The 1,102,776-nt window shown below is 38.7% G+C and overlaps 6 protein-coding genes, 1 long non-coding RNA gene and 4 pseudogenes across 30 annotated transcripts; 4 read left to right on the forward strand and 7 right to left on the reverse strand.

Moving 5' to 3' along the window:
* Positions 1-53,496: 53,496 nt before the first annotated feature.
* On the forward strand, positions 53,497-117,396 carry RTN4 (reticulon 4). Of its 4 annotated transcripts, XM_036991098.2 has the most exons (9): positions 53,497-54,329; positions 72,686-72,742; positions 73,429-75,825; positions 102,799-103,006; positions 106,843-106,981; positions 115,178-115,247; positions 115,757-115,803; positions 116,008-116,066; positions 116,459-117,396. In XM_036991098.2, the coding sequence occupies exons 1-9, from the start codon at positions 53,765-53,767 to the stop codon at positions 116,499-116,501; spliced, it is 3,585 nt and encodes a 1,194-aa protein (XP_036846993.2). In that variant the 5' UTR covers positions 53,497-53,764; the 3' UTR covers positions 116,502-117,396. The 4 variants fall into 4 exon arrangements, with proteins under 4 accessions (XP_036846993.2, XP_036846994.2, XP_036846995.2 ...); XM_036991099.2 differs by lacking the exon at positions 73,429-75,825 and having other exon boundaries at positions 53,512-54,329; XM_036991100.2 differs by lacking the exons at positions 72,686-72,742; positions 73,429-75,825 and having other exon boundaries at positions 53,515-54,329.
* Positions 89,065-399,030, reverse strand: EML6 (EMAP like 6). 11 transcript variants are annotated; one of them, XR_012121243.1, is made up of 44 exons: positions 398,797-399,026; positions 397,303-398,029; positions 288,141-288,300; positions 284,690-284,788; positions 282,009-282,077; positions 274,534-274,719; positions 272,788-272,923; positions 249,960-250,161; positions 247,281-247,418; positions 245,297-245,553; positions 243,104-243,316; positions 240,323-240,490; positions 239,286-239,392; positions 236,004-236,122; positions 233,822-234,008; positions 232,331-232,436; positions 215,555-215,648; positions 205,483-205,583; positions 203,989-204,191; positions 201,507-201,618; positions 201,103-201,230; positions 196,822-196,963; positions 193,759-193,911; positions 193,465-193,596; positions 186,449-186,537; positions 182,571-182,747; positions 171,951-172,152; positions 171,725-171,851; positions 145,581-145,659; positions 142,990-143,119; positions 141,442-141,540; positions 140,821-140,841; positions 140,281-140,454; positions 129,813-130,021; positions 128,857-129,014; positions 127,782-127,896; positions 126,110-126,298; positions 124,617-124,789; positions 124,029-124,191; positions 122,393-122,496; positions 121,545-121,698; positions 121,076-121,176; positions 119,258-119,439; positions 89,065-99,759 (listed from the first exon to the last, which is right to left on the reverse strand). XR_012121243.1 is itself a non-coding variant. In XM_073213154.1 (43 exons), exons 2-43 carry the CDS (start codon positions 397,497-397,499, stop codon positions 119,415-119,417), a joined length of 5,898 nt encoding a protein of 1,965 aa, XP_073069255.1. In that variant the 5' UTR covers positions 397,500-398,029; positions 398,797-399,026; the 3' UTR covers positions 117,514-119,414. The 11 variants fall into 11 exon arrangements, 7 of the variants coding, with proteins under 7 accessions (XP_073069255.1, XP_073069264.1, XP_073069261.1 ...); XR_012121246.1 differs by lacking the exon at positions 89,065-99,759 and adding an exon at positions 117,514-118,891; XM_073213154.1 differs by lacking the exon at positions 89,065-99,759 and having other exon boundaries at positions 117,514-119,439.
* Positions 399,031-399,127: 97 nt separating this feature from the next.
* LOC140843461 (uncharacterized) lies at positions 399,128-438,522 on the forward strand. The gene is made up of 3 exons (XR_012121273.1): positions 399,128-399,422; positions 430,233-430,642; positions 437,597-438,522. It is a non-coding gene; the product is annotated as an uncharacterized lncRNA (long non-coding RNA).
* LOC118967061 (ankyrin repeat domain-containing protein 26-like) lies at positions 414,736-415,997 on the reverse strand (annotated as a pseudogene).
* Positions 416,637-417,614, reverse strand: LOC140843005 (ankyrin repeat domain-containing protein 26; the record flags this gene model as incomplete). Its single annotated transcript, XM_073230739.1, is given in 5 exon segments — positions 416,637-416,793; positions 416,795-416,882; positions 416,885-417,119; positions 417,121-417,284; positions 417,287-417,614. Coding segments are annotated over 5 exon segments (972 nt in total), but the record flags the coding sequence as incomplete, so codon positions are not given.
* LOC108390254 (ankyrin repeat domain-containing protein 26-like) lies at positions 417,615-418,564 on the reverse strand (annotated as a pseudogene).
* An 11,885-nt stretch (positions 438,523-450,407) lies between the features above and the next one.
* On the reverse strand, positions 450,408-647,731 carry SPTBN1 (spectrin beta, non-erythrocytic 1). Of its 5 annotated transcripts, none has more exons than XM_073213215.1 (37): positions 647,513-647,720; positions 636,003-636,160; positions 591,051-591,245; positions 517,049-517,200; positions 506,436-506,609; positions 500,066-500,157; positions 498,738-498,818; positions 498,243-498,358; positions 494,895-495,007; positions 493,920-494,107; positions 492,766-492,883; positions 491,622-491,780; positions 490,681-490,983; positions 488,765-488,918; positions 487,207-488,077; positions 486,960-487,097; positions 485,339-486,095; positions 484,312-484,514; positions 479,825-479,915; positions 474,997-475,143; positions 473,867-474,130; positions 472,328-472,552; positions 471,792-471,881; positions 471,345-471,626; positions 470,547-470,677; positions 469,092-469,296; positions 468,324-468,698; positions 466,074-466,318; positions 464,741-464,879; positions 463,897-463,981; positions 461,972-462,168; positions 460,741-460,853; positions 459,974-460,037; positions 455,337-455,575; positions 454,014-454,187; positions 452,497-452,539; positions 450,408-451,715 (listed from the first exon to the last, which is right to left on the reverse strand). In XM_073213215.1, the coding sequence occupies exons 3-37, from the start codon at positions 591,196-591,198 to the stop codon at positions 451,497-451,499; spliced, it is 7,095 nt and encodes a 2,364-aa protein (XP_073069316.1). In that variant the 5' UTR covers positions 591,199-591,245; positions 636,003-636,160; positions 647,513-647,720; the 3' UTR covers positions 450,408-451,496. The 5 variants fall into 5 exon arrangements, with proteins under 5 accessions (XP_073069316.1, XP_073069310.1, XP_073069320.1 ...); XM_073213234.1 differs by lacking the exon at positions 636,003-636,160 and adding an exon at positions 453,602-453,669 and having other exon boundaries at positions 451,656-451,715; positions 647,513-647,721; XM_073213209.1 differs by lacking the exon at positions 636,003-636,160 and having other exon boundaries at positions 647,513-647,731.
* Positions 647,732-766,176: 118,445 nt separating this feature from the next.
* Positions 766,177-799,027, reverse strand: CIMIP6 (ciliary microtubule inner protein 6). Its single transcript, XM_036991329.2, is given in 6 exon segments — positions 766,177-767,444; positions 767,446-767,553; positions 768,325-768,440; positions 789,298-789,451; positions 794,598-794,787; positions 798,209-799,027. Coding segments are annotated over 6 exon segments (813 nt in total). The 5' UTR covers positions 798,235-799,027; the 3' UTR covers positions 766,177-767,225.
* A 24,835-nt stretch (positions 799,028-823,862) lies between these two features.
* On the reverse strand, positions 823,863-1,008,327 carry ACYP2 (acylphosphatase 2). 7 transcript variants are annotated; one of them, XR_012121288.1, is made up of 7 exons: positions 1,007,828-1,008,276; positions 995,940-995,956; positions 994,236-994,345; positions 990,402-990,452; positions 974,612-982,306; positions 973,055-973,165; positions 823,863-824,266 (listed from the first exon to the last, which is right to left on the reverse strand). XR_012121288.1 is itself a non-coding variant. In XM_073213260.1 (5 exons), the coding sequence occupies exons 1-5, from the start codon at positions 1,007,967-1,007,969 to the stop codon at positions 824,234-824,236; spliced, it is 372 nt and encodes a 123-aa protein (XP_073069361.1). In that variant the 5' UTR covers positions 1,007,970-1,008,281; the 3' UTR covers positions 823,863-824,233. The 7 variants fall into 7 exon arrangements, 6 of the variants coding, with proteins under 6 accessions (XP_073069361.1, XP_073069355.1, XP_073069350.1 ...); XM_073213260.1 differs by lacking the exons at positions 973,055-973,165; positions 974,612-982,306; positions 990,402-990,452 and adding an exon at positions 937,990-938,059 and having other exon boundaries at positions 1,007,828-1,008,281; XM_073213263.1 differs by lacking the exons at positions 823,863-824,266; positions 973,055-973,165; positions 974,612-982,306; positions 990,402-990,452 and adding exons at positions 920,938-920,982; positions 937,990-938,059 and having other exon boundaries at positions 1,007,828-1,008,291.
* On the forward strand, positions 831,426-838,619 carry LOC108398854 (hsc70-interacting protein pseudogene; annotated as a pseudogene).
* A 66,910-nt stretch (positions 1,008,328-1,075,237) lies between the features above and the next one.
* Positions 1,075,238-1,075,927, forward strand: LOC108397442 (calcyclin-binding protein pseudogene; annotated as a pseudogene).
* Positions 1,075,928-1,102,776: the final 26,849 nt, after the last annotated feature.

The following is a 1,102,776-nucleotide window of genomic DNA, read 5'->3' on the forward strand; positions in this document are numbered from 1 at the left end:
CAGATAAGTAAAAATAAGAAATCTCACTTAGCAGAAATTAACAGCAGAAGTAAAATTTTGACATACACTCTAGCAATATTTTTGTTTTTCTGTATGTATTTCAGAAAAAAATGTTAATTATAGAAAAGTAGAGTGAATAACATGACAAATACTCAGGTACCCAATACCCTGAATGAATAAGTATTTACAGTTTGTCATATTTGCCTCAGATATACATTTTTTTATGTAAAGATAAGTTTTAATAAATTTCTACAAAGCCCTTCATTTTAACCTGCCTCATTACAGGGATAAAAGTGTTATTCTATCTTGAGTCTAATACAGAATATAATTTTTTTTTTGAGAGGGCATCTCTCATATTTATTGATCAAATGGTTGTTAACAACAATAAAATTCTGCATAGGGGACTCAATGCACAATCATTAATCAACCCCAAGCCTAATTCTCAACAGTCTCCAATCATCTGAAGCATAACGAACAAGTTCTTACATGGTGAACAAGTTCTTACATAGTGAATAAGTTCTTACATGGTGAACAGTGCAAGTTGCCTCAGATATTTTATATAAAAGAAACAAAATGTTACTGATAGAATTCAAGTCCTTTCCCACTCAATCCTGTTTCCCTTCTTCATTCCTTAGAATCAACTTCTGCTGAGAACTTCATATATCCTTTCCATACACATTTTTATAGATTTACTTTATGCATGTATTTATATTTTGAAGGACTTAAAGATTTACTGAAACTGTACATATTCTTTTCTGGAATTTGTTTTTGTCACTCATTGTCTTTAAGACTTATTCACATTGACACATACAGACCCAATTCACTAATTTTAATTGCTATTACAACATCAGTTGGCAAACTATGGCTGGGAGTATATCTAGCCTGTGAGCAAATCTGGCTAAGAATGGTTTTATATTTATAAAGGCAGTTAAAAGAAGAACTAGTCTGTAATACATACTTGGGTGATTCACAAAGCCAGAAACATTTACCCCCTGGCTCATAAAAAGTTTGCTGAGCTCAGTTGTATTGCTTCCCTTTGTATGAATATGTAATAGTCTATATTCTCCACTGATGGACACCGAAGTTGCTTCCAGTATTTCACCCTTACAAAGAACTGCTTGAACATACTCCCATATGTCCCCCTTCGTATGTGTGCATGGTTTCTCAGGAACAAGTGGTATTACTGAGTTGAATGGTGTTTGCCATTTGCAGTCTGACTGCCAAATTCCCCTCCACAGTTGCTATACAAATTCAGACTTCAACTAGTGGTAAATGAGAGGTCTCATTTTTTCCAAAATTTCATCTATATTTAATTTTATGAGATTTTTCATAGTTGCCAATCTAATGGAGGTGGGTGGAAGATCGCTTTTATTTATGTCTCCCTGTTTACTAAAGAGGTTGAGCAGCTTTTTCTGAATTTATTGGCCATTCAATTTTCTTCTTTTGTGCTTGCCTTTCTGTTTTCTTTGCCCCTCTTCCTGCTGGGACTTAAGTTTTTTATTATTATAGAAATTCTTTTTATATTCTGAATTCTAAACTTTGTGAGGTCCATATATTGCAAATCTCTTATCTTACTTTCTTATTGTTTATGGTATCATTTAATATATAGAAATTTTACTTTCTATAGTAGTCAGGTGTATCAATCCTTTTCCATATGGTTTGTTTTTTACTTCTTCTTTCCTTTTTTCAATTTTTTAAGTGTCATTAATACAGAATCTTATGTTGATTTTGAATGTACATCACAGTTGTTCAACAGTCCCTGTGATCAACTTATACTGTGATTTCAAATTATTGTGCCCTTTTAACACCACCCCTGCACCCCAAATCCCTCGCCTTGGTAATGACTAGTCAATTGTCAGTGTCTATGAGTCTACTGCTCTTTTGTTCCTTGTGTTTTGCTTTGTTTTTATATTCCACAAATAAGTGAAATCATATGGTATTTGTCTTTCTCCTCCTGTGGTTTTTACTTCTTTTCTAATAAATTTTTCCCTATCTTGAAATCAGATTTCTAATATTATGATTTGAACATTTTACGGTTTCACTTTTTAAACCTATGTATTTAACCCGTCTAGAATTTGCTTTGGTGCATGGTGTGAGGTAGGAATTGAATTTTATTATTTTTCTATCTGGAACATCAAAAATCCCAACCCTGTTTATGAAGTTCTTCCTTTCCCAATAAATGTATCATTCATTCACTGGAAAATAGTGGGAGAAAACAATAGAAAAAAAAATCCTCTGTTTTCAGGAAGCATACCTTTTGGCAGAGGAGACAGATGACAAAGAACATCGTGTGTCCTATAGTGATACCATCTATGAAGCAAAATAAAGCAGAGAAGGAAAACAAGTATTGCTATCATAAATAGGGTAGCCAGGGAAGGTGTTACTTACAAACCAGTCATGTGACATTTGAACAGAGACTCAAGTGAGAAGTGACTGAGTAAAGATGTGGTTATATGGAGGAAGAAGTTTCCAGACAGAATGAAAAGTATCAAGGCCCTGAGGAGAGAAGTGTGCTTGGTGTGTTCAGGAAGACCAGCGAGGAGACACATATGACTGATACAGAGGGAGCCAGAGAGGTAATGAGGGGATGGCTCACGCCAGTGTGGCCATCAGCAGGACTTTGGCTTTTAGTCTGGGGTGCAGTGCAGGGTTTCGAACAGAAGAGGACAGCAGATGACGTACATTTTAGAAAGTTCACCCTGGTTGCTCTGCTGGGGGAAGTCAGTGGGACTTGTCATCACCTCACTTGTTCTGTCTTTGGGGTTGAGCATAGCCAGGACACCCTGTGCTCTTAGTTGATCCAAGGCTGCTTATATGAGGCCATAAAGGGCTGGACCTTCTTGGGGGTGAGGTTCCTGGTGATTATCATTGTCGGGGAAGAGTAAAAAATATGGCTGCTGATAATAGCATGTTGATTATAATGACCTCAGTGGATAAAGGGATCTGTCATGCTTCCCAGAGAATTCTGGATACTTTGAAGGGTATTCTTTACTCCCAGAGACTGGTAATGAAATAGAACATGTGCCAAATGGGTAGATATTAGCTAAGTGTTTAATTAGCTGAAGAAAGAAAGACAGAAAGCAGTGATGTCCTTAGGCTGACATCTCTTTAGACCCCTAATAGTTGGAAATTTATAGTATCTGTTAATGGCAGTTTCCCTGTCAAGGTGATTCCTTTTGGTCACCTTGGGTTACTTGTTCTCTTGTGCTCTTGGCTCCATGGACTTCTTCTATTTTAACACTCATCGCATAGTGACCAATTTAAGTGCAGGTGATTTCTTCCAGGCTGTCAACTCTGTGAGAGCAGTCATGGGGATTGTCTTATTGACTGCTCTGTTCCTAGTCCCATATGCACAGTATTTGCCAGAGAAAGTGCACAATAAGTATTTGGTGAATGAGTGAAAAACAGTCTCAGGATGAGGCGCTATTGTACGGGACCTGCAGCTGGTTCCAGGTTTGGGGCTTGGTGCCCTGGGGAAGGCATTGTCTGCTGCACTCTTCTGTTGGGACTGTTTGCTGGGTGGCCCCATGGGCATTTTCCCAGCTGTCCTGGTGGCCTCCGGGCTCCTTGTCAGTTGAGGCATCCCTGCATGGAGACTCTGGGGCCCCCTGCAGTGGGATGCAGTGTCTGGAGCAGTCACTGCCTGCAGCTATGGGGGTGCAATCTGGAGACCACGTTTGTCTTACGCTCTGCTCACCAGGCTCAGGCTGCTGATAATGAACAAGCTTAGCTCCCAGCAGCTGTTGACAGTAGCCTCCCACATGGGCCCACCCAAGCCCTGCCCGGAGATGGCACGACTCCCTCCCAATTGCTCTAATAATAACAGCTCTATGTTCTCAGCCAGAGCTCCAGGGCTTCACTCAGGCATTTTTCACTTGCCTTAGAATGGGGTCAGAGGAGCATTGAAACAGAAAACTCATTTGGACATTTATTTAACCATCTCCAAGTTAATTTGTTCAGGTTCAAGTTCTCTGATTTCCCCTGTTCCTCTTCTGGTTGCTGAGCAGTGGAAAGGGACAAGCATAGTGTTGAAACAGTGAGAAGCCTGGGTGTCAGCAGCAGACTGTGAGAAAGGCCCCTAGGGAGGCCTGGGCAGGAGGGAGGCTGGCTGGAAGAAACAGCCTCAGAGAGCTGAAATGAGAGAGTCAGGAAATTTTGCTTTCCTTTCAAGAACCTTCTGTTTCCTTCTTGCTCAGCCTCTGCTTTGCAGGGATGTGGCTGTGCTGCTCCTCTGCTCCTCAGGTGCTGCAAGGCAGGGCAGGGTGCCCCAAAGGGTGTGGGAGTCATTCATCACCCTGCCTCCCAGTGCCATGGGCCAGTCCAGGCGGCACATAGCCCACAGTGGAACATGGGCTTGCTTTCACTGCTGCCTGTGCTGACTGCACTTTTTTCCAGCTCATGAGAAGCAAATGGAGAGGCGTTTGGAAAATCCCATCCACGTCCTCCTGCATCCAGGGCTGGTGAGCAGCAGAGAGGAGAAGAAATGAGAAGCCGGCTAGTCAGTGACCTGATTCCTACATCCCTGCATAATTATGGGTTTGCGCCCTCTTCCCTCTCACATTCTCATCAGCCCTGTAACACAGGGTGGGGGAGGCAGCTGTTGAAACCACATGTCCTGGATCTTAGTGGTGTTCCACCTGCCCAGGAGCAAGGCTGTTCCGGGAGATCCCTGGGGAGGTATCTATTGCTCTCCCTTGTTTTTTGGTTTTGTTATTTTGATCCCTGTAGTATCTCTATAATTTTCACTATGGCTGAATGAGATTTTGAGTTGGGCTGGTCGCTCCCAGAGAATATGGGATTACACTGTAACTAGGAATGCCTGAGGTTCTGTGAAGAAAGTGCCTCGTAAATCGAAGGCATTATTATATTTGCTTCCAAGGCTTTTATTCTCACATCCCATAAATCTGGTCCCTTAGCTGAGGGATGAAGCCAGCCACCTAGCACATGTGAACTGTCTGTTTTTAAAGCAAGTCAAGGCTTTGCTCAAAGCTTCTCAGATGGATTCATTTTAAAACTGCAGCCTGCTTGCCTCTTTAAGAAATTCATACCCATCACCAGCCTGGTACAACTGCATGTGTCATTATTATGCATGAAGACACAGACAACAGCCCCCAGCACAGAAACTAAAACTTTATGTTGGATAATCCCAGAAAACTTGATGGCGATTTACTAAGAATGTATTTTCATGAATAAGGAAAACAACATTTCAAGAAGTAGGTCAGGGTGCCTTTAGGAGACCCCAAATTCCCACAGTGATTCTCATTGGTGTAATAACTGGACTGTCCATCAGCCTCCCACCTCCATCCCCTTCCCTTGTGTCTCTTTTGCATGTTGCTTTTGCAGTTGTGCCCTGAATCCTTCCCTATGATGTCTCCTCTCTGCCTTCTCCCCCCACACATCAGCCTCACTAGTCCCTCAGCTTCTAATTTTAGCTTCTGTTTTACATTTGTGTAGCATACAAGGAAATATAATGCAGAACTTAGACAGGACAGGAACTTATCAGGCTGTTTTCTTCCTGATAAATTGGCAGTGATCCCATTTGATGGCCGGAGGCCAACAGCAGTCAGTAGAACAGGAAACAGCAGAGTGACGCTGTGCCCTCCTCTGCATTAGAGAACTCGCCCTTTTCGGGATCCCATGAGCTAGAACCTTTCCATCCTTTTCTCCTGATGACTGCACTGATGACTGGTTGCATGACCGGAAGTTCAAACTGACTTGGATGACTGATCATGTTGAGAGTGTATGTGTGTATGTGTGTGTATTTGGCGAGTAGAGAACATTATTTCACATAAGACTACCGATTAGATTCAATAATCTGTCAAGACTAGAAGCTAGATAGATCTGCATTAACAAACAGACTGAAGACCATAGCTTAATCCTATATCATGTGGACTCTCTCTTTGGATATCTTTTCAAGGATGGGGCAAAACTTTGGGAGCAGGCCAGATCAGTACTACTCAAAGTGTGGTCAGATCAGCATCATCCAGGAGCCTGTTAGAAGGAGTTCAGTATCGTGAGTCCCAGAATGTATGCCTGCTGAATCGCATTCTCTAGAGGATGGGGGCCAGGAATCTGTGCTTTGAACATGTTCTCTGGGTGACTCTGATGCACAAGAAAGTTTAAAAATCACTGAGCTAGATGGTGTCTCAAGGTCTCTCTAGCTCATCTAAGTTAATTCATTCCATAGCATTTTTTATGTCCTCTTAGGTGCAGTTGCCGTAAATTTCATACATAACCATACCAAATCCAGTCTTGGTTATTGTGAAATAGAACACAAAGAAAAATGCATAGATGAGTTATATAACGGGTCCCCTGTAAAACTAAATGAGTTATAATAAAAGTAACCCTCATTCCCACCCCAGTCAAGTAATAGAACCTGCCAGAACCTTAGGAGTCCCCTTCCCAGTGAAATTTGAACCTCCTTCTCCACTCTCCTGACTTCTGCTTATTACTTCCTTTCTTTCCTTGCATTTTTACAATCTAAAAATGCATCCCTAAATAGCACAGGGTAGTCTTGTGTGTTTTTGATCTTCAGCTAAATGGAATCATGAAGTACATCCTCCTTAGTGTCTGATTTCTTTTGTTCAACATTTTGTCTGTGAGATTTCATTAAGTGTCTAATGTAGCATTCTTGCCCTTTGTGGAACTGTCCCAACATCTCATTGTTTGGATCTACTGCAATTCCTCAAAGAAGCACAGACTTCCTTTTAAAGTTACAGTAAATTAAAATTAACTTGGTTAATGAGAATTTCTTGGTGCTCCTTTAGCCAACCATTGATTCCCTAGGATGTTGCCAAATGAAGACCAAAATTACTGTTTCAGGGCTCCAGCTGTGCCATCTCTGTGCCAGGGATGGGACTGAGGAGATGGTCAGGAGGCCCTTAGGAGGAGGTGCCTTGTGAAAGGAAATGCTCAGAACTATGAGCCCCCAGGGGCCTCAACTGAACTTTCAGGCAATGTGCAGCACTGGGTCAGGTATGGGATGATTTGGGGCCATTTCAAGGCAACATGTCTCCTTTCATGCTGGCATTCAGGATTTCTGATCCATCATAAAAACAGCAACTGTGTATAAGGCACATGCTAGAAAATGTGGAAGAGGCAAGACATCTAAGACACAGTTACTGTCAGTCTTTCCCTCTAGATTCTTGCTCCCTGCAGAGGTTAAGAGCATGTATGGCCCTTTGAGTTAGACCAACCTGGGCTCTGGTCCTGGCTCTGCTATTTACCAACTATGTAACCTTAAGCTCACTTCTATCTTAAAAATAGAGATTATAATAATAGTACATACCTCATGGGGCTGTTTTGATGATTAATTAAGAAAGGCTTGAAAAATACTTAGTATAATATCTGGCTAATAATAATTCCAGCTAACAGTTAGAGAATGCTTCCAATGTGCCAGGTTTTGCAATCCAATATGATCAGTTCTATTATTAACCTTAATTTCAGATGAGGAAACTGAGGCCCCAAGAGGTTAAGAAACTTGCCCAGGATCCCATGGCTAGTATGTGGTGGAGGCAGTCTAACACTAAATCTTCCTTCTTAACCACTCTGTGTATGGCTCAGTAACTTAACCCTTTTTACGATCCTTTTACGTCTAGACTTTTGTATTCTTGGGTGTTTCTCTCCTTACTGTTTTAAACCTCTCACGTGCCTTCTAGCATAGCCAGGGTCCTATCAGCTGCCTATTGTAGATCAGCCTGAGGAAATAAGTGAGACTGGCTTTGGAATTTGAGGATGGTCCTGTCTCTCTGTTGTATGATCTCCTTTTTGGGTTGTCCCTCACCACAGAAGCTGACGACAATGATAGCCACGTTAGATGCACGCCAGAGGGTCTTAGGCTGTTACTTTATAGAGCACCAGCTAGGCCCAATGCCTTAAGCATTACTGAACTGGGATTCTGCAGCAGCGAGCAGTTGAAATGGCTCAAGGGTTGGACAATGGTCCTGAAAGGACAGCTTAAAGGAACTGGCAGTTAATTGGTAGGGCATATTAGTGACTAATTTCAAATAAGAAATGAAAGTTGGTGGTTTCCCCTGCCCACATGTGGTAAGAGAGTAAGCAATGCCCAGAAAAGGATGAGCTTGACAGAATGTTTTCCTTCTACTGATGTCAAAGACTAGTGCTGTGGAGTAGAAGGTGGGGGACTGCTGGGGACAGACTGTGCACTCCTGGACAGTAGCCCTGAAAGCTAGAGACAACGGGGTTGAACCTGTTCCCTTTTTCTCCTGCAATTTTGTGATAATGACAGTTTCTATTCTCGAATTTCTAAAGACCTTCCACAGTATGGCAGGCAGAATCACTACCCAGCCAAAGATGCCCACATCCCAATCCCTGGAACCTGTTTATATAGGTGGGCCCGCAAAGGTTCTCCTAAAAGAAGAGGGAGGCGGGAGAGCCAGCTTTGGAGAGATGAGCTGTGGAAAAGACTCAACTGGCCATAGTTGGCTTTAAAGATGAGGAAGAGGACAGTGAGTGAGGAAATGTTGGTGTCTCTAGAAGATGGAAAAAGTGAGGAAATTGTCCTCTAAACTGCCAGAAGGAAACACAGGCCTGTTGACACCTTGATTTTAGCCCAGTGAGATCCATGTCAGCCTTCTGACCTACAGAACTTTAAGATAATAAATTTATGTTGTCTTAAAACACTTAAATTTGTGGTAATCTGTCACAGAAGCCATAGAAAGCTAATACAGTATGACCCACATGGCAAGAATATAATTTGGTAGATTGAGGGGGTAATTTTTAATTTCCTCTCTCAGCCCTGGCTTCTGTATCCTAAGTTCATGAGACTTGAAAGCACAGATGTATATGTTAGTGTGGCAGGAATGGGGGTAACAGCAAAGAAGTACCTCTCTTTTATAAGCTGTCTTTAATGCTACTCGTCAGGTGAAGCACCCTCTGGTGTCCCTTGGGATTGACAGAGGGAGGGAAATGGGGATTGCTCTTTTTCATGCTATCACCAGCCCTGGACCTCTGCAACCGAAGCTACAAGAGGAGAATGTAGTAGGACCGCTTATTTAAAGGCAGTTTGAATGGGTGTGTTTTCTGTGCTTCTCTGGAACTACCTTAATCCAGGCATGACCTGGACTTTGTAGCCCCCTTATTCCCTTTAAGCTCTGGACTCTGCTTAGAGAAGCACGTTTTCTCCCTATGCTGACTCACTTCCCTGCCTGCATAGGGGAGCTGCAGGCTAATTCACAAAAGCAGGAGGAAGAACAAACCAGTATCATCATTTGCAAAAAATGCACCAAGTCCCGGAACGAAGAAGTGATGTCACAAAATGTTCTAACTGGGCTTGTTTTACAGATTAATGTAAAGGCAGGTAATTCTAAAAGGGCTGACTGGCAGGAACAAGTCTAGCTATATTTTTCTACAAATTGTATTTCTGGCATTTTAAAAGGAAAATAAAACTTTCAACAATGCAAAGAAAGTCAAGATTTAAATAAAATGTTTTCCCAAAACAAGTTTGTGAGGACATTTGAGGGGCTAATGGGCCTAGCCCAGAAGACTCTCTCTCACAATCTAGGTCAGTTGCTCAGGGCCCAGGGACAGAAGTAGTTGATTTTCTGTTTGGGATCAGAAAAGGGTGGCCAAGAACGTTCCCAGGGGGCAGAGAAGGTCCTACATTTGGCATCAGACTGTTAGGAGGGAGGTTTCCTGGCTTCCTGATCCCAGGCTGGTCAGGCCTGGTCACTTCAGATGGGAGGTCACCTCTCCCTCACCTTCCTTCAAGGGGAGAGGTGGGGGCAGTATGAAACCAAGCTGAGAACCGATTCACCTCACCCCTGGGTACTACTGGCTGGGGTGAGAGGCCACCTGCTGAAGGGAAATCATAATGTCACCCAGCAGCAGCAAGGGCCACTGCTGCAGTGACTTCTCCTGTCAGAGCAGCTGCCACCACCACCCTGTCTCCTCTCTCCACAGCAGACAGGCTGACAGGAACTTCCCAGGAGAGGGCTGAGCAGGCTGGGAGGCTAATGAGCAGGAAAGTAGCCACAGCCTCTCCTGAGAGCCTTGTCTGTTGTCAGGGAGTGTTGATGAGGCTCGAGATAAACTCCACACAGGACTGATAGTCCCCAGACTGCAGAAACCACAGTACTGGGGCTGTGAGGGTCCTTTTTTATAGGTAAGTGATGCTCCCACACAAAGAAGAGAGTACCCTTCCCCAGGCCCTGGCTTGGCCTAAGCCGCTTCTCCCAGAAGAAAGTGGGGGGCCCTCTTGGTGGTGAGCCTTACTATTTTTCTTGCAACAGCACAGGACAGAGCCTTTGTCTCACTGTCAGGTCACCCTCTTCCTCCTCCTCCTCATGTCAGCCCTGGAGTTTCATCTGGGCCCTGGGATCACAGTGCAGCCAGGCCTGCTCTCTGTGGACCCTCTGCCGAGCTTCCTGGCTGCCCATGTTCTGGCCACAATTTTTAATTCTACAGCTTGTTCTCCAGAAACCAGTTTCCCCATCCTTGTAAAAGCCAGACTCCTGCTGCTTCCCCTTCTTGCCTTTAGCTATTTTATTGCTCCACAAACTCCAGCTGAAGGTTTGCAGAAGAAATCAAACAAGGAAGCCGAAGTTCTGAGCAGCGCTGATGAATTCCATAGCAGAGGAGACCTTCAATCTATGGTTAAATGAGAGTTAAGGATTATTGTTACAATTACCCTTGCCACTTTAATTCCTATTGTTATGGAAGTGTAGGACAACCCCAAACCTCCAAGGTTTACCCACTTGGAAATCTGTTCTCATAAGACAGTCCACGCTGCAAGGCTGGGCCTGGAGGGATGCAGTGAGCTGCAGGGTCGGGTTCTGGAAGAGCCTCTGAGGGCTGCTGCAGACACAGCAGATGTAGCCTGGCTCCGAGTTTGCTGGAAGCACAGCACCTGGGGAGACACTACCCTATAAAATGTTCAGAGGTCTCTGTAGGGCTTTCTAGTCCTTCCCCCAGCCATGTGTGGATTTAGAACCATATGATGTGGACAGTGCAGCTTTTCTAAAGCCAGCAGTGTTGAGGTGGTTAGGGAACTGGGCTCCTAGCCTCCCAGGACTGGGCCCAGATCCTGCTTAATCACTTCTTGACTCTAGGCTCTGTGACCCCCAGTTTCCTCACTGTATAATGAGGATTGACTGTCCACCTTCCAGGGCTGCTATGGCAGGTGAATGAAGCTACCTATGCTAAGCATTCAGCAAACACTCTGTGTTCAGTCAGTAGTGCCTTCATTATTGGTAGTATGTGTTGTCACCATCACCATCGTCATCTTAGCCCAGTGGTGAGGTGGGCCTGGAGTCCTCAGCAAGCTCACCCACAGGGAGACCTCGCAGAGCCAGCCTCTGAGTTCTTTACAAGGCAAAGTTCCTTGTTCCTTGATTTCAGGAGCTCTTGACAGGAAGGTACTGCTTGAGTGTTCACTTGCCTTTGATCATCACTGGAACAGGGTCCCCAGAGGCCCATTGCTATCAGCTGCTTCCGGTAGTTAAAGCAATTTTTAGAGCTGTGCGTGCCCACAGAGCCAGACTTCAGCATGCTGAGTCATCCTGCAGGCTCCGTCAGTCACACCGAGCCAGTCACCAAGGCAGAGGGCAGGCAGCAGGCTGGAGGACAGATGACCATGGTGTTCAGAATGTTTTTTGAGGGGATTTTAGTGAATATTTCTGTTTAATGTGTCTGGCTGAAGGAAGTGTCAGGTGGGTGTTAACATTTACTAACACTTACCACTTACCTGGCCCCTACAATGGAGCTTGGATTTGGTTAGCCCCACCCCAATTACCCAGTGAGGGCTTCCCCGGCTCAGTCAGCCCCAGACACCCTCCTGAGTGGGTCCCGGGGGGAGTCTCCACACACAGTGGAGAGTGGAAGGTGGCTGTGAAAGGAAAGGCGCTCTCTTGATCCAGGTGTGGGGGTAATCCTTCCCTCCCCTTCCACAACCCTGCACACACATTTGAGGTGGGGTTATGGGAACAAGAGTGGAAAATGTTTATTTCTGCCTGAAGCTGAGTGATATATCAGAAGGAAGTGACTTGCAGTAAGGACAATACCATGAGATCTGTTTTCCACAGTTGCTATGGATATTCAGTTGTTTCTGTTAACACCACTGTCTATTTGGACCTACGATATGAAGATGTCTCAAAAAATGCTTCATCATTATCCCTGTACTAGCTCTCTGTTTTGGAAGAGTGAGGTTAATGTGAAGTGGTTTTTTTCGTGCTAGTATTCCAATGTTCCCTCAGAAATTATTGGAAAATAGAAAGCAACTTTGCAGCTAGCAAATTCCCAGGGTTTGCAGACAGACAAGTAAAAAGAAAGATGGTGCTTGGTTTTTTAAAAAATAATCTCCACTTTTCCTGACTTGAGGTTAGTTCTTGATTTATTTCTGCAGTGAATACACTTGGCACTTATTTAAAGAATGAGACCAATAAAAAAGGATCCAAATGGAAGTATATGTCTCATAAGATGGATTGACATTGATCTGCATTATTGATAAATAACTAGGAAATGCTGTATGAGCACATTTGTTTTTTTCATCAGCAAGAATTTTTTGAGCCTTTTTTGGCTCTGCTATATCACAGGGTATTCCTGTAACCTTGGATAAAATCTATCATTGTAAGAAAATGGAAGGGGAGAAGGGATAGGAGTCACCTGGTGCCTACACAATTACACCCATTTGCTCCAGAGCATACCAGCAAAATATTCATCCTGCTTACGCTGTTCCTTTTCTAGAAGGTGTTTGATCAGAATGGTTGGTGAACAGCAAGTCAAGATCTGTAATAAAAATACAGAGGGGGCACTTGATCATCTACAATTGCTCTCTTACAACACTAAACTATGTTTTCTACCTTTATCTTGCATCTATCTACCACTTCAGCATTTTATTAAAAATAAAAATAATAATAATAATAAAGGGAGAAATGTGGGATCCACATATAAATCAAGTATAAAAATCAAACGAATATTCATATTTGACCTGATTGTTTATAGTTCATAATGTGTGATCAAAACTGAAAGTTTCTGTGATGACTGCCCTTGTACTGTTCACCATGTAAGAACTTAATTCACTATGTAAGAATTTGTTCACCATGTAAGAACTTGTTCGTTATGCTTCAGAAGATTGGAGACTGATGAGAACTAGGCTTGAGATGGATTAATGATTGTGCATTGAGCATTGACTCCCCTATACAGAATTTTATTGTTGTTAACAACCATTTGATCAATAAATATGAGAGATGCCCTCTCAAAAAACAAAAAAAAAACAAAAACAAAAATACAGAGGGTGGAAATTCTGGGGATACACATTCTTATCAAAGCTGAATTACTCCTTTTCTATCCAAGACACACCTAGCCACACAACACTGCACCTGGTTCTTCTACAGCATGGAAGAAATGTAAGGTATTTGCTTTTGTAAGTACAGTTAATGCCAGAGGTGACCAGTGGAGTAGAAACTGCATTTGAGTCGCCCTGAGCAATTTTTTATCTGCGTTGACATTTCCCTAATTTTGCACCTATTACTGAAGGGTTCAAGCTGTCCAGGGACTTTCTCCCAGGCAGGCATACACTTGTTGGGCTTTGCATAGTGGCTTGTGATTTTGAACACTTACTGCATTTTAAAAGGAATTTAGCACTCTTTTAGTATATAGATGGAATTTTTTTTTAATTTCAAGATTTTAGGAGTTCAAAATTTATCAATCTTTCAAGGATTGTGGCTGAAATATTTCACAAATGGGTGCATTTACAAATAGTTCAATGTGCATATTTTAAACAACTCTTCTTATAATTCAGAAATGGTAGTTACAGCAGTAATCACCTGAGCTTGCTGTCACCAAAAAAGCTTGCTGTAGACTCAAAAAAGCTTCAGACTTTGGCCTTCTCTTCACCAATTTCTTAGGGCTGTGTTTAGCACAGAGCTCCTAGAACTATTCTCTGAGAAATGTAACTGCTAAGAGTTCCTGTAGATCCTCTATCTTACTGTTTTCTGGGATTTAGTCTTAGAAGTTAGTCCATTATTTATTTCTTTTGGGGCATCAGAATAATAAGAGGGGAGATGGAGGTAAAGATAGAGACCACGCCTACTGGTTTTTTATTTCCAAATCCATCGTGGCCAACTTTTATTAGCACCCCTTCCCCAGTTCCTCCACTGGAGCTACTCTTGCTGATTCTTCCCCTTAAAACACAGCATAGAAACAAAACGAACAATAAACAAGAAAACCCACCCACCCATGGCAATAAGGAACTCCCTGACCCTAATAAATCCAGGTCTCAATATACCCCCCAACGTACATCAGTGCAATTCTAGGCCCATCCTTCACCCTGGCACCCAGTCTCCACCCTGGCAGGAAATAGAAATTCAAATTACTCAGTGCTCTATAGCTTGGAATTTGGGGAATACAACTGAAATTGGCCAATATTTTTAAATGTTTAATCACACTTCCCTTTAGCAGCCATATGTATATGACTGAATTTAATGTGATAAGAAGAGTGTGATTTCTAGTTAAAGCCTGGTCCCTAAGACCAGAGGGCACAATGAGGTTGTCCAGAATCTAGTCTGTTTGTTTGGGTGTGTGCACAAATTGAGCCTTTTCTGAGCCACTCAGAAGTATCTCACAATCTGTTTTTGTGATTATAATTGGTCAAGGGTGAAAATTCCTCATTTGTCTGGGGAGTGGCCCAGATACTCTGATACTCATGCATAAGAGGGCAGTGGATTCCCAGAGGCTGACTGACATCTCTGTTTGTTTGTATCTACTCAGCCAGTGTGCCAGGCCTCCTTCATAAATACCAGCCTTGTTTAAGTAAGAGCTGCCTTGGACTCGTGGCCACCGCAAATGCCCCAGATGGAAATTGCAGGTGGTCCCTTCCTTACTGTGTGGCTTGATCTGCCCTCCCTCTGTGAGAGGGATGGAGGCATAGGAGTGGTGGCTACCACTGCTGTCTCTCACCCTTTCTTTCCACAGATGTTTGAGCCCTGGACGAGGGCTTTGGGAGATACAAAGATGAATAAAGTTCTGTCCCAGTTCTCACGGAGCTCACAGTGTGATACAGTGGAAGAGATATGTATAGATAATTATAATACGGGCAAGAAAGTAAAGCCATGGGGGAGAAGGGAGACGGGGAGCAGTTAGCAATTGAGGGGAGGGTAATCTGTCTCCCAAGTGGGGAATCCCGAAAGGCTTCGTGGAGGACATGCATTTGAGCTGAGATTAAATATTAGGCAGGATTTGAACATAGGAAAATAGGTGAGCTATTTAGAAAAGTATTATTTTGAATCCCTGACTTACATAACAAACAATTCTAAATCCCAACAGCTTTATATAAAAAAATACACTCCCAAAATAGCACAAAATATAATTGAATGTTTATGTGATCTTGAAATGGGGAATTTCTTTTTAAGCATAAGAGAAAAGAAATAAGATGTAAAGAAAAGATTGCTTTTGACTATAATGAGATGAACTATCATAAACACCCTACCCAAAAGAAAAGAGCAACTGAGAATGGGGAAATGTTTGTTACTTGTAGCAGCAGATAATGGTAGTATCAATATAAAGAGTGCACACAAAATAAATTAGAAAAACAAATATCCTAATGGTATAATGGACAAAAGGCAATGAGCAATCCACATAAAAAGAGATTAAACAGCTTATTAACATGAAAAAATAACGTATGAGTAGTAATCAACAGAACGTAAATGAGGAGATGCTATTTCCCACCCGCTAATCCAAGCAGCTTCATTTTTGTTTTTATTTTTAAATGATTATTCCCCAATGTCCTGCAAGAAAAATGAGAGTAGATAGCTCTCTCATTCAGAAATGCCTTTTAAAACTCACTGTTCCTTTAAATGTTTATAAACTTGGTTTAAAATTGTACTTTATAATAGTAACTTCTTGGCTTAAGAAAGAGGCTTACATTTGTTTTCAGAAAAATAACATTATGAGGATTTGTTTCACAAATCTCTTGGATTCCCCCAGTACTGCCCACCCCTTAATTCTAGGACTAAAGAGAAGTAGCAGGTTCTAAGTACCAAGTGCTGGCCTAGAGTAGAAAGCAGCAACTTACAGCCACGGGTCAAGTCTGGCTATAAACAGATTTGTAAGGCCTGCCAGATAAGAATGAATTTTACATTTTTTTGATGACTGAAAAAAAATCAAAAGAATAGTACTTCATGACAGGTGAAAATTATGTAACATTGATGTTTTAGTGACCATAAATAATGTTTTATTGGAATCCAGCCTTGCCTACTTGTTTATGTATAGACTATGGCTGCTTCTGTGCTATAACAGCAGTGTTGAGTCATTTCAACAGCAGGGGAAGAAAATGTCTTCCTTGACCCTCTTAAGGTCACTGGCTGGGTCTGAAAATTAAATTGGCAAAGGCAGATTAAAGAAGAAAAGCATATAACATTTAATTCTGTTGAATTTTTACATGTTGACTAGAACTGAAGTGACCAGAGAAGAGGGTTTTATAACTTTTAAACAAGGAAAAGTACATTTGTGAAGAATTGGCAAGACGAAAGATTTGGGGAAGGGGTAGTAAATGGTGAAGAAATAACAAGGAAGATACAGGTTGGGTTAACAAGGTTTGTTTATACAGTCTTCTCAGCCTTACAGTCCCTGCCTCTGCTGATAATGTCATTTTCCTCCTGGGACAGGGAGACCACCTTTCACAAGGGAGGTTTACGGCCTGTTTCAGGGAAAAAGAACAAGTGGGGAGAGGTTCTGTGTGACTTTCCGGTTTCTGCTATTTTTAAAAATTCCTTCAGCTTAAGATATTTTATATGCCAAGGTGCCATATTTTGTGGGGGGCATGTCCTGAACTCTATCACAACAGAGACTACATGGCCCACAAAGTCCAAAACATTTACACAGCACAGCTGACCCCTGGCCCACAGTAATAGCGGAGATGACATCCTCAAGGAATTTTCATTCTACAAATACAAATCCAATTCCATTGCATGTGACATTTTGGTCCCCTTCCCTTTCCCCCTAAATTATCATCTGTTTCAAGGACCAAAAAATGTGGGTAAAATTTGGACTTGAGGTTATAAAATAAGAACATCTCATCTTTAAGGAAGCTGTTTCATTATGAAACAACTTTAAAAATTGACTTGTTAACCTTATAATTCAAAATAAGACCAGAGACTTAAAAAAACGTGTCTTTGCAATTCAGATGTCACATCTCAAGTTACTAGTAGGAAAATATCAGCAAAATACCAGTAGGAAAGAAAAGGAGCATTCTCATCTATGTATGCTCTTTATATTTATATTTGACTTAGCAGTATCAACTTATGTGATAATGTATTCTACAGTGAGTGATAATTTTGTGAAATTTGAATATGCTGATGAAATATACATTTTTAGCCACTTATCCTTATCAAAGGAAAAATACCAATAAAAATCTGCACAGAAGTACAATTAGTTGCTTATTATTTATTCACATGCAGTCATTCTTTTGGTTAATTATTGATATGCTCTAAATATACATAGGGTTAGCTCATCACCATAAGATGAAGACAGAAACTGGGTTTGTCTTTTTCACCACTGTACGGCTAGTACTTAAATGCCTAGCACATTGCCTGGTACACATCATTAATAGAAATGTATGGTTAATGAATGAATGTGGTTTGTTCATTGTTCTAAAGATATCAAAGTTTTCAATTTCATTTGGTTTTGTGTATATATATATATATATATAAAGATACTAAATTATGTTGGATTCAATAAGGGCTAGGTATACTGTTTTCAATACATCAGTTATTATAGTAACTAACAATAACTTCTATTAATAATAGTACTAAAAGTAACTTCTATTTTCACAGAAGTTTGCTAATATCATACCACTCAACTGAGAAGCTACCATGAGAAATTTCACCAGTACCATTACAATTGATGATAGATTCTTTCACTATTCTGAACAAGTTATAACAACATTGATTTTACAAAAAAAATATTTTATCTGGTTGAAAAAGTAGTACTTATTCATAAGAAACTCTGGAACTATAGCTATATATAGAAAAAGTCAATTATAGTTTCACCCCTGGAAACAACCCGCATTAACAGTTTGGGCTATCTTTCTTCAGATTTTTTTCCATTCATAGGCCAACATGTACAATCATCATTATTTTCCTAAAATATGATCCTACTATACACGCTGTTTTGAAACTTGTTTTTGTTCTCTCAAAAACATGTTACCATGTCAATACCTAAATCCACTTTATTATTTTTAGTGACTAAATAGTTTCCATTATATGAATTTTCTATCATCTATCTGCAGCCACTTCTGTGTTGACAAACACTTGGATTATGATTAATATTTCTAAAGTGCTTTAAGTGCCATGGCATCTTAATGACAAATGGCTACTTGAAAAAAAAAAATCCTGAGAGTGCTGTCAAGACACAAGAAAGAAAAAGAAAACAAAGAGTGAAATAAATGAGTAAATTTTTGTTTAAGCAGTGACAGACTTGGTGCATCCTGGGAATTTCTGGCCAGAGCCCTGTAGACAGTTTGGCGAAGCTGATGCAATGACAGTGCAATTATGTCAGTGATGCAAGTAGGTAAAATGGCAAACACATTTGTTTTAAGGAACTCGTTGCATAACTGCTTTGGAGCTCTGTAAGGCTTTCAGGCTCAGAGAGGTGCCTGGAGGCTTTGTTGGGATAGAAGGGACTGCAAAGAATCCCCGGAGCTGCTCCTTGCCTTTCACTGTCTTTATTCTGAACCCTTCAGTGGCTGAAATTGTTTAACTCCTCAAACCTGAAGATATGGTTGTATTGTGCAAATGGCTGAATGGATCAAGATTTGATAATATGGATGGGCTTCCAAATAGGACCAATGTTAAGATTTATGTGATCTGGGATGTGTCTTGCAGCTCTACTAGTTTGATTAGAAAGGGAGCTGGAGGTCTTTGGGGAATGCTACCCCAATAGCTTCCTGCGCACAACTAGGAAGAAAGATAAATATGCCTTGGCAATGACTCCAGTGCAAAGTGAGTCCTGACCTCGCCATTTGGGCCACTCCCAGCTGGCTTCTGCCAATTTACCCCTTTCCAGACAAGTGTAAAAAGCAGGAAGCATGTTGGTAGTTGGGGCCCTTAAGAATGCCATTAGCTTTGTTGAATTTGGATTTCTTTCCAGGAAATGTTCTAATATGTGAGTGTTGCATCATTTCAAGCTGTACATGAATGGGATGAATCTTGCAGATAGAACTTTGGAATCATCTTTTTAAAAAGAAATCGGTGAGTCACTAGATGTGAATAAATATAAGTTTGTGTTGTACCCCAGATGACCCATAGTGTGAGCAACAATGACAAAGCTTGAGAGAGAGAGAGATTAGTAATAAAAATAATAATAGCCAACCAGACACAGCCCAATGTACTAGGCTCTATTCTAAGCACTTTCGTTGAATTACCTCCTTTAAATCTCACCAGGATCTTATGAAGTTAGGTTCCATCATTATTCTTCTCCTTTTACAATTGAGGAAGCTGAGGCACAGTAAGTTGATAAACTGGCCCAGCGTCACATACCTAATAAATGGTAGGGCAGTGATTCAAACTGTGGCAGTCTACCTCTGGAACATCTGCTGTTAGCCACTAGCACATCTGAGAAATTTAAAGTCAATGTCTGATCAAGGCTCCCACTGGCCAAAGATGTGACAGTTTTGAGCATCAGTGGGGATAATAACAGTAAGAGACTGAAACAAGGACTGATTAAATCAGCGTATCACCCTTCTGCAACCCCTAAAGAACAAATGCATGTAGACCTCAGGCATTGGTGCAGGGGGGTTATGGGAAGAGTGCTAGTGTGGTTTCCGGAGCTCAGGGTAGGACATGAAACTGAAAAGGGACTTGTGGTCAGATTGAGAAAAAGGCCTAAATGCAATGCTGGAAAACTTGGACTTTATCAGACAACTGAAAGAAAGGTTTTGTTCCTAAGTGTAATTATTTGGCCAGAAAAAGGATATGACTAGAGCTTGTTTTAGACAGGCAGCTTTGATAGTTGCTGCAGGAGGCTGAGGAGTGACTGGGAGCTTAAGCTGGAGGCAGTGTTAGGATTAATGCTAAAGAGTGGAGTCTGGAGAGACCCCTGGGACCTATATTAGGCAAGACCTGGTGATTGGCAGGATGCCAGGGACAAGAGAGCGTAGAGGGAGGATGACTAGTTAGGAGATTCTAGCACTAGTTCATTTGAGGAATGGGGGCTGATATTTGCATGGGATCAGTGTACATGTAAAGAGAAGCTGAGAAATGTCCAGACTTGGGATAGGTCTTGGAAGTGGGGCTGATGGGGCCTGCTGATGGCTTGGTTATGGAAGACGAGAGAAAGGAATCAAAGATGACCTGTAGGTTGGGACTTGAGCAACTGAGTGAGTGTGGACAATTAACTGACAGGAGGAAGATTAAGGGAGGAGCATGTTGACGAGGCGGAGTCAGGTTTGGTTTTCTGTCCTTTCCAATTGCAGTTATCTATTTAGACATGGAAGAGGAGAAATTGAGGAGGCAACTGGGTTCAAGGTCAGGGCTGGAGAACGGTCTTGGGGAATCATTAACTGCAGTTTCCTTGCTTCTTAGAATGGGCTCACAGCCCCATCCATATTTCATGGAACTCTAAAGCCTTCAAGACGATTTGGGGGAATTTCCAGGTAGACAGACAGGAGGTGGCTTCATTTGCCACCAGCTCTGGCTGCAGCTTCTGCTTCTTTTGAAACAGTGCAGTTTATGGACTCTTTCTTATTCCTCTGCAACACGTTCCCCAGAGAAGACATTCATCCATTTCCTTGATTTTCATATTCAGTCAAGCTATTGAATGTGCAGGAATCTGCACTAAAGATCTGCTGTAGACAGAGGTCCTTGTGCATAGGTGGGGAGGTTGTGGTGTGATACTCTCATAGCACAAATAATGCTAAATGGAATATTTGTCCTCCCAATTTTCAAAATGCCTTAGATCACTCTACCTGAGGGATACTTAGGGATATTTCTATGGCCTTGTTACACCTGGAATTTCCAGCTACTGGACTTCCTCAGGCAGAGGAACTAAGCTCTCTCCACCCCTGCCCTACTCTTCCCCCAGGAAAGCTCCAGACCCATTTATTTTATTGAAGTATCATTGACATACAATCTTTTTTTTCAAGATTCTAAATTTTATTGGACAAATAACTGTGACTTCTTTAAAATAAATGTTACTACTCTTTCAAAAAGGCTTTTTATAAAACAAAACAAAACATGACATTTTATATTGGAAAATTGACAACACTTGCAAGAGTGAACATGGTATAATGAACCCATACCCTTATCACTAAGCTACAACACTTTATCAACTCATAGTCCATCTGATCTCACCTATACCCCTGCCTACTACTGTCTTGACCTGTATTATTTGAAGTATATGTAGTATATCTTTTCATATAAACATTTTAGTATGCATCTCTAGAAACTAAATATTTAAAAAACATAACCATAATGCCATTCTCATATGTAAAGATATTTATAGCTTTCGTAATATAATCAACTAATACATTGTGTGCACATTTCCTCAATTGTCTCACTTTTTTCCAGTTTGTTCTAATTAGGATTCAAGTAAAATCTATACTTTGCAATTGGTTGAAATGTTTCTTAGGTTTCTTTTAATAAATAGGATTTTTCTTATCTTTTTTTGTCATTTTTATCCATTCTGCTGCTGATGAAACTTTAGGTTACTTAACTTTTTAATTTTTTTAATAAGTATCATTGATATACAATCTTATGTTGGTTTCAAAGATACAACACAGTGTATCTTTGTCTTCCCTCAACAGTTACCTACATTATTAAAACCTCACCCCCTCTGGTGTGGTCACTGTCTAGCAACATAGTAAGATGTCACAGAACCGTTAACTGTATTACCCATGCTGTACTACTGTCCCCTTGACCAACCTATATTGTGATTGTGAATCATTGTACCCCTTTATCCCCTTCTCCCTCCCCCTCTCATTCCCTAAGCCCTCCCCGTTTGGTCACTACTAGTCCCTTCTCAGAGTCTGTGAATCTACTGCTATTTTTGTTCCTTCAGTTTTGCTTTGTTTTTATGCTCCACAAATAAGTGACATCATTTTGTATTTGTCTTTCTCCACCTGGCTTATTTCACTGAGCATAATACCCTCTAGATCCATCCATGTTGTTGCAAATGACAGGATTTCTTTTTTCTTTAATGGCTGAATAATATTCCATTGTGTATATGTACCACATCTTCTTTATCCATTCATCTATTGATGGACATTTATGTTGCTTCCATATCTTGGCCATTGTAACTAATGCAGCGATAAATGTAGGGGTGCATATGCCTTTTTGAATCAGGGATTTTGTTTTCTTTGAATAAATTCCTAGAAGTAGAATTACTGGGTCACATGGTATTTCTATTTTTAGTTTTCTGAGGAAACTTCATACTATTTTCCACACTGGCCACACCAACTGACATTCCCACCAACAGTGTAGGAGGGTTCCCTTTTCTCCACATCCTTGCCAACACCTGTTATATCTTGTCTTTTGGATAGTGGCCATTCTAACTGGTGTTAGGTGATAGTTCACTGTGGTTTTGTTTTGCATTTCCCTAGTAGAACATCTTTTCTTGCTCCTATGTTAGATGCATAGATATTTATAATGGTCATATCCTCTTGTTGGACTGACCCCTTTATCATTATGTAATGTCCTTCTTTGTCTCTCCTTACTTTCTGTTTTGAAATCTATTTTGTCTGATATAAAGTACTGCCCTTCCTGCTTTTTTCTCCCTATTATTTGCACAAAATACCTTTTTTCCATCTCTTTGCTTTTAGTCTGTGTATGTGTTAGGGTCTGAAATAAGTCTCTGGTAGGCAGCATATATGGGTCTTGTTTCTTTATCCACTTGTCACTCTATGTCTTTTGAATGGTGCATTTAGTCCATTTACATTTAAGGCAATTATTGATAGGTATGTACTTATCACCATTTTATTGTTTTCTGGTTGTTTTTATAGCTCCCCTCTGTTCCTTTCTTCCTCTCTTACATTCTTCTCTTGTTATTTAGTGGTTTTCTTTAGTGTTATGATTGGGTTTTTCTTTCCTAGTTTTTTGTGTCTCTATTATACACTTTGGGTGTGTGGTTACCATAGGTTCCAGGATAGCTTCCTGACTATGTAACAGTCTATATTAAGTTGCTGGGTGCTCTATTTCAAACACAACTTATAAGTACTTTTTTTGTCTTCCTCCTCCATACTTTATTGGATGTCATAATCTGCACTTTTTATGTATCCTTTGACTGATTTTGTGTATAGTTGGTTTTACTACTTTTGTTTTAATTTTGTACTTGCTTGGTAATAATTGGTCTACTACCTTCACTGTGGGGTTTTCCCTGGTGAAAACTATTTAGCCTTAGGAACATTTCTATCTATAGCAGTCCCTTTAACATATCCTCTAATGCTGGTTTAGTGGTTATAAATTCCTTGAGCCTTCATTTATTCCTTTAGACCCATTTTTACATATTCAAATCTACCAAACACTCAGAAAAGGACTTTCTAAATCTCTATTTAGAAAATATTTGCCTGTAAAAAGTAAGCTTTTCTAACAATCCCTGAAGAGCCCTTGACACCTTGTGCCCATTCTCATATTCACACAGCTTCTCAGGGGGAGGAAAAGGAGAGAAAGGTTCAGGCTAGTTACCCCTCCCCAGTCACTGGTCTGGTAATGGGGAGAATATTCCATGCCCCAAATGTCCCAGGAGCATCTTTTTACCATATACCTGGAGAGGCCAATGTCAAGGAAAAGAATAAGAACCCCCTCCCTCAGGACCAGGACTGCAGAGCTTTGCAGAAGAGTGATAGCTAGTGGAAGGCATTTTGCTTTGGAAGACACGTATACCTGAAGTGCTTCTGTGTTTCACAGATTTAGGAAATGACAACTGGAAACAGAAATAGCTGAAGCACTAGACATGCAGTTGACAGTGTTTGCTTAGTAGGAGTAGAACATCTCTGTTCTTCAAACACTGTATTTTAAGTACATGCAGACAAGGGAACAGATTTTTCTGTCATTAATATGTCCTCTAATGCAGATAAAGCAAGAAAATGACTGGGCTGATCAAAATGGGATGTGAATAGAAAGAACTGTAGAAGCAAACAAGATACATGCAGGGTCTGTGACCTCAGAACCAAAACAGAAACCCTCCACTCACCCCAGAGTGAAGGGTTTTAACAGTACTGTGATGAAAGAGCTGGGTGGCTTGCCACCAATGGGTATATTAGTACTGGCTTTTAGTATTCATAGTGATGTTTAAGTTAATGATAAATTATGTGCTATGAGTTCAGTTCTTCTGAATGCTTTTGTTTTCTTTGTGGTATCCTGAGATAAAAGAACCCCACGATAACCTTATTTTTGTGCCGTCAGTCTGGCCAGAGGATGAGAAACCAGAGAAGTTGCCCCTTAAAAAAAATGTTACCTAATGAGGACCCATTCCTGACTGAGGTTCACCCTTGTATCAACCCCACTTTTAACCTTCTCTCTCCTTTTCCATGGTCCTTCCTCTGTTATTTATAGCCTGTCTTGCTTCCCAGACTTTTTTGAGGAAAGCTATAGATAGTTACACAAGAAAAATGTATAGGAACATACATTGTCCTTGCTGCTAAAATTGATTCCATGGACCCCAGGCTAATGACTCTGCCCTGAGGGGCTACGTGATGGAAGGAAGTGGGGCTGGTGTCAGAATCCCTGGGGTATAGTCAGGAACCATTGCTCTTTTGATGGAGCCGCGAGCTCGCTGTGGGAGGACACGGTCTGCGCCTGTTCTGCGGCCCTGGCAGCTCTACTTCCTGCTTCATTTTGGCAAGTCTTCCTATTCCTTTTTCTGTAAAATGAGATGTTTGGATGAGATGATTTCTAAGGAAGCTTATGTGATTCCTTGGTGGTGCTTCCGCACCAGCCCCATCTCACGGGATCCAGGGAGTGCCCTCCTCTGACTGTATTCCAGACAGAGTCCTCCAAGAAAACGTATGAGAAGAGGAGGAAAAGGTTTTGACATTCCATTCAGTAGTCCAAGTCAAAAAATATTTATATTAAAGAATACTGTCAAATCAAGACGAATGCATATGTGGTTTGTATTTTTAGATAAACAAACTTTATGTGTCCCCAGACTTTCTAAGCTCTAAGGCAGACGAATCAGTGAACCGTTGTCATTCCCACTTTCCCTTGCTTCTCCATAGCTTTGAATACTCACCGAGTTCTGTGGCTGGATCTCATGGATACAAACTTAGGCATAGAATTTGTGTCTGCCTCCCAGCAGCTCCTGGCCTAGCTGGGAGAAAATAACATCAATCACCAGGCACTCCTGAGAGAACTGCTCTAAACTGCAGTACAAGGGACTGAGGTGGCATTGCTCAACACATCATCTTCAGACATCTGCATGCACGGTCAGGCACATTCTTGGGCCCCACTTAAATGAAGAGTATCCATCTCCCTCTTCACAAATGCAAGTGTGTATATTTATAAATTATTTGGAAAACTTAGAGTTATTACAAATATTATACACCCATCTGCTTGACAAACATTCTTTTTAACTTGACCATACAAAATTTTGGCAAGAATCTAGAGCAAAGGATACTCTTGAAGGCTGCTTATAGCAGTATAAGTTGGTAAAACCATCTTAGAAAGCAGTTTTGGCAATAACTAGTATAACTGAAGATATGCATATACTGTGATACAGCTGTTGCCTCTGGAGAAATTCTCATGTAGGGGCACAGAGATACATGAATGACAGATTTTTTTCAACTATGAAAAAATGGAAACATCCTAAATGGGCATCAACAGTATTCAGATTTGAAAAATTAGAATGTTGTATATCAGGAAAAGAGAATAAATTGGATGACATGTATCAATATAGATAAATCTCAAAAACAAGTTGTAAAATATTTCCCACATGACACCATTTATATGAAGTTTTTGAAAATACAAAGTAATGTTACATATTGTTATGGACACATCCATGTGTTGTGAAAGTATAACATTGAAAAGATAACATAAAGAAGTACTAATGAGAACACGGAACAACTGGAAATGTCACCAACTGCTCTGGTGTGTAAATTAGTAAAACCACTTTGGAAGCTGTTAGGCAGATTCCAGTAAAACTGAATGTATGCAGATCTATGACCCTGAAATTCCACTTCTATGTATATACCAAACAGATATACATACAGAGATGGACCATGACTCACATACAAGGATGGTCATAGTGACACTGTTTCATAGTACCCCCAAACTGGAAACAACATAGACTGTTGTCTGAATGGATAAACAAATTCTGTGACATTAAACAGCTGGATTCACACAATAGCAACACACAACTGAACAAAGTAGTGGATTAGTCTCCCAGGCATAATGTAGAGCAAAGGAGACCAGACAGAAAAAAACCACATACAATAGGATTCTGTTTATATAAAATTGAATACCAGGCAAAATTGGCTGATGGTGATAGACATCTGGATGGCAGTACCCTTCTATGGGAAATCGATGGTGGCTGGGAGGGATTCTCTAAGGAGCTTCTGAGATGCTAGTCATGTTCCATTTCCATTTCTTGATCTCATTAGCAGATACATGGGGTTATTTATTTTGTGAAAATTCATTGAGCTGTAAACCTATAATCTGAGTAGCATGCTATACTGTAATCCAAGTTAAAAGACAAACCAAATATCTACACGTGGACAGTGATAAATTCCTGAACTTGTTATACAGCTTTATATTCTCATCCTGGGCAATAAACCAGGCACCTTAATCTTTGTGTGTTTCTAATGTAGTTTAATTGGGAAATTGAATTAAATTAAATAGCTGTTATCCTTGAGGACCTATGACATTTCCATCCATAACATATTTGATAGCAAAGAACTTGAAGTCAGAAGACCTGACTCTTCTTGGTGTTATCATACATTAGCTCTGTAATCTTAGATATGTCATGATATTCTCTCTGGCCTTATTTTTGGCCAAATGAGAACTACTATAATAGCTTATTGTAAAGATTACAGAAGATGTATCCAGAAACATATTTGTAAACCTTAAGGAGCTACATACTACATATATTATGATGTCAAAAAATGTACAGCAAGATGATATTCATGTCTCATAATGCCTAATGTTAGGGGCTGGAGCTTTTAATAATATGTATCAAAAGATGGATAAGTCTGGACAGGATCTTAAATACAAATTTATTTTATTTCTGTGTAGATTGGGGAAGGGTTATGTGGTGGTTAACTTTTATGTGTCGACTTAGTTGGCTATGGTGCCTAGTATTTAGTCAAATACGTCTAGACATTGCTGTGAGGTATTTTTTTTAGCTTGATTACTATTTAAATCAGTGGACTTTGAGTAAAGAGGATTATCCTTCATTATGTGAATGCACATTATATAATCAGTTGAATGCCTTAAGAGAAAATACTGAGATCCTACAGGAGGAAGAAATTCTGTGTGCAGACTGTTTTGGACTCAACACTGTGACATTGCATGTTTCCTGGGCTCCAACCTGCAGACCTGCCTGCACATTTCAGATTTGCTACCCGCCACGACTGCAGGAGCCATTTCTTTAACATAAATCTCTCTCTCTCTCTTTCTATATATATATACATATACATATACATATATATGTTTATATACATCCTATTGATTCTGTGTCTGTGAAGAACCCTGACTAATACAGGTTAGGTGAGGAAAAAAGAACAGGAGGGTGAGGGGAAATTTGTACGGCTTTTAGGGAAAAGAGGATCTAGTATCCTTTTAAAAAGTGAGTGCCGTAGGCTTGGGTGAGGTGTTTTCTCTGGATTATATATGAAAGTACAACTTTTCCTCTAACAATCCCCCTGAATTTTGTATTATTTAAATGAAGGTAGAGATTTGCCTATTTAAAAAGAACTGGTATTATTCTTCATGTGTGTGTGTGTTTTAAATATAGTTTAGATCATTCTGTAAATTCACATCTTGCTTTGTTATGTATGTGAGCATTTTTCTGTGCTGTGACAAGCTGGCATAGACATCCCTTTTAAGGACTGTGTATCCAACCTATTCACAATAATTTACTCACCTTTCTATTGTTTGCCTTTATGACTGTTGATGTGTTGATTGTTGTTACTGGGGTTTTAAATCATAATGCTGTTAGGTTTAGTGAATAAAGCAGAGTACCTAGCACATGGTAGGCATTCAGTGAATGATACATCTAAAATTTCAGCCAACTATAAAGTCCTCAAGGGAAAGCAATGGTTTTATTATTTCCAACATCTAACCTGGTTTTTGATGCATAGTACGTATTTGCTGAACTGTTAACTGCTTCAATGAGTTCTGTCGAAATTTAGGATCATTTTCTTAAGTGGAATTACTGGGTCAAAGGATATAGATAAGGCTTTTGAAACAAGTTATAGACTGGTCTCCTAAAAGGTTTGTGTTAATTTAAGTGGTTGTTATGCAAATAGGGAGTGTACTTATGCACAGGAGTATCAGGTCTCATTTACCATCACTAAAGCTGTCCTGTCCTGTAGGGAAGGGAACAAACCCCTGGCCTGGGGTGGTGACATTGGGCTGGTCACCAAGACTGAGCTTAGTAGGGCATCCCACCAGGGGACTGTCTATTTTAGGAGACTATTTGGGAATGTGGTGGTTTGGTTTTTGGTGGTTGCTCCTGATTTGGTCATTCCTGAGACCTTGACTTTGGGGGGATAAATATATTGGCATAACATTTTAGTTGTGCTGTAACTTCAGAGTGTGTAGAAAACAAACACAAAGGTGGTTACTTACTGTTGTTTTTATGGAACAGTCTCCCAGGGAGACGAAGGAATCAGGCAAATACATCTTGGTTCCTATATTAACAAGCACTTTGGATACAGCTCTATCAGCCTGATCTTGCACTCCAAACCAGGAAATAGCAGAGCCAGTGAGAAATAACTGCCATCGTTTCAGAGATTACAGAAAAACAACCTTAAAAGTTACAAATTATTGCACATTTTTGCTTAGTGATTACATCAAAACTGAAATTCAGTTTAGGCCTGCTACTAAGTAAAGTACCCATCTACTGGGAAGAATAAAATGGCTATAGTATTTAAAGTCAGCATGAAGAAAAGGCAGAATTTAAGTGTGCCAAGGCCTCCTTTAACCATACTTGATAAAAGTGAATTAGCATCTTGATTACAATAAGGCAAGGGGCATTCTGTCCTTTTTTTTCTATCCCTGGGTTGAAATAAATCAACTCTCTGAATTTACAATTAGTAAATTAATCAGAAATGTTTTAGTTATATTTTATTTTATTTATATTCAAGTAAATTTTTTATAACTTATATTTGAATATTTATATTCAAAATATGATGGTACATTTCTACACATATCATGCTGTATTGCAAATATATCATTGAAATTGGACAAAGAGTGAGTTTGGGGTTCATTTTCTTTTGTGTAGTAGCTTAAAAGAGGATGAAAACTGTCTATCCTTTTGAGAGATCTGAATATAGGAAAGAAAAGTATAATGTCACCCCTACCAAAATAATTTGTTTTCCTTTCTAAGAACAAAAAGATTTTATTGAAAGATCAGAAAACCTGGCCCCACTGCCAACATTCCTGCAGGACCATAAACTTCTTTGTACTTGGGCTCTTTACTCATCTAGTCAGACTTGAAAAAAACGAAGGTCCCTCACCCCTGCTGCAGGACACAAAGCCCTGTCTGCCCTCCCAAAGGTGGGAGAGGACCTATTGCTTACCTGCTCCTTCCTGGTGAGTCGGCCACCCACAGTTAATTTCTCACTAATGCTGGTATAACTCTTTGCTTCCAAAAAGGCCAAGATTTATCTGGGCTTCCTCATCATCCTCCTGGCCCTGAGATTTGAAGCCTTGGCAACCTTTCAGGCTCTTCCCTTGTTTTTGCTGATAGAGCAACCAGCTGCTAAATCCCAGAGGTGCCCACAGCCCCCTCTGTGCTCCGCACGCCCACCCGTAAGACGCCACTTTCTCACAGACTTTATTCTATCCGTGACAGCACCATCCTGATGCGTGACCTCTTACAAGGTTTATTGTCTCCAGTCATCGTTTTTCACTTTATTTTCCATTTCCCATCTCTCACCCTATCCCCAGTGCTCAGTTGAACTCAGCCTCTTTTTTTCTCAGTATCTGTCCTGAGTTTTTCTACTTTGTGATCATTTAGATTTCTTTATCTAAAATTTCCTTCCTCCTCTTTTATCTATTAAAATGTTACCTCTCAGTAGGCTTAAATTCCACTTTCTCCCTAAAGCTTTCCTAATCTCAGCTGGAAGTAATCACCCCCTCCTTTAAATTCCCACAATACTTCATGTGTACCCCTTTTAAAGAATTTACCACCTTTAATTCTGTGTTGACAAATAGTGTCACTACTTGACATTAAATCTTGTGAAAGTGGAGTTTCTTTTTTTTTAGCATTGTCTATCCCATTTTATATGCCCACAGTTCCCAGAATGGGATCTTGCAAGTACTTTTAATAGGTATTCAATATTTTTTGAAGGAAGGAAGACAGACTTAAGTCTCCTACAAAGCAAAGAGTATTTACTAATAGGAAATTGTGTGTTTTTGTTACTGTTTCCTCACCTCTATAATGTAGAAGAACTGGAATATCATTTCTAAATCTATGCTATTCAGCTTAAGAGTAATATGGCAAAACTATTATTTCTACATGGCTGTTTCCTTATTTTATGATGTTCATCCCAATGTCACAGCTTTAGAGTTACTATCAACTTCACAATGTCCTGCAGAGCAGGTGAATCAGTGAAGAACATCACACTCAAGAACTGAGTATCTGAAAGAGATTTGTCACTGTGCCAAAGGTGGATTCTGTTGACTAATTACCACCTAAGTTCATTGATTGAAGTTAGGCATGTGTGCTGCTTTGGGGACATACTGGGGCTTTGGCTTAACTGAGCAATGAATGTAACCCTATAATATGACAGGGGCAGGTGGCTCCAAGGGGGTGTGGTGCTGTGGGTTGAACACCAGGTCTCATGTCTGAGACTGAGGCTCAGGGCTTGGCCCTGCCACTTACCAGTGAGTGACCAGGGTAAGCTTATCAGTCTTTAAGTAACGAAAATTATGCTTTATCTCTAAAGTTCTTTTCAGGTCTCAACACCTGTGAATCTAGCAGTTAGAGTATAATTTTCAGGACATAGAAACAGCAAATGTTCCCAGGAAACCATTGATGTGAGCAGCCTGAAGACAAAAGGGAATGCTGGAGATTGTATTTTAAAGTGGCACCTGTTGGATCTCTGGAATTTTTGCACATCGACATGGTGATGTAGCTTCATACAGATGTCACATATTAGCACTCTGCTGTAATGTCCAGAATCCTTTCTTGGGTTAGAGCATTTTCAATTATGTGTAGTTATGTTTCCTCAGGATGTTGTGGAGTTTCTGGGTATTGAGGCAGTCATCAGCCATTCCCTTAAGTATATCAACTTGCTGCCAAGTTCCCCTTTCCCTTTCTACTCTTACCCCTGTGGACAACACTTGAAAATTTAACTGTTGCTACTGTTTTTCTAATAGTCTTGACCAAATGTCATGCTACTGCCCATGTATGTTTTCTATAAAGTTATTTGTAGATACTACTGTAAACAGTTAAATATGATGACCTGCACATTGGATGGTAAAATTAATACTCTTGGTTGCTTGATATTTACGGAGAGAAAAAAATATGAAACGAGCTAAAGGTTATCCCCAGCAGGAGAAAAAAAGGTCATCTAAGTTTACATGTGGCAACAAACTCCATTTAAAATGGTTTCTATAGGAAAGATGGCTAGTTAGATTTGACTTGTTCTTGTATGCATGGTACATGCAGTAAAATTAGCCTCATCTATTAATAGCATTGCCTAATAAAATTGCAGAAATAATTATATTGGGGGATGGAAACTAGAAGAGACAATCGAGTAAGATGAAAAAAACCAAGAACAGCAACTGAAGGAGCTTCTTTTCAAGGGCTAGACTTACGGAAAGAACACTTTAACAACTTCTCATATGCATTATTTGAAATGAATGTGGCACATTTAAAGAAGTATAAGCACAAATGCTGACCCTGAAAAAGAAAACAAAGGACCGTTGTAATTGTGATCTTTATATTTAGCTCTTTTCCAAATTTGAAGATCAAGTAAACATTCCTTTGGACAATTTCAAAATTAGAGTGTATATCAAGTATCATTAGGCATGCATTCATGTGCTAAGTGGTCCAGATATATCTAGCAGCAAGATGGCAGCATGGTAACTAAAGAGAGGGAATTCCACAAACAGTTTATTATCAAGAATGAAAGCTGTAAAAAATCTGTATGCTCCTTAATCCAGAAACTCCACAATATCCTAAGGAAATATAGCTACACATAATAATTTTCTTTAATGGTGTTTATTGAGTTGTGTTTATAATTAATAAAAAAGAAAAACTAGATAAAGCGCACAGTTCCATCAGTAAGGAATTGCTTACCTATATAATGCACACCCAGACAAAATGGAGACCATTTAGTGCAGGAAACAGGGGGAAGAAGATGGTGAACTTTTCTACTTTCTTGCATTCTGGAATGTTCTTAAATAACTGAAGTTTATCTTAGCAGTCTTCCTACTTTCCTTTCTGCTCTTCTCTCTCCTTTCGGATCCAAAAATCCTCAAGCAAATGCAGTTACTATAATTCCTCTAAGTCACAAAGTTATTTGGACTCATCTCTCCTAAACTGTTTATGATTTTTACAACTTCTTCCCTTCCTTCACTACTAAGTTCACAGAATCTCTCAAAAGATTCTGGGTTTTTTTTTGTCTGTTCATTTTTTTATCATAACAGTCCCAGATAAGACAGTAGTGGTGGGACTATGGTGAAGGTTTTGGGCTAGTATTTGTTAAGAAGAGTTGACCTACCATTTAAGTATTTGAAGTCTGTGATTGCCTGTTGTATATTTCAGAGAATCAGACATTTATGATCTGAACTAGCAGTAGCAAATGACTCGTATTTTTAGTGACAAATGGTCCCCACTCCTGCACTGGCAAGGCAAAATCATACGTCATTAAAAGTAGAAAAAGACATCAAATGCTTTAAGGTGGTTTGTTAATGGGTTTCTATTTTTGCAAAAGCCATAAGGACAATTATGCCTGATCATGTTTTCTCTTAGCTTTTCAAAGCACTTTTACATCTCCTTTCATTGTATCCTTATAATCATTGGTACAGAAGGTAGGCAAGGTACTACTGCACCCATTTGAGAAGTGATGAAGCTGGGACATAAGGAGTTAGTTGTAGAACAGTAATAGGGCCGAGGATGGTTGTCTCTGAGCTGGACATCTTATCTTGTAGATCATAAGCAGGACCCCTCACTCCTCCCGGTAAACAGTAAACTATTACTGTAGGAGCTAGGCTGAATTTGAAACTATTCCTGGGAACTAAGCCTGGGCTTATAGTTTTAAAGTTTCATTGAAAAAAAAAATTCAGAGCAACTGTTTGTCCTTGAAAGGGATGGAGAGTTTTATATGCTGAGATATTAATACACTTAGACCAGTGGTTTTTAATTTTGCCCCCTCACTCCACCCCTCTCCCCAAAGATGTCTGGCAATGCTTGGGGGACATTTCTGGTTCTTGCAATTGGGAGGGGGTATTACCGGCATCTCATGGGTAGCAGCGAGGGAGCCTGCTAAATAAACTACAAGGCACAGGGCCACCCTTAAAGCAGAGATTTATCCTTCATAATGTCACTAGGGTTGAGGCTTGAGGACCTGCTCTGCATTTCTCTCTGCCTTGGTTAATGGCGGTAGGTAGGCTCTCAGTTAGTCATAGATGCAGTATTTGCCATCAAAATTATATAAACCACTCTTGGGTAAAACCTGTACAAGAGAGTTCAAAATTGTGTTCCCTTTCTACCTCATATTTGGGGTTTCTGCTTAATTCTTCATTCCTTCTCTTGATCCTTTTCTCCAGTTGTCATCCTCCCCACCTCCCTGGTTTAATTCCTGTTTCTGAGTTTGCCCCCAGCCATTTGGTATCAAACTAATATGGTTTGGCTCCACTCCAGTCCCTTTGTCTTGCTCTCTGAGTGATGCTGAGTCTGGGCAGAGTCTGGGTGATGGGCGGGGCTGCAGGTCCCAGAGGCACCACAAGGACCATTGGTTGGGTCCCTCTTGGGGACTGCTTTTGTCAGAGCTTCTGCTATTATTTTTGGAAGAATGGCTGGCTGGAGGGCTGCCCTAAGTGTCTTAAGGAAAATCTGCAGGTTAATTTTCTTAGAAGTAAACTTCTACTCTTATCCTAGGAGGAGAGTAAACAATTACACTCCACACTCCCCTACACATTGTAATTCTGTTCACGTAACATTAACGAACTATGCATAGGTGGTCTCTGGCCATGCATATAATTTCAGCTTGCTCTTAGACAATGACAGAATTTAATGCACTAATTAAGAGGAGTACTTAGAGTGTTGGAGGGACTTTCTGATTTTGGGGGAGGAAGGAGGTACAGAGAGCCAAGTAATTTTGGTATTTTATTTTCCAGAAAAATGCTGACATGGATGAGAAGCATTATTTGCACCTCAGTAATGAAGATTAGAACTACATATCTTAAATAATTGATTTCTAGACTATGGTAGGGCTAATCTTGACTATTTTAATCAGTCTCATTAGGGTGGGCTCTGAGCTAGGTAAAATGTGTCAGTCATCTTTAGCTGAACTCTCATCTAGTTCAGCAGTTCTCAAAGTGTGGCCCCCAGATCCCTGGGTGTTCCTGAGGTTCTTCCAGAAAATCTAAAAGGTCCAAATTTTTTTCATAATGATACTAAGATAGTATTTGCCTTTTCTTATTGGAATATAGTTAATATATAATATTATATTGGTTTCAGATGTACAATATGACTCAATAATTATATACATTAACTAGATGCTCACCACAGTAAGTGTATTTACCTCTTACTAGCATATCAAAATACTACAGTATTATTGATTATATTCTCTGTGTTGTACTTCCATTCCTATGACTAATTTATTTTATAATTTGAAGTTCATTCATCTTTATCCCTTTCATCTATTTTACTCATTCCCCCACCCCCCTCCCCTGTGGTAACCAACAATCTGTTGTCAGTATTTATGGGTCTATTTCTTTTTTCTTTGTTTGTTTTGCTTTTTTTTTTTAGATTCAACATACAAGTGAAATCATATGATATTTGTCTTTCTCTCTCTGACTTATATTGCTTACTTATTTTGGATAGTCTCCAGGTCCATCCATGTTGTTACAAATGGCAAGATTTCCTTCTTTTTTATGGCCAAGTAATATTCCATTGTGTATATGTACCACTCTTCTTTATCCATTCATTTATCTACGGGCACTTGGCTTGCTTGACATCTTTGCTATTGCAAATAATGTTGCAATAAATGTAGATTTGCATATATCTTCTCAAATTACTGATTTTGTTTTCTTTGGGTAAATTCACAAAAGGGAATTGATGGGTTGCATGGTCTATTTTTAGTTTTTGAAGAACCTCCATATTGTTTTCCACAGTGGCTGGACCAATTTAGATTCCCACCAGCAGTGTAGGAGGGTTCCTATTTGCCTTTCTTTTTTCTGTGCCATACTCCTCAGTAATTTTGTACTGATGATGCAATTGTAATGGTAATGAGAACTGCTGGTACCTTGGTACAAATCAAAGCAGTGGCTCTGAAGTGTAGTAGAGCCATGTACTCACGGTAAAAGAAAACTCAATTTCACTTGAGAAGGACCTTGCTGAAGCAGTAAAAATTATTAATTTCCTTAAATCTTGACCCTTGAATATTTTTAATATTTTTAATATTCTGGGTGACAAAATGGGAAGTACAGGCACAACTTTGTGGCCGTATGCTGAAGTACAAAGTACGAAGGTTGTCTTGAGGAAAAGCACTGTGCCACTGTTTGAGTTATAAGCTGAACTAGCCATCTTTTTCCATGGAACATCGTATTTAACTGGAAAGAATCACTGAAATACAAACTATGGTTATTCAAACATGGGTGTTTGACAGAACTTTTCAGAAAAATTAATGAATTTGTTCCTTCAAGGGAAAAAAATCTATAGTGTTTTCTGAAGTTAAGTTTGAGTTGTTAAGCAAAAATCAGAATTTTGGAAAATTTCTATCTGTTTGACTATTTCCCAGTACTAAAAGACTTTTCTGATGAGTGGTGGTATTAATTAATGTGATTTTTTTAGTATTGTAAAAGGAAAGGTGTCAACATTGGAAAGACCTGAATAAGTGTATGTACTGATATTTTCAATACAGCAATGAATAATGATACCAAATCATGGATGGGTGGAAGAGCAGTTCAGTGCAAGAGAGACCCGTGGATTTTAATGTAGCAGAGGAGGAAGTTCACTGATAGGGACTTTTTATTCCCAAAATTAATGAACCAATTTCAGATTTAGGTTGCAAATAACCTTTAAGGAACTACCACTTACTGGGTTTTGATATACTACCAAATATCAACAATTATCTAAAAAGGCTACTAAAATACTTTTCTCTTTTTCAACTATATGTCTGTGTAAGGCCAATATTTTCTTTATATACTTCAACCAAAACAACATGTTGTAACAGATGGAATGCAGTAGATATAAGGATCCAACTTTCTTATATTAAGCTAGACTTTAGTTTGCCAAAAATGTAAAATAATGTCTCTTTTCTTATTTTTTCTGTTTTAGAAGAATAGCTACTTCTCATAAAAGTGACTTATATTGACATGTACTGGGTTTATTAATATTATTTAAAAATATTTAAAAATCTTTTGTTTTAATTTATATTGTAGTAAATATTAATACAATCCACATTACAAAGACTATAAAGGGGCCCTGAGATCAAAATTAGAGGATCACTAATCTAGAAGAACATAAATTATAATACGGGTATTGCAAACTTGATCTCTTCAAAGCAAATATAAGCTATTCCCTTTCCTCATTTAAAAGAATGATTACATTTGATAGTGCTTTGTACTTTCCAAATCGTTTCTACATGCATCAACAAGTCAATTCTTTAAATAACCCTGTAGGTCAAGCATTATCTTCTCTATGTTACATTAAAGGAAATTGAGGTCCAAAGCAATCAAGCAGTTTTCCTAAGTCAGAAAGCAAGTGAAAGAATTGGGATCTGACCCCAGATTTTCCAATTTCTGATTTCTTTTTATTTCTATAATACTACTATTTAAGTTCAGGAACTATTAGCAATTATTACTATGTGAATGGTTCAAATTATAGTCAATTTGAAAGAAAGGAGTTATTCAGTTGCTTTTGGGAAAGAAATAGTAAACTCAAATCTATAGTCAAATCACATTGGGTTTGAGTTATGCTCTTTATGTTGACATGCAAATTATTTCAAATTCTGAATTAGTAATATCTAAATGATGTTATTATATAACTTTTCCTTGTATTATGTTGAACTATATGAAACTGTCAATATTCTCGCATTTTTTTACTTACAAAAATGACAAATATGGTTCAACCTCAAGCAATTTAAAAAACACAGAGAAAATTAATGAACCCTTTTAAATTAGGTTAAAATTGTATAGAAAGTATAAACTGAAAAATAACAGCCTCTATAGAAACCCCTAACCCTTAGTTCCATACCCTAGTTGTCTGAGGTAATTACTTTTAGTAATTTCCTGTGTATCCTTCTAGAAATTATCCATATACATACTATCACACATATAACTATTAAATCATACACACATATACACAAGTAGGTATGTACACGTATATAACCATCACCTAGATCAAATTGTAGAACATTTTCAGTATCCCAGAAGGCTTCATCAAGTTGCTTCCCAGCCAATACTTCCCCAACCCAGCAACCGTAGTTCTGATTTGTATCAACAGTTTTGCTTGTTTTTAAACTTCATATAAACAGAAATATATTGTAAGTTTTTGTTGTGTGCATGCGTGATTTCTTTTGCGCAATTGCAGCTCTCTGAAATTGATCCATATTATTGTGTGTAGCAGGAGTTTGTTTTTTTATTGTTATACAATATTCTATTACATGAATTTATCCATTCTACTGTTGATGAATATTTGTCTTTTTTCAACTTTTAGATATTATGAATAAAGCTTCTATGAGTATTCTTTACATGTCTCTTTGTGGACATATCCATTCATTTTCTTTGGTGTATTCTTACCTGACTTCATTTTGTTTAAATGTGTGAATCTGCCTATAAAGGCAGCCCTTTGGAGCTGCACCCCATCCATCATGTTAGCAGACAGTAGTAGAAGGCAGATGGGTGAAATACAGAAACCATGAGTGAGATTTAGAAAGACTTACAGTTACAGAAATAAAATATACTATGAATAAACATAAATGTTCTAGTAAAGTGCTATTTGTGTGAGCTGGCTGTGTGATAGTGGATTCTGTTAGGAAGAAACTCTGCCAACAGAATACTAGTTGAATAAGACATTCTGTAAGAGTAGATCCAGTGGCGTTTATGGGCTAAAGATTTCAATCTAGTAATCTTTAGTAATATACTAGCTAAACTTACCTCTGTCATTTCATTTGCATTCTTTCTGGCATATGCTTACTGGCTTTCTTTGAATATGCTTTTTAAAGACCCATAGAATGTAATATGTGTCTTCTAAATGAAAAAACCAAAGTTATTAATATGTAATATTAATCTCATTTGATATCATATCACTTCCAAATAAGTGATTCTTCCTAAACAAGGAAAATTATATTAGGAAACAATTTATATGTTTAGATATGTAATGTAAAATCAGGAAAATCTCAACTAGAATTTATGTTGTAATTTATTTGATTTCTGGTTAACTAAAAATTAACAAGTAATCTCTTTATTTCTTCCTGGTGAACATTTCTTTTTCTTTTTTATTGAAGAATTATTGATATACAATCTTATATTGGTTTCAACTATACAACACAGTGGCTCAACAGTTACCCATATTATTAATTCCTAATCCCCACTAGTGCAGTTACTATCTGTCAATGTAGAAAGATGTTACAGAATCATTGACTGTATTCTCCATGCTGTACTACTATCCCTGTGACCAACTTATATTATGATTGAGAAATTGTTGTACCCTTTTATCCCCCTCACCCTCCCCACCCACCTACCCCAACCACTCCCACATGAAACCACCAGTCACTTTTCAGCATCTGAGACTATTGCTGTTTTGTTCGTTCTGTTTTGCTTTGTATTTATATTCCACAAATAAGTGAAATTATATGGTATTTGTCTTTCTTCACTTGGCTTATTTCACTAAGCATAATATCCTCTAGATCCATCCATGTTGTCACAAATGGCAGGATATTAGGTTGCTTTTGTATCTTGGCTATTGTAAATAATGCAGCAATAAACAAAGGAGTTCATATATCTTCAAATCAGGGATTTTGTTTTCTTCAGGTAAAGTCCTAGAAGTGAAATTACTTGGTCATACAGTATTTCTATTTTTAGTTTTTTGAGGAGCCTCCACACTGCTTTCCACAGTGGGTGCACCAATTGACATTCCCACCAACAGTGTAGGAAGGTTCTCATTTCTCCACATCTTTGTCAACATTTATTATTTCTTGTCTTTTGGATAGTGGCCATTCTAACTGGTGTGAGGTGATAGCTTATTGTGGTTTTGATTTGCATTTCCCTGATGATTAGTGATGTGGAGCATCTTTTCATGTGCCTGTTGGCCATCTGAATTTCTTCTTTGGAGAAATGTCTGTGTTTTTCTGGTGTTGAGGTATATGAGCTCTTTATATATTATGGATGTTAACCCCTTATCAGATAAATCACTTATGAATATATTCTCCCATGCTGTAAGTTACCTTTTGTACTACTGATGGTGTCCTTTACTGTACAGAAGCTTTTTAGCTTGATGTAGTACCATTTGTTCATTTTTGCTTTTGTTTCCCTTGCTTGAGGAGATGTGTTCAGGAAAAAGTTGCTCATGTTTATATTCAAGAGATTTTTGCCTGTGTTTTCTTCTAAGAGTTTTATGGTTTCATGACTTACATTCAGGTTTTTTGTCTATTTTGAGTTTACCTTTGTGTATGGAGTTAGACAATAATCCAGTTTTATTCTCTTGCAGGTAGCTGTCCAGTTTTCCCAACACCAATTGTTAAAGAGGCTCTCATTTCCCCATTGTATATCCATGGTTCTTTTATCATATTGACCATATATGTGTGGGTTTATGTCTGGGCTCTCTATTCTGTTCCATTGATGGTCTGTTTTTGGGCCAGTACCATATTATTTTGATTACTGTAGCTTTGTAGCATAACTTGAAGCCAGGGAGTATAATCACCCCAGCTTTGTTCTCCTTTCTCAGGATTATTTGGCTATTTGGAATCTTCTGTAGTTCCATATGATTTTAGAATTATTTGTTCTAGTTTATTGTTGAAAAATACTGTTGAAATTTTGACAGGGATTGCCTTTAATCTGTAAATTGCTTTGGGAAGGATGGCCATTTTGACAATATTAATTCTTCCTATTCATGAGTACAGGATAGATTTCCACTTATTTGTGTCTTCTTTAATTTCTCTCATCAGTGTCTTATAGTTTTCCAAGTACAGTTCTTTCACTTCCTTAGTTAGATTTATTCCTAGGTATTTTATTCTTTTTGATGCAATTACAAATGGAATTGTTTTCCTGATTCCTCTTTCTGTTAGTTCATTGTTAGTATAAAGGAATGCAACAGCTTTCTGTGTATTAACTTTGTATCCCACAACTTTGCTGAATCCAGTTATTAGTTCTACAAGTTTTTTTGGTGGAGTCCTTAGGGTTTTCTATGTATAATATGTCACCTGCAAATAGTGACAGTTTAATTTCTTCTTCACCAATCTGGATGCCTTTCATCTTTTTGTCTTCTCTGACTGCTGTGGCTAGTACTTACAGTACTATGTTGAATAAAAGTGGTGAGAGTGGGCATCCTGGTCTTGTTCCTGATCTTAGAAGAAAAGCTTTCAGTTTTTAACCATTAAGTATGATGTTAGCTGTGGATTTGTCATATATGTTGAGGTATGTACTCTCTATGCCCATTTCATTGAGAGATTTTAACATGAATGGATGCTGAATTTTGTCAATTGTTTCTTCAGCATCTATTGAGATGATTATGTAGTTTTTATCTTTCTTTTTGTTAATGTGATGTATGATAGTGATTGATTTATGAGTATTATACTATTCTTGCATTCCTGGAATAAATCCCACTTGGTTGTGAATGATGATCTTTTTGATGTATTTTTGAATTTGGTTTGTTAATACTTTGTTGAGGACTTTTGCATGTATGTTTATAAAGGATATTGGTCTATAATTTTCTTTGTAGTTCCTGTCTGGTTTTGGTATTAGAGTGATGCTGGCCTTGCAGAACGAGTTTGGAAGTATTCCCTCCTCTTTTAACTTTTTGAATAGTTTAAGAAGGATGGGTATTAGCTCTTCTTTATGTGTTTGGTAGAATTCAGCTGTGAAGCCATCTGGTTCTGGAGTTTATAGTTTGTTGGGAGTTTTCTGATTACCAGTCTATGGCAGCTATAGCCTTATATATAGTCATTGCTGGTAATTGGTCTGTTCAGATTTTGTTTATTCCTGGGTCAATCTTGGAAGGTTGTATTTTTCTATGAAGTTGTCTGTTTTTTTCTAGGTTGTCCCTTTTATTGACATATAATATTTCATAGCATTCTCTAATAATTCTTTGTATTTCTGTGGTATCTGTTGTGACTGTTGCTTCTCATTTCTGATTTTGTTTTTGTGTATATTTTCTCTTTTTTTCTTGATAAATCTGGCTAGGAGTTTATCTGTTAAGTTTATTTTCTCAAAGAACCAGCTCTTGGTTTCACCGATTTTTTTCTATTGTTTTATTCTTCTCTATATTATTTATTTCTGTTCTGATCTTTATTATGTCCCTCCTTCTACTAACTTTGGATTTGATTTGTTCTTCATTTTATAGTTTCTTCAACTATGAGTGTTTATTTGGGATTGTTCTTGTTTCTTGAGATAGGCCTGTATTGATTGCTATGTATTTCCCCCTTAGAACCACTTTTGTGGCATCCCACAAATTTTGGACTGTTAAATTTTTGTTTTCATTTGTCTCCAGGTATTGCTTGATTTGTTTTAATTTTTCATTGATCCATTGATTATTTAGAAACATATTGTTTACCCTCCACATGTTTTACCCACAGCAGAACTTTCAAAATTGGAGTCAATCCCTTCAAACCATGCTGTTGTTTTATCAACTAAGTTTGTGTAATAGTCTAAATCCTTTGTTGATGTTTCAACAGTCTTCATAGCATCTTTACCAGGAATAGTTTCCATCTCAAAAAAAACATTTTTTTTTTTTTGCTTATCCATAAGAAGCAACTGTTCATCTGTTCAACTCCTCTTTTAATTCTAGTTCTCTTGCTATTTCCACCACTTCTGCATTTACTTCCATTAAAATCTTGTACCCCTCAAAGTCATCCATGAGAGCTGGAATCAACTTCTTCCAAACTCCTGTTAATGTTGACATTTTGAGCTCTTCCCATGATCACAAATGTTCTTAATGACATCTAGAATGGTGACAGCTTCCCAGGGTTTCAATTTACTTTAGCCAAGTCCATCAGAGGAATCAGTCTATGGCAGCTATAGCCTTATGAATTGTCTTTCTTAAATAATAAGACTTGAAAGTTGAAATTAATAATTGAGCCATGACTGCAGACTGGATGTTGTGTTAATGGGCCTGAAAACAACTTAATCTTGCACATCTCTATCAGAACTCTTGGCCTAACAGATATTGTTGATCAGCAGTAATATTTTGAAAGGAATCCTTTTCTGAGCAGTAAGTCTCAATAGTGGGCTTAAAATATTTAGTAACCATGATGTAAATAGATGTGCTGTCATCCAGGCTTTATTGTTCCATTTATACAGCACAGGCAGAGTAGATTTAGCACAATTCTTATGGGCTGTAGGATTTTTGGAATAGTCAGTTGAGCGTTGGCTTAACTTCGAATCACCAGCTACATTAGTCCCTAATAAGAGAGTCAGCTTGTCCTTTGAAGCTTTGAAGGCAGGCATTCTCTATAGTTATTAAAATCCTAGATGGCAAGTTTCTCCAATACAAAGTGTTTTATCTACACTGAAAATATGTTGTTTAGTGTAGCCACCTTCATTAATTATCTTAGATCTTCTGGAGAACTTGCTGCAGCTTCTACATCAGCACTTGTTGCTTCATCTTTCACTTATATGTTTTAGAGACAGCTTCTTTCCTTAAACCTTATGAAACAACTTCTTCTAGTTTCAGACTTTTCTTCTGCAGCTTCCTCACCTCTCTCAGCCTTTATAGACATAGAAAGTTAGGGCCTTGATCTGAATGAGGCTTTGTCTTAAAAGAATATTGTGGACAGTTTGATCTTATATCCAGACAACTAAAACTTTCTCTATTATTAGCAAGAAAGGTGTTTTGCTTTCTTATCATTAATATGATCACTTGAGTTACACGTTTAATTTCCTTCAAGAACTTTTCCTTTGCACTCACAACTTGGATAACTGTTTGGTGCAAGAGGTCTATCTGTTGGCCTAGCTGAGCTTTCAATGTCTTCCTCACTAAGCTTAATAATTTCTAGCTTTGGATTTAAAGTGAGAAACATGTGACTCCCTTTCACTTGAATCTTAAGAGGCCATAGTAGGGTTATTAACTGGTCTAATTTGAATATTGTTGTGTCTCAGGGACTTGGAAGGCTTGAGGAGAGGGAGAAAGATGGGGGAACGGGTGATCAGTGGAGCAGTCAGAACACTTACATTCATCATTTAATTCACTCTTCTGTGGGTGTGGTTCATGGTACCCCAAAACAATTACAATAATAATATCAAGGTTTAACAATCACAGATCACCAGAATAAATATAATAATAATTAAAAAGTTTGAAATATAGAAAGAATTACCAAAATATGACACAGGGACACAAAATGGGCAAATGCTTTGGAAAATGGCACCGATAAACTTGTTTGGTGCATGATTGCCGTAAATCTTCACTTTGTAAAAAACAGCAGTATCTGTGAAGTGCAATAAACTGAAGGGCACTAAAACAAAGTATGCCTGTACTATATGACCTCTCTTCTTTGTGGATCTAAAAAGACAAGAAAAGGACTCAGCTCATAAATATAGAGAACAGGTCAGTGGTTCACAGCTGGGAGCTGGGAGGGTAGGAGAGATGGGTGAACTGTTTCTTTCTCCTTTTTTTTTTAGTTTAAATAAATTAGAATTAAAAAAACAGTGAGAAAAAAATATCTCGAAGAAGAAAAGAAAAAGTTGCACAGTACAAGGCCACTTGAAAACAGCAACTAGGCCCAATTTTATAAATAAAAACTTAAGCTAGACTTGGATTTATTTATTATTCTATCAATTTCATAGAGCTAGAAGGTGATTTAGAGAAGGAAGATTGTTTAAGGGATAACTCTTAAAACATTTCTTGACACCCAAACAATCTGTATACATTTATAACGGTAAGTTAAAATAATACTCTGTCTTAATGCTTAAATAATGCTCTGTCATGGAGCAGAAGTACCACACTGCAAGTTCACCTTTCTAGAGGACAAATTAGATTAATAGAAAACATAGTGTTTTTTTCTCTTGTTTCTTTCTGGATCTCTTATTTGTGATTCATAGGCCTCCTATATTGCTCTTCTGATTTTCTTATCTTTTTCTTCTGTATTAAATATTTTTGTCTTTTATTTTAAAATCAGCTCTATTGATATATAATTTTAATCCAGTAAAGTTCACATTTTAATTGTACAGTTCAGTGAGCTTTGACAATGTATATAGTTGCATAACCATCCCCACTATCACTCCAAGAATTTCCCTTGTTGCCTGTGCAGTCCCCCTCCTTCTCTGCCCTCAGCCCTGGCAATTTTGTCTATTTTAGAATGTCACATAAACAGAATCATATAGTATGCAGGCTTTTGGGTCTTGCTTCTTTAACTTAATATAATCTTCTTGAATTTCTTCCATGCTGTGTACATCAGGTTTGTCCCATTTTATTGCTGAGTAGAATTCTGAAGCCATAAAATGTTTATCCATTCATCAGTCAATGGACATATTGGTTGTTTCCAATTTTAATTTCTCTTGGAAAAATACCTAAGAGTGGAATTACTGGGTCATATTATTAGGTATGTTTATAAGAAATTACCAAATGATTTTCTAAAGTGGTACCATTCTACCCTTGCAAAAGCATTTATTACATACCCTTGCCAAGATTTTATTCTAAGTTTTCTTTCAAGAAACTTTATGGTTTTGCATTCTATTTAGGCCTATGATTCATTTTGAGTTAACATTTTTGAATATGATGTGAGATAAGGATCAAAATTCTCTTTTTATCTTTTTGCATATGGATGCCCAGTTGTTCCAGCACTATTTGTTGAAAAGACTACCCTTATTGAAATATCTCAGTACCTTTGTGCAAAATTAGTTGGCTATATATTAGTGTAAATGTGGATGTATGAGTCTACTTCTGGACTCTGTATTCTGTTCCATTGATCTATTTGTCTATCTTTATGCCAATACTAGACTGTCTTAATCGTTGTAGCTTTATTATAAATCGTGAAATCAAGTTGAAGTTGTTTTAGTTTCTTTAATTTCTCTCAGCAATGTTTGCAGTGCAATGGTCTTGGACATATTTAATCCATTCTTAAATTCTTCATTTCTTCAGGTGCTGTTGTATATGATATTGCTTTTTTTTTTAAACTTCAGTTTTTACTGGTTAGTTGCTAATACACCATTTTTTTTCTCTTTCCTGGGAAGTTTTTCAAACTTATATTCTAACACTTCTATTAATTTTTAAAAATAGCAATTAAAAAATTGTGTGGTAACATACATGACATAAAATTTACCATTTTAACTATTTTTAAGTGTACAGTTTAGTGGCATTAAATACATTCCTATTATTGTGCAACCATCACCACCATCCATCTTCAGAACTTTTTCATCATCACGTACTGAAACTCTATACATATTAAACACTAGCTCCCTATTTTCCCCTCCCTCTAGCCCTTGGCATCCATTGTCCTACTTTATGTCTCTATGAATGTAACTATTCTAGGTTCTCCATATAAGTGGAATTGTACAATATTTGCCCTTTTATATCTGGCTTGTATCACTTTGCATAATGTCTTCAAGGTTCATCCATGTTGTAGCATATGCTAGATTTCATTCCTTTTTAAGCCTGAATAATATTCCATTGTATGTACATACCACATTTTGTTTATCTATTCATCCATTGATAGACATTTGGGTTATTCCCACCTTTTGACTATTGTGAATACTGCTATGAACGTGCAATTGGTTTTAGTTTATGAAGTCTCTCATGTTTCTCTGCTTTTTTTCACTTTCATTGTTTCTGGTTTTGTTTTATGGAAGTGATGTCTTCTTCTATCTCTCCAATTATTTATTGTAGTTTTTTTAAAGTTTTCTTATTCTGTATGTCTCTGTTCCCTCAAGTTTCTTTTCCTATTTGTTTTCATTTTTAGCTTTTAGTCAAGGCTTTTGTCTAGTGGTTTTTGTTTCATGTTTAAGAGGGAAGCATTTAAAAAGTGGACTGGAAGCTGTGTGAGGGGAAGGGGGCAGACTAAACATCACTGTGGGGCTGATCAGGTGTTTTTACTAGAGTATTACAAATGCCAATACTTCGAGGAATATTCTCTGGGGCCATTTTATTATTCTACAGAATTATTCTACAATATCCAATCTGGGGGAGAATGGGCTATAGGGGACAGCAGGGGTCGGGGGAGCAGTTATGGTGGGGCAGCAGGGCTTTAAGCCTTGCTGCATGCTTTTTGGGAGCAGTGTGGGACCATGGGGGCCAACGGTTCCACTGCTACTTAATCCACTTGTTTTCAGTTCAGGCACCTCCAAGGGCTGAGCCACTCACAGGTTCTGTGGCATAAAATGACTTGCTTCTAGCTGATATTGCTCTTTGAGAGATAATTAGGTTGTAATTTCATCCACTCTGCTAAGTCAGTAACTGCTCTACCATCTGCTTTTTGTATTTCAGAAGTATGTTGAAATATTTTATCTACTATTGTCTCCTCTCATAGTCTTTTTTGTTGGTTAATAACATTTTTATTGCTTTACTGACATTTAAATTGGGTTTGGGATGGAAAGGAAATAAACACATTATATCATATTTAACTCATCAAACAACATTTTCATTTATAAATGATTTCAAACATTTCTTTTACTACCTGAGAGGAAAAATTTCTATTCAAGACAGTAAATAAAAAATAAGATAAAATGGAAATGCTAGATCACAGTAAGTTTATAGTAGTAAAAGGATGGTAAGTTTCAGAAAAGATACAGACAGAACAATATACTATCGCATTTCTGGTGATGAATATGTTCCTTGGTACTCTGGAAAGTAGAAACAATTTGAAAAGGAGCAATATAGATCTGTTGATTAAAAAAATGCTATACCTCATAAACACAAGTAATATTATATAGAAAAATCACTTATTGCATAGTTAATTTTATAATTTTATGGAGCTTGCTTAATCTCTTGTTGCTTTTCTTTCAGCTATTGCCTTCTTTTTAGCACTTTCATTAGTGGATGGTTAGTTACAGGAAGAGGCAGAAGTCCACCAGGCAATTCTACTATTTGTTACTGGCTAAGAGGCTGGACTACCCACTTAACAAGGGTTTAAGGATTACCTGTGGCTTAAATTTTTAGTGCTGTCCCTATTACTATAGATCATTTTTTGCTAAATATAATTATACTGAATACTTACTGAAATACTATTTTGAGTTCTGAGTTTAATATTTAAGGTAGGTGGAGAAGATAAAATGAGTACCTATTTAAAAACTGAAGAACTAGACCCATGAAGAAAAGCTAAAGGGAGTTTTTTGTTTTGTTTTGTCCTGTCTGGGAAAAGTAGAGGTTAAATGGAAATAATGTTGTTCAATATGTCAAAGATATTTCATGGTAATGTTTCCTGTGGCTCCATTCTAGGCCTTTTTCTTTCATGGGTAGCAGACAGTATGCATCAACCTGCTTGGCCATCCCCTCCTTCCCAACCCACCATTTTTCCCCAAACCTTTACCCAACTAACTAACAGGTTTTCATAACTGCTTTCCAGACTAGACCTCTATCCTAAGCTCCAGTCCTGGTTTTCCAGCTATTTCCTGATTATTTCTACTCCAATGTACTGCAAGCAGCTCAAGTCCAATGTATATAAAAGCTAAGGTCATTATATTCTCCCCAGCATTACTCAGCCATTCTGTGCTCTCTCTCTTAATTTCTTTTCTTTGATAATGGTGGCACCAGTTTACTTTGTCACCTAAGCTTAAAACTTATTTCAGCTTTTCTTCCTTCTTTTCCATTAACCCCTCCATTCTATCAGTCACCACATTTTATTAATTCAACTTCTTCAGTGTTTTTCAAATTTATCTTCTCCTATTTCCTATGCTATTAGTTCAGAATCTCATTAAGTTTTGCCCAAATTATTAGTATTATGTTTCACTTAACCCATAGTAACTATAATGAAGTTTTTGGGTGATGATTATCTGAAATACTGTAATTGCTTAAGTATTCTGTTTCCTTATTCTAGCATCCATAATCCATCCTCTATCAGTGTTATTTTTGTAAATTAATAATCAGGTCATCCCATCATCCTGCTTAAAGGCCTTTAATAACTCTTTACTTAGAGAATAATGCCTTCATTTTTTAGCATGGCGTTTGAGATCCTTCACAGCTGTACTTAGCTTTGCCTTTTTCCAGTTTTATCTTTAACCACTTAACTATACCAGATGTCTATGCCTTGAATCTGTATTGGAATTTCATTCCACCCTGCCTTGTAGATGATATTCCACCTTCTTTAGATGCCTTTCCTCTTCCTTTACCTTAAAAGATTAATGCTTTTTATGAAGTCTTCCCCAAATCCTGTTGGAATATGTCTGTTTGTGTCTCTGTCAGTCTCTGTATCCGTGCTTCTTCCTCTTTTTCCCTTGCTCTATTTAATATGTATATGTATATTATCTGAATTATATTGATTATATGAATATGTAATATACAGTATATTAATATATAAAATGAATATTATATTCACACATATATGTATACACATACATATGTACACACATATATTTACATACATTATATAGCTATATATTCTTAAGTAAACTAGCCTTGTGTTCCTTGATGTTAAGAAATGTTGTATTTATTCTTTATCACCAGAGCCTAGTTGCTCAATAGATTTTAGCTGAATGAATGAGTAATGTTCATTCCTAAGATTTGGACACCTAGTTTCCATTTCCATTGAAGATAAAACAACAGAATTTATACTTCAATCTTTAGGTATTAGGAGGAGTAGGCTATGTACCGTAATGAATTATTTATAACTTGGATACGTTCGTGGCCTCTTCTCTCATGAGGACAGATTTTTGTCTAATCTGTGCTGCTAAAATCAAAACTAATTTTCTGCTGGATCAAAAATAGTTTTTCTGTTAAATCACAATAATTTCACCAGAGAAATGATTCATATTGATGTATAAGGAAATGCAGAGGGCCCAAGAAGGTTAAAGGAGAAGGATCACATGAAATTTTAATGACTTTTATTTGCCTATTATGCATTTTCTTTATTGGAATCTAAAAATTTAATTTTATATCCAGCACTAATTGTCAATGCTTAACTGGCATGGCTGAAGATGTTGATCCTTAATATTTATATTTACATTCTTATTACACAATTAACTTAGTGTAAGTCAAGATGTTAACCAAAATCATGAACTGCATTTCATTAAAAGGTACATTTCATGAAATCTAAAATCCTAGCACAATGGTAGGGACAACATAGCAAACTGTTAATTTTTCCTTTAGGAGTGTTAAAATGATCTTTCACATCTTTTTTGAATAGAGAGGTAAAATGTAGTTCAATAGTGCTCTTGAATGGAGGCAAGTCATTTTCAGTAGACATAAAGCTGTTGTGCATAGCTCTTGAAACAGGTTTGTCAGGAATCCACCTCTCATCTTTCTCCTATGGTTGCTGAACCCACTCTAGACTCCACTTACTGCAATATGTAGACAAGAGTATATCTATCCTAGGCCTTTTAGGCCTTTTTACTCTTTCAGGGGGCATAGCTGATAAAGGACAATTAACCTGTTTTATGTATACCCGTTTAGCTATCAATTCAGCATTCTGCAATAAGGTCTGATACTATAGAAACGGAATAGACTATTTACCCAAGTAGTGAGTCTCCCTTTACTGAAAATGTTCAAGTACACTTGTGTCTGATTTGTTCAGTGCTATATTCCTGAGTCTTGAATAGTCTTGGTCCAGAGTAACTACCTAATAAATATTTCATCTGAATGAATAAAGCACAAAATAGAGGGTGTTTCACTTAGCTTTTGCTGTGTAATGAATCATCCCAAGAAGTAATAATTCAGAACAATAATTCATTAGTTTTTATGATTCTGTTGGTTGACTGGACAGTCTGAAATGGCCTCATATTTCTGGGCCCCCTGCTCTACTGCTGGTCGGCTGGGTTCCTCTCTCCATGTGTCTCTCATCTTGGCATTCCAGGAGAGTCCGAGGGGAACCTGCAGTGCCTCTGCTGCTTAGGCTCAGAATTTACTTCCAGGGTGTTCTATTGGTCAAGAAAGTCACACAGCCAGCTCTAAAGAGTTTGGGAAATTGACCAAACCTCTGGATGGGAATTGTTGCAAAAGAGTTTTCAGCCATTTTTAATCTGCTATAGATGACTAATGTTAAAAAACCTTCTGCAGAGACTTGTAATGGGAGGGAGTTGGTGAAGCCCTTCCAGAGTCCTTCCAACTTTGAGACTCTAATTCTACCCAGCTGAGTGGATCTCCTGTAGTGTTCTAAGAGAGAACAGTTACTAACCTTTAGGGTTCTGAGAACCTTAATTTTCTACTTTTGGTAAAATAATTCAAAGATATTCATTGAATAATTACTCTCTATTATTATGATCTATAATTTATATTCTACCTTTAGCCATTTCAAATGACCATCAGAATTTTCTTGTTAGTGAGAGTGATATTTACACAGTTACACTGATATATACCTAGTTTTACTTTTAATTCTGGTATATCAGCTAGCATTCTCCATTCCTTATGTTTTGGTGACCATTCTGTGATCATTGGGTAAATTCTACTCTTATTCACCACACTATGTTTTAGAAGTCACTGAGCTCAATAGTATAAAATTCTTATTTTTCTTCTGCTTCAGAGGAGAGTGCTTACATTATTGACTCAGTATTTACTGCTATTTGCTACTAAAGTTCTAATAATTCTATTGTGATACTTTAAATAAAAATACTCCCTTGAGATTATTTTAGTAATAGAAGGAACCCAGATAGTGCAGAAATATCATATGAGCAACCTATAATAATATATGAAAAACCTCTGAAAATATTCTGTTAAGGAGTTTCAGAACAATCATAGTGGGGTGAACAGTATAAGAAGACTGAATTGCTGATAGTTAAATTATAAAAATAGAAAAAGTTCATACCATAAAATGTTGCTAATATATTTTTGCATGTGTATGCAATTAGGTGAAAATCATGTATATTTTTGATAATTTTTGACAAATACTTGAAACATGACTTTTAGTTATCTTTGGAATCTGTTGTTTAAATTTTTGATTTGGCATTAAACCTCCCATCACAAAATTCTATGCTAATAACCTCTCATTACTCTTCCCAAACCCTGTCCCACCCCCAAAAGAAAAACAGGCTCAAAGGATTGATACGGCAGGTCTTGAATGTATTGATAATTAACCTGATCAGGTAACATTGCCAGGGAATCTTGTTCTACCTATCCTTTCTTAAAAAAAAATTAATTTCTTAGAGCAGTTTTAGATTTACAGAAAACTTGAACAGAAAGCAAAGTTCTCATACATTTACATGCTGTACTCCCCAACCAGCTTCCCTTATTACTCACATCTTGCACTGCTGTGGTACATTTGTTAAAACTGATGAATATCAATATATTATTAACTAAAGTCCACAGTTTACATTAGGGATAGCTCTTTGTGTTATACAGTTGTACGGTTTTGCCAAATGCATAATGTCACGTACTCACCAGTACAGTATTATACAGAATAGTTTCACTGCCCTAAAAATTTGTGTTCCACCTATTCATCTCCCCTACCTCCTCCCCCAATCTGCACATGTCCTTTTTAATACCCAAATTAATGCTAGGATAATATTAATTAATTTGAGAATTTGCTTAAATAACCAGTGACTCCCTGTGGCAATCATTTAGATTAGTGCTATCCAATACAAATATAATGTGAGGCATATATGTATTTAAAATTTTCTAGAAAATGCATTAAAAAATTAAAAGAAAAAGGTGACATATCTTATACTTGTTTCAATATATCCAAAATATGACTTACAAAACTGAAAATTTTTTTTGTACTCTCAAGTCTAGTGTGTGTTTTAAAATTATAGCACATTTTATTTCAAACTAGTCACATTTCAAGTGCTCAATAACTACAAGTTGCCAGTGACTAAGGTATTTGAACTGTGCAGGCCTAGATGGTGAGCAGTTTGAAAGCAGTTTATTCTCCTCTCTCCAGGGCTGCAGATTAGCAAATATTTTGGAAAGGTTTATCAGAGAGATAAAGGAGCTTTCTAAATCTCTGGGTGCTGACACATGTCTGTAAACACTTTCTTTAAACCCTCTCTCCAGTTTTTGAAAAAGTGGAATGGGGATCATGCTCACTCCAACCTATCAAAGAAATGAATATTGGGCTTCCTGACTCCCAGAAGGCCTGAATCATCTGAAGTGTTGACTCATGAACCTAAAGGTGACTGAAATGTAATGTGAATCAAATTTGCCTTCCAAGGCATCGTTGTTCCCACTTTTCTCCCTCCTCTCCCTCTCTTAGGGTGACTCATCCTTCTACCACTCAGAGTCCAGGGGCAGGTAGATCCTAAAACTTTCAAATAGACAACCCCAGTCCTCAGATTATATCCAGCCCAGCTGAGTTGCCTACCTCATTCAGAGGCTGTAGTTTTAGACTGAGAGTAATCCTAAAATTGTCCAAGACCAATCTTTTTTTTTAAGGTGGTGAAGGTAGTAGTGATGAGATGGTCTGAGAATTTACGTTTGAAAAAAAATGTAATCTTTTGTTTCAAAATCTTTTAAAACTTAATGCATACTTAAATCTTTACGGCCTACTTCATGGACCTGCTAGTACCTCTCTTCACTCTGGGTTTTTTCCTTTCCTGAGAGGAAAGTTACCATCCCCATCCCCGCCCCCCTGTTAACGCCCTTCCGGTGGTTTCGAGCCAGACACTCCTCGGAGCCCTCAATGCAAGCAGCCCGCCCGCTCGCTTTCGCAGTACCCTAACTGCAGACGGGCCCCCAGCTGCAGGATAGGCCGAGACCCCGGCCAGGCCAGCCGCTTCCAAGGTGGAGGGTGGGGCTACCAGCGCCAGGCCCCGCCCCCCGAGCCCACCCCAGCCGGTGAGAGAGAGGAAGTGCAATAGCCCAACCCACGTTCATCTCTTTCCCTTTCCGTTGGGCCGGCTGGTTGCCCATCGTCTGTGTCCCTTAGCCGATTGGCCCTCTCCCTCTCGCGCCCGTCCGTGCCTCTCCCTGTCGGGAGGGTGAGTCACGCCAAACTGGGCGGAGAGTCTGCTGGCCTCTCTCTTTTCGCTGGGTGGGCGGCGGCGGCAACTGGGGACTGAGCGGGTGGCGCATCACGGGCGCGGAGCCGGAGGAGCAGCCTCATTGTTCCGGGAGCCGCCGCTGCTGCAGGTCCCTCGGCTCGCTGGGCGCTGCCGCTCAGTCCTCCCAGCCCCCACAGCCGCGCGCGGCCCCAAGGAGAAGCGTGCCCCGCAGAGGCGGCCGCTGCAGCATCGCCTGCGACCTGGCAGCCATGGAAGACACGGACCCATCGCCTCTGGTCTCCTCGTCCTCCGACAGCCCGCCGCGGCCCCAGCCGCCGTTCAAGTACCAGTTCGTGAGGGAGCCCGACGACGACGAGGAGGAGGAGGAGGAGGAGGACGAGGAAGACGACGAGGACGAGGACCTGGAGGAGCTGGAGGTGCTGGAGAGGAAGCCCGCCGCCGGGCTGTCATCGGCCCCGGCGCCCACCGCCCCAGCCGCCCGCGCGCCCCTGCTGGACTTCGGCAGTGACTTCGTGCCCCCAGCGCCCCGGGGGCCCCTGCCGGCCGCGCCCCTGGTCGCCTCGGAGCGGCAGCCGTCGTGGGACTCGAGCCCGGCGTCGTCCGCGGTGCCCGCGCCACCCTTCCCATCCGCGGCCGCAGACTCGACCTCCAAGCTCCCCGAGGACGCTGAGCCCCCGGCCCGGCCTCCGCCTCCGCCCCCGGCCAGCGTGAGCCCGCAGCCCGAGCCCGTGTGGACCCCACCCGCCCCGGCCCCCGCCGCGCCCCCCTCCACGCCGGCCGCGCCCAAGCGCAGGGGCTCCTCCGGCTCCGTGGGTGAGTGCCGCGCCCTCCCGCCGCCCCTCCCTCTTTTGTGTGCGGCCCCAGAAGCCTCGGGCGGAGCCCTCTTCTCCTCCCTGGAGCGGGCATTGTCTGTGGGTCTCGGGGCGCAGGCGCCCCCCCCTGGTGGGAGCCGCGGGGAGCAGGGTGGGGCGGCCCTGGAAGCCCGGGCTTGTTTCTCATTGTCTGGGTTTCGGGAAAACACGTGCCCTCTGCCGTCTCCCAGTTTCTTCCCCGTAGTCCGCAGTCCACTGGGTCTCAAAGTTAGGCACCCACCTCTGGTAGGAGCTGGGTGTGTTTCGGGGACCTAGGGTTGTGGATTCATTGGCTGGCTTGGTTCCAGGGTGAGGATGGACGGGCCTTGGAGCCCTCATCTTTTGTCAAACACCCGTCTGGATTGGTCCTAGGGAAACGGCGCAGTTTCGCTGCTCGTCTGTTTGCCTGCATTTAGCCCTGGCTCCCCTCCTCACCTTTCGCCTGGCTTGGGTAGCCCCCATGCGCTTCATCTCCCGCCTCCCCCCCCCACCCAAACGCACCCGCTTGCTCCCTCTTGCGCTGGTGGGGAGCTGGCCCAGTGGAAAACGTCCACATTTTGACCCAACTGCAGTGCAGAGAGAGCGCCTCCAGTGGTGTGGCGCGTGGCGAACTGGGAAGGAGAGAGTTCTGGAGAAGTGCTGCCACCTCCCCCGCTTACCCTGGTTGTGATGTGGCGAATCTCCGTCAGCTAAACGGAGCCGGGGGAAATGGCATCTGGGCATTTCCAAGGGGCCGCAGCTCTGCCAGGGACTCAGCTGTGCAGTGTGAGGAATCGCTGTTAGTGTGGACAGGTTTAGCCTCTTAATGCATCATAAGAAAGACAAAATTGTTGACATTCTTAAGGGGAAACCTGTAGATTCCTTGTCAGGCATAGGCCAGTTGAACTTGTAGCCGATTTACCAGGAGATTTAATGAAATGTTTTGAAATCGGCGTTTTCATGTATTGGTTAGAGATACTATTTCTTAGAAGTTGTATTTTCTAGGACTGCAGAAACAAATCTGCATAGGCTGTAAATAATTTCAAGTCATTACATTTACCTGAGTACCTGAGTATAATGTTTTTAGGAATATTGTTTTGTTTCCCTTTTCATCTTCGGAAATTGTTTGAGGTTAGAGATTAAGAATCCATTTTAGAGAAATTGTTAATTTATTAACAAGTAACTAACATGTCTCAGTAGCAGTAGGACCTTTTTTTTTTTTTTTGAGGGCATCTCTCATATTTATTGATCAAATGGTTAACAACAATAAAATTCTGTACAGGGGACTCAATGCACAATCATTAATCAACCCCAAGCCTAATTCTCAACAGTCTCCAATCTTCTGAAGCATAACAAACAAGTTCTTACATGGTGAACAAGTTCTTACGTAGTGAGTAAGTTCTTACATGGTGAACAGTGCAAGGGCAGTCATATCACAGAAACTTTCGGTTTTGATCACGCATCATGAACTATAAATCAAGTCAGATATGATTATTCATTTGATTTTTATACTTGATTTATATATGAATCCCACATTTCTCCCTTATTTTTTTAAAATAAAATGCTGAAGTGGTAGGTAGGTGCAAGATAAAGGTAGAAAAACATAATTTAGTGCTGTAAGAGGGCAAATGTAGATGATCAGGTCTGTGCCTATAGACTAAGTATTAATCCAAGCTAGACAAGGGCAACAAAACATCCACGGATGCAGAAGATTTCTCTCAAAATGGGGGGTGAGGTTCTAAGCCTCACCTCTGTTGATCCCCAGTTTCTCACCTGATGGCCCCCCTGCGACTGTGCCTATCTTAGGTTGTTCCTCCCTTGAGGAATCTTACCCATCTCTGGCTAACCAGCCGAGTAGGACCATTTTTAATGTATAAAACATCAACAGTCAGACAGCGTAACTGTTAGCCTTATTGGATTTTAGAAATGGTTCGTTTTATGAAAAAAGAATCTGAGATCACAGAAGAAATTTTTTCCTTCAATTCATTCCTGCTCCACGGTGTGAAAATAAACCAATTGTGAAATTTCTGAATAACATTTTGATATTGAAGTACCCAAAGCATTACTCAAAACACTAATCACTGCTCTAAAAGATGCTAGATGAGGAATAACTCAGTCTTTCATTTTCTGAATCAAAAACACACATTTGAGAACACTAAGGTGAGGTAGAATAATAAGTAGTGAGAAATTTTCAAAGGTAACAGAAGAATACTAATTTGTCATCTTGAATTGCTGCGTGAAAACAGGATTTCTTTGAACACTAGGAATTCAGGAGGTGACAGCATTCTGTTGGAATTTTGACTTTGGGAATACTAACTTTGGAAGACAAAGGAGAGAGAACAATGCCTACTGAGGGACTCTATCTTTACATAGTTCCTTGATTTTGTATTGATGGTACCTACTGTGAAACTTCAGTTCCTTTAGAAAATGCGGGGCACTGTGATTGTGGTCATGGATAGTTAAACCATTTCAGTTGAGTCTAAATTTAACAGTTCATTCAGCTGATGATTGGTTACCTACAAGGCCACAGGCACTGTTTTGGGCTATGAGGGTATAGCAGTAAACAAGACACTTGGCTCCCTATGGGCGAACTACAGATAATAAGCACATAAAGAACAAACCTAAAATAGTGGTAAGTCTTATCAGGAGAATAGGATGGTGCCATGGAAAATAATTGGGATGTGTGTGTGTGGGGGGCCTTTTATAGGTAAGTTGTCACTGAGAAAGGCCTTTCTGAGTAGGTGAGATTTGAGCTGCAGAGATCAAAAATTTTGAAGCAACTCCTAGGAGGCAAAAACCCTGAGACGGAAAAGAGATTTGTGTATTTGAGAATCTTGTAAGAAGCCTGCTGTGGGAGAGTGGTTGTCAGTGAGAATGGAGAAGAGGGCTCCTAGATCATTTGGGATCTCTTAACAGGCCATGGTAAAAAGTTTGACTTAAAAAAATAATGTTTATTTTAGACATAACTCCTTAAATAATTATATTGTAACTTTGGAGCAAAAACATAGTTTTGAAGAGTTAGAGGATTGAGAGGACTGATGTGAATAAAGACAAAGAAAGTGAGAAATGTGCAGAGCCTGGTCAAATATAGACCAGCCTGCCTGGAAGAGGGTTGTGTTACTGAGTATGGGAGATCCTTGGTGCTGGCCTATGTATTTAACAATGTGGTTGACACTGTTTTTTGTATTAAACTCTGATTTCTTTCACTTGATAAAATTATAATTTTGCTGTCTGCTGTTGTGTTTGGAGCATCCCTATTGCAATTCAGTGAGACTAAAGCCCTGCACTTGATGACCATTTTTCACTAAGAGACATTTGGCTTCAAGTAGGAAAAAAGGAAGGTGGTTGGTTATCCTAGGCTTTGAGGATATGCAAGGGAAATGTTGGGTAGAAATTGAGTAGAGAGAAATGCAAACATTATCATTAAGGGTGACATTGAGCTGGTCTCTGGACATGTTCTAAACCAGTGTGAATTAAGACTGAAAACGTAAATCTGGATTTTGAAGGGTATTGAATGCCAAATTAAGGAATGAGGGTTTTATCATCTTGCTTTTATCCATGCTTTGCCACCCAGAGTTACCTTTCCTTTTGGTAATTTATATTAAGAAACCAAAAATGTTGTTTGCAAAACATAAAGTTACTTCATTATTTATTTTGCACCCTTATCCTGAATTACTGTGTTGGGAAGCTATTGAAGATTATTGAACTGAGGCATGGTATCATGAAAGCAGTGTTAGGAAGGAAAATGAGTTGGTGACAATATTCAAGATAGGTTGGAAAGAAACATAGAACAATTTAGAGAGCTTTTGCAGTCTGAAGAGGTGAGTAAGTTCCTTACTAGTTCAGTCAGTGAAAATGGAATAGAAAGGGGGAATATAAGAAACCATAAGAAGCATGATCTCTTTGGCTGTGAATCTCCATTTTTACGGTTAGGTTATAAAGAGGTTTTATGAAATATTTGATAGGACTTGAAGGCCATGGATTTAAATACAAAGAAAAGAAATGCTGGAGCTTATTTTTCAGAGACTGTCCAAAGTTATTCATTGCAAGGGAAATTTACATAGATTATTGCTCATCAATATGGGTTATGGCTTGGGAATTTAAAAAAAATATTATTATTTTGTAAAGTAATGTACCATATGATCATTTATATTGGCATAGGAGCACAAATTGTAAATGTTAAAAGATTCTGTATATGGTTTGAATCTGAAGTATCAGTTCTTAATATAAAGACCAAGTAGACAGTGATGCGACTCTCCCAGGAAGTAGCTGCATCTCAAGAGATGTCATGCCCTATCCGTTTCCCTGTTCTCCTCCCATTTTCATCTAGAAAATAACAAGGTAAAGAACTGATGAATTTAGAGATTCTGAATAATTTCTTTTAAGCTGTTTATGATTTCTAAGTAGGAATAAAAGTTGGGAATAAGTGGTATACTTCTTATGGATAAGGTGATTTACATTCCACATTAGTTCCTATGAAGCTCAGTGTCAAATTTATAGTCCTTGTTTCGTAACTTGAAAGCTCTCTCAAATCTTTTTCTAATGAGGTGATGAATATATATTGAAACTTCAGTAAATATGTAATTTTTTGGAATAGTTAGAAAACATGCTATATTAGCACTATATCCCTGTAAACTTGGAAGAGCAAATCATTTCTAAATAGGAGCGTATTATCTATTGTACAGTAATTGGCTCTGTTTTATGCATGGTTATTTCATAATATACTTAAAATCATTTATTTGAAACACTGTTGATGGAAGGCCCCAATTTAAATGGCACATTTTAAAGGTACTTTGCTAGCCCAGAATAAAAGTACCAGCCAAATGGACAATAGTTCTTGATTCTTCCCTGGAACCTCTGATTAAGTAGAAGTAAATATTGCAGATACACTATTTGTATAGTACATTCCTCAAGACTTCCTGTTTTTACATGTAGACCCTAGAAAGTCCCTCTGGGGGTGACACCACCAGGGATGGGAACTGTAAGGGAAGAACCGTGAGTCATTAGCAGTGTTTAAATGGGTGAATGTGACCTTTGTGGAAAGCTAGTAAGGACACAGGTATGCAAAATGGTGGGGCTCAGCTAAACTGATGCTAAGGTCTTCTCATTCTGATGGCCTCATCATTCTTTTCAACTCTAAAGGAGGAGTTGATAATTTCACATTTAAGCTGCTGGCTATTTGTTTCTTGGAATGGTGATTATTTTTAAGTTGCCTCGTATATATTTCCTTAATATTATATTCTTTCCTTATCATGTATATTATATTGTATATGTGGTCATTGATATGTTTACTCGTTTCCATTCTCCATCAGACTATGCTCTTTGGTGAAAGGAGTGTATTACCTTTTTTCTTTGAGGAAAAGGACTATATGCCATTTTATCTCCATTGCTAAGCACAGTGCCTTTGATGTAGTATAGGTAATCAGATATTTGTTGAATAAATAGGATATTATGGGTGAAGGCTGATCTTCATATTTTGTATAGTTCTGAAATTACAATATTTTCTCTCAAAAATGCCAATTCTTATTAATTAAAACATTTATTTACATATCCAAGGTATATGGATATACCATATTTTATTTAACCAGTCTCTTACTCTTAAGTTGTTTCTCAGCTTTTTCTGTTATAATGTTGCTGTGAATACCCTTATATATTCTTCAAGAATACATGCTGTTATATGTGTTATACGATAAATTCCTGCATGTTGAATTGCTGATTCAAAGGGTATGTGCATTTAAAATGTTGGTAGTTAATGCCAACTTGTACTACAAAGAATTGTTTCATAGATTGATGAACAACCCACCAATAATGTGTTAAGGTGCCTTTTTCCTTATGCCTTTACTAACAGTATATTGATTAACTAGTAAATGGTTTGGCAAATTGTTTTTATTTTACATTTTCGAGCATTTTTTTGGCTTAGGTGTCAATACATTTTTTCTGATTGCAGCTTTTGCTTATTCATCTGGGTTTTTGTTCCTGTAGATGTAGGAGCTCTGATCTCTTGGAAGAAAATTAGCTTTTTGTCATATCTTTAAAACTCTTTTCCTGATTTGTAATTTGTATTTCGACATTTGGGATTAGTTTTTGTGCAGAAACTTTTATGTAGTCATTTGTCATTTTATGACTTTGAGTCATAAAAGTCGTTGAGATTTGTGCAGGTCTTAGAAAGGCCATCTCTAAGGTAAGGTTGCATAAATTTCTCCCATCTTCACCTAATACTTTTATGATTTTTATGATTTCATTTTAACATTTAATTTCTTAATTCTTCTGAGGTTTATTTTGTTCTAGAGAGTGAAGGAGTTATATTTTACTTTTCAACATTATTTCCCATTTGTTCTAACACCATTCATGGAATCATCCATATTTTCTTTACAGTTTGAAATGCCACTTTTGTTAAACACTTGTAGGGTGGGTGAAATATTTTCTGTTCCCTTTGTTCATGCATAAGTACCAAACTTTTCATTGTTAAACGTTTAAATAAAATACTAGCTGATAGGGCTTTTCCAGATTTGTTTTTCATGGCTACCTGGGCATGTAGATAGACTGCTAAAGAGAAGTATTCCTACCTTTTCATTCTAAAAATTTTTTGAGAAGGGAAGAAACATTCTCTATACTCTGTAGTAAGTAGCTGCCAAATATTGGGTTATCTTTTTAGCAATCTCCAAATCCACTATTTAAGTGACGATCTAGTTAAAAAAAACCCACAAACGTTTTTTAATGGCTTTTTCTCATTGATGGAGCTGTTACCATAGATTTAAAAAAAAGGCTTTTAAAGTTTTGTCATTCAAACAGATTTGACAGTTTCTGTTTATATTGGTGTCCCCTTGTAAGGTCAATATTAGTTAAGAAAAAAAAAATTTAAACCAGGCTTAGGGTAGAGTATGGGGACAAAAAAGTGATTACAGATTGTACTTAACGAGAGGTACATGTAGCAGATTAAGGGAAAGACACAGGCCCCTAGTTGTACTTTCTGCTGTCTTAAAATCAGAGGAATGTGAAAATTAATAAAAGGAACCCTCAGTAGAATGGAGTCAGGGCGTTAGAAGGAAGAGCCATAGGAGTCTCTCAATTACAGGAAGAATTGTCAATTATAGACCTATACAGGAGAATCTTCAACAGGGACAGGTCCCAAATTCGATAGGAAAGATGTACATTACATCTCCTACAAGAAATTAAGGACCCCTGCAGTTTAGCCACTGAGAAACTGACAGTCCTCACCTTGAACTCTTATTTCTGTTGTGACTTTAGTTCAAAACAACCCCTTGGACTTCCTCATTCTTCTCCATAAAATAATGTCCCCTCCTTTGTTTGTTGGACTTGCCTGTGGTTTTACCATAGATTGCTTGTCCCAAATTGCAATTCTCTGCTATTTTCAAATAAACCCATTTTTGCTGGTAAAATAACTGACTTTTATTTTTAAGGTTAACAGGAGTCTTATGATTGTACTTTAGGGGCCATGATGTATTTATCTACCTGTCAACAGCTTTTGTGAAAAAGAGAAAAAGCCATACTTGGGTTCCAGATCTGCCTGTGCATTTTTTCCCCTAACTTTACAGATAACTTGTAAACTCGATTAATTAGAAGATGCTATAATAAAATTTATTTATCCCTGTGTTTTGGCAGCCCTAGGTGAAGCTGATATAAAGTGTTAAAAAATTTTTTAACCAGAGTTAAAGATCTAGAGTCTTTGATCTCAGAAAAGAAGGGAATTTACTTTAAAAAAATTCTGTTCTTTATCCTAAGGAGGTTATTAAATGTTTAAGTCGTTCATAGTCATTATAGAAAGTTTTATTATTCCACCAAGTTCTGATATTTTAATTTTACTTAAAAATTATCATACTAAACAACTTGATAAAAATTTTGTTAGATGCTTTTACTTATGAGAGGTGAATTATGAAAATCAGAATTTGAGGGGTGAATTATGAAAATCAGAATTTAGAAGATCAAGTATTTTATTTTGTTATAGTTTATAGACCGTTTATAATATGTAACACAGATCTGCTATAAGGAAAGGAATATAAGACATCACTTTTGAACAAGGACTGAAAAGCTGCCACCCACTAACATACTTTGTCATTTACCTGCTCTTACTCCAGCAAGCTTTCTGTTGTTAACTATAATAAAAATTTGGTTAATAGAACATGTTGCAGAAGCTACAGTTAACATTGATAGAATCAAACATGCACATTTTAATGGTCTGCTAAAAGAGTTGTGGGTAAAACTGTGATTAACATTGCTTCACTATGATAGAATTTTAGTATGTTTACCTTGCCTTTTCTTGTTTTTGCAGGGTTTTTAAAAAAATTATTTTTTTCTTATGGAAAATTTCAAACATAAAGGAACACAGAATAGTGAATGAAACCTTGTTTATACATCCCTAGCCCCAGCAACCAGCAGCCCATGGCCAATCCTGCCAATCCCACATCCGCATAGGTATTTCATTATGTATCTTTCAAACTGTAGGTACTCCTTTGCAAAACATAACCACAACACTGGTAATCAAATAGTTCCCCAACATGTTTAACGATAACTAATTAATATCATTAGATATCTACCCAGTGTTTACATTTCTTATTATTGAATATCCATAAATGGTCATTTTCTTTTTTAACAGTTTAAGAAAAAACAAAATCAAAATAAGGACCACATATTGCAATGGATTGATTTGTAAGTCTCATAGTTCATCTGTGGGTTCTCCCTTACCTACTTGGATGCTCTCTCTGAAATTTGAAGAATGGTCATACGCTTTCTTTCATTTTAATATTTTTATTAAGGTATAATTTACATACATGCATAGATCTCAGGTTTTAACAGTTTTGTTAAAACATTTAACAAAAAACATTTTGTTGAAATGATGAGTGCATCCACTCATTTAACCCACACTGATGTCAAGATATAGAACATTTCCATCATCACATAAAAATCCCTTAGGCCTTAGAATTCAACTAAATTCAGTTCTTATTCTGTCCTCCCCGCAAACCCAAGCAACCACTGTTCTGATTTTTTTTTAGCATCGTTTTGCCTTTTGTAGAGTGTTACATGAACAGAATCATAGAGTATGTGCTCTCTTATGTCTGGTTGCTTGCATTCAGTATGTATTTGAGATTTATCAATGATCGGTAACTTGTTCCTTTTTACTACTATGTAGTATTCCATGATACGAACATACCACAATTTAATTATTAATTCACTTGTTGATGGACATTTGGATTATTTATAGTTTGTGGCTATTATGAACAAAAGAATGCTATGAACACTGTACAGGCCTTTTGTGGATGTATGTTTTCATTTATCTTGGATAAAGAGAGTAGAATTGAATAAGATAAAGAGTATAATTCCTAGGTCATGGGTAGGTATATATTTAATATTATAGGACACTTCCAAACTGTTCTCCAAAGTGATCCTACTTCCACCAGCAATTTATGAAAGTTCTGGTGGCTTCACATTCTCACCAGCATCTTTTGATATCAGTCTTTTAAATTTTAGCCATTTTAGTAGGTGTGTTATGTCTCTTTGTGGTTTTAATTCAGATCTCTCTCGTGACTAATGAATTAGAGGACTTTTACATGTCAATTGGCTACTTACATTTCTTTTGTTAAGTGTCCAAGTGATTTGCCCATTCTTACATTGGCTTGTCTGTGTTCTTACTAATTTGTAGTTCTTTGTATATTCTGGGAAAAAGTCTTGTCAGGTATATGCATAATGAATATATTTTCCTAATCTGTAGCTTGCCTGCTAATTTTGTTGATGGTTTCTTTTGATGAGTATAATTTTCTAATTTTGAAGAAGTCTTAATATCAATTTTTTCTTTTATACTTAGTACTTTTTGTGAGCTAAGACATCTTTGCCTACTCCAAGTTTGGGATGACATTGTATATTTTCTTCTAGAAGCTTTATAATTTTAGCTTTTATATTTGAACCTAGGATCCATCTTAAATTAATTTTTGCCTATGCAAGAGGTATAGATCCAGATTTATGTATTTTTCCATATAGATGTCCAGTTGTCTCAGAAGAATTTTTTTTGAAAGACTTTGTCTTTCTCTATTGAATTGTTTTGGTACCTTTGTCAAATCAATTTGCTATCTAAGTTTGTCTGTTTATGTTTATGTATTGTGTTCTTTTGATCTATTTGTCTGTGCCAATACCAGACTTTTGTGATTATTATAGCTTTATTGTAACACATAGTGTCTTAAAGTCAAGTAGTGTAACTACTCCAAGTTTATCTTTTTCAAAATTGTTTTGCCCTTTTTAGGTCCTCTGTATTTTCATTTACATTTTAGAATCAGCTTGTTCATTTCTACAAAATGTCTGCTGAGAATTTGATTGGTTTGCATTGAGTCCAGAGATCAATATGGAGAGAATTGACATCTTAGGATTTGAGATTTTATCCTAAAACCAACCTAACAAGTCAGCCTGCCACAGTTTCATGGATGCTAGCAGAAGACAGAGCCTGGGTCAGAGACAAAAGACTTTATTATTCACAGCAGGGGCAATAGCCAGAACATCTGCATTTTCTTACTTAGGTTCTCTGAGCCTCATTCCCATAGGGCCACATGGAGAGACCCAAGTGACGCTTGGACTTGCTGTAGGTTGTATTATAGGAGAGGAACCTTGAGCTTAGAGAAACTGAATTTTGCACTACATAATAAGCATGCCTGTTGCTCAAGTGTAAAACACTATCTCCGCTCCAAAGGTGTTTGCTATATAAACATCTTTGGAAAGCTAGTCAGAAACAAAGGCAGTCAGTGCTCAGTCCCTGTTTGCAAGATACGCAGAAAGCATAGGAAACTCAAGAGAACTCTTTCCTGACACCCAACAACATTTCATGATCTTCCAGTCCATGTACATGTTGTGTGTGTGTGTATGTATATGTACGTATAGCTATTGTTTAGGTGGTCTCCTTTAATTTCTCTCTGCAGTGTCTTGTAGTTTAGATCTTTTGTACCTCAAATGTTAAATTTATCCATAAGTATTTTCTTTCTTTCTTTTTTTTTTTTTTGCTATTGAAATGATATTTAAATTTTTTTTCATTTTCCATTTTTTAGTTGTTACTGTATGGAAATACAGCAAGTTTTATAATCTGTTCTTTTATCTATCCTGCATCCTTCCTAACTTCACTTATTAACTCTAGTAGGGCATAGTAAGGATTCTTTTTTAACCGTTAGGATTTTCTAACTACACAGTCCTGTTGCCTGCAAGTTAAGATAGTTTTACTTTTCCCTTTTGATCTTTATGCTATAAAAGTAGTGAGAAGGCAAGTGGATTCCTTGCTTCATTTTGCATCTTGAGGAAATGTGTTTAGTCTTTTGCTATTAAGAATGATGTTAGCTACCTGTTTTTCCTAGATGTCCTAACTTAGGTTGAGAAAGTTTCCTTCTGTTCCCAATTTGCTGAGAATTTTTATGAAATAGGTGTTAAGTTTTATTGGATTCTTTTTGGCATATATGGAGACAATCATGTGACTTTCAGGCTATTAATATGTAAATTTCATTGTTTGATTTTGAATGTTGAGCCAACCTTGCATTCCTGGAATTAAACCTCTCTTGGTAATGTTTATACTTTTTGTAATTTCTGGATTCAGTTTGCCAATACTTTGTTAAGTATTTTTACCTGCATGTTTAAGAGATATTTTTCTGTAAATTAATTTTCTTATTCTTGTCTGGTTTTGGTATTAATACATAATACCAAAAGTTAATACCAAAACTATAGAATGTTTTGGAAAGTGTTTACTCTGCTTTTTTTATGTTGAGTTCACATAAGCATCCTCAGATATTTATAGAATTTACTAAGGAAGTCATCATCAAGGCTTGGGGTTTTCTTTGTTGAGATTTTAAATTATAGGGCAATTCTGGAATCAGACAGTTTGACAGCTATAAACTACTCTGGACTAGGGCTCTCATCAGCTTCTTTATGTGGAGCCCCCCAGGGTAAAAAGTCTGTTGTCAAGTACATGTATGTAGGTTCCTTTATCCATTTCAGTCGCTATGGTTCCTGAAGTTTCACCAAAGTTTGCTGCCATCCACCAGATTCTTCACTTTGCATAATGTCCTCAAGGTCCATCCATGTTGCCACAAATGGCAGAATTTCATTCATTTTTATGGCTGAGTAATATTTCATTATATATGTATGCACATTTGCTTATCCATTCATCCCTTAGTGGACACGTAGGTTGCTTCCATGTCTTGGTCACTGCAGATAATGCTGCAATGAACATGGGGGCACATATGTCTGTTTGAGTTAGTGTTTGTTTTTTTTTCCTTCAGATAAATACCCAGAAGTGGAATTGCTGGATCATATGGTAGTTCTATTTTTAATTTTTTGAGACACCACCATATTGTTTTTCACAGTGGTTGAACCAGTCCACATTCCCACCACAAATGGCACAAGGGTTCTTTTTTCTCCACATCCTCACTAACACTTGTTATTTCTTGTCTTTTTGATAGTAGCCATTCTAACAGGTGTGAGGTAATTATCTCATTGTGGTTTTGCTTCACATCTCCCCAACAATCAGTGATACCAGGCATCTTTTTAGGTACCTGTTGGTCATCTGTATGTCATCTTAGGCGAAATGTCCGTTCAGGTCCTCTGTCCATTCTTTAGTTAGATTATTTAGTTTTCTGCTGAAGTATGAGAGTTCTCTATATATTCTGGATATTAATCCCCCCATCAGATATGTGATTTGCCCATATTTTCTCTCATTCAGTAGGTTGCCTTTTCATTTTTGTTGATGGTTTTCTTTGCTGTGTAGAAGCTTTTTAGTTTGATGTAGTCCCACTTGTTTATTTTTGCTTTTGTTGTCAAATCCAAAAAAAATGAGTTAATAGCCAGGTGAAGAGATACCTAATGCAAGGTCCCAAATAAAAGAGCTTCTAGCCTCATGGATCTTGGGGCCTGGGTTGGTGGCATGTGTTCCCCAAGCCTGGAAGCTCTCTCTTTCAGAGAGAAGCAGGATGCAAAAGTCAGATATTTTTGTGTTTACTGATTTCAGTTTAATTTATGAATTTATGAAACACTGCATGAATTCAGTTCTCTTAAATTTATTGAGACTTGTTTTATAGACCAGGAAATGATTATAATGGTGAATGATTTAAGTCTACTTGAGAAGACTGTGTATTCTGTTTGTAGTGCTCTCTGAAAGTCAATTTGGTTTAGTTCACTAATAGTGTTGTGTTATAAATTATGTATCCTTACTGATAATGTGTGTGTGTGTGTGCATGTGGCTAGTAGTGTCAGTTAACTGAGAGGTGAGTGTTAAAATTTTTAAATACAATTTGTAGATTTATATAAATCTCCCTTAATTTTGCTTCATACATTTTTCATATATGTTTGCTATATGCCTTTAGTGTTACATCTAATTAATGTTATATCTACTTACTTGTTTATCATTATTAAATGCCCCTCTTTATCTCTGGTAATGTCAAGGTAATATTCCTATCTTTGATTCTACTTTACTTGACATTAGTGTAGCTGCTCCAAATTTTTGTGTAGGGTAAGTGCTTGGATAAAATATATTTTTACATTCTTTTAACTTTTAACCCATCTGGGTTTTTATATGTAAATTGTGTGTCTTATAAACATCACATAGGGCTTTTATCTGGTCTGAAAACCTCTGCCTTTTAACTGGGGCTATTTATATATACTCAATATAATTAGTAATATGGTTGATTTAAGCCTTTGTTTTCTGTTTCATCCACTGCTATTCTTATATACTTTTATGTGTTCCATCCTTTGTGTTTTTATTGTCTTCCATTGCTTCTATGTATTATTATATATTGTAATTATTTGACCTCCAGAAATCAATTATTCTTTAAAGAAGTTAGGAAGTGAGAATATTTTGTTATCTACTCATATGTCTACCATTTCTGTGAAGATCCAAGTTTCTATCTGGTGTCATTTTCCTTCAGTTTGAAAATTTCATCTAACATTTCTTGTAGTGCAGGTCTTTTGGTGATAATTTCTTTCAGTTTTTGTTTTCATATTTTGTTTATCTGATAATTTTGAAGGATATTTTAGATGAATACAGTCAATCTTGTTATTAGTGGTAATTACCTACTATAAAGTCACAAAAATGCTAAATTAGCAAATGTAAATCATTGCCCCAAGGGGAAATACAGGTTTAGGTTCCTGTGCACCTCTAGTTCTAACATTTTTTTGTTAACTGGTCAATAGACTTTGTTTTAGGTGTGTTTCTTTTCAAAGACGCATTATTTAATACATGTTGTTGATTTCTTGCAACTGAACTCATGGCTAACAGCGCTGTAACTCATGCCTGAATGAAGCTATCTGACACTTTTGTTTTCTCAGTGAGGGGCATCATAGCCATCTTGCAGTTAAGAACAATAGGTAGGACTTCAGCACTGTACTTAGGGGCTGCTTTAAACAGCAAAATCACCAACAAAAAGCACAGGTACGGAAAAAGAAATGTGGCACTAAATAGACTGTATAAAGAACACTTGTTTACATTTTGAGAGCTGAAACAAAAAGGCATAGAGTTGCCTTGTTTGACCACATCTGGGAACCTGTGGGGGATGACAGGAATGCTTTGCTTCTCTGCATTTATTACTGATTTTAGGATTACCCATTTAGTGAGTAGGCAAATTGGCAAATATGGAATCAGTGAATAATGATTAATGATTATGGATTGTCAGTTGTTTTCATTTTAAAGATGTTTCATTAGCTTTTGGATTGTCTTGTTTCCAGTGAGAAGTTAGACCATTCTTAGTAATGTTCCCCTGCTTTTTTCCTGTTTTTAAGTTTTTCTCTGTATGGTTCTCAACAGTTTGATTTCTACAGTGTACTTTGTGATTTTGTGTTTATCTTGTGGGGGGGTTCATTGAGCTTCTTAGATCTGCGGGTTAGTATTTTTTCATCACTAATGTCAGATTTCAGTCCATTATGTCTTACAGTGTTCCCCCTCTGCTTCAGATCCTGTCTCCTTATCGAGGAGACTCCAGCTGCATATACTTCAGTGGCTTGATTGTCTCCCAGGTCACTGAGATTGTGGCACCCACCTGCTCCCCAGCTCTGCTTCTGTGTTTGGATAATTTCTTTCTATTGCTCTTTCTTTTAAGTTTGTTATCTTTTCTTCTCCACTGTCCAATCTGCTTTTAAGCCCATCTAGTGAATTTTTCTCTCACTTTGTTATTTTGTTACAGAATTTGCATTTGGTTCTTTTTTTAGTGTATAGTTCTCTATTAGTCTTAGAATTTGGTAGCTTATTGTCAATCAAAATTTTCTTTTAATACTTAATTTTACTTATTAGTCATTTATAAATTCTAAATTTATATAGTAAAGTCCAGGAAATGAAGTACCTGCAGAGTGGTTAAAGAAAAGAGCATGGATTTTTGTAAATGCCCTGCATTCAAGTCTCAGATCCATCACTTTTCAGTTTTGTGACTTGGGGAAGTTAGCCTTTATGCGTGTTCCCTCATCTATGAAATGAGAACAGTAGCACCTATTCTACCAACTAATAGGGGTGGTTTGGAGTATTAAAATAGCATCTGAAATAAATGTGGCTGGCCAGCATTAACATCTCCATAAATGTTACATTGTGAAGTAGAAGCAAATAATTTGTCAAATGTTTCAGATAATTACAGGGTATTTGCTGGATGATTATCATGTTTTATGGGATCAAAATTGAGAGGCTGTAAAGTAAGAAGAATTTACACCAATTATACTTAGGCATCAACACATCTCTCAGAAGATAAAGCATATGAACTTGGGAGTTAGACCTGTTGAAATCCTGGCATTCTGGTCTCCTAGCTTTGTGACTTAGGCAGAACTGTTTCTTTTTCTTTCCTCTTTTCTCCCTCCATTACAGCATTTTGAGGTAGGTAATACTATCTTTATTTTACAAATGAAGTGAGGCATGGAAAGGCTAAGTAATAACTTGCTCAGGGTTACACAGTTGTAAGTGATGGATCTAGGGTTTGAACCCAGGAAGTTTGATTCCATGATCCAAGGTGCTTTAGGAGTCTGAGCAGTTCTCTTCTTGAAGACCAAATGTTAGTGACCTCTCCTGAAATTTTTTTCTAAGTGCTTTACTTGTTTTGTGGTTAATTGTGGATTAGATCTCATTTTACAAAATGAAGGGTTTATTTTTTTGAAATTTAGTGAAAATTTGAGATACCAATTTATAAAAAATTTTTTACCCCCAACTTTAGTTGGCCAAGTACCAAGAATATGGTTTTACTGTAAGAGAAATTCTGGTATTAGGTAGTAAAAAAGATACATTAAGAAAAAGTACTTAAAGAGTTTTTGGTACAATTTTAAAGGTAGTTTGTTTACCCTCTAATTTTAACAGCAACATATGTTTCTAGTTCATTTTCCAAGTAGACTGGCCTCTGAATTAGTGGCTTTTAACTCCATTGCCAAATGAAAAAGACAACCATTTTGTTAAGAATTTTCTACCTTTTATTTAGATGGAGCAGCTGTGTAATTATTTGGTTCTGCTGTTTGACCCCTAAATCTTGGTTTTATACAAGTTTATAATTCATTATTTTAGCTGAAAGGAATTTTCAAATTCTCTCATTTTGCTGAGAAACTGTAATATAACCAAGATGACATAGCAAGTCATCTTTTAAAAAGTGTGTACACATGTGTTGTTTAATAAAAATCATATAAGGCGGTATGTGTTACTGATTTGGATGAATGGCCCATCCAACCTGTTGTTCTGTTACAGGAGACCTCTGGACACCCATTTGAACGCTTACGGTGGATTGCCTCTCACCACCCCATCTAAGATTCCGTTAGAAATGACATCATGCCCAGTATGGATTTATCCAAAATTGTGAATTTAACTCTCCTATTCATCATGGAGAATACCCTTGGAAGACGAGCCTTTGTTCGTGATAGCCACTGCTCCTTGATTTTTTTTTTTCTTCTATTTTCGGCCTTGTCTAGCTTCTTCCTCCAGACAGAAATATCCAAATTTATTAGATCCTCTCCACTAAAGGAATACCTTTCCATTATTCCCTCAGGCTGTTTCTAATTTTATTTTGCTAGAGGCCTTTCTCTAGAGTGAACCACAGAAGATCTTTAGCGTAGGATCTCCCAGATGCAGGCATAAAATAACATTGTACAAGGTTAACATCTTCATGTATTAGTTGGCTCAGGCTGCCATACCAAAGTAGCATAGTCTGGGTGGTTTGAACAATGGAAATGTATTTCTCATAGCTCTGGAGGCTGGGAAATCCAAGATCAAGGTGTGGGCAAGGTGTGTTTCATTCCGAAGCCTCTTTTCTTGGCCTATAGGTGGCTCACATCTCGCTCTGTGCTCACATGATCTCCCCATGTGTGCCGAGAGGCAGGAGGGGAGGTGTTGTCACAGACACGAGCGAGCTATCCAGTGTCTTTTCTTTTAAGGACACTAATCCTGTCAGACCATGGCCTGCCCTCAGGACCTCATGTAGTCCTAATTACCTCCCAAAGGCCCTATTTCTAAATATGATCCCATTGGAGATTGGGGCTTCAACATACGAATTTTGAGGGGGACACAAACATCAAGTCCAGAACATACAGCATATAGTGGATAGGAAAATGGTATTGAGTTGCCTGAGATTCACTAGTTCTGAATTGAGTGAGTTACTTCTCTGTCATTCATTTTTTTTAAATCTGTTAAGTGGGGGATAATAATAGCAACACTTAAAACAATAGGATTATAAGGAATAAAATGAGTTCTTGCAAGAAAAGCACATAAAACAAGTAGCCCTCAAGTTAATTTTAAACAAAACAGGAGATGATAATTATCTTCCTAATGATAGTATTTTCCTTGTAACTTGGACAGGGGCACATCTTCAAAGAATAGTGCACAATGACTATCGGATTGTTTTTCTTTAAAAATAGACAACCTGTAATGTAAGAGAATATGCATGATTCTCTGAAACTGTTCTGAATTGGATGTATGCCAATTTAAAAAAGATTAGCTACTAATTTTATTCAAATGCATCTTTTTAATTTTTGGCTCAATTAAGATAATTTGCCTATCTGAAAATGTTAGTAAAATGTGCTTTGGAAGCAGTATGTTAAATGAGAATAATAGTGTCATAAAGTCAATTTGGTTTATGAAGTTTTAAAACATTAAACATGTTACTGCCTCTTGAAAAAATGGTAGCTTCTACGGATTTTATTTAATCAACTTTATAATATATATGAAAATTTAATTGGAATTAATGGTATTACTAATGGTACTACTTTTTCTTTCTATCTTGGCTTTTCCTCTGTAGATAAAGTTTTGTGTTAACTCATTACAAACTGAACCCTTGCTTGCTCCTCTTACCTTTAGTCTCTTTCCAACTCTGTCTTTATTTCCGCTGAGGTTATATTCTATTTGTTTTTCAGATGAGACACTTTTTGCTCTTCCTGCTGCATCTGAGCCTGTGATACACTCCTCTGCAGGCAAGTTCTTTCTGCTAGCCTTTTTTTATCCTCTGTGTATTCTAACTCTAACTCTTTAGTTTTTTTAAGTCTATACAGGGTAGTTTGAATTTACTAAAGATAGCATGGTTCCCAGAATGTTTGTCTATTGAAAAAGTCGAAATTTCATTTTATATGGTATGTCCAAGAGAGAAATGGACAGATCCTGAATAACATTTGGAAATATGTAAGGAATTCTTAGACCTTGATTTACATTTACGTATTGACTAGACCTTTTCTTTAAGTACAGTTTACGTATAGCTGAAAAGAATGCCAGTCTATGCCATTTAGCTATCCAGTGCCCTTTCTTTTCTATTCTGTCAAACTCTTTTCTCAAATTCTGTTTCCTTTCTCCAAAACTAGTTAGAAGTAGCTTTTCTCAGTTGATTATGCTTGAGATTTTTTCCCACAAAGTTTGTCTTTGCATAGCATATAAATTGCCTCTGTACCCATGCACATGTTTTATTGACAATATTTTGACATTTTGTCATGTTTTATTGACACAATTTTTCAGTAATGATTCAAGTCTACTTGATTATTTATTAATTAAATGTTAACATTTAATTTTAGTAACAGGTTTTACGAAAAGTATTTTGAGTCTGTCATAAAACTTGCATTAACTAAGAACGCTGGCATTCTCTAACTTTCCTTTCTGTCCATGGTCACAGAAAAAATTATGGACTTGAAGGAGCAGCCAGGTAACAGTGTTTCTGCTGGTCAAGAGGATTTCCCATCTGTCCTGCTTGAAACTGCTGCTTCTCTTCCTTCTCTGTCTCCCCTCTCAGCTGCTTCTTTTAAAGAGCATGAATACCTTGGTAATTTACCAGCAGTGTTACCCAGCAGAGGAACACTTCAAGAAACTTCAAATGAAGCTTCTAAAGAGTTCTCAGAGAAGGCAAAAAATCCATTTGTAGACAGAGATTTAACAAAGTTTTCAGAATTGGAATATTCAGAAATGGGGTCATCATTCAGTGGCACTCCAAAAGCAGAATCTGCCGTAATAGTAGCAAATCCTAGCAAAGAAATAATTGTGAAGCAAAAAGATGAAGAAGCGGATTTAATTAGTAATAACATCCTTTGTTATAAACAGGAGTTACCTGTAGCCCTTACTAAGTTGATAATAGAGGACAAAGTTATGTCTCTAGAAAAAACACAGGACAGTTTTAATGGAAAGGGAATTGCAGGAGGAGCTCCTATGAGGGAGGAATATGCAGATTTCAAACCATTTGAGCAAGTATGGGAAGTAAAAGATAAGCAAAATAGTGATGTGGTGGCTGTAGGAGGCAATATAAGGAGCAAGTTGGAAAGTAAAGTGGATCAGAAATATTTTGTAGATAGCCTTGAGCAAACCCATCTTGAAAAAGATAGTGAAAGCAGTAATGATGATACTTCTTTTCCCAGTACACCTGAAGCTATCAAAGATGGCTCAGGAGCATATATCACATATGCTCCCTTTAACACAACAGTGACTGAAAACATTTCAACAAACATTTTTCCTTTGCTGGTAGATCATACTTCAGAAAATAAGACAGATGAGAAAAAAATAGAAGAAAAAAAGGCCCAAATTGTAACAGAGAAGAATATTAGTACTGAAACATCAAATCCTTTCCTTGTAGCAACAAAGGATTCTGAGACAGATTATGTCACAACAGATAATTTATCAAAGGTTACTGAGGAACTAGTGGCAAGCATGCCTGAAGGCCTAACCCCAGATTTAGTACAGGAAGCATGTGAAAGTGAATTGAATGAAGCTGCGGGTACAAAGATTGCTTTTGAAACAAAAATGGACTTGGTTCAAACATCAGAAGCTATGCAGGAATCGCCCTACTCTGTAGCACAGCTTTGCCCATCCTTTGAAGAATCGGAAGCTACTCCTCCACCAGTTTTGCCTGACATTGTTATGGAAGCACCGTTAAATTCCACAGTTCCTAGTTCTGGTGCTTCTGCAGTGCAGCCCAGTTCACCACCATTAGAAGCTCCTCCTTTGGTGAATTACGAAAGCACAAAACTTGAGCCTGAAAATCCTCCACTGTATGAAGAGGCCATGAATGTGTCATTAAAAAAGGAATCGGGAATAAAGGAAGAAATTAAAGAGCCTGAACGTATTAATGTAGCTGTTCAAGAAACAGAAGCTCCTTATATATCTATTGCGTGTGATTTAATTAAAGAAACAAAGCTCTCTACTGAACCAGCTCCAGAATTCTCTAATTATTCAGAAATAGCAAAAGTTGCACAGCCAGTGCCTGATCATTCTGAGCTAGTTGAGGATTCCTCACCAGATTCTGAACCAGTTGACTTATTTAGTGATGATTCAATACCTGAAGTTCCACAAAACCAAGATGAAGCTGTGATACTTGTGAAAGAAAATTTCATTGAGACTTCATCTGAGTTAATGATAGCACATGAAAATAAGGAAAAACTCAGTGCTTCACCACCATCTGGGGGAAAGCCATATTTGGAATCTGTTCAGCTCAGATTAGACACCACAAAAGATACATTAGATGATGTTTCAACATTGACCAAAAAGGAAAAAATTCCTTTGCAGATGGAGGAGCTCAATACCGCAGTTTATTCAGATGATGGCTTGTTTATTGCAAAGGAAGCAAAAATGAGAGAGAGTGAAACATTTTCAGATTCCTCTCCAATTGAAATTATAGATGAGTTCCCTACACTTGTCATTTCTAAAACAGATTTTTCTCCTAAGTTAGCCAGGGAATACAGCGATCTAGAAGTATCCCACAAAAATGAAATTGCTGATGTCCAGGGTGGAGCTGGGTCATTGCCTTGCAAAGAATCTCTCCACGACCTTTCTTTTAAGAATGTACAACCTAAAGAAGAAGATAAAGTCCATGTCTCAGATGACTTCTCCAAAGATAGGTCAGTTATTTCACAGGTACCCTCACTGCCTCCAGATGTTTCTGCTTTGGCCACTGAAACAGAGATAGGCAGTACAGTTAAACCCAAAGTTCCTGTGAAAGAAGATGAGAAAAAACTTCCTTCTGATATACAAAAAGAGAACAGATCACCATCTGCTATATTTTCAGCTGAGCTGAGTAAAAATTCAGGTAATTATTAGTCTGTACAGTGTTTTGTGCTTTCTTCCCATCTTGTGACTTACTGTGGAACATTCCACAATGTTTTGTGTAATATATTACATTTATAGTGTTTAGTATATGATATTGATAATTCTTTTCTGCTATCTCCTTAAAAGTCTCAGTGCTTTTTTTACCCCCTTGCACTCATCACTCACTCTTGCTCTTTTCCACACAGTTCATTTGTTAATCATTTTTATATTGCTCCCTGGAACTAGAATTTTTTAAAAATTAGAATTGCCTTCAATGTCTGTTTCTTTTCTTATGCTTGAGTGTGTTCAGATAGTGTGAAGAGCAAGAGGTATTAAAACTATTTTCAGATGTATTTAATTTTATTTTCGCAGATATTACTTCATTGTAAATTTTTAGTGAAAAAAATATTTAAACATATTTCTTAATATTTCAATATAATGCAGCATTTTCCAGTAATAGCTATAAAATTAAGCATGTTGAGTAGTAGACATTTTCTTGAAAAGTGTAAATTGAGATATGCTATTAGAAAGTCTTCTGAAAAGCAACTAATTCTCATTTTTTTCTTTTGACTACATTTCCCACCTGATTTGCGTAAGGTGATTTGTACATGTGTTTTTTATTAAGCATTCTAGTTAAGCTGTGTTTTCTATAAAGGTATGTAATGATTACTGTGTATTTACTGAATACACTTATGTATTGGAGATGAGTAGTTCTGGTGGCAGAGAGACCAGTTTAGAGATTGTTACTATAATCTTAGAAGAGATTATGGACATTTAGGCAGTGGGATGAACATGGAAACAGAGGAGTTAGTGTTTGACTGGATATGGACATGAAGAATAAGGGGAGGAGTTAACAATGACTCCAGAACCTGGGTTCCTTGAAAGTGCAAATACATGAATGGCATTATAAGAAACCAAGGGAACATGAGAGAATAAATTGAGTAGAAGGGGAGAAAATAAAAAATTCAGTTTTGAATATGTTGGTATTAAGGTACCCAGGAGACATCCAGAAATTGATGGACATACAAGGTCTCTTGAGAGAGATCTTGGCTGTATTGTATATTGCCGTGGGCTCAGAGATAGTAGTTAAAGTCACAACTATGGAATGCCAAAAAAAGAGAAAGATTTAAAGGTGGAAGAATTTATCAACATTATCAAATCTTAGAGATCTTGGTTAAGATAAGGTACTGAGAATTTGTCAGAAAGGAGGGAAGGTGTTGACATGGCAATGGCAGGTGGTATCAAGTGGGCAGGGCTAGGGTTGAGGAATGAATGGGACTTGAGCAAGTGCGTACTGAATATTGACAGTTTTTAAGAAGTTTGAGAATGTGGAGAAAGCATTAGCAAGCTTGAGGGGGAGTGTCTGGGATTCGGGAAGGGCTTTTTTTTCTTCTTTTTTTTTCTTTTTTTAAAAGACGGGAGTAAAAGTTTAATTAAAGGAGCTAGTAGAAGGTCAGGAGAAGATGGGATGAGATCCAGAATTCAGGTGGAGGAATCAGCTTATAAAAGGAAGGTTTTAAAAGACTGTAGTGAATGGAAGGGAAAGTAAGGGTATTGATACTGCTAGAGTTTTGTGACTGGAACTTGAGCGAATTGTTTGGTAGTTATTCTTTAAAGCAGAATGTTAGCTCATTTGCTGAGAATGAACTGGAACGTGCTTGGGTGGAAAAGATCTGAAATACCTTCTAATTAAGGAAGCAAAGGTACTGCATGGAGATCAGTCAAGGTTGAAGGGTGATCTGTGTGATAGAGTGACCTTTCTTTATCTGTGCTCAACAGCCCAGGTATGAGTTCAGGAAAGGCAAATGCTTATATTGATTCATGGTTGTGTTTTGCTAGATGGGCCCAGTGGCAGGACAGTGAGTTAAAGTTAAGGAAAAGAGCAAGAGAGTAGTTTGATGTGACTGTAGCACCTAAGTTGAAAATGTAGAGAGGAGAGGAGAGGGAGTTAATAGATAGGGGAGTGGAAGGTCAAAGAAACTCGAGGTCCAAATTAGATCTGAGAATCAGCGATAGTAGAAAAAAAATATGAACACCAGAATGATAGGAAGTTTTGGTCAAAGTAGGATTGTCTGTGTTTGTTTGCATGTTAGATGTTGAATTTAGAATTCCAGTCTGCTTGTAATGGCTATAGGGTTTGGCCATAAGGCCAGGGTTAAAGTTGAGTGGTGTGAAGGTTGCAAGAGGTGAGGTCAAATAAACCATGAGGCCAAATATTGCACTGCTCTTACATACGACATTGAAGACTTGGTGATGGAGATGATTAAGGACAAGTGACTTTGATAAAGGGCAATGAAGCAGCTGGCAGAATGATAGATGGAAGCGGTAAGGAAAGGTAGAGATTGTCACAGTTGAATAGCTAAGACCTTTTCCCAAAGCCTCTCAATAGTAATCTTGGAAGCAGCATTAATGATCCAGAAGGGTACTGACCTCCCCTCCTCTCCCTTACTTACAGTTCCACAGGGAAAATGGTGTCCTCAAGTAAGGGCCAGGTATTAGTAAAAGGAGGTAGTGGCAGGAATGTTCAGTGAAGAAGTTGAAGGTTAGGGAGATGGTTCATAGTGGAAAGGGGATTTTAAACAGCACAGTAAAATGTTTTAGGAGAGGACAGTAGAGAGAAGAGTCTACAGAGCCTAGAGCAGCCTGGTGATGATGGTGTGGGTGAAGACCAAGGATCAGCAGGGATGTGAGCAGTGGTTCTGACAGCCTGCAAAGTCCCTCTTTGTTTACCCCTACATTCCCTTCCAAACCTTAATGCCAACCCTCCTCTAGTAGGAGGGGGCACTCAGGTATTTCAGGAATCAGCTATTTCTTGGATTGATTTTACTAAACCGTAGGATCTTGGCCTGACTTATGATAGCCTAATAGTTAGAATTAAGGAAAGAAAAGAGGGCAGTGCCTTTGAAGGCTAAGTAGGGATGGTTGAAGAAGAAAGTATAAGTAATGGCTGAGCTTCTTTTTAAAAGTAGTTAATTATTTGGATACACCCAACGTATGTGTTCTACAGAAGTCGTAGAAAGGAAATTCCATGTCCAGTAAAAACAATATAAGCGACACGAGTTCTAGTATTGACTAGACCACTGACAACCACTTCGTCTGTCTAGTGGTTAGTTTCCTTTGGAAGGGGACTAGATTAGGTCCTTGCAACTTGTTTGTATCTTTTTCTTTAAAATTAATAGGCAACTGTTCATAAGCAGGTGGGTAGTTGCTTTTGAATACTTATACCAAACCCTGTAGTAGTTTTTTTAGGGGTGCGGTGGGGAGAAAGGTGAAGGCAAAGTCTCTCATGCAACTTTCAGTCAGCTGATGGACACAGACTGGTAAGAACATAGCTAAGCATTATAATATATTTTATAAGGGTTCAGGAGCTTCCCTATCTTCCTAAAAGTGTAGGTTAAGTGTACTCAAGTCAGATGTACCAAAGTGCAGCAAGAGACTGATGACATGAGAGGCTCTGCTCTCAGATGGTTACAAATTTTATGCCACCCCTAATTATGATATACATAAAGTATTTAAGAAATGGGGCATACTACTGAATATACATTGAGACATTAAGGCATTGAAAATATTAAATAAGTTATCTAAGGAAGTTTTCTCTATTCTCCTTGTTTTCTTAAAATGACGTAGGCAGAATTCAATTTTAATTTGGGTAAGAAAGACTGATTTTGTAAGGAAGACAGGCAAGATATGCACACTATGATGATTACTGATATTTTTGGATAAAATTTGTCATGAAAAAAATAAATACTGTTTTTCCTCCTGTGGTAAGGAATTTTATCAAGCTGTATTAATGAAATGTAGATACTAATTTCTCTTCATAATTATGGACATTTCATGCTGCTTTCTTTTTTACTGTACTTCATTGTTCAGAGGCAGTTTTTGATAATCTAGGCTCAGGATTTTCATGTATGTTCTTTACTTTTTAAAAAATCAGTCGTTAAAGATTTATGCTTTTGGTACCTTGGTGGTTTCTGTTTTTAAAGTAGAGTATGATTGTATATTGGAATATAAATGTATATTGATTGAACTGGAAGGCCACAGACCCACAAGGACACAGAGAGCTCTACCATGGGAGGACGAGGTAACTTCCTCAGAAAATCCTGAGCCTCAATTTATTAAAAACTGCCTCTACACAATGAAGTACAGTAAAAAAGAAAACAGAATGAAATGTTCATAATTATGAAGAGAAAAATTAGTATTTACATTTCATTAAGAATACAGTTTGATAAAATTCATTATCATGGGAGGAAAGACAGTATTCACTTTTTTCATGACAAATTTTATCCAAAAATATCAGTAACACGTCATAGTGTGCATCATAATATCTTGCTTGTCTCCCTTACAAAATCAGTCTTTCTTACCCAAGTTAAAACTGAATTCTGCCTACAAATGTCATTTTAAGAAAACAAAGAGAATAAATTAGAGAAAACTTCCTGAGATAATTTATCTAATATTTTCAATGCTTTAATGTTTTGATGTATATTCAGTAGTATATTCAGTAGCTCTACCATAATTAGGAATGACTTCACAGAAGATTCTATGAAAAAATTACGGATAGCAAATGCAGAAAACACATAGACTTATTCATTTGTTTAACTATGATGAAATTTTTCCAGATCCTGTTTTGCTATATTTGGGGCAGGTGTATGTGTATGGATATTATGGTCAGTGTACAGAAATCTATTCATTTGGAGCTAAGGGGTTATCTAACCCCTTTTTCCTCAGATGGCCATGAGTGACTAAATGAAAAGAAGCAGTTAGAGCATTTAAGTTTATTTAGAATTAAACTGAAAAACCAATGGATGCTCAAGGAGGGTTTATGAAACATTAGATGATAAATTTTCTGGGACTGGAATTACACAGATTTTAAAACTATCATTTTGGAGAGTTTTTTTTTTAAACAGTTGCTTTTTTAAAATTAACTTGTATTTGGAAATAACCTCAAACTTAAAAAAATTACAGAATTAAAAATAATACAAAGAATGTCTTATGTTCTTCATCTAAATTTATTAACATTTTCCCCATTTGCTTTATCATTAGTGATTCTCTTTCTATAGATAACTAGATAGGGGTACATAACTACATCCTTGTTTTTCTTGAACCATTTGAGAGTAAGTTACATACATTCTGTTTTATCCCTGAATACTTTAGAAAGGGTTATTCTCTTACATAGCCTCAGTACAGCTATTAACTTCATAAATTTACATTGATACAATACTTTTTCCCATCTATTGTTAATATTCCAATTATGTTAGTTGGTCTAATAATGCCCTTTATAGTGTCCTCTGCTGCAAGATCCAGACTGGAACATTTCTAATTTTATTTCTCATGACATTAACATTTCTGAAGAACACAGGTGCTTCCCCTTTCCCTTTTTAATAGAACATTTCCTCATTTTGTGTTTGTCTGATGTTTCTTAGTAATCAAATAGATTGAGGTTATGGATTCATGGCCAAAATTAGGATGATGTAGTGCCCCTCTCATGGAACTACCCACTATCCATCAGTCCCTCATCAATGAGGTGGTCTCTGATTTCCCTGTTGTGTAATTACTGTCTTTTTTTTGTACCTTACAAACTAGTAAGCATTGTGAGGGGTGGCACTGAAAGACCAGGCAAATATTCTGCTCCCTATCACCATTCCCTCCCTAGATTTAGTAGCCACTGATGATTCTTATTTGATTCAGTCTTTACCATTAAGATTGCAAAATGATGATTTTTCAATTCCAACACTACCTTCACATTTATTAATAATTCTTCTCATTCTGCTGTTAGCAAGAGCCCTCCTTTTCCACTAATTACTTAGCTAAATATCTGTATGTATCCATGAATTTCTCTTTTCTCCTCAGTGGTTTATAATTCATTACTGTACTTATTTTTGTGGTATATTGTCCCAAATTTGGAGGGGCCCCCATTCAAGTTGGCTCAAGGATATGCAGCCATCCTTTTCTGGGGCAGAGAGGGGAGCACTTCTTACTTGCCAACATGACAAAATGTTGTAGGCTTATCTTATGCCTATTCTTCCCCAGCCCTGTAAATCTGCCATTTCTCCAAGGATCCCTGATTCCTTGTAGTGGGAAATGGTATTACAGATCAAGAACTGGATGCTAGTTGTACTCCTTGCTACCATGGGGTCACTCCATTTTAGCCTTTCCAGCTAGGAAATAGGACAAAGCTAGGAAATAGTTACTTATATATACATAGAAATAAACATAAGCACATACACATATTTGTGGAACCATGAGTTCACATAAATACCTCTAATTCCAGTCTGTTCCTAGAGGATTCTTTCTTTCTTCCATCATTTCATATTTATATATTCTTTTTTATAGTGAGAACCCTGGCTCCTAATACTTAACAATATATTTACTCATTTGTTTAATCCTTTAATACATGTAGAATAGTTTTTAGAATGCTTTCTTATATCACTGTAATGATCATAGTAAAAGCGTTCAGGATTATTTTGCAAATCCACCTCCCCTAAGAGTGTCCAAGTTTGATTATATATAATATAGCTACTTGGAGTGGTTCCCCTTGCCTCCTTTTTTCCCCTTCCCCCACTTTCAGTGTAGTTATAATAATCATTTGAAATAGTTTGAAACTTGTTTCAGGGGAAACTGCCATTTATGGGAAATCTAAGCATCAAGCACTTTCACATACTCTTCTTTAGTCTTTACCATAGTCTGAAAGAAGGAATCATCGTATGGATGAGAAAACCTAAACCAAGAGATGTTAAGTAGTTTTCCCAGGGTGTAGAAAATTATGTAATAAGCACAATACTTTAGAGCTTCTACTGTGTTCCAGACATTGGGCTAACTTTCTTATTTATATTCTTAACCTGATTTTACAAGGAAAGTCTTTTTCCAAACAGGTTAAGAACTAGAATTCCAGTCTAGGCTTTGTTTCCTTCTCAGTTGTTTCCCATTTTGGAATGAGCAGTTACTGTGCTAAATTTAGCAGACAACCAAGGTCCTGCTGCTTTTATTACATACCTGTTGTGTTGGGGACATTATCCAATGCAAGACATTTAAAAAAAGTCAAGTTGGTTACCATGTACATTTTCTCAGGTGTTATTTAATATGTAGGAACATGAGAATAGGTACCATTCTGTTGCTGCCATATGGAGCCTGCCTCACCCTGTCATGGTGGACATCTGTGTTATTGGGAGGCTATTGGTAGGACCTAGTCTTCCGTCTGAACCAGTGACATCTTGACTTAATGATAGTGTTTGCTTAATATATATTTGTTGGTCGCTTCAAAAATGTACTATATAGTCTGAGCTTTCTCAAAGCATTACAGACATTAAGGTTTAGTATTTCAGTTAAAATATATTTTTAGTGAGCATATTTAGGATGCTTTTTGATAATTATTAGCTGGACTTTGATTATGACAATAAGCAGATAATCTAATAAAGGTAAGAAATTTAAGGACCTTGAAAAATTGAGCTATTTAATTGACAAATTAAGTAGAAATACCTTTAATTGGAAGGCTGTTAGTAAATGTATAGTGTAGCTAAATTAGAAAATGTTAAGAAAGGAATCATATTTAAATGTGACATTTTCAAATTAGTGAGGATTTATTAGCACTTACTATGGATTCAATACAGTTTGAAAATAAATATGAAATATAGACTATAAAAGATAGATAATGCTAAATATACTATGGTTGAAAGAACTCATTTGGGTCATCTGGAAGATGTGAGTTCTAATCCTGACTTAATCACTCATTAGCTCTATAACCTTGGGCAAGTGTTTTAATCTATTGGAGTTTCAGTAATTTCAGTAGTCAGAATTTCTCTCAAGGACCTGCTAAGTATCAGTGAAGAGGGCAACAGTACCTGAAGCAGTCTCAAGTAATATATGCTCATTTTACAAATTTGCAAAATAGAGAAGAGTATTCAGGTGAAAAAAATTGTAATCATATCACCCAGATATATAATTGTAAGTATTTTAGAATATATTCTTCTAGTCTATTTTCTATGCATATGAATACTTTATGAATGAAGTGAGAAATAAGTGTTTTTTAATCAAATTGGAATCATACCCTACATACTGTGTATAGCTCTTTTAAAAAAATATGAGCAATATTTTTTCCATAATTTCTATGTCTTTATTCTTCTGCATGATTTTTTAATGCTTAGTGTTCCTTGGTATTGAATATATTATAATTCAACCAGTCCGTTTGCTACCATTGGACCTTTAGATTGTTTCCAACTTTTTGATTTATACATAAATGCTATTATTAATATCTTTCTATTTAAATGTTTTACATTTCCCTGAATTATTTTCCATAAATTACTAGAAATAAAACCCTTGGTGAGTAGATACAAGCATTTTAAGAGTTTTGACAAAAATTGGCTATAAGAAAAGTGACTAATTTTTACCCCTCTCACAGAGTAAGGGAGCGCCTATTTCTGTTTTATCACCAACACTTGATATTTATTTTTTGGATAGGTAATACTTCCCACATTTTACAAAGTCCAAAAAGTAGAATGACAGGAAGTCTTCCTGCTTCAAGCCACCTACTGCTGCTTCCTAAAATCACCTACTATAATTTATTTCTTATGTATCCTTTCAGATATTCTGTACTTGACGGGTTTTTTTTAATCCTTTACCAGTTTGAAAGGTTAACCTGGTATTTTCCTGTTTTGATCTTTGATTATTAGTGAAGGTGAACGTGTTCCATGTATTTATTGACTACTTGTATTTGTGATTGCCTGTTCATACCCTTTGCCCATTTTTAAATGTAGATGTTCATCTTTTTTATTAAAGTTCTTTATATATGAAGGATGCAAGCTCTTGTTGTGTTACAGTTTTCCCTTAGTCTTCTAAACAATTTTTATTCTACTTTACATTTTAGTTAGTATCTTTAATTTTCACATAGGAAAAACCTACAATTTTTAACTTATTTAATAGTTTTGTTTTTACATTTAATTCTGATATATTTTAAATTGATTTTGAATTCTAGTCAGAGATCATTTTATCCTACATGATTTTTTTGGTGGTGGTGGTGTTTTTCTATTTCCATAATGCTCTGATCTCTAGTTCCCTGCTTCCAGGCAACAATACTAGGGAAAAGCCAAAAAACAGAGAAAACAGTTTTTGTCAGATTACATACCTTGGCTTGGACATTCAGCTGTACCATGGTGTTGCTGCCATCTAGTGTTGTAGAAAATGAGGTCTATGGAATTCTCTATAACTAACCAATGGAATACACTCATTTAGGCAGAGAAATTTTTAGTGAGTTGTGAATATTTGCTTCATACTACTAAATGACTTTAAAAACGACTTTATAAAAGAATTTTGAATTTTGTTTGACAGATTGTACTTAAACAAATGCTTAAACCATGCTATTATGAACATTATGAAATGACCTTAAGGAGTTCCCTCAGCCTGAGTACTTTAATGAAAACTTTAAAAAGTTTTAAGATTTGCTCAGAACCTAATGACTATTTTTTAATTCTGAATTTTAAAGTGCTTTGGATCTTTTGGGGTATCTGTATGTTTATTTTAGATTATTACCTAAATCAGCATTTATTTAGTTCTCATTGAATAGTATCACTTTCACTTTATGGATTTTAATATGCATTTTTTGCAGCTTATATGAAATTGTTTATAACTTTAAAATGCTTACTTTTTTGCTGTTTTAACTTGTCATTTATTTTTCTATACTAAAGTCTATCTCTGTCTTAAGGTTCAATCCAGTAGTTAATGTTGAAGTGCTGTAATTTTGTCCATAGAGGGCATTATTTTACAACATATGGTATTAAACCTTTCAGTAATGAGACACAGGTTTGGTTACATGCTTTTGTGTAGCTCACAATAATTAAATTTTGAAATAATTTAAAAACCATTGTGTAGTTATAATAGTTTCTTTATTTAAAAAAAAAGGCAATCCTGTTCTCTATTGCTGCAAAGTAGAAATTACTATTTTACCTATCAAGACTTGTCATCCAATTTAGTAGCACTTTCAATCCAAGTGACCCTGCCCACCCACCATTTTTTCCCTTGATATCTAAACATTGTAAAGAGAACAAAAAATAAGAATGCATTTTTCTGGAGTTCAGAAGGGGAGGAGGAAAGAGATGGAAAAAGAGGAATATCTTGGGGTGCTGGCTGGGGTGGGAATTATAGTTGCTGTTGCCTATTCCAAATACAGTCCTGCAGTTTGAAATCCTGCTACGTAGATATGAGCCAAAAATACACACAGTTCATGAGAAGGTTATAGAGAAAGGGTTTTTTGTTTTGCTTTTAGTAGAGTCATATAATTTTCCTACTAATGAGGTAAGTGCACTAAGAAAAGGAATTTCGATCTGAGATATGAGAAGAGAAATGTAGAACATGTGGGTAATTTTAGAGCATGGGATCCTCTGGAAAGGAGTTAAGGATATGCTTGTTTTTGTCACTGGATTTTGTTGTGCTTTAGGGAGGTACTGAGGATATGGACATTGAGGAGTGGGAAGCTGTCAAACATGAACTTTTGAACAGTTTATTTCAGATGTTCTATGTAAGGCTGATTTTGAGTTCAGGAAATGAATGAGTCCCCCCGGCCCGATGCAATAGGACTTAGAACTCAGCAGCACTTTTAGTTACTTGTATTATAAATAGGAGACTTCTGTGGTCCCTCCTTTGGAAGCCTTTTTTAAGGGAAAAATAGCTTCCTACCCCCAAGTAATCAAAGTGCTATTTTGCAAATGGAGGTATCTGCGCTATTTGAAAATTGTCCTTCAAAGACTTTTTAAAAATTAAATGTTAAATATTTGAAGGAAAACGAAGTGATAAATTTTTAACAGATATTCATCCTTTATTACTCTGTTAAGTTGGGATTTAATGCAGAATAGGACCCATAAACCATCCATACATAATGTTTTCTTAGCTGGAGAATAACAGAACTACGTACAAAACACAGCACTTTGTTGCGGGGTCGGGGGCGTACTTGGGTTTAGGATGGTAGTGGGTTATTGTTTAGAATTGAATGGCTTAATGTACGAGCTTTCTTAGACATGCTTTATATTCTTTGTCTCCTTGTTTGTTATATAAGAATAGTAAATAGCACATCCACAGGGCCTACTTTTTGACTGGCACTGTCCTAAGGTTTTTTGCTTATACTCACTCATTTGATCCTCTAAAAGCATAACCCATATGGCTTTATATTTTTAACAAATGCGTGCCATCAAATTTTCAAATTTAAGCACTTTTTTGCTCAGCCTACCAAACATAAAGCAACAATAGTTTTAAAACTTTTTAAGAAAAAAATGGGCAAAATGTCAATTTATTTGAGCTGTTTTCCCTATAAACCTTACTAGTCTAAATTGCTAAGACCACACAAATTAAAGAATTTAGGTATCACTACGTAAGGCCAAACTTTAGGGCCCCTATTTTGACTTTAATCTGCTGGGGAGCTATTAAGTGTATTTAATGTTTAGATGAATGGGTATTACTACACATTCTTGCTCTCAGACTATTTTTTTAAATTGTTGAACTAAGTACCAGATGATGTAAATAGTATAAAAGGTATAAATATTTTGGTCTCAAAAAATCTTTTTTTCTCCTATGAATGTAGTAACTCAGACTTGAAAAATGTTTCGGCATTGTTTTTGAGTGCTTTATTCTTGGTTTTAAAGGATTCACTATTAGAAAATACTATTTTGAAAACATTTTGTACTTATTGAATAGTTGGGGATTTTAGACTGTTGTGTGGAGATTGTGTGAATAGAGCAGACATCTTCAGCCATGATATGACTGGGTGAAAGGGTTCTCAAGTATCACATTATGCAAGGGTCTGGCAAATAAAGTTTAAAGTTAAGTATTAACTCTTGAGCTGATAATAATAGACTCTCTTTAAAAATTGCTTTATTTATGTTTGGAGTTAGAGAGCCACACAGGGAAAGAACTGAGTCATTGATATTCAGGCCACTTCTGATATTAAGGATTTTGCAGGGTTTTGCAATCCACACAGTTTTATAGGAAAGAAATAGTCCAGAAAGTATTTTGCCTATTTCAATGTAGCCACATTGTTTTAAGAAGTATGCGCTTTTGTACATAGGCTACACACATTTAAAAATCTTTGAGCTGATTTGTCATTATATATTGCCTTTTTTTGCTTAGTCAAATGGTAACATCAGTTAAGCCCATTGTGTGGGACATTAGTAAAGATACAATACTCTGTGTTGGAATGCATGCCAGTTGTATAATGTTGAACTCACATTTCAGAAATTCTGTACATAGATTTGCTTTTGTATTTATCAGTAAAATTTTAGTTTGGTCTTATGTCATTTTCTCAAGACAGATGATGTAATTACCACATGAATATTTCTGCTCAAGCTAAGTCTAATAATAGTATCTGCAGTGGTGTCTAATAGATATTTATTGAAAGACTGAGTTGGAACAGGTGATGATTAAGAATAAATTTATATTTCTAAGTCTGTGGATTTCCATAATTGTAAAAAGAAGAAAAAGTAATATTGCATTAGAAAGATGAGATTGCTGAAATTAAATAAAAGCCTTTTCTGTTGAAGTAGTACATATTCAGTAAACATTAATAATTTGACTGTGATTCTCTGCACATAGCCTCTTAAGGTTGCCAAATGCTGAATGCTTTAAGCCTTAATAAATTCAAGGAAGTAAGAAGAGACTGAGCATTTCCCAGGTTTGAAATTTAAGCTATTACCCTTCTTCAGATCAGTCCATCTTTATCTTATCAGGTAACCATTGATTTCAGGATTTTAAATTAAACTGAAAACCAGCAGCATAAATCACCCATCTGTCAACAAAACAAAACAACCAAAAACTGCACATGGTTTTAAGTGTATTTCAAATATTTTCAGTGGTTGACCCTGCTAAAAAAAAAAAAAACCACCTCTTTTTCTTAACATTTTTTTTTGTAACCTGTCCCTCCCCCTGCAAAAGTAGCTCCATTTAGCATGAGCAACAAGCAGAAGACTGGAGCAATAAACAGATAGAAGGAAGGCGGTACACCGTGCCTGAGTATTAGTAGCCTAGTTACGGATTGCACTGCGTCAGTCTGCTCCACACCCAGAACACGTCAGGTGACCAGCCCTGCTGCAGTTGTGCAGCAGAGGAGACTGCAGACTTCCATGGAGGAGGAGGATAGTTCATGTCTCGGGGTAGATTTTTGCATTTACAGTTCTTCTGTTATGCATAATTGATAATTGCATCTGGAGGGCAGATCGTGACGAGATGGATGGTCAGAGGAAAAATTGGAAAGACAAGGGTATATCTACTTTTTAATCTTCAATTCAGTGTTTTTATGTGACCAGTAATGTATTTCTACAAATATGCTTTGCAATTTAGATATATTTTGGGTTGGAAATGAGGACTATGAAATTAGGTTTAAGATAAAATAAAGGGTTAAAACAGCTATTTCATAATGTGTTCTTACATTTGGTTGTGTATGAGGAAATGTCATGCTGTTCTGTTTCACTGGCATTTGGTTTAGTCTTTGCAGGTCTATCGTTGATTAGGTTCTATAATCTTGCACTTTGCAAACAGAATAGTTTTATCATATTTCATTTATTGGTCACTTTGGTGTGATAAGTCTAGATAGTTTCTATTCCATAATGACATATTTTCTGTGAATAAGTATTTTTTTTAAAAGCTGACTTGGTGTAGTTGAAATTCTACCCAAAGGTTTATAGGTAGCAAGATACTGCATTTGCAATAAGCCTATTTTCTTCTTTGGAAATCTGATTAACCTTTAAATTACTACCAGTCACCTTTAATTACATTATATTTTTGTCAATCTCGAAATGTTAAAATATATTCACAGTAGTGGTAAATTGTTGACTGTAATGAATATTTTTTAAGTATTTTATTATGTAGATGGTAAAATGTGCCAAAAAAAAAAAAGAGCAGGTGGTGCTGTGTATCTGACCACTTACAATAAGCTGTCATAAAAATTATTAGAGCTGTTTTTAAGTAGTCCAAGTAGAAATGCCACATCATTTTTTTTTCTGGCTACATTCAAGTTTTATAATTCTTAAAAAACGTTAATTCCTTCTGTAGTAGAATTGCTAGTAGGATTAATGATAATGTTTGTAAAAGCAACATATGGAGCTAATTACAGTAACCTTCATGACACCCTTTAAAAAATTTATTCAATAAAGAAAAATGTGGAGAAAAGGTGGTTTTATGATTGAGTTCACATTGAGACATGGGAAAGATTTTATTTATTAACAATTTAGTAGAGAACAATACTTTGGATTTTTACCTTTATGATTTTTTTACATGTGAATTTAAATAAGAGAAGGCTTTTTCTTTCTTAATCTTCTGACAGCATTACAAAGTGAAAGGTCAACTGATACACTAGTTTCTGATAAGTAAAAGTTATAGTAGTGATAACAATACAATGAAATACAGGCTTTGAAAATAGGTGAGAAGTCACATCAGGGCCTACTCTAACTATTAAGACTCTGTGTTAATTTAAATCTTAGGCCATTTAATAACATCTTCGGTTCTTTATTTGCTGAACAAATTTAGGGATAATTTGAGACAAATCAGGATCCAGTGTAGTCCGTATTATACCATAGATTTCTTTGGATTATTATTATTATTTTTTAGGCATTCAATATAAAATAAAATTTAAATATCTCTGTGGAACCTCACTTTGTTTGTAAGTGGAATGCCCTGATATTTTTTAGTGCTTGTCTTTGGATTTTTTTTGCTTGATAAGATTAACTTCAATTTTTTGATTCATTGGTGAAGTTATATTTTTAGTATTTTCCTTAGCAGCTAATTTTAATGTTTTAGATTATAGATTATGACTTAAATGGAAATCACTGAGAAACTGAAGCTGTCTTGGAATGAGTTTCTTCCTCATTTTATGAACAGTATGTGACATTAGAGGAAAGAATCTAATCTGGGCTCCAGATACATTTAAAAAAAATAATTTATGTCCAGATTTTTTCCTACTGTTCCCCACCTCCCTACCCCTGCTTGCCCCCCTTTAAGGGCCATGGTTGAAACACATCCAGTTATCTAATGATGGTGAAGTATAATGGTATAACAGAAGTTTAAAATGATTTCAATGTTTTAAAAGTTTGGTTTTTTTTGCTAATTAGTATTTAAGACATTTATTTTTCAGGCTGAGACCAATATTAATAATTTGTATTCTTTTACATATTTTTGCACTTGAATGCAAAGTGAGGCATGAATACTGTGAAGAAATTTACTTAGAAATGAAAATGAAGGAAAGAAATCCTAAAACCCACATTGTGGGAATGTACAGCACCAGGAAAGAAGGGCAGTAAAAGAAGCAAGATACTGTAGTTCACTGATATTGAGGGAAAGAATTTTCAAGAAAGAACATGTGGTTAAATACTACAGAGAAACTGTTTAATATGAAAATTAAGACTCTGTTGAATTTAGGAATATGTGTAACACACTGTCCATTACTGGTGCTCTTAGTGTTTGGCAGTTAACATGCTATGTTAGTTTCTCTGAGTAGTTTCCGTAGGATGGGGACAGAGATGTTTGAATTTGATTACACCTGAAGACAAACTGGCTTTTGACCATTTCTGGAGCATAGTCATTTACAGAGGGTCTTACAGAGTTCCCTGACCTTTCCCTTTGGTAAGCCACTTTGAATTTCTTTGGAGGCTTAAGGTCAGTGTATACAGGTGTATGCTCAGACTGACATTTAGGTAGAGAGGTGCAGGGGTTGTGCTGCTCGAAGTAAATGCCTCACTTAACCCCTGAGAAAAGAACTTTGGTGTTAACCAATTGTGAGACCTGTTGATTGAGTTAAGGCCGCTGCTTTCATTTCTAAACTTAGTAGAAATCTGGTGTTTAGGCATTCACTAGATATTTCTTCAGGATCTTGGTTGAGTAGGGCAATTCTATCTACCTGTCTATCAGGAAATTTATAAAATATTTAAAAAGTATAAAACCATCACTTCACAGTGATTTTGGTGTATATTTTTAATGGTGTGTGTGTATTGAGGAAGCCATATGGTACATTTGTTCTATAATCATTTTTCTCACACTAAATGGGGAAATACCTTTCATATAAAAATATTCTACATCATTTTAATGGCTATAATCTAGGTATCAATCTATTAATCTCATAATAAATATTTGTTATAATATTCTATTTTTAATCTCAGAGTTAATTACTCAAATTATTCCTAATGTTTTTGCAAGTATAAACAAATGCTTAAATGAATATATTTAATATAAATCTTTGTTTTTATCTGTGATTATTTCCAAGTTGCTGGGTTATAAGTATGTAGGCTTTTGGTTTATGTTGCAAAACTGCCCTCCAGAAAGATTGCACAAAATTTGAGCAATGTAGGGGAGAGTCTGTCCTGAAACTTTGGTGAAAATTTAATACTCTGTATGCATTTCTGATGGTTTTAACTCTAAGGATAGTTATTTTTTTATGTTTTATTTAAATTACTTGATGAGAGCCAGGTTTATATTAAAAAAGTACATTTGCAAATGTTTTCTCCTATATATGGTATAAAGTCTTGTATAGATAAGTAGTGGGAGCAATGGTGGAAATATCCTCTCTCTTTTCTTTATTTACCTAAGTCCGGGTATGCCTATTTCCTCACCAGAACTCCTAACTGGTTTTTCTATTAAATCCAGTGGGGTCACAAGCAAATTAATCTTCCTGAAGTGTGGCTCTATTCATAGCACTTACAGGGTTTTCATTAACTTTTCAAATTAAATTCACGAAGTCTGTACTGGATGAGGCATTCCATGTATAAATAACTCCATTTCCTGGTACTGTTTCTAACCACATTGAAAGACTTGTTCCATAAACATGCCAGGTCTTTGCATTTGCTTGTGTTTTTCTGTCTAGAATGCCCCGTTTTGTGATTTCATTTCATTCAAGCTCTGCTTACCAAAGGACAATTCTCTTTGAGGTTGTCGCTGTACTTCCAGGTGGAGGTAATCCAGTATTACTCAGAACTCCCATCTCTTCATTTTCACTTTGTGCTTCTATTACAGTTTTATATAGATAGGTGTTCATGGGAATGTATGAGATACTACTCTTTTGCTAGACCGTAAATTCCTTGAAGGCAGAAACAGTGGTGGCTCTGTCACTGGGTCTCCTTAATAAAACGAGAGGCTGAGGGCTCTGATGTTCAGCCATGTTTACTTATTGTCTTGAACCCTATAATACATTCTTGGACAATTTAAAAAATGTTGTTACACATGGAAGAAATAAGAAAAGGCATTCCTTCCTTACCCTTTCATAAAAGTACAATCAGGCAATTTAAGGTATTTAATCAGGTAATTTATATATATCTGAGATTTTTAGATTATACCTGCAGTCAAGGCATTTTATTAGTCATTTATTCTGACTTTCTCATTTTATGGGTAAGGAAACCAAGAAAACTAAAGATTAAATTATTATTTCAGGATCACACAGCTAGTGGTATGGGGCCTTTTTTTATTTTACAATTTATATTTGTATTTGAACAATTGAAGACTGAAAAACATAAAAGCTAAAATAACCCCTGTTGTGATATTTTATTCTTTTATAGTCTTAACTATGAGATCTTATTGAACATGGTATGTATTGCTTTTTATATGGTCTTCACTCTGCGATAAGAGAGTCAGTAATCTATCCCACTAGCCATGAAAGAAGGTAGGTGTGGCTAGTTGTATTGTTACAAGGTTAATCCTAGTGGGAGCTGAGGGCCAGGAGTATACTTTCTCTTCATCCTTCAGGATTAGATTACATGCTTGAATGTAGGAGAGATATTAAACACTGAACAGATCATTCTTCTGGTCTCTAAGTATCCCATAGATTCCTTTTTTATTTATTCACTTAATCCCATCTCTTGCTCAAATTTAGGCTACAGGATGTTATTAAGTGTAATTTAGCCAGTGCCTCTCTTTGCATCTTTAGAGCAGTGTTCTAAGGCAAAATTTTCTGTCTCTCTGCCTTGTCAAGGATATTGCTGATTTTTGTTACCGAGTGTATGTATATAAAACATATAAATATACCTATTTAAATTTGCTTCATGATTTTCAGAGTCACCACTTAGGCATTTATATAACATACTGATAGACCAAAATACTATTGTCTCTCCTCAAATACAGTATTTACTGTTATCTTATATTTATCCTATATAGCGTTTACTTGAGCTCAAATCAATTTAAAGATTAAAAAATTATCAAATATTAATGCTATCCATTCAAGTCTATTGTTAACAGTTGGGCATTGTAATAGATTTAGGGATTTCTATTCCCAGACTACAGATTTGCTCAAATTCTTATTTTCCATAAGAATTATGGAACTACAGGTGTTCTTTGTTCTGTACACTCATTTGTGTATTTTTTCCACCTAAAAAAATCTAAAATAATTTAAAGTAGGTTATTCTAGTCTATTTAGTTCTGATGTGAGTACCTTGTTTCATTATCTGTACTATTAGCTATTCAGTGAGTATATTCAGTGGGTACAGTGTGTAAAATTAAAGAAGTACAGATCACCTTTGACTTTGGTTATGTTTGGATAAACCCATCATGAGTTGCAAGTATTCTAAGTCGCAAGTGCATTTAATACCTACCATACAGAACATCATAGCTTAGCCTAGCCTACATTAATCGTGCTCAGAACACTTACATTAAGTTCAGTTGGGGAAATCATCTAACACAAAGCCTATTTTATAATAATAAAGTGTTGAATATCACATGTTATTTATTGAATACCACACTGAAAGTGAGAAACAGGTTGTATGGATATGGGATGTTTGTAAGTACATTGGTTGTTTATCCTCCTCTATGCATGGCTGACAGGTCTAGGCTCACTGCTGCTGCCTAGCATCATGAGGGACTGACTATCCAGCTGCATGGTGGTAGCCTGGGAAAAAGCCAAAATTCAAAGACCAGCTTCTATTGAATGAGTATCACTTTTGTACCACTGTAAAGTACCACTGAAAAATCATTAAGTTTAACTACCTAAGTCGGGGACCATCTGTATAAACACAGTAGTTTATCCACAAGTGCAGTTCATTCTCTTTTTTGTACCTGTAATTTGCTTTAAGTTTCCCTCCCCATTCCAGTTATTAAATTTTTTTGAGTTTCTAGGGTTATAGAACTGTTTTCCATTTGGTTTTTTATTAGTAGAAATAGGATTTGGAGCAGTGATTTCCTATTTCTAAGGTTTAGTGCCTGTTTCTTGTAATGCTTGGATACAAACAAGAAATAAAATTTAAACCATAGTAAATTATGTGTTGAACCAGTGGGTATTCTAATTTTGGGTTTCCAGTTGTATAAGTCTTTATGAATTCTGGTATTTTAAAATAAAAAACATGTTACCAAAATTTATCAGAAGTATAGGCTTTTTATGGGAAGAGTCTTTATTTTGACATCTTTTACAATTGAAGATAAAGTTTGTGAGGGTAAGAATTATTGGCTTGGAATATGTATATGACAAACTTAGAAGATATCATTAGCTTTACCTTACAGAAAATGGAATTAGCTTATGAATTTCCCTGCAAAGGGAAAATTATGGTTTAGAGAAATTGGAAGTGGGAAGTTAGAGTTATTTTCTGTTGTACGTTTTGTCTTGTAATAAACTGAAGGTAGAATGTGGAATTAAAGGAAGTATTAGATAGTACATGAACTATTTAAATAAATTGGTGAATTTAACTTATGAGGCATGTGGATGATTATTGAACCTCACTGTTCTCTATCTCAGAAATTTGGATTATTCTTAGAAGGCATTAACGACAGGTAGTTTTTACCTTCCTGCAACGTACTGAGACATTTTCTGTTTGAAGATACTTAAAGAAATAAAGATCACTTAAACTCGAATTTCATAGCAAATAATGGAGGGAAAAAGATTTGATAAAGACTTTATTTTGAAACATAAAACCAACAGTCCTAAAATAACTTTCAGTTTTATTCTTATCAAATTTAGGTTATAATCACAGCTGTGTGTAAATTCTTAGAATAAACAGGTTGAATCAGATTTTGGAGCTTTTAGGATGTGTAATTTTTACCGCAAAGTTGTTTGGTAACACAAAATGGCGTCTTTCACTTCATGGTTGAATCTTACAGTGGAACATACGTAATGTCCCTTTACAAAAAATGTTCAAGGATTTATTCCCTTTAATCTCTTGATGTGAGATATTCTGTTTTGAAGTGCCTATTGGACTGTCCTTCTTTTTGAGTAATTCTCCAACATCACTCAAAACATTAACCTTATAAAATCCTGCATTATTAGGAAGAGTGGCAATTTTACATTGTGGTTGATTTGTGTTGTCTTAACTGGATACACAGTCTCACACACATACAACTGTTTAGTTCTGATTTTTATTATTTTTCAAAGAGGGATAATTTAGAGAGCTTCTAAGAAGCCGTTTGTAGTTTAAATAGAACATGATTAACTACTACTATTGAATTTATATTACTGGAATTTATTGGTTTATCTGCTCATGGTGTTAGTAAATTTCTTCCCTTTCTCAATTTAAATTGAGGTTGAAATACTATTTGGCATCTTCAGGTAGGATAAAAAACAAACGAGTACTGATACATTCCTTTAAACATTAAATGTGGTATGATGGAAAGAGTGAGACCTTCATGGTTAGACCTGGATTTCCATCTGTAACCTTGGACAATCTATTTACTAATACTTGTAAGCCTCAGTTGCCTCATGTATAAAATGCAATAATAAATATAGAGTTGTGATTACTGATAATGTATGCAAAAGTATTCAGCACGGTTTCATGCTCAGAATAGGGGTTGTTATAGAAAAGGCCAGTATAGAATTTATGCTGATTGTATGTAATATGCCTTTTTCTTAAATGTTTGGTGGTTGAACTTGGCCAACACACTAAAATGTTGTCACAGCAAGGCAGTAAAGATTTAGTGATGAAAGAGACTAGGATTTGAAATTGTACATCTTTCAGGAACTCCTTACAGGAAGAGTTGAGATGGCCAGCAGAGTTACTGGACTGCCAAGTGTTTGGTGGAGATACATACTAGGGTACCCATCAGTCTGAAACTGCGGACTGTAACCGAATTAGCAGTGCTTTCAGAGAAAGATGAATTCACCTTTTAAAAAATCAGAGCTTAGTTGAGCACACATTTAATATCTGATTGACCTGCTTGATTTTCTTGAGATGATTCCTTTATTTAGTGTATTTAGTTCACCAAGCATTTCCTTTTAGGAAATATCCTTTCAGCTTCAACTGACTTCTTAGCTGGGTATCATTTTTCTGATTTTACACACGGGCTAACTAGGTTAAGTGATCTAGTCAGGGTCATACTGATGATAAATCGAAGGACGAAATAGCCCTTCTTACTTTTTGCTGAGAGTTGAGTTCTGCTCTGCAGAGATCTTTTTCTGGACCTTCACCTGTTATTATTACCAAGTGAATGTCTGCTATGTGGAGGTAAAAGCTTACTATGTAGTGCTAAGTGATCAACTCTGAGTTCTAGTGACTTTTACTGGCAAATGGGAAGAATTTGATTTAAGGATTATGATTCCTAATATATAATAATTTGTTAAAAAAGATTATGGTTGTGAAAAAAAATAATTAAAATTTAACTCTTCTAATATTTAGATATTTGTTTGCTTATTAATTTCCTTTTGAACTGCCTTCCTCATTCTTTGCCTGACTTATTAAGGAGAACTTAGTATTTACTTTTACTTAAAAAGTAGGTATTTTCTTAGCCACTCCCTGTCTTCCCAGTATTTTTAGGACCAGCCAGTTCAATTTTTTTTCTCCTTAGACAAAAGATTTTAAAACTGAAACCTGACCACAGGCTATTCAAGGAAGAGCTTCAATAAGAATTCGATTTGAGACAGAATGTAATTGGATGACTTCTGCACTGGCACTATTTTTAGGTATGACAGATGACAGTTTATGATTACCAAATGTAGACAGCTCTTCTTACTCTGCATTGGGCCAATTTTTATTTTGAAGAAAAAATTGTAGTGTAGTGAGTTATTCTTAATTAAAACTTTAGTTTTATAGGTATGCTGCTGCTCTGTGCACTGCATAAAACAACCAAATAAGGTTTTTTTACATTGTTATTTTGAAAACAAAAGTGGGCAAGCAATGGCAGGGAGTAAATCACATTTTTCTAAATGACCAGATTTTATTTAAACTGATCACCATTATTTTAAAAATCCATAAGCATTCCCCACATTTACAAGAGTAAAGCTTGAGGCCACAGTTGGGTACTTTGAATGATTAACATTTTCTTCTGCAGTCTATGAGGAGACTTGAGGGACTGTAAAAGGTTAAATACAAGCCCTTTGTCTTAGTTTCAGTTTCTAAAGAATAGAAGCCATTAGACTCTTCACTCATAAACAGAACTAACCAAGTGATTACAGAGAATCTAAAATTAGCATTTTACTAACCCTATAGTTCTTATTTAACAATGTCCTTTATTTTTATTTGAAAATATTATAAGCTTTAATTAAAATGTTTATATTCCTAAGAATAATCTGACCACTATTCTGACAGTACAGCAAATATTAATGAAGCAGGTAATGAGAATATAAAGATGAAAGACCTTCATCAATCCTTCAGGGTCTAGTAAGGGGGAGACAAGCCTGTAAAACAATATTTGCTATTTTATGAGGTATCCGAAAACATTGTTATTTGTTATTAATAAGTAGATATCTGAAAATAGTTTAAATAAAACTAATATTAAATTGAAAGCATAGAAACATTAAAAAAATAAATTAGAATTAATGCTTGTCTTAAACTGGCATAAAGTATGAATTCATTCTAATCAGTCAATCAGTAATATTAATTGAAAATTTAGTTAGTTCAGGCTTTGTGCTCAGCTTTGGGGATATGGTAGGTAATAAGACAACATGTTCTCTTACGGAGCTTACAAACTGGCAAGGGAAACATGTTAAAAACAGTTTATTTTTAGTTTACTTATTTTTGTTAAGTATACAATTCATTGATTTTTAGTATATTAACAAAACTGTACAACTGTCACCATTGTATAATTCCAGAATGTTCATTATTCCCCCCAGAAAACCCCATGCCCTTTAGCAGTCACTCCCCTTCTCCATTACTCTGAGCCCGTAGCAGCCACTAATTTACTTTTCTGTCTTTACAGACTTGCCTACTCTAGACATTTCGTATAAACAGAACTATGTAATATGTGACCTTTTTGTGTCTGGCATCTTTCACTTAGCCTAATGTTTTCAAGGTTCTTTCATGTTGTAGATGTATGAGCACTTCATCCATTTTTATGGCCCAGTAATATTCCATTGTATGGATATACCATATTTTGTTTATCTACTCAGTTGATGGACATTGGGTTGTCTCTCTTTGTGGTTATTATGAATAACATGCTGTGAACATTCATGTATACATTTGTTGTTGTTATCATTAATCTACAATTACATGAAGAACATTATGTTTACTAGGCTCCCCCCTTCACCAAGTCCCCCCCACGAAACCCATTACAGTCACTGTCCATCAGCGTAGTCAGATGCTGTAGAATCACTACTTGTCTTCACTGTGTTGCACAGTCCTCCCCATGCCCCCCTCTGCATGCCATGCTAATTATACATGCTAATCGTAATACCCCCTTTCTCCACAACCTTGCCAACATGTATTGTTGTTTGTCGTTTGGATGGTGGCGATCCTTACTGGTGTGATATCTCATTGTGGTTTTAATTTGCATTTCGCTGATGACTAGTGATGTGGATCATCTTTTCATTTGTCTGTTGGCCATCTGAATTTCTTTGGAGAACTGTCTGTTCAGCTCCTCTGCCCATTTTTTAATTGGATTATTTGATTTTTGTTGAGGTGCAAGAGCTTTTTATATATTTTGGGTGTCAACCCTTTATCAGATCTGTCATTTATGAATATATTCTCCAATACTGTAGGGTACCTTTTTGTTCTATTGATGGTGTCCTTTGCTGTACAGAAGCTTTTCAGCTTGATATAGTCCACTTTTTCATTTTTGCTTTTGTTCCCTTTTCCTGGGGAGATATGTTCATAACCATGTTAGTTTTTTAAGAGAAAAGAGATCATTTATTGAATGCCTTATTCACTAATGATAATAAACCTGAGGTCCAGGGAAGTTGGAATCTTATCTAAAATGATCAGTTACAGAACCAATACTAGGATATGGGTCTCTTGAATCCCAGTCACTGACATTTCCTTCTTCCATATCCATCTTTATGGAAATCATGACCTGATTATAACTAGTTCTTATTTAGTAATTGAAACTGGACAGTGACTATCATATTAGATAATTCAGTTAGACATTAATTTATATTATACATACCTCTGAAGTCTAGTCATTTATTTCATAATCAGGTTTTACTGAGTAGTTTTTAATATCGGTAAGGAATAGTGAGGATATCTGCATTTATTTTAACTTAACCACCAGTTGTGATTTTTAAAGGTTAATAAATGTTTTGGAGCACTTTGAGAACCAGATTATTTTTATAAAGGAGCAATTTGTTATATAAAAATAGATTTGAGGTGTACCTTATTTGCTGATTCTTCTAGGTTATCAACTTTTATTTGCCCTGTAATAGTAAAAACTTAAGTATTTTAAAATTCTTTTCCATGTGCTTATAAAGTAATGTGTTTATAACACAGCAATACAATTTAACTTACAAGTTAATCATAAGTTGAAGTTTTCTTTTCTTTTTCTTTATGTTTACTGTTAAATTACCTGAATAAGAAAACTGATAGTAATAGGTATTTGTAATAGCAACAAATAATCCTGACATTGTTTAGTATTTTACTCTGTGCACTATGTTGTGCTTTCTATTCATTATCTTACTAACTGTTACTATCTCACTCAATCCTCAGAATCTGTGATTAAGATCATTCCTACTTGTATGCACAGATGAAGACGCTGAAGTGTAGAGGCATTTAGCAACTTGCCTGGGGTCATACAGCTAGGGAGTTATGGAGCTAATATTTGAGTGCAGGTGATCCCTTGGGAGCCTAAGTGCTTTGTCTTCTATAGGCCACTGTTGTGGGGCACAGTGGGGAGCCTGTGTGTAACATAAAAAATTATGTTACCAGGAGCTATTTTTATCATTACGTCCCTGACCCTCCTTTATAAAACAAAACAAAGCAAAACCCTGCCTCATTAGAGCCATTGCTAACAGAGACTTATAAGGAGGCCAACACCTTTAGATTTTCTAGGCCCTGTTCATTTTTAAAGACCCAGCTCAATTTCTGTCTCTTTCACAAAGTCTTTTAACATTTCATTTTGTTCCTTTTCTGAATTCTCATGACAGTGCAGTATTAATTTTATTGACATTGTTTTTATGTGTCTTACCATCTTCCTAGAATTGTAGTATTTTAGAATTGGACAGGACTTTAAAAAAAGAAGTCCGCGTCCCCATTTTCAGATTTTCTAGTTTCATTCTAGTAGGTTGAGTTTCTTGAGTAGTATCAGCTCATTGTTTGCTGAATGTCAGAAAACTATTAGCATTGCTGTTCACTCTTTATTCAGTATGACCTTTTATTCATGATGTCATTTTAACAGCACAGATACACTATTTCAAGTTCTGACAGTTCTCAGTTGCTAGCATATTGGTACAATAGTAGAAACAAGTTAAATAGAACAAAATTGATGTCGATATTTTAGACAGGGTTGGTTCAAACTTGAGATGGGGAAAACTTGAATAAATAGTTGAAAACTAAGCTAAATCATTCTAAAATAAGCTAAAACATTCTAAGTCAGATGCAGAATGTTAAATTAATAGCACCCAAATCAAATCATATTTAGGCGAATGGAATGAATGTTCCCTAAACAAGATAAATGTTGTTGAGCCCCTGCTGTGTCTCAGCCACTGCAGTGAACATTTAAAATATCTTAATCTTCATTCATATGATGTATACTAACAGTAATAAAGGGCTTCATAGAAATACCTAACATTTTGCAGTTTACATATAGTTTCCCCCACAGAAGTACCCCTAAGTCAGATACTAAAGAGGACCTGGGGATCAAGACCAAAGCAGCCCATAGAAATGTTACTTTTCTTTGTCACCTTTTTTACCTTAAAAATAACAAGTATTTAAAATTGTACTCAAGAGTATCTCCTTATTTACTGTAAGAATATATCCTCCTTTGTCCATTTTTTACAATTTCAAGAGAGATGAATTATGTTTAGCCTGTGAATTCAGAAGCCTTTTGGCACAGTGCAGAATCCACCTTGGGTTTCACATAACCAGATCTTAAGACCTATGGTTATTTGATCCCAGCAGTGGTCCTGTGATCCTAAGCCAAGAGTAAACTTGCTAAGTTAGGCTTTGTCTGACTCCTTACTGTTAATAAAAAGTATATAACCGTGTAACACATTTAGTTTTTCTTTGTTTCTTTGACACCTAAAACTTTATGGCATTATGTTTATCTACTCCTAGAGAGAAGTGGCTTTTCAGGTAATCTGAAGGCTATTTCCCTCTGTCTTTTGCTTTGTCAGAAATTTTTGTAATTGTAGCCAGGTTAGGTCACAATTTTTTTTTTTAAGTTTCTCAAAGAGAAATCTCTTTAAAGCAAAGCTGTAAAATTCTTAGGTGTAGTTTTTAATAGTTTTAATTTCTCAATTTTTGAATTAGTGATTTTTCTAGAGGTTAATATATTGTGTCATGGAAGTATCTCAGTGTGTGTAAAGATTTTTTTCTATTATTTGAATATATATCATACACTGTATGAAGATAAAAGCCTTTGAGATGATTTTTAAGAAACCTTTTATTTTGGATTAGAAGTGTACTTTGCTTGGCTTGAGAGATTTAATAACTTTTGTATAGCCAGAATGATTTGGACATGTAGGAAATAAATTTGGATGAAAAACATTTTATGGTACATAAAAACAGATGCAGATATTATACTAATATGCAACTTAGAGTGGGTACTTATAAAGTTAATCTTTCTTGAACATTTAAGGCTTGGTTTTGTTTGATCTTTTTATTTTTATAGGTAGAGTAAATATAAATGTGCCAAATCCAAATGGATAAAATAATGTTAATTTTGTATTCTTTTTAAATTTTAGTTGTTGACCTCCTCTACTGGAGAGACATTAAGAAGACTGGAGTGGTGTTTGGTGCCAGCTTATTCCTGCTGCTTTCATTGACAGTATTCAGCATTGTGAGTGTAACGGCCTACATTGTCTTGGCCCTACTCTCTGTGACTATCAGCTTTAGGATATATAAGGGTGTGATCCAAGCTATCCAGAAGTCAGATGAAGGCCACCCATTCAGGTGAGATGTCTGGAAAACAAGGCACACATTGACAGCACTGCAAACAGAATTAGTTTGTATTGAACTTTCATTCTTCTATCTGTAGAGTTACAGCATACATTTTTCTACTGCTTAAAGATAACTGCAAATTTTTGCCAAAAAGATGTATCAGAAGCATCTGCTTTTGAGATCTCCTAAAGAGATCTTATCATAGGCTCCTGATGGAAAAGACTGGGTTTATGTACCATTAGCCTCACTCTACTAATTGTTAGTAATATTTATTAGAAGTATGTATTTGGTAATTTAATTTTACATTAATGGAAGCTATATCTTTAACTTAGGAATGGTGAAAGTTATATTTTTTAATTGCTTATGATACTCTTATCTGATACTAGAAAATGTATGTTTATATTTTTCTGTTGTGTTTTCACATTATGCCTACCTTTTCTTACCATTCCTTCTCTATCTAGTTTACTTCTCATTCCCTAAGGCATTACTTTGGAGACAGCCTTTTATTCCCATCCACCATCCCGCCCCCCAGCAGCTCCTTGTCTCTAAACTATATCTTGTGCCCTTATTTTTACAAGCACACTGTAGATTATAGATCTAATTGCTAATGGGACACACCTCAACTAGGGCCTTCTGCCTTCACTTTATACTCAGCATGTTTCTCCACCACCCCCTTCTTTCAATTGAGATATAATTCTCATACTATACAATTAAGTGGTTTTTAGTATACTCACAGAATTGTACAAGCATCACCATTTAATTACATTTTCATCACACTCAAAACTCACTTTGTGCCCATAAGCAGTCACTCCCCATCTAGCCCCTAACAACTACTAATATTATGTTTTAAATGAAACTTTTTTTCCTCAAACTTGTCCATTTCTACCAGTAATACCACTAGTATCTTAATTTCAGGCTCCCAGTTCGATGTTGCATCCACATACAGAAAATAATTAAATTTTGTTTTTTGCCCACTTGCTGCCTTTGTAAATATTTTTATTAGAAACACAGCTTTCATGCTGTGATAACAGATTTAAGAAGCTGTGACAGAGACATATGGCTTTCAAAGCTTGAAATACTTACCACTTGGCTGTATACAGGAAGTTTGTCTGTTCCTGGCTGGACTTCATTTACCAAACTGGGCTCTGGTTACCTCAGATTACTTCATCTCTTACAGATGTTACCAGATTAATTTTCCTCAGATACCACTTTTATCATATTTTTAGGCATAAGGCTCTCTGTTCATTATAGGATAAAGTCCATATATCTTTATCTTGTCTCTCATTTACCTGTTCAAGTTTTCTGTGCCCATTTTCATGCCTTTTTAGCTCCCCAGATGCCTTAATCTGTCATAGTTTCTATTTGGTTCTGTGTTTGATTTCAAGACCTAGCTCTTTGAAGAAGGTTTTCATAACACTGGCTCAGAATAATCTGAGAAGTCATTTCCTGTTGCACTAAATGTGGTTTTGAAGTATTCTCTAATTGTTTTGTATATGGACTTTTTTTTCAAATAGATGGTGAATAAAAATTTTGGTAAGACAAATGTGTATTTGGGCATGAATGAGGATGTAATTAGAACATTTTCCAGTTGATATTAAAGGGTAAACTTAAATCCGTTTTCATACTTTACTAGGAGAGACCTACTTAATTATTTTGCTTATTGTAAAGACTGGGGATTTGTTTCTCTCTAGCTTTCTCTTCATATTGATGAAGCAGATGTTACATAAGTTTGGGAAAGAAACTAGCATTTATTGAATGGCTCTTGTGTGTCTAGCCTTTATGTATAGACTTAATTTTCATGACAACTCTATGAGATAGATGGTGGTACTCCAATGTACAAAGGGGAAAACAAACTTAGAATTCAGTAACTTGAAATTGCAGCTTCAAATGGTAGAGCTATATCATGCCACAAATCATAAAGGAATATGTTTTTTTATGTAGTTTATTGAAATATATAAAAACACTGTCAAGCCAAAACTTCTAAGACATCTACAATGTAAATTTTATATATCATTTGATCTTAAAGATGACTTTGGGAAAAAACTAGTGATTTCTTTCTTCTTTATGTCCTTAGAAACACTTTATTCTTTGCTCAAAGACTTTTTATAATCATTACGCAATAAATTCAGCCAACCTGCCATTTTAAGCCTATTGGACAGTTTTTCCAAGTTTTCAAGCCACACTAGTAAAGATGTTATCATACAATTAATATCTAATACTTGGTGGTCATTGAAACAGAATTATGACAGTCTGGTGTTGCATTAGTATCACATACGTGTTGGTTCAGTGAATGTAAATATCCACAGGGTGTCATTGATGGAGAGCACTGCCTTTGCTGGCCAGGCATCTTGTCTTCAGCAAGAGTGAAAGCATAGTACAAAGAACTAACTGAAGTTATATCAGCCACTATATATATATATATATGTAGCTTTTCTATTATTTCTCAAAGCTGCCTAAATAAATTATTGCTGATGTGAGGGTAGATGTGAATCTTTGACCATTTGTAACTTGATAATAATAACTTGATATTTGTTGGTTAATAACAGTTGTCTGTGTGCTAGACCATTGTCCTAGTAAAGATACACATTCTTGGTCCTTAGCAAGGATTTAGGAGGGTTCTGGTTGAAAAGTTGGCACCACAGAATGGTTGAGTCTGAAGCGATTTAGGAAGGTCTGTTTCTCTAATTTTGTAGAGTTGGACCCAGAGAAGTTAAATGCCTTTTACAAAGTTGCATAGCTAGGTAGTAGCAGTCTCCTGACTACCACCTGAGTTCAGCCTAAATAGCACTAGCTAGGAGAGCTCAAATAAAACTAACCTGGCATGGGCTGGAGGAATGAACTAAGGTGCACACAGATTAGAGACTGGTTTGGAGACTGAGAGAATGTTCCAGTTTCTAAATAATGAGCATTTAACTAGAGAGATGGCATACTGAATGAAAATGAGGAGAAATTTGGGACATATAGCAGAGATGAAACTATGGGACAAGGACTTATCAGACGATGTTATTTCCAGTGTAAGTAACTAGTGTCTCTGACATGGGGAAGTGATGAAGAGGGACTGGGTAAGGAGCTACTTCCAACAGATACAAGAGAATGCTTAGCACTCTGATTTGGTTCTATTCTGCCAAGATAAAATCGCTTCTTTAAAACAATAACTAATGAAACAATTCCTTGCATTCCTGCAGATGACTTATTTCCTCCATGACAGTTGTCTTCTTCAGTTTAATGGTTCCAGCTATCTCGGTAAATTTGGACATCTAAATGGACAGTAACTATTGTTTTACTGGGATTGCCACTATACTTTAGAAAGCAATTTGACAATCTCAGGCTTGACATACTAAAGATTAAGATGGACAGTGTTCCCTAAAGATTAAGGCTAAGAGAGTGTAGTACAGCATTTGGAAATGAAAAGGACCTTTGTTAGGAGCACTTGATGAGACAACATAATGTTAACTTGAAGAAAAAAGCAAATCATAATAATAACTACCATTTACTGAGTGCTTTGTGCACGACTGTGTTAAGGAACTTTACTAATTGAGTCCTCATTATCTCCATTTTATAAATTAGGAAACTGAGGTTTGGAGGGAAGCTAAATAACTTTACAAAATTACATAGCCAAGTAAATGGCAGAGCTTAAGATTCAAGCTTAGATCAGTCTGGCTTCAAAGCTTTTCTGTGTTTTTTAGCTGACAGCATGTATCAGTAAATACCCCTTGCTTAGTGAACTTTTATTGTGCTTAATTTGAAAACAGGCTTTTACTAAAATATTTTATTAATGTCTTTTTTTACATACACCCAGAGAAAAGTCACTCCAACCAGTGACAGTTATGGTGTGTTTTGTTTTGTAGGGCATATTTGAAATCTGAAGTTGCTATATCTGAGGAGTTGGTTCAGAAATACAGTAATTCTGCTCTTGGTCATGTGAACTGCACAATAAAAGAACTCAGACGCCTCTTCTTAGTCGATGATTTAGTTGATTCTCTAAAGGTAAGTTTATTTGCTTTTCATTTTTTGATACACCCAAAATTTAATATCAAAAGAGTTAAAAGTGTAAAATTCTATTTTTCTATATTAAAGTAAATTTTAAAGACTTAGTGAAATGTTACTATCAATTTATGTTTCAAAATTCAGAATCCAATCAAATGTTTTAAGATGGAGGAAAGAACTATTCCTTTTAAAAGAAGATAAGTTATAAATTCATACTTCTGTATATCATAAAGATTAAAAGTGAGAAAATAAAAATGATTATAAGAAAAGATTACTTAATAGATTTAATGTCAGATGTTATTTATTCTGCCTAACAGAGCCTCTAGCACTTAATTACTTAGCTTGTGTGTGATTTGTTCACACATAAGCTGTTTCACATCTTGGACTCTTTCTTGGAATGTTTAGTGTGGAAAAGCTTTAGTACTCTGAAAGTCATCTTCAGTTGGTAATTGTTGAGAAAGTTTCAAGGTTCTATCAGAGACCATTGTCATGGGTGTTGTGGACCTGAGACTCTAATCTTCAGTTGGCAATCATTAGACGTTTTTCGTTAGTTTTTGAATCTTACTATATAGCTACTGTTAAAGTCACACCTTGCAAATAAACTCTCCCAAAGTTCAAGCTGACTGAAAGCAAGCACTAAACCAGTCAATGTAACATGAGCTCCAAGCAATGGGACTTTAGTGCTTTTCCTTTACGTAGAACTTGCCTGTGACTTCTGCTTAAGAGACTCATTTCCAATCTAAGTCTGGAGAGAAATGTACTAAGGTAGTAATTATCATAATTTTTCATTTCCAAGAAATACCATCAATTCATCATGAAATCCATGGATATCACAGCAACAGGGTGATTGGGCCTTTAGACTCAGTGAAACAATTTATGAACTGGTCAGGACAGGCTTAAATGCTCAAAATGCTTTTAAAAACATCTTAGCCTTTATAAGCCATTAGATAGACATTATTTTCAGCTGTGTGATTTTTTGGAACTTCAGTTACTAATAACATTAACAGTTAATAATTTAGTTTCCTTTCATTATTATCTCTTATAGAGTGCTTGCATTTAGTGACTTATTCTGTTGTGCTTTGAAATTATCTGATGTCAATCTGCAATTGAAAAGATCATGGTTATGTTATTTAGGATGTTTGATTAGTTTTTAAAGGGAATAAAACTATTTTGGAGTGCGAAATAGAACCTTGTACACATGGATCCTAGAAGAAACCAGTTTCTATTTCATTGAAGTGAGACTTGCTATACACAGCTTGACTGCTGGGGTAAAACCTGTGTGAAGAATCACCAAAAAGGTGCTAGTGCAGTTGAAGATGGTGAGCACTGATTGAGAAGAAACACTATCTATAAATGGTGATACAGGCCTTCAGGCAGCAGAGTCATCCCTGCATTTAGCAGTCAAAAGAGGTGGTCGGGGTAACTTCAAACAGGAAAGTTACTGTTTTTATAGAAAATTTAAAAATTGAAACACATAAAAGCCAAAAGTCATCCTTCATATTTGCACAGTGTAGCTGTGTGAAGGCGGCTATACATAATTCAACATTTTTCTTGAGAGAAGAGGCATTCCTGAAGAAATCTGTTTAAAAATAAAACAAATTGATCTGGGAATGATTCAGTAAGTGCCAGTTTTTACAAGTTTCAGTTTAAAGTTTCCATCTCCAGGTTAATCAAAAGTAACCTTATTTGTTTTTTTCAGAGTTTATTGTCATCTATACACAGTCGTATGTTTAGACAGATAGTTTTGTAGATGTGGAAATACTTGCCAAGGCTAGAAGAGTGAGAAAATGTTAGAGGAGGCCTTATTAAATACTTTCAAAGCCTTTAAAATGTTTTTCACAGATATTAGAAAATAGAATGAGGAAATTTTATGAATAAATTGTTTTTTGAGATAAAGAATTTCATTGTGCTATTAAATCTCATTTTTTAATTTCCATAGAGAAATTACCTTAGGTTTTTTTTTCATCAATTATGTTATTCATGAGGAAGCTAGCATAAGTGAGAGAACCTGAACTTGATAAATGCTTGCCTTGAGTGACTTGGCTAATTTGAAAGTAAGAGAGTGGCACATAATGAGGATAGGTTTATTTTCTGAAACACTTAATTTTTATGAAGTTTACTTATATTTTTAAAACTTTTTCTGTTTCTTAATATTAGGGGGAAAAAAAGACTTGCATTAGAATTATAGTTTACTACTTTTTCTCCGTTAGAATTAGCAATACTTTTGAAAAGAAAAAATAAAAGAGGAAAAGTTATTTTAATGGTTTTCCCAAATGGTATTTTTTTGTCAAACCTAGAACTCAAGTAAAGCTGCTTGGTGACTTCTCCCAGGGGTGATTCATTCAGTGTTCCAAATAAATAACAGTTGCTTCAATATATTAACACATAGAATGAACTTTGCATTTAGGTCTCAAAATCTGTTGGGGGAAAAGAATAAGGCAAGGTATGTCTTTTTTTTTTTCTCTCCTGATGGAAAGGTACAAAGCTTGGTAACTCAGATGCACACAAAGTGTCTTCCTTGATAAACCTTGTGGGATTCTGCCACATGGGGGACTTTATAGTTACTTAAATGATTTTGGATTTTTTTTTCCCTCTCCTGGGACCTAGGGTACCTCCAATGCCAATAAACTTTTTCTTCTTACGTTTTAACCACTTTTAAAAATTAAAACTTTACTCTAATTAAAATTAAATCTTAGTGTCACTGTGAGCAGTACAGATTCCATCTGTTTCCACTGAAGAAGCGTATAGGCAACTTACATAAAATGTCTTACTGAAAAAGGAAGCTGATAAAAAACTTAACATACTTGGCTCTTTATTAAAGTAACTTAACAGTAATCCTACAAGAAAAGGAAGTTCATTGAGCATCTGCCACTCTTCCAGTTTTTTTTGGAGAGCATTTAAGGTAAAAAAAAGATATTCCTTCTAGTACTTTTTTTGCATCTTAGCCATAGCAGCTGGTAGGAGACTCATTTCTCTCTCCCTATAGTAAGCAAAACATGTTTTTAACTTTTTTATGTAAAGGAAAAATCGATTTTTCCCTTTTAGACTGATTTATTTCCTATGTTTAGATCTTTAATCTGTGAAAGTTTGCTAATACAGAGCCCCAGTCTTTTTAGTTTTAGATGAATTTGTCATCTTGTTAAATAACATGGAGTTTTAAAAATTTTATAGGAACAAGTTTTTGATTGGATTTACTTTGATATTGTCTTATTCATAGCTAAGAAAATGGTAAACCACTGTAATTTCAAGAAAGTACAGTGGGAATTAGGCTCATTTATAAATTTTTTCATTTAGAAAATAGACATAGTTCAACTCTGTGACTTATTTAAAATAATAGCTTTTAAACAAAAATTTGAAAGAAGTTTCTCTATAGCTTATTGTCTTCATAAATGTTTGGTGTCCTCAAATTTATATAATTCTAGGTTCTGGGTCACAATACTACTACTTCTGTTTGAAACAACCTTCCTCAGAAATTGAAAATTTTAGAGCCACTATTCTTAGCATGTGAATTTATTACTTCTTGCTTATTACTTTTTCTTTTTTGGCAGTGTGAGGGATGAGCCTGTTCTTTCAAATGTGATCAAAGAAATAAACTCCAAGGCTCATCAGTTCTGTTGAAAATGCCTGACATGAGATGGCGGTTATCTTTTTTCCTGGTCTTGGTCTCCTGGTGGCTGACTTGGACAAATAAAAATACGATCTATCCTGCAGATTTCTCCTTTAAATTCTCACATAATCATTCTATTTGTTCTGCTTCTTTGAAATTAGCTAAAAGCTTCTAAGTCCTAGAAAAAGATATCAAGTGTCTATAGCTTGAGCAATAGTCCATTTTCCAAAGGATTAATTTTAGTCAAATATTATGGGCAAAATCAGTGATAAAATATTTCTAATTCATTTCACTAGAACTTATCTCAAACATTTGTATAAAATTTCACCACAGCCAAATATTTTGGCCAGTCCTCAGGATTGGTTTTAAAGGTTATATTTCTTAAAGTGAGTTTGTTCCAATGAGTGCCAGACACAAAGTGCAGGAAAATGATTGATGCGGAAGTAGAGGAGAAATGTTCTCTAGGAAAATTAAGTTGCAAAAGCTGGGGGTATATATCCTTTTCTTGGAGAGTCTACTGTAAGTTTACTAGTAGTCTCTGAGAAGTCAGAAAGAGGCTGGGTGACTATTTGATCTAGTGATATTTGTCAACCTTGTTTAAATAACATCCAGTACCACCATAAAACTAGTATAAGATAGTTGAACACGTTTAAACCACTTAGTTAAGGTTTAATTCTGTTCCTCTGATTGACCTTCCATGTAACATATTTTTGAAAGGGGATCTTGTTTTAAAACAGTAGTTCTCAGTCTTGGCTGTACTTTGGAACCAGCTGGGGCAGTGATAAAATATACTGATACTTGGGAAGGGAGAGGTGGGAATCCCATCCAGTGAAACTGTGATTGAATTTTTCTGGGGACACTGCCTGGAGAGTCACTGTTTTTAAAAGTTGTGACATAAAGCTATAAACCTCAGGCTATACTTTCTCCCAACTTATCCCCCTCTTTAGAAAAAAAAAACATAAAAGCTACTCTCTGTTGGGCTCAGTGAAAATATACACTAAAACAGTAAGAAAATGTCTAGCTACAGTTGCCTGGCAACCATAATGTTCCAGAATGCAATCCTAAATATGAAAGTGAGCCAAAAAAGTCTGGAACTCCAGAAATAGCTGACCCAAAGAACATTTACATCCGGCTCGCAGGCTCTCACGTGGTGATGATGAACATAAACATTGTGAGTTTCCTTTCTGGTTTCTTTGGCTCACATTAAAACTAGAAGGGAAATGGGTTGGGGGAAAATGTAGAGAGAAGTCAAACTGATACTAATGAATGAGGCTGCAGATGTCAAAAAAAGTAAGTCTTCAATGTTTAAAAATGCAGAAAAAGTTTGAAAGTGTCAGAATTGCAAAAGTAATTTCTGAAATTGTGTTAAGCACTATTCCTTCATTTTCCTTAAAAATGCCCCATCCCAAACCTGCATTGAGACATCATGTAATAAAAAATCTGTAGAGCTTTTTAATGAGGTATGTGATACACAGTTAAATTTAATTCCCTATTCCCCTGGATGAAAGACAAACATGGCTTGACCCTTGCCCTCTTTCTGTAGGTACTTATTAGACTTCACTGTACTTTGGGCCCTCTTTCTTCCAGTATCACTACTGCCCAAAGAGAGATGAGCTTTGACTTCTACAGTTAATATGCACTGGCTGCAATGTTACAAAGTATGGAATAGCATAGAATGTGTAGGTCCAAAATGAGAGTTGCCAGTTTGTTTCTTTAAAATGTTTATTGACCTTTTCCCTGCCTCTTCATAGTAGCATGCATATTCTTGACAAATTCCCATTACTAATGGTTACTCTGTAGGTGGTTTTACAGTATAGCAGAGCAGATAGGTTCTCAAGTCACATAAACCTGAGGTCACTGTGACCTCTGGTCTGGTAACTTGCTTATTAATCTTTTTATGTCTTGATTTCCTCTTCTGTGAGGGATGATAACAGTACCTAGCCTTTGTGGTTACAGTGAGGTTAACTGACCTTATGAATGTTCAAAGAAATGCTAGTTGCTGCTGTTACTGTTTAACAGTTGCAATAATTGTACAGTTGCTTTATAGGCGCCAGTTCTTACCACTGTTCCTTTCTCCTCTGATGGTATGTTCTCTGGAAACCCTTTCCCAGTATTTTTGTTTCGGGCTTCGAAGTGTTAAATTTTACCCAAACTTAAGTGCAACATTGAAAAATTCTGTGAATTTCTATTTTTTTTCTCTTAAAATAGAAAAATTTGGCAACATTATTCTGAAATACTTAGGTGGTATCAGTCCATGGAGTGGGGCTGTGGAGGGCCTCCTTCAGAGGGAGAATGCGTGTATCTGTTCTCCTCAGGGCACGGCCAGGCTCCACAGGCATCTGAGGTCTCCCTCTCCCCTCTTTGCCTCTGGGTAGCGTGGCTTTTTGGAAAAGTGTCCTTCAAGAGGCAAGTCCAGTGATATTTGATAACCCAGGTGTGAAGTCCAGGGCTTCTTCCCTTGTGGACTTGGAATGTGGCCTTGTCAGTGAGTTCAGGACCAAATTAGGACTTATTTTTAGCTTGTGTGTGAGTACCTGATTCTGTCATGGTAGGGGTATCATTATTGCTACAGCAATTTCTTCTAAATTGTGGAAGTTTGACTCTTTTCCCCTTAGACTTGTGGTGATAATGAATAAAAATAGCTCTGTTGTTCTGTAGTAAACTTATATGCAGAATTTGTTTAGTCTCTCCAATAGGAGTCTGTAAACCTAAGTGAGAGGGTGGGGAAGGCTTGCTAAGTGGAATCATATGTCAGGCCTTTCTACCATTCGTTCCATAGCAGTTGCTAAGACCAAGGCAGCATTTAATCTTTGATTTTTCTTTTGACAGGTGTTAAGAATGCTTGACATTTGCTCACTTGAACATCAGTTAAATTCAGTTGTACGGGTAACTAGAGTGTAGCTATTTGTAGTTCTGACAGTTGGTAGAGGAATCCAAAGCGTCTTCCTAACCTGCAGTAAATAGGCCCACTAGAGTTTAAACACCTTAATTACTGTTCAGTACCCAGCTCATAGTAGGCATTCAACCAGGTTTTTGTTAAATGAATGACTGCATGAAGAAAGATATACTTTAAGTCAAGGGTCAGCAAACTGCTCTCTGTCTAGCCCATCGCCTGTTTTATACAGCCTGGGAGCTAAGAATTGTTTTTACATTTTTAAGGATAATATTTAAAGATAATACTGAAAGAGAGGAGACCCCTTGCAGTCCACAAAACCTAAAATGTTTATTTTCATTATCTTGCTATCCAGAAAAAAAGTTTACTGATGTTGCTTTAGGTGATGGAGGTGCTAACTCTTCTCTAACCTGCTCACATATACCATGTTACCTGGACCTAAATCATCACCATTGTGATGATGTGTTTGTTAGCTACCAAGTAGGGCAAAGCAATTGCAAGACACTCAAAAGCTTTTTATAGTAAGTAAAGGAATTGCTGATGATGAATATTTAATAAGATTCAGGCTGACTTTGTGTTTATAAGTCTTCAAGAACTGCTTCGAACATATCACTGAGTCTTTGTGTACTATGTGATGTTCCCAAGTTTTAGAATTGGAGGAAAAGTTTGAAATCCTCTTGTCTAGCCATTCATGAATAAACTAAAGTATGGAGAGGAAATAATGGAATTCTTGAAATCACTTTTAGAAGCCATACCTTTTCCAAACTGCCGTATTTGGTGATTAAAAACAATAATCCCAGATTGTGAGATCAGGATTGCTCAAGTAGTAGTTTAGTCAATTCACTGCAGTCCCTGGAGGGATGGTGAGATCTGATCTCAGGCAGGTTATGGAATTTCTGTACTCTTCAGTGTCTGCACTGTACTGGTGGCAACAGTACCTATCTTATAAACTTGTTCAGAGGAATGAGTTTATATTTGTAAAGCATTTAAAACAGTGTCCAATACTAATATAACAAGAACTATATTAGTGTTTATTAAATATGTAAAGGAGACAGTGGCTAGAACAGTAATAATGGTCAGCTTTATTAATAGGTATGAAAGTTTGAGGTGCCTTATTCCCAGGGCTAACTCTGGCTATTAAAACATGTCACTGGGAAGACAGCACCTCTAATCCCTAATAAAATGCCAGAGGTGGTATTTTTGGTATCTGCACCTAGTCTCACCAATAATGCACTCCCTGCCCCATTATTGCTTATTCAGGTGTCCGGGATTTTAATGTCTTAATTATTTAGCTCAAGTGGATCTTCAAGCACTTAACTTGTTAGTACTCTGAAATCAGTTTTAATAGCTAATTCTCATAATGCCTTTTTCAGTCTCCCCTTTTAAAAGCTAAGTGCTGTATTAGAGCTGGAGGGATAAGGTGTACCTTTGGCATGTTTCTGATCTCAGAGAAAAGAGATTCAACTACTTGGTGATGTAGTCCACGGAAAGTGAATCAAATCTGTTGTTTTAACTAGGATTCTATAGTTCTGAAGTGAGCCTGGTGACATAGAAATGTAATGTCCATATTACCTTACCAAGTCTCCAAAGAGTGTGCCTGTGGTAGGTTGGCATTTAGAAGGGATGCTTTTATTTCAAAGCTTACAAAACTTTACTTGAATTTCGTCTTTAATAGGCTAATGTTATTTTCTTACAGTTTGCAGTGTTGATGTGGGTCTTTACCTATGTTGGTGCCTTGTTCAATGGGCTGACACTACTAATTCTGGGTAAGTATGTCTACAAAACCATTGTAAAGAAAAACTGCAGGAAGAAGATCATGGGCAGGGAGCTGAGAGACACTGTAATGGAGAATAGTCTTATACTGTAGGAAAAATACAAGATGTATGTTTGAGGTTGTGATCACTTTGAATAAACTGCTGACACTGTTCACTGAAAGCTACTTCAGTTCCTGAAGACTGCTCCAGCTGACAGTGATGAACCAGATCAAGCGCGACCTTATCTGATGGTGCAGTTGTAAACTGAGTGAACCAGAGATGCCTGTATTTTATGAAAGCTGGGTGATTTGAAGCCAGAAATGGTTCCTGCAGCCTTCCTTGGTTAATTCATTGTTCTGCAGTATCTCCCACCAGCATGTGCATTAAGGAGATGTGTGTATTTATTCATTCATTAGGAACATTGCCTGGCTATCTAAATAGTGTTGCCAGTTTGATAGCTTTTTAGTGTTTATTCCACATCATACCAGTCTACTCTAAAGGTTGTGTATTTCCTTTTTCAGCTCTGATTTCACTCTTCAGCATTCCTGTTATTTATGAACGACATCAGGTAATTTCTTAACTGCAGAATTCAGAATACAGAGCTCATTGTACAATGTGGAACTTAGATGTACCAGTGCCAGTTTCCAAAGCTTTATAAATATGAGAAATGTGGTGGGATTGTAAGCCTTTGGTTTGTGGGAACATCTTAATGGTTAGTGAGATTCTTTAGCAATGGTAATTTTCTAGTAACTCCTTTATACCTCTCTTTCAGGCACAGATAGACCATTATCTAGGACTTGTAAACAAGAATGTTAAAGATGCTATGGCTAAGTAAGTATTTAGAATCTGCAACAACTTCTACTAAGGATAAGGTCTACTGTACTTTGAGAGCAGTGCAGTATTTTCATCTTATTGGCACGATGACTAGCAAAGCTCAGACCGTAAGTGTGACAGAGTTGCCGAAAGATATTTTTTCTAACATTTGGATCATTGATTTCTGTATGTGTATTTAAGGCTTTGTTTAAATCTAATTCATGAGGCAAAATTCTAGCTTGTAGTATGACAGCCTTAGGAGTTCATTTCTTGTATAAGCTGAGCAATACACAAATAGTAGTTTAAGTAGCAGAAAACTACTTTTCTGTAAAGTAATAACTTATTCTGTAAAGAATAATTCTTTAAAAATATTTACATTGACCTTTTTTTTCCCTCCTTTTCATTTGTAGAATCCAAGCGAAAATCCCTGGATTAAAGCGCAAAGCTGAATGAAAAAGCCCAAAATAATTATCTTTAAAGGGGATATTCATTTGATTACATGGGGGAGGGTCAGGGAAAAATGAAACCTTGACATTGCAGGGCAGTTTCACAGATCTTTATTTTTAGCAATGCAGTGTCTGAGGAAAAATTACCTGTCTTGACTGCCATGTGTTGTTCATCATCTTAAGTATCGTAAGCTGCTATGTATGGACTTAATCATATTTGTCTTTCCTACATGAGGCACTGGTGAATAAAAAAGATCTGAGAAAGCCGTGTATTGACTTTGGTGCAGGTAGTCTTGCTGTATTTTGGGACTTGCGAAGTGGAACTGAAAACCCTTTTCACAGTTGGTGTACTGTGTATGGTCTGTGTAGATTGATGCAGATTCTCTGAAATGAAATGTTTAGACGAGGTCATACCACTAAAGTGGGAGCAAAAAGCTTGCTTTTCTGGTATGTTCTAAGGTATATTGTGAATTTTACTGTTATATTAATTGCCAATATAATATAGATTATATGTATAGTGTTTCACAAAGCTTAGACCTTTACCTTCCAGCTGCCCCACAGTGCTTGATATTTCAGTCGTTGGTATACATGTGTAGTTTCGAAGCACATAAGCTAGAAAAAGTATTTCTAGGAGCACTACCATCTGTTCTCAACATGAAACAATGTCATGCACATAGAACTCGTTGTTCAACTTCATTGCACAGACTTACTGTAGTTAATTTTGTCACAAACTCAATCTATGGACTGAATCTAATGCTTCCAAAAACGTTTGCAAATATCAAACATTGTTATGTAAGATTATCTGATTTATACAATTGTGGTTTAAGTTGTACTGAACTAAATGTGTGGAATGCATTGTGAACTGTAAAAGCAAAGTATCAATAAAGCTTATAGACTTAAAATATGTTTGGTATTTTGGTTTCATCAAACTGCTGCAGATGGATACACAAACGGTAGACTTTGCTTCAACCAGTGAGTGGTCACTTACTTACAGAAAGGCTTTCAGCTCACAGTGCAGCTATCCTTACATAATCAAATTTATTTGACACATACCAAAATGTTTTTAAATTATATATTCTTTGAAAATAAATTCATGCACCAATATTTTAACATAGTAGACTATTTTAACATAGTAGAATACAGTGTAAGATTTATGAACATAAAATCATACCATATAAATGTTTACAAATAAGATTTAAGAAGTTTTCTGGACACAGACTATTGCTCTTTAAATATAATTGTACATATCATTGATCAATTTGTTCTTCCACGTGGTTATTTCAATGCAAGATCCAATTATGAAAGGTCTGTGGTATAGTAGAGGCAGACATGGTTATCACTCAGCATCACCAGTCACATGATACAGAAAACAATCAGGACTGAGTAGGGACTCTAACTGGGGGCTCAACCTATCAATCAGTGGATTGATGTAAGGCATTAATAATTTGGCATATAAAAATAGTTCAGTGAGTGATTTAATCCATTTAGAATGCTGAAGCACTTCTGTGGTAAATGTTAATCTATTTAGATGAAACTGCATTTCACCTTTTCTCTAAACTGACAACTGCAAATAGCCAGTAACTCAAGATCCAGAATTCTAGTTTACTGACCGGAAGGACTAATTGGTATGTACATGCCCAGAGTAACCAGTCCCTCACGGGCGTTCCTTGCAGTGTGTGCCGTCAGCCCCTCCTGCAGCCAGTGGGAGGCCAAGTGTGAAGTATGACTGAGGTGGGTTAGGGATGTCTTCCCGTTAATATTTTCCAAGTCATATTCTGTCATCCAACCAACTCCAAGGGACTCTAAGCTAGATATTTTGTTTGAGCTTGATTTACCAAATACTGCTTGGGCTTAGAAATTTATATTGCAGAGACATTTAAATCCAGGCTTCACCTATATATTTCACCTGAAGCAAATCAGTGGGTCAAGTCAACCCCATTCTGGGAGTGGTAAACTCAGTTACAGCCTCTTCTCACCTCACTGATTACCATTTTAGAACAAGATAAATCAGCCTATTTGAACCCACTTGAATTTTTATTTTTTGTTTCTACTTTGTAGCAGTAGAGGTTTATTTGAATTTTATTTTTTGGATTTTGTGAGTTTGGCACTGAATACAATGAAAACCCATCCTATACCCTCCCTCCTGAATTGACATTTCTTTGCTGCTCACCTTCCTATAACCACTATTTCCTAAGTAGGTAACTGATGTCTTTCATTTAGGAAGCCTTGACATGAACACATGACATAGGTGACAGACCAGGAATCTGCTGAGGGTCCTGTAGCCCTCCTCAGTTTTGCAGTTTTAGCACCATATGCAGAAAGGAGATAATTTGTGGGAGGTGAGACAGCAGCCCACACAACTGGAAACTTTCAAAGGCACTTAATGGATATAAAACTCTGCAAATGAAATATTAAAAAATTAAGTTTCTCAACTTGTTTATACATGGCTCATTTGGTTTGAAAGCTAAATGTGGAGAACAGAGGCTATCGATATTTCTGGTACTTCAGTGCATCTAACTTAAGCTGTCTTGTTCCAACTAATTTGTAAAAATGAACGTTTTTAAAGTATATAGAAACATAATAGTAAAACTTAATCTTTGTAGAAGGTTTGATGCAAACTCAAAGCTACATATTGATTGGTAAGGGTAACCAAGGCTTTAAATTTTGTTAGTGGGCTACATTATTGGATAGGATTTTTTTGTCAATGTACTTAGGTGTAGTCTCAGGAACAGAGGCAAGCAGCCTTAACATTTGAGAACTGACCTTCCTTCTTGGCATCACAGTTTTGGAGATCGCAGAGTGGGGGCACTCATACCCCTTCAGTGTGTTGCCCATGGCGGGTGGTGAGGAGGTGCCCCGTCACTGCCTCTGCGTTGCTGGGTGGTGGCAGCATCAGCAAAAAACGACGAGGTTTCCAGCATTATAGACATCGCCACACAAATACACTGAAAAGGCAGATGGAACAGTCATTTTGCGTGGCTGGACACCATCATACTTCCGTTAAGCGACCAAACTAAACAATCTTGTCAAGTGCTCCATTTTCGAGTTGAAGTGATAACAGTGGACATTTCAGTTTCTATTTAAAACAGGAAACCAAGGATCTTGCCACTAATTAAAGATCTATTTGTTTTAAAAAGGTCTGTGTTTTATGTTTGGCTCTTTCAGCAGCCTGAGCATCTGCTGAGCATGAGGACCTGGGCAGTGTGACTTCACACTCTCGTTACTATTGAAAGGCTTTATCAACTCCACTTGAGCCGGAGAGCCTGTTCTAGTGCTTGGCACAAAGCCAGGAGTCACAGTGGGCTCCCATGGCTGCAGAGGCCTAGGGGTCCCACATTGTCAGTGTCACTTCTAAGCCTTTTATGACCAGTTCACTTAGGTCTCTAATTGCTAGCTTGTTCACACTTTGGTGCAATTCAAATGGTGTTTCTCCTTCACATGGAGCTGCTGTCAATACTATCTCAAGGGTTCTAAGTGCCAGCAGCAGTTGGCACAGCAGACAGGAGATGGGTGCTCCTGGGCAGGTCGTCAGAAAGCATCTTTTGGGGCCATTTTCCTCCCAGTGCTTTTGGGTAGAAAGTGGGTTGAAACTGTCTACGGGTGCCTCTTCCACAGCCTTCTTCACACCACTAAAAAATAACAGGAAAGCATGCATTTCTGCTTCATTCTTCAGAGTTTTACTTTATCCCCTAAGAGTTTCTGGACTGAACAGAAACTTGTATTCATGTTGCCATAAAGCCCTTCAACTACATTAGATGTGAAGAAGCTAAGTGATTAGGCTGTCCTGGTCCTCCACAATCCAAGTAAGAAATGCCCTTGGTGGAGGGATGGAAGAAAGCTGCCTTCTTAGAAATGATAAGAGGCTGGTGGTATCCCTGGAGCAGGCTGCCAGGGATCCTTCCAAAACAATGGGAGGCCAGTCCTGCCTCATGTGGAACACATGCCAATTTCACACTGAGCAGCAGTTAAGGTCAAAAGCAGCCAAGGCTCAGGAGCCCAAATAGCTGGTTGAGGTTCTCCAACTACTAACACTGGGCCTAATGGCTTCACTCCTCATCTAATGTGTAAATTTGGGTAACTCTTGCCCTGCTTGTTTGTCAGGGTGACTGAGACTCAATATTATTTTTTATACCTTTCTTGGCTGTGGATTGATCATCCATCTTAAGAACTCTAGTGATCAATTGGAAGTTAGGAGTTAAAAGACCTATGGATCAAGGTCATTCTGATGCCCTGATTAAATGCAATGATGCCATGGGCTGTCCAAGAGCTCCTACTGCAGTCAGCCATCATGAGTCACCTACCTGTGCCTCCAACCAGCCCAGCTCTGAGCAGTTACCACACGCCCTTGGCTTCTCCCCAATCCCAGGACAGCTCTAGTGGGGCACAGACCCCTGAAGATTTGGCCTGGGAGTCACCAGAGACTACCTTAACTTTGGGAAGACTTCTTCATTAGGATTCACTGAGTTTCCTGTTTATTATTCTCTCCCCATTCCCCTGGGAGAGGCCAGAATACCTGAGGTGGGGAGAAGAGGGAGTGAGGGCCAGGCCTGGGGAATTGGACCCAGATTAACTGGTTGGTACCTGCAGTCATCTCCTCCAGTGCTGACCACATACTTGTCATCATGAGAGAAACGGATATTTGTCACATGAGCTGAATGACCAAAGTATCGCTTATGTTTGGCCTGTGAGCAAAAGTAAATGGAGACAGTTATGGGACCTTGTTCCTCCCAGCAACTTACAGACTTGACTCTCTTCCCAGAACCTTCCTTCACTCATGGGATTCCCGTTTGATACAGACATCTCAGCCAGCCTTTCACTGCTTGCCCCACTTGCAGCCATTTTGTCCACCCTCTGCCCGCCCCCCCCCCCCCCCATTCTCCTGGCTACCAAGCCTTCTGCTTCAAAGGGAGATGAAATGGGTTGGTGTTCACCAAATCTCCACAGGTCTGGAACAAGATTCCCTGTGTTCTAGATGGCCATCTAGTCCTGCAGACTGCAGAAGAAGAGTGCCCGTAGGCAATGCAGGGAGGTTACTCAAAGGAAGACTCACGAATTTTTCTGTGCATGGAAACTCAAAGAGCTTCACCAGCCCAAAGTCATCTCCTGTGACAAGGTTCAGGCCAGCATGGGTCACACATGCACAGTTCACATCAGCCTTGTCTGCATTTCGTGGCCAGATGCCAATGACTTCGTCTCCCAGAATGCTGTTCCAACAGGAAAAAGTGTTAGGAGATGTGAGAGAAGACTTCCTGTAGGGAGGCAAACATCCTCTCCCTGGATACGGGGCACAGAGGGGTACTTTGTGTAACTCAGTGTGATTAAGTGGCTCTTCCAGCATGAAAGCATCTGTCCCCTCCCACTCTACACCTGCTCGAGCTGTAACTATTCTACTCTTAACACCAGTCCCTTTCACTTGCCACCTTTGATTCTGTTCCTCCTCTCTGTAGTCCTTTTGAGAATGTGTATATTTGGGAGTAGAGTGGGGGTGCCTTCAAGCTCACAGGTCGATGGTTTATTTTCCCGAGTCAGCAAGGCACTGCTTCTCACCCTGCTAACTGGCAGGTCAGCCCTCTCATTCCCTCCTGGTGACTGCAGGCTCAGAGTGCCCTGCACCAGGGCGCAGACAAGAGCTGGGAGATGGTTTCCCTTTGAACTTGTTGGCCAGGGCTGGGGACTTGTAGGATGAATTACACAAAATGAGAGACTTTGCATTTTAAAAGCCCAGGTCAGATCAAAGCCAGGGGCCCAAACTGGTACCAAGAAGCCTCCTGGCCCCACCCCCACAAAGCAAAGATAGCTCTGTCCCTGATCTTCTTCAGCCACACAAACTTGGGAGACTGAGCCTGGGACAAGAGACTCCCTTGTGACCTCTTCCTCAAGAGTGTCTTCTTCAGTCACCTTGTCCAGGAGGCCCACGTGATCTTCTCAATGACCATGGCTTCGGTTACCTGCTTTCCCAGGGGGACCTCATGCACCTGGCGCTTATAAGCTCCTGTTGACACCTGCAAGCAGAAGGGATCTATATCCACCAACTTTCTTTCCAGTCAAAAGGACTCCCATTTTGGTGTGCTGTTTCCTAGAATACAGCCCCACCTCTGCATCCCTAGGACTTTTCACTGAAGCCAAGTTCAGCTCCAGACTGCAAAGCCCATGGTCAGCCCATGGCAAAGTTCCCAGGAACAGCACATTTTTCCATCCATTTTCTATTTCCAAAGTCCCAAGACAGTGGCTCTCCAAGTGTGGTTCCTGACCAGCAGCATCACATCATCTGGAAACTTGTTTGAAATGCACATTCCTGGGCCCCACCCCATACCTACCAAATCAGAAACTCTGAGGGGCCCAGCAATCTGTTTTTTAACAAAACCTTCAGATGAGCCTGATGCTTGCTCCAGTTTGGGAATCCCTTCTTGGAGAACCAAGGCCCTATAGTACAGAGGTAAGGCAAGTGTTCTCATGGACAGCAGATAATATAGATGCTTACTGAAGCACCTGGGACCTGACCCTTGCTTCTCTGGGAATCTTCCAGGGAACCCTGACCACCTTCCAGAAAATGACTGCTGCCTTCATCTCCAGCCCCCTCTTCCCCTGCGGTACTCCTGGCCTAGGTTTCCCTGCTGTTCATGGAATAAGCTGAGATCGTTCCCACCTCAGGGCCTTCACACAGATGGCCTGGAACAATGTTCCTACCCCTCTTTGTTGGCTAACTCCTACATATCCTGCAGTCCTCAGCTTAAATATCACTTGTGTGGAGAGGAAATGAATCTAAATTCAGTGTCTTAAATGCTCCCTCAGCACCCTGCCCTTTTTGTTCTCAGCACATAAACACATAATCACAATTTGTAATTATATGTATATTTTGGAATTATCTGCTTAATGCTTGTTTCATCCATTATTACAGGGCAAGCTCCAGGAGACCAAGGCCTAGGCCAGACACATTTTGTTCATCCAAATGCCTAGAATAGTGCCTGTTCACCATTTGATGAATGAACGTGTCATCTCTCCCTTCACAATGCATATCCAATTCTAGGCCAGCTCTTAAATGCACAATATTTGTTCAGTGTGCAGGAGAAATCATTCTGTTTTCAGCTGGCTGCCTGCTCACTTGTCAGTTTGCTCAGGGACCCAGGGATGAGCTCTCACTTCAGGCCCTGTGTGAAGGGGCCACACTACCCAGGAGGATTTGGAATTGAAATGACTAAAGTATAAGAAGTGGCACATGCTTAGGTGCAGCCCCAGACAACTAGAAATTAGGAAGCTTTGGAGAGGAGGTGGTGAGAGGATTAAAGATGATTAGGGCTTATGCTTCCTGCTTTTCTTGCTGGAGGATATCTCTATTATTTTACGTTCTATTACTTCAACTTGCTTAAATACTCTAAGCTTCTGTTTCTTCATTTATAAAATAGGGGAAAAGTAATAGTACTTAAAGAGCTCCTGTGAAGAGTAAATTAGCACACAGCAAGCACTCAATATAAGCCATCGTTAATATTACTTATTATTATTGGTTGCCCCAGATACCAGTAAAGCTGGAACATACCTGGATGTATTTGCCATCTGCAGAAAAATCCATCTGAATGACAAAACTTGGGATATCTTTGCAGTAACCAATGCGATTCAGGCTTGTGCCCTGAGTGAGGTCATAGAAGTCAACTGTGTGTTCGGAAGAACCAACAGCTAAAAATCTGCTGTCTGGGCTGATTCTAGAAAAAGCAATCCAAGAGCGTGGCCCATGAGGAGGGCCCTCTGGGGCTGGTCAGGCATCAGGTCTGCTCTGGGGTGGGCCTCCCATGCTCAAGGACAATGAGATCTCTCTTCATGATTCACATACGGTTAGCTTCTCCTACATTCCATGGAATTCAACAATTTCTCTGGATGAAATCTCATGGAAGTATGCAGCCTTCTGTAGAATAGCATTTTACTAGCAGCCATTACCACACTCTTACAGAAATTAGGAAAGACATGTCTGAGAATTAATGTGGGAGAAGGTCTCCTTCCTTAGTTGGCTTGTTGAAAGGAGACACTCTCAGAACAGTGTTCTTCCTTCCAGCCACCGCCCTCTGGAAATGGGAACCCCTGGAAAGGAGACTGCCCGCCCTTCTCCCTGCCCAGACCACCTGCTGTGTACCTGATATCTTGAACAGCAGACTTCCGGTCTCGTTTTTTCCCCCAAACTTTCAGGCCGTTTACCAACAAGATGACAAATTCTCCATTCTTCATGCCAATGGCCACCATCTCCCCATCAGGGCTGTAGGCTGCACACCTGGCCGCATGGCCCAGGTTCACCTTGTTTAGCAGCTTCTACATTGACACAAAGTAGCATTGCCTGAGTGTTGGCCTCCTGAGCTGGCTTGCAGAGGACATCCTGCAGTAGGCCAGCACAGTTAGGCTGCCTGTGGTACCACTGCAGGCCTCCGAGCCTCCGGCTTCTTGCAGAAACCATTCCCTGAGTAGCCGCGGTGGGCAGGATGTTTGATTAGAGCAGCTTAGGAGACCACATGTTTAGAGCAAGTGTCAGTGCACTTTTTCTGTAAATGGTTTGGTAGAAAATATATTAGGTTTCAAGGTCTCTTGCACCACTCAGCTTTGCTGGTGTAGCACAAAAGGACAGAGACACTGCATGAACAAATGGGTCTGGCTCACTTTCTACAAACAGGCAGCAGGCCAGAAATAACCCTCCAGCCATAGGCTGCTACCTGTTGTTCAGGGGAAACAGATTGAGTTTTAGTATGTTAGTTCAAATCCTGGATCCTGGCTCTGTCACTGGTTGTGTTTGGTTAAGTTACTTCTCCTTTTCCCATTTGAAAAGAAGTGTTATTAATATTGGTCTTACAAGGTTGTAGTAAGGATTAATGGTGCCATATATATATATATATGAAGCATCAGGTATGTAGCAGGAATTCAATACATGATAGCTGTTGTTAATAAACATAATCATTATGAAAATTAACTTGAGTATAATACCCATACTTAGACTTTTGTATATCTGTTCTTTGATCTTTACACACAAAATATTTTATAATGAAACCAAGTATTTTAATTATTCAAACTTATTTTAATATCATATAAGGTTTAGTTACATTAATCTTTTTCCCTCCAGACCATTCCTTGCTGTTTTTTATTTTTACTGCAGATGAGGTGTATTTGTTTTAATTTTAAATTGCTCTTCCAAACTCCAAGAGAAACCTTGCTGGGATTTTGACTGAAATGTTCTACTTGGGAACATTTGACATTTTAAATCATTTTTAGTCTTCCCATCCAGGGAAGACATGATTTGTCTCTTTATTTTTTAGGTTTTGGGTTTCTTTTATGACAAGAGAATAATCATTCTCAATTACATTACTCCTATAAATATTTATATATGGATATATGTGTGTGTATATAAAATATTTATCCATTACTCTTATCCAAATATATGGTTAAACAGCTAAAGATACATGGACTGGGTGTGTGTGAATGGAACTTCTTTTGTTATTAGGCTTTCTAATTGAATTGCTGATCTGCAGCTGATCCCTTATGCAGCCCCAGCCGCATCTCTGGCTGGACTGCTTCTCACCCGGGGCTCCTAGTGCTGCAAGGCCCACCTGCAGACATCCAAGTCAGGCAGAGTCCGTCCCTCACCTTGTCAGCCAGGTCCCAGATGCGGGCTGTGCCATCGTTGCTGGCAGACATGAAGATGTCCTTGGAGGGGTGTGTGGCCAGGCCCCAGATCTCCCCCTCCATGTGTCCATCAATCAGGATGTTGGAAGCAGCATTTTTTTCACCAACTTCAATTATTTCTCCATCTTTGGTTCCCACTAAAATCTTTCCCTAAATTAATCAAAACACTATTAGGACAAAAATACTATATCATTCCACTTATGTGAAATACCTTGAATAATCACATTCCTAGAAACTTAAAGAAAGTAGAATGGTGGCTGCCAAGGATGGATGGGAAGGGGAAAGGGAAGTTATTGCTTAATAGCTACCAACCTTTAGTTCTACAAGATGAAAAATGTTCTGAGTGGATGGTGGTGACAGCTGTGCAACAAGTGAATATACTCAATGTCACTGAATTGTACACTTAAAAAATGGTTAAAATTGTAAATTTTGTTATCTCTATATTGCTAAAATTTAAAATAAAATAATTTTTAAAGACACTATTAGAACAATTTGGGAAAGTGTCTTTCCTGGCATTAGAATTAAAATAGGAAGAGCTGAGAGCTGCCTTGTTTTTAAGAAGTAAATCGCCCACCCTTAAGTGTCCCCCTCACTTTGCCTTTTCCTGATCAACCACCTTGTGTGAGAGCTTCAGCCCAGAGTTCTCCATCATCTGGTCTCTGCTAGAATATTCCAGTGACTGCAGGCTCATTACAAGCACGGCATCCGTCTCCTGATGACCCCCAGGTTCTGGGCCTAGCTCTACCTTCATCTCCACATGTCTAATTACCCCACCAGATGACTGTCATTTATCTATTTAAAAACAAGCCTTCCAATTTCAAATTATGTAGACTCCAAGTCAGGCTTGCCTTCTTTATGGAAAGCCTCTAGAAATCAAATTCTTAGACTGATATCAATACAAAAATATCAACCCAAGGTATTAAATAAAAGTTCTGGGATTGTTTCAAAGCACCTAAGAATCTCCAGGAGGATTAAGAAGAAGAAAAGAAAAGGGAAAACACACATCAAGACCCCACCCTGAGATTCTGATTCAGCAGCTCTGGGCAGAGCCTCAACATCCATATTAAAAAAAAAAAAAAGCAAAAAACAGGCAAAACCCCATACAACTCCAAAGTTGTTTTTGATATGTAACTCAGGTATGACTTGAAAACCAGTGCCTTTCAGCCAGACAGTTTGGTGGCTCTTATTCTCCCCTTTACCAGCTGTGCAACCTTGGGCATGGACAAATTATTTAATACGTCTGTGCCTATAAAAATATTATCTACAATAATAGTAGCTAACATCTACTGAATGTGACCATGTGCCAGGCATAATGAAAGGTACTGTGCATGTATAATGCATGTGATCTTCATGACCTGTGTGCTGGACACAGAAAGGTTAAGTAATACATTCAGGGTCACACAGCCAGTTCTACTGGGTGAGTCACAGTTTACAACCAGGTCTGACTTTACTAAGCTACCTCCCCACTGCAGTGTAAGTCACATCTTGAAGGCTTGTATTAATGATTCAAGAACCCAGCACAGTGAAAGTGTTGACTGGAAAAGTCCTGAACTAACTCTCACTTGCACCCATTCCCCCTTCTCAGCCCAGCCCCATGGGGGCAGCTCATGACAACCAGCCCAGCCACGCTCACTTTGCCGCGGCACACGGAGCGCACGCACTCAACCAGCTGCCCCGTCTCCAGCTGGAAGGCCCGGCAGCGCTTCATCTCCTGGTCCCACAGTTTTACGGCACCTCCTTCTTTGGTCCTAAAAGTGATCAAAAGGAACTTAGCATTTAGCCCTCTCCCTAAGACCTCCCCATGACCTCCACTCCCCATCTCCCTGTCATCTCACAAGGTCCCAGCCACCCGGGGCCCAGCAAGAGATTGTGGGTAAAATAGCAATATTTCCAGAATGTCTTGCCTGGCCTTAGTGCACCTCCATATCAATAGGTGTTTCCAAGGGGTGGAGAGAAGTAGTCCATCTCTATCAATAGGTAATCACAAGGGGTAACAAGGGCATATCTGGACTGGAGAGGTTGGGTGGGGTCCCTTTTTTTGCAGCCGGTTCACTAGAGACACTGGCGAGCAGAAGTGGATGACTGGTTGTATGCAATAAATGGGTTTCTCCTACTTTATTTCTCCCTTTGATTTCAGTTTCAAGGGTATTTTGCTCTGGGCTGGGAAGATATCCCCTGATCCCCTGAAATTATAGACCCTCCAGGTTGGTCCCTTCCCTAAACCCTGCTGATGAGCAATCATAACCCTTGAACTTGCAAGGTTTCTAGAATGCTTTCAAACCCCACTGTCATGGAAGGAAAGAGAATTATAATAAAAAAAAATCAAGGTATGTTTCTGTTAGATCAAACACTAAGAGACCTGTCTTTCCACTTCACTTCACATCTTCCCTGTCCCCGCTGGAACTTCACTCTCCTCTCCTCACTCCTTCCTCCCTCCTTCCCCCGAAGAGCTGCAGAGAGTAGCATCGATGACCAGCAGAATCACTCTGGTCTATTTAAGAATACCTCTCTGGTTTTTAAACCACCAGTAAGCCACCTCTCCTTCTCTGGGTTTCACTTCTGAAGGTTTTGACCTGAGGCCCTCTGGGAGAGATGGCTGACTGGTCTCCCTGATGCAGAAAAGACAGGAGAATGAAAATCTGTGCTTTCTCCAAGCTGTTTCTCCTCAGACAATTAAAAAAATTGTTCCCAGAAAAACTCGGGCTTACGGCCGCTCTTTGCCACCAGTCACTATGAGTCCATCCCGAAGGGTCGTGTACATTGTGAAGACGGGGCCTGTGTGAGCCTTGGCCACCAGCCGGATGAGGAAGTGGTCCTTCCACACGTAGACATCTCCATTGATGGCACCCGTGAAAGTGAGGTAGTTCTGTAAGCAAAGGTTCACCTTCCGTACAGGACACTCACTGTAGCTCTCAGGCAGGTGCCCTCCCAACCTCCTGCTCCTTTGTAACAGAGCCAGAACTCGAGAAGTGTAAATATGCACTCAAATCGACCTTCTGTGCTAAGACAAGGCTAAAGAATTGGTGGAAACCACAAAGCGTATATTAAGGAAATCACCTAGCTTTGAAATGCACTCCATCCAGTTAGTTTGGGGCATTTGACTTCCCCACTGAGTGCTGCTCGGCATTTAAATGAACTTCCTTTCTTTGAGGAGGCCCAGGGGACCCCAGGGGAAGGGGCAGGACATCTTCCTTCCTGGGCTCATCTCAAGGTGGAAGGACCCACCTGGAGGACAAGAGCCAGCTGGGTTCCGCCATGTGCCCTGGAGAATGTGCACTGGCTGAGGGCACCTTGCAGCCTACACGGGGTGCCAGCAGGCAGACTGTGGTGCCAGAGGTCCTCGAGGAAGGGGCAGGCTGTCCAGGGATAGTGACTGACTCAAGTTCAATGGGCTTGCAAGTCAGTCTGCCTCTGGAATAATGAGCCTCCTGCCCTGAATAAAGGGCCTACTTCTTCTGATTAATATCTTAGGGGAGAAAAGGGGAAAGAGTACAGTCCACTCACACATCTGCGCTAAAGAAAGGGAATCATGGTTACAAGTAAGCCAGTGAAGGAAATAATATGGAAGTGGTTTTTTTGTTTGCATCTTCTTGGCTATGGCCACCCCCAATGCCCATGCCCAGGGAACAGGGGTCTCTCTCAGGAAGTTTCTGCTGGAACTCACAGCACCGAAGGCCACGGAGAGCATCGTCTGCATCTTGGCTGCCTCCATGGACCCGATGACCCCTTTCTTGTAAAGCAGGGCACTGCCAGCCAGGGTCCAGAACTTCATATGTTTGACCCCAACAGACACAAACTGTGTGTCTGAGTCGGGCCGAAATTCCACCACAAATATGCGCTCCAGGTGACCCCCTCGGCTGGCAACCTTGGCACCTGTGTGGGTGAGAGTCTGGTGAGGTGGGCCTTCCAGCACCGCCAGGTCAGGCGTGGGACAGCACACAGGATGGCTCTCTGCCCAGGAAGACCCAGGGAAAGTGGCCCTGTTCTTCCTTCCTCAGCAGCCTGCCTCAAACACTATGCCCAAGGTAGGGGAGAGAGGGTGTCTGGGAAGTTCCCAGTGTGGCTGGTGTTGGTAGCATCACTGTCTCCCAACCCCCACAAGCCACATCCAGGCATCCATGAACACAGCTGGAAAGGATGACCAGGGAGGTGGAAGCTTCCAGATATAAAATAAGGGCAAAATGACTTAAGGACGTCCCCTATCTCACCCCCTCCAGTCTTTAGATTACCACAGAACTCCCTCCTACAGGAAGCTCAATGCCCCAGAATGTCATTGGAACATTGTATTCTTTCAGACAGTTTTAATTTTTCTCCAAGGTTGTTTTTATTTTCTTTAGGAAAAAAAAAGTTCCCTATACTCCTTTCATGGTTCTTAAGTTTAAAAACTTTACCTTTTGTATTTAATTACTAGTTTTTTCCTCAATCTCATTTATTTGTGTTTTCAATTTATTGCCTGAGTTCAATTTAACCTTTCTTAATCAAATCACAACTTAACCATTTATTCATAGAATGACTTTGGAAAAGTTATTTTAACCTCTTGATGCCACAGTTTCCTCTTCTGTAAATTGGGAGTAACAATAGTTCCCATTTTATGAAGTACTGTGAGGATTGAAAGAGTTGATGCAGGTGAAGTCCTTGATGTAGTAAGTGCTCTGTCAATGTTAAGTTTGTTTTTGTTTTCACTGTTTTAGCTCCTTTTAAAATTTCTTATCTAGCCTTTGAGCCTGTATTTTAACCCCATCTATTTTTATCTCATTGCTATTTCTCAGCCCTTGAGTTTTTAGCTTTTATCTTCTATTCTTTTCTTTCCATTTTCTTCTTAACCTTAATGCTTTGGTTCCAATTTCCTGTTACTCACCTCCTGTCCCTATATTATTTACTCACACACATTTTTTTCTTTCCTCTTCTTCATCACTTACATTTATTCATTTTTAAATGGCTTTCTAGTGGAGTAATGGTGGGCTCTTAATGTAGCTGGGCCTACAGCCAGCCCTCAGACTCTCCCTCCTGGACTCCCTTCCCAGGAATGGCTATGGAGACCCACAGGGTACCTCTGACAGTAGTACATTTTTCTCTGCATGCTTGACTAACTAGAATAGATATCTCACTATCTAGGGCTCAGAGGTTTTAAAACCAATGTCCCCAAGGATACCATAAACCAACTTTAAAAACAACACACTGGGATTGGCTTAAAGATGGCAGCATGAGAAGTGAGACAGAAACCTCCTCTCAAAACCACATATAATAAGAAAATATAGCAAATACAATGAATCCTGACAGGGCAACCAGAAAGAACATTGCAAGACTACCTACATCTGGGGAAAAGAGAAGGACTCATGGAAAAGTTAAGTAGCAAAACTGCAATCCAGTGGGACCCAAGCGCTCCCCTCACCCCAGCTCACCCGTGGGAGAAAGAGAAATGGAGCAGGGAGGGATCAGAAGCCTAGAACTTATGAACACCCAGTCCTGGAAATTTGCTCTGGGAGCATGAACCGACATTACATGGTGCTCTGGAGATTAGTGGGTTTGGAAAGCAAAGACAGGTGGAATACTTGGAGAAACTGAGATTCCACCTGCTTGTGGAAAAGAGGTATGCACAAATGGTCACTCTGGGACAGAAGAAAGGTGGGTACTTTGAAAGACTTCCCCAAAACAAGAGGGCTGCTACAGGGACAAGGATTACATAGAGCTTGCTACTCAGGTGAAAGGACAGGTGGACAAAATCATCACAGTGCACTCAGCCCAGCAGGTTGGAAGCTCTCAGGAGCTTCAGGTTTTCTACCCTCCTGGCTAGCAATGCAGTGCCAAGGTCCCACACTGTGATAGGCAGCCTGCCGCTCCTTCCTCCCAACCAGCACCACTTCACAAACCTGCTGCCCCGCCATCATGCCAGGCCAGCAGGAGGGGCAGCCACACCTTTGGCAGCTACAGGGACATAATGAAAAGGCTCCTCCATGTGTGCTCAGCCCACAGGCCCTGACAGTGGAGGCAGGCACTGCAGCTGGGAAGCAGGAAAGAGCTCTTTCCTCCTCGCAGGCACTGGTGCCACATGAGTGCAAGCTCCGCCATCACTCTAGGTGTTGGGCAGCTCAAGAGAGCAGAGCTTCTGGGCACTAGAGGGAGCTGCCTACACAAAGCTATTATTCCATATTTCAGCCTGCAATGGCAATAAGTACATATTTATAGATAATCACCCAAAATGTAAATGGACTGAATGCACCAATCAAGACATAGAGTTACTGAATGGATAACAAGACACATCTATATGTTGCCTACAAGAGACTCACTTGAAACCCAAGACATACACAGACTAAAGGTGAAGGCATGGAAAAAGATATTCATGGAAATAATACGGAGAAAAAGGCAGGAGTTGCAGTACTTATATCAGACAAAACAGAATTCAAAACAAAGAAAGTAAAAGAGACAAAGAAGGATATTACATAATGATAAAGGGGTCAGTCCAGCAAGAGGATATAAATATATAAGCATCCAACACAGGGGCACCTACATATGTGAAACAAATACTAACAGAATTAAAGGGAGAAATAGAATGCAATGCACTCATTTTAGGAGACTTCAACACACCACTCACTCTAAAGGACAGATTAAACATACAGAAAATAAGTAAGGAGACAGAGGTACTGAACAACACATTAGAACAGATGGACCTAACAGATATCTACAGAACACTCCACCCAAAAGTAGCAGAATACACATTCTTCTGAAGTGCACATGGAACATTTTCAAGAATAGATCATATACCAGGCCACAAAAAGCCTCAGTAAATTCAGAGGGATTGAAATGGTACCAACCAGCTACTCAGACCACAAAGGTATGAAATTAGAAATAAATTAGGGAAAAAAAAAACTAAAAAGCCCACAAACACATGAAGGCTTAACAACATGTTCCTAAATAATCAATGGATCAATGACCAAATAAAAACAGTGATCAAGCCTCCAATAGGTTCTTCACAATGGTATAAAGGTCATATAAAAGTGTGGGCAAAGGGTTTGTTTGTGTTTATACAGAGGATCAAAGCCTAATTTGGCTACCCAGAAAATGAATTAAGATACGATGTGAAGAAGAACTTCCAATATCAACATCCTCTGGAAGAGTCATTCCAGAAGATGATCATCAAAAAACTTCAACAAAGATCCTGGTGCTGTTGCAGTTGTAGCTGCATTCATCCCACCAGTTCCTGGACTTGTCATTGGAATGAAGAAGGAGATATCTAAGCTGGCCTGTGCATACAGTAAAACAAATTTGACTGGATTTATATTGTCGGAACTCAACCAAGAATTAGGAGAAGTGCAAGTTGCAGCACTCCAAAATCATGCGACTATAGACTATCTACTGTTAAAAGAACATATGGGATGTGAACAGTTCCCAGGAATGGGTTGTTTTAATTTGTCTTATTTTTCTCAAACTATTCAAATTCAGTTAGACAATATCCATCATATTATTGATAAGTTTTCACAAATGCCTAGGGTACCTAACTGGTTTTCTTGGTTTCACTGGATATGGCTAGTAATTGTAGGTCTGCTTTTGTTATGTAGCTGTATTCCTATTATATTAATGTGTGTATGCAATGTAATTAGTAGTTTAAAACATATACATGCTTACGTTACTCTACAAGAAGATATGTCAAAGAAATAATCAATCTTCCCATGTTTTCTTCCGTCTGCTACTTCTATAGCTTTTCTTCTTCCTTCCTAATTGTAACCCTTTAGTATAATTCATGCCTCATATCGAAAATTACCAAGTATCATAATTCTTCCAAGTGGTAAAGATACCTCAAGACAAATGCTGGGCATAGAAGCCACAGGGCATAAATCTGCAAAGAAGTAAAAAGCTAACCTTTTCAAATAATATTGCTTCTCTCCCACTTACCAACTTTACATCTCCCTGTATGGCCCCAGAAGATGACTGGTTAGCCAGAGACAGGTAAGATTCCTCAAGGGAGGAACAACCTAAGACAGGCACAGTCGCAGGGGGGCCATCAGGTGAGAAATTGGGGATCAACAGAGGTGAGGCTTAGAACCTCACCCCCCCTGTTTTGAGAGAAATCTTCTGCATCCATTGATGTTTTGTTGCCCTTGTCTAGCTTGGATTAATACTTAGTCTATAGGCACAGACCTGATCATCTACATTTGCCCTCTTACAGCACTAAATTATGTTTTCTACCTTTATCTTGCATCTACCTACCACTTCAGCATTTTATTGTTTTTAAAAAAAATAATAATAATAAGGGAGAAATGTGGGATTCACATATAAATCAAGTATAAAAATCAAACGAATAATCATATCTGACTTGATTGTTTGTAGTTCATGATGCGTGATCAAAACTGAAAGTTTCTGTGATATGACTTCCCTTGCACTGTTCACCATGTAAGAACTTATTCACTATGTAAGAACTTGTTCACCATGCAAGAACTTGTTTGTTATGCTTCAGAAGATTGGAGACTGTTGAGAATTAAGCTTGGGGTTGATTAATGATTGTGCATTGAGTCACCTATACAGAATTTTATTGTTGTTAACAACCATTTGATCAATAAATATGAGAGATGCCCTCTCAAAAAGAAAAAAAACAGTGATCAAGCAATATATGGAGACAAATAAAAACAATAACTCAACACCACAAAATCTGTAGGATGCAGCAAAGTTCCATGTTCAGAGGGAAGTATAGAGTAATACAGGCTTATCTCAAGAAAGAAAACCAATCCCAAATGAACAATGAAAACTCATGATTAATGAAACTAGAAAAAGAAGAACAAATGAGGCCCAAAGTCAGTAGAAGGAGGGACATAATAAAGATCACAGCATAAATAAATAAAATCAAAAAGAGCAAAACATAGAAAGAATAAATGAAACCAGGAACTAGTTCTTCAAGAAAATAAACAAAATAGATAAACCCCTAGGAAGACTTACCAACAAAAAAAGAAAGTGTAGACACATAAACAGAATCTGAAGTGAGAAAGAAAAAATCACTATGGACACCACAGAAATACATAGAATACTATGAAAATTATATGCTAACAAATTGGATAATCTAGCAGAAATGGACAACTTTCCAGAAAAATGCAACCTTTCAAGGCTGACTCAGGAAGAAACAGAAAATCTGAACAGACCAATTACCAGCAATGAAATTGAACAGGTAATCAAAAACTACCTAAGAACAAAACCCTCATATGGCTTCACTGCTGAATTTTATCAACCATTTGGTGAAGACCTAATACCCATCCTCCTTAAAGTTTTCCAAAAAGTAGAAAAGGAGGGAATACTCCCAAATGGATTCTGTGAGGCCAGCATCACTCTAATACCAAAACCAGGCAAAAAACACCACAGAAAAAGAAAATTACAGACCAATATCCCTGAAGAATGTAGATGCAAAAATATTCAACAAAATATTAGCAAACCAAATTCAAAAATAGATCAAAAAGATCATCCATCATGATCAAGTAGGATTTATTCCAGGGATGCAAGGATGGTACAATATTTGAAAATCCATCAACATCATACACCACATCAACAAAAATAAGGACAAAAACCACATGATCATCTCAATAGATGCTGAAAATGCATTTGACAAAATTCAACATCCATTTGTGATAAAAACCCTCAACAAAATGGGTATAGAGGGCAAGTACCTCAACATAATAAAGGCCTTATATGACAAACCCCAGCCAACGTCATACTTAACAGCAAAAAGATGAAAGCTTTTATTTTGAGATCAGGAACAAGACAAGGATACCCACTATCCACACTTTTATTCAACATAGTTCTGGGGGTCCTAGGTGTCCTAGCTATGGCAATCAGACAACACAAAGAAATAGAAGGCATCCAGATTGGTAAGGAAGAAGTTAAATTGTCACTCTTTGCAGATGACATCATATTGTACGTAAAAAACCCTAAAGAATCCATCCCCAAACTACTAGAACTAATAACTGATTTCAGCAAAGTTGAAGGATATAAAATTAATACACAGAAATCTGTTGCATTCCTATATACTAATGATGAACTAGCAGACATAGAAATCAGGAAAACAAGTCCATTCACAATAGCATTAAAGGAATAAAATATCTAGGAGTAAACCTAACCAAGGAGGTAAAAGACCTATACCCTGAAAATTATAGGACACTCATGAGAGAAATTAAATAAGACACCAAAAAATGGAAATACATCCCATGCTCATGGGTAGGAAGAATTAATATTGTCAAAATGGCATCCTGCTTAAAGCAATCTACAGAATCAATGCAATCCCTATCAAAATACCAACGGCATTCTTTAACCAACTAGAACAAATAGTTCTAAAATTTATATGGAACCACAGAAGATCCTGAAGAGCCAAAGCAATCCTGAGAAGGAAGAATAAAGCTAGGGGTACTATGCTCCCCAACTTCAAGCTCTACTTCAAAGCCACAGTAATCAAGACAATCTGGTACTGGCACAAGAACAGAGCCATAGATCAATGGAACAAAATAGAGAGCCCAGATATAAACCCAAGCATATGTGGCCAATTAATATACGATAAAGGAGCCATGGATATACAATGGGGAAATGACAGCCTCTTCAACAGTGGTGTTGGCAAAACTGGACAGCTACATGCAAGAGAATGAAACTGGATTATTGTCTAACTCCATAACAGAAAAGTAAACTTGAAATGGATCAAAGAACTGAATGTACAACATGAAACCATAAAACTCTTAGAGGAAAACATAGGCAAAAATCACTTGAATATAAACATTAGCAACTTTTTTCTGAACACATCTCCTCAGGCAAGGGAACCAAAAGCAAAAAGGATAAAATGAGACAATATCAAACTAATTCTGTACAGCAAAAAACACCATTAGTAGAACAAAAAGGCACCCTACAGTATGGGAGAATATATTCATAAACAACATATCCAATAAGGGGTTAACATCCAAAATATATAAAGAACTCATATGGCTCAACACACAAAAAGCAAATAATCCAATTAAAAAATGGGCAGAGGATCTGAACAGACATTTCTCCGAAAAAGGAATTCAGATGGCCAACAGGCACATGAAAAGATGCTCCATATAGCTAATCATCAGAGAAATGTAAATTAAAACCACAATGAGATATCACCTCACACCAGTAAGGATGGCCAACATCCAAAAGACAAACAACAACAAATGTTGGCGAGGATGTGAAGAAAGGGGAACCCTCCTACACTGTTGCTGGGAATGTAAATTAGTTCAACCATTGTGGAAAGCAATATGGAGGTTCCTCAAAAGACTATAAAAATAGAAATACCATTTGACCCATGAATTCCACTCCTAGGAATTTACCCAAAGAAAACACGATCCCAGACTTAAAAAGACATATGCACCCCTATGTTTATTGCAGCACTATTTACGATAGCCAAGATATGGAAGCAACCTAAGTGTCCATCAACAGATGAATGGGTAAAGAAGAGGTCATACATATACAAAGTGGAATATTATTTAGCCATAAGAAGAAAACAAATCCTACTATTTGCAACAACATGGATGGAGCTAGAGGGTATTATGCTCAGTGAAACAAGCCAGGTGGAGAAAGACAAGTACCAAATGATTTCCCTCATTTGTGGAGTATAACTACAAAGCAAAACTGAAGGAACAAAACAGCAGCAGACTCACAGAACCCAAGAAGGGACTAGCGGTTATTAAAGGGGAGGGGTATGGGAGGATGCATGGGACTGGGGGAGAAGGAGATTAAGGGGCATTATGTTTGGCACACATGGTGTGAGGGGTTCACGGGGAAGACAGTATAGTGCAGAGAAGACAAGTAGTGACTCTGGCATGTTGCTATGCTGATGGACAGGGACTGCAGTGGGGTGTGGCGGGGACTCTATAATATGGGTTATTGTAGTGACCACAGTGTTGCTCATGTGAAACCTTCATAAGGTTACCAATCAATGATAGCTTAATTAAAAAGAAAAAACAGACTGAGAAATAACACAATACTTACAGGAGACAAAGAATTAACATTAGTAATCAGTACAGAACTACAAATCATAAGCAAAAGACAACCCTCCCACCTAAAGTGGAAAAAAGGATTTGAACATCTGAATTACAGAAACAGCAGTACAATTGGCCAGTAAAAACATGGGAGGAAGATCAATTTCAGTAGCCACAGGGGAAATACAAAATAAAACAATGATAACTCATTTCTTTTAAGCCACCATTTGTTTTTTCCCTTTTTTAAATCTCATGGACACTTCTAATTGTGGAGATGCCTGTGTCCCTCTTTGCACTGGCTTCTAGGTTGCTCAGAACCAATTTCATACAAGTCTCTAGGACCTGACAACACACATTTTATAATATAAGCTCATTTTTTTACTTCATTTAATTTTGTTTCTTACTACCACACAGACCCAAGAGTTTCATAAAATAATCTTAACGATTGAGGAATAAATGGTATGATCTCTAATGATAAGAGAAATGCATATAAACCTCCATTATCTGAAGCAGGATTTGAAGTGAAGGAAAAAGCACACACAATCATCTCAAAAGAGTTGGTGGTTGGTGACAGGCCAGCAGATACTGTCACTGGCTCAGAAGCGGTTTGTACAGACCCAAGCCCTGGTTCCGACACGGACCATGGGAGAGAGGTACCAAAAAGAAGGCTTCTCTTTCTCCGGGGAGCTTGTTCAACACACATGGCTCTGCTGACCTTCCCCTGGGAGATCCTAAGGGGTCCCAGGTGAGCGAGTTTGTGTGGGGGCAGGGCCGGAGCAAAGGGGCAGATGGGGAAAGTGAGGGGCGTGAGCCCGAACTGGAAAAGAGAGACTGGGTAGAGGGGCTGATGAGTTCACCTTCCTTCAAGGAACTAGGAACAGACACAGTTTATCTGTGGCCACTGCAGAGAGTTAGTAAGCAGGAAAAAGGCATTATGGAGCAAGGGATGCCCTCACTCAAGAAGCGGCTTTATAAGAGCTTTCCAGCCATGGGAGGCCTGTCTTGTGCGGTGATGCAGGCCACATTCTTGAAAGCATCCCAGCAGAGGATGGAAGTGAGCCTGTCAGAAATGCACCTGGAGGAATTTGTCCACAGGCTGGATCCTGACTGGGCAGGAAGACTTCTAGTCCTTCCAACCCTATGGTGCAATGAGTATCACTCAGGATGCTCGATTTCTCATCTGGGCTGAGGCTATTTAATCAGCTGGTCACTTGCCATCACAAGAAATGAACCTGCACCCCTGACATACAGTTTATGGATCTGGACCTAGCATACTGATGAACACGAAAATCAGGAATAGATGGAACATGTAGTGATCCCAGCATAAAGCCTGCAGGTCCCCAACCTCTTTCTCTCATATGGGGGGTCTGGGGGTATCAGAACTTACCTCCCACTGTGCTCCCATCCTTGCAGCCCCACTCCCAACCTTCATGGGAAGATGCTGAGAGAACGGGACTCCAGAAGCCCTGGGTTGGAGAAGTGCCACCTCTGTGTGTGCCTGGCTCAGCATGCCCCAGACACAGACTGCCTGACTGGAGACAGACCTCATTAATGTCCTAGCTAATTGGATCTGCTTTTGTCAAACTCAGAATATACTTGGAAGACTGCACATCTTTTATTCTATTATGACATAAATTTAGTAACTGCCTGTGTGTGTGTGTGTGTGTGTGTGTGTGTGTGTGTGTTGGGGGAGGGCAAGAAAGAAATCCTGCTATAATCAATGCAAGCCTTGATTATAAGTGAATCTCCATTTTGAAAAAGATAAAATGTAAAAAAAAAAATGTCTTTCTGAGACAATGGTGGTAAGGTTCTGTCCCAGCACCTGTGATGAGGCAACCAGGCGACAAGGCTGCAGCAGGATCTAAGGGTCACCAGAAAGAAAACGGAGCACAAGGAAGTTTGGGTGGGAGGAAAGTGAGGGAGGAAGGCGGCTAGCCCTGGGGCACCCTCCCAGTACCCTTCACTGGCCAGCCCAGGGCTTCCCTAGCATGGGGCCTGGGGATGCATCGGCACCTGATGGGCAGCTTCTCCAGGGTCCCATAGGGCAGGGTGTTGCTGACCCGGCTGCAGGGCCTGCAGGGTACTCTGGAGTGGGGCAAGTCTAGGTTTGAGCCCAGCCCAAGCCACAAGCGAGCATCCCAGAGGGCCAGAAAGCTCTGCTTCCTTTACCTTCCTGCCAACGCCAGACAGTGATGGTGTGCTCAGGGTCCACTCCCACCGAGACAAGCAGCTTTCCAGTCGCACTGAAGTTGATGTAGTTCACCCCCTTTGAGTGGAAGCACCTCAACATGGAGAGCGTGTGTTTGGTCATGGCATCCCACACGTGGATGGAAGGTGTCGTTCCTGAACGCGGGAGGTATAACAAAGATCTAAGGCTAGAGAATGGCTGAGCCAGGCCCACAGTTATGTTTGGCTACAAGCATTTTTAAGACAAGTGTTCAGGGATGTTACAGTTGTTGGGCATAGGAGACCTACAGCCTGGCCTGGCCAGAGGTAAAAGACAACAGGAAATTTCTGCTATGCTTTTAGAGGCAGAGTCCTAAGGGTATTTGTGTCCAACACGCACACTTGTGGAGGGGTTTATACACAGGAAACTGGTGAAGTCAATGATTTGTATCTGCACCTTCTCCAGATACAATCAGCAAACATGATACATTGGCATGATCTTGCTGTGCAGATTCAGACTACTCACGGATGGAACAGCCTTACCTGGGGTCTCCAGAACATCACCTGCATTGGATCAATGGCAATGAGGAAGCGTCAAGGGAAAACAACAGCCAAAATAAGTCATGTTTCCAAATAATGAAGCATTCAACATCAGCATCAGAAAGTTCCAAATTAAATTAAAAAATGGATATGGGTTTAATGAAAACAAGCAGGAAGATGTTTGTAAAAAGTGCCTTTGGGATGACAAAGTTAAAAAGAACTTTTCACAAATGTGAATCGGTTCACATTTGTCACTGGCACTTTCCTAGGATACGGTACAACCAGGCACACATTGCAAACTACCCTTGCAAAGCCATCACCAGGCTTCAATGTGGGGCTCTTCGTTTGACACTCAGGATCTGAAAAACTGTCCTCACAAGTCCACAAGGACAGGGCTCAGCCATTTCTTTGGATTATCAGCTCTGGTCTGACTTTTTGGTCCCTTAGAATCACCAGTCACCAGATGTGCCAACTCAGACACGTTCAAAGCTCAGAAACTCAACAGTAAAGTCAACAAGAGGGAGGTGATGTCAGCAACCCACCCATTCCCTCTCCCAATAATTGCCAGTAAGCTGACATCTACGTTCAGCTGGGAGAACCTCAGCTGCTGTAGGACCCTCCTACCTATCTGGCTGGTGGCCACCACGTTTCGGTATTTGGGGTGCTGGTTCACTGTGAGGCAGAGGATGTCATCTGTGTGCTCCAGGTAGAAGCTCTGGCTCCCTAGGAGAGAGACATGGGAGGGTGAGCAGGAAACCTGAAGACTCTCAGGTGACCCCAGAGCTTTATAGCGAGTAGGAAATGTTTGTGAAAGTGAGAGCTTAAAGCCCCAAACTCTCACTTTTAGAATCATCCTTGGGGAGATGGGCTGGTGTCTGTTCTCTAACACACGCAAGGCCTACTTTAGTCCTTTCGGCTTCCTAAGTTGCTCCAGGACACAGTGCAAGTATCAGGCTTCCAGGGTCCAGGACAATAATGGAGGAAATACTTTAGCAGCCAAAATGGCACCACTTACTTCATGAGAAGGGGAAAACGCAGTCTTTTCTTTAGTTCCCTGAAATGCCAGGGGGACAGCCAACACAGAATTAGTGCAACAGTAAAGTGCTTAGGGAATCCCTTTGTCATTTGTAGTATCAAAACGCCAGTCCACTTCAGTGCCTGGATGGCACAGGTGAGAGCTTCACCTCCAAAAGCCCTAACTCAATAGATGTCACAGGAAGTTGAAGAAAGGACAAGGAATACTTTATCATCTATCGTGGCAAATGGGTTTGCTAACCTCCGATCTGGCCACTGTAAACCCACCCAAATGCCCAAGAATCAATAGGCAAATGATAGCCTTGATATACAAGAAAATAGCACATTGCTACTAAAATGATGATTATGTGGCTAGAAAATTGAGAAAATGTACATAAAACTTCAAGGCCCTCTTCCCCCAAAAGACAATTCATTATATGCCCAGTGATCACTGTCTAAAAATCTATGCATGAACAAGCACACAGAATTGGGAAGCATAAAAATTTGATAAAAAAAAAAAGATGCTAAGATATATAGGAGATAAGTCAAATGCTAACATATATAAGTCTGGTGGTAAAGATATGGCTGTCTGTTAAATTAATGTCTCAATGCTTCTTCTTGCTTGAGGTATTTCTTTTTAAACTATTTTTTAAATTAAAGAGGTACCCTATGGTTAAGGGACATTTTAGGTATTTTTGTTTATTGCTTAATTGTTCTCAATCTCATTGCAAATCTGGCTAAATAGTCAAAACCAATACAACTTGAAAATCTCAGCTGCTGAAAAATGGTCACAATTAAAAATTAATGAGTAAAGTTCCCCTAGGCTTTGTTCTTGGTTACTGTCTATAAGGAATCTCTCTATTCCCCACACCTTCTCTCTGGCTCCTCCAACCCTCTCAGCACCTGAGGAGCCGATGAAAACTTGAACACCTCCCTCTGAGGGCCAATACCAAGACATGGTTAGAGAGACAAAGGACTTTGACTCTCTGAACAGGGCCTGAGCATTTTCTAGAACATGATACTAGTCTGGAATTGAGTGGAACGGCTCTAAAGGAAAGAGAATGTTTAAGCCTTGGGGCATTTAAGCAGTAGGAATGTACATAAAAGGGCTAAAATAAAAGCCTATATTCAGAAGGTGGTTTCTCCTGGCTGAGCTACCTGTGGACAGGTTCTGAACGATGCCAGCTGCTGCCGTGTGGAAGATGATGTCGGCCCCGTCATTCAGGTAATGCAGGTTATTGCGACAGTCGAATCCTCTGTAGCCAAACACATGGTCGAGAGCCAGCTCCTACATTCCCACACAGAGATGAAAGCACCCTTAGAGAAGCGAGAGCAGAGGCACACACCCGCGGGACGGGAGCAGCCACCTCTCTCCCAGGAGGGCATGGCTGGTGAGACAACCAGCCACTCATCAGAAACAGTCTGCTTCTTGGCTAGCTGAGGAGAAAACGCAGCCTTTTCTTTAGCTCCTGAAATGCCAGGGGGACAGCCAACAGAGAGAATTAGAGTGAGCTTTCTAAATAAACAAGATTTGCTTCCCAACTCCTGAGGTGAGCCAGTGGGCCTGGGAGCTGTACATCTGCTTGGCAGGTGCTCTTTAGGAGAGCCGCACGTCGGCTCCGAGGTGTGCTCCGATGCCCCCAGATGCAGCTGGGACTGGCAGTGCACTGAGGCAGGTGCCATGCTCGTTCTGCTGCTTGTCCACAAAATTCTACACAATTCGCTTCTTTTCCCCCCAATGATTAAGATACTATTCTGGGTTTACAGCCTTTCTCTTCTTCTGTCTTGTCTTCCATGACAAAGAACAGTGGCCAATTCAGATCAGATCAGGTTTGACTCCCTTCAACACATCTGTATTGTTGGCAGCTCTTCTGTGTCAGGCACTATGCTGGCTGGTGGGATCCAAGATTAAGATGATATGGGCCCCTTTTCTGCAGGTTCCCCAATTCTAGCCTTTTCTGTCTCCAAAGCTCACCAACTGCAAACATCAGAGTGATTATCCAATAATAACTCACTACTTCCTTCCTTGAAAACGTTCAGAGTTTTACTGCCTATGAAATGAAGCCCAAACCCCTTAAGTTGGCACAATTAGCCTCTACTGGCATATCTGCTGGACCCCCTGTCAAGCTAACTTGTCTACTTAGCCCATGTCATGAGCTTTCCTGTCTTTATGACTTTGCTTCTTTAAATATCTCTCACCTGGAAAGCCCCTCTCCTCCTTTCAACTCAGTGTCTGCCCCCACCTTGGTCTCCCTACCCTCACGTGTTTCCCAGAAACTGTGTAATATTTGACCCCAGGCCTGGTGGACAAAAAACTCAAGCTGGGCCAACCAGATGGTTTCTCCCAGGTATTTAGAATTGGAGACACTGGTATTCTTGGCTGTTTAAGTAACTGAGGAGATGTAAACTCAGGTGCCAGGAAATACCCAGCATCTACGAGAGTAGTTCAAGAAGGCTGCAGAAAAAGGAATGCATCAGACACACACACAGGGCCCTGCTGGGCAGAAAGAGACACAATCTTGACTTCTGATGGCTTTTCAGCCCTTGGATCCCATTTTTCCTGAAGCTGACTACATTTCCTCACCTGGGCTGTGTTCCATGAAAAATTCCCCTACTTAATCTCTCTTTTCCAATAAAAATTTTAAGATGGATTTTCCTGGCCTAGGCAAGCTCCTAGTGTAGTGGGGGTTGGGGGACAGGTGACTAAGGAACAATGGCAGTAGTGTGTGTGACATGGGCTCTGGAGGAGGGGGTGGGGGTGCACAGGATGAAGGTGCTTAGGATGCAGAATATCAGGGAAGCCTACACAAAGAGGAAGTCAGAGAGGAGCTTGGAAGGACTGGAGTGTGGGGAGGGATGAGAAGGAGCCTTCTAAAGGGGTTTCCAAGGCAGCTTCAGAGAACATTAAGTAATGGGTTTGGGGTTGGAGATTAAGGGGCCATTGAAAATCACAGGTAAAGATCTTAGAAGGTGGCTCTTGTGTAAGGTTTTGAAACCACTGGCAATGTGGGAATTTCCTGGGTCTTGCAGCTGGGGTGAGACGTGAAGAGTGACATTTCAAAGAGCTAACTCTGGGCAGCCAGGTATGGATAAGAGAGGGAGGGCAGTCTGAGGCAGAAAGATGGTCAGGAGGCCTCTCTGGGAAAGGGGCAGGTCGGCTGGAGCTGCAATCCATCAGGGCTCAGCGACTGAGCTCAAATCCCCCTCCACGCACCAGCTGGTGATTTGGGGCACGGGGCCTAACAGGTCTCTCAGCTTCTCTGAGCTATAGTGTCCACATCTACCAAATGGGAATGATGCTAGTACTACCTCATAGGTGTGAGGAATGTAGGAAACACTTCATGGGAAGTACGCGGCACAGTACCTGGCACACGGAAGCTCAAACACCATGAGAGACCATGAATAAATGCCTGCTCTCCCACTCTCGCCCCTCCCCACACCCCTACCCCTCCACCCCGAGGGGTACTAGGTACAGGGAAAAATAACTGGGTTCTAAGGACATGGGACATCTTCAAGTTAGTACCAAGAGAACTGGTGGCAGGGCTGAAGAAATGTGACCAGTGGGTGTGATCCTGGTCACTGGGATGTGGGGCACAGTGCTGTGTGGGAGGGAGAGGGGACAAGGGAGAGCTATCAAACCCACTCAGGTTCACTGAAGGTACCCGGAGGACATGCAGATGGTGGTGTCCACCAGGCAGATCTAAGAATGTGGATATCAGATTAAAAGTAAAATAGTTTCACCACCTCACCTCTACCAGCTTCTTTTTTTTGGTGATGTTGTTCTTCTGGAGTTTCTCAGGCTGGGGAGCTGCTCTGCTGACGGGCGGCCTGGAACAGAGGGGCCAAAGGCAGGACAGTGCTGAACCCAGGGCAGCAGGGCTGCTTGGCAGTGCAGGCAACTAAGGCCGATGCCAAGCTCCCCTCTCCCCTCCCCAGCTCAGAGGACGCTCCACCTGTGTGGGTTCCATCTGGCCCCCTCCCTTACCCCTCTCCCCCTTAGCAAAAGTAGGGTCTGTGTGACCTGGCCCGGATTCACAGGCACGGAGGTGGGTTCCCCACACCTAAAGCACACAGTCAGGGATTAGGCCCTCCTGGGAGCCAGGGAGAACACATAAGCCAGAGCAACTGATTTCTTCCTTAGAGGCCATGCTTCCTGAACCCAATGGCCATTTTCCAGAAGGGATTTGCCAATGTTGCTCAGAATTAGGTGGTCAAAGATCACAGTCTGTGTGAAGTAGGACTTAGAAGTCAGGCCTGAGGATGGGCCCTGATAGTCAAGTGCCCAGTCGTTCTCACTACACACGAGGGCAAACAGGAAGTCAAGACTAAAAGAACCCCTATTTTGCCTTTTCCCTCAGGCTTATGGTCTATGTTAAACTGCTTTTCCCTGCTCACTTTTAGAGATCTGGGCCTCCAAATTTAACTACAAGATTTTATAATGGGTAAGCCCTAATGGACTCTTAGATGAATGGGCCAATTTTTTGTAACATGAGTGTCCCTTAAATCGGACTTCTCAGAGTTTAGGAAACCAGGGATGAGTTGGGGAACCTGAGCCAGCTCCTGTAGAGTGTCCCAAATCCATTAGTTCCTGCCCTGGGGCTGTGCAAAGAGAAAGAATTACCTTGATCCCCTTGTAAGCAGCAAACAAAGCCAAGTGAGAAATTTAGTAGGGTTTAGTGCTGCATTAGCAACCACCTCATTCATGCACAAGCATTTTCCAAGTGAACAGACATTTTTATGTGGCACAAACCATGCTTCCCGAGCATGCTAGCAGAGAACTAAAACAGAAATGAAAGAGTGCACCAGTCTACACAGTCAGAAAGCTCATACCCTGGCGTCTCTGGGCAAACTCTGCACTAAAGCGCCTACAGAATAGGGAGAAAAAAGGAAGCCTTGTCAATGCTTCCTGCACACTCTGTGTGGTTTTACAAACGTGCTTGAAGACTGCTTATTTTAGAGTGTGCTGGGGAAAACCTTGCTGTCAGAAAAACAGTAACATCCTCCTGGATGTCACTAGGAGTTATGCACAATGGATGCTTTGTTCCCAAATCAAGTTCAGCTCATAATTTAGCCTAATAATTCCCAGTGTTTCTTGGTAGGGCAGCTTGCTGCTGGAATGGCTTGCATTTTTGTGCTGGGGAAAAACAAAATACCTTTATTTTCTCAGAAACTCTTCAATCAAAACATGTTATGTAATCATAAGTGATAATGGAACCAAATGGTATTATAATCACCACGGAAGAACGGATAGAGAGCACATCTCTGCAGAATGACACCCCCGGCTGATGTCATCACTGCCAAATTGAGCAAAACAGGGAAGCTAGGGGCTTGCCAGTTCTCACAATCAGACACTTCCTTCACATTAATTATCACTTCCCAGGACATCTGCTCTTTCTTCTGTTTTAGTGAGACTTTCAAATGAAATCCGTGGATTTCTTCTTTTACCTAAGAATGTTTAAGTGTATGACAAAAGCAAGCCAAGGTCTGAGACGGGAGCAAAAGGCACTAGGACTACAGCATGGCTCATGACGGCAGAACTGGAGGTAAGGGCAGGGCTCATTTTCAGGGTACACACAGGTTGTATAATATGTCACATATTATACAGTGTCTACAGAGTATGCATACACGCACAAACACTGTGCTCTGATATATACATGAGATTGTATATATACACACAGAGAGGCAGTCTGATGCTTTTTTTCACCTCGATTTTCAGTTAAAAACTGAAAGGTAAAGCAATGTCAGAATGTTTCTTTCTTTTTTCACAAGCATATGGTTATAGCTGTGTTGCTTCAGAACCGGAGATGAGAGGGGCAAAAGGAAGAAATCTGCACTGTGGCAAGTTCAGCGGATTCTAAGTACAGACCCTTTGCGGTTGTGGATTCTGCATGAACGCTCAGTACTGGATGCGCATCAAACACCCGGGCTTTTCCAGAGTGCTGTGAATACTTACTTGACAATTCCCTGCCTCCAAAGGAAAGCAAGTTAAAACACAATACAAGCATTAAAGGCTTCTTTCCAGGCATCTATAAACAGTGCTCATAACATCAGACGTGGGAGGGACTGCCAAAAATTTAAACACAGTCAAATGCTGGAGGTTCAGCATTTTTCAGGGGCTCTAAATTCTTTCCGATTTAGATTCCATTGGAAATGTGATTCTGAAAAGCTTCACTGAGGTGGAAAAGAGTAGAGTACATGAGAACACTCGGTCACTGTTCAGCCCAATAAATAAACTCTTCTGCAGCCAGTTGTTCCGAGCGGGCACGAGAGATGAGAGAGTGAGGAAGGCAGTGAGCATGACCGGGAATTAGCAGAGACTCGGCAAGGCCGAGAGCTGGGAGGCCGAGGGGTGGGGATTGGGGGTGGAAGGAGCAGAGACTCAAAGGGGTCACATGGGGGCCAGTGGGGGTTTGCAGCCACTCAGGAAACAAAGGAGAAGAGAATTTCCACCGGGAAAGAAATTTAAGGAGGGAGCCTGGCAAGAGAGCAAGTGACTTGGATGATCAGGAGAGAGGAGTCCACACAGGCCTGAGTTTGGAGAGAGCAGGAAAGGAGCTTTGCCAAGGAAAAGAGGGCGGAGGCAAGGAACCCAAGGAGAGGCTGTGCACTCAAGCACGTAGCTTGGTGTTAAGTGCTTGAGGTGCAGCCGGCTGAACACCCACCCCACACCTGTGGGAAGAGTCCCTAACTGTGCCCTCATGTCCCCGGTGGAAAGGGCACATTCTGGGGTAGGGAAGGACATGGGAAGGTCAGTCCCTGCTGTAATCCCATTGTCCAGCAGCTGGGCTGCTGAAGAGAAAGTTAGGTTCACTTGAAGAAGTATGGAGTGCTACCCTGACCAGGCTCTCACCCAGTAAGGCCCCCAAGAGTGGCCAGGGCCCAGGTATTCACCCCCGGCCATGCTGGCCTGGCAAAGTGAGGCGTGGACCAGAGCACAGAATGATATGGGATGCACGGAAGAGGGTTCAGAACCAAGGCTCTTAGGAAAGCTTCTGAAAATCAGTCACAACCCCAGATGAGGGTGAGGTGGGAGCTGACTAGGGAATAAGGCTCAGAAAACTGGTGAGAAACTAAGTTGTTGCGAGCAGCTTCTATAAAGAGCAGTGTAGGTGTGGAAAAACTCAGCTTTGCTTAGCCAGAAAATGCAAGTATTAAAAAGTGCTATTCGCCAGACAATATTCAAAGTGTCCTTAGCAGAAATGTAGCTTTCTTCAGATTCCAAAGTGTACCATAAAATGCTCCCAGGGTTTTCAAAATGTCTTAGGAAACCAAACACTCATGCCAAATTGTGTTTGTACATGTGCACTTTTCTGGGGAAAGGAGGCATGTTTTAATCAGATTTTTAAAGATACTTGTGATCTGAGAGATTAAGAACCACTGCTCTCGGATAAGTCCAGGTTTAGGAAAATTCTCCAAAGTCATGGGGGTGTTTTATTATCAAAACAAAACCCACTAGGTTCTGTTCAATGTGCTGCCATGTCTTCCACCATCACCTGCAGGGCTGCTCAGAGGTGAAGTGGAGATGGAAAGACAAGAGTGAGGCAGGAGTGGGTGCCCTGAAAGGAGCCTGACGTCTGAAAGTGCTCTTCACTGAAACCTCTAACAGCCCCCCTCCTTTTATTAAATATAGATATAATCCCAGACTTGGCCATTTTAAGTGAATATCAATTTATTTGGATGAAAAATTGAGGGCATAAAGGATGAGTGGAAAGGGCTCTGAGTGGACAGACTATTGAAGTGACCACCACAATAATCCAAGGGAAGGATAGTGAAGACCTGGACCAAAGCCGTGGTTGTAGAGAAGTAAACAAGTGAATATTTAAGGGCATGTTGGCGAAGCAGACTTCCGGAGTCTTGTAATTGATTAGATCTAGGGAATGAAGGAGGAAGAGCAAGTCAAGTGAACACCAGTTTTCTGCTTGGACATCTGGGAGGATGGTGGCACCATTAATTGAGATGGGAAGTAATTTATGAGGAAAGATGATGAGTTTAGTTTCGGCATCTTAGAGTTCGGACATCTGTGAGTTGGCTGTAAGAGCTGGAAGCTCAACCAAGAAGCAGTACGTAGAGATATGACCTTGGGAACCATCCGCCAATGGATGGAATAGGTGAGATTAATCAGGGAGAGGGTGTAGGGTGAAAAGAGGATGGTCAAAGGTGAAATCCTGGGGGCCAACAGCATGTGAGGGGCTGGAAAAGGAAGCAGCAGTGGGACACTGAGAAGGAGAGGCTGGGGAGGCAAGGGGGGGTCAGGAGACGGTGTTCCCAAGAGGGCCAGTGAAAGAAGAATGTTTATACCTTCACTGTCTAGTGTGGTAGCTACTGACCACATGTGGCTACTGAGCACTTGAAATACGACGAGTCCTCAGTGTGCTATAAAATACGCATCAGATTTTGAAGACCTAGTAAAAATAATTTTTTAAAAATTATGAAATAACATTAATACTTTTTATATTGATTACATATCAAAATGGTCGTATTTCTTACATATTGGGTTAAATAAAATATGTTGTTAAACTTACTTTCACCATTTATTTTGACTTTTTAAATGTGGCTTCTAGAAAAATCACATTTGTGATTTACATTACGTTTCTGTTGGTCAATGCTACTTTAGAGGAAGCAGGTTCTGCCTTTTAACAAGACAAAAGACAAATTCCACTGGATGGAAGACAGATGGAATGGGCTGGAGAGTGAAGGACAGACTTGGCAAAGCCTGAAGGGAAAGACGGTGAGGGCGGGAACATGTGTAAAAGATCAGTCAAAGGATTTGTTTATTTCTTGAAGAGAGTTGGGAGGGGATGGGAAAGGCCAGAATGTGTTTCTTGGATGAGGCCACAGATCCAGTTTTGGAGGGAGTAACATAGGAGAGAGGAAGGCAGGTGAAGAGGGAGCATAGACGGATGGGAGGCTCAAGTCCAAGAACCAGCAGAGGGACCAGCTTGAATAGGATGCCTCTCACCGCCTCTGAGAAGAGAAAAAAGCAGGTGACTGGCTTACATGGGGTGGAGGACGGGAAGAGCACAGAGGAGAGAGAAGAAGGTGCCAAGGTGGGGGTCATGCCCAGGGCTTGTTAGCTCGGTGGAGGAAGGGAGAAAAGCCATCGGCCGAGAGCAGAGGGGGAGGGTTTGGACAGGGGGTTGAGGAAGGGACAAAATCTGTTTGATTCTGAGAAGTGGCCGAGGGAGCCAACCAAAGTCAAGAATGAAAATGAATGAGCAGGGAAGAGTGCCTCAGTGCGCTGGCAAGGTGGACTCCAGGCAGGGCAATCTGTACCACGTGATTTTTAAGTCAGAAGAGTGGAGAGGTGGGTTGTAGGGGAAATATGAGGGTAAAGAACCAAAAGTACTGGAAGAATAGCAGTTAGGTAGGCAAAAATGTGAAGCCAGGAGGGAGCCAATGAGCCTAGAAAAATGAGTCTCTCTAGGCACTGTATGTCTTAATGAAGATCAGGTATACTGGGAATGAGAGATCTAGAGGAGAGATAGGTAAATCACTGAGAGAGAGAGGAGCTGCAGGTGATAATGTAACCCATGGCATGCCGGGAGCTGGGGTGGGCCTGCAGACCATTAGCCAGACTCCTCAGTGACAGCTGATGAATGACAGGAGCAGGAGGAGGAGAACCTGGCAGAGTATGACCTGAACTCAAAGGAGTGTGGTGGGGCTGGCTAAAGAGCATGCCTATTGCTTTACACACACCCAGAAAGCACCCTGATCATCCACACCTTACACCCTCCAACACTGTCTCAAGGGGCACAAATCGTGCAGCCTAATGATTGCTCTGCAAATACCTCCTCAGTTACCACATCACAACCACACAACCACACAACAGGTAGGGTAAACGGTCCTGGGAGCACCCATTCCTCCCAGTGGAGATCTGAAAGATGTTCAGAGACTTGATAAAATAGTCTAATCCAATTCTGCCGCTGTCTTCTAGGAGATGCTCCCTTTAATAGAAAAACGTTTACCTATTTCTGGTGATGCATTCTTTATCACCATGAGTGAATGGGTTTGAGTCAATTATTAATCTTTTTAAAAAATCATTTTACAGAAATTTACCCCTGCATTTTATGTCCTGTATTGCCCTACTTCACCATGTACATCATGATTAGGAAAAATTGAAATGTGGATTTACTGATTAAATAAAGTTTTTTTTTTAACTGAGGCAGGATTTCACAGCAGATTTCTGTCCCTTAACATGCACAAAATGTTAGAAGAAAAACTCTGATTGCCTACGTGGTTTGCTCGTTTGTTTCAATTCAGAAAAATCTATCTAAACGTGTGGTGGTAACCATGATAAGCATGGTGTTGACCCTTGAAGAACTGAGAGTCTCATAAAGTTTATAATCCAGGGAACTTCAAATATTTTGATGTCATAGACCCATATTTTAAGAAGCCAAGTATTAAAGGCAGATATTAATTTGGGGCTGAAACAAAGAAAAAAATAAATAAACAAAACCCCTAAGGAATCTTTATAAATCCATGGTGTATAGTTTTGTGGGGGATGGCAGTTTCTTTTTGCTCAAGTTCATAAATTGTGCAAATTGACTCAGAAATGGTATAATAGGAAAAAATAAACTTTAGGCCTACCCTTTTCAGCCTTAAGCACAATTTAAGAAAAGTTTGCAAAACCCTACTACTAGAGTGGAATTTTGAGATCATTTGGTGACAGGACCCATTAGTTCAGAGATAAGAGGACCACCATTTATGGAAGGCTTAGAATGCTGCTAATGTTGCTGACAGCTGGGGATCAGGCAAATATGGGTGAGTATTACAAGGGATCACTGGTGCCTGGGGATGAGTCCTTGTCCACAGAGACTAGTAGAGGCACCACTCATCCATCTTCATGGAAGTAAACAGCAAATATGATTGAGCAGGAGAGTTGCCTAATCCCTTGGATCCCTCTGAAACACCATCATCACATACTCCCTGCCAGACAAAGGGGACAGTTCCCCTCAATGCCATGGTGATGAAGCCCAGCAAGAAGGGACTCTCCACTTTGGGCTACTGCTTAGAATTGCCTAAAAGCAGAAGCCAGATGGAGACCATAATGTGAGAGCTGCTCAGGGGTTCTAATTGCTTAGAGACAGAAATTTCCAAGCTGCATTATGATTATAAAGACAGGATGACAAAAATCTCATATTTTAATATCAAATGCATGGGTATCAATGACTGGAAATAAACCTAAATCTTGTTGTTAAGGAGTTTATTCATTCATTCAACAAATATTTACTGAGTGCTGGCACTATTATCCAATTTGGAGACAAAGCAGTGTATCAGAAATTTTGCTTTCAAAGTTGACATCCTAGTTGGGGGAGAGGGGCTTTATGAGAATCCCCAAATCTAGCAAATACCTGTGATTTCTCAACTCTTAAGGCAATCCCCAGACTGCCAACCAACAGGATTAGGATAATAAAGTGAAGCCTCAGAACGGTCATCCCCACAATACCAACCTCAGTTTGGCAAGAGATATCAAGGACAAAGATCTTGGAAAGCACAATGGATGTAGCCAGAAGGATAACCAAGGAACCTATCCCACTGTGCCAGAGAAAACCTCAGACGTGAACCTGGGCGTGCTGAGGCACAACCCCGGTAAAGCCGAAGTCAGTTTCCCCAATCTCATGGTTAATATGTTGGGGTGTGTTAGAATTGTTTTATAGTAGCTACTTATACCTCCTAAACTAGTAGGCATATAGTCAGATTATCCTAAAAATTTGGGGGAGAAGGAGATAAAAGGTAGAGAGATATAAAATAAAGCTTCAGGAAAATGGTAAAGGAAGGCTCTTGTGCTAAGAAAAACTCTTGTAAGCACGACTGACTCTTTCATTGGGGCATTCTGGGGACTTGGGAAACCATCACACTGACAGGGGAGATGTCATTAAGCTCCTGCCTTATGTACCATACCTATATCTCTCCACATACTCTAAAGAAACTTTACAATCTCTAACTTCTGTTTTATCATCTTTCCATCATTCACATCACTGCCCTATTGTGATGATTGACCAGACTGGTGTCAGCATAAGTAGGATTAATGCCAAGGACTCCCTCAAGTCCTTGGCAGAATGCAGTCAGACACTTTCCAGGTAAACACTAGATATCTTATGAGATTTCATACATAAGAGGAAATTCAAGGGGAGCTGTTTTTTGCTTTAACTCCCACTTATCCAACTCTTTGTAAAAGTCGGAGATTCCAGTACCAAAAAACAAGGGGAATTGAAAGATGCCAAAGGTTTCAAATGTTGCAGAGGTAATGGTAGTACTAACAAAGTTGATATAAAACTCTATCATTAACTAACCTTTGCTTTTCAAAATGCCCAAGATTGAGACTGATTTCAAATTTAAAATTTTAACTGAGAGGATTTCTATTTTAAAATATGTATACTATCCCAGCTACAACAACAAAATCCCAGGACCAAGTGGTGAATTTTTCTGAACATTTAAAGAAAAAATAATAGCAATCCTTCTAAAAAATTTTCAAAAAACATCAAAGAGGAGGGAATGTTCCCAAACTCATTTTATAAGGCCAGCATTACCCTATTACTAAAACCTGAAAAAGATACTATTATGAAAGAAAACTATAGGCCAGTATCCCTGATGAATATATATGCAAAATTTCTCAATAAAATTCTAGAAAACCGGGGGAATGGAGGGGGGTGGTGCTCAAAATGGCGGCATGAGTAGGGTGGCAGAAACCTCCTCCCAAAACCATATATATTTTGAAAATACAGCTATTCCTAAAAGAAAGACCAGAAGATACAGTACAACAGCCAGGCTACATCTACATCTGTGAGAACTCAGCATCTTATGAAAAGGATAAGATGCAAAGCCGTGACCTGGCAGGACCCAAGCACTCCCCTCACCCCAGCTCACCAGCGGGAGGAAAAGAAACAGAGTGGGGTGGGAGTGGAAGCACAGGACTGCTAAATAATCAGCACTAGTAACCAGCACCCAGCGGACAGACACACATTGCATGGTGTGCTGGATATTAGGGATATCAAAAGTAAAATCTGAGACAGAGACTGTGAGCGGGTCCCCACAGCCAGCTGCCCTGGGACAAAAGAAAAGCGGGCGCTTTAAAAATTTTAAAGGTACAAGGGTTTAACAAAATCGTCCCAGCACACTCAGCCCAGCAGGCTAGAATTTGAAGGAACTTCAGGCACCCTAACCCCCTAGGTGGCAACGCAGCTCCAAAGCCCCTCATGGTGATAAGCAGTCTGTCGTTCATTCTCCCCCACCAGCACTGCAAGTGAACTGGCTGACTTGCCATTGCTGTGGACCAGCTGAGGAGCAGCCCCACCCACAGCAACCACACAGTCTACTCCCAGCGTGCAGGTAACTGGGACAGACCCAGAGGCTGTTGCCTATGCGCAGCTGTCCGTAACAGGCAGAGGAAGTCAGCAGAAGGTCTGGAAGGCACGAAAGGGCACTGTTCTCACAGGAGAACACACCTGGCACATCTGGAACCCCCCCTGCAGTGCCCTAGGCTACCCTGAGGGCTGTCCTGCCCATGGCAGCTCAGGGGATTAACCTGGAGACTGCTTCCTGTGTTCAGGTAACCAGCACAGGCAGTGGAGAAGGGCAAGGTGACCAGCAAGCAGGAAGGGACTTTGTTCTCCCAGCTGACACATGTGCCACTTGCCAGCAATCACTTCTATCACCATGAAAAGGCAGAAGAATCTGGTCCAGTCCAAAATCACTGAAACAATGCCAGAGAGAGGGCCAGGTGAGATAGATATAACCAATATTTCTGAAAAAGAATTCAAAATAAAAGTCATAACCATGCTGATGGACCTTCAGAGAAATATGCAAGAGCTAAGGGATGAAGTCTGGAAGAAGATAACAGAAGTGAAACAATCAATAGCAGGACTTAAGAGCAGACTAGATGAAGTGCAAAAGACTGTTAATGGAATAGAAATCAGAGAACAGGAACACAGAGAAACTGAGGCAGAGAGAGATAAAAGGATCTCTAGGAATTAAAGAATATTAAGAGAACTCTGTGATCCAAATGGAAAAATATTTGCATTATAGGGGTACCAGAAGAAGAAGAGAGAGAAAAGGGGATAGAAAGTGTCTTTGAAGCAATAATTGCTGAAAACTTCCCCAAGCTGGGGAAGGAAATAGTCTCCCAGACCATGAAAGCCCACAAATCTCCCAACACAAGGGACCCAAGGAGGACAACACCAAGACATATGATATTAAAATGGCAAAGATGAAAGAAAAGCACAGCGTATTAAAGGCAGCCAGAGAGAGAAAAAAGATCACCTACAAAGGAAAACCCATCAGGCTATCATCAGACTTCTCAACAGAAACCTTACAGACCAGAAGAGAATGGCATGATATATTTAATGCAGTGAAACAGAAGGGCCTTGAACCAAGAATACCATATCCAGAATATTATCATTTAAATTTGAAGGAGGGATTAAACAATTTCCAGATAAGCAGAATTTGAGGGAATTTGCCTCCCACAAACCACCTCTATAGTGTATTCTAAAGGGACTTCTCTAGATGCAAGTACTCCTAAGGCTAAATAGATATCACCAGAGAAAATAATACCACAGCAAAGCAAGCAGACAAACCAAATACTAACTAAAAGCAAAAAATAAAACTAACTATCCACAAAAGTAGTCAAGGGAAACACAAAAGAGTACAGAATAAAACACTTATCATATAAAGAGTGGAGCAGGAAGAAGAAGGGAGAGAAACAAAGAATCATTAGACTGTGTTTATAATAGCATAATAAGTTAGTTAAAGTTAGACGGTTAGGTAGTAAAGAAGCTACCCTCAAACCTTTGGTAACCAAGAATCAAAGCCTGCAATGGCAATAATTACATATCTATCGATAATCACCCCAAATGTAAATGGATTGAATGTACCAATCAAAAGACACAGAGTAACAGAATGGATAAAAAGCAAGCCCCATCTATACGCTGCTTACAAGAGACCTCAAATCCAAAGACATACACAGACTAAAAGTGACGGGATGGTAAAAGATATTTCATGCAAACAATAGGGAGAAAAAAGGAGGTGTTGCAGTACTTATATCAGACAAAATACACTCCAAAACAAAGAAAATAATAAGAGATAAACAAGGACATTGCAAAATGATAAAGGGGTCAATCCAACAAGAAGATATAACTATTATAAATAACTATGTACCCAACACAGGAGCACCGACATATGTGAAACAAATACTATCAGAATTAAAGGAGTAAATAGAATGCAATGCATTCATTTTAGGAGACTTCAAAACACCACTCACTCCAAAGGACAGATACACCAGACAGAAAATAACTAAGGACATGGAGGCACTGAAAAACACACTAGAACCGATGGACCTAACAGACATCTACAGAACTCTACGCCCAAAAGCAATAGGATACACTTTCTTCTCAAGTGTACATGGAACATTTTCCAGAATAGACCACATACTAGGCAACAAAAAGAGCCTCAATAAATTAAAAAAGATTGAAATTCTACCAATCAACTTCTCAGATCACAAAGGAATAAAACTAGAAATAAATTGTACAAAGAAAACAAAAAGGCTCACAAACACATGGAGGCTTAACAACATGTTCCTAAATAATCAATGGACCAAGGACCAAATTAAAACAGAGATTGAACAATATATGGAGACAAATGAAAACAAGAGCACAAAGCCCCAACTTCTGTGGGATGTTGCGAAGGCATTTCTAAGAGGAAAGTATATAGCAATCCAGGCCTACTTAAAGAAGGAAGAACAATCCCTAATGAATAGTCTGAAGTCACAATTATTGAAACTGGAAAAAGAAGAACAAATGAGGCCCAAAAACAGCAGAAGGGGGGACATATTAAAGATCAGAGAAGAAATAAATAAACTTGAGAAGAATAAAACAATAGAAAAAAATCAATGAAACCAAGAGCTGGTTCTTTGAGAAAATAAACAAAATAGATAAACCCCTAGCTAGACTTATTCTGAGAAAAAGAATCTACACACAGAAATAGACTCAGAAATGAGAAAGGAAAAATCATGACAGACACCACAACATACAAAGAATTATTAGAAAATACTATGAAAATTTATATGCTAACAAGCTGCATAACCTGAAAGAAATGGACAACTTTCTAGAAAAATACAACCTTCCAAGACTGACCCGGAAGAAACAGAAAATCTAAACGGATAAATTACCAGCAATGAAATTTAATCAGTAACCAAAAAACTACCCAAGAACAAAACCCCTGGGCCAGATGGATTGACCACTGAATTTTATCCAACATATAGAGAAGACATAATAGCCATTCTCCTTAAAGTTTTCCAAAAAATAGAAGAGGAGGGAATACTTCCAAACTCATTCTATGAAGCTAGCATCACTTCAATACCAAAACGAGGCAAAGACACCACAAAAAAAAAAAAAGAAAATTACAGACCAATATCCCTGATGAACACAAATGCAAAAATACTCAACAAAATATTAGCAAGCTGAATTCAAAAATACATCAAGGGGATCATACACCATGATCAAATGGTATTCATCTCAGGGATGCAAGGATGTTACAACATTTGAAAATCCATCAACATCATCCACCACATCAACAAAAAGAAGGACAAAAAACACACTATCATCTCCATAGATGCTGAAAAAGCATTCGACAAAATTCAACATCCATTCATGATAAAAACTCTCAACAAAATGGGTATAGAGGGCAAGTACCTCAACATAATAAAGGCCATATATGACAAACCCACAGCCAACATCATACTTAACAGCGAGAAGCTGAAAGCTTTTCACCTAAGATTGGGAACAAGACAGGGATGCCCACTCTCCCCACTTTTATTCAACATAGTACTGGAGGTCCTAGCCACAGCAATAAGACAAAACAAAGAATTAAAGGGCATCCAGATTGGTAAGGAAGAAGTCAAACTCTCACTATTTGCAGATGACATGATATTGTACATAAAAAACCCTAAAGACTCCACTCCAAAAATATTAGATCTAATATCTGAATTCAGCAAAGTTGCAGGATACAAAATTAATACACAGAAATCTGTTGCGTTCCTATACATGAATGATAAACTAGCAGAAAGAGAATCAGGAAAACAATTCCATTCACAATTGCATCAAAAGAATAAAATACCAGGAATAAACCTAATCAAGGAAGTGAAAGACCTATACACTGAAAACTACAAGACACTCTTAAGAGAAATTAAAGAGGACACTAACAAATGGAAACTCATCCCATGCTCTTGGCTAGGAAGAATTAATATTGACAAAATGGCCATCCTGCCTAAAGCACTATAAAGATTTGATGCAATCCCTATCAAAATACCAACAGCATTCTTCAACGAATTGGAACAAGTAGTTCTAAAATTCATATGGAACCATAAAAGACCCCAAATAGCAAAAGCAATCCTGAGAACAAAGAATAAAGCACAGGGGATTTTGCTTCCCAACTTCAAGCTCTACTACAAAGCCACAATAATCAAGACAATTTGGTACTGGCACAAGAACAGACCCACAGACCAGTGGAACAGAATAGAGGGTCCAGATACTAACCAAAACATATATGGTCAATTAATATATGATAAAGGAGCCATGGACATACAATGGGTAAATGACAGCCTCTTCAACAGCTGGTGTTGGCAGAACTGCACAGCTACATGTAAGAGAATAAAACTGGATCATTGTCTAACTCCATACCCAAAAGTAAATTCAAAATGGATCAAAGACCTGAATGTAACTATAAAACTCTTAGAAAAAAAATGCAAAAATCTCTTGGACATAAACATGAGTAACTTCTTCATGAACGTATCTCCCTGGGCAAGGGAAACAAAACAAAAATGAACAAGTGGGACTATATCAAGCTGAAAAGTTTCTGTACAGCAAAGGACACCATCAATAGAACAAAAAGGCATCCTATAGTATGGGAGAATATATTCATATCTGATAAAGGGTTGACATCCAAAATATATAAAGAGCTCACACACCTCAACAAACAAGAAGCAAATAATCCAATTTAAAAAATGGGCAGAGGATCTGAACAGACATTTCTCCAAAGAAGAAATTCAGATAGCCAACAGGCACATGAAAACATGCTCCACATCACTAATCAACAAAGAAATGCAAATTAAAACCACAATGAGATATCACCTCACACCAGTAAGGATGGCCAACATCCAAAAGACAAACAACAACAAATGCTGACGAGGATGTGGAGAAAGGGGAACGCTCCTACACTGCTGGTGGGAATGTAAATTAGTTCAACCATTGTGGAAAGCAGTATGGAGGTTCCTCAAAAAGCTCAAAATAGACATACGATTTGACCCAGGAATTCCACTTCTAGGAATTTACCCTAAGAATGCAGCAGCCCAGTTTGAAAATGACATATGCACTCCTATGTTTATCGCAGCACTATTTACAACAGCCAAGAAATGGAAGCAACCTAAGTGTCCATCAGCAGATGAATGGATAAAGAAGATGTGGTACATATACACAATGGAATATTATTTAGCCATAAGAAGAAAACAAATCCTACCATTTACAACAACATGGATGGAGCTAGAGGGTATTATGCTCAGTGAAATAAGCCAGGTGGAGAAAGACAAGTATCAAATGATTTCACTAATTTGTGGAGTATAAGAACAAAGAAAAAAACTGAAGGAACAAAACAGCAGCAGACTCACAGAACCCAAGAATGGACTAACAGTTATCAAAGGGAAAGGGACTGGGGAGGATGGGTGGGAAGGGAGGGTAAGGAGGAAAGGGGCCATTATGATAAGCACCCATAATGTAGGGGTTGAGGGGGAAGGCAGTACAACACAGAGAAGACAAGTAGTGATTCTATAGCATCTTACTATGCTGATGGACAGTGACTGTAATGGGGTTTGTGGTGGGGACTTGATAATGGTCTAGTAACCATAATGTTGCTCATGTAATTGTACATTAATGATACCAAACTAAAAAAAATTCTAGTAAACCAAATTTAGCAGCACATTAAAAGGATCATTCACCATGATCAAGTGGGATTTATCCTGGGGATGCAAGGATGGTTCACCATATGCAAATCAATCAAACTGATATATTGCATTAATAGAATAAAAGAAAAGAATCATATGAGCATCCCAACAGATAAAGAAAAAGCCTTTGCAAAATTCAACATTCATTTTTTTAATTAAAAATCTTAAATTAGGCAAGGAAGGAGCATATCTCAACATCATAAAGGCTATATATGACAAGCCCACAGCTAGCATCATAATGGTGAAAGGCTGAATGCTTTCTCTCTCGGATGAGGAACAAAACAAGGTTGTCCACTCTTACCACTCCTACTGAACATAATACTGGAAGCTCTAGCTGGAGCAGTAAGGCAAGAAATAGAAATAAAAGGTATCAGAATTGGAAAGGAAAAAGCATAACTGTCTGTATTTGCAGATGTCATGTTTTATATATAGAAAATCCTAAGGATTACACCAAAAAACAGATCTAATCAATGAACTCAGTAATGTCAGAGGATACAAAATTAACATACAAAAATCAGTAGCATTTCTGTACAGTAACAATTAATTTTCTGAAAAAGAAATAAAGAAATCCATCCCATTTACAAAATCCACTAAAAGCAATAAATCACTTGGGAATAAATTTAACTAAGGAGGTGAAAGATGTCTACACTGAAAACTATAAGACATTGATGAAAGGAATCAGAAGCACAAATAAATGGAAATATATCCTGTATTCATGGATTAGAAGAATTAATATTATTGAAATGTCATTTTTACCAAAAGCCATGTATAAATCTTTAAATTCAGTGCAATCCCTATCAAGACTCCAATGGCTTTTTTTTCTTACAGAAATAGAAAAAACACCACTAAATTTATATGAAATTGCAAAAGACCCACATAGCCAAAGAAATCCTGAGAAAGAAGAGCAAAGCAGGAGGCATCACACTTCTGGATTTGAAGCTATACTATAAAGCTATAGTCATGAAAAAGTACAGTACTGACATAAAAACAGACAAATAGACCAATGGAACAGAATTAAGAGCCCAGAAATAAACCCAAGCATATATGGTAAGATAATATTTGACAAGAGAGCAAAGAATATTCACTAGAGAAAAGACAGTCTCTTCAATAAATGATTGGAGAGATAATTGGATAGTCACATGTAAAAGGATGAAACTGGACTCATATCTTACACCTCTCAAAAAAATTAACTTGAAATAGATTAGACTTAAATCTAACACCTGTAACCATGAAACTCCTAGATATAAAGAACTCATAAAATGTTATAGAAAAAAAAACAACCCAATTAAAAAATGGGCAAAAGACCTGAATAGACTTTTCTTAAGAGAAAACATATGAAAGGCCATCAAGACCATGAAAAGATGCTCATATTGCTAGTTATTAAGAAGAGGCAATTAAAACTATGATAAGATATCACCCCATGACTGTTAGAATGGCCATCATCAAAAAAATAACAGGGAATAAATGCTGGCATGGATGTGGAGAAAAAGGAACCCTTGTGTATCTTGGTGGGATTGTAAATTGCCACAGCCACTATGTAAAACAATATGGAGGATCCTCAAAAAATTAAAAATGGAATTACCATATGACCCAGCAATCCACTTCTGGAAATATAACCAATGGAAACAAAAGCATTAACTTGAAAAGAACAGCTGCACCATAGCATAGCAGCATTATTTACAATGGTCAAGACCTGGAAACTATTGTGTCCATCAACAGATGAATAAACAAGTCCCGGTACATATATACAATGGAATATCATTTATCCATAAAAAACAAGAAAATCCTACTGTTGCAACAACAATGGAAGGACCTTTGAAGGCATTATGCTAAGTGAAATTAAGTTAGACAAAAACAAATACTGTATGATATCACTTATACAAGGAATCTTAAAAAAAAGAAAGCCAACTCATAGAAAGAGAAATCAGACTTGGGGTTACCAGAGGCAAAGGGTAGGAGAGGGGAAATTGGAGGAAAGTGGCCCAAGAACAAGCTTCCAGTTATAAGATAAACACGTACTAGGGATGTAATGTATCACATGAATATAGCTAACACTATTGTATTGTACATGGGTAAGTTGTTAAGGGAGTAAATCCCAAGAGTTCTCATCACAAAGAGAATTCTTTTTTCTCTTTTCTTTTTGTTGTATCTCTATGAGAAGATGGATATTAGCTGAACCTACTGTGGAAATCATTTCATAGTATATGGAAATCAAACCATCATTCTGTATGCCTTAAACTTATACAGTAATATATGTGAATTATTTCTCAATAAAACTAGGAAAAAAAAAGAACAAAAGAGATACACTGATATTTACCTAATATCAGATGAGAGGGAAATGAAAAAAACAAAAACAATGTGTACTATAGATTCCTCCTTACAAACAGCTGGACCTTGCAAGTCTGTCATTTAAAAAAAATATTAAAGATGAGATTCAAATTTTAAAATTATTTTCTAATCTTATTAGGGACCACCCTTTCTGGAAAACAAATAGTATTTCATTAAGACACACAGTTTGACTGATAAAAGTGCATAAAAATCATTGCTTCCTGAAACTTCTTTTTAGAAAATGGTAGTGTACATGTTTCACAGCCATATAAAACTGCTGCATATCTAGACAAAATGTATTGATAATTGAAACTATAAATATCAATTTCTACAGTTACCCATAATTCATAAGTAAACTGCATTAAATCAGTGCTAAGACAACACAATTTAAGTATTAAATACTGACTTTTCAACTTCAGACTTTTTTTAAAGGGAGAGATGACCTTTCCAGTCTGAGATAAGCAGGAGAGGCTGGCAGTAGGCCCAGGGCCTTTCTGAGGAAGAGAAGAATATGCTTTAGCTCAGTTTGGGACTTTGATTTGTACCCATAAGTAAAACAGCTTCTGAGGTGAAAAGACAGGGGGAGGGTTGAACCTCTCCTTCTTTGAATAAAAAGTGGAGAATCCTATAATAATGCTATAAAGATGGTGTAGATACAGAAAAGGCTAAGTCTCACGTTCTTTTATTCCTGGAGAGATAGCCAAAAGCTGAGTGTTAGCATTTGTTAATAAAGGGCCTTGAAAAAAATACAAGCTGCTGACTCAGGTGCATTAAGAAAACAGTCCCTGAGCTATTGCATCCACTTTGAAAAATAAAGTTAGTATTTATAAACTGATTTCCAAAAAAATAGTTCAGTTTTTATTTATTTCGTACCTTTCATCATAAAGTCAGGGTTTTGTCTGAATGCAGGTTCCAAATAAATATATCAAATAAAAATCTCCATTATTAACATTCCCCACCAGATGGTTAATCTATGCAGTTAGGTGAGGAGGAGATAGGGACAACTGTGTCAAACAGTAGACATTTAAAAATAAATTGTGAACCACCAGGTGAAACTAGAAGACTAATGTTGGCTGGCTTATTTGGATTTCATTAAAAGGCCATGTCCCACATTTTGCAATATTATTAGATCCTATGTATAAGTTATTAAGTGAATGCTTGTGATTTGCCTCTGTGGTGATCATACAGAATACAAAATTGGGGTTGCATGTTAATTTGATTTCATACAAAAAATTAGATACTGGCACTAAACATTTCCAAGGTTTTAAGTTTCTAATTTCTGTTTTTTTAATGTGAAAATAAAAACCTGTGGAGATCAGCCAAAGATGTTTAAACATTATTTTTAAAGATATTCAAGAATATAAAAACTTGTAATGTGAATATAAAATATTAATTTTAAAAATATATAAATTTCACAGTGCTAATGCCTTTTATATGTTAATTTTTGTGACACCCCAGATAGCAGTGTAAAAATTATGGCTCATCAAATTTGTTCCACTGAAATTGGGTAAACTTTTAAATGTCTCTAATGATTCTTGATATTGATTTGATTGTATTTACTGGTATCTTTAATTGATTATACATATACAGTTATAAAACTAGATAATATCTATATACATATTTATATTCAAGGGCATTCATAAGTGATAATTATTGTTGAAGATTAAAATGGACTGAGGTCCTTTTCTGTGACAGTAATACCAATTTCCATTAGAAAAAAAGAATTACAGGAGAATGAGCTGGATATTTTCCACGCGCCCTCCATATGTTCGCCCCACCCTTCCCCTTCTGCTCTGCGCCCTCTGCAGCTGGCCTTCGTGGGCTCTCTTGCCTTTCAGTTTCTGACTGGATTCAGCTAAAGAGAGGCACCAGATCAGAGGGTGAGAGGAGAATGCAGCTGGGGCATTGATCTCCCAGATACCTCCCTGCTGGGCCTCAGGTGGGTCCCCAAGCCTCAGCTCCTGTCAGGTAGCCTGCTCCTACTGCTGTGCTCTCCACATCTGGCAACAGCTTCCTCCCCCTAACCTTTCAGGTGCAGGGGTGGTGATGGCTTCCAGCCACTGCTACCCCAAGGTGCTGCCCGTCCCTTTTGCTTCTCTTACTCTTGCCCACACCTTTGCTAACAGTCCCTCTGAAGCTCTCCCCAAATCACTTCCTTTTGAGTACTCTCTCTTTCTTGCTGGGGACACAAGTAACACAGAGAATTTAGGCCAAGCTTGAAAGACTTAGGTTATACCTTGCACTGTCTACCAATTGTATGAAATTCTATCTTAGATATGAGGTGACCCACTTTTTGGTTTTCTTTGAAGCCAACTTTAAGGAGCTGGAATAACGAACCAAAACTAGAACAGAAAAAGAAAGATTTCTGAAGTTTTAGACAACACTACCCAATATAATCTTTAGAAATACAATATATAATATGATGCATCAAAGATAGCACAAAAGGCTCCTATTAAAACAAGACAAAAAGAGTTCAATTACCATATCAACAACTTCATGACCTTAAAAAAAAGTTTTTCTATTTTAGGTCTACAACAATATAAGCATCCTCTCATAGTTATGGAGAACAAACTTACATGCACTCATAGAAACCAGATTCCATGCCTGGAACCAGAAAATAAAGCATCCCAAGTGTGGGACCTTTTTGTCAAAAAATCAGGATGATTTCAAAAGTACACAGTGATATTATAAAAAAGCTACATACACCCACCCAAAGAAAGGTCTGCTGAACCAAACAGTGACAACTTAAACATGCAAAAATGACAGTAACAAACTATTCATTAAAATCACTATAAAAACTTATACTACTATTTCAAGAGACAAATAATATAAACTATGTTTTAAAAAAGAAATATATGCCAATAGTAAGCAATTAACTGGTGCTTGGTTTATCATAAAAAAATGAGGGTAGAAAGAATGGCAAATGATTTGATTTTTTAAAAGAAAATACTCATTTAAAAAATATAATTTGATATAATCTTGAGATTTTACGCAGTTATCAGTCTGAGATGTAAAAAGTATTTTTCTAAGTTGATACTATGAAATGACAAATCATAGGCCGGAGGGTAAATGATAAAAATGGGATTTAGACTGACCTGAAACTCAGCCGTCTTGGAAGCTGCATCGGCAAGCTGGCCTCCCCTCCCTGCCCTGAGGTGTGCTCCGGGCACGGGTCGCCTGGGCTGCGGCCAAGCACAGAGCCAGAGCCTCTCGAAGAGCCCGGAGCTCATGAGAGGGTGTGAGGGTACCAGCTCTCCCCCAAGAAGGCCAGAAAGGGTTCTGGTGCCTGACAGAATCCTAACTCCACGGGGCATCATTTACATCCCAGAAGATATTTGGGAGACTCAGGAAGATGGTCCTTTAAGAGGATATTTTGTTAACCTCCTACTTTATGTTTTCACTTTCATATGTGTGTCTTTTGTCATAATAACAAATAAAACCTTTATATCCTCTGACTGTTGGCATCTTCCAACATTCACATTGCTGTCCGGGTGTGGGAAACATGCACACGACGAGGGCAGGAATCCATGACTATCCTGTCCAGCTGAGGATGACTCGGCATGGCATGGACCAGTGATCACTTCAAACTGTGTCTCACTCCCCCTCCTTCCAAATGGAAACCTATCCATGCTCTGTCCTCTCTGCATCACTGTCTGTTCAGGCTGCTATTACGGCTAACATTATGGCAGGCCCCAGGAGGGTTGAGGGGATTTATCTGGACCTGGACGGGAAGGCTTCACAGCTTCCCGAGATCCTAGATGTGGGACTGGATGCATCTCCTGGTTGAAACACTGGGATATGTTTCTTTGGGGAAGGGATAACTGCATTTTTAATCATATGTGGATTAAACTGAAGCATTTTAAGAGTTTGTCTGTAACCAAAAGAAAGGTGGAGTGTAGTAGACATTTGGTATTTTGGGTCCATCCAGAAATCAATTACTCTAATTATGATACTCACATTGGATTTTACTTCTGGTGGAGGTGCTGACACTGCTAGTCTCTGTGTGGCATGTTATTACCTCCTTAGGAATCATCAACGAAAAGCTCAAATTCCCAGATCACAGTGATTGCTTTAAGGATGGTCATGTGACCAACAGAGCCAACAGTACATCATAAGGCATTTGAGGGATTTGTGAATCAGAGGCAGTTCTTTCCTGCTGGTTTTGAACCACAGAGACAGTAAAATCTAGGCACTGGAGCCATTTTGCTACTTGAAGAATTGTAATAACCCAGAGGAAGCAGAACTGACATATGGATAGAGAATGTAATCCTGGCAGCAAGATTTGAGCTCCCATATCAAGTGACACCTGAAGTCTCTCTATCCCTGGATTCTCAGGTGTGTGAGCCAACAGGCGTCTTTTGCTCAGGACAGTTTGGGTTGGGTGACCTTATGAATAAAAAAAAAAGAAATACAAACTTGGCATGACCTTGATAATGGGGTGAAAGAAAAAATTTTATAGACAACTCTAGTAAACTGATATGGAGCAAACTTTAGGGATCTTATCATCTCATAAGTTTGGGAGAAGAACTGTTTTTACTGAACTCAAATTACAGTATTTTGGTTCTAACCCTTGTGCTGTGGTAATGGTAAGCCTTTTGCACCTTAAAATTCTTAGAAAATTTCCTCCCTTCTGCAATTTCTCTTCTCAGAAAGAACTCCCTGATATTTAAAATATTTATTAGATACTAATTTCAAGATTGCAGATGGACAGAAGTCATAACATTGAGAAACCATGGCAAAGTAGAAGATGAGGGGAGAAGTTGAGAGCAAGGTGGGTGGGTCAGCTTGGAGTTGTAAATTTGGGAGGCAGGTGAGGTTTGGAGAGGTGGCTCTAGACAGGATTAGATGTAGCCAGCTGGATGGGTGGGTGGCGCAGCACCGTAGGGTCTAGGTGAGCCCTAAAAGCATGGATTCCCCAAACTGGGCAGCCCTGCCTCCTGCCGCACAGGACAGTTGAGCAGCAGGCTTCCCCAAGGCTCACCCAAAGTTGGGGATTGGTTGGACAAGTGTGACTAGGTGCAGGAGGCAAGACACCCCATTGTGCTGCAGCAAAACTGGAGTGGGGAACCAGGGTACTTGATGAGCACCTGTGGGGATTCCACATTTGGTAGGTATAGTCCAGCATTCTTTTGGGAGCAATTACCACTTTCTGTCAGCTTTCCCATTTCTCAAAAGATTGGAATTGAAGATCATATGACTTCTAAAGAATAAGAACTCACAATGTGTTAGAAATTATACAAAGAAGCATGAATTCAAAGCCTAACAGCTATTTTAAAATCAAATAACTGAGTCTAAGTAGAAAAGATGAACAACTATCCGAAATTTTAGGGATCAGAATTCAGTTGCTTAAATGATGATTGAGGCTAATGTGCCACTGCCTTCAAGGGACTGTTTTCAATATGGCAGATGCTGCATTCATCTCATGCTTTCTAAGGTGCAAAGGGATTTAAACTGGCAATAGATGTGTCTGAAACATTGGTAAGAGGCAGAATAGGTCCACACCAGGCAGGCGTGCCAAGAGCACATCTCTTACAGTCCTTAAGTATTTGTCTCCCATTCATCTAATTAGGGCCTGTCTTGGCCCAGGTGTTTAGGAAAGGCACCCAGGTATCTGCAGATATACAAAGGAAGGAACAACAAAGGGAAGGTCAGGGAGGACCCCTGCCTCTGGAAGCAGCAGGCCTTGAAGGAATCAAAGGGTGCAGCAGCAGGTGTGGCAGCTCTGAATATTCCCAGGAAGAAGCTGGGTACTGCCTGGCTCATGTTCCTATTGTCGGGGGCCCCCAGCATTTCTCTGTCTCTGCCTCATGCCCAGGATGCTGGAGTTCACAGAGCCCATTTCACACTCCAGGTGTAGACTCAGATGAGCTGTCTGCCCGACTATTGTCAAGAGTCCTCCCTGCCCACCTTCATTCTCTCATCCTGCTCCCTCACAAATTCTCTGCATCTCCCACCCTGCCTGGCACCCCTTTCTTCCTTCTGCTGTTCAGAAGCTGCCTACCATCCTTATTTCAGAGGTCAAGTCCCCCTGAAAATTACTGACAAGACTGATGGAGACTGCTTGTTCTTGGTTCTGATTAGGATTTGCCTCAATGGAAGCTGCTAATTAAGACATCATTTACTCTCCTTCTCGGCTCGCCCCCACTTCCTGGTGTGGTCCCACTGTGCTCCCAGCATGCTGTGCAGCTGGCATCCTCCTGCTGGTTACAGCCCCTTCTGGGAACTGAAGCTGTCAAGGCTTTTTAACTTATCAAGGACGTTGCTCTCTACAGAAAAGGCTTGATTATTCCTCTGTACCCTGTATTTATCTTGAAATTGTTTTCTTCACTACACTCCAGTGAATTATTTTTTTAAATGCCAGTGGAGTTTGGAAATGCCTACACCTATAGCTCATAATACTATGAAGCATTTTTTATCTTTTGTATAAAAAGAAATCATCAATCCTGTGTATGCTATTGTATGACAAGGTCCCAATTCAATATGATGAGAAAAACGAGGGAGCTTAAAAATTCTGGATTTTAAGACTGAAAATAGCAAAAAAAAAAAAAAAACCAAAAAACCCCACAAACCACTGAAAACTGTTTTTAGGGTCCTCTCTACATTCACCTCTCCTACTTCTTCCTAAATTGAGCAGGTATGGGATTTTCACAGACTTGCCCAAAGAGACACCAGGACAAAGAGAAGTTCAGATGAGTCTCAGTTTAGAAACCAACTACCATGCTTGGAATTAGGAATCTGGTTAGATTTCTACATTTTAGTGACCAGGCTAAAGCTCAGCATGACAAAGCACTGGGTTGTACCAGTCAGCTAGAAACAACCTTGGAATAATAGCCAAGTCAACTCATTTCATAATGTTATGTGAAATTGGAACACTTAGGTAATCTTTTTTAATAGAATGTTTAGTTTAAGCCAAATGGTTTTTAGACTGTATTGTTTAGGTGGGAGGCTTAATAATGCATTTATGACCATATGGTTCTTTTTTTCATTTATTCTCAGAATTAGATCCTTTAACATTATTTCCTCTTGTGGCCACTAAAAGAACGATGTGCAGGCCAGATAAACTATATAGACTACTATAGGAAAATCTCTACCATTTGTTTAATCAAAAGAATACTGTATTTCATAGTAACATCTAACAAAGATATTAGGCAAGAATTAGAGATTTTCCCCATCAGATTCAATCATCTTGTCTATAGTACACCCACTGTTTATCAAGCTTATTTTAGAATCTGGCACTGACTGAAGTAAGAGGAGGAAATGATATTTTGTTCTTTGTATCTAAATTCCTACCTAATAGTAAAGCTAATAGGTCCAGTTTATTAAATAATTATTATTAGGCAGAAAGCCTGATAGGTCCAATTTATTAAATAATAATTATTGGGCAGAAACACTGAATGCAAAACAACCTGAATCTAATTATACATCATGAGACTTATGAACACTGAACTCTTAACAACATGAAGAGCCCACAGGGAATTCTTACAACACCTTTGAATTCCATGAAGTTTCTTTTAGATGTTAGCATTTTAATTCAATATTCATCTTCTCTAGTATGAATATGAATTAATAACTGTAGTAATTATGAGTTTAAAAAAGAAATGCTAAAGTATTTAGCTATATTGATTCTTGAACAGTACAGGGTCTCGAACTGACACAATTGCATGGTTCCTCTAATACATGGATTTTTTTTCAGTTAATATATCAAAACATTTTTTGGAGATTTGCATCAGTTTGAAAAAAACATTCTCTTTTCTCTAGCTTACTTATTGTAAGAATACAATACATAATACAGATAACATACAAAATAAGTGCTAATTGACTATTTATATTATATGTAAGTCTTCCAGTCAATAGTAGCCTATTAGTGATTAAGTTTTTGGGGTGTAAAAGTTATATGCAGATTTTTGACTGCATGGGCAGCTGGCAACCCAACTACTATGTTATTCAAGTGTCAACTGTAATTCTTTTATCAATACTTAAAATAGCACAGCTAAAAGGCCTAAAATAATACCAGAAACTGTCTTTCTACATAAAGGATCCAAGGCAGCAAAATCAAATTGGTTAGGCCTGGAACTACCAACCCCACCTGAACAAACCTGGGCAGGTAAAGACACAGTAAGAGAAGGTACACCAAGTGAAACAGTGTGACACACAGACCCTGGTTAGAATGGAAGACTGTTTTTTTACAACCACAAATATTATTGCAGGACCTCAGACAGCCACCCTTCCTCCCACCCCGAGTCAGCATGCTTTCCTGTCAGCTATCACATTTGGGACAGCTGTTAGTCTACCCTGACATCCTCTCCAGGCAAGGGAAAACCTAGTCCCATCAAAACTCATGTCTGTTCTAGGTCATAATTCCATAACCATTTCTGCCAAGTGTAACCCATCCCGTGCCACATAGTGAGGCTGTAGGAAATTCTCCCCAGCTCAAGTCTGCATATAGGTCCAGACATTGTGCATATACAAAAAATACTAGCTTAAGTAGTAACTTTGAGGCCAAAGAAAATACACTGATTGCAATGAGTTTCTTTGCATTAAGTACACCAAATGCAAGCAAAGCTGGCAACACCATACCTTTCTTCCACTGAAACTTCTTTCAGCTGCTGGTGTGGCTTGGTGCCTTCCATTTCCCTGATGCTCACAGCATAGATCTTGGTGGTGTAATCAATAGCCTTCTCTCTGGCGACGTCACTGTCATAGCCTTGAACAACAGAGAGACATGGGGGAGTGGAGCTGGCCTGCAGGGATCCAGACGGGATGGGGGGGATGGTGCAGTGCTGCAAGGTATTTGGGGGCACACCTCCATCCTCCTCTGCATCAGTATCTGACTCCTCACTGTCCACCAACTTGCTCTCCTGAGTCCCCACAAACTCCCGCGTCCAGATCATCAAGGCTGTGTCGGCGCCACCTACTGTGAGCAGCACAGAGTCGTTGTGCAGCCATCTCACGTTGGTGACGTGTGCGCTGTGCCCCACATACTTCTTGAACCTTGCATGCTGGCCCTGTAAAGCCAGAAATTGGCAATTAACCCATCTGGAGTCTCATTACCCCCTCTCTGGACTATTTCATTCATGTTGTTTTCTACAGTGGCTTTTACTGGATGCAAATTAAACAGTTCTTAAATATTTAAGCAACAATTTCACTACATTTCTCTAGAACGGAAGCTCCTTGAGGGCAGGGACTAGGTCTTTTTTCCCCTAAAATATTACCTGGCTCCTAGTAGGTCCTCAATATTTTGTGAGGCAATAAATAAAATGTTATACCACAGAATTTTTTCTGGAAGCCTAAGAAGTATGTAAAAAGCTTGTTTCTATTCCCCTCAAATATCAAATGTGCCTTCTCCACAGGCTCTAGTGTAAACTCCTAACTGTGAGTCTGGCTGACATTTGAGATCAGAAGTATCTTCCCAGTCATTCCACACAGTGGCTTTTGTACCACAGCCCAGGCTGTGGCAAAAGAGCAAGGGACTTCTTATAATCCTGGGGCTTTAAGTAAGATTTAAATAAACACAACAGTTTCTGCCACAGATGCTACAAATAATTTTTAACACTGGAAACACTCAAATAGTTGACTTTAAAATAAAGTAAGCTCTTTTCCAACAAATACAACCAAATAAATAGAACCCAGTTTATTAAAATTTATTGAACTCTCTTCAGAGTGGCACTCCCAGGCCACACCACATTTTCCCTAAGTGAGGAAGGATGAGGGTGGAATATGAGTCAGCTGCTCACTCCGGGGCAGTCCTAACAAGCTCTGGGAAGAAGAAGCTAGCACCAGAAACCAGCTTCCATTTTTGGCTCACGAGCCACAGATTGGCAAAAAGAGCTCCAGCAGGAGTCATTTAAGAGGGAGAGCTTTTCCATCCTCTCAGTCACTCCCAGGGAATACCTTATGCAATGTGGGGAGCCACATGCACTTTCTGAGGTCAAGAGAGGGCCATCGGCATCCCAGATTAAAGCTGTTCAGTAATGGATAAGTGGCTTCCAGAAGGTTTGGGCTGGCATGCCTGGGAACCTGAAACCAGCACAGACACATGGCAGGAGACAGGTGCGGGAGAGTGTGTGACTTTGAAATACTCCTAGTCAAGATCTCTCTGTATTTGGCTGACCCCTACCTGACAACAGAGTGGAACCACCCACTACTCAGCAAAGTACTTTGTCTAGAAAGATTAGGAAAGCAAACAGGAAGGCAGTATTTCCAGGAAGCACTCCAGAGTCTCTCGTTTTCTAGAGAATAGGCAGGGCAAAATAAAGATTTCAAAAGGAAACCACTGGGTGACCATGTGCAATCCAAAAGGCGTGGAAACAGAACAGTCATAGTGGCTGTGGCCAAATGTCTTATGGGTCTCCCTGCTGGAAGCAAAAGCCTGACCATTATATCTACTCTAAATGCAAGCAAGTTTCTTACAGGGAGGAGAAAGGAAAAGCTTGAGAAATGCTTCTTTACATTTCTACTTAGATGAGAGGAGACAGAATTTCTTGACAGGATGGGAGAAAGAATCCAAAAAGAAAGGTTCAGGGGAAAAAATATTCTAAGGTGATTAGAATCAGGTTGCAGAGGGAAAGGCAAGGAAAAACTCTGAATCACTGAAACTATTTAACAAAGCTCAGATTTTTCCAGCAGAGAGTGATTCAAGATTCTCAGAATAGGAAACAAGATTACTGCTCCATGGAACAATAAAGGGAATTCACAATTACTACACGTTTCTAGGAAAGCAACTGCTTCCCCAGGAGGAAGAGGCTGGCAGGGGTGTTTAGTGGCTCCCTTAAGGCCTACAGAAGGAGCGTCCTAAAGACCTGGCACAGCCAGTCAGACCAGCTGTCTTTCTGGGTCATCATGCCAAACTACGCAATTCTGTAGCACCCATCAGGACTCACTACCACAACTTTCCATTTCCACTGACTCATGAAAGCACAGAGAATCTGGACTATGTCTCCAGAATGCTGGTTGTTAACTGCTTTTAGGTGAGAAATTTATCATTCTGATGAAAGCTATGCCCCTTCACCTGATGTTCACAACATTTCACAAATAGTTTCTCTGTAAAATTTAACATGCAGGGTTCCTATCTGAAGAACCATTCTCTAGAACCTTTGACACATTCTGAGATGAAACCTTAGAACTTGAGAGTGGGCTTTAATAATATAAATGACATAGCAGTATTTTAACTTCTCTGGTATCGCAGAAGGGCACAGGTAGGGAAGGGAGGCTCTGAGAAGGAATCTGCTAGCTATACAGATGGTGTCAAAGGACAGAATTGGGTTTGCTGGTGGGTGGTGTAAGGTACTGGAAAAATGTGTGGGCTCTGGCAAAGGAGAGTCTATCTCAAGGAGGCTGGAAACAGTGTAATTATCAGGGGACAAAGATCTCCCCCAGGAAGAAGAGGCTGGCAGGGGTGTTTAGTGGCTCCCTTAGGGCCTACAGAAGGAGTGTCCTAAAGACCTGGCACAGCCAGTAAGACCAGCTGTCTTTCTGGGTCATCATGCCAAACTACACAATTCTGTAACACCCATCAGGACTCACTACCACAACTTCCTGCTTCCACTGACTCATGAAAGCATGGGAAGCAGGAAGATTTTAAACTGCATATAACTGAATATACAAGGACACACGTTTGTCATGAAAGAAAAATGCCAGGAAGAGAGGCCTAATAACTCATAAAAAAGAATAACAATGAAAAGGGTCAAGAAGAAGACATGAATGACACTAGAATCTAACAAATGGACCTTGAACTTGGACAAAGACAGAGCTGTGTGGTAATATCTCATAGGTGTCACTACGGCTTGGTGGCGTGAACCTCAGTGCAAGAATACTACAAGGATGATGTCCTAGACTGGTAGAGTTTCCATAACAAAATACCACATGCTGGTGGCTTAAACAACAAAAATTTATTTCCCACAGTTCTGGAGACTGGAAAGTATCTAGTTGATCATTCCATTTATACGAAGTTCTGGAACAAGTAACACTAACATATGGTGAAAAACATTGGAATAGTTTTTTCATTTTAGGGTGGAATGGAGGTGGGGATTGAGCAGGAAGTTAGCAAGAAGAAGCTTCCTGGAATGATGATAATCTTCTACCAGTTGATAGCTATTTGGATCTACAGGTGTATGTGTTTGTCAAAGTTCACCAAAAGGAACCTTAAAATTTGTGCATATCAATTACATATAAATTTTACTTTAAAAAACACCATTAATATTTAATGCAATGAAACAGAAGTGCCTCAAACCAAGAACACTCTACCTGGCAAGATTATCATTTAAATTCAAAGCAGGAATTAAACAATTTCCAGATAAGCAAAACTTGAGGGAATTTACCTTCCATAAACCATCTCTGTTTTTAAAGGGACTGCTCTAGATAGAAGTGCTTCTAGGCTAAATAGCTGTCACTAGAGAAAATAAAACCACAGTAAAGGAAGTAGACCAATTAATTACTAAACAAATGTAAAATTAAATCAGCTACCCACAAAGTCAGGCAAGGGATACACAAAGAGTACACAATATGATACCTAACATATAAAGAGTGAAGGAGGAAGAAAAGGGAGAGGGAAAAAAAAGAACATTTAAATTGTGTTTGTAATAGTGTAATAAGCAAGTTAAGTTAGACTGTTAGATAATAAACAAGCTGTCCCTGAACCTTTGGTAACCATAAATCTAAAGCCTGCAATAGCAATAAGTACATTACTATAGATAACCACTCTAACTGTAAATGGACTAAATGCACCAATCAAAAAACAAAGAGTTACACAATATATAAAAAAGCAAGACCCATCTATATGCTGCCTACAAGAGACTCACTTCAAGCCCAAAGACATACACAGACTAAAAGTGAAGGGATGGAAAAAGATATTTCATGCAAATAGTAGGGAGAAAAAAGCAGGAGTTGCAATACTTGTATCAGTCAAAATAGACTTCAAAACAAAGAAAGTACCAAGAGACAAAAACAAGTAACAAAAAGGACACTATATAATGATAAAGGGGCCAGTTCAAAAAGAGGATATAACCATTATAAATATCTATGCACCCAACACAGGACCACCAAGATATGTGAAACAAATACTAACAGAATTAAAGGGGAAATAGAATGCAATGAGTTCATTTTAGGAGACTTCAACACACCACTCACTCCAAAGACAGATCAATCAGACAGAAAATAAGTAAGGAGACAAGGCACTGAACAACACATTAGAACAGATGGACCTAACAGACATCTACAGAACTCTACACCCAAAAGCAGCAGGATACACATTCTTCTCAAGTGCACATGGAACACTTTCAAGAATAGATCACATACTAGGCCACAAAAAGAGTCTCAGTAAATTCAGAAGGACTGACATGTACCAACCGGCTTCTCAGACCACAAAGGTATGAAACTAGAAATAAATTATGCAAAGAAAACAAAAAAGCCCACAAACACATGGAGGCTTAACAACATGCTCCTAAATAATCAATGGATCAGTGACCAAATAAAAACAGAGATCAAACAATATATGGAGACAAATGCAAACAACAGATCAATACCCCAACTTCTGTGGATGCAGTGAAGGCAGTTCTAAGAGGGAAGTATATAGCACTAAAGGCTTATCTCAAGAAAGAAGTGCAATCCCAAATGAACAGTCCAAACTCACAATTAATGAAACCGGACAAAGAAGAACTAACCCAAAGTCAGTAGAAGGAGGGACATAACAAATATCCAAGCAGAAATAAATAAAATTGAGAAGAATAAAACAATAGAAAGAATCAATGAAACCAGGAGCTGGTTCTTCAAGAAAATAAACAAAATAGATAAAGCCCTGGCCAGACTTATCAAGAAAAAAAGAGTGTACACACATAAAAAGAATCAGAAGTGAGAAAGGAAAAATCACTACTTACACCACAGAAATAGAAAGAATTATTAGAGAATACTATGAGAAATTATGTGCTAACAAATTGGATAATCTAGAAGAAATGGACAACTTTCTAGAAAAATACAACCTTTCAAGACAGACTCAGGAAGAAACAGAAAATCTGAACAGACCAATTACTAGCAATGAAATGAATAGGCAATCAAAAACTACTGAAGAATAAAACCCTTGGACCAGATGTCTTCACTGCTGAATTTTATCAAACACTTAATGAAGACCTAATACTAATCCTCCTTAAAGTTTTCCAAAAAGTAGAAGAGCAGAGAAAACTTATAAATTCATTCTATGAAGCCAGCATCACTCTAATACCAAAATCAGGCAAAGACACCACAAAAAATAAAATTACAGACAAATATTCCTGAAGAACATAGATGCAAAAACACTCAACAAAAAATTTGCAAACCAAATTCAAAAATACATCAAAAAGATCATCATCATGATCAAGTGGGATTTATTCCAGCGATGCAAGGATGGTACAATAATAAAAAATCCATCAACATCATACACCACATCAACAAAAGGAAGGACAAAAATCACATGATCACTGAAAAAGCATTTGACAAAATTCAACACCCATTTGTGATAAATATCCCCAACAAAATGGGTGTAGAGGGCAAGTACCTCAACATAATAAAGACCACATATGACAAACCCACAGCCAACATCATACTTAACAGCAAAAAGCTGAAAGCTTTTACTTTAAGATAAGGAACAAGACAAGGATACCCACTCTCCCCACCTTTATTCAACATAATACTGGAGGTCCTAGCCATGGCAATCAGACAACACAAAGAAATAGAAGGCATCCAGATTGGTTAGGAAGAAGCTAAACTGCCACTCTTTGATATGACATGATATTGTACATAAAAAACCCTAAAGAATACATGCCAAATCTGCAAGAACTAATCATTGAATTCAGCAAAGTTGCAGAATACACATAAAATCTGTTGCATTCCTATATACTAACAATGTACAAGCAGAAAGTAAATTAATACACATAAAATCTGTTGCATTCCTATATACTAACAATGTACAAGCAGAAAGATGAATCAGAAAAACAATTCAAATCACTTTTGCATCAAAAAGAATAAAATACCTAGGAATAAACCTAACCAAAGAAGTGAAAGACCTATACCCTGAAAACTACAAGACACTCAGGAGAGAAATTAAAGACACCAATAAATAGAAATACATCCCATGCTCATGGGTAGGAAGAATTAGTATTGTCAAAATGGCCATCCTGCCTAAAGCAATCTACAGATTCAATGCAATCCCTATCAAAATACCAACAGCATTCTTCAACGAACTAGAACAAATAGTTCTAAAATTCATATGGAACCACAAAAGACCCCAAATAGCCAAAGCAATCCTGAGAAGGAAGAATAAACCTGGGGGGATTATGCTCTGCAACTTCAGCTCTACCTCAAAGCCACAGTAATCAAGACAATTTGGTACCGGCACAAGAAAAGATCCATAGATCAGTGGAATAGAATAGGGAGCCCAGACATAAACCCACACATATATGGCCAATTAATATAAAGATGCCATGGATATACAATGTGGAAATGATAGCCTCTTTAACAACTGGCATTGGCAAAACTTGACAGCTACATGTTAGAGAATGAAACTGGATTATGGTCTAACTCCGCACACAAATGTAAAATCAAAATGGATCAAGACATGAATGTAAGTCGTGAAACCACAAAACTCTTAGTAAAAACATAGGCAAAAATCTCTTGAATATAAACATGAGCAACTTTTTTCTGAGCACATCTCCTCAGGCAAGGGAAACAAAAGCAAAAAGGACAAAATGTAACTACATCAAACTAAAAATCTTCTGTACAGCAAAGGACACCACTAGTAGAACAAAAAGGCACCCTACAGTATGGGAGAATATATTTGTAAACAACATATCTGATAAGGGGTTAACATCCAAAATATATAAAGAACTCACATGCCTCAACACCCAAAAAGCAAATAAGTCAATTAAAAAATGGGCAGAGGATCTAAATGCACTTCTCTAAAGAAGAAATTCAGATGGCCAACAGGCACATGAAAAGATGCTCCACATCGCTAATCATCAGAGAAATGCAAATTAAAACCACAATGAGATATTACCTCACACCAGTTAGGATGGGCGGCATCGAAAAGACTAGGAACAACAAATGCTGGTGAGGATGTGAAGAAAGGGGAACCCTCCTACACTGTTGGTGGGAATGTAAATTAATTCAACCATTGGGGAAAGCAATATGGAGGTTCCTCAAAAAACTAAAAATAGAAATACCACTTGACCCAGGAATTCCACTCCTAGGAATTTACCCCAAGAAAACAAGATCCCAGATTCAAAAAAACAAATGCACCCCTATGTTTATTGCAGCACTATTTACAACAGCCAAGGTATGGAAGCAACCTAAGTGTCCATCAGTAGATGAATGGATAAAGATGTGGTACATATACACAGTGGAATATTATTCAGCCATAAGAAAGAAACAAACCCTACCATTTGCAACAAAATGGCTGGAGCTGGAGGACATTATGCTCAGTGAAATAAGCCAGGCAGAGAAAGACAAGTGCCAAAAATTTCACTCATTTGTGGAATATAACAAAGCAAAACTGAAGGAACAACAGCAGACTCACAGACTCCAAGAAGGAACTAGCAGTTACCAAAGGAAAATAGGGTGGGGATGGAGGGAGAAGGGGATTAATGGGTATTATAATTAGCACACATAATGTAGGGGGGCACAGGGAAGCAGTATAGCACAGAGAAGACAGTAGTGACTCTATAGCATCTTTCTATGCTGCTGGATGGTGACTGCAGTGGTGTTTGTGGGGGGGGGAATTTGATAATATGGGTGAACGTAGCAACCACAATGTTGCTCATATGAAACCTTCATAAGATTGTATATCAATGATAACTTAATAAAAAAAATACCATCTGTAAATGCCGAACTATAGGTGATGATATATATGCTGAAACATTCAGGGGTAAGTATTCTGATGATCCTAATTTAGAATTATAGAGTCTAGCTATTGGATTTCTAGGAGTTCACTGTATCATTCTTTCAACTTATCTGTATACTTGAAAATCTTAACAACAAAATGTTGAAAAAATATTACACAGAAGTTCAATATATAAAATAAAAAACACAGTGACTCTGGTTGAAGCAAATGTGGGGCTCCAGTTGGCCCAAACCTTGTTCCCTGGGATTGTCCCTGAGGGACTTCCCTAGAGCTCTGTGAGTTGGAGGAACACACTTTGAAATTACTGCTATTGACAGCCCACCTGGTCAGAATGGGGATGTGGATGATAAAATTCCCAGTACCAACAACAAATCTAGCTCAGGAGAGGCTACAACAGCACAGTGCAATAGTACTATGGGTATTTTAGCTGTGTAGGCATCTGCTAAAACCTGAATCTACTAAAACCAGGTGTCACTAACTTGTTGACTTGTCTCGCTAAAGATCTCATTTCAAAAAGTTTAGAAGTTGCAAGGAAAACTGCTACATAGTACTGAATTCTGATCAAATAGGAAGGGCTAGTAAGGGACGGTGAAGTGATGAATCATTGGGAGAAGGCTACCAGGTCACTTTGGAATTTGGGATGGACAATGAAGCAACACTGGACATATATGCAGAAATGTTCTTAGAAAAGGGTACCAAAAACAATAATCTGATGAGATATTAACAAATGAAGAAGGAAAGAAAAAGGCATCTAAAGAAGTGGCTGCAGAGGGAACTTGTGTTTTAAGTGTACAAATGATGGAAGAGGGAGCAGATTAGCAAGGATGAATACAAAAGTCTTGCACAAACAGCTTCAAAATAGTTCCAGGAATGCAAAGTCAAAAACTAAAACAAGCATAAAGGTTTTTAAAGATATTTAGGGCTAGAAGGAGAATAGACAAAGGTGGAGACACTTCCTCCATCAGATGGTTTAATATGAACAGAAAGCAGATTTACTTATCTCTTCTATTAAAGACAGTGCTTTTCAAACTAGAAATGGCAAAATAGAGTTCATGTACTTGAGTGCAGGTACCTTCGGATGTTACCACAGAAATAAGGTCAGTAATAGCTAAGGACTTTAGAATCCAGCAGACGTGGTGTCAAACATAAAAGGGCTCCTGGATCCAAAAGGGAAAACAAGTAGACTCTGGCAAATATTGATTCATGAGTTGATACAACCTCTGGAAAGTTCTAGGGTGAATTATTACACAGAAGGCAGATAAGTACATGGAAAATGAAGTAATAATTGCCAGACAACAACAGGAGTTCACTGTGAACTACCCACCTATCTTCTGTTAGTTGGTTTATTGTAAGGAGGGATACCAGGGACATGCTCAATGTGGCCAAAATTTCAGCAAGATACTTGTCAAGTTATTGATGTTTTAGACATATAAATTGAGCACCATAACAGCATAGTCAGACAGACTTAAATGTCTATTACTGACTGAAGAACTGTAACTCAATGTGCACATTAATGAACAGAATGTCAAACTGAATGGGGGTTCCTGGTGATGGTGCTTCATTGTTCATGCCTCCCTCTTTTTGTTTCCAGGATATAGAACTCACACTTGTGATGCCAGAAGGGAAAGTAAATACTTGTAAAAGGTATTTGAGATGTTGACAGGTTGGAACAATGAGACCAGATAAAGAAGATAAATCTTATTTGGTCAAATATAAAGTTCTGTACTCAGATTTTAGAAAATCAATTGTATAATTAGAAGATGGGAGATAACCTGAACAATTTGGGGAAAGACATCCATGATTCAATTGTGTAGAATGGCAGCTAAAGTGTTGATGTCATTTTAGTTTGATTTAATGCATGTATGAAATCAAAAGAAGAAGATGAATCTCCCCTGTACCCCGAGCTGGTCAGACTGTGTCTGAAGCACTGAATCCAGTCTTAGATGAGACCATTTAAAATGGAGTGTGCTCAGAGGGAGGGTCAACAGGAAACTGTCACATGGGAGAACAGCCGAAGGAACTGGAGATGTTTAATCTAGAAAAAATGAGACTCCAGGGAGTGGAAATATGATCTTCCTACCACCGCTCTTGGGGAGCTGGAAGTATTCAGTGATGATTCAGAAAGTAGAACTTTGGCTAAAGAGAAAAATCCTTCAGCTCAATAGGGAGCTAAACATTTTAATAACTGGAGCTCTTTGAAAAAGAAGTGGGCTGCTTTGTGAGGTAGTAAGATCTTCATGTCTAGTAGTATGTTAGTACACTTTAGAAAGGTACCAGTCCAAGATGCTGTAAAGAAAATTCTTACTTTGTGGTTTGTAAAATGTTGGATTTGGTGACCACAGAAGGCCTTTCAAGGGGGAATTTATGCCATCAGAATCTGATTCAAATTAGTTAACTTAAAGGCCATGAAGGCTTTTATAGAGCATAAATAAGATTATAGATAATAGTACTGATTGCTTATGCTTTCAATACTTAAAAGTCCATTTAGATAGAACAGATAGATAGATTCAGGGTTATTAATGACACTGAGCAAGTATATATAATAAACATGAATATTACCTTGACAGGATATGAAAAAAGCTTAACAAAACCAAAATCATCTCCAGTGGCTAAGAGGGAACAATCTTTGGTAAGGCTGGCAGCATTTACATCAGTCACATCGCTATGAGCCGGCCAGATTCCCTCACAGGTGGGCCCCAGGACACAGGTCCATGTGTCCCATTCTATCCTTTCAATCTTAAAAAGAAGGAAAGAAAATTAATATATTTTTGCACAACCTAGAACTCTTTTTGTCTTATGTAAAAGAAACAATTTGAGTCTCAGTAGCTCTAAATGATAACTTTCCCAACATTAGGCATGTGTGTTGTGTGCTGAGGTGCACAAGTACTAAGTTGTGTTTGAAAAGCAGCATACGCACTGTCCTAACAAACCAGCATTTCAAATATCCATATATATTTCTCTAGATAAAAATGAACATTTTGGAGTTGTGAATATCTGACAATAATGAAATTTTTAGTTCTTACCTACATATTTATCACTGTATAAGCTATAAGCCTAGATCAGCGTTTCTCAATGTCAGCACTATTGATGCTCAGACTGGATAATTCTTGTCAGGGGCTGTCCTGTACACGGTGGTATATTTAGCAGCATCCCTGTCCTCCACCCACTGGATGCCAGTTGCACCTCCTCCCCTGACTGCCCCAGGCACTGCCAAATGTCCCTAGGAGAGGAAGCAAAATTGCTCCCAACTGAGAACCACTGAGCTAGATTGATAATGGTGTTAATTATTTAGGAACCTATTATAAAAAGTCACAAGACATTTTTTTTTTTATTAAAGGACTACTTCCTTGGAGGAGAGAGTAATATGATCCTCCAGGTAGCTTAATATCCTTTATGCTCCAGAGTGACTACCTTAAACATTTGAAAAGCTGTTCATATTGTATTACCAGGCAAATACATTTTTATCCTTTAAAACTATTTTGTCTGAAATTCATGAGCAGAAGATTTGAAATTCATATAGGTTAAATCCTGGTAAAACCAAGGCTTTCTTTCCTTTTTTTAAATGAAGCAGTAACAATGAACCGTAGTAATAGCACTGTATAGGACTTTCTAGAAGATCTGATCTCATTTACTTTCATTCAAGATATGCTAATACATCTTAGCATTGCAGTTCTTCAATAAGCACTTTAAAGCCCCGTGTAAAAGAGTATTAAAAACATCATTAGAGAACTGGGGCTTAAAATTCAAGACAAGATCTCTCTTTGGATTTGAAACTTCTTTGCACACTCTCAATGCACCTTGCCTCTATTTCTGTTGCTTTCTGCCTTCTGTCCCTGCTTAGATGAGAAATGACAAGATAAAGATGCAGCCAGGATTTTGGTCGTAATGCGGGGAGGTACTATACATGTTTTAGTCACAACTCTTTTTAACACTGTGTTGCTTCCGGATATGTGTGGAACTTGAGCCAAACAGCTGGGGCTGGCTCTGGCAGCTTGGACCCTCAAGTAGGGTCACAGACTGAGATGACTTGAGGTGGCTGCTCAGTAGTTACCTTGGTTTTTTGAGCCGAGTTTCCCACACTCCTTATGTCCTAAACTGACCTGCACAGGAAGAGAAGTTGAGAACCATCCCTGCTGGCTCTACAAGCAAGCTTTCTGGCCGCTGACTTACTTCCAGGCTCCAGGTTACTTCCTGAGACTGTCCTTGTCCATCCCCAGTGCCACCACCCTGTGGGGCACCTTTCCCGGCCTCACTGTCCAGGCAGCAAGGGGGATGCACTGGTATTGCTCATACTGTGGCAGAATGCCTTTGGCCAGATTGGACATTCTGCTCTCCGGGACAGCAAACATCTGACTTGCAAGCTACAGAAATTGCATTTAAAATGGAGCATTAAGAATGACCCCTGAACCCACAAAACCCAAAAAGACTAAACTTGTTCAAAACTCTGGGACTTAAATGGAAGGGGAGTCTTCAGGCGGTCTCTCCCACAGCCCCTCGCCTCAGGGAGATGTCTTATTATCACCACCATTTTCAAGAGGAAGCAACTGAGGTGGCCATTTAAGTCAGAGCCTGCTTAGGAAGCAGAGGAGAAGGTAAGCCCAGAGAATTGGCCTCCCAGTTTAGTGCTGCTTTAACTGCACTGTGCTGCATCAGAGGGATTCAAAAGGATATTTCAATATTTGTCATATTTAACAATTAGCTGGGTAAGCTTTGTGCTGGTTTTATCATGCTGTTCCTTAAATAAATTTTTTTTAGAAAGAGGATTTTCAAAATCCTTCATATTCTGTTGAAGGGCCTGACAACACTGGTGACTAAAACGATGAGCTACCTCTTTAGTCCTCTCGGTAGAGGCAATACCAGAATGGGCCAGGCCAAAGAAACATCAGCTGAAGGACTCACAACCAAAGATCAACCTCTGCCAGAAGTGAGCACTGCAGAGTAACAGATGAGCTCTTTAGAGCCACAGGCTGAATCTCCCTCTGGTACATATGCTTTTACATAATGATTGCCCACCTGTCCCTAGTTGGCCTTGTACTCCTTCACCATTCGGTTGGACAGCACTTTATTTTCGTATACTTGTTTTGGAGCACCAGAACAGAAAGGGAAAATCAGGTGAAGTAATGTAAAATGATGTTTAAATACACAGAAGAAATCTGAGAAACCTCATGGTCCAGGCTGGGGAGCCACACACACTCCTTTCTAGACTAAGAGCATAGCTCCATGGTCCTCTTACTCTCTACAGCCTTAATTTCTCTACCTATAAAATGAGATTGACAACTATCCCACAAGGCTGTTGTGAAGATTAAAATACAGGTATATGAAGTGCATGGCACATTCAACAGGTGTTCAGTGAACAAATAATATAATTAAAATATCCCTTATTCCAGGTTATAAAAGTCTCTACATATAAAAAAGTTAAAATAAGAACTAATCAGAAATAAATAAACTGGAATTGGGGAGTCAGATCAATTGATCAGTAAGCAATATTATGCCTTTATCTGCAACAATTCATGTTTCTAGGGACTGCAAGTATACTCCCTTCAGAAACAATGAAAACATGAACAGACACACCTCGGAACATCTCCAGGAGTACTTTGCAATACTAAGATAGTTCAATGACTGGCAAACCAAAGTTAGAGAGGCAGGTGTTTGTTCCTCAGCAGCAGATCTTTAACCCTTCTTTCTCCAAAGAAGCAGTATTTCCTCTTCGTTCATCAAAGTTTACAGAGCAAATAAATGAGCAAAACTGTCCTCTGGGACTGAGAGGATTTCCTTAGTGCTCAAGCAGGCAGTGACCTTTTGGCCAGCAGCGTTCTTTACTGGAAGCACTGAGCAGACCCTGGAAGTCACTCACAAAAGCAGCTGAGCTTTTAGGAAGGCGTTAGTTTATGAACTCAAAGTTTTACCTGGGCTTTGATTCCAATAATTAAAAAATCATGTGTGTGGCTATGGAGATGAGGAAAACAAGGAAAAAAGGAAGAATTTGATACATTAAGATGGTCATGTTGGGAGTAATTTTTGCCTTAAAAAATAATTATATTACTGTTGCTGAAGATAGTTGATTATTATAAAGACTAAACATTGAGAAGTATGTTTCAAAAATTGAAGTTTATAAAAAGCTTTGCACAAAATGACAGGACAAGTGGAATGGAAAAAGTAACAGGTAGCATCCAGATTGTTGCTTAGTCATTGTCTTTGGGCACAGAAAAATTAAACAGAGAGCCAATTGCTTTGCTACATCGTGATACAGTAAATCTAAGTCCCCAAAAAGTAGGAAAACAGATCAAGCCATCATATTTAAGAAATGATCAAGCTTAAAGGTACACTAAATATAACCCATACTAGTGGATAATATTTTGCAGCTTTTATTAAAATATTTATAAAATATTAAATCCTCATGAACTATTTTTTTAAAAAGCTCTGTGTATGATTGTTACCTCTGAAGGTCTTATGATGTGCCGTTTGCCTCTTGGTGCTTCAAAAAAGAGTTGTTCTTTGGCACCCGAATTAACTTGCAATAATTTTCCTGTTATGATACAATGAAGTAGAAAGACAATTAAACTCTGCATTTATCTTTTTATTATAGTGATAAGCATGGTTGCAACTATTTTGATGCATTTTAATTGAAGTCTCATAAATTGAGTAAATCTATGTTGAATTATCCAGAAGAGTATGTAAAGGCAATTACATGGCATGGTACAAAACCCAAAGTTATGATTTTTCTTTTAATATAGACCTCATAAAATCTGACTATGAACATCCTTCAAAAAAGAGAAGAATCAAGCTTGCTATGTTTTACTCTGTTGCACTGAATGTAGCCATTTTTCCAAAGCTTGACAAAATCTATTTGTTACTCTTTTTCCATGTTTGCCACCTAGCACAGAGATGTAGTAAAAGCAAACTGCTTGGCAAGAATTATGGGATCAGAAGGGAGAACCCTGTAAGCATTTGCATTGACTCGGGTCTAAATTCAAAACTTGCCCTTTAAAGTTCAGAAACAGGAAGATAAGGACACACAATATAAACTTGTGTGATTTGTAAATGTGTGATTTGTGTGATTGTGTAAATGGTGATTCCCCTCTCCTCCCCTATCTTACTTGAAAATCTGTGAAGAAATCCAAGTCTTAAAACAAAAGGTTGAATAAAACAGTCTTTCAGTCTGATGTAAAATTACAATCTTGGATTCATTCTGATTAACGTTGAAAAAGATGAGATTTCCTAATTTTCCCCCTACTACATTAATAATCCTTTTTGGCTTGAAATTTAAATGATCCAAAAAATAGACGTTTTAGTATTTTTTTCAGCATTTTTAATTATGGAAAATTTCAAACACATGAAGAATAGTACACAGAATCCCTATGTGTACAATGTCCAGTTTCAACAGTTAATAGCACATGGCCAACCCTGTTTCATGAACCCCCACTTATACTCTCATCCCAGATTGTTTTGAAGCAAATTCCAGACATCCTATTTTATCTGTAAATAATTCAGTTTATAAATACATAAGAACACATCTTCCCCCACTCTTTTTTCCATAACTAGGTACACATCTAGTAGTCCCGAAATGTTCTTCTTGGAAAAATAATACCAAAATAAGAATTTGGGTTATATCATATTCTTTTACATGTAAGTGGGTATCACCTAGGTCTGAAATCTGGCTGGAATTGCAGGTCTATTCTAAGTGACTAATTACAAACAAGGTTTCTCATTTTGTAACTCAAAACCTTAATTGTTTATAATTTGCTGAGTTGTAACATGGTGATGTGAGGGGGCTTTGTCTGGGCTGTGAGGAGCAAATGAATTTGAAAATGTTTCCTCTAAAATGGGTACATTTTCCTGTGTTTATGGCTGAACATACACACAAGAAAAAAAGGGGGGGAAATTAAATTAGCCTTGGCCTTTTGGCATTGTAAGAAAATGACATATTTTTCCAATGAGCTAAATATATCTGCAAAGTGTGTGTGTGTGTGTGTATATATATGTATATATATATATATATATATATATATATATATATATATATATTTGTATCTTGTACTTTTATTATATATTTTTCAGCTTTATTGGGAAATAATTACTATATAACATTGCATAAGTTTAAGATGTACAATATATCAAAGTTTAAGTTTGATTTTTCAATAAAAAACACTCAACATGAGATACTGGGGGGAAATGAAAACATTTTAGGAAAGGAACCAATAGTAACCTGACTAACTCATATAAACATTATTCACCTTAGAAGATCTGTATTAGATTATTCTAGGGGTTTTTTTTCCCATTGGTTTCTTTGTTATGTTTTTTTTTTTTTTTGGTATCATTAATCTACAATTACATGAGGATGCAAAGTACACTTTTAAGATTCTCAAAGTGACTGCAAACAAAGGACCAGGAAAAAGGATTAAAGGAATCAATGAAAAAACATTCTTTTATTCAGTGTCTCATTTTAGATGATTTTTGGCAGTAAGATACCAGAGAACACAAAGGATTGTAATTCTCAGATAATCCTAACAACTCTCCTGACACCATAGTTTCAAAGACCATACTTTACTTAAAAAAAAAAAAGTATAATAGTTAAGAGAAATACTTTATACCTACAAGAATATTAGAAAATATAAACAGAACAAACACGAGAAGTGCTGTGCACACCATAGGCACCTGTGGGGTACCTACCTAGCCTATGTCCCTTCCTTGAGCACTGCCCCTCACCGAGGGCTGGATCCCTGAGGTCATGTCTGTACTCTAAAGGTGGACATTGACCTAGATGGGGCCAGGATGGAGACTGGGCTGGACAATCAAATTCTCTCTCCTGGGAAACTGGAATCTGGGAGGCCGAATCAGTGGGTGCCTAACTGGGATGAGGTGCGGACTTTAGGACTGAGGATAGTATTTTGGGGCAACCAAGAGTGGGCCAGCTCCAAATGAATTAAGGAAAGTCTACCTGTGCACAGAGAAGGGCCAAAAGCAGATATTGCACTTAGCAGAACAGTGGACACGGAACCGAGCTGCCTCAGGCTCTCCACCTGAGGAGAGAGGAACTGCCTGCTTGGTTTCTAGGCATTTCCTCGTCCTTCCTAAAGTCAGTTCCTCAGGAGACATTTTACTTCCTGCTCTTGAATTCTATCAGCTGTCCCTCTATCTTTCCAATAAACTCATTCTTTATTCTATTTAAGTTTAAGCTGAGTAGGTTTGAGTGGTCTTCTGTTTCTTGCAATGAAGGAAGGGAAGAAATTTTTGTGTTAGAAAGGTGGAATTATGGGTGTGTTTCCCCCCCAAAAAAAATTTCTTTACCATAGTTACTTTTATTAAAGCATGAGAGGAAATATTTAGGTCGCCACTCTTTTTTTCCATGCTGCCTGCTGCTCTGTCGTATAACCACTGAAATAATTCCGAGGACAGAAACAAAGAGCAAAAGTCTATGTAAGCCATGAATTATTGCCCCTGAATAAGAGTATCCCTATTCTTCCAGAATCCTCACATTTTATTCACTAGAAATATCTACTCACACAGAATAAGAGAATTGAGACAGATGACCTCTTTACTCAGCAGGCATAGTAAATCCCACATCTTGCAGGTGCATAGAGCTTTATAATCTACAAAATCATTCACACACATCATCCCAGTTACTGTAATATCTACAATTTAGAACAATTCTAAAAGTGGCACTAAATGTACCAAGAATATCAGGCCACTTGCAATGAAAATAGGAATGAGATGCCCTACTCAAACCTTAAATTGCGAAAAGATCTTACAGACAGAACTATATTTCTAGATATTTCTGGAAATAAACTAATAGCAGCTAGAAAATATCCTTCCCTGTTTTCTCTCTCTCCATGTGTTTTTTTTCTTTCATTCAGGGGCAGCTGATTTCCTACAGAAGCCTGATGGGCTTCTCACTTTTCCTAGGTCCGTGGTCACCATGGACACGAGAGGCTGCCAAAGCTGGGGCTGTGCCAGTGCCCCACCCCCGTGAGCCTGGGGCTCTGGCGACGCTCCAGTGAACACATTCACTGCTTCTGACAAGATCAAAGGAATGAACAGATCCTTGCTCCTAAATCCTGCCCTCTACCCCTGCCAGACCCCCAAGGACCCGCTGTAAAATGTGAGGCTGTTCCTGAGCGAGCAGGGCACATGCTTGCATTTTGGGAACTGGGATATCAGGAGCACAAAATTATCACTATGACACATGCCTCACGACAATGAAATTGGAGTGAAACACCGGCACATTGGCTTGTATTCTCCAGATGGTCTAACTTCCTCCTAAAAATGACAAGTATTCTATTATCCTGCCAGTCTATAGAAGCTGTTTGGTCTCACCCTCTCATCTGACCAAAGGGGCTACTGCTAGACATGAGGAGAGGTGGACTGGCAAAGATGTCAGCCTCCTTTCTCCCAGTGTCTTTACCATTATCCCGAACGCTGGTTGGGTCACAGAGGCTGGCTTAAGGCAGAATTATGGAAGCAGTGAGGTTTGCCTCTATCTCTGCAAAGTGTTGCTCTGCACTGAGGGCCGTTATACAGAACTTCACCCAGGTCCCTCCCCGGCAACAACTCACTGATCCTGGCCAAGACCTTGTTCTTTCCATCGGGACTTACTCCTTTTTATATCCCTGGCATCCAATCCAGGGCCTATATATGTGTGGAATGGAAAAAAAAAAACTACCCAAATGCAAATAAAAACCACAGTGAGATACCACCTCATACCCACTAGGATGGCTATATCAAAAAAACAAAAATAAGAAAATAACAGGTGTTGGTAAAGATGTGGAGAAATAGGAACTCTTATACACTGTTGGTGGAAATATAAAAATGGTACAGCTGCAATGGAAGACAGTATGGTAGGTCTTCAGAATATTAAAAAAATAGAACTACCATTTGATTTAACAATTGTGCTTCTGGGAATATATCCAGAATAATTAAAAGCAAGGTCTTCAAAACTTATACACACCCATGTTTATAGCCGCATTATTCAAAACAGTCAAAAGGTGGGAGCAACCCAAGAGTCCAACCAGGGATGAATGGATAAATAAAAGGTGACACACACAATGGGACATTGTTTCGGCCGGAAAAAGGAAGGGAATTCTAACATATGCTACCACATGGGTTATGCTGGAGAACATCATAATAAGTGAAGTAAGTCATTTACAAAGACAAATACTGTATGATCCCACTTATTTGAAATACCTAGAGTAACCAAATTTATAGAGACAAGGTAGAATGGTAGTTACCAGCAGCTGGGAGAAGGGGAAAAGGGAAGTTACTGTGTAGTGGATACAGAGCTTCAGTGTTATCAGGTGATTTGTGGAGGTGGGTGGCAGTGATGGTTGCAGAAAAATGTGAATGTACTTAATGCCACTGAATTGTACACAAAAATGGTTAAGATGGTAAATTTTCTGTGTATTTTACCATGACTAAAAATAATTTTGAAGAAATTTTCCCAACCAAAACTTACTCTTTCTATGCCCCATTTTCTCTTGGCCCTTCACTTTCTAAGATAAAAATAAGATTTGGTTTGACCCCCAAATGGTCCTTGTGTGGTGGGATTTCACATGTTGTGTCAGGTATTGTGTGTGTCTTGGATTCCAAATAAAACTCACCATATTCTATTTGACGTTTGCATGAGGCTGGCCCTGACCTAAATCTTTCTCCCAAGAATGCATATCTAAGGATGTTACCAAGAGAATAAATAGGGGAATATCACAGCCTTTTTCTTTACAAACAATAAAGCAGAGAATATCAAGACGACGACTGGGAAGCAGCTGTTTCCATTACCCCCTGGCCTCCCTGGTTCCTAGATGGCTCACAGGCAGCTAGTGTCCTACCTGATCACAGGGGCCAGCCTAAGCCCTCGGGGCGCTGTGTCTGGCATGGATCTGACATTAAAATGAGAGGAACTTATCTGACCTCCCTTTGCCCTTGTTGGAACTTGCACCTCTTGCTGTCTTCCAATTGATTGCACTGTACAAAATGCCTGCAGGTTGTAAAATTTAAATAAAGTTCAAATTTCAGTGTACCAAGTACAGCTAAAACTGAACACCTGGCCTGCCAGAAGGACCAGTCCACAGCCACTACTTCAGTAAATATTTAGCATATTCTGGCATCTCTGAAATTACTTTTTTTGGTTGAGGCCCTCATTGTCTCTTCCTCCTGGTTTATTTTATTTTTCATTATCGATCCAACAACTTCCAATTCCAGGCTTGCTCACCCTCCCCAGATTGGGAGGCAATGCCCCATTCTAAATCCCTTAGAGTTACCTAATACCTACAGGATAAAGCTCGGTGTCACTCTCCCCAGTGTCACATAAAAGCTCCTTTACATTCTGTCTTGGTCTGCCACTCTGCATTCTCCCGGCTTTGTGCCCTCAGCCACCCAGTGCTGCTATTTCTCAATAGCCCCATTCTTCCCATCACCATGTCTTGGTACATCATGTTTTTTGTTAGCCTGGAATGCTCAGCCTAGACTTTGCCAACTGGTGAATTTCTGCTCATCTTTCAAGAGCCCCCTCAAAGGACATTCCTTCTATAGGGCTGCATGGATTCCCCTGGGAGCCCTTTCCTCAGAGACACACTCTTCTTTGTGATTTTCTACCATAGCAGATGAAAATTTCTTTGAAAGCTGGGACCCTGCCCATTATTAAATGCCTGCCCCAAACTCTAACATCAACCAAGTCCCCAGGATGGGATTTGAAAGTGACCCACCCTATAGCGCTGATGTTTCCCCTGGGTGCTGAATGCTGACTGGGCCCACTCTGAGCCCCTGCTCACCACGGCCCATGACTCACCATCTGACTCCCTTGCCTTATCCGATCTGTGCTTTTGTATCGTTCAAGTACAAGTATGTTTCCCTCACGAGCTTATAAACTCTGGACAGCTACAGGAACTCTATCTTACTTCTGGATCCTCCACACTGTCTGGTTTAAGACTGCACATGGTAGAAGCTAGATTTGTTAAATTAGAAGGCAAATGCCCACGGAGTCTGTGGACATCACTTGGAGGGGGTAGTGGGTAAGCTGGGCGGTTCTGGAGAGCAGAAATCTTTAGATGAACTGAATGCAGCTTTCTACCTCTGCTGGAGGATGAAGCTGCTTGAAACTTTGTGGGCTGTTATCTGGGCAGAGTGGAGAATCAGTGGGACAGGGAGAGCAGTAAGGTGGCAGGGACACGGCATAGTGGACCCAAAGGCAGAGTGGTGGTTTACTGTGGTGACGGCGGCATCACAGATTTTCAACTTTGTTAAAACTCAATGGCTTGAATTAATAATAGTAATAATAATAAAAAGATGGAAAAGTACTCAAAATTCTAGCAGCAGCTGCTTTCTGGTTAGAAAATTGCAGTCATTTATGTTGTTGTGGGCTCCCCCCTAAAACTCTACTGACATTCTCTCTGGAAACAATACATGAATGGACATCATTTTTTTAAAACAAAAATTATATTTTAATAGCCACAACATACTTTACCTCTGGAGTCCCAGTCAATATGTGTAATATAACTAGAAGCACCTTTACAGATGCCCACCCTTTTGCTTGTGAGCACGTTGTAAATATCCACAAAGTTATCATGGGATGCCACAGCAAGGTATTTTCCTGTATCTATAAAGAAAAATGTGAAGTTAACACCAAAACATTTTATATAGGAATTTAATTCTAGGAATTCAATTTTGAAAAATAGGAAAAAGGTCAAGGAAGTATTTAAATAGTTCACTCTTAATTTTTTGTCCCAAAACAGTCTTTTAAATTTGCTGTCATCTTTACCTTTTGAAAACTTAATATCAGAGATCATTTCTTTTCTGTGATGGAAGGATACCATATCTTCAACAGTGTCAGCATTTACAACCAGGAAACTCCCATCATTCAAGCCAACTGCTAAGGCTTTCCCATCAGGGGAGAAGGCACAGCATCTTCCACCTATAAAAGAATCCACTGTTATTATCCATGATTTTACTATCAAACAAGCCACATGAAGAGATGGAGACATTTGCATATATGCATTTTATCCATATATGGGTGAACAAGTGACCATGTCTTTAAATAAACAGTACTTATGAGAAGAACTGAACTTTGTAATTTAAAACACCCTTTCCCTCCAAACCCAGGGACAGTGATCATAACATTAAAAATAAGTTTTTGAATTTTTTTGAGGTTAAGCTATTCATTTCTTAGTATCTGAATACCTGATGTTCTCAAAAGGCAAGTGGAGACAATACAGGAAAAGAGTAAAGAAATAATACAACCAGTATCTTTGCTCCCAAGAAAAGAAGTTATACTTAAGAGCAGGGGCTCTGTAATGAAATTTCTAGAAACTATTTTTTGGATATAATGCCTTACATACAAAACTGGATTTAGAGAACTTTGTTGTTCTACTCTTAGTCATTCTAATTCTCAAATCCATGGGTCATGATGCATAATTCTAGAGGCAAAAGATTTTGTTCCTGCCTCTTCTGCCATGAGAAGAAAAGAATATGGACAACATTCTCCCAAGAAGTGTCTGTAAAACTGATCAATATAGGGCTGATAGCACTACCTGAACAATGTTTTCTACTGCTCTGTGGGGTCAGAGGGGAGACATTTCTTAATGAGCATGGACTGTGTGGGGGTATATTTAATAGGAATCCTGTTTAAGACTATGCACCACCTCCCAACACCCATTCTTATTGTCAAGACTTGGGTAAGCAGAGACCCAAGGATGGGATAGTCATGCAGCCTTGTGCCAAAATATTTCACACTAAGCTTCCACACACCCTTCTATCACTGTTCATAATATGCTCAAAGCTACCAATAACTTCAAATTGCCTCATCAAAATTGTATGTTCATTCGTTCCTTCATTCATTCATTTAGCAAATGGTTATTTAACTACTGTGAGTCACTCATGGTACTAGAGTTAAAAGAACTTCAGGCAAGCCTGCCCTAGAAAAGAGTCATTAAGATCAGTTTAACCACAGAGTTTACTGCAGGCACTAAGACAATTCTGAGAATGAAAGGGAGACTATTAATAATTATATCGGGACAAAAGATGGAAACTGGGTTGAATGTTCATTCTAGCTAAGATACGTTAGCAATAGTTCTTTTGAACTAATTTTTAACTTAGTGAGTAAAGTCCATTATCTGCCATTGAAGTCACTCACAATGAGGACTTGGGTTTATCATTTCCCAAATATATATATATATATATATATATATATATATATATATATATATATATATATATATATATATATATATATATATATAGTCAAATGCTTCAACCTTTAGGGGTTAAGACATGGGCTTTAGAATCAGACCTAGGTTTGAATTCTGGCTCTATCCCTTACTAAGGCCCAGAAGTCCAGTACAAAGAAAGGCAATATAACAGAGGGAGACAGCCTCATGCAGCGGCCACAGGTATGCTCTATGAAGGCTCACTGCCTGGGTTTGAATTCAGTTCTACCACTTAGTAGCTGTATGACTTTGGGCAAGTGACTTGAGTTCTCTGTGCCTTAGATGCCTGATCTGTAAGTGGTGATAATAATGGCCTTACTCGTTGGGTTCCCATGAGGACCAAATGAAAATTGCTAGCACAGTTGCTGGCTCCAGCAATATTAGCCACCACCATTATTGTTACTACTGTCTTGACACCTTTTTCATTTTGTTCCCCTAGAATACACTCCCCACAACTACTTATAAAACAACCTAGTGAAAGTACTTTAGTGTCAGACCCCCAAGCTCATTCTTCCCTGTCTTTAGTCTTTCACAAATCTTTTGACCCCCAACTGTCATGATTCTTCCCTGATGAAGTTGCCTTGGCAGTAGGCCTTCCTCTGAGCCTCTGTAATACGTTTGTGCCAGGTATCTTTCATTTGTCTTCCCAGGTCCACTCTCCACCCTGCTCCGTGCCTGGAGCTGGCCTGCCTGGACTGCATCAATGGGTTCCTTGTCCTCTGGCTGCTGACTGCATTTTGGCCAAGGGGAGCATGAGCAGGAGACTGGAGGGAGGGAAGGAAGCAGGAAGAAAGGACAGGGAGGTTGGGGTATGTATTCCCCTAGCTGTCTGGCTGCAGAGTCACTGCATGCTGGCTGAGTCTGTTAGGCTGTCATCTAGCATAGCTTTCATTTTGAGAATTCCAACAACTGCTCCCTCCTCTGGCCCTTCAGTCCAGGGCTGGTAATGGGACCCGGCTATTACTAGCTGCAGTATTCCTGGTCATTTCTCAACCTCGTACCCACTCCTTTACAAAGAGTCCCCTTTTTGGAGTCTTAAATTACCCAGTTTGAATGAATCACCTGTCACTAGGACTCTGTTCAAATCTGACACTAGGAATGGGACCATTCATCTTGGGATTCCCAGTCCTAATACATAGAAACTGAATTTTTACTTCTTGGTCTACCTCTCAGTTCCAATGCATATAGGCATTCAATCCATATTTACTCATTTCCTGATGTTAGCTATTTTTTAATATAATTGACTATTATTTTTCAATAATAAAATCAGTTGTGGAGACTGTTAGCTATAAAGATAAAGTATATTCTTTACAAGCTGGTATGTTTCTAATTCCTCTTCTCAGCGAGAGCAAGGACATATTGCCCCCAGGTGGCAATTGTCTGTGCAGCACAAGGAAAAATGAAATAAACAACAGAGCTGGGCACCGGCAGATCAGGCCGGCCTTCCAGGATGATTCTACACGTCTGTCTGTAGCGACATTTAATTTCCAATGCTTCACATATTTTAGGGGATATAACAAGAAGTGCTCTCAGTAAATATTAGTTGAATGAATGAATAAATCCAACACATTTTGTTCTTTGTAAATATTTTTACAGATGAGTACGGTGATGTCACATACCTTTTTTGAGTTTCCGAACTGCCAGCATACGGTGCTGGGAGGATAATTCCCAGATCCGAAGCGTTTTATCATCACTCACTGTTGCACAGATGGGCAGGAAAGGGTGAGCTGCCAGCCCCCACACTTCTCCTTCTGTGTGCCCCTGTGGGAGAGGAAACAGGGCAACATAAACTCAGTTCATGCTTCTTGGCAAGTCCTTCTACAGCCTGGTGTTCATAGTCAGCCCAAGAGTATCCCAGACAGATTCAAATATGAATAAACACAGTTTGAGTTTCTGGGAGCCAAAATAATCAAACTGAGTTATTTTTTCATTTGAGCTTGAATCTAAAGCTGGGCCTACATGATGGTAAAGTATTCATTTGGAAAGCAAAATATGGACTCATCACTTATAAGTTTTGTCTATATAATACCAAACATCTTCCCATTTAGAAACATCTGAATGTTTAATCCCCATTGCCTAGCATAAAGTGCCCTCATTGTATCCTATTGTTTGACATCAAATACACAAAGTCCATATAGGTATATATATACTTCTAAAAAACATTTTGATCATGACATAAACCACTTTCTATAATAAAACCATATTTTAAAAGATGTAAGCACCACCTATCTCTGTCAGAGGAATAGGACAGCAATATTATTAATTTAATTTTAGTCCTTTGAATGCATAGAATTTGGCAGAGCAGAAATAAAGAGTGCAATTTTCGCATCAAATGTCCTGGGGATCACTCTAGTTCAGTGTTTGTCCACAAATTGTTCTATCCAATGAACTGAAAGTTGTTTAACAGGCACTGGACCAGTTCCACCTACCTATATATTATCTGCACCTAATTGCTTAGAATAAAAACTGATGTAAGCAGTATTTTAAAAATGAAAAATTAGGGAGAAAACGAATTGATTCCTATATTATTACTCAATAAAGCACAAAGAGGTTAGTACACAGAGCAATTAAAGAGACCAGATTGTTTACTGAATTTCTGTTTTTAGTGGCTAATTATAAAAAGACTTTGCTTAGTAAAGCAAAAAGGAAGATCATCCACAGGCATCTGAAAAGTGTTTGTAGTTGGAATGCTTTGCAGAACAGGTGGCTTTTCAAAGAGGAGTTGGATGATTCCAGTTTTATTAGGAGCTGTTTGAGCAAAACAGCAATTTGGCAGAAAATATGAAGTTCCAAGTAGAGCTGACATTCACCTCTCTGAGAAGGGCGAAGGGTATAGATACTGTTTCCGAGTTTATCGATAGCTGGAGCATCCTATATCCCTAGTTTTCTTCCCTTCAGAAACCTCCCACCCTCAAGGTCATGGTCAGGGGACAGGTCAGGGGTCAATCCCCATTTGCCCCTACACTGTATCTGCTTAGAGTTCTTTTACTGACCAACTCACTTTGTTGGTCGTTTTGTGTCAGGAGAGAGTTGTGGAACTCTGAGAGAGACCCTTTTAAACCACTGCCTTACCTACTGCTTTTAAAATTCTATTTCTGTGATCTAGTATGATTATTTTAATTCCTGTGTAACACAGGAAAGGCCAGTGACTGAAGCAGGCCAAAAGCATCTTGAGTAGCAGGTGGAAATGAGTTTAGGATCTTACTTTCCTATTGATCACCCAATAAGCTTGATAATAAACAGCTGCATAATTGAGTGTTAACTATGTTCAAAGCACATATAATAGGAATTTTCAGAATTCACCTGATGGTACATTTCTCTTCTCCCCCAGCTTAGCTTTCCTTCTCTTAACAAACAAGCAGTCCAGTGCAAGTGACACTGAATTGCCATGCTACTGACACTGGAAAAATGGCTCTAAAATCTCCCCATAGCAGTTGATGGTCTATACCATGCTGCCCCTGCTGTTCCTTGACTCTGTCTCCCTCAGAACAGGCCTGTGAGCCCTGAGGGAACAGGAAGCCCCATCCCACCATTCATGGGGCACAGCACAAGGCTGACCCCACCAGGACACACTGACTGACTTCAACTACTGAGTTCTGCTGAGGAGGAAATGACGGATGAGTGATAGACCAGAAGAGGAAAGAGATGCTGAGGAAGAAGGAAAAGAGTGATACACATGTAGGGAGAAAAGACAGTGGTAACCGCTCTTTCCTCAAGTGCCCACCAGTTCCATTGCCTGCCCATTGTCCCGGGGACCACGCCTTCTGCACTGCTTCCTGCAGTCTCCACGCTGAGACAAATCTGGAGAACAGGCTGCTCTAGTGCTAGAACAAAAAGGGCTCTGGTGTCTGACAAACCTTGGTTTGAATCACAGTTCTGCAGTTCTTAGCATGTGGGTAATTTTGCTGGGCTTTGGGTCCCTTGTCTATAAAACAATTTCAATTGAGAAAATCTGTTGTGGAGATGAGAAATAAATTTTGTACAACAGTACTGCCTGACACATAGTAGGTGTTCAGTAAATGGTACCTGTGGTTATTTTACTAGAACAGAAAGGAATAAAAATGTAGAGAAAAAAGTGAAAAGTCTTGTCAAGTTTAAAACATAGTTAAAATTAACTCTATAATAGTTTTCAAAATTAGAAAACAGTGAAATCTTACTGTATTGTTTAAATCACATTATAGCATAAATCTTATAAGATATTTAGCAATATAGCATGTACTCAAATGGTTTAAAGTCTCATCATTTGAGGGTTAAGAAGAAATAAACATTTTCAATAAAATTAAATAAGAAGTCATGGCCAGAAAGAAAAAACAGTTAGTTTGGATAGCGAAAACAAAAGCAAGAGCAGCTGGAGAACAAAGAAGCCACACCTCCAGGACGCATCTCAGTGCAGCCCTCGATCCTGGCCACCCAGTACAATCAGCTACAGAGTTTCTGAGGTTTGTTCTTAACACAAGATTTTTATTTTAAACATAGATTCTCATTCAGGGTATTCACGGTGGGGATAGGACACATGCATTTAAAAACCCTGTACTGCTCTGAGCCATGATGTGTGTGCAGACCTGTTTGTTCTCAGGGTGCAGCAAATCAGAGTCCCTCTGGAGTAAATCCTTCCTATAGCAAGCTTACTGTTTAAGGCATGAATCAGGTCAGGGAAAGAGGAGAAGTTCCTGTATCAGACCCACAGAAGTCCTGAAAATCATATAATCAACTATATATTCTGTTGACTCCAACTCCTGAATGTACATTTCACCTCTCCCCTTGCTCCTTCCATTTATAAACAAGGTCTATCCATCACTGACCTGCACAGCTACCTACCTACTCACCTCCACATACTCCCGTGACCTTGGGAAAGACTTTATCACTGCTTTGATCTTGAGGATTCTGCTGATGTTTATTATAATCTGATTTTACCTGAAAATAATTCTTGAGGGGAAAATGAAAGTACAGAGTATGTAATGTGCTTATGTGAATCAAGGCTGAGACTAGAATGAGACACAAAATCTAAGGAGATACTTGTACATTTGGGGTGTTCAGAACAAATCATGTTTCTTGTTAGTTTTACAGATTGACAGATGGAGAGGAAATATACCTAAGGAGCCCCATTCACATCTGGACTTTATTTAGATGATGAGATTATGGACTCTGAACAGATAAGGTTCTGGGGGACCTTGGGAGAGAAGAATGTATTTTGCATATGGTAGAGACATTAATAATTGGTGGCCAGAGGCAGACTCTTTAAGTGACCTTCACAATCCTCCTGGTTTTCACACTCTTGCATAATCACCTCCCTTTGAATGTGGCACAACCTGTGGCTTGTTGCCAACCAATAAAATATGGCAAAGAGGATAGATGTTCATCATTCTATGTATGCGATGATACGATTATATTACATAAGACTGCAGTACCTGTTTTTTCTCTTTTCCTTGCCGGCTTTGAGGAAGCAAGCAGCCATGTCAGGGAACCCCATGTAGGAAGGAACTGTAGGCAGCCCCTAGGAGCTGAAGGGGGCCTCTGGCCAACAGCCAGGAAGAAATGAAAGCCCTCAGTACCATAGCCACCAGGAATTGAAGCCTGCCAACAACGTGAGTGACCTTGGAAGCAGATCCTTCTTCAGTTGAGCTTCATATGAGACTGCAGCCCTGGCCTTTATTGCCACCTCGTGAAACCAGTTAAACAGAGGTGCCAGTTAAGCTATGCTCAGAATTCTGACCCACAGAAACCAAATGGTATTAAATGTGTGCTGTTTCAAGCTGCTAAGTCTGTGACATTTGTTATACAACAATAGGTAATTAACACTGTACCTGCATAACCCTGAGAACCTTAGATTTTGCACCCAAATGCCCCCTTGCCTCCCCTAGTCCCAGCTCTGAAATGCAGTTGGAACATGTACACAGTACCTGAACAAGCAGAGTCATTGGGCCACTTTTATCAATTTCCAAGATCTCTCCATTTTTTGTTCCCACCAGGATATGTCCATGTCCCAAAGTGATGGCACGAATCGAAGGGTTATCTTCCAAAAGCAAACCTGGGATGGGGGTGGGGGAGATAATGTATTTTATATTGTAAATATTGCATTTAATTATAATAAAAACTAAAAAGACTGATGATTATATAAATTCTGTCTTTATAGTTTCAAAGTACTAGGTACTAGGCAATCATCCTTGATATTTCTACCAGGTGCTAGGAGCTCTAAAGGTGGAAGAAAGAGATTTGATTTGGTAATGGTTTTCCAAGAACTTTAATACTGTCTTTTCCATCTCTATGAACAGAAAGATTCCTACTGCATATTCAGGAGTGGCACCTTTTGAGCTAGTCGACAATGCTGCTCTTTTAATGGCGTAAGTCTTCAAGCATCTCTCAAACATATCATCCCAGAGCTCCACAATTCCATCCTTTCCACCTGTTACAAAACCCTGTGAAGGCACACATGGGAAAAATTACATACACATCAAAAGACAAGTTACCCACCCAAGTAGCCTCCAAAGGATTCCCCCTGGGTAAAGCAGCTCTGTCCATGCTTTCTTCTTAAGTACAGAGGACAGAAAAATCTGATAACAACAAATAACATTAATATAATATTTTGTGAGAAGCTCTCTCTCCTACTTCCCTGGCAGGATCAAGTACATTCTCAGTGTGTGCCCACTGCACTCTCCTCAGACCACTGGTTGGCACTGGCATCCTGGGTCATGCATGGCTGTGTCTGTGCCCCGTCTGCTGACTACAATGGGACTAGCCTACGGAATAGGACTAGCCTTAAAGTCTGGCAGTTTCTGGTATCTCAAATACTCCTACTGAATGAACTGTAATTAACATGCAATTAACAATGAATCCAACAGAAAACATCATTTCTTATTAGTAAGAGTAACATAGGTACTTTATATAACAAAACTATCCTATTTTGTTCAGCAAACATCAATTTCCACAATAATTAAAATCCAGATTAAATTTTTTGAAACCTGGAAAGTAAAAGACTTACCATATTGGATATTTTTTACTGAACATTGATCTTTATTCCTGTTCTAAGCGTATGATTTCTTGGCTTTACTTGTCTTCCTTTCTGGCAATTTATATATACCAACTGTTCTTGGAAAAACTTCTTTTTTAAAAAAGAATACTGAACAATTCATCTATCTTTTCACAAACTTTTAGTTTACTGCATTTCATTAAGTTTATAAGGAAATAATTTTTAAAGTTTATGATAGTCAATATCTTTATTCTTATTGTAGATTTTGCACCTGGAGAGATTCAATCCCCAAGTCAAATTTAAATACATTAGATTACACTGTGAATCCTTGTCTTTTCCTAAGACTTTTCAGCTTAACTTACCAAGCAATAAAACAAGTTACATATTTAAATATTTAAAACATGCTATAAACAAGTTATATCATATCAATTTCTGGGCCTACAAAAATCTTGCTTTCTGCTTTCATTTTTCTTCACATTTCCAGATCAACCAGTAAAAAATTTGCCAGTATAAAACAGCTTAACCACCAAAACAACCACTAGAGTTGCACATCTAGCAAGAACCTACTTCTGTAGGGATCAGCATATTTACCTTCAAACAGGTAAATGCAAAGTGAGGCTTGGCTTACTTAGGTGTGTTGGGTGGCTTAGACTGGAGGTAGAGAGCACAGATGAACTGGTACCAGCAGCAAACTAGCAATGAATGAAAATTTGGTATTTTTGGCAAATTGATTGAAGAAAGTGTTTTAATACAACTGAAGATAAGTGTGATCTTTATTTAAAAATCACTGCAAGGCAAGTGGGTGCTGGACAGACCAGGACAAAGATGAGCTTGAGTGCAAATAGGGCCAGCGTGATGGTTAATTTTATGTCAAATTGAATGGCCATGGGTTGCTTAGATTAAATACTATTTCTGGGTATGTCCTGAGGGTGTTTCCAGATAAGGTCAGTATTTGAACTGGTGGAATCAGTAAAGCACATACCCCTTCCTAATGTGGGTGGGCATCATTGAATCCTTTATAGCCTGAGCAGAACAAAAGGCAGAGGAAGAAATTCATCCCTTTTTATCCTGCCTCATTGATTGAGGTGGGACATCTCATCTCATCTTTTCCTGTCCTCAGACTGGGATTTCCAACATTAGCTCCCCTGCTTTTCAGACCTTTGGACTAAAAGACTGAATTACACCACTGGCTTTCCTGAGCCTCCAGCTTACACATGGCATAGTGACACTTCTCAGCTTCCATAACTGCCTAAGCCAATTCCTTATACTAATTCTCCTTTTTGTGTAATGTATAATGTACATCTATATCCTACTGATTCTGCTTTCCTGGGGAACCCCAACTAATACAGCCAGTGGAAGACTTTGCTTTAAGACTCTCCTTGAAATTGAACCTGTCTACACAGGAACAAACTGGTTACCAACATGACTTTTGGCCAGATTGATGGGTGAGACCATGATTGAACTACTTGCTACTTTCAGGTCTCTGCTACTAATTGTGCCACTGAGGAGGAAAACAATGCTGAAATATTTCTCAGGACTCTTCTGCTACTGTGTGCCTACATTTAGCCCAACACTTCTTAAGGAGTTCTTAGGAGTGAAGCCCAGGAAGAATGAGAGTGAAAAAGGCGAAGAGAAATTGCACATAAAGAAATAATTATAAATGAAAAAGAAATTTTAAAATGTTTTATTCCCCTGCATTCAGGACAACTACTTCCTAATTCAAATAGTATAGGTTTCAGACACAAGCATCCTCCTGGTGTGGGCCTTGCTAAGACTAACTTAAAATTTTTAGAAAGCTAATGAGGACAATATATCATACCTTATCCAATGCATACATAGCAAACACAGGCCCATCATGAGCTTTCACTGTCTTTAGTAGTAGAATATCTTTCCAAATAAAAATATCTCCAGTCGCTGCTCCAGAGAACACTAGATCCTCCATTCGCCCGTAAGAAACACACATCATTGTTTCCAATTTTCCAGCACTTCCAAAAATCCCTCTTTTAGATGTGAAGCCCCCACCTGGAGTGGACCAAGAGTATTTATTACTTTTTTTAAAGACTGACATCTTCTAGAAAAGCATTTAGAATGACCATCTTCAATGAAAAACTCAGTGTGTCCAAATTACATAAAGGTGTATAGAAATGGTGCAAAACATGATAAACAAAATGTTATAAGAGGTTTCTCATTCACTAATTCAGTGTTTACTGAATCCCTACTTTGTGTCAGGCATAATGGTCAATGCTTGGGCATAAAGATGAAAGAGTTCCTTCCTTCAAGGAACTTAGGGTCTGTTGGAGAGAGATATGCATTTCAGTCCAATGAAACATGGGTCTAACCAGGTTCAGTGCAAACAGTATACGAGCCAGAGGACGGGATGACTGACTGCCTGAGAAAGCTGGGGGAGTCCTTATGAATGCAGACCAAAAAGAATGAAAATAGCACTGGCTGGAATGTAAAATGTAAACTGTTATATATGTTTTGCCTCAATTTTTATCATAGCAACTTTGAGGTGAGGAAAATGTAGGAGAAGATATATCAGATTTATCTCTTAGTTTTCCTCATTTCTCTGCACTTCCTGACTATCACTGAGAGACCCTGACTAATTCCAGACAGCTCTACACAGGATGGCTCTCCAGACACGTTGGATGCCATTATCTTTTATTTAAAAGTGGGAAGCACTGGAATGGTAGCTTGTTTATGTCTTGACCAGTATAATATTGGGCTGGGTACTAAAGTTGATGCTAAGAATTCAGAAACAATCCCAATAATAGGTCTGGCTCATTAATGGGAATAAGATATCCCTTTATGTTTTGTCATGCTTATTTACTCATCCTTACTATCAATATTATATCTACAGATATTTATTTTGATCACCTGCAGTGTGTAATGTCAGGGTTTAATTCACATGCTAACTTGAGTGATATATTAGTAAAAGAAACTTCAAAATATGGAAAATTGTATTCACCCAACCAAAGTGATTCTTTTATTTCCTGCTCAGTAGTCCAACATAATTGCTGCTTTCAGAACAGATGATTAAATATGAAAACAATTATTTTCACAGAAGAACATTTCCTGAAGCTTTCTAGATACTGATGAATATGCATTGCATCATATAGAGTGTTCTAAGTTTCACAGTTTTGACATTAAGACAGTCCAAAGTGAATTTGGGAAAGAACATCTTAAGGCACATTTTAATTTTAGATTGTAAAGACAGGCTAGGTTGTGATGATGGTTTTCTTCTTTCTTTCTTTTTTTTTTAAGCTGGAGGAAAGCTCTCAAGCACATAAATGATAAACCCAAACAATAGTACCTGCTTGTTGCCAGAATTTGATGTGCTTCATCCCAACTGTAACCAGTTTCTCAGTATGGTGTGGGTTACACTTTACCACAAATATTTTATCTCTATGTCCTCTGTAAGAGAAAAATAGGAAAAAAATTTATAGTTTTGATGGAAGTACTGATATAGACTTTTATTATATACATTTGGTCTTTCATTAAGCACATCTAACAGAACAAATAAATTAAAGGATACTTAAAATACATATGCAGTCTACATTAAAATAATGAGATATGGCTTTTCTCTGAATGTTTGAGCCCTTTCTTCTTGCCCCTACTATTGCCACCAAAGTCTACTTAATTATGCGTTAAACAAATTAATGAAATATTAACATGGATCAGAATGCCTCCATAAGATAAAATTAATGCAATTATTAATTTTAATGAGTAATTCTTGGAATATGGAGTAATTTAATGTGAATGTGAGTAATTCTCGGGATATTGAGGTCTCATACAGGAGGAAGGAGAAAAACATTGCAGTAGTATTAATGAGAAGCTTTAAATGCAGTATTTTTTCTGTGAAAGGCATAACTTTGGGTTAAACAATTTTACACAGAAATGTATTTACTAGAAATTGAAGCCCCTGGTTCACATGCACAGAGAGAGAAAGGGTGTCACCTAATGAGTCTGATGCTGTACATTGAGAAATATAAGTTTATAACCTGAGAGGCAGAAGGATGAATAGTAAAGTGAGGACTGACTGTAGACCTGAAGCTGCAGACCTGGCATTCCATAGTTCCAGGAAAATTTCTGGGAGACTCTATACTTTGGAGTATAGATTAATCACCTTGGAATTAAAAGATTTACTGGTCTTCATGGGCTAGTTGATTGTCTTCTCTAGTATATTAGGGCATAACTTTCATTATGTAAAGGAAATGCAATTAAGATAAAGAACATGACTGACCCATCTCCCTTATGAATATAGATTAAAAAAATCTAAAATATTAACAAAGACAATCCAATAACACATTTAAAAAATTATACATTACAACTGAATACAAGAGTGGTTCATTATTAAGGAATCAAATAATCAATTTATCATATTAACATATGTAAGGAGAAAAAATATCATTTTCACAGATGCTAAAAAGGTATTTGACAAAAACATAACACTCATTTATGATTAAAAAAATACTTAATACTCAGCAAAGTAGGAATTAATGGATATTTCAGACTTATCTCTTAGACATTTCTGTTTTCCTGCAGACCTTGACTCTGAGGACCTAGATCAATCAAGCCCAACTATACACATACTGGCTCTCCAGACATTGTATGCCGTTATCTTTTCTATAAAAATGGAAAATTGAACAGTAGCTTATTCATGGTGTGTTTGTGTGTATGTGAACTCAGAAGCCAGGTCCTTACTTAATGCCATTCCTAATAAAGTCAGAAATATGATTCTTGCCAGTACCATTTAACATTGTATTGAACATAGTAACTAATTAAATTTGCTAAGTTTTTAAAAATTAAAGGTACAAGATATGGAATAGAAGAAGTAAAACTATTTCTTTTTGCAGATGACATAATTATACATCTAGACAATTCAAAAGAAAATATTATAAAAACAACTACAAACAAGATAATTTAATAAAGTTGCAGTATATAAAATTAAATACAGAACCAATAATCTTAATTATACAATAACCAGTTGAAAAACATAATGCAAGAAAGAACTCTACTTATAAACAAAAATATTAATCCACATTTTTATCAAGAAATATGTAGTTCATATATATGAATAAACAAACTAGCCAAAAAAAACCCATCTATAACATAGAAAAGTAGACTTGAAAAAATGGAAACATATCCCATATTCTTGGGTTGGAAAACTCAATCATAAAAATGGAAATTCTCCCTAGCTTTGTTAATAAATTCGACTTGATTCCAGTAAAAAAAGATCATTTGGTGTTTGTTTTTTAATCTGGAGTTAGACACCTTGATTTTAAAATTCTTATGGAAAAATAAACTAGCAATAATGACCAGAAAAACTCTGAAAAAGAAAAGCAAAGTAGGAAGAGTAGCTCACCTAGATATTAAAACAATTTATAAAGCTTTCATAATTAAAACAGTGTGGTATTGGTATATAAACTGACTAAAAAACCAATGGCACAATAGAAATTCAGAAAGAGACCCAAATGAGCATTAAAATGTAGTATATAATAAAGATAGGGTCTCAGATTAATGGAGAAGAGAGAAACTTCTAAAAGAAATTGTGTATTTAACCATATGCTGGAGGGCACATGGAGCAACAGGAACTTTCATACAATGCTGGGGAGAATATAAAATGATACAGTCACTTTGGGAAACAGTCTGGCAGTTTCTTACAAAACTAAACATACTTTTGCCATGAAATCCATCAATCACGTTCCTTGGTATTTAGCCAAAGGAATTAGAAACTTATGTCCACACAGCTGTTGATAGCAGCTTTATTCATAATTGCCAAAACTTGGAAGCAACCAAGATGTCTCCTTCAGTAGGTCAACAGATTAAAAAAAACAACTCATGGTACATCTAGACAATGGAATATTATTCAGTAATAAAAATAAAAATGAGCTACAAAGCCATGAAAAGACATGGGGGAATCTTATATGAATATTACTAAGTGAAAGAAACCAATCTGAAAAGGTTACATACTGTATAATTCCAATATGAAATATTCTGCAAAAGGTAAAACTATGGAGACAGTAAAAAGATCAGTGGTTGTCAGAATAGAGGAGATGGAGGGGGGAATAGAAAGAACACAAAAATTTCTAGGTTAGTGAAACTATTCTATATACTATAATGGCAGATACATGACATTTACACATTTGTCAAGACTCATAGAATATACATCAAGCATGAGCCCTAATGTATAAGGACTTTGGGTGATAATGTTATATCAATGTAGCTTTGTGTATTGTAACAAACGTACCGCTCTGGTATGAGCAGGGGATTTGGAGGAGGCTGGGGTACTGGGTATTTGGAAACTCCATATTTTCTGTTTACTGTAACCCTAAAAATTTTTTTAAATCTATTTAAAAGGAAAAAGAAAAATGGTGTTTGGAACACTTTGATGGCCATATGGAAAAAGGATAAAATTGGATCTGCTCCTCATAATAGAGTCTAGGATAAATTTCAAATGATTTAGAAATTTAATTGTAAAGATGAAGCCATAGCAGATAAGAAAAAATTATGAACTTTTAACCTGAGAATGGGGAATACTTTCCTAACTGTCACAAAATCTTGCAGCTATAACAACTGATAAAATTGACAACATAAAAAATTTTGCATGATGAAAAGCACCACAATCTCAAAAGACAAATGACAAACTGAGAATAACATCTGCAAAAATTCAGACAAAAGACAAATGAGCCTAATGTTTAAAGGACTACTTGTTTGAATTATAGAGAAACCAAATAGTTCATGAGGGCTAACTTTTATTTACTTATTATTGAAGAATTATTGATGAATTCTAGCTAATATGGAGAATGAATGATAGAATTAGAAAATTATTTTCAACCCCTAATTAAATGATCAATTTAGCCCACAGTTGTGAATGAATGCTACAACCATAGATAATATATTGATGGTAATAATGGAAGGATCAGGCTGATCCTACTAGAATCCACAATGCAGCTGAGTATTACTAAGAGAAGAACAGTCAGACATTTTGCACAGTGGTGTACATCATGGAGTGTATTAGAGGAACGGTCTGTTTTGGGGGAGAGGAATTCCACCCCTGACATTGTTTAGAATTGCTGGCTTATGGGAATAACAAAAAGAAGACTAGCTTTTAGTCATTTTATTATTCTTTTAAATTTTTTCCACAGATAATACAGCCCAATTGCTTGTACATGTAAAGTACCACTCCTGCTGCCCCTCCCTCTGATATGCCACTGATTATGTTTCTCTGGTGTGATGAAACATGCAGTATGTATCGAGTATTCCTGTCTAAAAAATATTTGCATATCAGATCTTATAAGGGACTTGTATCTATATTTTTAAAAACCTCTTACAACTCAATAATAGAAAGACAACCCTAATAAAAAATGGTCAAATTGTCTGAATAGACATTTCTGCAAAGAAGATATACAAATGGCCAATAATCACATGAAATAATGCTCATCATCATTAGCTAACAGAGAAGTGAAAATCAAAACCATAGCTAGATCCCACTTCAGACCAACTAGCATGGCTATATTGAAAATGAGAGGCAATAATAAGTGTTGACAAGTATGTAGAGAAATTGGAATCTTCATTCATTGCTGGTACAAACATAAAATGGTGCAGCCACTTTGAAAAATATTTTGGCAGTGGCTCAAAATGTTAAACATAAAGTTCCCAAATAGCCTAGCAATTCTACTTCTACATATCTACGCAAGAGAAATCAAACATATGTCTAATTAAAACCATGTATGTGAATATTCATAGCAACATTATTCATAAGAGACAAAAGGTAGAAACACCTAAGTATCCCTCAATTGATGAATGGTTAAATAAAATGTGGTAAATGCACACAATGAAATATTATTCAACATTAAAAAGGAATAAAGTACTGATACATGTTATGACATAGATGAACCTTAAAACATTATGCTATATGAAAGAAGCCACTCATAGAGTCTGATTCTGTTTATATGAAATGTCCACAATCTAAAAATCCACAGAGATGGAAAATAGATCAGTGCTAATGGGCATGGGGTTCTTTATGGGATGGTGAAAGTATTCTGAAGTTAGATAGTGGTGGTGATTGCACAACTCTGTAAATATGCTAAAAATCATTGAGCTGCATACTTTAAATAGGTGAATTGTATAGTATATGCTATTTTTATCAGTAAAACTATTAAGAAAAAAACATGAACATGAATCTAATCAAGCCTCTGGATCTAACTACCATAGGTAGGAAAAGTAAGTATATGCCTGGAATGCTTCCATGAAGAATCAGTCAAGTTTAGAATGTAAAACATTCTATAGGTCAAATGATCCAGTTTCTTAAATGCATCTGTGGCATGAAAAAGGTGGGAGGGGGGACTGCTATGAAATAAGAGGCTTAAGAGAGCAAACTAATACAATGCAGGGGCCTTGTTTGAATGAATATTTGAACAAATCACTCTCATCTTTGAAACAATCAGAAACATTTGATTACGAATTGGGTAAGAAAAAGAAATTCCTGTTACTTTAGTTAGTTGTGATAATGGAATGATGATTCCTAAAACTATATCTTTTCATATGGAAGCAACCTAAGTGTCCATTGATGGATGAATGGATAAGGATGTGGTATATATACAAAATGAGATAATACTCAGCCATAAAAAAAATGAAATCTTGTCATTCAAGACAACATGGTGGATCTAGTGGGTATTATGCTAAGAGAAATAAGTGAGGCAGAAAAAAAAATAGTGTATAATGTCATTTATATGTACAATTTAGAAAAACAAAACAAACCAGAAGCAGATTCACACAGAGAATAAACTGGTGGCGACCAGAAGGGAGGGGAGTGAGGTGATGGGCAAAACAGGTGATGGGGATTAAGAGATACAAACTTCCACTTATAAATAAAAAAGTTACAGGGATGTGAAGTACAGCATAGGTAATACAATCAATAATATGATAATAACTTTGTATGGTGCCAGATACTAACTACACTTACTGTGGTGAGCATTTCATAATGTATATAAATGTTGAATCACTATGTTGCACATATGAAATGAATATAACATGGTATGGCAACTGTACTTAAATAAATAAAAATATATTTTCAGTGAGAAATACATAAGTTGTATACAGGTTAAATGACATAGTATCTTGAGTTTTCTTTAAAATGTCTAGCAAAAAAGAAAGTAAAAGAAAAATGAGGAGGGGATCTTTGTACCATTTGTAGGATGTTGCAGCCAGATGTGGGGTACAAGAGAGTTCATTATACTATGTCCTTCATTTATGTCTAGCTTTGAAATTTTTCATAATAAAAAATTAAAAGAAAAGTAAGGACCAGAACCGGAGCATCTCAATGCCTGTGATGTGGATCCTATAGTGAGAGGCAGAAAAGAAGAACTGATTTTTGAACATTCTTTCGTTGTTTCTTTAAAAGTCAAAGGTGAAGTGTAGACATTAGGGCCAAGATACATCAGTGGATGAATCAGGGATAATCAGGACAGAGAGAAAAAGATAAGAGAAAATGTGCTTAACACAGAGGAGAAATGAACAAGATAAGCATGAAAAACATTAAATATTTAGAGATTTCTTGATTGGAGGAAAATCTCTCTACAGATTCTAAATCATTAATACAAACTTCAGAGACTAGACACTAGAGAAAACCGAAATAAACATTGAGAACGGATATAGCAAATTAGATTTCCTGGATGAAAAAGAGCATCATTTTGTTTGCTTGTGTCTATACAATGCCAAACACTTGGCTAGTTGGACAAATGTTCTTTGAGGGAGCACTTTTCAGATTTAATCTAATTTCTTGATTTCATAAAAGCAGCAATGTTGTTTCTGTTGTGGCTAAAGTTGTAAACTGAGTGATGATGGCATATAAATGCTAAGTTCATGTCAACATCTAAATAAAGAACATTCCATGGATACCTCCGTTATCTTTTCTTTGGATACCTGTTAAATTTGTAGGTAACTGTGTGGGTCAGAAAAACAAAATGGGAAGTTTCAGGTCCTAAATTGTGAGAGTAACTAGAAGACTGTATTGCTGCCCTAAAGCAGGATGATCGCTCATGCCTGAGTCATAAGTAAGTCACCACACAGGGCCACATTTTAAACTCTTATCAGCAAGCACTGGGAAAAGGGGAAGGAATGTGCTTTTTCTAGAAGCTAAGGGCAGCTGCACAGCAGGTGACTTAGTTTCTAAATCTTCATTCAGAAACCTTCTGTCTGCACAGAGGCCCAGTCCCATGTGTGATCTGGTTTTCCCTTTTCTGTGTGAAGGTAGTCCCTAGAAGGAAGTATGAAGGAATGTTTGATTTATTCTCCATTTCCAAAAAGATTTAAAATGGTTTATAATACAGAATAATAATAATGAATAAGCCAGGTAACATTAATAAGAAGAAAATGAGATGACATACTGGTGAGTGAACAACAACAAAAAAAGCCAGCTATGGTGTAGCATGGAACAACGTCCTATAAATGAAGAAGAATGGGTAAAAAATACTAGAATAATATGTACTAAAGAACATATGCTAAAATGTTGGTTGGATAGTGGAATTATGAATTCATTTTCATTTTCTTCTTAATGCTTTTCTGTGCTAACCTCTATAGTGGTCATGTATTCAAGAACAGAGAAAAGATTAATAAATGTTACTTTTTTTTAAAAAAGATGCATTTTAAAAAAGGAAGGTGAGATAGGAAAGTGCCAGTTTGGTAAGCAGGAGACTTAATATATGTAAGGGTAGGGAACTGAAATAGATCAAACAATGAAGCTAATACAGAAATGCATACTCTGAGGTTCTACACCTGCTCTACAAGGGCCTATGTTTTGCCCCGTGATGTGAAATAGCATAACTATTTCACATTAGCATTGGACATATTCTTGCTAGGCACCTTGACAACCCTACCTTTTGCCTAGGATCCCTACTACATAAACTTCTGAGATGAAGCATGAGCTGATTAGTCACTGTCCCCCATAGTCACGTTACCCGAGTGATGGAAATCCAAATAAAGGGGCATAGAAGCACCTGATTAATTATCTCATCACTGTGCCCTGATTGATACTGATATTAGACTGCTCAACTACTTCCCGCAAGAGGCTGGCCTTAGTTATTCAACGGATTAGTTGTATCAGCAAGCACTGGGAAAAATCTGAACAAACTTTAAAAGGAAAAATATCCTAGACTTTCATTTGTCATAGAAGTGACTGAAATCATCCTTGAAAACTAGCAAAGATGGAAGAAATTGTTCAAACAGACTGGATCAAGTCTCAAGGATCTGTAATAAGATCTCTATGTGCCAGTTCTGAATTTCTCTAATTTCTCTGGGGTGATTCCAAAGAAAAAGCAGGTGCATTTTAATGTCAAAGCTGAGGGTGGCTTTTGAGGCTGCAGTACTGTAAGGCTACTGACTATACCCCTCTCACCACCACGGGCAGCAACACCCCGGAGGGTTTTGGGGGTGGGCATTCTGGTCAACCGTCTCCCGCCAGAACAATGCAGACGGTTCTTCCTAAGCCTCGCTGGTGACAATGCTAGCAGTCACTGAGACGGAAGTGCAGAGTGAGGGGTGTCACGGGGTCAGCCTTTCTCTGAGACGAAATTAGGCTCTCTGGAGCTACAAAGACTCCTGGAAGCCAATCAGGTGCCATCAGTACAGGGTTACTTCTTTTTCTTTGTCACTGCTTTCATGCCCCTATTTTTAATGTTTCTATCTACCTAAGCACCCTAACTTAAAGGCCATAAACAGAATTTTTATTTGTTTGGTTACTTACTTATGTGAATAGGTATTTATGTAAATAATTATTTATTATTTTTAAATCTAGGATTCTTCCAAAGAACTGTAACAGTTCTTGACATTCCTTCTTGGAAAAAACACAGGGTAATGTTACAATTGCAAAAAATTTTTCTGAGGGCAATTCCCCAGGTGTCCTGTATTGAGAACGTGACATAAGGCTTGGGAACAATTCCAAGAATCAGTTGTGTTATTAATATAATGGTGTTAACTCATTTTGAGTTAAACAGAAGTAACACTACCAAGCTTATCAAATACATACTTTTTAATATTAATGGATATTTCTTTCTTCCATTTCTATTAATGTTTCTGGCATACCACAGGTGAGCTGCCCAGAGTTGCAGAGGGTTTTCTAACAAGAAAATGCATGTCTGTTTTTGCTTTTGGAATGCAGACATATGCGTTACCTGCAATATTTCCAATACAGGTGTTATGTTACCAGAAATATTAAACTAAGATGCAGTGTATTGGTCTAGGAAGAAAGCAGAGGTCTGATAGGAGCTGATTCTGAGTACTAGCAGGAATTGATACAACAGTGAGGAATACTAGAGAGACTACTCCCCCCCAAAAAAACACTTGGTAGGCAGATTTATGAGCTGGCATTGGCTGCCAAGAATTGCATCTCAATAGCAGTTCTCAGAAAAGCTCCTTTTTCTCTCCTAAGACAGTCACCTAGAGTCATCAGGACCCCATCTGCTCCTCCTCTGAGTCTCCAGCAATTTATAGATCTTCAGTCATTAACTCAAATTGCCAAAAAACTTTTTTTTCATATTTAATATTGTGGCAGGAAATACTAATTTTAAAATGAGTACTGAAGGTTTAAAGTCATTAACTTAAAAATGATTTTATATTGCAAGATAGAAAGGAAGGTGGTTAATACAGGGAAGAACTAGTAAAGAAGTAAAACCATAACATGCCTTGGGCAACAAATTATATTGCTAGGTCCTGGCTGCCAATTATTTTGACCTCTGATCATGGCTGGGCAAACAGCTAAGACCAATGTAAGTAGGAGTAGAAAGTAATGTTCAGACTTCAGGCTGATTCGACCGGGAGGGAGGCTGGGGTAAGGGAGGACAGGTGGTCTATAAACAGCAGTCAGTCTTGAAAAGTCTATTTATAAGACAGGGAGATTAAGGAAACAATTTGCCTGCTTTGAGAGCGAGTGGCAGATGCACACGGTGGGGCGCCCTTTCCAGCATGCCACAGCCGCATGACAAACGGTGGTTCTGACTCCAGTGACATTGACAGTCCTTCACCAGATGCTTAGGCAGTGCAAAAGCAAGAGGCAAGGCACAAGCCTGAGAAAAGCTGCTTTTCTACTGCTGGTAAAAAGCTTTCATACAGATAATGCATATATTACTAAAAGCAAAGTGATGAATACCTCTCTGGAAAGGATTTCAGAATTTTCCAGTTCCCCAAAACAAACATTAACTGCTCTGCCAGCTCTGTCACCCTGAAATATTGCAATGTATTTTTACCTTAACATAGAATGGTATTAAGCTTTCTATGTGAATTTCATCTCAGCTTGAAGATGAAATCTTACCCGAAAATGAAAACTATTGACCTTTACTGAAGTGTGATAATCAGCAGGATACCGTAAGACCTTGGCAGCTTCTTACCTTGCTGTTGCTATCTTTTCTCCCTTTTTCCAGTCCCAAAACACAATGCTGTGACAATCTTCTAAACCAACTGACACCAGACATTTTCCATCAGCTGTATGAAAACAACAAAAATGTCAAATGACTCATTTCTTTGATGAAACTCCAAACATTTTATATGCAGTAAAGAGGAATAAGAAATTGATGTTATGGATATTACTTAGGCTCAAAACATTATACGTATTATATACTAAAGGGACTTTACTGGATGAATACAAAACTAGTGATAGTTAAGCTTCCTAATGCATAGTAACTGGCTGCTGAATTTAATCACTGAACCGCATTCCAATCTGAGACACAGAGCTAGTACGGAGTCTCTCAGGTAAGTCATGAAAACCTTGCCTATTTTGTGACAGACAAATCTCATGACACTTACTGGAAGAGCCATTTTGCTTTGTGACTCTATTTTCAGCTCTAAAAAACTCAGTTCTGCTAAACCCTCCATGATAAGAGCATTACAGAAACTAACATATCTTTAAAAGTCCTTTCAAAAGATTTATAATTAAAATTTTTTATTTGCTTAGTTTTACTATTTCAAATGTAGTCCTCTGTAGTCAGAGAAGATATCCTGATTGTTATAGGACATTTACAAAATGTGAGTAAAGGGAATTTTTAAATCTTCCAAATTTCTAGGCCTACATTTGATGTATATCCTGTCAATTGTTTCTCTATATAAATCTTCTTTTGAAAAACAAAGTCAGGGTGACAATGAACATACTATTATCTAATCTTTCCTCATTACTTATATGCAGAACATTCTCTCTTAGTATTAAATATTGTCTGTAATATTATCAATGATTACTATAATGTGGACATTTAGGTTGTTTACCCAAAATAATTTCAAAAATAAAATTTGAAGTCTAAATAGCTAATTTACTTTTTCCCTTCAAGACAGAAGAGGTACTGTCAATAAGCCTTTCCTTTGCTGCCTCCTCCCAAAGCTGGGGTCACAGGAGGAATGTCTTGGGTCAGCAGTTCAGCCCTGGCTTCGTGCTGGCTGCAGACAGGCAACCAGTCTCACTGTGCATCCATTTAGTAGGGTATCTTCATTTACAGTACTGGGGGAGAGACACACAAGTATGTGATAAACTGCTGTTTCTCCCTAGTCCAGACAGGGTCTCAACTGATATTTTCAAAGACAGGCTTGGGGAGGGTTGCCAGGAAAACTAAAGGAAGCCTAACTTGGAATTTCAGATAAGCAATGAATGATTTCTTAGTGTATGTCCCATGCAATATTTATATTTATTTACATTGCACATTTAAACTTATATTGCATGAGATATACTTGTATTAAAAAATAATCTGAAATTCAAATTTAACTGGGCTTCCTTTATTTTTATTTGCTAAATCTGACAACCCACCCCAATGTCCAATCTTTGAGTGCCTTTACTTGTGCCAGAGACCCTTCCCCAACAAGTTGGGGACAGTGGTCTGCTCCTTTTCTGGAGGAAGAAGGAGAGAAGCAAACAGAAGAGCCTGGCTTAACAAACCGAATTCTCCCCAGTCCTCCACTACTACTAAGTCTGAGGAAGGCTGTGAAAGCTACAGTAACCCTTTCAGCTACTAGGTTAGAGTGACTATGAAGACATGACACTTTCCTAAAGGGCGGAACCACCACCAGGTGACTACCATAAATAAATTTGTCCTCTGAATCACAATTAATGACACGTTCTCATGCTTTAATGTTACCAAGCTTTAAATTGTGCAAGACATCTTTTTATGCATTTGGGAGAAGAGACTAATAATGACTTCCTATTCATTATGAACAATATTGCTTTTTTGTATCTTTTGGTATCGCCTGGTTATGTTTCTATATTAGCATGCCTCTGTGCTTGGTGATTTTATTTTTATTGGAGTATTCTCTTTTTAGATTATAACCTCTTTTAAGGCTTATAGTAATCATATCACATTTCCTTCATGATCCTTACAGAGCTGGTTTTCAGTGAGTGCTGATGGTACTCGTGACACTGACACAGAAAAGGAACATAGAGATGGAATATACCTATGGATGGTGTTAATAGAAAGACACTCTGCTATGTTATATAGCTATAAAAATTCTAATTATTTTAATTATTATTCCTTTCAAAAAGACTATACTTATTGTATCTTTTCTGCATTCATTAAATCCATATTTAATATTTTCTTTTGTAACCTGTGTAGCTATAGTAATATGTCCTCCTTAGAACGCAAGCATCCACACACTTAAAATGGAAATTTTTTGAAGAAGGTCTTTAAATGAGATTTGACAAAGGCCTTGGGGTAAGTTGATTTTGGCTTCTTTTTATAGAATTTCTGCAAGGCCCAATCAACATTTCTAAACAGTAATACCACCTTTCTACCCCAATTCATGACTATGAGTAGCAATGAAGAAACAGTACAAAGCCAGAGGTGCCTCAGCAACCATACTTCTTTAGGATGCTGACTTTTCGTGAAGTCTGCAGGTATACCACACAGCTTGGAAATATAACTGGCTGCCTTCTCATTTTGTTCCCAGTTTTCACTTCCCCCCATAGAGCCTGACCTTAGTTTTGAAAATCCATTGTTCCTTGACCAGTTAGTTGGAGTTTTTGATTATCAGTCATATTTTTAGAGTCTAAGTAACGTCCTTTCAAATCTTTCCAATCACAGCATGTATTAATTATGGATATGGTGTGACATAGTCCAGAAATAATTCTAAGGCACTTAATGTCAACACCAAAGGGCAAATCAGAATGAGAAAAATTTTTACTCAATTACAAGTTGGTGCCTGCATTCAGGGCTCATAAAAAATGCATAAGTTTTCAGAATTGAATACAATGAAATCAAATTAGCCTTAAAGGTACCCTTGTGGAAATCAGTATTATTCAATAAAGGTTTTAAAAAATATGAGGATGATATTTAGACTAGAAAATATTTATGTGGCTGAAACTTTCTCCTTCTAATCAGGTTTTCTATTCACATGGCAGTACTTTACTTACTGAAAGCACAAAATCCCTAGACAGTGAGGATAAATTCACAGTTAAAGATTTGCTCGATTAAGTGAAATATTATAAATTCTTTCCCTTCCTGTATACATAATTTGGAATTATGGATTATGTTGTAAAAAATGTTTTTGACTAAAAATGTCTTCATTCTGTTTGCTTTGGGACAGTGACAAAAATAATTAATTTAAATCCCTTTGTATACTGCTTACTTGTTGTGTAGTTTCCATCATTTGACTGCTTTGTATTTCCATGACAATTTCTTTCTCTAATAAGAGACAAATATACTACCAGTAGGTCCTCACAACACCCCAAAAATGAGCTGTCTTGTAAGAGATAAGTGGACATGAGGGTACTGAGGCACCCAGACGGGGCCACCAGCTAGATAACCAATGTTGGTGGGCTGTTTAGATGGTTAAACAGGGAAATCTAAATAATCCCCTCTCTTGGCATTATGACCATCAGTTTGGCACTTTTCTGTCACTTTCCAAAAGGAAAGAATGGTTACTCCTGCTCCTATTTGTATAGGTGTGTGTTCAGGGCTGTTCTAGGACAGGGGTCTCCTTTCATGGGGCGGGACTGTGGCACGTGCCCGTCTCTGTGCACCACCACACCCACTCCACATTTATCCTGGAGAGTGGGGACGTGGCAGCTGGAGACATGTGCTGTTAGGTAGAGGGAGTGAGGACATAAGTGCGCATGCTGAGTGTTCCAGGTAGGACTCTTGTGCTAGAAGTTCTCACTGGCCCTGGTTGGGGGCAGGGAGAGGAGAAGGTAAGAGGGCCAAGGAGGGAGAACGCACAGCACAGCTGCTGCCAGCTCACAGCCCAGGCTTGGCAGCTTTCTCACTGGACTGAAATCTAGGAGACTTAGGGTCTAGCTCTCAGTCTGCCACTGTTTGGCTTTTACCCCTCCCATATACTACCAAACTCTCTGATCTCCATTCTTGGCCTATGAAGTGGTACAGGGCTTTATTTAAGACTAGTTAGGACTTCTGGGAGATGATGGCCACATAGCAAGAGCTTGAACCTACCTCCTCTCAACTTCACACCAAATCTTTACCTATACACAGAGCACTTCATTTTGAGGAAGAACAGGACTGCAGTTGCACCTTCTGCACAAGGAGGGATAAAAAGACCACATAAAAAACAGCTGGAGAGATGGAGATGTGATAACAGAGGGAATCCCACCCCAGTGCAATGACCTGCAGAAGGAGGGATATTGCTGAGGGATCTGGACAGATTCCCTTCCCTGGGGCATAGAAAAAAAGCCATGTTTTAAAGTACATTTAGACTATAAATGAAAAAAACCTGATTTATAGAACCAAAGCACCCACCATTTGTCAAGGAATGGCTGGAACTCTCTCCAGATCACTGACCTGACAAGCGTCATTTTTTGCACTCCTTCCCCACATTTATAGTGACTCAGAGGAGCAGGGGTGGGGAACATACACCAATTTTGGATTTGGCCTATGCAGCTTCCCAGCCCCCACCCACACCCAGATGCATTAGCTGGAGAGCACATCCAGGCTATAGCTGCCCTGGGACACAGAGCCAGTGGGTGCCAACCCCTGGAGAGGATACGCTGGCCACTGCTGCACTGCAGCCTCCAACGCAGTAGCTGCAGAGGTGGGGCTGCCCTGGAGCCAGTTCTCACTGTGCTCCCAGCCAATGCTGCACCAGGGACTCGCACTCCATCCAGCAGCAGGGACAGGCCTTCCCTATGTACTGCACCTTGGCCTGGGATGGAACCACCAGTGTGGAGCTGGCTGCTACCCACCCCTGGAGAGCACCTGGACTGCTGCTGCACTGGGCCTCTAGCTGCAGAGGTGGAGCTTTTCTGGGGGCTGTACCAGGCTGGGGCCTGTGCCACAGGTATAGAACTGGTTATTCACTCATCCCTGGAGAGTACTCTAAGCTGCTCGTGCACTGAGGGCATGGAGCTGGTAGTTGCAGAAGCAGGGCTTTCCTAGAGACTATGCCTAGGCCCACTGCCTCCCCACCTGCCCCATTGGTATCTACTCAGGAGCCTCTCTAATTGGGTCCCTCTGCCATGCACCCCCTTCCAACCTCACCCTGAGAGCCCTGACACCAGGACACCATGGCCTATGTTCACCAGGCCTCCGGCCAGCCAGCCAGGCAAAAATACCAGGCATATGCAATCTACCTAGGAACTTTCTCTACAAGGCCAATCCTCAAGGCTGAGAGAGGTGGCCCTTCTAATTCATAAAGTCAAGCACAAAAAAATCAAACAAAATGAGGAGACAGATGAATACACTTGAAACAAAACAACATGACAAAACTTCAGAAAAAGAAATAAATGAAACAGTTAAGTAATCTACTGGATACCACTGACTTGGAAGACAGAGTAATGGAAAGCACTCAAATAGACAAACAGAAAGAAAAAAGGAAAAAAAGAAATGAGGATAGTTAAGGAACATCTGGGACAATATCAAATGTCCAAACTTTTGAATTATAGGAGTCCCAGAAGGAGATAAGAGAGAGAAAGGAATAGAAAACTTACTTGAAGAAATAATAGCTGAAAACTTCCCTGACCTAACCTAGGGAAGGAAACAGATCTCCAAGTCTAGGAAGCTGAGAGAGCCCCAAATGAGAAAAAAAGAGAGAAGACTCAGATAAATAAAGTCAAATAAAAGAGGTTTCAATCAACACCACAGAAATAGGCACAATGATTAGAGAGTACTGTGAAAAACTATACACCAACAAATTGGACAACTGAGAAGAAATGGATAAATTGCTTGAAACATCCAATCTTCCAAAACTGAACCAGGAGGATATAGGAAATTTGAAAGACCAATTACTAGTAATTAAATTGAATCAGTAATAATAATAAAAAAGGCTCCCAACAAACAAAACCCAGACCAGATGGCTTCAGTGATGAATTCTCCAAACATTTAGAAAAGAGTTAATACCTCTCCTACTTGAACTATTTCAAAAAACTGAAGAGGAAGAAAAGCTTCTAAATTCAATAAGGCCAGCATCACCCTGGTACCAAAACCAGGCAAAGACACTACAAAAAAATAAGAATACAAACCAACATGTGTGATGAATACAGAAGCAAAAATCCTCAACAAAACATTAGGAAACCAAATTTTAAAATATATTAAAAAGATCACTCATAGACAGTAAATGAAATAGAAATTAGAAAACAGGAATACAAAGAAGTTGAGGCACACAGAGAGAAAAAGGGTCTCTAGGAATGAAAGAATAATAAAACAACTCTGTGACTGATCCTAATTTAAAAACATTAGCATTATAAGGGTACCAGAAGAAGAAGAGAGAGCAAAAAAGATAGGAGGTCTCTTTGAGGAAATAATTGCTGAAAAATTCCCCAATCTTGGGAAGGAAACAGTCTCTCAGGCCATGGAAGGGCACAGATCTTTCAACACAAGGGAACCAAGGAAGACAACACCAAATCATATAATAATTAAAAAGGCAAAGATCAAGGACAAGGACAGAATATTAAAAGCAGCCAGAGAAAAAAGATCATATACGAAGGAAAACCCATCAGGCTATCATCAGACTTCTCAGCAGAAACCTTACAGGCCAGAAGGAGTGGCATGGTATGTTTAATGCAATGAAGCAGAAGGGCCTCAAAACAAGAATACTCTACCCAGCAAGATTATCATTTAGGTTAGAAGCAGGGATTAAACAATATCCAGATAAGCAAAACTTGAAGGAATTGACCTCCAAAAAACTGTCTCTACAGTATATTTTAAAGGAACTGCTATAGATGGAAGTGCTCCTAAAGCTAAATAGCTGTCACCAGGGAAAATAAAACCACAGTAAAGGAAGTAGACCAATTATTAAGCAAATGCAAAATTTAATCAGCTACCCACAGTCAGTCAAGAGATGCACGAAGAATACAGAATATGACAAATAATACATAAAGAGTGAAGGAGGAAGAAAAACAAGGGAGGAACCTTTAGATTGCGTTTGAAATAGTGTACTAAGTGAGTTAAGTTAAACTATTAGATACTAAAGAAGCTGAACCATTGGTAACCACAAATATAAAGCCTGCAATGGCAGTAAGTAAGTATCTACCGATAATCACCCTAAATGTAAATGGACTAAATGCACCAATCAAAAGACACACAGTTACAGAATGGATAAAAAAACAAGATCCATCTATATACTGCCTACAAGAGATGCACTTCAAACCCAAAGATATGAAAAGACTAAAAGAGAAGGAATGGAAAAAAGAACTTCATGAAATAATAGGGAGAAAAAAAGAAGCAGGAGCTATAGTACTTGTATTAGACAAAATTGACTTCAAAACAAAGAAACAAACAAGCGACAAATACAAGTAATGAAAGGACACTACGTAATGATACAGGGGTCAGTCCATCAAAAGGATATAACCAATATAAATATCTATGCACCCAACACAGAAGCACCTACATATGTGAAAAAAATACTAACAGAATTAAAGTGGCAAATTGAATGCAATGCATTCATTTTAGATTTTAACACACCACTCACTCGAAAGGACAGACAAATCAGACAGAAAATAAGTAAGGACACAGAGGCACTGAACAACACATTAGAACAGATAGACCTAACAGACATCTACAGAACACTCCACCCAAAAGAAACAGGATACACATTCTTCTCAAGTGCACATAAAACATTTTCAAGAATAGATCACATACTAGGCCATAAAAAGAACCTCAGTAAATCCAGAGGGATTGAAATTGTACCAGTTTCTCAGAGTACAAAGGTATGAAATTAGAAATAAATTATGCAAAGAAGACAAAAAAGCCCAGAACACATGGAGGCTTAACAACACGCTCCCAAATAATCAATGGATCAATGGCCAAATAAAAACAGAGATCAAGCAATATATGGAGACAAATGACAACAATAATTCAACATTGCAAAATCTGTGGGAAGCAGCAAAGGCATCTTAGAGGAAAGTACATAGCAATACAGGCTCACCTCATGAAAGAAGAACAATCTCAAACGAACAGTCTAAACTCACAATTAATGAAACTGGAAAAAGAACAAATGATGCCCAAAGTCAGTAGAAGGAGGGACATAATAAAGATTAGAGCAGAAATAAATAAAATCGAGAAGAATAAAACAATAGAAAGAATCAATGAAGGCAAGAGCTGGTTCTTCAAGAAAATAAACAAAATAGATAAACCCCTAGCCAGACATATCAAAAAGAAAAGAGAGTCTACACACATAAACAGAATCAGAAATGAGAAAGGAAAAATCACTACAGACCACCACAGAAGTGCAAAGAATTATTAGAGAATACTATGAAAATCATATGCTAACAAACTAGATAACCTAGAAAAAAATGGACAACTTTCTAGAAAAATACAACCTTCCATGACTGACCCAGGAAGAAACAGAAAATCGGTACAGACCAATTACCAGCAATGAAATTGATTTGGTAATCAAAAAACTACCTAAATACAAAATCCCTGTATCAGATGGCTTAATTGCTTATTTTTATCAAACATTTAAATTAGACCTAATACCCATCCTCCTTAAAGTTTTCCAAAAAGTAGAAGAAGAGAGAATACTTCCAAACTCATTCTATGAAGCCAGCATCACTCTAACACAGACCAATTACAGGAAAATTACAGAGCAATATCCCTGATGACAATAGATGCAAAATACTCCACAAAATATTAGCAAACCAAGTACAAAAATACATCAAAAAGATCTTCCATCATGATCAAGTGGGATTTATTCCTGGGATGCAAGGATGGTACAACATTCAAAAATCCATCAACATCAAACGCCATAACAACAAAAGAACAAAAATCACATGATCATCTCCATAGATGTTGAAAAAGATTTGACAAAATTCACCCATTCATCATAAAAACTCTCAACAAAATGGGTATACAGGGCAAGTACCTCAACATAATAAAGGCCACATATGACAAACCCACAGTCAACATCATACTTAACAGTGAAAAGCTGAAAGCTTTTCCTCTAAGATTAGGAACAACATGAGGAGGCCCACTCTCCCCACTTTTATTCAACATAGTTCTGGAGGTCATAGTAACAGCAGTCAGACAACACAAAGAAATAAAAGGCATACAGATGGTAAGGAAGAGGTTAAACTGTCACTGTTTGCAGATGACATGATATTGTACAAAAAAACCCTAAAGAATCCATCCCAAAACTACTAGAACTAATAACTGAATTCAGCAAAGTTGCAGGATACAAAATTAATACACAGAAATCTGTGGTATTCCTATATACTAACAATGAACTAGCAGAAAGAGAAATTAGGAAAACAATTGATTTGCAATTGCATCAAAATGAATAAAATACCTAGGAGTAAACCCAACCAAGGAAGTGAAAGACATATACACTGAAAACTGCAAGACACTCAGGAGACAAATTAAAAAGATATCAAAAAATGGAAAACACATCCTATGCTCATGGACAGAAAGAATTAATATTGTCAAAATGGCCATCCTGCCTAAAGCAATCTACAGATTCAATGCAATTCCTATCAAAATCAACAGCATTCTTCAATGAACTAGAACAAATAGTTCTAAAATTCATATGGAAATACAAAAGGCTCTGAATAGCCAAAGCAATCCTGAGAAGGAAAAATAAAGCTGGGGGGATTATGCTCCCTGATTTCAAGCTCTACTACAAAGCCACAGTAATCAAGATAATTTTTTACTGGCACAAAAAGAGACCCATAGATCAATGGAAAAGAATAGAGAGCCCAGATATAAACCCAAGCATATATGGTCAACTAATATACAATAAATGATCCATGGATATACAATGGGGAAAGGAGAGCCTCTTCAACAACTGGTGTTGGCAAAACTGGACAGCTACATGCAAGAGACTGAAACTGGATTATTGTCTAACTCCATACAAAGTAAACTTGAAATGGATCAAAGACCTGAATGTGTGTCATGAAACCATAAAACCCTTAGAAGAAAACATAGGCAAAAATCTCTTGAATAAAAACATGAGCAACTTTTTCCTGAATATATCTCTTTGGGCAAGGGAAACAAAAGCAAAAATGAACAAATGAGACTACACCAAACTAAAAAGTTTCTGTACAGCAAAGGATACCATCAGTAGTACAAAAAGGCATCCTACAATATGGGAGAATATATTCATAAATGACATATCTGATAAGGGATTAACATCCAAAATATATAAAGAGCTCACATGCCTCAACACCCAAAAAGCATATAACTTCATTAAAAAATGGGCAGAGGATCTGAACAGACACTTCTCCAAAGAAAGAATTCAGATGGCCAACAGACACATGAAAAAATGCTACACAATGCTAATAATCAAGGAAATGCAAATTAAAACCACAATGAGATATAACCTCACACCAGTTAGGATGGCCAACATCAAAAAGAGTAGGAACAACAAATACTGGCAAGGATACAGAGAAAGAGAACCCTCCTACCCTGTTGGTGGGAAGGTAAATCAGTTCAACCATTGTGGGAAGCAAACGGAGGTTCCTCAAAAAACTAAAAAGTAGAGATACCATTTGACCCAAAAATTCCACTCCTAGGAATCTACCTGTGGAAAACAAGGTCTCATATTCAAAAAGACATATGCACCCCTAATCACAGCATTATTTACAATAGCCAGGATATGGAAGCAACCTAAGTGTCCATCAGCAGATGAATAGATAAAGAATATGTGGTACATATATGCAATGGAATGTTAATCAGCCACAGAAGAAAATAAATCCTACCATTTGCAACAACATGGATGGAGCTAGAGGGTATTATGCTCAGTGAAATATGCCACGTGGAGAAAGACAAGTAGTAAATTATTTCACTCATTTGTAGAGTACCACAATGAAGCAAAACTGAAGGAACAAAACAGCAGCAGACTCACAGACTCCAAGGTGGGACTAGTGGTTACCAAATGGAAGGGGGTGGGCAAGGTTGGTGTGGAGGGAGGAAGAAGGGGTTTAAGGAGCATTCACAATATAGGTAGGTCATGGGGAAGGCAGAATAGCACAGAGAAGTCAAGTATTGACTCTACAGCATCTTACTATGCTGATGGACAGTGACTACATGAGGTGTGGTGGGGGAACTTGATAATATGGGTGAATGTAGTAACCACAATGTTGCTCATGTGAAATCTTCATAAGATTGTATATCAATGATACCTTAATTTTAAAAAAGGTCACTCATAGAAATCAGATAGGAATTATCCTAGGGATGCTAGAATGGTTATCTGTAAATCAATCAATGTTATATATACCACATAAATTGTAGGAAGGATAAAAACCATATGATCATCTCAGTAGTTGCTGAAAGAGCATTTGACAAAGTTCAACATCCATTTATTATAAAAGTTCTCAACAAAGTGGGTATAGATGGCAGATACCTCAACATAATAAAGGCCTTATATGAAAATCCCACAGCTAACATCATACTCAATGGTGAAAAGCTGAAAGTGAGGTGAAAATTTCCTCTAAGATCAGGATCCAGACTAGGATGCCCACTCTCACCATTTTTATTCAACATAGTCCTAGAAATTCTAACCACAGCAATCAGAAAAGAAAAAGAAATAAAGGCACCCAAATTGGTAAGGAAAAAGCACAACTGTCACTATTTGCAGATGACATGATACTAAATATTGAAGACCCTAAAGACTCCACCAAAAAATTATTAGAATAAATGAAATCAGTAAATTAATAGGATAGAAAAATCAATGGACAGAAACCTTTTTCATTCCTATATATAAATAATGAAGTAACAGATAAATCAAGAACACAATCCCATTTACAATTTCATCAAAAATAAAATACCTAGGAATAAATCTAACTAAGGAGGTAAAAGACCTGTACCTCAAAAACTGTAAGACATTGATAACAACACAAATAAAAGGAAAGTTTTTCTCTGCTCATGGATGGGAAGAAGTAATATTGTTAAAATGGCCATATGCTCAAAGCAACTGCAGATTCAATGCAATCCCTATCAAAACACCATGGCATTTTTTCACTGAACTAGAACAAATAATCCTAAAATTTGAATGGAACCACAAAAGGCCCAAATAGCCTAAACAATCTTGAGAAAAATAAAGCTGGAGGGATCACACTCCCTGATTTCAACCTGTATTACAAAGTTATAGTAATCAAAAGAGTATGGCACTACCAAAGGAACAGATACATAGACTAATGGAACAGAATAGAGTGCCCAGAAATAAACCCATGACTATATGACAAAAGAGAAAAGACTACACAATAGGGAAAAGACAGTCTCTTCATTAAATTGTCTTGGGAACACTGGACAACTATGTCCAAAAGAATGAAACTGGATCATTGTCTTACACCATATACAAAAATAAATTCAAAATGGATTAAATATCTAAATATAAGACCTGAAACCATAAAATTCATAGAAGAAAACAGGCAGGGCATTCTTGAACATTGTCATTAGAAATTTTTTCTGGCTGTCTTCCCAGGCAAGGAAAACAAAAACAAAAATAAACAAGTGGGGCTACATCAAACCAAAAAGTTACTGCACAGCAAAGGAAACCAACAAAATGAAAAGGCAACCTACCATATGGGAGAATATATTTGCAACTGATATATCCACAAAGGGGTTAATGTAAGCACAAAGGGGTTAATATCCAACATATATAAAGAACTTGTATAACTCAACTCCAAAAAATAAATAATTCAAATAAAAACTGGGCAGAGGACCTGAATAGATATTTTTCCAAAGAAGACATACAGATGGCCAACAGACACATGAAAAGATGCTCAACACCATTAATCATCAGGTAAATACAAACAATACTATAGTGAGGTATCATCTCACACTAGTCAGAATAGCTAATATCAACAGACAAGAAATAACAAGTGTTGGCCAGGATGTGAAGAAAAGGGAACACTCATATACTGCTGGTACAATTGTAAATTGGTGTAGTCACTATGAAAAGTAGTATGGAGGTTTCTTAAAAAAACTAAAAATAGAAATATCATACTACTCAGCAATTCCACTTTTGGGAATCTACCCAAAGAAAATAAAATTATTAACTCAAAAAATATATAGGCACCCCTGTGTTTATTGCAGCATTATTTACAGTAGCCAAGATATGGAAGCAACTATCCATCAATAGATGAATGGATAAAGAAGATGTGGTACATATACATGATGGAATATTATTCAGCCATAAAAGAAGAAAGAAATCTTGCCATTTGCAACAACATGGATGGACCAAGGGGGTATTACGCTAAGTGAAATAAGTCAGTCAGGAAAAGATAAGTACTTTATGGTTTAACCTATATGTGGAATCTGAAAAATACAACAAATGAACAAACAAAACAGAAATATACTCATAAACACAGAGAAAGGACAGTTGGTTACCATGGTAAGGGTGGGAACAGCTGAAACAGGTGAAGGGGATAAAGAGATACAAACTCCAAATTATAAAATAATTTAGTCACAGGGACTGAAGTATAGCATAGGGAATAAAAGGCTAATAATATTGTAATATCTTTGGTGACAGGTGGTAACTACACTTATGGTGAGCATTTAATAATGCATATAATTGGTGAATCACTAAGTTCACCTGAAACCAATATAATATTGTATATAAACTATAATTCAATAAAATTACAAAAACATAAATAAAAATCAAGGCAAATATATAAAACAAAGGCTAAAATTATATCATTATAACACAAATATTACCAAAATAAATTAAACCAAAGTGGCCTCAGCCCAAACCTTCAGGAAGCACCATAAAGACCACAAAGAACAATCAACCACAATTCATCTACATGTAAGTACTTATAGCAGTTGAATCAAGCAAAATAGATATAGTGAAAGTTCTTCCTCTATAGTCCTTAATATTAGTGCTTTCCAAAACTACCAAGTAGCTTCCTTTCTGCATTTAAGTTGTATTAAACTCTGAGACAAAAATGTAGTTTTCCACAATCAAAAATAATACATTTGCTGAATAAATGGGCTCTTCCCAGTGATTATTACCTGGGGAATGAAGAATGTATTATTAAAACTGAAATATCCTTTTTATGAAGATAATATTTCTTATCTGGATACTTATTTGCCCAGAAAAAAAGAATTAGAAGCAGTGACAGAATCAGCTTCTCAAACTTTTCCTAGAGTATTCTGGTTTCTCTATCCCAAAATGATGTGAGGTACTAGATTACAAGAGAAAGATTTCTAAGTTCACTTAATTTCTTGATCTTTCTTCTATAAAACTACTAAATCCAGAAGAGATGTGCGCTCTCAGAAATGCGTAGATCAAGTTATTGGTACCAGCTTGTTGCTACTAACTCATAATTAATGTCTTTGATCAACTTTCCTCTAATCCCTTCTCTAAAGGTATTTAAGTAACATCAGTTTTTTAGATTTTTCTAAATTTAAAATCCAAAAACTTAAGTCTATAAAAAAGACCTGACTATATTATTTTAAATTTCCTGCTACACTGTTTACATGTTAATACACATACATACATTTTCCATTTAAATAGAATAGCATCAATAGATGCTATTTTGAGTTCGATTTTTTTCTCTTTCATTTGATACCTAGAAATGTATATGAAATACGTATAGTTCACACAGTTGTCATTTTCAATTATAGCTTTTATTGTATGGTGTCAAACTGTACTAGAATTATTGAGCCAATTTTCAATGTCATTAAAAAAATGAATATTAAATTCTCCATAATCTAGTACACTTTTATTTTTACAACTGTAATGGATGTCTTACCCTCTTCTATAGCATATTTATTAGTATAATTTTTATATTAAGTATACTCAAATGTATCTGTTAGCAAAGTTAATTTTAGGAAATAGGCAGTTTAGTCATTGAGGAATGGAGCTATAAAAAAGGGCAGAAGAAATTCATTCACCTTTTTGGAGCAGAATCATATTTTAACTCAAATTATGATTTCCTTTTATATTTTACTGCTGTATCAAGTACACATGGCCCACCTATTTTTAAACGGTATGCCCATCAAACTGTGGAAGTTTAGGAGTTTGTATTCACTCTTTATTGGGTGTATTATCTGGGCTTGCAACTGGCAGGTGGTATGCTGAGCAATTTCCTCTCCCTCGATATTTATGCTTTCTCCACCTCACATGCCCACCAGTATACAGTATGAACTGTTTGGCCTTGATATTTACTAATTCAATAACTATAAACAGTACTGAATAACTTCTAACATTAATATAACAACTCAGATTTGGATATTAGTTTACAGTGTGTGAGAATGTCCATATCACAAAATAAAAAAATTACCATGCTATTGATCAGAGAGTAAGTAGAGGTAATTTTCACCTTAACTTAGTTGACAATGTCATTTTCTGGTAGCAATAGTGAAAGGCAAGACGAGCTACATTTAAGCAAAATCTCATTCATTTACACTTTTGGTGTATCTTCCATGTCCACAGCACTACAACCTGTACAATGGGGTCAGCAAGATGGGCTCTGCTACCCAAGTAGTTTACTGTGTTTTAGACGGGCAGAGGGAAGGTTGACACAATTTCTACCATATTACATGGACTCTAACAGATAAGGCAAGAGCAATGACAACAGTGCGTGAAGGGACAGGTATTTCAACCCGTAAGGATAGAAGAGAAAACTTTCAGCATGGTCTTAAAAGTATGGAAGAATTTCAACAGACACATGGGAGCAAAATGAGCAAAGCAACACAGGCAAAAAGGACAGAGGACATTTAGGTCCTACTATTAGGTAGATGTAGAGCAAGAATGGGCTAGTAGGTGAACACACTGCAAAGCAAGGTTGAGGCCAGATCATGGGAGGCCATGAATGCCCAACCAAGGGCCCTGCCTTGAGTTAGCCAACTATGGGGATTCCATGTAGTGACAATGTCACTATGCTTCAAGAAAACTCCAGAAGTGAGTAGAATGAACTAGACAAAGAGAGGATGGAATCAGTGACCAGCATTACTATTATGACACAGATGACAGCGAGTTGGAGCTTAAATAAGGAGAGTAGAGAGGGAGGGACATGTGAGAGAGATTACAGTTGTGGAGTCATGGAACTTCATGACTAATATTATATATCTTGTACATATTAAACAGTTGAATGGAATTTAGAAAAAATAAAGAATCATTTTTCTGCAGAAAGTTTAGAATTTTTTCACTGATCTAATTTCTACAATTGGAATTATTAAAAATGTCTAGTAAAAATATCTTTTGTGTCCTCATTTCCCAATTCAAGCTTAAAGAAATGAACTTACCCTAAAGAAAATTCTATTTATCAGTTAGTATTCTAGTGGTACTGCGTTCAAATTTTAAATTAAGGTGATAGAAACTTAAGTTCTATTTTTTCAGTATGAAACTTATTTATAAAACATCAGTGTTTGTACAGTGGCCCTTTGCAGAGAATTTGCAGCCCTCCCTCTAATTCTTTACATCTTAAGTCACAAGTGCTGAGCTTCCACTTATTTGGAAAGATGAAATTGATGTTTGGAGTCACTGCCAGACATTTGCAACTAAGTCTTTCAACAGCAACAGTTGCTCTAATTTCAAATCACTGAAGCAAATGCAGTACATGGTATGAGAGCTGGGTAGTAACTGAGGAAGACAAGGAAAGGACAGTGTAATCAATCAAAATGCCACATTCTTTTATGAGGTATTCAAATATCTGATTTTCAGTCTAAGATCAGTTAACTGATGTACAGATTACTTAAAGCCTCATTACAAACAGAACTCAATTAAATTAGGAGGATGTTAAAAAAGATTCCTAAGTAAATGTAGATCTGTCTGTCAGTGACTCCAGTGGAAAACATGCTTACCTGAGAAATCCAGCGCACATACTCCTCTCTGATGTTGTCCTTTCAAAAGCGACATACATTTCAAAGTTTGTGTGTCCCACACATGAACAGCAGCATCTCTTCCAACCTTAAACAACAGCATGAGTATTGTTAACTACTCCTAAATTATAATGAGAATGACTTTGTTCCTTAGAGGTCAAATGCTGCTCAGAAATCAAAAAACATTTGCAGAATAGGAAGATCCTCAGAAATTATCTAGCCCAACTCTATTATTTTCTACATGACGAAAATGAGACAAGAAAAGTCCAGGAGGTTTGTTCTGGCATCAAATTGGGTGCCAGTAGAGCCTAACCTGGTACCTGACTCCCAGCTAAGGGATTTTTAAAGCTCTACTTCAAATATCCACTGTGGTTTGTCTTTGTTAGTTAGTTAGTTCTGTCTTTCCCTTCCCTGCCCTCTCAACTCCACACAAGACTCCACTTCTTGGTCAAGGAAGTCAACTGTGAATTGCACTATCCTGAGTTCTTTTACCCATCTCAATTGTTTTACTCACCCAAGAAAGTCTGGCTCTGCTTCTTCCCCTAGGAAACGACAGTTTCATGACTTAACTCTGTCATTATGGTGGAGGGGATATGAACTTTTATTACACTAATTCCCAAGAATAGAGAAAATTGAAGTAATAAATAATTATTATATAAATAATTATAGTTACAATTATAATAGTAAACATATAATACATAGGAAAAAACCCTGTTGGGTGTGATATCTCTAAAAGGGAAAATGGGCATAAAACCACTGACATAACTGAGTGGAATCTGGCCAACTCCCACCCTGGAGGCCCAGTTACCCCTGGGTGGCAATTGGCATACTGGTTTGTCACTGGTTTGCCTCCCACCAATTACAGTAGAGAGTGTGGTATGGTATCGCCTCAGGGATCTTCCTTCCCCACATAAAATGACTGAATAGAAGGCTGCATTTTGAAAAGCTTTTCAATTAGAGTCTCAAGCCGAAGTTTAGGCATTCCAAAGTTGTTCCAATAAAACTTAGTTTTTTGAACAGCAAAAACATAAAATAATAAATTAGCCAAAGTTCCCACATGGCTTTAGGTTTTACAGAAGTAACTCTACACTAGATAATACACTTGTAGTAAAAGATGGTTCATTTAATAAACATTAATTGAGTACCTAGGATATACCAGCTGTTGGGCATACAGTGATGTGGAAAATACATTAAGATTGTGCATTCATGGAATTTACATTCTTTTAGCTAATCCTATTCATAGATCTCATCATGTTGGGATGAGAATCCCTCAGATGCTTCCCAACAATGCTAGCAAGTACTGGTTGATTCTCCCACTGTCATGAAATAATTCAGCACTTGCTGAATCTTCTGCTTCCTTCCTGATATTTATTTCTACCAAGTATTTCTTGAACTTCTAATATGTGAACTGCATTCAAAATTAAATCCTCTTTATGTCTGGCAAGACTGCCATCTTAGAGGAGGATTATCTACCTGCCCGGTGGCCACATAGTCCTTCACTGGATGGATGGTCAGGCTGAGTATGTCATCATCATGCCCCAGATACAGCCTCTGGGAGTGTTGTTGCCTGTTGTACACAACAGCAACTGCAGCAATGTGATAGACCACTTCTCCAGTTTGTGTGTAGAACAGATTGTTTCTACAGTCGTAGCCTCTGTAACTGAAACACAGGTCCAAGAAATAGACAATAGTTGAATAAACAGTAAATGAACAGAGCAGGAGTTGTCAGAAGTGGAAGCTAACATGCTGATATGGACATGCACAAGTAGAGCTGCAGGTGTCTCAATAGTTGTCTAGGACAGTGATCTTCAATGAGGGTATGAGGACCTTTGAGATCACATGACAACTTTCTAAGGGATAAATGGACACTGAAAATTTTAACAGAATCTGCTTCCAGACCCTCAACTACTGTATGTGCTCTTCCTTTAAAACTGACCAGGCTAAGACCATACCTGTGATGAGGGGCATGTTTCCTTTTTCACTCCCTCTTCACAGTCACCTTCCTCCCACAGTGGCAAGTCATTCCCTCACCCATCTGGACTCTTACTAGGGTGCATTGTCCTGGAGTATTGAACTTTCCAGGGATGCCAAAACAAATATGCTGTGGATGTTGAAAATGAACCACTCCAACAACTGGGGTAAGAGATCCTTTTGCAAGTCAAGTAATTTTCAATTCTTTGCTTTTAACAAAATCACAAAAGAGTGATTTAGTTGAACTGTCATAAGATAAGACCATTAAACCAAATTTTTGTGTGATATATCAAAATTAAATATTTTTGGCTTATAACTCAAGAGGAGCTTAAATAATTCAATAATATCACTATGATAAAACTGCTTCCAGTATTACCTATTTACATGAGTGAGCTTTCTCATGCTTGCACCTATTAAAAAATGAAAAATGGGAATATACTCAATGCTAAACTCTGACACATTCTAGAAATAAGTAATATATATGCACATATGTCTGAAGTTGTTGAAAAATTCTATATTAAAAGAATTTTTCCAAAAAAATTTCCTATGTTTAATAGCTTTTATCAGAATTCATACTATATTTCTGTTGATTTGGTCAGCTGTGTACTAATAGCTGCATCAATAATTCAACCCAGCAAAAAACTGTTAACACTTGGAATAGCACTGCCCAGTAGAAATGTTACATGAACCACATAGGTAATGGAAAATTTTGTCACTGTCATATTAAGAAAAAATAAAAAGAAACAGATGAAATTTATTTTAACAATTAACCAGGCATGCCTAAAATATTATGTCCACATGTAAGAAATATTAAACATTTAATTGAGATATATTACATTCTTTTTTCCATTATGAGTTTTCAAAATCCAGTGTGTATTTCACACATACAGCACAAATCAATTTAGACTAGCCACATTTCAAGTGCTCAGTGGCTAAAAGTAGATGCCTTACTGGACAGGCTGAGACTTAAGGTCACAGGGAATTAAATTCAAGTTGAACTTACAGATTTTTTTTCCCTTGCAGAAGGTATGGTTGGATGACCAGCAAAAAACTTTCAAGCATAAAAATATTACATTAGGGTAAAATTCTGTGGGAGAAGTAGAATAGAAATACAAGTTTATGTATTTTTAAAATCAGTAATAGTAGGAATCAAATATTTATGGCATTTAGTTTCCACTGGGTCCACCTAAATGAATGATACGTGTATTTATAAAACACTAGAATTATATTCTTTACAGCCATTTAAACTTATGTTGAACATTTTTAGATGTCAACTTAAAATGATTTTTAAAAATTCAAAATTTTTTCAATTCATGATTTTCAAAATTCAAAATTATTTTGGGAATACGTGAGCAAAATGTTTGAATAAAATATTGTCCGAGGTGGAGCCACCTAAATAGAGTAGGAGATATGGAGATACAAGAAGCAGAGATGGCGGAGAAAATGACATAACAATGAGCCTCAATAACATATATATCACAGAAGTACATGAGTATGGAAAATCCAGATACACACACTGTGAGGGCAACAGAACATCAACTGAGAAAACTGGACAGAAAATCATGGTTAACATATTAACCATAGGCAAGTGCAAACTGTAGAGAACAGCCAGCCTGCAGTGGGATTGCACCAGGAAGAGCAGACCTCCTTAGCCTGGTGATAAGTCTGGTGACAGGCCACCCACCCATGTATGAACTGGAGTTTCAAGCTGTCCTCGGGAGCCTTTTCTCGTTTGAGGAAGGGCACTGCATGGTTTTTCTCTTTACTTTGTTGCTTTAGCTGAGGTAGATCTTCTTTGTAAACCTTAAAGCACAACAGAAACATTTAGTTGAGACTCTTTTTTCTTCATGTTTCAAAAACATTGATAGCTTGGTATTCTCAGGAAATCTTTCATTGCCAGGAATCAAGTTTTTGAAAACATAAGAAGCCAAAATAGTCACAAGAGAGAAAGAAAGTAATTATATAATGATAAAGGGGTCATCAAGAAAATGTAACAATTGTAAATTTTTATGGACCCAACATCAGAGCACCTAAATATATGAAGGACAAGTACACACTAACACAATTAAAAGGAGAAATAGACATCAATACAATAATAGTTACAGACTCTAAAACCCCACTCTCAACAATGGTACATGATCCAGGTGGAGAATCAATAAGGAAACAGCAGATTTGAACAACACTACAGACCAAATAACCCATCAGACACATACAGAACATTCCATCCATCAACAGCAGAATATATTCTTCTCAAGCAAACACAGAACATTTTCCAGAATAGACAGATATGTTAGGCTACAAAACAAGTCTCAATATATTCAAGAAGATAGAAATTGCATTAATTATCTATAGTATGAAACTAGAAATCAACAGCAGAACGAAAGCTGGAAAATTCACAAATATATGGAAGTTAAACAACACTCCTGGGCAGTCCGTGGATCAAAGAAGAAATCAAAACAGAAATTAAAATAAAAAAAACTTGAGACAAGTGAAAATGGAAACATAACATACCAAAACTTATGGGACACAGCAAAAATAGTTCTAAAAGGAAAGTCTGTAGCTATAAATGTATCCATTAAGGGGAAAAAAACTCTCAGAGAAACAACATTATACCTCAAGAAACTAGAAAAAGAACACATTAAACTCAAACTTAGCAGAAGGAAGGAAATAATAGATTAGAACAGAAATAAATGAAGTAGAGGATAGGAAAGCAATAGAAAAGAATAACAAAACTAAGAGTTGTTTCATTGGAAAGAACAAAATTGAAAACAGAAGATGTGAGACATCTTATTTTCTTCTAGTAAAGCTTGAAATGACTTTTAAATCATTGGGATTTAAATTTTTTCTTAATTTGCTAATATGTTTCTTAATTTATATTCAGAAGATATGACATTATCTGGTAAATAAAGGAAATTTTTAAATGAAATAATCAAGTATAAATAAATTATTTTCTTGTAATTTATTCTAAGGCAAGACATCTCTTGATGATTCTGACATATGCAAAATGTGAATCTCATGAATCATGGTGATCACTCCTTGGAATTATCTTCCTTTCATAATCTCAGGCATCATAACAGATCAGACTCTGAGATACACAGCAAAGCAAAGCTCTTGGTCTAACCTAGAACCCAAAACATACTGCTGAAAGAACGTTTCCCAAAATTTAACTTAAATGTAGATAAAAATTAATCTTTTGTGTACCAAGCATTTATGCCATACTATCAAGAGATATGAATTTAAGACATTCAAAATGAAATAAATCTATTAATTTTTCATTTTCATAAAGGAAAGTGTTCATTTGATCAAACTATACTGCTTTAAAAAAACTATGAAATACTGTGATTAAGTCCCTGTTTAGGACTTGACCAGAAATCTTTTTTTAAAAGGAATTCAGAAGATATCTTATTACTGTTATATTATAGATGCAATGAACTAATCTTTTACAATCTAAAGATAATTATTCATCTGAATTCATGATGCTTTCATCAGCTCATCAACCATTTTACAGCCCTGAATTCTAACCCTGGCATTTCTAACTGCTTATTTGAACAAGTCTCATAACTTCTGTGGGCCTCAGATTCCCATCTGAAGAACAGAATAAAAAATCCCTGCTCAGGAACAACTCAGGAATCAAACATAAACAATGTAAACCAAGTAATACAGGTGAAAGTTTTAGAAAGTAGGATGTCAGGGAGCACAGATAAGTCCCAGGCACACATTTCAATATAGTTATGCCTCTTCATTCTCTTACTATATTTTATTAAATAATAATATCTCAAGAAAATAGCTCTTCTTATTTCCCTAAATGCTATATTCATTTTGCTTAAGTTCCATTTCCTCTTGGTATAAAAGTATTGTGTTTATATGATATTTCCATATTAATAATTTTCTTTCAAATCCTTATCTTTAGTTTTGTTATATAACACATTGGATCAATATTCAGTCAAATTGATTTAGTCATGCAGTTGACCCAAACCATCAGTTGGAGTGCCTTTGTACTAATCTAATTTTTCAAACACTGAATCAGTGAGTGATATCTAAGGGCTGGAAAAAAAATATCATCATCTGAGAAAAGGTAAATTCAGAGCTCATTAAGGGGCAAAGCCAAGTAGTACATAAATGTGCACTTTGGAGAGGAGCTCGGATCCACATTCTTATCCTAATACTACAGGCAATGTGGACATGGGCAAATTACTTAACCTCTTAGGGTTACTGTAGAGTTGAATTTGGTAACTGTAAAGCAAAGGATCTGGCCCTTAGAGACACTTGATCCGTGGCAGCGGCCATAGGCGTATCAAATAAGTCTCCATGGGCAACACTGACAGTTGCTGTGTCTGAAATCCGAAATCTTATTCACTTCACATTCATGTACAGAATCTGCTTCACATACCTTTGTTAAATGACCAGAAAGAAAACAAAATCTCTAATTATCACCATAAAAAAGTACTATGTGTCCAGATTCCTCTGAAGAATTGCTCTCCTAAACATTCACCATTCAGTGCTAAAATGAAATGTCTACTTACAAAAATTGGACCCGGTTTTGTAGTAATTGCCCAACTTCTCTACTAAAGATAATTTTTGACTGAAGAGATAATGTGCAGTGTGTTTGGCCTTTTACGTTAAGTGGATAAGGGTTTCCATGAGTTAAAAGAGGGAAACCGGGATAACAGTTCATCTGCAAACAAACTACCACAGCTCAAGGCTACCTTTTTAAAAATTCAGGTGCTAGGGAGGCAGAAAACTCTGATTGTCATGGGTTCAGTTTTGAAATTTTGCTATTACCTTCCACTTAAAAAAACTATGATTTGTGATAAGGTAATTATATTATTTTTAATTAGTATTTAAAGACAAGAAGTAGGCAATTTTCCTTCTGCCTAAGTACCAACCATTTTTAGTTCAATATCCAAATCCAGGGGTTGATATCCTGGGTTATCAGGCATTTGTTTGAGACTCCCTGCTTACTGACCTGGCGATCGTAACTGATTTGAGTTTCCTGCTCAATATCAGAGTCCAACTCTGGCACATCAGATAAATCCGAATCAGATTCTTCGCTGTAGGAATCAGAGCCACCTTCTGCAGAAATAAGGAAAAATTCTAACACTAAATAGCTCAAAGTTCTACTTAAAATATTTTCTTTCTTCTAACCTATCAAAGTAAATAAAAAATAACCACACCAAAGACTTCATTTGATGTGGATTCTTTCATCTTTTGGTTAAATTCAGCACACCACCATCCCCTTTCAGGAGCATTAACAGATTAGAACAACTCCCCTCCCTCTACCCTCACCAACAGAACACTTATTTTCTTATTTTCACACTGTTGTATAATACATCTTTGGTTTTTAAATCTTGCTTAGAAAGGGCAAAAAAAGAGGGAAGGTTTTACCAAAGAGAAGACAGGAGCAGAAGGAAACCTAACCACTTAGTTCAGTAAATATCCTGTTTAGCCTTTTAACATGCCCACCAATTTCATCCTCATAGAGACTGACTGGTAATTGCCATGGTCAAAAACTGCAGAACCTTTCCAATGAAAACATTTCCTCATGTAGTTTTTCATTTTATTGCCTGATAATTTCTGCTAGCAACACAATCAGTAAAAAGACTACATGCCCATTGAACTGGAACACATTAGTCCCAACTGTGGACAATTCTTTGAGCCTCATTCTGGAGGCAACTCTAATCACAAAGATTACTCTGTCACCCCCAAAGCCTCACCCACGACTGTTCCAATCATCCTAAGGAGGCTGAAACATATGCACTCATGTTTTTTCAAATGTTAATTCTTCATATAAACCTTCAAACTTCAACTTGTATCTGGCAGAAGCAAAATCCTTTGAAGGAAACTATCCAACTGATTCATATTTATCTCAAAAGTTTTTCTTGTTCTTTTTTTATTTTAAAATTTATTACAAGAATGATTTTTTAAATTGCCTTGACTATCTCCAAAAGAGAACCTTCTTGAAATTAAAAAAATAAATAAACCAATTTTGAAAAATGGTTTTACCCTGGGGTGCAGTTTCCAACAGGCCATTGCTGACACCTTCTGGAATAAATCTCCACTGGAAAACTGAGTGGTCAGCTCCTCCTGTACTTAATACCCACTGAAAATCGTGGGACCAGCGGACATTTGTGACGTGTGCAGAATGGCCCACATACTTTCTAAATTTGGCTCCTGAAAAGATATTTTTGAGGAGGAGATTATTAACGTGAAAAAAATAGAATTCTTTGGTTAAGAAAATTATATTTCTATTCATGTTTGAATAAAATCGTTCACTATATTAGAAAATAATCATTTTCAGTCTTATATATCATAACAAATAGGCAAATGATCCAAAAGATATGTCAATTATTCCCGTATGGATTAAGCTAAGAATGTGTCTTAAAATTTAAGCTCTGTGGGTAAAGATACATCCTAACCTGTTCCAAATAATGCCTACTGCTTCACTGATTCTGAAAATAAGTGCTAAAGAATTAATATCTTACACATTCTTATCTAAAACAGGCAGTCTTTTGCAACAGGGAAACAGAAAACAAATCCATGGAAAAAGAGACAAATTATTGTTTGGGGTCATATTGGTAGAGAGATGGAAAATGAAGTTTGTTCCTCTTGATTGCTTTATTCAGTAAGCAACACACCCAGGTAGTGAATGTGATGGAAAAGCTATTTAAATTTGTATCTGTAGTTTATGGTTGGTAGACGGCAGTATCAAGGCATTCATGGAAATAAGCAGGGTCCATCTTATGAGAAGCCTAGTACTCCAAAGAGTAGGTGCCATTTCAGGGGCCAAGAAGGACCCCATCTTCCCTTCAGAAGCACTCCTACCTGTTACAGTCCCTCTAAAGTGAAATCTCTTCACTCGGGGAAAAGGCTATCTGTTCAACTATCACATTCAAAGTTCAAATACCCCCTGTAGAGGTAATCACTTCATTGACTGCAGAACAACACTTCTGCCTATTACTGTGCAACAGAATCCTACACACATATAATTGTAATGTGTCCATTAACATTATTTGAGTTCTGTTTAATCACAATATATAGAAAACTATAATGTTTGCTCAGTCTCCACATTTTCTCATAGTCCTTAGCCCCTGCTCATACTTGGCTGTTTATAGGTTCAAAAATTGGGGGGAATACTTGTCACTGATTCCCTGGGTTAGAGGGAAACAAGTTTTACCAACTGTTACCATTCTCATTAACAACACTCTTTTATAAACTTCTCCACCAGTAGTTTTAGCACATAAAGGTCACAAAATTCTGAATGTCTTCAAGGAAAGTGCAGGATTTATAAACCATACGCCATGAAAAGTAGAACAAGTCAATTTGCTATGCGTACATGTATACTTTTGCAGATTGCTGAGGTGGGTATTATTACTCTCCCCCCATACTGTCTCTCTGGCTGTCAACCTTTCCTTACTCATTCAAATGTCTCGTGTGCCATCATCCTCAGGGTTGTTTTACATATAAGAGAGCCTTCTATTGACACACAGCACTACTCACTCCCTGCCTCCTCACCCCCACTCTAATAAACAAACCCAAGACAGACATTGCTATTTTCTAGACACTACAAGGCTTGGTGATACAACATGCTAACTCTCACTGAGTTAACTTTATTCCTAGGCCTGACTAATAGTATTGGACTTGCAACCAATAATATTGCTTTTGACCTCAATGCTGTTTCTTACGAAATCTGAATTCCCAGATACCTTTTGGTTGCCTAATGTATGTTCTGCAGGTCTATTACTCAATCTAACAAGATACGCCCTGTTATTCAAAAGACCCATTAGGGAGAAAGAAAAGAGTTTGAATTAGGCACACTGAGGTAATTTTGTGCCTTCAGGCATTTTAAACTGATAGTCATTTTGTCAAGTATAAGTGATGGTGGTTTTGCTATTCAGTTTTGTACCATTACTGTCACTGCTTCAAAACTGCCAGTTAGCTGAAAATGACTTTTTGATTATGTTTTTCAATCCCTTTCCTTGCTTAATCTAAAAATCGTTCAGGTGAGTTTTCAGGCAACAGCATGTCCCTACTGATCACTTTCCTAAGATTGGATTCTCAGGGTGCAGGCACAGAGTTTCAGAAAAATGTGTGAATAGACATTGCCTAAACTTTTGAACAAAGAAGGCTGGGTTATTACATGATTAATTCACTTTCTACGAAGTCTGAAGGTGTCACAAAACTTGAAGTGAGAAAATTTTAACAACAATAAAAAAAAAATGCAAGGGGCAGAGGGGGCTGTTTTGAAACAAACTTCTCTCTCAAAAATTTCAGTTATTTAAATCTGGTTTGCAAAATTAGTGCTATGACAAGAGGTTCACAAACTATATTACCATCAGAACAATCACTTTCAAGGTTTATTTTAAATATGTCTAAAAGGATTTGCTTTGATTTCCATGTATAAGCACAATTGGTTGTGAAGCATAAAATAATTTTAATTACAGTATTTTAATGTAATATAAGTAATTTAAATTATGAATACTTATTTACATAAATATAAATAATATGACTTGTTTAAAATGTGAAACATGAGGCTTATGAATCACAAAATGGTGAGTAATAACTGTTAACACATTCTGACTTAAATTTGCAAAACCACATATTTTAGAATGTCAAAGAAAATGACATTAATAACACATTCTATTTAAAAGTACTGAAGAGTAAAAACAAATATAAAGATAAAATGAATAGCCTTCAGGAATAGACACAGAGAAAATAAGCCTTAATTATATTGCACATAATTCTAGGTTTACTCTTTATTCAATAAAACATTTCTTTTAGCCTTACCTTTCTTGAGACAAGGAAATTTAAATAATTTAACCAGTCCAAAATCATCTCCAGATACCAGCACTGAGCTGTTATAATTTGCATCCACTGAATTGATGTCAGTCACATCAGTGTATTTTGGCCAAATTCCACTCACTTCAGGACCTTTCACACATGTCCAGGAGGCCCAGGGAATCCCTTTGATTTCTTCTTTACTTGTTAAAGGCTTCCCAGCTTAAAATAATGAATAAATGTTAACATAATGTTACTTTTAAATACAAGGCATATTGTTTTTAAAAGTTTAATTTACTTTCCTTTTTCTTTTCTTACCTAGATTTAAAATTTTTAATTTTTAAAAAATAACTTCTATAAACCAAGTAAACTATAGATTTTCTACCCAATTCATTAGTTTTTTCAGAAGGAACATGATCAAAGCTCAGACATGAGCAAGAAAATGATCACGGTAGTAAATGTAATGTCTCAAGCTAAAATTTACCTGACTTTATTTAGATACAAGGATATTATGCTCTGTGTTACTGAGGAAATGACTTTTATTAAATTATATATTATCATAGTTAGTTACCAGGATCTTGCCAAGTTTTTAAAAAATTTTATTCTGAACATCTAGTATTCATGATATTAGGAACCAAAGAGTGGTTTTTTAAAATTAAGCTCAAAATTTAGTGCAAAAAATTAATGGAGTTTTGTTAATTAAATGTAAAAAATGTTAGACAATAAAAAGCCACCAAATTTTGATGAAATAAATGTAATTGATTAAGGAAAAAGGCCCAACAACTCTACTACGCTTGTCCTCAACTGCAGGGCGCAATGCCCAGGTCCTGCCAGTAGCTGGTGAGGATGTCCCCACGGAGCCCACAAAGGAAGAAATACACTGATAAAGAAAGGCTTGGGAAAGAGGTAACCATGATTTTAAAACTCAAAATTGAGACAATTAAGTGTACTATTAATACTTTCCCCCTCAAAATATTTATTTTCAAATAATGAATCATCAATGAGAATAAATGCTCTTGTATATTACTGTGCATTGTCAAATTAGCACCCAGAAATTCTAGACTGTAATGGCGTTTTATAAAAATTCATTAAAAAGACCATAAAATCAGAGAGTTGATAGTTGGAATACAGTCTTTGGCCCAGTGTTCCCACTCTGGAGAATGTAATCCAAGCAAGTTACTCAGAAGAGGAAAACCCACCTGTACAAAGATATTTGGAGCAGCACTGTCTATACCAGCAAAGAAACTGGAAATAAGCCCAAATGCCCAATAACAGGAAAATGAAAAATCAAGTTATGATAATATCACTGAGCAGGATGTTATTTTGTTATTGCAAATGACATACATGTATTTCATACTTTTTCATATATGGACAATACATGTGAAATAATATCAAGCAAAGAAAGTAGAGAGAAAGAAATATGCACCTAGTGATGGTGCACTGATGAATTTTATAGAGCAGACTCTTTAAAAAGCTTAAGTTACATGATAAACATTATTTCATGATAAAATTAACTTTTCAATAAAAATTTTAAGATACAATTATATGAGGACAAGATTCATGCTCAATATTAGATTTTTCCTTTTACATTAAAAAATTATTAATCAAAAATTATAATATAGAAGTTAATCTTTTATTTATGACTAATATTACAAACTAAATGCCTCTAACAAGTGTTATATAAGTCAGAGATTTTTTTTATGAATCTCTTATAAAAGTTATAATGTCATTTACTAATGAAAAATGTTTTTTTGTTAATCCCAATTAGCACATTTCACTAAATAATCATATAATAAGAGCTTCCAGTTATGAAAAGCACAGATTTGAGACTATAGCCATTACAGTAAATGAGGACTGTGATCCCTCAAGTCTTTAGTATTTTTAAATAGTTTTCTAGGATACTTTTCCTTTCATTTATCTTTAGTCATTCTCTGTATGTTCTAGGTATATATATCCTTTGTCCATGAAACAGTTTTAAGTGTTTATGTCCAGGCTATGCCTTGTATTTCATTTTATTCACGGTATCTTTTGTTGTGCATTAATTTCTCATTTTAATATGTTCTAATTGCTTGATCTTGTCTTTGAGTTTGTGATTTGGGGGTTTTGTTTCAGAAAACCTTCCTGGCACTGAGGCTACCATGACAGTCTCATCTGTGGTTCAATGTTTGCTCTGCACAGATGCCCAGTGCCTGCGGGACTTACATGGCATTTTGTAGAACAGTCGTTCTCCTGCACCGTCATTAGTTTGCAAGTATTTACTATCCAAAGACCAGTCAATGTGCGTAATGAAACTAAGAGACTTGTTGCATTCTCCTATTTTCTTATACCGCTGGGCAACAGCATAGACGTCTACTGGGCCATCATTGGACCCCACTGCAAGATAAGATCCATCTGGAGAAAATTTCATTTCATGAATTACTTCTTTGCGATCTTTGATGTGAACCACTTCTGTCATGTCTCTAAAGGAATAAAAAGCAAAGTGATAAGCAGCAAATTTAGAAAGAGGAACCCTAACTCACTTTTTAAACTTTGTGTGCAGGAGAGAAAGTTGTTCTGTAAGGTAGAAAAAAACGACATGAATAAAAGGATTAATTTTGAGGAAAGATACAAAATATTATTTAATTCATGGCCAATTTAGGAAAAATTCATAAGCATTTTAAATAATATTTGGGGTTTCCAAAGTAAAAACAATAAAGTTGAATGAAATGTGTATTTGCTTTCATGTTCAATTATATATTATCTTTCCTTAATTCATCTCATTTAAAAAATTGGAGTTTATAAACTATTAAAACTATTATAAACTATTAAAAATATGTCATGGAGAAAGGTAAAATACACAAAGGCTAACAAAAAAATAAACTATCTTTTTTATACTTTATGAACAAGAAACCAGTAACTATTAAGCTTGGTACTTATTGCTATAAAAAGTAAATTCAAAAAGAGGAAAATTATATTTTTAATGTTAAATTTTTATGTAATTATTTAACTCTAATTATGAAAGATCAGTAATGCATACATCAAATCACTGGAATACTTTGCATTCTCTCTGATCAGATTCTGGTAAGAATTTCTGCCCTCATTTGACAGTTCACTGAGGTTCTTTTCCTACAACTATGACTGGATTATGACTAGCAGGTTCCCTGAGCCAGTAACGATGCCTTCATCAACTCCAAAACAAACTGAAGGCATAAATAATGTCAAATGTTTCTTCTACATAATAATTCCTGTCCTCCTACTAGCAATTTTTGATTGCATTATAGTTCACTATAAATATCATCAAATAGATGTGGGGGAGAATCCATAAAAAAAAAAAAGAAAAGAAAATCTGTTAATTAACCACCTTTTTATACCATCACTAACCAGAGAAAAAAAATGTTACCCCCCAATTCAGTAATAAGTTATGTGTGGCTGGTAATGTGAATTTAGCATAATAAACCATGCCAAGAGTTTTTTCAAAGCTACACAGAATTTTCTATGTGCAAAACATGTAGTATCTAATTTACAACTTTATTTCCTTCCTATAATGACAAAATGTGTAAGCCAAAACAACCACCGATGTGTTCAGAGGAATTACAAGTGTGGGTCATAATTTTTGCTCAGTAAAAATAAGATGTTAATAAATACAAAATATTCCATTTTATTGTCAATTATAGGTGGAAGAAATCTTTCACACAACGTTGGCTCTAAAAATTTGCTGCTGTTGGAGGATGCTTTCTTCTTTCTTCCTCTTTTCTTGGCTTACAACAAGCCCACAATCTCTTATCTAAAACCCTTGGGACCAGATGAGCTTGGAAATTCATTATTCATTGGGTTTTGGAAAGTTCATATACAATATATTATGTAACACCCTCAGTGGGAGATAAGGAAGCACCCGTATTAAACACATTAATGTTTTTGCAGCAAATCCCATGACATATGATTATTCCTACTAAGAGATTAATAGACTCTGAACAGTCTCACATCAGTTCACTGGGTCAGGCTGTGCTGCCAAATAGGTTATCATAGAGCTGTGGATTTTCATAAGAGGATTTGGGTTTTCAAACAGCAGATAGAAGACTGTGAATCTATACTGTTCCTATTTGAAAGACTAAATGCATTTTTCCTGATGTCCTAGCAGACATTATGACCAGGAAAATTATTTTAACAGAAGAGCATCTCTAATATCATTTTCAATATCAGTACATGCCTGACTCGGAGAACAATGAAAGAGCCGTCTTTCATGCCCAAGGCCAACTGAGATCCGTCTGGGCTGAAATCAACGCTGCGAACTGCTTCCTCCATGTTACAGCGGGCGATCAGGGCACGGTCAGCCAGGCTCCACAGCCTGAGCATAAGAGCAAAGTAAAATACAAAACAAAACCAACTTCTCAGTCATCAGCCAGCCCAAGGCTGGAAGGCCTGCTCACCACTCTGATAATAAGAAAGGACACCGTAGCTTCACACTAAGTGTCCTTCCTCATGGCATGTCTGGGCATCCGGGAAGATGTTTATCTTTGACTTACTTTCATCAATTGAAATACCCAGCAAGAAATATAAAAGGAGGTAACATTTCCAAAGATACTGAGATTCATAAAATAAGGGAAAATTGAACTCTACTTCATAGAAAATCTTACTTTTCTCTTTGGAAATTAAAAATTATTCTTTATTCCAATAGTTGTTAATAACACTCATAGAATAAGAAGTACTACAAAATGCTACCATTATTAGTTTTTTAAAAAACATGAGTACTCTTCCAGTAACTATGTTATTTGAACACATACAGATTGAAATACACATTCCATTTATTGACCTCACAAGAAAGAAAATGTATCTGAGATGCCGAAGAGCAAATGATAACCCTGCCCAGGAGGGTTCCAAAGTTGGCTATATACAGTCATCTGCTGTCATTCACAAGCTCCCCAGGTGCCCCCCTGCAGATAGGTCCACTCGTGGTCTGGGCAGACTTCTCAGTGCCCCCAGATGAGGAGCACAGCTAGTGCTGGATGCATGGAGGTCAAGGGGCAAGTGCAGTTAACACAGTTTTCAGCAGCTCCTGGAACATAATCCAGGTACCTCAAACTGAGTGAATATGAACTAAATATTCAAATATTCAAAGATACTAATAAGGGTTTACACATTAGTTGAAATTGTGATATCTGACCTCTGTCTGCTAGGATTTTTAAGACAGTCTTCTCTTAACACCCAATCAATAGTATCTGTGAGGGGTGCTGAGAAATCTAGAAGGGCAAGAATATGTCACATGTAGTACAGTTTCTCTAAATGCATCCTGCCATCAGGAGGGCTGGGGGCACATTCCTCACAATGCAGAGCTGCCCAGTGAGTACTTGGCTGATCCCCTAGGCAGCCTGCAATGCTCAGCCTAAAGCTTATGGTATTCTTTCAATGCTTGTCCATTATTCATAATCTCATGCTGTTTTAGCCTTGTACTATTTTAAGTAATATAAGCTTTGCTCTTTTGGCATGAAAAAATCATCACTCCTCAGCAAACCATACTATCCTTTCTCAAGAAATCATAACTTATGCCTGCCTTAAATTTCAATACTCAGTGTAAAATTACATTTAAATTAAATTTAAAATTTTAGCCAAATTAATAGTTAAGGGGAATCAGACAAATTCTGGAAGTCAGGGCTGATGATTATAATGCTGAGACTCAACACAGTTGTTAAAATACAAAAGCCAAAGACTTTCTGGAAATCATTTCTTTCTGGGTGGGTATGAGTTGAGTTTCTCAGGTGCTTGGATAACTTGGCCTTGTTCTAACTGTAAGGGGAAAGCTCAGAGGGATGGATGAAAAAGGAAGAGAAGAGGAGGAAGTGAGTAAAGAGAAGTGTAAACCAAATAAACATTACATCACAGGAGGAGACAAGTGTCATCATTTCCACTGATTTTTAGTTTGATGAGGTTTTAGTGTTTGATAGAGACTAAAAAATTGATTTATTTTTGGATATATACTGTATTAATGAGTATACTGATTGTCTCTTGCTTAGAGTCACAAACATACACGATAAGGGCAGGGGTGGGGGGAGGCAATACCGTCTAGTAGTTTACAATGTTCTATTTTAGCTATCAACCCAGAAGCAGTAATCAATCGCTTGATCAATCAGTTTCTTCCTTTCAACATCATTCATTCTTTCTGGCCTTTTTTGAGCATACTTAAAACTCAGTAATAAAGATAACTGAAATCTACACATGTAGTTATCTCCATCTCATACTTTTAAATCACATATTCAGTCCTTCAACAGAGGAAGAGTGGAAGCATACTCATTTTGTTCATTTCATGCATGTCCTGCTATCCAAGAATAACAAATGCAAGAACCCTTGAGGCCCTAATAAAACCACATTTTTTCTCAAGAACCAGCACTTCCTGTTGACTGAGGACAATATTCAAAATTCCATTTGGGCATTTACAAGGAAATAATTATTTACTCATGTAACAAAGCTGAGGACAATTTGGAAAATTGGAATTTCAGTTCGAATGGCAATGAATGTCTATGACTAAACTGTGGAATCAATCCCTGCAGAGGACCAAAAGCAGGAGGAGGAGACAGGATCTTAGCACAGATGAGGGGTGCTTAGCTTATATCTTCAACTGCAAGGCAAGTGGAAGCCAGTCTCACCAGTAGTATTGTAGTTTCACTTCAAAGAGCATTTTCACCACTTATGATGGAGCCAAAGAAAGATAGCAAAAACAGTACACCAGGAAGCCAACTGTTACTGAGCCAAATGCTTTACATTGCATTTAGAAACTGTATGGTTCTACACTGCGGTTTATCCTCCTCCTAAGTAACAAGCAAATTTGGGGCCAAATAAATCTGTTATCCCTAAGAAGTTAGTGACAAGATGACAGCCAACGCTGGGGCCTCACCTGACAGAGCGGTCATCACTACCTGTCACAGCCAGTGGCTTCTTGGGGTGCAGGGCCAGAGCCCAGAGCTCCCCCTCACAGTGGCCTTGCAGGATCAGCATCGGTTTGTCTCGCTCACGAACGATCACTTCAAATATCTCGCTGTCCTGGGTGCCTGCTAAGAGGCGGTCTGCTTTCCAGCACACACTCCGGATAGAGAGGCCTGACAAAAATAAGTAAGTAAAATAAAAACACATCTTCATACCATGTACAAATAAAACATCTGAAGTAAATTCCCTTTCACCAGCATAACATCTATGCAACTTTCTGTGAACAAGAAGAATGCCATCTTGTCAAATCTGCAACATTGACTGATGAATCACCTTTACACTCCTTTCCCTTTGACACACAAGTATTCCTTAGATAATATCTAGCTTGGAACAATTAATAACATTCCCTGGGGCAGGACTCTTTGTTCTAAATTCTAGCAATAATACTGGGACAGCAGCCTGTTTCACTGAGCACACAGGTGGCTGCCCTGTGCGGAGACCCTTCCTCTACGTTACCCTTGTATGTCGGCCCTTTCCCCTGCCTCTAAAACTGAGTCTCCCTAAACCCAAAGTGGTACAGATCTACAAGTCCTGGGGCCTCCCAGGGCAAACTTGTCTGGGTAAGATCCCCTCAATAAGCCTATGCAGAACTCAAGCTGGACTTGTCAGCCTCTTTCTTTGATCTCACAGCCTCTTGGCCTTTGGGGGTTGGTTTGCTTCTACCTTCCCCAAAGCAGAACAGCAACATATCTTAAAATTCCTGGGGGTAGAAAATAAATTCCACACACCATTCTGTGTTACTTACCATTTCTTTTCATGTATTGGTCATTTCCCTTACCCTTTTGATCTGTTTGGCAAAAGAGTAATTACTCTTTCCTGTCTTAGGATGACAATATGTTTTTACAGGAGAACGTATTTGAAATACATATTTAAAAGAATATAAAAGAAATTGGTCCTTATGAAAACCAAACCCTTCTGATCCGTTATGTAAAAGTTAGTAAGTACTTCACTCTTTGGATGCTAACACTGTGTTAAACTTATATGTCAGTGATACTACAGTCTGTAATCATCATATTAGGCAAGTTTAGTATGCATTTGAACAGAACCTAGACTCATTTTACTGGATAAACAGACATACCAGAAACATGCAAATGAAACTCTATTTCAGCCTCAAAATACCATCAAACATTTGTGGGATCTTCTCTAAAAGCATTGTACCCTTTTTAAATCCAACCTTCCATTCCACAGTATTCCATCTTCTGTAGGCAGGTGTTCAATTGCCTGACTGAGTTGTGATCTCTTGACTGAATTGTGATCTTTTAGACTTCTTGCAATTTATTCTGTTCCTTATTTGGTACATTATTTACTTACTTACTCAGTGAATTTTCTCATGCCTGAATTAGAAATATAGAAGCAACCTCACTTTCATAACTACTTTAAACAAGGTAAGGATGTCATAAGCCTTGAGATTCGAGTTACCTCCTCAGTGGGTTTCGTGTCTTTGGAATAGAGATTACAAAAATCCAGAGCACCAGGCTTTAGTTCTATTCTATACCAGACTGGCCAGACACATGAGGGAGAGTCTCTCTCTGGGGACCAGTTTTTCTCCTGGTAAAATGTAGACTGTAATTATAGAGACCATGTAATTTATCATCCAAGTTGGGGCCCCTTTGAAAGTAAAAGTAGGCTCTAAAAATATTTAATTTTTTGAAATATTTATTAATCAAGAAAGTAGTTTTACAGTGTTAAAAGACCTATTAAATAGCTCTATCAAAAATATTTTCAAATATAAAATTATTTGAAATTTTTTTATGAAATAAAAAGTCCAGAGGTATGAATAGGCAGAGCACAGAGGTTATTTAGATCAATTAAATTATTCTGTTGGACACTATAATAATGGGTATATATTATTATACAGGTATCAAAACCCACAAAATAAACACACATATTTCAGAGATATTGCAGATTTGGTACCAGACCACTGTGATAAAGCAAGTAAAATCCTTTTTTTGGTTGCCCAAGACATAAAAGTTATGTTTACACTGTACTGTAGTATATTAGGTATGCAATACATTATGTCTAGAAAATGATGTACACACCTTAATCAAAAAATACTTTAGTACTAAAAAGTGCTAACCACAATCTGAGCTTTCAGTGAGTCTTTATCTTTTCATTAGTAAAGGGTCTTGCATGATGTTGACAGCTGCTGACTGATCACTGTGGTGGTTGCTAAGGTTGGGGTGGCTGTGACAGTTTCTTAAATAAGACAACAGTAAAGTTTGTCACATCAATTTACTCTTCCTTTCATGAACAATTTCCTTTCATGCAATGCTATTTGATAGCATTTTACACACAATAGAACTTCTTTCAGAATTGGAGTCAATCTTCTCAAACAATGCCACTGCTTTATAAACTAAGTTTATGTAATACTCTAAATCTTTTGTTGTCATTTCAACAATCTTCACAGCATCTTCATCAGGAGTAGGTTGCATCCCAAGAAACCACTTTTTTTGCTTATCCATCCCTAAGCAACTCTTTATCCATTCAAATTTTATCATGAGATTGCAACTATTCAGTCACATCTTCAGTCTCCATTTCTAATTCTAGGTCTCTTGGTATTTCCACAAACCTTCGATTTGTAAAAAACTTAGGATCTGCAAAGTATAATAAAGCAAAGTGCAATAAAATGAAGTATGCCTGTATAACACCAAGAGTGAACCCTAATGTGAACTGTAGGCTTTGGGTGGTGATGTGTCAATGTAGCTCTGATGGGGGATGTTGACAGACAGCATATGTGGGGTTAGAGGGGTAAGTGAGAAATCTCTATACTTTCCATTCAATTTGCAGTGAACCTAAAACTGTTCTAAAAAAAATAAAGTCTGTTAAAAAAATGCAGATAAAATGCTGGACAACAGAAGAAACCCTCCAAGCTAGTTCAATGATTTCTACACATCAGGGAAATAAGAAAAACCCACATCAAATCAGGTAGAAGAGGCTGAGACACAATCTGCCATAAACCCCTTCTCTGGCACAGCAAACAACAACTGGGAGGAAACTCACAACTCTGAGCTTCTCCCTGAGCAGTGAAAGGTTTATGTCTGGCTCCCAAATTCTAAGACATGCACCTGAAAGATGAGCCCCCAGAACACCTAGCTTTGAGACCCAACAGACCTTGAGTCCACACACCCACAAGGCAATAGTGGACTGATGAGCAGCTCTCAAAGGACTTGTGCAGGCTCACTGCGGATATACTCCAGGGCCTGGGGCAGAGGCAGCCTACTGAAATGCCTAGTCTTTCAGTGAAAGAGGTCTATTTGCTTGTCTTAAAACTTGGCCTGAAAGGCAGGCATCTAATTTAACATACAGCTAGAGGCCTACTGAGATATTCTCCAGAGACCAAGGAGACCAGAGGACACTATCTTTGTGTTCTCCTTCTGCCCCATTCCAGCTCACCAGTATCTCCCAGAAAGGAGTGTGTGCACAGGTATAGTGCCCCAGTTTTTATAACTGTTGCCCAGGAGTCACCCCTTCACCATCTGGTTCTGGTAGAAAGCAGTACCCATAGTCTGGGTCCCACAGCACTGTAACAAATGGAGAAACAGTTCATAACCAGCTATCCCCCAGGGCATAGCAGAGAGGCAGCAGAAAGATTTTTTTCTGTGCAAGAGGCCTATTAACTTATCTTCATAGCTATGGCCTAAGAGGCAGACTTATAATTCAATACACATCTAAGTACAAACTGCAAACCTCTCCAGAGACTGGGGAGGCCAGTGGGTGCCATCTTCACTCTCCCTCTGCCCTGCCCCAGGTTCTGGTGTCTCCAAGAATGGGGCCTGTACACATATCTAGCACCCTGGTTTCTGAGGCTCCCACTCAGAGGACACATCCCTTGACAGCCTGGCTCAAGTGACCAGGAGGGCTTCTGTTCACAATTTCAGTAGGACAGTAGCAAAGAAAGAAATGATTCTTAACTGGTTATCACTCCAGGGCTCAGTGCAGGGGGACAAAACAAAAATGTCCACCTCCCAGTCTCCTCCTGAATGAAGTATATTTGCACACTTTAAAAGCTGCTGCCTGAGGATCTGGCTTCGAATCAGCTTCAATCTAGGTGCTGACTGAGATCGTCACCTTTGGGACACTGAAAGGTCTTGACATACCCTCAACTATCAGGAGCAATTAAGGACAAAGTAGGTACTGAGACAATCACAAAGGTTTGAGAACAACCAAGAGCTAAGGCAGGGTTGGACAATAAGGCTCATCTCCTACATAAGGCCACCTCTTCAAGACTTTTACTGTTTTATCTGATGCATAGACAGCAACACAGAGAATTAAGGAAAATGAGGGAACAGGGGAGTACTCCCAAACAAAAGAACAAGATAAATCTCCAAAAACTGATTTTAACAAAATGGAGATAAGTAAACAAACAGAGGAATATGTTCTAAATGAAAGAATAAGATAAAAGTGCAAATAAATACCTTAATGAAACAGAGATAAGTCATTTACCTGAGAAGGAATTGAAAATAATGGTCATAAAGATGTTCACTGGGCTCAGGAGAACAGTACATGAACAAAGGGAGAATTTCAACAAAGAGATTGAAAATTTAAGTACCAAAAAGAAATCACAGAGCTAAAGAATATAGTAATTGAACTGAATAATACACTAGAGGGGTTCAAACAGCAGACTAAATGAAGCAGAAAAAAGGACCAGTGAAATTCACTAATCAGAGCAGCAAAAAGAAGTAGTAAATTAAAAAGAGTAAAAATAGCCTAAGGAAATATGGGTAAAATCATAGTATTTCCAGAATCTCTCACCGGGCCTTAGTGCATCTCCATATAAACAGGTGTTTCCAAGGGGTGGAGAGAAGTAGTCATTTCCATATCAATAGGTGATTAGATGGTAGGTGGAGAGCGAGCGTGCACTGGGACTGAAGAGGTGTGGTGGAGTCTTTTTTGCAGCCAGGTAGTGAGAGAGACCAGCAAGCAGGAGTAGACAATTGCTTGTAGGCAATAAATGGGTTTCTCCCACTTTATTTCTCCTTTTGACTGATTTTGGCTTCAAAAATTTATTTGCCCTGGGCTGGGAACCTATTTTCCCCCCAGAGTTACAGGAAAATTATGAGATAAGATCAAACAGACCAACATTCACAGTATAGGGGTCCCAGAAGAAGAGAGAGAGAATGAGGCAGAAAACTTACTTGAAGAAATATTTTCTGAAAACTTCTTTAACCTAGGAAGGCAACAGACTTCCAGATGCAGGAAGCCCAGAGTTCCAAATAAGATGACCCAAAGAAACCAACACCAAGACTCATTATAATTAAAGTATCAAAAGCTAAAGGCAAGGAGACAATCTTAAAAGCAGCAAGAGAAAAGCAATTTGTTATATATAAGGGATTCCACCACAGGACTATCAGCAGATTTTTCAACAGAAACTTTTCAGGCCAGAAAGGAGTGACATAATATATTCAAAGTTCTGAAGAAAATACAAACCAAAAATACTATACTTGGCAAAGTTGTCCTTCAGATTTGAAGGAGAGATAGTTTTCCAATTAAACAAAAGCTAAAATAATTCATCTCTATTAGAACAGCCTTACAAGAAATGTTAAAGGGACTTCTTTAAGCTAAAAAGAAAGGGCACTAATTAGTAACAGGAAAGTATAAATCTCCTTGCTAAAGGTAAATATATAGTAAAATTCAGAATATTTAACGTAGTAAACATGGTGGGTTAATTACTTATAAAGCTAGTGTGAAGGTTAAAAGACAGAAGTAGTAAACACTATATCTACAATATTTATCAAGGGATACAAAAGATAAAAAGTTGTAAGTTGTGACATTAAAAATATTATGTCAGTAGTTAGAAAGTAGAGCTTTAGAGTACATTCAAACTTAAGTTGTTATTGACTTAAAATGGATTGTTATAAATATAAGTTGTTTCATGTAAGCCTCATGGTAATGACAAAGCAAGAATTTACACTAGATACAGAAAAGATAAAGGAATCTAGGCATACCACTACAGAAAATCATGAAATCACAAAGGAAGAGAGCAAAAGAAGAAAGGAACAGAAATTACAGAATAGCCAGAAAACAATTAACAAAATGACAATAAGTACATATGTATCAATAGTTACTTTACATGTACATACACTAAATTCTCCAGTCAAAAGCCAGGGAATGGCTGAATGGATAAAAAGCAAGACCCATCAATATGCTGCCTACATACTCACTGCAAATGAAAGGATACACCAGACTGAACGTAAAAGGATAGAAAAACATATTCCATACTTATATCAGACAAAATAGGCCTTAAGACTGTAGTAAGAGACAAAGAAAGTTGTTATATATAAAGGTGTCAATCTAACAAGAAGATTTAACATTTATAAATATCTGTGTACCCAACATAACAGCATTTAAGTATATAAAGTAAATAATAGCAGACCTAAGGGTATAAATAGACAGTAATACTATATATTATGAAACTTTAATACCCCACTTCTGTAAATGTATAGACCATCTAGACAGAAAATCAATAAAAAAATATAAACCTTAAATAGTACATTAGACCAGATGGACTTAATATTATAGAGCATTCCATCCAAAGCAAGAGACTACACATTCTTCTCAAGCTCACAGGGAACATTTTCCAGGATATATTATGTTAGGTCATAAAACAAGTCTTGATAAATTTAAGACTGAAATTATATCAAGTATCCTTATGAACACAATGGTATTAATCTAGAAAATAATCACAAGAAGAAAACTGGAAAATTCACATGTATGTGGAAATTAGGCAACATACTACTCAACAACAAATAGCTCAAAAAAAGAAATAAAAAATACCTAGAAATAAATGAAAATGGAACTACAACACACCAAAACTTATGGGATGCAGCAAAAGCAGTTCAAGAGGGAAGTTCATAGTGATAAGAAGATCAATCAAGATATTAGAGTTTTCTATATATAATATGTCACCTGCAAGTAGTTTTACTTCTATTCCAATTTGGATGCCTTTTCTTTCATTTTCTAACTTCTGGCTAATTGCTCTGCTTAGGGCTTTTAGTATTTTAGGGGCAGAGGCAGCCTATTGAAATGCCCAGTCTTTAGAAACAAGAAAGCCTACATTTAGAAACAAGAAAGATCATAAACAATTTAATTTTATACCTAGAAATGAACTAGACAAAGAAGAACAAACTAAGCCTAAGTTAGCAGAAAAAAGGAAATAAAGATAAGAGCATACATTAATGAAATCCAGACAAAAAAGAGAACAGAAAAGATCAATGAAAGACCTGTTTTTTTGAAAAGATTAGCAAATTAGATAAGCCCTTAGTTAGACTCATCCCCAGAAAAGAGGACTCAAATAAAAATACAATCAGAAATGAAAGAGGAGACATTACAACAGATACCACAGATGCAGAAAGGATCATAAAAGACTATAATGAACAATTATACATCCACAAATTGTACAACCTTAAAGGATAAATTCCTAGAAACATACAGTCCATCCAGACTGAATCATGAAGAAATGTAAAATATGAGCAGACTAATAATGAGTAAGGAAATTGAATGAATAATCAAAAACCTTCCAACAAAGTCAGGATAGCTTCACAGGTAAATTCTACCAAACATTTAAAGAATTAGTATCAATCCTTCTGAAACTCTTCCAAAATACAGAAGAATAGGGAACACTTCTAAATGCATTTTATGAGGCCAGCATTACCCTGATACCAAAACCAAACAAGGATGTCAAAGAAAAGAAAATGAGAGGCCTATATCCCTAATGAACACAGATGCAAAAATCCTTGACAAAATATTAGCAAACCCAATTCAACAATACATTAAAAGGATCATTCACCATGATCAAGTGGGATTTATTCCAGGGATGCAAAGATGTTTCAATATCTACAAATCAATCAATGTGATATATTACATTAACAATAGAAAGGATAAAGATCATATGACCATCTCAAAAGATGCAGAAAAAGCAATTGACAAAATTTAACATCCATTTATGAAAAAAAACTCTCAACAAAATGGATATGAGGGGATGCACCTCACATAATAAAAGTCATATATGAAAAGCCCACAGCTAACATTATACTCAATGGTGAGAAGCTGAAAGCTTTTACTCTAAGATTGGGAGCAATACAAAGATGTCAACCCTCACCACTTTTATTCAAAATAGTACTAAAAGCCCTAAGCAGAGCAATTAGCCAGAAATTAGAAAATGAAAGAAAAGGCATCCAAATTGGAATGGAAGTAAAACTACTTGCAGGTGACATATTATATATAGAAAACCCTAAAGACTCCACCAAAAAACTGTTAGACCTAATTCAGTGAAGTTAAAGGATACAAAATCAATATACAAAAATTAGTTGCATTTCAATACACTAATAACAAATTATTAAAAAGAAAAATTAAGAAATCAATACCATTTACAACTCATCAGAAAGAATAAAATGCCTAGGAATAAATCTAACTAATAAGATGAAAGATTTATACACTGGGAACATTGATGAAACACTGAAGACAATACAAATAAGTGGAAAGATATTCTGTGCTATGGATTGGAAGAATATTGTTAAAATGACCATAGTACCCAAAGAAATGTACAGGTTTAATGCAATTCCTATCAAATTTCCAATGGCATTTTTTGCAGAAATGGAACAATCAAAATTTGAATGTAACCACAAAAAACTTGGATTGGCCAAAGCAATCTTGAGAAAGAACAAAACTGGAAGCATCACACTCCCTATCTTCCAACTCTATTACAAAGCTACAGTAATCAGAACAGTTTGGTGTTAGCATAAATACAGACACACAGATCAATGGAACAGAATAGGGAGCTCAGAAATAAACCCATACATATATGGTCAATCAATTTATGACAAAGGAGCCAAGAATATACAATGGGGAAAGAACAGTCTCTTCACTAAATGGTATTGGGAAAACTGGACAGCATCATGCAAAAGAATGAAACCAGACCACTATCTTACTCCACATAGAAAAGTTAACCCAAAATGGATTAAAGCTTGAACATAAGACCTGAAGTTATTAAGATCCTAGAAGACACAGGCAGTAAGCTCCTTGACATCAGTTTTTGGCAGTGACACCAAAAGGAAAGGCAACAAAAACAAAAATAAACAAGTGGGGCTACCTCATACTAAAATGCTTCTGTACAACAAAGGAATCCATGAACAAAATGAAAAGGGAGTCTATCAACTGAGGAGAAAATATTTGCAAATCATGTATCTGAAAAGGGATTAACATCCAAAATACATTAAAGAATTCATACAACCCAATAGCAAAAATACAAACAATCCATTTACCAAATGAGCAGAGGACCTGAATAGATATTTTTCCTAAGAAGATATACAGATGGCCAATAGGTATGTAAGGTGCTCAGTATCACTAATCATCGGGGAAATGCAGATCAAAACCACAATGAGATATCATCTCATAGCTGTTCTAATGGCTACTATAAAACAAGACAAGAAACAGCAGGTATTGGTAAGGATACGGAAAAAAGGGAACCCATGTGCACTGTTAGTGGGAATGTGCAGTCATTATGCAAAAGAGCAAGAAGGTTCCTCAAAAATCATCACTAGGTGATACAGCAATTCCACTTCTGGATATTTACCCAAAGAAAACAAAAACACTAACCCAAAAGAATATCTGTACCCCCAGATTCATTGCAGGATTATTTATAACAGGTTGTTTCAATAATTTGGCTAAGTGTCCGTTGATGGATGAATGGATAAAGAAAATGTGGCATGTAAACACAATAGAATATTTTTCAGCCATAAAAAAGAAGGAAGCCCTCCTATTTGGGACAACATGAGTAAACCTTGAGGGCATGATGCTAAGTAAAGTAAGTCAGACAGAGAAAGAAAAATATGCTATGATCTCGCTCATATATGGAACCTAAAAACAAAACAAAAGAAAACTTGAACTCAGATACAGAGAACAGGCTGATGGTTGCCAGAGGTGGGGATCGGAGAGGCAGCGTACAAAGGTGGTCCAAAGGTACAAACTTTCAGTTATAAAAAAATATCCTGGGATATAAAGTATAGCATAATGACTGTAGTTAAAAATACTGTATTGTATATTTGAAAGTTACTAAAAGAGTAGATCTTTAAAGTTCTCATCACAAGAAGAAAAACTATAACTATGTATGATGGATATTACCTAGATTCATTGGGATGATCATTTTGCAATAGAACATATGTTGAATCATGTTGCATTCCTGAAAAAACTAGTATATGTCAATTATATTTCAATAAAATGACATCTACATGCATGTATACAGATTTATATACAAATATATCTCAGTAATGTGTTACATATTATAACTTATCAAAATATTCAAACCACAATTCCTTTGTAATTCCATTGTCTTAAAGATTCACCCTTTTTTAAGCAGGCTTGGAAGCCAGGGCTCCAATTCTCCCGATGGCTTCCAGTAGGACACCCAGTCCCATAGAATAAAATAGCTTGAAGACCAAAATTTTTCCCAAAGATTTGTCATTGTATTTGGTCCAGTGTACAAACATTTTTTTCTTCCTCCTTCCTACTATTTTTTACCATCTTGTTTTGAGGAACAAATTCAGAAAGGTACAAGAATATTGTAGCAATCAACCCAACATGTAGAACTGACAAATGTTAACATTTTTTAAATACTGGCTTTGTCTTTTCAAAAGGTTTAAGAACAAAGAAAAACCGTACAACTCAGCCAAGACTGATAAGTAGTCAAAGTTACACAGCACCTCACTATGTTTTCAGACTGTGTCCTGGAAATCCTCAGATGCCTCAGGGGCCTGGGAAGGAGAGGGCCAGGACAAGAAACCAAGAGCCAGAGTTTGAAGATCCTGCCCCTGCTCTTCCCTCAGCACCTCATGATCCATGTTTTATAGCAGGCTTAATTGGGAAAAAAGGGTTCCGCTAAACTAACCAACCTAAGGGAGAATCTTACACATGGCAGAGGCAATGAAGTTGAAGTGACACATTATTTCTGACTTAATATAGTCAGGGTCAGAAAGGGAGAGAGAATGAGAAGATGGAGTTGTTACGTTTTCATTGTTTACAACATAAACTTAATGAGCTGTGGACATTTTCTCCCAGAGACCAACTGTGGCTCTCCACAAATTCTCAGTTCTTGGAACAGATAAACTGCATTTTGTCACATCAGACAAGTCAACCCCCAGGGGTCTACCTACAAAGATAAGTAGGGCACGGACCGCTCTCACTTCCAAGATAACAATTTTAAACAGGAATTACTTTCTAAAGACACTTCAATGGGTAGAGAACTATTTCAAATTTCCTAATAATGTCCTGTTTTCATCATTTCTAAATCTAATTGTTCTGCAAACAAGATGTTAACGAAAACCACACTCTGTTTTGGGCTTTATCTGGAGAAACCATAGTGCATGGCAGATCTCAGACAAGGTTTTGACAGGATTGCCCTTCTCCTGTCTGTACAGGTTTTATTTTCCCTGATGCAAATGCAGAGAACAGTACTGTAATGGCTTCCTAGCTGGGTTGGCCAAAGTGGCCGTTGCATTGGGAAGTAATTAAGATAGCTTTTATTCTTTATCTTCTGCTCTGAGGGTCAGAAAAATATGCTATTTTCAATAGCGTAAAGAGAGCCAGAAAACACCATCCTAATTATTTATAACCACAGAAATGCTCTTTTCTTTTGGGAAAGTGCATATTTTGGAATATCCTGATATTATGAACTGAAGGCATTTTGCTGAATTGATGAAAGTGGCACCGTGGCCTTCCCTGCCACTCTGCTGAGAAATGTGGCACTCTGGCCTGTGCTTGTTCCAGATAGCCAGTAGATGGCAGTAAAGAGCAACCACCTACTTCATAAAAATCTAAGGCTGAGGCCAAACTCTCAACAACCTTTGCCCAGAATTTATATTCAGAACAGAGGGTGGGAGGCTTCTAATCTTCTCTGTATCAGTTCTCAAATCTGGACATGGGAAGATGTACCCTGTGAGTTCTCATGAATATCAACAGAGACCTAAAGGACATTGCTTATTTTCTACTAGGTCATTCAATGGTTAAGAACATGGACTGGATATACATTACAGCCCCAGCCCCTCCCAGCTTGGGATACAGCAAGCTATTGAATCATTTAAATCTTCAGTTTAGCTGTCTGTAAAGTGGAGAGAATATCAGCACTCACACTTCACAGCCTTGCTATGAGGATTCAATGTAATCATATATTCAAACACTCAACTCAGTGTCTGGTGCTTAGGAAATTAATCAATAAATAAAAGTTGTTATTTTAACCAGCACGTTTTTATTAAGTTCACATCTCAGTAGAGAATACCTTACCATCTATATGGTCAGATTTCAGCCCCAAGAAGGGTCAGCATGAAGGGTCAACTATGAAGAAGTTGCTACATGTACTCTCCCTTGAGTCTCAGTTATTTCCTTGGGTTACCACTTATTTGTTATTGTTTATGACCATTTTGAGGTGCTAGCACTGCAGACTCTCAAAAGGAAAGGCTATGGTCCAACACACAAGGAGAGAACAAACCATTTGAGAATAAAATGGCCTTTTCCCCAGTTACTTGGCCTGAGAAGGAAGCACTGGCAGCAGAAGGGACTGGTACTTACTATTGTTCTCAAATCTGGTGCTCTGGGCCTGATACACAGCAAAGAGTCAGGAGCAGTTGCTCCAACCCTTACTCTGCATCAGTATCTACATGAAAAGTGTTTTTAAAATATGGATGCCCAGAAATGCCCACCCAGAAATTCCTCTCAGTTAGTCTAGAGAGGGGCTAGGCATAGCTATTTTTAGTGCCTCAGGGCTGAGAACCACTTCCAGGCTGTTCTCCAGCTAGTGTGTGTTCTCAGGCAGACAGCTGAAAATTCAGATTTCCAGGCTGCATTACCAGGATTCTAACACAGTGGCTCTTCGCCATACACTGGAAAGCTCTGTCCTGGTGAACAGAGAGCCCAAGGCCTGATGAGCAGATGGCAAAAAGAAAGGGCAACTTTGAGAAATCAGTTTGAGCCAAGCAAGCAAGCCATGTAAAGGGGCAGGAAAGATCCTTGCCAGCATCACTGGCCCTCCACCCAGCACTTTACACCCACACCTGGGGATGCTCTGAGCAACTCGGATGGGCCCCACGGACACCACAGGCTCTAGATGGGGATACAAATACCGACTGAATAAATAATGAAAATACAACATGGACAGTTACATTATTTGCCCAAAGTCCCAAAGTGAGCAAGCAAAAGATAAAATGAGGATTCAGGCAATGCAAGTCTTCCCACTTGCACAAGCACTCTTTCCACAGAGGCATGCCCCAGGCAGGCCATGGCACCAGAAACTGACAAGACAAGGTGATGGCTTTCTCCTGTAACCCTAACCTTATTACAGATGCAGCACTAAGGAGCACCCTGCGTAAAGAGCTAAAAGGAGATTAAAAAACAAGTGGGACAGATATTTTCCTCAGGTAGAAGAGGGAGTGCTGGGAGAGGGTGTGGAAAGGCCAGCAGGACCTCTGAATAACCCCCCCTTGCCTCCCCTTGGGGCCAGGGTCGGGGGGTGGCTAAGGCACCCTGGAGAGTCTGAGGCTGGGCAGGTGGCTCCTGTCCCTGCCGGCAGTTCTGGTGGCCTAGGGGGGACGCTGAAGGCAGTTTGAGAAGCTGAAGGAAACAAGAGGATGGGAAGACATGCATCCCAGGGACTCGCGAGCACAAGTGGCTGGAGAACAGGATTCACCTTATGAGTTGAGGAGCCCAGTACAAAATGGTGATGTGGGAGCCCTCACTAAAAAGTAATTAAGAATTTCACAGTGGCAAGAACAAAGCAAGCGCAGGGCCCTTCTGAGCACAAGGCCCTGTGCAACTACACAGACCTCGTCCTACAGCTGGCCCCGCCTGGGGCCCCCCAGGGCTGCTCAGGATTAAATGTGGTCCTACCTGCAGAGTGCTTACCACAGAGGCTGCCACGAGCAGGCATTCAGTACCAGGAGCTGCTGGGGAGCCAGAGGGTCTCTTCATGGGCCGGCAGGGGCTAGTCCTAAATTGGTTTGCAGGTTACCTGCAGCATGAAGTGCCAAGGCCTGCTGCTTTCAAGGGCTCTCGCCTGAGAATTTCCAGCAGAAGTCATCATGAAAGTTACTGCTTATCAGATCCCTGGCTATTTTAAAATTCATTCCATGGATTCAAAATCCTACAGCCACACAAACTCTGAAGCATCTACACAGCCTAACAGGACCTCAGAAGATAGAAGCACACCACCAAACCCACAGCTTCCCACCCCAGGGAAGAAACGCCCAGGCTGGTTTGTACAAAAGGCTGGCTCAGGAAGAGTGTTTGCAGGGGAGTCCCCCCAAGAAAGAAGCAGACTGCCAGCCTCTACTTGTCTGGCACCACATTCCACCACCGGCACCCACAGCTCCCATGGCCCACATAGTCCCACATTCTCAGCAGGACGACCCAAGGCAGGAGGCATGACCTGAAGGGCAACCGTGGGCAGGCAGTGGGAGAGGTGACAGAGGCGATGGGAGGGAGAGTAAGAAAAGCATTTAAGGGACCAGGAGAACAAGAAAGTGTGCACACCGTCTTTGCCGTGAATAAGGGTGTTCTCAGACCTGAGGGTCGCTCTTTTGAATGATCTACACCAGGATTGCTTGGCCACAGCACTGTTAGCCTTTAGTACTGGAGAATTCTTCATCGGGGTGGCTGTCACTGCACGGTGTCACTGTAAGGTGTTTAGCAAGGTCCCTGGCCTCTACTTAGAAATGCCAGTAGCACCCCATAGTTGTGAAAATCAAAAAAGTCTCCAGACAATGCCAAATGCCCTCTTGCAGACAAAACCGCCCATGATGGGACCACTGCACCACATGACCTTCAGTGTACCCTGAGGAAGAACCACCAGGATGAAGAGTGGGGAATAATGATGCAAGCCCCCACCTCCAGGCCTGCCCTACTCCTATCCGCCCCTGCTCCGGGGCAGCAAGGTCTGTCTGAGGGGGAGATCTGACCATGACACTGGCCCCCTGAGCTTCTCTACGGGTGGCTGTTTCTGGCCCTTGGAGGTGAAGCTTGAATGCAGCAGGCTGACACAAAGGACAGGGTCCGTTCCTCCCTCTGCGGCCTTGTCACCTGCACTCTCCACAAGGCTCGGCACGCCAGTCACACAACACACTCTTCATTCATTCAACCAGCAGCTGCTTCCAGGGCGCCTGCACATGCCAGGCACTGTTCTAAGCACAAGGGAGGCAAGAATGAACAAAGATTCCTGCCCTTGTGGAAACAGACAACAGCCATAAACACGATAAACAGGTAAACAATGTTGCTCATTACAAGGTGAAAAGTAGATCTAGGAGACGGGGATCAGGAGTGCTTAGGATGGGGGAGGCAGAATGGATTGCAATTTTAAATAAGGTCATCAGGGCAGCTTCATCTGAGCAAAGGCTTGAAAAAGAGGAAGGCAGTAGTCATGCAGACTCCTGGGGATAGTGTGGCAGGCAGAGGCAGCAGCCTGGGGGTACAGAGACTGGGTCAGACAGGAAACTCCAGGGCAGAGGGAGGGAGGCAGGAGGGGCAAGGGGCTGGAAGGCCATCCTAACAACTTTGAGTCTTTTTTGGAGGAAAATGGGAATCATTACAGGATTTTGAAGAAAAGAATAATGCTATCTGAGTTAATGATTCTGTAACATCTCACTACTTTGATAAATAGTAACTGCACTAGAGGAGGTGAGGATTTAATAACATGGGCAACTGTTGAACCACTGTGTTGTATATCTGAAACCAACATAAGATTATATATCATTGATACTTTAATAAAAAAAGTAAAATTCAAAGAAAGAATAATGCTATCTGGCACATGTAAATTTCAAACAATCCCTGAAACTACTATCCTGAGGATAACAACTGAAGCAGGGACACCTGGTATAAAGAAACTGCAGTAATCTATGTGAAGGATGGTGGTACAGACCAGTGAGGGGGCAGTGAGGGGGTGGGGAGTCTAAGAAGAGGCCTCTTGTATCCTGAGGACTTCAGCCTCCTGCTCTTGCTCAGCACAGAGGGAATGCTGCCTGACCTCAGGCAAGTTACCTCTGGATTCAGTTTATAGTTCATGAGACACAGCAACAATTCAACAAATATGTGTTGGAAGTTCTAATAAACACACAAAATCTCTGATAAAATGTCTAAAGGATGCTTTTTATAATAGCCTATCCGGTTCCTAGGCATGTATTTGACACTTAGTAGATGCTTAATAAATGTTTAAAGAATGGATAAATACATGAATAATGCATCTTATACTGTGTGAATAATTGCTGTGTTTCTTTAGACATAATCATTTACAACCATTAATTCAAAGTATTTTATCACAATAGATGTAAATTCATTTTGGTTGCATTGCTGTAAGGATTATTTCTGGCTCTTACTGCCACCACTATAAATTGTTTAAGTGTCATTATTTTACCCAGATCATACATGTGTTTTAAAAATGATCAGATTCAAAATGTGCTGTCATGGAGTTGGTTAGGAGATATGAGTTAGAGCCCTAAACCTACAATTACCTTGATGCCAGTGACCCTGAGCCTCTCTACTCACCCATAAGATGAAAGCTCCACAAACACACATTAAATCTCTCCCAACTTGAAAATTCCAGAATTTGATATTATGAAATAACTGATAGTGCATTAACTACATTACATGGTAACTAACATGTACCTGTATCAGTATCATGGATACATGATAACTGAAGAATTTTTGGGGGTCCAATATCCCACGTATCTGAAATTCTCTGGGGTCAGTTAAATCTTGTTTCATAAAATTTTTGGTTTTGGACTCATGTAATACATCCAGCATGTGGTCTGGGGCAGCACCATGAAATCAACTATTTCTGCAGTAAAGTATATGAATACTCATATGTATGAAGACAATAAACAGATTCATAAGTTCAAGTTTTTCTGACAAATTAGTTAAAAAAATATTTTAAAAAAATAAAGTTGGACCCTTAGCCTCTACCATGCACAAAAATTAACTCAAACTGGATTAAAGAACAAAGTGTAAGAGCTAAAACTATAAAACTTTTAGGAAAATAAAGGAAGAAAGAAGCTTTATGATATATTGTACTTGGCAATTAATTCTTTAATATGAGCCCAAACCATAGGTAACAAAAGAAAAAACATAAATTGGACTACACCACAATTAAAAACATTTGTGCATCAAAGGACACAGTTCAAAGAGTGAAAAGGCAACCTATGGGAGAAAACATTCACAAATCACATCTGGTAAGGGGTTAATATCCACAATATATAAAGAAACTCTTACTACTCAACAAAAAAAAACACACCTGATTTTAAAATGGGCAAAGGACTTTAATAGAAATTTCTCCACAGATGATAAATAAATGGCCAAAAACCTTATGAAAAATGCTCAACATCACTAATCATTAGGGATATGCAAATCAAAATGACAATGAGATACCACTTCACACCTATCAGCATGGCTATTACAAAAAACAAAACAAAAAAAACCCAGAAAGTATTGGTAAGGATGTGGAGAAACTGGAACCCGGAATGTAAAATGGTGCAGCTGCTGTGCAAAACAGTATGGAAGTTCCTTAAAAATATAAAAATAGAAATACAATATGAATAAATAATTCCACTTCTGGATATATATACAAAGAAATTGAAAGCAGGGTCTCAAAGAATATCTGCACACCACATTCACTGTGGCATTATTCACAATAGCCAAAAGATGGAAACAACCCAAATATCTATTGACAGATGAATGCATAAACAAAATGTGATATATATAATAGAATATTATTCAACCTTAAAAAGGAAGGAAATTTTGACACATGCTAAAAATGGATGAACCTTGAAGACGTTATGCTGAGGGAAATAAGACAGTCACAAAACAGCAAATTCTATATAATTCACTTATATGAGGTACCTGGAATAGGCCAATTCATAGACACAAATAGTAGAACAATGGTTGCCGGGGGCCAGAAGGAGAGGGCAATGAATGGTTATTGTTTAGTGGTTATGAAGTTTCAGTTTGGGAAGATAAACAATATTTTAGAAACAGAAGGTTATGATGGTTGTGCAACAATGTGAATGTACTTAATGCCACTGATGTGTCTACTTAAAAAAAGTTAAAACATTACATTCTGTTATGTATACTTCCTCCCCCCCCACAAAAAAAAGCTGGTTACTCTTGTAAAAAATATTTGGCACTCTGAGTTTTTTGGCTTTCAGAACTGTAAATGCAGGATCCTAGGTGAATTAGGTCACTGGTTTATATCAGCTTGTGCTGTTGGTGAAAACTTGTTTGCAGACTCACCAGTCAGCAAAAATCTAGTAACTCACAAGTGGTGTACAAGTCACTAGTGCAAATAAAACACTAGTATTCCCTTTGTTTTAGGAACGATCCATCTGGCTTACAAAGGCCATTTTCTTTGACTAAGACTTGGGGAGGGGCCAGGGAGCCCCGAGAATCAGCTCTGGCCCTGCAGTTCCCCGTCAGCGGGAGCATGACATCTCTAAGATGGCTGACACTCAGTCTAAAGTAGGGTTAATTGTTTTCACTGGAAATGAAATGTCTTAATTAGCTCAACCTCAACTATAAAGATATAAGAGAACTGATTGATATTGTCTCTCTATAATAAAACTGTAACACTTAATATTTTTCTGAGTTTAGTGTTCATCTTAGTTCATCTAAACACTGCTCTCAGAGTGAGTGGAAGACAGTGGAGCAGGAAGCTCCTGAGCTCAACTCCTTGCAGGCAGACACCACGGCTGCAACTACATACAGAACAACTTTATCTGAGAAGGACTTCAAGACTAGAAGAACAGCTCTTCCACAGCTGAAAATGAAAGAAAAAGCTACTTCTAGAGAGTAGGAAGGGCAGAGACACAGTCTGGTCAGGAACCAAACCTCCAGCACAGCGACCCACAAGCGATATCACAGGTGTGGTGGACCTCCCTAAGGAGCAAGGGGTTCAAGCCCCACATGGAGCAACCCCTGCCCTGGAGATCTGCACTGGGCAGATGAACCCCCATAACATCTGGCTTTGAAAATCAGCAGGGCAGAACTCTGGGAGGACTGGAGGGCTATAGAAAACTGAGACTCTACTCTTCAAGGGCCAGCTTACAATCTTGCTCACTCTGAAACCCAGCACAGAGGCTGCAGCTTAAAAAGTGCCTGGGCTGTTGGGGACCGCCTTTGTCTTCTCACATGTTTGTAGGCAGAATGGGAAAGCACCTTCCCCCATGTCTGAACGCAGCATGGGAAAGCACCAGCTTGAGAACAACCAGTGCAGTCCTTGGAAGTTATCTGTCCACAGAAACATATCTTGTCCTCCAAGACGAGCCAAGACTCCTCACTCTGAAAATAGGGAAACGTTGAAGATGTGTGGAAACACCGCCCCTGCTTCTGGCTATGCCCTTCCCCCACTTGCCGATGTGGCAGGAATGGAGAACAAAGAACATTCTGTTTACGCATTCCATAAGCAACTAACTGGAACCCTGCTGAGCCTACCTTTGCCCGGCTACTGCTGACGTCAATACTGTGCCTGATAGTCTATTGGATAATGCTATGTCCTGGAATCATGTAACCCCACTGCACTATATAAACCCTGGACCTTCAATAAAGTTTTGCTGGCGACGCCTGGGAGCATCAGCCCTCCCAGTTCTTTCTGTCTTTCTTTGTTTTCTTCGCCCCCCTTCCGCACTTCAGGACCTGCTCGACTAGGCGCGGCTGGACCGCGACACTGGGCCATAAATGAAGATTTATTGACAAATTTTAGGGCATGTTCTGGAGGGGCAGGTTCCTATAGAAACTTCCTTCAGGAACAGAAGTGCTGGCAGACACCAATTTTCTTACCCTCCTTCAGCCTAGCTGGCCTGACACTGGCAGGCTCCAGTTCTGACCCTCTCCATCTACCTTGCTAGCACTGCTGGCTACACCCTGGTATTACTTTACAGACCTGTCCCACCCTACCCACCTGCCCTAGCAGGGGGTTCTCCAAAAGCAGCTCCTCCCTTACCACACCTGGCCGGTGGCCTTGGTCAAGACTGGCATCCCTCCAAAGCAGTTTCCACCCCCACCACACCTAGTGGGCAGCCTCAGCTGAGACTGCACCCCTCCAAAGCAACTCCTTCCCTGGGGTGGGGTCCCAGCCTGCTGCAGCAGTGGTGGCCCAGTCACATCAGGAGGGCACACATGGCCCAGAAGATACCCCTGCAGCTCCTGGTTGTGGTGACTGGGGGAATTGCATTTCTGGGCCCTTTAGGACACCTTCGACATAAGGCCATGACCCTCAAGACTAGGAGATGTAGCTGACCTACCTAATACATAGAAATAACAAGTCAGACAGAATGAGAAGACAGAGGAATACATTCCAAATGGAAGAACTAAACAAAACCAATTGGGAATGGCACCCTTCTCATGGCTCCCTTGAGCTCAAATTGCAGGGTGGTTGGTATGACCTCTTAAAAGCAGTCCATTACTCCCTTGGAAATAAAAGCTATTGTCCTGCTGGTCATCTATCCAAAAATGCATGCCAACCCCTTCCTGATGAGGTAGGCCTAGGCGCTATAGGCTACATCTATGAGACTAGCCTGTCTGCTGTGTATCCTGTACCTGCTTTGATCTTGGCAAGAGAGGGTGTGGGGGAATCTGCTGAGACTGATACAAAATGGAAGGTGTCCCTGGCTGTCTTCTTTTGACCCTGGGAACAGGAGGTGGCAATGGGGTTAGCTGTGTGCAAACAATACAAACCCCTGGGTATATAGATGCTCATTCTGAACCAGCTCCTGAACTGTCTTTTGAGAGCCTAAAATCAGGGATATTGTATCAAGTAGAAAAGTATAGCAGGGTAAATACGGTTTCTGTCCTGATCCTCAGACTTTAAAATTTATACCTTAGTTATATGATCCAATTTTTTGGATGAGCTGGATAAAGTGACTGCCAAAAAGGAAACAATTTCTGGTTCATGCTCCCCAATATCTAGCTAGTTTATGGCCTACAATCCCATCCAATAATTTCACTCATCCGTTATCTAAGTATATGTTTTGCTCCCAGTTTACCTTAAAGTATATACCAAGGAGTTTCTTGCTTAAAGGATAAAGCAAGGCCAAATGTTGGTTGCTTTACTAATATTTTACTTTGCTCTTATAGGTGCTTGCTTGCTTTATCTGCTTGGGTATTTTTCTGGATAAAGTGACACTGGCCCACACTCTGTGGCCGAGAACTTAAAGGCCTTGACTATCTCCCTGTCAATGCACTGTAGTGGACACTACATTCTACAACTTCCTATGTCGAACCCCTATGTTTGGTGTTCAGAAGTATATTCACTCTACAATCCTGAGCTTCCATTAAGAAAACAGCTATCTAATCTCCAGATCGGCTGGCTGAAAACATACTTTTTGTATTTAACAGATATTTACAGAAGGTGGACTCTTGGTACATGTAGGAAATACAATATCCAGTTCACTTCCCTGTTGCTTAATTATACAGAAAGTTTGGTTAAAAACAACATTATTTAAGAAGGATGGCCTGAAAAATAGGTAGTCTGTGCATTGTTCTCTCAGTCCTCTGGAATCTACCCCAGGTCAGAAGAGAGCTCCAAACACAGCTGCATGATCTGGCCTGTGGAAAAACCTCTGTGGCCACACTGCCACCAGCCTGCATCAACAAGCTTCATGAACAACCACCCAGAACAGCTCAGTTCAGGCCTTTTGATGCCTTTGGGTCTCATGTCAGAGTCCTCTCTAGGAAGATTCTCAGGAAATTTCTTATTTCGGCACTGGGCGTAACTCTCCTTCACCTGAGCAGCAGGTAGTTTTCATCTCGTGGCCACCATGCCCCACGGCACAGAGGACACCCTCTCCAGCGCTGACAGCAGGAGCCACAAGCGCACAAGAGCCCAGCTGAAGTGAGTGGACAGGGCTTCCTGCCAGCGCTTGTGAGCTGTTGTCACTCCTGACTTCACCTTGCCTTTCCTATTTCCATTTCCATTTGAAACCCTCTCACCCCCAAATTCTTTATATGTGAAAATGAGATAATAAGCCTATCATCTTAGGAATTTAAAAAGAAGTATATAAACTGCTTTGTATTCTCAGGTACACATAATCAATGTATTTTAACAATAGCTAACATTTATTGAGTGCTGACTATGCACGATTCTAGGCAAGTGTATTTTACTTTGCAAGTGTATTTTACCTTCATAAAACTCAGTGAGGTTGGTGCTAGTATTATCCCTGTTTTGCATCCCTGAGGCCCAGAGATGTTAAGAAATTTCACCAAGGTCTCAAATCTGTAATAGGTGAAGCTTGGGTTTGAACCCAAGGCCCCATGACCTGAGCCCATGCTCATAACTCCTACAACTATGGTTAACTATTATTTTAAAAGTTTTTTAAAAAATAATTTTCTTGTCCTGTTTTCTCACCAATTATTTATTTCCTTATTTCTTCTCAGAGGCTGGGTGCAGTTATATTTAGGGTAACCAAGTTGCCCATAACTTTCCAGTTTTACAACTGAAAGCCCCATCTCCCAGGATACCTTTCAGTAGTTTTACCCTTATATCGTTTATCTTTACAGCAGGATCATTGCTAGTACATACAGATACTTTCATGCAAATTAGGAAAAAGGGGTATCCATTTATTTTTAACATATTTTTTATCTTGCATTCAACATATTTATGTCAACTGCCTTAAATCCTTTATGGAATAAGGTGGAGTACAGAGAAACAAATATAAATACAGAACTTGACACTGTTTTTAACACTCAGGGTTATGCATAAGTATTAATATATATTTTACCTTTATATCCTTGTTCTGTCTCCCTGAGATCAATTTTGGTTATTGGTTTGAAATCAGTATCCCATAATCGTATACACCCATCTCGTCCACCGGTGGCAAAGCCTTCTTCACAAGCATACATGCTAAAGATTCCAGCCTGTGGGTTAAGGCAGATAGTACTCAATGCTACAGTCATTCGAAATAGTCATTAGAGTTGGGTCTTGAGGATTAAAAGCAAAGCAAAGCAAAATCAAAACAAAAATAGATAAGAATCCTTTTTTCTCTCCTGAAATCCTAATAGAACAAGCAGCCATTTACAATATCAGTTATTTAGGTTAAGAATTCATCATAACTATCAAAGCAAACTAGTTCAAGTGTTCCTTTGCTATCACTAAACTGGTGGTAGTTTTATAAATTTAAAAAATCATTCAGGAATTCCTTGAATATATCAGGTATGGAGATCATAAATTCGTTTATATGACAACTGATCCTTATTAAGAAAAGCAGACAATGATGGAGGTGTCTTGTATAAATTGCTAATAAATAAATTGCTGCCAAAAATAACCAAGTAAAGATATGTAGACTAGGAACATAAACACCCTTTCAGGTACAAAGGTACCTGAAATGCATCTCAATGAGCCCAAGAAGGCACTATCCAAGCCTAATTAAAAGCATAAATCACATTTGTTTTAGCCTGCTAAACATCCTTTGAATATGCTTTTTCACATCGGAAATAGCTTTCAAATCATAAAGATGCTTTTCCACAGGAAAATCTTTTATTTGGCCCATTCAAAAGTGTTATAAAAGAATAATGTTGACATATGATCCAATATAAAGAGAAATTAGGTTTCTAAAGCAGCTGCTTTTATGCATAAGGACAAACACTGACTTCTTGTCCTAAAAACTGTTTCATAATTGGTGAAGCCAAGAAAATTGGTCTTCATTATACAAGACAGTGAAAGATCTAAAATGTCATAGCTCTTTCATTATAAATTGCTTAAACTTTTCTTCACATTAAGAGTAATAGGTGGCCAATTTGGAGACAATAAGCTAAAGGTCTATTGAGTTTCCAAAAAGCATTACCAAATTCCCAGTTACTATAATAGGCTTTAGCTCCCATATCATCTTCCCATTCTTCTGGGCATTTCCATATTGCCATCTGTAGATACAGCAATGTAGCCATTTTCATATATGATTAAAAAAAGAGCTGAGATGTCAGAAGTAAAGTTTGCCCTTGTTCTTACAGAGCAGACTATTGAAAGAGTTTATCTATGGTTTGTTTGCATTTTAAGAGCTTGTGATGCAGACATGAAGGTGACACTTACTCATTCCATGAGGAAAATCTACCCTACTACCTAATGAGAAAATAATAGTTATCTACACCCTTATTATTCAACTATGAGCCACAGGCCAGCAGCGGTGACACCATCCCACACCACTGAGTCAGACTTTGCATTTTAACAAGATACCCAGGAGATTCATAGGCACATTACAGTTTGAAACATGCTTGTCTACAAGATGAAACAGTACTAGTCTTCCAGATTTTAATAACACTAACCAGCCAGTCAATAATTGAGGTGAAGGCTAACTAAATTATTGTGCTTTTGAAATATTTATTTTAGATGAACAAAAATAATTTGGAAAATCTTTTGTGAATGTTTAGGGAGCGTTTAGCAGAGTCTGCCAATCCTAAAGCAACAGGAAAAAATAGAGATTTGTGACCTTACTTAACAAATTATTTCCAGATTTCCATATGGGAATACTTACACTGTGTGCTCCTTGAATGGTGCGGACTAAATTGAGCCCTTTCCAGACATAGATGTCACCATTTAAAGCACCAGAATAGGTGATATCATCTTTGGCACATGCAAGGCAAAGGATGGTCTGAAGATCCCCTGTTTTGCCAAATATCCCTCTTTTTGCAGTTAGGGCATTTCCACATAGTGTCCAGAACTAGACAGGAATTAAATAAATAGATCCAAAGATAGAGTATTCCGATGTATTACATTATTGGTATTTGTTTGCCTGTATTTCAGTACATTTTACATAATTTTTTAACTAGGTAGGCGCACTTATATAATAGCTGAACTAGGCACACATCATTTAACTTGTGTCACTGCAACCAACAGAGAACTGCAGAACTTCTTTAGCCAATTACAAGCAGCATAAGAAGAACCTGTATAGATATTTTAATAACTTCTGAAGTTCCCAAATTCCAAACCTTTGCTAATTGTTCACTGATGATTTAATACAAAATACCAATGTTCTCAGAGTTGGAATAAAGTAGATGTACCATCACATTTTTGATTCTTTGTCAAATTATAGAAACAGTGTGAGTTCACTGTTTAAAAGTACAGAAATAGAAATGTAGTTCAAGTTCAGAAATACAGAAAAGCATAAAGAGGAAAACAAATTATCCACAACCTCCTATTAACACATTGATATATCTTCTAGGAATTTGTTGATGTATACAGAAATAATTTCTTCCTAACTAAAAATGTTTTGCATCTTCATTGTGGAAATGTTATTTAGAAATATGTTTCTGGATATGAGTTATCTTTCCACATAGCCAAATAACTGAGTAGGTTTTTCAGTTTGAGTTGCATAGTTTATCATGTGGAAGACCTTAAGCATGAAGCTTGAGCTACTTTACAGAAGGCAGCAGGGAGACTACCCTGGTTATAGAAACATTAAATATTTGCTCTGACAGTTTTTTTAAATGTATACACTGGTATGACTTTACTGCCACATATATTAAGGCCCTTTACACTTATTTGATCTTCATAAAACTGTTGAGAATAGGCTAAGTCAGATATTATTATATCCCTTTGGAAGTTAGGGGAGAAGGGCTAAGTGGCTTACAGAGGGTAAGGGCTCAAATGGGGGTATATATGAGAAAATAATGAAGTCTTGATATTTGCCTTGAGAATTTTAAATCGAATTAAGAAGATATATATAAAGCCAGAGATATTTTTCAGGCAACATATTCAAACTATGTATGAGTGACAAGGGAATTCAAGGAGAGAGAACTATGTTGAACTAATTGGAATGAGCAAGAGTACTATTTGGATCAGTGATGAGAAAAGAAATTGCACTGGAGTTCAGGACAGCGGGATTAGGCAAATCCAGGTGACAGGAAATGTGTGAAGGAAAAAAATCAGTGACAGCCCTAATAGTGCCTGCAGTAGAAGAAAAATGGTGGTCCTCTCAGAGGAGTTGGATATTCAAAGAATCAGTACTGGGATGTTTGTACCACCCAAGAGGACCAGGACTCAGACAGCTGAGGAGGAGGTTGCCTTTAAGGAGGATGACAGGCAATTGTGCAACCATTTGAGACAATACAGGATTTTTTTCTCATTAAGAAGGAATGTGTCATTCATTTCCAGTGATTCATTTCTTGGGGTATTATTTTTTATATGAAAAGGCATTAAAGTATATAAGGAAAGAATAAGAAGGTCTGGGGAAAAAAATAGCTATAAGCTTTGGAAACACATTTAACATTTAAATATTAACACTGAACCTGAACCAACTATTAGATGCAAACAAATGCTGGTTGTCCAAACATACCAAAGAACTTGCTATTTGTGGTGACACTTAAGTCAGGCATTTTCCTTTCTCACTATATCTCCCCATAAAGAGTAAAAGGAGAGTAATTGTTTTGTAATTATTATCCCTTTAACTTGCAATGTGCACTTTCTGATCTGAGTTCTTGCAATATTTCTAGATGGGTAACCACAAAAATAGAGACCATTATTCTCAGAAACACATGTTTCTGATAAAATCACCTAGACAGATGGTAAAATACCCAAAATGTTACATTCCAGATAGTCAAATGATTCTTTGAAAAGGCATATATAGATATAATGCCAGGAGAGGTACAAGACTTTCTGCACAAAGTGGACAATCACCAAAATGTTCTTTCTTCTTGAGAAGCACTTTCTGTTTGGAATACAGTGATGGTTTAGAGTAGTAACATATTAAATTCACATCAAATGAAGAGACATTGTTTATCTTTTCCAGTCTCCATTCACAGATGGTAATGCAAATTTTGTGAGAACTGGCAAGTACCTTGGAGTTCATCTGGCCCTAGGTAATTTCAAAGGTCCCTTCTGCCTATGATTCAAGACTGGAAAAGGTCCAACAATATCCACAAACCTGGTAGACTCATCTGCTGTAAAACCAACCAAGCAAATACTCAACTGCTACCGTTTTTCAAGCATTCACTTCAGGTACTTGTCATTTGCCTGTTTGCCAAACACTGGAGATTTGCAAAACCAGAAAGGATTTCATCCTACCTACAAAAATTTCACAGAAAAATATTTTCTTGGAGTGCATCAAAGATTTTTGCAGTCAACTTGTGACTGGAATTATTCATACGTAAGTCAGGTTTTGGAAAAAAGATAGGGATGGAACTGGATGTAAAAAATAGAGTGAAAATAATTTGTTGAAGTCTGCTAAAATTTGTTGTGGATTTCTTTCTTAACAAAATTAATCAAGAATGGCTAAATGGGCATTTGTAGATTCTTCCATTTTAGGTAAAAATTGTTTTTTTTGCTTAGAAAAAATGTGTTAGTCAGCTAAAACATAATTAGCAAATTTAACAGGAAAAGCAGCTCTTTGTATTTTCAAATGAAGGTCCAGGCTTTGTCTGTCTCTGCTTTTAGAATTAACTGACTGAAAGAGTTAACTGAAGATAAAAAGAAACAGGGAAGAAGCTGGAGAATTATATCAATTAAGCAGCCAATCTATTATTTATAATAACCTGGGTTTGGGTGGGGGGAAAGTTAAACCAAGATAAAGTCATTAAGGAAATAATTTTGAAGTAGAAAAAGCTCTACACCAGGAGCCAGAGTTTAAGTCTTTTCTGTGCCTCCATTTTCATGATTCTAGGAAATGGGGACAGAAATTAACATTATTGTGCCACAACTGGCTCCTCACATCATTCAATGTAACTCAAAGTTAGAAGGTAGTGATCATCCCACACCCCTCCTTTTTTTTTAAAAAAAAGGAAGAAATTTATCCTCAGAGAGATTAAACAGCTTTCTCAGAATCAAGAAGAGGGAATTAGAGGGAATTAGAATCAGGATTCAAAGTCGAATGCCTCCTAGGTCTTGGCTCCCTCACTGTATAATAGGCAGGCTGGATGGTGGCTCTGGGGTCAAGGTCCCAGATTCCAGGGAGTAGCCACAGTCTAATGGAAATCTGGCTCATTGTGAGCTTATGTATTTCTCTGCTTGTGGCTGAAAGAATGCAGTGCCTTTGCTATACATCAGTCTGATCAGAAACCCATGTTGGCAGACATATCTTTGAATAATAAAAGTTGTTAAGGGAATTACTATTTAATAGCTGCAGAGTATTTTACTAGCCAAAATCTTTCAAAATATTGGTTCCCTGGAAAGAAATTTAAGAAAAGAAGTTCTTTGGTGATGAAAATATTGATAATCTTTGAACATACTATGGACCAAGGACTTTTCTGCTTCTTAGTCCGTGAGTCCATGGGTGACCAATCTCTTCCTGGGAATTCTTGCTGGAAGTGCAACCCCTCCCCTTGGTTCTGCTGCCTCCCAAACCCTCCTACCAAACCCACCCACCTGCCAAGGCTCAGCTCAAATTGCATTCCCTTCCTGAAACACTTACCATTTCTCTAACCAGTGGATCACTCCTTTAGCCCTAGAGAATTGTGGTTTTGTCTTTCTTGCAGAATGTTCTAATATTTTAATTGATAAACTCCCAGCAAATTAAAAATAGGGTCAGTTTTAATACCTTCACATGGTACAAACTCAACTAATGTTTATCAAATTTAATGAGTCTTTCAGGTGGACTGTATGAGTCATAAGAAAGGATCCTTCAACTGCTGCTGACAGCAAAAAGTTACCTATATTCAGCTAACATACTCTCAGGTCTTTGCACAAGGATTACAAGGTGTTTTTGAAGCCCTAAGGTGCTGGTAGGACATGGAATATCTTTGAAGAGTAGAACCTATAGAATTATCTTTTTTTCCCCTGCTTTTTCCTTACTTACTTTTTCTTATTTTGGAAGTAATACATGTTATCATAAAGTAATTTTTTTAAAAAAGGGAAAATTTAAAAATCATCCATCAACTCACTACCCAGAAATAACTGTTTACCAATTTGCGATATCCTCCCAATTTAATTCCTACACAAAAATATACTAAACTTTTAAAGACAAAAACAAAAAGCTACAAATTTATCCCACCCAGGAGACTATAAATAGATCTTGACCTAATAACATTAAATCATCATTTAAAACACAGTTTATAATGATCACACAGTATTTCTCCATATGGATATACCATATTTCAGTTCACCACCTGGGAGCAGTTAGGTGTTTTCAGGTCTTCTTTTGTTTGGCTTTATTTGTTGTTAAGTTATTCAGCAGTGAATCAGCATTTGGTTCACATTCCTAATAATTTCCTTGGGCTGAATTCCAAGATATGGAATTACTGTCTTTGCTCACGTTGATAGCACATGTACTAAAATTGGAATGAAATTACTGGTTCAAAGAGTATCAACATTTTTAAGGCTATTGATAGATATTAACAGATTTCTAGACTGAAAGACCAGAAATACTCATTTCTGATACTTATTTACCCTTCCACTTGCAAGGTTTGAGACTGTTTATTCACTAAATCTTTGCCAGCAGTGGGTACATTTCAATCATAATTTTGATAGATTAACATTGTTATTTTAAAATTAATGAGATTTAGAACTTGGCAAACAATACTTCTGTTTTTGTCAATTATCTATGTTCTTTGTCCATTCTACAGATTGGCTAGAGGTCTTTACATTTTAAGAATAAGCCATGCTTGTTGCTTACTTTGCTGGAAACAAGGTTTGCCTCTTGTTTCTTGTGGGGTGGGATGGGGGCAGGGAGTGCAAGGTAGAATAATATTTATTCAGTTGAATCTACATTATAATTTATGGTATCTTTCTTTGCTTTTACATTTAGAAAGGTCTTTCTACAACTTTAGAGCAGTTAAATATTTACTGATATATTCCTTTAGTTACAGGTTTTTTTTTAACATTTAACTCTTTAATGCGTAAAGAATCTATTTTAGTATACGGTATATATAGTAATGATATATTACTTCTCCCCCCAAATAGGTAAATTGTTCTATTGCCCACTGTCAGAGATACTATTATATTTTAAATTGTCATACATATTAAGGTCCATTTCTCAGCTTTCTTTCTTTTTGTTGTTGTTTATCCTTATCCCAGTCTTACACTGTGATCACATAGTTAGGCAGAAGAAAGGTTAATGGGGAACTTAGAGGGAAAGTTAACATTCTCTGCTTAGTTGTTTTGCAGAACAAGATGTTCAGGTCTCAGGAGAGCAAGTGCTCCTCTGACTACAGCCTTGAGAACCCCTCCCTGTTGCCAGCGGCTGAGACATTTAGCCAATCATTACTCCTCTTCTGTACACCAATCAGAAATGCATTGAGTTTTCATCTTATTTGCATAATCCTGTGCCAATTAGAAGTGTACTGAGTTTTCACTTTATTTGCATGGTGGACCTAAGTGAGAACTGGCTTGTGCTTATAAAAGAACAGCCCTGTACTTTGGGGAGGCACTGCTATGGTAGCTACCCCTAGTATTTCCCTTGGTGCAGGTAATAAATTTTCATTTCTTGTAATCTGGTTCATTTAAGTCTTATGAGCTAACAGTCACCAAGAGATGAACCCTTTGCATTCAGTTACAATGCCGTTTTCATTATTGCAATTTCATAAAATGCTTTAGTAAATAGTTCAGATTCTTCTTTATAATTCTTTTTTAATCCCAAAGTTCTTGGTTATTGTCATTCTTTTATCCTTCCAGATTAATTTAGAGTTATGTACGGAGAAAATGTCAGGTAGCAGCAACAAAGACATTTTAATTGGACTAGTACTAAATATAAATTAATTTGCATTTATAATTTTGAGACTTCACATCCAGAATCAAGGTTGTGTGTCCATTTGCTCAAGTCTTCTTTTATATTCCTCTGTAAAGTTTTGTAATAGTCTTTAAGTAAGATTTGCATGTTTATTGCTATGTTTATTTTTGAGCATTTTATCATCTATCCCTTTCTCACCATTAAGGAGGAACAATACAAAGGATAATGAAAAACTAGACTAAAAGAACAAAAGAATTGGGAAACGAGGAGTTGATTGGAAGAATAATATAGATATCTACTCTGTTCATACAGAAATGCACCATTTTTGTTCCCACAGAAATATAAGTAAACCTTACACTCTTACTCATGGACTTAAATTTATCTTATCTACAAACCTATAGACAGAAGATCCTGGCTCACATCCCAGGACTCAGAAGAAATTTTTGTTATGTCAGAGCCAAAGACATTGATGGTATTGATTTTGCTACCTGTATAACAAAATAGAAAGAAGCGAATAGCCATAGGTAGGTCCTGGGCCACTAGTAATATTTCAGGCTGTGTAGTCTGGAGGAAGACAGAGGCATTTAAAAACCAATTGCCTCTGTTGGTTTGTACCAGTAACCTTCTATTTCTCACAACATAGCACCTTTCTACTAAGAGAGCATAGCAACATGTCAAAAAAAAAAAGTTTTGACATGCAATATGTGTAAGCATTCATCATAATATAAAAACTTAATTCACAAAATTGAAATCACAACTCTTTGAAAACATGCAGTCCTACAAATATGAGTCTTCAACTTCTACATAATTCACATAAAGTTTCTTTTTCAGCTGCCTGCTAAGCATGTCAGTTGACTGCATTACATTGCATTTCTGAAAGACAGCCTTATGAGCTGATGTCAGCTTCCTCCAAGATCAGAGAAGTAGGTAAGAAGTCTCTAAATTAAAGGGAAAAAAATTTAAATTGATCATAGACACTGCAAAGTGACTGTTGGTTACCATGAGTGTTGGGGTGGGTGGATAAAAGGATACAAAAATTATCAATCATAATATAAATTGGTCACAGGGATGGAAGTACAGCATGGAGAATATAGCCAGTGATTCTGTAACATCTTCCTATGTTGACAAATACTAGCCATACTAGTGGGGGTGAGGATTTAAAAATATGTGTAACTGCTGAACCGCTGTGTTGTATATTTGTATACTAGAAACCAATATAAGATTGTATATCAATGATACTTCAATGAAAAACAAAGAAAAAAATGTAGTCAAACAATTTCTCAATACCAAATTTTATATATATAATTCTTTTCACACAAAGTACAAAAAAATTTTTTAAATAACTACTTTACCTTTATATGTTTTACTCCACAGCTAACCACTCTGTTTGGCTGATATGGATCCCAGGAAATATCAAAAATCTATTAAAAAATTAAAAGTTATGTTAGTCATTTATGTGTTTTTGCCTTTTTTCAGATACCAGTCCAATTGCCAAGACTCTATCCTAACATTTAGAACACAATGTTACCCGCTCAGAATGAAAAGTGGAAGATTTGGCTCTAGGTATGAGTCAGGAATTGCTAACAAATGTTTTATCACCATATGTATAGTTTAGGTCAAATAGAGAGTTCATAATTAACCACAGCCATTGAGAACAAACTGGTGTCATACTTTTAACTTCATTACCCATTCAGGGTAAACAAACTGTGATTGATTTAGGGTCAGTTTTTTTTCATCTAATTTTCTATAGTTCTCCACAATGCTAATTAGACACTTTGAGATAGCTTTAAAATTAAAAGAATTATAAAATGCTTCATTTTAAGTATGAGAATGTTTAATAATCAACTGCAATTCAATATGGCTAACAGATCTCATAATCATAGAGGTTAATATTCCTATACATAAGGCACAGGCACTGATCTGGCACTAACTGAGCCTACCAAAAATAATCCTTTAGGTCATCATTTTAACCTGACCATATTTTCAGTCCTCCAAGGAACTGAAAACATATCTGCCAATACAATTTATTATTGTTTAAGAAAAGCTATCAAACAGTTTGCAGGAGTTTTGTTTGCATTTTGGGAACAGGAAAGAGAAAACTCTTTGTCAACCTCGAGTGTCAAATCACCTGTGGCAACTGTTTAAAATGCATATTCCCTAGGCCCACCTGAGAGATTCTGATTTACTAGGTCTGAAATTGGGTCTAGACATCTGCATTTTTAAAGAGACCCCAGGGGATTCTTGTACAGGTGGTCCAAAGATCACATTCTGTGAAGCTCTAATAGAAGAACCAACTGTCAGGGCCAGAGTCTAGACCAGAAAAAGGGCTTAGGCTGCTAATTTCTCATCACATAGGATGGAGCAGTATGGCCCACTCATCAGAGAGAGATGGAGGACTGACAACAGTTGGTTAGATAGAAAGGAACAACTATGAACTACATAAAGAACACAGTAATTGATCCAAGTACCAAGTACCCATGAGGGCCAAGTACCCATTTTAGCTATGTGAGATCAGAAAGGACTCAGCATCTCTAAAATACACCACCTCAGTTCTGTTATGAAGTCAATTAAAATAATGTATTTACAATCATTTGACAGGTTATACAGCACTCATTATACAAATGAGTGCTAGGGATTAAGTATTTTAGCCACTAAAATAATCTTGAAGATAATCATTTGCCCATAAGCAGCCAATAATGATTCATAATGGCATCACTAATAAAGAGCCAAACTATGTGCAGTACAAATTATGGGGTCTGGGAGAACAGTGTTCTAAAAGAACAGTGTTTCATTAAAACATTCTAGGTTCTCAGTATGAGAGAAGTCACTGGAGTAGCATTGCACTTTTTACAATCTACACCTAACTGGAAAGTGTACAATACATTAACAAAGCAGTAAAGATTTGTTCTGATTCATTACTTTACCAGATATGATGGGTTCAGAGCATAAGCAGAAACAGTAATATCCAAAATGTAAGCATCACAAATATTTTCAACCTGTTCATTCAGTACTAAGTTAATATCAATTAAATGCCAGTAAGTTAATACCAATACCTGGATACAGCCCAACCATCACTATGCCATAGAACCTCCCTTACATGTAGCCAGGGGTGGGAAGCATTGGACTACAGGGTGCCAGACCTCTTCCAACACTTAAGTTCCATTACTGGTCACTCTTGGACTTTCCGAAGACTTAATCCTCAAGTACAATTTGCCCAAACATGCAGCAATAATTATGGAATCTCCTTAAAACAATTTTCCCTAGATGAATGTATCATTCACATTTAAAAATTTTTTATAGTTCACACTAAGCAAGAGACCTTGAATTTAATAATTCAGGCCTAATCTGCATAGATACTTATATTGCACAGAAATACAAAACAACTAGGAATGATTAAGAATTTTTAAATTAGGAAATCAGAATAAATTAGTTGAATTATTTTAATTATGCAAGATACTGGAGAAATACATACTGACTAGTTCATACATAAGCCTACTTCATATCCTATATTGCCAGCTATGACTACATGGAATTATTTCTGATCACACTGACTTCAATATGATGATAAGTAGGCTACAATTTACATTCAAGATTCTCAAATATAACAAAGAATCTCACAGTTGTCATTACATTCATCTGAAATTAAAATTATATACCCTTAGAAAATATTCACAAAATGTTTACAACTATTTCCATTTCTAAACGAATATATCTAAACTTTAAATATAATTTCATATTCACTTCTTTTCAAATTCAATTTTATTTTGATTCAATGAATATGCTAAATGCCAGTATCAAAAATTTGTTTTGCCTATGAAAAGTAGTAGCAATTAAATAAAGCATCTGATCACTAGAATAGATCATGCCAACATAGCTATTAATCATGAGTTAATTTTTAAAGACTAAGTTTTTAAGTTGATTACACAGGAAAAATCTGTGTGTGGCAAATTTACAATATTGAAGGTCTGAGAAGCTATATCATATTTTCCCAAGTCATGAATATGCATGGCTTAACCCAACAAGTCCTTCTTACCCGGTCGGAGTGGCCAGTGGCTGAAGCCAGAAGTTTTCCCCTCCTCCAGTCCCAGATGCAGACTGTGTTTTTGGCATCCAATCCCACAGAGGCTAAACGCTGAGAGTAAGAACAGTAACTTAATATCTGAAACGCCAGGGAGATTTCCTATTATCCACGGCTATTTTCAACAAATGGTTACTGATCACCCACTATGGGCCAGGCATATGAAAAAAAATGTTTCTCAAACTCCATCTTAAATCCCAAACAAAAGAGATCACAGTAGGTAACTAAGCAAAATGTCAAAAACCTAAAAGCTCCAACTCATTTGTCCTTCTTAAACATAGAAAACAAAGTCTCTGATTAATCAGTGGCAACCCTAGGAACAATGTGAAGGCAAGGTTCAAATTTTTTAATTTTTTAATTTAAGATCTTAATGTCATATTTAAGAGACTTTAGGATTCTATAGTCTAAGAGCCACACCAAACTGCTAAAATTAAAGGGTTTGACAGGCACATAAAAAAGAAATCCCATAAATGAACATTACTTTCATAATTTCACAAACATTTCAAATGACCAAAGAAGGGTATGTAATTTTAATAGAAGTAATCTGGGACTTCATCTCCCAGTTTAAATCCTTTGGATTTAGATCAGAACTTGCTCTTGAAGGGAAAAGAAAATCCAACACATGTTAAGTATATACAAAATCAAAAAAGTATCAAAAACTCCTATTAGGAACACCAAAATCAGCACTTCTAGCAGGATGCCACTCCTAGGGAAACAGCACTCTGTAGAAGAGGTCTGGACTAGATGTGAGTAGATTTGGCTTCTCTTTTGACTTTCTAAGTAGCCAAAAAGACCTTGGAAAATTAACCTCCTCAGATCTCAGTTATCTCATCTGTAATATGAGTGCAAAATATTTGTCCCATGTACAATACCTAGCAGGATTGCTTAATGGGTCAATGAAATAATGTAAGTGAAAGAGTTTGAAAATATTGTATCACCCAAATATGAATAGCTGAGCTTATGTTTGTCACCAAGTATATTTATTTGTGCGTGTGTGCACATGTGTACATGCACATGTATCTACAGAATGATAGCGAGATATGGCTAAATGCATACATGCATTGTTATGCAGGAATTATTTAGGATTCTTCACTAAAGATGGCTTCTGTTAGGAATATTTAGTATAAAAAATACATAGTTGAAGGTTTTAAAAATGTGCCCCTTAAGAAAGGGGGTCTTTGCCATAATTTTTAATTGAGGGTTCCAGCAATGGAAATGATTATAAAATTTGGTTTCATTTTATCCATATAAGAAAATTCAAAGTCGGTAAATTTCATTCAGTTTATTCTTTTTTTTTAATAGAAAAAGCTGTTAACAGAAATATGGGCACTAAAGTAAAACCTACATTTTTTGATTGAGAAAAATCCAGAAGAAATCTATTCTGTTCATTTGTACTGACAAGCCCCATAGCTACCTAAAAAGCATTTCCATTGCATTTTTTTGCTTGAGAAGTGATGGGCCATTTGTCATTTTCTAAATATCACTCGATTCCAGTGAACTCTGTCCATGGAGTAAGGCAGACCTGAAGCAATAGGCATCAAAGCTATGAAAGGTTATTTTTCTCAACTGACAGTTAAGTGCCATTAAGTCCATTCTAATCCATGTCCCCTTCAAAATGAACCTAAAAGAGAACAGGATTCTAAAACAAAACACATGGAGAGTGAAAGCTGGATTTCCCTCTGCTGCATTATATTTTTCTTGTGATGCTATAGAAAAAAACTGATGAAGAATGTTTGCTAGAAAAACAAAACCAGAGAATGTGTATATAAGTAAACATCTAAGCATATATTTACTTGCATATTCATTCTGACACATTCATTCAATTTAGTCAGGAAGTCAATAACTACAAGTCTGAACCAATGTCACTATCTAGCCATTTCTCTTTAGACATGGATACGCAGTGGACGCTATGCGTTATCCTTACTGAGATTACAAAGTAAATTCAAAAAAACATATATGCCAGGGGTCTATATATGTGTCTAGTTCTAGAGAGCAAAGAGTAGTTAATGGTCACAACTTGCTCAAAATAGCAGAAAAAATAAGTAAATGTTAATTGTTTAAAATGTGACTCAAACCAGATCAGGTCTTCTAATCCACTGAACACCCCACAAACTCTCAGTTTGTTTAAGCCCCTATGAATAAGTCTTTCCACAGCATGGACTTACAAAATTAACTCAGAAATTTGCCAAAAATGGGACTGACAGAATTAACTGGCAGAAATATAGAGGGTGGGAGACAGAGGAAGGGTGCCCTGGGAACATGGAGGGGCCTGGGAGAAAGCACAGCCTTGTTGAGGAGGGGCTGCAGTGGAAGCCAGGGATCACCCCTGTATGGTTTTATTCCTTTCCTCTAATAGTTTTAAAGTTGAGATGTAATTGTCATCCATAATGTATTAACAAATCTTTTCTGCCAAGTGGAAGTCCAAAGGAAAGGGAGAGACTTTATTGATGGTCTGAGAAGGCTTCATGAAGACCCTTGAAGTGTCTTGGAAAAATGAGACACTCTAAGGGGCAAAGATGGGGCATAGGGCACTTGGGTGGGAGAGGACAGTATGAGCAAGGGTCTTGAGGTGTGCAAGTGCAAGACCTGGTAGAGGAATCTGACTTGTCCCATTTGACTGCAAGGGGGTAGTGAAGATAAGGCTAGAGAAGTCTGTTGGACTAGAATGCCCAGCCACACGGTGTGGACTTCATTCAATAGGTACTCCAAGCTGTTGTTTTTAAACAACACTCTGACACTTTTCAGTTGGTGAAATGTATTAGCAAGAAATTGACAGTGTGGAGACCTGTTAAGAGGTTAAATTGGCAGTCATGACACGGATTCGGAACTTAAAGGATGGTGGCAGACAGAATGGGAAAGAGAATAAATTTAAGAGATACTGAAAAAAAAAACAAACTAATGACTACACATGAATCAGTGACTACTGGAGTTGGGGAGAGTGGGAAGGGAGGAGTCAGAAGTGACCTCAAGGTAAAGAGGCAAAGAGAATCTTCTCAATGGATTATTAGGAGGTTATGCTACCTTCTGCAGGCAAGAGAACCAAGGAGATGCTTGGGGCTTGGGGTCTGTGAAAAAGGTTTGGTCCAGCCCTATTCAATATAAAGCTAACAATGGAAGACAAAGCGAAGTTGCTGAGTCACAATGAACCCAGTCAGCTTGAGCCATGACTTCTTCCTGGAGACTTTTAACCTGATGATGAGAGTGGGGGAACCAGCACTGGGCCTTCCCAGCGGTGGTATCAGGACCACAGTTTGGAAAATTGTCTAACAGGTGAGGATTCTCAGAGGCTGCCAAGGGGAGACATCAAGGGTTGATGGACTTCCTGAACCTATATGCTAGGCATATTATGATTCTAAGTGACTTATGAGAAGTCATTAAAGGAAAAAGAAATGGAAAATATACAGACCTGTCCATCTGAGTCAAAAGCCAGGCAGGCGACTCCATGTGTATGAACATCTTTAAGAATAGACACAGTCTGGACATTATAGGAATCCCATATACATATATACGGCTCCTTCCCAACTTGGCCAGTTGCAACGAGAGTTTTATCTGGGTGTAAGGCAAGGCTGAAAAAGAAAAAGGCCTCTTTTCACATTCTCCTATTGAACAAAGTTTAGGAAAATATTGATCTTTTACCCACATTTGTTTCTCATTCTTATCATGTAATAAAATAATCTCAGGAGCAAGAGTCTGAACTGTCCCCAAAATAATTACCTGATTGGTCTAACAGAAATGTTCAACTTTGGCAAAGAGAGGCCTAGCACAGTTTAACAATAATTTCATCCGATCTTACCCACTTGGTTACCTTGAAAATCAGACACTACTGTGATTCTAATTGTATGACTAGAAAACCTATATGGTTCTGTAATTGCTTTATGTCATACTTACTGATTTGGAAAATATTACTCAACTTTCAGATTACCTTTTCACTTTAATTTGAAAAAAAAATACTGTTGCTAGAAGAAAGTGTGCTTCTCAGAATTAATTAAACCGGTTTACAGAAGCTCTGGCTACCATCCTCATTAGGATTTCACAGCATGGAGAAGTCTCAGAATCAAATGCCATTTCTGTGGATGTATTTTAAGTAAAAATTTGTATTTTACATAAATCAGTGTGACACCAAGAGAATCACAAATCTGTATGTTTGTGGTTGTGTAGCATGTTTCCTCTGTAGTCCAATCAAAATAAAACTGTCAAATACAAAGCAGAATTTCAAGAAGTCTATAAGCAGTCAAGAGGCAGAAATGTTATCATTATTATTCCCAGAAATAAATGTTCTAAACTGTGTAAAGAAGTTGTGCCTTTCTGAAAGTAGGTGTTGGGAGTAAAAAAAAAAAAAAGGACACTTTTTTGGAAAACTAGATTACTGTTTATACAATAAAAAGCTAATTGATCTCTTTTGCCTCAGGCTCCTTATCAATAAAATGGAGATAATATATAAAAATAGATGATATAATGAATACAGAGTATTTTAAGCATAGTACCTGGCCCAGAGTAAGCAGTCAATTCAAGTTTCATTATCATTTGTGTAACTGGCACCATACAGATTCAACCAACATATGCATGTCTTTGTGGGTACAGTGTGCCTGCCTTCCAGGAAACAAACCATTTTCTGCTGCTCTCCCAGCTCCCGGTGTAGTCCCGGTCCCGCAGGGCTAGGCTGTCACGGCAGCCCTCCTCCCACCGTGCTCCCTTCCCGGGCCTCCCACCAAGCCTAGCGCCCTCTTTCGTGCAGCCCGTCCAACTACACGCCCCACTGACAGCCCCTGTCTGGCCCTTGTGCTTGGTGCTGGAGTGCAGCTGGTCGGCCCAGGAGTTTCCAAAGGCCCACTCTGCGTTCCCAGTCCCGACACAGCCGCAGAAGCTGGAGGCCCGCTCCACTTGCACTCACCCATCGAGGCGGGCTGCTTCCTCACGTTTTTGTTTTTCTTTTGAGGCAAAGAGAGTGCAGCTGGAACACAAAGGGTGCACTTTGTGGCTTCAGCTGTGTGGTGGTGGGGACAGTGACTGCAGGCCCAGATGGAGCGGCAGGGAGGGGATGGGCGCTGAGGATCAGAGGCAGCTCAGAGAGAATGGTGGAATTAGGCCCCAAACGCTGCTGCCGTGACCGCTCCTCCCAAAAGGAGCCCCAGGTCATGGGGTCTGGAGCTAGGCAGGGCAGGACAGGAGTCCTGGGATGAGAAACACCTGGGCTCCCAATGCCAGAGGCCCCTCTTTCCAGATTCATCTGTAAGGAGTCTGGCAGTCTGGAAACCAACCCCAAACCTCCTCCACACTTCTCACTGCCCATCCCAGAGTCACAGTGTGGGACACTTTACCCGAGGGCCCGGCCAACTGCTAGGCACCCCATGCTAGCCCAAAGGCTGTGCAGGGGTGGGCTGCTGGAGGCCAGAACCAGAGAATAAGCTGCACATACACAGGTCACCAGTCAGTCACCTTCCTGGAGGAGGAAAGACCTAGGGCAGCCACTGATTTCTGCAGTGGCCCCTGCGAACCAGGGTGACATCTGCCAAGCTGCAGCAGCCTGAATACACCGAATCCATGGCTCCACTGCATGCGTCCCTGAGGCCAGCTGCTCCTCCAAACAGCAGCAAGGTGTCTAGAACCCATTGCAAGACACCATTTCTGCCTGTTCCTTGAGCCTTTCCCCTGAAGAACAGTCTAAGGGCTTTGCTCTCTCCATGACACAGCCCCACTGCCAGCACCCTGTGACATGCCAGCTGGTCTCTTTACCCAAGCCCTTCCAACAGGCTCCTCTTTTGAATAATAGTGGTTTATGCAGTGGTGTGGACTGGGCCTGGGCTGGGCTGGGAGGAGGACCTGCAGGATGTTCCAGGAAGGCCAGCAAGGTGCAGGTGCACTTTGTGGCTTTAGCTGTGTAGAAAGATGGAAGAGGTTGTGACCAGCTGCCCAGGACTTTAGAGAGCATATGAATTTATTTGAAAGACAAGATGCACAGGGCATTCATGTGGCAAGACAAAGTCCCTAGTTCAATGTCTCTTGAAGAGAACAGCGGGAAATGAGATAGGCAGGCAGGCCAGGCAGCCTTGAAAGCCCTGGTAGTAGGACAGGAAGTTAGAGCACCACTGACAATGATTAGCAGGACACAACATGAACATTCCATATTTTGGGCAGGTCACCCTAGCAGTGGTGAGGTGGAGTGGAGAGACAGGTGGGTGAGAGGTGGTAGGAGAGGAGACAGGGAGGCCAGTTGGGGACTAGCTAAGAGAGTGTGAGGAAAGACAGGGTAGAGGGGATGGAAAGGGTTAGTTAAAAGAGAGAAAAAGGTTTAGGATATTGGAAGCTAAGGAAAAGCTTGAGGATGACAAAGTTGACAGAAGTTTTTTGCTTGGGTTTATAACTCACAGAGCTTGGTAGCATGAGAGTCTGAAGCCCATCAGCCTGCTTCTGGGAGAAGATGGCCTTAACTCTGCCCAGTTTTTAGTGGGGAAACTCGGGTTCACACCACACCTGCAGTCCTAAGGTTTATGAGGAAGAGCATTTGACTGGACATATGGTCCATGAGGGCAGGGGCTGTTTCCATCACTGTACACAGGTCCTGGAACACTACAGCAAACATCAAAGTGTAAGTGTTTGCTGAGCACAGAGGAATGACGCCCTCAATCAGGGTTGTTTAATTGTCTCTCCCCACTGCTACAGGAAAACAGGGTCTTCCCAGGGTCTGGAAAATGAACAAGAATGAGCACATTTCCCCTAGATGGTCAGAGACACTTTCAAGAGACATAAATGCTGTGATCACAGCTTCTTTTTAAAAATGCTTGAGGTATTTAGTCGATTCCTGGGGTTCTGAAGCACCCAGAATTTTTAAAAGTTGCTGTTTCGGGAGTAGTGTTCTTACTATAATGTCATGATTTCTGACTTTTCTCAGTTCCTTGAACGGGTATGGAGTGGGATGAAATAGCTTTCAACAATCTTTAAAGAGGCCTTCAAAATACTTATCAAAATAATATCAAATGTCAAAATAATTTATCAGTCTTTGTTACTCAATTAGCAGTGTGACTAAAAACATCCTATTATGGATTTGAAGTTTTTTTACCCCGATTATTTTTGTTCTATTAATTCATATTAAAGTTCATAAATTTAACATGTATATTAAAAATTTCACATTGAAATTATTTTTTTTTCAGAAGTTCCTTTACCCTGTTCTTTAAATCATCTCACCCAGCCCATGAAACACCAATGATCAGGTTCCTCCTTTGACATTTGAATACATTAACAATGCTATCTATTTCTCCTCTTAAAAGCCAAGAGTCTCTGACCTCACTTTTCTGGCTCATATGCAACACGATTGCTTAAAATGACTCAGAATGTTCCTATTTACCCACGTCCATGTCAAGAATAGGAAGAACAGAGAACAAAACCTTTATTCACTTTGCCAGTTGTTACTTCCCTTCAGCTCCGCAGAAACCTCACTCCTTTCATCTGTTTAACAGAATGACAGTATCCGTGCACCTTCTGGAGCACAGCCAAGTGACATTTACTTTTACTTTAAATTTGTCATAACACTTCAATACCACTTTTTAAACCTCATAAGGAGGGTGAAAAAAAAACACAATAAACTTTAATCACCAGGTTTGCAAGAGCATAATTTAAGGTATCAGTAATGGGGTAAAGAAGCATTTGTTTAATAAGCAGGTTTGAAGCTACCATCAAGGTATATCCTTTTTCCCACATCCCTGCACAGCTTTAGAATGTTAGTTCATAAGCATTTAAGTGACAGGGGTATATAATATGTATGTATTTCCCTCATATAAAATCAGATCCACCCCCTGCTTCATGCTTCAAAACTGCTCTTTGCTCCTTCCACAGAAGTGCCCTGAGTCTACAAAGCTGCCCTACAGTGGTGCCTTCAGACCAACCAACAGGTTAAAGGAGGTTGGGTCCCTTTATCCCATTAAGGGGCCATGATGGTAAGAATGAAGACAGATAAGCTGTCATCAGAAATGGCTAATTATTGTGTACTTCCAGGGAAACAATTATGGAAGTGAAAAGCACCACCATTACACAAGATATCTGTTCCACTCTGGACTTCCCATCATTTTCTTTACCAAAGGATGGTGTTGTGAGTCTTCATGACCAAAAGTATTGATACTCCTTACTTGTATTTTAAGTCTCTCTGCTGTTTGAGAGTCCATAATCCAAATCTTTTCTTTGCTTTTATGAGGAAATTTGCACTTAGCAAATTTTACAAACTATGATAGTTACAACTATACAAATAATATCATAATTTTAAAACTTTTAAAATTGACTCCCTTTCACTGAGGGTCTCAATACAATGAAGGTCTCATTCTACACTCACATAAAAGGGATTAGTATCATTCTATTTTTCCTTGGTACTCAGTTTATTGCATTGATTGTATTGTGCACATGGCAACAAAAAAGGGATCAAGCTTTTAAAGAACTGCTTTTCTCTGTGTATATATATAAATCTAGTCCCATTGGGAAATCCCATCTTCTGTTACCATGGCAACAGAAAGCACTGCAGAGAAGGACCTTCATCACCCTGGCTGGGAGAAGAAATTGATTTGTTTCTGCAACATGTCAGGAGGCCAAAAGCATGTCTTTCTGATGTCAGATGTGATCAAGAAGATTTCCAAATGTGTGGTGTGGGAGAAGAGGAGAATTAATAGGGTCATTGAAAGAAGTAGCCTTGCTTATAAGGCTAAACAGAAAACATTTATCAACACTAATCATTCTTGATTCCTGAAAGCAAAAATTATATTTGAGTACTTGTTCCAAGTACAGCATTTAAAAAATGTTCATAATTCTGACTTTAGTTTTTAAAGCCGCATTTCATGTTTGCTCAGGCTGCTTCAGTGATTCTCTCAGTAATTACTTTATGCATTAGTGTTTTTTTTTTAAATAGTCTCACCAGGAAAGTATTCTCCCTTCCTTCCCTGAAGAAAACACCAAGAGAAGTTTTTTCTTGTTAGAGACATACACGTATCAAGGGGATTGGGATGAACTCAGGTGGGTGGGTAAGGAGGACTATTTTTTGGGTTGAAAAGGGAGAGTCCCAACCTCACTTGATGTTCACTTGTGAGGGAGAAAAGGCGAAAAGGCAAAGGATAGCTTTATTTGAACACAGTGGCCTGAAGGTACATGACCACAGATGGGGATGGCTATGCTCTAGTCCTGGTCCAAATGCTACACTGGGCAGTAGAATGCCACAATTGGGACTGACTGCAATCTCATCTGACACCACGGAGAGGGCCCTGCCTTCCAGGTGGGGGAAGTAACTTCCACGATGAATGCAAGTAACTGAAATGTGGGTAAACCACCAAGTCCATTGCCATATATAATCTACAGTTGAGCAGTGGTCCCCCAAATTGAACTTCTCAACAACCTTAATGGGTAGTAGTACATCTAATGAGAATTAAGGTGATATGATTCCTTGCGTGCTGAGTATCCCTGTATTGGTATGGAACTATATTCTAGCAATACCTTAATACCACATAGAAAAAAGTGGTTGGTTAAGAACATACGGTTTGGCTGCCTGGGATCAAAGCATGCAGTAGCATGCAGGAGCCAACTTTGACTAACCAGAAAGAACTATTAAATCTTAGCAATTTTCTTGCTAAACCCAGCCACTGTTACATGTTAAATTATATAAACTTACAACCAAATAAATTATATTAAAAACAAAGGTAATGATTGGATTAAAGATGGCAGCATGAGAGGTGAGACAGAGACCTCTTCCTAAAACCACACATAATATGAAAATATAATTAATAATTAATACAACTAGTCCTGAAAGAGTAACAGGAAAGAGGGCTGTACCAGACTGTCTACACCTGGAGAAAAAGTGGACCTCATGGAACAGGGCACCAGCACCAATCCCCAGTGACCCAAACATCGCTCCAGGGGCTAAGCAGCTCCAGAGGGTAGAGCTTCTGGGCACTAGAGGGCACGACATTCAGATATGAAACATCAAATGAACCTGGTTCAAAGCAAAATATCAATATCAGAGAAAGGACTGAGTGAGACTGAATTAATAAATCTTCCTGAAAGAGATTTCAAAATAAAAATCATAAACATACTCATGCAGGTACAGAAAAATATTCAAGAACTCAGGAACAAATTTGGGATGGAGATCCAATCATTGAAGAGCACAATGGAGGGTAATAAAAGCAGATTAGACACAGTGGAGGAGACGATAAATGAAATAGAAACTAGGGAAGAGGAATACAAAGAAGCTGAGGCATAAAGAGAAAAAAGGATCTCTACAAATGAAAGAATACTGAGAGAACTGTGTGACCAATCCAAACGGAACAATATTCATATCATAAGGGTGCCAGAAAAAGAAGGGAGAGAAAAAGGGATAGAAAGTGTCTTTGAGGAAGTAATTGCTGAAAACTTCCCCAATCTGGGGAAGTAGATAGTCTCTCAGTCCATGGAGGTACACAGATCTCCCAACACAAGGGACTCAAGGAGGACAACACCAAGATATATAATAATGTAAATGGCAAAGATAAAGGATAAGGACAGACTATTAAAAGCAGCCAGAGAGAGAAATAAGATCACATACAAAGGAAACCCATCAGACTATCATCAGACTTCTCAGCAGAAACCTCACAGGACAGAAGGGAGTAGCATGATATATTTAAAGCAATGAAGCAGAAGGGCCTTGAACCAAGAATACTTTATTCAGCAGGATTATCATTTAAATTTGAAGGAGTGATTAAACAATTTCCAGATAAGCAAAAGCTGAGAAAATTTAGCTCCCCCAAATCATCTCTACAGTGTATTATGGAGAGACTGCCCTAGATGGAAGTGTTCCTAAGGTTAAAGAGCTGTCACCAGATATAATAAAAAGGGATAGACAAAGAGTACATAATATGATACCTAACATATAAAGAATGGAGGAGGAAAAAAAAGAGGGTATTAAAAAAAAAGAACCTTTAGATTCTGTTTATAATAATATACTGAGTTAAGTTAGACTCTTAGATACTAAGGAAGTTACCCTTGAACTTTTGGTAACCACAAATCTAAAGCCTGCAATGGCAATACATACCTAACAATAGTCACCCTAAATGTAAATGCTCTGAATGCACCAATCAAAAGACATACAGTCACTGAATAGATAAAAAAACAAGACACAACTATATACTGCCTACAAGAGACTCACTTCAAACCCAAGACACACACAGACTAAAAGTGAAAGGATGGAAAAAGACATTTCATCCAACTAATAGGGAGAAAAAAGCAGGTGTTGCAGCACTTGTATCAGACCAAATAGACTTTAAAACAAAGAAAGTCACAAGAGACAAAGATGGACATTACATAATGAAAAAGGGGTCTGTCCAACAAGAGGATATAACCAATATAAATATCTATGCACACAACACAAGAGCACCTACATATGTGAAATAAAAATTGACAGAATTAAAGTGGGAAATAGAATGCAATGCATTCATTCCAGGAGACTTCAACACTCCACTTACTCACTCTAAAGGACAGATCAACCAGACAGAAAATAAGTAAGGAGACAGAGACATTGAACAACACATTAGAACAGATGGACCTAAGTGACATCTGCAGAACTCTCCATCCAAAAGCAGCAGTATACACATTCTTCTCAAGTGCACATGGAACATTTTTAAGAATAGATCATATACTAGGCCACAGAAAGAGCCTCAGTAAATTCAAAAAGATTGTAATTATACCAACCAGCTTCTCAGACCACAAGGGTATGAAATTAGAAATAAATTACACAAAGAAAACAAAAAAGCCTACAAACACATGGAGGCTTAAAAACTTGCTCCTAAATAACCAGTGGATCAATAACCAAATAAAAACAGAGATCAAGCAATATATGGAGACAAATGACAACAATAATTCAACAACACAAAATCTGTGGGATGCAGCCAAAGCCATGCTAAGAGGGAAGTATATTGCAATACAGGCCTACCTGAGGAAAGAAGAACAATCCATATGAACAGTATAAACTCACAATTAAAAAAACTAGAAAAAGAAGGACAAATGAGGCCCAAAGTCGGTAGAAGGAGGGACATAATAAAGATTAGAGCAGAAATAAATAAAATCAAGAAGAATAAAACAATAGAAAGAATCAATGAAAGCAGGAGCTGGTTCTTTGAGAAAATAAACAAAATAGATAAACCCTTAACCAGACTTACCAAGAAAAAAATTGAGTTGGCACACATAAACAGAATCAGAAATGAGAAAGGAAAAATCACCATGGACACCACAGAAATACAAAAAAATTATGAGAGAATACTATGAAAAATTATATGCTGACAAACTGGATAACCTAGAAGAAATGGACAATTCTTCCAAGGCTGATTGAGAAAGAAACAGAAAATCTGAACAGAACAATTACTAGCAATGAAATTGAATTGATAATCAAAACACTACCTAAGAACAAAATCCCTGGACCAGATATCTTCATGGCTAAATTTTATCACATTTAGTGAAGACCTAATACTCGTCCTCCTTAAAGTTTTCCAAAAAGTAGAAGAGGAGGGAATACTTCCAAACTCATACTATGAGGACAGCATCACCCTAATACCAAAACCAGGCAAAGATACCACAAAAAAAGAAAATTACAGACCAATATCCCTGATGAACATAGATGCAAAAATACTCAACAAAATATTAGCAAACCGAATTCAAAAATACATCAAAAATATCATCCATCATGATCAAATAGGATTTATTTCAGGGATGCAAGGATGGTAAAATATTAGAAAATCCATCAACATCATCCACCACATCAACAAAAAGAAGGAGAAAAACCACATGATCATCTCCATAGGTGCCGAAAAAGCATTTGACAAAATTCAACATCCATTCATGATAAAAACTCTCAACAAAATGGGTATAGAGGGCAAGTACCTCAACATAATAAAAGCCATATATGATGAACCCACAGCCAAAATTATACTTAACAGCGAGAAGCTGAAAGCCTTTCCTTTAAGATCAGGAACAAGACAGGGGTGCCCACTCTCTCCACTTTTATTCAACATAGTTCTGGAGGTCCTAGCCACACCAATCAGAAAACACAAAGAAATAAAAGGCATCCAGATTGGTAAAGAAGAAGTTAAACTGTCCCTGTTTGCAGATGATATGATATGGTACATAAAAATCCCTAAAGAATCCACTCCAAAACTACTAGATCTAATATCTGAATTCAGCAAAGTTACAGGATACAAAATTAATACACAGAAATCTGTGGCACTCCTATATATTAATGATGAACTAACAGAAAGAGAAATCAGGAAAACAAATCCATTCACAATTGCATCAAAAAGAATAAAATACCTAGGAATAAACCTAACAGAGAAAGTGAAAGACCTATACACTGAAAACTACAAACTCATGAGAGAAATTAAAGAAGATACATATCCCATGCTCCTGGATAGGAAGAATTAATATTGTCAAAATGGTCATCCTGCCTAAAGCAGCAACAGATTCAATGCAATCCCTATTAAAATACCAACAGCATTCTTCAATGAACTAGAGAAAATAATTCTAAAATTCATATGGAACCACAAAAGACCCTGAATAGCCAAAGCAATCCTGAGAAGGAAGAATAAAGCTGGCGGATATATGGCCAACCATATATGGTCAATTAATATATGATAAAGAAGCCATGGACATACAGTGGGGAAATGACAGCCTCTTCAACAACTGGTGTTGGCAAAACTGGACAGCTACATGCAAGAGAATGAAACTGGATTACTGTCTATCCCCATTCACAAAAGTAAACTCGAAATGGATCAAAGACCTGAATATAAGTCATGAAACCATAAAACTCTTAGAAAAAACATAGGCCAAAATCTCATGAATATAAACATGAGCGACCTTTTTCTGAATGCTCTCCTCAAGCAAGGGAAACAAAAGCAAAAATGAACACATGGGACTACATCAAACTAAAAAGCTTCTGTACAGGAAAGGACACCATAAACAGAACAAAAAGGCATCCTACAGTATGGGAGAATATATTTGTAAACAACATATCTGACAAGGGATTAACATCCAAAATATGTAAAGAACTCACACACCTCAACACCCAAAAAGCACATAATCTGATTAAAAAATGGGTGGAGGATATAAACAGAGAATTCTCTAAAGAAGAAATTCAGATGGCCAACAGGCACATGAAAAGATGCTCCACATCACTAATTATCAGGGAAATGCAAATAAAAACCACAATGAGATATCACCTCACACCAATTAGGATGGCCAGTATCAAAAAGACTAAGAACAACAAATGCTGGAAAGGATGTGGAGAAAGGGGAACCCTCCTACACTGCTGGTGGGAATGTAAGCTAGTTCAACCATTGTGGAAAGCAATGTGGAGGTTCCTCAAAAAACTAAAAATAGAAATACCATTTGACCTGGGAATTCCACTCCTAGGAATTTACCCAAAGAATATAATTTCTCAGATTCAAAAAGACATATGCACCCCTATGTTTATTGCAGCACTCTGTTTATTTACAATAGCCAAGACATTGCATATGTTTATTTACAATAGCCAAAATATGGAAGCAACCTAAGTGTCCATCAGTAGATGAATGGATAAAGAAGATGTGGTACATATACATGGAATATTATTCAGCCATAAGAAAGAAACAAATTCTACAATTTGCAACAACATGGATGGAGCTGGAGGATATTATGCTCAGTGAAATAAGCCAGGTGGAGAAAGACAAGTACCAAATGATTTCCCTCATTTGTGGAGCATAACAATGAAGCAAAACTGAAGGAACAAAACAGCAATAGCTCACAGACTCCAAGAAGGGACTAGCAGTTACCAGAGGTTAGGGGTGGAGGAGGATGGGTGGGGAGGGCGGGAGAAGGTGATTGAGGGGTATTATGATTGGCACACATGGTGTGGGGGAATCATGGGGAAGACAGTGTAGCAGAGAGAAGGCAAATAGTGACTCTGTGGCATCTTACTATACTGATGGGCGGTGACTACAATGGGATATGGGAGGAGACGATAACAGGGGTGAATGTAGCAACCACATTGTTTTTGCATGTGAAAAGAATGTATATCAATAATACCTTAATAAAATAAATAAACAAATTTTAAAAAACAAAAGTAATATATATTAAAACTCATTACCTCCTAATTATTTTACTACATTTTACTATTATCTATAATTCTGAGCTTATTTATTGCTCTCCTATCCTATGGTATATTGACTATAGAATGATGTGTTACTGCCCCTTTCTTTGCAACTCTGTTTTCAATGTCTATTAGTGGTTTGAAGTCAACCCTAGTAGAAGTATTTAGATCATGGAAATCAACAAATACTACAAATCAGGCTTGATACACTGTTCTCTTGATTGCCTAAACTTAAGACATAGAAGGATAAAAACATTAATGCAGAATAACCTAAAAGTGTGTCGTGTCTGTAGCTATTACTATGAATAACACAAAAATTGAGAAAATATTTCTCCAGTATTTAAAAAATATCATCTAGTTCAGCAAAGAAGTCTCTCACATTCATTGGCAAATAATTAATTCTGATATATGTCTTTGTTATTTTATTTTATTAATATAAATGAAAATATTCAACCAACATTCATTTCAGAACTGCACTCATTTGTCAGTATTGTGAGGAACTTATTTTCCGAACCAGATAGCAATCAAGCATTTATTCCTTGTCTGATTTTGTCAAATCATGGTTGAAATGCAACCACGAGTTGGCCACAGACACAAAAGTTCAGCAAAAATCAGTGAAAGCATTCTATGAGAATTGATTTGCTGTATGGAATTTACAATAAAGAGTATTATATATTGTATTATTATTTGTAAATTGTGTGCTACATATCATATCAGTAAAATTTATAACAAACCTTTGAACACATATGCTTGCATTTTTTCTCTTGGAGAGCTGGTTTTTAAACAATTACCAGTATATCACTGAAGCTTATCTCCTCTACTTACTGGCATATATCATAAAAGGATGTCAATGATATCTACAATGGATTAATAAAGAAATAGCAATTAATCATATTGTTTTGAGATGTGGAGGTAATCACCAGAAAGAACAGTCATAAAAATTAAAAATGCTCCTTTGGAAAACAGATTGGGGATGGGAAAAGACAAGGCAGGGGCAGTTTTTCATTGTAAGACTTTCTGTAATTTTTGATTGGTGTATCTATGTTGCTTAGATAAAAATGAAAAATTCAAACAAAAATATAGTGACAGCTAAATAAAAATTGATTAACTTATGCAAAAAGAAAGAATGTATCTGGTGGTTTAGAAGTCTTCCACAGGCAGGAAGTAGGAAAGGATGTCTGATGACTAAATCAGATTTACCAGCCCCCAGATGTTCTCAACAAGTATAATTGTTACTGATAAAAGGAATTTAATCAGCATGGCTAGTCTGACAGTTCATTCTCTGAAAAAAGAGAAATACTGCTTTAAGAATGTAAGGCAACAACAGTTCAGTAATGAGAAGTTTCACTAATGAAAGGGGTCTACGTGAAGCCCAGCTTTCTGGAGCTATTCATCTCTTATTTCTCTTTAAGCAAGGAGCATGACTCAAGCATCAAGGGTTATATTTGGCAGAAGTCCTGTTAATTTAGCATAATTAAATATGCCAGTCATGTAGTTCAGTCAGGTCTGATTCAATACTTTAGAGAAGTCATTAGTGAATCCATCTGGTCTAGTGGCTTGCCAGATGGCAAAATGTTACTACCTCTATCTGTTTTGCTCTTGCAATATTCTACCTCTATTGTAGAAGAGCACGCAGTTCTTTTCAGGGTAAGTCCTAATTTGCTAGTTTACATTATCAAGGGATCTAGAAGGAGGAAGACAAGCCTAACAATTGTGCTATACCATGCCAAATGAGCCACAATACCTCAAGGCTCCATTTGATGCCTTGTTGAATGCAACGTGATTTCATCATTTCCTTTTCCTCAGAATGTTCTACATCAGACATTTCAGATGGTGCTCCATTTCTGACTATAGAGTCAGAGCTACCGGGAAAGGTAACCAGCTGCATTTCACATCCTTGAGATCATAATGGTCCAAATGAGAAGAACCCTGAAAGCGCTTTCTCCCTGAGGATGGTCACCTAAATGGAAAAGTGGCCAGTATTGGTTTTTTTAAATTACAGCGCTGCAGGGCTTTGTGAGAGTGCCTTAAAATAACAACCTTCAAGTTGTCGGGTTCTTTGTGCAGACTTAACCTTTGATTTACCAGTTCCCTAACCAGCTGGGCCAAAATGCAAGGTATTCTATAAAGCACTGCCAATGGCAACTTTAATAGAGTCACTTTACCTGTTGATGTCCAAGATAAATGCTTAAATCCAAGTGATACTGAGGGTTTGGAGATGCTGGAGGGGCTGAGGTGGCTTAATGAAAGTATGAGACAAAGATGAAGCCTAGAAAAGAGCCTGACATTTTATTGCCACTCTCAACGTCCAACCCATCAAGTTTATTCTAAGGCTAAGCATTAGGTTGATCTGAAGCCCCACAGTTCCTAAGCCAGGCCAGTTTTGCACATTTAATTGACTGAGTTAGTTTATTGTGTCAGATAGAGTTTGTATTCCTGAGATTGCTGCTTCCAAAGCCACCGCCTGGGCATCTGGGAATGAGAGGTGCCATACTATGGTAACTCTTGCACTTATAACTTTGGTTTTTATTTTTCTTTTCTTACTAGTACCTGCCTCCTCTTACTTTGTTTTTCATTCCTCTTCCTTCCTCTCTTTCCTTCCCTTTCAGTTTTTTTCTCTGTCTTTATGTTGGGGTGTTATAATTTACCCAGCATCTATGTGTGTTTGGAGAGGAGTAGGGAGGGTGGAAAGGTATGTGTCTGCATCAACCTCAGTCCCACATGTTGCCATAACTGGAAGTCCATGCTTGACTCTTGACCACCACCCTCAGTTCTGAACAGCTGGGATTATATCTGTGGAATATGTGCTGTGAGCCTAGCATAAATGATTCAATTTTGTAAAAACGTTATTGAACTTCGTAAAGATGATTAAGATCTTTTTTTTTTGGTATCCTTAATCTACAATTACATGAGGAACATTATGTTTACTAGACTTCCCCCATCACCAAGTTCCCCCCATGATTAAGATCTTTTTAAGATTCCATTTGTGTAAGAGCCTCTCTGTTTCCACTGAGCAGAGATGGTTGCAGAGTAATGGCCTCTCCCACCACCATTTTTCTTCACTGCAGACACCTTCAGTGCCATGTAGGCAACAGCTGGAAAGATCAAAATGGGGTTCATCTACCTTGTAATCACCAGTGTCCTATGGTAACTGAAGAATCTGTGATCCCAAAGACTCTGCTGTGCCAGAAGAAAAGAGGGGAGCAGAACCCTCCCAACTGTGCTCTGACCTCTGAAATGGCTCTTGAGCTGGTTTTTTTTTTTTTGCCTTTGCTGATTTTTTTGACTGCTAGATCTATCAACCACAGAAAGGAGTACCAATATCTCCCACCATTTATGGATGGACCAATTTCTCCAAGTAGTTCTGCTGAGTTTAGTTTTACATTTTTTAGGGTATGTTATTAGATACATACAGGCTTAGAACTTATTTTCCTGGCAAATAACTTTACCATCATGTACTTACTCTATCTCTAGTGTTTGGTCATGCCTTAAAATCTATTTTATCACATATTAATTGGGCTATATGAGCATCTTTTCATCTAGAATGTTTCTGGTATATCTTTCTCATCTTTTTACTGTCCACCTTTCTGTGTTCTTAACCTGTAGCAGTATCTATTTCAAAAGAATAAAGCTGGACTTTCTTAATCCTAAATGAAAAGCTGTATCCATTAACTAAAAAGTTCAGACTATTCATTTTTAGTGTAATCACTGAAATGTTTGGATTTACATCTACCACTTATTTTATACATAATTTATCCTGTTTTTTCTTTTCTAGTTTTATTTTTTTTAATTTATTTTCTTCTCATTCTATTTCTCCATTCTACTAGCTTAAAAGTTGTTGGTGCTTTTTGTATTCTTTCAGTGATTACTCTAGAAATGTTAACATGCATTCTTATAAAAATCTAAGGATTATCTGTATCTTTCTCCTTAACCCTGTAGGAACTTGAGAACACTTTAACTCCTATCTTTCCTGGCTCACATTCTAATTCTACCACTATTTTAGTTGTTTTTTTAACATACAAGTTAGACATTATTATTGTTTCATGCAGCCAATGTTTAGTTATTAATTACTTGACTCACATTTCTCTTGCCTCTTAGATATTCATCTGGAATCATTTTCCTCACACCTGAAGTATATATATCTCTTACATTCCTTTAGTGCAGGTCTGAAAAAATTATTTATCTGAAAAATTATTTTGTCCTTGTTCTTGTTATACACTCTCACCACATACATAATTCTACTATGCACCTCATTCTATACTCTGTATTTTTAAACCTCTCTGTCCTAGACAATGTATTCAGATACATCTTCCAATTCACTAAGTCTTTCTTCAATTGTGCTTAATTTGCTACTTATTTTGAAGCTTTAATTTTTTCCAATCTTAATTACTTTAAATAGCATTGCTCCTAATTCATATTTTAATCCCTGCTTTTACTATTTTAAACATATTAATCATGTTCACTTCAAATATCTAAAGTCCTTGTGGACCTGATTCTGTTGCCTACTTTTCTGCTGCTTCCACTTATGATGTCTTATTTTCTTATATATGTTGTGATTTCTTTTCACTGAAGGCTCATGCTTCTGGGAATTTTATCTGTAGGAATTCTTAGAGACTCAGGGTAAAAATGCATTCCTCCAGAGACTTGCATTTGCTCTTCTGGGCACCTGGAGTTACCCCTGTCCAAGAATCACTGTGTGAGGTTTGTCAGAGCACACAGGCAGACTAAATTTGTGTTGCAAGCCTATATGCGAGCTATCTTGTGATCATAAATGTTCGAGTTTATTTCTCTCTTCCTCACTAATCCTTTATGCTAGAGACTTGTTTTTTTTACCTAGGTCACTATTACAATATGGGTCCAGGTCTTCGGGGTTCTAGCTATGCCAGCGCCTAGAGTTAGATGTCCTGTTTTATATCCTGTCACCTACACTCCATGAGGCTATACAATGGAAGCCCAAAGACACCATCATTCAGCACAAGCCCCAGAGCAAAGGCCATCTTGAGGACTGACTGATCATTCTAGGTTTTCACCTTCACTTCATTTTTGGCCCCTAAGCATTCTTTGACTTATTAGCTCAGAAATGAATTTTATAAAATATATTTTAAATACTTTATCCAGCCCTTTAAATTATTCTTTTCAGGAGGGTTGCTCAGGTTATCTGATCTTGCACACTACTAAAAATATGAGGCTCATCCCTTCTTTTACAATCCCACTACTACTTCTGTGGTTTAGGCCTCTTTCTAAGGACAAATAGTCTGATTTGCAGATTATTATTTCATAGTGCCACCTTCTACCACACATACACAGCACACAAACTTCCATACACTTACACACACATACTCATCCACTCACACACTCACCCATCTACCCTCAAACACAATGTGTTTTCATCCACACACACACATTGCATAGCACTGCACCTCACACAGAAAACACTTACTGCAGCCTGACTGAATAAGATTTCATTTTCATATCTTCAACTTTTGATGTCTAACTTAAATCTAGATTATTATCTTTGCGAACTCTGTGGTTTCTGGATTTGGTCATCATCAGGGATCTTCTTTCAAGTACATGTTGTTACTTTATTGATTTCTGCTCCAGACCCTGGTTGAAGGGAGTGTATGTGATAGATAAGAACTCTGACTTTGGAGTCCTATAGATTTGCATTTGGTGTGAATCTCAATGCCACCATTTACTGACTATGGGAAGTTATAAGATATAACTTGTATCTCTGGGACTCAATTTTTTCATCTGCCAAATGGGGTAAATATAAAGACTTAGCACAGGGTCTGGGACTCAGTGAGCACCTAACAAATACTACCTATAAGTGACAAGGCCTTTAGCATCACAACTAAAATGATTTATTACCAAGTGAATGAATTTAAAGCCTTAAGCACACCAGATAAGTTATTTATTTTGATTTTTAGATATGCAAAGTAAAACTAAAATGATTATCTCTTCCTCACTCTTTCTCTCGTTGGGATCAATAATTCTAATTTTACAAGGATTTTTAAAGAATAGTAAATGTAAACATACAAGAGGGTAGGGATTTTAGTGCTTTTTTTCATCAATGACCTTAGAACAGCATAGTGCCTGGCATCTAATGGTAATGGATAGACTTCATAAATATTTGTTGAATGAGTAATAAGTAAACACACATTGCTCCAAGTATCTGAATAAGATGGATTAAAAAACACATTATAAAATATAGGTACCCTTCCTGAACATAATCCTGTCATAAACCCTACAGACAAGAAAGGCCATGAAAAATGCCACTTATACTCAATATTAATAGTTACCAAAAAATATTTATTTAAAATTAACCAGAAGTTCAAAATCCAGTTTTTAAAAGTGCCATTCTGAGACTAATGGCATAACATTTTAATTCATAGGGCCTCATACTTTCTTCTAAATTAGGTACAAAATAAAAACTGAGTTTGTGATACTGTTGAAAAATTATGGATTAGATTTCTTATAATAGTTTGTACATTGAAAATGTTAAATAGAAATGAAGAAAGGTTCTTTGAAAGCCTAGAACACTGCAAACAAGACTAATTCAAGGTCACCGATTTTCCTTTGCATTTTTGTTCAGTACAAATGGCTTCATAGGGAAAAGCTTTATCTCTATTCTGCTATCCTACATAAAAGGACAAGCAGACCCTCCTCAGAGCAGGGACATGGAATTACGTTTTCTACAGTCCTGACATCCTACTGGGGAGTCAGCATGAATAAACCTTCACTTTAAAACTAGTATTCCTCCAGTGATGGAAATTCATGTAAGCAACACTTCAGTGCCCAGGCCGACTTAGCCCATTTACATTGCTTCATATTCTCAGACATGTCATAGGAAATGATTTTCAGCTCTAATTAGAAACTATTAAACAGCAGAAATTAATGTCCAGGGTTAAGTTAATACAAGGGAACAGAGTACATGGAAGATAACTATTCCAGCTCCTGATCCCTTATTGCAATGGAGTCCTCTGCCAGCTCCTGTCTCAAGACTTTGTATGTGTGATCACATTTAACCTCCAGGAAGGTCTAGCTGGGTTGGAGCTGAGGGTCCTGTACAACTACTATGTAGAGGTAAGTAATACCCTCTTTCCCTTTCTCATTCCCCATATTTGTTTTAATCCACTGAAGGGAAAAAATAGAAATAAATAAATAAATAAACTGCTTGGGGATCAAAATTATTACACTGTCTAGAAAGGTGGTTCATTCATCCACCCATTCAAATATCTGATATGTTAGGGGTTGGACTGAGGCTACAAAGAACACTGGCTGTGGCCAGGGCCTGCAGACCCAGGGAAGTTTCCCGTCTTGAGGGACAGATTATGTCCTTGAGTCAGCATCAGAGTCAATTCATGCGAGTTTTAAGAAAAATACTGAAAGCTTTCACGTGGTAGGGGTTTCTGAGACATTTATTATTTTAGGACATGTTCAATAATGAAAAATGTCCATATTTTTAAAACAGGTACCCCAAAAAAGTCTGTCTAAAGTGTAATCTTTAATTCAAGCTTCTTTTAATGAAATAGTAGGTGATACCTTTAAAACTTAAGCCCCAAACTTTGATCCTTCTCGTAAGCTATCTGGTCCTTCAAATACAAAAGAAAAGTAAGGCATAGAGTAGTTAAGTGGGATGCCTAGAATCTCCCAGTTTGTAGCAGAGCTCCAGATCAGCTTGACCTCTAAGCCTCTAGATCAGCTCTGTCGCTAGGCCCCAAAAAAGGAGCTGGATTTCAAATGAGAATCATGTTCTCTGGAGAAAGCTACCACATAAATAACCAGATTGTAAGCAAGGGATCAGAGCCAGTACCAGTAACAACCATTGTTATTACTAATCTTCAACATAACCTTTGGAAATAGTTATTTTGTCACTTTACAGATGGGCAAACTAAGGCTCAGCATACAAGGTGACTTGTCTAAGCTCAGTCCATAGATGCAAGTTATCCAAACATGACTGAAATAAACTTGCAAAGAGAAGTCTTGCTCAGATCCTTTGGGCTAATATAAGCCAGAAATTTGATCTTAAAAAGAAAGAAACAAGTTGTCAATGTATGCCAATCGGTTTGCTAGGCATTTTCATATTGAGTGTCCTTTAAATAATTTCTGAGGATCAGAGATCTCTGTTTAGTAAGGAATTGAGCAAAGATTCAAATGGAGGTTTGCCTGATTCTAAAAATTTAGAGCTAATTTTACCTAACATCAGGTTCTTTTCCATTATACTTTTTTCTGTAAAGGGTCAGATAGTAAATATCTTCACCTTTGAAGGCCACAGTGTCTCTGCTACCACTACTATTGACTCTGCCATATAGTGTAAAAGCAGCCATGGGCGATATGTAAATGAATGAACACATCTGTGTTCCACTACAACTTTATTTATGGACACTGAAATCTGAATATCATATAATTTTCACAGGTCATGAAATACTATGCTTCTTTTCATTTTTTGCATTTAAAGTGAAAATTTCACTCAAATGAACTTTAAAATGTAAAATCATTCTTAGCTTATGAGCCATACAAAAACAGATGGTTGACCAAATTTGGCATGTGGGCTATTGTTTGCTGACCTCTAAGATATATTATCCTTCTTTTAGTACCTACCAGATGCCAACAGTCAATTAAGAATTCTTCTTAGAAATCTAGTTTGTCAAATGATTACTTCTCAGCACCAAAATGCATATTTTGACATTGAGCACATGGCTTACAAGAGAAAACAACTCTTTTCTTATAAAACATTTCAAACATATAAATGCAAATATACACTAATGCAAACATATAATGTGTATATATAAGGCATAAAGGAAAATAAAATGAATAATACATGGACCCATCACCCAGTTTAAGAAACACATTTCCAAACAATGATGTCCCTGCATGTCCTCCACAAAGCCACAGCCTCCTCCCTCCCTGTGAAAACAACACTATCCTGAATTTTGTCTTTATCATTGTCTAGTCTTTTTAATGTATAGTTTTATCATGCATGTATGTAAGTTTGTGTTTGAACTTTATTTAAATGGTGTTTATCATATACATCATTCTTTCTTTCACTCCACATCATATTGTGGTATTGCACCCATGTTGGTTTACCTGCACCAGAAGACAAAGGAAAAAAGTGATACGTCTATCCATAGGAAAATGGATGACATCATGGTCCATGGACTACTACTGCACAGGAGTAAATTTAAATAAAATAAAAACAATAGATTTCTAACTAAAAATATAAAAATTTCCAATAAAGAGTCTGTAGATATTTAAAAATAAATTCCACAATCCTTTTAGTAAAAATCTATCTTCCAGGGAGTTATCAATAACAAATATGATTGATATACATGAGTTCAGTGATGGAGAGAGGGAGAGGGGTGGGGGGAAGCTACAGTGCATTCCTGTAATGTTGGGGGCAGGAGTTATAACAGTAGAATTTTACTCCTTGAAAGTGTTTCCTCTTCTGGAAAAATGGACTTACAGAGCTGTGCCATGGAGGCCCAAATCCAGCTGCTGGGAAGGTACATTAGTGAATCATAGATATGACTGATTAAGAAAGTCATATGATATAAACCATTCATCTTCTTTTCAAGCCAGTAAAATGAGTATTTCCATTTGTGCTATTGAAACTGTACATTTATCTAATTGGAATACCTCAGGTACTTTGCCTTTCTTTATTTAAAAAAAACCTCCATAAATTAATGTTAAAACAGACATCTCATTAATAAATCTAGAAAAAACTATCAGTATGGCACTAGTTCATTAATTCCTACTAATGATTTTAAAGTCACTGCAAATCACTGATTGCTTATAAATGAAAAAAATGTACTTGGAAATAAAAAGCAAGAGAATAAAATGTGGCATGTGTATTTCATAACTTCACAAAATATACGTAGAGATAAAGCAAAAGCTTCAATATATGTCTTCTTAGAACTTGTTTGCAAATGTTAAAACGTACAAAATCAGCCTTCGTCAGTGACACTACCAGTAAGGTGCATGAGTCCGTGGCAGAGTTAATCTATTTCTATGGCTCTAACCCCTTGCTCTTCCTCAAATTTCTTTCTTCCTAAGGTTTTGAAATGGGATATTTACTCCAATATATATAATATGGTTTTTCTAAGATATGATTCACTCCCAGTGCTTCCCAAATCAAGATCTCTCTCTAGTATTCTAGGAAGATTCAAGTAAAATTATAAAATCACTAGGTGTAAGGAGGTTAGAAGAGAGTGGGGATATAAAGTGAGTTAGACACAGAGCCTGCTTTTAAGGCATTTGTAATCAAGTGAGGCAAGACATGCATGTAAACAACTGTATAAACTAGGCTAGATTATGCCGCAATAACCAAGAAGCACACAGTTTTGGTGGCTTATTCCTTCTTCAAGAGATATGGACATAGTGAGTTAGCAGAGGGGCTGTCTCAGGGACCCAGGCTGGCAGAGTGGTCACTATCTTGAACATGACAAAGGGAAAAAAAGACATGGTGAAGAATGCACTGGCTTTTCCCCTGGATCCTTTGCATGCCAGTGGCATCACCTGGAGCTCGAGCTGCTGCATGAGCGTAGCAAAGACAATGACCAGGATCAAACTAAAGGGCAGACGTCTAGCAATGTGTTTCATAGAGCAAGCCAAAAAAACTTTAAAAACAAAGCAAAACCAGTTACCACTAATCTTAAGAAGATAAACATTGTGCATGATGAAAAGTTAACAGAGTAAATACAAGTTTTATAGACATACACTTCCACATTTCTCAAAAGGTCTTTCTCTTGAACCTCTGCATCACAGCTGATTCCTCAGCAGTGTCCAGAAAATGAACCAGTTAATGTTGATGAAGCTATAAGATGACTGGCTCAGTTGTCATACATGGTGATGCATCAAATTCCCCCAAAAGACCAATAAATTAAATGTTTTATACAATTTAAAAAAGAATGCGCTGGCATTTAAAGCTTAAACAACACATTACTTCTACTCATATTACATTGGCTAATGCAAGTCAATGGCTACACCTAACTCGGAATGGGCAGGGATATGCAATTTTACCATGTGCCAGTAGGAGAGAGTATTCATGAATGAATAGCATTAATGTGAACACAGAAACAATTTTTGTATAATCAAAGGAAAAATAATCAAGGTACTGAACGGTGTTGGAGAATAGAAAGATGATTACATCTGCCTGGGACACAGGGGGCTTCAAGAAGACCAGTGGCACTTGAGGTGGATCTAAGATAGGTGAAGACTCGGGGGTGGGAAGACAATCTAGGCTGAGGAACAAGGTAAGCAAAGGTGCTGGGGCATAACCCTATGGCAGCATCAGAGGGGCCAGGAGAAGGGAATGAGGAAATATGTAGAAAGTTCATCCGGATGTAGGACAGAGAAGAACCTGAATGGTCCAACCACACTGAGCATAAACATTATACATACAAATTTCAATTAAGAAAACAGGAGGCCACTGAAAAAAATGCTTTGTGCCTTAATAACAACATTTTAGTTTGGTAATCTTTTGAATGATGCTATTTATGTTTAACCGTCACAAGATACAGTGTTGATATACCCATGAAAATATGAGGAAATTGAGCCCTAGGTCACAGCACAGGGAAGGGAAGGATGGAGCCTGAATTTAAAGCTGATGCTATATTCACTAAAATACATTTCTAAAGCATGACTCAAATTGTTTCTATATTCATTCATTCATTTTCATCCCACCTTCCAGGAAAGATCCTGCAACAAGTATCTGCTAAATGCCACTGTGTTAGTAGCTGAGGATATACTAATGAATAAGATAGCCTGTAATACCACATGGTTCAGAGTATCCTTAGGAGAGATACAAGCAAGCAAACACAGTGAGTTCTGGGATGCATGTAGCAAACCATAGCACAGCAGAATGGAGAAGCAAGAGGGGTTTCTGGGACCTTTCAGAAAGCTATTGAGAAATGGGGAGTTGCTAATCAACAGATACAAAATTTCAGTTATACAAGATAAGTTCTAGAGATGTACTGCACAACATTGTGCCTACAGTTAATACTGTACTGCACATTTAAAAATTTGTAAAGAGGGTATATCTCATGTTCACTATTCTTACCACAATTGTAAAAAAAGAAAAAAAAAGGAAGCTATTAGGAAACTACTGCACCAGGACAGTATTAGAAGGGCTGCACAGGAGAGGACTGGTAGGGAGGTAAACGAAGGACAAAGGATCAGCCAAGTGACAGGATAGCAGGAGGAGTAGACGGGGCAGGGGGATAACTCCCAGCATGGAGCTGGGGAGGAACCCAGGAAGGACAGACACTGGGGAGAGAAGATGGACTGTAGGCAGAGACCATGTCTCTTGGGTTCACAGTACCTGACATACAGTGGGGCCCAGTGAGTAACTGCTCTAGTAATGAATACTTCCATTTCAGATATGTGGTATTAGGCAGCGTTAGATAGTCTAACAAAGGGTTGGCAATTTCAGCCCAGTACTCTGGAGAAAGGTTAAGGCTGAAGACACAGATAAGTAAGGTCCATAATGAAGACCCCATCAGGGCCAAAGGATGCGTCTCCAGTCGCATCAGCCTTGCCTCCCAGGTTTCAACATTCTCAGTGATTTCAGTATTCCTAGGTCTGCCTCTCTCCTTTGTGGTCATCCTTAAAGTATTCCCTTAAATTATTCCATAGCAAGTACTCTCTTCCTGGTTGTAGGAGGCCCTAGGGCACTATTTTTGCAACCCACACACTTTCACCGCAGAGGGAAGCATTCTGGCTCTGGAGCATGTTCTCTCTCAGTAAGCCAGGAAGATTATGATATGTTGTGAGATGACAATGATATATTTTTCCTCCAATAATGAATATGTATGGACAAATCAATTCTTATCAATTAACTCAGTATTATTAACGTTACCTCAAAAGTTGTGAGCCTATGTGGATTTGATAGGACTAGTATGTTGAGTTAGACAATGCTTGAATAAGGGATTTTATTATATTTTGACAAAATCTAAATAAAATAATATTTTATGAAAAGAGATTTGTCATCCATTATAAATCCCTGAGAGACATTTTTGTCTCACATAACAAAGTGAATGAAAATAAACTGTATTTATTGAATACTTCTTTTGGGTACAGGCATCAGATGTTTATACACCTGAAAAAATTCACAGAAATTAAGTTCTAATGTGCATGAAAAGATATACAGAATCAGTATAAATACTTTTAAATATTTGACATATTTAATTTCACTATCAAAAAATATTATTAGGTTTCAAAATTCTAAAGTTATGCAGTTTGGAACAATCATTTCTCAGGATGTGACAAAGCACTGCCATTTACTTGAAGTGAACAAGTTGGGCAGAAAGGTATGAACCAGCCTGGGATTTCACTGGGATGGGCCAAGAGCCTCACAGACAGGGCTGCAGGGGCTCACAGCGGGGGACAGACCCTCAGGCAAAGGAGAGGAAACCCAGGTTCCCTGGGAGCTGTGGCCTTGCAGGTAGGGAGATGGATAAAGAACAGTCAGCCATGATGCTCCAGAATCAAGGCAGGCAGGAAGAATAACCTGTGTTGAGGAAGACCCCAGGGACTAGGTGAGGCCCAAGAGCAAGGCCCTGGCATTAGGGAAGGTAACTAATAAGAGCAGGACAAACCCCAGATCTTCAGAGACTCTGGGAACTTAAATATGGAGCTCAGTAACAACCTCAATTCACATGCATGGAAGTGGGGAACAATGCACAAGCCCATAGGCAGAGGGTTTGGGGAGCCAGGGAAGGGTCTAGATCTACCTCCAGCAGAGCTGTTGCAGGAGCTAAGCCAAACGGGTCCGCAAGGAGAGGATGAAATGAACTTACATATGGTCTGCAACATAGATACTGAAGACGGGGAAAGAAGGGCCAACAGGAACTCACAGAAGGATGGTTTACAGATTGTTGATTGAAGCTACAGTTATCTCAATTTAGAAATGAACTCAAGATATTCTTTTAAACTCAAATCTAAATATTAATGTTAATAGCAAAGATTAATCATTTATTACACTGATTCACACAGAATTTTCATGACATATAAAGTCTAATATTGGACCAAGCTTCTTATTCACTGCGTTTCTCCAATAACTGCACTCTCTTTAATGATTCCATTTGCAGAAAAACAAAACATGTAGGAGTCTTACATAATTATCAAACAGATCTTTTCACTCACTGGAGTTTTATCTGAATTGCTAATTTAAATAGGGGGGAGAAAGCCTACTTTTTCTTATCTAAACTGTGTCCAGGGAATAGATAATAATCCCTTAAAGCAGGAATGGACAAACCTATTAGAAAACTAAAAAGCTCTCAGAAGTTACAAATTTTCAGAACCACCTAAATGTCAAATCAAAGCAAGAAAAAAGAATTGAAAATATTGGTCTGTATTACCATCAAAAGTGGCTTCTGTAAATTACACCAAAAATAAGTAGGAAAGAAGTAACAAGAGCAAAAATCAAAGAAACAGAGAACTGAAAAATTATATAGAAAACTAACAGGATCAAAAATTGGTTCTTCAAAAAGATTAATAAAAATGGTAAACCACTGGAAATACTGATTTGAAAGGAGTAAGAGAGAACAAAAAGTTATCAACATCAAGAATAAAAGAAGGAATATCACTGCAGATCCTACAGAAATTTTTAAAAAATGAGAGAATATTAATGCCAATAAATTTAACAATTTAGATGAAATGGAAAAACTCCGTATTACCATAATCCCCACCCCTCTCTCTCACACACACATGCACACACACAGAGAAAATCTAAATCGCTCTATGTGTACTAAATTGAATTCCCAAGCAAAAAAACTTGCTCAAAAAGAAAACACTAGGCCCAGACGGTTTCACTGATGAACTGTAACCCACAGTGACGAAGTCAATGCAATCCCAGTCAAAAATCCAACAGGCTATTTTATAGAATTGACAAGCTGATTCAAACTTTCATATGGAAATGTAAAGATCCTAGAATAGCTAAAACAAGCTCAAAATAATGCCATTCTTTCACAAACTCTTGTGGAAAATAGAGGAGAAAATGCTTCCCAATTTATTTTATGAGGCCATGACACCAAAACATGACAAACACAATATATGAAAATATAACTATAAATGAATATCTTTTATGAACATAAATGCAAAAAACCCCTCAAAACTAGCAAATTGAACCTAGAAATATACAACCAAGTAGGGTTTGTCTCAAAAATGCAAGGTTGGGTGGAGCCAGGATGGCGGCGTGAGTAGAGCAGTGGAAATCTCCTCCCAAAAACACATAGATCTATGAAAATATAACAAAGAAAACTCTTCCTAAAATAGAGACCAGAGGACACAGGACAACATCCAGACCACATCCACGCCTGCAAGAACCCAGCGCCTTGTGAAGGGGGTAAGATACAAGCCCTGGCCGGGCGGGACCCGAGCACCCCTCCCCCCGGCTCCTGGTGGGTGGAAAGAAAACAGAGCAGCTTTTTTTTTTTTTGTGAGTGCTTTTTGGAAGCCTTAAAGGGACAGGGACCCCGGTGCTAGGGAGGCAGGGCGGCGGGACCGGTGAGCGGGTGCCTGGGACCGGCGCCTGAGGACAAAGAATATCGCGCGTTTTTCCGTGCGGGACGGGTAGGCAGGTGCCTGAGACCGGCGCCTGAGGACGGAGGAAATCGCACATTTTTCCCCTTTTTTTTTTTTTTCTCTTTTTGGCGAGTGCTTTTTGGAAGCCTTAAAGGGACAGGGACCCCAATACCAGCGAAACAGGGCAGCAAGACTGGTGAGCGGGTGCCTGAGACCGGCGCCTGGGGACAAAGAAAATTGCGCATTTTTCCCAATACTAGGGAGGCAGGGCAGCGGGACCGATGGGCGGGGACCTGGGGCCGGCACCTGAGGACAAAGAAAATGGCGCATTTTTCCTTTTTTTTTTTTTTTTTTTTTGGCGAGTGCTTTTTGGAAACCTTGGAGGGATGGGGACTCCAATACGAGGGAGGCAGGGCAGCAAGACTGGTGGGTGGGTGCCTGGGACCGGTGCCTGAGGACAAAGAAAATCGTGCGTTTCTCCCGTTTTTTTCTTTTTGGCAAGTGCTTTTTGGAGGTCTTAGGGGGACAGGGACCCCAGTGCCAGGGAGGCAGGGTGGCAGGGTGGCAGGGCTGGTGAGCAGGTGCCTGGGACTGGCGCCTGGGGACGGAGAGGGTCGCGCGTTTCTCCCTTTTTTTTTTGGCGAGTATTTTTTGGAGGCCTTGGAGGGACGGAGACCCCAGTGCTAGGGAGGCAGGGCGGCAGGACCGGTGGGCAGGTACCTGGGACCGGCGCCTGAGGACAAACAATATCGCGCATTTTTCCATTTTTTTTTTTTTTTTTTGGGTGCTTTTTGGAAGCCTTGAAGGGACAGGAACCCCGGTGCTAGGGAGGCAGGGCAGCAGGACCAGTGAGCGGGTGCCTGGGACCGGCGCCTGAGGACAAAAAAAATCGGTGTTTTTTCCTTTATTTTATTTTTTTTAATTTTTCTGTTTCCTCTCTCCTTGTTGCTGTTGTTGTTTTGGTTTGGAGAGTGCTTTTTGGAAGTCTTAAAGGGGCAGGACAGGTCACTTAGACCAGAGGCAGGGAATCTGGGGATCTCTGGGCACTCTAACCCCCTGGGCAACAGGGAGCACAGAGGCCCCTTATGGAGATAAACAGCCTCCCGGCCGCTCCCCCTCCAATGGGGCTCCACCATTTTGGAGGAGCAGCCCCAGCCAGGCCATGCCCAGAGCAAAAGCGGAGATAAACTCCATAGCAAACGGGCAGGTAGCAGAGGCCCTCTCTGCACATAGCTGCCAAGCATAAGCCACTAGAGGTCGCTATTCTCCCAGGAGAGGAAGGCCACAAACCAACAAGAAGGGAAGCTCTTCCAGCGGTCACTCGTACCAGCTCTGCAAACTATCTCTATCACTATGAAAAGGTAAAACTACAGGCAGACAAAGATCACAGTGACAACACCCGAGAGGAGACAGACCTAACCAGTCCTCCTGAAAAAGAATTCAAAATAAAAATCATGAACATGCTGACAGAGATGCAGAGAAAAATGCAAGAGCAATGGGATGAAGTCTGGAGGGAGATCACAGATGTCAGGAAGGAGATCACAGAAGTGAAACAAACCATGGAAGGATTTATAAGCAGAATGGATAAGATGCAAGAGGCCATTGAAGGAATAGAAACCAGAGAACAGGAACGTATAAAAGCTGACATAGAGAGAGATAAAAGGATCTCGAGGAATGAAACAACACTAAGAGAACTATGTGACCAATCCAAAAGGAATAATATTCGTATTATAGGGGTACCAGAAGAAGAAAAAAGAGGAAAAGGGATAGAAAGTGTCTTTGAAGAAATAATTGCTGAAAACTTCCCCAAACTGGGGGAGGAAATAATCGAACAGACCATGGAATTACACAGAACCCCCAACAGAAAGGATCCAAGGAGGACAACACCAAGACACATAGTAATTAAAATGGCAAGGATCAAGGACAAGGAAAGAGCTTTAAAGGCAGCTAGAGAGAAAAAGGTCACCTATAAAGGCAAACCCATCAGGCTAACATCAGACTTCTCGACAGAAACCCTACAGGCCAGAAGAGAATGGCATGATATATTTAATGCAATGAAACAGAAGGGCCTTGAACCAAGGATACTGTATCCAGCACGACTATCATTTAAATATGATGGCGGGATTAAACAATTCCCAGACAAGCAAAAGCTGAGGGAATTTGCTTCCCACAAACCACCTTTACAGGGCATCTTACAGGGACTGCTCTAGATGGGAGCACCCCTAAAAAGAGCACAGAACAAAACACACAACATATGAAGAATGGAGGAGGAGGAATAAGAAGGGAGAGAAGAAAAGAATCTCCAGACAGTGTATATAACAGCTCAATAAGCGAGCTAAGTTAGGCAGTAAGATACTAAAGAAGCTAACCTTGAACCTTTGGTAACTACGAATCTAAAGCCTGCAATGGCAATAAGTACATATCTCTCAATAGTCACCCTAAATGTAAATGGACTTAATGCACCAATCAAAAGACACAGAGTAATAGAATGGATAAAAAAGCAAGATCCATCTATATGCTGCTTACAAGAAACTCACCTTAAACCCAAAGACAAGCACAGACTAAAAGTCAAGGGATGGAAAAACATATTTCAGGCAAACAACAGTGAGAAGAAAGCAGGGGTTGCAGTACTAATATCAGACAAAATAGACTTCAAAACAAAGAAAGTAACAAGAGATAAAGAAGGCCACTACATAATGATAAAGGGCTCAGTCCAACAAGAGGATATAACCATTCTAAATATATATGCACCCAATACAGGAGCACCAGCATATGTGAAGCAAATACTAACAGAACTAAAGAGGGAAATAGACTGCAATGCATTCATTGTAGGAGACTTCAACACACCACTCACCCCAAAGATAGATCCACCGGGCAGAAAATAAGTAAAGACACACAGGCACTGAACAACACACTAGAACAGATGGACCTAATAGACATCTATAGAACTCTACATCCAAAAGCAACAGGATATACATTCTTCTCAAGTGCACATGGAACATTCTCCAGAATAGACCACATACTAGCTCACAAAAAGAGCCTCAGTAAATTCCAAAATATTGAAATTCTACCAACCAATTTTTCAGACCACAAAGGTATGAAAGTAGAAATAAATTCTACAAAGAAAACAAAAAGGCTCACAAACACATGGAGGCTTAACAACATGCTACTAAATAATCAATGGATCAATGAACAAATCAAAATAGAGATCAAGGAATATATAGAAACAAATGACAACAACAACACTAAGCCCCAACTTCTGTGGGACACAGTGAAAGCAGTCTTAAGAGGAAAGTATATAGCAATCCAGGCACACTTGAAGAAGGAAGAACAATCCCAAATGAATACTCTAACATCACAATTATCGAAACTGGAAAAAGAAGAACAAATGAGGCCTAAAGCCAGCAGAAGGAGGAACATAATAAAGATTAGAGAAGAAATAAACAAAATTGAGAAGAATAAAACAATAGCAAAAATCAATGAAACCAAGAGCTGGTTCTTTGAGAAAATAAACAAAATAGATAAGCCTCTAGCCAAACTTATTAAGAGAAAAAGAGAATCAACAAACATCAACATAATCAGAAATGAGAATGGAAAAAATCATGACAGACTCCACAGAAATACAAAGAATTATTAAAGACTACTATGAAAACCTATATGCCAACAAGCTGGAAAACCCAGAAGAAATGGACAACTTCCTAGAAAAATACAACCTCCCAAGACTGACCAAGGAAGAAACACAAAAGTTAAACAAACCAATTACGAGCAAAGAAATTGAAACAGTAATCAAAAAACTACCCAAGAACAAAACCCCGGGCCGGACGGATTTACCTTGGAATTTTATCAGACACACAGAGAAGACATAATACCCATTCTCCTTAAAGTGTTCCACAAAATAGAAGAAGAGGGAATACTCCCAAACTCATTCTATGAAGCCAACATCACCCTAATACCAAAACCAGGCAAAGACCCCACCAAAAAAGAAAATTACAGACCAATATCCCTGATGAATGTAGATGCAAAAATACTCAATAAAATATTAGCAAACAGAATTCAACAGTATATCAAAAGGATCATACACCATGACCAAATGGGATTCATCCCAGGGATGCAAGGATGTTACAACATTCGAAAATCCATCAACATCATCCACCACATCAACAAAAAGAAAGACAAAAACCACATGATCATCTCCATAGATGCTGAAAAAGCATTTGACAAAATTCAACATCCATTCATGATAAAAACTCTCAGCAAAATGGGAATAGAGGGCAAGTACCTCAACATAATAAAGGCCATATATGATAAACCCACAGCCAGCATTATACTGAACAGCGAGAAGCTGAAAGCATTTCCTCTGAGATCGGGAACCAGACAGGGATGCCCACTCTCCCCACTGTTATTTAACATAGTACTGGAGGTCCTAGCCACGGCAATCAGACAAAACAAAGAAATACAAGGAATCCAGATTGGTAAAGAAGAAGTTAAACTGTCACTATTTGCAGATGATATGATACTGTACATAAAAAACCCTAAAGACTCCACTCCAAAACTACTAGAACTAATATCGGAATACAGCAAAGTTGCAGGATACAAAATTAACACACAGAAATCTGTAGCTTTCCTATACACTAACAATGAATCAATAGAAAGAGAAATCAGGAAAACAATTCCATTCACCATTGCATCAAAAAGAATAAAATACCTAGGAATAAACCTAACCGAAGAAGTGAAAGACTTATACTCTGAAAACTACAAGTCACTCTTAAGAGAAATTAAAGGGGACACTAATAAATGGAAACACATCCCATGCTCATGTCTAGGAAGAAGTAATATCGTCAAAATGGCCATCCTGCCCAAAGCAATATACAGATTTGATGCAATCCCTCTCAAATTACCAGCAACATTCTTCAATGAATTGGAACAAATAATTCAAAAATTCATATGGAAACACCAAAGACCCCGAATAGCCAAAGCAATCCTACAAAGAAAACAAATTCTACAAAGAAAACAAAAAGGCTCACAAACACATGGAAAAAGAAGAATAAAGTAGGGGGATCTCACTCCCCAACTTCAAGCTCTACTACAAAGCCATAGTAATCAAGACAATTTGGTACTGGCACAAGAACAGAGCCACAGACCAGTGGAACAGATTAGAGACTCCAGAAATTAACCCAAACATATATGGTCAATTAATATTTGATAAAGGAGCCATGGACATACAATGGCAAAATGACAGTCTCTTCAACAGATGGTGCTGGCAAAACTGGACAGCTACATGTAGGAGAATGAAACTGGACCATTGTCTCACCCCATATACAAAGGTAAACTCAAAGTGGATCAAAGACCTGAATGTAAGTCATGAAACCATTAAACTCTTGGAAGAAAACATAGGCAAAAACCTCTTAGACATAAACATGAGTGACCTCTTCTTGAACATATATCCCCGGGCAAGGAAAACAACAGCAAAAATGAGCAAGTGGGACTACATTAAGCTGAAAAGCTTCTGTACAGCGAAAGACACCATCAATAGAACAAAAAGGAACCCTACAGTATGGGAGAATATATTTGAAAATGACAGATCCCATAAAGGCCTGACGTCCAGAATATATAAAGAGCTCACACGCCTCAACAAACAAAAAACAATTAACCCAATTAAAAAATGGGCAGAGGAACTGAACAGACAGTTCTCTAAAAAAGAAATACAGATGGCCAACAGACACATGAAAAGATGCTCCACATCGCTAATTATCAGAGAAATGCAAATTAAAACTACAATGAGGTATCACCTCACACCAGTAAGGATCGCTGCCATCCAAAAGACAAACAACAACAAATGTTGGAGAGGCTGTGGAGAAAGGGGAACCCTCCTACACTGCTGGTGGGAATGTAAATTAGTTCAACCATTGTGGAAAGCAGTATGGAGGTTCATCAAAATGCTCAAAACAGACCTACCATTTGACCCAGGAATTCCACTCCTAGGAATTTACCCTAAGAACGCAGCAATCAAGTTTGAGAAAGACAAATGCATCCCTATGTTTATCGCAGCACTATTTACAATCGCCAAGAATTGGAAGCAACCTAAATGTCCATCGGTAGATGAATGGATAAAGAAGATGTGGTACATATACACAATGGAATACTACTCAGCCATAAGAAGTGGAAAAATCCAACCATTTGCAGCAACATGGATGGAGCTGGAGAGTATTATGCTCAGTGAAATAAGCCAAGCGGAGAAAGAGAAATACCAAGTGATTTCACTCATCTGAGGAGTATAAGAACAAAGGAAAAACTGAGGGAACAAAACAGCAGTGGAATTACAGAACCCAAAAATGGACTAACAGGTACCAAAGGGAAAGGAACTGGGGAGGATGGGTGGGCAGGGAGGGATAAGGGGGGGGAAGAAGTGGGGTATTAAGATTAGCATGCATGGGGGGGAGGGAGAAAGGGGAGGGTGGGCTGCACAACACAGAGGACAAGTAGTGATTCTACAACATTTTGCTAAGCTGATGGACAGTAACCGTAATGTGGTTGATAGGGGGGACCTGATATAGGGGAGAGCATAGTAAACATAGTACTCTTCATGTAAGTGTAGATTAAAGATTAAAGAAAAAAAAAAAGAAAGAAGGAAAGAAAAGAGGGATTACTCCTTGATAGGATAAAACTATTGGTAAATCAAAGATCAACACATGCTTTAAATATCCTTAATGTTGATCACTTAAAGGGTGTCAGATGATCAGCTATGGAGGTACTCTTTTCTGATAATATTCCTTTCTCTTAATAAAAAAAAAAAAAAAAAAAAAAAAGCAGTCCCTGTGTGCTGACCTCCAATGAGTTCTGCACAGTGGTATAGAGGGCATGTCAAAGTGTGGGCAAAGGGTCTGTTTGTTTCTATGCAGAAGATCAAGGCCTAGCTTGGATACCCAGAAAATGAACTATGATACGATATGAGGAGGAGCTTCCGGCATCAGCACTCTCTGGAGGACTCGTGCCGGGGGATGATCATCAAAAAGCCTCCACAGGGATCCAGGCGATGCTGTGGTCGTGGCTGCGTCCACCCCACCGTTTCCTGGACTTGCCATTGGAATGAGGAGGGAGATGTCTAGGCTGGCATGTGCATACAGTGAGACAACGAATTTGACCGGATCTGTACTGTTGGAACTCAACCAGGAGTTGGGAGGGGTGCAAGGTGTAGCACTCCAAAATCTTATGACTATAGACTATCTACGGTTAAAAGGACATATGGGAGGTGAACAGATCCCAGAAATGGGCTGCTTTAATTTGTCTGATTTCTCTCAGACTGTTCAAGTACAGTTGGACAATATCCATCATATCATAGACAAATTTTCACAAATGCCTAGGGTGCCTAAATGGTTTTCTTGGCTTTACTGGAGATGGATGGTAATTATAGACTTGCTTTGTTTATGTCACCGTATTCCTATTATGTTAATATGTGAGTGCAAATTAGTTGGTAGTTTAAAACCTATACATGCTTAAAGTACTCTACAAGAAGATATGTCAAAGAAATAATCAATCCTCCCATGTTTTCTTCCATATGCTACATCTGTAGCTTTTCTTCTTCCTTCCTAATTACAACCCTTAAATAGAATTCGTGCCTCATATCCAAGTTACCGAGTATCATAATTCCTCCAGGTGGTAAAGATACCTCGAGACAAGTGCTGGGCATAGAAGCCACAGGGCATAAATCGGCAAAGAAGTAAAAAGCTAACCTTTTCAAACAATATGGCTTCTCTCTCACTTACCAACTTTACATTTCCCTGTATGGCCCCAGAAGATGACTGGTTAGCCAGAGATGGGTAAGATTCCTCAAGGGAGGAACAACCTAAGACAGGCACAGTCACAGGGGGGCCATCAGGTGAGAAATTGGGGATCAACGGAGGTGAGGCTCAGAACCTCATCCCCCCTGCTTCGAGAGAAATCTTCTGCATCCGTGGATGGTTTATTGCCCTTGTCTAGCTTGGATTAACACATAGTCTACAGGCACACACCTGATCATCTACATTTGCCCTCTTACAGCACTAAACTATGTTTTCTACCTTTATCTTGCATCTACCTACCACTTCAGCATTTTATTAAAAATAAAAATAATAATAATAATAAAGGGAGAAATGTGGGATCCACACATAAATCAAGTATAAAAATCAAACGAATATTCATATTTGACCTGATTGTTTATAGTTCATAATGCGTGATCAAAACCGAAAGTTTCTGTGATGAATGCCCTTGTACTGTTCACCATGTAAGAATTTATTCACTATGTAAGAATTCGTTCACCATGTAAGAACTTGTTCATTATGCTTCAGAAGATGGGAGACTGATGAGAGTTAGGCTTGAGATGGATTAATGATTGTACATTGAGCATTGACCCCCCTATACTGAATTTTATTGTTGTTAACAACCATTTGATCAATAAATATGAGAGATGCCCTCTCAAAAAAAAAAAAACCACTCTGATTTGAAACATCAGTTTATTAGTACACAAACTGTACAGACTTATAAAACTTGAATTCAACACAATTTAATTATATGGTTCTTAATGGAAAGACCTGCAGCTCTAAATATGTTAAATCCAAGCAAGAATACAACATCTAGATTGTTAGGTAATTCCTACTTCATTCTTTGATACCCACTTTGTAATTTTTTTCATCAATCCAAAACAAATTACATATACTCTTAAAAATGAAATCATTTCTTTTCAGAATATGACTGACATATGCACAATGTAAAGAACTTCCAAAATACAGGAAAAAAATTAAAAAATGAAGGCTAAATTTATTCAAGCCCTTGCTTTTAAGCCTGTGGGTACAAATGAAATCACAATAGGATGGTAAATCTTACTTCTACCACAAAGTTGGTGAGTTTTCCTTCCCCATCCAATTTATACTGTACACTTAGGAGAATCCTAAAGGCATAGATTACACCCCCTAATCTCACCAAGACTTTTGTGGAACATCCTGTCAGTTCTTAGTTGAATTTCTTAGATATCCTAAGAATTCATATGTATTTCCTATAGGGGCTGGGCAAGATGATAAAACCAAGCAAAAAATACACTGCTCTAATCTCATCTGATGATTAAACTTGTTATATGTTCCAATATGTACCTCTTGGTCAGTTCATCAATACAATAGGTATGACCTTGTTATAACAGGACCCTAACAGAAGACAGATTTTAGACACTCTTTAGGCCATGACCTATGCCACCACCTTAATGTAACCATTCATAATGTCTTATATATTTAGTTCAAGTATTATTTTGTACATGTTTGTATCATATTGTATTTCTTGTTTAAATTTTATGATATGGTAGTTCATTAAGCCACTGGCTATTTAAGTCAGTATTTTAATGTGTGCATATTATTTCACTCTATAACTGTATGACGGTTTGTTTTACATTTTCTTATTTTTATATAGATCATTTCCAAGTGTTTACTATCATAGATTCATCAAACTATAAATATCTCTGTTCATTAGAATTGATTCCTAAAAGGGGAATTATTGATCATAGGTATAGACATTTTTAAGGCTCTTAAAACCAGTTGACTGTCTTTGCAGATAATGTCTACCAATATATATGGAAATTTATAATCTGTAAGTGCATCTCTGTCACCTTACTCTGTCCAGGATTTTATTAGCCATCATTATTAGGGTTACTCTTCCTCTTCTTATCTTTTTAAATGTGTTTGTAAAAGTTCTGCTTACTCTGAATTGAGAAAATAATTGGGAAGTTGAAAGATAGAGTTTAGCCACAATTCAGAAGATTTTCACTATCACATATGAAATCAAAAGAGAATTTTTTTGAATCATATTTTAAAAAACAACACAGCTTGGTTTAAATATATTTGAATACAGCTTTTGTGATAAATTAAAAAAAAATGCAAGGTTGACTTAATAAATCTCTTTATTAATAGAATAAAGCAGAAAAATAATATGATTATCTCGATACATGCAAAAAAAGGATTCAACAAAAAAGTGTTTCATTTATTCATGATAAAAACTGTCAGAAGTTAAGAATGGAATGGAAATTCCCAACCTGATAAAGAACAACTATGAAACACCTGTAGCTAAAACATTGGAAGTTGAAATACTGAATGTGTTCCTTTAAGATGAAAAACAAGGCAAGGATGTCAGTTTCATCACTTGGATTCATTACTGAATTGAAAGTCCTAGCAGTGAAATAAGCGAAAATGAAGAAATAAGAGGCATAAAGATTGGAAAAGAAGTAAACCTGTCTCCATTTACAGAAGATATGTTTGTTTATATAGAATATCCTAATAAAACTACAAAAAACCTACTGGAAATAATAAATATTTCTATATTAATACAAATAATATGGTTACAAGATATAAATCATATACAAAAATCAATTTTATTTTTATATACAAACAATGAACAAATGGGAAAAAAATAAGTACCACTTATAATTACATTGAACATAGAGTACTCAGGAATAAATTTAACGAAAGATGTGCATTTCCTTCACATTGAAAAACTACAGAATACATGAAGACATATACCATGTTCATGAATTGGAAAACTCAATATTATTAAGATGTCAATTTTCCCAAAATTCATCCATTATAATCCTAATGAAAATTCCAACAAGCTTTTGTTAGAAATTGAGAAGTTGATTCAAACCATTAAATGGAAGTACAAAGGTCATAGAATAGCCAAAACAATCCTGAAAAAAACAACTTAAGAGGACTCACTATTGATTCCATGATTAAAGCTCCAGTAATTAAGAAAATAGGGTATTAGCCTAAGGATAGACAAGTGGATCAATGAAATTGAAGTCCAGAGAAGCTAAATAACTTGCCCAAGATCACAGAGCTGCTAAGTGGTAGTTGGGATTTATACTCCAGCAGTCAGGTTCCAGAGTTTATGCTTATACCCAATACACAGACTGCCCCTCCACAGCACAGTCTCACTAAGAACCAGTTGCTCCCCATAGACCCCTTCCTATCAACAGTCTAACAAATTATGATGCTAATAATAGCCACCATTTGTTAAGCATCTACTACACTACTACAGGCACTGTTAAACAATTTAGTTATATTTAATCATCACAAGAGTCCAAAAAATCAGCTATTATCCCAATTTTACAGATAACAAAACTGAAGCTGAGAGAAGATAAGTGACTTGTACAAGTCACACAATGTATTAGTAGCAGGGTTGGAATTTGAACTCACACCTGTTCAATTCTAGAACCAACTACAATAAGCTGTTTGGTATGAACCAAGCCATAGGATACCAAATAATCACTAAAATGTGTAAATTATTTACAATTTACTGAGTTCTTTTCACATATACATATACAAATGAGTTGCTCACAGTGAGAGTGTATTTGTAATTGCCTTTAATTTTTTATATTCTTATTTTTGATATCTTTGCTGCATTACAGTAAAGATCAATGTAGATCTTAAAGCATAAGCCCTAGTAAAAATGGATAAGCTCTATCAAAACAAGGAAAACAAAAACCCTAAGGTAAGTATACAAGGGGGTGGTCACTGCTGAGTGAATCAACAGCATCTCACCTGAACGAGTTGAGTGAAGCAGTTCCAGTTTCACTTACATTAATTACTCTAAGCCAGTGTTGTTCAAATGTATTGTTCTTAAATGTGACCTTTGGTAAAATTGTGAGTGGGGACTATTTAAATTGATATCACTGCCATTAATGGGTGTCAGCCAGCAGTTTGAGAAAATACTCCCAGGTGTAATAAAAAATTTGGTCTTGCTCAAAAAGAAGGTCTGGCCTTTGTCCTCTGCTTCTGAGGATAATCTGTGGACCCTTAGAAAGTCATGCCTGATAAGAATGTTTTTGTTTGCCTTGGGGCCTTGGATCCTGCAGAAAGCCTAACAATAGGACTTAGGGTAGTGGTTGGCCAGACTTGGGAGGTTGACAATATGGCTTTAGGTCACACAGTATCAGTCTATCTGGCCTCTGGGATCAAACATATAGACAATCAATCAATTATAGGGCTCCAGTAAAAACTGAATATTGAAGACTGAGTGAGCCTCCCTAGTTGACCACACTTGGTGTGTATTGCCACACATCGATACCAGGAGAGTAACACGTCCTGACTACATGGGAGAGGACAATAAAAGTTCTGCATTTGGAACCAACCCTCTTGGGTCTGCCCTAAGTCTCTCTTCCTTTAGCTGATCCTAATCTGTATCCTTTCCTTGTAATACAGCATAACAGTGAGTACAACACCTTCAGTTGAGTTCTGTGAATCTTTCTAGCTAATTATACAAACTGAGAGTAGTCTAGGGAACCCCCAAACTTGCAGTTAGTATTAGAGTTTGGGATGATCTTGTGTGCAGACTGTGCCCTCTAACCATACATTGGGGCCTAAAACTCCACGCACTCTCCAAAACAGTCATTCAGTGAGATAATTAAACATAGACATGACCAAAAATCCTGACACAGTCTCTAGGGAACTTCAGAATACTGACAACCGGGCTGTAAAACAACACTCAAAAAAATTCTAAGTCATTAAATGATTTCCTGTAAACTTAAAGATCCCCCAAATCTGTTCTCATTAAGTAAACAAGACACCCAAATCTATTAGATTGTGCTATGTAATGCAGAAATGCAGGTTTAAAAATGACTGATAAAAAGATGGTTTTCAAAAAAATAGGGAAATCAAATATGGTTATTTTTCACAAAGTCAACTGCAGTACAAATGCAGAAAATTAATTCAGAATGTAAAGTTCACTGCTTCATTGATTTTATACTCATCCCAAACTTAGAAAGAAGTACCTATTTTACAAAGGTGTCATTATGTAAAAACTTTTTACTAAAAATTTTGCAATTTTCTTCCAAAATTTGCCCCCAAATTTCCGTGTAATGAGTTATTCCTAAGAAGTATGAAGTAGGATATTTCATCAAATATTTCCTATTTGATATATATATGCTATGGTCTGAATGTTTTTTTCCCCTCCCAAATTCATATATTGATATCCTAACCAACAAGGTAATGGTAGGAGGTGGAACCTTTGGGAGGTGATTAGGTCAGGTAGGCAGTTCCTCATGAGTGGGTTAATGCCCTTATAAATAGGTTCTAGAGAGGTACCTCCTTACTTTTGCCATATGAGGATACAGAGAGAGGTCACCAGTCTGCAACCCTAAAGTCTGCACTTACCAGACACCGAATCTACTGCCTCTTTGGTCTTGGACTTTCTAGCCTCCAGACCTGTGAGAAGTAAGTTTCTGTTGTTTATAAGCCACCCAGTCTATGGTATTTTTGGTATAGCAGCCCAAACAGACTAAGACTATACTTAATGCCTAAGACTATATACAGTCATGAGACCTTAAATCATCTCCTTAAATGTGTATGCATATACTAAGCAGAGAAATTAAGATATGCTATTCACATATTACTAAAGATAAAGAGGGTTAGAGAGAGGTCTCTGTGCCAGACCATAGTAATTCTCCCTTCTCTGAACTCCTGTGGTTGTTATTGTTCTAACACTAGCCTCTTGCTACTCAAATTGTGGTCCTCAGACCAGCAGCATTACAGTAGGTGAGGCTTATTAGAAATGCAGAGCCTCAAGCTCTACCTCAGACCTACAAGATCAGAGTTTACCTTTTAAAAAGATTCCCCTCCTGACTTAAGCTTCAAGATAAGGAGCATTACAAGGCAAGAAGCACTGAATCACTCATGCACTTAATCTTATATAACCTGGTAGTGCTCTAAAATGACTTGTTCTACACATTCGCTTCATGTCACCACAATATGTGTGTGTGTGTTTGTGTGAATGAACATACACTTAATATATTCAGTTTTCATTATGAAATGATTAGGCTTCCTTTAAACTAATGAACTCTCCAAGCATATTTAGAATAGTATTTTATTTACAAAAAATCCACCAAGACCAAAGTAAAACCCTCAATATAACCAATACTCTTCAAAAAGCACAAATTACATAAATATGAATTTCACGTGAAGTGGAAATATTTCACTTCTTCTCTAAGGCATTTAGCTTAGAAATAGGTCGTTTAGCTTCTTTATGCTCCTACTGTGTCATTCTGAATAGAATAACTTAAGACTGAATAGAATAGGGAAATTCAGGAGGAAGTATCTTTCCTCTCATCAGTTATTTTTATAATCCATTAATCAGACTGATTCCCAAGGGGATTTCTTTTGGTTAAAATTAGATATAGAGATGTCATGGATAGATATATGATATCCTAGAGAATTTATTTATACACTAGATGAGTTTTGCATCACACTTGCCTTTTCATTTTCAAATTCTTTTGAAATCTTTATTTCCTTAAACTTTCTCACATGGAAAGATTGCAGTTTAATTTATTTATATAATTTTATTTAGTGTCCAATCTTTTTAATAAATTTAGATAATGAGAGCATCTCATCAAGATTTTAGAACTGGCTTTTTAATGCTAATAATTGTACCCTGCTAATAAGTGCATCGTGAAATACAAATTATGCAAATTCCAAAGAAGCAGTTTCTTCTGAAGCCAAATGAATAACATTTGTCTTAAATGCTGAAGATGTACCTCCCTAACCTGCTCCTCTGTATTTCATCATTTTTCTCTAAGGGACCAGGGACATGGGCTCACTCAGTTATCAGGTACTAAGTATGGGGGTGTCATATCTTCCATGAGGGGTTGGATTCTACAATTTGCTGGTGGTCAGTCCCTTAGGCCACCATCTTTGCGTGTGTGACTCTGAACAGTACTGAGGTCCACTGAGAAAACTAGACAGTCCTTCCAGGCTTATACTCCCTGCAAGGACAGGCAGGAGGCCCAGGAATGCTTTTTACACTGTTCTCTCTCTCTCCATCCCATCCTCTCTTTCTCCAGAGTACATGAAGTAAATTTGTGGTCAACGAGACTCACTAACTGTCTACCCACAGGAAGCTTACAACCTAGTGGAAGAAGGAAAACCAAACTAGAGAAATGTTGCCAAATAGTAAAATGACCTGGCAAAATTCCAGGGTAAAGGAGAAAGGAACTTAAAGGAGAGTAGGTCAATGGGAAATGGGGTGGTCAAAGAATTAACAAATGAATCAGCATTCTGGAATATTTAGTCATTGTCACAATGACAGGGCCAGACTTTGGTACAGAATCAACTGAAGCTGAAAATCCATCTGCCATAACCCTCCTTCAGGCATGTACTAAACATGACAAGTTTGACGCTGTAAAATACAACATTGTAAAAATGCTTAGACTCCCTGGGAGATTAAACAAGATAACGGCATGAGAGGTCAGGCAGAAACCTCTTCCCAAAACCACATATACTACAAAAATACAGCAAATACAACTAATCCTGAAAGAGCAAACCTGAAAGAAAACTGCAACAGATGGCCTACATCTGGGGAAGAGAGAAGACCTCACAGAAAGGGTAAAGTAGCAAAGCTGCCATCTGGTGGGACCCAAGGCCTCCACCCAACCCCAGTTCACAGGCAGAAGAGAAACGGAGCAGGGAGGGAGTAGAAGCCCAAAACTGCTAAACACCCACCCCTGGAGATCTGCTCAGGGAGCACAAACCCTCATTACATGGTGCTCTGGAGATTAGTGGGGTTGGAAAGCAAAGACAGGCAGAATACTCAGAAAGACTGAGATTCAAGCAGCTTGAGGAGAACAGGTACCCAAAACTGGTCACTCCAGAACAAAAGAAAGATGGACACATTGAAAGACTTCCCAACAGCAAGAGGGCTGCTAAAGGGGCAAGTATTACACAGAGCTTGCTGCTCAGAAGAAAGGACAGGTGGACAAAATCATCCTGGCACACTCAGCACAGCAGGTTGGGAATTTTCTGGAGCTATAGGCACTCCATCCCCCTGATTGGCAATGCAATGTCAAGGCCCCCCATTGTGATATGCAGCCTGCCACTCACTCCTCCTGGCCAGCACCAGTTCACAAACCTGCTGCCCCCACCACTGCACCAGGCCAGCCAGAGGGCAGCCCCACCTTTGGCACCTACAGGGACATAATTAAGAGGCTCGTCCATGCGTGCTCACATCACAGGCCCTCACAATGGAGGCAGGCACTGCAGCTGTGAAGCAGGAAAGAGCTCTTTCCTCCTGGAAGGCACTGGCACCACTTGCCAGTGACCCCCGCCATCACTCTAGGTACTGGGCAGCTCAAGAGAGTAGAGCTTCCGGGCACTAGAGGGAGTTGCCTACACAAAGCTATTATTCCATAGTAATCATTAGGAAAATGAAATGGCAAAAGAATCTTGTACTAACCAAAATGCCTCAAACACAAGAAAGAGGGTTACCTGAAACTAAAATCACCAGTCTTCTTGATAAAGATTTCAAAATAAATATCATAAACATTCCCACAGAGCTACAGAAAAATATTCAACACCTCAAGGAGGACTTCAAGAAAAACAGAAACTTTGAAAAATACAGTATCTGAAATGAAGAATACAATGGAGGGATTAAAAAGCAGATTAGACGAGGTAGAGGAGATGGTAAATGAAACAGAAATTAAAGAAAAGGAATACAAAGAAGCCAAGGCACAGAGAGAACAAAGGATCTCTAGGAATGAAAGAATAATAAGAAAACTCTGAGAGCAATCCAAACAGAACAATATTCACATTACAGAGGTACCAGAAGAAGAAGAGAGAGCAAAAGGGATAGAAGGTCTCTTTGAGGAAATAATTGCTGAAAACTTTCCCAATTTGGGGAAGGAAATAGTCTCTCAGATCATGGAAGTGCACAGATCTCCCAACAGAAGGAAACCAAGGAAGACAGAACCAAGACATATAATAATTAAAATGTCAAACATCAAGGACAAGGACAGAGTATATAAAGCAGACAGAGAGAGAAAAAAATCACATACAAAGGAACACCCATCAGGCTACCATCAGACTTTTAAGCAGAAACTTTACAGGACAGAAGGGAGTGGCATGATATATTTAATGCAATGAAACAGAAGGGCCTTAAACAAAGAATACTCCACCTGGCAAGATGATCATTTAAATTTGAAGCAGAGATTAAACAATTTCCAGATAAGCAAGACTTCAGGGAATTTACCTCTTACAAACCATATTTGTACTGCATTTTAAAATGACTGTTATAGATGGAAATGCTCCTAAGACTAATTAGCTGTCATCAGAGAAAATAAAACCATGGTAAAGGAAGTAGACCAATTAATTACTAAGCAATTGCAAAATTAAATCAACTACCCATAAAGTCAGTCATGGGACACATAAAGAGTACAGAATATGACACCTAATATATAAAGACTGGAGGAGAAAGAAAAAGAAGGGAGAAAAAAAAACTTTAGATTGTGTTAAACGTAGCATACTAAGTGAGTTAAGTAGACTGTTAGATAATAAAGAAGCTACCTTTGAACCTTTGGTAACCACACATCTAAAGCCTGAAATGGCAATAAGTATATATGTAGTGATAATCACCCTAAATGTAAATAGTCTGAATGCACCAATCAAAAGACATAGAGTCACTGAATGGATAAAAAAAACAAGACCCATCTATAAGCTACCTACAAGAGATGCACTTCAAACCCAAAGACATACACAGAGAAAAAGTGAAGGAATGGAAAAAGATATTTCATTCAAATAATAGGGAGAAAAAAGCAGGAGTTGCAATACTTGTATTAGATAAAGTAGACTTCAAAACAAAGAAAGTAACAAGAGACAAAAAGAAGTAACAAAAAGGACACTCCATAATGATAAAGGGGTCAGTCCAACAAGAGGACATAACCATTATAAATACCTATGCACCCAACACAAGAGTACCTACATATGTGAAACAAATACTAACAGAATTAAAGGGGAAATAGAAAGCAATGAATTCATTTGAGGAGACTTCAACACACCACTCATTCCAAAGGACAGATCCACCAGACAGAAAATAAGTAAGGAGAAAGAGGCACTGAACAACACATTAGAACAAATGGACCTAACAGACATCTACAGAACACTCCACCAAAAGCAGCAGGATACACATTCTTCTCAAGTGCACATGGAACATTTTTAAGAATAGATAACATACACAAAAAGAGCCTCAGTAAATTCAGAGGAATTGAAATTGTACCAACCAGCTTCTCAGACCACAAAGGTATGAAACTAGAAATAAATTGTGCAAAGAAAACAAAAAAAGCCCACAAACACATGGAGGCTTAACAACATGCTCCTAAATAATCAATGGATCAATGACTAAATAAAAACAGAGACTGAGCAATATATGGAGACAAATGACAACAATAACTCAACACTGAAAAATCTGTGGGATGCAGTGAAGGCTGTGCTAAGAGGGAAGTATAGTGCAATACAGGCTTACCTCAAGAAAGGAGAACAATCCCAAATGAACAATCTAAATACACAATTAATGAAACTAGAAAAAGAAGAACAAAGGAGGACCAAAGTCAGTAGAAGGAGGGACATAATAAAGATTACAGCATAAATAAATAAAATAGAAAAGAGCAAAACATAGAAAGAATCAATGAAAGCAGGAGCTGGTTCTTTGAGAAAATAAACAAAATAGATAAACCCCTAGCCAGTCTTACCAAGAAAAAAATTGAGTTTGCACACATAAGCAGAATCAGAAATGAGAAAGGAAAAATCACTATGGACACCACAGAAATACAAAGAATTATGAGAGAATACTATGAAAATTTATATGCTAACTGGATAACCACGAATAAATGGACAACTTTCTAGAAAAATACAACCTTCCAAGGCTGACCCACAAAGAAACAGAAAATCTGTACAGATCAATTACCAGCAACGAAATTGAATTGGTAATCAAAAAACTACCTGAGAACAAAACTCCCAAACCAGATGGCTTTACCACTGAATTTTATCAAACATTTAGTGAAGATCTAATACCTGTATTCCTTAAAGTTTTCCAAAAAGTAGAAGAGGAAGGAATACTTCCACTCATTCTATGAGGCCAGCATCACTCTAATACCAAAACCAGGCAAAGACACCACAAAAAAGAAAATTACAGACCAATATCACTGATGAACATAGATGCAAAAATACTCAACAAAATATTAGCAAACTGAATTCAAAAACACATCAGAAAGATCATCCACCATGATCAGTAGGATTTAGTCCAGGGATGCAAGGATGATACAATATTTGAAAGCCCATCATCATCTACCACATCAACAAAAAGAAGGACAAAAATTACATGAACATCCCCACAGATGCTGAAAAAGCATTCAACATACATTCATGATAAAAACTCTCAAGAAAATGGGTATAGAGGGCAAGCACCTCAACATAATAAAGGCCATATATGACAAACCCACAGGAAACATCATACTTAACAGAGAGAAGCTGAAAGCTTTTCCTTTAAGATTGGAGCAAGACAAGGATGCCCACTCTTCCCACCTTTATTTAATATAGTTCTGGAGGTTTTAGCCACAGCAATCAGACAACACAAAGAAATAAAAGATATCCAGATTGGTAAGGAAGAAGTTAAACTATCACTGTTTACAGATGACATGATACTGTACATAAAAAAACCCTGAAGAATCCACTCCAAAACTACTAGATCTAATATCTGAATTCAGCAAAGTTGCAGAATACAAAATTAAGACACAGAAATCTGTTGCATTCCTATACACTAATGATGAACTAGCAGAAAGAGAAATCAGGAAAACAATTCAATTCACAATTGCATCAAAAAGAATAAAATACCTAGGAATAAACCTAACCAAGGAAGTGAAAGACCTATACCCTGAAAACTACAAGGCACTCATGAGAGAAATTAAAGATACCAATAAATGAAAATACATCCCGTGCTCATGGAGCGGAAGAATTAATACTGTCAAAATGGCTATCCTGCCTAAAGCAATCTACAGATTCAATGCAATCCCTATCAAAATATCAACAGCATTCTTCAAGAAACTAGAGCAAATAGTTCTAAAATTCATCTGGAACCACCAAAGACCCCAAATAGCCAAAGCAATCCTGAGAAAGAAGAATAAAGCTGGGGGGATTATGTTCACTGACTTCAAGATCTACTACAAGGCCACAGTAATGAAGAGAATTTGGCACCAGCACAAGAACAGACCCAAAAACCAATGGAACAGACTAGACAGCCCAGATATAAATCCAAGCATATGTGGTCAATTAATATGTTAAAGGAGCCATGGATATACAATGGGGAAATAACAGCCTCTTCAACAGCTGGTGTTGGCAAAACTGGACAGCTACATACAAGAGAATGAAACTGAATTATTGTCTAACCCCATACACAAAAGTAAACTTGAAATGGATCAAAGACCTAAATGTAAGCCATGAAACCATAAAACTCTTAGAAGACAACATAGGCAAAAATCTCTTGAATATAAACATGAGCAACTTATTCCTGAATGCATCTCCTTGGGCAAGGGCAACAAAAGATAAAATGAACAAATGGGACTATAGCAAACTAAAAAACTTCTGTACAGCAAATGACACCATCGGCAAAACAAAAAGGCATCCTACCGTATAGGGGAATATATTTGTAAATGACATATACAACAAGGGGTTAACATCCACAATATATAAAGAACACACATGCCTCAACACCTAAAATGCAAATAACCCGATTAAAAAAATGGGTGGAGGATATGAACAGACACTTCTCCAAAGAAGAAATTCAGATGGCCAACAGGCATATGAAAAGCAGCTCCACATCACTAATTATCAGGGAAATACAAATTAAAACCACAATGAGATATCACCTCACACCAGTTAGGATGGCCAACATCAAAAATACAAGGAACAATAAATACCAGTGAAGACGCGGAGAAAAGGGAACCCTCCTACACTGCTGATGGCAATGTAAACTAGTTCAACCTTTGTGGAAAACAATATGGAGGCTCCTCAAAAAACTAAAAATAGAAATATCATTTGACCCAGGAATTCCACTTCTAGGAATTTACCCAAAGAAAACAAGATCCATTCTTTAAAAAGACAAATGCACCCCTATGTTTATTGCAGCACTATTTACAATAGCCAAGATAGGGAAGCAACCTAAGTGTCCATCAGTAGATGAATGGATAAAGAAGAGGTGATACATATAGACAATGGAATATTATTCAGCCATAAGAAGAAAACAAATCCTACCATTTGCAACAACATGCATGGAGCTACAGGGTATTATGTTCAGTGAAATAAGTCAGGCAGAGAAAGACAAATACCAAATGACTTCCCTCATTGTGGAGTATAACAATGAAACAAAACTGAAACAAAACAGCAGCAGACTTACAGACTCCAAGAAGAGACTAGTGGTTACCAAAGGAGAGGGGTGGGGAGGGAAGGGAGAAGGGGATTGAGGAGTATTATGATTAGTACACATGGTGTGGGGGGATCATGGGGAAGACAGTGTAGCACAGAGAAGTCAAGTAGTGAATCTGTGGCATCTTACTACACTGATGGACAGCGACTGCAATGGAGTCGGGGGGGGGGGACTCGATAATATGGGTGAATGTAGTAACCACGTTGTTTTTCATGTGAAACCTTCATAAGAGTGTATATCAATAATACCTTAAGAAAAAAGAAAAAAGAAAAAAAAGCAACACTAAAACATGTTTAAAAAAACAAACAAACCTGATGTCTAGATACAAATAATTTTTCTTTCTTTCCCCTCTCTTTTTGACAAGTCCTAGACCCTGGGTTTATCAAGTTTTTACATGAAAGGATACTGATGAGAAAATAAGAGCATTTGGTCAGTTGGAACACTACCAGCCTCTGAATGATCTTCTTTAATGTCCCCTCCCGACAATCCAGAATCTATGACTTTCTGGAGCCCTGCTGAGTCTCCTTTAACAACACCTGCTTTGCTTGGAAATAAGGTAAGAGCTCACCTGAGGTACTTACAAGGGGAACCTGTCTTCTCATGTCCCACCTCCCCGTGCCCAGTTGTTTCCAGACCCATAACAAGAGTCAGATCCCAGCTGCACTGGGAACCAAAGAAAAAGTCGAACCAGAGAGAGAAAGGATTACAAGCCAAAAGAATGGTGATATTTTTGCAAACTTATAAACTCACATAAGTTTAACAAGTTTCACTTGGCCAGTATAAACCTGGGAAATTTGTGTGGCAATGGATTCTGAGGGAAGGGAAGAGCATACATAATTTTAATTTAGGTTTTATAGATCAGCTTGTCTTAACAGAGCTGCTGGATTTAATAGGGAAGCTCAAGCAACTGACAGCAATTATAATTGTTTGCTCCATTTCTTCATTGAAATCTGGGCTCAGTAGTGACCTAAGCTATTCACCAGAAACTACTTGGTATAATGGAGAGAAAGGAATCCAAAGATTTTGAGATGTGTGTTGTGTAGTTTTATCTTTTGTGAACCGTTCACCTACCTCCTAACTATGTCCCCAAAGAGACCACAGCAGACTCTTCATTCACCACAACACACTGCAGCAGTGGGAAGAGGTACAGTACAGCCCCTGAATGGGGGAGCCCAGTGCAACTGGGAACTGTTCTGGGCTGTATGGTCTCTGGCTCTCCTAGAAATATGGTGAATGTCCCAATACGCTTTACTTTTCTGCTTACACTACCTAGAGTAGATTCTGTTTGCTGCCGAGAACTCTTGAGACCTCAACCCAGGGCATTCTCTGCTGCCCTAGGGTGGTTAAGACCAGAGCAGCTAAGGAGGGCTGGAACCAAAGCCTTAAAGAGGGAGCCACACTCTTTAAAGACAGAGCAGAGAGCAAGCTAGGAAAAGCAGAGGAGCCACAAGGTCCAGCCAGCCATCGACTCTGTTGCCAACCTCGGGACATCTCAAGTTATTTATCCTAGAGAGCATACAAAGTTTCCTACAATGAATGTTCTTGCTAATTCCTTTACCACAGCACTCTGGACAGCCACTCCACCTCTCCACACCCCCAACGATGCCCACACTCCCTGTGCCCACTGCACAGCCACAGGTAGCTTGTCTCTGTTATTGATGCTCCTGGTCATGACCACCCTGACCTCTTTCTGGACACAACTGACTTTATGTGGGCTATTTGGTTCTAGGACCAAGGCTCCTTCAATATTCGTTATTGTTCTTTGTCACCTCCTATAATACAACAGAGGATTTAATTAACCAGGATTTTTGCTCTGCTCTTCCAGGGAGAAAAGCAGTTAAAGCTGGAAACCAGACTGCACTTCCCAGGGGGCAGCACCCAGCAGGGAGGTTCATGAGTCAGGAGAGAATTGCAGGGAAGTAGAAATAAAGGAGGAAAAGGAAGGAAAAAAGAGTGAGAGAAGGTATGTTAGGAATGAACACAAATGGTAAACAAAGAGGGTCAAGACTGGGGAAGAACTCCAGGACTTTGAATGAACGATGTAGAATTTTAGGATATTTTGTTCAATGATAGGCTGCATAAACCCCTGTGCAATCCCTTCAAGGGAAGCTGTAACAAGGCTTATATTACTCTGCAAGGCTTCCGGAGTTGGGTTTTGTTTTGGAAGGGTGGTGGTAGAGAAGAGGTCTAGACAGGACAGTGAGTAGAGGAAGGTTTTAAGTCCAACAGTTATTCTCAATTTACAGCTTCAATAGCTTATTTTTACCAAAGACACAGATATGTAGTAATCCCATACAACGATTTAATGATCTTAATCATGATGAAACAAAATACACAAACTGAGGTAAAATTATATGAAATCATAGAAGATCCCCTAAAAAACTTATAATACTTCATCCCTTTATGATCTTAGCTTAATAGAATCAAAATAACTACTATATGGTATTTATGTCTTACTTTATGAAAAGTGAGGCACTTAAGAATTGAACTTGTCTTTGCAAACAAACCTGTCTTTAGCCAGTCCAAGGTCTGTATGTTACCCTGCTGCAGAGCTCTCTCAAAGGTCAGTTCTCACCCCACCTGCCATGGAAAGTGTCATCTCCTCTGGTCCTCATTTGGAACAAGTGAAGACAATGTGGTAAGGGGTATCCAGGTGTCAGACGCCCTGTCCTTTACCCTTCATTCCTGTTGAGGAGAGCTGCCATCTTTGATGAAGGAAGGTAACAGAATTTTGTCAGTGACATGCTAAACCATCCTGTTGTCTTCCATCTGACTCAATAAATACTATGGAAGAACTAAAATAACAAAAAGTTTCAGGGTTCTAACTCACCATGACTCAGCAAGATAGTTTTAAAAGCAATAATGAACTGTGTAGTAAATTGATGGGTTAGTCTACATGTGTCCAATTCATACTAATCACAGAACAAGAAATAAACATGAGCAAGTGACAAATATAGAGCAAGAGGTTAAAATGGAGAGTTTCAAAAATAAACGCATTTAAACATTTCCACAGTAGAATAAGGAAAAAACAAAATTAAAAGGACAAAGACTGATGGAAACACTTGTATAAGTGTAATCAATGTCACAATCCGTACTATATAGAGGAGGAGTTTAGAGTTTTAACTTTGGAATTCTACAGCCTGAGTTCAAATCTCTAATTACTACTTATTAGCTAGGTGACTTTGAGCACATTACTTCCCCTCTTTCAGCCTCAGTTTCCTTGTCTGTAAAATGAGAACATAAAAATTCCTAGCTGTTGAGAGCATTAGCACCATACCTGGAGCAAAGGACTCAGGAATATGGGGTAAAAAATATAGAAAAAAAAAATGACTCAGGGAATGTTGGCTCTGAAGGTGACAGTGCTATTGGATAAACAGTTCGCCCAAGGAGAGGTCAAGAGAGCTCTGAAGATCTTTATATTTCCTATCAGTAAAACTAGAGTATAAATGCCATCTTACACTCCTGGCTGCAAAAAACATTGACACCCAATTTTGACAAAGCAGGGTTATCCATATTCACTATCAGTGAAACAGTAAAACATTACAGCACTTTTAGAAATATGGTAATGTGTAGTAAAAACTTTGCTACTATTTATACTCGTTTACATGGTAATTCTAGTCATCAGTATTATCCTAATTTAACATAAAAGAGGCAAAATTGAGTTAACTGCCTGCTGATTGATTTAAAAGTTTATTACTGTAAAGATGGAACATTAAGGTAACAGTTTAATAAATTGAAGAACATGAACATGATAGACTAGAATGTAGATATTTAAAATATTATATTGCAATGTGAATTTACTTATATACTATACATGAAAATAGCATGTAAAGTTTCATTACAACTATATTATGATACATACTAATACAGATAATGTTATACAAAAAGAAAAGTCAGTTTTTTTAAGGTAGTGAAAAAATGAGTGATTTTTATCTCATATTTAAAAATTTGGTCTTCCCCAATTTTATTTTTAAATCAAGCCTCAAAATTTTTCAGTATATATAACTCTGTCATAGCTGGGTCAAGCTAGCCTCAATTCGTTCATTATAAACTACAACTACCTTCATAGACATTTTTCTCTGTATTCACATTCAACTACATTTAAAAAATTACATTGAAAAGAGGTATATGTCCCTATTTCACCTCCTTATCTGGTTAGATAAGCTCCTAGAATCAAATATAATGCTGTTGCAGGTGTGGGAAAGGATTTTACAGACTGGGTACAAATTGACCATATGGTAATACAGAAAACTATTTGTGATATTCTGAGGGTTATTTAAAATATTAACTAAAGATTTCTTTAAAAAGATTTTAAAGCCTAAATTAAAAACATAGACTTAAGCTTGGTTTTTGCTTGCAATATAATACACTGTTCCATTACATACTTATATCTGTAACAATAAAAAAGAAACATGCATATATATATATATATATATATATATAAATTGCCATGGAATATGAATAATTTCTTGTTTCATGGGACAAGATATGAAGTCAGTAACATTTCAGCATTTCATGCAGGATGTGATACTGTATCACTTTTATCAGTTGTGACTTACCGATTGACACAGTGTATGCATGTATATTAATATTAACTTCCTCATCACATAGAATAATCTTGATGGGTTAGTCTACATGTGTCCAATTCATACCAATCGCAGAACAAGAACTATTTAAATATTGTACAAATTTAAATTCTTGTACAAAGGTAATGATCAGCGACAGCAATAAAAACATCTATAATGTACTGGGCTTTTACTATGCACTGGGCAGGATGCTAAATCCTTTACATGGACTATTTCATTTAATCATCCCAACAGCCCTAAATCAAGTGCTACTCATATTTTCTTTACTAATGAGACACCTGGGGCTTACCAAAGGTTACACAATAAACAAGTGGTAGTGAAGGTCTGAAATATGATATTGTCTGACCCCACAGTTATTAACCTTTATGCTTGTATTCAGTATATAGACTTTCAGGGGGATGCGGGGGTGGGGAATGTGAAAATGCATTTTAGAACAACTTCAACCCTGGGTTCCAATAATATTTTTTTATTAGCCCTCAACTAAATGAAAAGTTCAATTAATCAGAACACCCTAATAACCCCTATAAACATTCTCAGTAGTGGAGTTTATGGCTTTTAATCAAGAAGTACAAGGTTACAAAATGGAGATGGTGGTGGGGATGAGCAAGGAATGAAGGTAGGAATGCTGAAGCATATTGTAGAAAACAGGAAGTAGAACTTACTAAAAATAATAATAATTTAATTTGATTCAGTGAGTTATTTATAAGCCAAAAAAAAAAAAAGTATTCCGAAGATCAAAGTAATCATATATCTTATTTGGGCTCTGGAAGCAAAAAGAATGGGGCCTTTGAATTTAAAAGAAAGGCTGTGAATTTGAAGAAGAAAAATAAAACAATCTCAATTTAGGAATTGGGATTTTTTTTTCCAATTTCCCTGAGAAATCTTCCTCGCACTTCAAAATACTATGTCAATCACTCTAAAATCTAATTTCATTATGCTTCCCAAATATATAAGACTTTAAAAACACAAAGTAATATTTCATAAGAAAGAAAGTGACATTTTGTAAATATTTTTAAAGGTTTGCTTACTATTAGAGAAATATCAAGAGAAAGGAATTAACCACTGAATAAGATTAGCAATGAAAGAAAACCTAGTATTTCAGTTAAAATTTAACACAAGTGCCTAAAAATGATGGCAGAAATTTAAACTACAACTTGGTAAAACCACAGATTTATTTAAAATGTTTTATTATTTTATGCCTAATTCTATGCAATACAGAATGTAATTTGGTTGGCATAAAATACATAAACCTTTGTGTTTATATGTACTAAAATTAAAGATAGTAAAGATACCTCAATATTAACTAATATTTAAATTTTAAAAGTGTATTATAAATTTATACATGTATTTCAGTGTAACACTTGTATGCTTTTTTAGTATTAGGTAGAAACTTTAAAATATATCTAGGATTGTCTAACTCCAATAATTTATCAGTACTATCTAGATACAATTACATTTCAGAATTATCACCAGTAAAGGAAAATTGTCAATTTTCACCAGTAAAGGAAAATTGTTAATTTGGGCAAGTGACTCATTTAGCATTTAGCATGGTGATAATATTTTAATTTCTGTGTGAGTCAATTATATGAGAATGAAAATGTTCCCCATTCCACAGCCACAAGCTGCATCTTGTTAGCTAAACCACTTATTTCAAAATCCCATGCCATTCATGGGCCACAGAAGGATCTGGTTAAGAATGTGTGAATGGATAGCTGGCTTATTACAAATCTGTCATCACCACCGGAAAAATCTCTCAACACCTAGGCCAGTCCTGTCACTCACTAGCAATATATCCTTGCGTAAGATATTTACCCTTTCCGTGCCTCGTGTACAGTGGGGATAACTATAGGTAAATCTAGTAAGATTACTGGGATCATTCAATGTTTAAGAGCCCAGAGTAGTGCAGGCACATAGCAAGCACCCAATAAAGGTAAATTGTTGTTTTTGTTATTCAGTACTATATCCTCACATATAGAAAACTGTAGTTTAGTATTACCTTTTAAAATTTTACATATAAACCCATAATACCAGAGATAACAATTCCTTTCCTACTGCCAAAGAAAAATTTTCAAGTGGAGGCTATGAATCTTTATAATTAAGTAGCGTATCAAATGCTTAGTGGCAAGAATGAACCATCTATCATCCTCTTACAGCAATTCCAGAATTCATAAAATTCAAATTATTATTCACATGATGCACAAGCAAAAATGCAGTTTATTCTTAAGCACTATCCTTTAATCATGTTTCTATGAAAACACCTTGTTCAAGTTCCCTTTCCATAGCTACAGTCAGAGTGCAATTATTCCACTGGAAAATTGTATAGTACATTTGAGATATTTCCCTAAAGAATTGTAATTGCTAAGCATTGTATATTTTTTTAGCCTTGAATTCCCCTCCATATCTCCAATATTATAGTTTCCTTAATTGCTGGGAGAAGTAAACAGAGGATATAGGATAACCACTCACCCCAGTGCTGCCATCTTTGCAGAGCAAGCACAGGCAAAGATCTCTGCACTGAAAGTCAACTATGTTCCTGGACAGTCAGCCGTCAACCTGTGCAAGTCTAAATTACAAACACCTTTTTTGCCAATGCATGTTAAACACTAGGGGATATTAAATCACTCTGGTTTTCCAACTTTTAAAATTGCTTTAGTTTTTGAACTACCATTTTAAACAAGCCAATCTAGTAAACTGCTTAGATTTATATAAGAGTACAGAGTGAAATCATTCTGATTATATCTAATTATTCATTTCCAATTACATTTCAATAGATATTGCATTATTTGGGTTAAAATGCACTTACTTTTGTAATATTTATAATGAAGAAAAACTGTAAACAACTAAGTATCTCTCAGTTGGTTGAATGCATGTGTTGTGTCTACATAGATAAGTATTGAAGGATGTGTACCCAATAATAACAGTAGTGACCTTCAGAAAGCAGGATTGGGGAGTCTCATTCCACATTCTACATTTCTGCATTATTTGAAAGTTTTACAACCATATTGTTCCACCTTTTCAACTTCTGTAAAGATTTATTATTTTTAAAGCATATTCTAAATGAACAAGCCATGTCAGACAGAGCTGAGAGAAACATGTCAAAAATATTGGGTTCTCTTCTCTGGTTCTACCACTGACAAATTCATGAGACTGTCGCCAAAAATCATTTTCCCTTCCTGTTGTCTCTGTCATTTAAAATATCTACTCAGTTTTTATTAAAATTTTACTTAAGAAACTCAAATTCTGAAGCTCTGTCTTTTCTCAGGTGAAAGCATGAGTATTTATTAATCCACTCTTAATATCACAATTATAGAGTATAAAGTAGGATTTTTATATATTTAATATATATAAACTTTACTCTTTCCAACACACTTCTAATCATATTTCAGTTCTTTCTCTTTTTCTTACCATGATAAAAAGAAGTATGTGGGACCTGACTTAGTGCATGACTTAAGCATCTCAGGCAGAGTGATCATAATCATTACTTGGAAATGTGACAGCTTTTAGGGATCAGAATTACAGTTCAGCCCCAATTTGAGAGGGGCTATAGAACTTTCTCATCATCCCAGAAGGAACACTCTATATTCTTCCTCTTACCACTCTTCCTCTCTCCATCTCTCTATATTTAGCACAAGCTTCAGAGCCTTCTTTAGTTATAAATTTTAGCACTTAATAAGCTTTACTGGAATCTAATACAAATCCTTCACCTGTCATCTTAAACTGATTTCATTTCATTTTCTTTTGAGAATTAACTCTGGATTTGCACACTCTGACATAATCCCAAAGAAACCAAACATTGAAAGATTCACAGGTACATAGAAATAGAAAAGAACTCCTACCCTGACATGAGTAACTGGCCCCAAACAGTGGGGGAGAAAAGAGAAAGTCTAGTCAAGTTGAAAATTCTAATCTTTGAATGCCTACATTATTTTTTGTTTAAACATTCATACATTTATTTATTTTTCCTCTTTACAAACTTAGATTTGAAAGTAGAAGTACTAATATTTGTTGACAGGTAAATATTTCCCAATAATTTTATTAAATTCATTTTAGAAAGTATACTTAAAGCAATAGAAATCTGCTGTAAATAAATCATATTATAAAATAATTTGCTTATTGAGTCTTAAGATAATTTTTTACCAAAGAAAATGTGGATACTTTCAAGTGAACTTTCATTAATATAACATTTCATGCCATTTTGAAATGTCCAAGCATAGAAAGGGCTCCTCCTGTCACTGGAATCACTGAGCTGAGGACAGACCATCACTCTCAGGCTGAGGAAAGGATTCCAGTGCTGGATGGAGCTAATGACTCTGTTTCTCCCAGATGGCTAACTACAACATACAGAAGTTAAATGAGGGTCCCTTAAGGACACAACAAAATAATAATTATGCTTCTGGCTTCCAGAGCTTTATCTGCACTGTCAAGATCACACTAGAGTCTTCTTTTTGCTGATGAAGACTGAGAAAAGGTGCTAACAGCAGATCAAAACTTTTGAGGTATATCTGGAATATAGAAAACAAAAGTTTCAAATGTATATGGAACCTAAATAGCAAAAAACCTGCAACCTGAAAATTGGAATAGAAGCCCAATCTTGCAGTCAAAAAATAGAAGAATCAAGATAACCTCCTGCTGAAAAGTTAGACCAATTACAGGCTTCTCCCCATCACCCACAATCACAACTCCCACCCTCCACCTGAATAATTAGCTAATAGTGCAAAGACGTTTGGCTCCATGCTAAAGCCTTAAGATGTACACCAAATGGAGCATTTTCAGAGCTGGGAGCCTCCAAGTAAGTGCTGACGGCAAAGAGAAGCAAGTTCAACTCTATGATAACTCCAGATCTCCACAGGGTAGAGATGGAGCCAGACAGCAAAGCCGCATCCCGAAGTACATCTGTCTTCACTTTCACAATTGTGGCTGAATAAAGAGTCCCCAAGGAAACAGAGTAAAACAACTACTACTACAACAACAAAGTTGACTTGATTAATAAAATGAAAGGTGGTTTTTGAAACACAAAAGTAGATAAAACTTTGTCAAGCTTAAGACCAATGAAAGAAAATACAAATAAGCAATATTAGGAATGATAAAGGAGATGCACACAGATATAAGAAGACTTAAGGAAACTTATTTGTAAGATACTTGAAACTCTAGATAAATGAGAGATTTTCTGGAAAATAAAATTATAGAAATTTACTCAAGAAAAGGAAACTAATTGAATAGACCAAAAATCATTAAAATGATAATCATACTTCTACCCAACATGAAGTTACCAAGCCCAGGCAGGTTGACAGGCAAGTTTTGCCAAACCTAGATTAAACAGGGATTCCTGTGTTACTTAAGCTGCTCCAGAAGTAGATAGATAGCACCCCAAGTCCTCCTGTAAGGCTGACGTAAGCATAACTTGGGTAGAGGCAGTAGAAAAACTACAGAAAACAATTCTTGCCTGCCAATACTAAATAAAATACATAATAACAACTGAATTTTAAGAACAGCATATTAGAAAAATTTTATGTAATGACCAAGTAAGGTTGTCATAAGAATGCAAGGAGAGTTCAACATTACACACTTAACATAATTATCTACTACTATATTAAAAGAGAAAAATCTGTAATGTTTATTGTATCTCCTATTGGAATGGGTCTTTCTTTAAAAAGTTTCTTTCTTTATTGATATATAGTTGATATACAGTATTATATTGGTTTCAGATGAACAATATAATGATTGGGCAATTATATACATTACTAAATGCTCATCATGGACTGCACCTTAATTGTAGACTATATATTCCACAAAGGTAGAGTCCATGACTCTCTTATTTATCACTGTACTCCCAGAAACTAACATACTCACTCCTCTGCTCACAAAAATGTACTGAATTCTGGATCAGTGACACTTCTAGGAATCCAAAGAGCAAAGCCCGGCTCTCTCAGATCCTACGGTGTGGTTGGGAAACAGACAATTAAAAACAAACACATAAATATACAATTTGAAGTAGTACTAAAGACTATGAAGAAGGCTGAAAGAGACAGATGGATAGACAAGTGGTGACACTTCTGATAGAGGAGTTAGGTAAGACCCCTCTGGTGAGGCAGCAGGTGCAAAGATATCTGAATGAAGTGAGGGAGTGAGCCTCGCACAAACCTAGATAAGAGCACGCCAGGCACCAGGAAGAACAAATCCATAACTCCTAAGCCAGGAACTTGCTTGGAGATCTGAGAAGCAGCAGAGAATCCAATGTGGCTAGAGCAAAATGGCTGGGACAGAAATGAGATCAAAGAGGTGGCAAAGGGCCAGAGCAGGCAGGGCCTGGCAAGGGATGGCCAGGACTGTGCATTTCACTACAAATACACGGGGCAGCTACTGGAGGATTGAGTCTAACAGGAATGATAAAACATTTAAAAATTGAAAGGGATCACTCTGACTGCCGTAATGAATAGACTGGAGAGGTAGCAAAAGTAGAAATAGTGACACCAGTTAGGAGACTCCTGCAGAGGCACAGGTGAGAAATGCTGGCTTGGACTGAGTGGGATGGGCCCACCCCCGGAGCATGTGCTCAATGAATATTTGTATGATGAATGACTTTTTTCATTTCTTAATCTTATTTGCAGGAAATTTTTATGTGACACATTTCCTAACAGAAATAATGAATACCAATAATACAGAATCTTAAGTATACAAGGCACTTTCTATATTTCCACTGTGATGAAAACCAAACGCAAAAGCAATGTCAGCACTATCTTTTCTAATACAACTCATTAGAAGAGGTCTTAACTGAACATCAACTGACATAAAGAAAATTTTAAGATTTTACAACACTATATTTCTTAAATTTGATCATTACATTAGGAATGGCCAACTCTTTCAGTCCCACAAGATACTTTAAGAGAAAACTATCCCATTAAAATAACTCTGGGAAATACTACCACAGCTAAGACTGACTGGGTACTTACCATAAGACAGGTTCTCTGCAAAAGCTCTCCACCTTTTATTTTATTTGATCTTCACAACCACTGTGTGATGTAGTATGGCAAACATGCTAGCTCTCATATTCCGTCTGTGATGGACACCAAGATGAATCACCTAGAATCCTCTTCCATGTAGGATATGCTGGCCCAGTTGCTGTCAGCAGAAAGCCTCCAGATGTCAGTCTCTTCAGGGGTCAGTTCAGTTGCCAAGAGTTGCCTTGCTCAAGGTCACACCTATTCCCAGGCCAGCCCATACTTAATAACTGATCAATACAGGAAAATAAAGGCCTGGCCATCTTAGTTTCAGAGCAACCTGAGGGGGCCTGCATCAAAGCTTGGCTCTTCCTTCTGTCCTCTTCCAATACCATTGCTCCACAGAGCCCTCCTGAATAAATATCCTGCAAGCTGTCTGAGAGACTGCTTCCTGGGAAATTCAACCTATGATACTCCCCTTCTTTCTCAGAAACAGAACATCCAAATGTCAGCAGGGCACATGAATAAATGTCAAGAATAAAGACTACATTTCCTAGCTTCCCTTGGAACCAGTTAGATATGGCCATGCAACCAAGCTCTGGCAAATAGGATGCAAATGGAAGTTGCACAATTCCCAAGAAGTGTTTTTAATGAGAAGAGAAGGGCCCTTCCCCTTCCTTTCTCCTTCCTACTGGCTGGAATGCAGAAATGAAGGCTGTAGTGGGAGCAGCCATCTTCTTGGGGATGGCAAAGCAACAAGATAAAAGAAGGCTCTGTGTCAGTCATCAGTGGGGTCATTTTATACTTAATCCTGTGAGGTAGGTAATATTGTCCCACTTTATAAAAGAAGAAGCTGATTCAGAGTTAAGCCAGTGGCCACAATCAAACTGATGGTAAGCAGCATTAGATTTGAATCCAGATCTGACTCCAAATTTATGCTTTCATACCACACGGAGCTGCCTCTGGGAGAAAATTTAGTGATAATTGTATTGAGAAGTGCAAATTATATTACCCATCTCTTCTGAACACAGAATAAGGAGATACGGATGTTCAAATAGAGTATGCAGACTTTAAGTTAGCTGCAAGAAAGAAATTCCCAGTTGTAAATATTTTAGGAGATTAAAGAGAGGACAGAGAGATATGGCTCCTTCCATGGAGATGTGAGAAATTAGATAATATAAATGGGAAGTAATTATGTAGCGATGCTTTGCCAAGAGCTTATACATGTCAACTTACAAATCTCCTTCCAGCCCTGCAATTCCTTTCTAACTAAGAGCAATGCTTTTTCCTGTCTTGAACAACGTGGGCAGGAAGAAAGCTCAGCCCTTCAGGCGTGACCCATTGCAATGGGGAGGAAGGGAGCAATGGTCATCTTCTACCAGTCAGGCTACTGGCCCAGGACTCAGCTGGGTTCTGAGATGAGCACTGTGACAGCCTGGCTAAGAGCCTTGACAGAGAGAGGTGGGCACACGAGAAGCTCCAGGGAAAGCAGTCCTGAAGCTTGTCTGAGGTGGTCTGTCCTCCCAGCTCTGGGCTACATGCCGGGCTCCATTGCTAAGGGGTGCCTTCAGATCCTTAAGGACTAACATTACTTACTACAGCTCTGGCTCCTCCTAAGAGATTTCTCCTCGTATGGCCAGAGGCCTGCAGCATCAGCATGTCAGGGAAGAGCCACAGCCTCTAGCTGGACAGTTAGCTCATGGAGGCTGCCCAGTGCCAACCCCTCCTGAGGCAGCGTGTCCAGGATCACAGAAGGGCTCTCGACTCTCTTGAGCACTTGGGCCTCGTCTTCCATAAGTCAGCTCCCCTCTGACAAGGGGACAAGGGAATAGGCCAGTGGGTCCTGTCCTGGGCTAGCCATTACACCTGAGCTTTCAGATCACCGAGCCAACAAAATACTGAAAGGTGCCTGGTTCCAAAACTTGCCCAAATATAACATTTGGTTAAATTAATCCCAAATAATACACATGGACTCTGCCAAGTCACCACCTTCATCAACCAGCAGTCACAGTTGTGGCAGCTGTGTGTGAAAGAGACAGGGTTCTGAGAGGGGGAAACGTGGTTCCTGAAGTTGAACAGACCTGAGGGTGAAGCCCAGCTTGCTTTATACTAGCTGTGTAACCACAGGCCCATCTCTTGACCTTGTCCATTGTAAGAATATAGTAATATATCCTCCATTTGCCCCATGGTTCCAAGCACATAAGCCGGTGAGAATTATGCCTGGGCTTGCCTGGGATTTGCCCCGCCTTATCTCTAAACATCCCGACCCTCCCCCAAGGCAACAGGCCTAGCGGATCCGCCACAATAAAAGGCACCATGCTGCTGCCCTCTCTCTCTCTCTGTCTCTGTGTGTCTGTCTCTCTGCTGCCCTCTCTCTCTCTGTCTCTGTCTGTGTCTCTCTGTCTCTCTCTGCTGTCTCTCTCTGTCTCTCTGTCCCTCTGCTCTCCCTCTCTCTCTCTGCTCTTTGCTCTCTGTCCCACTGCTCTCCCTGCCCTCTCTCTCTCTCTCTCTCTCTCTCTGCTGCTCCTTCTCCTTCTCTCTCTCTCCCCACCCCCCCTTCTGGGGCAGCCACTCTCTTCTTCAGATAATAAAATATCTTGTGTGGGCCCGTGTCTCCTGAGTCATTCTGGGTAAGGAGGGTCGCAGCGAGATACCCTTTCACCCATCCAAATTAGGATAATATTCCCTTCACTGCAGAGCTGCTGTTGAGTAGTAGCAGAGAATGGACATAAGGCATCCAGCACATGGTAGATATTCAATAAATGTTTGCCGTTCTCTTGAACAATAAGATAGCCTCAGTTCAGGGAAAATATTTTATCTCAGAATAAAATTACCAAATATCCTTAAAAGTAAAAAAGTCTCCTTAACAACGTAGTTAAAATTAAAATTGAATTGGTCACGTAATATTTTGCTTTACTTTAAATGCCTTGTATTTTCCAGTCCTGGATGATAATTCTCTGCTTGGTGAAATCCATCAAAGTCCACACTGATTATCACTTATTTCCTTTCTTGCCAAACCAATCAGATGAAATTATTCCCCTCTCCATCCATATTTGTACATGACCTCTCTCACATCAGAACCTAGTCACCTGAAGCTTGGTTTCATGTACAGCTGGTTCTGCTGTTAAGCTGGAAGGCTTTTGATGACAAGAATCATGAGTTATTCTTCTTTAATCTTAATTGCCCAGCACAGTGCCTAACATAAAGTAAGAATTCCATAAATACTTGGAAAAACTGCACTGAATTTAGTAAGTGCTGTGGCTTATATGGGTTTGATAAAAACTGTTCTCAGTCCCATAATCCTTATCAGCAGCTGTGATCTTGGAACACAAAGCATTTCAGAGACTATTTAATGCTAGTACATTTCACTGGAGAAAATATCATTTTAATGAGAGATTGTCAATTTAGTTCATATAGCCCACAGGGTTCTAGTTAACACTGAGTAGGAGAGATCCCATTTTTCATTACAAATCTGAAATTAATTCAATTTTCAGCTTTCCTTGCCTAGTCAATTTAATTCAAATCCTCACCTTGAAGAAGTAACACAAATGAAGTCATCAGAGTAGAAAAACAGGCTACAGCTTTGCTGCCCAGGGTACAGGCATTTTTTACATCAAAGAAACTATGTGGACACTGCATCAGTCAACAGATTATTGGACAACTATGAAAAACAGTCTCAACTCCAACAACATATGCCCTGTGTGTGTAAACACACATACACATACACAACACATGTATGTGAAAGGCACTTTGTAGCAGACATTCTGAAAATGTCATTACATATGTAAACACACATATACATACATAACACAAGTATGTGAAAGGCACTTTGTAGTGGACATTCTGAAAATGTCATTACATATGTAAACACACATATACATACATAACACATGTATGTGAAAGGCACTTTGTAATGGACATTACGAAATGGCATTACAGAATTCATTTTCAGAATGCCTTACAGAAGGCATCCAGAATTATCTGCCTTTGCATTTGTTTATGCACTTAACAATAGAAATACAGCTGATGAACAGTTGAAGGTTAGTTGAGGTAGAAAAGCTGTATTATTTAAAGACTGGCTTTTACATAACTGCAGACTGAACGTGAGATATTGCCAATTAATATATCTGCTCTGGTATAAGTAAAAATCATTGCCTGGGGCACTACAGGTGACATGTGACCCAGAGGATGACAGAGAATGAGCACAAAAAAAGAATGGATACCAGAATACCAAAGGACACTTTTCTAGCCAGTCCAATTTAAGGGCTTTAAGATAATCTGGTGAGAAGGTGGTGAACCCAAAATGTAATTATAACTGTTAAAGTTTGTAGATATCATGCAGATTAATTGCACAGTAAATTACATAGGCTGGATGACAGGGCTCAGTTTATCTTCACCACTCCTTCTGTCATCTCCATGAAGTAGTGAGCTCATGGAACCTCTGTAGGGAGAGATAAGGGAAGTTAAGAAACCCATTTTTGAAGCAACTACTTGGGTGCTTAGACTAGTTTCATCCAGTAAACAGCATAAAATGGTCTCTTAACAAGTGGGCCACTTGCCACATAAATATCATGAGAAGGTAAAGATTTGGTAACAAGGAAAAACATGTACAAAGCTTATGAAGGCCTGAAGCAGGAAGACCATGCAGAGCTAAACAGGAGATAAAACAGATAGAGATAGAACAATAAACGTTGGTTTTGAAATTAAAATTTTAGCCCCTCATGATGTTGCAGAGCTGCCTAGGATACAAATCATCCTGATCACAGGACCATTGTTTATTTATTCAACAAGACTCAAGTGTGCTGAGACATGAAAAGCAAGCAAAAGACATGATTGCTAGCCAGTAAGACATTAACATTCTAGTAGGCCAAGGAAGACGGAGATGACAATACTTATAAACTCTATAAAGTATATGAAGCAATGGCATAAATAGTGATTTGGAGGGGGACTAATGCTACCTAAAGTTAAGAAAAGCTTTTTTGAGGAGATAAAATTAGGATGAAACCTGAACAGGAAGGAGTCATGCAAAGGAATCATGCAGACACCCAGGCAGAAGGAACAGCAGGTGCAAAGGGTCAGGGGGAGCTTGGTGGCTCTGAGGAGCAACAAAACCAAAGAGTTGTCAGCATACAACAAACCAGAGGGGATCAAGAGAAGAGGAGAAACAGAAAGCCAGGTGGTCATGCAACAAGTCTGGATTTTTTTTTCCTATCTGCATTGTGATGCCATTAGCAGATTCTGAGCAACCCAAAAGTAATTATTAAAAGCTCTCTAGCCACTATGTAGAAAATGGACTGCAGGGAGGCAGAAGAAGCAGGGACACCTTAGAAAGTTACTGAAAAAGCTTAGGCCACTGATCATGGTGACTTTCACTAGAGGGGGAGCAGTGGAGTGAACAGAACGTTAGAGCTGACTGGACTTGCTGGGAAGAAGGAAAAGGAGGGAATAGAAGGAATCAAAGACGACTGCTGGGTTTGGAGCCTAAACAAGTGAGTGAATGGTGGTGCCATGCACTGAGATGGAAACACTGGAAGAGGACTGGGTTTAAGGTGGGATGAGGGTTGGAGAAGATCAAAGGCTCTGTTTTGACTGTCAGGTTAATATCCCCCAATGAAGATGTCAAGTGGGCAGTTAGATGCATGAGTCTTGAGCTCAGTAGAAGGATCAGGACTGAAGATATGAATGTGGGCGTCAACATGAAGATGATAATTACAGGCACAAAACTGAGACTGTGGATAGAGGAGAGCCCTGGGGGTTCAACAGCAGAGCTAAAGCAGAGATACTAAAAAGGCAACACTGGGAGGCAGGGAGAAGCCTAAAGAGTGTGGGGTCATAGAAATAAAGGGAAGAACATGTTCTAAGAAAGAAGAATGATCAACTATATCGAACAAGAGCAGAGAGATGACTACTCTGGATTCGTGAGCATGGAGGTCATTGACCATGTTACTAGGGGCAGGTTTGGTACAGTGGTGGCAAGAGAAGCCCAGCCAGAGCTGACTGAGAAGAGAATAATAAGTGAGGAGTAGAAAGAGAGATGCTGAACAATTCTTCCACTAAGAATTAAGAAACTTAGTCTGAGCTCTGAATGCTAACCAGTTCCCTTAAGAATTACTGCAGATTCCCTATTAGAAAAAGCAATGTGTAAGAAAGGAATTAGTCACCAGTTCATTTAGGGTCAATGTCCAGATGCAGTAGAGTTCACAGCTTGTCGCTTAACAGGAACCAAGTACAGAACAGGAAAGCAAGTGGTCCCAAATGCACTGATGTCAACCTTTAGAGTGACCACATGTCTGGACAGTCCCTATAAGTCTGAAATTATTTCAAAGTCAGAGGTAAACTAAAAAAGAAAGTATATAAAGAATGGTGAAAGCATTTGCTAAGAATTAAAACTAATAATTGATGATTAAACATCTATTATGTGATAGAGATAGTGCTGGATGCTATATGAACTACACTAAGAGGAACATATGAAATGTTTTGCCCTTAAATTTACAAAAGAAAGGACAAATACAATAAAATAATCAGAGAACAGTTCAGAAGAGCAGATATATAACTAAATGCTAAATATTATTGGCGTGCATGATTCATAACAATTCTGAGCCAATTTAAAATAATGACAAACCAAAGCAAACCTACAAGATCCATCAGTATTTCTCTTTTTACAAATAAGCTTGTAAATAATTTCTAAAGATGTGCTTATATGTGCATATAACTACATGCAAGAATTTAGAGGCTGAATATAACAAAATATTTACTGCTTCCAAAACTTCTGTAATCACTTGGAGTTGAAATACAGGCAAGTTTTCCACTCAAAGCAAGATATCCAGAAAATGTTATTATAATAAAGTGGGAAATAGAAAAAATGTATTCTAATGATGGCAAAGAAAGGAAATTTTTTTAAAGAAATAGAAACAAATATACATTGCCAGCACAAATATTAGCTAATTCACATGTGTGACTTACCCATGTCCTGCAAATCAAATGTCAACTATCTCAGATGAAGAAAATGCACTAAAAGCTTTAATGGAAGCACTTGTGGGGAAATTTTAGCAAAACATTTCCCCAGCTTGGGTTTGATTCTACCCCGGGCAGAATATCATTTAACTAATCACTGCACTGATGGGTAATGTTCTTAAAAATCAATTCATCTTTCAGCTCATCCTTGTTATTTATTGATGAGGGAGAACAATCGAATTTTACAGCTGGATAATATAACTTTAGCCACTGAATAACTAAGCATTAATGTAAGCAATGCAAATAAACCTACATAAGCAACAAGAGGCAAACTAGTGCAATTTAAGGTTAATGCACCTCAGACCCCATATACAAGTGGAGTGCCCCAGGGTTTCACAAGCAATAGGCATAAGGAATTTACTTGTGATTATTTGGGAGATCAGATGTGGAGTTAATTATCAGTTCAACTATTTTTCTTCTTGGTCTAATATCATTAATTCCATATTTACTTTAATTGGCTCTCGTTTGAATTTTCTGATTTCATAATGTGTGACTAATAATATTGCCACCATGTCCACTTTGTACCAGTTTGTTTTGCATTAAAAAATTATATGATCTTGATCTTATTTAACATGCAGATAGACACACAGTATACATGGTTGCTCTTCACATTTCTCCAGTGGCAGAATGAATGAAGTATACAGCTTAGAGTTTAAAGTATGACCTTGGACATGTTATTTAACAATTAGCCATTTTGCCAACCTAAAGCAAATAAAACCTTAACTGAAAAGGCAGGAAGATATGATTAAAAAGGAGAAAACCAGAAGCCTGAGGATGACCTTCTCTCTCAACTTCCACCTGACTCCTGGGTCAAAACCCTAAGATGGCACAGAACCACCAAGACAGTTTCAGGAGGCACCCAGGGCTGAGGGTGTGGACCCTCACTTCCCAGCCTCAGCCTGGCAGAGGAGGAGGCCTGAAGGTGCACCTGAGCCAGTGTGTCCCTTTAGTGAAATGCAGGGAGAAGACTACCACCCTTCTGAGCACTCTCTGCCTGCTGAGGCCTTTTTCCAAAGAAATCAGTGTTATTCCCAATCTGCACCTCAACCATTTTTAACTACATCCACTCTTTAGGTTGCTGGCATTTCACTTCTACATTTTTTTCTATGTCTTAAAGAAAAGACACTGATATCCTCTATCCACATGCATATCCACTGAAAAGCAACACAACACATCTAGCTATATACTATATTGGATTTTTAAGCTATAGATATTCTTTAATAGCAGATTACTTACTAAAAATAAAAGAATCTTACAATAAATACTTCTCTGAGTAAGTCTTGTTCTTTATAGTCTTGAATTTTAGAAGCATCTTAATATTCTACATATTCAAAAAATAAAATTAAGTCCACAAGGATGGGGTGGGATCCTAAAACTGAATGTTAACTCAGTGAACCCAACTACATTTAAAATGAATATATTACCTCACTGAGTTTTTAAAAACAGAACTAATCCAAGTTCACTTCTGAACATAGAACTCTCAGTACTCTCAATGTAAAGAAAAATAAAAGAACTGCAAAATAATGTTGAATTCTTTTTAGGTTTTTCATAGTCCTTGGGTGTAGCAATCCTGAAACTATTTCATTTGTATTGCAAGACTGATAAAATGAGTAAGTGTATTACTATTTGTTGTGAGCCAGGCTTCTCACTGTGGAAGAAGGGGGATGCAAATAAGGACTGGAGGAAGGCAAGGAAGAACTCAGGGTGGGGGTCTATGCTGGCATTGGAAGGGTCAGTATAAACTCAGGATTTTAAAATAATATATCTCCATCTTTTTAACTCTATCTATGAGAACGTGTAGGTATACATATTTCCCAGCTCTGTCTGCTGAAAAGGTCAAGAAGCAATGACATTCTAGTGCAGCAATAACCACAGATCTTGGGTTTTAAAAGAATCAGGGCTCCTTGGAGAAATGACTGATTCCATGGTTAGGGAGGGCAAAGTACAAGATGGACCTGAGACAGCTAATTATGATGAAAAATAATAAAATGCTAAAAATGTATAAGAGCATGTTGAAAGGACACAGGAAATAGTTTAAAGGGGCTCCTACTGGCACTGGGATAATTTGAAAAAATTAAGAGCAGGAAGCACTTCATTAAAGCAGAATACTGACTGATAAATATAGAAGGAATAATAGAGTTTAAAAAATGATGAACTCAGAAATAAGTTAGTAGCAATGGATGCTAATTTGGGGGTGGGAGGAGGTTGATGAGGAATAAGATATTTATATAGTCTTGAAGTATTTCTCCACAAATTACTTATTAATTACAAAAGGAAAAATAGTAACTATACAACAGAGAAAATGGAAGGCACTTTAATAATCAATTTTAGCATGATCAAAACATCACCAGTAACAACTGTGAAGCACGTGTGGCTGTGACGCCTGAGAAGATGCACTAGTACTCTTGAGGTGCTCCAGCAAAAAATGCATACCCGGAATCTAATCACAAGGAAACATCAGATAAACCCAACTTGAAGGACATTCTGTAAAATAACTGGCCTGGATTCTTCAAAAATATCAATGTTCTAAAGACAATAAAAGGCTGAGACACTTTTTCAGATGAAACGAAACTAAAAAGACATGACAACTAAGTTTAATATATGATTTGGATTAGAACCTGTACCAGAAAAAAGTGTCTTAAAAGCAATTACTGGGACAACTGACTAAATTAGAATATAGACTAGATAATAATGCTATGTTAATATTAAATTTCCTGAATTTACTAACTATTGTGGTTATATATATACTGATGCTTAAAGTTGCATGTTTTAATATGAAGTGTAAAGGTGAATAATGTATACAACCTACTTTCAAATGATTCAGGAAAAAGCAATATAATGTATATCTATAAAGAGGATGATAGGTGAGGCAAATGTGTCAGACTAAAGATGGATGAAGTCTGTGGGCTATTCTTGCTATTTTTCTGTAAGTTTGAAATTATTCCAAAATAAAAAAAATTTGAAAAATAGCTTATAGTTTGAATTTAAAGTATAGTTACAAACAACTAGTTTTTTTAAGCCATTTTGAATGTTTACATATTATATTTCAGACAAATTAAAGTCAAGCTATACCCACAGAGTTTATCATTTGTTAGGGAAAGTACTTTCATAAAACTACATGTGATTCATAAACATCTACTTCCATGCCTTTGCGATTTTTCAAAATGATTAACAAAATATTTGATATTTTAACTAATTACACTTATAGTTAAAGCATATTTTAGATGAAACTAGTAAACTGCTCTGAAAATAGAAAATACCTTATCTGACTTTCTTATTAGTAATTATAAACATGGAAGTACCAACATTTTTAAATTTCCTGCTGCTTCCACCAAAGTTAGGGGAAACAGGTACTTAATGCATGTTTTTTTCAATTAAACATTTATAAAAAACAAAACACAATATTTCCTGTTCTCCCCAGTTTACAAAATTATGCAAAATTCAAATTCATAACACTGAACAAGTCCACTCCACAAACTAAGAGTATTGATGACAATCCACTCAAAATCATAATCTCATGAAATAACTGTATAGAAAGCAGTTTCTCAATTTTCATTGTTGAGACACACTGTCATTCAGCTGCACTAATGAGAATAAAGTAGAAATTCAAATCATAAAACCGACAAGCTGAAAATCTAGTTTTTAAAATAATTCAAGATTAACTTCACTAGCATAAACTTAAAGGCACTAATTACTGAGCTCAGAATTTCCCATATTAATAAAAACATCACTGATCACCATTTATCATGCTAAGCCTCATCCCTCATATTCAGGAAGTTTGTATTCCTAGGCTCTCCCAGACAGAGGGTACCTCCATTTGTCCCAGATTTTTTTTCTAGTGAATATATCCCCTTCATTTTAAAGCAGTAGGAAGAGGCTGGGGATGGGGGTGTATGTGTCATGTACACCTCTACCGTCTTCAAAATCTTCTAAATTCTAAGGCAAGATTAAGCAGTTAGCTGTCAAGGTTTGCTTGTGGAGGAAAAGATGGAACACTCACAAACTTCTCCATGTAAGAAAAGAAACGCAGATAGAATCACATTTGACAGAGAGAATTAAATCTGATAGCATAATATACCAGCAAGGTCATGAGGAAACAGGCTCTCTTCAAGCCAGCCGCCTCTTGATAGTACAATTCTGCAGAATGTATTACAACTGAAAATGGGCATAGTTATGACCAACAAAGTCCACCTCTAAGTATCTCCCTAGAAAGACACTTCCCCTTGTGTGCAAGTATTTACCAAAACACTGCTTAAAAAGCAGAAGAATCCAAACATCTATCACCAGGGGAATTTATTTTAAAAGAGAAGAAACACATACAATACTGTATAAATTCTTGGGTAGATAGGTAAATATAAAGATCTAAAAAGATACACATCAAACTTATAGTGGTGATTAACTTCTGAGGATTATGGAGGTAGCCCAGGAATGGAAACTAATGCCTTATCTGGGATGTTCTAAATTTAAAGGAAAATGTATTCATTCATTACTTAAGTAATTAAAAATTGATATTCAGAGAAAAATATGTATCAATTTAAACATTAAGTAAATCTAAGACAGAGATCAATTTGACTATAAATGATGGAAATTGAGAAATACTGGTAACTAGGCTAAGACTGAATTACTAACATTTTTAATACATCAGAGCAATGGCCCAGAATCAGTCTGAATCTTGATCATGCTGCATATAATGACTCAACTAATTCCTAAAGAGAGTTAACTACCTTATTTCTTCATCTACACTTAGAATGTTTAGGAAACCAATTGGAAGAAAGGGAAGAAGGAAGGGAAGTATTTCCAAGTATTATGTTTATTTGTCAGCCTTCAAACTTCAGTCTTGGATCATGCATAAAATTTGGGTGGTAGGAAAGGAATATCAACAGAAAATTCTCTCAAAAATCTCTGATTTCAAATAAGACAACAAAACAAGAGGTGGAGGGGAAGATATTGTACTACAGGAGACCTTGAAGATGCCAGATTTGGAAAATATCAACTCTTTCAGCAAAGAATATGGAAACCCCAAAATCTAGGAAATACATTCAGGACATGTAGGCAGTTAGCAAGATGAAGGAATCCACTATTTAGAAGTAATTTCCAGTGAGAAAAGCTGAATGCAATAATTTGCAACCTGCACTGAACCTAATTAGTACAAATTAAGGAACTGTTCTTTCATACATGTAAGTTTATTCCCTTAAATGCAAAAGGAAGTAACACTAGGAAGAGATGAGGGCTAGCTATGCTGGCAATTTTTTATCTTCTACTAAAGGCTTATTATTACTTTTATACATTAATTTGTAAGTTCTTCTGGTGGTTACCCCAGAAATTATAACATATACTCTTGGCTTCTAAAAGCTTAATGTAAATCCATACTTTAGCATCTTTCCACACAGAATGTAGAGCACATTGTCCATTTAGTACCTTTCAACTTAAATGCTGCTGTTGTTATGCATTTTTTAAATATTATACATTTTTGAAACTTAGCAAGATATTATTACTGTGGTTTTATGTAGTCAGCATTCATTTATCCACATATCTACCACTAGTTTTTCCATTACCTCTGACTTTCCAACTGGGATCAATTCTCTTTCTGTCTACACAACACCCTTTAGAATTAAATCGAAAGGATTTACCCCTAGCAGACCCATAGGAAAAGAAGTAAATCCTTTAGAATTTCTTTTAGTGTGGGTCTGCTGGAGGCAAATACTGTTTTTTAGTCTGGAAATGTCTTTATTTCCTTTTCTTCCATCGTCCTTTTGAGATGTCCCCCTATCAGTCCAACTGTTCTCCTTTGAAGGTAATCTCTCCGCTTTCTTTAAAGGCTTTTCTAATTTTTCTCTTCATCTTTGATTATCTGCAGTTTCACTATTATATGTCTAGGTGTGAATTTCTTTTTGTTTATCCTGATTAGAATTCTTTTGGCCTCTTAAGTATGAGGGCATTAATGTCTTGTATCAGTGCTGGAATATTTTCAGTAATTAGATCCTCAAATATTGCTACTACCCCTATTCTCCAACTTCCTGCTCTTTTGAGTCACCAAATGAATACATGCTAAATATTTCTGTTGACTTTTGCTCCTTGTATCTTGTTTACTTACATGCCTGGTCATCTCTGATTGTGGTTGGACACTGTTCTGAAAATTATTTGTAGAAGTAATCTGAAGTGTGAATGTTATTGTTCTCCACAGAGAATTTTTGCTTGCTTCTTCCTAAGTCTCTAGAAACCCTATCAAGCCAAGTTCCTCACTTAAGTTTCTCTGAATTACTTAAATGACAGTAATCCAGAACTCAAGCTACATGAGGGATATTTTGCTTCCAGGTCATCTTTATTCCTAGGGTGCATCTCAGTGCAGAGGATTGATATGTCAGGATTCATGGATTCACACCAAAGCCCAGCTTTGGTTAGCCTAACCCCTCAAGGCCTCAAAGCGCAGCCTCCCAGCCTCCTCTAGAGACACCACAAATCAAAAACAGCCTCCCTTTCTGGATTCTCAGTTTCTCTGAAATCACAGCCCTGGCAATCACTTACTATTCTAGTATCTTTTTTATGCTTTTTAGAAGATTTCATTTTTACATTTCATCTAACTTTTACAGTTGTCTTCAACTATATAGCTGTAGTTGTACATGCAGTTGCCTTTTCCGTTTGGGAGAAATGGCCCAAATTACCTAGCTGGCCAATACTAGGCATTACTGGAAACTTAGGAGCAAGTTTCTCAAAAACAGTCAGAGAATTATAGTGGTAATTATCACCTTAGCACAGCTTAACCTGTGGATATAACTAAAATGGATCCAATGCCAAACAGATTCAGAATGCTCTCTTCTGAGTCTTCATCTAACAGCTTGATGAGGAAGATTTACTGATGTAAATTCAACTTTTCTTTGGATTTAAATGAGTTGGCACATGTAAAGTTTTCAGAAGAGTGCCTACACATAGTAAGCACTCAATAAACATTAGCAAATATTATTATTGCTATTTCCAAATTAAGTGAATCCTTATAGCATTTCCCCACAGTCTTACATTACCACCACTATTCTTCATTCTAGAAAATACTCCAGAAAATCACAGTCACTCATTCATTTAGCTATAAAACACACACAAAACAAAAACAAAAACAAAAAATTCCTAAACTCAAATTGTGAGGGTAGCTACAAGAAATACCAGTCAAAGCCACTGTAAACTAGGGGCCTAATCAGGTATGCATATTATCATTGATCCAATATGAACTTGTCAAGTCTTATACCTGAAAAGAGGGCACAATGGGTACAACAGACTGTTCCACAGCTGTTCTACAGTCACACATTTGACAAATGAAAGAGGAACTGAAAATATTCACTTAATGGAAGCTGCTTCACTGTGTATAAGAATGAGCCCCAAGCCATAGAGGGAGCTGTGTCGTATGCTGAGCAACAAGCATTCCATCATAAATTTTTGTTTTTAAGAATGTGATCCATTTACATATTATATGTGGAAATGATGACAGGAAGAACCTCTGCCACTCTCAGAGAAGACTTATGAACCATGCACACAGTCCATGTGGGAAGCAGCATCCCTGCCTCACCCCATACTACTCTCTAAAGGAGGGCCACCTGGAATGCAGCAAAACCAGGACAAAGAACAATACTCTCAGACCAACCTGTAATCCGTCTCTGCAAAAGTTCTTTAAGCAAGATACAGCATTACATTTATATAAGAAATACTTACTGGCACCTAGTGTTGGCCAGATACTTTGGTAGCTTCTGGTTATTTAATAGCAAGCCAAGTAATATGATCCTGGGCTTCCAGAATTTAGTTTAGTCATAGAAAAAGAGAGTGAGAGGTAGATGCATGACTACTACAGGGTAATAAGTACTATGATGGAGGAAGTACAGGGTACTGGGGGAGAATATAGGGAGTGGGAAATCAGGAAAAGCATCCCAAGAACATCACTTCAAATAAAATAGAAAAAAATCTGCTAGAAAATGGAAAACATAACAATGATATGGAAAATGTGATTAAAATTACAGATCAATCAATCCAGGAGGTCCCAAAACTACTAAAAGGACTTTAAAAAAGAAAGAGCAGAGAAAATGGACAGGAAGACATTATCCCAGCAACAATACAAGAAAACATTCTAGAAACAAGGCTCATGGATTTGCAGACTGAAAGGCCCCAAAAGAGGTTAGAACAATAGATGTTGTTGTTAAATTTCAGGATGCCAGGAATAAAGAGAAGTTCCTAAAAGCTTTAGAGAAAACAAGAAACAACAGAAATACAGGCAGACCTCAGAGGCATTTGGGGTTCTGTTTCAGACCACCACAATAAAGCAGATATGGCAGTGAAGAAAGTCAAATTAACTTTTTTGGTTTTTCCAGTGCATATAAAAGTTATGTTCATACTATATTGTAGTCTATTGGGTATGCAATAGAATTATGTATAAAAAAATGTACATACTTAAATTTTTAAATACTTTATTGCTAAAATGCTAACCATCATCCAAGCTTTCAGCAAGCTGTAATCACTGATCACAAATCACCATAACAAATGTAAGAATAATGAAAAAGTTTGAAATATTGTGAGAATTACCAACATATGACACAGAGACACAAAGTGAGCAAATGCCATTCGGAAAAACAGCACCAATAGAATTGCTGGAGGCAAGGTTGCCACAAACCTTTAATTTGTAAAAAAATTCAGTTATCTAAAAAGAACAAAAAAGGGAAGCACCAGAAAATGAGGCATGCCTGTAAATGAGCAATTTAGCTTTTTAACAAAATTATCACAAATCCAGAAAAGAATTTTTATAGAAAAGCACTCATCAAAGCATCATTTATGAAAAGGAACATAAAGGCAACAACCAAATATACAACTATAAGGAAAATAGTTAAGGAAACTATGTTGTATACAACAATACAAAATCAGAACCCAAACTTGTATAAACAGGACACAGAAAGCATTAACTATAAAGTATAAGATTGATAAATTGGGCTTCATTTCTGATTAAGAAAAGGTACTGTTAAGAGTAAAAACGTATGCTGCAAAATGGAAAAAGATATTTGCAGTATAGATTTGGCAAAGGACTCATACCCAGAATATACACATAATTCCTACATATCAATAATAAAAAGCCAGGTGAGTCAGTTATTTAAATGGACAGAAGACTGGAACAGGCACTTCACAAAAGAGGGTTTCCAAACAGTCAATAAGCACATGAAAAGGTGTCAGTATTCACTTGCTGTTGCTGCTGTAATCGCAAATCACTACCAACTTGGTGGCTTAAAACAACATAAATGTTTTATATTACAGTTTTGGAATCAAGAATTCGAAGTCAGCCTCAATGGGCAAAAATTAAGATCTCCTCAGAGGGCTGTGTTCTTTCTGGAGGCTCGAGGGAAGACTGTTCCCCTGTTTTCTCTACCCTGTGCGGAGGGCCCACATTCCTCCCCAGGTGGGCCCCTTCCATCTGCAAAGCCAGCCATGGCCAGCCAAGTCTTTCTCAGGCCCCATCATTGCTTCCGGCGTGGTAGCTTCTCCACTAACTCTTCCGCCACAAGGGCCTTTATGATTACATTGGGCCCACTGCGATAATCCAGGACAATCTTCCCATTTTAAGAGCTTTAACTTAATGACATCTGTAAAGTCCCTTTTGCCACATAGGGTCACGTATTTCACAGGTTCCAGGGATTAGGACATGGACATCTTTGGGTGGCATTATTCTGACTATAATGTGCTCAACCTTATTGATCACAGGAGAAGCTCAAGTCAAAAACACAATGTACTACTACCCATGAGGATGGTTAAAACAAAAAAGACAAGACAATACTAAGTGTTATCAAGAATGTGTAGGAATTAGAAATCTTTTACATTGCTAGTGTGTAAATTAATACAACCAGTTGGGGAAACTATTTAGTAGTATATTTATTAAAGCTAAACACGTACATTCCCTATGATCTACATGCATACCAATAGAATATCACATATTCATCCTCTGAAAGACATGTATAAGAATGTTCAGAGAAGCATTATTTATAGAAGCCTCAAATTGGAAACAAACCAAATGTCAAATAGTGAACAGAGTAAATTATATTCATAATATAGAATACTATATGTCAATAAAAAATGAACTACTTCTACATGCATGAATCTCAAAGACAGACTGCAGAACAAGTCAAACCCCACACAAAAGAGCACATACTGTATGATTCCTTTTACATAAAGTTCACCAACAGATCAAACTTACCTGTAAGAGAGATGGTATCTTCAAGAGGAGATAATGACTGGGAGGTAGAAAGTAAGAGGTTCTGGAATGCAGTAATGTTATATTTCTTTATCTGTGTGGTAGATATAAGTCTACTCAATTTGCTAAATTTTGTCAAGCTGAACACTGACAATTTGTGTGCTTTTCATAGATGTATACTTGAATGTTAAAGTTTATAAAAATGTAAACAGAGATTTGGTATCCAAAAATATGAGCAATTTTCTGTGAAATTTTTGTTTAATGAGCATATATAGGTACTATAATGGGGAAAAAAACAACTTAAAAAAGAGCAGAACTGAAATTCTGTGAGGTTCCCATCAAATCTAAGTACAGTGTGTAATTTAAACACAGTGTAACTGAAAGACATTGGGTTGCTAGACATGCTGAAAATGATCATCTAGCATGAACTCATCCTTAAGGTCAGGAAAAAAAAGAAAGTTTAGAAGCCTAAGTTACAAATTGTTGAAGTTTATCTTCAAAATAGTTGACTGTGTCATATATAAACTTCCAAAGCATTTCAGGTATGATTATGACATCCCAAGGGCTAGTGCCCTTATTTCTTGAAATTTGATTACAAAACGTACATCCTGGTTTTGATACCCTCCTCCTGCCTTAGGCAAACTGAAGGCTTTTATTAGCCAAAAAGTGACAATAAATGGCACAATATATTCTGCATGCCAAACTTGCATGATCAACCAGGAAAACAGGTTACAGTGTGACAACATGGAAAAACATGTTCTGTCAAACTGAAAAAATCAATTTTAAATATAATTCCACAAAATAACTTCACTGATTTTTTTTAAATGATTCTAAAGTTGAGTGAGATTGGGGATGGGCAGGAGTGGGGGAGATGTGTGTACTGTGTGTGCAGAGCCTTTGTCCTTCCTTTTGTAAAGTTCTCTTTCTTTAAAGGTAATTCTATCTTTTTCTTTTCCTAGAAGTAGAAGCTCTAATTTAATCCTCTCTGTTCCCTTGTGTTTTGCATAAAATAACTAAAGTTCCTTGTGAAACTTCTACTCAGGAATTGAAAAGAAATATTTTTTTCAGAAGCTTCCATTTTTTCTATGCTGAATTACAGTCCTCCAAGACAGGAACAAGCTTATTCCCAAATTCCTATGCCTTTGTATGTTTCTCAGGAATTAAACCAAAGAAGTAATCCTTGCCCTCCACCCCAGTAGTAAGACCATATATAGATACTGTAATGGTACAAAATGGTTTCATGCTATTTAACTATTTAACATGTTCATATTTAACATGTCCCATATTATTCTGCCATTGGCCCAAGTACATTGTCTTTGTTACCATAAAAATGGCCCTGAGTCTCAACCTGAAAAGATATTGGAGAGGTGCCATTCAAAAGGATAATAAACAGGTATCTATTGCTCTGAATATTTCAAACTCAATGCCCTATCATTTCCCAGGCTTTTTTGTGCCCACCACTTTGGAATATATGTTGATTTATTAAGACCAACATTCCTATCTCCTTCTGGCAATAACATTCTCTCTTCTGGTAAGAGTTAACCCTTCCCCCTCCCTGTGGCTCTGAGAGCACAGCTAATCACCATCCCTTACACTGGCTAGACAACTGTGATATCACGGTAGGTCCCAAGGATGGGCACAGGACCTAAGCAAGGCCAGTCAGAGTGCTTCCCTGGAATCTTTTAATCTGGTGCTGGAAAAGCTCTCTGTCTCCTGTGAGGCCTCTAGCAAAGAGGCTGGAAACCTGCAGCCATATGGCCATGACAGTACTAGGCCACCCACTGCCCTAGCCTGGAAGAAACCTATCAGCAAAAGGAGAGAATGAGGCCAACGACCAGAGGGAAACACAGCCAAGAGATGGAGAAAGAGACAGTCTAAGAGAATACTGAGAATGCCACTTGAGTACCTGATGTCAGCACTAATCTGAAACTTTCCAGTGACATAAGTCACTAAATTCCTTTGTTTCCTCAGGCCAGTTTAAACGGTTCTGTTACCATGAACCAGAAGTCTTAAAACACAAAAACCAGCAGCGGTAGTGATACCAATCGCTAGCTGCTCTCACCAACTGCTTATGGTTTACCAGCAGAGTGAGAATCTCAGGGTGTGGACTGACTGGTGAATAAGGAGCCATCAAGCCATTCTGAATGGTACACTTCCAGGTCAACTATTCCAGGTCTACAAAACAAATCTATTCCCAGGAGCCAAGCATTACCGATCTTCATATCACCCGAGTTCTCTCTGGACCACACCCAGAAGCCAGACACCAGGGCTTCCAAGCTGGTCACCCGGGCCGTGAGAATGTGGTGTCAGTGAGCCATGGACAGTCCTGGAGTTCACTTGGCTGGGCCCTGCTCTGTGCTGAAGCACAGTGCCATCAGAACTAATGTCTTTTCCATGTAAAGTAACTGGTCCCGTCTTGTTCAAGAGACAGGTGTTGGGATTGTTACCTTTGTATTCAGCAGACCCATCAAGGAAAAAAGTTGATCTGGACCTAGAACCAAGCAGAATTTCTTAGAAGAGGCATAGATTTGTCAGCAGGGATCACTCTGAGAGCCACAAACAGATGTATCTTAATGGGCATTCATGTTAGATTCATGTCACTATTTTTCTTTGGAAAATATCCCTGATTCTCACCACCAGATGACAATAACTGAGTGGAAAAAATATACCAGGCAATTAGGTAAATGGTAAATTAGGCAACTGAAACGTGGTGTGAGAAAGGCCTAGGTTTGAATCCAGCTTGACAGGTATTAGCTATTGTCCTGAGGCAAATAAATTCTCTTGGCTTCAGTTTCTTCTTTAGGAAAAGGGAATAACAGCATCAACCTTAAGGACTTACTGCAAGAAATAAATAAGATAATGTATATAAAGTGCTCAGCAAAGTGCCTATCACATAATAATAAATCATTAATCAATGAAGTACATATAAAATGTTGGTTTTTATTTTCTCTGCATCAACAATATGTATGAGAACTATTCTACAGATAGTATCATAAAATAAATCCTCATTTATAATATTATGTTAGCTTGAATCATCACATATAAGTCAAGCCAAGATGTCTGAATATTTTACTATTGAATATTTTAACAGAATCTATTTCTGTGAGTCTTTACATGTATATATGTACTATCATCATTAAAAGGACCAAACAGAAGAGAAGACACTTTATCCATAAATGCCTCACTTTCTTAAATTGTAGAATTTCCACATTCCTTCTGACTTCAGGGGAGTTAAAACTGACCTGATACCCGATCAGCAGAAGCTGCTGAGGAGTGTCACTTTCCTACACATACACTAGTACATCTCTTTTGGAAGGCAGTTTTGTCAGTATCTGTCACAATATAAAATGCATACATTCTCGGACCTTAGCCATTCTACTTCTAGAAATATCAGCTACAGAAATACCCATGAATACCCTCTAGAAAGCATACATAAGAATGTGTCAAGAGGATTAAAGATGGCAGCATGAGAAGTGAGACAGAGGCTTCCTCCTAAAACCACATACAATTAGAAAATATAATTAATACAACTAATCCTGAAAGAGCAACAGGAAAGATGACTGTGCCAAACTGCATACACCTGGAGAAAAGAGCAGACCTCATGGAACAAGGTAATGTACCAAAGCTGTGGCCCAGCAGAACCAAAGCCCTTCCCCCACCCCAGCTCACTGGCAGGAGGAAGAGAAACGGAGCAGGGAGGAAGTGGAGGCCTGGGACTGCTGAATACCTGACGCTGGAAATCTGCTCTGGGAGCACAAACCTACATTTCATAGTGCTTGCATGATACTCTCATGATTTTGGGGTTGGAACGCTAAGACAGGCAGAATTCCTGGAGAGACAGAGATTCCAACTGCTTGTGGAAAGCAGGGATTCATATTCAGCTACTCTGGGACAAAAGAAAGGCAGGCAGTCTGAGAGACTTCCTAACAAGGAAGCCCTTCGCAAGAGGGCTGCTAAAGCGGCAAGGATTGCACAGAGCTTACTGCTCAGGAGAAAGGAAACAGGTAGACAAAATTGTCTGAGTGCAGTCTACACAGTAGGTTGGGAGCTTTCATGATTTCCAGGTGCTCCAGCTCCCTAGCTGGTTACACAGCTCCAAGGACCCCTCCGTGATACACAGCCCACTGCGCCTTTCTCCCTGCCAGCCCCACCTGGCTCGCAAACCTGCAAACCCTACCATGGCATTAGGCCAGCTAGAGGGAAGAGCTGTCTACAGCAACTACAAACACAAAGCATAGAGGCTTATACCTATGTGCTCGGCCCACTGGTTCAGGCAGTGGAGACAGCTCTTTCCTCCCCCCAGTCACCAATACCACTCCCCTGCAACTCCCGACATGGTTTCAGGGGCTGAGCAGCTCCAGACAGTAGAGCTTCTGGACACTAGAGGGCACAATATACAAATATGAAACAACAAAGGAACCTGGTTCAAAGTAAAATTAATATAACTCTGAGAAAGATGAGATGGACCTCATGACTCTTCCTGAAAGGGAGTTCAAAATAAAAATCATTAACATGCTCATGGAGATAAGGAAATATATTCAAGAACTCAGGAATGAATTCAGGTCAGAGATCCAATCATTGAAGAGCACAATGGAGGGTATTAAAAGCAGATTAGATACAGTGGAGGAGACGATAAATGAAAGAATCTAGAGAAGATGCATACAAAGAAGCTGAGGCATAGAGAGAAAAATGAATCTCTAAGAATGAAAGAATATTGAGAGCACTGTGTGACCAATCCAAACAGAACAATATTTGTATTACAGAGGTACCAGAAGAAGAAGAAGAGAGAGAAAGGGATAGAAAGTGTCTTTGAGGATATAATTTCTGAAAACTTTCCCAATCTGGAGAAGGAGATAGTCTCTCAGGCCATGGAGATCCACAGATCTCCCAACACAAGGGACCCAAGGAAGACAACACCAAGACATATAATAATTAAAATGGAAAAGATCAAGGATAAAGACAGACTACTAAAAGCAGTCAGATAGAGAAATAAGATCACATACAAAGGAAAGCCCATCAGGCTAACATCAGACTTCTCAGCAGAAACCTTACAGGCCAGAAGGGAGTGGCATGATGTATTTAATGCCATGAAGCAGAAGGGCCTTGAACCAAGATTACTTTATCCGGCAAGATTATCATTTAAATTTGAAGGAGGGATTAAACAATTTCCAAATAAGCAAAAGCTGAGAGAATTTACCTTTCACAAACCATCTCTACAGTGTATTTTGAAGGGACTGCTATAGATGGAAGTGTTCACCAGAAGTAATAAAACCACAGTAAAGAAAGTAGAACAGCTAATTACTAAGCAAATGCAAAAATAAATTAACTATCCCTAAAGTCAATCAAGGGATAGACAGAGTACAGAATATGATACCTAATATATAAAGAATGGAAGAGAAAGAAAAAGGAGGAGAAAAAGAAAAGAACCTTTAGATTGTGTTGTAATAGCAAATTAAGTGAGTTAAGTTAGACTTAGATTGTAAGGAAGCTAACCTTGAACCTTTGGTAACCACAAATCTAAAGCCTGCAATGGCAACAAGTACATACCTATAATCACCCTAAATGGAAATGGACTGAATGCACCCATCAAAAGACATAGAGTCACTGAATGGATAAAAAAACAAGACCCATCTATATGCTGCCTATAAGAGACTCACTTTAAACCCAAAGACATACACAGACTAAAAGTGCAGGGATGGAAAAAGATATTTCATGCAACTAATAGAAAAAAGCAGGAGGTACAGTACTTGTATCAGACAAAATAGACTTCAAAACAAAGAAAGTCACAAGAGACAAAGAAGGACATTACATAATGATAAAGGGGTCAATCCAACAAGAAGATATAACCATTATACATATCTATGCTCCCAACACAGGAGCACCTACATATGTGAAACAAATACTAACTGAATTAAAAGGGGAAATAGAATGCAATACATTCATTCTAGGAGATTTCAACACTCCACTTACTCCAAAGGACAGATCAACCAGACAGAAAATAAGTAAGGAAACAGAGGCACAGAACAACACATTAGAACAGATGAACCTAACAGACATCTACAGAACTCTACACCCAAATGCAGCAGGATACACATTCTTCTCAAGTGCACATGGAATACATCATATATTAGACCACAAAAAGAGCCTCAGTAAATTCAAAAAGATTGAAATTGTACCAACCAGTTTCTCAGACCACAAAGGTATGAAACTAGAAATAAATAACACAAAGAAAATGAAAAATACCACAAACACATGGAGGCTTCACAACATGCTCCTAAATAACCAATGGATCAATGACCAAATAAAAACAGAAATCAAGCAATATATGGAGACAAAGGACAACAATAATTCAACAACACAAAAATCTGTGGGACACAGCCAAGGCTGTGCTAAGAGGAAAGTATATTGCAATAAAGGCCTACCTCAGGAAAGAAGAACAATCCCATATAAGCAGTCTAAACTCACAATTAATGAAACTAGAAAAGGAAGAACAAATGAGGCCCAAAGTCAGTAGAAGGAGGGATATAATAAAGATTAGAGCAGAAATAAATAAAATCGAGAAGGATAAAACAAAAGAATCAATGAAAGCAAGAGCTGGTTCTTCAAGAAAATAAAGAAAAAAGATAAACCATAGCGAGACTTACCAAAAAAAAAAGAGAGTCTACACACATAAACAGAATCAGAAATGAGAAAGGAAAAATCACTACAGACACCACAAAAATACAAAGAATTATTAGAGAATACTATGAAAAATTATATGTTAACAAACTGGATAACCTAGAAGAAATGGACAACTTTCTAGAAAAATACAACCTTCCAAGGATGACCAAGAAAGAAACAGAAAATCTGAACAGACCAATTACCATCAATGGAATTGAACTGGTAATCAAAAAACTACCTAAGAAAAAAACTCCTGGACTAGATGGCTTCACTGCTGAATTTTATCAAACATTTAGTGAAGAGCTAATACCCATCCTCCTTAAAGTTTTCCAAAGAGTAGAAGAAGAGGGAGTACTTCCAAACTCATTCTATGAGGCCAGCATCATTGTAATACCAAAACCAGGCAAAGACACCACAGAAAAAGAAAATTACAGACCAATATCCCTAATAAATGTAGATGCAAAAATACTCAACAAAATATCACCAAAATGAATTTAAAAATACATCAAAAAGATCATCCATCATAATCAAGTAGGATATAATCCAGGGATGCAAGGATGGTACAACATTTGAAAATCCATGAACATTATCCACCACATCAACAAAAAGAAGGACAAAACCCACAGGATTATCTCCATAGATGCCAAAAAAGCATTTGACAAACTTCAACATCCATTCATGATAAAAACTCTCAAAAAAATGGCTATGGAGGGCAAGTGCATCAACATAATAAAAGCCATTATGACAAACCCACAGCCAACATTATACTTAACAGTGAGAAGCTGAAAGCTTTTCCTTTAAGATCAGGAACAAGACAAGGATGCTCACACTCCCCACTTCTATTTAACATAGTACTGGAGGCCCTAGCCACGACAATCATACAACACAAAGAAATACAAGGAATCCAGATTGGTGAAGAAGTCAAACTCTCACTATTTGCAGATCACATGACATTGTACATAAAAAACCCTAAAGACTCCACTCCAAAACTACTAGAACTAATATTGGAATTCAGCAAAGTTGCAGGATATAATATTAATACACAGAAATCTGTTGCTTTCCTATACACTAACGATGAACTAGCAGAAAGAGAAATCAGGAAAACAATTCCATTCACAACTGCATCCAAACGAATAAAATACCTAGGAATAAACCTAACCAAGGAAGTGAAAGACCTATACCCTGAAAACTACAAGACACTCTTAAGAAAAATTAAAGAGGACATTAACAAATGGAAACTCATCCCACGCTCTTGGCTAGGAAGAATTAATATTGTCAAAATGGCCATCCTGCCTAAAGCAATCTACAGATTTTATGCAATCCCTATCAAAATACCAACAGCATTCTTCAATGAACTGAAACACATAGCTCTAAAATTCATATGGGACAAAACCACAAAAGACCCCGAATAACCAAAGCTATACTGAGAACGAAGAATAAAGCAGGGGGTATCTTGCTTCCCAACTTCAAGCTCTACTACAAAGCCATAGTAATCAAAACAATTCGGTACTGGCACAAGAACAGACCCACAGACCAGCGGAACAGAATAGAGAGTCCAGATATTAACCCAAATATATATGGTCAATTAATATATGATAAAGGAGCCATGGATATACAATGGGGAAATGACAGCCTCTTCAACAGCTGGTGTTGGCAAAACTGGACAACTACATGTAAGAGAATAAAGCTGGATCATTGTCTAACCCCATACACAAAAGTAAATTTGAAATGGATCAAAGACCTGAATGTAAGTCATGAAACCATAAAACTCTTAGAAAAAAACATAGGCAAAAATCTTTTGGACATAAACATGAGCAACTTCTTCATGAATATATCTCCCCAGGCAAGAGAAACAAAAGCAAAAATGAACAAGTGGGACTATATCAAGCTGAAAAGCTTCTGTACAGCAAAGGACACCATCAATAGAACAAAAAGACATCCTACAGTATGGGAGAATATATTCATAAATGACAGATCCGATAAAAGGTTGACATCCAAAATATATAAAGAGCTCACACACCTTAACAAACAAAAAGCAAATAATCCAATTAAAAAATGGGCCCAGGATCTGAATAGACTCTTCTCCTAAGAAGAAATTCAGATGGCCAACGGGCTCATTAAAAAGATGCTCTACATCGCTAATCATCAGAGAAATGCAAATTAAAACCACAATGACATATCACCTCACACCAGTAAGGATGGCCACCATTCAAAAGACAAACAACAACAAATGTTGGTGAGGATGTAGAGAAAGGGGAACCCTCCTACACTACTGGTGGGAATGTAAACTAGTTCAACCATTGTGGAAAGCAGTTAAGGAGGTTCCTCAAATACTAAAAATAGAAATACCATTTAACCCAGGAATTTCACTCCTAGGAATTTACCCTAAGGATGCAGCAGCCCAGTTTGAAAAAGACACATGCACCCCTATGTTTATCGCAGCACTATTTACAATAGCCAAGAAATGGAAGCAACCTCAGTGTCCATCAGTAGATGACTGGATAAAGAAGATGTGGTACATATACACAATGAAGTATTATTCAGCCATAAGAAGATAACAAATCCTACCAATTGCAACAACATGGATGGAGCTAGAGGGTATTATGCTCAGTGAAATAAGCCAGGCAGAGGAAGACAAGTACCAAATGATTTCACTCATCTGTGAAGCATAAGAACAAAGCAAAAACTGAAGGAACAAAACAACAGCAGACCCACAGAACCCAAGAATGGACTAACAGTTACCAAAGGGAAAGGGACTGGGGAGGATGGGTGGGAAGGGAGGGATAAGGGGGCGAAAGGGGCATTACTATTAGTAGACATAATGTGGGGGGCGCATGGAGAGGGCTGTCCAACACAGAGAAGACAAGTAGTAATTCTATAGTATCTTACTATGCTGATGGACAGTGACTGTAATGGGGTTTGTGGTGGGGAGTTGATAATGGGGAGAGTCCAATAAACATAATGCTGCTCATGTAATTGTAGATTAATGATACCAAAATAAAAATTAAAAAGAATGTCTCCTACAGTAATGTTCATAATACTGGACCAAGTGCCCATCCATAGGAATGCTGAAACACAGAACAGAGACTGAGCTGACGAACTAGAAGTCCAGGGGTTCTTCCAAAAAAACCACATATAGATAAACACTGGCCTCTGAGTCAATTCAAGTTAACAAAGATTTATTGAGTATCTTCCCCATGCCAGCCTTGTACTGGGCATATGAGGAAAATGGTGAACAAGTCAGATTCTGGCCTTTTAGACAGAAGAAAAAAATCTAAAACCAGATTCCAAATTCTCCCAATCCAAGTAGGTTCTTATGAGATTTTTTAAATAATACCTGTGATTTTTAGTTTATACCTCAACTAAGGGTCATTTTTAAATTATGCCCACCAAAAGCACCGGGGCAAACTTTTGTATGAAAGGGAAATAAATCTTCATTGAGTCTTTCTTTGGTACCACATAATCATAGTTTTGATAATTTCTTGTGTCATCTTACTGTTTATTTCCCCTGAGTTTTGTGTCAAATAGCTGTAATTTCTTTTGGTGGCTTGCCAAAAATCAATAAACAATTCTACCCTTTACAGTTTTTATAATAAACTGTACTAACAGGAATGGGTTTCCTCTAGAATTATTGGAACACCTTGCACATATTAAAGTGAAATTTTCTTAACCTTTAATTTATAAAAAATATAACTAGGTACAAAATTAAGATTAGCAATAACGGCTCAGTTCTGTAATCTAACTATTAATATAAAGTAGTGATCCTAGATAAATTTCTATAATGTAGTTATGTATAAGCAAGATTAAAATGAATATACTAATAGATACAAGAACTGTTTAACATTCTTCCACATGTACTTTAAAGGTTTTGTTTTTCTGTTTTTCAGAATTTCACATATCTCAAGGATTAAAAAAAAGCCATAAAATCAATCACATTAGTATAGTAGTTTGGCTTGGGGCCCAAATAAAATAAAACAAAGAACCTGAAACAAATTTACTAAGTTCCAATTCCGCTTACAATTACCATTTTTTATTGACATTTGAGTCTTAAATGATAATTAAGTTCCTTCGTTAATGTGGGCTTCAGTCATACATGCTAGTCTTCTCATAGCATGATGACAAGCAGGGTGATAGCAGAAATGTAATAGAGAACTCTTTCATTTTCTGTCATTTCACAAATACTTGTTTAGTTCCTGTATCCGGGTTTTTGAAACCCCCAAACAAGGTTAATCTAAATTTGTTTCTGAATAGAGTTTTAAGGTCTCGTCACTAACTTGTGACCTTCCAGGATCTTGTCCTGTTACAGTGTATTGTCTGGCTATCTATTTTCATTTGCTACCACCCAAACATGAATCTCGCAGAGTTTTTACTTTACCCAGAAAGCACACTTAGAATGAAAAGACAGGTGCCCTTTGCTAGTTCTGTTTCTTTTGTGGTTACGAAAAGCGAAGTGCCTCCTCTGAATATATGAAGACCTTAGACTGTCCAGTCACTGTCTAGGGTGATCTCATTATGAAAAAAGTGAAACATTTATCCACCAACAGAGTGGACACATTTGGTAAAGTTCTCAAATTAATTTTTATACTTTACATACATTTACTAAAATGTTACTATGTTTCCTCAATATGTAACAAAGGATTTTTTAAATCTCATAGTTAAAATTCTTAAGGATGTTTAAATGAAAATGTCAAGGATTTGTGTTCACTTCAGATGAGAGTTGGCTATAGTAAATACACAGTGCTCATACTGCAGTCTCTCTGAAGTGCATACATACAGTGCAGGAGTAGACTAACAGACTTCCAGCAAACGACAACCTGTAAGCACTTCCGGAACGTCTCCTGGCACCTCTGCATGATCACTTGTGGCATGCACAGCTCAATACGTTCACTGATTTATTTATTGCTAGAAATATTATTCCCACTTCTCTGTGGCACCCAGAAGGAAAAAGCTAGCTGCCGAATTAGCTTCTGTGATTCGAGAGAGGTTTACATGAAAGTAGAACACATGTGGAATTAAATATACTTATAAATAGATAATCATTTTCCACAAGCAAAATAACAACAACAAAAAAATCACTTAAAGTGCTCTAGCTCAGAAAACTAAGCTCTGAATTAGGTGAAATTTGAACCCATAATTCAGTCTTTGCTGTGTGATAGACTTTACGACTTAACAACAAGAAAACCTGTTTTCCTTTCTTTTTTCTCTTTTTTCTCAAGCATTTAAATAGAATGTTGTGTTAAGTCTTGAAAATAAATAATAAATCACTATGAAATCTAAGGAAATCACAAGCCTGTCCTTAGGAAAACAACAAATGGATTTTCAAACCTCTGATTTGTTGTTCCATGAAAGCAGATATGCCTCTTGGTTAAAAACAGTTCGGGGGGCAGGTGGGGGGTGTGTGGGGGGAAGAGCACTGTTGATGCTGCCTTCTACCTTCACAGTATTCCCCGCTGGGACAGACGGCGTCTCGGCGGCACTTCACCTCCCAGGATGGGGCCTATGGGCAAGATGACTTTTAAATCTTCCAGATATCTGGGAGCGTTTGCCCAAATACACGGGACTGTTGCCCTAATTAGGCTACAGTTTCCTATTACCTCCACATTTTCATTCTTCCTCACTGTTCTAGCAATCCGAGTTCTGCCCCTGCATTACGTGAATGAAAATGTTCTTTCCCTACCTCTTTCAGCCAGTCTGGTCCATCGCTTAGGGGACTCCACAGTGGACCCCTCCCCCACCAAACACACCAGAGACAGATGTTTGGTTCTCCCTTGCCTTCCAAGTCCCTGCACTCCCTCCACTTTCCCTGCCTTGAGCCCTTCTGTGCTCCTTTTTCTGTCCTCAGAACTTCAAGGTGACGGTGAATCCAAGGGCTCTCTCAGTCACTTGTCCTTTCCACTTCACGTGCTCTCCTTCGATCTCACACACTTGCCAGTCACCGGGAGTGTGTCCTGGCAGCCACCCGGTATCTGTGAGATGAATCTCATCCTTGTCCATTCTGGCAACCACCCTTTAGGAGACTATCTCATCTGCATCTCCATCCAACCACCTTCTCTGACCACCACTCCTCACCCATGAATGGTTAAGACTACCTCCCCCAGGAATGGGTTAGAGACTATGACTCTAGCCTAATATTTTCCACAATGGGCTTCTTATTCAAGGTAAGTGTGGCTCTGTCTCTCCCTCCTACTTTATAGTTCCCACCTAACAGAAAGAGCACAGCTTTGGATTCAGATAGAAATGGATTCAAAGTTGGGTCTATCAATTACTAGCTATGTGACTATACTTTTGAATTTTTGCAGGATTACAGGGGAAATTGTATCTATGTAAAATATTTGTATGTATATATTTCTTTAAAACTTAGAGCCTGATGAGGTTTCTTTTTCATTTCTCCTTAACTCACTCCGCAAAGTTCCTTACATGCTTTATTTAATTGAATTCGCACAACCACCTACCAGTAGGTCTAGAGGAAAAAGCTGAGGCTGACTGAGTAACATCTAATAAGTAGTAGAATCAGATTCAAATCTAGGTCTGACTGGCTCTGAAGCCCTAGCTTTTTCCCCCATATACAGTGCCTCTAGGACACAGAGCAGCCAGTAGGCTGGCTGGCTGGGGAGGGGAGACACACAAATGTATACAGCATAATGTAAAAAGAGCTCTAAGAGAGGCATGGAGAAAATGCTGTAGGGGTACTAAGGAAAGAGATACTGATTCTGCCTCAAAAAATCAGGGAGGACTTCACAGAGATGGCATAGTAGAGTTGCCTCTTGGATAACACAGATCTGCCCCACAGCCAGGCAGGGCAGACATTCTAAGCAGCAGGCTGTCTAAGGGAACAGAGGGATGAACCATCAAAGGCACTGAAAGGAGCATAGTGGGATGGTAGCAAAAGTGGGGAAGGGCAGGGAACATAGCTGCGGCACCTGATGGCGGAAAGGTAGGATGGGGCCATGCCCCAGTGTTTGAAGACCATTACAGAAGAAGAGAGCCAGGAAGTTTTCAGGCAGGGCAGGGAGAGATCAGATCTGTACTTTTGGAAGCTAATCCCAGTGCTAGCATAGTGCAGGGATTCTGGAACCCAGAACCAGTTGGGGAATCTTTCTTTTAATGACTTGGTTTGTCCCATTATTACAAATGTTAACTTTGAACATTTAATTAAGGTAGTATCTGCCAGGTTTCTCCACTGTGGTTACTGTTTGTCCTTTGTAATTAATAAGTATCTTGTAGTGAAGTACTATGTAAATATCATGTTCCTCAACAAACTAGTTACAGCATCCACTGATTCTCTAACTCCATCATTCCATCTATATTTAATAGTTGACATTCTACTCAAGGAAGAGCTTTCTCTTTTCCCCATTAGTTATTTATTTCACTATAGATGCATAAAATTTTATTTTATTCAATAGGTTAAAATTCATGCTGAGATTATCCCAGATATGGTCAGTGAAAGCCCTTGCAAGTTGACTTTTAGTCATTTTAATACCTCCCCTATTCTTTGAGCATTGCTGTACTATCCAGCACAAGAAGCTATGCCAGACTCATCTTGTGTTTTCCCTGCCCCAAGTCTGGAATCAACCATTTTGTAAGGAGTTCTGATCCTTTTTTTGTGGAGAATATATTCAGAAAACAAGTTTTTGGTGCTGCTTGTGTTCCTGCTGTTGATGTGTCATTGCCTGTCAGCCCTCTCAATGGAAAGAGCAAAGGAACTGTGCATGTGTGTGCACATTTATATACACCTATATCTGCATTTCTATGGGAACATCATTTAAAATATGGACTTGAGGCTCAGAGCTAGACCTAAGGAATCAGAATCTTTAGGAGTGGGCTCATAAATCTGTATTTTCAAAAGTTTAGCCAGGTTTTCAAATAGAGGATTGACTTGGGGCGCAATATAGAGGTAGGAAGACCAGTTAGGAGGCTACTCTAACCATCTGCGCAAAAGTTAACAGGGGTATGAACTAGGATGGAAGAAGCAAGATGGACCGGACATGATCCACTGTCCCAGGGCTCACTGGATAATGGAGTTGAAAGAGGGAGGATGTGAAGGGCACTCAATCTTTCCTGCTTGGGTAACTGTCATTGCTGTGGCCTACACACTGCCATTCATATAGTAAGCACTGAACACATGCTTATTTAGCTGAACATCTCACTTTTCTCATACAGATTGTATAAAAATCCAAGTGACATGCTGAGAAGAAAATAATTATAAAAAATGTGAGAACTTATATCTCTTCCATTATATGTTATTATATGGACTAAAAGCTGAGTGTTACTCAAAGCAAGAAAAATGATTTGAGAATTCACTGTCAGCAGGGTAGGCTCACGCCAATGATAAACATGGTCTGGCCAAAGTCATTGTGCTCATGTCTATACAGAATAACAGACTTAGAAGTCTTTTTACCAAGAAGCAATGTCTGTAACTACACCTCTTATTTTCAAAAAAAAAAAAAGAACTAGACTCTGCTAGAGATAAAAGTCATTAAGCTGAGATGACTGCTTATTCTCACTGCAGCATAAAACTCACTGGAGCATGAGCAAAATATAGAAAGGAGATGTAAAAAGGAAAGTAAAACTAAAAGGAAATGACCCTTGGAATTCTAACTGCTATAACAGAAAGTTTAGAACCCAGATAAAAGTATAACCGAGAAAAAAACAACCATTCACAGTGTTTATGTAGGAAAAGCAATGCATCATTGATCTTCTCATTGCTAAATCCACGGGGCCCTTTCCAGACTTACCGTCACACTTCACTGATAACTGCTGAAGGTCTCCTTGACACCCTCTTTGCTCTTGGCCTCCAGGGCACTCCACTACCTGAATTTCCTCCTGCCTGTGACTATTCCCATCCTTCACAGGTACCTCATTCTCTGCTGATCTCCTAAAAGCTGATTTTCCTCAAAGCCCTAACCCTGGCCTTTTCTTTCCAGGTCTCCGGGTTATCTCATCTACTTCTACATGCTCACAGCAACTCGCACAGTTTTCTCCTTAGCAGGAGACCCAGATATGCATATCATCATCACTTGGATGTCCCACAGACATTTCAATCTAAGTGTTCAAAGCTGAACTCATCACCTCCTGACCTTGAACCTGCTCCTCATTTGATTTCAGTGAATGATGACAATCATCCAGTCAACTGACTATGACCGAAACTTGACCATTACCTTACATCTTCCTTCTCCCCCACCATCTATATCCAATCAGCAGGAACCTAGAATCTCCAGAATATATTCATTGCTCTCCTTGCATACTGCCATAATGATCTTACACCAGCATTACTTCAAGTGCCTCCAGACTCTCTTCAACAATCTCTTATCCATACTACAGCATCTAAGGATGCTCCTTCCTCCATAATGTCTTCTCTGACTACCACCCCTTCCCATGAATGGGTTAGGTGTATGTCCTGAGGCTCTCCTATACCTTGGGCTAGTACTGTAGATCTAAACACACTATATCCAGCTGCTCATTTATTTATGAGTTTTGCCCTCACAATGGGAAGTTCCTTGAGATGAGATGCATATTGTTTGCTGTTGGGTTTCCTGTGCCTAATACAGTGTATGATATACAGTGACAGTGGACACCCAACAAATCTTTGTTTTCAGTCATATTTGTTCCTCTAAGCCAGGGGTTCTTAACCCGGAGCCCATGTAACCCTTAATAGAATTCAGGAGGGTTTATGTAATTAGATGGAATAAAAATTACTTTAAAAAATCTTTATTTTAACTAACTTGTAACAGACTTTAGTATTTCCTGCCTTTCAGAACATAAGCAGCAAACAGTAGCAGTACTGGCAGCACCTGTAACCTGGAGACCAACAAAGTCACAGGTATTTTCATATCACATTACAATTACTGCAGATCTCTCAAACAGCATGTATACTCATCACTACTTTGAAATCATGGTAATTATTAAAACTGCTAAACCTTTCATTGTGTGAGTTAATAAAGAAGCACACATAATACATCACAACATATTAAAAGCTTTTTATAACAATGTTTCAAAATAACTGTCTTTATAATCCTATTTATGTATTTTATCTTATGCATTAGGAAGCATCATTCTGGAACAGTGGGAGTATAAGCTGATGTATCCACGTTGGCAAACTACATGACAGCACCTAGCAAAACTGATCACGTGTGCGCCCCATGCCCCAGAAATACCACTTGGACATGGAATTGTATGTGTATGTTCATTTGTAATGAATGTTGATAGCATCCAAAAAAACTAGAAACCATCCAAATACGTATCTTCAGCAGAAAGGATAAATTATGGTATTTCTACACAGTGAAAAATACGGAACTGAGATGAATCATGTAGAAGCACAGATGGATCTCATAAACAGAATTATGGACTGACAGGAGTGAGAAATAAAAGGGTGCACACTGTACTGGTCCTTTCAAAAGCACAACATTAGGCTCAGGCACACTATTCAAAGTCGGGACAGAGGTTGCCCTTGTAGTGGGGGCTGTACCTGTAAGATGGCACAAGGCAGTGTCGGTGGTGCTGTTATGTTGTATTTCTTGATGTCGGGGAGGGTTACAGTGCATTCGGTTTGTGAGAATTTATTCAGCTGTACACTATGATATGTGCACTATTCTGTATCTATATTATACTTAAAAGGGTAAAACAGAACAAACAAACCTATTATTCTCAGCTGGAACCCATAAGCTTCACAGTCTGTCAAAGCGGACCTCCCAAAAAGTCCTTTTCTAAGCAGAAATTTTTCTTAAACCAAAGTCAACACATGTAAGTCATTCATTGATTCAATCAACAAATACTTATTAAGTATCTTCTACACACCAGGCACATTCTGGGCACTGTGGGCAGGGCAGTGAACAAAACAGCCCTGCCCAAATGGAGATTATATTTTAGTGAAGAGAGACAAGGATCAAAATAAGTAACAACTAAGGAGAAAAATAAAACAGGGAAGGTAATACGGAATGTGTTGGGGAGGGGTCTGAATTTTAAGTGCCTTAGTTAGGGAAGGCCTCACTGAGATGACATTGAACAAGGACCTATAAGAGGTGAATAAAGTCATATAGACACCTGGGGGAAGAAGGAGCCAGAGAGAGGGAACAGCAAATGCAAAGGCCCTGGGGCAGAAGAGTGTCTGGCTATTCAAGCAGCAGCTAGGAGCTGGGTGGCTGAAGTGGAGGAAGGCATGGGGAAAAAATAGATTAGATCACAGAGGCAGTAAGAAGCCAATCCCCACAGAGACTTACAGCCATACTAAGGACTTTGGCTTTTATTCTGAGGGCTCTAAGAAGAGAATTGACACAACCTCACTTACGTTGCAAGCAGATCAACTGGCTGCTATGTTGAGAATAGAACGGAAGGACAAGGACAGAAGCAGGATGGAGGCAATGGGTAAAAGGTCTTGAGGAAAGAGCTTGGAATGAGAAGAGGAGAGAACAGATGCCATGAGGAGCACAAACACATATACACACAAACACAGACACGCTGTTATTATTATTGTTGCTGCAGTGTTTATGTAGGACCATTTGACAGCAATATGCAGCCTTCCCTAAATATTCTGCACATCTCTCCAGAACAAGTATTTTCTCTCACATAACTGCATTGCTACAAATTCAGAATATTTAATGCTGACACAATGCTATTCCCTATCATATTCAATTTTATATAGTTCCATTTTCAAATTTCACCTATTGTCCCAATACTAACATTTTTAACAATCCCTTCCCACCCAATCCAGGGGCACAGATTGCATTTAGTTGTATCTCTTAGTCTCATTTAAGTTTCTCAGTCTCTTTTGTCTTTTATGAAAACGACGTTTTTTGCCAAGCATCAGCCAGTTTTGTGTTGCAGAATGCCTCTCAATTTGTATTGGTCTGTTGTTTCATTGTGATTAGCTCAGGCCATGCATTTTTTTTCCAGGAAAACCTGATAAGCTATGTGGAGGAGCCCTTTATGTAAAAGGTGGGCCTCAGGAGAGGAGGCAACAGTCAGGCAGGGAGGTAAGAGAAAACCAGGGACTACAACCTCAAGGACAATAAAGTAAGGATGCTGAGTAGAAGGTGATCAACTGGGAAGAGGTTAAGCTGGATACAGCCCCACTTAGCACAGAGGGAGGGGGTGTGTCGCTGGTGCCCCTTCAGAGAATGATTCCAGTGGCTGACGGAAGTAGAAACCATTATGTTGAGGAGTGAATGCAAGATAAGAACATGGGGGCAGTAAATGGAGACCACTCACAATCACAGCACTTTGATTTTTAAGGATTTTAGAAGGATCGGAGAGATCACATACTCAGCCTGCTCATTTTTAGATAAGGAAACTAAGGCCCGTGTAAGTTGAGCACCATGCCCAAAGTCACACATCTAGTGAGAGCCAGCCCGGTGCTAAACCCCCGGGACCCACACCGTTTTTACAGGGCCATGATTGTGCCACTGAGAAGTTTGCCAGAGAAGGAAAAACGTGTGAGGAGGAATCTTGAAGAAAAGGTCAATATAAATAAAGTAGGAATCCTCTGCCTTCAACGATTTTCCTAAAATGTAAATTGGCCTGGGCTCACCTGTTTAAATCCTCTGACTGATCCCCATAATTTGTGGGATAAGCTGTGTATCTCTCAGCAATCTAGCCCCAGCCCCACTTACCCAGCTTTATCTCCCACAATATCCTCATTCATCTAGTAATATTGGACTACTTATAACTCTCCCTTTAGGACACCCTGCTTTTATGCCACCAAGCCTGTGTACAAGCTCTTCTCTCCTTAGTCTTCCCTCCTTCCCCTATTCCCTCTCCAACTGCCTGCCAAATTTCTAGTCACCCTTCAAAACTCACTTCCACCAGAAAGCCTGTCCTCAAACACCTACTTCTATATCTTTGGGTGAAATTCTTCTGAGCCAAGGAAGACTTAAATTCTGTTAGAGTTGGCTGATGTTACCTTACAATCTCTACAAATATCCCTCTTTCAAATGTTCCATCATATTTTCAAAAGTTGTTGAAGAGGCCCCCACGTTTCCTAAATCTAAAGGGATATAAATCAAGATTTTCCTTATAATACAATCAAAAAATTTTAAGTCATTCAAAAAGTGTGCTCCATTCACTGAAAGACCCATGGATGTATTTCAATAGAAAAACATGTCTTCAGTGGTTTTATTTTCCATCTAGGCCAGGAGATCAGTAGAAGGAGGAAGCCAAATAGAATTTGGTGTCTGACTTAGGAGTAAGCAGTAATTGGTCATCACTGCCATCCACATATTTTTCTAAGAGATTCTCATTCTTGTCTCTAAGTGCTAGCTGAGAATATATTTTCAGGATTTTTTCCTCAGACAGTATATATAGAATGAGTTCTATAGAAATATCATCCCTATTTCACACCTTGCTCTAGCCAAATAATTCAAGATATGAAGAACCAACAAGTAAAAATATTTTAAGTGTTACTATGCACACGACAGGTGCTAGGCACAGGGACACACATGGAACTCTGATCAAGTGGAGAGATGGGTAAGTCAGCCAACACAATACTGTGCAATGACTGTAGAAGGGAGGTAACTTGCACTGTGACCTACTAGATGGGTAGAGAAAGAAGGGCCTGAAGTCTTGAAGGCCTATAGTTTGAGCTGTCAGGTAGGACTTCAGAGGGAGAAGACATTGCATTGAGATTGAAGGAAGAAAAAGACTGTACAAGTTTGAGAAGTGAGGGGTCACTTCTGGCAGGCAAAATGGCATGTGCAAGGATGAGGACATACAGAATAGGATGTTGTGTGCAGGACACTGCAGAGTTTGATGTGGTGGAGGATGCAAGACACAGGGAGGGGCCTTCAAGCTGGGGGTGGAGTCAGGGGCCAGATGGCAACAGGCCTTGGAGACCCTGCTAAATGAGCTTGAACCTAATCCTGCAAGCAATGGGGAGCCTTTGGTAGATTCTTAAGTCTGGTTTTATGAAGATTCATTTTCAATATTGTTTGATGGCTAAGCTCACTAAATCATCCAAGGGTTCACTCATGGAAATACTTCACCAGCTGGTAAATAGCTGCTGCCCCTGAGCCCACCCAGACCATGCTGGCAGAGTGTACCAGCCCCAGAAAACCTCCCGTGAGTGCCATCAGACCACCTCCCTGGAGTCTGCTAGCATCGGACCCCATTCCCACATGCTCCACTCTGCTGGCCACCCCTACCACCAGACCCCAGGGAAAAGAACGTCCTTACTGGCACCCCTATAGACAAATGCTGGCTGTCCACCTAGCCCTCCACGGCTGCAGCCACCAGTCATTGGCCAGCATTCCCCAGAGACACCCTGGCATGCCATCTTATAAGTACAGAAAACTCATAACCACCGATATGTGTATTTAAGCCCTCTTAATATCCCATTCCTTACCTTTCCTTGCCCTCAATTCACTATTTCTCATCATTGTCCTGCTTTTCTCTATCCATCAAGAAATCATTTGCCTCCCTTCTTCTTCTAATCCACCTCCTGTAACAGAGTTGCCATTCATTCCTTCTCAGTAATACCTCCCTTGACAATTTTCCTTAAAGAAGCATCCCTTTGAAACATGATCCCATCCTCCAGGCTACAGTTGATTGGACTGTGTAGGCATCCTGACACATGCTAAGGCAATTAGATTCTCTTTCTAGAAATTTGGAATTAAGACTCAAAAGATTGACTCAATTGGTTTTGTTCAACCAAACTGAATGGTCATGTGTGCTGAGGGGCCAAGACAGATTTTTTTTTCTTTTTCTTTTTCTTTTTTGTGGCTATATGCAAAATGGATCACTGAGTTAAGAAGCCAGTCTGCAGTAATAGAAAATCAAACTACATATTATCCAGAGAGAACAGAACTTTGAATCCCTGTGATGCATGGGAACACTTGCAAGAAAAAGAAATAGGGAAAGACTAGTTGCCTGATAACCATGCAGGGCCTGAGAGGCCAGCCATACTCCTTGTAATTGGGTTTCCAAAGATTCTTTTGTCACCTTATAATCCCTTCCTTGTGTTTCTTTAAAAAAATTTCAGTTTCTTGTAACTGATGATCTGTTACTTAGAAGGTATCCTGTCCTTTGTGTATCTTGTTTTCTTCTTACCCATAAAATCAATTCACAATGAACACAGAAAAAATATTTTAATAACATTATATTAAACAGCAGTTAAACTAAACAGGAATCCTCATGCTTTAAAATAATTCTCAAATGACTTAGAATAATTCTCTGACCAGTTTATTTATGTTATTACCAGTCCAGAAAAGGCTTCTCTCACCTCAGGGATGTACAGCTGGTCTGTGCTTCCCTCTTTCATGCTGATGGGAAAGGGAGTGGCAGAGAACCAGTGGGCGATCCTGGAACCCTCCAACTTCTGGGATGAGGCCATCCAGGTGCCTGCCTCTCATTGGGGGAAGAAAGGAATGAGCTGATAAAGGGGTAGAGGTGAAGAGGCACCCTCTCTGACCACTCCCTCTGCTTTCCATACCACCTCTACCCCTTCAGCAGCCTCAATAGATTTGTCTCCAGAAGCAAGATAGAAGGCTATAAATTCATTTTTAAAAAGCAAGAATCTTTGGGAGTAAACAAAACCAATGTATAGACTGTTGCTGGTCTCTGAACCAGCAGTTACTAACTATGGCACTGGTTTCTCAAAGTGTAAATTGTATATTCTTTAAATATAAAAATCTATATATCTTTCATAGGCTCTAACAGCATCTTTACAAATAGAGGATAGCAACCAAACCCTCAGATTTCTATGCCTTCTAGGTCAATATTCTTAGTGACTGTTTCAACATCTCGGCACCCAAATGTTCAATATCTTCTGTGTGAGAGGAATGTACCCTTCTAGGAGAATTAAAAGGCTGTAGACAACTAAGGCAATTCAATAGGAAAATAATAGTCTTTTCAAGAAACAGTGTTAGGATAACTGAGTATCCACATTCAAAATAATGTAGTGGGACCCCTTACCTCATGTCACATACAAAAATTAACTGAAAATGGCTCATCTACCTGAATGTCAGAGCTAAAACTATAAACTCTTAGAAGAAAACATAGGAGTAAGTCATAATGGCCTTGGATTAGGCAATGGTTTCGTAGATATAACACAAAAAGTATGAAAAAAAAAATTATTTGGACATCATGAAAATTTTTAATTATGTGCTTCAAAGGATACCATCTAAAACGTGAAAAGAACTCACTAAATAAGAGGATATATTTGCAAATAATATGTCAGATAAAAGACATACTCAGAATATATAAAGAACTCTTACAACTCAACAATAAAAAGACAAACCAATTTTAAAATGGGGAAAGGATTTGCATAGACATTTTCTCCAAAAATATACAAATGGCCAATAAATTGAAATGATAAACAAAATGAAAAGATGATCAATATCATTAGTCATTAGGGAAATGTAAATTAAAACCACAATGAGATACCACTTCACACACCTATACTAGGATGGCTGTAACCAAAAAGACAATAACTAGAGTTGACAAGAATATGGAGGAACTGGAACCCTCATACATTGCTGGTGGGATTATAAAATGGTGTGGCTCTTTTAGAAAACAATTTGGTAGTGCTTCAAAAAGTTAAACATAGAGTTACCATATGATTCATCAATTTGACTCCTAAGTATATACTCAAGAAACTAGAAAACAAGAGACAAAGGCTATGGACACAATCTTCCCCTGCCCACAGGGACAGGATTGCCATCTCCTTAACTTGTTCCAACCAGTGCCTACATGATTCTTTCTGGAAAAGAAAGAACACTGGAATAGGTGTCAATGTAATGAAAAGAACTGATTCTGTTAATTTAAGAATTAAATAAATATATGGACCACAAATACACATATTAGTAAAAGTCTGCTTCACTATCTGGCAATATCTTTTGGGTTGAAGAAAACAATGGTCTCTTTAGCTCTGAAACATATCAATGAGGTCCCTAAAATCTTGCAGATAGAGTGGCCTGTGGACCAGCAGCACCAGCCTCACTTGGGAGCTGGTTTAGAAACTCAGAATGTCAGGCCTTACACCAGACTCACTGACACAGTATCTGGATTTTACCAAGTGCTCAGGTGGCTCCTATATACAGTATTTGAGAAAACTGTTCTCAAACATGTCAGTTACTTTTAAGACCAGTCCACACATGACAAACTCAAACCTACAAGAGGAACCTGACTGCTGAAGATGCACAGTCTGCTGGCTAAAGGACGGCTTTCTGTATGGCTCCCGTCTGCTGGAGGAAGAGGCAGCCCCAGAAGCAGAGCCAGTGAGTCAGCCTTCCCAGTGGCTTCCTTTTTCTTTTTTGGTAGCAAAAATGTCACCTACATTGCAAAAGTGTTCAGATCCACATCCTTGTGGGTAGGAGATCCCCCAGGACAGCCTCCACTTAGAGATGCTGCCGTAGAACAGTTGTCACTCACCACAGTATAATCTACACACTGATTATCTATTGGTGATGGGGCCAATGCCATACTTCATGAGAGTACACTCCAATGACATGTTTTTCAAGCAGTGACCCCTTAGATAGTAACCATATTTTCCAAATAAAAACATGGTCATATATTCTGAAGTAATAACAGAGACCCATGGTATGACAAGAACAAGTATAGCCATGACAATAAATGAATGGAATATCTGTGACTGTCCTGGGAAAGCTAGGACATATGGTCCCAACACCCATGAGGCATTTATGACCTGAATGAGAATTATGGTGACCTTGCTTATTTTCTGGGAATCTATACCAGGATTCTGGGTATAGAAAGTTCTTTCCTACTCTCATGCCTTTGCAGGTAACCTCTCCACTGCTGTCACATCTTCACTTCTGCCCCTTCACATCAGTGTAAATGCCATCTCCCTGGAGAGCTGCTCTGGAAACCGTAAGGTAGGTCCCACACCCCTACCCAGCACAGCTCCTGTCTATGATCATTCCCTTCTTATTACTCATCATAATTCACATTCACCCAGTTTTCATGTTCATTGTTGGCCTCCCCACCAGATGGGGGCAAGAACTTGGTCATGTTCACTGATGCATTCTAGATGGGAAATGAGTCTTTGAAGAATAAACAAATGAGAAGGAATAAAATGTAAAATATTAGAGAATAAATCAATCTTAAGTCATTGAACATATACACTATTGTTTATTAATAATAGGAAGATAATTTATGAACAGGCAATAAGCTTTCATCAAAACCTTTCACTACATACTCTTGTCAATGAACACAGTGAGATCCAATGTACGTACCACTAAGTAACTTTTATTAAATATCTTTACCTCTCACAGCTGTACCTGTAAAATGAGAAGAGTATCTCTGAGTTGGGGAAGTAGTGATTTCAATGAGGTGTGTGTGTGTGTGTGTGTGTGTGTGTGTGTGTGTGTCTGGTTCAAAGCAGGCACTCAACTCAGCATGGGTTTGATTCTTTATAGTTCTTCCCGTGTTTCCTTTACTCAAACTTGTCAAGAGACTAAAGAAAATGAAATCACACCTCCAGGCCTTCATGTGAACCTATTTACCCAACACTCCAGGCCCACCATAGCTGTTAGATCCCTCTCTTCAAATTCAACAAATTCAACTGTATGTGTAGCACCAGACTATTTTAGCCATGTTACAACTGAGACTTAAAAAAATTTTAATATCTTTAGCAGATTACTGTTTCAGGTCATTGTTTCAAAGCAGTGATGTTCCTGAAGTTAACTTGAACATGGCTCCATTTCTAGACTGAGTTCTAGCAATTTCCTTCAAATATTCTTAAATATTTGTATATTGAATAAAGCACAAGATTAAGAAACAGAGTTATAAGGAGAAACAAGCTCACCAATTCTGGTTAGAAACAAGGCACAGTGGTAGGAAATACAATGACAGAGAAAAATAAGAGTCTACAAAACATTGAAGCAGTAACTTTGGTCTTTAGAATCATACAAACTTGGGTTCCAATCCCCATGCTACAGTTTGCTAAACCGTGGCCATGGGCGATCTCCTTGGCCTCGCTATGCCTTTGTTTCCTCACCAGTGAACTAAGGCCGGCAACACTACCATCGTCACAGGGTTGTTGAGAGGACAGATGAGATCAATCTGTACACACATTTAGCACTGAGTCTACATTCAGGAAATGTCGGTGATGGTTATTAAATTCATTCTCAGCCTCAAGGATCTTATATACATTTATAAAGGAAAATATTCAAAATGGAAGAATGACTGACACTAAATGGTACATATCAAGTAAGCAGCATTGACCACAAAAGATGCAAAACTTTAGGAGTGCAAGGAACTCCTTCATCTAGGGATGGTAGAAAGTCTCATGGGAGAGGGGAGACTGAAGCAGATAGGGCCCTGCAGGATGGGATACAAAGAGGGTCCCTGTAGTGGGCAATTACTATTTGCCAAATGTTGTGGGGCACCTGTATAAAATCTCCACAAGCTACAAGATAGATACCTCTAAGCCCCGTTTTATAGATAAGAGGCTGTTTTACTGAAGATAGGTGAGTCTCAGAGAGGTGTAGTAATTTCCACAAATCCCCAACTGGTGGTAGTTCTAAGTTCAAAATCCTATGTCTGATTTCAAAGTCCATGCTCCCACCACTGCACCACTGAGTACAGGGGGAGAAGGGGAAGGGGGGCATAAGTCATTCCAGCATGAGACAGGAAATAACAGAGTAATCTTACTGTATGGCAAGTAGGAGGCAAATAATTTATGATTTGTCTTTTTAAAAAGGGAAATAATGGTAAAAAGGTGGGTTAGGGCCAGAGTGAACGGTAAGATTGGGAAGTTGAACTTCAGCCAGTGGATAATGAGGAATCATTGTTTTATTTTTGGTGTGTGTGTGTGTTTAATTAAATACTACTACTACTACTAAAAGCATAAGAACACCAACTAAGGGCCAGGCCCCATGCTAAACCATTTGCATACATCATTGCTAATAGTTACAATTCTGCAATTTAGGTATTGTTACACCCATTTCGCACATACACAAGGCCCTGAGAGGTCAAGCTACTCACTCTCATGGGCCTAGTAAATGACACAGTTCAGTTCTTAGCCGAGTGTGTGTGTGTGAGATCAAAGTCAGTGCCTTTTCCTCTAAAACAGTATTACAGAAAAACCTACCTTCTGAAAGAGAGCCAAAAAAAGGGGGGAACAGAAAAATGAAAACAGGGAACTAGTTAGAAACAATGCAGGGATCCAGAGTGAGGAGATGAATCTCCCAACTGAAGTCACTGTGAAAATGGAAGGGAGGTGACAGAGAACAAACGTGTTTGTGACCTTTTCTTTCGTTTGTTCCATTTCTGTGTTATAATCTGCTACTCAGAGTAGAAAACAAGTTAGTAATTAATCCAGTCTCTATTATTGTCCTTGCCTTCAAGCCCCAAGTTGAGACTTGTTGTTAGCTTGACAGCAAACACTGCTATAAGCATTTACTTGTCCTGTCATAATGCTATCAGGGATAAAATATGGCATCATCTTCTAATCTGTTTCTGTATTGAAGGGTAATCATTCCAGAGAATAAAACTAAGACTCCACATCCAATAAATCACACTACACTACACTTCACATATTAACATTTTTAAAAATCTGACTTAAACACATAGTCAAATCAAGAGGACATGTGTGAGCTCTAATGAGCTGTGCCAAATCCTACATTATTAAAATTCATCGTTATCTCAGAGACCACAAGCTTTTATAAAATGGAAAGTGGTACCAATATATTTTTGGACTACTTTCTAATTAATATTCTGGTGAAAATAGCACAGTAAGTAAGCAGTAAGAATTATATGCACTATGAACATATCTTTCAAACTAATGTAGAAGATAAATGGGCAATTACTTACATTATCTTATTAGAAGTTTTAATATTCACTCAATTATTCCAAAAAAGCAAAATATTTTTCCACTAAAACCCTAGCTATAGTCTTCCTCATTCAATGACAAACTTCAATATTTTAAGTGGAAAGTCAGTAGTATAACTGGGAAATACAGAAATGAGGGGAAGATGAAAGAATGCAATTTTCCTGTCCATATATACAGCTAATATACAAATGATCCCAACACTTTACAATATTAATACCAAACATCTAATATATTTCTGGGAATAAAATTATGAAAGAAATGGCACTTCATAGTCCCAATTACTAAGGATAACAACAAATACGGTTTGTGCACTGCTTTCACTAGAATAAGAGATTTACATTTATAAGATAAAGCAAAATAACAGCATAAACATTCTAATTTTATAGCTTTTAACTACAGAATGATCTGTAGTTTGTGTTTTTTAACCTTTGGACTATAATTTTATTCCTATGTGTAAAGATATATGTGGATATTAAAAACTCAGCTCACCTACACATACTCCATTTTCAAACATAATGGAAAATTTAGCAATAAAGTCCTTTCTCTGAAAACAGGCTTACTACTACATCACTATTCATTATAAAGATAGAACTACCTTAACAAATAGACCAAACTGGATTCAGCAAATTTGCAGGATACAAAATTAATACACAGAAATCTGTTGCATTCCTATATACCAACAACAAACTAGCAGAGAGAGAAGTCAGGAAAACAATTCCATTTATAATTGAATCAAAAAGAATAAAATACCTAGGAATAATCCTAACCAAAGAAGTGAAAGATCTGTATTCTGAAAACTTTAAGACACTCATGAGGAAATTAAAGAAGGCACAAATAAATGGAGCTCTATCCCATGCTCATGGATAAGAAGATTTAATATTGTCAAAACAGCCATTATGCCCAAAGCAATTTACAGATTCAATACAATCCATATCAAAATACCAACAGCATTCTTCAATGAACTAGAACAAATAGTTCTAAAATTCATATGGTGCCACTAAAGACCCCTAATAGACAAAGTAATCCTGAGAAAGAAGAGCAAAGCTGGGAGGATTATGCTCCCTGACTTCAAGCTCTACTACAAAGCCACAGTAATCAAGATGATTTGGTACTGGCACAAGCATAGGTCCACAGATCAATGGAACAGAATAGAGAGCCCAGGTATAAACCCACACATATATTGTCAATTAGTACATGATAAAGGAGCCATGGATATACAATGGGGAAAAGAGTCTCTTCAGTAACTGATGTTGGGAAACTGGACAGCTACATGTAAGAGAATGAAACTGGATTACTGCCTAACTCCATACATAAAAGTAAACTTGAAATGGATTAAAGATTAAATATAAGATATGAAACTATAAAACTCTTAGAAGAAAACATAGGCAAAATCTCTTGAACATAATATGCATGAGCAACTTTTTTCCCGGACACATCTCCTCAGGCAAGGGAAGGGAAATAAAAAATGAACAAATTGGACTACATCAAACTAAAAAGCTTCTGTACAGCAAAGGACACCATCAGCAGAAGAAAAGACTGTTAGCTGATAAGGGGTTAACATCCAAAATATACAAGGAACTCATATGCCTCAATATCCAAAAAACAAATAACCTGATTAAAAAATGGACAGCAGCTGTGAACAGAGAGTTCTCCAAAAAGAAATACAGATGGCCAACAGGCACAAGAAAAGATGCTCCACATAACTAATCATGAGAGAAATGCAAATCAAAACCACAATGAGGTATCACCTCACACCAGTTAGAATGGCCAAAAGACAAGAAGCAACTAGTGTTGGTGAGGATATGGAGAAAAGGGAACCTTCTTACTCTGTTAGGAATGTAAATTGGTATAGCCAGAGTGGAAAGAAGTATGGAGGTTTCTCAAAAAGCTAAAAATAAAAATATTATACAACCCAGTAATTCCACTTCTAGGAATTTAACCAAAGAAAACAAAATGCCTGATTTAAAAAGATATATGCACCCCCATGCTTATTGCCACATTATTTACAATAGCCAAGAAATGGAAGCAACCTAAGTGTCCATCAATAGATGAATGGATAAAGAAGATGTGCTACATATACACAATGGAATGTTATTTAGCCATAAAAAAGAAAGAAATCCTGACATTTGCAACAACATAGATGGACCTAGACAGTATTATGCTAAGTGAAATAAGCGAGGTGGAGAAAGACAAATACCATGTGATTTCACTTATTTGTGGAATATAAGAACAAAACAAAACAAAATTAACAAAATAGCAATAGACTCACAGACACTGAGAAATGACTGATGGTTACCATGGGGGAGGGGTTGGGGTAGGTGAGTGGGGAAAGTGAGGGAGATAAAAGGGCACAAAAATTCTCAATAATAATAGAAGTTGGTTACAGAGATGGTAGTACAGCATGGGAGAATATAGTCAGTGATTCTGTAACATCTTCCTGTGTTGACAGATAACAACCATACTAGTTGGGGTAAGGATTTAATAATGTGGGGGTAACTGCTGAACCACTGTGCTGTATACACTTGAAACCAATATAAGATTGTGTATCAACTATTGTTCAATAAATAAATAGACAAGAAGCTCAGTGGTCTTATTTTTTTTCCTTTCATCAATTGAGGCTTCCTGCCAGTCCAGTTATGAAAATAATTCTTCACCTTTTCCTCAAATCTGAGTGTTTCTTTAACTATGCCATATATCATCACATCTCCATAGTCCAGCTCCCTATCATAACAACTGTTTACTGCAATTCCACCTCCAGTTTCAACAGGGTATTTAATTTTTTTTCATATTAGAGGAAAAGTTGAGATTAGGGGTTCAAATCCTCAGAGTAGTTCAGTGAACTGTCACATTAATATTACTTAATCCCAGGGAATTTTCTGTTTAATTGCCACTCTCTCCCTTCTCCCAAAGGACTACATCTTATTTTGATGGTGTAATGGAAAGCACTGCATTACAGAATAGCAAAAACATAATCAGTTCAAATTTTTAAACATCTAACCTTTACACAAGTTGCTGTTAATCATTTGCACAATCACAGAAGCAAAATCTCCAGCACAGAACTAGGTAAAGACGCCCTAATCACAACCATTACCATTTGCAGGAGGTTGGGGGGGAGGGTGCCATCTGTGACATAAGGAAAGTTTTATATGTCAGTTCCACCATTCCACCAAATCCTGAGAACAGTAGAGCTCCTAGTACTTAAAATCTCCATCTTCTGGAAGTCAAGATTTTAAAAATATTTATCTTACCGTATTTTCAAATATTAAGTTTTTACTTTCGGCAACAATTTTTCAACTTTAGGGCTCAGGGGAAAAGAAAGATTTCAGAATAAGCACAACACTAAAGGCGGGGGGTGCTAGTCTTTTAAATCATTCTCCCCACAGAGAAATTAGACCATTAACAACACCACTTGACCATTTATTTCATTATGAAAGGCAAACTTACAGCACAAGTGGCAATATTCTGAAAATGTGATGGAAGTTTTTCTTCATCAATGAACACACAAGTTTAGAAGGTACAAATATGGTCTGTCAGTTGTAGTCAATCCTCAGCAAGTGATTTGTCCTGTGAGCTGAGGCTCCCATAACATGGAAATCTTCCTTACCTGCTAAAGGCTGAAAGGGATTCCCTGTGAACAGCATCTGGACCACACCTTGTTTGGTCACACAAGAAGCTGACAAGGGCTGGAAGAAAATGCATCTGATCCAAAGATGAGAGGACAAGCCAAGAATCAAAATATTCCTCTCTCCTATTTAATGGGGAGGGCCCCTAAAATGGCTATTTATCCAATTCTGTTCTATTCAGTCCTGGCCATCCACTACCAGATGTTGGTTATTTCTGTGGGCTGGCCATTAGGATTTGTGGTCCAGCAGGTACCAGCCTTTTATAACCTCAGTGATGTTGTGGAAGCTTCCATTTGGTATATAAATACGCTTTTTGGCATTAAAACACTGCCAAGTGAAATATTAGAGAAAAAACTCCCCACCCACTGCAGAAATTTCCCACTTTCAAAGCATCTGGGATGAAGATTCCAAATTACCTGTAGCAAAATTTCTTTTAAACATTGTTTTTAATGCTCTTGCTTGCTGAGGAACCTATTGAGGAGCCTCCCAAAGATGATACCCACATTTCAGGTCCTATATTTATTTACCTGGTGAGGGAAGGAAGGAGAAGTGTTTGATAGTTACCCAGGATCCTTCCACTTGTAGCAGAATGAACACCAAAAAATCATTAAGACAAGCAACTCCTTAGAGATTTAAAAGCCTTCCGCAGGAATAAAGAAAAAAAGAGATCTCTTCCTCCCCACCGGTACCCCCCTGTTTCTGCCCTGGCCTTAGATTCAGCAGCCCTTCTGTAATTCCATGCGGTTCGAGAGAGAATCCTTTATTCCATGCGGCTCCCGGATCTGACCCCAAGAAAGCCGGTTGGTCATCCTTCTCCCCACCCTTCCAACCTCCACACCTAACCCTCCCTACCGCCCAAGCCACCTCCTTACCTGATAATGTCGTCGTTGTGTCCCAGGAAGAATTTTTGGCTGTGCTCGCGGGTGTTGTAAACCACCCCGACCCCCGCCACAAAGTAGACCACCTCCTTGCCGGCGGTGTAGTACAGGTTGTTGCGGCACTGGTGACCCCGGTACCCGTACACCCACTCCAGCCGGAGCTGGCAGCTGGGAGCTGTCCGATCCGCCATGATAAGCCGACCCCAGCGCCCCCGGTCCCCCTGCGCGCGCTCCGCGGCCCCTGCGCCCCTAGTCTGTCCTCGCCAAGGCTCGGGCTGCGGAGGACCTGCAAGGGCTCAGTGTGCAGCGCCGGGCGCTGATTTCCGCGGCGACGCACAGACACAGCCCAGCGCGCCGGCCACCACCATCATCCGCCGCCGCCGGAGACAAGTCGCCGGTGCGCGGCCGCCAGACCCCGCCGGGCGCCCCGGCTCTCTCTCCCCGGGCGAGGAGTCTTCGCGGGCGCCAGCACCCGCGCGCACGCCTCACTGCACCTGCGGGCTTCGGCCCCCGGGAGAGGTTCTTGGCGGGGTCACCCCGCCTTTTAAATCAGGGATCTGCATATCCAAACACTGATTACCCAGTCTGCTCACTGAAGTTTGCAGTGCGCGGGGGCTTCACAGCAGGCAGCGGGATTTATTCTGTGACAGCTTTGATTTGACAGGGAGCCGGGGTAAGCTTTGCCATCACTATCCTTGGATCCAAAACTGACAGTCTATATCTAGGATGCAAGAGCGAGGAGGAAAGGAACAGAATTTTTTGCATAAGTCACCCAGTCCAAGAAAATGATCCCCAAACTAAACCAAGTTTGTTTTTCTTTTAAAGACAACTATTCCCCCTTCCTCTCCTGTCATCCATCTCCTTAATGATATAAAGTATGTTCTAAATGCTGCCGGCTAGTGGTTGCAGATACGATTTGAAGAACATTTGCTGTTGTACCATTAAGCCAAGGTGCAATGGTCATTTTTTAGATGCGCCAATTAGTTATCGTGTATGTGTTTAAAATTCATACCCTCAGTGAACCCTCTCTTGGCCGAGCAAACCATAAAGAACTTAGCAGCTCTCACTAGTCAGAAACTCCAATTGCAAGTGTCATAAGATTTTTTCTGAATCGGAGAAAACAAGACACTAGTGCAGTTGGAGGCAGGAAAGCGCTACCTACAAATGCTCCCGTTCCAGAAGAATTTAAATAATTAACAAGTGGCAAAAACTGTGTACCTTTCCCCAGGAAAGTGTGCGCTAACTACGGGTCCCCCTCGGGCTCAAAGGTCACGCCTCTACCGCGGGGAGGAGGTGGGGAACGCCCGCGGAACCACTGGAGACTGCAAGTCTCCCACACACACAGACCCCGCATCTGCCGCCGCGGTTCCGAGGGATGTCTGGCCCAGGCACACCCCGGCCCGCGCTCCCTGCCGCCCTGCTGGTATCCTGCACTCCTCCCACATCCAGCCTCGCCTGCGGAGCGTCCTCGCTCTATTGGCCTCTAACCTCTGCTCGGAGCGGGCGCCGGCTGCACGTCCCGGTTCTCGCACGAGCGAGCAAAATCCTCTGCCTGCCCTCCCCTACTCGCCTCCCGCACCCGACAATGGGCTTCGTCACTGGAGCGCCGCGAAAGACAGGTTCTTCTCCAGCGGTGGCTCCGGGGGCGGGGCCACAACACAGCTTTCGACCGGTGGCGGCGGGTTACTAGGCGAGATCGCGGCGCTTAGAAACGGAGACGCCCCAGAGCGGTGGGGCCGCCCCTCCCTCTCCGTCCAAGTTGGCCCTTTCCCGGATGCATCCTGGGAAGTGTAGTCCTCTCAACGCCGGCTCGGGTTGCTAGCGCGCGCAGCGGGAGCGCAAGTCCCAGAATTCCGCGCACCCAGGGTGGGCCGTTGAGAGGCCGTTACTGGCGCCGCCACTGCCTGCGGTTCTCCCGCTGAGCGGAGGAAGGCGACCGAGGGTGATGGCTCGCCAGCGCCCTGCCTTACCTAAGACATTGAGGCTGCAGGCACGCGTGCGTTTGTATCTAAGGAAAAGAGCAAAGGGTTCGGGGTAAAGGCAATCTCTACGGCCCACCTCGAAAATTTTTTCTGCACCCGCCCCGAAGATTACTGTAGCCTACTCAAGACCAAGTTTATACCTCCTTCAGTTTTCCTTTTTATTCAATGGGTTCAAATATGTTAAAGTGCAGTGCTGCCACGTTTAAGAAAAATGCTGGGAATGTGGTTTCACTTTGCCCTAAGAGCCAGCTCCTTCCCATGAGGTGCCTCTAAAGTTAGAGGACTTGGTTATTTAAGGCACATTTGGAAAACAGGAAGGTGCTCATGCCATGAATAACTAACCTCAAATGTAGAAGCCAGTGGCATTTTTCCTAAAACTGCCGAAGTCAACAATGAATTCAACTAAAATGGGGGCCACAGTTGACCTGTAGGAAGGGATTACAAAATCCCAGTGACTCAAACGCTGCAAAAGGATGATAGAAGGGATAGTAGGAGCATGTCCTTTCCACGCTTTCAGTGTAATTGCTTACCCAGTTCTTCAGCTACCTGGAGCTTTAATACAGCCCTCTGAATGGTAGGAAAGTTTCCAGATTAGAAGTGCTAGAGTTTGAATGAGCAGTTGCTGCCTGCAGCAATAAAGAGGATGTGAGTTGCTCTGAAGGTTCTTTTGAGGGCAACCGGAATCTACAAATATGTGAGTTGGCATTGTGCTAGCTATAAGGGCACTACCAAAAACATAAATAAAAACAAACATGGCTTTAACAAGATGTGAGACATAAGCAAAAGTATAAATGATGAATAATGCCATACCATAAAACAGTGCTAATGAACTGTATAGAGACAATAAATTCTATATAAGAATTCAGAAGATGAAGCTCTTTTTCAGCCAAAATAAATTAGGAAACACTCTATGGAGGCAATAGGAAATACAGGTAGAATTGAGATAAGTAAAGATAAAGAACATTCTAGGGGCCTATGGAATAAAACAGATTTAAAGACACTAAATAGAATTACTGCAACAGAAAATTCATGTAAAATGTGAAAGGGTCGTAAATCTGAAAAGTTAGATTGTGAGTGGAACTGATGTAGAAGTTTGCACTGTATCCTTAAAATAATGGAGAACCATTGATTTTTTTTTTTTTTTTTGAAGAGAGGAATAGCAGTGAAAACAGTAGTAGTCAAAACATGAGGTAGTACTTGAGGTACCACGGAAGCCTGAGTTAGTACTTGAGCTATCACATTAGCGGTAGTAGGATTGGTCCAGAAAGGGACATCTTCCAGAGAGTATGCAAATGTATGTTGAATCCCCTAAACAAATAGAAATGGATGGAACATGACATGTACTTTTCTTCAGTTACTGTTAATATAACTAAGCACCTTGCTAAACCAGAATGTCCTTTAAGTTAAATAAGTTGAAGTAAGTTCTGGGTATGCCACTTAGAATGTTCGCTTAAGCAAATCACTAAATCCTCCCAGTAAAGTTGAGAATTAGAGAGAATAACTAATTTAATCAAAATTACACAATAAGTGACAGAACCAGAACTCAAAACTCAGGTCTGCCCAACTACAGAGCTAGTACTATTAACGACTTGTGTCGCGTGCCCTGTCCTCGCCGGCAAGAACAGCATGCAACAACAGCAGGATTCTTCTGCAGAAAGCTTTATTCTTCAGCTCTTTGTGAAACAAATGAGTTGGGCAGGACCCAGAGGGGAAGGAGAGGCTTGCTTATATAGTTCTCATGCTCTGACCTGGTTGGTGCGGCTCCATATGCCTTATTAGCATAACCATTTGGTGGGTCTCATTGGTCCTTATGCCAAGGCGCAATTAGCATGTAGTTTAGTGGTGTGGGATGATTTGTCATTAGGAAGTTCGGGGCCTTCCGGCTGCCCTGCATTGGGCGCTATTTTCTGAGCGCGGCTGCCAACATCTCCCCCTTTTTTGTCTAACAGAAGCTCAAGGCGGAACTTGCCAGCAGAGGCGGAGACAGAGGCCTGACCTCCATCATACTTCCTGATGCCCCCTTTTTGGAGAGGGGTTCTGGGCATCTACCCCTATGCAGTCAGGCATGCCTCTCAGAGGGGTCCAAGACCTCTTGCAGTGCTTTGCCTCGCATCCTCTGGCTGGCGTTGGGACCGCTTGGTACAAAGGGTTTGGACCCTTTTTCTCAACCCTCTTGCACCATGAGCTTCTTAAAGAAAGCTGTGATTAAGCATTGAGGTACTCGGGCCTGGTGCAGTGCCACATGGGCTCAGGGTGCAAGAGCTACCTCAAGCTAAAGCCGAGCTTCCTTCTTAAGCATGTTGAGCCACACTTGGGGAGAGGCGCCAACGTCTATCGCCATTAGGGCTTGAGCAAGGATCACCTTGTCCTGCTTATGTTGGTTGCGGAGTCTGCATAACAACCAGAGTAAGAGCATGACACCTCCAAGCAGGAACACGCCCATCCCAGCCATGCCCGCCCACTCCTTGACGTGGGAGAGAGCTCTGAGGAACCAGGAAGAGAGTCCTTCCGCTACGGAGATATCTAGACGGGTGGAGTTGATGTGGATAATTTCTCGCCGCAGCTCTTCTAGTGTCCCATCGAAGTCTTGGGACCAGTTTCCTGAAAGATACTGGGACAGGTCTCGTGACAGATTAGCTGCCCGTGTAAAATTTTTATATTGAATGCTAGTGATGCAGAGGGCACGATATTTCCGCTCACATCCCAACTGGGCCATTTGCCAGAGCACCTCTATTTGTTCCTCCACGAGATCTATGCGTTGATTGAGGATCATTATTCCTCCTTTCAGTTTGCCATCAAGTGTGGACTGTTGGTCCAGGGCAGAAGCTACTGAGGCTGCAAGGTTATTGAGCTCTGTAGCCGATTTGATGGAGGTGTCTAAAGCTATACCAGCGGCGGTGGCTGCGACCGCGGTCGCGGAGATCAGGAGCACTATGGCGGCTGTAACACCGAAATCGCGCCTTTCTCGAAACAGAGTCATGGTGTTAGGGGCGTCTACGGGAACAGGGACCCAACGGGGGATGCGGACTACCAAAGCATTGGTAAAGTTACGCGCATCCCAACACTGAGACAGAAAGCAGGTTTCATTGGAGCAGGAGTCAAAGCTACTATTGGATAAGATAAACAGAAATGGGGGGTATACGCATACTGGAGAAGGTGGAAAAAGGGAATTAGGTGACTCTGGACCTGATTTTGCTGAACACGTGTAGTTCTCGTTGTTATGGGTCATGATCATGTTCCAGTGTGCGCGCATGTGGTTATTCTCGCACCAAAAGGTGATATTTTTTACACCGATTCCCCCACCCTGGAGGGCGGAAAAGGGGGAGAGGTCGGTACACGAGCCATTGACTCCACACAGCATCCATTTATGGAAGGGGTTCATGCTCAGCTGCTGACGAAACTCGCCTTCGAGCACCTTTACTGGCCACCAAGCCTCATTGGCTGGCCGTCCCTCCATATCTGGGGAGATGGTAAACTCCTGCCTCTCAGTTGCCCACGTTACTACAGTTGACTGACAGTCAGTCCAGGGCCACAGCTCTCCCTCATAGTCGCCCACACAATGGGAGGCATATTTGGGTTGACGAGGCCTGTCGGTGGAATTGTTCCTGGGAGAGTGTACAAATGTGCCATTGATCCAGAGAACCATCTGGTGGATAGTCATGTTCTTATAGGGCGGGCTCCCTTCCTTATTAGGCCCTTCAAATTTAGCTGACATAACGGGGAGGCTACTGGCCTCTAGAATTATGTCACTGAACCATCCGTATTTCCTCCGTTTCAGGGAGATACAGCCAGCTAGATTCTGAGTGGTGAAGCATAATGACCCATTAGTTACGAAGGATCGGTTTTCTCCCAGGGGAGCTACTAGGGTGTCTTTAACTAAGTAGGGCAAGTTCATACGAGCATTGGTAGTGAAAAAGCGCGGAAAAATGGCTGCATTGAAACGGACAGGCATAGGCTTAGGAAAGGCAGACAGGATTCCCCATCTCAATACTCCCTGAGTCGGGGTCTCCAGTGTCAGGAGCAGGGTCAGGAGGTATAGCGAAGTCATCTCCTTTGTTTAGGACTTTCCTCGTTAGGTGCTCCGGGATCCAGAAGGGATTTTCTTCACCCTGGGGGAAAACACACACAGCTCCCCTGGATCTGATTATGATTGGATCCGGGCCCTTCCATTGGTTAGATAACACGTCCTTCCATTTTACTAGTTCTTGTGGGTCTTTTGGCCACTGATTATGGCGATCCGCTGCTGTATGGCCTTGAGCATCCAGATTCAAAAAATTTATAGTGAAAAGTGCTAGGGCTATGGCAGTTTTTGGTGTGGGGGGTATATCTTCAATTCCCCCTTTTTGTTTAAGTAAATAGGATTTGAGCGTGCGGTTCGCGCGTTCCACAATCCCTTGACCCTGTGGGTTGTAGGGAAGGCCAGTGATATATTTTATCCCCATGTGATGACAAAATTGAGCAAATTTTGTAGAGGTATAGGCTGGGCCATTGTCTGTTTTCAGAATCTGTGGTAACCCCCATGCGCTCCAAGCCTCAAGGCAGTGCTGGATGACATGGGAAGCTTTCTCTCCTGACAATGGGGAGGCAAAGATGACTCCTGAACAAGTATCCACGGATACATGTACATATTTCAGTTTCCCAAAAGACGAAATATGCGTCACATCCATTTGCCAAATTTGTAAAGGCCTAATACCTCTGGGGTTGATCCCAACATGAGGTGTGGGAAGGAAGCTGCAGCAATGTTGGCAGCTAAGGACAATGTTCCTAGCTTCGGCCCTGGTTATGCTAAACCGCTTGCGCAGTGTTTCGGCAGTGACATGAAATTGTGTATGGAATTTTGAAGCTGTGGTGATAGGGTCTAGCAGGGGAAAAGCTATATTTCTGGTTGCGAGGTCTTCCAGGTGGTTGCCTTGGGTCATAGGCCCGGGAAGGCCTGAATGTGCTCTGATATGAGTTATATACAAAGGAGATTGCCTATGAAGTAGTGCTGATTGTATCTGTTTGAACAAAGTGGCTACTGGGCTGGACGCTTTGATTAGCCCGGCCACTTCTAGAGATTTGACTGCATTAACTACATAACAGGAGTCAGACACAATATTTAAAGGTTCAGGAAAGATTTGTAGGACCTCTAAGACTATGCGACATTCCACTATTTGTGGAGTGTCAGGCGTGTAGCCTTTTGTCACAACTTTGCCATCATGGACATAGGCACCTGTGCCTGTCTTAGACCCGTCCGTGTAAACTGTTTTTCCATGAGGCAGCGGGGTTAGGCTAGTGACCCGAGGAAATACTAGGAGATGATTTTTGGCGAAGTTGATGAGGGGATGTTTAGGGAAATGATTATCAAAGGTTCCTGAGAAACTGTAAGCAAGTATGGCCCAATCATCGTTCATAGCACATAATACTTGTATCTGTTCTACGCTGTAAGGGGTTATAATTTTAGCTGGAGCCTCTCCGAAATGTGTCATGGAGGTTTTTACTCCTCTCAAAGCAAGTTTGGCCACGGCTGCCGGATAGTACTCTATTGTCCTAGCCTGAGAGGCTTGGGGATGGATCCAGATCAGTGGGCCGTGCTGCCATAAAACTGCTGTTGGCAGCTCCGGGGTGGGAAGCACACACAACTCAAAGGGTTCATTCGATTGCACTCTATTTAATTGTGCTGTCATCAAAGCCTGTTCTACTTTGCGAATGGCTTGTAATGCCTCAGGTGTGAGGGAGCGCGGTGACGTTAGTTGTGGGTCTCCTTCTAGGGTTTTAAATAGTGGAGTCAATTCAGTGGTGGGTATCTTTAAGTATGGGCGCAACCAATTAATATCCCCTAGGAGTTTTTGGAAGTCATTCAAATTTCGCAATTGATTATGTCTTATCTCAAGCTTTTGGGGGCAAATTACATCTGTGTAAATGGTTGCTCCTAGGAATTTGCTAACACTAGATTTTTGGACCTTCTCGCTTGCTATATTCAGTCTCCAATTTTCTAGGGATCTAGTGAGATCTATATATGCTTCTTCTATTTCTGCTGGTTGTGGGGAGCAAAGAAGGATGTCATCCATGTAATGGATGATCTTTAGCGTGGGATAGGTCTTACAAATTGGGTCTGGCGCTCGCTGAACGTACAGTTGACATATGGTGGGGCTATTTGCCATTCCTTGAGGGAGGACCTTCCACTGAAATCTGGCATCGGGTTGTTCATGGTTAATAGCTGGCAAAGTAAAAGCAAATCTTTCCCTGTCCTTGGAGCTTAGAGGTATAGAAAAGAAACAATCTTTAATATCTATTATGAGCACTTTCCATTCTTTGGGTAAGGCAGAGAGGAGTGGCAGTCCCCGTTGTATGGGTCCAAGCATTCTCATTTGAGCATTTACTGCTCTCAGATCATGAAGCAACCTCCATGATCCTGACTTTTTCCTGATTACAAATATGGGTGTGTTCCATGGGGACACAGAGGGTTCTAGGTGTCCCACTTGGAGCTGCTCTTGCACTAAGCAATGAGCTGCTTCTAATTTTTCAGAGGATAGGGGCCACTGAGGAACCCATACGGCCTCCTCTGTGAGCCAAGGTATGGGCATGGCATCTTCAATGGCCCCTATGAAAAACCCAGGCCGTGACGGTCATTCTTTACTTTGGGCAGGATGGGCTCTATGTGTCCCTGTTGGTGTTTCCCCAGCCCCTTGCCAGGGATGTATCCCATGTCCATCATCATGCCTTGGGCGGGGGTGGAGTATTCATTAATGAGTTTGAGGCCTAAGTCTCTCATGACATCCCTCCCCCATAAATTGACTGGTAGAGGGAGTACATAAGGGGTGACTGTACCCTCTTGTCCTTCAGGGGCTCGCCATTTCAATGGTTTGGCACTAATTGAAGGGCTTGACTCATATCCTAAACCTTGTAATGAATGTGAGGATTGGGTCACAGGCCACTTGGAGGGCCACCAGGTTGCAGAGATAATACTTTTATCTGCTCCAGTGTCTAGGATTCCCTCAAAGCTCTTTCCCTCTATTTGAAGAGTTAATTTTGGTCTGTCTGCTAAATCTAATACTATGAAGGCTGAATCCCAGTCAGAGGAGCCGAAGCCCCTTTCTCCCCTCTCCGTGTTGGTAGCAGGATAATTGGCGTGGAGACTAGGTAAAACTAAGAGCTGGGCTATGCGGTCTCCCGGGGATATAGGATAGATTCCTCTGGGAGCCGAACACATGATTTTTACTTGTTCTTCATAATCTTGATCTATAACTCCAGGATGAACTACCAGGCCTTTCAATGCAGCAGAAGAGCGCCCTAGGAGTAACCCAATGGTATTTGGTGGTAGGGGGCCTTTAAAGTCTGAAGGGATAGGCTGAACTCCCATCTGTGGAGTCAACACTATTCTGGTGGTGGCACGGATGTCCAATCCCGCGGAACCTGAAGTGGCTCTCCTTGGGGGGCCTGGTTGTTCCCGAATGACACTTGCTTGCTGGTTGCCCCATATATTTGCGGGCCCTGGTGACGGGGGCCCCTCTGGGCGTTTTTTTGGCAGTTCTAAGGGTTTCCCTTCTATATCTTTAATAGACCGGCACTCATTAGCCCAATGCCTGCCTTTCTTACACTTAGGGCACAACCCAGGGGTCTTTTGGGTTGTTTGTTCTGAAGCTGGGCTCCTACACTCTCTCTTTATATGTCCTAATTTCCCGCATTGAAAGCATTTGATACTTCTGTTAGTGATCCTGGCTTGTTTGTGGCTCTGTAATATGGCCGCGGCTAGGCCCGCATTGGTGAGTGGCCCTCCTATTTCTCTACAGGCTTTCAACCAGGCGTGTATCCCTTTTTGTTTCCAGGGTGTTATCGCCTGTCTGCATTCCTTGGTACATTGTTCAAATACTAATTGCTCCACTAGGGGCATTGCTTGTTCCTGATCTCCAAATATTCTGCCTGCGGCCTCCATCATACGAGCGACAAAGTCAGAAAATGGCTCGCTCAGCCCTTGAATAATTTTTGTCAAATTGCCTGATACTTCTCCTTTGTTGGTGAGGGCTTTCCATGCCTTGGCGGCGCACGTGTTTATTTGTGCGTATACCTGTAAGGGGAAGGCGGTCTGGTTGGCTACCCACTGTCCTTGGCCCGTCAGCATATCATATGACCACGCAGGCTGTCCTTCGGCCGCGTTTGCGCGTGCCTGGGTCATGCTGATATCATGCCACAATGCCTTCCATTCTATGTATTGCCCCATACTAGAAAGGCATGCCTTAGTTACATATTGCCAGTCTGCGGGTGTCATGGCTGTCTCTGTTAATCTCTCAACTTGTGCTATGGTATAGTTAGCACTGACTCCATAAGCCCGAACGGATTCTGCTAACTCCTTAACTTGTTTATGGCTCAGGGGCTGGTGAGAGCGTACGCCATTATCCTCAAATACAGGAAACATTTGTCTAATTGCCTGAAGAGTATCTGGGTGGCAAAAAGAGAGTGCGCCACTCACGTAAGGTGGCGGGGCAACGGGCGTCGGGGGACACCCTGCTTTCATTTTTTCCTTGGTCCGCTTTTCAACTTTGCTGGTTCCCTTACTTCTGCACTCTGCGGTTTTATTCTCTTCCCCTTCCTCTGTGGACGTTAATTCCTCTTCAGATTCCCTATTGGAGAGTTGGAGGTCCCTCAACTCTTTCCAGGGGTATTTATTATTTTCTCCGAGGCGATCGTCACTCGCTTCTCGGGGCTCTTTCGCTTTTGCCCTAGGCGGGCTTTCTCCCTCACTCTGAGGTTTCTTTACCTTCGTTTTTGTGGCCTTTTTTCGGCCGCGCACGCTCTCTGTTTCCCGTTCCGTTTCTGACATGCTCTCTTGGATATCTGTCAATGCTCTCTGACCTTCTTTTATTACCTTTTCACATCTCTCATCTTGCAGACAAGCTCTAATCAGTTTCCAGAGGGGCCTGGTGCCTCCCCTCAGGCTACCCTCCTCCTCCTCTCTATCAAGATCTTTCCCCAGTTTGTCCCAGCTCGGGATTGAGAGGGACCCTGAACAAATGAACCAGGGGGCCACACGGTCTTTCTCCTTCACAAAAGATCCTAAGACTTTGCTGGAGACCTTCAAGTTTCGCTCTTTGAGAGCTGTCTGCAGCGCCGTGACTAATGACGGTGCATTCCCCATGGTGCCTCCTTATTTACAGAGAACCATCAACCATCATCCTAAAAAGCAGGGGCCTCTCGGAACTTACCCCTCCGGGCTTTCTTCTGACCTGCAGTTCTGAATCCTCTCCAGATGCCTGAAGGGTCCTCCCTGTGCCGGTGATGTTCTGGTTCCCGGGATTCGGCACCACTTGTCGCGTGCCCTGTCCTCGCCGGCAAGAACAGCATGCAACAACAGCAGGATTCTTCTGCAGAAAGCTTTATTCTTCAGCTCTTTGTGAAACAAATGAGTTGGGCAGGACCCAGAGGGGAAGGAGAGGCTTGCTTATATAGTTCTCATGCTCTGACCTGGTTGGTGCGGCTCCATATGCCTTATTAGCATAACCATTTGGTGGGTCTCATTGGTCCTTATGCCAAGGCGCAATTAGCATGTAGTTTAGTGGTGTGGGATGATTTGTCATTAGGAAGTTCGGGGCCTTCCGGCTGCCCTGCATTGGGCGCTATTTTCTGAGCGCGGCTGCCAACAGACTTGGGTTGTACTTCTCAGTCCAAGACATAGACCTATTTATTATTAAACAATTGATGAGAAACTATAGCAGAGAAAAAGGATAATTACAGAATTTTCCTCCAAGTTTCTAAGACAATGAAGGGGGAAAATGGCCTCAAGAAATAGTGCTTAGGACAGACATACAATAATTTGAACAACTCATGAAAATCCTCAATAAAATACTTCAATTTATAAAAGTAAAATGATAGGATAAGTACACAGTTCAGGAGGGGGGAAGGGATTCTTGCAGAGGAAACGACCCCTTGTTTTATGTTGGGTCTTGAGCAAAAATAGAAAGTTTCACCAGGATCTGCCATCGTCAGTGTATTGTGCAAAGTCAAGGGAATAAGTCAAATACATAGGAGTGAAATACACTTATGGATGCATGGAATGGGCTCTCGAAGTAGACATTTCATATGATCTCAAGAAAGAGCAAAGGCCTGTCCCCTAGTACAGTCTATACTCAGTTCCAATAGCTCTCACCCTTTGTCCTACTCCACCCTTTTCCAATATTAGGCTGTAGATAAATGGATAAAAAGCAATGCCTAGCCACCAAACTGTAGCTCTTAAGGTGGGCAGAATGTCAAGAATTCATATACAATGTATCAGAGTAAATTATTTGGAAGGAGCTTTCCCATCAGAGGTAAGCACAAGAAAAATAAGGGCAAAAGCAAACCAAAACCTGAAAGACACATTATTTGCAAGAGAACCCCATCTGAAAGAAAATTTCTTATGTCAAAGAAGCAGATTCTCTACCAGGTAAGAACGTAGTTATGACACGAATTGAAAATACCAAGGCCTTAAAGGTCAGTACTAAAAAGAAAAGCCAACCTAAAGAAATAATCTAATATATACACAGTTTTGCATTTAATATGTTTGAAACAATAGAAAAAACTAGAAATCAAGTTACCTATATTGAGGAAATACTGGAAATTAAGATACACAGAGGAAAAAGGAAGATTAAAATAGGTGATGCTTTACAGAGCAAAGCTCACCCAACATACAGAACATTGATATTCCTAAATTAGAGCAGCCAACAAATGGAACAGAAAAAAATATTCTGAAATAAAATAGAGGAATATATTTAAAAAATGAATCTTCCAATTAAAGGGGACACTGCATACTAGAAAAAAAGATGATACAGAACAGTTTCCTGGAGGCATATACCAGCAAAATTATTTAACTTCAAGAATAAGTATTTCAAAATTATTTGCCAGCTTTAGATAAGACTAATACACCATCTCTGCCAAGCAGTAATTAAACATGTAAGCATTTGCTCTGACTTCTTGGAAGAACTAAAGGTCATCCTCAGCTGATAAAAGGAACCTATTTAAGAATGCTAGCTAATAAATGTAGGAAAAAATGATAGATTTATAAAATCAATGTAATTGATGCAAATGTCACAAATATACACTAAAATAATTAGATAAAAGGATATTTCCAAAATGCTAAAGAATCATCCCCTGCAGAGTAGATTCCTTTAAACCAGAGATTGCCATTTCAATCAAATTACCAAACTCAGTATCACAAATACCAGGTCCTTCAACCACCTGATATAACGTTTTTGGCCAAATAACATCGAACCCAAGTCTAATCAAGCCTTAATAACTCTGTTTTCAGAAAATATGGGATAGGTGAACAAGTTAGCTGAAATCACAAAACAATCAGAGCTAGAAGATAGGATAGACAGCATGACTGGTCTGGCCTCAGAAAAGTAAATGTAATGAAACAAAAAATACAAAACCAAAAAGTGGAGGATTATTCTTGGTTAAAAGAGACTAAAGAGAAATAAACAAATACAATGTATGAATGTTAATTGGATTTTGGATCTTGGTTTTTGAGATTTTGAGTTTTGGTTTTGTTTATCTTTTAAAGCCACAAAAGAATGTAGGGAGAAAAATTGGAGAAATTTGAATACGAAATGAATATTAGGGGACATTAGGGAATATCTTCTTCTTTGGAAAATCTTTTTCTTAGGAGACATCCGAAGTATTTAGGAGTAAAATGTTAAGTCTGCAACTTACTTTCAAATGATTCTGGAAGAAATGTTAACACATTTCTATATACAAACAGATACATGCACACAGGCAGAAGAGAGAAAGCAAATATGGCAAATATTAGTAATTGCTGAATCTACATATTTTTAAACATTTTCTGGATGTTTGAAATGTTTTTTTAAAAACTGGGACTTTTTTTTTCAAGGATCTAGGCAGAAACAAAAAAATGGAGATGATGTGGAAATTACACTGGCCTCAGCCTTTTGCACTGCAACCTCCTATGCCAGAAAAAAATGGGGCAGTATAAGTTCTTATAGAAGTATGACATCAGAATTATACCCATGTAAATTGTTTAAGTGTAAAAGCAACAGGCAGACATTCTCAAACATTGAAAAACTCAAGGGCATCTTTAGCACTTTTTCTAGCTATAATGAAGTTTAATGGGAAATGACTAATGACCCCAAATAAGCCATAAGAAGGTATAAGTTTCTCATTTAAGTCTGGAGGTATATCAGCTTAAGGAAATTTTAGATTCCCAGATTCTTCCTATCTGGGAATACATTCAGCACAGGTCCTCCACATCATGGTTGAACATGCCAGCTCAAACTTCAATGTTTACATTTGCATTCTAGCTAGCAGGAAGGAGTAGAAGATTGGCTTATCCCCTCCCTTTAAAGATATTTCCTGTGTTTCATATAACTTTTCTACTTACATCTCATTGGCCAGAACTTTGAGTGCATCTAGATGCAAAGGAGGTGAGGATTATACACTGTATTCTTGTATTCTCAGTGTGTATATTTAAATTCAGAAATATTTTACTAAGAATATGTTGATATTCACCATAAGTTTCTGCTTCCATGCTCATGAGTCCCTTTTGAAAAAAAAGAAAAACCTGACAATGATATCCAGCCACCCAAGAAGGGAATAAAAGAATCAGAAATGGAAAAGTCATGGTAAAAAGATGGGAGGTGAGCACTGAGTCAATTTAATAGGGTAACAGTTCTCTACATTCATTCTTCAGTTTCTCTGAAGTATTTTTCTTTTTATCTCAAGTAAATTTAGTTGAAACCTTTTTATTTTTAAAAAGATGGTATTATATGATCCCATTCTCATGAAATCATTTCTATCCATTCAACCATCTGTCCATGCATCTAATTATCTGCACAGAGATATTGCAATACAGTTCACCAAAACCTAACCTGTTTATTTCTGGAGCAGTGTGATTTAGAACAATTTGTCACTTTCTTTGTACCTTGATGGTTCAAAAATGTATTAAATAAGCATATACCATTTTTATTAAAAAGTCATTGCTCTTAAAATCTGTTGATGATAAATTTTTATTGAAATGATATTTGGACTCATTGGGACATACCCTCTGGTTGATCCACCCACACACACCCTGTTAACCAGCAAGATCAAGAGCCTGATGCCTGCAGAAGCCAGCTCTAAACACTTCTTCCTCCTTGCAGGTGGCCCAGCCCAGCGCTGCGCACCCATGCTCTCCTATGTTTATTGCCACATTATTTACAATAGCTAATATTTGGAAGCAACCAAAGTGTCCATCAGTAGATGAATGGATAAAGAAGATGTGGTACATACACACGATGGAATATTATGCAGCCATAAAAAAGAAATTCTGCCATTGCGTTACAACATGGATGGACCTAGAGGGTATTATGCTAAGTGAAATAAGCCAGATGGAGAAAGAAATACCATATGATTTCACTTATTTGTGGAATCTAAAAAAAAATGAACAAAATAGCAGTAGACTCAGATATTGAGAGATGACTGGTGGTTAGCATGGGGGAGGGGGAGAGGCGGGTGGGTGAGGAGAATGAGGGGGATAAAGGGGCACAAAAATTCTCAGTCATAAGTTGGTCACAGGGTGGTAGTACAGCATGTTGAATATAGCCAATGATTCTGTAACATCTTCCCAAGTTGACAGATAACTGCACTAGTGGGTGTGAGGATTTAATATGTGTAACCATTGAACCACTGCATTGTATTCTTGAAACCAATATACAATTGTATATCAATGATACTTCAATTTAAAAAGATCAAAAGCCTGTCAGATTATTGAACAGAGGTAGGACATATGAATATAACTGTTTAACCACAATTTTCTCTAAAATAGCTAACCAATTTGTTTCCAGTAGACCTTGTAGGCTTGACCTCATTAGCATCACACCTTAAATACCACTAATCTAAAAATTGACAATGTAGTTCATCAGCTACCAACTAATAGGGTTATAGTCCACATTTTTAACCAAATAAAAGACTTTAAAGTAAAAATAGATGAACAGATGTTTAACATTAGCTACCATGGAAGTACAACTCACAGTGAGATAGCATTTCACACCCAGTGGAAAGGCTATAATCAAATAGACAATTATGAGCATCAGAGAGGATGTGGTGAAATTGGACCCCTCATACATTGCTGGTAAGGCTGTAAAATGATGCAGCTGCTTTGGAAAATAATCTGCAGCTCCTCACAAAGAGTCACCGTATGACCCATCTATTCAACTTTTAGATACATACCCAAGAGAAATAACAAACATCCACTCCAAAATATGTACATGAATGGCCATTAGCAGCATTACTCATAATAGCCAAAAAGTGGAAGTAATCCAAATGTCCACCAATTGACGAATGGATAAATTAAGTATGTATATCCATTTAATGGATTATTATTCCTCAATGAAAAGAAACTAATAAAATCTGTAACATAGAACAATGAAAATATCCTAGATGAAAGAAGCCAGTCACAAAAGACCACATAATGTATGATTCCACTTCTAGATGGAATGTTCAGAAGATGCAAATCGATATAGAAAGATTTGTGGTTTCCTAGAGCAAAGGATGGGTAGGTGAGGGAAATGTGAGGGACTACTAATAGGTACAGGATTTGGGGGGAGGATCAGAAAAATGTTCTAACATTAGGTTATGATGATGGTTGCACAACTCAGAATAAAACCATTGACTTTTACACTTAAAATGGGTGAATTTATAGTATGTTTTATTTCAAAGTTATTGCAAATAAAAAAGTTTGACTCATTTTTTACTTATTTCCATTTACTTGGTTGTTGCATATTGACTTCCTGTATATTATACATATTAATCATTTCTATTTGATTCCTTAAATACAAGTCATTTTAGTGCAGAAATTATTTCTTATTCATAGAGGAAAAGATTGATTTTTAAATAAGAGTTCATGGTTTTAATCACCATTCAGAACTTATCTTGTGTTTAATGTTTTTATAGTAATATTAAATATTTGGGGTAAACTGCACAAGTCACATCAGAAGATATAAAATGCTAGGATTAAAGGACTGGACAATTATCAGTCATTTGTGGAGAAAATAACTTTTTTTTAAGTTTTTTATTCTCATCTCTTTTCAAATATTAACAAAAGATAAAGAGGCTCTATTGAGCTGTAGTAGACACTGCAGTCTGAAAGATCAATGAAAACTTCCCATGATTTTTTTACTGAATATAGAGTTCCTCTGTATTCTCTATTTAATAAAGATAAAATAAAAGAAACCAGTCAGACAAGGAAGAAAAAGCCTTTTTAATCCATGCTTGAAGAGGACCTATTCTAAAAAGCATTCCTAGTACCCACAGAGAGTCTGTCTTTTAAATGTAAATAACCATGACTGTATGTAAGGTTTAGTTTACCTGAAGACTAAGTACAGACATGTACAATTTAGTACATCATTTGATATTTCTTTTTTTCACATGTCCTTTGTTTAATGGGAAAGGATTAAAATTTATATAAACAGACCAGCATATACATTTTTACATTTATCTTTCAGATCACATAATTTTTCCTCAAAATCCGTGCATGTTCTTGTGCTGTTTTTAAAAGCAGATATTGAGTTGGATTTGACACATCAGTAGATCCTAGTGGAGGAACTCTACAGGATTGATTCAAATTCAGCAGAAGTTTCTTCTAGTTCTCTAGTTATATTCTCTTCCAATTCCTGCTGCTGCACCTTGGCAAAGAATGTTCTCTATGTTATCTGAAGTCCCTGTGTTTGTAGCAGGAATCATTAAGTTTTCTCTTGGAGTAAGGTTTCTACTGAGCACTTAATCTTTAAGATTTCCAAAGCAAGGTGTTTCCAGCGCTGGCCTCATAGTAAGAGTGCTGAGTAAAGTTCTGTTCTGCTTGGCATTGAACTCTGTTAGACTCTCATTAGTCCTGTGGGGAATGTTTAGTTCATTTTCCAATGAATTTCTAACTTTTAATTCTTCCAGGTAGAGTTGCTTGTATTTTTCCAATTCTGTTTTACTAGAATATTGAGAAGTTTTTGTTTGGGAGAGCTCAAATTCCAGGTCTTTAATTCTGAGTTCTATCTGGCTTCTTATTGAAGCATTATTATTTTTTCTCAATTGCTCTAACTTTTCTTGAGATGCTGCTAGTGCCTAAAGCAAATTAAAAGGATACATTTTAAAAGTAATTATAATCTGAGTAATTATAGCATATTTGTTTCCTCTGGTTCTGAGTCAGTGATTCAGAGAGCAATTTTAAATGTGAAGAAGTTGAAGTTTAATATATTTATCAGAACCTCAACTGAATCAAATCTAAATTATAAAAAGAAAGTTGAATCCGTTTTATCTTAGTATTCATGTAATATGACAAGTCAAAGAGTAACAATTTAAAATATTTAAAACTAAACAATTTAATCTAAAAGTATGGTATAATCTTTAATTCACAATTTTTCTTTTCTTCTTAATAGTCTTATACCAACTAGACTTAAAAATAAAATGATCGTCTAGTAAAAATCATTCTGAAAGGTCAATTTTGTGATAATAACAATTGAAACTGAAATATTTAAAGGGAGAAATATATGCCACCTTCCCTCCAGAAATCTAAACAACAAACTGCTCTAAAGGAAACAGAGACAATGTATATATCCAAAATGAAATCTGCAGTGAAATTAAGGCACATTACAGATTAATAAGTTAACCTGTAAATAACAGATTGACTTCTTTTAATTTTTCTACTATTTCCTGTCTTACTCTTTCTTCAAACTCCCACTTTTACAGTTCTACCTGGTTGTGTTCTACCATATTCATTTCTGTATGAGTCCTGAGGTTTACTACTTTCTGTTGCAACTTATTTTTATTCTTCTCTAGTTTTTCACATTTCTTTTGCATTGCTTTCATAGATAATAGCTCCTGTTGAAGAACCTGATTTCTTGCATCTAGATGTAGACATTTTGAAGATGAAGTTTCCAGTTTTGCTGTAAGATCATCAATCTTACATTTTAGTGTATTAATCTGAATGTCCACTTCAATTTGATCGGGTTTTAGATCCCCATGGAAACTAAAGTCTCCAATTTCATATTCATTTAACTTCTTTCTTGTCATTTTTAAGAGTTTCTTAAGTCCAGAAACCTTTTTCTAATCCACTATTTTTCTTCACTTCTTGATCCAAACTGTGTTCTAGAAATTGTTTTAACTCAATTTCCTTAACTGTTCCTTTTCATCCTGAGTCAAACTTGTACTTAAAAGGTTTTTCTGAAGCCATTCAATTTTGTCCACTTGCTTTTTGATTGTTACTTTTAAGTCGTCATTTTTTATTTCAAGCTTGACTTCTGATTTGCCTCAATTTCTTCTTTAAATCCTGTGTTTCATCTTCTAAATTAATTCGGTAACATGATGTAACCTCCAGCAAAGCCTCTGATGTAGATTGTTTTTTTTAGGGTATCAGCCAGTTCTTGTTGAAGTTGTCTCATGACTACCTTTTGCTCTCTGGAAAGCGAGTTCTAGATTTCTTTTTGATGCCTGACTCTGATCATAATCCTGTATAGCAGTAGCCGGTCTAGAATGGTATGATTCAACTTTGGTCTCCAATTTTTCTTTGTTTTTCATTCTCCAGCTTAGAGTTTAGCACTGTATTCTCAGCTGTCAGGACATTAAGCTGTCCACTGTATTGGAGTATTGTTTTTGTGTTTCCTCATTCACTTTTATTGTCTTTTTAAGATCATTTCTTTCTTTGAGAATTTCAATGCCCTCAAAGTATTTCTTTTCCTTTTCCTGGTTCTCATTTTTTATTGTGTCTACTTCCAGTCTTAGCATGGCAATTTCATTCTACAACATGTGGTTTTTATGCAACAGACCTTTTTCATGACTATCAGAAACCTCAGAATTCATTTTTGTATGTGCCATTTCTGTCTCCTTTTGTTTGCCAAAGGTGATTGGTCAGAATCTTGTCTAGTAATATTCTGGCATTCTGTTCTTGAGAAAGTTGCCTCTGAATGTCATTTTGCTCTTCTATAACCTAATTCAGATTGATTCTTACAGTCCTCAATTCCATGTCTAGTGTTTGAAGAGCAAATTCCAATTGCTGTTTCTTTCAACTTCTTTACTGTGTTGCTCCTCTTTTCTTGTTAAATGCGTCCTAGTTTTTTCATGCAACATATTAGCATTTCTTCTCTTTGCTTTTTCTTGTTTTAAGGTAAATCTCAAAGTGCAGAGTTCTTGTTCCCATTCCACTTTTTGATGCTCTAACTGTGATGCCATCTCTTTTGTTTCTGAAAGCTCCTTTCATAGTCCACTAACCTTACCTTCCATATTTTTTACTTTTCCTTTAAGTAGTTCACAGTGACCTTTTTTAAGTTCTATTAATCTTTCATATGAAAGAACTGCATCCTGGATTTTCAGTAAGCTCACGGAATCTTCTACTTAACTATTTAATATATTTTTTCCTCTTTGATCTGCAGCTCCAGAAAAATGATCAACATTTCTGTGGAAGACTCTGAGAGATACTCTCAGAATCCCAAGGTGATTCTATGTCTTCCTCTTCTCCTAATCCCACTGTGGACATCAGATCACTTCTATTACTTTTGCGTGCTCCATCAAAAGAAGTCAAACTGTCACTATTTGTTTACTCTTGTGGAACGCTTTCAACAGTATCATTACAATTTTCCTGCTTTCCAACTGCTGGCTTTGCTGGTTCTTCCTTTGTTAGACCAAGGACTGCTAAAGGCTTTGGAGGTTTCAACACAGACTCGGGGAATAGAAAGGCAGCATGAGAAAAGCCCTGGATTTCGACTGAGGGCTTGGGAAGGGTTTCAACCACATCTTCATTTTCACTATCAGAATTACTGCCCTCAAATAAGGTTCTTTTGTCTGGTCTCACACTACATTTTGCTTCAGTGTTTCTCTTGGATTGCTGAGAAGCAGACTTTAACTTTGTTAAGCTTGGTTTCAGGACATTCGGAATGCGAGTGATAAACACGGCTGTGCCTCATAGCGTTTCCAGTACAAAGCCTTCAAATACACTTGTAACGCCCACTGTTCTGTAGAAAATGTTTGGGGGATTGGCCCTCGGCTTTTTTCAGAAAAGGCTCTTTCTTGAGGCCCTCCTCCTGGCCCAGAGCTAGTTAGGCATTTTGCTTTATGTCTGGAGAAGTTGGCAAACACCAGGCGCGGCGATGTGAGGCTCCAGCGTCCACCCCGTGCAGGCTGCAGGCTAGATGGTCGCCGAGCTGCGCGGGGCCGCCTGGGTGGCCCAATCTGCTGGCGCTGGCCCGAGGGCTCAGGCCCCAGGCGTGCCCCCCGGGGCCGGGTGTCCTCCAGGCCGGCTCCCGCGCCCCCACCTCGCCCCTCCTGATATTTCTTAATCCAAACATTAGCCCTGGTGATAATTTTTTTTCTACTCCCGATAATAATTCAGTCATAGTGTTCCTTTTTAATAAAACCCTTATTGAAACTTGAATGAGATCTCTAATCTCAAAGATAGAATATGACAAAGTCATCATATAGCTAATAATACATCTAAACTTCCAGTACAATGTTTCAGGTTGATTATAATAGGAGTAACATCTAGTTGTTAGACCTGGAGCACGGAACCTGGTATATTTACATATTCTTCCTCGGTGGATCCTATATGCTAATTAGTGTGCCTTCTCTAGAAGTTTTACAGGGTTTCCTAGTAAAAGCAATGAGAGGTTCCTACAGATGTTAAAGATGTGCAGCAATCTCACTAGTAAGTAGATTCCTGTAATAATAACTTTAAAATACTTATTAGTAGTTTAATGTTACCTTCACAGTTATACTTTCTAGAATGCTGTTCAAGCTTACAGTGAAGGGGAAACTGTAATCATCTCTATGTAAGGATCACAGGATTCTAAAGTTGAAAAGTATCTTAGCAGTACTTCAATTTTATTACTAACAGATATGCAGGTGATGGCCAAAAATGAGTAAAAGTCTGTAAGAACAACTTTATTGAGTGTGTGTATAGTCAAACAGATAATTCCTGAGTACTGCTGTGGGGAGGGATTAATAATGCTACACAGAAGGTACCACATAGTGTAATGGGGAAATCCATTCAGTTCAGAAGACAAGGCTCTGGAGCCAGACTGCCCAAAATGTAAGCCTTACTCTGACACTTAGTCTTTTGGCCTTGGTCAGGTTACCTAATCTTTCTAAGCCACAGTTTCCTCATCTGTAAAGTGGACAAAACAGTACCTATCTCATAGGATTAATGAAAGGACCAAATGAGTTAAATACACAGAAAGCAACCTGGGGCCCCCACATGGGCTCTCCTCTTCTTTATGGGCTCTCCTTTTCTAAGATTTTGCATGGTCAAGGGGACAAGTTCACCTAGAACCCCATTTTTAGGCTATTCTCCTGGTATCTGAGACACAGGAATTACCTGCGCAAATGGCCCTGAGCTTACTACAGGGCTATCTTCTGGACTGCTTTACTAGAATACTGTCTCTTAGGTCAGAAGATAACCTGAAGGGACAGCTATCTGTGGAGTGGGAGGGCAAGGACCTGGAGCCTTCATGTAAGGGCTGATTGTCCACTAAGTTGTGTGCACGGCCCCTCGTGGTGCGGACAGAATAGGAGGTGAGATGAGAAAGAAGGCAGCCTAGAGGCAGGGGGCCACTTCTCCTCACACTGCCACATTTAGGCATGGAGCTCAAGAGTGTATAAGCACTGTACATTTGAATCTGTCCTTCCAGGTTGTTATGGAGGCACATTTGAAGAGGTGAAATGAAAGAACATATTTACTACATAGCTTTACTAGATATTTACTAGCTAGGTTACTAGTTAGATGAATCTAACTTTTAAGTATGTGGACTTGGAGTGGCCCTCTTTAGCATTCTTGTCCTGCCCTCAGGAGTATTAGGGGTAAGCCAGGTGCCTTGCACTCAGTAAGCATTCAATACATTTTAACCCCTATTATTGTTGTTAACTATAGAAAGTGACTCTTCTCACAAAAGACAGCAAAATGAAATCTTTCCTTTCCCCACTGATCAGAGAGAACACAGCCTGCTAAGAGAGCACTAATGTACAAGAACTCAGGTTAGAGTTTTCTCAAGCCCAAGCAGAAGGGCAAAACCACTTTCCAGGTTAGTGAGTATGACAGGGAGGCAAGCAAAGCCCTCTGCAGAGATCACCTGACAGATTTCATAATAAACATGAACTCAGAACCAGCATTTGTAAATATGCAGAATAAGAAGTTCTCCTGAAAGTCTGCAACAAAAGAACCACACTCCCAACAGAATCGTACAGGTAAAGAGCCTGAGGGACCACAGGGTGGCCTGCAGATCAGGGAGAAGAGGAAGCCAGGCAGATGTGAGTAGGCCGGAGCGTGGATGATTCTCCTGACCTCAGGCATTAGGTGTTAGCACCAGTTTTCCAGTGAAGATGAGCTGGAAGTGCACAGCAGGACTCCTCTGTCGTCTTTCACTACTCTACGCCAGAGAATGTGGGGCCAAATGTTCTGAGCAGATCTTTTTTTAATTTTTGATAAAGTCTTGAATTTTAAAACCTGTTCTGAACAAGAGAGAATTTGATTCATTCTCTATACCTGACACTTGAATAAATTTCAAATGGGTCAAAAATATAAATGCAAAAATAAAATCTTCAATTACTAAAAGAAAACAAGAGTTAATTCACCTACAACCTGGAAAAACATTTTTAACTATGAGGCAAGATCCAGAAGTAATATGGGCAAAAATTGACACATACAATTACAAAAAAAATTAAGAATCGTTTGCATGGCAAAGAATCTTTTGCATGGCAGAGAATATAACGTGGAAAGAAAAATGATTAACTGTGAAAAATATTTGTAATCAGTATCACAGAGAAAGGATAAATATCTCTAATAGAGCTTCTTTTGATAAAAAAAAAAAAAGACCACTATCTCTATGGAAAAATATGAACAGGCAGTTAGTTCACAGAAGAAGAAATAGAAAATGTCCCTTAATCATCTGAGAAGAGAAATGTTCAAAATAAGAGAAATGCAAATTAGAACTACAATGATTTTAAAACACAGAAAATCAACTACACATTCCCAAGAATATACCTAGTGACAAAAAAATAAAACAGATATGTTCCTGAGGATAGATTTGAAATTCAAACAAAAATTAAACTTTATTCAGTCAACATACTGGAGCATAATAAATAATACCACAGGAATTCAATCAGCAAAATCCAGACTTTGAACAATTACAAAGGACAACATGTTTGAGGTATTTTTTTTAATCAAGTTTTTTAAATTACAAGAACTAAAAATGAGAGATGGAGGGAGAAACTGCCTATTGGAAGACTCTTAAAAAGACAAACCAATCTCATGGAGCTTATTTGGGTCCTGATTGAAACAAACTACTAAAAAGGAGGGAAAAAGCACCACTATGAGATAACCATGGAAATGTGAACACTCACTCATAATATTTGATGATTTTAAGGTACTGACTTTTAGGCGTTATAACGGCATTGTGATTATGCTTTTTAAAAAGAATCCTTATCTTTTAGAGATATATGCTGAAATGTTTATGTGTGAAAGTTTTGAGGTCTGAATTCACTTAATTTTCTTAAAAATTATCTGGAGAGGGTGGGAAGAAATGGGTAGGATTACAGATGGAATCAGATTGGCCCTGAGTTAATCATTACTGAGCTGGGCGATGGCTACAGGTAGGTTCACTATATACTATTCTCTCTACTGTTTAAAAAGTTCAAAAGGTTCCATATGTTTCGTATTTCCAATTAAAAGAAAAACAGCTCCAAATACTGTTAGAGCTAAGATTCTGGACAGGACCCACCCCCTCTGGCTATTTTGGCCAAGATTTATGTGGCACAATCAGAAAAATAGCAACTCCTACAGAACCTTCTACTGGGTTTATTTCCACCTGAAGGTATTTATTCATTATCCCTGCACAATATTTTCATAGTTTCACTAAAATGGGTCAAGTGAAACCTTGGTTTATTACTTCCTCCAGTGAGAAATAGGAAATGCGGGGTGGTAGTTCGGTATTACTCTGGAGTAAGAAGGTTGCAATCAAGTCCAACCTACCATCTAGATATGAGACCAGGGCAAGTTATGGAGAGAAAATAATACCCATTTTATAAACAGGTTGTGAGGATTCAGTGAATGAAATAATGTGTGTAGCATGCCTAGAATGCCTACCACATAGTGGATACTCAAAATATTTATTGTGAATAATATTACACATCATCAATACTTAAAATATCCTCCCACAGCAAGTTCCCAAGGAATTTAAAGTACGATTTTAACTTATTTATGCAGGTATCTATGTGAGTGTCTAAGTCACTATTGCTGTTTATATGTTGCCTAGTCATGAAATTGGTGTCTGTTCTCTGAACCAAAATTTTCTGATAAAAATCTAGAATATATTGGAATTAATGTTGCATCAAACAAAAAATTCTCCACAGCCTTAAAAGCATCAATATTTTTTAAAGGCAAAGACTAAAATGACCTAATAAGATGCCACACAAGCTCATTAAATAGCTGCCATTATAGAGTACAGCCTAATAACTTCAAAATTGCACACAGAAGGCACAGTAGTATGTCATGAATGAATGGTAGGATGAATGGTAACACAAAGTCCTCAGAATCAAGTAGCTGTGTCCTAGAGTGAAGAAAATTAGAGAAACATTTATAATCCAAATATCTTGACCCTTGAAGGCCTGAATTTCTGAAAACATTTTATTAAGGGGAAGGAAACTAAAAAACACATTTGCATGGAACCCTGCTGCTGGTACCTACAAATATCTAATCTTCCGTTTTAATGAGGATTTTTATTCTTCTGATAAAAGGTAAACAATCTGAATAGAAAAGGACAGAAGTATCAAGTCAAGGACACAAGGAATGAAAACCACACCTGGGTTCTAGCTCTTATCACTTTGTGCGACTTTGAACAAGACATTCGGTCTCTTCAGATCTTGGTTTACTCAACTGTAAAATGCAGGAGCCAGACTAAACAGTCTGTAGGATCTCTTCCACCTCTAAAAGGTTCTGGTTAATTAACAGCATCAGTTTGTTACTAACAACATGTACTTCAGGGAAGTACTACAATTCACCACATATCATTTATTGAGATCCTACTTCAAAGAGTGGTGCAAAGATAGAATCAGGGCTACTCACTCTCAATCCAGCATTCTTTAAAAAGACTGGGCTAACCTTGTAAATATACTCAAAACAATATTGTCAATTATATATCAATAAAACTGGGAGAGGGGAACTTAAGACAATGGAATTGTACACTGTGAAATGTTAAATATTATGGTATGTGATTACATCTCAAGAAAAAGTTTTAAAAAAAATGACTGCTCATGCCCCAGGGAATATCTTAGGTGGCCTAAAGAAGCTTAAGTGATGATGTGGACCAGTATGGGCTTTTATAACTGAACTAAGGAAACTTGAATGGCAAAGCCAGCTAGACCAACAGTGAGCTGTTACAACACAGCTACAGAATTTGCATGGTCCATTACAAATGAAAATGTAAGGCCCTCGTCCACAAATTGTTAAGAAGTTCAAGACACTGATAGCAGAGCATTAAACCAAATCTGAGCTTTGGGTCCCATATAACTATGCAAGTCACAAACCCATGAAGCCAGTTGTATTTATTGAACTGTTAAGATTTTCTAGACTCAGGGCTAATGCTTTACAGACAAGTTATTGAATTTTCAACACAACCTTGCAAAAGTAATGTTATTATCCCCATTTTCTAAAAGAGGAAATAAAGGCTTAAAGAGGTTAAAGAATTTGTCCAAGTTCCCACAGCCTGTAAATGATAGGGTTGGACTTCATGCTTAACCTGACTCTAAAGTAATGTTTTTGTTGTGATCTTCACAGTGGTCTTCAAGCTTATTAGTCAAAATTTTTGAATGAATACTTCAATGTACATGTAAACATATAATGATATATCATACTACTGTATTAATAAATTATGTATCTTATAAGTCATGTAAAACAAAGACATTTTAAAGATGCCATAAATAGAAATTCTAATATTTTCTTCCCATACTTCCACCAACAGGCTTTCACAATGCCTCTAGTACTGAAAGGTTAAGGCTGCCCTGGACCCAACCAAACTTAGAGTTAACAGTATTTACGACATTAATTTTCCCATGAAGTGTGGACATTTAAATAGGTATCTTGAAGGGTTGAGTTATTCATAATGGAATTTTAGGCCTTGTGAAAATCAAAGGGCATTTATTTTTTAAATCCTGGAGGCTGACTTGCCTTGGAAAAAAATCTCATTTTACTTACTTTATAGTCTAGGTTGTCTTCACAGCTGTACAGCGAAAGTTGATTAGTTATGGAACACAAGAAGGAAAACATTCACTAGACAAGTGTTCATTGAGTGCCTACAATGGGCCAGAAACCTTGCTAGTTGCTGGGGGATAGACAGTGAACAAGATTGAGTCCTGCCATCAAAGAGCTAAGAATATTCTAGAAGAGCAGAGATGTCTTTACACCAACAGAAATAACCTTCAAAAGAGATGTGGTTTGTCCTCTTCTCCTTGAACATAAAAACTTAGAAAGCAAAGATTATGCTTACAGTTATATTTTACAAAAAATAATAGCTTAATACATTAGAACTTGATGAAGACCCCAAATTTTCCTTGAAAATGTAAAAATCAGTTTTTCATAATTCTCTTCTTTCTCTAAACTGTAATCTAGTTTTTATATTCTGTTAAAATACCAGGATGTTACAAAATACACTACAAAATTTGTTTCCCAATCTTCTTTTAATCTCATTGTATATAATAATTTTTGGTTCAATCACTAAGGTGCTAAAAATTGAAGCCCAAGAAGTTTTTCCCCTCTCTCTTCCTCAAGGTGGCGACATAGGACCATGTCTTTAAAACAGGGATCTGTGGCATCCCAACAGAACAATCTATGCTGCTTAAATTAAGTGGAAAACACAGAATTTATTTCCTTATTAAATCTACAAAGAAAAAAAGTCATAAATAAATTATATCTACAGAGTCTGATTTTTCTATTCTCCTATTAGTTTGAAGAATGGTCTATTTGGATAGCTTATTTGCTTGGTAAAAGCAGCAATAGAAAAACAGACAAAGGGCATGAGTAGAAAGAAGACATTGAGGTAGCAGATTATATATTGAGATGGGTGTTCAATAACTCCCCAGGTTCCTTTCTTTGACTTCTATGGTAGCTCCCAGGTTAATTCACCCCAGCCCTTGTTTTAGTACTGTTCTGTTCTGAAATCCGTGGGGTATCAGAGCCAGTGTCAGACTGCCTGGTTCAAATCCCATCTCCACCATTTACTAAACATGTGACTCAACAAGTTACTTAACATCTCTGTGTCTGTTTGCTCGCCTGTAAAATGTGGATGACAACTAACTGAGAACAAGCGTGGACAGCGGTTAGCACAGTGCCTGGCACAACTACACAGTCAATAAATTAGCCTCGTTGCCAAACCACTATCATGGCCATGTCTGTACTATCTCGGGAGCCTCATCAAGACATTTCTTTCACCATATTTTAGGAAAAGGATGGTTCTCAGTATTGGCCAATCCCAGACAAGGGGAAATATCTTTTTTTGCAGCTGCAAAGGGATGGGAGGGTGCTAAACAGTATAACATGATTTGAATGCTTTTCACTCATTGCTTAAAATGTCAAGTGGTTCAATTTTCCATTTTCACACAACCAAATAATTTGATCAATCACTCTATTCTGTTTAATTGCCATTTAGAATCTTTATGGTTTTTCCTTTAACTAAAAATTACATAAAGCAAATGTATGAAGAAGGCCACATTTTCACCAACCTATTTCTTCTTTTAAATAGATTTTTACATACCCAATCCATGCTTCTATTATAGCATTTACTCTGTAATTATTAGGAAAAAGCATTTACTGTGTAATTACTCTAATTATAAAAACAAGCACCGTTTCCAAATGACATGACCTTAATGAGCAAGTTCAATCTCTCCCTATGTTCTGGTTTTATTTTACTATTATAAATAGTATAAGCAGATGTCTGGTTTTATTTTACGATTATCCTCATTTTGCCTTTCCTTCTTGATATCGTTAATTATCTTAGGGTTTAAACAGTTCCTTCAACATTCTTCTTTTCCGCAGTCATTACTTTTTTAAGTGCTAAGATAATTTTCCATATTAACAGCAAGTAATGCCTGCTCCTGGCTGGTCAAAATTCAGTTAGTCTGTTGATTTGGTCTGTTTTGCTTTTCTTTCTAAACAGATCAATTTACCTACAAAATCCCAATTTTCTTGCTATCTAATTTATTATTTATTCTCTACACAGAGTTGTCTTTTGAATTTGAGTGCTTTGCTTCTGATAGAATCATTTCTCATGTTGGGCTGCTTCCCTGTTAGGAAGCCTCAAGCCCTTTGAGAGCAATGATGGTCGGCCCTGTGCCATCCTCCATATCAATGCCCCCTGCATCAGCCTCAAGGCAGGGATTGCAGAGAATTCTGGAGTCACAGGCAGAAATCCTCCCAGGAAACCTAGGCAAGGAGAGTCAAAAGGACCCATCAATATAGTAAGGCTTGTCTCCCATTAGCCAGATATACTGACACTTTTCAAAATGATACTGCAGTTTACACATCTTACCTTTGTAACCAGCATTGCTTGGCAGCACTCTAAGATTTTCGAGGGAGGTTTTCTAAAGTCAGAGGAACTAGTGACAGAGGGAAGTAAACCCATTCTTTCAAACAAAACATTAGAGAAAGACTTGGTAGGGCAGTCTGCTACTTCGGCGTCCCCAGGTGAAACATACTCCTTTTATTCATGCCCTTGTGTATTCAGGCATTTGACCCTGGCATTGGCCATGTGACTTGCCTTGGCCGATGGGACATGAGCAACTGTGGTAAGCAGAGGCTTACAAAGCACTTGGCACATAGGGACTTGTCCTCTTGTAATGCTTCCTTTTGGAGCTAGACCCCTGAAAGGTGAAAGGTCAAGTGGAAGGAGACTGTAGAGGTCATTTGGACATCCCAGATACAGCCAAGATGCCAGCAGAATGCAGCAGTATGTATGATCTCTGCCACACAACAAGGAGCAGAACTTCCTCCCAGTGGGGCTAAGTCAACTCACAAAATCAGGGTAAATAATAGATCATTGTTTAGCTACTATGTTTTGGGATGGCTTGTTACACAGCAATATATAGCTGAAACACATGGTAATAAGTTACCTTCTTAATTGCACATGGTGTTTCCCCTAGGTTTCCTCTTAAGAAAGCATTACTATATACACATTTCATTTTGATAAAGATTCAGCTCTAAATTTACATCCAACTGAAATGTCAGAAGGATGCCTGACACCATGCAGTGTGCTTTGGCCTCTGAGTTATTTAAAAACACATCACCCAGTGCAGTCCTGTCCTCACTGACATCTCTACCAGGGAGTCTGGCTGGCTGGCGCTCCAGGCGTTCCACATCTTATTTCTGAAAATGCTGACAGATTGTTTCACAGAGTATTGTCATAATACCGCATCTCTGAATCTTGAGTTGCTGTCATGGTAGCAGATTTCTGCAAAGATCCATCTTGTTTTCTGAGATTTCTATAATTCTATGCTTTTGTGGTATCCTTGAAACTGGAAATTCAATATCTCTGAATTGTAATTAATATCTGCAAATTGTGATGTAGTTTTAGTAGCCTAATCAATAGTTTTGATAAAGCCTCCTTTCTCATTAAAATGCAAGTTTATTAAAGGTAATTATGAAACTATAGAAAACTATAAAGAAAAATTTTGCCTATAGAAAAAATATGAACATTAACAGTGGACAAGTTGAATAAACTCCAGTATGTTCACACCATGAAGTACTATATAACTAAAAAAAAATTAACAAGTTCTCTAGTACTGATATAGAAAGTGCTTCTAGATACATCATTAAATGAAAAACAAGTTTCAGAACACGATGGCATGCTATCCTTCGAGCTACAAGGGAGGGAAATCTGAAATTTATACTTGCATGTATGTATATGTATTTAAAAATCTAAGAACAGGAGTGAGAAACTGACATCTGGGGAAGAGCACAAGAAGATGTTTCACTATCCACCTTTTTATACTTTCTGGTTTATAAACAATGTACATGTACTACCTGTATTCAAAAAACAAAGTAAGTCGTTTAAGTTTGGTAAGACATGAACTAAAATATTAATAGCGATTGCCTCTGGGTAGTAAGATTTCACTTTTTTTTTTTTGCTTATTTGTATTTCCTATTCTTATGCAAAAAATTATTATAATTTAAAAAGCATTATTTAAAAATTATTAAAGAAAAAAATCCATTGATAGTCCCACCATTTAATCCAACCACCATTATTTTTATTTTCTTTGCATAAGGTTTATAATCACAAATACATATAAGCTGGTATTCATTATCTGAATACACCAAGGTTTACTTAACCATTTCCCTATAGCTGAACACCTTGATCTTTTTATTTTAGCTTTTTATAAATAATGATGTAATAAATCTATACAAAAATTTATCTGTAGGATAAATCCTCAAAAGTGAAATTGTTTCAAAGGGCATAAACATTTTCAAAACCTGATATACACTAAATGTTTTCCAAAAGGATCCCTGCGGACAGAAATTTATGAGAACTCCGTTAATGTCGCTAGCATTGACATTTTAAAAATCTTTGCTAATTTACTAGGCCAATTTGAATCTCAGTAGAATATCTTTACATTTCTTTTGCAACTAATGAAGATGAACACTTTCCTATGTGTGTGTTGACCAGTTTAATTCCTCCCTAAAAATCTGTTTTTTTCAACTGCTTTGCATTTGCCCATATTGAAATCTTAGATGTTTTGTTTATGTGTTTTAAAAACATAATTCAGTTATTAGCAAATGTTAGGCCTTGTCTGTCCTTTTTCATTGAAAATAGTTGTCCTGTCATCTGCACTTTGCTTTACTTTATTTTATTGCATTTTAGACTGGTAGGTTTTTATGTGTTCATATCTATCTTATATGCTCTGACATTGCTCCCTTCCATTAGAGGCCTAATAGGGATTCCCTTTTGCTTTCTTCTTGTTTGTTATGTTTTGATATTTAAAATTTTTTTCTTTATTTGGAATTAATTTTTGTGTGCAATGTTAGAAGAGGATTTGAACAGATAAGGCTGCCCAATTCGTTAATAGCATACATTGAATAATTTTTCCTTTTACCATTGACCACGTGGCCTTCCTTGGAATATTTTTCATTATGAACAGTGTCCATTTCTATAACAGCTACTCTCCCATGATCTGCAGCAGCAGCACACTCTGTATTATAGTCAGAGAATATCTTTTCACACTGACAGCTCTAGAACCCGTCATCATTTTCTTTGATGCCATCTCCTTCTTTGATGTTTATTCATCATCTATTTCAGGTAAGTCATTTTATCTTCCAAAAATATTCCATGGTTTTTATTAGAAATTAGTCAAATATGTGAATTAGTTTGAGTAGAAATTGTTTCTGTAAAAGAGTGTCACTTAAAGAGAACAAGTCAGTCAGGCCTTCTTGTAGCTTGCGACCATTTTTGTTTGTTTATTTGGTTGGTTGGTTGGTTGGTTGGTTAACTGGTTTTCTTCTCACAGATCATACATATTTCACATTAGAAGTGTCCCTTGGTACTTTGTAGGTTCTATTTCTATTGCGAATGGGGTCTCTTCTTACATATTTTCCTGAGTATTCTTTCCATAGAGGAATGTTATTGATTACATATTTACCTCAAATCTGGCCCTTTCGGTGGCTCTATTATCATACTGGAAAACAATTTCCAGTTTAGGTTTTCTGAGAATACAGTTGTTTTGACACTTAAATTGTACTGGAACTCTGTTATTTTCAGGGAGAAAAAAAATCATTGATGGTATGACAAGGGTCAGTCAACTGGGTCATCTGAACATTCCATCAATTTTACTGTTTTGTGGAGACAGTCTGTGTTTTAGGGATGTTACCAAGGAACACTGTAAAAATAGAAACGTGAATGCATGCTGATAAATCACAAGTACAATAACAGTTCTTGATTTAGACATGAGCGGTGCACCCAGCTAACTCTCACTCTGTTTTGACAGTTGCAGGTCAGGAGAAGTGAGAATCATAAAATGGAAAGGAAATTAAAGAAATCAGCAGCTGGTTTTTTACCTGCCCAGGTGTCTGAGTCCATTCCATATTTAATTGGTGCTACCTCACCACCTTTGCACAGAGAAAGATTTCTCAGAGGACTGGAAAGATACTGGCTTCATGGAGATTCATCGCTGGAAGCTGCTGCAGATGCCCTTACTGCCTTCCTTTCATCTCAGGGAAACGAGGTCCTTCTCGGTCTGCTCGGGGCTCCTGTGGATACACGTGGGAGTGGGCCTTGGTTCCCTCTGTTACCCCAGGAGCCCACGCGGCCTCGGCACCGGCTCTGTGGGAGAACCGCCTTGGCGCAGTTCCTGACTTGGGAGCTGACGAGAGGATGGGAGCAGAGAGCTCCGCTGCGGTGAGGAAGACATGCGCAGAGGGCAGGGATGGAGACACGGGTGGGCGGGGGCGCGGCTAGAAGTGGGGAAGGGAGGACGGAAACACAAAGCCTGGGTGTGAACTGACAGGTGTCTGAAGGGTAAAATTAAGAACTGTTATGATCCATTCTCTGTGTGTGTGCTCCAGCATCTCAAAATCAGATTTTCCTCTGATCATGATGCAAATTCCTGCCTCAACCGTTAAAGACCTGGTTGAGAAGTTACTAACTCATGAATCTCCATCCCCTGGACAAAGGTGAAGAGAAAGGACCAGAATGTGTAAACAGTTACATGTGTTTAGAACTCCTGTTTCTCAGTCCAGACAGGTGAGTGACAAGTCAAGACCGGGCAGAAGTTTAGCAGGGGATGAATGTTCGAGCGGTGCATGTACATTAGTAGGATTATTGCCACTGAGTAATGCCAGTAAAATGCTAGGAGTTTCAAAGCAATATAGCTAGTAAAGAACTAAGGGAAATGACTTGTGCCCTGAGAAGCAGCAAAGGGTGATAGAAAAGAGTCATTTTTTTCACAGCAAAGTGAAAGTAAAGAGGGCAATCTATCTGTTCGACAGGATCTGTGGTAAAGGACCCCAGCCCTGAAAGTCAGTGTCAGGGATGCCCGCGGCACACTTCCCTGAGGAGAAGCGCCTCTGGCTCACACAGCTTAGTGTCTGGAAGGCCGGAGGAGACAGCTTTCAATTGCTTGTCTCCTGAGTGGTGTGTGTTCGGACCCAGCGGCTCCCTCCCTCGCTCCTCCCAGCCGGCTGCTCTTTCTGGCCTGCTCTGGCACAACATCAGGATGAACTGTCCTTCCCGGTCACCTGCAAAGAGATGATGAGTTCAAACAAAATCCTGTCCTGGCAAAGCTGTGCTTCCTGCAAGCTATGCGCAAACCCTGACAGCCTGCCTTTGGGGTTGCTCTGGCTCCATCCTTTCCAGGAAGTGCCTCGCCTGCACCACTGCCCCCCCAGAGTATGACACAGTGCCTGGCACCATTGGACATACAATAAATTATTGAATGAAGGCATGCACCTATTTTCAACCTTGTACCAGATCATATCTGTGGCCCCCCCAGACCCTCCTGTCCTTTAGAACACTGTTTCAGACCTGGGGTCCGCTACAGAGGAAGAAGGGACTTTTTCTTCTACCCTCCTTTCCTTTTATATCTCTGAGTCTCTGCTGTGATCTTTGTCAACACCAAAAGCATTTTTTTCCTCTGAAAATTGATCTAGGACTGGAGAGTTGATCATCATCTCAATTCGGTGGGACCAAGGCTGTGCCTTAAAGAACTCCCTCCATCCCTGAAAGAGACGGCCCAGGCTAGAGTTGCCATGAGGGCCTCAACTCCACCCAGGCCTGGAGGCCCCTTGAGCTGCAACTGAGCTGTTAGGAATTCGCTGTGGGGTTTGGAGAGGGGTTGGGTTTTTTTTATTATCAATTCTAGATTTTCATTTATTTGAACTTAAACTCACAAGGGTAAGATAATTTGATTTTGAAATGTAATTCCTTTGGACTTTATCATCTTTGGACTTTATAACCATGCAAATACATCTAATCTTTAAACTTTCATTTCTCTTTGAGAATTTGTAATTAATAGATGAGGGATTTATAGTCCTATCTGGGGCCTCCTCATACTGTTTGCATTTTATTTGTGGAGTATCTTCCTGTTATCATTTGCTCTCAAAGAACCTCTGGTGATAGATGATACAACTGACTGAAATGGGGGTTGAAAGTAGGACACGGAGTGAATTTCCAACTTTGTGTAGGGTGACCTGGGAGTTTAAGGTGCCATCCTGAACCATCTCGGAGCCTTTTGCGGGCAAAACCTAAACTGGGCAGGAGATTTCTGAGGGCATGAAGCTTACACAATTTGCAGGGAGAGAGCAGTTTAAGGAAAAAAGAACATAAAAGGATGCATTCAAAATTAGGTACAGGGCGTTGGAAAGGGCCTGAGCAAGTGAGGGGTCATGAGGTGTGAGCGTGCTCAGCTTTGTGATAACTCCACCTTGGCTGCCCCCCAGCCGTCTGTAGGACACTCAGAGGAGCAGGGCGATCCAACAGAATAAAATCATCGTCTCCCCCAAGGCAGCTACACCCTCTTGCTGGCCACAGGCTTAACAGTTGCTGCAAATTCATCCAATGTGATTTGGTTATTCACAATACTCCTTTCTTAAACATCTGTGGCCTCCATTGTAACCTCGCTACCAAGTTATAATAAAGGTGGTCTTAGATTGAATTCTGTCACCCATGTTAATGTTGATTAGTGAAGAGTCATCAAGTAGTCCTACAGCACATCTGGGATCTCTGTGAAATGCCAGCTCTGAGCTTTCATGCAAGGTTAACTAGATTGCAAATGTGGCAATATTCTGGTGGCAGGGCATAGATTCTGCACAAGAATCCTCTACTAAATATTTAAGTGTTTTTTTTCACCTAAGAATTAAGGACATTCTCTCAAATAAGAATAGTACTGATATTAAAATCAGGAAATTTAACATTAATACAAACTTACCTAATCCACAGTCCATATTCAAGTTTCTGTCAATGTCTCAGTAACATTCTTTGTAACTATTGTTTTTCCTTAGTCCAGGACTATTCCAGGGTCACACATTGTGTTTAGTCATAAAATCTCTTTTGCTTCCATTTATCTGGAATGGTTCTTCATTTTATGTCTTTCTTCATCTTGACATTTTGAGGAGTAAAGACCAGTTACTTAACAGAATGTTCACTTCGCCTCTGTCTGCTCTGTTCCTTGATTAGATTAAGGTCATGGGGTTTCGCAGGAATGCTACAGAGGTGATGCGGTGTCCTCAGTGTATCATATCAGGAGGCCCATGATATTGGCTTGCCTCAATATTGGTGATGTTAATTTTAAAAGCTTAGTAACAGTGGGCCACTTTAAGATTGTCACTATGAAGTTGCTACTTTCCTTCTTCATAATTAAGAAGCAATATCCAGGAAGACACTTTGAGACTGTGTAAGTATATCATTCGTCATGAAACTCACCCACTACTTCAGGCAACATTGATGAGTTTCTAATTCCACCATTTCTTTTAGTTTTATTGTTGAATTTCTATTATAAGGGAGAACTTTATTTATTTCAGTATGAACTCATGGAATTTTATTCACTGGGTTGTAATCCACTATCACTAAAATTTTAAACCCTGTTTAGGTAAGAATGGGATTGTCTGTAATATTCAACCCACATCTGACATACCTTTCATTTGACTGACAACGTCCATTTGTCTGCTTAACAAAGCCTGTATTTCTAATCTGAGATAAAGATAGCTGAAGCATTTTTAGTAGCCTAATGACCCTTACAGTGTATACTCCTGAATTAGGAAAATTGAATATTCATGTAGATTAAAGCAAACATGTGTATTTATATCACAGTGTCTATGATAGAACAGAAGAATTCAAATTATAGAGTACATAACAGTGACTAAACCTGAGAGGTCAATAGAATGAAAAGTTGGGTAATGTCAAGAGGAAATGTACCCACCTCCTCCTGGAGCTAAATTAGCAGGGTTTTGTTCTCTGTCTGAATCCGTCCCCTTTCCGCCCTTGGACAACCAGCTTGCCTACCTGGAGCTCAGGCTCGCTGCTCCTGGCTACACTGTAGGCTTGATGACAAATGTCCTGCCTCATTGCAGGAGGCCTGAGATGATCCGGCACCCTCTGTAACTGGCAGCTACCTCTGTCTAATGCCCAGATTCAGCTACAAAGCCCATTTGCCCTAACACAAAGCCACTTCCTCCAACCCAGTCTTGACCCCAGTAAGACTTCTTATTTCCCAGTTTGTTTGGAACATGGTTGGGAAGAGGCAGCTTTTATCAGACCCCTCAGAGACCTCACCTCCAAGATCCACCCCTTCCATTTTTACTCCAAGGCAACTGGTTAAGCAGCCTGTGTGCTGACAACTCTCTCAGCCAATCAACTTACTGAAGCATCTTCTAGTTTAAGAGAAAAAGCCCAAAGCTTGTCTTGATTCTCCTCACTAAAATGACAATGCTCCCCAGGATCCATGTCTGCTCCTCTCTCTCACCTCCTCCCAACTGCATATTCTAGCAGCCAGAGATATGCTGAGAAACAAAACTGAATCACTTCTCTGCTTTCAAATCCCTCCACGATTCCCCATCTCCCTCAGTGTAAAAGTCAAAGTCCTTACCATGACTTAGTAAATAAAAACATGGTTTGGATGACAAAATGGGTAGATTAGACTAATGTTTTTTATCTTACATGTGGCCTGACCCCTGTTACCTCTCTAATCTCCTCCTTCCCCCCACTCACTTTTCTCCAGTCACTCTGGCCTTATTTTGCCACTCAAACATACCAGACACACTTCATCCTCAAGACCTCTGCCCTGGCTCTTGCCTCTTCCTAGAATAATTTTCCCCACTTATCTACATTACTTATTTCTTTACCTGCTTTCAGATTTACTCAAATGTCATCCTCTCAGTAAGCCCACTGCTGGACCTCTTATCTAAATTGCAACCACCACCCCACCTCCCGCCACCAAATATATATATACCTCTTTAATATCTCTTTAGCATTTATCATCACCTAATATAACTATATATTCTATCAAATATCTTGTTAATTATCTGTGTCTCCACACTGAAATATAAGGTCTCTTAGGTCAGGGCATACATCGGAAGAGAGAATTAGAACTCTAGAATATAGAGAGATTACCTACAATGCTGCTGTTATGGATGGAATGTGTCCATTCCATACACACCCCCAAATTCATATGTTGAAGCCCTGACCCGCATCATGGCTGTATCTGGAGATGAGGCATATAAGCAATAATTAAGGGCAGGATCCTAAACCAATGGGATTAATGTTAATATGAGCACAGACACCCAAAAGCTCCCTCTAGCCCTCTGTAGTGCCCAAGGTGTCATCTAAAGCCAGAGAGTCCTTGCTAGAAACTGAATCTGCCAGGACCTTGATCTGAGACATCCAGCCCCCAGAACTATGAAGAAATAAACTTCTGTTGTTTAAGCCACCAAGTCTATGGCATTTTTTTATAGCAGCCTGATATAGCCACATAAAGACCCATAATAAGATGGTAGAAATAAAACAAACATATGAGTAGTTATAACAAACATTAAGAGGTTAAACTCTTCAATTAAAAAACAGATCACCAGACTAAATTTTTAAGATCCAGGCATATGGTATTTACAGGAGATACACCTAAAACATAACAGAAAGACCAAGGGGTAAAACATGGAAAAATATCCATTAAGCAAATATTAGCCAAGTGAAATAAAATTAATATCAGACAAAATAAAAGTTAAGGAAAAATCATTACTAGACAGAAAGAAGGTAACAAGATAATACTTTCAAACTTCAATTCATCAGGAAGATAAACATTCTAAACATGTATGGGTCTAATAGGGAAGCTTGAAACAACATAAAGCAAATTGATGTAACACTCCCCAACTTATTTAATGAAGCTATCATAACCTTGATACTACAGACATAAAAGGGCAGTATGAGAAAGAAATTATGCCAGTCTCACTCAAACATGACTGCAAAAATCTTAACCCACATTCAGCAAACCAAATCTGGCAATGTAAAAGCAAACGAAACAACATATCATAACTGGTTGGAGTTTATCTTAGGAATGCAAGTATGGCTAAACAGTATTATCAATGATGCAATTCATTACCCAACAATAAAAAGGAGAAAAAACATGATATCTTGACACAAACCATTCTGCCCCTAACATTTGCAGGGCTGGTAGCAAGAGTACATACCAAAAAGAGGCCCACATGTCATGTAAATGATTTTTAAAGTTATAAATCAATCTAAGAAACTGTAAAACTATGCATTGTCCTCCTACCTTGATATACTTCCAAAAAATTTTGTGCAATTTTTAATATGTACAAAGCCTTGGTTTTTTATAGTTTCAAGAGCAGCAAAAAAATACAAGATGACTAAACTTAAGTATTATTCTGTATATCTGGGTGGTCTTTTAATGGACTGGCTATGTTTAGATGAATAATAAAGTTAAACATATATATATAATTCATAAGGTATATATTTGTTCCATAAAATATGTTTTTCTCACCTTTTAGTAAAATTACTAATTTTGAAGTTATAATAAAGATTTCCATATGTTTGATAGTAATGATCTATGTGATTGAAAATAAAATACAATTGTATTGAAAGTATATACAATTTGAATGTATCTTTGTCAAAAAAGTAAATTAAGATAACCACAAAAATTGAAAAAGTAAAATTATTTTCATTACATTTTCTAAGAGAGCTATTTCATTTACAGCTGGACCAAAGTGTAATGTATGCTTGTGAATAGAAATTGCAAAGAAGTTAAATTGGGCTACAGGTTCTAGTCCTCAATTTCTATCATCTTTTAGACTATGTGTGGGTTAGATGACACTGATTAAACATGAAATTAAGGACTAGTCAAACAATCTTCGAGGTTCCACATTTGTCACTGACCACCAGACACACCTTTTTGGTTGTTCTGATTCATTGGTCTTTCCCTCACGTCCATGAAAAACCAATTCCAGTATTACACAGAATACATGAATGTAAGGTGACTGATAGCTTGGCAGGTAAAACAATCAAAAAGAATTTAAATTGTTATTGAGTTACAGTATTTCAAATGAAACCTTTTGAGGTATATAAAAACATTGTAACTATATCGGGATTCCCAGGAATAAACAAGTGTACTACACATAATTTCACTTCAAAATAGAAACCTTTCTGGGGAGAGAAAAAAAATCAGTGCTTATATTTTAAACCACAGTTTATTTTTGATTCTGCCTTTTAAGTTGTGCCCTCTTATGCAAACTTAAGATTTAAGAGAAAAATTCTGTACTAGTGAATAGCCAATGGGAAGTTATCAAGAACTGTGTCACTCGGGGGACTTTTTTTTTTTTTTTTTTACCAGATTCTTTTCTTTTGCAGTAGTGACCATCAACAATCTTCAGAATCAAAAGGCTCTATCCAGACCCCACCAAGAATGTGTCCATCACCTCCCCATCCTACTGCTCACCAGCACTGAAATCTGGAAACGGATATTTAGAACTGATCCAATACAATGTCAACAAAATAAAATTGTAAAAACCAAAGCATTAAACCTTTGGAATTAGAAAATAACAATTGAGAAATATGTGATGCTGATGGAAGAAAACATACATGACAGAACAAAGAAATCAGAAATAGGCCCCTAAACCCAGACAAGAGGATCATAGGGTGATTCGTGAAATCAGCAAGGATTGACTCAACTATAAATTTATTATTAATATTCATTCTTTCATTCAATAAAAGCTTATTGAGGGCCTGCTTCATGTTTGGCTTAGGCACTGTACTAAGTACAGGGGATTCAATGTGAACAAGACACATGGGCCTGGGTTTACCTTGTGTTTTGCTATGAGACAAAAATTGAATAACATTAACTGTACCTGGCTTTTAATAAATATTATACATGCAGTAAAAATCAGCTATTAAAATTCCAATATTGGAAAGAGGACAAGTAAGATTGTTTTCTAAATTAGTATTGAGATAACTGGCTAGAAGTTGGAAAAACAATTAAGTTTGAGACATTCCTTATGAAAAGTTTTAGAAGAATTTAAGAACGTATAACATTGTTTAAAAAGCACAAAATGACCAGGTTATTAGATCTATGAAAGAAAATGAATGTCCTCAGTGTTGAAGTAATAAGATAACAAGGAAAAGAAAGTTGGGTTTTAACATTTAAACATTTTTTATTTCTATACCAGAACAAAGCGGCAGACTATGGAAAATATTCTGATTCTGTATAACTGCGAAAGGGTAAATCTAGAGAAAATATTCCAATTTATAACCAAATCATAGGAACTTCAATAAACAAGCTGGCCAAAGTGTTGTGGCAGGTATTTGTCTTTTTTTTTCTTTTAACAACTGTGACAGTTACGACTCCCAAGATAGCCACATCCTAATCCGGGAACCTAGGAATATGTTTCATTACATGACAAAGAGGAATCAGGTTGCTTATCAACTGACCTTAACATAGGCAGGCAGGCGCCATGTAATCACACAGGCCCTTGGAAGTCAGAGATGTAGATGTTCAGCGTGACACCTGTTGCAAAATGGACTTGTAGCCCAGATTTCTGGCTTTGAATGTGGGAGGAACAGGGCCACAAGCAAGGAACGCAGGCAGCCTCTAAAAGCTGGAAAAGGCAAGGATCCAGCTTCTCCACTGGAGCACCGGACAGGGAGGCAGCAGTGCCAACACTGTAGTTTTAGCCCACTTACACTTGTGTCTGACTTCTAACTTACAGAACTGCAAGACAATAAAATTGTGTTGTTTTCAGCCATACATTTACGATAATTTGTTATGGCAGCAAAAGGAAACTAACACAGCCACCCAGTTTTTAAACACCCCCTTCCCGCTTTTGGAATACACCACCTTGTGGCTGACTTGCACGCTGTAGAAAGTTAGAATGCTTTTCCCAGCCTCCCTTGCAGCAAGGGCACGGACGCATGGAGAGCCCCCCAATTGTACACACCTGCCCAACTTGGAAGCTGGTGCCGTGAAGGAGGAGAGCCTGTGCAGGCCCTGCTGCCATCTAAGACAGCAGGGCAGCCTTGGGTGAGGCCAGCTAGCCTGTCCTGTGGCTGGACTTATGTCATCACTCTTGACTGTAAAAACTCTAAGTCTGGTTCTCTGGCCTTTCTGGAGTTTTTGGGGCCTTAATAAGTTCCTTTTCTGCTAAATTAGCCAGAGTTAATTTTTGTGGCTTGTGACTCAGAAGCTTAATGAACCAGGTATGAATAATTTGAGGAAAAGAAATGTAAAATACAGGAGAGAAAGCTTACCCTAGCTGGTAGCCCAAGAAACTCAATGATACTTGCTACAAATAAAAACAATTGTTTCTATGGAAAAGCTACTACTCTTCTTTACAGCAGGTAACTAAGTGAGTATGTTGTTTGGAAAGCTATAATAGGAAAATGAAGCAAAATCTATAAGCATGTTCTTAGTGATTACCAAGAATTGTGGCAAGTTATATTGTAAGATGAAACTTAATTATCTATGTGTTTGTATAGGAGAGAGAAATTACTGATGTGCTTAAAATTTGCTGGGCTGAGTTTGATAAAATTTGCATTAGGACCCCAGGAGATTTTAGGGAATGAAGGGATAAAGACCCAAACCCAGTTTCCTGAAATGTAAAGTTACTGAAGCTGTCAGGGTGGCTGAGATCAAAGCCCAGACCCCAAAAGGGCAATGAATCCCAAGAGACCATTTCTACAGAGGTGGAAACAGACAGATTTCTGAGGTGTTTACCGTCACACCTTTAAGGGGAATATGGTCTGTGAAGGCACCCTACCTGGAGGATATTTAGGCCCCTGAGAACTGCCCTAGGCAAAACTAAGAGCTGTAATTTTAGGAACACAAGCCTGTTGGTGGGGAGTGCTAAATACCTAGAGTTTGGGGAACATTTTAATAACTAATGTTTCATCAACCCAGTAGGAAATGACAAATGGCCCTTGAAATAAGAACCACAAAGTTTCAAGCAATCTCGAAAAAGAATAACAAAGCTGGATGTATCATGCTCCCTGATTTCATATATACTTTATATACTACAAAACTATAGTAACCATAACTGTATGGTTCTGGCACAAAGATAGACACAGAAATCAGTGGAACAGAACTGAGAGTTCAGAAATAAGCCCACACTTACATGTCAATTAATATATGACAAAGGAGGCAAGAATATGCTATGTGGAAAAGACAGTCTCCAGTAAATGGTGTTGGGAAAACTGGACCACTGTCTTACACCACACAAAAATAAACTAGAAGTGGATTAAAGGCTAAATACCAGACCTGATACCATAAAACTCCTAGAAGAAAACACAGGCAGTAAACTCATAAGCATAAGCCTTAGTAATTTTTTTCTGGATATGTCTCCCAGGGAAAGAGAAACAAAAGCAGAAATATGCAAGTGGGACTACATGAAGCCTAAAAAGGTGCACAGCAAAGGAAACCATCAACAAAATGGAAATGCAGCCTACTGATGGGAGAAGATATTTGCAAATGATATTATCCAACAAGGGGTTCGTATCCAAAATGTATAATGAACTCTTCCAACTCAACACCAAAAACAAAACAAATAATTAAACAGAGGACCTGAATAGACATTTTTCCAAAGAAGACATATATATTGTCAACAGGCACATGAAAACATGTTCAACATCACTAATCATCATGAAAATGCAAATCAAAACCACAATGAGGTGTCATCTCACACCAGCCAGAAGGGCTACTATCAACAAGACAAGAAATAACAAGAATTGGCAAAGATGTGGGGGAAAAGAACCCTCATGTACTGTTGGTGGAAATGTAAATTGATGTAACCACTATGGAAAACAGTGTGAAGGCTCCACAAAAAATTAAAAATAGAAATGCCATGGGACCCAGTAATTTAGCTTCTGGGAATTTATCTGAAGAAAACAAAATTAGTATTCAAAAAGAGAGATGTACCCCCTATGTGCCTACTGATAGATGAACGATAAAGATGTGGCATATATAAGTAATAGAATATTACTCAATCATAAAAAAAGAATGAAATCTTGCCATTTGTGACAACATGCATGGACCTAGAGGGTATTATGCTAAGTGAAATAAGTCAGAGAAAGACAAATACCGCAAGATTTCACTTATAAGTGAAATCTAAAAAATAAAACAAATGAACAAGAAAACAAAACAGTAAGACTAAACTCAGAGGACAAATTGGTGGTTGCCATAGGGGACAAAATAGGTGAAATGGATAAAGAGGTACAAACTTCCAATGAAAAAATAATTAAGTCATAGGAATAAAAAGTACAGCTATAGGAAATAATAGTCAATAATATTGTAATAACTTCATATGGTGACAAATGGTAGCTACACTTATTGTGGTGGGCATTTTGTAACCTATGAAATGGTTGAATCATGAGGTTCTACATGTGAAACACCAATATAATATTGTATATCAACTATACTTAAAAAAAATTCTCTGTAGCGACATGGTAAAATGTGGTGTAAATTTAAGTGAAAATACTGTACAGAGTAAGAACATAGTGTTTACCTGTGTAGGATTTCATGCATGTGGGAAGGACAGCAAGGAGTAAGATGCCCAGTGGGGAGAATTAGAAATCAGAGCAAGAGAAAAGATAGTTATCAGAAAATAAGGGTGCCCTGTGGCCAGTTCAGGGAGCTGGAATGAAAATCTGACCCATCTCAGCTGGAGCCCATCAGTTCTTACAGCTTGTCTTCACCACCTTGGGCTGCAAAGGAGATTCAAGTACTTGTCCGCATGCCCGCCTCTCCTCTCTCCCCTGATCCCCTTTCCACAGTTTCTCTTTTCTTTTCCTCTCCTTTTTTAAACACCAAACCCAGGTATGGGTTTTATGCTGAGCCACAATTTATTTTGCCCCCTTTCTGAGGCTACAGAGTATCCAGCTAATTGGAGGAACCTTCCACCCTTCCTTCCTCTCTTCTTTCTTTGCTGCTTTGTCTTGCCAATGGATTTCAGCCCCAGACAAGTTCACCATGGATTCAGTGAGACTGTAAACATGACAATGGAATGTTCTTGGGGTGAAAGGGTTATACCCAACTTTATTCCCACGGTGACAGGTCAATCACTAGAATCCTGTCCATCAGAGCAAGTCTGCATGCAGCAAGCCGGTCTCTGCCTCTGGGCCTCTCTGCCCCCGCAGCTGTCTCAGTCTGCCACCAAGCTGTCCTCGGTGCTGCCACCACTCCAGCCTCTGCTCTCCTGCAGTTCCGCAGCCCTGCAGCAGCCCAGAGCACTGAGGAGCTCTTTATATAGAGTCAATAACAACATTTTGCCCACACGTGTGTAGTGAGCAGGCTGACCAGGGCCAGGTGAGAATCCTGGCCATAGGAACCTTCACTTTCTCCACACACTTCCCTCCCTTCCAAATATTTGTGTCCCCATGTGTTTACCTGACCTTAAATTTAATCCAAAAAGACTTCAGCACATAGTTCAGTGCTGGGCGAATACAGATTTATAAGGCTGAATCAGGCATCGATCACCCTCCAATTACATTGCACATGCCCTTGACAGCCAAACTGTAGCTTGTGCATCTTGACTCCAGAGCAACGTGGGTGCTGAGCCAGTCAGTGAGAGACTGTGACTTTGACAGTCAGGTTGATGTGGCTGTGGAGTGGGCCTGACACTAGCCATCACAGTTCTCTCTCCAGTAGCCCACCTTTAAGGGGCAGGGTTCACCCACATGAGACCCCCCACTGACTGGCTCTGGTTCCAGGACAGGTGTTTCTAAGCCCACAGAGGACCGCAGGAGGAGAATCCAGGTGAGGGAGATCAAGTGGGCTGTTTAGTCTGAGAGTGTGGCCTCTGCAAAGGCCTGTCAGAATTCAGATCGCCAGCTGCTGTTAACACAAGCACTTAACTCTAAGCCTTTGTTTCCTCCTCTGTACAGTCAAGACAACCAATACTTCACAGAATTGCGACGAGGATTTGGTGAGACAACACAACTCAAGTGCTTCGTACACTGCCTGGAACAACATGGCACCCAATGTTAGCGGTGTTATTAGCAAGATAAAGTCATCCCATCTGGTGAACAGAGTGAAACACGTCAAACCACTTTTTTATAGAGTCCCATACCTAAATCACTGGTCCGTTTTTTCCAACCAGTTGTTCTGGCACATTCAGATCCGGCTTGGGTGGTTCCTCGTTTCTCAGCAAAGACCCTCTACCTTCCCATAGGGTATGTTCACACACACCCATCACACAGAGGGCCTGGGCTGGTCATGAGGATGCCAGAGAATCCTGGGCAAACATCCCAATACAGGTGAATGGGGATGAGGCAGAGGGCGGGTCAGTCGTGGGCTCAGCCAGACCTTGTCAAAGCTTCAGAACATCTGAGGCGCTATGGTCTTGGCTCTCCCAGCACCAGCCCGGCTCCTAGTCTTCTGTTCCCTGCAGTGACAACTCTGCTCTCAGCTGTAACAAAACCCACGCGCCAAGTGCCTACCTCGTAGGGCTGCTGTGAGATTGGGCGAGTCATCATGTGTGAAGTGCTAAGGGCAGCAGCTGACACAGACAGTAAGCGCCCAGCAAATGCTGGCTATCGGGCACAGCCAGTGCAGGAATGGCACTCCTCTTGGCTGGGCTCCAAGTGCCACGAGGCCAGCCATGGGGTGGGATACAGGCCTCCCTTGGTCCCCGCTTCCAAGGATCTGAGACACAAGGGGAGCTATTGGGCTATGTTCCCTCAGCTGGGCTGCTTCTGCGAGAGGCAGCTGTGCTAAGGAAATGACAGAAATGCAAAATGTCACAATTAAAAAGATAACATAAGGACAGGTTCATCTTTGCAAACTGTTCTCCTAAGGAATTTAAATGCTTTTCCCTCTTAACTGAGTAATGACAGACATTCTGCCTGAAATCCTTTTCCAAAGACCAGCAGCACCCTCTTCTATCAAGCCCTCCTATCCAAGCAAATGGCTCCCCCTGGACCCTGCCTCACACCCCCACCCAGTCCTGTGGGACCCCCTTGGCCTTTTAAGTCAATACCCTGGGTAGTTTTCCCTCCTGTCAGTGATGGGGACTTTTTAAGGCACCGTGCTGAGCTCCATGGGGCTGCTCCCTCATGGCGCAGGGCACCCAGGGACTGTGTGCCCCACACTGCTTGTCTCTCGGCCACACGATGTTCCAACCATTTGTTCAGGCACTCGGGACTCTCCAAAGACACAGATAATTAGCACTTTTTGTACGACTTTATTTCAAAAGAAAAAAAAATCAATTCCTCAGATAAGCATCTGGTCAGTTCATAAATTTATAGAATCTCAACAGCTCCCTTTGTGGTCTGCTGGAGAAGGCAGGCCTGTAGATGGTAGCAAGTGGGACCAGACCACTAGAGGCCCTCCTCAGTACCCCCATCTCTGTTCCTAAGGCCAGGTATGCCCAAAATAAGCACCTTGGAAAATCCAAGGACAGTATCAACACGTGCAAAGTCAGGGGCAAACTTGAATACATTACTAAAGGTGCTTTAAAAATCAAAGAACTTCAAGGCTAAGAGGAGGTCCTAGAACAGCCATGTCTTCTTTTTTAAAGAAAAAGTGTCTCTTTCACACAAGAGCCCTTCCCTTACTATTTCTCAAACCCCACCCCTCTTTCTGAGCCAACACTTTCATGCCAGATATGCCGCGTTTGGGGGCCAGGCAGGAGGTGGGCACTTTAGCACCCTTCACACATAATCTCCATCCACCTCCCCTCACACAAACCACCCTTGGCATTTTTAGCCTTTGACGTGGTTTACTCAATCTGGTGTGATGGACACTGGGAGCCCATCCCGTCCATGTCCACTCTGTAGTGGTCTGGACAGACCAGGGGGGCGCCCTGGTTACCCAAAGTGATTTCTCTTGTAGGAGGTGTGGTTCACGGATGGACACAAACCCAAATTCAATCCATTCAAAGTGAAACTCAGCTCTACTATATGTTTAGGGGAGGAGGAGCCCTCTTCTTCCTGTGCGACATGAACAAGGACACAACTGTGCAGGTGCTGGCTGCCAATAGCAGGAGGGAGGCCGGCCTGAGGCCTAAAGTAACCCACAGAGGAGGGCAGGGGTGGGAGCAGACAGGTTGTTGATCTGCAGCTCTGCTAAGACTGAGAATCTGTGGAACAAATCAATCCCTAGATGTATGCGGTAAATACCTCAGAGTATTTTAGTTGTGTAAGCTGACAAATTCTCTGTTGTTTATACCATTTGGGCAGAGATTTTCTTTTGCATTCTAATAAAATCATCTTTATGAAAAAAAATACAAAGAGCTTCCTGCTCAGCAGCATACCCTGGGAGAGGAGGAACTGACTGATGGAGTTACCACCTCATTTCTTCAATTTATTCTAAAGATAAGAGGCCCCAGGCTCTGTTGAACCATAGAGGAAGTGTATTGGAAGCTCCACAGAGGATTTCCCCCAGAGCGACCAGCACCGAGTAGGTGCTTTGCGAAGGTGATGAGACGGAGGGACTTGTCACTTGGCTCTACAGCGAAGGAGCCCTGATTCCAGCCAGGCTGGGCCAAGAGCCCACTCTCTTTCCCCAGAAAAGCAGAGGAGCAAGTCAGATGAAGTAATCAAATCACACCCACATGTACCCCGGAGAGACGAGGGAAGAGATGTGACAGACACTTTTAACAGGGCAGCAGGAAAGGGCCAGCCTATACACCAGCGAGCATGAGTCCAGGTGGGCGCTCTTCGCGGCCATTTGAGTTGAGGCTGTGAGACCCGTCCCTAACATGCAGGCCCCAGACAGGGGAGTGAAACCTCAAGAGACTGTTGCCTTCACAAAATAAAACCTTGAAGAACAGCAACACTGGGAATAATTCACTGTGACAGGGAAACTAAAATGGTGACTGGAAACTGAGCAGATTCTCCAGGAAAATGCTGCGAGCCAAGGTTTGCCTCAGCTTCAGGGGGGAGAGCTCCAGGCGCCCGCCCAACGCCCATCCTCTGGAATGCAGGATGCCCCACCCCGTGGCGACGTCCCTGCGGGCTTGTGTAAGAGAAAATTCCCTTTCCCTTTAAAGATCCAGTTTCAGGAAACTCCACTGATGTTCCGCCTCCTCCGTTCCCACTCCCAGACACAATAGGGCCCCACAGTGTGATAAATATCTGAAGGGACAAGAGAAGGCCAAGCGTAAATTTGCGCACGCCCACACAGACCTTGTGGCCCTGACGCGGCCACCCCGCAGGGTGTCTGTGCGCCGGGGCAGGGACACAGAGAACCGGGCTCGTGGTGGAGCAGCCCCAGGCCTGTGGGAGCAGAGTGCTTGCTCCTCTTGCTGTGACACTGACCCGACAGCGGACACTGCGCTTGAAGGGACCACTGACAACCAAGGCAGCTCAGAGAGCTGCCCCATGTGCCTGAAGCAAACTGGGCATTCCTCAGGAGTGTGCCAAGCTCTGCTGCAGAGACAGAAAGGCCAAAATGAGGCTCTTGACCTCTACCAAATAATTCTACCCACTGTCACTAACTCTCCCAAGTCAGCCCAGTTCACATGAGTCTGAGGTTGGCGGTATTTTCTCAACTTGAGTGAAAATACCCTGAACAGCATGGAAGAAAACCGTTTCTCACATATCTTGATGCCTAATTTAAATAAAAGCGAGTGCCCCCTCCAAGCCCATTTCCTGAGTCCCTTTTTTCAGAAGGCTGACCTTTTCCCAAAAACACTGAAAGCTCCAAACAGTATGTAACATTCTTCCTCACAGTCAGCCCATTTGGATTTGTGGTTTTCTTTTTTTTTAAAAAAAAAAACAAGTTGCAAACTCTCATTTTGCTAGGTGGACTGTGTTGAGTTGGGTCTAAACCTTGATGAACTTTGAAGCCCACCTTTATTTCTCCCTTGGGAGATCTCTATTCATCCTGCAATCAACAAAAGAGCACTTCAGGGGTTTGACCCAGAGAACTGGCCTCACACAACGGAAGTGACACGAACATCTGCACAGGTCTAGAGGTGAGCGTTAACACACATGCTACTTTGGAACAAAGACTAAAGCCGAGTTATGAGTAAGAACTATATGCTAAAGCATTGTAGATACAAACAACCTAAAAGTGGGCGTGAAGGGGAGAATGGAGAGAGCACATACAAAACATTTAAAACAATTATTCTTGGCATTCCTGAAAGGCGCAAGGACATAGTTTTTAAGTTTCACTGATGGTCAGTGTTAGGAAATGGAAAGATTTCACCATGACTTACAGGGTTATTTCTTATCCCAGAGAAATTAAATTTATGTTCTCACAAAAACCTGCACATAAATGGTTACAGCACTCTTGACAAAATAGCCCCGAACTGGAAACTACTCAGAGGTCCCTTCATTAAGTGGACGGATAAACAAATAGTGGCACAGCCTTACTGCAGACTGCTTACTACTCAGCAACAAATGGAACCAACTATTGAAACACAAAATAACCTGCATGGATCTCCAGAGAAGTATGCTGAGCGCACAAAAGGCCATTCCTAAAAAGTTACATCCTGTGTGATTCTGTTTATACAACATTCTTGAAATGACATATAGCAATGGAGAACAGGCTGGTGGTTACTCAGGCGGGTGGCACAAGGGAGCAGGTGTACCTATACAAGAACAATAGGAAAGGATCTTCCTGGTGATGGAAATGTTACCTGGACTTTATCAATGTCAAAATTCTGGATGTGTTAGTGTACTAGTTTTTGCAAGGTGTTACCTAGCATTGAGGGAAATTGGGTAACCAGTACTGAATTCTTTAACTGCATGTGAATCTACTATTACTGCAACATAAGGGAGTTTAATTAAAAAAATATTCTCAGTAATTACTGTTGGTAGTACCAGTATCACTATTATGAGCTTATGTAATATGGGATAAATCATGCAATTACAGGATATTCTAATTCTATGCTCCCTGTATCCTTGAGTGCAATGATTCTCTGAATGAAAAAAATTTGACACAGGAGATGTTAAAAACCTTGCAGTCCTGAGTTTGAGTATGAACTCATGAGTTAGTTTTTCTTAGATTTTCTGATATGCTTAGAAACAAGAATCAGCCCAGTGGCAGTGAACATTGCTAGCCAACAAGATTATAGTTCTGAAATACTATTTCCTACTAAAAGAAATGAGGGTGTCTTAAAGAAACCTCTGACTGATTGCATGTCTGGGGGCAAGAGATGTACTGGCTGATCCTGGGACATCTTGTCACGCCACACAGGGAGGAAGGTATTAAAGATCACTAGGGTTGTTATCAAAAGGATTCAGAAGCCAACTTGAGGGGGTTCCCACCAGCCAGAGTTAGGACGTAGTTTCTAAGTTTCACTGATGGTCAGTGTTGGGAAACGGAAAGATTTCACCATGACTTTCAATGGTGAGATAGGTTTTGATAGGTTTACTTTCTTCCTGTTTTTATAGTTTTGGGTCACGAGTCATTAGGTCAGTCTAAGTAATGGGAAGACTCAAGCATTTATCATGCCTTTCCTATATAAATTCAGATGAAAGGAAACATTTAAGCATTCCAACTAATGAAAGAAGGAATCCATTAGGAGTATCCTAGAACTCCCATATATAATCAATCCTAAAAGTGCCAAAACTTGCTGAGAATGTGTCTGTCTCTCAGCCTGCCAGTTCCTCCACTGAAGATGCCATGGGCTGTAAGCAGTACCAGCACTCGAGGTAACCACAAGAAAATGCAGCACCGAGACACCACCAATTTAAAATGCATTCCAACTTCAAAGATGTCCAAATGTTATAAAAGTGGCCTTTAATCAATCAAGAATGCCCATTTCAAATCCCATTTCTTTACAGCTTCTCACTTTTCAGATATATACAGCAGCCACTATTCCCACCTGTTCTTTATCACTGAAAATTAAAGTAAAATAGTACATTATAGCAATAAAGATAAATATGCACAATCCTCAAAATGTTAGTGTTAAGACTTAAAAAAAAAAAATCCTATCTTAATGGGATTGAAAATCACTGACCATCCTGTCTGCCCTAAACTTCAGCCAGTGAACGTTCTTACGTGGGGTTCTGCAGTCACACCTGCTGACGTCGGCTCCTGATGACCCACGCAAGGCAGTCTTCCGCTGTTCCTTCTCTTCCTGCTGTTCATCTTGTTGTAGTTGGTGGATCCCCAGGAGGTACCACCAAACCCAGCCATCATAATCTGGGGTGGGTGAGCCTCTGGAATTACGTGCAAAATAGCCATGCAAATTTTTTTTTATGGGATTCTGGAATTGCTGGCTGTCTTCCTTTTGAGTGTGGCCTGCCTGCCAGATGCCTGACTTTATCAAGAGTAGGCTGTAATCAATCATGATTATTTTCCAAGATGCTTTTTCTCAAATATTTTGGTCAAAGGTTCATCTGTTGAGAATTCAACAACTTGATTCTAATCCTGAATAAGATAAGGGCAAGGGAGTGTCACGGTGAGATAGTCTTAGATGCATAGGAGAGGAGAGGAGATGGTGAGGTCCCAGTTCACGTAGGGTGAACAGAAAGCTCCCGTGCCATTCAGCTGTGGAGCCCAGGACTTAGGTCATGCCTCTCTGGAGTAACTTAATGAAAACTCCACACTACCAGCATCCACTGCCGCTTTAAGAAAGAAAATATGCAAATGGTACCGAGTCCCAGATGGAACAGGGCAAGTACAACATGCATAAATAACCCAGAGCCTTATGTTGGCGCCAGCAAATCAGCCCATGGGCCAAATCAGGCCTGTTGTCTGTTTTTGTACGATCTGTGTAAAACAGATTTTACATTTTGAATGCTCAAAAACAATCAAAAGAATATTGTGTGGCATGTGAAGGTTATATGAAATTCAAATTTGTGTCCATAAAGTTTCACTGAACATAACCATGCCCAATTCATTTACGTATCATCAATGGCTGCCTCTGCACTACACAACAGCAGAGTTTCCATGGAGACAGGTATGGCCTGCAAAGTCTAAAATATTTACAGCTCTGGCCCTTTGCAGAAAAAAGTTGTCAACCCCTGACTCAGAACCGAGGTTAGCAAGCTCTCTGGTAACTTTTTCATAAATAAAAGATAAATTTTGGATGTGTAGCTACAGAAAATTCCATAGTTGTTACTCTGTTCACTCTAGTTTTCAAATCTCGTGCTCCATACATGCACAAGAATGCAAAACAGGAATGCAGGTAGACTTTCTAAGGTTTCTCATTAGCTATTTCTTGCTTTCCAGTTTCCCTACTTGGCATGCAAGGAGAGGAAAAACAACAATTATCCACGCTAGATTTAAAAGCATTTAATGACATAGCATATATTTAACAGGGCAAAAGTTGAGAGGTACAGGTCAAACGACTGAGCACCAGGCCTGAGCGACACCTCCCTCCCAGGCCCAGCCTCTGGAGTTCATTCCTATCAATGCCATTTTGATTGTGCAGTAAGATGAAAATTTGTCATTACAATCGTCACAGTGACAGAGAGATGCACACTATGTATCAAATAGCAAGGTAATGAAGCAAATTATAACACAGTGTGGCAACGCACGAGCAAGTAACCATTAGAGTAACATTACGTTGTCCAGTAAATGCTTCAGTTCCACTTGTACACTTACCAAGGATTTAAAGGGTTTATTATACATCTAGTTTTATTATACTTTGTACTAGAATTATCTCAAACATACAATATAATGTATTTCAGCAAAAGAAAAAAAAATTGAAATTACAGAGTATTTAAAACAAGTTATCAGTTTTCTATTCCTTCTCGTATACTGACATTCTTAACTGTCATGGCAGTTGATGCAGAAAAGCCGCCTGTCATGTGTTAGTAAGTGATGCCTGATACAAACGGTTTGGTCTGTAGAGTTAACATGGAGCTGCACTATGGCTGCAAGATCATAACACACGACCTGTTTAACCAAGGTTAGACCCACTACGGGCACTTCTAATAGTCAAGACTCAAGGTAACCACTAGAAGTAAAAGGAAGAGAATGGAGTCAGGAAACTGGTACATTTTGTCTCTGGTGAGCACAGGAAATATTGTTGAAGCACCGCTGCCTTGCATACCAACAGCACTAGAGGCAGGTTATTTCCAACACAGCCTCACAAAATTGAGGAACAGTTTAAATATTGAGATCTAATCTATATAATTTTATTTAAAAAAATCTGGTCTTCCCTCTGCACCTCAAACTTTTATAACTTGGAGATAAAGTGTTAGGTGTATTTCCCCCACCCCCCAGAAATGCTCTATAAATTAAAAAAAAAAATCAACCACATCGAGGAACATTAGGCACAGAGAGTAATGTGTTGGTTCTGAGCTTGCATGCTGGAATTTCACTGAAAAGGTAAGAGAAGGGCAGGAGGTGAAGGGAAGGAGTTCACTTCTTCTTCCCAAAAATGCTGAACCTCTTCTCTTTGTCTTTCTCTTTGTCCTTCTCCCGCTTGCCGGGACTGGACTCGCTGGTGATGGTGACGACGCTGGTGGGCAGGGTCTGTGCCCGGCTGGAGGCTGGCGTGCTCTGGGTGCTGGCAGACACCTCGTGTTTATCAGAGGAGATGGCGGACGAGATGGCCTGGATCCACGTGTTCATTTCCTCCTGGACAAAGGAGGAGGCACAAGTGAGATTCAACCAAGAGAGATGGGCACGAGACGCTTGCACTCCACCTGCCTCTCTGAGCCTCTGTCAGTCCACAGGCTCGAGAACAGTGCGTCTGGCTAACTGGGGGCTAACAGTTCCCAAACGAACCTCTGCTTTATCAGTACAGCAGAGTGAACATGGTTCAACTCTCATGAGAATTCAGCTTATAGTGCCTGCAGCTCAGCACTCTAATGTATGGTGCTGGAAGACTGGTCTCCATCTGAGGGATGTAAGGCTCCACACTAGATGCTACTCTTTTTTTAAAAAAACTGAAATATTTGACGTCATGTTGCATAAATTTAATAGAAGTTGCTTTTTCAAATTTAAAACACATGTTGTGTTCTCTCAGTCAACCCTCTCTCCTCTCAGGGTGAAGAACGCCAATGAAGTGGTCAGTTCAGGGGCAGCGGGTGCCGCAGGGAGGCTCCTGACTGGGTTTCCAGATCCACATCCAGCCCTGGGACCACCTCACCCGCTAGGAGGCGGCAAGTTCCCCCCCACCTACTTCAAGAGACCCTGCACCAGCTCTCCTGCCACAGGAGGCGGCAGCGCAGTGACCTTCACTGCCTCCTAGAGACGAAGAAGTGAGGACCTTTCAGCGCTAGTGACTGTGGGGACCAGATGACAGAGGCTACTCATGAACATCACTGATACGAAGAAAACCACAAATAAAGCTTATAATGCCACCAACACTTGCAAATCCTTACATGCATGAGAGAAATGAATCTTAGAAACTTACATCATCTTTGGCTTGGAAGAGGTACTCATTGCCATCATTTAATCTGTAATTTGAAGGAAAAAGTCAGTCAAAATTTAAGGGAAAAAACCCAGAAACCCCTCAACTCCCTTATCATAATGTGGGATCCAAGAAGGCCATGGGAACCACACCAGGAATGCTCGTCAGAGTCCTACATACACACCAACCCAGCCATGGCCCCCTGGACATCAGGAGGCCACATAATTGGACCAATATAATATACACAGGCAACCTGGTGTTCCGATCACTAGAAGGATCCAGAAAGGCCCAAACATATTAACAGCTGGCTCTGCTGCGGCAAAAAACACATGGAGGCCTGATCGCTACTCTAAACTGAAGGAGAGAAAGCTCTTTTAAAAGAATGGGCCCTTTGGAAACTCTGCTACTTATGTACCCCACACATTTACAAATACTAGAGTTTCTGAACAGACTTACAGAAGAGTTCTAGATTTCTATTCTTACATTTGCCTCAGGAAGAAACTATCCTTGCAAGGCCATCACTGTGACACAGAGAAGACACAATGGCTTGGACGGCTTATGCGTTCACCCCACTGCTACTAGAAGGAAGAGGGGAGCTGCCAGCACGGAGGAGGGTAAGTGCCCTCTGCCAATAAATACGCTGACCCTCTGGAGCTGCATCGGGGCAGCACAGAGAGGGAGGCGGCCAGGCTCTTGGAGACTGTGAAGTGTTCCAGATCCTGAAGAGCCTGCCACCCGTGCTCATCGACAGAGCTCAATAAACCACACCATTCCCAACTCTCTCCTCTCCAGTCCTTGGCCTGGTCCAACCGGCATAAGATAAACACATAACTAAACACCAAAGCTTTTCAGATCCCAAAGTAACAGATCATTTTAGTATTAAGCTAAGTAACATCCTAATCACTAACATGTTTAGTTATTTCGTTTCTCAAGATAAAATGTTTTGTCTGCCCATTTCCAAGAATAAGCCTCTGAGCCTGGATCCAGTCTGTGGGGAGGTGCTTGTGTTCTCGAGAGTAGAGACATCTGGAACTGGATGGTTTCAGAGGCAGCTGAACATCTGCTGGGCAAGGGAGGGGAGCAGACGGCCCTAGGCCGACACACGCACTTCCTGTTTCTCTCCATCTGGCTCCAGGACCCGGCTCCAGGTAACTCATGAGCAACCAACACCATCTCCTGGATAAATTGCAAAGATGGGGAAACTATTTCTCTAAGCTCCCTTAAACTGTGAAATGTGAATAGTTCACACTGTGTTAGGAAACAGTTAAGTTCCAGCTTATAAAAACAAAAACTCCTTTGCTCCAATGTTCAGCTTGGGCCATTAACCACACCACAGGGAATTCTGGTGATTGGCCACAGTCCCTGGAGGTCTGACCACACATGACAAACCAGTTAGTCACTTCGCCGGCAGTTTTTTTAAATGGCAGAGGGGAAACCCACTGAGCACAGCACCTATCTAGGAAAACCAACCACACACCCACTCTCCAGCAGACAGGAAGCAGGAAGCTTACAGCTCTCACCTTAGCTTGAACACGTGTTTCTTCTTCTTGTAATCAAGGGCCACCTCACAAATGGCTTCTTTCAAACTCACAGGGACCTCACTGTGGTAGGGAATTCCAGAAGCAGCAGTTTTTGCATCTTTGTAGAAACCCATTTCTTGGTTATTTATGACACAGTAAACATTGTGCCAGGACCTGGGCAGTAAGGAAAGGAACGTCAGGGCTCTGCACCACACTGCCTTCCCCAGCTAAGAATGTGACGAGTAAGAAAATGTCCTCAACACAACGTGGTGTGACCCCCTTGTTAAAAGCCCTTCCTAAATTCTGCTAAACCTAAACAATGTAACAAAATTTCTCTGTGGAGTCCTGGGGCTGGGTTCATGTTGCTATACTGGCAGGTTGCTGAGGGCTACTTCTCTCTGAATTTGGGGAAAACATGGTGTCCCCTTCTATTAGATAAAAGTACTCCGGCTCTGATGGGAAGGTTTTTTTGGTGTTTGGTGTCCTCTGCTGTACTACTTTCCTTAACTGAAGTATACCTATCCCTAAGCAGCTCTTCCCCATCAGCTTCATTCTTGATGTGGCTTGGCAACTTGATAGGGAGGCAGATTCAGGGCCAAAAGCATTTATGGGATCTTTGAATGAATTAGGAAAAGATGGCCTTTCCCCCATGACAAACTATCATAAAAAATGCTTATTTTATTAGCATAAGACATTTTACTGCCACCTGCCTGTATTAACATATAAAATCTTGGTTGCCCTCCATATGGATGGCAGCTCTTAGATGAGATTTCCTTGTCCAATGTACCTGTACAACTGTACATGGTGGTCCCAGGCAGTTTTGGTTTACTGATTAAACACACAGGCTTTGGAGTCCAATATGAATTTCACTCCACCTATGCTACTTACTAGGCTTCTACAGAGAGCGAGCTTTTTTTAAATCTCAGAGGTGGGGTTTCTCATCTGGAAAACAAGAGCTAATAAAAGTAGGGCTTTTGATGAATATAAAGACTGATATGGAAATAAGGCTAGGAAATCAATGTATTAAAAAAAAAAAATTCCCCAAGAAGGGAAATCATTTCACTTTAGGGGAGATTCCTCAGCCTGGCAGCTCTCCCTCTCGGGATGAACTACTAAGGTCCCCTCTTGCTATTCCCATCCATGCTGAACTCTCCTCTCAGTGAGTGAGAAGCACTCCACATACACCTGCTTTCCAATGTCAGTCCCAAGAAAAATGTGATACCCAAGAGGCTATGAGCTAATCAACTACATGAGCGTTCATCCCCCCCTTTCAACTCAGGAGTGGCCCTCCCCATCTTGCTGCCTCAGCCCCTGCTGCTTCACCTGCTCGAGGCTTTCTTATTGTGGGCCTCCCACTCGTGCTTCCGATTCAGGAAGCCTTCCATCTGGGCCGCAGGCGTCTCCTGGGTTCTGGCCGGTAAGGTGGCGGCACTCTGGGCCGGGAGGGCGGTCTTGGCTTTGCGATCGGAGGTCGGGGAGGGAATGGGGCTGGACTCTTTCGAGCTTGTTCTCTGTTCGGCAGCACCGTTGACCATTTCACTTGTGTCTGCCATATCTGCCATCTAGGGAGAGCAGAGAGGCCACTCAGCTAGCCTCCTGAGCCACGAGGGCGACCACATACGCTCCGACTCGCACACGTGGCTGTGTATAAATGCCTGGCACAGACTGAGGCAGTACAGTAAAACCATTGCACAGCCCACAAAGCCAGCTGGACACCAGGGACATTAGAAAGTGGGAAGGGATTAATGCCCGCCCATTTATGGGGCAATAAGAAAAGCGAAATGCCAGGATGAGTTTTACTGCACTCTGCTCTTCTGATCAATTCATTTTCTCTAATATAACTCAGATCATTTCCTCTTATGGTTACTTTAAAACAAAAGGACAACAGTAACAATCACACATATTAAATATGAGAGAGTGGACGTTATACAGCAGCCACCTTACAACCAAGGACGCCATCAGAAGGGCTGGAAGTTTAAGCGAAAGAGCATTCACAAACAGACTGATAGACAACTCTGTCAGAACTACACAGCATTCCCCCAAAGACAAAGAAAGGCCTGTGGTTTCTGAAAATGCTCTCTGGCTCTCCTCCCCCACCCCTCAACACATTGTCATAAATACATGCAGAAATTAGGACGACAATCATGCATTTCACATCTACCATCCCAGTTAGACTTTGGAACTTAAGAGCTGGAAGGAAATGAGGCAAGTCAACAAACATCAATTTAACCACATCTGCCGAAGTTGTATCGTGAGTGGGTTGTAGTTTGTGTTAAAGGAGCTGGAAAAGCCAATCACAGTCACTCAACACCACACGGCTATTTACCCCCAAACAAAGACAGAACCGGGGCCTTCCCCATCACGTGCTGCTTGATCGCGGTGCCTTGCTGCGCTGAGATGAGAAAGCCCAGCAACAGCCAGGCTCCCAGCGGCTCTGACCCTTCAGGCTGGAGACGTCTTCGGGAGCTGTTCTTCCCAAGCTCATTTATATTGTAACCCTCATGGTTTTTTCAGCTTTGGAAATGCAGTAGGGTCTCGATTCATTATTGTTTTCAGCCTGTGTACCATCAACTGTGTACCATTAACTGTAGCGGCCCCTGGCTGATACACCCAGGGTGTGGGTTTAGCGAGTTACTCAAGCTGGGTGTGGCTAACACTTTAGTGGGTTACAGACAACCTGCACCCCTCATACACGGACAAACACGGAGGTGTCAATGACAACGCTCATTAGATACGCCCCCCACCACTGCTGCCCGGAACCAGAATGACACCAAATTAGCAGCAACAATGTCAAGAGGATCAACAGCAGCCTGGCCGCCACTGCTTCAGCGCTCAGGCGTGCCAGCTCATGAGCGGAACCTCTCACTGGGTTTTTAGCTAAGTGGCTGGGTGGGAGTCCGGTTTGTATTTTCTCTATACAAACTATCATTAGCATAGGGGTCTAGGGTGAGTCTGGAGGCTATGCAATTTTAGGGTGTTTCGAATTGGAACCCTGTACCTACACAGCAATATGGTGAATGCAGTCTGAGTGCAGAAAGGTTTGGAGGAAGGGATGCATGGTGGTTCTCCTAGCCTTGCAAGTGACAGCATATAGACATGTGCTTATGAGCAACAGACTATTTAAATATTGCTCTTTTTCCTGTCACCTTTAAAGGAGAGATGAGGAGGGAAAATAACCAAAACACCAAGCCTTGAGTCAAAAGAAAGTGAGTGGATTTTAAAGTTGACCAATCTGTTCTAGTGTGAAATCTCAGGAAACTTCTGGTGAGGAGGAAGTGTGAGTTTGTCTGGAAGGGCTGTGCCAGGCTGAGTCCAGGGAGATATGGGGTTAGTGTGTATAGAAACCAGGTTAAAAAAAATTAGTGCTGCAGGTGTGACTGGAAAACAGCTATAACAGCAATGACCTGGATAGAGGGAAATTTATTGGAAAAAGGCTAGGATTTATAACACTTGGTTAGACTTAAAGGTAGGTGAAGGCCAGGGAGCCTCTTCTGGGGGAAATTCTGCAGCAAAAATTTTTTTCTTTAGAGTTAGCAGGAAAGAGAAAACCCCAAACCAGTATGCAGAGACAATTAATGTTTATGCAAATGAATAACTAGCCAAGAAAACAAGGAAAATAAAAGAACCAAATGAATTTTAATGGACTTGTGCTTAAGCATGCCAACAGACAACACACCACTAGAGACAAACACCAAAAGCAAATCATAGTGCTGTGACCAAACAGTGGGTACATGGGAATGCCCCCCACCCCAGGTTGCTTCTCTTGAGCAATTAGTCCAGAGCACTTTAGTGGCTGGGCACACCTGAGATAATATCTCAATCAGGAGGTGAACAGAAATGCAATGTGACAACTAGTAGCACAAGAAACACCTGATTGGTTTTCTAAGTGCACGAAGCAACACTATTTTCAAGTTCATTAACTTGAGTCTCTGCACTGTAACTCAAAAGGATGAAAAGGCTTTTTTTTCCTTCCAATACAGTTCAATTATTAAAAATTAGTTCTGGCAAGCTACAATTTACAAATCTACATAAAAATCAGCATGAGAACAAATGCCAAAAACAACATAGCACTTCTTTCCTGTGTGCTTATGTGTTTTTTGGTTTTTGTGCCAAAAACAACATAGCACTTCTTTCCTGTGTGCTTATGTGTTTTTTGGTTTTTGTGGGTTTTTTTGGTCTACTGAATACAAAAGGCATAAAATTGGATATTAGTCCTGATGACACAAAATTTAAACATGTATACGGAAACATCACATATATACATATAGATCAATGACACATGTAATTTGGAGCCAGAAACACAAGTCTGGTCTGGGCTCCCTAACAACCAAAGATGAAGCAGAAGTTTTTGCTAAAATGAATTTTGGTGTGTTTTAAGGCAGAGACCCAATAATGGTGCACACTACCCCCAGGACATAAGCAGCTTGGCATCTATCTATATACCCATCTACAGTCACAAGTAGATAGATATGTACATAGAAAATAAGGAAAAACAAACAAGATGCTATATGATGTTATCCTGACAAAAGAAAAAAAAGACATGCATCATGAAATGAAAAGACAAATTAGACTCAACTCATGGAGAACACATTCAAAACAGGTTTCTGATTCTACTAACATCTAAATATGGCAAATGAGCAAATGACTGTCTCCCAAGGCTTTGACGTAATATAGATTTGGTCTGGTTTTATCTTTATCCGTACTAGGAAATCACCTCTTTCATTAGCTTTTATTCCTAAGGAATAGGATTTCTGTGAAAATATTTTCAATCCCTACTGGTGGTCTGATATATGCCATCCTAAGACTATTTATTAGAGAACTCCACAAAAAAAAACATTAAAAAGTTTCAAAATGCATCAGAAGATCTGTACGAGACATACAACAGTTTCTGTCTACAGCGATGCTAAAACTATTTTTGAAGCCAGGAGACATGCAACTGCCCTCCTGGGGGTGGTCCAAGAACTACAGTGTTCAAGTAACCAGAGTGAACCAGATGGCTTCTGTTCAATTTGTCTGAAAACTTTAAACAGTTTGACACTGATGTCATCAACTAAATGGAGACCCAGAAATCTGGTAGACAGGCTTCTGAAACATCCTGAGAACTGCTGTCACCTGCCATGTCCCACACACCAGAGGTGCCAACAGTGGCCAAACAAGGTGGCACAGCGAGCAGCCAGCACCTTGCTCCTGAAGCTGGCTGTGTTCTCTCTTATAAGTAACCCCAGAATTCTCAACCCAGGACTTGGCAGAAAAAAATAAGAGGAGCTGGTTTATAAAAAGTAATACATGATCTGAAGGTCTTAAAAAGTTTTAGAGTCTGTGCCTAAAATTAAAGTTTCCCAAGTAGACCCAACTTCCTTTTTTTGTTTTCAGTAAACAAATACCCTTCATGGAATTCCACACAGCTGACTTTAGGTTTTCATCTCTGTACTAAAAGTCTCCCTCCTCAAACACCAGTCTTCCCAGTTACTACTAAACGATTGCAGGTCAATAACATCTATAAAGGGGGGCTATGTATAGCACAGTACCTCACCTTGTTAGTATAACTGAATATATCATACCTGTCAGAGTCTAGTTTTCTTCTTCATTTTGCTGTAATCTCAATTAATTTCAATTACTCATGTAAGGCTTTCGCTGTAAAATCTTAATAAGGTAAAAAGCTCACAATAAATAAACAAAAAGTAAGTATGTTGCTCTAAGGCATCCATCAGTTAAAAGACTCAAATAAACATGAATTAAATGCAAAACAAATATGAAACCAAGGAAGGCTAGAAAGTAAGTAAAAAACTTTAACACTGTGGGTGATGTAGAAGCCAAAAGGTCAAACCAACAGAATCTGGAAAGAGTGGTTCCTTGACAAATGGTAGTGAACTTCACAGTCCAGACCAAGGCTGGTCACTGGCTGTCCTTCTGCTATTAAAGTTTTTGTAGTTTTGGTAGGTTTGAGAGCGGTAACTAACCCGTGGCGATCCCTGTTCAGCTGGCAAACCATTCTGGGAAACTTGCTCTCCTTTTGAAGAATCCCTGTTAGGCAAAGAAGGAAAAGAAGACAGAGAGGGAAGGGGAAGGGGAAGGGAATTAGAGGAGGAGGACAGTAAGAGAGAAGGGGGGAACAACAAGTGGGTTTCAAAATAGGTTTTTATTTCTATATTTCTCAGAAAAACATAAACAATTCTCTTCAACATGATATAATTTCTTTCCAAGTATTTCAAACTGACTCTACATAGAAAGTGAAGACTAAAGTATGCTCCCCTGCCCCCCACCAAAGGCAGCAATAATTGCTCTGATCACAGCAAAACAAATAGCCTTTCAGAAACAGAAAATAATTTGCCCTTCACGTGAAGTTACCAAGAACTTTCAAAAATCAACATCCAGTCACTGGCCTGAAATGTGTGTGGGTGGTTCTTAATCATATGGATATTATATGGCAACTTAATCATCTGGGAATTCTGAGTGAGAGCGTGCGGGTGCCTCAGCACAAATGCAGTAGAGAGAGTGCTGTCTACATTCCACTTCTGCCTCCTACATAAGTTTCACTGTGGGCAAGTCAGTGTTCTCAAATGCTCTCCAGCGCTGACTATACAGATTCTAAACATTCTACAGAAATAATTAACAGGAAGGGCACATGTGGTTAAGTCCAATGTAGCACAGGCTTAGAAAAGATGCTCCCTAAACCTCACTTGCCACTAAAGCTAAGACTCAGCAAAGCGAGCTGCCTGGGACTCACCACTGCTGCTGGGACTCAGTCTCCTCAGAAACCTTCGCACTTGGCTCGGGAGACGGCGGCCGCCTCTTTCTCTCCTCTTCCTCTTGCTGTCTGCGCACTTCCAGTAACTCCAACTGAGGGAGAACATGGTGATGTTCAGCAGAGCCCCAAACTCTGCCTGTTTTAAGGAAAGAGCTCTAGATGAACCCAGAAAGCCCTCCTGTCTGAGTTTTCTACATGGATCACACTGGACAACCAGAAGCTCTAACATCCTAAGCAAAACGGTATTAGAGTCATATGCAGTACAATCCCGAACTACAGGAAACAGAGGTCTGAGTGATGAAACAGGTCTGTTCCATGGGCTGGCCAGATCCCTGCGAACTATTCTGTGTCCCCCGGGGTGCCGGCTTTAATTTCTACATGAACTATGCAGCTCTCAGCTTAGCTTAGAAAGTACCTGAGCCTCAGGGCCAATGCTATACTTCCGTCAGAGCTCAAACACCACTGAGACCTGCAATAATTCTCAAGGAGGCATCTTGTGCTGCAGTGGGGATTCATGTTCAACCAAAACCCAAACAACACATTAAAAAAGTCAGAGAACAGTCTCCTTGAAAGCAAGCCAATTCATGAGCAATATGCATGCACCAAAAGTATCCCATTATTCCATTTTATCACAAAAGTAAGTATGCAGGTATATTTAAATCCCCAGAATTGCAAAAGTTGGGAAGAACAACATTTGTGTATACTGTAAAGACTCAGCTTTCTACCAGGAGTGCAAGTCTTGGGAAAGAAAATACCAGTGAAGAAGCCCCATTCTAGGGCCTTTACGTTGGCAGAAGAAATGATCAGGAATAGGGAGACCTTTCAGTGGTCTCGGATAAATCTGCTATTTAACAGGAAACCTAATTCTGAAATTCTAAAGAGAACTATAAGGCTATGCTCCATAGAAACCAAAGCTTCTATGAGATATAAGAAGAAAAGCAGATCAAAAGAGAAAAGCAAACCCCATTAATCAATTCCCAGGCAGAAGGCTATTGTAAGTGATCATAAATCTAGGTGCCCCTGAAGTGAACTAGTAGCCCTCAACAGTCTCCCCAGGTCTTTTACCCAGAGAGCCACCAATTTCAGGAAGGTCCTTACTGCTTTTAAAAACAGAGCAATAATGGGAATTCTCCAGTCTAGGAGGCGAGCAGGAAAAGGAAGCTGCCCATGAGAACTAACAGGCAAACCCCACCATCCAGCAGCCACTTACTGTTGTCAGCCTCTCCAGGGCAGAGAACCTCTCATCCCAGGTTGCTGCAGACTTTTCAAAAGCCTCATGGCGCTTGATGAGCTTCTCCACCTCGTCCACGCTCTGGCCTATTTCTCGGCTGGATAGGTATGGCTCCTGTCCGAGCAGCCAGGCCTCGGCCACACTGGCATCCCTTGAGAACTGATGGACCTCCAAAACTGCAGAAGGTACCAAGAGTGAGTACAGGCAAGAGGACTTGGCAGTCGGAGGTGGTGCTGCCCTCTGGTGGCAGCTGCCTGCACAACCAGTTTACAGGCGAAATGAGTACTGTCCAACTCAAATGCGATGTGAGCTCCGTGCACAGCTTTTCTAGTAGCTACTTTAAGGTTTAACAGGTGGCAGTAATTTCAAGAGCGTATTTCACACAATCTGACATATCAAACGGTTATTTCAACATGCAACCAGCATAAAAAATTTAACATGTTATTTTTTTTCTTTGAAATCCAATATGTATTTCATCCTTATAGTACACCTCAATTTGGACCAGTCATATTTCAGGTTCTCAAGAGCCATGTGTGGACAGTGGCTAGTGTAGTGGACAGTGCAGGCCTCGAAGGCATACTCTGTTTACTCTGCCCTACTTCACTGAGGTAAGCCTCAGAGCCCTGCAGGAATTCACAGTCTACATGCAACTGGACTATGCTGATGGAGCAGGCATTCACAAATCACCCTTTTTGGGGTGGCAGTTGTTCTTTTTGGGGGCTGAGATAAGGGAAGGATATGAGGAGCATTATAGAAAGTGGGAACAATTTGCGCTAAGGCACAACTTTCACTGCAGTTATGGGAAGGCAGGCAAAAACTCAGCCTCATACTATAGCCAGCATTAATTTTCATTACATCTCGAGAAGCAAGGCTTGGGACCATTCAGGTAAGAAATTGACTGCAGGCAGCATCAGTGTCCCCAGAGGTTGCCAGCCAACTCTTTTTATCCCCCCTGGCATCCCCCAGCATAGCCACAGGGAGAAGGTGCCATACTAGGGCTTTGTTGCCTATCGTGCATGCCCAGCATACATACAGCCTATTGTCTAGTTCACAGCAGAATGTTAACATGGGTTTTGCTGACATCAACTTAACCCTAGCAATTCTCAAAATTTACAGACCAAATCCCGATCCAAAGAATGGTCAAAAGTGGGATTTCTTTTTCAAAAGAGGGCCCAGGGCCCAAAAAGGTGAGGTGCCTTCAGTAGGTCTTTTCATACCTTTTAGAAAAAGCCCCTTAGATTCTGCTTCTAGTAAGCAGCCTTGGTGTGTGAGAATGAGGTTATAATATGGATGACAAAGCCCAGAGCCCCAAACACAGAAAGGCAAGGTAGCAAATAATGCTTGAATTGAGCTGCCTTCTGTATTCATACCACACATTCCTTTATAAAGTGAAATTAAAAATAGAATCTACTCTGAAGGTCACTCTTGGGAATACAAAAAAAAATATGTAACACTTAGAATAATTTCCAGAACCCTTACAGTTGCTAACTTATATTACGCTATCAACCTTCTACTACGAGCACCGAATGTAAGCCCTAACTGGCCAACTTCCACCTTCTTGACTCTACAGAAACAATTCTTCTTAAAGGTAATAGGCGAAGGTGGGGTGGAAAGTAGGGGATGCTTCTGTCTGTATTCTCCCAGAAAGACACTGAATTCTGTCATTCCCGTGATGTCCGTAAAGAACACTCAAACCCCACCTAAAACACGGAGATCAATTATGGAGTGGAAAATTAAGAATATGTCACAGGTAACTACTTAAAAATACTTATCATGAAGTGGTGAAATAGGGCATTAAAACAGGACTTAGCACTCCAAAAATCATTAAGTGATAATATCACATCAAATCAATTAGAGCATGAAAATGAACTCTAAAAGAACATAAAGATGAAGTATGTCCTTACTCAATCTTAACCATTCCCATCGGTCTTCCCACTTGTCAATCATTTCTTTTCTCTTTTCTGTCAACTGTAGTAACTTTTCCTTGATCTGTGAGAAAACAAAGACCACAGGGACATGTTAATAGAATGTACCACATCTCCTAGTTTTCCTCTTGATGGGCACTTCACGTATGAAAAATATATTTGCTGTAGAGATCACCACTAGGCTGGAAAATATCTAAGGACTGCTCAGTCCATCTTTGTACTGGGAGGAGAGAGAAAACATGGCAATGTCCCTTCCAGAAGGGGCTGAGAGTTGGGGTAGGCTTTACCCAGAGCTGCTTTATCATGAGGGGGCCAATAATGCACTTCCCCCGCAACTCTGGGACTGCCTATGACATACACACTCAGGAAGAAAGGCATAGCGAGAGGTGCAAAGCCCTGATTCTCTGAGAAAACACCCACTCCCTTGAAGGGGGACATCCACTAAATCATTCACCTCTTTATTACCATCATCCTAACCTGAATTGGCAACTGCTAAAGAGCCAACTGACCTAGGGTACACGCTGTGGAGAAGGGTGAAGGCAGGGACAGTGCTGATGGAGGAAGTGGGGGGACGAAACTTCAACCTGGGGCTCTCAAAAATTGTCTTCCGTGCCAGATTTATTTACTTGCTCTGTGCCTAGTCTTATGTAATTGTCGTACTCTAAACACACAGGAAAGCAGCAGTTTTTAAATGTAAGTATATATTAATGTAAATATATATTTCTATGTACATGTACACACAAAGATACTCACAAAATAAAGTTGTTTTACATGTTACCTGTTCCTGCTCACCCTAAAGCTCCAGAGCAAAGTGATGTCCTACCTCCTCAGATGCATAGTGCTTTCTTGCCAGCAGTGATTTCCCAAGTTCAATGCAGGTTGTGAAACTGTCATTACGAGCATCAATTTCAGCCTTGATACCTTGATGATTATTCATTAGTAGTTCAACAGATGATACATCCCTAAAATTAGACAAAAATACCTCCTTTAGGAGATAAAGCCTTTCAAATGTTTAGGTTTCAAAACATGTAATTAATTTCAAGGAAACTGTTTAACAGCACAATTTGCCTCTCGGGTCTGATTTATTATCTGAGCTCAGGCTGGGTCACTAGGGCTTAATGCCTGACGACACTGTAAATCAAGACCAGCTTTGCAGCCTGACGTTTAGGATAAAGCTATGTTCATTGTGTGTGTACCTGAACAACTCAAAATGGCTGGTAGGCAAGTACCAAAGAAGCCACTGCATTTCTGTTCGAATTTTACTTTGAAATGCAATTCAGACTCTTTTCAAGCAAGTAGAGACGCAGGTGTCCGCACTGTTCCCCAACGAGTCAGGAGCCAAAGGTTCAGGATGTGTGTTCCAAAGAGCAGCTGACATCGCTCCTTATTCAGATGTGAAGAGGCACACAGGGTGAGAACCAACTTGGAAATCAAGGGCTGGAAGAGCTGTGGGAGCTCCTCATGGGTAAAGACCTACAGACAGACAGGTCCCTATCTAGGAAACACATTTGCTTCTCATATATGTGATGACAATATTTCTTCTCTCAGGGCACAGCTCGTTTCTCCATCACAGAGCGGGCTGGAGCCAGCAGGGTGACTGGAGGCTGTGTGTGCCTGCTTGTTCATCTATTAGCTTCTCTTCACTACTTCACATGAAATACAGCCAGAGAAGATACATAACAAACACTAGGTAACAGTCTTAAGATGCTATTAAAACAGGTAGCTGAGATTAAGAAACACCTATAGTAGTATATGAAAAGAGATAGGGTCGTTTTGGATCTGAAGGACCTAATGTATATGCAAAAAGAACTCAGAAAAACCATCTTGTTCCAACAAGAAGGTAGAGGTAGACATGCCAAAGGCATGTGGCTGCATGAAGCATGAGGTCCGCAGACAGGGCAGGAGGACCTGGTGACCATGGAACCCAGGAGCCGGGGTGTGGGGAAGGGTGCAGAAATGAGGAAGTCTCAGCAGGGCTTAACAATCCTGGGCTCCTCATCCCAGGACAACAGAAGCAGAGGTGGCCCCCAAAACTCCCACCGCCCCAGCTCTGGCCTCACAACTTTCAGGCAAGGCCCCAGGATCTCTCTGGATCTACAAATTAACTGGGGTCAGTTAGCCAGATATCCTCATGCCCAGGAGGCCAGGAGTTTTACCTTGGCTTCTCCTGGGCTTCGATCTGCCGGATGACATCCTCCATCCACAGCATGAGGTCACGCACCATGCTGAAGAAGCGGAACTTGTCCCCAGTGTCCACCAGCCTCACCCTGCGGCCCTCACAGGCATCCAGCAGGGCCTTCCAGGCTTCTAGGACTTCGTTCTCCCGCTTCTGGATGTCATCGGCCTTGTCACCTGCATAGGCTGCCTGGAGGCGGGCTGCATCTTCCTGCAGCTGCCTCACCTGCCAGGCCAGAGGGGAGACGAGCCATGTCAGATGGCGGGGGCCTTCTCCCACCACCCCACCATGGCCTCCACACGCGCCACTCATGGCTCTGCTTGTGCATTAACGGGAGCACCAAGCCAAAATGGGGCCCCCGTCCCCCGAGAGGCTCACAATCTCACTGGGGAGATTCAAGTCAGAGAAACCAGAGTTTACTATAAATGCACTGAATGACATTATAAGTTCTGCATCAATGACAAGACAAATGAAATGCCACAGGAATGTAGGCAGCAGACCTCGACAGGTCCCCTGGAGGTGACTATTTAAGATGGCACAAAAAAACACATGGTACATATCCTGATGTATTAAAGAATGAACAGCCAATCAACTCCTGCAGTCTACAGATGTTTTAGCCATGAATGAGAAACTGCTGTGAGTAACTCATTTTGGAACACCTTTTCCATTGCTATGTGATATATATGTCCCCTCTAAGAGCTCTCACAGTGGGACATTTCAACTTGAAAAACATAAAAATGCAGCACTAATGTAGATGCAAAAACTGATTGATGTCAAAGTAAGTGAAATTCTAACTAGCCATATTTCAACAAAAACTTTGCAGAACAGGAAATGTACATGGGTCTCATGAAAAGATGCTACAAGGATATACTGTAATTTATCATATATTAGTTGGCAAAAACTCAAGTTTGATGATTTACCTGCCAGGGAGCCAATTCATTGTTGAAAGGACAGTAAGTTACAGCTGAAAGGATAAGGCACACACAGTACCCATCAAAATTACAGGTGCATGTACCTTTTGATACTGCGATTGGAAGCCCTTACAATGAATGCACAGTGGGCCCTTTTAAATTCTGCTTCATGCAGACCCCCAGCCGCTCCATATATTTCAAATATCTTCTCAATACCTTCTACCCCCACCTTGGTGGAAAAACTGAAGCCACCTGATCTGAACAGAGCCCCAGCTGTGATCTGAAAGCCTCTAGAAGGGAAAAATTAAGGGGAAGTGAGAAGACAATGGCAGTAAAGGTGCCCCCCACCCCCAGAGCACCCCAAATAACGGCAAGGCTGCCACACTAGATCGGGGTCAGCCCAAGTCAGATCTGCCTGTTTTTCTAAATACAGAGGCAGTGGTACACAGCCATGCCCTTTCATTTTCATGTCTATGGCTGCTTTATGCTACAACGGTAGAGCTGAGTAGTTTCAACAGGGACCGTATTTCCCCCCAAGCCACAAATATTTATTACCTGGGCTTCTACAGATCTTTGCTGGCCCTGGCACTACATTATTAGTGTGCTCCTAGTGGACAAAAATAAAACCCCTCATGTATTCATAGCTGGCGTCTTAAATAAAACTGAATTCTTCTCTAGGATCATGAAATTTAGGGAAAAAACCTTGTTTTTCATCTCAAAGACAGTAAGACTAAACAAGAAACTGTACAGAGACGAGAGAGCAAACCAGGGAGGCATTATACCGGATTCTTACTGTTATAATGCAATCACTTTGTCAGACATCTTTTACATAGTCTTAGTGTTAGCCTTTTTATAGTGGGGGGGGGGGGGGGGCGGGCAGGAAGACCAGGTATGTTAAAAACCTAAGAATCTTGTTTTTCCTCTTTCTGGATATAAAACTAAGACCCTGGTTGATGGAAAATAGTAATAAGGTATTGTTCTGGAAATTATTCTTGATAGATATGCTAACATAATGGAAATTCTTGTTGAAAGGCAACTTGCAAATGCTTGTGTGTGCATCTGGTTTATTTACTTGAATCATGGGGATGTTCATCTAACCATGTCTGCAAACACGGCAAACTCAGATGGTGGGTTTTGAGGTCTCCCAGATGGAGACCCATGGCAAGGTGCCTGGATGCATGCATACGTGTGCATTTGATTTGGACAATTCTCTGAGCAATGTTTTGAGGAGCTAAGGAGTGGAGATCCTCAGAGATGCCTTAAGGCGCTGTATGGAAAGAAAACATCCCCCACAATCCCTGGGTAGGTCCCCCACCCACCTGAGTGCCCAGGGCCTGGATGTCATGCTCAAATGTGGTGTGCATTCTCTGTAAGGTCTCAACGGTGTTCTGATCTCTCCCAAGCTCCTCGGGGAGCTTCTTGTGTTTGTCCTGTATGCGCCCAAAGATCTCCTTGGCGTCATGGTAAAACTTATGCAGTTCATAGGAGGCAGCAAGAATCTGTGTTCTTGTGTCAATGAGCTCCAGGAGGTCAGCCCAGGCTTCATTGAGCCCGTCCTTCCACTCAGCAATGGTGGCGGCATCTGAATGTCCAGAGTTGATGAGTTCATCTGCCATGTGATTGACCGTGTCCACACGCTCCTGTCCAATGTTCCCTGTGTCTCGAGCAAATTCCCGGAATCGTTCTTGTAACATCTGAAACAGGGATGTGCATAAAGAAATTAGTGAGACTAGTGTGAACATTATTTTTTGACCACATGAATGCCCTCTGATCACATGAATGAATGATATGTGTGACCTAGCAAACAGAGAGTAGCTTTAAACCTCTTATCAATCAGGCTTCCTTCTTACTCAGTGTAGCAAAGTAAGATGTTGGCTCCATCTCCTTTCACTACTGGAGAAGAGGGCACAGAGGGGTTAAACAACGTAGTCAAAGTTGCCTGGTGATAAAAACATGAAGCTGAAACTAAACCGCATGACCTTTGATTTGATTCCAGGGTGTTTGGTCTGTTCACAGACAAGGAATGCAAATGGCCCTCTGCACCCCTCGCTCATTGCAGCCATCCATGCTGTGCCCAGAGTACTTGCCGTGACATGCTCGTAGTCCTGCCCCAACTCATGCGACCCTGCGACCACCTCCCTCTCGGCGATCCACTGCTCCAGGTCATCCACCTCTCGGTTGAGCTGGAACAGCCTGTGCCTCTCGTCCAGCTTGCCTCTCCTCTCTTCAGCAAGGTCCTTCAGACCAGCGTACAGCTTATCCACTTTGGATTGCCGCATGCTGATGCGCTCACTGAAAAAGAGGGGGCGGAGGCAAACAGAGGACCTTAAGTGTCATAATTTCTTCAGGGAGAAAACAAATGAGGTAAAATGCCAAGAGCGCAAGTATGTAAAAATTTCTTGAAGGAAACTTCTGGTTAACCTCTTTAGCCTTCAAAGTAAAACCCTAAAATTTGACCTCAACTTCAAGTAATGAAGAGCGAACACGTAAACTGAACAGTAACTGAGGCCGAAGGCCACCCTGACTGTGGTGGTGGAGGGAGGGGAGCCCTATCTCTGTATGGCTGGCTCTGTATGTCAGGATTTTCTCTGATGTTAAATGTCAATGCAAAACCCAGGAGTGTTCTCCCTTTCTCAGATACCAGGCTGCCAAAGAGACACATGACATCCCTGTCTGGTGCACACCATGACATCCTCCAGGCCGCGTGCTCTCCACCAGGAGCGCAGCCCTCGCTGCTCCTGCTCCGTGGGTTGGGGAAAGCTGCAGCCCCTCCCTCCAACTTCTCCATAGGAGGCCTCTCTTGGAGGAAGACAAGGACTGGCTGATGCCCCTCCCTAGAGACTAGGAAGGCCCCTCGCCTGGGAACCCTGATGATGAACACCCAAAGGCCCACCCCCACACACAGCCACCAACCTCACCTCCGGCTTGCCCTGGTCAGTGCATAGACACAATCTGCTGACTTTCTGAGTCATGAACGGCAGGTACACAGAAGGCTTCAAATGACTACCATGAAGTTAATGTGTGAGCCTGGCATACAGTCAGGGAGTACCACACCTACATTTTTTTCCCTCTAATTCCTGAGGCATTTAAAGGACTTGATGTATAAAGAGTTAGAAGCTGTATCATTTTGTTCTTGGGAGCCCTTTTTTTGATAGGCCTATGTATTATCTATCATTCCTCTTAAATCTAGTTAACTACTTCCCTAAACTGGTTAACTTTTCAATCCAAAGGTTAGTGGCTTTGATAACCAGTATCTGTGCAAGTCCATCTACACTTTCAGTTCCTGACACCAGTAACCTTTCAATGTGGCCTTAGCTAATAGGAGATAGTTAACCCACAAGAGCCATTTCCTAATACAACAGTTTTTACTCTTCCTAGCCTGCACAGGACTACTGGGTCTTTTTAAAAGAGTGCTTCCCGAAGACCTACATTACCATTTACTCAAGACAGATGCCATGATCATCTTTTGCATGGGTCAGAATAAGAGGCCCTTGATGGGAGCAAATGACAGGCTGGCCTCATTTGCACAAAACGGCACCCACCTTTCAGGATGGCCATCAGCCACCAGGGCCCGGCTGGTCTGAGAGAGCTGGTGCACTGTCTCCGCATAGTCCTCCACAGCTTGTTCCAGAATCTGGTGCTTCTTCAGCATGGAGACGGCACTCTGCTCATCCTGGAAAGAGGGGACTGTCACAGCCACAGCACCCCCTCTGAGCCAAGGTCTCCTTGGAGGGGACCAGCTGGCTGCACGGTGGGGCAGGGGCAAGAATCATCAGGAAGAGAAAACCCACAAACGTGCGATACGGGCAGTGCTGTGAGGCATTTCCAGAGAATCAGTTCGGACTGGACTGGGGCCTCTGGAAGACGAGCAGGGGGCTAACACAGCACGACCAGACCTGCCTGAGGAATGAGGCAAAGCCAGGAAACCAATCCCCTGGCTGGCTCAAGCCCTTGGTCTAACTGGTGGGTAGATAACAGCATTCTGGAACCTTGAAATACTTTCAAATTGTCTCAAAGCATCTTGTAAAGGTTATTAGCTAGAGAGAACAAGAAAGATTCTGATACATATCTATTAAAAAAGAAAGAAAAAAGGCAGGTTGGATGAACCCAGTCTTAATGGCATACCAGGGTTCACACAAGACAATTCCGTATCACGGGGAAATAGCCAGATTCTGGTCACCTTCAGGCGCTATCGTGCCCCCATGACACTTACACGTAACAGTGAAATGTTTCAAAGCCACAGCCACCAGCAGAAACAAGGTTGGGGTCTGAGTCTGAGCCTCCCTGGGGGCAGTAATGAGACTCTGCTTCCTTCGGGGAGGGCCAGAACCCTCTCTCACCTTGGCCTTCTCCTCAGACATCATGTACAGCTCCTGCTCGCTCATCCACGCCTCGGCCTCAGCCGCGTCAAAGTAGTATTGCTGGGCCCTGTGCGCCTCCTCTAGCCGCCTGTGGCGCCTCTCTGTCTCCTCGATGAGGAGGCCCCACAGCTGCTTCAGGTCAGCGAGCCTCTGCCGGATAGCCTCGGCACTGAGGCTGCTACTGTCGGTGACGATGTTTTGGCTCCTCTCAAAGATGTCATCGATACGAGGCTGGTGCCCCTGGATTTCTTTCTGGAGGGTCTGTGAGTGTGGGGAACACACAAAAGTCTTACTCACCTCCAACACCAGGCTGTTTCATGAGGGCCAAGGGGGAACCACAAGCCTTCACAAGTCTCTCCCATTCCCTGCCTTGTAATATGGAGCAGCTGTTTATCAGAATGAGCTAGCCCAAGCAGAAACGCTTACCTGATTTTTCTTTATTAACAGCTGCACAGTCTGGAGGTTGTGGCCATGATCCGTGGAAGTTGCCAAAGGCATCCTCTCTCCAACCCACAACTGCAAAGAATTGTGAACAGGTGGTCAAGGACCACTTGGAGAGAACAAATATCTGACACAAACATGTGCAGCCAGGAGGCCAGCCTGAGAGGGTGTGCTCGGTGCTATGAGGAAAGGGCTGCCTGGGGAGCAAGCCTATCTCCTGCACAGGGTGGGGGCTAGTAGTCTAGGCTGTACTTCATCCTTAATTCTGCACTTGTCCTGAGTCCTCATTCTTATTTTTGTAAGTACTATTCTAGGAGCAATGAAACTCCAGGTATCTTCTAGAAAACCAGACAGAAAAACGGCGTCACATCTTGTGTGAATACCCAAGAACATGGGATTTAATAACTCAGCTCACTAACATGGCCCAAGTTGAGTGCAACAGAGAAGTGAGACATGGGATCCGGGCAGGACAGGCATGGAGGTTTACAGAAAAGCAACTTGTGCAGCAAGGGTCTACTCACAATCTCGTCTTCCACATCCCTGTTGAACTGATGGATTTCTTTGGAGGCCAGCAGGTTATGCTTCCTTTCGTTCAAGGGCTCTAGCAACTCAGTGAACTTGGTCTGCACGGTGAGGCGCTTGCTGTCCACCTCGTCGGTGCTTTTCCCCTCCTGACTCAGGGCCTGGGCCTGGCTCTGGAGCTCTTCAATCTCTTTCTTTCGAACTTCCATCTGATTCTCCAGCATCTGAGGGTAGAAAGCAGAGCAACAACCTTCACACCAAGATACGGAAAACAGACAGCCTTATAAAATGCTTGCCTTTGAAGCACTGGCTGAAATAGAAGATTGAGGAATATTAATTTATACAGTGGGGAGCCCAAGAAATGGTTCCTAGCATTTATCAAACTATCAATTAGCCTCTACTTTGTCAGCTCACTGTTTAAAACTTGGGAGCAACATTCAAGTTTATCCAGGAACTTAGGAGGCAAACAACAGGGGAAATAGGAATTAATTATGAGAAAAGGACAGAGTTCAACTGCTGCTCAGAAGCCATAAGAGGTTTGACCATCAGGAAGAAGTAAATTTTTGAGGTTCCAGTTCTTTTAGGCAAGGATAGCTATTATTATCTTCCCTCAATGTCTTCAATCAGAAAGCTGGTTATTCTTTTTAAAAATGTTGAGTAATTAGCTGAAAACACACTAATTGTTTATTTACATGAGGAAAACAGGCAAAAGTCAAAGCAGAGGTGTGTCACGCAGGAAGCATCACACTGGGAATAAATATACTGAGAGTTTAGAGACAAGGGGGTCCTTTCTGGGAACAGACTCCTCTAGCAGGTAGGGGTGTAAACAACAGTGACTAAAAGCCACCCATAAAAAATTCCATGATACAGATCAGTTGAAGAGAGTAGGAGGAAATAATGTAGCAAAAGGAAGGGTAGGTGTCACTTGGAAGAAACAAGCTTCAACACTGGGCAAAGACACTTTTGCAGAGACTAGTTATAAGCAGACCGTTGGGCCTGGGACTCAGCCATACACTGCAAACCCAGCCAGGAGAGCCAGTGGAAGATTCTGCCACCAACATGCTTTCTCAACCTCGCTGGAGCTGTTTTTCTTGTAAACTTGACGTAGATTCATTTTCCCTTAAGGGCATTCTCTCATGATGTAATAACAAGAAATTTCTTTTATTATCCAAAAAGTACTCTGAACAACTCAGATAACCATCGCATATATAGACATTATCCAGCAGAGTATGCAAACACAATTATTTTCCTTTATGGAAATTGTGGAACTGAATGAATATCTCGTCAGCTGTTAAATGGTGATACTATCCATCAATTTTATTATGACAATAATAAAAAACCATTCCCATGCCCAGACACACAATCTTCTACTAATACTGTGTGTTTCCAGTCGGTTCTGAAAATGCTGGACACTCTGCTGGGTTCAAATTTCAACATGTAAGATGGGAAGGCTGAGAACACAGTGGCTGAGGGGACCATAAAGACTATGACAATAAAACAGGAAGAGCTCAAAAAACGTGGCCGTCTCGCCCACTTGCCTGTTGCTTTTTCAGCAGGATGTTGACGCTGGTCAGGTCTTTCCCATAGTCATCGGACTGAATCTGACTCTCCAGTCCGTGCAGCCATTTGTCCAGATCTGCACAGCTCTGCGTGAAAAGTTCAGCCTTGTTTGCATCAAAGAGCCGCTGGGCCTTGGTCTGGGTGGTAGATTCAAGGACTTCCCACATTTTATGTAAACCAGTGAGTTTCTCCTTCACCACAGCTTCTGTCTCGGGCTTTTCTGAAATGAGCTGCATTCCTTCCTGGAAAACATAGCGTCATTTGCTAGAGAACAAACATTACTGTGAAAAACAAACCTAGGATACTCTATCTGAGACTTACCCACTCATTACACACACACACACAGTCTTCCACATGAAGTTACTGCTTAATAAAATAGACAACAGCCTTGTCTACACATACTTTTTGGCTTTCATGGGAGTCAAGCAGGAAGTGCCTGCTGTACACTGAAATAGTTTCTACTGGAGCACTGAGACATTTAATGCTACTATCCTAATACTTCATGCCCTCCACTCTACCCCCAAAAGACCGTAACATGTTATTTTAACTGTTAATAGACTGAAATAATGTTAAAAGTGTGAGGAAGAAAGAGGATTGACATCCATGTTCAGTAATGCTGCACAGAATCTCCCTGTGCCAAAATAGCACATCTTAAATTATTATAGTACCTAGTATACAGTAGTCATATGAGAAAAACTGAGAAAACTTAAAACATATACTACTTCTAAGTTCTGTGCAAACTGGATCTGATCAGTCTCTGTCATGGTCACACACATAACAGGATCAATAGTGGGGACTCTGTCCACGGGTCTCACTGTCCATCATCTACAAAAGGTGAGATACACAAGAGAAACCAAACACCTAGTATTCATTAAAAGACAAATCAAGCGATTTGTATCATCTGGTTGGGTTTCTGCTTGACTCCTTCCTGCTGGGTGAGGTCAGGAACTGTAAGTGGAAGGGGATTGCTACCAGCTGTGTGACTTCTGTATGTGATCAGATTTGACTCAAACACAAGGGAGAAATATGCTATACAAGTAAGAGTCATTTCTACCCAGTTTACTTCCACACCTCAGAAATGCTGGCCTCATTAAACATTTTGGCTCACCTTCTCAATTTTGTCAAGCCATTCTTTGTTAGATGCTAGTTCTGCCATAAATGCCTGATGTTTTAACCATTTACTGTGCAGATTTCTGGCTTCGTCGTAAGACATGTCCTGGGCAGTAAGCATCTTTTCATTGATCCAGAGAGACAGCTAGGGAAACAAAAATCAGGATGGTTTCAGAGATTGTGATCACAGATGTCAGCCTTTTTTGCTGCTGGGAAAGAATTGTGCTATGTCGTATTATGCACACTGCACAGGTTTCCATGTCAACAGACAACCAAATATTTACTTTACAATTCTGACCCGTCTGACAGGTATCTCCACTGCAAGGAGGCTGTACCTGAGCCTTATTTCAAACTGTGCATTTAACATTAAATCCAGAAGTACAAAAGCTCTCTGAGCCAGCTTTCGAAGTGTTGGGCCCCCATAACCAGCTTTTCCCCCAAAAGTCATGTGTTTAAAATTCTGCCCTAACCGGTCCAAGTCACAACCTTCTTTCTATTCCAAATACTTAAGCCAGCAATACCATGTTGATCAAGACTGTCTTTTACTCTATTCTGTAATATTTTTACCCTTTCAGTCCTTTCTATTATTTAAAAAACCTGCAAACTCAGCTGTTCTATCTCCTGCTCCAAGAATGCAAAAAGGCGTAAGTAACTTGCTCACTGTATAGGTAAGGCAAAACTGATGCCCTCTCAATGTTTCCTTCAAACTTGAGACACCTACACCTTTTTTTCTATAGCCTCTATTACTCTAACCAGTCTTCCATGCAGACCAAGAACACTTCACAGTCTACTTGGATCTGAACTCTGGAAAGCCTTGCAAAGCCTGCCAGAGGCTGACAGCCTGGCAGAAGGAGTTCTTGCATGAGGCTCTGGCCCTGGATACCCCACTCTTGCTGGATTTCACCCCCGTTTGCCCAGCTCCTTACTGCCTGCCTGTAGTTGGCCCGGGTGGGGTCCTCATTCCTAGCCTACACACAGCACTAACCCAGGCAGAGCTCTGTGCCTGCCCAGGCGGAACACACACAATGGAATGCAGGCTCAGCCCAGAATAGAAGCAGATGTCTTAGACTGTGTTCCTTCTCCTGTGTGACCACCACAAGCACCCTTTTACACCAGGTGTTGCCACAATAAATTTGCACCTTAAACCCCTTTCACAGTCCCATCTCCAAAAGTTTAGAAATGGTGCATCAAAACAATAGAATCAACCTTTACGGAATCAACATTTCCAAGCCATACTTGCATTCTTCAGTTGCTACTGGGAAAGGCTTCTCCATAAATTTGCTTCAACAATAGAAAGTCTGTTCTTTGGAAATGATGTCTAGGAGGGTGATACAGGTCACAGGAGCACCCCTGGATCTGAATGTGGCTGAACTCCCAGGCACCATCTCTACTTTTTTCAGGATATTCACCCACCACACAAGGGGACAGAGGTTTGAAAGCAAAAGTTAGAGAGATCTCTGATGTCATTCTTTATTGAGGGGAAATCCAGTAAGTCTCATAAACCACTTTGTAAGCAAAAAGAAAAAAATCTTTTTTTTTTTACACAATAGCAGAGACACTAATTTCCTACTTTAAAAGAATTACCTATTTTCTAGTTATCTGAGTAGCTAAAATCTGAAATACTATGGCCATTCATTCAAAGGGTAAAAGAAGTTAAAAGGAAACCAAATGGTAAAAAAAAAAAAAGTTCCCCTGTGTTACACACACACACAGATTAAGCACAATAGAAGGCATTTATCCGAAGTGCAAAGGACATTCACATATTTTTGCTATTTATAACCACATACCCAAGAGAGATTTTTAAAAAACTACATAAAAATCAAGAGGCTTATAAACAAATATGCTCTTTGCTGAACACATCATCCTACAGATAAAGCATTATCCAATACAACACAATGAAATGGATCTACAGAACTCGCTAGTTGATCAGCGCTTCATTAGCATTCTGGAATTCAAACTACAGTTATTATCTGTGGGCATTTACAAAGGTCATATAAGAATATATTCATTCTTGGAAGAAAAGAACACTGCACAGATTGGAAAGGATAGGGAAAATGCTTTGATCACTGAATTAAGCTCAAAGCAAAGCACTAAACTCACTAACCCTGCAAAACACACAGCTAGTTACATTGCCCTCCAGAAAAAAAAAATCGGTTTCAGAAAACAGGAGTTATATAGTGTGAGGGAATAAAACAAAATCAGTACTCTTTAAAATCATTCATTTTTCAGGACCTCAAAATTACAGAACACTACAAATGCTATAATGCTCTTTGTATCCCTATCTGTAACCAGGAATAAGTGGGACTCTGCTCATTCCCACTGTATTCCTGCAGCAATTAATTTCCCCATCCAGGCAGTGTATGGGGGGTGGCAGTGACAACAGCTTTCACAACCCATGCCTCCTCTGGCCAAGGCACCAGAGGAAGGGAGCCTGACAAAGAAACAACCTGGGCTCCTTAGATCCTGAACAATACTAACAGCCAGCACTGGTATTAAATCTGACCTCAGCATGCTCTGTAAATACCTACCAGAGTTAACAGGTAGATTTTTAAATGTAGGCCTGGTCCATAAACAAACTCCACTCTCAAGAGATTTTGGCTTAAAAGGGACAGATTTTAATGAGACTGAATGACGGAAAGTTTATAGCCAAAGAATGCTCCATACATCACCCCTCTGCTTGTACTTTGACATCAAGGGTTTTGGAGGCCCCAAACCTGACCTAAATTTGGTCACTATGTATAAACTGTATTACACTGATGTGGGTCATCCAGTACCATCCCCCCTCCCCAAAGATACTATCCTTGTATTAACTTTTAATGAGGTTCAAGGAAAGAAGGATAAAGCCAGGGAGGCAGGCTTGGAGAAGCAGTTACAAGGACACCTGCAAATCATCTCCAAGACACAAAAGCCCATCCAAAAGCCTTCCTGCATGCTCTGAGGGGAAACTGCACAAGTCGCTGGTGTGTGGTGACGAGTGAAATCCTTGTAACCCAGGATGGTAATCTCGACCAAGTGCGGACAGAGATCTGAAGACTTACTAAAATGACTTCCTGTGATTCCTTTGGGAAGAATTATCATTTTGTCTACTTAGTTCTCCCATACTTTTCTATTTATGAATCCACACATATATAAATCAGAAGCAGGAGGCTGGACATTTCAGCTGGGCTTGTTTCAAAGATTCCTCTTATCCCCTCACCTCCTGCATATTTCCTGTCATTTTCTCCCCTCAAATTTAACCAGGTTTCACCATGCTCAGGTCAATGAATTTCATTTTATTCACTTGCCTTTTAAGCAAGAGTATGGAATCCCACTGCTCTTTTCTACACCCAGTATGGCTAAAAACAAGTCACTGATGGTGCTTCAAGGGAAACATAAAGGTAATACTGGGACCTCCAATATGTGGAAGCTATCGCCCTGGTTATAAACATCCCTAGATCCCCTTTACTCCCTCCAATGATTAAGGGCCACTTGGTATTCACCACAGCAACACATGCAGCTCTACATAGTTAACTTTAGATCCCATTGCTCTCCTCTATGCCCTGTCTGGGGACATGCATGCCTCTTTAAATGAGCATCCTATTCAAATGAGTGATTAATGCTAGTGTCACTTGAAGAGGCACTCCTGTTTTCAGCCTATCTGGCTCCAGGCAAATCACCCAGAGACCTAGATTCATCAAAGTGGCGCTGAAAGCCAACAGACGCTAAGCTACATAGTTTAGGGGCTTTCCTTCTTAAGGTTTAGCTGCTAGATCATACTGCAAGATTCACAGTAAGACAGCAGTTTGATGGACATGAAGAATTGCTTCTGTCACAGATTATCTGACATGACCACTATTAGAGCTATATATCTTTAACACACAGCCACATGTTTACATGCAAGGTGCTTGTGATGACTTCAGCCATATTCTTAGCACACAACCTCATCCTATTCCTACACCCTCTGACTTCCCTCCCCCACAAGGTCCCTGCAGCTTCACTCCTGTATTCTTCATCCCATTTTGCCTCTGAGGGGATTACACTAAAAAAAAACAGAGTCCTGAGTCTTACCACTATTCTCTGGCAGATAGAAAAATACAATGTGCTCAGGAACTCACACCTGTGAGATCAGCTAGATGTTTTTCTCCAACTAGCTTGACGAAAGACTGCATTTTTCCAGCTAACTTTAGTTTTCCAAGTTTGTTTATCCATGTATCAGGGGAGCATGAAATAGTATGAGAAGCATCAGATTAATACCACATGTTAAAACTTAGAGTTTGAAATTAGGATTACTGCTCTTGGCATATTAGACACAATTTAAAGAGCCAGAAGGATGCGTATTTCAAGGTATTTAGTGAGTAAGAAACTCAGTTTGTATTTTTAAATTTTTGCTTCTTACCTGGGTGATTTCCTCTTAGTTCTTTCCTTCCACACCATTAAATGTATATTACATAGTTAAAACATTATATTTAATGTTTTCAGGTTATAGTATAGGCCATGTTCAACACCTGCACTGTCCAATACGGCAGCCACTAATCACAGTTGGCTACCAAGTACTTAAACACAACTACTGCAATGGAGGAATGACACTCTTTCTTTAAAATGAAATAGCCCGTTAATGGACAGCACCAGATAATTCTAGACTATAATATCCTAGATTAATCTAGTTACTTTAAGTGGTAACTTATAAGCAGCAGAACTGACAAGGTGCCATACTGTCCCACCTGCAAATTACACAGGTGATCTGAATTTCTGCCCTCAATTAATTTTACAGTTCTAAGGGCTCTTCTGCCAAATGCTTGCTGGCTCTTGTTAGAAATGAGGAAGGGAGGGGTCAAAGGGAGACATACCTCCTGACAATCTTGCAGGAATTTCTGAAGATCCCTGTTATCCTTCAATCTCATCAGAAGCTCACTGGCCGCCTCACGATTCTTCCTATGTCTGTTGTAACAATAATGAAAAGAATTTTTAAAAAGGGAAGAGAATCTTGAAATATGGAATTTACAATTCAACTTCTCTCCTGGATTTCTATATATGCTGAAAACAGTTTGCATACAGTTCTCAATCATGTCAAGAAGGCAGGATAAACAGGAGTTTAGCATCCTCCAAGTGAGCATTCGATGGTACAAAAGAGACAAAAACACCTGCCCTAAGCCACATGACAGGCCAAGGATGCAGTCAGATGAGCTGTGTCAATTCAGGGCTTTCTAATCTGGAGTTAAGGAAAAAAAAAATCTGCACATGTGCTGTGAAATCCCCGTTTTAGACATTGCGCAAGAACTTGAAACTTATCTTCAAGAAACTCAAACCTAGGTGACAGGACATGTATGTACCTGGCCAAGAAAATATATATAATCCTAAAACTGATTTTAAATTAACATTTCCTGATAAACACATTCCCATCTTGGGAAAAACTCACCACAAACAAAAAACCAGGAATGAAAACTGAGATCTGAAATTGTCTACTACTCAATCCCACTCTTTATTAATAAATAAGGGTAATTAAGGTTCCAAGAAGTTAAAGCACAAAACCTTCAACAAAACACTTGTAAGGACTGGAAGGAGCTGCTGAACTTGGTGAGCAGCGAGCACCTACTCCCAGTTCCAACACTCTACTCACACCACCATGGAGGGGCCAGCACTCCCGGCCCATCTTCCCGCACGCACTAGCTTGGGCTCTCCCCTGAGGCTGAGAAGAACAGCTGCATGGACACCGGAGTGCCAGGAAAAGGACGGCCTTTCTGTGTTTCCACTGCAATGAGGGGAGCTGTATCGTACAGGGAAGCCACGCATTACACGGGCCCTCAGTGCCTGCTTGGAACAAGTGGGCAGCTATTGTCTGCTCAGAAACCGGAGGCAGATGGCCTCTGCTCTGAGAGTGACACAGACTGACTGCAGAACAACAGGAATAACATGGACAGAAATAACACCTCCATCCACTGGACACAGATGACTTTTGAACTTTAAAGGACTTCTATAACTTTAGGAAAAGGGATCTTAATATGTTTATACCTCTTAGGCAAGATGCAAAAATAGAAAAATACATCTTATGCTAAATGAAAAGCTTTTAGGCATATTCAGTGATAGAAAACTCCAAGGCAATGATTAGAAAGCAAAAATTTTAATGGTATGTAGAATTTTCAGACCAATTTTTAACATTCTATTGCTCTTAAAATAACAAAAAATAAAGGCCAAAGCCCCTTTACTTCACTGTTATCCTTTCTCAGAGATCAAATTCCAATGATCATTTTGTAGGGGATTTTAAGAAAATAAAGCAAATCTTCAGAAGGAAGGTAATCTGAGTGAGTTGCTGTTAGTCACAAAATGCCAGAGTCCGGCCTGTGATCCCAAAGGCCTTGAATAAAGACAGCAATCCCTACTGCAGTGTCACAAGGAAGGGCTACAATGCCAAGGAGAACCACAGACACGGGCAGCTATCACAGGACGTGCATCTCTGAAGCTCATGAAATAATGGAAATAAAAATAACTTCAAACACTGAGAAGCTTCACCAAGAGAAATACACCACTGGACACACATCTGAACGTTTCCCCGACACAATCAACTCTCACACATGCCCAGGATTCCCGCCCAGGCTATCATTCTTACAGTGGGACCATGAGAGCCAGGGATGGCCGAACCGTGACTCAGGGCCCCACGTCCAAATGCCAAAGACCTCAGAGCGGGCCTGCGAGTGATGTGCTCGCTCTGTGGGGTGAGGAACAGCTGGGCAGGCGGCGGAGCCTGTTGCTGACTCAGAAAACCCTCGAGAGAAGTGAGTGTGGCCTAACTGTTTATTAGTGGTAACTGACAGTGTTCACGGGAAGTGAAACCTGGGAAGGTCTTTCAAGGCTGAACCGTGGATTTAATTATAGGGAAGGACTTTCTAAACGTGGCCATAGTTTTCCTTAGTCCTAGAGAGTGCTCTTAGTTTGGGACAAGGTCAAATCCCTTGCTTTTTACTTCCATCTCCCACCTCTTATCCCCATAATAAAACTGAAAAGCTCCCTTGTCATATGAGGCAGATGCTGGTTTAATTCTGATTCTTATGAAAAGAACGGCAGGGGCTGGAATAAAAAGGGCTGGTTGTTTTTCAGCTTTTTCCCCCATGAGATAGGTTCTGGCTTTATAAAGCTGGATACCGTTCCTAGTTCTCCCAGGACTGTGCTGTGGCTGGCGTTTTGCTCTGAGCCAGGAAGCTCACGGTTCACACCCCTGGGCCAGGCAGGCTCCTTCTCACCCAGTCAGAAGCACTTTAAAGGCTGCTCGTGCCCCATCCACGCATCTGTTAAGAGTCAGTGTCTTTGTTCTAGTACTTTTTCATTTCAATAAACTCGGTAGCAATAGACAAGACTTCCAGAACACAAGCACACTATGAACGGTGATTTTTGCAGTCTATGGAAACAGCTGCACAAGAGCATCACTATGTTTCTGGACGGGGGATTAGATCTGAAGGTTAGATGTTTTCCTAGATTGTGCTCCTCCTACAGCATCTGGAACTCACAGATTTGTATATTTTTATAATAGACAAATATCCTCTAGGGTCTGTTTCAAACTCTGAGACCACTGGGGGTATTAAAGTGAAACCAGAATTCAGTTAATACCAGTGGAGGAAAAGAAGAAAACAGTCCTCGGGGGTGCAGAACAATGGAAAGCCCTCTCCCACTTCCATCCTCCTTTTGCAAAATGGAGAAACACAGGATCCTCTTTCCATTTCTTTTTTAAAACAGAAATCCTAAGAATGCTTTGGAACTCCAGGAGCCCAGGCTCTCAGTCAAGGACAAAAAGAAGGTCAAACCACAACTGAGAGGCTGCTTAAATGTTCTCTCATCTGCAGGAGTCTCTCCTCTGGACAGTGTCACCTGCTGCCAACAACTGCTTGCAGCTGTAGCACCAGGCATGTGTAAATACACTGAGGAGGCTGCCAGGCAGCTGCATGCCAGCCTGAACACATGTGTCGCTAACGGCCAAGCTTGCCTGCAGGAAACAGCTGTGTACATCTAACACAGATGGACATGAGGGATCATATTTACAAAATAATGAGACTTAATTAACACTAGGAAAAAGGGAAATTCTTTTTCTCTAGGTTAAAAATGGCTTGCCCAATACTTGTTTTTCATACTCACTTAAGAAAGGTTTGGTGGCGGGATCTTTTTTACCTTTTTTACAGCTGCTTTAAAAGCAACAGACACAAAATTATAATTAATATATGGTACACACTATTCCACAGTATACCACCCTTAGAATATACAGACTTAGGCTCTGAATCAGGGCAAAAGACGAACCCCAAGTACTAAGGCCAGGAGCTCAACCTTTAGAAGGAAAGAGTAATTCCCCTTTCCTTCCCATATCATTAAAAGTTAATCTGGGCCAGGGTCCCAGGAGACCCTCTTGGCTATGTTAAGAAATGCTCTCAGTAATTTCTTCCTCTTCACTCTAGGAGGAGCTTGTTTTTCAATGACATCAGCCTCACAAAGAGCCCTTATCCAGCCCACACTGGGACCGACAAAGGTCAGCGGGAACAGACGCTAGTGACTGACCCAGATGGGCCTACCGGTGAGGAAGTGGCCGGCCGGGAACCAGCCCGTGCTGGAGTAGTCAGATCTAGGCCTACCTTGACCTCCCACTTTAGTAATAACTAAGGCAGGGAGAGAATTAGGGGTGAAGGTCAGAGTACACTGGCCTTCATTCAGGGAGAAAAATTTTTCAGAAACAGCAAATAAATTAAAAACAACAACAAACAAAAAAAACAAGAGCATCTAAGAGATGCCCTGACAGAAGAGGAAGAGGCATCTTTCCTCTCATCATGAAAAAACCCCTATTACAGTATTATCTAAGCCAATTTTCACAAACAGCTTGATAGTGTTTCTTTGTGGCTCTGCCATGTACTCAAGACAAGCAAATCTTCCCTCCTTCTCCCCACTCCTTCCCCAAAGGCTTCAGAGGAGTCTTGTGTGGGTGGATGAAGGCAAACGTGGGCTTGGCTGGGGAAGCATGTGGCTCTCAGAGTCCCATTGGGTGACATGCTGTGTTTCAGCTCTTGCAGGGCACGGCTTACACCCGACTGCTACTCAGCATTATGGCTCTTACTAAGCCTTTGGTTAAGTACTGGCTGGCTCAGCTTCTCAGGCTCCCTTTTCTTTTGTGGACACATCTAACCTGAACCACTTTCTCAGGCAGACATGGGCTCACTGCTCAGTGATTTTCTGCAATAGGTAGATTAAATTTTGCTAGATGCCCCTACCCTGCTCAAGGGGAAATTGACACCCAAAGCCCCAAGGACTTTGGCCAATGTGATGATTGAGCCGCAGGAGCAGGACTCGCTTCAGATCACTGTACCTGTCATCAATAGAGTCCACCTTCTCCTGGATGCGATCTGAATTGATGTTTCCATCGCTCACCAGCCTCCGGCCAGTCTCCACAACAGCATTGATTTTCTCCTCATTGGCATCCATGGTAGTCATGAAGTCCTCCTGTTTTTTAATAGCTGCTTCAGCTCCTTCCAATGTGGTAGGCATTTCAGTATGGGCCAAAACATACTCCTTATTTAAAAAGAGACAGAGAGGGAAAAAAAACAAGCACAGAAGTAGAGATATTATGAAATAGGACTCACTTTCAGAATAACAAAAGCAATCGTTCTTGTGCCCTCCATTTCTATGCAACATACTTCACAATACTTGCTTCATTACATTTACATGAAATAATCTATTGAATCAGATTTTTAAAAAAATTGGCAGGGATAAAACCCAGTGGGACACCATAAGTGACTAACCTTCCCCGTTAGAGTGGTTAAATGCTCTACATTTCTTCCCAAAATGAATGAGGAAAGTAAGGCTTTGTCCATTAGCCACAAAGGTCCTCTCCTGCCTTCCAAGTTAACAGTGACATGCCCTTCAACTCTTTGAGAAAGATTAACCACCCTCATGTGGGCCACCACCCTCAACTGTTTTTCTTTCTCTAATCTCTGCCTTGTGTCATCAGGTGAAGTCCCTGGCTTCTCTAGAGCTAGGAATACAGTCATTCAGTAAAAAAAAAAATCTTCACTGTCCTTTTAAATTGGATTAGTACCTCACAGAATGTTGCCAATTCAATGTGATACTATGAGGACATATGACGAAGGACAGACCCTCAGGAGCTGAAAGAGAACTGTACTTTGCAAGGCAAGACAGCTCCTGTGGACTCTTTAATGCCTGTCCTCTACATTGTGCGGGGTCCCAACACCTTAGAAGTCAGGGGAAAAATGTCTCTAAATCACCCTTTTAATTTCATACAGGTGTGTTTAAACAACCAGCCCTGGCCAAACTGTCTCAGAAGGGCTCCAGGGCCTGCCTGACAGGAAGGAAGCAGAGGCAACAGGGAACAGTACCTGGTTGTTGAGGAAGGCTTCAGCCTGCTTCGTGTCCCTGAGGAACTGCTGGTAGGCGTGGGACTGGGAGAGGAGATTCTGCCTGTTCTCCCACATCTTGTGGAGCTCGTTCCATCCAGTGTCCAAGGCCTGCAGCCGCTGCCGCAGAAACATGTACTGGGCGTCAGTCTGCCCCTGGGTGACCATCTCGCCCATGTCCCTCATCTTCTGGTAGTCCTCCTCGTAGTTGTCGATCTCATTTTTGATGTTCTCGTGCTGTGTGAGAAGCTTCTCTGCCTCGGTCAGCGTGTTGGGCATGTCTTCAGAGGCGATGGCCGTCTGGGTCCTGGAGAGCCAGGACTGGAAGTCGTCCAGGTCCCGCAGGAACTGCTGCAGCTTGCTGGCCTCCCCCAGGGAAGCTTCTCGGTTTTTCAGGGTGGTCTTCATCTCCTCCCACACGTCGCTGATCTCGGCCAGCCGAGACAGGATGGCCTGAGCCTGGTCGGGGTGCTCAGACTCAAGCTTCTCTGCCTCCTTCTGCAGGTCGCTCAGCTTCGCCTCGATGGCCACCAAGTCCCGTTCCATGCCGGTCAGCTTACGCTGCAGGGCCATGACGCCGGCCAGGTCGTTGCCCAGGTCCTGGGTGGATTCGATAACCTTGGTCTTTTCCCGAATCCAGGATTTGGTTTCATTGCACTCGAGGTGGTAGTTCTGTATGCTCAAGGCAGAGAGAAGAGCGTCCTTCTTCCTGTCGACCAGTTCTCTGAACTGACTCCACCTGGGAGGGCCAGGGGTGGGACACAGAGACAGCAGTGTGAAAAAGGGCTGAAAGCTCACAGCTGGATAATGAAGTTACTGGGGATGATCAAAGCTGCAGGGTTTTTTCCTCCATCTTTGCTTTGATTACATGCTTTTTGGAAAATCATCTCATTTAATACCTGATATCACAGGAACGGTTAATATCATAACTGTTCTTGTATCACATATGTAATAGAAATACCATAGAAACAGCAATTTAATTTGGAAGAAGCCTGACATGAAGAGGGACTTGTTTAACAGCTCTAACATAAATAAGCACAGACAACAACCTGTCCTCTGAAGAGTCAATTGGTTTACATCTGCCATACACATTCTGCTCATTTCTGAACTGTACCCAGTGAAGACTTTCCAAAGCCAATTCCTGATAGTAACCATGAGAACAGAGGCCATTTTGCCGCCACATTCAAATGTGTTTATTCAACAGAAAGATAAGCCGGGACAAAGGTCTACTTTGACAATCAGGACCTTCATTGGCCAATTACATCTCAAACATGTAAAATCCTGTTTCAGAAATCATCTTAAAAGGGACTGTACAGGCACCACCTTGATGCTATGATCCACTATGCTGGACACAGGTCTCACCAAGGCCCTTAGTTCTCATGTGCGGAGGAGCAGGGGCCAGGCTGTCAGGAATAACATCACCCCAAAGGATGCTTCTTGCAAAACTAGGGGATGTTGAAAGGCAGATGCCAATGCCATGACATCACTACCACGATGCCAGTGACCCTGGGCAGGAGATTCCTGACAGCAAGGCTCAGCAAGTGACCTCGCCTTCCCTGGCCTTGCACACAGGGAGCCAGCACACCGCTGGCCTCACACTCACCTCGTGTTCAGTTTGTCCTGTTGGGCTTTGATTTCCTTCTCACTCGGGTGGCCGCTGTGCATCAGCTGCCGTGCAATCTGGTTCACCACTGCAACCCGGGAGGCCTGGTTGTTCATTTCTGGCTCTAGGCTCTCAAATCTGAAAAGGCAATTCAAAACAGGGCAGTCACCTCCTTGGCTACTGGTGGTAACAAGGGGTGGGGTGGGCTGGTGTCCCTGCTACCCTGCCCACGACACCTCTAACTCACCTGTGCTGGATGACCTCCAAGTCTTCCAGCTTCTCTGGGATCTGCATGTTGTTAAGCCACTGCTCCTTCTCATCTATCCAGAGCTCACAGGCATCAGCCTCACTGAACATCTTGTACAGGGCCAGAGTGTCTTGAAGCGCCTGCTTCCTTAGCCGCGTCAGCTCTGCCACCTCCTTGTACCGCTCCTCGATGCCCGACAGCCTGCCCCTCACATCCGGAGACTCTGCATGCTCCTGGGGGAGGGCGCTGGCTTGCTCGTGCAGTGTGTCAATGGTGGGCCTGTAGTTGGCAATCTCCTCTGCCACATCCTTGTGTTTCTTGACCAGAGACTGTGTGGAGTACTCGTCATGGCCCACATCATTGCTGGAGACGATCTTGAGGATGTCCAGCATCCAAGCATCGATGTCATCGGCATCTGCCTGGAACTGGTGCAGCAGCAAGGCCTCCTCCAGGCGCTTCTTCCGAATGGCTGAGAGGTGCTCCAGGTTGGCCCATTGCTCCCGGATGTAAATGATCCTCTCTCGAATCTTCTCTGACCCGAAGTGCTCCTCTGTGATCATGTCTTCGCCTTCTTTGATGGCCTGCTCAAAGTGGCTGCTGCGGCCACTCATCTCGTCCTCGAACGCCCGGTGCTTGCTGAGCAGGCGCATGACACTGGTCAGGTCTTTCCCATAATCGTCGGAGGACAGGATCTTTTCCTTTTCCCGGATCCAGCCTTCCTCTTCTGCCATCTCCCAGAAGAACTTCCAGAGGCGACGGGACTCTTCTAGACGGGCCCGGCGCTCAGCCGCCAGCTGGCAAAGCTCTTGATAACAGAATTCCATGTGGGCCACACGGTCTCGGATCACCTGGGGGTCACAGGGCTTGTAACCTGTTTAATGCCAAAGAAGGTGTGTGGAAGAGTTTAATAAACATTTCTGTTCATTTGCAGGCAGTAAGCTATACCCCATTTCCTTACTAGATTACCAGCTCAGTTCTAAGTGCAGGGCCATATTAGAAAGCACTGGAGCACCTTCCAGGATCCTGACTGGAAGAGGAGGGAGGAGCAATGGTAAGTGTAATTTTCTGCCCCAAGTGCAAACTGATCACTTAAGAACCAAAAAAAGCACACAAATCCTACAAAAGAAGAGCTGAATTTAACTGTTTCTAAAAGTTAAGAAATAAAAATGAAACCAAATCCTTCAAACATTTTTAAACAAAGATACGTACAACCAGGTGTGACAGCCGTAAGATGCTTGAGCTGCCATACCAGGTAGCTGGCTGGTATGCATCAGGTGTGGTCTGGCAGTCTCACTGCCAGACATCAAGTCATTCAAAACCAAGCAGTGCTTAGGTATTTAAGGAAAAGACATTTCAGAAAAGCAAGACAGTTACAGGGCTCAGAAGGCCACCCCACTGCATCTCATGTACCCAATACAAGACAGCAGACAGATTTCCTGGGAAACTACAAGGGCACAGTAATTTCAGAAGTTCCCCATTGCCACACACAACTTATCTGCTTCTATAAAGATGGCTCTCTGGTGACTAGGAGGTAAGTTATGGGAAAGGCAATCCTTACCTTCCCCATCTGTTGCAAACTTCTGGGCGGAGGCATTGACACCTCTCACCCGCTCTGCCTGGATGCCAATGTCCGCTTCAACCAAGGCATGCTTCTGTAACAGGTCTTCCACACCGAGCAAGTGCTTGCCATAGTCCTGAGACAGTAACAGCACCTGTGCACAAGAGGGAACAAGAAAGGACACATGTGAAAACAACACTGGCCTCAGCATCTCATGGTCTTGGACGAGCTGTGACCCAGCAAGCATGCTGGGCACACTCTCCTCCCAGCATCTTTATGGGAAGACAGTGATGAGCAATCAGAACAAAACAAAACAAATCTGAAAGCCTGCATCAGAAGAGACATAATAAACTAAAGATGATCTACCTTGGAATAAAAGTCAGTCAAAAATATACTAAGAAGTACAGAAGAGAGAGGGGGAAAAAAAAGGTGAAATGGAACCAATATGAAATATAAACTGGGGGTCCAAGAACAAATCCAGGAAGATGAGATAAAGTGACAGTTATTTCACACCAAAGTTTAAAGAAATCTACAGGGTGCTGTAGGAGTGCTTTATTCCTCAGTTAAGAGGTTTTTGGTACGTTTCTGGGACCTTTGTACAATCAAAGGGAGGAAAATTTAGTTGAAAAGCTTACATTACAGACCAAATCTTTAACCAAAGAAGAACAGGGTCATGTGGCTAACACGCTTAGTAGGTCAGAGCAAGTTCTCTGGTTTAAGTCTGACCCATTAACATTTTCTCTAGTTTCTTCCATCAGCACAGTCTGGGGGTGGCATCCCACATCCTTGCCAGATGGAATTCTTACTTCACTCTCTAGTTCTGAGATTTCTGGCCCAATCTAAATTATAATGTGTACTGTCATCTATAAAATGTAAAGTAAAGCACCTCTCAGCTAGATTTCCATAAAAATTGCCATTTTGAGGTCAACGCAGACGGTTTCTGAGAACAAAATAAATCTGGGATGATAAGAGGGAAAACTGATAGTATCTGGTAACCTTGCCCCTGTTGAGTACAGTTCAAGAGGTTAATGAAAGACAAGGGCTTATATCCCACGAAGAAATCCCTTGCATAATAATAAGGTTGAGCTTGGGAACACAGTGTGCTGAGATAAAAGAGGCTTCACAGTACTGTCTGAAAACTGCCCTCTTCTGTTCCAGCTATGAGGCTGAATGCCCTCCAGTTGGCAACCTGCTTGGCATGAGTGAGCTTTCCATGGTTTGCATCAGAGGGACACAACAGGGCACAGGGATCTGCCATAACAGCAGGTCTTTCTGGGTGGGGGGAAAGCTTGGAACTCTGTGTTCATGCTGTCAGCATGAAAGTGCAAGCACAAACTGGCAGTGGCAGTTGCAGCCCAACAGCCCTTCCTATGATATGTATGCCTACTACCACACACTCTCACGACAACCTGGTGCGGTGGGCAGTAAGTGTGCTCTCCACTTATAGGCAAGGCAGGAGGCTCAAGGAGAGCCTCAACTCTAGTTACTGGGCTGTGGGCCTGTGCTCTGTACCGCTCTCCCACATACCCACACCACCTGCCTGGGTCCCCTCCCCAGACTAGAGCCACTCACATGCAGGTCAATGAGACGGAAAGCCAGTTCAATGCTAAAGAATTAGAAGCACAGACAAGTACAATTTGGCTGAGTTCTTACAGTGGAATATAAATCTAAATTAGACCTAAATCACCATTTTAGAACTCTAGCTATGAAACTGGTCTCTCAACTTTTTCACACCTCACACCTCATTTTAACCTGCGAGCTAACAATCTTCCCATGGGTAATGTGGCCCTACTCCGGCTTCAAAGAGTGTGCCATTAGACAAAGGGAATAGCTGTATGTTGGGGGGTTAGTAGGTAGGTCCCAGAAAAGAGAAGCCTCACTGGATGAGCTCTGGCCTCCTTTCAGTTGAGTGTTACCTTCATTTCATCCATCCAGTCCATAATGTAGAGCATTTCCTGGAATATCTTCTGCAGCCCCAGGTTCATCTCGAGGCGCTGCCTGCGGGCCCTGAGCAGTTCCAGAAGGTATTCCCAGAGCCGGATGACATTGTCTTTCCTTGCTGTGATACGCTTGATGTCGTGGTAGTTCTCTGCCTCCAGCTCCCTGGCCACGGCTACCACAGCTTGCACACGTTCCTCATATGCAGCAATGTCTGTCTCAATGGCCTCGTGTTTTTTAGTGGCAGCCTCAACTGCTGGAAGGTCAAATCCAAAGTTGTCCTACAGAGAAATGGAATGAAAAGAAGCACAAAATAAAAAAGCCATCCTACTGGAACAAAGAAAGGAATTCCAAAGATGGACTCCTGAGCACACCTTAATCTTTGGTGGTCCCAAAGGCAAACACTGACTCCTGAGCCCCCTCCCCTGCTAGTCTCTGCCTTCCCAAGGACCCTTAAAACTCCATGCTTGATCTCAGATCCCCCACATAGGTTCTCATTTTACAGGAGGTCCAACATGTACCAAGCACCTTCTTATGAGCCTGGAGCAAGTGATGGCTTATTTTAAGCCAAGTAGAAAAGAAAGCCACTTTTATTTATTTAGGCCAATCTATCTGAAAGGATTAGCTGGTCAAAGATTGCAGAGGGAATTTTTTTTTAATTGTATTAATGTGAATGGTTCACACACTCACTGGCTCTGAACAAACTCTGAACTGCTTCCAATCTATGAGAAGTTAGATAAACAGAAGAGCAAGTATATTAGAAATTATAAACATCCTCCTCAAAGGAAGTGGCAAGATGATTTGGCAGTTGCTTCAGAACACTGGATGTTGATGAGTCGCTGCCCTTTGGCCCCTGGGTACAGTCTACACTTCTAGATTACCCCCAGAGCAGTTTCTTGAATGAGGTCTAGAGTACAACCTGAGACACCAGACGCTGGTTTTCACTCAGCCAAGTCTCTCTCATAGCTGCCTTGCGATCAAATCTGCGGGCAAGCTGTTCCAGTTTCTCCTGTCTTATGAGCTCATTCCGCAGAGCCAGTTCTCGCTCATGTTCCGCTTTTTCCAGTCTTTCCCAGGCCTACAGAAGTGAAAAAGAACAGTTGCTTGCAATGTTCAAGGAACTTTCCTTTGGCTACTGTCAAAAGCTTGTATTTTTTAAAGAGACCTAAGAACTTGAAAGGGAAATCCCGTTCTCACTCTGACTCTTAAGCCTTGAGGAAAAAAGTTTTCTCTCAGTCTAACTTCATGGGAACATTCTCCTGTATCTACGTCTCAAAATCCTATGTTGTATTTGGAAAACAAAACAGTGTAGATATGGGGCGATATAGCTGAATTATAAATCTCCGGCTTTGGGAGGCAACAAAAATAATCATCTCCAACGTTACATGATTTTTCTCAGAAAGAAATCCTAACCCTCTCATTCATCCCATCATAGCCACTTGTTTTTAATATACATACCTGAGTATTTTTTTCAGAATCCTCACCAATTATCCACATTAAATTTAGTTCTATGAAAGATACCTTACTTCCCATTTAAAAAAATTCCACTTAAAAGAACTAAATGTACAACTGACCACAGTTCTAGATTTTTCAAATTTCTAGTTGGAAATAATGCCCATTCTGGAATTTTACAATCACAGACATAACAGACATAACATAAATTGTCTGACAGTTTCTCTGATGGAAGGAGCCAAAATCCTAAACCCCAACCTCTAGAGATTCTAGATACATGAAATAAGGTTTCAAGTTCTTTCTTCTGCAGTTTTAAGATGTCTGAGTCAATTACCTCAGACAACAGTGACAAGGTAAATAGGCCCAAGGCTTGTTTGCCAAAATCTAACACCGCCCCCAAACCTCCCACAGACTGGCCCACCACATGCAGGTACCACACGTGGCTTGCCTCTCTGTAATCCCCAAGCAACAGCTGTCAGGGTATTACCAACTAAACAGGCCAGGACAAACTCTTTTCAGTCTCTGGCCTGCTTAGCAAACAAGACCCAGCAGTAGAATCTGAGGCCTACAGGAGGTCAGCACCCAAACAGGACAGAATGAAGTGGTTTTACCTTGTTAATATCAGAGATAAGCTTCCCTTCCCGGGGCATGTAGACTTTCTGATTGTTGGCCCTCATCTTGCTCTGAATAGTGAAAAGCAACACTTCCAAATTCCCCTTCTCAGTAAATCTAAGCACAGAAAAGAAACCAGCCATAAACGTTATTTGCTTTATTTTGTTCCTTCAAGGGAGAAAAACTCATTTGCTTCTGGAGAAAAAAACATGGCACAGCTATACAATTTTAAAAGCCATTTATCTCTGGTCCGGTTTATGTGAAATGCATGCAAGAGAAACTGCAGTGGGTTAGTTTTTGGGTATTAAGACCCCAAAATGTGCCAAACTGTGGAGTATTTCTGTGTTTGTTTATTGTTAACTGAGATTTCTATTTGGGGCACATAATACCTTTCTTTTATTAATCACCTCATTCAAGGTTTAGACCTTAAGTCCCAGACAATGGACTTACTTTATTCAGAGAGGACGGCTTGAATGCATTCAGTAAGAATTATTTCAAATGACTATCTAATGTAACTTTCAATGCATTTCAGAGACCTTAGCAAGGAATTCACAACTGAGTAGAGTTCCAGAAAAAGGAGGAATGACTTTCAAACCATCGTTAAGTAGAGATAGGGTCCATAATCCTTATTCAACAATTAGGAATTCAAAAAAGATGCAAGAAATTAAACTTTTGAGCAGTAAAACCTAGTAAGAACTGATATGAAATTATTTGTCTGTTTATATCTAACACAAGGTGAATATTCACACATTTTGCTACACAGAGATTAGCAGGCCTGATTGTAACTGCCTGAGACCCACCTGCGGTCTTACAGTACACCACACGTATACACCCTACTTTTCAAAAATCTCAAAAAAGGATTCTGAAACACATTAGGTTTAAGAGTTTTGGATAAAGGACTGGGGACCTGCACCATTTCTTAGGATTCTCATGTATCATGACTATCAGGGGTACAATCTACTGGAAAGGATTCCCAGAGGGCCCGATTTCTAAAAGGCTCAGTGACCCAGGATTCAGATGAAAAGGAGTAAGCCAGGCCGCTGGTGAAAGGCATTCATTAAGAGAAAAGATCAAGCAAGTCAGAAACCAGGGGTCTGTGGCTACCATAAGATCGCTTCCCACATTAATGGTGACATTCCAATGTGCATCTTACTTGGGCGGCTTCTCCACAGTGCGGTAAGTGTTGAATGCCTGGAGCTGTTGTTGAACCCCAACCAGTGAATTGGCGAATTTGCGATTGTTCAAAATAATGATGGTTTGTTCAATCCACTCCAGAAGGTCAGAGGCAAGTGATTCATACTTTTCTATCATTTTTTCTGTTTCAATAGCATTGTCAAGCACCTATAAACAAGAGTCAGAGAAATGGAAAAGTAAGACTGTATCCCTACATAAGGAAACTGCAACCCCATGTGGGCACACACAACGACTGCATGTGAAATGTTTCTATCTACTCTGGCACAAGCATTTTAAACTTGAGGAACCCTCTGTTAATAGGCACTCAGGCTGTGGCTATTATTTGTGAGCAAAGACAGTCTTAATTCAACTATAATTGCTTCTGTAACCTCCCAACCCCTAGGCAAACGGTTTAAGATTCTGATCTTAATGACTCCTACTGCCTGAGCTCCAAAATTCCTGGAGAAACAAAAAGGGCTTGTTTTGCTTGGTCCTGTTCCATGAATGTCCATGAATTTTCACTGCATTGCATCAAGAAGATGATGCATCTGGTCTGATGTGCTTTGAAATATATGGCAGGCGAACCTCAGCCTGAGAAATAAAAAGCATAATCCTGAGGCCTTTCCATCTGTGGTGAGTAGGACTTCATGCCTGTGACATTAGCCAACTCAATCAGATTCTCAATACCCAAGTTGCTGGTAGGGTTGAAAGGAGGGGTGTTTCAGGGTCTGAGATCCCCCTCAAATCCCTTCCCAAGTATTTTAGCCACCACCCCTACCTTCCTTTACTCCTTGGGATGAAGCTCTGCCTATTTCCCTGCCAGCTGGAGAGCCCGCTACAAGTTCTCCTGGCTAAATTGGAGTGCATGGGAGAACCAAGTACTCAGTGGCAGTGCATTAAGGCATGAATGAACCTCAAATGCATCTCACAACTTACACAACTGGTGAAAGCTCACCTTTCCAATTCGTTTTCCTTCAACAGCCAAAGCCTTCATCTTAGAGAAGTAGTGGTAATAAGTCACCACATAAGTGATAATAGACTTCTCATCAGGGTGGTCCACACTGATATCTGTAACCCAGAGAAGAGTTTGTTCAGTACGCTGCTCATGCGGCCACCATCCAGGCAGCAGGAAGGACCCGGAACAACTGGTCAACACCAAACAGGTCTGTGCCTGCATTTTTCATACCTGAAAGTTCTGCCATCGGTGTGTTAATTTTGGGGCTAATGAGGATGAAACCATCTCATTAACTTTTATGAATATTGGTAAATAGCTCTTACTACTGAATAGGACCATGAAAGTATTAAGAGACATGATCCTTTCTCTAGAGGATCCTAGGCAACCAAGACAACAAAATATATGTAAAACTACCACAGAGAGGTGACGAACACAGGAAGTACTCGGTCAGGATTCTTAGCAATGTGTTCACTACCCAGACACACCATGTTTGCCTCCTGCCCACTCCTGCTCCCAAACTAGATTTGTGCTCCTTGAGTCCTCACCTCTGTCCCTCGCACCAGAGGTCTCCCAATCACTCAGTCTTTGGACATCTTTATCTCCTTGTTACCCATATCCAGGTACTGAATCTGAGCCCAAATGATTCCATTTGTGGAATTCTTCTTGTCACTCATGGTTCAGATCCTCATCATTAGATCTGAAATGACAGCTCCTGCACTGGGTTTCCCTACACCCCTACTCGCTTTACACACTCTTCCTAGTTGACCTTCCAGAAGAATTGCTATGACCATACTTTCTCCTAACTCAAAATTACTCAAAAGTGCCCAGAAATCTGAAGAAAAAAATCTAATCCCTTTAATCCTTTACAATTTGCCATAACTCTCCTTCCCTTCCTTCTATCCATCCACCCACTGAATCGTTACCGGGCTTCCTTTAGGCGCCAAGTACTGTTCCACACATTTCTGAATCTATATACTTCTGCTTCCTCTCAGGCATCACATATCTGGGCCAAACTGGACCATTCACCATTCTCTATATACACCCACAATTCCCAATATTCTGTCCCTTTACTCACAAATTTTCTTTGCCTAAAATGGCCTTTCTCACTCCATCACCTTCTTCCTATCCTTCAAGGTCCAGCTGAAAAACTACCACTCCAACACAGCCATATCTGACCCCTACAGCCAGAATTGTCGTCTGTCCCCTTAGTTCCTTATGGACTTTGCTTATATGGACACAGTACACTTCCTGCTAGGCACTTTAATTCCTTATGCACATTTTATTTGTCTTACAAGACTAAGTCCCCAAGGGTAGGAAGCCTGTCTTGGTAAGTTTTGTGCCACTCCACCTCCCAAATTCTAGTGTGCTGTCTTGCACAAAGTGGGTAGTCAATAAATACTTATTGAAAGAGGGAACAAATGAGTTAAGACAGCAAGCTTCGAGGTCTTGCACTGTTGACTGAAGTACTCGACTCAGGACAGATGGAGGAGAGCGCGCACAGTGTGCCCCTCTGGGCTTTTCCATGATGTACTCACACATGCTTCCACTTCTCTTCTCCAGGCAGCCCTGTGTGGAGGCAGAACCATTTCTCTTCCTTTAGAGATGAGAACTAGGGCACAGGGCTGGAAAGCTCCCTGCCCAGTGTCATGAGGCCGCCACTGGCACTGGGGGCTAGACCCCTGTCTACTGTTCCCACCCCAGGGCTTGCTTACTTCTCCTCAGCACTGTCAATGTGTGCCCCACAAAGAGCGAATTGGAGGAAGGCTAAAAAAATGCTGCTCCTATAAGCAATTTAATAAACACAAAACATTGACACAACTGGGAAGGACTGAGCAAGCAAAACCTTTGTTTTTTAACTTGTATACAACTGTATTTTAACTGATGTTCTCTGGGGCACCGAACAAGAGGACAATAAAATAATCCAGATCAAACCACAGAATAAGCAACATCCACTGCCTTTTTTAGCTCTTTGTTCTGGGATCCGGAGAACATCAACACCCTTTTTCATACTGGTAGTGATGAGAAATATTAATTAATGAGCAAGGTATTTTAAAAAATGTTGTCATAGTGATAGGACAAAAAAGGTCCTTCATCAAAGCACAAAGAACCAGGGCCAAGGAAGAATGCCTTCCCATAGTAAGATAGGGGTTAAATGTACAAAGATTAATCACAGCCAAGGAATTTCACTTTTATGTTTATATTAAGAGATCATTTAAAGGGTTAGCACAAAGATAATTTTATCTCAGCTTCCTGTAGTGAACTTATCAGTCAATCTGATGCATTGGAAAATAGCAAGAAGCCTGCATGGCAGCCTCATGACCTCAATCTGCCCTTGGGGCTTAAACTTCCTGTTCCGTATTTATAACAACTTTAAGCTTTCACTCACATAGTTTTCTTTATTATTTGTTCACAGCCAAGAAGATCATTTCTCCAGCACTATGTACAAATCTTCTTATACTTTAAATGCTCCTCAAAGTTAGAAAAATTGCGTATGGTGGCTCATGCTAAAAAGAAGCCTAGAATTAGGACGTTGTTAAGCACAGGAGCCACCACCTGCAGGTCTGCCCCACACAGGTCAACTCCATGTCACCTGCAGTCGGTCTATAGGGTCCTGCTGCAGGAACTCAGTGCAGAGAGATCAGTTCCAGGTAGAGAATGGGGTGCTGTGCTTTCAAGCAGCCAGCCACAAAGGAGGAATGGTATTATTTCTCCTTCCACCCACACTCTCCTCTTTCCTGATGCACCTTCCTCATTTACGGTCTTCTTGCATATAAGCAAACACTGTACAGTGCTCTAACAAGGTTCCTGCCCCCAATTCTCCACCCATTCCAAACCATGCTGCTTGCCACTGTGGGATGAAAGGCAGCCAACAAGCATTCATCGAGAGCCTATGGGAGCCTCTCTTCCCTGAGCACAGCTTCTAGGAATTTCAGTGACTTCCCACTACCTCCTGTAACCTCTAGAAATTTTAACCTATTGGGCCCCCACCCACCTTTCAGTGGCATTTATTATTATTACTCTAAACACCACTCTCAATGAACTGTTTAGTCTCTAAACACACCTTCCTCTTTCCTGGTTCTGCACCTTTGCTCACGCAAGTCTCTCTGCTTAGCATGCTCTCTCCTTCAGAGCGTGTTTAAATTGTACTCATCTTTCAAGGCCCTTTTCAAATGTAATCCTTTGCACAAATTCTCAAGTAATTCCCACAACAAACCTAAGCTTTTCTTTCTTGGGTAATTCCCATTTCACACTGTGCAAATAAAACAAACTGATACAATGCAGATTTTATATTAACCCCTCAGCACTATAGATGCTAAAGGTCCCACCTTTTACCCCTCAAGCTCTTACCTTCGGGGTCCAAGAGTTTAGTGAGGCCAAGGTGCTGCTCTGCCAGGTTAAATGCATTCTGCAGATTGTAGTGTGCATTGGATTTCTTCAGTTTGTCAAAGTCTATCAGGTCAGGCCTGGGCAGAACAACAGACCACAACAAAAACTATGGCTTGAAAACACATCATGGGACCACTGAGACACAATTACTCCAGACGTGTTGAAATCATCACTTAGCAGAGTAAAAACTACAACATTAATCAATCATCACACAATGAAACCTGATTGCTGAACACACACTTCAAAGTTTATTAAGGGAAATGAAGGTAATGGTCAAACTTGCTTATTTTTTGGGTGGATAATTTACATATTTGCTTATACTTTCCTGACATGCAGGAATTTCCACCATGGTGCAGTATCAACATCAGTGGATAGGAGGATCAAAAGTCACACAGATCTACTAAAGAAGACTGTGAGCATTCTACCCCAGTATTAGTGTGATCTCTAAGAACTTACCGGTGTTTGTGTATAAGTGCATTGAAGGCCATGCCATCCCTCCAGCTAGTGGTGAAGTTGTGAATGTTGACATTGGGGTACCTAACAAAGACAAGGCACAAGAGAAAAGCAACAGAGTTAAGCAAAGGTGTACACTTTAGCTGAAGGCAGTGCCTAAAATTTAGTTTGTAAGCACTGTAAAAATGTGGGGCAGGGAATATCATTAAGGACAATCAAGTCAGAGCAAATATTGCCTTGAGTTCAACTTGCTGTAGAATATTAATACATATACATCCACATGGATTTTCTTTCTCGGTAATTCAATCTGATGAAAGATCTAAATAGTGTCCTAGTTTTTTTTAAAAAAACTACCCTTACTGAGGAAAAAGTGACCACAACTTAAACACCTCCTAGGGCCTCTTTGCCTCTCCTGGCTTTCAACTCTGCCAACAGAGACACCAGAACTCTGATGTCACTGAGATGTGATTTCACATGTTTCTTTGAAAAGGAAAGTACCTGGGGTTACCTGGTCATGCGATTCTGCTTGCTTGCTTTCTTCAATCACTGAATTTGATGAAGTTTTGTAAATCAAGTACCTCCCCTAAAACTCCCCCATGTTTGAAACTCACCCCTACTCAATCAGGTGTGCCACACCGAATTAATTATAGCTATTAATATTAATGTTATTAATACTATCTGTGGTTGGTTAAAAGTTCACCCCTAACCCAACCCCCTTATCACATACACTCCATATGGTTTCCATACTTGCTGACTGATCATCTCCACTACAGTTGTCTTCAAAGTAGTTCCAACACTAACTCCCCACGTAACCTGTACAAATTGGTTCTCAGTAAGTACCCATGAGCCCCAACAATTTCAGTGAGCAACAAAAAAGATGAAGCTCTCTGAAAAGTATTGTCACTAAAATTTCAATGACAGAATAAAAGGAAAATAGAAAATATACAAACACTACTCTTAAGTTTACTGCACAAAGCTCCCCCTTAAGGCAACAAAAATTAAGGGGAGGAGAAAACCCACAACTGTTTTTTAAAATATGGCTACGATTCTTAAACATGGTTTCAGGGTTTTATAATTCAAGATATACAGCTCCCTGGAGCTCCCTTAATAAAGAGAAGGAAACTGATGTGGAGATGGCAGGTCCAGAATATAAATCAGAACTCCTTCCATTCTGAGAGTTAGTGGAAATGTCAGGATATTAACTGCTTATGAGTTAACAGGACTTCTCAATGCAAGCAGTGGAAGAGATACTTGTCAACACCTTGTAAGTGACTACAGTGGAACTTATCCTGGGAGAAGACGTCCCCAATTCCACCTGAGTTCACACTCACCCAGCTGTCTTCATCTGGCACCACAACAGCAATGCATCCTTGGCAGACTTCTTCTCTTTGTTGTCTTCAGTTTCCACACTGATATCCTGGATCTAAGATTTACAAAGAAATATTAGAAGAATAGATGTGTCAGCTACCTAAGGGCAGCCACAGAAGAACAGACCTGCATATACACAAAGAATGAAGAGTAAGCTTTAGATCAAAGCCCAGACCTGGAGACTATCTACTGAGTGTCAGTGAAAAATGCTTTCTACAGCCAAGATTCACTCATATAAACGCCAGCCCGAAATAGGTTTTCTACGTTGCAGAGATAAGATGGAAGTGAAGACAACGTTACCTGCATGACTTCCTAGAACCTATTAGGTGTCATCGCTACACTTAAGCCCATTTTTCCATTTGCAAGGTAGAGCTATGGTTCATACAGTACACCTTGAACCTCATCAGACCCTCAAAAACACTAAGTTCAGTTTTCCATAACAAAACATTTTTCACACCAGGGTGTGTGTGTCCAAAGATGAGGAGAGTGCGTACATCATTTCCTGGGAGCAGACCCATGCTCTTGGAGAAAGCATGCACTTAAACATTGCACCTCCATGGTCTGCGTTCAGGTAGAATTGTTTGCATGTTCCCAAAATTCTTATGTTGAAATTTTAATCCTCAAAGGTTATGGCATTAGTAGGTCGGGCCTTTGGGACGTGCTTAAGTCATGAGGACCCTCACGAATGGGATTGGTATCTTACAAAATAGGCTCCAGAGAGACCCTTAGTGCCCTCTACCATGTGAGAACACAGTGAGAAGCTTGCGACCTGGAATAGGGCCATCACCCAATCATGCGGACACCTTGATCGGAGACTTACAGTCTCCGAAACTTTGAAAAATAAATTTCTATTTTCATAAGCTACCCAGTCTGTGGTATTTTGTTACAGCAGCCAAAAACAGTCTGCATTCATAAGCCACTTAGAGGCAGCATATCTTCAACATTATATACAGGACCTGGTCTACTGGCACCAAGGTCAGACCGCCTATGTTGGAATCCAGGCTCCACGATATAAGGAATGTCCAAGGGCTTCCCATTCAGTATAGAAAGATGCCCCAGAATTCTTTTTGAAAAAGAGACACGAAGAGGATAAAATATACAAATAAAGATTAAAAAGTTCGATTTTATCAGACATATAGAGAAGACATAATACCCATTCTCCTTAAAGTTTTCCAAAAAATAGAAGAGGAGGGAATACTTCCAAACTCATTCTAAGAAGCCAGCATCACTCTAATACCAAAACCATGCAAAGACCAACAAAAAAAGAAAATTACAGACCAATATCCCTGATGAACATAGATGCAAAAATACTCAACAAAATATTAGCAAATCGAGTTCAAAAATACATCAAGAGGATCATACACCACAATCAAGTGGGATTGATCTCAGGGATGCAAGGATGGTACAACATTTGAAAATCCATCAACATCATCCACCACATCAACAAAAAAAGAGAAGGACAAAAACCACACGATCATCTCCATAGATGCTGAAAAAGCATTCAACAACATTCAACATCCATTCATGATAAAAACTCTCAACAAAATGGGTATACAGGGCAAGTACCTCAACATAATAAAGGCCATATATGACAACCCACAGCCAACATCATACTTAACAGTGAGAAGCTGAAAGCTTATCCTCTAAGTAATCGGGAACAAGACCGGGATGCCCACTCTCCCCACTGCTATTCAACATAGTACTGGAGGTCCTAGCCATGGCAATCAGATAAAACAAAGAAATACAAGGCATCCAGATTGGGAAGGAAGAAGTCAAAGTCTCACTATTTTCAGATGACATGATATTGTACATAAAAAACCCTAAAGACTCCACTCTCAAACTACTAGAACTAATAGCTGAATTCAGCAAAGTTACAGGATATAAAATTAATACACAGAAATCTGTTGCTTTCCTATACATGATCGATGAACTAACAGAAAGAGAAATCATGAAAACAATTTCATTCACAAGTGCATCAAAAAGAATATAATAGCTAGGAATAAACCTAACCAAGGAAGTGAAAGACCTATACTCTGAAAACTACAAGGCACTCTTTAGAGAAATTAAAGAGGACACTAACAAATGGAAACTCATCCCATGCTCTTGGCTATGAAGAATTAATATTGTCAAAAATGGCCATCCAGCCTAAAACAATCTACAGATTCAATGCAATGCCTATCAAAACACCAACAGCATTCTTCAACGAACTGGAACAAATAGTTTTAAAACTCATATGGAACCACAAAAGGCCCTGAATAGCCAAAGCAATCCTGAGAAGGAAGAATAAAGCAGGGGGGATCTGGCTTCCCAACTTTAAGCTCTACTACAAAGCCACAGTTATCAAGACAATTTGGTACTGGCACAAGAACAGACCCACAGACCAGTGGAACAGAATAGAGTCCAAATGTTAACCTAAACATATATGATCAATTAATACATGATAAAGGAGCCATGGACATAAAATTGGGAAATGACAGCTACTTCACCAGCTGGTGTTGGCAAAACTGGACAGCTACATGTAAGAGAATGAAACTGGATCATTGTCTAATCCCATACACAGAAGTAAATTCAGAATGGACCAAAGACCTGAATGTAAGTCATGAAACCATAAAACTCTTAGAAAAAAACATAGGCAAAAATCTCATGGACATAAACATGAGTGACTTCTTCATGAACATATCTCCCTGGGCAAGGGAAACAAAAGCAAAAATGAACGAGTGGGACTACATCAAGCTGAAAAGGACAGCAAAGGACACCACCAAGAGAGCAAAAAGGCATCCTACAGTTTGGGAGAATATATTCATAAATGACAGATCGGATAAAGGGTTGACATCCAAAATATATAAAGAGCTCACACACCTCAACAAACAAAAAGCAAATAATCCAATTAAAAAATGGTCAGAGGAGCTGAACAGATAGTTCTCCAAAGAAGAAATTCAGATGGCCAACAGACACATGAAAAGATGCTCCACATTGCTAGTCATCAGAGAAATGCAAATTAAAACCACAATGAGATACCACCTCACATCAGTAAGGATTGCCACCATCCAAAAGACAAACAGCAGCAAATGTTGGCGAGGTTGTGGAGAAACGGGAACCCTCCTACATTGCCGGTGGAAATGTAAACTAGTTCAACCATTGTGGAAAACAGTATGGAGGTTCCTCACAAAGCTCAAAATAGACATACCATTTGACCCAGGAATTCCACTCCTGGGAATTTACCCTAAGAATGCAGCAGCCCAGTTTGAAAAAGACAGATGCACCCCTATGTTTATAGAAGCATTATTTACAATAGCCAAGAAATGGAAGCAACCTAAGTGTCCATCAGTAGATGAATGGAGAAAGAAGCTGTGGTACATATACACAATGGAATATTATTCAGCCATACAAATCCTATCAATTGCAACAACATGGATGGATGGAGCTAGAGGGTATTATGCTCAGTGAAATAAGCCAGGTGGTGAAAGACAAGTATCAAATGATTTCACTCACCTGTGGAGTATAAGAACAAAGGAAAAACTGAAGAAGCAAAACAGCAGCAGAAGCACAGAACCCAAGAATGGACTAATGGTTATCAAAGGAAAAGGACTGGGGAGGATGGGTGGGAACAGAGGGATAAAGGGTGGGGGGGTGGGGAGGGGAGAAAAGAAAGGGGGCATTACGATTAGCATGTATAATGTGTGTGGGGACATGGGAGGGCTGTACAACACAGAGGAGACAAGTAGTGATTCTACAACATCTTACTATGCTGATGGACAGTGACTGCAATGGGGAATGTGGGGGGAACTTGGTGATCGGGGTAGTCTAGTAAACATAATGTTCCTTATGTAATTGTAGAGTAATGATACCAAAATAAAATTTTAAAAAAGATTAAAAAATTCGAAACTTTCAACTAGAAAAAACACTTAGATTTAAAATCATTATACCTCTTAAAAAAAACCTCTCCATTTTTAACTGTGGTAAATATTCAAAATCCGAGTTTGCATAAACTCCATGTTCTATTATTAGGATCATTAGCTCATGTACAGAAAGTAAATGTGAAAGAGTAACTCTCACTGAAGAGGTGAGAATACAGACTCACCAAAAAACGCAGGTGGAATGTTATACATTAACCCCTGACAACTTTCTTATGCTCCTGTGTGAAGAAGGGAACCTGTTTCCACATTTGTACATTTAAAACACACGTAGCCTACCTTCTGAAATGTACATTAACTCCCTATTTACAGACAGGGCAAACTCAGATTTTCATCCCAGTTTCCCACACCTTCTTTTAAAGGGACAGCAGCATAAACCCTGTATGTCATCACATATGGATTTAATGGATATCTGCTACACACAGACAGGCCAGGCCATGTCCTGGGGGCTCTGGACACGGACACACGCACACACACACTGAAACGCTGAGACAAGGCTGTAAAATCAGGAGCTGGCAGGAAAGAGATTTTGTAGATATATGGGGAAGCTTCATACAGAAAGTAAGCTAGGCCTCAGCTGATGCAGAACCAACACGCTTGGAAAGGGTTATGATTTAAGAAAGCTGCTGGAGAAACCGGGGTCATGTAAGACACCAATACTGCAGGCTGTGAAGTGACATGGGCAGCCTGTGTTTCTAGCCTCAAATGAAAAAGAGAAAGTCGTTGTCAGCATTTACAAATTTAAGTACAGAAAAAAGGCAATCTGTCAGGAAGCTGATTAGTCAATGACTCAACCCAATTCCTGTTGAGAATCCAGGAGAGGGCTGTGGTGCCAGCTGACCACTGTGGGCACTGACCTGACATGAAGGTCCACCAGCAGTATGCCCTTCCATGATTGGATTACTACAGGCCCCAGGCAATAGAAATAGAACATCTTACTCTACACAACTGACGTGAGGCTCAAGGATTGTCCCGATAATTTCACCTCAGTTGGCCTAAGACTGAGAGCAATAATCAGTGAACGTAATGATATTCACTTCACTTTCTAATAATTCAGGAGCTAAATGACAGAAGCCTATGTAAGAGTTCTGTTTGCAAAATAAAGTCGTTGATTGTTGTAATTAATTCCATGAACGATGTCATTAGAAGTGGTTCCTCCTCAGACTTGCTTATTCACAATCACCAAGGCTGGGGCTGGGTAATCTGAGTTAGTAAAAAGTTTCCGCAGGGAGTCAGATGGTAAGCCAGTCTTGGGAACCACCCATTCAGGAAGTTTCTCTGTAGAGCTCTTTTTTAGCTCCCTACGCCATCCTCCCACATTAACACCCAGGACACGGTAAACTCAGGCCCAATCCCAGGGGGAGCAAGAAGGAAAACGATGTTTACAGGCTGATTTTGGAGTTTTAAAAAGGATACAAAGAAAGCTATAATCTGATTTCTGTTTTTTCCTTTTTTGGTGTGGTTTTTATTTACACAGAAAAATCAATCAGACTTTTTTTCAAAGTGGTACAACAGGAAGGAAAAGCACAGAACACAGCCACCAAGGAGACAGGACTATTAGGACTTTGTTTGCAGAGTAACCTGACACTATGGTAAGAAGTGTTTCCTGCATTTCAAATTTTAATTGACAAGCAAGAGCATGAAGCATTCACCTGGAGAAAGAACCACTCATCAGCCCAGAGGTGTTTCACAGTCCTGAAAGGCTGAGCCCTCTCCTCAGGGGTCAGAAGCATGCACTACAGCCCCAGCTGGCTGTGTGATCCTGAGCAAGGCTCATCCCTTTCTTGGTAATGTGAAGCAATTAGACAAAATTACCTTGAGTACCTTCTGACTTATAGTACTTCTACTACTTAGAGCCTTGCCCCCAAACATAACAAACCCATAAAATGGCTATCAATTCAAACAAGGATAAGGCTTTTTTTGCACACTGCCCCTGAAAACTGCTTCCTCACATCCAAAGGAGGATGAGGAGGTGAAAATGGACCCACAAGTATCATAATCCTAAACAGCTTCTCCTAAAAATATTCTGATACATGCTACAACCTGGCCGAGTTTGGACAGTCTAGTGCTAGTAACCTTCCATCATGCACATCCCTAGACCTTTGCTCCTGGAAAGCTGAGCAGCACACAGCAGACGTCTGGGGATGGCACGGGTGAAGTGGTGGGCTGGGATGCCGCCCAGAAACTCTCCCATCTGACAGGACAGCCAAGGCTTTCAGGGTTAGCAGAACTAAGGGAGGAGGATGCGACAGCTGCCCCATGCCCATAGGGCAGCTGGATGTGACTCACAGCTCCACACATGTGATTCTAAGATGCCATTTCAACCTGGTCTTCCCAGTCCCTCTGGAATGGGGAGGGCAGCTGCACAAGGATGCTCTTACCCAGGAGGAAGGCAGAATCCCTGAGCCAAGTCTCTTACCTGGAAGCGCAGGATGATGGTCCAGATGAGGCCAAGGGTCAGCCGGTGGTTTCCATCCACAATGTCGTGGGACCCCATGTTCTCAAGATGGACTCTCTGCTCCTTCAGGAACTGAAGGGCCTTGTCCACATTTTCCAGACAATGGATGCGCATTCGTCCCTTGGTGGGTTTAGGCTAGAAACAGGTGAGCAAAGGTAGAAAGAGATCATCCAATGGGGCAGAAACTGGCTCCCGGCTACGGCCCAAAGAGCGTGCCCTGCACTCTCCTACCCAAACTAAAATCTTAAGAAATGTGTGCTCATACAGTCCAAGGACAGCACTTATCTAATAGCCTTAGAAGACAAAAGTTTACCCAAGGGATGGTTGTGGATCACTCTGTAAACATTTGTTTGATCATGGAAGCTACATAATTTAGAAATGCTTATAGAAGCTGGAACCCAGTTTTCATAAAGAGCTTTGGAGCTACTGCTACAATCCACAGGTTTTTGCAGATGCACGGCAAACACCTCCACGGATTTTCTGACTGCTTTAGATGTAAAACTGGCTTACCACCTGCTGGGTTGAGATTTCCTAAGGTTGGCTCAAAGTGATAAAAAGGGACACACCACCACATCAGAATTTCCAAGTGTGGGTTTTGTAAGGGTGACGGGCAGGGTTCAGTAAAAGGGTATGACTTACTGAGAAGTAAGATAAAGGAAAAAAATAAGAGAGTAGTCTAAACCGAATATCCCAAATGTCCTTTCCTTTTACCTAGTTCTATCAAAATCCAAGAGGCCCTTGGAAGATGAACATTTTCAAAAAACAAAGCAAACGTTAAAGATTAGACATACATATATACGCACATAAAATTTTCAATGGGCCTGTATCATGTACTGTTTTGGGAGCAAGCTCAAGTCAGCTGCCTCCAGCTCCGCCCTTCCCACAGGCCTTTCTCCTTCCCATCACTCCTCTAGCAGAGGCTGCCTCTTGGGCAGATGCATGGCCTGCACTCGGCCTGGCTGACTTGGTGGCCGCTATCCTACCTCCCCAGCCCCCATGTTTCCTTGGCCATCCTGCCACACCACATCCAACTTTCAAGGCACATCTTTCCAGGAGACACTTCCAACCATTCCAGTTTTCACACATCTCCCTTCCCCTCAAATATACACATTTAGGCTCTGGGCCACAGAGTTTGGGAACTAATCATCATCTTTTATTTTTGCTGTTGTTTCATGTATTATTCCAACGATTAGCTTCTTGAGGCCAGGGTCGACGCTTCATGAGTCTGCTATTTTCTCGGCAGCCTGTGCGAACCACACCAGAATGGTAGTGGCCCAAATGCCTGCAGATGGACTGGGCACAGTGTCTGCTAAGAGCCACGGGGAGAAGGCAGCCAGCTGTGCAGCAACCTGGGTACACCCAGGGAAGGGTGACAGCCAGTCCCACATAGGGTCTTACCGCTTTCCCCCTTTCCCCTTTTCTCCTCTTTAGTTGAGATCCTCAGTTCTTTGCTAGATGGAAAACATCTGAAAAGAAGATGACGGATAGCAAGTATCCATTTTAAGTCTGCCCAATCTCAGAATATGTTGGTTTTTCCTTAACTTCCTCCTCTTCTACCAAAAAACAATAGAAGACTGTGCTTTGATCCTAGTAAAGTAAGATTACATGCAGAAGCATTACCACAAACATCAGATTCTACTTTCAAATAGCAATGGAAAAAGGAATGTCTCTAAAAGTCAAGCTTTTCACACTATTCTAGTTTTCTTTATACTCCCACCCCCAAAAAGGCATTTTTATCTTCAGACACTTCACAATTAATTTATTTCAGATATGTGGGAAATGCTAGGATTTGTTACGTATGTTATATGAAGTGGTAACATTACATCAAAATCCAGCAATCTAATGAGGTAAGAAAAAGATCAGATTAAAAGGAGTGTGCTCAACTTAAAATTCTATGACTCTGACTCTATAGACTGGATTGAGGCCGCCACTGACGCTCTCTCAAAGGTTTGCCTGTAAACCTCACATTGGCCCCATCCCCAGGCATCACTAGGCTCCTCTCCTCAGATGCAGAGAGGTGCATGGACCCTGCGATGTCCCTGATGAGGTGGGTGGGCCTATTGGCCCTCAGTAAGAAGTCTCAGAATTCTGCATCTGCTTCTCATGTATACACTTTCAGTTCTTCTGATCTCCTAGGGATTAGCAGTCACCTCTTACAGCTAACAAAGTGACTCTTCACAGCAGCCTCTTATATCCAAGTGGCATCTGGACTGCATGAGGCTCCAGGTTAACATTTGTTCAAAGGTGAGGGATGCAGGTTAACTGCCACTAAGAAGGTGTGTGAATTCTGGTACAGGGGCTTCGGCCATTTCTTTTTAGCTGTTTCAAGGCCTTTCCTCTCACCCCAATGATTATGTGCCTGACCAGTGACAGGGTCTGCCTACATAGCCTGTTTCAATCACAAAGAGGGGGTCTCCATGCAGAGAAGTGCAAAGTAATGAGGACAGAACCATTCTTCTAACTGCAGCAGACATTCTCCCACGTATTCCTCTGTGAGGGCAGAAAGGGGTATTTCCTAACTGAGCTACAGAGGAACAGTGTGGGATGGAGTTAACAAGGTGCTAAGGCGGGGAAGAAAAAGGAATAGACTGGGGCCGTCACTGTCTTCTGAGGCTCCATCAGGTACCACCATTGTTCTTTTAGACTTTATCTTGAAAATCTCACCCTCAAACACACGAGACAATTCCAAGCCTTTATTCTCCCTCTAAAAAATCTCAGTGGAATATGTGCTTCTTTCCACATGAGTACAGGTGCAAGGCTGTAGGGGTGTGGGGGAGGGACTATAGAAGAGGTCCATTTTCCTGCAGGTTGGGGTAAACTAAGGTCATGTCACAGGGACCCCAAGTTGGTCCTGACTAACAATGCCAGATGAGCTATGGATGGCTCACTCCAGACCTAGACGCGACTCAAGTCCCTGGCAAGCAATAGCTATTAGCAACTACAGTGGGAGACACAGGAAGGATGAAATGAAAATGACAGACAACCCTCTTAAGGTAAATGATGAGATACCTTCAAATGGTTAAAACACAAACAAACCTCACCTATTTCCAAAAGACAGAGGAAATGGCAAACTACCCCCCAACTTTTTTTCAACTCTTCCCAAATCAAACCAGAATGGTGGACTGCAGGGGAGAGGATGATGTTCTGCTTCTCTGTCCCTAAAGTTTCTTTTCAAAAAAAAATCTCTTACAGCTCCTGGCCTTTACATCTTTTATAACGTCAGACATGAGCAAACCAGACCTCTGCAACATGCTTTGTTGATCAATTTAACGTAGAAGGTAATGATTCTGATGTTAACAGTTCTACATTCAAGTTACAATTTCCCTGCCTACACCTCAACTGTTCATTCACAAAATGGGGATAACATCGATAATTATCTTCGAAAAGGTATGCTACATAAATGAATGGTAAGCTAATCATTACAGTGTTCTCAAACCCCCAAGTGTCCCTCTACCAGCAACGGGTGCCCCAAGTATTTTCCTCCTGAGAGTTCTTCTTAACACCAAAGAAAGGAGACTCTGCCCCCTCCCTGCCACTTTGGCTTTTAATTGTTTAGAAGTAACACATGTCTCTGAAGTCAACAGGAAATGTTTAGGGTCTGATAGAACTCTCTAAGTTTCAGAAAAGTTGATACATGTCAGTTGAAAGGCAAATTTAAACCAGAAGAGACTACCCCAAAATAGTGAAGATAGTACCACTCTTAATCCTGATGCCAGAAATTAAATGCTGGACTAGAATGAAAAGGTGGTAGAGAAAAACATGGCTGGTTTGTGTCCCAAGGGAGGGCACATGGGATGAGGTGGAGAGAAAATGTGAAAATACCCGAATTTCAACACCTGAGGCTCCTATACGTAGTAAGTACTCTGTAATTTAAAGCGTATTAGGAAACCAGCATGATTTACAGAGCTATTTTAAATATTATTATTACTGCTCTACAGCTAAGAATTCAAACTAGGCTACTGCACAGTAACAGTTATCAGGGGATGTGCTGCTTTACCACCTCACAATACCACCTTTACGATTTTTAAACACTTCCCCACGTTTCATCTCAGTTGAAGCTCACTCATCTTCAATGGCGGATTAATCCTTTTAAACCAAAAGAATAAACTAGACATGGTGAAGTTAAATGATGTACTGGTGGCACAAAACATGGGCCAGTAAGAATCAAGATTAAAACTCAAGTATATCAACTCCCAAGTCTTGTGCTCTATTGGCTTTGGAAGAGACTTCTAAAATATTCCAGGGACCTAAAAATTCCAGGCCATTTATTGAGCAATTTTGTTAACCTCTGTCAGGTGGTTTATGTCTGTTATTACATTTTATCCTCAGAGTCACATCATATAATAATAATAATAATAATAATGATTCTTGTCATTTTACGGATAACAACACACTGGTTTAGAGCAATGAACTAATGCATGCAGATAGTTGCGGAGGGCCAGGATTCCAAAGCTCAGTCTCTTTACACTACACCAAGAAAGAGCCGTACACATTTCCACATGAAAGGAAATAAAGAGACTCAATTTCCATCTGGCAGATAGTTTTCTTTAAAAAAAAAAAAAAAAAAAGCTATTTTTATATTACTGAACTTCCATCTTCTCAAAAGGAAGAAGACATAACAATGGAGCAAACTGAACACAATGGAGCTAGGGGGAGGGGTGCATCTCTCAGTAATAAACATTTTCTGAGGCCTCACCCTAAGAGCCACCGATTATGCCAAGAAAAGGAGCATTCCCTGCTTGCCTCCATTAATTATTGTCAAATTCCTAGTGTGACACAGGTCCATTCCCATGGCCACATGTGCATTTCTGATGAGGCAGTTTGAAATGCCATTAACGTGGATGACCAGGATGAATACCAGACTCCTACGTGCCTAAGAAACAAGGTTCCTCTGAGAAATGCCTATTTTTACTGATCCTCCTTTAAACCACCGGAACAAGCTCCCCTGCTCCACCCTCACCAAGGCGTGTGTTCCTGTTTTGCACAAACTTTTCCTGTTTCCCCTTCCCAAGGTCTCTTCTGTCCTTTCTAGTCCCAGATCTATATCCACCACAGCTCCATGCCAGGCCTTGCTCCAGACCCATCTTCTTGCAGATGTCACAGGAAGAGTGGGAATAACAGGGCTCAAGAACCACCTCTAGCATCTGACAACGTAACTGTTATTAGAGTAGCTGGTCCTGGCCCTGCCTCTGAGAAACTGTGCAGCCTTCGGCATATTCACCTGAGCCAACTGAGGCCCTTAGAAAGGAATGAGGGAGCCGGATGGCTCCTCCCACGTGGCTCTGCCCAGATGCCTGCCCAGCCTTGAGTTTAGGTCAATTATACCCGGTAGGGCCATGAGGATTTTCTATGGAATATTTACAACAGCAGGGTTTCTGTCAGAGCCTAGAGATGGAAAATGTTTCCTGGAATGGATCTGGCCCCCTTGAGTAAAAAAGAAGACATCAGGAAGGATTTCCTGCAGAGTGTACGGGGAAGCCCCTAGAGAGCTGGACCACTCTGTTCCACCCTGGCAACCCTGCTCCTGCTATTTCTCTCCGGGGGTATCCAAAGCTACCTTTCAGCCATCTGAAGCAACAGCTGTCCTAGGGCTGAAGGGTGGACAGAGCACCACCCATCAGCCCTGGGAAGTGAGGAGGCCAACTGCAGGCCTAGGCGTGCCACACACCAGCGGGCAGCCTTGCCAGCCACTTTTTCCGGGTTACAGTACCTATGAAACGAAGGGACCTAACTCAGTACCACTGAAGGCACTTCCATCTGTAAAACACAATCTAGGTGTCGGAAGGTAGAAGACTTGCTAGCACACATGGTGAATTCTAATGCATCTGCTGGTCTCAGTATACCAATGTGACAGATGCTTGCCTGTATTTTTATCTTCTAATCAGAGTAGATTTTCACCACACACACACACGTCTCTACTTAATACAGCAGGTTGGATGGGAAGCATTAATTCCACAATCTCCTCTAATGCAATATACACTTGACCCTTGAACAATACGGGTATGAACTGTGTGGGTCCACTTATACGTGGACTTCTTCCAAAAATACACTGGAAATTTTTTTGGAGATCTGCAACAATTTGGAAAAACCTTCTTTCTTGCTTACTTTAAGAACAATACAACAGTCAGCTATATAGCTAACTTTATTTCATATTTAGTAACCAACACCTCCTACACATCAAACTTTGAGCTTTAAGAAGATTATAGGCAATTCTTGCCCAATTAAAATTAACCATGGAACGACACACTGGGTTCTACCGGTTCTTGCCTGTCTCCTCACTGGTTGGGGCCCACTCCAAGGAGCATAATCTCCTTCAGCAGGTTCAGTGGGAAAGAAGGGGACAAGTAGGAGAGTGGGCTGGAGTCCAAGTTGTATTACTTACCAGTGATACTGGCCTTGGCCAAGAGCCTGTTCACTCTGTCAGTTTCTTCTATAAAGCTTAAGTTGCCCACTTCATTAGACTGTGAGAACTAAGTAACATAATGTGCATAAAGGTGAACAACTAAGTGACACATCCTGAAATTATCATCATCATTTCTTCCAAAAACGAGCTCCAGTTTAGCAGGGATGCTTTCCCTACACCAAGTTCCCTCCTAACACCCATCCCTAAACTCTTCTTCACCTTTCCTCACAGCAGACACGGGACCCATATATTCTCTGGCTATCCCTACCTACACCTCTCCTCCTTGATCTAGCTGGAACTCTGCCCACTTACTAGGGTTTCTTGACACCCCATCCAGCAGACGGCTTTTCCCTTCTGAACTCTAGGACTAGGCCATCCACTCAGTACTTTATCATATGAACTGCGGCTATTAATTCACTTTTCACATTTGCACAATTCAGACCACAATTTAAAGGCAGCATTCTTTTGTGGCTGGTTGTTCGGAACAAAAGCAAATACTGCCACACAATGACACTACAAACAACAGGTAGGTTCTGTGGCCAGTCCGTAAAACCCCCTTCCAACTACAATACACATTAGTATAGTTCTTCTAACAAAGGCTTTATGTAAAACTCAGAACAGTTCAATGGCGGACTTAGGGCTTAACAGATCTCATGGTAAATCTATCTTTTCCATCTAGCTCAGCCTGTTCTGGAATTAATGGTGACCAAAAGAAAAAAAAAATCCTCTTCTGTTTGCTTCTCTTCTCTGAGACTGATTAACAGAGTAAGAAGACAGAATATCAGTCAAACAGCAGGCAAGCAAAAAATCAGTGTTATCTGCTATTTGAAATGGTGGGTGCCCAGGGGAGGGCAGGAGTGTTCAGAAAACCTTGTCCTCTCTGTCAGAGGTGAGGGCTCAGTTGGACAGGAGCAAGGCAGAACACTGGCTGTCCTTCTTAGAACCATTCTTCACTGCTGAGGCCCATGAAGCAAGAGGGCAGGCAAAGGCAAGCCTCAGACCTGGGTTATGTATGACCTGTAGGCTCCACTCCACCACCTACATACAGGCCTAAAAATATTATGTCCCCTCCCTGCAAAAGTCGGTGTTGCCATGGAACACATCTTCATCTGGTCCTAGGATCTGGGACCAATGACAAGGTGACAGCACAGGCTCTGTACTCCCTGCTTTTACCTGCTTGGGGTGATGCTAAAGTCAGTGGTGGGTCTGTATTTTTTAGGGAATTTTAAAGTGAGACCTTTACATAGAATTAATTAAGAGTCCATACTAATTTCAGAATAAAATATTGGAAAGGAATGGCTTTTCTCTGTCACCAAAACAATCCCACCTAATCCAGCAGCAGTCTCTTCACTGCTCCTTAAGCTGACATAACTAAAGCAAAGAGAGGGGCACTTCCAGTTATAGACCTTGCCCAAACCAGGGCCAGAAAAGGGAATTTCCACCCACTGATATCTGCCAGTACATCAGAATCACATGCCTTGATAACCAAAATGCCTGCCTAAAACCTACCCAAATTTAATTAAAATTTTATTGCACCAAAATGCAGGGTGAGGTCAGGGTGGGATTATTCAGATCATTAAGATGAGGTGTCTTTGAACTTCAATTCACTCAGTAAAAATGTCAAAATTTCCTCTTCTATATAAAGGGGTAAACTGGCTCTAAGAACATACAAATAAATTTAGATACTTTAGTCCCTCAAACAGTTATCTGCCACCTACTGCCAAGCTGGTGGTAAGTGCTGGCGCTAAAATCCCAGCCGCAGATGGGAGTACAAATGTTTAGTTACCCGGGGTTTGGATCACTGGTGCAGAAAGCCCAGGGCTGACTGAATGTTATCTGATGGTACATGCTTAGCTGTGGACATTCATTTACTCAAGCCTGGAAGCTCTAACCACCTCATTAGTTTTGGAATCTGAGTATGCAAGGATCCTTTGCAGCAAGCCCTCACAGAGGTGTCTCCTGCAAGGAGGATCTCTAACTTGAGTTAGACCCAGCAGCCTCTGCAGACAACAGCAGAGTAGTTTGTGTACCTTCCAGAAAGTTCCCTGAACCAAATAAACCATAGGGCCCAACAGACTGAAAATCTCCTGTCCAAAAGAACCAGAGGTCGAGCTAACTTTATCTATGGTATCCTTATTTTTGGAGTAAGATTCATCAGACTGCCCAACCTATAATCAGGTTTGGCTGTGAGGAATGGATAATAAAAGAAACCAAGGCACTTGGGGTTTTGCAAAGTAGTATGTCATTGCTAAACACAATTTCCAGCACCAACTGCCTGAGATGCTGGAGATGGCAGCCATCTGATGTTCTACCTTACCCCCACTCCCCTAAGTCTTTGGGCTGCTGCAGCAAAAAATTTATTGCTAGTGGCAAATAAAGAGAGGAGTGGGAGGCATCTACACATAACTAAGAATTATGTTTTGTTGGTTACTTTATTTTCCCTACTAATATTTTTGTTACCCTGTTGAGAATGAAGGGCAATGGGCCTGATCTCATTTATTATGTGGACATTATCCAGAACACAATCTTCTTATATAAAGAATTACGGACTTTCAAAGGTAAACAATTTACTCCCTACAGCCTGGAAGACTGGACTCAATTGGAAAAATTAATGTTCAAATTAATTTCTGTTCACATGACCTTTAGTGATTTTTTTAAAAGCTACTTTCAAAACAACATTTCAAAAAAAAAGAAAAATCAATAAACAATCATACTAAGTTAAACATAAAGAGAAAAAAAAGGTTGAAAGGTAGGGGGGAAGGTCTGGTCACAAAAATTACATTTAAAAGTATACTGTCACAATAATCCTAGCCTAGGCTCTCAAACAAAACTCACCTGAAAAAAAAACAATCAAAATGCAATAAATGACTGGCCTTTGCCCTCTTAATGTGGACCCAACAGCCCCTACTCTTACCCTACAAATACTTCAAGTCAGCCACCATAGTTTGGGTAGGAGCTTCCTTTATTTATCTAGTTTGTCTAGCTTGACCCTCAAACTCTCAAAGAGAATGAGGCAACAAGAACTGCCTGCTCTGGGAACAAAGAGCACGAACAAAACTCACTAAGGCTAAGATGGGTGATCTTCATTAGCTTTTGAAGACCCCGTTCTTCAACAGCAGGGCAAAGAGAGAGAAAGCTCTGACTCTTGTTTTTGTTTTTACCAAGCTCAAAGAGACAATTCTGTCTGTGGGCTAATAATAGGGCAGCATACAACCTTAGACCCCTGCCTGTGGTCAGAGGTGTGTGTGGGTCAGTCAGCACGCAAATCGTGAGGCTGTGAAGTTACAGGGTGGAGCCCAAGTTAAAAATAAGGCTTTCTGGCAGCCCTGCCAACCACCAGCATCATATTTTCCTGGTGATGTCACTACAGATGTGGGGCTCTATCCCTGGGCGTCAGTGTCTGGCCCAGTCCCACCACCACCTATGGGAACTGTGTGAGTTCTGGAAGAAGACAGCATCCATTTGCAAACCAAAGCCAGACAAAACCTGCTGGGTCAGTTAGTGACTGGTTTTAAGCTTCCTGGGTTTAAGGATTACAAAGTCACATCAGAAACAGCCATGGTAGCTCTGGGAAACAAAATGGGGATAAATTTTTCACTGTATGTTGACAACTGCTCTCCCTGAAAAAGCATGGAGAATTCATCAGAAGCTCCGAGTTTCCAAGGAGATGACAAAACACCAGCCTCTCCCTCCAACCCCAGAATAAAGTACGCAGGGAAGAAAGAAAAAATGTCAGAGACCACGGAGTTCAATTCTTGCCACCTTATAACGGCAGCTCAGATTTTCCAGAGAATCAATAAGACACAATTTTTAAAAATTCCATGATCTTGTGGGATACAGATTCATCTTGGAGCCAGCGCCCATGCCTGGCCCTTCAATTTCCAACATCATGACCTGTTTAATGGGAACACCAGCCAAGATCTTTCTAACCAAGGGCAGCAACCTCACAAATTACCAGAATGAGTATACTTTATTACATTTCAAGACCACCACCCAGACTCAGAATGCTACACTGGAGCCTTCTTAAACGTGCTTATCTCATTTCTCAAGACCCTCCCTCCTTGAAAATCTCAATCATTAAATGCAGAATTCAGAAGGTAAGTCACACCTGATTTTGCAAAAACATTTCCCCCACTTATGGTGCAAGACACTTAAAAACATTTCCACTTACCAGCCTCTCTCCAGAGAGGACCTCCAGCAGCTTGATAAGCATCCGTCCATCTCGAAGGTCAGTGTATAGGTCTGTGATCCGGCAGGACACTCGGGCAAGGTGGGAATTAACCCACTTAGTGAAGGTTTTCTTCTGCACAGCTTCACGCTCATCTGCAAGGAGAGCAGAGCTCACTTTACCACCAACCATGGTACAGGCAGCAGTAGTTATGGGCCAGCAGGGTTATGAGACCCCAACAAAAGAACAGCAAAACTGAACTCTAATGAGGCCTCCTCTTAAGCATGACAGACTCTTTGGGAACACAGAAGTCATACAGTCCTTGAACATTTGAGCCCCTAAGAAGACCACCAGCAGAATATCCCTCGCTCTTATTTATTTCATTTTCTCCCCTCTCTACTGAAGAGGCAGCAGGATCCTCTGCAGGCCTGCCCAATAGTTTAACATTTGACTGGTAAAGTTTCTAATGTGTATGTTACTGCTAGTATTCCTCCAAAAGGCCACTGTGAGGGAAGGACACTGTATATTGAAAGATTAGGGTTAGAAAAGCCAGGAAACAATTGCTTCCCTCATGAACAAAGGATCAAGTAACACCTTGATAAGATTAACTCACTCCTGAGAGTGATCTGCAATGACCCTTCTACCTGCTGAATCACACGCCCTATGAACAACAGCAAAAATGGCAGGCAACATGGTAGAGTACAAAAAGATCTGGATGGGAATTTGGAGAGCAAGGCCTGGGCCCTAAAAACATGCTGAGACACTGGATTCAGTGTCACATTCTAAAAGATGTATGACAACTAACATCTCCAAACTTCAATCACTCATTGAAAAGGGAACTGCTAGTTTATGGTCTGAAGGGTGGTAGATGCACATCTAAGCCACCCAGGCAACAGCATCAAGTTTTTCAAGCTTCAGTGATTCAGTTTTGTCCAACTGAAAGCATAAAGTTCTAGACACATGTGCCCAGCACTGGCCCTTCACATCCCATACAAATAGGCTTCCAATCTTCTTACCTTTGCAGAATGTTCTAAATGCAGGCTGCCCGAGACCTTCAACAAGGATTCACAGAAAAGGCCCGGGACCTGCCCACTTATACTCCCTGTATTCTACAGAGCTACCCTTCTGTCAGTTACTTGTCCCACTTCTAGTTCTAGCAACATTAATTTGTACGAAAAGTATCCAAGACCTTCCAGTGCAAGCATATTACTCTATACAAATAGAGCAGACCCCAACAACTTTTTAGATATTTCAATACCACTGGATGACGCTAAAATCCACACTTGCTGATGGAGCATGTACCTGGTGGCCTGGGGGTACTGAGCTCCCAGCTGGCCAGAGTATCCTGGGAAGGTCTGCCTGGAAGGCCTTGCTGAGGTCTCCACCCAGTCCACCAAAGGGAAGGAGCGAGGCAGAGGCAACAGGGGATGAGCCTTTACTCCTGCCAAACTGGTAGGTGAGGCAGCTGAGGCACCTGCCAAGACAGCTGGCCACCTGCTGTGGCCAACAGCTTCTCTCACAGCCGAGCTTCTCCCAAAAGGACAGACCACCCAGAGGAAAACAGGCCTTTCTTCAGGGACAAAGGCCAACAAAAACTAGACAAAGGGTTGGAAAGGGCAGAATTGGGGAAATAAGAAAAAGGCCATGAGGCGCACTGCAGGCTGAAAAAAGGAGATGTACCAATTAACACCGTGACAGGTCACACAAGAAAGCTCATATGCATTATTAATCACACAATCATCATGATGGGTGGTAACTCTATGACAGTGATGTGGGGCGCTTTATTTTTTGGCCTAAGATTGGCTGTTTTGAAAGAACTGGTCCAGAGCAGAACAGAGACACATTAAGCTACACCTGGGTATGTTTCACAGATGGCAAAGAACTCCCAGTTCAGATACATTTAGAGTCACAATTGCTTTTTTTCCTAAATTATAACATCTTTATGTGCTACAATGGAGTTGGAAATGTCTTTAATAAGGCAAGCTCTTGATGGGTATCCTGGAGTATTATTAAAGGGTTTGGGGCTCAAAGTCCCACATGGAGCCTCTATCATGGCAACAAGATCAAAACAAAAACCTGCCTGGATTAATATTTCTAAATAAACAAGCACAAAATGTTTTTCTCAACCAGCCTTCTCTCCTTTGGGTGAATCTCACATTACCAAAACACAGCCTGCTTCTTTCAGGTTCTAAATGAACAGATGCCTTTACAAGGAGATTCCAAGGACCTCTTCAAGAGGCAGTAACTGCTCCCCACCCTCCCCTGACAAGGGCACCCTGTCCTGCAGAGCTGGTGCCCAACCCCCACCCTCCACCCCAATATGAGGCCAGCAGAGGGGTCACGGGTGGAGCAGAGAGAACTGGGCAGAAACTGAACAGCCTGACAATCTGAGTGAAGAGTGCTAGCGCCCCCAGGGCTGCTGCTGTCCTCCGAAGCTCCAGGAGGAAGAAGAGACATTTTTAAAAATCAAATGAAGGGAATGAGAGCTTGCTTTCTTGCCCCTTCTCCTGCTCCCCGATTCTCTATTCTCCACGCAGCTTATGAGCAGGCTCCAGGTAGCATAAGTGTGATAGAAAGATCACATAGGACCTAAGTTCTTCAGGCTCACACCACCACACTGGAAAAGGCATGGAAGATTCCATCTAGGGACTGGACGAGAATCAACACCCTTATGACACAGAGGGGCAGGAAACGGGCTCAGCAGAGACACAAAGCCTGGCCAGCTTAGCGTGTCATCTTACAATGGAGTGCTTGCTGAACCAAAACATTTCTGAGACCGGAAGAAGGAAAAAAGGAGGAAAAAAATCTACCCAGCAGCCTGCTTAAGGATGAGGCTTCATGTCCTCGGGGCCTCGTCCTTTGTCCCAGCCTTCCTGGGAAGGCACAATGACATCACCCGGCACTCCTGACCCAGCAAGGCCGGGGCAGACCAGGCAGACGCCTGCCTGAGGAGGAACAGGAGGCCCTTGGCACAGACAGTGGAAGAGAGTTTCCAGTTCCGAGCTGCTGCCACTGAGCTTGGGCTGCATGAGGAGGCGGTGGGAGTGGCGGAGGAGGCAGTGGGAGTGGCGGAGGAAAGCTAGCCCCACGCAGTTCCACGAGTCTGAGGCACACCTGGTGATATGAAAGGAGAGCGCATCACCAACTCCATATTGCTTTGGTTCTCAACTTGGGGTGACTTTGCTCCCCACAGGACATCCAGCCAGGTCTAAAGATATTTTTGATTGTCATGCCTGGGGTGGGTGGGTGGCTCCTGGCACCCAGTGGGTGGAGGCCAGAATAATGCAAAATGCAAGCGCACAGGATGGAGCCCACACAGTTATCCAGCCCAAATGTCAGTAGTGCCTGGATTGAGAAACCCTGGATGAGACGCTGTGGGCTTACTAAACAGACTTGGCATTCAGTGTCTCAGAACGCACTCACCAAAGACGAACACCTGAAGGCAGAAGTCTCCTGCCCTCAGGTCCACTCATTCCATGGGCCTGCTGCACCCTTGTCAACCAGAGGAGCAGTAGCAGAGGCCAGCAGAGGTGAGGAGAACCATGGGGATGGGCCCGGTCTGTATCCATGTGGCAGTAGGGATTTCTGCCCCCACGTGGTTTTATGTTCTCCTTTTACCTTTTCAGGCCTGGTATCGCTATTAATCAAGCCAAATCATGCCTACATCTCCTCCCCAGAGCTGACATGTCTGAACCCGACACTGGGGCAGGCTCCCACCCAGTCCCGCCCAGAACTTGTGGTGCCCCCCAGGAACAGACACCTACATAGCCCCGATCCAGGTCTCTCTCCACTGTTTGTCTCCTGCCCCTCACATTATATTTATTTATAGAGACTCACCTAAAGGCCACTGTAGCACTAAATGAAAGGAGGTAAAATGTACATCAAAGTGCCCAGCTTGTTGTAACTACCCATGAAACTAGTTCTGTCTCTGTTTCCTCTGCAAAACAGCACTCTCATCAATTCAAACCACCTGAGAAATGTACCAGGGATCACAGAATGTCAGGATGGGAAAAGGCTTCAAAAGTCATTTAAATCTACTTTCTTTTAAAAGTAAAGGGTCTCTTCTCCTGCACCTGGGCCAGCTATTTTTAAATCCCAGAAAGGGAGAACTATGTGTGTTTGTGGCAGGAGATTGTTAATAGTCAGACAGAAAGAAACCAGCTTGTTCTTTCTTTTTATTATAATAGTGGCGTTCACTGGGACTTACTACGTCCCAGGTACCTATCTACATGCTTTACAATCCATGTAGCAACTCCAGCTCCATGAGGAAGAATTAGTAACTGTTCAGGTTAGCTGGCTCCAAAGCCTTGGGTCTCAATCACGGTGCCCCCAGCACAACCCTAAAAAAGAGTTTCAGTGATACAAGACACAGAATCACCCATAACCTCACCATCCTAATCCAACTTCCCATCTTGTGAAAGGATTTACTCCATCACTGGGTAACTCCAGTTGTTGGACGGTGTCTCCATCAAGACTAGATCTGTTTCTGTGGCCCACTGAGGTCCAGTCCACCTCTGAAGCTACAGAGAATAAATAGGTTTCCTCACTCCTCCACTTAAAGGCCTTTGGGTTTTAACATTCCTCACAGACCCCTCTTTGCAATGACTGTCACAATGTGGCAGGCAGACTGGAACCCAAGATGGTACCTGAGGATACTACTACCTCCTGGTAGCCTGGACATCACTGCATACCTACTGATACAAGCCCAGACTTGAGGCAGTTGGAGTACCAGAAGTCCACAGACAGGAAAAGTAGGGCACCAAGTGAAGGGGCAAGAAGAACCAGCAGCCTCCGAGGCAGGCTGTGAATCCATGCAAGAGTGGGAATCAAAGTTGTTCTCCAAACAAGTTTCCCAGAAGCACAAATGCTACCAATTATCCTTGGAACCCTGAGAACTTGGGAACCAGAAGTGATTCCAAGTGTGAAGATCCAGCCAAGTCTTTCGTCTCCTCACACTCAGAGATGAATTAGCCAACCACATAGAAAATGAGAACTATTGAAAAGCAGATCAGAAAACCCAACTTTGAGTGAGTGCCAACATCTCCCATGGCTTCTGACCCCTGTAAGGAGTGAATTTTAAGTGAAATTCTATTATGGTACTCTTTCCTGAAAACAGAACTTTATAAGATGGCATGCCTACAGTAATGCCATCATGCATCTACCTCAATTTACACTTTCTCAAAGCTCATGAGATCTGCACAGCAACTCTGTCAGGGAGGTGGGGCACAAAGCCCAAGGCTTGGTGACATTAAGGACTGCTCAGGACCACCTGCTGGTGGGGCAGAACTGGCATATGCTGGGTGTTCTTGGGAGTTGTCCTGGGTGTCCTCTGTCCCTTCCACTGTTCAGTCAGTATAAGAGGGATCAGGATGTATAGCTACATCTTCTCCTTTAAGCATCTAGATTCACCATCTTTTGTTTTTGAAAAATAACTTGAAATTTTCAGAAGGCATCTCACCAAAAAGGTTTGAGATATTTAAAACAGAGAACATACTTAATTCTAACTAAAGGGCTGTGAATATTCTCTCCATCATTCTCTTCTAGAAGCCTATAACTGATTTCTTTTCTTGTTAAAGAATGGCTATTCAACTTTGAAAGGCTGCAATACTCCATTATTACCTTACTCTGGAGAATCTGCTATAACTGGAAAAACGAACACCTTGTTAGCCTGAATTAAGCTATAGGATATTGAAATAGCTTTGATGAACAGAAGACCAGTGTGTTATGGAAATGATTATACAGCATCTTTTTGCAACACCCTCTGTAAGAGTGCTAAACAACTATATTCACCATATGCCATATATCTGGCTATGGAAAGGGATGGAAGCCAGAGTTGAAGGCAGGCCTGAAGGCAAGGAAGATTTCTAGATGGAAAATGGGAAATACAGAAACAGGAACTGATAAATGATTCCATTAATTATTCCCCCAAAGACTGATTTTATACCTCGCTGAAAAGGGCAAATCTTTCTTCTACTTTTCAAATAGTCTTAACCTGCTGGTATAACCCAAGAATATTTTCTATCAGGATCTTCCTGAATTGTGCTAACATAATGGCCTATCTTAAGAGCTGGCAATCATGTGCAAATTTTTCTTTGTATAGACACAGTTAGGTGTGGATTTGGGTTCCACAAGAAAGGAAGCTAAGAAGAAACCAACCAAAACATGACAATGAAGCAGCGCCCCATGAACACACCGCAGGACTGGCTGTCAGTCAGTGACACTGTGCAGCTAGAGAAGTGAGGATTAATCTGAAGCTGAGAGCATTAATAAGCTCCAATATTTACAAAGTACATAATTACACAGGACTCTTTATCTAAGTCAAGGTCTCTTCCCCTCAATGAACTAGAATTTTAGCTGAGAAAGAAAATAGTAAGTCAGAAAATAACAAAAGATATTATAAAGTAGTACAGGATCAGCTGCCACAAGAATGATTTCAATGATGTATTTTGGGTGTTTGGATAAAAGCTCACTACAATTAGTATAGTTTCAGGCCCCACCCTCCCCTGATCATTCAAGTCCCCTGCCATGTGCCTTTCCCATTCCTATTCATCGGAAACATCACTGCCACAGTCAGCTTACCCTAACAGTGGTTTTTCAGAGATACAGCACTGTACCAAAACCTGCATGGCACCCAGGCATCTGAAGACAGTCCGCATCTCTAAGCCTGGCATTCTAGGGTCCCAAGCAGCCTCTCCTATGGCACAGGCTTCCTCTAGGATCATTCCTGACACACCATTTTTGTATTCCAACCCTGCAGGTTTCCTTCATCACGTTCCAAACTCTCACCTTGCACATTCTTTTTTCCCACCTTTGTTGACACCACTCTCCTAACCTGGAAGGCACCTTCTCTTATCTTTCCTTTAAGACCCAGGCTAAGATTAGCTTTTACAACAGTCCTTAATTTGCTGGGATGTGGTCTCTTATCTTTTTACTATGTATCCTGTGTCCTAACTTTTCAACTAGCCTTAACCGCCTCCAGGGCAAGGACCAAATTCTACATCTGTTTAGAGCCTTAACATACTGCCTGGCAGAATGGGTACAAAATCAACATTTGTTAACCATCACCAAACCTCCAGTGCCCAACAGGCTCTTGATAAACCCTGCTACAGCTGGTGGTCTCAGTGACTGTTCAGGAAAGGAATACCAAATGACATGAACAGGTCCTAAGTAGCTAAATGTTATCCTGGTATGGTACCAAAAATCCTTCACAGCTGAATTGTTTCTTACAATAGATCCTCAATGTCTAATAAATGATAAAAATACAGTTTTGTGGTACTGTCTTTAAGATTAGAAGGAGTCCGAAACTAACCTAAAATGTTTGACAAAATTTTGTCTTTTTGTTTTGTTTTCTTTGGTTTTGGGGCAACTGCCACCACATACCTGTACAGCACAGTGAAGTTGCAAAATACATAAGGGTGTATTTATAATATAACATGATTTTAACATGACCCAACAGGCTAACAGTTACAACACATTTGTACTAATTTTAGCAATTTATTCATTAAAGCTCAATTCTTGAGTTGTTAAAAAAAAAAAATCCAAATTCCAAATAAAAGAGCACAATAGGGTGGAGTCCCCATATGTGCCTTAGCTTGAAAAAATAAATAAACCATTTCCCATGGGCAACATGCAAAATATACAGAGCAGGAAACCGGAAACAGGCAACTGGCTGTATTGATAATAGAGAATCAAACTGTTATCTTAAGGCAGCAAAAGGAAGGAAACTAATCTTTTGACTGAAGGCCTCCCTGTGATGGATTAGTCTGGGGAGCCTTTCATTTAGGTTTTTTCATGTTTGCTGATTTGTATATAAATAGAACTTGAGTTAAAGTATTTTTCCTAACAGTTTAACCCACTTCACGGACAAAACACACGTAGAACATCTGTTCTAAATGCTGTGTGTAGCAAGTATGCAGTTCTCTGCTGATACTTAACAGTCTGATACACAGACTAGGGAACTATGAACTTTACATACCCTTGCACCTACGGTTTACATCAGCCAGCCAGCCCTGCTTGCAGCTCACAGAGGGTCTTTCTTCTGAGTAGCCCAGTCCCAATTTTGTCAATGTGGAAACCAAGGTACTGTAAAGAGACCTATGATGATGAACTGAGAAAGCAGGCCACTTTCCAGGGGGCCTGCCTCCCTGCCACCACTTCCTCATGCTCATTGCCTCAAGGTGAGCTCCTTAAAGTCACAATCCACAAAAAGCCAAGACCATGGAGGTGGCTGAGGTTATGCTGGGGGGCCAACCAACTCTGCAGGCAAAGGGCAGAGTAATACCACTGACTCTTTTGTAAGATGACAGCAAGGCTGAGAACAAGAATAAATTAAGCAGTGCAAAATGCCAAAACCAGGAGGGAGAGGTAAGTGCCTTAAAAAAAGAAATGGGACTTTATGAGGAAATATTCTTCTCATTCACTAAATTTGGTTGAAAATGGGTGGCACATTTCAAAACTGTCTTCATATACAGGAAGCCATATTATAAGCCTGCTAATAATCTGCTACTCTCCATCTCTATGCAACAGTCTAGGAGGAAACAGCCTGCAACTGCAGCTGGCAAGAAGTGGTAGGAGGAAGGACAAGGATGAAGTCAGTCCTACTCTGCTTCAATGCCCGGGCAGCTGCAGTGTCAGGATTCACTTTACTTTGTTTTTTACAAGCCACTGACTACATGAGGCACAGAGAATGTTCGGTGATTGGCCTAAGGGTGTATGGCTAGCAAAGTCACACCAAGAATTAGATCCCTCATCTAGCTGAACCCAGATCCCGAAGCCCCCACTCACACAAAAAGGGAAACACTACAGCCACTTGCCTCAAGTCAGTGTGTTAGTGGCCAAAAACATACATTCAAAATGGGTGTCAGCAAACCTGGGCCTCCAACCTGTTTCTGTATAGCCTGGAAGCTAGACTAGATTTTCGTATTTTGGGGGAATCCAGAGGAGGCATCGGAGGAGGATAAGGAAATATGACAGAGACCATACGCAGCTTGTAGAGCCTAACATAGTACTATCTGGCTCTTTACAGAAAAATTTTTGTCAATTAATGGCTTGAGAGATTTTTATAATATCATTGGTCCCATGTTCCCTTTGTTAGCTTCCACTTTCAAATCAAAGTCAATTAGCAAATATGCACTGAATGCCTGTTATGAACAAGGTACCACAATCGGGACCATTTACAATTTTACTATTAAACGTGTAGACAGGTTGCTATGCAGAGGCCACGTTTCAATTTTTTTTTTTTTAAGTTCTATTACTAGGCCTCTGCCCCTGTGCCAGGTTGGGCAGGGCATGAACTCTGAGCCTCCCCAGCTGAGGAATATTTTTCCAGTTACCCTGACACAATAGGATTAACAGTGCTACCTCAGCTGTCAATAGACACAGCACGGTGAGCACCACGGGCTGGAACTCAAGTCCACACCTTCATGTTCAACAGATCCTGGAGGCTTGAGGCCAGACTTCCCAAACTTCTCACCCCCTCTCTACACGTCTTCTGTTCTTACTCGGATGGATACTGTTTGCCATCACCTCTCCTCCCCCACTCCTCCCTGGAAGGAGACTAAAAATTAATAAGTACAAGATGGACTGAGGGTAACTTTAAATATCCTCAAAAAATGGAAAAAAACTTGCAATGGAACAGATACCACATGCTTAAAATTATTCACTTACATGGCAGAATACTGGTACTAATACAGACTAGAGAAGAATTTTTACAGGGCAATAACTGTAACACCAAAGACAAGACTTTATGTAGGTAATTTAACTGCAATATGGGGCGAGTGTAGTTGTGCTGCATTACCTGTTCTAAGCAACAAATAAAAAAGCAGTAAATATCATCTTCTTAACCAGGCTAAGGTATGTGGAGCACAGATTCACTGCTAAAGACAAACTCCTGCACTTCATTTTCAAGGGCTAAAGGTAGGTCTTTCTTACAGGAGGAGCCTTGGGATTACACGGAGGTGGTAAGAGAGGATCTGAATTCCCTTATGTTCCTGCTTTTCATGCAGTGTGGCCATACTCTGTGAACCATGGAGGAAGTCTAAGCCAGTACATTAAAAAAATCAAGTAGTGTGAGCCCTGGCCCTTGCTTATGATTTTCTATCTTCTCCAGTTTTAGGGCCAACAGTGCAGAGAGGAAAAGAGAAGCACCTTTCACATAGTAGAGTCACAGTATTGTCAAACACTCAAGCTACAAGAGAATACTACTCTACCTTAATGTGTTTATAGAGAGGCTGGTGCTGCCAATAGGCCGAGAGCACCACTTCCAGCCACTTGGGACAGTTTCTGACAGCTCTCCGGTTTAATGAGGACGTCTCAGGATATCCAAGTTAACTCAAATTCACTGAATCCAAAAGGCTAAGATTAAAGAGATTCTTTTTTAAAACAGAGAAACATGCAGACAAGAAGGGAGAAAAGACCTAAAGTCACCACAAAGCCACAGAGCTGTCTGCTTTTCAAGGACGGTAGAGCATTTACTAAAATAATCATTCCCTGAATGAATTACTTGTGGAAGTGCCCATCTAAGATAAGCTTTCATGGAAATTCTCCAAATATGGTTGTATGTATAAATTTGACCTGCAAAGGATTACTATTTTGTTAACAAAGAAGACCACAACGATGTCAAGCTATTACTTGTAACTACAGAATTAGGACAAATTCCAATTAATGAGAAGAGAAACTGTATTTAAAAATAAATAAATGGAAGCACGAAAGAATTTAAATACTGTCCTAAAGAGCATTATAAAGTAGTCACCTAAATTCCTTTCAGCCAAGGACCATTATCCACTGTAGAAACCGTCAGGGATGAAATGGCAGATGAATTAATCAAATAAATACTGTTGCAACTGCAATACCAAACTCCCAATTTATAAATGTACGTGCAAATAAGCCCAACCTTTCATGTTTGTTTGGGGAGAAGGTATCCAAACTACACTTGGAATTCAGAAATAACTAGCAGTTGCAACAAAATTAAAAAACAAAATGCATAGTGTTTAACAGATGAACTGCTAAAACTGAAGGAATAAAACAGCAGCAGACTCACAGACTCCAAAAAGGGACTAGTGGTTACCAAAGGGAAGGGGTTGGGGAGGGCAGGTGGGGAGGGAGGGAGAAGGGGATTAAGGAATATTATAATTAGTACACATAATATAGGCGGGTCAAGGGGAAGGCGGTACAGCACGAAGAAGACAAGTAATGACTCTACAGCATCTTACTATGCTGACAGTGACTGCAATGGGGTGTGTGTGTGGGGGGGACTTGAGAACATGGGTGAATGCTGTAACCACAATGTTTTTCATGTGAAACCTTAAGATTTGTGTTATCAATGATATCTTAATTTAAAAAAAGATAAACTGCTATCTGGACTGAATTAAAAAACTTTTGTGCTCAGCACTACTTTCTAAGTGATATTCCAGAGCATCAAACCAAAATTTCACTTCTCACTGAGTGTTGTTCTTCACCCAGGAAGTAATTTGCTGAATGATAAGCTCTGAACCAATCCTTGATTATGTTAACTCAGCCAACTATTTCATTGCCTGAAAAATCATTTCATACAAAACAGCAGACATTACACACACTAGCACCCAACACTCAGCCCTACAAGCCCCTGTCATTTTTTCATCTTGGGTCATTGTATTGGCCAATGAACAACCACTTATTAAGTAACTATTATGAAGGGCACCTCAAGACACTGAGTTCTCTCCTTGAGAATTCACACTAGATAACTGATACCCAAACTCAATAGCCATTTAATTATTTTTAAGGTATCTTAAAATGAAAAAAAAGAGAAAGTTATCACTCACAAGGTCAAATACTGAAAAACACTTCTGCTAACTTCCTTTGTGGCTTTCTTCAACACCACACAGAGGATAAGTGGTTACACAAGACTTCTAACAAAGCCAAATAGTACAGACTTTAGGCGAGCAGATCATGTACATATAAAATGTATATTACCTATAAGTACACAACGTGCATTGATAAACAAGGACAAAAAAACTGGAGGAGGAAATGATCTCAGATTCAACCCCTATGATAACCTTATCAACAGGCTGAGAGGGCACCAAAGGATTCCTCCACCCTACACTAATCCACGGAAGACAGAACACTTAAAGAGTTTATGCTAGGTTACTTTTTAAATCAAGACCTATTTTTCATTAGTAACAACACTAATCAAAGCTTACAAGCACAGTTTTATACAAGATAATGTACAAGGTGTGACCCAGATCATACTGCATCTTCTTAGTTTACAACTAGTCATCTACCCTAATTAGTTTTTTCAAGTGAAAAAGGGAACAAAATGAGGGCAGGGTATAACACAAACAGGGAGATCGGTTTTTCTGTTGTTTTATTTGTTTTGGAAACTTAAACTTCTTGCAGTGTTGCTTAACCTAAATGCGAAATCTCTCCCTACAAAACAGAACGCACATCTTTATAACATTCCAGAGCGCGCACCCACATGCAAGCCCCGCCCTTTCCCCTCCCATCCCTGTCAGCAAGGCTTCGTTTCCCACTCCACGAAGTTGGGTGCTTACAGGTGTGGGGTCCTGGTTATATAGTTTTGCCGGTTTGTGGGGGCTAGGAGAGTTCTTGTGGGTTCCTGTGACAGAATCCTGTCACAAGATAAGTATGCTAGTTCCCTAGACATGGCCTGGGAAGCTACTGCTATGCTGACTTGTTCTTCAGGGACATTTTATTGCTTAATGAAGGACATGGCTATTTCTCAACAGTCTCTATAAAGCTAATAATCTTGGAACTGGGTGGGAAGGCCTGGAAGCCCAAAGATGTTCCGCTGGGGTGGCAAAGAGCAGAAGTTCCACTTTCAGGCTAGGTGAGAGAGTAGGCAAAAATAAACTCACTCGTTTCCTTCGACTTGAAAATCAAATCCTTTCACTTACTGAAGATACGGAGAAATGGCACACTACTATGTGGTTGGCAGGAGGGTAAGTGGGCAATATCTAAATTAAAAAATAATGCATTTCCTCTATATACTAATCATACCTATTTACTTTCTTAGAAATACTTGTGCAAACACACTAAGATGTATAGTATGTGGACTGCATATTTAAAAAATTATAAAAAATGAATAGCAACAAGAGAAAAGGTTAATGTAATATGTAACTGGTTAATCAATAAAAATATGTAATCATATAAAAGAATAAGTATGTGTGTACTAAAAAATATAAGGGAGATCTGCAAATAGGCTTAAGAAGATGGCCATGGATGAAGAACCACTTACAGAACAATGTATGTATTTATTATGATTCTATGAATATACACATACATACCTAAATGCAACTAACTACATAAAAAGGTATGGAAGGACACCTCCCAAACTATTAATTGTAATTATCTCAAAGGAATAGAACCAGAGACAGGTAGCATTTCTGCTTCCATATTTCTGTATTGTTGGTGTTTTTTTTAAAAGTGAGCACATATCATTTTTGAAATATATAAAGGGCATTTGCATTTGAGGAGAAAGCATAAAATTCATTTTCATTTGATAAGAGAACTGAGGGTTGTCAGTGGTCTGAGACTGATGAGTAAGAATAAAAAGAGCACTCACTGGAGGAAAACAAGTTCTCCCAGGGACCCACAGGTCACATACGAAATGCAGTCTTCACTGAGTTCTCTAATATAAAATGCCACCTTGGATTTTCAAATCTTTCTTCTGGAGAATACTAAATTAGTATTTTAACTTTATACAATATTTATAAATGAACTAAGGCAAACTGATATTAATACTTTTTGATAGGCAACTGAGGATATTAATCCAAAAATAAATGACATTCACTGAATAAACACTGAACTGAGGTCTACTGGATGTTAGGGTAGTAATTTTCACACCAGATTCTCAGAAGTCATGCTTCCAAGTACCTTCTCACCTGGGACTTTGTAAGAAAAGCCCTCACTTTATACCATTTATTTACAGAGGCTCCACCTCAGATTTCATCTATAGGAAAAAACAAATTCCATTTTGAAGAAGTGTTTGTAAGCTGCTGACCTAAGCAATGAGAAATAAGAACATGCTGGAGTTTACAGTTTAGTAACAAACCAGCCTCATCAACAGTTAATTATACGTCACATACTAGGTGGCAAAGGAGAGGAAGGAACAAGGCACTGTGGGATCAACTGAGCAGAGGTGAGTCAAGGGGTCAAAGCTTCACAATTGAGGTTTGGGTCCATATGACATCACCAGTCAGCTGCAGAGATGAGATCAGAGCCCATAGGGGCTGATCAACCAGTGAGTGCCTCAGCTACACAAATAGGAAGCTCCACAGACATGATCCTAAATGATGAAGGAATTAACTGTTATCTTCTATATCCAAACCCAATATTTAGGGTTTACTGAGCACATACTGTAAGAGCCAGGCCCTATTCTAAGCACGTCAGTAAAACTCATTTAAGTCTCACAAACACCTGTGAAGTAGATACTCTTACCAAACATACTTTGCGTTAAGAGCAAACTAAGGCTCAGAGAGGTTCAGTGACTTGCCAGAGTGTCTTGCCAATGGGTTTCAGCCCCTGGCAAGTTCGCTATGGATTCAGTGTGACCAAAGAAAATGACAGCAAAACGTTCTTGAGGTGAAAGGGTTATACCCAACTTTATTCTCACAATGGCAGGTGAGTCACTAAAATCCCGTTCACTCAGAGTGAGTCTGCATGCAGCAAGCCGGTCTCTGCCTCTGGGCCCCTCTGTCCTCACAGCTGTCCTCTGAGCCCCTCTGTCCGCACAGCCATCCTCTGGGCCTCTCTGCACAGTCGTCCCGCACAGCCGTCCTCCAGGCCTCTCTGCACAGTCACCCGGCACAGCTGTCCTCTGGACCTGTCCTTGGCGCTGCTACAATTCCAGCCTCTGCTCTGCTCTCCTGCAGCCTTGTAGCCCTGCCACCATGTCATGAGCAGAGCACTGGGCGGAGCTCTTTTTATATAGTCAACAGCCATGTATTGCCCACAGGTGTGCAGTGAGCTAGTCAACCATGGCCAGGTGAGAATCCTGGCCACAGGAACTCTCATTTTATCCACACAGTCACAAAGTAAGCACAATCCCAGGAGTGTGAACCAAAGGCTGCCTCCCCAGCCCCCACTGCTCAAAACAGTATCTATGTTAGCAAGGACCTTACACTGCACCTGAGATGAAATAGGATTCAAACCTGAATGCTGAATTAAGTTTTTTCCCCACCTAAAGGGAGCATATGGAACTTTATCTTTGAAGGTATCCTGTAATCTTAATTCCTAACATTCTAACACCAGTTTTACTTATAGTTCAATCAGTAGCCCTTTTCAGAATTTTCCATATTTTCAATTGTTCTTTCAATTCCATCAGGATCTCTTTTCAAGTCCCATTAAGGGAAATGTGCTCCTCCTCCCTGACACCTGGGAGGAGTATAATTAACTGTACACCATTAAGCAGTCCTTACTATCTGTCTCCGCCAATCCAAACCTAAGATCAGTCTCTGCTCTGCAGAGGCTTTCCTTTATAAATGTTAAACTTTCCTTTATCAATGTTAACTTCTAACTACAGCATAGAAACATCCATTACTCTCTCACCCCAACCCTCATTAAAATCCTCCTTAGATTCTGGAACCAGTAAATCAAAAAAACTAGCTTTATAATTGTCTTGCCATTGTATATTTTAAAAAACAGATAATTTAAGACTGCATCTGTTTTTTAAAAAGCATCAAAATGGAATGAAGACTTTGAACAAGTCAAGGTTACAAACACACACTGAATCAGACTTCCAGGTGTGTTTTTCCTTTACCTCAGTTTCCAGAGCGACACTATTCTTGGCCCTAGTAATTACAAATATGCCATGCAGCAAACCACATCTGCAGCCAGGGGACAGTTAAATGCCTGCTGTCTGGCATTGGGAAAAGTTCTCACTCAGATATGGAAGTGAGCAGAGCAACTAATTAATAAAAAGTATAGCTTAGGGTAATTAGCAGCAACAACAAAAGTATTCAGCTGAGTATCCTCTTTTTATCTTGGGGCTGTTTCTATAGACAGATGCTCAGGATTAATGAAGTTTAATGAGACCTGCAGCAGCTGGCTAATTAGTAAGGAGGAAGCGGTAATGACAAGGGGAAAAAGGTTTTACTCCTGTTGTGAGATCAGCCCTTGGACATTTTTTTTTTTAAAGTGTGGGGGCATAGTGGAGCTGGAGGGTATTATGCTCAGTGAAATAAGCCAGGTGGAGAAAGAGAAGTGCCAAATGATTTCCCTCATTTGTGGAGTGTAACAACGAAGCAAAACTGAAGGAACAAAACAGCAGCAGACTGACAGACTCCAAGAAGGGACTAGCGGGTTACCAAGGAGGAGGGGTGTGGGAGGGCGGGTGGGGAGGGAGGGAGGGAGAAGGGGATTGAGGGGTATTATGATTAGCACACAGGGCATGAGGTGGGTCACAGGGAAGACTGTAGCACAGAGAACACAAGTAGTGACTCTGTGGCATCTTATTACACTGATGGACAGTGACTTCAATGGGGGTATGGGGGAACTTGATAATATGCGTGAATGTAGTAACCACATTTTTCATGTGAAACCTTCATAAGAGTGTATATTAGTGATACCTTAATGAATAAAAAAAAAAAAAAGGTGTGGGGCCATACCCCCAGGAAAATCCCTAGAAGTCCCAAAAGTGGTCCCAGGGCAAACAAACACACAAATGTGAATTCTGGGCCTCCAGAACGCAGGTGGACTAACCACGGAAGCCCAGAGGCAGTGGGAGCCCAGGGCCAGCTGTGATGCCCTGGGAGCAACGACCGAGTCTGTCAACACCAAGGGATGCCCATGCCCGGAGCAGGCGGACAGGCACCACCTTGTGTCTCACTGGAGACCTCTTTGGGAATTCTCAATGCTGAGCATCCTTGCCTCCCTAGTACTAACAATATTAACCAGGTCATTAATCAAGAGGAGGAGCACCTAATGAGGATACACAACTCTTCTGCTTTCCATCCAGGGCTTGTATTATCATTAAATATGTGAATCTCATTTTGGCTACCTCTACACCTGGTACTTTTTGAAGTGCACAGTAGGAACCCAAATCCTTTCAGAAATAACTAGTTACTGGCAGTAAATTTCTCATTCTGGCAAGAAACAATATGGGAAGGAAGACTCTTGTTGAAAGAGAGAATCTGAATATACTGGGAACATAACCACCCCCCATCCCCTGCCACACACACAAATAGATGATGGTAGTACTATTCATCCTATCAATTCACAAGGCCTGTGCTTCAAACTGCTTTCCTAGTAATGTGGAAACAGGCTTTATGTATTCAAGAAACAGGCTGTGAAGACCCAGTATCAGCATTAAAAATGAAAGGTGCCCCACCAAAGTGAGTCCAGAAAAGCCTCTAATGTGGCTGGTTTCCTAAAAGTTGCAAGTGTTTTTTAGTTCCACACACAGTTCTACCTTTACCCTCCACCACTGGGCACACCAGCAAGGAACACCTTCTCCTCACAGGGGCTTTTACTTTAGAGAAAAACAGCCTTGCAGCTATCACTGTTAGGAGGAGGACATTCCAGGGTTCCACCTGACCATTTGGAAGCTTGGATTTCAGGGCTAGCATCCCCCCAGGGGCCAGAGGCTGTCAAAACCAGAAAGAAACCTTTCATATATGGTTTTAACACATATGAAAATATTCCCGTTAATTATTTACATGAAGGTCACACATGTTTGTCCAAGCAACACCAGACAGCAGTTCTCGTTCAGCAGCTTTTAGTCCAGGAAGAGAGAAAATAAACTCATTCAAGGTCAGCATAGAGATTTTTAAGATTTATATGGATTTATAGGCTATCTCCAAAGTAAATATGGTTAACTGCTATTTACTGTTACAGTTTTAGAATCTGTCATTGTACTTTCTGCAAGACATGACAATACTCATGTTAGTCTAATGCACTGGCCAGAACCGGTTCCTACTCTCATCAATTCTCTAACACATTAAACCTAAACCCAAAGGCCAACAGTCAGGAATTCACGGGACTCACAAACGTGCTTTTCAGAATTCCACACAGCAGATTCAGCTCCCCAGTTTAAAAGCAGGATCAAACAGCAGCACTCAGCGCCCTTGATAGACCTGACCTTCAACCACGTGCTCCAGCTGAGTAAGGATCTAGTCTGTCCACAGCTTTGGTATTAAGAGAGCTGGAGATTTTCCTTCTTACTAGGCAGTTTCTACTATAAAGAGATGGAACCCTCACAAGGGGCTATGGTCCCTACATGTAAATGTGAAAGATGGGGAGTTTGTTTTCAGAAACGTTTGGTTTGTGGTACATGGTTTACCCATATAATGGTCACACAAAGGCTGTCATTTCCACAGTATCAATTTCAAGAAAACTAACTGATGATCTAGTACTGTAGTCTCTCTCTTTGGGTGGCATACACCTGGGGGGTATTACATGTTGAATGGAAACTTATAATTAATTCTGACTACGTGCTTGCCCTAGCTCCAACACTTTAAGTCCACTGCATCTCAAAGAAAAGGTAAAAAGAGATCACTTCAACTACATAAGCCCATAAAATAAGCTTTATTCTCAAAAGAGATCAAAATGGGCATTTACAGTACACACAACTCATATTTAAGGGTTTTCTACAGCACCCTTAGAAGAAAATTTCTTTCAAAAAACAGACACAGAGCCACAATGACAAGGCACCTTTTGGTCTAGCAATGTCAGGCTTTCCTAAGAAAAATATTCACATTTTTTTCTGGAATGAGAGGCTAAATAAAAAAACAAACCCTGCATTCACCAACCTAGCAATCCTGTGAGTATAGTGATCACAAGACTCTCCACGCAGCAGAATCATCATCAGACACACAAATAAATGATCACCAGGAGACACTTCCCTAGGCCAAATCAAACCATTTCTGGAACTGGGTGAGGTATAAACAATAAACATGAATCACTTGCTTCTTTTATGCCAAATCTGCAACACAATGGATGGCAAACAAAACCAAGTTTGTGATTTTAGGGTATAATGAATAAGGATGAACTGGTGCCCCACTTAAAAATAATTTTCATATCTGATATGGGAAAACTCAAAAAGTGACCTGAAAACAAAATGCGAACAGCAGCTGGAAATCTTCACTTGCACTTGGCGGCGGCAGTTGAGCCAGAAATAGGGATTATCTACTTTTTCACACATGGACATCATAGAACAAAGGCAGCAGCCTAAATAGACCAACAAATGCTCCAGCAGCTGAAAATGTTTAAAGTCAAGAAAAATTAGCAAACTCCAAGAATCTGAACTTAAAATGTGTGGGTTTGGGCCCAACTCCATGCTCCTAGGTAATGCCATCACCACTGAATATTGTTCCAGGGTTACCTTCTGGGGAGCGTGTGCCTCAGGAATGAGCACCACACTTTTAAGCCCAGGATTCGACTCCAGAACTAGTACCCTTCATTCCAGGTTCTCTGACTGCCTTCACGAATAATTTTGCACACTGGCAAAATACTGGGCAAAACCAAAACCAGAAACACAGCTACCAAACCAAAATATCTGAACAACAAAAACTCAGTACCGCTAGAACGGAAAAAACACGGAGTCTGCATCATCACTGGTCCCTCTTGCTCTGTCAGAATCACCAAAGCAAGTTACCAAAGAAAAGGGAATAAAGTCTTCCGAATTTAGGCAAGGCTTGAATTTTACAATGCATTTACATGCAGCCCTCTTCACTACTAACCACCAACAGTGAAAGTCTCAGCAAATCCTTTACAGTTGGCACATGATCAGGACTCTCACTTTTCAGCAACTGCCTTCACCAAAGCAAGGTTGCTCAGGTCCTAACCAGATACTAGTCTGAAATTGACAAAAGCATAGGCCTCAATCATCATGCGAGAAATGCTCTTGAGAGGCAGCTTAGCAAAATGGCTAAGGATTCACAGTCTAAAAGCAGACTGCCTAGCTTGGAACCACAACTCTACCACTCACTAGGCAAGCGTCCTTGGGCAAAGTGTCCTTTGTACCTGTTTCCCCATCTCTGAAATTGGGAAATCTTTACTTCATAGGGATGCTATGAGGAGCATGAGTCAACACATGCAAAGGACTTGGAACAGCGCTTGCATAAGGTAAGTATCAAGATGTTTTAGCTGTATTAATTATGCCACCGCCACCGGGCTAGTGGTTTAGGTAGGGACCTAATTTCCTTCTCTCTCTGCATGAGGATATACCTTTTCTATTACTTTCCCTTTCCTGGGTAGCCTGTTGGTTTCATGACAGGACTGATTCTGTGAGCACAGAGAACATAGAAGCCAGAAATAACTTACTTTTTTTTGTTTTTCAGCAGTGGACATCTACCATCAGAGCCTTGGAGGACCACTGGGTGAATGTTACCAATAGTTACTGGTGCTACTAGTTGTAACCTCCTCCCTGCATTTATTTGTATCTGTATCAGATGATGATCTCAAACAACTCTAACAGGTGAGAGAAATGAGATGCAAGTCACTTGTGTGCAGGTCATTTCACCAACATGAGCTGCTAAGCACCTGATTCCCTGTCCCAGTGCCAACATTAGCTGGATGGTGGCTAACAAAAAGGAGGCCAAAACCCCACCTAATAATAATAAGCATTAAGAACTTGAAGTGAAAGACCAAATATACATCATATCCTAGGCAGATAACTAGCCAGTCCCCCAACATGCCTCATGGTTTTGCGGTTCTCTCTGGTCCTATCTCATCCTTGCTCCCAAACACCCACCATTTCATCACCTAATCCTGGTCATACTTAAAGTTGCAGCTCAAATGTCAACTCCTCTAAAAAGTCTCCCTCTTTCATCTCACAACCAAGGGATGTTATCTGCATGTCTTAGAACATCTGCCTGGTAGTCCCTTTCTACCTAGTATTCCCTTTTGAAATATAATTTGAGGCTGTCTCTTACACACCCATCTTTCTAATGGGCTTAGCCTTGTAACTTGCTCACCATGACACTCTCTTGTTGACTGTCTATTGAACAGGCGGATGGACTGAATGGCTCCTTCAGCAGTCTGAGAGCTTATAAATAAATGTTTCTGAAATTCTACCTTGCCTTCCTTCTTAGCACTGATTCTTTGCTGATAGGAGTGAGTTTGCAATGGTGCATCAACTACAGCACATTAGAGGCAACTGGGTTCCAGGTTTTGGCAGTTGAGTTTTGAGGACAAGTTCTAGATGACACACTTCTATCTCCAAAGTACAGAAATTGTCACAACAACCACAGCAAACAGCTATCTTCCTGGGCCTACACACACCTCGCATTAATGTTTCAGCTTTAAGTCACTGATCAAGACAAGGGAGTAGCAGAAAAGAGGCAGATCTCAGTGACAACAGGAATGAAACAGACCATCACCTCCCCGCCTCCCTCTGACTCTACTGCCATAACCTAAACTGAACCAGGTTCTGGAAGCTGCCCTAAGCACCCACCCTAACAAGTTCCTTTTGTACTACAGGCTAATTTCTCAGGAGAAAGGAAAAAAGACAAGGTCTTCATGACTGCCTAAGCAGAGACATGCTGGGACTCAGCTTTCCAAATGTAGGTAAACATCTTTTCTCTCTCCTTTTGGTTCAGAGGTTTGTGGACAGATCAAATGAGTCCCTGACACTTTGAAATTGAATCACTACATAGTCTGGCTACCACTGAGCCACTACATCATTGCATCACAAGAGATGTTTGGATGCAGCTATTTCATCTCTTGACTCAAAATCCATAGCCCTCACAGTAAGAGCAGTGGGTCTACCTACATCCATGTCTACAGCTATGTTCAAAGAGATCCTAATACACCAAGGCTCACTATCACCAGAACTTAAGCTACTATACGGCTCAACATCCTTCCCCCAATCCCAAATGTCCTAACTGCATTTACCAAACGCTGTATCTGAATGTAGGTGGATGTCAGCTCTGTCCTACAAGATATGCAGATGGCTTATCCACCACCACAATGGCATGCCCCTTGCAACATCAATGATGAGCAAATTAGCAGATTGCCTTGTTTTTAATGGAAGGATTTCATAAATAGCAAACAGTTCTATCATAAATTTGTATTTGGTAAACCGGATTGGTGAGCCTTTCAGTTTTAACCTGTGTATCTGTATTTCATCTATTGCTAGGTTAAGTGTCACACTTGTTTAAACACCTGTGTGTTTGGCAAATATGTAAGAAAATTAAATACACACGTTTTAAATAAAATATAAAATACATTTAAGATAAATACAATTTACCCATGTGCTGATAGACATGTGCACTATGCCCTGATATTTGCCTGTACCTGTATAGAAAAAATTGTATTTTAAGTTCAAAAAAATGAAAATGGCTCCCTCTTGCTGTATTATTTCACAGAGTCACCCATTTTTGTCACTTGCTGGTTAAGTGACCTTGCCGTCTCATTACACCTTTCAGGTCCTCAGGTTCCTCAATCCCCAGAACAACAATGACACTACCTACCTCACTAGGCTTTTGAAAGGATCCACCATATATACACAAAGGCACCCAGTTCATACCTGGCTCACGCTGGAAAGACCACAAAAACTTTAACGTCACATTCAGTGCAGGAGGAAGAAGGCTATGGTGGAACTTTTTTATTATGTCATCAGGGGACATTGATGAGCCATGTGGGAAAGAGTGTGACCTCCAATTCCGAACCAGACTGCACTGATCTGGCCCTTTTGGCACCACAGCTTACCAAGTGGTGGTGCAAGGGAGACCCATCCTAAACACAGAGCTTGTGCTCAGAGGGGCTCCAGCACAGCAGATTATCAGCAAACAATGGGATTTTTGACCGAGGGGGAGAAGAGAAGGAAGGAAATCACATCCTAAATCCCACACTCAGAGGGGAAGATGCTTTCTGAGGCCTAGGGCTGAGGAAGCTGCTTCAAAGCAGACTTAAGAAACCATGTAGACTGCTGCTAGACATGGTTGACGGCTCCCCCCACACGCAGCCACACCTAGATTCTCCAGAGCAGATAACTATCTCTGGAAAGGCAGTGTGGACTAGGGCTCTGTAAACACACAGCTGGGTATGACTGCCAGGCCCACCACTTACTCGCTGTAGAATGATACTGAGCAAGTTACTTCATCACCAGGCTTGGATTCCTCCTCTGTAAGCAGAGATAATGTCTGTGCCTATCTCTAGCATTCATTTGAATGTGCAATGAGGTAATGCATATAATAAGTGACACAGAGTTGGGTACACAAGAATTCAATAAATAATTGGCCCGTTATCAAAAAGGTCTCTATTTCCTTTATCAGCAGACACCAGACCAGCTGAGTGGACCTGAGAACAAAGATGGCTTCATCATTTGTTTCCCCACACAAAAATTTCTCAGATTTGCTTATGAATTTGTATTTTTCATAGGAAGTTCACACACAGAACTGTAATTGATTCTCACAGCTACCCCAGTGAGTAGAGGGCAGGTGTTCTCTATTTCACATGTGTATAAAGCACCACCCCCTTCCTTATAGTCACCCATTCAAATTCTATTACAAGAACTATGTTTTCCTGTCTCTTGATTTATTTGAGCTTCTTGAGGACATAGAAACCATACCCCAGTCTAGCAAAGAGCCACAGAGGCCCTCCATAAGGCAGAATATTAAACAGGGATTAAGTAATGCCAGTAGGACTTTGTGGGTTGGTTTTTAATGTAGAGAACCTTAGCAAAGGAGTTAACATTGTGAATTCCCACTGGGGGAAGGGGACCAAAGACAGAAGATTCCAGATCAACTGCTGAATCACCAAGTGACCTATGCCTCAATTTCCTCTTCCAAAAACCGCCTAAGAACTGTTCCTTATCAAACAAAGAGGGAGCAAGAATCTATGACATAATTTATGTTTGCAGACAACTATGAGCTCATAGGAAAATGAGGTAAGAAAGGTCATTTCAGAATCACTAGATGACAACAATGGCTGAGATGAGTATCTGGGACTGCCCTCCCACCGGACTCCCAGCACACTGGTGCAAACACAAAGGCAGCCAGCTGCAGAGGCCAGCTCTAGTGCTCCTCCCTCAACTCCAGCCCTCTCCCTTCCCAAAGAGCCATCTGAATTTACTACCCTAATAAACACTGCGGTGTGTGGTTCTGTGGCCAAGAACTCCTAGTCAAGCTTAGCTATATAGCCAAGCCCACTGTTGAATGAGTATGACTTTTAAAAATTGCTTCCTTGTGTTTCAAGTGAAAAAATAACCTCCCACCTGAAAATTGGCATCATAGATATTTGCAGAGGAAAAGCAAAAACTTTTTTTAATGGGGCAGTGGAAACTGGGAGGCACTGTGGGCTGGGAAGCAGTTCTTGGGCCAAATGTAGTCTCTCAGGTACTTCCTTCAGTTTGAAGGCCAAGCCTGCATATTAATCTGGTATCTAAGTTTGAGGCCCTGCCTCTATTTGCTCAAAGTATTACTGCCTGGCTTCTAGAAAAGCATTACTCATGCTGTATCATTGTGAGCAAAGACCTATTTGCAGTTAGAAAGTCACATTCATTTTACAGTCACACAGTATACAAATCTGAATGGCCACCACACCTACAAGAATGGGTTTCAGTTTTACGGGGTATACTTTTATCCCTTTTGCTATATACATAGCTAGATTACATTTGCACAACCCTGAAACTTTTTCCTGGTCCAACTACTCTTGCCCAATCTCACTCAAAAAAGAGAGAGAGAAAGAGAGACAATATGATGTCTAATTAACTTCTAGGAAAGTGTTTCTCGCTCCCAGTACTTTACTACTATAGGCTTTAAGTAAGTAAAGTAAAGTAAATTCCAGTACCCTAAAGAGTACAGGAACTACATGAGGAAGGCCCCTATGGTCCTACAGAAATTTCATTTTATCAGAAAAGTTGACATAAACAAGCCCTTCCTTAAGTTATAGGTTAGCCACATCACACAGCCAAAACCATTAACATGTGATTCACTCTTTCATTCAACACATTACATGGCTGGTGAGGCCACTCCTTTTCTCAGGGCAGAAGAGGCAACAGGGAAGATCACCTAACTCACTTTTAAAATAACTATGTATGTATTACTGCCTTCATTACTTTGTTCTTTCATTCATTCCTTAGGAAACACTTATCTATGTGCCAAGCTCTAGGAGGAAATACATGGATACACACACACACACACACACACAGTACATAGTAATAAGTAATTTTATATATAATGAAGGCAACCTACCACCCCACTTGTCTGAGACTCGGGAGGACTCCCTGGATATGGAAACCTGTGCTTAAAAGGGGAAAGCCTTTGGCAAACCTGGATGAGCTGGTCAACCTACTGACACAACATACTAATTAAAGCTTCACAACCATAACAAAGGCTGTTCATTTTTCCCAGTTTTAACAGATGGAGAAGGGGCTCAGTAAGATCACTGGTACAGCCAACATTTGAATACTGGCTTATGTGAATCTATACCCATGTGCTTTCCACCACCCTGTGCTTCTGAAATGAGAGATAAAATGTCCTCACACTGAAAACAGCTTCCAACAGCCCACCACCACCACCACCAGCTTCTGTTCACTTCCCTCCATGGCTCCCCTGGCTACTCCCACCCGCTGTCTGCCCAACTAGGCAGCTGGGATTTCATCTGCTCCGCAGTCATTTGCAGATAATGCATAATCTCCCTCTACCACGGCAAGGGTGAATTTTTTATAGCAAGCAGTTCTAAAGTATGTAGGCATAAACATTTTCCCTCAACAGAAATCAGGACAGCACCTTCAAGCATCAGAAATACACTGTGCACTAGACTTAAACTCATCTCTCAACTACTATCATTCAAGCCAGCAATCTACAGAAACTCACCGGCATTTAACAGTTCATACAGATTAGGCAGACTTTCAAAGACTCCATACACTTGAAAACAGACTTTCAAAGTTTCTCTAAGAAAAAAAAATATTCCAAGAGACAACTGCCATTTGCCCATCAATGTCACCAAAGTAAAGCCTGGTTTGTGTAAGGATTTCAGGCAAAACACACACTCACTTGATCATTCATTCACTCATCCATGCAACTAGTCTGTTTAAACCAATAGCTCTCATTACAAAATTCCACAATTGCACTCTCAGTGGGGAGGGTAAAATTCACCCAAATAATGACACAGTCTATGTAATTTCCTTGCCACCAGAGAAGAACAGAGCCTCCAGACTTTTTATGTTTTGTTCACATTCTTCATGAATAAAGTGTGCATCAATGATCCTCAAATTAACTTTTCACTTGCATCATTTCAGCATTAAAAAGGGACTTTAAGGCCAGATCTTTCACAAGGCCTTTGTGAAACCAAATATAGGCCAGCCTGTACCTCCATGCTACTGTGATTACTGGATTTGCTACATAAAGGTCCTGTGCCTCTTGAAAACAAGGTTGGGGGAGAGAAAGGCCTTCCAAAAGCAAACACAGTAGGGGCATTCAACAATCTATAGAGGGATGGTTAATATTAGTTTGGCTACAGCAGTTCTGACAAAGTGCTGAATGCTCTGGCTGCAGCAGTAACTGCTCCACATGCTTTTCATGAACCTGGGAGAGGCACTACCACTGTGACCCTCCATTTGCATAAAAGTTGCCAGACTTAAGTTTGACTGCTGTCAACCTTGTGTACTTACTAAAGGGGAACATAAAAGGGAGTGTTTCAGTTGGGTGCATTTTAAGGCAAACTAAAAGCTCTTCTATCATACTGAAGGAAACCACACCCAGAACAGGTTTCAGGGGTGCGGTGGGGGTTGAGACACTCAACTCAAGTTCAAAACACTCATCCCTGCTGGGCTCTGCTTTGCCGTTTAACCAGAGCCTGTATTAATGACAGCTGCCATTGATTACTGAGGGCCCACTATGGACCAGGTGAGTAAATAAACTGCCCTGATTTGGAAAGTAATTTGGCAGTATTTGGCAAGAGGCATAGAAATAACCACATACGAAAAGTTTATCATATATAATGTTAAGTGAAAAATAGAAAATGATGCAAAGACACAACCATGTAATTACTGTAATAGTTTAAAGTGTGTATGTGTATATATAGACAAGAACCGTAAGAAAATTAAAATTTGCTAGTATTGAAGGATCTTGTGTGAACTATTCTTTCATTTTTATTTCTGAACCTTCAACCCTGCCTTTGAAAGATCAACGTTTGAGTCACCTCCTAACTACTACGACTTTCATTACCCACACCCCTTCCGTTAGGAAGATTCTGGAGTGGTGCCAGTCAAGAACAGAAGCCACTGATCACTCCCATCCTTCTTCTACTAAGGGGCAAAAACTTGTAGTCAACAAGTTTCAACAGGTGCTTTTTCTCCCTGTTCAATACCCTGTAATTTTAAAACTCACCTTCAAACTCATAGGAAACGAGTATTTAACAATTATTTAATAGATTTTAAATCTACTGTTTAACACCCAAATCTGAAGGCACTGCTAGGTAAGTCTGACATACATGAAATGACTGAAGTCTAATCAACTGCCAGGACAGTAATAGTCATTTAATATAGGATCATTTTATTAAGATGGAGCATGGGGGAAGGTGGGCATTTTTGCTTTAAAAAAACAGTTTACGGGGCGGGAGCCAAGATGGCGGCGTGAGTAGAGCAGTGGAAATCTCCTCCCAAAAACACATAGAGCTATGAAAATATAACAAAGAAAAATCTTCCTAAAATAGAGACCACAGGACACAGGACAACATCCAGACCACATCCACACCTGCAAGAACCCAGCGCCTTGTGAAGGGGGTAAGATACAAGCCCCAGCCCGGCGGGACCCGAGCGCCCCTCCCCCCGGCTCCCGGCGGGTGGAGAGAAACCGGAGCAGTTTTTTTTTTGGCGAGCGCTTTTTGGAAGCCTTAGAGGGACGGGCCCCCGTTGCTGGGGAGGCGGGGTGGCGGGACCGGTGAGGAGGTGCCTGGGAACGGCGCCGGAGGACAAAGAATATCCCGCGTTTCTCCCTGCGAGACCTGGGGGCGGGTGCCTGAGACCGGTGCCTGAGGACGGAGGAGGTCGCGCGTTTTTCCCCTTTTTTTTTTTTTCTTTCTCTTTTTGGCAAGCGCTTTTTGGAAGCCTTGAAGGGACGGGGACCCCAGTGCTAGGGAGGCACGGTGGCGGGACTGGTGAGCGGGTGGCTGGGACCGGCGCCTGAGGACAAAGAATATCCCCCGTTTTTCCCTGCGGGACCGGTGGGCGGGTGCCTGAGACCGGCACTTGAGGACAGAGGAAATCGCGCGTTTTTCCCCTTTTTTTTTTCTCTTTTCTGCGAGTGCTTTTTGGAAGCCTAAAAGGGACAGGGACCCCGGTGCTAGGGAGGCAGGGCGGCGGGACTGGTGAGCGGGTGCCTGGGACCGGCACCTGAGGACAAAGAATATCCCGCATTTTTCCCTGTGGGACCGGTGGGTGGGTGCCTGAGACCAGCACCTGAGGACGGAAGAAATCGCGCGTTTTTCCCCTTTTTTTTCTCTCTTTTTGTCAAGTGCTTTTTGGAAGCCTTGAAGGGACAGGGACCCCGGTGCTAGGGAGGCAGGGCGGCGGGACTGGTGAGCGGGTGCGTGGGACCAGTGCCTGAGGACCAAGAATATTGAGCGTTCCTTCCCTGCGGGACCGGTGGGTGGGTGCTTTTTGGAAGCCTTGAAAGGACAGGGACACTGGTGCTAGGGAGACAGGGCAGCAGGACCAGTGCGCGGGTGCCTGGGACCGGCACCTGAGGAAAAAAAAAAAAAAAAAATCGCGTGTTTTTTCTTTTTTTTTTCCTTTCTGTTCCCTCTCTCATTGTTGCTGTTGTTGTTTTGGTTTGGAGAGTGCTTTTTGGAAATCTTAAAGGGGCAGGACAGGTCACTTAGACCAGAAGCAGGGAATCTGGGGATCTCTGGGCACTCTAACCCCCTGGGCAGCAGGGAGCACAGAGGCCCCTTACGGAGATAAATAGTCTCCCGGCTGCTCCCCCTCCAACGGGGCTCCACCATTTTGGAGGAACAGCCCCAGCCAGGCCAAGCCCACAGCAACAGTGGAGATAAACCCCAAAGCAACTGGGCAGGAAGCAGAAGCCCTGTCTGCGCACAGCTGCCCAGCACAAGCCACTAGAGGTCGCTATTCTCCCAGGAAAAGGCTACAAACCAACAAGAAGGGAAGCTCTTCCAGCGGTCACTTGTACCAGCTCTGCAAACTATCTCTATCACCATGAAAAGGCAAAACTACAGGCAGACAAAGATCACAGAGACAACACCTGAGAAGGAGACAGACCTAACTAGTCCTCCTGAAAAAGAATTCAAAATAAAAATCATGAACATGCTGACAGAGATGCAGAAAAAAATGCAAGAGCAATGGGATGAGATGCAGAGAAAAATGCAAGAGCAGTGGGATGAGATGCAGAGAAAAATGCAAGAGCAGTGGGATGAAGTCCGGAAGGAGATCACAGATGTCAGGAAAGAGATCACAGAAGTGAAACAATCCCTGGAAGGATTTATAAGCAGAATGGATAAGATGCAAGAGGCCATTGAAGGAATAGAAGCCAGAGAACAGGAACGTACAGAAGCTGACATAGAGAGAGATAAAAGGATCTCCAGGAATGAAACAACACTAAGAGAAATATGTGACCAATACAAAAGGAAAAACATTCGTATTATAGGGATACCAGAAGAGGAAGAAAGAGGAAAAGGGATAGAAAGTGTCTTTGAAGAAATAATTGCTGAAAACTTCCCCAAACTGGGGGAGGAAATAATCGAACAGACCATGGAATTATACAGAACCCCCAACAGAAAGGATCCAAGGAGGACAACACCAAGACACATAATAATTAAAATGGCAAGGATCAAGGACAAGGAAAGAGTTTTAAAGGCAGCTAGAGAGAAAAAGGTCACCTATAAAGGAAAACCAATCAGGCTAACATCAGACTTCTCAACAGAAACCCTACAGGCCAGAAGAGAATGGCATGATATACTTAATGCAATGAAACAGAAGGGCCTTGAACCAAGGATACTGTATCCAGCACGACTATCATTTAAATATGATGGTGGGATCAAACAATTCCCAGACAAGCAAAAGCTGAGGGAATTTGCTTCCCACAAACCACCTCTACAGGGCATCCTACAGGGACTGCTCTAGATGGGAGCACCCCTAAAAAGAGCACAGAACAAAACACACAACATATGAAGAAGGGAGGAGGAGGAATAAGAAGGGAGAGAAGAAAAGACTCTCCAGACAGTGTATATAACAGCTCAATAAGCGAGCTAAGTTAGGCAGTAAGATACTAAAGAAGCTAACCTTGAACCTTTGGTAACCACGAATCTAAAGCCTGCAATGGCAATAAGTACATATCTTTCAATAGTCACCCTAAATGTAAATGGACTTAATGCACCAATCAAAAGACATAGAGTAATAGAATGGATAAAAAAGCAAGACCCATCTATATGCTGCTTACAAGAAACTCACCTTAAACCCAAAGATAAGCATAGACTAAAAGTCAAGGGATGGAAAAACATATTTCAGGCAAACAACAGTGAGAAGAAAGCAGGGGTTGCAGTACTAATATCAGACAAAATAGACTTCAAAACAAAGAAAGTAACAAGAGATAAAGAAGGCCACTACATAATGATAAAGGGCTTAGTCCAACAAGAGGATATAACCATTCTAAATATATATGCACCCAATACAGGAGCACCAGCATATGTGAAGCAAATACTAACAGAACTAAAGAGGGAAATAGACTGCAATGCATTCATTGTAGGAGACTTCAACACACCACTCACCCCAAAGGATAGATCCACCGGGCAGAAAATAAGTAAAGACACACAGGCACTGAACAACACACTAGAACAGATGGACCTAATAGACATCTATAGAACTTTACATCCAAAAGCAACAGGATATACATTCTTCTCAAGTGCACATGGAACATTCTCCAGAATAGACCACATACTAGCTCACAAAAAGAGCCTCAGTAAATTCCACAATATTGAAATTCTACCAACCAATTTTTCAGACCACAAAGGTATGAAAGTAGAAATAAATTCTACAAAGAAAACAAAAAGGCTCACAAACACATGGAGGCTTAACAACATGCTACTAAATAATCAATGGATCAATGAACAAATCAAAATAGAGATCAAGGAATATATAGAAACAAATGACAACAACAACACTAAGCCCCAACTTCTGTGGGATGCAGCGAAAGCAGTCTTAAGAGGAAAGTATATAGCAATCCAGGCACACTTGAAGAAGGAAGAACAATCCCAAATGAATAGTCTAACATCACAATTATTAAAACTGGAAAAAGAAGAACAAATGAGGCCTAAAGTCAGCAGAAGGAGGGACATAATAAAGATCAGAGAAGAAATAAACAAAATTGAGAAGAATAAAACAATAGCAAAAATCAACGAAACCAAGAGCTGGTTCTTTGAGAAAATAAACAAAATAGATAAGCCTCTAGCCCAACTTATTAAGAGAAAAAGAGAGTCAACACAAATCAACATAATCAGAAATGAGAATGGAAAAATCACGACAGACTCCACAGAAATACAAAGAATTATTAAAGACTACTATGAAAACCTATATGCCAACAAGCTGGAAAACCTAGAAGAAATGGACAACTTCCTAGAAAAATACAACCTCCCAAGACTGACCAAGGAAGAAACACAAAAGTTAAACAAACCAATTACAAGCAAAGAAATTGAAACAGTAATCAAAAAACTACCCAAGAACAAAACCCCGGGGCCGGACGGATTTACCTCGGAATTTTATCAGACACACAGAGAAGACATAATACCCATTCTCCTTAAAGTGTTCCACAAAATAGAAGAAGAGGGAATACTCCCAAACTCATTCTATGAAGCCAACATCACCCTAATACCAAAACCAGGAAAAGACCCCACCAAAAAAGAAAATTACAGACCAATATCCCTGATGAATGTAGATGCAAAAATACTCAATAAAATACTAGCAAACAGAATTCAACAGTATATCAAAAGGATCATACACCATGACCAAGTGGGGTTCATCCCAGGGATGCAAGGATGGTACAACATTCGAAAATCCATCAACATCATCCACCACATCAACAAAAAGAAAGACAAAAACCACATGATCATCTCCATAGATGCTGAAAAAGCATTTGACAAAATTCAACATCCATTCATGATAAAAACTCTCAGCAAAATGGGAATAGAGGGCAAGTACCTCAACATAATAAAGGCCATATATGATAAACCCACAGCCAGCATTATACTGAACAGCGAGAAGCTGAAAGCATTTCCACTGAGATCGGGAACCAGACAGGGATGCCCACTCTCCCCACTGTTATTTAACATAGTACTGGAGGTCCTAGCCACGGCAATCAGACAAAACAAAGAAATACAAGGAATCCAGATTGGTAAAGAAGAAGTTAAACTGTCACTATTTGCAGATGATATGATACTGTACATAAAAAACCCTAAAGACTCCACTCCAAAACTACTAGAACTGATATCGGAATACAGCAAAGTTGCAGGATACAAAATCAACACACAGAAATCTGTAGCTTTCCTATACACTAACAACGAATCAATAGAAAGAGAAATCAGGAAAACAATTCCATTCACCATTGCATCAAAAAGAATAAAATACCTAGGAATAAACCTAACCAAGGAAGTGAAAGACTTATACTCTGAAAACTACAAGTCACTCTTAAGAGAAATTAAAGGGGACACTAATAAATGGAAACTCATCCCATGCTCATGGCTAGGAAGAATTAATATCGTCAAAATGGCCATCCTGCCGAAAGCAATATACAAATTTGATGCAATCCCTCTCAAATTACCAGCAACATTCTTCAATGAATTGGAACAAATAATTCAAAAATTCATATGGAAACACCAAAGACCCCGAATAGCCAAAGCAATCCTGAAAAAGAAGAATAAAGTAGGGGGGATCTCACTCCCCAACTTCAAGCTCTACTACAAAGCCATAGTAATCAAGACAATTTGGTACTGGCACAAGAACAGAGCCACAGACCAGTGGAACAGATTAGAGACCCCAGAAATTAACCCAAACATATATGGTCAATTAATATTTGATAAAGGAGCCATGGACATACAATGGCAAAATGACAGTCTCTTCAACAGATGGTGCTGGCAAAACTGGACAGCTACATGTAGGAGAATGAAACTGGACCATTGTCTAACCCCATATACAAAGGTAAACTCAAAATGGATCAAAGACCTGAATGTAAGTCACGAAACCATTAAACTCTTGGAAAAAAACATAGGCAAAAACCTCTTAGACATAAACATGAGTGATCTCTTCTTGAACATATCTCCCCGGGCAAGGAAAACAACAGCAAAAATGAGCAAGTGGGACTACATTAAGCTGAAAAGCTTCTGTACAGCGAAAGACACCATCAATAAAACAAAAAGGAATCCTACAGTATGGGAGAATATATTTGAAAATGACAGATCTGATAAAGGCTTGACGTCCAGAATATATAAAGAGCTCACACGCCTCAACAAACAAAAAACAAATAACCCAATTAAAAAATGGGCAGAGGAACTGAACAGACAGTTCTCCAAAAAAGAAATACAGATGGCCAAGAGACACATGAAAAGATGCTCCACATCGCTAATTATCAGAGAAATGCAAATTAAAACTACAATGAGGTATCACCTCACACCAGTAAGGATAGCTGCCATCCAAAAGACAAACAACAACAAATGTTGGCGAGGCTGTGGAGAAAGGGGAACCCTCCTACACTGCTGGTGGGAATGTAAATTAGTTCAACCATTGTGGAAAGCAGTATGGAGGTGCATCAAAATGCTCAAAACAGACCTACCATTTGACCCAGGAATTCCACTCCTAGGAATTTACCCTAAGAACGCAGCAATCAAGTTTGAGAAAGACAGATGCACTCCTATGTTTATCGCAGCACTATTTACAATAGCCAAGAATTGGAAGCAACCTAAATGTCCATCTGTAGATGAATGGATAAAGAAGATGTGGTACATATACACAATGGAATACTACTCAGCCATAAGAAGTGGAAAAATCCAACCATTTGCAGCAACATGGATGGAGCTGGAGAGTATTATGCTCAGTGAAATAAGCCAAGCGGAGAAAGAGAAATACCAAATGATTTCACTCATCTGAGGAGTATAGGAACAAAGGAAAAACTGAAGGAACAAAACAGCAGCAGAATTACAGAACCCAAAAATGGACTAACAGGTACCAAAGGGAAAGGAACTGGGGAGGATGGGTGGGCAGGGAGGGATAAGGGGGGCGAAGAAGAAGGGGGGTATTAAGATTAGCATGCATGGGGGGGAGGGAGAAAGGGGAGGGTGGGCTGCACAACACAGAGAGGACAAGTAGTGACTCTACCACATTTTGCTAAGCTGATGGACAGTAACCGTAATGTGGTTGTTAGGGGGGACCTGATATAGGGGAGAGCATAGTAAACATAGTATTCTTCAGGTAAGTGTAGATTAAAAATTTAAAAAAAAAAAAAAAAAAGAAAGAAAGAAAGAAAAGGGGGATTACTCCTTAACAGGATAAAACTATTGGTAAATCAAAGATCAACGCATGCTTTAAATATCCTTAATGTTGATCACTTAAAGGGTGTCAGATGATCAGCTATGGAGGTACTCTTTGCTGATAATATTCCTTTCTCTTAATTAAAAAAAAAAAAAAAAAAAGCAGTTCCTGTGTGCTGACCTCCAATGAGTTCTGCACAGTGGTATAGAGGGCATGTCAAAGTGTGGGCAAAGGGTCTGTTTGTTTCTACGCAGAAGATCAAGGCCTAGCTTGGATACCCAGAAAATGAACTAAGATACGATATGAGGAGGAGCTTCCGGCATCAGCACTCTCTGGAGGACTCGTGCCGGGGGATGATCATCAAAAAGCCTCCACAGGGATCCGGACGATGCTGCAGTTGTGGCTGCATCCAGCCCACCGTCTCCTGGACTTGCCATAAGAAGGAGGAGGGAGATGTCTAGGCTGGCATGTGCATACAGTGAGACAACGAATTTGACTGGATCTGTACTGTTGGAACTCAACCAGGGGTTGGGAGGGGTGCAAGTTGTAGCACCCCAAAATCTCATGACTATAGACTATCTATGGTTAAAAGAACATATGGGATGTGAACAGATCCCAGAAATGGGCTGCTTTAATTTGTCTGATGGTTCAAGTACAGTTGGAAAATATCCATCATATCATAGATAAATCTTCACAAATGCCTAGGGTGCCTAAATGGTTTTCTTGGCTTCACTGGAGATGGCTGGTAATTATAGATTTGCTTTGTTTATGTCACCGTATTCCTATTATGTTAATATGTGTGTGCAAATTAGTTAGTAGTTTAAAACCTATACATACTTAAGGTACTATACAAGAAGATATGTCAAAGAAATAATCAATCCTCCCAAGTTTCCTTCATATGCTACATCTATAGCTTTTCTTCTTCCTTCCTAATTACAAACCTTAAATAGAATTCGTGCCTCATATCGAATTTACCGAGTATCATAATTCCTCCAGGTGGTAAAGATACCTAGAGACAAGTGCTGGGCATAGAAGCCACAGGGCATAAATCTGCAAAGAAGTAAAAAGCTAACCTTTGCAAACAATATGGCTTCTCTCTCACTTACCAACTTTACATTTCCCTGTATGGCCCCGGAAGATGACTGGTTAGCCAGAGACGGGTAAGATTCCTCAAGGGAGGAACAACCTAAGACAGGCACAGTCGCAGGGGGGCCATCAGGTGAGAATTTGGGGATCAACAGAGGTGAGGCTCAGAACCTCACCCCCCCTGCTTTGAGAGAAATCTTCTGCATCCGTGGATGTCTTGCTGCCCTTGTCTAGCCTGGATTAATACTTAGTCCATAGGCACACACCTGATCATCTGATCATCTACATTTGCCTTCTTACAGCACTAAACTATGTTTTCTACCTTAATCTTGCATCTACCTACCACTTCAGCATTTTATTAAAAATAAAAATAATAATAATAATAGGAGAAATGTGGGATCAACATATAAATCAAGTACAAAAATCAAATGAATATTCATATTTGACCTGATGGTTTATAGGTCATATTGCATGATCAAAACCGAAAGTTTCTGTGATGAATGCCCTTGTACTGTTCACCATGTAAGAATTTATTCACTCTGTAAGAATTCGTTCACCATGTAAGAACTTGTTCGTTATGCTTCAGAAGATTGGAGACTGACGAGAATTAGGCTTGAGATGGATTAATGATTGTACATTGAGCATTGACCCCCCTATACTGAATTTTATTGTTGTTAACAACCATTTGATCAATAAATATGAGAGATGCCCTCTCAAAAAAAAAAAAAAAAAAAAAAAAAAAAAAAAAAATACCTATTGCTCTGACCTACCTATTGGTAGGTCAGAATTTGGGCTGGAGATTTTGTATTTCTAGCAAGTTCCCAGGTCATGCTGATGGGTTCTGGGGACCTCTTGTTGAGAACCATTCCAACAAGCTAGTCCTTAATATTAACTGCACTTATTTACTGTTTAACAAAGATGTGATGATTGCTATACTTAAGATAGATTATGTCAGACTTTTGTCTTTACACTCCCAGACTTTCTGAAATGTAGGGATAACAAAGAGGCAAATACTCAACTGTAACCAAAAGCAATTATGTTGAAAAAAATCACAAAATGGCTAAGTGCGTAAATTTAAATCTTAAAGGGAATCCAAGCAGGAATCCTGACCGCTCCTTTGAGAAAACCTGAATTCAGTGGCATTGAAACTTGTCAAAAAGATGATCCTAATACAGGAAAAAATTCCCAATGGAAGAACAAAACAAGAGTAATCTCAGGGTGGGAAAATGCAGGGCAGGTTTAGGGAATCACGGGTACCACGGAGTAAGAAGTAGCAGGAGCTGGAGATGGAAAGGTTGCCTGGAGTTACTCCCAAGGAGGGATTTTTTTTCTTTCCAGGACCCAGCCGTAGAGAGACTGGGGCAGTTGAATGGGGGGTTAGGAAACCACAGAAAGAATCTAAAGCAGAGGAAGGGGCAGTGGGGCTGTGAACAGAGACCCCTTTCTAGGCTGAAGGCACAAGAGGCAATATTCTGATCAGGAACATAGTCATCCAGAAAGCTTCCACAGCAGCCAGGAAGTTCTGAGTCCCTTTAGTTCACTACCCTAAGGCAGTGGTATCTTTTCCTCAAAGGGAGTTATCACCCCCATTTTCTTCCTAGCTTGCCTCCAAGAGTCCTTTTAATGGTCAGCCCAGCCTTTTAGTTTAGTCTGATTCTAAGCTATAAGAATCAGTGTTCCCTTGATTATTAGTATTCCCAGCCCACCAAAAACTGAGGGTAACTTATGACCAGAAATCTGAGCAGTTCTGAGCTCATTAATTTTTCAAGCCACCAGCATGTACTCATGGGTATCTGGGTAATAGCTGTCATGGCTCATACCTAACTCATATTTTGTGGTCCTACCGGAAGAGATCAAAAATTTGGAGTCAGAAAACCTGGATTCTGGAGAAGCAGCCTCATACCAGTTGACCTTAATCCAATGGTATGTTTCTTTATCTATAAAGAGACATCCACCCCATAGGAATATTATTAACTAAGGAAATGCATAGTTCTTCAAAACTTTCTAAGTACTAGATCCTCCCATGCTGGGTATTCTGAATGAAACCATTTAGTTATTAGGCAAGAAGATACATATTAAAGTCAAGTACTATAACACATTAATAATTATTATTAATTATAATTATTACTACATCATTCAAAAAGGATTCTAAATCATAAATCTGTTACGAACTTCTAAATTTTGAGCTGGAACTCTGGTAAACCAGTGAAAGAATTTTTTTAAATTGGTAACATGCCCACAGTTATCTGGGCTTAGAAAAACTATAGTACCATAGTGTTGGCAGGTATCCAGACCAAAAGCCAATCTTCCATACTTTCATTAAACCCTAGAAATGTTCTTACAAATCTTCCTCACCCCAACAGCCTTATCATTTGTCACCAACTCTTCTTACTGTCGCAATGGGAAGGAAATATTTGAGGGCCATTCCTTTATATCTAAGAACTTAACATTTTTTTCATGACAAGCAGGTGTAAACCCTGCAATTTTCTTTCTCAAAGGTTTAAGAAATCAAGAAAGACAAATCTAGGTACCCTAACAAACTGGGAAGTTCTTGAAAATTTAATATTTCTTCATGATCTGTGAGCATAAAACCAGATATTTGTTCCCTAATAGTTAAAAAAATCAAAACAAAAAATGAAGAAATTCAACAAGGCAACTCTGAGATAGCATGTAAACTTAAGAGTAATGTATTTCCATGGCTTGAAACTCTTTAGTCTCTCTCTAATGTTCCAATGAAGACAGACCACTCCATTAACTCTTTCTGGACAGTATGACAAATTCAGTGAGCCAGAACAGCTAAAGGAAAGCATCTTCTCCAGAAATACCAGGTGCTAGAAGTCAAGGATCAGGCTGCAAAAATGGCAACAAGAGTTCATTTCGATGCTTTTCAACTAGATCCTGTCTTCACTACAACTCCACTGCAAAAGCAAACAGAATCAGTGCTCTGGGGGGCAGGTAAACAAGAGAAGTAATCAGGTTAGGGCATTTCACAATGTCACCCCATCATTTCTTTCTTTATTTTTTTTGCAGAAATAAAATAACATTAATATTTACAAGTCTGAGAGGAGAAAGAGAACAAGTATATGTAACCTAAGTTAATCAATGCCTGTGACCCTAGACAGCTATTTTACTCTATCTTCTCATCTTTAAAACCTCATAGGTGTGTTATGAAGACAAGATGAGATACCATAAATAAAACTCCTACTAACATGTCTGGCACTTGATAAGCACTCAACCAAGTCTTTTTCGTACCAACCCCAATGGAGGAGACAAGCAGGAATAACTGGACTGCAAGCACAGTCAAAAAACTTTAGGAAGGATTTCTTGGTAAAATGAGAAGATGGGGTTATTTGAGGCAAAACCCAGGGCTTGGTTTTATGAGGAGCTGCAGGTTTGGCTATCCCGGTAGATCTGATGGGAATGTAAGAGTGGGAATCAGAAGGACATGGGGTGGGGCCCTTTTGCAGAGGGTCCTGAGTGCCAAGCTAGGGAGTCTACAATTTCATTTACACAGTGAGCACAAGCAACAGTTTCTGAGTAGAAAAGCAGCAGGAATTTTTTCCTATAAGGAGTTAAGCTGGCTGGTGTGAAAATGGAGAAAGGGTATGATGAACCTCTCTATTACTACAAACATGTTTTTCTAAACATGAGGTTTTATTTGTCATATTTCAGCATTCCTCTCTTATTTTAAAAAGAAAACCAGAACAATGAATACAACTTTATAAAATACATGCACAGACTCTGAGGAAGGTGGTAACTTAATTTTGCAGATGAAAGACTTTAAAGAGAGAGTGAGCTTTGGGTGTGTCTGTCAGGAGTTATGTTGGGTGTTAGTGTCTAATGTCTGAAGCCACCAGTGGTTGAAGGTCCTGTCTCTTGTCTTATGCCAGCAGCATTAGTGTGACTGACATCACTCTCCATCTTAGTCCCTTAAGTCAATGAGTTTAATTTTTAATCACTTATTTACTTACCTATAAATCTTTAGAAACTATTTTATCTAAGCAGACCAGATTCATTTTAATATCATGCTCCCTTAGCTAGACAGGATATCAAATCTCATCTCATGGGCCCTCCTGAAAATTTTAGGACGCAATGTGAAAATATCTGAAATGAGCAAAAATGCAGAGACAGCTCCCATGAAACACCACTCTCAGACTCTCAAACATAGATGTTAAATAAGTTAATAAAAGACACATTTAAAAAAAAGTCGAAACAGACACAGATGATCACTTTACCAGTATCTTGGTTGTAAGTGCTAGGAAGTATTATACCCATTAGAGTAAAAAAAGGGAGCTTTGTAGGCATGTACACAATTAAATCAGCATATAGAATCTGTTATCAAAGATGTGATGACTGGAGGAACTACAAATACTGAACAGAATACCAAACTAAGGGGTGGAGGTGAAGGTGGGAAAAGGTTTTATCAAAAATTCTAAAGTTGCTTAAAATACAGTAAGTTCTATTTGTTACTAAAGATAATACCATGTTTGTAATTCTCCTGGGATTTACCATAGTTGAAAGTTAATTCACCTTTTCTCAGTTCCTCAATATGGATGGTTTTCTGTTATAGAAATACCAACACTTAACTTGTGCAACTGTTAAACCACAATTATTTAGAAATGAGAACGTCATCTGGAACTAAATTAGAGGACCAAGGTCATTAAAAAAAAAAAAAAGCCACCACACAAAATGTGAAGTCCATTCCTTTTGAAGGGATTTCCTTGAGAAACACTTAGGATGTTAACCATCAGGGGCACACAGTGATTTTTTTTGTAATTTAAATTTTACTTTGTCCAGGGAAGACAGTTTAAGACATTTCCTGTGTGTAAGCTCCACCCTTCCCTGTGAGCAGTTTTACAACCATCCTCAAACCTTTCAGAATAACAGCCTTTTGTTAAAGGGTGGGACTATAAGTACACTCCTCCCCACACCTTCTCACATTTTCTCCTCAGTTTAGCATTTCTTCTAAGACTACAGGAGTAGGCTGACTGGACACTGGTGATCAATTTTATAATTGAGGATTCCCTACAGTGCTTTCTTCCTGGAGGAGTGACACAGTGAAGCAGGGAGCCTAGCCATGTGAGGAGGTGCATTCTCAATTCTCAAAATTTTAAATTCTGGGGCTAACGGAGAGAGACCCAGAAAGATAAAAGACATAACCCCACTTATCTATTTACCACTTACAAGTTCCCCCCAAGTTTTCCAAAAAATTCTACCTTCTAAGAGTTCAAGAGGAATGAAACAAAGATACATAACCATTCCCTGGAGGGAATGGAGCTTCCTCTTAGCTAACTGCCCTTGGAATGCAGCACAGCCTAGCAAATGTTTAAAATCACATCCAGTTCTGCCTCTTGTTTTCCAGAAAACTGTCATTACTGTCAACTATTTCACAAGACAAATAAACCTATGAATGAAATATATCCTCCCCTCCTTCCCAATACAAACATTCTAGGATTGAGCTGCTTCCTTCCTCCTCCTCACAGGAACCACATTTTTGACAAGGAGAAGAGTTAAAATAAGAAACATACAGTCTGGGAAGGCTACTTTTTTACAGCACTAGAGCCACTCCTGGCCTATTACTGACTGATTCCAGGGGATTCCAAACGGAAGGAGTTCTGTTTTAGTTATGAATCCTTTTTTATGTATAAGCTCTGAGACACCGCTGGCCAAGCCTGCTAGCTGGGCAAGGAAAGTCAAGGGCTGCAGGAGTCACCCCAGCTTGACTCCCAAACACTGCCGCACACAGGACCTTCTTCTCCATAAAAGGACGTAAATATATGGTAAAATTCTGTATTCATTCAATTATTTGAGACTAACATAGACTCCAAAAAACCTGTAATTGATCCTAATCCAACCCATAGCAGTGGAATGACAATAACTGGTTTTCACTGTAAATTACATAGCCCACTAAATTGATGGAAAGGCTCTCACCCAACACAACACATCAAAAGAATTAAAATTAAGCTTCGGAATCAAAACTATAATTTGCCCAAGACTTAGGAACAAAAAGACCACTCCCCTCCACCCCCCCCTTTGCTATTGTCTAAAGGGCTGGTGTTGAGCAGTGCACTTCACACCTTTAGGTTTCCCAGGGGTAAGAGGCTGGGGGCTGGGAGGCAGGCAATCGGGAATCAAATACTTGCATACTAACACGCATATTAGCATTGATCTACTGAGATGCAAAGACAAATAAAAGGACAAGAAAATATGTGTGCAGTGGGCAGCAGATATACCTAATAACCAAGAGAGCCGTAAGGGTACCGGAAAGAGCGGGGGTGACCCCAAACGGCGGCTTTTCTGGAACAGAGAGTGAGAAACTGTCTCCTTTAAGTAGTGAATGGGGTGCTAGCAGCCAACCAGAGGCTCTGGGGCCGGGCAGTGCGCCGCCCGACTTCATTAGGGTCACGTACCATATGGCACAATAAAGCCTCAGAACCCCTGTAGGCATGGACCCAGAGCAGGCCCAGCCTTTGGGAGGGAGCCTACCTTGTAGCTGCTTGAATCTCCCTTCCAGTTGGTTGTAGTTGTAAGGCACCTGCCCCGTGTAAGCCGGCGACAGTGGCGCAGATATGCTAGACGTCCTCTGCAATTCCATTATGCCCGGCGAAACGCCCTGGCGGACTGCACGGTGAAAATCCCGCTCTGGCCCCCTCCTATCCCCATCCAACACGCAGCCGTTTCCGTGAGGCTTGGCTCCCGGCCCCTAGAGAAAGGGCTGGACCTTAGGCAAGCTCCATTCCGGTCTGAAAGTCCAGTGGGGTGATCTGATAGTCGGCTGCAGGAGAGTCCACCTTAGCCCGATCAGGAGTTACCACTCACGCATCTAATTCCTTGTTTTCCTTCCTTTCGTGGCCCCTGGCTAGAAGCTTGAAATAAATTACAGAAGAGGGGCGGGAAGACGGAGGGAGGGAGGCGCAAGACCTACTTAAAATTCTTTAAAATTACGGCCAATCCTAAGCATGCCCCGGTCGCCGAGCCCGGGAGCTCGCGGGAGCAGCGCACACACCTCCTCCCGGCTGCCCGCGGCGGCCGCCGGTTTGTAATTCAATCAGGAGCCACTCGCCGTTGGCGGGGCGGTGATGTCACCTGATTAGCATAACAGCACGGTAGAGGAAACGCAGGCTGTACGACGAGGAGGGGCGTCGCGGAGGCCGGTAGCCCGCGGACCCCCACCCGCCGGCCGCCCTGGCACCGCCCGCGGCGCCCCGGAGCCGCTGACCCGCAGGCCTGGCCCAGGACGTGCCCACCACAGTGGTACCTTCCCAAACAGAGCTGCTGGAATTACAATCTTTTGTTGAGAGCCTCACGTAACGGAAAAGTCTCCGATTACTATCACATGAAAAAGAGGCGGCCCGGGAGAGTAAGGAGCCCGCAGGTCCCCGGCCGCAGGCGGCTCCTCCAGTATTTAGCTTCCAGCAGGATAACGCGGCTGCGCAGGCCGCGCACCTGGGTGCGCGCAGCGTCCCCTCTGCGCGGCGCCAGCCACAGGGCGCTGGCCTAGCCAGTGGGTACGGTGCAAGGATGCGACGAGGGGAGGTATAAATTCAAGTCCACGGAATAATCTCAACAGTATTCTGCTGCCATCACAAGATGTTACGCCGGAGATTTTCTGTGAATTATACTGGTCCTATAGTAGTAATTTGATGCAAGATTTATGGGCCCACCAATGTGCAAGGCATTGTGGGAGGAAGGTACAGAGGCAAACAACTCTAAGATCCCTGACCTGGAGGGGTTTATGAACCGATAAGGAGATAAAGAGAACAGAAATGACCCTCAAATCCTACTTTGATTTGTTAAACAAGGCCTCTAAATTTTTTGGGTTCTTCAGATTTTAAAAACTCTCTTCCTAGCTTCTTTTCCCATCAATCTCCACCAAAAATAAAACCCGCCACAAAGAAAACAACACACAGAAGGGAAATAATTGATCCTATTTTCTTCCTACCCCTGCTCCTCCTTTCCTAAACACAGGCAGACAACAAATGACCAATGTGGCATTCCCAGCACCAAGCCCTGCAGCAGTACTCACTGAGGAAGGTAATTTCAACCCTAAAGGATTCCAGTCTGCAAGGCATAGGTGGGCCTCCACCCCAGGTTTACTTTAGTACTCAGGGCACTTGTAATTCAAGAAACTGCATCCCGTCATGAGCTACAATTAAAACAAACCTAGAGTCTAGCGAACAGATAACCGAACAACCCCCACTCCTTCCATCTACACACTGCTTTTAATACATCCCGTGTCAACCTTCAGCTCTCTGAAGCCAAGCCCAGGATTTGAAGACAGTTCTCACCATTCAAGATGTAGAGCATTTTCTAAAGCCATTTGAATGCCACAACTCTTTGACAGGAAGGTGGCAGACCGTAGGGTTACTGGAAAACACGTTTGGGATTCCCAAGACCTGAGTTTCTAGTTCTGACCAAGCCTCTTAATCACCTATGACCTTAAAAGAAACCCTAGATTCTTTCTAAAAATCTGCTGTCAGACAGGGATAATTAATGCCTACCTTTACAAAGTCACTGAGGGTGGTATGAAATGCCCTAAAAATGGCCACACTATTCAAAACTAGGAGTATATTTTTCAAAATGCAACTCTTGCATTTTTCCCCTATACATCACAACAAGCCTACAAAGATGAGAATAAAAGAATTTTCTCATTAAGATTTCTTTACACTCCTCTTCACAATGAAATACACTGGTGAAGTGATGTTTCTAAGTGTCCAACAATGAGCATGGAGAAAGATTGAAAAGTGCTTACCAATTTATAATGCTTTATTTGCAATCTTTAAGCCACTTAACGAATAAGAGTATGAGTCCCCACTGATACAGTTAAGTAGGTGAAATAAGCCAATTTGCCAGGTTACATACACTGTAATGACAGTAGAGGCTGGGAGTACCATGGCCACACTGAATCCTAAAGAACAGACTTAGAACAAGCCAGGCAGAGTGAACCCATAGAAAGAAAGGTTTTGAGGCTGGGGAATGGTTTAATAACCCTGCAGGGACAAGAGGTGCAAAGTGGGAATCCATTTGGTGGGATGGGACCACAGGAAGAAAAGGACACACAACCCTCTTTGATTCATCTGACCACCTCCAACTCAGCAGTGGGGAGGAGGTAAAGGCAGCCAGAGGCACTTTTTCTTTATTCCATTTAGTATTTTATGGATGCCAATGGTGTTCTAGGCACTGGCACACACTGTCCATTGATTTGGAGTATTTTAAGAAGACTGTGAGAGTGGCTGGCCAAGGAAATGGGACAGATGTACAAACAGTCCCATACCAGAGGACTAGAGTAAGGATGAGGGGAGGGGCAGTCCAGGAGTTCAGAGGACGAGGAGGTCACATCTGCCTAGGAAGGCAGACAGCAACGACTCCAGGAGGGCCTGGCATGTGGCCAGGCCTTGAAACCCAGGTAGACTGTCAACAAGCTGGCTCGGGGAAGCTGCCCTCTCCTGGGGGGAAAGCAGCACAAGGAAAGGCACCCAGGAGTGTCCCAGGAAGGGCACCAGCGAGCACTGCCATCTGAATGGGCATAAGGGACTGTCAGGTACACGGGAAGCTGAGAGCAGGCTTGGAATTAAGCCTGGTCTGGGCACCACTGGAGACTTGTGAGCCAGAGGAGGATGGGGTCTAGGTTGGGCTCTAGAGATGATTAATCTGGCAGTGGTTGGGTAGAAAGGAGTGAAAATGAAGTCAGCAAGGTCCCTTGGGTGGTTGGTTACTGAAGTTGTCCAGGTCAAAGGACAAGTTAGGGTGTGGCAATAGGAACAAAAAGGAATAGGTTAAGCCCAGAGTTAACCTATAGAACTATGGCAACCGTGTCTACAACTGTACAGGGGAGGCACAAAGACTTAGGGCTGAAGAAGACTCTTGGTTTTTAGAGCTGGCTGTGAGGTGTAGGGGAGGACTGAACATTTCCTTCTAGATAGGCTGAAGCCAAGTACCTGCAACTCCCCAGGGTGACATGGCAGAAGCAGTCAAGGATGGGCAACTAGAGCTCAAGGCTTGAAGATACTGTCCCATGCACAGAGTCAGAGTTGAGACAGTAGTGAGCTTAAATCTAGGAAGAGAAGTAAGGCTAGTGGCTGAGCAGAGCCTTAGGAAGTCCAGGGTCTGAGAGAAAGAAGAAACAACAGGGAGAAACCAAAGGAGTTACAAAATGAAAATCCAAAAGAAGAGATACTCAAGAAAGAAAGGGAGTAGGTGGCTTCATGTGCAGCAAAAAGAAGAGGAATTAGAAGTCAAAGAAAAGGTGTGAATGAGAGGAGATCAATGGGGCAACAGAAGGGGAAGTGAGGTCACAGGGAGTTAAGAGAATGAGGAGAGACAGGAAGGGTAGAACAAGCAGATGGAGATGGTAAAGATAAGACTAGTGAATGGGAGCTATAGGACCATGGGAAGGCACACTGGGGCAGGTTCCAGATGACATGTGCTCTGTGCACAGGTTTCAGCCCTGAGTTGGCACAGGTAGGAAAAGGCCAGTGGGACATGGCTCAGGCTATGGGTGGAGCAGTCAACCTTAGTCCAGAGGTACACTTACCTTCCAAAGCAGAGGGAAAGAATGGAGACATTCTGAGAAGGAAAGAGGGAATTTAAAGGAGTTTGCCCAACTCTGGCTTAATAAAACAGGAGGTCAGGAGTCCTAGCTACAGTTTTATTTGTAGTTATCTAAGGAACAGGATTCTGAAGACACCTAAGGCAGAATATGTGGCTGGCTTGTGAATGGGAACATTAAGGAGAGTGAGCTTTCAGAATGCAGTATTAACCAAGCTTTCTGCAGAAATAGATCCTGCAAGTTCAACCTATCCCCTCAATCTTTTCTAAACTAGAAAGCTACTGTCCCTCACCATACCAGGGATATAAATACATGTGGCGACCTCTGAGAAACTGTGCCCGCCTTCAAGCTGCATCAAGATTTCTAAGGGGAACTGAAAGGCAGCCATGAATGACTGGCAGCATCAGATATGGAATTGAAGCAGTTAAAGCCCAAGGAATGCATATCTGCCATCCTTGTGATGCCAGAACGATCCAACCAAGTGCCTGTGGTTACTTGCAGATAGCACAAATTAGAAGTGCTGCGGTGTGGTGGAAAGACCCAAGTCCAGAGTCACGTGTTCAGGCTCACCCCAGCTCCCGAGTGCCACCAAGAAGCTACATAAATGCATGCGTAGTTGACCTTCCCTGGGCTTCATAACCCTTGCCTGTAAATCTAACAGGTGGAATCTACGCTCATAAAAAATTCCTGCTGGTTCTAAGTATTAGTGATCTGGGATCCCCCCTCTTGGAGACTGTTCTTGCAGTCCCAATTACTATAAATCTTCACATAAATGGAATGGCCATAACATCACATTACAGCACTTTGTAGCTTATAAAATGCTTTCACATACATTCTCTCAAATGACTAACCCTGTGAGGTAGGTATTGTGCCCACTTTGCAGACAAGGCAACTGAAGCCTACAGATACAGAGCCTTGCCCAGGGCCCCACAGCTGATGAGTGGACAGAGCTACACCTGTATGCAGGCTAACCAGGTCTAGCACCTCTTCTCTTATACACTCTTCTACAGTATCAGCTTACTAATAGTTGGTAAGCTTTTCAGAAAAACCATAAAACTTTTGCTAAGAGGCACCAGGACACCTAAAATCCAAGCAAGCCTCCACATGAACCTCTACAACACTTGGTTTAGGTCAGGACCAGGTACATACTCTGCTTGTTCACACAGAGGTTGCTACTCTGAGGGTTCTCTTGTTGTGAATGGGTCTTGTCTGGTTGAGTTTTACTCCTTTTCTCATACTTGAAGGACCTGTACACTAAGACTCTGCCCAACTTAGCATGTAGCATGTCAATGGGAACACTGAGGGGGTGAGAATAAGCCTGTTTATTCCGAAAGGCTTTAAGTAGTCTGGGAGATAACAGGAAAAAAAAAAAGATGAATGCTCTTCCTGTATTACAGCAAGCTTGAACAAGTACCTACAGGGTGTTCCTTTCCTGGGCATGTAACCGTTAGCAAGATTGAGTATGTCTGGGAGAGGATGGCCACAACGCTAAGAAGTAATTGGATTTATACACATTCAAGAACTTGAAAAACCAACCTAAGGGCTGGGAATGCAGCTGAGAACAGAGAGTGCCAGAAAACTGCAGGGTTTCCATATAAAATGCCCTGTCTGACTCTCCACAGCTTTCTACTGCCTTTTGCTCATCACTGCTACATTTCTTGACAGTTGGATGACCACAGCCAGTTTCTCCCGAGCTTTTCTTCACATGAAATCCAAATATTACTAAAATAATCCTCTTCAGCTAGTGATGCCAGAGAGAGGAGTGGTTCCGGATCACGTTGCATTCATGCTCCCTGGGGCTGAATCTTGTGTCATCTGTCTGTCCCATTCCCCCGGTTCTCCGCCCTGTCCCTCGGGCCCAGCTCCTGCCAGCTCCAGGGGCCTCCTGCCCACTTCTCCCGGCCTTGGATCCCATCCCTGACTGCTATCACTCTTCTTCTATTTCCACTTCACAATATAAGGCCCAAGAGCCTCCCACCCTGTATCTACTTAGTTTCTACAGTCTTTTCTGCCCAAGGCCTGCCTCATCATATATCTTCTCTCGAAAACCCATCCCTTTTTCAATGGAAATTGCCCCACGTACCAGAAAACTCAACTAACCAACCAATCATACCACCACAAAATCCAGCCAAAAAGAGAAAATGGAAGAAATGATCTGAAACCTCTACCCACTCCATACACATGAAAAGAACAATTTTCAGAAAGAACCACTGACAGGCCCCATCTCTGATGCTGGCATTCCTGTGCCATCGCTGGCAGCTTGCCACCCCTCCGAACATCTCCTGTCTTCCCAGTGGTACCTCCCACTAAGGCCCCCAACCTGGGCAGCTGCAAGCAGTCACCAGCAGAACCCACCTGACCCTGGCTGATCAAGGCCTCGACCACCCCCGCTTACCCTGGAGCCCCTGCCCACTGATCATCTGGGTCAGGGTTTGGAATGCAAAGCTAGGGGAGGAAAGGTGATTAAAAACACTTGGAATCTAGGAAGCTCTGCCACTTTCTAACTTTGTGATTCTGAGTCTGAGAAACTGGCACAGTAAGGGGACCGAACTCACAGAGTTGTTCTATAACTAAGATACTTGTTTATAAAGATCTTAGCATTATCCAAGCAGCTATGATGACTAGTCTTTAAACTCCTCATAGAGGAAATTTCAAAAACTAATTTTACCCCAACTGCAGCCATCTCTTCACCAAGGAGGCTACCAGAGGAAGGATGCAGGCTTCACAGGGAATCACTGACCTCGGGCTGGGACCCAGAGCGGTCACCCCTTTGGATTTTGGAACAAGGACAGTTCAAAACAGCAGGACCAGTTGCCTCTCTGGGAAGTACTCACAAACCCTATTCCCTTCTCACCCCCTTATGCACTGGGAAAGACAAATCCATAATCATATTTTATAGACATAAAAGCAGTTAACACCTCAGGAATAGAAAATACACAATACTCACTATGAAACAAGTTATAAAGGGCTTATGTTTTTAGAAAGGCCAATGTTTGAGGTGGAGCTGTCAGATTTGATACTTCAGGACTTAAAATTACTAAGGAAGGCTAAAGGTATTTTTCCATCTACAATAATTGCTATCTCTGTTCCTTGGAAGACATGGATGTTTCTCTCTCCCTCTCCCCTCCTGACCCTCTTTACACACACACACACACACACAACCCTACCTGCCATAGAATCATCTAGTTATATGGCTAAATCTGAAATACCAGGGCAAATTTAATTTCCATTTACATTCTTTTTCTATTTCTTGTTCAAATAGTCACAGCAGAACTGAATACAAAACACGTGACATCTCTGCTGAGGAGAAAAATGGCCAAATTACACTCAGTAACAAGCACGCAAAGTCCTGGGGAAGGAATGTAGTTTACTGAATCTTTCACCCCAGCCAAACCTTATTCCTGCATTCTTATCATGTCTGTTATCTGCACATGCGAAATTTCCCTGTTCGGGCAAAAGAATGCCTCAGTCCGCAGGCCTCACCTTTGGTAAACAGGTGTTGCTATGCCTGTGAATATAATACCAGTCAAAGCCAAGACTAGGCTCTGTACAGGACGAGTGGCTCAAAGGAAAAGAACACCTGAGGAATGCAGCTGGGACCAGGCTGACTCCCGCCCAGGACTTTTGGTTCTGTTTCCCATCTCCAACATGGAGGGAAAAGGCTGGCACACGCAGGTGTTCAGAGCCACCAGGCCAGAGTTCTACACGGGGCAGATGGACAGTGATAAGAGCTAGTTTATGGCAGCACAGCTCATGGGAAAGAAACAGGAAAAGAGGAAATATAAATCTGTTCTTTGGACCCCACCCTCAGGTATTCACACCCATGTTACCTTTTCCAGGAGCTTAACATAGACTGGCTGTAAGGAGCAAAGGTGAAAAGAGCAGATCGAACATGTGCTCAGTCTCACCCAAGAGGCCATCGGAGGGGCCCACAGGTTATAAGGAGTGATTTCTTCTCTGCAGGCACTTTCAACCTACCTGAGGAAATAGAACACACATGTACACAGTAGCATGCCATAAAGGAGGTCCGTGATAGCAGCGACAGTCACAGAAGAACCGTTCTGAAAGGATCGACAACAGCATTTCCCTACTTAGCTGAGAAAAGACTAGAGCAGAGTGGGGTTTCTCCCACACAAATGCTTTCTGCTGATAGACCATCTTACCTGTGATTTTCATGTGGTTTCTAAACAAGTCCCTCCCAACATGGGCCATGGTAACATGAGAGAGTAGGTTATTGTACTTATTAATTGAAGTGGGGGGTGATATTTCTTGAAATATCACCTTTGAAGAGCAGGTCCCCATTACCCAGCTGCAGGGCTATGGAACATTGCATGTGGCCTTGGCATGTTAGATGTGAAATATTTTAAGGGTACAGTCATACCTTCCTCCTCAGCACCTGAGCTTCTGCCAATCTCTCAATGAGACAGCAGAGCCTCCTTCCCATAGGACTTTGCTAGGCAGCCACTCATTGGGAACAGGCCCTGAATAATTCATGGTCAGCCGGTCACACAGGAGCACCAAGGCATGCCAGCTGCCATTCACTGGAAGGCAGGCTCCAGGCTTAAGGAAAAACAATTAAACACTATCAACTACCTCCAAGACCTTCTTTACAAAAATAGACAATTGTTCCCTCTTTTCTTTTCCTCATTTTAAACCAGGTGCTTTCCCACTAGATCACAGTGGAACTTACTTTTCACTCTAAGGAGGACAGATCCCAAATACACAGATGGGGTGGGGAGAAAGTGATATATCCTCAAACAAGTGCACGGTCAGGATGTCGAACCCCTACTCAGGATACTGGGATGAGATGGTTAAAGGACCCGACACTATGCCTGACACAAGACAGATGCTCAATAAATGTAAGTTCACGTTCCTTTCTCCTACCTGTCCCTCTGCTCCAGCCAAGCTCATCTGTACCCCACCACCTACTTGGGCTTTCCCATCTCCATGCCTTTGTCCTGGCACTGCCCTCTCCTCTTGATCCACTCGTCCTTTAGACCCAGCTCAAAACTTGTTTCCTCCAGGAAGGCCTCCCAGGTTATCTCAGCTGGGATAACTGCTCCTTCTCAGAAACCCTACACCAGTACTGTCAGCCCCCTCCTCTAGAACTAGCATGCACTGCTGTAAAGTACTGCTTATCTCTTCCTGTGCACCAGTCTTTCTCCTGAATGAAAATAATGGAAAATGCACCAGTTACAGACTCAAGAGAAGTGAAAAGTGGACTCTAGTCCCAGATCTTAACACTGACTCGCCTTAGTCTCAGATCTTAACACTGACTGGCCTTGTGACCCAAGCTGGTCCCCTTGGCTACTCCAAGGCTCTCTCTAAAAACCAAGGGATCTGAAATAGAAAATCTCTAGTCCTCTGAATATAATGCTCTTGGAAATATATCATAATCTGTTTTAGGGCATATACAAGTCTTATATAACCTTCACTCCACACCCCCTGGCCCAGTATCCTCTGAGAAACAGTTGTTCAAAAATGGTTCAACCATTTCAGAAGCCTGAACACAGCAAAGGCTCTGTGAGGGAGTTGGCACCATATGGTGAACTGCAAAGTCTATTCTGCCTTATATAACACTCTCTAGTCCATGCCTCAGTCCTTCACAAGGATGAGATGAGAGTCAGAACTCCCAACATCTGTCAACAAGGATCTTTCAAAATTCATCTCATTTATAGATAAGGAAAATGAGGCAGAGGTGCATACCCAGGGATACAGAGTTACTGCATACTGGAAATCAGAAAGTAAGCCTTCTGAATTCCTACTGCCGCTTTCATTTCTAGCAAACCTGAAGGTATAGGGAACCAAGAAGAAAGGAAGTGGCATGCATTTCTCATGCCTCTCTGCCAGTGAAGTGGGCCCAGGGCCTGAAATCAGAGAGTTTATTCTCACCCCCTCTTTCAACTCACTTTCCAGCATCCAACACAAAATTGGAGCTGACAAGCTCAAACTAAGTGGCAGATGACCCATATCTTTCCATGTTCTCTGATGTCCAACTTGTACCAGCACAGCAGCTTCGATCTCATCCTCCCAGCCCAGCCCAGAGCCAGACTCACAGTCAGCTACAATAAACTCTTTTGTCCAAAGACCCTTATCTCAACTTTCTTCTGGACCTTTCTTCATTATTTTTACGATGTCCTGAGGCAAAGTTTACTCAGGAGGCATTTTTTCACAAAACATCTGACAAATGGATTCATTCATTATAACTAGAATTGTAATGACAGGTAAGGAATAAAGTGAGGTAAGAGAGAGAGACTTACGTGCCATGCTCACCTGTGACTATCACTCCACTCACTTTTTTATTACCATTTCCATCACCCTTTTAATTACTACCTACCAGGAAAAAGGAAACTGTGACCATTATGGCACCTTTTATCCACTATACCTTATTTTAGTAACATAAAAAAGCTTCAGTGAAGGACAGAGAGAAATTGGAACCCTTGTGCACTGTTGGTGGGAATGTAAAATGGTGCAGCTGCTGCGGAAAACAGTATGGAGGCTTCTCAACAAATTAAAAATAGAATTACAGATGATCCAACAATCCCACTTCTGGGTATACTGGAATCAGGATCTCAAAGAGAAATTTGCACACCCATGTTTACTGCAGCATTACTCATAAGAGCCAAGAGGTGGAAGCAACCCAAATGTCTACCAATGGATAAATGGATACAAAAAATGTGGGATATATATATATATATATGATGGAATACTATCCAGCCTTAAAAAAGGAGGAAATCCTGTCACATGGTACAGCATGGATGAACCTTGAGGACATTATGCTAAGGCATTATGAGGATGTTACAAATCAGTGACAAAAAGATGGGTGCTGTATGGTTCCACTTATATGAGGTATCTAGAGTAAATTCAAAGAAATCAAGTAGGAGCTGATGGGAGGGGGAACTAGGGAGTTGTTCAATAGGCATAGGGTTTGTTTTGCAAGATAAAAAAGTTCTAGAGATCTGCTACCTAATAATGTAATGTTTTTAATACTACTGACTACACACTTAAAAATAATTAAAATGGAAAATTTTTTGTTGTGTGTTTTTTACCACAGTTAAAAACAAAATTAAAAAATAAACAACTGTAGTAAAGACTCAGGAGGAGTGCACTACAGGGCATGGGAAGAAACAGCAGATCTAAAGCCACGTTATATGGCTATGATACTGAAGCTTGAACAAAATGTTCCAAATGCTATTGACCAATACATGAATCGCTCCAAGTCCTCTCTTCAACCCTTAAAAAAAAATTTAAAAAAAGACTCTATGGGGATCCTGCCAACTCTCATTTTTATAACAAAAGGCCTAATAAATTAGTTATTGACTCCAAATTGCCTCCAAGCTGCAATCTGCTACGGTGCTAGAAAGTAACCTCCATTTACCACAGAGTTACCACTATCAGGCCTTATGATCTCTGCAAATCCAACCTTCATGAAGTTGTTCAAAAACTTTATTTTTAGTCAGCGTACTTGTGACTGAGTCCCTGAAACACAAAAGTAACCGGTAGTTTAGGAATGGTCAATAGCAACACATTTTAGTTAAGCAGTTGTGCACACATCTGCACAATCTGAGTGGGGCTGGGGCTCACCTTGGCAGATACTAGACAAGTTTCCCTCATTCCTAAGGTTTTGTGATATTCCATCATCTACTCTTCTAAAATATTTAAAGTTGCCTACCTAGCTAAAGAATATGGATATCCTGCCAAGGTGAGCACATGATAATTTTCTGTTAAGAATAATTTCAGTGAGGCAGTATAGCAAGGATGTAATGACTCTTAGCACCTTACTATGCTGGTGGACAGTGACTGCAGTGGGGTGTGGGGGGGGACTGGATAATACAGGTGAATGTTGAGACCACAGTGTTGCTCATGTGAAACCTTCATAAGATTGTATATCAATGATACTTAATTTAAAAAAAGAATAATTTAAGTGTAATAAGGGTTCCTGAAGCAAAAAACAAAGGTTCTTACTGATCAAAATGGGAACAGGCCTGCAATCTGAGGTGATTATATAATCAGTCTTGTTAACCCTCTATGAGAATCTGCATTTCTGACTCATCAAACATAAAAAGTTAACAGAAAATTAACAAGAGACTGGGACTTGAGTTACAGTCATTTCCGGGAGGTCAAAGGTTTCTCTCATCCCTCTGCCAATACACAGTTTGAGTCTTCCTCTAAACACAGAACCATCAGGAAGAGAGGCCCACACTCACCTTGGTTACACCAGTCAGCCTGCTGTCTCCCCAAGAGACCATAGACAATCTTAAAGACCTAAGGAACCTCAGTATCTTAGTCATCCTTGTTTTTCAAATAAGGAAACTGAAGCTGAGAGGGATTGAGTGATTTCTCTAAAGTCTCAGTTTGCCAGACCCTGCGGGGCCCAGCTCTCCTGGCTGTGCTGACAGTATTGACAACAGCCTCCTGCCTGAAGCCACTTCCCTAAATTGCCATAAAAAAGCTTTGTGACCTATAAGTTTTCCCTAGATTTTAATGCCTATCTGCTGGCTTTTCTCTAAAGGCATATTAAATAAATGCCCAGCTAATATCTCTCACTAGTGGGGTCTTATAACTCCTTCACTTATTTAATGTCATCCTTCTTAAATAAAAACACACAACCTCTTCAAAATATTTTTTTCCAGTTGTTTATATAACCTACCAACAGTCCTATCTAGGATTTATTTTATATGTCCTTATCTTATAATTCATACTGCTTTATCTTTTTAGTATACTACTTAACACAAATATTTGATTTTTTTATATAGGTCACTTAGGCCTCCCTTTTCAAACTGGACACACCTCTCTTGTGCTTGACAGAAAAAAAAAAAGAATGCTGAAAATATCTGATTTTTAATTCAGCTTTCCTGTTAAATATAGGCAATGTATGAGTCTACTGGAAAAGGTTTTAAAGTAAGTTCAATCACTACTGATGTCATAAATGAATAGTCATTAGTTGAAACAAAAAGAACAAAAACACTTTTGTTAATTTCTGTTCCTCCAGCAGTTTTAATCCTGTAAATTTACTCAAGATATTTCAGTCTTACTCATAATTATCTAATATGGAGTAATTATAAGGGGAGGTACAAGATTTTTTTTTCCCCATGAATTAAATGGTATTCAGAGATATACAAACACTTATTCATACATAAGAGGGCAATTTCTAAGAGAGTTAGTAGAGGCAGGTCAAAGATAGGTATCAGAGGCTTTCAGTTACCACCCTGGAACACAAGAGCCTCTGATTTATATTACCACTAAAGTGTGCAGACTGGGGCAATAACAACCCAATTCAGAAAATCTCTGATTGCCATCTACAAAACGGGGGCTAATGTCCCCTACCAAAGACTGCTCTTAATATTACAGTAATATTTTTATAATCTTTCCAAGATGAAAGTGATACACAGATTTTAAGTATTATAAATAATCCCCCTGAAAATCTAGTAATATTTCTTCCTTATTATCCCGATACCAAACTACAGCTGTCTCAACAAAGAAGAATAGAGCACCACAACTAAATAAACTTCATGGAGGACTAACCCTCTTCCAGCAAGAGCCAGTTGATCTGACTCGGATTTTCTGTGCTGAGTACATCCCTCACCTTTCTGCAAACAAGTAGTGTTCCACTCCTGACTCAGTCTCCCTCTCCCTCCAATCTTGGTTATTTTCAGGAGGAGAAAAATTTTCAGTGTCTCAACCTCCACTCCAAGAAAAGTTTTAAAATATTTTTATTGCACTTTTCCCCTAGATCATTCATTCTCTCAATACACATTTATGGATATGATCACACTGAATAAAACCTCAAACAGGTAGATATGGTTAAAAAAAAGGTATAAATGCAAAGAACATATTAGTTGTTGTTTTTTTTTCTTAATTAAAAAATGAGACTTTCTCAGTGCTTTTCCTGCCTCCCTTCTGGCCTGAGAGTCACAAATGCCCTGTAAACACCACAGCAAACAAAGTCACAGGTCACTACTGTCTTTCAACCATCAGAACATGTGGTCCTGCTTTTTTAACTTGATTTCTTCTAATCTTTCCACCTTGCAATAATGTAATACTTCTCAATATGGAAGATCTCCTAACAGAAGTGGAGCCTTCTTTTCAGATTTATTTTCATAATGAAATGTCCACATTATTTTATGTTTTCTCAATAATCCCACAGGTGGATATTATGATTCTTGTCCTGCACAATTGACTTACCCACTACCACACAGCTGGTAAGTGGCAGGGCCCTGAGGTGAAGAAGCCACAGACCCCTGACTCCAAACTGGGGAACACAAGGGTGCTTGAGCCTTAGGAGGGCTTCCAAGCAAGCACGCAGAGAAGCAGAGCGATACAGCCTGGAACCCATACAATGTCCGAAGGCTGGAAAGAATATAGACAGATGTGAGCTACAGAAAATGTAGTATAATACTGAAAACTGCAGGTCAAGTGAAAGAGCCAAAAAAACATCTGAACAGTGGCCTGCCTTGCAGATTCATGACCAAATATCCCATACAACCCTCTGGCACCAAAAGAAAAACTTGGCATGAGGCTTCATATAACCAAAAACAACTCATGTTCTTCCCTACTCCCTTTCCCATCCCCTCCACAGCTCCACTGGAGAGCAAGTCCTAGGGATTCTAACCCAACAGTTTAAGTCCTTGCTCCCTCAAGCCCATTGCCCTGGCCCCAGGGCTTCCTCTTTATCTCCTCCCTGGACAAACAAGACAATCTCCCAAGCCATCTCCTAAACCACCCTCCAGTGCCCCCAGAGGGGTCCTCCTGAGACACAAGTGCAATCCTACCAGTGGTTCCCAGGTTAAGTCACCAGGGGTCTTGACCCCTGGGGGTAGAAAAGCAGGGGAGGTACTAGGTTTAACCAGCGTGATTCAAAGTTTGTCATTTAACATATTGAGGTTACAAATAAAATTCTATTTGAAAAAAAAAGTAACAAAAAAACTTTCCTAAGCTAAATGTTAAAATCACTGGCCAAAAGAACAAAGGCACAGACAGCATTCACTCATCTACTCCTAAACTCCACCTGGGCTCCTTCTGCATTTCTTACAGTCCGGAGAGAGCCAGGCACTGTCATGCTCATGCATTGATTCATGGCACCACTCACTCAGCCAAAAACTCCCTTCTATCTACGGACACTGCCTCTCCTCTGTGAAACTCTTTTCTGCTGTCAGATTTTCTTTTTATGTAACCACTTATCTCTGAATTTCTAACACTAGTCACAGTGCCTGGCACATAAGTGCTCAACAAATATTTCACTCATTCTCACTAATAAGTGAATGAAATAAAAAATTTAAGTATCACCTTGCTGTAATAATCATGATTCACAAAGCTTAAAAATAGACCATTTCAATGTACTTTTAAATGTATCTGCTACCACAGGATTTTCCAACACTATTAAACTAACTCAAGAGTTAGTCATAAGCCCTAATTAGTTGACCAATACTGCATTAAAAAAATGGAGAAGAATAGACAATATCAGATAAGTAAATACTATTTTGTGAAATTTAAATGTGGGTGGCGATACACACAAATAACATATTTGTATTAAAACATAAATTTATGTGTGTGCTAGATTGCCATGTAAAATATATTTCTTCCTGATACTGTGCTCAAAATTTTTTTCTTTTCAAAATCTTGAATCAGTTATACATTAGCTTGACATGATTACTCTGAAGCCCTCCATTCAGTTTAAAAAACATAGAAAACTTCATCCTCCATGAAACAGTTCAGTTCAGACAACAGTGGTGGTGGGTGTGCCAATTAAAATGTTCCCTGAATGTGAGGGAGTTTGAAAAAAAAAAAAAGAAAAAAAAAAGACCTGCAGGTCCGCCTGAAGATCATGGCTGATTAAATGCACCAAGAAAGCCACAGAGCACACCTGTTAATTCACTGTTGGGGGTTTGGGGTTTCAAATTAGTATCAAATGTTTCCTCCAGCCGTGCCTCCTCTCCATCCCGTATTTCTCAAGGCGGTCTTGAATACCTCTACATTATTTACAAGCATCCCTACTAACACTGGCCTTCCCTCAAATGCTTGGAGACAACTGCATGGATGGTGTGTTTAGGAGCTCAGAGCAGAGGCTGGAAGCACACACTGATCCTCTGCAGAATGACTAGTTCCAGTTATAAAAATTTGTGCTTTCACTGTAGAGACATACAAGGACTAACAGATTTGGTCTATAAACTTACTTCTCCAAAATCAGTATGTAAAACAGCTTCAGGACTGCCAACCCATGGAACTGAGAACCCCATGTCCATGACTAGAGAAGAAGGTAAAAACTGACCACAGGGCCAAGTTGGCCCAGTGACATACTGCTAGTCCCATGGCCTTAGAAAGTTACTAGATTGTTTTTGTTGTTGTTTACCACAGAAGGAGAGGCTTAAATTACACATAAGTTCCTACAACAGTGACGACAACACTCCAGTTCACCTGCAGCCTAGTTGGAGGGACAGATGAATGGCCTTTGGCAGCTGTAGCAAAATAGAGGTATTCTAGGAACCGTATACTACAATTATAGCGCTTCATTCCCTGCCATGCTTGGCTACCATATGCACCAAATTCCCTGTGCCTATAAAGTCACAATTCAGTACTTCAGGGAGAAAACTGTGGTCAGCATTTATAAATTTGTAATGAACCATTAAATTATCAAACACCAACTGTTGGCACCCACTCGAGGCTAATGAAGGCGCACAGGAAAACACAGGCAAACTGCAGGCCAACCTTCATGCCTCCCATTAGGCACCTTTAGTGTCTCAGAAACATTAGAAGGTCAAGTGACAAAGAGGGAAGAAGTACAGAAACATTGCAGTGACATGAAGGGTGAGTGTACAACTAAAGAAATCTTTGGCTTTAGCTCTTTTCACCAAAAAGCATAACTCTTACAGGCAGAAGCTTGCAGCACAAAGAGAGTCAAGGGCCAGACTGAGCGCAGCATGTGAATGATGTCCAATCCACTGTGTAATGTTTTGTAATCCACTTATAAACAATGCACCAACTTCCAAAAGCACCTCTGTAAGTTAACATTGTATTAGGGAGGCCACATCTTGCGATAATGAAAACTAAGACAAATATTCTTAGGTGGAAGAAAGACTACCTCCAGGTTATATAACAATCAACAAGTCCTGCTTCTGTTTATTACTAGAAAGAAAAAATGTTTTCAATAATGTGCATGGAATATATCTCAGAACTTTTTTAAAGGAATTATCTTTATGAATGGGACGGGTTTGGGGAAGAGGAAACAATCACATTTTAAAAATAATGCATGCAATGTAATGGACAAAGGGCAATGCAATCCATTTTATAATATATTTTAATGTAAAATTCTTGGGCGTAAAAAAATTAACATTCTTCCCCAAGAAAATTTGGGGGAAATTTTCCCCAAATGAAGTAATACTTCATAGCTCTGACCATGAAAGGGTTCTTCAGTCTGATAAACAAAAGCATTTCAACTTATGTAAGGTGGTGTAGGGAATGCTGAAAGAAATACTACTTGTCACTGTCATTAAAGAGTTTAGTAACCAGCCAGAGACAGAATATGGATATACCCACCTTGAGCACATACACAAATCTAAAGACTCAGGGAGCAGAGTATAGAATAACAAAGACCAAGGAGGTTTCTGACAAGGTCAGTATGAACCACAGGCAAGACGGCTCCATGAAGGAGCTGCGGCTCAGACTGGAGAAGGTGGAGGAGGCTTGGGTCTCCAAGACTTACAGGATGATCCAGTAGGTAACATATAATGCAGGGAGGCCCTGGGGACGTGGCAAACCCAGCACCTCCCTGACCTCAGTCCATCTGTATCTTCAGATGCCTGCAGACACAATCATGTAGCTAATAAAGCAATTTCACATACATGTTCAAGAAGTCTAAGGAGCCTGCAAAACTTTAAACCTGTATGGCAAAATTTTTATCAACCTCACCCAGTAACATGTGCCCATCACCCAATTATGTCACCACCTCAGGGTTCTGAAAATTCACAGGTTTTCAGTAGAGAAGTCAAAACTCAGAGCTCAGCAAATTCCCTTTGAAGGTTACCAAATGAGAATACAGAAGAGATAAGAATTGTGGGAAAAGGACATGATTATCAACCAGAGAATGAAGAGGCTAAAATTCAGGTTTTGGGGAAGTCTCACAACAGTTTTATGTAATACTCTTACATCCACTGCTTTTTTTATACACATGGTCTATTTCCCCAAAATAGATTACATGTGGGTAAGGAACATGTTAATATGGGGCTTACATCATCGTACTACTAGAAAATTCTGGAACGACACTCTATTACTGGGCACCTGTCATATTCTACAAACAGTGCTGGTCCTTGAGGCTCCCAAGAGTCCTTGGAAACAGACTGTTTCCAAGTTACAAAATAGCCAAGCAAATTCACAAGTTAACAACTTAGGTACAAACTAAATATCTTATTAGAGGCATATTCTATTCTAAAGACTGAAATGCAAATATTTGTTTCTCTTTGTTAACTTTATTTTTTCAAAGACCTTAAAGGAAGCTGTACATTATTGGTTCTTCTTTTTTTTTAAGGAAGCAATTAGTCAATGGTGAACATCACCTATCTATTTTATCAAATAGTTTTATCTCTGAATCAACAACAACATCAATCTATCTGAAAAAGTGTTGTACACATTTACTATTATTATTGTCATCTGCCCAGCACCCACCCCCTTTTCCAGAAACAGCTCCATGCAGTTCCAGGGAGAGCTGTTGTGCTCTTATATCCCTCCACACCGCATACCACACAGTGCATCGGTTCAGGAGTCCCCTGATCAAAGTCTAGTAAAGTATAGCCTCTCTATCAGACTCCCCCAATATTTTCAAATGGGGAAAATGGGGACTAGAAAAATGGGGAAATCTGCAGAAAGCAAAGCTCAGGGACATATGGCAGCCATACTTCATACTTCATGTCTTCTGGAAGACCACCTAAAGGGGCAGACAGAAGCTAAAAACAAGAGACTGAGAGATGGAAAGCCTTAAATTCTGTTGTCCCAGGGCCTGTCTGCACCTTGCCTTTTCCATTATCTAATTGACTCTTCCTTTGACCACGTAAGAAACCCTAGTTTTTCCCCAAAAGTCCTAATAATAATGTTACCTTCCTCCACCATGCCACAATTCTGCATTAGAAATGCCTATCACAGCCTCTGAATGCCAACCAAACACCCTCTAAGCTGTGGACGGTTGGGGCTATTGTTTTATACATATGGCTCCCTGCTCTTTATCAATATTGTAGATACCTCTTTAAAAGGAAATCATTTGTAAATATCCAGTTGGTCATGTCCTTTCTACGTATCTGTTTGGTCATGACCAGGTATAAAAAGATCATCTGGGCCAATCAAAGCCCCATGTCCATGTTCAACCTCACAGAAATTTGAACAGGAGGAAACCAAGATACTGAGTCATTTAGCAATGACTGGCAACAGGTAGATTTGGAATTATAGCACACCAAAGCCATGTGTGACCTGAGTTACCAGGGAACGGATATGATTACTATGCAGAGGGTACCAACAACTGAGGCACAAGGCCCATCTGAAAGATGACAAACACCTCTAGCCCTACAGCAGCCTCAGTCACTAATGGATTTCTGGGTCTCATATGCCTGAAACTTTGTAATAACCCTCTCCCTCTCCTCCCCTACTTCAACACATACATATCTTTTTCTATTCAGAGAACTCAAGTGAATCTCTGTTCCTAGCAACCAGAAAGAACTAACCAAAAAAAATTCTGAAAGCAGAATTCTTTTTAAGGAAGCAACAGACACAGACAAAATGCTTGCTACCTTGTTACCCAGACCCCTCCTACCGGATTGCTATTTAAAGTGAACATATCAAAATTACTGACAAATAATCAAAACCATCTTCTTAATCAGTTGGTGTCAAAACTCAAAATGTAATTTAAGAAACTATTTAACACCTACCCAGCATTAATTTTCTCTACAAATCAGAAAATTAAATTGAATAGTACCACTAAAGATTGTGGTTAAATAAATAAAACCTTAGTTGAATTGCATTGTTAATATAAAACCGACTTCATGATATTTTCAGTTCATTCTTATCACATGACAGGTTTTACTTTTTAAAGTGTATAGGACTTTATAAATAGCCTATATGTAAGTTACATTTTTTTCTTTTTATCTTTCTATGATGGGACCTGCTCACAAGTCTACTTCTGAAGAAGACTGGCAAAGGAGTTAAACAGTGTAAATGAGTTTAATAAGGGCAACATATATGACCATCTGAGGCAGTAAACACCTACTGGTAGGTAGGTTTTTTTAATGATCACATCATCAAACAAAAAAAGTAAGTAAAAAAGTTCCTAAGTTTTCAGTACTTTCAGATGTCTACAACAGATCTGCCATCTGTCCCTAGGCAACTGCCAAATAAAGATCACAATATGGGAGGTTGGTAGTTTTCATAGAATTTATTTCTGTGCCTTTTCACCAATCTACCGCTTGCTTATATAAGAGAACAGGGGAAGAAATGAGACACTGATACATACTACCACCTGGATGAACCTTGAAAATGTTCTGCTAAGTGAAAGGAACCAATCACAGAAGGCCACTTACTGTATGGTTCCATTTATACAAAATGGCTAGAAGAGGCAAATCCATACAGTCAGGAAGGAGATTAGTAGTTGCCTGGGGTTAGGGGGAGGTGAAAATGCGAAGTGACTGCTAATGTATATGGGATTTATTTTTGGGGTGATAAAAATGTTCTGGAATTAATGGTGATTTGTTGCACAACTCTGTATAAAAAACTACTGAACTATATACTTTACAGGGTTAAGTTTTATGGTATGTAAATTGTATCTCATAGAGCTGATATTTAAGAGACTGGTGGGAGAGAGACCACACAGAGAGCCAGGAAAAGCATAAGAGAGAAGACAAATTTTAAGTTTCTCTTCTTTTGCTTATCAGGCAGTCCCCAACAAACGAGAGGTTATATTCCCTAAATTCAATCATAAATCAACAATAAAATTTATGGAATTTTCTCATAGAAATGGTGATTGGAGTTTTCTAAATTAGTCTTTGTGAGACTAACTGAAGGAAAATTCTGGGAAGAGGAGTAAAGACAAAGGCCAAGGGTGGAGTAAGAGGTGAATAAAGGAATGAGGGTCAAGGGACCGCCTCAGATGTGGCTGAGGAATGAGAACTTGGGCTCCAGAACACTGAGGGGCAGGAATGGGCTGGGTCAGGGAGAATGGGGTGTGGCTAAGAGGTTTAATGAAGGAGAGGAATAGCAGGCTGGTTCTCCCAGCCAGGAAAATTCATCTCAGCTACTGTGGAGTTCAGCCACTAGTGAGGTGAGAACAGAATTTGAGAAAAATAAGGAACACTTGCAAGAATCCGAGCCGATTTCTCCAAAAGTGGGGAGGGAGTCATCTACAGCACTGAGGAGAAAGGGAGGGGAAGGAAACCTGAGGAAACCATACCCAAAAAAGGAAGAGAAGATTCCTGCATCCCTATTGTCAGGAAAAGCGGAAGCCAAAAGTACACAGGAAATAAAGTGAGGGTATAACCTGAGACTACATGTAATGATGTAAACAGATTTTCTCTTCAATAGCTTTCAGGAACCTGATATGAAATGTTCTTTCAGATTCAGATTTCACAAAAAATGGGTGGTGCATATACTAGGCACTAGGGACCATTCTCTCACAAATAATCCCAAATAATGCATAATTTAGGGAAACAGCCTGGAGAATGTATGAGGAAAATAATGGGTAGCTATTAAATCCCTGTTAATTCCGACTATAAAAAAACATGCCATCGGGCAAGAAGACCTTTCCCTTGGGGCATAAAAGTGTCTCATCTGAACAGGGAGGTGGGTGTGCAAGTAAGAAATGCTCTAGCTTAATTCTTGAGGAATGAGTCCACAGTGGAGGTGGTATATCACCTTACAAGAAGCCAAAAGCGGACTGTTTTAATTAGAGGGTTCCTCAGAGACCTAATGCCTGGCCTCCTGTTTTGCTGCAGTGGGAAATGAAGCAGCCCCTGCGTCTGTCTCTCTCTAACATTGAAATCTTTACATGACTCAATCCATTCCCTTAATATGACTGCTTTTTTTCCTCTTGTGATTGATTTTTCCCTCTAAATTATCAAGCACTAATTGCTTATACTACTTTCTTGGCACTTGCATAGATGTTTAGTCAATGTTTCATGTAAATAGTTTTTATCTTTCTAATTGGACCATGTCAGGCCAAGTTTCTCAGGTCTCTCTCTATATTCAATAGCAAGCTGGCTCTGTACTCTGAGTAGAAGGAAGTCAAATATTTTATATTTATACATATATATGCTTACTCATTTGGGCAGGGGGTTGGTTGGTTGTGAATTAACAGTCTTACTCTGAAGAGTTTCTAAGTAAAACTATTACATAAAAGGAGACCATAAAAAAATATAAAGGCCAATATCTGAACCACCTAATTAAAAGGTAGAAAAGGTAAAAAGGACATTAAGATATCTCTCAAAAAAGGTAAACCTAAATATCTTTTTCAGTTTTACAGTGAGTTTCCCTCCATTTATGTACAGTTCTTTGCATTTTGGGATTAAGTACTATTAGTATATGTTACTGGTGGTTTGAAATCTGCAGTCAGCTGGAAGAAAGTGATGGCAAGTTCTGCTCCAACTCTCTAGTGTAGAGAATCCAGCTCTTTTTCTCCCCAGAAAACTTTGGCCCTGAATTTTTTTTCCTCTTTAACTGCAGACCTTTTTAGGTATACTTTTCAAGTGTCTCTACTAATTTCAATAGGTCCAGAGAAATTTTCTGCCCTCCTGGAAATTACAAATTAAAACGCCCAAACACTGGTAGGTGCTGGAGAGGGGGGCCATCATTAACTTCCTAGTTGAGGAGGATCCACCCAAACAGGCCTAGGGTTACAGAAAGAATGTGCTCCGCCCTGCGAGGAGTTAGCACTATACTTACTTTGGGCAGAACATCAAGCCTTCTTAAGGCATCGAGACATCAAAACATAAAGCATAACCTACTAGTGGGAGAAAGAGCAAACTAATATTTCAAAGGAGAGATAAAAAGTTGATTTTTCACTTAGGTGAGGGATAACATGATTTGGGAATTGAGAACATTCAGGCCATGTCCCAGGGAAATGTTTCTCAAAGCGTTATCATTTGCATTAAAACTACAGAGTCCTGTGCTCCCTCCCGCAGTAGTCAATGTAAACTTATGGGGAGGAATTTGGAATATGGGTTTTTAAATAAGTGTGCTACGTCTTTGCTGTCCAAAAGCAATGCTTGCAAACAATGCCAGAGTTTTCAGGAGCAAGGGCAGAGTGCAAATTGGAGGACCTGTCTTTGTTGCCATCTATTATCTATTTCCTTGAAGTTTAGCACTGGGAAGCACAGAAAGAAGTATCTGTTTTTCAAACAGTGATTCAGCTGATGTATTATTCCTCATCAGAATTTGAATTCACATTCAGCCAAGTGGCCTACTTCTTACTGCTTTATCAATATACCCAAGACCAAATACTGGATGGGTATTTTAAAGTCCATATTTGTTTGGCAGGATCTATGAAGTTCTTGCCAATTAAAGTACCTTTGTGAAGGTGCTCAAGTTGCACTGTCCAAATCCATAACCATAAAAAAATGTTAAGTATCTCATTAATAACTTCTTATACTGAGTTCACTTTGATATGAAAATATTTTGCATAATTTGATTAACTGCATATCTTACAAAGAAAATCTAAAATCACACGTAGGTAGTATTATTTCTTTTGGACAGCACTGAGCTGGATATTTGAAATCACTGCTTTAGCTGATTGAATGCACCATCAAAATTCTCAGTCACTCAAATAAATGCATGTTTAAAGGGAGTCTGGCCTATACATACAGCCACTAATAGTTATTGTTTACTCTTTATATATAATGTAAAAGATACAATTAGGTGCTTTCACCTTACTTTCTTATGGCTATCAGCTACTCTTAATTTTCCCCATAACCATGTAAACTCAAGGTCAATTTCTTTTGCCAAGTCCATAGCTTGGCAGAAAAATTCTTATGCAAAATTTTAGCTCATAAATGTTGATGACTGACAACTCCCAAAGTAATCTTATTTTTAATTCCTGTCATTTTTTAAAATTCTCAGACCCACACAGGCTTTCTCCTACCACTTCTCCATGCCATTATTTTTTAGGAAAAAAATTAATCGAAGTTGTTGAATGTGATGTTAGATGTTCAAATGTTTTCATGCTTTTTCCCCTAATTACAAAATAGCTTGGATTTTATCTCAGGAAAGAATTCAAATACAGATAAGAGAAAAAGAAAGTCACTCAGAAGTAAACACTGAATATTTTGGTGTACATCCTCCCAATTTTTTAAAGTCACTCTTTATGAGTGGATATAAAGCTATTAATTCTAATTAGTTTATCAATATTTTCAAGCTAAATGTTGATTTTAAGACTGCCTACTTCCTCTAATTTGTGTTGATTCCACAAAATATAATCTACAACCATAAACACCCATCACTTGTAAAAAGAAAACATTTATCGTTTACATTTCTGTAAAAGATTAAAATTTTACATTTTTTTTATTTCAAATAAAACGCTTTCCAGAAAGGCTAGTGTATCTTCCAACCAGTTTCTTCATTATCACATGTTCCAGGCTACTGAGGCAAGTTGGTCAGAGGTCAGGAATGTGGGTATGCCATCACGGGATGTGGGAAATCATTTACAGAATACACAAAAACCTTCACAGTGCTCTGCCTGTAGGCTGCATCAGCATGACACGATCTCTTCGCTACACACAATATGGACCAAGGCTCATCTCCCTTCTGAATGGCAGCACATGCAATTTTAGACATAAGTATGTATCTTACCAGCCTTGCATACATAACATTTTTGAATAGGTGGCAATAGCTAATATTAATTCTGATTATTTCCTAAAATATTTCTAAGTCTTGAACTTTAACAAACTAAAGAGTTGAAAGACTTCCTCTTCACCCAACTTCTGTGAGAGGGAAGCTTTTCTCTACTTAGAGAAAAGCTGCTGATTTCAATCCCACCAGGAGATGCTCTAGAAGACTAGGAAGGTGGGCAAGTTCAGCTCCCTGTGCCTCTCTATTTGTGTTTCTCTCTGATGTTTCTGAATACATTAAGGAGCAGGAGGGGTGATGAGTGACTGTGGTATGAATCAGACTAATTTTCAAGCAAAATAGTTTAAGGAGAATAGAAAGATTCAAAGTTCCCTGGGCAAAGAAAGTGGCCCAACTTCAGATTCTCATCTTTGCAATGATAAATTGGCACTTAATGATTGAAAGCCAGACTTCGACATTTTAAAAATATGGACATGTTACTATATACCACAGAAGCCACCTCCCCTATAAGTAAATATTTTACTGAGTCTGATACTCTGACACCAAATGCATGTCCAAGGACTCAATTCAATTCTGACCCTAACTGCCTAGAGTTAGCACAGACCCTTCAGGATATGGACTCAGTCCCACAAGACTACTCTATTTCAAATACCAGTCACATGTCCCAAGCCACCATAATTCTGACTGACCCAAAGGCTGTAAATTTAGGGGTTCCCATGACTGCCCCCACTTAGGTTCAATAATTTGCTAGAACAACTCACAGAACTCAGGAAACACATGACTTGTGTTTGCCAGTTTATTATAAAGGATACAACTCAGCAAGAGCCAAATGAACAAGGTGAGTAGGCAAGATATGGTGGAGGACACAACTCCTATGCCCTCTCAGAGCACCCCACCCTCCCAGTACATCGATGTGTCCCCCAGCCCTGAAGCTCTCCTAAACCCTGTCATTTAGAGGTGTGTATGAAGGTTTCATTACATAGGCATGACTGATTAAATCACTGGCCATGTGGCAGTCATTTGGGATTCAACCATCAGTGTCCCGTTCCCAGGGTTGGTGGGTTTAGGGCTTCAAGTTCCCATTTTCTCATCACTTGCTCTTTCCCATCCTAAGGCTATCTAGGGATCTCACAATAAGGCACCTCATTAGCCTAAATCTGGGAGCAATGAAGGAGGTTCTTTATTAATAACAGAAGATATTCAGGAAATTCCAAGGGTTTTAGGAGTTCTATGCCAGGAACTGGAAAAAAAGAAAATTTATTTCTTATTATAAAATGAACTTAAAAGCAATTCCTGAAGTTGCAGAGGATAAAGGCAAGTAAAACTCAAATTAAATATGGTTTCCACAATTCACAGGAAAAATGAACATATATGTATGTATCAGCCTAATAATAGTATTTTTAAATTGGGTAAAAATTAGTAGCAAGTAGTTTACCTCACCTTACAGATACAGACACTTAAAGCCACTTTAAAGGACACAATGCAAGGTGGTAGTTATACCATCAATACAAGACACAGTGCACTATAAAAAAATTAATTTGTACATTGTCTTTAGTTTTTTGCTTTTTTTGTTTTTTAAATTTTTATTAAGGTATGATTGATATACACTCTTATGAAGGTTTCACATGAAAAAACAATGTGGTTACTACATTTACCTATACTATCAAGTCCCCACCCATACTCCAATGCATTCACTGTGCATCCGTGCAGCAAGATGCCACAGATTCACTAAGTGTCTTCTCTGTGCTACGCAGTTCTCCCCGTGATGCCCCACACCATGTGTACTAAACATAATACCCCTCACAGTCCCCTTCTCCCTCCCACACCCCTCCCCTTTGGTAACCACTAGTTCATTCTTGGAGTCTGTGAGTCTGCTGCCATTTTGTTTCTTCAGTTTTGCTTCATTGTTATACTCCACAAATGAGGGAAATCATTTGGCATTTGTTTTTCTCCACCTGGCTTATTTCACTGAGCATAATGTCCTCCAGCTCCATCCACATTGTTGCAAATGGTAGAATTTGTTTCTTTCTTATGGATGAATAGTATTCCACTGTGTATATGTACCACATCTTCTTTATCCATTCATCTACTGATGGACACTTAGGTTGCTTCCATATCTTGGCTATTGTAAAAAGTGCTGCAATAAACATAGGGGTGCATATGTCTTTTTGAATCTGAGAAGTTGTATTCTTTGGGTATATTCCAAGGAGTGGGATTCACAGGTCAAATGGTATTTCTATTTTGAGTCTTTTGAGGAACCTCCATATTGCTTCCCACAATGGCTGAACTAGCTTACAGTCCCACCTGCAGTGTAGGCGGGTTCCCCTTTCTCTGCATCCTCACCAGCATTTGTTGTTCTTAGTCTTTTGGATGGTGGCCATGCTAACTGATATGAGGTGATATCTCATTGTGGTTTTAATTTGCATTTCCCTGATGATTAGTGATGTGGAGCATCTTTTCATGTGTCTGTTGGCCATCTGAATTTCTTCTTTGGAGAACTGTCTCTTCATATCCTCTGCCCATTTGTTAGTCAAGTTATTTTCTTTTTGGGTGTTGAGGTGTGTAAGTTCTTTATATATTTTGGATGTTAACCCCTTGTCAGATATATCATTTACAAATATATTCTCCCATACTGTAGGATGCCTTTTTGTTCTGTTGATGGTGTCCTTTGCCATACAGAAACTTTTTAGTTTGATGTAGTCCTGTGAGTTCACTTTTGCTTTTGTTTGCCTTGCTCGAGGAGATGCATTCAGGAAGAAGTTGCTCATGCTTATATTCAGGAGATGTTTGCCTATGTTGTCTTCTAAGAGTTTTATGGTTTCATGACTTATATTCAAGTCGTTAATCCATTTTGAGTTTATCTTTGTGTATGGGGTTAAACAATAACCCAGTTTTGTTCTCGTGCATGTAGCTGTCCAGTTTTGCCAACACCAACTGTTGAAGAGGCTGTCATTTCCTCATTGTATGTCCATGGCTCCTTTATCATATATTAATTGACCATATATATGGTTGGGTTTCTATCTGGGCCTTCTATTCTATTCCATTGATCTATGGGTCTGTTCTTGTGCCAGTACCAAATGGTCTTGATTACTGTGGCTTTGTAGTATACCTTGAAATCGGTGAGGGTAATCCCCCCAGCTTTGTTCTGCCTTCTCAGCATTGCTTTGGCTGTTCAGGGTCTTTTGTGGTTCCATATGAATTTTAGGACAGTTTTCTCTAGTTCGTTGAAGAATGCTGTTGGTATTTTGATAGGAATTGCATTGAATCTACAGATTGCTTTAGGTAGGATGGCCATTTTGACAATATTAATTCTTCCTATCCATGAGCACAGGATGTGTTTCCATTTATTGGTATCTTCTTTAATTTCTCTCATGAGTGTCTTATAGTTTTTAGAATATAGGTCTTTCACTTACTTGGTTAGGTTTATTCCTAAGTATTTTATTCTTTTTTATACAATCATGAATGGAATTGTTTTTCCTGATTTCTCTCTCTACTAGTTCATTGTTAGTGTATAGGAATGCCACAGATTTCTGTGTATTAATTTTGTATCCTGCAACTTTGCTGAATTCAGATATGAGATCTAGTAGTTTTGGAGTGGAGTCCTTAGGGTTTTTTATGTACAGTATCATGTCATCTGCAAACAGGGATAGTTTAACTTCTTCCTTGACAATCTGGATGCCTTCTATTTCTTTGTGTTGTCTAATTGCCGTGGCTAGGACCTCCAGTACTATTTTGAATAGAAGTGGGGAAAGTGGGCATCCTTGTCTTGTTCCCAATCTTAAAGGAAAAGCTTTCAGCTTCTTGCTGTTAAATATAATGATGGCTTGTGGGTTTGTCACATATGGCTTTTATTATGTCGAGGTACTTGCCCTCTATACCCATTTTTTTGAGAATTTTTATCATGAATGGATGTTGAATTTTGTCAAATGCTTTTTCAGCATCTATGGAGATGATCATGTGCATTTTTTTCCTACAATGTCTTTTGTACATCACTCTAGAATCTAGACTCAGGTCTAAAGAAAACTAATCATGCAGAGCACCTTAGAGGAACAGGAAACTTGACCTGAACATTTCTATTGCTCTAACCAAGGATTTACCACTTCAGAACATACATTTGTAACAGAAACCCTACAACATCACAGCCTCATGCTGAGTCTATCACTATACTACTTCCCTTCAAGGACAGGAAGACATTTACTTTTCTCAAAATCAGGAGCCAGCCTTCCACACCACTCCCACATTAAAGTGTGTCTGTCTGTAAGGTAACGGTTGAGGAGTTTGATACTTGAATTCTTCCCCTGGACTTCTGCTGGGTCTCTATGAAATGGCCTCAGACAGCCCAGGAAGCAAGCAGACGACCACTACTGGTCTACACCAGTCTCCAAGTGTGATTTCCCATGCCAGGGGCATCAGCAGCACCAGGGAACCTGCTAGAAATGCCATTTATCAAGCCCCACCCTCAACCTACTGAATTAGAAACTCAGGTGGTGGGCCCAACAGTCTGTGTTCTAACATGACCTCCAGGTGGTTCTGATGCATGCTCAGGTTCTTGAACCACTATTCCCGACACTGCTGGACTGCTGCATTACTCCTGCTATCAGCAGGTAAGATTTCCTAGGGAGCCCACACATTTTTCTGTCTCATGGAACTGGAAAGTCAGATAGTAAGTAAGATAATTTACACTTCAATAAACAAATGGTATTCCTGATATATTCTGGATTCACTGAAAGAAAGCATTTCTTTTTTTCTGCCTGAACCTCATTTAACTTGGATGTAGCATTGATTTCTTTTCAGTAACTGTCATGGTTACTCATGTCTTCTTCTAGGCCACAGGACATACTCCTGAGGCTTTTAAGATTTTCTTAAAAACATATTTGAATTACCCATTATTAACAATCTACATCAATGAGCTCTGAATCATTTTGTATTTTACGGAACACAGGAAAATAGAAAGTATTCATTTTAGAGCCAATCTGCCTTCAGCCACTTATCGGCAGTGTGGCCTTGGACAAGCTACTTATAATCTCTCTCTGTCTCAGTTTCCTCATCTATACCTTGTAGATAATAATACCCTTCCATGTGGTTGTTATGGAATTAACTGTTAATATATGCAATGTATTTATAACAGTGCTTGGCGCACATAAGCACCATATTAAGCTTATTATTATCATAAGTGCAATTATTCAGGGACTTAGAGGGAAAAACATCCCAGAAAGTGTAGGGTCAACTGACTCACACTAATGACAGCTGGGAATCTTCTCTGAAACTGTAGGACAGACCATATACAAAAAGCAAGGAACTGCTCTGCAGTTTGCAGGTAAAATTCTCCTTAAGAGGGAGATAACACATAGTAGTCTGGAACCCGAAAGTAAAGGATTCATTATCAAAGGTAACTAACCACCAATATCACACTGGTCTAAAGGCTTAAACGAAGATTCAAGAAAAGAGGTAAGGGATTCAAGTACAAATTGATCCACTAGCACAAGCCAGGACCATAGTTTCCATAAGGTTCTATGTTAATGAATAAGCTAGAAACTTAAGCTCCAGTTCCAGAGTGACTACCCAGTTAATCATTCATGCCCTTGAATCAGACAAGCTCAAGAAAGGTCTTTAAATCACCACCACTGGAGATAAATTACCTTAAGGCAGTTGAGTAATTTTACTACAGCATGTAGTTGGCTGCCTCCCTCCCCAAAATCCATTTCCCTCTTCCTCCTCCTTGTTAGATTCTAAATTTTCTAGCCAAGCTGTTTGGTGGGACTGACCCCCCTCTCCCACCCCCAAACCCTTCCATGAGGAGTGCATCCTGATTAGATGATGTCAGTCAGAACATTCTCTTCTCTGACTCCAGTGGGAGAAAGGCTCTGAGAGAGGCATACGACCCAAGTTGTGATCCATTCAGCAAATGAGACTGGCCCTGGGACCATGGCGTAAGTACGGGCTCTTTTCTGCTCGATGTCCTTACAGACAGATCTGGGACCTGGGGCAGCCATCTTGGGACTACAGGGTCCAAAGAGCCGGTGCGAGAATGGAGTCCACACTAGTAAGTAAAGTTAAAAGGTGGAGAGAAAGAAACTGGGTCCTGATCGCACCATTTAAGCCCGAGTGTCTTGCTTTAAGACCAAACTTGTCTACTACATGATCAATAAATTCTCTTTTGGCATTTAAATCACATTTGGGTTAGTTTCCTTTCATTTACAATCAAGAGAAGTCTAAATGGTACATGCCTGCTAAATCAGATTACACTGCAAAGGTAACAGACAGGGGAGCTTTTAACAGTAACAAACTTACCTGATCAAGTCATGACTACATTTGCTTGTCATAATTAAAGACATTAGGACAGAAATCATAAACCCACCTTTCTCATTTGGAAACAATTTTATTTGAAATATCAAAGTACAGATGCAAGACCCTGAATAAACACTTTGACCCTTGGTTTACATATGTTCAGTACTGCTGTGTGTTTATCATGACAGAACCCTTTCCTGATTTTCAGGACAATTTCAGAGCAAAACACTCCCCACCCCAACGAAGGCCATGGTGAAAGTGTGCTCTAAGTATTTAACAGCAACAAGGGAGTGAGAAATGACAAAGTAATGATGCCTTCCTGCTAACTTTAATGTTACAATGGCATTAAATGGCATTAAATGTTTAATGGCAAACTTAAATGTTACAGCATTAAATGTGCCCTTACCAGTTTAAGATATTGCTTTTTAGATCTAAAACAAATGCATGTGATACTAACAGGCCTTGGCCACCTAAAGTAAATACTCTACTGTACCATGTCAGGTCAACTAATACATCACAGGCTCTAGGTACACAGGTAATTTGTATATTTTGCTGTATAAGGTATAGTATGCTTCATTATTTGAAATGTAAGATAAGGCAAAAATAAAAGAATTCTTGTACATCTAGGACAGCCCTTTCTGAACTAATATAAAAATGTACTCTGTGCTCTGAATCTCTTTGGCTTTAGGATTGACAGTTCTCCAAATATGGAACTGGCTACCTTATGTAATGGTCAGCTTGCTCTCATGGGACATGTTTAAGTAATGGGAAGCCAATCTCACAGGGGTGACAGGGAGATGGTTTTCAAGGAGTGATGGTAAGGCGCCAGGCCGCTGTGGCAGGGCGTGCCACTGACTTACCTGCCAGAGCCTTGATGCGGGAGCGCTCGAAGAGCCTCGCAGAGCTGTTCTCATTGTCCCAGTCGTCCACGTCCCAGCGGTTATTGACATCACTGTATTGCTGTTGGATCTCAATGTTGTCATAGTCTGTGGCTACTGTGGTCGTCATCTTGAACTGTCTCAGCTGCTCCTCCACATCAGCTCCTTCTTAGAGTTCTGTGAGAAAAAGGAAAACCTATTTAGATGGCCAAAGTGTGTATAGTCCCCACGAAGCCTACTGGGATAAAGATGAGTAGAAGGTAAAACAGTTCCCACATGTCAAGAACAGGTCTCTGGAGTCAATCAAAGCTGGTTTTGAACTTCAACACTGCCTCATGACATAATGTGTGTGGCCCTGGCCAAGGCACTGAACGTCTCTGAGCCTCAGTTTCCCCAGTGATTAAACAGGGAAGATACTCTAGGCTTGTTGAGAGGACCGAATGAGATGATGGACCAAAAGAGGGTGGTTTCTTCCTTCTTTCTAAAGTTTAAACTTTGCAATTTTAAAGTTTTATCAGAGCTGATGAACAGCTACTTGGGGCTTCTGACTGAACTTGTTTCTGTTGTTTTCTGTTGTGCACCACCACAAACTACAATCTTTTTAGCTTCTCCTGGAAATTCATTAAATGTTAGTTATATAAGAGAACTAATATTATTTCGTCGAAATACCTCATTTACATAGAAGAAAAAAAAATGCCTAAGACTAAATGAAATAGTAAGTTAGGACACCAAGGACAATACCAGTACATAGCCATTGCTCAATAATGGCTGCAATTACATCTATTGCTGTGTTTGTACAAATTCCACTACCACTACCAATACCCATTCCTCAGGGACCCACCCAGGGTCACAGTGTTTTACTGGGATAAAGGGGAAACAACTACCTTGGCCTCAACTTTCAGTCCACTGGCTGTCTTCACTTCATCACAGCACCCTCAGAGAATTATGAGAAATACACTTGGCTTTAAATATAGTTTTGCTCTTAAATACAGCCATTATTCACTAACTGAACCACAATGTACTGAGGACTTTCTTGGTGCTCAGCACTATTTCAGATGCTAGAGAACAGTAAACAAGAAAAGGACCAGCTCTAGTGAAGCTCACACCCCAGTAGGAAAAGCTGGATGAAAAGCACGCAAGAAAACACTAGACTGAAAGAAAATAAAGTGAAAGTGGAGTGATGTTATAGAGTGAGTGATCAACAATACCATATTATAAACTTCAAAGTTGCTAAGAAATTAGTTTTTAATTGTTTTCACCAACACATAAAAAAATGGTAATTATAGGATATGACAGAGGCGTTAGCTAATGCTACAGTGGTAATCCTATCACGATATGCTAATGTATCAAACTAGTATGTTGTACACCTTAAACTTACATAATATTATATGCTAGTTATATCTCAATTTTAAAAGAGTGTGAGCAAGTGACTATTTCAGATCTAGTGGATAGGGAAGGCCTCTCTGAGTTGATATTTAAACTAAGATCTCAGTGTCAAAAAGGAACAGGGCACACCCAGTTCAGAGGAAGAGCATTCCAGGCCAAGGAAAGGCCCTATCTTGAGAAAGAGCACAGCTTGTGGAAGGAATGAAGAGGTCAGTACAGTTGAAGCCTAGAGAGCAGGGGGAGAGACAAGGAACTGAAGTTGAAAAGGTGGTGAGGCCGGACCAGGAAGAGCTGTGAGCCCAAGTGTGAAGAAGCCACTGCAGGATTTTAAGCTAATGACTAACATCATTAGATGCATGTTTTTAAAATATCAGTCCTGGTGCTATATGGAAAAGCAAGGATGTATGCTTAATTCCTATTGGTGTGGTTAAATTCCGGCATGTTTTATACACAAAGTTAAATTAAATGAAGTAAATTAAGGAGAGGAAGAGGAGAAGTTGCTCCTCACCCCTCATATAGTGGTAGGAAGATGTGCAAGAGAAAAGATATCTGTTATCTCCCCATCCCATCCTGTCCCACTACTCATGTTAAGACTCAGTTCTGTACTGTAAGATTTTGTGCCTGGATGCTCGCTTACTGAAAGCCTTGCACAAGAATGTGCACACAGAGTCAGCAGGCCTAACCCCTAGAGCCTGTGTACTCAGAAAACCAGACCCACCACCCAGCAACCACAAAATGACCACTCATGCTGATCTACCCCGCTCATATATGCCACCATACAAAGGAAACAAACAAAGCCACATATGCAGAAAATAAGTATTTCTCTTACTGTGTTTCACATGTAGTTTCTCTCAAGTTCCAGCAACCACGTTTCCATGGTAAATAAATTAAGCTGAAACAAATAAACTGCACCTTAAATGGTATAATAATTGGTGGCACAAGCAGAACTGCCCCCTCTTTTGTCATTATCTGTTTGCTCACAAGCTATCCAAGAACATTGCCAACACATCCTAATGTTCCTAAGGAGGAAGCACTGCATCCGCCTTACAACTGAGACGCACATCCATAGCTCAAAACAGTCACCATCTTTTCAAACACAGACAGCTTGGAAGGTTGTAAAATCCTGGATTCCCATCAGGTAGACATAATCAATCCCCAAAATGTAAATTTATAAATAGGTTAATTTTAACACTGACATTAGCAATGTGTTTTACCAGATTTCATAAAAACAGAAAAACTTTCAGAAACCTAAGCCAGTAACCATTTTCTATTAAATGATCTTACAGTTGCTTTTAACAGAGTCAGAATTCCCTTTAAAAAAATCAATATATTCTCATATACCACTTGACCTTGGAGATGGTTAATTTTCATGACTATATCAATACCAAAGACTTTCATAAAATTCAGCCTCGGGGGATGCCATCTCCAGGTGAAAAATGTGAAAGTGGTATTAATTTCAAATTTCTTGAAAGTTGAACTCAACTTTTGCAATTTAAACTCAACTCAAAGTGAAATCTAAACACTACATACCTCTCCAGATTTGTTTTGGCTATTTGGTGCCACCTGCTGACAAATGAGAACAAGTCACACCACAGCCGCCAGGGCGGCCACCAACCTGGGCTCCAACCTCCACCACACCTGGCACAGGCTAAGTCCAACTACAACTCGTTTTCCCCCATGACTTCCTACTGCTGTCTTATCTCCAAAATTACCAACTGCTTTCCACAGATTTCTCAATAGTCAAGTGTTAATCCTTTCCTTAAGTTTAAAATAAGTCATTCAGAGAACATAAGCACATTTTCCTAAGAATTCTTCTTTAGCAGTGTTCTTTAGTAACGCCATTGCTCCTTAAAACAAGGAAGCGAGTGGACAGCAAAAGTTCCTACTAGTCTGTGTGCAGAAAAAAACTGATGCTATAAATTATTCTTTTTTTATTCAATTGTTTCACTTGAGTGTCTATGAATTTGGCTATCAGGGACCTTCCAGTACATTCCATCTGACCTAAGACAATATCCTTGTCAAACAGCTAAGTTTTTATAGTGATGGAAGAGTTTTTTTAACTTCCAGGGCAATGTCAAAGCACAACATCCCACATCCCCCCAGGGTCCATAGTGAAAGGGTGCTTTCTAAGTATTCAATAGCAATAGTAGAGTGTGACCTGAGAGGGATGAAACAGCCAGCGTCAAAGAAAGAGTGTGGATAAGTGTGCCCATGGCACTGGGATCCCAGGAGAGAAGATAGGAAGGCAGGCCACACTGAACTCTGCCCCGTGGGTCCACCATTAGGAAGCCTGAGAGGACACATGCACAGCTGGCACAAGACGAGACACGCTCTCCCAGAAAAGGGCTGTCACTGCTTCTACGGGCCCAGTGAGGGCCCAAATTCTACCTGACTTGATCCCCACAGTAGGAACTTGTTAAAAAATCCTTGAATGAGTAGAAATCAGGAATATCCTGAGTGTGCTATGACTAATACCCACGTTTTTGTGGCTAGGTTTTGGGAAGATGGTTACAAGTATATTATACCTCCCCCTTCCTTGCTCTTCTCCAACCTAAGCGTGTATGTGTAAAAATATGGAAGGAACAGTAAAAAAATTAAGACCTTGCCACCAAATTCTCTTCTCTAATCCTGTGGTCTGTAAGCTAGAATTTTCCAAATGATACAAAGGAATTCCAAAAGCTTCATCATTTTCTACTTCAATAAGACAATAGCTTTATTTCCTTGAACTAGCAGACCAAGACAGAAATAGCTGAGGAAACGATAATCCTAGACCTAGAAAGAAAAGAGGTTCCTACAGTTCTGCATGTGCTGCCACAAGGTCATAACCATCGGGAAAGAAACAGGAGCATCACCGTTCCAAGTTTTGGGAGTGTTCTATTAGTTCTCCTCTTTATTGCTTAAAATTCTGAAAGTGAATACCTGGCAAAGGCCAGAGGGAAACCATTTATTTATCTGTTTACCTCCAAGATGCCGAAACTATTTTGCATGTCATACAGGTAGATAAATGCACAGATTTTTTATGCTTTATAGTTTATCGCTATGCGTCCTTCCACCATCTTCTTCTGTTACTCTGTAAAATCTCCCAGGGTAATGCTACCCACCCTGCCACCTTTGGCTCCTACCCTATGCTGACAACTGCTCCCTGGACAGCTAAGTGCAGTGCCTCCTAAGCATTACAAGTCAGTGTGTCTACAACTAAATTCATAATTCCTCCCTCCAAACCCTGTTTTTCGTCTGTGACTCCCTCATTGAATGGAACCCTCCTTTCTCCCAGTTACCTCAACTAGAAACCTTGCTGACCTCCTTCACTTCTCCCTCTCCTCCCATATTCAGGCCCCAACGTTGCCTATACCTCCTCAAAATCTCATGAGTTAGTTCATGCAACAGCTTCTTAATCCAGCACCTTGCCTCTAACTTTAACCTCTACTCCAGTCTTCCACATTTCCACCAGAGGAACCTCTCTCATTTGTCAAATCACCTCAGTGCTGTGACTAAAACCCACCTGCCCACACCTTCAGAATAAGAAATCCCTATGCCTTCAGAATAATGCCCACAAACCTTAGAAGAGAAATGAGACCCTCGATGGGGGACCTCTGACTAGCTCTCCATCCCAGTCTCCATAATCCTGTCCTAAACTCACTATTCCTGTCCTAACATCTTAGAGCTCCTCCAAAACTACTACCTCAAACAGCTCTCCACTCTTCCCACAAGCCCTAGCTGAAAGTACCACTTATTCCAGGAAGCCACCCCTAATCACTTCCCACCACCAACCCCTGGACTGAATTTTAAGATGACCTTATATCTCCCAAATATGTACTCCCTCCTTTAAGCACCCTTATCTGACCAATTACTTGTCATTACAAACTTCCATTTTCTTATTCTACAGGCTCTTGAGGTCATGTTCCCATCAGAACTTCCTTTATATTTCTCAACTCCTAGAAGGGTACCTGGAAACATCAAATGCTTGCTAATTATTTATTTGTGGGCTGGCTGGATGCGTGGGAGACTGGTAGATGTAAGACTAGAATGAAAGTCCATATGGGCAATGTCAACTCATGCTGCTACTCTGGTACTACCGCCTATAGTCACCAAGCCCAAAACACATACTCTTCTGAGGTACATAGATCTGGTCGGCACCCTACTTTCAAAGAAGTCATATTTTTAGACTAGGCTGCTAATGAAAATGAACTTACATTTAACAAGACACTTCTCTACGTACACATTAAAATTTATGTTTCCCTTTTTAATTAAGTTTTTACCATGAAAAGAATTTGTTATTTGTCTGAACTGCTCAGATTCCAGAAAGCAAGCAACAGAGATTAAAGGGAATTTTCCCTGGTGCTATACACACACACACACACACACACACACACACACGCATGCACAAACACACCTCCTTAATACCCAATCTTAATTAAAGGCTCAGATAAACAAAAGTGGAAAAGGTAACATTTGCCAATTCTTTCTGAGGAAGAAAACCATATGCTAACAATTACTTCAACAGAATTCACAGATCCAAATGTTCTGCAAACACTTAAAACTCTCACACTCTGCTCATAAAAGACTTGCGAAAAGGAAAGCATAACTAGGACTGCTGGTGTGCTCTCAAAAGAGTTCCGTTCAGACACTCTGAAGGGACCAAACCATGATCTGAGAATTTCCAGTAAGACACCTATAAGAAGTCTGCCTCATCCCTCTCAACTATTCAGTCCCCAAAAAAGCAAGAGTCACATCCTGCTTGCAGTTTGCCCACTGAGGCATTCCTCAGGCCGCGTAAACAGCCAGTGAAGAATAATACCTAAATATGTAGAGTTCTCTGCTGCTCACAGACACAGGGCATACATGAAAAGTCCTAGTGTGATAGCGAAGAACGTAACGAAAGTCATACACCCATACTACGTCCTTTACTAAAATATCATTCACTTTAAAGATTATCCAGCCTACTTGCAGCTTTACAGGAACAGATTTACTGTACAAAAAGCATGATATAGCTGTACAAACTAGCCAAAATTCCTATCATCAGACTACGTAGAGAGGGAAGGGTGCTCAGAGACCTGTTTAATAAACCTTGTTAACAAAGATGGTCTTCAAATACTTCAACTTTGGCCTGTTTTATTCATCAATGACAGAGTATGTTGCACTCTCCCACAATGATCAGATTTTCTTTCTAAGTCCCTGGATATATACACAATCATAATTATTTTATCCTTTTGGTAGATTAACATTATGAAATATTCTATTTTCTCCCTATTCATACATTATTTCATCTTCTGGAGTCAGTCTGTTTTGTCATGTCTCATATTTTTTAATCCAATCTAAGGTCTGTGTCATTTTGTGGACAAATACAATCCATTTACATTTATTAGGATTACTGCCATATATGAAGTTCCAACCAACTTATTCTATATTCTATCTTAGTTTAATAAAGCATGGAAACTAGGGCCCAAGGATTTAAACAACTGCATCAAGTCACACAGCTATGGGGCCAACATCTGTAATATCTTTATCACCACTGAATCTGAAGCCATAGAACTCATTCTGATCTTGAAAATACAGAGAGCTGATGAGCCTAGCAACCAAACTCTAACACTTCGTTTTCTTACTGGTTTGTTTTATGTGCTTACTTATGCTTATGGGCATAGTGCTTACTTGCTTTTTCACTCAGTCTTCCCCAGCAAACTTTTAAGATAAAATTAGCCCTATTTTACAAGTGAACAAACTGAGGCTTTGCCCATGGTTGCACAGCAAGGAAGTGAGTAAGCCAAGAGGATCTGAATGAGGCGTGTATGACTCCGAAGCCCATGCTTTAACTGAATAACCTGGCCTGCATTTTGAGACACAAACTTTTAAGAATGGTCCATATCAGAAGAAATACCTCTATTTAAGAACCTGAGTGGTCCACCATAAGGACCACATATGGTATCTAGTATATTCTTTTTCCTTGTCTTTTCTTAACAGCTTTATTGAGATGTAATTTGTGTTATCACACAATTCACCCATGTAAAGTACATAATTTAATGAGTTCTCTGTACATTCACTGCATTGTACAACCATCACCACAATCAATTTCAAAAAAAATAAAACAAATCTGTACCCATTAGTAGTCATTACCATTTCCCTTCCTCATCCTCAGCTCTAGGCAACCACTAACCTACTTTCTATCTCTAGATGTTTGCCTATTCTGTTCATTTCATATAAATGGAATTATAAAATGTGTGGTGTTTTGCAAATGACTTTTTTACTTAGCATAATGTTTTCAAAGTTCATCCCAAGTTTGAAACAACTGAGTCTTAAAATAAACCTGAATTCTTAAATAAATGAGGAAATAGATTAGCCCTCTGCAAAGTGTAATTATTGCATAGGGCAGCAACCCACCCAACCAGACCTCCTAACATGCATTTTCATTGGCACAATATTGTTCTCAAAGAGTGAAAATTCATTTGGGGGATGGGAACTCTCTTTTACATAAGCACAGAGATACAGTATACCTACAGTATTAAAATTTCATGGGTGGGAGATTAGGGGAAAATGTCTAAAAGACGCCTGGAGGAAAGAAGCAATTTTAAAAAGTTAAACACTGACCAACCTAACAGAAATGTTTATCACCACTAAGTAAATGAATACTTGAAGCAGGCCATTGAAAATAGGAAGATGAAGAGCACATTTCTCTGTACAAGACAATTCGAATTTCATGTACCACAGGTCCCATTCAGCATGTCTCTAATGTAAAAATTCACAGTGGGCTACTCTCCCCCAAACACTAACATATATACTTTAGGGAACAGTTATGGATCAGTCAGCCATCTTCTGCCTACAATATTCAAGGACTAAAGCACCAATTATAAACCTTCTACCTTAGACTGAATGTTTTTGTCCTTCCAAAATTCCCGTGTTAAATCCTAATCCCCAATGTGATGGTATTTAAAGATAGGGTTTTTATGAGGTGATTCAGTCATGAAGGTTCTGCCCTCATGGGATTAGAGCCCTTAATAAAAGAGACCCAGAGTGTAACCTCACTCCTTCAAACATGTGAGGTTATAGCAAGATGGCAGCAGTTTATGAACCAGTAAGCCGAATCTGACACCTCACCAGACACCAAATCAGTCAGCACCTTGATCTTGGACTTTCCAGCCTCCAGAACTGTAAGAAATAAATGTCTATTGTCTATAAACCACCTAGTCTGTAGAATTGTTAGAGCAACCTAAACAGACTAAGATACCTTCATTCCCAATATTCAGAGATAATCTTTCCTACACAGATGAAAGATACCACTGGAAGGCTGGTTCTAGTTTTGTGAACAAAACTCTAAGGATAAAGTCTATTTTTTAACATGAGCAGGCTAAGCTAGGCTCTACTATTTGGAGGAGCAAAATTAGCCCATACTATAAAGGAAATTATTTTGAAAGATTTCACTAATGGAAAATACACTTACATAATTCATTTCATTTTAAAACAATTTATTAAAAAGAATCTATCAATATGGCCTAACAACTTGTATTACACAGTACAACCAAGAATACATTTCTACAACAAGGAAGAGTATAATATAGGAAGGGAAAAACAGCATCTCCCAGACATTCCTCCATTTACAGAGTAAACTGCACAAGGAACAGTGAAATTATAAATAGATTTATTACTTGATGCCTTAAAGGAAAGTTCTTAATATGCTGCACAGAAATTTACCCTCATGTACTATTTGTACATTAAATTTTAAACAAAGTACCTTATTTCTTTTCTCTGCCTACATATACCATCTAGATGCTAAATATAAATTTGCAAGCCCTCAATTTTTTTTTTCACATTTCAGGAAAGAATTTTGCTTTATTTGAAGGGAAATTTTAGTTCGTCTTTTTTTTTATGGGCTTATTATTTTTATTTTGATATCATTAATATAAAATTACATGAGCAACATTGTGGTTACTAGATTCCCCCCATTATCAAGTCTCCACCACATACCCCATTACACTCACTGTCCACCAGCATAGTAAGATGCTATAGAGTCACTACTTGTCTTCTCTGTGTATACTGCTTTCCCCTTGCCCCTGGCTACATTATGTGTGCTAATATTAATGCCCCTTATTCCCTTTATCTCTCCCTTCCCACCCATCCTTCCCAGTCCCTTTCCCTTCGGCAACTGTTAGTCCATTCTTGGGTTCTGTGAGTCTGCTGCTGTTTTGTGCCTTCAGTTTTTTATTTGTTCTTATACTCCACAGGTGAGTGAAATCATTTGGTATTTGTCTTTCTCTGCCTGGCTTATTTCACTGAGCACAATACTCTCTAGCTCCATCCATGTTGTTGCAAATTGTAGGATTTGTTTTCTTCTTATGGCTGAATAATATTCTATTATGTATATGTACCACATCTTCTTTATCCATTGATCTGATGGACACTTAGGCTGCTTCCATTTCTTGGCTATTGTAAATAGTGCTGCAATAAACATAGGGGTTGCATATGTCTTTTGAACTAGGATCCTGCACTCTTAGGGTAAATTCCTAAGAGTGAAATTCCTGGGTCAAATGGTATTTCTATTTTGAGTTTTTTGAGGAACCTCTATACTGCTTTCCACAATGGTTGAACTAATTTACATTCCCACCAACAGTGTAGGAGGGTTCCCTCCCCTTTCTCCACATCCCCGCCAACATTTGTTTGTTTGTCTTTAGGATGGTGGCCATCCTCACTGGTGTGAGGTGATATCTCATTGTGGTTTTAATTTGCATTTCACTGATGATTAGTGATGTGGAGCATGTTTTCATGTGCCTGTTGGCCATCTTAATTTCTTCTTTGGATAAGTGTTCACATCCTTTGCCCATTTTTTAATTGGATTATTTGCTTTTCGTTTGTTGAGGCATGTGAGCTCTTTATATATTTTGGATGTCAACCCGTTATCGGATATGTCGTTTATGAATATATTCTCCCATACTGTAGGATGCCTTTTTGTTCTACTGATGGTGTCCTCTGCTGTACAGAAGCTTTTTAGTTTGATATATTCCCACTTGTGTAAGCCCTAAATTTTTTTAAACTAGCTTTATTTGGAAAACAAATTTAAAGAGAAAGGTTAGCTCTTCCATTGTCTATGTCTAAGTCTTAAGATCACCTAAAGACTCAAAATTTTTTAAAAATAATTTCTACTAAATACAAGACTATCCCCATTACTTGGCAGTTAAAGACCATCCTTGTTTTTGTTCTCCTTACAAAGAGGAGCAATTAAAATAGAAATCATTAACTCAGTGCAGACCTAACACCATGATCTTACAGCCAATGTAGCGTTTCTGAGCTACTATAATTAACCATATAGGTCTTACCCTTACTTCCAAGTAGTTTTAAATTACATTCCAATGCAGGCTTAATGGTATGCTGCCAAAACACGGATCCTGAATTTCAGTGGGCTTGGCATTTCACTGCCTTATTCTTGGTGAAAATCTGTATATCAGTATCATGTGTGCCTGAACAACAGAGGAGCAATAATGTGCTTTTTATTTGTAAGCTGACTTTTACTCCTAGTAGCCCAGAACCAAAATTCTCTGCAAGCCTATCAAGTGAAAAATGCCTATCTCAATTACCTAGAATACTGATCAAATGAAAGAAATATGTAAAACTGTAATAAAAAGAAACGACAGGAAATGGCTGAGGCACATACACATGCACCTCCCCCATCCCCTTTCCACCCCCCCCCACACATACAGTAAGCTCCACAGGGGCCAGGATCCTCTCTATTCTGTTCATCTCTATACCACCAGCACCAGAACTGCACTTACAACACAGCAGGTGCTCAAAACACGACTGTGAAATAAAACAGCAGGATGAGTGTAATTCCAGAGCAATCTAACTCTGAAAACACAAAGCTTCTTTCAGCCTAGATAATATGCATCTGGACCCCAGAAAAGTTCTCACTGTTACATAAAGGGCAACCTTTTCTCCATTCGGTTTCAGTTAGCAAAGGACGAATTTTTATAAATTTATTTTCAACTTTTGCAAAATAAGACAGGATAGGAACAGAGTAATCTCTGTACTCTCACAGTCTCATTTGGGATAAATAAACATATTTATCTTAATATGTAATATTTTAATAATCATTCCCCTTTGCAAAATGACCTAAATCCCAGGCTTGCCTAATAATACCCAAATTTCCAAAAGTTTAAATATTATTAGTTAAATTTACTCAGACAGCATATCAAACAACTCTCATTGCACTTTAGCAGCAAGTCTTTCCCCTTTGTATGCTTGGTAAATGTTTACCGGACTTACTTAGAAGTCTGTAACCTTTCAAAATAAGATGAGTAAAGGTTGGCCCACGATATTTGAAAAGGAGAAATGATGTTTAATCCCAGAAAAAACACTCAAATAATTACCATTTTGACATGATCAAACATCCATTACTAAAATTTATTTAAACCTGATCAATATGAAAACACTTTTTAAAAGAACACTGTTTAATAATATATACAGGCTGGACTCCATTAGAGTTCTTCACATTACTATCTAAAAAAAGCTTGATATCAAGCTTGGTAACAAAGATCAGTTAAAGTAAATGTAAAGATTCGTTTTGGCTTCCCACCATATTTAAACATTGATAAACAAGAAAAACAAGCACAGTGTTTAAAATACTGCTATTAGAATCACTGAAGAGCTCTCTGATATTTAACTAAGAGCATGCCTTCATCTTGGGTGACCAGACCCAAGTACGTCTGCCGCAGGTCCGCATCATCGCCTGAGTTAACAACCAGCACTCCACCAAACTTCTCAGAGGCACAGGATAAAGCATGGCTAGCCAGAGCTCCAGGGTCATGGGCCTGCAATTCACATTTGCTTGGATCCCATTCTGTTGCTTAAATTAATTCAAAATGAAAATAAGGTCTTAGCTAATAATGTCCTCAATTAGGTTCAAAAGCAAAGGAAACCAAAAATGTTCCTTGTTCCCCCAATAGGGGGTATAGGATTAAAAGAACAAGAACTAGAGCATCCAGACCACTCTTTGAATTCTTTAAAAGCTCCCTGGTGATGTGATTTTTGGAAACTGCATTTTTTTAACTCCTTGCCTGACCAAAACTGAGCCTGTACTTTCATCTCCTTGAAATGTTATTAATAAACCAGTTTTCTACTTCCCAAAATATCTACAACATAACACGTACTTTGTTTTTTCCTGCCTCCAAATGCTTTCAAATAAGTTAGTTGCTTCTTTTATCAAACACAGCAATAGGTTAAAGAATGAGAAGGACGGCAGTGCAATACAGAGAACTGGAGGCAACAAATTCTGTTAGCACCCTAGGACTCCACACAGAGAGGAAATCAGGGACTGGGCACCCCAGCAGTGGTGGGCTATTTAGTGGTGTCCCAGTGAACTCTGATGCTGTCATTGTTCTGATGATGCCAATCCCAACTCAAAAGGACCTGGTAATTAAGGTAGGCTCTCTATTCTCATTAGCAATGGAGCTGCTATCTCCCAAAAACATGATTTCAAAGATCAGGACAAGGGATAAACAAGAATCAGGTCAGGTTAAACATTACTTCCTCCAGGAAGACTCTTCTGAAGCCCCCAGCCTCCTGTTTAAATGCTCTGGTTGGTCGATTTTCTTCATGGCATGTACCAACGGTGTTTAAGTAATTACCTGTGCAATTACTTGTTATACTATAATATCTCCATGAATTATTAGGCATTTCTCCCTTTCATGAATGCATCCCTAGATATGATATCTAGCACATAGTAGAAAGAGGTAAACATTTAATGAATAAACTTTATACTTACAAACTTCCTCATCTTCTGAGAATACTGTTAAACACTTTCCCTACCAAATCAAGCAGAAAATTTTTCCAGTTTATCCAATGTATATTTGTTCAGATGAAAACTGTAAATAGTAAAAATAGCAAAGAAAAACTGAAAGAAACCCCTAAATGATCAATAATTATCTACATTTCACTGGTTTTACTATATTTACTGCTGTAATATAGTCCCTCACTGACTGAAGGAAAAACTTCAGATGACAACTTCACATTCCTGTCTAAATTACAGAAGCTAATTTCCCAAGTCAAATTTTCATTACTGGCCGAGGGGCCACACTCAAAGACCAAGAGGGTGGCTCAGAACCCAGGGCCCAGACCTCAGAACTTTTCCTCACTGCCTCAGAAAGGACACTTAGCACAGCGGAGGACCCTGGACCAAGAAGAGACGCACAGTTGCTCAAGAACACAGATAGGCCTACATTTAGATTTTTTAAGTAGCCCGGGTTAGAAGAGGTAAAAACTGACAGCAGTCCAAAGAAAATGTGTCCAGTGCAATATGAAGCACCAGCAAAGGGTAGCACAATCTTAGGTGGCTTCCTTGTTAGAAACAAAGTAAGCACTCTAGGGCACTGGCCAGTCCGTGTCCAGAAGGGGGCAGACAGGCTGTAAGACACCTGCTAGTCCAGGCCCAGGAGCTAGGAACCCACAGAGGGAGAGGTCCTAAAGGGACACTAGGCAACTATTTTTAAGTAGCTTCAGGAGCCCTCATGTAGGCACTGGCACAGACTCCTTGGCAGGCAGGGAGCAACAAATTAACAGGGTTAGGATTTTTCTAACTACTAGAGCTCTCCAAAAACAGAGAGCTAGCAGGACAGCAGGAAGTTCACTGTATCCCAAGAGGTTCCCATAGGGTGGGAAGCACCCTCTGACAGGGCAGCTACAGAGGGGACTAAGTACTGCGTGGGAAGCTGGGCTGCATGAATTCTAACTTCCCAGCTAACTGGCCTCTATGATTTGGTTAACCACAAAGTATTTACCATTCTTGTGATCTGTGTAGTAATACTACAGTACTCAAGTTGCCATTTGAAGTTTTTCCTATAATCAGTGAGCAAACTTAAAAATCGTGAAGTGATAAATACAGTCAAAACAAAATGCAGATAACTCTTAATCATTTTGGGGTTCTTTCAGTTTTTGTTTGTTATTTTTACTATTTACAGCTTTCATTTGAACAATTGTACGACTGGATAAACTGGAAAACTTTTCTTTTCAGGATATTTCAAGAGGATGGCTTTTCCCTTCCTATTTTCAACTGAATCTCTCTTACTTTAATTATAACCATTCTTTGTTGGGGTGTTTTCACAGTAAGGAAATATCTGCATTCTCTTTAAAACAAAGGTATTCTTGTGCAAACATTTACAAGCACTTTGATTGGATTGCACATCACTGAAAAAAACTGGGCAAAAAGTTCTGAAAACAGCTTTTACATTTTGATTAAAACATTTATTTTAAATGCACCACTGGAAATATTCACCATTAAAACTATTATTTTATTGTGCAACTTTACATTTTTGTTTAATATCATAAGGTAGCAAGTTAAACATCTATTCATTTTTAAAAACCTTTAATTAGAAAATACTGCCTATGCTGGTGTGACATCTCTGGCACCGAAAGCATATTATAAGCACACTTTGGAAATATTGTGAATTCGACTCCAGACAACCGCACTAAAGCAAGTATCTCAATAAAGCAAGTCAAATGAATTTTTTGATTTCCTAGTACATATAAAAGTATGTTTACACTTACACTGTAGTCTATTCAGGGTGTAATAGCATTATGTCTAAACTACAAAGTACATACCTTAATTTGAAAAAATACTTTATTGCTAAGAAAAGCTAACCATCAACTGAGCTTTCAGTGAGTCAATCTTTTTGCTAGTGTAGGGTCTTGCCTCAATGTTGATGGCAGTTGACTGACCAGGGTGGTGGTTGCTAATGGCTGGGGCAACTTCTTAAAATAAGACAACAATGAAATCTGCCCCATTGATGGATTCTTCCTTTCACAAATGATTTATCTGTAGCATGGGATGCTGTTTGACAGCATTTTACCCACAGTAGCACTTCTTTCAAAACTGGAGTCAATTCTCTCAAACCCTGCTGTTGCTTTATCAACTATGTTTATGCAGTGGACTAACTCTTTCACTGTAGTTTTAACAATCTTCACAGCATCTTCACCATAAGATCCCATCAAGAAACCACTTTTTTTGTTCATCGATCAGAAGCAGCTCCTCATCTATTCAAGTTTTATCATAAGATTGCAGCAATTCAGTCGCATATTCAGGCACTACTTCTAATTCTAGTTCTCTTGTTTCCACCACATCTGCAGTAACTTCCTCCACTGAAGTCTTGAACCCCTCAAAGTCATCCAGGAGGGTTAGAATCAATTTTTTACAAACTCATGTTAATGTTGATAATTTGACATCTTCCCACAAATCACAAATGTTCTCAATGGCATGTAGAATGGTGGCTCCTTTCTGGAAGGTTTGCAATTTGCCCAGATCCATCAGAGGAATCGTTATCTACGGCAGCTATGGAAATACATTTCTTAAATAATAAGACTTTGAAAATTGAAATCACTCTTGATCCATGGATTGCAAAATGGATGTTATATTACAGGTGTGAAATCAACATTAAGTTCATTGTACATTATCAGAGCTTTTGGGTGACCAACTGCATTGTCAATGAGCAACTGTCTTCTGACCAGCAGTTGTAACAGTGAGCTTAAAATAGTGAACCACACTGTAAACAGATGTGCTGTCATTCAGGCTTTGTTGTTCCATTTACAGAGCACAGGCAGAGCAGACTTAGCATATTTCTTAAGGGCCCTAGGAATTTCGGAATGGTCAATGAGCACTGGCTTCAACTTCAAGTCACAAGCTGCATTAGCCCCTAACAAGAGAGTTAGCCTGTCCTTTGAAGCTTTGAAGCCAGACATTGCCTTCTCCTCTCCAGCTATGGAAGTCCTAGATGGCATCTTCTTCCAGTAGAAGGCTGTTTTGTCTACACTGAAAATCTGTTGTTTAGTGTAGTCACCATCATTAACTATCTTAGCTAGATCTTCTGGATAACCCCCCACTCAGCTATAGAATGATGAAGCTTCTACAACAACACTTCCTGTTTCCCCTTGTACTTGCTATGTTATGGAGACAGCTTCTTGCCTGGAGACAGCTTCTTTCCTTAAACCTCATGAACCAACCTCTGCTGGCTTCAAACTTTTATTCTGCTGCTTCCTCACCTCTCTCAACCTTCAGAGAATTGAAGAGAATTAGGGCCTGCTCTGGATGAAGCTTTGGTTTAAGGAAATCTTATGGCTGGTCTCATCTTCTATCCAGACCACTAAAACTTCCTGATCAGCAATAGGCTGTCTCACTTTCTTATCATTTATGTGCTCACTGGAGTAGCTCTTTTAATTTTTTTCCCTTGCATTCACAACTTGGCTAACTATTTGACACAAGAGGCCCAGCTTTTGGCCTACCTTGGCTTTTTTATATTGCTTTCCTCACTAAGCTTAATCATTTCTAGCTCTCGATTTAGTGAGAGACGTGGTGGCTTTCACTGGAGCACTTAGAGGCCCTTGTAGGGTTACTGCTTGGCCTAATTTCATTACTGTTGTGTCTCAGGGAATACAGTGTCTTGAGGAGAGGGAGAGAGAGAGAGGGAACAGCTGGCAAGTGGAACAGTCAAGACACACAATATATTTATCAATTGTTTGCCATCTTATATAGATGCAGTTCATGGCACTTCAAAACAATTACAATAGTAACATCAAAGATTACTCATCACAGATCACCAGAGCAAACATAATTGAAAAGTTTGCCATATTATGAGAATTACCAAAATGTGACAAAAACAAAGTGAGTGAAAGCTATTTGAAAATGGTGCCGATAAACTGCTCAACACAGTGTTGCAAAATCTTTGAGTTGTAAAACATAGTATCTGCAAAGAGCAATAAGGCAAAGCACAATAAAATGAAGTATGCCCATACTGAGTCTAAAACTTTGTTGTTTGCAAAAGGTGGAGATAATTCTGCTCCCTAAATAGATGAGAAAATGCAGAAAGGTTTTATTTAAGAAAGTCAGAACATCAGACTATAAAAGAGCTTGTGTTTCACAAGTTCTTTGTTTATACTACTTAAATGAAAACCTCCCTTTGCTTCTTCAATTTTGGGGGAAGGGAGTTGCATTTCAAGTAGTTTCCCTAAGAAATTACCCATGTGATCCTCCTAACCAGATTCTTGCTTTTTGGAGGGGATTTGAATTTATTGGTCTCACATAGTGTACTGCAAAGTCAATGCACACATATCAGCATCAGTTATTTTGCAGCTAAGCCCCTAAGCCCTAACATGGTGATGGGACACTCCGAAGATGAGACATTGAAAAATTGAATCAAGTTACTAAGGTATTACACCAGCTGTAGAATTTGTTTTGTTATGACTTAAATGCAGTTCTCAGAAGTGTCCTTATCTCACCCATTTTCTATAGGCTGACCATGATAGCACAGAAATATCTCTGAAAAAAAGTAAACTGATACATCTGAAAGCATGAATAAAGTATGGGAAAGCCATTGTTTTTAACCCTACTCAGCTATGGGATGATGAAGAGTTAGGCACTGAGTAGGTTCTCAACCAGAGGTAGTTGGTTTTGCTTTCTGGTGATGGACATACTTGTTTGATATTGCTATGTTCCTCAAAAAGGGTTGTTGATGTCTACAGGCACACACCTGATCATCTACATTTGCTCTCTTACAACACTAAACTATGTTTTCTACCTTTATCTTGCATCTACCTACCACTTCAGCATTTTATTTAAAAAAATAATAATAATAAAGGGAGAAATGTGGGATTCACATATAAAGTATAAAAATCAAACAAATATTCATATTTGACCTGATTGTTTATAGTTCATAATGAGTGATCAAAACTGAAAGTTTTTGTGATGACTGCCCTTGTACTGTTCACCATGTAAGAACTTATTCACTATGTAAGAATTTGTTCACCATGTAAGAACTTGTTCATTATGCTTCAGAAGATTGGAGACTGACGAGAATTAGGCTGGGGGTGGATTAATGATTGTGCATTGAGCACTGACTCCCCTATACAGAATTTTATTGTTGTTAACAACCATTTGATCAATAAATATGAGAGATGCCCTCTCAAAAAAAAAAAGAAAAGAAAAAGAAACAAATGAAGGAAAGGATGCTGAGAAAATGAACAAATATCCAGTCTTGGGACCTTGGGAAAGGTTTCCAAGGAGGAATATGTAAGTTGAGTGGTGATGAAGGAGGATGGGAAAGAAGGGCACAGGCTGTAAGGTCCCTAGGACAGAAAGGCTTGCACAAACAAGGGCAGGAAGTGGTGAAATTCATTGTATCTGCCGGGAATGCTACATTCCAGCCAAGCACAGGACAGACAACTTGAGTAGGGAGAGTAAGTAAGGTTGCTGGAGTAAGCAAGCCATCCTCTCGAGACTGGCCTATGCCGTACTAATGTATGAATGTTTTATGTCATACTAACACATTTTCAATTTGTATTCCTTACATAATCCCTGCCTCAGTAAGTTTCACTTATACACATTAGCCATAAAAGTGAAGTTCTGGAGTGACCAGGGGTCATGATTTGAGACATCACCTTTCTATACTAAATGAGTAGATGGCACTGATTTACTTTAAATTAGGTCCTCTTGTCATTTTTCAACAATCGTTTTGGCTTTTTAGGGGACAAATTTTTGCAAAGCTGATTTAACGAATATCAGCTTGCCAGAGGCTATTTGTTGAATAAATGATAAACCAAATGACCAATTCACCAAAAAGCAATTCATCCTTTTCCCTGAGAGAATGATTTTGTCAAACATTGTGCCATACATTTCCAAATATTTTCAATGAAGATGAAATCACTCCCTAACTCAGCTTTCCACAAACTGATGACTGCCCTTGCACTGTTCACCATGTAACAACTTATTCACTATGTAAGAACTTGTTCATCATGTAAGAACTTGTTCATTATGCTTCAGAAGATTGGAGACTGTTGAGAATTAGGATTGGGGTTGATTAATGATTGTGCATTGAGTCCCCTACACAGAATTTTATTGTTGTTAACAACCATTTGATCAATAAATATGAGAGATGCCCTTTCCAAAAAAAAAAAGTATTGAAATAAATGAAATGAAAATTGAAATGAAATGAAATGAAAATAAATGAAAATTGAAAAATGTGAAAAAAAAAGAGTTGTTGATATGTTCAAAGACTAGAAAGGAAAGAGCTGTTTGTGAGACTATAGATAAGGGCATGAATTAAAATGGTGACCCTACAAGGATGGTCATTTTCATGCTTATGGGGATTTCTTGCCTCAAAGACTTGGATACTTTCAAACTCTGCTAAATCCCAGAGATCCTACAGGGGAGGGAGTAGGCAGCCAGTGTCAAAGAGATTTCTCCAAAATACATCTTGCCCCACATTGGGCCTGCAGGAGGACAACAGGGACAGTGTTAGTGCCCTGTTTGTTCTGACTGTGAAGGCACTGACCAGTACAGCAGAGACCCACACACACACTATGCCTAGCCTTCCGGGAACAGGAAGGCAGCTGTTGGTTTACAGTGTGCTCAAAGACTGGCCAGGTTCCCATGAGCTCATTCTCCCATCTTCAAGATGCATGCATAGAAACAGTATAATACATTAGAATGGAGATTCCAGTATTGAGGGCAGGTGACACTGGATGACCAAGATCCAAAAATGCCTTTTTAAAAAATTATTATTATTAATAAGCTCAGTACAGTAAGCTTCACACAGCAAAAGGGTTTTTTAAAACTGAGACCACTGACCAGAAGACTAAGCATGTACCCAGTTTTCCAAACCCCTCTTCATTTAAAATCCAGAGTGACTGCTATGCCAGGAAAGCCACCAGCTATATAGGCAGCGAGTATCAGTTCCTCTCTCCTCCTGACCACAGAAGGAACACAGCAGGGACAGCAAGTGCATTCTCGTCTGAGGTGAGCAGGCTGATGTGTTGGCTCAGGAATCTGTACAGAGCTCCCTCTTCACTCTCAAGGAGGGCAAAACCAACAAGCACATGCCCTCTTCAGGCAGACTGCTCACCACTCACACACTCTGCAGGAACTTCCCTCTAGAAGTTCCAGAAAGTTCCTGCTAACCAGCTCAACAGGCTTCCACACATGAGGGGCGCCTTCCCCCTCGCTTTCAGTGTACATTCCAAAAAAGGGAAAGAAGAAAACCCTAGCAAAGCAAGGTGGCCCTTGGTTTTGCATTGAGATAGATTTTTCATTAACACATCACTGTCTGACTTCAGGCTAAGTCTGTTAATCTTTCTCTATGCACACAACTGTGAAGAAAAAGCAGGCAGGGGGCTGTCATTCATGCATACATTTCCCAGCTTATAACATATTCTCTAAAGTGAGTATTCAGCTCAATTCCTCTAAATAGCAGGAATTATCTTCCATCTCCTCTATGCATCTGTTGCCAGAAACAGACAGCAATTTCAGGAGCAGCCTTCTCTGATGTATAAAGCAACTCCTCCGAGGGGAGGGGTGGGCAGGTAAAGCCAGACCACTCTGTCAGCCCGACCACACCACAGTGCTAAATTGATGCCATGTGCCCATTATGATCTACATTCCTTAAGTCCTTGAACAGGCTCCTGACAACAATAACAAACCTTCATCACCAATTACCAGATGATAGCAGGGGTGAGGTCTTCAGGGCAACACGCAGAAAATCACCAGCTTCCCCTTCGTAGTCACAGGGGCACACTGGAGGGTGGGGGGAATATTTCAGAGGCCAGTAAGGGTTTTAGATACAGGATAAGTGAATTCCTTGACTTAAAAGAAAAATAGGCACACTCTCTCCATTTCTCTGAGTTTTGTATTTGGAAACGGATGCTATCATTAAGAATAAACAGTAGGTCTGGAAATGAACCAAAACCATTTAATCCAGACTTGCTGTACAATGCAAATGTTTTTCTATCAAATGTTCCAAAATATGCTAATGATCACCTGCAGCACATGTTTTCAGGGAGCTGTAAATACTTACTAAAAACGTGATCAAATTTTTCTCAAGAAAAGTCTCTATGCACACAAGTTGCTCCTTCTATGTCCCTACCTCCTCTTCTCCCACAACACCCCAGGCACCCCCTCCTCCCTTGTGCTCTCCTTTCCTCAAAGGCTTCATGGAGGGGCGGGTAGCCCACTGGTGCCCAGTGCAGTGCAAGGAGTGAGCCCGGCTGCCACCCTCTGGGCACCCCCTCCAGTGTGCACTTGTAGCACCAGCCTCACCTGGAGGTCAGGCTAGACAAAGCCTCCCTCCGGAAAGGGCTGCAACTCAGAGTCCGAGCAATCCAAACCCTCTTTCTGGATACCACAGACTTTGCACCCTGCCGTCCAGCCAGGTTAGCACTGAACTGGTTTAAATTGTCCTTAATGGATACACACTGCATTAGAAATTGTCAGTTATACCAAACACTGTGTATACATAATATATACTGTTCCCTAAGGGGGAGAAAGAGACTTCTAAGGCATGCAAAGGGGACCAGCTACTGGAAAATTTCTTTGATGATAAACAGCAACTAATTTGGAAACTGCCATCTTGTTTAGTTCATTACAAACTTATTTGTTTCTGGAAAAAAATAAGAGCACATGAGACAGCTTATCACGTTCCTCACGAGAAATGTGGTAGCTACGCTGGGAAAACAGGGCAATTTCTACACTTGAAAGGGGCAGAGATTCATGCTCGTCCTCCTCACTGAGGTCCTGCTTTCTGCAGCCTCCTGGCCTGAATCTCCACAGGAATCACCAGAGATCCAGAATCAGAAATTCTGGCATCTCTTCTAGAAACCGGTTTTCTCGCGTTCAGGTCATTCCCCACAGGGTACTTTGGACAGACAAGTCACCAGTTTCCTCATTTGTAGAGAGGACTCTTTCTGCAAACAGTGGTTCCCAACTCTGGCCACATATCACAATCACTTGGGGTGAATCCGTGATTTGATTAGGCTCAGGAGTAAGTGGACTCTGGGACCTTTAAAACTAAGGATTGAGAACACTGAGCAACTAGAACCCTTCTAGCATAAACAAAACAAATGCCAATGGGCCCCAAATACCAATGAAATCATTTGCATACCTCCCTCTATGGGGTGGTTGAGGGGGATGAAAAAGGCAAGCCCATCACTGAGGAAGTAGGGCAAGTTTCTCAAAGGAAGCGGCATCTCCTGCCAGCCTGGCCCTGAGAACATCTGATGAACACTCAGGCTGTAACCTACCTGAATGATCTACAAGTGTCCAGTCAGCTCAAATATTTGGACCCTATATTTGAGATTTAGATTTTCTTCCCTCTGCTGCCTGAAACATGAGTCTCAAAATAAATCTTAAATGAAAATGTAGTGGTAATTTAAAATAATTATTTGGCTAACAAATGAGACTACTTGTCATTGTGTTCTTTTAAACAAAGAATGAAAAACTGCCTACAACATGAGCTCATTCCTTCACTTTTAGTCAATTACAGACCACAGAAAAATCCCAAATCCACAATTAGTATAACAAAAAGTGAAAAGAATTATAATACCAAGATGACAAAAATACTGATTACAGTTCAATTACTATTTGTGCTTTCATCTGGAAAACATATCCTCCATTGGAAAGTGCCCAGTGTAACAGCTGCATTGGTTTTTCAACTTTCACAAACACTCAAAGTTCGCCAAAACTCAGTGCTGGCTGACATCCAGAGTTTTATTATTATGCACCATTAGTTCAGAGTGAGAAAAGTGGGCTAAGGAAGGGAGAAAGTAAAGCAACAACAGGAGGTTCGTAATCATGTGCAGATGTGAAAGGATCTGAATTTTTATCTGCCAGAAAATGTCCCCCATATTATTTTTATTACCTGTAGCCTTTATTAAATGAGATAATCACAAATGTTGTTTCTAGGAAATCATTTAGAGACTTGACTTTAGACAATTTTTCTTGTGTCAGTGGCTGGGCCATGCTGGCATTTTAATATTTTTCATACGTAAAGCAAACTAGTCAATTTCCTCCACTGTTTAGCAAGTGCTGAAACAGATCAATATGCAAACCCACAGTCACCAGTGTCCATCATGTCCATTTTTTGTCAAATCAGTTGTGATTCAAAAGCCTCTCACTTCTAGTACCTCATAGACGTTTGGGCTTTTTTTTTTTTCCAAGGTTTATACAAACCAAGTGAGTGGTATATGGTCCAGCACAGAGTTTTCAATCTCATGAACCTGTCAAGTTAAACAAACAAAAAAATGGAGGGACCAACATGGTTTTGCAGCTTTTATTAGGTTAACAACCAAGCAGTAAAAATCAAACAAACACTAAAGACTCTGTCTACTATTGCCACGATTTTATAAAGAAAACCCAAAATAGGGGAAGGATCATCATCATCATCTGAGAATTGAAAAATCAATCCTTTGCAGAAGAAGACAAATGGAAATCTTAGGTCAAGGTTTCTGAAGTGGACAGTGAGCTTCCTTAGGACAAACCTGGCCCCACAGGAGAAAAGGGAAGGGTGAGCGAGTAGTCAGGAGATAAAATCTGAAGACCAGGCTCCCAGACCAGGAGCAGGCACAAAGTTCCTTGAGGTTTCTGGGCCCATACCTGAATATTTACCCTACTTCTAAAGTCCCTCCCTATTCTAAAGTTCCATAAGCATTAGATAAGAAAACTCAGCTAGACTGTTATCTATTTTATTAAGAAGATGCCTAAGAGCCAAGTCTCTTATGCCCCACGATGTGTATCCCCAGCACCCAACACAGCACTTGGCACAAAGTCAGCACTCAACAAATATTTACTGAGTAAATGATTTTTCTGACCTCCATCAGGGTTTATTTCCTCTAAGTATTTAAGTACTTAAAGAGTTTTAAGAAAATGCATTTACAATTGATTCTTGGGCGCTTCTTGTAAGAATATGCAACAGCGATCAGTTTTAATTTTTAATTTTATGGATCTTTGTATATTTGCATTATTTAACAAATACTTATATAATAGCGATGTTTGCCAGGCCTCAGCCTTGTACAAACATTAACTAATTTAATCCTCAAAATAACCTTTTGGAGCGAGGCACTACTATCTCTTGTATTTTACAGATGAGAAAACTGTGGCACACAGTGGTTAAGAAACTTGCAGAAAATCAAAGAGGTAAAGTTAGTGGAGCTGGGATTCAAACCCAAGTGGTCTAATTTCCGAGTCTATCTTACACTGTTCAATACAACTGTCACAAGCCACAGGTGACTACCTAAATTTAAATGAATTTTTAAAAAATTAAATGAATTAAAATTAAATAAAATTTAAAATTCAGCCCCTCGTGCTGAATGCATGCACTAGCCATATGTGCTTACAAGCCACATGTGGCTCATGGTGACTGTACTGAACAGAGCTGATAACAGAACATTTCCATCACCAGACAGCCCCACTGGAAGCCCCACTGGTCTATGCACTTAGGCAATACTCCACTGCTGCTTCTGGATCTGGGTTTGGCTGTAAACCCTCAAAGTCCCATCTACATGCCATACCCCCACCAAATAAAATGTAATAAATGTTTCCAGATTGGGACTTTCTAACACCCACTCTTGAGGCAAAAATATATAAAAGCAAGTTGACAGAAGCTTGATTCTTGATGGATATTCTCAACAAGAAAGCCAAGTAAAAACTTGGGTTTTTTTCCTTTGTTATTCTCTTCTCCCGACAAGATGTTCACAGAAATGGTGTCTGGCTGCTGGGTCACAGGTGCACACTTTGCATCTGCCCTGCTGTGAGGGGCCAAAAGCCTGTACTTACGGATTTTGAAAGCAGAGTTCAGCCAGAGGGTAGCCCTTTCTGAAATTCAGTTTCCAAAATATTTACACACATTTTTCTAACGTAGAAAAGCACAGCACAGAAGGTTCTTTCTTAACACAAGAAACCAAGTTTTTATCAAGGCAGGCTTTAAATTCTATGTCTTAGTGGAGAATTCAGGGTGAGTTGTCATGAGGGATAATAAGGTGGTGGGGGTGGGGTGGGGGCAGGGGGTGGTTAAGATTTCTGCATTTCCCAAAATAGTTACACCTTTGAGAAAAGGTAGTTGTGGAAGTTCAGTTAACTAAGAAGGGTAACACATGAAGTCCTAGTTTAATATAGTATCTAAATCCAACAGGACTTGGGGAAAATGAGACCCAGGACAGGTAACTTTTGGTAGGAAAAAAATAAAATCCTAGCACTGATGGGCAGGACAAAACAGAGGTAAAAGGGGAAAACTTGTTGAGTGAAGCATATCTCACGGAAAGAAGGCAAGCAGGTGCTCAAGTGGGCCTAGAGGAAGTCTGAAGAAACAGAACAAACCTAATGCTTAGTTCTGCTTTGGCTGCACTTCCCAACTGTAAAATTCTGTTTCTGCATTTGTTAAATGAACATAATAAGATCTATAACAAAATGTATTTATTCCTTCTCTCCCTCTTCTAAACTAGGCATTTTTTGTGATGCTTATTTTCAGAAACCCAGAATTTTATCCACAGAAACTCCAGAGGTTCCTTGAGTGGACATGCATCTTTTGGGTCAAGAAATGACAAGGTTCTCTGGCAGCACCAGTAAAAAAGGGAGGAAGCCAGGTATTCTGGTTTCCTGGGGAGAGACTAATGCCCTCACAACCAGGAGCTCCGATTGTGCACAGACGTCAGATCTTCATGCCCAATACTGTATGTTTATCCCCATTTACTATTTCCTAAACGACTCTCTCCATGAACATCATTTTAAATAGCTGTTGTGTTCTACTCTATAGATGTACCATTATTTAACCAAGTCCCCACTATAAGACACACAGTTGTTCACTGTTCTCAGTATTTTCATAAATGTGGTAATAACACTGGAACCTTATATAATAATATAATCTTATTATATTCTTAGGATAAACTTCTAGAAGAGAAACCTACCACCTTACAGAAATGGACCCTCCTGAAAGCACTGTATAAGCGGGCCTGTTTTCCCTGTCCCCTGATTAACACCAAGTAAGGTCACTACAGGTCTCTAATGTAGTATCACTGTTATTTTAATTTGTATGACTTTGCTTACCAGTGATGTGACTCTTAGTATGTTTTCATATATCTAAATTGACCACTTATTTGGGTAAATGACTAACCTCTGTATGCTTCAGTTTATCTGTAAAACAGGAATAGTAACTGAACCTACACCTCATATAATTGTTTTGTGAATTAAATGAATTAATGCATGTAAATGCCTAAAACAGTACATGGAACCCTCAAAAAATATTAACTATTAATGTTACTCATACTTTTAAACTATTTCGATAAGGAAGAAATCTTCCTCTGAAACAGTAGAGATCACATTTGTGCTAACTTTTTATGAACAGCACAGATCAAAAAATTATCACTGGGTAACAAAGAACTACTGCATAATTCTAGAAGTGAACCTCCCTCCCATTTGCTTAGTTATAATAATATCCACTAGACCAAGGTTATCTTTCTGCAATATAAATGAAACAATACATGCTTGAATAAATTTTTTTAATTATACACTTTTACTTTTTAAAAATTAAAATTTTGATTTTTCCCAGATTTTAAAAATTTTTTAACAGAAACAAATCCCAAGAAAGGAACTTGGTTAAATAAATCATTATATATATAGATATATATAAAATATGTACACTCTCATGCATCAAAGAACAATGATATTTAACACATGTACATAAAACATGGGATAATTCTCAGGTGAAACAGCAGGTAACAAAGTATATATACATGTGTGTTGTGTGTGTGTGTATAAAATGATTCTGTTTTTGTTTGAAAACATACATTTATCTGAAATAATATATGCCAAAATGTTAAAAGTAGTTAGCCCTACGTGGTAGTATTAAAGGCAATTTACATTTTCCTATTTTTCTTAAGAAAATTATACTTTCCTTAGTTTCTACAAAGAATCTCTCTAAAATGAGAAACTTGAGTATTTGTACAGGTGGGATTCCAATGTTGTGTGTAGCTTCTTGGACAGAGCACAGCCATCTGGCAAAGACAGATTCCTCTTGGATAACAAGATTCTGTCCAGCAGGAACACCCTTTGGACAGACAGGGGAGTAGCATCTTGTAATGGCTCCTGAGCTTTGAACCTGAAATTCCTGCCTCCTCATACTCACAGACATGTGCAAGGCCCCTGAGCTGATTTTGTCCTTCCCTTGATGAACATCCATCAGTGATGCCCAAGACTTTCAAAATAAAGCTTCAAACTATGTAGCAAGTACACAAGGCCCCTGCTTTCCCCCAGTTTCTCCCCTGTCCAACTCCCCCAAATATACATACACACACACACACACACACACACACCACCACCACCACCACCACCACCCCTCATTCCAGGCAGCTCAACCCCCTAGCAGTTCCCAGACTCGGCACATCCACTGAAATACCCTCACTCTGGGCTCAGGTTCGCTTCCTGCAGGGTACCTGCACTGTGCCCCGAGGTCCGAATCTAGCACATTCTGCATACTGGACTGCAACTGCTGGCCCACTCCTGGCCATGTCCTTGGTTGAGTGTGGTAGGTGGGATACAACAGAGTGATGGAGCCAGTGGTGAGGAGGAGAAAGAACATATTGTGGTATATTTGACGCATTAGAAATTTAATGAACTGTATATAAATAAACTGTACAATTTGGTAAGTTTCACACTTGTGAAACCATCACCACCATCAAGAAAATGAGCATATCCATCACTATAAAAAGTTTCCTCCTGCCCCTTTATAGTCCATTTGTCCCAGCCCACGCCCACTTACCCCATCCCCCACCTCCAGGCAACCACAGATCTGCTTTCTGTCACTATGGATGAGTTTGTTTCTTCTATATAAATACAATCATACAGTATAAGTGCTTTTTCTGTCTGGCTTCTTCAATCAGCATAATTATTTTAAGATCAGTCCATGTTGTTGCATATAACAATAGTTGATTCATTATTTTTACAGCTGAGTAGTATTCCACTGTATGGATATAATACAGTTTATTTATTCATTCACCTGTGATGGGCATTTGAGTTGTTTCCAAGTTCAGGGCTACTATAAATAAAGCAACTATGAGCATTTGTGTACAAGCTTTTCTGCGGTCATGTGTTTTCATTTCTCTTGAGTAAATGACCAGGACTGAAACATCTGGGTCATATCATAGTCATATCATTAATTTTTTAAGAAACTGTATCAGAAGACATCCTAATTCAATTTATGAACAACAAACAATGAGCAAATACCCAAATGTACCAGAGGAATATCATTTTAAAAGAAAAGTAGTAAATCTTTTTATAAGAGATGAGTCATTTTATAATGTGTGTAATTATAATCACTTGCTCTTTCATAATTCAATTCTCACATTTGAAAATTTTTAACTGAATGAGTCATGCCCATATTAATTACAGTTATATAAAAACTTACACTCTGTCCACTGCTCAGTTTCCCTGCATTGAGCCTCATTCTTTTCATAATTTGGATGGTACCATTTTAATTGCTTCTTTCTCTGTACTTCTCTACGGCAGTGTTGTGAGAAAGAGCATGACACTGATCATATCAGTCTTGAAGAAGGACCCTTTCTTTGTATGTGTTCCAAGAAAACCTGCGCATGTGACTTTGAGGAAGTTATATTAACTTTCCTGTCTTTGATAGCTACCCGATCTAAGCACCCAAAATTAGATGTGAGATTTAAAGGGCCTCCTGTTTAAGAGACTGTTCAGCAGGAAATACCACATGAGCTAAAAACAGAAAAACAAATAGAAAATGTAAATATTCCATCTTGGCACTCAGTCTGGGACCCTCTCCCTAAAACATAAGCCTATTTAAATTCAGAACACATAAAAGCATACAGTTTACAGAATATAAAAGTAAGAGTCATCTGGAATATAGAGGAACTTTTAAGAAAACTGCTCTTTGGTTCTATCTAAATGTCAAAGGATTAGGTTTTCTGATAAATACTATTAAATATTCTATAGATGCATTAAACTGCACAACAATTTTCAAACACAGTTTTAAAAGTAAGTATAAAAGCATAATAGAGCTAAACAGAGTCTGACAGCTTTTATTATTTCTATTAACTTTTCTGCTCTAGTTTATACAAGTCAATAAATATCATTCTTATTCCACATGAAAGGAAAGGAAATCCAGCCAGTAGTCAATTACTTTTCTACTATAGGCTGAGAGTATCCTTGCTTGGGACCCAAGACTTATGTCCATGACTCCTCAGTATGAGGGATTGATGTGACTTACATAAATGTTCCAGAAGCAAACTTTTTAAGTAACAAAAACCAAATGCCATCTAAATGTTACCAGCCTGCTTACATCTGAGGGCATGGGCCACAGCTGTCAGTCAGTCAACACAAGGGTAGTAAAAAAGACTCCGGCATGAACGTGGGAACATGCAGGTGTTAAATAAAATTCCTTAGCTCCAGCAATTCTCCTCTTGGAAATCAATGGGAGCACATAAATTCAGACTTACATTTGAAAGCAACGATGCTCATTGCTATGCTTTTTCTGGCAGCAAAAAAATTGAGGACAACCTAAATACCCAGTAATAGAAGACTGTTTGGGTACTTTATACCCATGAACAGCACTTTCAAAAACCATTTTTAACATGGGTACAACTCATGATGTAACAAAGTGAGAACAATTACATAAAAACAAAAGTATAACATAAGTATGTGAGTGTATGAGTGTGAGCAAGTGTGAACAAATAAGAGCAGGAAGAAGTATACCAGTGTCAACCAAGTATACCAGGGCTAGCACCCAGGTAACAAGAAAACTGATAAATGCATTACTTTCATAATCAGAAGTTATTTTTTGGGTTACAATATATCCTTAAAACAAGTATTTTACAGTTGTTCTCTTTAAAGTACCACATTATTTCGCTGGGTCCACTGGAAACTACATTCACCAGCAATGCTGTCTGTCTGCTTCTTTAGGGGCCTATAAGCAAAACTACCAGGAAAATCTGGATTTCAAAAAAAGAGAAATCAGAACTAAATTACTTAAAAATGATTCTTCAAACCACAAAAGTTTCAAGAGGATTAATTTAAATGGTACATGGCTACACAGCCCTTAAAACATGATGTTCAAAATTTTACTTCATAAGCAACTCTTCGGGAACTTACTTAGTCCAAAACATTGTTCTTATATAATATGACCAACAATTTCTGATCAGTTCTTCACCAATAATGAATATCTAACATTTTCTACCCAACTGTAGAGTAATCAAGAGAACATATTTGAAAATTATAAAAAGTCCTGCTAATAATGTGGGCAATCTTCCACTCTTGCATTTGTATCTGGAGACTTTTCACAATGTATGACTGTGCAGAAGAGAGGATAAACCTTCACAGTGACAGAGTACGATGCTTTAGGGATTCAGTTTTTCCTGTCAATCAAGTTATTAAAACTTTCTCTGGACCCTCCCAAAACCATGAACTATAACTTCAACTTTGGTAAAGACTCAGCATTTCTTGATTGAGCTAATACCTACTTGGCCATTTTGCCTTAGGGAAATCCCTTCACTTCCATGCCGGACCTCAAATGAGGTAATACCTACTGTGCCATTTTGCCTTAGTGAAATCCCTTCTCTTCCATGACGGACCTCAAATGACCTTTGAAAAACACATTTGCCTGAAATCTTTCAATGCCCTCTTCTTCCTCTTTTGGGTGAAACCTCCTTTTAAGATATGCAAGACCTTTCCCCTTGCCTCAGCTCCCTTACCTCCTCATCACCTCCCCTGCTCCACCTTAACAGAACACCTTCCCAGAGCACACGATCTCCTCTCTCTGTGGCTTTGTGCACACTGTTCCCACTGCTTGGGACTCCCCCATACCCTAAAATTTCCAGCTAACACCGTTCACTCTTCAAGAGTCATCTCAGGCATCATCCGTCTTCAGAAAGCTACCTACCCCTTCCCATTTGTCACCTAGCTGAACAAGGCGCCAACTCTATTCCCTCAGTTCATACTAATCAAGACAAGGACTTGTCACTGGTTCACTCTGTCCTCCTCTGAGCGCTTGTCAGTGAGGGCAGAAATGCCACATTTCAGTGCCCTGGTGATGGCACACAGCCTAGCAAAGAGAGTACTCAGCATTCTGACTGAAGCTCTTTGCTCATCTACACTACTGAGGCAGTTGTCTGACTCTGTCTTGTAAAAACACATCCAATCTTCAGGGAAAATTAGACATGGCAGCTTACTCAAAGCATCCAGTTATTTTGAAGTGCTTAGTCCCAATCAGAAATTTCTGGAGAAACTGCCTTTTGAAAGAACTCTCTCTTGTCACTATTTCAATGGTTTCAAGATTCTTCAAATGTCTTATTTCCCCTTTTTTGTGCACCCAACCTACATTAAAACACTACCAGAGAAGATCTCTTAAATGCTTTCAGAATTAAAAAATTTGTTTGTGAAACTTTCAAAAAGTTGTTTTATAAACAGCTTCTTGGGGTGGCTCTGTGAGATCAGCATGAATGATTAATGTTGAGATTCCCTCATATTCTTAAGGAAACACAGCTAGGATTAAAAATATTTAGGCTCAAAGAATAGATCACAGATCCTCTACTTGATCCAGAAAAATCCAACTGATTAAAAACACCACTGGAAAGGTCATTTCAAAGTAAAGGACTTTTCTATAAATAATCCACATACTCAGTTATATTTTGCAAAACATTCCCAATTAGGGATTTCTGTACACATATTCTTTGCAAAAGCTTTTAATCATTTGAAACATAACCCTCTCAAGTTAGAATTATGATTTTTAAAAATCAATGACTTTATACCTGCATATTGCCATGTATTTTTCAAAATGCTTTCATTAACATCATTTTATTTTATTCCATTTTCAGCACTCATTTCTCAATGTGAAACACAAGCATTAAAAATTCTTTTCCTTAATTTTCTATTTCTAGAAAATTGGATTGTTATTTTAGCATCTGATGGTAAGGATATAAGAGTAAGAAATGATGGAAAGATGTAAGAGTAATAATACACATTATTTTTGCCAATGGAATTAAATATCACAAACAAGTATGTTTACTGAGTGATTAATCTCTTCACCAAACAAGTCCTTTGTTATATGAAGTCCTTTAATGACTTCATTAAAATTGGAGGTAGGAAAATTCAACAGAAAAGTGTGGAAAATTTGGTTATTTTTTCTCTAAACAAAACGTACCATCTGGAGTTATTCTGCAGCCAAAAATATATCAGAAGATACGACTTTTTTTTTTTAAGGGGAGAGGAGGGAGGAAACTGTAAATCACAAAGAGGCCACTAGGATGAGATAGTGCACAACACTGAAATCTGAGAACACGGGGTCCCAGACATCACCCTCCAAGCTCACACCCAGCTCCTGTGACCATGCAGGACCTGTGCAATGCCACCTTTGTAATGAAGCAAAAAATAGCACTCTGGGAATGAAACAGGAGAATTCAATACACTGCCAATAAGAAAAAAGAAAACGAGTAGCTTTCAGAAAGAAACCTACAGTATGAGTCAGACATCATGACAGTCTGTCTAAGGTGAATAGTGTCACAGATTTTCCGGTGTGAAAGGATCTTAAGAAAGGTCCCTAGTCTTGTCCTCCCTCTGGCTACCATTAACTGCAAGGGAATCAGTTTGCCTCCCTGGTCCTCAGTTTCCTCATCTGAAAATTGAGGCAAGATAACTGGGCCAGTGGTTCTCAAATGGTTGCCCACCAAAATCACCCAGGAATTTTAAATACAGATTCCCAGGCGCCAGGCCTGAAAATTCCATTCAACAGGGATGTTACGTGTTTGGAATCTGTCATTTTTTAAAAGCCCTTCACGTGGTTCCGATGTACTTGCCTGGAAATCATCAAACAAGACGATCTCTAATATCAACTCATCCTTTTGTTTTAATTGCAATTTTACCTCTTTGCTGAGAACCCAGATTCACTTATTTCTAGACTTCTCTGTGTACTCTACGAAGAATGCAAATTTTCAAGAGGTTGGGACTAAATTTTCTATTTACCCTTTAAAATTTGATTCTATAAGGGCTTCCAAAATCCACAAGCAAGAGGACCAGCAGCACCCTCAAGAGTTACTAGGGTGGCTTCCTACTACACAAGATACTAATGAATCACACAAGGTATTAATAAAGCATTAATGCTTGCTTTCCTATTATGCTTCTTAGCATTTCTTTTTGGTCTTTCCAAATCTTCCATTTTCCTGTTTTAAAAGAAGTTAACATTTTTTACGTAGCTCTCTGCGCTTGAGGAAAGACAGCATAGAAAACCGGGCAAAATAAAAGTGCTGAACATAATTCAAAATAAAAGATGAGTGTTAACAAATATATTAAAATTACTGGCAATTGCATGGGAAGGAAACACACCTTTTCTCCTACAGCAGCCAAAAGCAGAACCAAAGTAACTGGGGGGAGGTTCTGCTCGCTCATTCTGTGGGGGTCACAGGCACGAAGTGAGGAAATGAGGCCTGAAACAGGCATTTAAACTTCACCCTGGATTAATAGCAGACAATGACAAAATAGGAAAAACTCAAGTGACTCACAAGCCCTATTAAGCTGTTGGGACACTCACTCCTGGGCCACCTGCATGCTTTTGATCCTGCATTGTCAGAGCTCTTCCTACCCACTCTTCCCACCACTATGAATACTCTACATTTTCTCTGCAGTGGTCTCAGGGAAAGCAACAGAAACCTGTTGCCAGGGAGGTTGCTAATGTCCAGTGAAATCCAAGAGAGGAGGCTCAGCAAACAGCCTGTAGGGTACTGACTGGAATGATGGCCTCTGACAGCCTCCCCTGGAGAGGGCTTCTCACTCAGCCAGATTCTAGAAAGAGGACCTGCCTGAGGAAATAATGTTAGAAAATCTACATTCTTCAGCATATTTATTTTTCCTCTACTCTCGCTTTTCCATAACCCTACCGTACTTGGATTTTTATGTGATATATCTGAATAAAAGTAACTTTGTTTGATCCCATTTTCTCAGACCTTTTCTGCCCCTCACCTTCCCACTAAGAACATGAGGGCCCACAATGGAACTTCATTTCAAACTGAGTAACATGTTTCCTCAACAGAAGGAATAGACTCCTGCCTCACCTAGTTTTTACCCCAGATACTGATGCTTCAAGTCCCTTAAAGGGCATTCCTCCGCTCCACAGGAATAAAGCTAATTCTCTCCTTCCTGGCCCTGGATTCCTCAGAGTTCACACTTCCCTACCCTCGTCCTTACCACACCCATTTAGGTCAGGCTGCTTTACCCAGGGCCTTTCAGCAAGACGCGACATAGGATCCGTCATGCCAGCTGCTGCGGGGCTCCTACTGCCAAAAGACCATTGAGAAAAAGGCTGCTAAAAACGTGTGCAGTAACTCAGCACTAGCAGATCCTGTCGGATTAGCTCTATTCCACGCCTGTCTTTCTTGTGTCAGACTTCTCAAATATTCATGGCTTCTCTCAGTTGTGTTGACATCCTACGGGTACCCTAATTCTAGGCTGCCCAACAGAACTTTCTGCCATTTGGAAGCAGTTTGTCTCTCTAGTGTCCTAAACAGTAGTCATGACCCTTAGGTGGCTACTGAGCATTCGAAATGTGCCTAGTGTGGCTGAGGAACTGAATTTTTTGTTCTAGTGAGCTTTAATTAATTTAAACATAAGTAACCACATGAGCAGCACAGGCTAGAGCCATAATTCTCAGAGACCAAAGGGCAAGCTGCAAACTTGAGCACTTGGGGAGTTCTTAAAAGTCCTAGGGCCCATTTTGTGCCCTAAATAACTAAATCACATATTTTTGGGGGGAGGAGGGGTGCTGGGGGGGGTGCCTAGGCATCTGCATTTTTAAAGCCTCCTCAGGTGGTGCCGCTGTGCTGTAAAAGTGGAGATCCACTGCTCTAAAATGTGAAAATGTCTCCCATTAATAGCCAATCCTTACCCAACCAGATGCCTACAGACACTAAGCTATGTAAACAGGCCAATTTTCTACCCATCATGCAAATCAATCCTGTAACACAATGACAAACCTTAGGTTTTGCGCTTCAGAAGCAAAGGAATGGACTAAAGAAAGTAATGAGGACAAAAGGAGATGACAGCTAAGAAAGGAGGAGGAAAAAGAGTTTTTCAAAATAACTATCAGTATCCAAAGCCTAGCTAGTGTAAGTCTTTACATACAAATAATTCATTTTCTGAAGCCACCAGTTAACAACAAAATATACCTCCAAATCTGGTACTCCGAACAAACAGCTCTAATTGGATTTTTTTCCCTTGGCTAACCCACCCACACACTAGCTGTGCCTGATAGTAAGCTCTTACCACTGTGTATTTTTCTTCAAGGGATAATCTGAAACCTAAGCCTTTTCACTGGGTACATTAAACTTTTTAAATGGCAGCAATTAAAAAGCCAGTACTGGCCCCAAACCCATTTGCTCTGGCTCACTGTTCTCCACGAGGCACAATCTCAACCTTCACTTGCCATTACTAATTTCACCAAGTGGATCATTAACCTGGTGAAGCTTTTTCTCTCAGACTTAACAGAAGCATTGTACCAAGACTGTACAAAATGCAAATAGACACCCAGGTTTCTGCAGCCTCTAATCTTTCAATCAGCACTTCCCAAAGGCCTGCAGTGCCCTTGAATGCTGACAGAGTTCCAAGGCTGATGCAAAAAATTCACCAGCATTTTCTAGGCAGCTCTACACTATCAAAGTCAAAAACAGGAAGAAGAGGTTTTAATGAGAATAGTATTTGAAGGTCACTCTTAATGACAAAGTTGTTCCCTCTACATTGATAAGTGAAATATAAATGACCCAAAATTAACACACACACACACCTGCCACCCAGATTACTACTAAAGTAATTCAGTTACAAAACCAAGAACTCTGCTTCAGTAAGTCACTTTAACCAACAGACTCCCCTCGAAGGAGAAAGAGCTGGCTTAGGTCCATCCACACTCACAGCCAAGAGAAGTTCTCACAGAGCAAATGTAATCCCTGCTGCTGTGGCAAACCAGACTGAATTCCTTTTTATCTTGGCCTTAGTGGAAACCCAGCAGCAGCTACTCAGTTAACAACTTCTCAACTGTCCATTCCAATAGAGGGTAAAAAAAAATGGACTTATTTTAAAGTTCATACAATACTTAAAAACTGGACCATACTTTTATAGATACATCTGAATGGGGGTTAGAGTCAACAGGGTAAAAAGTCTCTAGCCTATATAACTGGACTGCCAGATAATACAGGACATCAAGTAAAAGCTGAATTTCAGACAATGGATTTTTAAGTATGTCCCAAATACTGCATGAGATAAACTTATATTTAAAAAGATGTGTTTATCTGGAATTCAAATTTAACTGGGTATTCTGGTTTCTTTGTTTTTCCTAAATCTGGCAACCCTACATACCACTATGCTAGAAAACCCAACCTGAGAGAGACAAGCAGGAGGTCTAGTTTGGGCACTCCCAACCCGTTCACCCCTCCAGGCATTCCTGTATCTCCTGTAAAAACTGTGCTCTCTCCAGTGCAGATCCTAATTAGCTGCCACCTGATAAACAAGCACCCATGCCCATCCTTTTCTGGACCACAAACGCTAACTAACTACATAACTAAGTGCCAGAAACATGAATAAGCTGACAATGTAAAAGTTAATTTTACTTTCAGACCTTTAACTGAGTGAAGAGCTGAGCTAAAGCAAGTAATTAAGTTTGAGCAGGTGCCTTAAGTGTAAGAATCCATTATTATTCATTCAGTAAAATTAAAAGGAAAATTTGCTATGGAGAAATAATATGAAGACATAATAAAGTTAACTGGGCATATAAATTAACTGGGTTATCATGTGAATTAAGTATCCTAAACAATAGTTCTTCAAAATAGCTATTGAACAGTTATTATGTGCCAAACAACATTCCAAACTTTTTACATGTTCTATTGCACTTAATCCTAATTCTCTGAGAAGTGAGTACTGTTATCATGCCCATTTTACGTGATGAAACAAACTGAGACACAGAGATTAAGTAATTTGATAGACTAGGGTGACCCTATTATCTGGTTTGCTTTCGACAGCCCCAGTTCACAGCCCCCTTTTCCTCTCATAAATTACCCAGCTTGGGTGATGTTCTATATTCCCCAAACAAAGATCTACAGTCAGTAATCAGCAGAGGCAGGTTTCCATCAGGCATTGTGGCTCCAGAAATGGAAACCAACCATCATGAGATAGTCTCCCAAGTCCTTCCACAGAAGAGAAGTGGATGATGGGATTCATTTATTTCTACCCATCATACCCTAGATTTCCTACATGTTTACAAATCAATGCAGGTAGGGGGATGGGAGGGTCATTCTTCAGAACTGTCTTTTATGCCCCTTTAAACCATCCATAATACACAGCACAAATAATCTGTAGGCAGAGAGAATCCCTCAGTCAGCCTATATCCACATTCCTGGTTAAGAAAATTTTTTAATGTATTCAACTATCAAAGTAATACTTAACCAAATCTTTTTCCATTTTGGAATGGCCTTCACCTCCCTTCAGCCTGGCCAGGGCAGTCAGGGCACAGCTGTTTGTTATTTTTATTAAGACAAAGGTAGGTATGCTGTATGTGCTGACTTTTAGTTCCATATACAATGGGCTTCCCTTCTTTCCCCAATTAAAAAAAAAAACCCTCTTATGCTTTTCATCTTTGGAAAAACACTATTTTTCCAATAAATGTTACTGCTACTTTGACAGCATGAAAACAGCAAGCATGAGCATTAAACTTGTAGGGTCAGCTCACATATGTAATTTTTAAATGCATCATATGTGGTCCAAAGAAGCAGAGGTAAGATGACTTGCAAGGTTCAGTGCTTTGAAAATGGCTGCAAAGGGACTGAGCGCCTCTATATATCTGCAAATGACTCAGAATAACTCTAACTTAACATGGTAATTTTAGTCCTCAATGCTTAAGGCTGTGGTATCTCACCTGGCCTCTCTGAGCTTTTCTCCTCCTTCATACAAAGATTTGGATGCACCAAGATCTACACAGTCCTACGCAGCACTAAGACTTCTAATTCTATGTATTCTCCACAATCTTTCTGACCATGAACAGCCTGCAGTATGAAAGCACTGCTCTACCACAAAGCTTCCTAACTGGCTTCCTAGCTGGTCTGCAAAGCCCATGATGGGCCCACACTACAAGTCCCTGAAGGTAAGGAAATAAAAATTCCTCTCTCAAAAGCAGAAATACACTAAGGATACCTTTGTCAAAATCCAACACAAACACCTGACGTTGTCAAACACACGGAAGACCCGCCACAGGCAATGGTCGTGTGACAAGCTGGGAAGCAGCCCTGTAGTAACCGTGGAGGTGCTTGTGTTTGTGATACTCTGGGACATATGAAGTTTGATTCCTGACAACCCCAGACCATGTGAAAAATGTTTTTTAATGTTTGTTTTTTGTGATAGGTCATGAGTGCTTTTTCTACAATGATACTGAAATCAACAAAAAGGAAAAGACTTTGCATGGATGCAAAGAAGGTTCTTCCTGCTTCAAGTCCTCACAAGTCACCTTTAAAAGGCAAGGTTAATTCTGGTCAGGTCCTGATACAATGGCAGTGGAGAAGGGGCAGGATGCGTGGCTGACCAAGCTAAGGGACAGATTTGAAAGTGTATTTCCTGTCATGAAACAGCAATCAACCTCCTCATCCTTTCACTCACCATGGAAAACAAAAAACAAAACAGGAAATGAAAATGAATTCTCAGCCTGGGTTTCATACGATTTCTAACAGAAACTTAATTCATCACACACACACACAATGCCATAAACTCAAAAGTCTGGGAAGTTAGTCATTACAAAGGTTTACTCATGCATAGTTATGAAACAGAAGGAGCTCCTTCTTACCTTCGGTTTCACTATGAAGTCTACAACCACATTAAAGTGAAAACTTCCATATTGAGATTTGTTACATATGCAGGCATACAATTTCTGGCAACAAATATATTTAAATCTAAAAGCCTCCTGGTAGAGAAATAAGTAATACCTGTTGACAAAAATTGTCTCTCTGATTCTTATCAGTGCTCTCATTTCAGTAGTGTCAAAATTTCTAGAAAACTTGTTATGGAAAGTCAGAAAAAAATGTTGAAGCCAATAAAAAATTGTATGTGTTTGGGCCATCTGTTCAAACCAATTTAATCTTCTATAACCACTAAACTATGTGTGTTCATGGTTTGTTTACCTTCTTTTTCTCAATGGTAAATTTAGAACACAAAAACAACTAAATGAAAAAATCCTATCGATTCAAGACATGCAACCTATGACTAAATCTTTTTAAAAACTGCCTTCAATTTGATTCCTAATAGAAATCAGACTCTTCAAATAATCAACTATTTAAATAAACAATAAAAACAAAGCTTCTTCCCAATGGATGTAATAATTCAAATGCAATTCTAGTATTTCTGCTTTGTAAAAGAACTAGTGTACCCCAAAGCATGTTGGGGGCCCAAGAGCCTAAGAGCCCAAGACAGGGTATAAAAAAAAAAAGAAATGAATTCCAAAGTCAGTTAAGTTTGGGAAACACCATACACTACTACCCACCTAGAATGCCTATTAGTTTATAAGGGCACTGAGAGAAGTCCTTCACCAAAGAAACCTATAACATTTTACTTAGCTACCATTCTTTTTAAATAGCATATGCCAACATACTACAATACTAGTGCTTCAAGGAACTTGATGGGAACTGCCAAGTTAGACCATATTTCCTACCTAAGTTTGGTTAGGAACTTCTAATGGTAACACATATCCAGTCTCTTTCTGATTCCATGGGTGGATTACACCTGTCTGATCCACTTGCAGTTGGGCAGGGTCATGTGACAAGTTCTGACTAATAGCTTGTGTATGACCCATCAGCTAGAGTTCCTGAATGAAAAAAAATGTGGGGCAGAGCCACCTGCCATTCTATGATGGACATATACCATGATGAGAAATACACTTCCGTGGGTTTGAGCCACTCACCCAGATTTGGGAGATGTTTGTTACTGCAAGACTAGCCTACCCTGCCTGATACACTATGGAAGGTAATTTCTTAAATAAATCTAAATTAACTGACTGAAAGTGACAAAATAAATATAGAGATAGAGATGTCTGCAGGACATTGAGGGGAATAGTAGAATAAGCATACAACAAGAACAAATCTTTAAGAAGGACACTTTGGTTTACAGCATCTTAAATCAAACACTAAAGATCAGTGAGTTAAAACTAAACACCATGGTACTGACTAATTAAAAATGACCAGGTTGAGTTTGTTGGTATCAACAGTGGCGGTGAGGGTACTAACATCACTTACAGAGTAGCTATCATATTCCAGATACTGAGAAATGATGTATACAGATTGCTGTTTTTTAACCTGGACCCTGAGAGGTGGTAGACGATTGATACTTGCTGGATTATCTCCCTTTCACATGAGAAAACCAAGACTCTATTACATAATTTGTCTACAATCATATCACTAATGGCAGTCATGTAACTACACGTGTCTATATTTTTTACTCTACCATTAGTCTGAAATAGTAGGAAAACCTAAATTATGAAATTAAAAAAAATAGATTTGTCATTATTCTGAGGCATTTTATAAGAATATGAAAGTATTGTAGAATCAAAAGGAAGCAAACTTTGGCAAATGGAAGGCCCTGAGATTTAAAAGGATAAACAGGATGTTCTGATAATTGACATACTATTTGTTTGTGAGGGATGATACATACTTTCAATAAAAGTTTATTTTTTCAAATTATAAAACTAAGACATGCTTATTGTAGAACAGTGGAAAATACAGAAAAGCACTGAGACAAAAACAAAAATCACAAAAAATCCCATCATGCTACCTGAGAAATTAACATTCAGAGAATTTCCTTCTAAGTTCTTTTTTTGTATGTTGTTCTACATAGCTGAGATCATAACCATTGTATAATCTTGTGTTCTGCTTTTTTCCCCTTATATTAAAAAAAATCTTACTATGTTACTAGGTTTTCAATAATATTTTTATCAATATAGTAATAATAACTAAGTTATGTATTTGCCAGGCATTAGAATAATCACCTGTATTAATTCATTTAATCCTCACAATAACCCTCTAAGGTCAACATTATGATTGCCCCATTTTACAGATAAAGAAACTGACAGATAAATGTTAATGACTTGCTCAAGGTCACAAAGTAAGTCCATGATAGAGACGGGATTCAGACCCAGGCAGCTGGTAGGTCAGCACTCTTAACCACTGTATCATACTGCTTCCATAATATTCCTTCCTCAAACTTACCAAAAATAGACCTTGGGTTATTTCCAATTTTTTCTATTTTAATAATGTTACAATAGGCATCTTTATAGGCATCTGAAGCACTATTTTATCTACGCCTATTGAGACAATAAAACTTACCATTCCAACAAGTTCAATTTATTTTCAGCTAGCTGACAACAGCTGTAGAAACATCTAAGATGGCTAGCATTTCATAAACCAACTCATTACTCCACCTACCCGTGGTATGAACTTCCATGTGGTCCTCACCTGTCCACTCCACTGCCATTTGCAGCAGATTTTTATAATGTTTCCATCTGCTTTCACACTGCACCAAGAGCCAACTAAAACCCTGGGTCTGTTCTGTGTATCCCCCAACATATATAAGCAAATTCCGTGAATTTTTATATCTGGATTATTTTAATGCTAAGCTTATTTGTTCCCAATCTTAAGAACTTGTGCCAATACAAGGCATACAGACAGAGCTGTAACGTTCAATATGCCTGTGTAAAATTAAAATGAATGATTTTCTAATTCAGACAATATCCAGAAACGGAATATTCAAATATTTTATTTTTTGCTTACTTACAGTGAATGATTGAATTCTATTGCAAGATTAAAGGAATGCACATTCTAAATCAATGTTTAGTGTGAGGTGAAAACTATCCAAAATAATTTCACAAGCAGATCAGATAATGGTGCGTTAAGTAAAACTAAAACATGTGGCTCTGGCTGATAGTTCACATCTTCTGAACTCAGTTTACCTATCTGGCTATCTAAGAATATGTTTCAAATAACAGGGAATGCATAAAAACAGAAGGGAGAGGCAAAAATACAATTCTAAAAAGTTTAGAAAATCCTAACTCAAGAAAGAAATTTTCTAACATATGACAGTACCATATACAGAATTCCTCTGCCATATAAGAATGAGATCAAAACATCTAAAGGGCTAAATATCTCCACATATTTTCCACAAAGTATTTTTCCAGGTTGTAAAAACAAAAAATTTTTTTACGTATTTAAACAACATACCTAGAAAAATAATCTGAACTCTACTGACCAAAGGCCTAATAATTATAAACTATAAATATCTGTATAAGACACATAGGGGTAGAAATCACGTTTATATACAAGGAAAGGTAGGTCCTCTGAAATATATGTAAGATACTGAAACTCACAGAACAAAATCAGGAACTTATAAATCTGAAGACAGTGATCATAAAGGAAGCTAAGTCATTTCCAGGGTACTATAAAAACCCAAAAAACTACTGCAATTAGTCTAAGTCCAAATTTCAAATTATTAAGATCTGTTAATACTATCTTCCCAGAAAGTCTTGGTAAGAAGTTGGTTTGTATTTAAGATAAAGTTCACTCACTGTTTCCATATTATGCTTAACATCTAAATCCTCTCTGTTCTTATTTTATTTCCACTCAGTAAGAAAATGCATTTTTTAAGATTTCATTTTCACAGCACCCAAACTAATAAATAGGTTGTCTGGATCATCCCCACAGGTGGCCCCCAATTCCACTTGGCCAGTCCCCACCCTCCACAGATGGAGATGTCACCATCAGGCTCAAACCTGTACAGGGCCCTCGAGGACTGCGCACTCCCACCCACTCTGTTTTTTCCATCCTGACTTTAAAAAAAACAAGCCTCTCTATTTAAAAAAACAAAAAATGAGAGACTACTGTTAGAAAATAAATCAATTACAAACAAAAATCAAGTACTACAGACAAACCATCAAAAAACTTAATAGGAAGTCAAAAACTGAGAAAGTGTAGGAAAAAACAAGATTCTTCAGGACAGTAACCAATGCTTTTTACTCTGCTTCTACAATGTTTTTGTGTTCAAACATCAATTAATTTGTATCCAAAGGACTATCAGACATATAAAATAAAGGCCTTTTTTTTTTTAATCTCCAGGGTCCCAATTTCTGTTCAGACAAAAAGAGATGCACATTTGCAGTGAGTGGGGTGGGTGGCCCAGGGGACCCTCAATGTGAAGTTTGGGATAATACATCACTAATTAGTCCAGGTAAAACCATGCAAGACAAGATGTTACATACAAGTATTTCCTACATATAGTCACAAGATTTTTTAAGACTGTTGGAACAAAAAGATAAATAAGTAAAAATAAACTTGGCTAAACTAAAGAGGATAACAACAATCTCTGTTTCTTGGTAATACATTTAGAGAATTTTGCTGAAGTGAAATGACAAATTTCAAGATATGTTATTAAACTGTAGCTATTTTAAGGCAGGCGAAGGCTGCATTAGTGCTTGTCCTACAGCTTACTCCCAATCGCTTGGTCATTCTCCAACACATTCCAATTTTTTCTGCCTGGCCCTGCTGGAATCACATCCCACTCATCTCTAAAGACACACTAAGTAAGATGTTACTTAGCACATTACACAACCAACCTGCCACTTATTCCCATCGGGTCACTTTGCACAATGTCTGACTCAAAAAAAAGTTAGACCACCATCTGTGAAGATGCAGCCTAGTCCAAGTGATCCAATGCACAGTGGTCCCCAAAACAAACATCAGAGCACTGCTCAAATTGGCGGGAACACTGTGCCTCACTGCCCAAAGAAAGGCGGAACGCTCACCACCAACTAAGGAAGGAGAACGGACATGGAGGGACAGAAGCAAGAACAAATCTTAAAAAAGAGACACCTTCACTCCAGATGCTTAACCCTCCTCATGCTCGCATTGCCTGCATTTTCAAGTACCCTATTAATCTGGTGTATCTTAAAAGAATAATCTCAGTATTTAATGAGTCTCATTACCTCTGCAAAAAGACCAATTTAGCATAGCAATAAATCTCTAAGTTAATGTACTCTTTCATTGTTAATATTTGGCCAAAAAAAAAAAAAAGAAAAAGACCGCTTCAAAAACAAACTGGAATGGTTAACCACATGCTGCTACATTCCATTCTCACTGAAAAAATATATTTAATTAGCACATTTGAGCCTCATGCTCTGCACAGCTGCACCACATTCCAGTGACAGACCAGCCATCGATACACCCTTTCCATTAAATATCTACTTACTTTAAAAATTGAGACTGTGAAACAGTTCTCAAGTATGACCCACTAAAAACACATTTCATGTGAAAAAAATGTTGTCTTTAACAAGGGTGTAGCCCCATAGAAATACGTACTATCATTAAGAATAAAGTATTCATGCAAACATAAGCTAAAAAATAATCTTTCCAAGCTGGAAATATATACATAATTTTTTTACATATATTTATATATATTTTATTATATATATATATATATAATCAACTGACAGATGTCTAAGAATAGTCTTCCCCAGGAACAAGATAATTAAAGTAGACTAGACTGCTCTCCTATTAAACTTTCACCCTTTATGAATCAAAAGAGAATTTTAGAACTGGGATGAAAGCCGATGTTCTTAACATCAGGAACACACTTCAAATGCAAAATAAGCCTTTCCAAGTAAGAAATTATCCTGATTATCTGGGAACCTCAGGAATTCCTTTAGCAATGGGTGTTAATTTAAAAACAAGCAAACAGACAAACAAAAAACCTACCTTTAAAACAACGAATAAAACACACAGTGCACCCTGCCTTCTTTCCTGCTCAAATGGCACACAAATGTCTTTGCTCCAAGGATCCTGGTAGGTCCTCGACTCCACCCCAGGAGATAAGCTGGGTATTTAAGGACAGCTGGCAGAACAGAGTTGTCAACCTGTGAGAAGGAACAGGCCTCTCTCAGAGAAGTCACCCAACTGATACCTCCGACCACAGCTCACCTCCTAAAATAGTGACAGGTGTGCTCATCGGGTCAGAGATCCAGATTAGGTCACATTCAAGCTCCCTGACCTCTCCAAACCTAGAGCACTGGGACCACTCTGAGCATAGTCTCAGCTTAATGCCTCCCCAAGTGTTAGGCCCAATATTTGCAGCTGCTTGACAGTGGAGATCCCCAGTCCAGGCTTCAGAAAGCCCAGGCATATATAAGCCATCAATCATTTATTCCCTTGATGGGTTATGGCCCTCCTCAAAGAGGACGATTCCCATCAGGTTAGGAGTTTCTGAAGAATCCTTTAGTTGGAAAGAGTAAATCCACATAGAGAGAGCTGAGCTCCATCACCCAACCTGACCTCCATCCATCACCCAGCCTAGCTGAGATTCCCTCTGAACTGTGAAAGGCTACAACTGGCATTTAGTGTTTAAACCTGGGAAGAGGGTCATTTGCCACTCTTCCTCAGGGCCCATCACCCTATAAGACTAGTAACAATCACAAAATACGTCACAGAAATTGCTAGAAAAGGTTCTATTTCTCTTCCAATTGAAGGCTATTTCTCCCCTCTTCTCACTCCCTTTTTACCTCAGTATAAGGAAAAAAACCATTTCAGCACTTTCTTCAGGCAAAGGCCAAATGCTAGAATTAAGGCAACAAAGAAATGCCAGTGAGTCACCTCCATCCATTTAATGTCCCAGGGCTTAACGAACAGGTTTGCATAAACAATCAAATATGGATAGTGGTTATTCTCCTTGAAGCAGATTGTAGACCCACAGACAGAATTTTTTTTAATCTAGCTAATACAAAGACCCTAAGAAAGTGGAGCTCAGTGTATGCTTTCAACAGTGACAAGTAAACCCACCCACTAAAACTGAATTACATTTAAAACCAAGGTTATAATATCTACAGCCATTCCATTAGCAACATGTTATGGGGTAGCTGTTTCAAAGATTGAAATCTGAAGACAAAAGTAAAATCAGATGTTGTCTGATGCATATGGAGATATCTCAAGGGAATTAGTGCAATTCTGAGGGGAATTCCTTTCAAAACAAAACAGAAAGCACGCATTACCGAGTGAGAACTTAATTTCTGGTATTTTTCCACTATAAAGGATTTGTTTCAAATAAAAGAAGTATGTGTAATAAACAAATTTTAGATCCTCTGTTTCCTCACCATTTTTGTTTAGTAACCCCACCAATAAAAATAACTCAGGGCAATATACAGTATGTATGCCATAGCTTTAAATATGATTAGTAAGAGAATTTTAAGTTTTGCCAAGCTATAGGTATAAACTGGAGGAGTGACAAACATCATCAAGGGAGTCTTTAGACTGTCAAACCTTTACATCATTAGCCTAAGATTTGAGAACTGGCCCTTATTTGTGAGAGGAACAAGTATGAACACAGGGGAAAAACGCTTAAAGGATAAGCACCTAATTTTAACTGAATGTTTCTGGGATCACTGAATATCTAGTGATTTTAATTCTCTTCTTTATGCTCATTTTTATTTTCCATATTAACTATAATAAACACTTATTATTTTGATAATTAAAAAGAAAATGTTATTTTTAAAATGTTATGTCATGATTTTATAACTTTATGGAAGTATATATTCCTGATAAACCATTCAGAAAAAAAAAAACAAGCATACTCTATGTACCAGCAGACACTGACAAAAAATTCAAGGATCCTAAGGTAAAAAAGCGAGTATTTTAACTCTGAAGACTCCTGTATTCATTGTAAAAAGCACTCCTAAGCTACAGATTTAAAAATACAATAGAAAATGTTTAAACATCACAGAACAAAATAAGTGAGCATTCATTTAGAGAAAAATCTAAATTTTCCTTCTCCTTCAAATAAATAAGACAAGAGAGCCCAAAAAGGTGGGGGGGAGGGGTGCTAAACCATGGTAAGAACATACATTATCCTACCCCAAAGACTATACAGCTGGTGAAGGACATTCCACAAAAATGTGCAGCCCCTGAACATTTACATTTGGCCTTGAGGCAAACACACTAGAACAAAAATTATCCCTAAAACAGACACTCAAAATTATCCCTTCTCATAGGGAAACAAGCAACTTCATCTGGAGCCAAAGGCAGCAGCCACAGAGGCTGATCTCCCGGAAGATGTTTTTGTCGGGCTCCCTGGTGGCCTGGTTCCTACATCTTTTCCCACACTCCAAGGAAGTAATGAGATATCAAGGCTCTAACAAAATGCATAATTGAATGAGAGGTGGAAAAATCTTTCCAAAATTTCAGTGTTCTTCACACCTTCTACAATATTGCTTTCCTGTAAGTTTCTGTATAAAAAAATTGAACAGCAGAGGGTATAATTAGCTGATTAATCATTTTACTTATTTAAGTTTTTATCCAGCTAAAATGAGGTTTATAATGTCAAGTGTTAGGATATTTTTGATAAAGAGTAAATTTTTATTGTTTAATATTTCCAAAAATTTGGAAAATATGATGGAGATGAAATTAGAACTCTTTCACAGTTCCATCACCCAGAGATAACCACTGTTAAGATAATGGACTAAGCACAGACATACTTTATTTATTTATTCATTCATTCATTCATTCATTCATTCATTCGTTCATTCATTCATTTATACTTCAAAAGAATAAATTCTATTATATTTATTTATCATTCTAAATTTCATCTTAGTGCATTTGCTAGGTAAAAATCTAGTTATTTTCTAATACAGGTTTTACTGCCTATAATGGCTTCAAGTTTATATGGTAAAAATCAAAGCAGGGAACTCTAGATTCTAGAGCAGAAATGTTCAATGGTTCCCAAAATCATATAGGTGTTTACTCTCACAGTTTGGAGTTTACTAAGAATGGAATTATGTCACCTATAAACAAGGGTCAATTTTAAAGCAATCTTAAAATCATAACATTTTTTATATCTCAAAGCATACCTAACCTGAAAGCCACCTCAATCAACTTAAAAGCTCATGGCAGAAAAAATAACAGAATTAATGGAAGTAAATCAGTTCATTTTTTATAAGCTACATTTACAAAGTACCAACACAGCCGGGGACTTAGACCATAAAACAGAAACTACTATTTACTCCCAAACATTTCCCCCACAGGCTTAGGTCAGTGTGGCTAACTTCTGAGATTCACTTTCAAAACAGTATCTCTATAAAATTTCCCACTTAAAAAGTCTTAAAATAGAGCTTTCCCTCCCTTTGTGGTGGAGATTACTCAATCACATATACATCTCTCTTTCTCACCTATGTATTAGAGATAAGACATATCAGATATGATATATATATATACATGCATACATAAATCATATGTTACTTAAGAATTTCCATTCATACCAAAAAGAAGGGATATTCAAATTCATTCCTGCCACTCATAACATAGAGTATCACCAAATGCTGAGAAACCATTAATTGGAATTAATCTAAATATGGAGTCATTTCATTTAAAATTTTCACTTGGAATTTTATCTACATTTCTGACCAATTCTAGTGAAGCATGGTGGTTACCAAATTAGCTCTGGCAGCAGTGTTTGAGCTTCCACAAGTGTGAACAAGTATGTCACAGGATTCCTCTGCTCTCTCTGCACAAGTGTGCAGTCTGGAAATACTGGAGAATCCTGGTCTTCCCCACTTTTTAAGTTGCCTCAGGTTAGTGTAGAGTCAAGTTAGCATTCCATTACATCTGAATGCTCTACTTCTCTCTCAGACCTGTATTAAGATGCTGACTTGTTTTCCCACTGCTCTTAGAAAAGTGCAGAGGACAGTTATGACAATCCTTTGGAATTTTAAACTATTCCTTATTAATGACCTGTAATTGACCAGATTTGCCTCTTCCTCTCCTTTTTAAAGTGTTGACTGCTCTTTTGATTACTAAAAAAAAATGGTCCCGATGGTAGTCTATTTACTGCACTATTCTCTATTTGTAAAATATTTCAAAATTCAAAATGAAAAAACTAAGTCATAGGCATTTCCTTTAATACAAGAAAGGAAATCACCCAGCAAACCACCATCCAAAGCAAAACATTAACATTTTAATGTATTTCCTCCCAGTCTTTTATGTAATATAACAAAGCTGGAGTTATACCATAAAGTCCAGCTCTGGATACAAATATTTCCATTGAATATTATATTGTTAGCATTTTCTCATTTCAGAAATATTCTAACAAACCATTATTTTAAGCACTATATTCCATCTTATGCCTATGTCATAGTTTGATTATGCCCCATTTGCTTTCTCTCTATTAATAGTCTATGAAAATCCTTTAAAAACCTCTGTTCTTAGTTTTGATTTTTTCTTTACATTACAGAACTTCAAGTGGAATTTCAGTCCAAAAGGTATAAACATTTGATGTTTCTGATAACATATGCAACCCATCGTTTTCCACTAAATCTGCATTAATCCAAATATTCTCAGAGGTGACACAGAGCTCCCACTTCATAATCCCAGAGAGCTTTATCTACGGAATAATTTAGGTAGGAAAATTAATTGTTTTTGTGTTTCATATTACTGGTGAGTCTGAACAATTTGATATAATTATTGACTTGAATTCTTCTTTATAAACTGTTTCTATCCATTCCCCAAATACTAGGGTTTTAGTGTCTCCTTGTTTGTTAAAAATAAATATTAATCAGGTTTTCCTTTCCTATTATTTAGACATGATCCATAGGGACAAGTTTAATACAGAATGAACTTAGCATTATTTATCTGAATAATGGTATTGTTTACTGGAATGCATCTTTTCTGAATAATCAAATTCTTCATTTGAATGAAAGCACACAATTGAGACAAATGAAGGAAAAATTACACATTTTAGGATAATTAAATTGTACTGTGATGAGACCTGGATTAACTCACTTAGCTTTACTAAGCCTTTGTGATAGTAATACCACCATTTTGTAGAAGATACTGAGGCACACAGAGCTCAGGGCAGTTTGTCCAAGGTCACGTAGCCAGCCCACGGACTGACCAAGCTGTGTAACTCCAACCTAAAGCTCAGGACCCTTAACAGCCTCCCATTAACTGTACTAGCTCTGACCTCTCCCCTTCAATTTATCAAACGTTATCTCCACTAAGCTACTCAAACCTAAAAGTCAGTATGTTTAAAGACAAAACGATTATCTTTCCAACCAGAAACCCATTCTTATCCTTTTACCTGTCTATTTCTGTCCTTGGGAGTGGTGCCCAAGTGCCAGGTTTTAACCCATACTATGACTTCATTTACATTTTCCATTTTATAAATTTAAATCTGATACCAGAAGGGTTACTTGCTTGTCAAACTCACACATCTGGTCAGTAAAATGGCTTTTATCTTCTGTGTACATTTAGTAGTACTTTCTATAGAGTATATAGTCCTTGGATTCAGGAACTAACTCTTACAACTTTAAGCCAACCCATACCATCATCACCCTACCCCAATTTCAAGCTCTGGCAAGAGAAGGTATCCAATAATTATTTACTGCACCAAAAATAATCCTGCAGAGTAATCTTAGAGTAGCAACAAAGGGGAGAACATTAGTATAAAAGCTTCTTGGTAAAAAGAACTGCAATTACACTACTTCCAAGAACAGGAACCTGAACTTGCAAAAGGTTTCCAGTAAGTGGTCTTGTACAGCAGTGTCAATCAATATATAAATTCCACTGGTAATACAACCTTTTAAAAAAAATAAAGAATAAGCTGTTTAATAGTTCTTTTGACATAAGAACGTTGAGGGTGTTTTTGGAAAGCATTCCAAAAGGGATCAGTGCTCCATATAGCTAGGCAGTCTGACTAAAATATAAAGGAACTGTTATCAGCTCAACTCCTACTATGTGCCTAGCTATTTCACAATTGTAGGTAAGTATTATTATCTCAATTTTATTGATGAGTAAACTGTGGTTCCAAGTATAATAAACTACTCCCAGGCTAGAACCTTGCTGGAGCCACATGGTTAGTATATGACAGCGTTAGGATTGAGATCTGCTTGATTTCCAAACCCATACTCATTCCAAATGGAAGAAAATTTTTCTGCAATAACAGAACCATCCCCAACAACCTTAAAGGACAAAAGCTGATTATGACTCTACTGAAATAACAAATGATCATTCATCAAAAGAAACCATGAAGACTTTTTAAAAAACAAACATAATCTGGAAGATAATTTTTACAACATACATAATCCACAGGGGATTAGTATGTAATCCATGTAAAAAAAACTCTTACAAATCAGCAAGAAAAAAAGTCTAAAGATAAACAGGCAAAAGACTAAACAGGTACTTCACAAAAGAAGATACCAGGTGGCCAATAACATAAATAGATACTGAGCCTCGATAAGGAAATTGCAAATAAAAAGCACAATGAGATGACATTCCACAAATTATCAAGTGGACAGTATTTTAAAGTCTGGTTAATGACACAGAGGCAAGGTTGTAGAACAATCGCAACACTTTACACTACTAGTAGGAATACAGTCAGTACAATTACTTTGGGAAAACGGTCTGACATTATCTGTAAGGCTGATGATGTGCATACCCTATGACCAGCAAATTTCATTCCTGGGAGAAAAACAGTGTGCATGTATGTGCATGTCACCCTTATCTTCACATATGTACTAAGAGACATGTAGAAGACTCATTCATAGCAACCTTTCTTTTATAACAGCAAAAAAACTAGAATCAATCCAAATTTCCATCTACAGCAGAAATAATGAATAAGACATAAAGGAATACTATACAGCAGTGAAATGAATGAACCACAACAATGAAATGAATGAGTCTCAGGAATATAATGTTAATCTAAAAATGCAAGTCACAGAAAAATACTCATTTAACTTGCATCTACATATAAATCATTATATATATAAATTACTTGATTCATATAAAGTTCAAAAACATGCAAAATTAAATAATTTTCAAAAGGATAACTCATGAGGAGAAGGGGACTGGTAAGCACAAAATTCAGGACAGCGGTTGCTTCAAATGGGATGAAGGGCACACGGGAGATTGAATGCATGATAAAGTTCTTAAACGAGGTGGTGGCTGCCTAAATATCCATTGGTTTGTGGTTCTGTAACATATCTTTTCTGAGCATTATTTTGTACATACAAATCACTAAATAAACAACAATTTTAAAGAAAGAGTGTATCAGAAGGGCAGGATATTGAATATACCAGGAGAATAGCTGATGACAGAAAACAAGAGGCCAGAGGAGAGCAGAGGGAGCAGAAGGGATCCTGCACTCAAAGCTTTAGCTTCCTGGACTCGTTTGCTTCTCAAAGCCAATGCTTCTTCTGGGGGTGGGGAAAGTGGGGACTGTTTTTCAACTTCAAAGGTATTTTAGAAAAGAACCTTAAAAAATTGATTAATCTAATAAACTGTAATAAATAGGGTTCTTCCACCCAAAATTTAGAGAACTTTTTAAAAGTGTTTCTCCTTTAAACAACTTAAAATGAGTACATCACTTTCTTCAACATCACTAGTGATGCAAGAGAAAAAAACATGCTGATACTGCAGCAACAGAGAAGACAAAAGATACTATAATGAACCTTTTGACATGGAGGTCCCCCTTAACTGAAAAAGTAGAACAATTTCTCAATTTAATGTGCAGACAAATCACTTAGGGGTCTTGTTAAAAATGCAAATTCTCATTAGAAAGGTCTGGGTTGGGGCCTCTGCATTTATATCAAGGTCCCAAGGGATTCCATCCTGATGTTGCTGGTCCAGGAACCTCAGTACTAGGACAAGAGACATTATGAAGACACCTTCTCTGGTGATTTTAACAACAGAAGTGTGGGCATACCTAATAGTTTCATTTTTCCCACCAAGGTAAAGAGATTAATGATGGTATACCTACACTGTATTAACTTGGATACAGGACAATTACCAGAAAAATAAAAAGCACACTAAACTAGGTCTTTTGAAAAGAACAGGCGCTTTCAGAAAGAGCAAAGACTGAAAATTTACAGGAGAAATTCATGAGATATTTTACTCACCTCCACAGACCTACAGAAGTAGATTTTCCAGCCGGGATATTAGCCCTTTCCTTATGGAAGAATGGCTTACATTCCCAATAGTCTAGAAGGAGGACACCAGGACTACCACCATAAGAAAATCCACAGAACATTAATCAAAGTTAATTATAATGCAAATATTGGTCAGGGCCAATAATTACAGGAGCATCACATAACTTGCATGTAAAATAAATAAACAAATATATACTTATATATATATGTATGTATATATATATATTTGGCTTTAAAATTCTAAGAATATGCTCTTAAACAAAAAGCTTATTATTTCAACAAAAACATCGAATAATTTCCACTAATCATGTCTGTTTGTTCAGCAGTAGTAAAATCCTTCCACCTCAAAATAGGACTTCCACATGTAAACCCATACTTTCATCCAGCAAGACAAAATAACTACTCAAACAAACTCTTCCAAGCAAAAACAAACTCTTCCAAGGAAACTCAGCCAATGCCAAGTCTCTATTAAGGATGTGTCACAAGTAGAGAGTGAGGGCTTTTCACTTGCTCCTACACCATCACAGACAGTTGCTACTAGTCTCATCCAAGAGATTTCCTTCACGGAAACAGGAGACAACCAAGCGACAGCAATTTCTTCACTGCCCCAGTACTTCTCGTTCCCTCAGATAAAGGTTTTGGTCAGTCCAGAGATGAGAGAGTTACAAAGAGCTTAACCTAACAGAATTCTGCACCCTGTGTGTACATCAGAACAGCTAAACCTCCTGTGACTTTCACACAGGATATTTTCTCACAACATAGGAAATCCAAAATGTCTGGATATCCATGAGAATGACACGCCCATTTTTACGCCATACAATTTTATACAATCAGCACAACAATGAAACCCAAGTCTTCAAGTTCTGTATTTTAATGATCCCCTATTAGAGAAACTAAAAATAAACCACCCAATTTGCACTCAGTTCTACTCTGCAGAGCCACATGAAATCAAATGCCACTAACTTGGATTCTTTGGAGATTAAAAAAAATAAAAGTAGGCATGCCCTTGCTTTGAAACACTGACCTTCCCCTACAGTTAGCATACTGACATCCCCTTTCTCACCTATACGTTTTTGAAAAACCGGGGATGACGCTTTAAATGTATCCCATTTGCCATCCCGCACCGTATAAATGAATTGAAGAAGTGCCATTTACAAGGGATATTCTGTAAATAATAGCTCAGACTAAACAAATGAGACACTGGGAACAGCCTCCTGACCAGATAGATACCAGTCATAGATGCCTTGAAGGTCTGCCCTTCTCAAACCCCGTCCCCCAGTCACATCTGCAAAAACATGTATACAAAAGTACAAGCATAGTACAAACATAAATGCAGTCAGCTACCATCCTAATCCCATTTATCATTACTGGAGAATCAACTTGGTTATTTAAATCCATCTGAACACCAACTTGCCATCAATCATGACACTCACTTATCTAATAAACCTTAATAAAGAATCCAGATATTTGACTTACAGAAAAAAAGCGAATGATGAAAACAAATATGGGTTACAGAAATCATCAACTTGCATCAAAAATTTGTAAGCCCCTTTTAAAACAACCTACCGAATGTTAATATTTTTAGAAATGTCTCAGAAACATAACAACTAAAATATTATCAGTCGTTTCATTTCAAAAAATGGTTTCCCACAGGAAAAATTCACATTCTTTGTATTGACCAAACACAGGATACTAAGACATGCAATGTCATCATAACGTGAAGCTCTAATTAATAAACATCAACTTTTCAAATATGAAGAAATCGACGGAGAATTGGGGTTGTGGCTACAGATTACGGGTGATCCACAAAAATATTGACTGCACCACAGCCTCTGCACACCACCGGGCCGTGTCCTCCCTGCAGCCTCTCCCTACGGCTCAGGGCCCTCGGTTGGAGATCAGGTTGTTATCGGCAGCTGCAGGGCGGCTCCCCCCCGCCCGCATTAGCGCTGAAGGACGCCCCTTCTTCCAAGACCAACCCCACTGGCGGGGTGGGAAGGGGTGACTCCAAAGAGAAGATCCCCACACACAGCTAGGTGACCTGGTCCTCTTGACGCCACATCCAGCTGAAGCAGCATGACAAGGTGAAGCAGCTCGAAAGCCCGGCCAAGGGCAGCCCCGGCCTGGGTGGGGCCGGGCGGGGGCCGCAGGCGCCGAGTGGCCGTGCCAAGCCCCGCCAGCAAGCACCAGAGGAGGCTGCGATACTGCTGCATTGTGCTGCATCACGGCGAGGGCACTGTGAGCCATCCATCTTGCCAAAAAAAGCACATCCCCGCACAAATAAACCCCACTGAATCCATTTTTCTCCTTCGTTGAAGCACCCCCACACTCGCCCTCTGCTCAGTATGTGGCCTGGCGTTTAACTGGAAAAACAAAAGTACACGGTTTCTGTACTGATCCCCACAACACTAACCCCCTCCCTATCTGATGGCAGGCACTTGGCATTTTTCCTACCACAAAAACAAAGGGAAGCCCCCGCCACCCCAAAAATGAGGGCCGCGGGCGTGGTGTGGGGGTGACAAGAGGGGCTATGAGCACACCAGCCCAAAGGCGAGCCCAGAGGGTCCCCGCGCCGTACAAACCTGTTGAGGCGAGGATGGCTGGAGCTGAAGGGCGGGCGAGAGGCGGCTCGGCGCCCGGAGGCGGCTCACACCCAGCCCTGGGAGAGTGGGGACAGCAGGGAGGGCGGGGGGCGGGCGTGAGGACGGGCGGGGGCGGGCGTGGGGGGGCCGGCGCCTCTGGCTCAGCTGCAGCGCGGCGCCGCGGAGACCACGCCTGGCCGCATCCCCCGTACCGCTACGCGCAGAGCCCGACCCTGTCAACACCGCACCCGCTCCCCAACAGCGGGGCTACAGGCAAGGCCCCCGAAAATATACTCTCCCTGCTGCCCACTCTGCAACCACCCCCCGCACCAGGGGCCGCTGCGCCCGCAGGGAGGGAGGAGGTGGCAGAGGCAGGGAGGAGGAATCCGCGCCGCCGCGCGGGGAATGAGGCTGCGCGGCCGCCGTGCGCACAGCAGGTCTGCAGCCGCCTTACTGCGGAGGCTGCCACCCCCTGCTCCGCAGAACCCGGGTGCACATACCGGAGATCCGGTGTGGAGACCTGGATTCCCTGCGACCACCCAGCCCCAGCTCTGCAGTCTCCCCGCCCCCACGCCGCCCCCCGCGCGCGGGGCAGCGGCGGGCAGCAGCGTCCTCCCGGCCGGGGCCCGCGCCCCTCCTCCCGCCCTCCCGCCGCCCACGAGCCCGCCCGGGAGGCAGCCCCTATTAGTTGGCATCTTCCTGCCCCAGGCCCCCTACCTACCTCCCCCGGATAAAGGGTGGGGGCGCCGGGGTCCCGTCCTCCTCCCGCTCCTCGGCGGCCGGGCGGGTGGGCCGGGAGGCGACTCCGTGGGGCTGTCCGCGGCTGGGGCCGGGGCTCACAGGACGGGACCGGTGGGCACTGCCGCGCGGGGCTGCGCGCTCGCTCCGGGCGGAGTGGCGGCCGAGGGAGGGACTGGAGGAATCCGCAGCCTGCAAGGCAACAGCTGCACTGATTCCGGGGGCTGGGCGGGAGAGCAGGGCGGGGGGGGGGGGAGAGGGGAGGGAACCCGCAGGGAGGGGGCGAGGGGCGGGGAGAGGGAGCGCGCGATCGCGGGGCCCGGGGGCGCGCACACGCTCTCTCCCGCACACCCTCCACCGCGAGAGGATCCTCTCTTCTCCGCTCCTCCCTCCCGGGTTCCGCCCGCTCGCCCGCCCTCTCCGCTTGCGGGAGCCCGGCAGCCGTCCGCCCAGCGCTTTCCCGGCGCGAGGGCCGGACCTCGAGCGCGTCCACGCCCTCTCCTGCCGAGGCTCTGTCCGGGCCCAGCGTCGACCTTGTCCGCTGACGCGGGGCCTGGCCTGGGCAGGTGGGCACCGCCGCCGCCGTTACCCGAGCGAGGGGACAATAGGGTCTTTGTCCTCACAGCCGGCTGCGGCCACTCTCACGTTTAATTTGAAACTAATTCAATTATCGCCCTGGAGAGGGGCAGCCTAATTTTCTATGTGAGTTGTGCGGCCGCTTTTTGCCCGCGATGTTTGCGTTTGCAACGCGATGGAGAGAGTGGGTTGAGAGAGGTTTTAGAGCGTCGTTTGGTTGGTTTGGTTTTAGATCTAGGTGATGCCTTATAGGTTCCGCCCAGCCTGATGGAGAACAACTGTGACCTCTCCCTGGTAAACCCGGAGCCATGGAGAGAGGTGGGGGGCGTTCCTTCCGTGTTAGTGCTCTCGCACCCTTTTCCCTCGGGATAGCGGGGAACAGACTATACAAGTGGAGTTAGTCCAAATCCTGCTTCTCTTGGCGTTAACTGCTCACTTTAACCTGAAGCCGGTGCTCTTCCCGAGCCACTCCTGGGGAGTGGGGTCATCTCTACATACTCTGAGAAGGACAGCGAATGTTTCCTTGAGATTTTGACAAGTGCCAGCGCCCCTTCTCAGTCAGCTTACCCACCCTGTCAATCTCCCAGGCTGTGTAGAAATTCTGGCCACCGCTCTGAGGTAGAAAAGATAATATCCTTAATTGGACAACTAATAGAAACGCTCTTTAGAAAGAAGAGCCTGGAGAAACTGACTTCCTACCTGCTGTCTGTAGAACTGACTTTCTGCCTGATCTTTTAGGTGTCCAACATCAGGGCCCTTCTCCAGGATTCTTCTGGGTTGGAACCTGACCTCTCAACCCCTTATTAAAAGACAGAAAAGGCAATCAAATAGTTTGGATCATGCTTTTATCTCAAATCAAGACCTGATGAGCTTTACTTTTGTATTTAGTTTTTAAATAAAACTACATGAAACTGTCCCAGTAAAGTGTAGATGATTCTTCCTTGTAGGCCTCCACCATCAGTTTGAATGTCCAATGTTGACTTGATAAATATATTAAAAACATTGAAGAAGGCAAATAATTTAACATTTTTCTCAGAAGATTGGTCAACAGAGCCAGAGGGTAAACTCTCCAAGGGTAGAGGGTTCTTTGTTCACTGTTTGTACATAGCAGGCACTTAGGAGGTGCTCAAAAAATATTTGTGGAATTGAATTGAACAGAATCAACATATAAGGAGCTGCCCTCATTAAGCAATGAAGGCAATCCACTAGAAATGAAAGTTTATTTCCCTTTCACTTATTTTGTACCATGGCTCCCAGCACCTCCCCACGCAAAATATTAATGGAATACCAAAGAAAATAATGATAACACTGGAAAATGCCTCACTTTAAATTCTTCCAATGTTATTCTGGAACAGTGACTATTAACTGCTTCCTTTATCACAGATAACAGCACTCAAATAAATCTTCATTTGATGGATGAGTCACCTTCCCTTCCTCATTCCACTCCCACTCACTTTTACAAAATTCCCTTCAAAGAAGGGGGGCCACTTCCAACTTTAGCAAGGGAGTCTAGTAAAGCAGCATTAAAGATTCTAAAAATGTAAAAGATGGGAATTCATAGTTTCACTATAAATACCTGCCTCACAATTTTAAATTCTCACCCATGGGTGGAAAAAAAATCATCACCCCAGGGGAGCCCAGTGTAACACCAAAAAAAGGTAACAGGTCAAAGAAGACACTGTAAATATGGAGAGATTATTGGGGAAAATATACACCTCTGTAGAAGGCAAGAATCCAGGAAAATATGAAAAGCCTTAGTAATGATTATAACTCAGAAGGATTATTCTGCAATATTTCAGAGGCAGCTTTGCTGAAGCTTATCTTTACATTAAAATCAAGGTGATTTAAAGGAACCTAGAACTCATCAATATCATGCCTGTACCATACTACACTACTACTCTCCATTTTAAAAACTATGTGATTATATACGGCTTTGTCTCCCATAAAATGGTAATTTATTACAAAATTTTTGCTGATATAAATTATTTTAACTTCCCATGCAAAATGTAGGGGAAAATCTTGTCAACAAATATATTAGTTACTAGAGTCTAGGTTATGATATTACAACACACAATTCCCACATCTCAGGATATTATACAAGTCCCAAATCAAACAAGTTAATTTTATTGCTGTTAAAAAAACACAAAAGGCCCAAAGTGGAGTCACTTTCACTAAACCCCACCAAGACTTTATACCTAACCTAACTGTAATTTCAGCCTCTCCCAAGAGTGGAATTTTAAACCAATCAATCTGGTCAGTACTAGTGAAATAATCTGCCTGATAAAACCCTCTGCCTTCCCCTAAGGGAGGATAGCCTTGCCGGCAATAATCCTCTCTTTTAACTTTCTTATTCCACCCTCCTTCTGCTTATAAAAGCCTTCCATTTTTGCACAACTCCTATGAGCTCCCTTCTATTTGCTAAATGAGATGTCTGATTCACGAATCATCAAGTATAGCCAATTAAATCTTTAAGTTTACTCAGTTGAATTTTGCTTTTTGACATTGCTTATATAAAATCGACTGTGGTTCCAAGAGTCTCTTAAAAAGCTTCTTCCATGGGTCAGTTTGGTATTCCAGAATCCTTTAATATTATGGTACCTTCATGTCAGTCTGTTCTTCCACAATCTCCATTGTAAGGTAAGAGTGTGATGGAAGGTTAAGTACCAGCAACTGAATACTTTCACTCAGATATGACACAAGGTTACCTCCACTCACATTTCTTCTGCCAAAGCAAGTCACACGGCTATACTCAAAGCCAGGTATTGGTGAACAGTAGTATTGTCTGCTACTGCCTGTTTTATTTAGAAAAGAAAGAATGGTACTTTGTGCAGTAAACGGAAATTTTCACCGAGAATGTTCAGCATTTCCCACCTGGCCTTAGTCCATTTATATACCAATAGGTGTTTTACCACAGTAGAGCCTCCAAGAAAATGGCCATTCTCTTCTCCCCTCCATTCCTGGTAACTAATTTGCCTGATGCCAGTCACCATGGCCTCACCCATGGAGTTCCCACCAGAAGGGGTGGGCAGGGGGAAGAGCATGAGCAGTAGCCGGAGGGGACAGTTAGAGCTGGGCCTGGCTAGCTAACTCAAACAAGCTGTGAGCAATAAAAACTCTCCCAACCTGCCCTTCTCCTTGTCCTACTTTGCTCTCATTGGATTTATAGGGAATTTGCCTGGGGAGGGGATCCTTCTTCCCCCAGAACTACATAATCTAAGTATTTCTTTGGTTATATTAAACTTACCCAATTAAAATCCATCTTTTGTTGCACTGATAATAACCTAAAATTTTAAAATCAGAAAACATGAATACATTTTTTTCATTTCTGTTTACTCCTAAAGTTGACTTCCTTTTCAACAGTGAACTAGTCTGGGAAGCTTCCTCATTAGAAATGTTTCACTTGGGGTTTCACACATACTAACTTTCCACAGGGAAAACCTAAAGACTTATGTATTTGAACTATAAGAATTATAATTGAATACCTTTTGAGCACTAATAAACACATTTCATGTTGTATAAAATAATTCACTCTGTCATTTGTTCAAGAAATACGTATGCCTTAATCTATTCTAGGCTCTGAAATAAATCAGTGGGCAAAACGGTAAAAAAGTCACTGTCTTCATGGATCTTCCATTCTAATAGAGGATACAATCAATCAAGAAACAAGTGAAATATATGTATGATGATAAACCTGAATATATATTAATATAAATATATGGAAATAATATTTATCAAATGATTGGAAATAGGATAAGAGTCAAGATGGCAGTGTGAGAGGTGAGACAGATAACTCCTCCCCAAACCACGTATATTATGCAAATAAAGTTAATACAACTAAACCTAAAAGAGCAACAGAAAAGAAGTCTGCACCAGACTGCATACACCTGGTGAACAGAACGGACTCACAAAACAGGGTAACGTACCAAAGCCTTGATCCGGGGGAACCAAAGCCCTACCCCCACCTCAGCTCACCGGTGGGAGGAAGAGAAACGGAGCAGGAAGGGGGTGTAAGCCTAAGACTGAAGATCTGCTATGGGAGCACAAACTTACATTGCATGGTGTGCTGGAGATTAGTGGGGTTGGAAAACTAAGACAGGTGGAACACTTTGAGAAACTGAGATTCCAGCCATTTGTGGAGGACAGGGATCCACATCTGGCTGATCTTGGACAAAGGAAAGGCGGGTGGTCTGACAGGCTTCCTAGCAGTGAGAGGGCTGCTAAAGGGGCAGGATTTGCATGGAGCTTGCTGCACAGGAGAAGGGCTACATGGACAAGGTTGTTTAAGTGTGCTCTGCCCGGCAGATTGGGAACTTTCAGGAGCTTCAGGCACTCCATCCTCCCGGTTCACTGCTCATCTCTGAGGCCCACAATGTGATATGCAACCCACTGCGCCTTCCTTCTGGCCTGCCAAGACTGACTAGCAAGCCGGCAGTCTCTGCCCTGGCGACAGGCCAGCCAGAGGGAGGCTCCACCTATGACAGCTACACACCCAAAGCACTGAGTCTTACACCTGTGTGCTGGCCAACTGATTCTGACAGTGGGTACAGGCACTGCAACCGGAAACAGGAAACAGCTCTTTCCTCCCCCCAGGCACCAGTGCCGCTCTCCTGCAACCCCTGACGTCACTCCAGGGGCTGAGCAGCCCCAGAGACTAGAGCATCTGGGGACTACAGGGTGACATGTACAAATACAAAACGTCAAAGGAACCTGTTCAAAAAAAAATATCTCCAACACCAGAAAAAGCCACATAAAACTGAACTCACCAATCTTCCTGAAAGAGAGTTCGAAATAAAAATCATAAATATGCTCATGGAGTTACAGAAAAATATTCAAGAACTCAGGGACAAATTTAGGATGGAGATTCAATCATTAAGAATTTCCATACCTGACATGAAACATACAATGGAGGGATTTAAAAGCAGATTAGATGTAATAGAAGAAACAGTAAATGAAATAGAAATTAGAGAAGAGGAATACAAAGAAGCTGAGGCACAGAGGGAAAAAGGGATCTCTAAGAAGGAAAGAATATTGAGAGAACTGTGTGACCAATCCAAATGGAACAATATTCACATTATGGGGTACCAGAAGAAGAAGAGAGAGAAAAAGAGATAGAAAGTGTTATTGAGGAGGTAATTGCTGAAAACTTCCCCAGTCTGCGGAAGGAGATGGTCTCTCAGGCCATGGAGGTACACAGATTTCCCAACACAAGGGATCCAAGGAAGACAACAACAGGACATATGATAATTAAAATGGCAAAGATCAAGCACAAGGAGAGACCTTTAAAAGCAGCTAGAAAGAGAAAAAAGATCACATACAATGGAAAACCCAGAAGGCTATCATTAGACTTCTCAACAGAAACGTTACAGGCCAGAAGGGAGTGACATGATACATTTAATGCAATGAAACAGAAGGGCCTCAAAACAAGAATACCCTACCCGGCAAGGTTATCACTTAAATTTGAAGGAGGGATTAAACAATTTTCAGATAAGCAAAAGTTGAGAGAATTTACCTCCCACAAACAACCTCTCAGTGCATTTTGGAGGGACTGCTATAGGTGGAAGTATTCCTTAGGCTAAATACCTGTCACCAGGGGAAATAAAACCACAGCTATGGAGAACAATTGATTACTAAGCAGATGCAAAATCAAATCAACTACCACCAAAGTCAAGTCAATCAAGGGATAGACAAAAAGTACAGAATATAATACCGAATATATAAAGAATGGAGGAGGCAGAAAAAGGAGGAAAAAATAAAGAACCTTTACGTTGTGGTTGTAATACCATACTAAGTGAGTTAAATTAGACTGTTAGATAGTAAGGCAATTATGCTTGAATGTTTGGTAACCACGAATCAAAAGCCTGCAATGGCAATATGTACATAACTATCGACAATCACCCTAAATGTAAATGGTGTGAATGCAACAATCAAAAGACATAGATTCAATGAATGGATAAAAAAAACAAGACCCATCTGTATGCTGCCAACTAGAGACTCACTTCAAACCCAAAGACATACACAGACTGAAAGTAAAGGGATGGAAAAAGATATTTCATGCCACTATCAGGGAGAAAAAAGCAGGAGTTACAGTACTTGTAACAGACAAAATAGATTTCAAGACAAAGAAAGTAACAATAGACAAAGAAGGATGTTACATAATGATAAAGGGGTCAGTCCAACAAGAGTATGTAACCATTATAAATATCTACGCTCCCAACATATGTGAAACAAATACTAACAGAGTCAAAAGGGAAAATAGAATGCAATGCATTCATTCTAGGTGACTTCAACACTTCACTCACTCCAAAGGACTGAACAACCAGACAGAAAATAAGTAAGGACACAGAGGCACTGAACAACACATTACCACAGATGGACCTAACAACATCTACAGAACACTCCACCCAAGAGCAACAGGATACACATTCTTCTCAAGTGTACATGGAACATTTTCAAGAATAGATCATATGCTAGGCCACAAAAAGAGCCTCAGTGAATTCAAACAGATTGAAATTGTACCAACCAGCTTCTCAGATCACAAAGGTATGAAACTACAAATAAATTACACAAAGAAAATGAAAAACCCACAAACACATGGAGGCTCAATTACATGCTCCTAAATAGCAAATGGATCAATGACCAAACAAAAACACAGATCAAGCAATATATGGAGACAAATAAAAACAATAACTCAATACTGCAAAATCTGTGGGACACAGCAAAAGCTGTACTAAGAGGGCAGTATATTGCAACACAGGCCTACCTCAGGAAAGAAGAACAATCCCAAATGAACAGTCTAAACTCACAATTAATGAAACTAGAAAAAGAAGAACAAATGAGACCCAGAGTCAGTAGAAGGAGGGACATAATAAAGATTAGAGCATAAATAAATAAAATCGAGAATAAAACAATAGATTCAATGAAAGTAGGAGCTCATTCTTTGAGAAAAAAAACTAAACAGATAAACCCCCAGCCAGACTTATCAAGAAAAAAAGAGACTCTACACACATAAATAGAATCAGAAATGGGAAAGGAAAAATAACTATGGACACCACAGAAATACAAAGAACTATGAGAGAATACTATGAAAAATTATATGCTAACAAACTGGCTAACCTAGAAGAAATGCACAACATTCTAGAAAAATACAACCTTCCAAGGCTGAACCAGGAAGAAACAGAAAATCTGAACAGACCAATTTCCAGCAAGGAAATTGAATTGGTAATCAAAGAACTACCTAAGAACCAAACTCCCTGACCAGATAGTTTCACTGCTGAATTTTATCAAACATATAGTTAAGACCTAACACCCATCCTCCTTAAAGTTATCCAAAAAGTAGAAGAGGAGGGAATACTCCCAAACTCATTCTACAAGGCCAACATCACTCTAATACCAAAACCAGGCAAAGACCCCACAAAAAAGAAAATTGCAGACCAATATCCCTGATGAGCAAAGATGCAAAAATACTCAACAAAATATTAGCAAACTGAATCCAAAAAAACATCACGAAGATCATCCATCATGACCAAGTGGGATTCATCTCAGGGATGCAAGGATGGTACAACATTCGAAAATCCATCAACATTATCCACCACATCAACAAAAAGAAGGACAAAAACCACATGATCATCTCCATAGATGCTGAAAAATCATTTGACAAAGTTCAACATCCATTCATGATAAAAACTCTCAACAAAATGGGTATAGAGGGCAAGTACCTCAACATAATAAAGGCCACATATGACAACCCACAGCCAACATTATACTTAACAGTGAGAAGCTAAAAGCCTTTCCTCTAAGATTGGGAACGAGACAGGGATGCCCACTCTCCCCACTGTTATTCAACATAGTTCTGGAGGTCCTAGCCATGGCAATCAGACAAAACAAAGAAATACAAGACATCCAGATTGGTAAAGAAGAAGTCAAACTCACTATTTTCAGATGACATGATATTGTACATAAAAAGCCCTAAAGACTCCACTCTTAAACTACTAGAACTAATACCTGAATTCAGCAAAGTTGCAGGATGTAAAATTAATGCACAGAAATTTGTTGCTTTCCTATACACATATGATGAACTAGGAGAAAGAGAAATCAGGAAAATAATTCCATTGACAATTGCATCAAGAAGAATAAAATACCTAGGAATAAACCTAACCAAGGAAGTGAAAGACCTATACCCTGAAACTACAAGACACTCTTAAGAGAAATTAAAGAGGACACTAACAAACAGAAACTCATCCCATGCTCTTGGCTAGGAAGAATTAATATTGTCAAAATGGCCATCTGGCCTAAAATAATCTGCATATTTAATACAATGCCTATCAAAATACCAACAGCATTCTTCAAGGAACTGGAACAAGTAGTTTTAAAATTCATATGGGACCACAAAAGACCCCAAATAGCCAAAGCAATCTTGAGAAGGAAGAATAAAGGAGGGGGATCTCACTTCCCAACATCAAGCTCTACTACAAAGCCACAGTAATCAAGACAATTTGGTACTGGCACAAGAACAGACCCACAGACCAGTGGAACAGAATAGAGGATCCAGATATTAACCCAAACATATATGGTCAATCAATATATGATAAAGGAGCCATGGACATACAATGGGGAAATGACAGCCTCTTCAACAGCTGGTGTTGGCAAAACTGGACTGCTACATGTAAGAGAATGAAACTAGATTATTGTCTAACACCGTACACAAAAGTAAATTTGAAATGGATCAAAGGCCTGAATGTAAGTCATGAAACCATAAAACTCTTAGAAAAAAACATAGGCAAAAATCTCTTGGACATAAACATGAGCAACTTCTTCATGAACATATCTCCCCAGGCAAGAGAAAGAAAAGCAAAAATGAACAAGCGGGATATATCAAGCTGAAAAGCTTCTGTACAGCAAAGGATACCACCAAGAGAACAAAAAGACATCCTACAGTATGGGAGAATATATTCATAAATGACATATCCGATAAAGGGTTGATATCCAAAATATATAAAGAGCTCACACACCTCAACAAACAAAAAGCAAATAATCCAATAAAAAAATGGTCAGAGGAGCTGAACAGACAGTTCTCCAAAGAAGAAATTCAGATGGCCAACAGACACATGAAAACATGCTTCACATCCCTAATCATCAGAGAAATGAAAATTAAAACCACAATGAGATATCACCTCACACCAGTAAGGATTGCCACCATCCAAAACACAAACAACAACAAATGTTGGCAAGGATGTGGAGAAAGGGGAACCCTCCTACACTGCTGGTAGGGATGTAAATTAGTTCAACCATTGTGGAAAGTAGTATGGAGGTTCCTCAAAAAGCTCAAAATAGAAATACCATTTGATCCAGGAATTCCACTCCTAGGAATTTACCCTAAGAAAACAAGTTCACAGATTCAAAAGACATATGCACCCCTGTGTTTACCACAGCACTGTTTACAATAGCCAAGATAAGGAAGCAACCTAAGTGTCCATCAGTAGATGAATGGCTTAAGAAGATGTGGCACATATACACAATGGAATATTATTCAGCCATAAGAAGAAAACAAATCCTACCATTTGCAACAACATGGATGGAGCTAGAGGGTATTATGCTCAGTGAAATAAGCCAGGGGGAGAAAGACAGATACCAAATGATTTCACTCATCTGTGGAGTATAAGAACAAAGCAAAAAATGAAGGAGCAAAAGAGCAGCAGACTCACAGAACCCAAGAATGGACTAACAGTTACCAAAGAGAAAGGGACTGGGGAGGATGCATGGGAAGGAAGGGATAAGGGGGGGTGGTAAAGAAAGGGGGCATTATGATTAGCATGTATAATGAAGGGGGGCATGGGCAGGGCTGTACAACACAGAGAAGACAAGTAGTGACTCTATAGCATCTTACTACGCTGATGGACAGAGACTGCAGTGGGGCATGTGGGGGGGGACTTGGTGTTGGGGGGTATCTAGTCAACATAGTGTTCCTCATGTAATTGTAGGTTAATGATATAAAAAAAAACCCTATGAATAAACCTAAACACAGAAGGGAAAGACCTGTACTCTGAAAACTACAAGACACTCATGAGGGAAATTAAAGAAGATACCAATAAATGGAAACACATCCCATGCTCATGGATAGGAAGAATTAATATTTTCAAAATGGCCATCCTGCCTATAGTAATCAACAGATTCAATGCAATTCCTATCAAAATACCAACAGCATTCTTCAACAAACTAGAGCAAATAGTTCTAAATTCATATGGAACCACAAAAGATCCCAAATAGCCAAAGCAATCCTGAGAAGGAAGAATAGAGCTGGGGGGATTATGCTCCCCAACTTCAAGCTCTACTACAAAGCCACAGTAATCAAGACAATTTGGTACTGGCACAAGAACAGAGCCACAGACCAGTGGAACAGAATAGAGAGTCCAGATATTAACCCAAACATATATGGTCAATTAATATACAATAAAGGAGCCATGGACATACAATGGGGAAATGACAAGTCTCTTCAACAGCTGGTGTTGGTAAAAGTGGACAGTTACATGCAAGAGAATGAAACTGGATTATTGTTTTACCCCATACACAAAAGTAAACATGAAATGGATGAAAGACCTTAATGTAAGTCATAAAACCACAAAACTCTTAGAAGACAACATAGGTATAAATCTCCTGAATAAAGCATGAGCAACTTCTTCCTGAACGTATCTCCTCGAGAAAGGGAAACAAAAGCAAAAATGAACACATGGGACTACATCAAACTAAAAAGTTTCTATATGGCAAAGGACATCATCAACAGAACAAAAAAGGTATCCTACAGTATGGGAGAATATATTTGTAAATGAAATATCCGACAAGGGGTTAACAACCAAAATATGTAAAGAACTCACACACCTCAACACCCAAAAAGCAAATAAGCCAATTAAAATATGGGCATAGGATATGAAGAGACAATTCTCCAAAGAAGGAATTCAGATGGCCAACAGGCACATGAAAAGATGTTTCACATCACTAATCACCAGGGAAATGCAAATAAAAACCACAATAAGATATCACCTCACCCCAGTTAGGATGGCCACCATCCAAAAGACAAACAACAACAAATGTTGGTGAGGATGTGGAGAAAGGGGAACCCTCCTACACTGCTGGTGGGAATGTAAATTAGTTCAACCTTTATGGAAATCAGTATGGCGGTTCCTCAAAAAACTCAAAATAGACATACCATTTGACCCAGGAATATCACTCTTAGGAATTTACTCTAAGAATTCTTTTGCAATTTACTCTAAAGTATTTCTTTTGCAAAATGAAAAATTTCTGGAGATGGATGGTAGTGATGGTTGCACAACAATGTAATTGCTCTTAATGACACTCAGAACTATACACTTAAAAATGGTTAAATGGTAAATTTTGTTATGTATACATTACTACAATTTACAATTAAAATAAAATATTTCTGAATATCACCTCCAGAATAGTAGAGTAGATGCTCTCTTAATGCTTCTTTACCTAACCCAGTTGTTTGATTACACTGTTTATTCCTTCTACATTGTAAGCATTGACTAGCATCCATTGCATACCAAATATGTTCTGATAGTAGGCTATACTCTGCTATACCTGTATTGCAGCACGCAGCAGTTATGCTGTGTATTTACCAAGTCAGTTAGGTTTATCTCCAAATTCGTTTAAGCCAGTTATATCTATTTTTTATTTTTCTTATTTATTAAAGTATCACTGATATACAATCTTATGAGAGTTTTAAATACACAACACAGTGGTTCAACTTTCACCCATATTATCAAGTCCTTATGCCTTCCAGAGTGGTCACTGTCTATCACATAGTAAGATGTTGCAGAGTCATTAATTGTATTCTTCATGCTGTACTAACAGCCCTGTGACCTACCTATATTGAGATTGTGAATTATAGTGTCCCTTAATCACCTTCTCTCTCCCCATCCACCATCCTCAACCCCTCCCCCCAGTTATATTTATTATAATTAAGCATTACACAGGCCAACTAAATATGAGTGTGAAAAGAGGGTTCTTTCAGTGCAAACTAAGTTGCATATTTTTGAAATGTCTGAATAAAGGCTAAAAATACTGCTATCAAATTATATGTGGGCAAGACAACAATAAAATTTAGAGAAGGATGGAAATCATGAAAACCTTGAAACATTTGGAATCAGGTTGCTTTGTAAGTGTCTCTAAGTCCTTAGTCTACTTAAAAGAAAACAAAGTGTGCATCAGCTGTGGCTTATGCAAAAACAAAGTGGCCTTTCACTCAGTTAACATGTTGAAATAAATGCTTTTGACTGTGTATCAACAGGTTAACAGGTGAATGTACAGTTATAATTTTCAACTAAAATAAAACTTTAAAGTATGCCTTTTCCCAGATATAAATGATAATTTTATTTTTCTTTAAAGTATGCCTCCAGGATTAGGCAATGAATTGTTAGATACAACACCAAAAGCAAGAGCAACAACAAAAATAGACAAATTGGACTTTATCAAAATTAAAAACTTTGTACATCAAAGAATATTATCAACAAAGTGAAAAGGTAATCTACAGAACAGGAGAAGGTATTTGTAAATCATACATCTGATAAAGGTCTAGTATCCAGAATAGATAAAGAACACTTACAGCTCAACAACAAAAAGACAGCCCAACTCAAAAGTGGGCAAAGGACTTGATTATAATTTTCTTTAAAGATGTACAAATGGCTAACAGCACATGAAAATATGTTCAACATCATTAGTCAGTGGGAGAAAGCAAATCAAAATCACTATGAGAAACTACTTCATACCCACTAGGATGGTTTTAATTTTTTAAAACATGGAAAATAAGTATTGGCAAGAATGTGGAGAAACTGGAAGCCTCATACATTGCTCATGGGAATGCAAAATGGTACAGCTGCTGTAGAAAACAGTTTGGCAATCCCTCAAAAAGTTAAACAGAATTACCATGTGATCAAGCAACTCCATTCCTAGGTATATATCCAAAAGAATTGAAAACCGGTACTCAAACAAATAATTACACATAAATGTTCATCCTAGCACTATTTACAATAGCCAAAAGGTACCAACAACGCAAGTGTCCCTCATTGGATGAAACAAATTGTGGTATAGATATACAATGGAATACTACTATTCAGCCATAAAATGAATGAAACACTGATAGATGCTAGAATGTAAAAAAAAAAAAAAGAAAAAGCATAATGAGAAAATAATTAGACACAAAAGGTTACACATTGTATTGTTCCATTTACATGAAATAGCCAGAGTGGGTAAATCCATGGAGACAGAAAACAGATTGGAGGTGGCCAGGAACTGGGGAGAGGGGCAGAGGAGAGAACAGGGTATAACTGCTTATAGGTGTGGGTTTTTATTTTGGGAAGATGAAAAGTTTTGGAACTACATAGAGGTAGTAGTTATATAAAAAGATGAATATACTAAATGCCACTGAAATGTTTGCTTTAAATGGTTAATTTTATGTTATATGAATTTCACCTCAATTTTTTAAAAAGGGAATTCAAAATTGAAATCTTTTATATTATTTATTTAACATAATTTTTCAGGTAAATGGCTTCTGCATGTTCTTTAAAACTTTCTTACATGCTCCTTTGAGAAAGGGTTTTTCACAATTAACCTCTCAGAGATGAGCTGATTATTCATTTGCATATTTTCAGGCACTTGATTCTAATTATCCACCACAGAATATAAAAGTGATTCTGAGTCCGTATTGTTGAAACCAAACCAGAAATTTTTAAAAAATTTTCTGGACTCTCCCTTTGGTGAGTACCAGCTTAGAATAAAAAAGGGAAGGGCTCGGAATGTAATGGCTGTCCATATAATACAATAACATGCTTCCAACAACATGCACTTTCTTTTTGTCCTCTCAACCTGCACTGTCCTATACAGTAGCCACTAGCCACATGTGGCTATGGGGCACTTCAAATGTGTCTAGAGTGACAGAGAAACTGAATTTTTCATTTTAATTAATCTTCATTAATTAAAATAAAAAAAATTGATCCTTGTTTCAGTTACTAGAAAAATTTAAGAATGTTTGGAACAACTTGGTTATTTTAATCTACTGTTTAAATTGTAAACTTTATGAAATATATATATATATTCCAGATTTTAAAACTACTTTAAGAAAAAGATGTAAAATATCTTAATTTTAAAAATATCAATTATACTTTATATCAATAAATACCATCTTGGGTATAATGAGTTAAATAAAACCTAGTTTTCAAGTAAATGTCATCATTTTAATTTTTTCAAATATGGCTATCTCAAAATATTTAAATTATACATGTGGCAAACATATTTCTATTAGACAATTCTGCTCCAGACATTGTTGATGGGGACCTCAGAAATTGGCATCCTCACTATTTAGGCTCCAGAAAAGCAACTAGAATTTGGAATGTGCCACAAAGTAAAAACTCCACAATGAGGTCAAGCTTCCAACTTCCAGGCTTTCCACAGTGCTTCCAGCACAATGGCCTTGGGATCTGCGGGTAGCAAGTCATGATGCTTTTTTGTGAGCAGAAGGTAGGCATGGTTAATACATTCACCACGGGTGTCATTCTTTTGGAAGTCCAAAGACAACCTTGGCAAATGACAGAGTGTCATTGCCTCAAGAAAAACCACCCACTCCCCCCCAACCAATTTGACATAGGCTGCCAGTCTATGTAAAGGATTCCAGAAGTGGGCTAGATTCATCCTTAGCATTCTGAAGAAATTGTAGGAATTCATAGGCTGATGGGTGAGGAATAAAGAGGAACAGAGATAAATCACTTCCCCACAGAGGTCAGAAAAGTTTAACATGCAACTGGTTTGAGGAGAAACTCCTGTCTGGTTTGACTGGTTAGATCTTGTCCATTTTGCCTACTAATCACACTTCCAATGTTGGGTTATCTTCCTTTCCCATCCTTTGCCCTCTGATTCTCAAGGGTGGGGATGCCTGGTCTCAGCATAAATATCATGCCTTATTCTCAGAGAATGACAAAAAAAATTGATGTCTGATAAACAGAAACCACTAAGATTATCTGAACATCTAATAAGCATTTCCCCAAATGAGATTCAAGGTATAATAATTTTTTGTTATTGTTTTAACATTATTGTTTTTACCACATATATATATCTTTAGGTACTCTGCTAAGTACTGTGTATGTACTCATTTAATCCACACAACTGATCTATGTGGTGTATATTATTGGTATACCCATTTTACCAGTGAGGAATTTGAGGCACAAAGAGACTGGGTCAGTTGCTTGAGGTCTTACAGCTAGTACATGATGGAAATAGAATTCAAGCCCACGTCTGCCCACCACCAAAGCTGTTTCTAGAAGTTTGAAAAGGGAAATAGGATCTTAGATATTTTACTTACTAGCTTTAAAAGCAAACATAATGACCTGAAATATGTGGTCAAAGGCATCTTTTTTTTTTAAGTGACATAGTTTTAATAGAATTTTAAAAAGATGTTTTTTAGGTGAAGGCTATAAGGATATATCTAAGTTTGAAAAAGTTTTAAGCACCTGGATTCTTATGGGCTTAGGTTTCAAAGTTCACCCAACTTGAAAGTCATCTGCTCCGTTAAAAGTGCTGCCAATATGGGATAAGAAAAAATACTTTAAACAGAAAATTCCCGTGTTTGATGAACAGAGCAGTATTGTTGTTTGTTATTTGAAGGGACCGGAGGTGGGGGTGTTTGTTTTTATGAGGTCTGCTTTGAAAACTTCTTCTGAAGCTTTCCCAGGAGTGGCCAAGCAGGAGCACTGGGGGTACAACACATGGTGGTCAACTATGGGCCTGTCTCAGCTGCAAGTAATTTATACTCAGAATTCTCTCCAAACAGGACCTGGGACTAAAGCAAGCTGAGAAAGACAGACACTGGATTTCTAATTGCTATAGGACTCTGTAGTAGGATCAAACATGTTAATGGTTTAAGTGTCTTCATTAAGGTAGTGACTCAACTGAATTTGAAAAGAACCTGGAATTTCACCCTTTTGGTGGGAAGATTCTAAAGGAAGCCTAGGAAAGTCATCAGAAAGCATTCTCTGAATTGTGTCTTAGCTATTAGAATGTAGGCACTACCATTTTTAACCATCGTTAGGAGATGAATCAGAACCTTCTCTAGTTATTCCTCTATTAATTTGCCCTTCAGTAGGATTTCAGAATTTTCTAGGCTGCCCCTGCCAACCGAATTCTCCCAGAATAGGGGTGCTGATACTGCAGCTCCTGGCCTTTCACACAATCACCAGCTACATCCCTGATGGATGGAGGCCTCTGGTTTCTGACCATCTGCTTCACGTGGCATGAACTCTAGAATCAATGTGGGCACGCTTGAGAGGAAAACTCCAGAAATACCTTAAGTGCCAAAGTTTCACTTTTCTAATGACAAGCTTGCCACATAGCCTGGAACAAAGGGATTTACATCCCAGAGCAAAGCTGCAGCAATGAATTAGTAAGTCATCCCTTAGTTCTTCCTTAGCCCCACTGAAAACTGGAAACAAACAAGTAAACATCTGTCTTGTTAAAAATACCTGTTGTAACAACCAGAAGTTTCTCTTTTAATTTTAACATTTTCTTTGAATAAGCAATACATTTACATTATTAAAAAATCTGAGTGGTATTAAAAGGTGTACATGGAAATTCTCACCCTCACCCTGTCCCCATTTACCCCATACCCCTCTCATATTCCCTCCAGACAACCACTTTCTATTTTCTTCCAGGGCACCTGCCAGTGTCTCTTCAAGCATACATAAAATCAAATCTATGTTCTTATTACTTCTCTCCTCTTGCTATACAATAGGTAGCACACTATGAACTGTTCTGCACATTGCTTTTTCTCACATGATGTGTCTCAGAGATCTTTCCTTATGGCACATGGTAAACACTCTTTGTTGCTGTTGTTACAGCTGCATAGTATTCCACTATCTGCCAAATTTTATTTCTTTGGGTCACTTCAGTCCTTTTGCTTTTGTGAACAGTGCAGTCAAGGGTTTGTGACCAGACATTTCTGACTCAAACTTGTTCCTTTTATTTCACTTGGAATTCCACAGACACCCAAGGGGTGTATGCTAGGTTTATGGAAGAGTAGAGATAGAAGAGATTTTAGAGCTGGTTGAATCCAAAACACTATTTTAAGAAAGAGGAAACCAAAGCTCCTGTGAATGACTTGCCCAGGGTCACAGAGGTACCCTGGGGCTACAGCCCAGGTTCCCCAGTGCCCAGCCTGAAGTTGTCCTTGCTAGATTACACTGCTGGGTGCTGAGTATGTGTGTGTGTGTGTGTGCACATGTGCGTGTGTTTGTTGTTCCTCTAAGAAACCTGGAAAGGTTTCATCAGAAGGTAGCATTCATGGTGGATCTGGAAGGGTGGATAGGATTTCACCAGGAAGAAAAGGTGAAGAGGGCACTCCAAGAAGAGAGATCAGCAAGAGCAAAGATATGGACATGGGAAAACATCAGGTACCTTTGGGTAGCAAGGAGCCAAGCAAGGCTGCAGCATAGTGTATGATTAGAAGCTTTAATGAGATTATTGAGACTTACTGTATGTCAAGTGTTATTTTGAATGCTTTATCAACATTAGCTTTCAAACTTCACAACCTTAAGAAGCAGTTACCATTATTATGCCTATTTTACAGATGGGGGCACTGAGACACCAAGAGGGTAAGGAACTTGACTCAAGTCATGTCACACAGCTTGTCGGGCTACATTCTAAAGAGTTTGAATCTAGAACAATGTTAACACTTCTCCATGTTACTGGGAGATGAGGCTTGCAAAAGAAAGTCATATCTGAGAGGATGTTGGAATATGTATTGAGACACAGAACATTTATACTACTGCTGACTATAAAGGGAAGGAGGCAAATATTTATTGAACATACTGTGTCTTCAAAAGATCATGTGAGATAGATATAATTTTCCATGTAATTCAGATGAGGAAACCAAGATTCTAAGAGGATAAATAATTTGCCCAAAGTCTCAAAGCTTTCAAGTGATGAAGAGAGCCTTTGAGGCCCCTGTGTCTGAGTGGAAGCCAGTGCTCTTGCACAGGCGAACATTTGCCATAAGGTAGCCAACAGAACAGCGCACAGCCCAGAGAAGAATGGGAATCTGTGGTCGTCTAAGCTTGGGAAATGCTAAGATAAACAAAATTAGACCTTAATTTTAATTGCAGATTTTCTCAGAGATTTTAATATACCAACATACTTCACAGATTAACCAAGAGATAGATGTTGCATCTCATACTTCTGAAACTAATTTTGCCATGATACCCTCCTCTCCCACTGCTCCCAAGCCCTGTGTTCAGTTCCCATTCAGTGGAAATAGTGCTGGGAGAGGTGTTGGTTGGGGAAAGCCTAAATAGACTACACTGGGAAAGGAAGGAAAGAAAGGTGTGCACAGACAGAATGCTGACATCTGAAGGGCACTGAAACCTTACTTTCTGAGGACTAGACAGAAAAGAAGTTATTTTAACTTCCACATCTCAGAAAACAGATGTTTTATTTTTCCTTTTGGTCTTTGTTCATTTGTTTTAGGTATCAAGATGGAAAAACCTGAATTGATTTCTAAAGTAGCAATCTCCCAATACCTAGTCTAGTTCTTTCATACCTCAAGGTTAAGTTTTGGGGATGCTGGGAGCCAAAAAATCTATGTAGTCTGGGCTTGTCTAGGTTATGCCTGAGAACTTAATTTCAAATTATCTGGTGATTTAATATATGTTGCTGTCCTATCATGATGAAAGAAAGTATGTCCAAAAAGACTACCTTGCTCTTTCCTTCAAAAATCTTCATGAAATATAAAATTTATACACATGGCATGGCTAAACCAAGTGAGACCTTTGCCATTAAGACAGGATTCTGCAAATTGTAAGCACTGTGTGGAATAATCCTCTTTGACTGCAAATTCTGCTTGTCAGAGTACATTTTTGTAGGCAGTTGTTACTACATTTGGTAAGTTGGGTGGAGCCTCCTTTTCAATTCTGGAAGTATTTTTAATTTGGGGGAGGATTATTGGAATGTCCAGAAGTGCTGCGGGTGGTTCTTCTATTGCCCCATGAAACTATCTAATTGTAAGAATAAGAGGGCTAATAACATATGCTCTTATTTAGAGAGTAGGGCTACGGGTGAAAGCTTAGATACAAGTCCACATTCTTAGAAAAACTTGTAGAATCACCAGTAGTTGTGTTGCTTCCTAGTTTGGGAATTACTTGATAGTGATCTCTTCCGAAATGAAACAGGATTGACTGTAGGATATTTTTCCTAGGAAACTTTTTGTGATTAAGTAGTTCACTGCTGCTACTAAAACTAACTTTAGTGCACTCAGAGCTGTAAGTGAAATCCAGCTACCTCTTTGGCCAACTGCATTATGACTGGAAGGTAGAATATTTAGGTTAATCATCATCTCATTTTTGTACTAAGTCTACAGTAAGAGGAATCTAAAGGAAAAATACAAATAAATAAGATGTAGTCATTCATAATCTTTCTAAGGCCAACATGGACAAAATATATAGTGATGCAAATGCTTGTAAAACAGATTGGAAAATAGAACAACAGCACAGGAAAATTGAGAATGACGCTAATTGTAACGAAATAGAAGTCCATCCCTAGCCTAATTAACTACCAATATAATTATCTTCTTCCTTTTGGACACCATATAACATGTACATATACACTGGAATGTTTCTCTAGTACAGGCAGTTGAGATCCCCAGCCTATGAAACATACCAGTCTGTTAAAAAGGTTCTAATTTTAGGAATCAGGGAAATTGGAATTCTGTACAATTCTGGTGGCTTCTTGGTTATGGAGGTGGGTAGGAATTCTGTGTTCAAGATCCTGGGTGAAAGGAAACGTGAGACAGGTATCCTGACTTGTAACCTTGGCACCATCCTCCCCTGTGAGCTCAGACAGATGACTTCATCTCTGTGCCTGTGTTTTTATCTCCCAATTTCTATTCTTGTTCTTTCATATCCAGAAGTACATGTCATCTGAAGCCACAGTCACTTTCCCTAGCGAATCAGGAACATATCCAGGAGGAAGAAAGAGGGTGAGAGACAAGTACCTGGTTAGGAACACTAAATTTCTTCATAAACTTTGCATTTGGTTCTATTAATCGTGTTTTGTGTTCTGGACCATTTCTTATACATTTACACATTCTCTCCTGGTCCTTGGAAAACTGAACTCTGTGGAACATTTCATGCATGATCATCAGTGTTATGTTCTACTAAAATAACTAGGACCTATTTATAAACCACAGGAAACTGTTCTTGCTCAGGATACAATATGAATAAGTAATTAGGAAAATGGAAAATACTGTCAGCCATCTATACGTTTTCTCTATTTACTGTTTCCCAAAATGGCCTTGAGTGTTCCTATCTCTATAGCTTTGCTCACATGCTATTCTCACAGTTTGGAAAACCTTCTCCACTTACTCAATTCCTCTCTTCCCTTTATGTTTCAGCTCAAATATCACTTTTTGGGGTAGAAATTTCTGTACTTTTTGACATAGTCCCTCACCCCCAACAATCCAGGGATTTCTTTTCTCTTGAAACTGACTCATCACAGCCCCTGCACATCACTTAGCACTTGATTACATCCTCTCCTATTTTGTTTTCTCCTTTTGCTATTGCATAAAACCGGGATTTCCAAAGAGATTGTAAGCTCCCTTTTGCTATTGCATAAAAACCGGGATTTCCAAAGAGATTGTAAGCTCCTTGAGGAGAGGGTCTTACAGGAATAACCAGTATAGCATCCACTACAAAGCTAAGAACACGGTGGCACATAGTGTTGTTGGTATAGGGTGGTGGCTTTCAAACAGTCTAAAGCCAAATGAGAAAAAAATCGCAGAAACCCAATGGGCAAAACAGACAAAAGTTGACCTACTGTGGTAGAAGTTGGGACAAAGGTAGGTACACTGATGTCATGTAAGCTGGACCCTGACTTCTGTCCTCCACTATGAGCAGAGCACTCCTACTGTAGGGCCTAGAGCACCTCTCCAGTTCACCCTTCCTTTCTCCCCTATTCTGCTGGGGCCCAGTATTCTCAGGCTTCTGCCCTTGGAACCTAGCTTTCCCAGCAGTGGAGCGGGCTTGTCCCACTCCCTCCAAGCATAAGCATAAATGTATCTGAACTGAGCTGAGCTGTTAGGAGTCTCCAATGTGCATTCTCCCAAAATGTGTGGGTTCACATAGTCTTAGAAGAGCACCTTGATCAGGCCCACGGATCTGTAGCCAGTCAGCTGGAGAACTTAGTATGGCAGATCACGGAGCACACCTTTCATGTATGTGCCTTGCTTCCCAGTGTCCCAGCATATTCTGGTAAGAATGTCTGCGTATTTGAAATTCTGCTGGTCACAGTAGGACTTCTTACAACACAAACCGACTCCTCCCCATAAGCAAAGTTCTCCTTTTCTGCTTCATATTCTCAGTTAATTGCAAGGAAGTGGAGTGGAAGTTTCTGGTGGGCCTTTATTATTATTATTGAGGTATAACTGACAGATAACATTGTATCAGTTTCAATTTAATGTAATGGTTTGATATTTGTGTATATTGTGAAGTGATCACTACAATAAGTCTAGTTAACATCCGTCACCATACATAGTCAGAAATTTTTCTTCTCATGATGAAAACTTTTAAGATCTATTCTCTTAGCAACTTTCAGATATGTACTACTGTATTATTAATTATAGTCATTCAGGTAGTACTTTTCATAGCACAAGACACATCCCGTTCCAAGCAGCAGGAATAGAATGAAGAGTGGCTGTGCCATCCACTGGTTGGCTCTGGTCTCGCTCCAGCCCTTCCTGCACCCAGTGGGTACTGACCTTCTCTGACACGGCCGCCTTGGCTGCCTTGCTTCATGCTTGTGTTCTTGTTCCTCCCTTGATTTGTCAAACGTAATAATTTAATCAATAATGGGCTTGTCCTTGACTTCATACCCTGCTGAATTCCTCAGATGAGGGCACCTGGTTTTCACTCCGGACCCTAACTCAGGCTCTGCGTCTCTGAGTTGTTCACTGACCAGTGGCTCTTCCAGGTCCACTGATCCTGGCCACATCAGTCAATTCAAGACAAAACCCATACTTGGTAGCCTCCTGATTTGGCATTGTATGTGTTCTTCCAGATATTCAGGCTTGGGCTTATGTCTACAGACTTAGGCCTTGTTCACCTTCGTGGCTCCCTGTGCCCTCCAGAGGCCCCCAGCACCTGCCCCACTACAGAGAGAAGTCACTATCTATCTCACTGTTACCATTGGGGGACTTTCACAGGCCCCTGGAGAGTGGGCATAAGCCAGTCACCCAATAAACCGGTCAGGGAGAAGGGCTTTTGATGTAAGTCTACTGTAGAGGTCAGGAGATTATTCTCAGAGGGAGATATAAAACAGGGATGTATATCCGGAGTCTTAGTCCAGTCAAGAAGGAGATACATACATTTTATAAAGGAGAAATGATTTAATCTCTCTCCCATCATTCTACCAAATGGGTTGAGGCCTCCAGGGAATGTGTTACAAGGGAAACATTTACCAGGAGGATAAATAAAGCTTAGAACTCTTTGGTTATCGATTTTCCATAAGCAGTCAGTTCTTGTCCTTTTTGTATTTTTTTAGGGAGAAAAAAGTGTTGGCTTGACTCCTAGTGCTTTCTTATGTAATAAAAAAGTCAAGCAAAGGGCATGTCTTGGGTTGGCTGGGACTCGGCAGGCTGCCTGCATTGTTACAGTGCTAGGACTTGGAGACTCTTTGCTCCTTGAGGATTATCTGCAATTTCTCTTGAAGTGTTAAGCTTCTTTCCATGCAGAAGGGGCCCACCTCAGGGTAGGCCAGTATGATCTTGCTCTGTGGTTGACATTTAGCAAGGGTTGAATAAATCTTAATGGTTTTATTGTAAGAGTACTAAATTTGGAGGCAAGATTTCCAAAACCAGTTCTTTTTCTAATTTACTATGGAAAAATCACCTCACCCATCTGAGTCCCTCTGCCCTTTTGTAAAATGATGAGGGTTGATACCATGTAATCTCAAAGATGCCCTCCAGCTTAGAATTCCTCAACTTTATAACAAATGTTAGTTGACATCTAGGCACACACTAGAAATCTACAGACCAGGTAAGATATTCTAGAGTGAATATATTGGTATCCCTCAGCAATCATAGAAATAATTACAGTTTTAACTTCAGTAGGAAATCATTTTTTTTTTACCTATAAATAACCAAGATTAAGTATGATAATATATCCATGGGAACATCTATCACTGAGGGGCACAATATATTGCAATTAATGGGGTATTTCCTAAACAAACATTCCCCAAAATATAATTCTAGAAATACTATTCTTTAACTTAGATTCACCTAGCAATTGTGTTCTAAAAGGTCCTTTTAATGCATTCAGGTTATAATCCAGGGTCACACATTGCATTTAGTTGTCAGGCCTCTATAGTTATTTTCAATCTAGAATAGTCTCTTCATTTTTCATAACATTGATAAATCTGAGGAGTCTGGGCTGGTTATCTTGTTGAATATCACACACTCTGAATTTACGTGATTGCTTCTTCATATTTAGATTCAGAGTTAACATGTTTGACAAGAAACCTACATAAGTGATGTTCATACTGTTATTTTTTAAAATTATGTTATTTTACCTTTCATATGTGATCAAATATTTTAGAAATACGTAAGATAGAATAGTAGGTGTTCTAAACTGCCAACCCCCAGAAATAACCAGTATTTTCATTTTAGTATATATGCCATTAGATTTCTTTTCCTTTGCAAATAGCAAAAATGGAATCATTTTCTATATCATTTTTGTAATTGGCTCTTTACTTACTGCTGTATCTGGGAACACTTCCTGTGTGAGTACATATACATCTATTTCATTATTTTTAGTGGCTTGTTTCCAGTTTCTCACTATTAGAAATTATACTGTAACCACCATCCATGTACATTTGTCTTTGTGTATCTATGTGAATGTTTCTGTAGGTTACTTTCCTAGAAGTATAGTTTCTAGGTCAACTGGGACATTGTAAAACTGCCAGCCCAAAACATTACATCAATTAACACACCAACAATGTATGAAAGTGACTGTCTCCTAACATTTTATCCTGTTATTACCACCACTTTAAATCTTTGGCAATTGGAAGTGAAAATTGCTGTCTCATCATCACTTGAATTTTTAAACTATGCATAAGTTAGGTTTATTTTCATATGTCTATTTCCTGGGTTTTGTACCTTTTCCTGATATATATATATATAGCCTATTTTCCATAGGATTCTTTATCTTTTTATTGATTTGTAAGATTCATTTTTATATAAAAGAAATTAGCTGTTTGTTTTCTGTGTGTGTAACAATTATTTTGTCCAGTTAGTTGAAGGACCTAAGTAACATCCTGTAAAACATGTTCCAAAGAATATACCTAACTTAGGAAAAAGCCATAGTTAGAAACTTCTCTTTGAACTTTCCATAAAGAGAATAAGGCCAGGGTACCTCCTTGACTTAAATCTCTGTGTGAATAAAATCTATGTTATGTATTTATACACATGCACGTGTAATATCATATGTATAATTGGAAATGGGTGTTTTTTAAAATGTTTTCTTTCAAAAAATAAACCACATTAAGATACTTTAAGATAAAATTCTTAAACTCCTGGGCTGTGATGGGTTATAAGGTAGAAGCAGAAATAGTTCTGAAGCTGGAAATAGGCTGCAGATCATTAAATCCAGTGTCCGCAGCTGACCAAATCATTTGTTCCACCCATGGCTGTACATGTTTGGAACTCATCTTTCTGAAAGGTCTCAGGAAGTTCTTCTGATATAGACTCTGCTTACTTAATTTTCTCCCACTCCAAGCTGCTGGCTTCAGTTCCTTGGCTGCTCCCAGCCTGCAGATTTGCGCCATTAGGTGCACTGCGGACTTACGTTCAATCTTTGGAAATCTTTCCACACAGAAATGACGTGCAGACCAAAGTTTCTTTGTTTTTGTTTTGTCTTTCCTATTCAGAACAAGTTGAGTTATTTTTCTTGTAGTTTGGATTATGTCATTGCTTTTTGTATGTGAAGGACTGTCAACTTCAGAGGCCCCTATATTTGGTGATAATAAATTATGTTCCACATTTTTACAACATTCTTCCTAATCATCTATCCTGCTAAGAGGATACACTGGCTGTGTGCCTAGTACAAAAATTAAAGATTAGTTAACTGGATGGACTAGGTACATCACCACCAGCTTGATTTAGGACACATGATTAACTCTCTTACCTCCTCTAAATGCTGCCCTCACTCCTTTAGCTTTAAAGTAACACAATTCTTTCTTGTTCAGTGTTATTGATGTCTCTATAGAAAGAAACAAGAGAAAAAAATCTTCAACTTTTGATATCCCATAGGTTTTGTTGACAAACTGGAATACATTCAGTCTCCTATACTAAAACATTTTCACACGTTGCTTAGAGGGAGTTAACTACATGTCCTGCAGAGTTGATTTCACACGTGTAGGCAGTCCATGAGGGCAAAAGTAAGATATTCACCCCTAGTCCCCAGCACAGCCAAGAAATAGGAAATAGGGAAACAAACACACTTTCCCAGTGTTAAAGTATGAAATCAACACATAACAGCTCTGGGCAGAGATATGTAATATCTTCTTAAAGGGGCAGAAATCAATTATCTATCCTATACTTTTAAGGCTTGACTGTTGCCCACTCAAGCATAAAGGCATATTCACAGGGAAAAAAAACCACATTATCTGTAAAAGGAAACAGATATGTTACCTGGAAGCTTTTTTGGTTGTTATATAATATAGATATATTAATTTTGCCCCATAATTGCTATTCTTTCCATCTGCAATGGAATAAAAATATTTTTCCCTTATATTAAAAAAAATGTTCTAGTTGCTAATACAGTGGATCTGTTTCAGAACTGATTGAATACACTCATCTGACTTGGTTGGGACAGAACCTCCTATACGTACTCAATTTGTTAAGCTACAGCTGAAAAATTTTGATAAGAAGAAACAGGAAACAGCTCTACAAACAAACAAAGGTACATTCAGGATGGAATCAAAACTTTTCGTTCATGGGAAACAAGCTTGAAATATCTGTGTTGTCTTTTGAGCAGAGAAGAGCTGGTGTGGAAAAGGCTTATTGCACTATTGATAAATTCATTTAAATTAGGTCTGATGGGTGAAACATATTGACTGTCATATCCTTTGGTTTGACTCCTCAGAAGCTTTCCAACAAATCAGGCTTCATAAACAGAATGTTGAGAAAAATATTACTGCTGCCTCATGGGTACACACATAAGACACTCATACAACCATCTCCCATGCCCTGAATTTACACATTCATTCTGTAATACATAGCAAACAGTAATCAAATGCATATTGATTTGATTGTACTGCAAGGATGTTCATCCTGGCTAATCATCTGTAAGAGGATCAATTAACTCCTAAAAAGTTTTAAAGTTAGAGATTTTGACTGAATTTTGACAGATTTAATGTCCCCCGACTACCCCGTCAGTTAGAAGGAGGAAAATCCCGACCGTACTCCTAATTCTTCTGATTTGAGTAATTGTGCCATGATTACTTCATTTCTTTTCATATTTTGTGGAGGAATTTAAATAGCTCAGATGTTTAACTTCAAAAAGTGGTTACTAGTCACACACAGCAACAACTTCCTTTAAGAAAAATGTCATAAGGATGTTTATAATGTATTGCTGGGCTTGTTCCTCATTGGCATACAACGCAGTACAGCATATTTACATCCTTCATCAAATATGGTCTTAAAAACAAAGGCACCATTCAAGCCAATCAAAGGTGTCCTCATGGGCAACACCATTACACTGTTTTTCCCACTCTAATATTTTTCTATATGCTAAAATGGTCCTATTCCTATGATGTAGGAGTGCATGTATATGTCAGAACCACCAAACATAAATAAAAGGTGTTCAGAGCACCATTCCCTGACTGTGCGTAGACCTTGGAGCTGTTGACCTTAAGGAGAAGGGACTTCCAAATCAAAGGCCTCTGATGGAAGCCAATGGTCACAGGGATTTAGTGGTCACTGCTTACAGGCCCTCAGGAATAGCCGGGCAACTGCCCCCAAACCACAGTGATGCCAATGGACTTGTGGAGTGGATCCCTCATATCATACCTGAAAGCCCAGGTAGAAAAGCATTTAGGCTAAAGAAATGGATTCTGAGGTGAGAAGGACTTTGGAATAGGCCTGCCATTTCCCTGGACCACTACTCTGTCAAAAACCCTCTCCAAATGCAAATGACTGTCTGAAATCACCTTATTTCTTTGGCTTAGAGCTTTCCTAAGCTGTTTTAAATGAAAATATTTGAGAGTAGAAAACTGTATGCTGTTCCTAGTTATGCACACCTTAATATGAATAAGGAATAGAATGTTCATAAGATAAAATGTGTCTGTAGAGCATGGGTATGCAGGAAGAACCTGCCTGCAAAATGCGTCCTTGGGAAGAAGATGCTACTGAAGGCGAGGAGCTTGATGCTTGATGTTTTGCTAATGGCCTCCCTGGTACCCTGCTTGAGTTTCACACCCACGGAGAGCATTGGTATCTAAGCTGCCTGTTGTGATCCCTTACAAAGTTGAAGCAAACAGGGAATGCGCTGTGAAAACAATAGCACACAGAAATGGGGCTTGTGGTTAGCAAACCCTGTTGTAGCTCTCTATGGCTTACAGGTTTTTTCTATGCAATCTATCCTTTCATGGAAGATTAGCCCTCTCTAGATATTTACTATAGTAACATTTCAAATTAATGCCCAAACTCAGCCCAACCCTGAGAGCCTGCTAATGCGGAGGGCTGCAGAAACTCTTCCATAGCAAGGAATGTCAATTGGTGGATCTCAGGGGAGAGGCCAACATCCCTCCCCCATTCCTCACTTGCTGCCACCACTGTGTCTCTGCCCAGAGATTTTAAGATTTGTTTTGTACCTTTTTGAGTAGATCTCAAAGCCCTTTACAGACAAAAATAAGGGTTATCCCAGGACAGGGCTCTTAGTTTGTATTCATCAGATTACACTTGGCCAAAGTCACAGTCACAGTTGGAAGCAGGAACAGGCTTCATGCTTCCTAAGAAGTCTGGTAGGGATTTTGAAATCCTAGGATAAGTCTGGAGTATGAGGCAAGTTTTAAAGTAAACAAAAAATGTGGCAGAGGTGTGCCTCACTGTGACCTACACACTGCATATGTGTCATTTAATCCAGTCAGTCTGGTGGTTGTAGTGGGCAGTGGATAAGGACAACAATAACTAACATTTAGATAGCATTTACTGTGTACCAGACACTCTTCTAAGATCCTTACATGTATTAACTGATGACAGCCCGTAAGATAGGTACTATTAGAAGCCTCCTGTTTGACAGATGAGAAAACTGAAGCACTGAGATTAAGTAATTTGCCAGAGGGCACTTAACAACAACAGAATTAACTACACTTTAAATTCTCAAAATAACTGCTACTGTTATTGCCTCATTTTGCAAATAAGGACAATGAGGCTTAGAGGCCACACATTGTCCAAGTGATGGCATGGGCCATCACTAACACTAAATGGGCTTGGAGCAAGAGTAGAAATAGAGAACTATAGTCCATGGCAAAAGTTACACATTAAGCTAACAGTTAAATAAAATATGCTTTCTTCTGTTTTGAAAAATAGACCTTCCTAACAACCTGGAAAGCCAGATTCAGATTTAGAACTTTCACACTCCTTGGTCTGAGCCAGAAAGAGGTGGCACACAGAGAGGGGTACTTACATCGCGGGCCTGATGCCCTTCTCTTCCCATCCCTGGAACTCATATACAGATATTCCCACATACACTTGTTCAACTCTTGTCCCTGCTCTCTACACAAAGCTGCTCTAAGCCACCCTGAAATCTAGGGATACACACCCTGGGAAGAGGTCCTGGAAGCAGGTGCAGGGCCATTGGCACAGGGAATTCTGGTGTCTCAGTACCGGAGCATGGCTTACAAGAGAGATGTGGGCTCTGGTGCTCTGGTGGGCACGTTCCTCTGATTGAGTGGACTCTTCACTCCATGCGGTACAGTACACCTTGAGGAGGGCCCCTCGTCTGGGTCTGAGAGTAGCGCTGGTGGTGATACCAGGGCTTCAAACATGTCTGACAAATTCCTATGTCCTTGCTCTGCCGGACCACTATTAATGTCCCTCTGCTCTGACCCCAGTTTGGTAGAGGAACACCATGGAAAGGAGGGAACCAGAAGGTGAGGGGAAGGAACCTCCAGGAGTTCCTGTCACCCCCTCCTACTCTTACCCTTTCAGCGGGGTCTTGCCCCTGGAAGCTGGCAGGGCCTACATAAACACTGCCCAGAGCAAATCCAAGTCAGTGCCACACCCTTTCCTTGCTTACAGACAGAGCAGCGAGAGAAAAGGAACCACCCTGAAAATGATTCTTTCAAAAACTGTTAATTGTCTTGTACCTGGAAGATAAGACTGATGAAAAAATAACTTGCCAGGAGAAAGGTTCGTTCTCTTTCTTTAGACTCTAGGACACCCAAAGGGCCCGCCTGCCCAGCCAGTCCCTGCCACTGCAGTTACTTCCTAGCCCCTGGCAGAGGCTATGGACATGGATTTAGGAAGGATCCTGTCAATCTGTCCAGGCTTCTAAATTTAGTTTCCATACATAAATGCAATTTCCTGTGTTAGCTATCATAACTAAAATTTTCCACAAGCTTAATTTTGTATTGTTGATGCTCAGATGTCATCATTCATGGTGTCATGCTTCCCTTTTTTAAAATTTTTATTTCATTTTATTATTTTTTTATTAAGGTATTATCGATATACACTCTTATGAAGGTTCACCCATATTATCATATCCCCCCCATACCCCATTGCAGTCATTGTCCATCAGTATAGTAAGATGCCATAGAGTCACTATTTGCCTTCTCTGTGCTACACTGTCTTCCCTATGATCCCCCCCACACCATGTGTGTCAATCATAATACCCCTCAATCCCCTTCTCCCTCCCTCCGCACCTGCTCTCCCCCACCCCTCCCCTTTGGTAACCACTAGTCCCTTCTTGGAGTCTCTGAGTCTGTTGGTGTTTTGTTCCTTCAGTTTTGCCTCGTTATACTCCACAAATGAGGGAGATCATTTGGTGCTTGTCTTTCTCCGCCTGGCTTATTTCATTGAACATAATATTCTCCAGCTCCATCCATGTTGTTGCAAATGGTAGGATTTATTTCTTTCCTATGGCTGAATAGTATTCCATCGTGTATATGTACCACATCTTCTTTATCCATTCATCTACTGATGGACACTTAGGTTGCTTCCATATCTTGGCTATTGTAAATAGTGCTGCAATAAACATAGGGGTGCATATATATGTCTTTTTGAATCTGAGAAATTATATTCTTTGAGTAAATTCCTAGGAGTGGAATTCCTGGGTCAGATGGTATTTCTATTTTTAGTTTTTTGAGGAACCTCCAAACTGCTTTCCACAATGGTTGAACTAGCTTACATTCCCACCAGCAGTGTAGGAGGGTTCCCCTCCCTTTTTTAAAGAACCACATTAACACCCCCACTAAGCAACAGCTCACAAGCCCCTTGTGTCAGAGCTAAACCTCCAGCCAGCAATGGCCCTGGGCCGGGATTGCCTGCCAGGGCTGGACTCAGTGGCACTCTCCTTTTCCAAAGGCACTGGGGGAACGAAGACAGACCTCTTGCTGAATAACTGAGTGCTCCTGACCTAGTCCTGGGACCTTAGAAACCCATCCGAACCAGCATGAACAGAAACACGGTGTTTTGTTGTAAAGAGCAGGCCAGACTTGGGCAGAAAATGTACCACATCTCTCCAGAAGATTGTAAACAGAAACAGGAAAGCTGTCAGGAACTGATCTCTATTCTTGCCAACCCCCTATCCTACCACGATAGTTCATTGTATCTCTTTTCTTCCTTCCCTCTGCTTTTCTCTGCTTTCCCACTGTAGCAGCCCTACAGCTCCTCTCACTTAGAGCACTGGCTTAATTGTGGGCGCAGTTCCAGATTTTGTGCATCTGGTTGGCCCAGCTTGAGTCAGATGTTTATGTCTGGTCCAATCAGCTGTAGCTCTAGAGGATGGGTGGAGGCTGGGACAGTACAAATAAGACTGCAGGTTGTATCCTTAGAGTGGTGCTGGTGACAAGTCTTTGTTGAAGGAGCAGGCAAATGCCCTAAAGGGAGAATTGTACACATGTGTAATACAGTTAGACTACTACCTCTTCATCTTTGCCTTAACTGTTTTGGAAGGTAAGCAATCAGGTCAGTTTTCACATGTGTCCTTGTTCTGTGGCACATTATGCACCCTTATTTACCAGGAATTATCATCATGGCAATATCCTTATCATCCTGCCTCTCATCATTAATACCTTTTCTGTCTTTCTATATGGAGCTGTACCTGAAGCCCAAACTCAGAAGTAGGAAGAAGCATTGTTGAGAATCCAGTACGACCACTCCTTAGCATTTTTGCCTGGTTTAAGCCTGTTTGGAATTTGCATAGAAAATGACTATTGTTCACTTGGTTCACTTTTTAGGCCCTGAGCCCAGTCAGAGCTTTCACTGCATTTACTTGACTTGTCTAATATGTAAAACAATAACCTATTCTATGCTCTGAAACATCATAAACCTCTCAGTCTATAAATCCCAGACTGGGATATCTGAGGAATTTTTGGCAGATCCACCAAGAAACATGGCCAATCTGGATGTTAGAGGAATTTCTCAAGTTTCAAGCCAACCAAGAACATTAACACTTCACCCATATTTCAGAGGAATGCGATCATTTTGTACAGTTGACAGTCTTCAGGGAATAAGCAATATTACTATTACATATTTTAAGAAATGTGTATTTGGTTTCCATTACGTTAATGATCATGGGAAATAAAGCACTCATGGCAAACTAAATTTTGGGCATGGTGTGGTCTACTTTGCCAAATTAGTTTCCTTTTCCTTCTTTCTAACTTTTCTTTGCCAGACCAACTAAAGAAAAATTCTGTGCCAAAATCCAGATGTAAGCTACTTTTCATTAATCTCTTATTAATTCATTTGCTATTCACTAGGCATTTGCCATATGCTAGACACTGTGCTACATCCTGCAGAGATAAAGTACACAGTCCTTGCCCTCATTGCACTGACCAGTCAGCATTGAAGACAAATGTACAAACCAAAGATGACAGTGCAGTGAACTAAGTGATAAGTACACAGAATGTTTGGGAAGGACTGAGCACAGACTCTTAACTCAGCCTGGGTTGGGTGGGATGAAGAAAATTCCTGGTGGAGAATGAAACCTGAGATTACTTTTAAAGTTTAAAAAGGAGTAAACCAGATAGATGAAGTGGGAAGGGTGCTTTGGCAGGGGGAGAGCACGAAAGAGCGACACATTGTGGATATTGGTGATGACTTGTTTTGGCTGGAGGTTAGGCCAGGAGGAGGGCATATAGGGTTGGAAAGGTTGGCCTGGGACCAGGTCACAAAGGGCTTTACATTAGACTGCAGTGATATGGAGCCTTCAGAATATTTCTTTTTTAAGAAAATCTTGAAGTGTAAAATGTATGCAGAAACATGCACATATGATAAGTGTTCAGCTTGATGAATATTCATGAACTGAACACAGCTGTGTACCCAGAAACTGATCATAATGAAATCAGGACCCCTAAAGGCTCCTCTTGTTCCCTCCCAGTCACTACTTCCCTCTCCAAGTGAGCCCTCTGGCCTGACTTGTAACCCAATAATTTTATTTTGCCTGTTTTTGAAGATTATTTAAGTGGAATTTTAAAGTATGTATTGTATTTTTCTCTGTCTGTCTCCTATCAGGAGTATTATGTTTCTGAGCATCATCTATTCTATCATGTGGAGATGTAATTCATTCAATCTTGTGGTTGTATATAATTCCATTATATGACTGGCCATAATTTATTTATCCTTTCTGTTATGTGTCAACATTTGAGTTCTTTCTAGTTTGCAGCTATTATGAATAGTGCTGCTGTGAACATTCTTGTACCTGTCTTTTTGTGAATATATGTGTGTGTTTTCACTGCATAAAATACCTAGGAGAGGAATCTCTGGGTCATTGGCTGAGAATATATTAAACTTTATTGGATTCTGCCAGTTTTACAAAGTGATGGGACTAACTTAAAGTCCTGGCAGCAGGGTATGAGGGCTCTACTTGTTCCAGTTTCCAACAACTGATATTGTTTGTCCTTTTCATTTTAGCCACTTTGGGGTGTGTATGTAGTTGTCACAGCCTGAATTGTGTCCTCCTCCTGCCCCCATTCATATCTTGAAGCCCTAACCCCCAATGTAGCTATATTTGGATTCAGAACCTTTACAGACGTAACTAAGTTTAAATTGGTTCATGAGTGTGGGGCCCTAATCTGACAGGGCTCCTGTTCAGAGTGCTTGCACTCTCTCTGTCTCTCTCTCTCTCTCCGTGCGCACATAGAGGAAAGGCCATGTGAAGGTACAGTGAGAAGGTAGCCATCTGCAAACCAGGAAGAGAGTCCTCATCAGAAACACCCCTGCTGGCACCTTGATCTTGAAATTCCAGCCTCCAGAACTTGAGAAAGTAGATGTTTTTGTTTAAACCATCCAGTCTGTAGTATCTTGCTATGGCAGCTCCAGCTGACTAATGGAGTAGTGGAATCTCATTGTAATTTTAATTTGTATGTTACTTTTGTAAGTTAAAACCAGAGACTACAATTTACTTATGATTAAGATGTATTTATGTTTTATTAACTTGTAAGAATGAGAAAAAATTTTAAGTCTGATCAGTACTTGCTCTCTTTCATTTTCTTCATGAATACATAATTGTGGAATACATCCAAATTTTGTATCTTATTTTAAATGTGATATCTTAGTGAATACGAAAATGTATCTTTCTGAGGATGATGACATGATTACATTTTTCAGTTTTCTTTGCCCATATTTAGGTGAAGAAAAGTACAGGAGAAAATATTCAGAAAGTCCTTAAAGCCACTGTTAGTCCAGTCCAGAGCGAGGGATTAGTGAATCAAAGATACCAATGAATAAAAAAATTTTGTTTTGATTTAATCCTTCTGAAATAAGTTACTAAACTATGCAACTGTTTTTTCAAACCATCCCTGCCTCAAAGCAGACTTCCCATTACAGGACAAGGACACAGTAATACATAAGGAATTTTGAGACCAATATATTTGTTTGTAAAAATGAGATATTATTGACCCAAGTGCTTTTGAGAATAAAAATCATTAGATTAGTTACAATTCTTGTTTTATAGTTAAGTAAAGACAAAGTCATGAATATGTGCTTTGCAGGTAGAGTATTTTTTTTTTAACAGATTGAAGATTTGTGGCTATGCTGCATTGAGCAAGTCTAAGGTACCATTTTTCCAACAGCATTTGCTCACTTTATGTCTCTGTGTCACATTTAGTAATCTCACAATATTTAAAGCTTTTTCATTATTATTATATTTGTTATGGTGCCCTGTGATCAGTGATTACAACTTGCTGAACGCTCAGATGATGGTTAGCATTTTTTAGCACTAAATAATTTTTAAATTAAGGTATGTACATTGTTTTTTAGACATAGTGCTATTGCACACTTAATAGTCTATAGTATAATGTAAACACAACTTTTATATACACTGGGAAACCAAAAATTTCATTTGACTTGCTTTATTGAGATACTTTATTGCAGTTATCTGGAACAGAACCTATAATACATGAGAGGTATGCCTATATTTACATGTTAGTTACCATAAAATTTATCTATATTCTATATCACCATATATATATATTACATTATATAGTATTCTATATCATCTCATCATAAAATTGAGACTCTCTTATAAAATAAAAGGTGATCTTAATGAATAACTTTAAACACAATGTAGGAATTTTCTTTCCCTTGACATTAGCTCAGAGTAAGGTATATGCTGGATATCAGTAATCATTAGCTGCCCCCCCCATTATCATTATGGAGGTATCTAGGGTTACTTCTGCCATAGGTTGCAAATATCACTGCACTTCTCTACCACTCTGTGTATTGACACCACTTACAATTGACTTTGCAGCTTCTTCCATCAAGAAGTGGTGTGTACTTCTCCATCCCTTGAACCTGGGATGGCTTTGTGACTTCCCGCCAACAGAATACAAGGGAAGTGAAAATGTGTTAGTTCCAGTCTTAGGCTTCCAGAAGCCTTGAATGGTTTCTTCTTTCTCTCTTGAAACTCTGCCCATCTGCCATGTAAGTAAACTTAGGCTAACCTCTTGGAGGGAGAGAGACCATATGGGCCCAGTTAGAGCCATTGCCCAGGCTGAGGCTCCAGATGTGTGAAAGAGCCTGGCCAGAATCAGCTGAGTCTGACTCTGGTCAGAAGTACCCAGTGGACCCATAGACTTGTGAGCAGTAATAAATGGATGTTGTATTGAACCGCTGTTTTGGGGCAGCAGTAAATAAGTGATACATTGTTCCTGACAGAGATATAAACTGAGGCAGATACTACAGGAGGGAGAGCCCATCAGAAGGTGGGAGAGCTCTGTCTCAGACATACGGAGTTCAGGACAGCTAGGAGACATTCTAGGGAGGTGGGGAGAAGTGCAGTCTGATTTGGAGGCGAAGATTTAAGGGAATTCAAAGTTAGACGCCCAAGAATAAATTACATTTTCCAGGAAGAAAAAGGAGAGCAAAGGAGAGAACTCTGGGGGAAAATCACCATGTAAGGGATGAGCAGAGGAAGAATAAAGTACGAAGGAACACCCAGAGGTGTAAGGGGAAAACCAGAAGAGGGTGTAATGGAAGAAAAGCATGACAGTTTAAAACCACATTATTAAGATAAAAAAGGAGGTAGGGAAAAAGATCCAAGGCATCCTCCCATATGTAGATGACTCTGTGTACTGGCGGCCTGAGGGGAGCTCGCGATGAGCCAGGAAAGAGCAGGCAGGATCTCACACGCCACCCCAGGGGGTCTGGATTTTATCCTGCAGGATTTTTAGCAAAGGAGGACTTGAGCAGGTCACTCTGTTTGAAGATCACTCTGCAGCAATGTGGAAATGGGCTGATTGGAGTGAGCAAGGCAGAAATTAGGGAAACTAGTTGAGAAGTTTTCAGAGAAGTCCACATGAGAAAGGATGAAGGCCTGAACTGGAGGAATAACTGTGGGCATGAAGAGAAAAGATGGATTCAAGAAAACAGTGGGCTAAAGAAGTGACAGGACTTAGTGATTGATCCTATGTGGTAGGTCAGATAATACAGAATGACTCCTAGTTGTCAGGCTTAGGCATTGGGGTAAATGGTATTATTAGATGAAATTAAATGTAATCCAGGGGAATACCCTGGCCCCACTAGCCTGTGACTACAACAGAAATTTATTCTTGGTATACCTAAGTTCTTACAGCACAGAGCCCGCACTGGAATCCTGGGCTGCAAACCAGCTCCTGTCACTTCTGAGGATGTTTTAGAGTGCCTCTCAGTTGGGCTGTGGAACTAATTCCCTGGGTTCTTCCCTGTAACTTTCTAATCTTGCTGCTTTACTGCTGCTATCACCATGAATGCTCCTCTGAGTCCCCGCTCTTCAGGATCAGCTGATTTATGGATGACCACTGCCTATGGACCCCTGTGTCAGCCTCAGAGATGGGATGTGCCCTCTTGAGACTAACCAGGTCTACAACTGCTGCCTCCGGCTGGCATCTCCAGCAATCAGTCCCTTTTTTGCCTTGCCTCTTTAGCCTCCACATTGCTACTAGGTCAGACTTGGTGTTACCACTCCCTCCCTCCATGTGACAGCAGCAGTTCCTCTGGAAGTCGAATGACTCTAGGTGTTTCTGTATCTCAGATTCAGACTCAGTTCGTCTTAGGCTCTAGATCTCCATTCCTTCAGTTCAGAGCATTTCCCACCTCCCATTTCTTGTCCCAAAAGAAACTATTTTATAGTATGAATGGGCAGAAACATCCCTTCTTTGCTGGGGAAAACTCCATTCCCACCTATCAGCACCGGGTCTTACTGCTTTGCTGAAAAGATTCAATCAGACAATAGTTCAAGGTTAACATATTTACCTTAGGCTGGGTTACTCACTCCTATCCATGATTGCCTTGATAAACTGGGAATATAGAGAAAAGGTTTGTAGAAAGATTGGGCGTCCATTTTGCTTTTGATGCAGTTGAGAAGCTGTGATGTTCAAGCAGATTTGAGTCTGAAACAAACTCAAAAGTTACACACGCATACACACACACACAAATTTCAGCACTTAGGTGGTAGTAAAACTGATAGGTGTGGGGGTGTACCAGCGCTGGGTCATATAGCTGGTAAGGGCTGCTTTTGTGTATCTTCCCAACTTCACAATAATTGGTGGTTTGAAATCAGCAGTGGTTAGAGTATTTACACCACAGAAATCAGCAAATACTAAAAATCTCGGCTTTATTTTAGCATCCTTGGATGATCTGTTTAACATTTACTGCACACCATTGTGAATTGAGGGTGAAATCATTCAAGGAGAGCAAATACAGTGTGAGAGGAAAACGTCTGAGAAAGAGTGCTAGGAAAGTAACATTTAGGGTGTGGACAGAGAAAAAGGAGTTGTAAAATAGAAGAAGAAGCTGCATCCAGGATGCCTTGTGCTATAGACACTAAGGAAGAAGAGTTTACAAAATACCCCTGTGGGATGTGTGTTTCAAGATATCCACAAACAAGGTCAGATAATGTGGTGGAGACTAATTGGTCAACCATGGTTGTTATTTTTTTTAAAGGTATTTTAACTGCTTTGAAAGCTATTTAAGCAATCAAAAGGACTGTTTAATGGTCAAGCCAGTAAGTGGTTAAAGTTGCTGAAATAACCAGGGTTTTAAAAATCTAGTTATTTTGGTTATTTCAACAACTGACTGATATAACCAGTTTATTCTTGGATAACAGACCTATTCAAACTTTCTGCCTAATCACAAAGAATTATAAACATTGAATCATATTACTTTGTAACTAGAAAAGACTAAAATCATTAATACCCTAATTATCCACCTAAGGAAATGAAAGTTCAGAGAAGGTATGCTGGACAGCATGAGTACCATCAACACACAGCTGGCTGATGTTACAGGCCGAAGAAATCAAGGTCTCCCAACTCCTCTCTCCTGTTGCCCCACCTCTTAGAGAGATTTTTCTCAGTGAAAGAGAAGGTGAATTCAGCTGAGATGAATCTTGAAGCAAAAATGTCAGATGCCTGTGCAACCTTTCCATTAGAATTTAAGTAAATTAGGGTTCCTGGGTCTATCTTCTTCTGCTTGGGGACACACCTCCAGTAGTACGCAGGACCGAAGCTCACGTCGGCTAGGATCCCGTAACCAAGGGCAACGGGAGGGCCTGGGAGCCACTTTGTTTTCACGTGGTTTCCGGGAACCGAGTGTTGGGAGATGTTCTCTGGTCCGGGGAGCTCGGTACCAACTTCCTTCGCTTGTCCGGACCACCAGGAAAAGGTTCGGTTGCTTGTTGCATCAAAAGGTAAGATTTTGAATCTGACTCTAAGTCGCAAATAGTGTACAGTGTTTATTTAAAAAACAATTTCTACTAGAAATAAGTAGGAAGAACGACTTTGGTTTACGGGGACTTCAAATGTACTCACTAGTATTATTTTCCACTTAAGCTCTTCCGTGGACCTTTGTTTCATGGTATCAACTTACTGAGCAGCCTCGTTTCCTGACTGCTGTGGAGAAGCTCAAAAGACGCCCTCCTGGCTTCCGGAATGTGTGGGAGAAAATGTTACTCCTTCCCCTCATCAGAGGTGGGGGCTAGGGATGGGGCGGGTGGGGGAGGAGAGGTGGGGCAGTAGCTAATTGAGTTTTCTTACTTTTGACTTCAGTGGATAATGTGACTCTCCCCTGCGGAGCTAGAGGTCCAAATTGGAACCATTATGATTCCTCTTATTGTTGTTTATCTAGAGAGCCAGGCACTGAATACCGTTTTACTGCCCTCCAGGAGCAGATAGGTCCCTGAAATGACCAGAACACTTAGTCCTTATTGTTATTTGCTTTTATGTATGACTGCAGTCACCCAGTGCTCCTCCTGGGCCCCAAATTATTAATATCTTAAAATAGCATCTAATAGGCTGTGACACGTCCCAGGCAGCCTGCTCTTTCAGATACTGACTGGCTAATGCCCCCTCAGCCCAGATTCTCTCTTTCTCCCTTTACAACTTCGTTTCCACTCACAGTCATTTGCATTCTGTATTCTCCACAAGCAGATTTTCCTCTTTTCATATTAAGTAAGTCATCTAAGGAAATTATTCATATTTCCACTTTCAGAATATATTCTCCTTCCCACGTGGGCGTTATTCCTGAATGATCTGGTTCAGCAGTAAATGTGAACAGTGCTTGATATCATCTGTCTCGCTTGGTTTTGTTTCTTAGTTTCCCCAATAGACTAAACATTTTTTTGAATTATCTGTTATTTGTAACTTTTTATCTTATTCTTTAAAATTTATTTTTAAAACAAGTTACAGTAAAATGAAAGGAAATTCTACTTGTGTTCTAGGTAACATAACCAAGATACCAGATATCTTCCTCATTATTTTCAGTAGGTACTACTAATCTTTTTTACATATTAAAACTATTGATTCACCAATTTCTTCCTTAGTGCTTTATGCACACACATTCATGTGCACACACTTCTATACCCATTCATTTATTTATTTCAGATATCCTGCTTTAGTTAGGTTTTTTTTTTTTTATGCCTGGCCTTATAATTGGTTTATGTATGGGAAAATTCTAAGTAATGTTTCAATGCTAGTTTTCTGAGGTCACTAAACATTATGGTATCCTAACAGAAAGTATTTATTGGAGAGCTTTAATTGGCCATAGATGTGTTAAGAAGTGCAGACTTGAGAAACCTGGCGGTGGTTGCTCATTGATCTTGAACCAGTCACTTGAGAAAGTGATTTCCTGTGATGTCAGTGATTTTGTTTCTAAGGAGCAGGGCTCGATGAAAGAAATGAAATCAATATACTTAAAAACAATTAAGTCTTTTCTACTTTTTGGAAGTTAAATGTCCTTTATTTTATAACATCATGATGATGGTGACAGTAGATAAATTTTCCCTCTATTATCTTTATTCAGAAAAAAATAAAATGGTTACTCTAGTTTCTCAAAAGTGTTTTGGACACTTAGGATTTACTGGAATTTCAAAATCTGGAAAGTGAGCAATTTAATCCCTTGTATTCTATTTGCTCACTGTCCTCCCACCCCCAGCCCCAACCAACACACAGGTATCCTCTGCCTTCCTCCCTGTCCCAGGGGCATTTACTATCCCTGTATCAACAGAGAAACTCAAGGTCATGCTTGAACTGGTAACTTGTCCTTCCCTGCATGCTTTTTATGATAGAATATCCTTGGATTTTATGGGAAAGCAGACTCCCAGAGATGTGTTTGTGCATTCATATGTGTATCCAGTAACAATTTGTTGAGGGCCTAAGTGTTTGTGAAATAGCTCTGAGACAGATGAGTCCCTGCTCCCACAAGGCTCATTTTCTATTGGGGTAGGCGGCAGAGCTGTGGGATAGAGAGAGATTAACAAGAAACAAGTGAACACTTAAGTAACAGAATTCCGTATAGTGATAAGCATCAGGTTCTGGAGATGATCCAGGTTACCTTCATGGCCACTTGAATGGCTGATGGTAGTCCTGGGGAAGGGAGAGGCTGCTTTAGATTGGGGTTGGGGCAGTCAGGGACTCCACCAAAGTAAGTAATGTTTAAGTTGAGATCTGAATGACAATGACGAGCTCTCCTTGAAATGATAGGGAGAAGAGTGTTCCAGGCCCAAGGAACAATACATGCAAAAAGCCCAGCCATAGAATTTATTCATTTGTGTGGAGTGAAGGGGCTAACATTTTAACTTTAGGTTGATCACTAGCATCCAAATGGAGATTTTTATATACACAACTGGATATATTAGTTCTGAGTTCAGGCAAGAAGTTGAAGTTGTAGGTAAAATTTGGGAAGCATCAGCATATGGATGACATTTAAACCACATAGTGGGTGAAAAGATAAGGCCAAGGAATGAATGACCCCTCTGTGAATTGACATTTGAGGAATTAAGGATGAACAATCAGCAAAGGAAACTGAAAGGGAGTAGCTAGGGAGGTAGGAGGAAATCCAGGGACATTTAAAGATGAAAAGTATTGTAAAAATGAGGGGCCAGCTGTGCCAAAATACAATGTTGGTGGAGTTTTTTCAGTATAAAAAAATATCTTCACTTATGTTATTATGCTAAACCTACAGTTTTAATAAATGTAAAGTAGCTCCTTTCATTTGATTCAGACATTGCTTAATTTAAATTAACCCTGGTTCCACACTCACCTTCCCATATTCAGCTCTGCTTGCTGCTTCTGCCTTCCAGAATAGCCTGGGCCACTGAATTCTAAGTTCCATGCTAGGTTTACTTTCCCCATCTGTAGCATAACAGCAAGTTCGGACCACTGATAAAGGGGTCACTCTTTATTTATTTTTTATTTATTTTTATTAAGGTATCATTGACATACAGTCTTATGAAGGTTTCACATGAAAAACACTGTGGTTACCATTCACCCATATTATCAAGTTCCCTCCATACCCCATTGAAGTCACTGTCCATCAGCATAGTAAGATGCCACAGTCACTACTTGTCTTCTCTGTGCTACACTGTCTTCCCCGTGACCCCCCACATACCACATGTACCAATCATAATACCCCTCAATCCCCTTCTCCCTCCCTTCCCAACCACCTTCCCCGGCCATCCCCTTTAGTAACTGCTAGTCCCTTCTTGGAGTCTGTGAGTCTCCTGCTGTTTTGTTTTTTCAGTTTTGCTTCATTGTTATACTCCACAAATGAGGGAAATCATTTGGTACTTTCTTTCTCTGCCTGGCTTATTTCACTGAGCATAATACCCTCTAGCTCCATCCATGCTGTTGTAAAAGATAGGATTTGTTTTCTTCTTATGGCTGAATAATATTCCATTGTGTACATGTACCACATCTTATTTATATATTCATCTACTGATGGACACTTAGGTTGTATCCATTTCTTAGCTGTTGTAAATAGTGCTGCGATAAATGTAGGGCTTCATATGTCTCTTTGAATCTCACATCTTGTTTCCTTTGGGTAAATTCCTAGGAGTGGGATACCTGGGTCAAATGGTATTTCTATTTTTCGTTTTTTGAGGAACCTCCATACTGCTTTCCATAATGGTTGAAATAATTTACATTCCCACCATCAGTGTAGGAGGGTTCCCCTTTCTCCACATCCTCGCCAACATTTGTTGTTGTTTGTCTTTTGAATATTGGCCATCCTAACTGGTGTGAGGTGGTATCTCATTGTGGTTTTAATTTGCATTTCTCTGATGATAAGCGATGTGGAGTATCTTTTCATGTGCCTGTTGGCCATCTGAATTTCTTCATTGGAAATGTGTCTTTTCATATCCTCCGTCCATTTTTTAATTGAGTTATTTGCTTTTTGGGTGTTGAGGCATGGTGAGTTCTTTATATATTTTGGATGTTAACCAAGGAGTCACTTTTAATTACCTTTCTAATCCTAAAAGGTTACTTTCCTCTCACATAGAGAAACAATATAAAATTTGAGAGACACCAAGTCTGCTCAAATTTCAGATAGATTCAACCTAGTCTCCCTCTGTATAATCAGTATAGATTAAATTTATTTTGCATAGAATAGTTTTAATTTCCCATAACTAGGTTAGTGAATTAAGAGATTCCCCACCTTCTCTCCTTTGCAGACCATTGCTGCCTTTAAAAGAGTGTCTTTTTTTCCACTATGGATTTGAAAAGCATTTAGAGAAGCAGAACATTTAGAAAGCAGTTTCCATGGTGTTTCTCACATTCTTCTATGAGTAATAGCTGTGAAGATGGCCTGGAAACTGCTGAAGCCCGGTAGAGGACTGGAATTGAGAAGGCCAAATTTCTGTTCATAACTCTAGGCAAGTCAAAATCTCTTTGATTTCCAGGCTCCCTGAAGTAAATGGGGCAGGCCTCCCTGTATTAGCTGTTTGGTATGTTAGAATACAGTTTTCAAAAAGGGTGAAATCACATATCTTGAATGTAATATGAATACATATCAAATGTTTTATTTACTGAAGGGAACATTAAGATGTTAAAACTGGTCCAGAGAGCATCAGAGATTGTGTGTGTGTGTGTGTGTGTGTGTGTGTGTTGTGTATACAACTTAATAAACAAACATAAAATTGCCAAGTTAGATACAAAACTAGTTAATGCCCAACAGTACAAGAACTTTAATCTTTGTTTATCTGCTCTGTTGTACAGAAATTATTTGAATCTTCACCAGACAAAAATTTTGTTAGCTTCTGCACCTATGGAGTGGTAAGGTCAATAGAAAAAAATAAATCCCAGTAAAGTACTGAAACAAGGCCAAGTAGTTTTTCTGCCTATTTTCAAATGTCAGGTAATTTTTCTAACAAATACGTATAAAAATAATACTGGTTAGCATTTCTTGAGCACTTACTTTGTGCTGGGCACCACTTGACCTGGATTATTTTCTTTGGATGCTCACCACAACCCTATGAGGTAGGCACTTTTATTACCCCCATCTTATCGGAGAGATGATTGAGGCTCAGAATGGTTAATTAATCAGCCTAAGGTCACACAGATCTTAAGAAGCAGGAGTGGCAATCAAATTGAGGTCTTATTCTGGAATCTTTATTTGAACTCCTACCTATTATGGTTGTTATTATTATGTTAAGGGTCAAAAGTAATAATGAATGTGAAAGTGCTTTGAAGATTGTGAATGTGCTATTAAGTGAAAAACATTATTGTTAAATCTAGATCCCTATTAAAGAATAAGGCAGTAAGAGTTATTGCCAGCGCAGTGCAGAGGGAGTTGTGTTAAATACGGAAAAGGTCTATTTTCCTGGGAATGCACTGAGACTTTATCTTAAATCTGTTCCCTTGAATTGAATAGGTTTTACTTAACTCAGCTGACTTTTTCCTTCCTCCTTTTTCTTGATGGTGGATTTCATTGAGAGGAATTCAGAGTCAGTTTTCATTACATGTGTGGAGAAGTATCCACTCTGAAACCTTTCCTTACTTCTCTTTGTGTGTTCTCTTCTCAGTCTAGTAAACTGGAAAGAATACAGTTCTTAGAACTGGATAGGCCTGACTCTGAATTTCAGTACATCACTCAGTGTAAGACTTTGGGAAAATTACTTAACCTAACTTGTCACAAAGCCTGTCCAGCTGCATTAAAATCCCTTGGGGGAAATTATTCAGCATGCAAGAGAGGGTCACAAATCTGAAATTTAAGGTTCTCACTGGTGGAGCAGCAATCTGCCTTGAAAGTGGTTATCACAATTGATATCTAGTGGGACATTGGATATGTCCTTCTTCCCAATGGAATTTTATTAATTTGCCAATTCTTCTCTCCTCCTGTCCCCTCCCAATTTTTTTTTTAAAGACATCGTTGTTTATTAACATGATAGATTACATAGAAAAGTATATAGAGAGCTGAAGAAACAGACTATGGGTTTTCTAGAAGAACTGCTTGTTCATCCTGAGGATCAAGAATTATCACAGATGACTACTGAGAGAAAATCAAGGCAATGAGGGCATGATGGTATTGTGCTCCTAGCACAACGAACAGATCAAGCACTGAAATGGCAAGGAGTTGGATGTACCCCCAGGGTTTCCATGGTCCTCAACCTTGTGATTAGCAGAAAGGGTGTAGAACTGAGACTTGAGAGGTCCCAGAAGTCAAGACCCAGCATCCTCCTGCATCCAATAAGGAAGGTAAATGTTATTCCGGCCTAGCCAAGACACTATGTCCCCTCCCTATTTGTTCCCTGTCCTGTAGTCCCTTGTCTCTGCTCCTTCCATCTGTCCTTTCCTCTCCTGTCTCCTCCCTCCTTTCCTATCTCCTCTCATCCTCTCCCTCCCTCCTTTTGTCCCAACTTCTCCCTCCTGTGGCATCCTTTGCTTCCCCTTCCTTCCCTTCTGTCTTTTCCCATCTCCTCTTGTCCCCATCCCTCCCATCATCTCCTGAAGCTTCCCCTCCCTTCCCCTGAGTTCCCTCCTTTCTTGGCTCTTCCACCCCCAAACTTCTCCCTTAGAAGGACTCTGAAACTAGACATCTCCTAAACAATGAGTCAGTTTCTCACGGTACTAATTTAGAGAAACTGTGGAATTTCAATCTAGTGGAAACTGCTGGAGCCTCTTTTTATTCCAATACTCATTTTATTGATGAGGGAATTAAGAGCAGAGAGGTTAAACTCAAACCCAAAAATCCTCACTCCTGGTCAGTACTCCTCCCAACACACCACCAAGCAGCCTCTGTGTCTGCACTTTCAGGAGGATATTCAGATTTATCCCTGTCTTCATTTTATGGTGCATGGTAGGCAGGGGTGCTGTCAGAAATGGGGTGATGCGTCATTGCTGTAGTTTGTTCATGAAGAGTGAGATAAGGTCTTCTAACCACTGAGACCACTAAAGAGAATGTGCTCTGGTGCATAAAACAAAAAGGTCAAAAACCACCAGCAAATGTGTAGCGTACTCTGTAGCTAGTCAGGAAAACATAGCAAACATATACTGCAAGGAAATTCATCTGAGGACATTTCCACAGAGAACCTCAGCTTTTACATTCAGTGTCCTTGGCAAAGGAACAGAACAGTGTCCAGTAGGAGGCAGGCTGACAAGGAAGAGAGAGAATGGCCTTGGTGAAGGCAGCCAGTGACCAAGCCACCATACTCACCATGCTTCCTGCAAGTTACTTCATGGAAAAATGAAAATACACCACCATGTGTCCTTTACATGCATTAGCCCAGGACGGTGTGCTCCCTGCCCCACTCATGCTCTCCTCACACTGATTTTCACTGGCACCCCCTCTGGGCTCTAGATATCAAGTAGGAAAGCTGGGAGGTGGGACCTAAGATGTGCTCACCTCAGGGAGGAGGGTCTCAAGTTAGGATGGTGAGTCTTGAAAGCCCCACAGAGTTAAAGCTAAGTGTTCTGAAAGGCAGATTCTGTAGACTTCCATGAGTCTGTGTTTAATTCCCTTGTGTTCTGTCTGAACTTTTAGATGGTGTTTACTTGTGTTCAGTCAGCTGCTCTTCAGGGAGGGTCAGTATCCACGGCTGGGGTCAGAGCATTCACCCAGGCCTGTAGGGAACAACAGTGGTTTGAGAGGCTTCTCGAAGAGCAAGGTGAAGAATAGGCAAGTCTATAGACAAAGAAGGTAGATGAATGGCTGTCAAAAGGCAGGAGGAAGGGGAAGTGACTGCTAATGGGTCTTTTTCAGGTGATGAAAATGTTCTGGAATTAGATACTGGGCATTGTTGCACAAGTCTGTGAACATATTACAAGCATTGACTTGTACACTTGGGGAGAATTTTATAGCTTGTATTATATTTCAATAAAAAAAACTGAAGAGGTGGAAAGGGGAAAAGGTAAATTTTGGAGCAATGTTCAGGGCAGTCAAGGTCTGCTGCTCTCATCCCAAGTATCTTGCATGTGTTTTGTAAATGTTTTTAAGTATCTTATATACTTCCCATAATTTTCATTTTATGGTAGAATAATGGCCCACTGTATCATAATTCATAAAGAGATATTTCCAGTGTTGGTGATTTGAGAATGTTCTATTTTTTGCTGTTATAGAACAAGGACCATAAAGCTCTCTTTCCACTGTGCCACAAATCTTGGTTTTCTACAAACTTCATCCTGGCATCTCTATTCCCACAGAACTGCTCTACTCATTGCCCTTGTTTTAACTCAGTGCCTTTCACTGTGGTTTCTTTCACCTTATCCCCTTGATAAGCCTCTCTAAGCACTGCCTGCTCTCTGTCACCTGCTCCACCCACCCCCATCATAAAAATTTAGCTCATCTGACTACATCTGTATTTTTATTGCTGGACTTTCTGCACCATTTTGTAATGTATTTGTTTACCTGCCTTACTCCTTTGCCAGACTGTGAGCCCCCTGAGGTCAGATACGGTGTCTTATTAATTTCTGATTCCCTGTTGCCTCTATTGGCATGTAGAAGGTGTAAAATATAAGTTAATTGAAGAACAGTACTAAGTGTATTTCTTTGCTTCTGTTGAATTATTCTCCTTAGTGCTAACTGCAAAAACTGGAATTACTGGGACAAAAGATACAAATGTTTCTCCATGCTTGCCACAGTGCTTTCTCAAAGGTAGTGCTAACTTGTAGTGCCACCTGAAGTGAGTGTGGGTGCCAGTATCACTGTCACCTTGCCAGCCCGTCATTTTAAAAAATGCTAATTTACTACTTGTCAAATGACATTTCAAGGTTGCTTTAATTTGCATTTTTTTGATTACTACCAGGGCTGAACACTTTCTCAGGTGTTTATTTACTGTTTCTATTTCTCCTTGGGGGAATGGCTTGTTCACATTTTTTGCCCATTTATCTGTGAGAGAGAGGAAATATAACTAATAAATTTCAATAAGCTCCTTTCATATTTTACTTAAGGCCCTATAGTCAGTCACATTTGACATATATATTTTTCATATTTTATATTTTGTTTTCTAAAGTTTTTGCTGTTCTCCATTGTATAGAAGTTTAAAATTCATATATGTATTTACCTATCACTTTCTTTATGACTCCTTGTAAAGTTTCAAAAAAAAGTTCTTTCTCACAGATCTGCTAAATCATTTATTCAGTGTTCTGTTCTTTTCTCATAATAAAAAAATTAACTCTTCAGTCTATCTGGAGTATATTGAGTACTCAGCCATTTAAAAATTGCTATCACTAATTCCAGTACCTCCTATCCTCTTATTAAATATTCCTCTTATCAGTTGTGGTTATGTGACTGCAAGTAACAGAAATCCAAATGACAGCAGGAGCTAGGGAAAGTCTAGCCAGAGCCTCTCTTAGGGTTTCTGCAGGAAAGGCAAGGTAGGACAGAGCAACATCTTAGGATTCAAACTAGTTTGAATAATTCTGGTGGATTTGGGGCTGTAAGATTGGTCTCTAGTTGCCTGGTACCTGGCCCTTAGATAATTTAGGGCAGGGGAAATACCGGCTTGGTGTGTGAGAGTTAAAATGGGTGGTTGGCTTGTATAGAAGAAGTGTGATTCCCAGGTAAGTTGTTTACTATCTTTATATATTGGCTGGTACTAGGAGGGCATGCACTCCTTGGTCAGCATGATTCTTAGGATGTCAAAACATCATAAGTTACAGAAAAGTTTAAAAACATGATGAATATAGTAGCTTCTGGCATCATTTCAGCGTCTCAGTGATGTTGGGGCTGAAAATTCTGAAATTCTCTTGGCCTTTCCGTCATGCTTGTCTGGTTCCAAGATGGCTGCTGAACCTCAAGCTCTCAGGTCTGTATTTTAAGCAGCAATAATGTTGCATTCAAAACAGGAAGGAAGGAGAGTGAGTGCCACATCTATTCCCTTTATCAGGAAAACAAAAGTTTTCTCACAAACCTACCAGCTGACTTTCACTTAAATGTCAGTAGCTAGAAGTATATCAGATAGTCATGTCTAGCTGTAATGGAGTCTGGGGAAGTAGTGAATTCTTCCCGCTTCTGTAGTAGAAGACAGCAAGGAAGAAGGGAGTTGAGAAAGAACATTGAATCAGCCAACTAGAAGTGTTTGCCATGTACCTTCCCTCTCTTCTTGTATTTTAAAAAACTGTTTTGTGATTGATACACACTTTTTTTGTGCTTTAAACATTATTTATTTACAAAGAGCTTGCAGAGGTGATTAATACAACAGTAATAACTAATACTTAATGAAGCAAAAGTATGTACCAAGACTTATATATGTCTTATACCTGTCAGCTGCTAAAGGTTGCTTCTTGCTTTTCCTACTAGAACATATATAGTAAACAGATAGTTACACATATTTTCAGTGTGTGTAAATACCTATCTCCATCTTTCTATATATATTTAATTTATAGAATTATAATTCAGATTTTTCCACACAAATTCCTCTATAAATTATTAGGCCTTTTTAAGTCTCTTTGTTTCCATTATGATCTACCTAGCACATTATTTTAATCTTTATTTCTACTATATAATAGTTTTAATGACTGATACTGGTAGAAACTTTCATTGCTTTTCTGTACTCCCTGTTGATGGTATTCTTACTATTCTCATACATTTTAAAATCATTTTATGAGTTGAAAATAATTACTGGGTTTTAGCTCAGAATAGTATTAAATTTATAAATTCAATTAAACACAAGGATAATGCTATTGGTTGATATAGACATTTTAATATTATTAAGTCTTTTCACCTTAAAATTGGCTCTATTTCTCCTTTTATTTGAATCATCATATATTAAATGTTCTGGTAAGTTTTGAAGTTTTCTTTTTAAAATTCATGTTACATAGTTCCTAATCATTTAAAGTGCAGAAATTTGCAAGTGTGATATGTGTGTGGTTATAAATCAAGCCTTTTTAAAATTATGTTATCTAACTGGTAATTAAGGAATATGTACAAGTTGTCTTCTATTTTATGTTTGTCTTGAAAATTAAACTGTCTCATTTAAATGAACTTGTAAGTTGTAGATCTGGGACTTGCCTATCTACATGTTGATCAAATCTTACCTTCTGTGTAATTTAGGATTTGGTTGTAAGTAACAGGAAACTCAAGCTGAATTACCCTAGACAGCAGAGGGTCAGAGAGCAGGTTTACTTGAGCAGCTGTACCAGGTAAAGAAGGGCTCAGTTTCTTTTTAGCTCTTCCCTCTGCCGGACTACATAGCCGTCCTGCTGAGGCCGGTGGTCCTTGTGGTGATCAAGAATGGCAAACTGTAGTGATTAAGCCTTTGTGCTTCCTTATATTCATGTCCATTTAAAAAAAGACAGTATTTGTTTTCCAGAACTTCCCACTCCCCATCTTTTCCACACACCTTTTTCAATCTTATTGGCTAAGCATAGGTCCTTGCTCACCCCTGAACTAATAACTATGTCTGGGGGAATGAAATCATGCTATTTTGCTTAAATTTGAGTTAGGAGTGGTAGAGTTGTGCCCCGAAAAACACGTGGGCTTCATGTAGAAGGCTTGAGTATCCCCCAACTCCAACCTCCATTGCCAAATTTGGTAGTTCCCAAGTTCCCAGGACACCTGCATTTCTATTCTAAGTCAAAGTTCCTAGTCCCTCCTATGTGCTCCTCTAATATAAAGAATCATCCACAATAGATCTGTTTACTTATGCGAGCAGAAAAAAAAACAGTGTACCAGTGGCTCTCCCTGCACTGGGAGACTGGAGCAGGATGGGGTGAGGAGATTACAGATTGATGTGGGGAGGACAAAGATGTTTATGGGGACTTTTGGAGAGGAATTCTGTGTGTTGTGAAGTGTAAATTCCTTCCCCTATGCATTTTTTGGGCTCTTTATTCCTGGGCTTATAGAGTGGATTTATTAGGAGGATGAAGAGAAGGGCAGAAGTTTGTGTTACAGGTGGCAGGGCAAGAATGGGCATGAGATTTGTGGCATGATGGCATTGGGTTTCACTTGTCTGTACTGCTTCCTAGGCTCCAAGCCCTGTGAGGGCAGGAACCACGTCTGTCTTATGCACCTCTTTGTCTAGCTCATTGCCTTGTATATAGTTGCTTAGTACATATGTGTGGTTGAATGAATGAATGAATAAACAAGCTTAGTAAAATCAGAGAAACCATTGTCAAATCCCAAGTCTGCTACTTTCTCATCTGTGGAATGGGGAAAATGATAATCACCTTGTAGCCTTATTTATAAATTTAAAGTCTAATAAATGGTAATCAATTACAATTATTAGCTTTTCCCCAATTCTACCAGCTAACCTACAAATACTAATAATAACAACCACTAATATTTATTGAACATTTTCTTTGAGCAAGGCCCTTTTGTAAGCACTTCACATGTATTACCTCCTTTAATTTTAATCCTCTCAACCACCCTGTAATTATCTAGATATCAGCTGTTCCTCCAGGATGTTCAATATGTCCAACGTCAACAATATTTATCATCATTCACAGGCACCAAAATCTAGATAGGGAAAGAAGGAACCCTTTGCTGTCTGTTATTTGTTACTGCACTCTCTAAAGATGCACAGCTCAGTTGGCTCTAACAAGATGGATGGAATGTAAGTGACTGGCAATTTACTGTAGGGAGTGAAATGTGGTGGATTCATGGTTATTGCAGCAATGGAGACCACATTGTGATGGGAAAAGTCAAGGGTGGATTTGTGAGCACCAGGAATCAGTGGGCTTTATTTTCTGGCAGGGTCTATTCCCGGAATGGTTGAAAATACTGAGGACTAAATTCAGACTCCTGGATGAGACTCAAAGATTGCCTGATGAGAAGGAGCAGAGAGAAAGGGACTTTGTTCTTGTTCATATAGGTCCTCAGGGCATATTAACATATTTGGATGTTTTCTTATTTCTAGAATAGGAATAATATCCAATTTCTCATCTCACATAGGAGTATTTGGATGTTTAATGAAGAGATGTTTAGAATTTCTGTATGGAAATATGCTGCAGAGGTAATTTTTTCAATAACCAGATATATATGAGCTCCATGTGTACTCTGAAGAATTGAAGAAAAGATAACACACAGTCGTTTCAGATTACTTTCTCTATTATTTTCAGATCTGTGTTGTACCCTGAAATCTCCACAGTAATACATTTACAATTGTATATAATGTATTACATAATAATACACTGAAATTTTACAGGTAGAATTGTACTCTTTTAATCATGGATTCTCTTAGATGCAGAATCATGTGCTTGTCACTGTTCTTAACTCCTTAGATTTCTGTCTCTTCAGAAAATATCAAGTGATCAATTTGACAATATCGTAACATTACCATATGAAGTTGTCACTTGCTTTACAAGTCAAAGGGACTCCTCAAAGCTTAAAGCAGCTGGCAAATAAGGTAAAAAGAAAAGTTCGCTTCAAGGATTTCAAATCTTCTAGAGTAAAATAACTCCACTGTGTAGAAGTGTTTTAATCAAAAGCAGTAGATTTTAATCAAGAGTGATAACAGTGATGATAATTATTATTAAGTTTTGGTGGTTAAAAGGAACAAGCTTCAGTTGTCTGAAATAGATCCCCTGACATTGAATGCTCAGTTCTTTAACCATGAGCTTTACAGTAACTAATTCTAAAGGATGTGGCATTGAGAGATGTGTTCTGCTTTAAGTCCTGCCACTGATTCAGTGGGTGATCTTGAGAAAGTAACTAATTTTGCTGAATTTGTTTTCTTATCTGTCAAATGAAGAGAATGGAGTAATTACTCTCTACAGTCCTTTCAACTCTAAGATGTTGTGATTCTTTTCAATCATTTCCGGAAAACTGTGTTTATCTTTGGAATACTGCTAAGCAACAGCCTGAAATATGAGCTAAAAATTAAATGAGACTAGGGTTACAATAACAGCTAATGCTGACGTTATTGAGGGATTGCACTACACCGGCCCCTGTTCTTCATACTGTGCATTTATTATCCACTTAATCCTCAGAACAACCTCAGGAATACCCAAGCATACATTTCCAACAAGGAACTACAGCAACTTGTGGAACTTCCAGCTGATTGGTTCTTAATTATGTAAAGACAAATCTAAATCCTATCAGTGTGTCTTTGAAATAGTCCAGGGAGAGGTGGTGGCTGGGATTGCTTTATATCTTTTTATCCACCTTAGGCATTTGGGATTTTACCACGTAGCAGAGCATAATTGCAGCTCAGTTCTTAGTTTTCATCTTACCAGTTTTTTGGGTAGCATTTGACATAGTTAATTGAAACAATCTCTTCATCTGGCTTCCAGGACCCTGAGCCTACCTGGTTCTCTTCCCACCTCTCTGGCCACCCCTTCTTAGTGACTTTTGCCAGATCCTCCTGATTGTCTCAATCTTTGCTTGAAGAGCCTCTTCTCTTCTCCACCTGCACTCACTCCCTTGGTGATCTCATCCAGGCTTGTGGCTTTAAATACTACCTATATGCTGATGGATTCTAAAATTAAACCTCCAATCTGGATCTGTGCTCTGAACTCCAAACATAATCAACTGTTAACTCAACATCTTCACTTCTCAAACTTAAGAGATCTGAACTTTTGATTTTCTCCTTCAAACCTGTCCCACCTACCCTGTTCTAAAGTGCAGTTAAAGGCACTATGGATTCACCTAGCCAAGAGCCTAAGAGTCATCCTGTATTCCTCCTCTTCTCTTACATGCCACATTTAATCCATCAGCAAATTCTGTCAGGTCTATCCTGAAAAGTTATCCAGAGTCTGACAGCTGTTCATTAGTTCCATCATATCCACCTCTCACCTAGATTATTGCAATGAACCCCAACTGGTCTCTTAATTTTCCCTCTTGCCTCCAATACCCTTTGCCCCCAATCTCTTCTCCAAACAGCAACTTACGATTTCTTTAAAATGTAAATCATTGCAAACCCAAAAACTTTCCTCATCCTGGGAACACAATTCCAAATCTTACCTTGCTCTGTTGAGAGCCTATAAGGTCCAACTTCCGGTTTTCTCTCCACCCACATGTTACCACTGTCTTTTCACCCACTCCAGCCACACTGGTCTTTTGTTTTTTTCCAACACATGCAGTATGCTCACGTCTTAGGACTTCACTTTGTCTTCTTTTAGTCTGGAAACCATTCCCCCAGATACTTGCACATCTCATTTCCAGGTCCTGTTTTAATGTCACGTCATCAGAGAATTCTTCTCCAACCTGCTGTATGTGAGTGTGGTTCTCTTTTTCCAGACATTCTCAATGCCCCTATCCTTCTTTTCTTTCTTCATAACAGCTAACTTTCTTTTCTGGTTACAGACTTTATCCATTGTGTGTAACGCTGTACCTCAGTACTTATGACAATGCTTGGGACATAGTAGGTGCTCAATAATACTTGTGGAATGAATGAATGGATAAATCAATATTGTAATTACAAGGGCATGTGAATAGATAATTCACTCTAGAGGCAACAGTACCAATAAGACAACACTTTGGCAGGAAACAAAGAAACAAGCTGTTCTTCCTGTCCTTTCTTCCACTTTGTAAAGGTCTGTCCTGCCCTGCTTCAGGAACTCACAAGCAGCATCTCCCCCCAGTCCCTTGTTTCTGGCTTCCTTCTGGCTTGATTGGCATGCTGCTTCTCACTCTGGCCTCAGTGGACAGCCCAAGCCTTGGCTATATAGCCAACTCTGTATTCCTGTCTTAGGTTCTCCATGTCCTGATGACCTGTTTGGACTCCTTTCTTGACTTACACATGTATGCAAGTACCATCAAGGTTCAACTCATTAGAAATAAACCAATATACTGTAATTGCCTTATATTCATTATTAAGTAATACATACTCAGTTTACACTTAGAAAAAAACAAGGTAGAAAATAAAAAATCAGACAAAATTTCTCTCACATACTCTTCAGATATTGACTTCAAAAGACTTTTAGTATTTTGGTTTAACTTAGCTCTGGGTAAGAAATTATTTTGCCCCACATATGGTCATATAAGATCCTCTCTGGATGGGTTAGTCCTCTGTTTTCCTTTTCAGGAAAAAGGAAGATAATGGAAATAAAATATTGTGTATAATGTAACATTTTATATTTGGTGAATCAAAAAAAAAAGCATCTAATGATTGTATCATGTAGGTTGTGATTAATTTACAAATGTATATATATCACTAGTAGTATTTTAAACTGCAACAGTTATTCTGACTGTGTGAGAGTATGACAATATTTTGTAAGTTATAAAAATATTACATAGTTTTTTCGGAGGTAAAATTGACATATTTATTCCAGGTATACAATGTAATGATTTGATATTTGTATATATTGTGAAATGATCACCACACTAAGTCTAGTTAATATCCCTTACTATACATAGTTAAAAATTTTTTTTCTTGTGATGAGAACTTAAGATTTACTATCTTAGCAACTTTCAAATATACAATATAATGTTATTAACTATAGACACCATTCTGTACATTATTACATCCTTATAACTGCATAGGATTTTTTTTTGTACTTAAAAAAATAATCTACTAGCAGAAAAAAACTTTATACATAAATATAGTATAATCTATTTTAACCAAAAAATGGAAAATCATCCATGAATTCAGTAGGTAAATGGTTAAGTAAATTGTGATATATAAATCTTAATGAAAATTTATTTTTCCACTATAATTATGAACAGTGTATAGAAAAACAGGAAAATGACTCTGATGTAATATGAAATGAAAAAATACAAAATTAGATTGTAAACAGGTAAAAATATTTATGAATATGGACTGTGGACAGTGAGTAGAAGACAATACACAGAAAATAAATCTTTGTAACAAGGGGATGGAATTATGGATGATTTTTTTTCTTTTTCCAAAGTACCATTTGAATATACTTACTACTATTATTATTTTGATTTGTTTTATTACAAAAAGACACTAAGAGAGCAAATAAAAAAAGGCAATTGCTGATATACAAAAGTTTATGCTCTATGGGAGATGTTTATGGCCTATTCAGCAGCTCCTTCCTCTTTGCCTGTCTCCTACCCAAAAGGTTTAAAATGCCATATTGGATATCCCAGCCTCCTTTGCGGCCAGTGCTTGCCTTCTGACCCAATCCTGGCCTATAAGATCCAAGGGAAAGCCTGTTGGTATGCTGCTGCAAAACAGTTTCCTCGATAAAGGAGTGGGACCCACGAAGAAAACCCTTTTTGCCGTTGTCTTTTTTGCTCTGCTTTCTGGCTTATGAGGGCTGATTTTGGAAGCTGTGGCAGCCATCTTGAAACATCACCAACTCTTTGAGGAGGGCAGGGTGGAATGGTAGAAAAACCCCTAGTACTAGACAACATTACTGAATCACTGACCAAACTCAAAGATAGACTGCCTCAAGGCTTCTTGATAACTTAACAATAGATGTCCTTGTGGTTTGAATCACAATTATTTCTATTACTCACTGCATTCTAATTGCTACAATCAAATAAAAATAAGACTCCTTGGCATACAGTTCTCGTAAGTGTATAGAAAACCACAAAGTGAAAGGAAAGTCACAATGAACAGATTAATTTAAAAGAATGTTTTGCTCTTACAGAAGGAAGTAAAAAACCTATAACTCTATATGTACTACACTGTTGCAAGGTTCCTGGAATCTGTTAATATTTCCTGGTAGAAAAAAAGTATTACTTTATATTTCTGATTAAAATAAAACAAGCATCCAGACACCTTTTTTGGCTTGTAATCTTTCTCAAGTTTGTATGTCCCAGGAAGCAGCCTATTAGGGTCTGATATGATATAGTAGAATATTACTAAATTATGTAAGATGGAGCTCCCTGAAATTTGAGGAAGCAATGCCTAGGGGGTGAGAATGTGATTTCTTTATTGATCTAGTATCAGGAGTCTCTTCACCTCAGTCTCTGTCTATACTTAATACAAATCTGGGTTTGAAGAGGATAACGAGTTACTGAGTTTGCTGAGAAGGAACTGATTCCCCAAAAGCTGGAGAAGTTGGTGACAAAATAGCTTATTATAAATAGACTATTAGAAACACAATTCTAACTTATCCTATTTTTTCTAAATGGTAGATAATGTAACAAGTTAGAGAACCCTTAGGTTAAACAAGAAAGCTGGGAGGGTGGAATCTGTGATTATTGTCAATGAGGTGATGGATCCTTGGTTTAGATAAGCAGTGAGAGTGGAATTTAAATAGCACATAAGTGATAAGAGTGAAGAATATGTCTCTGCCCCACAGTGTTATTAAATGATAACCGGATGGGGTGAAATGGCCGCATGTTTCATTCCTGTGGTCGCTGATGTTGGTTTGGATGCTCTGGCTGGCTGGGACTTGCAGGAAAGAGAGGTGAGGAGCCTCCTTCATCCTTTACTGCTCATCAAATTCCTTCATGAACCAGCATGCTGTCAGCTGAGATCACAATTACCTGAAAGTAACAGAAAACCCATCTCAAAATGTCTTATACAAGTGTCTTTCTATTTTTTCCCCCCACAAACAAGAAACGCCGAAGTAGGTTGATCCCCATTTAGTTCAGCTGATCAACAGTACCTAGTCTTTTTCCAGTGTATCTGTTGCACCATCCTTAATGTGCCAATTTTCACCTTCATTCTTGGCTCCTCATGATTACAAGATGGCTATAACTTTATCATTTCCAATCCAAGGCAGATAGGAGGGAGTAGGAGGGGAGGACACTATTACCTATGTAATTCTTAAATTTGGAAAGCAAAATATTTCACAGAAAAATTCAGTAAATTTCTGGTAATGTGTCATTTGCCCAAATTGTGTCACATGGCCATCCCTTGATGCATGGGGGCTTTGGAAGAAAATAGTCAGCTTTTTACATTGCTAGTCTGAACAAAATTGGGATTCTGTTAGCAAGATGCTGACATGAAAACATAAGAAGAATAGAAATGTTCTCTTCCCCTCAGACCTCCCGAAGCCATGACGGAACCCAGTGGGAAACAGCAGCAGAGCCCAAGAAGGGCAGCAGTGTCCATGGGGAGGAACTTCCCTACAACTCTGGCCCCACCCCTTCCTCTCTTCTTCCCGTGGGAGGAATAGTGACTGACAGATTTCAGAGGAAGGAACTGGGCATGCTCAGCTCATTCCTTGCCTCCCTCCTCTCCTTTGGGATTCCATAACTCTCCTGATCACACAGGAAGCTTTGACCCTATGAGTGAGGACTGAGGTTCTCCAGCTGTGACTTTGCGTGGGGGCAATATGGAATAAGCCTATTGTTGCACAACTAAGCTATGTCCTCTAACTTTGCCTTTCTCAGTAAGAAAGCCTATAATTTTTATTTTAATTTACCTTATACTTTTGTTTAGCTCTTAAGTATTACTGAACTCAGATGAGTAAAAGATAGGTCATATGTATGAACACCCTAATACCCAAACATCCATGAGCCTCTGTGTATCCTTAGATTGGTATGGCCCTCGGACATCAAGGCTGTAATGATCCATACTGATAAACCTAAATGTGGAAGATAACAGCAAAAAATGTAGTCTCCTCTGTTTGGGTATTGTTAGGCTTTCATTTCTATGACCCTTTTACTGCCAGGATCATGTAATTGAATACTTGTAGACCTAGCTGGACTGATATTAGTCTGTTTGAATTTATGCAAAGCAAATCCAGCATAATTTAGGTAAGGTGCAAAGATGCTTAAGGCAATAAGACCACCCCAAAATTACATCAAGGATGGATATTTGGAGTTAACAAAAAAATAAATCTTCATGCTTGGATTAAATGAAAAACAAACTCCAGAAGAAAGAAAGCAGATTTCTGAAAATATCCTTTCCTTCCCCTCATAGAAAGAACATTGGCAATCTCCATTGTTAAGCAGCTGTGTTTGGATACTGCTCCTTGTTTATCTAGGTTTGGGGTTATTTAAGATCCTGTACAAGTCATGACCTGTATACCTAAGTCTGATCCAAAAAAAACTCTTAAGTTGAAAAAAAAGGCAATATATTCAGGAAAGTTCAGCCAGGGGAACAATACTGAGAATTTCCTAAAGTGTTTTCCAGATCTCACTAGCTCTCTGTGCATAAACATGCATGTAACCAAAATGCAGTTTTGTGGCTTCTGGGCAACTCTCGTAATTTAAAACATACCCTTTAAAATCAACAGACTCTCCCATCTAGGAGAGTCAAGTAAATTCTTACTGGTTGACTGCCCATCAGGATACTATTTTCCTGAGAAGGCCTCTTCTTACATGTTCTGTAATACAGAGAGGCTGACTGGACAGATCAGAGGGCCACAGTGTGCCCTGAACAGCCCAGTTCTGACAGAAGACCCAAAGACGAAGGCTGTACCCTGGCCACTCAGTGCTCCATTAACCCATCCTGGGACTGGTCATGTCGGAAAACCTGAAGCAAAGTTGCTGAAATAACCTTAAACTGCTCTGAGCACTAGGATGGCAGCTGATGACTTTATTGGCTCAAATTCTAGGTGTTTGACCCAAATAGGAATGTTTTAATGTAATTAGGGATTTTACTTCCTGGGGAGGCTAAGGGACAGGTAACCTTGACCTTAACAGTTGGGGCCTAAATCCTCTTTCCTTTACTCACCAAAATGTGCACAACCAAGTAAAGTTAGTGTTCTCATCAAGGTACACTAACTTTTTATCAGAGAAGCACAATCATGAGGGGTGACATAATAATAAGGGATTTATCTTAGGGATTTGACCCTCAGTAACACGGGAGCTGGTTAAAGAGTTTCTGTGAGGCTTTGTTTCTGCCTCTGGTACTGGAATTTGAAGTTAGTAGGCAGGCAGATGGGAAGAAAAGATGGGTGTGAAGTAGGGAGAGCAGAGACTAACTGGAACTTGTGAGGATGAGGCAGAAACTGCAAGGATGGCTGGACTTCTATTTGGGCTCTTAGTTACCTAAAAGCCTCCCAAGTCTGTGATACAGGTTCCTGCAGAAGAAGCTGGTGGCTGCTCTCCCTTGGCGAAGAGTGCACCTGGCCCTCCAGTAAAAGAAGCTGATGCGGGAGACATGGTGGGAACAGGAGGAGCTGTGGCTGGGTTGCAGCCCCACCCCAACCAGCAGAGCCGCTAGGTTTGCAGTGACATGTGCATCCCATGCCTGCACCAGCCTTCTGAGCACAAAAAGAATGTGGCTGCTTCTCTAGTGTCAAACAAAATTTCTGTCCTGGCCCAAGCCAACTGTGCAAGGAGGAGAATTGTGGGACATGTAGTCCCAGCTTAGCTAAATTGACACAATGTACATCCACCAAAGAGAGGAAGAAGGCAGCTGGGTAGACTGTAAAAATATTAGTATCTTGTTGGCTATGTTTCTGGGTGGAAGACTGTGCTTTACAGTTAAGTAGGCAGATAAATTAACTGAGGGTAGGAAAATGTAAGTAAGCATTTTCACTTTACATGACAGAATGATTCTGCAATGGAGCATATAAAAGAAAGCCCAGCATAAGTTCAACACATAAAAAGACACAGAGAAAATTAATAGAAACTGAGTAGAACAAGAGTTGGGAAGAGCACAAACTGCCTTGAGGAAGGATGCAGGTTCCTGAGGGGTCTCTAGTAGCAAGAGCAATTACAACAGCAGCTGGAAGAACATTTAGGTCTCTGCAGACATCAGTTTGAGGAGCAGGAATGTTTGAGAGAGGAAACCTGGGGAAATTCATGCCTTAAAAATCTCTATGAGGGAGAGATCAGCTCTCTAGTCAGTTCTTCTCAACATCTCTAGAGAAGATGACTCTGCTAAATCATCTGAAGGAGTAAGGTGAGGTCATGTACCATGATCTGTGATTTGCCAGTATTGTCACATCATTAGTAGCTTGGGGGTCCCAGAAGTGGGTTTCTGATTGGGTTTCTGGAATTCTTAAATTCCTCTCCTCTCTTACTCTTACATTTTTCAACCCTCTTAATTTTTTTCTAATGGGAAACTAGAACCTTGAGTCATAACCAGATGGGTAGAATGAACCAGCCACTCATCTCTATGAAGGGACATGGCAGTTTTTAAAACTCTCACTGTGATAGCTCCTAATGACAGCCATTCTGAAATGTTTCAGACACATTTGGAAGATGTATATTTAGCTAAGAGGCTTATGTTATTTGGAACTGTCACTTTTCCAATATATCATTCGGCTGTGCATCCTGCTAATTGCATACATACAAGTCACCCTCAAATGCACTTATCCTTGACCTGCCCACATTATAAATATTTCAGATCCATGTGCTTCTCATCTTAAAAGATGTCTGTGATTCATCCATTCCTCTCTTGATTGCAAACCAGGTTGCTCCTTACAACTTGAGTAGAAAGCCAGGATGATTATATTTTGTTTTTTTATGATAATATTTTAAGGGGAGAAAGGTTTTAATTAGCATGAATGATGTAAAATATAAATAATGACTGTACATTTGAAAAGGAAATTAATTCCATGAAAATCTAAACTAAAAGGGGAAAAACAAAAGAAATACATGATTTGATTGGTAAAAAAGATAGGTACCTTTTGATCCTATAAAGAAACAAATCTTTTCCTGGATATTCTGCATTACCCTCCGAATGTTATTTTCAATGTTTCACAGAAGCTGGACCGCTAACATTTACAATGTGTAAGTGCAATTTACATTGTATTTCAGTGCAAGTTGAATTCTGTGAAGTTCTGTAACTTCTGACTGATGTGAACTGGAAACATCTTCAGAACACAGGACATATTTGAGCATTTCAGCAATATAAAAAAAATTGAAATAACATTAATACATGGGTTCTAGTGTTTAACCAAAGTATTCCATGGATTATTTCAAGATCTATATAGTTCAAGATATATATGGTGACCCTTTTAAGGTTTAAAAGTTTGATACTAAGAACAGAATTTTAAATAAGAGCCCATAAGGAATGGAGCCTTAGCTGCTTATAGTCTCTATACTGAAAAGGATTAAGATACATCAAATTTCATCTGAAATGGAAGGTCCCTGACAAGGTCCAAACAACCAAACAAACCTGCCATTTGGTGTGAGTGGAGCTCTCTTTAAGGACAGCTCCCTTTCAGGGGTGAAATGCTCACAGCTGTCGTGGCTGGAGAGGCCTAAACTCAGGTCAGCCTCAGACAGAATCACTCCCCAGTGAGGAGGGCCAGGCAAAGGCTGAAGGGAGTGGATGTGTCAGATGAGGGGACTGCCCTTTCTCCAGAAGCAACTTCCTGGTGATCTTTCTTAAAAAGGAAAAGAAAAAAAAAGTTGATTAGAACAGGTCTGTCTTTCATCCCCTCCATTCTTCCCTGTCCTACAAACCCAACAGAGCAAAATGGCTATTGGAATGAGGTCTTTGAATGCTTCCTCTCTCACCTTTAGACATTACCACCTGGATGGGTGAGGCCCATTGTTTCTTTTCCTTCTTCCCCTAGCTCTGCACTGAAAGAACACTGATGCAATTACTGATAAATTATTCATTGAGAATCAATGGCCAGACCTTAGTTTAATAGAGGAGAACAGATTCCTGTCAGAGTAAAATTAAGGCCTTAAGTTTGTGGGGGACTCAGCCTCTTTCTGGCAGCTGCACCAAATCAGGGAAGGCCTCCCGGTGCCTCCATATGCTTGGATGGCAACAGAGCCTGGAAAGGCCACATGTGTGTAGTGCATGTTCTCCAACAGGCTGCTCTCTGCATTACCCTTGGCCTTGAGGGGCTTGACTGAAGAGTCTGGACTTTTCCTGTGGATGCCTTAGGAAAGAGCAGGACAAGGTATAAAGCATTTCCAGCACCCCAGAAAGGTCCCCGGGGGCATCCGTTTCTAACTGGCTTAGGTACCAGAGGGGTTCCTGGTGGCTCTGGAATTAACAGATGCCTCCAGTTTCAGAGAGAATCACAACAAACCAGTGTAATAGTAGTGACCCCCACCCCAATAATAGAGGGACCATTTGCCACAGAAGCAGATTCTTAAGCTTCCCTTGTCCCTCTCGAAGTCCCCAACAAGAGAACTAGTGGCTGGCAATGTCAGAGCCAGTCTCATCCCCGACACCCAGTGCATACACACACTCCAGGCCTACCTAAGAGAAGGAGAACAGAGTTTTTAATCTTTTATGTGATTAGTTTGGACAAGTTTTAGTAACTAAAAGTGACCTGAGTGATAACACATCAGCCTAAAATAACACTAAGGGGTGGAAAGGATGATTTGGCAGGACATGGTTGAAAGCAGTGATTAAAAAGTATATAAAGCCATTTTCTTCTTTCAACTGTGGCTCTGCAGATAAAATGCTTATCTAAAATGAATAATAACTTAGTTTTTGTAAATTTCAGATATAGAGATAATAAAACAACACAATGGAGAAAAAGAGAGATGGCCAAAAAGCCTCAACTTTTTGGAGTTTTCTCTCCTGTGGATATTTCACCCATCCATAAAAAGGTATACCTTGGCAGCCTGGGGTCTCAGAGCACTGGGCGAAGAGTCAAGAGACCAGGGCCCTGGCTCCAGTGCTGACAAGGCTGCAGGCTCTGACAGGCACCACTGCCTCTCCAGTCCTGGTTTCCTTGTCTATCAGAGGCCCCATGGCACTGGTCGCCCAGCTGCTTCCAGTTTCCCCTGGACTTGTTCATGAATGACTCATAGCCCAATCTTTTATAGGGTGCATGGCATTTTAAACATATCAAATGTAGGTTAAAGACAATTCAAATAGTTATCCCACATAAAACACTGATTACTCTTTTAAGTAAAGAGATTCCTTCGTTCCAGGATTTGTATGTTACTCTGGAAGTCAGATCAAATCTCTCCCATGTGGCAAAGTGGAGTTACTGAATGGACACTGATGCAGCGTTAGCCTGAAGTGGTGGCTGTGGGCTGATGGGTCACCTGGGACCCCTTAAATCCCTGCTTCCTTCAGCAAATGGATCCTGGCAGCCAGCAGCAGGCTTTTCCACCACAGCTGTTTGGCCATCTCAGTATTAAAGAAAGGGAGAGCAAATGCACCAAGGCTTCTGTTGAAGGAGATGCTCATGGCTTCTTTTTTTTCCCTTTGAAAGTTTTTAAAAAGTTAATTATTAAATATTTCAAATGTACAATAATAAATAGATAAAGATATAACAGGACACATTTACATATACCCAGGTTCTAAAAGTGTTAGTATCTGGCCATATTTGCTTCAGATTACAAAACAATAAAAAAAGAAGGAAGAAGGAAAACATTTTAGTTCTGGTTGAAATGCTTCCCCAGTCTCAACTGAGGAGATATGCTTTCCCCAAGGGTAATAACTTTCTTATTGTTCATGTGCATTTTCCTGCTCATGTTTTTGTACTTTTTCTACATATTTGTTCATGAGTGTGTGTATACATCAATGTGTGTGTGTGTATATATATATAATGGTACCATAATGGAAATAAATTACCTTTGGGTTAATTTGTGTTGAACTATGTAGATGCTGTTTATTCATTTTAACAGTATACTGTCTCATGCTGAAGCTACAGGTATCTGTTCCACTATTTTGGAGGGTATTAACCCTTCTAACCTCTTCATATCAAACAGTGCTGCAGTGGACACCCTTGTGTGTATCTTCATGTGTACCTGTCAGAGCAGTAGCTACCTGAAGGAGAAATTGATTCCTTGAAGAAGACGGACATCTTCTACATTAGCACATATTACAAAACTGCTTTTCCAATTTTGCAAATTTGTACCCCATCAGTAACATATCAGAGTTCCTCTTGCTCAAGATCTTTGTTAATATTTGGTATTACCAAACTTTTGGATTTTAGTCATTGTGTTAAGTGTGAAATGGCATCTATCCCATTTGTGATTATAATTGGTATTTCTCTGATTATTAGAGACTTTGAGGCTTTTCATATGTTTATTGGTTTTTGGAGACTTCTCTTTTATTAACTGTTTTTATCTGTTCCTCATTTTTCCATTGGGTTGTTGCCTTTTCTTATTTATTGTATTTCCTTCTGTTGGGGATACTGATCCTTTCTTGGTTAAAAATATGAGTTGTAAATATGTCATATTCATCCTCCTGCTTTTTGCTGGTGGATGTGGCTGCTGTTCTTGTTGGAGCAGAAACAACTAAGGCTCAGATTTGGGATTGGGTATGGAGAGGAAAAGTTAGTTAGCTTTTCATTTGGCTTTGTTTTTTGGCTGTTCAGATGCACGCAAATGCATATCTTCATTAGGTCCAGCCTGGCTCACCACACTGAACTCACATTGAAGTTGGCGCCAAAGCTCCTGATAAAGGGTTACTTGTTATGTTGTCTTCTCTGTGCACTTCTTGGGATGGGGTAGTTATTTAGGAAGAGCTTAAGTTCCCAAAGATCCTAGATATGTGTTTTCATGGCTACCTGCATATTCATATTACCCGGAGAACTTCTACAATCAATATGGATTACCAGACTTTACCTTAGAATCATTAAATCAAATTCTGCGGATGGATTCCAGGCATCAGTATTATAAAACTCACCAGATTCTAATTGCACCCAGGGTGCCAAACCCATTCTTTAGACAAACTTCATCTTAACCATGTCCCATTATTATTTCCAACACTTTGAAGTTTAAGTCAAGACACCTGGCCTCATTCAGAATTATTAGTTAGCTATGGGGATAGGTTAAGAGTTCTCTGCAGATATGAAATAACTATTAACACATGTATTTTTAAAAGGCCAAGAGACTGAATTCTGTGTGATAAAGCAGAACTTCCAAATCACGTGCAGTGTTAAGGTCAGCAGGCTAGGGAGTTCTGTGTTCGCACTCTCCTCCCCTCCATTATTTGAACTTTGTTTTGGTCTCCTTGGATGACAGAGATGCTCAGTCTGTAACATTCTTGCAGCTGTAAGAGTGGTCCTTGGAGCCTAAAACCTTCATTTTGAAGGTTACAGTGGTGACCCTGAAGGATTTACAATCTTTTAGTCCTGATTACTCCTTTATTTTCCAGTTAATACCTCTACTCAGAATCTTCTCTGCTGTGTTGTGCTGCATTTTAATTCCATAAAAGACCTCTTTGGCACTGGCCATCCTAGACCCCACTCTCCCAAGCACGTGTGAGCTTCCCTCGGCTTTGAAGCCTTCTTGGAGGTCGAGCAGAGTATCTCCTGCACACAATGCAGAGGAGGTTCTTGAAAGATGCTGGGTCTCAGTGAACAACCTGTTTTCAGATTTCCCTTTTAGGTTGCTTGATTCCTCTCTCCAGGGAAGAGGGGCGAGGTTTCCTTTTTGCATTGGAAAACTGCTCAAATGCAATCCCAGGGATCCTTGGGGTATATGAGCAGGAGGTAACTGAACTGTTTTCAAATGGACATGTGACTAAACTCTTTAAATGTCTGCTGAAAGGAACTATCTATTAAGTACTCACTATCTCAATTTTAATGATTAGAAACTCACTGATCAATTATTATGGAAGGCCTGAACTTTGACATTGTTCTGGTCACCCACCCACCAGGGTCCACAACTGCCTTATGGTTCATTCTTCACCATTCCTACCTCAACAATACTGAGTAAAAAATTCAGCCATAGCTAAACTACGTACCCTTTTCTCGTGCTGAGGATATGAGCCTTTTCCTTTATCTTGTTTTCTACTTCATCTCTTCATGAAAGCATGTAATTCTATATCTCATGCTTATTGTTTGCTTTGAGATTTGGGTTTCTTTAAAAAATTTTTTTTGGTACTGCCTGCAGAAGGCTTACCCCAATCTGTAACCATTGGTGTTATCTTGGGAGGTTGGATCTGCAAAGGGGCAAGATTATTCACTTTTTCTTTACTAAGTTTATTACTTTCTTAAAATGGGCACATATTAAGCAATTAAAAACATTTAAAAAATTCAGTCACAAACCAGAAGTGCACCCTTTGTTGGAATTTATGCAACCCCACAATATGTACATTTTGTGATAACTTTACATATTGTGTATATGTACATATAGAAATACATTCATATAAATATATTAATGTTTATAAAGCATGTCAGACACTGCCCTGCACATCATATGTAAATAGAGAAAAACAAATATGTGTGCCATCATTTAACAAAACAGAGAATTTAAGTTAAATCTTAAATGAAAGAAAATTCCAAGTTAAAGTTGGAAACACAGTGCTTAGTCCAGTGTGGAGTATATTGCACTGCTGGTGGATAACTTCTGATGTTTTCTTTGTTCTCATTTGAGAAACTGGAGTAAGTAAAAGTCAAGGAACATGCTGAGGTTTAACTTCTTCCATAGTTCCAAAGTGACACAAGGCATGATTTAAAGCCAGACAGCCTGCCCAGGTTTTTAGTTCTTAGTGGAAGTTGTCTGTCTTTGATTGATTACATAGGACCAGGGGTTCTGAACACCTATTGTGACTGACCCAGGGCTGAGTGCAACCAGGCAGATGGTTTGCTGCATTCCCATAATTTTTCTGGTTCTAGTCAAAGCCCTTGGATCTGAGTGGCTATCAAATTGATCTTGGACTCTTCAGCTGGTGCTGGACCCAGTATCCACTGCTGTGGCCCCAAAGGGTCTGGGCTATTTCCAGACCAGACCAGGACACCCAGAACCTGAGACTGAAAGCCTCTGGATCCTGACCAGGGCTTTGGTCACCTGTAGAACTGGAGCTGGGCTATAAGCTAAGCTCCTCTGGGAGCAGGAGGCAGGGTCAACCAGGAGCAGTCACAGCCAGGATGGCCTGAGACAGACTTCTACTCAGACTCTTGCTCAGCAGGGAGGACAGGCAGGGCCTGCTCTGACCTTAGCTCCGTGGGTTCAGCCAACCCTGGGTCAGCTCTGGTTTTGGCCATCTTGAGTTGGTGTCAGTACTGCTCGTAAAGTTTTCCTTGAAGGCAACCCAAAATAAGAGAGAATTACATTTTTAATACATTTTTTTGCAGATACACCTTTCTGGATCTTTGTTCTTTGTACCTGCATTTCTTTCTGTTGTTGTTACTGGGAAATATTTTCCAGAATAATAAACAAAAGGTTGTATTAAGTAGTTACATTGGTGGTTGAAAATGGTGCTCTTGCTAAATTAAAAAAAAAAAAGTGTGACGTGCTATGGGGAAGGTGGGGTTCCTATGGCCAGGATCCTCACTGAACTTACACCACCTGATAATGTAACTGGCCTGTTGCTAGGCTGTCCCTTCCACACCTTTAGGCAATAAGCTAGTGCACTATATAGAGAGCTGTGCTCTGGGCAGAGGCAGAGACACTAGTGCTCGACCTACCACAGGGAGAATAAGCCAGGTAATAAACCCTTTCACCCCAAAGAACGTTTGCTGTCATTTTCTTTGGTGACATTGAATCCATAGTGAACTTGCCCACAGCTGAAACCCATTCTCAAGACACTTGCTTTTATTGGAATGGGAGATTCCACAGGGGCATGTGAAAATGTACAGGGGCTTTTGTGTTCTTAGGCACCGATTTTAAGCAATTAAAAACATTTAAAAAATTCAGTCACAAACCAGAAGTGCACCCTTTGTTGGAATTTATGCAACCCCACAATATGTACATTTTGTGATAACTTTACATATTGTGTATATGTACATATAGAAATACATTCATATAAATATATTAATGTTTATAAAGCATGTCAGACACTGCCCTGCACATCATATGTAAATAGAGAAAAACAAATATGTGTGCCATCATTTAACAAAACAGAGAATTTAAGTTAAATCTTAAATGAAAGAAAATTCCAAGTTAAAGTTGGAAACACAGTTCCAAATTCAATTGTTCATGGATCAGTAATGCCACAACTATCATAACTTCTGAGAGAATTCATCCTGCAGGGATTTCTTTAAGTTTAGGGAAAATATATTTAAGAGGCTAATTCAGTGGGGGAGAATGAAGTGTGGATTCATGATTGCTTATGGAAGGGATAGTTCAGGAACTTTCCTAATGATTCCATTCAGAGCAAGGGGCCAAGTCCAGCCTCTGGGACCAAACATTCATGTCCTTCCGGCTATTCTAGCTGTGGAGGGAAGTCCAGGAGCACCTCCTGTCCTGAGGCAACTGGTTAGGGTGGGGACTGGTCAGAAATATAAAGTGAAAGTACCAGAAGCTTTTGCCATCAAGTCCCAGGCCTAATTCTTCTTGGTTTGTTTATCCTCTTCCAGCCCTCTGAATGGTGCCTTTTGTGGACCTGGCTTTTCCAAAAGGATGGGATTTTAGTTTTAATTACTGCACCACAAAATCAGCCATATTGGAAATAAATTGTATGCATGTTTAATAAATAAGGTAGCTAAAAATTTCATTTTCATTTTCATTTCAGTCCTCCCAAGATTATCCTGGCCAAAATACTGATTATAGTATTTAGAAATGGACTCTTTTTAAAAATGTTTTTATTGAAATATAGTTGACATTATATTAGTTTCAGATAAACATAGTGACTCAACATTTATATGTTAAGTGCTCACCACAATAAGTGTAGTTATCATCTGTCACCACACAAAGTTATTACAATATTACTATGTTCCCTGTGCTATACTTTTCATCCCCATGAATTATTTATTTATTTATTTATTTTTTTGAGAGGGCATCTCTCATATTTATTGATCAAATGGTTGTTAACAACAATAAAATTCTGTATAGGGGGGTCAATGCTCAATGCACCATCATTAATCCACCCCAAGCCTACTTCTTGTCAGTCTCCAATCTTCTGAAGCATAACGAACAAGTTCTTACATAGTGAACAAATTCTTACATAGTGAATAAGTTCCTACATGGTGAACAGTACAAGGGCATTCATCACAGAAACTTTCGGTTTTGATCACACATTATGAATTATAAACAATCAGGTCAAATATGAATATTTGTTTGATTTTTTTACTTGATTTATATGTGGATCCCACATTTCTCCCTTTATGATTATTATTATTATTATTATTATTATTATTTTTAATAAAATGCTGAAGTGGTAGGTAGGCAACATAAAGGTAGAAAACATAGTTCAGTGTTGCAGGAGAGCAAATGTAGATGATCAGGTGTGTGCCTGTAGACTATGTGTTAATCCAAGCTAGACAAGGGCAATAAAACATCCACGGATGCAGAAGATTTCTCTCAAAACAGGGGGGGTGAGGTTCTAAGCCTCACCACTGTTGATCCCCAATTTCTCACCTGATGGCCCCCCTGCGACTGTGCCTGTCTTAGGTTGTTCCTCCCTTGAGGAATCTTACCCGTCTCTGGCTAACCAGTCATCTTCCGGGGCCATACAGGGAGATGTAAAGTTGGTAAGTGAGAGAGAAGCCATATTGTTTGAAAAGGTTAGCTTTTTACTTCTTTGCAGATTTATGCCCTGTGGCTTCTATGCCCAGCATTTGTCTTGAGGTATCTTTACCACTTGGAGGAATTATGATACTCGGTAAATTTGATATGAGGCATGAATTCTATTTAAGGGTTGTGATTAGGAAGGAAGAAGAAAAGCTATAGAGGTAGCAGATGGAAGAAAACATGGGAGGATTGGTTATTTCTTTGACATATCTTCTTGTAGAGTAACTTAAGCATGTATAGGTTTTAAACTACTAATTAAATTGAGCACACACATTAACATAATAGGAATACAGTTACATAACCAAAGCAGATCTATAATTACCAGCCATCTCCAGTGAAGCCAAGAAAACCAGTTAGGCATCCTAGGCATTTGTGAAAATTTATCTATGATATGATGGATATTGTCCAACTGTACTTGAACAGTCTGAGAGAAATCAGACAAATTAAAACAACCCATTCCTGGGAACTGTTCACATCCCATACGTTCTTTTAACAGTAGATAGTCTATAGTTGCACGATTTTGGAGCACTGCAACTTGCACTTCTCCTAATTCTTGGTTGAGTTCCAACAGTATAGATCCAGTCAAATTTGTTGTTTTACTATATGCACAGACCAGCTTAGATATCTTCTTCTTCATTCCCATGGCAAGTCCAGGAACCGGTGGGATGAATGCAGCTACAGCTGTAGCAGCACCTGGATCTTTGTTGAGGTTTTTTGATGATCAACTTCTGGTATGAGTCTTCCAGAGAGTGCTGATGTTGGAAGTTCTTCTTCATATTGTATCTTAGTTCTTTTTCTGGGTAGCCAAATTAGGCTTTGAGCCTCTGTATAAACACAAACAGACCCTTTGCCCACACTTTGATATGCCCTTTATACCATTGTGTAGAACTCATTGGAGGTCACCACACAGGAACTGCTTTTTTAAAATTTTTTTTAAGAGAAAGGAATATTATCAGAAAAATGTACCTCCATAGCCGATCATCTGACACCCTTTAAGTGATCAAAATTAAGGATATTTAAAGCATGCATTAATCATTGATTTACAGTTAGTTTTATCCTATCAGGGATTAATCCCCCTTTTCTTTCTTTGTTTTTTTTTCTTTTTTGTTATCATTAATCTACACTTACATGAAGAATATTATGTTTACTAGGCTCTCCCCTATGCCAGGTCCCCCCTATAAACCCCTTTACAGTCACTGTCCATCAGCATAGCAAAATGTTGTAGAATCACTACTTGTCTTCTCTGTGTTGTACAGCCCTCCACTTTCTCCCACCCCCCCCATTATGCATACTAATCTTAATACCCCCTCTTTTCTCCCCCCCCTTATCCCTCCCTCCCCACCCATCCTCCCCAGTCCCTTTCACTTTGGTACCTGTTAGTCCATTCTTGGGTTCTGTGATTCCACTGCTGTTTTGTTCCTTCAGTTTTTCCTTTGTTCTTATACTCCACAGATGAGTGAAATCATTTGGTATTTCTCTTTCTCCACTTGGCTTATTTCACTGAGCATAATACCCTCCAGCTCCATCCATGTTGCTGCAAATGGTAGGATTTGCCCTCTTCTTATGGCTGAGTGGTATTCCATTGTGTATATGTACCACTTCTTCTTTATCCATTCATCTACTGATGGACACTTAGGTTGCTTCCAATTCTTGGCTATTGTAAATAGTGCTGCGATAAACATAGGGGTGCATCTGTCTTTCTCAAACTTGATTGCTGCATTCTTAGGGTAAATTCCCCTTTCACCAGGCGCTGGGCTCTCGCACGTGTGGATGTAGTCTGGCTGTTGTCCTGTGTCTTCTGGTCTCTCTTTTAGGATTAGTTGTATTTGTTGTATTTTCAAAAATATATATGTTTTTGGGAGGAGATTCCCACTGTCCTACTCACACTGCCATGTTGGCTCCACCCCCCATGATTTATTTTTAACTAGAACTTTGTACCTCTTGATCCCCTTCACCTATCTTGCCCATTCCCTCACCACTCCCCCACCCCTCTGGCAACCACCAGTTTATTCTCTGTATTTATGAGTCTGTTTCTGTTTTCTGTTATTATTGTTTGGTCGTTTGTTTTTGTTTTTTAGAGTCCACATATAAGTGAAATCATATGGTATTTATCTTTGTCTGACATATTTCACTTAGAATAATACCCTCTAGGGCCTTCTATGTTGCAAATGATAAGATTTCATTCTTTTTAATGGCTGAGTAATATTCTTTTATATACAATACCATATCTTCTTTGTCCTTTCATCTATTGATGGACACTTAGATTGCTTTCATATCTTGGCTGTTGTAAATAATGTAGCAATAAACATAGAGGTGCACATATCTTTTTGAATTATTGTTTGTTTTGTTCAGGTAAATACCCAGAAGTGGAATTACCTGATGGTATAGTATTTCTATCGTTAATTTTTGAGGAACCTCCATACTGTTTTTCATAGTAGCTGTACCATTTTACATTCCTAGACAGTGCTTGAGGTTTCCCTTTTGTCTATATCCTCTCCAACATTTGCTCTTTCTTGTCTTTTGGATAGTAGCCATTGTGACTGTTGCAAAATGATACCTCATTATGGTTTTGATTTGCATTACCTGATGATTAATGATGTTAAGCATCTTTTCATGTGCCTGCTGACCATCTGTGTGTCTTCTTGGGAAAATGTCTATTCAGATCCTCTGCCCATTTTATAATTGCATTATTATTATTATTTTGGTGTTGAGTTATATGAGTTATCTATTTGGGTATTAGCTCCTTATTAGATATATCATTTGCAACTATGTTCTCCCATATACAGGTTGCCTTTTTGGTTTGTTGATGATTTCCTTTGCTGTGCAGAAGCTTTCTAGTTTGATGTAGTCCACTTGTTAATTTTTGCTTTTGTTTCCCTTGCCTGTGGAGACATATCCAGAAAAAATTTGCTAATACTAATGTCCAAGAGCTTACTGCCTACATTTTCCTTTGAGCTTAATGTTCTTTAATCTAGTTCAGTTTTATTTTTGTATATGGTATAAGACAGTGGTCCATTTCATTTTTTAGCATGTAGCTGTCCAGTTTTCACAGCACCATTTATTGAAGAGACTGTCTTTTCCCCACTGTATAGTCTTGCCTCCTTTGTCATAGATTAGTTCACCATATAAGCATGAATTTATTTCTGGTTCTCAATTCTGTTCCAGTGATCTATGTGTCTATTTTTAGGCCTGTACCATACTGTTTTGATAATTATAGTTTTGTACATTAGCTTGAAATCAGGGAGCATGATATCTCCAGCTTTGTTCTTTTTTCTCTCAGGATCACTTTGCTATATGGGGTCTTTGTGGTTCCATACAATTTAGGTTATTTGTCCCAGTTCTGTGAACCTTGCCATTGGTATTTTGAGATGAATTGCATTGAAACTGTTCATTGTTTTGGCAGTATAACCATTTTAACAGTATTATTCTTCCAGTCTATGAGCATGGGAGATCTTTCCATTTATATGTGTCAATTTCAGTTTCTTTCAGCAGTGTCTTATAGTTTTCGGAGTATAGGTCTTTCACTTCCTTAGCTAAATTTATTCCTAGGTATTTTATTCTTTTTAATGCAATTATAAATAGGAATGTTTCTTAATTTATCTTTCTGCTAGTTTGTTATACTATAACATATTTTTTTATTGAAGTATCATTGATATACACATTATACTGGTTTCAAATATACAACACAGTGGTTCAACAGTTACCCATGTTATTAAATCCTCACCCCCACTAGTGCAGTTACTGTCTGCTAACATAGAAAGATATTGCAGAATCATTGACTATATTCTCCATGCTGAACTACTATCCCCAGGACCAACCTATATTATGATTGAGAATTTTTGTGCCCCTTTATCCCCATTACCCCATCCCCTCCCCAATGGTTACCACTAGTTACTTCTCAGTGTCTGTGAGTCTACTGCTCTTTTTGTTCAGTCTGTTTTGCTTTGCTTTTATATTACACAAATAAGTAAAATCTTATGGTATTTGTCTTTCTCCACCTGACTTAATGCGCTCTAGATCCATCCACGTTGCAAAGGGCCGGGTTTCTTTTTTATGGCTGAATAATATTCCATTGAGTACATACACCACCTCTTCTTAATCCATTCATCTATTGATGGACACTTAGGTCACTTCTATGTATTGGCTATTATAAATAATGCAGCAATAAACATAAGGGTGCATATATCTTTTCATCTCATGGATTTTTTTTCCTTTGAGTAAATTCCTAGAAAGGGAATTAGTGGGTCATGTGGTATTTCTATTTTTATTTTTTTGAGGCATCTCCATACTGCTTTCCACAGCAGTTGTACCAATTTACATTCTCACCAACAGCGTAGGAGGGTTTCCTTTTCTCCACATCCTCTCTAACGCTTGTATTTCTTGTCTTTTGGATAGTAGCCATTCTAACTGGTGTGAGATGATATCTCATTATGGTTTTGATTATCAGTAATTAGTGATGTGGAGCATCTTTTCATGTGCCTGGTGGCCATCTGTATTTCTTCTTTAAGAAATGTCTGTTCAGGTCATACCATAACAGATTTATGTATATTGATTTTGTATCCTGCAACTTTACTGAATTTATTTATTTGTTCCAGTAGTTTCTTGGTGGTATCTTAGGGTTTTCTATATCATGTCATTGGTAAATAGTGACAATTTCACTTTCTTACCAATCTGGCTGCCTTTTATTTCTTTTTCATGTCGATTCCTGTGGCTAGGACTTCTGTACTATTTTGAATAAAAGTAGTGAGAGTAGACATCCTTGTCTTATTCCTGATCTTAGAGGAAAAGCTTTTAGCTTTTCACCATGAAGTGTAATGCCATCTGTGGGCTTATCATATATGGCCTGTAATATTTTGAGGTATGTTCTCTCTATACCTGCTTTGTTGAAAGTTTTTTATAATGAATAGATGTTGAATTTTTTCAAATATACTTTCTGCACCTATTGAGATGATCATATGGTTTTTATGCTTCTTTTTGTTAATATGGTGTATTATATTAATTGATTTGCAGATATTGAACCATCCTTGCATCTCTGGAATAAATCCCACTTAATCATGGTGAAGATCCTTTTAATGTACTTTGAATTCAGTTGACAAATATTTTGTGAGGATTTTTGCTTCCATATTCATCAAGATATTGGTCTGTAATATTCTTTTTTTGTAGTGTTACTATCTCATTTAGGTATCAGGGTAATGCTGGCCTTGTAGAATGAATTTTGAAACTTTCCTTTCTCTTCTCTTTTTTTGGAATAATTTGAAAAGGATAGGTATTTACTCTTCTTTAAATATTTGGTAGAATTCACCTGTGAAGCCATCTGTTCCTGGACTTTTGTTTGTTTGAAGGCTTTTGATTACTTATTTAATTTTATTACTCATAGTCAATCTGTTTAGATTTTCTATTTCTTCATGATTCAGTTTTGGAAGATTGTGTTTCTAGGAATTTATCCATTTCTTCTAGGTTGTCCAATTTGTTGACATATGATTTCTCACAGAAATCTCTTATAACACTCTGTATTTTTGTACTGCCAGTTGTAAGCTCTTCTCTTTAATTTCTGATTTTATCAGAGTCCTCTCTTTTTTTCTTGGTGAGTCAGGCTAGAGGTTTTTCCATTTTGCTTATCTTCTCAAAGAACCAGCTCTTACTTTCACTGATCTTTTATGTTTTTTTCTTTTTAGTCTCAATTTCATTTATTTCCTCTCTAATCTTTATTATTTTCTTCCTTCTGTGAACTTTGGGCTTTGTTTGTTCTTCTTTTCTAGTTCAGGTGTAGGGTTAGATTGAGATATTTCTTGTTTCTATGCATGTATCACTATAAGTTTCCTCTCAGAACTGTTTGCTACTATCCCAAAGATTTTGAACAGTTGTTTCCATTTTAATTATTCTCCGAATATTTTTTTCTCTTTGATTTCTTCATTGATCCATTGGTTGTTTTCATGTGTTAGGGTTGTTTTTTTTTTAATTGAGTAATTAATTAATTTTGGTATCATTAATATACAATTAACACGAGCAACATTATGGTTACTAGATATGCCCTATTATCAAGTTCCCACCACATACCCCATTACAGTCACCATCCATCAGTATAGTAAGATACCATAGAATCACTACTTGTCTTCTCTGTGCTCTACTGCCTTGCCCCTGTCCCCCCACCACATTATGTGTGCTAATCATAATGTCCCATTTCCCCCCTTATCTGTCCCTCCCCACCCATCCTTCACAGTCCCTTTCCCTTTCATAACTGTTAGTCAATTCTTGGGTTCTGTGAGTCCGCTGCTGTTTTTTTCCTTCAGTTTTTGCTTTGTTCTTATACTCCAGAGATGAGTGAAATCATTTGATACTTGTCTTTCTCCACCTGGCTTATTTCACTGAGCATAATATCCTCTAGCTCCATGCATGTTGTTGCAAATGGTAGGATTTGCTTTCTTCTTATTGTTGAATAATATTCCATTGTGTATATGTACCACATCTTCTTTATTCATTCATTTACTGATGGACACTTAGGTTGCTTCCATTTCTTGGCTACTGTAAATAGTTCTGTGATAAACATAGGGGTGCATATGTTATTTTGAAACTGGGTAAATTCCTGGGAGTGGAATTCCTGGGTCAAATGGTATTTCTATTTTGAGTTTTTTTGAGGAACCCCCACACTGCTTTCCACAATGGTTGAACTAATTATATTCCCACCAGCAGTGTAGGAGGGTTCCCCTTTCTCCACATCCTCACCAACATTTGTTGTTGCTTGTCTTTTGGATGGTGGCCACCCTAACTGGTGTGAAGTAATATCTCATTGTGGTTTTAATTTGCATTTCTCTGATGATTAGCAATGTGGAGCATCCTTTCATGTGCCTGTTGGCCATCTGAATTTCTTCTTTGGAGAACTGTCTGTTCAGATCCTCTGCCCATGTTTTAATTGGCTTATTTGCTTTTTGTTTGTTGAGGTATATGAGCTCTTTATATAATTTGGATGTCAACCCCTTATCGGATATGTCATTTATGAATATATTCTCCCATTTTGTAGGATGTCTTTTTGTTCTACTGATGGTGTCCTTTGCTGTACAGAAGCTTTTTAGTTTGCTATAGTCCCACTTATTCATTTTTGCTTTTGTTTCCCTTGCCTGGGGAGATATGGTCATGAAGAAGTTGTTCATGTTTATGTCCAAGAGATTTTTGCCTATGTTTTTTTCTAAGAGTTTTATGGTTTCATGACTTACATTCAGGTCTTTGAACCATTTTTGAGTTTACTTTTGTGCATGGGATTAGACAATGATCCAGTTTCATTCTCTTACATGTAGCTGTCCAGTTTTGCCAACACTAGGTGTTGAAGAGGCTGTCATTTACCCATTGTATATCCATGGCTCCATTATTGAATATTAATTGACCATATATGCTTTGGTTTATATCTGGGCTCTCTAGTCTGTTCCATTGGTCTAAGGGTCTGTTCTTGTGCCAGTACCAAATTGTCTTGATCACTGTGGCTTTGTAGTAGAGCTTGAAGTCAGGGAGTGTAATACGCTCTGCTTTGTTCTTCCTTCTCAGGATTGCTTTGGCTATTCAGGGTCTTTTGTGGTTCCATATGAATTTTAGAACTATTTGCTCTAGTTTGTTGAAGAATGCTGTTGGTATTTTGATAGGGATTGCATTTAATCTGTGAATTGCTTTAGGCAGGATGGCCATTTTGACAATATTAATTCTTCCTATCCATGAGCATGGGATGTGTTTCATTTATTGGTATCTTCTTTAATTTCTCTCATGAGTATCTTACAGTTTTCAGAGTATAGGTCTTTCACTTCCTTGTTTAGATTTATTCCTAGGTTTTTATTCTTTTGGATGCAATGGTTAATGGAATTGTTTTCCTGATTTCTCTTTCTGCTCTTTCATTGTTAGTGTATAGGGATGCAACAAATTTCTGTGTATTAATTTTGTATCCTGCAACTTTGCTGAATTCAGATATTAGATCTAGTAGCTTTGGAGTAGATTCTTTAGGGTATTTTATGTACAATATCATGTCATCTGCAAACAGGGACAGTTTGACTTCTTCCTTGCAAATCTGGATTCCTTGTATTTTTTGTTTTGTATGACTGCCATGGCGAGGACCTCCAGAACTATGTTGAATAAAAGTGGGGAGAGTGGGCATTCCTGTCTTGTTCCCGAACTTAGAGGAAAGGCTTTCAGCTTCTCGCTTTAAGTATAATGTTGACTGTGGGTTTGTCATATATGGCCTTTATTATGTTGAGGTACTTGCCCTCTATACCCATTTTGTTGAGAGTTTTTATCATGACTGGATGTTGAATTTGATTAATGCTTTTATAGCTTGTATAGTGATGATCTTGTGGTTTTTGTCCTTCTTTTTGTTGATGAGGTGGATGATGTTGATGGATTTTCAAATGTTGTACCATCCTTGCATCCCTGAGATGAATCCCACTTGATGATCATGATGGATGATCTTTTTTGATGTATTTTTGAATTCAGTTTGCTAATGTTTTGTTGAGTATTTTTGCATCTATGTTCATGAGGGATATTGGTCTGTAATTTTCTTTTTATGTGGTGTCTTTGCCTGGTTTTGGTATTAGAGTGATGTTGGCCTCGTAGAGTGAATTTGGGAGTATTCCCCCCTTTCTACTTTTTGGAAAACTTCAAGGAGGATGGGTATTAGGCCTTCACTAAATGTTTGATAACATTCAGCAGTGAAACCATCTGGTGTAGGAGTTTGGTTGTTATGTAGTTTTTTGATTACCAGTTCAATTTTGTTGCTGGTAATTGGTCTGTTCAGATTTTCTGTTTCCTCCTGTGTCAGCCTTGGAAGTTTGTATTTTTCTAGAAAGTTGTGCATTTCCTCTGTGTTATCCAGTTCATTAGCATATAATTTTTCATAGTATTCTCTCATAATTCTTTGTATTTCTTTGGTGTCCATAGTGATTTTTCCTTTCTCATTTCATGCATTCTTTTTATGTATATAGACTCTCATTTTTTCTTGATAAGTCTGGTTAGGGGTCTATCTATTTTGTTTATTTTCTTGAAGAACCAGCTCTTGCTTTCATTGATTCTTTCTATTGTTTTATTCTTCTCAATTTTGTTTATTTCTGCTTTAATCTTTATTTTGTCCCTCCTACTGACTTTGGGCCTCATTTGTTCTTACTTTCTTAGTTTTGTTAATTGTGAGTTTAGACTCTTCATTTGGGATTGTTCTTTCCTCAGGTAGGCCTTTATTGCAATATACTTCCCTTATGTATTTGGGGTTTTATTTCCATTTTTTCTTGTAACTGATTTCTAGTTTCATACTGTTGTACCAGGAAAATTATTTGATATTATTTCACTCTTCTTAAATTTATTGCGATTTGTTTTGTGGCCTAACATATTATCTATCCTGGAGAACATTTCATGTACACTTGAGAAGAATGTGTATTCTGCTGGTTTTTAGATGGAATATTCTGTATGTATCTGTTATGTCCATCTGGTCTAAAGTTTCATTCAAAGCCACTGTTTCCTTATTGATTTTCTGTCTGGATGATCTCTCCTTTGGTGTAAATGGAATCTTAAAATTCCCTGCTTTTATTATGTTACTATCAATTTCTCCTTTTATGTCTGTTAATATTTGCTTTATATACTTTGGTGCTCTTATGTTGGATGTATAGATATTTACAACTGTTATGTCCTCTTGATGGATTCATCCTTTATTATTATGTAATGCCTTTCTTTGTCTCTTGTTATCTTGTTTGTTTGTAGTCTGTTTTGTTTGATATAAATACTGCTACCCCAGTTTTTTGTTTTACTTCCATTTGCATGGAATATCTTTCTCTATCCCTTCAGTTTGTATGTGTTTTTAGTTCTCAGTTAAGTCTCTTTTAGGCAACATATAGATGGGTCTTGTTTTTTTATCCTTTCAGCCATCTCATATCTTTTGATTGAAACATTACAGGTTTTGGTCTGTGGTTAACATAAGGTTCATATATATATAGCAGTTTATACTGGATGGATGGTCACCTTAAGTTTAAACATAATCTAACCACACTATTTTTTATTATTTATCCCTTCACATTTTACGTATGTAATGTCATAATTTGTATCTTTTTTTGTTTTTATCCTCTAATTTTTGTGCATATAACTGATTTTCCTTTTGTCTTCTGGATTTCATACTCGCTTTATAAGTGATTGATTGTTACCATTACTGAATGTTTACCTGTGAGATTTTTCTTTCATGATTTTCTTGTAGTTATAACTTTTCTTTTCCACTTAAAGAATTCCTTTAACATTTCTTGTGAGGCTGGTTTATTGTTGATGAATTCCTTTTACTTTTGTCTATCTGGAAAGCTTTTATCTCTCCTTCCATTATGAGTGATACCCTTGCTGGATAGAGTATTCTTGGTTATAGATTTTTTATCCCTCCAAGAGTTTAAATATTATCATGCCATGCTCTTCTGTTCTGCAAAGTTTCTGCTAAAAAATCAGCTGATATACTTTGGGATTTCTCTTGTGCCTGGCTGTTTGCTTTTTCTTGCTGCTCTTAAGATTCTTTATCTTTAATCTTTGACATTTAAATTTTTATGTGTCTTGGTGTGGACCTCCTTGGGATCATCTTGTTGGGACTTGCTTCCTGAACCCAGATGTCTGTTTCCTTCCCCAGGTTAGGGAAGTTTTCTGCACCTTGTCCCTCTCTTTTCCTTCTGGGACCCCTATTATGTGAATGTTAGTATCCCTGAAGTTGTTGCTAAGATCCCTTAGCCTATCCTCATTTCTTTTATTCAGCTTGGTTGTTTTTACTATCCTGTCTGCCAGATCATTGATCTGTTCTGCAATTTCTAATTTGCTGTTGATTCTGTCTGATGTATTTTTCATTTAGTTATTGTATTCTTCAGCTGTGGTTCTCTTTTGTATTTTCTACCTCTTTGTTGAAATTCTCACTGAGCTGACTTCTCTCCAGTCCAGTGAATATTTTTATGACCATTTATTTGAACTCTTTATGAAATAGATTGCATTCTGTGGTACATAACAGTGTAATAGTCCCTGGTCACTAGAACTAGGTGCTCCAGGGGTATTCCCAGTGTGGGCTGAGTGTACCTTCCTGTTGTACTGGGCTGTGACTGCTGCCAGTGTACTGGTGGGCAGGTCCTGCCTTCCACCTGGCTAGTCATCAGTAAGGTCTAGCTGCAATTCCTTAGGTGCATTGGTTTGCAAGGTTTGCTCTTGGTATGGTTGGTTAAAGGCTTGGATGCAGCCCCTACAGGTGGAAGGTTGGGGGAGGCAGCCCTCAGCCTGGCTGTCAACAGAGGCTGCTGTGACTATTGTGGGTACACTGTTGGGAAGGGCTTACTCTTGGCTTGGTTGCCTGAGAGGCGTGGCTGTTACCTACTGTGTGGTGGTGGGTGGGACTAGATCCTTCCTTCTCCAGGGCAGGAGTTGCTCTGAGGGGCATCAGTCATGGCTGGAGCTGGTTATCAGATGTGGTGGGGTGGGAATTTCTTTGGAGGAGTATTTGCTAACAGTTTGTTGAACAAGGTGAATGTGCATACTGATGCTGGAACAGGGAAAGCAGTGCTGGCATGGTAGATGGAGGGTGTCAGAATTAGCTCCTACAAGTCTGTGGAGGAAAGCAAGAGAAATTGGCTCTTCCAGTCCCTCCATCTCTGAAGAAAGCTCCTACAGATCCCTGCACCTCCAGCACACATCAAAGTTAGTCAGTAAATCTCCTTCACATATAAGGCACTTTTCAAACTGCTGCTTCTGTGCTGGATCTCAGGCTGATCAACATAGCATGCCAGCCCTCTAAGAGAAGAGACTTACCCACAGCCCTCTGTCTCTCCCAGAGTTAAGCTCCACTGGTTTCCAAGGCCACACATTATAAGAGCTCGTCTTCCCTGTGAAGGTCCCCAGGACCAGGTATGCCAGACGTGGGGCTTCATCCCCTTGTTCTTCCACACTTTGCTGCCTCCTACTTATGGGCTTGGGAGGTGTGTGTGTGTGCATGTGGAGGGTTTGGATCCCAACCTTGGCTTTTCCCCTCTTACCTTTCTTGATGTGGCCCTCTTTTTGTCATTAGCTGTGGAAGATCTGTTCTGCTGGTCTTCAGGTCATTTTTGGAACGAGTTGTATTTTACTGTGTGTACACGGTGGGTGGTGATTGAAGGGACCTTCTGTTCTGCCCTCTTCCTAGAATGAAGACTCACACTTCTCTTCTTTATTAAAAACAGATGTGCTCGTAGTTAAGTCATTTCTCTTACAAGCTGTGTCTCTCTGATAGTATAGCAGTGATTCAACAAATTTGCTGCTTCCAAGAGTTTATTAAATAAGTGAATAAAAAATAAAAGTCAATTCTATTCCAAAGCATTTATTCAGTACTGCATATAGCCAGGAAGAATGGATATAAACACCTGTCCCCAAATCTGGCCAACCTCAACCTCCTACTTGGTGTATCATGCAGTCAGGAGCTAATCCCCCTCCCATAGAATCAGTTATTCTGTGAACACAAGCTTAGGGTGAATTTCTACATATTATACAGTAGAGTCATCCTGTCTTTATCAAGATTTCTCAGCTTGGACACTATTGGCACTTTGGGCCAGATGATTCATTGCTGTGGGGACAGTCCTGTGCACTATGGGACATTTAGCTCCCTCGCCTCTGTGTGCTACATGCTGGTAGCACTGCTGCCCCCAGTCATGGTGACAGAACATGTCTGTAGACATCACCAAACGTCCTCTGGGGCAGAATCACCCTGAGTTGGAAAACAGATCTGTGTAAAAGAGTAATGTATGGTCATGTACTCTTAAGCAATACTAAAATTACAAAAAAACCCAATAACCCATTTTTTTTCCCTGTTCAGTGAAGGTGTTCTGTAATATTCTGCTCCAAGGAATATACACTTTGAACAGAGTTTTCTCTGAGAAACAAGGCTTTGTATATAGAAACAATGTTGTTTCAGGGCAAAGATCTGTTGCTAAAAAACTTTAAAAAAATGATTTCTTAGCAATGGAATAATAGAAAAATGAGGACCCAAATAGCCATAATCTGTACTCTTATGAACTCTAACTTTCAAAAAAGTAAAGTTCATTAAGTACACAAGGTAAAACATTGCAATAAGGTGATAATGGAAAACAAATGTTTCTCTCCTGTTCCAATTCCTCTTTCTCCCAAAACCCAACCATTTTCAACATTTTTCATTTCAGAAAAAAAAATGCTGATAAGAAAAGTTAAAGCTTTCTTCTGAGAGAATTGGAATAGACATAGGTGTGAACTTTGAAACAGGGTGGTAAATTGAAGCTAATGACAGTTCTGAACAAATCAGAAGGAAGACCTGGGCTTTGAGATTATTTTATACTTATCTGCCCTCTCTAGGAAGCAATGGTCTTTTTCCCATGGTGCGCTAGCTACAACTTCTGGAAATTTAGCTATTTTAGTTTAAATCTGAGAGTTTTCACTCACAGAGCAAGCTTGCTGAGGCTGGTCTTGGCAGAGTTCTGTCCCCATCTTTGTTAAGGCTGACCTGTTGTGCCAGTGCCAGGGGCTCACTTACCGCTTTTTTCCCTCAGTGCACAGGGCACCCACTCTCACTGCAGCATCATGTTGTTCTGAAGGAAACAATTCAGCCTTTGTCATGCTGCTGAGGTTCCCCAGGCAGCCCTGTGAGTAGATGCAGGTTTCTGGCAAAATGGGCACCCATTGGTAAGTAAGTAGTTTCTGTCCTTTCCTCAAAAGGTCCCTGTGGATTTCGGCAGCTTTCCTTAATAAGTTGGCTCTTCATAAAAGTTCTGAATTTGCTTGGTGTCCTTAAGCACTTGTGGCTCTTTATCTAAAAATGTAGACATTATGAAGAATTTCTTAGTGTTCTGTAAGCATGCTTTTTATCCTGTGAATGGATCTCTTTATGTGTGCTAGCCACTAACACCCTAAAGTTCAGATGCATACCAATAAAAAGGGGCATTTGTAGGAGAAAAAAAAAGATTCCAGGACAACAGAGTTGATTATTTGTGAACTTTCCTGACATTTTCCCTCTTAATAGATTACCATTTGTTCATTCAGTTATTCATGCAGTCACAGACATCAATTCAACAACTATATGCAAGAGACTGTACGGTCACTTGGAAGGAGCAGATCAGAGCAGCCAAGAGCCTGAATTGGGAACCAGAATGCTTGTCAGCTTTGCCTCCTCTGGGCTGTTGTTTTTGAGCAAGTCACTTAACCTCTCTTAGTCTCAGATTCCCATCTGAGAAATCAGAATACTAATAGAATCTGCTCTCTAGGGTTAGTGTAAGAATTAATTGATACTTGCTGGCAAAGCACATAGTGCTACACATCTTCTAATCACTTATTTGATGTTCATGGAAAAAAGACATTTACGGAAATAATTATATGTGGTAAAAAAAAATAAGTAGTATGAGAAGTAAAAAGCATATCAACAGATTAAGTAGTACTAGCTGCTGTAACAAGCCCAAAGTCTGTGGTTTAACAGAATAGGGATGACTTTCTAGGCTGCCTTTCTTCCAAGTGACTCAGGGATCATGGCTCCTTCCGTCTTGTGCCTTCTAGAGCTTCAGAATCATTCACTTCAAGGTACAAGAGTAAGAAAAACTCGAGTATGTGTGAAATCTTGTTTGGGATGTATTGTAACTGGCCTGTATACTAGTTACCTTTTGTGTGACAAATTGCCCCAAACTTAGCAGGGTAAAACAACTCTTATTTTCGGTGGGTCAGGAATTCTAGAGCAGCCCAGCTGGGTGGTTGTCGCATTGGCTGCAGATCAGGATTTGGCTGTGCCGCAGTCATCTGAGAGTGTCACTGACATTGGAGGGTCCTCTGCCGAGGCGGCTCACTCACATGGTTGTTGGCAGGAGGCCTCAGTTCCTTGTCACATGGACCTCTCTGTTGGGCTGTTTGAGGATTTTTGCAACATGGCAACTGGCTTCCCCTGGAGCCAGTGATCTGAGAGAGGAAGAGTAACGTGGAAACTTCAATGCCTTTTATAATCAAGTTTCAGAAGTTACATGTTGCCACTTACACTTATTTGTTTATTAGAAGAGAATCACAAGTTCAACCTACACTCAAGGGGGAGAAGAATTAAGCTCCAGTTCTTGAAAGAAGGATATCAGAGAATTTGTGGACCAAATATATATTGAGCACAAAGCTCTTGAAACCTTTGGAATTTCCTAAATGGTGAGAGCAGGTAAAGGTGAAAAGAGTGTCTTCGGTTATTTATAAAAAGTCCCTTTCGGCCGCAACTGAGTTTACTTTAGTGAGGTGACTTTTAGAAAGCTCCTTACAATGGGGGGCTGGTTGCCAGTGGAAGCAACCATGTTATAAGAGGGTTGGAACCTCCAGCCTCACTCCCTGAAACCTCCCGTGAGGGAAGAGGGACCGGAGGGTGAGTTGATCATCAATATTGCCTACATGAAACCTCTGTAAAAATTCTTAACGTATGGGGCTCAGAGACCTTCCTGGTTGGTGAAGCTAGGAGGGTGGTATGCCCCAACTCCACAGAAGCTCCTGTGTTCCATTCTAGCAAATTATTAAACCTGGGGAGGGGGTTGTGGGACCCTGATTTATAGCCGGTCAGTCAGAAGTACAGGTGACAGCCTGGGTTGTGCAATAGGCATCTGAATTGAGGGGGCCAGTCCCATGGAACACAGCCTGTAACTTGGAGGATCTGTATGCTAACTCCAGGTAGATAGTATCAGAACTGGATCAACTGTAGGATGCCCAGCCAGTGTTGGAGATCTGGTCAGTATGGGGAAAAAGCTCCACACATCTGGTCACAGAAGCGAGTAGTGTAGTGGAATAAAACAAGGAGTTTTCCTTTGACAAATCCTAATTCCTTCTTTGCCTCTCACTAGCTGTGTACCTTTTGGCAATTTACTTAGCCTTTCTCAGTCTCGGCTTCGTCATCTATACAGTGGGAACAATAATATCCCTTTTAATGAGTGTTAGTAGGATTTGAGAAAATGTATAAAATACTTAGGGCTGTAAATGGTAGCTCTTATGATCAGTGCAACCTCTCCATGGTGAATGAAGAAGCAGGCCTAGAGAGTTTAAATAACCCCTTCAAAATCATGTAGGGAGTTAGTTAGGAATTGGATTAGAACCTCACATTAGAACCAGCATGAACATCAGCATAGAGGTCAGAAATATCACCAGGTCTAGAATAGAAGTGACAGAAGAAAGGCACGGTGCATAACAAGCCTTTGAAAGCAGGAGAGCTGCTTCCACTTGATACAGTAAAAGAGGGGATTTGATGCTAAATTCTTAGGCAGAAAGGTGTTTTAGGCAAACATATTCTGAGGTTTGTTTGCAAACAGATGAATAATATAATTAATACAATAGACTTTGAATCAAGACTAGGAATACAGTCATTCAGCCACTAAGGGAAAGATCTACTAAAAGCCCCCAGAGGCTTTTCATCATTCTCAACCTGTAGTCAGGGAAACGGGGAGACTAAAAAAGATATCACCAAAGAAACACTGAGTTGAAAATATATATAAAGGAAAGAGGAGAACCAGCTATGTATTCTGTGTCCATGTTCCCATGGAAGCATGTGTCTGTATGGAATACCAGTCCCTTAAAACACAGGTGTCCCTGTGTGTGTATGCGCATTGGGGTCACGTGTGGAGGCCCCATACCCAGCTCATGTGGTGTTGCAGGTGGGAGAGAGGGTATAAGCCATGGCCCCCTGTAGCATCTACAGGTGGGTGAGGAATTCCCAAGAACTTTTTGAATTCATTTTTTATGGCATATGAGCTGTGGGGTAGCATCTCAGAGGTCATTTTGGTTCAATATAGAAAAATATCAGCTGGAACCTGAGATCTTGAATGCATGCAAATTGGGAATGCTGTCTGGGTAAGAGTGGGGTAAGCAGTGTGATGTCATGGAAAGAACTGATGACATGGGGTCAAATGGACTTGCATTGGTATCCAGCCTTATTACTAAATCACTGTGGGACCTTTGGCAACTTCTCATCAATATATTAGTATCTGAGGTTCATCTCTAAGAGAAAATGATAAAATCTACCTTTAGCTTTATGAGAATCAAAAGAAGCATCTTAGATACACGTGCCTGGAATGGCAGGTGTCTTGCCAATGGCTTTCAGTCCCGGGCAGTTTCGCTCTGGATTCAATGTTACCAAAGAAATTGACAGCAGAACATTCTTTGGGGTGAAAAGGTTTATTACCCAGCTTGTTCTCTGGCAGTAGGTCGAGCACTAGCATCTCTGCCTTCTCCCAGAGCACTGGGCTGAGCTCTCTATATAGCACAATAATAGCTTATTGCCCAAAGGTGTGGAAGTGGTAGCGTAGCAATAGGCCAGTTACATCATCAGGTGGTTTAAGTTCAGTGAGGATACTGGCCATAGAATCCCCAACTTCCCCACATTCGACCCCTCCAGGATTCTTGACTTACAATCTGCAATCTACATGTGTTCAGTCTTCCAGAATGGTCCCTGTGCGAGAAAGCTGTAACCAGATTCCACAATAGCAACAGAGGCTAACAACAACTTAGAGATAATAAAAATTAATATACAGCAATATTTTTTTTAATCTCCAAAATATTTTATTTATTTATTTACTCTTTTCTATTTTGGTATCATTAATCTACAATTACATGAGGAACATTATGTTTACTAGACTCCCCCCATCACCAAGTTCCCCCCACATACCTCATTGCAGTCACTGTCCATCAGCAAAGATGCTGTAGAATCACTACTTGTCTTCTCTGTGTTCCACAGCCCTCCCTGTGCACCCCTCCACATTATGCATGCTCATCATCATGCCCCCTTTTTTCCCCCTCACCCCTTATTCCTCCCTTCCCACCCATCCTCCCTCGTCCCTTTCCCTTTGGTAACTGTTAGTCCATTCTTGGGTTCTGTGAGTCTGCTGCTGTTTTGTTCCTCCAGTTTTTACTTTGTTCTTATACTCCACAGATGAGTGAAATCATTTGGTACTTGTCTTTCTCTGCATGGCTTATTTCACTGAGCATAATGCCCTCTAGCTCCATCCATGTTGTTGCAAATGGTAGGATTTGTTTTCTTCTTATGGCCGAATAATATTCCATTGTGTATATCTACCACATTTTCTTTATCCTTTCATCTACTGATGAACACTTAGGTTGCTTCCATTTTTGGCTATTTTAAATAGTGCTGCAATAAACATAGGGATGCATATGTCTTTTTCAAAATGGGTGCTGCCTTCTTAGGGTAAATTCCTAGGAATGGAATTCCTGGGTCAGATGGTATTTCTATTTTGAGTTTTTTGAGGAATCTCCATACTGCTTTCCACAATGGTTGAACTAATTTACATTCCCACCAGCAGTGTAGGAGGGTTCCCCTTTCTCCACATCCTTGCCAACATTTGTTGTTATTTGTCTTTTGGATGGTGGTGATCCTTACTGGTGTGAGGTGGTATCTCATTGTGGTTTTAATTTGCATTTCTCTGATGACAAGCGATATGGAGCATCTTTTTATGTGTCTGTTGGCCATCTGAATTTCTTCTTTGGAGAACTGTCTGTTCAGATCCTGTGATCATTTTTTCATTGGATTATCTGCTTTTTTATTGGATTAACAAGCCATTGTGCCTCTCTATCATGTCTGCTGCATTAGGATTGTATGGCACATGAAACTTCCACTTGATTTCCAGCTGTCACACCCACTCTTGCAGTGTATGTTCAGTAAAGTGGGTGCCCTGATCACTCTCAATTATCTGTGGTTGGCCATAGGCAGCAAAGAGATGCTCCAGGCCTCTTTTGGTCATCTGCTGGTCTGCACAATGGGTAGGAAAAGCAACCGGAAGTCCAGTAGCTGTGTCCACACAAGTCATCGCATACTGATATCCTTCTGACACAGGCAGAGGCCCAATATAGTCTAACTGCCACCTGACGAGGGGTATAGGCCCCTTAGCTATTGTCCCATGTTGTTGTGGAACTTGGTGTAAGTCCCTTTTGGGGCACATGACACACTTCTGCTGGGCTCTACTAACTTCTTCTAAGGTCAAAGGTAAGCCCCACTGACAGGCTGCAGCCCACATTATCTTTTGCCCTGCATGCAACAAATGCTGATGTAACCATTGGGCTATATCAGAGGCAGGCCTTCCTTCTAACCACCATATCTGGGCCAATTTATCTGCTTCATCATTTCCTGGGTATGCCAGTGGCAAATGACCTGTCACATTGTATACTGTAATTATTTTAGTCTGACCACAGGCCCATAAGTCTTGCCACAATTCTTGCCCCCAAAGGGGTTGGTGGCCAACCAGCCAGTTGGCATGGTACCAGGTTGGTAGCCACAGGGTCAAACTCCAATAGACAGCCCAGCTGTCAGTGCAGACAACTCTAGGGGAGGGCTCCTGTCTGATCACAAGCCACACAGCCTGCAACTCTGCCCATTGGCTGCTCTTCCCCTCACCATTTTCCATCCATATTGTCTTAGTCTTACGATGGAAAGTAATGGCCCTCCATTTTGGGGGCTGCCCATGGCTTGAGCCATCTGTGTACCATGCATTTTCAGGTATAGGGGCTCTTCCCTCCTGATAGGGACTCTTTGCTACTAAAAGCAGCAAGTTCTTCCTGATTTTCACTAGTATATGTCACCGGCCCCAACAAGCATTGGAGTTCTTCACTCAAGGGGCTACTAGAGAGGGAACTACACTGCTGTAGGTAAGCACCCCACTTGGCTAGTGTGGGTGTTTGTGCCACACCACTCCTTGGCTTTTGGATCTAGTCTCATACCCACCCCAAGATGGGATAGGTGGTTATTACCTTTATTGGGGCCATTCCAGTGATGGGTTCTGTAGCCAGCAAGGCGTGATACACAGCAGCCAGTTGTTTTTCTATCAAAGTGTATCATACCTCTGCCCCTTTCCAGAGTTGTGACCAGAATCCAATGGGTTGGTGAGTTCATTCAAGCCGCTGCCAGAGATCCCAGCCATAACCATCTTCAGTGACATGAATGTCTAGCTCACAGGGCCTTGATGGTCTATCACACTCAATGCCTGCACAGCCTTGACTGCCTGTTTTGCTGTAGTAAAGGCAGATGCACGTGTCTCATCCCAGTCTCACTTGATGCCCTTTTGTACCAACCAGTATAAGGGCTTCAGAATTTGTGCCAAGTGTGGTATAAACACTCTCCAGTAGCCTAGAAGACCCAGAAACTCCAATAGCAATGCTACAGTTGTGGGGTAGGAAAGACCTGTACTTTTTCTATAACTGCTTCTGATATCACTTTGGTCTTACCTGATCAGACCACACCCAAGAATTTGACAGACAAACCAGGTCCCTGAACCTTGGTGCTGTTCACAGTCCATCCTTTGTCCTGTAAATATTGCAGCAGTCTAGGTGCTGCACCTTCTAGATCTCAAAGAGAATCGGACGTGAGCATGACATCATCAATATAATGGTACAGCTGCACCATTGGTGGTTTCTCCCATGTAGCCAAGTCCTGGGCTACAAGTCCATGACAGATGGTGGGGCTGTGGAGGTATCCCTGTGGGAGGACGGTGAAAGTCCACTGCTGTCCTTCCCACGTGAAGGCAAACTGTTCTTGATTTTCCTGCTCAATGTCAATGGAAAAGAAGGCATTAGCAATATCTACCACATAATGGTATGTTCCTAGTTCATGGCTGAGTGTATCCACCAGGCCTGAAATAGAGGGGACAGCAGCATGCATAGGGGGTATGATCTTATTCAGTTCTCTGTAATCCAGTCATATGCCAGGAGCCATCTGGCTTTTTTACTGGCCACACTGGGGAATTGAAAGGACTATGGGTGGATTTTATAATACTCACCTTTTCCAGCTCCTGGAGAGTTTCTGCAATCTCTTTATGCCCTCCAGGCAGTTTGTATTGTTTGGTATTAGTCACCCGCTGAGGCACAGGCAAAGCTATGGGCGGGTGCCTGGCATGTCCCCTCAGAACTGCCTTCACCACACATACTCTCAGTCTGAACTCGCCTGCAGTGGTCTGCAACCATAGACCCTGCAGGGTTTCAATCCCCAAAATATACGCAGGGATAGGAGACATATGCACAGTATACTCTTTTGGGGGTAGACGCCCTATTCCCAAAGAGACTTGGGCTTTTTTCACGCTGACAGCCTTAACCCTGTATCCATCTATGATAGTGGGGGTCCCAGTGAACTGCTCAGCGTTACCAAGAATCAGTGAACATTCAGCCCCAGTGTCCACCAGAGCCAGGACACCTTGTATGTTCACTGGGGCCCAATGGATAGCTATTTCAGCATGTGGCCTTCGGTCCCCCCCACCTTGGTCCCCCAGGGCAGATACCTTGACCTTTTCCTCAGTCAAACCGTGTTCCCCAGTCACCTTCCTGTGTGGGCTCGAGTGAGGTTGGCTAACTTTCCAGCAGGAATTCTTACAAACACACAGGCTGGACTTGTGGCTCTGTCTCTGACCTCTGCCTCTTTGGTCTTAATGGCTGGAACTGCTGGTCTGGTTTCAGCTGTTGCCATAGCTCTAGTAAGATCCTATTTGACTTCCCATCTTATTTCCTTCCATCTGCTCCTGCCCATATTAAATCAACCCACATCTGGGTCCTCATAACCTTCATGGGGCCCTGCATATTCTTCTTGTGAGTAATAGGTCTTATTTCTTTCTGGACTCTCGTTGCTTCAGCCTCTCCAAAGTCTACTACTGTATGTGGCACCTCACTTATGGGATGCCGTATGAGGGGAAAGAATGGCCACTAGAGACCCAAAGAGGAATGTAGGAGCCATTTGAAGTAGAATATTTCTCATCCCAGTAGTGAAAATCTCTTCATCTGGGCCATAATTCTCTGGACTATAAATGGCATTTCTTATGCCTAGCTCTTGTAGCACCTGTTGGAGCTCAGCATATGTCTGCCATCTAGCAGGAGAGGATGGCACATCACCCAGATTGGGCCACACAGCACGAAGTGCAGCCATAAGCCAAAGTGACTCCTTGGGGTCTGATAGGCACTTTGTAATCGCTGCCTCAAGGAAGGCTGCACTGTCAGGGAAGACAGCTTTCCCATCTCTGATCACAACAGAACAATTCCATCCACCCCTAAGTCCCACAGATGCAGGAGCCAAGCTGATATTGACTCTGAGGGCTTCTGCCTAAACTGGGAGCCCAAATCCACCAGCTCAGCCTGAGTATAGGGGCGGAGCATAGAGTGCTCCGCAACCTGGGGAGGGGGCTGCTTCTCTCCTTGGGGAACTCTCAGCTGCTGGGTCTTTATTTTCTTTACAACCACTGGGTGTGCTTCCAATACAGGAGGCGCCTGTGCCTCCAGCACCACCCCTTCATCCTTCCCCAGCTCCTCCATTTCTGGGGCTGATGGCACCTTTCTCTCCCCTCCCCCGAGTGCCTCCTCTGCTACAACCTTTACCTTTTCTACTGTGCCTCACAGCAATGCTGCCTCAGTCTTCAGAAGGTCTCTTACCTTCAGCTCAATGCTTTGCATCTGACGTTCTCGTGCCACCTCCACCTATGCTTCCCTCAGGAGTTCACCTTTGTCCTTGATGGCCTCTTCCTCCTTCAGAACACCTGGCAGCACTGCCGTCTCATCTCCAATGGCACCTTGCTGCCGGCACTCTCGTATCAGTGCCATCTCTTTCTTCAGGGAATCCACAGAAGTTAGCAGCTTGTGTTCTCGTGCCACCTCCTCTTGCATCAATGCCATTTCCCTCCACAGGGCATCCACAGAAGTCTGCAGCTCACATTCTCATGCCGCCTCTTGCATCAATGCCACTTCCCTCCTCAGGGAATATACTGAAGTTTGCAGCTCGCGTTCTCATACCACCATTTCTTGGGTCTCCTCTGTAGACCTTTTTAATACTGTGAGAAGTAGCCAACCCACAGTCCCCGCTGCCTCACGGGCACTCTGCTTCTCAAAGGACCTACTTACTTTACCAAGGCCACCCTTACAGCCTCGGGTGTCACCTCCACTTGCCTCCAGTCCTGGAGTGGGGCCTAGTCCTTCAGGAGGCAAGCCACCTCAGACCACATACCCATTGGGGGACGATCCACTGTTTCCCCATTCACAGGGGCAACCCACTGAAGCACCCGTCCCATAAGGGCAGCCTGTCTTTTTCCTTGGTCAACAATGAACCCTACCGACTTTCGCCAATTGTCTTGTCAATGGGTTTCAGCCCTGGACAAGTTCACTATGGATTCAGTGTGACCAAAGAAATTGACAGCAAAACATTCTTTGGGGTGAAAGGGTTTATTACCCGGCTTGTTCTCTGGTGGTAGGTCGAGCACTAGCATCTCTGCCTCCACCCAGAGCACTGGCCCAAGCTCTCTATATAGCACAATAATAGCTTATTGCCTAAAGGTGTGGAAGTGGTAGTGTAGCAACAGGCCAGTAACATCATCAGGTGGTTAAAGTTCAGTGAGGATACTGGCCATAGGAACCCCAACTTCCCCACAGCAGGCAACATATTTATTTCTCTTCTCTCTCTTCTTTCCTAAATAGGAGATTCTTAAACTTTAGAGTACATAAGAGATGCAGATCCAATAGCCTAACAATGGGACCCAGGAATCTGCATATTTAACTAGGGCCGCAGGTGATCTGATGCTCACCCTGAATCACACATTGATAAGCACTGTCCTAGAGGGGTTAGAAACTAGAGAAAAAATAGAAATGAAAGGGTGAGATCTCAAATGGATTCCAAGGGTTCTTTCCTGGCTATTTTATTATCTGGGTGAATGGAGGAGGAATGTTAGGAACAGCCAGACCACTTTCCAGAGATGTCAGTCTCCATGGCCCTAGGGCAGTAAACTATATTTATAACAACAGCTTTATTTTTAAATTGAATCAGTGTAATATCCTTGTGTAAGGCCAGGTGAGGAAGCTAAGGGCTACAGAAGTCGTGCATTTCCCAAATCCACAGTTGTTCATTCATTTGTTGCTTTGTTGGTTCATTTATTCATTCATGAATTGAATGCCTGTTATGTTATGCTTGCATAAGAAAAAGTACAGTACACACTTTCCACCCCTAAAAGCAGACGATAGCAAAATACGGCAATTTGAATCTCTACAAAGAACAACAGTACAGAATGTGATGAAAGTACAAACTGAGCAGTCGAGATCATAAGCTCTACAGCTGTGGAACCTAAGCGATGTGGATCCAAACAGTTCCCTGGAGCCTTTAGGAACTGGGCTGGGACTTGAAAAGGGACTTTGATATGGGATAGATAGAGTGAGGGAAAGCATTTCAGCTTTCTCCCTTCATTGACTACTTTTTTATTTATTGTTTTATCAATTGTTATATATCCTTCAGTCTGTTTTTAGATGTGCTACTAAGTTTTGTTGTTCACACCAGTACCTCTGCACTTTATTATTAATCATAATGTGCTCTGTTTCTTTGGAAAGCTGAGCATTCTTGTATTTCTTGTTTTCTAGACAACTTTTTGGTAATTTTACCTGCATATTTTCCAAAGTACATTTTAGTATGAATTTCTGATGTTCTAGAAAACAAAAATTCCATTAATCTGTATAAAGCATATGGTTTGATTAGTTGATTAGGGAAGAATTCAAATTGTTGCAGTACATAGTTTTCCTGTTTAAAAACTTTAAAAAACCTCATTCAGAGTCATTTGGATGCAGGTCCTGCACCTGGATAAGCTTTGTGGCTGCAAAGCTGTGGGAGGCGAAGATTATTCTCAAGAATACATAGTGCTGGTATCCAACCTTGGTGACCCAGAGGAATATTATCGCCACAAACCCAGGACAGTTCTTTCTCTAAAACCTGCTGCTCCACAATGGCATCTCAAATTGGCAGGATTAAACTACAGACTGTTGCCAGGCACCCGAATGATAAAGTCAATGCTTCTCCCAGGCTGATACCCAAATCGGGTAAAAAGAAAGAGAGAGACTAGTTCAGCCTTCTTTGTCCAGATGCTGCCTGTCTCTGCAGATCTCTCTAAAATAGCTCTGATCAGTTACCTGGGGATCTGTGGAGATGCTGTTAAAGTTTGAAAAGGTATAACATTTATAAGGCTCTCATAATGTGTCAAGTGTTTTATATATGTCCTTAACCCCCACAACTGCTATATGTTAAACTATATTCTCTACCTACTTTATTTCTCTTTTTATTACAACATAGGTATAAATATTATTAAATTGTTAAATTAAGACCCAAAGGTTAATTAAATAGCACATTGACACAAAGCAGTCACTGATCTATTTTACTTCAAAGTCTCCAACTCCTTCCCATCCAGCTCTAATACTAGTCCCAAGGAGGTGTGGATATAGACACACGCATCAGCATAAAGATGCCTTCTCTTGACATTTGTATTGTCCAAAACATAGGGGGATCTGGGTTTTCATTACGGAAGTAATGACTGATATTTCTGAGGAAAAGAGTACCCACACCATCTTGCAGTACAGTAGTCTCAGGTATGTGCTGGAGCTGGCTGTTGTTGGCTTACAAGAGCCAGTTGTTAAATTTTCAGGAATTTTGTGAGCCAGTTATTAAATCCAGCCCTTATAAGATATTAAATTATATAAACTTATGATCAAATAAATTACTCTAAAAACAGATGTCATAAATATAATTCATCACTTTCTAATTATTACACTTATCTATTACCTCTCCTCTTGAGATAGAAATACTATATAATGGTATGCTGTTGTGTGCATCTCTTCTGCATTCAATGACATTTTGTTGATATCTTGAAATCAGCCATAGAAGTTGTAGCTATACTGTGGAAATCAGCAAATATTATAAACCAGAATGTAGTTTCTCCAGGAGAGCTGGTTGTTAAACATATACCAACACACGACTGAGTAGTCTCCATGCAGCTCTTGCCATGAATTTCCTTTATAAAGAAATGATAGTCCACAAAGACTAATGGATGAATATCTTCTGTAAGCCCAAGAGTCTTATGCACTCAGTAGAGACTTACCAGCAGAGCAGTGCAGCAGGAAGTTCTTTGGAATGTTGGTAAGGTGAGTAGTGAGGACCTTACCTGAGAAGAACACTTGGCCATTCACAGAACTGTGGCATACAGTCTTGTGTGAGCTTTACAATGATCCTGGAAGGTGGCATCTTTGTTCTCAAGGAAAACCAGGCCTTACTTCTTGTACTTACAAGGATAAACTGACAGAAGCCTTGGAACGTTTTTAATGCCTTTTCCAGAATACTGTGCTTCCTGGGCCTCAGTGCAAATGACCAACCAGTGGCAGACCTGAGTTATGAGGTATGTGAACATGCATTCATAGTAGGTTGCAGGATATGGTGTCTGGCTGGCTCTGCTTTAACTTACTTTGTGCTCCTGATTCTGGGCACTCCCACCCCATTGCCCAAGTGAGTATACCCTGGTTTATTTTGGGTGAACTTCACCAAAGTTCAGATTTATCTCCACTGGAATAAGGTGTCTGGAAATGAATAAGACAGAATAACAGGGAAGAAGGTCAAAAATGGAACTTATAGCCTCCAATGAAAAAACTAATATCTCTATTCCTGTGATAAGAGAAGGGCTGTAAACTAAACTAGAAATGATAAGGTGAACATGGTCTTTAAGGGATCCTCAAAGCAGGCGGGTTGATATTCATGACAGGAATAAAGTTAGGATTTCTTTGGATATTATTTCTCTTCAGTTGTTTTTGTCAAACAGTTAGAAAGCAATTCATGTCACTAAAATTTTTAAGCAATATTTACGAGTATAAAGCTAAAAAGGAGTTCTTTCTTTATCCCTACTTTCCAGGGATAAACACACTGTGGTGTGTATCCTCTCAGAAGTTTATCTGCATACACACACACACACACACACACACACACTCATCTACATGATTTGAAAATTTTTAGGTAAAAAATTAGATCATACTATCTGTATAAATAGTTTTGTGACTAGCTCTGTTCACAGTATATCTTGGAGAAGATCAAGCCCGTACTTTGAATGTATAATAGAGAATTCCATTGTGCAGATATACCATAATGTATTTTAAGAGTTCCTTATTGAAGAATATTGTAGTTTTCTTAAATTATTTACAACTAAAATAATACAGTAAAATAAATACCCATATAAATATGCTCATTTACTTGTGCACTTATTTCTATAGGTTAACTATAAAGGAATAAAATTATATGGTAAAAATCTGTGTGCATTTGTAATTTTGATAACTTTTGCCAAATTACCCTACAGAAGATTTGTACCTATTTATATTCCCACAGCATTATAGTTAAAGTACATATTTCCTCCCTCATTTTTTACCAACATTTTATATGAACAATCTTGAATTTTGGTTCATCTCAAGTGAAAACTTGTGTCTTCTTATTTTGCAATTGTGTAATACTGTTTACTCATTTTTTGTATCTCTTCTTTGCATTGCTTGTTTATGCTCTTTGCCCACTTTCCTGTTAGTTTACACTGACTTAATTTAAGTGATTTGTATGAGCTCTTTAACAGCTTTTTATATCTTTATGTATTAGGGATATTAATATTTTGTCAGGTGCTACAAATATTTTCTCTCACTTTTCCATTTATCTTTTAACTTAATTAAAGTTATATTTTGGGGCATATTAACATTTTACATTCTTATATAAATAAGTTTGATGAAGGTTTCCGGATTTAGTGTCTTGGATATTTTGAAATGCTGGTAAGGTAACCAGAAAGCCTTAAGGAGAAAAAGAAGCCTTGAAAGTTTGACTGATTGATGTTGTAAAAAGATAGCCAGATTTTTTTTAATACTTTACTACATATTCGATTATGTGTGGAAGCAAAGCAAAAATAAATTTTCCAATAAGATTAATAAATACTTTCAAAGATGGGGGTGGGGGAATGCAGTGTAGAAAACTGCAGGGGGTGGAGTGAAGGAGCCAAACAGGAAATGGAAAGGGGGTCTTTACATGTATATTTCATCAATTGCTCTGGAGCCAAAATTTAGCACTGGCTTATTCTGTCTTTATGCTAAGTTAAAAGAAAAAAATAATAGAAATCTATCAAGTGCTCTGTGTTTAAAAAGTGACCTGTACTTTCAAGCTTAGGCTTGGCCCAACCTTCTCTTTCTCACTCACATTTTGGGTCATGTAACATTTTTCAAAAGGAGCCAAAATGTGAACGACTAACTGGTTGATGTTTAAGTTCTTTAAATGGTGACTAACTATATTGTTATTTTGGAAGGAATGAGTTATTTCCTGAGAATAAGATATATTTATTGGTTCTCCCTAAGCATTATCAAAGTAAAGCATTGCTTTTACTTAAAATATTAAAATCCAAATGCTCCTTTTGCATTGAAATAGTTTTTCTTTTTACTTTAAGCGACCATCAATGATCATGGGAACTGTGGATGTTCAAACAATTATTAAATATCTTTCTTCAACCAGATAACTTAAAGTTAATTACTTAAAATACTTTGTTTTAAATAGAACTCCCAGTATGTGGATATATATAATTGCTGAAATATCTCATAATAGAATGAATGAAAAGAAGAGACTCCCGTTTTCAGCATTTTAGGATTCCATCTGTAAGAATTACAGTGTAAAGGAAGAAAAGTTCAGATAAAATTATAAAACTAATTACTATAGAGAGTGTTGAGTATAAGAGAAAGGTGCATTGCAGGGCTCCTGTTGCACAGTAAAATACAGGTTAAGATGATTGGAAAGGAGGCAAGAAACAATACTTAGGATCTCAGGTGTCTATAATCTATAAACCATTATCTAACAGTGGACAGTCAAGAAGGTGAACTTTCTGTCTAACACTAAGAAACAAATATAACCTCATGGCTTATCTGGAGACTTGATGGGGAGACTCAGTGACAGCATGGGAGAAATAGATTTTGTCCAAGAGAAAGAAACTATTAGGAAGATAAACATAAGTAGAAATTTAAAAACTGAGGACAGTGCCATGCTGGAGAAATATCTGGGTAAAAGAGGAAGAGGATCAGAAACAGCAGAGGTGGATGACATGTTAACCCACCCAATTTCTGGGCAACTTGAACTGTTTGACCTTTACTCCCAAGTCTCCTTCAGCGCAAAGCCATAGGTGTAGGTCTTGGGGGTCATGCTAAGGAGTTCTGTCTTTATTCACCTACATCTTTGAAGGGGAGGTGAACTGTATTTTAAGAAGACAAATTATATTAGGGTAAAGATTATTCTCTGAATTAGGGCAGCAAGAGTGGATACACTAGAATCATCCACAGAGAACAGACTGCATACCAGGCAGGCTACGTAGCAGGACCTCAAGCTGCAGAGTGTAGGACAAACAAACAAGTAGGCGCTACAAAAACCCCACCCAAACAATAGGAGGAACAGGAAGGAACAGTTTGTTCTGCTTGGGGTTGGTAGAGGGGGAGTTTCAGAGAGGATAATATCTGAGCTAGGACTTGGAGAAATAAAAAAATGTTGCAAGCATAAGTGTGCAGGCATGGGCAGTACAGGCAGAGGGAATAGTGTGGTTAAAGGCACAGAAGCATGAATGTGCCTGGTATGTTCTGGAAAGCGTGAGTAGCTCCAGGTGTGAGCAGGACATCAGGCTGGGGATGGTTGACTCGAGAGAGGCTGTCCAACTGTGAAGGTCTTATAAGTCCTTCTGGCAGAGGAGAGCCTTTAATTTTTCAGTAAGGCTGAGACTGATCAAACCTAGGTGACTCGGCTAAGACTGGCTCCAGCAGCAGTGCAGACAGTGGACAGGGTGTGAGAATCTAAAGGCAGACAAGTTAGGATACCCTTGCCTATAAAAGATTGAAATGATTAAGCTCCTGACTTAAGTAAGGCAGAGGTAGTAAAATAGGAAACAGGAAACAGATGGAAGAAATAGAATTTGGTGACTAATTGGATGGAACATGAAAGTTTCTGACCCTTTGGGTGACCTATGATGCCATTAACTGAAAGGCAGAAATATACAGGGGGGGGGTCATAGGAGGCAGGGATGAGTTTGGTTTGGGGCATAATGAGCATTCCAGTTTCTACTGTAGTACAATAAATGACCCAAAACTCAGTGGCAAACGACAACAATTTTTTTTTATTCTCCAAATTGGTGTGGCTCATCTTTGCTCCCCAATCTGGGGCCTCCATTGGACAGACTGGGGATGACTCAAATGGAATAGCTGGAGCTTTAGGAGCCACGTCCAAGATGACTTTTTCACTTACATCTCTGGTAACTTGGTGGAGAAGACTGGGAGGCTGGGCTCAGCCAGGACTGTGGCTAGAATGCCTACCTGTGGCCTTCCCTACAAGACAGACCTGAACAAGTCAGATTTCTTACATGGTGGCTTGGTGTACAGTAAGCAATGGTCTTTTATGACGTAGCCTTGGAAGTCTGATGTCATCACTTCTGCCTTGGTCTCTTGGTTTAAGCAGTCACAAGTCACCCAGTTTCAAGGGGAGGGGGACACAGACTGTCTCTAGGAGGAATGTCAAAAAGTTTCAGGCCTTGTTTTAAAGACACTGCAGTGAGTTTGAGAGAATGAAAAACAAGAGGACAAATAGGAGACACAAATACAAATCTCAGTAACTGATTGAATATTAGATGAAGGATGAAGGAAGCCTCAGAGATGCATATGCATGGTGAAATTTCCCACATTATAACATGATTGCTATGGTAAGAGGGACAACTTGAAATCAAACCACCTGGGTTTGAATACCAGCTCTACTTGGATATTGACAGTTTGATCACAGGCCAGTTACTTAATATCTATGCCCCATTTTCCTTATCTGTTGTTCCATTTTAGTGGACATAATAATAGTAACCTTCAGTGAGGGTTGTTGAGGATTCTAGTTAAGATGTGAAGTTGATGGAACTGTACCAGGCACACAGCACCCTCAGTACATTTTAGCAGTTACTACTATTCACAAAGTATTCCACGTGTGTTATCTCATTTATTCCTCACTATGACTGTCTCATGTAGCTGTTACATTATCATCATTAGCAGATGAAGGAATGTGACCCTGAGAGGTTCGGTGATGTTCCAAAGGTCACACAGCTGGAAGGTGGCAGAGCTGGAGCCTGGAAACCCGCTTTCCTGCTTCCCTACACTCATCTCTTCCCACGACAGCACAGCTGCTCCCTGGACAGGAACATGCTCAGGCCCACTCCTGCACTCACCCGCACTGTAGCATGAGCTTCCTGGCAAAGCCACTAAGTTTCTGGTGCTGGTGTTGCCCTCCTGGGAGATGCCGCTGTGGCTGCCTCCATCCTCGCCCACCACAAGCATGTCTGAATTTTACTGGAAGCAAGAAGTGGACAACTGTGACAGCCTGTGGGACTCCTGCAGGCATGGCTTTCCGGCTTGAAATTTCCAGACTGTTGTATTTGCTCTGGAATAGGGGTGGGGTGGGGTGGGGTGTATCCCTTTCTGCAAAGCCCATTAGAACCCCAGATCGGACACATCAGTGCACCCTCTCCTCCCTCAGGACCCAGGAACAGAGCAGATGCCGGGTCCAGATGTTCCTGCCCCCTTTCCTGGCCTGGAAGGAGGCCCAGAAGACTGTGGGGGGAGTGCTGAATAAAGACAGGCCTGCCTTTCTCCTAAAAATCCAACACAAGCCAGCATCCTGGTGCAGACTTAGTCCCTAGTGGGGGTACCTGAAGGGGGGTGCCTCTCCATCCCTAGGTACTCAGGCTGAGTTCAGTACTTTTCCCTATCTTCCTACCCCATCTTCCTATTTTGGGGCTCAGAAACAAAGGAAATACTCAGAAAGTGACAGGTTTTCTCTTCTTCCTTGACTTCCAAAACATTGACACCTCTGTGAGAAAATGAATCTATCCACCCATCAGAGACCCTGAACTGCCTGGAAAGGAGTAACAATGTCTGCTCCTTTCTGTTAAAGGTCACCCTCTGGGCCCTGAGGAATTTTTCCTGAATTACAAAGGAGCAGCAGATCAAATGCCTGTCATAACACACTTCACAAAACAAGGAGCAACTGGAAGTTCCATTCATCCAAGGAATCTGAAAATCCTGCCTTGGGTGGAGTGACATTTGCTAACAATAAAAAAAGTTTACTTGGCAGGATGCCTGGATATAGCCAAAGCTTCCTGGCAGACTCTCTCTCCAGGAATTGTGTCTCACCTCTCAAAGCTTCCAGCAAGTTCCCTCGAATGTCAGGAACTGGCCTCAGTGGGTCCCAGCCTGGCCCCAACCCATGTTTCCCCTCTACCCACATCACAAGGGAAGGGGTCCCCAAAACAGAACTTCTTTTTCTTAAGACCGGTGGAACTACTTCATCTTTTCCCCTAATTTAAGCTGACCATGGTTAGTTTAGGAAGTCACCAGGCAGAACTACTCACAGATTTGTGGGTTTCCAACAAATTATGTGGATTCTTGTCCAATTCAGATTCTAAGGGGTGGAATCCTGGGTGGAAAAATCAAAAAACATCATCAGCTATGCAACAAGCTGAGTTAACAAACTTGCTACTCTCCTTTACATGGGTTTTTTAAGCACTGAAATAACTACTAATACTTGGGATGCACTTTTAAAGGAATACACAAAGTACTTTTTATAATTAACTTATCATGATTTCCACAACAGTCCTGTAGAGATGGTAGGGAATTTTATCTCCTTTCCCTCTTCTTTCTTTGAAAATGTAATGTTGACTCTTTTTTTCTTTTTGGATAGCTGGCAGCACTGAAATGAAATACAGGACTATAGTAGGATAGAACTACTATGTCTCTTTATACTCTGTGAATTTATTGGCATAATATTAGGAGCAAGATGAAGAAAGGAACATCCCGCTTGCCCTTCCTGTGGTGGGACACCCTTCTTTGCTATCACTGAATTCTTTTAACAACTCTTGGCAACTTTGGTGTAATTGGTGGCTTTAAAAAACAATATTCAAATATTCATCTGAATAAATTTAAAGATCAAATTGGCTTTATTCAACAATTCATGAATCAGCAAATACCACATCCCAAATATAAAGAAACTCTGTCGAGCTGTAGAAAAGGAAAGTTTTTTAAGGCAGAGGGACCCGAAAAAAAGGAAATTATTAGTGAAGAATGCACTGTTCAGTCAAGGTCACCCTCCTCAGGGGAACAGAAGGGGCCTATCAGTGGATTACCTCCTGGTGCTGACCAGGAAACTCCAGATTGGCTGAAGCAAAGTTACATTTCTGGGGATGTTGAAACGCAGTTAGGTTAAGTATTTAGTCTTGGTTTGCTGACATAGGAAGTTAACATAAGCAACTCCATTTTAGGCCTGTGGTTTTCTTTTTAACAGTGTAATGAGAAATGTCAGCATGACACTGATTTATAAACTGTACTGTGGCCTAGGAAAGAAATTTTTTCATATATATGTATACACATGAAAGTAAATGCATTCAGTAGTAGTCTTTTTCCTCCCCTCAAAACAGTGCTTCACTGTAACCAAGGAATTGTCCTAGTTATTAAACAGCCAGTTTTATTTGCCGGGTAGAATTTTCATAGGATTATGACTTCAAAGATGAAATACAGAAACCCTACATCTATCTGCTCTTTTACAAATTTTAAATCACTTTTGAATCAATTTTTTTCCCCCAGTTTGGTCCTTATGATCACCTGTGACTTAAGGCAGAGCTGAATATAACTGTTCTCACTTCATGGATTAGCAAATTGATGTTTATATATGAGATGGTCTGTTCCAAGACCTGCCTTGGAGTTAGAAACCAGATTTTTCAACATTTAATTTAGATTTGGTCCCAGCTGCCTCTCCAGAGATCTTCAGGGTTTTTCTTAGCCTACTGAGAGAGGATTACTTTTAGATAATATGAGTCAAAATGTATGTAAATTTAGGATCATCTCACTTCAGACAAATGAACAGACACATCCCTACACAAATTTGTGAAAGTTTGTCTATGTCAATTTTTTATTTTATTTTATTTGTTGGTAAATTGAGGATTTAAGTTTATTATGAGAGGAATATTATTCTGTGGCCCAGTGCAATGGTTGAAGGTTCTTGTGGCCAGGTGTGCTTCATATGTATAAGGTAAGCAGCACCACAGGTGAGTAAGTAACAGTAAAGTGATTGGGCAGCTCCTGGGGAAGCTGGGACTTGGTTGTGCGAGGATTCAAGATTTCAAAGAAGGTTGAAAAGACAGTTGGGTTAGACTTGATTGACCTGCCTTATTGAAGGAGGGTTAGAAGCAGTATTCTCAGGAATGGCAGAGGTATACCAGAGAAGGCCAGAGAAGGGTATAACTAGGCTAGGGAAACACCCCAGGCTCTATTGTGGTGCTCCTCTGACCAGGCCCTATATATGGGAGATAAAGAGGGTGATATCCAAGAGCTGATAACCCAGTTTGGTGGAAAAGCCCCCTCCTCATCCTCCTTCCCAGTTAGGAGGGCCAGTGTCTCTAAGAGGCCTGGTGTAAACAGGTGAACCTTCTTAGAGGATGCATACTTGAGGCCTAAGGTCTGAGTCCAGCAACAACAGTATTTTATGTCACAAGCCCTGTATTAAAAATGTTTCATTATTATGATTTCTTCAGAAGAAGCCTGAACTCCACAGTTTCTTGTTACTTTTTTTAAAATAACAACTTTATTGAGATACATAATTCACATGCAATAAAAATTCACCATTTTAATGTGTAGAATTCACAGGACTAGTGCAAATAATCCTCAAATTTGCATGGAACCACGGAAGTCCCAAAGCAGTCTTGAGAAAGAACAAGCTGGTGGTATCATGCTCCCTGACTTCAAACTGTACTATGAAATATGAAACTACAGTAATCAAAACAATATGGTACTGGCACAAGACTAGATACACAGAGCAATGGAACAGAATAGCCCAGAAATAAACCCACACCAATATGGTCAATGAATTTATGACAGGGGAGGCAAGAACAGTGTCTTCAATAAATGGTGTTGGGAAAACGACAGCTACATGCAAAAGAATGAAACGAGGTCACTGTTTACACCATACACAAAAATAAACTCAAAATGGATTAAAGAACTAAATATTAAGATCTGAACCCATTAAAGTCCTAGAGGAAAACACAGGCAATACACTGCTGAACATTGGCATTAGTAATTATTTTCTGGATATGTCTCCCCAGGCAAGGGAAACAAAAGCAAAAATAAACAAGTGGGACTACATTAAACTAAAAAGTTTCTGCACAGCAAAGGTTATGAATCTAAATCATCAAAAATGAAAAGCAACCTACTGATGGGAGAATATATTTGCAAATGATATATCCAATAAGGGTCTAATATCCAAAATATACAAAGAACTCATACAACTCAACAAAGAAACAGATAATCTGATTAAAAATAAGAAGAGGACCGGGACATTTTTCCAGAGAAATACAGATGGTCAACAGGCACATGAAAAGATGCTCAACATCACTAATTATCAGGGAAATGCAAATCAAAACCACAATGAGGTATCACTTCATACCAGTCAGAGTGGCTAAAACATCAACAAGATAAGAAATAACAAAAATAACCAATGTTGGCAAGGATGTAGAAGAAAGGGAATCTTCACACACTCTTAATGAGAATATAAACTGCTGCAGCCACTATGGAAAGCAGTGTGGAGGTTTCTCAAGAAACTAAAAATAGGAATACTGTAAGACCTAGCAATTCCATTTCTGGGAATTTACTCAAAGAAAACAAAGTCACTAATTCAAAAAGGTATTTGCATTCCTGTGTTTATCACAGCATTATTTATAGTAGTCAAGATATGGAAGCAACCTACATGTCCATCAATAGATGAGGTTAAAAAGATGTGGTACATATGTACAATGGAATATTATCTAGCCATTAAAAAGAACAAAATCTTGCCATTTGCAGCAACGTGGGTGGACCTAGAGAGTAGTATGCTAAGTGAAATAAGTCAGGCAGAGAAAGACAAATATCATAGACTTCATTTATATATGGAATCTAAAAAAATAAAAATTAACAAAATAGAACAGACTGGTTGCCATAGGGAAGAGTGGGAGGTTGGGAGAAATAGGTAAATAGGGAAAAAAATAGAATATTTGATATCTTGATCTGGGTGATGGTTGTATAAGTGTATACACATGTCAGAATACATCAAGCTGTACCCTAAGATTGTGCATTTCATTGCATGTACTGCAAAATAATTTTTTTTAAGTATGGAATTCAGTGGCTTTTATTACAAGGTTGCACACTGTTCACCACTGTCTGACTGCAGAACATTTTCATCACCTCAGAAAGAAACCTTGTGCCCATTAGCAGTCACTCCTCATGCCCCCTCTCCCACCACTAGACCCTGGCAGCCATCAATGTACTTTGGTCTTTGTGGATTTATCTGTTTTGGACATTCCCTTTAAATGGAATAAAAAACTTATGGCCTTTTGTGTCTGGTTTCTTTCACTTAGCATATTTTCAGTGTTTGTCCATGTTGTAGTATGTATCAGTACTTCATTCCTTTTTGTGGCTGAATAATTTTCCATTGTACGGGTATACTGCATTTTGTTTATTCATTCATAAACTGATAGACATTTAGGTTATTTTTGCTTCTGCTTATTATAAATAATGCTGCCATGAGCATTTGTGTACAGGTTTATGTGTGGATATATTAATTTGTTTTCTTTGGTATATACCTGTGAGTGAATTACTGGGTTGTATGGCAGCTTTGTGTTTAACTTTCTGAAGAACTCCCCAAATATTTTTAAAGTGGCTGTACCCACTTTATAATCCTATCAACAGTGAATGAGGTTTCCAATTTCTCTACATCTTTGATAACACTTGTAGTCTTTTTGATTTTGCCATCCTGATGATGAAGTGGTTTTTTTCACTGTGGTTTTTGATTTGCATTTCCTTAATGGCCCATGATGTTGAGAATCTTTTCATGTGTTTATTGGCCATTTATATAGCTTCTTGGAGAAGTGTTTGTTCAAATCTTTTACTGATTTTTTAATTGGGCATTTTTTAAATTGCTAAGTTTATTAGTTGTTTATATATTTTGGATACAAGTCTCTGCATGATTTGCAAATATTTTCTCCAGTGGGTTGACTTTTCACTTTTTTAATGGTGTTCTCTGAAGCACAAAAGTTGTCCAACTTACCTATGTTTTCTTTTGTTTCTTGTAGTTTTGGTTTCTCATATGTAAGAAGAAATCATTACCTAATCCAAGATGATAAAGATGTAAACATGTGTTTTATTTTTAAGAGTTTTATAGTTTTTGCTCTTACATTTAGGTTGGTGATCCATTTGAGTTAATTTTTGTTAGATGTAAGGGAAGGGTTTATTCTTTCACAGGTGGCTATCCAGTTCTCCAGCACCATTTGTTGAAAAAGCTATCCTTTTCCCCATTGAACTGTCTTGATACCCTTGTTGAAAATGAGTTGATCATAGATATGTGAGTTTATTTCTGGAATCTCAGTTCTCTTCCACTGATCTATATATCTATGCTTATTACCAGTACTACACTGTCTTGACTTCCTGTAGCTTTGTATTAAGTTTTAAAACTGGGAGTATGAGTCCTTCAATTTTGTTCTTTTTCAAGATTGTTTGGCTATTCTGGGGCCCTTGGATTTCCACATGGATTTTAGGATAAGCTTCAATTTCTGCAAAAAAGGCACCAGGGATTTTGAAAGGTACTGTATTGACTCTGTAAACAAGTTTGGGGACTGCTGCCATTTTAACAATACTAAGTGTTTCAATCCATGAACATATATTGTCTTTTGATTTATTTAGATATTCTTTAATTTCTTTCAACAATATTTTGTGATTTTTTTTCAGTGTAAAAGTCTTGTACTTTTTTGTTAAACTTATTACTAAGTGTTTTATTCTTTTTGAGAGTGGGATTGGAATAGGGCAAGTTAAAACACCACTGAGCTAACTGTTCTCACAGAGATTCAGTCATTTTTATTGAATAAATGCTTTTCCAATTGTTATAAACTTTGAGACCATTAATTTTGACAGTTTTGACCAATGTTCTCATATGTTTTATGGGAGAGTGGAGTCTTTACTCTGATGTACCAGAAATCAGAGCTGCCTGTTTTTTATACCACTGCCTTACTTAGATGACCTGCCTGATCTCTGAGGGCACTGGAGATACAGAGGCTGGTAACTGGCAAACAAAGAGGTATGATGCAGAAGTTTATTGGGTCACAGGGCATCTGGGTGACTGTCAAGGTTGTATTAACAGACAATACATTGGACCAGAATTCCCATCACTGAGGCCACAGGTTGTGTGGTATAACTGAGGTGTTACATATTGTTCCTCAGTGTGTTAAAAGTGAGAGAGCAATGAAGTGTCTAATATTAAGGCATGCTTTTCATATTTCTTGATAGAGGCTCAAACCAAGAGGAATATCATTAAATCCCAAATCTAGGAATGACAAATGTATTTCAGGTGTCTTAGAAGTTATCTCACAGGAGTCAAGAGCAAAGGCCAGACCTCTCTTCGGGCAAGGTTAATCCTTTACTACATAAGTATGTGCTCGGATTATAGAAGCCTAAAGTAAAAACAGAATGGAGCAAATCTTACAGGCAGGTAGACATCTGACAGGGATTTTCCTCTTGTCCTACAAGCTCAGTGAAATTGTTTAGTATTTGTATATACAAAAACAAAATTTATTGGGTATTATAGACAATGTAAGGGAATTTCAAAGGAGTTTTGACTTTATAGGCTGACTTAAAAATACCTTCTCATTGTTCCCCACTCCTACAAGAATGAAACACTGAAGCTGCTGCTGCTATGAAAGACAAAAACAAAATCAAGCAAACAAAGGCACCGTAAAATTGAAATTGTTTTCAGAGACGAACTTGATCTGGAAATTCAACTTTTGTTAGTGCTACAATTAAGATTCTAGTCATGAAAAAACTGTAATAGGTCATACAGTTATTCAATTCATTTGTATATAATTGTGAAACAGAGTGAAGAACTCTGGGGGCCGTTTTGGGGGTATCTTTTTCTAATGCAGAGTTGACTAGAGAATGAGGAAATTATGTGACCTGTAAAGCAAAACATCTGCCATTCTCAATCTATAGAATTCAAAATGTTTACAGAGTAATTTGAAGAAAAATTTTTAATAAAGAGATTGTTAGAACCAGGTAAAAACTAATGTGTTTTCTCTGTTTCTTACAAAATTCACTCTTAAGAAGTGTTCAGTTTTGTTATATTATCCATATGTGACATAGGTGGGCGTAACAGCACTGGGCTCTACCTTCCTGGCTGAAATATTGTAGATCATCTTGATATAATTTATCAGCAAAAAGCATTCTTTCCATAAATCTCAATAAGTTAGCAATGAATTTTTGTAGTGGAAAGGTTTTCTTTCTCCTTTTTTTACATTTTGATTTATAGCATGCCCTTTGCTGGGGCAATGTTTCTAGGAAAACAAATCTTCACTAATGGTTTACATGCAGCCTGTCTTCTTTACGTAATGAATACAAATACCCAACAATATATCCTATTACAAATAAATATTTTTTGTATGATATACTGGTAAAGTTTGCAAATTTGCTTTAAAAAAAATCACACACACAAAAACCTTTGTTTCACAATAGATTGAAACAATAAGTTTCCAGACTTTGTGACTTCACAGACTAGGAAAATTACCAAAATTTGTGGGGGAACTGACATAGAATTGCCAAATATTTTCTTTTGGCAAATGAATACACAAGAAAAATGTCTCCTATAATCTAATATCAGAGTCATTTCATAAAAAACAATTTCTGTAGTTAATGCATTAATTAATCAGTATGACTTGCTGATTTATTTGTCTTGTTTTCCTCCTACATTGTACTTTTTCAGTCCAGGGTCACTGTTGGTTTTTACAATGACATCTTTTAGTAGTAATTTCAGTGAAGAGCTGTGAGTAACTAACTCTTTTACTATGAGTGACTAAAACCATAGATTCTGGAGCCAAATGCCTGTGCTTGAATCTCAGTTAGGCAGAGAAGGGACATGGGACAAACAATATGATTAATTTTTCCTGCCTATGATTAAATTATAGTAAGAACAGGAGAGACTCCATTTTTTTTTTTTTGAGAGGGCATCTCTCATATTTATTGATCAAATGGTTGTGAACAACAATAAAATTCAGTATAGGGGGGTCAATGCTCAATGTACAATCATTAATCCATCTCAAGCCTAATTCTCGTCAGTCTCCAATCTTCTGAAGCATAACGAACAAGTTCTTACATGGTGAACGAATTCTTACATAGTGAATAAGTTCTTACATGGTGAACAGTACAAGGGCATTCATCACAGAAACTTTCGGTTTTGATCACGCATTATGAACTATAAACAATCAGGTCAAATATGAATATTCGTTTGATTTTTATACTTGATTTATATGTTGATCCCACATTTCTCCCTTTATTATTATTATTATTTTTATTTTTAATAAACTGCTGAAGTGGTAGGTAGATGCAAGATAAAGGTAGAAAACATAGTTTAGTGCTGTAAGAGGGCAAATGTAGATGATCAGGTGTGTGCCTATGGACTAAGTATTAATCCAAGCTAGACAAGGGCAGCAAAACATCCACAGATGCAGAAGATTTCTCTCAAAGCAGGGGGGGTGAGGTTCTAAGCCTCACCTCTGTTGATCCCCAATTTCTCACCTGATGGCCCCCCTGCGACTGTGCCTGTCTTAGGTTGTTCCTCCCTTGAGGAATCTTACCCGAGAGACTCCATTTTAAGGCTAAGATTCCATTTTAAAAACCAGGAAGGTAGGAGGTAAGATTTCTAACATATTTATGGTAATAAGCCAATAACTGATCCTACTAAGGCAGGGAAAACAGTCCTAACTGATATGTCCCCACTGCTTGAGAGTAAGCACTATCTTGGGGAAGAACAGGATCAAGAAATTCCTTGTGTTAAGTTTGTCTGAAAGAATATCTAGAGGACTGGCTGGATGGTGACACAGTGTCTCCTACTAGAGGTAAACATCATAAGGCCACAAGCCAAGCCAAGGCTGACCCTGGCCCTTTGCCCCATTCTTGAAAGGCTTAAAAGACAGAATCCTAAGCCCTTAGGTGCTCCTCCTCTCTGAGGTTGCCCACACACTCCTTTCTTCAAATGTATACTTTTGCCTTAAATAAAGACTTCTTACTGTTCAACTTACTGCAAGAGTCTCTGAGCCCTTCTGTGGTGTCTTTGTTACTTTGTTATTTCATTCTGTTTTCTAGACTTAAGCACAAGTCTTCACTCTCTGTCTGTCCTACTTCAGACAAGTAGAGAAGAGCCACTGAGATCTCTGATTTGGTCTAACAAGTTCCCCTCATCTGGGTGACGAGGACTGCACCTGTATGATCATGCTCTTCAGTAGCCTGCCCAAAAAATCTCCTTTCTTTGCCTTTGGGAAGTTCTCAGAACATAATCTCTCTCCATCAAATGCTCTGTGGCTCCCCCAAATCCTGGGGTGGTAGGAGTATAGTTCCCAAGCTGTGCAGATTCAAGCAGACATTGGACACCAGGTAACCCTGGCTTCAGGAGTTGGCAAGGGATCTGCCCTGTGCTGAGCAGGAGTTCAATGAATTTGCCTTTCCTCCCTTTGTTCTTCCTTGCTCTCTGCTTCCTGCATGGCTGGAGCCATTCACGGCTACTCTCACTTTAATGAATTCCTTCCTTACCTATACTCGTACTACCTGCTCAAAAAGTCTTTCTTGATCAGAACCCAGTTCTTTCCTGAACCCTCCCCAGTCCAGGTTGAGGTTTCACCTAGTGAACTGGGAGAGACCTCCCCAGATGCAGCTATCTGACAATACCAATTTGGCCACTTACCAGCCGTGTGACCTTAGGCAAGTTACTTAACCTCCCTGTATCTTAGTTTCATCACATCTAATATAGTAATATTAATAGCATCTACCTCAGGGCATTGTAGAGATTCTGAGTTAAAATTTATGAATCACTTAGAACACTGCCTTGTAAAAATTTTATTATTTACATAAGCAGTTGCTATTTTTATTTATGTATGTCTGAAAATATCTATATTTTGTCCTCATGCCTCAATTATAATTCTTTTAAGCATGGAATTCCATGTTGGCCATTATTACCTTCAGCATTTTTAAGACAGTATTTCATTATCTTCTTGATCTATTGCTATGGATTAAAAGTCTGCTGCCATTATGGTTGTCTTTCCTTATAGGTAAGAATCTCTAGTCTGATTTACTTTTGAAGTTTTTCTCTTTACATTTGATGTTCTGTGGTTTTACTATTGTGTGTCCATATATGAATTTAATTTCATTCTCTAGTTCAAAATACAGTTGCTCCTTCAAATTGAAGATTCACATCTTTCTTTAATCCTAGAAAATTCTCAACACTACATAACTTAGATTAGGTTCTGCTGCAAGTGATAAAAAAACAACTCTAAGTCAGAGTAGTTCATGCAAGATAGTTTATTCCTCAAAAAGTTGACTCTCTACTCAAAACTTAAATCATGCCATCTGCATTCCAGCTACTAGAAAGGAGAAAGTACAGAGGAAGTACTACCTCCTCCCTTTAAGGACATTTCTGGAAGTTGTACATGCTATTTGGGTTACACTGAAGAACATAAGTCATATCGTCAATCCAGGTACAAGAGAAGCTGGAAAATATTGTCTTTATTCTGGGCAGCCAAATAAAATCACCCAGCTACAAAACAGATGATTCTATGAATAAGGCAAAGGGGGAGACTGGTTACTGTGAACAAGTAGTACTGTCTATCATAGTGATTTTTATCATAAATTTCATATACCCTCTATTATATCTTTCTGGAAATCAGTAACATTCTATTCCTGTGCTGCTGGAGTCCAGCTCCAGCTGGGGGGTGTGAAGCCCAAAAGGATGAGACGGAGTCGGTGCACAGAGAGACAGGACACAGAGTCAGATGGAGGTGGTCTCTCGACAAAGGGCCAATGACAGCTTTATTTATACCATTTTGCACAAGGATATGATTATTTTTTATTGTTCTGTTGATTAATTGGTATAGGCAGTTGATTAATAGGTATAGGCAAACTTTTTTCTTTCTGTTTCCTTCTAATCTATACATGGTTAGCCAAGTGTTAGACAGGTGGTCTTTTTCTGTTCCTTGATAGAAACTTTTCCTAGCAACATGTACTCTATTGTGTCTCCTGTTTCTATGCAAAGTGGTTTCTAAGTAATGCATGTGACCACAGAAACATGCAGCATGTAATAGTGACTATGGAGTCTATCAGCTCAGGGTGAAATACAGGTCACTCACTGCTACAGTTATCTAGGCAGTATCATCATCTATATTTCTAATGCAATGGGTACATTTTATCCCCTTATAATATTTATTCTATCATAGGTAGATGCAAGATATAGATAGAAAGCATGATTTAGAACTGTAAGAAGGCAAGTGTAGATGATCAGGTTTGTGCCTATAGACTAGGTATTAATCCAAGCCAGACAAGGGCAACAAAACATCCACAGGTGTAGACAATTTCTCTCAAAACTGGGTGGGGGGGTGAGGTTCTAAGCCTCACCTCTGTTGGCCCCCATTTTCTCACCCGATGGCCCCCCTGTGCCTGTGCCTGTCTTAGGTTGTTCCTCCCTTGAGGAATCTTACCCGTCTCTGGCTAACCAGCCATCTTCTGGGGCCATACAGGGAAATGTAAAGCTGGTAAGTGAGAGAGAAGTAATGTTCTTTGAAAAGGTTAGTTTTTCACTTCTTTGCAGATTTATGCTCCATGGCTTCTATGCCCGGCACTTGTCTTGAGGTATCTTTACCACTTGGAAGAATTATGCTACTTGGTAATTTCACGTATAGGCACGATTTCTAGTAAAGGGCTGTAATTAGGAAGGAAGAAGAAAAACTACAGAAGTAGCAGAGGGAAGAAAACATGAGAAGATTGATAGTGTCAGACAGGGTTATTCCATTCAGTATTCCCCCATAACTCTATTTCTCTAATTTTCCTATAAAACTCTTCATCACTAGTTTCACTAGCATTACAAAAAAGGGGGTATTCCCACTTAGGTGGAGATGGGGTAGTCAATGTTTGACTAACTGACTGCAGGTTTTGGTGTTCCATGCCAAGATTGCCAGCTGGCCCCTGCATGTTCTATTCTTCAGGAGCACTGTCCTGAAAAGCTTCTGGGAAGTTTATGTTCTCCTCCTTTCTGGGCTGCTTATCAAAGGTTAGCTTAGTCTTCGGCAAAAATGCAAGCAAAAGCAAAGCCGATAGTATAATGCAGAATAACAAAATCAAGGTGGGTAATAGGGGGAGCCAGCAGCAAAGGCCCATGATTTGTGGGGGTCTTCCTCCAGCCTGAGCTTTGCTACACAGCTTGAGTAGCATGGCTCCCGGCACTGTGCCTCTTTCTTTTTCAATATTTCTTTTTACCTTTTTATGTTTCATTCTGAGATTTCTTCAGCTGTATCTTCCAATTTACTGATTTTGTTCTAAGTTATGTTTAGTCTATTGATTGAGGTTTTTAAAAAAAGATTTTTTTTTAATCTTTAGAATTCCTATAGCTTTTTTTCTGAAATATGCCTATTATTTTTTATGCTGTCCTGGTTTTCCTGTATAGTTTTTATTTTATATCATGGATCATTTAAACATACTTTTTAAATTATCTCTTTGCTGGATTGCCTGTAGTTCTTGGGGCATGAATTCTTCCAACTTCCTCCCCTGGAAGAGATGATTACATATGTACAATATCATATTGCATATATATATATATGGGTTTTTCCTGTCTCTTTTTGGGTATTTCTTTCCATGGTGTCTCATGTATCCAGGATTGTAAAGCTTTACTATGGGGTAGTTTTTTTTTTATTTCTCCAGGGTCCATTAGGTTTCTCTGGTTCAAACCAGTTTTTCTGTTGCTCCCTGGATTTGGGTTTCCTGCACTATTCATGAATGCACATTTGGCCCCCACTCCTGTGCACAGCTCAGTTTGGAATTGTGTCATCTGGGTGGTAATCAGTTGCTTCCTTCCCTAATTCTCAGGCTAATAGGAGGAGGTATTCTAGAATCCTTTTCACAGCATTAAAGCTATTCTAGGATCCTGGCTCTATACTCAGTTCCAGTTGTAGTGCATATGGGGCCTTAACTCCTATTTCAGCTCAGTTAATAAAAAACAGTTTCTAAGTTCAACTTCTGATTCCACTTTTCCAGTCACCTATTTAGCTGTACCTCTTGCTCATCACTTCTTAGTGTTCTCTTCATTTCTGACACCTGAGGATTTTAATTCCTTGTTTATGTTTAGTTGTATATTTAAATTGTTTTCAGTATATTTTGTAGAGCATTTATCTGTGTTAGGAATGATGGGTACTTCCCACATTAACTTAGTTCATCATAGTGATAAGAAGGCTAACAAAGAGAATTTTAAATCCCAAGTAAAATGACTGCTCTCTCAATTAAAGTGTTAAAAATTATTTGCTTTCATCCTTTTTACTCTATCCTTGTTTTTTCACTTGTAATGGGTCAGCATTGCATTGTGGGTTGCTTTTTGGGACAGAGCATTGAGAAACTCTAGACTTGGCTTTGTTGCTTGCCAACTGCAAACTTGGAGAAATTACTTGAGTTCTCAGACCTTATTTGCTGTAAAATTGACATACAGGCATGCCTTATTTTATTGTGCTTCACTTTATTGCACTTTGCAGAAAGTGTGTTTTTTTACAAATTGAAGGTTTGTGGTAACTCTGTGTTGAGCAAGTCTATTGGTGCCATTTTTCTAACAGCACTTGCTCACTTTGTATCTGTGTGTTACATTTTCATAATTCTTGCAATATTTCAAACTTTTTCATTATCAAATTTGTTACAGTGATCTGTGGTCAGTGATTATGATTTATTGAAAGCTTAGATTATGGTTAGCATTTGTAGCAGTAAAGTATTTTTTTAATTAAGGTGTATACATTGTATTTTTAGGCAGTGCTATTTGCTATTACACTACAGTGTAGTGTAAACATAAGTGTTATATCCACTGGGAAACCAAAAATTTCATTTTACTTGCTTTATTGTAATATTTGCTATCTTGTAGTGGTCTGGAACCAAACCTTCACTATCTGCAAGGTATGCCTGTGTTATTTGCCCTGGGTTAGAGGATAATTGTAAGAATCAAATGAGATTATTGATTTTAAAATGCTTCAAAGCTTAAAACACATTATACAAATTTATGGTATTATTAATAGCAATGTTAAGGGTTGAAAACCATTAGCATCCATTAGAAATTTTAAAAATATTAAAATATATGAGAGATCATTTTTTGGTTTGGTTTGGTTTAGTAAATTGAAAAAAAATCCTGGATTCTGATAAAAGCTATTAATCTATGAAAATACTTAGTAAGGGAGCAACTTGGAAACATTCAAATATTCTTGTATAATTTAAGAGCACTATTTGTACTGACAGGCAGTTCTAATTTTAATAGATGATGGAATTCATTGTGGAGAGGGACACCCTTAGCAGTTAAAAAACAGAGAAGTAAACTTGGAAATCATCATTGCATTTTGTTATTATGTGTTTTCTCAAACTATAGATACTAAAAGTTCAATTATTATTTTGTGAGGAATGATTAACTTTTTTTAATGCAGAAAATGTGTCCTCATATTTGAAAATTATGTGAACCACCAACTATCCTGTGGTAGTCATCCACTAAGTAGGCTATTTTGCCCCAGACTCTTCCTCTCTCACTAAAACATATTCTCTAAGACAGAAGGACTGTGCTCAGTGATGTCTTCAGTCAATTGTGAGATCATTGCAGAGAATTTGTGATGTACAGTGGTTAAAGTACTGAATTTGTGAATAATAAGAGAAAATTAGAGACAACTCAAGATGACAGACTGATCTTACACTTCTACCATTTACTGCCCATTAAATCTCATAAAAATATATGTAAGTAGATATAAATAATAAAGTACAGTTTAATAGCATTAGAAAACAAGGAAACTTACTCTCAGAAGAAATACATCTTTTAAAAATGCTGAAAAATATTACCAGAGAACAAATGTTTGGAGGATCAGAACTTAATGAAACAAAAGCCCAACACGTATAGTGATGACTGGTGTAGAGGTAGGTCTGAGAGAACTACAAGCTTAGAGCCAATGAATATTAAGAAATGGAAGGGGTATTTATCAATTTGAAAAATTAGTGAACTGCATGGGGAGCAGCAAATCAGTCATCCCCTCCCTGGTCTGCATGTGCTGAGCAATGGCCAGAAGTGGTATGAATTGAATATACACTGGGGCTGGAAAACCAGGCCAGTGCCTAAGTAGCTACTGACCTCCAGGAAGATTAAAGAACCCATCAAACAAATCATACTCAGATCCTGTCTGACTACATACCCTAACCCTATCCCAAAGTCAGGCTATAGTAGACAAAAACAGCTTATACTGATAGGGACCTGGAAATGACATAATCAAAGATGGGCGTACAACCAAGGATCACCAAACTTTTGAGAGAACTCTAGTACCAAGAAAGTGAGGCATCATACTCAACAAACAAAAATGACCAATTAAGGGAGCAAACAAAAGACTTTAAGCATAATAACAAAATTCTAAGAGGGATATGAGAGGCTATCATATTCATAATATGGGAAGAGTCATGTATCAAGGAAGTATATATAGATCTTGGAAATTAAAAATATAATACTAAATTTTAAAAATTTCGATAGATAGCCTGGTATAACAATGGACATGGCTGAAAATCAAGTAAGTCAAAAGTTAGTATCAAGGGATTCTTGCATTACTTAGTGGAAAAGTACCATGAAAAGGATAATGAGAGAAAACTTAAGAGACATGGAAGTTCAAAGCAACTCCTCTATCATTCAGCTAGTAGCTGTTACAGGAGGAGAGAAGAGAGAGAATGGAGGGGATGGAAATCACAGAAAAGGCTACAGAGTAAAATTTTCCAGAATGGAAGAAAGGTAAGAGTCTTCAAACTGAAAGTGTTTTCATTCTACTACCTCCAGTTTTTGAGGCTTTAATCATTCTCGTTGTTGACTGTAGACTCTTACACAGTTTGGTTTTCTTCTTTGTGTGATTTATATTTTTTTGTTTGTGACCTTATCTTTAGCAGCGACTGTTTTTTTCTGTGGATTCTGGAAATATCTCTCCAGGGGGTTTTTGCATCTGCTTTTGTCAGGCATCACAGTAGTATTACCAGCAGGATTAATTTTTATGTTAATTTTATGTCCCATGAGATGTGCTGCATGTAAATATAGTTTCCAAACTGGAATGTGGCACAAGGAAAGTTTTACTTTCTCACAAATATTCTGTTCACTGTCTATAGCTCTAGGCAGAGGTAAGATTTTCTTGCTGCCTGCTTGGTTATGTGAGTAGTTTTTCTACTCTGATAGGTCTGCTATTTAAGGGATCTAGCTTTATGCAGGTTTCAATTCCAGTTCTTTACTTTGGAAGCCATAAGGTTTAATCTTTGTTCCAATGTGGATTAAAATTCAAGTCCCTAGCCTTTAAGACCTCTCTCCAAATCTGCGAACAGTCCTTCTCCCACCCCCACACACACCATAGCTTGCGTTTTTATTGTTCCAATTGTAAGTATATCTATACTATGGCAGACTATGAAGCTATTAAAATAATGAGGTAGTCTACATGTTGACAAGGATAGATTTTCTCAAGATGTATATTGATTCACAAAAAAAAGCAAATTCTCTATTTTGGAACAAGAGGGTTTCCTTGGCTGTATATTTGTTAGTTCATTTCATTTTATTCAGTATTTCAAGGTGTTTGTAATGAAAGAGGTTCATTATTAGCCTTAATTTGCTATGTTGTAAGAACTGGAAGTCCTCAGTACAGAAATATATAGTAATGGCATTTATTTGTTCAAAGTCTTTTAAAATTTCTTTAATGTAGGAGAAAGGGAAAAATATATACTTGTAATCTTATCAATATTGAAGATAATAGTGAGTAACCGATATATTCCCATGGGTATATTTGTGGGGCACATGAATACTCTTTTGGCAGTAGAGGGATACTCCACCAACTTCCACTTGTGTGCATCATAACATAGCTTCTAACAGATACATTTTAGTACCCTAAATGTATGAAATAGAATGGCTAGTGGAATTAACCGTATCAAACTCATCCAAAAAGTTAAGGCTGGGTTAATGCTAGAAATTATCTAAGTAAATCAAGAAATAATTTAGGAAATATTTGGATATTCTAGATACCCATATGTCTTTTAATTAAGGTTGTGCATGTGTGTGTGTGTCTTATACCATGAGAAACACACTCTTCATTTATATAGAGGAGTTCAAAATTTTAGAATAAGCAGGAAAATTTATATTTGTAGGAGAACATTATCCTTAAATTGAAATTCAAATTGTAGTAATAGTAGTAATGTGATTACATTTTTCACTTACTGATCTCATGCTTAGTAAAGCTATGAATTTGGTATTATTATCCTAATTGTACAAATGCAGAAACTGAAGTTGAGAGAGCTTAAGTAATTTACCCAAGTTTGCACAGCTCATATGTGATGGAGCCGAAATTCTAGTCCTGGTTTGATTCCAGAGCCATGAGTGATGACTAACAGGGCCTCTCCTCTAAAAGTTTTATAATATTTGTTAATTATGTTCATTTTGTGCAAAACAGAGTTGTTTTGTTTATAAATATTGTACTATAAGATAACATAGAAATAGTCTTATAATCTATCATTCACTAGAGACTACTCTTAAAACTCTGGTGTATTTTAATTGCCTTTTTTTCATTACCCCATTTATGTAAGTTGAAATTTTTGGGGTTATTGATAAGATAAAAAGCAAATGCAAAGGCCTGTATCATGATTCTGAAATTTCTCTACATTTCAAGAGTTATGTTTTTATCTGAAGAAGGTAATTTATCCTGATTTATCCTGACTTTTTATTGGTGGATTTACTGCAGTTGTTTGAAAGACATCTGTAATCTTCACCCCTGTCAGGACTTCTGGGGCATGCCGTGGCTGCCTCTCTGACGTCTGTTTCTGATAAGTGAGCTTTAGTCTCTAACAGCTCTTGGGAATTTTGTGGGCAGAAACAGGGTGAGATCATTTTGCTTTCCTCTGAATTTCCTTTCTCTGTTTTTTTTGGGCTGTTCTGATGAGCATGACCCTGGAGCATTCAGTAATACCTCTGTTCCCTTAGGAATTGTTGGCCTACTCCCTGGTTTTATCTCTGTGTGCACAAATGCTCCATGTCGCTGGAAAGGAAAACAAAGTTGATGTTAACCAGGGTGTACAAGTTGCTGGAAGATGCAGCTGTGAACTGAGTTCATGTATTACTCAAGTCCTGGTGAGGCAGTACTTATTTCTCTGCCTCTTCATTGGCTATCACTTCAGTGCATAAACTGAGGATAGCAGCATAATCATTATAATTAAATAAAATGAACAGGAATGGTAAAGCAGAAAGTCAAAGAAGCAGCATCTCATTATTTCCCATTCTCAACTTTTCTACGTTTTGGATTGTGTAAGACTATTGATATCAAATTTCATTTCTTACTCTACTGGTTGCTATGGATACAATAGAAACTACAGTTCATAGCCCTAAGGATTTATGATTACATCCAAAGTATCTATTAATTCCAAGAAAAGGCTTAGTTATAGTGAAATATGAAAACAAACATCTGTAGTTGGTAAAATCTAGTGACTGATACTGCATTTCTGTTTGGCTTTATGAACTTTATATCCATCTCCCTGCCACAGACACACATAAACATATCAAAAAGTTTATCAAACTTTTGATATTACCGTAAGTGAATGATTTCAATAATTTAAACCAAATCTCAAAGACTAAGATCCAAAATTATGACATCATTCCTTAGTTTTAAGTGTTGTTGTTGAGATTTTATCCCTTTAATAACCATATTAGTTTGTTAAAATAGACTTTTAGAAAGATGATTGTGACTTGAAAAGGCTTAAAATGATACTATAAATCTAAAGAATTAAATAATTGATTCCAAATAGTTTTTCACCTTTCCTAGGATGGGCTCATTGGGAGTTTTCCTTGCATCATATTTATGTATAAAAGAGATGCATTCTATAAAATTCTTCTGAAGTTCTGCTGATGCATCAGGAGAGGCAAGTGGAACTAAAGGGAAAAAATAGAGATTTTGTGAAGTCAGGACAAAAATTATATTTGTATATGGAAATAAAATAAGTATTCATAATATTCATGCTTTATCAAAAGTGTGCTAATAAAATAGTTGTTTTAAGTATGGGAGTTTACTTACACACATCTAAGTAATAAATATAATGGATTCATTATTCTTTCTCAATGGGAAGAATCAAATCAAACCAATCAGATTAGCCTGACATGTGGAATTACTAGTAATTTAAAAACTAATATTAATGCAGTAATGGCTTAAAAAATCTTAGATATATTTCTTGCATAGATACCAACCAAAATTTTAGGAAAAGCATCAATATAATTTGTTTATCAACTTATTTTTTACTACTATAAAGGCTTTGAGAAATGGATGCATAAGTTGTTCCCAGCTGGCACTGACAGAATGAACTGGAGGACTCCAAAGTGCTACAGTTACAACTAAACACGATTCTTTTCATTTTGTCACTGACAGACATTCTGAAAATTTTCAGGACTATTAAACCCTTTAAAATCACTTTTAAATAATCTTTCAGTCTAGGTGATGGGTTCATTATATTGGTCTATGGTTAACATTTTTAATAATTTAAAAAACTCAATTTATTTTTACTTTCAGCAGATGAGTTTTATGTGAAAAATCTGAGCAAATCCCAGTTTAGAGAAGTAAAATTCTGTCAAGGAAAAAATTAAAATTTCTCCCTTTTATAAAAAATATGTATATAAGAGGTTGTGTATATCTATCATATCTATGGAATGATATGTAAGAAACTGGTAAGAGTGGTTGCTGCAGTGGGAGAGAATTAGGTGACTGGAGGACAGAAGTCAAGAAAGGTGGATTTGCTTTCACTGTATATCCTTTGAATTTTGTACTATATGCATGTATTAAACTATTAAAAAATAAAATTTAATTTTTAAAAATCTTGCCTTTAAAATTAGGGAGGATGTCTCCCTGTATGGTCCTGGAAGATGACTGGTTAGCCAGAGATGGGTAAGATTCCTCAAGGGAGGGACAACCTAAGATAGGCACAGTCACAGGGGGACCATCAGGTGAGAAATTGGGGATCAACAGTGGTGAGGCTTAGAACCTCACCCCCCCCTGTTTTGAGAGAAATCTTCTGCATCCGTGGATGTTTTAAGGCCCTTGTCTAGCTTGGATTAACACATAGTCTACAGGCACACACCTGATCATCTACAATTGCTCTCTTACAACACTAAACTATGTTTTCTACCTTTATCTTGCATCTACCTACCACTTCAGCAGTTTATTAAAAATAAAAATAATAATAATAATAAAGGGAGAAATGTGGGATCAATATATAAATCAAGTATAAAAATCAAACAAATATTCATATTTGACCTGATTGTTATAGTTCATAATGCGTGATCAAAACCGAAAGTTTCTGTGATGAATGCAGAACTGTTGTACTGTTCACCGTGTAAGAACCGTGTAAGAACTTATTCACTATGTAAGAATTTGTTCACCATGTAAGAACTTGTTCATTATGCTTCAGAAGATTGGAGACTGATGAGAATTAGGCTTGAGATGGATTAATGATTGTGCATTGAGCACTGACCCCCCTATACAGAATTTTATTGTTGTTAACAACCATTTGATCAATAAATATGAGAGTTGCCCTCTCAAAAAAAAAAAAAATTAGGGAGGATGTATAAGGAGACATATGTTAGTAAGTTCACGTTTACTAAGCATTCATGAATTCAATATCCAACATTGATATAAACTAATTTTACTAGCATAAATGATGACTATTCAAATATTTATATATTACATGATATTAAATGGCTTTTCAGTTCTTTTCCCAGTTAGCAGGAAAAAATGCTAATTCATAACATTTTCTTGATTTCTAATTGAGATCAGTTACTCAAAACTCATTTTCTATTTAATCATTACCTTTCTTTTAGGATTTGCCAGCACACAAAAGAACAGTAGGTACCAAAGATTTAATAACAATTTATAAACAACTATGACATTGTGAAAATTTTAACCTTAACTTATATTTTTTAGAACCACTTGGGAAAATTGGGTGAATGCCATGGTCTAGCTCACAGAACATTAGTGTTTTCAGAAACATAGTTTGATAACCTCTTGAATAAAATGAAGTAACTCTAAATTTAGGCATTAATTAGTTGGGGTTAGTGGAATATCCAAAGCATGGGCTTTGGGATAAGACAGACATGTTTCAAATCCAGTTCTACCACATTTCCTACTTGTATGATTTTGGACAAATCACTTCAGTGAGATTCAATTTTCTCCTCTCTAAAATGGGGATAGTAATTTGCTTTCTGAATTGTGAGGATGAAGAAAATGTTTATAAAATCTCTAGTATGCTGGGATTATATTAAAGAGGCTTCAAATAGGCAAGGAGTCAGTTCTTTTTTATAGTGATGAAAGGAGAAACCATGGAATGGAGAAGAAGCATGAATCTGATCAACTATCAAAAAGCTGTAAGAAATTTAGTAAATAGGTATGAGGGTTGGTGGCAACTTGGGCTGGGGGGTAGGGAGGTCAGATGCAGCCAAGAGAGAACAGGTTGTGGAGAGCTTTTAAAATCTGCTCTTAGCTTCTCTCCCACATTGCCTTGGGAAGATCATTGCTTGCTTCAAGGCCACAGTAACTGGCAGCAATTGCCTAGCCACCTGTTGTCAACTTAGTAACATCCAAATAGCACAGAAGTCCCCTCAGAGTAAGGAGCTAATGAAAATGTGTGCATGCTGCCCCCTTGGGCATTTGCTTCTCCACCATTCCACAACAACCATCTGTGCTGGGAAACTAAAATCATCAAGAGACTGCCTTCTTTCAGTGATACCTCTTTTTTTAAAACTTTAGATGGGGGGAGGAATGGAGTCCTGAAGAGAGGACTGGCCTTGTACAGTGACAGAAAATGGAGATGGTCAAACTGGTTTTGTGAGGCCTGATGCTCTCCAGCCTGACCCTAATTTTCTTTCCTTAATTCGCTGGGAGGCACACAAACCACACCCTACTCTTTAGCCTTTGCCCCCATAGGGCTGCTGATTCCCCTCAGGGATCATGACCTAAGATAAACTAGACAGACACTGTAGAAGACAGACAACAAAGTCAAAAACATGTGAAGCTTCCACTATGGGAAGCTGAATAATTAAACCAGTACTCCCAAGAATCCAAAGAGCATAAAAATATCCTCAGAGGCATGGAAGGTATTATTAATATGAAGCAAGAGTAAAAGGTCTTAAAAAAGAATCATGTAAAATATTAGATATCAAACAAAATATAATAATTGAAATAAAAGAGTAAAGATAAGATAAATAACAAGATTCATGAATGAGAAAATCAGACTTGGAAGCTTTTTCCCAGAAGGAAAGGATAAAGAAATTAAACTATAAATGAAGAACTAAGAGACATGAAAAAGAGAAGTACTAACACTGGTATTGGCTCCACACGTGTGGTGTTACATAGCCACCCAGAAGACAGCCACAGGGAAGGATGGAGTTGGACTATGGGCTGTGGCATTTGAATCCCAAATTTTATATTTTGTTTGAGAAACATCCAGAGTGACTGGTGGGGCTGTGCTTCCCAGTGCATTGTTCATGTGGAGATGTGAATGCCTACTGTTTAAGGTATCTCTTTAAAGTGCTGTGTGAGTAAACATTTTTCACTTGCAAATAAAAAAAGAGACCTAGATAAAGACTTAGATGAAGAAAGAGTCCCAGATGAAGAAGTAGAGGGAAGTAAATAATTGAAGAAACAATGATATATATTCAAGAATTAAAGAAAGATCAAAGACCTCAGATTTAAAGAGCTCACAGATTACCAAAATGTTAGCAGAGTCAGGAATAAGATGAGGCAAGTGAAGCCCATGGAATGAAAAATTTAAGGAGACACTGCTTGACCCTGGGAGTGCCTCTTTAAATTTTGTACCCTGGGTGCTCACTCTCCTCCCAATCCTGTGGGGTAGGTAAAGAAACACTCACATTTAGGACACTTTGTAGAGAAATTTAAGGTCATCTGGGGCAAAGAAAAAAATTCTAGGTAGATTACCTACAAAAGAATAATAAGCAGAGCTATATCAAACTTCACAACAATATTGGACACAGGTGATAAGTAATTAATATTTTTAAAATATTAAAGGCAAAAGAACTTTAAGCCTAGAATTTTTATAACCAACTAAACTGTCATTCAACTATGAAGCCATAATAAAATATATTAGGAATCAATGAAGTCCTCAGAATATTTCCCTATAAAACAGACCTCCTTCAAAAAATTCCTAGGGGAACTCAAATAAGAATAGAAATAAAGAAGGTGCCTAAAATATATAGAGGAAAATAACAAAATTGTTTATTTCTTTAAAAAGACAAGGACTAAACAACAGAAAAGTAGGTATACATCAATAACAACTTGGAACTAAAATTCTACTGTTTAACGTTAATAGACTGGTGAATGTTATTTTTGAAAAAAAGAAAGAAAAAAGTAGTAAAATGATTGATTGCAAAGGAAAAGAAAACATCTGTCATTATTTGTAGGTATAATTACCTGAATAGAAAAAAATAGTACAATAAAAATATGAGATTAAGAGTGTGTTAAGTAAGCTGATAAGTGTATAAAAATCAAAAGCATTTCTCTGTAAGGATAACCTACTAAAAAACAAATAAAAAATAAAACAGTCCTTGTAGGAACAAGAACTATACAGTATAAAGTTTCTAGAAATTGGCAAAGAACTCATAACACCTCTATACAGAAAAAAATTTAAGCTCTGTTAAAGACATAAAATTAGACCTGAATTGACTTTCCATACTCTTGGATAGGATGAGATAATATGTTACTGTAAAGGTGACATTTTTTTCTAAATGAATCTATAGTGTCAACACAATCCAATCAAAATTTCAGCTGGATATTTGTATTCCAAAGTTTAAATGGGAAAATAAAGGTCCATAAATAGGTCAACTCTGAAAAGGAAGAGCAAAGAATGGGGACTTTCCTTATCAGATATAAAAACAAATTAAAAATCCATTTAATTAAAACATTTTTGTACTGATCCAAGAGTTAAGGAAAATAACAGAGCGCTCCGAGACAAACCTATTAAATGGGAACACTAACATACAATTAAGGAGGTCTGATAAGGCAATGAGAAATATGGATGTAGTAGAGTATTAAAAAAACTTCACTCCATGGAGAAAAATAGAATAGGTTCCCTATTTAACACTGCACATAAAGGTGGACTCCAGGATTGAAGACACAATTATGGACTATATGTAAAACTATAAAATCAAAAAAGAAAACATAGGAAAATATTATTGTGACCTGAAGGTAGGAAAACTCTTCATATACACTCAATGCACAACCCATAAGTGAAAGGTTGATGAACTTGATTACATAAAAATTTTGGATTCCTATTCAATGAACAGCACCATAGGCAAAGAGAATATGATTGGAGGAAATATTTTAATATGAAACTTAAGTGGGATAGAATATCAATGGCAATAGTAGGGTAAGAACCTCTGAAAAGCTGTTCTTCCATAAAAATGATAACATTGGCAAAAATAATCAAAATCAACTTTTTCAGAACTCTGGAAATTAACCAAAATGCTCACAATAATCCAAGGAACATTTGTTCAAGAAAAATGGCTTAATCTCTGTAATAAAAGCAAACTTCATAGCATTTTAACTTGCTCAGTTTTACACCTCTCTCTCCACTGTTACAGGGGCCCTGAAAACCAACAGCCCTACAATCACAGTGAAAACCAGCAGCCTAATAGCCACTGGAAGAAACCACTGATTTGGAGCTCTCACAAACACCAACTTAGAGAATTGTCATTATTTAATCTGGCTGGCATTCTCTAGAGGCTCCATTCATAGAACTTTTCTTTATGGACATTACTTAGACCTCTGTTGGTGTGACTAGCCCTTTTCCCAGAGGCATTTGTCAAAAACAATTAAGGGCAGTTGTTTAATATTGCAGGTGCCTAAGATGGCAGTAACAGTTGGGCAAATAAGAAGCTGCCCCAAACTGGAAACTTCTTATGTGTTTTTTACCCAGTTTAAAATCCAATGCCAGTAATTTTCCACATATGAAAAATCCTCAGATAACAGTTCATATCCACCTACTGTGAGGAAAAATTTAAATATGATGAACTTGAGTTACCATATTTGATGTTTCAATAAGTGAAATGCATACAGAAAATTTGTGTCATTAAAAGTTCTCTGTAACGATCATAATATCTAGCCATGAATCAGTTTTAGTACGAATAGCATATTGCACAAATTTTCTTGAAGGCTAACAAAAATTGGTCACAGAGTAGCTTTCTTCAAAACAAATACTTTAATACTTTAATATCTAAAACCAACATTCTACCAACTAACACACTAGTAAAATAAATGTTTGGTAAGTCTTCTCAAATCTGGGAATGTTTGGAATTACATACAGAGATAAAGAAAATTAAATTAAATCTATAATTTGTTATTTAATATGTTAGAAGAAAATTTGATCTAATAATTTGCTAGTGTACTGATAATTTTAAGGAAATATTATTAAGTTTATAAACAAAATACTTGCAATATCTGAATTTGCTATTTATAGGTTTAATTTACCAAATTTACAAGAATTATTTAAGTGTTTGGGAAAGTTTTAATTGTCAGAGTTTAAAGAACTATTTTTGAATTTGTAATGTTAAAACAGGAATATTAAGTGACTATAAATAACTTTTTATATACAAAGACCCCATTTGAACATGAAAAATCTTATTTTTACCCTCAAGAGATTAACAACTGAACTGCCTACAGATGTGGCATAACAATAGAATCCAGAAAACAATTGAATAATATCTTCCAGGTATAAAAGGTATATACTGTGAACCGAGAATTCTATACCCAGCTATACTTTCATTCATTAGAGTAAAGGCAATATAAGACATTTTCAGACAAAGGAAAGTGAAAAGTTGGCTACTCTTAAACTCTCATGGAAATAATTACTTAAGGACATTGTGGTAGTCTGTTACATCAGTGGCCCCAATTAATCAGGCCTCCTATTATTCATATCCTTGTATGGTCCCTTCCTTTTGAATGTGGCCTGGCCTTGTGATTAGCTGTAACCAGTAGGATTTGGCAGAAGTAACATTGTGCCAGTTCCAGGCATAAACCTTAAGAAGGCCTTTCAGCTTCTGCTTTTGCATTTTGGGAGCCCTGAGCTGCCAGGTAAGAAGTCCAGCTACCCTACTGTAGAAACCACATAATCCACATGGAGAAGCCAAAGCCTGGTCATTCCAGTGTCCCAGCTGAGTTCAGTCCTCAGGTGTCCTGCCAGTTGAGTGCAGCTGCCCACACAAGTGCCCCTCACCAAGACCAGCCAAAAACTGCCCAGCCAAGCACTGTCCAGATTGCAGAGTCATGAGCAAGTAAAAGGATTATTGTTTAAGCAATTAGATTGCATTGTATGGTGGCTTAGTATGCAGATAATGAATAGAAATACTTCAGAAGGAAGTCAATTAAATCAAAATGAATCATCTGTTATGTAGTGATCTAAAACCTCTCAGAATCACAAAAATAACTTAAGAAAATTTCATCATGGAGACTAATAGGAAGAATAATATGAGCTGTTATAAATTCCTTAGACATTATACCTATTAACATTAGGCAAAACTACCATGTTCATTTATACAAATAGAGGAGACATTTAAAGAAGCCCACAATAGTGAAGAACATCTAAGTGGGAAAACATGAAAGAACAGATTCAAGTTCTTAGTACTTATTCTACTTAAGAATTCAAACTAGACCCAAAGTAATTTAACAGAAACCTTGCTAGATGAGGCTTACAAAAGAAAAAAAAAGGTGAAGTTCATGAGGAATGTTTGAAATCCACTATTACTTGGAAGTTTGATCTAATTAAGATAGGAATTTTCTAAACAAGGATACACCCAACAAGTTGGTGTCTAGCCATCTATCATCTATATTTTATCAACAAAGCCAGGAATTTTTATTCAAAATATTTGAATATTTTATTCAAATACACAACTTGATCCTCCTATTGGTGGGAACTTAATTTTTACTTTGAGAGATTTTCCTTCATTAACTTTTTGTATCTACTTAAAACACATTAAACAGTTTATTTTTCTACTAAGAACTCCATTCTTTTAAATAGCATATATTCTTATATAAAAATATTATTAATGTAAAAATAATAGTAATGATTTTCAAAAGACAGTGGAATAAAAAAGAAATTTGATCATAACCATAGTAAGAAATCACTGTTATATTACACCTTGGTGGAAAAGAAGTAACACAAACTAAAACCTACTAGAAAATTATTTTTACCTCTGTATCTTCATTTACAATTTAAAAGAATGTTAAAATATCAAGTAGTTGATAAACAGCCAATGTTTCTTTTAAGTATGAAATACCTCCTTCACAAATTAGATCTGCCTTAACATTTTATAAAGTTCTATTATATAAAACCAAAAGTGAAGTTATTCTTATAAGGACTCAGATATGATGGAGCATAGTCATTTGTTGAACTGATGATGGATGGCAGCCAGGAAATTGTGTGGTGGTACAGGACATAAAGGGCACTTTTATTATCAGCAGAAGATGCCATTGCTGAAATGCCAAAGACCAGGCGTAATTAAGTGGGCTGATGGAACAGAACGACTATGAGATGACTTTTAATTGGTATTAATGCATGTTTACAAGAACATTTTCTCTATGTATATAAGTCTGGCATATATATATTAGTTTATATACCTATTTCTAAATGTTACACTAAAATATTTTCTTTTAAAAACCATTTCACTAGTACCCAAACACCATCTTAAATATGAAGAAGTTACAGGCCTTTATTGTGGTGTGTATGCTAGTTTAAGTTGCATTAGGACTTTAATCTGTTGAATAATATGTAATTATTAAACCAATCAATAAATATTTGTTGAGTGGGCATTGTACGATGACCTGGGATAAAATAATGAAGTTAGCAATGAGAAATACTAATAAAAGAAATAAAAGAACTGAGGGTGGGCAGAAGGAAGATTAAGGAGGGAGAGAAGAAGAAGAAGAAAAGGGAAGGGGAAAGGGGAGGAAAAAAGTCCACACCAGATTTACAAAGCTAAATTCCAACCTAACACCTAACTTAGTATAATGCAATATTTAACAGAAATAGCTACAATTTGTTGTCTGCTATGTACCAAGCACTATGGTAGGCACTTGACATGTTATTGCATTTATTTCTCATAAGTGTCCTGCAGAGTAGGGATTATTATCCCTACTTCATAAACTGAGAAAAACAAATGATGAAATTTAAGTAATGGACCTAAGATCAAACACCTCTAAGTGCTGAACCAACATTAAATTCCAAGGAGAATAAGTGTTGATGGTGATAAGGTAACCATGAATGAATTCCAGTTAAACATGGCAAATTCAACATGTGCATTTCCCATTAGTCACTCATCAAGCCCCAGTACAATGATAGTAAAGAAATTAAAGATCTTAAAGCCTTAAGAAAGAGAACCAAATGGGAGCAAAGATACTAGCAAACACGGAAGCTGAAAAGCAGGTAAGTGGCCAATGACTTGACTGGATCACAGAAAACTGAAAAAAGGTAAGTGCTTGTGGAGATGGGGCAGAGCAAAAATCAAGCCAGTTCATGTTACAGCATTCAAATAAAGTTCAGAAATTGGAGTCATCAGACACGTGTGAGGCAGGGAGCATGGGATGTGGTACAGGTGAAGTTGAAAACAGAGTTCTTTGAGACACTCCCAGATTTTCTGTACCCAGCTCTAGGCATAGGTTTGGAGGACTCCTCTGTGTGAAAATAGACTAGCTCAACAGAGCAGATTTACAGACACTGATTCAGGGGATCCCTTATGAAATGGCTGAGCCCTGCCTGATCATCCTAGAACAAAGCTGCTCTCTGCTTTCATCTTCCTCCACATCCTTTATTGAGCTGGAGTAGAAGCAATTGCTCCTTACAGAGAATGACTGGGACCTGACTGGTTAACCAAAAGGTCAGTTAAAGCAAAGAATCATAGAAAATTATATATACCATGCTTAACTATTTTATTTTACCCAGTTCATTCACCAAATCTTTATTGGAATGCCAAGGCATTTTCTTTGAGGAAGTATTCATTGACTGGAATTTGACTTTGTGTTTCTTGTATAAGCCATACCCCTAATGCAGCCTTTCTAGTTTCTGTTTGTTTAACACAGAAAGAAAACTCAAAGACTTGTTTAAAGCAAAATGAGTGCAGAATCCTTCAAGATTTGAAAAGTTCACACCAGCTCCTCTTTTATAATTATTTTGTGTACATCTAATTAGCATTTTTTAAAATGAGTGATTGGCCTTTTGGCAAGTCTTTAAAAAGTGTTCAACTTTGTTTTATAGAAAGTTTTCTTTTCATACTCAGATTTTAATTTATAAGAATATGTAGGTGATCAGTAAGAAATGGTTGAATTCAGATTAAGGATGGCAGTGTGAGAGGTGAGACAGAGAACTCCTCCCAAAACCACCTATAATATGAAAATATAGTTAATACAACTAATCCTAAAGAAGCAACAGGAAAGAAGGCTGTGCCACACAATATACCCCTGGGGAAAAGAGCAGACCTCAAGAAACAGGGTAATGTACCAAAGCCTTAATCTGGTGGGGCAGCAGGGAGGAGATTGTTGAACACCCAGCTCTGGAGATCTGCTATGGGAGCATGAACCTACATTGCATGGTACTCTGGAGATTAATGGGGTTGGAAAGCTAAGCAGGTGGAATACTTGGAGAGAGTGAGATTCAAGCCATTTGTGGAAAACAGGGATCCACATCTGGCTGCTCTGGGACAAAAGAAAGGTGGGTAGTCTGAGACTCTTCCTAACAGTGAGAGGGCAGCTAAAGGGGCAAGGATTGTACAAAGCTTGCAGCTCAGGAGAAAGGATAGGTGGACAAAATTGTCTGGGGGCACTCTGCCCAGCAGGTTGGGAACTTTCAGGAGCTTCAGGTGCTCCATCCCCCTGGCTGGCTACTCAGCTCTGAGGCCCTCCCACTGTAATATGCAGCATGCTGTGCCTTCCTCCTAGCCTGCCGGCACTGGCTCACAAACCTGCAGTCTCTGTCCTGGATTCAGGCCAGCCAGAGGGAGGCCCTGCCTATGGCAGCTACAAACAAAGCACAGAGGCTTATACCTGTGACCTCAGCCCATTGGTTCTGACAGTGGAGACAAGCAGAGCAGCTGAGAAGTAGGAAACAGCTCTCTCCTCCCCCCAGGAACTAGCAATGCTCCCCTGTGATCCCCAACATCACTCCAGGGGCTGAGCAACTCCAGAGAGTAGAGCTTCTGAACACTAGAGGGGTGCCACATACAAATATGAAATGTCAAAGGAAACTGGTTCAAAAAAACCCCACAAACACCAGAAAAAAGGCCAAGTGAAACTGAACTAATCAATCTTCCTGAAAGAGATTTCAAAATAAAAACCATAAGCATGCTCATAGAGGTACAGAAAAATATTCAAGAACTCAGGGACAAATTTAGGATGGAGATTCAATCATTGAGATATTCCATATCTGAAATGAAACATATAATGGAGGGATTTAAAAGCAGATTAGATGTAGTAGAAGAGATGGTAAGTGGGATAGAAATTAGAGAAGAGGAATTATAAGAAGCTGAGGTATATAGAGAAAAAAAACCTCTAGGAATGAAAGAATCTGGAGAGAACTGTATGACCAATCTAAACGGAACAATATTCGCGTTATAGATGTACCAAAAAAAAAAGAGAGAGAAAAAGGGATAGAAAGTGTCTTTGAGGAGGTAATAGCTAAAAACTTCCCCAGTCTGGGGAAAGAGAGAGTCTCTCAGTCTATGGAGCTACACAGATCTCTCTAACACAAGGGAACCAAGGAAGACAACACCAGATATATAATAATTAAAATGGTAAAGATCAAGGATAAGGACAGACTTTTAAAAGCAGCTAGAGAGAGAAAAAAGATCACATACAAAGGAAAACCCATTAGGCTATCAGCAGATTTCTCAACAGAAACATTACAGGCTAGAAGGGAGTGGCATGATATATTTAATGCAATGAAACAGAAGGGCCTCAAAGCAAAAATACTCTACCAGGCAAGGTTATCATTTAAATTTGAAGGAGGGATTAAACAATTTTCAGTTAAGCAAAAGCTGAGAGAATTTACCTCCCACAAACCACTGCTACAGTGTATTTTGGAAGGACTGCTATACATGGAAGTGCTCCTAAGGCTAAATAGTGGTCACCAGAGGAAATAAAACCACAGTAAAGAAAGTAGAAAAATTAATTACTAAGCAGATGCAAAACCAAATCAACTACCCCAAAGTCAGTCAAGGGATAGACAAAGAGTACACAATATGATATACCTAATATATAAAGTTTGGAGGAGGAAGAAAAAGGAGGAAAAAAAGAACCTTCACATTGTGTTTGTAGTAGCATATGAAGTGAGTTAAATTAGACTGTTAGATAGTAAGGGAATTACACTTGAACCTTTAGTAACCACGAATCTGAAGCCTGCAATGGCAATAGTACATACCTATCGATAATCACCATAAATGTAAATAGTCTGAATGCAACAATCAAAAGAAATAGAGTCAATGAATGGATAAAAAAACAAGACCCTTCTATAGGCGGCCAACAAGAGACTCACTTTAAAGACCAAGACATACACAGACTAAAAGTGAAGGGATGGAAAAAGATATTTCATCCAACTAATAGGGAAAAAAAGCAGAGTTGCAGTACTTGTGTATCAGACAAAATAGACTTCAAAACAAAGAAAGTCACAAGAGACTAAGAAGGACGATACATAATGATAAAGGGGTCAACCCAACAAGAAGATATAACCATTATAATTGATGCACCCAACACAGGAGCACCTACATATGTGAAACAAATACACAATCAGAGGGGGAAATAAAATGCAATGCATTCATTTTAGGAGACTTCAACACACCACTCACCCCAAAAGACATATCAACCAGACAGATGTACCTAATGGACATCTATAGAACACTCCATCCAAAAGCACCAAGATACACATTCTTCTCAAGTGCACATGAAACATTTTCAAGAATAGATCATATACTAGGTCATAAAAAGAGCCTCAGTAAATTCAAAAAGATTGAAATTGTATGAACCAGCTTCTCAGACCACAGAGGTATGAAACTAGAAACAAATAATAAAGAAAATGAAAAGCCCACAAACACATGGAGGCTTAACAAGATATTCCTAAATAATCAATGGATCAATGACCAAATAAAATCAGAGATCAAGCAATATATGGAGACAAATGACAACAATTCAACACTGTAGAATCTGTGGGATGCAGCAAAGGCTGTGCTGAGAGGGAAGTATATTGCAATACAGGCCTACCTCAGGAAAGAATAATCCCATATGAACAGTCTAAACTGACAGTTAACAAAACTAGAAAAAGAAGAACAAATGAGGCCCAAAGTCAGTAGAAGGGGGGACATAATAAAGATTAGAGCAGAAATAAATAAAATCAAGAAGAATAAAACAATAGAATCAATGAAAGCAGGAGCTGATTCTTTGAGAAAAACAAAATTGATAAATCCCTAGCCAGAGTTATCAAGAAAAAAGAGTCTACACACATAAACAGAATGTGTGAAATGTCCAGAAATACAGAGAATTATGAGAGAATACTATGAAAAATTATATGCTAACAAACTGGATAACCTAGAAGAAATGGACAACTTCCTAGAAAAATACAACCTTCCAAGGCTCACTCAGGAAGAAACAGAAAATCTGAACAGACCAATTAACAGCAATGAAATTGAACTGGTAATCAAAAAACTACCTAAGATGAAAGTCCTGGACCAGATGGTTTGTCTGCTGAATTCTATCAAACATTTAGTGAGGACCTAATACCCATCCTCCTTGATGGTTTCCAAAAGTAGAAGTGGAAGGAATACTCCCAAACAAATTCTATGAGGCCAGCATCACTCTAATACCAAAACCAGGCAAAGACACTACAAAAAAAGAAAATTACAGACCAATATCTGTGAGGAACATAGATGCAAAAATACTCAACAAAATATTAGCAAACCAAATTCAAAAATACATCAAAAAGATCATCATGATCAAGTAGGATTTATTCCAGGGATACAAGGATGGTACAACATTTAAACATCCATCAACATCATCCACCACATCAACAAAAAGAAGGACAAAAACCACATGATCATCTCCATAGATGCTGAAAAAGCATATGACAAAATTCAACATCCATTCATGACAAAAACTCTCAACAATATGGGTATAGAGGGCAAGTACCTCAACATAATGAAGGCCATATATGACAAAACCATAGCCAACATCATACTTAACAGCAAGAAGCTGAAAGTTTTTCCTTTAAGATCAGGAACAAGACAAGCCTACTCTCCTTACTTTTTTTTTTTTTTTTAAGTAAAATTTCTCAAATTTATTCAGCATGTTTCTGTAGCATACAAAACCAAAATTCTCTGATGTTCTAGTATAGCATTTAGAAAGAATGGGAATGGTAAGGATTGAGCAAGTCTTTTTCTTCAATTTCATGTTTTCACTTTACTTTTGGAATAATAACATTTGTCTGATTTCTAGTACTTGTAAGGGACTAACCTACACTGTTAAAACAAACAGAAAACCTTCCACAGAGCTCAGCGCTCTGGCAGTGATCTGTTTTTTTAGAATTCCTTCATAAAATATCTCTCCTGAAATTCTTAAGTTTTTCACTACTTAAACTTGAGAAGGTTATGTATTTTGGTTCCGTGGAAAATAATTTTTTAACACATTTATGTAGAAATACTACAATACATTCTTAAATACTTGCTAATATTTCTGTCGTGGTAAATTTTTAAAGCACATCATTAAATTGTCTTAGTTCTTTTAGCATTTTAACTACTTAACACTACTGATTTTATATGTATAATAGTAATATTTATATGATGATGATAATAATTATTACATCTACAGTTTATTGAGTGTTTATTTTCCGGGCAGTATACTAGACACTTTTTCTCAGTGGCACTCAATCTTATTAGAACCCAAACCATTATTTTTTTTTTTTAGGATCTTTTTAACAGCTTTATTTAGATGTAATGCACATTCCCTGCAATTCACCCAGTTTAAGTATAGAATTCAATGTTTTTTAGTATACTACATTATTAATTTTTTAAAGTGTGGTAAAAAATATATTACATATTTTTACCATTTTTTTTTTGAGAGGGCATCTCTCATATTTATTGATCAAATGGTTAACAACAATAAAATTCAGTATAGGGGGGGTCAATGCTCAATGTACAATCATTAATCCATCTCAAGCCTAACTCTCGTCCTACTCTCCTTACTTTTATTCAACATAGTTCTGGGGTCCTAGCCATGGCAATCAGACAACACAAAGAAATAAAAGGCATCCAGATTGGCAAGGAAGAAGTTAAACTGTCCGTTTGCAGATGACATGATATTGTACATAAAAAACCCCAAAGAATCTACTCTGAAACTACTAGATTTAATATCTGAATTCAGCAAAGTTGCAGTATACAAAATTAATAAACAGAAATATGTTGCATTCCTATACACTAATGATGATACAGCAGAAAGAGAAATCAGGAAAACAATTCCATTCACAATTGCATCCAAAAGAATAAAATACCTAGGAATAAACCTAACCAAGGAAGTGAAAGACCTATTCTCTAACTACAAGTCACTCATGAGAGAAATTAAAGAAGATACCAATAAATGGAAACACATCCCGTGCTCATGGATAGGAAGGATTAATATTGTCAAAATGGCCATCCTGATTAAAGCAATCTACAGATTCAATGCAATCGCTATCAGAATACCAACAGCATTTTTCAAGGAAGTAGAACAAATAGTTCTAAAATTTATATGGAACCACAAAAGACCCTGAATAGCCAAAGCAATCCTGAGAAGGAAGAATAAAGCACGGGGGATTATGCTGCCTGACTTCAAGCTCCACTACAAAGCCACAGTAATCAAGACAGTTTGGTACTAGCCCACAAACAGACCCATAGACCAATGGAAGAGAATAGAGAGCCCTGATATAATCTCAAATATATGGTCAATTAATATACAATAAAGGCGCAATGGATATACAATGGGGAAATGACAGCGTCTTCAACAACTGGTGTTGGCGAAACTGGACAGTTACATGCAAAATAATGAAACTGGATTACTGCCTAACCCCATACACAAAACTAAACTCAAAATGGATCATGAATGTAAGTCATGAAACTCTTAGAAGAAAACATAGGCAAAAATCTCTTGAATATAAACATGAACAACTTTTTCCTGAACACATTTCCTTGGGCAAGGGTAACAAAATAAAAAGTGAACAAATGGGGCTATGTCAAGCTAAAAAGCTTCTGTATGGCAAAAGAAACCATCAGCTGAACTAAAAGGCACCTACAGTATGGGAGAAGATATTTGGAAGTGACATATCTGACAAAATATATAAAGAACTCACACTCCTCAACACCCAAAAGGCAAATAACCCGATTAAAAAATGGGCATAATATATGAACAGACACTTCTCTTAAGAAGAAATTCAGATGGCCAACAGGCACATGAAAAGATGCTCCACATCGCTATTTATCAGGTAAATGCAAATTAAAACCACAATGAGGTATCACCTCATACCAGTTAGGATGGCCAACATCAAAAAGACTAGGAACAACAAATGTTGACGAGGATGCGAAGAAAGGGCAACTCTCCTATGCTGCTGGTGGGAATGTAAAGTTGTTCAACCATTGTGGGAAGCAATATGGAGGTTCCTCAAAAACCTAAAAATAGACATACCATTTGACCCAGGAATTCCACTCTTAGGAATTTACCCTAAGAAAATAAGTTCTCAAATTCAAAAAGACATATGCACCCCTATATTTATTGCAGCACTATTTACAATAGCCATGATATGGAAGCAACTTAAGTGTCCATCAGTAGATGAATGGATAAAGAAGAGGTGGTACATCTACACAATCCTATTCAGCGATAAGAAAGAAAAAAATCCTACCATTTGTAACAACATGGATGGAGCTGGAGGGTATTATGCTCAGTGAAATAAATCCGGCAGAGAAAGACAAAAATCAAATGATTTCCCTGATTTTTGGAATATAACAGTGAAGCAAAAACTGAAGGAACAAAACACCGTCAGACTCACAGACTCCAAGAAGGGACTAGCAGTTACCAAAGGCGAGGGGTGGGCTAGGGCAGGTGGCGAGGGAGGGCGAAGGGGATTGTGGGAAATCATGATTAGTGTACATGGTGTGTGTTGGGTCATGGGAAATACAGTGTAGCACAGAGAAGAGAAGTAGGGACTTTGTGGCATCTTACTACTCTGATAGACAGTGACTGCAATGGGGTGTGGGAAGGGACTCAATAATAAGGGTGAATGTAGTAACCACATTGTTTTTCTTGTGAAACCTTTACAAGAGTGTATATTAATGGTACCTCAATAAAAAAATATATAGGTTATGGTAATACAACTACAAGTGCACAGGCATAAATTGATTTGCAAATAAATATGAGTTTCAGAGATCATTCTCTTTATGTTCTTGGTCTGAGTTATATGTCCCTTCTCTAAATCCTCATATCATGATAGCATGAGCAATAGGAGATAAAGTAGGTAGATTCTGTAAATCAAATAGGGCCATGTAGGCCATGGTGAGAAATTTGAAATTCTACAAACAATGAGAAGTACTTGGAGAATGTAAAGGAGTAGAGTGATTCATTTTTTAAATTCATCTTTTAAAATATCCTTATGATGGTGTGGAAAAAAATTTTGGAGGAGAAAGAAAGGAACCAGGATAATATTCACTGCACAGCACTGGTAAGAAGATTTGGGATATATTTTGGAGGTAGAGTTACCAAGACTTGCTGATGGACTGGATAAAGAAAGTAAGGAGTTTTGGAACTTGAGCACTCAGGGGAATAGAAATAAATGGCACTTACTGGGATGAGGTAGACTGGAGGGGGATATGTTTGGATGGGGAAATGAACCATTCTGTTCTAGTCATGTTAAGGTTGAAAAAGATTAGCTAGCAGAGAGGAGATGTTAAAAGATAGTTAAGTAGGTATCTGGTTGGATATGTGAGCTTGAAGTTCAGCAAAAATGCCAAGGCTGGAGAGATTAATTTGTCCTTTTATTAGTTCCTTTGACTTCAACCTTAAACTTCTATTTCTTGTTTCATCTACTTCAGGTGGTATCTCTTGAGTACTTATATGTTAAATAACTAGCATCCATTTACATTCCATCTTCTGTCAACTATATATTTACTTTTCTTGTTCAGGGTGATAACAATTCTGTTCTGTAACTTTTAAATTGTCCCTATTGTGTCTATAGATTGATGCTAAAACTTGAAAACTATGAAATAGCATTTATAATATAATTATATGGCTTTTGTCCACTTAAGGAAGATATTGTGCTAGGACTACATTTCTTTCTCAATGGGTCCCATACCCAGTACCACTTGAAAAACAATGGTTGTAGTATCCATGTCAAAGAAATCCTCATGTAGGTTAAATTATTTTCCCTGAAAACTTTGAAGACGTTGATTCCATTGTGCATCTTGCACCAGTGCTACTTGTAGATTCCCTATTGATTCTTATTCCTCAGATGACTTTCTTTCTCTTTATGGAAACCTCTAGAATCTTCTCTTTATAATTGCTTTGCAATTTCATAATGTGTAGGTTTGTATCTTTTTTCCATTCATAATTGAAAGCACTCATTAGACCCTTTCAATACATCTCTTTTATATTGGGAAACATTATTATTCAAGAGGCTATGTAGACTACTGGTCATAATCATGAGTACTGAAGTCAAACTATCTGAGTTCATATACCAATTATTTGCTGTGTAACCTTGGGCAAGTTATTTAAACTCTGTGCTTGCTTTCTCATATGAAAACTGAGGGTATTAATAGTATTATTATACTATTATATTACACTGAGTGTGACAGTTGAATGAGTAAATATTTAGAAGGTTCTGTAAAGTGTCTGACAAATAGTTATGTGTTCAATAAGCGTTATGTGTTGATAGTTATCACACCTTCAGTTTTACTCTTTTCATTTCTGGATCTCTAGAAAATTTGGACCTTCCAGACTGATTCTCCATTTTCCTGTTATTCTCTCATATTTGTTAGCTTGTTATTGTTTTATGTTCTCTAATATTGCCTTGAGTTTATCCTCCAAACCTTCATAAAAAGATAATTTCCCATAATTCTAACATTTGATTGTCCATTCATAAGTGAATATGATAGGAATCCAGCTTGAATTACTAAAAAGTAATTGGTGAGATGGTTGACATCTGGCTAAGACATTGGGCTCTGGTGGTCTTAATGCTGGGCTAGGGTAAAGTGGTCATGACTGAGCAGTTATTTAAGAGAGAGACTATCAAGTAACCCTCCGATTCTCGCCTCCCAACTTTATTCTTGCCTTCGGCTATGCCTGCTGACTGGACCAACAGCTGCTTTGGTTCTTTTCAGGCAGATTGGCTCTTCTTTGCTGCAGCTCCTATATATTGTAGGGTATTGCTTCTTTGCTCTCTTTTATCCATGAATAAGCTTTCATTCCTTCCTACATTTCAGAAGGTTCTTCCTTTCATTTTCCTCCTCTTTATATTTTGATGACTTCACTATCATTTAATAGTGTCTTGGGAGGCAGGGGATTTAGATGTTTGTGCTTAGTCTACCATCTGGAATCAGAAGTGGAAACTTTTATTACTTTTCTAAATGAGAGGCCACTGTTATATATTATCTAACAGTTAGCCCTCTCCATTAACTACCAACACTTGAGATGGAAATCATGCCGAATATGAACATTTTCTAATGTCCTGATTTCCAATCTACCTGCCCTTTGCATATTTAACTAGACTGAAAAATCACATGGCCAGAAGGTTATAAGTGAGGAACTGATGACCTCCAAGTGTAATCCTTCATTGTCTACTGTTGTGAACTAAAAAGTTAAGAAAATTAATTGAAGTTATTATTGTTAATTAAGAAAATTCTCTGAAGTTTAGCTTATGAAGTTTTACATGGGTTAAAGAATGGGGACTCAATAAATACATTTTGGTTTTGTCTTGATCCTGCACTTTTTTAAGACTTGTAAATCCTATTCTAGAACTAGAGATGACCAGGACATGGATTTGGAAACAGATACAACTTGAATAAATGTGGAATACTTAGTTTTTCATAATGACATTGCTAGATAAAATACATTTTAGATCTGAAAATGTCTTAATAGTCTATGTAATAGTATTTCCTACATTGTTCTGTGGCATACCAGTCACATGAGAAGATCTCCTGAATAAAGGGTAATGTGGTCAATGAAGTGGGGAAGCATAGGATTCTTTATTCCTCTTCTTGAAAGTTCATTATGCTTAAGCTTAGCATAAGAGTTTTAAGAGTTCAATAGTTTTAAAAATGTTTAACTTTATAAATACAATTTTTGCAAAATTTATTGACCACTTCCTCTGTGTGTGTCTATAAATATCATAAAAAACTAGTGTCCCTTAGAGTACACTTTGAGATATACTGCCACATGGTGTTGTTTTAGTAGTCAGAATATTTAAAATTTTGTGGCAATAATAATGAGCAGAATCCTACTAAGTTTTTTACTTAGAGTCTGGTGATCAGTATAATTTTTATTATGTTATGTTAAGTGTTTGAAGAGAAGCTGTCCACCAAGAAAGAATAAAGAACAAACTTGTCAAAGGCTGAACTTGCTGTATATATATTTTCAATTCTTGAAAAATGTTTTCTAGAGGTGCCAGTATATCTAATACATCTTAATTAGACAGCAGTAACTTGAGAGAATGGAAAAAAAAGGTTTGATCACAGGTAACCTTACCTATTCCACAAGAAGGCTTTTGCCACTTGCTGTGTTTGATTGGTAAAACCAATGGACATGTTGATTTTTTAAAGTCACTCCTCTGGGTGCTTTTAGTGTCATAAGGTGGTTGGAAGGGATGCTCCAGGTCTTTACCATGTGACCACCAGTCACCCTTTATGGAAAAAAATTGGATACTTTAGAAATTTTCATGTACCGCTTAATGTCTGTGAATGTTCAGTAATTCAGTTCAAGTTATTGACTATTCTAGTGCTAATATAGAGTTCTGAAATCTAGGAATAAAAATATTTTCACAGAGACTGAATTAAAAGACACCTAAAAATGTATTATAATATACATTTAGCTAAAATACAGCTGCTGAATTCTTTGCTTTTATCAACAGAGTGGTAAAAATCAACAAGATAGTTATACTTTTGTGTTTTACATTACAATTTTTTATATATGTACACATGTATGTATATATTAAACATGATTTAATCTAAATAATTATGTTCTATACTTTTCATTATGGCAATACAAATAATGTATAATCCTCTATGATGGTGGTTTTCAAAGTTTTTAGTCCATGACCCATATCATGAAATATATTTTATGTCATGCAAGAGCACACAATGCATATAGATAAATAAAAGTTTCACAATAATAGATGCAGTGCATTTGGCTATTTTTCTACTCTTTTTTTATTGATACTTTATTTTATTCAAAATGCTGGTTGCAACCCATATTGACTTATATATAACTCACTAATTACTCATTTGAAAAACTGCTCTAAGATGAACTATCTCTGATAATTCTGAATTTTTTATAGTAAATCCTAATTTACATACACACGAGGAAGAACTGATAGATTTTTCATTAGCATATATGACATTTTGATGTTTTAGAAGTTGAGAAAGCAGTGAGGGAAATTGTTACTCCACTTAATTCTGACCAAGTTTTTTTAAAAATCTGGCTTATCAGGTGAAAGTATGAGAACCTTGAGAGAAGGCAACGGTGATACCTAGGAGTTCTTGGGTATTACTAGATAATGAAAGTAACCTTGGGCATAATCAAACCCCTACCTTGGCTATAAGGAAGGAGATGAGCCTTTTAAAAAATCAACTATCATTCCCTAGTCAAAGACCATAAAAATATGACCTAAGGTGGATAAATATGAGATTCTAGTAAGTAAAGTTCTGAAAATGTAATTGAAGCTATGTTGATATAAAAAGTAAGAGGCATCTAAAGAAACCTTTGTGACTGCATAGGGAGTTAGCTCTTTAATGAGCTTAGTAGAGACAGGCATGTGTAAAAGAGGTGCACAATATCAAATTCAAAAAAAAATTTAATGGAGTCAACTTCTTAGGAGATTGTCAAGAAATTTAGAAAGAAATTCAGTTTAACAAAGCAGCAAAAAATAATGCTTTCTGGGAAAAAAATCTGTAGTAGCAAGGAATCAAGAAGAATTTGGAGAAGGTTACACTGAACAGAGATGAAAGTCAGAGCTACCCTAATTTCGGTTCTTTGTTATGAGAAATTATCTTCAGACATCCTGAAAAAGACAGGATGAGCATGAACCAGAGAGGAAACTAAACCCTGAATAATTGGAGAGTTAAACCTCACTTTGCAACTTTAAATGATTACCAGTTTATAGGCCAATAATTGTATCCAGGAGTAATGTAATCTTAACCAGGAGTAATGAATAAGTTTGCAGAGATCAAAGAAATTTAGAAACTAGGGAATTTTGGAGGAGAGATGAGCTAGTGCTTCATTTTTCAGAATGAGCTAAAAGGTGAATTACAAAAATTAAGACTGCTTGACGTAGATCCTGGCCATTCTAGAACAGATTACTTAACAGATGGTGTCTTTTATCTGGCTGAAAATAGTCTTGTCTTACTGTTGTCAGAGTGCTTGCTTCTTGGAGCTCTTCTCTACTCCATGATTATGATAGTGCTTATTGTGCCTCAAGATCTAGGATTCATAGGCATTCTTGGTTATTCTCACCACAATTCTTAGAGGTAGGTACACTCACTTTACAGATTAACTTCCCCTAGGCGTATCACTAGTGGGCAGCAGAGCTGCCACAATTCAAACCCCCCACCTATCTCTGCATGCTTCTAATTTCTGTATACTGTTATATCAAATGTGCTGTGCAATGCAAAGCCAGGTAATCACAAACTTACTTAAATTATTTCAAAAGTAAAAAAAGAGGCTCTAAATAAGTATCCTGAGAAAGATCTTCTATGGTAAGGTTTTAAGGAGTACACTTTGTACTTTCTTCTTTTGTTTATCAGAAACTTGTTTTCCTAACACCCAAGTTACTGGGAAGTGACTGGGATAAGTGAACCTCTAGGAAACGCCTGGCAGACTTCAGCTTTTTCTTAAACAAGAATGTAATGCAAAACCTATCCTTAAAGGAGAATATTAATTCACCTTTCAAGAAGGTTTCTTTTGAACTAGAACTTGACCAAAATGACTTCTTTAGTTTCACAAGTATAAAGGAAATAATGAACAAATTTTCCTAAAGTGTGATTGATGACTTTAAGACCCTCTAGTTGGAAAAAGTGTTCTGATTAGTATTATAAATTGGATGAATTTTCACTTCAAAATGAAATCCTACAGTTCAAAAATGTTTTCATCTTTTGTATTTCGGATAGTTTTGCCCTATGCCTGAAAAGTCTGATTTGTTCCTGGAAGAGCCAGAGCATGTATATGTCCCTGTCCAGGTGCATGCCATTTTGGCCTGAGCATTGTTCATAAAAGATTTTAAGATGAAAGATATAAAGGGAAGCTTGTTTTTATCTTCACCTCATGCTGAAAGGAAAGACTAAGAATAAAAATTCACTTCCCTGTGTACCATCACTTACATTGGTTGTGAGGGGTTCACATGGAGTTACCTAGAATGAAACAAGCCAAACTGGGAAAAGTCCTCTACTATGATTGCTGTCTAGGCTTCTTGTAGATTGTGGAGTGGATTTTACCTAAAGAGATAGTTGTTCCCAGTTCAAAACTTTGGACCCAGAGAAAGGAGGACATCTCCCCTTCTAGTACAAGGCTTGTCTGCTGTCCCGTGACAGGATGACAGTCACTGGGGCTTCATGATAGGGAGATGTCTGGAGATTCCTAATGGTAAAGCTCCCTGACTTTATAGCCATTGCACTCTGGACCATATATGGAAACTACTGTGATGCAATCTTTATGTTATACCTCTGTTATCCCTAAGCCTTCAGACATGCATGAGTTGACATTACTAGTTTTCATGGGAAGTGACTAAGCTAAAGTTCCTTTTTACTATTTCTAGCACTCCCAATTTTATGTCTCTAGGTATACCTGTATAAGTGATCTTTATTTTTTTTTACTCTTATTTTAAAACCAGCAATACTATAAACCAGTTTATTTTTTAAAAACCATCCCAGCCTTTAAAGAAACCTGTCATCTTAAAAAAAAGAACAAAGTTTACAAATATGTGAAATGAGCATTCTTTATTACTCTTTGAGTACTTTGACATGGATATATTTAAGGCTTTTGTTGTTTTTTAAATATGAACATTTTCTTTACTTCATGCCCAAATTAAACATGCTTTAAGTCTGTACTCCATCCTCAGTGTTTCCTTATAACTCCTCCTTCATATCCATGGTCAGCCTCTCTTACCTTTCCTCTTAATTTCAAACTTACTTTCACCATCTCATAAAGGACTCTAGCTTTCAGCACTAATAAACAAAGATGCTACTGCTACCCCATCAGCCATTCTGGCTGACAGCAGCTAACACTTTTGTTCACTTACTTTTCTCAAAACACCTACAAACTAAAAGAGAAAATTAGTTGGATTAATTTTCAAAATGTTTATGTTTTATATTTCTATTCTTGAACCACCTTTTTTTCCCTAGCATCTAAAAGGTAAGGATGGGTTCTGCTAACAGTGCAGTTTAAATTCAGCCCTGAAGTAGAGCTCAGGGGAGTCATTCATCAACTTTTGGAAGAAAGATGAGATCTTCACTAACCTGGATTTCTCTACTAGACTTACTCCCCAGTGTAGGCCTGGACTATCAATTTCTTTGAAATCGCCAGTAATTATTTACAAAACAAAATAGTTTAAAACTGCCCTTGTAAGAGTTTATTACATGATTATTAAAGCATATCTGACTACAGGAATTCCTTCCCCAAGATTTCACATTCACACACAATCATGGTGTGCTGTTTTATGACAAGAACAGTTGATGTCATCTGTGCAACAACAGCATTCACTAAAAGCAATCTCTATTTAAATGTTAAGCTAAATAGAACTACACCTCACTGTACATGGCAAAAGAGACTTTGTAGCTATGATTAAATTAAGGATCTTGAGAAGGGGAGATTATGCAGGATGTTTAGGTGGGCCCAGAGCAGTCACAGGGGACCTTAGAAGAGGGAGGCAAGAGAGTCAGTCAGAGAGATTGGAAGATGCTGTGAGGCTTTGAAGAGGAAGGGGCCATGAGTCAAGGAGCACAGGCAGACTGCAGAAGCTGGAAAAGGAACCAGTCCTGCCAGAAGCCTGTAAGACTGAGCTCCAGACTTCTAAGCTCCGGAACTATTAATAAATTTGTGTTGCTTTAAGCAAGTGTTTACATTTATAGTAATTTGTAACAACAGCAACATGAAACTAACACAATAAATTATACCTCAACAAATCTGACATCAAAAATGTTAATGGAATATATCTATTATGATAATGGAATATATCTATTATGATAATAATTAATGGAATATATCTATTAAGATAATAAAAGTGTGATTTGGTTACACCAGCAATTCTGGGTCAGAAACAAAACAGTGACACTTACCCACTATGTAATCTCAGGTTTGTTAATTTACTTCTTTGGAGTAAGTTTTCTATAAAATATTTCAACAAGAAATTGTGCAGATTAAAGGATATAACAATGTAAAACAGCTTATTTCTAGCACTTCATACCCTTTCAATAGATGGTAGCTAAAATGTGATAGAAAGTCTGAGTTACTGAGTATCATGGGAAATTTTTATATTAGAGTATGTGTCACAAATACAATAGAGATTTCTTCAGTAACCCCAAAGCACTGCTGAGTGGTTAATCTCTGACCCACTCTAGAAAATGATTATATATATATATATGTATGTTTTATACACACAGTTTGTTTTCAAAAGTTTTCTGCAAAAATAGTTCCAGGTTACTGTTTTTAACTATTGGATTATAAAAAGTATTAGTATGAGATATGTCATATCCTTTAAGTAGTCTGTGACCAAATAATCATGCAAAACAGCTTCTGAATATAAATCTACATTTGTATTTAACAAACATCTGTCCAACCTGCTCTTCCGGCCCTTTTTTGGGATCTATGTAGGGAACTGGTTCATTGAATGTTCTTGCATTTGTGTTAATGAATTTAGCATAATACACACGTCCTCTCCGAACTGAATGTTGTATACTTTTTCCAGGATTTTTTTCATGTTTGATTTCTTCTTTTTTTTCAGTTACATGCATTATATGAACATGCTGTCTGAAAAACAGAATTAAATAGTAAATCATTTATCCCAATGAGTATTTCATATGAGAGGCCATTTCATATGAAATGATCATAATTACAAAAAATAAGATTTAAATATATTTCGATGACCAGTCAAGACAATTTAGGCTTTACTTATAAAGGGCTTGTGGTGCTAAAATTTGGGAGGGTTTCTCATTATTCTAAATCATATAAGAGATAAAGGGACTTGTATTAATAATATTCATTGTAATATACCAGTGCAGTGTACAGACTTTCATTTGCTGAGAGTAAAGAAAGAGTAATGATTTAATCATGGTTACAAATCATGTTTGCAGTATTTATTCATGTGGCTAAATCACATGCTAATCTTAACTCATCTTTTTTAAAAGTTACTTGGTAAATTCAGCCATCTAGAAGACAAGGACAACTATTAAAAGCTTCTCTGGCAAACTTATAAGAGATACCGAATGACCACTATTGATTATGTTTTCAGGAATAGATCTCTGCAGGCTCCAATACAATCAATTCAATTTCTTACCACTTTTTGCTTCTAAAAATTACACTGGTATAAAGGTGAAAATTATTGAATTTTTAAAAAATGTTAATATTTAGAAAGCGTTTATAGAACTTACCTTCTGTTAAATAAGCAACAGACATAAAAAGTGGTATTTTAGAATTTCATACTTGAAAAATAATGGTAAGAATAAATATATAAATGTGAATACTTTTTACACAGAAGCTGTTAAAATCAAAACCCTGACCCATGGGAAGTTTGTAAATAAGAAGCCCAGTTTACAGAGAAAGTGAGTAGTTCTGTTGAACATTGTACATTGCCCTTCAAATATATCCCCTACCTTACTTCAAACCAAAGCCAGGGCCATCTCTTCTATCATGTCATTTTATAATAAAATATTTCCTCCTTATTGTAGTTCTAAGGCCCTGTGTGACTGCCCTGGCTGATCTTTTCAGCTGTACACAGGCCTCTCTCCCCTCACTTCTCCAGCCAGCCTGCCTTCTTTCAGTGCCTGGAGCACGCCAGTCTTTTCCCTGTGGGGCATTTGCACATGTTGTTCTTTCTGACTAGGCAGCTCTTCCCCAGCTTCCTGCACAGCTAGTGCGTTATCATTTTTATCAGCTTTAAAGTCATCTCCTCAGAAGCTTTCCCTAGATCACTCCCTCCACCCCCCATGTAATCCATATTTTAGTACTTATTTCTTTCATAACACTTACTGCAATTCATAATTTATGTACCTAGTTTTTTGTTTACTTGTTTTTGTTACATATTAGAAGTACCTTTTACTAGTCAGTAAGTTCAGTGAAGGTGAAGATGGTGTTCCATTCATCGTTATGTACCCACCATGTTACAAGAGTTCTGTTCGTCACAGGTAAATGGATTGCCATTATAATATTTACATATTTCTGGTGAATCTATTGGAATTGTTTTTACTCTGGCTTTGTTTTAGCTATATACTCCCAACCCTCACTCCAATAGCTGTATAAACAACACTCAGCACCCTTGGATTCTAGTTCCCTGCATACCAATAGGATTTGGAAAAACTGATTAGTGGTAAACTATAAATAACTTTTAAGGCTTTTTCTATTACCTTTCCAGAGTATTTACTTAAAAGTTATGATTGATTTTTCACTGCAGATTACTGACATCAGTTTTTTCCATCTGCTTCTCCTGTAACCCAGCAATACACTTACACTGGAATCAGTCCTTGAAGGAAAGAGCTGTGGCTATTTGCTTGCATACTTTCACATTCATTTGATTAAGTATTTGTGGTGTGAGTGACTATAGATAGATATATATATAAGTGAAATATATGATTCTATAATAATCTTTTACTAGAAGGAGAATGCAAAAACACTAATGGGCTCTGAAGTAACTCAGACCTGGGTTGGAATCCCACCTTTGCCACTTAATATTTAAGTCTTGTTTCCTTATCTGCATGGTAAGAGCAATAATACCTTTTGTGAGAGATGTCAGAAGAACATTGAGTAATTCATTCTTTCAACAGATATTTATTGAATTATGTGCCTGGTGCTATTTGATGCACTGAGGATACAAGAGTGACAAAACAAAAATTCCTGCCCTCACAGAGCTTACATTCTAGTGGGAGAAGGCATATGAGAAATAAAATAGTAAATAAAATATATATTCCATTAGATGGTGTTAAGTGCTAAAGACAAAAATAAAGCAGGGAATGGGGAAAGGCATGCATGTATATAGAAGATAGGTTGCATTTTAGATAGGGTGGAGGCTGCATTATGATGAAGGCGGCTACTGAAAAACGACAGGAAAGAGGATAGCTAGCTAAGTGGTTATTTGAGGAAAAGTATCCCAGCAGAGTGAACTTTAATTGCCAAAGCTTTGCAGCAGAAGCACCCTTCCTTAGAACAGTGCTTCTCCGAGTGTGGTCCCTGCCGCACTGACACCAGTTCTTGTTAGAAATACCAATTCACTGACTCCATTCCAACCTTCTAAATCATAACCTCTGGTCCAGAGTGACAAAAAACTGCTCTAACTAGCTCTTAGTTCATTCTATTTTATGTTAAAGTTTGAGAACCACTGTTCTAGTGACAAAAATACAGGCCTTGGAAATAGATACTCCTGGCTCTACATCGTAATGAATCGTTAACATCTTGATTCAGTAGTTCTTGAAATTTAGGGTACATCAGAATCACCTGGACGCCTTGTAAAGCCCAGATTACTATGCCCTACTCTCAGAGTTTCTAATTTGCTGTGTGTATGGTACGGAACCCGCAAAAATTTGCAGTTTCATAAGTCCCCAGGTGACGCTGGTGCTGGTCTGGGCACCACACTTTGAGAATCATTACAGATGAGAGCAGTGAGCCTGTGTTGGGGCACAATGGAGGCAGTGAGCAAGCCGCAGAGATCGATAGGGAAAAAGGGCACGTTGCACAGGCCTCATAGGTCATTGCAGGAGCCTTAGCTTTACTCTGCAATGGAGAACGTGCTCTAACATGCTGCAACCACTCTTGCGTGCTGTGTTGAAGAGGCTGTAGGGGCAAGGGGTGCCCAAACCCTCCTCCAGTATCCAGGTAAGAGACACTGGTGGCTGGGCCAGGGCGGGGATGAGCGCGGGTATTCTGGATAGATACTTAACGGTAAAGCTTACAGAATTTACCAGTACATGAGATGTGGGGTGTAAGTGAATGATTCAAGATGACTTAAAATTTTAGGCCAGGCCCTGCATGTTGAGTGATTGATACCCAGTAAGTGCCCAGTAAAGAGGTCGTTTTAAAATATTATGGTAAGCCCTCAACTAGTAGAAATTACTGGAAGTGGACTGAAGAGGAAAAGCGTTGGGGGCGTTTGGACCCAACCCTCGAGTCTCACCTAACGCTGCCCTGAAGGAGGAAACTATTTTTCGTTGGAGGAAATAGAAAACCCACCCGGAGCACTTACTGCTGCTTATCCTCCGTTCCCTCCATGGGCTCCTAGGGCCTGACGCGAGACCGCGGGGAGCCTCACGGGAAGATCAGGGACTGAGCCGGGAAAGGAGAGCGCGCGGAGACCCGCGACTGTGACTCGGGAGTTGCTAAGCGACGGCGGCCCCGGACGCGCGGCCCGCGCAGGCGGCGTGGGGGCGGGACCCGGGGTGCGCAGGCGTATTAACCCGAGCCGGCTCGCTGCCGGCTACTCTGTCAGCGCTGCGGGTGGGGCCGGCTAGCAGGTTTTCTCCGCTTCTTTCAGGCCCGCCCTAGGCTGGACACCCTGCGTTTAAACTTGGCCTTCCCCTATCCGGCCGGGTGGAGTTCCTGTCAGGGCCCACGCGGTCCTTAGGGATCAGCAAAGGGCGGTTCCCGGAGCCTCTCCCGCGGCACTGGTGGTTCTGGGGGCCGCGCTGCTGGCGTCCCCTCAGCTCGCGCCCACCAGATCTGTCAGGACGCTGCCGGCATAGCCCACGTCTGCCGAAGCTGGCTGCAAAAGTGCAGGCGAGCAGGAGAGAAACTTGCTTTCCCATGAACCATTAAATAGTGTGCAGGTCGTGATTCGCTGCTGCTGCGTTGACTGGTCTTTGCATGAGAAAGCTTGGCTGTCGTTATTCTCTATTATTTCTGACAAATCCTCCCATCTCGGCCTGGTGGCAATTATTAACTCAGAGCAAAGGAACACACATCCCCTGCAAATGAGGTTCCCCGCGGTGTGTGCATCTGCTCCAGCCTGAGCAGGGTCCAGAATCGGGTGGAGGGGACTGGACTATGGCAACAGGTTGGGGCTTGTTTGTGCAGAACTTACCCAAAAAAAGCAAGCTTCTAGGAAAAACAGTTGATGACTTGTGGCCACTTTCTGGCCCTGGGCTTTTGTACCTCATTTCACCATTGCTTCCTAGTTTCTACTACCAGTGACAAATGCTTTTGGCATCTGTCTCAGTAACTTATTTCCGTAAATAATGGGAAAAGAAAAATCCTCATTGAATTCTGCTATGTATATGGCTATGCACGTGCAATAACCCAGAGTATTAGTATGTGTTTACATTTACCTGGAGAAGTGTTAATGAGTGGAGGTTGGTCTTAGGACTCAGTGTATGTGAGCTTAAATCCTAAGAAGTAGTATGTGAAGAGAAGGAAGTTTGATACCTAGTTACTTAGATGCCTGAGTGTGGAACTTGTTGGCAAAAAGACTGGAGTGTGTGAATGTGTGGTTATAGGTATGTGAGTTTGGGGAGTAAGGAGTGGGTGGGTAGATAAGGGGAGAATGTGTTGGAAACCCAAAAGTAGAGGAACTAACAATTGAGCTTCTGCAAGAGTCAGACATTTATCAGAATAATACTAAACACCATATACTTAACTGTTTTTGTTTCTAAACTATCAAACTAATTAGGAGTATACGCTTTGGGTTCAGCATTCAAATCCTGGTTCTTCAACTTATTAGCTGGTTTAGTTGGGCAAGTGATCTAACCTCTCTGAGCCTGAGTTTCTCCACAAAATGGTAAAAAAAAATGGTGATTTAATACAGGCAGGGTACTGAGAGGAGGACTAGCCACGCAGAAGTTCTGGGCCATTGTTGAGCAATTTGATGTGGGTATGCTGCTGCACTCTTAAGGCTGATCAGTATTCATCATTCCCTCTAGTTTCTATGCTAGCCTTCACCAGTCTCTTCCAGCTCCTAAAACCACTCACCCTCAGACCAAATCCCCATTGCTTCTTGAAAAGGAATGAGGATTTTTTTCAACTTTCTCACTCTCAAAACAACATATTAAAAAGCCTGCCATCTATACAGGATGACAGCTGTTTGGTTCTATCTTGCATAGTATTAATCTAAAATAAAAATATATTTATGTCAATCTCTTTCCAACTGCTGAGCAGTTCATATATGTGTATATTTATTAAGGGATATAAGAAACATTTAAAAAATATATGCTTACTACAAGGAAACCACAATCTAGTTAGGGATACAAGACATGGGAAAAAGTTATGAACAGTACTGAGACATAGTGTCATTATATAACTGATAATCACAGTAGTGATGATGATACAGTATTATAAAACTAATCATTTATTATTGGTACATCCTCTGCAAGGCACTGCAAAATAATGTGGATTTCCTAATAACTATTGACTTTTTTATATAGGAAAAAGCACTGGATTGCTGTTACTTTTTTTATTGCTAAGTAGCTAATCTGATTTAGGAAAGGTACTTAAACCTCTTTTTTTGCAGATTCTCACTTGTAAAAAGAGGTAGTCAGGTTACATCAACTTTATGATCCCTTCCATCTATAAAATATAGTGATTCTATTGGAAAGTTTATGTCTGAAAATCAGTGAACACTATAGCTTAAATAATGCATGTAATTGTCTCATTTGTGTTAGGTAGTTTGGAATCTTGTCAGTGAAGAATAATTCAAAGTGGTATACTAATATTGTGCAAGTTAAAAATAACAGTGCTTTTTGAGCTGGAATACCCACCAGATGTTAAGAAACAAAATAAGATGGAAATTGCTTGTCCAAAATGTTATAGGTGCAGAAAATTGTCAAGACTATTTTTCTAACTATAGGAAAGTGTTCCAAATAATGACGGTATGGTTGTATAAGCTGATGGGAAAGCTAAGGCTCAGGAAGATCCAGCTTCCTCTCAGTTCTTTACAATGATGTGATACATGTAAGGATTTCAAGAATATGGCATAAAGCCAAAGCTATCTCTAGTTCTGTTTTTTTTGTTTGTTGTTTGAAGATAGTATATTTGCCTCATATACATGTGTTGTAAGGATTAAATGAGAAAATACCTGCAGAAAACTTGTCATGGCACATAGTAAGCACTCACTAAAAGTTGGCTGTTAGTATTCTTCCTGTTTTTCTAAGTAGGGCAGAAGTTCATCAAGTCCAGTATTACATTGTCTTTATTTCATTACCTTTAGACAATAAGAATTCAAACCAAAATGCTCATTAATTTGAGGGGACTGAGATATGTTAGTGTTAGGTTTGCCTATCCTTGAAGTTGGATAGGTTCAAATGAATTACAGATATGGAAGGGACTCCCAAGTTTTCTTCTGGCCTAAGTTCAAAGCTAATTGATTCATGTCACACTTTTAAGAAAGAGGTTACAAGACAAGTATGAGGTATTACATCTCCCAAAAAAGTCAGTCTCGGGTATAAATCAATTATCACTTTGATATAGTTAATCCTGGATCTATGCATGGGTTTGTTTATATTTATTCATAGAGATGTGTAAATGAAAATCTTAAAAATTGTGTGAAATTTCTTGAAATACCCAAAACAATTATAGGCAGCCTGGGTTACTCCAAAATCATTGTTAGAAATCACTAGTTTGGCAGTTTACCTGATGGAAAGAAAAAACCTTATTTTATGAATTTGAAGGGTCTTAGCCATCTCAATAATTTCATGATACAAGTTTTATTTTGAAATAATCCAACTATGGTTGCCCATAGCTGTATAATCAAAGGACAAATGAAAAGCTGATCATAAGTGTTTAAAACAATAAAGGCCCATTTTGGTACTAGAGTGGTATCTTACAGTGATCATGTGGTAAAGATTTGTTGAATGAATAGTTATGGACATAAAAATTTTTGAGAAAGGAGCAAAGCAAAATGTAACATGGTTTCGGTGTTACCATTCTCAGAAAGTTAGGAGTCAGTAGTCTAAGCTGTCTAGTTTTGGTGGGTTTCTGTGTCTTCTAATTCTTTTTAGGGCTGTTCTGACTCTATTTGAAGAATTCCAGAGATGCAATCATCTTCCTTGCAGGTCATTAGCATATTTTATTATCTAATTCTTGAGCAATCCAACATATATTGAGTACCTTGTATGTTCTGGTCTATTCTCACTGGACCATGAGACATTTATTCATTTGAGATTTTTTGTGCCTAGAAAAGTACCTTGCAAACAATAGGCCCTATAAATGAGATAGACCCAAATAAATTCTTCCTTACATCCTAGAAAATATATACTACTTTAAATTTTCAAGTGTCTTTCATGGACACAGATAATAAATGTTCAACAAACTCCTTAGGGAATCTCCGCATCTTAAAAATGGTAATTAAAACTACCTTTTAAAAGAAGCAGTTTAAGTTCTTCAACTTCTGCCCATAAAATCTGCCTTGATCCCTTTGATGATACAAATTGCTATCCTTTGTACTTTCCCTGGGGGAGAACTCCATTTAGAACTTCAGAGTTAGACCTGAGTTTAAGTCCTACCTCTGTTAGAAAGCTCTGTGACTCTGATAAGTTATTTAAATTCACTCTTGTTACGCTGTAAAACATAAACGAATAAGACAAGGCCCCAAAAGAGTAGAGGTAAAAGAATTTATCTTGCAGGGTTATTGTATTAAATAGATATGTGTAAAATACCTGGAACAAAATAAGCATGCAATAAGTATTATTCCCACCCTCCATCCTTAACCCTTGTCAAAGGTCACCCAGCTAGAAAGTGATACAGCTAGCATTTGTTTTTAGACTAGTCTCTCTCTTTCCTCATTGCCTTTACTTCTAGTTTCTCTGCCTCTTGCTTTAAACCATGGCAATAAAAATTGAACATAAAATTCTAAATAGGGCTTTATGTAGCTATGGTATGGAAATGAGTAAACATAACTAGAAAGAGTAAAATTGGCCAGTGTTACAGGAGAAGAAAGTGATAGGAAAGCTGTGATGGGGAAGAGAAGATGATAACCATTCAGTTAGTGGGAAAGAGAGGTGAAAAGTCTAAGTTTGTGCCAACTGCTTATAAAATGTCACCACACACAATTTATTTCAACAAACATGCAGCAGTTAGAGCTTAGGTTTATGTTCCATGGTTGATGAAACAACCAGTAACAATCAGAATAAACACACAATCACAAATCGCCACAATTCTGACTCACGACTTCACATGGTGGCACAATTTCAGGCTATGCCAATGAGCTGGTAAACAGCGGTCATTATTTTGATATGGATGGTAGACCTATGATACATTTTAAAAAATGCTTCCTTCTGTAACAAAACTAAAGACTTAGGAGATAATGTAAGCTTCCATTTAAAGAAAAACGGGTTTTGACCTAAAGTTGGAATGTACCTAAAAAGAAATAAGTGTTGAGGTTTTAAGTAAAAAATTACAACCCTTTTAATTAATAAGGATCAGTTTAATTTTATCTCAAATACCTCCTAGACCTATGTCATTCTTTTCAAGGTGGAATGGCAAATAAACATCTTACAAGTCATCACTTAACTATTATTCTAACTTATCCTTTTTCCCTATGTAATTATAATGGTATTATGTGCTTCAAATTATAGTTAATTATTTCAGTATTTGTAAGCTTTTCAAGAGTTTGGAAACTTAGCCATGTTTTTATATCATCTTACCGTAATCCTGGGAGGATACGATTTACCTAATTTAAGGTCCCCCTGCTTTTAATTCTTTCTCTGGCAACCTCTGAAGCTTTAATAATGGGCATTAAGATTCAAGAAAAGAAATCTTACAGGATTTTCCTGTATTTTAAGAGAGAGTAAGCAGCATTAGAAATCTGATACCTCTGCAGGTTTTTTGCCATGTAGGGAACAGCTCTGGGAAGTATTCAGTCCTTACTTTATCTGAATCATGGCTAGTCTACCACGTGGGGACTACAGGGAAGCCTTGTGAGCCATTGATGTTGAAGGTAATGAGTCACCACAGTGAAGGAGGGCGTGGGCTTCCTTGGGAAACTCAGTTCGGCAAGTCTGCACCTCTGTGTGTTGGTCTGCACACTGGGTTACTAACATTAATCCTGTCTGCATCAGCAAGGTTCAAGGTTCTGACATACCAAAGAGCTTTGTCAAACTTCCCTTTATTAAATGCATCAGTTGAGCTATGCTGGTGTCCTAGCTTCACCCTCTTGGAGTTAATTTCACAGGGCAAGGCAATTCCCACTGCTAGGTACGGTTTTCATCAGCATGCACTTTGGTAACAGCCTCTTCTGCAAAATTTGTATTTGCTCGCTTTTTGTGTGTATTTTAGATTCTGCTTGTTTGTTGAGCCTGGTGTTAGTTTTCATTTAAGCATTATTTCATCTGTGCAAGAATATTAGGCTGAGATGCTCATCCACAAAATAATCTACTCCAAACCCATATTTCTCTCTCTAAAATGGACCTGAATAGTGTAGAAGACAAGACCAAGTAATTAATTTTAGACTTTTGGTTTAACTGGAATATGGTTTGATTAGACTGGATGAGAACAGAAACCCTAATACAATGATTCTATCTGTTATATACCTAATGAACACTAGAGGTTATATTAAATATGATGTATAGAAACCATGTAATTTTATCTTGAGCATACTTCATGGAGTTACATCCCAAAATTACTACTTTCTTCCATTTTCTATACACATATAGTAGTAATGTGTGACTGATTTCTTATGATTTACTACTCTTTAGGTTTTTTTTACCATCTCTAAGAAAACTTTTTATTCTTTTTCTGTTTAGAGCCCTTACTATCTTTTTCTCTGAACTGACTATAGATAGAACTGAAATTCTGCTTCCTGTTTTTCATATTCTCTTTGCTTCTCATTCAGTATTTGGAGGAATATAGTATGATGGTCACAGATTGTGCCCATGAGTTGGAACCCCTTAGTGACATGACTTTGAACAAGTTTTCTCTTTCTGAAATTAATTTTCTCATCTAAGCTGACAATAATTATCATAACTTCCTCATAGTGTTCTTGTGAGGCTAAAATAAGATGGTCCCTAGTATACTGCTAGCACATGGGAGGTGCTCAGCCACTGTTATATATCAGCATTACTATCTGAACATAAATGTCTTAAAAGTTGAGATTGTCTCACGTTACTTTCTGTGCGCCGAGCCTTAGGGCACAATGCTTGGCATCTGGCAGATTCTCTGTAGATGTTCCCTAAATAAATGTTAAAATTTAGGCCCCACTCTTTCTCTGCCAGCCCACTAGTTTCTCCCTGCTTCTGGAATTTTTCACTGCAGTTTTGGCTAGCAGAGACTGGACTCCTGAAGTGTCCTGAGTGAGACCTTGGTGTTTGGGCAAAAAAGATTACAATCAGACTGCTTCATTTTTTCTTGGGTATTTTTTCAGCCCTCTTTTGGCTTTGGACTTCACACTCTTGAATGGCATGATCTCTGCTTTAACACAGGCCCCACTGGTCTCACAGCTTCACAAAGTGGATCCTCTGATCTAAATGGTGTATTCTTTTACCACAACTCATCCTCATTTCTGCTTTACTCTGTCTTAGGATATAGTTATATTTATTTGGACTGCTTTCTCTCCTATTTGGGAAAGGAACTTAATTTTGCCTTTGTTCACAGGTCAGAAGGAAACTGTTGCTCCATTTCTGGCATCCTTCTCTCCACCCGCTTTTTATCGCACAGGAGAGCAAACTTGCTCAGCACACTGTCAGAAGTGGACATTGATTGGGAGGATTTTACTAGAGTGTGGGATCATTGTATTGAAGGTCAGCACTCAGGAATGGCACCCTTGCCCTGTCTTGTACTTTCTGGCTCCAGGAATTGGACAAAAGAACAGGTCTGCCTCAGTGGGCCTGGCCATCTCAGCCTTCCTTGTTCTACCTGCAGCTGGATGGAGCTGAAGGAGTAGTCATCCATAAACATGTAGCTATTTGGAGAAGCTACAGAATGCAAGGGAGAGGTTATAGGAAGTGAGAGGGATTATCCTGGCCGCCTACTCTAAATCAGTTCCTCTAATTTGCTTTTACTTGCAGTTTACTTCTACTCCATTGTTGAACTGGATCCTTGTCCAGATAATGACCTCAGTACTCCGCTTGCTATTTGGCTATTATTTCTTGTCTATATGCCTCTTCAGACAATCCTCGAAGACCAAAGCCAGATGCAAAACCAAATCCTTAACCCCGTTCTCCATCCATGCCAACCTGTTTCACAGACTTTTGGACAGGTCCTGTAAGGATCCTGTTCTAAAACTGGACCTTTTATGGTATAGAGACAGCCTATTCTGATCACCTCCTGTTCATTGCACTGGTGAGGGAGAGGTTATGGGGGTGACTGAGCATATGACACCTAATGCTGGACAGATGAAATTAGCAGCAGCTTATTAGTCACAGAAGCTCACAGCTAAGGAGATAGGACACTATACCATGCAGGGCCACAGGGGGTTGCACTCAAGAACAGAATGAACAACAGAATGCTGTGGGAGGCAGGCTCTGTAGTGTCAAGAGGGTAAAGTCACTCCTGGTTTCCACTGGAGAATCTGATTGGCTTATTTGAATAATTTTGCAAGCTGGCAGGAAACTAAAATTACTCAGGGAGAAGCAGGAAGTGCATCTGGTCCTTTGTAAGCAGGGTTGTTTGCCTGGGGGACCTTTTCCATGGGAGCAGACTGGGGAAGAGAACGTGCAGTTAAGCCATTTGAGGTCCTTCCCATTTCATCAGATGTCAAGGTAGCACATAATATTGGGACTGAATATTAGAATTTCTACCACACAGACCATAGTACCATAATATGTGTTTATTACCTTGGAATTTTACTCAAGATGTGTGTTTGTGAATGTCTTGTTTCCTAGTCAAATTGTGAAATACTCAGGGACAGCCAGCACAAACAATGTACCTTGTGGTACAATGTACAATGTACAAATACGTAATTTGTATTAAAATGACTTGTTCTGTCATATTTTAAAGTGATATTTTCAAATTAAATCATATGAATACCACTTAATACCCCCAAGTTTTATCTTTGGATATGGTTAATTTTTTTATGTATAGCAAAACTTTTAGTACTAAATAGTGTGCTAGGTATTAGTGAAGACTTTGAACTGATGGCTAACAAAGATACACATACTGCTGAATTAAGGCCCTGTGATGTGCTATGAATTGACAGCTCTACGCATTTAGAGTTACCCACATTTGTGACATTTGAGAGAGCTAATGTTTTTTTCTTTTCTACTGTTTTCAAACAATGGATGAAACAATAAAATGAATGGGGCAATGCATTCTTTTTAAAATCAGGGTCAAGCTACAGTCTAAACACCAGAATGCTGATGTCTCAAATGTATTATTCAGACTGCATAATTGTAGGCACTAAATGGGGCCCATTAATAGCCCTTACTGATGCTAAATTGAAGCAAATTGATATGAAGGAGGGAATGTAAAGAGGTCATAGATTGGAAGAATATTTAGTATATAAACCTCAATTTTCTCCTATTACATCTTTTATTATCTCAATTTAGGCCCATTAAACTAACTTTACTTTCTACTTTCTTAGAATGTTTGTTAAATTGTATGCAACCATAACTGCCTTTCCCTTTTAGCTACGATATGCAATTAGACAAATGACCAAAGTTTCAACATTTAACTGATTTTTGTATTGTCACAGTAATCCATTATGTCTCTGAGATAGTCTTTAATTTCTCCCAAATAATCCTATCTAGAACTATCAACGTATAGACAAAATGTAAAAGAACCACTTATTTCACTTTAATATGAAAACTTAAAACTGACTTCCTTAAATTAAAATGAGATTTCCATTGCTGAACTCTTTGTCAGCATAGAAATTTTTATCCAGAGATAAATTCTAATTTTAAGGATTAAATGCCCATTCATTTCTATATTGTTAGTTTAATTCTAAAAATTTTCTGGGGAAATCACCACTTTTCATTCCAGATTAGGTATTATATGCAATACAATGTTTACATTTTAAATAGATCTTTTTTCATATTTTAAAAGGGAGACACGCTTATTGTAGAAAAATTTGGTAAACATAGATAAAGCAAAAATTTCACCAGCTAGAGACAACCACTGTTCAATATCAGTGGATTTGTTTTCATTTTCCTCCTATCAATCTGGAGGTGTGCTAATATGGTAGCCACTAGGCACATGTAACTTAGCCTCCCTAAACTCCATTCTTGTCTCTTAAGCAAGGCCTCCAGGTATTTTTTGGATTTTTTTTTTATTTTAGGAGAAATAATATTTATTTTTGCATAGTGCCATTTTTTAAATTGAAGTATCATTGATATACAATCTTATATTAGTTTCAAGTATACAACACAGTGGTTGAATAGTTACCCATTATTATTAAATCCTCACCCCCTCTAGTGCAGTTACTATCTATCAACATCAAAAGATGTTACAGAATCATTGGCTGTATTCTTCATGCTGTACTACTGTCCCTGTGACCAACTTATATTATGATTGAGAATTTTTGTGCCCCTTTATCCCCCTCAACCCTCTGCACTCACCCATGGTGACTCCTTCCCCATGGTAACTACCAGTCATTTCTCAGTGTCTGAGTCTACTGTTATTATGTTCATTCTGTTTTGTTTTGTTTTTAGATTTCACTCAGCATAATACCCTCTAGGTCCATCCATATTGTTGCAAATAGCAGGATTTCTTTTTTATGGCTAAATAATATACCATGCTGTAAATGTACCACCTCTTCTTTATCCATTCATCTATTGATGGATGCTTTGGTTGCTTCTATAACTTTGCTATTATAATCTGGTGATAAAAATAGGGGTGCATAAATCTTTTCAAATCAGGGATTTTGTTTTCTTTGGGTAAATTCCTTGTAGTAGAATTACTGGGTCATATGGTATTTCTACTTTTAGTTTTTTGAAGAACTTCTATACTGCTTTCCACAGTGGCTGTACCAATTTACATTCCCACCAACAGTGTAGGAGGGTTCCCTTTTTCCACATCCCTGCCAACACTTTCTATTTCTTGTTTTTTGGATGGTGGCTATTCTGACTGGTGTGAGATGATACCTCCTTATGGTTTTAATCTGCATTTCCCTGATGATTAGTGATGTGGAGAATTTTTCCATGTATCTGTTGGCCATTGGAATTTCTTCTTTGGAGAAATGTCTGTTCAGGCCCATTTTTTAATCAGGTTTTTAATTTTTTTTGGTGTTGGAGCATATGAGTTCTTTATATATTTTGGATGTTAACCCCCATCAGGTAAATCATTTATGAATATATTTTCCAGTACTGTAGGTTGCCTTTTTGTTCTACTGATGGTATCCTTTGCTTTTTAGTTTGTACAGAAGCTTTTTAGTTTGATGTAGTTCCACTTGTTCATTTTTTTTGTTTCCCTTGCCCGAGGTGATGTGTCTGGGAAAAAATTGCACATGCTTATGTTCAGGAGTTTTTGCCTATGTTTTTTTCTAAGAGATTTATGGTTTCATGTCTTACATTCAGGTCTTTGATGCATATTGAGTTTACTTTTATGCATGGAGTTAGACAGTAATCCTGTTTCATTCTCTTAAATGCAGCTGTACAGTTTTCCCAACACCATTTATTGAAGTGGCTGTGTTTTCCCCATTGTATATTCATGGCTCTTTTATCATATATTAGTTGACCATAGATGATGTGTGGGTTTATATCTGAGCTATCTATTCTCTTTCATTGATCTATGTGTCTGTTCTTGTGCCAGTACCATACTGTTCTGATTACTATAGCTTTGTAGTATAGCTTGAAGTCAGGGAGAATAATCCCCCCAGCTTTGTTCTTCCTTCTCAGGATTGCTTTGGCTGTTCAGCATCTTTTGTGGTTCCATATGGATTTTAGGATTACTTGTTCTAGTTCAATGAAAAATGTCACTGATATTTTGATAGAGATTGCATTGCATCTGTAAATTCCTTTGGGCAGGATGGCCATTTTAACAACAACTGTTTGTATCAATGAGCATGGGATAGATTTCCATTTATTGGTGTCTTCGTCAATTTCTCTCATCAGCGTCTTACAGTTTTCAAAGTACAGGTCTTTCACCTCCTTGGTTAGGTTTATTCTTAGGTATTTTATTCTTTTGATACAATTGTATATGGAGTTGTTTTCCTGATTTCCCTTTCTGCTAGCTCATTGTTAGCATATAGGAATGCAGAAGATTTTTGTGTATTAGTTTTATAGCCTGCAACTTTGCTGAATCCAGTTATTAGTTCTAACAGTCTTTTTGTGGCATCTTTAGGGTTTTCCATGTATAATATTATGTCATCTGCAAATAGTAACAATTTAATTTCTTCCTTAGCAATTTGGATGCCTTTCATTTCTTTGTGTTGTCTGATTGCTATGGCTAGGCTCTCTGGTACTATGTTGAATAAAGTGGTGAGAGTGGATGTCCTTGTCTTGTTCCTGGTCTTAGGGGAAAAGCTTTCAGCTCTTCACCATTGAGTATGTTAGCTGTGGGTTTGTCATATGTGGTCTGTTATGTTGAGGCACATACCCTCTGTACCCATTTGTTGAAAATTTTTATCATGAATTGATGCTGAATTTTGTCAAAAGGTCTTTCAGCATCTATTGAGATGATAATGTGATTTTATCAGCTTTTTGGATTCTTTCTGCTCCTGCAATATGGAAATTGCCTCTAGGCAGACAACTAGGGCAATTTAGAGCTCACTTCATTTGTTCCTCTTTCTCAGAAAGTATGGTTTGCACTGTTGTCCAATGTCTGAAAACAGTCCCATAAATTTTGTCCAGTTCTGTAATTGTTCACCATGAGAGGTTAAGTTCAGTGCTTGTCGTTATATTGTGGATGATAATGGAGGTTTTTTCACTGTATTTTATGTGTTTCTTATAATCAGCATATGCTTAAAGTGTGAAGAATTCTTATAGGGGTATTTAAACCACTTTTTAAATATTATCATGAATATTTGTCATCTTAGTTTAAGCCCTTGGAGGGATTATTATTTCCCTATATTTAACTCAGTAAAGACTATTGAGCACTTATTATGGCCATGCACCATTGTAAATGCTAAGATATAGCAGGTACAAACTTACATAAATTTCTGCCTTAATGTAGATTATATTGAGATAAAAGACAAATAAGTAAAATATAGAATATTGGTTAGATGTTTATAAGCACCATGGTAAAGTAGGGAAATAGAGAGTTTGGGGTAAATGATTAACAGTCAGGGTGACAAGGGAAACACATATAAAGTGACATTTACTCAAAGACCAGAAGGAAGTGAGGGAGTGATATCTGTGGATATCTGGGAGAAGAGCATTTAAATCAGAGAAAATACTAAGTGGAAAGGCCTGGGTACTGGGACTGCCTGGGACGTTCAAGGCTGGAGCAGGGGGAGTAGGGGGAGTAGGAGATGAGGTAAAAGACACAAGGGGAGGCTGGGTTGTGTGGGGCCCAGTAGGCCATTGTAATGATTTTGGCTTTTACTTAGAGTAAAATAGATTGTAATTAGAAGGTTCTGAGCTGAGGAGTAACATATCTGATTTTTGTCGCGACAGTATCGCTCAGCGCTGTGTTGAGGGGTCTGAAGAAGGACAAAGGCAGAAGCAGGTTCACTTAAGCTATTATAATAACGATGGTGACGGGACCAGGCGTGTTGCCTTAGGGTTAGTGAGAAGTCCTTGGATTTGAGCATATATTTAAAATTTTATTGTTGAAAATATAAACAAAAAGATAGAGAATAGTCTAATAAAGCCCTGTGTAGCCACTTTAGTAGTTGATTCTAATCTTTATTTATCTACACCTGCATCCACTTTTTGTCCTTCCCTTCCTCCTATTGGATTATTTTAAAGCAAATTATGGACATTTGAACACAGAATCAGCAGAGGAATGAATTAAAAAATTAACGATGACTTTTTTCTCTGAATTTTTACTTTGCCACTATTAGCAAGGGTGGAGTACTGTAGGAGGAGCCATAAACTGAGGTGGGAGGACTCTGAGAGGAGTAACTCAGTTTTGGACTTTAAAATTTGAGATGCCTAACAGAAGTCCAAATGGTAATGTTGAGTAGGCTGTTAGTTATATGAACCTGGAGTTGAGAGAATAAGCCTGGGTGAGAAATGTCAACATGCAAATGATATGTAAAGTTATGAAAATGGATAATATTACCAAAGGAATGAGTACAGATTAAGAAAAGAACATGTCCAGGGCCTGAGCTCTCAGATCCTCTAATATTAAGAGGCTAGAAATATGAGGAGCAATCACCAAAGATTGAAAGCGTGTGAATAATGAGGTAAGAGGAAAACCAAGTACGTGAGATGTCCAGTAAGCCAAGTGAAAAAAGTGCTGAAAGGTTTAAGTAAGAGGAAGACAGAGAATTAACTAGTGAAGTTAGCAACAGGGAAATGAGATCATTAGGGACAAGAGGAGTGTAAGTACATGAGTTGGTGAACAAAAGCATGATGGAAAAGGGTTCAAGAATAATGAAGGGATTAGACTATAAGTATAGACAACCTTTGGAGGAGTTGATCTATAAAAGATATATGGCGGTAGCTGGGGAGGGGTTCAAGAGAGGGAGAAATAAGAGACTGATGGGAAAGATTTGTTCAATAGGAAACAAAAATTGCCGGTTCAAAAGTGAGAACTGCAGAAAGAATATTCTTTTTTTAATTGAAGTATACTTGAATATTATATGTTTTGGGTGTACAGCAAGGTGATTTGACAGTTATCTTCATTATTAAATGTGTACTTAATAAGTGTAGTTACCATTTCAACATAACAAAGTTATTACAATATTATTGACTATATTTCCTGTGCTGTACTGTCATTCTGTGACTCATTTATATTGTAATTGGAATCTTGTACCTCTTAATTCCTTTCTCCTATTTCACCCATCCCTCCACCGCACCTGCCACCCCCACACCCTGGCAACCACCAGTCTCTTCTCTGTGCCTATAAGTCTATTTCTATTTTGTTTGTGTCTTATGTGTGCTAAACGTAATGCCCTTAATACCCCTTATCTCTCCCTTCCCACTCATTCTCCCCAGTTCCTTTCCCTTTGGTAACCTTTAGTCCATTCCTGGGTTCTGTGAGTGTGGTGCTGTTTTGTTCCTTCAGTTATTACACTCCACAGATGAGTGAAATCATTTGGTACTTGTCTTTCTCTGCCTAGCTTATTGCACTTAGCATAACACCCTCTAGATCATCCACTTTGTCACAAATGGCAAGATTTTATTGGTTTTTATGGCTAATATTCTGTTGTATATATGTACTACATTTTATTCACTCAACTATTGATGGACACAGGTTGCTTCCATATCTTTGCTATTGTAAATAATGTGGAAATGAACATAGGAATATATATGTACCTTTTTTCAAATCAGTGATTTCGTTTCCTTAGGGTATATTTCCAGAAGTGGAATTCTTAGGTCATATGGTATTTCTGTTTTCAGTGTTTTGAGAAACCTGCATACTGCTTTCCATAGTGGCTGCACCATTTTACATTCCCACCAAGAGTAAACAAGGGTTGCCTTTTCTCTACATCTTCTCCAACACTTGTTTCTGGTCTTTTGTATACTGGCCATTCTGACTGGTGTTAGATGATGTCTCACTGTGGTTTTGATTTGCATTTTTCTTATTATTGATCTTGAGCATCTTTTACATGCCTGTTATCTGTGTGTCTTCTTTAGAAAATGTCTGTTCAGATCCTCCAACTGTTTTTTAATTGGGTTGGTTTTTTTGTGTGTGTTGAGTTGTATGAGTTCTCTATATATTTTGCATATCAGCCCATTATCAGAATATCATTTCTAATATATTCTCCCATATGGTAGGTTGCCTTTATGTTTTGTTGGTTTCCTTCTCAGTGCAGAAGACTTTTAGTTTGATGTAGTCCCTCTTGTTTATTTTTGCTTTTGTTTTCCTTGCCTAAGGAGACATCCAGAAAAAAAAATTTACTAATGTTGATGTTCAAGAGTTCACTGTATATATATATATATATATATATATATATATATTTTGGAGCTTTTCATTTCAGATCATACATTTAGGTCTTAATCCATTTTGAGTTTATATATATATGTATGGCATGAAACAGTGATCTAGTTTCATTCTTTGGCATGTAGCTGTCCAGTTTTCCCAACCATTTATTGAAGAGACTGCTTTTCTTGCCTCCTTTGCCATATATTAATTGACCATATAAACATGGGTTTATTTCTGGGCTCTCTTCCAGTGATCCATAGTTCTGTCTTGTGCCTGTACCATACTATTTTGATCGCTGTAGCTTTGTGGTGTACTTTGAGATCAGGAAGTGTGATACCCCAAGCTTTTTTCTTCTTTCTTGAGATTGTTTTGCTACTCGGGGTCTTTTGTGGTTCCATACAAATTTAAGGATTAGTTGCTCTGGTTTATTGAACAATGCCATTGGTATTTTCATAGGGATTGCATTGAATCTGTAGATTACTTTGGGCAGGATGGCCATTTTGACAATATTAACTTCCTATCCATGAGTGTAGGATATTTTCTATTTATTTGTCTTTTTCAGTTTATTTCATCAGTGCCTACAGTTTTTAGAGTACAGTCTTTCACCCCCTTGGTTAGATTTATTCCTAGGTATCTTATTCTTGTTAATGCAATTGTAAATGGGTTTATGTTCTTGATTTCCCTTTCTTCTACCTCATTACTAGTATATGGAAATGCAACAGATATCTATATGTTGATCTTATATTCTGCAACTTACTAAATTCATTTACTCTGATATCTTTTGGGTAGAGGCTTTAGGGTTTTCTAAATATAGTATTATGTCATCTGCAAATAGTGACAGTGTTCCTTCTTCCTTAACAATTTGGATCTTTTTATTTCTTTTTCTTGTCTTAATTGTGGCTAGGACTTCCAGTACTAAGTTAAATAAAAGTGGTAAGAGTAAAAATCTTGTTACTGATATTAAAGGAAAAACTTTTAGCTTTTCACTGTTAAGTATGATGTTAGCCGTGGGTTTGTCATATATGGCATTTGTCATATATGGCAAACCCATTTATTATGTTAAGGTATGTTTCCTCTACATCCACTTTGTTGAGAGCTTTCATCATTAATGGATGCTGAATTTTGTCAAATGATTTTTTTAGTATCAATTGAGATGACCATGTGGTTTTACCCTTTCTTTGGCTAATGTGGTGTATCACATCAATTGATTTGTGGATATTGTACCATCCTTGCATCCCTAGGATAAATTCCTCTTGATTGTGGTGTATGATCCCTTTAATGTATTTTTAAATTTGGTTTGCTAATATTTCATTGAGAATTTTTGCATCTATGTTTATCAGGGGTATCTGTAATTTTCTCTTTGTAGTGACTTTCTGGTTTTGGTATAGGGTAATGCTGGCCTCATAAAATTGGAATTTTTCCTTCTTCTTCTTTTTTTTTGAATACTTTAAGAAGGGTAAGTATTAGATTTTTTAAAAAATGTTTAATAGCATTCACCAAGTTCTGAACCCTGCTGGTTCTGGACTTTAGTTTGTTGGAAGTTTTCTTGATTATCAATTCATTTTCATTACTGGTGATTGGTCTGCTCAGATTTCTGTTTCTTCCTTGGTCAGTCTTTAAAGATTTTATGTTTCTAGGAATTTATCCATTTCTGCTAGGTTGTCTGATTTATTGGCATGTAATTTTTCATAGAATTCTCTTATCCATTGAATATCTGTGGTGCCAATTGTAACTTCTCTTTCATTTCTGACTTTGAGTCCTCTCTCTTTTCTTAAGTTCAGTTATATGTCCATTTTGTTTATCTTTTAAAAGATAGGTTTTTTTTCCTATTGTTAGTCTCTATTTCATTTATTTCTGTTCTGATCTTTTCTGTTTCCTTCATTCTGCTAACTTTGGGGTTTGTTTGTTCTTTCTAGTTCCTTTAGTAGTAAGGTTAAATTGTTTGAGATTGGTCTTGTTTCTTGAGGTAGGCCTATACCACTATGAAGTTACCTCTTAGAATCACATTTTTTGCATCCCACAGATATTGAATTGCTGTTTTTCTGTTTTCATTTGTTGCCACATATTTTTAAATTTCCTCTTTGATCTGTTCATTAATCCATTGTTTAGTAGCATGTTGTTTAATCTCCACATTTTTTTTCCAGTTTTCTTGTGATTTGAAAAGATTGTGATCTGAAAAGATACTTACTAAAATTTCAGTCTTCTTAAATCATTTGAGACTTGTTTTGTGACTTAATATGTGAACTATACTGGAGAATGTTCCATGTGCACTTGAGAAGAATGTGTATTCTGCTAATTTTGGGTGGAATGTTCTGTATATATCCTAAAGTCCATCTGGTCTAATGTGCCTTTCAATGCCACTGTTTCCTTATTGATTTTATGACTAGATAATCCATTGATGTAAATGGGGTGTTAAAGTCTCCTTATTAATTTAATACTATCAATTGCCTCCTTTAGGCCTGTTAGGAGTTGCTTTATATATCTAGATGCTCTTATTTGGGTGCATAGATACTTAAAATTGTTACATCCTCCTGTTGGACTGATCCCTTTATCATTATGTAAATTCTTTGTCTCTTGTTACTTCCTGTGTTTTGAAGTCTATTTTATCTGATATAAGTATTGCTACTCCTGCTTTTTTCTTCTATTTGCATAGAATATTTTTTCTATCCCTTACTTTCAGTCTATATGTGTCTTCAGGTCAGAAGTGAGTGTCTGGTAGGCAGCATATGGATGTGTCTTGTTTCTTTTATCCATTCAGCCACCCTCTGTCTTTTTATTGGAGCATTTAGTCCACACACACTTAAACTCATTACTATTAGATATGTATTTATTGCCATTTGTTTATTTTCTGGTTGTTTTTATAGTTCTTTGTTCCTTTCTTCCTCTCTTGCTCTCTCCCCTTGTGACTTGATGATTTTCTCTGGTATTATGTTTGGATTTCTTTTACTTTTTTATGTATCTATTAAAGTCTTTTGGTTTGTGGTTTGATATATATATATATATATCCCTTGACAATTTTGTATATAATTGATTTTGCTACTTTTGTGTTTTGAACTTCATACTTGCTTTGTTAGTGATTGCTCTGCTATCTTTACAGTAGATTTATTTTCACTCAAAAAAAATTATTTTTTTTCTATTTAGAGAAGTCCTTGTAACATATTTTGTAAGGCCAATGTAGTAGCAATTAATTCTGTTGACATTCATTTATCTGGAAATCTTTTTATCTGTTCTTCAGTTCTGAATGATAACCTCACTGGATAGATTATTTTTGGTTGTAGATTTTTCCCTTTTAGAACTTTGAATATTTCATGACATTCCCTTATGGCCTGTAAAGTTTGTGCTGAAAATCAGCTGATAGCCTTATGGAGTTTCCCTTGTAGGTAACTATTTGCTTTTTCTTTTGCTGCTTTTATGATTCTCTCTTTATCTTTAACTTGCCATTATAATTATCATGTGTCTTGGTGTGGACCTCCTTGGCTTCATCTTGTTAGCGGCTCTCTGCTTCTGGGACTTAGATGTCTGTTTCCTTTTCCATATTGGGGAAGTTTTCAGCTATTATTTTTTCAAATAAGCTTTCTGCCTTCTCTCTCCTCTTTCTTGGACCTCTGTTATGTGAATGTTGTTTTGTTTGAAGTTGTCACAGAGCTCTCTTAGCATCTTCTCATTTTGAGAAATTATTTCTGTTACTCATCTTGGTTACTTCCATTACCCCATCTTCCAGATTGCTGATCTATTCTTTTGCATCCTTTAATCTGCTAATCATTCTCTCTATGGTATTTTTCATTTCAGTTACTGTGTTCTTCAGCTTCTTGTTAAAAAATATTTTCTTTGTTGAAGATTTCCCTGAGTTAATTTGTTCTTTTCCCTAGTACAGTAAGCATCTTTATTATTTTGAATTATCAGGTAGATTATCTCCATTTCCTTTAGTGCTTTTTTGTTGTTTTCTCTTTTTCTTTTGTTTGGAACATATTCCTCTGTTTCCTCATTTTGTCTGGCTCTCTGTGTTTGTCTTTATGTATTAGATTAGTTATGTTTCATGGCCTTGAAAGTAATGGCTTTATGTAGTAGCATCCTTTGGTGCCCAGAAGCACAAAAACCCCTACTTACTAGAACCAGGTGCTCCAATGGTGTCCCCTGTGTGGGCTCTGTGCACCTCCTGTTGTGGCTGAGCCATGACTGCTGTTGGTGGGCTATGGATTAGACTAGCCCTAAGCCTAGCTGCCAGCAAAGGCATATTGCCACTGCTCTGGCTTAATTTGTGATTCTGGTGAAACTTTAACAAGTGGGCTGAGGAGCAGCATTCTTGAGGGTATGGGATCCAGGCATTACCATATTGAGGCCACAGATATTTCATCTACAACAGTAGAAAGGGGTAGGAAGTACTTGAGCATGATTATAGTAGTTGGATAGAGGCAGTAGAAGGAACTTGTGGCATTTCTCTTCTGATGTTAATAGGAAGCAGAGCCATGGCTGAGTGAGGAATGAGTATGAAATGGTTGCCTGGGAGGGTGTGGATAAGAGAAAAAGACAGTTGTTAAGCAGCCATTAGGGTCTTCCTGAGCTGAATGCTAGAAGGTTTTGTTTATCATATTTTTTAGCCAGACTGTATGTATGGGCCTCTTTTGAGTAATTTTTGCTGAAACTTAAGTTGTTCCTAGCTATAATAATTTTACTATACACTTTATAGCAATAAATATTTTAACACAAAAACATTTTCTTCTGTTATAAATGATTTTCTTTTCTGCTTCAATTATTCTGTTTTTTTTTTTTTTTGCCCCATGTACTTCTATCACTGATTTATTGGTAGGAGATATGTGCTGTGTTTCTCTAATCATTTTCTCTCTTATATTTTCATTTCTTTGTTCTTCTACTTTCTTGATGAGCTTTTCATATGTATTCTCTACACCACTGTTTCTAAAGCCTGCAAGATTATCAGTCACTTGCAGATATTTTTAAACATGCAGATTCAGGGACAAAAATCATGAAAGGTCCTGATTCATTAGGTCTGGGGTGGAGCCTAGTAGTAAATGCTAATAATAAAATGCTCCCTAGGTAATTCTGATAATCAGCTGGGATTAGCCACCACAGCTGTGTATTACTAATGAAATTTGCCACTTACCTTATTTCAGAATGGATTGCAATTCTCCTATTCCCTTTTGGGCTTCCTGTAGTCTATCCATAGCTGAAGTGTGTGTGTGAATGTGTGTCTTGCCAGCTCTTCAGAATATGATTTCTGTATCCCAGCTAATTTTCCCTGATCTAAGTATTTCAATCTGCACATATTCTCCCCAGTGGTTCTCTGCTTTCTCTAAAAGATCGACTTTCATTATGTGCTATTGAGGACAAAGCAGATACTCCCTAAAATTTTATTTTTTCTTAAAATAGCTTTTAAAGGTATGTACTTCTGTTAATTCTAAAGGATAATGATCTATTTACCCTGGCTGTAGTGCTTTTCTGGTAAACTTTAAGGCTAGTTTTTGTTTCCTGTTCATACATCTTTTAATAAGAAGGATTTGGTTATATACTGGATTGCCAATAGACAGAGGGTATCCTATCAAGTCTAAAGCCTTAAAGTGGTTAATCTGCCCTGACTCAGTATTTTCTTGTTGCTTTGCTATGAGACTTCAAGGAGCCTTAAAATTTTTAGTATTATAAAATATGCATATGAAAAAATGCATAAAACAATTTATGAAGTATAAAGAATTATAAAGTTATGAAGCTACCTTGCCTCAGCTTCCATGCTTTAGGTAAAGGGACTAGCAAATATGCCACTACCTTCTGTTTCTTGTGTGCTGTAATTTAGGAGTTAGGTTATCCCAATCGATGGAGAAAGAATAGAAGATGGGATCAGAGAAGAGAGAGGAGTTGATTCTTCTTTTGCTACCTCAGAAAATGGTACTTGATGAGTAGGTCTTTTCCATTTTTTTTCTGGTAATGTTACACTGTGTCTAACCATTTTATGCGCATTTCCTAGTTGTGGATAATAGGCATATTCTTCATCCAGATAAGCCTGCACTGAACTTGGTAGAAGTCCTTCTTTGATGCTTACAAATAATCAAATGACTGACTATAAATCTTGCTTTTTAGAATTATTTTGAAACAGAAGCTCCATTTTCAATACAATGGATCTCTTTCATATTCTCTTTCTCTATACATTTTCTAGTATTCGTTTAAAAAAAAAACAAGAGGGGGAGGGGAAGAAGCCATATTGGAGACTTGTATCCACTGCTGCTTGCAGAGTTCCTTGTGTCAAATGGAAAATCAAACTGATTTAAGAAAAACATAGTTTGAGGATAAAAACAGTACCTTGGACATCCAACCAACAATGTGATACTGACCTGCCAGGAGAGGAGAAAGCATGAATTATGTTCTCCAGAGGGGGATAAATCCACTTTCTATAGAAAAACCTGCTAATAAAATAATATAGTGACTAGACTTTTTAATTCTGAAATTTAACATTTTTATCAGACTTAAGTTGTATTGAAAACCATTAGAATCAGTTAATAAAAGGAAAGTTACCATTTATATGTAACCCTAAGTGTTAGTTTAAAATCTCTAAGATGGGCTTGTTAAACATATTTTAATTAAGCCACTGATATATTTGTATTTCCTCTTGCATATTTTTCATTTTAGTAACATAAAAATAGAAACAAAGACATCAGAAAATCAATCTTAGAAATATTTTAGCTACCACAGACATTTATGATGGGCACTCTGAAAAAATTTATTTCTAATAAAACTTTCCATAAATTATGCATGTTTCAATGGAAATGGGAACATTACCACACTGGCTTGACAAGTGATTGAGAGAATAGGGAATGTGTTTGACTTTAGCATTTATAGAAATTTAGAAAAGAAGACCTCAGATACTAAATTCAATGTCATCATTATTGTTTGTTTCTGTTAGTGTATTTGAGGCAGAATTTTTCTCAAAAACTGTCTTATGGAAAATCCTCATAGATGTAAGAGATTAGAGCAGGGCTGCTTTGACTGGAGCAGGAATTGGGCCCTCAACTGCCCATCTTTCTCTTTGCCCTTGTGTAGTTCTCCTGGTACCACCTTCTGGGAGGCCTCTGGCTTCCTGGAATTCTGTGAATCCCCATTTAGTCTAACTTCTTGGCTTTGCAATTGAGGATACATAAGCACACACCCAATCAATGGATGGGCTAGGCCTAGAATGCAGGTGTTCTGATTCTTAGACCAGAATATTTTCTACCCTACCGTGCTGCTTATTTTGTTCCTGAAATTAGCTTTAAACATGAAAATCTTTTCTTTTTAACCCAGTAGTGATCATTCTCTGTTACCTATGTAACAGAGGCCAAGGACAGCTACTGTATGAAATATATTTGTGGACTATGTACTTCCAAATATAAGCTAATTGTTAGAAGTAGATTCTATTCTTCTGTTGTCTCTAAGTTTACAGATATTTGCTTCTGAAAAATTCCTTGTGTAGACAAAGTATAAAAATTTTAATCGTAAAAATGGTGACCAGCTTCCAGTAAAGTCAAACTAGTGGGTGTGATTGCTGCCTCATCTACTGCTTCCCCTACCACCATCTGTTAGTTCCCCCCTTCAGTGGTTCTCTGCTCTTTGCTAATGTGGGCACTACTACTGAAGCACAAGTATTCTTCAGGCTGTGGGGTATTTCCTTGTACTTAGAGATTCCCAGTGTCAGAAGGAACTTGGATGCTTTGTCTCAGGCATGGAAGCCCATATCCTTCCTAATAAAAGAGTCTCATGTCTTTCCCACACAATTGCTGCTTTTATGTGCCTCACCAGGTAAAGTCTGTCTTTTGCATATTCCCTATAGCCAAGAATATTCTATGGAGCTTTGCTTCTGCAGTTAGCTTTTTGATAAAAAGGCGTTTTTATATAAACATGAAAAATAATAGTTTATGTATTTGTGTTGCTTCTTGAGGACAGTGTAGGAGTGGAGTGTTGACACTGCTGATTGGTAGTCACTGAAGTAAATACCCATCTTTTATTCAATTTTTTTCTTGATTTTTAAAATGTCTGACAAAACTAAACCTATCAAAGTTCAATATAGTCTAAAATTCATAAAAACTAAAAATCACCTGTGTTAATTTGACATATTAAATGCACAAATTTGGCTATGTATTAATCATTAAGCAACCCAGACTAATGTGATTCATTTTGTGCAGAGGATTGTGCTAGCAAAGTGTGATTTTCTTATAAAGAGGGCTGGGAAGGGAACTACCAGGGGATATCAAGGCAATGAAAAGTGACAGATTGGTGTCACTTCTGAGGTTGTATTTTTTAAAAATCATTTAGCCTTTCTGTGTGTAAAGACATTACAGATTGTTTTCAAACTTGAGTGTGTAAGAAATTCGAGCCTGCTTTAAGCTTCATCATGTCTGAAAGGTGGGAAGTTAAATATTAATCATCCTTGGGTGCTTTTCACCCTTTCTTCAGGAGGACCACATAAAGGGTCTTATGCAGAGAAAACGTTCAGGAAAGAATTCTGTGATCTCCAGTCCAAATCCAGATCTTGGACTGTTCTCCGAGCTACCATGGTCCTTTGTGGTCAGGATGCTTTGCAGCATTTCTGGGAACAGGCACCTTGCTAGGACTGGGAGCCCCTGGGCCTGGGATCCAGCTCCCTGGCTGTACCCCAGCTGCTCCCTTCTCAGGCTGAGCCACTGTCCAGGCATGCCACTGGGGAGAAAGGTACAGGTCTCTATCCTTAGGGAAACCCACAGCTTCTGTTCCCTGTCCATTCATGGAAAATCTCCTTGACTCTTGCCTCTTCTCTTCCTCTTTTACCCACTAAAGGCCTAGTGTTTGTCTTTTTCATCAACTCAACCCTGTTTTAAAATGAAACCTTGGAAGAAAAAGTTGTATTTAGGGGAATCTAGCACCAAACTTCTCCCTGAGATAAGGGAACACAAAAACCTGTGTACTTTCTTTGAACCAGAAGTGGGGAAATACAAGGAGAGCAAAAACTCAAATGAGTAATATGATAGATTCTCCCATATAATATTTGACACATGTAATACTTAACATGATGCTGGTATTAAAATACTAGGAAAGTTCTTTAAGTTTATTTGGAAAGTTCTTAAGAATATCTTTGTCATTCCCTTATGTGCTTTCTAATATAGCTGATGTCAGTTATTGTCATCGTTCATAGTTAACCTTTCAAGTGAACAAAGTCAGCCCACCCTTCTGCTCTTTCTCTCAGTCCTAATCTGGCAACAGGTAGAAGAGAGATACTTGAATTCTTTATCGATGCTATGGAGTGTAGCGATGGAGATTGGTGTCATAGGTAGAATGGTGGTATCTAACCTGTATCCCCAAGGGACTGGAAATTGTCCAAGAAGGACAAGATACAGGAGGGAAAGTGAGAGCAAATGTTCAGGGCCCCAGGGACTCCATTTCAGTCATACTAATTGTGCTTTTTCACTTGCTTTATGTATTAAATTCCATGTAAATTTTTTTAATGAAGGACTCCATTGTTAAATTTGGAAATCATTAAAGGATATATGAAATTATATACCTGTAACATTAGAAATAACTCATATTTTGAGTTCAGGGTTTTCCTTTTCAACAAAACAATTCTGTAGTACAGAAGTGAACCTTCCCCTTAAAATACTGTGCTTAATTATCATTTACATGTAAAATCCCCAAATGGTAGGCCAAGTTTGGGAGATAGTATGATTTATTTAGAGTCTCAGTTCCTTTTCTGGTTAATAGGATATTCATTGTGGATGGTTATTGATACAAATCTTGCTGCTTGCTATACTGAAGCTGTGAGTTCTTATCAGTCACTGTACACAACAGTATAGTTCATGGAAACCACGAAGTAGCTCCAACCTAAATACTGAATCATGTTTTCATTTAAGCAGAATTAAAAATTAACTCCTTATCGATATCATTTTATGGTTAAACTTATGATTATATACATTAATATCAGCTGGTTGTTTTGGTATTACTCAACTTTAGTGATTGAGAAGGTTTTAGAATTTAATTAAGACAGTAGTACATAAAAATAAATTTTAAATGGTTAACTTTATTATAGCATGCTATTTGGCTAAAGATAAAATATTCACCAGAATTAAAGATTCCACATTAAATATTAAATATTTTGTAATGCTACTTTTTATTTTAGAATACTGTTTTTCTTGAAAACTTTCAATGTTCAACATTATATTAGTAACATATAATTTTGTAGTTTTCAGAAGTCTTTTTTACCCTACTCTATTATTCTACTATACAGGTTTAAGAATATATAGTGTCTGTCATCCAGTAGAAGCATTACAATTTTTATTTCTCTTACTATTAGTATCGAATACTAAAATTAGAATATTCAAGTTTAGAGATGGTTTTTTCATTAGAAAAGTTCGTGCGGTCAATGCGAGAACTAGGACTTCCAACCTCGCTCAGCCAGGACTTCCTACAAAAAATAAATAAAAATTAGCATATAAAGAACATATGGATTAGCTATAACAATGGGAGTTTACTTTTCCTACATAACTTTTGCATATAATGTGAAATTCTTAAATTGTATACATCATGGATGTATCAGAATACCAGTTTATACAGTTGACCGATGAACAACACAGGTTTGAACTGTGGGTCCACTTATAACATGGATTTTTAAATTTTTTTACTGAAGTATAGCTGATACACAATCTTATATTGGTTTCAAGTATACAACACAGTGGTTCACCAGTTATCCACATTAAATCCTCACCCTAACTAGTGCAGTTACTGTCAACACAGAAAGATGTTACAGAATCGTTGGCTATATTCTCCATGCTGTACTACCATCCCTGTGACTAACTTAGATTATGACTGAGAACTTTTGTGCTCCTTTATCCCCCTCACCCTCCTACCTACCCACCACATCCAGAAATGATAACCACCAGTCATTTCTCAGTGCCTATGATTCTACTGCTATTTTGTGAAATATAAAAACAAAACAAAATGAACAAATGAGTGAAATCACATGGTATTTGTCTTCCTCCACCTGGCTTATTTCACTCAATTTCACTTAATACCCTGTAGGTCCACCCATGTTGTTGCAAATGGCAGGATTCCTTTCTTTTATATGGCTGAATAATATTCCACTGAATATTTGTACCACTTCTTCTTTATCCATTCATCTGTTGATGGACATTTGGGTTGCTTCTATATCCTGACTATTGTAAATAATGTAGCAATAAACATAAGGGTGCATATGTATTTTCGAATCAGGGATTTCATTTTCTCAGGTAAATTCCTAGAAGTGGAGTTACTGGGTTGTATGGTGTTTCTATTTTTAGTTTTTGAGGAACCTCCGTACTGCTTTTCACAGTGGCCACATCAATTGACAGTCCCATCAACAGTGTAGGAGAGTTCCCTCTACTCCATATCTTCTGCAACACTTGGTATTTCTTGTCTTTTGGATAGTGGCCATTCTGACTGGTGTGAGGTGGTAACTCGCTATGGTTTTGATTGCATTTCCCTGATGATTAGCGATGTTGAGCATCTTTTCATGTGTTGGCCATGTGTATTTCTTCTTTCAAGAAATGTCTGTTCAGGTCCTCCACCCATTTTTTAATCAGATTTTTTTTTTTTGGTGTTGAGTTGTAGGAGTTCTTTATATATTTTATATGTTAACCCTTTATCAGATGAATCATTTATGAATATTTTCTCCCATACTGTAGGTTGCCGTTTTGTTCTGATGGTGTCCTTTGCTGTGCAGAAGCTTTTTCGTTTGATGTAGTCCCACTTGTTCATTTTTATTTTGTTTCCCTTTCCTGGGGAGACATGTCCAGGAAAAATATTGCTCATGCTTATGCTCAAGAGATTATTGTTTGTTTTCTTCTAAGGAGTTATATTTTCAAGTTGTACACTTAGGTCTTTGATCTTTGGTTAAGGAATTAGACAATAATCCAGTTTCATTCTCTTACATGCAGGCTGTCATTTTCCCAACACCAGTTGTTGAAGAGGCTGTCTTTTCCCCATTGTATATTCATGGCTCCTTTATTGTATATTAATTGACCATATAGGTGTGTGTTTATATCTGGGCTCTCTGTTCTGTTCCACTGATCTATGGGTCTGTTCTTGTGCCAGTACTGTTTTGATCACTGTAGCTTTGTAATATAGCTTGAAGTCAGGGAGTGTAATACCCCTAGCTTTGTTCTTTCTCAGAATTGCTTTGGCTATTCAGAGTCCTTTGTGGTTCCAAATGGATTTTAGGATTATTTGCTGTGGTTCATTGAAAAATGCCATTGGTATTTTGATAGGTATTGCATTGAATCTGTAAATAGCTTTGGGCAGGATGGCCATTTTGAAAAATATTAACTCTTCCCATGCAAGAGCATGGGATAGCTTTCCATTTATTTGTGTCTTAGTTCTCTCATGAGTGTCTTGTAGTTTTCAAAGTATAGGTCTTTCACCTCCTTGTTTAGGTTTATTCCTATGTATTTTATTATTTTTGATACAATTGTAAGTGGAATTGTTTTCCTGATTTTTCTTTCTGGTAGTTCTTTGTTAGTATATAGGAGTGCAATAAATTTCTGTGTATCAATTTTGTATCTAGCAGCTTTGTTGAATTCAGTTATTAGTTCTAGTAGTTTTTTGGTGGATTCTTTAGGGTTTCTATGTATAATATCATGTCATCTATAAATAGTGAGAGTTTAACTTCTTCCTTAACAATTTAGATGCCTTTTACCTCTTTGTGTTGTTTGATTGCTGTGGCTAGGATGTCCAGTACTATGTTGAATAAAAGTGGGGGGAATGGGCATTCTTGTCTTGTTTCTGATCTTAGAAGATCTTTTAGCTTTTCACTATTGAGTATGATGTTAGCTGTGGGTTTGTCATACATGGCCTTTATTATGTTGAGGTATGTACTCTTTATACTCATTTTTTTGAGAGTTTTTATCATGAATGCATGTTGAATTTTGTCAAATGCTTTTTCAGTATCTATTGAGATGATCATGTGGTTTTTATCCTTCTGTTACTGTGGTGTAAGATACTGACTGACTTATGACTATTATTACCATCTGTATCCCTGGAATGAATCCCACTCTTTCATGATGGATGATCTTTTGATGTATTTTTGAATTCTGTTTGCTAATATTTTGTTGAGTATTTTTGCATCTATGTTCATCAGGGATAGTGGTCTGTAATTTTCTTTTATGTGGTGTCTTTGCCTGGTTTTGGTATTAGAGTGATGCTGGCATCATAGAATGAGTTTGGAAGTATTTCCTCCTCTTCTGCTTTTTTGGAATACTTTAAGGAGGATGGGTATTAGCTCTTCTTAAAGTGTTTGGTAGAATACAACTGTGAAGCCATCTGATCCTGGACTATTGGTTTTTTTTATTAACAATTCAGTTTCATTACTGTTATTTGGTCTGTTCAGATTTTCTACTTCTTCCTGGGTCAGTCTTGGAAAGTTGTACTTTTCTAGGAATTTGTCCATTTCTGCTAGGTTGTCCAATTTATTTGCATATTATTTTTCATAGATTTCGCTAATCTTTTTATTTCTGGGCTGTCAGTTGTGCCTATTCTCTCTTCATTTCAGATTGTTAATTTGTGTTCTGTCTTCTTCTTGGTAAATCTGTCTAGGGATTTTGTCTATTTTGTTTATCCTAAAGAACCAGCTCTTGGTTTTTTTTCTCTACTCTTTTATTCTTCTCTACTTTATTTCTTCTCTGATATTTTATGTTCCTTCTTCTATTAACTTTGGGTTTCATTTGTTATTTTTCTAGTTTTAGTTTTGAGTTTAGACTGTTTATTTGGGATTATTGAGGTAGGTCTGTATTGCTATGTTCTTCCTTGTTAGACCCACTTTTGCAGGGTCCTGTATATTTTGAACTGTTGTTTTTTTGTTTTCTTTTGTTTCCATGTATTGCTTGATTTCTTCTTTGATTTTTCACTGACCCATTGATTATTAGAAGCATGATGTTTAGCCTTCATATGTTTGTGAGCTTCTTTGTTTTCTTCATGTAATTTATTTCTAGTTTCATAATATTGTGATCTGAAAAGATTCTTGATACAAAATCAGTCTTTTAAAATTTATTGAGGCTTTTTTTGTCCTAATATTAATCTGTTCTGGAGACTGTTCCATGTGCACTTGAGAAAAATGTGTATCCTGCTGCATTTGGGTAGAATGTTCTGTATATATCTGTTAAGTCCATCTGATTTAGTGTGTTGTTCAGTGCCTCTGTTTCCTTATTTATTGAGTTGTGGTCTATTTGTCCCTTTAGTTCTGTTAGTATTTATTTTACATATTTGAGTGCTCCTATGTGCTTCTATGTTGGGTGCATAGATATTATAATGGTATATCCTCTTGCTGGACTGATCCCTTTATCATTATGTAATGTCCTTTGTCTCTTGTTTTGAAGTCTGTTTTGTCTAAGATAAGTACTCCTGCTTTTTTCTCCCTATCATTTGCATGAAATATATTTTCCCATCACTTCACTTTTAGTCTGTGTATAGCTGGGTTGGAAATGAGTCTCTTGTAGGCAGCATATAGATGAGTCTTGTTTCTTATCCATTCTGCCATTCTATGTCTTTTGATTGGTACATTCAGTCCATTTTCATTTAAGGTAATTATTGATAGGTATTTACTTATTGCCATTTTATTTACTGTTTTCTGGTTGTTTTTGTAGTTCCTCTTTGTTCTTTCTTCCTCTTATACTGTTCTAATTATTTGATGGTTTTCCTTAGTGTTGTGATTGGATTTCTCTTTTTTATTTTTTTGTTTCTATTATAGGCTTTATGTTTGTGATTACCATAGGTTCATGGATAGTTTCCCAACTACATAACAGTTCATATTAAGCTGATGGTCATTCTATTTTGAACATAGTCTAAAAGTACTTTTTAAAAAAATGATCCTTCCTCTTCCAGACTTTATTATATATTTTGGATTTTATTCAATAAATATACTGGAAAGATTTCTGGAGACTTATGACAATTTGAGAGCATTTTCTCTAGCTTGTAAGAATACAGTATATGATACATATCACATACAAAATATATGTTAATCAACTTTGTTATCAGTAAGGCTTCCAGTCAACAGTAGGTTTTTAGTAGTTAAGTTTTTGGGGAGTCAAAATTATGCACAGATTTTCAAATGAGGAAGGTTGGTACCCCTAAGCCCCTGGTTCAAAGGTCAACCATAATTAAATACAAACAAAGGAAAGCTAATAACAAACACAGTCAACTCCTGGTAATTTCATATTGTGTTTTTTCCCCACCTTTTAGAACAATCAAGGCCATTACTACCTGGCTCTTACAGGCAAAAGGATAAAAATATTTTTAGTTAAAAAAACCTCATCATTGTTTTTTCTCATTACCCAGCACACGGTAGGTGTTATTTATATATATGTATAGAATGAAAGGGAGATAGGAATAGAATGAAAAAATGTGATATTCCATAAACATTAAAACTAGATGGACATGTTTTCTTATCTATTCAGAAGCTGTTTCTTACCACATATATTAGCAATGTGAGTGCATTAGTGGGACAAATATATTTTTATGCAGTGGTTTTTTAATTTATTAGCAATATCCCCATGTTTAATTTATGTATTTGAGCACTTACCTGAAGTACTTCTAATATAATTTAGGCTTATTATAATATTGTTGATACTTTAGGTAATACTGTTAAGGACTTTTCAGAGTTCTTCTGTTAATAATTAGCTGGGATGACAGATTAAGTGGGACTACAGATTAACAATATGAGGCTCTTCTACAAATTATGGCTGTTATTCTAGCTGTTACTATAAAAACAGTCTACAATTTTCTCCATCTCCCTAAAGTTCTTTCAGGTTGTGAAGCTAGTGCTGAATACAGCTGTGAAATATCATATGTAAGAATCTCATGTAACTTTGAATTTAAAATATTTTCTAGGCTAAAGTTGCCTGAGTAGCTGAAATTTACCTTAATCAGGCCAGAGAAGAATTCAAATGTTGCCACTGTGCTATTTAACCCTTTTTTTGGTTCTTATTTCTAACAATATTACTGGGTAAGGTGAATATTGATTTTTCTTTTTCAGAGGCTAAGCCATGAGCACAGTAACACATTTTCTTCAGCTAATTTACTTTCAAATCTTAAAAAATGGAAATTGCATGTGTTAAAGAATAAAATTAAGTTATTATGAAAAGGAGCTGATGGCTTCAATTTTACTAGTCAAATCTCTGAAACCTTCTAGAAGACAAAGGCTAGAAATAACACCAACACTTATTGAGCACTATTTGCTTAACAGTGTTAAATTCTTTACATATACTGTTTCCCTTAATCCATAAATTAATCCTATAATTTACAATCCATTATTACTCCTAAGTTATTGATGAGGAAAGAACATCACAGAAGAGTTAAGTAACTTTCCAGGGCAGTAGCAGTGGTGGTGGTGACAAGGGATCAGATTCTGGATGTATTTTGAAAGTATAATCAATAGATTACTGACAGGTTGGATATGAGTGTGAGGAAAAGAGAGGACTGAGGGATGATACTAGGGTTACTGGTTTGAAAAACCACTTGGATGGGGTGTCATTTACTGAAATGGCGAGATTGAGAAGAGCAGACTTTGGGGAAAGATCAGAAGTTCACTTCTGGAATGCTACATTTGAGATGTCTAATACATAAGCTAAATGAGATGTTGAGTAGGCAGAGGAATGCATGAGTCTGGCTGGAGGAGATAAAACTTGGAATTTGCAGATAGTACTGAAAACCATAAGGTTGCAGTGGGATATCTAAGAAAATGAATATAGAGAGAAGAGGTCCAAGGAACATGCCTTCGGTACCCCAATGTTAAGAGTTTAGGAAGCAGAGGAAGAGCCAACAAAGGAGAAGACAGCATCCAGTGAAACAGGACAACTACGGGGAGAGTGTCACAGCCTGGCAGTCAAATAGAGTCCTCCCTGCTTCCAGAGGGCTTATCAGTTCAACACTGCTGGCAGGTCAAGTAAGAAAAGGACTGAGAATTGACCAGTGCATTTAGCAGTATAGAGGTCACTGATGATCTTGTCAAGGTCAGTTTTGGTGGAATGATAGTCATATTTGAATGGGCTTAGGGGAATTATGAGAAGAATTGGAACGAGTGAATCCAGGACTAGTGGGCATAGGTGCTCCAATGACTAATCCACCTGAGCTGTTAACTCAGTGTATTTAACTAGTTGAGAGCCTGACTACCTACCTACAGCTGGCCTTCAACACAAACAAGAATTTTCTTATTGACTAGATCTATGGCCAAGAAGGACTCTATGTCACTAGTGGGGGTGGGATGGTCATGCAGTTAGGTGATTCAGCTGTTTACACAGTGTTCGTGTGTGTGTCAGAAGGGGTGTCATTCTGTACCATTGATCCACACCTGCCATCCCTGTTGCTAGGAACCATTTTGCCTGACTTGCTTACTCACCTGACAGTTCTGCTCAACTGTCATTTGGCAAGTGTGAAGACTTCACCCTGCATGTGCTGCTATTGGAGTCAGCCCTTGATAGTTCTACCATCTGTAGACCTGAGCCACACCTAACAGTTCCCCTAGCCAAAAAATAACTAGTCACAAATTTTTACACAAATTTATATCTAATTAGTAAGGATGTGTTTGGGATGGGGTGTGTGTGTATATATTATTACCCAACCTTAGTCTGAAAAAGAACCACACAAACAGTACCAGCTAATCCAATAAATACTTAAGTAGCACTGCATGAAAAGCCTATTCTAGATACTATAGTGCATATATTGATGTTTAAAATATGGTTCTTTCTCTCTGTAACTTACAATCTAATAGGAGGGTTTAGAGAATAATAAAAGTAACTAAGGCAGAATGTGATGTGCTTATCTAAAGGGAGAGAGGAATCGGTAGGTTAACATCTGGTCAAAGTACTCAGGGATACCTTTCTGATAGCAATGGCACTTCTCCAATCTCAGAATGGGGAATGCCAATTTAAGCATAACAGGAAATGAAGAAGCATAGGAAAAATACTAATAGCATTAATTAAAAATGCAAAATGTTTGAATGGTCAAAAATATGTTTTAAACCAAGTCTAAACAAACAGAAAACTGGAAAACTTACTGGCAATTTTATTAGTCTGCAAAGAGCACTTAAAAACCAATATAAAAAGTTGGAGTCATGACGTTGTGTCGGCCTAATGCCCATACTTGCAGAATGGCCGGCTCTGAATGACTTCTTGCAAGGGCTGATAGCACAGGCCTCCCTGGAAGCACCATGTAGGGGATCGATCCATCTTGAGAGCTGGTTCAGAATTAATGTAAGAATGCATGTGTGGCGCGGCAGGCAACAGCACAAACAGCCATACTTCTAGAAGGTTCTAAGCAGTGCGCAGGAGCAGGGGTAGCAAGTGTAGGAATTAACAGGCAAAGGACCCAGGATCACAAGACAGTTGGGTGGGAGGGGCCAGCGGGCAGGGAGGTTTTAGTCTTGTCCACACAGTGATGCTGAGCTAGCAACCAAGCCTGGAATCAGGCCACTGCCTCAGCTGCGCCCCTGCGCCCCGTGCCGCCTCTGGACCATGGAACCCCGCAAAGTGAACGAGCTTCAGGCCTTAGCGAAAATGTATAAGCAAGATCCGAGCATTCTGCACACGGAGGAAATGCACTTCCTGAGGGCGTGAGTGGAAAGCATGGGGTCGGGGGTGGGGGGGTAAAATAACACCTGCTACTCATAAAACTAAATCAGAAGAAAATACAAAGGAAGAAAAAACATTCTAAGAAGGTGGAGTAAAACATTAAGACAGACGAACCATCAAGTGAGGAAAGGGATATAGAAATTGACAACGAAGGTGTGATTGAACCAGACACTGATGCCCCTCAAGAAATGCGAGATGAAAACGTAGAGATAACCGAGGAGATGATGGATCAGGCAAATGATAAAAAAAGTGGCTGCCATTGATGCAGTAAATAATGGTGAACTACAGAAAGCCATTGACTTGTTCACAGATGCCATCAAGCTGAATCCTCGGTTGGCCATTCTGTATGCCAAGAGAGCCAGTGTCTTCGTCACATTACAGCTGCCAAATGCTGCCATCCGAAACTGTGACAGAGCTATTGAAATAAATCCTGGTTCAGCTCAGTCTACAAGTGGAGAGGGAAAGAACACAGACTTTTGGGCCCCTGGGAAGAAGCAGCCCACGATCTTGCTCTTGCCCGTGAACTGGATCATGATGAAGACGCTAGGGCAGTGCTGAAGGAAGCTCAACTGAGGGCTCAGAAAATTGCAGAACATTGGAGAAAGTATGAGCAAAAATGAGAAGAGCGGGAGATCAAAGAGGGAATAGACAGGGTTAAGAAGGCACGGGAAGAACATGAGAGAGCCCGGAGGGAGGAAGAAGCCAGACAACAGTCGGGAGCTCAGTACGGCTCTTTTCCAGGGGGCTTTTCTGGGGGAATGCCTGGAATGGCAGGAATGCCTGGACTCAATGAAATTCTTAGTGATCCAGAGGTTCTTGCAGCCATGCAGGATCCAGAAGCTACGGTGGCCTTCCAGGATGTGGCCCAGAACTCAGCAAATATGTCAAAATATCAGAGCAACCCAAAGGTTATGAATCTCATCAGTAAATTGTCGGCCAAATTTGGAGGTCAAGCATAATGCCCTTCTGACAAAGCCTTTGCTGAAGGAAAAGCAACTTAGATTGCCTAATGGATGTCGCAATAATACAAAACCAGCGTATCTCTGACCTTCTCATGAAGAAAGCTGGGGTGTTTTGAAGATCATCCCTACCCTTTGCCCCAAATGCAGTTGAAACATTTTACAGTGGTTTGTTATTAGGGTATTGATTCAGATAATGTTTTCCTACTAGGAATTATAAATTTTAAACACTTTTTAAACCTTAAAAATACATAAAGTAAATTAAAAGGGTGTGTTAATCCCTGCATTTTTCTTTACTAATCATTTTGGTTTCTTCATTTGAATTATTTGGGCAAGGAAGATACTTCAGTATGGAAAGTTTATTATTCCATTTGAGTGAAATAAAGGTTTGTTAATGGGAAGCAAATACAACATTTAAATAGTTCAAGTTGGATATATGGTTACTGAGGCATTTTGATATGTCTTTTCAAATGCTTAATTTTTTTAATGATTTATTTCAATACAAGTATTTGGACCACCACTATTGCTGTAGCACCTGGGTAGGGACTGGAAGTACTAGGCAGGGCAGCATCAGTCTTAACTACAGTTGCAATAATAAGTACCCTTGTGCAGATGCAGTTAAATCTCACATTGTGGGGAAGGGATGATTTTTATAATACTGCAGTAGGGTTGCATTACCTAGCCCTGTTCTTGTTTGATACATAAAATAAATGTTTCACATTATTTTCACATATGGGAAATAAGGGTAAAAACAAAACCAATATAAAAGGTGGCTATCCAGGGATTGGATTAAACATGGCGGCATGAGAGGTGAGACAGAGACCTCCTCCTAAAACCACATATAATACAAAAATATAATTTAATACAACTAATCCTGAAAGGACAACAGGAAAGAAGGCTGCACCAGACTGCAAACACCAGGAGAAAAGAGCAGTCCTCACAGAACAGGGTAATGTACCAAAGCCGTGACCTGGCATGGCCCAAGCCCTTCCCCCACCCCAGCTCACCAGCAGGAGGAAGAGAAACAGAATGCAGAGGGACTGGAGGCTTGAGACTCCTGAACACCTAGCCCTGGAGATCTGCTCTGGGAGCATGAACCTACATTGCATGGTGCTCTGGTGATTTAGTGCAGTTGGAAAGCTAAATAATACCTGGAGAGACAGAGATTACAGCTGCTTTTGGAAAACAGGGATTCATATGTGGCTGATCTGGGTGGGCAGTCTGAGAGACTTCCCAAAAGCTAGATGGCTCCTAAAGGGGTAAGGATTGCACAGAGCGTACTGCTCAAGAGAAAGGACAGGTAGACAAAATTGTCTGGGTACTTTCCACCCAGCAGGTTGGGAGCTTAAATGATCTTCAGGCACTCCATCCCCCTGGCTGGCTATGTAGCTTCAAGGCCCACCACAGTTATATGCAGCCTGCTGTGTCTTTCTCCTGGCTAGCCTGCACCTGGCTCAGGCTTGCAAACCAGCAACCCCTGCCCTGGAGTCAGGCCAGCCAGAGGGAAGCACCACCTACAGCAGCGACAAATACAAAGCATAGAGGCTTAAACCTGTGTGTTTGGTCCACTAGTTCTGGCAGTGGAGACAGGCATAACAGCTGGGAAGCAGGAAACAGCTCTTTCCTCCCTACCAAGCACCAACACTGCTCCCCTGCAAACCCTGACATGGCTTCAGGGGCTGAGCAGCTCCAGAGAGTAGAGCTTCTGGGCACTAAAGGGCACCACAAATTACGAAACATCAAAGGAACTTGGTTCAAAGCAAAATTATGAATACATCTGAGAATGATTCAAATGAAATTGACCTCATGAATCTAATTGAGATTTCAAAATAAAAATCATTAACATGCTCATGGAGGTACAGAAAAATATTCAAGAACTCAGGAATGAATTTTGGATGGAGATCCAATCGTTGAAGAACACAATGGAGGGTACTAAAAGCAGGTTAGATATGATGGAGGAGACAATAAATGAAATAGAAATTAGGGAAGAGGAATACAAAGAAGCTTAGGCACAGAGAGAAAAAAGGATATCTAAGAATGACAGAATACTGAGAGAACTGTGTGACCAATCCAAACAGAACAATATTCATATTATAGGAGCACCAGAAAAAGAAGAGAGAGAAAAAGAGGAGATAGTATCTTTGAGGAAGTAATTCCTGAAAACTTCCCCAAACTGGGGGAAGGATATAGTCTCCCAGGCAATGGAGATACACAGATCCCCAACACAAGGGATTCAAGGCTTAGGACAATACCAAGACATATAATAATTAAAATGGCAAAGATCAAGGATAAGGACAGACTATTAAAAGCAGCCAGAGAGAGAATTAAGATCATATACAAAGGAAAACCCCTCAGGCTATCATCAGACTTCTCAGCAGAAACCTTACAAGCCAGAAGAGAGTGGCATGATATATTTAATGCAATGAAGCAGAAGGCCCTTGAACCAAGAATACTTTATCTGGCAAGATTATCATTTAAATTTAAAGGAGGGATTAAACAATTTCCAGATAAGCAAAAGCTGAGAGAATTTAGCTCCCAAAAACCATCTCTACAGTGTATTTTGGAGGGACTGCTATAGATGGAAGTATTCCTAAAGTTAAATCACTGTCACCAGAGGTAATAAAACGAACTGGATAGACAAAGAGCAGAATATGATACCTAATATATAAAGAATGGAGGAGGAAGAAAAGGAGGGGAAAGAAATAGAACATTTAGATTGTGTTTGTAATACCATACAAAGTAACTTAGTCACTTAGATAGTAAGGAAGTTACCCTTGAACATTTGGTAACCACAAATCTCAAGCCTGCAATGGCAATAAGTACACACCTATCGCTAATCACCCTAAATGCAAATGGACTGAATGCACCAATCAAAAGACATAGAGTCACTGAATGGAAAAAAAAAAAAACAGGATCCAACTATATGCTGCCTATGCTGCCTAAAAGAGATTCACGTCAAACCCAAAACATACACAGACTGAAAGTGAAGGGATGGAAAAAGATATTTCATGCAACAAACAGGGAGAAAAAGGCAGGTGTTGCAGTAATTTTATCAGACAAAATAGACTTCAAAACAAAAGTCACAAGAGACAAAGCACCACAGATAATGCTTCTGTCATTGAACAACACACTAGAACAGATGGACCTAACAGGCTTCTACAGAACTCTACACTCAAAAGAAGCAGGATACACATTATTTTCAAGTGCATATGGAATATTTTTAAGAATAGATCATACACTAGGCCACCAAAAGAGCCTCAGTAAATTAAAAAAGATTGAAATTCTACCAACCAACTCCTTAGATCACAAGGGTGTAAAACTAGAAATAAACTGTACAAAGAAAACAAAAAGGCTCACAAACATATGGAGGCTTAACAACATGCTTCTAAATAACCAATGACCAAATTAAAACAGACATCAAGTAATATATGGAGACAAATAAAAACAACAGCACAATGCCCCAACTTCTGTGGTACGCAGTGAAGGCAGTTCTAAGAATGAAGTATAGCAATCTAGGCCTATTTAAAGGAGAAAGAGCAATCCCAAATGAATAGTCAAAATTCACAATTATAGAAACTGGAAAAGGAAGAACAAATAAAGCCCAAAATCAGCAGAAGGAGGGACATAATACAGATTAGAGAAAAAATAAATAAAATTAAGAAGAATAAAACAATAGAAAAAATTAATGAAACCAAGAGCTGGTTCCTTGAGAAAATAAACAAAATAGATAAACCACTAGCCAGACTTACTAAGAAATAAAAAAGAGAATCTACACATATAAACAGAATCAGAAATGAGAAAGGAAAAATCACCACAGACACCACAGAAACACAAAGAATTATTAGAGAATACTATGAAAATATATATGCTAACAAACTGGATGACCTGGAAGAAATGGACAATTTTCTAGAAAAATAAAACCTTTCAAGGATGACCCAGGAAGAAACAGAAAATCTAAACAGATCAGTTACCAGCAACTAAATTGAATTGGTAATAAAAAACTACACAAGAACAAAACCCCCAACCAGATGGATTCACCACTGAATTTTATCAGACATCTAGAGAAGACATAATACCCATTCTCCTTAAGGTTTTCCAAAAAGTAGAAGAGGAGGGAGTACTTTCAAACACATTCTATGAAGCCAACATCACTCTAATACCAAAATCAGGAAAAGATACCACAAAAAAAAAAAGAAAACTACAGACCAATATCCCTGATGAACACAGATAGAAAAATACTCAACAAAATATTAGCAAACTGAATTAAAAAATACATCAAGATGATCACACACCATGATCAAGTGGGACTCATCTCAGGGATGCAAGGATGGTACAACATTCGAAAATCCATCAACATCATCCACCACATCAAAAAAAGAAGGACAAAAACCACATGATCATCACCATATATGCTGAAAAAGCATTTGACAAAATTCAACATCCGTTCATGATAAAAACTCTCAAACAAATTGGTATAGAGGGCAAGTACCTCAACATAATAAAGGCCATATATGACAAACCCACAGCCAACATCATACTTAAGAGTGAGAAGCTGAAAGCTTCTCTCTAAGATTGGGAACAAGACAAAGATGCCCACTCTCTCCACTTTTATTCAACACTGTACTGGAGGTCCTAGCCATGGCAATCAGACAACACAAAAAAATAAAAGGCATGCAGATTGGTAAGGAAGAAGTCAAACTGTCACTGTTTGCAGACGACATGACATTGTACATAAAAATCCCTGAAGAATCCACTCCAAAACTACGAGATCTAATATCTGAATTCAGCAGAGTTGCAGGAAACAAAATTAATACACTGAAATCTGTTGCTTTCATATATGCTAATGATGAACTAGCAGAAAGAGAAATCAGCAAAACAGTTCCATTTACAATTGCATCGAAAAGAATAAAATACCTAGGAATAAACCTAACCAAGGAAATGAACAACCTATACCTGAAAACCATAAGACACTCCTAAGGGAAATTAAAGAAAATACCAATAAATAGAAATTCATCCTATGCTCTTGGGTAGGAAGAATTAATGTTGTGAAAATGGCCATCCTCCCTAAAGCAATCTACACATTCAATGCAATCCCTATCAAAATACTGACAGCATTCTTCAACAAACTGGAACAAATAGTTCTAAAATTCATATGAAACCACAAAAGACCCCGAATAGCCAAAGCAATCCTGAGAAGGAAGAATAAAGCAGGGAGGATCTCGCTTCCCAACTTCAAGCTCTACTACAAAGCCACAATAATCAAGACAATTTGATACTGGTACAAGAACAGACCCATAGACTAGTGGAACAGAATAGAGAGTCGAGATATTAACCCAAGCATATATGGTCAATTAATATATGATAAAGGAGCTATGGGTACACAATGGAGAAATGACAATCTCTTCAGCAGCTGGTGTTGGCAAAACTGGACAGCTACATGTGAGAGAATGAAACTGGATTACTGTCTAACTCCATACACAAAAGTAAACTTGAAATGGATCAAAGACCTGAATGTAAGTCATGAAACCATAAAACTCAGAAGAAAACATAGGCAAAACTCTCTTGAATATAAACATGAACAACTTCTTCATGAACATATCTCCCTGGGCAAGGGAAACAAAAGCAAAAATGAACAAGTGGGACTATATCAAACTAAAAAGCTTCTGTACAGCAAAGGACACCATCAATAGAACAAAAAGGCATCCTACAGTATGGGAGAATATATTCATAAATGACATATCTGATAAGGGTTGAATCCAAAATATACAAAGAGCTCATGCACCTCAACAAACAAAAAGCAAATAAGCCAATTAAAAAATGGGCAGAGGATCTGAACAGACAGTTCTCCAAAGAAGAAGTTCAGATGGCCAACAGGCACATGAAAAGATGCTCCACATTGCTTGTCATCAGAGAATGCAAATTAAAACCACAATGAGATATCACCTCACACCAGTTAGGATGGCCAACATCCAAAAGACAAACAACTAATGTTGGTGAGGATGTGGATAAAGGGGATCCCTCTTACACTGCTGGTGGGAATGTAAAATAGTTCTACCATTGTGGAAAGCAGTATGGAGGTTCCTCAAAAAACTCAAAATAGAAATACCATTTGACCCAGGAATTCCACTCCTAGGAATTTACCCTAAGAATGCAGGAGCCCAGTTTGAAAAAGACATATGCACCCCTATGTTTATCGCAGCACTATTTACAATAGCCAAGAAATGGAAGCAACCTAAGTGTCCATCAGTAGATGAATGGATAAAAAAGATGTGGTACATATACACAATGGAATATTATTCAGCCATAAAAAGAAAACAAATCCTACCATTTACAACAACATGGATGGAGCTAAAGGGTAGTATGCTCAGTGAAATAAGCCAGGTGGAGAAAGACAAGTATCAAACAATTTCACTCATCTGTGGAGTATAAGAACAAAGCAAAAACTGAAGGAACAAAATAGCAGCAGACTCACAGAACCCAAGAATGGACTAAAAGTTACCAAAGGGAAAGGGACTGGGGAGGATGGGTGGGAAGGAAGGGATAAGGGGGAAAAGGGGCATTATGATTAGTACACATAATGTAGGGGGTGCACAGGGAAGGCAGTATAGCACAGAGAACACAAGTAGTGATTCTATAGCACCTTACTATGCTGATGGACAGTGACTATAATGGGGTATGTGATGGGGACTTGATAATGGAGGGAATCTAGTAACCACAATGTTGTTCATGTAAGTGTATATTAATGATATCAAAAAAGAAAAAGATGGCTATCCAGTAGAAAAATGGACAAAGAGTATGAGCAAAGAGAAAGATAAATGACCAATGAATGTGTGAAAATATTCTCAGTCTTACTCATTTTAAAAATGCAAATAAATCAAGAAAGAAACACTGTATGTTACCTAGGAAATGGCAAAGATTTGAAAGTTTGATAGTTAGTAGTGGTAGTTAGGCTGTGGGAAAAAGGGCACTTTTCTTTATTGTTGATGGGAATTTAAATTATCATGTAGGGAACATTACTATTTCTCTCAGGTTTAACAATTGTGGTAGGCAAGGAAAGGAAAGGGAGAAGCTGGGCAGAGAGGCACTCCTGGCAGCTAGGGAAAAGGTCCTCAGTTCTGAAAGGGAATCTGAGTGGCACATCAGTAGCCACTATTCTTATTCTCACACGTAGGCAAAGGGAATGAATTGAAGATGCAAGACAAAGGAGTAGGAAGGTGTAGGACATGTCCCTAGGAAAGGTTAGAAGAAACAGGCTCATGAGCTAGGCAGACTCATTAGGTTTAGAAAAGAAAGAGGACACATATCATCTGTACAGAACAGAAGACAGTGGGTCAAAAAGTAGATAAATTTGGATAAGAAGAGGCATTCACATGAAATTTTCTCAGTAAAGTAAGAAGGTAATTTACTGAGAATTAAGGGAGGTGAGGTAGAGTTGAGGGATTAAAGTAAAAAGGTGTTAATAATTGCTATAGGAGTTAACAAATGTTGAATGAAATGAAAGAATTGCTGAAGAGCAATGAGGGCCCTTGAGGTTAGATTAGATGGCCAGGGCTGAAAACTTTTCTTCTAAGATCAGGAACAAGATGAAGCTGTCCACTCTGACTACTTCTATTCAACATAGTACTGGAGGACTAGCCACAGCAGTCACACACAAAAAAGAAATAAAAGGCATCCACATTGATAAGGAAGAAGTGAAATTGTCACTATTTGCAGATGATATGATAGTATATATAGCAAGCTCTAATGACTCCACCAAAAAACTGTTGGAATTAATGAATGAATTCATTAAAGTTGCAGGATACAAAATCTATTGCATTTCTATATACAAATAATGACCAGGAAGAGAAATTAAGGAAACAATCCCATTTATAATTCTTTTTGATGCAAATACTTTGGAATAAATTTTCCTAACTCCCCTTCAGACATTGATGAAAAAAACTAAAGATGACACATAAAAAATGGAAAGATATTCCATGTCCATGATGGGTAGAATCAATATTGTTAAAATGTCCACAGAACCAAAGGAATGTACAGGGTCAATGCAATCTCTATCAAAATATCAATGACATTTTTTACAGAACTAGAGCAAATAATCCCCAAATTTGTATGGAATCACAAAAGACCCCAAATAGTCAAAGCAATGTTGAGAAAGAAGAACAAAGCTGAAGGTATTATGCTTCCTGACTTCAAACTATGGTAACAGTAACAAAAGCAATATGGTACTGGAACAAAAATAAACACATAGATCAATGGAACAGAAGAGAGAGCTAAGAAAGAAACTCATGTTTATATGACAAAGGAGGCAAGAATATACAATGAGAAAAAGACAGTCTCTTCAATAAATGATGTTGGAAAAAATGGAGCTACATGCAAAAGAATGAAACTAATTTACTATTTTATGCCATATATAAACTTGAAATGGATTAAAGACCTAAATGTACAACCTGAAACCAAAAACTCTGAAAAGAAACTATAGGCAGTAAGCTCTTGAACATCAGCTTGAGAAATTTCTTTCTGGATATGTCTTCCCAGGCAAGGGCAACAGAAGCAAAAATAAACAAGAGGGACTACATCAAACTAAAAAGCTTCTGCACTGTAAAGGAAACCATCAATAAAAGAAAAAGGCAATCTACCATATGGGAGCTATGTTTGCAATAGATGTATCTGATAAAGGGCTAATAACCAAAATATATAAAACTCACACAACACCAAAAAACAAATAATCCAATTAAGAAATTGGCAGAGGACCTGAGTACACATTTTTCCATAGACATACAGATGGCCAACAGGCACATGAAAAGATGCTTAACACCACCAATAATCAGGGAATGCAAATGAAAACCACAATGAGATATAACCTCACACTAGTCAAAGTGGCTAATATCAACAAGACAAGAAATAATGTGTTTTCAAGGATGTAGAAAAAGGGAATATCATGCACTCTTGGTGGGAATGTAAATTGATGCACTCTTATGGAAAGCAATATGGATATTTGTCAAACACTAAACAATAGAAATACCATACAACGTAGTAATTCTACTTTGGGAATTTACCTGAAGAAAACAAAACCACCAATTTGAAAAGATATATGTACCTCTATGTTTATTGCATATATTATTTAGCCAAGACATGTAAACAACCTAAGTTTCCATCAGTAGATGAATGGATAAAGACATGTGGTATATACATATACAATGGAAAATACTCAGCCACAAAAAAGAATGAATTCTTACCATTTGCAACAACATGGATGGAACTAGAAGGTAGTATGCTAAATGAAATAAGTCAGAGAAATATAAATACCACAGGATTTCACTTATATGTGGAATCTGAAGAAATCAAATTAACAAAAGTCAAAACAAAACAGAAATAGACTTATGAATACAGAGAACAAACCTGCTAGAGGGGAAGGAGGTAAAGGGATGGGAAAAATAGGTGAAAACGGGGATAGAGAAGTACAAATTTCCAATTACAATAAGTCACAGGGGATGAAAGTACAGTATAGAGAATATAGTCAATAATATTGTAATAATGAATGGTGACAGATGGTCACACCTATCATGGTGAGCATTTCCTAATGTATATAATTGCCAAATCACTATGTTGTACAACTGAAACCAACATATTGTATGCCAACTACACTCCAATTTTTTTTAAAAGTTAATTTTGATGCTGGGCATTAAAACCCACAGGGCATAAATCTGCAAAGAAGTAAAAAGCTAACTTTTTCAAACAATACTGCTTCTCTCTCACTTACCAACTTTACATTTCCCTGTATGGCCCCGGAAGATGACTGGTTAGCCAGAGACGGGTAAGATTCCTCAAGGGAGGAACAACCTAAGACAGGCACAGTCGCAGGGGGGCCATCAGGTGAGAAATTGGGGATCAACAGAGGTGAGGCTTAGAACCTCACCACCCCGTTTTAAGATAAATCTTCTGCATCCTTGGATGTTTTGTTGCCCTTGTCTAGCTTGGATTAATACTTAGCCTATAGGCACACACCTGATCATCTATATTTGCTTTCTTACAGCACTAAACTATGTTTTCTACCTTTATCCTGCATCTACCTACCACTTCAGCATTTTATTAAAAAGAATAATAATAATAATAAGGGAGAAATGTGGGATTCACATATAAATCAAGTATAAAAATCAAACGAATATTCATATTTGACCTGATTGTTTACAGTTCATAATGCGTGATCAAAACCGAAAGTTTCTGTGACGACTGCCCTTGTACTGTTCACCATGTAAGAACTTATTCACTATCTAAGAATTTGTTCACCATGTAAGAACTTGTTCATTGTGCTTCAGAAGATTGGAGACTCATGAGAATTAGGCTTGGGATTAATGATTGTGCATTGAGTCCCCTGTACAGAATTTTATTGTTGTTAACTGTTAACAACCATTTGATCAATAAATATGAGAGATGCCCTCTCAAAAAAAAAATTAATATATGCTATGGGAAAAATGAAAATAAGACAAGGTATGGGGTAAAAATTAATAGGCCCCTTTGCTTTTTTCCTAATTGTTAAGTATATCTTCCTATTTAACTATTAGTGTTTAAATAATTACTGACTTCGTATAATTCTTCAAAAGCGTTCTATGCATACAAATATTATATTCTATTGAGTCTATATATATTTAAGTGATAAAATCCTTTCTTATTCACTCATACTGGTAGAGTTAGAAATCATAGAATACTCAAACTTTATAGAGTTTTTCTCTTGAAATGTATTATGAATCTTTTTATTCAATAAATCTGCTTAAAATATGAAAAAAAAAGTCAATTTTGAATGGTTAGATCTTTTCCCCAGTACAACTATTATCATATACTAAGTCTGTGTATAGACCTGAATCTGTTTCTACAGTCTATTTGGCTCCTGTGGTATCTTTAGTTAATCTCCAAACCAGTACCAAACTATTTTATTTATAGCCTTAGAATATATTTTAACATCTAATGAGCTCTACATCTCCCCCACCTCATTATTATTATTCTATTTCTCAATGTCTGTTCCTCCATCTACGATTTTAGCATAGTTTTGTCCAATCCTTTCAAATACCCTTTAAATCTTTAAATGCTGTTAGAATGTCATTTCTCCCCAAATTAGTTTATCTTTTCAGGAAGAGTAATAATTTTCTCCACTTTTATCTTTATGCTCCTCATTAAAATTTTGTGGTTTGTTTTTGCTACCATGTGAGGCAACAAGAAGAAGTTGGCATTCTGTAACCTAGAAGAGTGCCCTCACCAGGACCTACCTATGATGGCACCTAAATCTCAGGCTTTCAGCCTCCAGAACATGCAGCACTGACATTGAAGAATAAGAGAATGACAAAAAGATGGCAGAATAGGAAGGCAAGACAGAAAAATCCTCCTAAAAACACATAAAAGAGGGAAGTACAGCAAATGCAACTAGACCTGAAAATGACCTGAAGACTGCAGAACAGACCACCTACACCTGAGGAAGAAGAGAGGACCACACAGAAAAGGATAAGGCAGCAAACCTGAGATTGAGTGGGACCCAAGCCCTCACCCCGACAACTAGCCTACAGGCAGGACAAAGAGGAATGGAGTGGGGAGGGGGTAGGAGCCCAGGAGCGCTGCACACATGGCCGTGGAGATCGGCTCTGGGAGCGTGAGCCGACATTACATTGGGTTCTGGTGATTATTGGGGTGAACACGAGGGGCAGGTGGAACACTAGGAGGCTGAGACTCCAGTCTGTGTGGAGGACAGGCATGCTCCACCAGTCCTGAGACCCAAAGCAGAGGTGGTAGTGTGAAAGACTTGCCAGGCAGCAGTGGGAGGGGTACCAGAGGTGATAAGGGTTGGACGGAACTCTCTCAGATGGACAATACCTCCCTAGCCATTTCTCAGCCCAACAGATTGTGAACTCTCAGGAACTCCAGGAGTTCTACCCCCTTCCTGGCAATGCAGCCCTGAGGCACCTCCTTGCATGTTGCTGGGAACCAACCCACTTGGCCCAGCAGCAGCATCAGACTTTGCTGCCTGGCAGGTAAGGGTAGACTCTTCCTGCTTGCTTGGCTACATTTCAGCCCAAGCAGAGAGGTGTCTGGAGGAGCCAGCCCCAAGAATTCTTTCCTCCCTGCAGAAGGAAGCTGGGGCACATTGGTCTGCCCACCCCATTAACTCTGCAGCCTGCCATTGCTGCTGGACAGGCAGAGGATGGCCCTGCAAGCTCAACAGATTCCTGAGCTCATCACAAAGCAGCAGCTCAAGCTTTCCTCCAAGATGTAGACCACTATGGAAGCCAGAAAGAAAGGCACTCCATCTATGGCATGCCAACAACTGGGGCCCCCACCAAGTAGAACCAGGCACTAGAAAGTAAAGAATATCCAACTTCTGGGCACCATAGTACACCTTCTTCATAAAGCTATTATTCTTTAGACCAGAAAGCATAGCAGAGACATCTACTACAAAGGAAGAAACAGAACCCCTGACAAAATGAGCAGGCAGAGGAATTTGATCCCATCAAAGCTGTGAGACAGAACTCCAGAAGAAGGGCGAAATGAAACAGATTTCACTCATCTTCTTCATAAATATTTCAAAATAGAAGTTATAAACATGCTCACAGATTTACAGAAAAGTATTCAAGGTCTCAGGGAGGACTTCAACAAAGAGACAGAAAACCTGAAAAGGAGCCACTCAGAGCTGAAGAATAAGTGTCTGAAATGAAACATACAATGGAAGGATTTAAAAGGAGATTAGATCATGTAGAGGACATGGTAAAGGAAATAGAAATTAGAGAACAGGAAAACAAAAAGGCTGAGGAAAAGAGAAAAAAGGATCTCCAGGAATGAAAGAATGATAAGAGAGCAATGTGTCCAATGCAAATAAAACAATATTCACACAATAGGGGTACCAGAAGGAGAAGAGAAAGACAAAGGGATAGAAAGTCTCTTTAAGAAAATAATTGTTGAAAACTTCCCCAATCTGGGGAAGGAAATAGACACTGAGGTCATGGAAGTCCAGAGATCCCCTAACAAAAGGAACCACAGCAAGACACCAAGACATATAATAATTAAAATGGCCAAGATCAAGGATAAGGAGAGAGTGTTGAAAGCAACCAGAGAAAAAAGATTACTTATAAAGGAAATCCCATCAGGCTATCAGCAGACTTCTCAACTAAAACTCCAGGCCAGAAGGAAGTGGCATGATATATTTAATATACTGAAACAGAAGGACCTCCAACTAAGCATCCTCTATGGGTGAGATTATCATTTAAATTTGAAGCAGGGATTAAACAAAAAATTTCCAGATAAACAAAAGTTGAAGGAATTTGCTACCACTAAGCCAGTCTTACGTGGTATGTTAAAGGAATTTCTGTAGCTGGAAATGACCCTAAGACTAAATAGCTTTCACCAGTGAAAATAAACCCACATTAATGGTAGTAGACCAAGTGATTATGAAGCAAGTACAAAATTAAAACAAAAGCAGCAAAATCAACTGTACACAAAATCAGTCAAGGGATACACAAAAAATGCAGATTATGATATCTAATATGAAAAATATAGAGGAAGAAGAAGAAGGAAAAAAAGTACCTATAGATTGTGCTTGAAATAGAGTAATCAGCAATTTAAGATAGACTATTGTATGGTAAAGAAGCTATCCTTGAACCTCTGGTATCTACAAAACTAAAGCCTACAATAAAGACACAAACACACAATTAAATAAACTGTAAAAAAAAAAGGAATGAGAAATCCAATTACAACACTAAAGAAAACTGTCAATAACAGAAGAGTATAAGAGAGGAAGAAAGGAAAAGAGAGGAGATATCAAAAACAGCCAGAAAACAATTTATAAAATGGCAGTAAGTACATACCTATCAATAATCACCTTAAATGGAAATTGACTGAGTGCACCAATCAAAAGACATAGAGTGGCAGAATGGATAAGGAAACCAGATCCATCTATATGCTGCCTACAAGAGACTCATATCAGACCCAAAGACATACAAAGACTAAGATATTCATTGCAAATAATAGGGAGATTAAAGCAGGACTACCAGTACTTCTATCAGACAAAATTAATTTCAAAACAAAGTAACAAGAGACAAGAAGGACATTATGTAATGATAATAGGATCAATCCAACAAGAGGATATAAACATTATAAATATTTACGCACCCAAAATAGAAGCAACTAAATATGTAAAACAAATACTAACAGAATTAAAGGGGGAAAAAGATTGCAAAACATCCATTTTAGGAGACTTTAACACCCACTCACATCAATAGATCAAACAGACAGAAAATAAATAAGGAAACAGGCACTGAAAATACATTAGATCAAATAGATTTAATGTATCTACAGAACACCCCATCCACAAGCAGCAGGATACACATGCCTCCCAAGTGTACATGGAATGTTCTTCAGATTAGATCACACACTAAGCCTCATGAAGAGCCTCAATGAATTAAAAAAGATTGAAATTATATCAAGCAGCTTCTCAGACACAATAGTATGAAACTAGAAATAAATTATACAAAGAAAACAAAAACATTTAGAAACACATGAAGACTAAACAACATGCTTTTAAATAATCAATAGATCAATTAACAAATTAAAACAGAAATCAAGCACTATATGGAGACAAATGAAAACAAAAACACAACAGCCCAAATCTGTGGGAGGCAGCAAAGGAAGTTCTAAGAGGAAACTACATAGCAATACAGGCTTGCCTCAAGAAACAAGAACAATTCCAAATAAACAGTCTGAAATTACAATTAATGAAACTAGAAAAAGAACAAATGAAACACAAAGTCAGTAGGAGGGACTATTATAATAAAGATCATGGCAAAAATAAATAGAGAAGAATAAAACAATAGAAAAAACTCAATGAAACCAGAAGTGGGTTCTTTGAGAAAACAAGATGAACCCCTACCCAGACTTACCAAGAAAAAAAGAGAGTGTACACACATAAACAGAATCAGAAATGAAGAAGGAAAAATCACAATACTGCAGAAATACAAAGAATTATTAGAGAATACTATGAAAAATTATGTGCCAATAAACCAGACAACTTCCTAGAAAATTACTATCTTCCAAGACTGACTCAGAAAGAAAAAGAAAATCTGAACAGACCAATTACCAGCAAATTGAATTTGTAATAAAAAAAAATCCCCTAAAACAAAATTCCAGGTACAGACAACTTCACAGCCAAATTCTACCAAACATTTAAAGACAAGCTAGTACCCATCCTCCTTAAAGTTTTCCAAAAAACTGAAGAGGAGAGAATACTTACGAACTCATTCTTTGAGGCCAGCATCACTCTAAAACCAAAACCAGGCAAAGACACCACAAAAAAGGAAAATTACAGACCAATATCCCTGATGAGCATAGATGCAAAAATACTCAACAAAATATTAGCAAAGTCAATCCAAAAATACATCAGAAAGATCATGCACCATGACCAAGTGGGATTTATTCAATGGATGCAAGGATGGTACAGTTTTCATAAATCCATCAATATCATACACCACATTAAGAAAAAGAATAAAAATCTATGATTATCTTAATAGATGCTGAAAAAACATTTGACAAAATTCAACATCCATACATGATAAAAAAATTCTCAACAAAATGGGTATAGAGGGCAAGTACCCATAGACAACATCATGCTTAATAATGAAAAGCTGAAAGCTTTTCCTCCAAGATCAGAAACAAGACAAGGATGCCCACTCTCACCACTTTTATTCAACATAGTATTGGAGGTCCTTGCCATGGCAATCAGATAACAGAGAGATAAAAAAGCATCCACATTGGTAAGGAAGAAGTTAAACTTTCACTATTTGCAGATGAGATGATATTACACATAGAAAACCCTAAAGAATCCACCAAAAAATTCTAGAGCAAATAACTGAATTCAGCAAAGTTGCAGGATAGAAAATTAATCACAGAAATCTGTTGCATTCGTATGTACTAACAATGAACTAGAAGAAAGAGAAATTAGGAAAACAATCCCATTTACAATTGCATCAAAAAGAATAAAATACCTAGGAACAAACCTAACCAAGAAGGTGAAAGACCTATACTCTGAAAACTATAAGACATTCATGAGAGAAATTAAAGAAGACACCAAAAAAAATGGAAATCTATCCCATGCTATGGATAGAAAGAATATTGTGAAAATGGCCAACCTGCCCAAAGCAATTTACAGAGTCAATGCAATCCCTATCAAAATACCAACAGCATTCTTCAGTGAACTAGAGAAAATAGTTCTAAAATCCATATGGAACCACAAAAGACCCAGAACAGCCAAAGCAATCCTGAGAGACAAGCACAACGCTGGGGGGATTTTGCTCCCTTACTTCAAGCTCCACTACAAAGCCACAGTAAGCAAAACACTTTGGTACTGCACAAGAAGAGACCCATAGATCAATGGAATAGAATAGAGAGCTCAGATATAAACCCACACATATATGGTCAATTAATACATGATAAAGGAGCCATAAATATACAATGGGAAAAGACAGCCTCTTCAACAACTGGTGCTGGGAAAACTGGACAGCTACATCTAAGAGAATGAAACTGGCTTATTGTCCAACTCCATACACAAAAATAAACTCAGAATTGATCAAAGACCTAAATGTAAGTCATGAAACCATAAAACTCTTAGAAAAAAACATAGGCAAAAATCTCTTGAATAAAAACATGAGCAACTTTTTCCTGAACACATCTCCAAGGGCAAGGGAAACAAGAATGAACGAGTGGGACTACATCAAACTAAAAAGCTTCTGTACAGCAAATGACAGCATCAGCAGAACAAAAAGGCAACCTACAGTATGGGAGAATATATTTGTAAATGACTCATATGATAAGGGGTCAACATCCAAAATATATAAAGAACTCATATGCGTCAACACCCAAAAAACAAATAACCTGGTCAAAAAATGGGCAGAGGACTGAATAGACACTTCTCCAAAGAAGAAATTCAAATGGCCAACAGGCAAATGAAAAGGTACCCTATATATTGCTAATCATCAGGGAAATGCAAATTAAAACCACAATATCATATCATCTCACACTATCCAAGAAAAGAAATGGGCACTATCCAAGAAAAGAAATAACAAATGCTGGAAACGGTGTGGCAAAATAGGAACCCTCCAGCAAGGGTGGGAATGCAGATTGGTGCAACTCCTGTGGGAAGCAGTATGCAGGTTCCTTGAAAAACTAAAAATAGTAACACCATTTGACTCAATAACTCCACTCCTAGGAATTTACCCAAAGAAAACAAAATCCCTGATTTGAAAAGATATATGCACCCCTATGTTTACTGCCACACAGTTTGCAATAGCAAAAATATGGAAGCAACTTAATGTCCATCAACAGATGACTGGATAAAGAAGATGTGGTACATATACACAATGAATATTATTCAGCCATGAAAAGAAAAATCCTTCCATTTGCAACAACATGGTTGGATCTAGAGGGTATTGTGCACAGTGAAATAAGCCATGTGGAGAAAGACAAATACCATATGATTTCACTTATTTGTGGAAAATAAAAACAAAGCAAAACAGAAGGAACAAAACAGCAGTAGGTTAATAGACACTGAGAAGTGACAAGTGGTTACCAAGGGCGAGGAGTGTGGGTTGGGGCAGAGGGGAGGGGATGGGGGACTGTTGAACCACTGTGATGTTCAGGCGATTTAGAGAACTGATACAGTAACTATGCAGAGTAAGAAAGAATTATGCACAGTGTTCACCCAGCCAAGGGGCCAGCACTGTGAGCACTCTGGTTCCAGCATATTTTTTTGTTTTTTGTTTTTTGAGAGGTTATCTCTCATATTTATTGATCAAATGGTTGTTAACAACATTAAAATTCTGTATAGGGGAGTCAATGCTCAATGCACAATCATTAATCCACCCCAAGCCTAATTTTCGTCAGTCTCCAATCTTCTGAAGTATAACGAACAAGTTCTTACATGGAGAACAAATTCTTACATAGTGAATAAGTTACATGGTGAACAGTACAAGGGCAGTCATCACAGAAACTTTCGGTTTTGATCATGCATTATGAACTATAAACAATCAGTTCAAATATGAATATTCATTTGATTTTTATACTTGATTTATATGTGGATACCACATTTCTCTCTTTATTATTATTATTTTTAATAAAATGCTGAAGTAGTAGGCAGATAGATGCAAGATAAAGGCAGAAAACATAGGGACTCCAGCATATTTTACTATTAGTTTCATGGACTCAATAAATATTGAATGAATAGGTAAATTATATTTGCTTGAAGGAGACTAAAGTCCAATATTTCTGCTGTAAATCTGAATCTGCTTTGTGTGCATATATCTTTCAGTTATTTTTATTTAAGAAACATGATCCACTGATAGGCTTTAAAAACAAAATACAAGGTTCAACACTTGTATATCTGAAACCAACATAAGATTGTATATCAATGATTCTTCAATGAAAAAAATAAGGTTCAACTAATACAAACAAATATAAGAATGTAAATAGGATGATTCTCTTGACAGAAGTCAGGTTATTTGGTAACCAGGTTCTTCATTCACTCTAATATATTTTAAATGCCTATGTAGAGATTTTGAAAATGAAACTAATTTTTGTCAATATTATTTTACCAAAATCATGTTACCTTTAACAATTCTAAAGTAATAAGAAGGAACTGCATTATTATATATTTTTCATGTTTGGTGAGGATTATACAGTTATGAAACAGTTTTTATAGAATGGCAAAGGACAATGATCTTATATGTATTACTTTTAAGTATTCTTCAGGCCATCTTTGCATGGAAAAAAATGGTATTACACGGTTCTGATAAATGTTAAATGCCCAAGGAAAAATCTATTCTTTTTATAAATTAATTGTGCTGTGTTTTTCTTTCCCTATTCAGGCAGTTACCAACTATTGGTTCCCTCAGGGTTTCCACAGCATTCTAATTCTTTGGTGCAGATGGCACACATTTTGCTATTAAGTACAGAAAGTGCCACACATTTATGACTTTGGTGGCCAGCAAAGAGGCCAGCTGTGACCTTTTAAAATTGCACTTAGTTTTTTACCCTCCCACAGACCCCTCTTGGACTACCCCTGTCTAAACAGGGCCCATGCCCAAATGACGTGTGCATCATGGGAATGATCACATCTTGTAATTGCTATGTTTATATGATTATGTATTCACTACATGCCTCCTCCACATTAGAATGCAAATTCTAAGAAGGCCGGATAGGAGTCTTACTCTAGGATCCCCAGCACTACTATGATGCCTTGTGAATGAATCAGTCTTTGTTACCTGCCTGCCTTCTTTAGATCTCTATCTTCTGTGCATGAAAGGAGGGGACATTTTTAGGGTTCTACACATTCCACACACAGAAAGGAATCCTAAGCAGAACTTTTTAGTTGAGTTGATCTCATATAAAACAAATCCTGTTTGTTTTATATACTGTGAAAGGTAGAGAAATAGTTGCTTTTATTACAGAAAATGGTAAAATACTTTAGTCATGGCAGTCCCCTATGTAATAACACATCTAATGGCTATATGTAGCCTCTCAAAGGATGTTGGAGGCCTATGGATCTAACCTAATAACTTGAATATAAGCATGTGAACCAAGTTTATTTGTGGAATTGGCTGATTTATTTTTGCCAGCCACCAGATTTTATTACATTTCTTGTAATTGTGAGATTACACATGTAAGTAAGCATGTTAACTAACTTCACCCAGAGTTCAGGGTTACCACTACAAAACCTATAGGCGGGCCAAGTCCATCCTACAAACCCAGTCACATGACTCAAACCATTTCTGTCAAGTTCAGTGCCCAGTTGGTTGTATATGCTCAGACATACCATGATTACCAAATAAAAACCCTTAGATATTTCTCTTAGAATCCTAAAGGTGTACAAATGCTTACTATTGTATTTGTTGTATAAATTCAAGATTTTAAAGCTTTTCAGAGAAGAATGCTTTGTTCCAATATAATCTTGCATGATAGCTTAATGCTTATAGCAGGAATGAGGTGCTTCTCTGAAGCAAGGGAATGATTGGAGAGTGGGGTGCAGGACCTCCCCCAAGGCCTTTCTCTCCTCCCCACTCCCCAGTTGTACCTTGAGCACCTCTCGGGAATCTCAAGGGCTCTGAAGAGCTCAGTTTGAAAACTGCCCTATTAACCTATCACCAAGCAAGGATATAAGGGAGTAGAGTATATTTGGAGAACCCATCACATGTATAAGGGAGAACCAACACAGGACTGCCTTTTCTATAACTCAAGTCAGTTAGTGTTTCCTGCACAATATGTAGTAAGCTCCTGGGGTGATATAAAAATTCCATTTAACTAATATCCTTCCCTGAAACAAAGAGGTGAAATGAAAGCACTAGAAAGCCAATATTATTAATAATTCATGGCAGTTCTATTTCCTGGGACTAAAGTGGGGTGGCATAATCCTTTCAGTTCTCTGCAGCACCAGTATAAAATGTAGACCACAGCAAGAGAGCAGACAGTAAGGAAAGATAGCTAATGAATTAAAAGCTAACATGGTGCATGCTGGAAAATACTGAGTTGCCTGCCCATTTCAAGCTTTCAAACTAGGATTAATAATGGAAAAATAGTACATAATTGTTTTGCTATTCTCCTTTCTTTAGCAAATTTCCTTATTCAGTTACATGTACAAATAATACCATTATTAATATACACATTTTAATGGAACTTAGATATAATGTCTAAAATTTGTCAGATATGTAGCCCATGATTAGTGACCAGCTCAGTAATTATGAAGGAATTCCGAGACCAGACTCCTCACCTTTAAAGTGGGCATGATAATCACCTCACCAAGTTATTGAATGGATTAAAGAGATGTATATAAACTGACTAATATATGTCTGACACACAGTAGGCCCTTAAGAGCAGTTAGTACAGTGTAATTGTTCTCTGCTTTTACCAGTGATGGTGGACAGCCTGTTTAGCAAGCTCTGTGACCCTCCAAGTCATACATTTCTAGTACAATTCCCCTAGTAAAACCTCCTGATGTTGATGGAGCTGCTTCTCAATTGCAATGGAAAAATACCACGTCATTCAACGTCCTCAGTTGGGAAAGAGTCTAGAAGAGCTACCCAGGCATGCGCTATTCCCAGAACTCTGAGAACCAGCCAACTGTATCAAAGAGCCTGGGAGCAGAGAAGACAGAAGTTTCTCTGCTATACCACAGTTTCTGGGTCAGCAAGATGACAGATGTGCTCTTCTGTTTTATTTAGTGGAAAGAAAATAAATGCTGGCACAGTGGGGATGGAAGCGGACTTTAGAATCGTCTGCCTGAGTGTGAATCCAGCCACCACTTCCTATCTGGCCATCTTGGGCATGTTTCTTGAACTGTCGGTGCCTCATCTGTGAAATGGAGAGTATGTTGCCTACCTCATAGGGTCATTCAAGAGATTAAATGAGGTAATCGCTGCAAAGTGTTGAATACAATATATAGAAAAGTCAACACTCAGTAATTTTTACTTATTGCATCAGTCAGGGTGCACCCTAGCTATTTCAGAATGGAATTTAACATAGGGAATTAGGTACTTAAGAAATCACTGGAAGGGCTGGAAAAACAGATTTCTATTGGGCCTTCTTGAGCAACTCTGTAGAATTGGCTGCTAAAGTGTAAAATCTTAAAACTGACTCTCATGCAAATATAAAATGTGTCAAAGATTTCTATTCACTGCATTAATTTCTGAGAGAACCTGAAAGATGCAATGTCTGGTTCAAAGGAGGATTTAGTCACACACACACCTGTGTATATATACATATGTGTGTGTATACAAACAAATATATACAATCAGGAATGCTGAACTCAACTTGCTAAAAGATGTAAAACTGGCTAAAATTCTATAGGGCAGCACTGTAAATGAGCCTGATGTGTAATGTAAAATTTTCTAGGAGCCACATAAAAAAAGGTAAAAATAGGTGAAATTATTATTATTATTATTATTTTTACTTGTATGGTGTAAGGTAAGGGTCTAATTTAATCCTTTTCCATGTTATCCCAGCACTATTTGAAAGTTATCCTTTATTGAATTGACTTCCTACACTTTTCTAAGATCGGGGACCATTAATGTGGGCAGTTATTTCTACACTCTCAATTCTGTTCCATTCAATTATATATCTATCCTTATGCTAGCACCATATGGTCTTGATTATTGTAGCTTGGTAGTAGGTTATTTTTATTTTAATTTTTTAATTTTTTTTTGGTATCATTAATCTACAATTATATGAGCAACATTATGGTTACTAGATTCCCCCCATCATCAATTCCCCACCACATACCCCATTACAGTCATTGTCCATCAGCGTAGTAAGATGCTATAGAATCACTACTTGTCTTCTCTGTGCCGTGTAGCCCTCCCCGTGCCCCCCCCCTGCCTACATTATGTCTGCTAATTGTAATGCCCCTTTTTACCCTGGTCCCTCCCTTCCCACCCATCTTCCCCAATTCCTTTCCCTTTGGTAACTGTTAGTCCATTCTTGGTTCTGTGAGTCTGTTGCTGTTTTGTTCCTTCAGTTTTTTCTTTGTTCTTATACTCCACACATGAGTGAAATCACCCGACACCTGTCCCCCTCCACCCGGCTCACCTCACTGAGCAAAACACCCCCCAGCTCCATCCATGCCACTGTAAATGAAAGGATTTGTTTTATTCTTATGGCTGAATAATATTCCATTGTGTATATATAACATCTTATTTATCCATTCATCTACTAATGGACACTTAGGTTGCTTCCATCTCTTGGCTATTGTAAATAGTGCTGTGATAAACATAGGGGTGCATATGTCTTTTTCAAACTGGGCTCCTGCATTCTTAGGGTAAATTCCTAGGAGTGGAATTCCTGGGTCAAATGGTATTTCTATTTTGAGTTTTTTGAGGAACCTCCATACTGCTTTCCACAATGGTTGAACTAATTTATATTCCCACCAGCAGTGAAGGAGTGTTCCCCTTTCTCCACATCCTCGCCAACATTTGTTGTTGTTTGTCTTTTGGATGGTGGCCATCTTTACTGGTGTAAGGTGATATCTCATTGTGGTTTTAATTTGCATTTCTCTGATGATTAGCAATGTGGAGCATGTTTTCATGTGCCTGTTGGCCATCTGAATTTCTTCTTTGGAGAAGTGTCTGTTCAGATCCTGTGCCCATTTTTTAATTGGATTATTTGCTTTTTGTTTGTTGAGGTGCATGAGCTCTTTATGTGTTTTGGATGTCAATCCTTTATCGGATCTGTCATTTATGAATATATTCTCCCATACTGTAGGATGTCTTTATGTTCTATTGATGGTGTCCTTTGCTGTACAGAAGCTTTTCAGCTTGATATAGTCCCACTTGTTCATTTTTGCTTTTGTTTCCCTTGCCCATGGAGATATGTTCATGAAGAAGTTGCTCATGTTTATGTCCAAGAGATTTTTGCCTATGTTTTTTTCTAAGAGTTTTATGGTTTCATGACTTACATTCAGGTCTTTGATTCATTTTGAACTTACTTTTGTGTATGGGGTTAGACAACGATCCAGTTTCATTCTCTTACATGTAGCTGTTCAGTTTTGCCAACACTAGCTGTTGAAGTGGCTGTCTTTTCCCCATTGTATATCCATGGCTCCTTTATCATATATTCATTGACTGTATATGTTTGGGTTAATATCTGGACTCTCTATTCTGTTCCACTGGTCTGTGGGTCTGTTCTTCTGCCAGTACCAAATTGTCTTGATTACTGTGGCTTTGGGTGAAATTAATTTTAACAATATATTTTATTTAGTCCAATAGATCTAAAATATTATTTTAAGGTATACTCCATATAAACAATTTTTAAAAATGAATGAGGTATTTTATACGTTTTCATATTGAGTCTTTGAAATCTTGTATTTTACACTTACAACATATCTCAAATTTGCCACATTACAAGTGCTCAACAACCATATGTGGCTACTGGCTCCCACATTAATATGTAGTTTTAGGGCAAAAAAAAATTGGGATGATCTTTATTTCAGGGCAAAAGTGAACTGTATATCCTAACAGAAAAAAATCAATTTGCTTTGTTACAACCAAGAAGTATTTGCATGTCTATAATTTGCTACAAGTAAATTTCTACCTTATGGAGTTGTAAAATTGCAGCCAATGACAACTGAAGGTACATATCTGTATAGAATCAAAAAATTCCACTAGACAATACCCAGCACTTCCCTGAAAGACACTCCCTTATCTCCATTTCCAAACCTTGGACAATTTTGGCCCGATAGGGAGTTGCTACAAATCAGGAGGCTGACACCCAAGTCACTGCGCTTAGGAACACACTCCCCTCACTGCAGTCCTGGTGCCAGGATGCCCCCAGCAGAACTGTTGGCTCCAGAGCCACAGAATGTCTGCTAGATTCCCACAGCAGCTAAATGGGTGACACATGCACTGCAGCTTCTCTCCCCACCTCACTCAGTTCCAAAATCAAATTTCATAAGAGGACTTCTTATTGATACCTAAAGTACATTTGAAACTCTAGCTGCAAGGGAGTCAAGAAACATTGTTCCTGGCTCTCTAGAGTCTGCAGTAAAGGAAAGGCACCAAAAGGAGTTTGGAACAAAGGTTAAGCAAGGCAATAGACCACGTGTCTACCATTGCTATTATTCAGTTAACAAGAACCTCATGATATTCTACACCATGACATACGGAAGATTAGCTTTACTTTTTGCTGGTGTCTGTGACAGCAACACTTTTGTGGAGCCTCTCAGATATGGAGTTCTTCTCAGCACTAGAACAGAATTCACGGACACCAACATGGGAGGGGCAGGTAGAAAAGGAGAAGCAGACAGAGGACAGGTAGAAGGAATGACAAGAGGCATCTAACCAACCATGAAGTGCAGTGTTAGGAAAACTAAGGACACAGAGTATTTTAATGAGAGAGAAGTCAAGTTCTGAATGCTGCTGAGACCCAAGTAAAATATGAACTGAAAAGTGCTTTGAGGACCTTAGCAGGATCAGCTTCAGTGACGTGGTAGGGGTGGAAGCCAAATTAGAATGGTTTTAGGAGTGAGAAGTGAAGAAATGGAGATAGCAAGAAGAGATCAATCTTCTGAGCTATCTGACTGAGACACAGAGCAGCTTAAGGCTGTTCTTTGCAAGCCAAGCCTGCTTTGACTGAACTCAGTGCTTTCCAATATTTATGAGCACTTGTCTCAGAACAGTATTTGAGGCAGATTGCTTCAGGGACACACAGTCTAGGACATTTTCCTTTTCAGATATGTTCAAATCCACTCCTACATGAAGCCAAAAGAGGAGTGAGTAGGTCAGACTGTATTTTCAACCCCTTGCTTTGACCTCTCCATGTTCACCTAAAATGCTCATAAGCAAATTGAGTTTTTGGGGTGATGCCATTAGCTAATGAAAGGCTACTAATAGTTTAGAGCCAAACTGTGACCCACCCAGAGCAGAGGTCATTATTTTACACATTTTTTTTAAAGCCTTGTTCCTGGCTCTATTTTATGTCCCCACCCTTGTTTTTCATCCCAGCTCACTTTAAAATGTACACTGTTCTGTTACAGTTTTACAAATTCTTAAAAAATCAGTTTAAATTATGTGAGGTTGAAAACACATAAAACAGTTTTTTTTCCTTTCTAGTTACTGATACTGTTTCTTTGATTTTATAATAGCAATTATTGGGAGGGGAGGTAGAGTTACATTTACAGAGTTTTGCTTTACAACCAACTTTGCTAGATACCTTTTCCATTAAAGCAAGGTGTGCAACATTCTGAGGTCATTAAAAACAGGTATACCCCGGTCTCTATGGCAGCCACCCTGTGAACAGCCTTGAACTTCAGAACCAAGAGCTCTTAGCCAGGGCCCCCCAGGCATCAGCAGCTTTGGGCTGGATCCCTTACCAGACCCTCTGGTGCATAGTGAGGGCCCCGCACAGTACTTTCCTTCTGCTCTGGTAGAGAAGGAGCATCAGCTCAGCCAGGCCAGTCTAGCAGAAGCCTTGCAGAGAAGTGCACACACAGGCTTACTTTGAAAATAATTTTTGCAGCACTGAGTCAAAATAACAGTTCAAAGGCAGACTGGAGAGGCAGCGGATGACACAGAACCACTGGAAATGCAAGAGATTCAACAGATAAAATCAGAACAGAAAATTAGACTTTAATGGAAAAAAGACTGTTGGGCTGTGTGTTACAGGGTTCATCTATGACAGAGCATATGGCACTACATGTTGTTAACCCTAAAGATGGGGCCGTCCAGAATGCCTGTAAATATTCCACAAGAAATCAAAATAGTGAAACTCTTCTTTATGGGCATGTCTCATGGTTAGGGTTCGGCTTATCTTTTGACCCTCCCAGGATTAAAAAAAAATTATTATTTTTAGGTTCTTATTTTCCCCTAGGAGGGTGTTTTTATTATTAAACCTAAGTATGTGACTCACTTCATAGGGAGGCTCACAGGAGGAGGCTCACGGAGGTGTAATGTTTGCAAGTCATGAGCAGTCGCCTACAAATGGCACTTAAATATTTTTTCCACACTATGTTAAATACTCAGACATTTTTATAGAGATTCATAAAATGGTCATTTCTATCAAAATGTTTTCATTTTCATAGTCATAAAAAATAAGCCAGTTTATCTCCTTTGTTTACAAAATAAAGAAAATAGAAGGTAAAAAAAATATATTCATCTTCCTAATAATTACTTTTTGCAGATGGTAGAAAAAAGTCACCAGAAAATGTCAATAAACATGCTTTGGCCTAAACTTTAAAAACTAAAATAGTAAATTGTTGTCATCCTAATAACAAAAAAATTTAGTGTGTACTTATTGAATGACTTAAACTGTTGGTTTTTTATAAAGAAATGTAATTTATTAATATTAAGTTATTTAACAAACAATAATTTATTGAATATATTAATGAATTTATTAATTTATTCATATTAATGAATATTAGACAAAGAAAAGGACAGCAACAAAATATTCAAGTTACCTATTTAGCGGGAGGTAACAAAGTTAAAGGAATGATTAAAACTGAACAGGAGAAGAGAGAAAAAGATTTAGTTGAGAGACGTAACAGTACCTCTCTAAAGGTCGAATTCCACATAATTTTAACACTGCATTCTGAGATATGCTCAATTTCCTTGACACCATTAATAAAATGACCAAAGAATGTCTAGTCACCAAAATAAAAATGCAATTTAATTATTATATTACATCTCTCTCTTTTGAATTGAAAGCTACTTATATAGGAGATAGCTGTTGTATTAAGTCTTCCAAATGACTTTTAGATGGGACTGCTCAAACTTGGCATGTCAACCCAAACTCATCAGAGTGATATGCTTGCTTTTGAATAGAACTAAAGGTGTGAGGCTTCAGGAGTTACAGTCATAAAGCTAAACCAGAAGATGAGTCCTGCTGTGGAGAATACTATACTCCCTGAAGTTGAGTCTAGAAAGTGCTATTTGAACATGGCAATCATCCAGATAAGGACTAGTGTTTGGGAGTCTTTTCTAATTGCACACTATTTCCTGCTAAACTTGCATCAGAGAAAGAACTAGCAGCTTCCCGTACAATCCTATAAAGCATCATTACATCGGTGGAGAGCCCACACAGTCTTCAGTGGTCTAGGAAATTGATCTTAAAAGCTCTCTCTGAAATGAGAAAGTTAAGGGGAAAAGTGCGTGCTAACCAAATTCATAGGAGATCAATTTATGAAACAGAACACCATGTATTCATTTGGATTGGGTGGTGTATTTGTCAACTGTAGTCTCCTTTTATACAAGAATTTTCCAAATGCAGAAGTGCACTAATGCAATGGAATTACATTTAGTGGTTTTCTCCAGTTGAGGCATACTTTGGCCTAGAAACATGGTAGTTTCTAGACTACGCTAGAAAACCCTGAAGAAGTGGTAATGTGGATTGCCTTTCTACTAACTCTATACCACTGCTTTTCACTTAACACATCATTGCCACAGATGGGTTAATGAGGCTATGGTTTTGTTTACAGTTACTTTGTACCTGCCCTGAGGATATTCTTGGGTCACCTGGATTATCCTGAAACACATTCCAGTCAGTTTTTCTTTTTGCCCTAGAAACGAGAACAGTTACTTACTCTTCTGTATTTACAAACCCCATCTTAAGGCAGTTTAAATCATGTCCGTCAAAGCACTTGTTTCACTTCAGGTGGAAGCAACATTTCTGATATTTTTTCTATGGAAAAGCTGAAGGAAGTAAAGCCCTTCTTGACCAGTGAACCAAAGGAGTAGTAGGCGACTTCAGAGAATGCCCCCTTGTCACAGAGAGAATTAGCCAGAAAGGGAATGGGCTGAAGGATCATAATGGCAATCAGCAATAATACTGTCATGGTAACATATAAACTCAGTGTGCTAATTAGAGAATATTCCCATTGCTATGGTTGCTATTCAAACTACTCTCAAACTGAGAAGCTTAAAACAATATTTACCCTGCTCTACAAGACTACAATTTGGACAGACTCAGCAAGGAGAGCTCATCTCTGCCCTGCTCCCTGTGGTGGGCAATGGCAATTGGCTGAGGCCAGGAATACCTGGGGGCTCAGTCACTCACGGGTGTGGCCGGTGACCCTGGTAAAACAATCAGCTGGGGGCTGGAACAGCTGGGGCTCCTCAGGCCTCTCTCCAAGCCTTTGTGGCCTCTCTGGTATGATTGCTTCAGAGGAGCTGGACTTTTACACTTGTTTCAGTTTAGGGATCCCAAATGCATGAGAGAAGGCAAGAGAGCAACAGGCAGAAGCTCTATTGTCTATTCTAACCTAGTCTCAGAAGGCACTCAGTATCACCCTTGTTGCATTCTGTCTGTTAGAAGCCAGTCACTAATGGTGGCCCATGTTCAGGAAAGGGAATTAGATCCACTTCCAGTGAAAGAAATGACAAAAAAATAAGTGGACTTGTTTTAAAATTATCAATGTAACTGCATACTTGAAGACTTATAGTAGAACATACCATTTATTTATTTACTCATTCATTCAACAAATATTTATTGAGCTTTTACTATAAACTAAATAAACATTGGGGGTTCTGTAGAGTCTAGATACTCTAGTCCGAAACAGCTCACATTTGGACATGATTTTATGCATTGAGAAGGCTCTATTTTATTCTAGGCCTGTCATATGAAAGTACTCAAACTAGCACAAAATATCAGGTGATGACAAACCATCCATTTGGAAAGGTACATAATCTGAGCAGCATAAATGGGTTTTTATTAGAACTAATTAAAAACCTGAGAAAATGGAAGTATAAAACTTCATTCAACACAAATATACTCTAGAAAATTTGTCGAACAAATTTGTGTAAAACCAACTCAGCTTTTCTACTAACTTTATACTTTAGGGATTGATATGTAAGAAAAATTTTCCTCCTCAACATCCAAAAAGCAAATAACCCTATTAAAAAATAGGCAGAGGATATGAACAGACACTTCTCCAAAAAAGAAATTCAGATGGCCAACAGGCACATGAAAACATGCTCCACATTGCTAATTATCAGGGAAATTCGAATTAAAACCACAATGAGATATCACCTTACACCAGGAAGGATGGCCAACATAGAAAAGACTAGGAACAATAAATGCTGGCGAGGATGTGGAGAAAGGGGAACACTTCTACACTGCTGGTGGGAAGGTAAACTAGTTCAACCATTGTGGAAAGCAGTATGGAGGTTCCTCAAAAAGCTCAAAATAGAAATACCATTTGACCCAGGAATTCCACTTCTAGGAATTTACCCTAAGAATGCAGGATCCCAGATTCAAAAAGACATAGCCAAGAAATGGAAGTAAACTGAGTGTCCATTAGTAGATGAATGGATAAAGAAGATGTGGTACATATACACAATGGAATACTATTCAGCCATAAGAAGAAAACAAATCCTACCATTTGCAACAACATGGATGGAGCTAGAGGGTATTATGCTCAGTGAAATAAGCCAGGTGGAGAAAGACAAGTACCAAATGATTTCACTCATCTGTGGAGCATAAGAACAAAGCAAAACTGAAGGAACAAAACAGCAACAGACTCACAGAACCCAAGAATGGACTAACAGTTACCAAAGGAAAAGGAACTGGGGAGAATGGGTGGGAAGGGAGGGAGAAGAGGAATAAGGGGCATTACGATTAGCACACATAACATAGATGGGGGCACAGGGAAGGCAGTATAACACAGAGAAGACAAGTGGTGACTCTATAGCATCTTACTATGCTGATGGACAGTGACTGTAATGGGGTATGTGGTGGGGACTTGATAATGGGAGGAGTCTAGTAAACACAATGTTGTTCATGTGATTGTAATATTAATGATATCAAAATTTAAAAAAAAAGGTTTTCCTTTACTGCTAAAATACTTCACAATGTTCAGTATGTGAAAGGAGGATTATTCTCTTGATAGAAAAAAGATAAAATGTGAAATACATATATGAATGTATTGGATGGGGTTATATTTGGCTGAAAGGCATAATAGTAGCTTGGACAAGGCAGATGTTTACTTCATCATGTAAATGAAGCCTGCAGTGGGCACTCCAGGACTGATGTGACAGCCCCATGACCCTCAGAGAACTTCCCAGCTCACCCCTCAGCTATCTCTAAAAAGTCCTCATTCCCCTCACCCAAGATGGAGACCAGAACTGCAACCATCATATCTGTATTCTAGGCAGTAGGATGGAAGAAAGGCAAAGAAGGGAAAAAGAATGTGTGTCTGTGTTGTTTTAAGGTGTTTACCAGAAGCTGCCACACAATACTTCTGATTACATCTCACTGTCAAGAAATCAGCTACAAAAAAGGGTGATGTTGTATAGGTAATGTTGATTCTTTCCTGAGTGGCTATATGCCCAGTAAAAAACACTTGTAAAAAGAAGGGGAAGATGGCTACTGGAGGGCAGCTAGTAATCCCAGCCACAGAGTGGAAATTGTTAATTAAGCATGCCTCTTAGACACCCAAGTAAACAATAGGATAGATAAGCCTGGAATTTAGGGGAGGGGCTGAACTTGGGGTTATAAATCGGAAGCTCATTGGCCTATAGATGATGGTAATACCACAGGGCTATATGGCAACACATGGGGAATGAATGGAGACAGAAAAGTGGTCAGCAAGAGGGCAGACAGCAGAATAGGCTGAGAAGATAGAGGGGGCAGAAAAAAGACAGGAGAATTGGTGTCCTAGAAGCCCAGTGAAGAAAGTGTTTCAAGAAAACAGGAGTCTCAACAATTTCACAGGCTGCTAGTTTGAGTAACACAAGGCCTAAGACTTGATCACTGGGTTTGGCAAGATGGAGAGCAAGGAGACCTCACGGGGCTGGGTTACAATGGAGACGTGGAGAGCAAAGCCTGTTGGGAGGGGGTGAAGAGGAAATAGGATGGTGAAGAAGTAAAAACATTCAATATTGACTGCTTTACCCAGGAGGTGTGCTATAAAGGGCAGTAGCTGGTGAACAATGTAGGATCTAAAGAAAACCTTTTTAAACACAATTGTAGATAATAGAAAACACTACATGCTTATGGGAGTGAGTTGATGGAAAAGAAAAAGGTGATGATGTGGAAGAAAGTAATAACTGCAGTAGAAAAGCCAAGATCCAGTATATAAGTGATGAGACAAGAAAAGTGTACAAAAGAGAGAGAGGCAGGTCCGAGATGGTAGCACAGAAAGAATCTGTGCCCACCTTGTCACATATGCACAATGAATCCACCCACACAAAGATCAATGCATCCCAAGGAAGAACAGAGGCCTGAGTGAACACCTTCTGCATAATGAGGGATAAAAAGACCACACAAAAAATGGCAGGAGAGACGGAGACATGGCGATGGAGGGAGCCCCAGCCCTAGCACAGCCCTGCAGTAGGGGGGAATATCACTGAGCTACTGGAGCACAGACTCACCTGCCTTAGGGCACAGAAAAAAAAGCCATCAGTTTGAGAGTTTAAACCCAGCTGCCAAACAGCAGGAGACCTGCTGGAGCTCTCTCTAGGAACAGGGCTGCTGATGAGTGCAATTTTTTATGTTACCCGCAGACATTGCTAGTGCAAACTGGAGCAGGGTGAGCACCATTGTTTAGGTTCCCCTGGACACTGCTAACATCAACAGGAGCAGTGTGAGTGACATTGTTTATGTTCCCCACACTTATAGTGCAGACAGGAGTGAAGTCAGGGTGAACATACCAGCTCCAGGTGTGACTGAGGCAGCCTCCTGACCCCTGCCCACATCCAAATATGACTGTCAGAGATCCAGCAGCCCCACCAGGGTTGTACTAGCATGACACGCAGATTCACTGTCCCTGCCTCTTTTGTTCCCAGCTGTTCCATTTGCATGGCCCCACCCCCAGACTGCATCCAGCCACCCCCAGCCACCAGAATAGAATGGTCCCAGCTGGCACCCACCCCAGAGAACCTCAGACCATGGCCCTCTGACCTCAGTTATCCTGCCAGAGAAGTCCCCACCCATTGTCCCCCAAGAACTCCCCAGACTGTGCCCCTTCAACACCAGCCACCCTGCCAGTGTGGCCCCAGTTGGCACCCCACAGGAGACCCCAGATCCTTGCTCTGGGAGCCCTGGAATGAGGACACTCCTGTCCACACTCACCCAGCATGAAGCCAGCTAGCCAAATCTGCCAGGCACATGCAGTCTACTGAGAGGATGTTCCTACACAAGGCCATGCCTTCAAGACTGGGAGAGGTAGCCCTTTTGCCTAACCTATAGATACAAAGTCAAGCAAAATGAGAAGACAGGAATATGCTTGAAACACAAGAACATGACAAAGATTCAGAAAAAGAAGTAAATGAAATAGAGCTAAGCAATCTACCTGACAGTAATGGTTTAAAAAGTTTAATGGGTATAAAAATGCACAGTAGATTTGAGAGAAGAGTGGATGAACTCAGTGACAACCTCTACAAAGAAATAGAAAATATAAAAAAGAACCAATTATAGGTGAATAAAATAAATGAAAAATACTCTAGAGGGAATCAACACATTAGAGGATACAGAATGGATCAGCAATTTGGTAGACTAGTGGAAAGCACTCAGGCTGAACAGCAGAAAGAAAAAAGAATGAAAAGAAATGAGGACAGGTTAAGGGAGCTCTGGAACATCAAACATCCTAATGTTCACATTATGGAGCCTCAGAAGAAGAGAAAGAGAAAAGGGTGGAAAACTTCTAACACCAGGAAACTTCCCTAACCTAGGGAAGAAAACAAACATTCAGGCCCAGGAAACACAGAGAGCCCCAAATAGGATGAACCCAAGGAGGTTGGTCCACACCAAGACACAAAATAACGAAAATGTCAAAATCAAAGACAGAGACTCTTAAAAGCAGCAAAAGAAAAGCAGTGAGTTACCTACTAGAGAAACCTCATAAGGCTATCAGCTGACTTCTCAGCAGAAACTATACCAGCCAACAGGGAGTGGCATGATATATTCAAAGTGTGGGAAGAGAAAGACCTACAACCAAAAATACTCTACCCAGAAAGGTTATCATTAGAACTGAAGGACAGACAAAGCTTCTCGGATAAACATGGGGTAAATGAGTTCATCACAACTAAAACAGTCTTACAAGAAATTTTAAAAGGATTTCTTTAAGAGGAAAAGAAAAGGCCATAACTAGAAGCAACAAAATAATGAAAAACTTTCACTGGTAAGAACAGATAGCAAACGTATTAGAGAAAGCACTTAAAAGCTAGTATGAAAGTTAAAGGATAAAAGTAGTAAAATCAACTACTTCTAAATATTAGTGAAGGGAATCATTAAATAAAAGGTGTTAAAGAAAACATGAAAATCAGGGAGGATGGGGCAGTTAAAAAGTAGTCTGTTAGGATGTGTTTGAGCTTAACCTAACACAGACTGCTATGTATGTAAGACATCATATATAAACCACATGGTAACCAAAAAACAAAAACCTGTAACAGATTCACTAAAAATAAAGAGAAAGGAATCTAACCATACACAAAGAAAGTCATTACACACAAGGCAAGAGAAAGAGAGAAGAAAGGACCAGAGAAGAATGACAAAAACAACCAGAAGATGTTTAACAAAATGGCAATAAATACATACCTATAAATAACTACTTTAAATGTAATGGAATAAATGTTCCAATCAAAAGACATAGGGTGACTGAATGCATAAGAAAGCAAGACCCAGCTATATGCTGCCTACAAGAGACTCACTTCTGACCTGAAAACACTCCCAGACTGAAACTGAAGGGATGGAAAAGATATTCTATACAAATGAAAATGAAAAAAAAAAGCTGGAATAACAATACTTATATCAGGCAAAACAGACTTTCAAAGAGTGTAACAAGAGACAAAGATATTATATAATGACGAAGGGCTCAATCCAGCAAGAAGATACAACAACTGTAAATATCTACACACCCAACAGAGAAGCACCTAAATACATAGAGCAAATATTAACAAACATGAAGGGAGAAATTGCTGGTAATACAATAACAGGGGACTTTAACACACTACTTAAATCTATGGATAGATTGTCCAGATAGAAAATCAATATGGAAACAGTGGTTTTGAATGACATATTAGATCAAATAGACCTAATAGATATATACAAAACATTACATCCAAAAACAGAATACTCATTCTTTCCAAGTGCACATGGGACATTCTCCAGGGTAAGTCACATGTTAGGCCACAAAAGAAGTCTAAAAATTTAAGAAGACTGAAGTCATACCAAGCATCTTTTCTGGCCACCACAGTATGAAACTGAAAAGAAATTAGAAAAAATGCATATGCATGGCAGCTAAACAACATGCTACTAAACAAATAATCAAAAATTGCCCAGAGAATAATGAAAACAGAAACACAACAATGCAAAATCTTTGGGATGCAGCAAAAGCAGTTCTAAGAGGCAAGTGTAGAGCATTGCAGGCTATTCTCAGAAACAAGAAAAATCTCAACACAATCTCAAATATACAATGCCCCACACCTAAAGGAACTAGAAAAATAACAAAGCCCAAAGTTAGAATTAAGGAAATAATTAAGATCAGAGCAGAAGTAATGGAAATAGAGACTAAAAAAAAAACAAAAAAAACAAACACAAAAACAAAGGAACAGTGAAACTAAGAGCTAGTTCTTTGAAAAGATAAAATTAATAAATCTTCAGCTAGACTTATCAAGAAAAGAAGACTCAAATAAAATCAGAAATGAAAGAGAAGTTACAACTGACACCACAAAAACAACTTTGGTTGTTATGAGAATTCTTTGAAAAATTATATGCTAGCAAATCAGACAATCTAGAAGAAATGGAAAAATTCCTAGAAATATGCAGTCTCCCAAGACTGAACTAGGGAAAAATAGAAAATATGACCATATTGATTACTAGCAACAAAAGTAAAGTGGTAATCAAAAAGCTCTCAACAAAAATTCCAGGACCAGATGGCTTCACAGATGAGTTATACCAAACATTTAAAGAGTAAATACCTATCCTTCTCTAAGTATTCCAAAAAACTGAAGAGGAAGGAAAGCTTCTAAATTTATTCTACAAGGCTAGCATCACCTTCATACTAAAACCAGACAGAAACTACAAATAAAGGAAATTACAGACCAATATCTTTCAGGAATACAGATACAGAAATCCTCAACAAAATACTAGCAAACTGAATCCAAAAATACATTAAAAGGATTGTTTACCATGACCAAGTGGGATTTATTCCAGGGATTCAAGGATGGTACAATATTCACAAATCAACCAATGTGATATACTGCAGTAACAAAAGGAAGGATTAAAAACCATATGGTCATCTCAATAGATGCTGAAAAAGCATTTGACAAAATCCAACATCCATTCATGATAAAAACTCTCAGCAAGTGGGTATAGAAGGAAAATACCTTAACATAATAATGGGCTTACATAACAAACCCAGAGCTAACATCATATGCAATGATGAAAATCTGAAAGCTCTTCCTCTAAGATCAGGAATAAGTCAAGGATGCCCACTCTCACCACACTTATTTAACATATTACTGTAAGTCCTAGCTATAGCAGACAACACAAAGAAATAAAAGGCATCCAGAATGACATTATTCTATATGTAGAAAACCCTAAAGACTCCATCCAAAAGTTATTAGAATAATTGGATTCAGTGAAGTGCAGGATACAAAATCAATAGTATACAGAAATGCAAAATCTGTTGCATTTCTGTATACTAATAATGAGCTAGCAGAAAGAGCAATCAAGAAAACAATCCCATTTACAACTGCTCCAAAAGAAATAAATAGGAATAAATTTTACCAAGATGAAAGACCCATATGCTGAAAATGATAAGACATTGAAGACACAAATAAATGGAAATATATTATATGCCCATGAGTAGGAAGAATTAATATTGTTGAAAATAGCCATAGTACCCAAAACAAGCTACAGATTCAGTGCCATCCCTATCAAAATACTAATGGCATTTTTTCACTGACCTAGAGCAGATAATAGTAACATTTATTTGGAACCACAAAACACACACACACACACACACAGGTCAAGCAATCTTGAGGAAGAATAACAAAGCAGGGGTGCATCATGCTCCCTGGTTTCAAACTATAATACAAAATTACAGTGATCAAAACAGTACAGTACTGGCACAAGGGCAGATACATACACCTATGGAACAGAACAGAGAGACCAGGAATAAACTCATACCTGTATAGTCAATTAATATATGACAAAGGAGGCAAGAATATACAATTGGAATATGAAATACAGTCTCTTCCATAAATGATGCTAGGAAAACTAGACAGCTAAATGTAAAAGAATGAGACCAGATCGCTGTCTTACACACAAAAATAAACTCAAAATGGACTTAAGATCTAAATGTACAACGAAAAACCATAAAACTCCTAGAAGAAAATATAGGCAATAAACTCTTCAACATCAGCATTAGTAACTTTCTTTCTGGATATGTCTCCCCAAGCAAAGGAAACAAAAACAAAAATAAACAAGTGGGAATACATCAAACTAAAAAGCTTCTGCAAAACAAAGGAAACCATCAAGAAAATGCAAAGGCAACCAACTTATGTTTACAAATTATATATCTAATAAGGGGCTAATATCCAAAACACATGAAGAACTCAACACCAAAAAAACCCAAATAATCCATTGAAACATGGGCAGAAGACCTTAAGACATTTTTCCAGAGAAGGCATACAGATGGCCAAAGACATGTGAAAAGATGCTCGACATCATTAATCATTAAAGAAATGAGAATCAAAACTACAATGAGACATCAACTCACAGTAGTCAGAACAGCTACTATCCAAAAGACAAGAGACAAGTGTTGGAAGGATGTGGAGAAAAGGGCACTTCTCATATACTGCTGGTGGGATTGCAAACTGGTGTGGCCACTATGGAAAGCAGTATGGAGGTTTCTCAAAAAATTAAAAATAGAAATACCATATAACCCAGCAATTTCACTTCTTGGAATTTACTCAAAGAAAACAAAATCACTAATCTGAAAAGATATATACACTCCTGTTTATTGCAGCAGCATTTACAATAGTCCAAATATGGAAACCTAAATGCCCATTGACAGATGAATGGATAAAAAAAGATGTGGTACATATATATATAGTGCAATATTACTCGGCCATAAAAAACAAAATCTTGCCATTTGTGACAACATGATGGACCCAGAGGGTATTATGCTAAGTGAATAACTCAGACAGAGAAAGACAAAGACTGTATGATTACACTTATATGTGGAATCTAAAAAACAAATGAACAAACAAAAAAAACTGAAATAGACTCATAAACACAGAGAATAGACATGTTTACCATAGGAGAAGGGGGTAGAGGAATGGGTGAAGTAGGCAAAGAAAAAAAGTTAGTGAGAACAGTTGACCTTGTTCTGGGCAATGGTTACATGAGTGTATACACAAACTCCTCAAAGCTGTACAATAAGATCTGTGTATTTTATTGTATGTACCTCAAATTAAAAAATGAATACTTTTTAAAAAAGCAACCTAAAAGAAGGATAGACATAGAGTTTAGACAAGAGAATGAGATAAGAGATAAGAATGAGAGAAACCCAGGGAAAATGCTTAATCAATTCTAGCAGTGGAATCAAGGATAACAAATGCTGAAAAAGACAGAGGATTCATCTTGAGGGCCGCTTGGGACTAACAGGTGGTTACATCCTGGAGCTCTGTATTGAGCGGATGGGTGAAGCCTTATCCAACTTAAAGGGGGAGAGTGCAGTGATCAGGGATGTGCTCCCGAATATTCTGGCCTGAACCATTGAATAGCTTTACTTTTGACCTACATACTTCTTATGCATCCAGCTTTGGCTTTTAATTACAGTTTTTCACAAAGTTTAATTGCACTATTAAGTACTATTGTAATCTGCTGAATAATATGAAGAGAATTTATGTCAATAAATCAGTATTTCATCATCATTTAAAATGTCCCTCAAGTCTTGTGTTGTATGTGTGGTCCCTATTATACTTAGTGAACATCCTATTGTTGGAAATTCAAGTTCCAATTTTAAAAATTTAAACATTTACTTGTAAATCTCCTATTAGATTACACCAACCTTATGATCTGGAAGGCACTATAAAGTAGTAGATAAAAGCATGGGCTGTTAAGCCAGAGCCAGAACCAGCCAGCCAGCTGGAAGTCAAATGACTGCTACCTTAGTTCCTAGCTGTGCAGCCTTGGGCAATTTACTTAAACTTCCTGTGTCTTGGTGTCCTCATATGTAAAGTAGTATTAATGATATTTCTACCATGTAGGGTGTTGTGAAGATGTAAACACGGCATCTAGAGCATGGAAAGCACACAATAAAGGTCAGTTTATGTAATTGAAGGAAGCTCATGTCTGCCCACCTCTGTCATCAGTGCCCAGCCCAAGCAGGGATTGACTAGGAGAATGTGCTCAATAAACTTGTTGAATGAGTGATTTATACAAGATCTTCAGTAACAATATTAAAAAGTTATAGTCCTAGTAACAGAGAGAGAGAGGACTAAATTGCAAGTGTTTAATCAGATTCTTAAGCCAAGATAACAAACTAAACAGGGCTTGTATATGAGTCATTTGGAGAAATTTCTTCTTTATTTCTAATCATTTATTCAATTGAAGGACAAAACCTAAAATGTACCATAAATCATTGAATTAAAAACACCACTGTGAAAAATATTTAAAAAGTATTTCAAATCCATGGCGTATGGTGCTATTGTTTCACAATGCTGTCATCTTAAACATGTGAATGTTAGAAATAATCATATTTTTATTCCTTATTAATAAAAACAGTAATCCGCATTGTAAAATCCAGATTTTTACAGAATATAAATATTGGAAGCAGAAAGTGAAAGCTCCACATACCAGCCCCACTCTTAGAAGTTGCTGCTTTTTGAGGGGTATCTTTTCATGCCTTTCCTATGCATTCACAAATACAAGTATACACAGAGCTACATGTGCATATACCCACACAGACTCACATCATCTAATTACACTAACTGCTGCTCTACTTTCATATTACAAACAAAGCAAAATCAACTTCTACTCAATTTCCATCAGAAAAGATTATCACCAATCTGGGGTTCTTATCCATCAAATGCTATTTCAATAGTTGTATCATTGGGAGTGACTGGCTCAGTGTACTTGGTTAATCACTTAAATGCAAATTAGAATGTTTTTGTTTTGTTAATAAGGGTGTATTAGTGCGTTTCCCTAGACATTAATAGGAATATATGGGGGGAATCACATGATATGAACTAAGACCAAATCAGGCAGAATTGTGCTCCAGGTCAAAACTAATTTCCAGGATCTTGAAAGTTGACCATAAACAGGGTGATCTGCTTACAGCAAAGCAAAATAAAGGCTGGAGCAGGCAGAGGACACAAAGAAGGACTGGGAGAGGGATTGGGAATTGTCTGAGAATGCTAAAGCTAATTTTTAGTTTCCCATCATCCTGCATGGTAGGATTTACTGGTCATTTGTTTTCATTGTTTTATTTAAAGACCAGTCCCCACCCCAAATGGACATAGGAGGGTAACTTATTTTGGGATTTGGAATTGTATTATGTGAAGAATTTGGAGAACTTGGATATTCTTCTGTTGTTCTTTAATAAGAGAATTTTATGTAAGTCAAATTTTTTAGGCAAAAATACTAAAATTAACATAAACTTCATTGCCAAGAGAACTGGGGTCTCCTGAGGAATGAGTTATGAATAAAACCACATAAAATGAATAGCAACAGTTGCTTCAGCTACTTTGTGAAAGGAGATAGAACAGAAGTAAGTAAATGTATAAATGAGAATAGCAATAAAGCTTGCTAATTGTGTTGCTTGCTTCTGTTATAACTCATTCATTCTAAAGAAGAAAATAATTAGCTGGCAGGGAATAATTACTATTTTTATAACTCATTCAAACAGATTTAATTGAATTTGTATAATGGGAAACAAGTAGAACTTGGTAAAGCATTTTTTTATAATCATCTAGTTTCTATGTTGATGATTTATTTACTATTTTTACTATTTTTTTACTATTTTTTTTTTTACTATTTATTTTTTTTACTATTTTTTTTACTATTTATTTACTATTTTTTTACTATTTAACTATTTATTTTTACTATTTTTATAACTCATTCAAACAGATTTAATTGAATTTGTATAATGGGAAACAAGTAGAACTTGGTAAAGCATTTTTTTATAATCATCTAGTTTCTATGTTGATTCACTCTATATTTAACTCCTTATAAAATGGTACCATAATCAAGACCTCCTTCCTGATTCTCTCTCCAGGAGTTATAGCATTCTCATTTACAAGAATATGGTTATGATTTTGGCTTTTTAATTTTACTTCATAGAAATAATACTAAAGCCTAGAATTATCCTCTACATCACAAAAAAATTGAACATAAGGGTTTCACAAAATTCTAGCTCTGGTGACTTTTCAGATTATGCCTTTGCTACTGTAGTTTAAAGTGGGGAGTCTTAACCAACCAATTCAGCCCACCCTTCTTTTCCTGGGCATCAGTAGGGTAATATCAGCCTATTGAGACCTGGTATCCACATATCCATTTTCAGTGCCCTCTGCATGTGCACTGTGATAGCACCCTTGATTTACTTTGTACATGGTGCTTAATTTGATTAACTGAATTGAATAAGTTACCTGGATAATTATCCAGCAATCCCATTTCTGGGTTTTTCTCCAAAAGAATTTAAATCAAGATCTTGAAGAGATATTAGCACCCCCATGTTCACTGCAGCACTATTCATAATAGCCAAGAAAATAGAAATAACATAAATGTCTGTCAGTGGATGAATGGATAAAGAAAATGCAGTATATACATACAATGAAATGTTATTCAGCCCTCAAAAGAAGGAAATTCTGCCATACATAACAACATGGATGAAACTTGAAGTCATTATGCTAAGTGAAATAAGCCAGTCACAGAAAGACTAATACTGTGTGATTCCATTTATGTGGATTATCAACAATATAGTCAAATTCATAGAGTCAGAGTAGAATGGTGGTTGTCAGAAACTGGAGGAAGGAGAAAATGGGGAGTTACTGATAGACAGGCATAAAGTTCAGTTAAATAAGATGAATAGGTTTTAGACACCATCTGTATAATATTGTACCTATAGTCAACAACTGTGTATTGTACACTTAAAAATTTAAGAGGGTAGATCTCATGTGAAATGGTCTTAACACACACATACACAACTGGCATCCAAAGCATCAGAATATATAATTGTTAGGAAAAGTATCTGGACCCTGATGTCTGAACTGTGATGACAAGGTTAATCATAACTGGATTCTAATATTAAGTCCTCAAGACTGAAACTAAACAGGTATTGAGTGAAGATAATAAAAGGGAGTTAACAATACAAAGATCAATTCTTTTTTTTTTTTTAACTAGTATCATGCTCCCTGATTTCAAACTATACTATAAAGCTACAGTAATCAAAATAGTATGGTACCGGCACAAGAACAGGTACACAGAGCAATGGAACAGAATAGAGAGTCTAGACAAAAGCCCACGCTTATATGGTCAATTAATATATATAACAAAAGAGGCAAGAATATACCATGGGGAAAAGGCAATCCCTTCAATAAATAGTGCTGGGAAAACTGGACAGATACATGCAAAAGAATGAAATTGGATCACTGTACTACAACATACTCAAAATGGATTAACGACCTAAAGAACTAAAACCATAAAGTTATGAGAGTAATCTACTTTTGAAAAGTGATTTGTATTTTCAAAATATTTTAAATTATGTTATTTCACTTAAACCTCCAACATTTCTCTGAGGAATGTAGTATTTTTTCCATTTACATATGAAGAGACCTAGGTTCATAGGCATAAATTCCTTGCCCTCTTGGTGATGTCTACTTTTCTACTTGACATTTATACATTTTTCCTATATGATCCTGAAACCAGGTAGATTCCCTTCAAAGAATTAATCAATGATGCTAAACAAGCAAGGGAATATAAACCCACTTTTCAGTTACTATCTCATATCTCTTTTTCCTCTCAAGCCTCTTAAAATTAAAATCTATTGTTAGAAAAACAAGATGGTGGTGTGAGAAGTGAGGCAGAAACCTCCCAAAACCACACATAACATGAAAATACAGCAAATACAACTAATCTTGAAAGAGCAACTGGAAAGAAAACTGCAACAGATAGCCTGCATCTAGGAAAAAGAGAAGATCTCATGGAAAAGGGTAAAGTACCAAAGCTGTGATCTGGCAGACCCAAGCACATGCCCCTCCCCAGCTCACCAGTGGGAGGGAAAGAAATAGAGCAGGGAGGGAGTGGAAGCCTAGGATTGCAAAACACCCATGCCTAGAGATCTGCTCTGGGAACCAAATGCACAATACATGGTGCCCTGGAAATTAGTGGGGTTGGGAAGCAAAGACAGGCAGAATACTATGGAGAGTCAAGCCACTTGTGAAGAAGAAATAACCACAAACGGCCCTCTAGGACAAAAGAAAGGTGGGCACTTTGAAAGACTTCCCAACAGTGAGAGGGCTGCTAAATAGGCAAAGATTACACAGAGCTTGCTGCTCAGGAGAAAGGACAGGTGGACAAAATCATCCCTGCACACTCAGCCCATCAGGTTGGGACCAATTCAGGAGCTTCACATGCTTCACCCCACTGGCTGGCAACACAGCACCAAGGCCCCCCACAGAGATATGAAGCCTGCAGCTCCTTCCTCTCGGACAGCACGGGTGTGCAAACCTACTACCCCCACCATCACACCAGGCCAGCCGGAACATGGCCTGGCCTACAGCAGCTACAGGGGTGTAGCATAGAGGGGCCCACTGACTCTGGAGTTGGAGGCAGGCACTGCAGCCGGGAAAGAGGAAAGAGCACTTTCCTCCTGGAAGTCACTGGCACCATGTGCCTGCAACCCCTGCCATCGCTCCAGGGACTGAAAAGCTCCAGAGAGTAGAGGTTCTGGGCTCACAAAGTTATTATTCCATAGTAATCATTAGAAATATGAAATGGCAAAAGAACCCGGTACAAACCAAAATCCCTCCAACACCAGAAAGAGGTCTAAGTGAAACTAAAATCACCAATCTTCTTGATAAAGATTTCAAAATAAAAATAAACATGCCCAAGGAGTTACAGACAAATATTCAAGATCTCAGGGAGGATTTCAAGAAAGAGACAGAAACTTTGAAAAATACAGTATCTGAAATGAAACATACAATGGAGGGATTTAAAAGCAGATTAGGTAAAGTAGAGGAGACAGTAAATTAAATAGAAATTAGAAAACAGGAATACAAAGAAGCCAAGGCATAGAGAGAAAAAAGGATGTCTAGGAATGAAATAATATTAAGAGAACTGTATGACCAATTCAGATGGAACAACATTCTCATTATAGGGATACCAGAAGAAGAAGAGAGAAAAAAAGGGATAGAAAGTGTATTTGAATATAAACATGAGCAATTTTTTCCTACACATCTCCTTCGGCAAGGGAAACAAAATAAAAAATGAACAAGTGGGACTACATCAAACTAAAAAGCTTCTGTACAGCATAGAACACCATCAGCAGAACAAAAAGGCATCCTACAGTATGGGAGAATATGTTTGTAAGTGATATATCCAATAAGGGGTAAACATCCAAAATACATAAAGAACTCGCACGCCTCAACACCGAAAAAACAAATAACCTGATTAAAAAAAAGGCAGAGGATCTGAACAGACACTTCTCCAAAGAAGAAATATGAATGGGAAAGATGTTCCACATGGCTAATCATCAGGGAAATGCAAATTAAAACAACGAGATATCACCTCATGCCAGTTAGGATGGCCAACATCCAACAGACAAAAAACAACAAATGCTGGCAAGTATGTGGAGAAAGGGAACCCTCCTACACTGTTGATGGTTATGTAAATTGATTCAACCACTGTGGAAAACAATATGGAGGGTCCTCAAAAAACTAAAAATAGAAACACCATTTGACCCAGGAATTCCACTCCAAGGAATTTACCCAAAGAAAATAAGACCCTGATTCGAAAATATATATAGGTTTATTACAGCACTATTTACAATAGCCAAGATATGGAAGCAACCTAAGTGTCTATCAGTAGATGAACGGATAAAGAAGAGGTGGTACATATACACAATGGAATACTATTCAGCCATAAGAAGAAAGCAAAACCTACCATTCGTAACAACATGGACGGAGCTAGAGGGTGTCATGCTCAGTGAAATAAGCCAGACAGAGAAAGACAAGTACCAAATGACTTCACTCATTTGTGGAGTACAAAAAACAAAGCAGAACTGAAGGAACAAAACAGCAGCAGACTCATAGACAGTGAGAGGGATCTAGTGGTTACCAAAGGGGAGGGATTGGGGAGTGTGTGTGGGACGGGAGGGAGACGGTGATTAATGGGCAGTATAATTTGCAGTCAATATAGGTAGGTCACGGGGAAGGCAGTACAGCAAAGAAAAGTAAAGTAATGACTCTGTAGCATGTTACTGTGCTGACAGAGACCACAATAGAGGGGGTGAGGACTTGATAATATGGATGAATGATGAAACTACAGTGTTGTTTATGTAAAACCATCATAAGATTGTATATCAATGATACTTTAATAATAATAACATCCTCAGAGTCTAACCCATGAGGCCTTAACTTTATAGTTAAGGATCCTTTAAAATGAGGCTGCGTTTTATGTTTTACTAATTAGAATTTTTTCCTTTGTGTAGGAAATAACAAAATTTCTTGTATAATTGTACTCAATTTAAAAAAACCTAGACCACCTTGCTAATTACTTGTAAAAAAGTGTACTAAATTCTAAAATAAACTTGATATATTTTAAAAGCAAAATAATTTTTAAAAGATGTGCATATAGCATTGGATGCAGCAGCTATAAAATTCAACCATCCAAAAATGAAGATAGTGTAAATCTCATATATAGAAGATAGGAGTATAAATCAATAAAACCCTTGTATAGAGAAAAACTGGGTATGCTTATTAAAAGCCCTAAAGTATGCATAGTAGTTGGGAACTTAGGGCTTCTTTATATTATTCTCTCTGCTTTTGGGTGTCTTTGAAATTTTATATAATATAAAGTCTTAAAAGTATCCAATGAAGGTGAAAATATGGTAGTTGGTAACTGATATTATTATATAAAAGTAAAATGTAAAGTAATAGAGAACTGAAATAATTCAGTGTTCCCTTATTGTAGGAAGTTTTGTACCTGTGATTATCTAGCATATGAATCTATAAGACAAATTTCACTATTGAAATCATTTTACTAACTTCTTAATATGCATACAAAAGGATTTATATGTATAAGCTTATAAATACATGAAATATTTCTGTAAAAATAAACAAAAACTACTAAAAGTAGCTGCCTCCCATGAGGGAGAATGAACACTTAGAGGAAAGGAGGGAAACTTTATTCTTGCTGAATATCCTTTTCTTCTTTTGAACTTTTGTACATCTTTAATATATTGCCTAATTAGATAAATAAAATGTGACTCAGTGATTTAGCTCCTAAAAATGTACCCTAAGGTAATAATTGAGGATGTAGGTAAAGATTTTGCCACAAGGATGTACAATGTATGTAAGAGGAAAATATTTCAAATAATTTAAATGTCCAATCACTAAGAATTAGTTAAATAAGTTACTGTATTTCCATATAAAGAAATAATAGACCTTAAAAATTATGAAGATGAATATTTACTAATATATAAGATGTTTTAGTGTGATATTAAGTTTCTAAAAAGCAAATTACAAAACAAGATGTATAGAATGGCCCACTTTAATAAGAAAACATATATGGACAGAAAAATATCTGAAAGATGTGCAAAGTGATAATAGTGGATATCTCCTGAAATTTTGGTACTTTTCTTCCTTTCCTTTTTTTTCTTGCTTATTTGCAAGTTTCTCCAGTAGATATGTATCAATTTTAAATTATAAAATTTTATTGAGAAAATGCCTAAGGGAATAAAGCTTTTTCTTCTTTTTTTTTCTGTGTGAAAGAACAATCTGACACAAGAACATAAAATGTGGCTCTTGTGATCAAAGTCAAAATCATTAAAATGAATGCTGAAATTTTATTAACAAGGTTTCATGCTGTGAATTGACATCCAGAGTTAGAAACTATCTAATGTTTTATCAATGGTATCAAGTCTCTTCAATGGGTTTAGTAACTCCCAACATAGTAATGCAAGGAATAATTTCCCCCTTGTGGGTAGAAAAAGGTTTATGATATTGAAAGCTGTTAGACTAACATAATTATTATGTGTAATTAACAAAGGATAATGGTGGCCAAATTACCTGAACTAACAACAAGGAGACACCAGAGGTGAGTGTGAGAATATTGTGGATTAAAATGGTTATTGAGGGGCTGGTGGGATAATGAAGGGTCTGGCAGAGCTTGCTAAGAATTTGGACTTTTTCTGTAAAGACACAGATCAAGTAGTATTTTAGAATGAAAACTCAAGGTGCCCTTGCAAGATAGATTAGATGGAGTAAAATTTAAAAACAGGATATACCTGGAATATTTATAATTTTAATTTCTTTAAAGGAATTTCTCCTAACAAAGATGGAAAGGGTAAACATATAAGCTATTTAAAGGTTCAGCTTCAATTTTTTTCCAGAAAAGGATGTATGATTATATAAAATCCATAGCAATTGATATATAAATTAGTATAATATATATATATATATAGTTAGGGAAATACTTAATTTGTTTCTATTGTTTAACTAATATTAACTAATAAGCTTATATGTTAAATCAGGACTTATTTTATCCTTATCAAATACTTTATTAGGCAAATCAAGCAGGGCTTGGATGTTCATATAAAACAATACATGCTGACATTTCAAATTCGCCTAAATGAAATTCACTTAAAATGTTAGAGTCTATAAATCTGCTTAATCATTTTTTGGAGCTTGGTCTCCTTAGAAGAGGGGTTCTTGGAAACAAAGCTGGTGCACACTCTGAAAGGTATCAGTTTCTCCCTGTGAGAGCCTCGGGCAGCACATCCCTGAGGTGCTGAAAGAAACATGAGAAGGTTTCCCCACTCCTACCTTATTCCAAGAGTTTAGGGAAAATTCTAAAAAATGGTTCTCTTTCCTGATTTAATACCAAAAACTAGATAGTCAAGCAGTACTAGTTTCCTTTCAAAATTAAAAACTGTTGAAATCATGTTGATGAGATTGTCACCTCTGTCAAATAGTCCCCAAGAGCTAGTCCTCAGTTTCCTGTGGTTGGGAGTGATAGAGTGAGATACAACAGATGATGAGATCCAAAGAGCCAGATTCTCCTGAAAAAGTGTACTTGGATTTAGGTTCACACTGGTAAGGCTCTCTTTTATAGCTGAACTCATACAATTTAAGGGCTTATATGACATTTAACTTGAATACAGATCAGCCCCATTATAGTCATCCAGTAGAGCTGGATCATTTTAACTCAATGTCAAAATAAACTTTATTGGAGCATTTATTAAGACTAAGTTTATTTAGGTGATAAGATGCTTTCTCTTTAGAAGTTTTTTTCCCCTTCTTCTTTCATATCTTAACTTGCACAGAACCTTACATAATGTGAGGAAGCGTGAGACACGGTCCAGAGAATTCAGGACCATCTTAATTCAGGTTGCCATGACATTTTCTATAACTGAGCTCTACCTTCTCTTGCAAACTAAAATAATATTGAGCATGTAAAAGTTATCCACACTATGAACAAATTACAGCGAATATTTAATCAACATTATGTTTTCCTCTTCCTGTTCTGGACAGTAAAGCTAAATGCTATTATATTACAAAGTGGTAAAAAAAATTTTTTGAAGTAAAAGACAGTTGTGACTTTATTGCCTGTTTCTCAGGTTGCAATTGAATACAGATATTTCCTTCTAGTTCAAGGACATGGTAACGCCACTGGTGGTCTTTACTGAGGCAGCTCACACCTGCTGCTGGGATGACATCATTCTCCTTTGTATCCATGTTAGGAAAACTGTTCTTGGTTTATGTAACATTTTCTTTTCCTGCAAATACCGTGGCTTATAAAAAATAGCTTGACTCCTATGGCTGTCCCCCACTATGCTTCCTTTTATATAAAATTTGGTTTAAAATTTTGACATTCTAAGTTTAAGGAATTTTCAACAAAAAACATTTTAATTTCCCCAGATTTTTCTTTTGGTTTCAGAAAACAATTTTATAGTCTCAGTTTGATGGTGGCATTTGGGAAGCTCACAAGACAAAAAGAGACAGTTGGGCATGCTGCAAATTCCTGTTTTTATAATCTAAAAATAACCTTTGTAACTATTGGCAGTGCAGGTCTACCCTCCCTCAAGGATGGTGGAATGGGTAAGAAGGCTGTTAGGATATCTGCTCAGTTTTCAGACAAAGTTTTAGAAATGCTGACTAATGACTTCAATGAGATTTTTAAAGTTTAAATCCAGTAATTACAAAATTTGCTGATTCAATACCTCTTGAGGTCTGTGTACCTTCCTTTGGATTTTTTGGCATAAAAAAAGAATATTCTATTAAACAAGTACAAGTAATTGTATTATGTCTTCAAAGGGTGCATTTAAAACATTGTGTGTTTAAATTATAGACAGAAACATAAGATTTGGTAGTCCTCTATTGCATGCCCAGAAATGTTAAGACATGCTCCCCTAATTCAACATTTATTCACAATTGGGTTTTGACAGTTACTGGTTTTATTAAATTTAAATAGTCCCAGTTTTGTCATATTGTTGCTAGAACAGCAGCACAAAGATAAAAATAGCCTAAACAGCTTTGTTAAAGAGAAGTTTACCTACACAGCTTCTGCCTGATCCTTTCTAGGCTTCCTGCTTTCCTATCTTCAGTTCTTAGTTCTCTTCAGATGAAAACAAACTGATGCTTGCTAAGCACCACCTTTATAAAAGGACAAATGCAGTCTTTATAAAAGACTCCACAGTTGGAATGTGAAATGAGATTTTAGAGGCCCCCACGGGAGCTTGTGTTCTAGCAAATCTCTTGTGAGAAAAGTATTGACTATTTTCTTTCTTTCATTCATTCATTCATTCATTCATTCTGCATCAACAAATATTCACTGAGCACTTGTTATGTGCAAAACAATATGAGTGATTCAAGAATGTGGAAAATACAGTCAGTCTTTGAGGAATTTGCAATCTTGAAGAAAAGAAATGCAGCACGTAATGTATATTCAACAACAGAGTCTGCCCATTAAAACTGGATAATTTATCTGACTCTTTCACTGTATAGATGAAGGAATTACAGCAAAGAGAGGTGAAACGACCTGCCCAAACCACATTGCTTGCATAGACATCATTAGGAGAATGAAAAGCCCACTGGCTACCAAGCAAGCCACTTCCTCCATCACTCCCTATTTATGTAATCTCGGACAAATTACTTAACCCACTGAGCTAAGCCAGATCTCAAAGGTCCGATCTAGGTTGGAAGGCTTGAGAATGAGAACAGACTGCTCAACTGCTTTCACTTACATTTCCGGTGACCCAGAAGCAGGAAATGAGGAGCATATGTCAAGGTAAGGATGAAAGTGAGCTGATGAAGCTCTCCATGCCTCCCAATTCCTCACAGACCCATAGCCAAAGTTCAGTGGTCAATGCAGCCTCCAAGGAGTGAATAAGACTGCCAGGTTGAGGACACAGGTCAGGTCAGAGCCACAGGCTCACAGCCTTTCATACACAGATGGCCACGCTTGGGCACTTCAGAGTGCCATCTCTTACTGCTTCTTTGTACCTAGCATGGGCTAGCTTTGGCTTACTATACTTGCTAAACTTGTTTCCTACCTATGATATTTAATAATATATAGGCATTGTAGGTTTATTCTGAGCCTTAGGCAAGATGGCCTATGTAAAGTGTCTAGCATGGTGCCTGACCCAGAGAAGGTGCTTCCAAGATGGCTTCCTTAGTTGAGGAACTGAAAATAGGATTCAAGTTCCTGATCCTCCAGATGAATGCTCTTTTTGATACATAAATAATGGTAATTGCCATTGAGTGGGGTTTTTTTGTGTGTGTGCCAATGTAATGATATATTAAAGGGTGAGATGAAACTATTTTTGCAGAAAGCACTGCATGTCTAGAAATCCTAAGAGATTTGTTTAAATTTATTAGCCAGCCTATGTGAGTTTATCAAACTGACCAGGTTTATAATAAATTCACCCCAGTTAGGGTCTTTCTTTATCATGGTAACTACCAGCTCAATAATATAATAAAAAGGGAAGAAATTCCATTCAAAATAGAAGAAAGGAAGGGATGTGTAGGGATAATAAACTTGGAATTGTCTATAACATTTACTAAGGAAATTATAAAGAACTTTATGAAACACACATAAAGAACACTACAAAGCTGTATTATATATATATACTGATTTCTTTTCTATCATTATGAATACAAATGTTTCCCAATTGTGTTTCTTTTTTGTTAGATTTTTATGTTATAATCACTTTTTTCTTGATGTTTTTGAGCTATTTTTATAAGACAACATGAACAAGTTGAGATATATACCACATTATTGTATACAAAAACAAATTTCACCAAGTAAAATTATTTACTATTTGTTATATATTATAGTTCCACACTAACAAAGAAACCATGAGCTATAATGCTGATATAGTTCCCAGGAGATCCTAAAATATAAAGTATATTAAGTTATTAAAATAAGTTATAAAGCAGTGTAGGACACATATAAGTACATGTAATCTAGAAGTATCATAAAATTAGGGAAATTAATAATTTTTAATAATTGCCAGGATAACAGGATAACAAACACAAAGAAAATGTGATTTATATCAGCTCTTATACCACATACCAGAGTAAGCTTGTGCTGGATTAAAGAGTTAAAAATTTGTTGTAATTCTAGGAGACAAAAAAATCAATATTTATGAAATTTTTAGAGGGATAGTATTTTTGAAAACCTAATGACAATAATGGAAATCACAGAAAAATAGCTCAAAAACATCAAGAAAAAATGATTACAACATAAAAATCTAACAAAAAAGAAACATAATTGGGAAACATTTGTATTCATGATGATGAAAAGAAATCAATATACACACACACACTATTATATATATATATGTATAAAACATAAAAAACCTATTCAAATCTTCAAAAATATTAAAACCTCAAGAGATAAATGATCAAAGGATAAAAAATGCAGGCAAATTATATGCATTAACACATTATTGAAAGGATATTTACAATAGCAAAAAACTGGAAACAAACAAAATGCCCAATATAAATTACACTGTATCAATTCAACAGACTATTATCTAACCAGGAGAATGACAATTAATGAAAACTGGAAAAAATTGTTAGTATTTAATGATGGAGGGGAGCACAATAATTCCACTTAATTGTATACACTGAAAAAATAAAAAATGAAAATCACTATTGAGACAGAATAGTGGAATCATGGATAATATTTTTTCTGTAAATAAAACTGGGAAGCAAGAAAAACTCTAGTACCAATTGAACAATACTAGTCATTGAACATACAGATTCTAACACCTATTGTATTTTTCAAAAGAGAGATGAAAGCAGAGTTGGATAGAAGAAACCAGGAATATTATGTCAAACGGTAAGTTATGAGGTTCCTCAGAGTAATGCCAGAACTCCACAGAGAGGCATTCATATTTCTTTTCCCAAAGGCATTGAAAACACAAAGAACACACCCTGAGAAGCAAGTGCGTGCGATTTTGCCACACCTTTGTCTATGGAGCCTTGTTCTGGGCTGTTAATGTGATGTTAACACATCACATTTTCCTGATGCTTTATTTTTACCTAATACTGTTTTAAAAGATTGCCTGGACTTAGACAAATGTCTTCATTTTTTTTTACATGAATTTCATTCTTGTAATTCTAGTACATTTCTATTTCTTTTTATAGTTCTTTATCTTCTTCACAGCTTTCCATATAAAAGGCATAATTTAGATTAGGAGCTAAGAATTTGGAATAACATGGGTTCAAATCCTGACTCAGTTATGTAACTGGGCAAATTACTTTGGGCAAAGTACTTACTACTTACTAAGTATTCAGATACCTTTATCTACAAGATGGAAATAATAATACTTCTTAGGGTAATTACAAGGTTCAACCTAAAAGAGATAATTCATGTCATTTACTTGGTGTGGTACCTACTTACAACATTGTAAACTCTCAGGTAAAGACATATGAACATGTTAATTGAAACACTATTTAAAATTTTAACTATTAAGAAAAAAAGAAAAATTCATATCCTAAAAATGTTTTTTCTGTTTCTTTCAATACATTTGACTGTTCACATTTCCTTGTAAGAGAGTCATGGCTTAACTGAAAAAGGAAGTTCCCTTATTTTTCTGTCCTGTATTTGCCTTTTTAAATATGCCTTATACCATTTCTAGATTGGAATCATGTGTATATAAATAGATATATCAACTTTCTTTAATCACAACACCCAAATGAAAATTTTCATGTAGTAAAATTGGAGAAAAGGCAAAGAGGAAAATGTACCTATTTAATTCTGGCTTTATGACTTTAATAGTCTAACAACCTCACTTCAACTACTTAATGATCAAAAGCAAAACATACACTATTTGATATAGCTCATATTTAAACTTTTGAAGATAAAAATGAATCTCAGTTGAAACATTCAAGAAGGGAGGAAGGGGCATTTTAAATGAATTAAATGTTGTGGCTCAGGCTCAAAGTAACTATGGTTGGCAGAAAATCAAGGCTTTCCATGTTGTGTCTTAGGCAGTGTCAGTGACTGGAGGGTAGGTTTTCTGTACATGTGTTTTTTAAACACTTCTTGACACGGGTAAGTGTAATATAACCATTACTTGGACTTTATTTGAATTTATTTGAATTTCAACAGCTACTAACAGATGTGCTTAGAAGGCACAGGCTTCAGTTCCCAAACAGCACAGTATTTCAAATCTATTTTAGAATGAAATGAGAGCTGATTCCAGGAAGACCGTTTGGAACCTTTTTCCCCAGCTGCAGAAATAACTCCTCTTGTTGCCCCCTGACCTTACACCAAGGGAAGCCGCTTGAAAAGATATTCTTTTGCCAACAATCATTTTACCATTCTAATCCACAAATGGAAAAATAAACTGTTGGCTCCTCTTCAGAAAACTTACTCTCACATGCCCCAGAACCAGGTAGATTAATAAAGAAAACCATAGAGTTCATTTAATTCCTTTCTTATTTTCCAAAATGATCTTGATACTTTTGTTACCTGAGCAAGCTTATAAAATGGAGCTTAGCTACTAAGAATTAAGTCATTATTAAGCTTCTCCAAAGTTAATTCACCCAAGATTCTAGGACTGCCCCCCAACCCCTCAAGGTCTTGGTACTTTGCTCCACCGGGTTAATCCTCAACTCTCTAAACCATAATCTGCTCTCCCTCCCAGTGGTTCCCATCCTCACTTTAGGAGGTACAAGTTCCTCTCATTGGAAAATAAAAACCTCTGACCTGAATTCTCCTCTGGCTATTGCCCCATCTTATTTCTGCCCTTCATGTTCAAGCTTCCAGAGCTGACAAATCCCTATTAAGTCAATGGAAAGTCTGACTTTGCTTCCAGACACAGTAACAATGACTTTATTGGGTGCCTGTCTGTGCCAGGCACTCCTACAGGCCTTAAATTTTTTTTACTTGATTAAAAATTACATGAATAATTCATGTTTATTTTAACAAATCAATACAGAAACAGACAGCATCAAAGCCTCCCTTGCACAAGTTCCTTATCTTAAGTGTGTTGCATCCACCACAAAACATGGAAATTATTAACCCTTTTTTATAGATGAGAAAATTCAAGCTGAGAAAGGCTCAGAGTGTACCCTGTCGTGTTTAAGAGGAAGAGCTTTGGGATCTGATTGCCTGGGTGCATTTCTTGACTTTGGTATTTTCTATGTGTCCATGAGTAAATTACTAATTATTTTTGTGCCTCAGTTTTCATAGCTGTAAAATGGGGCTAATGATTGTACCCAGTTCAAAGGGTGTAGTGAGGATATATGCACCAAAACATAAAAATATTGATGTTTCTACAGAAAAAAATGATCAAAAAGATTTAAAAAGGATAACTGAGAAGAAATACTAGTAATTAGAGGAAAATGTCAGTAGTGTAGAGTCTGAAAGTTTTTAAAGCAGCTGGGAAAATCTGCTAAAAAAATATGCTCTTTGCAATGATACTATCAGTGTACTTGGTTTTTTTAAGAAGATTCAATAATATTTCAGTTTTTCATGGTTAACTTTTATTCATTTGCTATTCTATCAATTTCATTATTTTAATAATTTTATCTCAATGAGGCTATAATGATTAACATTTAGATACTGTAAACATATTTTACATAATGTTTTATATTATTTAGAAAATTTTTTGTAATGGCTGTGTATACTCCTGGCTTATTTGGATAACCCCTGCCATCTGGCTCTACCATCCTGAGGCCAGTCTGCCAGGTCAATACTCTGCATAGACCCTTAGCCTCTTATAGTTTCATCAGGCACCATAATGTATATTTGCTCCCTGTGAGTGCTATATTAGAAAATGATTAATCATAATTATTACCTTTCCCAGGGTAAATCATTACCTACACCCTGGTAACTCAAATATTTTCTTCCCACTTCTCTATATTTATATGCCCTTTCTAAGAGGCAATAGAGATGCAGCTGTAATGCTACTAGGTTAATCACTCAAAGCCTCTCTTTTACCATTTCCTTTGCAAACAGTTTAATGGACTTTCTAAGGGAAAAAGGAAATTAACAAAATGTACATCTCCTTCTCTCCTCTACCAACATTCTTTTGAGTTAAAAAAAAGTAATACAGTGTATTGAGACCCTTAGTTTTCTAAACTGGGTGGCCTAGTCGTAAGAACGATAACTCTGCATGCTCAATCACTATACAAAGACACTGGTTTAAAGAATTTAAGTCAAGAGTGAGGGATCCTTTTCAAAACAAGTAAGGACTGAAAAACAATATTTAAGGAGCCAAAGAAAAACAAGACCATCCAATCACAGGCTTTCTTCATTCATCTTATATTAAGTTTATCTTTTAAAACATCATGATTTTTCTGTTTCCCAGAGAATTTAAACACATCACAATTCTGATGCACAAATTTGTGGCTAAAGTGCACGCTTCCACAGAAACCATGTTTCTGTATTTCTTTCTCTTCTTTTCTTCCTTTCCTTTTTCCTTCTCTTCCCCCACCCCTTCCTCTTTCTCTCTTTTCATATCTCTGTTTCTGTCTCTGATTGATTACTTATTTCAGAGATTTTGTATTAGCTCTCCTCATTCTCCTTAAAAAAAATTTTTTTTTTATTTCCAGAGTTTCAAGCCCCAAGTTAAAATCATATTTTTTTCTTTTCAGTAATTTCTAGCTCATACTCTAGGACATAAGCAGGATAGAAGATACCGAAAGAAAATAACATTTTACACTGAACTCAAAGAATATTAAAACTACTCACTTTCCGATTTAAAAAAACATTCATTTTCCTTATTTTTGATCAGCTAATATATGTGTAACCTTCATCTAGGCACTTTAAGAGAAAAACAGTAATAATACAGGACATTAATATGAACTTCTGAAGGTATATGCCTTCCCACTAACTGATTTTAGCCAAAGGTAGCATTTCTATATAATTAACCATGGCCCTAGAATATAGACCCAGCTTTAAATCTCCTGTCATCAGTTTAGGTCACCTAATTCCCTGTATTCTTGCTTCCCCCACATCATTATCCCTCCTTCCTCAAAGATTTTAGCTCCTGACTCATTTTCACTTCTCTCTGGTCTTATCTTTTAATGATATCAATATAAACATAGTTATCCTTCCCAACTCGGCCTCTTGGTTCACAGACTTCCTCTGCAATGACCCCCTCCTCCTCAGTCTGCCTCACTAGCACCCAGGTTAGAAAGATGAGTAGGATTCTGACCAATCCCCTGCAGTCCACTCTCAGGCTGCTAGCTCTCATCCTCCTAGCTCCCTGTGGCACTTAACCCCAGAGCTGCTTCCATTCCATGGGTCTTCCAGGGCACTGATCGGGCCTCCGTTTCACTGCCCCTCATCCCTATGTGCCCTCTATTTCTCCAGTTTAAATGCTAAGATAGATTATTGTAACCATTTTCTTGCTTTCTTGTTGCAGCTTTAACTAACTCCAATTCTGCTTACTCATGCTATACCTATAAAGTGAATGTGGCTGAAGAAAAACTCACAACCATGCTTATGTGCCTCCATTAAAATTCATGACCTTATGTGGTTTGGCAATCATACCATATGTCAGAGTCCAGTCACTCTTGTACTCTCTAAAGACTGTTTCATACCTTCTCTTGTCATAAAGCCTCCTGTCTCATCCTCACTCTCACTTGATAATCTTGCTTTTTACTTTACTGAGAATACTGAAGCAATCTGAAGAGAATATCGTAGAGTCCACCATCACTTTTGTCCACTGACCAGCATACACACCCTCATATTTTGCCTTCCTGCTGGTTCCCATTGGTTTCTTGTTGGTTTCCCTTGTCACTTTCCTACTTAAAGTTGGCTCATCCTCCTCCACTTAGGTACTAAATTCTATCTGCTCTCACCTATTCAAGGACAGTCCTCCAATGATTCTCTTTTCTCTCTCCTACATCATTAACTTGTGCTTCCTAAAGGATCATTCACATTAGCATAAACACATATAAACATTTTATACTTTAAAAACATTCTCTTTGAGCTACTTTCTCCACCTACAATCATCGCATTTCTTTAAAAGAAAGCCTCAAGAATTGTGTATACTTGCTGTTTATAGTCTCTCCCTTTCCATTTTTCCTTAAACTCATTATAGCTAAGCTAACACTCTTCCAAAACTGTTCTTGTCAAGTGACCCCATTTTTTAATTTCCCTTTGGAGGAAATACCTCAAAAGAGTTGTCAATATTCACTGTCTCTACTTTCTTACCTCCAATCCCTTTTAAAACCTATTCCAATGACACCACTTCACTGAAAGTGCTCAAGTCACCAGTGACTATTTTATTGTAAAATCCAATGTCAAAATCTCAAGCCTCATTTTACCTGACCTATCAGCACCACATCACACAGTTGAATACTTTGCTTTACACACTTAGTTTCCAGCACATTGCATATTCTTGGATTCCCTCCTACCTCACTAGACTCTATTTCGTCTCCTTTGCTGGTTCTTCTTCTTCCTGACCTTGTCATTTTGGAGGGCTTAGGGCTCAGTCTATCAATATTCACACCCTTTATGACTCCACTCAGCCCTCTGGCTCTAAGTATCCTGTATGCTCATTATTCCGAGATACATATCCGCATCCCACAACTCTCCTGAGCTCCAAACTCATGCCTAGGAGGCATCTCTACTCTGTTGTCCAACAGTCATCTCAAACTTAACATGTCTAGAAGTAAACTTCTGATTTTCCTGAAAAGATCTGCTCCATCACAACATTTCCCACCTGTGCTTCTGGCAACTCCATCCCACCATCTGCTCTCTTCAGATTCCATGGAATCATCCTTGACTTCTCATTCTTTTATAACCCATACCCAATTGATCATGAAATCATGTTGACTCTACCATCGCACTATATCCACCATCCACCTCCATTGCTGCTGCCTGGTCTGAGAAATATCTTTGATCTGGATTACTTTGATAGCCTCCTAAAAGATCTCCCTATGTCTGCTATTGCCCCCCCACCCCACCCCACAGTCTATTCTTCACCCTGGAGCCAGAGTTCTTCATGCAAAATAAGTCAGACTTTGAGTCCTCTGTTCAAAATCCTGTAGTGGCTTCCTATTTCACTAAGAATAGAAGCCAAACCTTTTATAATATAAGACTCTATTGATCTGGCCTCTCATTTACTCTGCTCTAGTAACACTGGCGTCCTTGTTATTCCTTCAGCACTGTAGGTATTTGTGTCTTAGGGCCTCTGTTTAGCAGTTCTCTCTTCCTAGAATGCTCTTCTCTAAAATAACCACTTAGCTAACTTCCTCATCTTCTTTGAATCTTTGCCAAAATTTTACCTTTACAGTGAGGCTTCCTCTGACAACCCTTTTTAAAACTATAATTGGCTTCTCACTCCCTAACCTCAGAACTCTCAATTCTAACTCTCTAACTCTCAATTCTGTTACTCAACTTTTTTTTCCATAGCACTTACCACCTTCTAATGTTTTACTGTTTACTTGTTGTTATCATTTATCTTGTCTCCCCTCTACTTGAGACTCTAACAGGGAAAAGATCTTTGTTCTGTTCACCAATATATCCAAAGGGCCTAAAGCAGTGCCAGGCATACTACGGGTGCAACATAAATATTTGTTGACTGTTTAGTACGTATAAAAAATAGATTATGTGTTCCTTAAAAGTTTCATGGTAGCATTTGTCTCAAAACCATTTGAGCCTCATTGCTATTTTGTGGAAATATTTTTTTCAAACTCTTGATTCAATTTATTTGTTTCTATGTCTATCCGTATTTCTCTGGCATTTCAGTTACTGTTGATCAGTTTTATATTTCTATGAAGTAATATATTTCAGTTTGAAAATGTATCAGCATAATGCCGTCCAACATGCTCTCTTACATTTTTTTAAATCAGTACTGTGATGTATTTTTCATTCCAAATATTGTTAACTGATTTTTTATTGTTAATCACTGGTTGATACTCCTTATTGTTTTTCACTAATTTCTCCTCATATTTATCATTGCCTTTTCTCTTTCTTTGGCCTATCTCTACTGGTCTTTTACACACTGAGTCTCTAGTTACATTCTGGGATGAGTAATAGAACGCTCACAGTATTTCCAGTTTCCTTCTCCCGCCAGAGTCAGGAAAGGATGACACTTGCCTGACCTTTTGGAGCTAGGCAAGGCCAAGTGACTAGCTCTGGCCAATAACATGCCACTTTTGATAGAAACATTTAAAAACCTATGCATGGGGACAGTCTTTTCAATAAATAGTGCTTGGTCAAATAGATATTCATACGAAAAAAAATGAATCTTGATTGCTACAACACCATTCATAAAACCAATTCCAGAAGGATTGCAGATACGTGAAAATCATCTAGAGGCAAGATTTCTTTCAGAGGGCTCAAAAAGCATGTATCTAAAGGGAAAAATAAATTGTAATATGTTGAGATTTTAAACTTTAGTTCATCAAAGGACATCATTAAGATAGTGAAAGAGCAATTCACAGAGGGAAAAGACATTTGCAATACACATATCTGAAAAAGGACTTATATCTAACATGGATAATGGGCTCCTACAAATCAATATGGAAAATACAGAATACCCAACAGAAAAATGAGGGGAGAACTCAGTCGCTCCACAAAAAGAGGGTGTCAAACATCAAAAAAAGGGTTCTCAATTCAATAGGCATTAGCTAATGGCAAATTAAGACCACCCTGTCATCCACCAGAATAGCAAAAATAAAAAGGAAAGCAGGCTCCACAGAACAGATTTTCTTGACACTGAAGACTGGGTGTCACGAGAATGAAGAGAGTATCGCGAGACTGAAGGTGTGCGGCAGGAGCTCCTCCTCGTGAGGAAAGGAGATGCTGAGCTACCACTGGTCAGGCCAGTACCGGCGTGAGCATCCTGGATGGACTTGGGAGGCTCCATCTGCCCCAGACCCACGTCACTGCTCCCGTGCATGCCCTGGGAGGCCCGGACCCACACCAGTACCAGAAGGTCCAAGAGGAAACCAAGGTGACACAGTGATGGCAGAGACGGTGGGCGCAGCCTGCAGCCTTTACACTCCCACTGCCCCAGCTTCCAGAGGAGGGGCTGCACTCCAGCCCCCACGGACAGTGACCATATGGCCCAGATCCTAGTCACCGTGGGTCACAGTCACGTATCAAGAAGAGGCCCTGCCACCCACAAAGGGCCTGGAAGCAGCCTCTGCTTGTGGCAACACACTGCAGGCTGAAAATGGCCTCCAGCATGAGGAGTCACACTGCCCTGCAGGGAGAAGGTCTTAGAAACTTCTGGCACAAGGTACGGTGTCCAAGGGAATGTGGCACAAAGGCCAAGGAAGCCTACTTAAAGGTGTACTTTTTTCTCAGTAGCAGTGGACGATGAGGAGACGGCTGAAGTGGTGGTGGTGGAGAAAATGGTAGGTGAAGAAACAGAAGGGATGATGGAAAACAGATGGCGAATGAGGTGAAGGGCGAGGCAGGACCCCACCCCTGCATGTGGATCACCACATGAACGCCCTGGAGCCCATCCAGCTGGAACTGGACACCGTGAATGCTCAGGCTGACAGGGCTTCCTCCAGTTAGAGTGCACATTTGGGCAGATGCCTCGATACTACCGAGAGCAGAGGAGCTGCAGCATTCAGAGTCTCGGGCTTCTGGGTCATGGCCTTTCAGAACCACCCATGCCTGTCCACCCTGATTGAAGGCTTGAGATGCAGAGATGTCAGGTACATAAGTAATTTGGATGTGAAGGAGGTCAGACACCCTAGGATGTTGAAGTTCAAGTTCTTCTTTCAAAGAAACCCATATATGATAATCAGAAACAATATGATTATCAAGGAATATGAGGTCGGATCCTCCAGACAAATGGTGTCTCCTTCTACTCCTATTATATGGCACTGGGACCAGGAACCACAGTCCTTCGTTAATGGGAACCAAGACTTTATGTGCAACTTCTTCGCCTGGTTTTCAGAGTCTGACAGAATTGCTGAGATCATCAAAGAGGACCTCTGGCTAAATCCACTGCAGTGCTACCTATGGTATGAAGGACCCCAGAGAGCTAGACTTTGCCAGAGGAGATATCCTGGCCCTCTGGGCTCCAATCCAGTGAACATTTGCCGTGGGAATACTTCTGCACAAGGTCCCCTACCCACTCTGGTCAGACCTGCGTGTTGGCAACAGCGCTGAGTATGCCTTTTACTTTTTTTGTGCTGATCTTTCTGCACTCTCCCTCCTCTGTACATTGTTCTTTCGCCTTCAAGACTGAGACCTCATGGCTATGCTGCTCCACTTGCACATGGTCTTCTGGCTGTTCTGCATTAACATACATGCTGCATAGCAGTGGCTCACATTCTTCTAAGCCAACCAGTGTTGTGGGTAGCACTGTCTTTATCAGCACTACTTGGACCCTTTTGTTCCCAGGACCTCTGGTGTGGTTACTATCACCTGGATTTCTAGCTGTATGTAGGAGCTTATTTTACTCACTCTGCTCTGCATGTGGCCTGTGGACAATTGCTAGACATGAATAAAGTCAAGGGAGAGTAGCAGTGGGCCACTTGGTCTATGTGATTTATGCAATTCCGTTGCTCTTCCTGCTCCTCTTGTCACCGGCTGCTGCCTGCTACTGGCTGTGCCCACCCCCTTGGACTGCTGCCTTCTGGATGAACATTTTCTAGACCACTGTCAGCTCCATTTTCTGGCTTTTGCCAAATGGGGATCTGCAGAACTGGTGGTGGACCCAGGTTGCCTGCCAATCCATAAAAGACCTTTCTATTCCTCCCTGAAAAGACCTCACACTATCGTTACCATCACTAAAGAACCTGGTGACTGTCAGGCAAGTGACTAATGTGACAAGTTATACCCTATCCATATGGAAAAGATAATGATGGTCTCCTTGCCACATGCCAGGCTTTTTATATAAAATTTAGGTACATTTATTTGCCTCCATTCCTCATACTGAATATGATGAAGTGCCAGAAGTGCCAGGGTGGGTGTACACTTTCCCTTCTCTCTCATCTGCCTCCCTATCGCGTAGCTCTCATCACCCTTCCTGAAGCGGTAGCTCAGAAACATCTGCACAAGAAGGCTTTGAGTTAACTTGGCTTCCTTTATCATTCCAGAGGCAGAGAGGTTGTCCTGTCAAGGAGACTTCCAGTACTCTTACATTGCCTCCTCTGCTTAGCAAGGCCTTGAAGTTTTAAAGGAAGACATCTAGATGGGGATGAAAGATGTTTTCTAGTTCAGAATGGATAGAAGAACTAGGAAGATCATGGTGGGTGCCTAAGGTGGGGAAAACTGAACAAATGGCCAGAGACAGAAATGAGCCAGGGGCTTAAAATTAAGACTGGGTTAACCGAGATCCTGCATGGGAAGAATATTTACTCTGTCAGTGGTGATGGGAAGACAAATACCTTTCTCAGGATGGGGGTGGGGGAATTAGAGGTGGCTGAAGCATTAACTACGCTGTCTAGAGAAGGGGTCTTTAAAGAAAAACAGTGCAACTTGGGAAGATTAATAATGTGCCCTTAATTTCACTAGCATTTAGCAAAGTCCTATTACTTTCTCTGTTTCTGCTTACTGCGAAGACTCAACTGTATAGATTTTCTTTGGCTGTTAATTCGGGACATTTGGAAACAAATCTCTTTCCTGTACAATATAGTTTATTGTGAATTTTCATAAGTTATATATATGTTTCTGTTAAAACTATCTTTAGAAATATAATTTGAATAACTTGGTTTTGTCAGAGTCTGAAGACTAGAAATTGTTGTCTCATGGAAAAATAACCTGCAAAAAATACACAAACTAACATTAGCCTGCCTAATTAATGGATGCTGAGTCAGATACAAAGGACCTTGCAGCACAATAGACAGTGTTAGTATTTGCACCAACTTCCTGAGCCCTGATTCCTAATTCTTCAACATAATGAAAGCCAGGTGATGCCGCACACAGTGGGTTGCATTACAGGGTAAGAACCCTCAGTTTAGGGAAACAATCTTTTATAACGGGGAGTAAGCATGCCTGCCCTTTGCTGTGAAGGGAAACATTATCTTTATTATACTGAAAAGTAAGTAAACCTGCTCTATAAGAGACATAATCTCTCTTTTTTTCAAGACTGTAAACAAACCTACCCTTTCTCTGGAGGGAAACACTAACTCTGTCTTCTAAGGCAATTCACAGATATACTTGAAAAGATATTCTGAACAAAACCAGTTAGTGTCTCTACTTGTAAGATGTTAGAGACATCAGAAAACCATAACTGCTGCCCAACAGTTGTTTTTTTTTTTTTTGGTGGTGGTGTGCAGGGTAAGGATATGGACTGACTGAAAGGGAGTGTGATGGTAGATTCCGAAGGGCCAGAGATGTTCTGTGACTTGATCAGGATACATGGGTATATTCAATTTGTGAAACTTCACTGAGTTGTACACTTGAAAAATACACTTTACTATATGTATATTATACTGTAATAAAAGTGTGTTTAAGAAGAACAAAAATTAGAAACCCAAAGAAAGCAAAAATAAAAACATGGACTAAAACAAACAAAAAAGAACCCATCATTTTCCTGGAACCTCCATGCTAGAAAATGATTGGCTGGCCGTATGTTTCAAATCTTTTTTGAGAAGGCTGTGAGTCCATGTATGAGAGTTCTAATAGGATCACTTACTATACCACATTAAAATAGCTAAAATCCATTTTCTAAGAATAAAGCTGTTCAATTTTCTATGTATGGGCCATCAATTTCTATTTATAGTGTTCCAACTCATTTTGTCAATTGACCTTTATCAGAGTTTTTTAGCTGTAAACAGTTCGTTAATCATGGATTGTGATGGTTCATCTTCAGAGTTTAGTTCTTCTAACCAAAAAAATGACAAAATCCACCTATTATTTAGTTTCATGGTTCAGCAAGAATGATGCTATTCTAAGGATTGGCCCCATCAAATACGTGCTTTGTAAGATGAGCTGTATTAAAGTTTCACATCCTTTCTTTTCAGCCCTCCCCCTTTGAGGTATAAATATTTCACTTGATAATTAAGAGCTAAAACAGATTTTCAAGTCACACTTTTGGCACATGCCATAGAAGAATGAATATTAATAGAAACAAAATCTTCTGTAAAGTGGTAATGAAATCATTTGGTTTGGCTTATTTGAGCAAAATCTTTCCATTTCTGTACATAGCAAGGTGTTTAGGTATAGTAAGGATAATTTAGTGTTGAATATACAGGGATATTCAACATTTTTTACATAAAGGATATGAAAACATTTTATAATGTATAAAATTAACTTACTGCCTTTGAAACATAAGGTAAATTTAATTAGGCCTTTTATAATTCCTGCTATCAATTTACATCACACATTGTAATTTTAAATGGCATCCATATGGATGGTTTGCCCTGTATTTTCCAATGGTAAAATTTTCTCTTTGCTATTGGTTCCTAAGCATGTAAGAGATATAGGACACTTTGACTTAATGTAAAGGGATCCTAAATTCAAGTTTAGTCTGTCTTACCAAGATTAATGAGGATAAGAAAGATGGTAGGTGGGATTATTAAATTTAGCATTAAACTAGAGTCTAGAATATTAAACTAATAGTGCACTGAGTTACAAAAGGGACATCTGGGTTTCAGGGAACTCTGCCATGAACTGTAGGCAAACCACTTAATTCCAAAGACATAGTTTTCCTCATCTTTTTAACAACAGGTTTAAAACATCATTTATTCTAAATCTGAAGATTTATCTTCCCCTTAAATTATAAGCTTTCCACACGGTTCTGTGGCCTAACCCTTGCTTGCTCTCATTGTACTCTTCCTGGGTGACCTTAGCCACAGCCAGAGTTTCTACCATCACCTTTAAGAAAAGGACTTAAATTGGAATCTCCAAGCCTTACTCCAGATCAGGGTCTGGCATGTCCATTTGCAATATTTCCAGATTTGTTCTCCTCTTTTTCACATCTATTTCCACTTCAACATCTTTGGTCTGCCATACTGGAAATCTCCGGACTGCCCTTCCTGAATGTGATTTTCTCTTCCCATCCTTCACACTATTGACAAAGTGGTCACGTGTCTTTTTTTTTTTTTTACTGCAGTGAAGTTGATATATTGGTTTCAGATGTACAACATAGTGACTTGATAATTATATATACTACTAGATGCTTGCCACAATAGGTGTCGTTACCTCAATATCATACCAAGATATTATGATATTATTGGTTAAAGTCTCTATGCTGTACTTCCATTCCTATGTCTAACTTATTTTACAATTTGCAGTTTGTACCTCTTTATTCCCATCAGCTATTTCATCCTGCCCCAAACTCCTTCTCTAAAGTAACCAGTCTGTTGTCTAAATTTGAGTCTATTTCTTCTTTGTTTGTTTTTTAGAATCCACATGTAAATGAAATCATATGGTATTTGTCTTTCTCTGCCCGGCTTATTTCACTTAGCATGATATCCTTTAAATCCATCCATGTTGTTACAAATGGCAAAATTTCATTCTTTTTATGGCAGAGTAATATTCCATTGTATATATGTACCACATCTTCTTTATTCATTCATCTATCAATGGACACAGGTTGCTTCCATATCTTTGCTATTGTAAATAATGCTGCAATGAACATAGGTGTGCATATATATTTTCAAACTAGTGACTTTGTTTTCTTTAGATAAATTTTCAGAAGTGGAGTTGCTGAGTCATCTAGCATTTCTATTTTTAGTTTTTTTGAGGAATCTCCATATTGTTTTCCATAGTGGCTAGACCAATTTACATTCCCACCAAAGTGTAGGAGACTTCCCTTTTCTCCACATCCTTGTCAACACTTGTTATTTCTTGTCTTTTGGATAGCTGCCATTCTGACTGGTGTGAGGTGATACCACACTGTGGTTCTGATTGCATTTCCCTAATGATGAGTGATGTCAAGCATTTTTTGTGTGTGTCTGTTGCTCATCTGTAAGTCTTCTTTGGAAAAAAAATCTGTCAGGTCCTCTGCCCAGTTTTTAATTGGATTATTTGTTTTTTGTTTTTGGTGTTGCGTTGTATGAGTCCTTTATGTATTTGGATATTAGCCCCATCAGATATATCATTTGCAAATATATTCTCTCATACTGTAGGATGCTTTTTTGTTTTGTTGAGGGCTTCCTTTGTTGTGCTGAAGCTTTTTAGTTTTATAGTCCCACTTGTTCATTGTTTATTTTATTCCCCTTGCTAGAGAGACATATCCAAAAAGAAATTTCTCATGCAGATATTCATGAGATTCTTGTCTATGTTTTCTTCCAAGAGTGTTATGGTTTCCTGTCTTACATTTAGGTCTTTAATTCATTTAGTTTACTTTTGTGTATGGTTTAAGACAGTGATCCAATTTCATTCTCTTACATGAAGCTGTCCAGTTTTTCCTACACCATTTATTGGAGAGACTGTCTTTTCCCCATTGTGTATTCATGGGTCCTTTGTCATGTATTAATTGACCATATATATGTGTGGATCTATATTTGGGATTTCTATTCTTTTCTATTGATTTATGGGTCTGTGCTTGTGCCAGTATCATACTGTTTTAGTCACTGCAGCTTTGTAGTATAGTTTGAAATCAGGAAGTGTGATATACTCAGGATTGCTTTGGCTATTCAGGATCTTTTGTGGTTCCACATAAATTTAAGGAGTATTTGCAGTAGTTCATTGAAAAATGCCATTGGTATTTTGATAGGGATTGCACTGAACCTATAAATTGCTTCGAGCAGGATGGCCATTTTGACAATATTAATTCTTCCTATCCATGAACATGAAATAGATTTCCATTTACTTGTGTTACCTTCAATTTCTTTCACCAGTGTCTTATAGTTTTCTGAATACATCTTTCACCTCCTTGGTTTGGTTTATTCCTAGGTATTTTATTATTTTTGATGCAATTGTAAATGGAATTGTACTCTTGAATTTTTCCTTCTGCTAGTTCATTGTTAGTATATAGAAATGCAACAGACATTGTCAAGTGATATTTCGTCTTCTGCACAAATATCCTTGTTGACACACCACTGCCTACATAGGTCCAAACACCTTACTATTGCATTCAGGGTCAGCAAGAACCAAGCCCCTGCCTAATATTCTTGAGAGTACACTCATATGGGACTCCTATTTCTCAAGCAACTAATGCACTGTCTTGCCTCTGTACCTTTGCTCATGATGTTTTATGATCTTGGATTCTCTTCTCCTTCTCCTTAACAACAGAAATCCTACCACTGCTCCTAAATTCAATTCAAATGCCATTGTCTCTAACCAACCTCCAAAACCTCATACCTTCCATAGGATACATTTTGTAGCATTTATTTCATACAAGTTTATATTGAAGTTAGTTCTTTATGTTAGTAGCTTATATCTGTCTTTGTCAATCAATTTTAAGTTATTTACCATGTTTTATTTCTTTTTATTCTGTGATGAGTAAAAATACAGTCCCTGTCCTCAAGCAACCCATACTCCAGCATAGGAGACAATGTACAGTGTGAGAAATGCTGAAATAAGTGCAAGCATAAGGTGCTATGGGACCACATAAGAAGATTATGTCTCCCACCTGACATTTAGGAATATCAAGTAAGTCTTATATTACTGTAAAAGGTGGCTTTTAAGCTCCTTTGTAGACATCATACTAGACTATAAGCTTCTTCAGAGTAGGGATTTATATTTTTACCTACATGTCCCTAGGGATACATATTTTATGTCTAGCACAAAATATACACTCCAAAATTACCTAATGAATGTATAAAAAATGATGCCTAAGTCCTTCACAGCTCTAAATGGATAGAATATGAATCATATTAGTGTTTTGTAATACTTTTTATTCACTTATCAGATGGTCAATAAATAATAATTGGCTAATGAAACCTAATTAAAAAGTTAACAACATATTTTTAGGATTGAGGTTTTAAGTAAGTGTTAATTGGCATGGCTGCCCAAATAATACCTAAGAAAGAAGAGCCAGAGCAGAGTCTCCAGCAAATCCTTACAAGTACCTTAGCTCTAAGTCTCAGAAAGGAAGATATGTGGATAAATGAGCTGTCCTGCAATTACAGATCCAACTGAGTCAAAACTATGATATTCTATTGCTCCTTAATCTTCAAACGCATATAAATTAAAAACAACAGGCTTTATTACACCCCTTAGTAAGAGCATGTACTAATAGCTCTCTTTGTTATACTACATCATGGTACCAGTGTGCTAAGCATTTTATGTGCATTATTCTCTTAATTTTCATGCAACTTGATAAGGTATTCCTGTTCCTACTTTACAGATGAGGAAGCAGGAGTCAGTTGAGATTATGCTACTTAATGTCTAACCAGTCAACAAGGCAGTGCTAAAGGAAGGATTCAAACCAAAGTCTAACTCAAGTCTGATAAATGTGTATAGACAGAAATTCTATCATTAGTTTTACAATAGAAAATGATTAATCAAAATAATTTTCCAAATGGCTCATGTTTTTCCCACTTGTACACAAATTTTCTTAGCTTATAAAATACTAATTTTGGCATTTATTAATGAAAGTTATGATACAAAGGATAAGTTCAAAGTCAGAATTACTGTATTAAAAATATGTAATTATTTTTTTCTTTAAAAAAATTGTAAACATATTATGATCTAATTTATTTAGAGATCTGAATACCACCCATACATGAAGATACAGTGGCATTTATGATACATCTACTGTTGGTTCAAATCACTTGGCTAAAGGTACTGTCACAACTGAAACGTATTTGCAGGTATTCAAATGGCTCCAACAAGCTTTGTGATTTAATTACAGAAGTAACAGCAGCATTTGAAAGACAATGTGCTTTGTTCAGGAAGGCCAAATAACTGAGATCTTTTTGGGTAGGGAAGGGATTATGTCACTGTCTAGAAATCTTTGATAAACTTGGCTCCTTGCAATGGCAGGCTTTGGGGAGAATGCTCAGCCAAGTAGCACATGTGAGGTCCCAGAAATGTGATGGAAAGAGAAGGATAAAATGGGGAGATCTCAAGGAGAAAGCATAATGGAAGATAAAAACAGTCGTAAGAGAAATTTCCAATCTTAGCTTTGTATACCAAAAAGAACACTGGTATGAGACCTAAGAGACAGTGATTTTTAGTTCCAGCTTGTTTTCTAATCTAAGTTTGGGATTTATGGAGGGAACTGTAATCTCCCTGTGGTTGGAATTTACTACTCATAATGGAAGGATGGCAGGCTAGAAAGACTAAAAGTCTTATTTCCCTTTAGAACTTTGATCCTATCATGCTAAGGAGGCTGCAGATACACTTTATTATTATTTAGAATAATAATCTAAATATTGGGGGCTTTATTATTTAGAAATATGGTTTAAACTTAATAAAATAGAAATAGTGGATACCTTCTTAACTTGATAAAATATACCTTGGTCCCAAAGTGACCACTGTGCTTACTGGGGCAACAATAGAGGCATTTCTACTAAAGTCAGGAACAAAGGATACTGACCTGTCACCACTATTACCGAACACTACTGGATGTTAAATGATACAATTACTAAGAGATAGAAACCAAAAGTACAGAAACTTAGAGAAAGAAATAAAACTATCACAATTTGTGACTGTTATGGACTGAGATATACAACTAAAAAAGTTACTACAAACACTAAGAAACTTTAGTAAGGTAGCAAGATACAGAATTACTAGATATCAATAAATTTCAGATGAATGAACATAGCAAGTTAGAGGATGAAATGGGAGAAGACTCCATTTACAATAGCAAAGGGTTTTTTTAAGTCTAAGAAAACTTTAGAAATATATAAGAATACAATTTTAAAGTATTCCTGAAGGACATAAAGACTTATACAAAGGGAATGGCATACCAAGTTTTTAGATAGGAAGTCTCAGTCTCATTAAGTTGTCAGTTCTTCCTAAGCTAATTTAGAAATTTATTATCATTACAATAACAAGGGCAAAAATTGAGGAAGGGGAGGGGAGATTAATTTAGATAAACAAATTCTAAAGTATACTAAAAAAACAAGAATAAAACCAAAACTCCCCAAGAACTTCAAAGAAACTTCCAAGAAACAAAAATGAGGGGGACTATTACTAGCACTACTTACAGAGTAATATAAAGCTACAATAATAAAAAGTATAGTTCTGACATAAGAATAGACAGATGAATTAATGGAATAGAACAGGAAATCTAGAAATAGACTCCAATGCATACAGAGTTTGGTGAATGATAAATACAGTATCTGAAATCAGTGAGGAAAAGGTAGACAATTCAAAAATTGTCTCTGGACAACTAGAGAGGCATTGTTAAATAAGTTAGGTTCCTGCTTCATACTGCACACTAGGTAAATTCCAAAGGAGCAAAGATTTAAATTTTTAAAAAATCATAAAAATACTAGAAGAACGCAAGGGAGAATTTATTACTTTGGAGTAAGGACTCATTATTATTTAAAATCTGGAGAATTAAAGGAAAAGATTGATAAATACAACTACATGAAAAAAATTAATCTACATGTTCAACATCATTCATGACAAAAATTCTTGACAAATTAGGCATAGAAGGAACATATGTTGACGTGATAAAAGCCATGGGTGACAAGCCCAGAGCTAACATCATATTTAATGATGTGAGGTGAAAGCTTTTCCTCCAAGATCGGGAACAAGACAAGGTGCCCACTCTCTGCATTCCCCTTCAGTGCAGTGCTGGAGGTCCTAGCCAGGGCAATCAGGAAAGAAAAGGCATCAGAATTGAAAATGAAGAAGTAAAATTGTCTCTATTTTCAGATTGCATGATTTTATATAGAAAATTCTAAGGACTCAACAACAAAAAAACCCAAATTGGTTTAATTAATGATTTCAGTAAAATTTCAGGATATAAAATTAACATACAAAAAAATCAGTAACAATTCTATACACTAACAACAAAATTTCTAAGAAATCAAGTCAATTCCATTTACAGTAGTATCAAAGACAATAAAATACTTAAGAATAAATTTAAGGAGTGGAAAAATCCCTATACTGAAAACTACAAGACTCTGATGAAAGAAACTGAAGACACAAATAATGGACAGATATCCCATGTGCATAGATTGGAAAAATTAGTATTGTTAAAATGTCAGTACTACCAAAAGCCATCTACAGATTCAATGCAATTCCTATCAAGATTCCAATGGCATTTTTTACAGAAGTAGAAAAACCACTCCTAAAATTTATATGGGACCACACAAGACCCTGAACAGCTGAAGAGAGCCTCATATCACACTGTCCTGGTTTCAAGCTATGTATAAACCTATAGTCATCAAAACAGTATAGCACTGACATAAAAACAAATAGACCAGTGGAACAGAGTCCAGAAATAAATCCAAGCATATATGGTCAACTATATTTGACAAAGGAGCCAAGATTATTCAATGGAGAAAAGACAATCTCTTCAATAGATGTTGATGGGATAACTGGATATTCACAGGTAAAAAAATGAAACTGGAACTGTATTTTCCATGACTCATAAAAATTAACTTGAAATAGATTAAAGACTTAAATAAGACCTGAAACTGTGAAACTCCTAGAAGAAAACATAGTAACAAAACTCCTTGACATGGGTCTTGGTAATGATTTTTTTTGATATGACACCTAAAGCACAAAGAAAAACAAAAATAAACAAATGGGACTACATCAAACTAAAAAGCTGCTGCACAGCAAAATAAACTATCACCAAAGTGAAAGACAACTTATGGAATGGGAAAAAACAAATTGCAAACCTTGTATCTGATCAGGGGTTAATATCCAAAACATAAATAACTCATACAACTCAGTAGCAAAATAATAATAAACAGTTTTAAAAATGGGCAAAGAATCTGAATAGACATTTCTCCAAAGAAGATACAAGAAAGGCCAAAAGGTTAATGAAAGATGGCTCAACATCACTAGTCATTAGGGGAAGGCAAATCAAAACTACAATGAGATAACATCCTATACCTGTTAGAAATGACTACTGTCAAAAAGACAAGGGATAACAAATGCTGGTATGGATGCAGAGGAAAAGGGAACCCTTCTGCACTGTTGGTGGGGCTATAAATTGGCATAGCCATTATGGAAAACAGTATGGAAGATCTTCAAAAAAGTAAAAATAGAACCACCATATAATCCAGCAATTCCACTTCTGGGAAAATTTCCAAAGGTAATAAGAACACTAACTTGAAAAGATACCTGTACCCTCAGGTTCATAGCAGTATTACTTTTAATAGCCAAGACTTAAAAACAACCTAAGTGTCCATCAATGAATAAATGAATAAAGTGTATATATGTATGTATTTTATATATATATACTTGTATATTGTATATATTTCATTGTGCGTATGTATACAATGAAATACTCCTCAGCCATAAAAAATGAGGAATTCCTACCATTTACAACATTGATGAACCTTAAAGACATTAAGCTAAGTGAAGCCAGACAGAGGAAAATAAGGCATGATCTCACTAATATGTGGACTCAAAAAGAAAAAAAAGACCTAACTCACAGAAAAAGAGATCATGGTGATTACCAGAGTTTGGTTGGGTGGGGAGGGGAGGGGAGTTGGAAGATGATGGCCAAAAGGTAGAAACTTCTAGTTATAAGATAAGCAAGCTCTAGGGATGCAGTGTACAACATGATGACTGCAGCTAACACTGCTGTATGATCTACAGTAAAGTTGTTAGGAGAGTAAAGAGTTCTCATCAGAAGGAGAATTTTTTTCCCTTTATTCTTCTTTCTTTTCTTTTTATTGTATCTACACAGTCAAAAAATTCCATAAGTCAAAAGAAAAATGATCAACTGGAAATACATAAATTCATATCAAGCAAATTCTTAGAATGGTGAGAAAGGATGTATATGAAAGGGTTACAAATTGCTAATACAGGAATTTACCGAAGAGGGATGCTAACATCTGATTGTATATTTTAACTAGAGTGCCAATTATTCTGTCAAATAGAATTATATTTTCTATTTTAATGGAGGAAATCAATAATCATACCACCACCAGTGCAAAATGTGTAAGACAAGCCTGCAGTTGTTTCATAGGACAGCAGTGATGGGCCAGATCGCCTCAGGATTATTAAATTCTGGAAGGATATTCTGTTTACCAAGTTGGTGGTTTCCACCTTGTTTGATGCTGTGTTGTAATCGACTGTGACCATGCTGTGGCTGACACACACGCAGTGGTGGGCATGGGTTTGTGCAGATTAACCCAAATGTGACAAATACAGCAGACCAGCTGTTACCTTCCCCAAGCATGCAGTACAGTCATAGCATCTGCACTTTCACTAGGCTTGTTGTAAATACATAGCTGGTATCTTCATATGCTAATATTCCATCTGAAATATTTTCATTCTCTTAATAGCAACACATTTGATGAATAAATCTGGTACTATGGGAATACAGTTCCTCTTTTGAACAAGAACTTTGTTTGCTCACTCAAGAAAAGAATATGACTATCCCCACTTCCCCTGTCAGATAAATTTCTATCCCACAGAGGAAAAAAATAAGGTTTTGCAATCTCTTCCACTGTTTGAGTTCAGATAGAGAAAACACAACAATATCAGAGGTTTTAATTAAAGAAGTTTGAATGAAAGACCAGAGTTATTGCACCCTGAATGTTTTCAGTGGATTTTTTCAAGTTAAGCCTACCTCCTGGGCACCCAAGTACATACTTCAAATACATAGGTTTCTTTTTTCAGCTCAGTATCACACTTAAAATAGCTAGAGATTTTAGAACATTCCGAGGATACACTGTGTTAAAAGATTGTTATTTCCATGGAAATTTGTATAGGGGTCAGCTGGCATATATTATAGTTCCCACAATATGCCTAAATTAAAAATTAATTTAACCCATAATAAATGAATTGACTTAATTAAAAAATGCTTTTCATGGCTTGCTTCAGGCATTTGGGGGAGGGATGGGGAGCTCCACTCAGCTATTTCATCCTTGCTCTAAGGGTGAAAAGAATATATTCTTTGGACCATGTCAGTGGCACTTGCTCTCCAGCTGGCCAAAGGAAGAGAAAAGAACACAAATATAGGATGCCAGATTAAGAGCAACGATTTTACCAGGAAAAATAAAATGGTAGAAAGCCCATTTACCTCAAAGAGAACACAGATTTATCTGCTCTTTCTAGTATTACTAAAATAAAGTGCTATATCTGGATTACATGTCAAAAGTGAAAGGAACCTTATTTTGTAGCTTAAGCCACTGAAGCCAGAAACACATATTCCAGGGCAGGCTGTTAGGTAATAGAAGCTCGAGGGCTAGCCCCCAGGTTTCTGACTCAGACATCAGTGTATTCCTCACGCCCTTTGCTGGAGAGCTGCTCTTCTCATCAGAGAATTGCACCTTTTGTAGTATAAACCTCCGTCCTTGGAATTTTAACTTGTGATGGGTATGATGATGCATATGCTGCAATGAGAAAGTTCTGAGCACCAAAAAGAAACCAAAAGTTGGAGCATGAGAAAGACTGATGCCCTTATGTGTGATAGAGAAGCTCTGATTAGACAACTCTTTCAAGTTAATAGAAAAAGAAACATCTCTGGAGTGGAGAAGAGGAGTGAGTTCTTCAGGCCCCCCCAAATTTAATGTGTTACTTTTTGGAGAAAGGCAATTTTCTCTTTCGATTCTCTGCTTGCCAAGATTTCAGTACATATGCAGACTAATTCCTGAATGGGGTGTGTTTTCCACTCTACATTAATAAACTCATACTGAGTTTATTAATTATTCTCTTATAGGTCAAGGGATTATGACTGCATTCCTCACCTAAAATTTAGTTTCTAAAAGTGCAACCCTGAGACATGGTGACAATTCCCACCCAGCCACCTCTGTGGGCACTCTCAGCCCCACCCACTTTTACTGCAGTAATCATCTACTTGGTCACATAGAGAGGAGCACAGCTTTAACTTCATTCTGAGAAGAAACTCCCACCTCTAAGAACAGAACTCTCAGCAACAGAGTCACATTTTCTTCTAGGTAACACAATTTTTATTTATTTATTTTTGATTAAGATATCATTGATGTACAATCTTATGAAGGTTTCACATGAGCAACATTGAGGTTATAACATTCACCTGTATTATCAAGTCTCCCCACACACCCTATTGCAGTCACTATCCATCAGCATAGTAAGATGCTACAGAGTCACTACTTGTCTTCTCTGTGCTGTACTGCTTCCCTGTGACCCACCTACATTCTGTGTGCTGATCATAGTGCCCCTTAATCCCCTTCTCCCCACCCCCTTCCCCTTTGGTAACCGCTACTCCCTTCTTGGCATCTGTGAGTCTCCTGCTGTTTTGTTTCTTCAGTTTTGCTTTGTTGTTATACCTCACTTAATTTTTAACTGGCAAATACATTTCCATTTTTTGTTATAAATACTTTCAATTTAGGGGTTATTTCTAAAGTACTTCTGACAAGAGAAAAATTCTAAAAGAAATGAATAAATTCATAGGTAAACATCACATATTTAGAAATATTTACCAATTTCTTCTTCCCTATTCCACCATGAAAATAGCATGTTTGGCTTTTTGGTTAGCCATGACTAAGTCCCTTTATTTAAAATTTGTCTGCCATACCACCTTCTTAGGTCACCATGGGTGGTAAAGTAAGAATCACATTAATTTTAGTTCAGCTGCAATAATGCTGTACCCTTTATAATCTTGGTGGCTTAGACAACCCCCTGGAGCTTCTTAGTCATTATGAGCTCAGTGTTTCTAACAGGGACATACGGCACAGTCCCAAATACTCCTCTAGCTCATATCAGATGCTAACAATCCAATTTCAGCAGTGAGAAATAGGAGGAACGGTGGGGAGGTGGATGCTTTCCTCCTTAACCATTCCAGGAAGCATTTATTTATATCGTGAGCATCATTCTAGACTATAAAATATGTGGGTAGCGGCTCTGCATTGATGATTGTCCATTCCATTTTTGTTTTTTAGATCACTAAAGTTTAAGATGGCTAAAAGAACAAGACAGAGGCCATTCTCACTGTCTTTATAGCCAGTGGTTACAGTATGGCATCTTTTATTTTAGGCAGTATCCTTTTGAGACATTCCTGGAAAAGCAGCACAGTCTATGAGCATCAGAAGGCATGCTGACTTCAGGCAATGAGTAAAACCCTGTGCATGCCAATGAGGCAAAAGCCTTACTATTCAGGGAGCCAAGTCTATCCAGCCATAAATCTTTGACTTATACTATAGAATATTTCTGTATAGCGACAATGATGGCATATTGGGTGTAGGTCTAGACATTATAGGGTGGATTTGTGATTTATTGAGGGAAAGAAATATATAAAAAACAGAATATCAGAGATAGGTTTTTGCCCATAAAAATATGATGTATTTATGTGAGTCCCTAGATAGGTACACACTAAATAGATATCCTTACAAACCACAAATAAAATAGACTAGACAGTACCCAGGTGCTGGACAATTCATCTTTTGTACTTATAAACATTCAAAGTATTTTTCAAAAGTAATTTAATACATTTTTATGTGCAATCACAATAATTTCACACCATGACAAACATTTAAAGAGGATTGAATATGTTTATTAATTCACTAAAAAATAATGCATTTTATTTGGTAGGTGCTATAGACTGAATTGTGTACCTTTAAAATTTGTATGTTGAAGCCCAAACTCCAATGTGATGGTATTTGGAGGTGGGGCCTTTGGGAGGTAATTAGGTTTAGATGAGGTCGTGAGTGTGGGGCCCTAATGCTGGAATTAGGTTCCTTATAAGAAGAGGAAGAGAGTTGTCTCTCTGCCATGTGTGGAGACAGCAAGAAAGCAGCCATCTGCAAGTTGGGAAGATAAGTCTCTGTTGAGAACCTGACCATACCAGATTTCTAGCTTCCAGAACTATGAGAAAATAAATCTCTGTTGTTTTAGCCACCAGTTCCATGGTATTTTGTTATGATAGCCCAAGCTCACTGATACAGTTTGGGTTGAATTAAAATGTCTAAAATTTTGTGAAGCATAATCTAAATGATGAGATGCCAGTTAATTTTAACTCATGAAGGCAATATTTGCAAACATATTAATGATTCATTTTTCTATTTTAGGTAACAGTGATAGAAATATGATCAATGACATTTAATACAAAAGAACAAAACATAGATAATAAAAATTAAAAGCTGGCTTTACTTCTCCTTGTCTGCTCTTTTCACTTTATATTGAGAACTCTCTCTTCCTATATTCATTATTAATCATTCACTCATCTGACAAATACTTATTGAGTACTTAACTCTGCTCCAGGTACTATACCAGGGATTAGGATACAGCTGTAAGCAAAAGTCCCTTCTCTCATGGAGTTTATATTCAAATTGAGGGAGACCGAACAAGGAAAGAAATATTAAATATATAATGCATCATACTGTAATAAGTGCTATGAAGAAACAAAATGAGATAAAGGGTTACAGTACAATGGGGGAGAAGAGTCTGGGTAACAATTTTGAAAAAGTGATCAAGGAATGTCTCTCTGGTGAGACCACATTTGAGCAGAGACCTGAGTCTGTTAGGGAATGGATCTTGGACATATCTGGAAAACCGTGTTCCAGATAAGGAAGTGATATTTTCAAAGGGTCTGAGGCAGGAGCATGCTAAGCTTGTTAAAAAACAAAAAATAAAAAACAAAACATAGCAAGGTATCTGAAACAAGTAAGTGAACAAGACAGAGTGTGGAAGGGGATGGGATTAAATAGGCTGCCAGCAATCCATTCATTTATGCTCAGAAAGTTAAATAGACAGGGAGAAAATCCCCAGAAGGAAGGGAAGAAAGAATAAGAAAGAAACAGTATTTGAGAAGAAAACGGCTGAGACTTTCCCCAAACTGACAATAGTCAAAAATTCAAGTAGCTCTCTGAACATAAAGCAAGATAAATAAAAAAAGCACACCATGGCACATCATAGTAAAAATGTTGACTATCAAGTTAGAATATTAAAACAAAAAAGGTAGATTAACTTTAGCAAGTACCAGACTGACAGATGATTTCTCAAAAGAATGGAGGGAAGTCAGAAGACAATGGAACAGTATCTTCAAAGTGCTGAAAGAATATAACTATAAACCTAGAACTCTCTACCAGTAAAATTACTCCTCAATAATGAGGTGAAAAACAGACATTTTTTCAGGGAAAAATATAGAGAATCTTTCATAAACAGCCTACTATAAGGAAAATTTTAAAGGATATATTCAGCTCCCATATAGAAGATCAAAGATGCAGGAAGGAATTAAGAACAATGAAAAGGACAAATGTGGATAAATCTAAGTGAATTTTAACCAGTTAGGATGGCCAATATAGAAAAGACTAGGAACAACAAATGCTGGCGAGGATGCAGAGAAAGGGGAACCCTCCTACACTGCTGGTGGGAATGTAAATTAGTTCAATCATTGTGGAAAGCAGTATGGAGGTTCCTCAAAATGCTCAAAATAGAAATACCATTTGACCCAGGAATTCCACTTCTAGGAATATACCCTAAGAATGTGGGATCCCAGTTTCAAAAAGACATATGCACCCCTATATTTATCGCAGCACTATTTACAATAGCTAAGATATGGAAGCAACCTAATTGTCTATCAGTAGATGAATGGACAAAGACATTCAGGTCTCTGCTCAAAGACAGTGTGGTACAGATACACAATATGGAATATTATTCAGCCATAAGAAGAAAACAAATCCTACCATTTGCAACAACATGGATGGAGCTAGAGGGCATTATGCTCAGTGAAATAAGCCAGGTGGAGAAAGACAAGTGCCAAATGACTTCACTCATCTGTGGAGCATAAGAACAAAGCAAAAACTGAAGGAACAAAATAGCAACAGATTCACAGAACCCAAGAATGGACTAACAGTTACCAAAGGGAAAGGGACTGGGGAGGATGGGTGGGAAGGGAGAGAGAAGGGGAATAAGGGGCATTATGATTAGCACACATAACATAGGGGTGGGGACACAGGGAAGGCAGTATAGCACAGAGAAGACAAGTAGTGACTCTATAGCATCTTACTACACTGATGGACAGTGACTGTAATGGGGTATGTGGTGGGGACTTGATAATGGGGGGAATCTAGTAATTAACCACAATGTTGCCCATGTGATTTTATATTAATGATACCAAAATAAAAAAAATAAATAAGAGCCAAAAAAAATCTAAATGAATTTTAACTGAATACAGCAATAGTTATAATAATACATTAGGAGATGCAAAGTATATATAAAATGAAAATGCAGAATAATGTCATTCAACCATATTTGTATCAGACAAAGGAGAATTTAAAGTAAAACCATTACTAGAAATAAGTATATTTCAAGGTGATAAGTGGTTAATTTCTTTAGGAAAAGACAATAATTCTACATTTTTATGCACCAGTAACATGGTCCAAAGTAACACATTAAAGAAATATTGACCAAACAAAATAGAGAAATTTTAAAAAATCATAGAACAATTGTAACACAACACTTTCGGATACATCAGAAAAAATAATTTATAAGGATATACAAGGTTTGAACACCACAATTTACATATTTGACCTAACAGTTGAACATAGAACACTACCCCAAAACTGCAGAATACACAGCTTTCAAATACATATGTATCATTATGAGAATCAACCACACGTGAAAGCAAACTACCACAAATTCCAACAAATCAAATACAAAGTAAAATTCTTTGATCACTAAGGAAATGGACTAGATGTCAATAACAAGAATATTTTAAAATGTATAATTCTGTAAATTAAGGAATATACTTCCTAATAAATCATGGGTCAAAGAAGAAATCACAAATGGAAATTAGAACATATTTTTGAAGTGAATGTTCATGAAAATCTGTGATACACTAAAACTGCTTTAAGAGGGAAATTAGTATCTCCAAACATATACATTAGAGAAAAAGAAAAGCTGAAAGGCATTAAGCAAACAACATCCACAATAAATAGAACAACTTAAACCTAAGGAAAATAAAAGGATGCAAATAAAAAGAACAGCAACAAGTAAAATCAAAAGCAAACAGACAATAGGCAAGATCAGCAAAGATGAAAGTTGGTTCTTTGAAATGACAAATAAGCTTATAAGCCAACCCCCACCCCATGGAAAATAATGACGTAGAGAGAGTAAGCTTTAATAACCATTATCAGGAATAAAAGAGGGGATATCATTACAGAGCCTATAAACACAAAAAGATAAGAAAATATTATGAACTTTATATCAATAAATCGTGCATTTTTATAAATATCAAACTTTATACTTAATATTATACACATCATTGTATCTGTTGTTTTAATTAAAAAGTCAAGGAAACATGCATTGTGTGTAAAAAAAAAAAAAAGCATAAGAAGAAACAAAATGTGAACTGTTCTGTGTCTATTTTAAAACTTAATAATTTAAAACTTTCCCACAAGGACAACTCTAGGTCCAGTTGGCTTTACTGATTGATTCACACCAAATAATTAAGGAAAAAATAATATCTATTTTACACAAATTCTTTCAAAGATTAGAAAACACCTTTTGATTCATCTTATGAGACCAATATACCAGCATAACCTTGATTCCAAAGTATGACAAGGGCATTAGAGAGAAAAATTATAGCCCAATTGCATTTATAAACATAGATACAACATTCCTAAGAAAAATGTTAGAGTAAATGAATTCAGAAACACATAAGAAAGATAGCTAATACATAATGATTAAGCTGGGTTTATTTCAGAAATGGAACATTCAAAAACTTAACATTCAAAAATTCAGTCAGTAATGCAACTACTCTATACTGACATAAAATAGAGCAGTGGTTGCCTGGGAGCCTTGTGGAGGGGTGGGTGTGAGGGAAGGGACTGCAGAGAGGAATGGCAGAGAGGCATGAGGAAACTTTTGGAGGGGAGTGATAAATAAATTCATTATTTTAGTTTTAGTGGTTATTTCATAGGTATATCTGTTTGTGAAGAATGATTGAACTATATAAATATGTGCAGTTTACTATATGCTATTATACTTCATTAAACTTGTTTTTAAAATCTGTAATTTATCACATTGAAATAAAGAATCTACTTGATCATCTATCTCAACAGAAATGAAAAAGCATTTGATAAAAGTCAACTTATATTTATTATTTTAAAAATAACTCTTAGCTAACTGTGAAGTTAATTTCTTTAAACTGATAGAGAGTATCTTAAAACACACACACACACACACACATACAAACCAAACCTAGGGCAAAATATCATAATCCAAGGTAAAATGTTGAGAGCTTTCCATGTGAAAATGGAAACAAGATCTTCCCAGTACCGCTCCCCTCCTGCTCCATTATGCCCATCTGTGACTTGGGTGACACTGACCACAACCTCAGGACTAGCTTTGAAGTAAGTAGTTTAACACCATTCCTCTCGTCCAGTGATCATTTCAGGGAAAGGCAGGAATGAGCTAGTGAGTGCACTCCAAGCCCCACTACTCCCAGTGACTGAGTCAAGACAACAAAGATCTAAACTGGTGCAAAGAATGCCAAGGGTCTCATCTGGGAGAATGAATGTGTCCATTCCCAGAGAGAGCACAGTATAAAGATGTCATGTCAGAAAGCTGCATACTCTAATACAACATGGGAAGCCATGGAGGAAGACAGTGAAAAAGATCACAGAGAAAGAGTGCCCAATGAAGAAATTATTCAGTTATTTACATGAAAAAAAATAGCCCCCTTTATTTTTGGGGCCAAATCAGCTCTGGTTCTCTGTTATTTATATTTCAAAGCCTCCTAACTAATATAGTTTGGTTGCATAAAGTACCATAATTAGTGCAAAGCAGTGGATAGAATAAGGCACACAAAAGTGAAAAGAATACATGCTCTAAAAGAAAATACACACAGTCCAAAGTTGTGGTAGAAAGTCAGAGACCAAAAGTTTCCTGAAAGGTGGTTGTTATAATTATATGAAATAATATGTCACTTAGCACAGTGCTGGATACACACCAAGCTATCCTCATTAACTGCAGAGAGCCACTGCTAATGGTGCAGTAGGCCCCACAGAATGCCCAGCAAGGCAGAAAACAAGTCTTTTGTATCAGAAGTATTTTCTTATCATTTGAAAATACGTAGCTCTCTTGAGGAATAGTCTTTTAAAATTCAGGTGCCACTGAGTGTTAACAGCTTTTACTGAAAACCTACACGTGCACCTTTATATACATTTGTTTTTTCTTAAGGATCCTGCAAGATAGGTATTATTCACAACTGATACATTGGGAAACAAACTCAGAGAGGTGAACTGGCTTGACAGCTCAGTAGCTGTTCCTTCTCCATCTCCGGCCAACTCTCTCTCTAATATGAGATGACACTCAGAGATGCACATCAACTAAATCAATTTAGAGAATGTTATGTCACAGAAAATAACTGCATTTCCTGGATGGATTCTATATTTTGGCATGTTTTCTTTTGTACACCTCAGACCCATGTCATAATAACATAGCCACTGACTGGACAGAATATGACAGGTGCAAAGATTAAGCCAGAGAAATGTTTTTGGGTGGCAACAACCCTATATTATGTCATCTGGACAATGGCTTCTGAGCACAAAGGAAACTAAACTGGGTTCTTAAACACATTTTTGGGAAATTTTTAACAGCACTTAGCAACTAGATATAGGAAATCATGAGCTTTAGAAAGAACAGATAATTGTATAGTCTTTAGAGTTATCATAAGGTAAAATATGGAGGCAGTTGGATAAATACTACAAGAAAGAAAAAATAAGTGTTTTTCTTTGTTCTTCCACAGAATAGAGGCCGGGACTAGCAAATGAAAGCTATTTAAATGGCTCTCCTAGTACTGCTATCTTGGATGTTTACTCTGTCTTTCAGGGACATAAGTCAAGAACTTCTCAAATCTTATACATGCTCCAAAAGTTATTATGAGACAGAATATACAAACGATATGAATAAATAACAATTTCACATCTAATTATTCTTCCTTATGACTTCCCAAGTGGCTTAGCAAATGCTACAGTCAATATGTTATATAATATACTATGTCTTTAAAAAAAAGAGAATAATGAGTTAGATTGGGCCATAAGATACATGTGAAAGGATGCTATTAAATTGTGTAATTATGGTATGACAGTTCATCTCCCTATGTCATTGGGTCTTTGGATATTTAATGTCTTTGGATATTTAATGTCACTGCTACATGATCTCCCACCATCTCCCATAGAAGCAGGGCTGCCAAGATAGAGAATTAATGTTAGCAAAATTAGTAAAATTAGCCTCTTGCCTGGGACTCTAGCCCAGTTGGGTTAACTTGTAATGGCCTACCTAGCCTGGTGCCCTTGCATCTCTTCCCTCTGAGCTGAATCTATTAAATTAACCTGACTTAATAGCTATGTATCTGACTCTGAGGCCTACTCCAGCCCTCAGCAAGGGAGATAACATAAGAAATGCTTTGTCAAGATCTTCTGCCTCTGCCCTGAATTACTGTTTCTCTGATTTTACTCCAGTCCACTGTGACTGTGTTTTTTGCCTGGCATCCCAATTTCCCATGGCTGGGTTTCTTACTGTCAAATCTTAATCTCCTTGTCATGACTTCCTAATACTTAATGGGAGACTCCCACAATCTAATACCTAATGCCAGTTGAAATGAACATTTTGTAGAATTACCTTTGTATTTGTGCAACTGCCTGAATAATTAACTCGGCCTCTGTTAGGCCATATTCCACCAGTCCACACTATCCCCTCCCCCATTAACATCTTTTGATAGACCATCAATCTGCTTTGCAAATTCATGGGAGGCAGTATGACATACTGGTTAAGGGTGTGATTTTGGCAATCAGGTCCCTTAGGTCTGACAGCTAGCACAGCTCGGTATGCCTTGAGTAAGATTCTTAATCTCTGTGTACCTTGATTTCTTCATCTCTGAAACAGGAATAAAGACAGCGCCTGTCTCACATGGAACAATCCATAGATAATATAAGGAGCATCTCATAAATCTTAGCTGGTGTAATTTTGGTTTCCTATCTACCCATCTATAGAATTATAGGCTGAAGTACTATCTTTAAACCTTGCTTAATGCTGAAGATCTGCCTAATCCCATATGTCTATTCATTTCTGATCTGATTCCATGCTTGTATATAAATTCCCCCTTCCTGATTTGCAGTAAATGTGATCATTTTTCCCGAAAGAAAGTAATAAGGAATTGAAATTCATTACTTGCAACTCACTTTCCTTTCAAAAAAGGAAAGGGCTGTTGTTCAACCAGCCTAAACCTGTTCACATTTCTCTATAGCTATGAGATGCTACTTTTATAGCCACTCTGTCATCATGGTTTATCTTGAAAAACAGCTGGGATTTAGCTTTCTGAGCAGATGATTTGGATGTTTTTGCAAAATCAAGTCAAAATGGTGGTATCTTTGAGTACTGGCCTGTTTCATTCCTATAAGTCCACAGAGATCCTCAATCCTGAAATTTTTAAGCTGTGATCTAAAAGGTGGAATCTGAAAATAGATATGTATGGCCCTTTGCATCTCATTACATAGCTCCAAATGCTTGTGGAATTTAAAAAAACATGAATATAAGTATTTATTAAAAATGAATAAGATTAAATAATACAGCATTCATTTACATCATTCTGGTCTTATGCAATGTTGGTACCACTATTCATACACATAATGAACTTAGGTTGATAAAAATCTTAAAATATTGCTATTTCTGATACTTTGAGGCTTTATCACAAGGATGTTACATGTGTGACAACTTCAGAAGCAGGGGAGCCAGAATTAGTGTACACATTTTTATAAGTCAAATAAAAGAGATTAGAGTAAGTGATTTACTCCACACTCATAAAGAACAGCTGAACAAGAACCCCAGGCCCTAAACATCTTATATTTAGCTAAAGTACCTTTGGGAAAAGAAAAAACCTTGTTACTCATTCTTTGAAAAAAGATTCTCTAAACACATACCAGTATTAAGGCTGGATTTAACATATATCCTGACACATGGTCAATTTGGACTCTAAAGCAGTCAACTTCCAGATTCAACTCTCTTTCAATGTTTGTACCTAATGGCTTACAGACAGAACTTCAGAATATATGTACCTTCACCAAAATAACAAGCTCCTACCCAGTTTCATAGACTCAGTCAGTTTTTTTTTTTTGCAGCCAAGTGCACTAATACTCTAAATACTCTAAATTGGTTTAGAAAAATTTTACATCTTGTTAAGCATCAAAATAATGTGCTACTAAGAGCCTAGATAAGAGGAATGATGTATAATTTTCAATGTCATTTCCGAAACTCAAATTTAGGGATGATTTTTTTTTACTGTGCTTTCACAGTAAAAGTTGGTAAGTGTTGATTCATTTTAAGGGAGTGGTGAGGGCTTAAAAGGGAAGTAGCTGCTGCCAAATGTCAACCTGAGACAAGAACACCAAATCATAAGACTCCGTGTTCCACTCCCAATGCTGAACTCCATCACCTCTTCCAGTATTTACTTCTCTCTTTGGTTTCACTTAGGGACTGATTACTCAAACTCATCCTGTGACACACGTCCTATGAATTACCCTGCTATTATTTTGCAGGAATAGATCACAGAAAGTATGTGCACAGCTGTTTAAAATTAACACTTCTTTCTCATCAGAAATGGCTCAACTCTTCCTGACATCAATGCATTTTTTAAAGTTCTGTACTGTAAATTCTTTGTCTTTCCTGACACTGTCCTTTATTACTACTGCCTACAGCCAGTAATAACAAAGGATTGTCTATCGGAGAAAACTGCAGCCTCACTAATGCACATAAAAATTCTAGACACTCAACATCTTTAAAAGATGGGTCCAGACTTACCCAAGAGAATCAATTTTTCCTCACTTGGGTAAATACTTTTTTTTGGATTTTGAATGCAGGGTTGGCTGCCATGCCCCAAAGCAGGGAGGATACCATGTGAATTCATCAGAACAGTGAGTACTTGGGCAACTCTGGGATTTCTGCAGTAAATACAATTAAGACCAGCATTTTCTCACAAACTTGCCCATATTTTCTCTAAATACTAAGTTAAAGTAGGCACTGAAGTAGCAACTCTGCTGGAGTAAAACATTAGTTAGATATAGTAGAGAATTTAATTCAGTACCAGACTATCCTCAGCCTCTTTGGATTTGCTGCAATGAGTTTTTAATTCTAGGTTGGCCTCCTATATTACTTGGCATCTTCTGGAATGTCTTCCCTCCCTGTTGTACACTCAGAAAGTGAATGCTTATTTTATTATCTGTGTAAGTAAGAAAGGAGTAGGAAAGAAATCCTTAAGGTACTCCAGAGCCAAAAATGATTACGTCTAATTGGGAGTAATCTTTGTCATTGTGTCTGTTAAGCAGAAAGACATATATGAGCTGGATGAGAAGAGGGTGGAGCCCACCAAGAACTCAGATTAAGCCAGAAAGCCAGAAAAGACTCACACCCTTTGCAATATGAGTTCATTCCACATGCTCTGAATCTGGGCTGACCTTGAGATTTGCTCTAGCTAATGCAGGTGAGATAGGGCAGAGACATGGGACTAGCATCATGATTAATTTTCCTAAAAATGCTGAGATTAGCATAGTAAGAACAAGGACTTATCTTAAGGCTAAGATTCCACTTTTGAAAGAGAATTGAGAACTTAGACTAACATTCTTTGGTAATCAGCCAATGATTTAAGGCAAGACAAGCAGTCTTAACGGATATGTTCCCAGTACCTGGAAGTGGCTGCAATTTAGAGAGAAGCAAAAGTTTGTCCTACAGAATGACCTGGAGGACCAGCTATAGACAATGACATATTGTCTTTTACCACAGATAGAATCATGAGGTGAGACCACCTGACAAGCCTATACGCCCTGACCCTATACCTTTGTCCCATTCTTGAAAGCCTCGGAAGACAGAATACCAGGCTTTGGGTATGCCTCCTCCTCTCTGAGGTGGCCCACAGTCCCCTTCCTTGGAGTGTGTGTTTTCAAAAGACTTCTGCTCAACTTATTACATTCTGTCTCTGTGCTATTCCATTCTATTTTCTAGACTTTAAGCAGAGTCTCCACTCTCTCTGTCCCACTCCAGACAAGTAAACCTGTCTTTATCTGCCTTGACTCTAGCCCGTTCTTCCCTTAGAATGTATTCAAATAAAACTTTCATTCTGCTTCACTACTGTGTCTCTGTCCTTCAATTCTTTGTTGTGATGGGGACAAGAACTGAGGAGAACCAACTTATCTCCTAACATGTCCTTATGCATGTGAATAATATATTACCCACTTATTTCCTTTAAAAATTGTCAAAGATCACTAGCAATTTATTTTTGACTACAAAAGATTAAGTAAACAATGATACCTGAAGATTTAGTGTCCCACAATGTGGGTAAAATTGTAGTATATCCAGAATGTCTCACCTGGCTTTAGTATATCTGCATATCAACAGATGCTCAAGGGTGGAGAGAAGTATGGCTTTAGATCATTTGCATCATTCCTCAGGAGTGGAAAGAAGTTCATCTCCATATCAGTGGCTAATTACCTAGGCAACCGAGGGCGTGTCTGAAACTGAGAGGTTAAGGGGAGGGGGCTGGCTTGCTTGCTGGCTTGCTTCTTCGAGAGCAGAGGAGACAGATGGCCCAGGACCACAGTTTGTAGGTGAGGGGGAGGGATGGTTTTGCTTCTGCTGGAGCAGGAAAGAGAGAAGGCCCAGGACTGCAATTTGAAAGCAATAAATGGATTTTAAACTTTATTTCTCTCTTTGACTGATTTCGGTTTTTAGAAGTATTTTGCCCCGGGATTTTCTCTCCCTGGACTTAAGGGCAGTATCTTTGATAAGTTTTTACTTCAAGGTATCAGTGTCTGCCAAATTACTAGGAAAATTGCTTCCTAAATTAAGAATGAACCAATGAAAGTTATGTTATAAATGACTGAGAACAAAAATTATTTTTGTCAACTTTCTTCAGAAGTTTCAACTGTCAACAGAAGTTAAAATTTTAGTAGCAAATCAGGCAAGACAAGACAATGGTTTGGGCTTATCCAGGGCAGAACACAGCTCTATAACCATTTCTAATGCAGCATTATAGAATCAAGTGCTTCAGACTATTTGAATTTTTAGCAGCATCTCAATTCTAGGCTCATACACAAGCCAAGCTCTCAAACTTATGAAATTTTCTTTTAATAGCTAATAGGAAAACTGGTCTGGAAAAAAGTCCAGAAAATGCTTACGCTCCAATTTATCCCATAATTTTTGTAAATCACCATTTTGGAAAGGAGTAGCAAGTAAAATTCTAAAAATAGGCTTTTTCTTAGTTATGCAAAGTTAGGTATTTTATTTCTAATCTAAGAAGAAAAGAGTAACTCTTAGATGTTTGCAGTTCTCACCATTTAAGGTGAGATGAACAGTACTGCTTATGTTGAAAATTCAATGAAATTCAAGTTGAGCTAAATGTGGTCTATCATACTGAGGGGGGACTAATTCCAACTTTTACTGTTTTCCCAACAGAATCTCACCACTTCTGCTTTTAATGAAACAGAGACAAGGCAGGCATACACCTGATGTTCCCGCTTGGGGAGTAGAGATGTAACTCCTAGAGCTGTCAGGCGCCTGGAACACCAGGGCTTCAAAGGAAGGGAAAAGAATTCCTATTCTGTGTACAAGAAGAATTTGGGGAGAGCCAGGGCACTGTAATTAAAGGCCGAGAGGGAAAGAATGGTGGGAGACCCATGTTTGCAAGGGGATCTTCGCTAATACTCATAAAAGGCTTGCTGAAGGCACATGCTTCAGAAACCAGAAACACTGAAGTTTTACACCCAGGCTGACATGGCAAATTGAGGTGGCTTCCAGAGACACAGGAGGGAAACCATAGAAGTGTAAACTTGGGAATTAGAAATTGCAGAGATAGCTTCAGACTTTCATAGGCTATTAAACAATTGGGGTTTAAGCTAATCACATGTAGGTTTCTGAACACTGAGGCAATTTCAGGTGACATCTGGCTTATGTAGCAGATGATTGTTAGGGACAACACACCAACAAATATTAGGTGAACCAGTTTGTAAATTCTATCTTTTCTCCTATTTCTACCCTTCCAAACATGAACACAATGATGTATGATCTTTGAGTACAGACTTCCAGTCACATCCTAGCTCTGCCCTTTCCTGGCTGTGAAATTTGAACTAGTCACTTAACTTTCCTAAGCCTTGGTTTCTTCATCCAACAAAAATGGGATAATATATTCTGCAGTACCTGGTATATAATAAAATGTGTCTGCTGCTTGACAGGTTTGCTGTGCAAAGACGTGATGATGAATGCTAAGCACACATGTGGCCAGGCCCTCAACAAATGTTAGCCATGGCTCCTATGTCATTTCATTTTGTGATTATTTGAAGTACCAGCCAGGTTTATGAAAAAGAAAGTACTTTAACAACTAATTCATCAAGTTCCACTTCAGACATTTTACCCAAAATTTGCAATGGCCACTAGCCAAGAGAAACTCTCAATTAATTAGTGTTATGTGCTGTTACTTCCAACTACTAAAGCAGGAAGCTGACAGTTTAGCCATGCATAATTATGCTTTTCCGTAGTGAAAATATAAGGAGACCTATTTCTATAGACTATATTAGTCAACTGTTGCTACAACAATCCTACAGAATAAAGCAGCCCACACTTGGTGGCCTGTAACAAGTATTTACTCTCATGCTCATGGGTCTGTATGCCACCGAAGTTTGGTTGGTCTAGGCAGGGCTTGTTTGGGTGGCTCTGCGTCAAGCTGTGGGTTGGGCTCAGGCTCATTCCACCTGTGTTCATTCTGGGACTAAGTTGAAGACAACAGCTGCCCAGAGAAAGCTCTTCTCGCAGCAAACTACCAGCATGCAAAACCAAAGTCAAACCATGAAAGCGTATTTAAGCCTTTATGTCACATCCACTAACATTCCGTGGACCAAAGCAAGTCTCATGGCCAAACCCAACATCAGTGGGATGGGGGCTGAATAATAATTGTAAAGTACTCATTGAGTTGAATATAATTGCATTATTCATCTGTATTTCTACATGGACTTAAATTCATTAATGAGATTCTGAAAGGAAAGATCTTGTGGTAAGGAGGAGATTCTGGAGAACTGAAGCACTAATGGAGAAAAAATTTTCTGATATTCCAATTATTGAGTAAATGAGGTAACTCAGGCTTTACATGTTCATTTGGAGTTATACAGGAAATAACTTTAAGCATGTTTTTTACATGTTTCAATTGAATCAGACTGTCTTTCTACTCAAATTGCTGTCAAACCATCAAAAGTAACTGATATCATTATTAATATAGAAAATAAATCTTTACTATTTTTGTAAGATTTACAGTTGAATAAATATATGTCATTAAAAAAATTCATAAGTGTATATGGGGAAAGCTCTAACACCTCACTTATTTAAAGGAAACTGCAAAATGTATTAAGATTGACTTAAAAAGGAAAATAAAACATTACGTTAACATAAGTGCTTTGAAGTTTAAGCATTTTCAACAAAGTTAAAATCCTAGGTTGAGAAAATAGCAGACAACAAAAGCACATTTAGTCAAAAGATCACCAGTCTGTTTTCAATCATCATTTTATAAATTATTCAGTGGAAGCCTAGAGAAATTATTTTAATTCAGAACGATTACACTTGGGTATTAATATGATAAAATATTCTGCAATAATATTTAAAATCTATGTGGTGATAACAGAAACAAAGAATTCTTCAGCAATATAAAAAAAAGTTTAACAGAAAATTTGATTTCTAGAGCTCCACTGTTCTCTAACTCAAGGCTTCAAATCTAGCAATATTAAATGTCCATTTTAAGTATCAGAGGCTCCTTACAACCATCTGCTTTGGTCAAAAGTCTCATGAACTATCTTAACTACTGTATAGAAGGTACAGTATTAGATACTAGTTAATTCTATTGACCTAATCTGTGAATTATTTTTTCAAATTCTAGCATATTATCATTTCTATACTACTTCCTCTTATTATTCCTCTTTTCAGAAGCCTCCAATAGATCTATTGACATGAACAAGTCTCAAATCCAAACTCCTCACAGTGACGCAAAATCCTCCACTATGCTGTCCCAACTTACTTTCTATTGCCCCATAATATGAGTGCATTACTCTTGCTAAGCTGGTCTAGTGAGTTAAAAAAATATTTTAAGCATGTTATTCCTCACTTGCAAAACAGGCATCCAGTGATCCAGTGCCCTGTGTAATTATTTGACCCATCTTTTAAAACTCTGCTCGGGTCCCACCATCTCACTGAAGATTTCCTATTCAATTCCATCTTCAAGAGAGCTCTTCTACCTCTAATCTTTCATTAACATTTATTGTCTGACTGTGTATATGAAATTTATAACATAACTGTCTTGAATTATTGAACTTTACACATGTATCTTATCTTTTCCTTGTGGATTCTAATGGCTTGAAAGTGTACATTCCATACCCAAATTGCATACTCCAGGTTGCCCATCCAAGATTCATTTCCATTTCTTCCTTATGAAAGGAAACCAAATTATCCTTGGATGGCAATACACCTAGTTAAAATTATCCGAGTCTCAACATTCCCTGGCAGACAGAAATGCCCATGTGACCCTAGTTCTGACTGAAGAGATAAGAGCAGATGTCTATCTGTAGAGACCTCCAGAAAAGTCAGTATTTTCCTGATAGGGATAGAAAATATGAGTATGATGCATAGCAACAGAAAAGCCATCTATAATTACAAGGACAAAAGCAATGTGTTTTTGCCCCAGAAATATACCCCAGAAAAAAAACCTGGGGCACTGATGATATCATGACACCTCTGTACCAGCCATAGACTGTCTACCTCCAGACCTCTTGTTATTTGAGAAAAATAACTACTGTTTGGTTAAGTTACTCTAATAGGATTTCCATTACTTATAGCAAAATGGCAATCCTAAGTGATATGTCTTAACACTATTTTTATCATTAAAATACTTTAAATAATTACCATTGCCTAACAAAAAAAAATTGTTCAGTGCTTACCATTATACTAGGATGCAGAAAATACAAAAATACGGATAATCCCTGCTCTCCAAAAATTATCAATTTAAGAACAGACATACGAAACATGAATGATTAATATAAGTTGGATGTGACTCATTTAATAAATATTTACTGTGTGTGTGTGGGTGGGTGCAGTAAAACAGTACAGGGGTTCTCCAGGATAGAATGATAAATCAGTCAAGGATTATTTCCTCAAAGAGCTTATAACAGATATATTGAAAGCAATATTTACAATACCTATTGTAAAACCTATCTATACAACAGATACAGATATGTATCTGATATGTATATTCATAAATAGCTGTAAGACAGTGCACAGGACTAAGTGCTATAAAAGGAAAGTACGATTTCAAAATCTGAGTTTCAAGGAAGACAAAACTCCTCTTTTAATTGGTGAGATTAAGAAAGGGTTCCTTCATACAGAAGGCACATTCGTGAAGGACCTGAAAGAATGGGTAAGATATGGGCTTCTGGAAATGGGGTTGAGGTGTAAAAGTGACTGCATATTAGGGGACAAGGAAGAGAGAAAACTAAAAAAGATTGATAACAAGGTTTAGGGCTTGGATAATGGTGGCAATATTAAAAGAAATAAAGAACATAGAGGAAGGTATATATTTGGGAGGATAAATAAAGGGTTGGATTTAGGACCATACTTAGTTTTTTTTTTATCATTAATGTACAATTACTTGAACAACATTATGGTTACTAGACTACTAGACACCCCCTATTACCAAGCCCCTCCCCCCTCAAACCCCATTACAGTCACTGTCCATCAGTGTAGTAAGATGCTATAGAATCATTACTTGTCTTCGCTGTATATACTGCCTTTCCCATGCCCCCCCCCACTACATTATGTGTGCTAATCATAATGCCCCTTTTCCCCCCTTCTCCCTCCCTTCCCACTCATCCTCCCCAGTCCCTTTCCCTTTGGTAATTGTTAGTCCATTCTTGGGTTCTGTGATTCTGCTGCTGTTTAGTTCCTTCAGTTTTTGCTTTGTTCTTATACTCCACAGATGAGTGAAATCATCTGATACTTGTCTTTCTCCACCTGGCTTATTTCACTGAGCATAATACCCTCTAGCTCCATCTATGTTGTTGCAAATGGTAGGATTTGTTTTCTTCTTATGGCTGAGTAATATTCCATTGTGTATATGTACCACATCTTCTTTATCCATTCATCTACTAACTGATGGACACTTAGGTTGCTTCTGTTTCTTGCCTATTGTAAATAGTGCTGCAATAAACATAGGGGTGCATATGTCTTTTTGAATCTGGGCTCCTGCATTCTGAGGGTAAATTCCTAGGAGTGGAATTCCTGGATCAAATGGTATTTCTATTTTTAGTTTTTTGAGGAACCTCCATATTGCTTTCCACAATGGTTGAACTAGTTTTCATTCCCACCAGCAGTGTAGGAGGGTTCCCCTTTCTCCACATCCTTGACAGCATTTGTTACTTGTCTTTTGGATATTGGCCATCCTGACTGGTGTGAGGTGATATCTCATTGTGGTTTTAATTTGCATTTCTCTGATTATTAGCTATGTGGAGCATCTTTTCATATGCCTATTGGCTATCTGAATTTCTTCCTTGGAGAAGTGTCTGTTCAGCTCTTCTGCCCATTTTTAATTGGATTACTTGCTTTTTGTTTGTTGAGGTGTGTGAGCTCTTTATATAATTTGGATGTCAACCCCTTATCAGATATGTCATTTATGAATATATTCTCCCATACTGTAGGATGCCTTTTTGTTCTACTGATGGTGTCCTTTGCTGTACAGCAGTTTTTAGTTTGATATAGTCCCACTTGTTCATTTTTGCTTTTGTTACTCTTGCCCAGGGAGATATGTTTATGAAGAAGTTGCTCATGTTTATGTCCAACAAATATTTGCCTATATTTTTTTCTAAGAGTTTTACGGTTTCATGACTTACATTCAGATCTTTGATACATTTTGAGTTTACTTTTGTGTATGGGGTTAGACAATAATCCAGTTTCATTGTCTTATATGCAGCTGTCCAGTTTTGCTAACACCAGCTGTTGAAGAGGCTGTCATTTGCCCATTTTATATCCACAGCTCCTTTATCGTATATTAATTGACCATATATGCTTGGGCTAATATCTGGTCTCTCTATTCTGTTCCACTGGTCTATGGATCTGGTTCTTGTGCCAGTATCAAATTGTCTTGATTACTGTGGCTTTGTAGTAGAGCTTGAAGTTGGGGCATGTAATTCCCCCAGCTTTCTTCTTCCTTGTCAGGATTGCTTTGACTATTCGGGGTCTTTTGTCGTTCCATATGAATTTTAGAACTATTTGCTCTAGTTCATTGAAGAATGCTGTAGGTATTTTGATAGGGATTGCATTGAATCTGTAGGTTGCTTTAGGCAGGATGGCCATTTTGACAATATTAATTCTTCCTAGCCAAGAGCATGGGATGAATTTCCATTTATTAGTGTCCTCTTTAATTTTTCTTAAGAGTGTCTTGTAGTTATCAGGGTATAGGTCTCTCACATCCTTGGTTAGGTTTATTCCTAGGTATTTTATTCTTTTGGATTCAATTGTGAATGGAATTGTTTTCCTGATTTCTCTTTCTGCTAGTTCATCATTAGCGTATAGGAATGCAACAGATTTCTGTATTAATTTTGTATCCCACAACTTTGCTGAATTCAGATATTAGATCTAGTAGTTTTGGAGTGGATTCTTTATGGTTTTTATGTACAGTCTCATGTCATCTGCAAACAGGGAAATTTTGACTTCTTCCTTGCCAAATCTGTATGCCTTTTATTTCTCTGACTGCCGTCGCTAGGACCTCCAGAACTATGCTGAATAAAAGTGGGGACTGTGGGCATCTTTGTCTTGTTACTGATCTTAAAGGAAAAGCTTTCAGTTTCTCACTCTTAAGTATAATGTTGACTGTGGATTTGTCATATATGGCCATTATTATATTGAGGTACTTGCCCTCTATAACCGTTTTGTTGAGTTTTTATCATGAATGGATGTTGAATTTTATCAAATGCTTTTCAGCATCTATGGAGATGATCACGTCGTTTTTTGTCCTTTTTGTTGATGTCGTGGATGATTTTGATGGATTTTCGAATGTTGTACCATCCTTGCATCCCTGGGATGAATCCCACTTGATCATGATGGATGATCTTTTTGATGTATTTTTGAATTTGGTTTGCTAATATTTTGTTGAGTATGTTTGCATCTGTGTTCATCAGGGATATTGGTCTGTAATTTTCTTTTTTTGTGGTGTCTTTGCCTGGATTTGGTATTAGAGTGATGTTGGCCTTGTGGAATGAGTTTGGGGGTATTCCCTCCTCTTTTAATTTTTGGAAAACTTTAAGGAGGATGGGCATCAGGTCTTCATTAAATGTTTGACAAAATTCAGCAGTGAAACCATCTGGTCTAGGGGTTTGGTTCTTAGGTAGTTTTTTTTTTATTACCAATTCAATTTTGTTGCTGGAAGTTGGTCTATTCAGATTTTCTCTTTCTTCCTGGGTCAGCCTTGGAAGGTTGTATTTCTCTAAAAAGTTGTCCATTTCTTCTAGGTTATCCAGTTTATTACCATATAATTTTTCATCGTAGTCTCTCACAATTCTTTGTATTTCTGTGGTGTCCTTAGTGATTTTTCCTTTCTCATTTCCGATTCTGTTTATGTGTGTAGACTCTCTTTTTTTCTTGAAAAGTCTGGCTAGGGGTTTAACTATATTGTTTATTTTCTTAAAGAACCAGCTCCTGCTTTCATTGATTCTTTCTATTGTTTTATTCTTCTCAATTTTATTTATTTCTGCTTTAATCTTTATATGTCTCTCCTTCTACTGACTTTGGGTCTCATTTGTTCTTCCTTTTCTAGTTTCATTAATTGTGGGTTTAGACTGTTCATTTGGGATTGTTCTTTCCTGAGGTAAGCCTGTATTGCAATATATTTCCATCTTAGCATAGCATTCGCTGCATCCCCACAGATTTTGTGGTGTTGAATTATTGTTGTCATTTGTCTCCATATAGTGCTTGATCTCTGTTTTTATTTGGTCATTGATACATGATTATTTAGAAGCATATAATTATATATTTTTTTTAAATTTAAGATTGAATTTGTATGTATTTTAGAAGTCCTCATAATCATAATGTTCAAAGTTATTTATGAAAACTACTTAAATGAAGCTCTAAAAATTAATACTTCTCTGGATATTCCTGTGACATTGAAAACCACATAACTTTTTAATATCACATGTATATAACAAAGAGGACAATGAATAGATAAAAAATACAAATATCCTTTTCATTGGTTCTACCTCCATATTTTTTGTCTATTAGAAAATGTTAATGGTATATTTCTCAGGCAAAATATAGATTATAATACACATTATATGTAATGATTTATTTTTGCAAAAGGAAAGAAATTATTTTCTACCAGCTTCTTTAATGCAATATTTGATTATATCCTTCTTTCCTAACTCCCTTTCTTCTGTCCATCTGTCTGTCTTTTTTTTTTTTTTTTTTTTGAGAGGGCATTCTCATATTTATTGATCAAATGGTTGTTAACAACAATAAAATTCTGTATGGGGGGTCAATGCTCAGTGCACAATCATTAATCAATCTCAAGCCTAATTCTCATCAGTCTCCAATCTTCTGAAGCATAACGAACAAGTTCTTACATGGTGAACGAATTCTTACATAGTGAATAAGTTCTTACATGGTGAACAGTACAAGGGCAGTCATCACAGAAACTTTCGGTTTTGATCACACATTATGAATTATAAACAATGAGGTCAAATATGAATATTCGTTTGATTTTTATACTTGATTTATATGTGGATCCCACATTTCTCCCTTTATTATTATTATTATTATTATTTTTAATAAAATGCTGAAGTGGTAGGTAGATGCAAGATAAAGGTAGAAAACATAGTTTAGTGTTGTAAGAGAGCAATTGTAGATGATCAGGTGTGTGCCTATAGACTATGTGTTAATCCAAGCTAGACAAGGGCCTTAAAACATCCACGGATGCAGAAGATTTCTCTCAAAACAGGGGGGGTGAGGTTCTAAGCCTCACCACTGTTGATCCCCAATTTCTCACCTGATGGCCCCCCTGCGACTGTGCCTGTCTTAGGTTGTTCCTCCCTTGAGGAATCTTACCTGTCTCTGGCTAAACAGTCATCTTCCGGGGCCATACAGGGAGATGTAAAGTTGGTAAGTGAGAGAGAAGCCATATTGTTTGAAAAGGTTAGCTTTTTACTTCTTTGCAGATTTATGCCCTGTGGCTTCTATGCCCAGCACTTGTCTCGAGGTATCTTTAACACCTGGAGGAATTATGATGCTCGGTAAATTCGATATGAGGCACGAATTCTATTTAAGGGTTGTAATTAGGAAGGAAGAAGAAAAGCTATAGAGGTAGCATATGGAAGAAAACATGGGAGGATTGATTATTTCTTTGACATATCTTCTTGTAGAGTACCTTAAGCATGTATAGGTTTTAAACTACTAACTAACTTGCGCACACATACTAACATAATAGGAATACGGTGACATAAACTAAGCAAATTTATGATTACCAGCCATCTCCAGTGAAGCCAAGAAAACCAGTTAGGCACCCTAGGCATTTGTGAGAATTTGTCTATGATATGATGGATATTGTCCAACTGTACTTGAACAATCTGAGAGAAATCAGACAAATTAAAGCAACCCATTTCTGGGATCTGTTCACATTCCATATGTTGTTTTAACCGTAGATAGTCTATAGTCATAAGATTTTGGAGTGCTACACCTTGCACCCCTCCCAACTCCTGGTTGAGTTCCAACAGTACAGATCCGGTCAAATTCGTTGTCTCACTGTATGCACATGCCAGCCTAGACATCTCCCTCCTCATTCCAGTGGCAAGTCCAGGAGACGGTGGGCTGGATGCAGCCACAACCGCAGCATCGCCCAGATCCCTGTGGAGGCTTTTTGATGATCATCCCCTGGCATGAGTCCTCCAGAGAGTGCTGATGCCGGAAGCTCCTCCTCATATCATATCTTAATTCATTTCCTGGGTTGCCAAGCTAGTCCTTGATCTTCTGCATAAAAGCAAACAGACACTTTGCCCACACTTTGACATACCCTCTATACCACTGTGTAGAACTCATTGGAGGTCAGCACACAGGAACTGCTTTTATTTTTTTATTTTTATTAAGAGAAAGGAATATTATGAGAAAAGAGTACCTCCATAGCCGATCATCTGACACCCTTTAAGTGATCAAAATTAAGGATATTTAAAGCATGCGTTAATCTTTGATTTACCAATAGTTTTATCCTATCAAGGAGTAATCCCCCTTTTCTTTCTTTCTTTCTTTCTTTTTTTTCCTTTTTTTTTAAATCTTTAATCTACACTTACATGAAGAATACTATGTTTACTATGCTCTCCCCTATACCAAGTCCTCCCTAAAAACCACATTACAGTCACTGTCCATCAGCATAGCAAAATGTTGTAGAATCACTACTTGTCCTCTCTGTGTCATACAGCCCTCCCTCCCCTTTCTCCCTACCCCCCTATGCATGCTAATCTTAATACCCCTTTTCTTCTTCCCCCCCTTATCCCTTCCTGCCCACCCATCCTCCCCAGTTCCTTTCCCTTTGGTACCTGTTAGTCCATTTTTGGATTCTGTAATTCCGCTGCTGTTTTGTTCCTTCAGTTTTTCCTTCATTCTTATACTCCTCAGATGAGTGAAATCATTTGGTATTTCCTTTTCTCCGCTTGGCTTATTTCACTGAGCATAATACTCTCCAGCTCCATCCATGTTGCTGCAAATGGTTGGATTTTTCCACTTCTTATGGCTGAGTAGTATTCCATTGTGTATATGTACCACATCTTCTTTATCCATTCATCTACCGATGGACATTTAGGTTGCTTCCAATTTTTGGCTATTGTAAATAGTGCTGCAATAAACATAGGGGTGCATCTGTCTTTCTCAAACTTAATTGCTGTGTTCTTAAGGTAAATTCCTAGGAGTGGAATTCCTGGGTCAAATGGTAGGTCTGTTTTGAGCATTTTGATGAACCTCCATACTGCTTTCCACAATGGCTGAACTAATTTACATTCCCACCAGCAGTGTAGGAGGGTTCCCCTTTCTCCACAGCCTCACCAACATTTGTTGTTGTTTGTCTTTTGGATGGCAGCCATCCTTACTGGTGTGAGGTGATACCTCATTGTAGTTTTAATTTGCATTTCTCTGATAATTAGCAAAGTGGAGCATCTTTTCATGTGTCTGTTGGCCATCTGTATTTCTTTTATAGAGAACTGTCTGTTCAGTTCCTCTGCCCATTTTTTAATTGTATTTGTTTTTTGTTTGTTAAGGCATGTGAGCTCTTTATATATTCTGGACATCAGGCCTTTATCAGATCTGTCTTTTTTAAATATATTCTCCCATACTGTAGGGTTCCTTTTTGTTCTATTGATGGTGTCTTTCCCTGTACAGAAGCTTTTCAGCTTAATGTAGTCCCACTTGCTCATTTTTGCTGTTGTTTTCCTTGCCCAGGGAGATATATTCTAGAAGAGGTCACTCATGTTTATGTCTAAGAGGTTTTTGCCGATGTTTTTTTCCAAGAGTTTAATGGTTTCATGACTTACATTCAGGTCTTTGATCCATTTTGAGTTTACCTTTGTATATGGGGTTAGACAGTGGTCCAGTTTCATTCTCCTACATGTAGCTGTCCAGTTTTGCCAGCACCATCTGTTGAAGAGACTGTCATTTTGCCATTGTATGTCCATGGCTCCTTTATCAAATATTAATTGACCATATATGTTTGGGTTAATGTCTGGAGTCTCTAATCTGTTCCACTGGTCTGTGGCTCTGTTCTTGTGCCAGTACCAAATTGTCTTGATTACTATGGCTTTGTAGTAGAGCTTGAAGTTGGGGAGTGAGATCCCCCCTACTTTATTCTTCTTTTTCAGGATTGCTTTGCCTATTTGGGGTCTTTGGTGTTTCCATATGAATTTTTGAATTATTTCTTCCAGTTCATTGAAGAATGTTGCTGGTAATTTGAGAGGGATTGCATCAAATCTGTATATTGCTTTGGGCAGGATGGCCATTTTGATGATATTAATTCTTCCTAGCCATGAGCATGGGATGAGTTTCCATTTGTTAGTGTCCCCTTTAATTTCTCTTAAGAGTGACTTGTAGTTTTCAGGGTATAGGTCTTTCACTTCTTTGGTTAGGTTTATTCCTAGGTATTTTATTCTTTTTGATGCAATTGTGAATGGAATTGTTTTCCTGATTTCTCTTTCTATTGGTTCATTGTTAGTGTATAGGAAAGCTACAGATTTCTGTGTGTTAATTTTGTATCCTGCAACTTTGCTATATTCTGATATCAGTTCTAGTAGTTTTGGAGTGGAGTCTTTAGGGTTTTTTATGTACAGTATTATATCATCTGCAAATAGTGACAGTTTAACTTCTTCTTTACCAATCTGGGTTCCTTGTATTTCTTTGTTTTGTCTGATTGCCGTGGCTAGGACCTCCAGTACTATGTTAAATAACAGTGGGGAGAGTGAGCATCCCTGTCTGGTTCCCGATCTCAGAGGAAATGCTTTCAGCTTCTTGCTGTTCAGTATAATGTTGGCTGTGGGTTCATCATATATGGCCTTTATTATGTTGAGGTACTTGCCCTCTATTCCCATTTTGCTGAGAGTTTTTATCATGAATGGATGTTGAACTTTGTCAAATGCTTTTTCAGCATCTACGGAGACGATCATGTGGTTTTTGTCTTTCTTTTTGTTGATGTGGTGGATGATGTTGATGGATTTTCAAATGTTGTACCATCCTTGCATCCCTAGGATGAATCCCACTTGGTCATGGTGTATGATCCTTTTGATATACTGTTGAATTCTGTTTGCTAATATTTTATTGAGTATTTTTGCATCTACATTCATCAGGGATATTGGTCTGTAATTTTATTTTTTGGTGGGGTCTTTGCCTTGTTTTGGTATTAGGGTGATGTTGGCTTCATAGAATGAGTTTGGAAGTATTCCCTCCTCTTCTATTTTTTGGAACACTTTAAGGAGAATGGGTATTATGTCTTCTCTGTGTTTCTGATAAAATTCCGAGGTAAATCCGTCCAGCCCCGGGGTTTTGTTCTTGGATAGTTTTTTGATTACCATTTCAATTTCTTTGCTCATAATTGGTTTGTTTAACTTTTGTGTTTCTTCCTTGGTCAGTCTTGGGAGGTTGTATTTTTCTAGGAAGTTGTCCATTTCTTCTAGGTTTTCCAGCTTGTTGGCATATAGGTTTTCATAGTAGTCTTTAATAATTCTTTGTATTTCTGTGGAGTCTCTCGTGATTATTCCGTTCTCATTTCTGATGCTGTTGATTTGTGTTGATTCTCTTTTTCTCTTAATAAGTTTGGCTAGAGGCTTATCTATTTTGTTTATTTTCTCAAAGAACCAGCTCTTGGTTTCGTTGATTTTTGCTATTGTTTTATTCTTCTCAATTTTGTTTATTTCTTCTCTGATCTTTATTATGTCCCTCCTTCTGCTGACTTTAGGCCTCATTTGTTCTTCTTTTTCCAGTTTCGATAATTGTGATGTTAGACTATTCATTTGGGATTGTTCTTCCTTCTTCAAGTGTGCCTGGATTGCTATATACTTTCCTCTTAAGACTGCTTTCGCTGCATCCCACAGAAGTTGGGGCTTAGTGTTGTTGTTGTCATTTGTTTCTATATATTCCTTGATCTCTATTTTGATTTGTTCATTGATCCATTGATTATTTAGTAGCATGTTGTTAAGCCTCCATGTGTTTGTGAGCCTTTTTGTTTTCTTTGTAGAATTTATTTCTACTTTCATACCTTTGTGGTCTGAAAAATTGGTTGGTAGAATTTCAATATTGTGGAATTTACTGAGGCTCTTTTTGTGAGCTAGTATGTGGTCTATTCTGGAGAATGTTCCATGTGCACTTGAGAAGAATGTATATCCTGTTGCTTTTGTATGTAGAGTTCTATAGATGTCTATTAGGTCCATCTGTTTAGTGTGTTGTTCAGTGCCTGTGTGTCCTTACTTACTTTCTGCCTGGTGGATCTATCCTTTGGGGTGAGTGGTGTGTTGAAGTCTCCTAAAATGAATGCATTGCAGTCTATTTCCCTCTTTAGTTCTGTTAGTATTTGTTTCACAAATGCTGGTGCTCCTGTGTTGGGTGCATATATATTTAGAATGGTTATATCCTTTTGTTGGACTGAGCCCTTTATCATTATGTAGTGTCCTTCTTTATCTCTTGTTACTTTCTTTGTTTTGAAGTCTATTTTGTCTGATATTAGTACTGCAACCCCTGCTTTCTTTTCATTGTTGTTTGCCTGAAATATGTTTTTCCATCCCTTGACTTTTAGTCTGTGCCTATCTTTGGGCTTGAGGTGAGTTTCTTGTAAGCAGCATATAGATGGGTCTTGCTTTTTTATCCATTCTATTACTCTGTGTCTTTTGATTGGTGCATTAAGTCCATTTACATTTAGGGTGACTATTGAGAGATATGTACTTATTGCCATTGCAGGCTTTAGATTTGTGGTTACCAAAGGTTCAAGGTTAGCTTCTTTGGTATCTTACTGCCTAACTTAGCTCGCTTATTGAGCTGTTATATACACTGTCTGGAGATTCTTTTCTTCTCTCCCTTCTTATTCCTCCTCCTCCATTCTTCATAAGTTGTGTGTTTTGTTCTGTGCTCTTTTTAGGAGTGCTCCCATCTAGAGCAGTTCCTGTAAGATGCCCTGTATAGGTGGTTTGTGGGAAGCAAATTCCCTCAGCTTTTGCTTGTCTGGGAATTGTTTAATCCCGCCATCATATTTAAATGATAGTCGTGCTGGATACAGTATCCTTGGTTCAAGGCCCTTCTGTTTCATTGCATTAAATATATCATGCCATTCTCTTCTGGCCTGTAGGGTTTCTGTCGAGAAGTCTGATGTTAGCCTGATGGGTTTTCCTTTATAGGTGACCTTTTTCTCTCTAGCTGCCTTTAAAACTCTTTCCTTGTCCTTGATCCTTGCCATTTTAATTATTATGTGTCTTGGTGTTGTCCTCCTTGGATCCTTTCTGTTGGGGGTTCTGTGTATTTCCCTGGTCTGTTCAATTATTTCCTCCCCCAGTTTGGGGAAGTTTTCAGCAATTATTTCTTCAAAGAGACTTTCTATCCCTTTTCCTCTTTCTTCTTCTTCTGGTACCCCTATAATACGAATATTATTCCTTTTGGATTGGTCACATAAATCTCTTAGTGTTGTTTCGTTCCTGGAGATCCTTTTATCTCTCTCTATGTCAGCTTCTATATGTTCCTGTTCTCTGATTTCTATTCCTTCAATGGCCTCTTGCATCTTATCCATTCTGCTGATAAATCCTTCCAGGGTTTGTTTCACTTCTGTGATCTCCTTTCTGACATCTGTGATCTCCCTCCGGACTTCATCCCATTGCTCTTGCATTTTTCTCTGCATCTCATCCCATTGCTCTTGCATTTTTCTCTGCATCTTTGTCAGCATGTTCATGATTTTTATTTTGAATTCTTTTTCAGGAAGACTGGTTAGATCTGTCTCCTTCTCAGGTGTTGTCTCTGTGATCTTTGTCTGCCTGTAGTTTTGCCTTTTCATGGTGATAGAGATAGTTTGCAGAGCTAGTACAAGTGACAGCTGGGAGAGCTTTCCTTCTTGTTGGTTTGTGGCCTTCCTCTCCTGGGAGAATAGCGACCTCTAGTGGCTTATGCTTGGCAGCTGTGTGCAGAGAGGGCTTCAGCTACCTGCCTGTTTGGTTTGGAGTTTATCTCCACTGTTGCTGTGGGCGTGGCCTGGCTGGGGCTGCTCCTCCAAAATGGTGGAACCCCATTGGAGGGGGAGTGGCTGGGAGGCTATTTATCTCAGTAAGGGGACTCTGTGCTCCCTGTTGCCCAGTGGGTTAGAGTGCCCAGAGATCCCCAGATTCCCTGCCTCTGGGCTAAGTGTCCTGTCCTGCCCCTTTAAGACTTCTAAAAGCACTCTCCAAACCAAAACAACAACAGCAACAACGAAAGAGGAAAAAAAAAAAAGGGGGGGGGGAAACGCGCGATTTTCTTTGTCCTCAGGCGCCCGTCTCAGGCATCTGCTCACCGGTCTTGCTGCCCTGTTTCCCTAGTATTGGGGTCCCTGTCCCTTTAAGGCTTCCAAAAAGAACTCGCCAAAAAAAAAGGGAAAAACGCGCGATTTTCTTTGTCCTCAGGCACCAGTCTCAGGCTCCTGCTCACCAGTCTTGCTGCCCTGTTTCCCTAGTATTGGGGGTCCCTGTCCCTTTAAGGCTTCCAAAAAGCACTCGCCAAAAAAGAAAACCACTCCTGTTTCTTTGTTCTCCAGCGTCAGCCTCAGGCACCCACTCACCGGTCCTGCCGCCCTGTTTCCCTAGTATCCAGGACCCCACGCATGCACTGTGTCTGCGCTCTGGTCTGGAATCCTGGGGCTGGGTGTTCAGCAGTCCTGGGCTCTCTCTACCTCCCTGCTGACTCCTCTCCACCCGCCAGGGGCTGGGGGGGAGGGGTACTCGGGTCCCGCCAGGCCGGGGCTTGTATCTTACCCCCTTCACGAGGCACTGGGTTCTCACAGGTGTGGATGTGGTCTGGATGTTGTCCTGTGTCCTCTGGTCTCTATTTTAGGAAGAGTTGTCTTTGTTATATTTTCATAGATATATGTGGTTTTGGGAGGAGATTTCCGCTGCTCTACTCATGCTGCCATCCTGGCTCCGCCTCTCTAGGAGCATATTATTAAGCCTCCATGTGTTTGTGGGCTTTTTCATTTTCTTTGTGTAATTTATTTCTAGTTTCATACCTTTGTGATCTGAGAATCTGGTTGAGAGAATTTCAATCTTTTTTAATTTACTGAGGTTCTTTTTGTGGCCGAGTATATGATCTATTCTTGAAAATGTTTTATGTGCACTTGAGAAGAATGTGTATTCTGTTGCTTTTGGATTGAGTGTTCTGTAGATGTCCATTAGGTCCATCTGTTCTAATATGTTGATCAGTGCCTCTGTCTCTTTACTTATTTTCTGTCTGGTTGATCTGTCTTTTGGAGTGAATGGTGTGTTGAAGTCTCCTCAATAAATGCATTGCATTCTATTTCTCCCTTTAATTCTGTTAGTATTTCTTTCACATATGTAGGTGATCCTGTGTTGGGTGTATAAATATTTATAATACTTATATCCTCTTGTTGAACTGACCCCTTTATCATTATGTAATGTGCTTCTTTCTCTCTTTACTTTCTTTGTTTTGAAGTCTATTTTGTCTGATATAAGTACTGCAACTCCTGATTTTTCTTCCTGTTAGTTGCATGAAATATGTTTTTCCATCCCTTTACTTTCAGTCTGTGTTATGTCTTTGGGTTTAAAGTGAGTCTGTTTTAGGCAGCATACAGACGGGTCTTGTTTTTTCACCCATTCAGTGACTCTATGTCTTTTGATTGGTGCATTCAGACCATTTACATTTTGGGTGATTATCGATAGGTATGTACTTATTGCCATTACAGGCTTTAGATTCGTGGTTACCAAAGGTTCAAGGGTAACAGACTTCATTTTAGTAACAAAATAAACAGATGTTTTACTTCAACCCTTGGCATTCTCCAGCCATCATTCTATTCTCTATTCTTTCATATCCTGCACTAAAGGTGTGTTTTTGACAATTATCTACATGATAATCTCAGTTTTACCCCATTGTCTTTACTCTAACTTGACTGTAACATATCAAAGATCCATATGAAATAAATGTTCAACATAATTAACGGTAAGACCTAGAGCTGTGCTGCCCAATATGGCTACCTCTAACCTTTTGGCTATTTACATTTAGATTAATTAAAATAAAATAAAATTAGGTTTTTCAATCACATCAGACACAAAACTTTAAGTCTGCAGTGGCCACATGTATTGGACAATGGGAGAATACTTCCAAAATTGCTGAAAATTATTTTGGAAAGTGATGAACTTGAGTTGTTCTTTTTGAAGTCAGGGATAAGGCAAATTAGCCCTGCTATCATCACAATTTTCCAATCTTTCTAGACTAGGTTTGAACCTATGCAATGGGTAATGAAAGGGAAATGAGATCTAAAGGAAAGAGAGAAATGATTGTTTTTATGGAAAACCCAGGAAAATAAAATAAAAATCTATTAGACCCATTAAAGGATTAAAAAATAGAATATGAAACAAATATCAAATTTACACATACACACATATATACATGCACTAACAATAAAAAAATATGAGATAAAGCTCCCATTCACAATAACAACAAAGGATAAAGTATTTTGAAATAAAATTTACAATAATAAGTGAAAATTAAAAAAGAAAGAAGCTAAGAAAGAAAAGAAAATAACTATATGACTAAAACTAAGAATGTCACTAGGAAGCTAAAAAGAAAATAAGGTAAGTACAGATATATTTTATACTATATATTTTTCTAGATTCATTCAGAAATAATTTACATATAATATTGTATAAGTTTAAGTTTAAGGTATACAGCATGATTTGAGAAATGTATATATTGTAAAATGATAAGCACAACTGACTAACTAACAGTAAGGTTAGTTAACACATATGTCACCTCACATATATATATTTTTTTAATGTAAGAACATCTAAGGTCTACTCTTAGCAAGTTTCAAGTATAGAATACAGTACCATTAATTACAGTTATGTTATAAATATGTCAATCTCCCCAAATTAGTCTTTATATTTAACATAATTTCAATGTATATTAATTATTCTCAAATTTGTCTAGATGTCCAGCAATTAAAGTAGCCAAAACACTTTGAGAAAATATGTTTTGCTCAAAAACATCAATGGAAGCATATTATAAATAATTAAAACAGTATGGATCTTGCAGGGAATAAAATAGATCAAAGAAACAAAATTCAAAAGTCGAGGAACTGATCCAATTTTTTTATATGGATTATTGTTAGTGACAACACTGGCTTCTTAAATTAGTGCAGGGATGAATTATTTAACAAAGGATTTTAAAAAATAAAGCTAGATTTTTGTCTTATAATATGTAAAACTCTATTTTAGACAAAGTTTTTAGTGTTAAAATAGAAACCAAAGTACTAAAAAAAAAAAGCTGAATAATTTTAGAATATTTGTATTGGGAAGGAATTCCTAGGCTTAATCACAAAGGCAGAAACCATAACAAGACTAACAGATTAGGCCCATAAAAATGTAAAACCCACCATAAACAATTATGAAGAATTTTTTAAATGACCTAATTTTCACCATTATGAGCTTTGTTAAATAAATGTGTTTGTTTATATATCAATATAATGATCATGGGCATATGTATTTATTAACATGGAAAGATATTCACAAAAAAGATTATATCTATGTGTGCTGTGCTCCCAGTTTTATAAAAAAATTACGTACCTACCCATAAATTTATGTAACTTACTATGCAATTAAAAGTCTGGAAGAATAAATACCCAAATTTTAATATCAGCTATTTCTAGATGGTTTATTATAATGGACATTTTTCTTTTATTTAACTCATATCTTCAAATTTTTATAGAAGTAAATATATGTTACCTGGGTAATAAGTATGTCTAAGTTCTTGTGAAAATAGCCAAAACAATGTTTTTTTTAAGTAAAGTTAGTATCTATTAAAATAGTATTTCTAGGTGGTAGGATTACAAGTGATTTAAATTTTCTTAAACATTTTGAATATTTTTGTACAGGAATATATTTACTCTCTGCTCAAAATGAAATAAACTTGATTTATTAAATGCATCTGGCTACTGTGCAGCTATAGATTAAACAACTAGTTTACAAAGGAAACTTGCTGGTCCAGCAGCTAAACTGATGAACATGAAACACACATGAGCTCCTCTCTTCACACTCATTGCCTAGGTCACATGTAATAAGCTCTTTATACAGTGACAGAAATAAAGCCATTTTCTTTGTATTCTTTTAGTGTAAAGGCCTGTAAGACAGACCACTATTAATATGATCACAACTGGGTTATTCCAACCTCACTAAAACATAGGGAAATGCCTTCTCAGTCAGCAGTGCACAGAAAAGATTAAATCCGAGGTTACAGGATGACAGGTGAATTCAAATTACAAACAAAAAGCAAAACAAAGTAGAAACTGTGTACAATTTGATTTGTGATTTATAATAACTGTTTCCTTAGTGTGAAAGGCAATCCATCTACTTGGTTATCCAAAGGCATGCTCACCCTAGTGCAAATTTTCCAAAAGATTCCTGCATCTCCAAATATAAATAAACCCTCAGGCAAAACAAAGATCAAAGACAAAATTTCCAGCTTCAAATGGAAAGCAATCTAAAATGTGTCTCTGCTAAAAGACTAACATGGCCACACCATCACCACTGCACCATATTCATTCATTCATCTGTTCCTTCATTCATCTACAGTGAAGACCTACTATTTGCCAAGCACTACTGCAGGCAGAGGGTAGAGCTTACACTCAGCCCCTTACCACATGTAAATATGTTATGCCCCTGATTGAAATCCTGCCAGATATAAATTCGTGAAGAATAAATTAGAGGGAGGAAAAAGGAATAAAGTAGAGTTGCTGTCATGAAGGATACAGATTTGCTCTGTTTGAAATTTCAAGCACTGATTTATCCTACCCTTCTGATCAGAGATGGAAATGAGTCTTAAAATTGTATTAGAAAGAGGACACTATAATGCAATTCATTGAGAAATGGTAGATGGCATTTAGACATTTGATGCACAGAAAGAGCAGGGGGAAAAAAATGATGAGATGGGAGTTAGATTTATTCTTTGATAAATGAATCACTTTTTCTAGTATTAGAAATTAAGTATAATCAGTAATACATGAAAATTTGAACATCATAGTTCTCAAAGTGAAATAAATTTTATATACTCAAACACAGGACCAACAACACTGCCTGCAGCCAGGGTTGCAGAGGAAAGGCACCAAAACTGGGCTTTCCGGACCATCTCTCAGCCCAGCTAAGCAGATCAGGATGCTTGAAGCCTCAGCAAGCAAGGCAGTTGAGTCTCTCTCTTAAAACCTCGATCATCTAAATTCTTTATAATATATAATGCACTGTCAGATCCTGAACATCAGATTTAAATATCATTGTAATTCTATTCTCTAAGAGTGGATCTAGAATTGGAGAGCTACTTAGAAAATCATTTAAATAGAAACTTGGATTTGGAGACTAAAGTCTTCTTTTCATCATCAGGAAACTGTTGAGTATTCCATAGCAGTATTTCTCAACTAATATTTTTGAATATATTATTAAAGTTCTTCAGATTCCAGATGTTTTAAGATATATTTTTGTTTTAACTTTTATGATAATCTTTTTTAAAAAAATTTAAAGATATCTGCATCTTTTAGATGACCCCACACAACTGCATACTCCCACAAAATTTTTATTCAGTAGTTTGTATGTATACCTGAGTTTATGTCAATTAATATCAGAGAAAGCTGTATTACTAGAAGGCCCCATAGTCCAAATAAGCAGATACTTGGTAGGAGGGCCTAGTATCATCTTTGGCTCTGACAACTTACATCAATTTATTGGAAATGAATATGGTCATAAGAATGCAAAAAAGGTTTTTTCTATTACTAATCCAGCAATAAGTGCATGAAACACTATTTAGTGACTATGTCAGATAGAATAACTTTATCTTCAAGTGAAGCTGCTCTATAGAGTTACCAAGTGATATACCTTTAATGTGCTATTCCAAGACTACTCACAGGCAGACTTTTCCTAAAGATGAAGCTTGACTAGCCTATCTTCCAATTAGAGACTTAAAGGTTTTATTAATATTATCTTAATAACATACTTACATAAACAAGCATTTGTTGAGCATTATCAAAATCCAAATACAGAAACAGATGAGCCACAGAACTAGGTGACATCTTTCTAGTATAATTCAACAGCCATTTCAGCAAAGTCATCCATCCATGTCCAATTAAATTAATGTTGATTTGAGTTGAACTGTAGTATTAATTTGAGTTATAATGGTTTTGCAGTCCTCTTAAATTTGTAAACTTGCTCAGGTTTTATTTACTATAAGAGTTATAAGCATAAAATACAGTCTCATGTTTGTACATGTTAACATAATAAGCAAAATAAGTAACTTAAGTAATATTATAATAACAATTCCAATCAACACTAGACAGGGATTTTATTTTTGTTCAAGAAGGTGGCATACATCATTCAACTCAAGGAAGTCTGCTTTATGGATTTAAGAGAGAGAAGCATATCACCATGGGTCTCTGTTGGTAGCTTAAATTCTACTTCTTGATTTCAAAGTAAGTTTCTCTGAATCCTTGCTTCTGCTTTATTCCCCAACTTCAAAGCTCAAAGTGACAGGCCATTTGGAGATGGCCAGAAATGGCAGGACCCCATCATAAAAAGAAGCCCCTGTTGTAACAGTCACTATACCAAATTTTAATTGCTTTCATTTTTATCTAAACTCTCAGTTTCTGTAGAGACAGGATAGCGTTGTGTCAAAGCCTGTCACAACCAGGAGGATTAATAAATATTTTCCAAATAAAGGAATAAACTGTTCCAGGTCATTTTTTCAAGTCATCTTACTCCATTCTTGTTCAAAGAAAATGTGTCAGAACAATGCCTTAATATACTTTCAAAAAAAAATACTCTACAAGAGGTGTATTTGATGTCAACTGATCAAATAGTCAGAATTGATTAGTAAATATCAATATCCTTGGAGATTAACCTTTGTAGGAGACTCTCTGAATAAGAAACAATCTTAAGATGACATGACAGTGTGAATATACAATGGGAAAATGACAACCTCTTCAACAGCTGGTGTTGGCAAAACTGGACAGCTACATGTAAGAGAATGAAACTGGATTACTGCCCAACTCCATACACAAAAGTAAACTCAAAATGGATCGAAGACCTGAATGTAAGTCATGAAACCATAAAACTCGTAGAAGAAAATATAGGCAAAAATCTCTTCAATATAAACATGAGCAACTTCTTCCTGAACATATCTCCCTGGGCAAGGGAAACAAAAGCAAAAATGAACACGTGGGACTATATCAAACTAAAAAGCTTGTGTACAGCAAAGGACACCATCAATAGAACAAAAAGGCAACCTACAGTATGGGAGAGTACATGCATAAATGACATCTGTGATAAAGGGTTGACATCCAAAATATATAAATAGCTCATGCACCTCAACAAACAAAAAGCAAGTAAGCCAATTAAAATATGGGCAGAGGATCTGAACAGACAGTTCTCCAAAGAAGAAATCCAGATGGCCAACAGGCAGGTGCGAAGATGCTCCACATTGCTAGTCATCAGAGAAATGCAAATTAAAACCACAAAGAGATATCATCTCACACCAGTTAGGATGGCCAACATCCAAAAGACAAACAACAACAAATGTTGGTGAGGCTGTGGAGAAAGGGGAACCCTCCTACACTGCTGGTGGGAATATAAACTAGTTCAACCATTGTGGAAAGCAGTATGGAAGTTCCTCAGAAAGCTCAAAATAGAAATACCATTTGACCCAGGAATTCCACTCCTAGGAATTTACCCTCAGAATGCTGAAGCCCAGATTCAAAAAGACATATGCACCCCTATGTTTATTGCAGCACTATTTACAATAGGCAAGAAATGGAAGCAACCTAAGTGTCCATCAGTAGATGAATGGATAAAGAAGATGTGGTACATATACACAATGGAATATTATTCAGCCGTAAGAAGAAAACAAATCCTACCATTTGCAACAACATGGATGGAGTTAGAGGGCATTATGCTCAGTGAAATAAGCCAGAAGAAAGACAAGTACCAAATGACTTCACTCATCTGTGGAGCATAAGAACAAAGCAAAAACTGAAGGAACAAAACAGCAGCAGACTCACAGAACCCAAGAATGGACTAACAGTTACCAAAGGGAAAGGGACTGGGGAGGATGGGTGGGAAGGGAGGGAGAAGGGGGGAAAGGGGGCATTATGATTAGCACACTGAATGTAGGGTGTGGGCACAGGGAAGGCAGTACAACACAGAGAAGACAAGTAGTGATTCTGTAGTATTCTACTACATTGATGGACAGTGACTGTAATGGGGTATGTGGTGGGGACTTGATAATGGGGAGAGTCTAGTAACCATAATGTTGCTCATGTAACTGTACATTAATGATACCAAAAAAAAACAACCAAAAAAATGACATGACAGTGTATTCAATTTTTCCAAAGAAAATAAACATAAGCAATTTTATCTCCTTTCCAAAAAAAACCAGTAACTAGGAAATAAAGAGTACATCAACCCAAAACAAGATTCAAGAAACCAATATGGAATTAAAACTTGCTATACATTAAAAGGCAGTATTAAAAATGCATTCCTTAGATATATTTTTTAAATCTACTAGTTCATAAAAATGGAAAGATTCCTGCCTCATCCCAAATATCATATTTAAAAAAAATAGATTTAAAAAAAATTTCTGGGTGGGACTAACTAGAAGCCAGCAAACATTCCTAGCTTTGTTCTTAAGAACTGATTAAATACATCTGCAAAAAAGTTTGAAGAAGCTGAACTTGCCAAAATAATAAAGTCCAAAAAGTGTTTTTGTCATTTCCTCAATAATTTTCTTTAGTAAAGAAGAAATCAAAGTAAAAGCTAATAAATTTTATGTCAGGAATTGTCTTAGTGAATGTATATTGTACTCCCCCACCCCACATATGCAATCACATAATAGGGTGTGAGGACACAATCTGACAAGTGGCTATATCCTATAAAATTTGGTTTGTGACACAGAATACTGCTCAATACTATATGCAAGTAACAGTTTTTCTTCTTACTTTTTTTATATAACTGGACCTCCACCAAGCCCTGAGAAAAATCCCCCTTTCTTTCCAAAGTCTAAAACATAAATTCTTTAGACTGTCTAATGAGTTAAGTCAGTCACTAAGCCACTATTTCAATTTTTACTTCTGCAGTAAAGAAGCTTTGGAGCTAAAAAAAAATTTCTGTTGTATCCTGCTATTCTGGACAAAAACAAATTTCCTGCCCAATCCTGGGCATCAGATGATGCCAAGTTAACGGAAAGTCATGTAGTGATCAAGCTCCAACAATTAAAAAGACATGCACACACACACGCACATACACACAGCTTCCATTTGCCATTCTAAGATTTCAAAAGTATAACCTTGGTAGGGGGGATATAGATGGAACACCGTCACATAAATTGAAAATAAGAAATACAAACTTAAGGACAAAATTATTAACATCACGATCAGAAGGGAGAGAGAGAACCCTTTAGAACTGTAAGGGAAAGGATAACTACAAAGATTTGCTGGTAGAAAGATAACTAAAAATATTTTTTTAAACCTGGAGACAAAAGAAAAAAAAAGTTAGAGAGTGAGTGCAACTAGACTTCTAACAGGATCAAGTGAGGTCAAAGGAAAAGCAAGCTTGACATCTCCTTGAGCTGGAAGCGTACACAAACCACATGAGGAACATAACTCAGAAGAAATATTTTATGGATCTGTGTGAGGTCCTGGAACATTTGTGTTGAAACAATTTTAGGATTTCAGAAATTCCACAGGATAGCAAGCTGATTAGGCTTCACTCCTTAATCCACATTTTGGCCACTATTCTAATTATGTGTTCAAGATTGCCCAATACTGAAAGCACACAAAAAACTTGAAGACTAAGTTTCAAAAAACAAACTGGAACAATACTACATAGAAAATTAACCCAAAAAATATTATGGAAAAAAATCCAAACTGATAAGTATGGTTTATGTCTATATGTTACATGTCCCACCCACTCAACTTCATAGTACTAAGATACAAACTGGTATCTTTATTACTGTAGTTATACTAAATATTGAATCCAAGCTACCAAAAAACCTAGCTACCATTATGTTTAATTTAGGTTCATGCCTACATTGACAAAAATGTGTGCAAGACGGCAGTGATAATTAATTTCATGTGTCACCTTGGCTTGACTACACTGCTCATTTGGTCAAATACTAATCTAGATGTTACTATAAAGGTATTTTAAAATGTGATTAACATTTATAATAAGTAGACTTTAAGTAATGCAGATTATCCTCCATAATGTGGATGAACCTCATCCAATCAGTTGAAAACCTTAACAAAGATAGGTTGCCAAAAGGATTTGTCTCCAGACCACAACTTAGAAATTCTGCCAGAGTTTCCATTCTTCAGACTGTAGAATGCAGTATCAAGTCTTACCTGAATTGCCAGCCTGCCAGCCTGTCCTACAGATTTAGATTTACCAGTGCCCACAACAGTCTCTCTCTGTACCTATACCTATACATCCATATGTAGTGTGTGTTTGTGTAGTGTGCACATATATATATGTATAATAGCATATGTAAATTACATATGTGTGTGCATGTACATATATACAGTATACTACTTATTATATAGTTACGATTCTGCTTCTCTGGAGAATCTTGATTAACACAATGCCCAAAGCCATTACAAAAAATTAATTTATTACATTTACCTTATCACTATTCAAAGTTTATAACTTGGGGAAAACAATGGTTTTCAAATCATTTAAAGAACCTGAGTCAATACAAAGACAGCCTATGAATGCTTCCTGTATGGTTTATAGGTTTTATTACACATTTTAAGAATTTAAAACAGACTGCACCCCCTATTTCTAAGTTACATTTTGAAGCAAGTAAGTCAATTTCATTTACTTTAAGATTACAGAAAAGAGCACAAAGAGGATTCAATTGAACTGAAGGGAAATGAGTTGGTATACCTGTTTCAGGGAAACAAAGAAGAGATATCAATAACATAGAGAATTTATATAGTGCTAATAGGCATGTGGTATAAATAAAGGTTGTCATTTGTATAAGTCTTATGTCTGTCAATGCATACAGGATAAATTATCTTGTTTTCAAAATGCCTTTTAGTACCTGATTTTGAGTCAAACACAATAGAGATATCACTTAGTAATTATACCTTTAGTAAAGTGACAGGCAACTAATTAAATGAAAACATATAACAACATGTTTTGGATAGAAATACTTTACAAACATGATAGAACTTAAAAAAAACTTTTTAATTGGACAGGAAACAATTCAAAGTTGCTTTCTTAGCACAGCCAGCAATGATGGTAAAAAACAGATCTAAACTGCAGTTCATGATATGTGCCTCCAGTTCACAATATCATCCATTATAAATATTTAAGAGAACTATTCACAAGCAAATAAATCACAATGACCTCTTGTGCCCAAGGTTACAAACTTAAAGCCCACATGCTTTCAAGGATTAGAGTTAACAAAAACGTGGGAAGTGTCAGGGAAAAGAGAGGGGTGGGTGGTAAGGCAGGGTGTGCATGCCCATGAAAGATAAGTTTACATTAAAACAACACTGTAACAACTTTTTTCCATCCCAACAGAATACATCAGCCCCAGGTAGAATTCAACAAACAGCTGCCAGTTTATAATCCTTGAACTAAACAATAGAAATCAATTAGAAAAGTAAATACATTAATTAGTAAAAGAGAATATAGCAACAAATGTCTAAAAGATATATATACTCTAAAAAGGGGTTTGTTTGATAAGGACATTGCATTATTGATATGTATTTAACTCTAGAGCAAAACCTATATCACATGAAAAGCACAAAATTAGCCATAGATGAGTATCGCTGACACACAGATGAGTACGTGTGGCACTTTGGTGTATCTGTACAGATTGAAGGCTTTAAGAAAAGAATTAAAGTTTGGGGAGTGAAGGAGAACTTCAGGAAAAGGAATTTAGGAAAGGAATGAAATTATTTGGAAGACATTACTAAAAAGGAGATACCTGGTGAGGTAAACCAAGTTACTGCAGAAAGAATGTTGAGGAGATGGCTCCCTGCTGCGTCCTGAGCCCTACGTGGAGGTGAAAGCACCCCAGCAGCACAGCCACCACTTCTCCTGACCTGGGAGAGAGATCAACTCAAGCCACCTCAAACAGGAAGGAGAGTGGGGGTGCAGTACAAGTGGGGAGGCGAGGTTGGAGATAAACAACATACCACAGAGGATATACAAGCATTTTGTGAGAACCAAAAACATTAACAAAAAACAGGGAGGCCCTGTCAAGAACTGAGCTTTCTCTCCCTCACAAACGGTCTATAGGCTTCTCTTTGGGCACTATCTATTCACTCCTGACTGTTTTCCTCTGGTTCTTCATCTTGCCTTCCTCTCTAGGTCCAGATGCTGTCACAATTTTTAAGCTCAGGTCACACAGGTTATTGGAAACATCCACCATGGCCCAACAGACTTCACACACCACAGCTATACAGGTAATTGGCAGAACACACTCCCTGATCTAAGAAAGCAAAGAAACTTCATAGACATCTAAGGGACTTAGCAGTTCAAACTAGGGAAACCAGAATGAACAGACTAGGCAGCTTCTACTAATGCTGTGTTAATGGAAGGAACAATAAAAACGTAGTAAGAATGTTTAGGAGGATACACATAGAGAACAACTATAAAAATTTGGGGGAGGAGAGCTAAAAGAAACATGAAATCTGGAGTTAAAATTCCCATAGAGGAAGTAAATGGCTAGTATAGAAAACAAAATAGCAAACTGGAAGATGAAGTAAAGGGAACTATTACATCATAAAGCATAAATAACAAAGAAATTTAAATTATTGGTGAAAATATAAGAAGCACTGAGGACAGATCCAGGAGGCCTAATATGCAAATACCAGGATTTCCAGGAAGAGAGAAAAGAACAGAAGCAATGATCAAGTAGGAAAACGTCTCTGAAATGAAGAAACAATTGAGTTTTCAGATCAAAGGAGTTCATCAAATTCCAAGCAGTTATGAATGGAGGGGGAAAATAGGCACAATTGGTATATATAATATGGTGAAGTTTTTGAACTCCAAGAATAAAGATGAAGTCTTATAGACCTCAAGGGAGTGAGAACAGGATCCTTCATATGTCAGAATGGAACCTGAAAGTTGCGTAGACTTTAAAGAAAAAAAAGGACTACATTCCAGAAATCCTGTCTCCAGGCAAAATATAATCCTTTAACTGAATGGGAGACATTTAAGACTTACAAGGATTCAGAAGATGAATCATTCATTTATCCTTTATTGAAGGAAAAAGAAGTATTAGCAAAGTATACCAGGTTCAACATATTTTAAAAATCAATCAACATTATACATATTAATGAAAAGAAGGAAAAATAAACCATCTCACCAATTCAAACAGATGAAGAAAAAAATACTTGACAAATATTAGCACCCTTTCTTGATTAAAGAGCACTCAACTAAAATAGGAATAGAAGTGAACTTCCTCAGCCTAACAAAGGGCATCTGTAAGAACAGCATCAAGACTACAAACTTTCCCTTTAAGATCAGAAGAAAGACAAGGATGTCCACTCTCAACAATTGTGTTCAAACCTGTAATGGAGTTCCTAGCCAGGGAAATTAGGCAAGAAAAAGAAATAAAAGGCACTCAGATTGGAAAGGAAGAAGTGAAACTGTCTCTATTTGCAGATGACATGATGTTGTATATTGGAAAACCCTAAGGAATCCACTAAAAAACTTTTAGAACTAAGAATAAATGAATTCAGCAAGGTTGCAGGATGCAAGATTAAATACAAAAATCAACTGTTCTTCTGTACATTAGCAGTGAAAGACCTGAAAATGAAATTAAGAAAGGAATTCCATTCATAATAGAATCAAAAGGAATAAAATAAAAAAAGCATGCAAGACTATGCACTAGAAACTATAAAACATTGTTGAAAGAAATTAAAGATCTAAGTAAATGTCCATGCGTTGGAAGGCTTAAGAGTAAGATGTCAATACTCCCAAAATTTATTTACAGTTTAAATGAAATCCCTATTAAAATTCCAAATTCCCTTTTTGCAAAAATGGACAAACAGATTCTAAAATTCATAAGGAATCACAAGGGACTACAGATAGCCAAAAACTCTTGAAAAGGAAGACTTAAGTTGGAGGATTCACACTTTCCAACTTCAAATTTACTTCACCTCTATCAAAACTATGGTATTGGCATACTGACAATCTGGAATAGAATTGGAATGGAATTAAGAGTTCAGAAATACACCTGTGTATCTATGGTCAATTGATTTTCTACAAGGGTACCAAATTTTCCAATGGGGAAAGAATAGTCTCTTTAACAAAGGACAACTGGATATCCAACTGTAAAAGAATGAAATTGACCCCTAACCTTATACCTTACATAAAAATTAACTAAAAAAAAAAGACACAAAATATTAAATCAAAGATCTAAATATAAGAGCTTGAAACATAAAGCTCTTAGAAGAAAAAAATTGGTATAATCTTCATGACTTTGGATTAAGCAAGGTTTCTTATATATGACACCAAAAGCATGAGCAAGAAAAGAAACATGGATGTTAAATTTTAAATTTTTGTGCTTCAAAGGACACCATCAAGAAAACAAAAGGAACCCACAGAAAGGGAAAAAAATATTTACAAGTTCTGTACCTGATAGAAGTCTAGTATCCATAATATATATAGAACTCTCATTGATAGAGCCTGGACAAGCCCACCCACCACCTCAGAGAGACCTAGGTTTCATCTTACTGAGGCTACAAGCATTATCCGGAGGACATGTCAGCAAGCCACAAGCCCACCTTTTCCCTGACCTCAAAAGCCCACTAAAATACCTGGCCATAAAAAGCCTCTCAGCCTGTAAGAGATGCCTTCTTTGTTCTGCTTGCCAGACAAAGAGGTCCCTCTCAGGTTTAGCAATAAACCTGCTTGGTCTGTGGCACTTACATCCATTCTTTTCCTTTTATTTATAACTCAACCATACTCAAATTTTTTAAAATATGCAAAGCATTTGGATGGACATTTCTCCAAAGAGCATATACAATGGCTAATAGATGAAAAAATGTTCAACATCATTAACCATCAGAAAAGTGAACATCAAAACCACAATGAAATAGTAGTTCATATCCAGTAGGATGGCTATAATAAAGACGTTATGTTGGTGAGGATGTGGAAAAATCAGAATTCTTACACACAGCTTTATAAAATGGTATAATCACTTTGGGAAACAGTCTTGGCAGTCTCTCAAAATGTTAAACAGAGTTACCAAATGACCAAGCAATTCAAATCCTAGGAATATACCCAAGAGAACTAAAAACATATGTCCACAGAAAACCATGTACATGAATGTTCATAGCATCATTATTTATAATATCCAGAAGTGGAAACCCAAATGTTCATCAACAGATGGATAATAAACAAAAGTTGGTATATCCACACAATAGATATTATTCAGCCATAAAAAGGAATGGAGTGCTGATACATGCTATAACATGAATGAACACTGAAAAAATGTATGATACCATTTATATAAAATGTCCAGAATAAGTAAATCATAGACACAGAAAATAGGTTATTGGTTGTCAGGAGTTGAAGGTACAGGGAAAGAAGGAGTGACCTAATGGGTACAGGGTTTCTTTTGGGGTAACCAAAATATTCTGGAGTTAGATAGTCATGATATTCACAACTTGTGAATATACTAAATAATCTTGTATTATTACACAAGGTTGCACAGTCTTATGAATATACTGAAGACCACTGAATTGTTTTCTTTAAATGGCTGAAGTCAGAGACTTGATACATGAAAAGCAGAGTTCCTGGCTTAAAGAAAAAGGGGGGTCATATGGTTCCTAGAAGCCAACCATGACCCCCAGAAAACAGCCAGCAAGAAAGTGAAGACCCCAGTCCTACACCACAAGGAACCAGATTCTTCTATCAACCTTAAAGCATTTGGAGGTGTTTGTTCCCCAGCACTCCAGAGGAGAACCCGGTCCAGTCAACAGCTTGTTTCCAGCCTTTTGATACCTTGAGCAGAGAACCCAGAAATGCCATGTCTGATATCTGACCTACAAAACTGTGAGCTAATAAATAGGTGTTGTTTCAAGCCACTAAGTTTTTAGTAACTTGCTACCAAGTGATAGAAAATTAACACACTCCCCAAGGGAAAGTTGTGAATATTGTTCACCACTTTTATCAGGGAAGAGGAGAGGGATTAATGCCCCTGGCAGTAAGATAACCAATAGGAGAGTCACTGGAGGTGTTTCCCAGCCTCTTCCCAACCTAGGGGTGTGAGGAGTGGGAAATAATTTGGAGACACATTCTTCATGGCCCCTCAAAGAGTCCTCAGAGGTAGAGTGCCCTGGTAGCCCTGTGTAACCAGATCCCAGCACAATATCAGCCTCCTACTGTCTTTCCTTACTTCCCTGTTCCACTCTCCCTTCTCCATCACTCTGCTTCCTGGGATCACCTCCCAAATAAACCACCCACACCCAAGCCTGGGTCTTAGCCTCTGCATACAGGAGAATCTAAGCTAAATAACCTCTAAGCCTAATTTTCTTCATCCGTAATGTGGGGTAGTAGTACTATCTAATATCATTGGTGCCTCCTACTAGTGCAGTGCTGTCATGAGCATTATATCAAGTGTAAATGTAAAGTTATCCTGGTGCCTGTCACACAGTAAAAATTCAAAAAATACTCCTTTGTTCATAACACCAACAGTGAGTGGCACTTAAAGCAGCACCTAATCTACAGTAAGACACTTTTATGGGAATCCAAACAGGCAATTCAAATAAACGTGGGTTATCTTCTAGCACAGTGGTTCTCAGTGGGGGTGATTTTGCTCACCAGGGAACAGATGGCAATGTGTGGATGTGCTACTGGCATCTAGTAGATAGAGGCCAAATGGTGCCCAACATCCTAAGCATAGGACAGCCCCCCACAATAAACAATTATCCAGCCCAAATGTCAATAGTGCCAAGTTTGAGGAACTCTACCTAGCACAATATACTGATTATGAAAGAAGGTTAATTAATATTTACTTGGCATAATTCATCAAACCTGTACTTTTTTTTAAGTAATTGCCCAGAAGATGATGATTAAACCTTAACAGAATATCTGTTTATGTTGACCACAGAAACAGAACCATATGAAATATAACTCCATGGCTCACTTGGAAAAAAGGACAAATATTAAAAATAAAATAGGTTAAGTATCAGGGTGTGGCAGAAGTTTCTAGATGCCCATATATACACTTAGCCCTTCTTCCTTAGTAATAGAACCCCATTTTAATTGACATAGTAATGTGCCCAACTAAAAGAATTTATGATCCTTTCTTGTGACTAATGAAACACAAGTTACTGACTGGGGCTCCTCAGAAATGCTTTAAAGGCAGTTGACCTAGGGGAATCATGGCCTTTTGCCTTTCCCCCGTCTTCCTTCTTGCTGCCTAAGCTGTGGGTGTTATAGCTGAAGCTGTGGAGGCCTCCTGCCCCTATGAGGAGCCTGGAATATGGAGTCTGGGATCCTTGTAACCAGGGAACTGCCACGTGAGCCTTGCTTGTTTCTGGATTTCTCTTACACAAGAGAAAAACAAACCTCTATTTTGTTTCAGCCAACATTACTTGGGTTTTCTGTGAATGCAGCTAACCCTATGTCTAACACTTACTCAGGAGATTAAATCTACAAACCATCGTCAAGACAGATGAATGAATGTCAAAAGAGATATACCTAAACTATCTTGGAGTTAATTATCACATTCAAAAAGTCTAAGAATCCAAGAAAGTCTGCTGAGGTACATGAGGCTGGCTGAAGGGGTCTGTGGCTGGCCCTCCCTCCGTTTTGAAAGCACTACAGGAATCTAACACTCCACCCGTGACAACAGCAACATTCCCAAAGAAGCTCATAAGGATAAGAGGAAAGAAAGCCAACCTGTAGACAGATGCACACATTCTGTGAAGATCAGTGTCTGCCACAGAAAGTTTAACTAAAAAGAAGAGAGTGATGCAGTTTAGGCCCTGAGCATTGAGGTCTCTACTGATCTAGATGGGGGATGTCCCTAAAACAAGCAAACACATATGGTTCTCTCTTCTCCTACTTCCATTTGCATATTCATTATCAAAAAACAAAACATCTTAAAATAGCTCCTAGAATTTTCATTAGGGATACCAACTCCGTATACTTACACTTTAAAAGATATCACAGTGTGAGTGACCATCCACCATGTGAATAGCATTTTAATAAGGTGAAGTTGCAAAGGTTCATTAAAAAAACATAATTCATTCCTAACTTAAATAGTTTTCACATCTACTTAGGGATAGGAAACATTACACTTAAAAAGAAATTGATTGTAACATTACAAAGCAACATGGAAAGAGGAAAAAGTGTTAGCAAAACTTCTAAACAGGTTAAGTAAAGAAAATAATCAGAGGTTGAGAAAGTGAGAGTCTGGTGTTAATAGCACTTACTACTCTATAGATAGGATATGTACTATATACTTATGTAATACTGTATTGCAATAATATGGACTTCAACCAGTCAGTGCATTTAGGATTCAAACAGCATGTCTCATGGATGAAGAAAGTGAGTAAAGCAAAAAACTTCAACTCAATAAAAATGTACAGTTAAATTTTTTTCATTTTCTTACATCCCTTACTTGACTAAAACCCATTATATGGTATTTCCAAAAGAAAATGCTGATGGAATGAACAATGATCGGTCTTGAGGATTCATGTATCATGCCTATTTAAAACTCTGGTTTTTAATCTTTTTGAACATAGTACAAATAAAACAAAATGAATGGAATATTTTATTCTATAATTTTGAAGCAAATTTTAAATAAATCATAAATGAAATGTTTCTATTTCTTCCCAATTCATAATGTCAACTATTTTCTAATATATTACTACTTACCAGTTGCAGATATAAAGACAATAATAATATCCTAATTATAAAACACAATTGCTGCCATTATTCCACCAGAGTGTACTATTTGTGTAATAATAGTTGTCGATCTTTCCAGGCTACATTCCAGCCTATATTAGGCTGGAAAACATGAGGCTGCTTTCTATCATTAGTATAAATTCACATAATTATTATTTAGCCTTTTGAGCAAGCAAGAACACACCTGAAAGAAACAAAGTTTCATTCACTCAATACCTTTTATTTTTGAGTACTGTATGCAAGTTCAGGAGCAGCTAAGTACATGACATAGACCGACGGTGGAGTTAGCCCTGTGGGCTCAACCAGCCCGACTATCCATAAATGGTGTCTGGTTGAACAATTTCCTTCACCCTCTCTAAGCTTCCCTTTCTTCAACCATTAAAAAAGATTGATAGTAATTAGCATTTTGTAGAGTTATACTAAGAATTAAATGAGAAAATTAATGTATCATGTAATAACAGATCCACAAGCATTCAACAAAGGGTACCTATTATTATTTCTATATTGCTATTATCTTCTATGTTGTTACAACAAAATAAAGCTTAAAAGTGCATTATTTGATAAACAGGGAATAAGGACCTCTTTTTCTCCTTCAAAGTCAGCTAGAGCTCAATAGGTCTAAAACAATTTAAGCCAAGTCCTTCAAATTGAAACCAAGTGTAGATTATGGGAAAGGCTTTGATCAACTGTTTTTATCTTTAAGTCACATCTGCAGAATTTTTCAAAATAAAGACTACTAATTGAAACCCAACTTTCTTCTTCTATTTTAAAAATATTCCAATTCTCCATTTTTTTATAAGGGGCAAAATACAATGAATAATGTAACACCAAGGTTTCCTGACAAATAGCGCAACTTCCCATGTTTTTGCTGGAGTCGAAACTTTTTATCTGTAAAGCAAAAATGTTATCTGCATTTGTATTTTGAGCATTGCTCAGACTTTTAGATTTCACAGACCACTATTTTTTTTTAATTTAGAAAAGCACCATAGGTTGACAACTTTTTGCATTTCAGATTTTTTAAAAATTAAAAATAGAGATAATAGCAGTATTTTTAAATAGAGTAATAAAAATAGGGATACTATAAAAATTAAAATATGAGTTGCTATTATAGCATTTAGTTAAAAAAAGGATATCTTGACACTATAAGAGGAAGGACATACTTTCAGATTAAGGTAAAAAGTTCTTTCCCAAGCAAGCACAGCAGACCACTCTATACATCATAGACATGAGATCTATATGCTGTGTATTTATATCCTAGTTTTTCTCATTTCTCCGTGGAGTCTCCATTAGTTCTTGGATTTAAATTTGGGGTCTTCAATTCAATTACAAACAAGATTTGAGGGATTTAAGATAGTCTGTCATTGACTACACAAGTCAGACACTATCAACAAACCCTGCTCCCATTGGAACCCACATTATAGTGGGTAAGAAACAGATAATACACGAACCAATGTAGATGTGTTCAGGTGTTCACAGTGTTGAGAAGAAAAATGATGCAGGGAAAGATGTCAGAGGGGAGGGAGAGTAATCAGAGAAGTCCTCAACAAGGGAACATTTGAGCAGAGTTGTGAATAAAGTGAGGGAGCAAGCCATTTGGATCCTGTGGGAATAATAATGATTAATAGTTGCAAAGTATTTACTCCTGTGCCAGTCACCATTCCAATTACTTCATACAGAGAAATTCACCTAATCCTCTTACAGACTGTATGTAGGTGCTATTACCCCCATTATATAGATGAGGAAACTGAGGCCCAGTGAAGTTAAGTAACTTGCACAAGTCACACAGCTAGTAAATAGCAGAGCTGACTGTGAACCTGGAGAGTTTGGCTTTGAAGATTCGTGTTCTTAGTCACTATCACTGTGCTTTCCTGCCTGTCAGCGGGAACAAGTGAAAAGACCCTCAGTGAGTGACCTTGCTTGGCATGTTCAAGAAATAGCAATGAGGAGCCAGCATGGTTGGGGTGGAGGAAGCAATGGGGATGTGACAGAAAATAAGATCAGAGAGATTATGGTGCAGTGGGGAGCAGGAGGCAGTTTACATGGGGCTCTGAGTGGCATAGTGAGGCCTTTGGAATTTAGTCTGAGTGAGATGCGCAGTCACTGAACCCTTCTGAGCAGAGTCAAGATCGAATTTGTGTCTTAAAAGGATGGCTATGGCTGCTGTGCAGAGAACAGACTATTGAGGACACAGATAAAAGCAGGAGTCGAATCTAACAGCTGCTTGTAATAGTCATAGAAGAGAGATAATGGTGATTTGGACTCAAGGGATCTTTGGGTTGGGGAGATGAGAAATGGTCAGATTCTGGGTATATTTTGAAAGTATAGAAGAATCCGGTAATGGATGGGAGATGGCAAGAGAAAGAAGCAGGAGTCATGGATGGCCGCAAGGTATCCATGCTGAGGAACTGTAAGAAAGGAGCTGGCATTGCTCATACAGAAATACTGGGTAAGGAATGGGTTTGGGGGAGAAAATTAGGATTTGGTTTTGGACACGCTGTTTCATATGCCTATTAGACACCCAGGTGAAGTAGCTGGACACACAAGCCTGGAGTTCAGGTCTTGATATATACACTTGGGATTTATCAGTCTATGGATGAGATTTAAAGCCATTGGACTACGGCTGGAGAAGAGGACTGCATCCTGGGGTCTCCTACCTGTAGAGAGGGAGGGGAGAGGAGGAACCGAGAAAGGAGAGTGAGAAGGCTATCAGTAAGACAAGACGCCCTCCATGGGAGTAGGGTGTCCTGGAAGCCAAGGTGGGAGAGGATTTCAAGGAGAAGTGAGGCATCAATTGTGCAAATGTTGCTGAGGGGTAGAAAAATACCACACACATGAAAAACTACACCCAGAAACTCTCTATTAGGACTGTATTTTCTCTCCTCAAAAAGCTCCCTTCCCTTCCTTTTTTCCCCAAGATTGCATATATGTGCAAGGGAGAGCATGGCCTATCAATCAGGGTGACAGGGATGGAAGGCCTCTCTGAGTGTGGCCCTCTGGCCCATTTCCCCTTCCAGTCACCACGCAGTACTACCTGCTGCAGGGAGTAGATTCCAGGACTCCACAGGCACATGCCAGTCCTGACGGACATCCCCAGACCTTGCCCTTTGCTTCTGGTCTGCAGCCTCCTCATCGGCAGGCCTCTTTCTGTTGCTTGTTTTCTTAGCTCTTTTGCAGGCTGCCCCTGTCTTGCACCACATGCACAGGTGATGGGCCCCCAAGAGGCACCTGTCTCAGGCCATTCACCCAGATACTCCTACAGTACCGCCCTGCCTCTCCCAAAGCATGCAGACTGTGCCAGGGAAGTAGAGTACTGCTCTCCTATGTTCTTTGATTCCCCAAGCCCTATCTTGATCTTTTTAACTGAGATGGCCACAGAGAGCCACTCCAGTCTGACTCCTGCTGCTCTCTGCACTGAAACTGACCTAAAGGTTTTCTTCTTCCCTTCCCTTCCTTAGGAAGAAGAGGGATACCGACATCAGATCATGTCTCCCTAAATTCTGGCTTAGAGTAAAAGCATACACTCAGACTGTCAAACTTCCCTCCTGACATGTAAAGAGAAGCTTTTGGAATATAGAAACAAAGGCTGGCTGGTGGAGAAAGACAAGTACTAAATGATTTCACTCATCTGTGGAGTATAACAACAAAGCAAAAACTGAAGGAACAAAAAAACAGCAGCAGATTCACAGAACCCAAGAAAGTACTAGCGGTTAGCAAAGGGAAAGGGGTTGGGGAAGGAGAAGGGGATTAAGGGGTATTATAATTAGCACACATAATATAGGGAGGGCACAGGGAAGACAGTATAGCCCAGAGAAGACAAATATTGACTCTATAGCATCTTACTACACTGATGGACAGTGACTGTAATGGGTTATGTGGTGGGGACTCGATAATAGGGGAGACTATAGTAACTACAATGTTGCTCATGTGAAAGCTTCATAAAATTGTATATCAAGCCTTAATAAAAAAAGAAACAAACAAACAAAGACTGGCTTTTAAAACCATTGTTTCTTCATGGATTAAAAAAAAAACTAATTTGAAACTTAAAAGCAGGATAATGTCCCTTAGTTCTCCTCCCACAGTATCTTAAAAACAATGCTTGCTTGTTTTTAATGAGTGAATGATAGCCATATATCTCATTATATTAATAAATCATTTGCTTAATCAATTCTCTATGAACACTATAACTGTAATTTTCTCTATTAAAAATCATACTTGTACATAAATCTATGCATATTTAATTATTTCTGAGGTATATATTCCTATAAGTGAAATACAGAGTAAAAGGAAAGGGCATGAACATTTTCAGAGTTTTGATACATACTGCTTGTTTGTCTCCAACAAATTTTCATACCAATTTTCAATACAAACTGCAGTAGCTTAGAGTGTCTATTTGTCCCATATACTTCCCTATACTGGCTATTATCACTTTTTTTTTAATTGGAGTAAATATCACAAATACAAAATCAACCATTTTAAAGTGAACAATTCAGTGGCATTCAGAATATTCATATGTTGTGCTAGTATTATTTTTAGTCTTTGCCAATCAGATGACAGAAAAATGTTCTAGTGAAATTACTTTAACTAGCAGGAATATTAAACATTTTGCATATATTTCCTGATCAGTGACGTTCTGGCCATTTTTTTTTTTCTATTGGAATTTTTCTGAGCAACGTTTTAGTCAAATATTTTATATTACACTTACATGACTCAACTGTATTTTGACAGTTTACCATTTGACCATAAATTTTGTTTATGGTGTCCCTGGCATAAAAAGTAAATACTTCAAGTCTTTCCAACATTTCCTTCGCATTTTATTTGACTTTCAGTGTAAGGCCCTCATTAACTCCAAGATTTGGTATCTATAGATATTCCTCTAGTTCTCAATGATTTAATCTTTTACACTTAACTCTTAACCTAGATAGGATTTATTTAGGATGGAGGAAATTAACATTATTTTTCCAAATAGCTACCAATGATCTCAGCATCATTTAGAAAATATACTCATCTTAACCATATGGTAAGTACTTACGTTAGGGCCTTCATTGACCTAACTAGCCTATATTTGTATTAGTACTACTCTGCTAAAATTACTGGAGGATTTAAAATCTTTATTTTTCTAAGTAACTTTTAAAAGCATTTTGTCCTTTTCTTTAAAAAAATCCCTGGGAGACACTGGTTTCTGTATTAGTTAAGGTGCTCTAAGCTGTGAAACACTGAAAGCCCAATTCAAAGAGACTTAATGAAGAATTGATTTAAGAAAAATTGGTTAAAAAAAAAGAATTGATTGGCTTTTCTAACTAAATCCAAAGGCAGATCAAATTTCAGGGGTGCTTGAAACAATGGCCCATCAATGTCATCAATAACCCATGTATTTCTGTCTCCATCTTTCAGCTCTGCTATTCTTTCTGTCAAGTTCACTCTACAGCTAGGTCTCCTCATGGGTGTAGGGTGGCTGCCAGAAGCAACCTGTCCTCATTCGTACCTAGCAGAAGACTAGCAGCTATCAGCAAACCATTTTCTGCATCAGACCAAATCCCATCACTTACCCATTTTTTTTTTCTTTTTAATCAATCACAACTAAGAAGGGCAGAATTAAAATTACTTGCTTGGATTAATCAGAGGTATCCACAGACCTGGTATGGAATGGATGTTGGAGAAACAATCACAACCTTCACTATGATTAGAATTTCTTTAAATGATTAATTTGAAATGAATTGCTATCTTTATAATATTGATTCTTTTTATCCAAAGACAAAGCACCTCTCTCCACTTATTCAAATTTTCTGCTTTTCTAAAATGTATTTTAGTAAGGGCCTACAGTTTTCTTCACATATATGCTGTAAATGTATCTACTCCATAAGTCGGTTTAATTCTAGATAATTTTTATTTAGTGTTCTATTATGAATGGGATCTTGTTTTCTGTTATATTTTCTACCTAGTTGTATGATTTGGGATTTTATTTTTCCTTTTTAATTTTAGTATAGTTTCTTAGGCTTTTAGGTTTTTGAGGGGTTTTTTTTAAGTTTAAATTAGCTCAAGCAAGGTAGAAAGTTTATTGGATCACAGAACTGGGAAGTCCAAGGTGGTATCTCCCTTAGACCCAACCAAGCATTCCTGCCCTACAGCCCACACTCTATAGGGCACCACATACAAAGATACAAATAAATTTATTTCTAAACAACACATGAGCGCCTCTGTTACTCAGGCTGTGGCACTTAGAACTGCCAAATGTAACCCTTAATGCTAAACATCCGCTCTTATAACTAAAGATATTTAAACCCCTGAAATATGTTTCTACACACTTCTTGCTTTTATCAAAATAAAAAGTGACTATAAATATTGTACTGCTGTGACCTTGTAAACAGACCCTGCTCCTCATTAACAATAGTTTTATATTCAGGAAAATGTAACAAGATTAAATATTTTCAAAAGATTAAATGTTAAACCTTCAGGTTTATTTAAATAATTTTTTTAATCTTTGATATTCATTAATTATAATTTATATTTCATCTTTAAATATTAACAAATAATTTTAAATATTTTAGAGCATAAATAACATTTTTGGAAAATAATAGCATGTTTAATCTTTTGCAACTGCTTTATGTTTTGAAATATATTCAAATTGGGTACATTTTGAAAATAATTAATTTTTAAATATTTTAAACCATTACTGTGAATAAAACAGAAATTAAGTGAATATCTTGATTGTAATATTAGTGATTTTGCTGAAAGGAAAATACATTTTATAAAATAAATTATGACTCATGTATTATTTCATATTACTGCTCATCTAAAATTCTGTTCCAACATAAGAATACCCGTTTGCATAATTATTTTTATATTCTTAATATTGTGCCAATTAAAATTATATTTTGCTAATAATGTTTATATTTTACCAACTTACAGCCATAGCTTTACAATTTTGATTTACATTTTTTATTTTGTTGTACTGTAAGGTTTATTTATCAAGGTAGGGGACTAGAACATTTTTTTAACAGCTTAATTTAAAACAACATATTAATCTATGGCCTCTATTTTTGCTCTTACCCAGACCCAGCAACAACTAGGAGAGGACCTGCTCCTAAGTTTTACTGGCCTATACATGGCTGGATGCCAGAATCAAATGTTGTTGTCAAGGTAGGATGGGTCCTGACAGTCCAGTCATACCCCAGCCCAGCAGCCTAGAAGAAGGCTTCTTCCTGTCAGTGCTTCATATTAGTCCCGCTTGGATCACATGCTCATCCCCCAGATGAACCACAGTACACTGAGAATGTGGTGCCATAATCAAACCAGCAGCATCTCATCCCTTCCCTGTGTCTGAGGGCCAGCAGGGGCACACGGAACGGAGAAGGGGTGATGAGCTGAAGAAAATATGCTGGCAGTTAACATAATTAAGTCCAACACATTGGAACCTAAGGTAGGTAATTAATTTTGCAAATTCATTTTGTATCTTCTCTCTTATGAAACTCCTATTAGTTTAATTGTTTTTCTGCATGTTCTAGGTGGACAATGTATAAAATGCAAATAATGCTGTCTCCTGCTTTACATATTTATTTATTTATGCTTTTCTTATGGTATTGCCTCAAACTCCCAAAGCAGGTTCAACAGTGATGACCCCAAGTATCTCCTATCTTGTTTGTACCTTGACTTGGATTTGCCTTAGCATTTCATCATTAAATAGTATTTTGGTGTTGGCTTAATATAAATATTTTTGTCCTTCCCATACAAGGTCCTTCCAGAACTCTATGTTTGCCAGTCAGAGCCAGTCTGCGATGTGTGTGAATGTATGTAATATTTTGTGGCCTCAGCTGAATGCCTCCTGTTTGGGTAAGGGTGGGGGGTGACAGTCATCATCTGGCCAGTTCTCCCTGGGAAGTTTTGGGGAAACTAGGTCTGCACCAATTTGGGCACTGCCACTACACACAAATGATAAACCAAGGGGAAAAAAATTCAATTGTTTCTTACCAATTGAATAAATAAAATACTCTAAATTCAGTGTGGCTGCCAGTCATGTCACTTTGCATGGCTGAATCCCTGCTCTACTTCTCCAACTCCAAGACAGTCTAGAAGCAAGGCCATCTAGACACCAAATGGTGGTCATATATTTCATTTTAGATTTTTTGTTTGTTATTTTTAGTGGGGGAATAGAATTTATAATAGAAGTAGAATAAACATTTAGGGTCTTGCAAGATGGTTCATCAGATTTTAAGATTCATAGCTTATGTTTCATATATTTTTTTTGAACATTTATTTCACAACAAAAAAAATAAAATGTTCCTACCAATAGGGTGAAGAGTTTTTACTACTACTCAGGAGACCCAGTGGCAAGAAATGGCTCTGTGAGTTCCAGCCAAATAAGGTCACGAATGTAAACTCTGACAAGCAGGGATGGTCATTCACTATTATGTCTAGACATCACTATGGACTGGCTCATAGTAAGTACTCAGTAAATATTTGATTAATTAAATTGAATTAAATTGATTCAAAGATCTACAGAACAGTTTCCTGAAGTTAGGTCATTGGAAAATGGGTATTATAGAATTCAGATTATATATAATTTTAAGAGGTTTACAAGGAAATTAATTTTTACTGTGGCTGGCAAAAAATAATGCTTACCGTACTAAGAATTTTCTGATTTAATTCTGCAACTACTATAAGTCATAGGCATTCTTATCTATGTTCAGGCTATCAAGGTGTTCAGAGAAGCTGAAGAAATTTGCACAAGGTCAAGAAGCCAGGCTTCAAATCGACTCCCTCACTTCATTCTAGCATGCTAACTTCCCTAACAAATACAATGAGGTTTGTATTTATTCCTGACCATTCAATCTAAAGTGCCCTGTCTCAGTTATTCTTTCACCATCCTATTTATTTCCTTATAGGACTTGTCACAATTCACGATTATCTTGATTATTTGTTTACTCAGCAATTATCTGACTCCCTTGAGAGATGTTAGTGCTGTGTAAGTAGGTAATTTATCCAGCTTGTTTACAGCTATATCCTAATGCTTAGAACATAGCAGGTACTCAATAAATACTTATTGAATGCACTGAATAGATGAATGAATAGACTCTAATGTTTTTTGTAACCTAGAGGAAGGTTAACCTAAGTAAAGAACTTAAACAGGGACACCTAGTAATGAAGAGATCTAGCAGCCCAGAATTCAAGAGCTCATGGTTACTTTGTTCCAGTCTCATATTCCTTGATTAAAACCCTACTCTCATTGTCTTCAATTTGGTATTATTCTTATGCAAGGTACATGATGATCAAACTGTATTTTCTTTCAAATCCTTTCCACTACATGTTTTGTATTTTTTCTAGAATGACAAGCACACAAAGAATATAAAAGGGTCACCGAGTCTGTCATCCAGGATCCAGATCCAAAGCCCGGCCCAAAAAACAGAAAAAAATCTCAGATTCAAATTAAAGTGTTATTTCCACCTGGCAGCTCAATCTGGTTTTAAGAGCAAAGAACTAAGGCCCTTAAGTTGTGGGTTTGGGCCTTAGCCTTGCTTTATTCTGTAGTAGCTGTAGAGTACAGTCAGCCAGCCATCTTGAAAATACATTTAGTTTGTCATTATAAAATTGCCTGAGCAGGACTGTGGGCACCACAGCATGAAGAAAAATAAAATTGCCTGAGCATAACACAGTACCACCTGTAGCTGTAAAAGAGGGCCTCCAGGCAGGAGCTATGGACTTAGATAGAGAAATTATGATTCTCCCAACCCAGAGCCTGACAAGGAGGGGCCTGGGGACTAAATACCCAAGCCTTCATGTCCTCCCGCCATTTCATCTCCTATCAGTGCCTTCCACTGGCAGAACCCACATAGAAGGCAGAAGGCAAGGGAGCCCAAGGACGGATTCCTCAAAGGTCAGCCTTTCAGAACACAGCTAGATGGAGGGTGGAGTCTCCATCTAGAGGGACAGATAAGGAATACCAAGCACAATATTTAGTGATAAAAACAAACTGCCACACAGTATTACAGTATAATTTCAATTTTGCAAATATATTTATGTCATAGGTCAGAGTCTGGTAACTAGACTGAGATTGGCATGCAGAAGTTTGTTGTGGAGTGCTCTTGGGAACGATGCTGTGAGTGCGAAGGGAAGCAGGACGGGCAGAGGAAAAGGCTGAACTGTAATGCAGTCGCAGCAGAGGCTTTGGCCGTTTCTACCTGGAGCTCAGAGCTGGGATGGTCCTTCAGATTGTCCCAACAGAGGCAAAGCAGCCAGGCTTTGCTGCTCCCTCGGAGGTTCAATTGTGACTGAATGTGGGCTGTCCCGTGAGGCCAAGGACAAGGCCTGGATAGGGCGTTATCAGCCAACACTCTCACCACTATACGACTGAGCACAGCACCCTGAAGGAGTGTCCGAGAGGCACACCACAACATACACCAAGATGTTAGTTAACCATGGCTGACTGGTTGACAGAACAATAGCTGAAGTTTTTCTGCTATTTTTTAAAAAACATTTTTCTGTTGTTCCAAATGTTCCAAAAAATTGCATTAATTAGGATATAGAACAATTCAGATGCTGAACCAGAGAGACTTAAATAGTGGCTTAAATGAGTTGGAATTGATTTCTCTGTCCTGTAAATGTCTACACAAGCAGCTCAACAGCCATCAGGGATTGCTGGTCCTTTTATCTTATTGCTCTACCACCTTCAACATATGGCTTCCATCTCATGGTCCAAGATGGCTGCTCCAGCTCCTGTCTTCACATTCACATTCCAGTAGGGACAGGGGAAAAAGGCAGTGGTGGAGGGCATACCCTTTCCCTTTTAGGCATAACCCAAACATTACACACACTAGTTTTCATTCACATCCCATTGGCCAGATTTATTTCTATGGCCATATTAACTTCAAAGAGACTGAAAAATATGGTCTTTATGCCAGGGGGCCATATATATAACTTAAATTCCAGGCTTCTGTTACTAAAGAAAGAGGGAACAGTTGGATGTTACGAGACAAATGGCAATCTGTATCACAATATGTATTAGTTTCATAATCAGTAAATTCACAGAAAAAAAAAAAAGGAAAAAGAGTTGTTTGGTAATCTGCACACTCCTAGGAGAGTAATGGAAAAGTACATGTACTTCCCATGCCTCTACAGGTTATCAGGGACAGTAAGAATTTCCCTGGAACTTGGTGATTGGTGAAAAGACACAGCCTCAAAAGGACAGACAGGCTGAAAGTTTACACCATTTCCCTTGGTTTATACTCCCAGAAGAGGAGGAAATGAATCTGCAAAATTCCCCTTTCCTCCTACTTTTCATTCTAAAGTATCTGAGAAAGACATGAGTAACTGGGTGGAAAACAGTGAAGGTAACATGTAAACCATGGACCAACATGCATGGACCATGAGCTACAAACTGTAGGCATAGAGGCTGTGAGATAACTGCTCCATTGCTCCCATCTCCCCTCCCCTCCCCTCTCCACTCATTTTCATTCTGCTCCTCCTCCAGGTGTGGAAACTAACTTTGTCTCCACACCCACTCAATGTTACAGGTTATACACACTGTTGCATGTTTGATGGTTTCCCCAAATGAAGGAAATTCAACCCAGGCCATCACTTCACTTGCATAAATATGTTCACAAATAAAAGTATGTGGTCACACTAAACAACTCCAATTTCATAGGCTTTACTTAACACACTTGGCTTTTCTTTGGAAGCATTTATATATATTTTTAATGACTATGGTTGGAGGGAATATGAATTTTTTAAACCAATATCCCTATTAGTACAGGCAAAGAACTCAATATATCTTAAAAGAAACACAAACCTCTCAAAAAATAAATGTAATTAGAAATGTATTAAGGTCTAAAAATCTGTGTTTAACTTGTTTCCTAAGAAACCAAAAATAGAGCTGACAAGGATAACTTTCAAAGAAACTTAGATCTACTTACTCTATTATTAAATTTTTCAGTCCAAAATTTTTAGAATCACTAGCTTAAGGGGTGAAAAAAAGATCTTATATGAAAAAAAAATAAAACTCCCCAATTAATTTTGTTTGTAATTCTTCCAGTAGTGAAAACTGACCTTCATGAAACAAGGAATTGCTAGGGCAGCTCTCAAACAGGTTAATAATGTATTTATAACCGGTAACATGTTGTAATTCCTACAGAACCACAAATGACACCAAGATAGTCTGCTAAGTTTGTGCAAATAATCATTTCTGCCAGCTAAATTTACTTAATTTGTGCAAATTTGGAATCAGAAATTAAAACAGTAGTTAGAAAAAAGTTAACTCATTCTTCTGTAATATCCTTTTTTCCCCTCTTCAGTATGGGGAGGACACCTGTGACTGAAAACTGAGCTCTAGTACTCTTTATTTTTATAGCTCTCCTAAGTAGTTTTATGAGACTGAAGTGGTCCATTTTTAGGACTTGAAGCAGACATGAAGGCAGGCCAGGAGGAAATGGGGACTACTGATCAACCCATGAGACTCAAAAGCCAATGTGCTCAGCTTCCTGCACCTCCACTCCTAGCACTGAAAAACACAGGAAGAGGAAGGGAGGGCACTCATGAGCATGCCCCAAAAGTCACAGAAGCAGGTAGGAGTTAGGCAGACCCAACAAAGTAGAAAAGAGTACCATACAGGGACTCAAACACAGAGTGGCCACTCAGTATTGGCACAAATGGCACTGCACCTGTTAAGTGGCCCTGGAAGATTCACTGTTTGAATTATAGATGGAAGCTGTAGAGAAAAGATTACCTCTGCTAGATAGCTTCTAAATTGGGAGGAAAAGAAGTAAGGGATGAGCGTGAAAGAATAGCATCTAAAATGGTTTAGATTAAAAAATTCTGTAACATGCCTAACTGGCTCTTCAGGCAGCAAAATCAAGTTTTACAAATCCCAGAAAGATTAAAGGAATGGTAACTGGTGGATGCCAAAAATAAAGCTTTGACTCATTGGACTGGTGTTTCACTTAGTTACCATTTCATCTGCAATTTAGGTGAACACACGCAATACCAATTTGCCTTTATCATCCTCAGCTCCCCAGAAAATGGCAGTGTTGAAAGTTTATTTCTAAGAATTCTAGACAGAGCCAGACTACAGTTAATGTGTTATCTATAATAATCATCCTCTACAGTACTAGTGCTTTATCATCCATTTTACATTTGCACAAGAGATACTTTGTATTCATTTTCACAGCTCTTCCTCTTTATTAAATTCATTGAGTTTCTTAGTTTAATTCAATGATTACCATTTATGTATTTTGAAATAACTCAAAGGACATAAAATAATTGACTTCACTATACCTGTCTAAATATTATCATAAAAATGTATATAAAATTATATTAATAATGCTTCCCTTGGTAATACCCAACTACTTTTTATGGATCCTAATTCACCATTCACATTGCTTTTTCCCATGATTGGACAGCCTAGTGTAGCATATTTGACACAAAGGCTTTGATGGAACTAACAGGCAAAGTTCTTGTTATACAGCTTTAAAAAATGCTTCAAATACTTCAGATACACCTATGAAAACAAAGAACATTTTCTGACATAACCATGATATATATGGTTAACTACAAATTTACACCTAAAAATTTAGCACCAATTCCTTAATATTGTTTAATGCCCAGGCCATATTCTCATGCACCGCAACAGTACCTCAAATGTCTTTTACAACTGGGTTTGTCCAAATCAGAAAAAAAAAGTCTACATTTGGGACAGAAATACAGAAAAAACTGTAACTGTGAAATCAAGATGTAGATGTTTATTGTGCTATTCTTTTTTTCATGCATTTGGAAAATTTTATAGTATACACCTAAAATAAGTACACCATCACATCTTTACAAGTATGTCTGTATATGTGAAAGAGGAGAGAAGTTTCTAAATCATGCTGAGCCCTGTCTGTTCAATACTGTCATTACTTATACAGGCAATGACAGAGAAAGAATATTTATCCAATTTCTCAGTTGATAAGCTGGGAGGGATAACTAACATGTCAGATAACTGAGGCAAGATCCAAAAATGTTTTGACTAAATATAACAAGGAGTGATGGAGAAATGAGTGGTGATACATTAGATGAATTTTTTTGTTCAGAAAGAGCTGGAAGCCCAAGGACGGGGTCAACAGAAGCAGTAAAGAGGACGGAAACTAAGGATTCCATCTAGCTTTAGTTATGGCTAGATTAAATAGAACTCTTTGAAGCATTTTTTTAAAAAGGATCCCTTATCAAGAGGGGCTGCTGCCCTCCCTGCCTGTGAGCTGCATCTGTCAGTTTCATTAGATGAGCATTATTGGGGCTGGGCTTTTAAATGCAAAAATAGGAAGTGGGAAAGGTGGTGGTATGAAATGTGGTACAAAGTCAAACTGCTGAAGAATCTTGCTGTTTCCATGTTATGGGAAAAATTCAAGATGAGTAGTAAGGTAGTCTAACCATCTTGCTAGTGAGGTGAGTACTGTTCAAGTGTCCAAATAAGGTCCTTAGTCTAACCCACACAGAGATTATTGGTCCTGTGTTTGGCAGATTTCACAAGGAATGAAGTGTCAGCCTAACTGGATATGGGGCCATGACTTAAGCAATAATAAAATGTCACAGTATCAGAATGGATGTTGCCCTGGCATATAGATGGTGACAAAGGAAAAAGGAGGGTCTCAGTTTCCGAGAAGGATAAAGTCCTTTACACAGCTCTTAAGACCCTTCTGGATAAAATCTTCCCATCCTGTATACTCTTGTATATTCTGTTTATTAATCCATCTCCTCTCAAGTCTTTGAAAACAGGGACTATATTACTCATCTTTGTAGCCACAGTTCCCAACACTCTGCATGACCTAGTAGATACTTCATCTATGTTTGTGGAATGAATGAATGCTTGTATAAAGAATACAGGCAGTAGCAATGCTTCAGCTTATGTATCTGAAGCTTTACACAGCCCTCTGGGTGTGCAATACCATAGTCAGGTGGCATAGACACAGCTTGGTCTCCTTGGCTGGCTGACCAGACAGCATGGTGTCAATAATTGAGACTGCACCCAGATAACAACGGTGAGGCATGGCCGGATTAATGCATCAGGCTCTAATTTGCTGGATAACTAAACTGGAATGTAAAGCTGTGAATTTCTCAGAATAGAGGGTCATATGAGTTTGTTTTGGAGTATTAAATTACTGTGTTTTAAAGGCAAAGTGCCTAGCATAATGCTTCACATGGCAGGTAGTCAATAAATATGGAGCACTCAATGAATGATTCCAAACATTTGCAAACCACTCCTTTTTGTCTGAAAACACCACCAAACTAGAGGATTTTCTCTTTAGTTTCAACATGCCATAAATTAACTAGTTGCACAATGAAAAAATCATGCAGTCCTCAAGTGTGTCCACTGCTGACTGGAACAAAGGGATGCAGAGACATATCCTAGCAAATGATACCCTCTTGTAGCACTTAGTAAGGGTGAGTCAGCTTAAACTACACAAGAGAACACTGTATTCCAGAAACTGTCTCTTGCCACTGTGACTGTAAAGGAAAAACTCATTGACTTTAGGTATACTAAACCAAAAAGCAAATACTCATGAATCATAGATAACTCTCCTATGTAGTCATGGGTATAATCTTAACACATGCTATTCGGCTGGTCAACAACCTCCCTACTCAAAATGGACAAGAAAATCTGCATCCTTTGGGAGCTTGTTAGAAATGCAGAGTATCAGTCTCTACCTCAAACTTACGGAGTGAGAATTCTGCCTTTTAACAAAGTCCCTAGGTGATTTTGAAAGCTCTGGACATCCCTCAAATACACCTAGCTGACTGCACAGGAGCTTTTTGATGTGGGTGCTAATGAGTATTGGATTTTTATCCTTTCAATGTAGCTTGTACTAGTGGCTCAACATAGATTGCTGGACCCTGCCCCCAGGATTTCTGATTCAGCAGGTCTGGGCTGGCACCTAAATTTCTAAAAACCTGCCCTTCTAACGAACTTCCAGGTAATACCTATAGTGAAACTGCTGTCCAGGAACCACAACCACTGGCTCACACCACCGAAAAACACACGCTGCATGTTAAAGGAATTCTGCTTCAAGTGCACTCAGTGAAAGGGAGAACACTGTGCTGGTAAAGAAGGAAGAGGAAAAGAAGTGGCAGCAAAATGTTTCCTTTATGTTATGGGAAGGTAGCTGTTAACACTCCTTTGTACACAATGGTATAAAAATTGCTGAAGAAATTACATAGCAACAGCTATGTCATCCACAAGGTCTTTCTCTACCAACACATTAAGGGAACCCATCTTACAGAAATTCTATTTCAACACTGAGACTTATCAGAAACAATAACCATGGGAAACATATCCTGTTCATTAAACACTGTGAGATAACAATATAGATTTAAGGTGGGTTTACAAATGACTCTGAGGCCTGGATTTGGATTCTTTGATCAAGCAATGAAACAAAAATAGGAGTTTTTATCTATATGGCTCTAAAACAAAAAGAAAAGGAGAACTGAGAAATGTTGTAAATACTTATTATAAATTTTGTTTTTAAAAAAATCCCAAATAGCTCCATTTTGAAAACAAGACTCTCAAAATTATACTCTATATAAACCAAAGAGCTCCACCTAGAGTTTAAAAAAGGGTTATTACTCACATACACGAAAAACAAAGGACTATTTACCCCACATCTTACCTATACTTTTTGTTGATGTGATGTTGAAAATATATATTTTTACAAAATCTTTATAAAAAGGATAACTGTCTAAGGTATAAAATACTTTTAACTAAAGGATAACTGAGTTTTTTTAAATGCTGTCTGTAACTTAATTTCTTCTAAAATTTGGCAATTGTATTTCTTCTAATATTTGTCACTGGAAATGACTTAAAAGCCATTCTCTTATGGCAAATTACTGAGAATTCAGGATAATGTTTGTCACGGAAGAGACAACTTAAAAATTTGATTCTTACCTGAATTCGCTGTATGACCTGGAGCAACTCATCTTCCAGCCCTGGGTTTTCTCATTAATAGGGATTAGGCAAGATCAGTGGTTCTCAGCCCTGGCTGCACATAGCAGTCACCTGGGAGCAATAGAAATAAATTGATGCCTGGGTCCCACTCCCAGACTCTGATTTAGTTCTGCAGTGGGACCTAACCTAGTTGCCATGGAAAAAGCTCCCCAGGTGATTCTAATATGCAGACTGGTTGCACCTGATCAGACGATTGCCAAGCTCTTGCCCACCCCAAGTGTCTATTGGTCTAGTTAGTGGTCTGGAGCTTTAGGTACTTCAGAGTCATCTGGAGGGTCGTGAAAACAGATTGGTGGGCCCACCCCCAGGGCTTCTGAGTCAGTATGGGCCCAAGAATTTGCCTTTCTGAGAAGTTGCCGATGTTCCTTGTCCAGAGTCACACTAAGAATCACTGTTCTAGATGATCAATTCACATTAGCATTTTCCAAATACCCCAAACTATGCTTACTCTACTTATGAAACCACAGTAGGATATCGTTAACTAGTCTCCCTGATTCCAGTCTGCCCCCAGTTGCTAGCCCACAGTACCAGCAGGTAATATCCTAATCCACAAATTCTATCGTGTCACTCCCTGGCCTGAAACTTCACAGTGACTCCCCAGTGCTGACAGAGGAAAGGACACACATGACATGTGAAGCTTTTCATTTTGACCCCAAACTACCTTTCCACCCTCAGTTTCCAATACTCCCTGTCATTTGCCTATGCTCGTCACTTGTCCTCACACAAAGGAGACCCTTTCACTTCTGTGCATTTATATCTGATATTCCTTTCTCCTAGAATGTCCTTATTCCACCTTCTCTTTCTGACACGTATCACCATTTATTCTGTGCCAGGTACTGTGCTAGGCTTTGGGAATTAAAGGAAGAACCAGACAGACAGTCCCTCCCCTTAGGGAGCCTTGAGGAATGTTGAACAGTAAGCCCAGCACCTGTCTTAGTTACCACCTTCTTCACCTGAATTACCTCCCTCACTGTATTGTATTTTTTACTTTCTGTATATTATGATGTTTTTGACATCTTAAAAATCTTTTCTGGCTTGGGAGAGACTGCCTCTCCTAGGGACTAGCCAATTCTTAGAGATAACCCTGAGTATGCCTTCCATATGCAAACTCCCAATCTGCAACCCTACCTCCTCCATCAATCCTATGCATCCCAGGAGGCAATATTCCTCTCCTTCAAACATCCCAGGGCCAGACCCAGGCAACTATAGCCCAAAGCCCTCCAGAATTATTCAAACTAGCCAGTCCTAAACTGTTCACCCTGCCCAACCTTGTGTTTCCTATGGAAACCTCTGTAATAACTTTGGCCTATACCATCCCCTTGCTCTCTCCTGTTACCCAGATGTTGTCTCTTGTGACCCTGAGTGGCATGCCATGCCTTTTGTCTAGAGGACCTGTGAGGATAACAAACTTGTCTTTTTCCAGACCTCTCCATCTCTTCCTGTGGTTGGACTGACTAACCATCACATAAAAGGACACAAATCACTACCCTTCCTTACCAGTGGTCGGAGAAAACGATTACAGCTAGAGATGACTATGGCACGCACATGGAAGAGCACTGCAGGCTTCTGAGATAGTTTGCTTTCCAGATGAAAGGGAGCAGACTCTGAACCATCCTGTCCTCTGGACTTGAATGTAGGTATGATACCAGAAGCTGGGCAATCATTCTGCAACCATGAGGGAAAGGACAAGAGACTCCTACAGACTCAGGTCCTAACAATGAGATCAGACAACCAAATGCAACCTACACTGACCTCAAGCATCCTTTATATCTGACAAGAACAAATCCCCATTTGTTTGAGCCACGTGTATATCAGGTTTTCTGTTGCTTACAGTGGAAAGCATTCTCTCAGGGTGGCCCTGGGGGATAGTAAGCAAGTAATGCATAACAGCTGTGCTAAGGGAAGGACTGACACACAGCATGGGGGGAGTCCTGGGGGAGTGTGCTGCAATTGGTGAAGCTTGGAGATAAAAACAGGAATCCATTCCAGGCAGAGGGACAAGCTTCTGCAGAAGTCCTAAGGGAGTATTAAATAACAAAAACTCAACCAAGTAAATTTGAAGATCGAATTGGCTATATAAAATGATTCATGAATTGGGCAGCATCCCATCTAGCAAAAAGAAAGGAGGTCTGTCAAGATGCAGAAAAGGAAAAGTTTTAAAAGGCAGAGAGGGAATGGGAAAAAAGGAAATTATTAACAAAGAATGCATTGTTTTAGGCAAGGTTGCTCCCCTAAAGGGAAAGAAAGGGTCCATCAGTAAGTTTCCTAGAACTGACCAGGAAATTCCATGTTGACTGGTTAAAGGTTACATACAGCTAGGGGTAGGGGGAGTTAAAGCTGCAGTTATGTTAGGTATTTGGTTTGCTGATGTGGGCTCTTAACTAACATTAGTGACTCCATTTTGGGCTTGTGGTTTTCATTTTATTAGGAGGAAGAGCATGGTGTGACAGAGAGACAGAAAGGCCAGTGAGAGGGAGAATGGCTGAAAACACCATAAAGAAAGGCAAGGCCTGGACTCCTCCCCCAGGCAGGAGGGGGCTCACTTCCACTGGACAGCCTCAGGGCTGCACTGCCAGTCTCCATCCTGTACCTCTAGCTGAGAGGCATGGCAAGACACATACCAAACATTTGCTAAATGAAAAAAAAACTACTGGGATAGAATATTTTAAATATTAAAAATTATCCCAAAAAGTTGTAATCCAATAAAGGGCCTGGCTTTATGACTATTTTTGAGGCCTAGTTGTGCAATTAAGTTCCACCACCCACCCAGGTATGCTGTTTCACTAGACTTTATTAAGATTAAGTATTAAGTGAACTTTAATGAGCCTATCAGCTCTAATTTTTAGTATTTTTTAAAATCAAAGGAATTTAGACCAGTTAGGACGGCGAACATCCAAAAGACAAACAACAAATGCTGTCAAGGATGTGGAGAAAGGGGAACCCTCCTACACTGCTGGGGGGAATGAAAACTAGTTCAACCATTGTGGAAAGCAGTATGGAGGTTCCTCAAAAAACTAAAAATAGAAATACCATTTGACCCAGGAATTCCACTCCTAGGAATTTACCCTAAGAATGCAGCAGCCCAGTTTGAAAAAGACATATGCACCCCTATGTTTATTGCAGCACTATTTACAATAGCCAAGAAATGGAATCAACCTTAGTGTCCATCAGTAGATGAATGGATAAAGAAGATGTAGTACATATACACAATGGAATATTATTCAGCCATAAGAAGAAAACAAATCCTACCATTTGCAACAACATGGATGGAGCTAGAGGGTATTATGTTCAGTGAAATAAGCCAGGTGGAAAAAGACAAGTACCAAATGATTTCACCCATCTGTGGAGTAGAAGAACAAAGCAAAAACTGAAGGAACAAAACAGCAGCAGACTCACAGAACCTAAGAATGGACTAACAGTTACCAAAGGGAAAGGGACTTAAGAGGATGGGTGGGAAGCAAGGGATAAGGGGGAAAACGGGGCATTACGATTAGCACACATAATGTGTGTGGGGGACACAGGAAAGGCAGTATATACAGAGAAGACAAGTAGTTTCTCTGCTGATGGACAGTGACTGTAATGGGGTATGTGGGAGGAACTTGATAATAGGGGGAGTCTAGTAACCATAATGTTCAAGTAATTGTACCTTAACAATATCTAAATAAAATTACAAAAAAAAAAAGCAAAGGAATAAAAAAAGCAAAGGAACTTGACTTTAGCATCCCAGCAAAAGAGAGATAGAAACAGTTCTATCATAAATCAAAATACTATGTGCTTTTGTTTTTGAACAGCAGGTTTATGGGTGATTTGATTTCACTTCTGTTTCTTAATTTTTTATAATTGGCTTGATTCACTTGAATTACCTAACTCCATACAACTGTGTACTTAGAAAAGTACACAGAACAAACGTTCCTCATCCGCAAATCCTTAGTTTATTCAGTATTTATTTTAAAAATATTTCATAGTTTTTATACCTAAAGGTGAATCACCAAGTTTAAATTTAAAATGCATATAGCCTTTGACTCATGTCCTGGGATCAACATGTTAAACATACAGAGATAGGCATACACTTCATGTTAGTGTCAGGGCAGTAGGGCAGTAGGAAGCAATATTTTATTGGTTAGAATTGCTGACACACTGTGGTAATAAAATGTGGGCCAATTTTATTTGGTTTTCTTGTTGTTTTCAGGCTCCCTATACATGTGTCCCCTTATTGCCTGTGCCAGGCAGATGTTCCTGCCACCCAGAGTCAAGGCACTGGCAGCCTCTTCTTCGCAATGCAGCTCTCAGCTCAGATGGCTCCTCCATAGAAAGCTCTCCCCTGACCATGCCATCTAAAGTAGGAAAATCACCACTCCTTTTGCAACATCTATCTGAAAATCTCCAGTTTACTGTTTGTTTATTGTGGGTCTCCCCACACAAGAAATTGAACCTATCTCTGGCTCACTGCTGAATCCCAGCTCCTAGAACTGTCCCTGCTACACATAATAGGTAAGAAACAGAAAACTGTAGAAAAAAATGAAAAAGGTACACACTCACACACAAAGGAGTTCACTGCAACAAGATTCATAATAGCAAAAATTGCAGTGATCTGAATATCCAGTAATAGATGCATGATTAAATAATTCATGACTTATCCATACAGTGGAACACTCTGTAGTGATTTAAAAGAATATCTACTATCATGAAAAGATATCCACAATATGCAGTACTGTGAAATTTTCTAACATTGCAGAACAATATGTGTAATATGATACCATGTTTGTAAATGATTAAGTGGTAAATGTAACTATATGTCTATGTCATTGTGGGTTTGTTTTTTCACAGTGACATGATCATACTATATGTATTTTTAACATATATACATGTTTTCCTACACATAAGGACTATGATACTAGGCAGACAAGTAAGGCCTCCATCTTTTAATTCATATTATTTTATAACACTTGAATTTTTGGAAAAATCATGTAAACTTTTCTGCACATTAAAAAATATCACTTTTATTTTGTAGTAGGTAGATTGAAATAAGTTTCAAGCTTTTGTAAAATTGAGATATCTTTTTAAAAAATCTCACATTTTAATATGTAGGTCAACTTTTATATATAAAATAAGTGCTAAAAATATATTTAATTTATAGTATCAACTTTTTAAAAAGTAGTTAGTCTCATAACTGCCAAAACTTGAAAGCAACCAAGATGTCTTTCAATAGGTAAATGGATAAACTTAGGTACATCCACACAATGGAATATTACTCAGCAATAAAAAAAATAAGCCAAACCCAGAGAATAAACATTACCAGGAGTGAATGCTAATGTAAACCGTGGACATTAGGTGATTATGATGTGTCAACATACCTTCCTCCTTAGTAAAAAACATACCATTCTGATGAGTGATGCTGATAATCAGGGAAGCTCTGCATGTGTGAGGGAAGGGCATGCAAGGAAAATCTCCATACCTTCCTTTCAGTTTTACTGTAAACCTAAAACTGCTCTAAAAAAAAGCAGTGTCTTAAAAAACGTTAAAAAGTCAATGTTTCTGTAACTGTTTAAACTCAACCTAAACACCTAACCAAAATCTATTACTTGAAATAAATTCCAGAACCACACACACAGACAAAAATGAACTATCAAGTCATAAAAAGACATGGAGGAATCCTACAGTTGTATTTTTAAGTGAAAAAAGCCCATATGAAAAGGCTCCGTACTGTATGATTCCAGCTAAATGACATTCTGGAAAAGGCAAAACTATGGAGACAGTAAAAACATTAATGGTTGCCAGGGGTTAGGAGAGGGAGCACAGGAGATTTTTAGGGCAGTGGAACTATTCTGTATAATACTACCATGGTGTGTATACATTATTTACATATGACATGGGTATATTACAGATACATGTCATACAGTTGTCAAACCCACAGAATATATAACACAAATAAATGCTAATGTAAACTATGGGCTTTAGTTAATGATAGTGTTTCAATATTGGCTCATCAATAGTAACAAATGTATCACATTAATGCAAGATGTCAGTAAGATAGGATATGGGATGGGGGGGTGGGAGGCAAGGTAGGGTGGGGATGTGTGTAAGAGGATAGATTGGAACTCTGTATTTTCTATACACAATTTTTCTGTAAACTGAAAACTGCTCTAAAAAAAGTCTATTAATTATTTTAAATTAATTAGTGCTACATTGTGCATTTCTTTTAAGTATCATCATCCTACTAAATTCACAGTTAAAATGTAAACATATTTAAAATTCACATTAGAATTTTAAAAACCATGCATTTAAGTAATTTTAATAAAAACACCATATTCCAAAGGAAAAAGACTTAGTATTTGAGATCTAAAACCCAATGTTAGAATTCCAACTCCACTGTAGATATTTTTATGTTTCTAGTTTCCCATTAGAATAATTTATATCAACTAGGCTAGGCTAAATTTTTTTTTAATAAGAGCTTCTCAATGAATTTTTGTTTTCCTGAAAAAGGTCCTAGTCTTCCCTATTTCAACAGAACATCTGAGGGAAAGCACAACACAAATAGAACATCCAGTGGAACTTTCTTAATAACCCCATCTATTTGGGGTTTTCTCTATTTGTAAGAAAAATCTTGATGGATAAGTCAGAAAAATATTAGCAAAGTGCTTTGAGATCCTCTGATGAAAAAGTTGGAAAAACTAGCAACTTTGGTTACATAGGAATTCATGCCACTATTGATCTGCCATGGGAAAGTTATTTTTAAAAATACTAAATAACTTTGAATCTGAGATACTACCTAATTGTTCACAAAATCCATTGCTTTATTCCAATCTACTACTATAATAGCTGTAAATTCAAAATAATGGCATTTTATAGTTAAAGCAGAGTGCTGTTAAAATTTCACATTTCACACAAATGCTGAATATCTGTGGAAGAGATAAATACAACTATATTAGTGAATATATCTATTCTACTTCTAACTCAAACTATGAACATGTTTTAAGTGTACATACGTATATTGTCAACTCTGTGGAGAACCATAGAATCCTGGTTAGGACCTTTGAGGTCACCTACAGTAACTCCAACGAGTTAGATCTTCTGTAACATTCTTGATTTGTCTGGTCTCTACACCAGGGGTCAGCAAACTTTTTCTGTGAAGGGCCCAATAGTAAATATTTTAGGCTCTGCAGCTATCCAGTCTGTTACAACTACAAACTCTACCACTGTAGCACAAAAGCAGACAAAACATGAATGGATGGGTGTGGCTGTGCCCAGGTAAACCTTTATTTACAACACAGGCAGTAGGCGAGATCTGGGCTGAGGCCACAGGGTGCCAACCCCTGAAACGCAAACCACTCCTGGTTGTTGATAAAATTTTATGGGATACATTAGAAAATTTTTTGTCTGGGTCAACTGAAATAAGCAAATTCATCCATCTCTATGACCAAAATTACCACCTTCTGGAACAACAGAGAACGTCTATCCTTTCTCATATATCAGCCCTTAAAATACTTGAAGTTAAACTATCATGATTCCCTCAAGTATTCTTGTCTTTTCTCCAGTCGGAGCTTTCAAGCATTTGTTGTATTAGGACAGTTTTCCAGACCTGGTAACCGTTTGATCATCCTCTTGTATACATACTCCAGTCCATTAATGATGCTCTGAAGTACAGAATACAGATACATGACATACAGTTTTAAAAATATATAGCAATCAAGATGTAATTTTATTTTAGAATTGGGCTGTCTCCAAGTACAAATGTTTTTAGTTTTTTGTATTAGGCTCTGTATTTTTATTAAAAATCAGCTTTTAGTCTTTAAGAAAAATATATTTTGTGTAGATTTAGTCAAAAGTTTACACCCAGTGTCATAACCCTACATATCAATTTAAAATGATTACTAAGAAATAGAACATATCTTTCATTTTGAAAAAAATGTAGGTTTAATAAAACAATAGATCCAAAATGGTTTCTATAAATGAAAAATGTTGGGAGAACTTACCTCTACAACTGGAATCATCATATAGTGCAATATGCAAAAGAAAGTGATCAGTCATTCTTTCTGAGAAAATGAAACACAGACAGGGAAGAAAATACATGCCCGCATCTGCAGGGCATCCATGGAGGCTGCAGGCTGGTTAGCGAGAACAGAGAGGGCTCCTGCAGTCGGAGCCAGGCCACCTCTAAATGATGGTTCCTATTCAATTCCACATTTCAGTGACTTGGGAAGAAACCCAACTATGTTTTTCAAGACAATTTAACTCTGATATCCACGACTAATTAGCATAGCATTCTAAAAAAAAATGAAAACTGAAAAAGCTCTTTTAATTACTGTAAGAAAATAAGGAAATATTTATATAGCAACAAAGGTACCACATTAAGTCAGACCCTATACCCTACTTCTGTAACTTCTCTTATTGTGATTTAAGTCTTTGATAATTCACTACCTTAAACAGTATGTGTGTATGTGTATATATACATAATGTGTATATATACATGTTTATATACATATTTACATGCATGTATATGTTTTATATATACATGTGCTTATATAAATAACATAAATATGGATAGTAGAGGAATAAATTCATTCTTTAAAATCTAAATATTTTTATTTGTAATGACCTAACAATTTATAATTTTGATTTACATTCTCTGGTGTCTGAGCCCCACTTGCTTGTCATCACACAAGTTCTCCCTGGATAATCCCATCCATATACATCACTTCAAACACTATGCACAGACTGATGACAACCAAAATTTATTTCGCTAGCCCAGTTGCTCCACACGGATGACCCATATATCTAAGAGCCGAGTGGCATTTCCACCTGGAGAGTCCAACTGCCACTAAAATAACATGTGCAAAGATGGAGCACCATGGGTCACACAATGATAGTAAATATTTATTGATTATTTCCTTTGTGCCAGGCACTGTGGTAGGTGCTTTACTTGGATTTTCTCATTTAATTTTCTCAGCATAGTTACACATGGCATGTTTATCTCCTTTTACCTGAAACCCCATTAAAATGACAGCATAAAAATATGAAAGCTGTAGCATTCATTCATTGCCTATCTAGTACCCATTCCCCTCCCTTTCTTCCTGGCCAAGAGAACACCACTTTTGTTCATGGCACCAATCTGCCAAGCCAATCTGCCAGTCTTCTTTGTAGCAAGGAATAATTATATGACCTTGTATAAGCCAATGAAACACAAGGAGATATCTGTTTTGGGAAGTTCAAAGAAAGCAACACAATCCTTATCCCTTCCTGCTGTTGTCCTGCCTTTTTGTGGATATTTTGTGCAGCTGCACTTTCCTGTTTTTGATGGGAAAGGCTGACAGAATCACAGAGATATTGGCCCTGATATTACTGAGTTACTGAAGCAAGGCCAGTAACCAGCCACTGCCAGAGTTCTTGTTACTGAGAAAAACAAACCCCTATTTGTCTGATCCATTTTAAGTCTGGCTTTCTACTAACTCGCCACTGAAAATATTCCTAGCTGATACAAAACTATAACCTGAACAAGAGATTTCAGCAAATTAGAAGGAAAGCAGACAGAGAAGTAACTGTGCAGAGAAACAAAGGATGCTACAGCCTAAGTACCTACAGAAGCGAAAACAGCAAGAGGAGTATCAGCTCACTGCATGGTGCCCACAGAAGACACAGGATTCGGATGTCTCAGGGACTGCAGAAGACAAGACCTACATATTTAACATCTGGAAGTCACCCAACAAAAAAGCCAGTTCTCCACCAGTCACCACCATTCCTCAAGCCAATGAGTCTACAATTACATTTTGGAAAATTTCCCTGTCTGTTGATTCTTGGCTGCCTGTTCATATTTATGCATAAGTTACTGAAAATATAATTTGTAAGGAAAAACCTGTAGTATGAGAGAGAAAAGCAAAACAAGAAGACAAAAAAGAGAAGGAAAGGCAAGAAGAGATGGGAGGAAAGAAAAGGAACTTAGAAGAGATAAAATAATGGAAAAGGCAGAAGAAAACAAAGAAAAACACACAATATCCCCAACAAGGTATGAAAAAAAAAAAAGAAAGAGGTGCTATGAAGTAGAAACGATTAAAATATGGCAGCAGAAACAAGCAAAATTTATATGAAAGTTGGCAAAGCTGAGACAATTTCCCAGATAAGAAAATTTGGAAACTAGGTAAGTAAAGTTAAAAATTAGATTATCAGATCCACATAGAAGTTGCAAAAGAGAACTGAGAGGAAAGAAGGAAAGAAATTCTTAAGGGCAATTCTCTTCCAAGAGCCCAGCATTTAAAGTGAAATTAAAAATGCATGAAGGTATGAAATAAAGGGAAAGAGAGATAAACTGAACATCTAAAAAGTTCTCTGAGAGGAATGAATAGGTGTAACTCCCTATCCTTTGTATGATATGACATCACATTTCTCAACAGCAACACAAGAAGTCAGGGAACTAATGCCTTCAGAATTCTGAGTGGGAAATGATTTGGGGCACAGAATTTTATAACTCAATCCATCAAGCAAGTATGAGGGCAAGTGAAGGTAGGCAAGGATACAAACTTTTTGTCTCCCCCGTACTTTTCCTTGGAAGCTTATGGAGAATTATGTTTCAAGAAAACAAAGGAATGAATCAAGAAAGATGAAAACACATGATTGAGGAAACAGGAAAGCGACAAAGGAAAACATGAGAACAGCAGCTGTTCAGCAGGCCTAGACCCAAACTGGGAGGGAGACAACCTTTGTGAGAAACGTTAACTAAGAAGTTATACTTTCACTTTTGGAGATGGATCTGCTGTGGGTTTTAGACAAATACATTGATAGGTATCTAGATTTTATTAGAGAATAATAGCAAAGTATAATATTTAGCAATGTGAAATTGCTGTTTTATAGCTCAAAACTTTGTCAAACATTGGCAGTTTTGTACTGTTCAACCTAACTGGCAGGTGAATACTATGATGTAGGAAAAATCACTTAAAATATTCCAACAATAACTAAAAGAAAAGTTAGAGGAGTACGTGAAACAAGAATGCCACAAATTGTTTTGAAACTGGGTAATATACACATCAGGTTCATTGTCCTATTCTCTATACTCATGCATATGTTTGAAAATCCCATAATAAAAAGCAATAAAAAAAAATGACAAGACCAAATATGAAAAATTTCAATGATCTTTCAGAGACTTGGAGGAATTTCCACTTAGCAATGTTCAGATGTTGTCTAGTTATTGAACCACTAGACACAGAATTTTAAAAAAAGCGAGTGAAAGAGCCCACCGACACTAGACCTTCTTGCACAGTAAGGCAGGAAACAGTAGGGATATTTCACAACACCCATTCTATCCTTTCCATTCTGCACTGATGCCGTGGATTGTAGAACTACATTGTGCAACAAAACAGTACTCCTAAAAGCTGTTACAATTCCTTAGATCCAAAACTGAATAAGGCATCCTTTTCTTACTGCCCCTCAGTTTCTTCCCAGTTCATTTCACCTCTTGTCCAGACTAGACCCCAGGACTCATCATTTCATTCACATCCTTGTGAATCCACTCAAGTCTCGGCTCTCTCACATCTGCTCTCTGTACCTGGCAACAACCAGCCCTAGAGGAGCCCTGCTTCATGCCTCCTGTGCATCTGCACCCAAAGAACTAAATATTCTTGGAGAAAATCACCTAAACCACTGGACAGGCCCCATGTTATATTTATTATTGCAGATCACAAACTGGCAATCTTACTGCTGTTGCCATCTTAAGTGCAACTGAGGCAGTTAATAGAGGGAGGTAGGCAGGGTTCAGGACTCCTATAAGTTTCAAGACTCTCCTAAACTTCAAAAAAAAAAAAAGCTCCAAGCTCAGCCACTCGAAAAGTACACTTAGTGAGACAGACCTCAGCTCTGATCAGTTATGCTGTATGCAAGCTGATTGGTTATGCCTTGTGCAAATGAAACGTACTTTCAGCCAATCAAGAGTGGGTTGTGATGTCATCATTTCAGGGTGGGACTTCCTCCTCTCAGGAGGCAATATAAAATGGCAGACCCATAGCCCTCAAGGCATCCTCCCTTGAAGCCCCTCCTGAGTACCAGTAGCTTTCTCTTTTCACTCATTCAAAGAGCTTTGCTGGTTGCTCCATACTTTCATCTGCTGGTTTCATTCTTCATCTCCTCAGAGACAGAATCCTGGGAAAAACAGCAGCATTCTCAGCCGGTAACACAACTAAATTACTTTTAAGAAGTAAAGTGTAAAGCTGAGAGCCAACTACACAACAAAACAATGGACGTCAGAATACTGTAACGGTATCCACAGAGTACTGGAGAAAAGTAACTGCCATGCTAAAATTCCATACACAGCAAAGATATTTGTCAAGAATGAAGGTAAAATAAAAACAAGTAGAGACAAACAAAAACTGAGGAAACACATCAAAGAAAATACTAACACTTTTTCAGCAGAATGAGAGTATTCCTACACAGAAGCCTGGAGAATTAGGAAGGAAAAAAAAAGAGCAACAAAAATGACAAATATATGGAAGAACCCCCAAAATTGACTTCTAAAAATAATTTTCTTATGAGCTTTAAAATAGTTCATTAAAATACACAATAGCATTTGAATAAATCAAGAGATGAATGGACTTAAAGGGTGCTATAGATATTTCACTGGTGAAACATTGTAAAGATATAAACTAATATCAAACTTGGATCAATTATGTTGTATGTTGTATCTCTAGAGAAAACACTAAAGTGAAAGAAATACCAATAAAAGAATATACAGCTCCTAAACTAAAACAGGGAAAAAGTGAAATAATAAAAACAGTTAATCCAAATGAAGCACAGAAAGAAGGAACACAGAACTGATAGAACAAGTGGAAAGAATATAGTAAGAGAAAAATTGAATCCTAAATATATCAGTAACTCCATTAAGCTCAAATGGACCAAATTCTCTAATTTAAAAACAAAGGTTATTGCATAAAGAAGCATAAGCCAGAACTATATGATGTTTGCAAGAGACATATCTAAACATGAAAAAGAAACCTTGAAAATAAAACAATGAAAAAAAAATTCTATGCAAATAGCCATGGAAATAAAGCTTGTATAACTATTAATATTAGACAAAGAAACTTTAAGGCAAAAAGTATTACTAAAGATAGAGAAGAACACTCCATAATAATAAAAAGTGTCAGTCACCAGGGGCCTATAACAGGTCTAAATTTGCACACAACAAGTAACATGGACTCAAAATATATAAAGAAAAAACTGGCAAATCCACCAGAAGAAGAAAGTCCACAATCACCACTAGACAAGCTGTCAAAAAAAAAATCAATAAGGGTTTTAAACAATATGATCCAGCAAATTTGATCTAATGGACATATTCAATGATTACAGATTATATAATTTTTGCAAGGCATAGAGAATGTTCACAAAAATAATTATATATGGGGTCATAAAAACAGTCTCAACAAACTTCAGTATTGAAATCATACATATGATGTTCTCTGATTACAGGTAATTCGGTAGAGATTAATAACAAAAAAAGATAACCTAGAGAAGTGACATATATATATTATATATAAACTAATAAATATCATTCTAAATAATGCATGGATCAAAAATAAAATTACACTAAAAATCAGATAATGTTTAGTATAAAATACTTTTATTAAATTATATAAACACATGTGATACAGCTAAAACTGTGCTTAGGAAGAAAATTCCATTTCCAGTTTTAAAAATAGAAGGGGATTTTAATAATCTGATAGTGAAAGTTTGAGATGAGTAACAAGATATGAATGCACAATAGCACTACTACTTTTATTCAGTACTGTACTTGAAGTTCTAACTAGTATAATGAGCAAGAAAAAGAAATAAAAGTTTGTAAGGATAAGAAAATAAAAAATAAAAGTCTCAGTAACCTCAGTAACCTTTAAAACAAACTAGACAAAAGAAAGGTTGAAAAATCAATGCACTAAACATCCATCTCAAGAAGTTATAAAAAGAGCAACAAACTAAATACAAAGAAAATAGAAAGAACATAATTCCAGTAAAATTATAAAAGCCAAGTAATGAAACAAGAAAAATCACATCAAAAGGATCAACAAAGGCAGAGGTTGGTTCTTTAAAAAACTAATAATATTGATAAAGGTCTAGTGAACAAAAGAGGAAAAAAACCCACAGTCAACTGATGTCAGAAATTATAGGGAAAGAACACAGTATATACCACACTATTTAAAAGATAATAAGATTTAATGACAATAAGTTGGAAATTTTAGAAAATATGGACTTTTAAAAAAAATGCAACTTACCAAAATTGACAAAAAGAAAAGAAAATATGAACAGTCCTATAATTATTAAAGGAACTGAATCTGAAATATAAAACATTTTCACTAAGAAAACTGCAGGCCCAAAAGGAATTGCTAATGAATTCTGTCATTTAAAGAATAATGCCAATATTATAAAATTCTTGACAGCATAATTTTGATATTATAAGGAAAATATAGACCAATCTCTCATGTGAACATAGATGAAAAAATCATAAACACAATGGGAGCAAACAATATCTAGTAATATATAAAAAGGAAAATCAATCATAACTGATTTGAGTTTATTCCAAGAATATAATGTTGATTACCTTTAGAATATCAATGTAATTTGTCTCAATAATGGAATAAAAGAGAAAATCATATCATCTTAACAGATACAGAAAATGTATTTCATAGGATTCAATATCCATTTCCAGTTTTAAAAATAGAAGGGGATTTTAATAATCTGATAGTGAAAGTTTGAGATGAGTAACAAGATATGAATGCACAATAGCACTACTACTTTTATTCAGTACTGTACTTGAAGTTCTAACTAGTATAATGAGCAAGAAAAAGAAATAAAAGTTTGTAAGGATAGGAAAATAAAAAATAAAAGTCTCAGTAACCTCAGACTATATATATCATGTACAAAGAAAATTCAAAAGACTCAAAGTATTAGAATCAACAGGTAGGTTTAGCAAAGTCACTGGAAATAAGGCAATCTACAAAATTCAGTTGTTATTTATATTAACAATAAACATAAAAATTTTTTTAAGATAGCATTTATAATAGCATCAAACACCTGGGAGGAAAACATACAAGACCTTTATGCAGAAAATTATAATATACTACTGAGAGAATTAAAGAACAAAACAAATGAGAGACTGATCATATTTGGGACATAAATTCCTCCTAAATTTATCAATAAACTCAACACAATCTCAGTCAAAATTCAACAGACTGTTTTGCGGAAGCTGACAATTTGGTCTACAACTTACATGATAATGAAAGGTACTAGAACAGAAAGGCAATCATGAAGAAGAATAAGTTGGAATAACTCATATACCTGATGCCAGGATTTATGATAAAGCTATAATAATTAATATGACATGGTACTGGTGTAAGGATAGTCAAATAAACCAATGAAACAGAATACAAAATTCAGAAACAGACCATGCATATGACCTGTGGGCATATGATCCAAGAAAATACTGCAGGGAAAAGATTTTTGCTGTGTGCTAATTCATTAACCTGTACATTGACATCTTATGCATTTTTCTATATGTGTGTTATAGTTCAATAAACCATATAAAAATATAAATGTGTATGATTAAAACTAAAAGTAATAATAGTAAATTAATACAGAATGAAATTGTTACTACTCTTACACTGTATATGAAGAAACCAGTTTAGGGCACAGACCAATTTTCACCCTACATGTGAAGAGATTTATTTCTACTATTAAAAGAGAAAAATTTTCAAATTATGTTAGACAATAAAACATAGCTATATGTTGTCAACAGAAAGCACTCTTAAAGTGACCAAGAAAGGATGAAAATACAGAAGCAAGCACAGAAATACCAAAGAAATGTTAATTTTTTTAAAAAAAGGAGTGGCAAGGTAGAAATTAGACCTAAAAGTACTAAAATGTATAAAGACAGACATTTTATAATGAAAAAAGACACTGTATGAAGATGACACAAGTCATAAATTTGTATACACCAAACGATACAACAGCAAGAATGTAAGAAAAATTAAACTGTAATGATAACTTGATAAAAAAATACAATTAAACAGAAAGGCTTCAATACACCTCTTTCACAATTAAATGGATTAAGTTATCAGAAAATAGTGGAATTGAATAATTTATTATATTATTCATACACATATGTATATATGGAATCTCATATGCCTCAGAGAAAATACCTTCTTTTTAGCTCTCCTTTATGCAAATATGATTGGGTACCTCTATAACAGCCATTCCCCTTTCTCTTCCTTCTTGATGCCAATGCCACCTGCTCAGAGGAAAGTATCTAAAAATGCCAGATACTCCCTTCCCTATCATCACTGGGAGCCAGAGTATAAGCCTAAGACCTTGTTCAGTCCACTAAGACCTGGAGGGAAATCTTCTGGGGATCTTAAGAATTTCCTGAGAAGAGAGGATTGTGTGATATAGAAAGCCTCACCTTCTTCCTGCCTTTGAACTGATCTATGCAGGATTTGTAGGCAAATATAAGACAAAGGCCACAGAGGGTATCAGAGAAACTGACCCCAGAGCCCTAACAATGAAGCTACTGAACCAACCCTGCCTCAGTCTTTTCAGAAAGTGAGAAAAAACAGTCCCTTCATTAAGTCACATCTATTCAGGTCATAATAAAATAAAAATAGAAATAATTTTAAAATCTAACTTAAAAGGCCTTAACCACTGGAAATTTTTAAAAGACATACTCAGGATACCACTGGTTATAAGTTCAAAGAGGAACTAGAAAATGAGATCACAAATACAGACTATCCAGAAGGCAATGAAAAGAACACTTTTTACCAAAACCTATAGAACAAACCAAAAGCTGTATTTAGGGGGCAATGCTTAATCATCTTCATTGCTAATTTAAAATGACTTAAACTAAAAGCAAGTACAACTCATGTTGAAGACTTAGCAAACGAGCAACAAAAAAAAAAGAAGAAGGAATTAAGATGGAAGTTGAAATTAATAAATGGAAAACCAAAAAATAATAATAACAATAAGCAGAAATGATCAATAAACCTGAAAGCTTCTTTTAACATACACCAATAAAATAGATAAAGTCTTTCTGAACCCAATTAAAGAGGAGATGATAAAATTATATAAGGTTAGGAATTTCCAAAGAAGATATAAACATAGATATCAGCAATTCGAAAGAATAACACACCATGGCCAATTAGAGCTTAATTCAAGGAATTCAAGAGTGAAATTCAAAGTGACAAAATTATATCTACCAAAAACCAACAGCAAACATCATTCTATCTGGTGAAACAATAAAAACCAGTTCAAATAAAATCAGAAAGGATACAGGGATGCCCATTATTGATTGCTGTTATTATTCAACATTGTCTTCATGGGTCTAGGAAATGAAATAAACACTGAAAAAAAGATACACTACTTTTGCTAGCTACATATAGACTAAAATTAGGAAAAAAAAAATCAACCTAACAGAATTAATGAGAGTATTTGATTAGGTAACTCTATAAGATAAATATACAGAAGTCATTAGGCTTTCACTATTCTAGCATAAGCACACAGGAACAGAAATGGGAAAAATATTCCATACACAATAGTGAAAAAAGCAACTAAATATTGTTATGGACTGAATGTTTATGTTCCCCCAAATTCATGTGCTGCTATCTAATCCCCAATGTAATGGTATTTGGTGGCAGGGTGTGGGGGAAGGAGGGATTTGGGAGGTAATTAAGTCATGAGGTGGAGCCCTCATGAACAGGATTAGTGCCCTTATAAGAAAAGGCCAGACAGCTCACTAGCTTTTTTCCGCCATGTGAGAAGCTAATAGTCTGCAACAGCAGAGGCCTCCCACCAGAACCTGGCTGTGCTGGCATGACAATCTCAGACTTGCAGCCTCCAGAACTGTGAAAATAAATTTCTGTTGTTTATAAACCACCCAGTCTAAGGTACTTTGTCGTACAGGCTCAAACTGACCAAGACAAATATTTAGGAACAAACTCAGCAAGAAAGCAATAAAACCTACAGGATGGAACCTGTACTATCATGTTGAAGGATAGATTTTAAAATCTGAACAAGTGAAAAGACATCCATATTCTTAGATGGGAAGTTTAGCATCAATTCTCTTAATACCATAAGAAAGTGGAATTAAAAAGCAAATAAAATATGGGTTCCTAGAAGAGAAAAGGGTCATTAGGTAAAAGCTGAGGAAATCTGAATAAACCATGGGCCTTACTTAATATTGATGTATCAACATTGGTTCATTAATTGGAACATATTAATATAAAATGTTAATAGGGGAAACGAGGTGAGGAGTATATGGGAGCTCTTTACTAGCTTTACAATTTTTCTCTAAATCTAAAACTGTTCTAAAAACTAAAGTTATTTTTAGAAGTGTCATAGACAATCAGGGAAATTAAAAAAAATAATTCCAATTGAATGGATAAAAGCATCTTAAAGCTTAGAGAGAAAATAAATGCCCAAAAAAGCAAATAAATGAATGAAAAGAATAGTAAAAGGAAATATACTATAAAGCCACTGTAATTCAATCAATATGGAGTATTTATTAGACTAGGAACAGATAAATAGATCAATCATTGGAACAAAACAGAGAATAAAGAAATAAAATCCAATTTATATGCAATTTTAGTATGTGACAAAAATGTAGTTCAGTTCAATGGGAAAAGAATGATTATTTAGTAAATGGTGCTGGCACAACTGACTCTCCATCTGGTAGAAAACAGTCCCCAATCTCACATTATAAATAAAAAACAAATTCCAGATGGAGTAAATGCTTAATGTAATAAATAAAGCATCAAAAAGTTAGAAGAAAACCTGGGAACAACATCATCAGTTTATTAACTAGAAAGAAAAGAAAACCATATTTGAGTGTAAAAACAATTAAAAATAATTTATGTTGTAAAACTACCACAAATAAAACTAATTAATAGGAAAATGATGGATTTGGGAAAATACTTGCAAAACAGATAACAGATAACAAGTCAGTAATCATCACCAATACACAAAGTGCTCTTAAAATTGGAAAGAGACAAGCAACCCGAGGGAAAAATAGGTAAAGGATGTGAAAAAAGAGTTCACAAGGACAAATTCACATAGCCACAAGCAGGAAGATGCTCAAAATAACTAGTAATTAGAAAAACACAGATCACAGTAAAAAATAAATATAACTCCACATACAATCAGACAAAAGACAGCAATAATATCAATTGGTGACAGGATGAAGAGGAAAAAAATGTAAACTCCTCACAGCTGTTTTGAAAGCAGCCTGATAATATTTTTAAATTAATAGTACACAGACAATTCAACTAGCAAATCACACTCCTGGGAATCTATCCCATAAAATAAAATCACCAATAAAATGTTTACTACAGCATTGCTGTTATAAGACAAAACAAACAAAAAACAGGCAACAAAACGAGTTCCTGGCAATAAGGTAATAAATAATGGTACTATGGAATATTAAGCAGCCATTAAAAAGGATAAAATAGAGCTATACCATTTGACTTGCAGGGATTTCCCTGGATGTATTTTTCAATGATAAAGTGAGGCTCAGAGAAGTGCATACACCATGATTCCATTTTAAGAAGCAAACATTGACCACAACCCAAAAATGTATGTGTATCCAAGTGTGTATGTGTGAGAGAGAGAAGGTAAACATGGAGACAAATATGAAAGGAAACACACCAGACTACAAACAGATTACTGGTAGTGTTGGGAAGAAGAGTGTGCAGGGGTTGGGAAGAAAACATGGGCAGAAATGTATGACATGATTACATTTATGTTGAGGAAGTTAACCAAAAAGCTGCTACAACATTGATTAGGATATAATGTGACTGGCATGAGCATCCATCCTCTACATAGTCCCCATTCCCAAACTACCTCACAGTCATTTGGCATTTTTTTATCCATTTGCACTATTACTTCTATACAACAGAAGTATCACAATCTTCTCTTTTGTGCATTTGTGACAGTCCAACTGAAATGTTTTCCATTAACTGTTACCCCACATTTTGTAAAACTGAATTTTTGGATCCCACTTTTCAAGTTAGGATATGGTCTTACACACACACAAGTATGTACCTATACATAAAGAAATGAGAAAAAATAAGAATTTGGTAGTTACATATTAACTGATTGTTGAATGTCCATAAAATGAAAAAACTAGTTACAGAAAAATGTGCATATTCTATTTCAGCAAAAACAAGAAAAACACCTATTATTAACATATGCTGAAATACTTTTAAGTAAAAGAGAAAACTTCAGAAAGATGAACAAGGCCATTGGTACAACTTATGTAAAGGGATGCAGAGTGGAAGGGAAGGGACAGATTGCTAGCTTTGTTTTTATATCTTATGACTTCACTCACTACAATAAACAAAACAGTAGTGCTTTTGAAATCTGAAAACATTAAGTAATGAAAACAAAGATAAATTGCAAATAGTTAAACAAAATAAATTATACTAACAGTACCTACCTCGTAAGATCTATTATGAAGATTAAATGAGATAATCTATATAAAATGTTTAGCATATTATTTAAATGCTGTAAATGCTCAATAAATGTTAACTGTTTTTTATTTTTAAAAAAAAGACTACAGAGAGCAGTTGAATTTATGAAGCTGAAAAGATAAGGCCTATGAAAATGTCAAGGCACTTTTTTCCATATCACTGGATCTTATGTCCTTCAGAATGCAAAGACTCCTATTGTGGCCAAAGAGCTCATCAAACACACATTCATTGACAGTAAAAATGGAAATGAAATTAGATAAATAAAATAAAAAGAGGAATGCAGTCATTTTGCTTTGAAGGCTACTTTAAGAGCTTCAAGAACCATCCTGAGCACTGTGTGACTGTCACAACAACTTCAGATGAGAGGTATTTCCCTCATGTTAGAAGACTTACAACACTCTTCATACAGACCAGAGAGTGATCCATTGTGCTTTCTGATGGCCTAAGTGCGAAATCTATTACTAAACATATAAATCCCACCCTCAATTGTTAGAGTTTCTTTTTTTGGTCTGCCAAAAACATGTTAGTTTAGTTATAATCTACAAACTGAACTTGGTCCATCAATACTAGTCTGATTGTCCAGTGAAACATTAAAACAAGTTCATAAATTTCATGCATGTGTTATTCATCTTGTTACTCACATGGAATTGACTTTCTTTTCAGGGCCTTGCACTTGGCCTGTCACAGTGCCTTTGCTGGTATTCTTCACCCAGCCAACCACTCCTATTTTCTTAGCCTCATCTTCTGTGTACTGGTTTCAGGGGAAAACAAAAGAGATGAAGCTCAGCATCAAAAGACTGAATTCATAACATACTTGATTCTAACATTCAAAAATGCTAATAATAATTCATTTTCTAAAATATAATCTATGACAAAAATTGTGTAGCTGGCTTACAGTAATACTTGTATTTGTAAGAATCTTCACTTAAATGGTATTTTATAGTAAGTTCCACTTTGAGTAAAGACAAGCACATCATAAGAAGAAAACTGACAGTGGGAATTACTTCAGAAAACAGTTTCCATGATGTGCTTTAGATCCATAAAACTCAGCCACCTTGCCCCCATGCCTGTGTGCACGACACTACATTACATTGTTAATCTGGGTTCCAAATGATGATCACTCCAAGTTTTTCAGTAGCTGAGGAAAGATATCCAGTTAGGATTAATATATTGTATTCAGTTAAAAGATTCTGATGCCTTCTGTTGGCTCTGGACTTGCCACACAAATGTTGTAATTGTCTATAGATAAATGTATTTCTCCTATTATTCTAAGAGTTTTTAAAAACTCCTTTTCCCAGTTCCAAGTTCACTTATGCTATTGGCAAATGAAAACCTAGCAATAGTTTGATTTTGGATTATCTTAACTACATCATATGAAATTCCTTCTGGGCCCAATCTATTAGAACATTTTAAAAACCTGGTCTTTTCCTGTTAAGGGGCCGGGTGACCAAAACCTGCACACGCCTTGTCCCCAAGGAAATGAAATGACACAAACCAAAGTCACAGCCAGGATCAAGCTGGTTCTGAAGATAAGTCACGTTCTCACAGACAATAATGGAAAAGGAGACAAACTGAACTGCAGGGGACCAAACTGTATGTGGAGACTTTACTGGTGGAACATGTTACAACTCTCAGAGACCTAATGTAGTGACCGCCAGCTTAAACATGACGGGAAAACACATTCCACAGTTAACTCTTAGGAAGGTATATTAACAAAACAAAAAAAATTTTAAGCAACAAGGAGTTTTAACTTTGAAAAACCTGGAAACTACTTTCTTATGCATCACGAGCAATTTTTGTTTTGCAATTTGAGATATTTACCCTTGTCTGGAAGGTTTCTTTGATCCAGAACAACTAGAAGATCCATACTTTATATTCAGTATACCTAGCCAATATACCTACTAAAAAATGTTCAATTTGATCACCCCCAAGAGAGGTACTGTTGAAATTCAGAGAATACATAGACTAAAAACTGAGAAGGCTGTGATGTTTTAATAGATCACTTTTTTAAAATTAAGGTATCGTTGATATTCAATCTTATGAAGGTTTCACATGAGCAACTTGTGGTTTCAGCATTCACCCATATTATCAAGTCCCCTCAACCCCACTGCAGTCACTGTCCATCAGCAAAGTAAGATGCTACAGTCTTCAGTAGATTACTTTTTAAAGACAGCTTTAATAAAAATCCCAAGCAATAATTTGAAAGAAATGCAAATGCTTCTTCCTCTGCTATCAAGGGCAGGAAATAAGCAGCAGTGGCACTAAGCAGGAAACAGCTCTATTTCTGTGATTAGAAGTAAACAAGGGAAGCAATGACAGAACATGAACAGCCTGTATTGACTTACCATTCTGAAACAAACACCTGTATAAAAGAAAGATAAAAATAAATGTCAGCTTGTTTACCTTTAAAAAAACTATATACTTTCTGACTTAATTTTCAGCTAAATTAACAGAGAAATGAACAAAACCTTTAATATCCGAATGTATTGAGGAAGTGCTTTTAAAAATTATTTCCTTTTAAAAGAAAAAGAAAAAAGGAAACTATTTTTGGAGAAAAATAATAATATACTGAAACCAAAGTATAATGAAGTGCTGCACCGCATAATTTTAAATGCTTAATAAAACAAAATACTTATTACAAAGACAGTTGAGTATATTGGGCATACATTTTTAAAGCTTGAATGTAATAAAACATTTGTTTTAATTTTAATTTCACATTCTGGAAAAGGCGAAACTACAGGGACAGGGAATTGATCAGTGATTGCCAAGGGCTGGAGGATGGGGCTGTGGGGTGGGGTGGGGAGGTAGACTAATGTTGCAAAGGAGAATGAGGGGATTTTTTGGGAGATGAGAGCCTTTCTATACCTCCACTGTGGCATAGTTATGTATGCATTTTTCAAAACCCACTAAACTTTATAATAAAAAGAATTAATGTCACAGAATTTAAATTATACCTCAATTGAAAAAAAAATAGAAAGAAGTACACTGGGAAATCACAGGAGGGAGATCAAACCAATCTCCAGGAAGGTCAAAAGATACTGCTTTGATGGAGGTAAAAACTGCAATTATACAATAAGTAAGTCATAGGGATGAAAGTATAGTCAACAATACAGTAATAACTCTGTATGGTGATAGATGGTAACTCCACTTATGGTGATCACTTTGCAATGTATACAACCGTTGAATCACTAGGTTGTACACCTGCAACCAATATAATATTGTATGTCAGCTATATTTCAATTTAAACAAATGAATAAATAAAAGCAGTTCAAATGTCAAAAAAAAAGATATTGTTTCTACATATAGCAAGTAAGCCTGATCTCTAATAATACAGAAAAGATCAGTCAGTGGTTAGGATGATTTTATGTAATTCTGTAAGCAGATTTATAATAATAGGGGGCATCATTTGTTTACTGATGAAAGTGTATTTTGGTACCAAATGAATATGAAGAAAAACAATAGTAAAGCAATAAAGACAGGATAATACCACAAATGGAATTTTTATAGGGCTATAAAAATATTTAAAAGATACATATAAAATGTGGGGGAATGATAAGTGAGCAGTATTTGTCTGAAGGGGAATCAGAAAGGCAATCTGTTCTGTAGACGGAGGGAAAGACATTAACTAGCAAAGGAATTGCCAGAAAACTCAAGAGACACTTCACTTAAACCAGACCACACAGAAGAGAGACAGAACAGGAAAAGCAATAGAAAAGTGTACAGTCACTTTATCCTAAGAGCAGGGGATCCCAGAAGATGCAGACGATATAGAGTAGAAAGTTTGGGTCAAGACTGTGTTGTACAGATTCCCCTGTGAGTTCCCTGAGAGTGCACAGCCCTGTATGATGTTCGGATTATGAATAAGAAAGTGCATGCAACTAAAGTAAACAAAAACTGGAGACATCTGGTCCTGCTCTTTACTACTCAGAGTGGCCCATGAACCAGCAGTGCCAGCATCCCATGAGAGTTCTTCAGAATATCAAATTCTTGGGTGCCTCTTCAGACCTACAGAAACACAAATTCTGCAAGTTTGTGTTTGAGCCCAGAATCTGGTTTTAACATACTCTTCAGGAGATTCCTACGCCAACTAAAGTTTAGAGCCAATGGTTGCCTTGGCTCCTCCTTAAAGGCTTGAAAAGGATTTGTATTTCAAGTCAAGAACTGTTATCATAAAGGGGAAAAAATCTTGTAGGGTACTGCAGATCTGATGTATTTCCCATGGATGCTGTTCAAGTTTGTGTTGGTAATAAATCATGCACTTGCATAGCAATGCTGCTTCCCCTATTTTACAAGTCAGAAGCACTACATGAAAGAAACTGGACAAAACTATGGCAAAACCCCCTCTCCTTCATCCCAACTGGACCTGGTATTGGCACATCCAAGGCAGCCTGTCACTTAGATTGATCCCTCCACTCTTACTACTTACTGACAGAAGTACTGGAGCTATCCAAAGAGAGAGGTTGACAACATGTTGCCCAGAGAAGAGCAACATCTTTTCAACATTTATAAATCTTAAACAGCCTTTCCACCATCTATTTACTGATGACAAAAAGATCATTTGTTTAAGGTGTTAGAGTTTGAGGAATTTTTAAAAGAGGCATCCTACATGGTACAGGGTTAAAGAAATTATCTACCCCAGTGTACTGATGAAATAATCATTTCACAAAGACATAACACAAGAATCAGCAACTCAGACGTATTTAATAAGCACACAAACATTCTGGTTATTTACTTAACAAATATTTATTAATTGTCTAACTCTAAGAGCAAATAAATTAGATAAGTAAATAAGACAATCCCTGCCATCCAGGAACTTATGGGAAAGATAGATAAGAAAGCTGGCAATTAAAATATCAAACAATTATGAGTTGTAAAATGCATAAGTCAGGATGCAAATGGCTGTTCATATAGACAAATGACCTAGTCATGGGTAATTAGTCTTAGGGCAGGCTTATTGAAAAACGAGTCTTATAGTTGAGCAAAAATTAAAAGTTGATGACAGTGAAATAACAATATGAATAGAAGAGCATGTGCAAAGGCCCAAAGTCAAGATTATGGCATATTTGGATACCATACATTGTTAAATACTCAAAACCATGTCATTGCACTCAATTTACAAGTTATTTATAGCCCCAAAATTCATTTAAGACTTACTAACAGCTGAATTCTCTTCCAATAGTTTCTAAAAAAATAAATAATAAAGTCCCTTGTCCAAGTTATCATAATCTTTTAACTAATGCACTGCAATAGCTACCTTAAGTAGTTTCCTTGATTGTATTTCTGCCCTCCTACAGTCTATTCTCTATAAAGCGGCCTGTGTGATTTCTTTTAAGTAAAATCAAATCACTTCCTTTCCCAGTTTAAAATCTCTGGTGTCTCCCCATTATACTAAAAATAAAATGTATCCTGGTTATCACGGCCTCCAGCCCCCTTCCTAATGACTCTATGTCATATCTTAGGACTCCCTTCTTTGCTCACTCCATTTCAGCCAAATTTGCCTCCTTTGTGTTTCCTCAACATGTCAAGCATATTCCTGCCTCGTGGCCTTTGCCTTTATGGTCCCTCTGCCTGAAGGCTTTTCCCCTGATCTTCTTATGCCTGACTCCTTCTCCTTATTCTTGTCTCTACACAAATGCCATCTCCCTAGGAAAATATTCCCTGACCAATTTAACTAAAACAGCAATGCACCCCATGTTTCCTAATATGTATAGTACCGATTACCATATGACATTACTATGTATTTATTTACATTTTCAAAAATTTCCTGTCCTCACTGAAGTTATATCAGGGCAGGATTTTCTTCTGCCCTGTGTTCCCAGCACCTAGACCAGAGCATATACAGCATAAAGTATACACTACAAAGGGGAGCAGAAAATCACTAAATAATGCCTGTTGACAAATCAAGAAATATTAATATGAGCATATTATTTATAAATAAATACAACAACCACAGTAGTGAAAAACAGGTTAAATTGGTAGTCTTTTAGAACTTACAAGATTCGGGGTAGAAGACTAGAGCAGAATATGGTGGCTGTATTTGTAACTACAAATTGTAAGGTCACACACACATTTCTTGTTCCCTGTGTTCCCAGCACCTAGACCAGAGCTTGGCACATAGTTGTTAAATAAACGAATTAAGGAAAAACAAGCAGGTAAATATTTATTTATTTATTTATTTATTTATTTATTTTTATTCTTAAATATCTATATGTATATACATTTATTTAAATATTAAAATATCTATGTATTGAAATATTTAGTTCTTCTGTAATAATTTATGAACATTGCAAATATACACACAACATATTGATTAGAATTAAGTGTAATTCAAGGTGACAATGATAAATTTACTGCATACAAAGTTGGAAAGAATCTCAAGAATTCTGTGTTGATTCTAGCAGAACTTTACCTAAATGTTAATATTTAGTGTTTGAGTGTGTCTGTATATATATATATATTTTTTTTAATATACAGCATAAAGTATACACTACAAAGGGGAGCAGAAAATCACTAAATAATGCCTGTTGACAAATCAAGAAATATTAATATGAGCATATTATTTATAAATAAATACAACAACCACAGTAGTGAAAAACAGGTTAAATTGGTAGTCTTTTAGAACTTACAAGATTCGGGGTAGAAGACTAGAGCAGAATATGGTGGCTGTATTTGTAACTACAAATTGTAAGGTCACACACACACATTTATTAAACAAATCTTGAAACAGGAGAACTGAAGGATTGTCATTTAAGAGACATAATTTTAGGCTAAGTTTATACTGTTGGACAAACAAGGTAGATAACATATGTGCTATCCATTACCTTAGGCGGTGAGAGATGAAATAAAAAACAATACACAGATATATCAAATATGAAAGATTCAATGTGTACTTAGGAATTCAGGTTTTCTTGGTTACAGAGTTTACGCTTTGAGGTTGAGACCTCAAAGTCTTTCTAAGCTATATCCTTTTGTGTCACCTTTGGGAAATATTAGAATGTAAAAATTATGCTATCAAATTTATTTGATAAATGAGTATCTGTGGCAGATACTGGTAATTGCCTACACAAAATCCATTTTCCCCTTCTGCCTTTCCAACAGAACTGTGATTTTACTTGGGGCAGCAACATGCCTTTTGGTGTTTCTCAATCTTCTTATAAGACAGGTGGCCCACAAGTGTAAGCCAGTCACTGGGTGGGGCTTTCGGGAAAGCTCTTTGACAGGGGTTGACTCAGCCAGGGGGTTTGAGCTTGTATTCTCCGTTTTCCTGATTGTGGGGTGAATATAATGTATGGAACTATAGCAGCCATCTTGACACTATAAGGGAAAGGCCAAGGAAATCCCAGAGGCCTTGACTATGACTTTCCTGAGGGATGGGGAAATGGGGAATGGGAAATGACTGCTAAAGGGAAATGTGAGGGAGTTCTTTTGGGGGTGATGGAAATGTTCTGGAATTAGTGGTGATGGTTGCAAGATATTGTGAATATACTGTATATTTAATATGCTTCAAACACTTTAAAAGAGTGAATTTAATATTATGTGAATTATATATCTATTTTTAAAAATGTCACACACACAAATAAAGGAAAGCAGAAAATAGGACCGTGATGTAGCCCTTCCTACCTCTATCTGTGGAACAAAGGCACTCATTCTCTGGTTTTGGTCACCACGCAACCTTGCTGACTTTTCTGTCATCCCAAATCAGAACACTCTGCAGTACGGATCATCTTGAAGTACTGCAACCAGAACTAAATAGTTGTGTTCCCTCTAGATTTTATAACTTATTTCTGGAGGGGTAGTGCCTTCCCCCTTGAGGCAGTTCCTCTTTCCAGGAGAAATATCCGTTAGTGTGGCATTCCTGGCCACTCTCTACCCTGTCCCTGACTCCTGCTCAGAGACATGCAGTGATTATGTACAGGTAAGTTTGGAAGAAGAAACATGCATAGTCCACGTTTCCTCGTCATTGTTCTCGTGGGGGTGAGTAATCTTAATTAGACCGTCAGCTCTATGCTTTGTGGGAGGCCTGCTTGTGCCCAGGTTGGGTGTGTTTCACTCTGCAGTATGGATTATTATAAAGTCCACTTATCTGAAGATTTACACCACAGCCCCAAAACTCTGCTTTACTCCTGTGTTACTTTTTGATAACTCGCATAATGAAGAGGAGTTCATTTATTGGGCCCCTCAACCACAACCCTTATTTTAAAGCTTTAGAAGGAATGTGCACCAAGAGATGTCAGGACCTCCAGCCCATTAATTTTATGAAGCAGAGAGCCATGAGGGAGTTAACCATTCAAAACTCCATAATCCACTTGGGATTTTCTCAGAATCATTCTGAGAGTCCTGATTCTAGTTCAAAGCATCCTGTGCAAGAAAAGGAGGTCCATATGGAAAGAAAAGGGACGTGGAGACAGACATTCTGCAGTTGGTCAGTGCTGGCTGGAGCACAGCACCCTTAGGATGGGGCTTGTGTTGGAGAAGGTGCTTTCATGGCCTTTCCACACAGCTTCCACCTCACTTGCTAAAGAGATGGGAATCTGATGTGACACATGCAGGTTTTTTACAGACACACTGCTCTGGAAACTGGGACAGACATCAGCCCTTTCAGTTATGAAAGACTCAGGCACAATATGCTGCTCAGCCAAGGCTCCATCAGCTACTACCGTACCTCGCTTTGTGGAAAAATGTATTGAGAAACTCTGAAGTAAATACTTGCAAAGCAAATCATACTTAAAGTTCACAAAGAAATGTTGATATTTAAAGAAACCATATCATGAATCTTAAAAATCATCATCCTTGCATGTAAAATGAAATTTTTATATTGTACTGTACCCCGTCATCCTGGGATCTAAGTATATATGTCTATTCTGCATGCAGGAAGTCATCCAGTTACTACCTAACAAAGCAGCCCTTAATGATTTTAAACATCTTTAATTGTTAGAAAGGCCTTCCTTATATACAAGAAAATTCTGCCTCACTTTAACCTTACACCATCCGTCAGAGCCACCTCGGCATCTTTCAAATTGTCAAAACAGCCACCACACTACTGTTTTTTCTCCAAGCCAACTGCTCCCAAGCACTTCAATTTAAAGAGACACTTTTGAAGTCCCCACCAGAAGCACAGACCGAGGGGATATTAAAGAAAAAGCCAACCTGACCTTGGGAATACTATCCTTATCGTCCTGTGAAAGGCACAGATAGGTGCATGCAAATAACCATAGTCAAAGCAGAATGAATTTCAGAAGCAAAGATAAGGAGAAAAACAAAACTACATATAAATGAAATCCTATAGGAACAAAGATGAGAAAGGGAATTAGAGTTAACCATATTGTTTCTTGACGTTCATGTACTCAAATTTTCAGCCTCTAAAGCACAGCTTTTCCATCTACCTGTCTACAAAAGGAAAAGTGTGCACACCTAAATGATGTGGTCTCACAAAGCTATTTAATAATTCATCCCAATTTTCATTTTAAGTATCTTAAAATTGCTATTTATTTCTGCAGTCCAATAAGCTACTGCTATTCTAAAACCGAATTAATGCTGTCAAAAACAAATTCTTGAATTTCTAAAGCACAGGTAAACCAAAAGATTGCACAATCCATTACTACGAGTAAAGTTAATATTCATATGAGAGCTGGAAAAGCACCAAAGATCTATATACTGCTTAATCAATTTCCCTTTCAGTTTTTCACGTTATATTACTCTAGATGTGACTGTAACAGAACACTTGTAGGAACATCGTAAGCCATGCATGCCACCACAGCTACAAACCCTCTAAAAACAGAGGTTAGTCTCCTGCTCCCCTATACCTTACCCCAAGCCCTCAGTGCACCAAAGTTGGAGGAAAAACATGAAGCTTCTTGAGAAGGTGGAGATTAAAAAGTAGCTGATGGAAAGGGAGTCGGGAAAAGAGTAACAACACGGGAGAAACCTGACAAACTCCCTCAGATACATGATCAAGGTTAACACCAGTGGCAATAACAGTATGTACCCTTGATACAGTTGCGATGAGAATGGCACTCTACTTTGGTGGCCTCCCTTCCAGTGACCCATAACCCTAGACTTATGACAAAAATATCAAACAAGTTCCAGTTGGGGAGCTTTCTACAAAGAACCTGACCTCAAAGTGCTCTCCAAAACTGCCCACATTACCAAAAGCAAAGCAAGTCTGAGAAACTGTCACAGAGTAAAAGAGCCTAAGATGACTGAATGTAGTATGGTATTTCAGATGAATCCTGGAAGAGAAAAAGGACTTTCAGCAAAAACTAAGAAAATCAGAATAAAATACAGACATTAGCTAATAATAATGTATCAATCAACATTGGCTCACCAGTTGTGACAAATACACCATTCTAGTATAAGATGTTAACAACTGGGGAAACTGAATGTGGGGTATATAGGAACTCTCTTTCCAAATTTTCTGTGAATCTAAAACTATTCTAAAACAAAAAAAACTTATTAAAAAAAAATAAAGGAAAGGAAGAGAAGCAGCAATGATAGGCAGTGGCAACCTGCCATCCATGCATGGCAAGATGGGCCTGAGAAGAGAATCCACTGTTAGTAATATTATTTCTATAAATGTGTTTTCCTGAATTTCAAAAACCAATGTATAAACTAACTCTTGGAATACAATCTGTTTGTAAATTATGATGTATGTATTTGAGAACAAAACAGAGTATATTGGACCCCTAGAACATTTTGACTTCCATTTTGTCACCAAGGATGTTTTAAATTCAAGCATTGTATACAGAAATAAAACAACACACCTTGTTTTTGGTTGAAAAATATTTTCTGTCATAAACTTCATTGATCAATTTTCCATCAGGTTAAAACAGTTAAATCATTTTCTATTTTTTCCACTTCCATTTTTATGTCATTAAAACAATTTTCATTGGGAATATTTTCCATTTAAATATTTTAATGACAAATTGGTTTATCAATCTATAATTTGCCAATATTAAATGTTCTTCTTCCATACAAACTTACTCTCATAACCATATTTCTAACAAGCCAATTTTCACTTAGATTTTATTATTCCATACTTTTAAAAGTTAATTTTACAATGTTCCTTTTAATTATTGTCCTTTTCGTATTATTAAAATTAAATTTTTTATTTTGGATTATTTATTGTCAATTACTTCTACCTGTGACTCAGATAAAAGGCTAATCGTTTTTATTTCTTAGCTAATCCATGAAAAAATTGTGAGCAGTTTTGTGAGACAGAGAGACTGATCTATAGAAATAGTGACAAAGAGGGAATCAGAAGCTGTAACTTTTGAGTGTGCTAAATGCTTACTGACCAGGTCAAACTCTTGGAGCCAAAGTACCATAAAAACATCCTCAGTATCATTTGGAATGGCCTAAATGGTTGGATCAAAAATCCTGCATTAATATTTATATGTGTTTGGAGCACAGGTTAGGAGAAAGGCAAAATAATGGCAGAGAGAGAGGATCAACCGGTTATAGTGATTAAGAGCATGGGCTCTGGCATTAGACTGTCAAGGTTCAAATCCCAGCACCAGCACTTAACTCACTGTGTAACCTGGAAAAGTTATTTCTCCATGCCTCAGTTTCTCCGTCTATTAAATGAGGAAAATCTTTGACGGCAGAGAGTTGAGGAGTAAATGAGACAATGCATATAAAATATTGAGTACAGAGCTTGGCACAGCCTCAGTTCTCAGTAAATGTCATTGTGTATGTGTGTAGACATGTGATTATAGATTTACCCTACATACTGTACCTTGATAAAGCAATAGTAAGCATGCACAGTACTTCCATTTAACATACTGCAAATTAGAGGCATTACTGCCCTAAAGCTGATTTTTAAACCCCACTATTTATGTATAGTACCTTTATTTCTCTTTTCTATATTTGTACTGTTGCCCAAAATTGATCTTCATATACCAAGTGACCACATGTACAAAAGTGCAGTTACATAGTTAAAATCAATAGAAATACATTTGTATTAAGAGAAAACATTGTAAAATGGAAAAGTGCAAGTTTTAGATCTAGAGATGCAGGATCAAATCCTATTTGTTGACTAAGGCTTTGTCCAAGTTACTGACCCCCTCTGTGCCTCTTTTCTCATTGTTAAAACAGGAATAACAAACTGTACCCCACAGGGTTAATTCTAGCTGAACCCCAAGTCTGAGGACACCAAAAAAATAATAGTAACAAAATATGTCAAGCTTATTTTTCAGAGCCAACAGGAAATCAGGGAGCTGTGAGAAGCTGTAACTGTGCCTGGAACCAACCTTAAACCCAGCTGGGAGACATGCATACAAGCAGTTCCAGATGTCCTCAATTCACCTTTCCTTATAAGCATAGTAAAATCTTCACCCCTGGCTGGAGTGTGGGGGAGGGAGATGGTTAGAAGCCATTTGGAGTATAAAGTAGCATGTTAACTTTCTACAACATTCCATGCATGGCAGACACAGGAGAACAGGCCTGTCCCCAACTATGTTAATTTCCTATTAACTTCACTAACCTTGTTAAATATGCATATACTCTACTAAATACACCTTCTGAATAAATTCTGCACTCCGTCTGAATTCCAGGGGACAGATTTGAGGTTTGCCTCTTGTCTCGTTAGTCATCCTCAATATAAAGTACTTTCGTTTTGCAAAAGCCAGCGTCCTGTACTTGGCTTACAGCACTTCAGGCAGTGATACTTGAGGAGTAACAGGAAGACATATAGCTCACAAAACCATGCTGAAGGATAAAGTAAATAACAGTAAGACGCTCAGGACAGCCAACACTCCCAGTAAATGTCACACATGTGCATACACACATACACACACACACACACACACACACTCCTTAACTACCTGATCTTTGCCACCATTTTAATTTTGTGTTCTGTGTTTCAGTGACTTATTGTGGCAGTTTTCAGAGTATCGTACCCCTGGGTGTACCCAAAGACTTTCTAAAGGACACAAAGTCTGGGTAACTAATGGATTTCCAGATCTTCACCTTCCATATGTATTCTTTCCTAACACTAGCCTGGCTGAGAAGGCACCTGTGGTCTGAGGTGATTCTTCCCTACCTCCCTTTTCACAATCACTCTTATGAAGGCCCATCTCTTTACAAAAAGCATGCTCTAATCCATCCTTAATTTTATCCTGTACATCACCCTAAAATGTAAAAATCTCTAGGGTCCCAGATTAGGGTACACTTCCTTTAATCAAGGTTGCACCCCAAACTTCTCAAGAAATTCCCAGTGCCAATTTTCCTTTTGTTTATCATACTTTTAAATGTACTTATATTATTTTCATCAATTGTGTTATAATTGCAATAGTAACTCAAGCTAGAAGAAAAAAATATAGTTTTATGGTCAAAGGAAATTAAGATGTGCATATACACATACATACAACCTGTACATACAGATTGCAGAAAAAGCTGATTGGGTGATCAAAAGAAATTCTCAAGAATAACAAGGGGATAAAATTCTGTTGGGGAAGTGAAATGGAAATCAAATTCAAAGATGTATTATGTAAAATTTCTCACTGTTAAAAAGCTTTATTTTAAATGAATGATGGTAAATATTAAATCACTTCCATATTTATATTCCACAGGATAAATTCAGAGTGATTCAACGTTTCATTTTAGAAACAGCAATAGTTACAATACGCCAGACAGTATATCCTTTGCACCTGCTTAAATTCATGATAAAATTAAAATAGATAACAGTAATTCCTTGAAGGGCTACACAGGGAGAAAAAAAAAGTATAATCCCCTACGAAGCGAACCTTCAAACATTATTTTACAGTCCCTCCAGAAAGCCACCTCAAGCCCAGCAATTTCAATGCCGAGGCCTTAAGAAAGGTCCCTCTCCTCTTCCTCCCCAACGTCACTCTCCCGCTCTGCGCCGGCGCCCCCCCCCCGCCCCCCGCGCCCGTGTCGGCCCGCTTGGGGGAGGCCGCGGGGACCGCGGGAACCGCAGAGCCCCCTCTCCACTCTCCCCTCCCCCGTTCTCACCCCCTTCCTCCGCCCACCCCGGCCCCGAGAGCCCCCTCTCCACTCTCCCCTCCCCCGTTCTCACCCCCTTCCTCCGCCCACCCCGGCCCCCGGCGCAGGCGCGCCGCGCCTCCTTCCCGCCCGGCTCTGCTGTGTCATGGCCGAGCGGAAGTTCCGGCCACAGTCAGGAGGGGGTTCCCTAAGCTGGAAGGGGCTCCTCAGCTTTCTCCTTTCCTCCCCCAACACTACTGTGTGAGGACGTCCCTTTGGCGGGCTCTCCTACCCTGCACTCTCCCGAACACCTCGTAGTCCACGGATTTGAGTGGCCCGGCGGTGGACATGGCGGCGGCGAGCCCTCTGCCTAACAGCCGCAGCGGGACTCGGGGCGCGGTGACTGCGGCGGCCGAGAGAAGGAAGGGGCGCATGGGACCGCTTGGCGCACCCCGCGCTTGTCACCGGCCCAGGACGCGAGCGCGCCGGGGTCACGCGTCGGAAGGCGGCAAATGAGACGGCGAGGCCCAGGAGCGAGGGCAGCTCGGGACGCCTGGAAGGAAGAGGCCGCTCCGCCCCGGGCGCCCGCCGCCTCCCTTCCCCGTCTCCCCTTTTGGTAGATCCAGACTGGCTACCCAGGAGGGATGCGCCGCCGTGCACTTCTGTGATTTCATTAAACACGGAGCTCATTCCATGTTTGTAAATAAAAGCCTGATGCTGTGCGCAGATGTCAATAGCTCAGTACCCCACAACTATTGCTTTTGAAGAGCGACCTACTAGCTTGTTGGTTGAGAGTATGTGACAACAGAGTTAATTCTTTTTTTGTTTTTTATTTTTTACTAAGGTATTATTGATATACACTCTTATGAAGGTTTCACATGAAAAAACAATGTGGTTACTACATTTACCCGTATTATCAAGTCCCCACCCATACCCCAATGCAGTCACTGTCCATCAGTGCAGCAAGATGCCACAGATCCACTATGGGCCTTCTCTGTGCTACACTGTTCTCCCCGTGACCCCCTACACCATTTGTACTAAACATAATACCCCTTAGTCCCCTTCTCCCTCCCCGCCCACCGTCCCACACCCTTCCCCTTTGGTAACCACTAGTTCGTTCTTAGAGTCTCTGAGTCTGCTGCTATTCTGTTCCTTCAGTTTTGCTTCACTGTTATACTCCACAAATGAGGGAAATCATTTGGTACTTGTCTTTCTCAGCCTGGCTTATTTCACTGAGTATAATGTCCTCCAGCTCCATCCATGTTGTTGCAAATGGTCGGATTTGTTTCTTTCTTATGGCTGAATAGTATTCCATTGTGTATACTACCACCTCTTCTTTATCCATTCATCTACTGATGGACACTTAGGTTGCTTTCATATCCTGGCTATTGTAAAAAGTGCTGCAATAAACATAGGAGTGCATGTGTCTTTCTGAATCTGAGAAGTTGTATTCTTTGGGTAAATTCCAAGGAGTGGGATTCTGGGGTCAAATGGTATTTCTATTTTTAGTTTTTTGAGGAACCTCCATATTGCTTTCCCACAATGGTTGAACTAGCTTACATTCCTACCAGCAGTGTAGGAGGGTACCCCTTTCTTCGCATCCTTGCCAGCATTTGTTGTTGTTAGTCTTTTTGATGCTGCCCATCCTTACCTGTGTGAGGTGATATCTCATTGTGGTTTTAATTTGCATTTCCCTGATGATTAGTGATGTGGAGCATCTTTTCATGTGTCTGTTGGCCATCTGAATTTCTTCTTTGGAGAACTGTCTCTTCATATCCTCTGCCCATTTGTTAATCAGGTTATTTGCTTTTTGGGTGTTGAGACATGTGAGTTCTTTATGTATTTTGGATGTTCACTCCTTGTCAGATATGTCATTTACAAATATATTCTCCCATACTGTAGGATGCCTTTTTGTTCTGTTGATGGTGTCCTTTGCCGAACAGAAACTTTTTAGTTTGATGTTGTCCCATGAATTCATTTTTGCTTTTGTTTCTCTTGTTCGAGGAGATGCGTTCAGGAAGAAGTTGCTCATGCTTATATTCAGGAGATTTTTGCCTATATTTTCTTCTAAGAGTTTTATGGTTTCATGACTTACATTCAAGTCTTTAATCCATTTCGGGTTTACTTTTGTGTATGGGGTTAAACAATAATCCAGTTTCATTCTCTTGCATGTAGCTGTCCAGTTTTGCCAACACCAGCTGTTTAAGAGGCTGTCATTTCCTCATTGTATGTCCATGGCTCCTTTATCATATATTAATTGACCATATATTGTTGGGTTTATATCAGGGCTCTCTAGACTAATCCATTGGTCTATAGGTCTGTTCTTCTGCCAGTACCAAATTGTCTTGATTACTGTGGCTTTATAGTAGAGCTTGAAGTTGGGGAGCATAATCCCCCCAGCTTTATTCTTCCTTCTCAGAATTTTGGCTATTTGATGTCTTTTGTGGTTCCATATGAATTTTAGAATGATCTTCTCTTGTTTATTGAAGAATGCTGTTGGTATTTTGATAGGAATTGCATTGAATCTATAGACTGCTTTAGGCAGGATGGCTATTTTGACAATATTAATTCTTTCTATCCATGACCCATTTATTGGTATCTTCTTTAATTTCTCTCATGAGTGTCTTATAGTTTTCAAAGTATAGGTCTTTCACTTCTTTGGTTAGGTTTATTCCTAGGTATTTTATTCTTTTGGATGCAATTGTGAATGGAATTGTTTTCCTGATTTCTCCCTCTGCTAGTTCATTGTTAGTGTGTAGGAATGCCACAGATTTCAGTGTATTAATTTTGTATATCGCAACTTTGCTGAATTCAGATATTAGATCTAGTAGTTTTGGAGTAGATTCTTCAGGGTATTTATGTACAATATCATGTCGTCTGCAAATAGGGACATTTTAACTTCTTCCTTGCCGATCTGGATGCCTTTTATTTCTTTGTGTTGTCTGATTGCCATGGCTAGGAGTGGGGAAAGTGGGCATCCTTGTCTTGTTCCTGATCTTAAAGGAAAAGCTTTCAGCTTCTCACTGTTGAGTATAATGTTGGCTGTGGGTTTGTCATATATAGCCTTCATTATGTTGAGGTACTTGCCCTCTATACCCATTTTGTTGAGAGTTTTTATCATGAATGAATGTTGAATTTTGTCAAATGCTTTTTCAGCATCTATTGTGATGATCATGTGGTTTTTGTCCTTTTTGTTGATGTGGTGTATGAAGTTGATGGATTTTAGAATGTTGTACCATCCATGCATCCCTGGGATGAATCCTACTTGATCATGATTGATGACCTTTTTGATGTATTTTTTAATTTTGGTTTGCTAATATTTTGTTGAGTATTTTTGCAGCTATGTTCATCAGGGATATTGGTATGTCATTTTCTTTTTTTGTGGTGTCTTTGCCTGGTTTTGGTATTAGAGTGATGCTGGCTTCATAGAATGAGTTTGGAAGTATTCCCTCTTCTTCTACTCTTTGGAAAACCTTAAGGAGGATGGGTACTAGATCTTCACTAAATGTTTGATAAAATTCAGCAATGAAGCCATCTGGTTTGAGTTAATTCTTATTAAATATTAAGGAGGCTGACAAATTGGTGATTCTAAGCCAGTTCTTAGGTGATGTCTGCATTCCTTTCATATCTTACTGAGTCCGAAAGGTTTTGGCCTGAATTCTTATTCTAAATGGATTGTGATACTTTCTGGAACAAGAAACTTCAAAAATCTAACCTCTTTTATGCTAGTGGAAACAAAAACAAAAGCCCTAGCCATCCTGTCTGATGTTCATTCATATAGCTTTGTTATGGTCTTGATTATTGTCCAGGAACATCCCAATACCTAGAAGGTTGAGATAATTTATACTTGGAGAATTTTACTTCCTGGTGAGCTATTATAATGTCTTCGTTGGAAGCAGCCTACCACTCCAAGGAATCTGGATACAGCTGTTAATAATCTGCCTTCTAGAATTCCAAATCCTTTTACTTGTGAGAATCTGCATTTCTCAACATATCTGTTGGCTTCAATACCTTTACATACTTCTATGCAATCTGTGCTAATTCTATTAGGGAGCACCAGAAATCATCCGAAACTCTGTTAGAATATATTTAAATCATTTTAAAGTAACATTCTGGAAGTGCTAATCCAGATAAATTTATGTAATGAAAATCCTGGTTTACTGCAGAGACCTCACAATTATGTCCTCTCATCTCCCAGTTATTCCATACAGATTTGAATCAACACTCATTTTACGTCATTCTTTTCAATGACATATCTTCAGAGTCTCTGCACTCTGAATAAAACTGAAGGTCTTCAGCCTCCACTAATGTTTTATCACCTGCTTATCCCCATCATATAGATTATAGGTAACCTGTCATCAAGATACTTTGGATTATTCTACCCTCTGAAAACACCCTGACTTTTTCTTAAAAAAAATCTTTGCTATTAGGTCAACTTTATCTGGAATACTTTCTCTACTCCCAAATCTTCCCCTAATCAGATTTCATCCTAATTATTTAGTGTCTTCCCCACTAGTACTGTGGCTTCTGAGTAGATCTCAATCTGGGTTGAGGTCCTGTTCTCTGTCACTGATGCTGTCACTGACTGGGTAGGTTGACGTTTTCCTTTTCTTAATCAATCTTTACTTTTATCCACGTTTACCCAAGAGTACCCCTGACCATTATTATGTAGCTTTATTAAAATTTTAGAGGTGCTGTAGTAACAATTGACATTTGCTTAGCTAAAAAATTTACTGTGTCTGCCAACAGCAGAACATTAGCAAACAAATTTTTATGTACCATTTCAGCATTGACTGCCAACAATATGTGATTCTAGGACTAGAAATTTGCTAATTTTAAATAACAAAAACAGCTATGCATAGAGAAACATTTATCATTAATATGTCTTTAAGTAGTTAAAATCATAGTATAAATTCAACTTTTATTCTTTCTTTACCCATGTTATAACCTTTCCAATGAGTATTTTAGTAATTTCGTATTCCATTAAGTAGTTTTAACCATAAATTTGCCTATTACTTTACCATGAAGTACCTGTTGTTATACATTCAGGTTGCCTCTCATTTTTCACTACCATAAAAAACACTGCAAAGGAAATGTTCACACATGTAGCTTCCTTCCCATATTTTTAAATTATTTAGAATAGAAGATAGAATACCAAATAAAGCAAATAAACATGTATTCTTGATACATATTGCCAAGTCATTTTTCAAAGGGCTATACCAATTTACATGTACAACTACCAGAGCTGTATGAGTATCTGATTATTTGACTTCTGATGCAAACAAATATAAGCAGGCTCTTCACATATATGATTAAACAAGATGAAAAGTTTTCATTTTGTAACCTAAGCATAAGGCTTGGTATAACCAGGCTTTGTGTTACTTCTGGTTGAAATTAAAACCTAGTCAATTCATTCCCTTCCTTTAAAACAATTTTTATGTGATGTAGGATCATGTTTGAGATAATACGTAGAAAAGAAAAATGCTGCATATATATAATAGGAGTGTAAAAAATGACCAGGCCCCAGAACCTGTGAAATAGGGATAGACAATACAGCCTCCGTCCAAATGATGTTTGAACTGAAGAGGTACAGCCTATAAATTTCCAATTCATCACCACAAAGTGTCAGTTCAGAGTGACTCCTACAGTGACTTTTCCAAAATTTGATATTAAGGTATAATTTATTTCAGGGACAACCAAAATTACTTTATTCACTGTTGCTCCAGGGGAAAGGGTGTTACTGGCCCAAGGCGAGTCCCCCTGTGAAACCAGTAAAACTGAAATAAGGGAAAGGTGAGCTGGGAGAAAAGCTTTTATTCCCTAGTCACTAGCCAGGCTCAGCACCATCATCTCCTCTGGCAGCAGCTTGTGCTCTCCTTGCCCTGCCTGCCCCTTCTCCCAAGAACTCTATGGGTGGGGCCATGGTGACTGACAGGCACCAGACCAGTTAGGTACCAGGAACAGAGGAAAGGACAGAATGGTTGCTTTCTCTCCACCTCTTGCTCTGGATCCACCAGAGGCTGCAGCAGTAAACATCCACTGATACCTAAGTCCAGGTGGGAGATTCTGGATATTCTGCCATTTACCCCACATCCATCAACATACTTCTACCCCAAAATAGTTTTACAATCTGTATGTTGAAAGAGCAGGACTTAACAGAATACAAATTGTTCACTTCTATAATTGAAAAGACCTAAATAAATCAATTCAATGGTTTCCTCATGGAAGGAATACTTCATAGGTGAAGAAATGCTTGGACAATTATTATTAAACTGGATTCAAGATCATTAGATACTATACTATTAGTCAGATGAGGAAGTAGCTAGTTTCCCAGAAGAGGCTTTAATCTCATTACAATTTATTAGAAATTTGCTTAAGCTTTATATCAGGAAAGCATATTTCTTCCCAGAAGGAAATTCTATCCCAGGTTTGAATCAATTTTTCTTTATCAGAGTCAAATTTGATATTCAAAACTCAGAAGTACCTTCAACATTAAAGCTGCTTCACTCTGCCGGCTTGGTACTGCTTAGGCTAGGATGGGCAACAGACATGGTTGATTCCTCCCCTTGCCTTGGAGGGAACAGTTAACTTTTGGAAGCCAGTTTGGGCTTTCCAGAATTGGTAGATAGTCAAGTCTGATTAGTTCTTTTGCAGGATCTTTTCTGGGAGGACCCAGAACTTTCTGCACCAGGAATTCCTGACTTTTGCTTCATTGGTACTCTCATCTCAACTTCAGTATTGAATACTACAGTTCCAACTTCTTTCTGCTGTCTTGCCAATGGGTTTCAGTCCCAGGCAAGTTCGCTATGGATTGAATGTGACCAAGGAAATTGACAGCAAAACGTTCTTTGGGGTGAAAGGGTTTATTACCCGGCTTGTTCTCCCAGGGGTAGGTCGAGCACTAGCATCTCTGCCTCCGCCCAGAGCACTGGGCCAAGCTCTCTATATAGTGCAATAATAGCTTATTGCCTAAAGATGTGGAAGCGGTAGCCTAGCAACAGGCCAGTTACATCATCAGGTGGTTTAAGTTCAGTGAGGATCCTGGCCATAGGAGCCCCAACTTCCCCACACTGCTGAAAGAGACTAGCCCCTCCACCCTCCACCACAGCAAGAAGATTGTGTGGGTGGATCCCTTTTTAAATGACCATGGGACCAGATCCATCCCTCCCGTCTCATCTAGTTGTGAGGATTCATATCTCTGCCCAACCTCTGACAGAGGTCGCAGTATGCTCTGAATTCAGGGTATCACCATCCAGGTTTTGCCAGCCACAGCCTTTTCTCTTTACTTTCTGCAGGTATGAGTCAAATACTAGTCCTTTATAGCTCCAAGGAGTAAATGCTAAACTCTCAAAGTGGTTCTTTTAAATGCCTCCTTACCAGGCATGCAGTGAAGGGAAAATACCCTGTTTCTCTCTCCCATGGAGGGAGAGGGGCAAAGAGGAATAAGCCACAAATAACTTTCCCCAAAGAAAGCTTCTAGCCTGTGGTGGGTTTGGGTTTAAGGATCTTAAAACCTGTTTTAAACATCCCTTTTGCATAATACAGGTAGTCTAACACTTCACTTTGAAAAAAAGTCCCATTTTTCAAATCAGAATTCAATATATAAACTTTGTTTGGATCTTGATTTGAATATGTAAATTCAACATGACATTTTTGAGACCATTAGGGAAACCTGAAGACAGAATGACTATTAAATATTGCAGAATTTAACTTTATTACCTCTGATCATGGCATTGTGGGTGTATTTTTTTAAAAGGCCTTACATGTTAGAGGTATATACTGAAATACATAAGGATGCTATGAAATGATATCTGGGACTTGCTTTAAAATTCTCAGGGGCTGGAGATAGGACAGTTTAGATAGAATAAACTTAGTAAATTGGTGATAATTATTTTAGCTGGGTCATGAGTACACAGAGAATATTAAAATACTCTCTAATTTTGTTAATGTTTGAAATTTTTTGTGTGTAAAAATGTAAAATAAAATTTTAAATTTTAAATGTCCATATTCTTCCTACAAAATATGTAACAAATAATCCTCAAAACTGTCAAGGTCATAAGAAAAAACAATAAAAGCCTTAGAAACAACCAAGAGAAGCCTGAGGAGACATGATAACTAAACATAATGTGTATTCTGGATGGGATTCTAGAACAGAAAAAATACTTTAGGTAAAAACTGTGAAAATCTGAAAAATGTATGAACTTTAGTTAACAGTAAGGCATCAATATTACTGGATATAGGTTACAGGGAACTCTGCACTATCATCATCATAATTTTATAAATATAAAACTATTCAAAAAGAAGTTTACTTTTCAAAAGTCTGTTTTAATATCCTGTTATAATTTTCATAATAATATTTCAAAATAGTATCTCACTGAAGTACATGAATAGCATTATTCATTTAAAAAATATTTTAAAACTACTTCAGTATTTGGGCACATGATTTAAATTTTATGCAAATTCCTAAGTCATGCTCAAGCTAGGAGGACTTAACAGTTGACTTTCAAGGCACTAAAACAGATTTTAACTGGAATAAAGAAGTACAAATAGATAATTAAATATAATAATACTTCAGTTAATGAAAAGAAGGTGTTACAGAAACGCAGTTCTCATTTCCAGTAGAAGAAAATATATAAAATGCAAAAGAACATGTCTAGAAGTGAGGAAACAGCATGGAAAAATATGCTTAGCACTGAGTGCTTTAGAAAAAATGAAAGATTCATCTGTAGGTCCTGAGTAAGGGAATGACAAGGTTAAGATTAGATAAAGAGGGGAGTAATTACAGATACTGCTCCTTGGCACATCACAGAGGCAACAAATGGCAAAGCCAGGATTTAAACAGAGTGCCCACCAGGCTCTTAGTTTAGCACCAGGATACAGAAGGGGAGAAAGGGACAGACACTAACTCAGCAAAATTAGGCAACACAGGCCTTCCCTTCCTAATATCTCCGGAGCATAGACTTCAGCTATTCTTGGGTTTGCTTTTCCTGTTCAAGCAAGGAACCTATCCAGGGAAGACATCTCTTCCGCTTCCTCCTCAGTGAAGTTACACACACATACACACACACACACACGTAGAAGTTACATTTACTCTCAGATCTGGGCTAGTGTGACATCAAAAATATTCCTGTCTTTAAAACAAATCTATTTCATGATGCTTTTGGTGGATCACTGGATTTGGTATATAACATCCATTCCAATCTCTTTGTAGCTTGTTTTCTGTAGAGCTAGAAAGTTTAAAGCTACATTCTGTAGACATTCTTGCAATTAGGATTCCTTATATGATAGAGAAACTAGACATGGAGGGAGAGTGTGAGTAGAATAGAGGCCATCTGCTGGTTCTGTGGTAAGCACAGTCATGGAGGAGCTTAGTTTTTCTGTGGCATTGTTGACTGAAGTCACTGTGACTGCAGGTTCTTGGGCACAAAGAGGCAGGGTGAACAACCTGAGTAATAAACCCTTTCACCCCAAGAATGTTCCATTGTCATTCCTCGGTCTCACTGAATCCATAGTGAACTAGCCGAGGGCTGAAACCCATTGGCAAGGTGAAGGACATCCATTTTACTAGTTAGTATAATAGCAAGTGTGGTGCGTTCTGGAGTGGTAGCTTCCTGGATGGAGCAGTTTCCAGAGCTGCCAGCTTACTGATCGTGGCAGGAGAGACATAGTTTTAAAGCTAGCAGCTTTTTTCAGCACATGGTTTCCTGATTGCAGAAGAATTAGTAGCTTCCTTGGTGGGCCAGTTCTGCAGTGAAAGTTGATCCTGAAACCTCAGTCTCAACCCTGGATGCACTTTAGAATCACAAGCGAGATTATTAATTATATACACTTTAGAATCACAAGGCGAGATTATTAATTATATACATATACATGTCTAAAGGTTTTGATTCAATATGTCTTCAGTGGATTCCAGAATCTATATTCTTAAAAGAACTCAGATGCTTAGGATACAAAGTTAAGGTTAAAAACCACTAACCTGGAGACTCTTTCATTTGCCCTTCAAACAACTCCATACCCAATGTTAACTCTATTTCTGTTGAAACTGTCTAGAATGGATTATATTTTCTGTAACTGAACCTTGACCAATGCAATGCCTAGAAGAAAAATCTTGCACTAGGAGATCAAAGTTTAAGCAGAATGAAATTTCAAATATGCCAATGTCCTCCTGTCAATAAAGAAGCATTAAATTTCTCAGTGTTTACAAAGAGAAGAAATAAGATTATAAGAAAAACAAACTGTCTTGCCAATGGGTTTCAGTCCCTGGTAAGTTCACTATGGATTCAATGAGACCGAGGAATGACAATGGAACGTTCTTGGGGTGAAAGGGTTTATTACCCGGCTTGTTCTCCCAGTGATAGGTCAAGCACTAGAATTACACTTGCTTCCAACAGTCTAGAGGTCTTCATTTCTACCTCCTCCCAGAGCATTGCGCAGAGCTCTTTATATAGTGACTCAGCCAATAATAGCTTACTGCTTATGGGTGTGGAAGCAGTAGCCTAGCAGCAGGCCAGTTACATCATCAAGTAGTTTAGGTTCAGGTGAGGATCCTGGCCATAGGAACATTCACTTTATCAACACGAGCCAAGAATGGTTTTGAAATATAAGTTGTTGTTAAGAGATTATAGTGTAAAGGTTTAGGCAACTTATATTCTATAAATCGGTTACATTCTGATTATTTTTATTGTCTACTTGCTTTGCAGATAGACTGCTTTATTTTGAAAAAAAAAATTCATGAAATAACATTAAAAAGAACCTTTCCAGTGCTCTGATCGGTATAATGAACTATAATTTCTGGTCCGTTACTGCCACCTACCAACTCGCCAAGGCAACACAGGTCATGTGGATACGATCACTGTTCCAATCATTTGGGAATGTGAGTGCCCTCTAAGTTTTCTTTCATTTCACTGTCACGCTTCTAAAACACTTTCAGGTTCATGCCAAACCCTTAAATGATAAACAGTTCAAGAGCTGTTAGGGCTCTTCAATCAAGAAATCACTTAACATTCAAAGTATCTTGACTAAAAACAACTGTTAGATACGGATTTATAGGAAAAGCAAAACTTAAACAAGAAAATTCATCCAGTAAATGCTGGTGAACTCTACTATATACTAGATGTTATGTTCACAGTGTAGTCATCTACTGCATCCCTGATGATAAATGTAGTAAAATATCAATAATTCATCTTTCAAAAGTATTCTTGCAGAACCTGTGCAGGTTCTTGGGCACAAAGAGGCAGGGTGAACAACCCGAGTAATAAACCCTTTCACCCCAAGAACATTCCGTATTGTCATTCCTCGGTCTCACTGAATCCACAGTGAACTTGCCCAGGCATGAAACCCATTGGCAAGGCACCAGATATTAACACATTTGATTTCTTTCCAATGCCTGCAGTTTTGTTTTGTTTTATTTTTAATCCAGTTTTGATAGTTGTCCTCAGGTGGAGGTTGGCCTGATATAAACTAACCACAAGCAAAAGTTCTCTTACTTTCTCTGAAGATTATTTCATGGCTTTGCTTCTTAAGTCACCTCAACTCTCACCTCCTTATTGTCCTTTATTCCCTCAACTGATGACCTTGCCTAATCCCTCAAGGTGACAATAAAAACCACAAAACTTGCTGCTAATTTGTAGCCAATATGACAGAGTAGAGCTCTTAGCAGTCCATGAATCTAGGCAAACAAAAATTGGAGTTCAGGAAAACAAATGCAACCAGCACTTGAGAAGTGAGCCCTACATTTGAGTGGCTCTTGTGCTTGGGACATTTACCAAATCATAAAGTGTGCAACAAAGCAAGCAGAAATCATCTTCTAAAAAGATAAGCAGAGTTTTAGGCAGTTTCATGGTACTGGCTAGAAAAAAATTACAATTCAGGGCCCACCAAGGAAGAAGAGCCACAATAAACTCCTCAGCCTTTTGCTGATACTCCTTAAGAGACCCTTGGAATAAGGCAAATGGAAAAAAGAAGAACACAGCTTGTAACAGCCTCTCTCAACCCCTCACAGAATCAATAAGGCTTGATGCCCCTCTAACTGCTGGCAGGAGTTAAATCATTTCAGAAGAGGATAACAACCAGAACCTTTAAATTTTTTTCTGGAATTAAAACTAAAACCATGTATGCCAAGAAATACGACTGAAAGTCACAAAAGCAAGAGAAAAACAGACTATAGAAACACTCAGAAGTAATACAGATATTTTAGTTAGGAGACATGGATTTTTAAAGAGTGGGAGCATGAACTTATAAGAAAAACATTGTAGGATCACCAGCTATGTTAACTGTTTGAAGTTGGAAACCGTGTATTTATTTTGACAACAATCTTCTAAGTTGTGTGATTTTCCCCCAGGAATGCTATCCTATCCCTTGTACTTTCAATGTTCACTTCTCACAGAATCTCCAGCCCTGTGCTTAAAAATTCTTTATTCTAGAACTGTCAAAAGCCATACTGCTTGGAGTCACAACAGGCCAAAAAGTACTTCAAATAATGATCCTCGGAGATGGTGTATAAATTTAGCTCAAGGTAGGACAGTTCTGAGATAAGTGTTTAAACTGTTTTCCAGGGTTTCCCCATTGAAACTACTTGTGGTAGCTGGCGTAATAGTATATCCTCTATTGTATGTGTTCCCCTCCCTTTATCACTTCCCCACTTCTCTACCAGTGTAATCTATACTTCTCAAATAAACTCCTTTATGCAAAACCTCATTTCATATCTGCCTGTGAGGGGTCAAAACTAGACATTTGGAAATAAAGATGCAGGCATGGAGAAATATGCCAGAGCTGAGGTTTTGATGATTAAGTACAAAAGAAAGAGGGAGGGGCAGAGGAATATTATTAAAATTTGAACACACCCAAACTCCCAGGGATAAGAAGAAAAAATATATATAACATTTGCATTGGAAATATCCAATTTCCATGTGAATTCCCCCATTTATAAAGTGCCTTTTCTTCACACTTAGGGCCAATTTTGATCACCGCACTACCTGCAAAATACCTGAATAGATTTTTAATAACATTCAAAAATATCTTAAAAGTGCAAAAAAGAATTCTTCCAGAAATAACTAGATAATATGCCAAAATTGTGTGGATTTGGAAGGGAATGCTTAAATTATGCACCTTGCCTCAGCTAGGCAGGTTACATTGTGTAGGCAAATATTGTCTATAACTTGTCTTTAGACTCACTTTTTATGCAGTGCCCCATCAGCTCTTTATCTAACTGTACATTATAATCACTTGGGGAACATTTTTCCCACCTTCAGAGATTTTAACTTAATTAATAAAGGGTTGGCCAAACATCAGCATTTTCTTAAAAAGCTCTCAGGTAGGTCTAATATTTATTCAGGATTGTGAGCAAATCTAATGTATTGTAATAAATGACTTTTATGTAATGTTTTCTTCTTTTCAAAGTGATTTTAATGAAGTGCAGCATACCCAGACTATAGTAATCCTTAAACGGTGGCCTGCAAGGCAAACTGAACTATTTATCTGGTTTGCCACTCAGGCCCTGGAGTCCTGCATCTAATAGTCTGGCAGAATCTAACCACTTCAAAAATTCTATATGACTGTATCTGGAAAAGTTCTTTACAAAGACTAAAGGACTTGTGGAGCATGACCAGCTCCCCCTGTTGGAGTATATATGTTTTACTATGTATTAACTTCAAAATAAATATATGTGATAAACTACCAAAGGTGCATAGTGGGGGTCTCTGATAACAGTTCCAGTGCTTCCTTATGAAGGAATTTACAAAAACCCACGGTCATTGCAATCAAAGAAATAGTTTCTCTATTCATTCAGTCTTAATTCTGTTCTGCAAGATGGCTGATCTTGCATCAGCATCAAGCATCAAGCATCAAGCTACTCTTGTCCCACAGCAGGCTGTTCAAGGATTCATCTTCTATCAGAATCCTATTCTATTTGCAGAGAGTTCTTAATCTGTGTGTCTGGAACTCCTCGAAGTTTATTTTGAGTGCTAAGTGTTTAAATACTCACCAAAGAGGCTGTCCCCACAGTCACACTCAGGAAAAGGACTGGCTGCCTTTCTTGTTCAACATAGGGCCAGCTTTGGTCTGTGGAGCTTAGCCCTGTAGCCCTGTAGCTCTCTCTCTTACCTACCAGCTCTGGCATTTGTGTTCTCTGTAGCTGCAAGCATTTTCTCTGCCTGCTGCATGCCCTGGCTGGCTAGGGAAAGTGGCTCTGTTTGGCAAGAAGAATAACTTCAAGCTATTACTGGATCACTCATGGTTCTTCCTATGGGATACCATTAAACACATTCTGGCAGCACTATCTCAGAGCATTACTCTCTAATATTTCATATTATAAGTCCAGGGAGAGGAAATCCTGGGGCAAAATACCTCTAAAAACCAAAATCAGTCAAAGGTAGAAATAAAGTTTAAAACCCATTTATTACTTACAAACTGCAGTCCAGGGCCATCTCCCTTCTCTGCTCCTGAAGAAGCAAGCCAGCCCTTCCCTTTAAACACTCAGGTTCAGACACACCCTCAGCTGCCCAGGTAATTACCCATTGATATAGAGATGAACTTCTCTCCACCCCTGAGGAATGGTGCAAATGCCCTAAAGCCATACTTCTCTCCATCCTTGAGCACCTGTTGATATGCAGATGTACTAAAGCCAGGAGAGATACTCTGGATATATTACAATTTTACCCACACATATCCACTATCTTGAGGTCTATACTTCCAAATAAATTAATCTTATTTTATGGCCATATAATGGTATAAGTATGGGAAGATGATTTATTTCCATTTTACAGATGCAGAAACTGGGGCACAGGAGCTAAATCGGAGGAAGTCATAAAACTATTTAGTGCTATAATTAGGACAAATAAAAGCATAATAACCATTACATAGACCTATATGTCTATGTAATTTTAAATTGTATTCTTGTATAAAAAGGTACATAACAAAATCAAGAAATGAACGACTAACTGGGAAAACCATTCACAGCGTATATAATTGAAAAAGCTTAACATCAATATGTTAGGACCTTTTGCAAATCAGTAAGATCAAAGTACTGTCCTAATAGCAAAATAGACAGGAAACTCATAAAGAATAAATACAAATGACCAACAAGTATATGAACTAATGTTTATTAGGAATACAAATTAAAACAATGAATTGGTGGACATTTGTTACTTTTATCTATGCATTATACCTTCCTTTTTTGATATGAAACATCTTTAACTATGTGGTTCTGGGAAGGCTGATGATACTTGTAATAAGTATCCATTCTTTTGTTGGGGCAGAATTCACTCTCCTCTTTTACAAACCCTCCCATGTGACTCATTGCAGTTTTGATGGGACTAACATCTTCCCTTATCTTTATTCTGGGGAGGCACATGACCCAGTCTTAACTAATCAGGTTATCTCATCCTCCCTATCACAATGACTGGCTTAAGGATGAGCACAATATCCAAGCCAGGCCAACCAAAATCTTTCTTAGAACCTTTGCTGGAACCATCAGAAGTGAGGTACTCCCTCTGAGACTCATAAGACTTCTTAATCACTTAAGCCTGGAGCTGCCAGAAACCATTTTGCCAACACGCAGAGAAAGTTTGCCTGAGAATAAAGCCAACAAAGAGGAAAGTTGGACAAAAGATAAACAGCAAGTCCTGAAGACATTGTTTGAACCCCTGGAACTAGCTGTTCCTGAAAGCAGAACTCTCTCATAGACTTTTCAGTTAAATGAGCCAATATATTCACATGTTTTTGCTTAACTCAGCTTAAATTGTGTTTCTAATAAACCTATCCAATGAGCTCTGATTGAAGTAGGATTAAATCAGAGAACAAAGACTTTTGTTTCTCTAGACCACCTGGGCTGAAATGATACATGCCTAGAGCTGCCTGCAACCATATCTCCCTCCTTAGAAAAAGACTGCCTGCAGTAGAAGAGGGATGAGGACAGCACAAGTGAGTTCCCGAATCAAGGCAACCTTGAGGCCAGCAACCAGGTGAATCAGGCAATAAATCCCATATTTTGTTTAAGCTGGCTTATATTAAGTCTGTCATTGTAACCAAGAGTCCAAACACAGTGACATATTATTTGTATTTCTCACTTAAGTGAGATATCAATCTCCCTAAAATAAAAAAAATAATACCCAGTACTATCAATGATGTGCCAAAATAAGGACTCTCAGAGACTGCTAATGTTTGGATAAAAATATTTAGTAGAGTTTGACCACAGACCTCAAGAGTCTTAAAAATTACACATTCTTGGGGGAGGGGGAAAAGGGATAAATAGTCAGAACACAAGGGATTTTTAGAACAGAACTATTCTGTATGATACTGCAAGGACAAATACAAAACATTTGTTAAAACCCATAGATCTAGTATAATACAAAAAGTGAACCCTGATGTAGAATACAGACTTCAGTTAATAATAACATATTCATTCATCTATTACAAACACAAATGTACCACACTAACGTAAGATGTTATAATAGAGGAAAGTGTGTGGGGGCAGTGGTATGTATGTGAGCTTTCTATACTTTCCACTCAACTTTTTCTGTTAACCTAAAACTGCTTTAAGAAAAGTCTACTAATTTAAAAAGAAAAAAAATATTACACATGCTTTACCCAGCAGTTCTGCAATTACCAATTTCTCCCAAGGGAAAAACTGGACAAATATGCAAAGATATAAATAAAACAATTGTCTTTGCAAAGGTGTTCGTTATAATAAAAATGTGGAATTGGAATCTGTTCAAATACCCATCACTTTTTAAAAGTTAAATAAATGATTATTTGTACACACTATTAGACAATAGTGATGTTGATCAGACCATCCAACCTAGGGCCCAGGGATGAGCTCTTCAGGGGTTCAAATGGCTCATGGAGTCATTTATGGGTTCTTCAGATGCCCTGTGGGACTCTCTGACCACATAGCTCCCTGACGTGATGAGCACTATTTGAGTGACCAGTGGTACTCTGGAGTTTCCTTGTCCTGGAGGTTCACCCTCTTTGGAAAATTGCTTCCAAGAAGGCTTAAGCCCAAGTACCTTTAACTCCTTAAAAACCTTCAAGAGCCTCTTCAGACCTACGAAGTCCAAACTTCTTGGCATTACATTCAAGGCTGTCCATTATGTAGTTTGAGTTGACTATTCCAGGCTCATTTCTCATTTATAGGAGGCTATTTCTATTTTTCTTAAGTACTAGGTGCTTTCATCTTCATTGTTTAAAAAACAGTACCTTATGAAAGGCTGATAACAGAATGGTCAGTTTAAACTACAGTTTCAGATAACATTCCTAGCATGCACCAAATATAAAATAAGGTAAAACATAGCATGATTTTGTATAGTTGGTGGAATGTAAAAGATGAGAATCTATTTTAATGTTACGCTAGAGATATTTTTTGATTGGCACGGAGGCTCTAACACTGACTCTATAAAAAGGAAATCAAAGGGTATTTTTTGACTCTACAGCAAACTAAATCTGAAAAGCTACAATAAGATAAATGGTCATTTACTTTTTACAATTTTAAAATAAACTCATAGAGAAATCACAGAAGACTAAATTGTGATCGAAAAGAACATGTTATCCACCTGGAAAACTTTAAACTAATTTTGCAGCTGACAGAGGTTGGGAAGTAAGAGGGAAGAAAAGGTGAAAGGGGACCCTGTGAGTATCCTCAGCAAGGCATGTTCTCTTGGTTGATGAAACAGCAGATAGAGGTTCGAGGATACTGTCTTAAATCAAAGAGGTGTCTGGTGGAAGAAGAAGAGATTGGTGCCAAAATTATGTTGAGAAAAGAGGGGCAGGGGAGGAGAAAGGCAGGGCAAGTGAACTAATTTTGCACCCATCATGATATTTAAATCGAGAAACTAGCATTTTGAGATAGCAAGGTAATCACAGAAAGAACTAAAAGCAGAAACTACTAAAAGTAGTTACCTCTGGAGAAAAAGTTTAAAAACTTCAGGAGGAGGCAATCAGCCAAATTCAGAATACAGGACATTCCACAAGACAACTGGCCTAGTTTCTCTAACAAATCAGTGGCATGGAGGGAAAATGAGTTACAGAATAAATGACACTTAGGAAACAAAACAATCAAATTCAATGTGGAGACCTGGAGATCCTTACTAGGACAATTTTGAAACAATCAAAAATTGGATATAAAATATCAACTGGATATTAGATGATGGCGTAAGAAATTGTTGATTTGTTTCATATAACAATGGAATGGAGGTTAGATTTTTAAATATCTTTTGTAGTTAGAAGCATTCTGAGGTATTTCTAGGTAAAATAACCTGATGTCTGGGCTTTACTTTTGAATAATGCAGTGGCAATCTCTCTTTCCAAAATATAGGGAGACAGAGAAACAAAACTGACCAAATATTGATAATTTGGAAGGTGGGTTAATGAGGTTCACTGTACCAATCTCTACACCTTTATGTATGTTTTGAAAATTTCAAAAATAGTAGTTTTTGTTTTTATTTCTAAAAAAAGCAGGTGCCTCTGAGGAGTGGGGTAGGGTTTGGGGAACAGTGGTACCAGCAAGATTGTTGTTTTTCACTTATTCAATAAGTAGTTGTTAAGACCCTGTAAAGTGTGAGGCACTATTTAGGCACTCTGGGGATAGGAAAAAAACAGATCAAAATTCCTGCCTTAATGGAGCTCACATTCCAGTCAGGGGAAAGAGAAAAAACCCAGAGACATAATAAATAAGTTTGAATATATTATAAGTGGAAAAGTGCTATGAGGAAAGAATAAAATAGGGTAAGAGGGATCAGGAGTCGGGCCCAGGTTACAGTTTTAAATAGCGTGGCCAGGCCGTTAAGCTGCGGCTGCGGTTCCTGTTTCCGTTTCTTCTCTGCCTTCAGCCAGAAGCAGTCTCCTACACCCAGCCGCCCTCCCACTCCCCAACATGCGGCAGGTGTGGCTGAGGGCTGTGGCAGCGGCAGCAACTTGGGACCGTGGGGACTGTGAAGATCACTTCTGCTTTTACCTCAGGATACATTGTATAGGAAAACATTTGGGAGAGAAATTAAGCACTATAGAACTATACTGAAATAATGGCGTTGCTGCTTTTGCTGAGAGTCCCCATGATCTTGATGGTGTTTTCATTCAACATAAAGTGCTCAATATATTGTCTTTACTGATTAACTGAACAAATTCAGTTGATAATTTTAGTGAACCAGATTCAAGCAATAATACCTTCCTTTGGAAATGTCATGTGGTTTCAGCAGTTTCTTATGTTCTAGGAGAAGGAAGCAGACAGAAAGATGGAGGCGTGAGAGGTGAGGCAGATTCTTCCTCCTAAAACCACATATACTACAAAAATATAATTAATACAACTAATTCAGAAAGAGCAACAGGAAAGAGGGCTGTGCCTGACTGCATACACCCGGAGAAAAAAATAAACTTCACGGAACAGGGCACCAACACCACTCCCCTGTGCCCCGCAGACATTGCTCCAGGGGCTGAGCAGCTCCAGAGGATAGAGCTTCTGGGCACTAGAGGGCACCACATACAAATATGAAATGTCAAAGGAACCTGGTTCAAAGCAAAATTATAAATACACCAGAGAAAGAGTCCAATGAAATTGATCTGATGAATCTTCCTGAAAGAGACTTCAAAATAAAAACCATAAGCATGCTCATGGAGATACTGAAAAATATTCAAGAACTCAGGAATGAATTCCAGTTGGAGATCCAATCAATACAGAACACAGTGTCAGAAATTAAACATACAATGGAAGGTTTTAAAAGCAGATTGGATATGGTGGAGGAGATGATAAATGAAATAGAAATTAGACAAGAGGAATACAAAGAAGCTGAGGCACAGAGAGAAAAAAGGATGTCTAAGAATGAAAGAATATTGAGATATTTGTGTGACCAATCCAAACAGAACAATCTTCATATTATAGGGGTATCAGAAGAAGAGGAAAGAGAAAAAGGGACAGAAAGTGTCTTTGAAGAAGTAACTTCTGAAAAATTCCCCAGTCTGGGGAAGGAGAGAGTCTCACAGGCCATGGAGGTGCACAGATCTCCCAACACAAGGGACCAAAGGAGGACAACACAAAGACATATAATAAAAATGACAAAGATCAAGGATAAAGACAGATTATTAAAAACAGCCAGACAGAGAAATAAGATCACATAAAAAGGAAAGCCTTTTAGGCTATTATCAGACTTCTGAGCAGAAACCTTACAGGTCAGTTGGGAGTGGCATGATGTATTTAATGCAATGAAGTAGAAGGGCCTCAACCAAGAATACTTTCTCTGGCAATATTATTTAAATTTGAAGGAGAGATTAAACAATTTCTAGATAAGCAAAAGCTGAGAGAATTTACCTCCCACAAACCATCTCTACAGTCTATTTTGGAGGTAGATGGAAGTGTTCCTAAGGTTTAATAGCTGTCACCATAGATAATAAAACCACAGTAAAGAAAGTAGAACAGTAAGTTACTAAGCAAATGCAAAATTAAATCAACTACCACCAAAGTCAATCAAGGAATAGACAAAGAGTACGGAACATGATACCTAATATATAAAGAATGGAGAAGGAAGAAAAAGGAGGAGAAAAAAAGAACCTTTAGATTGTATTTGTAATAGCATATCAAGTGAGTTAAGTTAGACTCTTAGTAAGGAAGTTAACCTTGAACCTTTGGTAACCACAAATCTAAAGCCTGCAATGTCAATAAGTACATACCTATCAATAATCACCCTAAATGTAAATGGTCTGAATGCACCAATCAAAAGACATAGAGTCATTGAATGGATAAAATAACAAGACCCATCTATATGCTGCCTGCAAGAGACTCACTTCAAACCCAAAGACACACACAGACTAAAAATGAAGGGATGGAAAAAGATATTTCATGCAACTAATAGGGAGGAAAAAGCAGAAGTGGCAGTATGGTATCAGACAAAATAGACTCAAAGAAAGTTACAAGAGACAAAGAAGGATATTACGTAATGATAAAGGGGTCAACCCAACAAGAAGATATAACCATTATAAATATTTATGCACCCAACACAGAAGCACCTACATATGTGAAACAAATACTAACAGAATTAAAAGGGGAAATAGAATGCAATGCATTCATTCTAGGAGACTTCAATACTCTACTCACTTCAAAGGACAGATCAACGAGACAGAAATAAGTAAAAAGAAAGAGGCGCTGAACAACATATTAGAACATATGGACCTAACGGACATCTACAGAACTCTACACCCAAAAGCAGCAGGATACACATTCTTCTCAAGTGAATATGGAACAATTTCAAGAATAGATCATATATTAAGCCACAAAAAGAGCCTAGGTAAATTCAAAAATACTGAAATTGTACCAACCAGTTTCTGAGATGACAAAGGTATGAAACTAGAAATAAATAACACAAAGAAAATGAAAAATCCCACAAACACATGGAGACTTCACAACATGCTCCTAAATAACCAATGGATCAATGACCAAATAAAAACAGAGATCAAGCACTATATGGAGACAAATGAAAACAATAATTCAACACCGCAAAATCTGTGGGATGCAGGGAAGGCTGTGCTAAGAGGAAAGTCTATTGCAATACAGGCCTACTTCAGGAAAGAAGAAAAACCCCATATGAACAGTCTAAACTCACAATTAATGAAACTAGAAAAAGAATAATAAATGAGGCCCAAAGTCAGTAGAAGGAGGGATGTAATAAAGCTAGAGTAGAAATAAATAAAATTGAGAAGAATAAAACAATAGAAAGAATCAATGAAAACAAGAGCTAGTTCTTTGAGAAAATAAACAAAATAGATAAACCCCTAGCCAGACTTATCAAGAAAAAAAAGAGTCTAGGAACATAAACAAAATCAGAAATGAGAAAGGAAAAATTGTGATGGAAGCCACAGAAATACAAAGAATTATGAGAGAATGCTATTAAAAATTATATAGTAACAAATGGGATAATCTAGAAGAAATGGACAGCATTCTAGAAAAACACAACCTTCCAAGGCTGACTCAGAAAGAAAACACAAAATCTGAACAGACCAATTACCAGCAACGAAATTGACCTGGTAAAAAAACCTACCTAAAAACAAAACCCCTGGACCAGATGGCTGAATTTTATTAAACATTTAGTGAAGACCTAATACCCATCCTCCTTAAAGTTTTCTGAAAAGTAGAAGAGTGAATACTTACAAACTCATTCTACGAGGCCAGCATCACTCTAATACAAAAACAGGCAAACACAGCAGAAAAAATGAAAATCACAGATCAATATCCCTAATGAACATACATGCAAAAATACTTAACAAAATATTAGCAAACGGAATTCAAAAATATTTCAAAAAATCATCCACCATGATCAAGTAGGATTTATTCCAGGGATGCAAGGATGGTACAATATTAGAAAAATCCATCACCACCATCCACCACATCAACAAAAAGAAGGACAAAAACCATATGATCATCTCTATAGATGCAGAAAAAGCATTTGACAAAATTCAACATCCATTCATGATAAAAACTCTCAACAAAATGGGTATAGAGGGCAAGTACTTCTACCTGATAAAGGCCATATATGACAAACCCACAGCCAACAGCATACTTAACCGTGAAAAGCTGAAAGCCTTTCCTTTAAGATAGGGACAAAGACAAGGATGCCCACTCTCTCCACTTTTATTCAACTTAGTTCTGGAGGTCCTTGCCATGCTAATCAGACAACACAAAGAAATAAAAGGCATCCAGATTGGCAAAGAAGAAGTTAAACTGTCCTTGGTTGCAGATGACATGATATTATACATAAAACACCCTAAAGAATCCACTCCAAAACTAGTAGATCTAATATCTAAATTCAGCAAAGTTGCAGGATACAAAATTAATACACAGAAAGCTGTTGCATTCCTACACACTAACAATGAACTAGCAGAGGGAGAAATCAGGAAAACAATTCCATTCACAATTGCATCCAATAGAATAAAATACCTAGGACTAAACCTAACCAAAGAAGTGAAAGACCTATACTCTGAAAACTATAAGACACTCATGAGAGAAATTAAAGAAGATACCAATAAATGGAAACACATCCCATGCTCACAGATAAGAAGACTCAATATTGTCAAAATGGCCATCCTGCCTAAAGCAATCCACAGATTCAATGCAATTCCTATCAAAATACCAACAGCATTCTTCAATGAACTAGAGCAAATCATTCTAATTCATATGGAACCACAAAAGATCCTGAATAGCCAAAACAATCCTGAGAAGGAAGAATAAAGCTGGGGGCATTATGCACCCTGACCTCAAGCTCTACTACAAAGCCACAGTAATCAAGACAATTTTGTACTGGCACAAGAACAGACCCATAGATGAATGGAATATATTAGAGAACCCAGATATAAACCCAAGCATTTATGTTCAACTAATATACGATAAAGGAGACATGGACATACAATGGGGAAATGACAGCCTCTTCAACAACTGGTGTTGGCAAAACTGGACAACTACATGCATGAGAATGAAACTGGATTATTGTTTAACCCCATACACAAAAGTAAACTTGAAATGGATCAAAGACATGAACATAAATCATGAAAACATAAAATTCTTAGAAGACAACATAGGCAAAAATCTCTTCAATATAAACATGAGCAACTTCTTCCTGAACGCATATCCTCAAGTAAGGAAAACAAAAGCAAAAATGAACACATGGGACTACATCAAACTAAAAAGCTTCTATACAACAAAGGACACCATCAACAGAACAAAAAGGCATCCTAGGGTATGGGAGAATATATTTGTAAATGACATATCCAACAAGGGGTTAACATCCAAAATACATAAAGAACTCAAATGCCTCAACACCCAAAAGGCAAATAACCCAATTAAAAAATGGGTGGAGGATATAAAGAGACAATTCTCCAAAGAAGAAATTCAGATGGCCAACAGGCACATGAAAAGATGCTCCATGTCACTAATTATAAGGGAAATGCAAATTAAAACCACAATGAGATATCACCTCACACCAGTAAGGATGGCCAGCATCGAAAAGACTAACAACAGCAAATGCTGGTGAGGATGCAGAGAAACAGGAACTCTCCTACACTGCTGTTGGGAATGTAAGCTAGTTCAACCATTGTGGAAAGCAATATGGAGGTTCCTCAAAAAACTAAAAACAGAAATACCATTTGACTCGGGAATCCCACTCCTTGGGATTTACCCAAGGAATACAAGTTCTCAGATTCAGAAAGACATATGCACCCCTATGTTTATTGCAGCACTTTTTATAATAGCCAGAATATGGAAGCAACCTAAGTGTCCATCAGTAGATGAATGGATAAAGAAGAGGTGGTACATATACACAATGGAATACTATTCAGCCATAAGAAAGAAACAAATCCGACCATTTGCAACAACATGGATGGAGCTGGAGGACATTATGCTCAGTGAAATAAGCCAGGCTGAGAAAGACAAGTGCCAAATGATTTCCCTCATTTCTGGAGTATAACAATGAAGTAAAACTGAAGGAAGAAAACAGCAACAGACTCACAGACTCCAAGAAGGGACTAGCGATTACCAAGGGGAGGGTGTGGAAGGGCAGTTGGGGAGGGAGGGAGAAGAGGACTCAGGAGTATTATGTTTAGTACACATGGTGTGAGGGGTCATGGGGAAAACAGTTTAGCACAGAGAAGGCAAATAGTGAATCTGTGGCATCTTACTACACTGATGGACAGTGACTGCAATTGGGTGGGGACTTGATAATAAGAGTAAATGTATTGACCCCATTGTTTTTTCATGTGAAAACCTTCATAAGAGTGTATATCAATAATACCTTTATAAAAATGTTTAAAAATTAATAAATATCATGGCCAGGAAAAGACTCATTGAAAAATGAGACTTTTGAACAAGGACTTGAAGGAGATCAAAGGAATGATTATAAGCCCTTCTGAATTGTTGCCTTTTAATTATGTCTGTGGATTACTTTGATAACAAGAATTGAGAGGACTTCTGGCTCAAGATGGCAGCATGAGTAGAGTGGCGGAAATCTCCTCCCAAAACCATATATATTTTTGAAAAGACAACAAATACAACTATTCCTAAAAGAGGGACCAGAGGATACAGTAGAACAGCCAGGCTAAATCTACATCTGCGAGAACTCAGCATCTCACAAAGGGGGTAAGATACAAAGCAGTGACCCAGTGGGACCTGAGCACTCCCCCCACCCCAGCTCACTGGTGGGAGGAAAGGAGTCAGAGTGGGGAAGGAGTGGAGGCACAGGACTGCTAAATAACCAGCCCTAGGAATCTGTACTGGGAGCACAGACACACATTGCATAGTGGGCCGGATATTAAAGAAATGGAAGGGTAGGGTCTGAGACGGAGACTGCGAGCAGGTCCCCACAGCTGGCTCCCCTGGGACAAAAGAAAAGCGGGTGCTTTTTAAAAGTCTTAAACAGACAAGGGCTCAAGAGCTGAACAAAATCGTCCCAGCACACTCAGCCCAGAAGGCTGAGAATCTTGAGAAACTCTGTGCCCCTTAAACCCTGGGGGGTAAAGCAGCCCCAAAGCCCCTCATGGCAATAAGAAACCTGCCACTCATTCCCCCCAGCCAACACTACAAGCAAACCTGCTGATCTGCCACAGCTGCAGAGCAGCTGGAAAGTGGTCTCGCCCACAGCAACCACACAGTCTCCTCCCAGCATGCAGCTAACTGGGCCAGGCAGCAGAAGCTGGAGCAAGGTCCAGAAAGCACAAAGGGGTGCTGTTCTCACAGGAGAACACACCCACCATGGCTGCGACTCCCCGCAGTGCTCTAGGCTAGCCTGAGGGCAGCTCCACCCATGGCAGCTCAGGAGACTGTCACTGAGTCTGTTCCTGGTGTGCGGGTAGCCGGCACAGGCAGCGGCAGTTGGAGCAAGGCCTGGAAGGCATGAAGGGTTGCTGTTCTCTCAGGAGAACACACCCAGTGTGGCACTCTAGGCTAGCCTGAGGGCAGCCCCACCCACAGCAGCTCAGGAGACTGTCCCAGAGTCTGCTCCCTGTGTGTGGGTAACCAGCACAGGCAGCGGAGAAGGGCAAGGTGACCAACAAGCAGGAAGGGACTTTGATCTCCCAGCTGACACACATACCACCTGCCTGTGACCACTTCTATCACCATGAAAAGGCAGAAGAATCTGGTCCAGTCAAAAAACACCCAGACAACCTCAGAGAGAGGGCCTGGTGAGATAGATATAACCAATCTTCCTCAAAAAGAAATTCAAAATAAAAGTCATAACCATGCTGATGGACCTGCAGAGAAATATGGAAGAGCTAAAGGATGAAGTCAGGAGGGAGACAACAGAAATGAAACAATTGATAGAAGAGCTTAAGAGCAGGCTGGACAAGGTGTAAGAAACTGTTAATGGAATATAAATCAGAGAACAGGAATACAGAGAAGCTGAGGCAGAGAGAGATAAAAGGATCTCTAAAAATGAAAGAATATTAAGAGAACTGTGTGACCAATCCAAGTGGAACAATATTCGCATTATAGGGGTACCAGAAGAAGAAGAGAGAAAAATGGATAGAAAGTGTCTTTGAAGAAATAATTGATGAAAACTTCTGCAATCTGAGAAGGAAATAGCCTCTCAGACCCATGGAAGCTCACAGATCTCCCAACACAAGGGACCCAAGGAGGACAACACCAAGACATATAATAATTAAAATGGCAAGACCAAAGACAAGGACAGAGTAGTAAAGACATCCAGAGAGAAAAAAAGATTACCTACAAAGGAAAACCCATCAGGCTATCATCAGACTTCTCAACAGAAACCTTATAGGCCAGAAGAGAATGGCGTGATATATTTAATGCAATGAAACAGAAGGGCCTTGAACCAAGAATAGTGTATCTAGCATGATTATCATTTAAATTTGATGGAGGGTTTAAACAATTTCCAGAAAAGCAAAAGTTGAGGGAATTGGCCTCCCACAAACCACTCTGCAGGGTATTTTAAAGGGACTGCTCTAGATGGAAGCATTCCTAAGACTAGATGTCACCAGAGAAAATAAACTCACAGCAAAGAAAGAAGACCAACCAAATACTAACTAAAGGCAAAAAATAAAATCAACAATCCACAAAGACAGTCAAAGGAAACACAAAAGAGTACAGAAGAAAACATAATATATAAAGAATGGAGGAGGAAGAACAAGAAGGAAAATAAAGAATCATCATACTGCATTTATAATAGCTTAATAAGAAAGTTAAGTTAGTGGCTAGATAGTAAAAAAGCCACCCTTGAACCTTTGGTAACCATGAATCTAAAGCCTGCAATGGCAATAAGTACATATCTTTCAATAATCACCATAAATGTAACTGGACTGAATTCACCAATCAAAAGACACAGAGTAATAGAATGGATAAAAAAACAAGATGCATCTACATGCTGCTTATAAGAGACTCACCTCAAACCCAAAGATACACACAGACTAAAAGTGAAGGAATGGAAAAAGATATTTCATGCAAACAAAGGGGAGAAAAAAGCAGGTGTTGCAGTACTTCTATCAGACAAAATAGACTTCAAAACAAAGAAAGCAACAAGAGACAAAGAAGAACATTACATAATGATAAAGGGAGCAGTCCAACAAGAGGACATAACCATGATAAATATATATGTACCCAACACACGAGCACTGACATATGTGAAACAAATACTAACAGAATTAAAGGAGAAAATAGAATGCAATACATTCATTTTAGGAGACTTCAACACGCCACTCACTCCAAAGGACAGATCAACCAGACAGAAAACAAGGACAGAGAAGCACTGAACAACACACAAGAACAGATGGACCTAATAGACATCTACAGAACTCTACACCTAAAAGCAGCAGTATACACATTCTTCTCAAGTGCACATGGAACATTTTCCAGAATAGACCACACAGTAGGCCACAAAAAGAGCCTCAGTATATTTAAAAATATTGAAATTCTACCAATCAACTTCTCAGATCACAAAGGTATAAAACTAGAAATAAATTGTACAAAGAAAACAAAAAGGCTCACAAACACATGGATCCTTTACAACATGCTCCTAACTAATCAATGGATCAACAACCAAATTAAAACAGATCAAGCAATATATGGAGACAAATGACAACAACAGCACAAAGGCACTTCTAAGAGGAAAGTACATTGCAATCCAGGCCTATTTAAAGAAGGAAGAACAATCCCAAATGAATAGTCTAAAATAACAATTTTTAAATAGGAAAAAGAAGAACAAGTGAGGCCCAAAGTCAGCAGAAGAAAGGACATAATAAAGATCAGAGAAGAAATAAATAAAATTGAGAAGAATAAAACAATAGAAAAAATCAATGAAACCAAGAGCTGTTTCTCTGAGAAAACAGACAAAATAGGTAAACCCCTAGCCAGACATATTAAGAGAAAAAGAGAAGCAACACACATAAACAGAATCAGAAATGAGAAAGAAAAAATCATGACAGACCCCCACAGAAATAAAAGAATTATTAGAGAATACTATGAAAATCTATATGCTAACAAGCTGGAACACCTAGAAGAAATGGATAACTTCCTAGAAAAATACAACCTTCCAAGACTGACCAAGGAAGAAACATAAAATCTAAACAGACCAATTACCAAGGACTTCAAAGCAGAATGGACGAGATGCAAGGGACCATTAATGGACTAGAAAACAGAGAACAGGAATGCAGAGAAGCTGATGTAGAGAGAGATAAAAGGATCTCCAGGAATAAAAGAATTTTAAGAGAACTATGTGATCAATTGAAATGGGACAATATCCACATTATAGGGGTACCAGAAGAAGAAGAAGAGAGAAAAGGGGAAAGAAAGTGTCTTTGAAGAAATAATTGCTGAAAACTTCCCCAAACTAAACAGACCAATTACCAGCAACAAAATTGAATCGGTAATCAAAAAACTACACAAGACCAAAACTCCCAGTTCAGACGGATTCACTGTTGAATTTTACCAGACATATAGAGAAGACATAATACCCAGTCTCCTTAAAGTTTTCCAAGAAATAGAAGAGCAGGGAATACTTCCAAACTCATTCTATGAAGCAGCAAAGCACACTAATACCAAAACCAGGCAAAGACACCACAAAGAAAGAAAATTACAGTCCAATATCCCTGATGAACATAGATGCAAAAATACTCAACAAAATATTAGCAAACCAAATTTAAAAATGCATCAAGAGGATCATACACCATGACCAAGTGGGATTCATCTCAGGGATGCAAGAATGATACAACATTCGAAAATCCATCAACATCATCCACCACATCAGCAAAAAGAAGGACAAAAATCACATGATCATCTCCATAGATGCTGAAAAAGCATTTGAGAAAATTCAACATCAATTCATGATAAAAACTCTCAACAAAATGGGTATAGAGGGCAAGTACCTCAACTAATAAAGGCCATATATGACAAACCCACAGCTAACATCATACTTAACAGTGAGAAGCTGAAAGCTTTTCATTTAAGATCAGGAACAAGACAGGGATGCCCACTCTCCCCACTGTTATTCAACATAATACTGGAGGTCCTAGCTGCAGCAATCAGACAAAACAAAGAAATACAAGGCATCCAGATTGGAAAAGAAGAAGTCAAACTGTCCCTGTTTGCAGATGACATGATACTGTATGTAAAAAATCCTAAAGACTCCACTCTAAAACTACTAGAGCTAATATCAGAATTCAGCAAAGTTGCAGGATACAAAATTAACACACAGAAATCTGTGACTTTCCTATACACTAACAATGAACTAATAGAAAGAGAAATCAGGAAAACAATTCCATTCACAATAGCATCAAAAAGAATAAAATACCTAGGAATAAACCTAACCAAGGAAGTGAAAGACATATACCCTGAAAACTATAAGACACTCTTAAGAGAAATTAAAGAGGTCACTAACAAATGGAAACTCATCCCATGCTCCTGGCTAGGAAGAATTAATATCGTCAAAATGGCCATCCTGCCCAAAGCAACATACAGATTCGATGCAATCCCTATCAAATTACCAACAGCATTCTTCAATGAACTGGAACAAATAGTTCAAAAATTCATATGCAACTGCCAAAGACCCTGAATAGCCAAAGCAATCCTGAGAAGGAAGAATAAAGCTGGGGGATCTCGCTCTCCAACTTCAAGCTCTACTACAAAGCCACAGTAATCAAGACAGTGTGGTACTAGCACAAGAACAGAGCCACAGACCAGTGGAACAGAATAGAGACCCCAGATATTAACCCAAACATTTATGGTCAATTAATATATGATAAAGGAGCCATGGACATACAATGGGGAAATGACAGTCTCTTCAACAGATGGTGCTGGCAAAACTGGACAGCTACATGTAAGAGAATGAAACTGGATCACTGTCTAACACCATACACAAAAGTTTCATGACTTAAATTCGAATGGATCAAAGAGCTGAATGTAGGTCATGAAACCATAAAACTCTTAGAAAAAAACATAACCAAAAATCTCTTGGACATAAACATTAGCAACTGCTTCATGAACATATCTCCCCGGCAAGGGAAACAAAAGCGAAAATGTACAAGTGGACTATATTAAGCTAAAAAGCTTCTGTACAGCAAAGGACACCATCAATAGAACAAAAAGGAACCCTACAGTATGGGAGAATATATTCGTAAATGACAGATCCGATAAAGGCTTAACATCCAAAATATATAAAGAGCTCACACACCTCAACAAACAAAAAGCAAATAATCCAATTAAAAAATTGGCAGAGGAGCTGAACAGACACTTCTCCAAAGAAGAAATTCAGATGGCCAACAGACACATGAAAAGATGCTCCACATCACTTGTCATCAGAGAAATGCAAATTAAAACCACAATGAGATATCACCTCACACCAGTAAGGATGGCCACCATCCAAAAAACAAACAACAACAAATGTTGGCGAGGTTGCAGAGAAAGGGAAACCCTCCTACACTGCTGGTGGGAATGGAAATTAGTTCAACCATTGTGGAAAGCAGTATGGAGGTTCCTCAAAATGCTCAAAATAAAAATACCATTTGACCCAGGAATTCCACTCCTAGGAATTTACCCTAAGAACGCAGCAGCCCAGTTTGAAAAAGACAGGGGCACCCCTATGTTTATCGCAGCACTATTTACAGTAGCCAAAAAATGGAAGCAACCTAAATGTCCATCAGTAGATGAATGGATAAAGAAGATGTGGTACATATACATAATGGAATATTACTCAGCCATAAGAAAATAAAAGATCCTACAATTTGCAACAACATGGATGGAGCTAGAGGGTATTATGCTCAGTAAAATAAGCCAGGTGGAGAAAGACAAGTACCAAATGATTTCACTCATATGTGGAGTATAAGAACAAAGGAAAACTGAAGGAACAAAACAGCAGAAGAATCACAGAACCCAAGAATGGACTAATAGTTACCAAAGGGAAAGGGACCGGGGGAGGGGTGGGAAGGGAGGGATAAGGGCAGGGAAAAAGAAAGGAGGCCTTACGATTAGCATGTATAACATGGGGAGAGGGCATAGGGAGGGATGTGCAACACAGAGAAGACAAGTAGTGAGTCTACAGCATCTTACTATGCTGATGGACAGTGACTGTAATGGGGTTTGTGGGGGTGGGGACTTGGTGAAGGAGGGAGTCTAGTAACCATAATGTTCTTCATGTAATTGTAGATTAATGATAATAAAATGAAAGTAAATAAAAACAAAAAGAAATACAAGGTATCCAGATTGGTAAAGAAGAAGTCAAACTGTCACTATTTGCAGGTGACATGATATTGTACATAAAAAACCAAAAAGACTCCACTCCAAAATTACTAGAACTAATATTTGAATTCAGCAAAGTCACAGGAAACAAAATTAATACACTTAAATCTGTTGAATTCCTATACACTAATGATGAGCTAGCAGAAAGAAATCAGGAAAACAATTCCATTCACAATTGCATCCAAAAGAATAAAATACCTAGGAATAAACCTAACCAAGGAAGTGAAAGACCTACACCCTGAAAACTACAAGATACTCTTAAGAGAAATTAAAGAGGAGACTAACAAATGGAAACTCATCCCACGCTCTTCGGTAGGAAGAATTAATATTGTTAAAATGGCTATCCTGCCTAAGGCAATCTACAGATTCAATGCAATCCCTACCAAAATACCAACAGCATTCTTCAACGAACTGGAACAAATAGTTCAAAAATTTATATGGAACCACAATAGACCCCGAATAGCCAAAGCAATCCTGAGAAGGAAGAATAAAGCAGGGGGGATATTGCTTCCCAAGTACAAGCTCTACTACAAACCACAGTAGTCAAGACAATTTGGTACTGGCACAAGAACAGACCCACAGACCAGTGGAACAGAATAGAGAGTCCAAATATTAACCCAAACATATATGGTCAATTAATATATGATAAAGGAGCTATGGACATACAATGGGGAAATGACAGCCTCTTCAACAGCTGGTGTTTCCAAAACCGGACAGCTACATCTAAGAACCATATCATTGTCTAACCCCATACACAGAAGTAAATTCAAAATGGATCAATGACCTAAATGTAAGTCATGAAACCATAAAACTCTTAGAAAAAAACATAGGCAAAAATCTCTTGGACATAAATATGAGCAACTTCTTTATGAAGATCTCCCCCCAGGGAAGGGAAACAAAAGCAAAGATGAACAAGTGGGACTATATCAAACAAAAAAGCTTCTGTACAGCAAAGGACACCATAAATAGAACAAAAAGACATCCTACAGTATGGGAGAATATATTTGTAAATGACATATCCGATAAAGAATTGACATCCAAAATATATAAGGAACTCACACACCTCAACAAGCAAAAAGCAAATAATCCAATTAAAAAATGGGCAGAGGAGCTGAACAGACACTTCTCCAAAGAAGAAATTCAGATGGCCAACAGACACATGAAAAGATGCTCCACATCGCTAATCATCAGAGAAATGCAAATTAAAACCACAATGAAATATCACCTCCCACCAGTAAGGATGGCCAACATCCAAAAGACAAACAACAACAAATGTTGGCAAGGTTGTGGAGAAAGGGGAACCCTCCTACACTGATGGTGGGAATGCAAATTAGTTCAACCATTGTGGAAAGCAGTATGGTGGTTCCTCAAAAAACTAAAAATAGAAATACCATTTGACCCAGGAATTCCACTCCTAGGAATTTACCCTCAGAATGCAGCAGCCCAGTTTGAAAAAGACATATGCACCCCTATGTTTCTCGCAGCACTATTTACAATAGCCAAGAAATGGAAGCAACCTAAGTGTCCATCAGTAGATGAGTGGATAAAGAAGATGTGGTACATATACACAATGGAATACTACTCAGCCTTAAGAAGAAACCATATCCTACCATTTGCAACAACATGGATGGAGCTAGAGGGTATTATGCTCAATGAAATAAGCCAGTCAGAAAAAGACAAGTATCAAATGATTTCACTCCTATGTGGAGTATAAGAACAAAGAAAAAAACTGAAGGAACAAAACAGCAGCAGACTCACAGAACCCAAGAATGGACTAACAGTTACAAAAGGGAAAGGGACTGGGGAAGATGGGTCAGAAGGGAGGGACAAGGGGAGAAAAGGGGCATTACGATTAGCAGACATAATGTAAGGGGTGGGGTCACAGGGAGGGCTGTACAACAGAGAAGACAAGTTTGAAAAAAGATGAGAAAACTAAAGGTCTAAAAGAGTAAGTTTCTTACACCAATTAGTCAAACACAAAGACAGAATTTGAACTTCAGCCTCTGATACAAACATTATTATTTGTCTACCTCACTCCACTACCTTTCCACAATTAGTTGCTTCTAGGAGCCTTTTTGCACATGATATTAAATAAGATCACTGAAAAAAATCTTAGGAGGAAAATCAAGTCTCCCACATAATCCAGTCACCTTACAAGAACAAAATTTTTTCAACATTTCTGTTTTTAGTTCTTCTAGTGGTTGTCTGTGTAACTCTAGTTACACAGTAGTGTTTCTACAGCATTGTACTATGCTGATGGACAGTGACTGTAATGGGGTATGTGGTGGGGACTTGATGATGGGGGCAGTCTAGTAACCATAATGTCACTCATGTAATTGTAGATTAATGATAACAAAATTTAAAAATAAAATAAATAAAAAATAAAGAATTAAGAAAGATTACTTTAAAAATAAAATCCCCCTCCTCCTCATTCCTTGTCTGCCTATGAAAATCCTTCTATATTCCTCAGACCAACTTCAAGACATCAGCCTTAATGACATCTTTCATCCACAGCCAAAATTAACTGCTCTTTTGTATTCTCTTAGACATTTTTAGTATCTCTAACATTTCATTGTCATATGACAAGGTTTTTTATAGCTTTAATAAGCATTTTCACATTCAGTATTTTATTTATCCCTCACAATAATCTTGAGTGGTTTTTATTTCTATATCATTATTATTCCCACTTACCAGATGAAAAAACTAAGGGTCTGAAAGAGTAAATTACCTACACCAATTAGCCAAACACAAAGACAGAATTTGAACTCCAGCCTCTGATACAAACATTATTATTTGTCTACCTCACTCCACTACCTTTCCACAATTAGTTGCTTCTAAGAGTCTTTTTGCACATGATATTAAATCAGGCCACTCAAAAAAATCTTAGGAGGAAAATCAAGTCTCCCATATAATCAATCCCAGTCACCTTACAAGGACAAAATTTTTTCATTTCTACTTTTAGTTCTTCTAGTGGTAGTCTATGTAACTCAAGACAATATGCTTACACCTTTCTATATTGACTTTACCACCTTTAGATATTATTTGCTGACTTTATTCTATGAAAGGGGAGGATTCAGCTCATTTACATTGCCCTAATGTCTTAAGTTAGGTTCCCCAGGACACTGTCTCTGAGCCAGTAACTTGTATACAGGAGGCTTGGGACAGCCCTGGAGGAGTAAAGGTAGCAGGATCAAAATATGGGAGGAGATATCCTTCTGTGCAGTTGCAACGGAAATCTCAGCCCATCCCAGGAGTTCTGGGACTGAAATAGCCCTTCAGCGTTGCCAGGAATTGAGACAAGCAGGCTGCACCTTTGCACCCCACCATCAACCACTCCTTGCATGCATGCCAGGGGATGCTAAATTAGACAGGGTACCTCTCCTGGCTAAGAATACTTTCAGAAAAAGTTTGGAAGTAAGTTGTCAGAAGCCAATACTTCTGGCAACTGGAGAAGGAATGTCTTGGTCCTGAAGTGGGGACCTGAGCAGAGCGCCACAGCATCCATGGCAGGAGGATCCCCTACAGTCCATGGATCCACTTACTTCTTACAGTAAATTCACTCTACCTGGGATTAGCTTCCCAGATTTCTGGTTGGTTCCTTTGGCTGGAAAATCTTTTAAGTATGTTGGAGCCAAATCACAGCCTTTGCAGCTGCTCTCATAAACACATCTGAGATATGCCATTTCCCACCTCTACTACCAATTCCAGATTCCCCTTACCCCCAGCTAACACTTTTGCTGATCTAGGTGGCTTGGCTGGGATGAGGTCAGGGGAGCTCCCCGACCTTCATTCCTGAGGGATCTGAGTCTATGACACCAGCCCTACCCAGGTTAGGTTGGCTACACTGCCCACTTACCACCACAGTTGGCAAGTGAGAAAGAAGAGATACCCTGTTGATCAGCTGGGTGCCAGATGTATTCTTCTCTGCCCCACCATGAAGCTGAATTCTCATCCTTTCTTGATGATCACCATCCATCATTCCTAATGGCATGTGGTTTCTTTCCCTACTCTTCTGTTTTTCACATATCACATACTTACAGGTGTCTGTAAGACAACAGTAATCTGTCCCCCAGCACCACAAGTTCAACATCTTCAGAACTAAACTGATCTTTTCTTCATTCATACACTTCCTTCCTTTTTCATCTTCCAGCTCCTGTCCAGGAAACCTGGTTCACCTTTGGGTTTTTCACCTCCCTCCCCCATAAATCTACCAAGTTCCATAAATTCTACCTCCTAAATAGCTTCTAAATTCATCTTCATTTCCTTCCCTACAGTCACTATCCTCAATCAGGGACTCATCATTTCTCACCTGGACTATTACAAAGACCTCTCAATTCTCTTCCTTTCTCCAATCTCTTCTATACTCCTCCACCCCCATCACACCAAATCTTTCTAAAATATATGCAATTTCACTGCTTAAAACACTTCACAACTTAGTCCCTCCCTATTTCTCCTCTCAATCCCTCCATCCCCCTCTGCAACTCCACTTGTAGCTGCGAACAGATGACAGGCCCCTCAAGCCTCTGCACACTCTTCCTCTTGTCCTGCATGTCTTCTGGCAGACCTACTTGTCTTCAGTCCATCGATGACTTTCTAGTAGAGTAGGATTGGCTGCTTCTTTCCCATAGTGACAATGCAATTCCTCCTTACCTTTTTTCAGACACTGATCACATACGTTCTCTTTTTTGCCTTACATACACAATTGGCTGAAAAACATTTTAAAAATTGCAATGTCCTTTTATTATATTAGGTTGTGATCCCAGTGTACTGTATTATTTTCATAGTTTCTAGAAAGAGTTTATAATAAAAAAATGCCAAATGAATGAGTGAAATTCACAAGTGTTTGGGCAGGATGAGCCTGACCCACCATCAGCAGCTGAGCATATACTATATGCTTTACATTGTTTCCCAACAGCGTTGAATGATTGCACTGACTGACCCATAGTCTCTAGCCTGACCTCAGGATGACTGCCAAGATTTTATATTCATAGCCTAAATGCACAATTCTAACTCTTCTCTCTGGGGAATGAATCAATGGCTGTGAACTGTTTTAGGAAAAAGACTGCAAAAGCTAAAACAATCCAAAGCAGGCAGACTGAAGGAACATTGGAGAAAGAATCATCTGAGGGCTCACTTACCTACTAATTACTTATCCAAGGTCTAGCACACTGGCTGAAATATGGCAGACATTCAGTAAATATTTGTTGGCTGACTAGAGAAGGAAGAGAAAGGAATAACAAATCTGCCCCTGGGAGAGATGCAGATGTAGAACTGACTTCATCCTGTCAGTATGATAGAAGGAAGATTAAGCTGAGCTCAGCTTTCAAACAGGTAAGTTGTAAGCTGTTTGCATAGCTGGATACAAGGTATAAAAAGAAATAGAAACTAAGAGATTCAATATTTGAAATACATCTATTTAAAATCAATAGAGTGAGATGTGCTCCCAGGGGAACTTAAAGGAAAGAGGGATAGAGTCTACAGAGGTAACCATTTGTTTGTATTTTTTAAATCTCTTCTGTTATTTATCTTTGTGATCCTAAATAAAGTATTTACACTGCTATTTTGTTGACTTCCTTCAATTTAGGAATTACATATTGATTTCTGACCACTTTGGACAACGATTTAGTTTTCTTCCTGTGTCCCCCATGCCGCCAATACATTATTTCCCCCATCTCCCAGTATGGTTATATTACAACTGCACCAAATCAATATTCAGTGTTTGCTTCATTCATTTATTCACCTAATAAATACTCCTTTGAATTGCTTTGAAAACTTTAGTCTGGATATATAACACTCATACTTTCAATCATTCTAGACTGCCTCTTTTGGGTGTCACCTTTTGAGAAATATTAGTATGGTTTCTCTATTTTAAAATAGAAAAATCAACTTTCAATCAAGCGACAAATTTTGTCAGTTATTGTATCCAAAGCATGTGAGAGAAATCAAAATGTCTACAACAAAATTCCTACTCTCAAGACACCAAACTCTAGATGGTGAAATCATGCACAGAAACAAGTTAATACCTCTTGAGTGACATAGCTTGGTGGATGCCAGAAGAGTCAGAAGTCCCTGCATGTTGGACTGGCTTAGGACAGTATTGTAAAGGAGGTGGGACAGGGTTGTGAGGGATCTGTTAAGATCCAAGGGTAAGCAGGGCAAAGGGCAAAGACGAAGAGGAGGAGCGCTCTAGGAAGGAGGAAATTATTAGGCAGGAAGAAACATACACTGTTTTTCAGGATGCCAAGTAGCTCAATTTGACTGTAAAAAGAGATTCATGCACCAGAAAGGCAGGAGATAGGGGGGCAAGATAGGGTGAGAGCAGAATGTACATGGGCTTGAATGCCAAGAGAATTCCTGATATTTTCCCATCTTGTAGCTCTACCAAAGGTTACTAAGCAATGATGCAGGGATGTACAAACTTTTTATAGTTATATTTATTGGTAAAAATGATGAATGATTAGGTAATTTAATCAACATAATAAAGTGATACTACTAGTAACATTAAATTCTTTTGCTGAAAAATATTAATAAACCCAATAACATTAATATTATCTAAATATACAATTAATAAATCAACAATACTGATTTAACCAGTAACTGTTATTCATGATACATTACCATTTAGAGTAGTTCATTAGCTCTTTCTATATTCTAGTATTTAAGCTAAATACTGGGAGTTAAAGATGAATAAGAACTAGTCCTTTGTGGGCGGGTTCATAGGCTAATGATATAAACATTCTCAACTCCATTTTGCATCATTCCAAGGCATCTCTCATTTTCTCAAAAATATCTGAAAATTGTTAAGAGTAGAAGTTCTTTTAATTCACTTTATCAATATTTCTTATGATTTTTATCTTTCTTATCTATCACTCTTATCTAACATTCTCAGCAGTTATTTGAATGTACAACTTGCAGGATGCAGGGCCTCATAATAATGTCACTCCAGGCATAATGGAATGTTAAGTTATAACCACTGAAGCTGAGCAATAGAGATGTGAGTGATCAAACACAACTTTATTTTTGTCTTCCATGTATTATTTATGATGTATTAAGTGGGACAACCTTTTCTTTTATCTGAATGAAAATGCTGGCAGACTCCATAACTTTTCAATTCAATCTTAATTCACAGGTCAGTCTCTGGTCACTTTAAGTCACAGTTTCAGTTCAGTAATTAGAATATCCTAAGATGTTGAACAGATTTAAAGGCTATTCTTGATTTTGAACTTGCTTTGAAAGTGATTCTTCTCTCTACCCAGCCTGGCCCTGTTGCAGACTATAAGTCTGTAGTGAGAAAAAGGTCTGTGGGTGTTTCCTCTCCCTCTACCTCCTCCCCAACCTTAGTTTTCTGGCCAGTCTCTGACCCCTCCAAGGGAGTGGGGAGGGTAGAGTAAGAGGAGAGGCTGTGTGCCCTCAGGTCCTGGCTGACAACTAAGCTGACTCTGCTGGGTCATTTCAAGGGCTCCTCATACATTCCCTGTGGGGCCCCTTGTCCCTCCTGTCAGAAACTCCTATGACAGCACTTTCTGCTCTTTGGTGTGACATGCTGCTCTTTTAAAGCAGGGTAACAGATCTAGTTCTCAAAGTGACCATAAATGATGCAGCGGAATATTAAAAAGAGACATATACTGATGTCCTAAACACCTTGTGTTCTTTGGATAATCCTGTGTACTTAACCACCTACCTCCCACATCCACTTGTGAGACCAGTGAGCCGATGGACCAGCCATCTCAGCCTCTCCCTCTCCTACCTGAAGTCCTGCCCCTAGCTGACTCTCCTGTCCACTACTTTTTAGTTTTTAGAGGAACAAGGCCTGAACAACTAATGCCTGGACCATCAGATGCCTGGTGTAGAGGCTTTCATGAGTGTCAGCCTTCCAGTTCTGCAGAAAATATAAAAGCTATTCAAAGAAACTTCTAGAGTCATCAGAGGTCAAGGACTACATATTCCTTTTATATACATTTTTCCCAACATTTTATTTAGAAAATTTTCAAACCTTCCAAAAAGTGAAAAGAATGGTATAATTAAACCCATACATTCTTCACTGAGATCAACTGATTAACTTTTGCAGCATTTGCTTGTCTCCCCCAACTTCCTGCCTCTCTCTCTTTTCTCTTTTCCATGTATGTTTTTTGGAAAGCTGCAGATATCAGAAAGTTCCACCCCTAAATATTTCACATGCCTCATTTAAGAATAAGAACATTCACCTACATAATCACAATAATTCTCACCCATAAGAAAACTGACCTAAATTTTATAGTGTTATCTAATATACAGTTTATGTTTAAATTTCCCCAATGAGGGATTCTCTGAGTACCAGCCTCCAAGGCTCTTTCTTGCTCTGGCTAAGAGCAAGTTGGATGAAGATGGCAGGAAGAAGGAAGTACCAGGCAAGCAACTGACTGTGTGATGAAGTCCCCAGAAACTGGAGCCCACTTTTGCTAACTTTTGTAGTATTCCTTTCCTAGTAATTAAATGGTTAAGAGTAATCAAACTTCTTGCTTAAATTATTGTGATTTTTACTTGTACCCATAAGAAGAAAATCAAATCTGCATTATTTGTAAGTTAAGAAATAAACCAAATACTAAGATTTGGATCTAATCCTTGCACAGACAGTCCTTAAATGAGTGTATTATCCAAGCTTTTAAGGATGCTGGCATATAAACCATTCTTACAATTTTGCAGTAGAGAAGACTTAATCATCAGATTCACCTTTCACTTAGAATTCAGAGTTTCGTTTTTATTTTTGTTCTTTGAAAGGTGTTTTTGCCCAGGACTTAGGAGGGTGTGAAAATATATTCTGTCCAAATTGTGCCCTTTTTTTTTTTGCAAAGGTGGGCATTCTACAATTATCAGCAGGACCCTGGGGCCTTATGTCAGATTCTTTATAGCTGGCCAGCCTCTCCTAATGTGCGTGTGTAGAAAGTCATTCTCTGTGGCATGTATTTGGTTTTTTTCATCCCCCTGGATTCACCACTCTTTCTTATCACTCAGTTTACCACTGACACTCCACCAATGGCTGTTCTCTGTAAACTTAGGACTCTGATATTCTTAAAAGTAACAACCAAATGGGACTTGTCCTAGTCAAACACTGTGGGTCAGCTGTGGGATTGTAAATCTTTACAGCTCACGAATAAGCTTAATTGAACAAAGAAAGACAGGTGTGCTGCCATCAGAGTTTCAAATATAATGGAAAATGAAGACAATACGTCAGCTTCACATGACTTGCCATTGCTGTGGTCTCTGTCTGGGAAGCTAATGCACTTACTGATCAGTCTTCAAGACAGACATCATTCACAAGCTGGCAGCAGACTAACATCTGTGCTAGCTTCAATAACCATATGAACGGACCCTGTTGCTGAGAGGCATGGGCAGCTGTTACTTTGACAACATAGCATGCAAGTCTCTAGTCCCTCCATAATTTCCCTGAGAAGATAATGATTATTTATTAGCCCTACATATTGACTTGGGTTTTGCCTACAAGATAAGGAATGTTAACCCATAACTCAATTACTGAAAGGTTGTCAATACCAGAAAATTTTGTCTATTTTCGGGTTGCAAACTATATAAATAAGTTAAAGACACGAAAGGTCATGATAATGTAAACATTAGGTTTAAAAATTGATTACTGGGGAGAAAACATTCTATTTTAGTAACAAAGTACTTTTACTATAAAAGAGTTGTGTATGAGTACAAATTATGCATTCTGGCAGAAAACAAAAATAATGAAAACTGATCTATATTCTAAAAGTCAGCTCCATTATTAGAGACCCTTTAAGGTCATATCCCTGTACCTAGTAACTGTGGACTCAGGGAAAACAGTTTCAGGCCTGAATTGATCACCCGCCCCTTCCTGAATCACTGATTGACTTATATTTAGATTGCCTGAACAATTCATTGCATCAAGGTCATGGAATTACCGAAATGGAGTCAGTCCCCTCCTGAAACCTCCTGGCTGGTGCACAGTGAAGGTGACAAAGATGCTGGAGAAACAAACACAATCTCCAGTGGAGGGATGATGTAAGAGTGAGATGGTTATTCATTTATTCAACCAACATGTCCCTAGAATACACCATGGATTCAATTGTATGTCAAGTGTCAGATATCAGGGAGACAAAGACAACTAGATTCTTCCCAGCTCATCCTAATTGGGGCAGGCTCTTCATTTTAAAAGACCATTTTGGGTTTGGGATATTTTATCTCAATACTACTACAAAATGAATTTAGAAACTATAGTAAATTCCACTTATTCAATAAACAAACAACACATACCTACTGCATACTGACCACGGAGTGGAATGCAAAATGCAGCTCCTGACACCATGAGTTAAAAAGTTTGTTGAGATGTCTTAAGCAAGTGAAACATTAAAATAATAAAAATTTTTAAGTGGCTAGAGTTAGTATCTGTTCAAGACAGCAACAGAGATGACCCAAGATAGTACAAGAATAGCTTCTGGTGAGTTGTATAGATAATAAAGTTACAGGAGTTTTGAAAATTTTCATATATATATTTTTTTATATATATATATTTTTCATTAAGGAAGTTATTTCTTACTGAGAAAGGAAATAGCTGCCATTGGCCAAAAGCATGTACTTGAACTTTCGCTTTCAACCAGGTTGTTATGACTGATTACTTCCAATCTGGGTGACAACTAGGAAGCAGATGTAAGTGTGCCCCATGACCTGCAGTATTATCCTCAGCACTGAGTTCTCTTGTAGAATCCATAGTTCCTTGTGGCAGAGACGAGACAGAAAACACAGCTACAGCTTCAGTCAGCTGAGGAGGGTTGGTATAGAACACAGCCCTAGTCTAGCATTTCATGATTTTGTCTCTTAGCTCTAAAGAAGGTGAAGTGAAGCAACCAGTGCAGTGCTGCAATATTCCACATGCTCTGAGAGTTGTTTGACCTCCATCACTAGCTCTGCACTTAGCCTTTGGATTCATGTTCTGCACAAATAGTTATTGAGCACCTATTATATGCCATGCACAAAGTCAGGGATAAAATGTTGAGCAAAAACCTCATGGAAAAAATAGTGGATAGATTCACTTATATAGGAGCATATAGTGGTAAAGAGAATTCATAAACTCAGGTCTCTGTCCTTTAAATTCTTAAGTAAGCTAAGTTAGCTGAGGTGAATCTAGTATTTCTTTCAACTCTAAAGATCTCTAACTCTGATTTGACTTTGTTCTATTTTGTGAAATTGAGTCTTAAATTTTGACATGAAAGAAAATCAAGGTAAACAATATAAAGATATTAAAAAGTAACTCAAAGTGAAAATAGGTTATATTAGCTTTGTATACAAAGAAAAGAACATTATTGAAAACCTGATATGTGTGTGTGTGCGCGCTTAATAAAATTAAATACTGTTTATTTCCAAATAACGTTTATCTAGAAGACTCTAAAAACCCAGGTTCAGGTTTAAAGTTAAATAGAAATAGTTTATAGAAATAGTTAAATCTTTATGTTCACAGAGATTAAATTATAAGACAACTTTTGGGATTCAGTATAGGCAACTGCTAAGCGCTATCTTTTTCACACTCCTAGAGACCCATACTTGACTATTTGTAAATCCTGGTCTGTGCACCACCTCTACACCAGGCCTAACCAGATGCCTGCTCTTCCCTCTTTCTCTCACTCCCTGACCCATCTCCAGGCCACCAGTACCACAAAGGCTGGTCTTTTTTCTGCTGGTTCTGGAAAATAAAATTAAGCCTAAATCTTCCAATTCAATTTCTATATAAAAAATCTGCTGAACTTCTAGATGAGTTAATATTTGTATATTGGTTATATGCATAAAAGCTGGTTTTGATTTTTGTTTTGTTTTTGGTATTACTGGCTGGGTAGACTATTTAGATAGAGCATGGGACTGAGCAATAGAAGACCTGGCTTCTAGTCCTGTCTCTACCGCTAACTAGCACTGTGTCTTTCCTGGAGTCTCCCAACCTCTCTAGCCACCACTCTGCAATGGGAAAAATAAGGAATCAGACAAGATTTGTTATTTTTTATTGCTAATTATGTAAGTGATAAGTGCATATATTCTTCATGCCAATTTTTAATATAATGTGGACAAGTTGGAAGTCCCCTTTAAATTTTCCCCCATTTTGTCAATCCCATCTTTCCATCTCCCATTATTTTCTCTTTGGTTTATCATCTTCCAGAACTCTCACCTTACATTTACATAAGCTACCAGGTTTAATATTTTACACATAAAACCTAAGCAGGCTTTATGCAAAGAAATAAGAGATTAATTTCTGTTCAAGTATATGGTTTTCCAGATGGGAACATTTTCATTTCTGGGCCCTAGTGAATGTTTCAGAAGAATATTAAATCTAAAATTAAAACATTTTTTAAAATGTAAAACTCACAATATCTGCTACAAGGAACTCACAAAATATAAATGTTAACAAAAAGAAGAAATGTCAGCAGAATGACATTTAAGAACTTTTAGCTGTGTAAAAAGTTTAGGAAAAAGGAAACTTCTAGAGGTAGATACTATGTCATTTTATTATTAAGAATTATTTTTATCACTCTCATTAGTAACTCTACTAATAGCCTAATTAGTCTGTCAGGCACACACTGTTGAACTTTTATTGTGCATAGCAAGCTACATCTAGAACTGCTTTTTAGGCAAATTAACAATGCAATTTCCTAAAGTTATCCAATCTCTGGGATCAATGAGAACATGGAAATAGATCTTTGTAATGGTTAATTTTATGTGTCAACTCGGCTGGTGCCCAGATATGTGATAAAACATTATTCTGGATGTTTCTGTGAGGGTGTTTTTGGGTGAAATTAAGACATAAACTGGTGGACTTTGAGTAAAGCAGAGTACTCTCCATAATGTGGGTGGGCCTCATCCAATCAACTAAAGGCCTGGATGGTAAAAAACTGACCTCTTCGAGCAAGAGAAAATTATGCAACAGCTTTCAGACTTAAACTGCAATGTCTGCTCATCGCTGGTTCTCCAGACAGCTGATCCACGCTGCAGATTTTGGACTCACCAGCCTCCATAACCATGTGAGCCAATTCCTTAAAATAAGCAAACAAATAAATAAATTGTATTGGTTCTGTGTCTTTGAAGAACCCTAATGTAGCCTGCACATGCTGTCTCTCTAACATTCTACATATATGTACATATATATACACATAAGTATATATACCATTGTATATGTATATATGTATATATATACACAGTTGTATAACAGCATGGGGGTTAGGGGCATAGTTGAAAATCCATGTATAACTTTTGACTCCCCCAAAACTTAACTACTAATAGCCTATGTTGACCAGAAGCCTTACGAATAATAAAAACAGTTGATTAATGTATTTTTATATTATCTGTATTAATATTATATACATTATACAATATTATCTGTATTATATGCTTAGAATAAAGTAAGCCAGAGAAAATATTTTTTCAAATTTTTGCAAATCTCCAAAAGTTTTCCAACATATTTATTGAAAAACTGTCCACATATGAGTAGACCCATACAGTTGAAACCCATGCTGTTCAAATGTCAACGGTACATATACACACATATATATAAACTCTGCTTTATTTATATATAATTCACATAGCATAGCTAGATTCAAAAACTTACTGAACCACTTGCATATTCATCAACAAGTCACCATTATTATGCTTCTAAAACATGGTGGCAAGACATGAATCTTCCATTTCTGCCGTATTTTGCTTCATTTGAGCAGTGGGAGATGTTTATACAAGTTCCTGGGAAAGCAGGGGTGGGGAATATGGCAAATAAGTTATCTCCATATATGACAAAATGGAATCACGCTATCACCTGCTTTGGTTATATGTATACCTTATCCATCTGATTACTGTGATTCGGCATATTTTGATGCTGATCATTTAGTATCAGGGATTCTATAGGCCAGCCATATTGAATACAGCTAAATGGAATCCCAAATCAGAATATAACTGATTTCCAGTTTCTGAAACTCCATATGACTCTGGGGCAGGGTCTACATCTTGGAAATCCCTATACTCCCTGGACAACTACAACTCACGTTAATTTGTGAAGAAACAAAAGGTTTCTTATTTATTTAGAACGAACTATATTATTGACTCAATAAGAGTTACTGTTTTGAATAATTCCATAGCTAAAATGAAAAACCACTATTAAACACCATATTTATTTTCCTCATTTTCCTTATTTTAAGTATTTCATAGATACTCCTGACAAGGTTTAACAGATTACCCCTCATTCCCAGTATGTGCTGTCTATCAATATTTGGTTAATTGTTCTCACTGACTCATTTGTTTTCTTCCACAAAAAACAATAACCTAAACAATAACAAATACTTTTTTGTTAAAAATATATGTCTACTTCCTAAACCTGGCCAGTTTGCTTAAATATGATCCATCTGCATATTTTATGCTCTATGTATTATAAATAATGTTTTGTAAATTAAATCAAACAAGGATATTTGAAATTTTATTATACCACCTAAAATGGCTGTACCAATAAATAAATGTAGTAGCAGCCTCTTTCTCAAATAGCCTGTGTAAGATATTTATTTTATTAACCACAACCAAATAATGTATTAGTTAAGATACTTTGGACACATATAACAGAAAGCAACTAGTGCTACCATTAGAAAAAACAACAGGATTTATTGTAAGGACACAGGCTTCTCAAAGAACCCAATTCAACCAGGTCCCAGTAAAGAACTGAAAAGTCATCAGAACCCAGGTAGTTCTCTTCTTTGGACCTAGTTTAACTAACTCTTTCTGCAGAATAGCTTTCTTTTCTCAATTCACATAGGAGAGCAACAGCCATGCCCAACTTCTGAGTGCATACATATGCATCACAGCCAGACTGATGCTCTTCATGCAAATCCCTAAAGAGAAAAATCCCATTGACCGAAATTGGCCCACCTCCGCCAGTGCACTGGGCATCCTGCTGCCTGCAACCCATTCCTGTGAGCAAGGAGGTATTCAAGGGCTCTTAGTAAGCTAGGGCACGTCCAAATAGTGTCAACTACAAATGGGTATGACTGTTCAAATCTAAGTTCTCTATCAAATTCGGCAAAACAATGTCATCTCTCCTCTCCTGGAACGAAGTGACTAAAGGAGCAGAGAAAATGCCCAAAAGTATAAAAGAAAGTAAGGAAAAGCTAAGCCAGCTTATCAGTGACACATTCAAGGGAGAACTTCCAAGCCAAAATACACCTGTGAAATGAAATGTCTCACTGAATAATGTGCGTTCACTCTTCCTCCCTCAATATTTTGCTTACATTTTATAGGTTATACAAACAAAGTTAAAAATATTTCATGCTTAAGATACCCAAGCACTTAGGCTAATAATAAAACAATTTGTGCTTACAGCAGCCTCTACCTGAAAAAAGCAAACCATTTAAATGTTAACTTTAAAGAGTCACTGAGCTGGTAATTATCTGTTGTTTTGCTTTTTACTTTCCCCTGAGGATTTGCTAATCCACTGTGAGACATATCAATAAGTATGGGACACCTTACATAGGAAAAAATAAATCACTTTCACATATAAATTCAAAGTTGAGATGTTTTTAAAGATTTTTAGGTACAGTCATCACACTTTCCCCTTGGTGATAAACAATTTGTTAGACTTAGCTCTAGGAATACCTGAAAGACATTTTTTCCCCCCAGCAGATAACAATGCTAAGTAGGCTCTCTCTCTAAATATATTCTCCTGGTCTCATGTTTCAACATTATCTGCTAAATTTAACCACAGATGCTTAAGTTACTTTCTTTACCCCATAAATTGTGTTAAGCAAGAATTCTAAAGAGGGGAAGTGCACAGTGAAAGGTAGAATTAAATCCTAATTTTATTTGATTCTCTAAGGAGGAACTTATTTCAGCTTCTTGTACTGTAAATCTTATACAATGGCAATGCTTCACAGCATTGTTGAAAGAGAAAATAAAATGTGGAAATTGGGCAAATATAAAAATTGTCACAATGGTTGGTATTGCTGTTAATAATATTGCTTCACTTATAGGAACACAGACATCAATTGCCCTAGACTTGACTTCCAGAAATCCAACCTCTAGGGCCTCAAGTAAGTTAACAATAATATCTGAACTTGTATAATGGTTTATAGTTTATAAACATTTTTCTAAATGTTGCTCATTTAACCCTCACAAGAGTTATGTAACAAAGGTGTTACCATCTGAGGAGACAGAGGCTCTAAGATATCAAGGGATTTGCCCAAGTATATACAACTGGTCGTAAACTAAAAGCTGAGATTCAAACCCTATTTTTTTATTCCAGGTCCAGTGTTTTCTCTTTATTGTAGTTGAGCTTGTCTGATGTTTAGAAAAGTTTCTGATCCTATTTTTCACCTTAACTTACATGGAGTCATATAGAGGAATCCATGGAAAAGAGTTTGACCAACTTTCCTGGATCGATCAGAGATCTTGATGACTTCTTATAACCAGTTAAATTTCAATTTCCTTAATTACTTCTTTAATTCTCTATCCTACTTACTCATTAATTTGCTTGTCTATGCTTTTATATCTATAAAAATGTGTAACGTGATGTCTTCAATTTCAAAGCAATATAACACAGTCTGGATTGATACCAGTTGAAGGAATGCAGAATAAAGGAGAGGACAAGTGATAAACCAGATAATTTGGTAGTGTGCTGGCTTGGCAAATGCCCAATAACACATATCTGGGTTCAAATTAAGATTTCTAAATGTGGACCTCAATTTCCTTATATGTAAAGTGGGGTCAGCAATACCTAATTCACGTGGTTAGAGTGAAAATTAAATAAGTGTATGATGTATGTGAGGGTGTATAAATATATATTTATTAGTGGTAATTTAAACAGGACATTTAAAGAACATCCTTAAACAGAAAGCAAAATCTAGATAGTTTTCTCATGAATGGAGATGCTGTATGTCACTTTCCAGCTACCACCTGTTAAATGTTTTATTCACCAGTTATGCGTAAGATGCAAAGCCCATGCACAACAGATGGCAGCCCAATTCTGGCTTCTCTAAAATGGCTTTTCTCCTGCTCATAAGAGCTCAAGGATGTGTTGACATGAGTGTTACACGTGGATCCTTAGCACTGAACACTACCTCTGTGTGACTCAGAGATCAAATGTGTTTCTCCTTATCAGTGATAGCCCAGCATTGAAACATGATCTGAATTCAGAGTCTGGATCAGAGACAATTTATATGCAATTTTTCATCAAACTCCAACAAGTTTATGCATGTAGAAAAAGCACAGAGGGATGGAAAAATCATTTTGATCAGCCATTATGTCTTTGGTAGCCATCAAGGCTTTAAACAAAATAGTTGAATTTACACAGTTAACACCAGCCCAAGGAAGCAGAAATCTGGGACTAACCTTGATGCCTCTCTTTTCCTTAGTGTCTCCCACATCCAATCTCCCAATACAAAGCTCACTTGCTAAACAACCCCTGTATCTATGCCCTTCTCTCTGTTTCCACTGCAACCCTCCTTAGTCTAAGCCAGTATCACCTGTCTCTTGGGTCACTACATTTAATCTAGACCCTCTTCAGGGCAGTCTGAGAGATTTCTCCAAAATGCATATTTGATCTTTTCACAGCGACCACTCCATTCAAGATGCTTAAAAGCCTTAAGTGACTTATCTTTATTCCTACAATAAAAATCAAAACACTTGTGTGGTCGTTAAGGCATGAAGTGCTTAGTTACCACAGTGTACTTAGTTATCAGAGTTCTTAGTCACCAACAACAGAAATCGATCCTGCGTGATTTAAAGAGAAGATTTATTAAAAGGATATGATAGTTCCACTAGGAAGAAATTGACTCTGGGCCCATTCAGAGAAGAAAACAATTAAAGAATGTGAGCCACCAAGAAGGCTGGCGGCCAACCTGTGGAAGTGGATGCCACAGTTAGCACTGCCAACACCCTGGAAAACACTGCTGGAGCCACTGCCACACCTACCAAGGCAAGAAGAGAACTCTTCACTGTTCTGCTTCTGGCTCCGGACTCACATCCTGAGCGGGTGCACTTGACAGGCTGAGGCTGGGTCATGTGGCCACACCTAGCAACCTGGAGCAGAGCTTCTATAATGAGAGGCACCCTGCCTCTTGCCAACACTCCTAAAGTGGGGAATTCCCCAAACACAGGAAGGAGTTTCAAAGCTGAGTAGCCAAAATAAAGACAAGAAGAAAAGACAAAGAAAAATGTCCACTACATCCTATGACCTCTGATTTGGCCCTTGCCTCCTCCTCCAGCATCATTTCACCCCCTTTGGCCTCTATACACCAGCTACACTGTCCCTCCTTTGAACTTCCCCTCTCTAGCACACTTCCCTCTTCCCAGAATGCTCTCCTCTCCACCAGCAGCCCCACCTCCTCTGGTCTAGGCTAATGTACCAGTGCAGGTACTGCAAGGATGGCTCACTCATGGATGAGCTAAATGAGGAGAGCATTTACAAAGATATGGGCCCCATCTTAAAGGAAGCCAACCAGTTGTAATGCAGCATGCTGGGCTAGCAATGGGCAAGAAACCCTTATCACCCCTCACCTAAAAGGGTAAGAATCCAGGTCTCTGGGTAGTTCTTGGAACCAAGAAAGAATAGCTGTGGCCTTTAGCAAAGAAAAGCAGTTAATCTACGCTGGCAGGGAGGGAGAGTAAATAGTCTGATTTCACTCTGCTCTAAAACTCTAACCTCCGGCTGATGCATCTGATTGGTCAAACCCAACCTGAGGCCAGAGGCACAAGTTGCCTGACGATAGAAGCCCATTAAGGCAACTTTGGAGCACAGAGAAGGGTCAGAAAGATGGGAGGTGGATCTAGAAGGACTAATGGAAAAAAATCCACTGTAGTCCGTATCTTTGAGGTTCCTTTCCTTAACAGTACTTATCTCTATTTGTAACTATTTAATCAGAAGTGGTTTTTTAAATTATCGCTATTATATATTAATAATAAGATATTAATATTATATTTATAGTAATATTTAATTAATATATATTTAATACATGTGTTATAATTTAATTTATAATTATATACTCTATATAATTTATATAAATATTTAATCATTTAGAATGATCTGTAATCTGATTAATGATGAATTATGATTAGATTAATAATATAATATATTGGTGTGGTTAATATTGGTTATTGATGTTATTAATATTAATAATAATTTTATATTCCTTGATGTCAGGGGTTGTCTATCTTTGCTCACCACTGTTTTCCTAAGAACTAGTATAGCAAGTACCTTACACACAGAAGAGCCTCAAGAAATACTTCTTGAATTAATGAACATATCTTCAATATGGGACATTGTGCTTTAAATAGTCCAATTTTTGAGCCTTTAATAAGCAGAATAGGGCATGTTTTCCTGCTTCCTCATCAGCCAGGTTCTTTCCCAGTTTCTTCATTTCCACCTAGTAAAATGGCATGTAATCACAAATCTCTGAGGCTTTGCCTAGATTCAGCTAAAATTTCAATAATTTTTATTTTGACCAAAATTCCACCTGCTTAGTTAATTTTCCTACATTATTTAATGAGATCTCATTCTACTGCATATATGTAGAAAGCTAATTTAGTCTTCATGATAACCAGACAGTTTAAACCACAGTGCACTTCAAATAATTCATGTCAAAATTTTTGCTGTGGTACTATATTAAAGTATGCCTTGAAACGGGCATAATACCATATGGTGATAACGTATGGTACACAACAGTCCCTATTCAAATGACAAATATGCTAATGATATCCTGTACAGGAAGTAAAAATGGAACCAGATTTATTTTTTCTGTATAGCTTTATTTGGATTTAGCATCTAAAAATACTGATTTCCAATGTCATAGAGGGAGTAATATGGAGACTGAACAGAGATGGCTGGTGTGCAGGGACAGTCACAAAATAATCCACTGGAAGACAGGAATAATCCATGGTCCATGGTCTGGCAGGTCAAAGTCAAGTGAAGTAAGAAACATTTTAAAAAGCTCCTGGACCTTATCAACTGAATCCTTCAAGGCTCAGCTCTCCCCCACATCCAAAGAACGCTTGCCGAGCTGTGGAAAACAAACTCAGTATCCCCAGACATTATTTCCACTCTGGATTGTGCTTGTTTTTACTGGCTAGAGCTCTATCTGGCCCAATGCCCCCTTTTTATAACACTTTGCAAAGATGTGTCTGCTATCCTGAAATGGAATTCATAGATAAAACAAATTACACAAAACATCTTTTAAACCAGAATGATGCAACTATAAAATAAAGGATAAATAAAACACATTTGTGATAAAGTAATATGTATCTCAGAATGTGAACTCTTAGGCACTCAGAGCTTATACCTGTGGGTAGAATCACTGTACAACCACTACGGATGTGTATCATGTTGTACTGGCGATTCAATAAGTGTAATTGTCAGAGACATGCATTTTCAAAATTGTGAATTCCTCTTGGTAAAGTTCCCCAGCAAACAATGTACAATCTTCTTATGACTTATATAGAACTTACATTCCCAGAAAGTTCAGTGATCTTAAAAATATGTAAAAACTACTTAACACTTTATATAAAATGGAGTTATGGTCGAGGCACAGATCACTGTAAATAAGTTTTATACCTATATGGAAGGCTTATATGACATTTGAAAATCTCATTCAACTCACAGAAGAAATATCTGACACATAAGTTTGTCCTGTGCAGTGAAGAACACTTCTGGCCCCAGCCCACTAAATGCCAGCAGATCCTCCTATTATTTTAACAAGACATAAAGAAAAGGCCTACAAGTTTACAATGTGTCCCAAGGACGTATAGTATCTCCTCTGCTGAGAACTGCTGGGCTAAAGAATTCAGTAATCAGTTTCTGACTATGGTAAAGTTACTGTGATGCTATCAGTATGTGACATTCTACACTTTCTTGGCTTGTACAATTCTATCTAGCAGACCCAGAAACAAAATCCTTCTAACTTTAGGGGAAAAAAAGTTTATGAGAAGGATATTGGAGCAGTTTTGCCCAATTGAAGGAAGAAGTGAATAAGAAAACCTCAATGTATCATTTAGGATTAAGTTCCACTAAACAGAATAGAAAACTCAACATAAGAGTGGTTTAAACAAAATAAAATTTTAATTATTTCTTATATAAATTGAGCCTGATGATCAGAATTGGTAAAAGAGCTTTGTTCCATGAAGGTCCCTGGGACCCAAGCTCATTCTACTAACTCTACCTTAGCGTGTGGCCCTGGTCCTTGTGGTTCAACCACCAGGATGGCAGTAGAATGCAAGGAGGGATGAAGAATTAGGCAAATCCCAACTGTCTCCTAAGAAAGGTTCTCAGAAGCTGTCACAAGTCAATTCCACTCATACCTCATTGTCTAAAACTTAGTCACATGGCCATGCCCACCTGCAAGAAGTCTGGGAAGGTGTTTATTCTGGGTGGTCATGTGACCAGCTGAAAATTCTATTACTAAAGAAGAGAAGAGAACGAATATTAGATAACAAACTGATAGTCAGTGCCCCACTTGTGGAAAGAAAGAATCAAGCCAGCTTGGGGGGTCTCAGCTGACAGCACTGTGTATGTTCAGTTTGGTAGCAGTGGGTTTGTAACTAAGCTGTGCTGTAATTCAGCTATGTTCTCTGCTGCTCAGCCTTCCTTGGTGTGGTGGGCTGAATAATGGCTCCCCAGCTATGCCCGTGTCCTAATCCCTGGAACCTGTGAATGTTACCTTACATGGTAAAAGGAACTTTGAACATGTGATCAAATTAAGGCTCTGGAGATGGGGAGATTATCCAGGATTATCCAGAAAGGCCTAATGTGATTACAAAAGTCCTCATAAAAGGGAGGCATGAGATCAGACAATGAAATACATTGAGGAAAGCAAGAGATTGGAGGGATGTTAGGAAGGGCACAGTCTACAAGTTGGAAGGAAATAGATTTTTCCCAGAAGCCTCCAAAATGAACAGACCTTGATTTTATACTTCTGACATCCAGAACTATAAGAATATGAGCGTGTGCTGTTTCAAACTGTTTGTGATCATCCATTACAGCAGCAGTAGGAAATTAATATTCTTGGTAACTGATTATTTTCTGAGCCTGATTCTAAAACCTTCTCATAAATGTCCTGAACTATCCAATATGCTCCCATTAAATCCCTTTCCTGCTGAAGCTAATCAGATTGGTTTCTACTATGTCCAGCAAAGGACCCAAGGTAAGACAATGATAGATCATCCCTCTAGGGTTCACCAGTAAGAAACCTCAGCACCATCAACACCCTTGGTCTCCATTTGTTTCTTCTCAGGAGTCATATTGCCATGAGAGCAAAACCAGTTTTCTAGAGTAGATCACATGCCCCTCCACTGTGGTCAGAGGGCTAAGGTCCTGAAAGAAAATAATGCTGGCCAGTTAAAACCAAAATATTTTTATAATTTAATATTTCAGAGACTTAAAAGACATCTTCATACCCATAAGCCAAATTGCCAAAATAAAAAAACCAAGAAATGACTTCCAGTTAAATATGGTAGATAAACTGCATGTGTTTGTCTCCTCTTTTTTTCTTTAATTCCACCAAAAAAACAGCATAAACCTTAAGGGCAAATAGGAAATGACCATGAGCAAAGAACAACACATTTTTGAGAGTTAGGAAACAGATGGAAGAATGGTAAACAGACATTGCTGAGCAAAAGAAGCTAAAACCTAAATAAATGAAAGACATGCATACCAAAAAGCAGGCAGCCAATTTATCCTGCACACATTCAGAAAGGCTAAGGACTTAGAAGCGTACTTCCTCTGCATAAAAATATGCCCCATTATTAAATGTAAGTGGATAGAAAATTTGATAAAATTCTGTCCTGTAAATATAAAATATATTTGAATAGTATACTTACTTCTAGAAAAAACTGATTATTAATAATATAAGTAGATAACCAATGACTACAAGATATTTGAGGAAAACTCCATCAACAAATCCCAGAGAGAAAGATAATGCAAGGAACAGAACAAAACTTCATTAAAAACTTTATTAATACCTTCATATCACCAGAGAGATAAAAGAAGGTATTATATTCATGAAACAAGACGAAGATGGTTGTTTTAAAAAAAAGAATAATCATAACAAGAAAAAGTTAATGGAAATTTAAAACATGGTCTTGAAACACACAAAAACATCAATAAAAGGGTTAGGAGATAAAAGCAAAGCAATCTCCTGAAAGGTAAAATCAAAAGACAAAACAGATGGACAATAAGAGGGGAAAAAATAAGATGCTTAAAGGATCACTCCAGAATGTCCAACATCTGACTGATAGGATTTTCAGAAACGGAAAACAGAAAAAAAAAAAAAAACTGATGGGAAGAAATCATCAAATAAGTCAAATAAGAAAACACCCAGAGCTGAAAAACATGTGACTTAGACATGCAGTTTCAAATCAAAGGGCCCTCTAGATGCCCAGCTGTGGGTGAAACTGCAATATTTCCAGAATCTCTCACCTGGCTTTAGTGTGTCTGCATATCAATAGGTGTTTCCAAGGGATAGAGAGAATTAGTCCATATTCATATCAATTGGTAATTACAAGGGCATGCCAGGGTTTATCTCGACAGGAGAGGTTTGGTAGAGCTCTCTTCTGCTGCAGCCAGGTCAAGAGAGAGATGGGATGACTGTTGTAAGACATAAACGGGTTTCTTAACTTTATTTCTTCCTTTGACTGATTTCAGTTTCAGAGGTATTTTGCCCCAGGATTTATCCCCTGGAGTTACACCAGTCCAATAAATAAAAGACTTACACAAAGTCACAGAGTGAAATTTCAGGATACTAAGAATAAACTTAATATCTCTAGATTAGAGGAGGGGTAATCACATAAAAATGATCAGGAATCAATAGGCATCAAACTTCTCAATAGCAACTAAGTTCAAAAACAATGAAGCTATGCTTTTCTAGTTCTGAGGGGAAGTTATTTTCATCCTAGAATTTTATTAACAATCAACTATGAGGGTAAATATACAAAGACATCCATGAAGTCTTTCTCAGAAAGCTACTGAAGGATGGGTCCCACCAAAATGAGGGACCTGACCAAAAAGAAAACATGGAATTTAGGAAACAGACAATGTCACACATTAAACTTGTAAAGGGATGTCAGTCCTGGGATGACAATATAAGCAGCAACCAGTCCAGAAAGAACAAGAGGACAGACATAAACAATAGATTATCTGAAATGTTAAATGTATTGTTGATAAGCATCTGAAAATCTAAGGTAGCATTTGATTAGACTAACAGAAAACTAATAAGATGAAAACTAGACAATTCTTAACTCCAGAGAAAACAAAGGGTTGTACATTGAAGGAAAGGTAGGCAAAGTACACTTACATGGTATACCGATGACTAACATTTAAATAATAATGTAAATACTAAATATTGAATTAACCAGAAATTAGGTTAGATTAATATTAAGAAGATAGGGTAAGGGAAGTAAATGTGTGTATGGACTTTATAGATAAAGTCTAACATTTATAAATTCAGAAATAGTAGCTACTCGCATAATACAACAGGAAAAACTGCCAAGGATTTAAAAGTCTCAGCTGTGGGGATGAAGCACTGCCTTTTTATTTTTAAATATAAGCTTTGTAGAACTATGTAATATATATTTTTTTTGAGAGGGCATCTCTCATATTTATTGATCAAATGGTTGTTAACAACAATAAAATTCTGTATAGGGGACTCAATGCTCAATGCACCATCATTAATCCACCCAAGCCTACTTCTCGTCAGTCTCCAATCTTCTGAAGCATAACGAACAAGTTCTTACATGGTGAACAAGTTCTTACATAGCGAATAAGTTCTTACATGGTGAACAGTACAAGGGTAGTCATCACAGAAACTTTCAGTTTTGATCACACATTATGAACTATAAACAATCAGGTCAAATATGAATATTCATTTGATTTTTATACTTGATTTATATGTGAATCCCACATTTCTCCCTTATTATTATTATTATTATTATTATTTTTTAATAAAATGCTGAAGTGGTAGGTAGATGCAAGATAAAGGTAGAAAACATAGTTTAGTGCTGTAAGAGAGCAAATGTAGATGATCAGGTGTGTGCCTGTAGACTAAGTGTTAATCCAAGCTAGACAAGGGCAATAAAACATCCACGGATGCAGAAGATTTCTCCCAAAACAGGGGGGGTGAGGTTCTAAGCCTCACCTCTGTTGATCCCCAATTTCTCACCTGATGGCCCCCCTGTGACTGTGCCTGTCTTAGGTTGTTCCTCCCTTGAGGAATCTTACCCATCTCTGGCTAACCAGTCATCTTCCGGGGCCATACAGGGAAATGTAAAGTTGGTAAGTGAGAGAGAGACAATATTGTTTGAAAAGGTTAGCTTTTTACTTCTTTGCAGATTTATGCCCTGTGGCTTTTATGCCCAGCATTTGTCTTAAGGTATCTTTACCACTTGGAAGAATTATGATACTCGGTAAACTACTTAATATTTTGTATAAATTTGATTTTTTTTAAATTATATGCCCCCAAAGAAAAGAACCAATGAGAAAAAATCCAGAAATTATTCACATTTTAGCTTGTATCATGCATTAATGCCAATACTATTTAGTTTGAATTCTCTTCAAAGAGCCAACATATCCTGAACTTAGGAAAAGCTCGTTGTTCCATATGCCCTCCCTTAGCAACCAACATTTGAATTTTCAAATTACTCACAATGGAAAAAAACATTCTTTTCTGTTTCCTGCATGTAATTAGTGAATATCCCAAAGCATAAAATTTGACTTAAAAATACTTGTTTTCTGAGTGTTCATTTATTCTCCATATATACTATATCACTGGTCTGGCATTTGATAACCTAATGAAAGCCTCCCTTGCTTTGCTCCACATTGGCCTGGTTTTCCCTCAATCACTTCTAAGGTCATGACTCCATTACATCATTCAGGGCCTTTCTGCTCCAACTCCTAATTTATGTAATTCCTAGATTTCACCTTATTAATTGCCAAATATTCAGTATTCTATAAATAATAATATTGTATATATTTTTGCTACCAAACATATATGTTACAGTAAAGAACTTCATAAATTTAGAATTTATAGAAAATATTTCTAATGTAATTTCTGATAGAACAAAGTCTGTCACAGTGACTGTCACAATAAACAACTATCTTAGAATTAAGTTAACCATAGACTCAATATTCATTTTTTCTATCCTTTTCTTTTTTAACATTGTTATTTTTACATGGCATTTTTCTCCTCAGATTGTTTCTAAGGGATAAATTCTTCCATACTAACAATAATTTTATATAACAAAACCTTCTGAGGAACTTTAAAGGGGACATACTCATTAAAATTCAGTATTTATGTTGAAGACTCAATATAGCAAATTAATTTTAAGAAACCAGTTGAGAGGTAAGCAAAATGTTCTCCATCCATTATTGTTCACTCAGTCACAATTTGGCCAAAAACAAACTCTGGTACTTGTTCAGATTTACAGCAGGAAAACAAAATATGAAAACAGTAAGAAAAATTTAATCACCAGAAATCCTGAGGAGCAAGCTGCCTAGGTATCTCTTAAAATCAATTAATCAAGGCAATGTAATTTATGATTCAACTCAATATTCATATGCCCTCCCTGCCAACCTATACACTTGGTGGGGAGGGACAAACATACTAGAAAGCTATTTTGTGTAAATTATTTGAATAATAGCTATGATTTTCATTTAATCTTGCAAGTAGAATAAATTTTTCAGTTTTGGTAAATCATTTTCAGTAAGGAAGATTTTGGTAAATTATTTGTCATACACTGTTCCTTTGTATTCTTAATGTAAGAATTAACAGATAATATACTAGAAAACTTTTTTAAGTACAATTGACAGATAACAATTAAAATGCCCTCAGGCATAACATACAATATACTTATACTATTTTCTGTATAAGAAACTTAGACCCATACAAGCAGAAATACTTCTTGGGAAAAATAATAACTGAAAATCAGAACTGCCCCAAAAAATCCAAAATGTGCCACTGAAAATCATAATAAACACAGGGAGAGACACCATTCAGTCAAAGAATACAGTAAAGTTCCATTTTATGCTCATTTAACCTTCTAAAATTCAACTGTAAATTCTCAGCAAAATTTTTTTTAAAAAGAGAAGTATAGGTAATTATGCTTCTATGTTCCCTTGCTAATGAATACAATCAAATCTAAATTGGTCTATTAATGTTGACAACTCTATAGAAAGAATTATGATTTTATTTGAGTTTCATCCTTGACCATGGGTAAAGAAGTCATTTCCCATGTCATCAGGCCATGAGTGGTGATGTTTTCTTTGTTGTCTATCAGATAAACAGGAAACTAGTTCTACCAATAGCCTGCCTGGTTCCACCCACTAGTAATACACTAATCCTTTTCAAATCAGGGCCTCATTCTGAGGTCAGACTGGTAGAAGAGGGCCAGCTCTTTTTCTATTCCCTGAAGAACCTTCCCAAACAGGTATCTCTCTTGAAGTCAATTAGATCAATCCAGAAAGAGCACATATTTTGGAATCAGAGGGATACAGATTTAGGTAATTTACTTAACCTCTCTGAGCTTCAGTTTCTGTATTTATAAAATCAGATACATAATAATGTCTACATTATATACATCAAGGTACTATATTGACATTGCAAGTCTATGTTTTTATCACAATACATGTTACAGAATACATGTTTATTTTTAGTTTGTGCCCACTCTTTCTCTACCTGACTTCAGAATTAGATTCATGCCTGGAATACTTAGTAGCTTTGTTCCTTCTGCCAGGTTAGACCTCTGGGTGCATGCAATTTACTGAACAACAGGTGTGCCTAATATATATTTGGCTATTATGTAATATATAGAGGAGAGGCTAGGAGAACAGTTTTTGAGACAGCTGGACCTGAGTTCAAATTCAGCCTCCACCACATACTAAATGTATGTTTTTGGGAAAGTCACCTAACCTCTCGGAGCCTCTATTTTTCATTTATAAAACATAATAGTACTTTTTCTACCTACCTAGCAAGGATTTTTGTAGGGTTGAAATTGGATAATATATGTCAAAATGCTTTATAAATAATAGAATGCTATGCAAATATATTATTTTTATCATTTTTTTATTATGGAATTATTATAAATAATACTTAATTTTTATTATTCCTGACAGATGATTTAGAAAAAAAGAAATTATCTCATTCAAGAAAAACTAGTTATTGCATAGCCATCTCCTCTTATAGTGAGGAAAATATAAAGTTAATAAATGTTTAAGTAAAGAATACTAGCCAGATAGTTAAAATACAACTTCTAGTACAAGTGCTAACACTAACAATTTCTTGGATAAGTCTCCCTAATTTATGTAGCTTGTTTTTCTCACCTCTAAGGTAATTCCTACCTCACTTGATTATTATGAAGACAAATATAGAAAAACAATGGGAGAGATGTCAAATGTTTTAAACAAGTCTCCTCTAGTCAGGTATGTGGTTATGAGCAATCTCACCTTTGTTATACACCTTGTTTTATGAGCAAAACTACTACTCATATAACCATAAGAGGCTTACAGATGTAGAGTTAACCAAGGAAATCTTTAAGAAAAATTGGAGGACCTCAGCTTCACTCTTTAATTAGAGCATTGTTAACAAACAGTACTATTATGTTAAGAGACTGTTCAAATCACAGCCAAATAAAATCCAGAAATGAAAATGACCCATTATCTGCAGAGTAAGAGAAACAAAACATTCAAGTCATTTAAAGGAAGATCAGTCTGTCAGCAGAATCTCATAAGAACTTCAAACTCACTTTTCATTTCAGACCCAGGAACTTTTCTTTAAAAGAGAACCTTAGAACTGCAGTGTTGGCAGGAATCAGAAAGAAGCATAGGAAGAACTTTGTGTGTGTGTATGTGTGTATTAAAATGTGCCTAATCTAGTTGAAAAGAAACTACATTTTACATCTCAGTATAAGTAATAGTTTCCAGAATAATTCACTTCATTCCACTGTAAGCAGAAGTCTAACAAATGTTTTGAACTCTTAGTAGCCCCAGGTTATGACACTGTACTTGGCAGCTATCCCTTATCTTTCAGGAGACTCTCTTTCTCCCCAGCTCAGAGAACTTGAGCTACAAGGCAGGATCTGGGGCCTGGGGCCCAAGTTACTGGTTAGGATTTCTGTATCAACTTGATCCTCTACCCAAAGAGCCTGGACCAGTAACATCATTAAGTTTACTGAAAGGAAATTGCTTTTTCCCTTCCTTGAAATGAGATTTAACAAAGACCAAGAACATTTGTGCTTTCTCACAGTGATAGTACACTAGTTACAGTCGAATCAGGAGCTAAAACCACTGAGTAATTTAAACAGGGGAAGCTTAATATAAAGAATTATTGAGCAATGATAGGAGAGTAACTATAAAGATGGAATGGGAGTTCTAAAGGGTGAAGAACTGAGAGAAAGAACCAAAAACGAACAAACGAAGAACTGTGAGGTAGTCAAACTTCGAATTCATTGAAGAAGATGTGGTCACAGCCTACTTGATGGCACAGAAGTTACGTAGGCCAGAGATGGCCCAGAGTTGAAGGAAAACAGTTAACAACCCTCTGGACAAAAGACCAGCCACAGTTTATGGACACCCTGGATGTGCAGAGGGAAACAAGAGCAAGAGAATCAGGGGGCGAATGAAGCTAGGAGACCACTGCAGGTGTGAGGCCTGGAATGCATGGTGTCCACACCAGGACAGCCATGGGAAACAATCCTGCAGGGCACAGGTGAGATGAGGCAAATGTGGGTGCACAGGAGGAGTTGGGTTGCCACTGTGGGCACTGCCCGGAGCAGACCTGGAAAGGCCTCGCTCTGCAGGAACCAACACACTTCTGCATATGGCTTGGGCCATACGAGCTGTGAGTACTGAAGAGAAGAAAGACTGAACACCCACCTCACTGGACAGCCAGCCTAATAAATCCCAGCATGCTCAGGTGAGCAGTAACCTGGGCTGCGGTGAAGGCTGTGCTGTTTGGGGCTCCCAGCCACACTGCTGCTGTTTAAGAAAAGAGCTGAAGAAAGCACACAGCAAAAGCTGCCCCCTACAGACACTTAGCACTGGGCTAAGCAATGAAAGAGAAAGCATGGTCTCCCGGAGCCTAGCTAACAAGCCCTCAGAACCAGGAAGGAATACCTTTCTATTTCAATGTCTCTCTCAGTGCCCGCTACTGACAAAACATTGTGCCAGCTGCCAAAGGAAAAATTTAAGGGACCCAGACTTACTTTAACAGATAAGTCAGTGAAGGGGGCTGAGAAGCAATAAATTGGTATCTAGCATATTCTCCCTCTGTCTGAAGACCTCCATACATCAGATATCCCCAGTTAATTGCTCTCTCTGCTATCTCCTAGAATTTATCGTATCCATATGCCAACTGCTTCCATCTTCTAACCCACCCCTACAACCATTTACAGTTAGACATCTCAGAAATATCTGTACTGCTTCTGTTGAGGGTGGGTCACAATTGTGAGCCAGTGAAGCCCTCTGGTGGAAAATATAGTATTGTACAGCTAGCTCTTTTAAAGGAATTTGATAAGAGCAATCAAAAGCTGAATTAGAGATCAGGCAATTTTTAGAGTTGTAGGATTATCCTACATGGCATTGAAGTGGTATATACATGACTCTATGCACTTTTCAAAACCCATAGAACTGTATGCTACAAAGAGTGAACTTTAATGTATGCAATTAAAAAAACCCAACTAGAATGTTAGAGGATCCCAGAACGGAATGCAGACTGTGAGACACGAAGCTAACTATATAACAAATGCATGACATAACCTTTTTGAAAGGGATAGGAAAGGGGCTGACCTATAGTAACTTTGGAAAATGGTTTCTTGACTGGAAACTATAGGACTAAATTAAAAAGAATTGTACACACATGTTATATTCTAGTCTGTAAATTAGTTTTTTATGGGGATACATAAGAATTCTGAAAGTACTTCATATCTATGCAAGGACTGAAAAAATGATAACAGGTAATAGAAGCCAGGTTTCTCACAGTTAGATGAAAAAGTTACAAATAAACAAGGGTAGAGGCTAGACTAAATCCTGTAATAACTAAGTTAGAGGTGGGATCATAGCATGAATCCATGTTTAACTGAATATACATTGGATTGATAATTATAGATAAATGGATATATGGGAATATGCACATACATTTCCTAGCTTGGTCTGCTGAGAAAGCCTACAAGCAATTGTCCCCCCAGTAGCAATGAGCACACCAGTGCCCAGATCCTGGTTTCTAAAAACCATTTTCCAATAGAAAAAAGTAGAGCTCCTTGGAAAAATGGCTGATTCTAGGGCTCAGGTAGGGAATTTACACATAAGTTTGGAGAATAGTTAATGCCAGAAAGTAAGGAAGTGCTTAGACAAAAAAAGAGACACAGGAGCCAATGTGAAAAAGCTTTACAATGGTCAAAGCTGGAAAAATTTGAACAAGCATGTCATTCTAAGATGTAGAGATGAGTTTTTTTAAATGCATATATCATTAAAAGTAGAAAGTAGCTGCTTGAGGAGTAAGAAGTAGCAGAGGGAAAGGGATTGTTATGTGTTCTCAAAGGCCTTAGAAACTAATTTGACATTTCAAACCATGTCCATGTTGGTTTATATAGCTTTGAAAGGAAAAAGCTCCCTTAAAAACAACTAACAAAAAAAAAAGAAGAATGTGGGACTAACAAGGGAGCATTTTCATAGGAAGGTTTGGTTTGGTGGCTTGGTTTGGTTTCTTTGTTTTATTAAAATGGGATACACTTGGCAGGTTTACGTGCAGGTAGAAGGCCTATAGAGGGAAAGGATAAAACTGTGTGGAAGAGAAACAACTGAGAAAAGCAAATATCTTAGGGGGTGAGGCAATTTCATAGTTTTGGGAGGATTTACAAAGGACCAAGGATGGCAATAGACAGTTCATTATTTTGAATCTATCCCAGGACAGAGACATATGCAGAATCTCAGAAAACCTCTGTCCTGGTCCCACTTGCTTCTTGCTGACCCCTGAGGTGGCCCACCCTCATGTGGTGTGGGGCGCTGTCTCATAAATTGCAAAGGTGCAACCCTTGGGAATTTCAGAAGCAAGACTGTCACTTCGTTTTTTCAGTGTCTAAACAAGTTACACATATGTGGCAGCAACTCTGCAGAAGGCCTCTAAGAAAACAAAAAAATAAGATATGTGAATGTACTAAATGCTATTGACCTATACACTTAAAAATGGGTGCTATGGTAAATTCATGTTACATAAATTTTACCACAATAAGAAAAAAAAATTTTTTAAGCAAAATATAAAATTAGGGAGAGTCATCCCTAAATCCATAATGCTGTGTTTATCAGACTGCCTTTGGTGATGGAGTGAAGATCAAGGTGAAAATGTTTAGAAAGAAGTGGAAGACCAATTTTACATATGCAGCCATGGAACTAGCCTTGGTTGGGAGAAAGAACTCACTTCCCACAACAGCGATTCTGTCTTCCTAGAAATTGAAGTTCTCTTCTAGGACTGTGACTCAACCCTCTGGAGGGCAGTTCCTTCCACAGTGTGGTGGCTGAGGCATTTCCACCAAGTAGAATAGTCATGTCGTATCTCACATATTAAAACCTTTTTTGAAAAATCCATTTCACATTTAAAAAATTTGTTCTCAACTTCAGAAATAATTTTAAAGGGCATAGACTGCCAAAGATTACTTTTAATTATAATAATAAGCAAGGAACTAATATGGGGTATTCAGTCAAAATGGAAGAAAGTACTTCCACTCAGCCTCACTTCTACATTTCATTCCTCACTTAGCCCCAACTATATTCTAATACAATACAATCAATTTATTCATGACAAGATGATAATTAGTACGTAGTCCTAGCAAAATGGGTCTGGTGATTTTTTGATTTGCACCTTCTTTGGTTGGGAATATTGTATTAAATCACTGTATGGCAAAGAAAATGATTTTGCAGGCCCACGCAGTGAAGGAAGTTATTTTCAATAGCAAGATGCCTTTATATGGGCATATTTCTACATTCTAAAATAATGTCTCCATTATCCTGGTTAGAATTCAACTCTTTTAAATCTGTAAGAAGTATGAATGCATGAGTGTGTCTGATGATTCACAGATTTGAAATAACACCTACTCTCCTTTGGTTCTGGCACAGAATGTGTCAGTGAAGCCTGCAATTAAGAAAATTATCTTGGCCTGTCTTGCCACAAGGATGGTGACATTAGTATACACACCCAGAGCCAAAATGTGTTAGCAAAAATGAATTTCGAAAACACTCCTACTCTGCACTGCTTGGTGCCTTGGTACCTTTACAATGTCATCCAGATCTTTGTCATGATAATAACACTAATAATATCTACTGAGTACTGCTATATTGTTTCATTTAGTCTTCACAAGAGTCCTAGGAGATAGATAGATACTATTATGGTTCCTATTTTACAGATTAAGAGAGGTTAAGTAAATTGCCTGAGACGGTACAGCTAGCCAATGAGAGGCTTGGATTTAAACCCAGGTCTCCCAGACTCAGATGTTCAGTCTGTTCACTAGGACTGGCTACATAATTTGAAGTGCCCAGTGAAAAAAGAACATTGGGCCCGTGTTCAAAAATTATCAATAATTTCAAGACAAGAACGGAACAGCATTAAGTCAGATGTGGAGCCCTTCTAAGCACAGGACCCTGGGCAATTGGGTTATACACCCAAGAAGCTGACCCTGCTTTTAACCTTACCACTTCCCTCCCCATGCCTCAACCTAATTCAGCAAATATTTTATCCCATCCACAACTCCACAGTAAGACCTCTTGTGTGGATTCATGGGAAACACACATCCAGTCTGGAGACAAGCATTTATTTTTCAGTCATTCCTTTTACTTGCTGAGATTTCACATTGAACTCAACAGCAGAAAGTATCCCATAATTTCATGAGTTTTTAATACCAAATTTTCTCTTGGGATGGTCCCTCAGACCTCCCTTTGAGTTTCTGTTTCTCTCTTTTAAAAAAATAAGTATCTTTGCTATCGTCCACTGCAATTTTAAGCATATGATGTCACAGCGTGGTGCACGGCTCCTTCCTGCTCTGATTATTTACAGCTGTTCCAACCTAATGATGGAGGAAGGCCTCAATTCTTGTAATTGTAGGGTCCAGATTAACAACACTTTGTCTCTCCAAAACTTTTTTTGAAGATCTTCCTAAATCTTTCACATGGCACCTTCATTCAAGTGGAATGTCTGGAGTTTGGTGGATGGCATGTTTTGCGTAAACCTTCTACTGCCCAACAGATATTCTGAGAACAAAGAAAGTCTGTTTGCAGTGTGTATAGAGTAACTGGGACTCACAGTTTACATTTTTAGGGACAGGAATGGCTTGTGAGTATATATCTGTTGAGGGGAGAGTTTGGAAGTGGAAGATTAGAAGACAGAGGAGGTATGTCTCTGCCCTGGTGAAAATTTCCACCTAATTTGATGCCTAGCCAGACTCTCCCATCCCCACATACCTTTTCTGCTGTGATTTCCTTTCCACAGACATTTTTGCTGTTCCCATCTTTAATTTCTTCTAAATATGGGGTACGGAGGGTGGAATCAAAGGCAGGCTCCACCTGAGACTCTTCATACTTTAAGACTTAAATGTGGACTCCTGAGATTTATGTCTCCCTACTCCTTAGAAGGTTGGATGAGATTGCAGGTACTTTTTAAATTTGTCATGGAAGGGATAAGGTACACACAAATATCTAGAACTGCAGTTCTCAATTGTATCAGACCCACTATCCTCTTTTTATAATGAAACATCCCCTTCACTGTCCTGAAATGAAATTCATTTATGACATAACTTATCAACACTGAAAAACTTTTTTAAAATTAACATAATGTTCTCAGTGCAATATAAAGGATAAATAAAATTAGAATTAGGGGCTGTGATCAAATAATTGTAAACAGGTTTTTCACCCACATCAGTGCCCTGAAAGACATTTGAAAGTTGGGTAGGACCATTTCTTTCTTCTGTGGAACTGTTCCACACATCTGCCAATCCTGGCCTCCAGCCACCAAATACCAGTCAGCATGCCCTGAATCATTGTAATAACCAAAAATGCACCCACAGTTTCCAGAACCCATTCTAAAAGTTGATACTGCCCTTGTAGAGACCACTGGTCTCAGTAAGAATGCTTGTGTATCAGTTCCTTTGGATACTCTCTTCATTAGCATTTCTAGGTAACAGTGCAAGACAGCCTGGCCATACTCGCAGGCTGAGTTCCAGGGCTTGGCAAGCCTGAACTCAACAAGCATGCTCATTTGCATGGACCTATTTTTAGGCCACTAGTTTTAAAATAGTGCACTCACACACTCCATATTCACCAAGATCCCTGACCATGACAAGTGATGACGCTTTGGTTGGGGAGAGGCCATGCTGTATGTAGATTGATAGTTATGTAGTTAAGTAGAAAGAGTATTTATTTTGTTCCATATTTAAAATATAGGGAGGTAGAAATGATGGGTGTGTCAATGTGGTAGGTTGCTAAGACAGGCTGGTCAGCCTTGAACTTTGTTTCTTGGTCCTTTCTGATGCTTAGCTTGGGCTAAAGGAGGCTCTGCACTGTAAATATATTTTCCCTGGCCAAAGACATACACTAGTATTTCTGTCTGCTGAATAAAAAACTGAAGCCAAACAAGATTCCAAAGGGAATAAGAGCCTCCTCATCATGTCCCTTGACACACACTCTTATTGAGTTTTGGCCAAAAAGAAAAAGGAAAAAATATGGTATGTTTGTGGAAACTTCTATGAGTCACCCTTCAACATTTACCAGAGGTCAGTGTTCTGCTGCCAGAATAAGCTAATATTTGAATGGAAGATGAGTTCTAAGTAATCTAAGGGAAAACTTAAGCAGCAAAATCCCTCTACACCATCATCTATAATATTACATTTGCCCTTCTTAAATTATTCTTATCCAAGAGCATGTTTATTAGCTTAACCCCAAGCATGGTTTCTGAGTGCTACAGTTCTTACGTGGGCCAATAAGAGTAAGTGGGTTTGCCTGGACCCAGCCAGACCATGGCTTCAGCTGTGAAGGAGCTACAGAAAGATCTAGAAGAGGTGAAGGTGCTGCTGGAAAAGGACACTAGAAAAAGAATACATGATGCCCTTACAGCTGAAAAACCCAAGATTGAGACAGAAATCAAGAACAAGATGCAACAGAAATCACAGAGGAAAGCAGAACCTCTTGACAATGAAAAGCCAGCTGCTGTGGTCGCCCCCATTACAATAGGATATACAGTGAAAATCAGTAATTACGGATGGGATCAGTCAGAGAAGTTTGTGAAAATCTGTATCACTCTGACTGGAGTCCATCAAGTCCCTGCTGAGAATGTGCAGGTGCATTTCACAGAGAGGTCATTTGATCTTTTGGTAAAGAATCTAAATCAGAAGAGTTATTCCATGATTGTGAACAATCTCTTGAAACCCATCTCTGTGGAAGGCAGTTCAAAAAAGTCAAGACAGATACAGTTCTTATCTTATGTAGAAAGAAAGTGGAAAACGCAGTGGGACTACCTGACTCAGGTTGAGAAGGAATGCAAAGAGAAAGAAAAACCCTCCTATAACACTGAAATAGACCCTAGTGAGGGATTGATGAATGTTCTAAAGAAAATTTATGAAAAGGGAGATGATGATAAGAAATGAACCATTAATAAAGCCTGAGTGGAATCAAGAGAGAAGCAAGCCAAACAAGACACAGAATTTTGAGACTTTAAAGTCCATTTGGGAACTGTGATGTGGAAATATTATGTTTTCAATAAAGAAATTTGGTGAGGTACAGAGATATATTTGACAGCTAACCATTTACACAGCCTTCCAAGTAAAGGCAGTAAATTCTCCACTTCATTCTGGAGGATTTATTTAAATAAAACACACTTATTAAACACTTCCTCCAAAGATGGTTTCCTTAGTAACCTGGTCATTTTGTTCAATAAAGAGTAATAATGCATTTCTGTGTGAAATGTAAAAAAGCAAGTCTTGACTACTGCAAATGCCACATTGTTTAGCATAGAAATAACAAGTTATTGTTTGCTTTCAAGTTCCTGACATCAGCTCCCACCAGTATAAGAATTAGTACAAATAAAACCTGATTTTTTGCATATAAAAAAAAAGAAGAAGTGGGTTTGGATCAATGACGGACAGAAAAAAATTACTCTGAATGGAGAAACCATTCATTCACGTATGCATTCATTAGATACCTTACTCAGCTTAAATTCACTTATATTACATACTATCAGCTCCCTTGACCCCTCTGACACTTTGAGATACTCACTTGATTAAACAATGACCTTTGTTAAAGGCCACATTCCCCACCGTCCACGCCTACACTTGTGTAGCTGAAGGTGGCTGCTGAAGAAACTAAACCATGCTGAGAGATCCCACTTTAAATGATGATTATAAACCATGAGTAGGCCCTTAATAACTTCTGACAATCATACTGCATTTCCTTTTATTCTCCTGCTCTCCCAGGTGATATTTCACTACTTCTCCTCTGTCCACAAACTTCAAATACCTAGTCAACATCCATTTTGGCTTTTAGAAGCAGACTTAGCTGGTCCTCCTCATACCTCCCTGGCTGCTCCTTCTCAGTCTTTTCTGTTGGGTTCACTTCATCTCTCTGACCTCCAGAACATGGAGTATTCCAAGATTCAGTCCTTGGACCTCCTCTTTTTTCTATCTTCACTCACTTATTTGGTGATCTCACCTAGTCCCATGGCTTTAAATACCATTTAATGTGTTGTGTCAGCCTACATTTTCCCCCTGAACCCTAGATGTATATATCCAGCTGCCTCCTTAATATCTCCACTTGGATAACTAATAGACATCTCAGATTTAACAATTCTAAAACTAACTCCTGATCTCCTCTTGCTGCTGCCCTCCCACCAAACACTGTTTCTCTTCTACTCTTCCCCAGTTGCTCAGGCCAAAATCTTGAACTTGTCTCTGATGCCTCTTTCTCTCATACCCCAGATCTTATCTGTCACTTTAACCTTCAACATATATGCAGAATGTGACCACTTCTCACTACTGCCATCTCTCACCTTAATTAGTGAAGGAGCTTTCCAACTAGTCTCCCAAGTTCCATCTCTGACACCATTCAGACTCGTAACACAGGAGCCACGGTAATACTGGGAAAACACAAATCAGAGAGGATAATTCCTCTGCTCAAAAACCATCCAATGATACTTTTAGTAAAAGTTCAATTCCCTTCAAACTCCACATGCTCTGCTTCATGCCCATTACCACTCTGACTTCACCCCTTGCTTCTTTCCCCCTTGCCTGTTACATTCTAGCAGCACTCTCCCCACTCCTTGCTGTTCCTTGAACTTTCCAAGCTCCTTCAGATCTCTGCACTAGCTGTTCCTGTGATATTCTTCCCCAGACATAACTCCTTCTCTCAGATGTCACCTTCTCGGTGAGCCCTTTCCTGTTTACCCATCTGCGATCATTTTATGTATCAAGTTGGCTGAGACATGCGGCACCCAGATATTTGGTTAAACATTATTCTGGGTGTGTCTGTGAGGGTGTTTTTGGATGAGATGAATATTTGAATCAGCTAGCAGCTGAGTAAAGCAGATTGCTCTCCTGAATGTAGGCTGGCCTCCACCTATCAACTGAAAACCTGAATAGTACCAAAAAGCTGGGGTAACGGGGAACTTTGCCTGCTGACTCCCCAGTCTTTCCTGCCTTCAGACTGGAATACACATCATTGGCTCTCCTCATTCTCAGGCCTTCAGACAGGCTGGGTCTGTTGCGTGTCCACTACTGGCTCTGCTGGGTGTCCAGCTTGTCAACTGCAGATTTTGGTTCTTCTTAGCCTATTGGTTCTGTTTCTCTGGAGAACCCTAATACAGCAGGTAAAATTTCAACTACCAAAAGCTCCTGTTTTCCCTTTCCTGTTTTTTTTTCTGTTAGCATAGAAATAACAAGTTATCGCCATCTATTAGAACATAGATTTATTTTACTTATTTTTTTATTTTTATTTTTTGCCTCTATCTGTCAACCAGAATGTGAACCAGAATATATGAAGTACTGGGCAAATATTTATTGAGTGAATGAATGCCTATTGTATGTAAAGCATGAGCTTTAGGTGCTAGTGAAACAGAAACAGAGATGAATAAAATTATGTGGGTAATAGTAGCTCACAGGACTATTATGGGGATTAAATGACTATGTAGCACTGGGAATAATGTCTAGTATAGTAAATGCTATATTAAGTTATATATAACTTATACATGTGTCTTTCCTCAAGAAGTGCTCATATAATGCAGAAGAAAACATGTAGAAAATAGAGTGCGCAGTAGTAGTAGAAAAGATGAGAAGGGTCAGTTCCCCTTAGAGTCAAGGAAGCCTTCACAGAAGTGATATTTAATGTGAATCTTGGAGAATAAAGAGGTATTTAGTAGGCCAATAAAAAGGGCATTCTAGGCCAAGGACAAAGAACAAATATTTAAAGCAGGAGCCTCAGAGGTAAGAATAAATCTGTCCTCCCACTTTCCAGGAAGTGATGATCCAGAGTTGTCCCAATAAATCTGAGGTTTTTTTCCTATTTATGCTGTAATTTCTTTATTATGTAAGGGAAGGCATTGGTAACACTGAATATTAAATTGTAGTCATTTCACTACATAATAGAAAGTTTTAGAGAAGTTATACCCTGAGGAAATGCTTATCCCAATGTTTGATGCACTTAGTAAAAAGAATCAGCTAGCTCTGTCACCTTATTATTCTTGAAAGAATATCCAGGTTTCTTATAATTAATTGATATTCCCAGTATTTTATCTGCTGATAGGATCACTGATAAACATTTTGCTTCATAGTGTTACATTAGAGTTTATTTGTTTAAAAAGCACTCACATTTCAATTTTACCATATGCTTTATTCATTTACTCATTTAGTTAACTAAAAGTAAGTTTTATTTATTATTACATTGTCAGAAATATTATCGGTAATTATCTTTAAAATAAAACACCCCTAATATCCTTGAAATATTTTCCAAGAGACTATCATTTCCACATTAAAAAATATTATATAGGGAGATTACTTTATACCTTTGACTAGGTTTTTTTAAGTGAAAGGCGCAGAAATCAGTTAAGAGGGAAGTGGTCAAGTGGTCATCTGCTGAAGGCAGCAGGTGCTGGGCAGAATGCATTGGAGCACTGAGATTAGATCTGGCCAGTTTTCAGGCTCCAGCCCAGAAACTTGCTGCTGCCAGTGCTCTGGGTATAAGCCTTGGGAGATTGATTCATGTGCGAGAGACAGAGGTAGACTCCAAACACCACTTTATTCATTTACACTGAGAAATTAAACTCTTACGTGGACCAGAATGCTCTCATTGGCATAACTAGAACATTTTCTCCTTGAAATAAAAGCAAAGAAAGGAAAATTCAGACTCAGAAAGTACTTGGTAATTTGTAATTGCAAACTACAAATTTGTAATGGGAACAGAAACCTCAATTTCTATATGATCTGTGCATTTTCTCCCTAGAGACAGCCTAAATAGGAAGTCAGATCATAGAATGTTGCTCAGTAATAAGAATAAAGGCAGACAATCAAACATGTAGAACTGGACTAAAAGACACTTTGGCAGAAAGATTAAAGTGCCCCAAAGATGTCCACATCCTGATACTCAGAACCTGTGAATATGTACCTTATGTGGCAAAAGGGACTTTGCAGGTGTGATTACATTAAAGACCTGGAAATGGGAAGATAATCCTGGATTATCAAGGGCCCAATATAATCACAAGCACCTTTGTAAGAGGGAGACAAGAAGGTTAAAGACAGTAGGAGGGGATGTGATGGCAGAACAAGAGACTGAAGTGAGACCAGCAGGGAGCTATTAGCCAAAGAATACAGGCTGATTCTAGAAACTGAAAAAGGCAAGTTTATGTATTTCACCCTGAAGCCTCCAGAAAGAGTGTAGTACTGCTAATACCTTGACTAGCTCAGTGAGACCCATTGTGCACTCCTGACCTCCAGAACTATAACAGAATAAACTTGTATTTTTTTAAGTCATTAGGTTGTGGTAATTCATTATAGCAGCAAAAGGAAACTAATACTGACTCTGAGACATCTGTATTAGTTAGGATTAGATTCAGCTATGAGTAGTCAAACCCCCCAGATTATCAGTAGCTTGAACAAGGTATACTTGAACAAGTTATGATCTCTCATAAAATGAAAGTCTAGATTAAACAATCCAAAACTGATAAAGCAGATTCACCAATACCAGTACCCAGGTTCCATCTGTCTTACTGTTCTGCCATCTTCAACACATGGTTTCAACAGTATGGTTTACAGTTCAAAATAGCTGCTTAATCTCCAGTCATCACACACACATTCTAAGTAGAGGAAGAAGGAAAAGGTAAAGGTAAAGGAAAGCAGGCCCTTTCCTTATAAGGAAACACACTGAAAGTGCACATACCATGTTAACATGCAGCCTATAGACAAACAGTTGGTCATATAGCCACACCTAGTTTCAAAGGAAGCTAGAAGTGTATAGTCTTTATTCTGGGTGACTTCATGCTCAGTGAAAATAAAGGGTCCTCTTCCCAAAGGCAAAGAGGAGAAGAAATAATAAAGACTATTTATGATACCTGCTGCGGTATCAGTCTCAGTTGAGATTATATTCCAGAAAGAATCAAAGGGAAATTGATAATAATAATCCATTAGCTAAGTAATCCATTAGCTGTCATCTCTGCACCAGAACCAGAAACATGCAAGTTAAGACTTCCTTTCCTCTACTCTGAGCTTGGATAGGTACTTCTAGTTTTGCCTATGTGTTTCTTTATCTAGGAATTGCAGGCTAATTAATCCTTTCTTAACTGATATCTTTAGATATACTCATTTATCTACAGTTAGGCTATTGACATTTCAGCTGGCCTAAGTCTGTGTTGTTCTGCTATGAGCCTACAGTTTATTCTCACAGGGCAGTCTTATTTCATCATTTACTAATCCATGGAAGGTACTTCTCCATTGCCCAGAAGTTGGTAAATTATAAAAGGGAAACATCCACCATTGGGTTAAAGCCTGGTGCCAACAGGTAAATTTCACTCTCCTCTATGGCTGCTAATCATGGTCAACCATTCCAATCTTAGAATTGTCTGAAATCTGTCCCAAATGGAGCAAAATGTGATCATGTAAAAGGCTGCATATAAATCCAATACAATTACTTGAAAGATAATTGTGCAATGTGCTTTTGAAATTCTATTTAGCTGGAGCTAGGGCTGGTCTAACAAGTAGGTAAATTGACTATCTATGGTCATGGAACTAAAATATATATGTGTCATTAATCCTCATTTTGCTGATGAAGAAACTGAGGCCTAGAAAAATTATGCAATTTGCCCAAGATTAGGATTTTTAAGGTCATAGTAGACATCAACCTCTTAACCAGGATCTGGGCTCCTAACCATTACACTATTGATATGATATACTGCAAAATATTTCCCTATTATTTTTCAGGATGCCTGAAATTTCAAACATTCTTTTGGTCTACTAGGAAAAGCAAAACTAACTCTTCAGAGAATCCAGAGGGAGAAACCATCATGTTCTGTCTATCTCCATGACCAATACCTTATTTCAGGCCACCTCATTTCTCACCTAGATTACTACAATAGCCATCCAACTAGTCTCTGCTCCTAAAATGGTTCCTTCCAATCCGTTCTCCACATTAAAACTGGAATGATCTGATCATGTCACTCCCTGCTTAAACACTTCAGGAACTTTTCATTTCTTTCAGCATAGTCTACACCACTGGTTCTTCACCTATTAGGCACAATTTTATATAACATATAATTTTCATCATTCCCTTTCTATCCGTAAGGAAATTCTTAAAGACAGTAAACTATTTATATACACAATTTTAAAATAATTTTAATATAACAACCTCACTTTAACATAAAGGAGAAATAAAAGCAATTAACATAAACATTAGTTCAATTAAAAATGCTTGGTCATGATTACATTAGAGGCAAAAAAGAACCTACAAATTTTAGGGATAGTGAAGACAGTACTGCTTTTGCCTACCCTCTAGCTACTACAGATAATTGCTAGTCTAAACTCTTTAATGTGACTTGTAAAGTTTTGGTGCTCACCAAAACTTTGGACTTTCCTCATCACTTCTTAAAGATCAGCTTGCCTTGGGCTTTAATCCTCATAAACTACCTGAATACCCAATACATACAATGGTCTCCCGTCTTTGTAGACATTACTTTCTCTGCCTGGAACTCTTCCTTGTCCTCTCCAGCTTTATCTGGCTAATTCCTTCTCATTCAGGTCTCTGCTTAGAAGTAATTTCCTCCAGGAAGCCTTGTCAATGAGAAATGGCATCCTTCCAGAGTGTCATGAAATTTCCTCTAGCATAGCACATGTCACACTGCACTGCAATTATCTCTTTACTCCTCAGGCCACTCCCTGGACAGTGAGTTTCTTAAGGGCACAGACTGTGTTTTTGTGGTCTTTGATATAGCATAGAATGGTTGACACAGTCTTGCCATTCATAGTGACTTGCTAAAGGAAAAGGAAGTTGGAGAGCGTCAAAGACTAATTTAGCTGAACTGTCTTACATATCTACTGAAAGACACTTTTGAGAAGGAAATAATGAGGTTGGGAGTATTATAGTCAACTATTATTTTTTAGAAACACATTTCTTTGAAAATGTGTAACAATGAAAAAAATACAAAACATATTTTGAAAAAAAAAGTAAGAAACCTGACAAACATTACGTTAACCAGATTTTTAAGGCTAACATCAGTAGTGATAAGTCATAAGGATAGGATAGTACATACCTCTGATGATATGATGAAAATGGCATTTGACCTCTATGGTTTTCCTCCCAAAAACCTGTAAGCTCAGTCTAATCAGAAGAAAAGCATCAGGCAAATTCTAATTGATGGACATTCTACAAAATACCCAATGAGTACTCCTTGAAACTGTCAAGGTCATCAAAAACAAGAAAAGTCTGAGAAACTGTCATAGCCAAAAGGGGCCTAAAGAGACAGAAGACTAAATGTAATCTGATATCCTAGATGAAATTTTGATACCAAAAAAGAACAGTAGGTAAATCTAAGGAAATCTTAGGTTTAAAATATGGACTTTCATTAATAATAATATATCAATATTTCAGAAATTATAACAAATGTACCATGCTAATATGTTAGTAAGAGGGGACCTGGGTGCAGGGTACATGAGAAAACTCTGTATAACCTTTGTAATTTTTGTTAATTAAAAACTGTAATAAAAAAGTTTTTTTATGGGCAAAACATTTAAATAGATGCTGCACACACACACAAAAGTGTACAAATGTAGTAAGCCTATGAAAAGATTCTCAACATCTTTTTTAGTCATAAGGTGAATGCAAATTAAGCCATAATGCAATACCACTATAGACAGTTATAATAGTTAAAATGTGAAAGATGCAAAATCAAGTGCTGATGTGGATACAGAGCAACTGAAATTCTCAAACATTGACTATGGGAATGCAAAGTGATACAGTTGCTCTAAAAAACAAAGTGGCAATTTCTTACAAGTTAAACATACACTGTCCACAAGATCTAGCAATCCCACTCCCAGGCAATATTCAATAATTAAAATATATAGTTCATACATACATACATACATACATAAACTATAAAGTGAAATTATCAATCACAAAAATTACAAAAAAAATCAGTCACATGTATATTCATGAAAACTCTTTGAAATAATCACAGAGTTACGCATGCTAAAATATTTAGGGGTAAAGTGTCAGGATGTCTGCAACTTGTTCTGAAATGATTGAGCAAAAGAAAAAAATAACAGAAGAAGGGAAGGAAAGAAGAGAGGGAGGAGGGAGGAATGAGAAACAAATGTTGCAAAATGTTAAAAAATTGGTGAATCAATCTGTAACATCCTGCTACATTGAGAGATAGTAACCATAGTAGAGGGGGTGAGGATTTAATAATATAGGCAACTGTTGAACCACTGTATTGTGTATTTGAAATCAAGATGAAGAGTATATGTTTTATTCTTGCAACTTTTCTATACCTTTGAAAATTTTCAGAATAGAAAGCTGTGGGGGAAAGCAAGCTCAGTGACAGCACTGGTAAGATGACAGGAATTTCTCCAGGGGTCAATTTCTTATTTTTCACTTTGCTCACTGACTGAAGATTAGCCAAAGTATTTATGTTGCCTCAGCACCTAAAATGTGACTGTCTTTACATAATAGTCTGTGAACTGTGAAGTGTTTATTAACCTGTGAACTATTCATTAAAAGTTGCTCAGATGGTTCAACTAAATTTAGGACTGTATGTTTAACAAAAGCACAATGCAGTTGTAAAATAAAAAGTTCCATCAAATAACTTCTTTTGTACTCTATGACTCTAAATAATGCTCAACTTATTTGTCCAGTTGTGTTGCAATTATATAGACATTTTTATTCAGGGTTAATTATAAAAGGAGACAGAGTAGGCAACAGAGGTAAGCTAATTAATTTTTTATTTAAAATAATAGTCTCCTTGGGAGATTGTATGTTTATTCCAACAATGCCACCATTGCTCAGATATGTCTGGGAATCCCAATATGGTGCTTTAAAGACTGTCTATGAAACTCCTAATAAAATCAGGGTGGTAATTTTAAATGCACTCACATTTTACTTTGGACACAATGACATATTCAGAACATGTGATCACTTGATTTATTTACCATCCTTTAACTCAAATGACTATTGTTATTTTTGAAAAATCAGGTCCACCTTAATGAGTTAAAAGTTGCCATCAAAAATGCTATTCAAAAAAGCATTTCCATGTCCCTAAAGTAAATAAGGGCTCCAAAACTACTTTAGGCCTGATGTTGACAAACTTTCCCTGTAAAGGTTCACAAAGTAAATATTTTAGGCTTTGTACGTCATGTGGATTTTGTTACAGCTAATTAACTCTGCTGTTGTAGTGTGGAAGCAGCCATAGACAATAATTACATAAATAAGCTTACCTGTATTTAAATTTAATCTAATATAAATTTTATTTACAAGAACAGTTTGTGGCACATATTTGACTCACAGGCCCTAGTCTGCTGACCTGTTTTAGGTAATGATGAATAAACAAAATAACTATATAGCTTTCCAAAGTGACAGCAGTTACCAAGATACATAATTTGGAGCTGAAAAAAAATACTTTTTGACCCAGTTTTATAGACACTAGTAAAGTATTTTAAAACCTTGTTTAAAAGCATTATTTATTTTTTAACCGCATTTGAGGAAAGTATTGTACTAACACTTCCTCTCCCAAAGGAGAAGCAATTATGACACAATTACAGTTTTATCATTCAGTCAGCAGGAGCTGTATTTTGATTTTTAAGATGATCACTAAAAATAAAAGTACAATACATCACCCCACTGCTCCAAGGGTACTACTATAGACTCCATTCTTGAAGAAGTAATCTGAGGTCAGCTCACTTAGTATCAATATAATCTTAGTAAAAAAGTGGGAAAAATATATGAAGATAAAACACAGCACCCACACAAAAATCAATGGCAAAATAATAATGTGACCAATTGTTAGTGGGCTAAAAATCAGTTTATCCAAAACATTAAACGGAACACAAGATGAAAGCTATCTACAGAGTATCATTGTTTACTAATTTCATTGTCGTATGAAAACAAAACATACAGTATTTCCTCGGCATTCACAAATTTTAAACACAAAACTAAAAATCTTTTCTCAGAAATTGATCTTTCCAAGTGCTTGGTATAACAAGTAAAAACCATAAAGAGTTCTATTTAAACAAACTATGCCTCTTGTTCATTTAAAAACATCCATTTTGCATTAATGATTACAATTTTCGCACCTTCAAAAGAAAAGAGATACCTGAACTAACATTTCATACTTCGGGGGTTTTTTCCTTTTTGATGTCTTCCTGCCCACTAATGATTCACAAAGGCAGTTCTTGAACCAGCAGCATCAACATCATCTGTTAGAAATCTATTAGAAATGCAAATTGTGGAGCCTTGCCCTGGAACTCCTGTATCAGAAATTCTGGGAGCGGGGCTCAATAACAACTGTCCGGGCAATACTGATGCACACACAGGTTTGAGAACCACTGGTCTACATCTAGGCAGATGTTATGTAGCTATTGCAATAGAGAAAGCACCATACTCTTAGTTGGTAAGTCCCAGCACAGGTCCACTTTGAGGCTCCTCCCCCTTTCCATGTTCTACCAGCTCAGATCTAAAGGAGGGAAGAGTGAAGATAGCTTGCAAGTGGAAATCCATACTCAATGACTGCCTCACCCACATGTAGACTTAACATAGTACATGATGCATCTATACTGCCTCACATGGCTAAAGCTCAAGGACCAATAGCTGGAATGGAATGGGGATGAAGAGGAATACTATTTTTTTTCATAAGAATTACAAATTTATAAGAATTTCATAAGAATCATAGGATTGACTCTTAAACTGTGTGTATGCATACTATCAACTGCCATAATATCTTAGGTATACTATTAAAAGAGATCCATTAGAACTTTCACTTATATAGAACATGTCTTTGTATAATGATGGAGAATAAAATGTCACTGAAATCACTGTACTCTCTCAGAGTGATGAAAATTCACCTCCAAATACAGAAGCACATGAGCAAACTTTCAGTTTCTTTCTGTTTGGCTTTAACCCTTGCTTAGTCAAAGAAATTAGAGCCCTATAAATTAACAAGCTTTTTCAGAATTCAAAAAAATTTTTGTTAAGTAAATAAGGATATAACCAATGAATCAAAATACGATCATATGTGAGGCATTGTGATAAGCATTAGTGACGGGGGAGAGGCTAACATTTTTTTTTTAATGGACAGCCAGTAAAGATGTTCAGTGGAGGAAACAGCAATGTGAGCTGAGGTGAGCAGCAGGAGCCTCCAAACCAATGTGGAAACTGATCTGGTCTTTGATGGATGGATGTGTAGGGAGACGGGAACGACAATTCCAGACAGGCAAATTCCATGAGCAAAGGCCCCCAAATACATATGGCACATTTCGGGAATAACTGAGTAGACCAATTCAGCTGGAGTAGTACACCCATACAGGAAAGATTTGAGAGGTGGATTAGGTCCAATTTACTGAGGCCTTAAATGTCAGGCTGGGCATTTGGTTTGTTCTGAGGGCAATGGAAACCATTTAAAATTCCAGGGACATGATGAAAGCAGTATTTTAGGAAGATTGATTTGACTAAATGTGTAAAGTAGGCTAAAGTTGGGCTTATCAAGATGTCATATGCATATAAAATCACTTGTGATCCTGTTAAATTGCAGATTCTGATTCAGTAAATCTGCAGTACAGGCCGGGATTCTGTTTCTAACATGTTCCCAGTGATGCCTAGACCACTGGTCATAAGACAGCACTTTGAGTAGCTGGGGATTAGGGTAAATTCATGATAGCCATTAAATTATAATATTGAAATAAGAAGAGAAAGCATGCCACAAGGAAAAAAAAATTACCTCTTTACAAATTTATTATTCTAGTCTGCTCATTTGTATGCAAAGAACAGACACTTTTACTTATTGGGGAATAAGAAATTTCCTCTACCCCTCAGGGTTCTTCCAGCTAGTCTAAGAATCAAGTTGACATGAGACAGATTAATAGGAGAAAAAACAAAGTTTAACTACATACATACATATGTATATATAGGCAAGCCATAGACATGGGATCCAAAAACAGTCAGGGAGAATAAGGTATATATGTCATCCTGAACCAAAGAGAAGGGGACAGGGGTCTGAGACTTCAAGGGAAAAGGGAAGTAATTGAGAGGAATGTGAAAAGAGTAAATATTTGATAAGCAAAATACTTTATATGTCACACAGAAACAATGGGGCACAGAGAGAAATTTTAACAGATTTTGTCACATTCCTCCCAGTCTGTCTACCTCACCTAGTTTACATTATAACATAGGTATTTGTGGAGTGGCTCCTGGAGTAGTTCCTCCATCTAAATTATTTTTATGCAGTATTTTCCAGAGTCTTTTGGGCCTTGATGGCTTTCACCTAAAAATAATCTACATGTCACAATGGCACATCTTGGGGTGGCCTGCCCTTGGTCCCTACACACCAACCAGCTGAAGGTAAAAGGGAGGCTATAAAAAAAAGAACATAGGAGATTCTTACAGAAACAAATGTGGACAGTATGGTAGAATGTCTCCTAGGAAATGGAAAGGCTCCTACTTTCTATTTTCCATTTCTATAATCTCTCTGACTATAGGCTTTCCTGTCTCCTGCTTCCTCCTGTGGTTTACAGATCGGTTTGGCTATCAGGGTTCTCAGTCCTAACTCTAAGTAACCTTCAGTTCAAGCATCCACCACCAACTTACTGCAGGCTCTTGTCTTAGTTCAGATTCTCAGGAGGGGTGGGTAAAATTGCAATATTTCCAGAATCTGTCACCTGGCCTTAGTGAACCCCCATATCAATAGGTGTTTCCAAGGGGTGAAGAGAAGTAGTCCATTTCTATATCAATAGGTGATTACAAGGGCAAGTGAGGGCATATCTCGACTGGAGAGGTTGCTTGGGGTCCCTTCTTCTGTAGCCAGGTCACGAGACATGCAGAAGAACAGACCTGGACTGCTTGTAAGAAATAAACAGGTTTCTCCCACTTTATTTCTCCCTTTGACTGATTTCAGTTTCAAAGGTATTTTTCCCTGGGAATTTGCCCACCAGAGTTACATCTGGCATAGTTGGCAGGATCTCTGAACCCTAAACTGTCTACATGGGTGTGACCCTTGGGTGGGCTGCCCCTAGAGAGGGTGGGTAGGTACCAGTGGCTGCAGCATTAGAGGGTGCACCTTCACCTGGGAGTCTCCTATCTGTGGGGCTTCCAACTGGGGAGTCCCTGGTGTGGAATTGGTCTAGGGTAAAGCACCTCCAGGAGGGGTGGGGCCTTCCCTGGAACTGGCAAAGGGTGGAGACACCAGAAGCTGTGGAATTAGCCCTCCGTGAGATAGAAGACTGCTTCGAGGCCATGAATGGCCGTGTAGTATCTGGGATTGTAGGATTTCTTTTCTTCGGGATAGTGGAAAGTGTTATCAAGGAGAGAGAGAGGGTTACCAAGGAGAGAGAGAGAGACTTTGGCAGGAGAGAAACACGTCAGCATTGCTTGGAGGAGTTGGGTGATGACCTGTGGGATGCCTTTAAGAAAAAGAGACAATTATTGAGAAGACAGGTGGTGCCCCTGGAAGATACATTAGCAGCAAGGGAGGAGGCAGCAGGAGAAGCTGTGCTGCAGGAGGCTGCGGGGAGGGGGAGGAAAGAGCAGTGCCTTCATCCCATGAGATGGTAGAGGAAATGTTGGGAGAGGATGAGCGGGTGGGGCCAAGGGCCGATCTATTGCCAAGGCTACCACCTGAGGCACCAACCTGTCCTGTATCAAAAGCCCACCCAGTTGTAATTAAAAAAATTAAAATGCAACAACTGCAGGCTCCTCTCAGGGAGGAGCTGCCCCATCCCCAAGTTGTGGAGCACTCCATGCTCTGCCCCTATACCCAGGATGAGCTGGTGAATATGAGCATCCAGTATTGGCAGAAGCCATCAGAACCTCTGCCAAATGGCTTTTATGTCTATGGAATATGGGGGTGGAAAACATTGTTATGTCAGATTCTGAAATGGGTAGACTGCCTTCCCTGACAAATCACACGTCCATCCGGCAGTGGTTGCAAAGTGCCCATACACCTCTGGGAATCAGGCAGTTCTGGATTGGCTGACAGTAACCATCAGGGCGGCTTAGCCTAATCAGGGTGATTTACCATACTTGCCCCCTGGCTGGAACACATATGCAGAGCTCCAGCAGCTGTTACAGGAGCTGGACATGAAAAATATCATCTACAATACGGACCCCAGTGCCCCGATGAGAAGTTGTTCACCATAGAAGTGAGAAATCTGGTGCTCCATACATCTCCCCAATCTCTCTTTGGGTCCCTAGTGACTATTCTTGCCCCCCACATAGGGCAACCCATAAGTGAGGCTACTCATACCTTAGCAGATCTGGGGGAGGTTGAAAGAATAAGAGCATGGAAGGAAGAACGGGCTATGGCAGAAAGGAGAGGCACAAAGGACCCCATTAAGGTCTTGAGGACCCAGATGTGGGTTGATTTGATAAAGGTGGGGGTAGTGAAAGAAAAACTTAATGGGCAGCCCAATAGGATCTTGTTAGAACTGTGGCACCAATTAAAGTCAGAGCAGCAGTTCTAGCCACTGAGGTCCAGGCATGGAAGTGAGAATCAAACCCTGTGTCTTGCCTGTGTCCCTGAAAGACTTCCTGGGAGACAGTATTCAGGCTCCACCTGGATGCTTACCACCACACAACAGTGATTGGGCATCATGATTCAATTGTGGGGGTGGGGGGGTGGTCAAGGTATCCACCTTGGGGGACATGGTGGGGACCAGAGGCCACATATAGAATTAGCAGTTCATTGGTCCCCTGTGAATGTACAATGTTTCCTGACAACCCTGAACGGTTTTGTGGGACCCCTGCTGTGATAGATGGCTGTGAGGGTAAGGCAATTATAGTGAGGCTCAAATCCAATTGGGGACAGGGCATTTACTCACAAAGGAGCATACTGTGTATATTTCTCCCATCCCTGAATATATTTGGGGGGAGATATCCTGCAGGGCTTGTGGTTACAGACCATTGCAGGTGAATTCAGACTGAGGGTACATGTGGTAAAGGCAGTTCTGAGGGGACATGCTAAGCACCCACCTGTAGCTCTGCCTGTACCTCAGTGAGTGACAAATACTAAGCAGTATAAATTGCCTGGGGGGCACAAGGAAATTAGAGAAACTACACAGGAGTTGGAGAAAGGGACATCATAAAGCTCACTCATAGTTCTTTTAATTCCCTAGTGAGGCCAGTGAAAAAGCCAGACAGCTCCTAGTGTATGACTGTGGATCACAGGGAATTGAATAAAGTTACACTCCCTTTGCATGCTCCTGTCCCCTCAATAGTAGCCCATATGGACACACTCAGTCATGAACTAGGGATGTACCATTATGTTGTGGACCTTACTAATGCTTTCTTCTCTATTGACATAGCACAGGTAAGTCAGGAACAATTTGCTGTCACATGGGAAGGCCAGCAGTGAACATTCACTGTCCTTCCACAGGGATACCTCCACACGTATTTGTCACAGACTTGTAGCCCAGGATTTGGTCACATGAAAGAAACCACAAACAGTGCAACTGTATCACTACATTGATGATAATATGCTCACATCTGATTCTCTTGCAGATTTAGATGGGGCAATTCCTATACTGGAGATATCTACAGGTGAAAGGATGGCCTGTCAACAGCATCAAGGTTCAGGGACCTGGTTTGTCTGTAAAGTTCTTGGGGGCTTGGGGTAAAACTAAAGTTATCCCAGAAGCAGTCATAGACAAGGTCCAGGCATTCCTGACCCCTACCCCTACCACTATGGCACTATTACAAAAGTTTTGGGTCTTTTGGGCTACTAGAGAGTGTTTAGCCTGCACTTGGTACAAATTCTGAAGCCCTTATACTGGTTGGTACAAAAGGGCATCAGGTGGGACTGGGATGAAACATGTGCAGCTGCTTTTATTGCTGTTAAGTGAGCAGTCAAGGCCACACAGGCCTTGAGTGCAATGGACTCAACAAGGCCCTGCGAGCTACATGTTCATGTAACAGAGGATGATTGTGGATGGAGTCTTTGGCAGCAGCTTGAACAGACATGCCAACTTATTAGATTCTGGTCACAACTATGGAAAAGGGCAGAGGTTTGATACACCTTGATAGAGAAGCAACTGGCTGCTGTGTACCATGGCTTGCTGGCTATGGAGCCCATCACCAGAACAGTTCTGACCAAATAACCACCTATCCCATCACAGGGTGGGTGTGAGACTGAACCCAAAGGCCATGGAGTGGTGTGGCACAGACACCTACACTGGCCAAATAGGATGCATATTTACAGCAGTGTAGCACCCTTTCCAATAGTCCCTTAAGTGGAGAACTCCAATGTTTATTGGGGCCAGTAACATATACCAGTGGAAAGTAGGAAGAACTTGCTTTTGAGCCATTGGTAGCCAAGAGTCTTTGTCAGGAGGGAAAACCCCCTATACCTGAAGATGCTTGGTATACAGATGGCTTCAGTTGTGGGCAGCCCCCTACGTGGTGGGCTGTGGCTTTCCATCGTAAGTATGAGACAATATGGCTAGAGGATGGAGAGGGGAAGAGCAGCCAATGGGCTGAGTTGTGGGCAGTAAGGCTCGTGATTACCCAGGACCCTTCCCCCATAGTTGTCTGCACTGACAGCTGAGCCATCTATCAGGGTTTTACCCTGTGGCTCCTAACATGGTATCATGCCAGCTGGATGGTTGGTCACCAGCCCCTTTGGGGGCAAGAGTTGTGGCAAGACCTATGGGCCTCTGGTGAGACTAAGACAGTTACTGTATATCATGTGACTGGCCATTTGCCTTTGGCATCCCCAGGGAATGATGAAGGTGACACATTGGCCCACGTGTGTCAGCTAAGAGGAAAGCCTGCCTCTGATATAGTCTAAAGGTTACATCAGTGTTTGTTGCACATGGAGCAAAAGACAATATGGGCTGTAGCCCATCAGTGGGGCTTTCCATTGACCTTTGAAGAAGTCAGCAGAGCCCCGAAGGAGTACCTTGTGTGCTCTAAGAGGGACTTACACCGAGTCCCGCAGCAACAAGGGACAACAAGGGACAATAAGGGGGCCGATACCCATTGTCAGGTGGCAGATAGACTATATTGGGCCTCTGCCCATATCAAAAGGATATCATTATGCCATGACTTGTGTGGATACAGCTACTGGCCTATTGGTTGCTTTTCCTGCACTTGTGCATATCAGCAAACCACCAAGAGGGGCCCAGAGCATCTCTTTGCAGCCTATGGCTGGCCACAGGAGATTGAGAGTGATCAAGGCACCCACTTTACTGGACATGCATTACAAGGATGGGTGCAGCAATAGGAATAAAGTGGAAGTTTCATGTACTATATAACCCTACCTGGGCAGGAATGATAGAGAGGTACAATGTTTTGTTGAAATCTGGCCTGAAGTCAGACACCAACAGTCTATGGGGCTGGTCAGTTCACTTACAGACAATGCTATGGCATTTGAATGAGGAGCCCCAAAAAGGAGCCTTGAGCCCTGTGGATATGCTAACACACCTTGCTGCTTCTCCTATACAACTGTATGTGCAAACCAATGAGAAGTTATTTCAGCCAGGATGTGGCCAGCAGAGTAACATCTTGCTGCCAGCCTCAACTTGCACAGGACTTTGAACCTAGCTGAATTCTCCTGCTTGAGGATTATCATGATCTTATATTATTAGTCTGTTTACAATGCCCCAGTTTTCTCACACAGTGGCCATTGTTGAAGATGGGAAATGAGTAGATTGTCAGGCGAGATTTCTGGAGGTGTGTGCTGCGGGTACAATTGTGATATTTCCAGAATCTCTCACCTGGCCTTAGTACATCTCCACATTATTAGGTGCTTCCAAGGGGAGGACAGAAGTAGTCCATCTACATATCAATAGGTAATTATAAGGGCATTTGAGGGTTTATCTGGATTGGAGAGGTTGGGTGGAGCTCTCTTCTGCTGCAGCCAGTCAAGAAAGAGACAGGACCACTGCTTGTAAGAAAGAAAAGGGTTTCTTGACTTTATTTCACCTTTGCCCCATTCTTGAAAGCCTAAGAGGACAGAATCCAGGTTCTGGGTGAGCCTCCCCCTCTCTGAGGTTGCTTGCACTGGCCTTCCATGGAGTGTGTATTGTTTTTTTTAATCTGGGTTCCCCCCAAATTCTTTTTTTTTAATTTTTATATCATTAATATACAATTACATGAGCAAAATTGTGGTTACTAGATTCCCCCCATTAACAAGCCCCCACCACATACCCCATTACAGTCAATGTCCATCAGCGTAGTAAGATGCTACAGAATCACTACTTGTCTTTTCTGTGCTCTACTGCCTTTCCCGTGCTCCCCCATCTACACTGTGTGTGCTAATCATAATGCCCCTTTCTCCCCTTATCCCTCCCTTCCCACCCATCCTCCCCAGTCCAACTCACTTTGGTAACTGTCAGTCCATTCTTGGGTTCTGTGAGTCTGCTGTTGTTTTGCTCCTTCAGTTTTTTCTTTGTTCCAATACTCCACAGATGAGTGAAATCATTTGATACTTGTCTTTCTCTGCCTGGCTTATTTCACTGAGCATAATACCCTCTAGCTCCATCCATGTTGTTGCAAATGGTAGGATTTGTTTTCTCCTTATGGCTGGCTGAATAATATCCCATTGTGCATATGTACACATCATCTTCATCCATTCATCTATGGATGGACACTTAGGTTGCTTCCATTTCTTGGCTATTGTAAATAATACTGCAATAAACATAGGGGTGCATGTGTCTTTTTCAAACTGGGCTACTGCATTCTGAGGGTAAATTCCTAGGAGTGGAATTCCTGGGTCAAATGGTATTTTTATTTTTATTTTTTTGAGGAACCTCCATACTGCTTTCCACAATGGTTGAACTAATTTACATTCCCACCAGCAGTGTAGGAGGGTTCCACTTTCTCCACATCCTTGCCAACATTTGTTGTTGCTGTTTGTCTTCTGGATGTAGGCCATCCTAACTGGTGTGAAGTGATATCTCATTGTGGTTTTAATTTGCATTTCTCTGATGATTAGCAATGTGGGGCATCTTTTAATGTGACTGTTGGCCATCTGAATTTCTTCTTTGGAGAGGTGTCTGTTCAGCTCCTCTGCTCATTTTTTAATTGGATTATTTGCTTTTTGTTTGTTGAGGTGCATGAGCTCTTTGTATATTTTGGATTTGGATGTCAACCCCGTATTGGATATGTCATTTATGAATATATTCTTCCATACTGTAATATGCCTTTTGGTTCTATTGACTGATGGTGTCCTTTGCTGTGCAGAAGCTTTTTTGTTTGATATAGTCCCACTTGTTCATTTTTGCTTTTGTTTCCCTTGCCTGGGGAGATATTTTCATGAAGAAGTTGTTCATGTTTATATTCAACAGAGTTTTGCCTATGTTTTCTTCTGAGAGTTTTATGGTTCAATGACTTACACTCAGGTCTTTGATCCATTTTGACTTTACTTTTGTGTATGGAGTTAGACAGTAATCCAGTTTCATTCTCTTACATGTAGCTGTCCAGTTTGGCAGCACCAGCTGTTGAAGAGGCTGTCGTTTCCCCATTGTATATCCATGGCTCCATTACCATATATTAATTGACCATATATGCTTGGGTTAATATCTGGACTCTCTATTCTGTTCCACTGGTCTATGGGTCTGTTCTTGTGCCAGTACCAAATTGTCTTGATTACTGTGGCTTTGTAGTAGAACTTAAGTTGGGAAGCGAGATCCCCCTGCTTTATTCTTCCTTCTCAGGATTGCTTTGGCTATTAGGGGTCTTTCATGGTTCCTTGTGAATTTTAGAACTATTTGTTCCAGTTTGTTGAAGAATGCTGTTGGTATTTTGATAGGGATTGCATTGAATCTGAAGATTGCTTTAGGCAGGATGGCCATTTTCACATTAATTCTTCTTACCGAAGAGCATGGGATGAATTTCCATTTATTAGTGTCCTCTTTAATTTCTCTTAAGAGTGTCTTGTAGTTTTCAGGGTATAGGTCTTTCACTTCCTTGGTTAGGCTTATTCCTAGGTATTTTATTCTTTTTGATGCAATTGTGAATGGAATTGATCCCTGATTTCTCTGTCTGCTAGTTCATCATTAGTGTATAGGAATTCAACAGATTTCTGTATATTAATTGTGTATCCTGCAACTTTGCTGAATTCAGACACTAGATCTAGTAGTTTTGGAGTGGATTCTATAGGGATTTTTATGTACAATATCATGTCATCTGCAAATAGTGACAGTTTGGCTTCTTCTTTACCAATCTGGATGCCTTGTATTTCTTCGTGTTGTCTGATTGCCGTGGCCAGGACCTCCAGTACTATGTTGAATAAAAGTGGGGAGAGTTGGCATTCTTGTCTTGTTCCCAATCTTAGGCGGGGGGAAAGCTTTCAGCTTCTCATCATTAAGTATGATGTTGGCTGTGGGTTTGTCACATATGGCCTTTATTATGTTGAGGTACTTGCCCTCTATACCCATTTTGTTGAGAGTTTTTATCATGAATGGATGTTGAATTTTGTCAAATGCTTGTTCAGCATCTATGGAGATGATCATGTGGTTTTTGTTCTTTTTTTGATGTGGTGGATTATGTTGATGGATTTTTGAATGTTTTACCATCCTTGCATCCCTGGGATGAATCCCACTTGGTCATGGTGTATGATCTTCTTGATGCATATTTGAATTCGATTTACTAATATTTTGTTGAGTATTTTTGCATCTCTGTTCATCAGGGATATTGGTCTGTAGTTTCCTCTTTTTGTTGTGTCTTTGCCTGGTTTTGTTATTACAGTGATGCTGACCTCACAGAATGAGTTTGGAAGTATTCCCTCCTCTTCTCTTTGGAAAGCTTTAAGGAGAATGGGTATTATATCTTCTCTAAATGTCTGAAGAAATTCAGCGGTGAATCCGTCTTGTCTGGGAGTTTTGATCTTGGGTAGTTTTTTGATTACTGATTCAATTTCATTGCTGATAATTGGTGTGTTCAGATTTTCTGTTTCTTCCTGGGTCAGTCTTGGAAGGTTTTATTTTCCAGAAAGTTGTCCATTTCTTCTAGGTTATCCAGCTTTTTTAGCATGTAGTTTTTCATAGTATTCTCTAATAATTCTTTGTGTTTCTGTGGTGTCCATCGTGATTTTTCCTTTCTCATTTCTGATTCTGTTTAGGTGTGTAGATTCTATTTTTTTCTTGATAAATCTGGCTAGGGGTTTATCTATTTCAGTCATTTTCTCAAAGAACCAGTTTTTGGTTTCATTGATTTCTTTCTATTGTTTTATTCTTCTCAATTTTATTTATTTCTTCTCTGATCATTATTATGTCCCTCCTTCTGCTGACTTTGGGCCTCATTTGTTATTCTTTTTCCAATTCAATAATTGTGAATTTAGACTATTCATTTGGGATTGTTCTTCCTTCTTTAAATAAGCCTGGATTGCTACAGACTTTCCTCTTAGAACTGCCTTCACTGCATCCCACAGAAGTTGGGCATTGTGCTGTTGTTTTCATTTGTCTCCATATATTGCTTGATCTCTGTTTTAATTTGATCATTGATCCATTGATTATTTAGGAGCATGTTGTTAAGCCTCCATACATTTGTGAGCCTTTTTGTTTTCTTTGTGCAATTTACTTTTAGTTTTATACCTTTGTGGTCTGAGAAGTTGGTTGGTAGAATTACAATCTTTTTGAATTTACTGAGGTTCTTTTTGTGGCCTAGTATGTGGTCTATTCTGGAAAATGTTCCATGTGCACTTGAGAAGAATGTGTATCCTGCTGCTTTTGGGTGTAGAGTTCTGTAGATGTCTGTTAGGTCCATCTGTTCTAGTATGTTGATCAGTGCCTCTGTGCCCTTACTTATTTTCTGTCTGGTGGATCTGTCCTTTGGAGTGAGTGGTGTGTTGAAGTCTCCTAAAATGAATGCATTGCATTCTTTTTCCTCCTTTAATTCTGTTAGTATTTGTTTCACATATGTAGGTGCTCCTGTGTTTGGTGCATAGATATTTGTAATGGTCATATCCTCTAGTTGGACTGACCCCTTTATCATTATTTAATGTCCTTCTGTGTCTCTTATTACTTTCTTTGTTTTGAAGTCTATTTTGTCTGGTACACGTACTGCACTTCCTGCTTTTTTCTCCCTATTGTTTGCATGAAATATCTTTTTCCATACCTTCACTTTTTGTCTTTGTACATCTTTGGGTTTGAGTTGAGTCTCTCGTAGGCAGCTTACAGATGGCACTTGCTTTTTTATCCATTCTGTTCCTCTGTGTCTTTTGATTGGTGCATTCAGTCCATTTACATTTAGGGTGATTATTGATAGTTATGTACTTATTGCCATTGCAGACTTTGGATTCATTATTACCAAAGGTTCAAAGGCAGCTTCTTTACCGCCTAACTAACTTAACTCACTTATTATGCTGTTATAAACACAGTGTGATGGTTCTTTATTTCTCTCCCTTCTTTTTCTTCCTTCTCCACTCTTTATATGTTAGGTCTTTTATTTTGTACTCTTTGTGTTTCCTTTGACTAACTTTCTGGACAGCTGATTTCATTTTCATTTAGTTAGTATTTGGTTGGTCTACTTTCTTTGCTGTGATTTTATTTTCTGTGGTGACAGCTATTTAGCCTTAGGCTACTTCCATCTAGAGCAATCTCTTTAAAATACATTGTAGAGATGATCTGTGGGAGGTAAATTACCTCAACTTTTGCTTATCTGTGTATTGTTTAATCCCTCCTTCAAATTTAAATGATAATCTTGCCGAATACATTATTCTTGGTTGAGGCCCTTCTGTTTCATTGCATTGCATATATCATGCCATTCCCTTCTGGCCTGTACGGTTTCTGCTGAAAATTCTGATGATAGCCTGATGGGTTTTCTTTAGTAGGTGATCTTTTTTCTCTCTCTGGCTGCTTTTAATACTCTGTCCTTGTCTTTGATATTTGCCATTTTAATTATTACGTGTCTTGGTGTTGTCTTGGGTCCCCTGTGTTGGGAGATCTGTGGACTTGCATGATCTGTGAGACTGTTTCCTTCTTCAGATTGGGGAAGTTTTCAGCAATTATTTCTTAAAAGACACTTTCTATACCTTTTTCTCTCTCTTCTTCTTCTGGTACCCCTATAATGAGAATATTTGTTCGATTTGGTTTGGTTCTTTGTTCGATTCTTTCATTTCTAGAGATCCTTTTATCTCCCTCTGCCTCAGCTTCTCTGCATTCCTATTCTCTGATTCCTATTCCATTAACAGTCTCTTCCACTTCATCCAGTCTGCTCTTAAATCCTTCCATTGTTTGTTTCATTTCTGTTATCTCCCTCCTGAATTCATTCCTTAGCTCTTGAATATTTCTCTCTAACTCCATCAGTAGGCTTATGACTTTTATTTTGAATTCTTTTTCAGGAAGATTGGTGATTTCAGTCTCACCGAGCCCTCTTCCTGTTGTTTGAAGTATTTTGGACTGAACAAGGTTCTTCTGCCTTTTCATGGTGATGGGAGTGTTTGCCAGTGAGCGGCGCATTTGTCAACTGGGAGAACAAAGTCCCTTCCTGATTGCTGGTCACCTTGCCTTTCTCTCTGTCTGTGTCAGTTAACCACAGACAGGAAGCAGCCTTTGCATTAATCCCGAGCTGCCATGGGCGGGCCTTGGGATGGCCTAGGGCACTGGTGGTGATCACAGGTGAGTGGCATGTATTCTGCCACAAGAACAAAGCCCCTTTGTGCCTCCCAGACTGCACTAGTCTCTGAAGTCTGTGCCAGTCAACCATGCACAGGGAGCAGCCTCTTGGTCTGGGCCAATTAGCTGTGAGCAGACAGAAGCCTCTGTGTTAAGCTGTGTGGTTGCTGTGGACGGGGCTGCTTTCTGGCTACTCCACAACTGTGGCGGATCAGTCAGTTTGCTTGCAGTGCCTGTGCAGAGGAAGGGGAGACAGGCTGCTTATCGCCATGAGGGGGTTTGGAGCTGTGTTGCCACCCAGGGGGTTAGGGTGTCTGATGTTCCTTAAAGTTCCCAGCCTGATGGACTGAGTATGCCAGGAAGATTTTGTCCACTTTTTAAACCCTTGTCCCTTTAAGACTTTTAAAGCACATGCTTTTCTTTTGTCCCAGGGCAGCCAGCTGTGGGAACCTGTTTGCAGTCTTAATCTCAGATTTTGCTTTTCCACTTCACTAATATCCAGTGCACCATGCAGTGTGTGTCTATGCTCCCAGGGTAGATTACTAGGCCTGGTTATTTAGAAGTCCTGTGCTTCCACTCCCTCTCCACTCTGATTCTTTTCCTACCACCAGTGAGCTGGGGTGGGGGAAGCACTTGGGTCCCGCCAGGTCACAGCTTTGTATCTTACCCTTTTCCATGAGATGCTGGCTTCTCACAGATGTAGCCTGGCTCATGTGCTGTATCTTCTAGTCAGTCTTTTAGGAATAGTTGTATTTGCTGTATTTTCAAAATATATATGGTTTTGGGGGAGATTTCCGCCACCCTACTCATGTTGCCATCTTGAGAATGGAGTGTGTATTTTTAAAAGACATTTTACTGCTCAGCTTACTCCATTTTGTCTCTGTGCTCTTCCAGTGGTGTCTGTCGTTTTGCTCTTCCATTACATTTTCCAGACTTTAAGCGTAAGTCTTCACTTTCTCTGTTATACTCCAGATAAGTAAGTAAACCTGCCTTTATCTACCTTGACTCTAGCCCGTTCTATCCTTAGAGTATATTCAAATAAAACATCCATTTAGCTTCACTACTGTGCCTCTGCCCTTCAGTTCTTTGTTGTGGTGGGGACAGGAACTGAAGAGAACAAACTCATCACTCTCAACACAGGGACTGTGAATGAAATGCCAAGGAGAGTTCGGCACAGCAGGCAAACTGACAGATCTGCTAAAATGACCAGAGGGAGAGTCTCAGTTTCAGCTGCGGCCTCTATCCTTTCCATAATGATGTCAAGTTCTTCCCATGCTTCAAAGGCAGGTGTTTTTCTGAACATGTTAAAATATTGAAAAACCCATTCTGTCTGCCTTAAGCTATCATCTACCTACAGACTTTATGATTTGTTGAAATACTTACTGGAGTTGGAGAACTAGGTTGTGGAGTCTAGTCACAGCATTGCTGTGCACGACAATGGAGAGGGAGTTCTTATACCTCAGGTGAGGGGGCTTTTTAAAAAAATCACTTGGAGAGCTTGATTTGTGTTTCCTCAAATTTGGGGATGTGTGGGAATTATCTCACTTTGAAAAGCCTAAAAATGAAGAGATGCAGTCCCAGGAGTAAGCAGCACTAACACTGCTGTGGAGTTAAGGGTGGGTCTTGGATAAAGTACAGGAGGAAATTGGCCTGTATGGAAAGGGTCCTTGTCCCTTTAGAGTAACACCACCTCAAATGTGGACCTCTAACATGGACTAGACTCTCTATTATCTAAGAATTCTCTGAAAGGTATGAGCCCTACCCATGATTTTATCCACAATGGGGAAAGGTGAATCTTCAGAGCTGGTTTAAATGGAGAATGGGAGGTAGGGGGGTGTTTCTGCCTGCACCCTACTGAGCCCAACATGTTCTTTAAATCAGCTAGCTATGCAAAATTATGTCACCCCAATGGTGGTTGCAGATTGCAGGCACTGAGTAATTGGAGAATAGTCTAGCAGCCTGAAAACACACCATGGGATTAAAGATTTGCTGGTTTTTCAACTTCTATTTCTTTCTTGAAATAAAACTGTTATATTTGGTATTTAGAACCCAACAAAAAGCTCCCTAGAAACTCCAGTGAAGTAGATCTTTAGGAAAGGGATTTATGAATCAAGAAAGAATGACAAGAAATAAAGGAAAGAGGGAGATACATATTCTTAGTTCTGTAAAAGTCACACAAGATTTCCTATTGAAAATTTATGACAGATTGAAGAATGGAAAAGCTAACTGAATAGTATCAAGTACTTTGAGATCATCAGGTCAAATGCAATGCTGCGGCCTCCACTTCATTTAGCTAAATAAATGAAAATAAGCATGAGCCCAGTTCCTTCCTTATCTTGGACACAGGACCTGAAGCTGAAGCCAGAACCTGAAAAGGGAGGTGAGCCACACAAACCAAAAAATTTGCATTCCCTAGTGGGCCCTGCCCTCCTAGATTCTACTGAGCTTCTCAAAGATTCCACTGTAACCACAGATTCTTAGTCAACATCCATCCCAGTGTGTTACTTTGTTTAGTAAACATTTCTCATTTCTCATATTAACTGCTGTTAATTCATTCAAATTTTTTTTCTTGTAGAGCCTTCTTTGTGTGGCACTGTTCAATAAGCTTTTCACGGAATTTATTTGGGTGTGCAGGTAATAAATAATACACCCATTAAAATATGTCAGATGATGGTAAATGCTATATCAACAAAAAAATGTCAGGGGAAAGGAAGAGAGATTATTTGGGGGCAGGGCGGTGAAGGCCTCTTTGAGAGGCTGACATTTTAAGCAAAGAGTTGAAAGAGGTACCATGCAGACATATCTGGGATGTTAAAAAACAAAATTCAATCAAGCAAGTTTAAAGATCTAATTGGCTTTTTTAAGCAATTCATGAATTGGGTAATATCCCCCAGCAAATAGAGAGATGCACCAAAGAGCTACAGAAAGGGAGAAGTTTTTAAAGGCAGTACAAGGAAATCATAAACAGAAAAGGGATTATTTCAGGTGAGGTCACCTTCATTTGGAGACAAAAGGGTCTTATTAGGTGGACTATTTCATCTTCCTTTGGGGGGATGGAAAGGACACATGTGGCATTATCTTTTCAATGCTGACTGGAAAATTCCTAACTGACTCCATTTCCCAGGATGTTAAAACTGCAATTAGGTTATGTATTTGGTTTGATGACTTTGGTTTGGTGATTTGGCCTAGCAGAAATGACACCATGTTGGACCTATATCTCTTTTTAACAGGGGAAAGCATTCCAAACAAAGACAGCACAAGTCTTGAGGTGGGAC

This window comes from Manis javanica, chromosome 1 (genome assembly GCF_040802235.1).
Source record: "Manis javanica isolate MJ-LG chromosome 1, MJ_LKY, whole genome shotgun sequence".
Taxonomy (NCBI): domain Eukaryota; kingdom Metazoa; phylum Chordata; class Mammalia; order Pholidota; family Manidae; genus Manis; species Manis javanica.

Bases quoted from the DNA above. Each gene is read 5' to 3' on its own strand.
- EML6 (XM_073213154.1), bottom strand. From the start codon at position 397,499: ATGGCGGATCGGACAGCTCCCAGCTGCCAGCTCCGGCTGGAGTGGGTG. The intron at 250,162-272,787 runs GTAAAATATATA...TATTTTTGTCAG, and splicing joins GACAGAACAAGGATATAAAG to GCCTCTCTATCCGGAGTGTG. The intron at 196,964-201,102 runs GTACTGTGTACA...CCTCTCCCACAG, and splicing joins CAATGACTCTGCTTGTTCAG to GGGCACACAGAAGGAGAAGT.
- RTN4 (XM_036991098.2), top strand. From the start codon at position 53,765: ATGGAAGACACGGACCCATCGCCTCTGGTCTCCTCGTCCTCCGACAGC. The intron at 72,743-73,428 runs GCAAGTTCTTTC...CCATGGTCACAG, and splicing joins TGTGATACACTCCTCTGCAG to AAAAAATTATGGACTTGAAG. The intron at 116,067-116,458 runs GTAAGTATTTAG...TTTCATTTGTAG, and splicing joins GTTAAAGATGCTATGGCTAA to AATCCAAGCGAAAATCCCTG.
- ACYP2 (XM_073213248.1), bottom strand. From the start codon at position 1,007,969: ATGCGCCCCTTCCTTCTCTCGGCCGCCGCAGTCACCGCGCCCCGAGTC. The intron at 904,169-994,235 runs GTGAGTAACAAG...TGCCCTGGCTAG, and splicing joins GAAAAGAAAGTCAATTCCAT to GACCTCCAGCACTGCACTGA.
- SPTBN1 (XM_073213209.1), bottom strand. From the start codon at position 591,198: ATGACGACCACAGTAGCCACAGACTATGACAACATTGAGATCCAACAG. The intron at 506,610-517,048 runs GTAAGTGGAAAT...ACCTGTTTCTAG, and splicing joins TCCTCTCTGGAGAGAGGCTG to CCTAAACCCACCAAGGGACG. The intron at 488,078-488,764 runs GTAAGGATTGCC...GGCATTAAACAG, and splicing joins GTTTGCAACAGATGGGGAAG to GTTACAAGCCCTGTGACCCC.